The sequence below is a fragment of the Pseudophryne corroboree genome, chromosome 6, assembly GCF_028390025.1.
Source record: "Pseudophryne corroboree isolate aPseCor3 chromosome 6, aPseCor3.hap2, whole genome shotgun sequence".
Classification (NCBI taxonomy): Eukaryota; Metazoa; Chordata; class Amphibia; order Anura; family Myobatrachidae; genus Pseudophryne; species Pseudophryne corroboree.
Window position 1 is genome coordinate 736,046,852 of NC_086449.1, and position 1,153,433 is coordinate 737,200,284.

General features: G+C 46.2%; 2 protein-coding genes and 1 pseudogene across 6 annotated transcripts in view; 1 reads left to right on the forward strand and 2 right to left on the reverse strand.

Annotated features, from left to right (window-relative positions):
- Nucleotides 1-53,946: 53,946 nt before the first annotated feature.
- LOC134936868 (5S ribosomal RNA) lies at nucleotides 53,947-54,065 on the reverse strand (annotated as a pseudogene).
- Nucleotides 54,066-173,054: 118,989 nt separating this feature from the next.
- PRMT8 (protein arginine methyltransferase 8) lies at nucleotides 173,055-751,574 on the forward strand. Of its 5 annotated transcripts, none has more exons than XM_063930571.1 (11): nucleotides 181,334-181,420; nucleotides 209,382-209,432; nucleotides 396,029-396,214; nucleotides 498,093-498,248; nucleotides 531,903-531,966; nucleotides 603,765-603,907; nucleotides 606,420-606,507; nucleotides 625,284-625,399; nucleotides 628,517-628,667; nucleotides 720,967-721,088; nucleotides 750,939-751,574. In XM_063930571.1, the coding sequence occupies exons 2-11, from the start codon at nucleotides 209,409-209,411 to the stop codon at nucleotides 751,020-751,022; spliced, it is 1,134 nt and encodes a 377-aa protein (XP_063786641.1). In that variant the 5' UTR covers nucleotides 181,334-181,420; nucleotides 209,382-209,408; the 3' UTR covers nucleotides 751,023-751,574. The 5 variants fall into 5 exon arrangements, with proteins under 5 accessions (XP_063786638.1, XP_063786640.1, XP_063786641.1 ...); XM_063930569.1 differs by lacking the exon at nucleotides 181,334-181,420 and adding an exon at nucleotides 208,675-208,754; XM_063930568.1 differs by lacking the exons at nucleotides 181,334-181,420; nucleotides 209,382-209,432 and adding an exon at nucleotides 173,055-173,767.
- Nucleotides 751,575-756,021: 4,447 nt separating this feature from the next.
- The window catches only part of CRACR2A (calcium release activated channel regulator 2A), a 416,510-nt gene continuing 19,098 nt past the window's right edge, over nucleotides 756,022-1,153,433 (reverse strand). Inside the window, exons 2-18 of the mRNA XM_063928465.1 lie at nucleotides 1,041,141-1,041,371; nucleotides 1,026,175-1,026,286; nucleotides 1,019,982-1,020,174; nucleotides 999,641-999,787; nucleotides 958,320-958,410; nucleotides 950,905-951,000; nucleotides 946,673-946,860; nucleotides 932,650-932,721; nucleotides 929,627-929,672; nucleotides 919,407-919,498; nucleotides 903,955-904,282; nucleotides 890,926-891,058; nucleotides 864,029-864,110; nucleotides 859,239-859,353; nucleotides 839,858-839,959; nucleotides 797,594-797,670; nucleotides 756,022-757,962 (exon numbers count right to left, since the gene is read on the reverse strand). Of these exons, the coding sequence (XP_063784535.1) occupies nucleotides 757,872-757,962; nucleotides 797,594-797,670; nucleotides 839,858-839,959; nucleotides 859,239-859,353; nucleotides 864,029-864,110; nucleotides 890,926-891,058; nucleotides 903,955-904,282; nucleotides 919,407-919,498; nucleotides 929,627-929,672; nucleotides 932,650-932,721; nucleotides 946,673-946,860; nucleotides 950,905-951,000; nucleotides 958,320-958,410; nucleotides 999,641-999,787; nucleotides 1,019,982-1,020,174; nucleotides 1,026,175-1,026,286; nucleotides 1,041,141-1,041,326 (2,151 nt within the window). The 5' untranslated portion in view covers nucleotides 1,041,327-1,041,371 and the 3' untranslated portion in view covers nucleotides 756,022-757,871. The remainder of the gene's footprint in view (nucleotides 757,963-797,593; nucleotides 797,671-839,857; nucleotides 839,960-859,238; nucleotides 859,354-864,028; nucleotides 864,111-890,925; nucleotides 891,059-903,954; nucleotides 904,283-919,406; nucleotides 919,499-929,626; nucleotides 929,673-932,649; nucleotides 932,722-946,672; nucleotides 946,861-950,904; nucleotides 951,001-958,319; nucleotides 958,411-999,640; nucleotides 999,788-1,019,981; nucleotides 1,020,175-1,026,174; nucleotides 1,026,287-1,041,140; nucleotides 1,041,372-1,153,433) is intronic.

Genomic DNA, 1,153,433 nt, shown 5'->3' on the forward strand with positions numbered 1-1,153,433 from the left:
TGCGCATTTGTCTTAACTGTACCACGTATGTGTCCTGGATGTCTGGCAACAGCGGTCGCAGTGAGGACTTGTTCGGAAAGTGATTGACAGAGTCAGGAAGCATTTGTGGGCAGTAACGAAGGAGTGGCAACTCAAACGCAGGCGCGTCCGACCATTTCGGGGGCGTGTCACAGCTTGTGAGTGCGATCCTGTATGCAGTACACATGGCTCCGGAGTCTTACTGCCACCAGCCAGGCTGCACAACCCATGGGTTACTCGGAAGCCAAAGATTGTACAACGTGCGTCAGTTGGTTGCATCTATGTACATAAGCGGTGGGTCTGAGATACCTCCAGTGGGCACTTTAATGAAAATCCCGGCGGCTGTGATTTATGCATATATTTGCACAGCAAGGGGAGCCCACCGGGGGTTTACCCTGTGTCCCTGTGGGTCAGTCCTACCCTGACTGGCTTATGACTGCTGAATCCGAGTCTGTGTTTGTAATTAACTTTGCCATCTATTATGCAAGTACATGTTCCAGCACTGGCAGCCATTTACAGGACAGGTATACTGGTGCTTGTTGAACTACAATGACCAGCATGCAGCTTCAGCATAATGGACAGGGGTTTCTCAGACTTCTGGCGACTGGAAAAAAAAATGTGTTAAAAAAAGATAAACAACAACATAGACAAATAAATAAATAAAGTAAAACACTCACCGTCAACAGTGTCAGACTGGGGCACGAAGGGCCCATCGGTGGAATGCAGTGGTAGGGGCCCATGTTTAGAGGTGTAGCCAGTCTCCAAAGGGGGTGTCAGCTGCCACATTTGTTTGCCTATCCACAAGAGAGTGCATGGTCTGGCCCCTTGATAAATATGTATAGTGATGTGCACCGGACATTTTTCGGGTTTTGTGTTTTGGTTTTGGATTCGGTTCCGAGGCCGTGTTTTGGATTCGGACGCGTTTTGGCAAAACCTCCCTGAAAATTTTTTGTCGGATTTGGGTGGTTTTTTTTTACAAAAAACCCTCAAAAACAGCTTAAATCATAGAATTTGGGGGTCATTTTGATCCCATAGTATTATGAACCTCAATAACCATAATTTCCACTCATTTCCAGTCAATTCTGAACACCTCACACCTCACAATATTATTTTTAGTCCTAAAATTTGCACCGAGGTCGCTGGATGACTAAGCTAAGCGACCCAAATGGCCGACACAAACACCTGGCCCATCTAGGAGTGGCACTGCAGTGTCAGACCGGATGGCACTTTAAAAAAATAGTCCCCAAACAGCACATGATATAAAGAAAAAAAGAGGCGCAATGAGGTAGCTGTATGACTAAGCTAAGCGACCCAAGTGGCCGACACAAACACCTGGCCCATCTAGGAGTGGCACTGCAGTGTCAGACAGGATGGCACTTCAAAAAAATAGTCCCCAAACAGCACATGATACAAAGAAAAAAAGAGGCGCAATGAGGTAGCTGTGTGACTAAGCTAAGCGACCCAAGTGGCCGACACAAACACCTGGCCCATCTAGGAGTGGCACTGCAGTGTCAGACAGGATGGCACTTCAAAAAAAATAGTCCCCAAACAGCACATGATGCAAAGAAAAAAAGAGGCGCAATGAGGTAGCTGTGTGACTAAGCTAAGCGACCCAAGTGGCCGACACAAACACCTGGCCCATCTAAGAGTGGCACTGCAGTGTCAGACAGGATGACAGATTTAAAAAATAGTCCCCAAACAGCACATGATGCAAAGAAAAAATGAGGTGCACCAAGGTCGCTGGATGGCTAAGCTAAGCGACCCAAGTGGCCGACACAAACACCTGGCCCATCTAGGAGTGGCACTGCAGTGTCAGACAGGATGGCAGATTTAAAAAATAGTCCCCAAACAGCACATGATGCAAAGAAAAAAAGAGGTGCACCAAGGTCGCTGGATGGCTAAGCTAAGCGACCCAAGTGGCCAACACAAACACCTTGCCCATCTAGGAGTGGCACTGCAGTGTCAGACAGGATGGCACTTCAAAAAAATAGTCCCCAAACAGCACATGATACAAAGAAAAAAAGAGGCGCAATGAGGTAGCTGTGTGACTAAGCTAAGCGACCCAAGTGGCCGACACAAACACCTGGCCCATCTAGGAGTGGCACTGCAGTGTCAGACAGGATGGCACTTCAAAAAAATAGTCCCCAAACAGCACATGATACAAAGAAAAAAAGAGGCACAATGAGGTAGCTGTGTGACTAAGCTAAGCGACCCAAGTGGCCGACACAAACACCTGGCCCATCTAGGAGTGGTACTGCAGTGTCAGACAGGATGGCACTTCAATAAAAATTGTCCCCAAACAGCACATGATGCAAAGAAAAAAAGAGGCGCAATGAGGTAGCTGTGTGACTAAGCTAAGCGACCCAAGTGGCCGACACAAACACCTGGCCCATCTAAGAGTGGCACTGCAGTGTCAGACAGGATGGCAGATTTAAAAAATAGTCCCCAAACAGCACATGATGCAAAGAAAAAAAGAGGTGCACCAAGGTCGCTGGATGGCTAAGCTAAGCGACCCAAGTGGCCGACACAAACACCTGGCCCATCTAGGAGTGGCACTGCAGTGTCATACAGGATGGCAGATTTAAAAAAATAGTCCCCAAACAGCACATGATGCAAAGAAAAAAAGAGGTGCACCAAGGTCGCTGGATGGCTAAGCTAAGCGACCCAAGTGGCCAACACAAACACCTGGCCCATCTAGGAGTGGCACTGCAGTGTCTGACAGGATGGCAGATTTAAAAAATAGTCCCCAAACAGCACATGATGCAAAGAAAAAAAGAGGCACAATGAGGTAGCTGTGTGACTAAGCTAAGCGACCCAAGTGGCCGACACAAACACCTTTCCCATCTAGGAGTGGCACTGCAATGTCAGACAGGATGGCAGATTTAAAAAATAGTCCCCAAACAGCACATGATGCAAAGAAAAAAAGAGGTGCACCAAGGTCGCTGGATGGCTAAGCTAAGCGACCCAAGTGGCCAACACAAACACCTGGCCCATCTAGGAGTGGCACTGCAGTGTCTGACAGGATGGCAGATTTAAAAAATAGTCCCCAAACAGCACATGATGCAAAGAAAAAAAGAGGTGCACCAAGGTCGCTGGATGGCTAAGCTAAGCGACACAAGTGGGCGACACAAACACCTGGCCCATCTAGGAGTGGCACTGCAGTGTCAGGCAGGATGGCACTTCAAAAAAATAGTCCCCAAACAGCACATGATGCAATGAAAAATGAAAGAAGAAGGAGGTGCAAGTTGGAATTGTCCTTGGGCCCTCCCACCCACCCTTATGTTGTATAAACAGGACATGCACACTTTAACAAACCCATCATTTCAGCGACAGGGTCTGCCACACAACTGTGACTGAAATGACTGGTTGGTTTGGGCGGGGCCCCCACCAAAAAAGAAGCAATCAATCTCTCCTTGCACAAACTGGCTCTACAGAGGCAAGTGGTCCACCTCCTCCTCATCGTCCGATTCCTCACCCCTTTCACTGTGTACATCCCCCTCTTCACAGATTATTAATTCGTCCCCACTGGAATCCACCATCTCAGGTCCCTATGTACTTTCTGGAGGCAATTGCTGGTGAATGTCTCCACGGAGGAATTGATTATAATTCATTTTGATGAACATCATCTTCTCCACATTTTCTGGAAGTAACCTCGTACGCCGATTGCTGACAAGGTGAGCGGCTGCACTAAACACTCTTTCGGAGTACACACTGGAGGGGGGGCAAATTAGGTAAAATAAAGCCAGTTTGTGCAAGGGCCTCCAAATTGCCTCTTTTTCCTGCCAGTATACGTACGGACTGTCTGACGTGACTACTTGGATGCGGTCACTCATATAATCATCCACCATTCTTTCAATGGTGACAGAATCATATGCAGTGACAGTAGACGACATGTCAGTAATCGTTGGCAGGTCCTTCAGTCCGGGCCAGATGTCAGCACTCGCTCCAGACTGCCCTGCATCACCGCCAGCGGGTGGGCTCGGAATTCTTAGCCTTTTCCTCGCACCCACAGTTGCGGGAGAATGTGAAGGAGGAGCTGTTGACGGGTCACGTTCCGCTTGACTTGACAATTTTCTCACCAGCAGGTCTTTGAACCTCTGCAGACTTGTGTCTGCCGGAAATAGAGATACAACGTAGGTTTTAAGTTTAGGATCGAGCACGGTGGCCAAAATGTAGTGCTCTGATTTCAACAGATTGACCACCCGTGAATCCTGGTTAAGCGAATTAAGGGCTCCATCCACAAGTCCCACATGCCTAGCGGAATCGCTCTGTTTTAGAGCCTCCTTCAATGTCTCCAGCTTCTTCTGCAAAAGCCTGATGAGGGGAATGACCTGACTCAGGCTGACAGTGTCTGAACTGACTTCACGTGTGGCAAGTTCAAAGGGTTGCAGAACCTTGCACAACGTTGAAATCATTCTCCACTGCTCTTGAGTCAGGTGCATTCCCCCTCCTTTGCCTATATCGTAGGCAGATGTATAGGCTTGAATGGCCTTTTGCTGCTCCTCCATCCTCTGAAGCATATAGAGGGTTGAATTCCACCTCGTTACTACCTCTTGCTTCAGATGATGGCAGGGCAGGTTCAGGACTGTTTGCTGGTGCTCCAGTCTTCGGCACGCGGTGGCTGAATGCCGAAAGAGGCCCGCAATTCTTCGGGCCACCGACAGCATCTCTTGCACGCCCCTGTCGTTTTTTAATAATTCTGCACCACCAAATTCAATGTATGTGCAAAACATGGGACGTGCTGGAATTTGCCCAGATGTAATGCACGCACAATATTGGTGGTGTTGTCCGATGTCACAAATCCCCAGGAGAGTCCAATTGGGGTAAGCCATTCTGCGATGATGTTCCTCAGTTTCCGTAAGAGGTTGTCAGCTGTGTGCCTCTTATGGAAAGCGGTGATACAAAGCGTAGCCTGCCTAGGAACGAGTTGGCATTTGCGAGATGCTGCTACTGGTGCCGCCGCTGCTGTTCTTGCTGCGGGAGGCAATACATCTACCCAGTGGGCTGTCACAGTCATATAGTCCTGAGTCTGCCCTGCTCCACTTGTCCATATGTCCGTGGTTAAGTGGACATTGGGTACAACTGCATTTTTTAGGACACTGGTGACTCTTTTTCTGACGTCTGTGTACATTTTCGGTATCGCCTGCCTAGAGAAATGGAACCTAGATGGTATTTGGTACCGGGGACACAGTACCTCAATCAAGTCTCTAGTTCCCTGTGAATTAACGGTGGATACCGGAAACACGTTTCTCACCACCCAGGCTGCCAAGGCCTGAGTTATCCGCTTTGCAGCAGGATGACTGCTGTGATATTTCATCTTCCTCGCAAAGGACTGTTGGACAGTCAATTGCTTACTGGAAGTAGTACAAGTGGTCTTCCGACTTCCCCTCTGGGATGACAATCGACTCCCAGCAGCAACAACAGCAGCGCCAGCAGCAGTAGGCGTTACACTCAAGGATGCATCGGAGGAATCCCAGGCAGGAGAGAACTCGTCAGACTTGACAGTGACATGGCCTGCAGGACTATTGGCTTTCCTGTCTAAGGAGGAAACTGACACTGAGGGAGTTGGTGGTGTGGTTTGCAGGAGCTTGGTTACAAGAGGAAGGGATTTAGTGGTCAGTGGACTGCTTCCGCTGTCATCCAAAGTTTTTGAACTTGTCACTGACTTCTGATGAATGCGGTCCAGGTGATGTATAAGGGAGGATGTTCCTAGGTGGTTAACGTCCTTACCCCTACTTATTACAGCTTGACAAAGGCAACACACGGCTTGACACCTGTTGTCCGCATTTCTGTTGAAATAATTCCACACCGAAGAGGTGATTTTTTTTTTGTATTTTGACCAGGCATGTCAATGGCCATATTCGTCCCACGGACAACAGGTGTCTCCCCGGGTGCCTGACTTAAACAAACCACCTCACCATCAGAATCCTCCTTGTCAATTTCCTCCCCAGCGCCAGCAACACCCATATCCTCATCCTGGTGTACTTCAACAGTGACATCTTCAATTTGACTATCAGGAACTTGACTGCGGATGCTCCTTCCAGCACTTGCAGGGGGCGTGCAAATGGTGGAAGGCGCAACCTCTTCCCGTCCAGTGTTGGGAAGGTCAGGCATCGCAACCGACACAATTGGACTCTCCTTGGGGATTTGTGATTTAGAAGAACGCACAGTTCTTTGCTGTGCTTTTGACATCTTAACTCTTAAGTTTTCTAGCAGGAGGATGAGTGCTTCCATCCTCAGGTGAAGCTGAACCACTAGCCTTGAACATAGGCCAGGGCCTCAGCCGTTCCTTGCCACTCCGTGTCGTAAATGGCACATTGGCAAGTTTACGCTTCTCCTCAGACGATTTTGATTTAGATTTTTGGGTCATTTTACTGAGCTTTATTTTTTTGGATTTTACATGCTCTCTACTATGACATTGGGCATCGGCCTTGGCAGACGACGTTGATGGCATTTCATCGTCTCGGCCATGACTAGTGGCAGCAGCTTCAGCATGAGGTGGAAATGGATCTTGATCTTTCCCTATTTTACCCTCCACATTTTTGTTCTCCATTTTTTAATGTGTGGAAATATATGCCAGTAATATATCAATAGCAATGGCCTACTACTATATATACTGCGCACAACTGAAATGCACCACAGGTATGGATGGATAGTATACTTGACGACACAGAGGTACGTAGAGCAGTGGCCTACTGTACCGTACTGCTATATATTATATACTGGTGGACATCAAACTGTGCAAAACTGAAATGCACCACAGGTATGGATGGATAGTATACTTGACGACACAGAGGTAGGTAGAGCAGTGGCCTACTGTACCGTACTGCTATATAGTATATACTGGTGGTCAGCAAACTGTGCAAAACTGAAATGCACCACAGGTATGGATGGATAGTATACTTGACGACACAGAGGTAGGTAGAGCAGTGGCCTACTGTACCGTACTGCTATATATTATATACTGGTGGACAGCAAACTGTGCAAAACTGAAATGCACCACAGGTATGGATGGATAGTATACTTGACGACACAATGCGATCATCTCCAATGCACGAGTGAAAAATGGCGGCGACGTGCGGCTCCTTATATAGAATACGAATCTCGCGAGAATCCGACCGCGGGATGATGACATTCGGGCGCGCTCGGGTTAACCGAGCAAGGTGGGAGGATCCGAGTTGCTCGGACCCGTGAAAAAAAAGGTGAAGTTCGAGCGGGTTCGGATCCCGAGGATCCGAACCCGCTCATCACTAATACATACCTCCCAACTTTTGGCTGCCGTGCAGAGGGAGAGCTGCGCGCGTGCAGTGTGAGGCCGCCCGGAAAGGGGGTGTGGCCTATCGAAAAGGGGCGAGCCACGCCCCCATTTCCGTCAATGAGGGGGCATGCCCAGCGCTCCGTGAACTGCTGGCATGCCCCCTCTCCATGCACACAGCGTCTATTCACCGCTGCTCGAGGGTGGGACAGCGGGACAATCCCAAAATAACGGGACTGTCCCGCGAAAATCGGGACAGTTAAGAAGTATGTGTATATAGTAGATACTGCTAGTTCATGCATGATAATGTACCAGATTAATAACAGCAATGCACTGTAAAAAAAATACACCATAGTTCTGTTTTTTATAAGGTAACGTATAATGTATAATTAAAATCCACAGTCTGAAAGAGGAGGTGGGAAATAGGAACATGATAGTGATGTTATTATACACTCACTGGGCCTAAATGCAACTCAGCTACTGAAGTTGCTGTGCAGCATGCACAGAACACACCAAAACAGAGGTAAGTATGGGGGAACGGCGGTCGCAGTGAAGCTAGAGGAGCTTGCACCAGAGCTAAACGTGGGGGGAGGGGTTGGTACTGGGCTGCAACAGGGCAGTGGAGGGGGGGGGGGGGGCTGTGGTAACCTGCCATATATTTATATTTTCATTTTTTTGATAGATAGATAGATAGATAGATAGATAGATAGATAGATAGATAGATAGATAGATAGATAGATAGATAGGTAGATAGATAGATAGATAGATAGATAGATAGATAGATAGATAGATAGATAGATAGATAGATAGATAGATAGATAGATAGATAAAACATGCACACAGTTGATAAAAACAGTAATAAAAACATTGGATTATAAAAATCATTTACGTTGGCCATTGCTCATACATAACCAGGAGACAGAAGCTTTAAATTGAATCTACTGATGCTCCAGATGTCCTGCTTTGTATATTTTATTCCAGAGGTCTGTAGACATCACCAAGAGGAGCACTAAGCAGAACAGAAATCCTTTATGTGTGTGTCAAGTGATATTCTTAACTCTGCCATTAAAATAGATGGACTAAAAAACAGGTCTTTCTCTCTGCCTTCAGGCTCCGTCCTTTATAAAGGAGGAGGAAAAAATATTTTTGGACTACATTTCATTATCTCTGGAGCTGGATGCACAATTGTTTGAAAACAATTTATTTCTTCATTTATTTAAGATTTCTGTAATAAAAATATTACACACATTTTAGTAACTGGATGGAGAGTACAGATAATGAGTACCCAATTTAATTGGAGCATGAGAGATGCTAATTGAACAAAAATCAAATATATTTTTTTTTTATTGTTTTTTACAGCAAACCTAACATACTGTATGGACTGCTTCACCTTTCCATAAAAGAATACCAAACATACTTTATTTTTGTAAAACGAGTATTCACTATGGGCCTAATTCAGACCTGATATGTGCTGCTGACGGCTGTCTCAGCCCTGCGATCGCCTCTGCCTGATTGACAGGCAGAGGCGGTCGCTGGGCGGGCCGGCGGCATTTGGCCGCCATTTAGGGGGCGCGGCCGGGCAACGCAGGCGTGCCTGGACCATAGGGGGGTGGGCCGCAGTGGCTGCGTGACATCACACGCAGCCGCTGCATCCCTCACAGCGACGAGTAGCTCTTGCCAGCACGCAGAAGCTGCGCTGGCAGGAGCTACTCCTAAAGTACAAAAGCTGTGCGATGGTTTTGTACTTGTGCGGGGGGGGTTGGGCCTGACATGCGGGGCGGACTAGCATGACTGATCGTAGATGTGCTAAATTTAGCACATCTACAATCAGGTCTGAATTAGACCCTGAGTACAATGTAATCCTGATTTTAAACCATAGTTGCAGAACTTTAACGTAATTTGTATTAATGGGTGAGGTTTAGATGCATTTGAAGAATCAGACGTGACTCTCATCATCAGCAGCAGCAGCTCCCACATTAATGGATTGGAGTACCTGCAAGTCTTATCCCTCCAAACTGGCACATATGTGACTTTTCACTGGCTGCAATTCAAGTCAACATGCCCACAAAATGCACTTACAGTACTTTGGTCATATCTGCATACTCCCTCCGATTCCCATCCTAGCCTTCTTGTCATAGGGAGTGCAAATTGCCTAGGAAACAGACGAGCATGGTGTAAAGACACTAATTAAAAAAATACACAAATTGCATTTACGTCTAAAGGGCCCCATACACTACAACAATATTTCTGAACCTGAAGTCGGAGGCGATTTACCTTGAACTGCCCGGCAGCTTCCCGGGCAGCAGGATCACATACACTACATTGTATGCGGTCCTTTTGCATACGATGTATTGTATGCGATCCCAGCCATGCCTGTGGGATCCTACATATCACGAGTGCAGCACTAATGACCTAGGGGCTCCGATTCGATGCTCACGGGAACGCGCATCGGATCGGATCAGATGTAAAACACATCCGATTTGACACTTTTCATCCGATTTATCGACCCGAAAGGTTGAATTTGGATGAAATCAGGCATTATCGTTCTAGTGTATGGGGCCCTTTACTCATTATCCTTATATCTTTGCAGAAGACACTTCCACTTTTTGCCGGATAATTTGCAGCTGATTTTAGTAATTAAGAACTGTTGTGTAAACTCTGGGGGAGATGTATGAGGCAGTGAAAAGAGTGTAGAGTGAATCAGATTTGAAGTAACATTTACAAGTATATTTAAAAAAAATATGACATGTAGTAGCTGATTGGTTGCCATGGGCACACCTCTCCACTCTTTTCACTGCTTCAAACATCTCCCCATCTGTGTGTTACATGCAGTGGCGCCGAGTGGGGGGTGGGTGCAAATTTTCCAGGCCTGGGCTGCTGGAGAGGTCCGGGTCCGCCATCTTCCCAGTGATATCTTTGGGAAGATGACACCGTACATACAATGTGCCAGAGTCTTTGCTTTCTAGGGACCAGCGTCATCTTCCCAGATATCACTGGGAAGATGGTGCTGGCTCTGGTGGAGGGACCTGCTTCCTGTTCAAGTAAGGTAGGAAGCAGGTGCCCTTCCCTGCAACCAACCCCCTACCCCCACCAACCCCCATGTTGAAATTGCTCCCCCCTTTTGTAAGTCACACACAGCCCGTTACCGGGGCCCAGTGTGATTCTCTACTCCCCTGGTTAAATTACTTTTAATTTTGTTTTATACCAAGTGTCCAGGCTTTGTCAGGACTGTACTGGCTTTGAGATTCAGTCCTTTTGTTTGCAGTTATCACTAATACCCCTTCCACACAAGCCTATTTTCCCGGGATGATCCCGGCAGCAACCCGGGTGTAGCAATGGTGTGAAAGGGTCCCGGGATCTTCCCGGGACTCTGGCCAGTGTGAACGTTGCAGGGACATGTCCCGCATTCCCGGGTTGCCTCTGCTGATGCTGATTGGATATTCAGGGCACTTCCTGGTGTTGTGATTTTTCAGAGAAATGCAGAGGCATCACACAGCGTGGAGGCAGGTACTTTGCAGCTCTGTGGTACAACAGCCCCTCCGCAGCGCTTTTTAACCCCTGCAGCCCTGTCTTGGACAAATGAGGAGGTGAGGGAGCTTTTAAGCATTAGAGGGGAAGAGGAGATACTATATGCAGATGACCCTATCCACCCCAATCTGGACTCATCCGCCAACCCGATTGAAGACAGTTTACCCGGCAACAGTGCGGACGCTGTGACTGTCAAGGAAACAGATGTGGGCGCGGCACTCCAGGCAAATCCCCCTGTGATGCGCATTAATAGTAAGTATTTGTCCTTGCTTAGCATAATTTCTGTTCTAAACACCCGCATTCCAATAAACATGAATTCTGCACTATATGCCACCATAACTGCCCGCCATAACGTTTACTGTCGCAGAGTGTATCTAGTGCAGGTGGGAGGATGCCACAAACACGTACAATCACATCACTGCTTTTTCTTGTATGCCCTTTTTTCCTTCTTACTCCCCTTGCAGTATTTTCAGTTCCCAAGAGGAAATGCAAAGTCACCAAAGTGGGGCTTGCTGCACGGGCAATGACCAAGGTGCTGGTTGCAGAACTGCGCGACATGGACAAAAATATGCAGCAACAGGAGGATGCCCGCCAACTCCGTTTTATAGAGGCGGAAAGAGAGCTGCAGTATTTTTCATAACGCAGATAATGGGACACCAAGAACGCATCTTGTGCGACTACCAAGACCGCCAATTTCAGTTCCTGGAACGCATCTTGCCTTGCATTCAGGGTACCCATATGTACTCAGCTATCCAGGCCCCTCCTGTCCCTGAGCACAGTTATCCCCCATATTCTAGAGGTCCCTACTATGACCCCCCTAACACGAATCCATCTCCAGATTACACAGTATATAGGCAATTGCCATAGGCAGTCTTTGCCTTGGACTGTGTATGTAATAGTACCCCTGTGTGGGAGTGGAGTCGTACCTGCTTTCTCCAGACGACACTTGCGGCTTTCAGACTTTTCACGACTTCTTCCTCAGGAGCCTGTGGCAGAAGAATAGTCACCCCAAGGAGGACCCCACGGATAAAGGAAATGCAAATGGATGGTGACAAAAGGTTATTGCAGTATAGGTAGCCTACTGAGGCTGAGGACTGTCAAATGGGGTTATTAGGGCACGTACAAACACCACATTTATTATCAAGTGTCTGTGGATTAGAAGAGGGGATGTCTGTTCAGGGGACTATCTCTTCCACGGCCCCTAGGGAGGCCTATTAATTAATTGTAGGGGGGGCACCCTTCATTAAGGGACCTGGCTCTGGGCAATGTGTCTTTATATGTGTGACACTCTGGGAGCAGTGGACATGGAGTGTACCTGGCTCCTTAGTAGTGGTGCTGCTGCGGCTGCTGGGCCTCCCTTTAGCTCTGCTGTGGCTGGCGGCTTCTCTTCCTCCGCTCGGCGGCAGCGTGGCCTGACTGGCGATGCGCTGCTGCAGCGGGCGGCTCTGGTCGGTTCTGCTGTGGCTGCTCAGAGCTCTCTCCGTTGGAGTTGACAGGCGGGAGGGGGGGGGGGGGAATGATCAGCGGGTCCCAGCGGCTGGCTACACACCCTGCTGCGGCTCTCCTCCTCTGCAACGCATTCCCACACAGCCTGCCTCTCGGGTCCCAGGGTCACGGTTCTCTCTTGTACGGCTGCAGATCCCTTCAGCCCGCGCACACTGCTGTCTCCTCTGCCCGGCGCTGGTGACGGTCGCGTCTCTCCTGCAGGTGCAGCAGCGGTGAAAAAAGCTCCTCCGGTCCCGCTAGCCGCGCTCAGCTCCCCCGCAGCACGTCAGCCTCTTCTCCTCTTCACACGCGGGGCCAGCACACACTCTGCGGTGGTGATCAGCGATCCTCTTCCCGGCTGCGCGGCAACTCTCCCTCTTATAACGGGTCTTCCTTCTTCCCGCACCCCATGCAGCCAATCACACAGGATTCCAGGGCTTCCCGCTTTCTGGCATCCGGCGGGCGGTCCTGGATCCTAGTGCCCCAGCTGTTACAGGCACCAGGGAAGGGGTTTTAACCCTAACAGTGAATACCATTCAAAGGTCTCTCAGGCAGCACTGGCTGCCACTATGGCTGCGGCAATATGCAGCAAGTGTACCCAACGTGGGTATCACATGTATTTAACTTTGATAGTTGTGGCCAGTTATACGGTCACAAATTTCATGTTTGGAAGGGGGGGGGGGGCTTTTTTTGTGTTTTATATTAATATGTTTGCTATGTGTTCCCCACATGTTCTCATTTTATGCCAAGCTTTACTATATATATGCCTGTGCATTTAACAGATTGGTTTTGTGCAATTAAAACAAAGGATAAAACAGTGCGAACTTTTTGTTCATGTAAAATTGTAAACATTATTGATTATTTTAACATCTCGTTAAGGTTGGTACAAATGGTTTCCCTAATGAGTTCGGCACCAGAGGAATGTTGCCCAACAGACACCTCCGAATCTACACTAGAGGGTGTCACTTCAGGGTCCTTCACAGTCCACTCCTCTGGAAACTGTTCCTTCTGCAGCTCACATATGTTTGAAAGGACACTACATGGGGCATAAACTTGAGGTCAACATCATTCCTCTTCATGAGGCAGCGCCAACGTCCTTTCAGGCGGCCAAAGGCTTTCTCCACCGCCATCCGTGCCGAACTCAGAGTGTGGGTGTATGACACTTGGATGGGAGACAGCTGCAAATGCTGAGTGTACCCCTTCATTAGCCAGTGCCACAAAGGGTAGGCTGCATCCCCAATGATGTGGACTGGGATGTCCACCCCATCCACTGTCTTTGATTTCTGAAAAGAAATACAAGAGTATGAGTATCACTTGATTGCTGAAACAGGTATGGGGTGAAGCAGGTGACAGCAATCTACAGGGACTCCTATTTCAATAAACCTTTTAAAAAGAGGAGCAATACAGGCTACACATATTCCATCACAACTGACAACCAAAAGTGAAATCTGGCAAACCCTTTAAAGAAACATTGGAGGGGGTGGGGGTGGGGTGGGTTGAATAATATATATATATATATATATATATATATATATATAGGAAAGGCGGCACTCAGAGCGTTGCTTAGAAAGTAAAGTGCAGTGACTTTATTGTCAGTAAAGACATCAACGTTTCGGGGACGCAGCCCCGTCGTCAGGATAAGTGACAGTGAAGAATTACAGTGTATAAATACCTTACTCTGGAGAGACTCCTCCCGCCAGTTCATGCTACGCCGCCCGGATCCCGGCCGTGCCGCCTGGGCCTTCCGGAAGTGACACTATGCCGGTCCGACCAGTTGACGTAATGACGCTGTGGATGACATCACCATGGTTACTCATAAACAATAGTTGTGTACAATAAAGAGGAAGCTTTCCTTCCATTGATACATTGTTGTGCAAAACATATTCCTGTAGCTATCTGTAACTAAAGTGCATTGTGCATAAATACAAGCCAAAAAAAACACTGTGAGAAATATAAACAAAAAAAGTGTAAATTACATTGCTACATACCTGCTCAATATGAGCAAAAGCTAATAGTATACTACCTCCATTGAAAACCATCCGCTAGAGCATTAACAATTTATTAACTCTTATATCAATAATTGCCACCCTATATGATCCTCCTTGAGACAAATATAGACCTAGAACCAATGGCAAATATTAGGAGTACTAGAGTTGGATAATCCGTCTCAGCCTATAAAAAACATCTTAGATTTAAAGAATCATTCAATCCCTTGGGACCCTAGCCTCAATAGACGTTACTAGTCTCTATACTTGTATATCACACAAGGCAGGATTATCAGCAGTCAGACATCTGATTACCAACAATCCGCTATACAAGGGGCCAGAAATTGAGTTTTTCCTGCAAATGTTATATTTCACCTTGACTCATAATTACTTCCTATATGATAGAAGGTATTATATTCAATGCACTGGATGTGCGATGGGGTCCACTGTGGCCCCAGCCTTCGCGAACACATACATGTGGAAAATTGAAAAGGATTTGTTTTTGCAGGATCATCTCATTTGTTGTCACCTGAAACTTTACCTGAGGTATATAGATGATATACTGATATTCTGGACAGGGTCACAGTCTCAGCTAAGTGAGGTGATTGATTCACACAATCAGTCGTCTAGTCCGGTGAAATTTACTTCATCTATTGACACGAGCACCATTAACTTTCTAGATGTACAAATTTCTGTACATACAGGGGTAATTAACACGTCACTTTTTGTTAAGCCAACAGATAGAAACAATCTCCTCAAACACGATAGTTTCCATCCAAGATCCACTGTAAAAAGTCTCCCTTTTTCCCAGTTTCTCCGGGTATGCCGTATTAATAGTAACCCAGAGAATAGGGACCTGGAACTGGTTAAAATGCTAAAGAAATTTTCAGATCGAGGGTATCCGCTGAGGGACTTACAAAAAGCTAAAACTCAAGCCCTGAATTGTACATGGGATCAACTACTTAAACCTAAGGACAAAAAAATCAGTAGTAGGTAGATTCCCATGGGTCACACAGTACAATACCAATAGTTCACATCTTTCCAAACGAACTAAGCAATTATGGCCTATAGTAGCCACAGATAAAGATTTAGGAGAAGTATTTGAATCAAAACTATTTGTTAGCCATACTAGGAATAAGAGCTTCAGAGACTATGTGGTTAAGACTGACGTATCTGATTTTGACACACCTAAACCACATTTTTTGAGTAAAAAACTAGAGATGAGCGGGTTCGGTTTCTCTGAATCCGAACCCGCCCGAACTTCATGTTTTTTTTCACGGGTCCGAGCGACTCGGATCTTCCCGCCTTGCTCGGTTAACCCGAGCGCGCCCGAACGTCATCATGACGCTGTCGGATTCTCGCGAGGCTCGGATTCTATCGCGAGACTCGGATTCTATATAAGGAGCCGCGCGTCGCCGCCATTTTCACACGTGCATTGAGATTGATAGGGAGAGGACGTGGCTGGCGTCCTCTCCATTTAGATTATAAGAGAGAGAGATTTACTGGAGCTTAGGACTAGGAGGAGTACTGTAGAAGTGTAGAGAGTGCAGAGAGTTTACTAGTGAGTGACCACCAGACAGTGCAGTTTATTTAATATATCCGTTCTCTGCCTGAAAAAAGCGATACACACAGTGACTCAGTCACATACCATATCTGTGTGCACTGCTCAGGCTCAGCCCAGTGTGCTGCATCATCTATATATATTATATATCTGTCTGACTGCTCAGCTCACACAGCTTATAATTGTGGGGGAGACTGGGGAGCACTGCAGTGCCAGTTATAGGTTATAGCAGGAGCCAGGAGTACATAATATTATATAGTGAGTGACCACCAGACAGTGCAGTTTATTTAATATATCCGTTCTCTGCCTGAAAAAAGCGATACACACAGTGACTCAGTCACATACCATATCTGTGTGCACTGCTCAGGCTCAGCCCAGTGTGCTGCATCATCTATATATATTATATATCTGTCTGACTGCTCAGCTCACACAGCTTATAATTGTGGGGGAGACTGGGGAGCACTGCAGTGCCAGTTATAGGTTATAGCAGGAGCCAGGAGTACATAATATTATATTAAAATTAAACAGTGCACACTTTTGCTGCAGGAGTGCCACTGCCAGTGTGACTGACCAGTGACCTGACCACACTGACCACCAGTATAGTTAGTAGTATACTTATATTGTGATTGCCTGAAAAAGTTAAACACTCGTCGTGTGACTTCACTTGTGTGTTGTTGTTTTTTTTATTCTATAAAAATAAAACTCATTCTGCTGACAGACAGTGTCCAGCAGGTCCGTCATTATATAATATATAATATATACCTGTCCGGCTGCAGTAGTGATATATATATATTTTTTATATCATTTATCATCCAGTCGCAGCAGACACAGTACGGTAGTTCACGGCTGTGGCTACCTCTGTGTCTGCACTCGGCAGGCAGTCCGTCCATAATTGTATACCACCTAACCGTGGTTTTTTTTTCTTCTTTATACATACATACTACTACGACATCTCTTTATCAACCAGTCTATATTAGCAGCAGACACAGTACAGTACGGTAGTTCACGGCTGTGGCTACTCTGTGTCTGCACTCGGCAGGCAGTCCGTCCATAATTGTATACCACCTAACCGTGGTTTTTTTTTCTTTCTTCTTTATACATACATAGTTACATAGACATCTCTTTATCAACCAGTCTATATTAGCAGCAGACACAGTACAGTACGGTAGTTCACGGCTGTGGCTACCTCTGTGTCTGCACTCGGCAGGCAGTCCGTCCATAATTGTATACCACCTAACCGTAGTTTTTTTTTCTTTCTTCTTTATACATACATAGTTACATAGACATCTCTTTATCAACCAGTCTATATTAGCAGCAGACACAGTACAGTACGGTAGTTCACGGCTGTGGCTACCTCTGTGTCTGCACTCGGCAGGCAGTCCGTCCATAATTGTATACCACCTAACCGTGGTTTTTTTTTCTTTCTTCTTTATACATACATAGTTACATAGACATCTCTTTATCAACCAGTCTATATTAGCAGCAGACACAGTACAGTACGGTAGTTCACGGCTGTGGCTACCTCTGTGTCTGCACTCGGCAGGCAGTCCGTCCATAATTGTATACCACCTAACCGTGGTTTTTTTTTCTTTCTTCTTTATACATACATAGTTACATAGACATCTCTTTATCAACCAGTCTATATTAGCAGCAGACACAGTACAGTACGGTAGTTCACGGCTGTGGCTACCTCTGTGTCTGCACTCGGCAGGCAGTCCGTCCATAATTGTATACCACCTAACCGTGGTTTTTTTTTCTTTCTTCTTTATACATACATACTACTACGACATCTCTTTATCAACCAGTCTATATTATTAGCAGCAGACACAGTACAGTACGGTAGTTCACGGCTGTGGCTACCTCTGTGTCTGCACTCGGCAGGCAGTCCGTCCATAATTGTATACCACCTAACCGTGGTTTTTTTTTCTTTCTTCTTTATACATACATAGTTACATAGACATCTCTTTATCAACCAGTCTATATTAGCAGCAGACACAGTACAGTACGGTAGTTCACGGCTGTGGCTACCTCTGTGTCTGCACTCGGCAGGCAGTCCATAATTGTATACTAGTATCCATCTCCATTGTTTACCTGAGGTGCCTTTTAGTTGTGCCTATTAAAATATGGAGAACAAAAATGTTGAGGTTCCAAAATTAGGGAAAGATCAAGATCCACTTCCACCTCGTGCTGAACCTGCTGCCACTAGTCATGGCCGAGACGATGAAATGCCAGCAACGTCGTCTGCCAAGGCCGATGCCCAATGTCATAGTACAGAGCATGTCAAATCCAAAACACCAAATATCAGTAAAAAAAGGACTCCAAAACCTAAAATAAAATTGTCGGAGGAGAAGCGTAAACTTGCCAATATGCCATTTACCACACGGAGTGGCAAGGAACGGCTGAGGCCCTGGCCTATGTTCATGGCTAGTGGTTCAGCTTCACATGAGGATGGAAGCACTCAGCCTCTCGCTAGAAAAATGAAAAGACTCAAGCTGGCAAAAGCAGCACAGCAAAGAACTGTGCATTCTTCGAAATCCCAAATCCACAAGGAGAGTCCAATTGTGTCGGTTGCGATGCCTGACCTTCCCAACACTGGACGTGAAGAGCATGCGCCTTCCACCATTTGCACGCCCCCTGCAAGTGCTGGAAGGAGCACCCGCAGTCCAGTTCCTGATAGTCAGATTGAAGATGTCAGTGTTGAAGTACACCAGGATGAGGAGGATATGGGTGTTGCTGGCGCTGGGGAGGAAATTGACCAGGAGGATTCTGATGGTGAGGTGGTTTGTTTAAGTCAGGCACCCGGGGAGACACCTGTTGTCCGTGGGAGGAATATGACCGTTGACATGCCAGGTGAAAATACCAAAAAAATTAGCTCTTCGGTGTGGAGGTATTTCACCAGAAATGCGGACAACAGGTGTCAAGCCGTGTGTTCCCTTTGTCAAGCTGTAATAAGTAGGGGTAAGGACGTTAACCACCTCGGAACATCCTCCCTTATACGTCACCTGCAGCGCATTCATAATAAGTCAGTGACAAGTTCAAAAACTTTGGGTGACAGCGGAAGCAGTCCACTGACCAGTAAATCCCTTCCTCTTGTAACCAAGCTCACGCAAACCACCCCACCAACTCCCTCAGTGTCAATTTCCTCCTTCCCCTGGAATGCCAATAGTCCTGCAGGCCATGTCACTGGCAATTCTGACGATTCCTCTCCTGCCTGGGATTCCTCCGATGCATCCTTGCGTGTAACGCCTACTGCTGCTGGCGCTGCTGTTGTTGCTGCTGGGAGTCGATGGTCATCCCAGAGGGGAAGTCGTAAGACCACTTTTACTACTTCCACCAAGCAATTGACTGTCCAACAGTCCTTTGCGAGGAAGATGAAATATCACAGCAGTCATCCTACTGCAAAGCGGATAACTGAGGCCTTGGCATCCTGGGTGGTGAGAAACGTGGTTCCGGTATCCATCATTACTGCAGAGCCAACTAGAGACTTGTTGGAGGTACTGTGTCCCCGGTACCAAATACCATCTAGGTTCCATTTCTCTAGGCAGGCGATACCGAAAATGTACACAGACCTCAGAAAAAGAGTCACCAGTGTCCTAAAAAATGCAGCTGTACCCAATGTCCACTTAACCACGGACATGTGGACAAGTGGAGCAGGGCAGGGTCAGGACTATATGACTGTGACAGCCCACTGGGTAGATGTATTGACTCCCGCCGCAAGAACAGCAGCGGCGGCACCAGTAGCAGCATCTCGCAAACGCCAACTCTTTCCTAGGCAGGCTACGCTTTGTATCACCGGTTTCCAGAATACGCACACAGCTGAAAACCTCTTACGGCAACTGAGGAAGATCATCGCGGAATGGCTTACCCCAATTGGACTCTCCTGTGGATTTGTGGCATCGGACAACGCCAGCAATATTGTGTGTGCATTAAATATGGGCAAATTCCAGCACGTCCCATGTTTTGCACATACCTTGAATTTGGTGGTGCAGAATTTTTTAAAAAACGACAGGGGCGTGCAAGAGATGCTGTCGGTGGCCAGAAGAATTGCGGGACACTTTCGGCGTACAGGCACCACGTACAGAAGACTGGAGCACCACCAAAAACTACTGAACCTGCCCTGCCATCATCTGAAGCAAGAAGTGGTAACGAGGTGGAATTCAACCCTCTATATGCTTCAGAGGTTGGAGGAGCAGCAAAAGGCCATTCAAGCCTATACAATTGAGCACGATATAGTAGGTGGAATGCACCTGTCTCAAGCGCAGTGGAGAATGATTTCAACGTTGTGCAAGGTTCTGATGCCCTTTGAACTTGCCACACGTGAAGTCAGTTCAGACACTGCCAGCCTGAGTCAGGTCATTCCCCTCATCAGGCTTTTGCAGAAGAAGCTGGAGACATTGAAGGAGGAGCTAACACGGAGCGATTCCGCTAGGCATGTGGGACTTGTGGATGGAGCCCTTAATTCGCTTAACAAGGATTCACGGGTGGTCAATCTGTTGAAATCAGAGCACTACATTTTGGCCACCGTGCTCGATCCTAGATTTAAAGCCTACCTTGGATCTCTCTTTCCGGCCGACACAAGTCTGCTGGGGTTGAAAGACCTGCTGGTGACAAAATTGTCAAGTCAAGCGGAACGCGACCTGTCAACATCTCCTCCTTCACATTCTCCCGCAACTGGGGGTGCGAGGAAAAGGCTCAGAATTCCGAGCCCACCCGCTGGCGGTGATGCAGGGCAGTCTGGAGCGACTGCTGATGCTGACATCTGGTCCGGACTGAAGGACCTGACAACGATTACGGACATGTCGTCTACTGTCACTGCATATGATTCTCTCAACATTGATAGAATGGTGGAGGATTATATGAGTGACCGCATCCAAGTAGGCACGTCACACAGTCCGTACTTATACTGGCAGGAAAAAGAGGCAATTTGGAGGCCCTTGCACAAACTGGCTTTATTCTACCTAAGTTGCCCTCCCACAAGTGTGTACTCCGAAAGAGTGTTTAGTGCCGCCGCTCACCTTGTCAGCAATCGGCGTACGAGGTTACATCCAGAAAATGTGGAGAAGATGATGTTCATTAAAATGAATTATAATCAATTCCTCCGCGGAGACATTGACCAGCAGCAATTGCCTCCACAAAGTACACAGGGAGCTGAGATGGTGGATTCCAGTGGGGACGAATTGATAATCTGTGAGGAGGGGGATGTACACGGTGATATATCGGAGGGTGATGATGAGGTGGACATTTTGCCTCTGTAGAGCCAGTTTGTGCAAGGAGAGATTAATTGCTTCTTTTTTGGGGGGGGTCCAAACCAACCCGTCATATCAGTCACAGTCGTGTGGCAGACCCTGTCACTGAAATGATGGGTTGGTTAAAGTGTGCATGTCCTGTTTTGTTTATACAACATAAGGGTGGGTGGGAGGGCCCAAGGACAATTCCATCTTGCACCTCTTTTTTCTTTTCTTTTTCTTTGCATCATGTGCTGATTGGGGAGGGTTTTTTGGAAGGGACATCCTGCGTGACACTGCAGTGCCACTCCTAAATGGGCCCGGTGTTTGTGTCGGCCACTAGGGTCGCTAATCTTACTCACACAGTCAGCTACCTCATTGCGCCTCTTTTTTTCTTTGCGTCATGTGCTGTTTGGGGAGGGTTTTTTGGAAGGGACATCCTGCGTGACACTGCAGTGCCACTCCTAGATGGGCCCGGTGTTTGTGTCGGCCACTAGGGTCGCTAATCTTACTCACACAGCTACCTCATTGCGCCTCTTTTTTTCTTTGCGTCATGTGCTGTTTGGGGAGGGTTTTTCGGAAGGGACATCCTGCGTGACACTGCAGTGCCACTCCTAGATGGGCCCGGTGTTTGTGTTGGCCACTAGGGTCGCTAATCTTACTCACACAGCTACCTCATTGCGCCTCTTTTTTTCTTTGCGTCATGTGCTGTTTGGGGAGGGTTTTTTGGAAGGGACATCCTGCGTGACACTGCAGTGCCACTCCTAGATGGGCCCGGTGTTTGTGTCGGCCACTAGGGTCGCTTATCTTACTCACACAGCGACCTCGGTGCAAATTTTAGGACTAAAAATAATATTGTGAGGTGTGAGGTATTCAGAATAGACTGAAAATGAGTGTAAATTATGGTTTTTGAGGTTAATAATACTTTGGGATCAAAATGACCCCCAAATTCTATGATTTAAGCTGTTTTTTAGTGTTTTTTGAAAAAAACACCCGAATCCAAAACACACCCGAATCCGACAAAAAAAATTCGGTGAGGTTTTGCCAAAACGCGTTCGAACCCAAAACACGGCCGCGGAACCGAACCCAAAACCAAAACACAAAACCCGAAAAATTTCAGGCGCTCATCTCTATAAAAAACCTGGTTGCTTTCGGTGCAGTGGCTGCACGACATGCAGCTACCTTACCCCGGGAGACAAATTTAGACACCCACACACTGGTAAAATATTTACCTTTCAATATCCGTTGTCGTGTGAATCCAAATTTGTGGTATATCTTATCAGTTGTCCCTGTGAGATGACATATGTGGGCAAGACGGATTGTGCCTTCAAAACACGTATGGCACAACACAGATACGCTATTCGGGAAGCTATCAAATCAGGAGATAGTGAGCAGCCTGTAGCCAGACACTTTGCAGAAGCTAAGCACAGCATGGCCACACTGAGATATAAAATAATTGATCATGTCCCCAAATCTTTACGAGGGGGTGATCGATCAAAGAAACTGCTGCAGTTAGAATCCAGATGGATTCATAGACGAAATACCATTTACCCCAAGGGATTGAATGATTCTTTAAATCTAAGATGTTTTTTATAGGCTGCGAAGGATTATCCAACTCTAGTACTCCTAATATTTGCCATTGGTTCTAGGTCTATATTTGTCTCAAGGAGGATCATATAGGGTGGCAATTATTGATATAAGAGTTAATAAATTGTTAATGCTCTAGCGGATGGTTTTCAATGGAGGTAGTATACTATTAGCTTTTGCTCATATTGAGCAGGTATGTAGCAATGTAATTTACACTTTTTTTGTTTATATTTTTCACAGTGTTTTTTTGGCTTGTATTTATTAGTGATGAGCGGGTTCGGTTCCTCGGAATCCGAACCCGCCCGAACTTCACCTTTTTTTTACACGGGTCCGAGCGACTCGGATCCTCCCGCCTTGCTCGGTTAACCCGAGCGCGCCCGAACGTCATCATCCCGCTGTCGGATTCTCGCAAGACTCAGATTCTTTACAAGGAGCCGCGCGTCGCCGCCATTTTCACACGTACATTGAGATTGATAGGGAGAGGACGTGGCTGGCGTCCTCTCCGAGTCCGTTGTATTATATTAGAACTTAGTTAGTTATAATTGTGGGGAGGATTGGGGACGGGGAGCAGCTGTTAGGGAGTACAGTACAGTGCAGGGTTTTGAGTTTAATCCGTTGTTTCTCTGCCTGAAAAAAAACGCTCCACCATATCTGTGCTCACTCAGTGTGCTGCACTGCTGCATGATATATCTGTGCTGAGTGCACTGCTCACACTGCCTAATTGTGGGGACTGGGGAGCAGTTATAGCAGGAGTACAGTGCACAGTTTTGCTGACAGTGACCACCAGTCCAGTATACGTTTGTCTGCCTGAAAAACACTGTGGTGTTTTTTTTTTCTATCTTCATGCTAGTTTGTTTAGCAGTCTGCCGACACTGCAGTGTCCACCAGGTCCGTTATACAGTATATTATATATATAATTAAGCACTAAGCAGCAGTACGGTAGGCCACGGCTGTACCTACCTCTGTGTCGACTCGTCACTCGTCGTCCATAAGTATAAGTAATACTATCCATCCATCTACATTGTATACCTGTGGTGTTTTTTTTTTCTTTCTTCATACTAGTTTAGCAGTCTGCTGACACTGTCCACCAGGTCCGTTATACACACAGTATATTATATTTATATATAAGCACTAAGCAGCAGTACGGTAGGCCACGGCTGTACCTACCTCTGTGTCGTCAGTGCACTCGTCGTCCATAAGTATAAGTAATACTATACTATCCATCCATCTACATTGTATACCTGTGGTGGTTTTTTTTTCTTTCTTCATACTAGTTTAGCAGTCTGCTGACACTGTCCACCAGGTCCGTTATACAGTATATTATATTTATATATAAGCACTAAGCAGCAGTACGGTAGGCCACGCTTGTACCTACCTCTGTGTCGTCACTCGTCGTCCATAAGTATAAGTAATACTATACTATCCATCCATCTACATTGTATACCTGTGGTGGGTTTTTTTTTTTCTTTCTTCATACTAGTTTAGCAGTCTGCTGACACTGTCCACCAGGTCCGTTATACAGTATATTATATTTATATATAAGCACTAAGCAGCAGTACGGTAGGCCACGGCTGTACCTACCTCTGTGTCATCACTCGTCGTCCATAAGTATAAGTAATACTATACTATCCATCCATCTACATTGTATACCTGTGGTGGTTTTTTTTTCTTTCTTCATACTAGTTTAGCAGTCTGCTGACACTGTCCACCAGGTCCGTTATACAGTATATTATATTTATATATAAGCACTAAGCAGCAGTACGGTAGGCCACGGCTGTACCTACCTCTGTGTCGTCACTCGTCGTCCATAAGTATAAGTAATACTATACTATCCATCCATCTACATTGTATACCTATGGTGTTTTTTTTTTCTTTCTTCATACTAGTTTAGCAGTCTGCTGCTGACACTGTCCACCAGGTCCGTTATACAGTATATTATATATATAATTAAGCACTAAGCAGCAGTACGGTAGGCCACGGCTGTACCTACCTCTGTGTCGACTCGTCACTCGTCGTCCATAAGTATAAGTAATACTATCCATCCATCTACATTGTATACCTGTGGTGTTTTTTTTTCTTTCTTCATACTAGTTTAGCAGTCTGCTGCTGACACTGTCCACCAGGTACGTTATACAGTATATTATATATATAATTAAGCACTAAGCAGCAGTACGGTAGGCCACGGCTGTACCTACCTCTGTGTCGACTCGTCACTCGTCGTCCATAAGTATAAGTAATACTATCCATCCATCTACATTGTATACCTGTGGTGTTTTTTTTTTCTTTCTTCATACTAGTTTAGCAGTCTGCTGCTGACACTGTCCACCAGGTCCGTTATACAGTATATTATATTTATATATAAGCACTAAGCAGCAGTACGGTAGGCCACGGCTGTACCTACCTCTGTGTCGTCACTCGTCGTCCATAAGTATAAGTAATACTATACTATCCATCCATCTACATTGTATACCTGTGGTGTTTTTTCTTTCTTTCTTCATACTAGTTTAGCAGTCTGCTGACACTGTCCACCAGGTCCGTTATACACACAGTATATTATATTTATATATAAGCACTAAGCAGCAGTACGGTAGGCCACGGCTGTACCTACCTCTGTGTCGTCAGTGCACTCGTCGTCCATAAGTATAAGTAATACTATACTATCCATCCATCTACATTGTATACCTGTGGTGGTTTTTTTTTTCTTTCTTCATACTAGTTTAGCAGTCTGCTGACACTGTCCACCAGGTCCGTTATACAGTATATTATATTTATATATAAGCACTAAGCAGCAGTACGGTAGGCCACGGCTGTACCTACCTCTGTGTCGTCACTCGTCGTCCATAAGTATAAGTAATACTATACTATCCATCCATCTACATTGTATACCTGTGGTGGGTTTTTTTTTTCTTTCTTCATACTAGTTTAGCAGTCTGCTGACACTGTCCACCAGGTCCGTTATACAGTATATTATATTTATATATAAGCACTAAGCAGCAGTACGGTAGGCCACGGCTGTACCTACCTCTGTGTCGTCACTCGTCGACCATAAGTATAAGTAATACTATACTATCCATCCATCTACATTGTATACCTGTGGTGTTTTTTTTTTCTTTCTTCATACTAGTTTAGCAGTCTGCTGACACTGTCCACCAGGTCCGTTATACAGTATATTATATTTATATATAAGCACTAAGCAGCAGTACGGTAGGCCACGGCTGTACCTACCTCTGTGTCGTCACTCGTCGTCCATAAGTATAAGTAATACTATACTATCCATCCATCTACATTGTATACCTGTGGTGGCTTTTAGTTGTGCGCAAAATATGGAGAACAAAAATGTGGAGGTTAAAAAAATAGGGAAAGATCAAGATCCACTTCCACCTCGTGCTGAAGCTGCTGCCACTAGTCATGGCCGAGACGATGAAATGCCATCAACGTCGTCTGCCAAGGCCGATGCCCAATGTCATAGTACAGAGCATGTAAAATCCAAAACACAAAAGATCAGTAAAAAAATGACCCAAAAATCAAAATTAAAAGCGTCTGAGGAGAAGCGTAAACTTGCCAATATGCCATTTACGACACGGAGTGGCAAGGAACGGCTGAGGCCCTGGCCTATGTTCATGGCTAGTGGTTCAGCTTCACATGAGGATGGAAGCACTCATCCTCTCGCTAGAAAAAAGAAAAGACTTGCGGCAAAAGCACAGCAAAGAACTGTGCGTTCTTCGAAATCACAAATCCCAAAGGAGAGTCCAATTGTGTCGGTTGCGATGCCTGACCTTCCCAACACTGGACGGGAAGAGCTTGCGCCTTCCACCATTTGCACGCCCCCTGCAAGTGTTGAAAGGAGCACCCGCAGTCCAGTTCCTGATAGTGAAATTGAAGATGTCAGTGTTGAAGTACACCAGGATGAGGATATGGGTGTTGCTGGCGCTGGGGAGGAAATTAACAAGGAGGATTCTGATGGTGAGGTGGTTTGTTTAAGTCAGGCACCCGGGGAGACACCTGTTGTCCGTGGGAGGAATATGGCCATTGACATGCCTGGTGAAAATACCAAAAAAATCAGCTCTTCCGTGTGGAAGTATTTCAACAGAAATGCGGACAACAGGTGTCAAGCTGTGTGTTGCCTTTGTCAAGCTGTAATAAGTAGGGGTAAGGACGTTAACCACCTCGGAACATCCTCCCTTATACGTCACCTGCAGCGCATTCATAATAAGTCAGTGACAAGTTCAAAAACTTTGGGCGACAGCGGAAGCAGTCCACTGACCAGTAAATCCCTTCCTCTTGTAACCAAGCTCGCGCAAACCACACCACCAACTCCCTCAGTGTCAATTTCCTCCTTACCCAGGAAAGCCAATAGTCCTGCAGGGCATGTCACTGGCAAGTCTGACGAGTCCTCTCCTGCCTGGGATTCCTCCGATGCATCCTTGAGTGTAATGCCTACTGCTGCTGGCGCTGCTGTTGTTGCTGCTGGGAGTCGATCGTCATCCCAGAGGGGAAGTCGGAAGACCACTTGTACTACTTCCAGTAAGCAATTGACTGTCCAACAGTCCTTTGCGAGGAAGATGAAATATCACAGCAGTCATCCTGTTGCAAAGCGGATAACTGAGGCCTTGACAACTATGTTGGTGTTATACGTGCGTCCGGTATCCGCCGTTAGTTCACAGGGAACTAGACAATTTCTTGAGGTAGTGTGCCCCCGTTACCAAATACCATCTAGGTTCCACTTCTCTAGGCAGGCGATACCGAGAATGTACACGGACGTCAGAAAAAGACTCCACAGTGTCCTAAAAAATGCAGTTGTACCCAATGTCCACTTAACCACAGACATGTGGACAAGTGGAGCAGGGCAGACTCAGGACTACATGACTGTGACAGCCCACTGGGTAGATGTATTGCCTCCCGCTGCAAGAACAGCAGCGGCGGCACCAGTAGCAGCATCTCGCAAACGCCAACTCGTTCCTAGGCAGGCTACGCTTTGTATCACCGCTTTCCAGAATACGCACACAGCTGAAAACCTCTTACGGCAACTGAGGAAGATCATCGCAGAATGGCTTACCCCAATTGTACTCTCCTGGGGATTTGTGGCATCGGACAACGCCAGCAATATTGTGCGTGCATTACATCTGGGCAAATTCCAGCACGTCCCATGTTTTGCACATACCTTGAATTTGGTGGTGCAGAATTATTTAAAAAACGAAAGGGGCGTGCAAGAGATGCTGTCGGTGGCCAGAAGAATTGCGGGCCACTTTCGGCGTGCAGGCACCGCGTACAGAAGACTGGAGCACCACCAAAAAAACCTGAACCTGCCCTGCCATCATCTGAAGCAAGAGGTGGTAACGAGGTGGAATTCAACCCTGTATATGCTTCAGAGGATGGAGGAGCAGCAAAAGGCTATTCAAGCCTATACATCTGCCCTCGATATAGGCAAAGGAGGTGGAATGCACCTGTCTCAAGCGCAGTGGAGAATGATTTCAACGTTGTGCAAGGTTCTGCTGCCCTTTGAACTCGCCACACGTGAAGTCAGTTCAGACACTGCCAGCCTGAGTAAGGTCATTCCCCTCATCAGGCTTTTGCAGAAGAAGCTGGAGGCATTGAAGGAGGAGCTAAAACAGAGCGATTCCGCTAGGCATGTGGGACTTGTGGATGGAGCCCTTCATTCGCTTAACCAGGATTCACGTGTGGTCAATCTGTTGAAATCAGAGCACTACATTTTGGCCACCGTGCTCGATCCTAGATTTAAAACCTACGTTGGATCTTTCTTTCCGGCAGACACAAGTCTGCAGGGGTTCAAAGAACTGCTGGTGAGAAAATTGTCAAGTAAGCGGAATGCGACCTGTCAACATCTCCTCCTTCACATTCTCCCGCAACTGGGGATGCGAGGAAAAGGCTACAAATTCCGAGCCCACCCACTGGCGGTGATGCAGGGCAGTCTGGAGCGACTGCTGATGCTGACATCTGGTCCGGACTGAAGGACCTGCCAACGATTACTGACATGTCGTCTACTGTCACTGCATATGATTCTCTCACCATTGAAAGAATGGTGGAGGATTATATGAGTGACCGCATCCAAGTAGGCACGTCAGACAGTCCGTACGTATACTGGCAGTGAAAAGAGGCAATTTGGAGGCCCTTGCACAAACTGGCTTTATTCTACCTAAGTTGCCCTCCCTCCAGTGTGTACTCCGAAAGAGTGTTTAGTGCCGCCGCTCACCTTGTCAGCAATCGGCGTACGAGGTTACTTCCAGAAAATGTGGAGAAGATGATGTTCATTAAAATGAATTATAATCAATTACTCCATGGAGACATTCACCAGCAGCAATTGCCTCCAGAAAGTACACGGGGATCTGAGATGGTGGATTCCAGTGGGGACGAATTAATAATCTGTGAGGAGGGGGATGTACACAGTGAAAGGGGCGATGAATCGCACGATGATGATGAGGTGGACATCTTGCCTCTGTAGAGCCAGTTTGTGCAAGGAGAGATTGATTGCTTCTTTTTTGGTGGGGGCCCAAACCAACCAGTCATTTCAGTCACAGTCGTGTGGCAGACCCTGTCGCTGAAATGATGGGTTGGTTAAAGTGTGCATGTCCTGTTTATACAACATAAGGGTGGGTGGGAGGGCCCAAGGACAATTCCATCTTGCACCTCTTTTTTCTTTTTTTCTTCTTTGCGTCATGTGCTGTTTGGGGAGTATTTTTTGGAAGGGCCATCCTGCGTGACACTGCAGTGACACTCCTAGATGGGCCAGGTGTTTGTGTCGGCCACTAGGGTCGCTTAGCTTACTCACACAGCTACCTCATAGCGCCTCTTTTTTTTCTTCTTTGCGTCATGTGCTGTTTGGGGAGTATTTTTTGGAAGGGCCATCCTGCGTGACACTGCAGTGCCACTCCTAGATGGGCCAGGTGTTTGTGTCGGCCACTAGGGTCGCTTAGCTTACTCACACAGCTACCTCATTGCGCCTCTTTTTCTTCTTCTTTGCGTCATGTGCTGTTTGGGGAGTATTTTTTGGAAGGGCCATCCTGCGTGACACTGCAGTGCCACTCCTAGATGGGCCAGGTGTTTGTGTCGGCCACTAGGGTCGCTTAGCTTACTCACACAGCTACCTCATTGCGCCTCTTTTTTTTCTTCTTTGCGTCATGTGCTGTTTGGGGAGTATTTTTTGGAAGGGCCATCCTGCGTGACACTGCAGTGCCACTCCTAGATGGGCCAGGTGTTTGTGTCGGCCACTAGAGTTGCTTAGCTTACTCACACAGCTACCTCATTGCGCCTCTTTTTTTTCTCTTTGCGTCATGTGCTGTTTGGGGAGTATTTTTTGGAAGGGCCATCCTGCCTGACACTGCAGTGCCACTCCTAGATGGACCAGGTGTTTGTGTCGGCCACTTGGGTCGCTTAGCTTAGCCATCCAGCGACCTCGGTGCAAATTTTAGGACTAAAAATAATATTGTGAGGTGTGAGGTGTTCAGAATAGACTGAAAATGAGTGGAAATTATGGTTATTGAGGTGAATAATACTATGGGATCAAAATGACCCCCAAATTCTATGATTTAAGCTGTTTTTTAGGGTTTTTTGAAAAAAACACCCGAATCCAAAACACACCCGAATCCGACAAAAAAAATTCGGTGAGGTTTTGCCAAAACGCGTTCGAACCCAAAACACGGCCACGGAACCGAACCCAAAACCAAAACACAAAACCCGAAAAATTTCAGGTGCACATCCCTAGTATTTATGCACAATGCACTTTAGTTACAGATAGCTACAGGAATATGTTTTGCACAACAATGTATCAATGGAAGGAAAGCTTCCTCTTTATTGTACACAACTATTGTTTATGAGTAACCATGGTGATCTCATCCACAGCGTCATTACGTCAGCTGGTCGGACCGGCATAGTGTCACTTCCGGAAGGCCCAGGCGGCACGGCCGGGTTCCGGGCGGCGTAGCATGAACTGGTGGGAGGAGTCTCTCCAGAGTAAGGTATTTATACACTGTAATTCTTCACTGTCACTTATCCTGACGACGGGGCTGCGTCCCCGAAACGTTGATGTCTTTACTGACAATAAAGTCACTGCACTTTACTTTCTAAGCAACGCTCTGAGTGCCGCCTTTCTGTTTTCCTGTACTACTGGGCTGCAACCCTTTGGAAAGGCACCGTGAGCAAGATTCTCAGCATCAAGGGACTGCGAATGCCGGGTCATACTGCTTATATATATATATATATATATATACAGCATACAGACGTGGCACTCACTGTGAAATAAATGAAGTTTTACACCTCACACAAGATGTAACAGCATTTGCTAGAAAGACAGATTCTGACACAGTGTCTACAAGACAACATTACTATATCTGTGGATGGAAACTGATTATTCCCTAGTACTAGAAACGTCTGAGTGGAGATCAAGCCTACAGCGATTTCTGACTATGGAGTAATTCACCTATAATTTACGTTTAGAGATAAGACATCAAAACGGATCATAGAGTTTCCTATCAGAATCCACAACCATTATGAATGTCATTGTGTAGATCTACTCTCAAATACATCCTAACATTGCTATATACCCCTGAAGAAGTCCAACCTAAAGGACGAAACGTGTTGGGTGATTTAAATGACCTGAAAATATACAGTGGATCTTTTTTTGTGAGCACACTCCCGTAAGGGCAAAGTGCATGAACATCCAGCCTCTGTATTAATAGACAGGTCTTGTTGATATTATTCATTGTATTATGCTGTTTGGGTTTTATGTAAATGTTTTATATGTACATTTGAATTTTTTTTAAAAATATAAAATATATCGACATTTGTGTTGTAAGAAAAGGGACATTAGGTCCATAGAGGATAATTCTAAAATATATCCTGAGTATATTGGTGCACCTAAGGAATTTATTGTGATTGTTATTGCTTGATATCCACTAGCAGGTGATCTTTTAGGTTGCAGCCTTATTTATCCGAGCGCAACTAAATAGGGTATTTCTTTACCCTAAATGGATGTTCACCTTTAGCCTTCAGTGAGGGCTTATTGACTGATGTGTCCTTGAATGGATTACTTTTCTGGAATTATGTGTGAAGGCTTATATGCCGACTTGGTCGTCTGTCCTATTACAGTGTTATACTGTTGAGTTATTTCATCCTAGTTATGACTATTTGGCAATATGAAAATATGTAAGGCTTGTCTTGAAGCATGATCTCTTCATTAGGTCGTGCTTTGCGATTGGGTACTAAGTTATATCGACCCTTTATGCTCTAGACTTGCATAGCCACCTATTTACTCTATGACTTAATTCTCAATGCTGGATTTGAACAATTGCTCCCTTAAACCTGGCGATATTTCCGGACCGTTTCCTTGCCATCCTCTGTCTATAGAGGGCCATTATAGGAAGTTTATCAGCCCCAAGTTATCATTAAACCCGCCTGGTCTAAGTACCCAATCGCAAAGCACGACCTAATGAAGAGATCATGCTCAAAGCGATAGAATCCACAAAAAGCAATGAGTGAGCACTAAGTCAGATCATAGTTATTTAATCGTATGGAAGTGGCAGGACCAGATTTCATCAATGGGCCCCGGCATAACATGGTAGAGCACGGGGAGATCACTAGGTAGAAGCAACTAAGAGGTTATGGTCACAGAAATAATACTAATAACACACTTTGGAATTCTTGTATAGATTCCGATTTTATAGTAAAGGAGTAAGCAAATATTTCATGATTGTCCATTTTTATGCATAAGTTTTATATTTGATTGTCACATACTGAACACGTTGTAGGTTGTTCATTTGAAGTAAGTGTGTTAGAGATTGTATTTGCTATGCCGATTACACTGTTTGTTGTGCACATGACATTGGTTTTGTTTTAAGCTAATTCGCAGTCTGTTTGTTTACAGCGTCGTCATGACCACCCGCCTGGCAACCAAGACGGCAGTTCCGCGTCACAGGATGTGCGCTGGGACGCCAGACAGGAAGCCGGAGCAGCGTGGCCAGCGGCGTTTGCAGCGGGACAGCGCGAAGGGGGGTGAGTGTGATCTATTTAAACACTGTCACTTGTTATGTTTGGTTATCCTGATGAAGGGGACGGGGGTCCCCGAAACGTTGATGTACCACAATACACGTTTTTATATTTGAAAAGTCACTGAGTGCCGCCTCTCATTGAGCTATGTATATATATATATATATATATATATATATATATACACATTTATTTTTTTTACCTCTCTGCGAAAAAGCCATCCACCCTGATTGTCCTCCGCAATTTTGTACAAATCGGAGTTGGCAAGAACACGAGCGTCATGTGCTCGCCCAGGCCAGCCAATATATACATCAGTGAAGCTAGTATTTATGGTCAACCACAGCCTGTAAGACAATGGTAGTACCATCCCTTGTGGTTATAATAATCTGCCGGGTTGTCATGGGGGGCAAAGATGGGGATATGGGTCCCATCGATAGCACCGGCACACTGAGGGTACCCACGTTGCACAAAGCCTTGGATGGTGTCATCTAGGCGCTGCCCTTGTGGTAAGCAGATAAACCTTTTGTATAGTGTATCCAGTATAGCCTTCGTCACCTGGTGTATAACACTGCAGACAGTGGAGATCCCAACACCGAACAAACAGGAGATTGTGCTGTACTCTCTTGGTGTAGCATACCACCACAGCGCAAATACCTGTCTCCTCCTTGGCTGGATGGGTGCCCGGTAGTGGGTGGTCTGCATAGTAAGTGCAGGGGTGAGTAGGTCCAGCAGGTATTGGAAAGTTGGACGTGACATGCGAAAGTGGGTCATCCACTCTTCATCTTGATAAGCCTTCACAGTCTCCATGAAAACATCACCATGAGGGCGGTCTCTGGTCCATATTCTTCGCTCGGATGCAGTACTAATTCGCATAACAGAAGCCAGAGTCTGCAAAATCAGGGTTCTCCTCCTGAACAAATACTGGCTCTGAGTCCTGGCCCTCTCTGCCAAAAATAAAGCTCTCCTCCTCCAGGTATAACTCTGCACTATAGAGCACAGAGTCAGAAGCTGCATCAGACTCTCACTTGCTGGGTCAAACAGCCACAGCCTTAACTAGGTGTGGGTGGATGGTGCATTGCACACAGCGCATTTGCGCTGTGGGCGCACCATCAGCATACACCACCACTATAATACAGTATATCATAGCAGCATTGCGCCCAGCACCTTATTTGCTGGATGCACAGCTGCTGATTTACTGTAGGTTACAGGCGGCAGCAGCAGCAGCGCTCCCCGTTTCCCCCTCCTGCCTGGACTCCAGAAGCGCGCTGTACACATCGGGTTAGGAGGACTCGCCTCCGGCTCCTCCTGGCGGGGAGCTGTGCGGAGGATGCTAGGGCTTTAACTAGCGGGCCGCAGCAGCTCCATACCTTGTTAATTCCCCCTCCGCTGCCATGGCTGCCTGACATCCCAAGAATAGCAGCTCTGAGCCTCCGACACCGCCGATGGGTGAGTGCAGCTATGTGAATTCATTCCCTGCTAGCCCTGCACATTCACACTATGCAGCCATACACACTGACACTATGCAGCTATACACACTGACACTGCAGCCATACACACTGACACTATGCAGCCATGCACACTGACACTATGCAGCCATGCACACTCACACTATGCAGCCATGCATACTCACACTATGCAGCCATGCACACAATCTCACTAAAATGAAGAAATGGGTGAGTGCTTTGCAGCAAGTCCTGAGGGGAGGGGGGGTTCAGCGGTTGCTGGGTGGGTGCTGCCATAATTTGTAAAAAAGGGGGACTTTGACAGCCTAATGTGTAAAAAAGGGGGGACTTTGCCTGCCTAATGTGTAAAAAGGGGGACTCTGCTGCTGTAGTGTGTAAAAAAGGGGGACTCTGCCTGTCTAATGTGTAAAAATGGGGGACACTGGCTGCCGTTATGTGTAAAAATGGGGGACTGGCTGCCGTAATGTGTAAAAAGGGGGACGCTGTCTGCTGTACAGTGTAAAAAGGGGATGCTGTCTGCCGTAATGTGTAAAAAGGGGGACGCTGTCTGCCGTAATGTGTAAAAAGGGGGGCGCTGTCTGCCGTAATGTGTAAAAAGGGGACGCTGTCTGCCGTACAGTTTAAAATGGGGACCCTGTTTGCTGTACAGTGTAAAAAGGGGACGCTGTCTGCCATAATGTGTAAAAAGGGGGATGCTGTCTGCCGTGATGTGTAAAAAAGGGGACGCTGTCTGCCGTAATGTGTAAAAAGGGCACGCTATCTGCTGTAATGTGTAAAAGGGGGATGCTGTCTGCCGTAATGTGTAAAAAAGGGGACGCTGTCTGCTGTAATGTGTAAAAAGGGCACGCTGTCTGCTGTAATGTGTAAAAAGGAAGCCCTGTCTGCCGTAATGTGTAAAAAGGGGACGCTGTCTGCCGTAATGTGTAAAAAGGGGGATGCTGTCTGCCGTAATGTGTAAAAAAGGGGACGCTGTCTGCCGTAATGTGTAAAAAGGGCACGCTGTCTGCTGTAATGTGTAAAAAGGAGGCGCTGTCTGCCGTAATGTGTAAAAAGGGGACGCTGTCTGCCGTAATGTGTAAAAAGGGGACGCTGTCTGCCGTAATGTGTAAAAAGGGGGATTCTGTCTGCTGTAATGTGTAAAAGGGGGCTCTACCTGGTGTAGTGGCGCTACTGTGCGGCGTAATTTGAATAATGGAGACTACTGTGCACCGTAGTATGAATTGGTATTATTTTATGGCCACACCCCTTCCCCATGAAGTAACTCCCCTATATATTTTTTCTTGCATGGGGGGCGCCAATGCCATTTCTTGCACACAGCGCTAAAATGCCTAGTTACGGCACTGCAAACAGCAGTAAAGCCCAAACAATCAGGAACACAGGCATACACAGTGGTACTCCGTCGGCCATGATTGCTGCAATGAGGTCAGCAGGCCTGCCCTCCCTTTCTCTCTCCCTCCCTCTCTGTAATGACTTCATATTTGTGGGCCTTAAAAAAGGCCATTTCTAATAACATTCTCATAAAATGCAGGGCCATCCCGGGTTCAGTATGAAAGGTGCCGACCCGGGATGACCCGGCTCCAAATGCTGGTGTAAACGGGGCCTAACCCGGGAATGTCCCTGCATGATCCCGGGTCCGAATTCCCGGGTTAGTCCCTGCATTTTTGGTCTGAAATGGGTATAAGAAATTCTGGGTTATACTAATCTGTCTAATTTTTCAGGCATACTGTTAAAAGGGTTCATAGCAAATTGATCTGGGGTGTGGCTAGAGCTACAGTATCCAAGTGTTTGTCTGTGGCAGGACAAGTTAGGGATGGACATTGGAAACCCGACATTGATTATTGGCTGGGCTTCTATCTGAAAAATTTGATGCGATGGTGACTGACCATTGCATTAAAAGAGTTAGATAAAAAAAAAACATGGGTCGAGCACGCTCGAAAAAACTATGTTTCCATATGTGCAATAGTGATCCACACCTGTTCTCAACGTTAAACAGCTGAATTCCTTAGTATTTTAAGATTTGATGGCCTTCGCTTACACACTATTCAATGGCGGCTACCATCATAAAGCCACTATTAAATGGTGAAAACATTACCATCACAAAAAAAAAATTGATGGTGGTAAACCATTGAACATCGATGTCCATTCCTAGACCCAGGAGTGTTCCTCTATATGGTAAGGGATGTCCACAACCATATCCTGATAGCCTAAGTAGGGTTTAGTCTGCAGTCCAGGGGAGTATGTCCAAGGCTGACCTGCATCTGAGCAGGTTCGGGATGAAATACCGGTGGTCGGAATGCCAGCGGTCACATGACTAATAATACTGAAGATCCTGACATCGGAGGGGGTAAGTATTTTTATCCTCTCATGCCCTAACCCTCCGGCGATGGTGGCTATTGCTAACCATATGGGGGTGGTTGCTAGTGCTAACCCACTGGTGTGTCAGCTAGGGCTAACCACCCCCCCTAGTGCCTAACCCTCCCCACCGGACCCTAACTTTAACCTAAATTCTTACTTTCGGGATGTCGGCTGTCGGTGTTCCGGTGCCTGTATCCTGAGCACCTAGAAGACTATGCACAGTTACTGTAGATAGGAGTATCACCTCACACAATCAACTTGTTCAGTTCTCACCCTTAACAAATCCTTTTATAAATCTACTGTTACAATTTTCCTTGGTCAGTTTTAGTTATTGTCATTATGGGGGAGACATCAAACCCTCTACAGAAGATATGAAGAGACGTTGCCCACAGCAATGAGATCCTGTAAATTTATAGAATGTACTAGATAGCTAGAAGCTGATTGGGTTACTATGGCCAACTTCCTACTTGTCCTCTGTAGAAGGTTTGATACATCATCTTTATATCCTAAATATTATTTCAACAGATAATTAATAATAACAAAGAGGAGGGAATTGGTGATAGAATACCGTTTTGCAGCATTTGAAACTCTGACAAGTCATTGACTTTTATCTACCTAACAAACATGAGGTAACCTAGGTTTTCAGTTTTCAAAACATATATAAGGAGTGGTACAATTGTCATGTTCTTTTAGGTCTCCACTGCAAAGGGGTACTGGGCCAAGGAAGCTCATACTGTATGTCCATAGCCACATAGCAGCAGCCTAACTTCAGCATCAAGACGCGATCACTGGATTCCCATCAGCTGTCTTTGGAGGGTTCAGTGACAAGCCAGGAACTACAAGTTGCTTCCAGGCCTACACATATATATATATATAATATAGAATCAATGTAGACAGATGATGCTGCTCCGCACATACAGAACCAAAGCCTGTTAGGAAAAAGCGACGCTTCACATTATTTTATATCAGGGTGCTGTTGCACAGTTCAACATGTTGTTCTTCCATGGTTCTGAGAAAGATGTCGGTTGGACACCAGTCATGAAGTACTGTAGACAAAGAGAATATTGATTACAGCCTTCACCACCTACCATCCCTTTAGAATACATCCTCCCTCTTTCCTGTTTATTGAGATTGATTACAAACTGCTTTCTGGAAACCAGATATCTCATTTGTGGTACCTCAGTTGGTTGTCATTCATTCATTATCTGAAGTGCTTTCTCACAAGGATCCTGAAAAATATAAGTGACAAGCCGAATTTGAATATTTGTATTTCTCTAACGTCCTAAGTGGATGCTGGGACTCCGTAAGGACCATGGGGGATAGCGGCTCCGCAGGAGACTGGGCACAAAAGTAAAAGCTTGAACTAGCTGGTGTGCACTGGCTCCTCCCCCTATGCCTCAGTTAGATTTTTGTGCCCGAACGAGAAGGGTGCATGCTAGGTGGCTCTCCTGAGCTGCTTAGAGTAAAAGTTTATTTTAGGTTTTTTATTTTCAGTGAGTCCTGCTGGCAACAGGCTCACTGCATCGTGGGACTAAGGGGAGAAGAAACGAACTCACCTGCGTGCAGAGTGGATTGGGTTTCTTAGGGTACTGGACATTAGCTCCAGAGGGACGATCACAGGTTCAGCCTGGATGGGTCCCGGAGCCGCGCCGCCGGCCCCCTTACAGAGCCAGAAGAACGAAGAGGTCCGGTGAAATCGGCGGCAGAAGACGTTCCTGTCTTCAACTAAGGTAGCGCACAGCACTGCAGCTGTGCGCCATTGCTCTCAGCACACTTCACACTCCGGTCACTGAGGGTGCAGGGCGCTGGGGGGGAGCGCCCTGAGACGCAATAAAAACAGAAATACCTTAGGATGGCAAAAGAAATACATCACATATAGCTCCTGGGCTATATGGATGTATTTAACCCCTGCCAGTTTTCCAGAAAAAAGCGGGAGATAAGGCCGTCGTGAAGGGGCGGAGCCTATCTCCTCAGCACACAAGCGCCATTTTCCCTCACAGTTCCGCTGGAAGGACGGCTCCCTGACTCTCCCCTGCAGTCCCTACAGAATCAGGGTAAAAACGAGAGAGGGGGGGCACTATTGGCAGCTAAATTATAAACAGCAGCTATAAAAGGGAGTAACACTTATATAAGGTTATCCCTATATATATATATAGCGCTCTGGTGTGTGCTGGCAAACTCTCCCTCTGTCTCCCCAAAGGGCTAGTGGGGTCCTGTCCTCTATCAGAGCATTCCCTGTGTGTGTGCTGGGTGTCGGTACGATTGTGTCGACATGTATGAGGAGGAAAATGATGTGGAAGCAGAGCAATTGCCTGTATTAGTGATGTCACCCCCTAGGGAGTCGACACCTGACTGGATGGTTGTATTTAAAGAACTACGTGACAATGTCAGCACTTTACAAAAAACTGTTGACGACATGAGACAGCCGACAAATCAATTAGTGCCTGTCCAGGCGTCTCAGACACCGTCAGGGGCGATAAAACGCCCGTTACCTCAGTGGGTCGACACAGACCCAGACACGGGAGTCCAGTGTCGACGGTGAGGAGACAAACGTAATGTCCAGTAGGGCCACACGTTACATGATCACGGCAATGAAGGAGGCATTGAACATTTCTGACACTACAAGTACCACAAAGAAGGGTATTATGTGGGGAGTGAAAAAACTACCAGTAGCTTTTCCTGAGTCAGATGAATTAAATGAGGTGTGTGATAAAGCGTGGGTTTCCCCCGATAAAAAAGTGCCAATTTCTAATAAATTATTGGCACTATACCCTTTCCCGCCAGAGGTTAGGGCGCGTTGGGAAACACCCCCTAGAGTAGATAAAGCGCTCACACGTTTATCTAAACAAGTAGCGTTACCGTCTCCTGATACGGCCGCCCTCAAAGAACCAGCGGATAGAAGGCTGGAAAATATCCTGAAGGGTATATACACACATACTGGTGTTATACTGCGACCAGCAATCGCATCAGCCTGGATGTGCAGTGCTGGAGTGGCGTGGTCGGATTCCCTGACTGAAAATATTGATACCCTGGATAGGGACAGTATATTACTAACTATAGAGCATTTGAAGGATGCATTACTATATATGCGTGATGCACAGAGGGATATTTGCACCCTGGCATCAAGAGTGAGTGCTATGTCCATTTCTGCCAGAAGAGCGTTATGGACGCGACAGTGGTCAGGGGATGCGGATTCCAAACGACATATGGAAGTATTGCCATTTAAAGGGGAGGAGTTATTTGGGGCCGGTCTATCGGACCTGGTGGCCACGGCAACGGCCGGAAAGTCCACCTTTTTACCCCAGGTCACCTCTCAGCAGAAAAAGACACCGTCTTTTCAAACACAGTCCTTTTGTTCCCATAAGACCAGGCGGGCAAAAGGCCACTCATTTCTACCCCGGGGCAGAGGAAGAGGAAAAAGACTGCACCTGGCAGCCTCTTCCCAGGAGCAGAAGCCCTCCTCTGCTTCTGCCAAGTCTTCAGCATGACGCTGGGGCTTTACAAGCGGACTCGGACACGGTGGGGGCCCGTCTCAAAAATTTCAACGCGCAGTGGGCTCACTCGCAAGTGGACCCCTGGATTCTGCAGGTAGTATCACAGGGGTACAAACTGGAATTCGAGACGTCTCCCCCTCGCCGGTTCCTGAAGTCTGCTCTACCAAAGTCTCCCTCCGACAGGGAGGCAGTTTTGGAAGCCATTCACAAGCTGTATTCCCAGCAGGTGATAATCAAGGTACCTCTCCTACAACAGGGAAAGGGGTATTATTCCACGCTGTTTGTGGTACCGAAGCCGGACGGCTCGGTGAGACCAATTTTAAATCTAAAATCCTTGAACACTTACATAAAGAAGTTCAAATTCAAGATGGAGTCACTCAGAGCAGTGATAGCAAACCTGGAAGAAGGGGACTATATGGTGTCTCTGGACATCAAAGATGCTTATCTCCACGTCCCAATCTACCCTTCTCACCAAGGGTACCTCAGGTTTGTAGTACAAAACTGTCATTATCAGTTTCAGACGCTGCCGTTTGGATTGTCCACGGCACCTCGGGTCTTTACCAAGGTAATGGCCGAAATGATGATTCTTCTTCGAAGAAAAGGCGTTTTAATTATCCCTTACTTGGACGATCTCCTGATAAGGGCAAGGTCCAGGGAACAGTTAGAAGTCGGAGTAGCACTATCTCAGTTAGTGTTACGTCAGCACGGGTGGATTCTAAATATTCCAAAATCGCAGCTGATTCCAACGACACGTCTCCTGTTCCTAGGAATGATTCTGGACACAGTCCAGAAAAAGGTGTTTCTCCCAGAGGAGAAGGCCAGGGAGTTATCCGAGCTAGTCAGGAATCTCCTAAAACCAGGCCAGGTGTCAGTGCATCAGTGCACGAGGGTCCTGGGAAAAATGGTGGCTTCTTACGAAGCGATTCCATTCGGAAGATTCCATGCAAGAACGTTTCAGTGGGATCTTCTGGACAAATGGTCCGGATCGCATCTTCAGATGCATCAGGGGATAACCCTGTCGCCAAGGACAAGGGTGTCTCTTCTGTGGTGGCTGCAGAGTGCTCATCTACTAGAGGGCCGCAGATTCGGCATTCAGGATTGGATCCTGGTGACCACAGATGCCAGCCTGAGAGGCTGGGGAGCAGTCACACAGGGACAAAATTTCCAGGGCTTGTGGTCAAGCATGGAAACATCTCTTCATATAAACATTCTGGAACTAAGGGCCATTTACAATGCCCTAAGTCAAGCAAAACCCCTGCTTCAGGGTCAGGCGGTATTGATCCAATCGGACAACATCACGTCAGTCGCCCACGTAAACAGACAGGACGGCACGAGAAGCAGGAGGGCGATGGCAGAAGCTGCAAGGATTCTTCGCTGGGCGGAGAATCATGTGATAGCACTGTCAGCAGTGTTCATTCCGGGAGTGGACAACTGGGAAGCGGACTTCCTCAGCAGACACGACCTTCACCCGGGGGAGTGGGGACTTCATCCAGAAGTCTTCCAAGAGATGGTAAACCGTTGGGAAAAACCAAAGGTGGACATGATGGCGTCCCGTCTCAACAAAAAACTAGACAGATATTGCGCCAGGTCAAGGGACCCTCAGGCAATAGCGGTGGACGCTCTGGTAACACCATGGGTGTACCAGTCAGTGTATGTGTTCCCTCCTCTGCCTCTCATACCAAAAGTACTGAGAATCATAAAAAGGAGAGGAGTAAGAACTATACTCGTGGTTCCGGATTGGCCAAGAAGGACTTGGTACCCGGAACTTCAAGAGATGCTCACGGAGGACCCGTGGCCTCTACCTCTAAGAAAGGACCTGCTCCAGCAGGGACCTTGTCTGTTCCAAGACTTACCGCGGCTGCGTTTGACGGCATGGCGGTTGAACGCCGGATCCTGAAGGAAAAAGGCATTCCAGAAGAAGTCATCCCTACCCTGATAAAGGCCAGGAAGTATGTAACCGCGAAACATTATCACCGCATTTGGCGAAAATATGTTGCGTGGTGTGAGGCCAAAGAGGCCCCTACAGAGGAATTTCAACTGGGTCGCTTCCTACATTTCCTGCAAACAGGACTGTCTATGGGCCTAAAATTAGGGTCCATTAAGGTTCAAATTTCGGCCCTGTCGATTTTCTTCCAAAAAGAACTGGCTTCAGTGCCTGAAGTCCAGACGTTTGTCAAAGGGGTACTGCATATACAGCCTCCTTTTGTGCCCCCGGTGGCACCTTGGGATCTCAATGTGGTTTTGGGGTTCCTAAAATCACATTGGTTTGAACCACTCACCACTGTGGAATTAAAATATCTCACATGGAAGGTGGTAATGCTGTTAGCCCTGGCTTCAGCCAGGCGTGTCTCAGAATTGGCGGCTTTATCTTATAAAAGCCCTTACCTGATTTTTCACACGGATAGGGCAGAATTGAGGACTCGTCCTCAATTTCTCCCAAAGGTGGTTTCAGCGTTTCACGTGAACCAGCCTATTGTGGTGCCTGCGGCTACTAGGGACTGGGAGGACTCCAAGTTACTGGACGTAGTCAGGGCCCTGAAAATATATATTTCCGGGATGGCTGGAGTCAGGAAATCTGACTCGCTGTTTATCCTGTATGCACCCAACAAGCTGGGTGCTCCTGCTTCTAAGCAGACGATTGCTCGTTGGATTTGTAGTACAATTCAGCTTGCACATTCTGTGGCAGGCCTGCCACAGCCAAAATCTGTAAAAGCCCATTCCACAAGGAAGGTGGGCTCATCTTGGGCGGCTGCCCGAGGGGTCTCGGCTTTACAACTTTGCCGAGCAGCTACTTGGTCAGGGGCAAACACGTTTGCTAAATTCTACAAATTTGATACCCTGGCTGAGGAGGACCTGGAGTTCTCTCATTCGGTGCTGCAGAGTCATCCGCACTCTCCCGCCCGTTTGGGAGCTTTGGTATAATCCCCATGGTCCTTACGGAGTCCCAGCATCCACTTAGGAGGTTAGAGAAAATAAGAATTTACTTACCGATAATTCTATTTCTCATAGTCCGTAGTGGATGCTGGGCGCCCATCCCAAGTGCGGATTGTCTGCAATACTTGTATTTAGTTATTGTTACAAAATTCGGGTTATTATTGTTGTGAGCCATCTTTTCAGAGGCTCCTTCGTTTATCATACTGTTAACTGGGTTCAGATCACAGGTTGTACGGTGTGATTGGTGTGGCTGGTATGAGTCTTACCCTGGATTCAATATCCTTCCTTATTATGTACGCTCGTCCGGGCACAGTATCCTAACTGAGGCTTGGAGGAGGGTCATAGGGGGAGGAGCCAGTGCACACCAGCTAGTTCAAGCTTTTACTTTTGTGCCCAGTCTCCTGCGGAGCCGCTATCCCCCATGGTCCTTACGGAGTCCCAGCATCCACTACGGACTATGAGAAATAGAATTATCGGTAAGTAAATTCTTATTTTTTTCAAATAATTTTAGCATGTTAAAAATAAAATAATCAAGCAATGTCATAATTCACTTCAAGATTCAACATGAAATAATTAAAGGGTTCTTTATTCTGATTCTATATCCACTGACAGGCATTTCACTTAAAGTACATTGACCAAAATAACTATGTTGGTATAGTCTGTGAAAAAAAATTGCACCTGATATACAGTATGAAATTGCCAAAGGCTATATTCTAAAATTTAATTTAATTCTTGACAAAAAAGTGCAATTTCTTAAATCTCAAACGAACGGCTTTTAGTGAGTGTTTTAACCATGCAGTCCTCCATATCCCTTATATTAAAATTGCTTCTAAATGTAACACAATTATACAATTTATTTATTATAAGTCTTGCAGAAAATAATATGTCAGTGGTGCCACAAAACAGGAAAGTACAATAGTTTTGAGTTCAGTTTTTCGTGAGTACCTACACGTACATAGAGTGGGGTTCCTTTCATTTATACTTTAAAAAGTTCAATCTCTGTATATATATATATATATATATATATAGTGTATATATATATATATATATATATATATATATATATATATATATATAGGAATGGATGGCTCCTGAGGGAGCTGATGAATGTATGAAAATTAACCACCTAAATATCTTAACTATTACGTGTTAGACACAACCCTTTAAATAAAAGATTTATTCATATTACAAACAGTGTACAAGCATATAAAAATTAATAATAACTTGTATAATCACTAATGTACATTGAAATCACATACAATATTTGGCATTAATAAACCAATGTACTGACAATCACTACATTGGTTTTATTAATGCCAAATATTTTATGTGATTTCAATGTACAATATGGATTATACAAGTTATTATATATAATTTTATGCTTGTACACTGTTTGTAATATGAATAAATCTTTAATTTAACGGGTTGTGTCTAACTCATAATAGCTAAGATATCTAAGTGGTTCATTTTTATACATTCTTTGTCACTCTTTAGCTCGCTCAGGAACCATCCAATCCTGCATCTTTTACATTGCACCCCATCTAACAGGGAGTACCTCCTGAGGTCTGGCTCCATTCATTAGCGCATAGTAAGGTCTTAGAGTATATATATATATATATATATATATATATATACATATATATACAGTGTATATTATTGCATATTTGTTTTCATATATAATTACAAGGATTTAAGCTTCACACACTGTCAAAACAATTCTGTAGATATCTATATTTAATCTTCCTAAGAGCAAGCTCCGGAAATCGTGTGGACCAATGATCTCAGATCATTGTCTGTCATTAGGTCATGACCAGAACTCAATGCATTGCGAAAGGATCATCATAAATGCATAAAACTGACAAAACCAGTTTCTCAACTCGCAAAAAGATAATTACATAATAGGACAGACACAAAAACTATGTGAGAGCAATGCCAGAAGGAATATAAACACCTTTGTAGACACTAAATACAGTTATATGAAATTATTCTTTATACTTTCATCTCTAGAAATGGAAGATAAAACAAAATGGGTTAATGTTCTCTTAAAAGGATATTGTACGTGCCCTACACTGAACACAACAGTACTTGGTGCCAGAGCATTTGAGGAGCATGGTGTCATGATTCTGACTGTATTTCTCATATTCTGGGGCTTGCCTCAGCATATCCTGTAACTTGCATCTGATCAGCTCAGCAGGAAGACAGCAAATCTGTGTTTGCTTACCTTGCTTAGCCACCTGAGTAGGAATTACTCTAAGTAATCAGTAATCAGCTGTATGCAGCATTTTGATTCTTCACTGCATTCAGCAATCTGGAGTTTAGGCCTAAAGGTCAGCATCCTCTGTGTATTTTTAGAAGTTCAGGCTTCAGTATTTTTTTCGGACTGCTAGGCCTCACTCCACATCAGAGCCTAACCTGGAGTACTGACATGACAGTTTCTGATCACCTGACCTGGAGCTATCCCATACCTCCCAACATGACCCTTTCCAGGAGGGAGAGAATACTCTGCTCCTGGACTTTTCTTTTAATTTATGATTGCAGTCACCTGTGCTGAAACACCTTTCTTATACATTAACCTGTTCAACACAGGTGCCGGTAATCATACATTGAGAAAAAATCCAGAAGCAGAGCATTCTGTCCCTCCTGGAGAGGGTCATATTGGGAGGTATGCTATCCAATCCTGTGCCAGCCTGAGACTCTATGAATCACTTGACTCTGTTAACCAATCACCAAGGACCAGGAAGTATAAGTAAAGAGACTTGTGTTACATAAACTGCTAGTTCCTTGTGTCACACAGCTCAGTGTGAGCTTAGTAGCTGAGCTAAACAGATAAATATTGGTGCTGTTTTTTTCTTGCGTACAAATGGGCAGCTCTAATGAACTAGAAGATATGAGATCACACCCAAGATACCCAACAATGATCCACAAAAAAACAATTTATCTCTAGTTCATATGTACGCCCAAATAAAAAAATATTACAAATAATGAGAATAAGATGTACTCCCCTGGTTTAAACCATTTCTTTTCAAAATTTCATTTTTCTCCGAGAGCGACGTTTAAACATAAAAGGGAAGCAAAAGAAACACAAAGGTCCTTGTGTAGTACTGTTTAGGGATAATTGCACATTCAAAGATGGACAATATGTCACCACACCAATAGTGATATGACTATGTGTCAGGGTTTTAACCCCCCTAAATCCAACCACTCACAATAGTGTGGAAAGAGAAAGGCATAAAAAATCCTTCATTGGTAAAGGAACCGTCACCATAGATCTCAGGGGATACCCCCTTCAGTAGTGAACTCACAAAATAATAACTTGTGTGAGGCGTGTAAATCAATTCATTCTCATGACTCCATCACAAAGAAAAATAGAGGCAGGGAATGCCCCCTTCACCAGAACACTCCCAGACTAAACCTTGTATATAGTGCAGAACAGGTGGGTCTTTATTCTCTTTTGAAATTCACATTCAGCTTCTAGGATAAATCCTCAAGGTAAATTGAAATAATATACCGGTTTTGGACAGTATAAAAACACTTTTTATTTAAAAGAAATATTTAAAAACTCTAGAGAGCGTACCCGGATTGGAGAATTGTCCAGGAATATGATGTTACATGCATAGAAATGGGGCCCCGTCTAAGCAATCCCAGAGTCCTCTCCTCGCCAGGTAACGTCCCTTCTGTTGGCACAGGTACCCCCACCTACGCGTTTCAATCCTCTAGGGATCTTTGTCAATGTGTATGGGGTAACCTGTGTCATGTGCAATTTATACCCAGTGCAATAAGTAATGTGGTACAGATGTGCATAATTGGCAATCCGACCCTTCCCTCTGTATATCTATAATGAATTATACTTCCATTAGTTGTAATTCAATGAAGAATGCAAAGTCCCGGTCTCAAACCTATACATTTCCCATCCCAATATGGCCGTCGGGTCACTTCCGTCTTCTCCAATATGGCGCCCCCGCCCCACTTCCGCCGGCGGCATATCACACAGTCCCCTGCGTCTTTCTGTATGTTACTCCACAGTGTGTCTATGGATGACGTCAGTTCCGTTCCCACCGGAAGTGCGTCCCGCGATCTCTCACCCCTTCAGTCCGGATCTCTAGTTCCACGTGATGTACGTTTTCCGGAGTTCATATATTCTTGGGGGAACTTCCTGTTACACGTTGTCATAGTAACCTCTATGACCGGGATCGTTAAAGTGCCTTAAGTGCAGAGGAAAAGTGACATACATGTGATCTTTGCAAAACACTAAAGAATACATTTCAAAACACTATGCATATTCATAGACTTTCTGACCTAACTAGTTTTATAAAAATGGTCCTATTAAAATCCCCCTGAACCCGAAAAATAATGCAAAATGAAGAAAATGTCTTAACTTAATGAAACTGATATTTTGTAAAATTCATATTTCATAAAAACCACTGCAGCTCAAAATCGCTGTTCAGGCCCAAAGGTAACAAAGTTTTATACTTATAGATATAGGTCATCTCCATTTTAGCTAAAGTGCTCATGATATCTTTTGATCTTTCTATCGTTTTAACTAATTTCAAACCATAAAAAAATTTCACCTCATGTAAAGAACATTTATGTTTTTCTTTAAAATGATTCGACAAGGCATGAGTGTCAAGGCCTTTTTTAATGTTTCTGCAATGCTCAGCTTTTCGTACTTTTAATGGTCTTGTAGTACGACCAATATAAAATCTGTCACATGTGCATTCCATTGCATAAACCACATTTGCTGTATTGCATGTAATAAACTCTTCTATTCTATGTTCAAAACCATTTATGACAATTTTATCAATTTTGGAAGTGGTTGTTCCGTTGATATTTCTACAACCGATACAAGAACTACATCTATAAAAACCCTTTGACCTGTTGTAACTAAAACGTTCCTCTTTCTTCGGATATATACTTCTCACTAATTGGGTCTTAATATTTCTTGCTTTTCTATATATATGTACTGGTCTATCTGGAAGCAATTTTCCTATTACAGGATCCCTTTGTAAAATGCACCAATTTTTCCTAAAAACTCTCTCAATGTCCCCATGTTGCGAATTAAAATCAGTGATGAATGCCCATTGATATTTATCCTCCTTATTCATACTTCCTGTATTCTGTAAAAGGTCCCTCCTGTCTGTGTTCTGTGCTTTTATGATGCTATCTTCTATTTTTTCTTGATCATAACCACAGGCCAAAAAAGACTGTTTCATATTTTGTGCTTGATCTTTAAATATGATATCATTCGTGCAGTTCCATCGCAGGCGCTTAAATTACCCGCTAGGGATTGAGTCAAGCCAACTCTTGTGATGACAACTGTCCATATGAATATATGTAGCAGAGTCAGTGGGCTTGTGATATGTTTTTGGTTCCAATTTACCTTCTTTGATATAAATAGTAATGTCTAAGAAATTTAGACAAGAGTCACTAATGTCAAAAGTAAGTTTAATATTTTGAGTGTTAGTATTTAAATATGAACAGAAAGTCTCCAGACTTTCCCTAGTACCTCTCCAAATGAACAATATGTCATCTATGTACCGTGACCATGACACTAGGTTCGCCCCAGGCTCTCATTTTGCCAAACATATGTCTCTTCCCAGAGTTCCATAAATATGTTTGCATAACTGGGGGCGAACCTGGTGCCCATGGCCACACCTGTGCTCTGAATATAAAAATTTCCCTTAAAGAGAAAATAGTTATGATCCAAAATAAACATTATTCCTTCAATGAGGAATTCCTGCAAAGTTTGATCCATATTGGATCTAGACAAAAAAGTTTTTATTGCCTCAATCCCATGAGAATGTGAAATGATAGTATAAAGCGAGCTAACATCTGCGCTCACCAAAAAATAACCTTCTTCCCATGAGATAGAATTTAACAAGTTCAGAATGTCTCTCGTATCTTTCAAATGGGACCTATTGGTGAGTACCAAAGGCTGGAGGTGATAATCAATTAGTTGGGACAAATTTGCAGTTATAGAGTCCACTCCAGAGACTATCGGCCTCCCTGGTGGACACACAGGGTCCTTATGAACTTTAGGTAAGACATATATAACCGGTACCTGTGGTTTTTCAACAATAATGAATTTCGCCTCCTTCTCACTTATGGTCCCCTTTGAACGGTACATGTCTATAATAGTTCTAAGTTGTGTTTGAAAAGTATCTGTGGGGTCCTTCTTTAATTTTCTATAAACTGTCGTGTCGTTTAACTGTCTCATTACTTCCTGTTCATACTTCTCCACATACATAAGTACAACCCCTCCCCCCTTGTCTGTGGGTTTTATGATGATAGCATCATTCTTTTTTAACTCTTTCAAAGCTATTCTTTCCTTCGCTGTAAGGTTGAATTTAATCTTTTTCTTACTAATTTCCTTGATATCTTCTAGTATCTGAGCTGAAAAAGTTTCTAAGAAACTGCCTTTAACATGGGAGGGGGAAAAAAACTGACTTTGGTCTAAATGGGGTGGTGGACACCTCCTCCATTACAGCTGATTCTCCATTTTCCTCTTTATTCAAGAAGTATTTCTTAACGGTCAATTTCCTTATGTACTTCTGTACATCAATGTAAAAATCAAAATCATCTATTTTTACAGACGGTGCGTACTTTAAGCCCTTTTCTAGCACTGATCTCTCATGCTGGTTAAGTAAATGTGTGCTTAAATTGAAACATTTTGTCTTTGCATATTCTAATTTAGCGGTTCCTTTTTCAGTTTCCTTATTTGTAATTCCAATGATCTTATCTTTATGTTTCTTAATTTTTTTCTGATGTGTTTTAACTCCTCCTCTTTTTCCTCTTTTGGTTTTGTAATTTATCTGGGTGGCCAAACATTCCTGCCCCTTTCTAAAAAAGGCCGTTGAAGGGCTTCCCTTCTTAAGGGCCTAACCGGTGTTTGTGGATGTTCTCTTTCCCTTAAGATCTCATATCTGTTTTGAACAATGGTGGGATTGGGTTTGTCAAAACTCCTCTCCCCATAAAACCTATTGGAAGGATGTGTTCTCGAATTACGTGGTGAACAGGTTTGATGAGCCTGATGGTTTCTCTCTCTCCTATTTTCCCTTGTAAAATTCCTTCCTTTAGGTGTCTGGGAGTAACCGTTATTACTACCCTGTATGTCCTCATTATAATTCCCCCTTGTTTCTTTAGCTTTAATTCTACCATATATGTTTTTCCTTGGGGGTAAGCTATTCTTCTGTATACTAGTCTCATTAGGGTCCTCAGTATCAGTTTTTTGATCCCTCCAGAATTTTTTTAATTTCCTATCTTTTAGAATTTTTTCCGCTTTATTCAACCTTATTTCTATTTCTCTTCCATCTCCTTATACTCTGGTAATCATGAGAATGGAGTAATAAATTGCTTGTTCTTTTCTATTTGTTCCTCTAGTTCTTTCAGGTCTTTAGTTCTTTCTTTAACTATTAATTTCATAAGAGAAAAAGACCAGTTTTCAGTTATTTTCTTCCACTCTTTCTTAAATTCATCACTGGCTTCCGTGAACCAGGCCTTTTTATCTATTTTTAAACCTTTCGGTATAATATTCACACTAATATACTTTTCTAGAGTGGCCACTTCCCACCATAGACGACTCTCTTTTAAGAGGTCTTTCTCTATTCTTTTCATAATGCTACTTAATTCCTCATCTTCTATATTAGCTACTTCAGTGGGAGGACCAAATAAGGATTCTAATCTTTCCTTCCTCTTTTCCCTACAAACAAACATTATTGTAGCAAGATAACCAGTCCCTGGATGTCAACAATACTAAACAGATAAATATTGGTGCTGTTTTTTTCTTGCGCACAAATGGGCAGCTCTAATGAACTAGAAGATATGAGATCACACCCAAGATCCCCAACAATGATCCACAAAAAAACAATTTATCTCTAGTTCATATGTGCGCCCAAATAAAAAAATATGACAAATAATGAGAATAAGATGTACTCCCCTGGTTTAAACCATTTCTCTTCAAAATTTCATTTTTCTCCGAGAGCGACGTTTGAACATAAAAGGGAAGCAAAAGAAACACAAAGGTCCTTGTGTAGTACTGTTTAGGTATAATTGCACATTCAAAGATGGACAATATGTCACCACACCAATAGTGATATGACTATGTGTCGGGGTTTTAACCCCCCTAAATCCAACCACTCACAATAGTGTGGAAAGAGAAAGGCATAAAAATCCTTCATTGGTAAAGGAACTGTCACCATAGATCTCAGGGGATGCCCCCTTCAGCAGTGTACTCACAAAATAATAACTTGTGTGAGGCGTGTAAATCAATTCATTCTCATTACTCCATCACAAAAAAAAATAGAGGCAGGGAATGCCCCCTTCACCAGAACACTCACAGACTAAACCTTGTATATAATGCAGAACAGGTGGGTCTTTATTCTCTTTTGAAATTCACATTCAGCTTCCAGGATAAATCCTCAAGGTAAAGTGAAATAATATACCGGTTTTGGACAGTATAAAAACACTTTTTATTTAAAAGAAATATTTAAAAACTCTAGAGAGCGTACCCGAATTGGAGAATTGTCCAGGAATATGATGTTACATGCATAGAAACGGGGCCCCGTCTAAGCAATCCCAGAGTCCTCTCCTCACCAGGTAACGTCCCTTCCGTTGGCACAGGTACCCCCACCTACGCGTTTCAATCCTCTAGGGATCTTTGTCAAGGTGTATGGGGTAACCTGTGTCATGTCCAATTTATACCCAGTACAATAAGTAATGCGGTACAGGTGTGCATAATTGGCAATCCCACCCTTCCCTCTGTATATCTATAATGAATTATACTTCCATTAGCTGTAATTCTATGAAGAATGCATAGTCCCGGTCTCAAACCTATACATTTCCCATCCCAATATGGCCGTCGGGTCACTTCCGTCTTCTCCAACATGGCGCCCGCCCCACTTCCGCCGGCAGCATATCACACAGTCCCCTGGGTCTTTCTGTATGTTACTCCACAGTGTGTCTATGGATGACGTCAGTTCCATTCCCACCGGAAGTGCGTCCCGCGATCTCTCACACCTTCAGTCCGGACCTCTAGTTCCACGTGATGTACGTTTTCCGGAGTTCATATATTCTTGGGGGAACTTCTTGTTACACGTTGTCATAGTAACCTCTATGACCGGGATCGTTAAAGTACCTTAAGTGCAGAGAAAAAGTGACATACATGTGATCTTTGCAAAACGCTAAAGAATACATTCCAAAACACTATGCATATTCATAGACTTTCTGACCTAACTAGTTTTATGTTAAATGTTCTTTACATGAGGTGAAAATTTTTTATGGTTTGAAATTAGTTAAAACGACAGAAAGATCAAAAGATATCATGAGCACTTTAGCTAAAATGGAGATGACCTATATCTATAAGTATAAAATTTTGTTACCTTTGGGCCTGAACAGCGATTTTGAGCTGCAGTGGTTCTTATGAAATATGAATTTTACAAAATATCAGTTTCATTAAGTTAAGACATTTTCTTCATTTTGCATTCTTTTTCGGGTTCAGGGGGATTTTAATAGGGCCATTTTTATAAAACTAGTTAGGTCACTAGTTAGGGACGCACTTCCGGTGGGAACGGAACTGACGTCATCCATAGACACACTGTGGAGTAACGTACAGAAAGACGCAGGGGACTGTGTGAAATGCCGCCGGTGGAAGTGGGGCGGGCGCCATATTGGAGAAGACGGAAGTGACCCGACGGCCATATTGGGATGGGAAATGTATAGGTTTGAGACCGGGACTATGCATTCTTCATAGAATTACAACTAATGGAAGTATAATTCATTATAGATATACAGAGGGAAGGGTCGGATTGCCAATTATGCACACCTGTACCGCATTACTTATTGCACTGGGTATAAATTGCACATGACACAGGTTACCCCATACACATTGACAAAGATCCCTAGAGGATTGAAACGCGTAGGTGGGGGTACCTGTGCCAACGGAAGGGATGTTACCTGGCGAGGAGAGGACTCTGGGATTGCTTAGACGGGGCCCTGTTTCTATGAATGTAACATCATAATCCTGGACAATTCTCCAATCCGGGTACGCTCTCTAGAGTTTTTAAATATTTCTTTTAAATAAAAAGTGTTTTTATACTGTCCAAAACCGGAACATTATTTCACTTTACCTTGAGGATTTATCCTGGAAGCTGAATGTGAATTTCAAAAGAGAATAAAGACCCTCCTGTTCTGCACTATACTGTATACAAGGTTTAGTCTGTGAGTGTTCTAATGAAGGGGGCATTCCCTGCCTCTATTTTTCTTTGTGATGGAGTCATGAGAATGAATTGATTTACACGCCTCACACAAGTTATTATTTTGTGTGTTCACTGCTGAAGGGGGCATCCCCTGAGATCTATGGTGACGGTTCCTTTACCAATGAAGGATTTTTATGCCTTTCTCTTTCCACACTATTGTGAGTGGTTGAATTAGGGGGGTTAAAATCCCGACACATAGTCATATCACTATTGGTGTGGTGACATATTGTCCATCTTTGAATGTGCAATTATACCTAAACAGTACTACGTGGTAAAGGGTGGGGTTGAGGATGCCGCACAAGACTAAGTGAGATTGTATAGGTGTGTAATTAATGTGTGTTGCCAAGAAAACCGACGAACCAGAAAAGCTTCTGGAATTAATCACCATCTACCATTGAACAGAAAAAGGTTCTTGTTTAGGCAGAAAAAAAGGGTGATTGTCGATGGTGCTCCCATGGGTCTATTACATAGGTAATAAAGACAGGAGAGAAAGGAAAAAAGTGACCCTTGTTGGGAGCACTCCCTCTTGGAAACAACTGTGATTGGAATTATGTATAACGTATTTGTTATTTAAAACGTAACCTTTAATTCTTAATGAATAATATAGGAGTACACACAAAGTATGTTTAAAAATTGATTAAATAGTTTGAATCGTAAATTCGGGAATGCAACTGTGAACATAAGGATGAAAAAAACATAATATAAAAGGCAAACGTGCGGTACAAGTTACGGTAAAACCAGAAGATTTGCCCGCCAGGTGTTGATTAATACAATAGGTGCAATAGCCAAGGTATTGCCTTCAAACTTGACCTACAACACCTGGTATTCCTTAGTGGTCAGCCACCTAAGTACTGACCAGGCCCAACACCATATTGCTTCCAAGATCGGACGAGATTGGGCATGTACGGTGTGGTATGGTAGTAGATTAAAGTTGATGAAGCAAAGACCTATAATGGGTATGCAATTGTTAGATCCACCCAAGGCCTGGTAGAATGGGCAAAAAATCTCTTAAAGAAGAGACTGATGTTTAACCATCATTGCACCAAAGTGTATTCCAAATGTATAGGTATACATAGGTTTTAAATCATATGGTCAACCGGTTTTGCCAAAAATAGCCGCCAATATGTTGCTTATACTGTGCTATGCAACATTGATCCCAGAGGATTTTTTCCACATGTAGTAGGGCAATAATGAACCCTAGTTATTCTGATGACATGCCAGCAAAGTTTGAGAGATATCAAAACATAAATGTGTTGCAAGTATAGGTACTACTGAATATGCAAAAGATCCTGAGCAATACACCATACTCCCCCTCCCCCTTCACACAGTGTATAGGGCAGGGAATGGAAATGTGCCAGAAATCATGTATTCAGCTGAAACGACAGATTGGCAGGAGTGGATAGAAATTAGGGAATAGATCTCAAAAGACGTGATCTCCACTATCCACACTAAGGCTAACTAATTCATTAGAGCCTGAAATGTCAATTACTGTCTTAATTGCAATCTTTGATAAATAATTATACTTGCAGTAAGGAAGCACACAAATAGTATTGTATATGCTGTATGTCCACAGTGAGTCAAATAAGAGTTATGAAACAAAATGTGAAAAAAGACTCAATTGTCAATGCGAAAAGTAGATTGTTGCTGATTGTACGTAATTTCATCAGCAGCCAGAGAGTAACACTGAAAAAGTGTCAAAATTTGTTTCTGTATATCTGGCAACTAAAAGCAGCAAATTGCAATGAAAAGATTGAATATAGTTGATAGAAAAAAAGTGCCTTATTATAAAAACGGCATAGATTTGCCCGAATGAGACTGATGCACACAGTGTTTAATTACAATTGTGCGTGGCTGGAGAGCGGGAGACAAAGTGAAAATGCAGGATATATCTGAAGAAATACTTGCGAACGCCTGTGCGTGTGTCCTGCTAGTTTGATACCGCTGACAGCTCGGCGTGATGAGCTGTGTGTCTGAGCGGCTCCACTGGTCTCCTCTCCTGCCGCTGACAGCTCGGCGTGATGAGCTGTGTGTCTGAGCGGCTCCACTGGTCTCCTCTCCTGCCGGTCTCTTGGTCACGTGAGCGCACTCACCGTGACCCCGTTCACCTCCCAACGTACGTTTCACAGAAAGCTTGTTCACGGGTAGTGTGTCTATTGTATTAATCAACACCTGGCGGGCAAATCTTCTGGTTTTACCGTAACTTGTACCGCACGTTTGCCTTTTATATTATGTTTTTTTCATCCTTATGTTCACAGTTGCATTCCCGAATTTACGATTCAAACTATTTAATCAATTTTTAAACATACTTTGTGTGTACTCCTATATTATTCATTAAGAATTAAAGGTTACGTTTTAAATAACAAATACGTTATACATAATTCCAATCACAGTTGTTTCCAAGAGGGAGTGCTCCCAACAAGGGTCACTTTTTTCCTTTCTCTCCTGTCTTTATTACCTAAACAGTACTACACAAGGACCTTTGTGTTTCTTTTGCTTCCCTTTTATGTTCAAACGTCGCTCTCTGAGAAAAATGAAATTTTGAAGAGAAATGGTTTAAACCAGGGGAGTACATCTTATTCTCATTATTTGTCTTTTTTTTTATTTGGGCGCACATATGAACTAGAGATAAATTGTTTTTTTAGTTGCTGAGCTCCCTAGAGGTACACTATTTCCTTAGTTCCAGTAAAACTCTGCTCTTTTGCTACCCAGTCCTGATTACAGTTGTGTTACCAGTTATATCCAGTATTCTTCAGTCTCATCTTAAAGACACAGCCGCAGTATTCTTCAGTGCCATCTTAAAGACACAGCCGCAGTATTCTTCAGTCTCATCTTAAAGAGACAGCCGCAGTATTCTTCAACCTCGTCTTACAGTCACGGCTACAGTCTTCAGTTCTACTTAAGCCTTGTCTTAAAGTCACAGCAACAGTCATTGTTCTACATACACTGGCGTTTCCAGTTATATCCGGTACCAGCCCGGATTACAGTTGCATTCTAGTTATACCGGTACCCAGCCTGGTTCACAGTGCGGTTCTCAGTCTCACCGGTAACCAGCCCGGTTCTCAGTCTCACTGGTAACCAGTTCGGTTCAACGTCTTCAGCTCTCCTCCCAGTTCTGCGCAACTCCAGAGTACCTATTTCATAGTAACCTTGAGTACACACCTACTCCTGTGACAGTATATCTATTTCGTTCTCACCAATACATTCACCAACCTATCAACAGCAAGTCCCTGGTGATCCAGTGGTCAGGATACGGCTCCCTCTGTCGAGGCCCGGGTTCGATCCCCAGTCAGGGATTGCTCCTTACTACTTCATCTCACTGATTCCCACAGACCAGCCAAATATACACATAGTCTTCCAGTTATCCGCACGGACTTCACATACACGCCGGGTTCACAAAAACCACAGTCATGACACATGGTGATGTAGTGGTTACCATGATTGCCTCACAGAGTTAAAGTCATGAGTTCAATTCCCGACCAAGATCCTATATGTGTGGGGTCTGTATGTTTTCCCCATGTTGCATGGTTTTCCACATCTGATTCTTCCACTGCAAGTAACATCCATTAATTCAAATGAAGTTAAAGTGCTGCAACTTTGGTTTAAAAACAAGATAACATTGTACTGAATGATTGCTCGTTTTACAAAAATAAAGTTTGTTTGCCATTATTTTATGGAAGGTCAAAGCTGTCCCTATGTTACTGTTGTCTGTAAAAAAAAAAAAAAGAAAATAACATTTGCATTTTGTTTAATTAGTGTCTCTCATATTCCAATATAGGGGCAGATGTATTAAGTAGGGATGTGCGCCCCCCAAATCACAGGTTTTTGTTTTGGATCTGTGTCTCCTTCGTGGTTTGGATTTTTATTTGTTTTTGCCAAAACCGCCCTTTTGGGTTTTGGTTTTGGATCTGTTTTTTTTTTTAAATCATACAAACTGCTAAAATCACAAAATTTTGGCTGTTATTTGTTCCTACAGCAATATTAACCTCAATAACATTTATTTCCAGTTTCTCTCTATTCTGACCAGTTCACAGTTCACAATACTCATTTCATCCACTTTAAGCCAAAAGGTTGCACCAAGCTAGCTGGCTACGCTCCTTTGAGTGAAACTCGTTAGTGGACCTGTTGCTGCAATACCAGAATCAGAATCAGCTTTATTGGCCAGGTATACTTGCGTATAGTAGGAATTTGTCTTTGGTTTGCTATACAACAGCCAAGTAGGTAACAGATTAGCAGGTGGGGTGGAGGGGGTGGGGGTGGAAGGGGGGGGGGGGGGGGGCAAGTAAATTCATACAGATAGGTATATCGTAGGGACACAAGTGAGTTACATATACATCTAGTCAGTCAATGTTCAGGAGTTCAGCAGGTGGACCGCTTGGGGGAAAAAACGCCCTGTAACGCCTGCCTAAAGGAAGCAAGTTAAACAGGCTGTGGCCGGGGTGTAGCTGGTCCTTTACTATGTTCGTTGCCCGTTTTTTAGCTCTGGATAGGTACAGGTCCTGAACTGAGGGAAGGTTGGCCCCGATGATCTTCTCTGCGGTTTTGACCACCTTTTGGAGCTTGCATCTGCATACATTTTCGCTGTGGCTCTCCTCTGGGACACTGCTACACAAGGTGAAATACAGGTGCGGCTTCACATTCACAGCCATGGACAGACGTTTGATCCAGAAATTTGAGCTGCGTTGAGACTAAACAGCAAGCCCTGGAGCCCCTTTTGTGTCCACTATAGGAGAAAACGGAACCAATGGTAGCTGCGGGCAGCTCTTTCCCTTACTACACTTCATAGAGGAGAGGGGGAGTGCCGCTTGAAACAGCTCTTGGTAAGCTTATTGGTAGCTATCCACTTAATAATGATATTATATTTGTAACTGTGCCACATCGATTGCAAATTACATTTGACTCACCTCGTTCCCGGGAGTGGGGAGAAGAAAAAGTGCTTATATATTCATACTTTTTAAATACCGGTTAATCGGCGGATATTCGTCCCTTTGCGTAAGACTGACTTAGGTGTGCACCTATATAAGTTTTAAAAACATTTATTGTATGCAGAGGTGTCACTCACTTCTGTAACACCCGGTGCGGCAGGGAGAAAAGAGGGCGCGGGGCTTTATGGGAATGGGCGGGGCTTAAATAGAGGGACACAGCTTCGCGGGCGGCACCCGTTTTTAGCCCATTGAAGGCACAGAAAGGGGCGGGGCTTTGCGGGAGGGGGCTTTGCATCCTGACACTCATTTTTTTGTTACTGGGGTGTGTGGAAGGTTAAAGCTGACTCCCAGGGGTGCTGTCCCTGCAGTGCTGGCTCCTACACAGTGACAGGAGCCGAGTGCTGCACATAATATAACAGTGCAGCACTCGTCTCCTGTCACTGTGCAGGATCCGGCATTTTGGTGTCCCCCCTCGGCAGGTGACACCCGGGAGCGGGCCGCACTCCCCTTGTGACGCCACTGATTGTATGTATTAATAACAAATAAGAATTAAACCATTTTTAGTATATTTTTCACCCATAGTGGTACAACTTCTATTAGCACAGCTCTACCTTTTATTTTGACTAAGCAGTGGGCAGCAAACACGTGGCAGTTAACAATATATTTTTAAATTCTGTAATCATCTGTTAAAATTATTTTCAACTTTAATGTAGGATCAAGTTGTTCAGTTCCTGAAAGACATCTTTGACCTGGAGAAGGTTTGCTAATCATCTGTTAAAATTATTTTCAACTCAATGTAGGATCAAGTTGTTCAGTTCCTGAAAGATATCTTTGACCTGGAGAAGGTTTGCTAATCATCTGTTAAAATTATTTTCAACTCAATGTAGGATTAAGTTGTTCAGTTCCTGAAAGATATCTTTGACCTGGAGAAGGCTCGCTATTTGAGAGTGGAGAATTTGTCAGAAGATAACGGCCCTCATTCCGAGTTGATCGCTCGCTAGTAGTTTTTAGCAGCCGTGTAAACGCTATGCCGCTGCCCACTGGGAGTGTATTTTACCTTAACCGAAGTGCAAACGGTTGTATCGCAGAGCGCCTGCAAAAAAATTTTGTGTCGTTTCAGAGTAGCTCAAAACCTACTCAGAGCTTGCGATCACTTCAGACTATTCAGTTCCGGATTTGACGTCACTAACCCGCCCAGCATTCGCCCAGCCACGCCTTCATTTTCTCTGGCACGCCTGCGTTTTTCTGAACACTCCCTGAAAACTGTCAGTTGCCACCCAGAAACGCCTACTTCATGTCAATCACTCTGCGGCAACCAGTGCGACTGAAATGCATCGCTAGACCCTGTACAAAACTGCATTGTTCGTTGTGCCCGTACGTCCCGCGTGCGCATTGCGCCGCATACGCATGTGCAGAACTGCTGTTTTTTAGCCTGATCGCTGCGCTGCAAACAAATGCAGCTAGCGATCAACTCGGAATGACCACCATCATGCAGTTTTTAACTTTGTACCATTGCACAGAGATGTTTTGGGCATATATCAGAGCAGGCTCACTAAAGCCAATTTGTGTCCAATCCTATTTAAACCAAGATCAACCAACAATCTAAAATCTGATCATCTGAGTGACATCTACAGAGCACCTATCGCTAACACACAGTGGAGGTCATTCCAAGTTGATCGTATGTAGCAACTTTTTGCTGCCCGTACGATCAACTAGACGCCGCCTATGGGGAAGTGTATTTCTGCATAGCCCTGCTATGCAAAACAAGATTCCTGTAAAACAAGACCAGGGTAAGAGTTACTTACCCTGTGCGATCGATCCAGCAATGCAGGTCCCGGGATTGACGTCAGACATCCGTCCTCCAAACACCTGGACACGCCTGCATTGGACTCACCACTCCCTGAAAACGGTTAGTATCCGCCCTGGAATGCCTCCCCGCTGTCAATCTTCTTGTGATCGCGCTAGCAATCACTTTCTTCTTTCTTCTGGTCGTTGCCTGGCGACGGCTGTCACTGGACAATGATGCACATGCGCATTGCGGGCGACGCGCACCTGCAGTCCCGACCCGGTCACACCGCTACGATAACCAGCAGCGTGTGAACGGGTCGGAATGACCCCCCGTGTGTGCAGCCATTTTCTGCCACATCCTCATGAATATTGATAACCATAACAAGCAGACCATAAATGGCTGCTCCCAGTGTGAATGAGTGACAGCTATGATATATATTTTTTGTACGTTTTATAGAAAAGTGGTAGCCTTGTTTATGGAGGTGCTAATATTATACACTGCAAAAAATATATATTTTCGTGCTCAGGGTGGTTGTTGGGGATAATGGGACCAAGATTTGCAGCCTGTGGCTCTACAATTGAACTATTTGGGTGCATACTTTAGGATAACAGCGAGTGCAGGAATTGTGTGCAACAGCTACAGGCCTGCCTGACTTGTGTATCACGCGTCCGCAGCATTCCTGCCACAATGTTAGTCCAGTGGTGAGATTCAGTAGCGGCTCTTGCCATGGGCAAGCAGGCTTTTTGCTCGGGGCGCCGCTACCCTGAGGGTGCCGCTGTGGCAAGAGGCACTACTAATTATCCTTCCCCTGCTCCCCAGCTCCCAGGTGCAGCGAGCACCGTGTGCGCCCGCTGCAGCCGGCGTCGCTGACTCACGCTAGAGGTCAAAATTGACCCCTAGTGTCAGTGCGGCGCTGCTATGGGAGAGACGTGATGACATCTCTCCCATAGAGAGGAGCCGGCGCCCGGGGACAGCAGCAGCAGCGGCAGCAGCGGTCCGGAAGCAGGAGCGAGGCAGGTAAGTATTGTGATTTTTCTTTTAGGGTTTCAAAGCAGCGCTACAGGGGGCACATACTGGGGGCACAGCTACAAGGGGCACTACTACTGGGGGCACATACAGGGGGTACATCTACAGGGGGCACAACTACAGGGGGCACATACTGGGGCACTGCTACAGGGGGAACAGCTACTGGGGGCACAGCTACAGGGGTAACTACTACAGGGGACACTGCTTCAAGGGCACAGTTACGGGGGCACAACTACTAGGGGCACTGCTACAGGGGGCACTGCTACAAGGGGCAAATTAACTGGGGTCACAGCTGCTGGGGGCACAACTACTGGGGCACAACTACTGGGGGCAAATCTGCAGGGGGGCACAACTACAGGGGGCACATACTGAGGGCACTGCTACAGGGGGAACAGCTACAGGGGGCAAATCTACTGGGGGCAAATCAACTGGGGGGCACAACTACTGGGGGCATAATTGTGGCCACGACCCACCCCTATGAAGCCACGCCCCTGTTTTGCAGCGGGGGGCGCCAGTGGAAACTTTCGCACTTGGCGCCACAATGTGTAGAACCGGCCCTGGTGGGATTCAGCCGGTTCGCCCCGGTTCTTCAGAACCGATACCTAATGTTAGGTATGGTTCTGAGAACCGTTTGCTAATTCCAGGCCTGAGCATCCATGGACCGCGAGGAGCACCCACGGAACCAGCCGCTGCCGCAGTAGCGCTAGCCGCCGCTGCACCCGCAGTAGCTTGAGACACGCTGGGGCTGCAGAAGCGTTTCTGTACCATAGCAATGTAAAAAAACAACCAAAAATGGCCGCCGCCAAGGAGGAGACAGACGCTAGAGGTCACATTTGACCTCTAGCGCCTGTCTCCTCGGCGGCGGGCATTTTAAGAGAGTGGTTTTTTACACTGCTAGCGCGTCTCAATCTACTGCGGGGGCTAGCAGTAACCACTGATGCCAGCATAACCCCCTTCCCTATCTTTACTGGGGCAGCGGCCAGGAGATACCTGGCAACATGCAGGAAACCCCTGGCAATGCACAGGAGACCCCTAGCAACACGCATGAAACCCATGGCAATGCACAGGAGACCCCTAGCAACGCGCATGAAACCCCTGGCAATGCACAGGAGACCCCTAGCAACGCGCATGAAACCCCTGGCAATGCACAGAAGACCCCTAGCAACGCGCATGAAACCCCTGGCAACGCACAGGAGACCCCTAGCAAACGTGCATGAAACCCCTGGAAATGCACAGGAGACCCCTAGCAACGCGCATGAAACCCCTGGCAACGTACAGGAGACCCCAGACAATGTAAGTGGCATTATTGTGTTTGGGCATAAAATGGTGTCAGGGCAATAACTGTGTGTATCATAATATGTAATTGGCATTACAGTGTGTGGCATAACGCATAATGGGTGTTATTTGAGTATTAAATGTATGAATTATTTAACTACCTTTCAGTATACTGAAAAATGGTCATTAGGACATAGAACCTGTTGTTAATTTATTTGAATCCCAGCACTGTGTTAGTCCCATCACTGACTGACGCTATCACTGTCATACAATATATAACCTATGTTGTAGTAACATCCACTGCCAGAATTAAGGGGAATAGTGCTCCAAAAATAGATGCTTGATTTGTCTATAGAAGAACTGCTGAGAGACCATATTTCCAGTTTTCCCTTTAATCTATGAATGTGCGAATATTCCCCATTTTTCAGGTTAACTTTGGAGATCTTTGTTTTGCCGTTGAAAAATCTGAGCTCTCTGTAACACATACTAGAGATGAGAAATGAAGCCTCTATATTAAGCTGTATCATGTTATACTGCCAACCATATGTGCCAAGATTAAGTCAAACAAATCTGTCCATTAGCTAGAATCAGCCTGCACTGAAACCCTTCAGAAAGAATATCTCTATTTTATTTACCTCCCCAAGACGTGTTGTGACATTTCCAGGTTATGGTAATGCACCGCTGTAGCACTTCTCTGCTGTAGAAAGTAGCGCAGATGTGCGCCATTCTTTTCCAGCTTCTGAATTATCTCATGTAAAATAAAAAGTATGAGATAGCGTGATTTCGGAATGCTGAACACATTGTGGCATCACAGACTCCTGCTGTAGATCAGGCTTTTGGACAACATTTATGCTGGTTTTAGAACTAAACCCTCAGTTTTCTATATACTGTAACCATTTTTTTTTAATCTTTTTTGAGTATCAGTTTGGCATGAGGAGAATCTGCATATTTCTCAGTAAAAAGCACTGTGTGCTGCAGGCAATATGGCACATTTACTGTATAAAAATGTAAATATATACTGTAATGTACATTCAATTTTGTTCTATTACTATTCCTATTAATATTCTAGAGGACAGTATATATTAACGGACACAAAGGCCTGAATAAGGTGGCGAAAACAGAAAAATATAGCAAAAATGTCTCATCACTTTTGACCCCCTACAGGGTAGATTTACTAACGCTTGATGGTACAGCTGTTAGGCTTCTAGGTAGGAGTTACAGTTGTTTAACATTTATTTAAAAGTGTCTCAAATTGCCAAAAAAATAAAAAAGCGCATTTTTATGTACCCCATATTTATCCAGCGCATTTAACTTTCAGGAAAACACTATCATTTTTCAGTGTTAAATGTAAATATGAGCAATTTGACACCTTTATGAGGTCCAGGGGTGCATATAGGGCCTAATTCAGACCTGATCATAGCAGCAAATTTGTTAGCAGATGGGCAAAACCATGGCCCTCATTCCGCGTTGTTCGCTCGTTGCCGAGTTTCGCTATATTGCGATAAGTCGCTTACTGCGCATGCGCAAGGTTCGCAGAGCGCATGCGCTTAGTTATTTTACTCAAAAGTTAGGTATTTTACTCACGGCATAACGAGGATTTTTCATCGTTCTGGTGATCGGAGTGTGATTGACAGGAAGTGGGTGTTTCTGGGCGAAAACTGGCCGTTTTCTGGGCGTGTGCGAAAAAACGCTGGCGTTTCTGGGAAAAACGCGGGAGTGTCTGAATTAACGGGGGAGTGTCTGGGCGAACGCTGAGTGTGTTTGTGACATGAAACCAGGAACGAAACTGACAGAACTGATCGCAATGGCTGAGTAAGTCTGGAGCTACTCAGAAACTGCTAAGAAATTTCTATTCGCAATTCTGCTAATCTTCCTTTCGCAATTCTGCTAAGCTAAGATACACTCCCAGAGGGCGGCGGCTTAGCGTGTGCAATGCTGCTAAAAGCAGCTAACGAGCGAACAACTCGGAATGAGGGCCCATGTGCACTGCAGGGGGGGGGGGGGGGGGGGGGGCAGATGTAACATGTGCAGAGAGAGTTAGATTTGGGTGGGGCGTGTTTCAACTGAAATCTAAATTGCAGTTAAAAAAAAATAAAGCAGCCAGTATTTACCATGCACAGAAACAAAATAACCCACCCAAATCTAATTCTCTCTACACATGATATATCTGCCCCCCCCCCCCCTCCCTGCAGTGCACATGGTTTTGCCCATTTGCTAACAAATTTGCTGCTATGATCGGGTCTGAATTAGGTCCATAGAGATAAAGAGGTCGGTGTGCAGACTCCGTCTGGGCCCACTCCTCTCTTGCCGGCAGTGCTGTATACAGGGCTGCCATCAGAAATTGTGGGGCCCGGGACTGATATAATAGGCAGCTCCCCTCCCTAAAAAATTTTTACAAAATAAATAAAGAATAATATTAATGGCAATCCTGTGGCTTCTCACAAATCTCCTTTGTGCAGAACGTTTTGAAAGCAACCTTTAATAGGCAGCATCTGAGTAAGTTGTGTGTAGCTGGCTTGAACTCCCAAGTCCTAGATAATGAAACCGATAGTGTCCAATGGTACATCAAAACTCATGGATAGTGTTTTGTACCATTTTGTTATTGTATTAACTAGTCTTCTTCTTCTTCTTCTTCTTCTTCTTCTTCACTATACGATTTTTTGGGCCAGAAAATTGTGGGAATTATTTGCATTATTAATGGCAAAGCCGGATTACACAACAGAAACCCAATACTTAGCAATCAGCAGAATTAAGACTTTTCTTAAGACAATATTTTTTTATTTACCTAAAATAATGTCACATTCTATATCAGTGTTCAAATGCTTCTGCAAGATACTATACATAGAAGCACTTGGTTGTGATGTTCCTGCTCTTTGTAAAAGACCCTCAGTATGTATTTTTTATTTCTGTGGATACAGTAAAATGTTAACAGAAAATGGTTATTGTCAGTATTCCAAAATACGTGAGTGTGAAAATTATAATGAAGCATCGAAAGTCCCAAGTGTTGGCGCTCATCTCACTGAGTGTGAATTTCATGGAATAATCTATACATATTCTTGTTTTGATATGGTCAGTGATCCGAGTCCTGCCCTTTGTAACACATCAAAGGTGTGACATTGTCTATAGTCAGGTCCTCTAGGTTATAAAGCTTTTACATTGTCACCTGAGAGCTGAACTTGCACTTTCTGTAACCTCTTGATATAGAAAATCTGTCATGTTGGTGTATATTCACTGGTAACTGTTTATTTCTTTATTTTTTGTTTTTTATTCTAAAACACATAAGGAATAAATGACCTTTAGGTTATTTCAAATCAGATTTCATATAAAAGGCTATAGCTGTTTCTGATCCAGCTGTTGAGTAAGGACCTTCACATATTGGTTCACAGTTATTCTGTGAGGGTGGTGGTGTGGTGCCGTGCCTGCTGCCGTGCAGGTGAGTTTCGCTGCTTACCTCGCATCCCACCCTCTCACCTTCAGATTGCAGAAATCTCAACGGACCTGGAACCTTCACTTGTGCCCAGATGCAGTAATCCCTTCCAGGAGCAGACGACAGTCGAGCTAGTAAGGAAAGCAAACCAATTAAGAAGAATCAACTCTTCTTCCACCGGAAAAGAGGATATGTCAGGGGTGGCTGCAACCTTCACCGGTTGAGTGAAGGGTCATTACAGGCACAAAGCCTCAGCGAACCAATTTTCACCAAACAGTGCTCTCATGCTGAGGTGTACTCTGGACCTCGCATGGTCATGCAAGGTCCACCAAACCAGCACTCAAGGGACAGACGCACACAGAGACAAACAGACACAGATGATGCTCACCGGTGCCAATCTTGTACTCCGATCTTCTTATTCACTTACAGGTCCCTGTGAGGAGGCAAAAACAACCAACAGCCGTGCAGGGCCAAAACCTACCCTAGTGTACAACAGCTACACTAGCTTCAAATACAGAATCCTCACCTATCTTTGTGTGTGTAGTGTGGTAAAACCTCTGCCGCACAAACATATGAAACAAACTATGCCCTGCACGGTAACAGCATGTGCATTAACATAGTGCAAGACTTGGCAATGTCCGGTCTATTTATATCTCTGCCTTCAACTACCCCTACCTATCCAGAGCTAGCCGCCCCTTTCCTATTCTTGTGTGCCCTGACTACGTGTGTGGAGCGGGACCTCTCCTACACACCAGGGAAGACCACGGTAAATACTGATGAGTGGATCGCCGCAAAACCTGCCCTCCTCCTTTATCCTAGTGCCCAGGACGTATCGGGGGGGGGGGGGGGTCTCAGGCCATTGACGGTCTAAAGAAGGGGCAGTCTTGTGATTTGTGCCTATAGCACAGCTCACCTTATTTATTATGAGCTCAGGCCTTGGGCCTGCCTACTGTGACCAGAATGTAGTGGCCTGAGCCCAGTGCACAGCACAACCCTTATGTTGGGCTCAATTTAGCAGGGCCTAGTGTCCCCTAGCTGTACAGAGGCTTAGAGCCTGACTTGTACACATGGGCCTAGCGCTTGCCTATCAAAGGCAGTTAGGTTGACTTGGGCCTAATGCCCAGAATCACCTTCTACACCTAACAGGGCCAAACTAAAACTAGGGCCTAATGCCCTATAATGGGATACAGGCCTAATGCCTGAAGTTAGCCACAGGCCTAGTGCCTGCCTACTGCGCCATAGGCCTGTGGCCTAACAGTGCCCACGGGCCTAGCAACCAGCTGCCCCAGTGGTCTAGAGTGGCTAGAGGTATGTGCTGGTGGCCCAAGGCCGCCTGCCAGTACTGGGGGATGGGCTGTAGTGGGGATCTTCGTCAGCTCTTTTACTTCCCACACACTGCAGCTCCCTCTGGTCCTCAGCTTTGGTTTTTCTCTTCTCCGCTGTTGGCGGCCGGATCTTCTGCTGCTGCTGCTGCCAGTTCTCTTCTTCTGCCGCTGAGTCTTCTTTCTTCTCCAGGAACTCATCTCCGTTCTGTCCCCGGCGCCTAACTGAACTCTCCCGCTCCACAGTGTGCCCTCATTGGCCGCCTACCCTCAAGCACTGATTGGCTCACGCTTGGCGCGTCATTCAAAATGCTGCGGTCTCATTGGAGGAACTTGAATCCTGGCGGATGCAAGTCCCCCCATGCCGGAATCCCATTGCCACGCTGAGGCCTGCATCCGCTGCCAGATCAAAGCTTGTGAGGGGACGCCGCCCACCGGAAGGGGAACATAGGTAAGTATCCTCCATTCCCTCCCCAGCCAGGCACCCACTCATGTCCCCGCTCACAATTCCAGATTAGCAAATAGTTATAGAGACAAATTATGAGTATTTCTGTGGACATTGAGCACATTATCCCTCTTATTAACTCCAATAAAGAAAAATATTTCAGTATAAATCCTTTATCCCAGTGGTTAATCAGGGTGCTGTGATACCCTCAGATAAAGCAGGGCACATGCAGGGATGCTACGGGTTGAAAGACCAGTATCAAATCAAATTTTTATGGTCAATGTGAAACACAAAACCAGAGCTGGTGGCTGCCAATCATAAAATATGTGGACAAACAGAAGAGCGACCCTGTCCACTGTGATGCACTGGTAAGTACGGTTCACGGTATATGGGTTACTCATTGACCTTTCTTGATCTTCCCTGCACTTCTGCTGAGTCACCTGGAAGATGGCTCCTGCTTCAGGTTCACTAGATAATAACGAGGGTATTAAGACACGGACCAAAACTGTGCGATGACACTTCCGGCCTCACTGAAGCCAGTTTATTTGAATATGGAAGAGGGAAGTTAGGTGAGGGAACCACTCCCCGTATGGCGGGTTCACAACAATCAAATTTAACACGTTTATGCAGAAGATCTGAGTGCAGCAATAATCCTTCTTAACAATTCTGCCAAGACTGTCTGTAATTCTGTAATACTGATAATTACGGTACATGACCACTTTGAAATACTGGGGGTTAATAACACGTCACTCTGAAAACACCACACGCAATAGCATATATCATAATGCAAATATGGGTAGCTTCCCAACCTAATAGTACTTTAGCCATGCAGTTTATAGATGTCTTTTAGCATAACACTGAAGTAGTTCTCTGTGTCAATGTTCCTGGGGCAGAGTTCCAATATGCCTGAGCTCAGGGTAGAATAACAGTTTCCCAGTATATATGTCAACACGGCTGAAATAGGGATATATATGCATATATATAAAGCCCCAAAGTATAAAGTTAATTATGAGAATGAACACAGTGACAGGCGTCGTCCTGGGCGGTAATAATAATTAGAGATGAGCGGGTTCGGTTTATGAGAACTGAAACCTACAAGATTTCACTACCCGAGCCCGGCTTGAGTTTTCCCTCCTGACTCGGAAACCAGAACGTGGCAAAACGTCATCATCCCGCTGTCAGATTCTCGCAGGTTTTGGATTCCATAAAAGGAGCAGCGCATCGCCGCCATTTTCAATCCGGCATTGGAGAGTGTAGCGAGAGGACGTGTCTCCGTCCTCAGTGTCTGTTCGGGAGAGAAAGTGGGGTGGCAATTCCAGTGCTGTCTTGTGCTGCTCAGTCCAGTGTAGTATCTTATGCTGCATCAGTCCAGTCACAGTGGTGGTGTCCTATATTGCCATATGTCCAGTGTAGCTGTATAAATCCAGGGCAGTGGTGCTGTGTTGTCCTGCATCAGTACAGTGGCAGTGTCTTGTGCTGCATTAGTCCAGTCACAGTGGTGGTGTCCTCTACTGCCGTATAATTCGAGTGATACTGCCGTATATGTCCAGTGGTACTGCTATATAAATCCAGTGGTACTGGCGTATAAATCCAGTCCAGTGATACTGCTGTATAAATCCAGTGATACTGCCATATATGTACAGTGATACTGCCGTATATGTCCAGTGTTACTTCAATATTGTTCCAGTGATACTGCCGTATATGTCCAGTGGTACTGCCGTATAAATTCAGTGGTACTGGCGTTTAAATCCAGTCCAGTGATGCTATCATATATGTTTAGTGATACTGCCATATATGTCCAGTGGTACTGCCATATAATTTCAGTGATACTGCTGTATATGTCTAGTGGTACTGGCATATAAATCCAGTCCAGTGATACTGCCGTATAAGTCCAGTGATACTGCCGTATATGTCCAGTGGTACTGCCATATAGTTCCAGTGATACTGACGTAAATGTCCAGTGGTACTGGCGTATAAATCCAGTGATAATGCCGTATAATTCCAGTGATACAGCCGTATAATTCCAGTGGTACTGGCGTATAGGTCCAGTGGTACTGGCGTAAAAGACCAGTGATACTGCCATATATATTCAGTGGTAATGACATATAATTCCAGTGATACTGCCGTATATGTCCAGCGGTACTGTGTATAAATCCAGTGGTACTGGCATATAAATCCAGTCCAGTGATACTGTTGTATATGTCCAGTGGTACTGCCATATAATTCCAGTGATACTGCCATATAAGCCCAGTGGTACTGACATATAAATCCTGTGATACTGCCGTATAGTGTCCAGTGGTACTGCCGTTTAAATCCAGTCTAGTGGTACTGCCGTATAAGTCCAGTGATACTGCCATTTAAATCCAGTCCAGTGGTACTGCCGTATAAATCCAGTGATACTGCCATATAAATCCAGTCCAGTGATACTGCTGTATAAGTCCAGTGGTACTGCCGTATAATTCCAGTGATACAGCCTTATAATTCCAGTGGTACTGGCGTATAAGTCCAGTGGTACTGCCGTATAAGTCCAGTGATACTGCCGTATATATCCAGTGGTACTGACATATAATTCCAGTGATACTGCCGTATATATGTCCAGTAGTCCTGCCATATAATTCCAGTGATACTGCTGTATATGTCCAGTGGTACTGCAATATAAATCAAGTCCAGTTGTACTGCCTTATAAATCCAGTGATACTGCCGTATAAATCCAGTCCAATGGTACTGCCGTGTAAATCCAGTGATACTGCCATATAAATCCAGTCCAGTGATACTGCTGTATAAATCTAGTGGTACTGCCGTTTAATTCCAGTGATATTGCCGTATAATTCCAGTGATACAGCCGTATAATTCCAGTGATACTGCCATATAATTCGAGTGATACTGCCGTATATGTCCAGTGGTACTGCTGTATAAATCCAGTGGTACTGGCGTATAATTCTAGTCCAGTGATACTGCCGTATATGTCCAGTGATACTGCAATATATGTCCAGTGTTACTTCAATATAAAACCAGTGATACTGCTATATATGTCTAGTGGTACTGGCGTATAAATCCAGTCCAGTGATACTGCCGTATATGTCCAGTGGTACTGCCATGTAGTCCCAGTGATAATGTATATGTCCAGTGGTACTGCCATATAAATCCAGTGGTACTGGTGTATAAATCCAGTCCAGTGATAATGCCATATATGTTTAGTGATACTGCCATATATGTCCAGTGGTACTGCCATATAATTTCAGTGATACTCCTGTATATGTCTAGTGGTACTGGCGTATAAATCCAGTCCAGTGATACTGCCGTATATGTCCAGTGGTACTGCCAAGTAGTCCCAGTGATACCGTATATGTCCAGTGGTACTGCCGTATAAATCAAGTGATACTGCCGTATAATTCCAGTGATACTGCCGTATAAAACCAGTGGTACTGCCGTATAAGTCCAGTGGTACTGGCGTATAAATCCAGTGATACTGTCATATATATTCAGTGGTACTGACATATAATTCCAGTGATACTGCCGTATGTGTCCAGCGGTACTGTGTATACATCCAGTGGTACTGGCATATAAATCCAGTCCAGTGATACTATTGTATATGTCCAGTGGTACTGCCATATAATTCCAGTGATACTGCCGTATATGTCTTGTGGTACTGCCGTATAAGTCCAGTGATACTGCCGTATATGTCCAGTGGTACTGCTGTATAAATCCTGTCCAGTGGTACTGCCGTATAAATCCAGTGATACTGCCGTATAAATCCAGTACAATGGTACTGCTGTATAAGTCCAAAGGTACTGCCGTATAATTCCTGTGATACTGCCGTATAATTCCAGTGATACAGCCATATAATTCCAATGGTACTGGCGTATAAATCCAGTGGTATTGCCGTATAAGTCCAGTGGTACTGGCAAATAAGTCCAGTGATATTGCCGTATATATCCAGTGGTACTGACATAATTCCAGTGATACTTCTGTATATGTCCAGTGGTACTGCCGTATAATTCCAGTGATACTGCCGTATATGTCCAGTGGTACTGCAATATAAATCAAGTCCAGTTGTACTGCCTTATAAGTCCAGTGATACTGCCGTATAAATCTAGTCCAGTGGTACTGCCGTATAAATCCAGTGATACTGCCATATAAATCCAGTCCAGTGATACAGCCGTATAATTCCAGTGATACTGCCGTATAAGTGCAGTGGTACTGGCGTATAAGTCCAGTGATACTGCTGTATATATCCAGTGGTACTGACATATAAATCCAGCACAGCAGTGGTACTGACATATAAATCCAGTCCAGTGGTACTGCCGTATAAGTCCAGTGGTACTGCCGTATAAGTCCAGTGATACTGCCGTATAAATCCAGTCCAGTAGTACTTCCATATAAGTCCAGTGGTACTGCAGTATAATTCTAGTGATACTGCCATATAATTCCAGTGATACTGCTGTATAATTCCAGCGATACTGCTGTATTTGTCCAATGGTACTTCCGTATAAATCAAGTGGTAGTACCATATAAATCCAGTGGTACTGGCGTATAAGTCCAGTGGTACTGCCATATAAATCCAGTCCAGTTGTACTGCCGTATAAGTCCAGCGGTACTGCCATATAAGTCTAGTGATACTGCCGTATAAATTCAGTCCAGTGGTACTGCCGTATAAATCCAGTGGTACTGCTGTATAATTCCAGTAACACTGCCATATAATTCCAGTTGTACTGCAGTATAATTCCAGTGATATTGTCATATGTCCAGTGGTACTGCCGTATAAGACCAGTGGTACTGCCGTATAATTTCAGTGGTACTGGTGTATAAGTCCATTGATTCTGCCGTATAAGTCCAGTTTTACAGGGTTTGCCCTGTGTGGTGTAGGGATACGCTGTCCTGTTCCGCATATTTTGTTAAATAACTTCAGAAAAATAATGGAGAACAAAAATGTGGAGTTAAAAATAGTGAAAGATCAAGAACCACTTCCAACTACTGCTGAAGTTGCTGCCGCTAGTCATGACATAGACGATAAAATGCCATCAATGTCGTCTGCCAAGGCCGATGCCCAATGTGATAGAGGGCATGTAAAATCCAAAAAGCCAAAGTTCAGTAAAAAGACCCCAAAAAAGTAAATTTAAATGGTCTGAGGAGAAACATAAACTTGCCAATATGCCATTTACGACACGGAGTGACAAGGAACGGCTAAGGCCCTGGCCTATGTTCATGACTAGTGATTCAGCTTCACATGATGAAGCCCTCATCCTCCTACTAGAAAAATTCTAAGAGTTAAGCTGGCAAAAGCACAGCAAAGAACTGTGCATTCTAAGATGGTATCGCAAATCCCCAAGGAGAGTCCAAGTGTGTCGGTGGTTGCAATGCCTGACCTTCTCAACGCTGGATGGGAAGAGGTGGCTCTTTCCACCATTTGCATGCCCTCTGCAAGTGCTGGAAGTAGCACCCACAGTCCAGTTTCTGATATTCAAATTGAAGATGTCACTGTTGAAGTACACCTGGATGAGAATATGGTTGTTGCTGGTGCTGAGGAAGAAGTTGATGATGAGGATTCTGATGGTGATGTGGTTTGTTTAAATCAGGCACTGAGGGAGACAGTTGTTGTCCGTGGCATTGTGATGCCTGGGCAAAACATCAAAAAAGCCACCTCTTTGGTGTGGAATTATTTCTCCACAAATCCGGACAACAGGTGTCAAGCCGTGTGTTGCCTCTGTCAATCTGTAATAAGTACGGGTAAGGACGGTAACCACCTAGGAACATCCTCCCTTATACGTCACCTGCAGCGCATTCATCAGAAGTCAGTGTGAAGTTGTGAAACTTTGGGTAAGAGCGTAAGCAGTCCACTGACACCTAAATCCCTTCTTCTTCTTGCACCCAAGCTCCTGCAAGCCACACCACCAACTCCCTCAATGTCAACTTCCTCCTAAGCAAAGAACATCAGTAGTCCTGCAGGCTATGTCACTGGCAAGACTGAGGAGTCCTCTCCTAACCGGGATTCCTCCGGATGATCCTTAAGTGGTACGCCTACTGCTGCCGTTGCTGCTGCTGTTGTTGTTGCTGCTGGTAGTCGATCGTCATCCCAGAGGGGAAGTCGGAAGACCAGTTGTACCACTTCAACTAAGCAATTGACTGTCCAACAGTCCTTTGCGAGGAAGATGAAATATGACCGCAGTCATCCTGTTGCAAAGCGGATAACTGAGGCCTTGACAGCTATGTTGGTGTTAGACGTGCATCCAGTATCCACCATTAGTTCAGTGGAACTTAGAGAATTGATTGAGGTAATGTGTCCCTGGTACCAAATCCCATCTAGATTCCACTTCACTAGGCAAGTGATACCGATAATGTACAGAGACGTCAGAAAAAGTGTCCTTAGCATCCTACAAAATGCAGTTGTACCCACTGTGCACTTAACCACGGATATGTGGACAAGTGGAACAGGGCAGACTAAGGACTATATGACTGTGACAGCCCACTGAGTAGATGTATTGTCTGCTGCAGCAACAACAGCAGAGGCACCAGTAGCAGCATCTCACAAACACCAACTCATTCCTAGGCAGGCTACGCTATGTATCACCGCTTTCCGTAATAGGCACACCACTGACAACCTCTTACAGAAACTGTGGAACATCATCACACAATGGCTAACCCCACTTAGACTCTCCTGGGGATTTGTGATATCAGACAACGCCACCAATATTGTGCGTGCATTACATCTGGGCAAATTCCAGCACGTCCCATGTTTTGCACATACAATTAATTTGGTGGTGCAGAATTTTGTAAAAAATGATAGGGGCGTGCAGGAGGTGCAGTTGGTGGCCTGAAAAATTGTGGGCCACTTTCAACATTCAGCCACTGTGTGCCGAAGACTGGAGCGCCAGCAAACACTCCTGAACCTGCCCTGCCATCACCTGAAGCAAGAGGTGGTAACGAGGTGGAATTCAACACTCTATATGCTTCAGAGGATGGAGGAGCATCAAAAGGCCATTCAAGCCTACACATCCACCTACAATATAGGCAAAGAAGGGGGAATGCACCTGACTCAAGCGCAGTGGAGAATAATTTCCCTCTTGTGCAAGGTTTTCCAACCCTTCGAACTTGCCATACGTGTAGTCAGTTCAGACCCTGCCAGCTTACGTCAGGTCATTTCCCTCATTAGGCTTTTACAGAAGCAGCTGGAGAAATTGAAGGAGGAGCTAAGACGGAGTGATTCCGCTAAGTATGTGGGACTTGTGGATGGAGCCCTTCATTTGCTTTGCTAGGATTCAAGGGTTGTCAATCTGTTGAAATCAGAGCACTACATTTTGGCCACCATGCTCGATCCTAGGTTTAAAGTCTACGTTGTATCTCTCTTTCTGACAGACACAAGTCTGCAGAGGTTCAAAGACCTGCTGGTGAGAAAATTGTCAACTCAAGTGGAACGTGACCCATCAACAGCTCCTCTTTCATTTTCTCCTGCAACTGAGTCTTCGAGGAAAAGGATAAGATTTCCTAGCCCACCCGCTGGCGTTGATGCAGGGCAGTCAGGAGCGAGTGCTGACATCTGTTCCGGAATGAAGGACCTGCCAATGATTACTGGTATGTCTATTGTCACTGCATATGATTCTGTCACCACTGAAAAAAAATGGTGGAGGATTATATGAGTGACAGCATCCAAGTAGGCATGTCAGACAGTCCGTATGTATACTGGCAGGAAAAAGAGTCAATTTGGATGCCCTTGCACAAACTGGCTTTATTTTACCTAAGTTTCCCCCGCTCCAGTGTGTACTACGAAAGAGGGTTTAGTGCAGCCGGTAACCTTGTCAGCGATCGGAGTAGGAGGTTACTTCCCCAAAATGTGGAGAAGATGATGTTCATCAAAATGAATTATAAATTCCTCCGGGATGACCTTGACCAGCAATTGCCTCCAGAAAGTACACAGGGACCTGGGATGGTGGATTCCAGTGCGGACAAATTAATACTCTATGAGGAGGAGGATGTACACACTGAAAGGGGTGAGGAATCGGAGGATGAGGATGAGGTCAACATCTTGCCTCTGTAGAGCCAGTTTGTACAAAGAGAGATTGATTGCTTCTTTTTTGTTGGGGGCCCAAACAAACCACTCATTTCAGCCACAGTCGTGTGGGAGACCCTGTCGCTGAAATGATTAGTTTGTTAACGTGTGCATGTCCTGTTTATACTACATAAGGACAATTCCATCTTGCACCTCTATTTCTTCTTTGCATCATGTGCTATTTGGGGACTAGTTTTTTAAAGTGCCATCCTGTTTGACACTGCCGTACAAGTCCAGAGGTACTGCCGTATAAGTCCAGTCCAGTGGTGCTGTCTTGTGCTGCCTCAGTCCAGTGGTGGTGTCCTGTGCTGTATATTATTTACTCCAAATAAAAGGGTTATATACGTTACTTGTATTATCCAAATAATTTTTACAGGGTTTGCCCTGTGTGGTGAAGGGGTACGCTCGACTGTGCTGCATAATATTATAATAGCTCCAAATAAAAGGGTTATTACTATCCAAATTAATTTTACAGGCTTTGCCGTGTGTGTGTTGTCTAGGGGTACACTCTCCTGTGCCACCAATATTGTGTATGTATTACATCTGGGTAGATTCCAGCACGTCCCATGTTGTTTGTGCAGCACATTTGTGTTGCTTAGCTTAGTCATCCAGCTACCTCATTGCACCTCTTTTTCTTCTTTGCAAGATGTGCTGTTTGGGGCCTATTATTTTTAAGTTCCATCATGTGTGCCTTTGCAGTGCCACTCCTAGATGGGCCAGGTGTTTGTGCCGCACACTTGTGTCCCTTAGCTTAGCCATCCAGCTACCTTATTGCACCTCTTTTTCGTATTTGCATCATGCGCTGTTTGGGGCCTATTTTTTAAATCTGCCATCCAGTCTGACACTGCAGTGCCACTCCTAGATGGGCCAGGTGTCTTTGCCACACACTTGTGTCGCTTAGCTTAGTCATCCAGCCACCTCGGTTCAACCTTTTGGCCTAAAAACAATATTGTGAGGTGTTCAGAATAGATTGGAAATGTGTGGAAATGAAATTTATTGAGGTTAATAATACCGTAGGATCAAAATTATCCCCAAATTCTGTGATTTTAGCTGTTTTTATGATTTTTAAAAAAATCATCCAGATCCAAAACCAAAACACGAAAGGGTGGTTTTGGCAAAACCAATCCAGATCCAAAACACGAGCATGGAACCAAAACCAAAACACAAAACACGAAAAGTGCCCACGCACATCTCTAATAATAATAAATTTTTCCTCCCAAACTGGCAAGTGCTTCTCCATAAATTGGTGTAAGTCTCCTTTAATTTAATAACAGACTGATTGTCCCATAAATGTCCCATATACTCCCCGTGAAGGGTTTGACCAGGGCCCCAAGCTTATACTATATGGCGTAGGCAGGTACTCAGTCTCAATGTATGTACTGATTACTCTGGCCTCCCACACACTGCTGCATCTAGCTGCGGGATCTCTCTCCGTGTACAGGGCCTCCCACTCTGCACCAGCTGTTAATAACACACTGATACAGGGGTTTACCCTGTTTTCTGCTCCGTACCTCTGGGGCTGCTCTCCTCTGGTCGCGTTGACATTGCTGCTAATAAGGACCACGCGGCATGGATTCCTCTGGCTGCCATCACTCTTGACTGGCGCGCTGTCCCGTCTGTTCCACTACCGGTTACCGCAGACACTCCGCACTCTGTCACCTCTCTCTGGGTCATGCTACTGCACACTTGGGATGCGGGACCTTGCTCTGCGCTCCCACTCTGTCTGTGGCGCTGTAATGACACTCTGTCTGAGGCGCTGTAATCACAGCCTGTCTGAGGATGCCACCGTTCTGGCTCCACAGGCATCACCAGTACTGGCTGCTGTGATCCTTTAAGCATTCCACGTGGGTCCTCTCTGAGTCTGCAAGCATGAGCAGGGGCATATATCACCTCCCTCTGTCCGGGCCAACATTCCACATCCGGGGTTCTCGCTCTTGGAGGAGACAATTAGGTGCAAGCAAGGAGACCTGTGCATGTTCAGCAGTATAACACTCTCAGCTGCATTAACCCACACTGTCTCTGTAGTTTCTCCTAGGGAAAAAGGCTGTGCTGGATTATGTACAGCCCGCAACAGCAATTCTCCAGCATACATGCTGTGATTTGTAGTTCCACACATTCCGGGGTACTACACCACTACCACATAACTGAAGCTAAAGATGACAAGTTAGCACAATCAGTGGCGGGCTGGGCCGGGTGACATTTGCCCCCTGTGCCAGTACACTTGAAAGCATTAGAGGTTGTGCTTATTTGAATTAGTGATGAGCGGGTTCGGTTTCCGAGAAACCGAACCCACCCGAGCTTTACCTTTTTTACACGGGTCCGAGCAGACTCGGATCCTCCCGCCTTGCTCGGCTAACCCGAGCGCGCCCGAACGTCATCATCCCGCTGTCGGATTCTCGCGAGATTCGGATTCTATATAAGCAGCCGCGCGTCGCCGCCATTTTCCACACGTGCATTGAGATTGATAGGGAGAGGACATGGCTGGCGTCCTCTCCGTTTATATACTAGTTATATACTACACAGTTGATCTGATTGCTTAGCTTATTGTGGGGAGGATTGGGGAGCTGCTGTTAGGAGGAGTACAGTGCAGAGTTTTGCTAATAGTGACCACCAGTTTTTTATCCGTTCTCTGCCTGAAAAAAACGCTCCATACCATATCTGTGCTCAGTGTGCAGTGCTGCATGATATATCTGTGCTGAGTGCTCACACTGCTTAATTGTGGGGACTGGGGAGCAGCTATAGCAGGAGTACAGTGCACAGTTTTGCTGACAGTGACCACCAGTATACGTTTGTCTGCCTGAAAAACACTCCTGTGGTGTCTTTTTTTTTATACTATAAACGCAGTCTGCTGACAGTGTCCACCAGGTCCATTATACTGTATATAGCAGTACGGTAGGCCACTGCTGTACCTACCTCTGTGTCGTCACTCGTCGTCCATAAGTATACTAAGTATCCATCCATCTACATTGTATGTGCTCTTGGCTGCCCAGGACCTGGTGAAGGTACAGCTCTATAGGGGGAGCTTCACAAATACCCTTGTACGCTATTTACTGTGCCTTCCAGGAAGGTCATTTGTGGTACGCATTTTAAGTGTAAAAATATTGTTTTTGTAATAAATTTGTAGAAGTCTGCACTATGATTCCCCATTATTTGTTTTGCATGTACCTCAACTGAGGAGCTTGACAAAGAATCATATACGGTGGGGACGACTTACTACAAACATTAAGGAGGATACCAGATAAGAGACTTATTTCTTCCATTTATTTGGACTATTGGATTCTGATTGGACTTTATAAATTTTATTACAGTATCACGAGACTTTTTTTGCTTTATCTTTCTGCGATCAGTAAAACGGATGTTAAAATTTAAAAACCCTGAATAAGGTGGTTCATATATTCTCTCTAGAATATAGGAGAATATCTGTCTTTATACATATAAATTTGGAGAAAACTGTTTGATAGAAAAACATCTTGCATATAATCAGAAAGATTGGTTAATGTTTTAACCACACCAAACAAGGTGTGCTATATACCCTTTCTAGTGCGCAGGAACTTTTTTTTTCCCTTTTTTACATTGTATACCTGTGGTGTCTTTTTTTCTTTATACTAAGTATAAACGCAGTCTGCTGACAGCGTCCACCAGGTCCATTATACTGTATATAGCAGTACGGTAGGCCACTGCTGTACCTACCTCTGTGTCATCACTCGTCGTCCATAAGCATACTAAGTATCCATCCATCTACATTGTATACCTGTGGTGTCTTTTTTTCTTTATACTAAGTATAAACGCAGTCTGCTGACAGTGTCCACCAGGTCCATTATACTGTATATAGCAGTACGGTAGGCCACTGCTCTACCTACTTCTGTGTCGTCACTCGTCATCCATAAGTATACTAAGTATCCATCCATCTACATTGTATACCTGTGGTGTCTTTTTTTCTTTATACTATAAACGCAGTCTGCTGACAGTGTCCACCAGGTCCATTATACTGTATATAGCAGTACGGTAGGCCACTGCTGTACCTACCTCTGTGTCGTCACTCGTCGTCCATAAGTATACTAAGTATCCATCCATCTACATTGTATACCTGTGGTGTATTTTTTTCTTTATACTATAAACGCAGTCTGCTGACAGTGTCCACCAGGTCCATTATACTGTATATAGCAGTACGGTAGGCCACTGCTGTACCTACCTCTGTGTCATCACTCGTCGTCCATAAGTATACTAAGTATCCATCCATCTACATTGTATACCTGTGGTGTCTTTTTTTCTTTATACTATAAACGCAGTCTGCTGACAGTGTCCACCAGGTCCATTATACTGTATATAGCAGTACGGTAGGCCACTGCTGTACCTACCTCTGTGTCGTCACTCGTCGTCCATAAGTATTCTAAGTATCCATCCATCTACATTGTATACCTGTGGTGTCTTTTTTTCTTTATACTAAGTATAAACGCAGTCTGCTGACAGTGTCCACCAGGTCCATTATACTGTATATAGCAGTACGGTAGGCCACTGCTGTACCTACCTCTGTGTCGTCACTCGTCGTCCATAAGTATACTAAGTATCCATCCATCTACATTGTATACCTGTGGTGTCTTTATTTCTTTATACTAAGTATAAACGCAGTCTGCTGACAGTGTCCACCAGGTCCATTATACTGTATACAGCAGTACGGTAGGCCACTGCTGTACCTACCTCTGTGTCGTCACTCGTCGTCCATAAGTATACTAAGTATCCATCCATCTACATTGTATACCTGTGGTGCCTTTTAGTTGTGCGCATTAAAATATGGAGAACAAAAATGTGGAGGTTAAAAAAATAGGGAAAGATCAAGATCCACTTCCACCTCGTGCTGAAGCTGCTGCCACTAGTCATGGCCGAGACGATGAAATGCCATCAACGTCGTCTGCCAAGGCCGATGCCCAATGTCATAGTACAGAGCATGTAAAATCCAAAACACAAAAGATCAGTAAAATGACCCAAAAATCAAAATTAAAAGCGTCTGAGGAGAAGCGTAAACTTGCCAATATGCCATTTACGACACGGAGTGGCAAGGAACGGCTGAGGCCCTGGCCTATGTTCATGGCTAGTGGTTCAGCTTCACATGAGGATGGGAGCACTCATCCTCTCGCTAGAAAAAAGAAAAGACTTAAGCTGGCAAAAGCACAGCAAAGAACTGTGCGTTCTTCGAAATCACAAATCCCCAAGGAGAGTCCAATTGTGTCGGTTGCGATGCCTGACCTTCCCAACACTGGACGGGAAGAGCTTGCGCCTTCCACCATTTGCACGCCCCCTGCAAGTGCTGGAAGTAGCACCCGCAGTCCAGTTCCTGATAGTCAAATTGAAGATGTCAGTGTTGAAGTACACCAGGATGAGGATATGGGTGTTGCTGGCGCTGGGGAGGAAATTGACAAGGAGGATTCTGATGGTGAGGTGGTTTGTTTAAGTCAGGCACCCGGGGAGACGCCTGTTGTCCGTGGTAGGAATATGGCCATTGACATGCCTGGTCACAATACAAAAAAATCAGCTCTTCGGTGTGGAATTATTTCAACACAAATGCGGACAACAGGTGTCAAGCCGTGTGTTGCCTTTGTCAAGCTGTAATAAGTAGGGGTAAGGACGTTAACCACCTCGGAACATCCTCCCTTATACGTCACCTGCAGCGCATTCATCATAAGTCAGTGACAAGTTCAAAAACTTTGGGCGACAGCGGAAGCAGTCCACTGACCAGTAAATCCCTTCCTCTTGTAACCAAGCTCCTGCAAACCACACCACCAACTCCCTCAGTGTCAATTTCCTCCTTACCCAGGAAAGCCAATAGTCCTGCAGGCCATGTCACTGTCAAGTCTGACGAGTCCTCTCCTGCCTGGGATTCCTCCGATGCATCCTTGAGTGTAACGCCTACTGCTGCTGGCGCTGCTGTTGTTGCTGCTGGGAGTCGATCGTCATCCCAGAGGGGAAGTTGGAAGACCACTTGTACTACTTCCAGTAAGCAATTGACTGTCCAACAGTCATTTGCGAGGAAGATGAAATATCACAGCAGTCATCCTGCTGCAAAGCGGATAACTGAGGCCTTGGCAGCCTGGGCGGTGAGTAGGGAGGCCAATCCCGGGATCGGGATCGGCGGGATCCCGGGATTTGGGCCCAAAAATGCCGGGATTTGAATCCCGGGATTCGAGCATCCAATCCCGGGATTCACGGGATTACACTGCGCATGTGCGGGAGGGTGGGTGTGTAAGTATTACTACTTACAATTAGGCGGGCGGCAGCCATAGACAAACGCTGAACGCGGCGGCACTTCAAATGTGGCGCCGGCCGCCAGCCAATCAGAGCTGGCGCACCGGCAGCCAATCAGGGAAGCTGCTGCAGGAGCGGCAGCCAATCAGGAGCGACTGCTGCAGCCACTTCCCTGATTGGCTGCCTGTCCACCAGCTCTGATTGGCTGGCGGCCGGCAGCACTTCAAATGTGTTCAGCGTTTGTCTATGGCTGCCGCCCGCCTAATTGTAAGTAGTATTACTTACATCCACCCTCCCTCCGTGCAGTGCTAACAGTCTCCCTCCCGCACCACTACCAACCCTCCCCGCTACCTACATCCTCCCGCACTGCTAACTACACCCTCCCGCACCGTTACCTACACCCTCCAGCACCGTTACCTACACCCTCCCGCACCACTACCTACATCCTCCCGCACCGCTACCTACACCCTTCCGCACCGCTACCTACACCCTCCCGTACCGCTACCTACACCCTCCCGCCCAGCTACCTACACCCTCCTGCACCACTACCTACACCCTCCCTCCCTTCTGCACCGCTACCTACCCTCCAGCGCTGCTCCCTACACCCTTCTTCACTGATCCCTACTGCAATCCCGGGATCCTGGGAATCCCGGGATTGAGCGTTTTTCAATCCCGAATCCCGGGATTGAAAAAACGGCCCGGGATTGGCCTCCCTAGCGGTGAGAAACGTGGTTCCGGTATCCATCGTTAATTCAGAGCCAACTATAGACTTGATTGAGGTTCTGTGTCCCCGGTACCAAATACCATCTAGGTTCCATTTCTCTAGGCAGGCGATACCGAAAATGTACACAGACCTCAGAAAAAGACTCACCAGTGTCCTAAAAAATGCAGTTGTACCCAATGTCCACTTAACCACGGACATGTGGACAAGTGGAGCAGGGCAGACTCAGGACTATATGACTGTGACAGCCCACTGGGTAGATGTATTGCCTCCCGCTGCAAGAACAGCAGCGGCGGCACCAGTAGCAGCATCTCGCAAACGCCAAATCGTTCCTAGGCAGGCTACGCTTTGTATCACCGCTTTCCAGAATACGCACACAGCGGAAAACCTCTAACGGCAACTGAGGAAGATCATCGCAGAATGGCTTACCCCAATTGGACTCTCCTGGGGATTTGTGACATCGGACAACGCCAGCAATATTGTGCGTGCATTACATCTGGGCAAATTCCAGCACGTCCCATGTTTTGCACATACCTTAAATTTGGTGGTGCAGAATTATTTAAAAAACGACAGGGGCGTGCAAGAGATGCTGTCGGTGGCCCGAAGAATTGTACAGAAGACTGGAGCACCACCAAACACACCTGAACCTGCCCTGCCATCATCTGAAGCAGGAGGTGGTAACGAGGTGGAATTCAACCCTCTATATGCTTCAGAGGATGGAGGAGCAGCAAAAGGCCATTCAAGCCTATACATCTGGCCACGATATAGGCAAAGGAGGTGGAATGCACCTGTCTCAAGCGCAGTGGAGAATGATTTCAACGTTGTGCAAGGTTCTGCAACCCTTTGAACTTGCCACACGTGAAGTCAGTTCAGACACTGCCAGCCTGAGTCAGGTCATTCCCCTCATCAGGCTTTTGCAGAAGAAGCTGGAGACATTGAAGGAGGAGCTAAAACAGAGCGATTCCGCTAGGCATGTGGGACTTGTGGATGGAGCCCTTCATTCGCTTAACCAGGATTCACGAGTGGTCAATCTGTTGAAATCAGAGCACTACATTTTGGCCACCGTGCTCGATCCTAGATTTAAAACCTACGTTGTATCTCTCTTTCTGGCAGACACAAGTCTGCAGGGGTTCAAAGACCTGCTGGTGAGAAAATTGTCAAGTCAAGCGGAACGTGACCCATCAACAGCTCCTCCTTCACATTCTCCCGCAACTGGGGGTGCGAGGAAAAGGCTAAGAATTCCGAGCCCACCCGCTGGCGGTGATGCAGGGCAGTCTGGAGCGAGTGCTGACATCTGGTCCGGACTGAAGGACCTGCCAACGATTACTGACATGTCGTCTACTGTCACTGCATATGATTCTCTCACCATTGAAAGAATGGTGGAGGATAATATGAGTGACCGCATCCAAGTAGGCACGTCAGACAGTCCGTACGTATACTGGCAGGAAAAAGAGGCAATTTGGAGGCCCTTGCAGAAACTGGCTTTATTCTACCTAAGTTTCCCTCCCTCCAGTGTGTACTCCGAAAGAGTGTTTAGTGCAGCCGCTCACCTTGTCAGCAATCGGCGTATGAGGTTACTTCCAGAAAATGTGGAGAAGATGATGTTCATTAAAATGAATTATAATCAATTCCTCCGTGGAGACATTCACCAGCAGCAATTGCCTCCAGAAAGTACACGGGGACCTGTGATGGTGGATTCCAGTGGGGACGAATTAATAATCTGTGAGGAGGGGGATGTACACAGTGAAAGGGGTGATGAATCGGACGATGAGGAGGAGGTGGACATCTTGCCTCTGTAGAGCCAGTTTGTGCAAGGAGAGATTGATTGCTTCTTTTTTGGTGGGGGCCCAAACCAACCAGTCATTTCAGTCACAGTCGTGTGGCAGACCCTGTCACTGAAATGATGGGTTCGTTAAAGTGTGCATGTCCTGTTTATACAACATAAGGGTGGGTGGGAGGGCCCAAGGACAATTCCATCTTGCACCTCTTTTTTCTTTCATTTTTCTTTGCATCATGTGCTGTTTGGGGAGTATTTTTTTGAAGGGCCATCCTGCGTGACACTGCAGTGCCACTCCTAGATGGGCCAGGTGTTTGTGTCGGCCACTTGTGTCGCTTAGCTTAGTCACACAGCGACCTTGGTGTGCCTCTTTTTTTCTTTGCATAATGTGCTGTTTGGGGAGTATTTTTTTGAAGTGCCATCCTGTCTGACACTGCAGTGCCACTCCTAGATGGGACAGATGTTTGTGTCGGCCACTTGGGTCGCTTATCTTAGTCACACAGCTACCTCATTGCGCCTCTTTTTTTCTTTGCATCATGTGCTGTTTGGGGAGTATTATTTTGAAGGGCCATCCTGCGTGACACTGCAGTGCCACTCCTAGATGGGCCAGGTGTTTGTGTCGGCCACTTGGGTCGCTTAGCTTAGTCACACAGCTACCTCATTGCGCCTCTTTTTTTCTTTGCATCATGTGCTGTTTGGGGAGTATTTTTTTGAAGGGACATCCTGCGTGACACTGCAGTGCCACTCCTAGATGGGCCAGATGTTTGTGTCGGCCACTAGGGTCGCTTATCTTAGTCACACAGCTACCTCATTGCGCCTCTTTTTTTCTTTGCATCATGTGCTGTTTGGGAAGTATTTTTTTGAAGGGCCATCCTGCGTGACACTGCAGTGCCACTCCTAGATGGGCCAGGTGTTTGTGTCGGCCACTTGTGTCGCTTAGCTTAGTCACAGAGCGACCTTGGTGCGCCTCTTTTTTTCTTTGCATCATGTGCTGTTTGGGGAGTATTTTTTTGAAGTGCCATCCTGTCTGACACTGCAGTGCCACTCCTAGATGGGACAGATGTTTGTGTCGGCCACTTGGGTCGCTTATCTTAGTCACACAGCTACCTCATTGCGCCTCTTTTTTTCTTTGCATCATGTGCTGTTTGGGGAGTATTTTTTGAAGGGCCATCCTGCGTGACACTGCAGTGACACTCCTAGATGGGCCAGGTGTTTGTGTCGGCCACTTCTGTCGCTTAGCTTAGTCACACAGCGACCTTGGTGCACCTCTTTTTTTCTTTGCATCATGTGCTGTTTGGGGAGTATTTTTTTGAAGTGCCATCCTGTCTGACACTGCAGTGCCACTCCTAGATGGGCCAGATGTTTGTGTCGGCCACTTGGGTCGCTTATCTTAGTCACACAGCTACCTCATTGCGCCTCTTTTTTTCTTTGCATCATGTGCTGTTTGGGGAGTATTTTTTTGAAGGGCCATCCTGCGTGACACTGCAGTGCCACTCCTAGATGGGCCAGGTGTTTGTGTCGGCCACTTGGGTCGCTTAGCTTAGTCACACAGCTACCTCATTGCGCCTCTTTTTTTCTTTGCATCATGTGCTGTTTGGGGAGTATTTTTTTGAAGGGCCATCCTGCGTGACACTGCAGTGCCACTCCTAGATGGGCCAGATGTTTGTGTCGGCCACTAGGGTCGCTTAGCTTAGTCACACAGCTACCTCATTGCGCCTCTTTTTTTCTTTGCATCATGTGCTGTTTGGGGAGTATTTTTTTGAAGGGCCATCCTGCGTGACACTGCAGTGCCACTCCTAGATGGGCCAAATGTTTGTGTCGGCCACTTGGGTCGCTTATCTTAGTCACACAGCTACCTCATTGCGCCTCTTTTTTTCTTTGCATCATGTGCTGTTTGGGGAGTATTTTTTTGAAGGGCCATCCTGCGTGACACTGCAGTGCCACTCCTAGATGGGCCAAATGTTTGTGTCGGCCACTTGGGTCGCTTAGCTTAGTCACACAGCGACCTTGGTGCGCCTCTTTTTTTCTTTGCATCATGTGCTGTTTGGGGAGTATTTTTTTGAAGTGCCATCCTGTCTGACACTGCAGTGCCACTCCTAGATGGGCCAGGTGTTTGTGTCGGCCACTTGGGTCGCTTAGCTTAGTCACACAGCTACCTCATTGCGCCTCTTTTTTTCTTTGCATCATGTGCTGTTTGGGGACAATTTTTTTGAAGGGCCATTCTGTCTGACACTGCAGTGCCACTCCTAGATGGGCCAGGTGTTTGTGTTGGCCACTTGGGTCGCTTAGCTTAGTCACACAGCTACCTCATTGCGCCTCTTTTTTTCTTTGCATCATGTGCTGTTTGGGGACAATTTTTTTGAAGGGACATCCTGTCTGACACTGCAGTGCCACTCCTAGATGGGCCAGGTGTTTGTGTCGGCCACTTGGGTCGCTTAGCTTAGCTATCCAGCGACCTCGGTGCAAATTTTAGGACTAAAAATAATATTGTGCGATGTGAGGTGTTCAGAATAGACTGAAAATGAGTGGAAATTATGGTTATTGAGGTTAATAATACTATGGGATCAAAATGACCCCCAAATTCTATGATTTAAGCTGTTTTTTAGGGTTTTTTGAAAAAAACACCCGAATCCAAAACACACCCGAATCCGACAAAAAAAATTCGGTGAGGTTTTGCCAAAACGCGTCCGAACCCAAAACACGGCCGCGGAACCGAACCCAAAACCAAAACACAAAACCCGAAAAATTTCCGGTGCACATCACTAATTTGAATGTCAGCTTTCCGCGTGATGCTGCTTTGTCTTGAAGTCAGGCAGCCAGCAGGTGCAGCATAGTCCCGCTCCTTCCTTCCTGGGAAGCCAGGTTGCGCTCCTCCTCCTCCTCCCTTCACATTTTTGCAGTGGAGGTGTGGTTGCTGCCTTAGCCCATCATACTCAGGTGCTGCTGGCTGCCAAATGCCGAATTGCTGGAATATTAGAGGCGGGAAGTGCCCCGGATCCCTCTCTCCTGCCTGACCACTGCTGGCTCTGTCTCCTGCCCCTGCAAGAACAGAGCTCAGCATGCAGAGAAGAGCACCGCCACCCGCATTGAAGCCTCACGGCATACCTCCAAGCCATAGTAAACCCCAAAAATGTAAGTTAAAACAATGTATGGCATCACTATCTTAAACTATATAATAGGAGTGATAAACATAAAGTATATAAGGGGATGGGGGTTTATAGACACAACGCATATAATGGGTAGGAGTGCATAAAATATATAAGGAGTAGAGATGAGCGGGTCCGGTTCTCTGAGAACCGGACCCACCCGAACCTCACAATTCGGGTCGGGATCCAAGTCCGTCTCAGGTTTCCCACCTAACTCGAATCCCAAAGCATCATCCCGCTGTCAGATTCTCGCAGGGCTTTGGATTCTATTAAGGATGCGGTGATCGGTGCCATTTTCACTCAGGCTGTGGAGAGTGTACTGATTGGATGTATCCCGTCTCAGTGCAGGGTTGTGGGGCTAGTGGCTGCTGTGGGGCTGCTGTATCTGACAAGGGGTGCACTGTCCACCTAGGTGTGATCTGTCCGTAGATCCAGGGGCTCTGCCCCAGTGTTGATTACTGTGTACATCCAGGGGCTGGTGTGTGCTATCAGTATCAGTACAGGGGTGCAATGTCTGTTGTCTGCTGTATCTGACAAGGGGTTGGGGTAAGCTGGCTAGGGGTGATCTGTCCATAGTCATCCAGGGGCTCTACCCCGGTCTTAAAAAAAACACAAATATTTTATTTATTTAAAATATATATATATTTTTTTTGTGCTGTACCACAGTATACATCCAGGAGCCGCGGTGTCTGTATAGGGGTGCTCTGTCCATCCATCCAGGGGCTCTACCCTAGTGTAAAATTAAAATAATCAAAGCTAAAAAGCCTGAAATATAATTATAAAAAATATATCTTTTTTGTTTGTGCTGTACTATAGTGTACTATAGAATTTGTATTTTATTTTCATAAGTACTGTGACACTGCCGGTCAGACCACAGTATATTATTATTTCGTACTCATACACATATTGTGCGACACTGTGGGTGAAGGTGGTACCACAGTATTATATTTTCATACTCATACATGTATTGTGCAACACTGTGGGTGAAGGTGGTACCACCGTAATATATTTTATTTCGTACTCATATATGTATTGTATAACACTGTTGTTGAAATTAAACCGCAGTGTTTGATTACTATTTCTGACATACACATATTGGGCCTAATTCAGACCTTATCGCTAGGCTGCATTTTTGTACAGCCCGCGATCAGGTCTGAATTGCGCATGCATATGCACTGCAATGCGCAGGAGCGTCGGTCCGCAGTGATGGGGATCGTCAGGCAGCGACAGGATGTGTGAGAAAAGCGATCGTACGGGCGATCGCAAGGTGACTGACAGGAAGAGGCCATTTGTGGGTGGCTACTGACCGTTTTTAAGGAGTGTGCAGAGAAACGCAGTAGGGACCAGGCGTTTGAAGGGAGGGTTTCTGATGTCAGCTCCGGCCCTGATCATTACACTGGAAGAGTAAGTCCTCGGCTGTGCAGAGGCTGCACAAACTTCTGTTTGTGCAGCTCTCCTGCACATTCAATTGCACCCATGCACAGCGTTTTCCCTCTCTCCTGTAGGTGGCGACTACCTGATCGCAGGGATGCAAAAAACGCACCCTAGCGATCAGGTCTGAATTAGGCCTATTGTGTGACACTGTAGGTGAAAGCAAACCGTAGTGTTAGATTATCATCTTTGACTCATACATGTATTGCGACACTGTAGGTGGTACATATTTTGTACAAATTGTGGTGTGTGATTTACCCCACGTGGTTCATGTTTGTTGATAGATATGGAGGAGGAACAATTGAGAGGAGAGCAGGAAGCACATACTAGTGCTGCAGGTGCTGCAACCAGTCATGATGATACAAGTACGTCAACGTCATCTACTAAGGCCGATGCCCAAGGGCATAGACGGCTTAAGTCAGGGCATGTAAAATCAAAGAAAAAGTAAAAGTGGATTAGTAAAAGTCAGATTAGTGCAATATTAAAAATTGTTGTCTATGCAATAAGGATCTTCATCAATGCCCCCAATGATTCAATTAATTTTTTTAAATAAAATAAAAATTCAATGAAATTACTAATCAGTCCTTCCTTCCACTACATACATACTCTACCTCTCTTGGGCCCATGATCTAGTTATTGATAAAGATCTGTGTCAGAATATTTTTGCTGATTTTGGTTTCATTTTTTTTTTATTTACAAAAAAAAGCTAAAATCACATAATTTGGCCTTTTTTAGTTTCTAGAGTATTATTAGACCCAATAATATTGGGTCTAATAAACATTGAAAAATATATATTGTACAATATACAGTGGGGCAAAAAAGTATTTGGACAGCCACCGATTGTGCAAGTTGACCCACTTAAAAAGATGAGAGAGGTTTGTAATTTCCATCATAGGTACACTTCAACTGTGAAAGACAGAATCTGGAAAAAAACAAAAAACATGAAATCACATTGTATGATTTTTAAACAATTTATTTGTATATTATTGCGGAAAATAAATATTTGGACAATCAAAAAGTTTAACTCAATACTTTGTAATATAACCTCGGTTGGCAATTACAGAGGTCAAATGTTTCCTGTAGTTCTTGACCAGGTTTGCAAACACTGTAGCAGGTATTTTGGCCCACTCTTCCATGCAGATCTTCTCTAGATCTGTCATGTTTTGGAACTGTCGCCGGGCAACACGGACTTTCAACTTCCTCCACAGGTTTTCTATTGGGTTGAGGTCTGGAGACTGGCTAGGCCACTCCAGGACCTTGAAATGCTTCTTACGGAGACACTCCTTAGTTGCCCGGGTGGTGTGTTTGGGGTCATTGTCATGCTGGAAGACCCAGCCACGTTCCATCTTCAATGCTCTTACTGAGGGGGGGAGGTTTATGCACAAAATCTCACGATACATGGCCCCATTCATCCTCTCCTTAATACGGATCAGTCGCCCTGTCCCCTTTGCAGAAAAGCAGCCCCAAAGCATGATGTTTCCACCCCCATGCTTCACAGTGGGTATGGTGTTCTTGGAATGCCATTCATCATTCTTCTCTCACCAAACACGGCGAGTGGAGTTTATACCAAAAAGTTTGATTTTGCTTTCATCTGACCACATTACATTCTCCCAATCCTCCTCTGGATCATCCAGATGGTCACTGGCAAACTTTAGATGGGCCTGGACATGTGCTGGCTTAAGCAGGGGGACCTTTCGGGCGCAGCAGGATTTCAATCCATGACGACGTAGTGTGTTACTAATGGTAACCTTTGTGACTGTGGTCCCAGCTCTCTTGAGGTCATTGACCAGGTCCCCCCGTGTAGTTCTGGGCTGATTCCTCACCGTTCTCAAGTTCATTGATACCCCATGAGGTGAGATCTTGAATGGAGCCCCAGGTTGAGGGAGATTGTCAGTGATCTTGCATTTCTTCCATCTTTTAATAATTGCACCAACAGTTGATCTCTTCTCACCAAGCTGCTTGCCTAGTGTCGAGTAGCTCATCCCAGCCTTGTGCAGCTCTACAATTTTGTCCCTGGTGTCATTAGACAGCTCTCTGGTCTTGGCCATGGTGGAGCGGTAGCAGTCTGACTGTTTGAGGGTGTGGACAGGTGTCTTTTATACAGATAACCAGTTCAAACAGGTGCCATTAATACAGGTAATGAGTGGAGGTTAGAAGAGCTTCTTAAAGAAGAAGTAACAGGTCTGTGAGAGCCAGAAATCTTGCTGCTTGGTAGGTGTCCAAATATTTATTTTACACAAGAATATACAAGTAAATTGTTTAAAAATCATTTAATGTAATTTCCTGTTTTGTTTTTTTTTCAGATTCTGTCTCTCACAGTTGAAGTATACCTATAATGGAAATTACATACCTCTCTCATCTTTTTAAGTGGGTCAACATGCACAATCGGTGGCTGTCCTAAAAGTTATGTTTGACCTAAAGAAGGATCCCCCTATTGGAGTAGTTTGGCAACGACAGGTGGAGTGCATCAAGTTGCCTCAGCCAGCTTTACGCAAGGTATGTACCATGTAAACAAATATGTATGCTTTTGACCAATGTACAAAACTAATTTTTGTTATCAATTAAACATATTTCTACTTTATTGCAGACATCCTGGCAGAAAGGGAGAGAAATTGCACTGAGTCCCAAACGCGGCTCCATTATTTGGAATCCAAAACCTGCAAGATTCAACGCTGGCTATGAGGAGGTCAAAACTGAATGGAAATGAGTGGAAATTAATGTTATGGAGGTTAATAATACTGTAGGAACAAAAACAGGCCAAAATTCTGTGTTTTTAGCTGTTTTTATGATTTAAAACAAAAATACAGATCCAAAACCAAAATCAAGGGTGGTTTCGGCTAGAGATGTGCGGCGGGCACTTTTCGTGTTTTGGTTTTGGTTCTAAATCCCAGCTCGTGTTTTGGTTTTGGCTTGTTTTGCCAAAACCGCCCTTTCTTGTTTTGGTTTTGGATATGGATGATTTTTGAAAGAAAAACATAAAAACAGCTAAAATCACAGAATTTGGGGTAATTTTGATCCTACGGTATTATTAACCTCAATAACATTAATTTCCACTCATTTCCAGTCTATTCTGAACACCTCACACCTCACAATATTGTTTTTAGGCCAAAAAAGGAAAGCAGTGATACATTGCGTAGTCTGCCTAGGAACGAGTTGGCGTTTGCGAGATGTTGCTACTGGTGCCGCTGCTGTTGTTGTTGCCGGAGGCCATACATCTACCCAGTGGGCTATCACAGTCATATAGTCCTTAGTCTGCCCTGTTCCACTTGTCCACATGTCCATGGTTAAGTGGACAGTGGGTACAACTGCATTTTGTAGGACACTGAGGACACTTTTTCTGACGTCTCTGTACATTCTCGGTATCGCCTGCCTAGTGAAGTGGAACCTAGATGGAATTTTATATCGAGGACACAGTACCTCAAACAATTCTCCAAGTCCCACTGAACTAATAGCGGATACCGGACGCACGTCTAATACCAACATAGCTGTCAAGGCCTCAGTTATCCGCTTTGCAACAGGATGACTGCTGTCATATTTCATCTTCCTCACAAAGGACTGTTGGACAGTCAATTGCTTAGTTGAAGTAGTACAAGTGGTCTTCCGACTTCCCCTCTGGCATGACGATTGACTCCTAGCAGCAACAACAGCAGCGGCAGCGGCAGCAACAGCAGGCATACCACTCAAGGATCCTCCAGAGGAATTCCGGTTAGGAGAGGACTCCTCAGTCTTGCCAGTGACATGGCCTGCAGGACTGCTGATGTTCTTGACTCCGGAGGAAGTTGACGTTGAGGGAGTTGGTGGTGTGGCTTGCAGGAGCTTGGGTACAAGAGAAAGAAGGGATTTAGGTGTCTGTGGACTGCTTACGCTCTATCCCAAAGTTTCACAACTTCACACTGACTTCTGATTAATGCGTTGCAGGTGACGGGAGGATGTTCCTAGGTGGTTAATGTCCTTACCCCTACTTATTACAGATTAACAGAGGCAACACACGGCTTGACACCTGTTGTCCGGATTTGTGGAGAAATAATTCCACACCGAAGTGGTGGCTTTTTTTGGTATTTTGCCCAGGCATCAGCATGGTCTTCTTCATCCCACGGTCAACAGGTGTCTACCCCGGTGCCTGATTTAAACAAACCACATCACCATCAGAATCCTCATCGTTAACTTCCTCCTCAGCACCAGCAGCACCCATATCCTCATCCTGGTGTACTTCAACAGTGACATCTTCAATTTGAATATCAGAAACTGGACTGTGGGTGCTCCTTCCAGCACTTGCAGGGGGCGTGCAAATGGTGGAAGGAGCCACCTCTTCCCGTCCAGTGTTGGGAAGGTCAGGCATCGTAACCGCCGACACACTTGGGCTCTCCTTGGGGATTTGTGATACCATCTTAGAACGCACAGTTCTTTTCGGTGCTTTTTACAGCTTAACACTTATAATTTTTCTAGCGTGAGGATAAGGGCTTCCATCGTCATGTGAAGCTGAATCACTAATCATGAACATAGGCCAGGGCCCTAGGCGTTCCTTGCCACTCCATGTCGTAAATGGCATATTGGCAAGTTTACATTTCTCCTCGGACCATTTAAAAAAAATTTTTGGGGTCTTTTTACTGAACTTTGGCTTTTTGGATTTTACATGCCCTCTACTATCACATTGGGCATCAGCCTTGGCAGACGACGTTGATAGCATTTCATCGTCTATGTCATGACTAGTGGCAGCAGATTCAGCACTAGGATGAAGTGGTTCTTAATCTTTCCCTATTTTTTCCTCCAAATTTTTGTTCTCCATTATTTTTCTGGAGTTATATAACAATATGCGGTACAGGACAGCGTACTTCTACGCCACACAGGGCAAACCCTGTGAAAAATATTTGGATTAAATATTAATAACACCTTTATTTGGTGTAAATAATATACAGCACAGGACAGCACCACTGAACTTATATGGGAGCACCACTGGACTGGACTTATACAGAATTATATGGACTTATATGGAATTATTCGGCAGGATCACTGGAATTATACGGCAGTATCACTGGATTTATATGGCAGGATCGCTGGAATTATAGGGCAGGATCACTGGAATTATACGGCAGGATCACTGGACTTATACGGCAGTACCACTGGACTGTAGTTATACCCCAGTACCGCTGGAATTATACGGCAGGATCACTATACTTATACGGCAGGATCACTGGATTTATACGGCAGTACCGCTGGACATACACTGCATTATCAATGGACATATACGGCAGTATCACTGGACATATACGGCAGTATCACTGGACATATACGGCAGTATCACTGGACTGTACTTATATGCCAGTACCACTGTAATTATACAACAGGATCACTGGAATTATATGGCAGGATCACTGTATTTATATGGCAGGATCACTGGATTTATACAGCAGTACCGCTGGACAAATACGGCAGTATCAATGGACAAATACGGCAGTATCACTGGACATATATATGGCAGTATCACTGGACATATACGGCAGTATCACTGAACTGTACTTATACGCCAGTACCACTGTAATTATATCGCAGGATCACAGGAAATATACGGCAGGATCACTGGACTTATATGGCAGTAACGCTGGACATATACGGCAGTATCAATGGACATATACGGCAGTATCACTGGACTGGACTTATACGCTAGTACCACTGTAATTATATGGCAGGATCACTGGATTTATACTGCAGGATCACTGGAATTATACGGCAGGATCACTGGAAATATACGGCAGGATCACTGGAATTATACGGCAGGATCACTGGAATTATACGGCAGGATCACTGGACTTATACGGCAGGATCACTGGAATTATACGGCAGGATCACTGGATTTATACGGCAGTACCACTGGACATATAAGGCAGTACCGCCGGACATATACGGCAGTATCAATGGACATATTCTGCAATATCACTGGTCATATACGACAGTATCACTAAATATATACGGCAGTATCACTGGACTGGACTTATACGCCAGTACCACTGGAATTATACGGCAGGATCACTGGACTTATACGGCAGGATCACTGGATTTATACAGCAGTACTGCTGGACATATACGGCAGTATCAATGGACATATACGGCAGGATCACTGGACATATACGGCAGTACCACTGGACATATACGGCAGCACGGGGACACCACCACCGGACTGATGCAGGACAACACAGCACCACTGCAATGGACTGGACTTATACAGCAGCACTGGACACATGGCAGCAGAGGACACCACCTCTGTGACTGGACTGATGTAGCACAACACACCACCACTGGACTGATGCAGCACAACACAGCACCACTGGACAGCGCTGGACATATGGCAGCAGAGGACACAACCACTGTGACTGGACAGATGCAGCACAAGACACGGACACTGAGGAGGGAGACACGTCCTCTCACTACACTCTCCAATGCCGGAGCGTAAATAGCGGCGACACACGGCTCCTTATTTGGAATCCAAACCCCGCGAGAATCCGACAGCGGGATGATGACGTTTTGCCTCGTTCTGGTTTCCGAGTCAGGCGGGAAAACCCGAGCCTGACTCGGATTCTGGCTCGTGACGTGAAATCCGGTAGGGTTCGGTTCTCATCTCTAGTTTTGGCAAAACCTAAACAGATCGAAAACATGAAGGAGATACAGATCCAAAACATATATATATATATATATATATATATATATATATAGAAACAAGTCCATCGAAGTGGAGGTGCACTCTCGCAATGGTAGAATCGTACACAGTGATAAAATCAATCGTCACCGAAGCTTTATTCGTGTCAACGTTTCGGTCCGTAACCGGACCTTTCTCAAGACAGGTGACACATCAATTCAATTAAGTCATCATATGATACACGTACATCTGAATATATGTTATCTTCTTACAATGATGCAGCCACAGGTGTAGTGTACACCCGTATAGCAAAAGAGTCAGTCAGATGGAGGCTGTGCTTGTGACTGCATGAATATATATATATATATAAAATCACAAAAATTATCCTTATCTTGCGCCCAAAGGAAAAAGCAGCACCACAGGTGAGATCTCCGTTGCCAAATCTCAACTTTACATAAAACAGATAAAACAATTCCTGAGTGCGCTGTAATACTTGTATAGATTGAACGGAAGTCCTTCAAAGTGGATATATCTTATACTGTAGAAGACAAGGTTTTCTGGGTTCCTGCAGTGGATAACCCCTCACCCAAACAAATGGCCCAAGGCCAATTAGAATAAAATTATTTAATAACAGAATAGCAGCAACATATTCATAAAAAACCTTATACAAAAGGTCTCACAGAATATTGTACATAAAGATTTTTGATAATTCCATAAATATCCAGTAGGTGATACTGAAGTATAGACTCCCTCACCTTTGCAAGGTGTGATCTCGACACAAGGGAGCGTTTATCATCAACTGGAATACTGATTTATAGCTAATAAATCAGTTTTCCAGGTGACTTTTTGGTGAGGGGTTATCCACTGCAGGAATCCAGAAAACCTTGTCTTCTACAGCAGAGGTTCCCAAACTGTGTGCCGTGGCTCCCTGGGGTGCCTCGGGACACTTGCAGGGGTGCCCTGGGTTGGTGGTCCAGGACCAATTCTAATTATTCATGGTCAATATAATAGGCAAAACCAGTGCTAGTGGCTGCCAGTCATAAAATATGTGGGCAAACAGAAGCAAATCTTGTCCCTCACCACACAACTGACCCTAAGGATGACATATAAAAGCAATCTACTTAATGTAATATTTCTTTCTAAATTTCTCAATAAGAAATTTTTGGCCTAAGGGTGCCGTGAAAAAAATTCTGATATTCTAGGGCGCCAGGATTCAAAAAAGTTTGGAAACCACTGTTCTACAGTATAAGATATATCCACTTGGAAGGACTTCCGTTCAATCTATACAAGTATTACAGCGCACTCAGGAATTGTTTTATCTGTTTTATACATATATGGGTGACCTGTACCTACCTCATTCTAAGATAAGGAAAAATTCTATATTATTTTTTAAGTGCATATATTCATTTAAGTGCTTTTAGTTCAGTTGTGTGTATATATTGTTGTCCCCATTTTTTATGTGTTTCTTTTATGCTAATTTAATAAATACTTTTTAATATTTTAACTGGCAACCCACTTTATTGACACCTTGGTCGCTATTTATCCTCCCTCATCCCCTCCTTTTTCTTTTCATATATATATATATATATATATATATATATATATATATGTATTGGAAGTGATGGATAAGATCTGAGCGACCAATGGTGGCAGAAGAATAAAAAGGACTGCTAATATTAATTAAAAGAAGGGGGTTTATTTATGAACAGAAAGATGTTTTATATAAAAGAAGACTTATAAAAACGCATAACTGGCCAAAACGGGGTTACAACATCCAAGGTGCTAAATACTAGCACGATGGGACCCTAGGCACATAACAATGAAAAAGCATCAGAATTACACTGGCAAGAGAACAGTTTAAAATTTACATAGAGCACATAACATTTTTTGAAAGCAAATTAAAAGGCATGGGGTTACTAAAAAATAGTGATGTACACCTGAAATTTTTCGGGTTTTGTGTTTTGGTTTTGGGTTCGGTTCCGTGGCCGTGTTTTGGGTTCGAACGCGTTTTGGCAAAACCTCACCGAATTTTTTTTGTCGGATTCGGGTGTGTTTTGGATTCGGGTGTTTTTTTCAAAAAACCCTAAAAAACAGCTTAAATCATAGAATTTGGGGGTCATTTTGATCCCATAGTATTATTAACCTCAATAACCATAATTTCCACTCATTTTCAGTCTATTCTGAACACCTCACAATATTATTTTTAGTCCTAAAATTTGCACCGAGGTCGCTGGATGGCTAAGCTAAGCGACACAAGTGGCCGACACAAACACCTGGCCCATCTAGGAGTGGCACTGCAGTGTCACGCAGGATGGCCCTTCCAAAAAATACTCCCCAAACAGCACATGACGCAAAGAAAAAAAGAGGCGCAATGAAGTAGCTGTGTGACGACTAAGCTAAGCGACCCTAGTGGCCGACACAAACACCTGGCCCATCTAGGAGTGGCACTGCAGTGTCAGACAGGATGGCACTTAAAAAAATAGTCCCCAAACAGCACATGATGCAAAGAAAAAAAGAGCTGCACCAAAGTCGTTGTGTGACTAAGCTAAGCGACCCAAGTGGCCGACACAAACACCTGGCCCATCTAGGAGTGGCACTGCAGTGTCACGCAGGATGGCCCTTCCAAAAAATACTCCCCAAACAGCACATGACGCAAAGAAAAAAAGAGGCGCAATGAGGTAGCTGTGTGACGACTAAGCTAAGCGACCCAAGTGGCCGACACAAACACCTGGCCCATCTAGGAGTGGCACTGCAGTGTCACGCAGGATGGCCCTTCCAAAAAATACTCCCCAAACAGCACATGACGCAAAGAAAAAAAGAGGCGCAATGAGGTAGCTGTGTGACGACTAAACTAAGCGACCCTAGTGGCCGACACAAACACCTGGCCCATCTAGGAGTTGCACTGCAGTGTCACGCAGGATGGCCCTTCCAAAAAATACTCCCCAAACAGCACATGACGCAAAGAAAAAAAGAGGCGCAATGAGGTAGCTGTGTGACGACTAAGCTAAGCGACCCTAGTGGCCGACACAAACACCTGGCCCATCTAGGATTGGCACTGCAATGTCACGCAGGATGGCCCTTCCAAAAAATGCTCCCCAAACAGCACATGACGCAAAGAAAAAAAGAGCTGCACCAAAGTCGTTGTGTGACTAAGCTAAGCGACCCAAGTGGCCGACACAAACACCTGGCCCATCTAGGAGTTGCACTGCAGTGTCACGCAGGATGGCCCTTCCAAAAAATACTCCCCAAACAGCACATGACGCAAAGAAAAAAAGAGGCGCAATGAGGTAGCTGTGTGACGACTAAGCTAAGCGACCCTAGTGGCCGACACAAACACCTGGCCCATCTAGGAGTGGCACTGCAGTGTCACGCAGGATGGCCCTTCCAAAAAATACTCCCCAAACAGCACATGACGCAAAGAAAAAAAGAGGCGCAATGAGGTAGCTGTGTGACGACTAAGCTAAGCGACCCAAGTGGCCGACACAAACACCTGGCCCATCTAGGAGTGGCAGTGCAGTGTCACGCAGGATGGCCCTTCCAAAAAATACTCCCCAAACAGCACATGACGCAAAGAAAAAAAGAGGCGCAATGAGGTAGCTGTGTGACGACTAAGCTAAGCGACCCTAGTGGCCGACACAAACACCTGGCCCATCTAGGAGTTGCACTGCAGTGTCACGCAGGATGGCCCTTCCAAAAAATACTCCCCAAACAGCATATGACGCAAAGAAAAAAAGAGGCGCAATGAGGTAGCTGTGTGACGACTAAGCTAAGCGACCCTAGTGGCCGACACAAACACCTGGCCCATCTAGGATTGGCACTGCAGTGTCACGCAGGATGGCCCTTCCAAAAAATGCTCCCCAAACAGCACATGACGCAAAGAAAAAAAGAGCTGCACCAAAGTCGTTGTGTGACTAAGCTAAGCGACCCAAGTGGCCGACACAAACACCTGGCCCATCTAGGAGTGGCACTGCAGTGTCACGCAGGATGGCCCTTCCAAAAAATACTCCCCAAACAGCACATGATGCAAAGAAAAAAAGAGGCGCAATGAGGTAGCTGTGTGACGACTAAGCTAAGCGACCCAAGTGGCCGACACAAACACCTGGCCCATCTAGGAGTGGCACTGCAGTGTCACGCAGGATGGCCCTTCCAAAAAATACTCCCCAAACAGCACATGACGCAAAGAAAAAAAGAGGTGCAATGAGGTAGCTGTGTGACGACTAAGCTAAGCGACCCTAGTGGCCGACACAAACACCTGGCCCATCTAGGAGTTGCACTGCAGTGTCACGCAGGATGGCCCTTCCAAAAAATACTCCCCAAACAGCACATGACGCAAAGAAAAAAAGAGGCGCAATGAGGTAGCTGTGTGACGACTAAGCTAAGCGACCCTAGTGGCCGACACAAACACCTGGCCCATCTAGGAGTGGCACTGCAGTGTCAGACAGGATGGCACTTAAAAAAATAGTCCCCAAACAGCACATGATGCAAAGAAAAAAAAAGCTGCACCAAAGTCGTTGTGTGACTAAGCTAAGCGACCCAAGTGGCCGACACAAACACCTGGCCCATCTAGGAATGGCACTGCAGTGTCACGCAGGATGGCCCTTCCAAAAAATACTCCCCAAACAGCACATGGCGCAAAGAAAAAAAGAGGCGCAATGAGGTAGCTTTGTGACGACTAAGCTAAGCGACCCTAGTGGCCGACACAAACACCTGGCCCATCTAGGAGTGGCACTGCAGTGTCACGCAGGATGGCCCTTCCAAAAAATACTCCCCAAACAGCACATGACGCAAAGAAAAAAAGAGGCGCAATGAGGTAGCTGTGTGACGACTAAGCTAACCGACCCTAGTGGCCGACACAAACACCTGGCCCATCTAGGAGTAGCACTGCAGTGTCAGACAGGATGGCACTTAAAAAAATACTCCCCAAACAGCACATGACGCAAAGAAAAATGAAAGAAAAAAGAGGTGCAAGATGGAATTGTCCTTGGGCCCTCCCACCCACCCTTATGTTGTAAAAATAGGACATGCACACTTTAACGAACCCATCATTTCAGCGACAGGGTCTGCCACACGACTGTGACTGAAATGACTGGTTGGTTTGGGCCCCCACCAAAAAAGAAGCAATCAATCTCTCCTTGCACAAACTGGCTCTACAGAGGCAAGATGTCCACCTCATCATCATCGTCCGATTCATCACCCCTTTCACTGTGTACATCCCCCTCCTCACAGATTATTAATTCGTCCCCACTGGAATCCACCATCTTAGGTCCCCGTGTACTTTCTGGAGGCAATTGCTGCTGGTGAATGTCTCCATGGAGGAATTGATTATAATTCATTTTAATGAACATCATCTTCTCCACATTTTCTGGAAGTAACCTCGTACGCCGATTGCTGACAAGGTGAGTGGCGGCACTAAACACTCTTTCGGAGTACACACTGGAGGGAGGGCAACTTAGGTAGAATAAAGCCAGTTTGTGCAAGGGCCTCCAAATTGCCTCTTTTTCCTGCCAGTATACGTACGGACTGTCTGACGTGCCTACTTGGATGCGGTCACTCATATAATCCTCCACCATTCTTTCAATGGTGAGAGAATCATATGCAGTGACAGTAGACGACATGTCAGTAATCGTTGGCAGGTCCTTCAGTCCGGACCAGATGTCAGCATCAGCAGTCGCTCCAGACTGCCCTGCATCACCGCCAGCGGGTGGGCTCGGAATTCGTAGCCTTTTCCTCGCACCCCCAGTTGCGGGAGAATGTGAAGGAGGAGATGTTGACGGGTCGCGTTCCGCTTACTTGACAATTTTCTCACCAGCAGTTCTTTGAACTAGAGATGAGCGGGTTCGGTTTCTTTGAATCCGAACCCGCACGAACTTCACTTTTTTTTTCACGGGTCCGAGCGACTCGGATCTTCCCGCCTTGCTCGGTTAACCCGAGCGCGCCCGAACGTCATCATGACGCTGTCGGATTCTCGCGAGACTCGGATTCTATATAAGGAGCCGCGCGTCGCCGCCATTTTCACACGTGCATTGAGATTGATAGGGAGAGGACGTGGCTGGCGTCCTCTCCATTTAGATTAGATTTAGAAGAGAGAGAGAGATTGCTGTGATACTGTAGATTAGAAGAGAGTGCAGACAGAGTTTAGTGACTGACGACCACAGTGACCAGTGACCACCAGAGACAGTGCAGTTGTTTGTTTTATTTAATATATCCGTTCTCTGCCTGAAAAAAACGATACACAGTCACACAGTGACTCAGTCTGTGTGCACTGCTCAGCCCAGTGTGCTGCACATCAATGTATTGTATATAAAGCTTATAATTGTGGGGGAGACTGGGGAGCACTGCAGGTTGTTATAGCAGGAGCCAGGAGTACATGATAAATAATATTATATTAAAATTAAACAGTGCACACTTTTGCTGCAGGAGTGCCACTGCCAGTGTGACTAGTGGTGACCAGTGCCTGACCACCAGTATATTAGTAGTATTGTATACTATCTCTTTATCAACCAGTCTATATTAGCAGCAGACACAGTACAGTGCGGTAGTTCACGGCTGTGGCTACCTCTGTGTCGGCACTCGGCAGGCATTCCGTCCATCCATAATTGTATTATATACCACCTAACCGTGGTTTTTTTTTTCTTTCTTTATACCGTCGTCATAGTCATACTAGTTGTTACGAGTATACTACTATCTCTTTATCAACCAGTGTACAGTGCGGTAGTTCACGGCTGTGGCTACCTCTGTGTCGGCACTCGGCAGGCAGTCCGTCCAACCATAATTGTATTATATACCACCTAACCGTGGTTTTTTTTTCATTCTTTATACCGTCGTCATACTAGTTGTTACGAGTATACTACTATCTCTTTATCAACCAGTGTACAGTGCGGTAGTTCACGGCTGTGGCTACCTCTGTGTCGGCACTCGGCAGGCAGTCCGTCCATCCATAATTGTATTATAATATATACCACCTAACCGTGGTTTTTTTTTCATTCTTTATACCGTCGTCATACTAGTTGTTACGAGTATACTACTATCTCTTTATCAACCAGTGTACAGTGCGGTAGTTCACGGCTGTGGCTACCTCTGTGTCGGCACTCGGCAGGCAGTCCGTCCAACCATAATTGTATTATAATATATACCACCTAACCGTGGTTTTTTTTTCATTCTTTATACCGTCGTCATACTAGTTGTTACGAGTATACTACTATCTCTTTATCAACCAGTGTACAGTGCGGTAGTTCACGGCTGTGGCTACCTCTGTGTCGGCACTCGGCAGGCAGTCCGTCCAACCATAATTGTATTATATACCACCTAACCGTGGTTTTTTTTTCATTCTTTATACCGTCGTCATACTAGTTGTTACGAGTATACTACTATCTCTTTATCAACCAGTGTACAGTGCGGTAGTTCACGGCTGTGGCTACCTCTGTGTCGGCACTCGGCAGGCAGTCCGTCCAACCATAATTGTATTATATACCACCTAACCGTGGTTTTTTTTTCATTCTTTATACCGTCGTCATACTAGTTGTTACGAGTATACTACTATCTCTTTATCAACCAGTGTACAGTGCGGTAGTTCACGGCTGTGGCTACCTCTGTGTCGGCACTCGGCAGGCAGTCCGTCCATCCATAATTGTATTATAATATATACCACCTAACCGTGGTTTTTTTTTCATTCTTTATACCGTCGTCATACTAGTTGTTACGAGTATACTACTATCTCTTTATCAACCAGTGTACAGTGCGGTAGTTCACGGCTGTGGCTACCTCTGTGTCGGCACTCGGCAGGCAGTCCGTCCAACCATAATTGTATTATATACCACCTAACCGTGGTTTTTTTTTCATTCTTTATACCGTCGTCATACTAGTTGTTACGAGTATACTACTATCTCTTTATCAACCAGTGTACAGTGCGGTAGTTCACGGCTGTGGCTACCTCTGTGTCGGCACTCGGCAGGCAGTCCGTCCATCCATAATTGTATTATATACCACCTAACCGTGGTTTTTTTATACCACCTAACCGTGGCAGTCCGTCCATAATTGTATACTAGTATCCAATCCATCCATCTCCATTGTTTACCTGAGGTGCCTTTTAGTTCTGCCTATAAAATATGGAGAACAAAAAAGTTGAGGTTCCAAAATTAGGGAAAGATCAAGATCCACTTCCACCTCGTGCTGAAGCTGCTGCCACTAGTCATGGCCGAGACGATGAAATGCCAGCAACGTCGTCTGCCAAGGCCGATGCCCAATGTCATAGTACAGAGCATGTCAAATCCAAAACACCAAATATCAGAAAAAAAAGGACTCCAAAACCTAAAATAAAATTGTCGGAGGAGAAGCGTAAACTTGCCAATATGCCATTTACCACACGGAGTGGCAAGGAACGGCTGAGGCCCTGGCCTATGTTCATGGCTAGTGGTTCAGCTTCACATGAGGATGGAAGCACTCAGCCTCTCGCTAGAAAACTGAAAAGACTCAAGCTGGCAAAAGCACCGCAAAGAACTGTGCGTTCTTTGAAATCCCAAATCCACAAGGAGAGTCCAATTGTGTCGGTTGCGATGCCTGACCTTCCCAACACTGGACGTGAAGAGCATGCGCCTTCCACCATTTGCACGCCCCCTGCAAGTGCTGGAAGGAGCACCCGCAGTCCAGTTCCTGATAGTCAGATTGAAGATGTCAGTGTTGAAGTACACCAGGATGAGGAGGATATGGGTGTTGCTGGCGCTGGGGAGGAAATTGACCAGGAGGATTCTGATGGTGAGGTGGTTTGTTTAAGTCAGGCACCCGGGGAGACACCTGTTGTCCGTGGGAGGAATATGGCCGTTGACATGCCAGGTGAAAATACCAAAAAAATCAGCTCTTCGGTGTGGAGGTATTTCACCAGAAATGCGGACAACAGGTGTCAAGCCGTGTGTTCCCTTTGTCAAGCTGTAATAAGTAGGGGTAAGGACGTTAACCACCTCGGAACATCCTCCCTTATACGTCACCTGCAGCGCATTCATAATAAGTCAGTGACAAGTTCAAAAACTTTGGGTGACAGCGGAAGCAGTCCACTGACCAGTAAATCCCTTCCTCTTGTAACCAAGCTCACGCAAACCACCCCACCAACTCCCTCAGTGTCAATTTCCTCCTTCCCCAGGAATGCCAATAGTCCTGCAGGCCATGTCACTGGCAAGTCTGACGAGTCCTCTCCTGCCTGGGATTCCTCCGATGCATCCTTGCGTGTAACGCCTACTGCTGCTGGCGCTGCTGTTGTTGCCGCTGGGAGTCGATGGTCATCCCAGAGGGGAAGTCGTAAGCCCACTTGTACTACTTCCAGTAAGCAATTGACTGTTCAACAGTCCTTTGCGAGGAAGATGAAATATCACAGCAGTCATCCTACTGCAAAGCGGATAACTGAGGCCTTGGCATCCTGGGTGGTGAGAAACGTGGTTCCGGTATCCATCATTACTGCAGAGCCAACTAGAGACTTGTTGGAGGTACTGTGTCCCCGGTACCAAATACCATCTAGGTTCCATTTCTCTAGGCAGGCGATACCGAAAATGTACACAGACCTCAGAAAAAGAGTCACCAGTGTCCTAAAAAATGCAGCTGTACCCAATGTCCACTTAACCACGGACATGTGGACAAGTGGAGCAGGGCAGGGTCAGGACTATATGACTGTGACAGCCCACTGGGTAGATGTATGGACTCCCGCCGCAAGAACAGCAGCGGCGGCACCAGTAGCAGCATCTCGCAAACGCCAACTCTTTCCTAGGCAGGCTACGCTTTGTATCACCGCTTTCCAGAATACGCACACAGCTGAAAACCTCTTACGGCAACTGAGGAAGATCATCGCGGAATGGCTTACCCCAATTGGACTCTCCTGTGGATTTGTGGCATCGGACAACGCCAGCAATATTGTGTGTGCATTAAATCTGGGCCAATTCCAGCACGTCCCATGTTTTGCACATACCTTGAATTTGGTGGTGCAGAATTTTTTAAAAAACGACAGGGGCGTGCAAGAGATGCTGTCGGTGGCCAGAAGAATTGCGGGACACTTTCGGCGTACAGGCACCACGTACAGAAAACTGGAGCACCACCAAAAACTACTGAACCTGCCCTGCCATCATCTGAAGCAAGAAGTGGTAACGAGGTGGAATTCAACCCTCTATATGCTTCAGAGGTTGGAGGAGCAGCAAAAGGCCATTCAAGCCTATACAATTGAGCACGATATAGTAGGTGGAATGCACCTGTCTCAAGTGCAGTGGAGAATGATTTCAACGTTGTGCAAGGTTCTGATGCCCTTTGAACTTGCCACACGTGAAGTCAGTTCAGACACTGCCAGCCTGAGTCAGGTCATTCCCCTCATCAGGCTTTTGCAGAAGAAGCTGGAGGCATTGAAGGAGGAGCTAACACGGAGCGATTCCGCTAGGCATGTGGGACTTGTGGATGCAGCCCTTAATTCGCTTAACAAGGATTCACGGGTGGTCAATCTGTTGAAATCAGAGCACTACATTTTGGCCACCGTGCTCGATCCTAGATTTAAAGCCTACCTTGGATCTCTCTTTCCGGCAGACACAGGTCTGCTGGGGTTGAAAGACCTGCTGGTGACAAAATTGTCAAGTCAAGCGGAACGCGACCTGTCAACATCTCCTCCTTCACATTCTCCCGCAACTGGGGGTGCGAGGAAAAGGCTCAGAATTCCGAGCCCACCCGCTGGCGGTGATGCAGGGCAGTCTGGAGCGACTGCTGATGCTGACATCTGGTCCGGACTGAAGGACCTGACAACGATTACGGACATGTCGTCTACTGTCACTGCATATGATTCTCTCAACATTGATAGAATGGTGGAGGATTATATGAGTGACCGCATCCAAGTAGGCACGTCACACAGTCCGTACTTATACTGGCAGGAAAAAGAGGCAATTTGGAGGCCCTTGCACAAACTGGCTTTATTCTACCTAAGTTGCCCTTCTACAAGTGTGTACTCCGAAAGAGTGTTTAGTGCCGCCGCTCACCTTGTCAGCAATCGGCGTACGAGGTTACATCCAGAAAATGTGGAGAAGATGATGTTCATTAAAATGAATTATAATCAATTCCTCCGCGGAGACATTGACCAGCAGCAATTGCCTCCACAAAGTACACAGGGAGCTGAGATGGTGGATTCCAGTGGGGACGAATTGATAATCTGTGAGGAGGGGGATGTACACGGTGATATATCGGAGGGTGAAGATGAGGTGGACATCTTGCCTCTGTAGAGCCAGTTTGTGCAAGGAGAGATTAATTGCTTCTTTTTTGGGGGGGGTCCAAACCAACCCGTCATATCAGTCACAGTCGTGTGGCAGACCCTGTCACTGAAATGATGGGTTGGTTAAAGTGTGCATGTCCTGTTTTGTTTATACAACATAAGGGTGGGTGGGAGGGCCCAAGGATAATTCCATCTTGCACCTCTTTTTTCTTTTCTTTTTCTTTGCATCATGTGCTGATTGGGGAGGGTTTTTTTGGAAGGGACATCCTGCGTGACACTGCAGTGCCACTCCTAGATGGGCCCGGTGTTTGTGTCGGCCACTAGGGTCGCTTATCTTACTCACACAGCTACCTCATTGCGCCTCTTTTTTTCTTTGCGTCATGTGCTGTTTGGGGAGGGTTTTTTGGAAGGGACATCCTGCGTGACACTGCAGTGCCACTCCTAGATGGGCCCGGTGTTTGTGTCGGCCACTAGGGTCGCTAATCTTACTCACACAGTCAGCTACCTCATTGCGCCTCTTTTTTTCTTTGCGTCATGTGCTGTTTGGGGAGGGTTTTTTGGAAGGGCCATCCTGCGTGACACTGCAGTGCCACTCCTAGATGGGCCCGGTGTTTGTGTCGGCCACTAGGGTCGCTAATCTTACTCACACAGCTACCTCATTGCGCCTCTTTTTTTCTTTGCGTCATGTGCTGTTTGGGGAGGGTTTTTTGGAAGGGCCATCCTGCGTGACACTGCAGTGCCACTCCTAGATGGGCCCGGTGTTTGTGTCGGCCACTAGGGTCGCTAATCTTACTCACACAGCTACCTCATTGCGCCTCTTTTTTTCTTTGCGTCATGTGCTGTTTGGGGAGGGTTTTTTGGAAGGGACATCCTGCGTGACACTGCAGTGCCACTCCTAGATGGGCCCGGTGTTTGTGTCGGCCACTAGGGTCGCTTATCTTACTCACACAGCGACCTCGGTGCAAATTTTAGGACTAAAAATAATATTGTGAGGTGTGAGGTATTCAGAATAGACTGAAAATGAGTGTAAATTATGGTTTTTGAGGTTAATAATACTTTGGGATCAAAATGACCCCCAAATTCTATGATTTAAGCTGTTTTTTAGTGTTTTTGGAAAAAAACACCCGAATCCAAAACACACCCGAATCCGACAAAAATAATTCGGTGAGGTTTTGCCAAAACGCGTTCGAACCCAAAACACGGCCGCGGAACCGAACCCAAAACCAAAACACAAAACCCGAAAAATTTCAGGCGCTCATCTCTACTTTGAACCTCTGCAGACTTGTGTCTGCCGGAAAGAGAGATCCAACGTAGGTTTTAAATCTAGGATCGAGCACGGTGGCCAAAATGTAGTGCTCTGATTTCAACAGATTGACCACCCGTGAATCCTGGTTAAGCGAATGAAGGGCTCCATCCACAAGTCCCACATGCCTAGCGGAATCGCTCTGTTTTAGCTCCTCCTTCAATGCAGTGCCGTTTCTAGCGGCGGGCGAGCCGTGCAACCGCACGGGGCGCCCGCCGCGGCACTTTGTTACTCCTTCTTGCCTCTCCCGAGCGCTCCTGCTCGGGGGGCGGAGTTTCGCGGAATGACGCGTTGCGTCGTGACGTCACGACGCAAACGCGTCATTCCGCGAAACTCCGCCCCCCGAGTAGGAGCGCTCGGGAGAGGCGAGAAGGAGATAAGCATGAAGGAGGAGGCGGCCGGTGCGAGGGACGTGAGGCGGCGGGACCGAAGAGCGGGAAGACGTAAGTATTCTCTCTCCCCCCCCCTCTCCCCCTTCCTTCCCCTCAACTTGAAACCTGCCTGCCGCTGCCGCACTGTGTAAAATGGGGACACCTGCCTATGGGGATACCTGCCTGCCGCACTGTGTAAAATGGGGGCACCTGCCTGCGTACTGTGTAATATGGGGGCACCTGCCTGCGTACTGTGTAATATGGGGGCACCTGCCTGCGTACTGTGTAATATGGGGGCGTCTGCCTGCGTACTGTGTAATATGGGGGCATCTGCCTGCGTACTGTGTAATATGGGGGCATCTGCCGGCGTACTGTGTAATATGGGGGCATCTGCCTGCGTACTGTGTAATATGGGGGCATCTGCCTGCGTACTGTGTAATATGGGGGCATCTGCCTGCGTACTGTGTAATATGGGGGCACCTGCCTGCGTACTGTGTAATATGGGGGCACCTGCCTGCGTACTGTGTAATATGGGGGCATCTGCCTGCGTACTGTGTAATATGGGGGCACCTGCCTGCGTACTGTATAATATGGGGGCACCTGCCTGCGTACTGTGTAATATGGGGGCACCTGCCTGCGTACTGTGTAATATGGGGGCATCTGCCTGCGTACTGTGTAATATGGGGGCACCTGCCTGCGTACTGTGTAATATGGGGGCACCTGCCTGCGTACTGTGTAATATGGGGGCATCTGCCTGCGTACTGTGTAATATGGGGGCACCTGCCTGCGTACTGTGTAATATGGGGGCACCTGCCTGCGTACTGTGTAAATTGGGGATATCTGCCTGCCGTGCTGTGTAAAATGGGGATATCTGCCTGCCGTGCTGTGTAAAATGGGGATATCTGCCTGCCGTGCTGTGTAAAATGGGGATATCTGCCTGCCGTGCTGTGTAAAATGGGGATATCTGCCTGCCGTGCTGTGTAAAATGGGGATATCTGCCTGCCGTGCTGTGTAAAATGGGGATATCTGCCTGCTGTGCTGTGTAAAATGGGGATATCTACCTGCCGCGCTGTGTAAAATGGGGATACCTGCCTGCCGCACTGTGTAAAATGGGGATACCTGCCTGCTGCACTTTGTAAAATGGGGGCACCTGCCTGCGTACTGTGTAAAATGGGGATACCTGCCTTCCGTACTGTGTAAAATGGGGACACCTGCCTGCCGCGCTGTGTAAAATGGGGACTCCTGCCTGCCGCGCTGTGTAAAATGGGGACACCTGCCTGCCGCGCTGTGTAATATGGGGACACTTGCCTGCTGTAATGTGTAAAAAGGGGACTTTTTTATTTTTATTTTTTTCCCCCTGTGGTGGGTGTGATGATATCAGATGAGGCCATGCCCACTTTAAAGAGACCACGCCCATTTTAATCAGGCCACACACCCTTGTCGGGAGCGCGCGCGCCATAGGCGCGCGCATGCTTTTTCTTTTTATGGCTATATGGGGGGGGGGGGGGGGCACACATTTTTTTTTTTAGAGCAATGGGGGGGGGGGGGGGGGGCGCATTTTTAAATCTCACACTGGGAGCCAAATTGTCTAGAAACGGCCCTGCTTCAATGCCTCCAGCTTCTTCTGCAAAAGCCTGATGAGGGGAATGACCTGACTCAGGCTGGCAGTGTCTGAACTGACTTCACGTGTGGCAAGTTCAAAAGGTTGCAGAACCTTGCACAACGTTGAAATCATTCTCCACTGCGCTTGAGACAGGTGCATTCCACCTCCTTTGCCTATATCGTGGCCAGATGTATAGGCTTGAATGGCCTTTTGCTGCTCCTCCATCCTCTGAAGCATATAGAGGGTTGAATTCCACCTCGTTACCACCTCTTGCTTCAGATGATGGCAGGGCAGGTTCAGGTGTTTTTGGTGGTGCTCCAGTCTTCTGTACGCGGTGCCTGTACGCCGAAAGTGGCCCGCAATTCTTCTGGCCACCGACAGCATCTCTTGCACGCCCCTGTCGTTTTTTAAATAATTCTGCACCACCAAATTCAAGGTATGTGCAAAACATGGGACGTGCTGGAATTTGCCCAGATGTAATGCACGCACAATATTGCTGGCGTTGTCCAATGCCACAAATCCCCAGGAGAGTCCAATTGGGGTAAGCCATTCTGCGATGATCTTCCTCAGTTGCTGTAAGAGGTTTTCAGCTGTGTGCGTATTCTGGAAAGCGGTGATACAAAGCGTAGCCTGCCTAGGAACGAGTTGGCGTTTGCGAGATGCTGCTACTGGTGCCGCCGCTGCTGTTCTTGCAGCGGGAGGCAATACATCTACCCAGTGGGCTGTCACAGTCATGTAGTCCTGAGTCTGCCCTGCTCCACTTGTCCACATGTCCGTGGTTAAGTGGACATTGGGTACAACTGCATTTTTTAGGACACTGGTGAGTCTTTTTCTGACGTCCGTGTACATTCTCGGTATCGCCTGCCTAGAGAAGTGGAACCTAGATGGTATTTGGTAACGGGGGCACACTACCTCAAGCAATTGTCTAGTTCCCTGTGAACTAACGGCGGATACTGGACGCACGTCTAATACCAACATAGTTGTTAAGGCCTCAGTTATCCGCTTTGCAACAGGATGACTGCTGTGATATTTCATCTTCCTCGCAAAGGACTGTTGGACAGTCAATTGCTTACTGGAAGTAGTACAAGTGGTCTTCCGACTTCCCCTCTGGGATGACGATCGACTCCCAGCAGCAACAACAGCAGCGCTAGCAGCAGTAGGCGTTACACTCAAGGATGCATCGGAGGAATCCCAGGCAGGAGAGGACTCGTCTGATTGCCAGTGACATGGCCTGCAGGACTATTGGCTTTCCTGGGTAAGGAGGAAATTGACACTGAGGGAGTTGGTGGTGTGGTTTGCGCGAGCTTGGTTACAAGAGGAAGGGATTTACTGGTCAGTGGACTGCTTCCGCTGTCGCCCAAAGTTTTTGAACTTGTCACTGACTTATTATGAATGCGCTGCAGGTGACGTATAAGGGAGGATGTTCCGAGGTGGTTAACGTCCTTACCTCTACTTATTACAGCTTGACAAAGGCAACACACGGCTTGACACCTGTTGTCCGCATTTCTGTTGAAATAATTCCACACTGAAGAGCTGATTTTTTTTGTATTTTGACCAGGCATGTCAATGGCCATATTCCTCCCACGGACAACAGGTGTCTCCCCGGGTGCCTGACTTAAACAAACCACCTCACCATCAGAATCCTCCTTGTCAATTTCCTCCCCAGCGCCAGCAACACCCATATCCTCATCCTGGTGTACTTCAACAGTGACATCTTCAATTTGACTATCAGGAACTGGACTGCGGGTGCTCCTTCCAGCACTTGCAGTGGGCGTGCAAATGGTGGAAGGCGCAAGCTCTTCCCGTCTAGTGTTGGGAAGGTCAGGTATCGCAACCGACACAATTGGACTCTCCTTTGGGATTTGGGATTTCGAAGAACGCACAGTTCTTTGCTGTGCTTTTGCCGCAAGTCTCTTCTTTTTTCTAGCGAGAGGATGAGTGCTTCCATCCTCATGTGAAGCTGAACCACTAGCCATGAACATAGGCCAGGGCCTCAGCCGTTCCTTGCCACTCCGTGTCGTAAGTGGCATATTGGCAAGTTTACGCTTCTCCTCAGACGCTTTTAATTTTGATTTTTGGGTCATTTTTTTACTGATCTTTTGTGTTTTGGATTTTACATGCTCTGTACTATGACATTGGGCATCGGCCTTGGCAGACGACGTTGATGGCATATCATCGTCTCGGCCATGACTAGTGGCAGCAGCTTCAGCATGAGGTGGAAGTGGATCTTGATCTTTCCCTATTTTTTTAACCTCCACATTTTTGTTCTCCATATTTTAATGCGCACAACTAAAAGCCACCACAGGTATACAATGTAGATGGATGGATAGTATAGTATTATATTACTTATGGAGGACGAGTGCACTGACGACACAGAGGTAGGTACAGCCGTGGCCTACCGTACTGCTTATATATATAATATACTGTATATAACGGACCTGGTGGACACTGTCAGCAGACTGCTAAACTAGTATGAAGAAAAAAAAACCCACCACAGGTAGGTAGGTATACAATACAATGTAGATGGATGGATAGTAAGTATAGTATTATATTACTTATGGACGACGAGTGCACTGACGACACAGAGGTAGGTACAGCCGTGGCCTACCGTACTGCTTATATATATAATATACTGTATATAACGGACCTGGTGGACACTGTCAGCAGACTGCTAAACTAGTATGAAGAAAAAAAAAAACCACCACAGGTAGGTATACAATACAATGTAGATGGATGGATAGTAAGTATAGTATTATATTACTTATGGACGACGAGTTCACTGACGACACAGAGGTAGGTAAAGCCGTGGCCTACCGTACTGCTTATATATATAATATACTGTATATAACGGACCTGGTGGACACTGTCAGCAGACTGCTAAACTAGTATGAAGAAAAAAAAAAACCACCACAGGTAGGTATACAATACAATGTAGATGGATGGATAGTAAGTATAGTATTATATTACTTATGGACGACGAGTGCACTGACGACACAGAGGTAGGTACAGCCGTGGCCTACCGTACTGCTTATATATATATATAATATACTGTATATAACGGACCTGGTGGACACTGTCAGCAGACTGCTAAACTAGTATGAAGGAAAAAAAACCCACCACAGGTAGGTATACAATAATGTAGATGGATGGATAGTAAGTATAGTATTATATTACTTATGGACGACGAGTGCACTGACGACACAGAGGTAGGTACAGCCGTGGCCTACCGTACTGCTTATATATAATATACTGTATATAACGGACCTGGTGGACACTGTCAGCAGACTGCTAAACTAGTATGAAGAAGAAAAAAAACCACCACACGTAGGTAGGTATACAATACAATGTAGATGGATGGATAGTAAGTATAGTATTATATTACTTATGGACGACGAGTGCACTGACGACACAGAGGTAGGTACAGCCGTGGCCTACCGTACTGCTTATATATATAATATACTGTATATAACGGACCTGGTGGACACTGTCAGCAGACTGCTAAACTAGTATGAAGGAAAAAAAAACCACCACAGGTAGGTATACAATACAATGTAGATGGATGGATAGTAAGTATAGTATTATATTACTTATGGATGACAAGTGTACTGACGACACAGAGGTAGGTACAGTCGTGGCCTACCGTACTGCTTATATATATAATATACTGTATATAACGGACCTGGTGGACACTGTCAGCAGACTGCTAAACTAGTATGAAGAAAAAAAAAACACCACAGGTAGGTAGGTATACAATACAATGTAGATGGATGGATAGTAAGTATAGTATTATATTACTTATGGACGACGAGTGCACTGACGACACAGAGGTAGGTACAGCCATGGCCTACCGTACTGCTTATATATATAATATACTGTATATAACGGACCTGGTGGACACTGTCAGCAGACTGCTAAACTAGTATGAAGAAAAAAAAAACCACCACAGGTAGGTATACAATACAATGTAGATGGATGGATAGTAAGTATAGTATTATATTACTTATGGACGACGAGTGCACTGACGACACAGAGGTAGGTACAGCCGTGGCCTACCGTACTGCTTATATATATAATATACTGTATATAACGGACCTGGTGGACACTGTCAGCAGACTGCTAAACTAGTATGAAGAAAAAAAAAACCACCACAGGTAGGTATACAATACAATGTAGATGGATGGATAGTAAGTATAGTATTATATTACTTATGGACGACGAGTGCACTGACGACACAGAGGTAGGTACAGCCGTGGCCTACCGTACTGCTTATATATATAATATACTGTATATAACGGACCTGGTGGACACTGTCAGCAGACTGCTAAACTAGTATGAAGGGAAAAAAAACACCACAGGTAGGTAGGTATACAATACAATGTAGATGGATGGATAGTAAGTATAGTATTATATTACTTATGGACGATGAGTGCACTGACGACACAGAATTAGGTACAGCCGTGGCCTACCGTACTGCTTATATATATATATACTGTATATAACGGACCTGGTGGACACTGTCAGCAGACTGCTAAACTAGTATGAAGAAAAAAAAAACCACCACAGGTAGGTAGGTATACAATACAATGTAGATGGATGGATAGTAAGTATAGTATTATATTACTTATGGACGACGAATGCACTGACGACACAGAGGTAGGTACAGCCGTGGCCTACCGTACTGCTTATATATATAATATACTGTATATAACGGACCTGGTGGACACTGTCAGCAGACTGCTAAACTAGTATGAAGGAAAAAAAAACCACCACAGGTAGGTATTCAATACAATGTAGATGGATGGATAGTAAGTACAGTATTATATTACTTATGGACGACGAGTGCACTGACGACACAGAGGTAGGTACAGCCGTGGCCTACCGTACTGCTTATATATAATATACTGTATATAACGGACCTGGTGGACACTGTCAGCAGACTGCTAAACTAGTATGAAGAAGAAAAAAAACCACCACAGGTAGGTATACAATACAATGTAGATGGATGGATAGTAAGTATAGTATTATATTACTTATGGACGACGAGTGCACTGACGACACAGAGGTAGGTACAGCCGCGGCCTACCGTACTGCTTATATATATATAATATACTGTATATAACGGACCTGGTGGACACTGTCAGCAGACTGCTAAACTAGTATGAAGAAAAAAAAAAAAACACCACAGGTAGGTATACAATACAATGTAGATGGATGGATAGTAAGTATAGTATTATATTACTTATGGACGACGAGTGCACTGACGACACAGAGGTAGGTATAGCCGTGGCCTACCGTACTGCTTATATATATATAATATACTGTATATAACGGACCTGGTGGACACTGTCAGCAGACTGCTAAACTAGTATGAAGGGAAAAAAAACCACCACAGGTAGGTATACAATACAATGTAGATGGATGGATAGTAAGTATAGTATTATATTACTTATGGACGACGAGTGCACTGACGACACAGAGGTAGGTACAGCCGTGGCCTACCGTACTGCTTATATATATAATATACTGTATATAACGGACCTGGTGGACACTGTCAGCAGACTGCTAAACTAGTATGAAGAAAAAAAAACACCACAGGTAGGTATACAATAATGTAGATGGATGGAAAGTAAGCATAGTATTATATTACTTATGAACGACGAGTGCACTGACGACACAGAGGTAGGTACAGCCGTGGCCTACCGTACTGCTTATATATATAATATACTGTATATAACGGACCTGGTGGACACTGTCAGCAGACTGCTAAACTAGTATGAAGAAAAAAAAACCCACCACAGGTAGGTAGGTATACAATACAATGTAGATGTATGGATAGTAAGTATAGTGTTATATTACTTATGGACGACGAGTGCACTGACGCCACAGAGGTAGGTACAGCCGTGGCCTACCGTACTGCTTATATATATAATATACTGTATATAACGGACCTGGTGGACACTGTCAGCAGACTGCTAAACTAGTATGAAGAAAAAAAAAACCACCACAGGTAGGTAGGTATACAATACAATGTAGATGGATGGATAGTAAGTATAGTGTTATATTACTTATGGACGACGAGTGCACTGACGACACAGAGGTAGGTACAGCCGTGGCCTACCGTACTGCTTATATATATATATAATATACTGTATATAACGGACCTGGTGGACACTGTCAGCAGACTGCTAAACTAGTATGAAGAAAAAAAAAACCACCACAGGTAGGTATACAATACAATGTAGATGGATGGATAGTAAGTATAGTATTATATTACTTATGGACGACGAGTGCACTGACGACACAGAGGTAGGTACAGCCGTGGCCTACCGTACTGCTTATATATATATAATATACTGTATATAACGGACCTGGTGGACACTGTCAGCAGACTGCTAAACTAGTATGAAGAAAAAAAAAACCACCACAGGTAGGTATACAATACAATGTAGATGGATGGATAGTAAGTATAGTATTATATTACTTATGGACGACGAGTGCACTGACGACACAGAGGTAGGTACAGCCGTGGCCTACCGTACTGCTTATATATATAATATACTGTATATAACGGACCTGGTGGACACTGTCAGCAGACTGCTAAACTAGTATGAAGAAAAAAAAAACACCACAGGTAGGTAGGTATACAATACAATGTAGATGGATGGATAGTAAGTATAGTATTATATTACTTATGGACGATGAGTGCACTGACGACACAGAATTAGGTACAGCCGTGGCCTACCGTACTGCTTATATATATATATACTGTATATAACGGACCTGGTGGACACTGTCAGCAGACTGCTAAACTAGTATGAAGAAAAAAAAACCCACCACAGGTAGGTAGGTATACAATACAATGTAGATGGATGGATAGTAAGTATAGTATTATATTACTTATGGACGACGAATGCACTGACGACACAGAGGTAGGTACAGCCGTGGCCTACCGTACTGCTTATATATATAATATACTGTATATAACGGACCTGGTGGACACTGTCAGCAGACTGCTAAACTAGTATGAAGGAAAAAAAAACCACCACAGGTAGGTATTCAATACAATGTAGATGGATGGATAGTAAGTACAGTATTATATTACTTATGGACGACGAGTGCACTGACGACACAGAGGTAGGTACAGCCGTGGCCTACCGTACTGCTTATATATAATATACTGTATATAACGGACCTGGTGGACACTGTCAGCAGACTGCTAAACTAGTATGAAGAAGAAAAAAAACCACCACAGGTAGGTATACAATACAATGTAGATGGATGGATAGTAAGTATAGTATTATATTACTTATGGACGACGAGTGCACTGACGACACAGAGGTAGGTACAGCCGCGGCCTACCGTACTGCTTATATATATATAATATACTGTATATAACGGACCTGGTGGACACTGTCAGCAGACTGCTAAACTAGTATGAAGAAAAAAAAAAACCCACCACAGGTAGGTATACAATACAATGTAGATGGATGGATAGTAAGTATAGTATTATATTACTTATGGACGACGAGTGCACTGACGACACAGAGGTAGGTACAGCCGTGGCCTACCGTACTGCTTATATATATATAATATACTGTATATAACGGACCTGGTGGACACTGTCAGCAGACTGCTAAACTAGTATGAAGGGAAAAAAACCCACCACAGGTAGGTATACAATACAATGTAGATGGATGGATAGTAAGTATAGTATTATATTACTTATGGACGACGAGTGCACTGACGACACAGAGGTAGGTACAGCTGTGGCCTACCGTACTGCTTATATATATAATATACTGTATATAACGGACCTGGTGGACACTGTCAGCAGACTGCTAAACTAGTATGAAGAAAAAAAAACACCACAGGTAGGTAGGTATACAATAATGTAGATGGATGGATAGTAAGCATAGTATTATATTACTTATGAACGACGAGTGCACTGACGACACAGAGGTAGGTACAGCCGTGGCCTACCGTACTGCTTATATATATAATATACTGTATATAACGGACCTGGTGGACACTGTCAGCAGACTGCTAAACTAGTATGAAGGAAAAAAAAACACCACAGGTAGGTAGGTATACAATACAATGTAGATGGATGGATAGTAAGTATAGTATTATATTACTTATGGACGATGAGTGCACTGACGACACAGAATTAGGTACAGCCGTGGCCTACCGTACTGCTTATATATATATATACTGTATATAACGGACCTGGTGGACACTGTCAGCAGACTGCTAAACTAGTATGAAGAAAAAAAAACCCACCACAGGTAGGTAGGTATACAATACAATGTAGATGGATGGATAGTAAGTATAGTATTATATTACTTATGGACGACGAATGCACTGACGACACAGAGGTAGGTACAGCCGTGGCCTACCGTACTGCTTATATATATAATATACTGTATATAACGGACCTGGTGGACACTGTCAGCAGACTGCTAAACTAGTATGAAGGAAAAAAAAACCACCACAGGTAGGTATTCAATACAATGTAGATGGATGGATAGTAAGTACAGTATTATATTACTTATGGACGACGAGTGCACTGACGACACAGAGGTAGGTACAGCCGTGGCCTACCGTACTGCTTATATATAATATACTGTATATAACGGACCTGGTGGACACTGTCAGCAGACTGCTAAACTAGTATGAAGAAGAAAAAAAACCACCACAGGTAGGTATACAATACAATGTAGATGGATGGATAGTAAGTATAGTATTATATTACTTATGGACGACGAGTGCACTGACGACACAGAGGTAGGTACAGCCGCGGCCTACCGTACTGCTTATATATATATAATATACTGTATATAACGGACCTGGTGGACACTGTCAGCAGACTGCTAAACTAGTATGAAGAAAAAAAAAAAACCACCACAGGTAGGTATACAATACAATGTAGATGGATGGATAGTAAGTATAGTATTATATTACTTATGGACGACGAGTGCACTGACGACACAGAGGTAGGTACAGCCGTGGCCTACCGTACTGCTTATATATATATAATATACTGTATATAACGGACCTGGTGGACACTGTCAGCAGACTGCTAAACTAGTATGAAGGGAAAAAAACCCACCACAGGTAGGTATACAATACAATGTAGATGGATGGATAGTAAGTATAGTATTATATTACTTATGGACGACGAGTGCACTGACGACACAGAGGTAGGTACAGCCGTGGCCTACCGTACTGCTTATATATATAATATACTGTATATAACGGACCTGGTGGACACTGTCAGCAGACTGCTAAACTAGTATGAAGAAAAAAAAACACCACAGGTAGGTATACAATAATGTAGATGGATGGATAGTAAGCATAGTATTATATTACTTATGAACGACGAGTGCACTGACGACACAGAGGTAGGTACAGCCGTGGCCTACCGTACTGCTTATATATATAATATACTGTATATAACGGACCTGGTGGACACTGTCAGCAGACTGCTAAACTAGTATGAAGAAAAAAAAAACCACCACAGGTAGGTAGGTATACAATACAATGTAGATGTATGGATAGTAAGTATAGTGTTATATTACTTATGGACGACGAGTGCACTGACGCCACAGAGGTAGGTACAGCCGTGGCCTACCGTACTGCTTATATATATATAATATACTGTATATAACGGACCTGGTGGACACTGTCAGCAGACTGCTAAACTAGTATGAAGAAAAAAAAAACCACCACAGGTAGGTAGGTATACAATACAATGTAGATGGATGGATAGTAAGTATAGTGTTATATTACTTATGGACGACGAGTGCACTGACGACACAGAGGTAGGTACAGCCGTGGCCTACCGTACTGCTTATATATATATATAATATACTGTATATAACGGACCTGGTGGACACTGTCAGCAGACTGCTAAACTAGTATGAAGAAAAAAAAACCCACCACAGGTAGGTATACAATACAATGTAGATGGATGGATAGTAAGTATAGTATTATATTACTTATGGACGACGAGTGCACTGACGACACAGAGGTAGGTACAGCCGTGGCCTACCGTACTGCTTATATATATATAATATACTGTATATAACGGACCTGGTGGACACTGTCAGCAGACTGCTAAACTAGTATGAAGAAAAAAAAAACCACCACAGGTAGGTATACAATACAATGTAGATGGATGGATAGTAAGTATAGTATTATATTACTTATGGACGACGAGTGCACTGACGACACAGAGGTAGGTACAGCCGTGGCCTACCGTACTGCTTATATATATAATATACTGTATATAACGGACCTGGTGGACACTGTCAGCAGACTGCTAAACTAGTATGAAGAAAAAAAAAACACCACAGGTAGGTAGGTATACAATACAATGTAGATGGATGGATAGTAAGTATAGTATTATATTACTTATGGACGATGAGTGCACTGACGACACAGAATTAGGTACAGCCGTGGCCTACCGTACTGCTTATATATATATATACTGTATATAACGGACCTGGTGGACACTGTCAGCAGACTGCTAAACTAGTATGAAGAAAAAAAAACCCACCACAGGTAGGTAGGTATACAATACAATGTAGATGGATGGATAGTAAGTATAGTATTATATTACTTATGGACGACGAATGCACTGACGACACAGAGGTAGGTACAGCCGTGGCCTACCGTACTGCTTATATATATAATATACTGTATATAACGGACCTGGTGGACACTGTCAGCAGACTGCTAAACTAGTATGAAGGGAAAAAAAACCACCACAGGTAGGTATTCAATACAATGTAGATGGATGGATAGTAAGTACAGTATTATATTACTTATGGACGACGAGTGCACTGACGACACAGAGGTAGGTACAGCCGTGGCCTACCGTACTGCTTATATATAATATACTGTATATAACGGACCTGGTGGACACTGTCAGCAGACTGCTAAACTAGTATGAAGAAGAAAAAAAAACACCACAGGTAGGTATACAATACAATGTAGATGGATGGATAGTAAGTATAGTATTATATTACTTATGGACGACGAGTGCACTGACGACACAGAGGTAGGTACAGCCGCGGCCTACCGTACTGCTTATATATATATAATATACTGTATATAACGGACCTGGTGGACACTGTCAGCAGACTGCTAAACTAGTATGAAGAAAAAAAAAAACCCACCACAGGTAGGTATACAATACAATGTAGATGGATGGATAGTAAGTATAGTATTATATTACTTATGGACGACGAGTGCACTGACGACACAGAGGTAGGTACAGCCGTGGCCTACCGTACTGCTTATATATATATAATATACTGTATATAACGGACCTGGTGGACACTGTCAGCAGACTGCTAAACTAGTATGAAGGGAAAAAAACCCACCACAGGTAGGTATACAATACAATGTAGATGGATGGATAGTAAGTATAGTATTATATTACTTATGGACGACGAGTGCACTGACGACACAGAGGTAGGTACAGCTGTGGCCTACCGTACTGCTTATATATATAATATACTGTATATAACGGACCTGGTGGACACTGTCAGCAGACTGCTAAACTAGTATGAAGAAAAAAAAACACCACAGGTAGGTATACAATAATGTAGATGGATGGATAGTAAGCATAGTATTATATTACTTATGAACGACGAGTGCACTGACGACACAGAGGTAGGTACAGCCGTGGCCTACCGTACTGCTTATATATATAATATACTGTATATAACGGACCTGGTGGACACTGTCAGCAGACTGCTAAACTAGTATGAAGAAAAAAAAAACCACCACAGGTAGGTAGGTATACAATACAATGTAGATGTATGGATAGTAAGTATAGTGTTATATTACTTATGGACGACGAGTGCACTGACGCCACAGAGGTAGGTACAGCCGTGGCCTACCGTACTGCTTATATATATAATATACTGTATATAACGGACCTGGTGGACACTGTCAGCAGACTGCTAAACTAGTATGAAGAAAAAAAAAACCACCACAGGTAGGTAGGTATACAATACAATGTAGATGGATGGATAGTAAGTATAGTATTATATTACTTATGGACGACGAGTGCACTGACGACACAGAGGTAGGTACAGCCGTGGCCTACCGTACTGCTTATATATATAATATACTGTATATAACGGACCTGGTGGACACTGTCAGCAGACTGCTAAACTAGTATGAAGAAAAAAAAAACACCACAGGTAGGTATACAATACAATGTAGATGGATGGATAGTAAGTATAGTATTATATTACTTATGGACGACAAGTGCACTGACGACACAGAGGTAGGTACAGCCGTGGCCTACCGTACTGCTAATATATATAATATACTGTATATAACGGACCTGGTGGACACTGTCAGCAGACTGCTAAACTAGTATGAAGGAAAAAAAAAACACCACAGGTAGGTAAACAATACAATGTAGATGGATGGATAGTAAGTATAGTATTATATTACTTATGGATGACGAGTGCACTGACGACACAGAGGTAGGTACAGCCGTGGCCTACCGTACTGCTTATATATATAATATACTGTATATAACGGACCTGGTGGACACTGTCAGCAGACTGCTAAACTAGTATGAAGAAAAAAAAAACACCACAGGTAGGTAGGTATACAATATAATGTAGATGGATGGATAGTAAGTATAGTATTATATTACTTATGGACGATGAGTGCACTGACGACACAGAGGTAGGTACAGCCGTGGCCTACCGTACTGCTTATATATATAATATACTGTATATAACGGACCTGGTGGACACTGTCAGCAGACTGCTAAACTAGTATGAAGAAAAAAAAACCCACCACAGGTAGGTAGGTATACAATACAATGTAGATGGATGGATAGTAAGTATAGTATTATATTACTTATGGACGACGAGTGCACTGACGACACAGAGGTAGGTACAGCCGTGGCCTACCGTACTGCTTATATATATAATATACTGTATATAACGGACCTGGTGGACACTGTCAGCAGACTGCTAAACTAGTATGAAGGAAAAAAAAACCACCACAGGTAGGTATACAATACAATGTAGATGGATGGATAGTAAGTACAGTATTATATTACTTATGGACGACGAGTGCACTGACGACACAGAGGTAGGTACAGCCGTGGCCTACCGTACTGCTTATATATATAATATACTGTATATAACGGACCTGGTGGACACTGTCAGCAGACTGCTAAACTAGTATGAAGAAGAAAAAAAACCACCACAGGTAGGTATACAATACAATGTAGATGGATGGATAGTAAGTATAGTATTATATTACTTATGGACGACGAGTGCACTGACGACACAGAGGTAGGTACAGCCGCGGCCTACCGTACTGCTTATATATATATAATATACTGTATATAACGGACCTGGTGGACACTGTCAGCAGACTGCTAAACTAGTATGAAGAAAAAAAAAACCCACCACAGGTAGGTATACAATACAATGTAGATGGATGGATAGTAAGTATAGTATTATATTACTTATGGACGACGAGTGCACTGACGACACAGAGGTAGGTACAGCCGTGGCCTACCGTACTGCTTATATATATAATATACTGTATATAACGGACCTGGTGGACACTGTCAGCAGACTGCTAAACTAGTATGAAGGGGAAAAAACCCACCACAGGTAGGTATACAATACAATGTAGATGGATGGATAGTAAGTATAGTATTATATTACTTATGGACGACGAGTGCACTGACGACACAGAGGTAGGTACAGCCGTGGCCTACCGTACTGCTTATATATAATATACTGTATATAACGGACCTGGTGGACACTGTCAGCAGACTGCTAAACTAGTATGAAGAAAAAAAAAACACCACAGGTAGGTATACAATAATGTAGATGGATGGATAGTAAGCATAGTGTTATATTACTTATGAACGACGAGTGCACTGACGACACAGAGGTAGGTACAGCCGTGGCCTACCGTACTGCTTATATATATAATATACTGTATATAACGGACCTGGTGGACACTGTCAGCAGACTGCTAAACTAGTATGAAGAAAAAAAAAAACCACCACAGGTAGGTAGGTATACAATACAATGTAGATGTATGGATAGTAAGTATAGTGTTATATTACTTATGGACGACGAGTGCACTGACGCCACAGAGGTAGGTACAGCCGTGGCCTACCGTACTGCTTATATATATAATATACTGTATATAACGGACCTGGTGGACACTGTCAGCAGACTGCTAACCTAGTATGAAGGGGAAAAAAACCACCACAGGTAGGTATACAATACAATGTAGATGGATGGATAGTAAGTATAGTATTATATTACTTATGGACGACGAGTGCACTGACGACACAGAGGTAGGTACAGCCGTGGCCTACCGTACTGCTTATATATATAATATACTGTATATAACGGACCTGGTGGACACTGTCAGCAGACTGCTAAACTAGTATGAAGAGAAAAAAAAAACACCACAGGAGTGTTTTTCAGGCAGACAAACGTATACTGGACTGGTGGTCACTGTCAGCAAAACTGTGCACTGTACTCCTGCTATAACTGCTACCCAGTCCCCACAATTAGGCAGTGTGAGCAGTGCACTCAGCACAGATATATCATGCAGCAGTGCAGCACACTGAGCACAGATATGGTGGAGCATTTTTTTTAAGGCAGAGAAACAAAGGATTAAACTAACTTACTGGTGGTAAACCCTGCACTGTACTCCCTAACAGCTGCTCCCCGTCCCCAATCCTCCCCACATAACTAAGTCACTCAGTTTACTCTGTTCTTTTCTAATATAACGGAGAGGACGCCAGCCACGTCCTCTCCCTATCAATCTCAATGCACGTGTGAAAATGGCGGCGACGCGCGACTCCTTATATAGAATCCGAATCTCGCGAGAAGGCCTTTGAAACTCCGCATACAAGAACACGTCAGGAACATTAGAAACAAGGTTCAAACACACGCGGTCTCACGACATTTCCTGCAACACCATGATTCAAATCCAGAAGAACTTACATTCAAAGGGATTGAATTAGTTACACTCGGAGAAAGAGGGGGGGACCTCTCCAACCTCCTATCAAGGCGCGAAATGTATTGGATTTACGAAGTGAAATCACTACACCCTGATGGACTTAGTGAGAACTACGAGATTGCACCATTTTTGTGAACGTAAGCGCATTATTTCATTTGAAACCGCCGGCACTCTTTCTTCCTTCCTACTACGTCCATGAGCTTTGGGGCACCTAACAGTGTATTCCCAATCTCTGGACACTTCTTCCCGTGTAGCCCAGATCTTAATTACAGCCATACCACACTGGATATGCCCAAATACGCCCGATCTTGGAAGCCAAGCAGTGTTGGCCCGGTTAGTACAGGGCTAGGAGACTGCCCAGGAATACCGGGTGCTGTAAGAAACACAGGTCTGGCAGGGATTTACTCTAACTGCAATTCTGCGTACGACGGCGTCACTACTGTACAAAATATGAATCACTGGAATTATGTCACGTCAGTGACTCCTTTATAACACTTTTTAATCTTTCTAATATTGTTATTATTTACCAGCCTAATATCCATATGACACCGGTATGCATTTTAGAACCATTGTGCCTGAAGGCTATATCCATATAAAACTTCTGTATGTATATACTAGATTATTAATGTTTTTATATGTGCAGAATATTGCATAGTTTAGGTGCTTATGCATCCATATGAATGTGTTTAGATGCCATGTCCCTTAAGTAACATATATACATTTAGAGCAAATAGATCTGTGCTGCTAAAAAAGAAAACTTCTGAATCCGTTTTTCCTTCCCTTATATGACGATTCCATGTCTGTAGACAATTAATCCTGATGAATCAGCGCCTATGAATGGACTAAATCACCACTAAGATGGCCACCGGCACCTGCTTTCAGCGTACAAGACTGTCTCCAAAAACGGAATTCTTAAAGATGGCCGCCGCACCCTGTAATACACCTGCCCGGCGCATGCGCAGTAAAGGCTCCCGGACACAGGAAGTGGGGCGGAAATGACGTCAGAGACGTCCCGGACCGGAAGTCCGTATCCAGAGACTTCTTCTAAGTATTTTACCACTTTACAACACTAGTTTTGTAAAGCAAACATGGCGTTTTACATGTCCCAGTATACACCTATACAACTAGTACATTGAATATACATTATTAGATCCTGAACCCCTGGTAAGGTTAATTACAGGAAGTGAGGTAATTAATCACTTCCTGACCCATAATGGTATATATAGATGATCTGTCCCACATGCATGATACCCCTTGATGAAGTCAGACCAGACGAAACGCGTTGGGTGAATCCTGATACTACTGAATCCTCAGTTAAGCTACTTCTATCCATCTCCATTATTATAATTGCATTCCAAATCTCTTTTTATCCCTCATCAATTCCGTGTTTTTAATTTTTAATTTCTAACATTTGAATTGTATTTTTTAGTAACCCCATGCCTTTTAATTTGCTTTCAAAAAATTTTATGTGCTCTATGTAAATTTTAAACTGTTCTCTTGCCAGTGTAATTCTGATGCTTTTTCATTGTTATGTGCCTAGGGTCCCATCGTGCTAGTATTTAGCACCTTGGATGTTGTAACCCCGTTTTGGCCAGTTATGCGTTTTTATAAGTCTTTTTTTATATAAAACATCTTTCTGTTCATAAATAAACCCCCTTCTTTTAATTAATATTAGCAGTCCTTTTTATTCTTCTGCCACCATTGGTCGCTCAGATCTTATCCATCACTTCCAACTTTAATTTTTATCCTGCACTTGTACTAGTGCAGAACCCATTTAAGAGGTAGCAGACGCCTTTTATGTTTTTAGGGAGTGGCATATAGAGACTGTCTTTTTGGGGTATTTTTAAGCTGACATACTGTGAAAAACTTGTGTCCACTGCATATTTTTTTGGCGCTGTTTGTTCACCCTATACACATATATATATATATATATATATGTATATGATGTAGATAGAAGGGGGATGGGGATATGAGCGACCAATGGTGTTTACTAAAAGCTACTAAAAACAGATTAATTCCCAATGTATATGAAAAATATATACAATTTATTATAACAGGATAAGAGTATTTCAAAAAATTAATCACATCTGACATAAAATTTACAAAAAGCAGATGAGATAAAAAATGAGATAAAAAGCTGATCACGTTTAAATAAACAGTGTAAGAGAATAAAAAAGATATAATATCTTAACTCAATTAGAGGTCATCAAAGAGGGTTACCCAACGTGTTTCGTCTCTCAAACTTCATCAAGGGGTCCTATATATATATATATATATATATATATATTAGCTGTTCTACCAGTTCTTCGCATGGGAGTTTCTAATTTTCACGGTTGTAAATATAAATGGTAAATCTATAGAGATGTAAATTTGAGTCTTCTTAATGTAAGTAAATATTAATCCATGGTTTTGGGCGTTACCCGAGGAGCACCAGTAGCAGATACGGTGAAAAGTGACAGGACCATTATGTAGTTTATTAAATTCTACACACTGGAGGTGCAATCCAAATTTTGATGTGATTGTTCGCTTGGGCATTATCGTTCACGCAATGCAAGTCACACATCAGTAAAGACGTAATTATGTCAACCCCCTGTTTACCTCCTTAGGGGAGGTTTATGAAAATTCTAATTACATAGTTTTCCTATTTCCCACCTGAAGAATACTGATGTTACATTTCAGCTTCCTAACATATCGGGAAGTAAGAGAATTAGTTATGAGTCAGTCAGTCAGTCAGTCAATCAGTCAGTGAGGGCTTTCACATTTATATATATATACTGTAAATCAGTGTTAATGTTGTCGACAAAAATGTTGACTAAAACCCACTGACTAAATCTTAACTGAAACAAAGCAACAACAAAAAAGCGACTAAGGGGGTGTTTTTCAGTAAGGATCGCTAATGGGATACTTTCTGCATTTCTATGATGATGAGGCCATACGATAATGCAAACGCCTCTGCCTTATTGACAGGCAAAGGCATTCAAAGGGAGGTGCGGCCGGCATTCATGAAAATGGGAGCGTGTTGCCCCATTTTCCAGGAGTGGTGAGGCTAAGGACTGCATCACGAGATGCAGTTTCCTTGGCCTCGGAAGCTGCATTGCGATGGCAAGGCTGAGAAACCTTAACCTTACTCAGTCTGCCATCGCAGATGAGCATCTCGACCGATGGTCGCGATCTTCATCTCAGATGCGATTGCATCTCAAATTCAGGTAGGAGGTGGTATGCATGCACCTCCTCCTGCATTTGCATTGCTAAGGATATCAATTGCAAAGCTGCTGCAAACAGCTTTGCAATTGCAATACTTAGTGACTTAAGGATGGTACACACGGAGAGTTCCCTGCTTAAAATCTAAGCAATCTGACTAGATTGCTTAGAAGTTAAGGGGGGTACACATGGAGAGACGTTTACTTAATTTCTAAGCAATCTTACTAGATTGCTTAGAAATTAAGATCACATCGCTCCGTGTGTAGGGGTACAAAAATGAAAAAAGAGGTTTACCAGCGCTTGCTGTTAATGAAGTATATGAATATTAAATGGATATCTGAACGGTTTATAAAAGATACACATTTATTGCATAAACATATTTAAAAAAAAATCACAAACAATTATATAAAATTTTTATTAAAAAAGCCACATAACAACTTGTATAGGTAAGTAGTACTGCAATTCTGATATTCCTCAGATGCTGCCTAGGATTCACTCAAATGGGGTTACTGTCGTTGGCATATACCTCAATAATCGTTTGTTTTTGCATAGTTCCGATAGCTTTGCAGTCATGAAGTTAGTCCCAGTGATCAAAGTGTGCAGAGTGTCCACCTCATGAATAGTTCAAAGAATTTGTCCGGTTCAAATCAGGACCACATCAAGAGGATCGGGCACCGAGTGAAAAAGTTCCAGTATTGCAAAGGAGTCACCAATATTTGCCAGCATATCCAGTAGGTTCCAAATATCAGGTAGGTGTGGAGAAAGGCTCAACGTGTTTCGCTGGTGTCTCAAATCCAGCTTCCTCGGGAGCATGTAGGTGTACTTATAGCAGGAGTCGAGTGGATTTCCTCGATTTGACACTTGAAATAACCAATAATCAAATCACAACATCTAATTATGTAAAGCCTGTCAATACACATTCATATTTACACTACAAAAGTTCACATCACACATCTTGGAAAAACAATGTCCCCAAAGGACAACTTATGAGACTACGTAGAAATTGTATTAACATTGATACTTTTTCCACACAAGCAAAAGAATTATTAGAATCACTGAGAAATAGGGATTATCCAGATACACTACTGCAAGTTTATACCATGGACAGACAATTACTATTTCAGAAAAAACACAAATGAGAGGATAATGTCAATAGAGAGTTCTCATTTATATAACAAATATAACAAATGTGCAAAAGAAATCAAAACCATATTGAGACAAAATTATAGAATTCTAAAACAAGATAACATACTTGGAGTGCTGTTACCCACTAGACCCCAAGTGACATATAGAAAAAAATAGGATTTTGATAACATACCGGTAAATCCTTTTCTCCTAGTCCGTAGAGGATGCTGGGGACGACATCAAGACCATGGGGTATAGACGGGATCCACAGGAGACATGGGCACTCTAAAGACTTTTTATTGGGTGTGAGCTGGCTCCTCCCTCTAGGCCCCTCCTCCAGACCTCAGTTGTAGGAACTGTGCCAAGGGAGACTGACATTTCGAGGAAAGGAATGACTTAACTAGTGGTGAGATATCTACCAACTCACACCCTCAACCATGTTGCACATATGGCATTCAACATAACACACGCCAACAGGCATGAATCAATTGCAGCAACATGCTGAAACCAAGATAACACAACTTGTGTAACTGTAATAACTAAACTGCAGGTAAAGTACGCACTGGGACGGGCACCCAGCATCCTCTACGGACTAGGAGAAAAGGATTTACCGGTAGGTTATCAAAATCCTATTTTCTCATACGTCCTAAAGGATGCTGGGGATGACATCAAGACCATGGGGTCTATACCAAAGCTCCAGTACGGGCGGGAGAGTGCGGATGACCCTGCAGCACCGATTGACCAAACTTGAGGTCCTCATCGGCCAAGGTGTCAAACTTGTAGAACTTAGCAAACGTGTTTGACCCTGACCAAGTAGCTGCTCGGCAAAGTTGTAATGCCGAGACCCCCCGGGCAGCCGCCCAGGATGAGCCCTCCTTCCTAGCGGAGTGGGCCTTTACCGACGTCGGTAACAGCAATCCAGCCGTAGTATGAGCTTGCTGAATCGTATTGCTAATCCAGCGTGCAATAGTCTGCTTGGAAGCAGGACAGCCAATCTTGTTGTGATCATACAGGACAAATAGAGTCTCTGTTTTCCGTATACAAGCCGTTCTAGCAACATAGATCAGTGAATGTGTCAGTAATTACTGGCACAACAATAGGTTGGTTTATGTGGAAAGATTAAACCACCTTCGGAAGAAAATGTTGACGAGTCCTCAACTCTGCCCTATCTTCATGGAAGATCAGGTAAGGGCTCTTGTGAGACAAGGCCCCCAATTCAGACACCCGCCTTGCGGATGCCAAAGCCAAAAGCATCACCACTTTCCAAGTGAAAAATTTCAACTCCATCTTTTGTAGCGGCTCAAACCAATCCGATTGAAGGAACTGCAATACCACGTTAAGGTCCCATGGTGCCACTGGAGGCACGAATGGCGGCTGAATGTGCAGAACCCCTTTCACAAAGGTCTGAACCTCTGGAAGAGAGGCCAATTGTTTCTGGAAGAACACTGACAAGGCCGAAATCTGGACCTTGATTGATGCCAATCGGAGGCCCGCCTCCACACCATCCTGCAAAAAATTGAGAAAACGTCCTAAAGGAAACTCTTCCGTAGGAGCTTTCTTGGATTCACACCAAGATACATATTTTCTCCAAATACGGTGGTATTGTTTTGACGTTACTCCCTTTCTGGCCTGAATAAGGGTGGGAATGACCTCCTCGGGAATACCCTTCCTGGCTAGGATACGGCGCTCAACAGCCATGCCGTCAAACATAGCCGCGGTAAGTCTTGGTATACGCACGGCCCCTGCTGCAGCAGATCCTCTCGAGGAGGAAGAAGCCGAGGATCTCTTATGAGTAACTGCTGAAGATCTGGGTACCAAGCCCTCCTTGGCCAGTCTGGGGCAATAAAGATTGCTCAAACCCTCGTTTTTCTTATGATCCTGAGTACTTTTGGGATCAGCGGAAGTGGAGGGAAGATATACACTGACGGAAACACCCACTGGGTCACCAGTGCATCCACTGCTACTGCTTGAGGGTCTCTCGACCTGGAACAGTATCTCTGAAGCTTCTTGTTGAGACGAGACGCCATCATGTCTATTTGAGGAACTCCCCAAAGACTTGTCACCTCTGCGAAGACTTCTTGGTGGAGGCCCCACTCTCCTGGATGGAGATCGTGTCTGCTGAGGAAGTCTACTTCCCAGTTGTCTACTCCCGGAATGAATATTGCTGACAGAGCTTGTAGATGTTTTTCTGCCCAGCGGAGGATTTTTGTCGCCTCTGCCATTGCTGCTCTGCTTTTCGTTCCACCATGCCTGTTTATGTATGCGACTGCTGTTACATTGTCCGCCTGGATCTGCACAGGACGGTCTTGAAGAAGATGTGCCGCTTGTTGAAGGCCGTTGTAAATGTCTCTTAGCTACAGAACGTTTATGTGAAGGCAGGCTTCCTGTTGTGACCAACGTCCCTGGAAGTTTTCTCCCTGAGAGACTGCTCCCCAGCCTCGGAGACTTGCATCCGTGGTAACCAGGACCCAGTCCTGTATCTCGAACCTGCGTCCCTCTAGTAGGTGAGAACTGTATAACCACCACAGGAGCAAAATCCTGTTTTTTGACAACAGGATTATCTTTCTGTGCATGTGTAGGTGTGACCCCGACCACTTGTCCAACAGGTCCCACTGGAATACTCTGGCATGGAACCTGCCAAACTGTATGGCCTCGTAGGCCGCCACCATCTTCCCCAACAACCAAATGCACTGATGGATCGACACACTTGATAGTTTCAATATCTGTTTAACTATTTTCTGGATTTCCAGAGCCTTTTCCAGCGGAAGAAATACTCTCTGAACTTCTGTGTCCAGAATCATCCCGAGGAAAGACAACCTTGTCGTCGGTTCCAACTGTGACTTTGGGTAATTTATGATCCACCCGTGTTGTTGGAGTATTGACAGAGAGAGTGATATGTTTTGTAACAACTGCTCCCTGGATCTCGCCTTTATCAGGAGGTCGTCCAGATAAGGAATTATATTGACTCCTTTCTGACGAAGTAGAACCATCATCTCCGCCATCACCTTGGTGAATACCCTCGGCACCGTGGAGAGACCGAAAGGTAACGTCTGGAATTGGTAATGGCAATCCTGAACCGCGAATCTCAGATAAGCCTGGTGAGGAGGATAAATGGGAACATGCAGGTAAGCATCCTTTATGTCCACCGACACCAAGTAGTCCCCCTCCTCCAGACTGGCAATCACTGCCTGAAGTGATTCCATCTTGAACTTGAACCTTTTTAGGTAACGATTCAGATCCTTTAGATTTAGGATCAGTCTGACCGAGCCGTCCGGCTTCGGAACCACAAAGACGCTTGAATAAAAACCCCTCCCTTGTTGTGACAACGGTACCAGGACTATGACCTGGTCTTCACATAATTTTTGGATTGCCGCTGTTACTGCTTCTCTTTCTGACGGAGAAACTGGCAAGGTCGATTTGAAAAATCGGCAAGGGGGAATGTCTTGAAACTCCAGCTTGTACCCCATGGATACTATTTGCAACACCCAGGGATCCAGGCCAGACAGAATCCAATCCTGGCTGAAGAGTCTGAGATGTGTCCCCACCCGAGCGGCCTCCCGCAAGGGAGCTTCAGTGTCATGCTGGGGATTTGGCAGAATAGGGGTAGTCTTCTGCTCTTGGGAACATGGAACCGCTGTGGGCTTCTTTCCCATTCCCCTTCCCCTACCTGCAAAGAAGGGGCAACCTCTCGTCTTTTTGTATTTATTGGGCCGAAAGGACTGCATTTGCGGGTGATAGGTCTTTTTTGCCGGTGCAGGCGCAGAGGGCAAAAATGTCACCTTACCTGTGGTAGCCACCGAGACTAACGCATCCAGGCCATCGCCAAATAAGGCCTCACCTTTATATGGGAGAGCCTCCATGTTTCTTTTGGAATCTGCATCCGCGTTCCACTGGCAAATCCACAACGCCCGCCTAGCCGATACTGCCATGGTAGCGGCCTGTGAACTCAAGAGTCCAATATCCTTCATTGCTTCCAGCATGTAGGCAGCAGCGTCCTTGATATTCCCTAACTTAAGGAGTATCTCATCTTTATAAATCGTGTCAATTTCTGATGACACGCTTTCTGACCATTTTTCAATAGCGCTACTCACCCATGAGCAGGCAATAGTTGGCCTAATCGGTGTACCATTGGTAACATAAATGGATTTCAATGTCGTTTCCATTTTGCGGTCTGCCGGCTCTTTAAGAGAAGCCGTGCCAGGAGCAGGGAGAATTACCTTATTTGTCAACCTGGAAAGTGCACTATCTAACACAGGGGGTGACTCCCACTTTTTCCTGTCCTCAGCCGGAAAAGGGTAAGCTATGTGAATCCTTTTGGGAATACAAAATCTTTTATCAGGATTCACCCACATCCCTTCAAACAGAGCATTTAGTTCGTGTGAAGGAGGGAACGTGACTTTGGACTTCTTTTCCTTACATAAATACGCCTTCTCCTGAGGTACAGGAGTGGTTTCTGTAACCTCCAACACGTCCCTTATAGCCACAATCATATATTGTATATTTTTTTCCAATTTATGATCTATCTCTCTGGATTCACTATCGTCGACACAAGAGTCAGAATCCGTGTCGGTATCAGTGTTTACAACATATGCAAATGGTCTCTTATGTGACCCAGAGGGGCCGCCCACATAAGGAATAACAGCATCCTGAAAAATCACATCTTCCACAGATTTTCTCCAGCATGCAGCCTTAGATTCAGACTTATCTAATCTATGGTTAATCAGATGCATACTGTCACGTATCTCTTTCATCCATGCAGGCTCTTGGTGTGCCGGTAGCGCCACCACATTACAACTCTGTGTCCCTAAAATGGCTTCCTCCGGGGAGGAACTCCCTGCCTCAGACATGCCTCACACGTGTACAGCACACTAACAGACACACTGGGACTTATTTTGGGGACAGACCCATAGTAAAATCTCTCAGAGGGACACAGGATAGGAGCAGCCAGTTCACAATCCCAGCGCCAGTATTTCCTGTGAACACAGAATGCCCACAGCCAAATAGCGCTTTTAAAACAGTAGCGCTTTTAAACAGTAATTCACACTATTAAATGCACCACAATCGCTTTGTGCCCCCCCTTAATAGCACCCTGTACTTGTCAGAAGTGGAGGAGAGGACCAGCGTGTTCTCTGCAGCCTGAGGAGAGAGAGAAAATGGCGTTGAGCAGTGTGCCTGAAGAAGAAGCTCCGCCCCCGCAATGGCGCGTCCTTACACTCATAAAAATACTGTAATATTTATACTGGCGGGGGTAGGGCTGTGCCAGTGGCAACTTGTGCCCCCTTTTTGCCAGTTTGAGGTATTTTTCTTGCTGCCCAGGGCGCCCCCCGCGCCCTGCACCCTGCAGTGCCTGTGGGGTGGTCTTCAGTATGCCGGCTGTTGGGATCCCGGCGCACAGTATACCGGCGCCGGACTTTCGACAGCTGCCATACCGACACTTATTCTCCCTCGTGGGGGTCCACGACCCCCCTGGAGGGAGAATAAAAAAGTGTGGCGCGCTTAGCGCGCCACCGTGCCTGCAGTGTGGCGAGCGCAGTGAGCCCGCAAGGGGCTCATTTGCGGCCGCCACACTGTTGGTATGCCGGCGGTCGGGCTCCCGGCGCCAGTATGCTGGTCGCCGGGAGCTCGACCGCCGGCATGCCATACTACACCCGTGCCTGTGTGTGTGGGCAGCTGAGGCGTCGGAATGGGGGGGGTCAAGGGGGCTTCTCGCTCCCCCCAAAAATGGAGAGAGGCGCCGTCCACTCGGATTCACGATTGCCCTCCTGTGCCTGCTGCCGATGCTAGCGGCAGCACTACAATTCCGACCCTATACATACAGTACGCGGCCGGGTAAGGCGCCGCACATTGAGGGCGCTCCGGCCGCGTACCTCGATTCACTGACTTCACTGTCATTGACAGTGACAGTCAGTGCTTCCGCGGACAGGCATATACTCCCCCCACCTCTGCCGCATCGATTATGGATATCTATGTAATGAGCGGCAGAGAGTCATGACGTCACGGCGCTCATTACATATGCTCAAACTGTGCTGAGGCTGGACAATACAGGCTTGTTTGAAAGTGCGGGTGCCCGCCGCTCCTGCCCGTCTGCTCGCTCGCCTGCTCCTGCCCGCCCGCCATCCTGTGGGGTATGTGTTTTTGCACTGTGGGGGCATCTGTGTATCTGGCACTGTGGGGGCATATCTGGCACTGTGGGGGCATCTGCATATATGGCACTGTGGGGGCATCTGCGTATCTGGCTCTGTGCGGGCATATCTGGCACTGTGGGGGCATATCTGGCACTGTGGGGGCATCTGCGTATCTGGCTTTGTGCGGGCATATCTGGCACTGTGGCGCCATATCTGGCACTGTGGGGGCATCTGCATATCTGGCACTGTGGGGGCATCTGTGTATCTGGCACTGTGGGGGCATCTACGTATCTGGCACTGTGCGGGCATATCTAGCACTGTGGGGGCATATGCGTATCTGGCACTGTGTGGGCATATGCATATCTGGCAGTGGGAGCATATGCGTATCTAGCACTGTGGGAGCGTATGCGTATCTAGCACTGTGGGGGCGTTTGCGTATCTGGCACTGTGGGGGCATTTGCGTATCTGGCACTGTGGGGACGTATGCGTATCTGGCTCTGTGGGGGCATCTGCGTATCTGGCTCTGTGGGGGCATATCTGGCACTGTGGGGCATATCTGGCAATGTGGGGGCATCTGCGTATCTGGCTCTGTGGGGGCATATCCTGCACTGTGGGGGCATATCTGGCACTGTGGGGGCATCTGCGTATCTGGCTCTGTGGGAGAATCTGCGTATCTGGCTCTGTGGGGGCATATCTGGCACTGTGGGGGCATATCTGGCTCTGTGGGGGCATCTGCGTATCTGGCACTGTGGGGGCATATCTGGCACTGTCGGGGCATCTGCGTATCTGGCACCGTGGGGGTATCTGTGTATCTGGCACTGTGGGGGCATCTGCATATCTGGCTCTGTGTGGGCATATCTGGCACTGTGGGGGCATATCTGATACTGTGGGGGCATAATACGTATCTGGCACTGTGGGAGCATATGCGTATCTGGCAGTGGGAGCATATGCGTGTCTGGCAGTGGGAGCATATGCGTAATTGGCACTGTGGGGGAGTTTGCGTATCTGGCACTGTGGGGGAGTTTGCGTATCTGGCACTGTGGGGATGTATGCGTATCTGGACTGTGGGGACGTATGCGTATTTGGCACTGTGGGGACATATGCGTATCTGGCACTGTGGGGATGTATGCGTATCTGGACTGTGGGTACGTATGCGTATTTGGCACTGTGGGTACGTATGCGTATTTGGCACTGTGGGGACATATGCGTATCTGGCACTGTGGGGATGTATGCGTATCTGGCACTGTGGGGACGTATGCATATCTGGCAGTGGGATCATATGCATATCTGGCACTAATGCGTATTTGCAACTTGGGTCATATGCATATCTTCACTGATGGCATATGTGTATCTGGCACTGGGGGCATATATGAATCTGGCACTGGGGGCATATGTGAATCTGGCACAGAAGATTGGGGTAAAAGTATCTGGCAATGCCCTTTTCTTGTGAGACCACACCTCTTTTTATGGCACACACTCCATTTAAGAAGTTTATCCCATCAAAGGGCCCCAGAATTTTATTTTTCTTACTAAAAAAAATTGGCTCGGGCCGGCCCTGGCTACATGCTGTGTAAAGTAATAGCAGCGGTGCTGAACGCACCATTGCTAATACAGCGCGGGCAGGGCTGAAGCTGCCAGCCACATGTTCTCTACCTCTTAAGTTGTCTCCGCCAGTGTCTGAGCTCTGCGACGTGCTGCCAGTGAGGTGACAACGGAGGTAAGCAGCTGCACAGTTGCTTCCTTCTAATACCGCCTTCAGATCGCAAATGCCGGATCCCACCCGGGAAGAGAAACGTGTCCTTACCGGGTGGAATCCGGCATTTGCTCTGCTTTGCTGGCTTTCCGACCCGGCAATATACCAGGTCGGTTGCCATAGCAGCAGGGGAAGGGGGGAGGCAGCAGCAGCAGGGGCGGTGGTGGAGGCGGCGCTGGGAGATGAGCTCATCTCCTGCGCCGCCTCTCCCTATGCTGTGAATGGGAGCTGTGTCGCATCAACACGGCTCCAATTCACACTGCGCCTGACCCGGTATTCAACCCGGGAATAACCCTTCTTATATACCGGGTTGAATTACCGGGTCAGGCGACCCGCTAATTCGTGCAAAGTGCTTTCACATCGCACACTAACCCGTGTCGACATGGCAATATGCCGTGTCGATACCGGGTTATTTGTGCGATGTGAAAGGGGTATAAGATACACCCACAATATTGCATCAATAATACAGATCAATTGGGCAAACTTATTCAGGCATAAACAGACATAGGCCCTCATTCTGAGTAGAGATGAGCGGGTTCGGTTCCTCGGAATCCGAACCCGCCCGAACTTCAGGGTTTTTTACACGGGGCCGAGCAGGCTCGGATCCTCCCGCCTTGCTCGGTTATCCCGAGCGCGCCCGAACGTCATCATCACGCTGTCGGATTCTCGCGAGGCTCGGATTCTATATAAGGAGCCGCGCGTCGCCGCCATTTTTCACACGTGCATTGAGATTCATAGGGAGAGAACGTGGCTGGCGTCCTCTCCGTTTATAGAGATTCGAGAAGAGAGTGAGACAGTCTCACTAGAGAGAGACACAGTAGTAATTTTGGGGAGCATTAGGAGGAGTACTACTACTACTAGTACTTGCTGAAGTGAAGTGATAGATAGTGTGACTGTATTGTATTATCTGACTTGTGGGGGAGACACTGACAGTGGGGAGCAGTTAGAGTCTGAGAGCAGGACTCAGGACTCAGGAGTACATACTACATATAACGTACAGTGCACACTTTTGCTGCCAGAGTGCCACACCAGTATAATATATATTGTGATTGTATGCTTAGGAGTACTACTTGCAAGTTGCTGATAGTGTGACCAGTGACCTGACCACCAGTTTAATAATCACCACCAGTTTAATTAATATATATATATATATATATATATATATATAATTGTATATAATTAATATATATATAATATTATAATTGTATACCACCTACCCGTGTTTTTTTTTTTTTTTTTTCTTCTTTATACATACTACTATAGTAGCTTACTGTAGCAGTCTGCGGTGCTGCTGAGCTGACAGTGTCCAGCAGGTCCGTCATCAGTCATTACATAATAAATATATATACCTGTCCGGCTGCAGTACTAGTGATATTATATATACATATATATATTGATTTCATATCATTATCATCCAGTCTATATTAGCAGCAGACACAGTACGTTAGTCCACGGCTGTAGCTACCTCTGTGTCGGCACTCGGCAGTCCATCCATAATTGTATACCACCTACCCGTGGTTTTTTTTTTTCTTTCTTCTTGATACATACTACTATAGTAGCTTACTGTAGCAGTCTGCGGTGCTGCTGAGCTGACAGTGTCCAGCAGGTCCGTCATCAGTCATCATTACCTAATAAATATATATCTACCTGTCCGGCTGCAGTACTAGTGATATTATATATACATATATATATTGATTTCATATCATTATCATCCAGTCTATATTAGCAGCAGACACAGTACGGTAGTCAACGGCTGTAGCTACCTCTGTGTCGGCACTCGGCAGTCCATCCATAATTGTATACCACCTACCCGTGGTTTTTTTTTTCTTTCTTCTTGATACATACTACTATAGTAGCTTACTGTAGCAGTCTGCGGTGCTGCTGAGCTGACAGTGTCCAGCAGGTCCGTCATCAGTCATCATTACCTAATAAATATATATCTACCTGTCCAGCTGCAGTACTAGTGATATTATATATACATATATATATTGATTTCATATCATTATCATCCAGTCTATATTAGCAGCAGACACAGTACGGTAGTCCACGGCTGTAGCTACCTCTGTGTCGGCACTCGGCAGTCCATCCATAATTGTATACCACCTACCCGTGGTTTTTTTTTTCTTTCTTCTTGATACATACTACTATAGTAGCTTACTGTAGCAGTCTGCGGTGCTGCTGAGCTGACAGTGTCCAGCAGGTCCGTCATCAGTCATCATTACCTAATAAATATATATCTACCTGTCCGGCTGCAGTACTAGTGATATTATATATACATATATATATTGATTTCATATCATTATCATCCAGTCTATATTAGCAGCAGACACAGTACGGTAGTCCACGGCTGTAGCTACCTCTGTGTCGGCACTCGGCAGTCCATCCATAATTGTATACCACCTACCCGTGGTTTTTTTTTTTCCTTTCTTCTTGATACATACTACTATAGTAGCTTACTGTAGCAGTCTGCGGTGCTGCTGAGCTGACAGTGTCCAGCAGGTCCGTCGTCAGTCATCATTACCTAATAAATATATATACCTGTCCGGCTGCAGTACTAGTGATATTATATATACATATATATATTGATTTCATATCATTATCATCCAGTCTATATTAGCAGCAGACACAGTACGTTAGTCCACGGCTGTAGCTACCTCTGTGTCGGCACTCGGCAGTCCATCCATAATTGTATACCACCTACCCGTGTTTTTTTTTTTTCTTTCTTCTTGATACATACTACTATAGTAGCTTACTGTAGCAGTCTGCGGTGCTGCTGAGCTGACAGTGTCCAGCAGGTCCGTCATCAGTCATTACATAATAAATATATATACCTGTCCGGCTGCAGTACTAGTGATATTATATATACATATATATATTGATTTCATATCATTATCATCCAGTCTATATTAGCAGCAGACACAGTACGTTAGTCCACGGCTGTAGCTACCTCTGTGTCGGCACTCGGCAGTCCATCCATAATTGTATACCACCTACCCGTGTTTTTTTTTTTTTCTTTCTTCTTGATACATACTACTATAGTAGCTTACTGTAGCAGTCTGCGGTGCTGCTGAGCTGACAGTGTCCAGCAGGTCCGTCATCAGTCATCATTACCTAATAAATATATATCTACCTGTCCGGCTGCAGTACTAGTGATATTATATATACATATATATCTTGATTTCATATCATTATCATCCAGTCTATATTAGCAGCAGACACAGTACGGTAGTCCATGGCTGTAGCTACCTCTGTGTCGGCACTCGGCAGTCCATCCATAATTGTATACCACCTACCCGTGGTTTTTTTTTTTTCTTTCTTCTTGATACATACTACTATAGTAGCTTACTGTAGCAGTCTGCGGTGCTGCTGAGCTGACAGTGTCCAGCAGGTCCGTCATCAGTCATCATTACCTAATAAATATATATCTACCTGTCCGGCTGCAGTACTAGTGATATTATATATACATATATATATTGATTTCATATCATTATCATACAGTCTATATTAGCAGCAGACACAGTACGGTAGTCCATGGCTGTAGCTACCTCTGTGTCGGCACTCGGCAGTCCATCCATAATTGTATACCACCTACCCGTGGTTTTTTTTTTTCTTTCTTCTTGATACATACTACTGTAGTAGCTTACTGTAGTAGTCTGCGGTGCTGCTGAGCTGACAGTGTCCAGCAGGTCCGTCATCAGTCATCATTACCTAATAAATATATATCTACCTGTCCGGCTGCAGTACTAGTGATATTATATATACATATATATATTGATTTCATATCATTATCATCCAGTCTATATTAGCAGCAGACACAGTACGGTAGTCCACGGCTGTAGCTACCTCTGTGTCGGCACTCGGCAGTCCATCCATAAGTATACTAGTATCCATCCATCTCCATTGTTTACCTGAGGTGCCTTTTAGTTGTGCCTATTAAAATATGGAGAACAAAAATGTTGAGGTTCCAAAATTAGGGAAAGATCAAGATCCACTTCCACCTCGTGCTGAAGCTGCTGCCACTAGTCATGGCCGAGATGATGAAATGCCAGCAACGTCGTCTGCCAAGGCCGATGCCCAATGTCATAGTACAGAGCATGTCAAATCCAAAACACCAAATATCAGTAAAAAAAGGACTCCAAAACCTAAAATAAAATTGTCGGAGGAGAAGCGTAAACTTGCCAATATGCCATTTACCACACGGAGTGGCAAGGAACGGCTGAGGCCCTGGCCTATGTTCATGGCTAGTGGTTCAGCTTCACATGAGGATGGAAGCACTCAGCCTCTCGCTAGAAAAATGAAAAGACTCAAGCTGGCAAAAGCAGTAGCACCGCAAAGAACTGTGCGTTCTTCGAAATCCCAAATCCACAAGGAGAGTCCGACTCCAATTGTGTCGGTTGCGATGCCTGACCTTCCCAACACTGGACGTGAAGAGCATGCGCCTTCCACCATTTGCACGCCCCCTGCAAGTGCTGGAAGGAGCACCCGCAGTCCAGTTCCTGATAGTCAGATTGAAGATGTCAGTGTTGAAGTACACCAGGATGAGGAGGATATGGGTGTTGCTGGCGCTGGGGAGAAAATTGACCAGGAGGATTCTGATGGTGAGGTGGTTTGTTTAAGTCAGGCACCCGGGGAGACACCTGTTGTCCGTGGGAGGAATATGGCCACTGACATGCCTGGTGAAAATACCAAAAAAATCAGCTCTTCGGTGTGGAAGTATTTCAACAGAAATGCGGACAACAGGTGTCAAGCCGTGTGTTGCCTTTGTCAAGCTGTAATAAGTAGGGGTAAGGACGTTAACCACCTCGGAACATCCTCCCTTATACGTCACCTGCAGCGCATTCATAATAAGTCAGTGACAAGTTCAAAAACTTTGGGTGACAGCGGAAGCAGTCCACTGACCAGTAAATACCTTCCTCTTGTAACCAAGCTCACGCAAACCACCCCACCAACTCCCTCAGTGTCAATTTCCTCCTTCCCCAGGAATGCCAATGGTCCTGCAGGCCATGTCACTGGCAATTCTGACGATTCCTCTCCTGCCTGGGATTCCTCCGATGCATCCTTGCGTGTAACGCCTACTGCTGCTGGCGCTGCTGTTGTTGCTGCTGGGAGTCGATGGTCATCCCAGAGGGGAAGTCGTAAGACCACTTTTACTACTTCCACCAAGCAATTGACTGTCCAACAGTCCTTTGCGAGGAAGATGAAATATCACAGCAGTCATCCTACTGCAAAGCGGATAACTGAGGCCTTGGCATCCTGGGTGGTGAGAAATGTGGTTCCGGTATCCATCATTACTGCAGAGTCAACTAGAGACTTGTTGGAGGTACTGTGTCCCCGGTACCAAATACCATCTAGGTTCCATTTCTCTAGGCAGGCGATACCGAAAATGTACACAGACCTCAGAAAAAGAGTCACCAGTGTCCTAAAAAATGCAGCTGTACCCAATGTCCACTTAACCACGGACATGTGGACAAGTGGAGCAGGGCAGGGTCAGGACTATATGACTGTGACAGCCCACTGGGTAGATGTATGGACTCCCGCCGCAAGAACAGCAGCGGCGGCACCAGTAGCAGCATCTCGCAAACGCCAACTCTTTCCTAGGCAGGCTACGCTTTGTATCACCGGTTTCCAGAATACGCACACAGCTGAAAACCTCTTACGGCAACTGAGGAAGATCATCGCGGAATGGCTTACCCCAATTGGACTCTCCTGTGGATTTGTGGCATCGGACAACGCCAGCAATATTGTGTGTGCATTAAATATGGGCAAATTCCAGCACGTCCCATGTTTTGCACATACCTTGAATTTGGTGGTGCAGAATTTTTTAAAAAACGACAGGGGCGTGCAAGAGATGCTGTCGGTGGCCAGAAGAATTGCGGGACACTTTCGGCGTACAGGCACCACGTACAGAAGACTGGAGCACCACCAAAAAAAACTGAACCTGCCCTGCCATCATCTGAAGCAAGAAGTGGTAACGAGGTGGAATTCAACCCTCTATATGCTTCAGAGGTTGGAGGAGCAGCAAAAGGCCATTCAAGCCTATACAATTGAGCACGATATAGTAGGTGGAATGCACCTGTCTCAAGCGCAGTGGAGAATGATTTCAACGTTGTGCAAGGTTCTGCTGCCCTTCGAACTTGCCACACGTGAAGTCAGTTCAGACACTGCCAGCCTGAGTCAGGTCATTCCCCTCATCAGGCTTTTGCAGAAGAAGCTGGAGACATTGAAGGAGGAGCTAACACGGAGCGATTCCGCTAGGCATGTGGGACTTGTGGATGGAGCCCTTAATTCGCTTAACAAGGATTCACGGGTGGTCAATCTGTTGAAATCAGAGCACTACATTTTGGCCACCGTGCTCGATCCTAGATTTAAAGCCTACCTTGGATCTCTCTTTCCGGCAGACACAAGTCTGCTGGGGTTGAAAGACCTGCTGGTGAGAAAATTGTCAAGTCAAGCGGAACGCGACCTGTCAACATCTCCTCCTTCACATTCTCCCGCAACTGGGGGTGCGAGGAAAAGGCTCAGAATTCCGAGCCCACCCGCTGGCGGTGATGCAGGGCAGTCTGGAGCGACTGCTGATGCTGACATCTGGTCCGGACTGAAGGACCTGACAACGATTACGGACATGTCGTCTACTGTCACTGCATATGATTCTCTCACCATTGAAAGAATGGTGGAGGATTATATGAGTGACCGCATCCAAGTAGGCACGTCACACAGTCCGTACTTATACTGGCAGGAAAAAGAGGCAATTTGGAGGCCCTTGCACAAACTGGCTTTATTCTACCTAAGTTGCCCTCCCACAAGTGTGTACTCCGAAAGAGTGTTTAGTGCCGCCGCTCACCTTGTCAGCAATCGGCGTACGAGGTTACATCCAGAAAATGTGGAGAAGATGATGTTCATTAAAATGAATTATAATCAATTCCTCCGTGGAGACATTGACCAGCAGCAATTGCCTCCACAAAGTACACAGGGAGCTGAGATGGTGGATTCCAGTGGGGACGAATTGATAATCTGTGAGGAGGGGGATGTACACGGTGATATATCGGAGGATGATGATGAGGTGGACATCTTGCCTCTGTAGAGCCAGTTTGTGCAAGGAGAGATTAATTGCTTCTTTTTTGGTGGGGGTCCAAACCATCCCGTCATTTCAGTCACAGTCGTGTGGCAGACCCTGTCACTGAAATGATGGGTTGGTTAAAGTGTGCATGTCCTGTTTATACAACATAAGGGTGGGTGGGAGGGCCCAAGGACAATTCCATCTTGCACCTCTTTTTTCTTTAATTTTTCTTTGCATCATGTGCTGTTTGTGGAGTGTTTTTTGGAAGGGCCATCCTGCGTGACACTGCAGTGCCACTCCTAGATGGGCCCGGTGTTTGTGTCGGCCACTAGGGTCGCTTATCTTACTCACACAGCTACCTCATTGCGCCTCTTTTTTTCTTTGCGTCATGTGCTGTTTGGGGAGTGTTTTTTGGAAGGGCCATCCTGCGTGACACTGCAGTGCCACTCCTAGATGGGCCCGGTGTTTGTGTCGGCCACTAGGGTCGCTTATCTTACTCACACAGCTACCTCATTGCGCCTCTTTTTTTCTTTGCGTCATGTGCTGTTTGGGGAGTGTTTTTTGGAAGGGCCATCCTGCGTGACACTGCAGTGCCACTCCTAGATGGGCCCGGTGTTTGTGTCGGCCACTAGGGTCGCTTATCTTACTCACACAGCTACCTCATTGCGCCTCTTTTTTTCTTTGCGTCATGTGCTGTTTGTGGAGTGTTTTTTGGAAGGGCCATCCTGCGTGACACTGCAGTGCCACTCCTAGATGGGCCCGGTGTTTGTGTCGGCCACTAGGGTCGCTTATCTTACTCACACAGCTACCTCATTGCGCCTCTTTTTTTCTTTGCGTCATGTGCTGTTTTGGGAGTGTTTTTTGGAAGGGCCATCCTGCGTGACACTGCAGTGCCACTCCTAGATGGGCCCGGTGTTTGTGTCGGCCACTAGGGTCGCTTATCTTACTCACACAGCTACCTCATTGCGCCTCTTTTTTTCTTTGTGTCATGTGCTGTTTGGGGAGTGTTTTTTGGAAGGGCCATACTGCGTGACACTGCAGTGCCACTCCTAGATGGGCCAGGTGTTTGTGTCGGCCACTAGGGTCGCTTAGCTTAGTCATCCAGCGACCTCGGTGCAAATTTTAGGACTAAAAATAATATTGTGAGGTGTGAGGTATTCAGAAAAGACTAAAAATGAGTGGAAATTATGGTTTTTGAGGTTAATAATACTTTGGGATCAAAATGACCCCCAAATTCTATGATTTAAGCTGTTTTTTAGGTTTTTTGGAAAAAAACACCCGAATCCAAAACACACCCGAATCCGACAAAAAAAATTCGGTGAGGTTTTGCCAAAACGCGGTCGAACCCAAAACACGGCCGCGGAACCGAACCCAAAACACAAAACCCGAAAAATTTCCGGCGCTCATCTCTAATTCTGAGTTGATCGTACGCTGCCACTTTTTGCAGTCCATGCGATCAACTAGACGCCGCCTATGGGGGAGTGTATTTTTGCATAGCAAGGCTGCGATCGCTTGTGCAGCCCTGCTATGCAAAAAAAGTTGTGTAGACCAAGACCAGGGTAAGAGTTATTTACCCTGTGCGATCAATCCAGCGTTGCAGGTCCCGGAATTGACGTCAGACATCCGCCAATGCCTGCATCTCAACACCCAGAAAATGGTGAGTTGACGCCCGGTTCCGCCTTCCTCCTGTCAATCTTTTTGCGGTCGCAGCGGCGACCGCTTTCTTCGTTAGCAGGCCAATCTAGCACCGGCGATAGCGACGCACGGAGCTGCGCATCACTATCGCTGGGGGGCATACACACGAGAGATCCATGCTTAAAATCTAAGCAATCTAGACAGATTGCTTAGATTTTAAGAACGGATCTCTCCATGTATACCCCCCCTATGAGTGACATCGCAAGGGGAAAACGGATCTGCATGAGAAGCACCTAAAGTTGGAATTACATGCAAAGGAAAAAGCCTATGACAGGAACGTATATAATTACTGCATTATGGGCCTAATTCAGACCTGATCGCTCGCTAGGGTTTTTTTTGCACTGCTGCCGCCTATAGGGGAGTGTATTTTTGCTTTGCAAGTGTGTGATCGCTTGTGCAGCTGAGCGGTATAAAAAAGTTTGTGCAGTTTCTGAGTAGCTCAGAACTCACTCAGCCGCTGCGATCACTTCAGCCTGTCCGGGGCCGGAATTGACGTCAGACACCCTCCCTGCAAACACTTGGACACGCCTGCATTGTTCCAAACACTCCCAGAAAATGGTCAGTTGCCACCCACAAATGCCCTCTTCCTGTCAATCTCCTTGGGATCGGCTGTGCAAATGGATTCTTCGTAAAACCCATCGCACAGCAATGATCTTCTTTGTACCCGTGCATGCGCATTGCAGTGCATATGCATGCGCAGTTCTGACCTGATCGCAGCGAAAAACACTAGTGAGCAATCAGGTCTGAATGACCCCCTATATCTGTTTATGCCTTAATAAGTTTGCCCAATGAATCTGTATTATTGATGCAATATTGTGGGTGTATCTTAGAAGGGTGCGCCTGGAACAATTGATACACAATTCTTTTTGTTACTGCTCACTGGGGTGTGGGAAGCGCCCTACAAATGTACTAATTGTTAAGACTGACCCTATTTTGTGCACCAGAGAAAATAAAAAAATTTTCTCAGCTGCATTGTTACTGAACGTGGGGAAGGGGTAGGGAAGTGGAGCACAGGAATGAGAAGGAGAGGAGAGAGGAATTAGGTGAGGGGGCGCTCTACAATGTATATAATGGGCTCTGTCAGGCATAATGTGTGTAAGAGGCTCTACCAGACATTATGTATATAAGTGGTCACTCACTCCCAGCTGCTCCACAGAGTTCCGTACAGGTACAAGTAACCCGTCTAAGGTTTCCATAAACTAGGGTCGCCAAACTGAGATTTTATCTTGCCCCCCCCAACTGAAAAACGTTCTGACGCCCCTGGTGTGCAGCAATGGCGCGCTGCGCTCCCGCCAGCCGCGCCGCACCTCAGCTGTCACTTACTTGATAGAAGATCATTCTTCTTATACTCACCTGTCTTCTGACTTCTGGCTCTGTGAGGGGGGGGACGGCGCGCTTTGGGAGTGAGCATCTAGACACGGCTAGCGTTCAGTTCCCTTCAGGAGCCAATGGTGTCCTGACAGCCAGAAGCAGAGCCGTGAAACTCTGAGGAAGTTGGTTCTGCTTCTGCCCCCTCAGTCCCACGAAGCAGGGAGTCTGATGCCAGCAGATCTCCCTGAAAATAAAAAACCTAACATAAGTCTTTTCAGAGAAACTCAGTAGAGCTCCCCTGGAGTGCATCCAGTCAACCTGGGCACATTTCTAAAACTAAGGTTTGGAGGAGGGGCATAGAGGGAGGAGCCAGTTAACACCCAATGAAAAGTCTTTAGAGTGCGCATGTCTCCTGCGGATCCCGTCTATACCCCATGGTCTTGATGTTGTCCCCAGCATCCTCTAGGACGTATGAGAAATAAGTCTCTTAAAAACATTCTAGCTCCAAGCCATCTAAAGGTAATACAAGAAAAAACACCTCAGACAGGTTCAGATTGGCTTAGAACAAAAGTATTGGGTTTTCATAAATGTGGCAAAATGAGATGCACTGTGTCTACATATGCAACGAAAAATAACAACGATCACATTACCTTTCTCCGATGAGACTTATAAGTTAAAATAATTTATGAACTGTGATTCTACTTTTGGAATTTACCTACTAACATGTAGTTTCGGACTTAATTATGTGGGTCATACAAGGAGACAGCTACGAGTCCGCTTTATGGAACATCGTAGGAATATTATAAACAAATGTCATACACATAGTATATCAAGACATTATTCTCTTAAACATTCTTCTGATCCAACATGTCTTTCGGTTGTGTGTTTAGAACTAGGGAAGCCAATCCCAGGCCATTGAAAAATGTCCAAATCCCGGGATTCCCGGGATTGGCTTTTAGCTATGTGGCCGTCCCCTGCCCCACCCAGCCCCGCCCACCTCACACACATAACTCCCCATATACCGGGGGCCAGCGGGTGGGGAACAACCTCTGATCTCTCCTGGTGGCTCCCTGCAGCAGCTGATGGTGCAGCGTGACCTCTCACGCTGCGCTGGGGACCCGGAAGAAGGAAGCCGGGCAGCGTCTGAGCGTTCTGTGGACGCTCAATGCTGATCACTCAATCCCCGGGATTGGAGCTTCCAATCCCGAGATTGAATTCCGGCAATTTTTGGCCCTAAATCCCGGGATCCCGCCGATCCCGATCCCGGGATTGACCACCATATTTAGAACAGATTGCACCAACCCCAAGAGGGGGCGATAGGTTCAAAAAATTATGCAGCCGTGAGGTCTTCTGGATGCTGAAATTTAATTATTTGCATCTACAGGGCCTCAATGAGACCATCGAACCGAGTTCTGTTCTTTAGATTGAACAACATCTACTTTTCCCTCCCCTGGATACCTTCTCCTTTATTGATGTCGATATTATAATTTACTGCTTAGCTGTATAAATATAAATATTGAAAGTTGGGTGTACTAAACACCATCTCAACCTTTCTTCCATTTTCCATCTAGTATATTGAATATGTATGTAAGATATGGATCTCTTCTCTACTTGGTAATATAATTATGATTCTCTTGAGCATAATATCATCATCTGGGTTCTATATATACTCTCAGCATTTTCATATATTGATCACCTCTTCTAATTAATATAATATTGCTGTGTACATTTACATCTGCTTTTTTGATGTTATCAAATGTTTTTAAATTTTTTTAAATATAGTTAAACAAAACCATAGAATGGGAATGGTTTGCGGGTTGCTATGGTAACCAGAGCGCTATGTTACAGTACATCACGTTCCTCTGGGCTTATGAGACTTCCCGGATCGACGGCTGTGCGCCCGGTCACGTCATGTTTATCGCGTGACCGGATATATGGCCCTGCGCTTCCCGTCATGTGACATCTGGAGTCCGGTCACGTGATGCTTATCATGTGAATATCCCGGGCACAATGGAATTATATATCTTATTGTGATTGGGTGAATTCCGATCACGTGACCTTAATAGTCACGTGATCGGTGATACACAGCACAGTGAGTGTATTAAAATGTGGATAAACTTTGTTAATTACTGTATTTCTTTCTTTCTTTCTTTATATCTTTATGAATTTTTTTACTATTGGGACCAGTAAGGACTCTTTTAATTTTATTAATAGTGTAATATTCTGAACGGTTTATTCTTGAGGATATTTGTCAGGTGTAATGAGTTATGCCACTCAATAGAGTATAAAAAGGCCTCTATGATAGCCACCACTTACATGCTCCTGAGGAAGCTGGATTTGAGACACCAGCTAAACGCGTTGAGCCTTTCGCCACACTTACCTGATATTTGGAACCTACTGCAATTGCTGGCAAATATTGGTGACTCCTTCGCAATACTGGGACTTTTTCACTCTGTGCTTGATCCTCTTGATGTGGTCCTAATTTGAACTGGCCGAATTCTTTGAACTATTCATGAGGTGGACACTTTGATCACTTTGATCACTGCGACTAACTTCATGACTGCAAAGCTATCGGAACTGTGCAAAAACTGAGGTATATGCCAATGACAGTAACCCCATTTGAGTGAATCCTAGCCAGCACCTGAGGAATATCAGAATTACAGTACTACTTACCTATACAGGTTGTTATGTGGCTTTTTTTTATTAAAAAAAATATTTAATTTTATGTTATTTTTTTAATATGTTTATGCAATAAATGTGTATCTTTTTTATAAACCGTTCAGATATCCATTTAATATTCATATACTTCATTAACAGCAGGTGCTGGTAAACCTCTTTTCTCTAACGTCCTAAGTGGATGCTGGGGACTCCGTAAGGACCATGGGGGATAGCAGCTCCGCAGGAGACTGGGCACATCTAAAGAAAGCTTTAGGACTATCTGGTGTGCACTGGCTCCTCCCCCCATGACCCTCCTCCAAGCCTCAGTTAGATCTCTGTGCCCGAACGAGAAGGGTGCACACTAGGGGCTCTCCTGAGCTTCTTAGTGAAAGTTTTAGATTAGGTTTTTTATTTTCAGTGAGACCTGCTGGCAACAGGCTCACTGCATCGAGGGACTAAGGGGAGAAGAAGCGAACTCACCTGCGTGCAGAGTGGATTGGGCTTCTTAGGCTACTGGACATTAGCTCCAGAGGGACGATCACAGGCCCAGCTTGGATGGGTCCCAGAGCCGCGCTGCCGGCCCCCTTACAGAGCCAGAAGGCAGAAGAGGTCCGGAAAATCGGCGGCAGAAGACGTCCTGTCTTCAACAAGGTAGCGCACAGCACTGCAGCTGTGCGCCATTGCTCTCAGCACACTTCACACTTCGGTCACTGAGGGTGCAGGGCGCTGGGGGGGGGCGCCCTGAGACGCAATAAAAACACCTTGGATGGCAAAAAAAATGCATCACATATAGCTCCTGGGCTATATGGATGCATTTAACCCCTGCCAGAATCCATAAAAAAGCAGGAGAAAAGTCCGCGAAAAAGGGGCGGAGCCTATCTCCTCAGCACACTGGCGCCATTTTCCCTCACAGCTCCGTTGGAGGGAAGCTCCTTGTCTCTCCCCTGCAGTCACTACACTACAGAAAGGGTTAAAAAAAGAGAGGGGGGCACTAATTAGGCGCAGTATTAACTATACAGCAGCTATAAGGGGAAAAACACTTATATAAGGTTATCCCTGTATATATATAGCGCTCTGGTGTGTGCTGGCAAACTCTCCCTCTGTCTCCCCAAAGGGCTAGTGGGGTCCTGTCCTCTATCAGAGCATTCCCTGTGTGTGTGCTGTATGTCGGTACTTTTGTGTCGACATGTATGAGGAGAAAAATGATGTGGAGACGGAGCAGATTGCCTGTAATAGTGATGTCACCCCCTAGGGGGTCGACACCTGAGTGGATGAACTGTTGGAAGGAATTACGTGACAGTGTCAGCTCTGTATAAAAGACAGTGGTTGACATGAGACAGCCGGCTACTCAGCTTGTGCCTGTCCAGACGTCTCATAGGCCGTCAGGGGCTCTAAAGCGCCCGTTACCTCAGATGGCAGATATAGACGCCGACACAGATACTGACTCCAGTGTCGACGGTGAAGAGACGAATGTGACTTCCAGTAGGGCCACACGTTACATGATTGAGGCAATGAAAAATGTTTTACACATTTCTGATAATACGAGTACCACCAAAAAAGGGGTATTATGTTCGGTGAGGAAAAACTACCTGTAGTTTTCCTGAATCTGAGAAATTAAATGAGGTGTGTGATGATGCGTGGGTTTCCCCCGATAACAACGGATAATTTCTAAAATGTTATTGGCATTATATCCTTTCCCGCCAGAGGTTAGGGTGCGTTGGGAAACACCCCCTAGGGGGGATAAAGCGCTCACACGCTTGTAAGGGCTCTACCTTCGCCTGAGATGGCCGCCCTTAAGGATCCTGCTGATAGAAAGCAGGAGGGTATCCTAAAAGGTATTTACACACATACTGGTGTTATACTGCGACCAGCAATCGCCTCAGCCTGGATGTGCAGTGCTGGGTTGGCGTGGTCGGATTCCCTGACTGAAAATATTGATACCCTAGATAGGGACAGTATATTTTTGCCTATAGAGCATTTAAAAGATGCATTTTTATATATGCGTGATGCACAGCGGAATATTTGCCGACTGGCATCAAGTCTAAGCGCGTTGTCCATTTCTACCAGTAGAGGGTTATGGACACGTCAGTGGTCAGGTGATGCGTATTCCAAACGGCATTTGGAAGTATTGCTTTATTAAGGGAGGAGTTATTTGGGGTCGGTCTTTCAGACCTCGTGGCCACGGCAACAGCTGGGAATTCCACGTTTGTACCCCAGGTCGCCTCTCAACATGAGAAGACGCCGTATTATCAGGCGCAGTCTTTTCGTGGACAAGCGGGCAAAAGGTTCCTCATTTCTGCCCCGTGACAGAGGGAGAGGAAAAAGGCTGCAGAAATCAGCCAGTTCCCAGGAACAGAAACCCTCTCCCGCCTCTGCCAAGCCCTCAGTATACCCTGGGGCTTTACAAGCAGAATCAGGCACGGTGGGGGGCCCGTCTCAATGAATTTCAGTGCGCAGTGGGCTCACTCGCAAGTAGACCCCTGGATCCTTCAGGTGATATCTCAGGGGTACAAATTAGAATTCGAGACGTCTCCCCCTCGCCGTTTCCTAAAGTCGGCTTTACCGATGTCTCCTTCTGACAGGGAGACAGTTTTGGAAGCCATTCACAAGCTGTATTCCCAGCAGGTGATAATCAAGATACCCCTCCTGCAACAGGGAACGGGGTATTATTCCACACTGTTGTGGTACCGAAGCCGGACGGCTCGGTGAGACCGATTCTAAATCTAAAATCTTTGAACACTTACGTACAGAGGTTCAAATTCAAGATTGAGTCACTCAGAGCAGTGATTGCGAACCTGGAAGAAGGGGACTACATGATGTCTCGGGACATCAAGGATGCTTACCTTCATGTCAAAATTTACCCTTCTCACCAAGGGTACCTCAGGTTTATGGTACAGAACTGTCACTATCAGTTCAGACGCTGCCGTATGGATGGTACACGGCACCCCGGGTCTTTACCAAGGTAATGGCCGAAATGATGATATTCCTTCGAAGGAAGTGAATTTTAGTTATCCCTTCCTTGGACAATTCCCTGATAAGGGTAAGATCCAGGGAACAGTTGGAGGTCGGTGTAGCACTATCTCAGGTAGTGTTGCGGCAGCACGATTGGATTCTCAATATTCCAAAATCGCACCTGGTTCCGACGACGTGTCTTCTGTTCCTAGGGATGATCCTGGACACAGTCCAGAAAAAGGTGTTTCTCCCGGAGGAGAAAGCCAGGGAGTTATCCGAGCTAGTCAGGAACCTCCTAAAACCGAGCCAAGTCTCAGTGCATCAATGCACAAGGGTTCTGGGTAAAATGGTGGCTTCCTACGAAGCAATCCCATTCGGCAGATTCCACGCAAGAACTTTCCAGTGGGACCTGCTGGACAAATGGTCCGGATCGCATCTTCAGATGCATCAGCGGATAACCCTATCTCCAAGGACAAGGGTGTCTCTCCTGTGGTGGTTGCAGAGTGCTCATCTTCTAGAGGGCCGCAGATTAGGCATTCAGGACTGGGTCCTGGTGACCACTGATGCCAGCCTGCGAGGCTGGGGAGCAGTCACACAGGGAAGGAATATCCAGGGCTTATGGTCAAGCCTGGAGACATCACTTCACATAAATATCCTGAAGCTAAGGGACATTTACAATGCTCTAAGCTTAGCAAGACCTCTGCTTCAAGGTCAGCCGGTGTTGATCCAGTCGGACAACATCACGGCAGTCACCCACGTAAACAGACAGGGTGGCACAAGAAGCAGGAGGGCAATGGCAGAAGCTGCAAGGATTCTTCGCTGGGCGGAAAATCATGTGATAGCACTGTCAGCAGTATTCATTCCGGGAGTGGACAACTGGGAAGCAGACTTCCTCAGCACGACCTCCACCCGGGAGAGTGGGGACTTCACCCAGAAGTCTTCCACATGATTAAAAACTCGACAGGTATTGCGCCAGGTCCAGGGACCCTCAGGCAATAAGCTGTAGACGCTCTGGTAACACCGTGGGTGTACCAGTCAGGGTATGTGTTCCCTCCTCTGCCTCTCATACCCAAGGTACTGAGATTGATAAGATGGAGAGGAGTAAGCACTATATTCGTGGTTCCGGATTGGCCAAGAAGGACTTGGTAACCGGAACTTCAAGAGATGCTCACGGAGGATCCGTGGCCTCTACCTCTAAGAAGGGACCTGCTCCAGCAAGGACCCTGTCTGTTCCAAGACTTACCACGGCTGCGTTTGACGGCATGGCGGTTGAACGCCGGATCCTGAAGGAAAAAAGGCATTCCGGATGAAGTCATCCCTATCCTGATCAAAGCCAGGAAGGATGTAACCGCAAAAACATTATCACCGCAATTGGCGCAAATATGTTGCGTGGTGCGAGGCCAGTAAGGCCCGACGGAGGAAATTCAACTGGGTCGATTCCTACATTTCCTGCAAACAGGAGTGTCTATGGGCCTGAAATTGGGGTCCATTAAGGTTCAAATTTCGGCCCTGTCAATTTTCTTCCAAAAAGAACTAGCTTCAGTCCCTGAAGTTCAGACGTTTGTAAAAGGGGTACTGCATATACAGCCTCCTTTTGTGCCTCCAGTGGCACTTTGGGATCTCAATGTAGTTTTGGGTTCCAAAAGTCACATTGGTTTGAACCACTTAAATCTGTGGAGTTAAAATATCTCACATGGAAAGTGGTCATGCTGTTGGCCCTGGCCTGGGCCAGGCGCGTGTCAGAATTGGCGGCTTTATCCTGAAAAAGCCCTTATCTGATTTTCCATTCGGACAGGGCGGAATTGAGGACTCGTCCTCAGTTTCTCCCCAAGGTGGTTTCAGCGTCTCACCTGAACCAACCTATTGGTGGTGCCTGCGGCTACTAGGGACTTGGAGGCCTCCAAGTTGCTAGACGTTGTCAGTGCCCTGAAAATATATGTTTCCAGGACGGCTGGAGTCAGGAAATCTGACTCGCTGTTTATCCTGTGTGCACCCAACAAGCTGGGTGCTCCTGCTTCTAAGCAGACTATTGCTCGTTGGATTTGTAGTACAATTCAGCTTGCACATTCTGTGGCAGGCCTGCCACAGCCAAAAATCTGTAAATGCCCACTCCACAAGGAAGGTGGGCTCATCTTGGGCGGCTGCCCGAGGGGTCTCGGCTTTACAACTTTGCCGAGCAGCTACTTGGTCAGGAGCAAATACGTTTGTAAAATTCTACAAAATTGATATCCTGGCTGAGGAGGACCTGGAGTTCTCTCATTTGGTGCTGCAGAGTCATCCGCACTCTCCCGCCCGTTTGGGAGCTTTGGTATAATCCCCATGGTCCTTACGGAGTCCCCAGCATCCACTTAGGACGTTAGAGAAAATAAGAATTTACTTACCGATAATTCTATTTCTCATAGTCCGTAGTGGATGCTGGGCGCCCATCCCAAGTGCGGATTGTCTGCAATACTTGTACATAGTTATTGTTACAAAAATCGGGTTATTATTGTTGTGAGCCATCTTTCAGAGGCTCCTCTGTTATCATGCTGTTAACTGGGTTCAGATCACAGGTTATACGGTGTGATTGGTGTGGCTGGTATGAGTCTTACCCGGGATTCAAAATCCTTCCTTATTGTGTACGCTCGTCCGGGCACAGTATCCTAACTGAGGCTTGGAGGAGGGTCATGGGGGGAGGAGCCAGTGCACACCAGATAGTCCTAAAGCTTTCTTTAGATGTGCCCAGTCTCCTGCGGAGCCGCTATCCCCCATGGTCCTTACGGAGTCCCCAGCATCCACTACGGACTATGAGAAATAGAATTATCGGTAAGTAAATTCTTATTTTTTCCTTTTTATATCCATCATATAGGGGAATTTACCATCCCCTTACCAGCTGCTATTGATAGCGCACCCTAAATACTCCTTCTAACCGAGTGTAGGGGTGCCAGCATCAGGCACAATCTAGCAGGTTGCTCATTTCACCACTGGGTGAAACGAGCGCCCCCCCCCCCCCTTCCCCGCGCGCTGTGCTGAGCGGGAGGAGAGATGTGTGCTAGACCACCCTCCATATCTCCCGTCTGTATGGCCCTTTATGCATGGATCTCTCATGAGTTTGCCACCCAGCAATAGCAATGCATCCCCCGCCCCCCACCCCCCTCGCTCAACACACATGGTGCTGTGCTGAGCGGGGGGGAAAATGTGTGCTGAGCGGTCTGTGACAGATAGCTCAGCACACATCTCTCCTAGTGTGTACTGGACTATAGGCCCTAAGACTAATACTACATTTAACATCCTTGTCAAAATTAACACTGGAAGTAGGGTTTTACATTTTTAAATAAAAAACTATTATTTGTACAAAATAAATATGACCTGCTGTGAACGACATAGAATTGTGTATTGCACTTGTTTGTCAGCATACTGAGCCTAGATTAATAAACACATAGTTAAAGGTAGGCAAACTTCTCCAGGGAATTTTTGAAAATATTCTTGCAGCAAAATCAATTACAATATCAGTAAACTGTTTTCAAAAGTTATGACTAAAACACTGGCTAAAATTAGACTAAAATGAAGACTGAGATCCACCAACTAAATCTTGACTAAAACAAAAGCAAAACCAAAAGACTAAAATGTGACTATAATATAAGCACACCGCACAGAGCCGGATTAAGGGGGGAGCCAGGGGACACATTACCCTGGGCCCCCCAAATTTAAGGGCCCCCCGTGCCTGCCGTGAAGCACTGGCAGTTTTGCATGGGTTTTTTTTATGAAGTTCAGCAAACTGTTTCAGAGACGGAGACAGCCTTATCTCCGTCTCTGCACCCGGCGGGGCCACCCACAGGCACTAAAGAGCTGCCGAGAACTCTCCTCACAGAGAGCTCTGATCAGCAGAGCTCTCTGTACTGGACACATGACTCACAGTGGAAGGAGCTGCTGAGCATGTGCAGCAGCAGCAGCTCCTGTGCTTAACTAACTCTGTCAGAATCTCCTTCTCTTCTCTTAAATTGGTTAGTGGTGTGTGTGTGTGTGTGTGTGTGTGTGTGTGTGTGTGTGTGTGTGTGTGTGTGTGTGTGTGTGTGTGTGTACTGTATGTATGTATGTATGTATGCTATGTGTGTTTATGTAGGTATGGTGTGTGTGTGTGTGTGTGTGTGTGTGTGTGTGTGTGTGTGTGTTTGTAGGTGTGTATGCATGCTGATTGTGTGTGTGTGTGTGTGTGTGTGTGTGTACTGTATGTATGCTATGTGTTTTTATGTAGGTATGGAGTGTGTGTGTGTGTTTGTGTGTGTGTATGCATGCTGATTGTGTGTGTGTGTGTGTGTGTGTGTGTGTGTGTGTGTGTGTACTGTATGCATGCTATGTGTGTTTATGTAGGTATGGTGTGTGTGCGTGTGTGTGTGTGTGTGTGTGTGTGTGTGTGTGTGTGTGTGTGTGTGTGTGTGTGTACTGTATGTGTGTGGATGTTTTGTGTTGATGTATGCTGTGTGGATGTAGGTATACTGTGTGTGTATGTTAACAGTTTTCTTCTTGTAGTACTATAGGGTTTAGGATTAGTTGATATACTTCATTTTGTGACAGGCAGGTTATACAATCCTGTACTGTTGTAACCATCAGCTTGCCTATCCCTAGACGCAAGCAGATCATGCCCCCACATAATACTATCACCACCTACTGTGTGACAGGTTTGCGGTGACCCTGTGCCTCTCAGACTAGCCACAACGTCCAATCCTCTGAGTCTAGCTGAGCACTACAGTGTGATATCATATTGTTTTTCTACAGTGTATACATACGCTAATTTTCTGTTGAATAATATGTGCTATATGTTGTTACTGCCTCTAACAGCTGTCTGCTTATACTTTTATCTATCCTATATATATATATATATATATATATATGAAAATACAAATCAGCCGGCACTCAAGTCCAATGAGCAACGTGCCCCGGTGCCATGATCCAAACAGCAGCATACACGAGTCCAATGGCAGACAATAAGGCACTCCAGAGGCTTGATACAAAAAAACAGATTGTATTGACGAGAGTGACGTTTCGGGGCAGAGCCCCTTCCTCAAGGCATACCAATACATGTATATATATACGCGCTAACACATGTAAGGAATATCCCCTTCCTATATACACTATATTTAGTCCTCTGGGGCCCCCTTGAATAAAGTACCCCGGGCCCCCTGAAGCCTTAATCCGGCCCTGACACCGCATCTGCTGTGGAGCTATGATACATATAAGCACACATTATCTGCTGTAGCTATGATATAAGCACACCTTGCCTGCTGTGGAGCTGTGATAGAGATAAGCACGGGTCTACTATGTTATGCCGGCGTTTGGGATCCCGGCGCCCAGCATACCGGCGCCGGGATCCCGAACGCCGGCATGCAGGCAGCGGGGTGAGCGCAAGAGAGCCCCTTGTGGGCTCGCTGCACTCGCCATGCTGTGGGCACGGTGGCGTGCTATGCGTGCCACGCTATTTATTATCCCTCCAGGGGTGTCGTGGACACACAAAGAGGGGGAATAGTTGTCGGTATGCCTGCTGCCTGGATCCCGGCTCCGGTATGCTGAGCGCTGACATCCCGACAGCCGGCATATCAAATGCCTCCCATAAGCACGCCTCATCTGCTGTGGAGCTGTGATAAATATAAGCACACCTTATCTGCTGTGGAGCTCTGATACATATAAGCACACCTCGCCTGCTGTGGAGCTCTGATACATATAAGCACACCTAGCCTGCTGTGGAGCTTTGATACATATAAGCACACCTCATCAGCTGTGGAGCTATGATACATATAAGCACACCTTATCTGCTGTGGAGCTCTGATACATATAAGCACACCTCATCTGCTGTGGAGCTATTATACATATAAGCACACCTTATCTAGTGTGGAGTGATAAAGCCTACTGATTTACCCTATATTAAACACTATAAAAGGTTAAGAGACACAGTACGCAATTGGCCCACGAGGTACCGTAAGGGTACACCCTTAGCGTAGCGGACGCTGTATCGGGAGCGAGCCGCTCGAGCGACACAAACGCTCGCGAGAATACGCTGTTGGTATCAAGCACACCATAGGCTGCCGATTACCGTAATGATAGCGGATGCTCGAGACCACGAGGAGATCACAAGCGGCGCTGACGCTAACAGAATTAAACCTTAACAACTATACCTTAAAGAATGTACTTACACTGTAAACCTTTATGCAGTGATAATGTGTAGATGCAATGCAATGTACCCTTGTTAGTTTAAAAGCTGTATGAGCGACTGTGACGCTCAGAGAACCCTTAGAAATATAATAAACACTCAAATACCGGTCTAAGGTTCTAACACCTTTAAGAGAGAGAATGAACGTTCAATTGCAAAAGAATATACAGTACAGTTTATACACTACCAGGCTAACATAAATATCTAACAGAATTTACTACACGTTAAAATATGATAGTGGCACAATTACATTTAAAGGGGAAGGAGAGAGAGAATGGCTTACAACAAATTAGGAGGTAAAATGGTTGCAGAGAACTTACGCACAAGGGGAAACAATCGCACGCGCCTTCCTGGATATCCAGCTCCCGATTATCAGTGATGAGAACCGTTGAGAAGAGTAGAGAATAGAGCTGGCCCAGGTCGGCTTGTCTTTATATACACTTACACACAGTACAGTACAATGGTCCCTACATTCTTATTGTTCATTGGACACAGGAATCCGTCTCCGCATTATAACAAAAGGTCATAGGTTGGTTCATACAGGTGGGCTGTGACTATTTCAAACTGCTCAAGTGGGAGGGAAACTCAGGTTTCCCGCCGCATGGGTAATAAACTGCAAATATAGTAAATGTCCATAAACTTCTTATAGTCATAACTATACGCACGAGCGATTAATCCGTTTCTAACCAACACCGGAATGTTGCTAATTATATACCCTTCCGATGGATACTAAACACCACTGTGTAACCCCTGTCTGACCCTTCGTATCAAACAAAGAGGGATCTCTTTGTCTCTGAACATGCTACATTAACTAAACTTTCAGATTCTATCAACGGGACCATAATCTACAAAATACATTATATGACTAAAATATGTAACGATTGAGGCACCCGCTAGACGCACACAAACTCTACCGTAAATGCGCATACCGTGCGCCTGCGAGTGCACGCGACTGCGAGTATACGCACGCACGGGAGAGCTCATGCACGTGCAGCGGGCACACGCATGAGGTGCATATATGGCAATGTGCAGCGTGATATTTTTCTGACTTTGACAGTCCACCCTTTGGCAGTCACCAATAACTGCCACTTCCTAAAACAGTTCAAAAAGAGAAAAATATATGTCATGTATAAATACATTTCTATGATTGGGTAGGGGAGGAGAGAAGAAGGTGGGAAAAAGGTATGACCTAGTGAGATAGTAGAAGCATGTATGTATGAGTCCATGTTTGAGGGGTCATGTATCATCGTGCCGTACGTGTTTTAAATCAAGCTTCGAGGTATTGCGAAGTATACATTTGAATTCCTTCTTATCCCGTGGTACGGGTCTGTCGATGGGCTGTCAAACTTTACTGAGCTCTTTTCGGCTTTTGGTTGCAACAAAATGGGGGAGCACATTTTAGTTGATGATACATGAATGGGGGGAATATGTGAGTGCTGATATCTGTGCCTATATTCCCTATCGACTATGTGTGTCATTACCTGAAGGTTGTAGAGATGAAGATAAGGAGAAATTATGGTAAATGCAGTCATAAACTATGTGAGTTTAATATACATTTGTTGATTGAAGTCTTGTCTGTTGTCTTGTCTTGATGTACGTGTTGACTGTAGTCTCTTTGGGCTTTTGCCAAAATGCGAGCAAAAAGCTTTCTCAATGTCCATAGACTTACAAAAGTGTTGGGCTATCGTAAAATTTTAAAATCGCTAGGGATATTGGGGGTCTATGGCATTGTCCATCAATGGTCTGTGTAAAAGGTTGTCAAATTCTCCTTCCAAGCGGATGTCTTTGTACCTTGGAGGAAAACAAAGGAGAAACGGGTGAAAGAAACGGACCGTGGAATCACATTTTCATCACAACATTGTCTCAATGGTTGGGTCGTAAATCAAATCAGTCGTTGTTATTACAGTATCTTCACTTCTTAAACTCATCACTCGGGCGCTACGTTTACACTTTGTTAAAACCCGAACGCATCTAAATATCAGACCGACCAATATGATGACACCCAGAATACACAAAAGAAATTTACCTACATCCATTATAATACCTTGGGCCCATTCTCCTAAACCAGAGAACCAATTTCGTGGGTTCAACCATGACACCCAACTGGTCAGCTCATTACCCACAGCGGCAAGGGTGAGATTGTGTTTCCTTCGGAACTCCCATTTTAATTGCAAAATGTCATCCATCTTTTGGTCTATGACCTCGGCTGGGTCCTCAGTGCTGTTTGTAATATACGTGCAGCACTTTATTCCATACTGAGTCGCTAGGATAACACAATACCCGCCTGTCACAGCCGTGAGATAATTGAGAATCATCCTATGCTGAACCAGTTCTGTTTTGTAGGCTTGTAACTCTCTCCCAGTATACCTGAATGTGTCATCATACATTTCAGTGATATTGTCTAATAAATTTGCAAGCGCAGATATATATTTATAATTTATCACTCCTCTGGTGGTACGAGTGATATCTAACGCGATTAGGAATTGAATCCCAGTGGATTCATGAATCAGGTCAGAAGCCGGATGCTCTGTTCTTTCTATCAGGTGCCATTTAACGATGTGCTCGTAATGAGTGTGAGTATAAGGAGCTGGGGCACTGCGGTGAATATCTTTCATTTTGGTGTGGGATACAGTCATTACCTCAGGCAGTACTTTTCCAATATAACACAATCCCTCTGAGTTTGGGGCAAGCCACTTATACGCCTTTCTCCCGCATATGAAATATGCATCATCGGGGAGAACATATGGGACTGAATATGTTAGAACCATGTTACACATCTTCCATGTGAACCCTCCTAACCCTAATTCTCCCATCTGTCTAGTACACGTATCCGGTTGTATGATATGTGCACAGTATCCTGGTGATACTTCTCCAACTCTTATGGTCCTACTTCCTAGGGTATACCTATATCGGAAATATTTTCCACTATCGGCTATGTGGCGTATAAGTTCTGTATCTGTAGGCATTCTATCGGCTCTATATGAAAAGGTCATGGTTTTGTTATTCCATGACACTTCCCAATTTCCCGGCTTTCGGGGATTGGAAATGTTAAAACACACTAAGGACCTATCCACATGGTATTGGTGGAGCTTCAAACTAGGAGGACTAGAGATGTTAAACCTCTTGTCCACCTGCCTCCCACCACTTAACTCAAGTACCTCCCCTATCGTTAAAGGAAATGGTACTAGTCCTGACTTGCTGTGACCTTGCGGTACTTGAGAGCATACCCAGCAGTCTGTTTGGTTTAACACCTTACCCACTAATGAGTGATAGTCACCCAATGGATGCCGGTCCATGTTAATGTTAAAACTGGACTGACATTTCTTGATGCACCCATCCTCAACTAAGTTATCACAATGCCTACAGATGCAATTTTCTTCAGCTAACAATCCTTCACAGTTCCTTCTATGGTCAATGCTACCAGATCGTTTTCTGATACTCGCCTTTGCTTGGTGATTATGTTGTTCTTGGAAATCTACGCCTCCATCTCTGTCATCAGAACCTATTCCAGAACCTCTCTCGACCTCCATGGTACTCTCGCCGGAACAGACTGCTCTGGTCAACATCTTGGTCAACAGGAAAATCCGGATCACAGTCTCTTGGGGCAAGTCCATCTTATAGGAGGAAATTGAGAAAAATGAGAATGGGGAAAGAAATAATTGAGGGAGAAGGGATGGGAGGTGGAGAAAAACAATAAAAGAGAACAGGGGGTCGACAACTGCCTCCGATCTTATTATTCTCAATGCTCAGGTGCCGTCTCAATCTTCCTGAAACAGACACTCCAGTGATACAACTTCCTCTACCATCTGTTCTTTATCACGAGACCTCTCTGGATCAGCAACCTTCTTACAATGGGACGAATGAACCCAAGTCTCTCTCTCGGCAACCTTCAATGCTGTCGTGCTAATCAATAAGACTTGGTATGGTCCTTCCCATCTGTCAATAAGGCAACCTGAGCGTAGAAAATTCCGTATCATTACATAATCCCCAGGTTCAATGTCATGACAATTACTATCTGGCAGATCAGGAATCACCAACTTCAAATTATCATTCTGATTCCTTAGCTGTTTACTCATCTTAACCAAGTACTTTACAGTCACTTCATTGTTACACTTCAAATCATCCTGAGGGTTAATCATAACATGCGGTTGTCGACCAAACAGAATTTCAAAGGGGGACAGATTAAGAGGGGACCTGGGAGTGATTCTGATGCTGTATAGTACAATGGGTAAAGCTTCTGGCCATGTCAGTCCTGTTTCTGCCATAACTTTGCTCAATTTATTTTTAATAGTGCTGTTCACTCTTTTTACCTTCGCACTCGCCTGGGGGCGGTACGGAGTGTGCAGCTTACTATTAATTCCCATCAACTTACACATTCCTTGAAAGACATCACCTGTAAAATGGGTACCCCTATCACTTTCTATTATTCTAGGGATACCGTATCTACACACAAATTCCTGCACAATTTTCTTAGCAGTAAACATAGCGGTGTTTGTGGCCGCAGGAAATGCTTCGACCCAATTTGAAAACACATTTATACAAACTAGTACATACTTCAAATTTCGACAAGGGGGTAATTGTATGAAATCAATCTGTATTACTTGAAAAGGGCCGTCTGTTGGTGGGGTATGAGATGGTTCTGTTGGTATTGCTTTCCCGATATTCTTCCTCAAGCAGGTGAGGCATGTCATTGCTCTCTTACCCGCATGGGAGGAAAATCCTGGGGCGCACCAATAAGCTCTTACTAGCTTACACATCCCTTCTTTGCCCAGATGAGTCAGCCCGTGTGCTGCTTCCGCTAGACTTGGAAGGTATGCTCTTGGTGCCACTGGTTTACCATGTCCATCTGTCCAGAGTCCTGAGGACTCCTGGCCATATCCTTTTGATCTCCAAACTGCCTTTTCCTGAGGAGAACACAAATTTTGCATTTCACACAATTTCTGTGTGTTGACAGTATTAAATACCATCAGTTGAATTTTGTATTTGTCTTGTTTTACAATCACGTGCCATGTGTCCCTCTCTATGACAACCATAACATTTTATACCTCTTGACTTACCCACAGGGGTCACAGTTCTGGGCTGAGGTGGCCAGGTAGTAAGGGCCTGTATGCTTACAGCCATTAGCTTATCACTCTGTGACTCCCTGTGTCTGATGATATTCCGATCATGCCCAGCAGCAGCCTCTCCCAATGCATCCACCGACATACCTCTCCAATCAGGCCTAGTGGTTTGTATTCTATTCCTTAAAACCTCTTTTAACCCATCCATTAATACAGAGACAGCTACTTCCCTGTGGTGTACATTAGTTTTAATGTCATCTATACCAGTGTACCTAGCCATATCCTGCAGAGCCCGGTGAAAATACTCTGGTGTGGATTCACCTTCTTTTTGTTTTATTGTAAAGATTTTATTCCACTTTACTACTGCAGGAAAATATACTCCTAACTGTAAGTTGATTCTCTTTACATTATCCTGATTATACTCGTCTGTTAGTGGTACTTCCTCATCTAACTTGCAATCAGCGATAAACTTTAATGAATCAACATTGGGGGGTAAACATGCCCTCAAAACTGTCCCCCAATCTTTGTTATTTGGCTCTGCAGAATTTCCTAGCTCTCTAATATACTTTTGACATGCAACTAAATCTTTCCTAGGATCAGGGAATTCAGACATCATTGATCTTAATTCTGCTCGGGAAAAGGGACAGTGCATGGCGATGTTCCTGACAGGAGTTGCTCCTGAGGCTTCAGTTTTTCCATTTGGCACTGCTATTACCCTAACGGGATTAAGTCCAATAACATCATTCTGAGTAGATTCTACAACATGTGGTGAAATGGTTTCAGCATAGTGTATGGTGCCGTACTTACCAGTCGATACGACCTCACCTGTCCCTCCGCTAGGGGCCTTTGATACTAATCTTACGGGTTGGGTCATGCCCACTGCTGTTTCTGATATGGTGGCTGCTAGGGAGAGTGCTGATATTGTTGTGGGCTCATCCTCTTGGTCACAATCCTGGGGAAAGTTCAAAACAGGGTACAACTTGCACGGATTAGTGTTAGCATTAATTACTTTAGTTACATTATCTTTAACTTCTATACATTTATCATAACCTTGTGTGCCATTCTCTGCAACCAATTTCTCTCCAGGTATGTATGGTGGTGGGGGTGCAGTGGCTATCAGTTTCCTGATAGGGTTAGATCCAGTGGCTTGCGCCAACCCCCTTTGTATTTCACCTTCCTGTTGCCACAATGTTAAATAGTCATAATGTCTAATACGCCTTTTTGAAGATTTAATCAGGCAAACTCTTCTCCTTAAATTCTGTAATACTTCTGGGTTAAAACTACCTACCCGGGGAAACTTTTCCCTGTCATGCACAGTCATCCTTTCCCATTCATTGCACAACATCTCTGTGTGATGACCATATTTCTCACACATGATATACCTTGCCGACCCGATTGGTCGGTTTACCAAATCAACCTGAACCTCGGTTGATCGCCCCTTACCTGAACAACTGGCCCCCATCTTTGCAGGTGCTGCTTTCACTACCTCTGACTTCAAATCAGGGTCTTCGGCAACCCTTACAAAAACCAAGATGTCCGGGGTAAGGCTGCGGTGGGGGTTTTGCCTCGAGGTCCGCCCACTTAGCTCCCGCCCACGCTGGCCAATACGGCGACCAAAGTTCCCAGAGGTTCCGTACCCAACCTAGGGCACCTATGAACGTCTACTTGCTCGGGCGTGTGGAAGTATGCTATCCTCCCCAGCAAGTATCAGTCGTTGGAATGTCCCTGAGTGATCAGGCTACTTCCCTTAAAATAAAAAATGACACAAATCACGTTAACAATGTGCAAGTAGCATTCTTATGAATATTCAAGACACGCTAATGCACACAATCACATGCGGTACAATCGTATCTGCACACAGGCAACTAATCTTATGTGCGGAACGATCAGTGGAATCGAAAATTTCGGCTGCGAATTCCTTCAGCAATGAGCTTTATTGGCCTATATGGGTCTCGCACCAACCCTCTTCGGTTGTGCTCTCTACTTCTAGTCTGCTGTACCTGAACCTCCTGGTCCTTGACCTCCTGGTCTGTTATGTACAGCAGACTCTACTGCTCATTAATATGTTGAGACTAACAAGGGACGCCTCCCAAGCCACCCCACGCTATCACTCTCGCTGGTGTACCTCTTTCTACTGGCCTATGGTTCCCACGTTCGTAAAAAAAAGAGAAATCTTATATATACACACTCTTACATTCGAACACTCTTATTTCTGTACAGAATTCCTTCCATTCAGTAATAGTCTAACCCAGAAGAATTGCAACAGAGAAAGTTTTTTTTTTCTTTTAACTTTAACTTTTTTGATTTGAGATAGATTTGCGTTATTATCGCGTTGCTTCCTTATCGCCTACTAAAACAATACTATCGTGCGGTTTGTATTATGTGGGCGTATCCGTACGCTCCGTTGCGTAATATACGCTCCGTGCGTCGACCCTTGCATTGCGTACGCCCTGCCCTTGTAAGGACACGTGTACACAGACCAAGTACGTCCACAGTAACACACTACACGTTTATCAATGTAAATGATCTTTAAGTGTAATCATTTACTGGACACCACCCAAATCTCCCTTGTATTTCTAGGCGAGACTGTGTGCGTGCTTTTACAACTATTCCCTTAAATATTACTTTTTATCTTTTAACTATTAATAACAACAAATCTCTCAGCACGTTATCACTGGTATGTGGCAATCAGGAGAATGATATACGGACAAATACTACTAAACAGAAAATACAGGTGTGTGTGCTTATGCGTACGTACGCAAAACAGAAACTAAACAGTTTTAAAAGACAATAACGTACTGCTCTTACCTTCCGGTTCCGGATTCCCTCAGCACTCCTTACTAAGCGAAGCAGACGCTTATCTGGTCAGCACTGCGAGGGATACCACCTTCCCGCCCTTTGCTGACCGATAATGTCTGCTAAAGTTACCTAGTGCAGATATGTGAAGAGCGGAGGAGCCCCCAATTGATAAAGCCTACTGATTTACCCTATATTAAACACTATAAAAGGTTAAGAGACACAGTACGCAATTGGCGCACGAGGTACCGTAAGGGTACGCCCTTAGCGTAGCGGACGCTGTATCGGGAGCGAGCCGCTCGAGCGACACAAACGCTCGCGAGAATACGCTGTTGGTATCAAGCACACCATAGGCTGCCGATTACCGTAATGATACGCTACCAGCGTAGCGGACGCTCGAGACCACGAGGAGATCACAAGCGGCGCTGACGCTCACAGAATTAAACCTTAACAACTATACCTTAAAGAATGTACTTATACTGTAAACCTTTATGCAGTGATAATGTGTAGATGCAATGCAATGTACCCTTGTTAGTTTAAAAGCTGTATGAGCGACTGAGACGCTCAGAGAACCCTTAGAAATATAATAAACACTCAAATACCGGTCTAAGGTTCTAACACCTTTAAGAGAGAGAATGAACGTTCAATTGCAAAAGAATATACAGTACAGTTTATACACTACCAGGCTAACATAAATATCTAACAGAATTTACTACACGTTAAAATATGATAGTGGCACAATTACATTTAAAGGGGAAGGAGAGAGAGAATGGCTTACAACAAATTAGGAGGTAAAATGGTTGCAGAGAACTTACGCACAAGGGGAAACAATCGCACGCGCCTTCCTGGATATCCAGCTCCCGATTATCAGTGATGAGAACCGTTGAGAAGAGTAGAGAATAGAGCTGGCCCAGGTCGGCTTGTCTTTATATACACTTACACACAGTACAGTACAATGGTCCCTACATTCTTATTGTTCATTGGACACAGGAATCCGTCTCCGCATTATAACAAAAGGTCATAGGTAGGTTCATACAGGTGGGCTGTGACTATTTCAAACTGCTCAAGTGGGAGGGAAACTCAGGTTTCCCACCGCATGGGTAATAAACTGCAAATATAGTAAATGTCCATAAACTTCTTATAGTCATAACTATACGCACGAGCGATTAATCCGTTTCTAACCAACACCGGAATATTGCTAATTATATACCCTTCCGATGGATACTAAACACCACTGTGTAACCCCTGTCTGACCCTTCGTATCAAACAAAGAGGGATCTCTTTGTCTCTGAACATGCTACATTAACTAAACTTTCAGATTCTATCAACGGGACCATAATCTACAAAATACATTATATGACTAAAATATGTAACGATTGAGGCGCCCGCTAGACGCACACAAACTCTACCGTAAATGCGCATACCGTGCGCCTGCGAGTGCACGCGACTGCGAGTATACGCACGCACGGGAGAGCTCATGCACGTGCAGCGGGCACACGCATGAGGTGCATATATGGCAATGTGCAGCGTGATATTTTTCTGACTTTGACAGGAGCTCTGATACATATAAGCACACCTTGCCTGCTGTGGAGCTATAATACATATAAGCACACATTATCTGCTGTGGAGCTATGATATAAACACACATTGTCTGCTGTAGAGCTGTGATACATATAAGCACACCTTATCTGCCTCGGAGCTATGATATAAGCACACATTGCCTGCTGAGGAGGTGTGATACATATAAGCACACCTCATCTGCTGTGGAGCTCTGATACATATAAGCACACCTTGCCTGCTGTGGAGCTCTGATACATATAAGCACACCTTGCCTGCTGTGGAGCTGTGATACATATAAGCACACCTCATCTGCTGTGGAGCTTGGATACATATAAGCACACCTTGCCTGCTGTGGAGCTCTGATACATATAAGCACACCTTGTCTGCTGTGGAGCTGTGATACATATAAGCACACCTCATCTGCTGTGGAGCTATGATATAAGCACACATTGTCTGCTGTAGAACTGTGATACATATACACACCTTATCTGCTGTGGAGCTATGATATAAGCACACATTGCCTGCTGAGGAGGTGTGATACATATAAGCACACCTCATCTGCTGTGGAGATATGATACATATAAGCACACCTTATCTGCTGTGGAGCTATGATATAAACACACATTGTCTGCTGTAGAGCTGTGATACATATAAGCACACCTTATCTGCTGCGGAGCTATGATATAAGCACACCTTATCTGCTGTAGCTATGATATAAGCACACATTGCCTGCTGAGGAGGTGTGATACATATAAGCACACCTCATCTGCTGTGGAGCTCTGATACATATAAGCACACCTTGCCTGCTGTGGAGCTCTGATACATATAAGCACACCTTGCCTGCTGTGGAGCTGTGATACATATAAGCACACCTCATCTGCTGTGGAGCTCTGATACATATAAGCACACCTTGCCTGCTGTGGAGCTCTGATACATATAAGCACACCTTGTCTGCTGTGGAGCTGTGATACATATAAGCACACCTTGTCTGCTGTGGAGCTGTGATACATATAAGCACACCTCATCTGCTGTGGAGCTATGATATAAGCACACATTGTCTGCTGTAGAACTGTGATACATATACACAGCTTATCTGCTGTGGAGCTATGATATAAGCACACATTGCCTGCTGAGGAGGTGTGATACATATAAGCACACCTTATCTGCTGTGGAGATATGATACATATAAGCACACCTCATCTGAGTGGAGCTATGATATAAGCACTTCTTATCTGCTGTAGAGCTCTGATACATATAAGCACACCTTATCTGCTGTGGAGCTATGATATAAGCACACCTTATCTGCTGTGGAGCTGTGATACATATAAGCACACCTCATCTGCTGTGGAGCTATGATACAAATAAGCACACCTCATCTGCTGTGGAGCTATAAAACATATAAGCACAACTCATCTTATTGGAGCTATGATATAAGCACACCTGATCTGCTGTAGAGCTGTGATACATATAAGCACACCTCATCTGCTGTGGAGCTATGATACAAATAAGCACACCTCATCTGCTGTGGAGCTATAATACATATAAGCACAACTCATCTTATTGGAGCTATGATATAAGCACACCTGATTTGCTGTAGAGCTGTGATATATATAAGCACACCTTATCCGCTGTGGAGCTATGATATAAGCACACCTTATCTGCTGTAGCTATGATATAAGCACACATTGCCTGCTGAGGAGGTGTGATACATATAAGCACACCTCATCTGCTGTGGAGCTATGATACATATAAGCACACCTTGCCAGCTGTGGAGCTCTGATACATATAAGCACACCTTGCCTGCTGTGGAGCTGTGATACATATAAACACACCTTATCTGCTGTGGAGGTATGATACACATAAGCCCACCTTATCTGATGTGGAGCTCTGATACATATAAGCATACCTCATCTGCTGTGGAGCTATGATACATATAAGCACACCTTATCTGATGTGGAGCTCTGATACATATAAGCACCCCTTGCCTGCTGTGGAGCTATGATACATATAAGCACACCTCATCTGCTGTGGAGCTATGATATAAGCACACATTGTCTGCTGTAGAACTGTGATACATATGCACACCTTATCTGCTGTGGAGCTATGATATAAGCACACATTGCCTGCTGAGGAGGTGTGATACATATAAGCACACCTCATCTGATGTGGAGATATAATACATAAAAGCATACGTCATCTGCTGTGGAGCTATATATAATACATATAAGCACACCTCATCTTATTGGAGCTATGATATAAGCACACCTTATCTGCTTTGGAGCTATAATACATATAAGCACACCTCATCTGAGTGGAGCTATGATATAAGCACTCGTTATCTGCTGTACAGCTCTGACACATATAAGCACACCTTATCTGCTGTGGAGCTATGATATAAGCACACCTTATCTGCTGTGGAGATCTGATACATATAAGCACACCTCATCTGCTGTGGAGATCTGATACATATAAGCACACCTTATCTGCTGTGGAGATCTGATACATATAAGCACACCTCATCTGAGTGGAGCTATGATACAAATAAGCACACCTCATCTGCTGTGGAGCTATAATACATATAAGCACAACTCATCTTATTGGAGCTATGATATAAGCACACCTGATCTGCTGTAGAGCTGTGATACATATAAGCACAGCTTATCTGCTGTGGAGCTATGATATAAGCACACCTTATCTGCTGTAGCTATGATATAAGCACACATTGCATGCTGAGGAGGTGTGATACATATAAGCACACCCGGGGGCGGATCCAGTAGGAAATGAAAGGGAGGGCACCATGATAGGGGAAAGGTAATAGTTATATTTACATGCACCTAAGGCAGGTGTGCTCCCAGATAAAAGGAGTGGTATCACAGGGGGCGTGGCCTCACAGAATATGGCATCAGGTAATGATTGGCTGTAGGAGCGCATCCTGGTTTATTGCCAATGTTTCACCCTGATGAAAAGGCTGATTGGGCCTTGAAATGTTGGTCACCTGTTCCATTAGTTATGGGAGCCTGGAAGGCACCCCAGCACAGTATAATTATTACAGTTTTTAGTTGGTGGTGGCAGGTGCAGCATACCTTGTTTTGGGCACTGCAGTGAGACTCTTTGATTAGCAGAAGCAGCCAGCTGGATCTCCAACAAGCAGCATAAGTCATCTGCAGGACAGCCCTGTCACAATCACACGGGCCGCCTTCTCAAAGCTGAGCTGAGTTTGACTGCACCTAGCATGGTGGTAAAGGAAGTGGAGGAGGAAGTGCTGGGAAACTGTGCGGTGCAGTGAGGGCTAATAAAGCGTTCTGGACCGTCATGAGTAACAGTCTTACTCGATGCTGGCATTTGAACCCCGTGCCTGGGCTGGACTCTGGCTGGCAGTTGGGGGGGGGGGGGGGTAGGTTGCAATGTGAGCAAGGGGAGGCTGCTCCGACATCCCCATTGGTTACCACACAGACTTGCTGTTAGAGCAGCGGTGGGTCCTAGTGCCTGCCGGCTCTTTAATCAAATCTGACTGACGGAAATAGCAGTAGTGCAGCTGCTGTTCTCCTTTTGAAAAAAAAATGTCAGAAACGACATGGGGGCACGGGCCCGAGTGTTCCCCTCCCCCCCTGGATCCGCCTATGAGCACACCTCATCTGCTGTGGAGCTATGATACATATAAGCACACCTTATCTGCTGTGGAGCTATAATACATATAAGCACACCTCATCTGAGTGGAGCTATGATATAAGCACTCCTTATCTGCTGTAGAGCTCTGATACATATAAGCACACCTTATCTGCTGTGGAGCTGTGATACATATAAGCACACCTCATCTGCTGTGGAGCTATAATACATATAAGCACAACTCATCTTATTGGAGCTATGATATAAGCACACCTGATCTGCTGTAGAGCTGTGATACATATAAGCACATCTTATCAGCTGTGGAGCTATGATATAAGCACACCTTATCTGCTGTAGCTATGATATAAGCACACATTGCCTGCTGAGGAGGTGTGATACAAATAAGCAAACCTCATCTGCTGTGGAGCTATGATACATATAAGCACACCTTATCTGCTGTTCAGCTCTGATACATATAAGTACACCTCATCTGAGTGGAGCTATGATATTAGCACACCTTATCTGCTGTAGAGCTATGATATAAGCACACCATATCTGTTGTGGAGCTATGATACATATAAGCACACCTCATCTGCTGTGGAGCTATAATACATACAAGCACACCTCATCTGCTGTGGAGCTATAATACATATAAGCACACCTCATCTGCTGTGGAGCTATGATACATTCAAGCACACCTCATCTGCTGTGGAGCTATAATACATATAAGCACACCTCATCTTATTGGAGCTATGATATAAGCACACCTGATCTGCTGTAGAGCTGTGATACATATAAGCACATCTTATCAGCTGTGGAGCTATGATATAAGCACGCCTTATCTGCTGTAGAGCTGTGATACATATAAGCACACCTTATCTGCTTTGGAGCTATGAAATAAGCACACCTTACCAGCTGAGGAGCTGTAATAAATTATGAGCACACCTTGTCTGCTGTGCACATGAATCCCATACAGACAGAAAACATTAAGGGCTACAGGGAGCCATTCTCCAATCAGAAAGAGACAAAGTGAAAGAGTTAATGGGCTGACCAAAGGGGAAAAAAAATCTATCGGTAATCTGCACAGCTTCATCTAGCTCACAAAATGAAAGTGGAGATTATTAATAAAAGTTCAGAGGGAACCATCCTTCAGAGAAAATAGAAATAACCAGCAGCCCAGGAGAGTGAGAGGGAAGAGTATAAAAACCTTGCTGCAAGAGGATTTCATTTTCTTTTCCCTGCTCTGCTCACAGGACGGTGAAGGTAATATACAGCATGATACAATAAGCTGCATTTCTTTCATACCAAGTTTTCCCAGAAGAAATAACAAAAAAAGGAGTTGACTCTGTTGCAAGTCTTCATTGCTCACAGTTCTGCCTTTCCCAAGTCACATTCACAAGTGGGCAACTTGCATTGTGCCATCAGGTGCCAGGAGACCATACCAGGGTCTGGGGAGGCTCTGTAGGGATCCATGGAACTAAGGACATGAGATTTGGAATATTTGTTCTGCATTTTATTTCCCTCCTCTAAACAGTTAAAAAAAAGTCTAAATTGCGGACTATCATAACTTTCAAGTGCTGGAACTAGCCGTGGTCCTGAACAGAAGGGGACCAGACTTCGGAGAAGAGAAGAATATACATTGATTTGTTTTGTTTGTTTGTTTTGTTTTGTTTATTTTTTTGCCTGTTTCTCCTAAATTTGCAAACACAGTGATAGTAAAGAGGACAAATCTCACTGGCTCTTATGGGAATTAAGCACTCCTCCCGCTGCCTGCTCCTAAGGAGGAAGATGGCTGAGACTGAGACTGTAGAGGTAGTCGATTATTTTTTCTTTTTTTGGGGGGTGGGGGGAGGGTGATGGGTGAGACGCAGCAGAGGGGTTCCAGGAGAAGGGAACTTTGTGTGAGATCACAGCGTGTTGTGGAATGAAGGGCTGCAAACATGCATGAGCAGGAGAGACCGATCCGATGCTAATGGCTGAGTCACTGCAGCATGCTGACAGCACATCCCTGCTGAATATTGGGGTATTTACTACCCCTCTGACCCCCAGTGTGTGGTGTTAGCTGGCTGCAGGGACACATGAGACGGGGAATTGTACTGCAAAGGAATTGTCATGTTGCATGAACGTGATATCGCTGTGATGGTGGGTTCCTGGCTGCCTGACCTATATTTTATGTTCATAGGATTTTCTATAGAATAATCAGATGTATGGGTAATGTCAGAGACTGTATGAACTGACAGCAGAACAAAGCATGATACTGTATGTATAAATATAATTGCCTTTACATATGCACAGCGTGGTCCACATCAATGTCAGATCTGCACAGCATGGGGATGGATGTAAACTTGCCAATTCCATAGGCTGCTACAGTGACACAGGCACGTTGTGCCCTTGAAAGAGATGAGCATGCAGGACATTGTGAGAGAGATTGATGTGCTCAGAAAAGAGGGGATAAAAGCTGAAGTATAAGTGGAGGCTGCACATTGAAGTTTAATGTACTGAATACCAGGGCTGTTGTCTGAGATAGATGCATTGAGGTGTCATGCATTCAGTTACTGGGGCTGTACATTCAGGTGTCATGCAGTCAGTTACTGGTGCCGTACATTCAGGTGTTATGCAGTCAGTTACTGGGGCTGTACATTCAGGTGTCATGCATTCAGTTACTGGGGCTGTACATTCAGGTGTCATGCAGTCAGTTACTGGGGCTGTACATTCAGGTGTCATGCAGTCAGTTACTGGGGCTGTACATTCAGGTGTCATGCAGTCAGTTACTGGGGCTGTACATTCAGGTGTTATGCATTCAGTTACTGGGGCTGTACATTCAGGTGTTATGCATTCAGTTACTGGGGCTGTACATTCAGGTGTGATGCATTCAGTTACTGGGGCTGTACATTCAGGTGTCATGCAGTCAGTTACTAGGGCTGTACATTCAGGTGTCATGCAGTCAGTTACTGGGGCTGTACATTCAGGTGTCATGCATTCAGTTACTGGGGCTGTACATTCAGGTGTCAGGCGTTCAGTTACTGGGGCTGTACATTCAGGTGTCATGCAGTCAGTTACTGGTGCCGTACATTCAGGTGTTATGCATTCAGTTACTGGGGCTGTACATTCAGGTGTCATGCAGTCAGTTACTGGGGCTGTACATTCAGGTGTCATGCAGTCAGTTACTGGGGCTGTACATTCAGGTGTTATGCATTCAGTTACTGAGGCTTTACATTCAGGTGTCAGGCGTTCAGTTACTGGTGCCGTACATTCAGGTGTCATGCAGTCAGTTACTGGGGCTGTATGTTCAGGTGTCAGGCGTTCAGTTACTGGTGCCGTACATTCAGGTGTCATGCAGTCAGTAACTGGTGCCGTACATTCAGGTGTTATGCATTCAGTTACTGGGGCTGTACCTTCAGGTGTCATGCAGTCAGTTACTGGTGCCGTACATTCAGGTGTTATGCATTCAGTTACTGGGGCTGTACATTCAGGTGTTATGCATTCAGTTACTGGGGCTGTACATTCAGGTGTTATGCAGTCAGTTACTGGGGCTGTACATTCAGGTGTTATGCATTCAGTTACTGGGGCTGTACATTCAGGTGTTATGCAGTCAGTTACTGGGGCTGTACATTCAGGTGTTATGCATTCAGTTACTGGGGCTGTACATTCAGGTGTCATGCAGTCAGTTACTGGTGCCGTACATTCAGGTGTTATGCATTCAGTTACTGGGGCTGTACATTCACGTGTTATGCATTCAGTTACTGGGGCTGTACATTCAGGTGTCATATATTCAGTTACTGAGGCTGTACATTCAGGTGCCAGGCATTCAGTTACTGGGGCTTTCCATTCAGGTGTCATGCAGTCAGTTACTGGTGCCGTACATTCAGGTGTTATGCATTCAGTTACTGGGGCTGTACATTCACGTGTTATGCATTCAGTTACTGGGGCTGTACATTCAGGTGTCATATATTCAGTTACTGAGGCTGTACATTCAGGTGCCAGGCATTCAGTTACTGGGGCTTTACATTCAGGTGTCATGCAGTCAGTTACTGGTGCCGTACATTCAGGTGTTATGCATTCAGCAACTGGGGCTGTACATTCAGGTGTCATGCAGTCAGTTGCTGGTGCCGTACATTCAGGTGTCATATATTCAGTTACTGGGGCTGTACATTCAGGTGCCAGGCATTCAGTTACTGGGGCTTTACATTCAGGTGTCATGCAGTCAGTTACTGGTGCCGTACATTCAGGTGTTATGCATTCAGTTACTGGGGCTGTACATTCAGGTGTCATGCAGTCAGTTACTGGTGCCGTACATTCAGGTGTTATGCATTCAGTTACTGGGGCTGTACATTCAGGTGTTATGCAGTCAGTAACTGGGGCTTTACATTCAGGTGTCACGCGTTCAGTTATTGGAGCTGTACATTCAGGTGTTATGCATTCAGTTACTGAGGCTTTACATTCAGGTGTCATGCAGTCAGTTACTGGGGCTGTACATTCAGGTGTCATGCAGTCAGTTACTGGGGCTGTACATTCAGGTGTCATGCATTCAGTTACTGGGGCTGTACATTCAGGTGTCAGGCGTTCAGTTTCTGGGGCTGTACATGCAGGTGTCATGCAGTCAGCTACTGGGGCTGTACATTCAGGTGTCATGCAGTCAGTTACTGGGGCTGTACATTCAGGTGTTATGCATTCAGTTACTGAGGCTTTACATTCAGGTGTCAGGCATTCAGTTACTGGTGCCGTACATTCAGGTGTCATGCAGTCAGTTACTGGGGCTGTATGTTCAGGTGTCATGCAGTCAGTTACTGGTGCCGTACATTCAGGTGTTATGCATTCAGTTACTGGGGCTGTACCTTCAGGTGTCATGCAGTCAGTTACTGGTGCCGTACATTCAGGTGTTATGCATTCAGTTACTGGGGCTGTACATTCAGGTGTTATGCATTCAGTTACTGGGGCTGTACATTCAGGTGTTATGCATTCAGCAACTGGGGCTGTACATTCAGGTGTCATGCAGTCAGTTACTGGTGCCGTACATTCAGGTGTCATATATTCAGTTACTGGGGCTGTACATTCAGGTGCCAGGCATTCAGTTACTGGGGCTTTACATTCAGGTGTCATGCAGTCAGTTACTGGTGCCGTACAGTCAGGTGTTATGCAGTCAGTTACTGGGGCTGTACATTCAGGTGTCATGCAGTCAGTTACTGGTGCCGTACATTCAGGTGTTATGCATTCAGTTACTGGGGCTGTACATTCAGGTGTTATGCAGTCAGTAACTGGGGCTTTACATTCAGGTGTCACGCGTTCAGTTACTGGAGCTGTACATTCAGGTGTTATGCATTCAGTTACTGAGGCTTTACATTCAGGTGTCATGCAGTCAGTTACTGGGGCTGTACATTCAGGTGTCATGCAGTCAGTTACTGGGGCTGTACATTCAGGTGTCATGCATTCAGTTACTGGGGCTGTACATTCAGGTGTCAGGCGTTCAGTTACTGGGGCTGTACATGCAGGTGTCATGCAGTCAGTTACTGGGGCTGTACATTCAGGTGTCATGCAGTCAGTTACTGGGGCTGTACATTCAGGTGTTATGCATTCAGTTACTGAGGCTTTACATTCAGGTGTCAGGCATTCAGTTACTGGTGCCGTACATTCAGGTGTCATGCAGTCAGTTACTGGTGCCGTACATTCAGGTGTTATGCATTCAGTTACTGGGGCTGTACCTTCAGGTGTCATGCAGTCAGTTACTGGTGCCGTACATTCAGGTGTTATGCATTCAGTTACTGGGGCTGTACATTCAGGTGTTATGCATTCAGTTACTGGGGCTGTACATTCAGGTGTTATGCAGTCAGTTACTGGGGCTGTATGTTCAGGTGTCATATATTCAGTTACTGGGGCTGTACATTCAGGTGTCATATATTCAGTTACTGGGGCTGTACATTCAGGTGCCAGGCGTTCAGTTACTGGGGCTTTACATTCAGGTGTCATGCAGTCCGTTACTGGTGCCGTACATTCAGGTGTTATGCATTCAGCAACTGGGGCTGTACATTCAGGTGTCATGCAGTCAGTTACTGGTGCCGTACATTCAGGTGTCATATATTCAGCAACTCGGGCTGTACATTCAGGTGCCAGGCGTTCAGTTACTGGGGCTTTACATTCAGGTGTCATGCAGTCAGTTACTGGTGCCGTACATTCAGGTGTTATGCATTCAGTTACTGGGGCTGTACATTCAGGTGTTATGCATTCAGTTACTGGGGCTGTACATTCAGGTGTTATGCATTCAGTTACTGGGGCCGTACATTCAGGTGTTATGCATTCAGTTACTGGGGCCGTACATTCAGGTGTCATATATTCAGTTACTGGGGCTGTACATTCAGGTGGCAGGCATTCAGTTACTGGGGCTTTACATTCAGGTGTCATGCAGTCAGTTACTGGTGCCGTACATTCAGGTGTTATGCATTCAGTTACTGGTGCCATACATTCAGGTGTTATGCATTCAGTTACTGGGGCTGTACATTCAGGTGTTATGCATTCAGTTACTGGGCTGTACATTCAGGTGTTATGCAGTCAGTGACTGGGGCTTTACATTTAGGTGTCACGCGTTCAGTTACTGGACCTGTACATTCAGGTGTCATGCGTTCATGTGCTCATTGGGACCTTCAAAGCAGCAGATATTATTCTGTACCCTTCCCCAGATTTGTGCCTTGAGACAATTCGGTCTTGGAGGTCTACAGGCAATTCCTTTGACTTCATGCTTGGTTTGTGCTCAAACATGCACTGTCAAGTGTGGGACCTTATATAGACAGGTGTGTGCCTTTCCAAATCATGTCCAATCAACTGAATTTACCACAGGTGGACTCCAATTAAGCTGTAGGAACATCTCAAGGATGATCAGTGGGGAAACAGGATGCACCTGAGCTCAATTTTGAGCTTTGTGGCAAAGGCTGTGAATAATACTTATGGACATGTGATTTCTTAGTTTTTTATTTTTAATAAATTTGCAAGAATCACAAAAAAACTTTTTTCACTTTGACTTTGCATCACTTTGTCATTATGGGGTATTGTGTTACCATATCTCCCAACATGACCCTCTCCAGGAGGGACATAATGCTCTGCTCTTGGACTTCCCTCTTAATTTGTGATTGCCATCACCTGTGCTGAAACACCTTTCTTATCCATTAACCTGTTCAACACAGGTACCAGCAATCATAGAGAAAGGGAAAAGTCCAGAAGCAGAGCACTGTGTCCCTCTTGAAGAGGGTCATGTTGGGAGGTATGTGTTACATGCATTCAGTTACTGGGGCTTTACATTCAGGTGTTATGCATTCAGTTACTAGGGCTGTACATTCAGGTGTCATACATTCAGTTACTGGTGCTGTACATTCAGGTGTCATACATTCAGTTACTGGTGCTGTACATTCAATTATGATGCAGTCCGTTACTGGGGCTATACATTCAGGTGTCATGTGTTCAGCTGCTGGATCCTTACATTCAAGCGTCATGCGTTCAGTTACTGGGACTGTACATTCAGGGTACATTTAGGTGTCATGCGTTCCGTTACTGCGGCTGTATGTTTAGGTGTGATGCGTTCAGTTACGGAGCTGAACATTCAGATGTGATGCGGTCAGTTACTGGGGCTGTACACTCAGGTGTCATGCATTCAGTTACTGGGGCTGTACATTCAGGTGTCAGGCGTTCAGTTACTGGGGCTGTACATGCAGGTGTCATGCAGTCAGTTACTGGGGCTGTACATTCAGGTGTTATGCATTCAGTTACTGGGGCTGTACATTCAGGTGTCAGGCGTTCAGTTACTGGGGCTGTACATGCAGGTGTCATGCAGTCAGTTACTGGGGCTGTACATTCAGGTGTCATGCAGTCAGTTACTGGGGCTGTACATTCAGGTGTTATGCATTCAGTTACTGAGGCTTTACATTCAGGTGTCAGGCATTCAGTTACTGGTGCCGTACATTCAGGTGTCATGCAGTCAGTTACTGGTGCCGTACATTCAGGTGTTATGCATTCAGTTACTGGGGCTGTACATTCAGGTGTTATGCAGTCAGTTACTGGGGCTATATGTTCAGGTGTCATATATTCAGTTACTGGGGCTGTACATTCAGGTGTCATATATTCAGTTACTGGGGCTGTACATTCAGGTGCCAGGCGTTCAGTTACTGGGGCTTTACATTCAGGTGTCATGCAGTCCGTTACTGGTGCCGTACATTCAGGTGTTATGCATTCAGCAACTGGGGCTGTACATTCAGGTGTCATGCAGTCAGTTACTGGTGCCGTACATTCAGGTGTCATATATTCAGCTACTCGGGCTGTACATTCACTCATTCAGGTGCCAGGCGTTCAGTTACTGGGGCTTTACATTCAGGTGTCATGCAGTCAGTTACTGGTGCCGTACATTCAGGTGTTATGCATTCAGTTACTGGGGCTGTACATTCAGGTGTTATGCATTCAGTTACTGGGGCTGTACATTCAGGTGTTATGCATTCAGTTACTGGGGCCGTACATTCAGGTGTTATGCATTCAGTTACTGGGGCCGTACATTCAGGTGTCATATATTCAGTTACTGGGGCTGTACATTCAGGTGGCAGGCATTCAGTTACTGGGGCTTTACATTCAGGTGTCATGCAGTCAGTTACTGGTGCCGTACATTCAGGTGTTATGCATTCAGTTACTGGTGCCATACATTCAGGTGTTATGCATTCAGTTACTGGGGCTGTACATTCAGGTGTTATGCATTCAGTTACTGGGCTGTACATTCAGGTGTTATGCAGTCAGTGACTGGGGCTTTACATTTAGGTGTCACGCGTTCAGTTACTGGACCTGTACATTCAGGTGTCATGCGTTCATGTGCTCATTGGGACCTTCAAAGCAGCAGATATTATTCTGTACCCTTCCCCAGATTTGTGCCTTGAGACAATTCTGTCTTGGAGGTCTACAGGCAATTCCTTTGACTTCATGCTTGGTTTGTGCTCAAACATGCACTGTCAAGTGTGGGACCTTATATAGACAGGTGTGTGCCTTTCCAAATCATGTCCAATCAACTGAATTTACCACAGGTGGACTCCAATTAAGCTGTAGGAACATCTCAAGGATGATCAGTGGGGAAACAGGATGCACCTGAGCTCAATTTTGAGCTTTGTGGCAAAGGCTGTGAATAATACTTATGGACATGTGATTTCTTAGTTTTTTATTTTTAATAAATTTGCAAGAATCACAAAAAAACTTTTTTCACTTTGACTTTGCATCACTTTGTCATTATGGGGTATTGTGTTACCATATCTCCCAACATGACCCTCTCCAGGAGGGACATAATGCTCTGCTCTTGGACTTCCCTCTTAATTTGTGATTGCCATCACCTGTGCTGAAACACCTTTCTTATCCATTAACCTGTTCAACACAGGTACCAGCAATCATAAAGAAAGGGAAAAGTCCAGAAGCAGAGCACTGTGTCCCTCTTGAAGAGGGTCATGTTGGGAGGTATGTGTTACATGCATTCAGTTACTGGGGCTGTACATTCAGGTGTTATGCATTCAGTTACTAGGGCTGTACATTCAGGTGTCATACATTCAGTTACTGGTGCTGTACATTCAGGTGTCATACATTCAGTTACTGGTGCTGTACATTCAGGTGTCATACATTCAGTTACTGGTGCTGTACATTCAGGTGTCATACATTCAGTTATTGGGGCTGTACATTCAGGTGTCATACATTCAGTAACGGGCTGTACATTCAGGTGTCATGCAGTCAGTTACTGGGGCTGTACATTCAGGTGTCATACATTCAGTAACTGGGGCTGTACATTCAGGTGTCTTACATTCAGTAACTGAAGCTGTACATTCAGGTGTGATGCGTTCAGTTACTGGGGCTGTACATTCAGGTATCATACTTTCAGTAACTGGGGCTGTACATTCAGGTGTGATCAGTCGGTAACTGGGGCTGTACATTCAGGTGTGATGCAGTCAGTTTCTGGGGCTATGTGTTCAGGTGTAGGGCACTTAGTGAAGGGCAATACAATCAAAGCTTATATACTCGGCTAAAGGTACTGTACATTCAGGTTTAATGTATTCAGTTAGTCGGAGATATACAATAATGTGCCATGCATTTAGGAGGTTATTTAGTTGCTTCATGTGTTTCAAAGTACCGGTTGGGTTCCAAAGGGGTTCTGCAATGTAGGAAGCAGGATGGCAGCAAATTGTCAGTGTCAGTGATTGTCAGTGATTGCAACCAGTTACTGGTGGGGGTGCACGATCAGGTGTCATGCGTTCAGTTACTGGAGCTTTACATTCAGGTGTCATACATTCAGTTACTGGGTCTGTACATTCAGGTGTCATACATTCAGTTACTGGGGCTGTACATTCAGGTGTCATACATTCAGTTACTGGGGCTGTACATTCAGGTGTCATGCGTTCAGTTACTGGGCTGTTATTTCAAAGCTAATATATTTGGCTACAGGTACTGTACATTAAGGTCAGAGCTGGCCCTAATCAATATGACTCTGTACCCCTTTCCCATCAGTCATAGCAGTCCTCATTTTGGTGCGCCTACCCCCTATATTTTAAATAGGAGCACTGCTGAGATTCGGCGCGCAGACCTAAAAGGGGCGTGTTCTTTTGAGAAGGGGCATGGCCATACAATAGTACCCCCAATTCAAATGACGCCACACAGTAGTGCAACTTTATTCACGTTATATCATACAATCACCTTCATCACGTTACATCACACAGTAGTTCCACTTTAACTTATATACGTTACTCCTCACAGTAGTGCCCCTTATTCACATTACATCACACTGAATTGATCCTTATTTACATTACAGTCACCACACCATATAGCTCTTTATTCACATTAGATTACACAGAGGTGCCCTTTCTATATGTTACACCACACAGTAGAGCACCTTATACACATAATGCCACACATTAGTAATGCATTTATACACATAATACCACACAGTAATGCCCCTTACTGTGCCCTTTATATGACACACATTATTAATGCCCTTATAAACATAATGCACCTTACACATTGGGGGTCATTCTGACCCGATCACACGCTGCAGTTTATCGCAGCAGTGCAATCAGATCAGTACTGCGCGTGCGCCGCAGTGCACCGGCGCATGCCAGACGGCCGAAGGCCGTCGTTGCTTAGCGATCACCTCTGCCTGATTGAAAGGCAGAGGCGGTCTCTGGGTGGGAGGGGGCTGAACCGTTGCATTAAGCCGCTGTTTAGGGGGTGCGGTTTGGCCAACGCAGGTGTGGCCAGACCGTTGCGACCCGGGCAGCGAAGAGGTTCTCCCGGCCAGCCGCAGGAGCTGCGCTGGCCGGGAGTTACTCCTCAAATGCAAAAGCATTGCCGCTGTGCGATACTTTTGCATTTCTGTAGTGGAAGGGGGGGGCGGCACTGACATGCGGGGCGGACTAGCGCTGTGCTGGGCGTTCCCCCACATGTCTGAGTGCCTGATCGTAGCTGTGCTAAATTTAGCACAGCTACAATCAACTCAGAATGACCCCCATTATGCCTACCTTTATTAACACCCTTATACATATAATATCCCTTACACATATGCCGCACACTATTAATGCCCTTATACACATAATGACACACATAATGCCCCTTACACATATGCTGAACACTATTGCACAACTAACCTACCCACACACAGCACTCACTTGGCAGCTTACACTGTGACCTCTGCCTCTGCTTGGAAACAGATGTGTCCTCATACAACTTTCCTCAATATGCCATGCAGTTCCCGTCCAGCTCTGCTAATGCTGGGCGCCTATTTTTTTGCAGAAAATGTCTTATTTGCATTACTATGTGGCTAGGATGCACAAGCGGCTTCTGCTGATTAAAATGATATGCAACATGCCTATATTCTGCGTGCGACTGTGGCTGCATCTGCAAACAAAATGCTACGTTACAGTGATTTCCAGGCGCCAAACTGAGCAAAGCACAAGGGGTGGGGGTCCTTGTCAGGGACTGAACAGAGGCCGCTGTGTTCCTGCCTCCACCAAGGTACATGCCCCCTGTTCTCCACACCACACAGGACATTGTGCTTTTACCCCTGTCACCCACTGTCTCTCCCTCTCACCCTCTGCCTCCCCCTGCCTTACACTGTCACCCTCTGCATCTTCCTGTCACTAACTGCCATGTGAACTTGGTTCGGGACAGGGGCCCAAATTATATTTTTGCACTTGGGCCCAAAACTCACAAGCTCCACCACTGCATTCAGTTCTTAGAGAAGGTGAATGTTCAGGTGTAGCGAATTCAAATACTGAAGGGGGTGCACATTCAGGTGGAGTGCATTCTGTTACTGGGGGGTGTGCACGTTCAGGTAGAGTGCGTTCAGGTGGAGTGCATTCTGTTACTGGGGGGTGTGCACGTTCAGGTAGAGTGCGTTCAGGTGGAGTGCATTCAGTTACTCAGAGTCGGCCTTGGGCATAAGCAAACTAGGCAAATGCCAAGGGCAGGCATTCCCAACCACGGTCCTCAAGGCACACTAACAGTGCAGGTTTTAGTGATATCCAGGCTTCAGCACAGGTGACTTAATCAGTAGCTCAGTTATTTTGATTTAACCATCTGTGCTGTAGCCTGGATATCACTAAAACCTGCACTGTTGGTGTGCCTTGAGGACCATGGTTGAAAGTGCCTGGCCTAGGGGCACAAGCATCTTCTGCTGCTTAAAATGATATGCGGCATGCCTATATTCTGTATTTGACTGTACTGTATCTGCATACGAAATGTTACATTACAGTGTATTCCTGGAAATCACTGTAACGTAGAATTTTGTATGGAGATACAGCCACAGTTGCACAGAGTGTAGGCGCATCAAAATGAGGACTGCTATGGGTGAGGGCTGATGGTGCTGGGAAAGGGGTGCAAGGTCATAGGTGGAACTAGTGGCGGTGCTAGGGGTTAACAGCCAAACATTTGGCTAGGACATCATATTGGTTAGGGCCGACTCTGCAGTTACTGGATGGGAGACATGTTCAGGTGGAGTGCATTTAGTTACTGGATAGTGTGCATGTTCATATGGAGTGCATCCATTTACTTGAGTGGGTGAATGTTCAGGTGGAGCCCATCCAGTTACTGGAGGAATGCACGTTTAAGTGGATTGCATTCTGATACTAGAGGGGGTGCACATTCAGGTGGAGCGCATTCAGATACTGGAGGGGGGCACATTCAGGTGTAGCACATTCAGTTCTGGGAGGGTATGTACATTCATGTCCAATGCATTCCATTGCCAAGCAGTTGCGCTTTGTTTAGAGCAAACAATGGGCCTGGTTCAGAGGTGGATGCTATAGCACGCCACCTGCTGCGTCTTTGTTCTTAGCGGCTGTGCAAAAATATGTAAAAGCCACAGGAGTCTTCTTAAGTAAAAAGACACCCACTGCTGGCTTCTCTGATCCGCTGCTGCATCCGAAGACACAGCTATTGGATCAAAGCGTCATCATCAGGCATCTGAGTAACCCTCAGGTGACATCACGCTGGGAGAACCGGTAAAGCTGCTTCCAAAGATGCAGCCACTGGCTGTGGCATGGGGATGATGGGGCGACACTCCATGTCACCGCTTCCACATGTCAATCACTGAATGCGCAGTTCGGCTCATGCACAGATCTGCAAACATCAGAGGTGTACGTAAATATCACATTTATGTACAGTACATCTCACAGTTAGGCCCAATATATTCAGTTCAAAAGAGTTCTCCATGTAGTAGGAAGATCTATCTCTTGCTAATGGTGATCTCTGTATCTTGTTTGTACTGTGTCTATTTGTTCATCCCATTACTGGGAGGTGGATTGACCTGCATGGGTTTTGTAGGGTGAGATAAATGCATTTAGTTTCTGTGGAAGTTAATACTGTAAATCCCAACGCTTTTATGTGTAGATTATACAGTATGTGTGCAGAGAAATGCATGCACTGAGCGACAGTTCAGTGGGGTGGCTGCCAGGTACTGGAGCGAATCCATGCAATCAGCAAGCAGTGCACAACAGGTTAATAGTGTATTGTGTATTGGGAGGTGTGTTACCTTGTTGTGTGAATGGTATAGTGATGCAGTATAGATAACGTCTGCATTTAGCTTGTGAAGCCAGCATAGTGGTTCATCTGACTATATGCAGCATTGCTGTGGTGTGCTGGAGTACCACTGCAGTGTGATGAGAGCCTGGTTAATGTAATGACATGCTGCAACATAGTGCTGTATTTATAATAGATGAGAGGAGGGGAGCCTCTCGTGTTGCCAATGCAAGTCCGCATTGTGGAGCCATGAGCTCTCCGTGGTGCTGAAGAGCACAGCGCGGTAGGACACCTGTCATACTGTAGCTTCCCTTCTCTACAATGCGGGTTGTGTCACACTAAGTCATGGCTGCGCTATTGCCCACTCTGAGTGATTGCTCCACACTGATCCCACTCTCAAATAAACTTGTTTAGAATTTGCTATGTGGCTTAATGACTGCACAGGAACTTTCATTGAGTGCTCTTTTCCCTTTAAGTACAGGCAATAATAATTTGTGTGTGAAACTAATTGTGTAGTTTGCATGAGATAAACCATATACACTATAGATTAATGTTGTGACATAAATGATACTGCTGAAAGTATCTTATCAATTGCGACTCAAAGCAGGCAGATAAACTGTGACGTATGCACGCAATTTGCATATAACTTTTAGGTTGATTCTGCAAACACACATTTATTCATATTTTTTTATATGGCAAACACATATTACTCAGCGCTTTTGAGGACATGCAAACTCCACAAAGATCAGCCATGACCTGGATCTGAACTCACAACCTCTTTGCTGTGAGACAGTAATGCTAACCACTATGCCCACTGGGTTGCAGAGGGTTCTACTAAAATAGTTTTTTCTCTTACTTTAATGAAGGACTTGCATTTTACTTGGGCCAACTCCAAAGTTGTCTTATAGCGACCTAACATGCCTAAGGTTTATACGCAATTAAATGTCACAAACTAATTTATAAACATTTCGATCTAGAGCTAAATTGCATACTGTAAATCACTATTCTGTGCATAATTCCATGTCTAAAGGGAAAGAAGGGTGACAAAAGATTGAATTAATAACGCATGTGTGTTTTATTCCCACTGCATATTTGCTTCTGATATTTTAGCAGCAAGAAGCCTGGAAATAGCTAAAATATGATTGGTTGCTTTAGGACAGTGAATTTGTGCCACTTTTTATTTATTTGTTAATTTGCCAATATAGGGAGTCATTCCGAGTTGATTGCTAGCTAAAAAATTTTGCAGCACAGCGATCAGGCTAAAAATCGGCAGTTCTGCGCATGCGGCACAATGCGTATGCGGTGCAATGCGTATGCGGCGCAATGCGCATGCGCGACGTACAGGCACAACGAACGATGTCGTTTTTCACAGGGTCTAGCGATGCATTTCAGTCGCACTGCTTGCCGCAGAGTGATTGACATGAAGTGGGCCTTTCTGGGTGGCAACTGACCGTTTTCAGGGAGAGTGCGGAAAAACGCAGGCGTGCCAGGAAAAATGCAGGCGTGGCTGGGCGGGTTTGTGACGTCAAATCCGGAACTGAATAGTCTGAAGTGATCGCAAGCGCTGAGTAGGTTTTGAGCTATTCTGAAACTACACAAAAAAAAATTGTAGCCGCTCTGCGATACAACTGTTCGCACTTCTGCTAAGCTAAAATACACTCCCAGTGGGCGGCAGCATAGCGTTTGCACGGCTGCTAAAACTAGCTAGCGAGCGATCAACTTGGAATGACCCCCATAGTTATTAGCACTGTCCATAATGGATTTCATGGTTTGAGACACAATAACGGTTATTTTGTGATGCATAAACATTCAAAGATTTTTTTCCCCCCAATGTCCTTAGGAGGTTATTCAGAGATGGATGCAGATCTAGCTTCAGCAGCAAGATCTGCATCCATCTACTCACATGCCGGGGGCTGCCCAGCACAGGGCAAGGCTGTGTTGCGCCACACCGCAACGTATCGATTTAAGGTCAACCTATGTCTGCACAGTCTTGCTGTCCTGGTAGGCGGTCTGGCGCTAATTTTTTCCTCGTAGCGGCTACGTGTGATGTCACATAGCCGTCCCGAAAATGGTCAGGTCATGTCTGTCTTGTCCGGACCGCGCCCACAAATGCTGCATCGATGCTACCCCAACAGAAACCACTGTCATTCACCGTCCTTGCAGTTGCATCCTTCCATGATGGAGCCTCATGGTGAAGGGGTGTGCATGCGCAATGCGTCCGGTGCGCGTGTGCAGACTCTCTGGATGCAGCCGCTGCATACAGACGCATGGCTGCATCCGGGTCTGAATAAGGCCGTTAGTTTTCCACTACACCCATATGTTTTAGAAACTTCCAGTTCTAACTTTTAATGATCATCTGCACATAGACATTGCACAGAATTTGGGGGTTTATTTTAAAACCCAGTGCAACCGATCGTGTTTTTGCCCGAAATTTAAAAGGGCAATGCTTTTACTAGCCATGTTTCACTAGTAAAATCATTGCCCTTTTAAATCTTTTATTATTTTCTATGTTCATTTGCGGAGTTAGATTACATTTTTGCAGATGTTCCATATAAAATGCAGTACAGTATACCATCAGCTTTTCCCATTATAAGGGGAACAAGTGCTTAGTAAATAGTCAACACCACATTTCTATGCTTTAAAATAGGAGTAAGGCAGAAAATGGGGTGATTATGTCACAAAGCAATAAATCGGTAAAAAATGAAATTTGATGGATCACTTGAAGGATGAGACGCCAGGATAGAGTCAAACAGAGCATGTCAGTAAGTACCAGAGGTGAGATGAAGCTTGGGAACTCTTTCAAGCATGTATGGGAAGAGGTAATGAAAGACGAGGAGAGAATGGGAGGGGCGATAATGTACCATTAAAAAATAAACTTTTCATGTCTACTCACTCTTTAGAAGTGGTAAGTTGCAAATGATGGAGTAGCGTGTTTGGAGGATTTTTTTCTTTAAATCTGTGGCTTCTAATGACATACTGTAAGAGGAACATATAGGGCCTTATTATGGGAAACGTTTAATTTACCCGCTGTCAGGATCCCCGTGGTCAGGATACCGATGACGGAATCCCGGCAGCTGACAAAGCTGACAGCCGGAATCCCAGAGCAACATGGCTATTCCCACTTATGGGTGTCCATGACACCCATAGAGTGGGAATAGATCCTGTGGTGAGCGCAGCGAGCCACTGAGCCCGCAAGAGGACTCTTATCACTCGCCCCGCTGCCGGCATTCTTGCGGGTGGGATACCGCTGTTGGGATATTGACAGCCGGCATCCCGTCTGCCAGTCATCCATACCAAACCCCTTATTATGAGTCATATGCAGCGGTGGCCACTTATACATATGGCCGTGGTAGTGTGCCTACTAGTATAAAAAGAGTATGGAAAGTGACTCAGTACGGGGTCACAGTTCAGCTGGTGGGCTGCCAGCTACAATGGAATACTCTACATCAGTGGTTCTCAAACTTTTTTGAATCACGGCTCCCTAGAGTATCAGAATTATTTTCACGGCACCCCTAGGCCAAAAGTTTCCTATTGAGAAATTTAGAAATAAATATTAAATAAAGTAAATTGTGTTTATATGTCATCCTTATGTTCTGTTGTGTGGTGAGGGACAGGATTCGCTTCTGTTTATCCACATATTTTATGACTGGCAGCCACCAGCACTGGTTTTGCCTATTACATCGGCTGTAAACAATTTTAAATGGTCCTGTACCACCAATCCAAGGCACCCCTGCAAATCCCCCGAGGCTCCCAGGGTGCTACGGCACACAGTTTAAGAACCACTGCTCTACATTAAAAATACTGTATTTTAGGGGTAAAATAGTTAGATACATATCTTCTCTCTCCAGGTATTTACTGTAATGCTTACTGCCAGGGGCGTAACTAGACCTTTGTGGGCCCTATAGCAAAATTTTGAAAGAGCCCCCCCAACGCTTTGCCAGGGTGACAGGGGGTGAGGGGGACAGGGCAAAGTGGGTTTGTGGAGAGAATGGAGACAGACTTCCTGGTGAGGTCTGCAAATAAGAACGACTGCAAAGCCAAAGCCATGTCCCCAGTCATAGACTATTGATACTAGGTAACATCAGGTCACATCATGATGTCACAGTTGACCAAAAACTGTTTTGTTTTTTTAATATTAAGACTCAACCTGTATACATCATAACATAGAAACAAATGCATTAGCATCTAAGTGAACCATCACATCTCCACTATAATACCAGAAAAGGAGCATATTTACTACAAAGTGAGTTTTCAAAGTTGCTGATTCCTCAACTGCTGAATTTTAAATTTCAATAGTAACAACTGCTAATCAGACTGGTTTTGCATTTATTGGTATTGCCATTTGAAGCCGCCAATAATCGGTGGATTTGAAAAGTTGTTGTTTAGTAATTATACCCAAAGACCCCCACAGGCACTTACTACATCTAGAAATACAGATTCTGAGTAGTAACATCTCTCATTGGACCACAGCTGCAGATCATGATACATTCACATAACACACGTGCCGCAATCAGGGTGCCAAAAACCAAATAGTTTCTGGGATCCCTTTTGGCATCCACTAGCTACCATCCTACGTTATTAAGTGTTAGCACAGTTATGATTTTCTCCTTTGCATTTTAAAAAAAGACGTCAAGAGGTAAGCAGCTATACATAGATGACTGCAATAAACAATCAAATATGAGATCTCCACCTGGGCCAGTCACCAGTGAGATGAGGAAGTGAGCTGGAGTACAGACCCATCATCTGTGGGGTCAATGGGATGGACATGGTCCAGCACCACCCCTGATTTAAGAAGCAGCGACATCAGGAGAAAGCTGTGGCCTGTAGGAGAAAGCCTGGGACTTTTATATGTGAGAGAGGTTATAAGTGTGACTGACAATACATAGTAATAGTGCACAGGGGCTCACCCACAGAAATATCCTTCGCTCACTGACTCCATGCCTCACCCACAGAAATATCCTTCGCTCACTGACTCCATGCCTCACCCACAGAAATATCCCTCGCTCACTGACTCCATACCTCACCCACAGAAATATCCCTCGCTCACTGACTCCATACCTCACCCACAGAAATATCCCTCGCTCACTGACTCCATACCTCACCCACAGAAATATCCCTCGCCAGTGGCGTAAGTTTGTCACAGTTACCCGGAGGCAAGAAAAATATTGGTGCCCCTATATAATGTGTGTGTGTATATATATATATATATATATATATATAAATAAATATTTTATTTTTCGCTCCTGCATAGCAAGCCTGCTGATTCTAACTATATGAAGCTACTACAAAACCGTTGCAACTAGGCAGATCTATGTAGGCATCCAGCCACACACTACATAGATCTGCTCAGTCACTCACGATGCTGATCATTTCTCTGACAATTAATTTGCAAGTGTCATACCCAGGATTAGAACCCACAACCTTTTACACTGGAAGCATGCGCCTTACTGATGGAGATATCTGCTCTTGCATAGGAAGTATGAGAATTCTAACTATATGAAGTTACTTGTAATTGTCATAGAAATAACTGCACATAGTTAGAATTCTCATGTTTCCTTTATAGGAGCAAATAGCTTCATCAGTAAGGTGTCTGCTTCCAGTGTATCTACTGTATAATAAAGAGGGTGTGATTTGTAAGGTGTACTAGGGACTAGTGGGGAAGTCGGCTATGGAAGAGATAACGGCTGCTGTCAATTCACTTAATTGATTAATGTTACTGAACACACGGAACAGGAGGAGAGGTTCCCCCCCCCCCCTCCAAGCAGGAGCTCGGCGGCAGCTGACTCCGTTGCCTCCCAGAGTTCTGCCTCTGTCCCTCACTCACTGACTCCATGCCTCACCCACAGAAATATCCCTCGCTCACTGACTCTATACCTCCCCCACAGAAATATCCCTCGCTCACTGACTCCATACCTCACCCACAGAAATATCCCTTGCGGGGAACACTAGGTGGCCTGACTGAGAGGACGTGCCCCTGGAGAGCTCCTGCTAGTACAAGCTCCCATTCTACTTTAAAATTGCCCTCACACTGCCTACAGACCCTAAAACACTGTCCCACACTACTATCTACATTTAGGGACACGTTGGGAGAGAGCTGCGGAGCCGGAGCACAGGCCTGCCCTGTGCTTGCAGGTTGCGGCCCTCCCCACGAGGTGAAGCCGGGACCTCAATTTTCGTCCACCCCCGCCCGAGAGTGATCGACTTCCGGCCGCCTTAAGACACTGCACAAAACCTACCCCGACGTCCTGCTGGGTGCCCCTTACTTGGAGAGCCTTAGAGGTGGGGCTGAGGTGAGCCGGGGAGCCCCGGGAGCTGCAAGGCCGGAGACTAGCTGCGGAGGTCCGGTGGCGGCGGCCATCTTGGATGTGGCGTCTGCCGGAAAGCAGGCGCCGCACTGGCACAACGAAACGGCGGGCCGCGGCGGTGATAGGGGAGACCTAGCGGAGGGTGCGGCGGGTACCTGGAGGTCAGGAAGGGTCTGGCACCACGGAGATACGGCTGGAAAACTAAGTGTGTGAAAAACGCTGCACAGCAAGGACGTCGGCCATCTTGGAGGTGGCAGGATAGGCCTTCCCTGAATGGTGCTGCCCCCGCTGGAGCTAAGTGGTAACACGCTCCTAGTCCCAACAGAATTACTCCAAGTGATTTAACACCCCAGACCCTGCACCCTGCAGCTGCTGCTATACCATTCCATAACCCCAAAGAAAGAAGTGTGTTGCACCGGGACGCTCTCCTGGGGATTCCTCTCACTGATCTCACAGATTACTAGGACCTAGGTCCTGTAAACAATGTAGCACTACGGATGCCCGACTTCCTCCCTCACCCGGACCAATTGTTGAACACGTAACATCCGAGTAGACCTTTCTCGAAACCAACCCTTAAACGGACGTTTTTATCCTACCAGATATTATGAGCAGAGCGAACACCAGAGCAAAAAAAACGGGAGCTTCACAAGATATCTCGCAACATTTCTCACGCCGGGAAAAACTATCTGAAACCTCATCTCCACCCCCACCAATGCCTACCCCCATCATGGATCAGGCGGAAGCACCTTCAACCAAGGCGGACATTCAATCCCTTCAAAACATGATCTTAGACCTTAAGAACTCCTTCACGACAGCTCTTCAATCAGCGATCGGGGAATTAAAATCAGATATGGCGGCTCTAGACTCCCGCACAACCGCGCTGGAATCAAGGGAAGACCACTGTGACGACATGTGATGACACAGCTGGCGCGTCGTGTCGCTCAGTGGTAAAAGACACGTGGTTACTTTCCTAGCCCTGGTCCTACACATGAACTTCATCAATTGCCAATATGTTATTAGTTATATGTTAGGCAATATTGTATTATATTGTATGATGTTATTGTTACAAGGGTACAGTTATGTTTTCAATGTATATATATGAATGTAATGGTTATTGTGTTATAGTTTGTAAAATAATGTTTCCCCCCATATGACTGCGCAGATAACCTGTGTGTTTGCTGTTGTGTAGATACAGCCAGTCTCAGATGTCAGGCTATACACCCCCCTCATTCTTCCCCACACAATGGATTCCAGGCCACACAATCAGATTAAGTAAGGTTACTTTAGTTAACATCTATTGTGGCCTAGGGGACATGCCTGGGCATGTGAAACTGTTCTGTTCTGGGGGTGTCGCCTTATTGTAGAAAAGACAAAGGTTTGATAATAGCAAAGAGAGGAGGTGAGAGAGATCTGGGACAGGAGGGGAGAGGGTGGCAGGAGACTGGCTAAGAAGTAATGTTCTGTCAGGAGCTCCAGGAGGGAATTGTCGTGTAGAATTGGATCACAGAAGTGTGCTGAACTGTGTTATAACCTATTCTGTTAATAAACCACTGTTGGTTATTCATCTACCACCGTGACTGAGTGATTTGAACCCAATATCCTCACATTTGGCGGCAGCAGTGGGATCACTCAAGACACCAGCAGAAAGGTATAAACCACAGCAGGCAATGGATTCTGCCCCGCTATGCTACCGTTACAGCAAGAAGGATCAACTACAGGACCTCTGTCGAGCAAGACGGATTGAGTTTAATACAGTGGATACCAAGGAATCCCTAATTGGAAAACTGGCTCAATGGGACGTTGAGCACCCTTGTGATAAGGAGGAAGAGAAGGATATGGTCGCGGCCTCAGCGGAGGAGACCAGTAATGGAACCAGGGCAGTGGAGCTTGTGGTTGGAAGTTTGTCAGCATATCGGCAGGCGGAGAAGCCGGATCTTTTATCTATAGTTTCCAAAATGCAGTACATTTGGGAGTACTGGAATGAAGCTCAGTGGGAAATCAGCAGGTGGAGAGTATCCAGCATACAGGACAAGTTGTGTCATCTTGGGAATGCGTTCATGCACTGCAGAAGTGAAGCAGCCACATGGAATCTGCTGGAGGAGCCAGAGTTTGAGGAATTCAGGGAGGAAGTGATCGCCACAGTGGCCCAAATGACACAAAGTATACAATATACAGAGACGGAAGAGCAAGTGCAGAGTAAATTGCCTTCCCGGACAGAGCCAGAAGAAGTGGCATTGGATCGGGGGCCCCTGGATACCCCAGCATGGCGAGGCCAGTGTTACAGGGTGGATGTGGAAAGGCACCACCTGCAACAGCTTCTCCCATACCCAAGGGAAGAAGTTGCCCAGTGGTCTATACAGAAGGAAGCACACGAAGTGAAGACAGCAGTGAGCACAATCCAGGCACCCCAGGAGGAACTGCACTACAACTTCCCTTTTGCTGAGATGGAGGATGAGGACTTAGTGAGAGAGTGTCAAGAACTGTCTGCCCAGTATGTTACACTGGAAAAGGATGACCTTGACCAGGTGGATGCAAGGAAGCGCTGTCTGCAACCCGTTCTCTTCTCCCTGGGGGAATGTCACAGTGAAACACTCAGTGACCGGCCTGAGCTGTGTTACAACTGGCCATTTGCAGGCTTGGAGGATATAGAAACCATCCCAGAGTGCCAGCGAGACATTGAGGAAGAAGTTGCCACTATCACCCGACCACCACTTCAGCAACAGAGCCTCCAAGGGAATCCTTCAGGTGAGCACCAACCAGTCCTGGCTATTGAGCCATTTACAGTGTTGTGTTTGGGGGAGGCTACTGAAAATGAGAAGGAAGTGGGGTCTGTCATCCAAACACCCCAGGAGAAGATGCACTATGCCTTACTATTGGCAGAGGTGGAAGAGGAGATCTCTGCGAGGGCAGCAGTAGGTGGTAATGTCCCAACTATAAGCATGGCTAGTGCAGACAGTGTCTCACTTCAGGCTGATCAGCATATTCGGCTGAGGGAGGCCTATTGTGAAGCTATGTTCATGGCTGCCCCAGTTATTTTATCAGAAAAGGATGTTCAGGAAGGGCCCAGTGTATCTCCAGCAATTGTATCTCTCCCAGAAGATTCTGGAGGTCTGTTCTCATTCAGTGAACTTGATGGTAAGGAGCTGCAGTCTGAATGCCAGAATCTTCCCTGTGACTCAGAGAAAATCCAGGGATCAGACCTGGTGAAAATAGCATCAGCTCAGGAACTGGAAGGGAACATGTTGCTCTACTCTAGGGCACCTGAATGTGTTTTGGACTGGCATTGTGTGCAAGGTGAAATGACTGACTCTAACCAGGACAATGGTGGTCAGCCAGTACATGTAGCAGTGAATGGAGAAGGTAATGCCACTGTCCCGGTGAACCTACATCCATGTTCCAGTACAACGATGGTCGAGTTGGTGGATACACACAAGGAAGCTGAGCAGATTGTACTCCAGGCCAAAGCATACAAGACTCAGAGTAGGATCCCACAAGTTACCCAGCTAGCCAGGCTGGAGGAAGCATTTACCCAGGATAGCACAGAAGAAACTTCTGGCATGAAGGAATCCCCATTGTGCCCTGACAATTACCATACCCGTGGTTCATGTTTGGGGGAGGGAAGCCACTGTCCTGATGCACCAGAGGTGATGGAAGTGGGGTTCCCAGGGAATACATGGTTGGGGAGGGAGAGTGAGGGCCCCAGAGATCAGATTTTGTTTATGGAGGAAAATTGTGACTATCTGAAATGTGAGGTTACCCAGTTGGGTGTAGGGGAATTATTAGGTCCCCAGGTGCAGTTATTGGACTTATTGAATTACACTGTTGCACATGCTGTTACCCCAACCCGGCGGCTGTCTACAAAGGGGACTTTGATTAATGTATTTAGATGGGACACCGGGGGGAAATACAAGAACTATGGACTGCTGATCACGTTTCCACCGGACCCTGGTAAGACTGTATTGAGTTATGCACTGTGGGCCACACACCCACCACACCGGGGAAAGAAATTCCCACACAAGCCTCATGACAATTACCACAGACTTTGGACCTGGGACGCAGGTGGTCTCCGTACAAACTGTACAATGCTATTCACAAAAACCACCAGACCCACAAGAGAAACCTGCCAGTCATTATTATGACGGGGCACAGACTGTCTGATGTAGGAGAGCATCACTGCGCTCAGCAAGCTTCAGCTACTTAGGACACAGGGCGAGAAAGTAGGGGAAGGTAATGTGACGACATGTGATGACACAGCTGGCGCGTCGTGTCGCTCAGTGGTAAAAGACACGTGGTTACTTTCCTAGCCCTGGTCCTACACATGAACTTCATCAATTGCCAATATGTTATTAGTTATATGTTAGGCAATATTGTATTATATTGTATGATGTTATTGTTACAAGGGTACAGTTATGTTTTCATTGTATATATATGAATGTAATGGTTATTGTGTTATAGTTTGTAAAATAATGTTTCCCCCCATATGACTGCGCAGATAACCTGTGTGTTTGCTGTTGTGTAGATACAGCCAGTCTCAGATGTCAGGCTATACACCCCCCTCATTCTTCCCCACACAATGGATTCCAGGCCACACAATCAGATTAAGTAAGGTTACTTTAGTTAACATCTATTGTGGCCTAGGGGACATGCCTGGGCATGTGAAACTGTTCTGTTCTGGGGGTGTCGCCTTATTGTAGAAAAGACAAAGGTTTGATAATAGCAAAGAGAGGAGGTGAGAGAGATCTGGGACAGGAGGGGAGAGGGTGGCAGGAGACTGGCTAAGAAGTAATGTTCTGTCAGGAGCTCCAGGAGGGAATTGTCGTGTAGAATTGGATCACAGAAGTGTGCTGAACTGTGTTATAACCTATTCTGTTAATAAACCACTGTTGGTTTTTCATCTACCACCGTGACTGAGTGATTTGAACCCAATATCCTCACAACCACCATCAGAACTTCCGTAAACAAGTGGGCGAAGACATGAGCTACCTATCCAGCGAGCTGGAAATCCTCAAGGATAAGGTGGAGGATAGCGAAAATCGCGAAAGACGGAACAATTTACGCGTCCGCAATATTCCAGAATCTGTCTCAACTTCCGAACTGGAACCATACCTCCGTCGCTTGTTCCTTCACTTGGTCCCGTCATTTACGGATTCAACCATCTCGATAGAGAGAACGCACCGCGCCCTGAGACCTAAACCGAAGGATTCTGACCCTCCTCGCGACGTCATCCTCCGGTTTCTGTCCTTTAAGATCAAAAATAGTATCACACTGGCGTGCAGGAATTCAACTACAATTTTATTTGAAGACTCCCGGATTCAGATCTACCAAGACTTGTCACCGGTGACCATTGCCAAACGGCGTGATTTACGTGCTGTCACCTCTACACTGCGCGACAATGGATACAAATACCGCTGGGGTTTTCCATTTCGCCTCATTGTGGAGATTGATGGCAAAGTTCACACCATCCGCTCTCCTGATGAAGGGGACAAGCTTCTTCGAAAGCTGCAGTTGTCCCCGGTTGCTACTTCATAGTTCTGTCGCTCATTACGTTTATGTTTGAACTCTATGTTTTTATAACGTTTAGTATGATTGATTTTGTTCTCAACTTTGCTCAAATGCAATGTAATCCATGTTTTGGATAACTTATTAGTATACTAACGTCCCTCTTACTGTTATCACATAAAGCTTTTGCTGGTGGACTTTTATACTCCGCGTATTGCAGCGTTATTGTTTCGCCGGTCTGGCCGGCGGCTCGGAGACTTGGCCCGGTGGTTGGTGTCCTGGATTGACCCCATTTTTGACGCCATGGAGCCTGTCTCTGGGCACCGACCTGTTCGGCGACGTTACTGTATGCTCTAATGTTATTATGTTATTATCCTATTGATACTGGTTGTAACATGATCACTTTTTCGCTAGCGTTTGGTATCTAGGACTGATCCGCCCCGGAGCTAAGCTCTGGGTAGTTATAAGAAAGTCCATTATTATTATTATTTTTGGTGTATTTATGGTCTCGGGTGGGGGGTGTCGGGGCTCTGTCTTGACACATCCTCCCCCGACTCATAGGGATCACAGGTACATTCAAACATAGCGGGTTGATACCCTCTTTTGCTAAACTGCATTTATATCCCGCAAGTGAGCTCTCTTTTCTAGAGCTCAATCTTGGCAGTCGAGTATCCTGCCTCCTGGATACTACGCCTGCTTATTTCTTATCTGCTTCTCTTTCTTCTATTTTCTTCCTCTCTTAGACCCCCGTTACAAGACAGCAGCAAGTTGACATATCTGTGTTCACAGACAAGTAATCCTAGTTATTAAGTACTGTTCGTGTACAGTAACATACATTTGCATTCTTCTCTTTCTACCTTTCTCCTTTGTTCTTCTCGTCTATCCTAGCGGAGTCCGGGATCCTAGGAGTTACCAGCGTACTGCTCCCACTCTTGCTTTAATCATGCCGTTAACATGCCTGTCCATCAATGTTAAGGGACTGAATACTCCCCAGAAACGCTCTCATCTCCACAGATCTCTTAAAACATTAAAAGGTGACGTGGTTTTCTTACAGGAGACACATTTGAAAGCTGACTCCCACCCCTCCCTGACGTCTAAACAATTTCCCATGGCCTGGTACTCCAATCACGCAGCAAAAAGACATGGGGTGGCCATCTTGGTAAAAGGGTCAGTCCCTTTCCAATTTCTAGATTGTAAGCATGACAATGAGGGACGTTACATAATGGTACGAGGAAAAATTGGACACGAGGAGGTTACCTTGGCTAATCTATACGCTCCAAACACTGCCCAGTCTAAATTCTTCCGTAAGTTTTTTCGCGACCTTGACTCATATAGACGAGGCAAAACACTGGTCGGAGGTGATTTTAATATGGCTCTCACAAACATGGACCGATCCGGCCCTTTGCGCAGCGGTCAAACCCTAAACTCCTCAGTATTACGCAGGTGTATGGCCAAGGCTGGTTTGTTCGATGTATGGCGTTTTCTTAACCCGACCACCCGAGACTACACTTTTTATTCCAACCCACATGACGTATACTCTCGCATTGATATGTTTTTGAGTTGTGCACCCCTCTCCCGGACCGCTCACTCTTCCTCAATAACCCCGCTTACCTGGACTGACCACGCGGCTTTAGTTGCGGCATTTGACATTTTTGATATCCCCGACGGTAGACCGACATGGAGACTTAACGAGACGTTATTGAAGATTCCTAAATTCCAAGACTTAATTAAAACTGATCTTAGGGAATATTTTGCGGTCAATGTGGAAAGTGATTGCAGCATAGCCACTATATGGGAAGCCCATAAGGCGGTCATCAGGGGGTCTATTATACAATTTGCATCCCGCGTAAGAAAACGCGGGAAAACCAAATTGCTTTATTAACAAATAACATTGCAACATTGGATCAGGAACACAAACGTACACGCTCTAAAAAAAACTCTAGCCGAACTCTCTAAGGCACGCGATGGCCTACAATCACTTTTGGCGGAGAACGTCGAGCGCTCACTTCGATGGGCTAACCAAACGTTCTACGACAAAGGTAATAAAGCACACACCTTGTTGGCCAATCGCTTGCGCGCCAAAAAGGCTAACCAATGCATCCACTCAATAAGACAGCCCTCAGGTAATATTACTTACGACCCCAAAAAAATCAATAGTGTCTTTTTTGGTTATTATAAGACACTCTATAATCTTGATCCCCCGTCCGACCCTTTAGCACAAGCCGATCGGACACAACAATACCTAGACACATGCGCTCTCCCCCGGTTAGACGAGGAGACTAACACTGCTCTTAATGCCGACATCTCTGCTGAGGAAATTGAGGCTGCATTAAAAACCCAGAAACCCTCTAAAGCACCTGGCCCGGATGGATATCCGATGGTGTACTATAAAACCTTCGCCCCTCAACTTATACCTCATATGGTTTCTTTGTTTAATAAAATACTCCAGGGCACACCATTTCACACGGACTCAACGACATCCCGTATTATAGTAATCCCAAAACCCGGAAAGGATCCCTCGTATTGCTCAAACTACAGACCCATATCTTTGATAAACACCGATCTCAAACTTTTTGCCAAAATACTGGCATCACGCCTAAACGCTGTACTGCCGTCACTAATAGATCCTGATCAAGTAGGATTTGTTCCCGGCCGTCAGGCCTCGGACAACACCAGACGTATTGTTAACTTGATTCACCAAATAAACACGACAAAAACACCAGCGATTGCTCTGGCTCTAGATGCCGAAAAGGCATTTGATCGCATCTCTTGGCCCTTTTTGTTTTCTACCTTATCCGCATTTGGCTTTCATGGACACTTTATCACAGCAATAGCGGCTCTCTATTCTAACCCCTCATCAGCGGTCCTGACCAATGGCTTGAGCTCACATCGAATCAACCTGAAGAATGGTACTAGACAGGGATGCCCTCTCTCGCCCCTACTTTTTGCCCTATGCATTGAACCTCTTGCAGCCCGAATCAGACTTAATACGGATATTGGGGGCGTTACAGTGGGTCAGAATCCGTATAAAATATCTTTGTTTACAGACGACGTATTCTTGACTCTTACTAACCCTTTGATATCTCTCCCTAACTTACAGAGAGAACTACTTTTATATGGTTCCCTCTCTGGCTACAAAATAAATCATACCAAATCCGAGGCCCTCACATTTAATGTTCCACCCCATACCCATAGGATTCTAACGTCTTCTTTCCCTTTTCTTTGGAGACCCTCAGCTATTAAATACCTTGGCATATTTATTATTAAATCCTACACCAGCCTATTTCAGGCTAATTATGTTCCCATAATTAAAACTCTCACACAAGATCTAGATAAATGGGACCGTTTATTTATTTCATGGATCGGGCGGATCAATGCCCTAAAAATGAATCTCCTCCCCCGTATTTTTTACCTGTTTCAGACCATTCCAATAATGGTGCCCCGAGTGACTTTGGCGTCCTTGCAATCACAGTGCAACAAATTTGTCTGGGCTCATCGTAAATCTCGATTACGACGAGCTATTTTGACTAAGAGTGCCACCTCAGGGGGTTTGGGATACCCTGACCTTCAGGCTTATTTTAACGCATGTCACCTTAACCACATAGTGTCCTGGCACTCCCCCCAAGGGATCAGAAAATGGGTAGATATCGAGAACTCGCTATATCAGGGAGTCCCCCTCGACTCTCTTACCTGGCTCCCCAGGTCTTGCAGACCAGCCTCGGCCTACTCAGTCCCCACGATTAAATTCACACTCCGACTGTGGGATAAACTCCGCAGCACCCATAATCTATCTTCATACCCCTCACCCTTATCACCCATCTGGGGTCACCCCGCCTTTCCCTCAGGATGCGAGTGAAGAATGGCGGCCCCATGGCAATCCCAGGGTATCACGAGATTCCTCCATGTTAAAGGCCACTCAGCTCCGACCACTTTTGGAGACATTCAAGAGCGCTTTGGTATCCCATCCTCGTGTCAATACCATTATATCCAAATTCTCAGCTTCCTCAAATCACAGCTTAAAGCCACCCCTCTGAAAACACCCACCTCCTATGAGTATATGTGTTTACGTTCAATTGGCAAAAAGGGGAATATCTCAACAATATACAACTCCATCTTGGCACCAGACCCCCCAATCCGAGAACCCCACGAATTAGCCTGGGAATCAGATCTCTCCCAGCCGTTGGAAGACGATCAATGGGAGGAAATTAGAATGCGTATCGCTAAGGCTTCAATTAGTGTAGCACTTAAGGAAACATGTTATAAGGTCTACACCAGGTGGTATTTGGTCCCCTCCAGACTTCACGCCATTTTCCCCACAACCTCTAATCTGTGCTGGAGACAATGTGGAGAGGAGGGAACCTTTTTTCACATATGGTGGACTTGCCCCTCAATCCGCCCCCTCTGGAACACGGTCGGAGCACTTATTGCTCAAACCTGCGGACATTCCTTTGACCTCTCCCCCGACATTGCTTTGCTTCACGCCCCCATACAGTCAATGCCCAAAACCCAAGACAAGCTAATCATGCAACTTTGCATAGCGGCTAAAGCACTGATCGCTAACTGCTGGAAAGACCATAAGCCACCCTCCAAGGCTGTGCTGATGACTAAGATTAATCACATAGCCAATATGGAATACATTACAAGCCTAAGGAATAACACTGTGGCGCAGTTCCACAACACCTGGTCTCCTTGGTACCTCGCCCGCTCTCTACTGATGCCCGGACTCTGCTAGGACTGCTAATATCACTAATATAGCTAATACTGCTAATACCGCTAGCATTACTATTTCCTCTAGCTCACCAATTGTCCCTCCTTCTAGTACCAAAACAGAAGAATACCCCCAACCTCTTGCTTCCTTATAGGGAACCTTCTTAATCTTCCTCCTCTACCAACTCCCGTTTTCTCGCTTCTCCACTCCCTTCCCCCTCCTTCTCTTTCTTGCTTCTACCCTCCATAGATTTACACTCAGTTTGGATATAGAATCAATCCGATAAATAAAAAATAAATTGAGAATTGTTTAGGTTCACAGGTGGACTTTTATAAGACACATTTTGATGTTACCGGTTCACCTTCAGCTCCATAGAAATGTCTTTACTAAGATGGTATGATTATGTACACACCACGTATACCTGTTTATGCCCTCAACCTGTACAACCTACCTATTGTTATTGTTTTAGACACTGTTCATTCTCAATAAAAAATTCTAACTTTAAAAAAAAGAAATATCCCTTGCTCACTGACTCCATACCTCACCCACAGAAATATCCCTTGCTCACTGACTCATACCTCACCCACAGAAATATCCCTCGCTCACTGACTCCATACCTCACCCACAGAAATATCCCTCGCTCACTGACTCCATACCTCACCCACAGAAATATCCCTCGCTCACTGACTCCATGCCTCACCCACAGAAATATCCCTCGCTCACTGACTCCATGCCTCACCCACAGAAATATCCCTTGCTCACTGACTCATACCTCACCCACAGAAATATCCCTCGCTCACTGACTCCATACCTCATGACTCATACCTCACCCACAGAAATATCCCTCGCTCACTGACTCCATACCTCACCCACAGAAATATCCCTCGCTCACTGACTCGATGCCTCACCCACAGAAATATCCCTAGCTCACTGACTCCATACCGCACCCACAGAAATATCCCTCGCTCACTGACTCCATGCCTCACCCACAGAAATATCCCTCGCTCACTGACTCCATACCTCACCCACAGAAATATCCCTTGCTCACTGACTCATCCCTCACCCACAGAAATATCCCTCGCTCACTGACTCCATACCACACCCAAAGAAATATCCTAGCTCACTGACTCGATGCCTCACCCACAGAAATATCCCTTGCTCACTGACTCATACCTCACCCACAGAAATATCCCTCGCTCACTGACTCCATACCTCACCCACAGAAATATCCCTAGCTCACTGACTCCATACCTCACCCACAGAAATATCTCTCGCTCACTGACTCCGTACCTCACCCACAGAAATATATCTCGCTCACTGACTCCGTACCTCACCCACAGAAATATCTCTCGCTCACTGCCGTTTACTGACTCGATACCTCACCCACAGAAATATCCCTCGCTCACCACCACTCACACTCACTCCCCCCTCCCTGCGCTTTACCACACACAGACACTCACAGACACACACCCCTCCTGACCTGTACCACACTGACACTCACACTTTCCCCTGCACTTTACCACACACTCCATCTGCACTGTGCCACACACAGGCACTCACGCTCCCTCCTCCTGCCCTGTACCACACTGACACTCACACACTCCTTCCCCTGCACTGTACCACACACTGACACTCACACTCAGTGTGTCACCAGACCCGGTGACGCATCTGTCACCTATTTAGAGTTTTAGGATCCCTATAGAAACTGGTGCCTCGGTAGGTTCCTATATTTATCTGGTGGTAATAGGGGCACATCCAAGCAGACTGTGTGTCTGTGTGTGAGGCACATAACTCAGAGGCCGCAAATAGTTGAGTGCTGTGGATCAAAGCCTATTTTGTGTGTGTGTGTGTGTGTGTGTGTGTGTGTGTGTGTGTGTGTGTATACGCAATGGTAAAATTATAATATATGCGGACACATCTGTATGTCCGCGTTATCTGCAGAATAGTTACTTTACATAAATCGCATGATCGTCCTAATAATTTGTGTGTGTGTGTGTGTGTGTGTGTGTGTGTGAGCACATTTTCTCCTATGAAATAGCAGTTGTCAGGTCTCAAAAAAATCTATCTCATAGGAGAAAATGTGCTCACCTGGTTTAAAGCTCACCTGCCAAATTACTTCTGGCTTTCTAATACCCCTTTCACACCGCACAAATAACCCAGTTTCGACCCGGTATATTGCCAGGTCAACACGGGTCGCTGTGCGGTGTGAAAGGTTTCATGGATGAATTCCCGGGTTGCCTGACCCGGTAATTCAACCCGGGAATAAAGCAGTGTTATTCCCGAGTAAATACCAGGTCAGGTGCAGTGTGAACGGGTTACCCTATTGATGCGACCCGGTACCCATTCACTGCATAGGGAGAGGTGGCGCAGAGATGATGTCGTCTCGCAGCGCCGCTTCCGCACCCACCCCCGATTCCGGCTCCGTTCCCAACCCCAGGTGGCAACACGACCCGGCATATTGCCGGGTCGGGTTTGCGGTGTGTAGGGTCCAATGCCGGGTCCCACCTGAGAAGGACCCGTTTCCAATTCCCGGGTGGGAACCGGTATTGTGATCTGAAAGCGGTACAAGTGAGACAGTCACCAACACACCTAAGCAGCAGCTGACCCAAGTTTAAAGTAAATGAGCTTAGGGGTGCATGGGAGAGAGATATGATCACAAATGGACCAATTAAAAATTAACCCTATTATACACATACGGGAATCCACGGCACTCGCCATTCCCAGGAGATGGGTGCACTCACTTACTCCCCACCCCTAGGTTGGGGTGCAGTGGGCTGTGACCACCTGCTCAAATATACATATACAGAGAACCCTGCACTCTCCTTAGTCGTTTAATTCACCTTAATGCTTTAATATACAGCTGGATAAACAATGGGGTTTTAGTTCATGAATTGTACAATGCATTTAAGCTTGCAGCCCACTTCACGGGATCCCATTTCACTGCAAGTCCAACATTATCATAAACATTTTCATATAGATTTTTTGGAAACCTGGCAATGCTATTTCATAGGAGAAAATGTGCTTACCAGGTTTAAAGCTCACCTGCCACACTTATGGCTTTTAAAAGGTAAGACAGTCACCAACACAACTAAGATATACTGTATATAGTGTGTGTGTTTGTTGCTTTCTTTATATAAACATGTTCTAGTGATACAAATATGAGCACAATCCTCTGGAAGCCATTAGTGCTGCTGATGTTACTTAGTGAGTGATGATTCTGCTGTTTATGGGAAGTGCTGATATGTAAGTACATTACAGCACCCTATAGACGTTACATTTTACCTCCAGTGCCGCTTGGGTATTACGAATTGTAGGTAAAATTTCTAACTGTTTCTTAATATCCCAGTGGACAGGATAATATATGAGCTCAGTAACACTGGAAGAGAAGAGTCAGTGTTTCATGTACAGTATGTAGTATTAGTATCGGAGATTTTTTTTTTTTTTTTCAATCTTTGCTAAGGGTCCTTTAGTAATATGGTGACTCCGCTATAAATCTAATATTTAGATTGTGGTTATATGACATTTCATGGATCATTACAGTCTAGAATGCTTATTTCATAAAATGAAGCAGCCGTGATGCATCCTGTGCAAACATTCATTCAGTTGATTCATTATCTTACAGAATGATCATCTTGCTGTGTTTTCAGTTTTTTGGATCATTTAATTTTAGTGTGTAAATTAATTGCATAATTTATTGTGCATTTCTGTTTTGGAATTCTGATCCGTGGTCAAGCCAGAATGGCCAGAGACCTGTAGGTTTGATATGGTGATCATAGGAACAGGAATTCCTCTGCAAAATGCTTAATAATGATCTTTTTCACACAGTATTCCAGTTTAATCTAGTAGAAAAGGGGAATTGCTTGGCTTTGAGGGCGTGGTAAAGCAATAAGGGGTGTGGCTTGGATGGCTAGGAAGGATGCTTGCTGGGATTGTTGGTAGGCATGCATACACTATTCTTGCCCACTTTCTAAGTATGTCTGATAGTGGCCTGACTATTATGGAGTCACCCTCTGTCTCTGAACCCGACCACTCTCCCTGTAAAGTGGGTGGGATGGGGAAGTGATGATGCGATTCGCAGTGAAGTGTGTAACTAAGCCTCACCCCTACAGCATGATGTCACAGATTGCCATGGTGCACACTTTGGTGCCCTAGACCTCTCCTTCTAAGATTTCTTGGAAGAGAGACTCAAGAATCAGGTACAGTAAGTATGGCATACAAAATTCTACTGAAAAATAGACAGTTGCTTAAGGTATTCACGGGCAGATCTAGGGAGAGATGTGTGCTGATCTCTCCCCCCACTCAGCACAGCGCGATGTGTGCTGAGCGTGCGGGGTCCGCTCATTTCACCCAGCAGGTAAAGTGAGCGACCTGCTAGATTGGCCTGCATGCAGGCGAATCTAGCACCAGCGATAGCCCCGCGCTTCGCTATCGCCATGAGGGGTACACACGGAGTGATCGCTGCTTAAAATCTAATCCCCCTTAACTCTCTCGGCAAATGTTATGGCTGCTCCCCCCCCCTGCAGTGCACATGGTTTTGCCCAACTGTAACAAATTTGCTGCTGCGATCAATTCTGAATTACCCCAATAGTGAGAAGACGGCGGAGGAATCCACTTGAATCACTCTTTACATCCTTGGAACTCCTTCTCGTAGGAAGGAACAGGGCTCCGAGGACAAGCACATCTTAAGATGGCGTTTGTTCTTGCAGGTAAACTCCAAAATCATTTTTTGAAGTTTGTTGAATATCAGGCGTTCCTATGGGACACCCAATGATGAATGACCGGTTACATAAAATGTGCGGAAACTAGAGTTTCCGAATGTGTAATGGGCCATTTAGTGATGATGAATAGGCTCCTCATCAATAAATGTGATGGCCCTGTGTAAATTAACTAACAGCGCATTTTGCAACAAATGGGCCAAGTGGTTCTTCTTATCTGCCATCATATTCTATGTCAAATTCCATGTTAATGCATGTGAACTGCAAGGGTCGGAGATTGCGGAGGTGTCAGGAATCGACTCACCACTGTTATGTCGGTCCGCCGGAGCGGACTCCGTCTGGGGTCACTGCATGTTGCTGTCACCTGTCGCCCTGCTCATGGATGTCGCCGCGGGCCTGGAGGCGCCTCTGGAGTCAACGGGCGTGTGAGTGCGCCGCGTCCCTGCCGGGCCGCGGCATGGGCGCCGCCATGACAGTATTCCCCAGTGTAAGTGCGGCGGCCAATCCGGAGCTTGGCCGCACCCCCTTGTCTCACTCCAGCCAATGCCTGCCGGTCAGGGGGTATATCAGGAGCTGCTGGGTGAGTCAGAGGTTGTCCTGAACTTTGTGTCACTCCTGCGACTCGTGTGTTTGGACCTGTTATCCTGATCCTCCGTGTTCCTGGATATTCTCCTGTATCTGCTACTCCGTGGAACTACAAGCACCAGCACCACAGCAATACCTTTCTGGCTTCACACCTTCCACACCTGCAGTGTGCTCCAGCCATCAGCAGTAGAGACTCCCTATCCAGGTGCATTCTAACAACTCACCTGTGATTCAGCCTGCAAGCTGATTGTGCTTTCCACCAGCACAGTGGACATTAACACCACGTCTCCTGCATTGCTACCAGGTTTGCTACTACTATTCCTATCTCTGCTGGCTCCACGTTTTAACCATTCCGGTTTCATTTCCATGCTACAAACTCTGCCATAGACTTTCAGTTTCAAACCATACTATTCCATTGCCATTACCATTGCCGTTACCATTGTCATTTCCATTGCATTCGTTTGTTTACTTTCTGCTGCATTACTATCTGGACTTTTCTGTTATTAATAAATCTACATTGTGCACATGCGCAGAAACCCAGTACAGCCTCCTCACTTCATTCCACCTACCTCCACTGACCCACTAGCGCCCCCTCCGGGGACACAAACAAAACCGACTCTGACAGGAGGGATGTACATGCTATAATTATTGTATTTCCACTCCTTGCATTGCAGCATGGTTTGTGCAGTTACTTGCTTTTTTTGCTAAGGGGTATATTTACTAAAGTGCAGGTTTTTAAAAATGGAAATGTTGCCCATAGCAACCAGGCAGATTCTACTTATCGTTTATCTAGCACCTTCTAGAAGATAAGATAATAGCTAGAATCTGATTGGTTGCTTTGGGCAACATCTCCACTCCTAAATACACCCCCTAGAATCTGCCCCTTAATGATGGTGCTATCAAGGCAGTTGCTGGTGTCAAGTTGTTTTTTTTCTCTTTTAAATCAGTCACCTTTAACTGTTTACTCACAACCCAAAATGCAGGTATGTTGTGTGTACTGGGTACATTTTTTGTAGCAAAGTCTGATGAATGATTTTATTGTTGGAAATGTGTATATTCTGTAGATGGTGGTTTGGCAGAGATAGTATACACACCAGAGGAATGTGATTTGACCCAAGGACAAGTCTTATGTGGTTTAACCAGGCAGATTGGTTTATTGAAGAAATAGCAGTAGAGCCGTACTCACTGTTACTCTGGTAGAGAAGCATGTAGCGGAGCACGGTCCTGACGGATCACCAGCCCGTGACTTTCTCTAGGAAGTGGTAGCAGTGCAGGTGCTGGAACAGCTGTCAATACTGGTAATAGCGTTGCAGGTCTCAGGAGCTGAGGGGAAGACGTCCGTCTCTTGCTATGTCACCCATACATAGTAAAAAGATGGCGCCATGCATACACAGTAATAGTACTGGTGGCCATCTTGGAAATGGAATAAAGTATAAACCCCAGAGGAGCCATATTGGAGACTGCATAATAGTGCTCTCCACTTGTAACATTTTTTCCATTTGCCATACTAGATAAAGGCCAAATGTACCATAAATGTATTAATTTTGCTGCAATACACCTATTGTTACTGTAGTTGTTTGTTCAGTTTCATGATAACCTCTCATTTCCAGATTTCCTGTGGTAAAAACCAGACAGTTATGGAAACCCTGATTCATTTGCTAGTAAGTATAATAGCCCACACTAAGTTTACTGCATGCAAATAATATATTTTAGGTGATTTATCTTTCATTCGTATAATCTGTAGCCCATATTGGCATTTTTCCTAGTTGGCTTATTTTTTGTTGTCATTGTTTATGCAAAGTGATACAGAATATGAAGCGTGAAAGCAATTGCATTTGAGTTGAAAATTGGTTTTAATAATGACATTTTCTTTAGCTGTAACTAGCATCATACTGTAAAAGGCAATTACCGAACAGTCTGGGATGATTGGTTTTGAATTTTCTAATTTAATGATTTAAAACTGAGCATTCTGTTTGATGATTGATTATTAGTGTACTGCATATAGGATTTAATTAATAGCGTAAAGTGCATGTCATATCAATGAAACTTAACATCAGTCCAAGGTAATAGTAAGTAGTTTTTGATAAATACTTTACAATATATATATTATTATTTAGTCAAGCATTGAACTGGCTCCATATGGGGAGTCATCTTCATTCATCAAAAAGCTACAGTAACAAATTCTAATGTACTTATTATTTTATGAATAGTAGCCACGGGCGCTTTAAGAGAGGAGGAGGCCCGTGTGCTGCCTCCTCCGTTCGCGCCCCATCCTCTCTGCCGGGAGCGCTGTAGAGTCTGAGTACTAGAACGTTCACACTCTACTGCGCATGCACAGATCTCCGGGAAAATGGCGCAGCAGCCATTTTCCCAGTGATTTCTCTACTGCACTTGAGCAGAACTTAGTGAAAATGGCTACTGCGCCATTTTCACAGGGTTTAACATCACCAGTGACGTAGGCACGGGACTCCAGAGGGGTGAGTATTATAAAAATGGGTGCAGCATGTGCGATGTGGGCACCGCACACACTGCACCTATTATAGATAAGCCAGTGATAGTAGCTTTGTGACTTGTCTAAAGGCCCGTATTCACGGGCAGATCTTGGGAGAGATGTGTGCTGAGCGAACCGCTCAGCACACATCTCTCCCCCCGCTCAGCACAGCGCAATGTGTGCGGAGGGAGCGGGGGGTGCTCATTTCACCCAGCGGGTGAAGTGAGCGACCTGCTGGATTGGCCTGCGTGCAGGCCAATCTAGCACCAGCGATAGCGATGCGCGGGGCTGCGCATCGCTATCGCTGTGAGGGGTACACACGGAGTGATCATTGCTTAAAATCTAAGCAATCTGGTCAGATTGCTTAGATTTTAAGCAGCGATCGCTCCCTGAGTACCCCCCCTTAAGATTTGGTTTTCACTAATATGTTAGCCTAGATCAGTGGTTCCCAAACTTTATTGAAACAGAGTAAAAGCATTTTTATTACGGAACACCTAAATCAAAATTTTCTTATTAATAATAAAAATATAAATTGTATATGTATGTATGTATGTATATATATATATATATATATATATATATATATATATATATAATATATATATATATATATAAATAAATATAGATAGATATATATATTCAGATATAAATATCAATTTAAGTAAATTGAGCTTACCTGTCAAGTTCAGTTATGGTATGCTTCTAATTGTCCACATATTTAAAGATTATCAGCCACCAGGTCTGGTTTTGCCTACCCCCTTTACCATAAATTATTTGATTTGGTCCTGGACCATCAACCTGAGGCACACCTGCAAGTGCCTCAAAGCACCCCAGGGGACTTTGGCACCCTGTTTGGGAATTTCTGGTCTAGATGCCAGAATTATTGCCTCCCAGCACTGAGGTCATGGGTTCAATCCCCACCATGGCCCTAACTGTGTGGCGTTTATATATTCTTCCCGTGCTTATGGCTTCCCTATTTGAGTTATGGACTGTGCTGCAGCTCTAGATCTGGAGCCATCACTGCTTGGACCTTTGATACATGAAGACAAAATTATCCCTCCAGCAAGTCTCTAAGGGGGCAATTCAATTCTATGCAAAATATCTCCAGTACAGACACAATGGGGGGAAATCAATTGTTTGAAAAGTCGACTGGGTGTCTGTTTTTTCCTGTCTCTTAGATAGGAAAAAACAGAGACCCATCTGACTTTTCAAACAATTGAATACCCCCCAATGTCTCTCTGCCGTGATGTATCTTGGCTCATTTTTCAGTTGCTCTGACCTTCTGGGGTGAATTCAAATGTTTGAAAAGTCAGTTGGCTGTCTGGTTTTTTCCTAACTCAGAGACAGGAAAAAACACACCCATCCGACTTTTCAAACATTTGAATTCCCCCCTCTGTGTCAGAAAAGCAGAGTAGAGAGTGAAGGGCAGTGATAGAGAGACAATGAGGGAGGGAGAAACAGGTGGGGAAGAGAGAGAGAACAAAGGGGGGAAGAGAAGTGGGTAGTGTGAGAGAGAGAGAGAGAGAGAGAGAGAGAGAGAGATGGAGAGTAAGAGAGGGGAAATGGAGACAGAAAGAAATAAATAGGTAGGCAATGTAGAGCATTACAGATAACTTTATATAATTAATTTGTACAGGCTATGAGCCAGTTTATGGAGTTGTGTTTTATACCTCACTTGTTATCAGCCTATCAAAATGATGGAACACCATAACAGTAATGTCAGCGGCAAGGCTGGCAACAGAAATCTTGAGGCCCGGTACACTGATATCTCTGGGCAGTGTATATTTGTGTTGTTTTGAAGATCAAGATGCCTGACGTCAGCACCACACCAGGACCAGATCAAGTGACAGGGTAATGGGTGAGTGGAGGTTGGTGTGGCCGGCCTGTTAAACGGCTTTTTTTAATTAATTAGCGGACAGGCAGTGCGGATAGTTTAAAAAGCATTACCAGGCGATGTAACCTCTTTTTTTGTTTTTGTTTCTCTGATCCTAGGGGTCCCTTGGACCCTTTCCGGTATGGGTGTCTCCAGGGGTAAAAGTGAGGGGGAACGAGGTGGAACTGAGTTCCACCACCTCTAATGGTAGGAAGAACTAGTTCCACCACCTCCATCTCCCTACACAGTAATTCCAACAGAAAAATCTGCCCCATCATCTAAATCAATAGATGTTACTGATGAGCTGCAGCAACCTCCCCCTTCCTCAGGTCCTGGTGGTTCCTTGGTCCTCCTCCATCTACAGCCCACCTCTCCTGGTACTCACACACGCTGTGTCTGTTGGACAGCATTCATCCCCTCCTCAGGGCCCAGTAGCTTCCTTTTCCTTCACGGGGGTTTATTTACTAAGATTCATGTTCCTGTCGAATTGGTGGGAGTTTAAACTTGAATTTTATCGGCTGTCTGTTTCTGCAACTTTTTGACATTATTTTCGGTAATTTACTAAGCTTCCGAGTTTTAGTTTTTCGTATTTTCCAATGTTGATGTTATTCGTATTGTCGAGCAGTGTTTTATGGGACTGATTAGTAAAACACTGCCGGACATAACACAATGAAGCCCGGCCGAATCAGTGAGATCCGTGCAGGGCTTCATTGTGTACAGTATGAAAAGAGTTAATACAATTAAAAGTGTGAAAAAAAATGCGTGGGGTCCCCCCTCCTAAGCATAACCAGCCTCAGGCTTTTTGAGCCGGCCCTGGTTCTTTAAATACCGGGGGGAAATGACTGGGGTCCCACCGTATTTAGACAACCAGCACCGGGCTCTTGGGCTGGCCCTGGTTCCAAAAATACGGGGACAAAAGACATAGGGGTCCCCCTTATTTTTAAAACCAGAACCAGGCTCCACTAGCCTAGAAGATAATGCCACAGCCGGGGGACACTTTTATATAGGTCCCTGCGGCCGTGGCATTACCCCCCCAACTAGTCACCCCTGGCCAGGGTTCCCTGGAGGAGTGGGGACCCGTTAAATCAAGCCCTCTTCCTCCAGGCACCCAAGGACCAGGGGTGAAACCCGAGGCTCTCCCCCCATCCTGGGCAGTGGATGGGGGGCTGATAGCCTTTGTTTGTGTAAAAAAAGAATATTGTCTTTTGTTGTAGAAATACAAGTCCCAGCAAGCCTCCTCGCTTGCTGGTACTTGGAGAATCACAAGTACCAGCATGCGGGAAAATAACGGGCACGCTGGTACCTGTAGTTCTACAACAAAAGAAATACCCAAATAAAAACAATGCACACACACCGTGACAGTATAACTTTAATTAACATACATGCACACTTACATACTCACACATACTTACCTAGTGTCCCACGGAGCCCCTCGGTCCCCTTGTCAAGTAGAATCCAATTGGAAACCTGGAAAAAAAAATCCCAAAATACTCACCTATTTTCCAGTGATGATCGGTCCTCTTCATTCCATGTAGAATCCACAGGGTTAAAAAAAAAAAAAAAAAAAAAAAAACCCCGGTCCAACGTACTAAAGGGGTTCCATGTTATTTCCCCGCATGCTGGTACTTGTGGTTCTCCAAGTACCAGCAAGCGGGGGAGGCTTGCTGGAACTTGTAGTTCTACAACAAAAGACAATATTCTTTTTTTTACACAAACAAAGGCTATCAGCCCCCCATCCACCACCCAGGGATGGGGGGACAGCCTTGGGCTTCACCCCTGGTCCTTGGGTGCCTGGAGGGGGGGGGACCCCTTGATTTAAAGGGTCCCCACTCCTCCAGGGAATCCCGGCCAGGGGTGACTAGTTGGGGGGTAATGCCACGAGCGCAGGGACCTATATAAAAGTGTCCCCTGGCTGTGGCATTATCTTCTCGGATAGTGGAGCCTGGTGCTGGTTTTAAAAATACGGGGGACCCCTACGTCTTTTCTTCCCCATATTTTTGGAACCAGGACCAGCCCAAGAAATCGATGCTGGTTGTCTAAATACGGGGGGACCCCAGTCATTTTTTCCCCGGTATTTAAACAACCAGGACCGGTGCAAAGAGCCCGAGGCTGGTTATGCTTAGGAGGGGGGACCCCACGCAATTTTTTTTTTAACTCTTTCAGACCCCTTGCCACAGATGAGCATGCACGGATCTCACTGATCCGTGCATGACTACCTGAACACGCCACCAAAAAGCAGGTCTATTTTAAAACTGCTTCTTTTTTTTTTACGAATTCTATGCTTTCTAGGCAGTGTTTGGTTATTGTCGGCAGTGATTGTGAATACGAATTCTTAGTAAATTACCGAGTTGTATCAAATAACAGGCGTATTTGACCGATGGTGTATTCATTCGTATTTGTGAACTCAGCTGAGAAAAAAAATATGAATAGCCCCAACACTGCCGAGATATGTGTTTAGTAAATTCCCGAGATGACACTTAGGGGAAAAAAACAAACTCGGACAAAATTGGGACCTTAGTAAATATACTCCACGGTGTATGTGAGGTCATGATGTCACCGCTGCTGAAGTGAAGAGGAGCCATGAGGAGAAGCAGGCTCTGTGCATCTTGAAGACAAGATGAGAGGGGGCTGGAACAACAAATAGAAGTGGGGAAGCCACTGGAGGGATACAGGGCATGAAGCTGCTGGTGGGACACAGGCGGTGAGCTGCTGGAGTGAAAGAGGCAGAGATGTGTATAAGGGGCACTACTATTGTGGGCATTATGTGTAAGAGGCACTAATCCTGTGGGCATTCTGTATATAAGCGGCACTGCTACTGTGGGCATTATGTGTAAGGGGCACTACTACTGTGGGTATTCTGTATATAAGTGGCACTACTACTATGGGCATTATGTGTAAGGGGCACTACTACTGTGGGTATTCTGTATATAAGTGGCACTACTACTGTGGGCATTTTTAATATGCGCAGCACTTCTGTGGCCATTGTGTGTATAAGTGGCACTACTGTGGTCATTATGTGTAAGGGGCACTACTACTGTGGGAATTGTGTATAAGGGGCACTACTGTGGGTACTGTATGTAAGGGGCACTACTGTGTGGCATAACATGTATAGAGGGTACCACTGTGTTGTGCAATGTGCAGAAAGGGCACTACTGAGTGATGTAACCTGAATAAGGGGCATTACTATGCGGTGTAATGTGAATAAAATTGTTCTACTTTGTTGTGCAATTTGAATTGAAAGTACTATTATGTGACCATTTTGCTTCTTTGTGAGCTCAATGTCCCTTTATAAAGTATGGAAAGTAGGGCACTAATGTATAGTTTGCAGGGGGGTGCCGAAAACACTAGCACTGGCCCTGGCTCCGTTTAATGTGAGGAGGGGGGGTGGGGGACGCGGGTGGCTGGGTAAATGAGTTCCACCACCTCTCCAGGACTACTTTAAGACCTGGGTGTCCCCTTTGTCCCCCCCCCCCCTCTTTTTCTCTGGCAGCTGTGTGCACCAGAACGGAGCAACACTTGAATTGCTCCGCCAGGCGCCATCTAGTGGCCGCCAGTGCAAAACACTTGAATCCCCCCATAGAGTGAGGAGCAGTGTTAGCCTTTAATTATATAGGATCTGCCTATTTATGTATACATTTTTGCATATCTTCAACTAGTGTTTAGTAAGAAAAAAGATTCCTAATGGATTATCAATGGGAAAACAATACATTTTTGTATTTCATTTTATTTCATTTGAAAGTGTGCATGTATAGTATTTAATGACATTTTAGGGGGTATCAAAGCTTGGAGGGAGATAAAGTTGAGAAAGATAAAGTACCAACCTATTAGCTCCTGTCATTTTTCAAACACAGCCTGTAAGATGACAGTTAGGAGCTGATTGGTCTGTACTTGATCTCTCTCCATTTTATCTCTCTTGCTTTTTTTTCTGAAAGGGGAACGGAGCCCATGGACATTGGCACACAGACTCTTCCAGTCTTAAATGTCCATTCCTAGATATACAGTAGATACTTTCCAGACTTTGTTCAACATTTGGTTATTTGGTGTCAATAGAGCCATTCTGGATCATAGGCTAGCATGTCTAAGGATTTCTTGGAGTTGGAGAGCACTACTACACATGCTCTACTCACTTTCTTAGGTTCCTACAGGGAGGATTCAAATCCCTAACCAAAATGGCCACTGACCTTATTGTACATGCATGGGGCCATCTTGTCTGTGTAAAAGCACCAAATTGGGAGACACACAACTTTCAATTAGCTCCAGAAAACCCTGTGATTTTGGCATCCGTTAACAGCTACAGAGACACTCTTACCGCTATAGAGCCTAGTACTGCTTGCATCACTTGCTTCCTGCTGTGCTACCTAGATACGGGGGTCTATGTACTAAGCATTGGAGACATGGAGAGAAAGTCCCAGCCAATCAGCTCCTAACTACCATGTTACAGGCTGTGTTTGAAAAATGACAGTTAGTAGCTGGTTGGTACTTTATCTCTGTCCACTTTCTCTCTCTCCAAGTCTTAGAACACAGACAGTCATCGGCTGGTGACTTGTGTCCTCCAATCTGCTCCATGTAGCAAGTCGGTGTGTGCATGACTGTGAGAGTATGGCTGTACCTTCACATTGCTACTAAATAAACCACCTCACTGCTTAAGTCCTGAGCTTTTTGTTGACTCAGGGCATTCACTGGTGTGTACACTCACTCTGACATACCACCGCCAGCTGCACACACATATTCCAACAGGATTGTCATAATTTGGCTTGGGAAGAATCAGTTCTTAACAACCTGATCAGTAGGAGGCCATGGAATGAAATTCTGCTGGCAAGCAGTTTTTAGATCCCCCAAGTAATGTTGTTTTTGGAAAACTGTTATTGGGAAGACACCAGTGTACGAAAGACAAATATTCTGACATTGTAGTTGTGTTCATCTAAGAGGAGCTTTGCGGTCACCATTTTATAACTGTGTACAACCATTTTGATTAGGGTGATCCAGTACAGGAGCTGAGGGAACATTGTTGTCAGAGGGGCAAACGATTGTTGTATGTTAATTAAACAGTTCAGTTACATTTCTTTATGAGAGCGAGCAGTAATTGGGACAGTGAGCTTAGAAAAGTCATTAATAATTTGCTTATAGTTGTTAGCCAAACCCACAAAGTGGTGTTTGACATTTAAGTCAGTTAGGAAATGACCAATCTTTGATTGCAGTGGCTTTCCCTAGACTCATTTGTAGGCCCTCAGGAGAGATGATATGATAAAAGAATGGAATGGTGGTAACCTTGAAAGCACACTTCCCATTTTATTGTACAGATGATGATCCATGGGGGTGATTAAGTACCATCTGTATATGTTGACAATGTACTGATAAGCTCCGGGAGTAGATAAATACATTTTCTAGGTAAATAACAACACGCTGGTACAGAAGGTCAAGAAAAATGTATTTGAGAAAGTGCAGTAAAGTTGCTGGAGATTAATATAGATCAGGAACAATAGCAAAAATATCAGAAGGCTTGTCTGAAGTTTCAAGTCCCTCCTACAGCTATTATTCGATGACATTGTAAACCGTGTTGACAGTAGGAAAGACAGTTAGTAAAGACTGTTGTGCAATAACTGATTTTATGTTGAAAGATATAGACCAAAGAGATTGACAAGATATAGTACCACAGGTTGAGTCTCTGATATCTGAAATTCTTGGGAACAGAATCATTCTAGATATTAAATTTTGGAATACCTGGAAGGAGAGGGATCTGGGTCACTCCAGACGCCGAGACCAGCTTTAGAGGGAGTCAGCGGGTGCCACTGGGAAATCCGGTGGGCTGGATAAGATGAAGGCAGAGTATCCAGTGAAGGCTGCAAATCATAATGGCTGCCACACCCACAGTCATAGGCTATTGATACCAGATGACATCAGGATGTCAGATCACGTCATGACATCATGGCTGCCTGTAATATTCTGGGTTTTGGAGTTTTGCGTTTTTTAGAAAAACAGATAAGGGACACTCAACCTGTAGTAGGTGGTTTATGGTGTAACAGAATACTTAGTGGACTTCTAAGAGACCTGCTGGTTGGCAGCTATGATTTCACCCTTCTCACATCAAATGGATGACCTTTTTTTCAGAAGATCAGTATGGAGCATCTGACTCTGGATTTGCACCAATACACTGGTCAAGTGACCATGGATATATGGGTAGGCAATTGGGTATGTTGTACATTTTCTCTTGGATTACAGTGATTTAAGAGTAAATCTATTTTATCAATAGTAGCATTTTTTCTGTAGTTTTCTTTTGTGGTCATAAAATGGTAGCCATGACAATTTCTATTGTTCTATTGTTGAAACTAAGTATCATAATTATTACTATCCTCTATTCATATGGTGCCACATGGGTTACACAGCACGGTAAAAAGTACATAAACTGAAAAGTAAGAACAAAACAAGAAAAAAAAAACTGACTTACAGTATAGAACTTTGCAGGACATGATATTAAAACATTGCTGCATCAGCAGTCATATTACTCATATAAGCAGCAGGGTAGCAGAACCCAAGGGCTAAGTGGTGTTGCATGCAGTGGTGAGAAGATGAGGGTATAAGTGAAAGAAGGAGACGCGCATGAAGGGAGAGGGCCCTGCTCGTGAGAGCTTACAAACTAAAGGGGACGGGCAGACAGACAGAGGAAAGACCGTGAGCAAGGAGCATCGGGTAGTGGGTTAGGATGGGAGCTGCAGCTGCTAATAGAATGCTCCAATTTCTTATTTTGTTTTATTCATGACAAAATTGAGGGCTAAATGCGTCATCGCTTGGAGAGTGATAAAATGGAGAGAGAAAAAGTGCCAACCAATCAGCTCCTAACTGCCATGTCACAAACTCTGGGGCAGATGTATTAACCTGGAGAAGGCATAAGGAAGTGATAAACCAGTGATATGTGCAAGGTGATAAAGGCACCAGCCAATCAGATCCTAACTGTTAATTTACATATTGGAGCTGATTGGCTGGTGCCTTTATCACCTTGAACATATCACTGGTTTATCACTTCCTTATGCCTTCTTCAGGTTAATACATCTGCCCCTCTGTTTGAAAAATGACAGGAGCTGGTTGGCTGGTACTTTTTCTATATTTGTATTTTATGACTCTCCATGCGATGACGCATCTAGCCCTGAATACGTTTCCAATTTAATATGCTTCCAATTAGTCGTACAATGGAAAGTGTGATGTCTGTGTACGAATAGTATTAATTATTTATTTGAATATATTGTGCTACCTGGCAGTATTATTCCAGATATTCATCACTTCTCTTTTCTGGATGTTGGATCTAATCAAACTGTACTGGCTAAGCAGGGAGGATATTACATTCTGGTGTCCAATGAGGAGACTTACCTTGTGCATTTCAGCCTCCCTGTTTTTCAAGCATTTATATTAAGTTTTTCTAAATGATCAAATTTGACTTTTGTGATTTGAAGCAATGTTAACTAGTTTGTCTCCAATGCCACTCTAGCTATAATAAACATGTTTTTCCTTGTTGTTTATTAGGGGCCCATTTGTAAAATAATATTTGCGGTATGTCGGGGGTTAGACGCAAATATTAGGTATCCCTGGAATGTATAAAGGAGGGATCGCAGCAGGTACCGGCTGCGATCCCTCCTTTTCTGCCCATAGCCACATACCCCATAGGTTTCTTCGGTGGATGCGATGCTGCCCCAAGTATCAATATTGATTGCGGTAGCCCATTATAGCTCTTTTAGGATGCGGATGGCGGAAAGAGGTTCCGGCTGGAAAATGTCATCAGTGCATTGCAATCACATGTGACAGAGCATGTGCAGGACCCCCGTCAGCCCGCAGAGCACATCACAGGGATGGGCTCCTTTTAGAGCCCCGGTCCCTGTGGGTGCCGGTTAATACAATCACAAGATAGGATCGCATATTGCAAGGCGATCCTGGGCGGTAGGTTCCCGCCCATATCGCATTCAGTATCAAATCCATGATAAATGGGCCCCTTAGTGTTGTCTGAAACATTCAACAGCAAAGTAAGAATGTAGGGGGCCTGATGTAACCTCACCAGGGCCACCAAGAGAGGTGTGTGGGGCGTGGTAGTGTGTACTAATTACCCGGCCACTGTGTACTGGGCTGCATCTGGGCCAGAGAGCAGAACTGTGTGTGTATAGGGAAAGGGGTAGCACAATTACACTGACACTGGATTTGACCCTTGCTGAGGGGTCTCACAGCCCCCCTGTGCATCGCAGCACTATTTTGTTGTGCTAAAAATATAATTATTTTCTATTTTTCTCTAATGGAGCATGGACACGCCTCTCTCAGTTAGGCCATGCGAAATAAAGTACCGAGTTCTCTACAGCATTGATCCTCACCCAAGATAATGAATGTTACTTAAAGCATTTTAACCATGTTGGTCTAATTTAAATTACATTGGGGGCATGTATGTAATACCGGCAGTCGGGATCCCAGCTTTCAGGAGACCGACGCTGGGATCCCGACAGCCAGAATGTCAGCGGCAAGTGTGGTGAGTCCCCTCGCCACGCTTTGGGCCCCCATCCGAGTGGGAACTGGGGGCTTTGGTCGGGATTCCAACTGACAGCCGGTAAATTAATTGCATCATCTTAGAATGTGTTATTTACTGGCATTCTCCCTCTCCCTATCAGATTATCCAACTCTCTTCAAAACTTCAGATGGGTTCTCAAGACCCACATCTTCATCAAATCCAGCCATCTGGAGTTTTTTGGCAAGTCACATTAGCTCTATGTTCACAGATAAAAAACATTAAGCTGCAAAAGAAAAGAACATCATTCCTACTATGAAACATGTAGGAGGCTTGGGAGTGTATTTACTGAAGTACAGGTTTATAGAAGTGGTGATGTTGCCAATAGCAACCAATCAGATTCCAGCTATTATCTAGATAAATGATAACTAGAATTTGATTGGTTGCTATGGGCAACATACCCACTTCTATAAACCCACACATAAGTAAATATACTCTTCGGTTATGTTATGGGGCTGCTTTGCTGTGTCTGGCAATTAGGTTAATGGTACAGTACTATCACTTCTGTCTATGCCATTGTCATTTGTTTCATTATTTCAAATATTCTGTTGATTCAAAAATCAAATGCAAAGTCTGATACTATTAAACAATAGTAGATTCCAATTATTTCCTTTTGTCACTTTCAAGTTATTACAGAGAAAAATATGGGTTCTTCCTTTTTTCATGAAGGGTACCAACAAATTTGTCCATAACTATATATATATATATATATATATATATATATATATATATATATATATATACACACTGCACAAAGAAATAAAGGGAACACTTAAACAACACAATGTAACTCCAAGTCAATCACACTTCTGTGAAATCATACTGTCCACTTAGGAAGCAACACTGATTGACAACCAATTTCACATGCTGTTGTGCAAATGGAATAGACAACAGGTGGAAATTATAGGCAATTATCAAGACACCCCCAATAAAGGAGTTGTTCTGCAGGTGGTGACCACCGACCACTTCTTAGCTCCTATGCTTTCTGGCTGATGTTTTGGTCTCTTTTGAAAGCTGGCGGTGCTTTCACTCTAATGGTAGCATGAGACGGAGTCTACATCCCACACAAGTGGCTCAGGTAGTGCAGCTCATCCAGGATGGCACATCAATGCGAGCTGTGGCAAGAAGGTTTGCTGTGTCTGTCAGCGTAGTGTCCAGAGCATGGAGGCGCTACCAGGAGACAGGCCAGTACATCAGGAGATGTGGAGGAGGCCGTACGAGGGCAACAACCCAGCAGCAGGACCGATACCTCTGCCTTTGTGCAAGGAGGAACAGGAGGAGCACTGCCAGAGCCCTGCAAAATGACCTCCAGCAAGCCACAAATGTGCATGTGTCTACTCAAACGATCAGAAACAGACTCCATGAGGGTGGTATGAGGGCCCAACGTCCACAGGTGGTGGTTGTGCTTACAGCCCAACACCGTGCAGGACGTTTGGCATTTGCCAGAAAACACCAAGATTGGCAAATTCGCCACTGGCATCCTGTGCTCTTCACAGATGAAAGCAGGTTCTCACTGAGCACATGTGACAGACGTGACAGAGTCTGGAGACGCCAAGTAGAACGTTCTGCTGCCTGCAACATCCTCCAGCATGACTGGTTTGGCAGTGGGTCAGTAATGGTGTGGGGTGGCATTTCTTTGGGGGGCCGCACAGCCCTCCATGTGCTCGCCAGAGGTAGCCTGACTGCCATTAGGTACCGAGATGAGATCCTCAGACCCCTTGTGAGACCATATGCTGGTGCGGTTGGCCCTGGGTTCCTCCTTATGCAAGACAATGCTAGACCTCGTGGCTGGAGTGTGTCAGCAGTTCCTGCAAGACGAAGGCATTGATGCTATGGACTGGCCCGCTCATTCCCCAGACCTGAATCCAATTGAGCACATCTGGGACATCATGTCTCGCTCCATCCACCAACGCCACGTTGCACCACAGACTGTCCAGGAGTTGGCGGATGCTTTAGTCCAGGTCTGGGAGGAGATCCCTCAGGAGACCATCCGCCACCTCATCAGGAGCATGCCCAGTCATTGTAGGGAGGTCATACAGGCACGTGGAGGCCACACACACTACTGAGCCGCATTTTGACTTGTTTTAAGGACATTACATCAAAGTTGGATCAGCCTGTAGTGTGTTTTTCCACTTTAATGTTGAGTGTGACTCCAAATCCAGACCTCCATGTGTTAATAAATTTGATTTCCATTGATAATTTTTGTGTGATTTTGTTGTCGGCACATTCAACTATGTAAAGAACAAAGTATTTAATAAGAATATTTCATTCATTCAGATCTAGGATGTGTTATTGTAGTGTTCCCTTTATTTTTTTGAGCAGTGTATGTGTGTGTGTGTGTGTGTGTGTGTGTGTGTGTGTGTATATATATACTGTGTATATATATATATATATATATATATATATATATATATATATATATATATATATATTTATTTGAGATGAGCGGGTTCGGTTCGTCGAGATCCGCTCCCCCCCCCCGAACTTCACGTGGTTTACACGGGTCCGAGGCAGCCTCGGTTCTTCCCGCCTAATACGCAAAACACGAACGGGGGAAAACGTCATCATCCCGCTGTCGGATTCTCACGAGATTTGGATACCATATAAAGAGCCGCGCGTCGCTGCCATTTTCACTCGTGCATTGTCAATTGAGCGGAGAGGACGTGGCTACGTTCTCTGCCTGAAAAGCTCAATATCTGTGCTCAGTGTGCTGCATTGTGGTGACCACCAGTATATAGTAGTACAGTACAGTAGTCCATTGCTGTATCTTGCAGCTCCGTGTCAGACTCGGTTCTAGTATCCTGATCAGTGCTCAATATCTGTGCTGCATTGTGGTGACCAGTATATAGTAGTACAGTGCTGCATTGTGGTGACCACCAGTATATAGTAGTACAGTACAGTAGTCCATTGCTGTATCTTGCAGCTCCGGGTCAGACTCCGTTCTATTCTCCTGATCAGTGCTCAATATCTGTGTTGCATTGTGGTGACCAGTATATAGTATTACAGTGCTGCATTGTTGTGACCACCAGTATATAGTAGTGCAGTACAGTAGTCCATTGCTGTATCTTGCAGCTCCGTGTCAGACTCAGTTCTATTCTCCTGATCAGTGCTCAATATCTGTGCTGCATTGTGGTGACCAGTATATAGTAGTACAGTGCTGCATTGTGGTGACCACCAATATATAGTAGTACAGTACAGTACAATAGTCCACTGCTGTATCTTGCAGCTCTGTGTCACTTCTAGTATCCTGAACAGTGCTTACTATCTGTGCTCAGTGTCAGTGCTGCATTGTGGTGACTAAAAGTCCAGTGTCTTGTGCTGCATCTTGATGCTGTATGGTGCTGTGGTAGTGTCCTGTCACTGTGCATAGGTCATCATCATTCCAGTCACAGTGGTATCTGGTATCTATCTAGTAGTATCTAATTCCAGACATTACTGCCGTCTAATTCCAGATATATTACTGGCATATAATTCCACACATTAAAAAATGGAGAACAAAAATGTGGAGGGTAAAATAGGGAAAGATCAAGATCCACTTCCACCTAGTGCTGAAGCTGCTGCCACTAGTCATGGCAGAGACGATGAAATGCCATCAACGTCGTCTGCCAAGGCCGATGCCCAATGTCATAGTAGAGAGCATGTAAAATCCAAAAATAGGATTTTAATACCTACCGGTAAATCCTTTTCTCCTAGTGCGTAGAGGATGCTGGGGTCCACTTCAGTACCATGGGGTATAGACTGTTCCGCAGGAGCCATGGGCACTTTAAGACTTTTCAAGGGTGTGAACTGGCTCCTCCCTCTATGCTCCTCCTCCAGACCTTAGTTATAGGAAATGTGCCCAGGGAGAAGGACATTTCGAGGAAAGGATTTACTTTTATACTAATGGTGAGATTCATACCAACTCACACCTCAACCATGCCACACAACATGGCATTCAACATGACACACGCCAACAGTCATGAACCATTTACAGTAACATACTGAAAACAAATGAAACACAACTTGTGTAACTATAAAGAACAAACTGCAGGTAAAGTACGCACTGGGGGGTTTATTTACTAATATTCGTGTTTTGTCCGTTTTGAAGGGTGTTTGAACTCGAATGGTATCTGGTGCATTTTACTGCAACTTTTTGAATCCTGATACGGTCATTCACTAAGCTGCCGAGTTTTGCACAATCGTTTTTTCCGATGTCGATGTGATTCGTAATATCAGGCAGTGTTTTTTACGGGAGTGATGAGTAAAACACTGCCTGAAAAAACACAAGGAAACCCGTCCGGATCTGTGAGATCCGTGCAGGGCTTCATTGTGTACCTTAAAAAGTTCATTAAAGTCTTTAAAATCCTGGAAAAAATTGCGTGGGGTCCCCCCTCCTAATCATAACCAGCCTCGGGCTCTTTGAGCCGATCCTGGTTGAAAAAATATGGGGGGGGAAATGACAGGGGTTCCCCCATATTTAATCAACCAGCACCGGGCTCTGCGCCTGGTCCTGGTTCCAAAAATACGGGGGACAAAAAGCATAGGGGTCCCCCGTATTTCTGAAACCAGCACCGGGCTCCACTAGCTGGGGAGATAATGCCACAGCCGGTGGACACTTTGATATCGGTCCCTGCGGCCGTGCCATTAAAACCCCAACTAGTCACCCCTGGCCGGGGTACCCTGGAGGAGTGGGGACCCCTTCAATCAAGGGGTCCCCCCCTCCAGCCACCCAAGGGCCAGGGGTGAAGCCCGAGGCTGTCCCCCCCACATCCAAGGGCGGCGGATGGGGCGCTGATAGCCTTTTTGAAAAAATGTGAATATTGTTTTTAGTAGCAGTACTACAAGTCCCAGCAAGCTTTCCCCGCAAGCTGGTACTTGGAGAACCACAAGTACCAGCATGCGGTGGAAAACCGGGCCCGCTGGCACCTGAAGTACTACTACTAAAAAAATACCCCAATAAAAACAGGAGACACACACCTTGAAAGTATAAGTTTATTACATACATGCACACCTCCAAACATACATACTTACCTATGTTCACACGAGGGTCGGTCCTCTTCTCCATGTAGAATCCATGGGGTACCTGTGGAAAAAATTATACTCACATAATCCAGTGTAGATCGGTCCTCTTCTGTTCTTTGTATAATCCACGTACTTGTCAAAAGAATAAAACGCAAACCCGACCACGCACTGAAAGGGGCCCAATGTTTTCACATGGGACCCCTTTCCCCGACTGCCAGGACTACCCCCCTGACTCCTGTCTAAGAGGGTTCCTTCAGCCAATCAGGGAGCGCCACGTCGTGGCACCCTCCTGATTGGCTGTGTGCTCCTGTAGTGTCTGTCAGGCAGCACACGGCAGTGATACAATGTAGCGCCTATGCGCTCCATTGTAACCAATGGTGGGAACTTTGTGGTCAGCGGTTGACCGAAAGTAGCCTCACCGCTGACCACAAAGTTCCCACCATTGGTTACAATGGAGCGCATAGGCGCTACATTGTATCACTGCCGTGTGCTGCCTGACAGACACTACAGGAGCACACAGCCAATCAGGAGGGTGCCACGACGTGGCGCTCCCTGATTGGCTGAAGGAACCCTCTTAGACAGGAGTCAGGGGGGGTCCTGGCAGTCGGGGAAAGGGGTCCCATGTGAAAACATTGGGCCCCTTTCAGTGCGTGGTCGGGTTTGCGTTTTATTTTTTTGACAAGTATGTGGATTATACAGAGAACAGAAGAGGACCGATCTACACTGGATTATGGCCCTCATTCCGAGTTGTTCGCTCGGTATTTTTCATCGCATCGCAGTGAAAATCCGCTTAGTACGCATGCGCAATGTTCGCACTGCGACTGCGCCAAGTAACTTTACTATGATGAAAGTATTTTTACTCACGGCTTTTTCTTCGCTCCGGCGATCGTAATGTGATTGACAGGAAATGGGTGTTACTGGGCGGAAACACGGCGTTTCAGGGGCGTGTGGCTGAAAACGCTACCGTTTCCGGAAAAAACGCAGGAGTGGCCGGGGAAACGGTGGGAGTGCCTGGGCGAACGCTGGGTGTGTTTGTGACGTCAACCAGGAACGACAAGCACTGAACTGATCGCACAGGCAGAGTAAGTCTGGAGCTACTCTGAAACTGCTAAGTAGTTAGTAATCGCAATATTGCGAATACATCGGTCGCAATTTTAAGAAGCTAAGATTCACTCCCAGTAGGCGGCGGCTTAGCGTGTGTAACTCTGCTAAATTCGCCTTGCGACCGATCAACTCGGAATGAGGGCCTATGTGAGTATAATTTTTTCCACAGGTACCCCATGGATTCTACATGGAGAAGAGGACCGACCCTCGTGTGAACATAGGTAAGTATGTATGTTTGGAGGTGTGCATGTATGTAATAAACTTATACTTTCAAGGTGTGTGTCTCCTGTTTTTATTGGGGTATTTTTTTAGTAGTAGTACTACAGGTGCCAGCGGGCCCGGTTTTCCACCGCATGCTGGTACTTGTGGTTCTCCAAGTACCAGCTTGCGGGGGAGGCTTGCTGGGACTTGTAGTACTGCTACAAAAAACAATATTCACATTTTTTCAAAAAGGCTATCAGCCCCCCATCTGCCGCCATTGGATGGGGGGACAGCCTCGGGCTTCACCCCTGGCCCTTGGGTGGCTGGAGGGGGGGACCCCTTGATTGAAGGGGTCCCCACTCCTCCAGGGTACCCCGGCCAGGGGTGACTAGTTGGGGTTTTAATGGCACGGCCGCAGGGACCGATATCAAAGTGTCCCCCGGCTGTGGCATTATCTCCCCAGCTAGTGGAGCCCGGTGCTGGTTTCAGACATACGGGGGACCCCTACGCTTTTTGTCCCTCGTATTTTTGGAACCAGGACCAGGCGCAGAGCCCGGTGCTGGTTGATTAAATATGGGGGAACCCCTGTCATTTTTTTACCCCATATTTTTTCAACCAGGATCGGCTCAAAGAGCCCGAGGCTGGTTATGATTAGGAGGGGGGACCCCACGCAATTTTTTTTTCTGATTTTAAACTAAACAGACCCTTTCCCATAGATAACCATGCACAGATCTCACTGATCCGTTCATGGTTATCCAAACTCGACTGGAAAAAGCAGGTCTATTTTTTTGCTGCTTTTTTTAATGATTCGAAAAAAAACAGACCCGCACTTGAGCACTCAGAAACTAACACCCAAATACGAATGAATAGTGAATGGCTGTATTCTATGAAATAACAGCCGCGTTTGACCGATGGTCTATTCATTCGTATTTCGGGACGTTGTCATTCAAACCATTACGAATAGACCAGACACTGCCGAGATTGGTGCTTAGTAAATTCCTGGATTGGGACTTAGAAAAAAAAACACAAATCGACCAAACTCGGATTTTTAGTAAATACTGGCCTGGGTTGGGTGCCCAGCATCCACTACGGACTAGGAGAAAAGGATTTTCTGGTAGGTATTAAAATCCTATTTTCTCATACGTCCTAGAGGATGCTGGGGTCCACTTCAGTACCATGGGGTTATACCAGAGCTCCAGTACGGGCGGGAGAGTGCGGATGACCCTGCAGTACCGATTGACCGAACTTGAGGTCCTCATCGGCCAAGGTGTCAAACTTATAAAATTTAGCAAATGTGTTTAAACCTGACCAAGTAGTTGCTCGGCAAAGTTGTAAAGCCGAGACGCCCCGGGCAGCCGCCCAGGATGAGCCCACTTTCCTAGTAGAATGGGCCTTCACCGACTTCGGTACCGGCAAGCCTGCCGTAGAATGAGCGTGCTGAATTGTCCCTCTGATCCAGCGTGCAATAGTCTGCTTAGAAGCAGGACACCCAATCTTGTTGGGAGCATACAGGACAAACAGAGCCTGTTTTCCGTAATCGAGCTGTTCTTGCGACATAAATCTTCAAAGCTCTAACCACATCTAGAGACTGTGACTCAGTGAAAGTGTCAGTAGCTACTGGCACCACAATAGGTTGGTTTATGTGGAAGGATGAAACCACCATTGGAAGAAATTGTTGACGAGTTCTTAACTCTGCCCTAGCTTCATGGAAGATCAGGTAAGGGCTGTTGTGAGACAAGGCCACCAACTCAGACACCTGCCTTGCGGATGCCAAGGCCAAAAGCATCACCACTTTCCAAGTGAGAAACTTCAATTCTATCTTCTGCAGAGGTTCAAACCAATCTGATTGAAGGAACTGCAACACCACATTAAGGTCCCATGGTGCCACTGGTGGCACAAATGGAGGCTGGATGTGCAGAACACCTTTCACGAACGTCTGAACTTCTGGAAAGGAGGCCTATTGTTTTTTAATGAAAACTGATAAGGCTGAAATCTGGACCTTGATTGACCCCAATCTAGGGCCCGCATCCACACCAGCCTTCAGAAAATGGAGAAAATGTCCCAACTCAAACTCTACCGTAGGAGCCTTCTTGGATTCACACCAAGACACATATTTTCTCCAAATACGGTGGTAATATTTAGACGTTACTCCTTTCCTGGCCTGAATAAGAGTGGGGATGACTTCCTTGGGAATACCCTTTCGGGATAGGATCTGACGCTCAACAGCCATGCCATTAAGCGTAGCCGCGGTAAGTCTTGATACACACACGACCCCTGCTGTAGTAGGTCCTCTCGAGGAGGAAGAGGCAGAGGATCTTCTATGAGCAACTCCTGAAGATATGGATACCAAGCCCTCCTTGGCCAGTCTGGGGCAATGGAGATTGCTCAAACTCTTGTTCTTCTTATTATTTTGAGAACTATTGGAATCAGTGGAAGTGGAGGGAAAACATATACCGACCGAAACACCCACTGGGTCACCAGTGCATCCACTGCTATTGCTTGAGGGTCTCTCGACCTAGAACAATATCTCTGAAGCTTTATGTTTAGACGAGATGCCATCATGTCTACTTGAGGAACTCCCCAAAGACTTGTCACCTCTGCGAAGACTTCTTGGTGGAGGCCCCATTCTCCTGGATGGAGATCGTATCTGCTGAGGAAGTGTGCTTCCCAGTTGTCCACTCCCGGAATGAAAATTGCTGACAGAGCTCTAACATGTCTTTCTGCCTGGAGGAGAATCCTTGTCACTGCTGCCATTGCCGCTCTGCTTTTCATTCCGCCTTGCCTGTTTATGTACGCGACTGCTGTTACATTGTCCGTCTGGATCTGCACGGGATCTTGAAGAAGATGTACCGCTTGTAGAAGGCCATTGTAAATGGCTCTCAATTCCAGAACGTTTATGTGAAGGCAGGCTCCATTTTCCTTGGAAACTTTCCCCCTGTGTGACAGCTCCCCAGCCTCGGAGACTTGCATCCGTGGTTATTAGGACCCAGTCGTGAATCCCAAACCTGCGTCCCTCTAGTAGGTGAGAATTGTGTAGCCACCACAGGAGTGAAATCCTGGCTTTAGGGGACAGGATTATTTTCCGGTGCATGTGTAGGTGGGATCCGGACCACTTGTCCAACAGGTCCCATTGGAATACTCTGGCATGAAATTCGCCAAACTGTATGGCCTCCTAGGCCGCTACCATTTTCCCCAACAACCGAATGCATTGATGGATCGACACGCTTGTTGGTTTCAATATTTGTTTGACCATTTTCTGGATTTCCAGAGCCTTTTCCACTGGAAGAAATACTCTCCGTACTTCTGTGTCCAGAATCATCCCTAAAAAGGACAATCTTGTCATCGGTTCCAACTGCGACTTTGTAAAATTCATGATCCAACCGTGTTGTTGGAGTATTGACAGGGAGAGTGCGATGTTCTGCATCAACTGTTCCCTGGATCTCGCTTTTATCAGGAGATCATCCAGATAAGGAATTGACTCCTTTTTAACGAAGGAGGACCATCATCTCCGCCATCACCTTGGTGAATACCCTCGGTGCCGTGGAGAGTCCGAACGGCAGCATCTGAAACTGGTAATGGCAATCCTGTACTGCGAATCTCAGATAAGCTTGGTGAGGAGGATAAATGGGAACATGCAAGCAAGCATCTTTTAGCTCTACTGACACCATGAAGTCCCCCTCTTCCAGACTGGAAATCACTACCCTCGGGGATTCCATCTTGAACTTGTATGAGATTCAGTCCAACCTCTTACTGATAGGACTCACACTATCATGTAACCTTTCACCCAGTCAGGCTCTTGGTGTCATATTACACCTCTGTGTCTCTAACATGGCTCCCACACAGGAAGAGCTCCCTGCCACAGACATGTCACACATGTGCACAACCACACCACAGACACTCTGGGACTTATAGGGGACAGACCCACAGTAAAATCTGTCAGAGGGACACAGATAGGATTTGCCAGTTCACAACCCAGTGCCAGTAAGACAATGTCTGTGAACACAAAATGCCCACTGACATGCAGCGCTTTTATAATGCTAATCACACAATTATATAGCACCAAATTCACTGTGGCCCCCCCTGTTTTGCACCCTGATACTTGTTCAGTAGTGGAGGAGGACCAGCATTGTCTCTGCAGCCTGAGGAGAGAGAGAAAATGGCACTGAGCAGTGTGCTGGCTGACTGAGGAGGAAGCTCCACTCTTCAATGGTGTGTTTCTCCTCAGCTTTTATGAGGTAATTTTTTATACTGGCAGGGGTAGGACTGTGCCTCAGCAACTTATGCCCCTTATTTATGCCAGTTTTCATAGGTTTCATGCTGCCCAGGGCAAACCCCCTGCCCCCCCCCCCCCCCCGCACCCTGCAGTGCCTGTGTATGTGTGGGCAACATGGTGCGCTGTGCTCCAGCCAGCCGCGCGGTACCTTTAGCCGTCACTTTCTTGATTGAAGATCTGTCTTCTAACACTCACCTGTCTTCTGACTTCTGGCTCTGTGAGGGGGGTGACGGCGTGCTGTGGGAGTGAGCATCTAGGCACGGCTAGCGTTCAGTTCCCTTCAGGAGCTAATAGTGTCCTGTCAGCCAGAAGCAGAGCCATGGAACTCTTTAAGAAGTAGGTTCCTACTTCTGCCCCCTCAGTCCCATGAAGCAGGGAGACTGTTGCCAGCAGTTCTCCCTGAAAATAAAAGACCTAACATAAGTCTTTTCAGAGAAACTCAGTAGAGCTCCTCTGGAGTGAATCCAGTCTGCCTGGGCACATTTCTAAAACTGAGGTCTGGAGGAGGGGCATAGAGGGAGGAGCCAGTTCACACCCTTGAAAAGTCTTAAAGTGCCCATGGCTCCTGGGGAACTGTCTATACCTCATGGTACTGAAGTGGACCCCAGCATCCTCTATGAGAAAAACAAAAGTTCAGTAAAATGACCCAAAAATCTAAATTAAAGAGTCTGAGGAGAAGCGTAAACTTGCCAATATGCCATTTACGACACGGAGTGGAAAGGAACGGCTAAGGCCCTCTCCTATGTTCCTCATGACTAGTGGGTCAGCTTCACATGAGGATGGAAGCACTCATCCTTCTGCTAGAAAAATGAAAAGAGTTAAGCTGGCAAAAGCACAGCAAAGAACTGTGCATTCTTCTGAATCACAAATCCTCAAGGAGAGTCCAATTGTGTCGGTTACGATGCCTGACCTTCCCAACACTGGACGGGAAGAGGTGGCTCCTTCCACCATTTGCATGCCCCCTGCAAGTGCTGGAAGGAGCACCCACAGTACAGTTCGTGATATTCAAATTGAAGATGTCACTGTTGAAGTGCACCAGGATGAGGATATGGGTGTTGCTGGCGATGAGGGGGAAAATGACCAGGAGGATTCTGATGGAGAGGTGGTTTGTTTAAGTCAGGCACCCGGGGAGACACCTGTTGTCCGTGGGATGAATAAGACCATTGACATGCCTAGTCAAAATACCAAATAAAATCACCTCTTCGGTGTGGAATTATTTCAACACAAATGCGGACAACTGGTGTCAAGCCTTGTGTTACCTTTGTCAAGCTGTACTAAGTAGGGGTAAGGACGTTAACCACCTCGGAACATCCTCCCTTATACGTCACCTGGAGCGCATTCATCAGAAGTCATTGACAAGTTCAAAAACTTTGGGTGACAGCGGAAGCAGTCCACTGGCCACTAAATCCCTTCTTCCTCTTGTACCCAAGCTCCTGCAAACCACACCACTAACTCCCTCAGTGTCAATTTCCTCCTTAGACAGGAACGCCAATAGTCCTGCAGGCCAAGTCACTGGCAAGTCTGACGAGTCCTCTCCTGACTGAGATTCCTCCGATGGATCCTTGAGTGTAACGCCTACTGCTGCTGGTGCTGCTGTTGTTGCTGCTGGGAGTCGATCATCATCCCAGAGGGGAAGTCGGAAGACCACTTGTACTACTTCCAGTAAGCAATTGACTGTCCAACAGTCCTTTGCGAGGAAGATGAAATATCACAGCAGTCATCCTGTTGCAAAGCGGATAACTCAGGCCTTGACAGCTGTGTTGTTGTTAGACGTGCGTCCGGTATCCGCCGTTAGTTCACAGGGACTTAGAGAATTTCTTGAGGTAGTGTGTCCCCGGTACCAAATACCATCTAGATTCCACTTCTCTAGGCAGGCGATACCGAGAATGTACACAGACGTCAGAAAGAGTCACCAGTGTCCTAAAAAATGCAGTTGTACCCAATGTCCACTTAAACACGGACATGTGGACAAGTGGAGCAGGGCAGACTAAGGACTATATGACTGTGACAGCCCACTGGGTAGATGTATTGCCTTCCACAGCAACAACAGCAGCTGCGGCACCAGTAGCAGCATCTCGCAAATGCCAGCTCGTTCCTAGGCAGGCTACGCTTTGTATCACCGCTTTCCATAAGAGGCACACAGCTGACAACCTCTTACAGAAACTGAGGAACATCATCGCAGATTGGCTTACCCCAATTGGACTCTCCTGGGGATTTGTGACATCGCACAACGCCACCAATATTGTGCGTGCATTACATGTGGGCAAATTCCAGCACGTCCCATGTTTTGCACATACATTGAATTTGATGGTGCAGAATTTTTTTAAAAACGACAGGGGCGTGCAAGAGATGCTGTTGGTGGCCCGAAGAATTGCGGGCCACTTTCGGCATTCAGCCACCACGTGCTGAAGACTGGAGCACCAGCAAACACTCCTGAACATTCCCAGCCAGCAGCTGAAGCAAGAGGTGGTAACGAGGTGGAATTCAACCCTCTATATGCTTCAGAGGATGGAGGAGCAGCAAAAGGCCATTCAATCCTATACATCTGCCCACTATATAGGCAAAGGAGGGGGATGTACCTGACTCAAGCGCAGTGGAGAATGATTTCAACGTTGTGCAAGGTTCTGCAACCCTTTGAACTTGCCACACGTGAAGTCAGTTCAGACACTGCCAGCCTGAGTCAGGTCATTCCCCTCATCAGGCTTTTGCAGAAGCAGCTGGAGAGATTGAAGGAGGAGCTAAAATGGAGCGATTCCGCTAGGAATGTGTGACTTGTGGATGGAGCCCTTCATTCGCTTAACCAGGATTCACGGGTGGTCAATCTGTTGAAATCAGAGCACTACATTTTGGCCACCGTGCTCGATCCTAGGTTTAAAGCCTACGTTGTATCTCTCTTTCCGGCAAACACAAGTCTGCAGATGTTCAAAGACCTGCTGGTGAGACACTTGTCAAGTCAAGCGGAACGTGACCCACCAACAGCTCCTCCTTCATTTTCTACCGCAGCTGGAGCTGCCGGGAAAAGGATCAAATTTCCAAAACCACCCGCTGGCGGTGATGCAGGGCAGTCAGGAGCGAAAACTGACATCTGGTCCGGACTGAAGGACCTGCCTACGATTACTGACATGTCGTTTACTGTCACTGCATATGATTCTGTCACCATTGAAAGAATGGTGGAGGATTATATGAGTGACAGCATCACTGTAGGCATGTCAGACAGTCCGTACCTATACTGGCAGGAAAAAGAGGCAATTTGGAGGCCCTTGCACAAACTGGCTTTATTTTACCTAAGCTGCCCCTCTCCAGTGTGTACTCCGAAAGAGTGTTTAGTGCAGCCGGTCACCTTGTCAGCGATCGGCGTACGAGGTTACTTCCAGAAAATGTGGAGAAGATGATGTTCATCAAAATGAATTATAATCATTTCCTCCGTGGAGACATTTACCAGCAATTGCCTCCAGAAAGTACACAGGGACCTGTGATGGTGGATTCCAGTGGGGACAAATTAATACTCTGTGAGGAGGGGGATGTACACAGTGAAAGGGGTGAGGAATCGGAGGATGATGATGAGGTCGACATCTTGCCTCTGTAGAGCCAGTTTGTGCAAGGAGAGATTGATTGCTTCTTTTTTGGTGGGGGCCCAAACCAACCAGTCATTTCAGCCACAGTCGTGTGGTAGACCCTGTCGCTGAAATGATGGGTTTGTTAAAGTGTGCATGTCCTGTTTATAGAACATAAGGGTGGGTGGGAGGGCCCAAGGACAATTCCATCTTGCACCTCTTTTTTTATTTATCTTTTCATCATGTGATGTTTGGGGCCAATTTTTTTTAAGTGCCATCCTGCCTGACACTGCAGTGCCACTCCTAGATGGGCCAGGTGTTTGTGCCGTCCACTTGGGTCGCTTAGCTTTGTCATCCAGCGACCTCGGTGCAAATTTTAGGACTAAAAATAATATTGTGAGGTGTTCAGAATAGACTGGAAACGAGTGGTAATTATGGTTATTGAGGTTAATAATACTATGGGATCAAAATTACCCCCAAATTCTATGATTTAAGTTGTTTTTGAGGGGTTTATGAAAATAAACACCCAAATCCCGACAAACATTTTTAAGGGAGGTTTTGCCAAAACGCGTTCGAATCCAAAACACTCCCGCGAACTGAATCCAAAACCAAAACACAAGACCCGAAAAATGTCCTGTGCACATCACTAATATATATATATATATATATATATATATATATATATATATATATATATATATATATATATATATATAGAGGATGTGCAAGCGCCACAGATGTTGTAAATACACCCAACTAAAAAACACTCCCAAAGATTTTGGGCGTCTGCCGTCCCTTAAGTATGCAGTAGTGGTAACTTACTGTAGTAATGGTTTATAAGCAAATGGTATAAGGGTTCTGGCGACCACCGGTGTATTAAAAATATGTATCAGTCCATGTATATGATAAAATAAAATATACAAATTTATTTGGTACAGTTAAAATACAAATAGATCAAAAATGTGTAATGCTATACTAAATATATATCTTTACAAAAAATTTAAAAAAAATATATTAAAAAAAAAAAAATTTAAAGGGGAGGGATGGATTGTGTACTAAAAAACATATACAAGTTTCTAAGACCAAAATAGGTTTACAGCCATAAATATATATAAATATAGGGGTACCCCTTGAAGAAGTCATCAGGACGAAACGCATTGGGCTCTCCCTCTGTGACCCTCTACCTCAAAGTTAAGACTCTCTATAATTATTTTAGTTAGTGAACATTTTTACTTATATATTTATATATTTATATATATTTATGGCTGTAAACCTTTTTTGGTCTTAGAAACTTGTATATGTTTTTTAGTACACAATCCATCCCTCCCCTTTAAAACATTTTTTTTTTTTTAAATATATTTAAAAAAAAAATTTTTGTAAAGATATATATTTAGTATAGCATTACACATTTTTGATCTATTTGTATTTTAACTGTACCAAATAAATTTGTATATTTTATTTTATCATATACATGGACTGATACATATTTTTAATACACCGGTGGTCGCCAGAACCCTTATACCATTTGCTTATATATATATATATATATATATATATATATATATATATATATATATATATATATATATATATATATAGCATGTCTGGCACTCACGCTTAGTAGGGTATAAGAGTCCGGTGCACAACCTCTCTGTAGAGCATATGGGCAAACTGGTATGGGAGGCACTCAGGATGCAAAAAAAGAACGACACCACCACTGGTACAGTCGAAGTTTCGGGGACCTCTCCCCTTTATCAAGACACAACCAGTACAATAGCAGCCAATACATATAAATACAGAAACCAAACTCACCTAACACCAATCGTGGAGCCAGGCCCGCTCATTCCGGACGCCAGTCTGTGACGACACCCGCGCGATCCTGTGCGGGGAATCACAGGCAGCTGGGAAGGAGGCGCGGGTCGGCGACTGCACGTCGCGGTTGCCCAGCAACCACAAGATACAGGAAGAGCACAATAACATTTCATGAATGCACATAAAAAAGAAATACAAAAGATAAAAACAAACTAAAGAGACAGAGATACCATATAAATAGACCCGAGATCAAATCCTAAACTCTAACAAAAGTAAGGTCAAGTAATAGTGTATCAGCGTATATAGAATACGAGGCGCAAAAACAGAATCCTATACTGACCACCTAGAGTATATAGTTATAATTAACCCTAACAATACTATAAATATAGCAAACTTATAGCTAGATGTGAAATCTGTAACATGCTTCTACCTGAAACTTCTATATAGGATATCAGGTCATATAGATATGTATATGAAACCGAGAGAATAAATGCAAAACTAAAGATATAACGTCCATCTAGAAAAAATGTTGCAATCAAGATAAACATTATAGAAAACAGTTGAAGCTCAATGCTTCATTCAGTCCCTGTGGATGAACTGTTTGTAGCTTGTGAATCCACCATGTCTCCTTTTGTAGGAGGATCCTGCCCCTATCGCCTACTCTCCTATTTTGTGGGATATGGTCGATCATACGATAATGAATAGTTGCCAGGGTATGATTGTGATTCTTGAAATGTCTTGCCACTGGAAGATCACTTCCTTTATCCTCAAGGGCTGCACGGATGCTTGATCTATGAAGAGTGATTATCTCTTTAAATTGGTGTATACTTTTCCCAACGTATAATAGGCCGCATGGGCATTTGATATAATACACAATGAACTTACTGGTACATGTTAATGCATGCCTGACCTTTAACGTTTTGCTTGACCTTTGATGTTGAAATTCATTGCCTATTTCCATACAGCTACAAGTAGTGCAACCTGTACACCTGCAGTTACCGGGTTTGCGTGTCAGAAAGTGTATAGGTTTCTCAGGACCCAACTCTGAAATGTCATTATGGACCACAAAGTCTTTAATATTGCGGCCCCCTTTTGTAAGAGGCCATGAAGGAAGTGTCTTTAAGGACTCGTAAGTCTTTATCCCTAGTGACAACCGGCCAAATGCTTTTGGCCCTATTCAACAAGTGTTTACTAGCCATCATGTAATCCTATGTCCAGATCATCCGATCACATGTTTCTTTGGACCTCTTGTTTGTCAATGCAACATGCCTACGGGTGGCCAATGCTTTATCCATGGCCTTCTGAAGTGAATCTGCTGAATAGCCTCTAATCTTGAATTTTTCAGCCAAATTGAGGATCTGTTGCTTGGCATCTGCCTCATTATTGCAGATCCGGATAATTCTTAGGAATTGCAAATAAGGAAAACTCCACTTCATCAACTGTTTGCCCTCAGAACAGTATTTCTGTCTGTAGGTTTATAATACATACTGGTATTGATGCTGTAGTCTATCCCTAATGAGATAGCCACATCAAGATAATGAATCTGTTCAAAACTACAGTCAAACGTGAATTTAGTAGCCGGATCTTTCTGATTGACTTCATGTATCATTGTTTTGAATTCCTCCTCTGTACCAGCCCAAATGATGAGAATATAATCTATGTATCAACGGAATAACTTAATGTTATCCGAATGGGATTCATTTAAAAAAAATAGGCTTTTTTCTACTTCGCTCATAAAAACATTAGCGAAACTTGGTGCCACACATGATCCCATGGCGCACCCAGTTCACTGGCGAAAGATCTTGTTATCAAACAAGAAATCATTTATTTCAAGCGTGAGTCCCAACAACGTGAGGAACAATTTCACTTTTGTGTTACTAGTCAAGGCACCTGCAAGTGATTTTTTTGAATTTATCCTGACACATTGGTTTATAACAAAGGGGCATCCCATCAAAGAAATCAGAGATTTCAGAGGAAGCCGAAAAGGTTTGCACTTGAAACAGACCAATCAAGTACCGCACTGTCATCAAGCGATACACAATGTGCCTCCACGTCTGCTCCCAAAATCTAGCTATTGGAGTGAAGACTCGCTCAAAAAACGAGCATTCAAAAGAGCCCAAATCTGCCAGGGGGGCAGGGGCAAAACAGGAGAGAAGCCATCAAGGTCAGCGCTAAAAGAAACCATAGTTTTCAACCTGTCTTCTCGCATTCTTACTACAGATGAGATTCAAGTACTCAACAAAGGCCTGTTGTTTGTTCCCAACTGCACGCCGAATGTATTTACCAATAGATTGGATTTCTTCAAATTGAACCGCCGTATCAAGCTCAAAGAACACTTTGCGGACAGTACTAATACTATGGAACCAGTCCCAGTAAACAAGAAGTCTAACTTCATTCCACTTTCATACAATAAAAGCATAAAGACCTTTACCAATTGCATGGAATCATATATTAATGACAGTACCCCCTATCGATTTAAGGGTATACACAACCTCTCTAGCAAAGAGCATATGGCCTTGAAGAATCTAGGCAACTACAAGATATTACCATACGCCCAGCGGACAAGGGTGGGGGGATTGTGGTCCAGGATCTTACCATGTACAGAGCAGAAGCATATCGCCAATTGGAGAACCAGGATATCTATGAAAGACTTCACGATGATCCAACCACACAGTACAAACTAGAACTTGATGATATTCTTCAACAAGCTGTCTTGGACAATTACATTACGTCCTACACTAAGGAATCCTTTAGTGAAGAGTGGCCCATCATTCCGGTATTCTTTACCACTCCCAAGCTGCATAAAGATGCAGTTAACCTGCCAGGCCATCTGATCATAGCAGCAAGGGACTCGTTAAATTATAAACTCTCCAGATTTTTAGACTTTTATCTACAGCCTCTTATCCAAAAACTTCCACTATGCCTGAAAGACACTTTTTAGACATCAATTCAGATTCTGCAGTCTGTCACCTCTCCCAGCTTGGTACCTGCTATGCACAATTGACGTGGTCAACTTATACACGGGCATTCCCCCATGACAGGGGATTACAAGTTATGGAAGTATTCCTCAACAACCAATCTGAGTATACAGGCCCGGAGATTAAATTGTTCCTCACATTGTTGGGACTCACGCTTGAAATAAATTATTTCTTGTTTGATAAAAAAATCTTTCGCCAGCGAAATGGGTGCACCATGGGATCATGTATGGCACCAAGTTTTGCTAATGTTTTCATGAGTGAAGTAGAAAAAAGCCTATTTTTTGAAAATGAATCCCATTCGGATAACATTAAGTTATTCCGTCAATACATAGATGATATTCTTATATTTGGGCCTGTACAGAGGAGGAATTCAAAACAATGATGAATGAAGTCAATCAGAAAGATCCAGCTATTAAATTCACATTTGACTGCAGTTTTGAACAGATTCACTATCTTGATGTGGCTATCTCATTAGGGATAGACTACAGCATTAATACCAGTATGTATTATAAACCTACAGACAGAAATACTGTTCTGAGGGCAAACAGTCATCACCCTGAGTCGATGAAGTAGAGTCTTCCTTATTTGCAATTCCTAAGAATTATCTGGATCTGCAATAATGAGGCAGATGCCAAGCAACAGATCCTCAATTTGGCTGAAAAATTCAAGATTAGAGGCTAATCAGCAGATTCACTTCAGAAGGCCATGGATAAAGCATTGGCCACCCCTAGGCATGTTGCATTGACAAACAAGAGGTCCAAAGAAATGTGATCGGATGATCTGGACACAGGATTACACGTCGGCTAGTAAACACATGTTGAATAGGGCCAAAAGCATTTGTACCGGTTGTCACTAGGGATAAAGACTTACGAGTTCTTAAAGACGCTTCCCTCATGGCCTCTTACAAAAGGGGCCGCAATATTAAAGACATTGTGGTCCATAATGACATTTCAGAGTTTGGTCCCGAGAAACCTATACACTTTCTGACACGCAAACCCGGTAACTACAGGTGTACAGGATGTACTACCTGTAGCTGTTTGTAAATAGGCAATAAGTTTCAACATCCCAGGTCCAGCAAAACGTTTAAGATCAGGCATGCATTAACATGTACCAGTAAGTTCATTGTTTATTATATCAAATGCCCATGCGGCCTATTATATGTTGGAAAGAGTATACGCCAATTTAAAGAAGGAATCGCTCTTCATAGATCAAGCATCCGTGCAGCCCTTGAGGATAAAGGGAGTGATCTTTCAGTGGCAAGACATTTCAAGAATCACAATCATACATGGCAACTATTCGTTATCGTATGATCCACCATGTCCCACAAAATAGGAGAGTAGGCGATAGGAGCAGGATCAGAGCCGGCCTTAGCTATAGGCAGGTAGGCATTTGCCTAGGGCATCCAAGCATGTCTAGGGGCATCCAAGCCTGTCCCCGCAGTATCTCATGCTTGGAGGGACAGTCTGCAAACTAACTGTTACTTTCCAAATGTATTCAATCAGTACTTGTATACACTGCTGTTTACATTTGTCAAATAGAATGCACACTGTCACCTTAAAGTTATTAAACTCCCTCCGACTCCGACATGCTTGAATGCCTCTGACTTGTGAGACAGCAGAAGCCCAGTAACTGCAATTCCTGGACATGTGACATTTTCACTGACTACATAAGGTTATTACTGGATGGCTCCTTATGATACTACATGTGTATTTTTGAAGACTGCTTCACATAAATCTGACATCACCTATACTGCTTGTGCACATGGGGGAGGGGAACCCTGCCATCCTGTGTGTGTCCCTTATCCCTGTGCAAACCCCAGGTGTCTGCAGGGATGTAACATGGGCAGTGTTCTCCCCACACTTTATTTCCTAGTCATTCCATGCCATAAAATTCCCCTGCCATCCAGCACTGTAACGTGGTCAGTAAGTTGCGTTGCGCTATTTCTATATGAAACATCAGTGCAGCGTGACTTTAAAGAGCATATTGCTCCCGCAGTATAAAATAAAGGGCATGCAGTTGCCAGGAGTAACAGACACCAGCAAACACACTGAACAGTGAAGAAAATGGACAGTTGCTACATGTGTGATACTGGTCTTTTTGTATAACCAGCAAGTATGGCAGTATCTGGACATTGCTGCTATCTGTTTCCAACGAGCAAGCAAAAATAAAGGGTGAGGCTTGCAAAGGACTGCGTACCCTGTGAGGTCACATCCCTTGTACAGGTGCCCCTTTAACGGGTGTGAGCACAAGCACTCACCCATTCTGCCACCCCCATCTCACAAAACGCAGTCATAGGTTTTATTTAAAAAAAGCTACTAGCATTTCTAATGTGAGGCATATGTGTAAGGTGCATTACTGTGTGGAATTATGTGTATTATGGGAATTACTAATGTGGGGCATATGTGTAAGGTGCATTACTGCAGTGCCGGCCCTAACCAATATGATGCCCTAAGCAAGATTTCGGCTGGTGCCCCCTAGCACCGCCGCTAGTTCTGCAGGAGATGCCTGGCATGAGTCAGCTGGCAGCTCTGCTAACATCGGGCGCCTTTTGTTTATGAAAATGCATCTTATTTGCATTACTATGTGGCTAGGATGCACAAATAGCTTCTGCTGATTGAAATGATATGCAGCATGCCTATATTCTGTGTGCGACTGCGTCTGTATCTGCATACGAAATGCTACATTGCAGTGATTTCCTGGAATACACTGCAACATAGCATTTCGTATGCAGATACAGCCGCAGTCACACACAGAATATAGGCATGCCGCATATCATTTTAATCAGCAGAAGCTGCTGGTGCCCCTAAGCATACCAAATGCCCTAGGCATTTGCCTAATTTGCCTATACCTAAGGCCGGCTCTGCATTACTGTGTGGCATTATGTGTATTATGGGCATTACTAATGTGGGGCATATGTGTAATGTGCATTACTATGTGGAATTACGTGTATTATGGGCCTTACTGTGTGGCATTATGCAGGGTTGAACTGGCCCACAGGGTAACCCCCGGTGAGCCCCACTGCCTGAGTGTGGCCGGGTCAGATGCAGAACTAGCGACGGTGCTAGGGGGCACCAGACAAATTTTTGCCTAGGGCATCAAATTGTCTAGGGCCGGCTCTTGGCAGGATCCTCCTACAAAAGGAGACATGGTGGATTCACAAGCTACAAACAGTTCATCCGCAGGGACTAAATGAAGCATTGAGCTTCAACTGTTTTCTATAAGGAGAGCGAAATGACAGCATAGGAATGGAGAGAGTTAAACCTCCTGTGAGGGGTGGACCTAACTGTGATGAAAAGTACAGCCAATGTTAGAGAGGGGAGGGATCAGTAGATATAGGGATGTATAGCCTAGCTTGGTCTCTCTTGCTGCTGGTTTTCCTTCTGGTGAATGTGACTGATTTGCACTTGCACTAGTTTTGTTTAGCTAGCTGGTTGGAGATTCAATTTCCACTCCTACTGTTCGTAGTATTCACTGTTATAACAGTACTGAGCATTTCACCCTCCTCTCTCATCCTCACATAATAATTTTTTTTTGGGATTATGGCCGCCTCTCGCCCCCTTCGCTCTGCAGGGACCCCAGCGCGCTACCGCTCTGCTGGCCAGGATGCTGGGTCTACGGATGGGCCTGCGGACTCACCTGCCCGTTCCCCGTCCCCCATCGCCGGCGCGGGTGCCCGCGCAGCGGTGGCTGGGCGGACCCGGTCTTCCCTGCCCCTGGCTTCTGGTCCGGTGTTTACCTCCGGCCGCAGGCGGCAGGGGGGGCCGGCGACACGGGGGAGCTGTCCGGAGGTGGCCGGGCATCGGCCTTCACCTTCGATTCTCGAGGGTGAGGCGCCGTTGCCGGGAGCAGGCACCCGCGGGCGCGCCAGAGCGGGCGGCCTCTGGGTGCTCCCATTACATCTTCCCACCCGACCCCCTTGCCACGGCCGTGGAGTGATGCCGGGCGGGGGGGCCGGGGTGGACGGAGAGTGGCGGCGGGTCGCGGGGCCTCGTCCGGCGGTCCCTGTCGGTGGGCCAGGTACTGAGAGGACGGTGGAGGGTAGCGGCGGGACGCGCGCATGCCCTCGCGCTCAGCCAGTGGCGCCGTTCGCGCACATGTGCGCGCAGCGGCGGCGCCAGTATCAGCGTCTCCCCTGCTGCCTCCCTTACTGCCGGAGTCCGGCGGGGAACGGCGGCGGGGGGGGGCGACATAGGTTAGGGAGCACCAGCATGGAGCCCGCAGGGATGCCTTCCCGGCAGACGGGGGGAGCTCCGGCCTGCGGGAGGAGGGCGAGTGCGGGGGGGCAGGTGGCAGGCGCAGCAGCAGTAGGGAGGGCCGGCAGGTGCGGGTTAGGCAGGATGACTGGTGGGGGACCCCGCCAATGGTAATCAGGGGGGCCAGCGGCTCACCAGCGAGACGGGCGGGGCTTGAGTCGTCGGGCACCTTGTCAGCGACTGCCGGCCGGCGGGTCAGGAGAGGTTCGCCGGCTTCGGCGGGGGCTCCCGCTGGGGCCGGCAACGAATTTTGGGGAAGTCAGGCGGCTTCCAGTGAGCTGGCGTCGGCTCTGTTGACGGTGGCGGCGGCATTGGGCCCATTGGCCGCAGCAGCGTCCCCGGGGGCAGCAAGGCATTCCGGCGATGAAGCGGGGGCGTCCGGTACGCAGCACGGGTCAGCGGCTCAGCGGACAGCGCGCGCTTGCCGTGACCTGGGGGCGGCCGCGGCGCAGTTGGGACACCGTCCGGTACGGACGGAGAGCGGTCGTGAGGTGGGGACGTCTTTGCCCCGGAGTGCTAGGCGTGCCCCGGTAGTGGCTTCCGGGTCCCGTGCTTTGTTTTCTTTTTCAGGGGATCGCGGAGCTGGACGCGAGTGATGAGGAGGATTGCGAAGTTTCCACACCGGAAGACGCCCTGTCCGAGCAGTCGTCTGCGTCAGGTGAGGTTGACCAGCCGGCGTCGGGGTCCAGCACGCTCTCCAGTTCTCTCAGTTCCTCCTCTTCTTCATCCCTGTCGTCGCAAGCGTCCGACGTCAGTAGCACGACTAAGGCAAAAAAGCGTGCGACAAAGTACGCTAAGAGGGCGGCAGGGCAGCAGGAGAGGCGGAAGAGACGCAAGCGGCTTAGCGAGGATGCTCGCAGGGCCAAGAAGCGCCGCGATTTGCCTGGGGTAGTCCACTGTGATTATACGGCAGTTTTGAGGGGGTTGCGGGATAGCTGCCATAAGAAGATCTGCAGGGGCGACTATGTGGACATGTTCGTGCTGACTAAGGACGCGAAGAAGGAGTATAAGGCAGCGACGGCTAAGAAAGGCATCGGAGCTGAAGCTTTCCGATCTTTCGACAACTGGCTTGCTGGTTTTTGCTTCTTTGCGGCGTGTTATCTGGAAGATAGGCCTGACGAACATATGAACGTCATACGATACCTGCACTTGATATACGATATGCAGCGCACATCGGCAGGTCTCGAATGGCGGATGTATGATGAGAAGTTCCGAGAGAAGCAGGACTGCTTACAGATAATTGACTTCGGTTGCAAGGACGTGGAGGTCTGGCTCCAGGTCACCCAGGCTTCTCAAACCGCAAAGGAGCCTCGGAATACGGCGGCGGACGGGCTACGCGCGGGGTCGTCCGCTCAGGGGAGTAACACGGAAGGGGGACAGGGTAAGAAAGGTAGGTTGGCTGTCCGCGGAAGTGGGCAGGCCGCCGCGAAGGGGAAGTGCTTCGCGTTTAATAATGCGACCTGTTCCTTCGGCAAGCAGTGTCGTTTTCGACATTCGTGCTTGCAGTGTGGCGGTTTCCACCCGGCCTCCAACTGTTTTAAGGGAAACCGGCAAGGCGCGAGGGGAAAGCAAAGCTACGCAAGACCCGGCGCGAGCGGGATCGCTCCGCAGGGCCCCAACGCCAATTAATTTGGACGCCATGTCCAAATGGTTGGATTGGTATCCGAATAGTACGGACGCCCAGTTTTTGTTTCAAGATTTTAAGTTTGGCTTCCGCTTGCCTGTTGCGGGCGAAGTCTATGTTAAGGCTCTCCGGAATTTGCAGTCCGCTCGCGCCTTGCCGTCCATTTTGCACGAGAAAGTGGATAAAGAGGTGCGCATGGGTAGGATGGAGGGCCCGTTTAGCTCGCCCCCAGTGGATGACTTGGTCATTTCCCCAGTGGGGGTAGTCCCCAAGAAGACTCCAGGTGCCTTTCGGCTCATTCAGCATCTTTCTTACCCGTCAGGGTCGTCGGTCAACGATGCGATACCACCGGCTCACTGCTCGGTGGTGTACCAGTCGTTTGATGAGGCGCTGGAGTTGGTTCGTAGTTACGGCCCTGGTGCCCTGATGGCTAAGATCGATGTGGAATCCGCATTTTGGTTGCTCCTGTTGCATCCGGACTCATTCCGTTTTATGGGTTTTCTAATCGGAGCGGAGTATTTCATTAACAAATGTTTGCCGATGGGATGTTCCGTTTCCTGCTCGTTTTTTGAACGGTTTAGCACATTTTTACATTGGTGCGTGGAGTCTTCTTCAGGGGGTCATGGAGTTGCGCATTACCTCGATGATTTCCTGTGTGTGGGACCGGCGAATTTGCCGCGCTGCAGCGACTTGCTGTTCAGCATCCGAGCGCTGTTTTTTCACTTTGGCGTTCCTGTGGCCGAGGATAAAACGGAGGGGCCGGTTTCCTGTTTGTCGTTCTTGGGGATTGAAATTGACACGGTGGCGGGATCGTGTCGCCTTCCTCAGGCCAAGGTTGCGAAGCTCCGCGAGGTTATTTGCCAGTTCGTACGGTCGCGAAAAGTCACGCTGAGGCAGGCGCAGTCCTTGCTGGGCCTTTTGAACTTTGCTTGTCGGGTGATCCCGATGGGCAGGGTTTTCTGCCGAAAGCTGGAAAGGGCAACAGCGGGGTGTGCCAGGCCGCATCATTTCATCCGCTTGTCCTCCGAGATTAAGAGGGATTTGGCCGTATGGGCCTCGTTCCTGGAGGATTTCAACGGAGTGCGTATCTGGCTGGCCCCGACGGTCGACAGCGATTGGTTCCTCTGGGTTCGGTTGCTACCTAGAGGGGTCTTGGTGCGTGGCCTGAGGAATGGCAGCGCAATGGTTTCACTAAGGACCTTTTGCTGCTGGAGCTTTTCCCCATTATGGTGGCACTAGAGGTTTGGGGCGATCGTCTGGCTCATCGCAGCATTTTGTTTAGATGTAACAATCTGGGCGTGGTGCATGCGATCAATAACCAGAGGGCGAAGTCGCTGGTGGTTCTGAGGGTGCTTGGCCGATTGCTGCTGACATGCTTGCATAAGAATGTATGGTTCCGCGCGCAGCATGTGCCAGGACTTGAGAACGGAATTGCCGACGCATTGTCCCGCGGTCAGTGGGAGAGATTTCGTTTGTTGGCACCCGAGGCCGATGAGCGGGGGTTTCAATGTCCCGGTTATGTATGGCAGGTGATCGGACCGGACTGGAGGGTCGAGCGTTGCGGTCAGTTGCTCCGAACACGCTCAAGGCTTACGGTCAAGCTTGGAGCGAGTGGGAAGAGTTTGCCCGAGGACGTAGCCAAGAAGGTAAGAGCGGGCATCGGATGATGCTTTCTTTTATTTGGCAGCTTTTTGTCACGGGTAGGTCCAGAGCGGTGGTGTCCCGGTACTTGGCAGGGATTTTGTTTTTTAATAAAATCAAGGGTGTCCCTGACCTGACGAAGAGCGGGCTTCTGGTTAAGGCGATGAAAGGGTGGGCGCGCGTGGCGCCAACGCCGCCTGATAGGCGTCGGCCCATCGATGCGGCCTTGCTACCGGCTGTCATCGAGGCGGTTGGCGGGATCGCGTCGTCAATTTTTGAATCGCTTTTGTTCCGGTTGGCGTTCTCCATGGCTTACCACAGAGCCTTTCGGGTTTCGGAGCTGGTAGCGCCATCTAAGCGCGCAGACTCGCGCATGCTTCTGGTTGACGTGGTGGTGGGTGAGAGGTCCTTGCTGTGCGGACCAGGTAGGTAGAGGACGATGGGTCACCTTGGTTCCGTCGCTGGAGGAGAGCATTTGCCCGGTGAGGTTGGCATCGAATTATGCAGCGGTTCGGCCCGGTGGGCAGGGGTCGTGGTTGCTGCGTTATGACTGTTTACCTTTGACGAAATATCAGTTTCGTTGGATGCTGAGTCGCTGTCTGGCGAGCTTGGGCCTTTCACCCGCTGCTTTCGGTACGCATTCTTTCCGTATCGGGGCGGCAACGTCGGCTGCGTCGGCGGGGTTTTCCGTTGCGGAAATCCAGGCAGTGGGGCGATGGAAGTCGTCAAGTTACAGACGATATATTCACCCAGTTCCATGAGTTGTTTGTTTGACTAACAGTTCAGTTTTATTAGTCGTTGTATAAGCTCATGTTGTAAAGTTAAGTACGTCCTTGTGTAGTGTGTCTGTTTGTCTCCCCTGTTCATCCTACTCAGGGATTAGCTACTCGCCGCTGCTGGCAGCGGGGGTCTGGAGTTCTTTTGCGATTTTTTGCCTGACTTGACGGACTGAATTCTAATCTTCAATTCGGCTGATCAGTTCAAATCAAAGTCCCTCAGCAGGTTTTTACGCTTTCACCTCCAGCTGAGTTCTTACATGTTTTTCCCCATTTTATACCCCCCCCCCCCCCCCGTTTTATTTTCCTTATATTATTTAGATTTTTCCCGTTGTGTGTTTTATGTTGCTTCGATTGGCTGGAAGCTTGTTTAGATCGGCTAGGCCGTGACTTCTGCAAGACACGAAAACCCCTTTTTTTTTTTGGCAGATCCTTCAGGTTAATGTGTTTAATATTCTCCTGTTAGGATACTAGAAATTGGGCACTTTTGAAATTTTCATTTTTGACCAAAATCGACAGGTCCGGGGCTTATGGAATTCTCATATGCCACAAAACGGTTGAAGCTCCTGTTCAACAATGATGCTCCGAAATCAACTTCTGTCACCTTAGTGATACATTTTGGGATAGTACCTAAAGTTTAAAGCAGACATTGGGGCACTTTTGAAATTTTCATTTTTGACCAAAATCGACAGGTCCGCGGCTAGTTATTAACCGATTTTTACTCCTTTCCTTCTCTTCAGGTTGGGTAGAAGACGATTTGGCAATCTGGGTGGTTGGCCACTCTTATGTTTACTGGGCAGCCAGGTTTTTGGCCTCGGAGGGGGCACAGATGTTTCCTAGGGCTCATGGCGTTCGTTGGCTTGGTTGGTGGGGGATGATGTGGAAAGATATGAAGAGTAGCTTGGTCAGTCTGGTCAGCGAGCATGGAGTCCCTAGGGTACTGGTTGTCCATTTAGGTGGCAACGATCTGGGGAAGAGGACATCTTTGGAGCTGCGGTGGGCCATGATGGAGGATCTGGCCAGTGTGGCCGCAGCGTGGACAATTGTGTCTTGGTGTTCTCTATGATGGTGCCAAGGTTGCGTTGGCAAGGAGTGGCGGACGGTCGCCCGATTGATGAGGCCAGGCAAAAGGTGAATGCGGCGGCAGCGAAGTGGGTGTTGGCCCACGGAGGGAAAGTGGTTCACCACCCTAGGATTCGGTTTCGTGACAGTCACCTTTTTCGGCCTGATGGTGTGCATCTGTCCAAGGAGGGGATGCTGTTTTTCCTGGAGGATCTGTTCCTGGTGTTGCAGGAGTTAGGTTGAGGGTATGGTGGCGGTGCGAAGACTCTGGGGAAGAGTCTTTCGCTGTTGGCGGAAAAGAACGGCAGGTTGTAATTTGTTAGTTGCAGTTGTTTACAGTTTTGGTGTGGTTTAGGTGCACTCACCTCCATTGACTTTTAAGGCCGCTAGATCACCCATCAGGGGGCAGCGTCATCACCCATCCAGGTGGGCAGTCAGCGTGGAGGTCTGAGTTGGGCACCTATTACCTATGTATGGTTTGTGGTAAATTAGGATCGTTTGGGTATTAATGTTTTTTGAGGTTATCGTCAGTTGAATATAGCCGTTCTTTTTTCTGCCACCATATGCCGGCTGAATCGGCATGTTAACTTAAATTTTACTTTACAGGTTTTTCTAATGGTTAGGGTACAATAAATAGCTAACAATTTTCTGCCAAATTCAAGTCTCCGTGTCATTATTTCTTGGTATTAAAGGTATTGAATGCTTTACTTTTGAATAAGGGTCCACACACTATCATTAGGAGGTTTAGGAGAGCGAAATGACAGCATAGGAATGGAGAGAGTTAAACCTCCTGTGAGGGGTGGACCTAACTGTGATGAAAAGTACAGCCAATGTTAGAGAGGGGAGGGATCAGTATATATAGGGATGTATAGCCTAGCTTGGTCTCTCTTGCTGCTGGTTTTCCTTCCCGCCCTCCCACCCCATTTGGTAGAGGTTTTGGCACGGAGTGCCTTGGCTCTGAATTGTTAGCGTGTGTTATCGTTGGCTATTTGTCGGCGGAAAAGAACGGCAGGTTGTAATTTGACTTGTTAGTTGCAGTTGTTTACAGTTTTGGTGTGGTTTAGGTGCACTCACCTCCATTGACTTTTAAGGCCGCTAGATCACCCATCAGGGGGCAGCGTCATCACCCATCCGGGTGGGCAGTCAGCGTGGAGGTCTGAGTCGGGCACCTATTACCTATGTATGGTTTGTGGTAAATTAGGATCGTTTGGGTTTTAATGTTTTTTGAGGTTATCGTCAGTTGAATATAGCCGTTCTTTTTTCTGCCACCATATGCCGGCTGAATCGGCATGTTAACTTAAATTTTACTTTACAGGTTTTTCTAATGGTTAGGGTACAATAAATAGCTAACAATTTTCTGCCAAATTCAAGTCTCCGTGTCATTATTTCTTGGTATTAAAGGTATTGAATGCTTTACTTTTGAATAAGGGTCCACACACTATCATTAGGAGGTTTATGTTTATCTTGATCGCGACATTTTTTCTAGTTGGACGTTATATCTTTAGTTTGCATTTATTCTCTCGTTTTCATATACATATCTATATGACCTGATATCCTATATAGAAGTTTCAGGTAGAAGCATTTTACAGATTTCACATCTAGCTATAAGTTTTCTATACTGTATTTATAGTATTGTTAGGGTTAATTATAACTATATACTCTAGGTGGTCAGTATAGGATTCTGTTTTTGTGCCTCGTATTCTATATACGTTGATACACTATTACTCAACCTTACTTTTGTTGGAGTTAAGGATTAGATCTCGGGTCTATTTATATGGTATCTCTGTCTCTTTAGTTTGTTTTTATCTTTTGTATTTCTTTTTTATGTACATTCATGAAATGTTATTGTGCTCTTCCTTTATCTTGTGGTTGCTGGGCAACCACGACCCGTGATAAGTTCAGTAATACCTCCCGGCCTCCAGCCTTGGACGTCTGACGTAGAGACACATACATGACGCTGTATCTGGAGAACCGGGTGGAGCTATCCTGAATGCTCTCGCGCGGTGGTTGCTAGGCAACCGCGACGTGCAGTCGCTGAGCCGTGCCTCCTTCCCAGCTGCCTGTGATTCCCCGCACAGGATCGCGCAGGTGACGTCACAGACTGGCGTCCAGAATGAGCGGGCCGGGCTCCATGACTGGTGTTAGGTGTGTTTTTGGTTTTTGTATTTATATGTGTTGGCCGCTATAGCACTGGTTGTGTCTTGAGGGCCCACGAAACGTCGACTGTAACAGTGGTGATGTCGTCTTTTTTTGCATCCTGAGTGCCTCCCATACCAGTTTGCATATATATATATATATATATATATATATATATATATATATATATATATATATATATGTGCACTGCAGGTGGGGCAGAGATAAAATGTGCAGAGAGAGTTAGATTTGGGTGGGTTATTTAGTTTCTATGCAGGGTAAATACTGACTGCTTTATTTTTACACTGTAGTTTACATTTCAGCTTGAACACACCCCACCCGAATTTAACTCTCTCTGCACATGTTATATCTGCCCCACCTGCAGTGCACATGGTTTTGCCCATTAGCTAACAAATTTGCTGCTGTGATCAGATCTGAATTATACCCTATGTCCACACAAGTGGCTGTGATATATCCATCCAGGAGAGGTTGTGCTGTGACCATTAAGTGGCTGTCCAGTATCCATCCATTCCAGTGCTGCAGACGCACCTGTCCAGTGTCCATCCACTCCAATGCTGCTGATGCACCTGTCCAGCAACCATCTGCTCCAGTGCTGCTGACGCACCTGTCGAGTGTTACCTGCTCCAGTACTGCAAATGCACCTGTCAAGTGTCCATCCGCTCCAGTGCTGCCAACACATCTATCTATTGTACATCCGCACCAGTGCTGCCAACACATCTATCTATTGTACATCCGCACCAGTGCTGCCGAAGCACCTGTCCAGTGTCCATCTGCTCCAGTGTTAAAAAAAAGTTTCATTAAAGTTAAAAAAATATTTTGTAAAAGTCAATAAAAGTAATAAGTACTGTGATTTCACAAGCCGTACCCCACTGTGTATCCATAACAAACAAGTACCGTGACTTCACAAGCCGTACCCTACTGCGTTCACATTACCTGTGTACAAAAAAGGTAATAGGTTAAAAAAAATGAAAGAAACAATATTTTACAGTAGTAAAGAAAAAACACCTCTAATAAAGGGAAAGGTTAGTGCAGAAAAACATAAAATTGGCAGCATGCCATTCACCACACGCAGTGGCAAGGAAAGACTAAGGCCATGGCATTTATTTATTAGTGGTGGATCTGCAACTGTCAGTGAAGCATCTTCTGAGTCTCATGACGATGCAATAACTTTTCACTCAGAATCTAGAAGAGGTATAAAAAAAATGAAATCTACTAAAGCAGTAGAACAAACTGTGTGTTCAGAACCATCACACATCCCTGAAGAGAGTCTAGGGGTGTCCACATTAGCTATGTGTGAGTCTGACATTTTTCACTCTGTCCTCATAGAGAAGCCTCTTTCAGCTCCTGCTACCATTTATGCACCATCTGCACATGTGGAAAGCAGTACAAGTAAAGATGGTGATGAGGACATAATAGAAATTAAGGATGCTTCTGTGGAAGTGGAACAGGAGGAGGATGTGTGTACTACTTCTATTTGACACTGAAGAGGAGGTTGTTGATGATGTTGTTTGTGTAAGTCAGCCACCAGTGGCTGCAGTTCTTGCCTGTGGTAAAAAGAAAGCCATTGTGATACTTGGGCATAAGACCAAATCACATTTGTGTAGGCAACTGCTCCATTTGTGAGGCCAAAGTTAGTAGTGATAGGGATATTAGCCACCTAGGCACCTCCTGCATGTTTACGTCATTTGCGTAATTTATTTTACAAGATTATAATGTAATTAACACCCTTCATCATCATCTTATTAGTTATCGTTGGTAGTACTTACAAAAAACTGGTTTGTGGAGTCCAAACAAACCAAGCACTTCAGCCACAAAAGTGTCAGTCCCTGTTGCTGTAGTGCGTGGATTGTAAAACTGTGCACGTCCTTTTTAATATCAAACATAAAATTGGGTGGCAGGGCCCAGGGCCCAAGGCTAATACTAACTTGAAGGACAATTCCATCTTTCAACACTTTCTTTTCAAAATGGGCTGTAATTTTGAAGGGCATTAGTCTTTTTTTGAATAGATATTTTTATTGGGTATCGCTCTAGTTTCATTATGAGCTACATTTTTGGTGGTCATTCGTGACTGTCTTATTCTTTTATTGTCTTTTTGTCGCTGTGCTTCACCTCACAGAGAATATGAACCATACAGATGCCTACCACAATCAATCATTTTTTTAAAACTTCTTTTATTGTCTTTTTTGCCACTAGGCCTCACCTCATAGAGAAACAGGACCATACATTTTCCAGTGCCTGCCACAATCAAACAATCAATATTTTGTTTTTTCTGTTATTAGCTTTTTGCTGCTAGGCCTCGCCTCACATAGATTATAGTATTTATTTATTTATTCATTCAGTCATTCACATCCGTCTTTTCCTTAGTGGACCATACAGTTGTTAATACCTACCCCAATTAATTAATCAATCAATCAAATTTTTTTTTATTCTTATGTTACAGTACTGTCTTTTTGTTGCTAGGCCTCTCAGAGAAAAGTTCATTCACATACTGTAAATGTCTTCTCTAGTGGACCATACAGTTGCTGATGCATACCACAATCAATAAATCAAACAATAAATATTTTATTTTATTTTATTCTTAACAAAATAAATATACGTGGCGTGATTCACTGCTGTGAGTTGATTATATATCCCAAACTTTTAAGATTCTTTACCCATCTTAATTTAACAATTGTGATCTGCCTTACAGTGGACAAATTCATGTAAGTTACAGGTGCTTCAAAGATGTCTCCTGCAGTTTAAATATTTGTCATGCAATGTAGTTTGGGCAATTGGATTTAAAGAGAGATCTAATGATTTGTGTCAGCCAGTCCTCTAGAAGTGGCAAGTCTTCTAAGTATAGCAGACAAGGTATCAACTTGCTATTTTCTCCTCTGAAGGTTGTTTGATGAATTTCTATCTTGAGAGACAAAGTAAATTCCTTCAGATTGCAAGTGAGTTATAGCCTGGAACCTCTCACAGTACTGTTGCTGTAAAGAAAACAAATTATGGCCACTTCCATAAGTAACTATGTCTACATCAAAAACAAACAACACAAAATATATGCAATGTGCAAATGTAACTCGTATAATATAATATAATGGGTGCACGGTGTGTGGTGCACATGGGTCCAGGTGGGCCCACACACCCATATAATTATACTTATCCTTCCATTGGCCTGGTGCTGGCTGCAGATCTGCAGAAATCACCAGAAAAATGGCCACCATGGCCATTTTCCTGGTGATTCGCGCATATGCAGTAGAGATGTTCTCTGGAACAAGGAGTGGGCATCATGTTCCTGGACACCTGGGCATGCTCAGTAGACTCTGGCACAATGCCCACCCAGTGGGCTGTCACAGTCATGTAATCTTTAAACTGCTTGTCCACATATCTGTGGTTAAGTGGAAAAGGATTGCTTCACATTCAACTTTTCTTTGAACTACTAGTCTTCTTGGTCCCTTTCTGGGATGAAGATACACCCCCAGCAGCAGCAGCCCTAGCATGCAAGAATTCTTCTAGGGAATCCTGGATAAGGGATAGGGGATGAGTCAGTTAGCCTTTGCAAACTGGATGCTGAAGAACTACCTCCGATCATCAATGAGGAGATTGATGATGAAGGTGTTGGAGGTGGAGATTGCATGTGCCAGGATCTAGCTGAGTGCTCAGAGCTAGCTGATGCTAGACTGCTTGGTATTATTTACTGGAATTTTTAGATTCTCCCAAAAACTTTGCATTAACTTGCCCCAAATAACAGGAGGAGGTTCCCAGATGCATAGCCAGATTAAGGAGGGAGGGTGGGATACTGTGCCCTAGCCCCGCTTCTATCAGGGGGCTACCTGGCTGGAGCACACTGACATCACTAGCTCTTCCTCTTGTGCAACAGCAGAACCAGTCAGCCAGAATGTGAGCAGGAAAATATGTAGTGCAGGCAGAAACACAAGAGTATCATACCCCTTTCACATCTCCATTGCCGGATCCCACCCGGGAATTGGAAATGGGTCCTTACCAGGTGAGATCCGGCAATGGAAACTATCTGAGACTATTGAGTGGGCCACTCTGAAAAGTACAGTATATTTAGGGGGCTGAACATTTGAGTTTTAATAAACACAACAAATTTATATTACGTCACACAGTATGAGCCAAATTCACATTACGCCACACAGTATGAGCTGAAATTCACATTACACCACACGGTATGAGCTGAAATTTACATTATGCCCCGTGGTATGAGCGGAAATTCATATTACGCCACACGGTATGAGCTGAAATTCACATTACACTGCATGGTATGAGCTGAAATTCACATTACGCCACACAGTATGAGCCAGAATCACATTACGCCCCACGGTATGAGCTGAAATTCACATTATGCCCCGTGGTATGAGCTGAAATTCACATTACACCACACGGTATGAGCGGAAATTCACATTAGTCGTGTGGCAGTGCCAGATACCCTTAAATCACCACTCAGGTAACTACTTAGTGCTTGGCTCAGCTACAGAGTACACCCACAGATCTTAGTTTTTTCATTTTTGTATTATTATTGTTTTATTATTATTATTTTTGGGGGGGCAACTTTATGTACAGTATACAGACAGTCTGTATATTTCCCCTGGCTGGCCTCCTCTCTTTCCCCTGGAGCAGGCTCAGCTGCAGCACTACAGTTTACTTACCTAGTCACTGACTGAGCGGTGATGGTATGAGCGGTGACAGTCTGCTGAATTTGCCTTCTGAGAGGAACACTGCGTGGCACAAGGACAGAGAGAGAGCAAGGCGAGCACGAGCGCGCAGTGTGAATATCAGTCTGTCCTAACCGCGCGGCGGGTGCAGCTGGGGGAGGAGGAACATGTACAGTATGAGCAGCAGCCGATTATTGTGCTGCAGGCTTGGAGTGCGGGGTTGCCGGATATTAGGGGGTGCCTGTGCGCACCAGGCACCCCCCGTGCGCACACCTATGTCTGCGTCTACCTCTATTTTGAGGTTTGCGATAGCAATTGAATAGCGATCACATAGCTGGGCGGCCTTGACATATGCTGGGTGACCTCCAGTATGCAATTTTAATGGTAGCAGTTTTTGCTGTTTGATGCCCCTGTTCTTCTAGATCACAGCACTCCTAGTAATGGTTTCTAATGACGTAATTTTTTAACACAGTACCATAGGTTTGCGCACGGGGGGTGCCTGGTGCGCACAGGCACCCCCTAATATCCGGCAACCCCGCACTCCAAGCCTGCAGCACAATGATCGGCTGCTGCTCATACTGTACATGTTCCTCCTCCCCCAGCTGCACCCGCCGCGCGGTTAGGACAGACTGATATGACTGTCCGGTGGTCGCACTAGGTAAATCTCCCAGCTCCGCCCCGCGATGTGACATCATGTCACACTGCGCGCCCGTTCTCGCCTTGCTCTCTCTCTGTCCTTGTACCACGCATTTTCCTCTCAGAAGGCAAATTCAGCAGACTGTCACCGCTCATACCATCACCGCTCAGTCAGTGACTAGGTAAGTAAACTGTAGTGCTGCAGCTGAGCCTGCTCCAGGGGAAAGAGAGGAGGCCAGCCAGGGGAAATATACAGACTGTCTGTATACTGTACATAAAGTTGCCCCCCCCCAAAAAAAAATAATAATAAAACAATAATAATACAAAAATGAAAAAACTGAGATCTGTGGGTGTACTCTGTAGCTGAGCCAAGCACTAAGTAGTTACCTGAGTGGTGATTTAAGGGTATCTGGCACTGCTGGGGACATACCGTGTGGCCTAATGTGAATTTCAGCTCATACCATGGGGCGTAATGTGATTCTGGCTCATACTGTGTGGCGTAATGCGAATTTCAGCTCATACTGTGCGGTGTAATGTGAATTTCAGCTCATACCGTGTGGCGTAATGTGAATTTCCGCTCATACCGCGGGGGCATAATGTGAATTTCAGCTCATACCGTGTGGTGTAATGTGAATTTCAGCTCATACTGTGTGGCGTAATGTGAATTTGGCTCATACTGTGTGACGTAATATAAATTTGTTGTGTTTATTAAAACTCAAATGTTCAGCCCCCTAAATATACTGTACTTTTCAGAGTGGCCCACTCAAAATCAAGGTGTTGGTGCTGGGGAGTGCAAGGGGTGGGGAGTGGGGGTGATGGAGGGAATGCACATGCATCTAAGCCCACCACACCCTGGGTAAGGGATAGATTGGGGAAGTGTAAGCAGCAAAAGGGTGCAGTGGCAGCTAGGGCTCAGGGCTATGCCGTAGCGGACAGTCAGTACCGGCAGGTGGTCACACCATTATGTTTTATTTTATTTCTCTGGGGTGTATTATATTTACTCTATTAGGAACTAGAGATGAGCGGGTTCGGTTTCTCTGAATCCGAACCCGCCAGAACTTCATGTTTTTTTTCACGGGTCCGAGCGACTCGGATCTTCCCGCCTTGCTCGGTTAACCCGAGCGCGCCCGAACGTCATCATGACGCTGTCGGATTCTCGCGAGGCTCGGATTCTATCGCGAGACTCGGATTCTATATAAGGAGCCGCGCGTCGCCGCCATTTTCACACGTGCATTGAGATTGATAGGGAGAGGACGTGGCTGGCGTCCTCTCCGTTTAGAATAGATTAGAGAGACACTTGATTTACTAATTTTGGGGAGCATTAGGAGTACTCAGTAGTGTACAGTGCAGAGTTTTGCTGATAGTGACCAGTGACCACCAGTTTTATTTATAATCCGTTCTCTGCCTGAAAAAAGCGATACACAGCACACAGTGACTCAGTCACATACCATATCTGTGTGCACTGCTCAGGCTCAGGCCAGTGTGCTGCATCATCTATTATCTATATATAATATTATATATATCTGTCTGACTGCTCAGCTCACACAGCTTATAATTGTGGGGGAGACTGGGGAGCACTACTGCAGTGCCAGTAATAGGTTATAGCAGGAGCCAGGAGTACATAATATATTATATAGTGAGTGACCACCAGACACACAGTGCAGTTTATTTAATATATCCGTTCTCTGCCTGAAAAAAGCGATACACACAGTGACTCAGTCACAGTCAGTCACATACCATATCTGTGTGCACTGCTCAGGCTCAGGCCAGTGTGCTGCATCATCTATATATATTATATATCTGTCTGACTGCTCAGCTCACACAGCTTATAATTGTGGGGGAGACTGGGGAGCACTACTGCAGTGCCAGTTATAGGTTATAGCAGGAGCCAGGAGTACATAATATTATATTAAAATTAAACAGTGCACACTTTTGCTGCAGGAGTGCCACTGCCAGTGTGACTAGTGACCAGTGACCTGACCACCAGTATATATAATATTAGTAGTATACTATCTCTTTATCAACCAGTCTATATTAGCAGCAGACACAGTACAGTGCGGTAGTTCACGGCTGTGGCTACCTCTGTGTCGGCACTCGGCAGCCCGTCCATAATTGTATATACCACCTAACCGTGGTTTTTTTTTCTTTCTTTATACATACATACTAGTTACGAGTATACTATCTCTTTATCAACCAGTCTATATATTAGCAGCAGACACAGTACAGTGCGGTAGTTCACGGCTGTGGCTACCTCTGTGTCGGCACTCGGCAGCCCGTCCATAATTGTATATACCACCTAACCGTGGTTTTTTTTTCTTTCTTTATACATACATACTAGTTACGAGTATACTATCTCTTTATCAACCAGTCTATATATTAGCAGCAGACACAGTACAGTGCGGTAGTTCACGGCTGTGGCTACCTCTGTGTCGGCACTCGGCAGCCCGTCCATAATTGTATATACCACCTAACCGTGGTTTTTTTTTCTTTCTTTATACATACATACTAGTTACGAGTATACTATCTCTTTATCAACCAGTCTATATATTAGCAGCAGACACAGTACAGTGCGGTAGTTCACGGCTGTGGCTACCTCTGTGTCGGCACTCGGCAGCCCGTCCATAATTGTATACTAGTATCCAATCCATCCATCTCCATTGTTTACCTGAGGTGCCTTTTAGTTGTGCCTATTAAAATATGGAGAACAAAAATGTTGAGGTTCCAAAATTAGGGAAAGATCAAGATCCACTTCCACCTCGTGCTGAAGCTGCTGCCACTAGTCATGGCCGAGACGATGAAATGCCAGCAACGTCGTCTGCCAAGGCCGATGCCCAATGGCATAGTACAGAGCATGTCAAAACCAAAACACCAAATATCAGTAAAAAAAGGACTCCAAAACCTAAAATAAAATTGTCGGAGGAGAAGCGTAAACTTGCCAATATGCCATTTACCACACGGAGTGGCAAGGAACGGCTGAGGCCCTGGCCTATGTTCATGGCTAGTGGTTCAGCTTCACATGAGGATGGAAGCACTCAGCCTCTCGCTAGAAAACTGAAAAGACTCAAGCTGGCAAAAGCACCGCAAAGAACTGTGCGTTCTTTGAAATCCCAAATCCACAAGGAGAGTCCAATTGTGTCGGTTGCGATGCCTGACCTTCCCAACACTGGACGTGAAGAGCATGCGCCTTCCACCATTTGCACGCCCCCTGCAAGTGCTGGAAGGAGCACCCGCAGTCCAGTTCCTGATAGTCAGATTGAAGATGTCAGTGTTGAAGTACACCAGGATGAGGAGGATATGGGTGTTGCTGGCGCTGGGGAGGAAATTGACCAGGAGGATTCTGATGGTGAGGTGGTTTGTTTAAGTCAGGCACCCGGGGAGACACCTGTTGTCCGTGGGAGGAATATGGCCGTTGACATGCCAGGTGAAAATACCAAAAAAATCAGCTCTTCGGTGTGGAGGTATTTCACCAGAAATGCGGACAACAGGTGTCAAGCCGTGTGTTCCCTTTGTCAAGCTGTAATAAGTAGGGGTAAGGACGTTAACCACCTCGGAACATCCTCCCTTATACGTCACCTGCAGCGCATTCATAATAAGTCAGTGACAAGTTCAAAAACTTTGGGTGACAGCGGAAGCAGTCCACTGACCAGTAAATCCCTTCCTCTTGTAACCAAGCTCACGCAAACCACCCCACCAACTCCCTCAGTGTCAATTTCCTCCTTCCCCAGGAATGCCAATAGTCCTGCAGGCCATGTCACTGGCAATTCTGACGAGTCCTCTCCTGCCTGGGATTCCTCCGATGCATCCTTGCGTGTAACGCCTACTGCTGCTGGCGCTGCTGTTGTTGCCGCTGGGAGTCGATGGTCATCCCAGAGGGGAAGTCGTAAGCCCACTTGTACTACTTCCAGTAAGCAATTGACTGTTCAACAGTCCTTTGCGAGGAAGATGAAATATCACAGCAGTCATCCTACTGCAAAGCGGATAACTGAGTCCTTGACAACTATGTTGGTGTTAGACGTGCGTCCGGTATCCGCCGTTAGTTCACAGGGAACTAGACAATTTATTGAGGCAGTGTGCCCCCGTTACCAAATACCATCTAGGTTCCACTTCTCTAGGCAGGCGATACCGAGAATGTACAAGGACGTCAGAAAAAGACTCACCAGTGTCCTAAAAAATGCAGTTGTACCCAATGTCCACTTAACCACGGACATGTGGACAAGTGGAGCAGGGCAGGGTCAGGACTATATGACTGTGACAGCCCACTGGGTAGATGTATGGACTCCCGCCGCAAGAACAGCAGCGGCGGCACCAGTAGCAGCATCTCGCAAACGCCAACTCTTTCCTAGGCAGGCTACGCTTTGTATCACCGCTTTCCAGAATACGCACACAGCTGAAAACCTCTTACGGCAACTGAGGAAGATCATCGCGGAATGGCTTACCCCAATTGGACTCTCCTGTGGATTTGTGGCATCGGACAACGCCAGCAATATTGTGTGTGCATTAAATATGGGCAAATTCCAGCACGTCCCATGTTTTGCACATACCTTGAATTTGGTGGTGCAGAATTTTTTTAAAAACGACAGGGGCGTGCAAGAGATGCTGTCGGTGGCCAGAAAAATTGCGGGACACTTTCGGCGTACAGGCACCACGTACAGAAGACTGGAGCACCACCAAAAACTACTGAACCTGCCCTGCCATCATCTGAAGCAAGAAGTGGTAACGAGGTGGAATTCAACCCTCTATATGCTTCAGAGGTTGGAGGAGCAGCAAAAGGCCATTCAAGCCTATACAATTGAGCACGATATAGTAGGTGGAATGCACCTGTCTCAAGTGCAGTGGAGAATGATTTCAACGTTGTGCAAGGTTCTGATGCCCTTTGAACTTGCCACACGTGAAGTCAGTTCAGACACTGCCAGCCTGAGTCAGGTCATTCCCCTCATCAGGCTTTTGCAGAAGAAGCTGGAGGCATTGAAGAAGGAGCTAAAAGGGAGCGATTCCGCTAGGCATGTGGGACTTGTGGATGCAGCCCTTAATTCGCTTAACAAGGATTCACGGGTGGTCAATCTGTTGAAATCAGAGCACTACATTTTGGCCACCGTGCTCGATCCTAGATTTAAAGCCTACCTTGGATCTCTCTTTCCGGCAGACACAGGTCTGCTGGGGTTGAAAGACCTGCTGGTGACAAAATTGTCAAGTCAAGCGGAACGCGACCTGTCAACATCTCCTCCTTCACATTCTCCCGCAACTGGGGGTGCGAGGAAAAGGCTCAGAATTCCGAGCCCACCCGCTGGCGGTGATGCAGGGCAGTCTGGAGCGACTGCTGATGCTGACATCTGGTCCGGACTGAAGGACCTGACAACGATTACGGACATGTCGTCTACTGTCACTGCATATGATTCTCTCAACATTGATAGAATGGTGGAGGATTATATGAGTGACCGCATCCAAGTAGGCACGTCACACAGTCCGTACTTATACTGGCAGGAAAAAGAGGCAATTTGGAGGCCCTTGCACAAACTGGCTTTATTCTACCTAAGTTGCCCTCCCACAAGTGTGTACTCCGAAAGAGTGTTTAGTGCCGCCGCTCACCTTGTCAGCAATCGGCGTACGAGGTTACATCCAGAAAATGTGGAGAAGATGATGTTCATTAAAATGAATTATAATCAATTCCTCCGCGGAGACATTGACCAGCAGCAATTGCCTCCACAAAGTACACAGGGAGCTGAGATGGTGGATTCCAGTGGGGACGAATTGATAATCTGTGAGGAGGGGGATGTACACGGTGATATATCGGAGGGTGAAGATGAGGTGGACATCTTGCCTCTGTAGAGCCAGTTTGTGCAAGGAGAGATTAATTGCTTCTTTTTTGGGGGGGGTCCAAACCAACCCGTCATATCAGTCACAGTCGTGTGGCAGACCCTGTCACTGAAATGATGGGTTGGTTAAAGTGTGCATGTCCTGTTTTGTTTACACAACATAAGGGTGGGTGGGAGGGCCCAAGGACAATTCCATCTTGCACCTCTTTTTTCTTTTCTTTTTCTTTGCATCATGTGCTGATTGGGGAGGGTTTTTTGGAAGGGACATCCTGCGTGACACTGCAGTGCCACTCCTAGATGGGCCCGGTGTTTCTGTCGGCCACTAGGGTCGCTAATCTTACTCACACAGTCAGCTACCTCATTGCGCCTCTTTTTTTCTTTGCGTCATGTGCTGTTTGGGGAGGGTTTTTTGGAAGGGACATCCTGCGTGACACTGCAGTGCCACTCCTAGATGGGCCCGGTGTTTGTGTCGGCCACTAGGGTCGCTAATCTTACTCACACAGTCAGCTACCTCATTGCGCCTCTTTTTTTCTTTGCGTCATGTGCTGTTTGGGGAGGGTTTTTTGGAAGGGACATCCTGCGTGACACTGCAGTGCCACTCCTAGATGGGCCCGGTGTTTGTGTCGGCCACTAGGGTCGCTAATCTTACTCACACAGCTACCTCATTGCGCCTCTTTTTTTCTTTGCGTCATGTGCTGTTTGGGGAGGGTTTTTTGGAAGGGACATCCTGCGTGACACTGCAGTGCCACTCCTAGATGGGCCCGGTGTTTGTGTCGGCCACTAGGGTCGCTAATCTTACTCACACAGCTACCTCATTGCGCCTCTTTTTTTCTTTGCGTCATGTGCTGTTTGGGGAGGGTTTTTTGGAAGGGCCATCCTGCGTGACACTGCAGTGCCACTCCTAGATGGGCCCGGTGTTTGTGTCGGCCACTAGGGTCGCTAATCTTACTCACACAGCTACCTCATTGCGCCTCTTTTTTTCTTTGCGTCATGTGCTGTTTGGGGAGGGTTTTTTGGAAGGGCCATCCTGCGTGACACTGCAGTGCCACTCCTAGATGGGCCCGGTGTTTGTGTCGGCCACTAGGGTCGCTAATCTTACTCACACAGCTACCTCATTGCGCCTCTTTTTTTCTTTGCGTCATGTGCTGTTTGGGGAGGGTTTTTTGGAAGGGACATCCTGCGTGACACTGCAGTGCCACTCCTAGATGGGCCCGGTGTTTGTGTCGGCCACTAGGGTCGCTTATCTTACTCACACAGCGACCTCGGTGCAAATTTTAGGACTAAAAATAATATTGTGAGGTGTGAGGTATTCAGAATAGACTGAAAATGAGTGTAAATTATGGTTTTTGAGGTTAATAATACTTTGGGATCAAAATGACCCCCAAATTCTATGATTTAAGCTGTTTTTTAGTGTTTTTTGAAAAAAACACCCGAATCCAAAACACACCCGAATCCGACAAAAAAAATTCGGTGAGGTTTTGCCAAAACGCGGTCGAACCCAAAACACGGCCGCGGAACCGAACCCAAAACCAAAACACAAAACCCGAAAAATTTCAGGCGCTCATCTCTATTAGGAACTAGGGAGAAATTAGATTAAGCCATGTGATTTTACTGAGGGAATGTGAAATAATGCTAAACATGTCCCTGGGCGGTGCTGGACATTCCCAAAAGGCGGTGCTAGACACGCCCCTCTGGTGGTGCACCCCCTAATCAAATTAGCTGCGCAGGCCTATGCACAGTACCTGAACAACACACAACAGTTTTATTTTTATTTTTTTACATGGTGCTTGAACATACAACACACAACACAGTGCCTCACAGTGCTGAGGCCCACAGTTCCTCTATGTTTTGTTTATAATGGTACAGTGCCACTTTAAGTTAACGCAGTGCTATAATTGCCTTTTTTTATAATATAAATTATGGATGACACAGCGCCCCTTTTATTACTGGGGTGGCTTTAAGTTACACAGTGTTTCAGAGTCCAGTCCAGTGGTGTTTAGTACACCACAGAGCCCACAGTCCCATACCCAGTCCCTCTGGTCACTGGTGTCCTGTGCATTTTTTTAGTGCCTCACAGAGCCCACAGTCCCACACCTTCTCCCTCTGGTCATTGGTATGTGTTATGTGTATTTTGTAGTGCCTCAGAAGCCATAGAGCCCACAGTCCCACACAGAGCCCACAGTCCCACTCCATCATCCTCCGGCATCTTTTGTGAAATGGCGCCCGAATCACAAGGGAGGGACTTTATGCAATCCAAGACATGCAAGATCCAACACTGGTAAGATAAAATTTTGCCTCATTTTCGGATCCAAGTCTGGTGGAATGAACCAAGTCAGGACTCAGATCTACTTGTACTGCTCAAGTTCTGGTGGGTTCGGTTTCCTACAAAAACATCCCAATCATCTCTACTTCTAACATTGCTTAGAACATTATTTAGGCCAACTTACATGTTGTAACATACTCCAGATTTTAATATAGACGTTCAAATAGAATTTCATGCACCAGTGCAATAGATAAGTAATACCTGTAGGAAAATTCGGCTTATTTTGTGTAGCACTTAAATGCATTCTTATCTCTTCCTCTCCAGGTAACACAATTTACATTTTTATACAATGATCATATGTATGAAAAAGGTGCAGTAATCTAGTCTAAAGTAATAGTTCCTACAAAACTCGGGAAAATAGTTAATAAAAAAAATACTGCAGTTAGACTTTTATATTTTAGCCTTTCAATATCAAAGAGAAGTGGTGTTTTCTACATTGCTTCAGTGTCTTGGGGGTACAATAGTTGTCAGGAAGTGACAGTTTAGGTGAGATCTGAGCCTAAATTTAGCCAGACTTCAGCCAGTGATAAGGAATAGACTAAAGAGTTCCTCAGTGACATCGTTTCCTACTGACATGTAACCTGGGACTTTCAGTCAAATACTGCTGTCTGTTGTATTGATTTCTGGAATTATTCTGCACATAGTATTAAAAAAAGGAATACTAGTCTATTCAGCCAGAAAAATAAATATTTTTTTTGTTTCTAACTGCATATTGTATTTTATTTTTACAAGAAGTCCCCTTGTTTATGTAGTATTATAAGGTGAATATTAACTGGAATACCCTATGTATCCTACTATTTGAGGATTTATGCACCATATAAAACATTGCACTATTATTAGAAATTAGTTAGGCTGGGTACACACTTGACGATGCGCATAAGATGCAACATCGTCAAGTGTAACAATATCATACAAAAACACTGAACGATATCGTTACCGATATTGTCAGGTGCATGCAGTCTTGTCCAATATCTTTAGATTTCAAGGCTGGAACTAAAGATATTAGACTTCGTTAACGACCTGCGGGAGCGTGCATCATTAACGTTATAGTGTGTACACACTGGATGATATGAACGATATATTTAGTCCAACCCGTAGGCTCAGACGATATATATCGGGTGTATAGCGTTAAGTGTATACCCACCCTTAGATTATCCATTTCTCTTTTCGACCTGATGATTTGCTGTGGGAACTATACAGGGGTTTTAGAAACATGGTCATGGTAAGGCTCAGTGTAGTATCCTGTTTACTACATTATAACCAACTACTAACCAACTACTAACACTCCTGAGTTACTTGAATAACCGTTAAGTGACTTGGCTCTGACACCAATGCGTCATACTTGCCTACATTCCTAGAATGTTCAGGAGACCCCAACAGATTGGATAGATATTCCTGCCTCCCAAGAGGGTAGCTCTGCCACCTGGATTCACTAATTTCCCCTAGGAAGTGGGTGGTTCAGGGGCTTAATGATGTAATTTGCAGTGGTAGTACAGCCTTGTAGATTCCAGAAAAAGTGGCTCAGAAGGGATGAGTTTGGGACTTAAATTGCCTTATCTTGGCCCACAGACCTTCCAGAACTAAGAGAGGCTATGTCCACATGTAAGTAATCCAGATAGCAACAGTATAGAGTACTGTAGTATTATGTGGATCATAGGGTCGACAGTTACTAGGTGGACAGTCATTAGAAAGACCACTAGGTGTCGACAGTGACTAGGTTGACACCTGAAATAGGTCGGTATGGTCATTAGGTCGACTTGGACAAGGTCAACATGGAAAAGGGTCGACATGAGATTTTGTTTTTTGTGTTGTTTGTTTTTGGGGGGGTTTGTGTCGTTCACACGTAAAGTGATCGGGAACCCCAACTACTGCGCCGTATCCCCTCGCATGGCTCGCAAGGTACCTCACTCCGCTACCGCTGCCCTGGCACAGGTTACTATTCCCAATCGTAATTCACATGGATCGTAAAGTATGAAAAAGTAAAAAAAAATTAGAAAAAAAGTGAAAAACTCATGTCGACCTTTTCATGTGTCGACCTGTGACCAATAGTGGTCGACCTAATGAGTGTTGACCTAAATGCTGTCGACCTAAAGACTGGATACCTTATGACACTGCTGTTCAGCCGGTACAGGAAGGGGTGTGGTACAGTTCATTGTTCAAGTTGTTATATTCAGATTGTCACCAGTGACATGATTTTGAACATGCTGACATGTTGAATGTCAACTTGCTACATAGAATTTAACAGCAGATAAGAACCACTTGGCCTATCTAGTCTGCCCATGTACAAATGTGGACAACATATCAACATTCTGACAGTGCAGGGCCATCTTAATAGCAGTAGGGGTGGGGGGTGCTATCAGCGGTAGCTTTGATGTCCTGCGGGCGGTAGGGGGTGTTCTATCTTCCACTCAGCATGTAGGACCTGGAGCAGTAATTTCTGCTAATTACTCATTTACTGCACAGATGGGGCTAAAGTGTAGAAGGGGGCATTGGGCTGAATGAAGAAGCCCTGGTACATGACTTCCAGGGTGTGGGTTTAATACGCAGGGGAGGGGTGGATAGTGGAGTGGGCTTAATATTTATCATTTTCCGGTGGGAGGGCAGCTTGCTTGACTGCAGATATCTCAAGTTCCTGAAAATATATTTCTTAGCTTTGCATGGGATAAAAAAACTAGAGAGTCCCACCTTTCAGAAGGTTCTGGGGACTTGGGGGTCAGAGTTCTGGAGCCAGAACAATCCACCAATGAAAATCTAAAACTGCATACCAGGAGTGTGGAGCTGGAGCAGGGACCATCTGCTTGAAGGCTGATATCTCTGGTTCTGGTCATAGTAGTGACAAGCTGCCAGTGTCCACCAAAAGGGGAGAGTCGCAGCTTTTGGATTATACCCTCAGAAAAAACGCTAACTCAGACAGAACTCGAGATATCTGACTGGGAAGAGCAATTAACAGGCTTGTATGGGGACCACTGCTTTCAAGTCGGATATCTCCGGTACCCCAGGGCCGATTTTCAAAAATCTGGTACCCCTGGAAAGAGGGGACTCTTAGCTATCAGCCTAGGGCCCTTATACTCCTGGGGTCCTTGGGCAAGAGCCCTTTGAGCCCATACAAAAAGACAGCCTTGTGACAGTGGAGGGTGATAAACTACCAACCAAGCAACTCTTGTCATTTTTCAAACAGGGCCTGTGACATGGCAGTTTGGAGCTGATTGGATTGCACTTTATCACTCTCCACTTTATCACTTTGTAAGACTTAGTACATCTGGCCCGCCATTTGACATTCTGAAAGTGTGGATAATGTGACTGCCTACGGCAGGAAGACTGTGGTGGCAGTAATGGTGATTTATCTATAATGTGGGCACACATGTGAGTAAATCTAAACCTGTCACTCATATCAGTAATTGTTGTGACTTTATGCCAGGTCATTCTGACATCAGTGCAATCATGTCAGTATAAGCCATTTTCCAACTTTCCATTTTTAACATATGTTAAAAGGCAAATTGTGCACTTGTCAGTATAATGCTCTTGACATTTTCAGGATTTTACTCTATTTGCAATTGATAGGTAATCATTTCTCAGAGGATGTAGCAAGCATGTACTTTCATTTTCCAATAAAACATTTTTTAAAGGTTGCCTTAGAGCAGATTGGTCCAGGACATCAGTCTTTTCTTTTTCAGCTGCAATACATACTGAATGTCATTTACAATGTGTACTCTTTGCATCATCTGCAATGTAAAAGTATGAGTTTCTGCACAGAGAGGCAGACTCACATTATGTGGTGCATTATTCAGAAGTGAATATATCACATGAAAGTTTGATCTCTTACCTAGTGGCGGAACTACAATGGGTGTAAGGTGTACAGCATCTATGGGGTTTGTATAGAAGGGGTAGGGGTTTGAATAGTAGGGGCACCTAAGCCACACAGGGCTGGTGAAATGAACTGCAAGCCCAGGAGAGTAATCCTGTCCCATGACTAAAAAAAACAATGGAAAAGGGCTGCAGAGGGGGCCTGGTGAGCTGCGGAGGAGAAATGCCCCCCTATGCAGTGCATGCAACTATTTCTTGGTGTGCTCACCTAGAAGTGGGTAATTTATCCTCATCCACAGGTCACTGTCCACTGGACCACTCAAACAGTGTTGGACCCGGGTAATAAGTAACCACCTTCTCCTCTCAGCACCCCTGCAGCCTCCCTCTGAGATACATGCATCCCCTGTACATGATGCTAGTGAGGAGACTTGGGAGCTGGTCTGCCGTGTATGTAATGTGCATGAAAAACAAAGAGCTGCAGCAGCCTCGTCCAGAAACAGTACACCAGTTCTTGGCAGTTGGAGGGTCAGATCAACCCTGTGTGTGGGCCCCCCAGTCACACACATACACCTTGTTCCTGGTACCCGGGGCGATCTGCTCACCCCACATAGTATACCACTACCTTTACCTTTTCGCATCTGCTTTTTATTTATAGCCCCATGTTCTCTCTGTGATGTGTCACGTGAAAAATAGAAGCTAACTTAAATCTACAGGTTAAAGAAGAAAAAGGAATCCGCTTAATTATAGCAGCACGCATTCCCTTTCCACAACTTGTGGGAAGGGAATGAGTGTTGGTGTAATTAAGCTGATTCCTTTTTCTTCTTTTGGTTTTGCATGTACATTGAATCAGTTAGCAGCACCAGTTGCACATAACTATGTGGATCTATTTTCTAATAACAAGACAATATTAATGTAGCATATTCCCTTTGAATTACTAGCCTATCAGCATCTCTAGTGCAGGAGTCCTCCTGAATTTGAAATCTACAGCTACCATTTTGTGGGATGACCAATAGCACCGTCTTAACTAAAATGCACAGTCCCTGTTCATAACTATACCCCACAGATAGACAATAATTTCTTGTTTGTATTTTCAAACATACAATAAGATTGTGGGATTTTGGAAGGCAACAGGAATTTATTTTAGATTCAGTTAAATTCATATTAACATATAACATTTTCACCCTCCATTCACAAGACTGTTTGCAGGTTCAGGGAACAGCAATGGGCACTAGACTAATCTCAAGTTATGGAAACCTTTCTATGTGAAGATTAAAGAACCAGTGCATCTGGTCAGGTTTCTTTGCGGTGAATGTGGTGTTTTACAGCTACTGCATAAACTTGATATCTTTAATTGTATTTGTAAGGGAGATCTAGTATAGATTGGCCATTTTCACTTACATTGGGTTTTTTGTTTTATTTTATTTATACATATTTTTTATATATATATTTTCCATCCACTGAAAAGTTTTACTCTCAGTTTAAAAAAATTTCAGATAGTAACCTAGCTGCCAACATGAGCAAATATTTTTGTACTAAAACATATCAAGGGGGATATTCAATTGTTTGAAAAGTCAGATGGGTGTCTGTTTTTTGCTGTGTATGTATTAGGTAGAAAAAAATATAGACACCCAACTGACTTTTCAAACAATTGAATACCCCTCCAAGAGTCAGTAAAATGAAATTAGTTACATTATACCAGACCAAAATATACTATATGGTAAATACAAAAGAATAAATGGTAATTGTTTAGAGCATGTCAATATTAAAAAACAGGCTGAACCTACAACAGGCTTCCTCCCCATTCATAATCTGACACGGCATGCCAAGGTCCTATCCACCTCTTGCCCCCGAAGGCTACCCCTCCACCTCTTTGCCCTCTCTCTACTCCCCCCCCCCCCCCCCTCTTTTCTTCAACCGGAGGTGCCCAGCCTCCTATGCTTTTCTGTCCCCTTCTGATCGCTCTCCGAGCACTCTCTTTTTTTCATTTCCTTTGCTGACTCTCTTGACGGAAGGCCACTCCGTTGCCGAGAGTTTCCCACTTTTTATGCTCTAACTTGAATCTCTAAACACGGGAAAACACAAAAACAAAAAAAAAAGGATCCATGCTGTTGTAGCAACAATTTACTGTACCTACATTTGTATTTTAAGCACCCAAAATGTTCGGGTGCTCTGTTATGTTATCATTGTACCTATTTCATGATCCACTCAATAAAATGTGTTTAAAAAAAAAAAAAAAAAAACAGGCTGAAATTATGTACAGAACCTTCCAAGAAAGAGGTTATACCTTGAATCTATTGAGTAAGGTTTTTCTTAAATCCAAATTCCTCAATAGCGATAGAATGAAACCAATAGAAAATAGGTTCTTGTCATTTGTTTGGAAGTATAATAACAGTTTGGGTAAAATGAAAAACATTATCACATAGTATTATAGGATAGTTAAACAATGTCAGTAACTAATTAAAGGAAAAATAAATGTGGTTTTGTAAAAAGTAAGGAACATGTAATAATTTTTTCAACACCTTGGTTTTTTGGTAGGGAGAGGGGGGCTTATAAAAAGGTACAGTAATATAGATAGAGAATTCTTCATGTATTATTTGTACCTTTACCCAGAAAGACTACAAAATCTCAATATGTATAGTTTGGAGCAGAGAAGGGAAAGGGGGGACATGAAAGAAACTTTCAAATATATCAAGGGTTTTACCAAAGTCCAGGAGGGAAACAGTCTTCAAATGTAGCAAAGTATTAGAACTCGAGGACTTGCACTGAGACTGGAGGGAGATAGGTTCAGGAGAAAGTTTAGGAAAAATGACTTCACAGAAAGGGTAGTGGGCAAGTGGAATAGCCTCTCGTTAGAAGTGGTAGAGGCTAAGACAATAGAGCAATTTAAACATGCATGGGATAGACATAAGGATATCCTTACAAAGAAATTAGAATCAAATAAGGTTTGAGGTAAACATATCCTAAAAAAGAGGCAGACTAGATAGGGCAAGTGGTTCTTATCTGCTGCCATATTCTGTTTTTACTGTATGTTTCACATTCTATTGTAAACAAGCAATATGAATTTAAACTTTTACATTGGATAATAGCGTTCAAGTAAAGAATTTCTTTAACTGCTACAGTATACCAATTATGTAATCTAGTTGCTTGGTTATAGTCTACACTATGTAGGATATACCACAAGTCATTTCTGCTTATTTTTAAGTCCTTGAGGTACTGTAACGTCATAAATTGGAAGTTAAACTATAGTATTTTGAAACATTTTAGAAAACATGATATTTAAATGTTTGTGCATGAGAGAAGCTTATTCAATATTCAGTCTGTGAACTTAGTACTTCAACAAACCTATTGAGAGTATTGTTTAACTTTTAACCATCTTATATTAGTGGCTCCTAGCACTTGTCCTATTTCCATTAGAATATATCAGATTTCAGCGTGAGGGACTATGGGAAGTCCCATTGGTAGCGTGAGGGACGAAACGCGTTGAGAACTACATGATACTACCTCTCCACAGATGTAAATTCAGATAAGCTTGATTTCATCTTTTATATTGTACGAGTCCATTTTTTACCTTTTTTCTGTTTGTAAAGTCTATTAAACTCTGTTAAAAATTGTATTACACTATCAGAGTTTTTTTCTATGGGGCATATTTGGTCTTAAGGTACAGCGTATGGCTGTGGAAACTCCGGTGGACACCTGAACCTTTAACCCCCCTCCTTCCATATATAAGGAAGTCAAAAAAAGTGAGTTGTCTTATAAACCACTACCCTTTTCTTGCTAAACACTCACTATTTACTAATTTATTTATCGCTCAAGGCACGATTTGCTATAATATTTTTTAACAAAGTTGCACCTTGCACTTGGCACTTTTTTGTGATTGCACAAAGTCACTTTATTAATTCTGACAGTACATGATACTGACACATTCCTCCTCTCCCTGTGTATTTAAATACTGCATTTGACGAGCACATCTACACTGCTACAAGGGATAGAGGAAGAATACCCAAGAAAGACCTACTACAGGCAAATTTTTCTGGGATTTCTGGTACGCATATAAAAACTTCATTTAACTGTACAAAGCACTGAAGGCGCAAAAGTTTTACCACCTATGAACATATATATATATGAAGTCCAGGAAGGACGAAACGCGTTGGGTGTTATGATACACACCTTCTCAAAAGCTAAGAATCCTTATTTATACAGTTTTATGTTGATCTTATTTCCAATTTTTTATTGTTAGGAATTTTTTCTCCCTTGTCTTTTACTAATTTGTATTACTAATTTTATATTAACTTGGATTTTTATATGTATTTTTTATATGTATTTTTTGTAGTCCTAGTGATTTCTTATTAACATTTGGCTCCTTGTATAGGGCCATATTTTTATTCACTTTTGTATTGGTGCTAACTACATTTATTAAATTTTTATAATTTTTATTCGAGTCTCCTTTAAATCATAAGACACCACTGGTCGCTTAAAATCACCTTATTCTCCTTTTCTTTTACACTTTACATGAAGCACCTTACCAACGCTTCTCTCTTTAAGGTGGAGCTGACGCCCAAATATATGTAAAGGGAGTGTCTGAAATAAGGAGACCATTTTATTCACAATACCCTGGTCTGCACTCTAGTACAGTTTGGTATCGCGGTTAAGCGCCGACAAGCCTTCCCCCATCACATATATATATATATATATATATATATGGCGTGTAGGATCGGCACTCACCTCTCACAGGATACTTGCTCCGGTGCCCTCTGAAAATAATCAATATTCCAAATACATCGCACAAGCAGCGGCACTCAGAGGCTTTCACAGGTGAAAAAAATGTGAAGATTTAATCCATATTACAATATGTTCAGGCCAACGTTTCGGGGCACACACGCCCCTTTGTCAAGGTGACAAAGGGGCGTGTGTGCCCCGAAACGTTGGCCTGAACATATTGTAATATGGATTAAATCTTCACATTTTTTTCACCTGTGAAAGCCTCTGAGTGCCGCTGCTTGTGCGATGTATTTGGAATATATATATATATATATATATATATACACTGCTCAAAAAAATAAAGGGAACACTAAAATAACACATCCTAGATCTGAATGAATGAAATATTATTATTAAATACTTTGTTCTTTACATAGTTGATTGTGCTGACAACAAAATCACACAAAAATTATCAATGGAAATCAAATTTCTTAACCCATGTAGGTCTGGATTTGGAGTCACATTCAATATTAAAGTGGAAAAACACACTACAGGCTGATCCAACTTTGATGTAATGTCCTTAAAACAAGTCAAAATGAGGCTCAGTAGTGTGTGTGGCCTCCACGTGCCTGTATGACCTCCCTACAATGACTGGGCATGCTCCTGATGAGGTGGCGGATGGTCTCCTGAGGGATCTCCTCCCAGACCTGGACTAAAGCATCCGCCAACTCCTGGACAGTCTGTGGTGCAACGTGGCGTTGGTGGATGGAGCGAAACATGATGTCCCAGATGTGCTCAATTGGATTCAGGTCTGGGGAACGGGCGGGCCAGTCCATAGCATCAATGCCTTCGTCTTGCAGGAACTGCGGACACACTCCAGCCACATGAGGTCTAGCATTGTCTTGCATTTGGAGGAACCCAGGGCCAACCGCACCAGCATATGGTCTCACAAGGGGTCTGAGGATCTCATCTCAGTACCTAATGGCAGTCAGGCTACCTCTGGCGAGCACATGGAGGGCTGTGCGGCCCCCCAAAGAAATGCCACCCCACACCATTACTGACCCACTGCCAAACCGGTAGTGCTGGAGGATGTTGCAGGCAGCAGAACGTTCTACTTGGCGTCTCCAGACTCTGTCACGCCTGTCACATGTGCTCAGTGAGAACCTGCTTTCATCTGTGAAGAGCACAGGGCACCAGTGGCGAATTTGCCAATCTTGGTGTTCTCTGGCAAATGCCAAATGTCCTGCACGGTGTTGGGCTGTAAGCACAACCCCCACCTGTGGATGTCGGGCCCTCATACCACCCTCATGGAGTCTGTTTCTGATCGTTTGAGTAGACACATGCACATTTGTGGCTTGCTGGAGGTCATTTTGCAGGGCTCTGGCAGTGCTCCTCCTGTTCCTCCTTGCACAAAGGCAGAGGTAGTGGTCCTGCTGCTGGGTTGTTGCCCTCCTACAGCCTCCTCCACATCTCCTGATGTACTGGCCTGTCTCCTGGTAGCGCCTCCATGCTCTCGACACTACGCTGACAGACACAGCAAACCTTCTTCCAACAGCTCGCATTGATGTGCCATCCTGGATGAGCTGCACTACCTGTGCCACTTGTGTGGGTTGTAGGGAGGTCATACAGGCACATGGAGGCCACACATACTACTGAGCCTCATTTTGACTTGTTTTAAGGACATTACATCAAAGTTGGATCAGCCTATAGTGTGTTATTCCACTATAATTTTGAGTGTGACTCCAAATCCAGACCTCCATGGGTTAATAAATTTGATTTCCATTGATAATTTTTGTGTGATTTTGTTGTCAGCACATTCAACTATGTAAAGAACAAAGTATTTAATAAGAATATTTCATTCAGTCAGATCTGGGATGTGTTATTTTAGTGTTCCCTTTATTGTTTTGAGCAGTGTATATACGTTATTAATAATCACAGAACGTAAACCTTTATCCTGTGCTACAATTGAAGAGTTTCAATTTTATAAGTGCACTGGGAACCCTTTCAGGATGCGCATTTCCTCTAGAACTTTCACATTTCCTCTAGAACTTTCAGCTTGTGCGCTGGAATCAGTTAGCTGTATCGTCCAATGCATTCTGTCATGTCACCGACTTCCTCATTTTTACTCCTACTCTAATTGACACACAAATTATAGTAACTGGTGTCTGCGCTGAATCATTACACCGTAGCCAGAATATATTTCTCTGTTTGACATTTTTATACAAAGACAATCAGAAATAAAATCCTTAAACTAGTAAAGCAATGTTCCATATTATTAGTGATAAAGAGGGCACAAAGTCTTTGTTCTTGGAGTAAATTGTAAATCCTTATTCACACATCCTTACAGACATAACAGGAATTACATTACGTAGACAGAAGTGATTGGCCACTTCAACCCCCTTCCGCGCAAGCAAAATGGTGTGCTCCTGCAGCAGACTCTTGTTTGTGAAGGTATAAAATGGCTAGAGGGGCACTGATTACATTATTTGCTAATGATATGGCTTTCTGGAAGGAGCTAACCAAGTTTGTAAAGGTGACCATTGTAGGCTGTGTTTCCAGGGCAATGCTGGAATGGTATACGGAGAATTCGGTAATCCGGATGGACTGGCCAGTTTAGAGTCCAGATCTTATTTAATAACCCTATTTTGATAATAACCCTATTGAGAACCTCTGGGACTAATTTGAATGACCGGTGCATTCTAGACTGACTTGACCTTCTTTAGTGATGCAGTTGGTCACTGTACTTAAGGCAGGATGGCAAAATACAGTATATAGCCTGCTGTTGTCCAGGAACTTATGGACAGTTTGCCAACAAGGGTGTCTGCAGTAATCACTGCCATTGGTGGCCCTACAAAGTACTGGCATCAATAAAATCGTATTGATCTATTTACTGTGAGTGTCCAATTACTTTTGTCTACATAATGTGAAACTAAGCATATAAAGCATACACATTTATAGGTTTTTACATTGGGTTACACAGGGTGCATTAACATTTGAGCCTGCAGTGCATGGAGACGGGTGGTCTTCAGGCTCAGATAGTGTGGCGAGCATAGCGCTCCACCGTGCCCGCAGCATGGCGAGCGCAGCGAGCCCACAAGGGGCTCATTTGCGCTCGCCCAGCTGTCGGTATGCCGGCGGTCGGGATTCCGACAAACCATACTACACCCCATGGAGACACATCCATCCATACTTACAATAAAAGCAGTAATATCAGCACATTTCATCTTACTTTATTCAGTTTTAACTCCCGATAGATTGACATAACAAATTTACAATATCATTAACCAGTGTCGCCGTAAACCGTACCACTGTAATATAGCTATTACGTATTTAAATAAGATCTAATTATATACAGATGTGTCCAGGTTTATCTTGCTGGTATTCACTTGCTGTGTGCGTATGCATCACGGCAGCAAATACCCACACCCTGCCGTGACTAGTTGCAGCGTGCGTACACACCCTGCATTCCTATGGAAGCAGGTGTGTACACACGTGTCACAAATAGAATGTTGGATGAACGTGGACATAGCTGTAGTTTCTGAAACAAGAAATGGTAATATAGAAAAAAGTATAGTTTACGGTAAGTACCAGGGGCGGATCCAGAAGAAAATGATAGGGGGGGCACCATGAAAGGGGCAAGTACATTTGCGTGCGGCTTCGGTGCATGTGAGGTGGCGCTTCTTATACAATGCCCACAGTTGTAGCGCTCATTATGCAATGTCCACTGTAAATAAATATATATATACATATATATATTTATTTAATAACAGTTTATTATATAGCGCAGCAAATTCCGTAGCTCTGAGGGGGCACCAGAGATATCACTGTACCGGGCCCCAAGATGTCTGTTGCCGGCCCTGATACCACCCACAAATTGCCATATCTCCAGTACAAAACAGTTTTATAAGAAAATATGTGATTTACTGCTCTTCCTGCCTTGCCCAGTAGTAGAAATTGAGTTTTCATTAATCTGATTATTGTTCTTAAAATTCAGTCAGCTAGTTAACCGTCTTCACTACTTGAGTGGGGCCATTGCTGCTGGCTGTAGATTAGAGCATCATTAATACAACAGATTAGCGCTAAATTTGGATTAAAGCAATTTAATGATCAGGTCACAGCCAAAACAAATCCATAATAATTTAAGAAAACCGCATCTTCAGTTTAGTTGTTTCGTATAGTAAATAAAAAATGTGTTTTGCGCTCCTGTTCCACAATATAATCACCATAGTAATTAACCCCGATTATTATTGAAATAACAAAATGGCCCGACTATTATTAGAAAACATCTGTACAAAAAATCTTAGAATACTTATTAAGCAAATTACATTTGAAAAGAAAATTAATTTACTACTGGACTTCAATACATGGGAATATTTTTGTATTACTGATCTAAATGAATGACCTAATATAAAGAATTTGATCGGCGTATAATATTCCAATCCCTTTGCTAACCATTGCTGTTTACTTCTATATGATGCATTATGAGGTAGTGCTAAAACCTGAGACAGGGGATAGGCTTGTAGCTTCATAGGTAACTGCAATGTCCATTGAGCTTTATGCCTACAGTATATCAGCTGTCTTTTAATAACAGTAAAAAAGCAGTGATTAAATCATCAAAAAAGGGGGCGCATTTATTTTAATACTAAGTCAATTCTTAAAGTTATAACTATTTATTATCCATAAACCACCTATTGGGGTAAGGAACTCATAAAATATCAACAAAATACATACATACACAAAGTGATTTAGTAAAATACATATAGGACTCAATAGTTAGCGTCCCTCCTGGTCTTGAACCTTTTCAGTTTGCCTATGAGGCTAATAGATCCACCGATGCTGCTGCTTTGCTTTTATTGCACAGAGTGCTTGGCCACTTAGAATTAAAAAGTTCTTCTGCCTGAATTTTATATGTGGACTATAGCTCGGCATTTAATACAGTTGTACCATCTTCATTGGTGAGCAAATTGTTAAATTTGGGTCTGAGTAATTTTATTTGTCGGTGGATCTTGGATTTTCTGACAAATAGACCTAAGGTTGTCAGGTTACAAAATCAGATATCTAGTGAACTGGTGGTGAGTACGGGAGCGTCTCAGGGGTGCGTCTTGAGCCCACTGTTGTACTCTCTGTTTACCTCTGTTTCATCAAGTTCAGATTCAGTTCATATAATTAAGTTTGCTGACGACATTGCCATAACTGGTCTTATCAGCAATAATGATGAGTCAAAGTACAGATTTGAGGTACCTAAATTAGAGAACTGGAGTCTGAAAATAGTTTTAGCTTTAAATGTTAATAAGACCACAGAAATGGTTGTGGACTTTAGGAAACTACATAGTGAAGTATTTTGTCCCTTACGGTTCTATTTACTAAGATAAAGTCGCTGGAGATAAAGTACCAGCCAATCTGCTCCTAACTGCCATTTTTCAAACACAGCCTGTGGCATGGCAGTTAGGAGCCGATTGGCTGGTACTTTATCTCCAGCGACTTTATCTGCATCCAAGGCTTAGTAAATAGACCCCTTAGTTTTAAATGGTCAGGAGGTAGAGGTAATTGAGTCCGCATGAACTTTTCAAAGGATATGTCTTGGAATGTGCACACAAGCTGTTTTAAAAAAAGGCTCATCAATGTATGTTCTTCTTGAGAAAGCTGCGTATGTCTGGTATGTGCAAGGAGATATTGGTAAAATGTTACTCTTGTATTATTGAGTGTTCTCACTTTCGGCATTTTGGTTTGGTTTGGTACATGTTCTATTGCGGAGCTTAGATCTCTCCAAAGAGTTATATCAACTCTAAGTAAAATCATTGGTGTAAGCTTGCCTAGCATAAATGTTATGTACGAAAGAGGCTTTTTACTAAGGTAAAAAGTAGAGATGAGCGGGTTCGGTTCCTCGGAATCCGAACCCGCCCGAACTTCATGTTTTTTTACACGGGTCCGAGCGACTCGGATCTTCCCGCCTTGCTCGGTTAACCCGAGCGCGCCCGAACGTCATCATGACGCTGTCGGATTCTCGCGAGGCTCGGATTCTATCGCGAGACTCGGATTCTATATAAGGAGCCGCACGTCGCCGCCATTTTCACACGTGCATTGAGATTGATAGGGAGAGGACGTGGCTGGCGTCCTCTCCATTTAGATTAGAAGAGAGAGAGTGAGATTGAGACAGAGACACTTGATTTACTGGAGCTTAGGAGTACTAGAGAGTGCAGAGTTTACTAGTGACTGACCACTGACCAGTGACCACCAGTGCAGTTTTATTTAATATAATCCGTTCTCTGCCTGAAAAAAACGATACACAGTGACTCAGTCACATACCATATCTGTGCTCAGCCCAGTGTGCTGCATCATCTATGTATAATATCTGACTGTGCTCACACAGCTTAATTGTGGGGGAGACTGGGGAGCAGTTATAGGTTATAGCAGGAGCCAGGAGTACATACATATTATTAAAATTAAACAGTGCACACTTTTGCTGCAGGCAGGAGTGCCACTGCCAGTGTGACTGACCAGTGACCTGACCACACTGACCACCAGTATAGTATACTATATTGTGATTGCCTGAAAAAGTTAAACACTCGTCGTGTGACTTGTGTGGTGTTTTTTTTTTATTCTATAAAAAACTCATTCTGCTGACAGACAGTGTCCAGCAGGTCCGTCATTATATAATATATACCTGTCCGGCTGCAGTAGTGATATATATATATTTTTTATATCATTATTTATCATCCAGTCGCAGCAGACACAGTACGGTAGTTCACGGCTGTAGCTACCTCTGTGTCGGCACTCGGCAGTCCATCCATAATTGTATACCACCTACCCGTGGTTTTTTTTTTTCTTTCTTCTTTATACATACTACATCTCATTATCATCCAGTCTATATTAGCAGCAGACACAGTACAGTACGGTAGTCCACGGCTGTAGCTACCTCTGTGTCGGCACTCGGCAGTCCATCCATAATTGTATACCACCTACCCGTGGTTTTTTTTTTCTTTCTTCTTTATACATACTACATCTCATTATCATCCAGTCTATATTAGCAGCAGACACAGTACAGTACGGTAGTCCATGGCTGTAGCTACCTCTGTGTCGGCACTCGGCAGTCCATCCATAATTGTATACCACCTACCCGTGGTTTTTTTTTCTTTCTTTTTTATACATACTACATCTTATTATCATCCAGTCTATATTAGCAGCAGACACAGTACAGTACGGTAGTCCACGGCTGTAGCTACCTCTGTGTCAGCACTCGGCAGTCCGTCCATAATTGTATACCACCTACCCGTGGTTTTTTTTTCTTTCTTCTTTATACATACATACTACATCTCATTATCAACCAGTCTATATTAGCAGCAGACACAGTACAGTACGGTAGTCCACGGCTGTAGCTACCTCTGTGTCGGCACTCGGCAGTCCATCCATAATTGTATACCACCTACCCGTGGTTTTTTTTTCTTTCTTCTTTATACATACTACATCTCATTATCATCCAGTCTATATTAGCAGCAGACACGGTACAGTACGGTAGTCCACGGCTGTAGCTACCTCTGTGTCGGCACTTGGCAGTCCGTCCATAATTGTATACCACCTACCCGTGGTTTTTTTTTCTTTCTTCTTTATACATACATACATACTACATCTCATTATCATCCAGTCTATATTAGCAGCAGACACAGTACAGTACGGTAGTCCACGGCTGTAGCTACCTCTGTGTCGGCACTCGGCAGTCCATCCATAATTGTATACCACCTACCCGTGGTTTTTTTTTTCTTTCTTCTTTATACATACTACATCTCATTATCATCCAGTCTATATTAGCAGCAGACACAGTACAGTACGGTAGTCCACGGCTGTAGCTACCTCTGTGTCGGCACTCGGCAGTCCATCCATAATTGTATACCACCTACCCGTGGTTTTTTTTTTCTTTCTTCTTTATACATACTACATCTCATTATCATCCAGTCTATATTAGCAGCAGACACAGTACAGTACGGTAGTCCACGGCTGTAGCTACCTCTGTGTCGGCACTCGGCAGTCCATCCATAATTGTATACCACCTACCCGTGGTTTTTTTTTTCTTTCTTCTTTATACATACATACTACATCTCATTATCAACCAGTCTATATTAGCAGCAGACACAGTACAGTACGGTAGTCCACGGCTGTAGCTATCTCTGTGTCGGCACTCGGCAGTCCATCCATAATTGTATACCACCTACCCGTGGTTTTTTTTTCTTTCTTCTTTATACATACATACTACATCTCATTATCAACCAGTCTATATTAGCAGCAGACACAGTACAGTACGGTAGTCCACGGCTGTAGCTATCTCTGTGTCGGCACTCGGCAGTCCATCCATAATTGTATACCACCTACCCGTGGTTTTTTTTTCTTTCTTCTTTATACATACATACTACATCTCATTATCAACCAGTCTATATTAGCAGCAGACACAGTACAGTACGGTAGTCCACGGCTGTAGCTACCTCTGTGTCGGCACTCGGCAGTCCATCCATAATTGTATACCACCTACCCGTGGTTTTTTTTTCTTTCTTCTTTATACATACATACTACATCTCATTATCATCCAGTCTATATTAGCAGCAGACACAGTACAGTACGGTAGTCCACGGCTGTAGCTACCTCTGTGTCGGCACTCGGCAGTCCATCCATAATTGTATACCACCTACCCGTGGGTTTTTTTTTCTTTCTTCTTTATACATACTACATCTCATTATCATCCAGTCTATATTAGCAGCAGACACAGTACAGTACGGTAGTCCACGGCTGTAGCTACCTCTGTGTCGGCACTCGGCAGTCCATCCATAATTGTATACCACCTACCCGTGGTTTTTTTTCCTTCTTCTTTATACATACATACTACATCTCATCATCCAGTCTATATTAGCAGCAGACACAGTACAGTACGGTAGTCCACGGCTGTAGCTACCTCTGTGTCGGCACTCGGCAGTCCATCCATAATTGTATACCACCTACCCGTGGTTTTTTTTTCTTTCTTCTTTATACATACATACTACATCTCATTATCATCCAGTCTATATTAGCAGCAGACACAGTACAGTACGGTAGTCCACGGCTGTAGCTACCTCTGTGTCGGCACTCGGCAGTCCATTCATAATTGTATACTAGTATCCATCCATCTCCATTGTTTACCTGAGGTGCCTTTTAGTTGTGCCTATTAAAATATGGAGAACAAAAATGTTGAGGTTCCAAAATTAGGGAAAGATCAAGATCCACTTCCACCTCGTGCTGAAGCTGCTGCCACTAGTCATGGCCGAGACTATGAAATGCCAGCAACGTCGTCTGCCAAGGCCGATGCCCAATGTCATAGTACAGAGCATGTCAAATCCAAAACACCAAATATCAGTAAAAAAAGGACTCCAAAACCTAAAATAAAATTGTCGGAGGAGAAGCGTAAACTTGCCAATATGCCATTTACCACACGGAGTGGCAAGGAACGGCTGAGGCCCTGGCCTATGTTCATGGCTAGTGGTTCAGCTTCACATGAGGATGGAGGCACTCAGCCTCTCGCTAGAAAAATAAAAAGACTCAAGCTGGCAAAAGCAGTAGCACCGCAAAGAACTGTGCGTTCTTCGAAATCCCAAATCCACAAGGAGAGTCCAATTGTGTCGGTTGCGATGCCTGACCTTCCCAACACTGGACGTGAAGAGCATGCGCCTTCCACCATTTGCACGCCCCCTGCAAGTGCTGGAAGGAGCACCCGCAGTCCAGTTCCTGATAGTCAGATTGAAGATGTCAGTGTTGAAGTACACCAGGATGAGGAGGATATGGGTGTTGCTGGCGCTGGGGAGGAAATTGACCAGGAGGATTCTGATGGTGAGGTGGTTTGTTTAAGTCAGGCACCCGGGGAGACACCTGTTGTCCGTGGGAGGAATATGGCCGTTGACATGCCTGGTGAAAATACCAAAAAAATCAGCTCTTCGGTGTGGAACTATTTCAACAGAAATGCGGACAACAGGTGTCAAGCCGTGTGTTCCCTTTGTCAAGCTGTAATAAGTAGGGGTAAGGACGTTAACCACCTCGGAACATCCTCCCTTATACGTCACCTGCAGCGCATTCATAATAAGTCAGTGACAAGTTCAAAAACTTTGGGTGACAGCGGAAGCAGTCCACTGACCAGTAAATCCCTTCCTCTTGTAACCAAGCTCACGCAAACCACCCCACCAACTCCCTCAGTGTCAATTTCCTCCTTCCCCAGGAATGCCAATAGTCCTGCAGGCCATGTCACTGGCAATTCTGACGAGTCCTCTCCTGCCTGGGATTCCTCCGATGCATCCTTGCGTGTAACGCCTACTGCTGCTGGCGCTGCTGTTGTTGCTGCTGGGAGTCGATGGTCATCCCAGAGGGGAAGTCGTAAGCCCACTTGTACTACTTCCAGTAAGCAATTGACTGTTCAACAGTCCTTTGCGAGGAAGATGAAATATCACAGCAGTCATCCTGCTGCAAAGCGGATAACTGAGGCCTTGACAACTATGTTGGTGTTAGACGTGCGTCCGGTATCCGCCGTTAGTTCACAGGGAACTAGACAATTTATTGAGGCAGTGTGCTCCCGTTACCAAATACCATCTAGGTTCCACTTCTCTAGGCAGGCGATACCGAAAATGTACACGGACCTCAGAAAAAGACTCGCCAGTGTCCTAAAAAATGCAGCTGGACCCAATGTCCACTTAACCACGGACATGTGGACAAGTGGAGCAGGGCAGGGTCAGGACTATATGACTGTGACAGCCCACTGGGTAGATGTATGGACTCCCGCCGCAAGAACAGCAGCGGCGGCACCAGTAGCAGCATCTCGCAAACGCCAACTCTTTCCTAGGCAGGCTATGCTTTGTATCACCGCTTTCCAGAATACGCACACAGCTGAAAACCTCTTACGGCAACTGAGGAAGATCATCGCGGAATGGCTTACCCCAATTGGACTCTCCTGTGGATTTGTGGCATCGGACAACGCCAGCAATATTGTGTGTGCATTAAATATGGGCAAATTCCAGCACGTCCCATGTTTTGCACATACCTTGAATTTGGTGGCGCAGAATTTTTTAAAAAACGACAGGGGCGTGCAAGAGATGCTGTCGGTGGCCAGAAGAATTGCGGGACACTTTCGGCGTACAGGCACCACGTACAGAAGACTGGAGCACCACCAAAAACTACTGAACCTGCCCTGCCATCATCTGAAGCAAGAAGTGGTAACGAGGTGGAATTCAACCCTCTATATGCTTCAGAGGTTGGAGGAGCAGCAAAAGGCCATTCAAGCCTATACAATTGAGCACGATATAGGAGGTGGAATGCACCTGTCTCAAGCGCAGTGGAGAATGATTTCAACGTTGTGCAAGGTTCTGATGCCCTTTGAACTTGCCACACGTGAAGTCAGTTCAGACACTGCCAGCCTGAGTCAGGTCATTCCCCTCATCAGGCTTTTGCAGAAGAAGCTGGAGACATTGAAGGAGGAGCTAACACGGAGCGATTCCGCTAGGCATGTGGGACTTGTGGATGGAGCCCTTAATTCGCTTAACAAGGATTCACGGGTGGTCAATCTGTTGAAATCAGAGCACTACATTTTGGCCACCGTGCTCGATCCTAGATTTAAAGCCTACCTTGGATCTCTCTTTCCGGCAGACGCAAGTCTGCTGGGGCTGAAAGACCTGCTGGTGAGAAAATTGTCAAGTCAAGCTGAACGCGACCTGTCAACATCTCCTCCTTCACATTCTCCCGCAACTGGGGGTGCGAGGAAAAGGCTCAGAATTCCGAGCCCACCCGCTGGCGGTGATGCAGGGCAGTCTGGAGCGACTGCTGATGCTGACATCTGGTCCGGACTGAAGGACCTGACAACGATTACGGACATGTCGTCTACTGTCACTGCATATGATTCTCTCAACATTGAAAGAATGGTGGAGGATTATATGAGTGACCGCATCCAAGTAGGCACGTCACACAGTCCGTACTTATACTGGCAGGAAAAAGAGGCAATTTGGAGGCCCTTGCACAAACTGGCTTTATTCTACCTAAGTTGCCCTCCCACAAGTGTGTACTCCGAAAGAGTGTTTAGTGCCGCCGCTCACCTTGTCAGCAATCGGCGTACGAGGTTACATCCAGAAAATGTGGAGAAGATGATGTTCATTAAAATGAATTATAATCAATTCCTCCGCGGAGGCATTGACCAGCAGCAATTGCCTCCACAAAGTACACAGGGAGCTGAGATGGTGGATTCCAGTGGGGACGAATTGATAATCTGTGAGGAGGGGGATGTACACGGTGATATATCGGAGGATGATGATGAGGTGGACATCTTGCCTCTGTAGAGCCAGTTTGTGCAAGGAGAGATTAATTGCTTCTTTTTTGGGGGGGGTCCAAACCAACCCGTCATATCAGTCACAGTCGTGTGGCAGACCCTGTCACTGAAATGATGGGTTGGTTAAAGTGTGCATGTCCTGTTTATACAACATAAGGGTGGGTGGGAGGGCCCAAGGACAATTCCATCTTGCACCTCTTTTTTCTTTTCTTTTTCTTTGCGTCATGTGCTGTTTGGGGAGGGTTTTTTGGAAGGGCCATCCTGCGTGACACTGCAGTGCCACTCCTAGATGGGCCCGGTGTTTGTGTCGGCCACTAGGGTCGCTTATCTTACTCACACAGTCAGCTACCTCATTGCGCCTCTTTTTTTCTTTGCGTCATGTGCTGTTTGGGGAGGGTTTTTTGGAAGGGACATCCTGCGTGACACTGCAGTGCCACTCCTAGATGGGCCCGGTGTTTGTGTCGGCCACTAGGGTCGCTTATCTTACTCACACAGTCAGCTACCTCATTGCGCCTCTTTTTTTCTTTGCGTCATGTGCTGTTTGGGGAGGGTTTTTTGGAAGGGCCATCCTGCGTGACACTGCAGTGCCACTCCTAGATGGGCCCGGAGTTTGTGTCGGCCACTAGGGTCGCTTATCTTACTCACACAGTCAGCTACCTCATTGCGCCTCTTTTATTCTTTGCGTCATGTGCTGTTTGGGGAGGGTTTTTTGGAAGGGACATCCTGCGTGACACTGCAGTGCCACTCCTAGATGGGCCCGGTGTTTGTGTCGGCCACTAGGGTCGCTTATCTTACTCACACAGTCAGCTACCTCATTGCGCCTCTTTTTTTCTTTGCGTCATGTGCTGTTTGGGGAGGGTTTTTTGGAAGGGACATCCTGCGTGACACTGCAGTGCCACTCCTAGATGGGCCCGGTGTTTGTGTCGGCCACTAGGGTCGCTTATCTTACTCACACAGTCAGCTACCTCATTGCGCCTCTTTTTTTCTTTGCGTCATGTGCTGTTTGGGGAGGGTTTTTTGGAAGGGACATCCTGCGTGACACTGCAGTGCCACTCCTAGATGGGCCCGGTGTTTGTGTCGGCCACTAGGGTCGCTAATCTTACTGTCACAACTGAGGGCCTGAGCTGACGGGAGGCAGCCTCAGTTGTAGGGGCTGAGATGTACCGGAACCTGGGAGGTTGTATCAGACCCCTGGACATGTAAGTAACATGAATAATAACTGCCCGAAGGCGTGACCACGACAACTTGGATAAAAGTCAATGATGTTTATTATGACAACTCCGCAACACAGCAGCAGTAAAAGAAAACGTAAAAGTCAGCAAAGAATAAATACAGTTCCTGGGTACTACAGGATGGCAGGAGCCACAGGGCACTGGTAGTGTGAGATAGTTCTTATGATCTTCTAGATGGAAAGTCCTTACCAGGCCCGACTGTAGCAATGGAGATAACCCAGGATTGTGCCAGCTGGTGTTCCAGGAAAAGCTGGGTTGCTGAAGATAAAACAGCTGCTGTGGATACTGGCTGGAACCAGACTGTTGTTAGCACGGAGTGGATACTGGCTGGAACCAGTTAAATAATAAATGAACTTGGGAGCGATGAAATATGAACTGAAATGTAGAACTTGAGAGCGGAGAAATAATTATACCGGTGGAGAGTGGTAAAGTGTAGAAAGGACACCGGCCCTTTAAGGGAAGCTGTACTCTGCTGGAAGCTGAGCTGGAAGCAGGTAATGTTGTAGCTGGAAACAGATGAATCCACAATGGATTGGAGAGTCAGGCTACACCGCAGGTGGAATGCTGGTGCGGGTCTCTATGGTGGAAGTCTTGAGACAGGAGCTGGAACCTGGAAGACAATCACAGGAGAGAGACAAACAGGAACTAGGTTTGACAACCAAAGCACTGACGCCTTCCTTGCTCAGGCACAGTGTATTTATACCTGCAGCAAGGAAGGGATTGGCTAGGCAATTATGCAGATTATCAATACTGAGAACAGATTGGTGGAAATGATCAGCTGACAGAATCCAAGATGGCTGCGCCCATGCAGACACTTGGAGGGAAGTTTGGTTTGTAATCCATGTGGTAATGAAAACAGTAATGGCGGCGCCGGCCACCGGAGACAGGAGGCGCCAGGCTGACAGATGCACATCCAACCACGCGGACACAGCGGAGGCCGCGGCTGACGTAATCGCCACTCAGACACTCTGCATGCAGAAGTTCAGGGACGGCGGCGGAGGCCGCGGGAGACGCCATGCCAGGTGTAATATGGCGTTTACTGTGACAGCGTCCCAGAGTGACAGGAGAGGATACAGGAATGTACACATCAGGATAACAGATGGGATCCGGTCCTGGAGCGCTGGGCCAGCCTTAGGAGGCATCTGATGGGTAAGAAATGGCGTCCAGATACCCGGATCGTGACAGCACCCCCCCCCCTTTAGGAGTGGCCCCAGGACACTTCTTTGGCTTTTGAGGAAACTTGGAATGGAATCTCCGGACCAAGGCAGGAGCATGGACATCAGAAGCATTGGTCCATGAACGTTCCTCAGGACCATAACCCTTCCAGTCAATAAGATATTGTAGTTGACCGTAACGGTGACGTGAGTCCAGGATCTTGGCCACTTCATACTCAACGCCTCGTTGAGTTTGGACTTTCGGAGTTGGAGGAAGTGAGGAATGAAACCGATTCAAGATCAGCGGTTTCAACAGGGAAACATGGAATGTCCTGGGTATTTTTAAGAAGGGAGGCAACTGGAGTCTGTAAGCAACAGGATTGATGACTTGTTCAATCTTGAAAGGACCGATATAGCGAGGTGCAAACTTCATACTGGGAACTCTTAACCTCAAATTCTTCATGGATAACCATACCCGATCACCCACCTTGAGAGCAGGAACTGCTCGACGCTTCTTATCCGCAAACTTCTTGTACCTGAACGATGCCTTGAGCAGAGCTGATCGTACGCTCTTCCAGATATTGGCAAACTGATGCAAGGTGATATCCACTGCGGGAACAGAAGTTGCTGGAAGCGGTTGGAACTCAGGGACTTTAGGGTGGAATCCAAAGTTAGTGAAGAATGGTGTTGAAGCAGATGAAGAATGATACTGGTTGTTATGACAGAACTCGGCCCAGGGAAGTAATTGAACCCAGTCATCTTGAGAGGAGGACACATAGATGCGGAGGAAGGCCTCCAAGTCCTGATTCACCCTCTCGGTTTGACCATTGGTCTGAGGATGGTAAGCCGTGGAAAACTTTAGCTTGACTTGGAGGACTTGACATAAACTTCGCCAGAATTTGGCTGTGAATTGAACTCCTCGATCTGAGATAATTTCTTCAGGAAGACCGTGGAGTCGGAAGATCTCTTGTATGAATACTTGAGCCAACTTGGAAGCTGACGGAAGACCGGTGAGAGGAATGAAGTGTGCCATCTTGGTGAACCGGTCAACTACCACCCAGATGGTATTGAACTTGTTGCACATGGGTAAATCTGTAATAAAATCCATCGACAAATGGGTCCAAGGTCGACGGGGAACAGATAGTGGAACCAGTTGCCCCGCAGGCGACTGGCGGGATACCTTATGTTGAGCACACTTTGGGCAAGATGCAATAAACTCCAAGACTTCCTTTTTCAGAGTTGGCCACCAATAGGACCTAGAGATAAACTCCAGGGTTTTTTGGATACCTGTATGTCCGGCAAAACGGGAAGCATGGGCCCAATGCATGAGCTTCTTCCTTAGCATCGGTTTCACAAAACTTTTCCCTGATGGGGGCGTAGAGTCCATCCCTACCGTGGAGAATGCCAACGGATTTATAATAGGATGCTTGTCTGAAGACTCTGACTCATTTTCTTGCTCCCATGAGCGGGAAAGGGCATCGGCCTTGCGATTCTGAGAGCCCGGACAGAACTGGAGTTTAAAGTCGAACCTGGAAAAGAAAAGTGCCCATCTGGCCTGACGAGGGTTGAGACATTGTGCGCCTTTCAGATATAAAAGGTTCTTGTGGTCTGTAAGTATGGTGATTGAATGAGAAGCTCCCTCCAACAGATACCTCCACTCTTCTAGAGCGAGCTTGATGGCTAGCAACTCCTGGTCGCCAATGGCATAGTTGCGCTCAGCTGGGGAGAACTTCCGGGAGAAGAAACTGCAAGGGTGTAAATGGCCATCTTTAGCCCTCTGAGATAACACCGCTCCTACTCCAACGGAGGAGGCATCCACCTCTAAGATGAAAGGAGAGTCGATGTCAGGCTGTTTCAGAACAGGCGCAGAGATGAACCTTTGTTTTAAAAGATGAAATGCTTGCATGGCTTCTTCAGACCACTTGGACGGGTTAGCACCCTTCTTAGTGAAAGCAGTAATAGGCGCCACAATGGTGGAAAAGTCTCGTATAAACTTTCGGTAATAGTTGGCGAACCCTAAGAACCTCTGGACCCCTTTGAGGGTTAAGGGTACCGGCCAATTTTGGATTGCTTGTAGTTTCTCAGGATCCATCTCTAGTCCGGAACCGGACACAATGTACCCTAGAAACGGAATGGACTTGACTTCAAAGACGCATTTTTCTAATTTGCAATAGAGATGATTGACACGGAGACGGGACAGAACCTCTTTAACCCAAAAACGATGTTCCTCTAAATCGTTGGCAAAAATGAGGATATCGTCTAGATAGACCACGACATGACGGTATAGAATGTCTCTGAAGATCTCATTGACAAAATGCTGGAAGACAGCTGGAGCATTGCTCAATCCGAAGAGCATGACGAGGTACTCATAATGTCCGTCACGGGTGTTAAAGGCGGTCTTCCACTCGTCACCCTCACGGATCCGGATGAGATTGTATGCACCTCTCAAGTCCAGCTTTGTAAAGATGGTAGCTCCGCTAACTCTGTCAAAGAGCTCAGTAATCAGGGGTAAAGGATAACGGTTCTTGATGGTAATGTCGTTCAAACCTCTGTAGTCGATGCACGGCCGCAGACCACCATCTTTCTTTTTTACAAAAAAGAAGCCTGCGCCGGCTGGAGAAGAAGAAGGTCGAATGAACCCCTTTGCTAGGTTCTCTTTAATATATTCCTCCATAGAATGCGTCTCAGGCAGAGACAACGGATAAGTTCGGCCTCGAGGTGGAACCTTCCCTGGAACGAGATCAATCGGGCAGTCCCATTCTCTATGAGGAGGAAGGATATCAGCAGAAGCTTTACTGAACACATCCGTGAAATCTTGATATGGAGGAGGTGGAACATCAGACGACCTGGGGGAGGAAGAACAGACAGGCAATACTTTAAACAAACATGTCTCAGCACAGGAGGAACCCCATGCCAGGATTTGCGTAGTCGTCCAATCAATTGTAGGATTGTGAAGACGGAGCCATGGAAGGCCCAGGACCACAGGATGTGTGGCTCTTGGAATCACTAAAAAAGAAATAAGTTCGGAATGAAGAACTCCCACTCTCAGACAAACTGGTAGAGTCCTTAAAGAAATAACTGCATCAAAAATTTTGCTGCCATCCACGGCAGTTAAAGAAATGGACGAAGGAAGTCTCTCGGTGGGTAGGGACCACCGTTTAACATAGGCTTCGGTAATAAAGTTCCCAGCTGCTCCGGAATCAAGGAGGGCAATGACGTTCCGATAACGTTGAGCAACTTGAAGCGAGACTGGGAGATTACAATCTTGAGGAGATGGAGAGGAGATCATTACTCCTAGCCGGCCCTCTCCTTGGCGAGCTAGGATTTGGAGTTTCCCGGACGTTTGGGACAGGCATTAATGGTGTGAGACGGAGCTGCACAATAGAGACAGAGAGACTCGGAGAGACGTCTTCGGCGCTCAGCAGGAGTTAAACGGGAACGGCCAAGTTGCATGGGCTCATCTTTAGATGGTGACAGTTGACGAGGAGGAGGAGCAGAAGATTTTGGAGCAGATGATCTTCCACGCTCAGTTGCTCTCTCTCTGAAACGTAAATCAACTTTCGTGCAGAGTGAGATTAGCTCATCTAACTTAGAAGGTAAGTCTCTGGTAGCTAACTCATCTTTAATACGCTCAGATAAGCCATGCCAGAATGCAGCATACAGGGCCTCGTCGTTCCATGCCAGTTCGGATGCCAGGATCTGGAACTGTATCAGATATTGTCCTACAGTACGTGACCCCTGGCGTAAACGGAGAATCTCGGATGAAGCTGAGGTTACCCGGCCTGGCTCGTCGAAGATGCGCCTGAATGTTGACACGAAGGCAGTGTAGGAAGATAGCAGGGTGTCGGACCTCTCCCATAACGGTGATGCCCAATCAAGGGCTGAGCCACTGAGAAGAGAAATAATGTAGGCAATTTTTGTACGGTCACTGGGAAAATTGCCAGGTTGTAGCTCAAACTGAATCTCACACTGGTTGAGAAATCCCCTGCAGAATCTTGGAGATCCGTCAAATTTTGCTGGCGTTGGAAGATGAAGACGTGGAGCAGAAATGGGTAAGGTGGGTGGGGTTATAGCTGGAGTCACTGTGGTTGACGCACCAGACGCGCCTGATCCATGGAGAGTTGTCTGAATCCCATCCAGCCGAGTAGAGAGATCCTGGAGACAGCGGATGATGTGGCCCTGTGCAGCCTCCTGATGTTCTAGTCGGGCTGCCAGTTCTTGCATCGGCCTGGCCGCTTGATCCTGGTCTCCGGCTGGATTCATTAGGTCAGTGCTTACTGTCACAACTGAGGGCCTGAGCTGACGGGAGGCAGCCTCAGTTGTAGGGGCTGAGATGTACCGGAACCTGGGAGGTTGTATCAGACCCCTGGACATGTAAGTAACATGAATAATAACTGCCCGAAGGCGTGACCACGACAACTTGGATAAAAGTCAATGATGTTTATTATGACAACTCCGCAACACAGCAGCAGTAAAAGAAAACGTAAAAGTCAGCAAAGAATAAATACAGTTCCTGGGTACTACAGGATGGCAGGAGCCACAGGGCACTGGTAGTGTGAGATAGTTCTTATGATCTTCTAGATGGAAAGTCCTTACCAGGCCCGACTGTAGCAATGGAGATAACCCAGGATTGTGCCAGCTGGTGTTCCAGGAAAAGCTGGGTTGCTGAAGATAAAACAGCTGCTGTGGATACTGGCTGGAACCAGACTGTTGTTAGCACGGAGTGGATACTGGCTGGAACCAGTTAAATAATAAATGAACTTGGGAGCGATGAAATATGAACTGAAATGTAGAACTTGAGAGCGGAGAAATAATTATACCGGTGGAGAGTGGTAAAGTGTAGAAAGGACACCGGCCCTTTAAGGGAAGCTGTACTCTGCTGGAAGCTGAGCTGGAAGCAGGTAATGTTGTAGCTGGAAACAGATGAATCCACAATGGATTGGAGAGTCAGGCTACACCGCAGGTGGAATGCTGGTGCGGGTCTCTATGGTGGAAGTCTTGAGACAGGAGCTGGAACCTGGAAGACAATCACAGGAGAGAGACAAACAGGAACTAGGTTTGACAACCAAAGCACTGACGCCTTCCTTGCTCAGGCACAGTGTATTTATACCTGCAGCAAGGAAGGGATTGGCTAGGCAATTATGCAGATTATCAATACTGAGAACAGATTGGTGGAAATGATCAGCTGACAAAATCCAAGATGGCTGCGCCCATGCAGACACTTGGAGGGAAGTTTGGTTTGTAATCCATGTGGTAATGAAAACAGTAATGGCGGCGCCGGCCACCGGAGACAGGAGGCGCCAGGCTGACAGATGCACATCCAACCACGCGGACACAGCGGAGGCCGCGGCTGACGTAATCGCCACTCAGACACTCTGCATGCAGAAGTTCAGGGACGGCGGCGGAGGCCGCGGGAGACGCCATGCCACGTGTAATATGGCGTTTACTGTGACAGCGTCCCAGAGTGACAGGAGAGGATACAGGAATGTACACATCAGGATAACAGATGGGATCCGGTCCTGGAGCGCTGAGCCAGCCTTAGGAGGCATCTGATGGGTAAGAAATGGCGTCCAGATACCCGGATCGTGACACTTACTCACACAGCTACCTCATTGCGCCTCTTTTTTTCTTTGCGTCATGTGCTGTTTGGGGAGGGTTTTTTGGAAGGGACATCCTGCGTGACACTGCAGTGACACTCCTAGATGGGCCCGGTGTTTGTGTCGGCCACTAGGGTCACTTATCTTACTCACACAGCGACCTCGGTGCAAATTTTAGGACTAAAAATAATATTGTGAGGTGTGAGGTATTCAGAATAGACTGAAAATGAGTGGAAATTATGGTTTTTGAGGTTAATAATACTTTGGGATCAAAATGACCCCCAAATTCTATGATTTAAGCTGTTTTTTAGGGTTTTTTGAAAAAAACACCCGAATCCAAAACACACCCGAATCCGACAAAAAAAATTCGGTGAGGTTTTGCCAAAACGCGGTCGAACCCAAAACACGGCCGCGGAACCGAACCCAAAACCAAAACACAAAACCCGAAAAATTTCAGGCGCTCATCTCTAATATATATATACACACAGTATGTATTTATACAATCGGATTCCTCTCAGTATTAATGTGGAAAGAAGCCCGTAGGCTTCTATAAGGTAACACCAACAATAGCTGGTGTTACCCTCCGCATGAAGTCTGGGCTTAGAACATATGGAAATGCTGTAAAAACCAAGAAAACAGGGGTTTTACCACATTTTTCCATTAGTACATCCCACCCAGAGAGATAGACAGTTGGAAGAGGAGTGGGAAAAGAGAGAGACATGGAGGAGAAAAGATGTGTGAGGGAGAGTGAAAGATGTGGGGGAGAGGTTACATAGTTACATAGTTGGTGAGGTTGAAAAAAGACAAGATGTCCATTGAGTTCAACCTGTATTTTAAATTATAAAACATTTAGATGCTGTAGCCCTGGATATTTCTATCAGTTAGGAATTTATTTAATTAATTTTTGAACTTATTTAGTGAGTCGACCATTACTACCTCCTCTGGTAGGGAATTCCAGATCTTTATTGTTCTTACTGTGAAGAACCCTTCCCTCCGTTGTGTATGAAAAAAAAATTCTTCTAACCTCAGGGAGTGACCCCGTGTCCTGTGTAGCATTTTTTTTTTATAAACAGATTGTTTTGATAAGTCCTTGTATTGTCCCTTAATGTATTTATAAATGTTAATAATGTCCCCTCTCAGCCTCCTCATTTCCAGTGTAAACATATCTAACCTTGTTAGTCTTTCCTCATAATTCAGTGACTCTAACCCCTTAACCAGTTTGGTGGTTCGCCTCTGAACCCTTTCGAGTTCCAAGATATCTTTTTTATAGTGTGGTGCCCAGAACTGTACACAATATTCCAGGTGCGGGCGCACCAATGATTTATACAGTGGCAGGATTACACTCTCATCCCTTGTCTCCATTCCCCGCTTTATACATGCTAACACCTTATGTGATTTTGTTGCTGCATTTTGACACTGCATACTGCTATTATCTATTATCGATGAGCACACCCAAATCCTTTTTAACTACAGTTATCCCTATATTTTCCCCATTTAATTTATAGGCTGCCCAATTATTCTTAGTCCCAAAGTGCATAACTTTACATTTTTCTGTATTGATGCAGAAAAGGAAAAAAACTAAGCGCTTGGGTGAGAAGCACTGCACTTTGATTGTCAGCAGCCTCCTGATAAAGGGAATTGCCAGTCCCTTGAAACCAAAACCAACCAACAAATAACAAGTGGCGCTTGACAATCAGATGAAATTAAAAAACATTTATTTGTATACAATGTGTAAAAATTACAACAAACTCCCGGGAGAATAAAATAATAATATAAATTTCACAGCAATAAAAATGTGCACTATTTTATAGCTTCATTATCAATTACTCAGAAAACCATTAGTAATAGGTGAACTTATTTGCACATGCTTATTTGGTAACTGCGCCTGGGAAGTTTTCAGCTGTGTTAGGTTCACTAAGTACACACAAAATTTTAATGAAAAAATGTATGTGACTAATGAATATTAAATCTGAACATGAGTCACTCACGGCTTTATATGCCAGAAGAAATTGCGTGCATCACAGATCCATTGCAGTGGATAACTGGTTAAACAGTGAATGAAAGAGTTACCTCCGCTGGGCAGGAGCCTGTTCTATCCTAACTCCCTGGTGTCGTCTCACCGATCCATCAGGGACACACACCAGAGCCTCAGCGGGTATGATTGATGCTGCGCCGTGCAGGGAGCCCCAACAAGCCGTTCCAAGTGGTCCACGCTACCTCCGGTACCTCCGCACTTTGCAGACAAGAGGCTGTGTCCTTAAGGACACAGGCTTTCTCTTTGCAAGGATCCACATTGTAATCAGCTGCTGTTCAACTTTTAAACCGTGCATAGGAGCCCGTTTATTCATCATCACCATCGGGAGCACCTGCATGACAGCTCCAGTTCCCGTGGCCACAGCCGACTACGTAACCTGGGGAAGCGCAAGCAGCGGGTGCCGCTCCTTCTCAGCCCGGCGCAGACCGGTAAACTCCGGATCACCAGCTACACAGCCTCTTGTCTGCAAAGTGCGGAGGTACCGGAGGTAGCGTGGACCACTTGGAACGGCTTGTTGGGGCTCCCTGCACGGCGCAGCATCAATCATACCCGCTGAGGCTCTGGTGTGTGTCCCTGATGGATCGGTGAGACGACACCAGGGAGTTAGGATAGAACAGGCTCCTGCCCAGCGGAGGTAACTCTTTCATTCACTGTTTAACCAGTTATCCACTGCAATGGATCTGTGATGCACGCAATTTCTTCTGGCATATAAAGCCGTGAGTGACTCATGTTCAGATTTAATATTCATTAGTCACATACATTTTTTCATTAAAATTTTGTGTGTACTTAGTGAACCTAACACAGCTGAAAACTTCCCAGGCGCAGTTACCAAATAAGCATGTGCAAATAAGTTCACCTATTACTAATGGTTTTCTGAGTAATTGATAATGAAGCTATAAAATAGTGCACATTTTTATTGCTGTGAAATTTATATTATTATTTTATTCTCCCGGGAGTTTGTTGTAATTTTTACACATTGTATACAAATAAATGTTTTTTAATTTCATCTGATTGTCAAGCGCCACTTGTTTTTTGTTGGTTGATTTTTCTGTATTGAACCTCATTTCCCATTTGCTGCCCAGACCTCCAGTCTGGATAAATCATTCAGCAGAGACTCAACATCCTTGTCGGAATTAATTACTCAACACAGTTTAGTGTCGTCTGCGAAAATTGACACTGTGCTTTCTATGCCCACTCCCAAGTCATTAATGAATATGTTAAACAGCAATGGCCCTAGTACTGAACCCTGCGGTATTCCACTAAGCACTGAGGCCCATTCAGAAAACATCCCATTTATCACCACTTGCTGTTCCCTGTTGTACAGCCAATTACTTACCCAAGTACAAATAGTGTTACCCACCCCAAGCTCTCTCAATTTGAAAATTAGTCTCTTATGTGGCACTATGTCAAAGGCCTTAGCAAAGTCCAAAAAGACCACATCCACTGCTTTACCCTGATCAATATTGTCACTCACTTTCTCGTAAAAGCTTATTAAGTTTGTTTGGCATGACCTGTCCTTCATAAAACCATGTTGGTGCCTATTAATAACCTTGGAGGTGTCTTAGTACTCTAGTATACTATCCCTTAATATTCCTTCCAGTATTTTCCCCACTATTGATGTCAAACTTAGCGGTCTATAGTTGCCGGGATGAGTTTTAATTTCCTGTTTGAATATTGGGACTACCTCTGCTGTACGCCAGTCTTTTGGTATCATTCCTGATGTAATTGACTCACTGAAAATCAAATATAGGAGCCTCGATAGCTCTGAGTTAAGTTCCATAAGAACCCTGGGGTGTAATCCATCCGGCCCAGGAGATTTATTTATCTTAATTTTACTTAATCTCTCTCAGACAACTTTCTTGTTTAACCATGTACTTAGCAAAGGGTCGCTATTAACGCTCATGTTGTGCACTTCTCCCATCAACCGGTCCCCTCTCGTGAATACTGATGAAAATAATTTATTCAATAAATCTCCTTTTTCCCTATCATCATTAATCAAGATGTCTAGCTTGCCCTTTAGTGGTCCAATATTCTCCTTTTTTAGCCTTTTCCCATTTATATACTTAAAGAACTTTTTGGGGTTTGTTTTGCTCTACTTTGCTATTTGTTTTTTTGTTTTCTATTTTGGCTGCTCTGATTTCTTTTTTGAATTTTTTGTTACATTCCCTGTAGAACTGGAAAGATTCCAACTTACCGTCAGACTTAAATGCTTTGAAAGCTTCCTCTTTTTATCCATTTGTTCCTTGACCTTCTTATTAAGCCACATTGGCTTGAATTTATTACTCCTGTTTTTTGTTAACCTTGGGAATGAACAAATGAGTGTACTTATTGAGCTCCGCTGTAAAAACATCCCACATTTCAGCTGTATTCTTACCATAAAACACATTTTCCCAATTTATGTCCTTCATTGCTTGTTTCAGCAAGTCAAAATTAGCTTTTCTAAAGTTAAAAGGTTGTGAGAGGTGGTGGAGATTGAGCAAGACAAGTACAGAGATGTAGGGGGACAAAGAGAGTGTCTGAGGGGAGCAAAGAAAAAAAACCTGTAATAGCTAGTGACCCTTCAAATGATGGGTCCAACCAAAATACAGTGTGTGCTGGGAGCTGTGTTTTTCCTCCTCAATATTACCCTCTATTGTGGATAATAAAATAACCCCCATTTTAGTGCTTTTTGATGATTAAATTAACAGTGCCCCAGAGGGTCACAACACTTACAGTACCAGAATGATTTCTAATGCAGCAGTTGCTCAGGCTCCCACAGGTCCACAGCGTTGTCTTCAGAGGAGGAGAAGTGGCTCTGGTCCCGCAACGAGGAAGGTAGGGTCTGTACGGCTGTGGCCATACAGGCACAGCCCAATTAACAGATCTCCGGCCCTCGCCTCCACTGCCGCTCACATAAGCAGCTATACAGGCACAGCTCGACTTCTGAGAGCAGTGCCCTAAGTGCAGCCGTGACTGCTAATGAGTAGTGAGGTTGGGGGGGGGGGGGGGTCTAGTTAAGAGTGGGTGCAGGACGGCAGCGATCAGCACACGTGTCCGGGCTTAGCTGGCAGCACACAGGGCTCAGAGATGTGCGCCTTGAGATGTCAGCGGTGTGGTAAATATGTCCTCACCTCCAGTATGTGCGGCACAAACGCGGCAGAGACGGGCATAGCCAGGGCTGGTCCTGTGACTGTAGGAGACAGCAGGGGGACTGTCCGTGACAGCATTGTTATGGTGGTGGGGGGCGTGATCTAGTGTGACACTAGCCTCCACTGCCTCAGGCTGCCTCTCCATGTGCAGTGTGCACTGCAGGATGTCTGGCAACCTGACATCTCCCGCAGAAGCCCCGCACCCCGGGATCAAAGGACTCCGCACATGTGCAGTCCAAATTTTCAGAGGCACAGTCCAAAAACCGGGAGGACAGGCAGGGTTTGAGGAGCAGCGGGAGGCTCAATTGAAAACTGGGAGCCTCCCGCTAAATGAAGGAGGGTAGGCAAGCCTGGTTATATGCCTTATAGGGGTATGTATTATATTAATATGCTTTATTGAGCCTTTACACCAGACAACAGGGGGTATATTTACTAAAAGACGATTTTGGTCGATTTTTGGTCGGTTTGGGTCGATTTTTGATCGATTTTGTGTTTCAGGGTCTAAATCACTCATCTACATTGTTTAAAAAAAACTTTGTCGAAAATCACCTGTTATCTGTAAATGTGCAATTTAGACCATGAAATCCCAAATTAATAAAAAATCAACCAAACATCAACCAAAATTCATTCAAAATCAACCCAAATTGACTTGTAGTAAACATACCCCCAAGTCCACCGTATTGTTTTAATGCCAGTAAAGCCGTTTACTTTTACTTTTTTCCAACGCAAATTTAACATAAGTGTAGTATACATTACATAGTATTTATTTTTTTAGCACATTATAATTTTCTAATACAAGAGCACATTCCGAGCTACGTAAATAGTGCATTGTACCAGCTATTAGTTCCAGAAATTTCCGTGTCGCTTTTTATTTATTTTTTATCTGTCTCTAACATGCCGGTGGCATTTTATGCAAATGAAAGAGGAGACATATACAGCAGGCATTATGAAGGATCATTCTCACAAGTGTACTTGCATCATGGGGGGTAATTCCAAGTTGATCGCAGCAGGATTTTTGTTAGCAATTGTGCAAAACCATGTGCACTGCAGGGGAGGCAGATATAACATGTGCAGAGAGAGTTAGATTTGGGTGGGGTGTGTTCAATCTGCAATCTAATTTGCAGTGTAAAAATAAAGCAGCCAGTATTTACCCTGCACAGAAACAAAATAACCCACCCAAATCTATCTCTCTCTGCACATGTTATATCTGCCTCCCCTGCAGTGTACATGGGCCTTCATTCCGAGTCGTTCGCTCGGTATTTTTCATCGCATCGCAATGAAAATCCGCTTAGTACGCATGCGCAATATTCGCACTGCGACTGCGCCAAGTAATTTAACAATGAAGATAGTATTTTTACTCATGGCTTTTTCATCGCTCCGGCGATCGTAATGTGATTGACAGGAAATGGGTGTTACTGGGCGGAAACACGGCGTTTTATGGGCGTGTGGATGAAAACGCTACCGTTTCCGGAAAAAACGCAGGAGTGGCTGGAGAAACGGGGGAGTGTCTGAGCGAACGCTGGGTGTGTTTGTGACGTCAAACCAGGAACGACAAGCACTGAACTGATCGCACAGGCAGAGTAAGGTTGAAGTTACTCAGAAACTGCAAAGTAGTTTGTAATCGCAATATTGCGAATACATCGGTCGCAATTTTAAGAAGCTAAGATACACTCCCAGTAGGCGTAGGCTTAGCGTGTGTAACTCTGCTAAATTCGCCTTGCGACCGATCAACTCGGAATGAGGGCCCTGGTTTTGCCCAATTGCTAAAAAAAATCCTGCTGCGATCAACTTGGAATTACCCCCATGGTTCGGTTTGATTTGGAGAATATGCACGATGTGCCCTTCTAGACCACACCATACAGTATGTCTCTATACTATAGTCAATTCCAGTTAGCTCTTCACAGGGTATATTGGGGGTCATTGCGAGTTGATCGCTCGCTAGCAACTTTTTGCAGCGCTGTAATCAGGTTAAATCTCAGCAAAACTGGGCATGCGTATGCAGCGCAATGTGCAGGTGCGTCGTACAGGTACAAAGAGTATCGCTGCTGGCCGATGGATTTAACGAAGAATCCATTCGCACAGCCGATCACAAGGTGATTGACAGAAAGAGGGCGTTTGTGGGTGTCAACTGACCATTTTCTGGGAGTGTTTGGAAAAACGCAGGCGTGTCCAAGCATTTGGAGGGCGGGTGTCTGACGTCAATTCCTGGACCAAAAAGACTGAAGTGATCGCAGCAGCTGAGTAAGTCCAGAGCTACTCAGAAACTACAAAAAAAAATGTTGTGCCGTCAGCTGCAAATGCGTTCGCACACTTGCAAAGTGAAAATACACTCCCCCATAGGCGGTGACTATCTGATCGCAGCGCTGCAAAAAGTTGCTAGCAAGCGATCAACTCGGAATGACCCCCATACTCCATTATAGCCTTAGTATGCTTCACTATTCCCAATATATCGGGTGTAGTACGGGTGACCGGCGGTCTCCTGACCACCGGTCACCTTACCGACGCCGGGATCCCGGCAGCATACCGACGCCGGGATCCCGGCGGGGAGGGGCGAGTGCTGTGGGCTCGGTGGCGACCTGCGGTCGCCACGGGTTCTGTTCCCACTCTATGGGTGTCGTGGACACCCACGAGTGGAAATAGTCCCTGTTGGTCGGCATGCCGACCATCGGGATAGTGAGCCGTCGGGCTCACGGAGGAGGTCATGTGACTGTCGGTCAGCCGACCGGCGGTCACATGACTACCACCCCAATATATCTACAGCTCTGATCAGATGGTTTGCTGTTTGTACCAGTATTGGCTTAAGAAGATGTTTTTCTGTCAGTTTACTGTAAACAGTCTGTTTGTATCTCCTGTCCTAGCACTCAGTGCCCTCTTCCTGCAGATGACTGCAGCAGACACAATGGTAATAGTATATACAGAAATAGCATTTAGTATACTACTCCCAACGTACAGTATACTGCTGGAATATTAGCTATAATAATAATAAGGAAAAAACATAACAACTGTGTACACATTCGCAGCTTATTTGCAAACACGAGGAACATCAGGTCTTCGTGTTGACCTCTGACTATGCAGACCAGACAAGGCAGTAACGACGCAGGCGCCATGTTTTTTTACATACGAGCTGATGGCAGAAACATGCCCCGAAAAAACAGCAATGACACGCCTGTGTTTTTTGCAACCACTTCCTGTCAAGGGATCCGGTCTGAAGATCGACAGTATCTAGGTCGACAATGTTTAGGTCGACCACTATAGGTCGACAGTCACTAGGTCGACATGGATGGAAGGTCGACAGGGTTTCTAGGTCGACATGTGCTAGGTCGACAGGTCTAAAGGTCGACATGAGTTTTTCACATTTTTTTCTTTTTTTGAATTTTTTCATACTTAACGATCCACGTGGACTACGATTGGAACGGTAATCTGTGCTGAGCGAAGCGGTAGCGGAGCGAAGGCACCATGCCCGAAGCATGGCGAGTGAAGCGAGCCATGCGAGGGGACGCGGTGCACTAATTTGGGATCCCGGTCACTCTACGAAGAAAACGACACACAAAAAAAAAAAAAATCCTCATGTCGACATTTAGACCTGTCGACTTAGAAACACTGTCGACCTTCCATCCATGTCGACCTAGTGACTGTCGACCTATAGTGGTCGACCTAAACATTGTCGACCTAGATACTGTCGATTTGATGAACCACACCCCCTGTCAACACCTCCAGTCAATTCCTGTCAATTTCAATAACTTCATGAAATCTTCGTTGCGAGCTGGGTTGTAGCGGTACCATGATGCATGCACAGCACATGCGCGGGCTGACGATAATTGTTTACTTGCATCAACATCGGCGTACAAAAATAAATTAGGCCCTGTATCTTAAGGGACTTTCTGATTAACTGTGAAAAGGAGATGTTTCCAAATCTAGTATTCAGCATAAGAACTACAACAGCTTCAACTAGCTTTGTGCTACTATAATCAAAAATTAAATAACGTATAGCCCCAGCGCCAGGCACGCCTTCTGGGTCAGGCAGACACCCGGTAGGGGAGTGGGGGGGGGGGGTCTGCAAGGGCTGCAGTATGCACAGCAGAGTTTCTGGCTGCAAGGTGCCATTACAGGCTCTGCGCTCTGTGCAGCATCAAAGCATACCTCCCAACTGTCCCAATATTCGTGGGACAGTCCCATTTTTTGGGACTGTCCCGCTATCCCACCCGCGGGCCGCAGTGTCCTGCGGTGGGGGAAAGGGGCATTTGGGACTCTCTGTCACTCGCTGCCCTGCTTAGCAAAGCAGCTGTGAATAGACGCTGTGCGCATATTCACTAGAGATGGAGGGATAGGGGGAATGCCAGCAGCTCACAGAGGGCTGGGCATGACCCCTCAGTGACAAAAACCGCGGGCGTGGCTCGCCTGTGAAGCCATGCCCCCTTTCCCGATGCCATGCCCCTTTTCCTGTGTGGTGCGGCTACATCGCGCCGATGTCCCTCTTTCCACAGCCAAGAAGTTGGGAGGTATGTCAAAGCTTGTATTGAAATAGCTGCAGTATTGTAAAACACAAGATTTTATTCTGAATACAATTTCAGATAATCCCTACCTAATATCATTGGTGATAATTGTCCAATTGAGCTTTTCACACTTATTTTCAACTTCAATAAGTGTGAGTGCAGTGATCATTGTCTAGGTTAAAAAAATCAAAGTGGTAAAAAATGTGTCTGCTGCGCCCAACAGGGTGCATATGTCCAGGGGCGGATTTAGGGGTCAGGCCACCCCTAGGCACATTATTGAACGCCACCCCCACTGCCCCAAATTATGTAATTGCCCCTTTCATTTCGGGTGAAAGTCTGGATACCTTCAAGACCACCAAAGCAGCCCCAGCCTCACCCTACTACCAACTCCTGGATCACAATTTACTGCCCATTATCACACCCGCATTATTTGCCAAATAAAATATTTACAAAAATAAGTTGCAATGACGGAAAAAAAGAATCCCCTGGCCCTTATCAGCCTGGTGTGCCGCCCCCTAGGCACATGCCTCTCGTACCTAGTGGGAAATCCACTACTGCATAAGTCGCTGGTGCTTTGATGCATCTTTTTAATTTATATTACAGTATGCCCAATTTATGGCCAGTGTCAGACTGGAGCATAAAGGGCCCACCGGAGGTATGCAGTGGTAGGGGCCCATGATTAGAGGTGTGGCCAGCCTCCAAAGGGGGTGGGGCCAGCCACCACAGAGGTTTGGCTAACCATTATAGAGTACTTGGTGTCACGATCCGGGTATCTGGACGCCATTTCTTACCCATCAGATGCCTCCTAAGGCTGGCTCAGCGCTCCAGGACCGGATCCCATCTGTTATCCTGATGTGTACATTCCTGTATCCTCTCCTGTCACTCTGGGACGCTGTCACAGTAAACGCCATATTACACCTGGCATGGCGTCTCCCGCGGCCTCCGCCGCCGTCCCTGAACTTCTGCATGCAGAGTGTCTGAGTGGCGATTACGTCAGCCGCGGCCTCCGCTGTGTCCGCGTGGTTGGATGTGCATCTGTCAGCCTGGCGCCTCCTGTCTCCGGTGGCCGGCGCCGCCATTACTGTTTTCATTACCACATGGATTACAAACCAAACTTCCCTCCAAGTGTCTGCATGGGCGCAGCCATCTTGGATTCTGTCAGCTGATCATTTCCACCAATCTGTTCTCAGTATTGATAATTTGCATAATTGCCTAGCCAATGCCTTCCTTGCTGCAGGTATAAATACACTGTGCCTGAGCAAGGAAGGCGTCAGTGCTTTGGTTGTCAAACCTAGTCCCTGTTTGTCTCTCTCCTGTGATTGTCTTCCAGGTTCCAGCTCCTGTCTCAAGACTTCCACCATAGAGACCCGCACCAGCATTCCACCTGCGGTGTAGCCTGACTCTCCAATCCATTGTGGATTCATCTGTTTCCAGCTACAACATTACCTGCTTCCAGCTCAGCTTCCAGCAGAGTACAGCTTCCCTTAAAGGGCCGGTGTCCTTTCTACACTTTACCACTCTCCACCGGTATTATTATTTCTCCGCTCTCAAGTTCTACATTTCAGTTCATATTTCATCGCTCCCAAGTTCATTTATTATTTAACTGGTTCCAGCCAGTATCCACTCCGTGCTAACAACAGTCTGGTTCCAGCCAGTATCCACAGCAGCTGTTTTATCTTCAGCAACCCAGCTTTTCCTGGAACACCAGCTGGCACAATCCTGGGTTATCTCCATTGCTACAGTCGGGCCTGGTAAGGACTTTCCATCTAGAAGATCATAAGAACTATCTCACACTACCAGTGCCCTGTGGCTCCTGCCATCCTGTAGTACCCAGGAACTGTATTTATTCTTTGCTGACTTTTACGTTTTCTTTTACTGCTGCTGTGTTGCGGAGTTGTCATAATAAACATCATTGACTTTTATCCAAGTTGTCGTGGTCACGCCTTCGGGCAGTTATTATTCATGTTACTTACATGTCCAGGGGTCTGATACAACCTCCCAGGTTCCGGTACATCTCAGCCCCTACAACTGAGGCTGCCTCCCGTCAGCTCAGGCCCTCAGTTGTGACACTTGGTCTGGACTCCTTGATAATTTATATAGTAATTAATGCTAGTGCATGCATGATAATGTGCCAGATTAATGACAGCAATGTACTGTAGAGAATACATCATAATCCTGTGCAGTATAAGGTAACATATGTATAATATATAATTCAAGTGCACAGTCTAGAACCTGATCCCTAGAGGGGGAGGGCCCCCCAGGCAGTGGGGCCTACCGGTGGTTTCCCCTGTAGCCCTGTGGGCCAGTCCAAGCCTGTTTATGGCCAACACTGCAACAGGCCAAAATAACAAGCAACCCAATTAGACACATTAGTCTAAAGCTAATTGCTGAGTGGTTGTCATAAGTTACGATGCTGGGTGAGTTTGCACCTGTGTTATAACAAAATAAAGAAATAACACCCAGTTACATTGGCTAAAGGAAATTAGTGAATCGAATGACAATCTTATGCATATGACTTAATATTCAGCCTGGGTGTCCTACAGATTGCTTAACAGTGACAAAACTTCATATACTGTACACTTATTAGATCTAATATGAAAAGACATATTGTAGCTCAAATGCATATGGAAATTCTCATATATTAGGACAAAGGTTAATATTTGAATGTATTGATAAAAAAACCCATAAGATATTCTAAACCGTCTCAAATGTACACTTGGTGGCAGATTCAGTTAGCCATAGGACTTACCATGTGGCTGCAGCACTGCCCGGAGCTATGTAATTACTGACCGCTACCCCATGCGATAATCCCAGAGGGTGCACTTAATGTGGATTTTTCCTTGCAACCCGAGGAACTGCAAGGAAAAAAATCTGCATTAAGTGCCTCCTGGGGGGCTTACCACGTGGGGCAATTCCATAGCAGAGGCGTAGCTAGGGTTTTCGGAGCCCAGGGCAAGATGGAAAATGGCGCCACCCCAAAAAAAATCATCAACAAAACACCAAAAGAAGCATGTGCGTGCGCCGAAAAAATTAGTGTGGCCACGCACCAGAAGGGGTGGGCCACGCACCAGAAGGGGTGTGGCCACTGAAAATGGCCCACAGTGCCAGCTACATTGCCCCACAGTGCCAGATACAATGCCCCACAGTGCCGGATACAATGCCCCACAGTGCCGGATACATGCCCCACAGTGCCGGATACATGCCCCACAGTGCCAGATACATACCCCACAGTGCCAGATACATTGCCCCACAGTGCCAGTTACATTGCCCCACAGTGCCAGATACATTGCCCCACAGTGCCAGATACATTGCCCCACAGTGCCAGTTACATTGCCCCACAGTGCCAGATACATTGCCCCGCAGTGCTAGATACATTGCCCCACAGTGCCAGATACATGTCCCACTGTGCCAGTTACATTGCCCCACAGTGCCAGATACATTGCCCCACAGTGCCAGATACATTGCCCCACAGTGCCAGTTTCATTGCCCCACAGTGCCAGTTACATGCCCCACAGTGCCAGTTACATGCCCCACAGTGCCAGATACATGCCCCACTGTGCTCCCCCCCCCCCCCTGGTCACTCACCGCTTGTGTTGATATGTGAGGGGAGGAGAGCGCAGCGCAGTGCCTCTCCTTCCCCTCACCGCTCCAGGTCTCCGGCGGCTGTGTGGCGCCAGTTCGCTAGCCAATCAGAGCTCGCAGACCGGCAGCCAATCATGAGCCGGTCCGCAAGCTCTGATTGGCTAACGCCGCCAGAGACCGGACACACGCAGCTCTGCTAGTGCTGTCAGTGGCGGTGAGGGGAGGGAGAGACGCTGCGCTCTCCTCCCCTCACATTTTGGCGTGACGGGGGCGAGTGGGGCATGATGCCCTGGCCGCCGCCGGCGCCCTTCTCTCCTGGGCCTGCCAAGGCGCCCAGGGCACGTGCCCCACTCACCCTACCCTAGTTACGCCATAGCTCCGAGCACTTAGCTCTGGAGCTGTGAGTTAATGAGAATTAGCTCAGGACTTACCGTGCATAGAAATGGGCAAATAATTGAATAGCTCCAAGGCGATAAACCTGGGAGCTTCAGCCACGCGGTAAGTCCTCCTGATAATTGAACCTGACCCTTGAAAAAGATCTTTGAAAATGTTTCCAGATACCACTAATGTTATATTTTGGAATAACCAGTATTTTAAGATCTAGTTGTATCTTGGAATGATCTGCAAATTATTTAAATATATTGGCAGAACCTATGGATGTTGCTGTAGGTATCAGCAGTGTTGATGGAGGTCATCAGTCCACACGTCGAATAACTTAACTTGGGTGGTTGTTTATTAACCAGCAGGAACAGGTGCAGGATAACACAGGGCTAAATGCAGGTACTTAATAGGTAACACTTAGCACACACACTAGATAGGCAGAATTAGATGCAGTCAGGAATATGCTAGAGATGAGCGCCTGAAATTTTTCGGGTTTTGTGTTTTGGTTTTGGGTTCGGTTCCGCGGCCGTGTTTTGGGTTTGAACGCGTTTTGGCAAAACCTCACCGAATTTTTTTTGTCGGATTCGGGTGTGTTTTGGATTCGGGTGTTTTTTTCAAAAAACACTAAAAAACAGCTTAAATCATAGAATTTGGGGGTCATTTTGATCCCAAAGTATTATTAACCTCAAAAACCATAATTTACACTCATTTTCAGTCTATTCTGAATACCTCACACCTCACAATATTATTTTTAGTCCTAAAATTTGCACCGAGGTCGCTGTGTGAGTAAGATAAGCGACCCTAGTGGCCGACACAAACACCGGGCCCATCTAGGAGTGGCACTGCAGTGTCACGCAGGATGTCCCTTCCAAAAAACCCTCCCCAAACAGCACATGACGCAAAGAAAAAAAGAGGCGCAATGAGGTAGCTGTGTGAGTAAGATTAGCGACCCTAGTGGCCGACACAAACACCGGGCCCATCTAGGAGTGGCACTGCAGTGTCACGCAGGATGGCCCTTCCAAAAAACCCTCCCCAAACAGCACATGACGCAAAGAAAAAAAGAGGCGCAATGAGGTAGCTGTGTGAGTAAGATTAGCGACCCTAGTGGCCGACACAAACACCGGGCCCATCTAGGAGTGGCACTGCAGTGTCACGCAGGATGTCCCTTCCAAAAAACCCTCCCCAAACAGCACATGACGCAAAGAAAAAAAGAGGCGCAATGAGGTAGCTGTGTGAGTAAGATTAGCGACCCTAGTGGCCGACACAAACACCGGGCCCATCTAGGAGTGGCACTGCAGTGTCACGCAGGATGTCCCTTCCAAAAAACCCTCCCCAAACAGCACATGACGCAAAGAAAAAAGAGGCGCAATGAGGTAGCTGACTGTGTGAGTAAGATTAGCGACCCTAGTGGCCGACACAAACACCGGGCCCATCTAGGAGTGGCACTGCAGTGTCACGCAGGATGTCCCTTCCAAAAAACCCTCCCCAATCAGCACATGATGCAAAGAAAAAGAAAAGAAAAAAGAGGTGCAAGATGGAATTGTCCTTGGGCCCTCCCACCCACCCTTATGTTGTATAAACAAAACAGGACATGCACACTTTAACCAACCCATCATTTCAGTGACAGGGTCTGCCACACGACTGTGACTGATATGACGGGTTGGTTTGGACCCCCCCCAAAAAAGAAGCAATTAATCTCTCCTTGCACAAACTGGCTCTACAGAGGCAAGATGTCCACCTCATCTTCACCCTCCGATATATCACCGTGTACATCCCCCTCCTCACAGATTATCAATTCGTCCCCACTGGAATCCACCATCTCAGCTCCCTGTGTACTTTGTGGAGGCAATTGCTGCTGGTCAATGTCTCCGCGGAGGAATTGATTATAATTCATTTTAATGAACATCATCTTCTCCACATTTTCTGGATGTAACCTCGTACGCCGATTGCTGACAAGGTGAGCGGCGGCACTAAACACTCTTTCGGAGTACACACTTGTGGGAGGGCAACTTAGGTAGAATAAAGCCAGTTTGTGCAAGGGCCTCCAAATTGCCTCTTTTTCCTGCCAGTATAAGTACGGACTGTGTGACGTGCCTACTTGGATGCGGTCACTCATATAATCCTCCACCATTCTATCAATGTTGAGAGAATCATATGCAGTGACAGTAGACGACATGTCCGTAATCGTTGTCAGGTCCTTCAGTCCGGACCAGATGTCAGCATCAGCAGTCGCTCCAGACTGCCCTGCATCACCGCCAGCGGGTGGGCTCGGAATTCTGAGCCTTTTCCTCGCACCCCCAGTTGCGGGAGAATGTGAAGGAGGAGATGTTGACAGGTCGCGTTCCGCTTGACTTGACAATTTTGTCACCAGCAGGTCTTTCAACCCCAGCAGACCTGTGTCTGCCAGAAAGAGAGATCCAAGGTAGGCTTTAAATCTAGGATCGAGCACGGTGGCCAAAATGTAGTGCTCTGATTTCAACAGATTGACCACCCGTGAATCCTTGTTAAGCGAATTAAGGGCTGCATCCACAAGTCCCACATGCCTAGCGGAATCGCTCCCTTTTAGCTCCTTCTTCAATGCCTCCAGCTTCTTCTGCAAAAGCCTGATGAGGGGAATGACCTGACTCAGGCTGGCAGTGTCTGAACTGACTTCACGTGTGGCAAGTTCAAAGGGCATCAGAACCTTGCACAACGTTGAAATCATTCTCCACTGCACTTGAGACAGGTGCATTCCACCTACTATATCGTGCTCAATTGTATAGGCTTGAATGGCCTTTTGCTGCTCCTCCAACCTCTGAAGCATATAGAGGGTTGAATTCCACCTCGTTACCACTTCTTGCTTCAGATGATGGCAGGGCAGGTTCAGTAGTTTTTGGTGGTGCTCCAGTCTTCTGTACGTGGTGCCTGTACGCCGAAAGTGTCCCGCAATTTTTCTGGCCACCGACAGCATCTCTTGCACGCCCCTGTCGTTTTTTAAAAAATTCTGCACCACCAAATTCAAGGTATGTGCAAAACATGGGACGTGCTGGAATTTGCCCATATTTAATGCACACACAATATTGCTGGCGTTGTCCGATGCCACAAATCCACAGGAGAGTCCAATTGGGGTAAGCCATTCCGCGATGATCTTCCTCAGTTGCCGTAAGAGGTTTTCAGCTGTGTGCGTATTCTGGAAAGCGGTGATACAAAGCGTAGCCTGCCTAGGAAAGAGTTGGCGTTTGCGAGATGCTGCTACTGGTGCCGCCGCTGCTGTTCTTGCGGCGGGAGTCCATACATCTACCCAGTGGGCTGTCACAGTCATATAGTCCTGACCCTGCCCTGCTCCACTTGTCCACATGTCCGTGGTTAAGTGGACATTGGGTACAACTGCATTTTTTAGGACACTGGTGAGTCTTTTTCTGACGTCCGTGTACATTCTCGGTATCGCCTGCCTAGAGAAGTGGAACCTAGATGGTATTTGGTAACGGGGGCACACTGCCTCAATAAATTGTCTAGTTCCCTGTGAACTAACGGCGGATACCGGACGCACGTCTAACACCAACATAGTTGTCAAGGACTCAGTTATCCGCTTTGCAGTAGGATGACTGCTGTGATATTTCATCTTCCTCGCAAAGGACTGTTGAACAGTCAATTGCTTACTGGAAGTAGTACAAGTGGGCTTACGACTTCCCCTCTGGGATGACCATCGACTCCCAGCGGCAACAACAGCAGCGCCAGCAGCAGTAGGCGTTACACGCAAGGATGCATCGGAGGAATCCCAGGCAGGAGAGGACTCGTCAGAATTGCCAGTGACATGGCCTGCAGGACTATTGGCATTCCTGGGGAAGGAGGAAATTGACACTGAGGGAGTTGGTGGGGTGGTTTGCGTGAGCTTGGTTACAAGAGGAAGGGATTTACTGGTCAGTGGACTGCTTCCGCTGTCACCCAAAGTTTTTGAACTTGTCACTGACTTATTATGAATGCGCTGCAGGTGACGTATAAGGGAGGATGTTCCGAGGTGGTTAACGTCCTTACCCCTACTTATTACAGCTTGACAAAGGGAACACACGGCTTGACACCTGTTGTCCGCATTTCTGGTGAAATACCTCCACACCGAAGAGCTGATTTTTTTGGTATTTTCACCTGGCATGTCAACGGCCATATTCCTCCCACGGACAACAGGTGTCTCCCCGGGTGCCTGACTTAAACAAACCACCTCACCATCAGAATCCTCCTGGTCAATTTCCTCCCCAGCGCCAGCAACACCCATATCCTCCTCATCCTGGTGTACTTCAACACTGACATCTTCAATCTGACTATCAGGAACTGGACTGCGGGTGCTCCTTCCAGCACTTGCAGGGGGCGTGCAAATGGTGGAAGGCGCATGCTCTTCACGTCCAGTGTTGGGAAGGTCAGGCATCGCAACCGACACAATTGGACTCTCCTTGTGGATTTGGGATTTCGAAGAATGCACAGTTCTTTGCTGTGCTGCTTTTGCCAGCTTGAGTCTTTTCATTTTTCTAGCGAGAGGCTGAGTGCTTCCATCCTCATGTGAAGCTGAACCACTAGCCATGAACATAGGCCAGGGCCTCAGCCGTTCCTTGCCACTCCGTGTGGTAAATGGCATATTGGCAAGTTTACGCTTCTCCTCCGACAATTTTATTTTAGGTTTTGGAGTCCTTTTTTTACTGATATTTGGTGTTTTGGATTTGACATGCTCTGTACTATGACATTGGGCATCGGCCTTGGCAGACGACGTTGCTGGCATTTCATCGTCTCGGCCATGACTAGTGGCAGCAGCTTCAGCACGAGGTGGAAGTGGATCTTGATCTTTCCCTAATTTTGGAACCTCAACATTTTTGTTCTCCATATTTTAATAGGCACAACTAAAAGGCACCTCAGGTAAACAATGGAGATGGATGGATTGGATACTAGTATACAATTATGGACGGGCTGCCGAGTGCCGACACAGAGGTAGCCACAGCCGTGAACTACCGCACTGTACTGTGTCTGCTGCTAATATATAGACTGGTTGATAAAGAGATAGTATACTCGTAACTAGTATGTATGTATAAAGAAAGAAAAAAAAACCACGGTTAGGTGGTATATACAATTATGGACGGGCTGCCGAGTGCCGACACAGAGGTAGCCACAGCCGTGAACTACCGCACTGTACTGTGTCTGCTGCTAATATATAGACTGGTTGATAAAGAGATAGTATACTCGTAACTAGTATGTATGTATAAAGAAAGAAAAAAAAACCACGGTTAGGTGGTATATACAATTATGGACGGGCTGCCGAGTGCCGACACAGAGGTAGCCACAGCCGTGAACTACCGCACTGTACTGTGTCTGCTGCTAATATAGACTGGTTGATAAAGAGATAGTATACTCGTAACTAGTATGTATGTATAAAGAAAGAAAAAAAAACCACGGTTAGGTGGTATATACAATTATGGATGGGCTGCCGAGTGCCGACACAGAGGTAGCCACAGCCGTGAACTACCGCACTGTACTGTGTCTGCTGCTAATATATAGACTGGTTGATAAAGAGATAGTATACTCGTAACTAGTATGTATGTATAAAGAAAGAAAAAAAAACCACGGTTAGGTGGTATATACAATTATGGACGGGCTGCCGAGTGCCGACACAGAGGTAGCCACAGCCGTGAACTACCGCACTGTACTGTGTCTGCTGCTAATATATAGACTGGTTGATAAAGAGATAGTATACTCGTAACTAGTATGTATGTATAAAGAGAGAAAAAAAAACACGGTTAGGTGGTATATACAATTATGGACGGGCTGCCGAGTGCCGACACAGAGGTAGCCACAGCCGTGAACTACCGCACTGTACTGTGTCTGCTGCTAATATATAGACTGGTTGATAAAGAGATAGTATACTCGTAACTAGTATGTATGTATAAAGAAAGAAAAAAAAACCACGGTTAGGTGGTATATACAATTATGGACGGGCTGCCGAGTGCCGACACAGAGGTAGCCACAGCCGTGAACTACCGCACTGTACTGTGTCTGCTGCTAATATATAGACTGGTTGATAAAGAGATAGTATACTCGTAACTAGTATGTATGTATAAAGAAAGAAAAAAAAACCACGGTTAGGTGGTATATACAATTATGGACGGGCTGCCGAGTGCCGACACAGAGGTAGCCACAGCCGTGAACTACCGCACTGTACTGTGTCTGCTGCTAATATATAGACTGGTTGATAAAGAGATAGTATACTCGTAACTAGTATGTATGTATAAAGAAAGAAAAAAAAACCACGGTTAGGTGGTATATACAATTATGGACGGGCTGCCGAGTGCCGACACAGAGGTAGCCACAGCCGTGAACTACCGCACTGTACTGTGTCTGCTGCTAATATATAGACTGGTTGATAAAGAGATAGTATACTCGTAACTAGTATGTATGTATAAAGAAAGAAAAAAAAACCACGGTTAGGTGGTATATACAATTATGGACGGGCTGCCGAGTGCCGACACAGAGGTAGCCACAGCCGTGAACTACCGCACTGTACTGTGTCTGCTGCTAATATATAGACTGGTTGATAAAGAGATAGTATACTCGTAACTAGTATGTATGTATAAAGAAAGAAAAAAAAACCACGGTTAGGTGGTATATACAATTATGGACGGGCTGCCGAGTGCCGACACAGAGGTAGCCACAGCCGTGAACTACCGCACTGTACTGTGTCTGCTGCTAATATATAGACTGGTTGATAAAGAGATAGTATACTCGTAACTAGTATGTATGTATAAAGAAAGAAAAAAAAACCACGGTTAGGTGGTATATACAATTATGGACGGGCTGCCGAGTGCCGACACAGAGGTAGCCACAGCCGTGAACTACCGCACTGTACTGTGTCTGCTGCTAATATATAGACTGGTTGATAAAGAGATAGTATACTCGTAACTAGTATGTATGTATAAAGAAAGAAAAAAAAACCACGGTTAGGTGGTATATACAATTATGGACGGGCTGCCGAGTGCCGACACAGAGGTAGCCACAGCCGTGAACTACCGCACTGTACTGTGTCTGCTGCTAATATAGACTGGTTGATAAAGAGATAGTATACTACTAATATTATATATACTGGTGGTCAGGTCACTGGTCACTAGTCACACTGGCAGTGGCACTCCTGCAGCAAAAGTGTGCACTGTTTAATTTTAATATAATATTATGTACTCCTGGCTCCTGCTATAACCTATAACTGGCACTGCAGTAGTGCTCCCCAGTCTCCCCCACAATTATAAGCTGTGTGAGCTGAGCAGTCAGACAGATATATAATATATATAGATGATGCAGCACACTGGCCTGAGCCTGAGCAGTGCACACAGATATGGTATGTGACTGACTGAGTCACTGTGTGTATCGCTTTTTTCAGGCAGAGAACGGATATATTAAATAAACTGCACTGTGTGTCTGGTGGTCACTCACTATATAATATATTATGTACTCCTGGCTCCTGCTATAACCTATAACTGGCACTGCAGTAGTGCTCCCCAGTCTCCCCCACAATTATAAGCTGTGTGAGCTGAGCAGTCAGACAGATATATATAATATTATTTATATATAGATAATAGATGATGCAGCACACTGGCCTGAGCCTGAGCAGTGCACACAGATATGGTATGTGACTGAGTCACTGTGTGCTGTGTATCGCTTTTTTCAGGCAGAGAACGGATTATAAATAAAACTGGTGGTCACTGGTCACTATCAGCAAAACTCTGCACTGTACTGAGTACTCCTAATGCTCCCCAAAATTAGTAAATCAAGTGTCTCTCTAATCTATTCTAAACGGAGAGGACGCCAGCCACGTCCTCTCCCTATCAATCTCAATGCACGTGTGAAAATGGCGGCGACGCGCGGCTCCTTATATAGAATCCGAGTCTCGCGATAGAATCCGAGCCTCGCGAGAATCCGACAGCGTCATGATGACGTTCGGGCGCGCTCGGGTTAACCGAGCAAGGCGGGAAGATCCGAGTCGCTCGGACCCGTGAAAAAAAACATGAAGTTCTGGCGGGTTCGGATTCAGAGAAACCGAACCCGCTCATCTCTAGAATATGCAGGGTTAATTGCACAGTGTGCACAATAGCATTACACGCTCATATAGCCAGTAGTGACAGTGGCTTATATATACTGTAGTAGCATAGTCTACCATGCTGGTATAGGGGGTAATTCAGACCTGATCACTAGGATGTGTTTTTTGCATCCCTGCGATCAGGTAGTCGCCGCCTACAGGGGGAGGGTATTGTGTGTGCAGGTGTGCGATCGCTTGTGCTGGAGAGCTGCACAAACAGCAGTTTGTGCAGTCTCTGCGCAGCCCAGGACTTACTCACGCTGCGATGATTGGGGCCGGAGCTGACGTCAGAAATCCTCCCACAAAATGCTGGGTCCCTCCTGCGTTTTTCTGGACACTCCCTAGAAATGGTCAGTTGCCACCCACAAACGCCCTCTTCCTGTCAATCTCCTTGCGATCGCCGGTGCGTGCGGAATTTTCGTACCATCCTGTCGCTTACTTGAGATCCCCGTTGCTGAAGTTCGTTGCGCCTGCGCAATGCGGTACATACGCATGCGCAGCGCAGACCTGATCACAGCCTGTGAGAAATGCACAGCAACGACCAGGTCTGAATCGGTCTCATAGTCTCTACTATGGAGATGCTGATAGACACCGCCACACACTACGGAGGTTACTGTGAAAAGGACGTGCAGTGAAGCCACACATGTACAGTAATGCGTTCGGTCCGGGGTCGGAGGTCGCAATGGCATCAGCTGTCAGTACAAACAACATGGATGGGATATTCTCCCACAGGTGCTGTCAGAAAAGAGAATATGTCACATTACTTATCTCCTAAATCTCTGTTCAGGCCACAACCTTCTCTCATACTCAGGAACTTATTATGGTTTCACGCTCCACATAAATATAGACTCTTTCTCATGTAAGTCTGGATCTCCAACTCCTTCTAGGTGTGCATTATACTGTAAATCAGCTACTCAAAAAAACACCATGTGCATTAAACCCTTAAAAAGGAGAGGATATATTTCTCTAGCATCCTTAAGGGATATTGGGGACAGAATTAGTATGATGGGGTATAGATGGATCCAAAGGAGCCAGTACACTTTAAATTTCTTCAACTGGGTGTGCTGGCTCCTCCCCTCTATGCCCCTCCTACAGTCAGTTTAGAAAATAGTGCCCTCAGGAGAGGATGCACACTCTGCAGCTCCAGAGTTTCTTTCTTCAGTTTATTTTTCAGTATGCTGTGGGAGTCACCGGCCTCATGAGGTGCAGAGCCGCTTCTCCGCTGCAGGACCACTGTCCTGAGGGGCTGTTTGTTCAGCGGGGCACTGCGCCTTAGCTGTTGCAGCCGCAGCTTGCCGCACACTCCTAACAGAGCCTGAAAGTGATCGTCGTGGTGAGTACAAACCGGGATCCCTGCTAGGGGAGCCCCCCGGTTCATTGTGCGACAGACACGTGGCTGAGGTGTACGGATCCCTCCTGGCGGGGACCTGCGGGTGCACCTGCGTGAGACAGGCGGGAGGTATGTTGTACCAAGCATTTTTGTGAGGCTACACAGCCTGTGGAGACATTGCCAGTATAAAAATCTTATAGTAGCGCCGGCGTCATAAAGGGGGGCGGAGCTACATCAGAGCGGGCTCAGCGGCATTTTGGCGCCTTCCTCTGCATAAGCGAGCAGCAGCCTCATACAGCTTCTCAAAACGGTCACAGGAACGCTGGTACCGGATGTAGAGGGGGAGAGCCGCTATTTGTGCACAGTTTACAAATTGTCTGTACAGCAGTATCACTGTTTTATTGTACTACATAAAACGTTGACAGTCTCACTGTGGCTGTGCAGCATTAGGTGCGCTGGGGTCCTCTCTTCTGTGTCTCCTCTCACATATAATAGGGAAGGCTTGTATTGTATTCAGTCTGTGCTGTATGTGTATATTGTCTGTAGTTCATTATGGTGAAACAGAAGTTATGCAGTGTATGTAATGCCAGATTCTCCCCTATTTCACTGGCTCGATAGCATGTGAGCAGCGTAGTCAGCCATCACAAAATGCTGATAACATCATGGGGGAGAGTTCAGAGCCTTCCTGGCTGGGGGCTATAAAAACTATGATGTCGGATATGTCATCTCAGCTCACTGCCAATGCCAATTAAACACAAGAACTGCAACAAGCAGTGGCTAACCTAACTGCTAAGGCTGATGCTTCTCCTCCCCCGCTGTCTACAGGTGCACAAAAACATGCTTTACCTGCAATCCTATCAGATTCTGATAATGATGTACAGGTGGATGGGGATGATGGGGACCCCATTAGTGGGGATTCCACCCCTAGACAGGGTATAGAACCCCTCATATTGGCTATACAGGATGTGTTAAAGCATCCCCTGGAGGACGCTACTAATCAGCAGTCATTTTTCCTCCCACAAGACAAACTGACTGTCACCTTTCCTGATTCCAAAGTATTGGACGATTTATTTAAATTAGCCTGGAAAAATCCAGATAAAAAATATCAGGTGTCCAAAAGGTTTAAATACCTTACCATTTGCCCCTGAAGGCAGAAAATCCTGGGAAGAATCTCCAGCAGTAGACGTCTCTGTCTCTTGCTCTTTTATGGTAAAGGATCCAGGGGATAGGAAAATAGAGACCCAGCTAAAATCTATCTACACTGCTGCAGGTGTAGGTCAAAGGCCGGTCATTGCTGGTTGCTGGATGACACATGCCGTTCATACATGGGCTACTCAGATTCAGGAGGTTCTTTCGGGTAATATGACCTTGGTTACTATTGTAACCTTCCTGAAACACATTCAGGACATGGCAAGAGTCCTCTGTGACTCCCTTAAAGAGATTGGCAATATAAATGCTATAACCACTGCTATGGCTGTGTCTGCACGCAGAGCCATATGGTTGCGTCAATGGATTGCAGGCGCTGATTCCAAACTGTCAGGAATCTGCATTCTCCATTGCATCACTTCCAGTGAACAGGCGTCTCCTGGCTTCAGTCCTCTGTTTTCAGAGTATTCCCTGTGAATTGGACCTGTGGAACTACAGGTCCCAGCAGTTCCAGTCTTCAGTCTCCTGCAGCCCACAGCTCACTGTGCTCCACCTAACCAGTTCTATCTTTTGGTAACCACTGGTTTCAGCCAGCAGCCTGGAGTACACAGTGCTTCTAGTTAATCAGCATTAACTCCCGGTGCACTACTGATCCCAGCCAGCAACCAGTAGTGCATTGCATTAACTGTCTACAGAATTATTCTCCCGGTTAATCACCAGCTCCAGTAAACTCTCAGCTGATCCGGGCACCCAATCCTGGAGGGTGTTTTCTCACAGAGATTCATCCAATCATCACAGAGCAAGAGGTATAAACTACAGTTCCTGGCTCATTCTCATTGCCTTGGACAACGAGTCACATTTGGTGTGTCAAGTCTCCAGTGGTTCCCCGTGTTCCAGTCTCCAGTGGTTCCCCGTGTTCCAGTCTCCAGTGGTTCCCCATGTTCCTGTCTCCAGTGGTTCCTCTTGTCATTTCATTCCATTCATCATTCTGCATTTCTCCTGCTTGTTCCAGACTCCAGCCACAGCCTGCCACAGTTCATCAGCAGTAAGAGACTCTCCTCAGGTGTTATTCATTGCCTAACTTGTGCACCTTATTACCAGCATTCCATTCTGTGCATTGCGTCCAGCACTTAACAAGCATGCTGAGTTAGGACTGTCTCCTGCCTGGGCCTTGCTTGGCTAAAGAACTTTTATGTTACAGAGACTGTGTGCTTTGCAAGTATTACCGGAGTTCTGTTTTCCAAACCATTTGCATTTATCAAGTTATTCCACGTTACCGGAGTTTTGCTTTGTTTCAATTATTATTTACAAATCCGTTTACATCCAGCTACCAGGTTATTTCACATTTGTGTTACCAGTGACTTTATTTTGCTTAAAACCATTTGCATCAAGTTATCAAGTTATTTTCACGTTTTGTTGTCAGAGACATTATTTGCTTTAAACCTTCTGCATTCAGCCATCAACTTATCACCAAGATATATCTGTGTTGCCAAAGACTTTTTATCATTACCTTGGATTCAGTTACCTTTTATCATTTCATTTCTGCTACTACCAATGCTACGTACCATCTATTATTATATTATTGTTCTGTGACTTTTGGGTTTATTAAACATCAGCGCATATGCACAGGACTTTATTCAGTCTCCACGTTTCATACGTCATTCCAACACTGACCCACTAGTGCCCCCTCCGGGAACAGACTAATCAGAATCCTGACAGCCTGACACAAATGTAATGTGGAATCCCCACGTTTCTCCCTTCAGGGGCTCCGTCTGCTAGGCGTACATACCCGGGAGCGTCTACTCAGTCATTTCGGTCCTCCAGATTTCGATCTAGGGCCTGGGTTGCCTCCAATGCAGCTAGAGGCTCCAGAGGTAAGCCTAAGAAACCAGCTGTTGACGGCTCTCATGAACAGAGCACCAGTTCAACTTCCACAAAGACTTCGGCATGATGGTGCCCACCCACCCCGAGAGGATCTCGTGGTGGGAGCTCGGTTACATCACTACAGCCACATCTGGGATGGTTCCTGCCAAGATGCCTGTGTAAGGGACCTTATCTCGCAGGGTTACAAGCTGGAGTTCGACGGTGCTCCTCCCCAACGATTTTTCAAATCAAGCTTGCCAGTTTTGGGAAATATGCATGTTACGCTACTACTGGCCATCGACAAGTTGGTCCAGTCCCAGGTCATTGTTCCAGTACCCCTGCTTCAGCGAGGACAAGGTTACTACTCCAGTCTGTTTGTAGTGCCAAAACCAGACGGGCCTATGAGACCCATTTTGAATCTGAAGTCCTTGAATCCTTACCTGAAGGTTTTCAAATCCAAGATGGAATCTTTGAGAGCGGTGATCGCGGGCCTGGAACAACAAGAATTCCTGATGTCCCTGGATATCAAGGACGCCTACCTCCATATCCCGATTTGGCCTCCTCAATAGGCCTATCTACGATTTGCCCTGCTGAACGATCACTACCAGTTTCAGGTGTTGCCCTTCGTCCTATCTACAGCTCTGAGGGTGTTCACGAAGGTGATGGCGGAAATAATGTACCAGCTCAGAGTCCAGGGGGTCAACATTATCCCTTACCTGGATGATCTCCTGATAAAAGCAAGTTCCAGGGATCTTCTACTGCTCCATATAGATTGCATTATCCAACCTCTGTCTCACCACGGGTGGATCCTCAATCTACAGAAGTCTCAGCTGGGACCGTCTCAAAGGCTCCTGTTTCTGGGTATGATACTGGATACTGTAGCTCAGAGAGTGTTCCTCCCAGAGGACAATGTGTGAATACTTCAAGAGATGGTTCGCATGGTTCTCCGACCTGCTCGAGTTTCCATTCATCTTTGCATAACATTTTTTTGCAAAATGGTGGCCTCGCACGAGGCGATACAGTTCGGCAGGTTGCATGCCAGACCCTTCTAATTGGACGTCCTGAACAAGTGGTCCGGTTCACATCTTCAGATGCATCGAATGATTCAACTGTCACCCCAGGCCAGGATTTCACTCCTGTGGTGGTTACAGCCTTCCAACCTGCTGACAAGTACCTCACATAGAAGACAGTGAAGTTATTGGCCCTGGCTTCTCCTAGACGCGTCTCAAAATTGGGGGCCTTATTGTGTAAAAGTCCATACTTGGTCTTTTAGGAGGACAGAGCGGAGCTCTGGACTAGACAGCAGTTCGTGCCGAAGGTTGTCTCCGCGTTCCACCTGAAACAACCTACTGTGGTTCCGTTCTGTTCTGACGCTTCGACTCCTCCGGAGTCTTTGGATGTTGTGCGTGCCTATGTCAGGCGCACAGCCCAGGTCAGGAAGACGGATTCTTTATTCGTGCTTTATGATGCGCAGAAAAAGGGTTGTCCTGCTTCAAAGCAGACCATTGCTCGTTGGATTAGGCTTACTATCCAACAGGCCTATGTGTCGGCAGCCTTACCTGTTTCTCAGTCTCTGAAGGCCCACTCTACAATGTCAGTGGGCTCTTCCTGGGCAGCTGCCCGTGGAGTCTCGGTCTTGCAACTATGCCGTGCGGCTACCTGGTTTGGGAAGAACACTTTTATGAAATGCTACAAACGTGATACCCTGGCCAAAGAGGATACCCAGTTTGGGCATGCGGTGCTACAGCAGTCTCCGCACGTTCTGGAAGCTTGGATATCCCCATCATACTAATTATGTTCCCAATATCCCTTATGGATGCTAGAGAAAATAGGATTTTAAATATATATACCGGTAAATCTTTTTCTCGTAGTCCATAAGGGATATTGGGCGCCCGCCTCTGTGCAGTGACTTCTGCAGGTTATCTGTTCTGTGTTTCCTGTTCAGCTGTTGCTGTTTTTCTGTTGACAGCCGTTGCTGGCAAAGTTATGTTATGGTGTGCTGGTGTGAAAATCTCACCACACTTCTTCTTGTCGTGTTTCCTTCTCTCGGGCACTGTTTTACCTATAACTGCCTGTAGGAGTGGGCATAGCGGGGAGGAGCCAGCACACCCAGTTGAAGAAATTTAAAGTACACTGGCTCCTTTGGACCCGTCTATACCCCATCGTACTAATTCTGTCCCCAATATCCCTTATGGACTACGAGAAAAGGATTTACCGGTAGGTATTTAAAATCCTATTTTAATACTGTTTAATACAAAGACATTAAAACAAATTTCACATCACAGTGAAACATTAAAACATGAGGGGCTTTACTTGTGCCTTGAAAAAGACCTTATTCTGGGCTGAAACGTGTTAGCTGTGGGGGACCCAGACGAGGACTGAGGGACTTTGGGCCTAATTCAGACCTGATCGCAGCAGCAAAATTTTTCTCTAATGGGCAAAACCATGTGCACTGCAGGTGGGGCAGATGTAACAAGTGCAGAGAGAGTTAGATTTGGGTAGATTTGTGTGTTCAAACTGAAATCTAAATTGCAGTGTAAAAATAAAGCAGCCAGTATTTACTCTGCACATGTTATATCTGCCTGTCCCCTGCAGTGCACATGGTTTTGCCCATTAGAGAAAGATTTTGCTGCTGCGATCAGGTCTGAATTAGGCCCTTTGTGTAGCTGCGGCTTCTTGCTGATCCAGTGATGTTACCCCGGACTCTATTGGAGTTACACCGTATGCTTTTAGAGAACTGTCCACCGCCAGCTGATAATTGCTTCATTCCTGATATTTGTGGTCCCCCCTGTTATGAGCCACGGCTGTGGCTCATTCCTGTTTTGCATGTCAGTTAGGTATTTTATGTTATTCTTCTGTTCATGTTCCCCGTGGGTGTCATGGGGTGCTCGGAACTCACCCTTAAGGAGGGGATACTGTTATGAACCACAGGTAGTGGTTCATTCCTATTTTATGTTTATAAGTTGTTTCGCAGGCCAGGATTTCCCGTTGCTCTGTTTAAGAGTACTCTTGGTTGCTGCCGCTGGTGAGTCTGTGTAATTGCAGCTTGTTCCCATGTGTTCAGCCTCACCTGGCTGCTAATTGCATCTTGTCAGTTTGGAGTCATGCAACAGGGCAGCTGTATGAGATTATTAATTAGGCCTCTCTGTTATATGCTGGCTCAGTGCTATTCACAGACGCTGGTGATATTTCTGGGTTTTCAGTCTGCTTGAGTTCTGAGCTTGGTTCCTGCTAGTTCCTGAGCTTCCTGTGTCGATTCCTGTGTCGATTCCTGTGTCGATTCCTGTGTCAGTCCCTGTGTCGATTCCTATGTCTGATCCCGTGTCCTGCCGTGAGGCGTTCCTGTCCTGAGGTCCAGTGCCTTTGCCTATGTCTGGTCAAGTTTCTGGCTTCTTGGTGTCCACCGGTCTGTCGTTTGGGATTCTGCCTGTCCTCCAGTTCTGAGAGTCTGTGTCAGCAGCATTGGGAGTTCCTGTCCGTTTGCCAGTATTCGTACCGGTTCCGTGAGTAGCGGCACTGCCGCGTCCGTCGGCCTAGGCCGCTGTATTCCCTTATTATTTCTGTCACTGGTGTTTTGCAGAGGGTTCTGCTTATGCTGTCACCGCCGGTACACAAAAGTATTGTGTCGGCGTGTGGTCAGCATTTCCTTTGTTGTTCGTTTCCTTTGGCGGCAATCCGCACATACTTTGGTTTTAGGTTTGTTAGTAGCCCCTGGCCTTGTTGTTTAGTCAGAGGGCCCCTTGTTATCACCCTGTCTCGGTTCACTCTTTGTCTCTCATTAAGACCTGAGGGGGCATCGAAGTTGGGCAGACGTAATCCGCCCTTCAAACGCGGCTGCCATGGGCTCAAGCAACCATAGTCTCGCAAGAGTGTACTGACAGCACGGGCGAGACAACGGAGATAGGGCGCCAGGGGCTATTCCCTTTCCATTCCCCTTTCCCAGCATTACGTCCTGGTGCTCTGGACTCGCTTCATAACATCTCCCTTGTTCTGAGCACCAGGAACCTAACACCCCCTCATGTTTTAATGTGGGACACTAACCTGCTGGCTGCTGTCTTTCTGCGCACTGAGACTATCCACACCTGTATTGCTCCAGCAGTCAGTGCCCGGAACAACAAGCAGGGCACTTCCCTCTCATCACTTTAAAGCTCTACCACATAAACTTATAGCTAGTTAGAGTTCCTGAATTTAGTAGCATGTATATAAAGCACCAGGTATTTTCAGACTATTTTTTTTTTTTTTTTTTTAATGTTCATGGGTCACACATGATTGGATGTAGAAATTAATTTTGTTGATGACATCATAGCATATCATAGCATATCAAGCCTTTCTAAAGAGGGCAAGTGGAAGTAGCATCCAATCAGATACCATCTTTTGTTTAACTAGTACATTCCTTAAAATGTTAGCTAGCGCATTATTGGTTGCTATGGGCAACACCTACATTTGCTCTTTGTGGATGGCTTAATAAATCTCCCCCATGTTCTACATAAATTCTAGAATTATGTTAAAAGGCAGCTGCAGCATTAATACAAACGTTATATTGGAATTACAGTAGGTGCAGATTTAGAATACAGCTGAGGTGCTATTTATTGCTTGTACAGCATCACGTTCCAGCATATAGAGTCTCAAAGTAGCCGAGCATACACGGTAAAGCACACACTATTAAATACAGCTAATCCCTTGAGTTGCTGACTATAACATCCAGATGTATTTGAATTAATCCATAGCAATCACCAAGGGGCCATCATTAATCTCATTACTAACAAGTGAGACTTGTTATACTACAGACCATTAGTTTTGGTAAACATTTACTTGTGACAGATACAATATTATCTAGAGTTCCAAGAAACTGAGTTTGTTTACGATTTGGTCTTCGTGACCTATGTGAGACTGATTTTAACAGTAGCATGCTTCCATTAAAAAAATATAAGTAGTCATTGCTCAATCTACCCCATGGTGACAGGTGGAAGTGTAGGAGGAATTTTACAGGAGGGATTAAGCTCAGAAAAGTCAGAAATGTTTCCCCTTAACTTCAGCCAATCATCACAAGAGCAATTGACAGTAATTTTCCATAGAAAATAGTAAAATCCCTCTCCCAAACTATAAGTAGGTGACGCTATTGATGAATTGGTTGGAACTGGCATGGCTGAAAACTGTACGATCAGTATGTGTGCCAGTACAGAGCCACTGCCAGAACTAGACTCATACTTGCCTGCTCTCTCGGAACATCCGGGAGGCTCACGAAAATCAGGTGGCACTCCCGGATGCCCAGAAGAGTGGGCATGTCTCTTGGAGCCACCCACCTGCGCCGCAGCCGCCCATATCTTGAGTGAAATTAATAAGGTAAACAATGTTGAACTTTTGGGCCTTTTTTCCAACTTTTGAGCCTTTTTAACCACTTGGGGGCATATTTACCAATGTTGTGAATTTTGCCCCATTAAATATAATTAATTTTTTTCACCGCATATCTCAATAATAAAAAATGATAACTAATGTATATGAAATTTAACAAACATCTCTTGCCGGGACATGGTGTCCAATATGTGCCCACCCTGCGAGAAGTAAATGTTAGGGTCTCCTGCCCTGTGCTGCCACGTCGTCATGGCAACCGGGAGACAAGTGCTAGCGGAGTAACCTGAGCACAGCTGATACTCCGGTTCGGGTCTTTTGCTGTGCAGTGGTTACAGGCTCTGTGCACGGCAGGGGATCCGGTGCTGGTTTTTGTGCTCACAGTCTGTGAGGTCTGAGTGGGGCGTGGACAGCACCTGCTTTATAAGGCCTCTTCTCAGGTTAAGCAGATGCTGCTGAATCTTTGTTGGTTAGTCAGTTCCTGAAAGTTAGCCAGTACTGTGTAGCTTTGTATTTGTTGTTGCTTACTGCAATTAGGCCTTGGGATTTGGTACTACACTCTGCCAATCCAGTCCTAGCAGTAAGACTGGAGTCAGTCGTTTAGCTTGCTGGGGTTCTTTTACTACTCTGTGAACTTAGCAAGTTTGCGGCTGTATTCTAAGACTTGCCTGCCTAAATCCTGTCTCACTGTGCAAGTGTCAGTTTAGTGGCAGTAAGCTGAACCTGTGCACTGCAAGTGAGAATTAGGATTGTGGAGACTCTCCTTGTGTCTATCATTCCATCTCTGACCAAGGAGTTTACTGCCACACCCGTTGGTAACCCTTTAGGGTTTTGCTGTTGCCCTTAGCAACAGCATTTCGGGTTCTCTACGTATTAAAACACAACATCTTGCTTTTCCCATCTGAGCATTACTAATACTAGGGAGACACCCAGTTCCTTAGCCTCTGGGCTTCTCTGTTCACTTTGTGTGTATTTTGTTACCCTATCACCTTCTGTGTACGTAATGTCATATTCCCCAGTCTGTCTGTGAGTTCATTTGTTTTGCATACCTATCCGTTCAGACACCAGTACATTCCTGCAGGCACTGGTGTGCATAACAGTTCTGACACCAGTACATTCCTGCAGGCACTGGTGTGCATAACATATTCAGCAGCCGAATACTCCTGTTGAAATTTTGTGGGAATATGGAGCATACCCCTCAAAATAAGTTGCAACAGGTGGTCGATCAGGTGCAGGTCCTGACTCGACAATTTAATGATTTGTCCATTAAAATGCACACCTCCCAGGCCGCTGGCGGAGCTCCCGCAGCAGCAGCACCTTCAGGGGTTATGGAGCCGAAAGTAAATCTCCCGGATCGTTTTTCTGGAGATCGCTCGCAGTTCTTTTGTTTCAAGGAGAGCTGCAAGCTATACTTCCGGCTTAGGCCTCAGTCTTCTGGGTCGGAGATTCAGCGGGTGGGCATAGTGATTTCCTTGCTACAAGGAGACCCACAGGTCTGGGCATATGGGTTGCAGCCTGACTGTCCGTCGCTTAAAAGTGTTGATGCTTTTTTTACGGCACTGGGCATGTTGTATGATGACCCTGACAAGACGGTCTCAGCCGAGGCTCAGATTTCGATCCTTAAGCAAGGGCGGAGGCCAGTTGAGGTTTACTGTACGGAGTTTCGGAGGTTGGCCCATGATACCCAGTGGAATGACCCAGCCCTGAGACACCAGTACCGAAGAGGTCTTTCTAACCAGATAAAGGACCAACTGGTACAATATCCCTTGCCTGATAGCTTGGATCAGCTCATGCAGTTATCCATCCGGGTGGATAGACGGCTGAGAGAGCGTAGGCTTGAAAGGGAGACTGAGGTTTCCTTCTTTCCCAAGGGAACCTCAGACTCTGAGGAATTTTCCGAGGAGCCTATGCAGATTGGGGCTACCCGCCTCTCCTCGCGTGAGAAGACGCGGAGGAGACAGCAGGGGTTGTGTTTGTACTGTGGGAATAAAGGTCATGTGGTAGTATCATGCCCAGAAAAGCCGGAAAACTTCAGGGCCTGAGGGTGATGGGAAATATCCTGTCAGGCCAGAAGTCAGAATTTCCCAAGAAGACTTTTATCATTCCGGTGACCTTGAAGATCCTCGGTCAAACTGTCAAGACTGAGGCCTTTGTGGACAGTGGGGCCTACGGGGTTTTTATGGAACGCCAATTCACCCTGAAACACTCTGTTCCCTTAGTACCCTTGGCATCGGAAATTAAGATTTGTGGGTTAAACGGGGAACCATTATCCCAAGGTAAAATTACCTCTTGCACTAGCCAGATTTCTTTGTTTATTGGAGCCACACACTGTGAAAAATTGTCCTTTTATGTGACTGTCTGTACTTTTGCCCCATTGGTGTTGGGGTTACCCTGGTTAAGGGCCCACAATCCTCAATTTGACTGGGTCTCTGGGGAGATTCTTAGTTGGGGTACTGATTGTTTCAGGAGTTGCTTGAGCCTTCCAGTCAGGCTCTCGCAGCTAAGTTTGCCAGGATTGCCAGGGTGTTATGCAGATTTTGCGGACGTGTTCTCCAAAAAAGTTGCAGAGGTACTACCTCCCCATCGCCCCTATGACTGTGCCATTGATTTGTTGCCAAATGCTAAGCTTCCCAAGAGCAGGTTGTACTCCCTGTCACGTCCTGAGACTCAGGCTATGGCAGAGTACATTCAGGAGAACTTGGCTAAGGGATTTATCAGACCTTCACAGTCTCCAGTTGGGTCGGGGTTCTTCTTCGTGGGTAAAAAGGACGGTTCGTTGCGACCCTGCATCGACTTCAGGGAATTGAACCGTATCACGATTAAAAACTCATACCCACTGCCTCTCATTTCGGTCTTGTTTGACCAGCTTCGTACTGCCACCATTTTTTCTAAGATTGACCTACGCGGTGCGTACAATCTAATCCGAATAAGAGAGGGGGATGAATGGAAGACTGCCTTTAATACCCACTCAGGGCATTATGAATATTTGGTGATGCCTTTTGGGCTCTGTAATGCCCCGGCAGTCTTCCAGGATTTCATGAATGATGTGCTCAGGGAATATTTGGATAGATTCTTAGTGGTATACTTTAGATGACATCCTAATCTTCTCCCATTCCCTGGAGGAACATCGGAAGCATGTACGCTTAGTCCTCCAGAAACTCAGAGACCACCGGCTTGGGTCGAAGCTGGAGAAGTGCGAATTTGAAGTTCAGCAAATCGCATTTCTAGGATATATTATCTCCCCAGAAGGTTTCCAAATGGAGGGTTCCAAGGTACAGGCAGTCCTGGATTGGGTGCAGCCCACTAGTTTGAAGGCGCTTCAGCGTTTCCTGGGCTTTGCGAATTTTTATAGACGATTTATCGCTGGATTTTCATCTATAGTGGCGCCCTTGGTGGCACTCACTAAGAAAGGGGCGGATGTTGCTCACTGGTCTTGTGAGGCTAAAGCGGCATTTGCCCGTCTCAAAAGGGCATTTGTATCGGCCAAGGTGCTGCGACACCCAGATCCAGAGCGTCCTTTTGTGGTGGAGATGGATGCCTCTGAGATGGGTATTGGGGCAGTGCTTTCTCAGATGGGAGTGTCTGATAATCGCCTTCATCCCTGTGTTTACTTTTCCCGTAAATTTTCGCCTGCCGAGATGAATTATGACGTGGGTAACCGGGAATTGTTGGCTATTAAGGATGCACTCGAGGAGTGGAGACACTGGCTTGAGGGGGCTAAGTTTGTGGTCTCAATTCTCACCGACCATAAGAATCTGGCATATTTAGAGTCAGCGAAGCGTCTCAATGCCAGGCAGGCACGATGGGCTTTGTTTTTTGCTCGCTTTAATTTTTTGATAACATATCGCCCTGGGTCAAAAAACATCAAGGCTGATGCGCTCTCGCGGAGTTTTGCTCCAATCCAGGAGACCACAGAGGAGCCGTTGCCCATTGTGTCCCCATCATGTATTAAAGTGGGCATTACCCAGGACCTCTTATCATTAGTCCTTAGAGCACAGGAGCAGGCTCCTCCAGACCTTCCGGTAGGTCTTTTGTTTGTGCCTCCTAGGTTAAGACAGCGAGTGTTCCTGGAATTCCATGCCAAGAAGTCGGCAGGTCACCCGGGTATTGCCAGAACTCGGGAGTTGCTATCTAGGGCGGTGTGGTGGCCCTCGGTGGCTAAGGATGTGGATCAGTGGGTTCGGGCATGTGACATCTGTGCCCGAAATAAGACTCCTAGAGGGGTTCCTGTTGGCCCATTACATCCACTCTCTATCCCATCTAAGCCATGGACCCACATTTCAATGGATTTTGTGGTGGACTTGCCCAAATCCTCGGGGATGACAGCCATCTGGGTTGTCGTTGACAGGTTTTCGAAGATGGCGCACTTCGTTCCACTGGTTGGGCTGCCATCGGCAAGACGCCTGTCTGAATTATTTATGCTGCATGTTGTGCGTCTCCACGGGTTGCCACTTGATGTGGTCTCTGACCGCGGATCCCAGTTTGTGGCCAAATTCTGGAGGGCATTTTGTTCCGATCTCCAGATTTCTGTCTGCTTGTCATCAGGCTACCATCCGCAGTCTAATGGGCAGACTGAAAGGGTGAACCAGTCCTTGGAGCAGTTCCTCAGGTGTTATGTCTCCAAGTGTCAGACTGACTGGGTTGCTCATCTGTCCATGGCGGAGTTTGCCTATAACAACGCGGCTCACTCTGCTACAGGGATCTCTCCCTTCCTTTGTGTGTATGGGCATCATCCTAAGGCCAATTCTTTTGACCCCCTGGACTCCACGCCTGGTGGTTCCTCTGTGGTTTCGGTCCTTAGAGGTATTTGGCGGAAAGTGAAGAAAGCCCTTGTGTCTGTGTCATTAGTGACCAAAAGGGTTTTTGATAAGCGGAAAAGACCCTGCAGCTTCAAATTAGGAGACTTCGTCTGGTTGTCTATCAAGAATTTGAAGTTGAGACAGCCATCTCATAAGTTAGGCCCCCGGTTCATCGGCCCTTATAAGATCACCAGGGTTATCAATCCGGTGGCATTTCAGTTAGATCTGCCCCGTTCTTTGGGTATCAATAAAACATTTCATTGTTCCCTTTTAAAACGGGCGATTAGTAATCCTTCTTCCAGTGGAAGACCTTCCCCTCTTCTGATACGTGGCCAGAGGGAGTTTGTTGTTGAAAGGATTCTTGACTCCAAGATGGTTCGGGGTCGGCTGTCATTTTTGGTGCACTGGAAGGGGTATGGCCCGGAGGAGCGGTCGTGGGTGCGCAGTTGTGATCTTCATGCCCCCAGACTGATACGCTCTTTCTTCTCGCAGTTCCCCGATAAACCCGGTGGTAGGGGTTCTTTGACCCCTCGTCAGAGGGGGGGTACTGTTAGGGTCTCCTGCCCTGTGCTGCCACGTCGTCATGGCAACCGGGAGACAAGTGCTAGCGGAGTAACCTGAGCACAGCTGATACTCCGGTTCGGGTCTTTTGCTGTGCAGTGGTTACAGGCTCTGTGCACGGCAGGGGATCCGGTGCTGGTTTTTGTGCTCACAGTCTGTGAGGTCTGAGTGGGGCGTGGACAGCACCTGCTTTATAAGGCCTCTTCTCAGGTTAAGCAGATGCTGCTGAATCTTTGTTGGTTAGTCAGTTCCTGAAAGTTAGCCAGTACTGTGTAGCTTTGTATTTGTTGTTGCTTACTGCAATTAGGCCTTGGGATTTGGTACTACACTCTGCCAATCCAGACCTAGCAGTAAGACTGGAGTCAGTCGTTTAGCTTGCTGGGGTTCTTTTACTACTCTGTGAACTTAGCAAGTTTGCGGCTGTATTCTAAGACTTGCCTGCCTAAATCCTGTCTCACTGTGCAAGGTGTCAGGTGTCAGTTTAGTGGCAGTAAGCTGAACCTGTGCACTGCAAGTGAGAATTAGGATTGTGGAGACTCTCCTTGTGTCTATCATTCCATCTCTGACCAAGGAGTTTACTGCCACACCCGTTGGTAACCCTTTAGGGTTTTGCTGTTGCCCTTAGCAACAGCATTTCGGGTTCTCTACGTATTAAAACACAACATCTTGCTTTTCCCATCTGAGCATTACTAATACTAGGGAGACACCCAGTTCCTTAGCCTCTGGGCTTCTCTGTTCACTTTGTGTGTATTTTGTTACCCTATCACCTTCTGTGTACGTAATGTCATATTCCCCAGTCTGTCTGTGAGTTCATTTGTTTTGCATACCTATCCGTTCAGACACCAGTACATTCCTGCAGGCACTGGTGTGCATAACAGTTCAAACACCAGTACATTCCTGCAGGCACTGGAGTGCATAACAGTTCTGACACCAGTACATTCCTGCAGGCACTGGTGTGCATAACAGTAAAGTGATAGCTTAAGCTATGGCCCTGACAAACCTAAAGTGTATGCGATGCCATCTTACTAACACCATCTGAAAATGAGAGTCTAAAGGGCCCTACACATTGGCCGATCCACCGCCGAGCTGCCCGACGGCGGATACGGGCGACCCGACAGCGGGTGGGCATAGACAGGGGGAGTAAAGTTTCTTCACTCCCCCCTCCCGTCACCCGGCTCCGTAGCAGTGCAGGCAAATATGGACGAGATGATCCATTACAAAATAAAAAATAAAATAAATACAGATAGATCATAGCTCTGCAGACTCGGTCCTCATTAACCCACACAGTGCATGTTTTTGCAGTTAACCCAGCAGGTGCACAGGTGTGTTAATTACTCACAGATACATTTTAAAAGGTCCGCAGGTGGAGTTAATTATTTCACTTGTGATTCTGTGAGGAGACTTGCAAAACATGCACTGTGTGGGGTAATGAGGACCGAGTTTGCAGACCTATGAGATAGATAGATCACCCGAAAAGAGGGCATGGCCTCTGTAAAAGGGGGTGTGGCTTCACACAGCCACACCTGCCATTATCACAGTGGGGGCATGGCCAGCGCTCTGTGAGTTGCTGGCATACCCCCAGTCCCTCTTGTCTCCTGTAAGAGACGCTGTGTACATTCACCGCTGCTCTGCTAAGAGCAGAGTGACAGGAGACCTCCCGACTGCCCCACACCACCGCGGGAAACTGCGGCCTGCGGATGGAATAGTGGGAAAGTCCCCAAAAAACAGGACTGTCCCGCGAAAATCGGGACGGTTGGGAGGTATGGATTGATTTATATATACTGTGCCGGACTCACTATAGGTAGATGTTTCTCATATGCAAATTATAACACATGCATACCATACAATTACTGTGCTTTAAAAAGTCTCCTAGGTATAGTTAATCAAGTTCCAGTTAAAAGATCTCCACATACACTACCCACTAATCAATGAGAGCTCCCAGGCAGGCTAACCCATTTTCCAGTGATGGATTGCAACTGCTGGCTGCTCAAAATGGAGGGTAAATAAATAATAGGGGATCATTAATTAGAAAGAAGAAAGAAAAATAGTGTACATATAATTGCGCCCCCACCTGCCCCAATAGAAAAAAACTACAGAAGTCTCCGTTTAGCGGAACTGTATCTGTGATAAGTTATCCATGCTCCTGTCAATGACTTTGATTTGATTTTTTTTTTTAGATCCCCCATATACTCACCTGTCAGAAGTTAAACCACAGGGTTTAATTACTGATGAGACTCACAATTTCAGATAAACTGTTGTAGGTTATGCCATGGTCACTTCCAGAGTATTGCAGTGGGCACAATGCTTTCACACTACCACTGCCATTGCAAGTAAATTTCCACAGATGTGTTGAGGTCGTAGACGGAAACCTTCTGTCACACAACGGAGTCGTAACCTCACTTACCTGCCCAAATGGTGTCACCTCACAGCCTTGTATGCCCCTTCTTGCTGCGTACAGCACTCCTGAGTCTTGTGTCAATGGGGGTCATTCCGTGGTTTTTCGCTGTGGTGTGAATGGGTGCAGAATGCGCATGCGCGGCGGACGCTGTGTGCGTGCGTGACGTTGCCCGGAAACACAGGTCGTCGGTTTATGCCGCGGCTACCGACGGAAACGGTCGCAGAGGCTGTTATGATTCCTGTACTCCAGACCGGAGGAGATCTTATGGCAGGGATCTGAGTACAGGAAAATAAGCTGGTTGTGGGAGCTGGATAGCCTAGTAACCCCTGGCGCCCTAACTCCGTTGTCTCGCCCGTGTTATCAGAAATCCCCTGCGAGACTATGGTTGCTTGAGCCCATGGCAGCCGCGTTCGAAGGGCGGATTATGTCTGCCCAACCCCGATGCCCCCGCAGGTCTTAATGGGAGACAAGGGGAAGTCCGAGACAGGGTGATAACAAGGGGCCCTCTGACTAAGCAACCAGGCCAGGGGTTACAAGCTAACTAACTAAATCAAAAGGTATGTGCGGACTAGCCGCCAGGAAAAAGGACAACCAAGGATCCACTGATCCGACACTCCTATCCGGCACCGCCGGACACCAGAGTGGATCTGTGGAAGCGGAATCCTCCGCAAAGCTCCAGAACACAATTAAACAAAATAATAAACAGAAGCGGACAAGCCGCAACACACGGCTGCGCCGCGACTCACGAACACCACCAGATGTTAAAGGTGCTCGGTCAGACTCCAGGAACAGATGGTAACTTCCGAGTACAGGATCTCTGAGGACAGGAACAACCGAAAAGACCGGGACTGGGAACTCTCTGCTGCAGACACAGGCAAACAGGAAGCTATCACCGGCGTCTGTAAGAAGTCCTGAGGGTGCCTTTATTCAGGGACCCTCCAATCAGGATCCAGACAGGACAATCAAATAGAAATGCCGTGCAGCTTGCATGCTGCACGGCCAGCACATAATCAGGGTAATGAGAATAGACCCAGCAACGGGGAACGCGGCTGAACGTGGCGTCCCCGTTGCTAAGGTCAGAGCGGCTCCGTGCGCCCGGCGTCTTAGCGTTGCCAGTGAGCCGGCGGCTGAACGCGCACGGCGTCCCTGGTTGCTAGGCGCCGGGCCGCACGGCCTAGCGGACCCCGGCGCCTAACAGTACCCCCCCCCTTGAGGAGGGGTCAAGGAACCCCTAAAGCCAGGTTTCCGAGGAAATTCACGAAAAAATGCCCTTTTGAGCTTTGGGGCATGAAGGTCTTCATCCAGGACCCACGACCTTTCCTCTGGCCCATAACCTCTCCAATGCACCAAAAAATAAAGCCGACCCCGGGACAACTTGGAATCGAGAACCTTCTCAACCAAGAACTCTTGCTGACCCTGTACATTAACTGGTGATCTCCCCTGAGATTTTTTACGAGGAAATCTGCTGGACGAAACATATGGTTTAAGCAATGAGCAATGGAAGGTATTTCCGATCCGTAAAGTTTTTGGTAAACGTAACCGGAAAGCAACTGGATTGACTTTTTTGATAATGAGAAATGGTCCAATATATCTAGGACCCAATCTGGCTGAGGTTTGTCGAAGTTTGATGTTGCGAGTCGACAACCACACCCTGTCTCCTACTTTAAAAGTGCACGGCCGCCGGAGCCTGTCAGAAAATTTTTTTTCCCGGAAAGCTGCTTTTCTGAGAGCCAGGTGCACTTTTTTCCAAATAAGTTTAAGATGAGAGGTCAGGGCCAGAGAGGAGACAGAGGAATGTTGAAAAAATGAATTAGCTCTGGGGTGGAAACCAAAAACTGCAAAAAATGGAGACACATTGGTGGAGGAATGACAGGCATTATTATAAGCAAACTCCGCCAATGGAAGAAACTCAGACCAGTCATTTTGGAGTTTGGCCGAGTACAAACGCAAATATTGTTTTAGAGATTGGTTAACTCGCTCAGTCTGTCCATTGGATTGTGGATGATAGCCGGAGGTTAATGATAATTTCATCTTTAATGAAGCACAAAAAGACTTCCAAAATTGCGCAATGAATTGTGGACCCCTGTCAGAAACAATATCAGTGGGTAACCCATGGAGTCTGAAAACATGACGGAGGAACAAGACTGCCAATCCCTGGGCAGATGGCAATCGGGGAAGAGCAATAAAATGGGCCATCTTGCTAAAACGGTCCACTACCACCCATATGACTCGGCATCCGGCTGACAGAGGGAGATCCACCACAAAATCCATGGAGATATGCGACCATGGCCTAAGAGGAACTTTCAAGGGCATAAGTTGACCAATAGGCAAAGAACGGGGAACTTTATGCTGTGCACAGACCTGACACGAAAAAACAAACTCTTTAATGTCTTTGGAAAGACCAGGCCACCATACTGAGCGGGATACTAATTCCAAAGTCTTAGCGATTCCCGGATGCCCTGCAACTTTGCTATCATGAAATTCCGCCAAAACAGTTGCTCTCAAAAACTCAGGAACAAAAAGACGACTAGCAGGAGTATTTCCCGGAGCTTGATGTTGAAGCAGCTTTAATTGGGAAAATACATCCTGTGTGAGACCTGCCTGAATGACTGAAGGCGGAAGTATGGGAGTAACAGGACTGTTGTCTTGAACCGGAAGGAAACTGCGTGACAGGGCATCTGCCTTGGTATTCTTGGAACCTGGTCTGAAGGTGATAATGAATTTGAAACGAGTAAAAAATAAAGCCCAACGAGCCTGTCGGGCATTCAGTCGTTTAGCCGATTCAATGTATTGAAGATTTTTGTGATCAGTCAAAACTGAAATGGTGTGGGTAGCTCCTTCAAGCCAATGTCTCCACTCCTCGAAAGCCCATTTAATAGCCAGCAATTCCCGGTTACCAACATCGTAGTTGGATTCTGCAGATGAGAATTTCCTGGACATAAAGGCACAAGGATGTAACTCAAGGGAATCTGGATCCTTCTGAGAAAGGATAGCCCCTACTCCAACCTCCGAGGCATCCACCTCAATAATGAAAGGTAATTCTGGGTTGGGATGTCTAAGGACAGGGGCTGAGACAAAGGCTTGTTTTAAGGCCTGAAAAGATAACTCCGCTTCACATGACCAATTGGTAGGATCTGCTCCCTTCTTAGTAAGTGCCACAATGGGAGCAACTAGGTCAGAGAAAGAGTGAATAAATCTTCTATAGTAGTTTGCAAACCCTAAAAAGCGCTGAATTGCTTTTAAATTGGTGGGTTGCGCCCAACTAAGGATGGCTTGGAGCTTTTTTGGTTCCATTCGGAATCCCCGAGGGGAAATAATGTACCCTAAAAAGGATACTTCCGTGACATGAAATTCACACTTCTCCAGCTTGGCATATAAGTGATTTTCACGTAATCTCTTTAGCACCTGACGCACCTGGGTAACATGTTGTTCCACGGAGTCAGAATATATCAAAATATCGTCTAAATAGACCACGACGAATCTTCCCAGAAACTCACGGAGCACATCATTAATGAGATCCTGGAAAACTGCCGGAGCGTTAGATAGGCCGAATGGCATGACCAGATACTCATAGTGGCCCGACTGAGTACTAAATGCCGTTTTCCACTCATCCCCTGACCTGATTCTGATGAGGTTATATGCTCCTCTAAGATCAATCTTAGAAAAAATAACAGCCGAACGTAGCTGATCAAAGAGGACAGAGATCAGCGGCAGAGGGTAAGTATTCTTTACTGAGATTTTATTCAAAGCTCTAAAGTCAATGCAGGGTCTGAGTGAACCATCCTTCTTCTCTACGAAGAAGAAACCTGCACTTAAAGGGGATTTAGATGGCCTGATAAACCCTTTCCCAAGGCTTTCTTTCACATACTCATTCATGGCCACAGTTTCAGGACCAGACAATGCATATAACCTTCCTTTAGGCAACGTGGCACCAGGAATTAACTCAATGGCACAATCATAAGGCCTATGGGGAGGCAAAATATCCGCATTGCCCTTGGAAAACACATCAACAAAATCCTGGTATTCCCCAGGAATATGTGCGGAACTGGCGGCAGCTACTCGGATAGGAAGCGTAATACATTCTTTATCACAGATGGTACCCCATTGTAGGATCTCCCCAGACTGCCAATCAATGACGGGATTATGAAAGGCCAGCCAAGGATGACCCAGAACCACAGGAACTGCTGGACAATGGGTAAGGAAAAACTCAATTTTTTCAGAATGCAGAGCTCCCACCGAGAGCAAAACAGGAGGTGTACATAGAGAAATAACCCCATTGGATAAAGGACTCCCATCTAAACCATGCATGGTGATACACCTACCTAAGGTTAGCTGAGGAATACCTAAGGCCTTGGCCCATGTTAAATCCATAAAGTTTCCTGCAGCTCCACTGTCCACAAAAGCAGAGACCGAGGAACAGAGGCTGCCATAGGAAACTTTAGCAGGAACCAACAGTGAATTATTTGAGGAGATGAGCTGCAGACCAAAGTGAACCCCCTCACAATTCACTTGGTCAGGAAGTTTCCCAACTTGTTTGGACAACTACGGGCAAAATGTCCCTTACCTCCGCAGTATAAACACAGACCATAATTTTGCCTCCTGGTTCTTTCTTCCGGAGACAATTTGGAGAGACCAATCTGCATAGGCTCCTCTATGTCTACAGGAATGGAAGGAACCCAGGGAGAGGACCCGACAGATGCCCCTTTTTCAGCCCTCCGCTCTCTGAGCCGACGATCTATTTTAATAGATAGCTCCATGAGGTTATCGAGGGTCTCAGGAGCGGGATACTGGAGGAGACTGTCTTTTATAGATTCCGATAAGCCGAGGCGAAACTGACTGCGCAGGGCTGGGTCATTCCAGCCACAGTCGTTCGACCAACGGCGAAACTCCGTACAATAATTCTCTGCGGGATTCCTACCCTGTCTAAGAGCACGCAACTGACTTTCTGCGGACGCCTCTCTATCAGGGTCGTCATACAATAGCCCTAAAGATTTTAAAAAGGCGTCTACAGACGATAAGGCCGGATCGTCTGTCTTTAAACCAAAAGCCCAGGTCTGAGGATCCCCCTGAAGTAGAGAAATAATAATCCCAACCCGCTGAGCCTCTGTACCTGAGGTAACTGGTCTTAAACGAAAATACAGTTTGCAAGATTCTTTAAAATTAAAAAACTGTTTTCTATCCCCAGAAAAACGGTCAGGCAGATGCATTTTTGGTTCAGGGATGACCCTCGGGGAAGTCCGTAACAGATCTTCCTGTGACCTCACCCGGAGGGACAGATCCTGAACCATCTGAGTAAGTTCCTGAATCTGACTAACAAGAAGCTGGCCAGGGTTTGGCCCAACACCGGTGGGATTCATAAGGCCGACAAAAATCTCCCAACTAAAAAGTGAAAAAATTTACTGTAAGTTAAATCTTTTCTTTTGTAGGCCGGTGATAATGTTATGATTCCTGTACTCCAGACCGGAGGAGATCTTATGGCAGGGATCTGAGTACAGGAAAATAAGCTGGTTGTGGGAGCTGGATAGCCTAGTAACCCCTGGCGCCCTAACTCCGTTGTCTCGCCCGTGTTATCAGAAATCCCCTGCGAGACTATGGTTGCTTGAGCCCATGGCAGCCGCGTTCGAAGGGCGGATTATGTCTGCCCAACCCCGATGCCCCCGCAGGTCTTAATGGGAGACAAGGGGAAGTCCGAGACAGGGTGATAACAAGGGGCCCTCTGACTAAGCAACCAGGCCAGGGGTTACAAGCTAACTAACTAAATCAAAAGGTATGTGCGGACTAGCCGCCAGGAAAAAGGACAACCAAGGATCCACTGATCCGACACTCCTATCCGGCACCGCCGGACACCAGAGTGGATCTGTGGAAGCGGAATCCTCCGCAAAGCTCCAGAACACAATTAAACAAAATAATAAACAGAAGCGGACAAGCCGCAACACACGGCTGCGCCGCGACTCACGAACACCACCAGATGTTAAAGGTGCTCGGTCAGACTCCAGGAACAGATGGTAACTTCCGAGTACAGGATCTCTGAGGACAGGAACAACCGAAAAGACCGGGACTGGGAACTCTCTGCAGCAGACACAGGCAAACAGGAAGCTATCACCGGCGTCTGTAAGAAGTCCTGAGGGTGCCTTTATTCAGGCACCCTCCAATCAGGATCCAGACAGGACAATCAAATAGAAATGCCGTGCAGCTTGCATGCTGCACGGCCAGCACATAATCAGGGTAATGAGAATAGACCCAGCAACGGGGAACGCGGCTGAACGTGGCGTCCCCGTTGCTAAGGTCAGAGCGGCTCCGTGCGCCCGGCGTCTTAGCGTTGCCAGGGAGCCGGCGGCTGAACGCGCACGGCGTCCCTGGTTGCTAGGCGCCGGGCCGCACGGCCGAGCGGACCCCGGCGCCTAACAGAGGCGACCGCTAAGAAGATTGACAGGAAGGAAGTGTGGCAGGGCGGATCCGGGCCGTTGGAGACCGTTTTCGGGGAGTGGTGAGTAAAACGCAGGCGTGTCCAGGACAGCGGAGGTGTGACGTCAAAGCCGGGCCCATCATCGCTGGATCCATCGCACAGGGTAAGTATGTCCAGCCCTAGTCTATTTCTGCTTGAAACTTTTTTAGCTTAGCGGGGCTGCCCAAGCGATCGCAGTCCTGCTAAGCTAAAATACACTCCCCCATAAGCGTGGACTATTGATCGCAGCAGCAGCTAAAAGTTGCCGGCTGCGATCAACTCGGAATGACCACCCATATCTGTAAACACTCTCTGTTGTTCTACTTCATGTGTGCAGCTGTTTTGGATTTCATCACATGATCCATTCTGACAAACCAGTCTCCAGCAACTCCGGTCACATGATTCAGCCAGACTATTGGTGTACAGGGTGCCCTACTTAAACCAGGAACTGCAGGTTGTACGTTGTCAGAATAACTCTCATTCTTGGCTCTGATCCTGTTGTAGTATACTTAGGACCTCATTCAGAGATGGACTTGCTTCTCACAGCAAGATCTGCGTCCAACTCCTCACATCCTAGGGGCCGACCCAGCACAGGGCAAGGCCTCACGCAATTAAATTGTGGACGCATCGATTTAGGTTGACGTACAGTCCAGTGCCTTTTTTTCTTTTTTTTGGGAGCGGCTGTGTGTGACATCATCAGGGGTTAAAGTGAGCCGGAATGGGGCGGAACTGCGTTCCGTCCGTTCCCATTGGAGACGGAACGCCTTTCCGCCTCCTCCGGCTCACCTAACCCGATGGGTGCCTTGCGCCGAATGGATATGCCGGGCACCCGCTGAGATCGCCCGGCTCTCGCTCTCCACAGCAGAAGCCGGAGCTCACTACTGAGCTTCGGCTTCCGGCCCTGTCAGTGCGCGCTATGAGAGAGACGTCATGACGTCTCTCTCAAAGTGGCGAGGAGCGGAAGCCGGGAGGACTGCTGCGGTCGGACGTGGGAGCGAGGCTTGGTAAGTATGGTGTGTTTTTTTTTTTAAATATGATTCAGTGTAAGAGGCGCTGGTACTGGGAGCAAACTACAATGGGGCTAACTACTGGGGGCAAATTACTGGGGGCAAACTAGACAGGGGCTAACTGCAAAGGGGCAAGCTACTTGGGGCAAGCTACTGGGGGCAAACTATGAGGGGGCAAGTAACTGGGGTCAAACTAGGCAGGGGCAAGCAACAGGGGGGCATTACTACCAGGGGCATTACTACTGGGGGCAAACTACAAGGGGGATTAACTACAGGGGCTAAACTACTGGGGGCATTACTACAGGGGGGTATTACTACTGGGAGCATTACTACAAGGGGGCTCATCTGCTGGGTTTATAACTACAGGGGCATTACTACTGGGGGCTAAACTACTGGGGGCATAACTACAGGGGGGCTAAACTACTGGGGGCATTACTAACGGGGGCAAACTACATGGGGGCTTAACTACTGGGGCCATAACTGCAGGGGCTAAACTACAGGGGCAATTACCACTGGGGGCTAACCTACAGGGGGGGGGGATAAACTACATGGGGCAAACTAAATGAGGGCTAAACTACTGGGGGCATTACCACTTGGGGGGTAAACTACTGGGGTCATAACTGCAGGGGCATTACCACTGGGGGCTAAACTACTGGGGGCATAACTACAGGGGCTGAACTACAGGGGGCATTACTACAGGCGACATTACTACTGGGGGCAATACTACAGGCGACATTACTACTGGGGCAATACTACACAGGGGCATTACCATTAAGGGTATTAATAATGAGGGCGTTGTAAAGGGGGCACTTCATAAGGGGCATCATTCCTGGGGACATAAGGGGCACTACTACTGCGGGCATTGCATAAGGGGCACCACTACTATGAGCTATATATAAGGGGCACTACCACTGTGGGCACTACCAGTACAGTGGACATTGCATAAGGAGCACTACTACTGTGGGCATTGTATAAGGGGCTCTACTGTTGTGGGCATTATGTGTATTACGGGGTGCTACTACTGTGGGCATTATTACTATTGTGTGACCACGCCCCTTCCCTTTTTAGACCACGCCCCTTTTGGGGGGGTGCGCGCGCAATACCTTTATTACATGGGCGCTGGGGTGAGAGGGGTGAGTTTCACCACCTCTCTAGGACCACTTTAAGCACTGGACATCATGCAGCCTCCCCAAAAAAGCTTCCACCATGCTTCAATCTTGCCCACCACTCCCCCACAATGCCGAAATGCCTCCCCCCGAATGCCCGCCGCTGTCAATCACCTTGCAAGGTGTAAGGTGTAACATCTGAATGCAGTCGCTGCATAGTGACGCACAGCTGCATTCATCTCTGAATGGCCTCCTTAGTCATTGGTGTTTCTATAATGGGTGCAATGTGTGCGGTGCACACGTGCCCCTGGTTCAGGGGGGCCCATACCTTACACATTGCACCCATATTTTAATACTTACCTCTCCGGAGTTCAGCGTCGGGCACTGCAGCCACGGCGAAAATCGTAGCAAAAATTGCCACCGCACATGCACAGTAGTGATTTTGGTCTCCGGAACATGGTGGGCGCCATATTTCTGGAGACCTGCACATGTGCAGCAGACTACGGCATGATGCTGGAGACCACTGCGTAGTACAGAGGAGGGGGCCCACCCGAAGTCTTCACAGGGGCCCCCTCCTCTGTTGAAATGCCCCTTAGTGCTCTATTCCTCACTGCAGGATCTCCTACAAGACAGCAGTACCAAGTACCTCTGGTCCAGTCCACAACATCTTCCTGCATCCATCTCTCACACTCCACTGTGGGTTTAGTCTCCCACTGGTTGCTTGACCAGGTGCTAATTCTGAGTCTCCTGTGGTTTGTTCCAGCTCTGAGTTGCTTGTAGCGGATTCCAGGTTTGTGCACCTGTGTTCAGCTATCAGTCCTGACTGTCTCGCGGCCAGTTTCAGTTACAGTATGTATTTGCTACTGCAGATTCCAGTCCTGAATTCTCTGGTTCTATTCCAATTCTGAGTTTTCTGCAGCTGGTACTAATTCTGAGTCTACTGTGGTTCATTCCTGCTCTGTGTTCCCTGTAGCAGATTCCAGGTATGCGCACCTCTGTTCATGTCTCAGTCCTGAGAGTCCCGTGACCAGTTCCAGACCTAAGTTTGCTGCCACAGATTCCAGTCCTGAATTCTCTGGTTCAAATTACAGTTCTCAGTTTCATGTCTCAGGCCTACAGTACAAACAGAAGCATACCACTCTTTTGAGTAAGGCCAAGGACATAGCTACAATAGTCGCAGGTAGTGCTGCTGAGATGGGCCCACCTTCCCTGTCAATTACATGTGTTATATCCATTTTTCATCATTGGGTAATAAATTACATAGGGACCCTTACAAACTTTTGCCTTGAGACCTAAAGTATAGCTAGTTACACCCCTGGACCTGCTCATTGTAATATGGCATAAAATGAACTGAAGAGCATTATAATGTTATATAATATGAACTGAACTGGCGGCACTGTAATCTGGCACAATATGAAGTGGAGACACAGTGTGGCATAACGTGAAGTGGAGACATTGTATGTTATAATGTGAAGTGAGAATACTATGTTGCTTACTGTGTACTGGCAGCCATACAGTGTGACATAATATAAACTAAAGCACTACTATGGGGTATAACATTAACAACTGCTGCAGAGAGGTGTCTCTCTAGAAGCTTTTGGACAGGGCTCCTTCAAAATGTTGCTATGGAGCCCATAAAGTTCTATCTACGCCCCTGAGTAAGGCCCAGATGAGCAGAAGCCTCCTCAAGGCTCCCACCTTCGACTTCTCGCCTACTAAACCAGTAAAGACCAAGGGTCCCAATCCTGTTCTTCAAAACCCAGCATTTGTTACATGTTCAGGGTTTGCTAGGTGACGGTAGGTTTGGGGGAATGTGAGTGGGTTTGTAGATTTGTGGCAATAATTCTTCTGGTCTCATAAAACTAATGTGGAACTTTTTGGTCTGCATGCTAACACTTACAATGATTCCCACTGTAAAGTATGGCAATATTAGCATCAAATTATGAAGAAACAGTTATAGTACGCTATAGTAACTCACACGTTTGCCAAAATCTGAACATATACATAAATCTTGGGCATAAACATACTACCGTCTGCCAAAAAGGCCAAACTATTTCACATACTGTACATGTAAAGATGAGCAAGAACAAGGGGCAAAATCAAAGTACCCCTAGATGTAACAAGAAGAGACCTCAGCAGATATCTGCAATATCTGCCGCAATCTGCAATGTTTGCTTTGGGCCTCTGTCAAGTGTTTTTCTTTTTCTTTTTTGTATCATGGGGGTCATTCCGACCCGATCGCTCGCTGCAGTTTGTCGCAGCGCAGCGATCGGGTCGAAACTGCGCATGCACCGGCACCGCAGTGCGCCGGCGCATGGCAGCTTTCATTACCTAGCGATCGCCTCTGAGACAGAGGCAGTCGCTAGGCGGGAGGGGGCTGAACGGCCGCGTTGAGCCGCCGTTTAGGGGGAGCGGTTGGGGATGGGTGGGCCGCGACGGCTGCGTGACTTGTCACGCAGCCGCTGCGGCCAGCGGGAGTGACAAGCAACTCCCGGCCAGCCGCAGGAGCTGCGCTGGCCGGGAGTTACTCCTCAAATACAAAGGCGATGCTTTTGTATTTGTGCGGGGGGGGGGGGCCGGCACTGACATGCGGGGCGGACTAGCCCTGTGCTGGGCGTCCCCCCGCATGTCTGAGTTAATGATCGTAGCTGTGCTAAATTTAAACCCCACTTTGTTATACTATTTGCGACTATATCATTATTGTTATTCTACTGTGTTATGCTAGCTCTTGTTTTTGGTTGCCATGATGCTGCTCAGCTGCTGTATCACTTTTAGGGGTGTATTCATGAAGCAGTGAAGAGTGGAGAAAAGGACCAGTAGAGAATTTGCCCATGGCAACCAATCAGCTTTGAAGGAAGTCTTTATCAAGTACATTCTATAAAATGTAAGGCAGATGCTGTTTGGTTGTCATGGGCAACTTCTTCACTGGCCTGTTTCTCCACTGTTTTTCACTGCTTCATGCACAGACCCCTAAGTTTTCAGCTGGAACTTCATCTGGTTGCTATGGCCACATTATGGTCCAAATGTATTAAGTAGAGATGAGCGGGTTCGGTTTCTCTGAATCCGAACCCGCCAGAACTTCATGTTTTTTTTCACGGGTCCGAGCGACTCGGATCTTCCCGCCTTGCTCGGTTAACCCGAGCGCGCCCGAACGTCATCATGACGCTGTCGGATTCTCGCGAGGCTCGGATTCTATCGCGAGACTCGGATTCTATATAAGGAGCCGCGCGTCGCCGCCATTTTCACACGTGCATTGAGATTGATAGGGAGAGGACGTGGCTGGCGTCCTCTCCGTTTAGAATAGATTAGAGAGACACTTGATTTACTAATTTTGGGGAGCATTAGGAGTACTCAGTACAGTGCAGAGTTTTGCTGATAGTGACCAGTGACCACCAGTTTTATTTATAATCCGTTCTCTGCCTGAAAAAAGCGATACACAGCACACAGTGACTCAGTCACATACCATATCTGTGTGCACTGCTCAGGCTCAGGCCAGTGTGCTGCATCATCTATTATCTATATATAAATAATATTATATATATCTGTCTGACTGCTCAGCTCACACAGCTTATAATTGTGGGGGAGACTGGGGAGCACTACTGCAGTGCCAGTTATAGGTTATAGCAGGAGCCAGGAGTACATAATATATTATATAGTGAGTGACCACCAGACACACAGTGCAGTTTATTTAATATATCCGTTCTCTGCCTGAAAAAAGCGATACACACAGTGACTCAGTCAGTCACATACCATATCTGTGTGCACTGCTCAGGCTCAGGCCAGTGTGCTGCATCATCTATATATATTATATATCTGTCTGACTGCTCAGCTCACACAGCTTATAATTGTGGGGGAGACTGGGGAGCACTACTGCAGTGCCAGTTATAGGTTATAGCAGGAGCCAGGAGTACATAATATTATATTAAAATTAAACAGTGCACACTTTTGCTGCAGGAGTGCCACTGCCAGTGTGACTAGTGACCAGTGACCTGACCACCAGTATATATAATATTAGTAGTATACTATCTCTTTATCAACCAGTCTATATTAGCAGCAGACACAGTACAGTGCGGTAGTTCACGGCTGTGGCTACCTCTGTGTCGGCACTCGGCAGCCCGTCCATAATTGTATATACCACCTAACCGTGGTTTTTTTTTCTTTCTTTATACATACATACTAGTTACGAGTATACTATCTCTTTATCAACCAGTCTATATATTAGCAGCAGACACAGTACAGTGCGGTAGTTCACGGCTGTGGCTACCTCTGTGTCGGCACTCGGCAGCCCGTCCATAATTGTATATACCACCTAACCGTGGTTTTTTTTTCTTTCTTTATACATACATACTAGTTACGAGTATACTATCTCTTTATCAACCAGTCTATATATTAGCAGCAGACACAGTACAGTGCGGTAGTTCACGGCTGTGGCTACCTCTGTGTCGGCACTCGGCAGCCCGTCCATAATTGTATATACCACCTAACCGTGGTTTTTTTTTCTTTCTTTATACATACATACTAGTTACGAGTATACTATCTCTTTATCAACCAGTCTATATTAGCAGCAGACACAGTACAGTGCGGTAGTTCACGGCTGTGGCTACCTCTGTGTCGGCACTCGGCAGCCCGTCCATAATTGTATATACCACCTAACCGTGGTTTTTTTTTCTTTCTTTATACATACATACTAGTTACGAGTATACTATCTCTTTATCAACCAGTCTATATATTAGCAGCAGACACAGTACAGTGCGGTAGTTCACGGCTGTGGCTACCTCTGTGTCGGCACTCGGCAGCCCGTCCATAATTGTATATACCACCTAACCGTGGTTTTTTTTTCTTTCTTTATACATACATACTAGTTACGAGTATACTATCTCTTTATCAACCAGTCTATATATTAGCAGCAGACACAGTACAGTGCGGTAGTTCACGGCTGTGGCTACCTCTGTGTCGGCACTCGGCAGCCTGTCCATAATTGTATATACCACCTAACCGTGGTTTTTTTTTCTTTCTTTATACATACATACTAGTTACGAGCATACTATCTCTTTATCAACCAGTCTATATATTAGCAGCAGACACAGTACAGTGCGGTAGTTCACGGCTGTGGCTACCTCTGTGTCGGCACTCGGCAGCCCGTCCATGATTGTATATACCACCTAACCGTGGTTTTTTTTTCTTTCTTTATACATACATACTAGTTACGAGTATACTATCTCTTTATCAACCAGTCTATATTAGCAGCAGACACAGTACAGTGCGGTAGTTCACGGCTGTGGCTACCTCTGTGTCGGCACTCGGCAGCCCGTCCATAATTGTATATACCACCTAACCGTGGTTTTTTTTTCTTTCTTTATACATACATACTAGTTACGAGTATACTATCTCTTTATCAACCAGTCTATATATTAGCAGCAGACACAGTACAGTGCGGTAGTTCACGGCTGTGGCTACCTCTGTGTCGGCACTCGGCAGCCCGTCCATAATTGTATATACCACCTAACCGTGGTTTTTTTTTCTTTCTTTATACATACATACTAGTTACGAGTATACTATCTCTTTATCAACCAGTCTATATATTAGCAGCAGACACAGTACAGTGCGGTAGTTCACGGCTGTGGCTACCTCTGTGTCGGCACTCGGCAGCCCGTCCATAATTGTATACTAGTATCCAATCCATCCATCTCCATTGTTTACCTGAGGTGCCTTTTAGTTGTGCCTATTAAAATATGGAGAACAAAAATGTTGAGGTTCCAAAATTAGGGAAAGATCAAGATCCACTTCCACCTCGTGCTGAAGCTGCTGCCACTAGTCATGGCCGAGACGATGAAATGCCAGCAACGTCGTCTGCCAAGGCCGATGCCCAATGTCATAGTACAGAGCATGTCAAATCCAAAACACCAAATATCAGTAAAAAAAGGACTCCAAAACCTAAAATAAAATTGTCGGAGGAGAAGCGTAAACTTGCCAATATGCCATTTACCACACGGAGTGGCAAGGAACGGCTGAGGCCCTGGCCTATGTTCATGGCTAGTGGTTCAGCTTCACATGAGGATGGAAGCACTCAGCCTCTCGCTAGAAAAATGAAAAGACTCAAGCTGGCAAAAGCAGCACAGCAAAGAACTGTGCATTCTTCGAAATCCCAAATCCACAAGGAGAGTCCAATTGTGTCGGTTGCGATGCCTGACCTTCCCAACACTGGACGTGAAGAGCATGCGCCTTCCACCATTTGCACGCCCCCTGCAAGTGCTGGAAGGAGCACCCGCAGTCCAGTTCCTGATAGTCAGATTGAAGATGTCAGTGTTGAAGTACACCAGGATGAGGAGGATATGGGTGTTGCTGGCGCTGGGGAGGAAATTGACCAGGAGGATTCTGATGGTGAGGTGGTTTGTTTAAGTCAGGCACCCGGGGAGACACCTGTTGTCCGTGGGAGGAATATGGCCGTTGACATGCCAGGTGAAAATACCAAAAAAATCAGCTCTTCGGTGTGGAGGTATTTCACCAGAAATGCGGACAACAGGTGTCAAGCCGTGTGTTCCCTTTGTCAAGCTGTAATAAGTAGGGGTAAGGACGTTAACCACCTCGGAACATCCTCCCTTATACGTCACCTGCAGCGCATTCATAATAAGTCAGTGACAAGTTCAAAAACTTTGGGTGACAGCGGAAGCAGTCCACTGACCAGTAAATCCCTTCCTCTTGTAACCAAGCTCACGCAAACCACCCCACCAACTCCCTCAGTGTCAATTTCCTCCTTCCCCAGGAATGCCAATAGTCCTGCAGGCCATGTCACTGGCAATTCTGACGAGTCCTCTCCTGCCTGGGATTCCTCCGATGCATCCTTGCGTGTAACGCCTACTGCTGCTGGCGCTGCTGTTGTTGCCGCTGGGAGTCGATGGTCATCCCAGAGGGGAAGTCGTAAGCCCACTTGTACTACTTCCAGTAAGCAATTGACTGTTCAACAGTCCTTTGCGAGGAAGATGAAATATCACAGCAGTCATCCTACTGCAAAGCGGATAACTGAGTCCTTGACAACTATGTTGGTGTTAGACGTGCGTCCGGTATCCGCCGTTAGTTCACAGGGAACTAGACAATTTATTGAGGCAGTGTGCCCCCGTTACCAAATACCATCTAGGTTCCACTTCTCTAGGCAGGCGATACCGAGAATGTACACGGACGTCAGAAAAAGACTCACCAGTGTCCTAAAAAATGCAGTTGTACCCAATGTCCACTTAACCACGGACATGTGGACAAGTGGAGCAGGGCAGGGTCAGGACTATATGACTGTGACAGCCCACTGGGTAGATGTATGGACTCCCGCCGCAAGAACAGCAGCGGCGGCACCAGTAGCAGCATCTCGCAAACGCCAACTCTTTCCTAGGCAGGCTACGCTTTGTATCACCGCTTTCCAGAATACGCACACAGCTGAAAACCTCTTACGGCAACTGAGGAAGATCATCGCGGAATGGCTTACCCCAATTGGACTCTCCTGTGGATTTGTGGCATCGGACAACGCCAGCAATATTGTGTGTGCATTAAATATGGGCAAATTCCAGCACGTCCCATGTTTTGCACATACCTTGAATTTGGTGGTGCAGAATTTTTTAAAAAACGACAGGGGCGTGCAAGAGATGCTGTCGGTGGCCAGAAAAATTGCGGGACACTTTCGGCGTACAGGCACCACGTACAGAAGACTGGAGCACCACCAAAAACTACTGAACCTGCCCTGCCATCATCTGAAGCAAGAAGTGGTAACGAGGTGGAATTCAACCCTCTATATGCTTCAGAGGTTGGAGGAGCAGCAAAAGGCCATTCAAGCCTATACAATTGAGCACGATATAGTAGGTGGAATGCACCTGTCTCAAGTGCAGTGGAGAATGATTTCAACGTTGTGCAAGGTTCTGATGCCCTTTGAACTTGCCACACGTGAAGTCAGTTCAGACACTGCCAGCCTGAGTCAGGTCATTCCCCTCATCAGGCTTTTGCAGAAGAAGCTGGAGGCATTGAAGAAGGAGCTAAAAGGGAGCGATTCCGCTAGGAATGTGGGACTTGTGGATGCAGCCCTTAATTCGCTTAACAAGGATTCACGGGTGGTCAATCTGTTGAAATCAGAGCACTACATTTTGGCCACCGTGCTCGATCCTAGATTTAAAGCCTACCTTGGATCTCTCTTTCCGGCAGACACAGGTCTGCTGGGGTTGAAAGACCTGCTGGTGACAAAATTGTCAAGTCAAGCGGAACGCGACCTGTCAACATCTCCTCCTTCACATTCTCCCGCAACTGGGGGTGCGAGGAAAAGGCTCAGAATTCCGAGCCCACCCGCTGGCGGTGATGCAGGGCAGTCTGGAGCGACTGCTGATGCTGACATCTGGTCCGGACTGAAGGACCTGACAACGATTACGGACATGTCGTCTACTGTCACTGCATATGATTCTCTCAACATTGATAGAATGGTGGAGGATTATATGAGTGACCGCATCCAAGTAGGCACGTCACACAGTCCGTACTTATACTGGCAGGAAAAAGAGGCAATTTGGAGGCCCTTGCACAAACTGGCTTTATTCTACCTAAGTTGCCCTCCCACAAGTGTGTACTCCGAAAGAGTGTTTAGTGCCGCCGCTCACCTTGTCAGCAATCGGCGTACGAGGTTACATCCAGAAAATGTGGAGAAGATGATGTTCATTAAAATGAATTATAATCAATTCCTCCGCGGAGACATTGACCAGCAGCAATTGCCTCCACAAAGTACACAGGGAGCTGAGATGGTGGATTCCAGTGGGGACGAATTGATAATCTGTGAGGAGGGGGATGTACACGGTGATATATCGGAGGGTGAAGATGAGGTGGACATCTTGCCTCTGTAGAGCCAGTTTGTGCAAGGAGAGATTAATTGCTTCTTTTTTGGGGGGGGTCCAAACCAACCCGTCATATCAGTCACAGTCGTGTGGCAGACCCTGTCACTGAAATGATGGGTTGGTTAAAGTGTGCATGTCCTGTTTTGTTTATACAACATAAGGGTGGGTGGGAGGGCCCAAGGACAATTCCATCTTGCACCTCTTTTTTCTTTTCTTTTTCTTTGCATCATGTGCTGATTGGGGAGGGTTTTTTGGAAGGGACATCCTGCGTGACACTGCAGTGCCACTCCTAGATGGGCCCGGTGTTTGTGTCGGCCACTAGGGTCGCTAATCTTACTCACACAGTCAGCTACCTCATTGCGCCTCTTTTTTTCTTTGCGTCATGTGCTGTTTGGGGAGGGTTTTTTGGAAGGGACATCCTGCGTGACACTGCAGTGCCACTCCTAGATGGGCCCGGTGTTTGTGTCGGCCACTAGGGTCGCTAATCTTACTCACACAGCTACCTCATTGCGCCTCTTTTTTTCTTTGCGTCATGTGCTGTTTGGGGAGGGTTTTTTGGAAGGGACATCCTGCGTGACACTGCAGTGCCACTCCTAGATGGGCCCGGTGTTTGTGTCGGCCACTAGGGTCGCTAATCTTACTCACACAGCTACCTCATTGCGCCTCTTTTTTTCTTTGCGTCATGTGCTGTTTGGGGAGGGTTTTTTGGAAGGGCCATCCTGCGTGACACTGCAGTGCCACTCCTAGATGGGCCCGGTGTTTGTGTCGGCCACTAGGGTCGCTAATCTTACTCACACAGCTACCTCATTGCGCCTCTTTTTTTCTTTGCGTCATGTGCTGTTTGGGGAGGGTTTTTTGGAAGGGACATCCTGCGTGACACTGCAGTGCCACTCCTAGATGGGCCCGGTGTTTGTGTCGGCCACTAGGGTCGCTTATCTTACTCACACAGCGACCTCGGTGCAAATTTTAGGACTAAAAATAATATTGTGAGGTGTGAGGTATTCAGAATAGACTGAAAATGAGTGTAAATTATGGTTTTTGAGGTTAATAATACTTTGGGATCAAAATGACCCCCAAATTCTATGATTTAAGCTGTTTTTTAGTGTTTTTTGAAAAAAACACCCGAATCCAAAACACACCCGAATCCGACAAAAAAAATTCGGTGAGGTTTTGCCAAAACGCGTTCGAACCCAAAACACGGCCGCGGAACCAAACCCAAAACCAAAACACAAAACCCGAAAAATTTCAGGCGCTCATCTCTAGTATTAAGCCTTAAAAAGTGATAAAGTAGAGAAGGAAAAAGCGTGATAAATGACCAGCCAACCAGCTCCTGTCAGTTTTCAAACACAGCCTGTGACATGGCAGTTAGGAAGCTGATTGGCTGGTCATTTATCACTCTTTATCCGTCTCCACTTCATCACTTTTTAAGGCTTAATACATTTAGGCCTATGTCTCTTCATGTTTTGGAAGTGTAGATGTGGCTCCAGGCAGGTGTTTGTAATGGTTACAACTAGAGATGAGCGGGTTCGGTTCTCAGAGAACCGAACCCTACTGGACTTCACGTCACAAGTCCGGATCCGAGTCAGGCGGGAAAACCCGAGCCTGACTCGGATCCGGGCTCGTGACGTGAAGAAACCAGAACGAAGCAAAACGTCATCATCCTGCTGTCGGATACTCGCGGAGTTTGGATTCCATATAAACAGCCGCGCGTCGCCGCCATTTTCACTCCGGCATTGGAGAGTGTAGAGAGAGGACGTGTCTCCGTCCTCAGTGTCCTCAGTGGTAGTGTCTTGTACTGCATCTGTCCAGTCACAGTGGTTGTGTCCTCTGCTGCCATATGTCCAGTGCTACTGTATAGGTACAGTCCAGTGGTGCTGTGTTGTGCTGCATCAGTCCAGTGGTGGTGTCTTGTGCTGCATCAGTCCAGTCACAGTGGTGGTGTCCTCTGCTGCCATATGTCCAGTGCTGCTGTATAAGTCCAGTGATCCTGCCGTATAATTACAGTGATACTGGGGTATAAGTCCAGTCCAGTGATACTGCCGTATATGTCCAGTGATACTGCCGTATAATTACAATGATCCTGCCGTATAAGTCCAGTGATCCTGCCGTATAATTACAGTGATACTGGGGTATAAGTCCAGTCCAGTGATACTGCCGTATATGTCCAGTGATACTGCCGTATAATTACAATGATCCTGCCGTATAAGCCCAGTGATCCTGCCGTATAATTACAGTGGTACTCAGCTACTTTAAGGGAGAGCTGAGGATCGGGAGCCACCGAGCGCTGCGCCTCTTAGCATCAGCGCGCTGGCTCCTCCTGCTGTGTGACATGGTGCCAGTGGTGGTCTCTGTGCTCTGGTCGCGGTCCAGCTGATGCCACGTGGTTTCCGGCCGCGACACAGAGCCTGACTGGGGAGCCGTCTGCGCTGTGCAGTGTGTGCGGGACTCGGGAGTGCAGAGATGATGCGGCTGTCATTGTGCAGGTGAGCGGGAGAGCAGCAGGCGCAGCACAGCAGGGTGCATAGAAGCAGGGGCGGATTGGAAACAAAAAGCGGCCCTGGAAAAAATTTGTACTAGTGGCCCCACATGGGCAGCACCAGAGGTGTAAGGTCTAGCCATGGGCCATGGCAGCAGCACCCTCCCCCCAAGACTTTCCATATAGTGGGCATGTCCAGCATCAAGGGGGAAGTTAAAAAGAAAATTAAATATTATGAGCACATTATATGATACACCTTCAGAATTTAGGAAACTATATCATTCTTTAGAAAGATATTTTCTTGATTATTACACCAACCGTATCCCAATCACTATTCACTCAATCTTATATGTCAGCCAAGCAGGCAGACAGAGCATACACTAGATCAGTGGTGGCCAACGCGTGGCTCTTGAGCCACATGCGGCTCTTTCTTTATTCAAATGTGGCTCCCAACACTCAAAGTCACGTGACCACAAGAGATCTGTACACTGCTGCACTCCAGCCAGACATGCCGTAGCACTACGTAGACTGAGAACTGAGGGAGCCAAATACACACGGGGGAGCTGGCTGGGGTGACACTGGCGGGTGCTGGCTGGAGTGACACATGGGGGAGCTGGCTGGAGTGACACATGGGGGAGCTGGCTGGAGTGACACATGGGGGAGCTGGCTGGAGTGACACATGGGGGAGCTGGCTGGAGTGACACTGGCGGGTGCTGGCTGGAGTGACACAGGCGGGTGCTGGCTGGAGTGACACATGGGGAAACTAAAGTGTATTATGTGAATTTGGCTTTTCAATATATTTTATGCGGATCTGGCCTTTTCAATTATTTGATGTAGAAGTGGATTTTTCATTATATTTTATGTTGGATCTGTTTTTTTCGATGTATTTTATACCAGGGGCGTGGCCTAGCAGGCACAAGGTCACACCCCATTTTTGCAAGTGCGTCTTCGGTTGAAAGTCGGCTCTTTGATGTACCTAACAAGATATCTTGGCTCTTTGTCTCTGACTGGTAGGCCACCCCTGCACTAGATCATCTGCAATCACAGGCTAAGTGGCAAAGTAATTGTCATATATGCAAATTATTTTGCATCTTATTCATTATGTCTATAAAAAGGACCACATGTCCTCAAACAAAACAGGCCCCAAGGGTGCGTCGGCCCACCAGGATTCTTCCCTGTAAACCCTATGGCCAATCCGCCTCTGGGAGGAGTACAGTGCAGAGTTTTGCTGACCAGTGACCACAGTATTATACGTTGTCTGCCTGAAAAACGCTCCATATCTGTGCTCAGTGTGCTGCATATATCTGTGCTCACACTACTTTATTGTGGGGACTGGGGACCAGCAGTATTATATAGGAGGAGTACAGTGCAGAGTTTTGCTGACCAGTGACCACCAGTATTATACGTTGTCTGCCTGAAAAACGCTCCATATCTGTGCTCAGTGTGCTGCATATATCTGTTCTCACACTGCTTTATTGTGGGGACTGGGGACCAGCAGTATTATATAGGAGGAGTACAGTGCAGAGTTTTGCTGACCAGTGACCACCAGTAATATATGTTGTCTGCCTGAAAAATGCTCCATATCTGTGCTCAGTGTGCTGCATATATCTGTGCTCACACTGCTTTATTGTGGGGACTAGGGACCAGCAATATTATATAGGAGGAGTCAGGGGCGGATTGGGAACAATAAGCGGCCCTGGAAAAAAATTGTACTAGTGGCCCCATATGGGCAGCACCAGAGGTGTAAGGTCTAGCCATGGGCCATGGCAGCAGCACCCTCCCCCCAAGACTTTCCATATAGTGGGCATGTCCAGCATCAAGGGGGAAGTTAAAAAGAAAATTTAATATTATGAGCACATTATATGATACACCTTCAGAATTTAGGAAACTATATCATTCTTTAGAAAGATATTTTCTTGCTTATTACACCAACCGTATCCCAATCACTATTCACTCAATCTTATATGTCAGCCAAGCAGGCAGACAGAGCATACACTAGATCATCTGCAATCACAGGCTAAGTGGCAAAGTAATTGTCATATATGCAAATTATTTTGCATCTTATTCATTATGTCTATAAAAAGGACCACATGTCCTCAAACAAAACAGGCCCCAAGGGTGCGTCGGCCCACCGGGATTCTTCCCTGTAAACCCTATGGCCAATCCGCCTCTGCATAGAAGAGTGTGTAACTATGTGGCCCAAAATACAATGGGATGGGGGGATAGTGTATTAATGTTTTAACATTCTGTGGCTGTGTTTGTATATATGTGCTGTGTGTGTATATGTGGCTGGTTGTGCTTATGTGACTGTAGTATATACTGTATATGGCTGTCTGTATATGTGACTGTGTGTGTACTCCTGTACTGTATAATGCTGTCTGTGCACATGTGGCTGTCTGTGTATACTGTATCTGGCTGTCTGTATACAGTATGTGACTGTGTGTGCATATGCAGCTGTCTGTGTACACGTAAACTGTATGTGACTGTGTGTGTATACTGTATGTGGCTGTCTGTGTATAAGTGACTGTGCATATGTGGCTGTGTGTATATGCGACTATATGTGACAGTGTGTTTACTGTATCTGGTTGTCTGTGTATATGTGACTGTGTGTGTATACTGTATGTGACAGTACGTGCATATGTGACTGTGTATTGTATGTGTGTCTGTATCTGTGCATATGTGGCTGCGTATATGAGATTGCGTGTGCATATGTGACTGTGTACATGTGGCTATGTATGTGTGGCTATTTATGTGTGTGGCTGTGTATGTAATTGTGGCTATGTGTGTGTGGCTGGTCCCCTACCAGGCCTGTCCCCGCACACTCGCCCTGTCCCCTACCAGGCCTGTCCCCGCAAACTCGCCCTGTCCCCTACCAGGCCTGTCCCCGCACACTCGCCCTGTCCCCTACCAGACCTGTCCCTGTACACACATCCTGTCCCCTACCAGGCCTGTCCCCGCACACTCGCCCTGTCCCCTACCAGACCTGTCCCTGTACACACACCCTGTCCCCTACCAGGCCTGTCACTCACCGTCCCCGCACTCTCATCCTGTTACCCACTGTCCTTGTACTCCATACCCCCAGCGTGATGAAAACGAGGGCATGACTCATGGGTATGGCATTCTCTGTGAGGCCAAACCCCTTGTTACAAAACCACACCCCTTTCACAGGAGCACATGTGCCAAACCCCCCCTTCCTTCCCCTATTGTGGTGCCCCCCCTGTCATTTTGTTCTGGATCCGCCCCTGGTGGTACTGGGATATAAATCCAGTCCAGTGAAACTGCCGTATATGTCCAGTGATAATGCCGAATATGTCCATTGATACTGCCGTATATATGTCCAGCGGTACTGCCGTATAAGTCCAGCGGTAATGCCGTATAAATCCAGTGATCCTGCCGTATAATTCCAGTGATCCTGCCGTATAAGTCCTGTGATCCTGCCGTATAATTACAGTGATCCTGCGTATAACTCCAGTGATCCAACCGTATAATTACAGTGGTACTGGCGTATAAGTCCAGTCCAGTGATACTGCCGTATAAGTCCAGTGATACTGCCGTATATGTCCATTGATACTGCCGTATATGTCCAGCGGTACTGCCATATATGTCCAGCGGTACTGACGTATAAATCCAGTGATCCTGCCATATAAGTCCAGTGATCCTGCCATATAATTACAGTGGTACTGGCCTATAAGTCCAGTCCGGTGATACTGCCGTATATGTCCAATGATACTGCCGTATATGTCCAGCGGTACTGCCATATATGTCCAGCGGTACTGACGTATAAATCCAGTGATCCTGCCATATAATTACAGTGGTACTGGCCTATAAGTCCAGTCCGGTGATACTGCCGTATATGTCCAATGATACTGCCGTATATATGTCCAGTGATACTGCCGTATATGTCCAGTGATACTGCCGTATATGTCCAGTGATAATGCCATATATGTCCAGCGGTGCTGCTGTATATGCCGTATATGTCCAGTGATACTGCCGTATATGTCCATTGATACTGCTGTATATGTCCAGCGGTACTGCTGATAAATCCAGTGATCCTGCAGTATAAATCCAGCGATCCTGTCGTATAATTACAGTGGTATTGGCATATAAATCCAGTCCAGTGATACTGCCGTATATGTCCAGCGGTACTGCCGTATATGTCCAGCGGTACTGCCGTATATGTCAAGTGATACTGCCGTATATGTCAAGTGATACTGCCGTATATGTCCATTGATACTGCCGTATATGTCCAGCGGTACTGCTTTATGTCCAGCGGTATTGCCGTATAAATCCAGTGATCCTGCCGTATAATTCCAGTGGTACTGGCGTATAAGTACATTGATCCTACCGTATAATTACAGTGATCCTACCGTATAATTACAGTGATCCTACCGTATAATTCCAGTGATACTGGCGCATAAGTCCAGTCCAATGGTACTGCCGTATAAGTCCAGTGGTGCTGTCCTGTGCTGTATATTATTTACTCCAAATAAAGGTGTTATTAATATTTAATCCAAATCATTTTCACAGGGTTTGCCCTGTGTGGTGCAGAGGTTAGCTCTTGTTATATAACCCCAGAAAAATAATGGAGAACAATAATTTGGAGGATAAAGTAGGGAAAGATCAAGAACCACTTCCTCCTGAAGCTGCTGCCACTAGTCATGACATAGACGATCAAATCCCATCAACGTCGTCTGCCAAGGCCGATGCCCAATGTGATAGTAGAGGGTATGTAAAATCCAAAAAGCCAAAGTTCAGTAAAAAGAACCAAAAAAATAGGATTTTAATACCTACCGGTAAATCCTTTTCTCTTAGTCCGTAGAGGATGCTGGGGATGCTTCAAGAACCATGGGGTATAGACGGGATCCACAGGAGATATGGGCACTTTAAGACTTTAAATGGGTGTGAACTGGCTCCTCCCTCTATGCCTCTCCTCCAGACTCCAGTTATAGAAACTGTGCCCAGGGAGACGGACATTTTGAGGAAAAGGATTTATTGTTAAACTAAGGGTGAGATACATACCAGCTCATACCACAAACACTCCGTACAACATGGCATTAAACAGAATTCCAGTCAACGGCATGAACAAAATCAGCAACAGGCTGACCATAACTGAAACACAACCTTTGTGTAACACAAGCAATAACTATTAAACAAGTACTGCAGATAGTGTCCGCACAGGGACGGGAGCCCAGCATCCTCTACGGACTAAGAGAAAAGGATTTACCGGTAGGTATTAAAATCCTATTTTCTCATACGTCCTAGAGGATGCTGGGGATGCTTCAAGAACCATGGGGTTTATACCAAAGCTCTAGAACGGGCTGGAGAGTGCGGATGACTCTGCAGCACCGATTGACCAAACAAGAGGTCCTCCTCAGCCAGGGTATCAAACTTGTAAAACTTCGCAAAAGTGTTTGATCCTGACCAAGTAGCAGCTCGGCAAAGCTGTAATGCCGAGACCCCTCGGGCAGCCGCCCAGGATGAGCCCACCTTTCTGGTAGAATAGGCCTTCACCGATTTCGGTAACGGCAATCCTGCCATAGAATGAGCCTGCTGAATCGTATTACAGATCCAGCGTGCAATAGTCTGCTTGGAAGCAGGAGCCCCAATCTTGTTGGGAGTCCATAGGACAAACAGAGCCTCTGTTTTCCTAATTTGAGCCGTTCTGGCGACATAGATTTTCAAAGCTCTGACCACATCGAGAGACTTCGATTCCGCTAAGGCGTCAGTAGCCACTGGCACCACAATAGGCTGGTTTACGTGAAATGATGAAACCACTTTTGGCAGAAATTGCTGATGAGTTCTCAACTCCGCCCTATCAGCATGGAAGATTAAATAGGGGCTTTTGTGAGACAAAGCCGCCAACTCAGATACCCGCCTTGCGGATGCCAAGGCCAACAACATGACTACTTTCCAAGTAAGGAATTTTAACTCAACCTTACGCAAAGGTTCAAACCAATGAGATTGCAGGAACTGCAATACCACATTAAGATCCCACGGTGCCACAAGAGGCACAAATGGAGGTTGGATGTGTAGCACACCTTTTACGAAGGTCTGAACCACTGGAAGGGAGGCCAATTCTTTCTGAAAGAAGATCGATAAGGCCGAAATTTGTACTTTAAGAGAGCCTAACTTAAGGCCCGCATCCACACCTGCTTGCAAAAAATGGAGCAAACGCCCCAGCTGAAATTCTTCCGTAGGAGCCTTCTTGGATTCACACCAAGACACATATTTCCTCCAAATACGGTGGTATTGCTTTGCCGTTACTTATTTTCTAGCATGAAGAAGTGTGGGAATGACTTCACTGGGAATACCGTTTCGGGCTAGGATTTGGCGTTCAACCACCATGCCGTCAAACGCAGCCGCGGTAAGTCTTGATCAGAGGTTCTCAAACTCGGTCCTCGGGAGCCCACACAGTGCATGTTTTGCAGGTAACCCAGCAGGTGCACAGGTGTATTAATTACTCACTGACACATTTTAAAAGGTCCACAGGTGGAGCTAATTATTTCACTTGCGATTCTGTGAGGAGACCTGCAAAACATGCACTGTGTGGGCCCCTGAGTACCGAGTTTGAGAACCTCTGGTCTTGATACACGCACGGTCCTTGTTGTAACAGGTGCTCCCGTAGCGGAAGAGGCCAGGGATCTTCTATGAGCAACTCCTGAAGATCTGGATACCAGGCCCTCCTTGGCCAGTCTGGAACAATGAGTATCGCCTGAACCCTTGTTCTACTTATAATCTTTATCACCTATGGAATGAGTAGAAGTGGAGAGAACACATAGACCGATGGAAACACCCATGGTATCACTAGGGCGTCCACCGCTATTGCTTGAGGGTCCCTCGACCTGGAACAATATCTCTGAAGTTTCTTGTTGAGGCGGGACGCCATCATGTCTATTTGAGGAAGATCCCAACGACTTGTCACTTCTGCAAAGACCTCTTGATGAAGTCCCCACTCTCCTGGATGGAGATCGTGTCTGCTGAGGAAGTCTGCTTCCCAGTTGTCCACTCCTGGAATGAAGACTGCTGACAGAGCGCTTGCATGTCTCTCCGCCCAGCGAAGAACTTTTGTGGCCTCGGCCATCGCCACTCTGCTCCTTGTTCCGCCCTGGCGGTTTATGTACACCACTGCTGTTATGTTGTCTGACTGAATCAAGACGGGCAGACCGCGAAGAAGATGTTCCGCTTGCAGAATGCCGTTGTAAATGGCCCTTAATTCCAGAATGTTTATGTGCAGACAAGCTTCCTGGCTTGACCATTTTCCCTGAAAATTTCTCCCCTGTGTGACTGCTCCCCAGCCTCGGAGACTTGCATCTGTGGTCACCAGGATCCAATCCCGAACCTGCGTCCCTCCAGAAGGCGAGAACTGTGCAGCCACCACAGGAGGGAGATTCTGGTCCTGGAAGATAGGATTATTTTCCGGTGCATGTCCAGGTGAGACCCGGACCACTTGTCCAACAGGTCCCACTGAAACACCCTGGCATGGAACCTGCCATGAATTTTTTTAGAAAGAAATTGAGGGATTTTAGTTTCAGAATCGGTCTGACTGAGCCATCCGGCTTCGGGACCACGAACAGACTCGAATAAAAACCCTCCCTTCCTATGTTGTGACGGGGGTACCGTGACAATGACTTGATTTTGACACAGCTTTAGTATTGCAGCATATACTACCTCCCTTTCTGGAAGCGAAGCTGGCAAGGCCGATTTGAAAAATCGGTGAGGGGGCATGTCTTAACTCTAATTTGTACCCTTGGGTTACTATTTCTAATATCCAAGGATCCAGGTCCGAGTGAACCCAGACCTGACTGAAGCGCTAGAGATGCGCACCCACCGGTGCGGACTCCCACAGAGGAGCCCCAGCGTCATGCGGTGGATTTGGTAGAAGCCGGAGAGGACTTCTGCTCTTGGGAACTTGCCACAGCCTGTGACCTCTTTCCTCTTCCTCTCGCAGCAAGGAAGGAGGACCCTCGTCCTTTTTTGTATTTATTGGGCCAAAAGGACTGCATCTGATAGTGGGGCGTTTTCTTTTGTTGTGCAGGAACATAAGGTAAAAATGAAATGATGACGTACCCGCGGTAGCTGTAGATACCAGGTCAGTGAGGTCGTCACCAAACAAGACACTACCGTTAAACGGTAGAGACTCCATAGTCTTCTTAGAGTCAGCATCAGCATTCCATTGATGAATCCACAATGCACTCCTAGCCGAGACTGCCATGGCATTGGCCCTTGATCCCAAAAGGCCAATATCCCTTGCAGCTTCTTTTAAATATGCTGCAGCGTCTCTGATATGACCCAGAGTCAAAAGCACGTTATCCCTGTCCAGGGTATCTATCTCAGATGACAAGTTATCTGCCCACTTTTCAATAGCGCTACTCACCCATGCCGAAGCAACGGCAGGCCTGAGTAGCGAACCTGTAGTGACATAAATGGATTTTAGTGTTTTTTCCTGCTACAATCCGCAGGATCCTTTAGGGCTGCCGTGTCCGGAGACGGAAGCGCCACCTTTTTGGACAGACGCGATAGAGCTTTGTCCACCATGGGGGTTGACTCCCACTTTTCCCTGTCCCCAGAGGGGAACGGATATGCCACTGGAATTCTTTTGGGGACCTGCACCTTCTTGTCAGGATTTTCCCAAGCCTTTTCAAAGAGAGCGTTCAGTTCATGAGAGGGAGGAAACATTACCTCAGGTTTCTTTCCTTTAAACATACAGACCCTTGTATCAGGAACAGCAGGGTCCTCCATGATATGCAATACTTCTTTTATTGCCACAATCATGTACTGAATGCTCTTAGCCAGTTTAGGATTCAATCTGGCATCACTATAGTCGACACTGGAATCAGAGTCCGTGTCTGCTATCTGGGTAAATGCACATTTCTGTGACCCCGAAGGGGTCTGAGCTTGTGAAAATGCATCCTCCATGGATTTCCTCCATGTCTGGTTCCTAGACTCAGATTTATCTAATCACTTAGTCAACCGAGCCACATTTGCATTCAAAACACTCAACATGTTTACCCAATCAGCCGTCGGCGGTGCAGACACGTTCACTCCCACAGCCTTTTCTGTCCCCACTCCAGCCTCCTCCTGGGAAGAGCACTCAGCCTCAGACATGTCGACACACGCGTACCGACACCCACAACCACACTGCGGTTACAGGGGACAAACCCACAGCAAAGCCTGTTAGAGAAACACAGAGGGAGTTCTGCCAGCTAACAACCCAGCGCCTATCCCGGTTCTGAAGCGAGTAATATACTGCCCAGACCTGTTAGCGCCTTTATATTTAATAAAACAGCACCAAATCACTTGTGCCCCCCCCCCCATTTTGCACCCTGTTGCTTGCACAGTAGTGTGGGAGGCCAGGTTCAGCGTCTCTGCAGCTTCTGTGAAGAGAAAATGGCGCTGGTTAGAGCTGTGAGGGCTAAGCCACGCCCCCATAATGGTACGCTTCAGTCCCGCTTAATTTTATATATTTTTACTGGTGGGGGTCTGTATTTAGTGCTCAGGCACTGTATACACTTTATGCCAGTCGCTAGTGAGGATTTATGCTGCCCAGGGCGCCCGCCCTGCGCCCTGCACCCTGCAGTACCGTTTGTATGTGGGAGCATGGCGTGCAGCGCGCCCGCTGCGCGGTACCTCAAAAGCCGTCTTCTGCCGTCTCTGAAGTCTTCTGATCTTCTTCTACTCACCCGGCTTCTGACTTCTGGCTCTGCAAGGGGGTTGACGGCGCAGCTCCGGGAACGAGCATCTAGGCTTACCTAGCGATTAGACCCTCTGGAGCTAATGGTGTCCAGTAGCCTAAGAAGCAGAGCCCTGAAACTCACAGAAGTAGGTCTGCTTCTCTCCCCTCAGTCCCACGATGCAGGGAGCCTGTTGCCAGCAGGTCTCCCTGAAAATAATAAACCTAACAAAAGTATTTTTTCTGAGAAACTCTGGAGAGCTCCTCAGTGTGCATCCAGTCTCACTAGGCACAGAATCTAACTGGAGTCTGGAGGAGGGGCATAGAGGGAGGAGCCAGTTCACACCCATTTAAAGTCTTAAAATGCCCATGTCTCCTGTGGATCCCGTCTATACCCCATGGTTCTTGAAGCATCCCCAGCATCCTCTAGGACGTATGAGAAAATAAATTTAAGTGGTCTGAGGAGAAACGTAAACTTGCCAATATGCCATTTACGACATGGAGTGGCAAGGAACGGCTATGTTCATGACTAGTGGTTCAGCTTCATATGACGATGGAAGCCATCATCCTCCCGCTAGAAAAATGATGAGTTAAGCTGGAAAAAGCACAGAAAAGAACTGTGCGTTCTAAGATGGTATCACAAATCCCCAAGGAGAGTCCAAGTGTGTCGGCGATTGCGATGCCTTACCTTCCCAACACTGGACGGGAAGAGATGGCTCCTTCCACCATTTGCACGCCCCCTGCAAGTGCTGGAAGTAGCACCCACAGTCCAGTTTCTGATATTCAAATTGAAGATGTCACTGTTGAAGTACACCAGGATGAGGATATGGGTGTTGCTGGCGCTGTGGACAAAGTTGACGATGAGGATTCTGATGGTGATGTGGTTTGTTTAAATCAGGCACCGGGGGAGACACCTGTTGTCTGTGGGATGAAGAAGCCCATTGTGATGCCTCGGCAAAATACCAAAAAAAACCACCTCTTCGGTGTGGAATTATTTCTCCACAAATCCAAACAACAGGTGTCAAGCCGTGTGTTGCCTCTGTCAGTCTGTAATAAGTAGAGGTAAGGATGTTAACCACCTGGGAACATCCTTCCTTATACGTCACCTGCTGCGCATTCATCAGAAGTCATTGTCAAGTTGTGAAACTTTCTGTAAGAGCATAAGCAGTCCACTGACACCTAAATCCCTTCTTCCTCTTGTACCCAAGCTCCTGCAAGCCACACCACCAACTCCCTCAACATCAACTTCCTCCTCAGTCAGGAACGTCAGTAGTCCTGCAGGCCATGTCACTGGCAAGACTGAGGAGTCCTCTCCTAGCCGGGATTCCTACGCAGGATCCTTGAGTGGTACGCCTACTGTTGCTGCCGTTGCTGCTGGGAGTAGATCGTCATTCCAGAGAGGAAGTCGAAAGACCACTTGTACTTCTTCCAGTAAGCAATTGACTGTCCAACAGTCCTTTGTGAGGAAGATGAAATATGACAGCAGTCATCCTTCTGCAAAGCGTATAACTGAGGCCTTGACAGCTATGTTGTGCGTCCGATATCCGCCATTAGTTCAGTGGGACTTAGAGAATTGTTTGAGGTACTGTGTCTACGGTATCAAATCCCATCTAGGTTCCACTTCACTAGGCAGGCGATACCGAGAATGTAAAGAGACGTCAGAAAAAGTGTCCTCAGTGTCCTACAAAATGCAGTTGTACCCACTGTCCACTTAACTATGGACATGTGGACAAGTGGAACAGGGCAGACTTAGGACTAAATGACTGTGACAGCCCACTGGGTAGATGCATGGCCTCCCGCAGCAACAACAGCAGCTGCACCAGTAGCAGCATCTCGCAAACACCAACTCTTTCCTAGGCAGACTACGCTATGTATCACCGCTTTCCATAAGAGGCACACCGCTGACAACCTCTTACGGAAACTGAGGGACATCATCGCACAATGGCTTACCCCACTTAGACTCTCCTAGGGATTTGTGATATCGGACAACGCCACCAATATTGTGCGTGCATTACATCTTGGCAAATTCCAGCACATCCCATGTTTTGCACATACAATTAATTTGGTGGTGCAGAATTTTTTGACAAATAACAGAGGTGTGCAGGAGATGCTGTCAATGGCCTGAAAATTGTGGGCCACTTTCGGCATTCATCCACCGCGTGCCGAAGACTGAAGTGCCATCAAACACTCCTGAACCTGCCCTGCCATCACCTGAAGCAAGAGGTGGTAACGAGGTGGAATTCAACACTCTATATGCTTCAGAGGATGGAGGAGCAGCAAAAGGCCATTCAAGCATATACATCCACCTACGATATAGGCAAGGGAGGGGAAATGCACCTGACTCAAGTGCAGTGTAGAATGATTTCCGTCTTGTGCAAGGTTCTCCAACCCTTTGAACTTGCCACACGTGAAGTCGGTTCAGACGCTGCCAGCTTGAGTCAGGTCATTCCCCTCATCAGGCTTTTGCAGAAGCAGCTGGAGAAATTGAAGGAGAAACTAAGACGGAACGATTCCGCAAAGTATGTGGGACTTGTGGATGGAGCCCTTCATTCACTTTGCCAGGATTCAAGGGTTGTCAATCTGTTGAAATCATAGCACTACATTTTGGCCACTGTGCTCGATCCTAGGTTTAAAGCCTACGTTGTATCTCTCTTTCCGGCAGACACAAGTCTGCAGAGGTTCAAAGACCTGCTGGTAAGAAAATTGTCAACTGAAGTGGAACGTGACCCGTCAACAGCTCCTCCTTTATTTTCTCCCGCAACTGGGGCTGCGAGGAAAGGATAAGATTTCCTAGCCCACCCGCTGGCGGTGATGCAGGGCAGTCAGGAGTGAGCGCTGACATCTGGCCTGGACTGAAGGACCTGCCAACAATTACTGACATGTCTACTGTCACTGCATATGAATCTGTCACCATTGAAAGAATGGTGGGACGATTACATGAGAGACAGCATCCAAGTAGGCATGTCAGACAGTCCGTACGTATACTGGCAGGAAAAAGAGGCAATTTGGGTCCCCTTGCACAAACTAGCTTTATTTTACCTAAGTTGCCCCCCCCCCCCCCCAGTGTGTACAACAAAAGAGTTGTTGAATTCTCTTGGATTAACTAAATTAACCATCTTGTTGCTGTTTGGGTTGTTAGGTAAAATTAATGAATGGAAAATGGATTTATAAAAATCAATTATTATTTATTCAAAGGGCCACGCCCGTATACAGGGGAGAGGTAGCATTCTCTCGTCCTGTGTCAAATCATTTAACAACAACATACACGTAACAACAATGAGTTTTATATAATACACAGTTACGCCCTTTTCTTATATCCCTCCCATATGATTTCATACTTCTGGAATACAATGTTAGGCAATATTGGGACAATTGTCAAGAATACTAACAAGATACTCGTGAGCTTCAACTGTGTCCATATTAGGAATTACATCTGGTCTCTAAGCTTTTAGAAAGTGCGTAGTTGGAAACAATACTCAGCCAACAAAGTTGTTTTTCTCTCAGGGTGTGTATAAAGTTCAAGATGAATTTGCTATATCATCTAGCTAGAATCAAAATGGATTCTGTTATGCTTTCATATTATACTAGTGAATATGAGAACCCTTTGCTTATTGGATGTATACATAATATACGTACTATCCCGTAGTGCACACACATAAATGTTAGGCCATCAGCAGGTTGCCTCAGTCCCAGTATTCGACAGCTCCACCCTTTGATCAGGGACATTATCCATGTGCCCTGTCATCTCAGGAGAATTTCTGGGAACGTATAGTTAGCTAATAATCATTTCATGTAGTATTGCTATTCTGCGTTTGACAGTAGCCTTCTAAATACAACATAGGCCGCACCTGTATGCGGTGAACATCAAATGAATGTCTATAATCACATCGGGGTCGCCAAAGAATAAACCTCATCACAGAATACATCATCACATACAATCACATACAATATACTTAAAAAACATTTTCCTAATCCTGAAAATTGAATACTAGGATTTAAACATTTATCTTTTCCAGTCCATATCATAATGCCTTGGTTAAAGTTCTTCTTTTATATCATGGACCTCCTTTATATACTTGGCATTACACGTATCAGGATCCGTAATGTCTTTGGTCAAATAAGCACAGCAGTGAGCTCAAAGTGCTGTTTCCTGAAATCAACAACATCCTCCAATTTGTGGTATTAAAAAAATGTAGAACAATATGGTATCATAATAGTTCATGTCCAATGTCCTGGAATCATCATAAATGTCCACAGTTCTGGAATATCCTATCATAAAGTTCAATCATGTTATCAATAATTTAATTGAAATAAAACGTCAACTTCCAGTTGATTAATCATACGACTTCATTAGCCATAGGAGAACTTATTAGCCACCTTTACCACTTCGAGGTTTTATTGATACTCTGGTGGCAGGAACATGTTTCCTAATTACTGAGTCAATTACTCTTTTTAGGAATAGTTCATCCTGCAAGAAAACTTTTCTCAAGTTAATATATGTTTTTGTATAAAATTGCTAAATCAATCTTCTTAAATAACAAACATTTTTAGAATTAGTAGGTAATCAATTATATATCATATCCTAAGGACATGGTGACAACTACCATTCCCCGTTATGTATGATATCTTCTTTTAACCTTTGAATCTACTCCTGGTAAAATACATTTATTAAATCATAAACTTTAATGAACATCCTATGTAACCATTACTATTTATATACCTAACTCATTATATCTAGCACATCTAGAAACCTTAAGTTAGTATATTGTAACAATCCTTTCACATTCCCTTAAATCAACCTTTTCTATCTACATAAGATCTTTTTTTTTTCCTGTATTCTTGACCTATTTTATTTCCACTAACTGAAATACACCCGATATGTGTAGCTAATATTATCACCAGTGGTTCTTTCTTGAGATACTGTTGTATCTATACACATGTACCGTGTTTCACTATTATCACGAGTCACGACTCTATAAAGTTTTGGTAATCACATCAAATGTAAATTGCATAGAGAACTTTGGCCTGCTAGTGTCTATGTATACATATCTAACAATTATAATAGTCTTAAATAATGATTAGCAATACAATTTATATAGCTGCAGTACTTAAAATCTTTCCAACAATTAATGGTATTGCTGGACTGGATACTCCTCAGAATAATATCCTAAATTATTTAAATTATCCATGCATTAATTTATACATCTGTCTTCAAGTGGAGTATAATACTCACAACCACGTTTTTCAAAGTGTGTGTTCGTTACACCAGTCATAAATCCCTCTGGATTTCCTGCTTAGAAAAGAAAAGAGGAAGGAAGGGTCTTATTGAAATAATTCCCATCCACAATAATGGATGAGTACTCATACCTACACCACACGTTTGCTCGCTCTCTCTTCAAAGAAAAATAAATAAATTAAGTCCTAATGCTGTTATAAATAACGTCGCTCCCGTATACTTTCAGAAATGTTAAAAGTTCTGTAGGATATTAGCTTATAAACACATAGTCTATTATCAATGATCACAATCATCTCTATCTTGATTGAAGTGTTCATTCAAATACAACTCTGTGGTAGTAACAGTAGTAACAGTCTCTGTATTGTATCTCCATACAATTGTTTTTAGTGTTAGGTTCCTTTAAGCTCTGGTCTCTGACCTTTTCATTTTATTGCAAGCTCATGGATCTAGGTGTCCTTCTTCTGCAGCCTTTGCAACGGCTGTATCAGAGTCAGCGGTACTTGCCAAGGACCATCCTATGCGATCTGTAATGGAACCAAAACATAAGCAACTTCTCACCATAACACCGTCTTCACTCTCTTTAGTGATTGTCCTGTGCCAGACCGTGTGTTTTCGTGTTGGTTAAATATCTTTCCAAGGTTCTTGCAGCTTTTGATATTCTTATAACTGTTTAAATAATTTGTGTGACACATTTGAATCGTCAAATCATTTTGTAGTTTTGAATCAGTCTTTGGATAATATATCTTTGCTGGAAAACATATCTTTGCTGGATTCCAAAAAGAATAACAAAAAAATGATATAGAAGAGAGACAAAGCAGAGGCTTAGGTGTAATTCTACCACTATTGAACCAACGATTGGACCATGCCATGATTCAAATTCTGCCTTTCCTGTCTCTTTTGTAGATTAATAATGCTTAATTCTTTAAACTTTCCTTGTCACATTATGACTTTTTATTCTCAACATTACACATATTAAACACAAAATATTTTTCAAACTCCTATAAACTCTATCAGTAAAGAAACTTTACTGTCTTTTAAACAATAGCTCACACCTCAGGCCTTATTATTCATCTCTCAAAAAAACCCTTAACACCTGTTACACATACTATAGTTCCTTTTTGTTAGCATTAAACTATGTTGTATTAAAACAATGTTGTTTTTAATCAACCCAATCATCTGCAGTAAACATGCTATAGCTTTCTTTATCACCATCACGATCCCTCTTATTATCACATAAATTATTTTGGTCCCATGCCAAAACACAATGTACACTTCTCCATTAAACTTCATCCCACTATAGAAAGCTTGTGAATCTATTTCAACAACACTTTATTATTAATAATACTAATTCACTAATTCACCATCCCATTATCCCCTATGGATGCTCAAGAAATGATTCTCCTGTTAATCAGTTTGTTTTTTTTTTTTGTTTTTTTCAATTCCTTTAAATGCAATGTGAAATGCGATGTAATCATTATAATTGTCTTACTCATCCACATTATATTCCTTATACTCCCCACTTTTGGGGGTGAGGAAGACAAGTATGCAGCTGTATCTAAGTTGTGGTGTATCCTGTGAATCATCAGCAGGAAACACTCTGAGCTGGGCATCACTGTGCCACCAGAGGAAACCCTACCAGGATAGGTTCTTGGACAGGGGAATCGGGTGACGAGGGTCAGTGAAGCAAGTAATAGAGACTTATACGCTGAATAAACCATCTGCGGTGGTGCCTAGGCTATTTTCAGCCTTGGACCCATGTTGCTTCTTTAAGCTAGCCCACCGCAATCCCATTATATGGTGAGAGATTTACATCTATTGCACGGTCACTTTAACTGGTCCAGATTCCCCCATGCACTTTATGTATGTAGTATGTCAGTGAGTTTGTGTCCTAATAAACACATTTTTCATGGAACAAATCATTTGTTACAATTTCCCTGTTGGTTTATATATCCCCTATTGAATGAAGGGATATATCTTTAAATCTGAAATCCTTCTGTAAGCTACACTATTGCTATATTATATCTAAGTTGTATACTGTCAGAGGTAAAATGTACACATCATATAAAATCTACTGCTTAACCTCAGTATTAAACCTATATACTCAGTATTAAACATATATGTTCTTGCTTATGCATAAGTGGATGGTTTGGCTCTGACTGTGTATCCATAATGTTTTATTCATGATAAAGTGTAATATTGTATTACCTTCTATAATTTCTTTGGTTATGAACTTGAATGTATGCATATAGCATTTCTAAAAAAAAAATTACTGTATCTAGAGATTTATCATCTGGTCATACATATCTTTCTATCAATAGATGTATACCAAGGCTCCACCCTCTAAGGGTTTTAACTATCTTTGGCCTAGCGCCAAATAATGATCTAGGTAGTTAACTATGTCAGCACACCGTTGACTTTTGTCTTGCGGCACCTTGTGGTCTTTTCTGTAAGAAAACACAACTGTTTAGTATCTGACATCAATACTTCAAGTAATTTATAGCACAAAGGTATATCATCCACATACTGGTTACATTTCTTTACTTATTTCAACATATCATTCAGACTGGCCAGTCCACACAAACTGTACGTTTCTCATGCACACCAATTATGTGCTTCCAAGCAAACTTTTCTTGGACTGTGTCCATCCTATGGAATGTCTTGGCACATATACATATTCACTGAAAAATCACTCACAAACTTAACAACGCTCCTGCTCACATTTCTATCTGTATAACTATTCTATACAATCATATCCCCACACTTCCTGCTACGGAACCTGGTTCATCACTGCATATTGTGCAGTCCACTAAGAACTTTTGCACTGCATTATATCGATGCCTATACAATGAGATGGATTTTAGCAAGCATATTTTTTTACCTCACGAACCCAGGGTAAGTGATATATAAATATGCTATGCATCCAACTTAATCTGTTCCTACTTTATTCTTCCTGGAATCTTTAGAAATACCTCATCCGTGATGTAGTATATTTTACACTGTAACTTTTACATTAGGTTTCTTCCAAATAACTTTGAAGAATTGTCTAAAAGTATGTTAATACTGGAATCGTAGTGATTAATTGCTTGTTGCAATCTTTGATTTACAGCATTTTACTATACAGAATGCGTATTCCTTTATCTTTCCCTATGATTTTAGCTGCTGCTTCGAAAACTCTTTTTTTTTCCCGTCTAGCCCATCAGAGAGAGGGCGTTGTCTTCTTGACTGTCTGCCAGATGCAAATCTGTTAGCTTTAACGCTGTTAGCGCATCTCTAGCCCATATCTGTTGCTGGGATTTTTTTTTTTGATTTTTTTTTTCTGATTACAGTTATGCTGTAGAAAGAAATTGGCAGCATTTTCTACAGGTTATCTGGTAAAGATATTAATTTTTATATTAAAACGGGAGTAGATAGTTTGTATAACAAACATTTCTAGAGTATTGCTTATGCAGAGGTTCCCAAACTGTGTACCGTAGCTCCCTGGGGTGCCTAGGACACTTGCAGGGGTTTCCTGGGTTGGTGATACAGGACCAATTCAAATTATCCAGTGCTGGTGGCTGCCAGTCATAAAATATGTGGCCAAACAGAAGCAAATATTGTCCCTCATCACACAACTGACTCTAAGGATGACATATAAACGCCATCTACTTAATGTAATATCTATTTTTACATTTCTCAATAATACATTTTTTTTTTCTAGGGGTGCTGTGAAAAAAAATTCTGATATTCTAGGGCCACATGATTAAAAAAATTTGGAAACCACTGACTTATGCTTATTATGATCCATCTTGATGAAAAAAATCAAAGCTCACTGAACACTTTTTTTTTCTTTACTGCGTCATGGCTTACACTGCTGCTGGAAAGGAGGGGGCACGTTTCTGCGCTAGCCCCCTAGCTCTCTGTGCTTTTACACAGCATTGGAAACTGAAGGGGTTTTCTTTTCTTTTTTTTTTTCTTTTCTGCTGGCAGACCTTCTCACAATATATTGCATTAAAGAATATTTGCGTGTTAAACAATACCATATGGAAACTTCACTTCATAGTTAGATAGTAACATTAGATAAACACATATTTTTAACTACAGATCTGCCAAAAGCCATTTTGAACACGGACATCAACTTTTGTTTCCTCAGTTCACAAATAAATATATATATATATATATATATATATATAAACTTTATTTCAACACTTGTAACCATGCCAATCACAGACAGAAGGTTTCTATTAGACACAGATCTGAGAATATACTTAACTGAACATTATGTAACACACACAAAACCATAACACAAAAAATTTAAATACAGTTTGTAAACTTCAATTTCTTGCAGATTTCAACAGTTTTGCCGATTTCAAAATACGCTTAGTATTGGTTGATCAGGCCAATATTATACAGCATGATTGAAATGCAAAACATATACTGTACCCTTTGTCACAGTACTATACAAAATTTGTGCTTCTATGGAATATTTCTTCCATACATGATATGCACACTTAGAGTTAATCCTCCCTGCCCTTCCCATACGCTGGAAAAATTTGCAATCCCTGCAATTTTTTTCACACACGCGACACGTCTGTCAACTGGGAAGCTGCAGTAGATCCTCTTATCACAGACTACTATCACAAAGCAACATGCCATGTTATGGTTGCTTAAAACAACCAGCAGCTCTTAGCAGCTCAGTATTGCAATATATAGTTACACTCAAATACATATAATCCCTATAACCTCGGGTTGTTCACTCTATTTATTTAAAGTACCCTTCTTACACGTATAGCTGACTAACAAGGGGAGGTGATCTATGTGCTTTTTACTTTATTTGGCCCTTGGTCCAAAGCACTTATTCACGCAATCATTCATAGAGTGAAAAACACAGGTCACTGTTTCTTTGCTCAAATCTTTGAATTAATTTTGGTATTCTTATTTACATGCAACAGCATCTGTCAATCATCATTTCCGAGTTACTTGGTCCTTCAACCGATTTGGTCATAATTTTGGTATTAATTTTACAAACAAGCAACAACAAACAGGTCCCTGAGTTATTTTACTAGTTTTTTGTCAATCTCTCCACTAATTCTCATATTATAAAAAATACAGTCACACAGACAGCTGGCAGGTATAGAAACAGCATGTACTGGAATACAGCACATACCATGGTATTCTATACTTACCAGTGCTGTAATGATTTGGGATGTTCCTTCCATCATCAGCTGCTGGCTGGCTGGCACACCCCTTTGAGAATTTGATGAAGAGATCGAGATCTATAGTTCCAACGATTACGAGCCCCCATCTGTTGAATTCTCTTGGATTAACTAAATTAACCATCTTGTTGCTGTTTGGGTTGTTAGGTAAAATTAATGAATGGAAAATGGATTTATAAAAATCAATTATTATTTATTCAAAGGGCCACGCCCGTATACAGGGGAGAGGTAGCATTCTCTCGTCCTGTGTCAAATCATTTAACAACAACATACACGTAACAACAATGAGTTTTATATAATACACAGTTACGCCCTTTTCTTATATCCCTCCCATATGATTTCATACTTCTGGAATACAATGTTAGGCAATATTGGGACAATTGTCAAGAATACTAACAAGATACTCGTGAGCTTCAACTGTGTCCATATTAGGAATTACATCTGGTCTCTAAGCTTTTAGAAAGTGCGTAGTTGGAAACAATACTCAGCCAACAAAGTTGTTTTTCTCTCAGGGTGTGTATAAAGTTCAAGATGAATTTGCTATATCATCTAGCTAGAATCAAAATGGATTCTGTTATGCTTTCATATTATACTAGTGAATATGAGAACCCTTTGCTTATTGGATGTATACATAATATACGTACTATCCCGTAGTGCACACACATAAATGTTAGGCCATCAGCAGGTTGCCTCAGTCCCAGTATTCGACAGAGTGTTTAGTGCAGCTGGTAACCTTGTCAGCGATCGGCATAGGAGTTTACTTCCACAAAATGTGGAGAAGATGATGTTCATCAAAATGAATGATAAATTCCTCCGGGAAGACCTTGACCAGCAATTGCCTCCAGAAAGTACACAGGGACCTGTGGTGGTGGATTCCAGTGGGGACGAATTAATACTCTGTGAGGAGGAGGATGTACAAACTGAAAGGTGTGAGGAATCGGAGGATGAGGTCGACATCTTGCCTCTGTAGAGCCAGTTTGTGCAAGGAGAGATTGATTGCTTCTTTTTTGGTGGGGGCCCAAACCAACCAGTAATTTCAGCCACAGTCGTGTGGCAGACCCTGTCGCTGAAATGATGGGTTTGTTAAAGTGTGCATGTCCTGTTTTAACAACATAAGGGTGGGTGGGAGGGCCCAAGGACAATTCCATCTTGCACCTCTTTTTCTTCTTTGCATCGTGTGCTGTTTGGGGCCTAGTTTTTTTAAGTGCCATCCTGTCTGCCACTGCAGTGCCACTCCTAGATGGGCCAGATGTTTGTGCTGTACACTTGTGTCGCTTAGCTTAGTCATACAGCTACCTCATTGCACTTCCTTTTCTTCTTTGCATCATGTGCTGTTTGGGGCCTAGTTTTTTTTAAGTGCCATCCTGTCTGCCACTGCAGTGCCACTTCTAGATGGGCCAGGTGTTTGTGCCACACACTTGTGTCGCTTAGCTTAGTCATACAGGCACCTCGGTGCAACCTTTTGGCCTGAAAACAATATTGTGAGGTGTTCAGAATAGAATGAATGTTATTGAGGTTAATAATACCGTAGGATCAAAATTACCCCCAAATTCTGTGATTTTTAGCTGTTTTTATGTTTTTTTCAAAAATCATCCAGATCCAAAACCAAACAAAGCCAAAATATGAGCGGTGAATTAGAACCAAAACACAAAACACAAAACCAAAACACGAAAAGTGCCCGTCATACATCTCTAGTTACAACAGGCGAGCATGATGTTTCTTGATCAGTACGAATGGTGTGATGGTAAGCATTACTTCCTCACAGCACTGAGGTCATGGGTTCTATTCCCACCATGGCCCTAACTGTGTGGAGTTTGTATATTCTCCCCTTGCTTGTGTGGGTTTCCTCTGGGTACACCGGTTTCCTCCCACAATCCAAAAATATACTTTCCTCTCACAATCAAAAAATGTAGGTTAATTGGCTCCCAACTAAAAATTAACCCTAGTGTGTAAGTGTGTGCATGTTTATATGGTAGGAAAGATAGATTGTAAGCTCCAGTGGGGCAGGGATTGCTGTGAAAAGCCAAATATTCTCTTTAAAGCGCTGGACAATATGTGTGTGCTATATAAATGACTGGTAATAACTAAATAATGAAATAAATAAATAAATAAATAAATGTTTCACTCATTTTCACTATGTCACTAGCCCATGAGTGAAGCTGTCCAAACACCTTAAGATGTTCTGACCAACCAACCAACCAACCAACCAACCAACCAACCAACCAACCAACCAATTTGCTGGTTAGAACTAAAATTTGGTAATGTGTGGGAGCAAATGACAATCAACCATTTGCTCCCAAAAGCCAGAAAATGGACAAAAATGGTCTTCATTGAAATTGATTAACTCAAATGAATTTAACAGGTTTGTCTGAACGATCGTTTTTGGCCGTTTTCCGGCTTTTGGCAGCAAGTGGTCTATTGTGATTTGCTCCCATACATTACCAGATTTTAGTTCCAACAAGCAACTTGGTTGGTTGGACAGAAAATGGGTATAATGGCATCTTAAGGTACATTGTGAGCACAGAAATGGCCGTCGGGTCGTCTGTTGCATGAGGCTGTGTATTGCTCTTACACTTTACTACTGGATGTGCTACGTCTTACCCTGACAACACTTCAGCTGTGCAAAATTCTCCCCACTGTTCCACATAATCAAAATTTAACACTCCATACAGTTCAATTTGTGCATGCTCCTAAATAATACTGGGCATGCACAGTAAGCCAAAAGAGAATGACGAGTGTTAATTAAATGCAATATAAATATATATAGGGTGCAAGAAATTCAATATTTAATCAGAAAAGGATTAGATGTGGCTCATGCATTTATAACATAATGCAATTGCATTCACATATCTAAGATTATTACAGTAATTTATTTTTGAAGACGTGTTTGTGTCCGTCATGGAGGGGAGTAGGTAGGAGTAGCAGCAGCCAGAGCGAGGATGACTCCGACCAGATCCCTCTAGCCAATCGGGACTGAGAGTGCATGTTGCTAACACTGACAAGCTCTAAAAATATTAAAAGTCATCAGAGCTTTCCTGCAGTAATAAATTGCTCCGGTCATTCAAAATGTGTAAAACATGCAGAAGCTATTATTACTGCATATATAATGGGGACATGGTAAATAGTCCCCTCCTGCAGCATTACCATATTAGTTGTACGGTATTCCACGGCTTTCCTGTGGACAGGGTCGGACTGGCCCACAGGGGTACAGGGGAAACCACCTGTGGGCCCCACTGCCTGAGGGCCCACTCCTTCCTCTAGGGATCAGATAGGCTGGTCACCCCCCCAAGTATGGGCCCCTATCACTGCATTCCCCTGCTGGGCCCTTTATACCCCAGTCCGACATTGCCTGTGGAACACATTGGAACCATACCCATAATCCCATACTGTGCACTTTATGGTCACCTGTAGTGGTTCATTTTATAATGGGTCATTTTTATTCTTTTTCCATTTGACATTGCCAGACCGAAAGGTTATCAGTGAATGAAGCTGGAGAGGAGGGGAGTTCTCAGTGCTGCAAATTAGGGCTCTTTGGTGCTGATTCAGAGCTGGATGCTATAGCACAGCCACTGCGTCTTTGTATGTAGCGGCCATGCAAAATAATGTAAAAGCCGAAGGAGGCGCCTTAAGTAAAAAGACGCCCGCTGATGACTTCTGCGATCAACTGCTGCGTCCGAAGACTCAGCATCGGATTAACTCCACGACTATCTGACATATGAGTAATCCTCAGGTTACTCAGGATGTCTGGTGAAATCACGCTGCCGGCGTAAGTTGCATGTCGGCACTATTTTCTGGAATGTTGCCCGACGTCGCCCCCAAATGCCTTTTGGGGGCACTGCGAGCGACATTGCAGAAACAGATCTACACATGCTCAGTGCATCTTCTGCATATGCAAGAAGAGACATTTGCCAGTGTGTTATCTCTTTTTATAGCAGTTTCTGTAATACAATCCGCTATGTAACCTCTGCATGTGTTGTAAGATAAGTAAATGCAGACATAATATCCTGGAGTAACGGGGCCCATAAAGACAGCTTTTACTTGATGAACACTATATAACATACACCAAAAATAATATATATTTCATGATGCTGAACTTGCGTAAACACAACATTCCCCTTATTTGATTATTTCCTTTTGAGCCTGAATAGTTAATATCCCGAGAGGAAGGAATGTGCCATTAAATTAAAATTCCTCCTATCTATCCAATACATAGCGGTGGGTGTGAAAAATGAAATCATGTGCAAAACAAATGAGGGAAGCCATGTTTTTATGATGTTCACACTCTGAAAAGCAATAAAGAGAATATTTGAGGGAACCTGTTTATCAATGTTGATTATATTTTCTTTGATATCTGCTGAGACACTGAAATGTAAGAAATACTGAAAAATCTAATAAAGAGTTCTAGATGTATAACAGCCCCCAGCGTAACAAGAAGCAATAGACAACTGATGGTCACCCCTGCTTCTTAAAGGTTGGAGGGGGGGGGATGCTTCCATGGCCTTACATCTATAATAGGGCTTTATTTTTTCTGGCTTTGACCTATAAATTCAAAGATTGTGGTCTTTGTAAAAAAAAGCTTTCATTTATTTGATTATTTTTAATTAACCAGTGGAACAGGAAACTGGGAAGCTCAGTTTTTTAGAGATGTGCGGATCGTTTCTAAAGAAATACAAATCAACCAGAATGTTGTGGAACCAAACTGAACCACAACCCGGTCCAGATTTCCCAAGGAGAGTCCCGGTTTGGCTCTTCCCGGGGTTCGGAATTCGGAGTTTAAATCCGAAATTCGGGTTTTGGATTGCAAAAATTACATAATCTTAGCTTTTTTTCTCTCTTTTTTTTTTTTTTACAATTAATGATTATCTTTTTTTATCGATTTTTAAACAAACCAAAAACCGAATCTGAAACAAAACACTATAGGGTAGATTTGCCAAAACCAAAACATGGGGTCCGCACACATTTCTTATTTCTATACATGTTTTCAGGTCCAGTGTCGGACTGGGGCGTGAAGGGCCCACCGGGGGAAAGCAGCGGTAGGGGCCCATGTTTAGGGGTGTGGCAGGCTGCAAAGGGGGTGTGGCCAGCCACCACATTGGTTTACCTAACCATGAGGTTGCATGGTCTCCTTGATAAATATTTATATATAATAAATACTGCTAGTGCATGCATGATAATGTTCCAGATTAATAACAGCAAGGCACTGTAGAAAATACATAATAGTCCTGTGCCATATAAGGTAACATATATATAATGTATAATTCAAGTACACAGTCTGGAACCTGATCCCAAGAGGAGGAGGATTAACCGCTGCAGCAGCGGCTTTCTATATTACTGATACCATCGCCAGCTAGTGAGCGGCCGTGTACGGCGGCTTCACACACCACTAACCAGCCGCCGTAAGACTGCCACAGGCAGCGGCTGTTATAGACACTGCAACTATTGCCAGTGCCTATACCTAGAGGTCCAGTACATCGCTGTAAGCACCAGCTGAGAACTGACAGGTATATCCAGTAGCCTCTTGCATGACCAGCCGTTGTTCCTTTAATATGTAGCTGTAACCAACAACTGCCACTCAGGGGCGTAGGGAAGGCGGCTCCAGGCCCCGGAAACTTCAGAGGGCGCCGGGCAGCCACTAGCACATGCAGGGGGGTTTCTGAGTACCTAGAAATCCCCCCTGCTAACTCGATCTGCTACTGCAGCGCAGTGAGGAGCGGCTGGAGGAGGGATGAGTGCTTCGGGCCAGCGGAGTGCGGCACAGAGAAAGCGTTCCCCCCTTTCCCCCCCTCCCCCAACATGCAGCCCATCAACAGCAGCCGCCAAGCTCCCGGAGAAGAAGCAGGAGGTGCAAGTGAGGACAAGTCTCCCCTGCGGCAGTGTCTGGCTCTGCTGCAGCTACTGTCAGGAGATCGGGTGCAGGAGTGGTGCACAAGGCGGTGCATGGAAGGGGCGTCCAGGGCAGCAGGTGCAGTCCGAGTGGGTGTGTGAGGGGGGACTGTCAGTCTGTGTGCATGTTCTTGTGTGTGTCTGTAAGGGGGTGGGCAGCCTGTGTGTGTTTCATGTTGGCAATACACCTGTAAAAAGGCAGGCATGTGGGTGGTAATTTTATATATATATATATATATATATATATTGCATTATAGGCAGCACGTACACCAATATAGTTTACAGCCCTGGAGCCCTCTCTAGGTAACTCCATCCTGGGTCCAACAATGTGCAGAAAGTCCGGCGGCACTCAAGTACTCATAAAGCTCTGGTCATATTAACGTTTCACTAGTTTATTGTAACGTCAACACAGGGCATCGCGTTGATATGACCTGAGCTTTATGAGAATTGTTTATTACCTGAGTGCCGTCGGATTTTCTGTATGTGTGAGAGGTGCGACTGCGGTGCGTGTGGTGCCTGCTGCCGTGCAGGTGTAGCTTCGGTACTCACCAGGCGCCGCTCTCTCTCACCTTCAGGTACCGGAACCTTCAACGGACCTGGCAATCTTCAATCGGATCCGGACACGGCGATTCCCTCTCGGAGCTGACCGACGACCGAGCTGAGGAGAGAATAGTTTACCTTAAAGGGGGTATCGACCCTTCTTCCACTGGAACAGGGGATACCCCAGGGGTGACCGCGACCTACACCGGTTGGGTGAATGGTCATCACCGGCACAAAGCCTCAGCCACCCAGATTTCACACACTCGTGCTCTCGTACGTAGTGTGATGAAAAGGATTCTCACGTCCGTGAGCAATCCCGATTCCGGCGCTCGGGGACAGACTAGGGACAAACGCACACAGATGTTACTCACCGTCAGTTTCGCACTGCGAACGTCTTCTTCTCTTACAGGTCCCTGTAAGGAGGTAAACAAACAAGCAAACAGCCGTGCAGGGCCTAATTCTTACCTAGTGGCACACTCTATACTAACTACAACGGCAGAGCCCTCGAACTAGCTCTGTGGGTGTGGTGCAACAAACTAAACACACTTAACGAGCTCACACTTTGCCCCGCACGGTAACATACATCACGATACACAATGCAAGCGATGGTACGGTCCCTTTAGTTACCCGACTCAGAACACCCAGTAGTGGGGGCCGCACAGCTCACCCACCTACCGTACTCTCTTCTTAGGGGCTCAGGCTGAGCGGGCCTGCCTACCTAACACCTCATGGTGGCCTGGGCCTAGTGCCCAGTGCCACCTTTATTCACCTCGGGGGTCTTATTCACTGGGCCTAGCGCCCCCTAGCTGCACACAGGCCGGAGGCCTGACTTCACCCACGGGCCTAGCGCCCGCCTAACTTGTTGCCCGTTGGGTGACCTGGGCCTTGAGCCCAGGGTCACCTTAATATTCCCTAATTGGCCAAAATACACTAGGGCCTAACGCCCTCTAATGCCCCGCAGGCCTATTGCCTGATATGCCCCCGGGCCTAATGCCCGCCTAACTGTGCCGCTTTGTGGTGGCTTGGGCCTAATGCCCAAACCACCTACTCCAATGGTGACCCCCAAACTCCTATCTGCGCAACAGGCCTAGTGCCTGAGTTGTGCCCCGGGCCTAGTGCCCGTCCCTGGTGGTCGAGGGAGGAAAAGGGGAGGGGGTGAATGTTGCCTCACCGAGGCCTCACCTGCTCCAGGGAACTCCAGCGTCCTCTTCTGCCGCTGACCCGTCCTGGCCAGCGGCGTCTCCTCCGCTGCTCCGCGTCCAGCCGCCGCTGGACATCTTCCTTCAGGAGCCCGACCGCTTTCCTCTTCTTCGCGCTCTTCCGCGCGCGCGGTCTTCGGCTCCCGCCCGGCGTATCTTCTCTCCGCGTTCCTGCACGCCGTCCTCTCTTCAGGCTCCCGCCCGGCGCCTGACGTCAGACGCCAGGGGCGGGGCCTATGACGCGGCGAGCACCGATTGGCTCGCCGCGTCCCTCTCTGATTGGGACGCGGCGGAGGGCGCCAACATTTAAGCTACCCCGCAGCCTCCGGTCCGGTGCAGGGAAGAGGGTAATCCCTGCACCAGACACCCGCCGCTCCTGCCCACGGACAAACGCAGGGGACACAGATCCCCTGCGTGCTGCTGATGGGATGTGTCTCGGGGGACCGGACACATCTCCACATATGTACACACACATGTGCGCGCGGAAACCCCCCTCAGAAATCCTGCGTTTGCCCCTGGGCAGTGGCGGTGCTGCAGAGACCTTACCCACGCCGCACGTCCTTTGTAGCTAGCACCGGCTTTTCCCAGACGCGGCCCGGGATGGCAGCAGCAGGGAGCATGAGTATGGTAATGGGACAAGGGGCAGAGGATGGTGATGGGGCAGGCTGAGGATGATGATGGGAGCTGTGGCTGAGGAAGGTGATGTGGCTGAGAATGGTGATGGGGGCTGTGGGTGAGGGCGGTGTTGAGGGACTGAAGGCAGTGTTGAGGGACTGAGGGTGGTGTGGAGGCTATTGTGTTTTTTTCCCTGTTGGGGTCAATGCTTTTTTCCATGTCAGTAACTATGTGTTTGTGTGTATATGGGTGGGTGGGGGTTATTTTTTATTTTTTCTCTAACGTCCTAAGTGGATGCTGGGGACTCCGTAAGGACCATGGGGATTAGCGGCTCCGCAGGAGACTGGGCACAACTAAAGAAAGCTTTAGGACTACCTGGTGTGCACTGGCTCCTCCCACTAAGACCCTCCTCCAGACCTCAGTTAGATTCTTGTGCCCGGCTGAGCTGGATGCACACTAGGGGCTCTCCTGAGCTCCTAGAAAGAAAGTATATTTAGGTTTTTTATTTTACAGTGAGATCTGCTGGCAACAGACTCACTGCAGCGAGGGACTAAGGGGAGAAAAAGCGAACCTACCTAACAGGTGGTAGTTTGGGCTTCTTAGGCTACTGGACACCATTAGCTCCAGAGGGATCGACCGCAGGACCCGACCTTGGTGTTCGTTCCCGGAGCCGCGCCTCCGTCCCCCTTACAGAGCCAGAAGCATGAAGAGTCCGGAAAATCGGAGACTTCGGTCTTCACCAAGGTAGCGCACAGCACTGCAGCTGTGCGCCATTGCTCCTCATGTACACCTCACACTCCGGTCACTGATGGGTGCAGGGCGCTGGGGGGGCGCCCTGAGGGCAATATATGACACCTTGGCTGGCAAATCTACATCATATATAGTCCTAGAGGCTATATAGATGTAAAATTACCCCTGCCAGTATTCCAGAAAAAGCGGGAGAAAGTCCGCCGAAAAAAGGGCGGGGCTTCTCCCTCAGCACACTGGCGCCATTTTCTCTTCACAGTGCAGCTGGAAGACAGCTCCCCAGGCTCTCCCCTGTAGTTTTCAGGCTCAACGGGTTAAAAAGAGAGGGGGGGCACTAAATTTAGGCGCAATATATGTATACAAGCAGCTATTTGGGGAAAAATCACTCAGTTATAGTGTTAATCCCTGCATTATATAGCGCTCTGGTGTGTGCTGGCATACTCTCTCTCGGTCTCCCCAAAGGACTTTGTGGGGTCCTGTCCTCAGTCAGAGCATTCCCTGTGTGTGTGCGGTGTGTCGGTACGGCTGTGTCGACATGTTGGATGAGGAAGGCTACGTGGAGGCGGAGCAGAGGCCGATAAATGGGATGTCGCCCCCTGTGGGGCCGACACCAGAGTGGATGGATAGGTGGAAGGTATTAACCGACAGTGTCAACTCCTTACATAAAAGGCTGGATGACGTAACAGCTGTGGGACAGCCGGCTTCTCAGCCCGCGCCTGCCCAGGCGTCTCAAAGGCCATCAGGGGCTCAAAAAAGCGCCGTTACCTCAGATGGCAGACACAGATGTCGACACGGAGTCTGACTCCAGTGTCGACGAGGTTGAGACATATACACAATCCACTAGGAACATCCGTTACATGATCTCGGCAATGAAAAATGTGTTACGCATTTTCTGACATGAACCCAAGTACCACATAAAAGGGGTTTTATTTTTGGGGAGAAAAAGCAGCCAGTGTTTTGTTCCCCCCATCAGATGAATGAATGAAGTGTGTAAAGAATTTCCCCCGATAAGAAACTGGTAATTTCTAAAAAGTTACTGATGGCGTACCCTTTCCCGCCAGAGGATAGGTCACGTTGGGAGATATCCCTTAGGGTGGATAAGGCGCTCACACGTTTGTCAAAAGGTGGTACTGCCGTCTTAGGATACGGCCACCTTGAAGGACCCTGCTAATAAAAAGCAGGAGGCGATCCTGAAGTCTGTATTTACACACTCAGGTTATATACTGAAACCTGCAATTGCCTCAGCATAAATAGTGCTGCTGCAGCGTGGTCTGATACCCTGTCAGATAATATTAATACGCTAAGACAGGGATAATATTTTGCTAACATTGAGCATATTTAAGACGTTGTCTTATATATAAAGGATGCACAGAGGGATATTTGACGGCTGGCATCCAGAATTAATACAATGTCCATTCTGCCAGGAGGGTATTAGAAACCCGGCAGTGGACAGGTGATGCTGCCTTTAAAAGGCACATGGAGATTCTGCCTTATAAGGGTGAGGAATTGATTGGGGATGGTCTCTGGGACCTCGTATCCACAGCAACAGCTGGGAAGAGAAAAAAAAAATGAAAAAAAAGTTTTTACCTCAGGTTTCCTCACAAAAGCCTAAGAAAGCACCGTATTTTCAGGTACAGTCCTTTCGGCTTCAGAAAAGCAAGCGGGTCAAAGGCGCTTCCTTTCTGCACAGAGACGAGGGAAGAAGGAAAAAGCTGCACCAGTCAGCCAGTTCCCAGGATCAAATATCTTCACTCGCTTCCTCTGAGTCCACCGCATGACGCTGGGGCTCCACAGGTGGAGACAGGTGCGGTGGGGGCGCGTCTTGGGAACTGCAGGGACCAGTGGGCTTGCCCACAGGTGGATCCCTAGGTTCTGCAAGTAGTAGTTCGAGGCGACTCCCCCTCGCCGTTGCCTCACATCAGCCTTGCCTGCCTGCCCTCAGAGAAAGGTAGTACTGGCTGCAATTCACAAGCTGTACTTCCAGCAGGTGAAATCAAGGTACCCCTCCTTCAACAAGGCCGGGGTTTACTATTCCAAATTGTTGTGGTACCGAAACCAGACGGTTCGGTGAGACCCATTCTAAAATTGAAATCCTTGAACCTTTATATACGAAGGTTCAAGTTCAAAATGGAATCGCCCTGGGCGATTATTGCAAGCCTGGAAAATTTCAGGGTATCACTGGACATCAAGGATGCTTACCTGCATGTCCCTATTTACCCTCTTCACCAGGTGTACCTCAAAATTGTGGTACAGGATTGTCATTACCAATTCCAGACGTTGCCGTTGGTCTGTCCCCGGCATCGAGGGTATTTACCAAGGTAATGGCCGAAGTACTTATCCCGTACTTGGACGATCTCCTTATAAAGGCGAGGTCCAGGGAGCAGTTGTTCGTCGGAGTAGCACTATCTCGGGAAGTGCTACAACAGCACGGCTGGATTCTGAATATTCCAAAGTCGCAGCTGGTTCCTACGACGCGTCTACTGTTCCTGGGTATGGTTCTGGACACAGAACAGGATAAAAAGGGTTTCTCCCGGAGGAGAAGTCCAAGGAGTTGGCGTCTCTAGACGGAGACCTCCTAATACAAATACAGGTGTCGGTGCATCAATGCACGCGAGCCTTGGGAAAGATGGTAGCTTCTTACGAAGAATTTCCATTCGCCAGGTCCCATGCAAGGATCTTCCAGTGGGATCTGTTGGACAAGTGGTCCGGGTCGCATCCTCAGATGCATCGGCGGATAACCCTGTCTCCAAGGGCCAGGGTGTCGCTGTGGTGGTGACTGCAGAGTGCTCATCTTCTAGGGGGCCGCAGATTCGGCATACAGGACTGGGTCCTGGTGACCACGGATGCCAGCCTTCAAGGCTGGGGGGCAGTCACACAGGGAAGAAACTTTCAAGGCCTATGGAAAAGTCAGGAGACTTCCCTACACATAAATGTTCTGGAACTATGGGCCATTTACAATGCCCTAAGTCAGGCTAGATCCCTGCTTCAACACCGGCCGGTGCTGATCCAGTCAGACAACATCACGGCGGTCGCTCATGTAAACCGACAGGGCGGCACAAGAAGCAGAATGGCGATGGCAGAAGCCACAAGGATTCTCCGATGGGCGGAAAATCATGTGTTAGCACTGTCAGCAGTGTTCATTCCCGGAGTGGACAACTGAGAAGCAGACTTTCTCAGCAGACACGACCTCCACCCGGGAGAGTGGGGACTTCATCCAGAAGTCTTCCAAATGATTGTACACCGTTGGGAAAGGCCACGGGTGGACAGGATGGCGTCCCGCCTCAACAAAAAGCTACAAAGATATTGCGCCAGGTCAAGGGACCCTCAGGCGATAGCTGTGGACGCTCTGGTAACACCGTGGGTGTACCAGTCGGTGTATGTGTTCCCTTCTCTGCCTCTCATACCCAGGGTAATGAGAATAATAAGAAGGAGAGGAGTAAGAACTATACTCATTGTTCCGGGTGGCCAAGAAGAGCTTGGTACCCAGAACTCCAAGAAATGATCTCAGAGGACCTATGGCCTCTGCCGCTCAGATAGGACCTGCTGCAGCAGGCGGCCTGTCTGTTCCAAGACGTACCGCGGCTGCGTTTGACGGCATGGCGGTTGAACGCCGGATCCTGAAGGAAAAGGGCATTCCGGAGGAAGTTATCCCTACGCTATTTAAAGCTAGGAAAGAAGTGAACGCAAACCATTATCACCGCATATGGCGGAAATATGTTGCGTGCTGTGCGGCCAGTAAGGCTCCAAAGGAGGAATTTCAGCTAGGTCGATTTCTGCACTTCCTACAAGTCAGAGGTGACTATGGGCCTAAAATTGGGTTCCATTAAGGTCCAGATTTCGGCTCTATCGATTTTCTTCCAAAATAGAACTGGCTTCACTGCCTGAAGTTCAGACTTTTGTTAAGGGAGTGCTGCATAGTCAGCCCCCGTTTGTGCCTCCAGTGGCACAGTGGGATCTCAACGTAGTGTTGGATTTCCTGAAGTCGCATTGAGTTGAGCCACTTACATCCGTGGAGCTACAATACCTCACGTGGAAAGTGGTCATGCTGTGGGCCTTGGCGTCGGCCAGGCGTGTATCAGAATTGGCGGCTTTGTCATGCAAAAGCCCTTATCTGTATTTTATATGGATAAGGCGGAATTGAGGACTCGTTCCCAATTCCTTCCTAAGGTGGTAGCAATTTTTCATGTGAACCAACCTATTGTGGTGCCTGCGGCTACTTGGGACTTGGAGGATTCCAAGTTTCTGGACGTAGTCAGGGCCCTGAAAAGTATATGTTTCCAGGACGGCTGGAGTCAGGAAAACTGACTCGCTATTTATCCTGTATGCACCCAACAAGCTGGGTGCTCCTGCTTCTAAGCAGACTATTGCTCGCTGGATCTGTAGCACGATTCAACTTGCACATTCTGCGGCTGGACTGCCGCACCCTAAATCTGTGAAAGCCCATTCCACGAGGAAAGTGGGCTCTTCTTGGGCGGTTGCCCGAGGGGTCTCGGCTTTACAAATTTGCCGAGCTGTTACTTGGTCGGGTTCAAACACTCTTGCAAGAGTCTACAAGTTTGATACCCTGGCTGAGGAGGACCTAGAGTTTGCACATTCGGTGCTGCAGAGTCATCCGCACTCTCCCGCCCGTTTGGGAGCTTTGGTATAATCCCCATGGTCCTTACGGAGTCCCCAGCATCCACTTAGGACGTTAGAGAAAATAAGATTTTACTCACCGGTAAATCTATTTCTCGTAGTCCGTAGTGGATGCTGGGCGCCCATCCCAAGTGCGGATTGTCTGCAATACTTGTATATAGTTATTATCTAACTAAAGGGTTATTGTTGAGCCATCTGTTGAGAGGCTCAGTTGTTATCATACTGTTAACTGGGTATAGTATCACGAGTTATACGGTGTGATTGGTGTGGCTGGTATGAGTCTTACCCGGGATTCAAAATCCTTCCTTATTGTGTCAGCTCTTCCGGGCACAGTATCCTAACTGAGGTCTGGAGGAGGGTCTTAGTGGGAGGAGCCAGTGCACACCAGGTAGTCCTAAAGCTTTCTTTAGTTGTGCCCAGTCTCCTGTGGAGCCGCTAATCCCCATGGTCCTTACGGAGTCCCCAGCATCCACTACGGACTACGAGAAATCGATTTACCGGTGAGTAAAATCTTATTTTTTTTTGGGGGGGGCGCCATGATGTGAGCTTGCTCCGGGTGCCATTGCTCCACACTACGCCTCTGCTGCCACTATTGCATGAACTGCCTATCACTCATTAACATGTTTGGCAGCTTTCACTGGCACCATTACAGCTACTTTACAATCAATAAATACGGAACACAAAGCATACGGGTGCATCTTATAATTCTTGCCGCTCCCTTATACTGAGAGGAAAGTGACGGTGGATGTATCTATCTTTATAAATACATACATCTGATACTCCAGTAATCTATACACAACTGGCCAGCAGCACTGTACAAGCGTTAGAGACTGACTGAACTATAGTGAGAGTCTCCGCTTGCCTCACTCAACCGGTGGTAAATATATTTTGATTTTATATGTATACAGTACATCTGCAACCTCATGGACCCTATAAACACACACACTGATTGTGTGTGCGACTTTGCACTTGATTGTGTGAATCAGCTCATTACTTAAGAGTCATTTTTTTTTAGTGTGCATCTGTAATTTTATTGTGATATATGTATTAAAAATTGTCAATTTTATCAAGATCGCTTTTGTGGTTTTGAGCACCTACCTGTTACAATCTACAATTTTTAATGTTAGCGATACGGAAGAGGCTGGCTACCTCTTCACCAGGTAGCTGCTGTTCCACAGGGGCGAATCTACACTTGCCTACACAGCGCCAACAAACCTTCATTTTTGTCTTTGTGACGGGATGCGTTTAATTTGCCGGCTGTCGGGATCCTGGTGGTCAGGATACGGGCTAGTGAGACTGTGAGAGGGCCTGTATGTTAAAGCTAGACAGGCTAGTGAGAAGGCCTGTATATTAAAGACTCGACTAGAAAGCGGTCATGTGAATGCAGGGGGAATCTGAGTTGTGATGCTATCATGGAGTGGAAGTGTGGTATTTGCAAATATTGAAAAATAAAGATTTGTGAGGGATTGCGAATTTAGACTGAATCTCTGAAAGCGTAGGGAAAGATACGTTTTGCTTGATATAATTTAGCAACCTGATTCCGCTATTCTGCCAGTACGCTAAGGCAGTCGAAAAACAGTCCGTACGGAAGGCGGGATTATCGAACAGCAAAAACAGGGAGCTGGGATTTGGGGCGATATTAAATTGGCGGTTAGTCGTGTCCCAAACATTCAAAGTATGAGAAATAAATAATAGGATGGTGTAAAACAGCCCTAAGACATGTCCGTCAAGGGAGCCACAGTAGAGAAGATATATAGCCAGGGCTGTCTTAACAGCAGTGTGGGCCCCTGGGCACAACAATGCACTGGGGCCCTTACCTATCCTCCAGCTGTAGTGGTTGGGGGTGCTGTCAGCGGCAGCTTCGATGTCCCGTGGGCGGTAGGGGGTGTTCTATCTTCAGCTCAGCATGTAGGACCTGGAGCAGTAATTTCTGCTAATTAATCCTTTACTGCACAGATGCGGCGGAGGGACCACTAAACTGTAGAAGGGGCCATTGGGCTGAATGAAGGGGCCCTGGTACATGACTTCCAGGGTGGTAGGGGGTGTTTAATACGCAGGAAAGGGGTGGATAATGGAGTGGGCTTAATATTCACCATTTTCTAGTGAGAGGGCAACTTGCTTGACTGCAGATATCTCCAGTTCCTGGAAATAGATTTCTTAGCTTTGAATGGGATAAAAACACTAAAGAGTCTTACCTTTCAGGAGGTACTGGGGAAACCTTTCAGGAGGTACTGGGGACATGGGGATCAGAGTTCAGAAGCCAGAGCAATCCACCAACGAAAATATAAAATTGTATACCAGGCATGTGGAGCTGGAGCAAGGACCAGCTGCTGGAAGGCTGCTATCTCTGGTTCTGGGCATTGTAGAGACAAGCTGCCAGTGTTCACCAAAAGGGGAGAGTCACAGTTTTTGGATTATACCCTCAGAAAGAATATAAATCAAACAGAATCCGAGATATCTCCCTGGGAAGGGCAATTAACAGGCTTGGATGGGGACCACTGGTTTGAAGTCGGATATCTCTGGTTCCCCTTGCCCGATTTGCAAAAATCTGATACCTCTGGAAAGAGGGGACCCTCAGCTATCAGCCTAAGGGCCTTATACTCCTGGGGCCCTTGGGCAAGTGCCCACTGAGCCCATACGAAAAGACGGCCCTGTATATAGCACAATGTAAGAGCCTCCAATTCTATTGTAATCCATAACCTTTGAGACTTGGCCCATTCCATATTACATATTGTGCCAATCTAGCAGTAAAATAATAAGATTTAAAGTTTGGGACCGCTAGGCCACAATCTGAGGTATGTCTCTGTATCGCTGTGTGTCTCACTCTGGGACGGTTTTTAGACCAGAAAAATTGCACCATAATATATTGCAGAGTCTTAAAAACATAGGGGGGCACACAGATTGGCAGTGTCTGGAATAGATACAAAGTACAAATGCTTTTAATCACGAGTTGGTGTGGTGTAATGGAAACAGTGTGTTCTACAGTATTTCCAGATATATGGGGGTCATTCCGAGTTGTTCGCTCGCAAGCTGCTTTTAGCAGCTTTGCACACGCTAAGCCGCCGCCTACTGGGAGTGAATCTTAGCTTATCAAAATTGCGAACGAAAGATTAGCAGAATTGCGAATAGACACTTCTTAGCAGTTTCTGAGCAGCGCCAGACTTACTCGGCATCTGCGATCAGTTCAGTCAGTTTCGTTCCTGGTTTGACGGCACAAACACACCCAGCGATCGCCCAGACACTCATCCGTTTTTCCAGCCACTCCCGCGTTTTTCCCAGAAACGGTAGCATTTTTTCGCACACACCCATAAAACGGCCAGTCTCCGCCCAGAAACACCCACTTCCTGTCAATCACATTACGATCACCAGAACGAAGAAAAAACCTCGTAATGCCGTGAGTAAAATACCTAACTGCATAGCAAATTTACTTGGCGCAGTCGCACTGCGGACATTGCGCATGCGCATTAGCACCTAATCGCTCCGTTGCGAGAAAAAAAATAACGAGCGAACAACTCGGAATGACCCCCCTATGTGCATGAACTGTACTAGTATTAAAGATCCTTGTAATATACATAAAAGTAACTATAGTGGGTATGAGGGCTGAAGAAATTGTGTGTTGCTTTCTGCAATATGGGATTTTCAGAATGTTGTTTCCTAAAATGGGACAGATAACGTTGTTTTCATTAATGACTTTACCACTAAATTGCATTCCCTTGTGGATTTAAACATGTAGGCTGCAAATTGATTTATCGCTTCCTTTGCAATCTACAGGGAAAAGGAAAAGTATTGACCCTTCACCCCGGCAGTTGCTGATGTCTAATAATTTGACTCGGGGAAAGCTCATTTGTCTGCTATTTTTCATACTGTATATCAAATAAATCACCCTTATGCCCTCCAACGCAGTGGTTAAGACTCTCATTTCTGTGTGACATATCCCAGTATCTCTGAGTGAAGACTGCAAAAGTAATAAACATGTACCTTCAAAGCTAAAATTACTACGACTAACCAAACATAACTATCCATAGAGCAGTGGTTCTCAAACTGTGTACAGTGGCACCCAGGGGTGTCTCAGGACACTTGCAGGGGTGCCTTGGATTGGTGGTCCAGAACCAATTCAAATTATTTATGATCAATGTCATAGGCAAAACCAGTGCTGGTGGCCAATCATAAAACATGTGGACAAACAGAAGCATATCCTGTCCCTCACCATATAACTGAACCTAAGGATAACATATAAACACAATTTACTTAATTTAATTATTGTTTTATTATTTTATCAATAAACTTTTGGCCTAAGGGTGCTGCGAACAAACTCCTGATACTCTAGGGCGCCATGATTCAAAAATGTTTGGGAACCACTAACCACTGCTGTGGAGTATAGTGTGGGGAGCTCATGTATGCTGTGAAAATAGTTCACAAGTGAGCAGTGCTGGAAAATACTAGTCTAGATGTGAATAAGGGAGGAAATAACACGTATAACTTATCCCAGGGCCTTGTCATAGGGATGGACACAGACGGTCTTGACATTGATGGCGGTGGTCTGATGGCTCTCTGATGTAGATGGCAGAGATGCGCCAATGTTTTTTTCTCCAACTGACCCACAGCGCTTAGCCCTGTCCCCATAATGCAGTTTAGCTGCCGCCTTCCCATGACCAAGAGCAGGGATGCCCATTGATGGTTTCCTGTCATTGATGTAAAACACTGTTGGCACCATTGAGAGAAATCCTTACTGTGCAGAGTGAGTGTGAGTGGTGCAGCTGCCCTAGGCTCAAGGCTGAGGAATGGCACCAATCATTTATTTGCACTGCAGTGCATATGATATATATGCCTGATGTGGAGAGTGCCTGACAGGGCGCTGCAACACATAGTTTTGGCACTGACTCTCAATATATCCCTAAAGAATTCAGCTTACAGGTAGTCTAGCAGTTATGAAAAAATATATTTTCCAAGCTATAACAGATATGTATTTTGTAGCCTTGTTAAGCTAATTAGCTAAAGGATTACATTTTTGTATCCATTGTATTATGCTTTCCAAACATATTGCAGCGCCATATACTGTAGATAATAGTTAATGATAATAAAAATAATGATAGTAATAATAACCCTGAATCTGGACCTATCCGATCCAGTACAGGTCATTCCTTAAGCTGGGCATACACGTGCAGATAAATTGTCTGTCAGACCAACAGGCATTTTATCTGACAGCTTCAGGCCCTGCAGATATCGTGGGCATATACTGTGAGATCTCCCACAGGGTATTAGCCACAATAGCTGTGCTCCTACTATGGGGCAGAGACATTTCCCGTTCCTTCCCATGTGAAGAAACAGGGTAAATGTCCACCGGTCAGGTGTGGTAGTGCATACACTGCCCAATGCGGCCAACTTTCAATTAGAAAATATTGCATCAGACGGACATGCTGGACAATCCGGCATGCACAACTGATTGATATTTTCGGGTCCGTCGACAGCATACTTATCTGGGCGGTCCACCAATATTGGGCAGATCGGCCAGATAAATGTAGCATGTATACCCAGCAAGGGCGTAGCTACCATGGGGAGTGCAGCTGCTATGGGGCCCAGAGCTGAGAGGGGCCCACCTTCCCTGTGAAAGGTACATGTGTTATATACATTCTTCACCATTAGGTGGTACATAGGGGGCCTTACATACTTTTGCCTTGGGACTGCAATATATCTACTATAGTTACACCTCTGAACCTGCTCATTGTAATGTGGTGTAAATGACCCGGAGGGCATTATAAAGTTAAATAATATAAACTGGGAGCACTGTAATGTGGCACAATATAAAGTGTAGGCACTATAGTGTAGCATAATATGAACTGGGGGCACGGTAATGTGACATAATTGGAATTGGGGACACTGTATGTCATAATGTGAATTGGGGTGTGGCATAATGTGTACTGGTAGCATTACAATGTGACATAGCATGAACTAGGGCACTACTGTGGTTCATAAAATAAACTAGGGCAGTATTGTGGGTCATAAAATGAACAACTGCTTCAAAGAAGTATCTCTCTACAAACGTTAGGATAGAGGCCACTTCAAAATGTTGCTATGGGGCCCACAAAGTTCTTGCTACGCCCCTTATGCCCACCATAATCTTCCCACCTAATTTGTTCTTACAGTTAATTGGGCTTAATGAAATAATTGATGTTAAACGGAACAATCTTGCCACTAATGAATTCAGTATAGACAGTGGCAGTTGTCAATTCAGTGGGAAGTTTGCAAACAGAGCATTTTGTAGCAGAGTGCTGTCTTCAGAGCCGTAACTACGTGTGTGCCAAGGGGGCTTGGCACACAGCGCAGTTGCCCTGGGGGCGCACGGCCAGCGGCATGTAATGAGTCAAATTGACTCATTACATGCCGCCTCTAAGTCTCTGCGCCGTGCGCCGCGCTGTGAAGCTAGAAGACATCAGCGCCGGAGGCAGCGGAGAAGGAGGAGGGAGGGGGAGCAGGGAGCCGCAGCAGCGCTATGTTATTGGTAGTAAGCGCCGCTGCAGCATCCCCCTCTCCTTCAGTATTGGCTGCCCGGCAGCCAATACAGAAGGAGAGGGGGATGCTGCAGCGGCGCTTACTACCAATAACATAGCGCTGCTGCGGCTCCCTGCTCCCCCTCCCTCCTCCTCCTTCTCATCTCACTGCCTGCACCGAGGGAGCAGCACGAGGAGCCTGTCAGCGGGGAGAAGGTAAGTATATTCCCCCCCCTCTCTCTCTCTGACACCGCCTGCCGCAATGTGTAAAAAATGGGACTGGCTGCCGCAATGTGTAAAAAATGGGACTGGCTGCCGCAATGTGTAAAATGGGACTGGCTGCCGCAATGTGTAAAAAATGGGACTGGCTGCCGCAATGTGTAAAAAATGGGACTGGCTGCCGTAATGTGTAAAAAAGGGGGCTGGCTGCTGCAATGTGTAAAATGGGACTGGCTGCCGCAATGTGTAAAAAATGGGACTGGCTTCCGCAATGTGTAAAATGGGACTGGCTGCCGCAATGTGTAAAAAATGGGACTGGCTGCCGCAATGTGTAAAAAATGGGGACTGGCTGCCGCAATGTGTAAAATGGGGTCCTGGCTGCCGCAATGTGTAAAATGGGACTGGCTGCCGCAATGTGTAAAAAGGGTCTATCTGTCGCAATGTGTAAAAAGGGGGACTGGCTGCCGTAATGTGTAAAAAGGGGGACTGGCTGCCGCAATGTGTATAAAGGGGGACACCGTCTGCCGTAATGTGTAAAAACGGGGACGCTGTCTGCTGTAATTGTTAAAAAGGGACGCTGTCTGCCGCAATGTGTAAAAAGAAGGACCGGCTGCCGCAATGTGTTAAAAGGGAGACTGGCTGCTGTAATGTGTAAAAAGGGGGACTGGCTGCCGCAATGTGTAAAAAAAGGGTCTATCTGCCACAATGTGTAAAAAGGGGGCCTGGCTGCCGCAATGTGTAAGAAAGGGTCCTGGCTGCCGCAATGTGTAAAAAGGGAGACTGGCTGCCGCAATGTGTAAAAAGGGGGACACTGTCTGCTGTAATGTATAAAAGGGGCTCTACCTGGTGTAGTGGCGCTACTGTGCAGCGTAATTTGAATAATGTTGACTACTGTGCACCGTAGTATGAATTGCTATAATTTTGTTGCCACGCCCCTTCCCCGTGAAGCCACGCCCCTAGAAATTTTTTGCGCGCCTAGGGCGCTCATTGCCCCTATCTTGCATGGGGGGGGGGGAGGCGCCTCTGTCGTTTCATGCAAACAGCGCTAAAATGCCTAGTTACGGCACTGGCTGTCATGTTTGAGGAAATGACAGATCTTTAAGGGAGCTGTGAGTGTTTATGCCTTGAGCCATCAGCCGGCGGCGGCAACTGGTTATTTCAGCGTTGGACGGGTATTGCTTTTCTGCAAAACATTTAAAGCATCTGCGAAAAAGCATGGGGGATTGACACACAGGCTATTTTTAGACGGCTTAGAGTGTGACTCGCATTTATATGCACTGCAGAGCAAACACCTGCTATACTTTATAACACTTTCAGGAATTACCCTGTTTTTTTTCCCCCAATGCTGACATTTTTTTTTATAACGCAGCAGTTTTGGAAAAGACTTATTTATTTTTTGATTGGGTGTTGCTGGAAATGAAGGCAGGTTTTTTTTCATTTTCTTTAGGATTTATACCGTGCTATACTAAACTCTATTATACAATTCCCTTTGCAATATCTATTTTTAGCGCAAGCTTTTTGTCTTTCATCTTGTCTCTTTTCCATGTCAGCTTGTCATTGTAATTACTTTCCTGATGAATTAAGAAGTTCACTGAACATACTGGAAAATATCACTATTTAAAGGAAAAATGTAATTTTAAAAAAAAGCAACTGCAACAAAAAAGTTATTACCGTAATTAAGGTGATAAATATTGGGGGAGGGTAAATGTGATAGGATAACTATTCATTCTACCTCATTATTTTACCTCAGTGATGCACAATATTATATATTTAATTAGGGTGAACTACAGTACTCATTACTTCTACATGTAAATATATTTTATATGTACAGTATCTGTATACTATAGGTGCAAATTAGTTTTCAACGCCTGTCATTATATTAATAGTAACTAAATAAGTCATCCATGTTCTTTCACACTCCTCTGCAGCAGGCTGCAATTTTAGGGGAAAGGTGTTTCCCTAATGGAACAGAAAGAGAATTACTGACATCCAGACAGTCTTGCATTGCAAGAATTCACTTTGATTAATGTACAGTGGCAGGGCAAATTATGTCACACTGGCTCAAATGACTGGATGACCATATTAATGCCAGGATTAATCAAGCCTTGGAGAGTTATAAATTGTGCTAGCCAACCAGCTCCTAACTGCCATGTTACAGGCTGTGTGTTGAAAGATGACAGGAGCTGATTGGTTGGTACTTTATCTACGTACAATTTATCACTCTCAGTGGCAAACGCAGGATTTCTAGAGGGTGGTTTCCAAATGCAGTCCACAATTTCCCACTCTGTGGAACATTGGCGCATGTGCAGGAGTTTGGGGTAGTGGTTAAAGAGCCTAATAACGACCCTGGGCATTACTGTAAACATTGATCTTGTTATACACTGGATACTGTATATAGTATAGGCTGTATCAAACATTTAAATAATGTAAATAAGTGGAACTTTAAACACGTCACTATAAATAAATACACAAACATAATAGAATCAGTCCTACACTTTATAAGCACACATTCTTCCACCTCATGGAAAGTCTCTTCTACCTGGTAGCTACTCTATGGTCCGGAGCACTGATTGAGGGTTCAGAGCCACACACACTGCAAACTTGGTAGAAGAAGCTGCTAACACTGGGCATGTGCAGCAGCTCTGCTCTGTTCCTTAAACTGCATACAGTTCTATGATTAACTGTGATAGCAGTTGTAGTAATATCGTATTATATACCAATACTATTGTTGTCATAACTTGAGACACTTGCCAAAAGTAGGGGGGTTTCCAGGCAACCAAGCCCCCCCCCCCCCTTTGTTTGCCTATGACTCTCCAAAGCTTAATGAATCTGGGCCTAAATCCCTCTATGAAACGATCTTAAAAATGTGGAATGGCTTCAGCAGATTGTAATGGAGTCAGTAGGTAATACTTTACTCCAGACATTCACAAACTCCGCCATTACAGTCCAGGTTTTAATGTATGTGCTTGAGCACAGATAACTTAACAAGTACCTTTAATTTAAGAATTTGAACTGAAGCATGGATAGTCTTAAAATCTGGACTGCAATGACAGAGTTTAGGAAACTCTTCTTTACTCTTTTACAATCCTGCAGGGGACTCTCAGCTAAACACTGATATACAGTATGTATTGTACCGTCACATTTTTTCTTTTCCTTTATTTTGGTCTTTAACTGTAAAAAAAAGCTCCAAAGACTCCTTTTTATACATATATTCTTTTTCTTGTAGGTTTGCGGTGGTCCTTCTCAGCCTGTTCAGCCAGTGGTAATTCCCAAACCCATTCAACATGTCATACACACTCCTATTCAACCAAGTTGCCCAGGAAGGGGTAAAATAGCAAAACTGCTAAACCCAGAGGAGATGACCTCAAGAGACTATTATTTTGATTCCTATGCTCATTTTGGGATCCATGAGGTAAGAAGAATAATATGTTTACATTGACACAATGACACCTTCTAGCAATGGGTCAGTTGTGCGCTCAGATGGTCAAATGCAGTCTTCAATGTCTCTGTTTACCTGCTAGGCCTCTTGCTTTGGATCATTTTCATTATAGTAGCTGGGCCATGAGCATTTACTGTATGTATATTATCCCATATGCGAGAATGGGAAGTGGTGATCAGGGATGAGGAGAGGAGGCAGTCAGCAGAATGAAGCAGGTAGAAGTAGGTGCCAGGGGAAATGAGGCTGTGTTAAATCCTCCCAAGGGGCTAGTCGCAGGGTCCTAATCAAACTTTAGCTGTGAGCAGAACCACATGGTACGGCCAGCGGCTAATTGAATCTTTTCTAAGTGCTATAATTTAATACTGTAAGTGAAGTTTTTAGCTGGGAGATTCCTAAAATCTTTTTCCTCTTTCTAAGCCCACATAACTGTTGTAATTTAAGTGGGGAGTGTTTCTGGATAACGGGGAACTCTCACAAGTGAGCACATACCCTGATGGACAATAAAAGGGGAATTCAATTGTTTTATGAGGCATGCTAGTTAATGCTGGCCTGATGGAGCAATTCAATTGTTCTGGGTGGCCATTAATTATTTAGCTTGTTGTGCCCAAATAGACCATGTTTGCCGCATATATCAGCTGTCTAAAGTCCTGCTTAGGATCCCAAACTACCATTTGAGCGCCCTAACCACAGAGATTTCACACATTTCTGCTTGCAACTTCAGGAGGCTGCAAGCAAAAATGTGTCGTCTCTTGCGGCATATGCACCCGGAGCAACAACTGAATTGGTCTGTGTGGGCTGCCCATTAGTAACAGCCACCTGGAGAACAATTAAATCCCCCCCCTAAGAACTATAGCGGTTTATCGCTGCGGTGCGAACGGGTCCAGAATGCGCATGCGCGGCGGCCGCAATGCACATGCGTGACGTTGCCCGGCAACGGGGGTCGCCGGGTTACGCCGCGTCTAAGGAAGGAAGCGGTCACAGAGCCGACCACAAAGAAGATTGACAAGAAGAAGGCGTTCCTGGGCGGATCCGGACCGTTGGAGACCGTTTTCGGGGAGTGGTAAGGAAAACGCAGGCGTGTCCAGCAGAACGGAGGGCGGATGTCTGACGTCAAAGCCGACCCCAGCATCGCAGAGATCGTCACACAGGGTAAGTATGTCCAGGGCTAGTTTACTTCTGCTTGAAATTTTTTTAGCTTAGCAGGAATGCACAAGTGATCGCAGCCCTGCTAAGCTAAAATACACTCCCCCATAGGCGTGGACTAGTTGATCGCAGCAGCAGCAAAAAGTTGCTGGCTGTGATCAACTCGGATGACCACCATAGTGTGTAAGAACTGTAGCGTGTTGAGTTTGAGATTCTTTAAACATCCAGATACTGGATGCAGCTGAAAGCTAGTATATTACAGACTGAGAGCAATGCCATCTGTACGCAGCCTAAATGTACTCATTCAAATGACTGCAAATGGTTGATATCATGCTGTCTGTTGTGTCAATTTAATTTTCAGTATAACTCATGTGAAAGGAAATTTGCACCTAAAAGCTACGTGTCAAATTCAATATACTTTGAAATGTTTGTAGATGTTGCTATAGAGCAAAGCAGTGCAGTGGAGCCGGTTGTTTCCCTTTTGTGTCCTTCTGTGTTACTACAAATTGCTATGAATTTATTAGATGTCGCTTTACATTTATCTAATGAACATGTTCAGTGAAAGTAATATAATATTATAATAATACACCTGTTGAATATATTTATGCACTAGAGAACCATTGTTATTTTGTTGGGCTCATATCCTCTTACCCAAAAGGCCATAGGGGAATTCATATCCACTGGTGCACATGGTAAAGGCATGGCAACCACGTCTTCCAGGGGATCTATCTGGCTCTGGTACTAGGGGCATGACCAAGCTTGCAGGGTCTGTGGTCATGTCACATTGTGGATACCAGGGCACTATTTACAGCTTGCGCCACCGGTTGATGGGGTATGTGGTCACACCATCATGGGGTCATGGCTCTAACTTGTATTGAAGTTGCTCACTGGTTGCTATGGGTTACAATACCCTTTTACTGACCACCAACTTTATAAGTGCCCCTTTCCTACAAATCTTAAATGTGTGTCAATCCCTGTGTGTGTTAGGTTTTATTGTACTTCTAGTTCAGAACTATTCTTGTTTCCTTGTTGGTCCTCCAGATCTTCACACTGCTTGAACATCATGGGGCTGCCAATCAGATGTGGGTATATCTGAAAAAGATGGATTATTTGTGGCTCATCAAAGATACTGTAGGTGCAATCAGGGTTGGACTGGCCCACAGGGGCAACCACCAGTGGGCCCCACTGCCTGAGGACCCACATCCTTCTCTAGGGATCATGTTCCAGACTGTGCACCAGTTATACATTATACATATGTTATATTGTACTGCTCATGACTATGGTGTATTTTCTACAGTGCATTGCTGTTATTAATCTGGTACATTATCATGCATGTACTAGCAGTATTTACTGTATATATATTTATAAAGGGACCCAGCGCATGCACTCTCTAATCATGGTTAGGCAAGCCTCTTTGGTGACTGACACCGTACTTGCCTACACTCCCGGAATGGCCGGGAGGTTCCCGAAAATCTGGTGACGCTCCCGGCCCCCCAGAAAGATAGGCAAGTGTCCTGCATCCGCCGCCAGCTCCCGCAACCCCCCTTGGCCACTCACAACGGAGCACCAGTGGGCGGTCCGATGGGGACCCGATGACACGATTCGCGCTGAATCGCGTCATCATAGCTCCGCCCCTCACTCTCCAGCACCTGTTTCCTCGGCACTGGATAGCGGGGGGTGGAGCACAATGACGTGTTTAATGCCGTCACGCCACGGACATGCCCCCTCACTACCGGACACGCCCCCCTGTTCGCCAATCAGGCTGCCCCCGCCCGGAAGAGTGGGCAGCAATATCGGCAAGTATGCTGGCCACCCCCCTCTGAAAACTGTCCACATCCCCTCACATGGTCCTCTACAACTGCATTCCACCTTAATGCCCCATTTCGACACTGCGTGCAAATGCACTGATGATAACAATGATCACTAGCACATACCTGTATCCCCCCTAGCCCCCTGCTGATGGGGCAGCACAGTTTCTAAGGGAAAAATTAGCAATTTTGCAAAAAAATAAATATATTTATATTCATTGCATACTTATTGCTTTCATACTTAGGGGCACTTCAGGTGGGGCAGATGTAACATGTGCGGAGAGATTTAGATTTGGGTGGGCATGTGCAAACTGAAATCTAAATTGCAGTGTAACCAACATTTGTGGGCTACATGCAAAAGCAGGATTTCCCTGCACAGAAAATAGGATTTTAATTACCTACCGGTAAATCATTTTCTCGTAGTCCGTAGAGGATGCTGGGGTCCATATTAGTACCATGGGGGTATAGACGGATCCACCAGGGGCCATGGGCACTTTAAGACTTTAATAGTGTGGGCTGGCTCCTCCCTCTATGCCCCTCCTACCAGACCCAGTCTAGAAACTGTGCCCGAGGAGACGGACAACTTCAAGAGAAGGATTTTACACAGATAGTGGCGAGATTCACACCAGCTCACACATACAAGGCAAACAAAGCTAACCAGCTTGAAAACTCAGCAACGGCTGAACAAAATTACTTAACCAAGTAACAAACAGTACTTAACCAAGAACAAAGCAGTACTGAACCAAATGAACTGCATGAACACGAAGCGCTGTTCGGAATGCCCTTCCGAGCTAATATCTGGCGTTCAAACTCCATGCCGTCAAACGTAGCCGTGGTAAGTCTTGATAAGTGAACGGCCGCTGTTGCCGAAGGTCCTCCCGAAGAGGAAGAGGCCTTGGATCTTCCAGCAGTAGATCCAGAAGATCCGCGGACCAAGCCCTTCTTGGCCAGTCCGGAGCAATGACGATTGCCTGAACTCTTGTTCTCTTTATGAGTTTTATATTGAGATGAGCGGGTTCGGTTCTCCGAGATCCGAACCCCCCCGAAATTCACCTATTTTACACGGTTCCGAGGCAGCCTCGGATCTTCCCGCCTTGCTCGGTTAACCCGAACGCGCCCAAACGTCATCATCCCGCTGTCGAATTCTCGCGAGATTCGTATTCTATATAAAGAGCCGCGCATCGCCGCCATTTTCACTCATGCATTGGAGATTGAACGGAGAGGACATGGCTGCGTTCTCTCCCTGAAAAGCTCCGTAATCTGTGCTCAATGTGCTGCAAATATCTGTGCTCAGTGTGCTGCAAATATCTGTGCTCAGTGTGCTGAAAATATCTACGTTCTCTGCCTGAAAAGCTCCATATCTGTGCTCGGTGTGCTGCAAATATCTGTGCTCAGTGTGCTTCATTTTGGTGACCAACAGTATATAGTTGTACAGTACATGATTAGGCCATTGCTGTAGTATCTTGCAGCTCAGTGTCACTGCAAGTATCCATTCCATTTCGGTGCTGCATTTTTTTGAGCAGTACATATAGTATTACAGTGCAGCATTTTGGTGACCAACAGTATATAGTTGTACAGTACATTAGGCCATTGCTGTAGTATCTTGCAGCTCTGTGTCACTGCAAGTATCCATTCCATATCTGTGCTGCATTTTTGTGAGCAGTATATAGTGCAGCATTTTGGTGACCAACAGTGTATAGTTGTACAGTACATTAGGCCATTGCTGTAGTATCTTGCAGCTCTGTGTCACTGCAAGTATCCATTCCATATCTGTGCTGCATTTTTGTGAGCAGTATATATAGTATTACAGTGCAGCATTTTGGTGGCCAACAGTATATAGTTGTACAGTACATTAGGCCATTGCTGTAGTATCTTGCAGCTATGTGTCACTGCAAGTATCCATTCCATATCTGTGCTGCATTTTTGTGAGCAGTATATATAGTATTACAGTGCAGCATTTTGGTGACCAACAGTTTATAGTTGTACAGTACAGTAGGCCATTGCTGTAGTATCTTGCAGCTCTGTGTCACTGCAAGTATCCATTCCATATCTGTGCTGTATTTTTGTGAGCAGTATATAGTGCAGCATTTTGGTGACCAACAGTATATACTTGTACAGTACATTAGGCCATTGCTGTAGTATCTTGCAGCTCTGTGTCACTGCAAGTATCCATTCCATATCTGTGCTGCATTATTGTGAGCAGTATATAGTAGGATAGTGCAGCATTTTGGTGACCAGCAGTATACATATATAGTACAGTACAGTAGGCCATTGCTGTATCTTGCAGCTCTGTGTCACTTCTAGTATCCTGATCAGTGCTCAATATCTGCTGCATTGTTGTGACCAGTATGTATACTGTACTGTGCAACGTGTGTTATACACCTGGTGATTATACATCCTGTAATCTGTACTGAGCGATGTGTGAGATACACCTGGGGATTATACACCCTATATACTGTACTGTGTGATGTGTGAGATACACCTGGGGATTATACACCCTATATTATTATTATTATTATTATTATTATTATCCTTTATTTATATGGCGCCACAAAGGTTCTGCAGCGCCCAATTACAGAGTACATAAATAATCAAACAGGAAAACAGCAACTTACAGTTGATGACAGTATAGGACAAGTACACATAGTTACATCAGCAGATGACACTGGGATAAGTATCAGGTGGCAGAAGACTGCTGGATGTGGTACAGCTGAAGATTATTAAAGTAAGACAAAGGATAAGCACATGAGGGAAGAGGGCCCTGCTCGTTAGAGTTTACAATCTAAAGGGGAGGGGTAGACAGACATTGGTGACACAGATGGGGTACATAGAGAACGTGGAACAGAGGGTTAGGATGAGATTGGGCTGGGTTTGGTGAAGAAGTGGACCCCCAGAAGGCACAAGTCAATACTTAACATTGCAACATTTTACTGGGCTATGCAGGAGAAAATTAAAAATAGGAAAAAAAAAAAAAAAAAAGAATCGATAACTTCTACCGCTTTCAAAAAGGTCAATGGAAGCTGAAATAATGGACAACTACCTCAAGGAAGCCAGATACAGTATACCAAACAGTACTTAGCAGAGTTAGGAATGAGTGCTAATGAAATACAGTAACATTTTGTCATAATATTTCAGAAACTTCATGGCTGGTCTCTTGCACTCTTTTGCTCTAATACACCACCTGCTTTAGGATTTATATTCAAAAACATTATGTCTCCATAATCCCAAAAACGTCAGTCTTCTTGGAAAGTGGTTTGTTCCTTTGTAAGGGAAAGAGAACAAACGTTCTCAAACAACGGTTTCTCAATTTCTTTTTCCTCTAGGAAGGGATTGTGGATTCGCAGGAATATCTGAGCATTTCTGTAATCAGAAAGCAGCGACTTTCTACAAATGTTTACGAATAATTCCAGTGATTTTGTCATTTTCTTCCACTGATTTGGACCAATAATACCACTGATTAGAACAAATAATTCCAGTGATTTTGTCATTTTCTTCCAGTGATTTGGACCAATAATACCATTGATTAGAACAAATAATTCCAGTGATTTTGTCATTTTCTTCCAGTGATTTGGACCAATAATACCATTGATTAGAACAAATAATTCCAGTGATTTTGTCATTTTCTTCCAGTGCTTTGGACCAATAATACCATTGATTAGAACAAATAATTCCTGTGATATTGAGGTGTTTGTGTCGCTTAGCTTAGCCGTCCAGCGACCACAGTGCACCTCTTTTTCTCTTTTCTTTGCATCATGTGCTGTTTGGAGCCAATTTTTTAAAGTGCCATCCTGTCTGACACTGCAGTGCCACTCCTAGATGGGCCGGGTGTTTGTGCCGCCCTCTTGGGTCGCTTTGCTTAGTCATCCAGCGACCTCGGTGCAAATTTTAGGACTAAAAATAGTATTGTGAGGTGTGAGGTGTTTAGAATAGACTGGAAATGAGTGGAAATTATGGTTATTGAGGTTAATAATACTATAGGATCAAAATTACCCCCAAATTCTATGATTTAAGCTGTTTTTGAGGGGTTTTTGAAAAAAAAAACACCAGAATCCAAAACACACCCGAATCCAACAAAAAAATTTCAGGGAGGTTTTGCCAAAACGCGTCCGAATCCAAAACACGGCCGCGGAACCGAATCCAAAACCAAAACACAAAACCCGAAAAATTTCCGGTGCACATCTCTAGTTTTAGAATCCTTGGAAGGAGTGGAAGTGGAGGAAACACGTACACTAACTGGAACACCCACGGAGTTACCAGGGCATCCACGGCCACTGCCTGTGGGTCTCTCAACCTGGAACAGTACATCCGAAACTTCTTGTTGAGACGGGAGGCCATCATATCTATTTGAGGTACACCCCAAAGACTTGTCACCTCCGTGAACACCTCCGGATGGAGGCCCCACTCTCCTGGATGGAGATCATGTCTGCTGAGGAAGTCCGCTTCCCACTTGTCCACTCCTGGAATGAAGATTGCTGACAGCGCCAACATGTCCCTTTCTGCCCAGAGGAGGATTCTTGTCATCTCTGACATTGCAGCTCTGCTCTTCGTTCCGCCCTGTCGATTTATGTAGGCCACTGTCGTTACATTGTCCTACTGAACCTGAATGGCCCGATCTTGGAGAAGATGCGCCCCTTGTAGCAGACTGTTGTACACGGCCCTTAGTTCCAGAATGTTGATTGGAAGAATGGATTCCAGACTTGACCACCTTGCTTGGAAGGTTTCCCCTTGGGTGACTGCGCCCCAACCTCTGAGACCTGCATCCGTGATTAGAGGGATCCAGTTCTGAATCCCGAACCTGTGGCCCTCTAGAAGGTGAGGCAATTGTAGCCACCACAGGAGTGAAGTCCTGGCTTTCAGCGACAGACGTATCCTCTGGTGCATGTGCAGATGAGATCCCGACCACTTTTCCAGGAGATCCAGTTGGAAGGACCGAGCATGAAATCTTCCGTACTGAAGAGCCTCATAGGAGGCAACCATCTTCCCCAGAAGGCGAATGCACTGATGAACCGATACCCGGGTAGGCTTCAAGACATCCTGAACCATAGTTTGGATCACCAACGCTTCCTCCACCGGTTGAAATACCCTCTGCACTTCCGTGTTTTCAGGATCAGCCCCAGGAAAGACAATTTCCTTGTCGGCTCCAGATGTGACTTGGGTAGATTCATGATCCATCCATGATCCCTGAGCAGTCGACTGCAACAGCCTCTCCCTGGAAGATACCTTTATCAGCAGAACATCCAGATAAGGAATTACATTCACCCCCTGCCTGCGGAGGAGAATCATCATCTCTGTCATTACCTTGGTGAACACCCTCAGTGCCGTGGAGAGGCCGTACGGCAGTGCCTGGAACTGATAATGACAATCCAACAGCGCAAACCTGAGAAAAGCCTGGTGTGGCGGCCAAATTGGAATGTGGAGGTACGCATCCTTGATATCTAAGGACACCAGAAACTCCCCCTCCTCCAGATCGGAGATCACTGCTCTCAGAGACTCAATTTTGAACTTGAATTCCCTCAGATAAGGGTTCAGCGACCTCAGGTTCAAAATTGGTCTGACCGAACCATCCGGTTTTGGTACCACATATAGGTTTGAATAGTAACCCTGGTTTACCAGATTAGGTGGAACTGGAACAATTACCTCTGAATTTTCCAATTTTCAAATGGCTTCCTGAATGATAGCCCTTTCTGTCAGCAAAGCTGGCAAGCCTGATTTGAAGAACCTGTGGGGTGGGAGCTCTTGAAACTCCAGTCTGTACCCTGGCCCTCATTCCGAGTTGTTCGCTCGCAAGCTGCTTTTAGCAGCATTGCACACGCTAAGCCGCCGCCTACTGGGAGTGAATCTTAGCTTAGCAAAATTGCGAACGAAAGATTCTCAAAATTGCGAATAGAAATTTCTAAGCAGTTTCTGAGTAGCTCGACACTTACTCTGCCACTGCGATCAGTTCAGTCAGTTTCGTTCCTGGTTTGACGTCACAAACACACCCAGCGTTCGCCCAGACACTCCCTCGTTTCTCCTGCCACTCCCGCATTTTTCCCAGAAACGGCAGCGTTTTTTCACACACTCCCATAAAACGGCCAGTTTCCGCCCAGAAACACCCACTTCCTGTCAATCACACAACGATCACCAGAACGAAGAAAAAACCTTGTAATGCCGTGAGTAAAATACCAAACTTCTTAGCAAATTTACTTGGCGCATTTGCAGTGCGAACATTGCGCATGCGCAGTTTGCGGAAAATCGCTGCGATGTGATGAAAAAGAACGAGCGAACAACTCGGAATGAGGGCCCCTATCCAGTGCCCAGGTATCCAGACTGGATGACACCTAGACATGACTGAAACGTCTGAGCCTCGCTCCCACCTGCCCGTTCTCCAGGCAGGGAGGTCCACCGTCATGCTGAGGATTTTGAGGACACAAACGCAGGTTTCTGTTCTTGGGAACCTGCCGGTGACGTTTTTTTTTATATTGCTCGCCCACCTCTGAAGAAACTGGTAGGAGTTTTGGACTTTTTAGCTTTTGCAGGCCGAAAGGACTGCATAGAAGACGTAGAAAACAGTTTCCTCGTCGACTGAGAGGCTGAGGGAAGAAAGGTGGACTTACAAGCGTTTGCCGTGGAAATCCACGCATCCAAAGCTTCCCCAAATAGAGCCTGACCTGTGAAGGGTAGTTTCTCCACACTTCTCCTGGATTCCGCGTCTGCAGACCATTGGCATAGCCAGAGTCCCATGCGTACTGAGACAGCCATGAACGATGTCCTTGCAGTCAGATTACCCAGGTCCTTCATGGCCTCCACCATCAACCCCACAGAATTCTGTATCTTACGTAAAAACAATTCAATGTCACTTCTATCCATAGAATCTAAGTCCTCTAGTAACGTGCCTGACCACTTTACTATGGCTTTAGAAATCCATGCACAGGCAATAGTGGGCCTTAACGCCACTCCTGAAGCAATGTATATAGATTTTAGCGCAGTTTCGATCATGCGGTTTGCCGATTCTTTCAAAGCGGTAGACCCAGGGACAGGTAATACCACCTTTTTAGACAGTCTAGATACAGAAGCGTCTACTATAGGTGGGTTTTCCCACTTTTTCCTATCATCCTCAGGAAAAGGAAAAGCCACCAGAACACTCTTTGGAATCTGGAATTTTTTCCCAGGATTTTTCAAATATTGCGTTTTTAATTCCTTAGACGCAGGGTAGGTCAGGGAGGCTTTGTTATTGTCTGTAAAGTAAGTCTCCTCTACCTGTTCAGGTGGTTTGTCAGTAATGTGTAACACATCCCTAATAGCCTCAATCATGAGTTGCACCCCTCTTGCCAGGGAAGCCTCACCTCCCGCATATCTGCATCACCGTCTGCCGTGTCGAGTCTGTGTCCGTGTCAACTTGCATGTTCTGAGCAAGCGCACACTTCTTTGGGCATACACCAGGGGATTTTGAGGCAGTTGGGACAGAACCAGACAAAACCTCCACAGATTGTTTTAAAACCTGTGATTCAATCTCATAATGCGCAATTCTAGTAGAAATCTGGGATATCATTCCCTTAATAGAAGCCACCCACTGGGGCTCGGATTCAGAAGGCTGAGACAAAATATTACATTCCTGTGTACATGGAATGGATTCCTCTGGAGAAGATACATATTCTGCCGCACAAGACACAGAGTCCCAGGACATGGTTATGTGAGAAATTAGCATACACACACACACACACACACACACACACACAGGAAAATGTCAGACACAGTTTCCACCCAAGTACCTGCAGAGAAACACAGAGCTTGGAGCCAGCACACACCGCGCCCCAGTAGACAGTTTTAGAATAACTGCCTGGCGCTGACTATGTACCCTTAATAGAACTACACAGTTAATATACAGCCTCCCCCCCTTTCTACCACCCCCTGGTACCGCACAGGATATCTGGAGTCGTGGAGGGTCAGCGCTCCCTGTCAGCATCTCAGCGTGTTGATCTGCAGGGAGAAAATGGCGCCAGTGAGCTGCTGGGTCCACTCTGAGTAGAAGCTCCACCCCCTGAACATAGCGCGTCTTCCCGCACATTTAAAATATTTACACTGGCCGAAGGTAATAGCACTAGCAGTGTAACCGAAGCCCCTGATAGCCGGAGCGACCAGTTGAAAGGGTATCGCGCTGGCCCAGGGCACTCCTCACAGCGCTGCATCTGTACCGCTGAGCCTTCTGGAGCGCAGTGTCCTGTAGCCGCCATACACACCAGCTTCGTGCTTGTCGGATTGCCGGAGACACACTCACCACTGCGATCTTCTGGCTCTGTTAGGGGGTAGCGGCATGCTGCGGTAGTGAGTGGTCACCTCGGGGGCTAACGATCATCACCCTCAGGAGCTCAGTGTTCTGTCAGCGGAGATAGTGGCCATTAACCTCAGAGAGTTGGACACTACTCCCCCCCCCCCAAGTCCCACGAAGCAGGGAGGCTGTTGCCAGCAGCCTCCCTGTGCCTAAATTGTCTTAAAAAAATAATACAACCAAAGAAGCTCTAGGAGCTCCATTAGCTGTGACTGGTTCCTCCGGGCACATTTTCTAAACTGGGTCTGGTAGGAGGGGCATAGAGGGAGGAGCCAGCCCACACTATTAACATCTTAAAGTGCCCATGGCTCATGGTGGAGCCGTCTATACCCCCATGGTACTAGTATGGACCCCAGCAACCTCTAGGACGTAAGAGAATAAAATATTAATGTAGTTGCTCCACTTGTATTGCAACATGGTTTGCTCCAGATACAAAGTTACTTGCTTTTGCTTTATTTCCAAACCAGAATCAGCCCCCTTTTGCACAATATGTACCCCGTTACTTTCCACTGACAAAAACATCCTGGTATATTATGTGAATCTGTGATTTTTGTCAGTGGAAACAGCTCAGTGACACTGGAATCCAGTCCTGCTAGTAAGCAGGGTTTTTCCTTGGAAATACCCAGGTAAGGCTCAGTGACAGGTAAGCCAGGTCGATGTCACCAGTGAGGTCACTGCCTGGTGAGTCATAGGATGATTTTCACACACCCCTCCTTCCCCCTCCCCCCACATGGAGAATAAACAAAAAAACAATTGGGGTACCCCATACATAAACAAAACCAGCCAGGGGGTATAATGCCATAGCAGGGGAGACACTCAGTGTGGGGTCCCCTTGCCATCACATTAAACCCTCCCAAACCAGTCAGCCCAGGCCTGGAATTCCTCGGAAAGTCGGGACCCCAGAAAAAAAAAATGGTCTCCCCCCTCCCAAGCAACAACCAGCACTTGGCTGAAAGCCCAGTGCTATGCCCTGCGCACCTGGTGGCGGTGGGTGCGGGGTTCATGACATACTAATATTGTTCTTTACAGGTGGCCTACAGGTCCCAGCAAGCCTGCCCCAGCATGCCGGCACTTGGAGAACCACAAGTGCCTGCATGCCCGGACAATCAGGGTCCGCTGGCACCTGTAGTCCTCCTGTTAAGAAAATATTAAAATAAATACAAGACACAGGGTCTTCACCTGGGGGGCGGCGGCCTTTGGGCAGCTCTTTTCCATGGCTGCCGCCTCCCCAGTACTTCTGGAGTCTTCTGTCTTCACCTGGGAGGCTGCCGCCTCCCCAAGGCTTCCGTGTCTTCACCTGGGGGGGTGGCGGCCTTTGGACAGCTCTTTTCTATGGCCGCCGCCTCCCCTGGGCTTCCCGGCGTCTTCTGTCTTCGGGAGCTCTTGCACGCTCCCTCCCCGCCGGCGGACTGACAGCCGATGCCTCGCTCTGGCTTTTATAAGCCAGCCCCGAGGGGCAGAGCGATGATGCGGTGAGCTGTGATTGGCTCGTGGCGGCCATCTTAGATTAAAAAATTACGTTAACGGTGCCATTTTTGAAATTGGAACTGCTCCGCTTCGCTGCCGTACTCTGCAAAATGACAGGCCTGCCATCATGCCAACTATCCCGCCGGGTCCCGACGCCGCTAACGCCCACACTTCCGACGCACATCCCACTGCCCAACCACTGATGGCAGTGGATCCATCACTGGACAGCTGTATCCAGTGACAGATCCACTGTCCATTCACATCTGCTTGCTTGACAGGGACGTGCTTTCATGTGCAGTGAAAGCATGTCCTTGTCACCGAGGCACTTAAACCAGTGCCGCTTTGCATGTTATTTTCAATGGGCTTTTACAGCCCATGGCTTGGTCCTTCCCACACCCGCCCCCCACTCCCGCACCTTTCCTATGGTCAACGGGAGGCACCGCTATCGGTACCTCCCAAATCTAATTTTAAAGTAAAAATTAGTATAGTACAAAGCAGATACTTATGACACAGAGTATGTGTCATAATTATCTTCTGTGTATTATTTTAACCAATAATGACTGGGGAGACAACGCCTCCCCTGCCTCCCCTGACTGCATGTCCCTGGATGTGACCCATGACCCATTTACAGCATAGGAAGAGTCGGTGCTCTCATCATCTCCAAGCACCGAGGCTGCACCTGTTTGCAGTAACGTCGCTGACCCGGCAATGAACTAATAAGTTCCTGCCACCAGTCTGAAAGGGGTCTCATGCAGGTCGCATCTGGGTTGGCATTGTCCACAAATCCCGGGTGCGACTTGGCATTTCAATCTAAAAGCTGTATTTGTAAATCATGGCTACCTGATTCCTAGCATTAAGTTTAATAGGTACAGCCTGCTGGTGGAATTAATAATTTGAAGCAACATTTTAAGAAGGCAATAAGCAAATACTGCATAATACGAAAATAGCACATATACCAAAAGCTGCAATACCATATACCATTTTATTCTAAGACATCCAGTTAAATTCCAAGGACCATATTGATGTACAGTACTGTTTCAGAGGGTTCAGTATAGCATCCAAGCAGTTGGGATGTTAGTGGTCACATGACCATCAGTGGCATCCCGACATCGGAGGGGGTAAGTATTTTTACACTTCTCTATCCCCTACCCCAGGGGCAGCTTGGCCCTCCAGGACATCATGACAGATTCCGATGGGCCAGTCCCATATCCCCCTCAGCAGGGCCGGTTCGAATGCCCTCGGCGCCCCGGGCAGGGAATGGGGGCGTGGCTTACTACAGGGGGCGTGGTCAGTCACGCCCCCTGTACAGCAGAAGCGCCGCTTAAATGCTGAGCGGTGCGCGATGACGTCATCGCGCACCGCACAGCAAAAGGTCCTCTCCGCGAAGGGAAACTAGACGCGTAGTGTCTAGTTCCCTTCGCGGAGAGGACCTTTGCTGTGCGGTGCGTGATGACGTCATCGCGCACCGCTCAGTAATGGTCCTCTTTGCGAAGGGAAACTAGACGCTACGCGTCTAGTTCCCTTCACGGGACCAGAGCCGCAGGAGCCGGGGGGACACAGCGGGCAGCGGAGGGCACAGCAGTGGCGGATCTTGCCATGGTGCGGCGCCCTCCGGATGGCGCCAGCGCCCTCCGGAAGGCGGCGCCCCGGGCAAAAGTACTGCTTGCCCGTGGCAAGATCCGCTACTGCCCCTCAGCCAGGCTGATTCACACTCAGGCTGGGCTGGCTCCAGAGGCGGATTGGCCATAGGGTTTACAGGGAAGACGCACCCATGGGGCCTGTTTTGTTTGAGGACATGTGGTCCTTTTTATAGACATAATGAATAAGATGCAAAATAATTTGCATATATGAAAATTACTTTGCCACTTAGCCTGTGATTGCAGATAATCTACTGTATACTCTGTCTGCCTGCTTGGCTGACATATAAGATTGAGTGAATAGTGATTGGGATACGGTTGGTGTAATAAGCAAGAAAATATATCTTTCTAAAGAATGATATAGTTTCCTAAATTCTGATAGTGTATCATATAATGTGCTCATAATATTTAATTTTATTTCTTTTTAACTTCCCCTTTGATGCTGGACATGCCCACTATCTGGAAAGTCTTGGGGGGAAGGTGCTGCTGCTATGGCCCATGGCTAGACCTTACACCTCTGGTGCTGCCCATGTGGGGCCACTAGCACAAAATTTTCCAGGGCCGCTTTTTGTTCCCAATCCGCCCCTGACTGGCTCACTCTGCTTCCAGTACTTGCGGTTCATTGAAACACAATTCAGAACATTAGGCTAGCAGGCACTTCCAGGTGCCGCTAGCTGTGAGAAGTGGTGAAGCTTTTCTACCATAGGAGGGACCTGGAGAAAGTTAACCAGCCCAGCAGCATCCTCTCCCTGGCCCCGGCCAAAGGTCTTCTGAACAAGCCCGGCCCAGGAGCAGCAGCATAGCGATGGTCGAAGCTGTGGTTCACTACACCCACTGCCACCCTAGCTCCCGCACTCTCACTGAACTGGCGAGAGTGGCAACTGAGCACTGAAGGGGACCCGGCAGAGATGTTATTTTTAATTACATTTTCTCATACGTCCTAGAGGATGCTGGGGACTCCAACAGGACCATGGGGTATAGACGGATCCGCAGGAGCTTGGACACACTATAAAGACTTAAACTGGGTGTGAACTGGCTCCTCCCTCTATGCCCCTCCTCCAGACCTCAGTTAGACTTTGTGCCCAGGAGTGATGGGTCACACACTAGGGGAGCTCTACAGAGTTTCTCTGAAAGACTTTATGTTGGGTTTTTTATTTTCAGGCAGACCTCCTGGCTACAGGCTCCCTGCATCGTGGAACTGAGGGGAGAGAAGCAGGACCTACTTCTTCTTAGTTTAAGGGCTCTGCTTCTCGGCTACTGGACACCATTAGCTCCAGAGGGTTCAATCACTTGGTGCGCCTAGCTGCTTGTTCCCGGACCCTCGCCGTCAATCCTCTCACAAAAGCCGGAAGAAAGAAGCCGGGTGAGTATTGGAAGAAAAGAAGACTTCAGTGACGGCAGAAGACTTCAGTAACGGAGGTAACAGCAGCGGTAGTGCTGCGCTCCATGCTCCCACACACCAACGTCTCTGGCAGGGTGCAGGGCGCTGGGGGGAGCACCCTCTGGGGGCATGTTGCTGAGGGTCTACAAGGCTGGCGGGGGACATATGTCGGTGCCTGGGCACAGCGTATGTTCACCCCGCCAGGGTGCCGCAGAGGGGAGAGACAGCGGTAACGCTGCGCTCCCTGCTCCCACATGTACCATCCCCTGCAGGGTGCAGGGCGCTGGGGGGGGAGCGCCCTGGGCGACATATAGCATTTAATATGTAGTTCACTGGCGGGGGGACATGCTTCGGTGCCCGCCTCGCCAGTGCGCCGAGAACGGGAAGGAGCAGCAGCGGTAGCGCTGCGCTCCCTGCTCCCGCACTCCGCCGGCCTGCAGGGTGCGGGGCGCTGGAGGGGAGCGCCCTGGGCAGCATATAGCATAATTTCTATAGATCACTGGCGGGGGGACATGCTTCGGGGCCCGCCCCGCCAGTGCGCCGCGTATGGGAGGGAGCAGCAGCGGTAGCGCTGCACTCTGCTCCCGCTCTCCATCGGCCTGCAGGGTGCAGGGCGCTGGGGGGGAGCGCCCTGGGCGGCAATTTTGAAAGGATCCCAGGCGGGGGAACATACCCGGACACCGGGTGTCTTCGCCCCGCCGGGATACCGCAGCGTGCACGCTGCGGTCCATGGCTCCCACACACCAACGGCTTCCGTGGGTGCAGGGCGCGGGGGGGGGGACGCCCTGGGCTGCGTTGGGACATAAAGAGAGTTATACAGTGGGTTACCCCCTATATATAGGGTCCCCAGCTGGTTTTGGTTTTATATATTTATATAATTTGAGCAGGCTTAAGCGTGCCAGGAAGGGGCGGAGCTTAGCCCTCATGGGGAGATCAGCGCAATTTTCCTCAGATCCCCGCCAGGACTTGCTGGATAGTGAGTTGGAGGGGGGGCACTGTGTTTTAAAGCTATATAGGTGTCATATAGCCTTAGGGTTTATATTGGGCGCATAATTACATATATTCAGGGTTTCCCTGTTTGTTCCCACTATTGGTTAGTCGACATATGTCGGCAGGTGTGAGGGCTTTGTCACAGGCTGCTGTGGGCATAACTGTCGGCTTCGCCGCCGCATGGCAGTACTTGATTCGGGAAATTAAGTATTAGCACATTGGTGTTTGTGTGATTAAAATAGTAAACACGATAGGGGAGATACAGGTGTTTGGGGATGCCCTGTCGGCATCAACGGTATTTCCTGAAAAAAAAAAAAAAAGAGAGAGAGAGAGAGAGAAAAGAAAAGGAATTGTCAGGCTGTTATTGCCTTGTACCTATATATATTTTTATTGGTATAGGTGGGGGGAGTGTTATCAGATTTGTATTTGTATCCTTCCCTCGGACCCCTCGGGGTTCCGTGATTATTTTTTGCCCGCTTATTATTCCTTTTCTGTCGACATTTACTATGTTTCTGTCGACCTTAACGTTCCTGGTAGATCCACATCGGGGGCATGTCAGTACATGGTCTTACACATTCACAACACATTACCGTCACTAGAGACCTGACAGGTCTGGACAATCCACTTGCGTATAGGTTATATCTATATGTGTATATATGTAAATATAGGTTTATATATGCATGGTTAGGATTTATGTGTTTTATTGTGTATTACCTGATGTATATCCATGAATCCTGAAATAATATTCTTATCATGTAGTGATCGCTCTGTTGATTAAGCTCTAGATTGGCCGTGACGAGTTGGTTCGATCCTCTCAAGGTGTCCGAATATTCTTCTCTTCACATCGCGGAGAGAAAATTGTGACAGTCAACTCCCGACGCAGAGCCCGGTCGCAAAGGACCATACACCGGCAGCTAAGTGAAATTTTATTTCTATACTTTGTCCTTGCTGCGCTGTATGCACTTGAGGGAGTATTGTATTCGGGTAGGCATCCGATTGAATTACCCTACCCGGTGTGGGTAGGCTTGTCTATGTTTGTTCTACCTTATAACATTACAGCAGGCTGCCACGTGACAGAGGTGACCGGAAAAAATGCGGAGGATGTCTCCGGGAGATGATGGAGGAAGGTATACAGCTGTTTGGTGGCCTATGGTCAGTCAATCTCGGCGGATTCCTCTGGTAAGTCTAACTTTATGTGTTAGCCTCCTTCACAACGGTTGGTGACGCATTCTTTTGGGGGATGTGGTCGTTTTAACCGGTTCGATACAGTCCTTTTTTCTGTTCTGTGTAGTCAGGGGAAGGTGAAAAGGTAAGAGTTCTGCAGCCTTGTTAGGTTCGCAGAAGTGGATGTAGTTTCTGTTTCCTCCACATCCACCACTTGTCGCTGAGTCTGTTGGGCTGGTCCCCGCTCCGGTGGGCACTTGTCTACTATGCTTCGGTTGGTCCGGAAATAGACTGGGACCTGTGGGTTATTTATAGAATCCAAAGGGGAACATTTGGAGTTACGTTGTTTCCCTCTACTGTTTTTCTAATAGTTCTTGCCATTCCTTTCTGGAAGGGAAGAGGGTACACAATGCCGTACAGAGGTGCATCAGGATCAGAACATTGTCCGGTGGTCCCTGTATAAGGGTGCAAATCGTTGTTTCTCTCAGACTTTGCCTGGACACAGGGATCGGCTGTTGTTTTTCAAAGTTGATAATGACCGGTAAACGTTCGGGGTTTTTCCATGTGAAAAGAGATCTGCTGATCCAGGGTTGGATCGATTTTCTTGTGACACTTCATCAGGGTGTTCAGTTACGTAACCGTTTGGCTGCGGCCGGAGAGGCCTTTGTGGGTGAGAGGCTTTATTGCTGGAGTGGTTTTCAAGAGACCAGTTGAAAAGGTGGTCCGGCTCTCACCTGCGTACGCACATGAATATAAGCCTAACGGCCGGGACATCGCTCCTGTGGGGTCTGCTCGGTTCTCTCCTTCTAGAGGGATTAAGGTTCGGGTTCCAGGTGTAAGTCCTGGTGTCCGTGCATACAGATCTCCGAGATGGAGGAGCAGTACTTGCAAGGGACGTGTTTCCAGGGGATAGGATAGAGTTGGAAAACTTGTCTGATAGGGCGGAGCAAGGAGCAGAGCGGCAATGGAGTGGTTTTCAAGAGACCAGTTGAAAAGGTGGTCCGGCTCTCACCTGCGTACGCACATGAATATAAGCCTAACGGCCGGGACATCGCTCCTGTGGTGTCTGCTCGGTTCTCTCCATCTAGGGGGATGAAGGTTCGGGTTCCAGGTGTAAGTCCTGGTGTCCGTGCATACAGATCTCCGAGATGGAGGAGCAGTACTTGCAAGGGACGTGTTTCCAGGGGATAGGATAGAGTTGGAAAACTTGTCTGATAGGGCGGAGCAAGGAGCAGAGCGGCAATGGAGTGGTTTTCAAGAGACCAGTTGAAAAGGTGGTCCGGCTCTCACCTGCGTACGCACATGAATATAAGCTTAACGGTCGGGACATCGCTCCTGTCGTGTCTGCTCGGTTCTCTCCTTCTAGAGGGATGAAGGTTCGGGTTCCAGGTGTAAGTCCTGGTGTCCGTGCATACAGATCTCCGAGATGGAGGAGCAGTACTTGCAAGGGACGTGTTTCCAGGGGATAGGATAGAGTTGGAAAACTTGTCTGATATAAACTTGCTTGAATTAAGAGTTAGTTTCGACAAACGTATTCTTCGTGTTCTGCCCGTGTGAGGTCTGCTCGACGTCTTGTCAGCAGTGGCATAAGTGAACCGCTAGGGCGGAGCAAGGAGCAGAGCGGCAATGGAGGTAGATGCACAGTTTTTGCCGTTGGGTGAAGAGTCTGGTAACCGCTATATTATCAAGCTTCGTTCTGGAGGTGAACGACGGAGAAATAGATTTTCTCTGCTGCCGTGATCTCCATCCGGGGGAAAGATTCGATCGTCATCGAGGAGTTTTCACAGTCGTGACAAGTCTTTGAGGATTGTTGCAATTGGTTAGGTTGGTGTCTCGCCTCTAGGAGAGGCCCCCGGGTTATTGTTCCAGGTCAGGGGGATGCTTAAGCTATAGCAGTGGACAACCTTGTGACACCGTGGTCTTTAGTCGGTCTAGGTGGCCTCTCCGCTTTCATTTTGGTTTGAAGGTAATAAATGTGGGATGAATGAAGGTTCAGGCGATCCTCTTGGATCCGGTCTTGCCACGGAGGGGTTGCTATCCAGATGTTCATGCTTTACTCATGGAAGATTCCTGACCTTATTTCTTTACATGCGGATCTGTGACAACAAGATCAGGGCGTGTTTCAAGACTTACCGTGGCTGCGTCTGACGTTGTGGCGGTGGAATGCCATATCCTAATCCGAAAGGGTGTTCCCAGTGAAGTTCTTTCCTTAATTTGTTAAGCTAAGAAAGAAGTAACGGCTGAGTTTTACCACTGTAGTGGGCGTAACTATGTGTTTTGGGTGTATCCAGGAAGGCTCTAATGGAAGTCTTTCAGCTAGGTCGTTCTTATCCATGCTTTGCAAACCGGTGTGGAGGCAAGTTTAGAGTGGGAGTGTGGCCTAATAATTTCTTTACGAAAACTTCTTTCTTGGAAAGTGGTCATGCTCTTGGATTTAACATCCGTAAAGCGGGTGTCGGATGTAGTGGTTTTGCCTCACAGGAGCCTTGTTTGATCTTTCGTGTGGATAGAAAGGAATTGAGAACTTGTTTAGTAGTTATGCCGTGAGTGTTTTTGATGCCGGTGGTTACTTAGGCATTAGCTCTTTCAAATTCCCTCGATGTAGCCAGGGATTTGAATATTTAGGTCGCCATTTTGGTTACACGCTGGATCTGGATGCTATTTGCCATGTTCGTTCTACGGCTGGATTGCCGTCACCGAAGTCGGTGGAGGCCCATTATACTGGGTAGATGGGCTCTTCTTGGGCGGATGCCCGAGGAGTCTCGGCGGGTCAACTTTGCCGAGTGGATACTTGGTCGGGTTCACGCGCTTTTGCTATGCTCTGCCAGTTTGATACCCTGGTTGAGGGGGACCTTTTGTTTGCTCAATAGGTGCTGCAGAGTCGTTCGCACTCTCCCGCCCGTTCTGGAGCTTTGGTATTGACCCCATGGTCCTGTTGGAGTCCCCAGCATCCTCTAGGACGTATGAGAAAATAGGATTTTGGTACTTACCGGTAAATCCTTTTCTCTTAGTCCGTAGAGGATGCTGGGCGCCCATCCCAGTGCGTACTGTGTCTGCAGTTATTGTTTTTGGGTTATACTTTCGTGGTGTTTCTTCTCTGTCAGACTGTGCTGATGCTGTTCAGGCCATGGCATGAGGTGTTTCATTCTTGGTTGGGTTAGCACACAGGTTGTGTTACATATTTTTTCAGCATGTGGCTGTGTCTTTTTCATGTTGTAGGCTGGTTTTCTATTGAATGCCACGTTCTGCGGTATGGTCGTGGTGTGAGCTGGTATGACACTCACTGTGTTTAAAAATTCTTTCCTCGAAATGTCCATCTCTCCTGGGCACAGTTTCTAACTGAGGTCTGGAGGAGGGGCATAGAGGGAGGAGCCAGTTCACACCCAGTTTAAGTCTTTATAGTGTGCCCAAGCTCCTGCGGATCCGTCTATACCCCATGGTCCTGTTGGAGTCCCCAGCATCCTCTACGGACTAAGAGAAAAGGATTTACCGGTAAGTACCAAAATCCTATTATTTCCATTATCATGATGGTGTAAGGGTTAGGGCGTCCCCGGTCACAGTGTATGGTTTCGGGACTGGACAGGAGCAGAGTGTACCTTGTTCTCAGGATGCCAGATGATCAGGCTGCACTCACAGCCAGCCCTGGGACAATCTCTAATGCAAAGTCCTGTAGCCCTATAGCTGCCCAATGTCTGTCCATGATGATGGGCCTATGTATGTAATGCGGTGACTACGTATGTAATGTGGTGGCTACGTATGTAATGTGGTGCTATTTGTGTAATGAGGTGCTATACGAGTAATGTGGTGCTATATGAGTAGTGCGGTGCTATACCTGTAATGTGGTGCTATTCGTGTTATGTGGTGCTATTTGTGTAATGCGGTGCTATACGTGTAGTGCCGTGCTAAATGTTTAAGGCGGTGCTATACCTGTAATGTGGTGCTATTCGTGTTATGTGGTGCTATTTGTGTAATGCGGTGCTATATGTATAGTGCCGTGCTATATGTGTAAGGCGGTGCTATACCTGTAATGTGGTGCTATTCGTGTTATGTGGTGCTATACGTGTACTGCGGTCGGTGCTATACATGGAATGCGGTGCTATACATGTAATGTGGTGCTATACGTGTAATGTGGTACTACATGTAGGTAATCAGGGGTGTATTGGCCACTGGGACAGATTCCGCTACGCTGGTCCCCTGTGCCTAACACACCCGCCCGTTGCCTAACCCTAACCCCCCTAGTGCCTAACCCTAACCCCCCCCCCCTCACTCCCCCGGGCCCTAATCCTAACACAAACTTTGATAATTAGGATGTCGGCTGTCGGTGTTCTGGCGTATGTCTCCTGAGTGGTGGCGGAATTCCGGCGGCGGTCACATGACCCCCGGCTTGCTGAATGCATCCTGTTTCAGGTGACTTTTAAATGTCTTTGCCATAATTAAACATCATTTCTCTGACGTCCTAAGTGGATGCTGGGACTCCGTAAGGACCATAGGGAATAGCGGCTCCGCAGGAGACTGGGCACAACTATAAAGAAAACTTTAGGTCTAACTGGTGTGCACTGGCTCCTCCCACTATGACCCTCCTCCAGACTTCAGTTAGAATCTTGTGCCCGGCTGAGCTGGATGCACACTAGGGGCTCTCCTGAGCTCCTAGAAAGAAAGTATATGCAGCGAGGGACTAAGGGGAGAAGAAGCGAACCTACCTAACAGGTGGTAGTTTGGGCTTCTTAGGCTACTGGACACCATTAGCTCCAGAGGGATCGACCGCAGGACCCGACCTTGGTGTTCGTTCCCGGAGCCGCGCCGCCGTCCCCCTTACATAGCCAGAAGCATGAAGAGGTCCGGAAAATCGGCGGCAGAAGACTTCGGTCTTCACCAAGGTAGCACACAGCACTGCAGCTGTGCGCCATTGCTCCTCATGTACACCTCACACTCCGGTCACTGATGGGTGCAGGGCGCTGGGGGGGAGCGCCCTGAGGGCAATATATGACACCTTGGCTGGCAAATCTACATCATATATAGTCCTAGAGGCTATATAGATGTAAAAATACCCCTGCCAGTATTCCAGAAAAAGCGGGAGAAGTCCGCCGGAAAAGGGGCGGGGCCATCTCCCTCAGCACACTGGCGCCATTTTTTCCCTCACAGCTCCGCTGGAAGGAAGCTCCCTGGCTCTCCCCTGCAGTCTGAAACCTACAGAAGGATAAAAAAGAGAGGGGCGGCACTAAATTTAGGCGCAGGATAATATATATATAGATATATAAAAAGCAGCTATAAGGGAAAGCACTCATTTATAGTGGGATCCCTGTGTTATATAGCGCTCTGGTGTGTGCTGGCATACTCTCTCTCTGTCTCCCCAAAGAGCTTTGTGGGGTCCTGTCCTCTGTCAGAGCATTCCCTGTGTGTTTGCGGTGTGTCGGTACGGCTGTGTCGACATGTTTGATGAGGAGGCTTATGTGGAGGCGGAGCAGATGCCTGTAAATGTGATGTCACCCCCTGCGGGGTCGACACCTGAGTGGATGGTGCTGTGGAAGGAATTACGCGACAGTGTCGACTCCTTGCATAAAAGGTTTGACGACATACCTAATGTGGGACAGCCGGCTTCTCAGCCTGTGCCTGCCCAGGCGTCTCAAAAGCCATCAGGGGCTCTAAAACGCCCGCTACCTCAGATGGCAGACATAGATGTCGACACGGATACTGACTCCAGTGTCGACGACGATGAGACTAATGTAACTTCCAGTAGGGCCACACGTTACATGATTGAGGCAATGAAAAATGTGTTGCACGTTTCTGATGTTACCCCCGGTACCACAAAAAAGGGTATTATGTTTGGAGAGAAAAAACTACCAGTAGCTTTTCCTCCATCTGAGGAGTTAAATGAAGTGTGTGAAGAAGCGTGGGCTTCCCCTGATAAGAAGCTGGTAATTTCTAAGAGGTTAGTAATGGCGTACCCTTTCCCGCCAGAGGATAGGTCACGTTGGGAAACATCCCCTAGAGTGGATAAAGCGCTCACACGCTTGTCAAAGAAGGTGGCACTACCGTCTCCGGATACGGCCGCCCTGAAGGAATCTGCTGATAGAAAGCAGGAGGCTATCCTGAAATCTATATATACACACACAGGTGTTATACTGAGACCAGCTATTGCTTCAGCATGGATGTGCAGTGCTGCAGCTGCATGGTCAGATTCCCTGTCAGAAAATATAGATACCCTAGACAGGGACACTATATTGCTAACCGTAGAGCATATAAAAGACGCACTTTTATACATGAGGGATGCACAGAGGGATATTTGCCGGCTGGCATCCAAAATTTGTGCAATGTCCATTTCTGCCAGGAGAGGGTTATGGACTCGGCAGTGGACAGGAGATGCAGATTCCAAAAGACACATGGAAGTTCTGCCTTATAAGGGTGAGGAGTTGTTCGGGGATGGTCTCTCGGACCTCGTTTCCACAGCAACAGCTGGGAAGTCTACATTTTTACCCCATGTTCCCTCACAGCCAAAGAAAGCACCGTATTATCAGGTACAGTCCTTTCGGCCCAATAGGGGCAAGCGGGATAAAGGCGCGTCCTTTCTGCCCAGAGGCAGAGGTAGGGGAAAAAAGCTGCAGCATACAGCCAGTTCCCAGGAGCAAAAGTCCTCCCCCGCTTCCTCGAAGTCCACAGCATGACGCTGTGGCTCCACAGGCGGAGCCAGGTACGGTGTGGGCCCGTCTCAAATATTTCAGCAATCAGTGGGCTCGCTCACGGGTGGATCCCTGGATTTTTCAGATAGTATCTCAGGGGTACAAGCTGGAATTCGAGACGTCTCCCCCCCGCCGTTTCCTTAAATCTGCCTTGCCAACCACTCCCTCAGGCAGGGAGGCAGTGTTACAGGCAATTCACAAGCTGTATTCACAACAGGTGATAGTAAAGGTACCCCTACTTCAACAAGGACGGGGTTACTATTCCACAATGTTTGTGGTACCGAAACCGGACGGTTCGGTGAGACCCATTTTAAATTTGAAATCCTTGAACACATTTATAAAAAAATTCAAGTTCAAGATGGAATCGCTCAGGGCGGTTATTGCAAGGCTGGACGAGGGGGAAACCATTGGTATCACTGGACATCAAGGATGCTTACCTGCATGTCCCCATTTACCATCCTCACCAGGAGTACCTCAGATTTGTGGTACAGGATTGTCATTACCAATTCCAGACGTTGCCGTTCGGTCTATCCACGGCTCCGAGGGTCTTTACCAAGGTAATGGCCGAAATGATGATACTCCTTCGAAAGAAGGGAGTTTTAATTATCCCGTGCTTGGACGATCTCCTGATAAAGGCGAGGTCCAGAGAGCAGTTGTTGGTCGGGGTAGCACTATCTCGGGAGGTGCTACAACAGCACGGCTGGATTCTAAACATTCCAAAGTCAAAGCTGGTCCCTACGACACGTCTACTGTTCCTGGGGATGGTTCTGGACACAGAGCAGAAAAAAGTGTTTCTCCCGGAGGAGAAGGCCAAGGAGCTGTCATCTCTAGTCAGAGGCCTCCTAAAACCAAAACAGGTGTCGGTGCATCACTGCACGCGGATCCTGGGAAAGATGGTAGCTTCCTACGAAGCGATTCCATTCGGCAGGTTTCATGCAAGAACCTTTCAGTGGGACCTGTTGGACAAGTGGTCCGGATCGCATCTTCAGATGCATCGGCTGATAACCCTGTCTCCAAGGACAAGGGTGTCTCTGCTGTGGTGGCTGCAGAGTGCTCATCTACAAGAGGGCCACAGATTCGGCATACAGGACTGGGTCCTGGTGACCACGGATGCCAGCCTTCGAGGCTGGGGGGCAGTCACACAGGGAAGAAACTTCCAAGGACTATGGTCAAGTCAGGAGACTTCCCTGCACATGAATATTCTGGAACTAAGGGCCATTTACAATGCCCTAAGTCAGGCAAAACCCCTGCTTCAAAACCAGCCGGTACTGATCTAGTCAGACAACATCACGGCGGTCGCCCATGTAAACCGACAGGGCGGCACGAGAAGCAGGACGGCAATGGCAGAAGCCACAAGGATTCTCCGATGGGCGGAAAATCACGTGTTAGCACTGTCAGCAGTGTTCATTCCGGGAGTGGACAACTGGGAAGCAGACTTCCTCAGCAGGCACGACCTCCACCCGGGAGAGTGGGGACTTCATCCAGAAGTCTTTCAAATGATTGTAAATCGTTGGGAAAGGCCACAGGTGGACATGATGGCGTCCCGCCTAAACAAAAATCTAGAAAAGTATTGCGCCAGGTCAAGAGACCCGCAGGCGATAGCTGTGGACGCTCTAGTGACACCGTGTGTGTACCGGTCGGTTTATGTGTTCCCTCCTCTTCCTCACATACCAAAGGTACTGAGGATAATACGGAGAAGAGGAGTAAGAACTATACTCATTGTTCCGGATTGGCCAAGAAGAGCTTGGTACCCGGAACTTCAAGAAATGATCTCAGAGGACCCATGGCCTCTACCGCTCAGACAAGACCTGCTGCAGCAGGGGCCCTGTCTGTTCCAAGACTTACCGCGGCTGCGTTTGACGGCATGGCGGTTGAACACCGGATCCTGAAGCAAAAGGGCATTCCGGAGGAAGTCATTCCGGAGGAAGTCATTCCTATGCTGATTAAAGCTAGGAAAGAAGTAACCGCAAACCATTATCACCGCATATGGCGAAAATATGTTGCATGGTGTGAGGCCAGGAAGGCCCCAACGGAGGAATTTCAGCTGGGCCGTTTCCTGCACTTCCTACAGTCAGGGGTGACTATGGGCCTTAAATTGGTTTCCATTAAGGTCCAGATTTCGGCTCTATCGATTTTCTTCCAGAGAGAACTGGCTTCACTACCTGAAGTTCAGACTTTTGTTAAGGGAGTGCTGCATATTCAGCCCCCTTTTGTGCCTCCAGGGGCACCTTGGGATCTCAGCGTGGTGTTGGATTTCCTAAAGTCACATTGGTTTGAGCCACTGAAAACCGTGGATTTGAAATATTTCATGTGGAAAGTGGTCATGTTGTTGGCCTTGGCTTCGGCCAGGCGTGTATCAGAATTGGCGGCTTTGTCATGTAAAAGCCCTTATCTGATTTTCCATATGGATAGGGCAGAATTGAGGACTCGTCCCCAGTTTCTCCCTAAAGTGGTATCAGCTTTTCATCTGAACCAACCTCTCGTGGTGCCTGCGGCTACAAAAGACTTGGAGGCTTCCAAGTTGTTGTTGGACGTAGTCAGGGCCCTGAAAATATATGTTTCCAGGACAGCTGGAGTCAGAAAGACTGACTCGCTATTTATCCTGTATGCGCCCAACAAGTTGGGTGCACCTGCTTCAAAGCAGACTATTGCTCGCTGGATCTATAGTACGATTCGGGTGGTCTTCTGTTTGCCGGCGGTCGGGCTCCCGGCGCTCAGTATACCGGCGCCGGGAGCCCGACCGCCGGCTTACAGACACTTATTTTCCCTCGTGGGGGTCCACGACCCCCATAGAGGGAGAATAAAATAGTGTGGCGCGCGTAGCGCGCCACCGTGCCCGTAGCGTGGCGAGCGCAGCGAGCCCGCAAGGGGCTCATTTGCGCTCGCCAAGCTGTCGGTAAGCCGGCGGTCGGGCTCCCGGCGCCGGGATGCTGGTCGCCGGGAGCCCGACCGCCGGCCACCCGTAGTGAACCCGTACGATTCAGCTTGCACACTCTGCGGCTGGACTGCCGCATCCTAAATCAGTGAAAGCCCATTCCACGAGGAAGGTGGGCTCTTCTTGGGCGGCTGCCCGAGGGGTCTCGGCTCTTCAACTTTGCCGAGCAGCTACTTGGTCGGGGTCAAACACGTTTGCTAAATTCTACAAGTTTGACACCCTGGCTGAGGAGGACCTAGAGTTTGCCCATTCGGTGCTGCAGAGTTATCCGCACTCTCCCGCCCGTTTGGGAGCTTTGGTATAATCCCCATGGTCCTTACGGAGTCCCAGCATCCACTTAGGACGTCAGAGAAAATAAGAATTTACTCACCGGTAATTCTATTTCTCGTAGTCCGTAGTGGATGCTGGGCGCCCATCCCAAGTGCGGATTGTCTGCAATACTTGTATATAGTTATTGCTTAACTAAAGGGTTATTGTTGAGCCATCTGTTGAGAGGCTCAGTTGTTATCATACTGTTAACTGGGTATTGTATCACGAGTTATACGGTGTGATTGGTGTGGCTGGTATGAGTTTTACCCGGGATTCAAAATCCTTCCTTATTGTGTCAGCTCTTCCGGGCACAGTATCCTAACTGAAGTCTGGAGGAGGGTCATAGTGGGAGGAGCCAGTGCACACCAGTTAGACCTAAAGCTTTCTTTATAGTTGTGCCCAGTCTCCTGCGGAGCCGCTATTCCCCATGGTCCTTACGGAGTCCCAGCATCCACTACGGACTACGAGAAATAGAATTACCGGTGAGTAAATTCTTATTTTATTACCTATAAGGACATAGATCTGTTTTCTTCTAGCCAACAAATTCCTCATGCTATTATCTTTTGTAAAACATCTGTTCTAGTTAATAGGGAGCTCGTTACTGATATTAGGAGAGCATATTTGCTGTCATTACTGACCCTTTCCAATAGCACAGATAACATCTGTAGCTTATAATGGGTTTATAAAAGACAGTGCTTGTTCACAGAGGGTCATTTCTCCATTACAATTACTGAGCTGCAGAGGTTAATGTTTGAGTGTGTCTGATAGTGGAAAGCCATACACTGTAACATTTATATAAGTGCCTAATGAAACATTACAGTTATTGTTTTCTGCTGAGCATGATCTGTTACTCTCATAGAGAATGAAACCAGAAGCTGTGGCTACTGTAACTACAAGTGCTCATTAAGGGGGCCTATATTTATCAAATAATATTTAAGGGATATTCCCTGAAAACAGTTATTTTTGGGGGATACTCACAAATATTAAGCATCCCTTGAATGTACCATGGAGGGGCGCCCTCATCTCCAACAGCACCGCTGCCCCCATAAACTGTCAGATTTACCAAGCTCCAGGTGACTTTAACCTATATTATCTTCAAGCTCCCTATCTGCTGGCCCCGGTGAAGCATGTGCTAGCTGACTGCCGCACATGCGCTTGTTTCCCAGCAAGAGAACCTCAGTAACCTTTTACATCAAAAATATTTATCACATTCAAATTGAAAATGCAGATTGTGATATATATGCCCCTTATGCCGGACTATTAGGGTCAATTTTAGCATCTATCAAAAATGTGTAATGTATATCTTGTATATACAGTAGTTTTTCATAAATATAATTGGCTTGCAACTACCCAGGGGCACCGACAGCTGTACCGGGCCCGAGTCCAGGTAATTGGAGAGGGTGTGGCCAATGTAGGGTGTGTGCTCAGCCCGCCTCCTTTAGAAATATTGAAAAAAAATTGCATGGCCATGAAGCACCCAAACATGCTAGATGGAGAGCGCCAGCTGAGCAGCAGGCGCCAGCGGGGACAGATGCGGGAGGTGGGGGTGGCGGGTGTGATCGCTCACCCACTGCACGTCACACATGGAGAGGACACTGTTTCTGCAGCTGCCTCTCTCCCCCGCGCCGCCGGAATTCCGCCACCACTCAGGAGACATACGCCAGAACACCGACAGCCGACATCCTAATTATCAAAGTTTGTGTTAGGATTAGGGCCCGGGGGAGTGAGGGGGGGTTAGGGTTAGGCACTCCCCAGTGTATGTGCTGTGCTGGGGAGAGAGGTTACCGCAGCAGCATTGTCCTCTCTCTGCCGGCAATGACGCTGTCTACATCGGGTAAGAGCAGGGGTGGGCAACTGATTTCTATAGGGGGCCACATGAAAAATCTGAACTGTGTTGGAGGGCCAAACCAATGATAACTTGAACTTAATTATGCTCAATTTATAATAAAAGCACAAACCTACTTTTTAATGTAATTTTTTTTCTGCTATTGGCTTGTAATGTGCACTGTATGATGGGTTGCTGTCCCATTGCTGCAAGACTCACCCTGGATGCCGGTCTGACGGGATCTCTAAAGCACCCCGAAGTTTAAGCAGGAAGTGACAGGGCAAATCCGTCTCCCGCGGGATACACGTCATCAGGCGCTGGTTGCTAGGGACCCAGAGGGCAGGGACCGCCGACAGTGACTGCGGCTCTGTAGCTTGCGACTCGCGGGCAGTCACTGGGCCTCAATTGTTAAGCTACATCGCAGGGTCTTTGTGACCTAGCGATACAGCACAGTGTGTGGTGCAGGGAGCCTGTGGGCGGAGAGCCGCGGGTGCCGTGTGTGTGAGATTAAGGGCGGGGGGAACCGTGTGACTGGAATAAATACGCGCGCTGGGCAGGGATTGCCAAAGGGCCGTATGTGGCCCGTGGGCCGTACTTTGCCCAGGTCTGGGTAAGAGGGTAGCGGGACCTAGTTCTTCCCCAACAGGCCCGGGTACAGTGTACCCGCTCCCCCCCTTCCCCCTCAGTGGCACTACAACTACCTGTTCCTCGAGGGATAGGATGAGCACAATAAGGGCATGCTCTTGTAACTGCATCATCATTAGATGTGGATCTATCAACCAATGCGCATTTTAGGACGCGTTACTTCTGCAGGTACTGGAGGGCTGATACAATAAGCCGCTCATAACTTTATTGTGATTACCTAAACCTTGTATTTAAGCTAGCTTATCACTAAATAAAACCACACCACACACTGAAATAAAGACACGGACACAGTAGCTGGAGTTAAAGGTCAGACGATGTTTATTAATCGCTGACCAACTCTTTAAACTAATAATTGAGGCCGAATTAGAATTGAAATTGAATATATAATTAACTCTAGTTTGGAGGATGGCAAAAACAGAAAACCGCTGCCAAACCACCAGCACCCGTCACCTAGATGGAAACCACCAAACCAAGGAGGGGAGTACACATACCCCGCCTCCTTCCCGCATAACCCGCATTGTGCTGGCCTTACCCCTCTTTCTCTGGCAAACGTTCGGTTCCCGCAGGGGAACGTCTAAATGTCCAACCGCAAGAAAAGGACACACCTGCCGTCCATTTAAAGAGGGAGCCCCACAATGACCACTTATGCCTGTGTGACAGCTGGTTGGCAGCGATTTCCCGCCAATCTGGCTTTCAATAGCCCACAGCAAAACAAGACCTATCCGCATTCTGGGAGGGCGGGCGGGCAAAACTGAAGGCAAGAGGAAGTCTGGCAAAATGGCCACCCCTTATATACTAAACTGAGACCCTCCTCTCCATCTTGATGCACAACCCTCTAATCCAATAGGAAAAAACCCAACTGGGAAACTGATCTGCCTAGCAACTGCTTAGTCATTTAACAACCAATCACAAAAAGTTGATCGCTTATATTGCCTCAGGCTTATGCAGCCTTCAGCTTATCTTATGTGCAATGATTATAATGACAACCATCAGTACTATCTTGTTGCATCTGTTTGGCTACGTGTGTTCTAACCCCTCCCACTGGCTTGATCACAGCCAGGGCAGCCATCGGGGGAGGAGGGGGGGGGGACGGGACTGCAGAGACTGGAGTCCCGGGCTCTTTTAGATAGCGGGCCCACCCCTAGCTTCTGCCGCCAATACCTGGAGAGCTGCACAGACTGCACAACAACAACGGGCTGATGCGCATGGGGGACTTAAAAACGTGCCTTTCCTGGGGCAGAGCAGTGTGGCAGAATCTTTTTTTTTTTTTTTTTTTTTGAGTGGAGGGTCCCAGTCTATTTTGTCAGTCCCCAGCCCCCCAGTTTCTCTAACGTCCTAGTGGATGCTGGGAACTTCGTAAGGACCATGGGGAATAGCGGGCTCCGAAGGAGGCTGGGCACTCTAGAAAGATCTTAGACTACCTGGTGTGCACTGGCTCCTCCCACTATGACCCTCCTCCAAGCCTCAGTTAGATTTCGTGCCCGGCCGAGGTTGGATGCACACTAGGGGCTCTCCCGAGCTCTTAGAAAGTTAGATTTTTTTATTTTCAGTGAGACCTGCTGGCAACAGGCTCACTGCAGCGAGGGACTAAGGGGAGAAGAAGCGAACTCGCCTGCTTGCAGCCGGATTGGGCTTCTTAGGCTACTGGACACCATTAGCTCCAGAGGGATCGACCGCAGGCCCAGCCTTGATGTTCGGTCCCGGAGCCGCGCCGCCGTCCCCCTTACAGAGCCAGAAGCAAGAAGATGGTCCGGAAAATCGGCGGCATGAAGACTCTGTCTTCACCAAGGTAGCGCACAGCACTGCAGCTGTGCGCCATTGCTCCTCTCACACACTTCACACTTCGGTCACTGAGGGTGCAGGGCGCTGGGGGGGGCGCCCTGAGGCAGCAATAAAAACACCTTGGCTGGCTAAAATACCTCAATATATGGCCCCAGGGGCTATATATGAGGTAAATACCCCTGCCAGAATTCCATAAAAAACGGGAGAATAGGCTGCGAAAAAGGGGCGGAGCCTATCTCCTCAGCACACTGGCGCCATTTTCCCTCACAGCTCCGCTGGAAGGAAGCTCCCTAGCTCTCCCCTGCAGTCTACAAAGGGTTAATAAAGAGAGGGGGGGCACTAAATTTAGGCGCAGTATACATTATATATAAAAACAGCAGCTATAGGGGACATAACTCAGTTAGTCCCTGCATTATATAGCGCTCTGGTGTGTGCTGGCATACTCTCACTCTGTCCCCCCAAAGGGCTTTTGTGGGTCCTGTCCTCGTTTAGAGCATTCCCTGTGTGTCTGCGGTGTGTCGGTACGGCTGTGTCGACATGTTGAATGAGGAGGCTTATATGGTGACGGAACAGAGGCCGATATATGTGATGTCGCCCCCTGTGGGGCCGACACCAGAGTGGATAGATAGGTAAAAGGTATTAACCGACAGTGTCAACTCCTTACATAAAAGGGTGGATGACGTAACAGCTGTGGGACAGCCGGCTTCGCAGCCCGCGCCTGCCCAGGCGTCTCAAAGGCCATCAGGGGCTCAAAAACGCCCGCTCTCTCAGATGGCAGACACAGATGTCGACACGGAGTCTGACTCCAGTGTCGACAAGGTGGAGACATATACACAATCCACTAGGAACATCCGTGACTTGATCCCGGCAATAAAAAATGTGTTATACATTTCTGACTTTAACCCAAGCACCTCTATAAATGGGTTTTAGGTTTGGGGAGAAAAAACAGGCAGTGTTTTGTTCCCCCATCAGATGAATAAATGAAGTGTGTGAAAAGCGTGGGTTCCCCCGTTAAGAAACTGGTAATTTATAAAAAGTTACTGATGGCGTACCCTTTCCCGCCAGGAGGATAAGTTACGCTGGGAGATATCCCCTAGGGTGGATAAGGCGCTCACACGTTTGTCAAAAAAGGTGGCACTGCCGTCTTAGGATACGGCCACTTTAATAGGTACCTGTTGATAAAAAACAGGAGGCTATCCTGAAGTCTGTATTTACACACTCAGGTACTAGACTGAGACCTGCAGATAGTGCTGCTGCAGCGTGGTCGGTGACCCTGTCAAACAGGGATACTAGTTGGCAAACATAAAAACATATTAAAGACGTCGTCTTATATATGGGGGATGCACAGAGGGATATTTTGCCGGCTGGCATCCAAAATAAATGTAATGTCCATTCTGTCAGGAGGATATTAGAGACCTGTCACTGGACAGGTGATGCTGACTTAAAAAGCGCATAGAGAGCCTTATAAGGGTGAGGAATTATTTGGGGATGGTCTCTGGGACCTCGTACCCACAGCAACTGCTGGGAAGAAATAATTTTACCTCAGGTTTCCTCACAGACAAAGGTACAGTCCTTTCGGCTTCAGAAAAGCAAGCGGGTCAAATGGCGCTTCCTTTCTGTACAGAGACAAGGGTAGAGGGAAAAAGCTGCACCAGTCAGCCTGTTCCCAGAATCAAGATTCTTCCCCCGCCTCCTGTGAGTACACACCATGATGCGGGTGCTCCACAGGTGTAGCCAGGTACGGTGGGGGGCCGTCTCAAAAAATTTCAGCAATTAGTGGGCTCGCTCACAGGTGGATCCCTGTTTCTTTCAAGTAGTATTTCAGGGGTACAAGCTGGAATTCGAGATGTCTCCCCCCAGCCGTTTCCTAAAATATGCCTTGCTGACAACTCCCTCAGGCAGGGAGGCTGTGCTAGAGGCAATTAATAAGCGGTATTCCCAGCAGGTAATACTCAAGGTGCCCCTACTTCAACAAGGACGGGGTTACTATTCCACACGGGTTGGGGTACCGAAACCGCATGGTTCGGTGTGACCCATCTTATATTTAAAATCCTTGAACATAAAAAAATTCAAGTTCAAGATGGAATCGCTCAGGGCGGTTATTGCAAGCCTGGACGAGGGGGATTACATGGTATCCCGGGACATCAAGGATGCTTACCTGCATGTCCCCATTTACCATCCTCGCCAGGAGTACCTCAGATTTGTGGTACAGGATTACCATTACCAAGTCCAGACACTGCCGTTTGGACTGTACATGGCACCGAGGGTGTTTTATCAAGGTAATGGCCGAAATGATGATACTCCTTCGAAAAAAGGGAGTTTTAATTATCCCATACTTGGACAATCTCGTTATAAGGGCGAGGTCCAAGAAGCAGTTGGTAGTCGGGGTAGCACTATTTTAGAAAGTGCTACAACAGCATAGTTGGATTCTAAACAGTCCAAAGTCACAGCTGGTTCCTATGACACGTCTACTGTTCCTGGGGATGGTTCTGGACATAAACCAGAAATAGTGTTTCTCCCGGAGGAGAAAGCCAAGGAGTTGTCATCTCTAGTCAGAGACCTCCTGAAACCAAAATAGGTAGCGGTGCATCATTGCACGCGAGTCCTGGGAAAAATGGTAGCTTCCTACGAAGCAATCCCATTAGGCAGGTTCCATACAAGAACTTTTCAGAGGGACCTGTTGGACAAGTGGTCCGGATCGCATCTTCCGATGCATAGGCTGATAACCCTGTCTCCAAGGACCAGGGTATCTCTACTGTGGTGGCTGCAGAGTGCCCATCTTCAAGAGGGCCGCATGTTCGGCATACAGGACTAGGTCCTAGTGACCATGGATTCCAGCCTTTGAGGCTGGGGGGCAGTCACACAGGGAAGAAACTTCCAGGGACTTTGGTCAAGTCAGGTTATTTCCCTACACATAAATATTCTGGATCTGAGGGCCATTTACAATGCCCTGAGGCCAGCAAGGCCTCTGCTTCAAAACCAGCCGGTACTGATCCAATCAGACAACATCACGGCAGTCGCCCATGTAAACCAATAGGGCGGCACAAGAAGCAGGATGGCGATGGCAGAAGCCACAAGGATTCTCCGATAGGCGGAAAATCATGTGTTAGCACTGTCAGCAGTGTTCATTCCCGGAGTGGACAACTGGGAAGCAGATCTTCTCAACAGACACGACCTCCACCCGGGAGAATGGGGACTTCCTCCAGAAGTCTTCCAATAGGATTGTACACCATTGGGAAAGGCCACAGGTGGACATGATGGCGTCCCGCCTCAACAAAAAGCTATAAAAGATATTGCACCAGGTCAAGGGACCCTCAGGCGATAGCTATGGACGCTCTGGTAACACCGTGGGTGTACCAGTCGGTTTATGTGTTCTCCCCTCTGCCTCTCATACCAAAGGTACTGAGAATAATAAGAAGGCGAGGAGTAAGAACGATACTCGTGGATGGCCAAGAAGAGCTTGGTACCCAGAACTTCAAAAATTTATATCAGAGGACCCATGGCCTCTGCCACTCAGACAGGACCTGCGGCAGCAGGGGCCCTGTCTGTTCCAAGACTTACCGCGGCTGCGTTTGACGGCATGGCGGTTGAACGCCGGATCCTGAAGGAAAAGGGCATTCCGGAGGAAGTCATTCCTACGCTTACTAAAGCCAGGAAAGAGGTTACAGCAACTCATTATCACCGCATATGGCGAAAATATGTTGCATGGTGTGAGGCCGAAAGGGCCCCAACAGAGGAATTTCAACTAGGTCGATTTCTGCATTTCCTGCAAGCAGGAGTGACTATGGGCCTTAAATTGGGTTCCATTAAGGTACAGATCTCGGCTCTGTCGATTTTCTTTCAAAAAGAACTAGCTTCAGTACCTGAAGTTCAGACATTTATAAAAGGAGTGCTGCATAGTCAGCCCCCGTTTGTGCCTCCTGTGGCACCTTGGGATCTCAACGTGGTGTTGAGTTTCTTAAAATCACATTGGTTTGAACCACTAAAAACCGTGGATCTGAAATATCTCACGTGGAAGGTGGTTATGTTATTGGCCTTGGCTTCTGCCAGGCGAGTATCAGAATTGGAGGCTTTGTCTTGTAAAAGCCCTTATTTGATTTTCCATATGGATAGGGCAGAATTGAGGACTCGTCCCCAGTTTCTCCCAAAGGTGGTGTCAGCGTTTCACCTAAACCAGCCTATTGTGGTGCCTGCGGCTACTAGGGACTTGGAGGACTCCAAGTTGCTAGACTTTGTCAGGGCACTGAAAATATATGTTTCCAGAACGGCTAGAGTCAGAAAATCTGACTCGCTGTTTATCCTATATGCACCTAACAAGCTGGGTGCTCCTGCTTCTAAGCAGACTATTGCTCGTTGGATTTGTAGTACAATTCAGCTTGCACATACTGTGGCAGGCCTGCCACAGCCAAAATCTGTCAATGCCCATTCCACAAGGAAGGTGGGCTCATCTTGGGCGGCTGCCCGAGGGGTCTCGGCTTTACAACTTTGCCGAGCAGCTACTTGGTCAGGGGCAAACACGTTTGCAAAATTCTACAAATTTGATACCCTGGCTGAGGAGGACCTGGAGTTCTCTCATTCGGTGCTGCAGAGTCATCCGCACTCTCCCGCCCGTTTGGGAGCTTTGGTATAATCCCCATGGTCCTTACGGAGTTCCCAGCATCCACTAGGACGTTAGAGAAAATAAGAATTTACTCACCGGTAATTCTATTTCTCGTAGTCCGTAGTGGATGCTGGGCGCCCATCCCAAGTGCGGTTTGTCTGCATTACTTGTACATAGTTATTGTTAACTAAATCGGGTTATTGTTGAGCCATCTGTTGAGAGGCTCTATTGTTTCATACTGTTAACTGTGTTTCATATCACGAGTTGTACGGTGTGATTGGTGTGGCTGGTATGAGTCTTACCCGGGATTCAAAATCCTTCCTTATTGTGTACGCTCGTCCGGGCACAGTACCTAACTGAGGCTTGGAGGAGGGTCATAGTGGGAGGAGCCAGTGCACACCAGGTAGTCTAAGATCTTTCTAGAGTGCCCAGCCTCCTTCGGAGCCCGCTATTCCCCATGGTCCTTACGGAGTTCCCAGCATCCACTACGGACTACGAGAAATAGAATTACCGGTGAGTAAATTCTTATTTTCTGATGACAGTCCTGATCACAGCTATGATATATTAAGATCAATTTTGAGATTTAAAGTTACGTAATGATGACAGTGATACTAGCAGCACTATTTCATTGCTTCTGATTGGTGCTTGCATATTGACCACTCCAGCTGATAGTATTGTATGTCATTTATTATTATTGTGGCTGTACCATAAAGAGCCGCTGCGGTATACTGGGACTTCTTGTTTGTCATTTTCATTTAGACTGCGAGAGGAAAGAAAATTGAGAATGGATTTATAATGTGGTACCGTAGATGCGAGAAGTGACGATGTTTGTATTTCGTAAGGTTTTATAAGGGAAATGTGACTTTTGCATTCATTAATAACATTAAGATATAGGGGGTAATTCTGAGTTGATCGCAGCAGCAAGTTAGTTAGCAATTGGGCAAAACCATGTCCACTGCAGGGGAGGCAGATATAACATTTGCAGAGAGAGTTAGATTTGGGTGGGTTATTTTGTTTCTGTGCAGGGTAAATACTGGTTGCTTTATTTTTACACTGCAATTTAAATTTCAGTTTGAATACACCACACCCAAATCTGACTCTCTCTGCACATGTTATATCTGCCTCCCCTGCAGTGCACATGGTTTTGCCCAACTGCTAAAAAATTTCCAACTGCGATCAACTTGGAATTACCCCCATTGTTCTCTCTTATGCAATGATGTTTCATTACTTTATAATGTGCTACATTAAGAAAATGCACCTTTCACATTTAATACTAACACTATCAAACAGCATCTGTACGCAATCTAGCGGTGTAAGTATAGTACAGGTTGAGTATTCCATATCCAAATATTCCGAAATACGGAATATTCCGAAATACAGACTTTTTTGAGTGAGAGTGAGATAATGAAACCTTTGTTTTCTGATGGCTCAATGTACACAAACTTTGTTTAATACACAAAGTTATTAAAAATATTGGCTAAAATGACATTCAGGCTGTGTGTATAAGGTGTATATGAAACATAAATGAATTGTGTGAATGTACACACACTTTGTTTAATGCACAAAGTTATTAAAAATATTGGCTAAAATTACATTCAGGCTGTGCGTATAGGTGTATATGAAACATAAATGCATTCTGTGCTTAGACTTAGGTCCCATCGCCATCATATCTCGTTATGCTATGCAATTATTCCAAAATACGGAAAAAGCCGATATCCAAAATACTTCTGGTCCTAAGCATTTTGGATAAGGGATACTCAACCTGTTTATGCATGTGTATATTACTGAGCACTGGTGGTCATTCCGAGTTATTCGCTCGTTGCCGATTTTCTCTATATTGCAATTAGTCGCTTACTGCGCATGCGCAATGTTCGCAGAGCGCATGCGCTTAGTTATTTTACTCAAAAGTTAGGTATTTTACTCACGGCATTACGAGGTTTTTTTCTTCGTTCTGCTGATCGTAGTGTGATTGACAGGAAGTGGGTGTTTCTGGGCGGAAACTGGGCGTTTTATGGGAGTGTGTGAAAAAACGCTGCCGTTTCTGGGAAAAACGCTGGAGTGGCTGGAGAAACGGGGGAGTGCCTGGGCGAACGCTGGGTGTGTTTGTGACGTCAAACCAGGAACGAAACTGACTGAACTGATCGCAGTGGCAGAGTAAGTCTCGAGCTACTCAGAAACTGCTAAGAAATTTCTATTCCCAATTTTGCGAATCTTTCGTTCACAATTCTGCTAAGCTAAGATTCACTCCCAGAGGGCGGCGGCTTAGCGTGTGCACTGCTGCGAAAAGCGGCTAGCGAGCGAACAACTCGGAATGAAAGCCACTGTGTGCTTAGAAATAAATGCAGACCTCTGCCTGTATTCAGAGTTTGCCGCATATATGCAGTTGCACAGCCCCTATATATAATTGTGGCAAATAGCCTTTGCACCAACCCTTATCTGGGTGCAAGAGATCTGTCTGAAAGCAGATGCTCCACTGGGATCCTGGCGGTTGCAATACCAATGCTGAAATCCTGACACTACTTAGAATGCTGGCGCCAGCATCAAGACTCTGGACACAATCCCGGCACCAGAATCCCAACTGCCGGGATCCCGATCCACTGTTTGCCGGTCCGCCACTGAGGTAAGCCTTATGGGGGGGGTGGGGGGGGGGGAATAGTCTGCAGGAGGAGGGTTAAGCTGCAGGGAAGTGGGGTTAGGTAACAGTTGCAGGGGAGGGGTTAAGGTTAGCCACCCGGTGAGAGTTAGGGTCAGGTTGCGGGTAGGGGGGAGGGGTTAGGTTTATGCGCAGTCTATTGCTGATCGCCTGCTGCGCGAAAATGCACAGAAGCGATCAGGGACGCCATCAAGGGGGTGCCCTGTGTACAGTTGTCCCGGGCCCGGCCACTCTGACAGAGTGGAGGGCCTGGGCTGCACACACAGCCAGCCGTGGATATTCCTGGCGGCAGCCGCCGCCGGTGACACTGACCGCGGCTGGCCGGCTGCTAGTCAGTGGCGGATTTAAACGGGGGCGGAAAGGGCGATCGACCCCCGTACACCTGCCCAACACATTTGAGAATTAAAGCCACCGCCAGCGGCGCTGGGTCCACGCCTGTACTTCCGCTGGCCATGCTCTCCGAGCAGCAGCACTGACTGAGTGTGAGAGACCGCCCTCCACCGCTGCTGATGAGAGTCTCAGCAGTGGCGGTGGGCGGTCTCTCAACTCAAGAGGGGAGGAGGATGCAGTATGTTTGGACAGAGAGATGAGCCAGGCAGCAGAATTGAGGATAGAGGTATTTGTCAGGGAGGCCAGATAGGAGGAGATTACAGTAGTCTGATCTGGAGAAGACCAGTGAGTGGATGAGTGTCTTGGTAGCATCCTGGGTCAGAAAGGGTCTGATCCTGGAAATAATTTTGAGATGAAAATGGTGTGTGAGAGATGCTGAATGTGTGGTTTGAAGAAGAAGATGGAGTTAAGGATTACTCCAAGAGAGCGCACTTGGGGGCTAGAGGAGTCAGTAGTGCCAACAATAGATAAGGAGATTGTGGGAAGTGGGGTTGTGTGTGAGGGAAGATGATCAGCTCAGTCTTAGATACAAATGAGGAGAGCAGGGGAGGAAAATCTAGTTCTTTTTTTTTTAATAGCAAATTTTTTTTTTCTACTTAAGCCTTCAGATAAAAAGTAGTCCTGTTGTTTCCAGAGCTATCTATGCCATGATTAAGACCCCTGAGGACAGTGGCAGGGGGGATGTGTAATGTCCAGGTCGGGGTATGTGTGTGAGACAGGGTTGGACTGTCCCACAGGGGTACAGGGGAAGCCCTCGGTGGGCCCCACTGCCCCCCCCCCTCCTCCTCTAGGGATCAGGTTCCAGAATGTCTTCTTGAATTATACGTATGTTACCTAATACTGCACAGGACTATGGTTTAACAGGAGTTACTAAATATATTTACCAAAGGGCCCAGCCCATGCATTCGCTAATGCTTAGGAAAATCAATGTGGTGGCTGGCCACCCCCCCTCTGGAAACTGGCCACACCCCTAACCAAGGTCCCCTACCACTGTGTTCCCACCGTTGGGCCCTTCATTCCCCAGTCTGACACTGGTGTGGGGGATTGGAAGGACAGAGACTTCAAATGGAGCAGAAGGGTAAGAGTACTGTATGTCTGATATCAGTGACGATATCAACTGACTTGGTTTAAAATCTCTCCTACCTGCTCAGTAGCTCATAATTGCCGATACTGCTGCCCCCTTTTCCGGGAGGGGTCAGCCTGGTCGGCGAACAGGGGGGCGTGTCCAGTAGTGAGGGGGCGTGTCCGGGGCGTAACGGCATAAAACACATAGTTGTGCTCCACCCCCCGCTATCCAGTGCAGAAGAAACAGGCGCTGGAGAGCGGGGGGTGGAGCTATGATGACGCAGTTGTGCACTATTCGCGTCATTGTCGCGTCATCGGGTCCCCCTCGGACCGCCCACTGGTACTCCATTGTGGGCGGCCGGGGGGGGGGGTGTTTTTGGAGCTGGCGGTGGATGCGGGTCACTTGCCTACCATTCCGGGGGGGGGGGGGGGGGGGGGGCGGGAGCGCCACCCGATTTTCGGGAGCCTCCCGGTCATTCCAGGAGGGTACGCAAGTATGCAATATAAAGAGGGTTGGTAAGTACTTTGTGTTTGGAGGAGACAGCATAGCCAGGAAAATAATGTGAGGTTTTCATGGATTTCATAACTCATTGTGTTAGCAGGGGCTTCTACCAACATAGCAGCAGCTGCAACAGTTTCATCCAGAGGGACAATGCTGATACTAAAGGGCCATGCAGTGTTTGGTAAACTACTGTATATTGGGGGTCATTCCGAGTTGTTCGCTCGCTAGCTGCTTTTAGCAGCATTGCAAACGCTTGGCCGCCGCCCTCTGGGAGTGTATCTTAGCATAGCAGAATAGCGAACAAAAGATTAGCAGAATTGCTACTAAATATTTTCTTGCAGTTTGAGTAGCTCCAGACCTACTCCTAGATTGCAATCAGCTCAGTCCGTTTAGTTCCTGGTTTGACGTCACAAACACGCCCTGCGTTCGACTAGCCACTCCCCCGTTTCTCCAGACACTCCCGCGTTTTTCCCTGACACGCCTGCGTTTTTTAGCAAACCCCCGGAAAACGCTCAGTTACTACCCAGAAATGCCCCTTTCCTGTCAATCATTTACCGATCAGCAGTGCGACTGAAAAGCGCCGCACGAACAACAGCAAAACTGCTAAGTTTTTAGTTAAATAACTTAGCACATGCGCTCTGCGTACCACGCGCATGCACATTTAGCAACAAATCGCAGCATAGCGAAAATCGGCAACGAGCGAACAACTCGGAATGACCACCTTTGTGTTGTTATATCCATATTTCTGTGTCAATGCTCCTAATGCAGAATGATTCCTTTTGTTAGAGAACAATGCAGAAGGCTAAGAGTATTTTGGACAATCCAATAATGGGAGCATCCCTATTTAGGGGACTGAAATCTTTTCTTCAGTTTTCTCTGAGGAAAAATAAACAATGAAACTGGCTGCAAATTTCACAGTTAGTATTTCCCTTAGGGGGTATCCTATTAGCCACGATAACGCAGTTTTACGATAAATACAGGGCTTTTTTTTGCATTTGCGATAACTCTGTATCCAATTAGCTGCGGAAAGTTATCCGCAAAAAGTCTCCATAGGGTTTATCGCAAATTTCTCTTTACTATCTCTGAGCAGGTTATAAGTAGTGCAAAATCCCTATTTAAAATTAAAAATATGGGGATCTGGTTCAGAACTGCTTGGGTACCCTCTGATTAACTAATTACATAGTAACATAGTAAGATAGTGTCTGAGGTTGAAAAAAAGACAATTTGTCCATCGAGTTCAACCTATTTGTGGTCTCCTGTACTGTATTATTTTTTAGGATCAATTTTATCTGTTGTGAATTTCGGCCGTTGTGTTTATTCCTCTATTGTTAGCTATAGTGCGTGATCTACCCACCATTACCCTGTATATCCTTATCAATTAGGAATTTATCTAGCCCATTCTTAAAAGTATTGACTGAGTCTGCCATTACCACTCTCTCAGGCAGGGAATTCCAAACACGTATTGTCCGTACTGTGAAGAAACCTTCTCGCCTCTGTGTGTGAAATCTCCTCTCCTCTAACCTAAGCGTGTCCTCAGTGTCGATCTTAACAAAAACAGATCCTCAAGCAAGCTCTGTATATTGTCCCCTTATATATTTGTAAATGTTAATCATATCCCCTCTTAATCTCCTCTTTTCCAGTGTAAACATACCTAGCCTAGCAAGCCTTTCCTCGTATTCCAGCGTCTCCATACCTTTAATCAGTTTGGTCGCCCACATCTGAACCTTTTCTAGTTCCAGGAGATCCTTTTTGTGGTATGGTGCCCAAAATTGTGCACAGTATTCAAGATGTGGCCTCACTAGGGATTTATGTAATGGGAGTAAAACACTCTCATTCCTTGCATCAATTCCCCACTTTATGCATGCTAATACCTTGTTTGCCTTTTTTGATGTCTAATTTTACCCCATTTAGTATGTAGGTGGTATTTTTTTCCTTGCAACCAAAGTGCATTACCTTACACTTGTCTGTACTGAACCTCATTCTCCATTTTGCTGCCCATGCTTCCAGTTTAAATAAATCATCCTGAAGAGACTCAGCATCCCCCACCGAATTTATAATTTTACACAGTTTGGTATCATCTGCAAAAATTGACACCATGCTCTCTAAACCTACTGCTAGATCATTTATGAAAATGTTGAACAATAGTAGTCCAAGTACAGACTCTTGTGGCACACCACTTAGTACTTCAGTCCAATTTGAAAAAGTTTCATTTACCACAACTCACTGCTCCCTATTATCTAACCAATTTCTAACCCAAGTGCATATTGTGCTCCCTAGCCCCAGTTCTTGTAACTTATAGATAAGTCTCATGTGCGGTACGGTGTCGAAAGCTTTAGCAAAGTCTACAAAGATTACATCCACCTCCTTACCCTGGTCTAGGTTCGCGCTAACTGTTTCATAAAAGCCTAAGTTTGCTTGACATGATCTATCCTTCACAAATCCATGTTGGTTCCTATAAATAACTTTATTGGCTTCAAGAAACTTCTCTATACTATCCCTTAATATACTGTACCTTTCAGTACTTTCCGCACTATAGACGTAAGACTAACTGGTCTGTAGTTACCCGGTTCAGATTTACTTCCCTTTTTGAATATCGACACTACTTCCACTATATGCCAGTCTTTGAGAACCATGCCTGATATAAGTGAGTCATTGAAGATCAAAAATAGCGGTCTAGCTAGTTCGGAGTGAAGTTCCATGAGAACCCTAGGGTGAATTCCGTCGGGTCCAGGTGATTTATTAATCTTAATTTTTTTTTATTCGGTCACAGACTACTTACTCAATTAATTAAGCACTTAGTAGTGGGACAATATTGTTGCTGAGGTTTTGTGTTAATCTTACCATCTGGTCTTCTATTGTGAATACAGATGAGAAAAACTAATTTCATTTTTCCGCTATGTCATTGTCGTCTTTGATTAAGACACCCACCTTGTCCTTTAAAGGGCCTATACTCTCATTCTTTAATCTTTTGCTGTTGATGTATTTAAAAAACTTTTTGGGGTTTGATTTACTTTCCTTTTGCTACTAGCTTTTCAGTTTCTATTTTAACCGCTCTTATTTCTTTTTTGCATATTAGGTTACAATACTTATAGTACTGGAATGATTCAGCTTTCCCGTCTGATTTATATTTTTTGAATGTTCGCCTCTTTTTGCCCATTAGTTCCTTAATGTTTTTGTTAAGGCACGTTGGTTTGGAATTATTACTTCTTTGTTTGCTTCCCATGGGAATAAATTTATGAGTATAATTATCGAGCAGCATTTTTAATACCTCCCATTTCTCTGTAGTATTTTTTCCTTGAAACAAAATTTCCCATGCAATGTCCCTTAAAGCTTCCTTCATCATGTCAAAGTTGGCTTTGCTAAAGTTTAGAGTCCTAGTTGAGCCTATATAGAACTGCTTCTGAAAACTGATATTGAATGTTACCATATTGTGGTCGCTGTTTCCCATGGGCTCCCCTACTATAATATTTGAAATCAATTCCCCATTGTTTGTTAAAACCAGGTCTAGGATTGCATTGTACCTAGTTGGTTCCTTAATTACAAATATAGAAAAAATAAGGACCTGTGGCGCTACTTGATAATTGAGGAAAGCACTAATATAAAGAGTAATTTATAATATGTTTAATATGAAAAGGGTAATACAGACAAACTGTTTAAAACAAACAATGGATAGTGATAAAAAAAAGTGGGAGAGCAGCAAAATATCAGTACCAAGTTTGTGATTGGATAAATATCCCAACAGAGAAAATATCTGTGGTTCACTGATTACACACTATGTTATTCAGCACTTAAAGTTAAAAACTGAATCTAGGTGGTACTGTTGGAAAAAACAGAGGGGTGGTAATTTATATAATTGCTGTATCAGGTACATAAATGCATAGATAATTGTATAGAATAAAAGCAATACTATTTACTTAAACCGAATGAATAAATAAGTTGATACCGCATGTGTAATAGATATAAATACAAAAGGTAAAAAAATATGTATATAATAAATATAAATATAGATAAGGAACTTAGTGTGATGGATAAAACCTATTCTGATCCTAAGTGGTTTTATCAATGAAGAAAAAGTCCTATGTAGTGAATCCAGATGAGAGAACGCGCTCCCTCTCCTTTCTCCGGTAAAGAAAAAAGTGGGGGGAGGGGATGGTTCTCCCTCTGTGGGTCCTGGTTTCAGAGGTGAGAGAAAGTCCTTTTATGTCCAAACTCAAAGTTTCTCACTTACATATCTTCGTCCCGCTCGGGACTCCTGATGGTGCTGTCTTTAAGTGGTATGTCCGGTTCTCCCCGCGGTCGCGATGTTAGCTGCAGGCGCCTGCAGTGCTTCTTCTCCTGTCCTCCTCGTGCTTGCGGCCAGCGCTTGCCAGGGGATCGGGAACTCCGGGTTGATGGTTGATGTGATCAACCATCAACCCGGAGTTCCCGATCCCCTGGCAAGCGCTGGCCGCAAGCACGAGGAGGACAGGAGAAGAAGCACTGCAGGCGCCTGCAGCTAACATCGCGACCGCGGGGAGAACCGGACATACCACTTAAAGACAGCACCATCAGGAGTCCCGAGCGGGACGAAGATATGTAAGTGAGAAACTTTGAGTTTGGACATAAAAGGACTTTCTCTCACCTCTGAAACCAGGACCCACAGAGGGAGAACCATCCCCTCCCCCCACTTTTTTCTTTACCGGAGAAAGGAGAGGGAGCGCGCTCTCTCATCTGGATTCACTACATAGGACTTTTTCTTCATTGATAAAACCACTTAGGATCAGAATAGGTTTTATCCATCACACTAAGTTCCTTATCTATATTTATATTTATTATATACATATTTTTTTACCTTTTGTATTTATATCTATTACACATGCGGTATCAACTTGTTTATTCATTCGGTTTAAGTAAATAGTATTGCTTTTATTCTATACAATTATCTATGCATTTATGTACCTGATACAGCAATTATATAAATTACCACCCCTCTGTTTTTTCCAACAGTACCACCTAGATTCAGTTTTTAACTTTAAGTGCTGAATAACATAGTGTGTAATCAGTGAACCACAGATATTTTCTCTGTTGGGATATTTATCCAATCACAAACTTGGTACTGATATTTTGCTGCTCTCCCACTTTTTTTATCACTATCCATTGTTTGTTTTAAACAGTTTGTCTGTATTACCCTTTTCATATTAAACATATTATAAATTACTCTTTATATTAGTGCTTTCCTCAATTATCAAGTAGCGCCACAGGTCCTTATTTTTTCTATATTTGTGATTGTCATAACGAGGAAAACTTGAAAGGAATTCCTCTTAGGTACCTGGGCTGCACTGATACAATTCACCTTACACAGAAAAACCCAAATTAGAGGGAGCGCAGACCACACCACCCCCCTAAAAAACCTTGCTGGTTCCTTAATTAGTTGAAGTAATTAGTAATCATTTAGTGTGTTTAAAAACCTATTGCCGCTAGCAGTATCACATGAATCATTTGTCCAATTAATCTCCGGATAGTTAAAATCTCCCATCACTATTACGTCTCCGCTTATTCAATTTGCTTCAGTAACATTTCCTCATCAGACACATTAATACTAGGTGGCTTGTAGCATAGTCCTAATACTATCTTTTCTCATACGTCCTAGAGGATGCTGGGGTCACTTCAAGAACCATGGGGTATAGACGGGATCCGCAGGAGACATGGGCACTTTAAGACTTTCAAAGGGTGTGACCTGGCTCCTCCCTCTATGCCCCTCCTCCAGACTCCAGTTTAGAATCTGTGCCCAGTGAGACTGGATGCACTCTGAGTAGCTCTACTGAGTTTCTCTGAAAAAGACTTATGTTAGGTTTTTTATTTTCAGGGAGTACTGCTGGCAACAGTCTCCCTGCTTCGTGGGACTTAGGGGAGAGAAGTTAGACCACTTCTAGTGAGTTTAAAGGCTCTGCTTCTTGGCTACAGGACACAATTAGCTCCTGAGGGTCTGATCGCTAGGTACACCTAGATGCTCGTTCCCAGAGCCGGCTGTCACCCCCCCTTGCAGAGCCAGAAGTCAGAAGACAGGTGAGTAGAAGAAGCAAAGTAGACTTCAGTGACGGCTTCTGAGGTACCGCATGCTCCCACACACAGCGGCACTACAGGGTGCAGGGCACGCGGGGGGGGCGCCCTGGGCAGCATATAAATCCTCATTCTGACACTGGCATGAGGGGACATTTGTACCAAGCACTGTCCTAACCCCCGCCAGTATAAATATTTGTGGAAAATTGCGGGAAGGAAGCGCGCCATTACGGGGGCGTAGCTTCTTCCTCACAGCTCACACACACTGCTGACAACTGCAGGGTGCAGGGCGCAGGGGGGGCGCCCTGGGCATCATAAAACTTAGCTTATGGCAAAAGGCACACTGTCCTACTCCCGCTAGTATAATTAACTATTTATTAAAGAGTGAGTGAAGAGCGCCAGTATGGGGGCGGGGCTTCTTCCTCACTGAGCCAGCACACTAATCAGCGCCATTTTCTCCTCACAAGAGAAATGCTGGTCCTCCCTTCACTACTGACATGTATCAGGGTGCAAAAAACAGGGGGGGGGGGGGGAGGTATATGGTGCTTGTATTATAATAATAAAAGCGCTGCAGGTCTGTTTTTCATTGATATGTTTCACAGATTGTGTGTGCTTGGCGCTGGGGTGTGAGCTGGTTTTTCCTCTCTGTGTCCATCTGACAGAGGTCTGTTCCCTATAAGTCCCAGTGTGTCTGTGAGTGTGTGTGGTACACGTGTGTGAAATGTCTGAGGCAGGGAGTTTCTCCCTGGAGGAAGCCATTGTAGGGACACAGAATTGTAAGGTGGTGGCGACACCCAGAGCCTGCATGGGTGAAAGAAATACGTGGTAGTATGCATCATATCAATAGGAGATTAGATAAGGCTGTATCTAATACTGCATGCTGGATATGTGGAATTCTGTTCTTCCATCTGCAGGCGACCCTCCCTGGGTCACATAAAGTCCATTTACAAATGTTATGACTATTGATCCCGACATGGACTCTAAGTCCTGTGTCGACGATAGGGACTCCAGGGAAATAGATCTAATAAGAGTCCCTCCCACGAGCTTAATATATTCTTGCCCGGCAGTCACCCCCTGTGTTAGATTAGTGCACTGTCCAGGGTGACAAAGAAAGTAATCTCCCTGCACCGGGCACGGCGTTACTAAAAGAGCCGACAGACCGAAAAGTGAAAACTACATTAAAATCCATTTATGTTGCAAATGGTACGCTACTCAGACCCACTATTGTTTGCGCATGGGTGAGTCGCGCTATTGAAAAATGGTCAGAAAGCGTGTCATCAGAAAATGACACGATTGATTAAGATGAGATACTTCTTAAGTTAGGGAATATCAATGACGCTACCGCATACATGCTAGAGGCGATGAAAGATATTGGACTCTTGAGTTCACAAGCCGGTACCAGGGCAGTATTGGCTCGGCGGGCATTGTGGATTCTTCAGTGGAACGCGGATGCAGATTCCAAAAGAAATATGGAGTCTCTCCCATATAAAGGTGAGGCCTTATTTGTCGATGGACTGGATGCGTTAGTCTCGGCGGCTACTGCAGGTAAGTCAACATTTTTGCCCTCTGCTCCTGCACCGGCAAAAAAAAAAAAGACATATCACTCTCACATGCAGTCCTTTCGGCCAAATAAATACAAAAAAGCGAGAGGTTTCCCCTTCTTTTCAGGTAGGGAAAGGGGAAAGGGAAAGAAGTCCACAGTGGCTGCAGGTTCCCAGGAGCAGAAGTCTACCCCTACTTCTGCCAAATCTTCAGCATGACGCTGGGGCTCCCTTGCGGGAGGCCGCTCGGGTGGGGGCACGTCTCAAACTGTTCAGCCAAGGTTGGATTCTGTCTGGCCTGGATCCCTAGGTGTTGCAGATAGTGTCCCAGAGATACAAGCTGGAGTTTCAAGACGTTCCCTCCATGTCGATTTCTTCCAGAAAGAGAAGCAGTAACAGCGGCAATCCAAAAATTGTCAGGATCAGGTCATAGTCCTGGTACCTTTGTCTCAACAGGGGGAGGGGTTTTATTCAAGCCTTTTTGTAGTTCCGAAGCCGGACGGCTCGGTCAGACCGATCCTAAACCTAAAGAATCTGAATCTGAATCTCTACTTGAAACGATTCAAGTTCAAAATGGAATCGCTGAGGGCAGTGATTTCCAGTCTGGAGGAGGGGGCTACAGGGTGTCTGTACACGTAAAGGATGCTTACCTGCATGTTCCCATTTATCCTTCTCATCAGGCTTATCTGAGATTCGCGGTTCAGGACTGCCATTACCAATTCCAGATGTTACCTTTCGGTCTCTCCACGGCGCCGAGAGTTTTCACCAAGGCGATGGCACAGATGATGGTCCTCCTGCGTCAAGAAGGAGTCAATATAATTCCTTATCTGGACGATCTCCTGATAAAGGCGAGATCCGGGGAGCGGTTGGTACAAAACATTGCGCTTTCCCTGTCCATACTCCAACAACACGGTTGGATCATAAATTTTCAGGGAAAGATTATCTTTTTTTTCGGGATGATTCCGGACAGGGAAGTTCAGAGAGTTTTTCTTCTGGTGGGAAAGGCTCTGGCAATCCAGAAAATGGTAAAACTAGTTTTGAAACCATCAAGAGTGTCGATCCATCAGTGCAAATATGGTGGCGGCCTACGAGGCCGTACAGTTTGGCAGGTTCCATGCCAGGGTATTCCAGTGGGACCTGTTGGAAGAGTGGATCCCACCTGCACATGCACTGGAAGATAGTCCTGTCGTCGAAAGCCAGGATTTCACTCCTGCGGTGGCTCCACAGCTCGCACCTACTAGAGGGACGCAGGTTCGGGATTCAGGACTGGGTCCTGGTAACCACGGATGCAAGTCTCCGAGGCTGGGGAGCTGTCACTCAAAGGGAAAAGCTTCCAAGAAAAATGCTAAAGTCAGGAAGCCTGTCTTCACATGAACATGCTGGAATTGAGAGCCATTTACAACGGCCTTCAACATGCGGTACATCTTCTTCAAGATCACCCCGTGCAGATCCAGTTGGACAATGTAACAGCAAGGCGGAACGAAAAGCTGAGCGGAAATGGCAGAGGTGATAAAGATCCTCCTCTGGGCAGAAAAACATGTAAGGGCTCTGTCGGCAATTTTCATTCCGGGAGTGGACAACTGGGAAGCAGACTTCCTCAGCAGACACGATCTCCATCCGGGAGAGTGGGACCTCCACCAAGAAGTCTTCGCAGAGGTGACAAGTCTTTGGGGAGTTCCTCAAGTAGACATGATGACTTCTGGTCTCAACGAGAAGCTTCAGAAATATTGTTCCAGACCCTCAGGTGCCCAGATCTTCAGGAGTTGCTCATTAAAGGATCCTGGGCCTCTTCCTCTTCGCGAGGACCTACTACGGTAGGTGCCGTGCGTGTACCTAGACTTACCATGGCTACGTTTGACGGCATAACTGCTGAGCGCCGGATCCTAGCCTGAAAGGGTATTCCACACTCTTATTCAGGCCAGGAAAGGAGTAACGTCTAAACATTACCACCGTTTTGGAGAAAATATGTGTCTTGGTGTGAATCCAAGAAAGTTTAAACGGAAGAGTTCCAGTTAGGGCATTTTCTCCATTTCCTACAGGCTGGAGGGAATGCAGACTGAAGTTGGACTCCATTAAGGTCCAGATTTCAGCATTGGCAATTTTCTTTCTGAAACTATTAGCTTCCCTTCCAGAAGTTCAGTCTTGCGTCGAAGGCGTGTTGCACATCCAACCTTCATTTGTGCCTCCAGTGGTGTTGCAGTTCCTTCAATCACGTGGGTTTGAACCTTTAGGTAAAGTTGCTTTTTTCACTTGTAAAGTGGACATCCTGTTGGCCTTGACATCTGCAAGGTGGGTGTTTGAGTTAGCGGCCTCGTCTCACAAGAGCCCTTATTTGATCTTCCATGAAGATAGAACTAAATTGAGGACATGTCAGCGTTTTCTAACGAAGGTGGTTTCCTCTTTCTACAGGAACCAACCTATTGTGGCGCCTGTGGCTACTGACACCTTCGCTGAGTCAAAGTCTCTGGATGAGGTTGGAGCTTTGAAGATTTTGTCGCCTGAACGGCTCAGATTAGGAAAACAGTGGCTCTGTTTGTCCTGTATGCTCCCAACAAGGTTGGGCATCCTACTTCCAAGCAGACCATTGTGCGCTGGATCTGTGGTGAGATTCAGCATGCTCATTCCACGGCTGGATTGCCATTACCGAAATCGGTGAGGGCCTGTTCTACTAGAGAGGTGGGCTCATCCTGGGCGGCTGCCCGGGGGATCTCGGCATTACAACTTTGCCGAGCAGATGTTTGGTCGGGTTCAAACACCTTTGCGATGTTTTACAAGTTTGATACCCTGGCCGATGAGGACCTCATGTTGGTCAATCGGTGCTGCAGACTCATCCACACTCTCCCGCCCGTTCTAGAGCTTTGGTATAACCTCATGGTTCTTGAAGTGACCCCAGCATCCTCTAGGATGTATGAGAAAATAGGATTTTAATACCTACCGGTAAATCCTTTTCTCTTAGTCCATAGAGGATGCTGGGCGCCCGTCCCAGTGCGTACTGTATCTGCAGTTATTGGTTGTGGTTACACACAGGTTTTGTTACGGTTTTTGTCAGCATATTACTGAAAATTTCTTCATGCCGTTGGCTTGTGTTCTGTTGAATGCCACGTTCTGCGGCATGCTTGCGGTGTGAGCTGGTAAGATGCTCACCGTGGTTTAACAATAAATCCTTTCCTCTAAATGTCCGTCTCCCTGGGCACAGTTTCCTTAAACTGGATTCTGGAGGAGGGGCATAGAGGCAGGAGCCAGGTCACACCCTTTGAAAGTCTTAGTGCCCATGTCTCCTGCGGATCCCGTCTATACCCCATGGTTCTTGAAGTGACCCCAGCATCCTCTACGGACTAAGAGAAAAGGATTTACCGGTAGGTATTAAAATCCTATTTTTTGTTCCCTTTTCCCCGCATGCAATTTCTACCCATAACATCTCAACAGTATTTACAGTCCCCTCATGAATATCTTCCCGTATATCAGGTTTTAAAAACGGCTTTACGAAAAAACATACCCCTCCACCCCGTTTATTTAATCGGTCTCTCCTGAACAGCGTATAACCCTCCAGTTTGACTGTCCAATCATGAGATTCGTCCCACCAAGTTTCATTAATGCCTATAATATCATACTGTTTGCTCGCTGCAAAGACTTCTACTTCCCCCTTTTTTCCTGTAAGGCTTCTAGCGTTTACATACATACAATAAAGATAAGTATTCTCCCTTGTGCTATGGACATCTTTTTCTATATGCAGTATTGATGAGCCATAATCGTCGTTAGGTAGTGCTGTGGCAATACCCTTGGTAATACCCTTGTCGGCTGCTCTTCTCCTCCCCCCTTCTCCACCCCCATTTAGTTCACTACCTCCATCCTTACTGTTCTCACTGCATGACCCATAGTTTCTACCATCCCCCCAGGCACCTAGTTTAAAATCTCCTCCAACCTTCTAACCATCCTTCCCCCTTGCACTGCTACCCCCTCCTCATTCAGGTGCAATCCATTGAGACAAAAAGATGGCGCCTGACTGAGAAATATGCCCAATTTGGTGCTTAGTTGTTTTTATTTTTAATTGGCCAACATGACATGTCATTTTTGGGGATAAAAAAAAATGGGAGCAAAGTGATGGAAACTGGGGTACAAGGTATGGGACAGGAATCTTGGGGTGCTTTATTAGTGTGACAAGTGTTTTTAGATTTTCCGGTGGGAGTAATCGGTCCATTTTCACTTTTTTTTTAAAGTTCCCTAAAATGACCCAAATACTGTATATACTTATACTCATTTTTATGTACAGTACCACAAATTTAATGAGAGCACTTATTTTGCTGGGGGGGAAAAATAGCTTTCATTAATTTTTTCACATTTCATTTTTTTTTTTTTTAATATAACGGCCATTTGACCCAATTTAATTACACCAAACAGTTTTATTATGGCCAATTTCTATAATGTTTTCCTATATTAGTTTGGCTGTTTGGGGGGTACAGGCAGATTTCCCCATTTTCTCCTATACTTATCTCTGGTGTTGTTGGCTAGAATTATCGTGTGCTTCCTGTTTTCGCCATTTTGGAATAAGATAGGTGCAAAAAACAGGAGTGCGCAGTTTGCGATAAGCTAATTTTTCTGGAGATAGCTACTATAACTTTAGCAGCGATTGCGGATTGCATTATCGCGGCTAATTGGATACCTCATACAGTCTATTGGATGTTGTAGGATGAAGAAGTAATGTTTCTACTTTTGTAAACTGTTTGTGCCAATACTCACATATTTGCATGTTTGCTCTCGATATTTACAGTATACGGAGGCACAGTATACTGCTGCTGTACTAGATGGTACAGTAAGTCTTTTCTATTGCACTACCTGTAATCCTTGTTTCACTCCCGCAGACACACACTGCCAGAATTATTAAGGTACAAAGTAAAAGAAGGGTTTCCCCTCTAAAGGCATTTGATAAAAACTATTGATGTCTGCTACTGAGAAACATAAAATAAAGGAAAAATTGCCTATCGCAACCAGCTTCTATAATTTTTCAGAATGCACTTGAAAAATGGTACTTCTGAAGCTGATTGGTTGCTATGGGCAACTTCTCCACTGGTCCACTTCTCCACTCTTCACTGCTTGATCCATCAATCCCAAAGTTTTAAAAGGAAGATGAGACACTTTGAGGTCTATGTACTAAGCCTTGGAGAGAGATAACGTAGATAGGTGCTGGTTGACAAAAATGACAGGTTCTGGTTGGTTGGTACTTTGGGGGTCATTCCAAGTTGATCGCTCGCTGCCGATTTTCGCAGCGCACCGATCAGGTAAAAAAATGGCAAAACTGCGCATGCGTATGCACCGCGATGCACACACGCATTGTACGGGTACAAACAGCATCATTGCTGTGCAATGCTTCTAGCGACGATTCCATTCGCACAGCCGATCGCAAGGAGATTGACAGGAAGAGGGCGTTTATGGGTGTCAACTGACCGTTTTCTGGGAGTGGTAGGAAAAACGCAGGCGTGACCAGGTGTTTACAGGGTGGGTATCTGAAGTCAATTCCAGGACCTCCGTCGCTGGAATCATCGCACAGGATAAGTAGCTACAGGGCTGGTCTTGTTTTGCACAAAATGTTTTTGTACCACTCGCCTGCACATGCGATCGCATACTTGCAAAGCGAAAATACACTTCTCCGTGGGCGGCGACAATGCGTTTGCATGGCTGCAAAAAGTAGCTAGCGAGCGATCAACTCGGAATGAGGGCCTTTATCTCCGTCCACTTTATCTCTCTTAAGCTGCATACACACGGTGAGATATTGTCTATGCCCGATTTTGACTATGCAATTTCTCTTGAACACCCCCAGACCCCAAACTGTGTCCACATGGTGCTATTTGCTCTAACTTTCCTTACGATTTTGACTATATAGTCAAAATCGTAAGGTTACATTGCACAGCGTGTATGTACCTTTAGTACATATACCCCTAGGTCTCTTAATGTATGCTATTATTCCAGAACCTGACCAGATATCTCACACCTAGCAACAGATCTGATAAAACTTACTCAGGCACCTGAACTGTGGGCTGTGGCTGTTGTAAATGTGCAAATACAGTTACAAATCTGAACTGAGGTCCCAATCATGAGTCCTAAAAGATATTTTCCAAACAAAGATCACTTGTGATAGTGCTCTCAGTGCTTACGCGTTTCTTTGTACCATTCCTGCAGTTTCATCAGAGCAAAATGAAACACTTCACACATTCAGAAAATTGAATGATCAAAGATTATTTTATTGAAGTGAGAGCAAATGAAGTTGACATAGGTGGTCATTCCGAGTTGATCGCTAGCTGCATTCGTTCTCTCTGCAGCAATGAGGCAAAAAAACGGCAGTTCTGCGCATGTGTATGCGGCGCAATGCGCACGCGCGTCGTACTATTGCAACGAATTATGTAGTTTCACACAAGGTCTAGCTAAGCTTTTCAGTAGCACTGCTGGCCGCAGAGTGATTGACAGGAAGAGGGCATTTCTGGGTGTCAACTGACCGTTTTCAGGGAGTGTTCGGAAAAACGCAGGTGTGCCAGGAAAAACGCAGGCGTGGCTGGGCGAACACAGGGCGTGTTTGTGACGTCAAAACAGGAATTTAACAGTCTGAAGTGATCGCAAGCGCTGAGTAGGTATTGAGCTACTCTAAAACTGCACAAAAAAACTTTGCCACCGCTCTGCGATCCTTTCGTTCGCACTTCTGCTAAGCTAAAATACACCCCCAGTGGGAGGCGGCATTGCATTTGCACGGCTGCAAAAAACTGCTAACGAGCGAACAACTCGGAATGACCACCATAGAACACTATTACTCAGAGACCCAATTCCGTCCTAATATAGGGGGTCATTCCGAGTTGTTCGCTCGCAAGCTGCTTTTAGCAGCTTTGCACACGCTAAGCCGCCGCCTACTGGGAGTGAATCTTAGCTTATCAAAATTGCGAACGAAAGATTAGCAGAATTGCGAATAGACACTTCTTAGCAGTTTCTGAGTAGCTCCAGACTTACTCGGCATCTGCGATCAGTTCAGTCAGTTTCGTTCCAGGTTTGACGTCACAAACACACCCAGCGTTCGCCCAGACACTCCTCCGTTTCTCCAGCCACTCACGCGTTTTTCCCAGAAACTGTAGCGTTTTTTCGCACACACCCATAAAACGGACAGTTTCCGCCCAGAAACACCCACTTCCTGTCAATCACATTACGATCACCAGAACAAAGAAAAAACCTTGTAATGCCGTGAGTAAAATACCTAACTGCATAGCAAATTTACTTGGCGCAGTCGCACTGCGGACATTGCGCATGTGCATTAGCGACTAATCGCTCCGTTGCGAGAAAAAAATAACGAGCGAACAACTCGGAATGACCCCCATAGTTCTCCCCATAAGCCTGCAATACAAGCAAACCATTATAAAGAAATATATATTAGCAAGTGTAATACATTTTGAAAGTTTAGCCTACATTGTAGAAATAAGACATGTACAGTACATGATAAAGATAACTTGCACACCAAGCACAAAGAAACAATGTAAAAGTATTTGACAATAGTCAATTTCTTCTATATAAATGACACCTAGCAGCATATTTACTATAGGAAACAAAAATGTTTAGCAAAGTACAAATGTGTCCTCACACTTAGGGGTAAATTTGCTATGGTGGTAGGTTTTTTTTTAGAACTGGTGATGTTGCTCATAACAACCAATCAGTTTATACTTAACATTTATTTAGCTGCTTCTAGAAGATAATCGATAGAATCTAATTGGTTGCTATGGTTCTAAAAAACTCCCACCTTAGTAAATGTACCCCTTAGTGTTTGTGTGCAATATGGCACCAGCTACATGGAGCAACTTAGACACTTAGTCATGGGTAGAGTTTCCCATAATTTTATACGGTTTCCTGAATTTTGGGTTTTTTATGCATTGTTGCTGCATACATATTCGCTTATAGAGCCTGATTTAGATGTGGTTGGAGGAGATATCGCTGCTGCTTACATGGATGCCCCAGCGATATACTAATATCTTAATGCAGCAAAAGGCATCTGATAAAGTAGACGCCTCCTGCTTGTATTAGTGATCCCAGCCATCAGATCACCTTAAACATCATCAGCCGAACCTATGGGGTTTTGCAAGCCAGCCAACAGAGAGGCCATGAAATCTGTATCACTCCCCTAATGGTGGCGACATGCTTCCATTTTGGGAAATGCCGTCCAACGCCGCTACCTCCCCACATCCAAATGGTTGCAGACGTCAATCACTGAGCTGCGCCTAACGTCACAGACCCTTACTGCCCATGTGCAGTACGGGTCCGTCGTATGCACAAAGTACTGAACATTAGTACTTTGCGGCATGTGCAGCAGATCCAGTGTGACCTGTCTTTTGGCTTTTTCCCAGATTAGATTCACACCATGCATGAAATGCCATCAGTAGTATGCAGAGCCGGCTCTACCCGCTCAGCAAGGGTATGCAGTGCAGGGATGTGCCCAGCCAGCTGAAGAGTCACACTCCCTGCTCTGCTACCTTGCTGCTGCTAGCTGCCACTGCGCCTGTCAAACTGGATGACAGGTATCGGCACTGGCAGTATGTAGCGCAGCTCCACATGAAAGGTCCCTCCGGCTTCCTCCCCCCTCCTCCTCCCTATAGAGAGTGCGTGGCCACAGCGCCGCTGCCGCCGAATGCAGTGCTACCAGTGCCGAGAGTTCTGCCGGCCCAGGTAGAATTTGGGGGCGTGCCCACGCCCCCTTTTGGATAAATGAAACAAAGAAAAAACTTGCAGAGTCCAGCCTGGTAGGGGGGCCTTGAGCCCCCCAGCCAGGGGCAATTCGAGTTGGGAGCGTGATCAGTGTGATTACTCCCTACCTACCCGTACAGGAACAGACAGATGCTCCACAGCAGCATCCTCTCTGTCTGTGGCACTGCAGCACAGCACACTTTGCCAAGATGAGAGCTTATGCTGTTGCTGCTGCCCAGTAAGCAGGGAGGGGAGGAGTGCAGTAGATCAGGGCACCCGCCAGGCCCCTTCATCTCTCTCGCCGTCACTGCCGACATCCTCCAGAGCCGCCGCTGCTGGAGTAACGGAGCCTCCAAGAGGGAAGAGGAGGAGAAGGTAGAGGAGGAGCAGCGCCCGAGCGTGGAGTCCAAGGCAAAGCATCAATCAGAGTTATGCCTACAAAGTATTAAAGCAGAAGGTACTACATGTACAGTAGCGGGTGGGTGTGAAGTGGTAGGTATGAGGTGGTTGGGTTGTACCTGGCATAATGTGCATAATGGGTTCTATTTGGCATAGCATGTATAATGTGCTCTACCTGGCATAACGTAATTAATGGGCTGTACCTGGCATAACGTGTATAATGGGCTCTACTTGGCATAACGTGTATATTGGGTTCAACCTGGCATAACGTGTACAGTGCATCCGGAAAGTATTCACAGTGCTTCCCTTTTTTTCCACATTTTGTTGTTACAGCCTTATTCCAAAATGGAATAAATTAATTTTTTCCCTCAAAATTCTACACACTATACCCCATAATGACAACGTGAAAAAAGTTTTTTTGAGATTTTTGGAAATTACAGTATTAAAAATAAAAAACTTAGAAATCACATGTACATAAGTATTCACAGCCTTTGCTCAATACTTTGTTGATGCACCTTTGGCAGCAATTATAGCCTCAAGTCTTTTAAATATGATGCCACAAGCTTGGCACACCTACCTTTGGGCAGTTTCGCACATTCCTCTTTGCAGCACCTCTCAAACTCCATCAGGTCGGATGGGAAGCGTCGGTGCACAGCCATTTTCAGATCGCTCCAGAGATTTTCAATCGGATTCAAGTCTGGGCTCTGGCTGCATCACTCAAGGACATTCACAGAGTTTTCCTGAAGCCACTCCTTTGATACTTTCTAGATGCACTGTATAATGGGTTGTAACTAGCATAACATGTATAAGGTGCTCTACGGCGTAACGTGTATAAGCGGCTTTTACTACTGTGCAGTAGAATGTGAATAACGGATACTACTGTGCGGTATAATGTGAATAATGGACACTACTGTGCGATGTAATGTGACTAGTGGACACTACTGTGAGGTGTAACTATTCTGTGACAATGTACCTATATTTTGGTGCGTGGCTTCGGCGTGCACTGTCCCTGTTTTGAGCATGGCTAGCGCCAAAGGAAACTTTCGCCCTGTCACCGATTTTAAAATATATTTTTCTTTTCAAATGTAACATACTCCCAATTCAACACAGGAAAAGGGTGCTGAAACATACCCTTACTCCGGGCATCATTGCAACTAGCTATACCTCTCATAAGGGGCACTACTGTGGGCATTGTGTGTAAGGGGTAGTACTGTGTGGTGTAACGTGTATAAGGGGCACTACTGTGTGACGTAACGTGAATAAGGGGCACTACTATGTGTTGTAATATAAATCAGGGGCACTATGTTTGGGGTAATGTGAATTAGATTGTAATACTGTGTGGCGTAGTTTGAATTGTGCGCCACGCCCCTTCCTTGTGTGACCACACCACTTTTTGTGGTATGTGCTGTCCATTTTTTATGGATGGGAAGGCGCAAATTTATCATTTGCAGGGGGGGGGGGGGCGCCAAACACTCTAGCACCGGCCCTTGTAGTATGGGTACCTGTGCATTGTACTTTTGTGCATTGGTGATGCGAATAAGATGCATATTTTAGTCTCTGGCGGGATGCATGGTGAGACTAACTCACAAGGTTGGTGGCGCACCAATTGGGGTTATTAGCGCAATTTGAGGATAGGTGTATGTGGACACAACTGTAACATGGCCAAACCAGTGTGTAAATGTCTTACACCCAGACACACACTACTATTCTGCTTTTAAAATAAAAAGTATTTCTTCAATTTAACCATCATATAAGACATGTAGAAATTATAACTCGTTGAGTCCTGATTTTCACACCTCTTGAAATCTCATGCTAACCCCCAGCATGCTCTGCAAAATGCGTGCAGCTCCTCTAGCTCTCTTAGGTACATTACATTTCCCCACAGGAAGTCAGGAGGGAAATAACTGGTTCTAAACTTTGCTTCAGGTAAGGCGTATGGGAAAAGCTGCAGTTTCAAAGTAGGATCTCTGGCATAACCAATGATGAGGCTGAAACAAACTGTCAAGATCTCCAGAATATATGCCGCAGAATATATGAAAGGGTTAGATCTCATAGCGGTATTGATTTAGGAGGCAGCCACAGGATGATTTCTACATTAAGGGCCTCATACAGTGCTTGTGCAATTTCTATCCGTAATGGAGTTCTTTTCTGTAGCGTGCCATTGACTAGTGCGGGCCATACATCAGCGCTGCGATTCACCAAAGCCAAACTACTATCAATGATTGGTGATCCGTCGGAGAATCAGAGCGATTCAGTGTAATAAAAATGCCTGACTTGCTGATCTCAATAATGTTTTGTCTGGAATCGGCAAATCTGGTATTTCCAACATGTTGGATTTCCTGGATTCCCCGGTGCCGGTGTTCCGGAATGTATTAACGTAAGTCAAATGAATACACTAAAGTGAATGTTGAATGAAGTCTACAGCTCTTCATCTAATTATAAACAGTGGCGCTGAGAGGGGAGGTGGGGAATAATTGCCCAGACCTGATGCAGGGGCCTGTGGGGGCCTGGATCTGCCTCCACCCCCTCTCACCTGGCAGCAGCAGAGCTCTTCCCTTCAGTCTAGCACATGCCGGATCCCACCCGGGAAGGACCCGTTTCTAATTTTCGGGTGGGATCCAGCATTGGCGGTGTGAAAGGGGTATTACATATTGGAGCTGATTGGCTTGTGCGCTATCACCTTGCACTTATCACTGCTTTATCACTTCTTTATGCCTTCTCCAGGCTTCATACATCTGCCACAGTGTCTCTTAAAGTACTTTCTTTTCACACCTTCCACTGTTAGGCAACACCCACTGAAAAGTGTAGGGGCCCAGCCTGGCTCTAGACTGCCCTGCCTATAAAGGCTATCTGTGGTTGTAAATAGTCTAGAAAAACATAGATCATCATCTAGACACCTGTTGGGCATTGCATTGAAATCCTGCTCAACAACTGTAAAACTGAGTAGAACAGTCAGGTCATTTGGTGGAACAGTAAAAAAATAAAATTAAAAAAATACCTGAAGAAAAAAATTGTGAATGTGTTAAAAAAAAAATGCAAAAAATGTTAGCATGCTCTTACTATTGTCTTTTCAGATTTCATTTTAGAACCAAAAATTAGTGATGTGCACCGGACATTTTTCGGGTTTTGTGTTTTGATTTTGGATTCGGTTCCGCTGCCGTGTTTTGGATTCGGACGCGTTTTGGCAAAACCTCACCGAAATTTTTTTGTTGGATTCGGGTGTGTTTTGGATTCGGGTGTTTTTTTCAAAAAACCCTAAAAAACAGCTTAAATCATAGCATTTGGGGGTCATTTTGATCCCATAGTATTATTAACCTCAATAACCATAATTTCCACTCATTTCCAGTCTATTCTGAACACCTAACACCTCACAATATTATTTTTAGTCCTAAAATTTGCACCGAGGTTGCTGGATGGCTAAGCTAAGCGACACAAGTGGCCGACACAAACACCTGGCCCATCTAGGAGTGGCACTGCAGTGTCAGGCAGGATGGCACTTCAAAAAAATTGTCCCCAAACAGCACATGATGCAAAGAAAAAAAGAGGCGCAGCAAGGTCGCTGTGTGACTAAGCTAAGCGACACAAGTGGCCGACACAAACACCTGGCCCATCTAGGAGTGGCACTGCAGTGTCAGGCAGGATGGCACTTCAAAAAAATTGTCCCCAAACAGCACATGATGCAAGGTAAAAAAAAGAGGCGCACCAAGGTCGCTGTGTGACTAAGCTAAGCGACACAAGTGGCCGACACAAACACCTGGCCCATCTAGGAGTGGCACTGCAGTGTCAGGCAGGATGGCACTTCAAAAAAATTGTCCCCAAACAGCACATGATGCAAAGAAAAAAAGAGGCGCACCAAGGTCGCTGTGTGACTAAGCTAAGCGACACAAGTGGCCGACACAAACACCTGGCCCATCTAGGAGTGGCACTGCAGTGTCAGGCAGGATGGCACTTCAAAAAAATTGTCCCCAAACAGCACATGATGCAAAGAAAAATGAAAGAAAAAAGAGGTGCAAGATGGAATTGTCCTTGTACCCTCCCACCCACCCTTATGTTGTATAAACAGGACATGCACACTTTAACGAACCCATCATTTCAGCGACAGGGTCTGCCACACGACTGTGACTGAAATGACTGGTTGGTTTGGGCCCCCACCAAAAAAAGAAGCAATTAATCTCTCCTTGCACAAACTGGCTCTACAGAGGCAAGATGTCCACCTCATCATCATCCTCCGATTCCTCACCCCTTTCACTGTGTACATCCCCCTCCTCACAGATTATTAATTCGTCCCCACTGGAATCCACCATCTCAGGTCCCTGTGTACTTTGTGGAGGCAATTGCTGCTGGTGAATGTCTCCACGGAGGAATTGATTATAATTCATTTTGATGAACATCATCTTCTCCACATTTTCTGGAAGTAACCTCGTACGCCGATTGCTGACAAGGTGAGCGGCTGCACTAAACACTCTTTCGGAGTACACACTGGAGGGAGGGCAACTTAGGTAGAATAAAGCCAGTTTGTGCAAGGGCCTCCAAATTGCCTCTTTTTCCTGCCAGTATACGTCTGACGTGCCTACTTGGATGCGGTCACTCATATAATCCTCCACCATTCTTTCAATGGTGAGAGAATCATATAAAGTGACAGTAGACGACATGTCAGTAATCGTTGGCAGGTCCTTCAGTCCGGACCAGATGTCAGCACTCGCTCCAGACTGCCCTGCATCACCGCCAGCGGGTGGGCTCGGAATTCTTAGCCTTTTCCTCGCACCCCAAGTAGTGAGATTTTAAATCTAGGATCGAGCACGGTGGCCAAAATGTAGTGCTCTGATTTCAACAGATTGACCACCCGTGAATCCTGGTTAAGCGAATTAAGGGCTCCATCCACAAGTCCCACATGCCTAGCGGAATCGCTCTGTTTTAGCTCCTCCTTCAATGTCTCCAGCTTATTCTGCAAAAGCCTGATGAGGGGAATGACCTGATTCAGGCTGGCAGTGTCTGAACTGACTTCACGTGTGGCAAGTTCAAAGGGTTGCAGAACCTTGCACAACGTTGAAATCATTCTCCACTGCTCTTGAGTCAGGTGCATTCCCCCTCCTTTGCCTATATCGTGGGCAGATGTATAGGCTTGAATGGCCTTTTGCTGCTCCTCCATCCTCTGAAGCATATAGAGGGTTGAATTCCACCTCGTTACCACCTCTTGCTTCAGATGATGGCAGGGCAGGTTCAGGACTGTTTGGTGGTGCTCCAGTCTTCTGTACGCGGTGGCTGAATGCCGAAAGTGGCCCGCAATTCTTCGGGCCACCGACAGCATCTCTTGCACGCCCCTGTCGTTTTTTAAATAATTCTGCACCACCAAATTCAATGTACAGATGTGTCCACATACATCTTTGCTATATCCCGCCATGTATGGGACAGTTTTGCATGCTATAGTCTAAGAGATATAGCCATGCCTTGTGATTTTTCTTAATTTTCTTCTTTAATATGTTACTTTATACATATTCTATTATGGCAAACAATTTTTTTTAAATTCATCTACTCGCTACTCGTGATAAACAGCTTAGCCGTGTTTTGCATGTTGTGCCAAATTTGTAAAAAAGCAAAGATGTAAGTGGACACATCTGTATGTACAAAACATGGGACGTGCTGGAATTTGCCCAGATGTAATGCACGCACAATATTGCTGGCGTTGTCCGATGTCACAAATCCCCAGGAGAGTCCAATTGGGGTAAGCCATTCTGCGATGATCTTCCTCAGTTTCCGTAAGAGGTTGTCAGCTGTGTGCCTCTTCTGGAAAGCGGTGATACAAAGCGTAGCCTGCCTAGGAACGAGTTGGCGTTTTTGAGATGCTGCTACTGGTGCCGCCGCTGCTGTTCTTGCTGCGGGAGGCAATACATCTACCCAGTGGGCTGTCACAGTCATATAGTCCTGAGTCTGCCCTGCTCCACTTGTCCACATGTCCGTGGTTAAGTGAACATTGGGTACAACTGAATTTTTTAGGACACTGGTGAGTCTTTTTCTGAGGTCTGTGTACATTTTCGGTATCGCCTGCCTAGAGAAATGGAACCTAGATGGTATTTGGTACCGGGGACACAGTGCCTCAATCAAGTCTCTAGTTGCCTCTGAATTAACGGTGGATACCGGAACCACGTTTCTCACCGCCCAGGCTGCCAAGGCCTGAGTTATCTGCTTTGCAGCAGGATGACTGCTGTGATATTTCATCTTCCTCGCAAAGGACTGTTGGACAGTCAATTGCTTACTGGAAGTAGTACAAGTGGTCTTCCGACTTCCACTCTGGGATGACGATCGACTCCCAGCAGCTACAACAGCAGCGCCAGCAGCAGTAGGCGTTACACTCAAGGATGCATCGGAGGAATCCCAGGCAGGAGAGGACTCGTCAGACTTGCCAGTGACATGGCCTGCAGGACAATTGGCTTTCCTGGGTAAGGAGGAAATTGACACTGAGGGAGTTGGTGGTGTGGTTTGCAGGAGCTTGGTTACAAGAGGAAGGGATTTAGTGGTCGGTGGACTGCTTCCGCTGTCACCCAAAGTTTTTGAACTTGTCACTGACATGATGAATGCGCTGTAGGTGACGTATAAGGGAGGATGTTCCGAGGTGGTTAACGTCCTTACCCCTACTTATTACAGCTTGAAAAAGGCAACAAACGGCTTGACACCTGTTGTCCGCATTTGTGTTGAAATAATTCCACACCGCAGAGGTGATTTTTTTTTGTATTTTGACCAGGCATGTCAATGGACACGGACAACAGGTGTCTCCCTGGGTGCCTGACTTAAACAAACCACCTCACCATCAGAATCCTCCTTGTCAATTTCCTCCCCAGCGCCAGCAACACCCATATCCTCATCCTGGTGTACTTCAACAGTGACATCTTCAATTTGACTATCAGGAACTGGACTGCGGGTGCTCCTTCCAGCACTTGCAGGGGGCGTGCAAATGGTGGAAGGCGCCACCTCTCCCCGTCCAGTGTTGGGAAGGTCAGGCATCGCAACCGACACAATTGGACTCTCCTTGGGGATTTGTGATTTAGAAGAACGCACAGTTCTTTGCTGTGCTTTTGCCAGCTTAAGTCTTTTCATTTTTCTAGCGGGAGGATGAGTGCTTCCATCCTCATGTGAAGCTGAACCACTAGCCTTGAACATAGGCCAGGGCCTCAGCCGTTCCTTGCCACTCCGTGCCGTAAATGGCATATTGGCAAGTTTACGCTTCTCATCAGACGCTTTTAATTTTGATTTTTGGGTCATTTTACTGAACTTTTGTTTTTTGGATTTTACATGCTCTCTACTGTGACAATGGGCATCGGCCTTGGCAGACGACGTTGATGGCATTTCATCGTCTCGGCCATGACTAGTGGCAGCAGCTTCAGCACGAGGTGGAAGTGGATCTTGATCTTTCCCTATTTTAACCTCCACATTTTTGTTCTCCATTTTTTAATGTGTGGAATTATATGCCAGTATCAATAGCAATGGCCTACTACTATATATACTGCGCACAACTAAAATGCACCACAGGTATAGAGTGTAGATGGATAGTATACTTAATGACGACACAGAGGTAGGTACAGCAGTGGCCTTCCGTACCGTACTGCTATATATAGTATACTGGTGGTCACTGTGTCAGCAAACTGCAAAACTAAAATGCACCACAGGTATAGAATGTAGATGGATAGTATACTTAATGACGACACAGAGGTAGGTACAACAGTGGCCTTCCGTACCGTACTGCTATATATACTGGTGGTCACTGTGTCAGCAAACTGCAAAACTAAAATGCACCACAGGTATAGAATGTAGATGGATAGTATACTTAATGACGACACAGAGGTAGGTACAGCAGTGGCCTTCCGTACCGTACCGCTATATATACTGGTGGTCACTGTGTCAGCAAACTGCAAAACTAAAATGCACCACAGGTATAGAATGTAGATGGATAGTATACTTAATGACGACACAGAGGTAGGTACAGCAGTGGCCTTCCTTACCGTACTGCTATATATAGTATACTGGTGGTCACTGTGTCAGCAAACTGCAAAACTAAAATGCACCACAGGTATAGAATGTAGATGGATAGTATACTTAATGACGACACAGAGGTAGGTACAGCAGTGGCCTTCCGTACCGTACTGCTATATATAGTATACTGGTGGTCACTGTGTCAGCAAACTGCAAAACTAAAATGCACCACAGGTATAGAATGTAGATGGATAGTATACTTAATGACGACACAGAGGTAGGTACAGCAGTGCCCTTCCGTACCGTACTGCTATATATAGTATACTGGTGGTCACTGTGTCAGCAAACTGCAAAACTAAAATGCACCACAGGTATAGAATGTAGATGGATAGTATACTTAATGACGACACAGAGGTAGGCACAGCAGTGGCCTTCCGTACCGTACTGCTATATATAGTATACTGGTGGTCACTGTGTCAGCAAACTGCAAAACTAAAATGCACCACAGGTATAGAATGTAGATGGATAGTATACTTAATGACGACACAGAGGTAGGTACAGCAGTGGCCTTCCGTACCGTACTGCTATATATAGTATACTGGTGGTCACTGTGTCAGCAAACTGCAAAACTAAAATGCACCACAGGTATAGAATGTAGATGGATAGTATACTTAATGACGACACAGAGGTAGGTACAGCAGTGGCCTTCCGTACCGTACTGCTATATATAGTATACTTGTGGTCACTGGTCAGCAAAACTCTGCACTGTACTCCTCCTATATAATATTATACTGGTGGTCCCCACTCCCCACAATAAAGCAGCACACTGAGCACAGATATGGAGTGTTTTTCAGGCAGACAACGTATACTGGTGGTCACTGTCAGCAAAACTCTGCACTGTACTCCTGCTATATAATACAGCTGCTCCCCAGTCCCCACAATTAAGCAGTGTGAGCACAGATATATGCAGCACACTGAGCACAGATATGGAGTGTTTTTCAGGCAGACAACGTATTACTGGTGGTCACTGTCAGCAAAACTCTGCACTGTATTCCTCCTATATACAGCTGCTCCCCAGTCCCCACAATTAAGTAATAAGCACAAAATATTGCAATGCATCAACATAAACGGAGAGGACGCCAGCCACGTCCTCTCCCTAACATTTCCAATGCACGAGTGAAAATGGCGGCAACGCGCGGCTGCTTATATAGAATCCAAATCTCGCGAGAATCCGACAGCGGGATGATGACGTTCGGGCGCGCTCGGGTTACCCGAGCCATACGGGAGAATCCGAGTATGGCTCGGACCCGTGTAAAAAGGGTGAAGTTCGGGGGGGTTCGGTTTCCGAGAAACCGAACCCGCTCATCACTACCAAAAATAAATATATACAATGGTAGAACTATGGCCTATTTCAGTTTCTGCATACTGTATTGTGTATAAATCAGGGATTTGGCGAAAAAAGGTACTTTTGATAATATCTGTGAAATAAATAGCTTATTCTAAGCAGATGTCTGTTGTGCTACCAGATGAAGCTGTGAAAACAAAGATTACCCATGAAAGCAAAATAACTAAAAATAAACGTAAGTAGATAAGGAACGGTGACAAAAGATAAACTGCAGAGATGATTTTCAATAAAATAAATATTTTTGAATGTCAGTTGAGCAAATACTTGACAGCCACTTAATATACATTACATGCTCTTTCCATTCACCTAATGCATCTAGAAAGACAATAAACAATGGATTCACGTTTTTGATCATTGAAACTCTTAAACAGGTAAAATGTGTATATAAAAATAAGATTAAAATAAAATGGATTTATTCCATCTGCTTTGGGAAGTAGTCTGCCAATCTAAGTGCTGTCTATAGCGTGATATCGACATGATAATGCCGACACATTAAAGAATTGTAACGTAGTCTGCATTATAATTTTAAACATGATCATATAGCGTCATGTTTTATGATGCAGATACTGTTATAATGCTTTAATAACATTACAACAGTGTCGGCGCTGTCTCTTCAATATCATGTTGCTATATATTGGCTGCTGACAACATGAAGATCAACAAAACATACACAAACCCCTGCTTTATTTTTAAAACACGCATTACGAAACACAGACTCTAAATAGATAAAGGGAATGAAAACACTCCAAAGGGATTTCATGAAACTGGGTGCACAGCAAACAGGTGCTATAACCATAGCAACCTGCCACTTGCACTAGATATGTAGAGAAATTAGGTAATAATACGACTCAGGCGCTGAGACAGGGGCTGCTTTAATAATCAGCAGCCACCATAAAAGAGGGGTTTTCAGACTGGCAACAAAAAAACAGCAAAGAGGTAATTAGATGGTGGCGCTGTACAGGAACAATTGATAATATTTCAATCAAAATCTTGTACTACAGTAGATGACAGAACTAATTGACACATTCTGATCAATTGCTATGGGGGTTACTTAACAGATTTCCTGTGCATCAGAATCCATAAAAGTTTTTCCTATGACAATGCGTCCGAAACTTTCACTGAGGCAGGGGCAAATGCTGGAATTTCCTGGTGGGGGGGGGCTGGAGGGTTCCATGTACATGTATATGTGTATATATACAGTGGAGTAAAAACGTATTTTGGACAGCCACCGACTGTGCAAGTTGATCCACTGACCCACTTAAAAAGTTGAGAGAGGTCTGTAATATCCATCATAGGTACACTTCAACTGTGAGAGACAGAATCTGGGGGGGAAAAAACAAAAAATCACATTGTATGATTTTTAAACAATTTATTTGTGTATTCTTGTGGAAAATAAATATTTGGACAATCAAAAAGTTTAACTCAATACTTTGTAATATAACCCCGGTTGGCAATTACAGAGGTCAAACGTTTCCAGTAGTTCTTGACCAGGTTTGCACACACTGTAGCAGGTATTTTGGCCCTCTCTTCCATGCAGATCTTCTCTAGATCTGTCATTTTTTGGGGCTGTCGCCAGGCAACACGGACTTTCAACTCCCTCCACAGATTTTCTATTGGGTTGAGGTCTGGAGACTGGTTAGGCCACTCCAGGACCTTGAAATGCTTCTTATGGAGCCACTCCTTAGTTGCCCGGGCAGTGTGTTTGGGGTCATTGTCATGCTGAAAGACCCAGCCACGTTCCATCTTTAATGCTCTTACTGAGGGAAGGAGGTTTTTGCCCAAAGTCTCACGATACATGGCCCCATTCATCCTCTCCTTAATACGGATCAGTCATCCTGTCCCCTTTGCAGAAAAGCAGCCCCAAAGCATGATGTTTCTACCCCAATGCTTCACAGTGGGTATGGTGTTCTTGGGATGCCATTCATCATTCTTCTCACTCCAAATACGGAGAGTGGAGTTTATACCAAAAAGTTCAATAGCAGATGGCTTGCTAGCGGAGCTGCTGCTGCTGGGCATGCGCAGGAGCAGTTCCCTTCAGCCATCTGTATCCAGTCAGTGCTGCAGAGAGCCCTGCCGTTCAAAGCTCTTGGTATGCTCAGCAGCTAACCTCTGATCACAGCAGCTCCCTTCTGATCGTGGCCAGTGCAGAGACGGTGACAAGGCTATCTCCATCTCTGAAAAATACATGTGGTCTATCAGGAGGGATTCTGGGTACTCAGGCCCCCCCCTCCCCCCCCTCCGCGTGCGCCACTGGATGGAGACAAAATATTGGTGAAGATCAGATGAAATTAGTGATGTGCACTGGAAATTTTTCGGGTTTTGGTTTTGGATTCGGTTCCGAGGCCGTGTTTTGGATTCGGACGCGTTTTGGCAAAACCTCCCTGAAATTTTTTTGTCGGATTCGGGTGTGTTTTGGACTCGGGTGTTTTTTTACAAAAAACCCTCAAAAACAGCTTAAATCATAGAATTTGGGGGTCATTTTGATCCCATAGTATTATTAACCTCAATAACCATAATTTCCACTCGTTTTCAGTCTATTCCTCACACCTCACAATATTATTTTTAGTCCTAAACTTTGCACTGAGGTTGCTGGATGACTAAGCTAAGCGACCCAAGTGGCCGACACAAACACCTGGCCCATCTAGGAGTGGCACTGCAGTGTCAGACAGGATGGCACTTCAAAAAAATAGTCCCCAAACAGCACATGATGCAAACAAAAAAATAGGTGCAATGCGGTAGCTGTGTGACTAAGCTAAGCGACCCAAGTGGCCGACACAAACACCTGGCCCATCTAGGAGTGGCACTGCAGTGTCAGACAGGATGTCAGATTTAAAAAATAGTCCCCAAACAGCACATGATGCAAAGAAAAAAAGAGGTGCACCAAGGTCGCTGGATGGCTAAGCTAAGCGACACAAGTGGCCGACACAAACACCTGGCCCATCTAGGAGTGGCACTGCAGTGTCAGACAGGATGTCAGATTTAAAAAATAGTCCCCAAACAGCACATGATGCAAAGAAAAAAAGAGGTGCACCAAGGTTGCTGGATGGCTAAGCTAAGCGACACAAGTGGCCGACACTAACACCTGGCCCATCTAGGAGTGGCACTGCAGTGTCAGGCAGGATGGCACTTCAAAAAAATAGTCCCCAAACAGCACATGATGCAAAGAAAAATGAAAGAAAAAAGAGGTGCAAGATGGAATTGTCCTTGGGCCCTGCCACCCACCCTTATGTTGTATAAACAGGACATGCACACTTTAACGAACCCATCATTTCAGCGACAGGGTCTGCCACACTACTGTGACTGAAATGACTGGTTGGTTTGGGCCCCCACCAAAAAAGAAGCAATCAATCTCTCCTTGCACAAACTGGCTCTACAGAGGCAAGATGTCCACTTCCTCCTCATCGTCCGATTCCTCACCCCTTTCACTGTGTACATCCCCCTCCTCACAGATTATTAATTCGTCCCCACTGGAATCCACCATCTCAGGTCCCTGTGTACTTTCTGGAGGCAATTGCTGGTGAATGTCTCCACCGAGGAATTGATTATAATTCATTTTGATGAACATCATCTTCTCCACATTTTCTGGAGTAACCTCGTACGCCGATTGCTGACAAGGTGAGCGGCTGCACTAAACACTCTTTCGGAGTACACACTGGAGGGGGGGCAACTTAGGTAAAATAAAGCCAGTTTGTGCAAGGGCCTCCAAATTGCCTTTTTTTCCTGCCAGTTTACGTACGGACTGTCTGACGTGCCTACTTGGATGCGGTCACTCATATAATCCTCCACCATTCTTTCAACGGTGACAGAATCATATGCAGTGACAGTAGACGAAATGTCAGTAATCGTTGGCAGGTCCTTCAGTCCGGACCAGATGTCAGCACTCGCTCCAGACTGCCCTACATCACCGCCAGCGGGTGGGCTCGGAATTCTTTGCCTTTTCCTCGCAGCCCCAGTTGCGGGAGAATGTGAAGGAGGAGCTCTTGACGGGTCACGTTCCGCTTGACTTGACAATTTTCTCACCAGCAGGTCTTTGAACCTCTGCAGACTTGTGTCTGCCGGAAAGAGAGATACAACGTAGGTTTTAAATCTAGGATCGAGCACGGTGGCCAAAATGTAGTGCTCTGATTTCAACAGATTGATCACCCGTGAATCCTGGTTAAGCGAATTAAGGGCTCCATCCACAAGTCCCACATGCCTAGCGGAATCGCTCTGTTTTAGCTCCTCCTTCAATGTCTCCAGCTTCTTCTGCAAAAGCCTGATGAGGGGAATGACCTGACTCAGGCTGGCAGTGTCTGAACTGACTTCACGTGTGGCAAGTTCAAAGGGTTGCAGAACCTTGCACAACGTTGAAATCATTCTCCACTGCGCTTGAGTCAGGTGCATTCCCCCTCCTTTGCCTATATCGTGGGCAGATGTATAGGCTTGAATGGCCTTTTGCTGCTCCTCCATCCTCTGAAGCATATAGAGGGTTGAATTCCACCTCGTTACCACCTCTTGCTTCAGATGATGGCAGGGCAGGTTCAGGAGTGTTTGCTGGTGCTCCAGTCTTCGGCACGCAGTGGCTGAATGCCGAAAGTGGCCCGCAATTCTTCGGGCCACCGACAGCATCTCTTGCACGCCCCTGTCGTTTTTTCATTAATTCTGCACCACCAAATTCAATGTATGTGCAAAACATGGGACGTGCTGGAATTTGCCCAGATGTAATGCACGCACAATATTGGTGGCGTTGTCTGATGTCACAAATCCCCAGGAGAGTCCAATTGGGGTAAGCCATTCTGCGATGATGTTCCTCAGTTTCCGTAAGAGGTTGTCAGCTGTGTGCCTCTTATGGAAAGCGGTGATACAAAGCGTAGCCTGCCTAGGAACGAGTTGGCGTTTGCGAGATGCTGCTACTGGTGCCGTTGCTGCTGTTCTTGCTGCGGGAAGCAATACATCTACCCAGTGGGCTGTCACAGTCATATAGTCCTGAGTCTGCCCTGCTCCACTTGTCCACATGTCCGTGGTTAAGTGGACATTGGGTACAACTGCATTTTTTAGGACACTGGTGACTCTTTTTCTGACGTCTGTGTACATTTTCGGTATTGCCTGCCTAGAGAAATGGAACCTAGATGGTATTTGGTACCGGGGACACAGTACCACAATCAAGTCTCTAGTTCCCTGTGAATTAACGGTGGATACCGGAAACACGTTTCTCACCACCCAGGCTGCCAAGGCCTGAGTTATCCGCTTTGCAGCAGGATGACTGCTGTGATATTTCATCTTCCTCGCAAAGGACTGTTGGACAGTCAATTGCTTACTGGAAGTAGTACAAGTGGTCTTCCGACTTCCCCTCTGGGATGACGATCGACTCCCAGCAGCAACAACAGCAGCGCCAGCAGCAGTAGGCGTTACACTCAAGGATGCATCGGAGGAATCCCAGGCAGGAGAGGACTCGTCAGACTTGACAGTGACATGGCCTTGTTAGGATCTCCTGCTCTGTGCTGCCACGTCGCCATGGCAACCGGGAGGCAAGTGTTAGCGAAGTAACCTGAGCGCAGCTGATACTCCGGTCCGGTTTTTACTGTGTAGTGGTTACAGGCTCTGTGCACGGCAGGGAATCCGGCGCTGGTTTTGTGCTCACAGTCTGTGAGGTCTGAGTGGGGCGTGGACAGCACCTGCTATATAAACCATCCTCTCTGGCTAGGCAAATGCTGCTGAATCTTTGTTTGTTAGTCAGTTCCAGAGAGTTAGCTAGTACTGTGTGACTTTGTATTTACTTGTTGCTTACTGCGAATAGGCCTTGGGATTCGGTACTTCATTCTGCCAATCCGGACCTAGCAGTAAGACTGGAGTCAGTTGTTTGACCTGCTGGGGTTCTTTTGCTATTCTGTGAACCCAGCAGGTTTGCGGCTGTACTCTCAGACCTGCTTGCTTAATCCTCCCTCACTGTGCAGGGCGTCCAGGTGTCAGTTTAGTGGCAGTAAGCTGAACCTGTGCCCTGCAAGTGGGGGTTAGGATTGTGGATACTCTCCTTGTGTCTATATTTCTATCTCTGACCAAGGAGTTTATTCCCACACCCGTTGGTAACCCTTTGGGGTTTTTTCTGTTGCTCTTAGCAACATCATTTCAGGTGCTCCACATGTTAAATCACTACACATCGCTTCATTGTCCGCTCTATTCCATCTGAGCATTCCTGACACTAGGGAGACACCCAATTCCTGAGCCTTTGGGCTTCTCCGTTCACTTTGTGTTTATTAGTTATTCCATCACCTCCTGTGTATGTTATGTTATACTGTCTGTGAGTTCGTTTGCTTCGCTTCCCTCTCTGTTCATACACCGGTATACTCCTGTTAGCACTGGTGTGCGTAACATATTCAGCAGCCCTACTCCTGTTGAAATTTTGTGGGAATATGGAGCATACCCCTCAAAATACTTTGCAACAGGTGGTCGATCAGGTGCAGGTCCTGACTCGACAATTTAATGAGATGTCCATTAAAATGAACACCCCGCAGGCCGCTAGCGGAGCTCCCGCAGCAGCAGCGGCAAGTTCAGGGGTTAAGGAGCCGAAAGTAAATCTCCCGGATCGTTTTTCTGGAGATCGCTCGCAGTTCTTTTGTTTCAAGGAGAGCTGTAAGCTATATTTCAGGCTTAGGCCCCAGTCTTCTGGGTCGGAGATTCAGAGGGTGGGCATGGGGATTTCCTTGCTACAAGGAGACACACAGGTCTGGGCATATGGGTTACAGCCTGACTGTCCGTCGCTTCAAAGTGTTGATGCTTTTTTTACGGCACTGTGAATTTTGTATGATGACCCTGACAAGATGGCTTCAGCCGAGGCTCAGATTACGGTTCTTAAGCAAGGGCGACGGCCAGCTGAGGTTTATAGTACGGAGTTTCGGAGGTTGGCTCATGATACCCAGTGGAATGACCCAGCCCTGAGAAACCAGTACCGAAGGGGCCTTTCTGACCAGATAAAGGACAAACTGGTACAATATCCCTCGCCTGATAGCTTAGATCAGCTCATGCAGTTATCCATCCGGGTGGATAAACGGCTGAGAGAGCGTAGGCTTGAAAGGGAGACCGCAGTTTCCTTTTTTCCCAAGGGAACCTCAGACTCTGAGGAATATTCCGAGGAGCCTATGCAGATTGGGGCTACCCGCCTCTCCTCGCGTGAGAAGACGCGGAGGAGACAGCAGGGTTTGTGTTTGTACTGTGGGAATAAAGGTCATGTTGTAGTATCATGCCCAGAAAAACCGGAAAACTTCAGGGCCTGAGGGTGATGGGAAATATCCTGTCAGGCCAGAAGTCAGAATTTCCTAAAAAGACTTTTCTCATTCCGGTGACTTTGGAGATCCTCGGTCAAACTGTCAAGACTGAGGCCTTTGTTGACAGTGGGGCCGATGGGGTTTTCATGGACCGTCAATTCGCCCTGAAAACTCTGTTTCCTCAGTACCTTTGGCATCAGAGATTGAGATCTGTGGGTTAAACGGGGAACCATTGTCCCAGGGTAAAATTACCTTCTGCACCAGCCAAATTCCTTTGTTTATTGGAGCCACACACTCTGAAAAATTGTCTTTTTATGTGACTGTCTGTTCTTTTGCCCCATTGGTTTTGGGGTTACCCTGGTTAAGGGCCCATAACCCTCAATTTGACTGGGTCTCTGGGGAGATTCTTAGTTGGGGTAGTGATTGTTTTAGGAGTTGCTTGAGCCTTCCAGTCAGGCTCTCGCAGCTAAGTTTGCCAGGATTGCCAGGATGTTATGCAGATTTTGCGGATGTGTTCTCCAAAAAAGTTGCGGAGGTACTACCTCCCCATCGCCACTATGACTGTGCCATTGATTTGTTGCCAGATGCTAAGCTGCCCAAGAGCAGGTTGTACTCCCTGTCACGTCCTGAGACTCAGACTATGGCAGAGTACATTCAGGAGAACTTGGCTAAGGGATTTATCAGACCCTCACAGTCCCCAGTTGGGTCGGGGTTCTTTTTCGTGGGTAAAAAGGACGGTTCGTTGCGACCCTGCATCGACTTCAGGGAATTGAACCGTATCACGATTAAAAACTCGTACCCACTGCCTCTCATTTCGGTTTTGTTTGACCAGCTTCGTACTGCTACCATTTTTTCTAAGATTGACCTACGCGGTGCTTACAATCTAATCCGAATAAGAGAGGGGGATGAATGGAAGACTGCCTTTAATACCCACTCAGGGCATTATGAATATTTGGTGATGCCTTTTGGGCTCTCTAATGCCCCGGCAGTCTTCCAGGAATTCATAAACGATGTGCTCAGGGAATATTTGGATAGATTCTTAGTTGTTTATCTAGATGACATCCTAATCTTCTCTCATTCCCTGGAGGAACATCAGAAGCATGTACGCTTAGTCCTCCAGAAACTCAGAGACCACCAGCTTGGGGCGAAGCTGGAGAAGTGCGAGTTTGAAGCCCAGCAAATCGCATTTCTAGGGTATATTATCTCCTCAGAAGGTTTCCAAATGGAGGGTTCTAAGGTACAGGCAGTCCTGGATTGGGTGCAGCCCACTAGTTTGAAGGCGCTTCAGCGTTTTCTGGGCTTTGCGAATTTTTATAGACGGTTTATCGCTGGATTTTCGTCTATAGTGGCCCCCTTGGTGGCACTCACTAAGAAAGGGGCGGATGTTGCTCACTGGTCTTGTGAGGCCAAAGCGGCCTTTGCCCGTCTCAAAAGGGCATTTGTCTCGGCCAAGGTGCTGCGACACCCAGATCCAGAGCGTCCTTTTGTGGTAGAAGTGGATGCCTCTGAGATAGGTATTTGGGCAGTGCTCTCTCAGATGGGGGTGTCTGATAATCGCCTTCATCTCTGTGCTTACTTTTCCCGTAAATTTTCGTCTGCCGAGATGAATTATGATGTGGGTAACCGGGAATTGCTGGCTATAAAGGATGCACTCGGGGAGTGGAGACACTGGCTTGAGGGGGCTAAGTTTGTGGACTCAATTCTCACCGACCATAAGAATCTGGCATATTTAGAGTCAGCGAAGCGGCTCAATGCCAGGCAGGCACGATGGGCTTTGTTTTTTGCTCGCTTTAATTTTTTGATAACATATCGCCCTGGGTCAAAAAACATCAAGGCTGATGCGCTCTCGCGGAGTTTTGCTCCAGCTCAAGAGACCACCGAGGAGTCATTGCCCATTGTGTCCCCATCATGTATTAAAGTGGGCATTACCCAGGACCTCTTGTCATTAGTCCTTAGAGCACAGGAGCAGGCTCCTCCAGACCTTCCGGTAGGTCTCTTGTTTGTGCCTCCTAGGTTAAGACAGCGAGTGTTCCTGGAATTCCATGCCAAGAGGTCGGCAGGGCATCCGGGTATTGCCAGAACTCGGGAGTTGCTGTCTAGGGGGGTGTGGTGGCCCTCGGTGGCTAGGGATGTGGATCAGTGGGTTCGGGCATGTGACGTTTGTGCCCGAAATAAAACTCCTAGAGGGGTTCCTGTCGGCCCATTACATCCACTCTCTATTCCGTCTAAGCCATGGACCCACATTTCCATGGATTTTGTGGTGGACTTGCCCAAATCCTCGGGGATGACAGCCATTTGGGTTGTCGTTGACAGGTTTTCGAAGATGGCGCATTTCGTTCCACTGGTTGGGTTGCCATCGGCCAGACGCCTGTCTGAGTTATTTATGCAGCAAGTTGTGCGCCTCCACGGGTTGCCACTTGATGTGGTCTCTGACCGTGGATCCCAGTTTGTGGCCAAATTCTGGAGGGCATTTTGTTCTGATCTCCAGATTTCTGTGAGCTTGTCGTCAGGCTACCATCCACAGTCTAATGGGCAGACTGAGAGGGTGAACCAGTCCTTGGAGCAGTTCCTCAGGTGTTATGTCTCCAAGTGTCATACTGACTGGGTTGCTCATCTGTCCATGGCGGAGTTTGCCTATAACAACGCGGCTCACTCTGCTACAGGGATCTCTCCCTTCCTTTGTGTGTATTGGCATCATCCTAAGGCCAATTCTTTTGACCCCCTGGATTCCACGTCTGGTGGTTCCTCTGTTGTTTCGGTCCTTAGGGGTATTTGGAGGAAAGTGAAGAAAGCCCTTGTGTCTGTGTCATTAGTGACCAAAAGGGTTTTTGATAAGCGGAGAAGACCCTGCAGCTTCAAATTAGGAGACTTCGTCTGGTTGTCCACCAAGAATTTGAAGTTGAGACAGCCATCTCATAAGTTTGGCCCCCGGTTCATCGGCCCTTATAAGACCACCAGGGTTATCAATCCTGTAACATTTCAGTTAGATCTGCCCCGTTCATTGGGTATCAATAAAACATTTCATTGTTCCCTTTTAAAACTGGCGGTTAGTAATCCTTCTTCCAGTGGAAGACCTTCTCCTCTTCTGATACGGGGTCAGAGGGAGTTTGTGGTTGAAAGGGTTCTTGACTCCAAGATGGTTCGAGGTCGGCTGTCATTTTTGGTGCACTGGAAGGGGTATGGCCCGGAGGAGCGGTCGTGGGTGCGCAGTTGTGATCTTCATGCCCCCAGACTGATACGCTCTTTCTTCTCGCAGTTCCCCGATAAACCCGGTGGTAGGGGTTCTTTGACCCCTCGTCAGAGGGGGGGTACTGTTAGGATCTCCTGCTCTGTGCTGCCACGTCGCCATGGCAACCGGGAGGCAAGTGTTAGCGAAGTAACCTGAGCGCAGCTGATACTCCAGTCCGGGTTTTTAATGTGTAGTGGTTACAGGCTCTGTGCACGGCAGGGAATCCGGCACTGGTTTTGTGCTCACAGTCTGTGAGGTCTGAGTGGGGCGTGGACAGCACCTGCTATATAAACCATCCTCTCAGGCTAGGCAAATGCTGCTGAATCTTTGTTTGTTAGTCAGTTCCAGAGAGTTGGCTAGTACTGTGTGACTTTGTATTTACTTGTTGCTTACTGCGAATAGGCCTTGGGATTCGGTACTTCATTCTGCCAATCCGGACCTAGCAGTAAGACTGTAGTCAGTTGTTTGACCTGCTGGGGTTCTTTTGCTATTCTGTGAACCCAGCAGGTTTGCGGCTGTACTCTCAGACCTGCTTGCTTAATCCTCCCTCACTGTGCAGGGCGTCCAGGTGTCAGTTTAGTGGCAGTAAGCTGAACCTGTGCCCTGCAAGTGGGGGTTAGGATTGTGGATACTCTCCTTGTGTCTATATTTCTATCTCTGACCAAGGAGTTTATTCCCACACCCGTTGGTAACCCTTTGGGGTTTTTTCTGTTGCTCTTAGCAACATCATTTCAGGTGCTCCACATGTTAAATCACTACACATCGCTTCATTGTCCGCTCTATTCCATCTGAGCATTCCTGACACTGGGGAGACACCCAATTCCTGAGCCTTTGGGCTTCTCCGTTCACTTTGTATTTATTAGTTATTCCATCACCTCCTGTGTATGTTATGTTATACTGTCTGTGAGTTCGTTTGCTTCGCTTCCCTCTCTGTTCATACACCGGTATACTCCTGTTAGCACTGGTGTGCGTAACAGGCCTGCAGGACTATTGGCTTTCCTGTGTAAGGAGGAAATTGACACTGAGGGAGTTGGTGGTGTGGTTTGCAGGAGCTTGGTTACAAGAGGAAGGGATTTAGTTGTCAGTGGACTGCTTCCGCTGTCATCCAAAGTTTTTGAACTTGTCACTGACTTCTGATGAATGCGGTCCAGGTGACGTATAAGGGAGGATGTTCCTAGGTGGTTAACGTCCTTACCCCTACTTATTACAGCTTGACAAAGGCAACACACGGCTTGACACCAGTTATCCGCATTTCTGTTGAAATAATTCCACACCGAAGAGGTGATTTTTTTTGTATTTTGACCAGGCATGTCAATGGCCATATTCGTCCCACGGACAACAGGTGTCTCTCCGGGTGCCTGACTTAAACAAACCACCTCACCATCAGAATCCTCCTTGTCAATTTCCTCCCCAGCGCCAGCAACACCCATATCCTCATCCTGGTGTACTTCAACAGTGACATCTTCAATTTGACTATCAGGAACTGGACTGCGGGTGCTCCTTCCAGCACTTGCAGGGGGCGTGCAAATGGTGGAAGGCGCAACCTCTTCCCGTCCTGTGTTGGGAAGGTCAGGCATCGCAACCGACACAATTGGACTCTCCTTGGGGATTTGTGATTTAGAAGCACGCACAGTTCTTTGCTGTGCTTTTGCGATCTTAACTTTTTTAAGTTTTCTAGCAGGAGGATGAGTGCTTCCATCCTCAGGTGAAGCTGAACCACTAGCCTTGAACATAGGCCAGGGCCTCAGCCGTTCCTTGCCACTCCGTGTCGTAAATGGCACATTGGCAACTTTACGCTTCTCCTCAGACGCTTTTAATTTTGATTTTTGGGTCATTTTACTGAACTTTTGTTTTTTGGATTTTACATGCTCTCTACTATGACATTGTGCATCGGCCTTGGCAGACGACATTGATGGCATTTCATCGTCTCGGCCATGACTAGTGGCAGCAGCTTCAGCACGAGGTGGAAGTGGATCTTGATCTTTCCCTATTTTACCCTCCACATTTTTGTTCTCCATTTTTTAATGTGTGGAATTATATGCCAGTAATATATCAATAGTAATGGCCTACTACTATATATACTGCGCACAACTGAAATGCACCACAGGTATGGATGGATAGTATACTTGACGACACAGAGGTAGGTAGAGCAGTGGCCTACTGTACCGTACTGCTATATATTATTATATACTGGTGGACAGCAAACTGTGCAAAACTGAAATGCACCACAGGTATGGATGGATAGTATACTTGACGACACAGAGGTAGGTAGAGCAGTGGCCTACTGTACCATACTGCTATATATTATATACTGGTGGTCAGCAAACTGTGCAAAACTGAAATGCACCACAGGTATGGATGGATAGTATACTTGACGACACAGAGGTAGGTAGAGCAGTTGCCTTCTGTACCGTACTGCTATATAGTATATACTGGTGGTCAGCAAAATTCTGCACTGTCTTCCTACTATATACTACAATGAAGCACAGATATGGAGCGTTTTTCAGGCAGAGAACGTATAATACTGGTGGTCACTGGTCAGCAAAACTCTGCACTGTCCTCCAACTATATAATACTAGAGATGTGCACTTGAAATTTTTTGGGTTTTGTGTTTTGGTTTTGGGTTCGGTTCCGCGGCCGTGTTTTGGGTTCGACCGCGTTTTGGCAAAACCTCACCGAATTTTTTTTGTCGGATTCGGGTGTGTTTTGGATTCGGGTGTTTTTTTCAAAAAACCCTAAAAAACAGCTTAAATCATAGAATTTGGGGGTCATTTTGATCCCAAAGTATTATTAACCTCAAAAACCATAATTTCCACTCATTTTCAGTCTATTCTGAACACCTCACACCTCACAATATTATTTTTAGTCCTAAAATTTGCACCGAGGTCGCTGGATGACTAAGCTAAGCGACCCAAGTGGCCGACACAAACACCTGGCCCATCTAGGAGTGGCACTGCAGTGTCACGCAGGATGGCCCTTCCAAAAAACACTCCCCAAACAGCAGCACATGACGCAAAGAAAAAAAGAGGCGCAATGAGGTAGCTGTGTGAGTAAGCTAAGCGACCCTAGTGGCCGACACAAACACCTGGCCCATCTAGGAGTGGCACTGCAGTGTCACGCAGGATGGCCCTTCCAAAAAACACTCCCCAAACAGCACATGATGCAAAGAAAAAAAGAGGCGCAATAAGGTAGCTGTGTGAGTAAGCTATGCGACCCTAGTGGCCGACACAAACACCTGGCCCACCTAGGAGTGGCACTGCAGTGTCACGCAGGATGGCCCTTCCAAAAAACACCCCCCAAACAGCACATGACGCAAAGAAAAAAAGAGGCGCAATGAGGTAGCTGTGTGAGTAAGCTAAGCGACCCTAGTGGCCGACACAAACACCTGGCCCATCTAGGAGTGGCACTGCAGTGTCACGCAGGATGGCCCTTCCAAAAAACACTCCCCAAACAGCACATGATGCAAAGAAAAAAAGAGGCGCAATAAGGTAGCTGTGTGAGTAAGCTATGCGACCCTAGTGGCCGACACAAACACCTGGCCCACCTAGGAGTGGCACTGCAGTGTCACGCAGGATGGCCCTTCCAAAAAACACTCCCCAAACAGCACATGACGCAAAGAAAAAAAGAGGCGCAATGAGGTAGCTGTGTGAGTAAGATAAGCGACCCTAGTGGCCGACACAAACACCTGGCCCATCTAGGAGTGGCACTGCAGTGTCACGCAGGATGGCCCTTCCAAAAAACACTCCCCAAACAGCACATGACGCAAAGAAAAAAAGAGGCGCAATGAGGTAGCTGTGTGTGTAAGCTAAGCGACCCTAGTGGCCGACACAAACACCGGGCCCATCTAGGAGTGGCACTGAAGTGTCACGCAGGATGGCCCTTCAAAAAAATACTCCCCAAACAGCACATGACGCAAAGAAAAATTAAAGAAAAAAGAGGTGCAAGATGGAATTGTCCTTGGGCCCTCCCACCAACCCTTATGTTGTATAAACAGGACATGCACACTTTAACCAACCCATCATTTCAGTGACAGGGTCTGCCACACAACTGTGACTGAAATGACGGGTTGGTTTGGACCCCCACCAAAAAAGAAGCAATTAATCTCTCCTTGCACAAACTGGCTCTACAGAGGCAAGATGTCCACCTCATCATCATCCTCCGATATATCACCGTGTACATCCCCCTCCTCACAGATTATCAATTCGTCCCCACTGGAATCCACCATCTCAGCTCCCTGTGTACTTTGTGGAGGCAATTGCTGCTGGTCAATGTCTCCACGGAGGAATTGATTATAATTCATTTTAATGAACATCATCTTCTCCACATTTTCTGGAAGTAACCTCGTACGCCGATTGCTGACAAGGTGAGCGGCGGCACTAAACACTCTTTCGGAGTACACACTTGTGGGAGGGCAACTAAGGTAGAATAAAGCCAGTTTGTGCAAGGGCCTCCAAATTGCCTCTTTTTCCTGCCAGTATAAGTACGGACTGTCTGACGTGCCTACTTGGATGCGGTCACTCATATAATCCTCCACCATTCTTTCAATGGGGAGAGAATCATATGCAGTGCCAGTAGACGACATGTCCGTAATCGTTGGCAGGTCCTTCAGTCCGGACCAGATGTCAGCATCAGCAGTCGCTCCAGACTGCCCTGCATCACCGCCAGCGGGTGGGCTCGGAATTCTGAGCCTTTTCCTCGCACCCCCAGTTGTGGGAGAATGTGAAGGAGGAGATGTTGACAGGTCGCGTTCCGCTTGACTTGACAATTTTCTCACCAGCAGGTCTTTGAACCCTAGCAGACTTGTGTCTGCCGGAAAGAGAGATCCAAGGTAGGTTTTAAATCTAGGATCGAGCACGGTGGCCAAAATGTAGTGCTCTGATTTCAACAGATTGACCACCCGTGAATCCTGGTTAAGCGAATTAAGGGCTCCATCCACAAGTCCCACATGCCTAGCGGAATCGCTCTGTGTTAGCTCCTCCTTCAATGTCTCCAGCTTCTTCTGCAAAAGCCTGATGAGGGGAATGACCTGACTCAGGCTGGCAGTGTCTGAACTGACTTCACGTGTGGCAAGTTCAAAGGGCAGCAGAACCTTGCACAACGTTGAAATCATTCTCCACTGCGCTTGAGACAGGTGCATTCCACCTCCTATATCGTGCTCAATTGTATAGGCTTGAATGGCCTTTTGCTGCTCCTCCAACCTCTGAAGCATATATAGGGTTGAATTCCACCTCGTTACCACTTCTTTCTTCAGATGATGGCAGGGCAGGTTCAGGCGTTTTTGGTGGTGCTCCAGTCTTCTGTACGTGGTGCCTGTACGCCGAAAGTGTCCCGCAATTCTTCTGGCCACCGACAGCATCTCTTGCACGCCCCTCTCGTTTTTTAAATAATTCTGCACCACCAAATTCAAGGTATGTACAAAACATGGGACGTGCTGGAATTTGCCCATATTTAATGCACACACAATATTGCTGGCGTTGTCCGATGCCACAAATCCACAGGAGAGTCCAATTGGGGTAAGCCATTCCACGATGATCTTCCTCAGTTGCCGTAAGAGGTTTTCAGCTGTGTGCGTATTCTGGAAACCGGTGATACAAAGCATAGCCTGCATAGGAAAGAGTTGGCGTTTGCGAGATGCTGCTACTGGTGCCGCCGCTGCTGTTCTTGCGGCGGGAGTCCATACATCTACCCAGTGGGCTGTCACAGTCATATAGTCCTGACCCTGCCCTGCTCCACTTGTCCACATGTCCGTGGTTAAGTGGACATTGGGTACAGCTGCATTTTTTAGGACACTGGTGAGTCTTTTTCTGAGGTCTGTGTACATTTTCGGTATCGCCTGCCTAGAGAAATGGAACCTAGATGGTATTTGGTACCGGGGACACAGTACCTCCAACAAGTCTCTAGTTGGCTCTGCAGTAATGATGGATACCGGAACCACGTTTATCACCACCCAGGATGCCAAGGCCTCAGTTATCCGCTTTGCAGCAGGATGACTGCTGTGATATTTCATCTTCCTCGCAAAGGACTGTTGGACAGTCAATTGCTTGGTGGAAGTAGTAAAAGTGGTCTTACGACTTCCCCTCTGGAAAGACCATCGACTCCCAGCAGCAACAACAGCAGCGCCAGCAGCAGTAGGCGTTACACGCAAGGATGCATCGGAGGAATCCCAGGCAGGAGAGGACTCGTCATAATTGCCAGTGACATGGCCTGCAGGACTATTGGCATTCCTGGGGAAGGAGGAAATTGACACTGAGGGAGTTGGTGGGGTGGTTTGCGTGAGCTTGGTTACAAGAGGAAGGGATTTACTGGTCAGTGGACTGCTTCCGCTGTCGCCCAAAGTTTTTGAACTTGTCACTGACTTATTATGAATGCGCTGCAGGTGACGTATAAGGGAGGATGTTCCGAAGTGGTTAACGTCCTTACCCCTACTTATTACAGCTTGACAAAGGCAACACACGGCTTGACAAATGTTGTCCGCATTTCTGGTGAAATACTTCCACACCGAAGAGCTGATTTTTTTGGTATTTTCACCTGGCATGTCAATGGCCCTATTCCTCCCACGGACAACAGGTGTCTCCCCGGGTGCCTGACTTAAACAAACCACCTCACCATCAGAATCCTCCTTGTCAATTTCCTCCCCAGCGCCAGCAACACCCATATCCTCCTCATCCTGGTGTACTTCAACACTGACATCTTCAATCTGACTATCAGGAACTGGACTGCGGGTGCTCCTTCCAGCACTTGCAGGGGGCGTGCAAATGGTGGAAGGCGCATGCTCTTCACGTCCAGTGTTGGGAAGGTCAGGCATCGCAACCGACACAATTGGACTCTCCTTGTGGATTTGGGATTTCGAAGAACGCACAGTTCTTTGCTGTGCTTTTGCCAGCTTGAGTCTTTTATTTTTTCTAGCGAGAGGCTGAGTGCTTCCATCCTCATGTGAAGCTGAACCACTAGCCATGAACATAGGCCAGGGCCTCAGCCGTTCCTTGCCACTCCGTGTGGTAAATGGCATATTGGCAAGTTTACGCTTCTCCTCCGACAATTTTATTTTAGATTTTTGAGTCCTTTTTTTACTGATATTTGGTGTTTTGGATTTTACATGCTCTGTACTATGACATTGGGCATCGGCCTTGGCAGACGACGTTGCTGGCATTTCATCGTCTCGGCCATGACTAGTGGCAGCAGCTTCAGCACGAGGTGGAAGTCGATCTTGATCTTTCCCTATTTTTGGAACCTCAACATTTTTGTTCTCCATATTTTAATAGGCACAACTAAAAGGCACCTCAGGTAAACAATGGAGATGGATGGATACTAGTATACTTATGGATGGACGAGCGACTGCCGACACAGAGGTAGCTACAGCCGTGGACTACCGTACTGTGTCTGCTGCTAATATAAACTGGATGATAATGAGATAAAAATAAAATATATATATATATATCACACTAGTACTGCAGCCGGACAGGTATATATATATTATGTAATGACGGACCTGCTGGACACTGTCTGTCAGCACTGCAGACTCCTAAAGTAAGCTACTAGTATCAAGAAGATAGAAAAAAAAACCACGGGTAGGTGGTATACAATTATGGATGGACCAGCGACTGCCGACACAGAGGTAGCTACAGCCGTGGACTACCGTACTGTGGCTGCTGCTAATATAGACTGGATGATAATGAGATAAAAATAAAATATATATATATATCACACTAGTACTGCAGCCGGACAGGTATATATATATTATGTAATGACGGACCTGCTGGACACTGTCTGTCAGCACTGCAGACTCCTAAAGTAAGCTACTAGTATCAAGAAGATAGAAAAAAAAACCACGGGTAGGTGGTATACAATTATGGATGGACCAGCGACTGCCGACACAGAGGTAGCTACAGCCGTGGACTACCGTACTGTGTCTGCTGCTAATATAGACTGGATGATAATGAGATAAAAATAAAATATATATATATATATCAAACTAGTACTGCAGCCGGACAGGTATATATATATTATGTAATGACGGACCTGCTGGACACTGTCTGTCAGCACTGCAGACTCCTAAAGTAAGCTACTAGTATCAAGAAGATAGAAAAAAAAACCACGGGTAGGTGGTATACAATTATGGATGGACCAGCGACTGCCGACACAGAGGTAGCTACAGCCGTGGACTACCGTACTGTGTCTGCTGCTAATATAGACTGGATGATAATGAGATAAAATTAAAATATATATATATATCACACTAGTACTGCAGCCGGACAGGTATATATATATTATGTAATGACGGACCTGCTGGACACTGTCTGTCAGCACTGCAGACTCCTAAAGTAAGCTACTAGTATCAAGAAGATAGAAAAAAAAACCACGGGTAGGTGGTATACAATTATGGATGGACCAGCGACTGCCGACACAGAGGTAGCTACAGCCGTGGACTACCGTACTGTGTCTGCTGCTAATATAGACTGGATGATAATGAGATAAAATTAAAAAAAATATATATATATATATCACACTAGTACTGCAGCCGGACAGGTATATATATTATGTAATGACGGACCTGCTGGACACTGTCTGCAGAATGCGTTTATAAAAACACCACACGACGAGTGTTTAACTTTTTCAGGCAGACAATCACAATATACTGGTGGTCAGCAGACAATCACAATATACTGGTGGTCAGTGGTCAGTCACACTGGCAGTGGCACTCTGGCAGCAAAAGTGTGCACTGTACTTAAAATATGTACTCCTGCTATAACTGCTCCCCAGTCTCCCCCACAATTAAGCTGTGTGAGCAGTGAGCACTCAGCACAGTCAGATAATGATATACAGTATTACATATGATGCAGCACACTGGGCTGAGCACAGATATGGTATGTGACTGTGTCACACTGTGTATCGTTTTTTTTTCAGGCAGAGAACGGATTAATTAAACTGGTGGTGGTCACTGGTCACACTATCAGCAAGTAGTACTCCGTCCTAAGCAGACAATCACAATATACTGGTGGTCAGTGTGGTCACTGGTCAGTCACACTGGAAGTGTGGCACTCTGGCAGCAAAAGTGTGCACTGTACTTAAAATATATTATTTATTTATGTACTCCTGCTCTAACTGCTCCCCAGTCTCCCCCACAATTAAGCTGTGTGAGCAGTGAGCACTCAGCACAGTCAGATATACAGTACAGGGCCGTTTCTAGACAATTTGGCTCCCAGTGCGAGATTTCAAAATGCGCGCCCCCCCCCCCCCCCCCCCATTGCTCTAAAAAAAAAAAAAAAAGTGTGCCCCCCCCCCCCCCCCCCATATATATAGCCATAAAAAGAAAAAGCATGCGCTCCCGACAAGGGTGTGTGGCCTGATTAAAATGGGCGTGGTCTCATTAAAGTGGGCATGGCCTCATCTGATATCATCACACCCACCACAGTGGGGAAAAAATTAAAATAAAAAAGTCCCCTTTTTACACATTACAGCAGGCAAGTGTCCCCATATTACACAGCGCGGCAGGCAGGTGTCCCCATTTTACACAGCGCGGCAGGCAGGTGTCCCCATTTTACACAGCGCGGAAGGCTGGTATCCCCATTTTACACAGTACGCAGGCAGGTATCCCCACTTTACACAGTACGCAGGCAGGTGCCCCCATTTTACACAGTACGCAGGCAGGTATCCCCATTTTACAAAGTACAGCAGGCAGGTATCCCCATTTTACACAGCACGGCAGGCAGATATCCCCATTTTACACAGCACGGCAGGCAGATATCCCCATTTTACACAGTACGCAGGCAGGTGCCCCCATATTACACAGTACGCAGGCAGGTGCCCCCATATTACACAGTACGCAGGCAGGTGCCCCCATATTACACAGTGTGGCAGGCAGGTGCCCCCATATTACACAGTGTGGCAGGCAGGTGCCCCCATATTACACAGTACGCAGGCAGGTGCCCCCATATTACACAGTGTGGCAGGCAGGTGCCCCCATATTACACAGTACGCAGGCAGGTGCCCCCATATTACACAGTGTGGCAGGCAGGTGCCCCCATATTACACAGTGTGGCAGGCAGGTATCCCCATAGGCAGGTGCCCCCATATTACACAGTGTGGCAGGCAGGTATCCCCATAGGCAGGTGCCCCCATATTACACAGTGTGGCAGGCAGGTATCCCCATAGGCAGGTGCCCCCATATTACACAGTGTGGCAGCGGCAGGCAGGATTCAAGCTGAGGAGAAGGAAGGGGGAGAGGGGGGGGAGAGAGAGAGAATACTTACGTCTTCCCGCTCTTCGGTCCCGCCGCCTCACGTCCCTCGCGCCGGCCGCCTCCTCCTTCTTCTTGCTTCTCCTTCTCGCCTCTCCCGAGCGCTCCTGCTCGGGGGGCGGGGCTTTGCGGAATGACGCGTTTGCGTCGTGACGTCACGACGCAACGCGTCATTCCGCGAAACTCCGCCCCCCGAGCAGGAGTGCTCGGGAGAAGCGAGAAGGAGTAACATAGTGCCGCGGCGGGCGCCCCGTGCGGTTGCACGGCTCGCCCGCCCCTAGAAACGGCACTGATACAGTATTACATATGATGATGCAGCACACTGAGGCTGAGCACAGATATGGTATGTGACTGTGTCACACTGTGTATCGTTTTTTTTCAGGCAGAGAACGGATTAATTAAACTGGTGGTCAATGGTCACACTATCAGCAAGTAGTAGTACTCCAGTCCTAATATGCTCCCCAAAATTAGTAAATACCAAATAGTGTCTCTAACTCTCTACTCTCTTCTCTATAAACGGAGAGGACGCCAGCCACGTCCTCTCCCTATCAATCTCAATGCACGTGTGAAAATGGCGGCGACGCGCGGCTCCTTATATAGAATCCGAGTCTCGCGATAGAATCCGAGCCTCGCGAGAATCCGACAGCGGGATGATGACGTTCGGGCGCGCTCGGGTTAGCCGAGCAAGGCGGGAAGGTTCGAACCTGCCTCGGACCCGTGTAAAAAGGCTGAAGTTCGGGGGGGTTCGGTTTCCGAGAAACCGAACCCGCTCATCACTATATAATACTGCTGGTCCCCAGTCCCCACAATAAAGCAATTAGCACACTGAGCACAGATATTTGCAGCACACTGAGCACAGTCAGATATGGAGCATTTTTCAGGCAGAGAACGTAGATATTTGCACTTGCAGCACACTGAGCACAGATATTTGCAGCACACTGAGCACAGATATTTGCAGCACAATTTGCAGCCCACTGAACATAGAAACTGAGAGGACACCAGCCACGTCCTCTCACGATCATCTCCAATGCACGAGTAAAAAATGGCGGCGACGCATGGCTCCTTATATAGAATACGATTCTCGCGAGAATCCGAGCGAGGGATAATGACGTTCGGGCGCACTCGGGTTAACCGAGCAAGGCGGGAGGATCCGAGTTGCTCGGACCCGTGAAAAAAAAGGTGAAGTTCGGGCGGGTTTGGATCCCGAGGATCTGAACCCGCTCATCACTAGTTGAAATGGTGCGCATTAATACAATGCCGATTGCACCAGCAATGGCTGGAGGTAGACATAAGCAAGGCTTTCCTACTATAATAACCTGCTTTGTGTGTGCAGATGAAACCTTGTGCTTAATTGTATTTCTCTGCAAAAGTCTCCCATTGAATAGAGATGTGCAGAGCCTCCCCTGTCTAACTACCTGTCAAACTCCTGAGATTTTATGTAAAAATTATTAGAATAATACAAAGAAGATATTTATAACAAACATCTTTGTTTATTGTAATCCTTTTTAGTGTAGTTAACACTCACCAGCTTTGTGGAGAACCCAGGAGCTGCAGGAGACAAGAGATGAGGCAGCAACAGCTTTGCCTCGGTTCTACAGTCAGACACTGCTTTGCAGAGCTGGGAGCGGGGCCACACCACGGGCAATAACGCTGCACAGAACAGGAGCAAATAGAGGCATGCTCTGAGTGTGGGGGTGAGCCTTGTGCACTGGATGTCTCATGTGTCATGTGACCAGGAAGTGCACTGTAGTCAGAGCTCAGTCAGCAGCAGCAGCAGCAGCAGCAGCAAGAGAAGACACAAGGATGCAGGTAGGAGACACAATGAACAATGTAGCTTAGTGTAGTAAGGGGAGAGTTACAGTTAAAAGGGGGTGAGACAGGCTCACACAGCATTCAGACCCATCCCCATGTGTGCCACTCCAGTCATTCACCTCACCGCACGTCACTGCTCGTGAGATACTAAGGAAAAAAAGATTAAAATCCCCAGATAGTAATTACCTGCCATATTTAGGTCCTGTCATATCCCCATTCCATTTCTGTTTGTCCACACCGAGTCTGATCAGCAGCTGCCAGCACTGGTTTTCCCTTTAACATGGAACAGAAGTCGAGTAGAGAAAAGTGTGAAGAAGGGAAGATGCACAAGACATTGGGGTATGGGGAATAGATGGGATTGGGGGGACAATAGGAACCATACACACACAGGGTGGGACGGGGAGACAGGTACACATACATGTTTGAGACAAACGTCAGAGATATAACAAAAAATAGTGACAACCGCAGAGTGGGGAAGCAGAGACACGGGATGGGACAAACTTTGGGGAAGGGAGAAGTGGAGTTAGGGGTGGGCAAGTGGGGAGAAGGCACACAACTTATATAGATGTCTGCCGGGAGCCAGCACTCTGTGAAGAGGAGGCGTAGCAGATATTTGAGGAGGAGACGGGATCACTCAATATGGTCCGTATCCTGCGTAAATGCCATGTGGTTGGTTTAAACAAATTGTGTTTTAAATCTAATGACTATATCACCGGAGTTAGGCCGGCTCCTACAAATCAGGGGTTATTACATTTGGTCCATATTATTTTCCTCTTAAAAGCAAGAATAAATGGCCACATCTTTATATAATATAGCCGTCTAATCAGCTGGAGGGATCGCTTTGGAATCAGCTAATAGGAACTAGCTCTATAATGCTAATGATTGTCATTACAGATACACTTCCAAAGATGCATTTGTACAGCTGTGTCCATGTGAGATTGTGTGGCAGTTACTTGAAGTCACTCATACGGTCATACCTTCCAATTGTCCCACTTTTCTGGGACTGTCCACTCATGGGCGGCAGTGTTTCACAGGAAGGGTGAAGTTGGGAAAGCACTGTCACTGCTGATTTGCGGGGGGAACGCCTGGGGTAGCCCATAATCTCCAGGAGTGTTGGGCACGCCACTAGAGTTATAAATACAGGGGTGTGCCACGGGGTAATGCTCCCTTCTTGGCAAAACCATGCCTTTTTCTAGCGCAAATAAGTATATAGGTATGCATGCAGGAAGGTATATCTTATGCTAAAAATAAATAAATGTATATCTATAATCTAACTGAGCCATGTACTAAAGACCAGTTCTTTAGACCTGCAGGGAATCTGTGTCTAATAGACACAATATAAAAAATAAAATAAAATACATATATTTTAATTCATTTTAATTGCACATTCTTTTTACAATAATTTTCAGCAAAGTATATTAAATCACTTATGCCTGAAAGAAATTATTTAAGACCTTTGTTGAATTAAACTACACTTAAAATGATATCTAGAGTAGCATATTATATGCAAATAACTGCATTGTAGCCTATCAGAAGAACAATTTCCTATTCAATATTGCTGAAATTGTGTATGAACTATTAAAAGGAATACATTAGGAGATTGTGATAAAAGTGATTAAATTGGCTTTTACTCATTCAAAGTCACCGAGTGAATACTTTAAAGGGAATTATGAGAGATACTTACTCGGCCATAATGCTAGTAAATTGAATTTCAGACTCATCTCAGTTTTTAAAATCTTTATACAATTGTTTTGGTTGGAACATTGGAGAAAAGCATTTTCTTGACTGAATGGTTTTGCAAAAATCTTCTTTAAGGCCCATACACAAGGACATTAACTTTACACATGTGGGCCTCTTTTAGAGTTAGGAGTAATTCCCACCAGGGCTGTATTGGTGTGGTGCTTGTATGTTCTCCTCATATTTGTGTGGTCTTCCAGGTACTCTGGTTTCCTCTCGCAAACCAAAGACATACTGGTAGATAACTGAATTCAGGAAATAAAAAAATAAATAAAGAAATAACTCTAGTATGTATGTGCGGAATATAGATTGTAAGCTCCACTGGGGCAGGGTCTGATATAAATGGGCAAATATTCTCTGTAACGCACTGATGAATATGCGTGCACTAACATAAGTAACTGGTAATAAATAAACACAATATAGATCACAAAAAATTTGAGAGCAAAAGGGTTAATATTTTCTTAACCAGAACAACTCCACATTAATAGTGCCTAATAGAAGCAGCTCCCAGCTGACATAGCAAGTCACAGATAGTTTTAACAAGAGAATGAGTAATGCAAGTTTAGAGAGCGCTTATAAATGTATTAAAACTTAGTAGAATTTGTCCATTCAGGACACACAGTTAGGTAAAATGACTATAAAAGTAGCAATGATGTATCAAAATGTTAATACATGTGGCAAACTCTCCTCCTCACCAATACAGGTTGAGTCTCCCTTATCCAAAATGCTTGGGACCAGAGGTATTTTGGATATGGGATTTTTCCGTATTTCGGAATAATTGCATACCATAATGAGATATCATGGTGATGGGACCTAAATCTAAGCACAGAATGCATTTATGTTACATATACATCTTATACACACAGCCTGAATGTCATTTTAGCCAATATTTTTTATAACTTTGTGCATTAAACAAAGTGTGTGTACATTCACACAATTCATTTATGTTTCATATTCACCTTATACACACAGCCTGAAGGTCATTTAATACAATATTTTTAATAACTTTGTGTATTAAACAAAGTTTGTGTACATTGAGCCATCAAAAAACAAAGGTTTCACTATCTCACTCTCACTCAAAAAACTCCGTATTTCGGAATATTCCGTATTTCGGAATATTTGAATATGGGATACTCAACCTGTATTTGATTAATAAGCTCCAGTTCCATAGAATTTCACAGATAGCTTTAACTTTCACAGGCAATTAGAACGCAATGTTCAGTTCACAAATGGTCAGCCAGTGGTATGCTGCTACCAGCACAATATGGAGGGTCATTCAGAACCGGCCTCTAATGCAGCGCAGTTTAGCGATGGCAACAAATGGCACATTCCGCAGCGGCCACACACATCGCGGTCGCATCCCCGAAGGATACGTCCGCAACAGGATTGACAGAGATGGGCGGTGTGTGTGTGGGGGGGTGTTGTCGCAGTGTTTCCTGGGCATGATCCGGACAACGCAGGCATGTCCGGATCATGTTTGGTGTGGCTACGTGACGTCACCCGCGGCAGCTCCGATTAAAAGAATGTCATCATACACCTTGCCCTGTGCAGCCTCCAGCATGTGAGGAGATGGACGCAGATGTAAGATCTGTGGGAAGCAAGATCTGCGTCCATCTCTAAATAACCCCCTAAATTTTCAGAATCATGCCACCTCCCACAAACCGTGAGCTACTACCCTGAGGCCAATGCAGAGGTGAATGCAACTTGGATGTATTGGCTCCCAGTTTGGAAGTACATATTTATATTCATTCATATTTTAGTTTGTATGCAGTTCTGTGGTGCAAAGCCCACTCTCCATATGCTTAGCTCGATAGCAGGGTTGGACTGGCCCACAGGGATACAAGTGAATGATGGGAATCCCCCAGTGCACCCCACTGCCAGAGGGCCCATCTCCTCTAGGGATCAGGTTCCATACTGTGCAGCTGATACATATGTTACATTATACAGCACAGGACTATGGTGTATTTTCTACAGTGCATTGTTGGTATTAATCTGATACATTATCATGCATGCACTAGCAGTAGTTACAGTATATATCAATGAGACCAGGCCATGCACTAATGGTTACCCCTAAGCCATACCTCCCAACTGTCCCGATTTTCGCGGGACAGTCCCGTTTTTTGGGGACTGTCCCACCCGCGGGCCGCAGTGTCCCGCGGTGGGGGGGGGGGCAGTTGGAAGGCTCTGTCTGTCGCTGCCCTGCTTAGCAGAGCAGCGGTGAATAGACGTCTATTCACTGAAGTCAGAGGGAGAGGGGGCATGCCAGCGGCTCACAGAGCGCTGGGCATGCCCCCTCAGTGACGAAAACGGGGCGTGGCTCGCGATCGCCGGTCCTCACACAAAGCCACGCCCCCTTTTCTTAGGCCACTCCCCTTTTTCGGGAACGCGCGTGTGTCCCAATTTAGAAAGAAGAAATGTTGGGAGGTATGCCTAAGCATGGGCCTCTACTACTGCATTACCCCGGTGGGCCCTTTACAGCCCAGTCCAACATCAGGACAGATCACTACTAGCACTGCCCAGTTGCACTCATTCAGTCACCAGTGGAGATGTTTCTGAAGTACAAAACCATCGCCTGCACTTGCTTATGCTTGGTTCTGGAACACGCGCAGTGTGAAAACATGCAAGACATGCTCCACAAGCAGAAGTACGCTCCACTGTGCCATGACCTCTCCGTGTTTTTCTTACAAAAATGAAGAATATTTTACATTTTTCAGTTCAACAATTGCCAGTATAACCTAAATCTGGACTCACAAAGGGGTGACTGGGAACAGGAAACAGAGTCCGGCATGTCCTAAGGGTACCATAGGACACAATCTTGCCCTCAGGGCAGCAATAGTGATAACCCCTTGGCCTTGCACCATAAGGGCAACATCCCTCTTAAGCCTCTAGTTGCAGCCCTTTCTGAACTCTTTAAAACCCTTCAACCTCTCTAGCTCATATCATTCAGAAGTGCCATAGATTATCCACCTCCATTCAGCAAAGTGTTGTGTGTTTAAATTGAGACCCATCTGTATCACTCTGTGGCCCAGATTTATCAAGCCTTGAAAAGTGATAAATTGCACATTGATAAAGTACCAACCAATCAGCTCCCAACTGTCATTTTCAAACACAGTCTGTAACATGACAATTAGGAGCTGATTGGCTGGCACTTTATCACCGTGTAATTTATCACTCTCCAAGGCTTGATCAATTTGGGCCTATAGCTGGTACCGTTGCCTAGGCTGTACTGCAGGACACCACTACAGCAATCTGCTCTATCTGTACTAATAAACAAAAAGCAATTGTTGTTGAGTGATTAACTTGACCATGCCCTATTCTAATGTATCTCCTCAATTAAAGCGATAAAACTGCTAACTGCAAATGGGATTTACATGCCAATGTACAGAATGTTTCTGCAAGCCAGACTAATATAGATAACGTCCATCTAATTACTTATGTCAAAGGACCTATGCTGCTTATTCATTACCTACTACAGCAGTGTTTCCTTTATGATGCTTTTTAATCAGAAGAATTGCATTTCCCTGACTTGAATATATTTTCCAGATACTGCTTAAATAACCATTTGATTAAGTCTTTTATTTATATGGAAAAATCAATTTGCTTCAAAGGGCCGTTCTGTAAAGGCGTGTGCCCGGAAAGCCTCTGGAGTGGACCCACAATGCAGGCACAGCCTGACGCTGCACTTGGCAACTTGTCAGCTTGCAATCATTTTCAGTCTGACAGAACCGCAGATATACGGTATCACTTTACCTGATTACCTTCAGAATTTGTCATCTTTATAGTAGTTTATAAGGGGAGTATATTTTCCAGTGCAGCACTGAAGGCAATGAAAACTATTTAGAACTTTTCTGGCCATTAAAATGTTAAAGGCCACACATTATTAGAAACTTAAATCTTTTAAAGTGGCCATCCACTCAGGGCTTAGACAGACCTGTCTTGGGAGATCCATAGCAATATTTTCACCCCCACGCGCCATGCAGTTCTCAGTAGTAGGGGAAGCGCTCACCTCCTGAGCCTCCTTGGGGGGCTCTTCATTTCGTAGAAGGCACATCTACTGTCCTGGCCGGCTCTGTTTCTCCTCACTCGACTGACACTGGAAGGAGGCATGGCCATGTTCAGGGGATGTCCCAGCAGCCCCAGCACAACCACACTTCCTCCCAGCACCAGTGCGGAAAGACAGAGCTGGCCTGGACAGCAGATGTGTTGCCCCGCAGTAGCACACTGCTAAGAAATTAAAAGCCACCCACAGGGCTTATGGGACTGGGTGCAGGGGGAGGTCCAGGCCCAGGAGTCAGCCGGGTAACTGCAGCAGCTGCACCTACTATAGCTCCGCCCTTGGAGTCACCGCCCATGGAGTGACCTCACCAACTTGACTGGCATACTATGGCTGCAACCCTCTAATTTCCATCATACACTCACATTTACCCACAGCCACACCATGACTAAGGCACAAACTCACATGACAGACACTAGTGCACACACAGAATGACACTGAACAGATTGACCTTCCTTACCAATTGCTCTTACTTTTCTTTCTGCTTTTCATTGGGACTCTCTTGTTAGGTCCACAGCAATAACATACCCTCCAATTATACCTTTTTGGCAGGTACAGTACCTTTCTCTGACGTCCTAGTGGATGCTGGGAACTCCGTAAGGACCATGGGGAATAGACGGGCTCCGCAGGAGACTGGGCACTCTAAGAAAGAATTAGGACTACTGGTGTGCACTGGCTCCTCCCTCTATGCCCCTCCTCCAGACCTCAGTTAGAATCTGTGCCCGGCTCGAGCTGGTTGCACACTAGGGGCTCTCCTGAGCTTCTAGTAAAGAAAGTATTTATTAGGTTTTTTATTTTCAGTGAGATCTGCTGGCAACAGACTCACTGCTACGAGGGACTTAGGGGAGAGAAGCGAACCTACCTGCTTGCAGCTAGCTTGGGCTTCTAGGCTACTGGATACCATTAACTCCAGAGGGATCGAACACAGGGCCAGCCTCGGTCGTCCGGTCCCGAAGCCGCGCCGCCGTCCCCCTTGCAGAGCCAGAAGACGGAAGATTCCGAGGAGAAAATCGGCGGCTGAAGACTCCGGTCTTCATTAAGGTAGCGCACAGCACTGCAGCTGTGCGCCATTGCTTCCCATGCACACCACATACTCCGGTCACTGATGGGTGCAGGGCGCTGGGGGGGGGGGGGGGGGGGCGCCTGGGCTGCAATTAGATTACCTTAAAAATGGCAAAAAACACATAATATAGTCTAATAAACTATATATGTGTAAAAATCCCCTGCCATAATATTAATATAAAGAGCGGGAGAAGCCTGCCGAAAAAGGGGCGGGGCTATCTCCCTTAGCACACTGGCGCCATTTTCTCTTCACAGCTCCGCTGGAAGGACGCTCCCCAGGCTCTCCCCTGCAGTTTCCAGGCTCAATAGGGTAAAAAAGAGAGGGGGGGCACTAAATTTAGGCGCAATACTGTGTATTATAGCTGCTATAGGGAAAATCACTTTGTGTAGTGTAATATCCCTGTGTTATATAGCGCATACTCTCTCTCTGTCTCCCCAAAGGACTTTGTGGGGTCCTGTCCTCAGTCAGAGCATTCCCTGTGTGTGTGCGGTGTGTCGGTACGGCTGTGTCGACATGTTTGATGAGGAGGCTTATGTGGAGGCGGAGCAGGTGCCGATAAATGTGATGTCACCCATTGCGGGGTCGACACCAGAGTGGATGGATATGTGGAAGGTATTAACCGACAGTGTCAACTCCTTACATAAAAGGCTGGATGACGTAACAGCCGTGGGACAGCCAGCTTCTCAGCCAGTGCCTGCCCAGGCGTCTCAAAGGCCATCAGGGGGTCAAAAACGCCCACTACCTCAGATGGCAGACACAGATGTCGACACGGAGTCTGACTCCAGTGTCGACAAGGATGAGACATATACACAATCCACAAGGGGCATTCGTTGCATGATTACGGCAATAAAAAATGTGTTGCACATTTCTGACATTAACCCAGGTACCACTAAGAAGGGTATTATGTTTGGGGAGAAAAAGCAACCAGTGGTTTTTCCCCCATCAGATGAGTTGAATGAAGTGTGTGAAGAAGCGTGGGCTTTCCCCGATAAGAAACTAGTGATTTCTAAAAAGTTACTGATGGCATACCCTTTCCCGCCAGAGGACAGGTTACGCTGGGAGACATCCCCGAGGGTGGATAAAGCGCTCACACGCTTGTCAAAAAATGTGGCACTGCCGTCTCAGGATACGGCCGCCTTAAAGGAGCCTGCGGATAGAAAGCAGGAGGCTATCCTGAAGTCTGTATATACACACTCAGGTACTATACTGAGACCTGCTATTGCTTCAGCATGGATGTGCAGTGCTGCAGCAGCGTGGTCTGATTCCCTGTCTGATAACATTGATTCCCTTGACAGGGACACTATATTGCTAACCATAGAGCATATTAAAGACGTAGTCTTATCTATGAGAGATGCACAGAGGGATATTTGCCGGCTGGCATCTAGAATAAATGCAATGTCCATCTCTGCCAGGAGAGTATTATGGACTCGGCAGTGGACAGGTGATGCGGATTCTAAAAGGCACATGGAGGTTTTGCCTTACAAGGGTGAGGAATTGTTTGGGGATGGTCTCTCTGACCTCGTTTCCACAGCAACAGCTGGGAAGTCGACATTTTTACCTCAGGTTCCCTCACAGCCTAAGAAAGCACAGTATTATCAGGTACAGTCCTTTCGGCCCCAGAAAGGCAGGCGGGTTAAAGGCGCGTCCTCTCTGCCCAGAGGCAGGGGTAGAGGGAAAAAGCTGCACCATACAGCCAGTTCCCAAGAACAAAAATCCTCCCCTGCTTCCACTAAATCCTCCGCATGACGCTGGGGCTCCACTGGTGGAGCCAGGTGCGGTGGGGGCCCGTCTCCGGAACTTCAGCGACCGGTGGGTTCGCTCACAGGTGGATCCCTGGGTTCTACAAGTGGTATCTCAGGGATACAAGCTGGAATTCGAGACGTCTCCCCCTCGCCGTTACCTCAAATCGGCCTTGCCAGCCACTCCCCAGGACAGGGAGGTAGTACTGGCGGCAATTCACAAGCTGTACCTCCAGCAGGTGATAATAAAAGTTCCCCTCCTTCAACAGGGAAGGGGTTACTATTCCACAATGTTTGTGGTACCGAAACCAGACGGTTCGGTGAGACCCATTCTAAATTTGAAATCCTTGAACACTTATATAAGAAGGTTCAAGTTCAAAATGGAATCGCTCAGGGCGGTTATTGCAAGCCTGGAAGAAGGGGATTACATGGTATCACTGGACATCAAGGATGCTTACCTGCATGTCCCCATTTACCCACCTCACCAGGTGTACCTCCGTTTTGTGGTACAAGACTGCCATTACCAATTCCAGACGTTGCCGTTTGGTCTGTCCACGGCATCGAGGGTATTTACCAAAGTAATGGCCGAAATGATGATACTCCTTCGAAAGAAGGGAGTTATAAATATCCCATACTTGGACGATCTCCTTATAAAGGCGAGGTCCAGGGAGCAGTTGTTGGTCGGAGTAGCACTATCTCAGGAAGTGCTACAACAGCATGGCTGGATTCTGAATATTCCAAAGTCGCAGCTGGTTCCTACGACGCGTCTGCTGTTCCTGGGTATGATTCTGGACACAGAACAGAAAAAGGTGTTTCTCCCGGAGGAGAAGGCCAAGGAGTTGCCATCTCTAGTCAGAGACCTCCTAAAACCAAAACAGGTGTCAGTGCATCACTGCACGCGAGTCCTGGGAAAGATGGTTCGTTTTTTGCACTTCCTACAGTCAGGACTGACTATGGGCCTAAAATTGGGTTCCATTAAAGTCCAGATTTCGGCCCTGTCTATTTTCTTTCAAAAAGAACTGGCTTCACTGCCTGAAGTTCAGACATTTGTTACGGGAGTGCTGCACATTCAGCCCCCTTTTGTGCCCCCGGTGGCACCTTGGGATCTCAACGTTGTGTTGGATTTCCTAAAATCACATTGGTTTGAGCCACTTCAGACCGTGGAATTAAAATATCTCACGTGGAAAGTGGTCATGCTTTTGGCCTTGGCTTCGGCTAGGCGGGTGTCAGAATTGGCGGCTTTGTCCTGTAAAAGCCCCTATCTGATCTTCCATATGGACAGAGCAGAATTGAGGACGCGTCCCCAATTCCTCCCTAAGGTGGTATCAGCGTTTCATTTGAACCAACCTATTGTGGTGCCTGCGGCTACTGGGGACTTGGAGGCCTCCAAGTTGCTGGATGTAGTCCGGGCCCTGAAAATCTATGTTTTCAGGACGGCTAGAGTCAGAAAGACTGACTCGCTGTTTATCCTGCATGCACCCAACAAGCTGGGTGCTCCTGCTTCTAAGCAGACTATTGCTCGCTGGATCTGCTCCACGATTCAACTTGCACATTCTGCGGCTGGACTGCCGCATCCTAAATCTGTGAAGGCCCATTCCACGAGGAAGGTGGGCTCTTCTTGGGCGGCCGCCCGAGGGGTCTCGGCTTTACAACTTTGCCGAGCTGCTACCTGGTCGGGATCAAACACGTTTGCAAAATTCTACAAGTTTGATACCCTGGCTGAGGAGGACCTTGAGTTTGCTCATTCGGTGCTGCAGAGTCACCCGCACTCTCCCGCCCGTTTGGGAGCTTTGGTATAATCCCCATGGTCCTTACGGAGTTCCCAGCATCCACTAGGACGTCAGAGAAAATAAGAATTTACTCACCGGTAATTCTATTTCTCGTAGTCCGTAGTGGATGCTGGGCGCCCATCCCAAGTGCGGATTGTCTGCAATACTTATATATAGTTATTGCCTAACTAAAGGGTTATTGTTATGAGCCATCTGTTCAGTGAGGCTCAGTTGTTATTCATACTGTTAACTGGGTATAGTTATCACGAGTTGTACGGTGTGATTGGTGTGGCTGGTATGAGTCTTACCCGGGATTCCAAATCCTTTCCTTATTGTGTCAGCTCTTCCGGGCACAGTTTCCCTAACTGAGGTCTGGAGGAGGGGCATAGAGGGAGGAGCCAGTGCACACCAGTAGTCCTAATTCTTTCTTAGAGTGCCCAGTCTCCTGCGGAGCCCGTCTATTCCCCATGGTCCTTACGGAGTTCCCAGCATCCACAACGGACTACGAGAAATAGAATTACCGGTGAGTAAATTCTTATTTTTTTTATGGTCTGTACCGATTTTTGTCTCTCCAAACTTCTATTGAAAGTATAGGAAAAGGGGTGTGACCACGCCCCCTTTTTGGATTTGTACCGATTTTTATGTGTAAAATGTTGGAGAGTATGCAATCACTGGATGTAGCCTACAGGAAGCTGCAACTTTCTGTTTCTTACAATGCAGAATGCATCTTTGGACTCGGGAGCTGTGTGGACAGACTATAAGGGGAGGTTTCCAATTGATCCGTTGTAGTTCGCACACCAAAACATTGCAATTCGTTCTAATTCGATATATGATAATCTTGCAACTCCAATTACTGTTTACATAGTAATTCTGCCGAAATTTTAAAGATAAAGTATGTAGTTTTACTTGTAAAGTGGGATACTCCCCTCGTGGTGATCTTTTTGGGCGAAGCCATCTTTCAGACTCACAGAGACCATTACTGGTGCTCCCATCTGCCGAAAATGTTCACAGTATTTTCGCACATTTAAATGGACATTGGGATTTAAATGGCAACCATCATCACAATACAGTCTACAAAATAAATATTTTAATAATATCCATTTAAATGTACATGGGCTCATAAAGGGTTAAGGGGCATACCTCCCAACTGTCCAGATTTTTGCGGGACAGTTCCGTTTTTTTTAGGACTGTCCCGCCCCCGCTGGTCACAGTGTCCTGCGGTGGGGGGGGGGGGCAGTTGGGAGGCTCCTGCACTCGCTGCTCTGTCTACCAGAGCAGAGGTGAATAGACACTGTGTGCATGCGCACAGCGTCTATTCACTAGAGACGGAGGGAGAGGGGGAATGCCAGCAGCTCACAGAGCACTGGCCATGCCCCCATAGTGACTAAAAACGAGGGCATGGCTCGTGATCGCGGCACTCCTGTGAAGCCACGCCCCTTTCCTATAGGCCATGCCCCTTTTCAGGCAGGCGTGGCTGCGCCGTGCCAAAGCGTTCCTCCTTCTCTCCTCCCAATGTTGGGAGGTATGGTTAAGGGGCTATTTTTCTCCATTTCACATCATGTATGGATATTACTGTTATTAATGTGTCTCTTTCCACCATTGTAACCTCATTTTTCTTTTATCTCTGTGTGTAGGAGATGTTAAAAGATGAAGTTCGCACACTTACCTACAGAAACTCCATGTATCACAATAAACACGTTTTTAAGGACAAAGTAGTCTTGGATGTCGGCAGTGGTACCGGAATACTAGCCATGTTTGCAGCAAAGGCTGGTGCAAAAAAAGTATACGGGGTGAGTAATGGTATAATTTCTCATACAATGCACTATACAAGAGAACATAAAATGTAAGCACAGCTGTGCAATACAGTGCACAAAGTCACTGCAACACAGGGTTTCGGCAGGAAGTAACCAGAGACATGGGTCTATGTACTGTAGTAATTCAGGGAAATAACTATTCTCACAGCTGCCCATACGGTTCCACTCACAGTATACACAGTTTTGCCTATAAAAATGATACAAATAATACAAAGATGATATCTATAAGTTCTAAATATCATCTTTGTATGATTCTAATAATTTCTATAGTCAAAACTCTGGAGTGTACTGGAGTATGACAGGTGAGGCTCTGCCTCCCCTGCCTATCCTGACCGCATGTCACTGCTGACAGGGTTTGTACACACAGTAATTAACACTTCTCAGTTCATTAAGGGCGTAAGATGCAGTACAATACGTATAGCATTCTCAATTGTCTAGGGCCATCAAATGTTTGTCAGGGAAAATGAACATTTATTATGTAAATGAAAGTCCACGGAATGCTTGCTACACAGCAACCATCAGGAAAAGTGCAAATAAACAATTTACATATTGTAAATAGGAAGAATTATAACATAAAAAGTAGTGTGCATGAATAATAAATGTACCTGTTGTACAGTCAGCTTGTAGTGCAAGCCAGCATTCCAGAGAAATATCTTCAACTCACTAGAACGGATAGCATAACTGAGGCACGAGGCATTGGTTAAGTAATACTTTGCATTCTCTTGCATAACATTTGTTGTGTGTGGGTGAATGGGACACTTTAATGGGCTGTTGGTGTTCCATTCCATAGTAGATGTTATACACGCTATACAGGTAATGACATAGCAAACAAACTAAACAAGTTTTATTCAACGGTATTTACCAGGGAGGACCAAATGCTGGGTCTAACACAAAATCTCAACAAAGATAATGTCCCACTGCTAAATGCTTATTTATGTGAGGAGGTAGTCTGTGACCGATTAAAAAAGTTAAAGATTAATAAGTCACCTGGTCCCGATGGAATTCACCGGAGGGTTCTTATGGAGCTGCACGCTGAACTAGCAAGACCTCTATTTTTGATCTTCATGGATTCGGTTAAATCAGGTATGGTTCCCAAAGACTGGCGTATAGCGGAGGTAGTGCTGATATTCAAAAAGGGGAGCAAAGCTGAACCAGGTAATTACAGACCAGTTAGTCTTACATCTGTAGTGGGGAAAGTATTGGAAGGTATTCTAAGGGACAGTCTTCAAAAATTCCTTGAAGCAAATAAGGCCATTAAAAGGAACCGACATGGATTTGTGAAGGACAGATCATGTCAGACCAACTTACTTGGCTTTTATGAAACAGTAAGTGCGAACCTTGATCAGGGTAAAGAGGTGGATGTAATCTTTTTAGACTTTGCCAAAGCTTTCGACACTGTACCACACATGCGTCTTATCTATAAGCTACAAGAAATAGGGGTAGGGAGCACAATATGCACTTGGGTCAGTAATTGGTTAGATAATAGGGAGCAGTGCATTGTGGTCAATGGATCATTTTTAAATTGGACTAAAGTACTAAGTGGTGTGCCACAAGGGTCTGTACTCGGACCACTTTTGTTCAACATTTTCATCAACGACCTAACAGTAGGTCTAGAGAGCATGGTGTCAATTTTCGCAGACAATACCAAATTGTGTAAGGTTATAAATACGGAGGGGGAAGCTTAGCTTCTTCAGAACGACTTAACTAAACTGGAAGCATGGGCAGCCAAATGGAGAATGAGGTTCAACACAGACAAGTGTAAGGTAATGCACTGTGGGGGCAAGACCAAAAATAACACCTACATACTAAATGGGGTAATATTAGGAGATTCTGTACTGGAAAAAGACCTAGGAGTTCACATAGATAACAAATTAAGAAGCAGTACCATAAGTAGGTGTGCAGCAAAGAAGGCTAATAAGATATTAGCATGCATAAAACGGGGAATTGATGCAAGGGACGAGAGTATTATACTCCCATTATATAAATCACTAGTGAGGCCACATCTTGAATACTGTGTGCAATTTTGGTCACCATATTACAAAAAGGATATCCTGGAGCTAGAAAAGGTTCAGAGGCGGGCATCCAAACTAATCAAGAGCATGGAGACGCTGGAATACGAGGAAAGGCTTGCAAGGCTAGGCATGTTTACATTGGAAAAGAGGAGACTAAGAGGGGGCATGATCAACATCTACAAATATATAAGGGGTTAATACACAGATCTTGGGAGGGACCAGTTTTCTATAAAATCAGCAAAGAGGACGCGTGGTCACTCGCTTAGGTTAGAGGAGTTTCCGCACATTGAGGCGAAAAGGTTTTTTCACAGTAAGGACAATACGTGTTTCGAATTCCCTGCCTGAGAGAGTAGTAATGGCGGACTCAGTCAACACCTTTAAGAATGGGTTAGATACATTCCTATTGGATAAAAATATTCAGGGTTATGGTGCGTAGGCAAGCATTATAGTTAATATAACTAGTCCTAACATAAAAATAACTAGTCCTATAATAAGACTGCATAGGAGACCACAAATAGGCTGAACTCGATGGACAATTGTCTTTTTTCAACCTTAGTTACTATGTTACTATGTTACCATCATAAAGAGCAAAATAAATGCTGAACAGATTTTGGGCTGCCAATTTAATGCAAAAGGTTAAAATGGCAAAGCACAGCATGTCAGTTTAGCTCGCATTCTTAAAACGAGCCACAATATTCTGCACAGTGCTGAAAGCCCATCACATACACCAAAATGAGACACACTGTACAGTATACTATTTGCGTAAAATCTGCCTTTCTTTTTACTAATAAGCTCAGTACAGTAAATTACAGTCTTTAATATGTACAAATAGCAATTTTCAATCGTGTATTTACGTCTTTAAACATGAACCACCCCAGCCCTCAAAGGGTGAACAGGAGAAACAGAAGCTGCACTTACATTGTTGCAATTCATTTGCAAGTTACTATACCTGTGGGACTGGAAAATCCATTCCAGCATTGAATTGCTCCAGAATTCTCTCTGCAAGCTGTTTATTTACTTTCCTATTATGAGAAAGACGTTTCTGCCAATTTCATTGCTTGTTACACTTTAAGACGCACGCTGTTCCTTTTTGTACTGACAGGACAGGAATTAATAGTCTTATTACTAGAATAAAGTTGGTAATATTATTCTGAAAGGTTTGAGGATAATTATGCATTCTATTATATGTACCACGGCTCCTACACTCTAACATGTTCTTAACTCATTTGGATTATAAAAGCATTTAAGAAAAACAACTAATGTACTAGGCATTATGCAGAAGAAGCACTGTGAACCACTGAACCCCTGCCGTTACCTGTTTTCAGCAGCCACGTACGTGGACTGGTAATTCAACTCTTCCCTCACTAATTTTGCACCTGAAACTATACCTGCGACCGGCCGGTCAGGAGCTATATTAGTTACAGATCTTCCAACCATTGCGCAGAATGTTCTGGACGGGTGTGATATACAGCACTAGAAGCAAAACTGAACAGCTTATTTCATAACAAGGTGCAAAGACCCACAACGTGCTGCAAATCCCCACAAATTTGCTTTACTGCAACACGGGCAAAATCAGCCACTGGACTCTGTAGTACATGGGAACCTCCACACTCAGGGCCGGTTCTTGGGCGCTGGGCGCCCTGGGCGACAATAGGGGCGTGGCTACGTACAAGGGGCGTGGTCATTTACGCCCCCTGTACAGACTGAAATGATGTGCAGTGCGCGATGACGTCATCGCGCACCGCACAGTAAAGGACCTCTCCACGAAGGGAAACTAGACGCGTACGCGTCTAGTTTCTCTGCACAGCGGCAGCGGGGGGGCAACGGGCAGCGGGGGGCACAGCAGCAGCGGATCTTGCCCTGGTGCGGCGCCCTCCGGAAGACGGCGCCCCGGGCAAAAGTCCTGCTTGCCCGTGCCAAGATCCGCTACTGTCCACACTGTACCGGCAGATGGTGAACAATATGACCTGGGGAAGGCTGGCATGCACTCAGTGGTAACTGCAATGTTTCCTGACTACAGGCGCGATCAGGGAGGACAGAAACCTCCCGTGGAGCAGAAGGACACAAGCTAGCTCTTGATTTTCAGTATAAATACAGGGGCTAATTCAGACTGGATCGCTGCAGGGGCAGCGATCTCAGTCTGAATCCCGTTGTGGAGTGCGCCCGGGCTGCGATCGTAGTCGTGGGGTTGGAGGGAGCTTACCAATGGCGTTAGGATGCCTTTGGCAGGGCACGGTCCGGACAACATAGGCATGTCTGGCAGTGCCATAACTAGCCATTTTAGCGCTGTATGCAAGAATCGACAGTGGGGCCCCCCCCCCCCATGTAAGACAGGGGCAGTGCGCGCCGCAGGCGCGTGAAAAATTTATAGGGGCGTGGCTTCACGGGAAAGGGGCGTGGCCACAAAATAACAGCAATTCATACTACGGTGCACAGTAGTCTACATTATTCAAATTACGCTGCACAGTAGCGCCACTACACCAGGTAGAGCCCCTTTTATACATTACAGCAGACAGCGTCCCCCTTTTTACACATTGCGGCAGCCAGGCCCCCTCTTTACACATTGCGGCAGCCAGGCACCCTTTTTACACATTGCGGCAGCCAGACCCCTTTTTATACATTGTGGCAGCCAGTCCCCCTTTTTACACATTGCGGCAGCCAGGACCCCATTTTACACATTGCGGCAGCCAGGACCCCATTTTACACAGTGCGGCAGCCAGGACCCCCCCTTTTTACACATTACGGCAGCCAGTCCCCCTCTTTACACATTGCGGCAGCCAGGCCCCCTCTTTACACATTACGGCAGCCAGGCACCCTTTTTACACATTGCGGCAGCCAGTCCCCCTCTTTACACATTGCGGCAGCCAGTCCCCCTCTTTACACATTGCGGCAGCCAGGCCCCCTCTTTACACATTGCAGCAGCCAGGCACCCTTTTTACACATTGCGGCAGCCAGACCCCCTTTTTATACATTGTGGCAGCCAGGCCCCCTCTTTACACATTACGGCAGCCAGGCACCCTTTTTACACATTGCGGCAGCCAGTCCCCCTCTTTACACATTGCGGCAGCCAGTCCCCCTCTTTACACATTGCGGCAGCCAGGCCCCCTCTTTACACATTGCAGCAGCCAGGCACCCTTTTTACACATTGCGGCAGCCAGACCCCCTTTTTATACATTGTGGCAGCCAGTCCCCCTTTTTACACATTGCGGCAGCCAGACCCCCTTTTTATACATTGCGGCAGCCAGGACCCCTTTTTACACATTGCGGCAGACGGTGTCCCCCTGAGAGAGAGAGAGAGAGAGAGAGAAAGAGAGAGAGAAAGAGAAAGAGAGAGAGAGAGAGAGAGAGAGAGACATACTTACCTTCTCCCCGCTGACAGGCTCCTCATGCAGCTCCCTCTCGGTGCAGGCTGTGTGAGGTGAGAAGGAGGAGGAGGGAGGGGGAGCAGGGAGCCGCAGCAGTGCTATTTGATTGGTAGTAAGCGCCGCTGCAGCATCCCCCTCTCCTTCTGTATTGGTTGCCTGGCGCTGCTGTGGATGCTGGGATGAAGGAACCGCATCCCAGCATCGATAGCAGCGCCGGGCAGCCAATACAGAAGGAGAGGGGGATGCTGCAGCGGCGCTTACTACCAATCAAATAGCGCTGCTGCGGCTCACTGCTCCCCCTCCCTCCTCCTCCTTGAACCCGGCGCTGGTCTCTCTCCTCCAGCGCGGCGCACGGCGCACACAGAGGCGGCATGTAATGAGTCAATTTGACTCATTACATGCCGCTGGCCGTTGCGCCCCCAGGGCAACTGCGCTGTGTGCCAAGCCCCCTTGGCACACACGTAGTTACGGCCCTGATGTCTGGACCATTGCAGGAGTGGGCCGCGGCGCCTGATTGTGACCTCACGTGCAGCCGCTGCGACCCAGAATGCGGTGCTTAGCCCCCTGCCAGCGTGCAGGAGCCGCGCAGGCAGGGAGCTACTCGCTGGGTGCAAAATCATCGCCACTGTGCAAAGCTTTTGCACCCTTGCGGGGGGGGGGAGGCAGAGCCAGACATGCGGGGCGGAATAGCCCTGTGCTGGGCATCTCACCGCATGTCATGTGATCGTAGATGTGCCATCTTTAGGAGATCTACGATCAGATCTGAATTACCCCCACAGACCGTGAAAGCGGGGCCTCACGATCGTTCTGACTTTTTGAGTTTTAAGCGGGAGGTGTCAGAAAACAGGTAACCACATCAGAGGGGCAGCGGTAGCAGTGGAGTGGAGCCCCCGGCGTTTAGAGTGCATCTCTGCAAAGTTGTAGGTGCCAAATGCAGGAACCTTCTACGCACAGGACTGCAGAGAGATAGGTAAGGCCTCAGTACAGGAAGAGCCCTTTGAAAAAGCTGCACGTGGCTGAGTAGGCAAGCATGATCCCCCCAGAGATGACTGGAACCAGGGCACTTTATAACCGCCTCCCCTCTCTGCACCCCCTGAATGTACAGTCAGATGTCTCGTATTGACTCTTGAATCAATATGGGATCAGCATCTATACATTTAATACTGTTGCTCTTTTCCAGGATTGATACTATATAAATGCATGGCCAGTTGCAAACAGAAAAAAGGTTGCAAATGCGCAGTTGGGAAAAATAATGTAATGTATGCGCAGTAATAATGGAGACTCTGTTGAAGGAGATAAGAACATTACCTCTATCATCTTGACTTCTGGATTGACCCTACTGATACACCAGGGGCCGGATGTAATGAAGTCTGAGTTGTCCGGAGGTACAGGTTTTTTTTGAAAGCGGCAATCATGTACAAGGCAAAACCATGCCTGAGAAATACAGTCAGGTACTTATCCATCATGCAATACCATCAGGGAGGTGTCTGATTGGTTCCAAATTTATTCTGCAGCAGGACAACGACCCCAAACATACAGCCAATGTCATTAAGAACTATATTCAGCATAAAGAAGAACAAGGAGTCCTGGAAGTGATGATATGGCCCCACAGAGCACTAATCTCAATATCATCGAGTCTGTCTGTCATGAAGAGACAGAACGATTCAGCAAGCCTACATCCACAGAAGTCTGTGGTTAGTTCTCCAAGATGTTTGGGACAACTTCCCTGCCGAATTCCTTCAAAAACTGTCTGCAAGTGTACCTAGAAGAATCGATTCTGTTTTGAAGGCAAAAGGTGGTCACACTAAATATTGGTTTGATTTAGATTTTACCTTCTGTTCATTCACTTTGCATTTTGTTAATTGAAGCTGCACCGGGTGCCGGCTACTGACAGCGCCCAGTGCAGCGCTGCTCCTCCGGTCACATGGCCGCTCCCCCATCATGTGACCACTGCCGGGGGTGGAGGAGAGGGGGGATCTGGTCACGGCGCTGCCCCGGCTTCTTCACCGGGGGTCACCGCGCCGATGGCAGCTTCCGGATGCCTGCTGCAGCTGCTGCTGTAGCGGATATGGGACGCTGCAGGTTGTCCCGCTCATTGGGGATTTTGTTTCATCTACCTCAGGCAGGCGACACCAAATCCCCAGAAACAGTGCCGTTTCCATGCGATAATGTGGCTGTTTCACTGAACCTGTGTGTTTTCGGGAGAAAGGGTATTTTTTTTACAGGCGATCAATCTGGATATCCTATAAAAAAAAAAAAAAATTGGTGAAACATCGGAAAAAATCACGACAAAAGGACATTTTTCGCACCCGATGGGCCTAATAGGATATCCCCATAAAAGTTTTGCACAGTACTGTTTACTGTGTACCAAATTAATAACAGAAATTCACTGTATACACGGGATACGGTCATTAGGTTGACAGTCTATAGGTCGACCACTAATGGTCGACATGCATTAGGTCGACAGGGTCACTAGGTCTACATGATCATTAGGTCGACATGTACTAGGTCGACCGTTCAAAAGGTCGATATGAGTTTTTTTTTAAAAATTAAATTTTTTGACTTTTTCATACTTTACGATCCACGTGGACTACAATTGGGAATGGTAACCTGTGCCGAGCGCAGCGGTAGCAGAGCGAGGCACCTTGCCCGAAGCTGCGAGGGGACACGATTCACTAATTGTGGTTCCCCGTCACTTTATGAAGAAAACGACAACAAAAAAAGTTACAAAAACTCATGTCGACCTTTTGGCCTGTCGACCTAGTACATGTTGACGTAATGGCCCTGTCGACCTAGTAACCCCGTCGACCTAATTATATTTCGACCAATAGTGGTCGACCTAATGACTGTCGACCTAAGTGGCCGACCTAATGACCGTATCCCGTATACACCACAGTCCTCCTGTGCAGTATAAGGTAATATACAGTATGTACAGAGGTGGAACTAGCGCCAGTGCAGGCAGTGCCTTGCACTGGGGCCCGCCTCTGTCAAGGGGCCCAAAGCCAGAGCGGCATGTAATGAGTCAAACTGACTCATTACATGCCGCCTGGCTGCTGCTGTGCGCCGCCGCCGAGGAGAGAATGCGCACCGGCTACGGGGGGGGGGAGTAGGGAGCCGTAGCAGCGCTATGTCATTGATAGAAGCGCTGCTGCTGCTGGCCCTCTCCTTTACCATAGGCTGCCCTCCGCTGCTGTGAATGCTGGGATGCGCATCCCAGCATTCACAGCGGCGGAGGGCAGCCTATGGTAAAGGAGAGGGCCAGCAGCAGCAGCGCTTCTACCAATGACACACATAGCGCTGCTGCGGCTCCCTCCTCCACCCCCCTCCTCCTTCTTCTCCCCTGCCAGAAGCTGCAAGAGGAGCCTGAGCCAGCGGAAACGGTAAGTATACCTATTCTATCTATCTATCTATCTATCTATCTATCTATCTGTCTGTCTGTCTGTCTGTCTATCTGTCTATCTATCCTGTTTGCCATAATGTGTAAAAAATGGGACGCTGTCTGCCGTAATGTGTAATAAATGGGACACTGTCTGCCGTAATATGCAAAAAATGGGACGCTGTCTGCTGTAATATGCAAAAAATGGGACGCTGTCTGCCGTAATGTGCAAAAAATGGGACGCTGTCTGCCGTAATGTGTAATAAATGGGACGTTGTCTGCCGTAATGTGCAAAAAATGGTACGGTGTCTGCCGTAATGTGCAAAAAATGGTACGCTGTCTGCCGTAATGTGCAAAAAATGGTACCCTGTCTGCCGTAATGTGCAAAAAATGGTACGCTGTCTGCCGTAATGTGTAAAAATGGGACGCTGTCTGCTGTAATGTGTAAAAAAGGAACGCTGTCTGCCGTAATGTGTAAAAAGGGGACGCTGTCTGCCGTAATGTGTAAAAAATGGGACGCTGTCTGCCGTAATGTGCAAAAAATGGGACGCTGTCTGCCGTAATGTGCAAAAAATGGGACGCTGTCTGCCGTAATGTGTAATAAATGGGACGTTGTCTGCCGTAATGTGCAAAAAATGGGACGCTGTCTGCCGTAATGTGTAATAAATGGGACGCTGTCTGCCGTAATGTGTTAAAAGGGGACGCTGTCTGCCGTAATGTCTAAAAAGGGGGACGCTGTCTGCCGTAATGTGTAAAAAAGGGGAAGCTGTCTACCATAATGTGTAAAAGGGTCTCTACATGGTGTAGTGGTAGTACCGTGCGGCGTAATTTGAATAATGGAGACTACTGTGCACCGTTATGTGAATTGGTATTATTTTGTGGCCACAGCCCTTCCCCACGAAGCCACGCCCCTATTTTTTTGGCGCACCTGCGGCGGCACTGCCCCTGTTTAACATAGAGGAGCGGGGCTCCGATGCCGTTTCTTGCACACAGCACTAAAATGACTAATTACGGCACTGTTGCTAGGTATCCATTTCCATGGCCCTGAGCAGGTCCCCCTCACCAGATCCTCTCCAGGGGTGAGGCGGTGGACTTAGATGGGGGGGGGGGGGGGGGGCAAAGCATTTTGTCGCACATGGGCCCACCGCTTGCTAGTTCCGCCACTGAGTATGTATAATGTATAATTCAAGTAGACAGTCTGGGACCTGATACTTGGAAGAGGGATGGGGGGGGAACAGGCAGCTGGGCCAGTCAGCGGTTTCCCCTGTACCCCTATGGGCCAGTCCAACCCTGTCCATGTGTCCCAAAATAATGCAGAAATTTTATCTACCAGACAAAGTTGTTCGCTCGCTAGCTGCTTTTAGCAGCATTGCACACGCTAGGCCGCCGCCCTCTAGGAGTGTATTTTAGCTTAGCAGAATTGCGAACGAAAGATTAGCAGAACTGCTACTAAATATTTTCTTGCAGTTTCTGAGTAGCTCCAGACCTACTCCTAGATTGCGATCAGCTCGGTCCGTTTAGTTCCTGGTTTGACGTCAAAAACACGCCCTGCGTTCGGCCAGCCACTCCCCTGTTTCTCCAGACACTCCCGCGTTTTTCCCTGACACGCCTGCGCTTTTTAGCACACTCCCGGAAAACGCTCCGTTACCACCCAGAAACGCCCCTTTCCTGTCAATCATTCACCGATCAGCAGTGCGACTGAAAAGTGCCGCATGAACAACAGCAAAACTGCTAAGTTTTTAGTTAAATAATTAAGCGCATGCGCCCTGCGTACCATGCGCATGCGCATTTAGCAACAAATCGCAGCATAGCGAAAATCGGCAACGAGCGAACAACTCAGAATGACCACCAATATGTGACTTTTGTTCTGTACATGGTGTCCCAAAATCAACCTGGTTTTGCCTTGTAAAATTATTGCCGCTCTAAATATGCAGACTAAATCACTGTCTGTTGCAAAATATTTACTTATTCTTATTTACTATAAAGTTGCAAACAGTGGGTGGGATTTGATACTGCGACCTGGGCGCAAACTGCCGATGGAACAGTCGGTGAATGCAGTCTTATTTTCTCTTACGTCCTAGAGGATGCTGGGGACTCCGTAAGGACCATGGGGATTATACCAAAGCTCCAAAACGGGCGGGAGAGTGCGGATGACTCTGCAGCACCGATTGAGCAAACATGAGGTCCTCATCAGCCAGGGTATCAAACTTGTAGAACTTTGCAAAGGTGTTTGAACCCGACCAAGTCGCCGCTCGGCAAAGCTGTAATGCCGAGACACCTCGGGCAGCCGCCCAAGACGAGCCCACCTTCCTAGTGGAATGGGCCTTTACAGAATTTGGTAACGGCAATCCAGCCGTAGAATGAGCCTGCTGAATCGTGTTACAGATCCAGCGAGCAATAGTCTGCTTAGAAGCAGGAGCGCCAACCTTGTTGGCTGCATACAGGACAAACAGTGCCTCTGTTTTCCTAACCCGAGCCGTTCTGGCGACATAAATTTTCAATGCCCTGACCACATCAAGGGACTCGGAATCCTCCAAGTCCCGCGTAGCCACAGGCACCACAATAGGTTGGTTCATATGAAAAGATGAAACCACCTTGGGCAAAAATTGAGGACGATTCCGCAACTCCGCTCTATCCACATGGAAAATCAGATAGGGGCTTTTGTGAGATGAAGCCGCCAATTCCGACACTCGCCGATGCCAAGGCCATCAACATGACCACTTTCCAAGTGAGATACTTTAATTCCACCGTTTTAAGAGGCTCAAACCAGTGAGACTTAAGGAACCGCAACACCATGTTAAGGTCCCAGGGTGCCACTGGAGGTACAAAAGGAGGCTGGATATGCAGCACTCCCTTCACAAAAGTCTGTACTTCCGGAAGAGAAGCCAATTCCTTCTGAAAGAAAATGGATAGGGCCGAAATCTGAACCTTAATGGAGCCTACTTTTAGGCCCAAATTCACTCCAGTCTGTAGAAAGTGAAGGAAACGGCCCAGATGGAATTCTTCCGGAGGAGCATTCCTGGACTCACACCAAGATACATACTTCCGCCATATACGGTGATAATGTTTTGCTGTCACGTCCTTCCTAGCCTTTATCAGAGTATGAATTACCTCATCCGGAATGCCCTTCTCCGCTAGGATCCGGCGTTCAACCACCATGCCGTCAAACGCAGCCGCGGTAAGTCTTGGAACAGACAGGGTCCCTGTTGTAACAGGTCCTCTCTGAGAGGAAGAGGCCATGGATCTTCTGTGAGCATTTCCTGCAGATCCGGATACCAGGCCCTTCGAGGCCAATCTGGAACAATGAGAATTGTCTGTACTCCTCTTCGTCTTATGATTCTCAATATCTTGGAGATGAGAGGAAGAGGAGGAAACACATAGACCGACTGGAACACCCACGGTGTCACCATGGCGTCCACAGCTACCGCCTGAGGGTCCCTTGACCTGGCGCAATACCTCGGTAGTTTTTTGTTGAGGCGTGACGCCATCATGTCTATCTGAGGCAGTCCTCACTGACTTGCAATCTCTGCGAAGACTTCCTGATGAAGTCCCCACTCCCCTGGATGTAGATCGTGTCTGCTGAGGAAGTCTGCTTCCCAGTTGTCCACTCCCGGAATGAAGACTGCTGTCAGAGCGCTTACATGATTTTCCGCCCAGCGAAGAATCCTGGTGGCTTCTGCCATTGCCACTCTGCTATTTGTTCCGCCTTGTCGGTTTACATGAGCCACTGCGGTGATGTTGTCTGACTGAATCAGAACCGGTAGGTCACGAAGCAAAGTCTCCGCTTGACGAAGGCCGTTGTATATGGCCCTTAATTCCAGTACGTTGCTCCTGGCTTGACCAGATACCTTGGAAGTTTCTTCCCTGTGTGACTGCTCCCCAACCTCGGAGGCTTGCGTCCGTGGTTATCAGAACCCAGTCCTGAATGCCGAACCTGCGACCCTCTAGAAGGTGAGCACTTTGCAGCCACCACAGGAGAGATACCCTGGCGCTGGGGGACAGGCTGATCATCTGATGAATCTGTAGATGTGACCCGGACCACTTGTGCAGAAGGTCCCACTGAAAAGTCCTCGCATGGAACCTGCCGAATAGAATGGCCTCTTAGATGCCACCATCTTTCCCAGAACTCGAGTGCAGTGATGCACCGACACCCTTTTTGGCTTCAAGAGGTCCCTGACCAAATTCATGAGTTCTTGGGCTTTTTCCCTCGGGGATAAACCCTTTTCTGGTCTGTATCCAGAATCATGCCTAAGAAAGGCAAACGGGTCGTCGGAACCAACTGTGACTTCGGGATATTGAGAATCCAGCCGTGCTGCTGCAACACCCTCAGGGAAAGTGATACGCTGTTCAGCAACTGCTCTCTTGATCTCGCTTTTATTAGGAGATCGTCCAAGTACGGGATAATTGTGACACTCTGCTTGCGCCATCATTTCCGCCATTACCTTGGTGAAAATCCTCGGGGCCGTGGAAAGCCCAAACGGCAACGTCTGAAATTGGTAATGACAATCCTGTACAGCAAATCTCAGGAACGCCTGATGAGGCGGATATATGGGGACATGAAGGTATGCATCCTTTATGTCCAGTGACACCATATAATCCCCCCCTTCCAGGCTGGCTATGACCGCTCTGAGCGATTCCATCTTGAACTTGAACCTTTTTAAGTATAGGTTTAAGGATTTTAAATTTAAAATGGGTCTGACCGAACCGTCCGGTTTCAGGACCACAAACAGGGTTGAGTAATACCCCATCCCCTGCTGAAGCAGGGGAACCTTGACCACCACTTGTTGAAGACACAATTTTTGAATTGCATTTAAAACTATCTCCCTCTCTGGGGAAGAAGCCGGTAGGACCGATTTGAAAAACCGGCGAGGAGGCACCTCTTCGAATTCCAGCTTGTAACCCTGGGAAACAATTTCTATTGCCCAGGGATCTACCTGTGAGTGAACCCAGACGTGGCTGAAAAGTCGAAGACGTGCCCCCACTGGGGCGGACTCCCTCAGCGGAGCCCCAGCATCATGCGGTGGATTTTGTAGAGGCCGGGGAGTACTTCTGCTCCTGGGAACTAGCTGTAGTTGGCAGCTTTTTCCCTCTGCCCTTACCTCTGGCAAGAAAGGAAGATCCCCGTACTCTCTTGGGTTTATGCGATCGAAAGGACTGCATCTGATAATGTGGCGTTTTCTTAGGCTGTGAGGAAACATAAGGCAAAAAAGTTGATTTATCTGCAGTAGCTGTGGAAACCAGGTCTGTGAGACCTTCCCCAAACAATTCCTCACCCTTGTAAGGCAAAACCTCCATATGCCTCTTCGAGTCGGCAGCACCCGTCCATTGCCGGGTCCATAGGGCTCGTCTACCAGAAATCGCCATAGCGTTGGCTCTGGACCCCAGTAGGCCAACGTCTCTCTGAGCATCCCTCATATATAGGACCGCATCTTTAATTAGACCCAGGGTCAATAAAATGGTTTCCTTATCCAGCGTATCTATATCAGCAGATAAGGTATCTGTCCATGCTGCTACAGCGCTACAAACCCAAGCCGACGCTATCGCCGGTCTGAGTAATGTACCAGTATGTGTGTAAATTGACTTCAAAGTAGTCTCCTGCCTGCGATCAGCAGGATCCTTGAGGTTGCGGTATCTTGAGATGGCAGCGCTACCTTTTTGGATAAGCGTGTCAATGCTTTGTCCACCCTTGGAGAGGATTCCCACCGTATCCTGTCCTTAGCCGGGAAAGGATACGCCATAAGAATCCTTTTGGGAATCTGCAGTTTTTTGTCCGGAGATTCCCAAGCCTTTTCAATTAACTCATTTAGCTCATGAGATAGGGGAAAGGTTACCTCAGGTTTCTTTTCCTTATACATGCGCACCCTCGTGTCAGGGACAGAGGGGTCATCAGTGATATGCAACACCTCTTTTATTGCAATAATCATATAATGAATACTCTTAGCCAATTTTGGCTGCAACTTCGCATCATCATAGTCGACACTGGAGTCAGAATCCGTGTCGGTATCCGTGTCTACAACCTGGGATAGTGGGCGCTTTTGAGACCCAGAAGGCCCCTGCGACATAGTAAAAGGCAGGGCTAGACTCCCTGTACATTCCCTGGACTCTGCTTTGTCCAACATCTTGTGTAATAAATTCACATTTGCATGTAAAACATTCCACATATCCACCCAGTCAGGTGTCGGCGTTGCCGACGGAGACACTACACTCATTTGCTCCACCTCCTCCCTAGAAGAGCCTTCCACTTCAGACATGCCGACACACGCGTACCGACACCCCACACACACAGGGAATCTCTAATCTGGAGACAGTTCCCCCACAAGGCCCTCAGGAGAGACAGAGAGAGAGTATGCCAGCACACACCCAGCGCCAAATGACTTTGGAAAAAATTCCCAGAGAGCGCTTTTTATATATATATATATATTGATTGCGCCAAATTATGTGCCCCCCCCTCTTCTTTAAACCCCTCTGTCACCGTGTTCAGCAGGGGAGAGTCCGGGGAGCCAGCTTCTCAGCGTGTGCTGTGGAGAAAAATGGCGCTGGTGAGTGCTGAGGGATCAAGCTCCGCCCCCTCAGCGGCGGGCTTCGGTCCCGCTCGATCCGTTCAAAAACTGGCGGGGGATACTCATATACTGCCCACAGAGCCAATATATATCTTTTTACCAGTCCTAGAGGTGTAAACTGCTGCCCAGGGCGCCCCCCCCCCCTGCGCCCTGCACCCTCAGTGCCTGCCATGTGTGTGTTCTGTGTGGGATCAATGGCGCGCAGCGTTACCGCTGCGTGTTACCTCAGTGAAGATCTGTAAGTCTTCTGCCGCCTCTGAAGTCTTCTTATCTTCTCATACTCACCCGGCTTCTATCTTCCGGCTCTGTGAGGAGGACGGCGGCGCGGCTCCGGGATGAACAGCGAGGAGAGACCTGCGTTCCGACTCCCTCTGGAGCTAATGGTGTCCAGTAGCCTAAGAAGCAGAGCCTAGCATTTAAGTAGGTCTTCTTCTCTCTCCTCAGTCCCACGATGCAGGGAGCCTGTTGCCAGCAGGCTCCATGAAAATAAAAAACCTAACAAAATACTTTCTTTCAGGAAACTCAGGAGAGCTCCCTGTAGTGCACCCAGTCTCCTCTGGGCACAGTATCAAACTGAGGTCTGGAGGAGGGGCATAGAGGGAGGAGCCAGTGCACACCCATATCTAAAGTTCTTTTCAGTGCCCATGTCTCCTGCGGAGCCCATCTATTCCCCCCATGGTCCTTACGGAGTCCCCAGCATCCTCCAGGACGTAAGAGAAAAGCTAATATTTCCTCACACCCATAGATGGACTCAGGAACATTTGCTATGTTTGGCTGCAATATGGGGGGTCATTCCGAGTTGATCGCTCGCTAGCAGTTTTTAGCAGCCATGCAAATGCTATGCCGCCGCCCACTGGGAGTGTATTTTATCTTAGCAGAAGTGCGGTCGCTTGTATCACAGAGCGGCTACAAAGTTTTTTTGTGCAGTTTCAGAGTAGCTCAAACAGGTAGCAGTGCTAATAAAAATTAATTACATAGAAGGATTGAGTATCAATTAATAACATTTAATAAAACATAAAATTACTTTACGGACAAAACACACACATATAAATAAAATCAAATAGTGCTAAGAGGGTCATGTTAATCACTGCCTTTTCTGTGTGATCTGTTCCAGTTAAATATAGACCGGATAGCGGGTAGGTGGGAGAGTTGATACTAGACCGACAGCGCGGTCCTGAAATTGAAAGTTATTTACCACATTTAGCCGCTGGAGGTAAAATCCCTTTAGTTTGTCTCATGAGAAAGTTCGTAATTGCGGGATCCTCACTGCATCGCGGTGTCCTCTCTGAGTGAGAAGGAATCGTGGTAGTCCTATTGTCAGCAATCTCCACAACACTGCTGCTGAAAGCAAAGTCCAGTCTTGGTCCAGGCACACTTAGGCAGAAGTTTTTAAAAGGTTGATGACCCCAATAGCCTCCTCACTGACGCGTTTCGCTGCAGGTCCTGCAGCTTTATCAAAGGTGGTTTGCACAAGTGAAATGTCTGGGTATTTATACCCTTCATAATTGTCAGATAATTAGCAGCTGTTTACTCAATCCTTCTATTCACTTTAATTCTATGAAAAACACTTAAAATACGTTTAAGAAGTATACTCCTAGGACAGACTCATTTTATAAATACTGTTAATGTGTAAAATATCACTTTGGGGTTGATTCAATTCGGCAACAGTTGAATAGCGCCAGGAGTTTGCTCCCGGCGCTATTCAATACAGCGACGACTGACCCTCAATTGTCTGGAATTCTTCTCTCATCCCCGGGGGATGAGAGAAGAAACCCGACAAAAGTGCTGCCGCGCGGCCGGCGCAAGGCTGATTCTGTCGGGAATCAGCATCGTCGCGGGTAGTTAAGTCGGAGAATGCCCGTTCTCCCGACAAAACTACCTGTTAAGTCGGCGAGAACGGGCCGACTTAACTGGAGCTGAATTGAATACGTCGGGAGCAAACTTCCGGCACTATTCAACTGTTGCCGAATTGAATCGACCCCTTTGTCAAGTTTTAAATATATCTTAAATTCGGACACATTTCAACTACTTCCGGGTTATATAAGGAGCATATATCTCCATGGTAATTTCACTAGTCATTACAATAACGAAACATTTCATCTCCCCATTCGTTATATAATAACAGATAATCTTTATATTAATTCTGTCAATACTTAAAAACAGAAAGCATCAGCAATAACGGGCTCGTTTTTAACTTAAAATGCGGGCATCCCGGTAATCACTTCCGGGTCTTATTTCTATCATCATTTCCGCTCAGTGAGCCGCAAATCGCGGCTGCTGAGTGGGAGTGCGGGGTTTTTTCCTGTTAATTTTTATTAGCGCTGCTACCTGTTTTTTCATTGTTTTTTACTATTAATTGGGTGTGACTATCCCAATCATTTAGCAGCAGCTTTAGAGAAACAGCACATATAAGCGCCCAATCTTTTATCTTTTTTGATAAATACTTTCTCAGAGTAGCTCAAAACCTACTCAGCGCTTGCGATCACTTCAGACTGCTCAGTTCCTGTTTTGACGTCACAAACCCGCCCAGCGTTCGCCCAGCCACGCCTGCGTTTTTCCTGGCACGCCTGCGTTTTTCAAAACACTCCCTGAAAAAGGTCAGTTGACACCCAGAAATGCCCACTTCATGTCAATCACTCTGCAGCCACCAGTGCGACTGAAATGCTTCGCTAGACCCTGTGCAAAACTACATCAATCGTTGTGCCCGTACGACGCGCATGCATATTGTGCCGCATACGCATGCGCACAACTGCCATTTTTTAGCCTAATCGCTGCGCTGCGAACAAATGCAGCTAGCAATCAACTCGGAATGACCCCCATTAAGCGTTAGTGTGCACAGCAAAACATTGCAATGTCACAGTGCTCTGAATTTCATTTCCATCAGTCAGTTTTTATAGTACGCTTGTTCTTGTGAATCTTATGCCATAACAATGAATATACAGTAGTTGTTATCTCTTGATTAGTTTTTATAAATGTCAGCATTTCCTTACCTTGGGGAAATATCTGCCTGTGCTAATAAATACAAGTTCAGGTAATATACTAGAACATGGACAGAATAGATTTATGTACAGTAGAGTCGATGGTACACCAAGATGGGCTGGGGTGGTAACATGGGAAACTATATGGGGATATTATGGCAATGGGACAAGTAAGAGGTGCAGGGTGGATGATGGAGTAGGAAGGGAGGAGGAGGAAGTATAGAGAAGGAGGCAAAAAGGAGAGAAGCCAGGAGATGGCAGTGAGTGAAGTGGAGAAACAGACAGGTATATTTATTAATATTATTACTAAAATAATGGCATTGTATAATCAGTGCAGAGCACATTCAGCTGGAGTTACTATCAGTGAAATCCATGTGTCCCTAAAATATTTTCTGTCCATAAGTTTAGATTTTGTGCTTCTTCATCATCCTCTCCTTTAAAAGAAAATCTGAATCCAGAGATGTAGCCAGAACTTTGTGGGTCCCATAGCATTTGACGACAGTTTGCTGAATTACCTTATTCCAGTCATTACCACTGGCATGAACACGGTGATACATTCAGGGCCGGCCCGAGCTAAAAAAAATTCGGTAAGCGAATTAAAAATTTAGCGCCCCTTGATGGGATCAAATTTTAAAAGAGGTGTGGTCTTACAAGGAAGGGGCGTGGCTACACAATAGTACCCCCAGGGGTACAGGTAGATTGTCGATGACAGGGAGAAAGTGCGTGACTGGGTGGCAGAGGTGATGGAGATAGTGGGTGACTGAGGAGGCTGGGGTCACAGGGAGATAGTGGGTGACAGTGAAGGCTGGGGTGACAGGGAGCAGTGATCGCGCTGAGCCCAAAAAAAAGTGGGTCCCAGGGATCCCTCACTTTTAAAAATTGGAGTCCTACCTGTCCTTTTCTGGGTCCCATTCGGAATGAAGGTTCTTATTAATCTTATTAATGATTAAAATATAAAAATAGAAACTTGATTTGGACACTACAAAAGTGTTGCAAGGGGAGGAGGGGGGGTGACAATGCTGCTGGGCTGTGTAGCATGCAGGACACCCTGCACCAGAGCTGTAACTAGACATTTTAGTGACCTTTGGCAGAAAGTGAATTGGTGCTCCACCTCGCAGACTGCAAAGAATAGACAGTGCGCGCCGAAGGCGCGCTTTGAAAATTTGGGGCGTGGCTTCGTGGGAAAGGGGAGTGGCCACATAATAGTGCCAATTCACATTACACCACACAGTAGTGCCGCTTACACACACTGCGCCAGATAGAGCATGTTATACATATTGCGCCAGATATGGCACGTTATACACACTGCACCAGGTAGAGCACGTTATACACAATGCGCAAGGTAGAGCACGTTATACACAATGCGCCAGGTAGAGCACATTATACACAATGTGCCAGGTGCAGCACGTTATACACAATGCGCCAGGAAGAGCACGTTATACACACTGCACCAGGTAGAGCACGTTATACACATTACGCCAGGTAGAGCACGTTCTACACAATGCGCCAGGTAGAGCACGTTATACACAATGCGCCAGGTAGAGCACGTTATACACAATGCGCCAGGTAGAGCACGTTATACACAATGCGCCAAGTAGAGCACGTTATACACAATGGGCCAGGTAGAGCACGTTATACACATTGCGCCAGGAAGAGCACGTTCTACACAATGCGCCAGGTAGAGCATGTTATACACAATGCGCCAGGTAGAGCACGTTATACACAGTGCACCAGGTAGAGCACGTTATACACAATGCGCCAGGTAGAGCACGTTATACACAATGCACCAGGTAGAGCACGTTATACACATTGCGCCAGGTAGAGCACATTATACACAATGCGCCAGGTAGAGCACGTTATACACAATGTGCCAGGTAGAGCACGTTATACACAATGCGCCAGGTAGAGCACGTTATACACAATGCACCAGGTGCAGCACGTTATACACAATTCACCAGGTGCAGCACGTTATACACAATGTGCCAGGTGCAGCACGTTATTCACAATTCACCAGGTAGAGCACGTTATACACAATGCGCCAGGTAGAGCACGTTATACACAATGCACCAGGTAGAGCACGTTAAGCGCAATGTGCCAGGTAGAGCACGTTATACACAATGCACCAGGTGCAGCACGTTATACACAATGCACCAGGTGCAACACGTTATACACAATGTGCCAGGTGCAGCACGTTATTCACAATTCACCAGGTAGAGCACGTTATACACATTGCGCCAGGTAGAGCACGTTATACACAGTGTAGCCTCAGCCCCTCAGTCGACCACCGCAAACAGCAACGCTGGAACCCCCTACAGCACACCCATCCACCATCCCACACAGCCTGCTGCAGTGCGGGCACACATGCCGCTGGGGTCACAGGGCAGACGCACTCACCGTTGCGCAGGTCAGTCTCTTGGTGCTTGTGGCGGCGCCCAGGGTCAGCATGCAGGGAGGCTTTTCCTCAGGCTCTGGCTCAAGCCGCAGGCAGCCCACCCCATGCCCCGTAGGAAGACAGCTCAGGAGGGAGGGGGCACAGCGCTACAGCAGCAGCTTCTACGCAGGATCAGTCAGCGTCAGACAGACAGAGCCGCGTGTTTGGGCGGCCAGCTTAGTATGGCCGCAGTTACGGCCCGCAAGAGGGGAGAGCCACCGACAGCGCGGGCGGGAGCGCGAGCGGGCGGACGGGAGCGCGGGTGGGCGGACGGGGCAGGAGTCAGACAGTGGCTTGACGGAGCGGCCGTGGTGCATGCTGCCGGCGCCTTCCTCACTCTGGCGCCTTACTCGTACGCGTACCCCGCGTAACGGGCAGGCCGGCCCTGGATGCATTTCTTTTTGGATATACTATTTTCTTTTCTTGCTATATGAATAAATGAAGAGTTTGTGCAAGTATTGACTTTCTTTCAGGTGTGGTTACAAATGAGTCAATATTCACCTTGTAGCATGGATGCAGCAAGGTTACAATTAGACACACACACACATATACACATACAGTATATTTTCTTTTTTTATAGCAGATGGCATTTTGCAAACTCGTGGCTGTAATAAATAGTCAGTAAAACAATGTCTTCTATCTGTGTCACATCCTGATAAATGAACAGGTCTTGATACCAACATCATAAGAAAAATAAAGTAAACACATCACTTTGATAGCTCTTGTTCTTTGCTGAGTGCACATGAGGTAGACTGCTCTAGGATGTATCCTGCTGCACATTTTATATCCCATAGTGGTGACTGGTGGTGATCGTGACGTAACAATCTCAAGAGACCTGCACGTCATTTCACATAAAAGGTACTGGTGTCAAAGTCTTTTTTTACACCTAGGGACAGATTTAATATATGTTGCGTCAATTTTTCTAAGCTATCAATGATCGGCCACTTCGATCAATGCATTTGAAACAAGCCTGATCTTGCATTAATTACTCTCGCTGTTTGAAATTCATCGGTTAGAGCCGCCGATCATCGAGGCTTTGAAAATCAAGAGTTTAGTAAATTCACTCGCTACTATATGGTTCCCTTTCTGACAGTGACATTGTGCCCTGGACTGTTATGGTGTAATCATTTATACTTAGACTTTTATGTACCATGTTAGGTTTTATTATTGTACACTAAGGTTTTATGTGAGTGTATGTATACGGTGTGCTGAACAAATGTGCTTTCACTTTCTAATTTAAGCTGCTGTAGAACTAATATATCCAGCAAGAAGCTGTGTATGAACAATCTCTGGCATATCCACAATAGGTGCAGGGTGTGCGGAGCGCACTGGATCCTGGGTCAAGACCCGCACCAAACACCCTGCTCCCATTGCTATTCAGCAGAGGCCACAGCATGTTATCTGGCTTGGGTTGGGTATGCGTGACCGACGCCGGAATCCCGGCATTGAGATGGCCAGCGAGGGGAGGGGTGCAAGTGCAACAAGCCCCTTACGGGCTCGCTGCGCTGTGGGTTCGGTGGAGAGTATGAATAGTTCCTGCTAGTCCTTAAGGCAATACTAGCCAAAAGTAAGCCATCATAGGCCCTCATTCCGAGTTGTTCGCTCGCTAGCTGCTTTTAGCAGCAGTGCACACGCTAGGCCGCCGCCCTCTGGGAGTGTATCTTAGCTTAGCAGAAGTGCGAACGAAAGGTTAGCAGAACTGCGCGTAAAAATTTTCATGCAGTTTCTGAGCAGCTCGAAACCTACTCCTACCTTGCGATCACCTCAGTCAGTTTAACTCCTGCTTTGACGTCACAAACACGCCCTGCGTTCGGCCAGCCACTCCCCCATTTCCCCAGGCACGCCTGCGTTTTGACCTGGCACGCCTGCGTTTTTTAGCACACTCCCGGAAAACGGTCAGTTACCACCCAGAAACACCCACTTCCTGTCAATCACTCACCGATGAACACAGCGACAGAAAAGCGTCACTCGGCCTTGTGTAAAACTGCATAGTTTTGTGTTAAAATACTTCGCGCGTGCGTACTGCGGCCCGTACGCATGCGCAGAAATGCCGCTTTTTCACCTAATCGCCGTGCTGCGACCGAAAGCAGCTAGCGTTCAACTCGGAATGAGGGCCATAGTGCCCGGAGATGCCACCCTACCTGCCAGCCTACCCAGCCCTAATAGTCACAATCACAGAGAGTATCTACAGTAGTATTATTCCGGCAAAATAAAAGAAGAATGAGTATCTGATGGACTTTTATAAAGCCAGACAGGTAACACTTGGTGATACTTCCTGATTAGAGTCTTTGCATTGCAATGTGATCAGCGAGATTCTCCAGGCGGGTTCAGTTATTTGCTTAAGTTCGACATTGTCTGAATTATATTGCCCTATTTTAGCTGTTACTGGGAACCAGTTAAATTGCAGTAACATTTTTCACAAATCAAGATTTGTAGTACAAAACAGACAGTTTCACTGAGCTGAAAAGTTCTGGTGATGCAATCGTCAAGTTCTGCCTCTTAATTCCCTGCTAGCAGAATGCCAATCCATCGTATGGGGTAGATGTACTAAGCCTTAGAGGGTGATAAAGTGGAGAGAAATAAAGTACCAGTCAATCAGCTCCTAACTGTCATATTACACTGGCAAAATGTCACTGTGAAATGCGGAATGAGGCCATAGTTTGCAAAACGGTTTTGAATTTATCTCATGTTTAAATAAAAGCCATACAGCCACCCATACTGTATATCAGCTGTTATACAGCAAACAAAAGCTACTATGTGATTAGTTCTTATGGGTTATTTTTGTATATACTGTATGTTTTTCTTGTAGTCTTTCATTAAATAAGAATAAGCCGTATTCTGTCCATGAGAAATAAAATCTAATTTATATCTATCAATTTACATAGTTACATAGTGAGGTTGAAAAGAGGCAAAAAGCCCATCGGGTTCAACCTGTATTGTGTTAAGCTGCTCATATTATAATGCGCCTGCTGAAGTAATGGTTTGTACCAACTGACAACTATGATTCTTACCACTGCCAGATATTTAATGTCAGTATGTTAAATGCTATAGCCCTGGATACATTTTCCAGTTAGAAATTTGTCCAATCCATTTTTAAATGCATTTACAGAGTCTGCCATTATTACTTTCTCCAGCAGGGAGTTCCAAATCTTTATTGCCCTTACCATGAAGAACCCTTTCCTACATTGTGTACGGGATTTTCTCTCCTCTAGCTTCAGCGAGTGCCCACGCGTCCTATACAGAGTTCTTTTAATAAACAAATCCGCTGCTAACTCCTTGTAATGACCCTTTAGATATTTGAAGATATTAATAATGTCTCCTCTTGATTCTGAGAATTCGTTACTCACTATGTTGCAGTTAGTTAATCATTTTGGAACTTATTCTGGTTTACAGATAAATTGGAACAAGTCCAATATCTACCCCATATCTGGTGTTCTCCCTGATGTGACGGACTCCTCTTGCCCGCTGCAGTGGACCCTCCAGTTTAAATATTTGGGGATTTGGATCTCTCCTTGTCCGCAGGACTATGTTGCGTTAAATGTGGAGCCTGTGACACGTAATTTTAAAAAGAAGGCTCACCTGTGGAAGAAGCTTCCTCTCACTGTGATGGGCCGTATTAATTTATTTTTCTCTGACGTCCTAGTGGATGCTGGGTACTCCGTAAGGACCATGGGGAATAGACGGGCTCCGCAGGAGACTGGGCACTCTTTAAAGAAAGATTAGGTACTATATCTGGTGTGCACTGGCTCCTCCCTCTATGCCCCTCCTCCAGACCTCAGTTAGAATCTGTGCCCGGCCAGAGCTGGATGCACTTAGTGGGCTCTCCTGAGTTCACTGAAAAAGAAAGTATTTGTTAGGTTTTTTATTTTCAGTGAGATCTGCTGGCAACAGACTCACTGCTACGTGGGACTTAGGGGAGAGAAGCAAACCTACCTGCTTGCAGCTAGCTTGTGCTTCTAAGGCTACTGGACACCATTAGCTCCAGAGGGAATCGAACACAGGGCCCAACCTCGATCGTCCGTTCCCGGAGCCGCGCCGCCGTCCCCCTTGCAGAGCCAGAAGACGGAAGATTCCAGAGAAAATCGGCGGCTGAAGACTCCGGTCTTCAATAAGGTAGCGCACAGCACTGCAGCTGTGCGCCATTGCTCCCACAGCACACCACACGCTTCGGTCACTGGTGGGTGCAGGGCGCTGGGGGGGGGGGGGGGGCGCCCTGGGCTGCAATTAGTATACCTTACTTGGCAAAATGCACATAATACAGTTCTAAACTGTATATGTGCCTAATCCCCCGCCATAAATATTATTAAAAAAGCGGGAGAAGCCCGCCGCTGAAGGGGCGGGGCTATCTTCCTCAGCACAGCCAGCGCCATTTTCTCTTCACAGCTCCGCTGGAAGGACGCTCCCCAGGCTCTCCCCTGCAGTATACACTACGGAAAGGGTAAAAAAGAGAGGGGGGGCACATAAATTTAGGCGCAATTGTGATAATAAGCAGCTATTGGGGGAAAATTAACTTTGTATTAGTGTAAATCCCTCTGTTATATAGTGCTCTGGTGTGTGCTGGCATACTCTCTCTCTGTCTCCCCAAAGGACTTTGTGGGGTCCTGTCCTCAGTCAGAGCATTCCCTGTGTGTGTGTGTGTGGTGTGTCGGTACGGCTGTGTCGACATGTTTGATGAGGACGCTTACGTGGAGGCGGAGCAGGAGCCGATAAGTGTGCTGTCGCCCCCTGCGGGGCCGACACCAGAGTGGATGGATATGTGGAAGGTATTAACCGACAGTGTCAACTCCTTGCATAAAAGGTTCGATGACGTAACAGCTTTGGGACAGCCGGCATCTCAGCCCGCGCCTGCCCAAGCATCTCAGAGGCCATCAGGGGCTCAAAAACGCCCGCTACCTCAGATGGCAGACACAGATGTCGACATGGAGTCTGACTCCAGTATCGACGAGGATGAGACAAATGTACAATCCACAAGGGCCATCCGATGCATGATTACGGCAATGAAAAATGTGTTGCACATTTCTGACATTAACCCGGTTACCACAAAAAAGGGTATTATGTTGGGGAGAAAAAGCAACCAGTGACTTTTCCCCCATCTGATGAGTTAAATGAATTGTGTGAAGAAGCGTGGTGTTCCCCAGATAAGAAACTAGTGATTTCTAAGCGGTTACTAATGGCGTACCCTTTCCCGCCAACGGATAGGTTACGCTGGGAGACATCCCCTAGGGTGGACAAGGCGCTCACACGCTTATCAAAAAAGGTGGCACTGCCGTCTCAGGATACGGCCGCCTTAAAGGAGCCTGCAGATAGAAAGCAGGAGGCTATCCTGAAGTCTGTGTATACACACTCAGGTACTATACTGCGACCTGCTATTGCTTCAGCATGGATGTGTAGTGCTGCAGCAGCATGGTCTGATTCCCTGTCAGATAACATTGATTCCCTTGACAGGGATACTATTTTGCTAACCATAGAGCATATTAAAGACGTAGTCTTATATATGAGGGATGCACAGAGGGACATTTGCCGGCTGGCATCTAGAATTAATGCAATGTCCATTTCTGCCAGGAGAGTATTATGGACTCGGCAGTGGACAGGTGATTCTGATTCTAAAAGGCACATGGAAGTTCTGCCTTATAAGGGTGAGGAATTGTTTGGGGACGGTCTCTCGGACCTCGTGTCCACAGCAACAGCTGGGAAGTCGACCTTTTTACCTCAGGTTCCCTCACAGCCTAAGAAAGCACCGTATTATCAGGTACAGTCCTTTCGGCCCCAGAAAGGCAAGCGGGTCAGAGGCGCGTCCTTTCTGCCCCGAGGCAGGGGTAGAGGGAAAAAGCTGCACCAGACAGCCAGTTCCCAGGAACAAAAATCCTCCCCTGCTTCCACTAAGTCCACCGCATGACGCTGGGGCTCCACAGGTGGAGCCAGGTGCGGTGGGGGCCCGTCTCCGGAACTTCAGCGACCAGTGGGTTCGCTCACAGGTGGATCTCTGGGTTCTACAAGTGGTATCTCAGGGATACAAGCTGGAGTTCGAGACGTCTCCCCCTCGCCGTTACCTCAAATCAGCCTTGCCAGCTACTCCCAAGGAAAGGGAGGTAGTACTGGCGGCAATTCACAAGCTGTACCTCCAGCAGGTGATAATCAAAGTTCCCCTCCTTCAACAGGGACGGGGTTACTATTCCACAATGTTTGTGGTACCGAAACCAGACGGTTCGGTGAGACCCATTCTAAATTTTAAATCCTTGAACACTTATATAAGGAAGTTCAAGTTCAAAATGGAATCGCTCAGGGCGGTTATTGCAAGCCTGGAAGAGGGGGATTTTATGGTATCACTGGACATCAAGGATGCTTACCTACATGTCCCCATTTACCCACCTCACCAGGAGTACCTCCGATTTGTGGTACAGGACTGCCATTACCAATTCCAGACGTTGCCGTTTGGTCTGTCCACGGCACCGAGGGTATTTACCAAGGTAATGGCCGAAATGATGATACTCCTTCGAAAGAAGGGAGTTATAATTATCCCGTACTTGGACGATCTCCTTATAAAGGCGAGGTCCATGGAGCAGTTGTTGGTCGGAGTAGCACTATCTCAGGAAGTGCTACAACAGCACGGCTGGATTCTGAATATCCCAAAGTCGCAGCTGGTTCCTACGACGCGTCTGCTGTTCTTGGGTATGAAGAACAGAAGAAGGTGTTTCTCCCGGAGGAGAAGGCCAAGGAGTTGTTCTTGGGTACAGAACAGAAGAAGGTGTTTCTCCCGGAGGAGAAGGCCAAGGAGTTGTCATCTCTGGTCAGAGACCTCCTGAAACCAAAACAGGTGTCGGTGCATCACTGCACGCGAGTCCTGGGAAAGATGGTAGCTTCTTACGAAGCAATTCCCTTCGGCAGGTTCCATGCAAGGATCTTTCAGTGGGATCTGTTAGACAAGTGGTCCGGATCGCATCTTCAGATGCATCGGTTGATCACCCTGTCCCCGAGGGCCAGGGTGTCTCTGCTGTGGTGGCTGCAGAGTGCTCATCTTCTCGAGGGCCGCAGATTCGGCATTCAGGACTGGGTCCTGATGACCACGGATGCAAGCCTCCGAGGTTGGGGGGCAGTCACTCAGGGAAGAAACTTCCAAGGACAATGGTCGAGTCAGGAGACTTCCCTACACATAAATATTCTGGAACTAAGGGCCATTTACAATGCCCTAAGTCAAGCAAAACCCCTGCTTCAAAACCAGCCGGTGCTGATTCAGTCAGACAACATCACGGCGGTCGCCCATGTAAACCGACAGGGCGGCACAAGAAGCAGGATGGCAATGGCAGAAGCCACAAGGATTCTCCGATGGGCGGAGAATCACGTGATAGCACTGTCAGCAGTGTTCATTCCGGGAGTGGACAACTGGGAAGCAGACTTCATCAGCAGGCACGACCTCCACCCGGGAGAGTGGGGACTTCATCCAGAAGTCTTCCAGCTGATTGTAAATCGTTGGGAAAGGCCACAGGTGGACATGATGGCGTCCCGCCTCAACAAAAAGCTAAAAAAAATATTACGCCAGGTCAAGGGACCCTCAGGCGATAGCTGTGGACGCTCTAGTGACACCGTGGGTGTACCAGTCGGTTTATGTGTTCACTCCTCTTCCTCTCATACCAAAGGTACTGAGGATAATAAGAAAGAGAGGAGTAAGAACTATACTCATCGTTCCGGATTGGCCAAGAAGAACTTGGTACCCGGAACTACAAGAAATGATCTCAGAGGACCCTTGGCCTCTGCCACTCCGACAGGACCTGCTACAGCAGGGGCCCTGTCTGTTCCAAGACTTACCGCGGCTGCGTTTGACGGCATGGCGGTTGAACGCCGGATCCTGATGGAAAAGGGCATTCCGGTTGAAGTCATTCCTACACTGATAAAAGCTAGGAAGGATGTGACAGCAAAACATTATCACCGCATATGGCGAAAATATGTTGCTTGGTGTGAGGCCATGAAGGCCCCAACAGAGGAATTTCAGCTTGGTCGATTTCTGCACTTCCTACAGTCAGGAGTGACTATGGGCCTAAAATTGGGATCCATAAAAGTCCAGATTTCGGCCCTGTCTATTTTCTTTCAAAAAGAACTGGCTTCACTGCCTGAAGTTCAGACGTTTGTTAAGGGAGTGCTGCATATTCAGCCCCCTTTTGTGCCTCCAGTGGCACCTTGGGATCTCAACGTAGTGTTGGATTTCCTAAAATCACAGTGGTTTGAGCCACTTCAGACCGTGGAGTTGAAGTATCTCACGTGGAAAGTGGTCATGCTTTTGGCCTTGGCTTCGGCTAGGCATGTGTCAGAATTGGCGGCTTTGTCATGTAAAAGCCCTTATCTGATCTTCCATATGGACAGGGCAGAATTGAGGACTCGTCCCCAATTTCTCCCAAAGGTGGTATCAGCGTTTCATTTGAACCAACCTATTGTGGTGCCTGCGGCTACTCGGGACTTGGAGGATTCCAAGTTGCTGGACGTAGTCCGGGCCCTGAAAATCTATGTTTCCAGGACGGCTAGAGTCAGAAAAACTGACTCGCTGTTTATCCTGCATGCACCCAACAAGCTGGGTGCTCCTGCTTCTAAGCAGACTATTGCTCGCTGGATCTGTAGCACGATTCAACTTGCACATTCTGCGGCTGGACTGCCGCATCCTAAATCAGTAAAAGCCCATTCCACGAGGAAGGTGGGCTCTTCTTGGGCGGCTGCCCGAGGGGTCTCGGCTTTACAACTTTGCCGAGCTGCTACCTGGTCGGGATCAAACACGTTTGCAAAATTCTACAAGTTTGATACCCTGGCTGAGGAGGACCTTGAGTTTGCTCATTCGGTGCTGCAGAGTCATCCGCACTCTCCCGCCCATTTGGGAGCTTTGGTATAATCCCCATGGTCCTTACGGAGTACCCAGCACTAGGACGTCAGAGAAAATAAGAATTTACTCACCGGTAATTCTATTTCTCGTAGTCCGTAGTGGATGCTGGGAGCCCGTCCCAAGTGCGGACTTCTGCAATACTTGTATATAGTTATTGCTTAACTATAGGGTTATTGTTCTGAGCCATCTGTTGAATGAGGCTCAGCTGTTGTTCATACTGTTAACTGGGTATAGTTATCACAAGTTGTACGGTGTGATTGGTGTGGCTGGTATGAGTCTTACCCTGGATTCCAAATCCTTTCCTAGTAATGTCAGCTCTTCCGGGCACAGTTTCCCTAACTGAGGTCTGGAGGAGGGGCATAGAGGGAGGAGCCAGTGCACACCAGATATAGTACCTAATCTTTCTTTAAAGAGTGCCCAGTCTCCTGCGGAGCCCGTCTATTCCCCATGGTCCTTACGGAGTACCCAGCATCCACTACGGACTACGAGAAATAGAATTACCGGTGAGTAAATTCTTATTAAAATGTCTATCCAACCCAGGTATCTGTATGTTGCTGCAACATTCTCCTGTGTACATACCATAAAAAGTTTTTTCCTCTATTGACAGCGTATTGAACTCTTTTGTTTGGGGAGGCGGGGCGCCTAGGGTGGCTATGAAGGCCCTGGTTAAGTCCAAGTTAGATGGAGGTCTTGGCCTCTCTAATTTGAGACTATACTACTTGGCCTCTCAGCTGGTTTACCTTTCTTGTTGGCTCCTGGATGCAGGTGGGGACACATTGTTGGGGTTCTATGCCGAGTGGGTGGAGTCTCCTCTCTCTCTACTTCATTTTTTGCTATCTCTCTCTGGTCTTCCCTCTATTCTTAGACAGGCTCTTCTGGTCTGACGATTGGCGCACACCTTTTTTGAATGGCAAGACATTGATACTGATACACCCCTGTGGTTTAATGCATCTTATAGGGAGCTACTGCCCCTATCCTCGGATACTATATGGCGGCAGATGGGAGTTACAACATTTGCTCAGCTTTATGATAATGGTATTCTTAAATCATTTGAGCGGCTACGTGGCGACTATGCTGTTGCTAATACTGCTTTTTTTCACTACCTCCAGCTGCGTCATGCACTGCAGGCGCAGCTGGGTATGGCCCCCTTAACTATATCGGTGTCTCCAGTCAGGAAACTGCTCCTTTCGTTGGGGTCCAGGGGACACATATCTCTGATTTATTCAGCATTGAATGTGCATGTTAATTCTCATCTGTTTGACCCTTTGAGACTTAAATGGGAAGGTAATATTGGCGATCTCTCGAATGAACAATGGATACAGATTTTGGGATCCATTCGTTATACTACCCCGTGTGTTCGGTATCAGCAGGTATATTTTTATACCTTACATAGAACATATCGTACCCCAGTAATGTTGTATAGTGCACATCTTCGCTCTGATACCTGCTGTCCGAAGTGCAATGGGGAGGGTGCTGACTTTTGGCACCTATTATGGTCATGCCCAAGGTTGGCACCATTTTGGGCTGCAGTTTGGAATTATATTGTCCTTACAGAACCATCATTGCCAGTAATGAACTCTAGATTGTGTCTGTTCAGGTTAGAACTTGAAGAGACGCATTATCTGGTCATATATTGTTATGTACTATGCTTAACCACTCTGGCAAAAGTCTTAATAGCCAGAAAATGGTTCTCCCCTGAATTACCCAATATATCTCATTGGCGGGCTCTGGTCAACGAGGTTTCTGGCCATGAATGAGCAATGTTTAGATCTAGTGACATGCTGGTTAAATACTCTAATAAATGGGATAGATGGAATACGTCAGCCCTTGGAGTGGGTGGGACGTGATGGAAAGGGGAAGGTATCCTGTGTAATGTATATTGTAGCTAATACGGAATGTGATAGTATGCCTGTTTGCTCTGGGGCGGTGCGGGAAGCATGGAGGATTTAGAAATGACTCCTTATTGTTGTATTGACTATATATGTATGCGATATGTTGCCTGCTACATGTCATATCTTTTTTTTAACAGATATACTGTAAATCCAATGTCATTGATGTTTTTGATATACTATTTTTGTCCTTGACCTGTTTGTTGAGCTAGGTTTAGCTGCTGTATGTTTTTTTGTTTATATATGTAAAACACTATCAATAAAAAATTACTGAATTTAAAAAAAATAATGTCTCCTCTTAGAAGCCTCTTTTCTAGAGTATGCATATTTAACCTAGTAAGCGCTTCCTCGTACTCCAGTGTCTCTAACCCTTTAATCAATTTAGTACCTGTAGCTCGCCTTTGAACTCTTTCTAGTTCCCCGATATCTTTTTTTATAATATGGTGCCCAAAACTGAACACAATATTCCAGGTGCGGACGAACCAATGATTTGTACAGCGTCAGGATTACATCCTCGTCCCTTGTCTCAATGCCCCGTTTAATGCACGCAAGCACTTTACTTTCCTTCTTTGATGCATTTTGACATTGTGTACTGTTATTAAGCCTGTTATCTATGAGCACCCGCAAATCTTTTTCCACCACAGTTACCCCTATATTTTCCCCATTTAGAGTGTAGGATGCAAGTGTGTTTTTTGTCCCAAAATGCATAACTGTGCATTTCTCTATATTGAACCTCATTCTCCATTTAGACGCCTAGGTTCAAATTTAAATAAGTCATTCTGTAGAGACTCCACATCGCTTTCAATTACCTTACACAGTTTAGTATCATCTGCAAAGATTGACACTGTGCTTTGCAGGCCTATTCCTAGATCATTGATAAATATATTGAACAGTAGTGGGCCAAGTACAGACCCTTGCGATATTCTGCTGACTACTGGTGCCCAGCTGGAGAACATCCCATTGACCACTACTCGTTGTACTCTATTATCCAACCAATTACTTATTCATGTGCAAATAGTATATCCTAGGCCAGGTTCCCTTAATTTATTGATCAGCCTACTGTGAGGCACTGTATCGAAGGCTTTTGCAAAATCTAAATACACCACATCCACTGCTTTTACCTGGTCAAGATTCTCGCTCACTTCCTCGTAGAAGCTAATTAAGTTAGTTTGACATGATCTGTCCCTTTCAAATCCATGCTGACTTTTGCTAATAAGCCTGCAGATAATTGTCTATGCTATCCCTCAAAGTGCCTTCCAATATTTTACCCACTATAGAGGTTAAACCAACTGGTCTATAGTTACCTGGATTATTTTTAGTTCCTTTTTTAAATAAAGGCACTACCTCAGCTGTGCGCCAATCCTTTGGTGCCATGCATGATCTAATTGAACTATGGAAAATCAGGTATAGGGGTTTTGCTAGCTATGACCTAAGCTCTATAATAGCCCTCAGATGAAAACCAACTGGGCCTGGTGATTTATTAATCTTTATGCTGCTTAGTCTCTCCAGGACTACTTCTTCACTTAAACAAGCATCAAGCCAAGAGTCATTACCTTCACTATCATTATGCACTACTCTCACCGTCTGATCCTCCCTGGTGAATACTAAGGGAAAATAATCGTTCAGTTTTTCCGCTTTTATTTTGTCATAATTTATCAAAGCTCCCAATTCATCTTTTAAAGGGCCTACGTTCTCCTTCTTTAACCTTTTACTGTTTATGTATTTATAAAACTTTTTAGGATTGGTTTAACTCTCTATAGCAATTTGTTTTACGGTTACAATTTTAGCTGTTCTTATTACTTTTTTGTCTCTTTTATTGCATTCCTTATAATACTGGAATGACTCCTCCCCTCCATTAGATTTAAATGTTTTGAAAGCACGCCATTGCTTCTTTGACCTCCTTATTAAGCCACATTGGTTTTTGTTTAGTACTGCAGCGTTTACTGCTCATGGGAATTCATTTGTGAATATTGCTATCAAGCAACCCTTTTAAAGCATCCCACATTTCCATTGTGTTTTTACCATGAAACAAAATTTCCCAGTCAATGTCAGTTAAATGTTTTGGTTGATCCCTTATAGCTATGTTTCTTGAAAATTTGTTTTGATTTGTTTCAGCAAAAACCTATAACACTGCTTTTTTGTCTACTCTTGTACAGATTGAATGTTCCAGTGTTTCAGATTATTCTGAAAAAATTATCAAGGCCAATCATTTGGACAACGGTAAGTCATTTAGATAAGTATATGTTTGAGATTTAGGTTTTTGTTTTTTTTTTTACTGATTTTGCGACAGTTTAACCTTGAAAATTATTATTATTATATTTGATCTTACCTGCTGTACTGTTTTTTTTGCTGTTTGGAACACCCTGATAAATACATATATGCCCACAGTTCAGGCAGCTTTCCCCTAACTTCCAGGACAGACTCAGGAATTTGTCCCTGAAATTATTTTTCTATATACTAGCGAACTGGGAAATTCCTATTATTCCGTACGCATGATGCAGTTCTTGCTATCTGTTATAGTCTAAGATTTGTGACATAATGTGAAATGTGGTCATTTTATATGCAAAGATAAAGAATAGAACCATGTTCAATGTACATCATGGAAGTTGTATTGTGTTGTGGTCAGCCAAGACTCTTGATCCAGGGACATTTTAAGAGAGGACGAGGCCCATGTGTTGCCTTTTCAGTACAGGCCCCCTCTCCTCTGCAGGCAGCGCTTTAGAGTCTGAGCACTAGAGAGCTCAGACTCTAATGCGTATGCACAGATCTCTGAGAAAATGGCGCGGCAGACATTTTTCTAGCAATTTTTCTACTGTGCAAGTGCAAAATACCCTGGGAAAATGGCCACCGGACCATTTTCCTGGTGATTTCTGCAGTTTGAGACACCAGAGGGGTAAGTATTCAAGAAATGGGTGCAGACTGTGGGCCTCCTGGAGTTAAGGGCCCATGTGCATTGCACACACTGCACCCAATATGCCAGTGGCTTGTGCTAATAACATGCTTACATGCCGCAGTCTTACAGCACCGGCCCTCTTTCCAGGCTGGCACATATAGGCTACAGGGCCTGTGCTGCAAGACTGCTGCATGTAATCATGTTATGAGCACAAGCAGTAGAGTCTTGGCTGCCTGTGTCTAAATTGACCCATCAGGATGTTGTCAGGGATTGAGATAGTTGAGATGGTCATCGCCAGGATATCGGACCCAACCAGAACCATCTTGTAGAACCAAATTGAACACGATTTGGCTGTCTCTGCCCCTCGGCCAGATCATTGTCAGGATGAATGAGGTAGGCTTGTTTGCAGGCGCTGGCCAGCAGTTTATGGCTCGGGGTGAACATATCCAAGCAGTGGTGTCTCCAGAGGTGGGGATGCAGCGCAGTCCAAAATTCAAACTTGCATGTGCAAGTCACCAGCGAAATGGTGCAGTGATTTTTCTACTGTGCATGCATAAAATGCCGGGAAACGGTTACCCACGCCATTTTCCTGGTGATTTTTCCACAAGTCAACAAAAGGATACGTATAGAACTTAGAAATGGGTTCAGGGCATATGGCGAGGACACCACAAACCCTGCTCCCATTTATTTTTTGAACAATGGTTATATCAGAGGTGTTGCTGCTGTGGGACTACATAATATTTCCCTACTTTTGAAGTCTCCTCTCCAGGAGAAGCCCTACTTGCCAGTTCGGGGGGGTTGTCAGTCACTTGGACCTGCCCCCAAAATGCTGTGATTCGTGGGTTCACGGGGAGGGGGCAGGGCAAAATGACATGAATTTGGGTCATTAAGCTTGCATCAGTCGTATGGCGCAACAATTCAATGTATAATCTCATGGGCAGGTGGTTGATAGACAGTTACAAGGTCGTCAGTCTGTAGGTTGACACCATAGGGTCGACAGTCAAAAGGTCTACAGGGTCAAAAGGTCAACATGCATATGGCCGATACATGTTTTTTAGGGTTTTTTTCAAGTCTTTACAACTTTGCTGTATTTACCTTCCATGTCACAAGCTATTAGCTTTAGTAAGTGAGTGTTGACCTTTTGAGAGGGACCACCCAAAAAGTCATGTGTTTCCCGCAACTTGCGGGAGAGGAGTAAAGTATGAACTACACATTCCAGCATGCCCTGCTACTAGGTCAGGCTAAAACTGTGGCTGGGCAGAGCAGCTGGAGTGCAACACATTGCCTACCCTGGGTTAGATACTATGAGGAATGTGATATTTATCCCTGTGATTTGTGATTGTGTATTTGAATAAACTGATACATTTTCAGTATGATTTTCAGTATTTTATTCACGATTACCATTTGATAGAGTTACATAGATGTTTACCAATTAGTTAACATTCAACACTGCTTTTTGTATTCACAATTTATCACTTACTTTGGGACTGACTGATTGCGCGTAAGTTGATTTTTAATACATTTTCATGATCCATGAAAAAAAAATCTGAAAATTGCAGAGAAATAATGTTTTAATAGTTGTCAGTGACTGTAGGAGGAATTACAAAGCCCAGTATCCTGAGACTCCACTTTCATTATATTACGCTTTATATTATTACTACAAATTTTGAATTTAAAGTCTCTTGATAATCTACAGCATTGTAGTGCGAGTCATAATAATATACATTATAAACAAGTTATATGGATTGATATTAAAACAATAAGAATTGAAGGCTATGGTCATGAGATCATAAAGAAAATTAGATTTGAGGCAATATACCTGTTATAGCAATATTCTACTCCTTTATGACTGAACCTACATTAAATGAGGAGTGATAATGAGCAACAAACAAAGATAAGGCAAACCCAATATACTAAGGTAGAAGTCAGCTTGCACAGTGCTGTAACCCATAGGAACCAATCAGATACTTTCTTACATCTATTACAGTAGGCTGATCAGAGCTAATCCCTGATTTGTTACTGTGAGTTACTGCACTGCGCACATTTGCACTTACTCAGGTTCATTTATAAACCACCAAACATACAGTTAGAAAATACGGGTCATGCAGCGAGAATAGTAAAGATGGTGGTAGAGAGCTAAAGGCGGGTGGAGAAGGGGCGAGGGAAAGAGCAGCCGGCAAGGATATTAGCATGGGTTCTAAAAAGGGTATTAACAAATGTATTGCAAAAGCATTAACCAACAATATCTATGTGTCATCTTTACAGCATATAGAAAAAGATGTACGTAGCACAAGGGATAATACTTATGTCAGGGCGGAGAATTTAGGCCGAAACACTGGGATGATCAAAGAGACGAGTAAGGTGGGCAGTATAAAGTATGGTGGGAGTGGAAAGGGAGTGAGAAGGACAGTCAGTAAGAGTAACTCTAGGGAGGCTCTAGTAATCCATGATAGGATACCTTTAAAAAAAACAAGCGGATAAGGGAACCACTAAACTAAAATATATGCTTGCAAGAAGTCTAGCAGGTAAACATGGTGGGACGAATCTCACGATTTGGTTGCAAACTTGGAGGGGTATTCTCTTTTCAGGAGGAACAGGGTAAACAAAAGAGGAGGAGGTGTATGTCTTTATGTTAAACCGTCTCTGAAACCGTACTTAAAGGAGGTTATTTATGAGGGTACAGGTGATAACGTGGCGTCATTATGGGTTGAAATCTCAAGTGGGGGTATAGATGGAAAAAAATTGGTTATAGGCACGTGCTGCAAACAGCCAGATATTAGCATACATGAGGAAGAACAACTCTTGCAGCAAATTGAAAGGGCTGTGGGATTAGGGGACATCCTAGTGATTGGGGATTTTAACTATCCTGATATTAATTAGAGTAACGATTCATGTGTTAAAGCTAGGGGAAACAGGGTCTTAAATTTGTTAAAAGATCACTACTTGTCTCAATTAGTCGAGGACCCAACTAGGGGTACAACTATTCTAGATCTAGTAATTACTAATAATGTGGAGATCATATCGGATACTAAAGTTGGGGAGACCTTGGGTAACAGTGACCACTATATGATCACTTTCGATATCAGTTTCAGGAAACATTGCTGTAAGGGTTCAACAAAAACATTTAACTTTAGGAAGGCTAACTTCAGCAAGCTGAGATGTGCATTAAACGACATTGAGTGGGAAGTTTTGTTTCATGGTAAAAACACTTCGGAAATGTGGGATGCTTTAAAAGGGTTGCTGGATTGCAATATTCACAAATTTATCCCCATGGGCAGTAGGCGCAGGAGTACAAAACTCAAACCGATGTGGCTTAATAAGAAGGTCAAGGCCGAAATAGATAAAAAGAGGCGTGCTTTCAAGGCATTTAAATATAATGGAAAGGAGGATTCATTCCAGTACTACAAGGAATGCAATAAAAGATGCAAAAATGCAATAAAAGCAGCTAAAATTGATAACGAAAAGCTAATTGCTATAGAGAGTAAAACAAATCCTAATTTTATTTTAAATACATAAACAGTAAAAGGTTAAAAAAGGAGAACATAGGTCCATTAAAAGATGAATTTGGAGTATTGTTAAATGATGACGAATCAAAAGCAGAAATACTGAACACATTTTTTTCATCAGTGTTCACCAGAAAAGAACTGACGGTGGGAGTAGTGCATAGCGATAGTGACAGTAATGTTTCGTGGTTAGATACTTGTTTAAGTGAAGAAGTAGTTAGGGAGAGATTTTGCAAAATAAAGATTAATAAATCACCTGGCCCGGACGGACTTCATCCAAGGGTTCTTATGGAGCTTAGGTCACAACTAGCAAGACCCCTGTACTTGATTTTCAATAGTTCAATTAGATCTGGCATGGTACAGAAGGATTGGCGTTTAGCGAAGGTAGTGCCATTATTTAAAAACGGATCCAAAAATCATCCGGGTAACTACAGGCCGATTAGTTTGACGTCTATAGTGGGGAAAATATTGGAAGGAATTCTAAGGGATAGCATACAGGAGTATCTGCAGACCACTAAGATTATTAGCAAGAACCAGCACGGGTTTGTGAGGGACAGATCATGTCAAACTAACTTAGTTAACTTCTACGAGGAAGTGAGCGACAATCTTGACCAAGGAAAAGCAGTGGATGTGGTCTACTTATATTTTGCAAAAGCCTTCGATACAGTGCCTCACAGGAGATTAATCATCAAATTAAAAGAGCTTGGCCTAGGAAAAACTGTTTGTACATAGATAAGTAACTGGCTGGAAAACAGGGTACAGAGAGTAGTGGTCAACAGGAAGTCATCAAGCTGGACACCGGTTTTCTGCTGAATACCACAGGGGTCCGTACTTGGGCCACTACTATTCAACATATTTATCAATGACCTAGAAATAAGCCTGGAAAGCACAGTGTCAGTCTTTGCAGATGATGCTAAACTGTGTAGGGTAATTAATTCAGAAAAAGATGTGGAGTCTCTGCAGAATGACTTATATAAACTAGAAATCTGGGCGTCTAAATGGAGGATGAGGTTCATTATAGAAAAATGCAAGGTTACGCATTTTGGGACTAAAAACAAACTTGCATCCTACATATTAAACGGGGAAAGTCTAGGGGTAACAGCTTTGGAAAAGGATTTGGGGGTACTCATTGATAATAAACTTAATAACCATATAAAATGTCAAAGCACAGTAAAGAAGGCAGGTAAGGTGTTAGCGTGCATAAAACGGGGCATTGAGACAAGGGACGAGGATGTAATGCTGCCGCTGTACAAATCATTGTTACGTCCGCATCTGGAATATTGTGTTCAGTTTTGGGCACCACAGTATACAAAAGATATCGGTGAACTAGAGATGTTTCAAAGGCGAACTACTAAATTGATTAAAGGGCTAGAGGGACTGGATTACGAGGAAAGGCTTACTAGGTTGAATATGTATACACTGGAAAAGAGGCGTCTAAGAGGAGACATTATTAATGTCTTCAGATATGTAAAGGGGCACTACAAAGAGCTATCAGAGGAATTATTTATTAAAAGAACTCTGTTTAGGACACGCAGGCACTCGCTGAGGCTGGAGGAGAGAAAATTCTGCACGCAACAGAGGAAAGGGTTCTTCACTGCTAGGGCAATAAGGATTTGGAATGCCTTGCCAGGGAAGGTGGTAATGGTGGACTCTGTAAATGCATTTAAAAGGGGATTGGATGAATCTTTGATTGAAAAGGATATCCAAGGCTACAATACTTTGTTAATCCAGGTGTAACATGATTTATAGTCGTTAACTAGTCATAAAACATTCTTCAGCAGGTACATTAAAATCAACTCAACTTAATACAACAAACAGGTTGAACACGATGGGCATTTTGCCTCTTTTCAACCTCAAGTACTATGTTACTATGTTATGTTACTATGTTACAGTCACATTGCTTTTATTTTTACAGGTGTAGATCATAGGGCCGACAGTAACTAGGTCGACAGTCATTAGGTCGACCAGGTCGACACCTGAAATAGGTCGACACAGTCATTAGGTCAACATGGAATAGGTCGACATGAGTTTTTTGGGGGGGAGTTTGTGTCGTTTTCTTCGTAAAGTGACTGGGAACCCCAATTAGTGCACCGTATTCGATCGCCATGCTTTGGGCAAGGTGCCTCACGCTGCTACCGCTGTGCTCAACACAGGTTACTATTCCAAATCGTAGTCCACATGGATCGTAAAGTATGAAAAAAAATGATTATTTAAAAAAAAAACTCATGTCTACCTGCTCATGTGTCGACCTTTGCCATATCGACCTAGAGACCATGTCGACCAATAGTGGTCGACCTAATGAGTGTCGACATAAGTGCTGTCGACCTAAAGACTGGATCCCTAATTTTACACACTGTAAACCTATTTGTCCACGTAGGAGGTTATTCAGTACAAATTGCAGATTCTGCTAAATAGCAGAATCTGCAATTCTTTGTTTCGCATGCTGGGGGCCGCCCATTGCAGGGCAAGGCCGCTCAGCATGCAGAATGGCCTGCAACTGTGCACGCCCCCCCTGCAGCCGCAGCTAGGCTGCGTATGCAGGAAGTCCGTCGTCATTTCTCAGATCGGCGCAAGTGCATGTGAGGTCACGCAGCTGCCCTGAAAAGCCACCGACCTACCTCGTTTTTGCCCCCGCAACGGTCAGGTCTACCCTGCAGCTTCCGGTGACTCAAAATGATTCCCATACATCTTGCACTTAATTTGTGGGAACTGGGAACACAAAGAAGTCACAGAGGGCCAGGTCTGGACTGTACGACAGATGACTATGTTTCTTGATGCGTTCATGGGCCAGAAAATTCCAAACTTGTGGACAGGTGCATTGCTGCGATGGAGAAGGGCATGTTGAGCACAAATTCTTGGATGGTTCCTGGAATGGTTTCCAGCACTTGCAGCAGGGTTTGGTTGGTGTACCAGCCCCCAGTGATGCATGTGTTGAAAATACATACGGGTGAAAGGCTGACGGGATGCTAGCTATGACTATACCGACAGTGGCATCCCGTCAACCAGAATCTCCCCCGAGAATATAACCTTTGCCTCGCCACATGTTACATTCCCACTCAGGTGATGGCGTGGTCCCACTAACCCGAGTGTGAACACCAGGCTTTCAACGCCTGACGGAATTCCTGCTTCGGGGTCCTAAATGCTGGGATCCCGACAGGCGGTACATTAACTGTATCCCCACACTTTTGGTACGGTAGCTATATTACTTGGCCACAAAAAATAGTATTTTAATACCTACCGGTAAATCCTTTTCTCTTAGTCCGTAGAGGATGCTGGGGATGCCTCAAGAACCATGAGGTATAGACTGGATCCGCAGGAGACATGAGCACACTATAAGACTTTGAATGGGTGTGAACTGGCTCCTCCCTCTATGCCCCTCCTCCAGACTCCAGTTATAGGAACTGTGCCCAGGGAGACGGACATTTAGAGGAAAAGGATTTATTTAATTATTTTAAACTAAGGCGAGATACATACCAGCTCACACCACTAACACGCCGTACAACATGGCATTCAACAACAACAATGCAACGGCATGACCAACAACAGTCATAGATTGACTGAACTCAACGCAACATGAGCATAACTATAACCAAACTGCAGATACAGCCCGCACTGGGACGGGCGCCCAGCATTCTCTACGGACTAAGAGAAAAGGATTTACCGGTAGGTATTAAAATCCTATTTTCTCATACGTCCTAGAGGATGCTGGGGATGCTTCAAGAACCATGGGGTTTATACCAAAGCTCTAGAACGGGCGGAAGAGTGCGTATGACTCTGCAGCACCGATTGACCAAACAAGAGGTCCTCCTCAGCCAGGGTATCAAACTTGTAAAAGGTGTTTGATCCTGACCAAGTAGCAGCTCGGCAAAGTTGTAACGCCGAGACTCCCCGGGCAGCCGCCCAGGATGACCCCACCTTTCTGGTAGAATGGGCTTTCACCGATTTCGGTAACGGCAATCCTGCCGTAGAATGAGCCTGCTGAATCGAATTACAAATCCAGCGCGCAATAGTCTGCTGAGAAGCAGGAGCCCCAATCTTGTTGGGAGCCCACAGGACAAACAGGGCCTCTGTTTTCCTAATCTGCGCCGTTCTGGCGACATAGACCTTCAAAGCTCTGACCACATCGAGAGACTTTGACTCCGCTAAGGCGTCAGTAGCCACTGGCACCACAATTGGCAGGTTAACATGAAATGATGAAACCACTTTTGGCAGAAATTGTTGACGAGTTCTCAACTCCGCTCTATCAGCATGGAAAATCAAATAGGGGCTTTTGTGAGACAAAGCCGCCAACTCAGAAACTCGCCTTGCAGACGCCAAGGCCAACAACATGACCACTTTCCAAGTAAGGAATTTTAACTCAACCTTGCGCAAAGGTTCAAACCAATGTGATTGCAAGAATTGCAACACCACATTAAGATCCCATGGCGCCACTGGGGGCACAAAGGGAGGTTGGATGTGCAGCACACCTTTTACGAAGGTTTGAGCTTCCGGAAGGGAGGCCAATTCCTTCTGAAAAAAGATCGACAAGGCCGAAATCTGTACTTTAATAGAGCCTAATTTTAGGCCCGCATCCACACCTGCTTGGAGGAAATGGACCAAACGCCCCAGGTGAAATTCTTCCATAGGAGCCTTCTTGGACTCACACCAAGACACATATTTTCTCCAAATACGGTGGTAATGCTTTGCCGTTACTTATTTTCTAGCCTGAAGAAGTGTAGGAATGACTTCACTGGGAATACCCTTTCGGGCTAGGATTTGGCGCTCAACCGCCACACCGTCAAACGCAGCCGCGGTAAGTCCTGATACACGCACGGTCCCTGTTGTAACAGGTCCTCCCGAAGAGGAAGAGTCCAGGGATCTTCTATGAACAACTCCTGAAGATCTGGATACCAGGCCATTTTTGGCCAATCCGGAACAATGAGGATCACCTGAACCCTTGTTCTTCTTATAATTTTTATCACCTTTGGAATGAGTGGAAGTGGAGGGAACACATAGACCGACTGAAACACCCACAGTGTCACTAGGGCGTCCACCGCTATTGCTTGAGGGTCCCTCGACCTGGAACAATATCTCTGAAGTTTCTTGTTGAGGTGGGACGCCATCATGTCTACTTGAGGAACTCCCCAACGACTTGTCACTTCTGCAAAGACCTCTAGATGAAGACCCCACTCTCCTGGATGGAGATCGTGTCTGCTGAGGAAGTCTGCTTCCCAGTTGTCCACTTCTGGAATGAAGACCGCTGACAGAGCGCTGGCATGTCTTTCCGCCCAGCGAAGAATCTTCGTGGCCTCGGCCATCGCCGCTCTGCTCTTTGTTCCGCCTTGGCGGTTTATGTACGCCACTGCTGTCACGTTGTCTGACTGAATCAAGACCGGCAGACCTCGAAGAAGATGTTCTGCTTGCAGTATGCCATTGTAGATGGCTCTTAATTCCAAAATGTTTATGTGTAGACAAGCTTCCTGGCTCGACCACTTTCCCTAAAAGTTTCTTCCCTGTGTGACTGCTCCCCAGCCTCGGAGGCTTGCATCTGTGGTCACCAGGATCCCATCCTGAATCCCGAACCTGCGTCCCTCCAGAAGGTGAGAACTGTGCAGCCACAACAGAAGGGAAATTCTGGTCCTGGGAGATAGAATTATTTTCCGGTGCATGTCCAGGTGAGACCCGGACCACTGGTCCAGCAGGTTCCACTGAAACACCCTGGCATGGAACCTGCCATGCGGAATGACCTCGTAGGCCGCCACCATCTTCCCCAGCAACCGAGTGCAGTGAAGAACTGACACCTTTGCCGGTTTCAGGATCTGGTTTACCATGTTCTGTATCTCCAGAGCTTTTTCCACTGGAAGAAAAACTCTAAGCAACTGTGTATCCAGAATCATACCCAGGAACAACAGCTGTGTCGTCGGATCCAACTGTGATTTTGGCAAATTCAGGAGCCAACCATGTTGTTGCAGAATCGTCAGCGAAAGGGCAACATTCTTCGACAACTGCTCCTTGGTCCTTTCCTTTATGAGGAGATCGTCCAAGTACGGGATAATTGTGATTCCCTGCTTGCGCAGGAGAACCATCATTTCCGCCATTACTTTGGTGAAAATCCTCGGAGCCGTGGACAGACCAAACGGCAACGTCTGAAATTGGTAATGACAATCCTGCACAGCAAATCTCAGGTAAGCCTGATGTGGAGGATATATGGGGACATGTAAGTAGGCATTTTTTATGTCGAATGACACCATAAAATCCCCCTCCTCCAGACATGGGAATCACCGCTCGTAGAGACTCCATCTTGAACTTGAATCTTTTCAGAAAGAAATTGAGGGATTTTAGGTTTAGAATCGGTCTGACTGAGCCACCCGGCTTCGGGACCACGAACAGGCTCGAATAAAAACCTTCCCCCTGTTGAGATGGGGGTACCGTGACATTCACTTGATTTTGACACAACTTTAGTATCGCAGCGCTTACTATCTCCCTTTCTGGAAGAGAAGCTGGCAAGGCCGATTTGAAAAATCGGTGAGGGGGCACGTCTTGAAACTCTAACTTGTACCCCTGGGTTACTATGTCTACTATCCAAGGATCCAGGTCCGAGTGCACCCAGACCTGACTGAAGAGTTGGAGACGTGCCCCCACTGGTGCGGACTCCCGCAGAGGAGCCCCAGCATCATGCGGTGGATTTGGTAGAAGCCGGAGAGGACTTCTGCTCCTGGGAACTTGCCACAGCCCGTGACCTTTTTCCCCGTCCTCTCCCCCTCGCAGCAAGGAAGGAGGACCCACGTCCTTTTTTGAATTTATTGGGCCGAAAGGACTGCATATGATAGTGAAGCGATTTTTTCTGCTGTGCAGGGACATAAGGTAAAAATGAAGACATACCCGCGGTAGCCGTAGACACCAGGTCAGTGAGGCCGTCGCCAAACAAGACCTTACCATTAAACGGTAGAGACTCCATCGTCTTCTTAGAGTCAGCATCAGCATTCCATTAATGTATCCACAACGCTCTCCTTGCTGAGACACCATGGCATTGTCCCTTGACCCCAAAAGGCCAATATCCCTTACAGCTTCTTTTAAATATGCTGCAGCATCCCTGATGTGACCCAGAGTCAAAAGCACACTATCCCTGTCTAGGGTATCTACCTCAGATGACAAGTTATCTGCCCACCTTTCAATAGCGCTACTTACCCATCATAGGCGTGCGCAGGGGGGGTGCCTGGTGCGCACAGGCACCCCCTAATGTCTGTCACCCCCTGACACACACCGCTGCTGCTGCAGTATCGGCTATCGCCGAGTGTACTCATTTCTGTCCTCCCGCCCTTTGTGCCCACCACCCCCTCTGGTTGTCATTCATTTGTATGGGTGCAGCATCACTGACATAATCCTGCTCCCAGTTCCTCTAACCTGTGGGATGTGTCGTGATGATGTCATGCCGCGTGCATGCCCGCTCATGCTCCCACCCACGTTCTCTCTCTCCTCATCATGTGCCAACGCCACAGAATACAGCGTTCCTCTTGGAGGAGGACAATTTCAAATTCAGTATCAATATATATTTCGAGAGATTAGGATATAATCTATGGTAATAAAATATACAAATTTAACATATATTAAACAGATTTTATATATATCTTTGCATCAATTCTCTATATTATTTAGTTTGCATTGAGTGCCAATATGTGGTGGTAGACACACCTGATAGGTGGTGCTACACACGCCCATTAGGTGGTGTTAGACATGCCCAATAGGTGGTGCTAAACACGCCCTTCTAATCGTGCACCCCCTAATAAAATGTCCTGCGTACGCCTATGTCACCCATGCCGCAGCAACGGCAGGCCTGAGTAGCGATCCTGTAGTGACATAAATGGATTTTAATGTATTTTCCTGCTTACGATCTGCAGGATCCTTTAGGGCTGCCATGTCAGGGGACGGAAGCGCCACCTATTTGGATAGACGCGATAAAGCTTTGTCTACCGTGGGGATTGACTCCCACCTTTCCCTGTCCCCAGAGGGAGACAGATATGCCACAGGAAATCTTTTGGGAACATGTATCTTTTTATCAGGATTTTCCCAAGCCTTTTCAAAAAGTGCGTTCAGTTCATGAGAGGGAGGAAACATTACCTCAGGTTTCTTTCCTTTAAACATACAGACCCTAGTATCAGGAACAGCAGGGTCCTCAGAGATATATAATACTTCTTTTATCGCCACAATCATGTACTGAATACTCTTAGCCAGTTTTGGATGTAATCTGGCATCACTATAGTCGACACTGGAATCAGAGTCCGTGTCAGTATCTGTATCTGCTATCTGGGTAAATGCACGTTTCTGTGACCCCGAAGGGGTCTGGGCCTGTGACAAAGCATCTTCCATGTATTTCCTCCATGTCTGGTTCTTAGACTCAGATTTATCAAATCTCTTAGTCAACTTAGTCACATTTGCGTTTAAAACACTCAACATATTTACCCAATCATCCGTCGGCGGTGCCGACACGGTCACTCTCACATTATTTTCTGTCCCCACTCCAGCCTCCTCCTGGGAAGAGCATTCAGCCTCAGACATGTTGACACACGTACCGACACCCACAAACACACTGGGGCTATAGGAGACAGACCCACAATAAAGCCTGCCAGAGAGACACAGAGAGAGTTCAGCCAGCTCACACCCAGCGCCTATCCCGAGACATTGGAGGAGACGCTGTGGGCTTACGAGGAGACGCTGTGAGGCCCGGAGACACGTGAGACCCGGAACCGGAAGTGACGTGAGCCGGGCACTGGGGGGACGAGCATTACGCGCTCATGCAGGCCAGGAGAGCCGGAGGAGCACCAGAGCAAAGAGCCGATCGGCTCTCGCTCTGAACCCAGGGGCCAGGCGGAGCAGGCAGCAGGAGATTGTGCTACTGCCGCTGCTCCGTGTGTTGTGAGCCAGGACAAATAGGAGCAGGGGAGTGTGCTGCTCCGTGTGCGTGTGTGTGAGAGTGTGAGCGTGTGAGCCGAGTCTGACCAGTGAGTGAGCTGCTCCGGGGACTGTGTGAGTGTGTGTTCCGGGAACTGAGTGTGAGTGTGAGCTTGGGACGGAGTGTGAGTGTGAGCCGGGGACTGAGCAGAACAGGCTGCAGGTGAGGTTATGATTGTGTTACAGGTTAGAGTGCAACTACTGCAGTCCTATTTGCGTGTGAGGCTTGAAAGTGAATTAGGAAGACGGTCACAAAGTGGAAGAACTTCGCTGAAGGCGGGCCAGACGCGGGCCGGACACGCAATTATCACACCTCTTAAACACTAAATTTCTTTCTTCCTTTTTTTTTTTTAATTATTATTATTCTTTTGACTGTTTTCCATTGATACACTCATACGAACTAAGTTGTATTGTAGTACATAGTCGGTATTGTCTGTATTATATTGTATTGTTTTTTTATTGTATTGTATTGTTTTTTTAAAAGGTACAGGGAGTTAGTTTCTTTTTAGACATAATGGGGGGGAGTCTGTGATTGGGAATCTCACTCAGTGCATGTTGTGTATGATGTATGCGCAACTGGAGCAACCGGCCCAGTGCGAATACATCTGCGCGAGGTGTACACGAACGGTTGCCCTGGAAGCCCAGGTAACTGATCTAGAGCAAACCGTTACGAGACTGAGGAGTATTCACAATCTTGAACTGAGTTTAGATAGAACCGTGGAGGAGTTGCAGGGGGGCGAGGACAATCAGGTAGCAAGCTGGGTCACGGTTAGAAGGAAGAAGAAGAGGGGGAGGGGGAGACAGGACATCTCCGACCTGCCAAACCCAATAAATTCGCCCGACTGGACGAAGATTCTGGGGATTGCAGTGAGGAAATGACGGCACTGGAGGATACCGCTCCCTCTAGCAACCAGAGGAGCGGTCCCTCCAGGACAAAGGGAAAAAAAAGATAGTGAGGTACCTAGTCAGATTGTGGTGGTAGGGGATTCTATTATTAGGAGAACAGATAGGGCAATCTGCTACCGGGACCGTGATTGCCATACAGTCTGTTGTCTCCCGGGTGCTCGGGTACGGCACATTGCGGACCGGGTAGAAAGATTTTTGGGAGGGTCGGGAACAACCCGGCGGTCTTGGTGCACGTTGGCACCAACGACAAAGTTAGTGGAAGGTGGGATGTCCTTAAGAGAGATTATAGGGACCTAGGACAAAAATTAAAGGCAAGGACATCTAAGGTAATTTTCTCTTAAATATTACCTGTGCCACGCGCTAGTCCAGGAAGGCAGAGGGAGATCAGGGAGGTAAATGTGTGGCTTAGAGACTGGTGTAGGAAGGAGGGTTTTGTGTTCTTAGATCACTGGGCAGACTTCTCAGTCAGGCGCCATCTTTTTGGACGCAATGGATTGCACCTGAATGAGGAGGGGGCAGCAGTGCTGGGGGGAAGGATGGTTAGAAGGTTGGAGGAGATTTTAAACTAGGTGCCTGGGGGGAGGGATTAGAAAGAATTAGTGGGACTACTAGAGAGCAAAGAATAGTGGGATGTATAAAGTATAATGGGGGTGGAGAGGGTGGAAGGAGTGAAAGAGCCAGCAATGGTAATTTAAGGGATACCATGGTTCCTAAGGAAATGTCATGTACACCAGAACTTGCGGATCAAGGAATTAATAAACTTAAGTGTATGATTGCAAATGCAAGAAGCCTAACAAATAAAATGGGGGAATTAGAGGCAATAGCACATAATGACCATTATGACATAATAGGCATTACTGAGACATAATGGGACGATTCTCACGACTGGACGGCAAACATCGAGAGATACACTCTCTTCAGGTGAGATAGGATTAATAAAAAGGGAGGGGGTGTTTGTCTCTATGTTAAACCATTTTTAAAACCATATTTAAGGGAGGTCAGTTACGAGGGGACTGGAGATAATGTAGAGTCATTATGGGTTGAGATTTCGAGTGGGGGTAAAGATACAAAAAAACTTTTAATAGGGACATGCTATAAACCGCCAGATATTAGTGTGGCTGATGAATTACTACTCTTGCAGCAAATCGAAAAAGCAGCAAGTATGGGGGACGTCGTTATTGTTGGGGACTTCAATTACCCGGACATAAACTGTAACACCGAAACAGTAAATACATCTAGGGGTAACAGGTTCTTAAACATGCTAAAAGATCATTACTTGTCACAGGTAACTGAGGAGCCAACTAGGCAAGGGGCTATATTGGACCTAGTACTAACAAATAATGAGGAAATTATAACAAATACTTAAGTAGGGGAGACCCTAGGAAATAGCGATCACAATATGATCACATTCGATATCAGCTTTCAAAAACAGCAATATAAGGGTTTAACCAAGATTTTTAACTTTAGGAAAGCAAATTTCACATTGCTGAAGCAAGCAATGAAGGAGATTAATTAGGAAATTGTATTTCATGGTAAGAATACTGCTGAAATGTGGGACATTTTTACAACTGCGCTCAATAAGTACACTAATTTATTTATTCCCAAAGTCAACAAAAACAGAAGTAGGAAATCCAAACCAATGTGGCTTAATAAAAAGGTCAAGGAAAAAATTGATAAAAAGAAGCGAGCTTTCAAAGCATTTAAGTCTGCCAGAAAGGTGGAATCATTCCAGTTCTACAAGGAATGTAACAATAAATGCAAAAAGGCGATTAGAGCAGCTAAAATAGAAAACGAAAAATAAATTGCAAAGGAGAGTAAAACAAATCCGAAAAAGTTTTTTAAGTATATAAATGGTAAAAGGTTGAAAAGGGAGAATATTGGGCTCTTGAAGGGTAAGCGGGATGTCTTGATTGATGATGATAGGGAAAAAGCAGATTTATTTAATAAATTATTTTCATCAGTATTCACGAAAGAGGACAAGTTGACAAGAATAGAGCATAACATAAATAATAATAATGACCCTCTGCTTGGTAATTGCTTAAACGAGGGAGTAATCTGGGAGAGACTGAGTAAAATTAAGACAAATAAATCTCCTGGGCCAGATGGACTCCACCCCAGGGTTCTCATGGAACTCAACGTAGAGATAGCCAAACCTCTATATTTGATCTTCATCGAGTCAATTAGATCAGGAATGATACCAAAGGACTGGCGTATAGCAGAGGTAGTCCCAATATTTAAAAAGGGTATTAAAACGCTCCCCGGGAACTATAGACCGGTTAGCTTGACATCTATAGTGGGGAAAATACTAGAAGGTATATTAAGGGATAGCATTCTGGAGTACTTGGATACCTCCAAGGTTATTACTAGGAATCAACATGGATTTGTGAAGGACAAGTCATGTCAAACTAACTTAATAAGCTTCTACGAGAAAGTGAGCGATAGTATTGATAAGGGTCAAGCAGTGGATGTGATCTTTTTAGACTTCTTTAAGGCTTTTGACAAAGTTCCACACAGGAGACTAATCCTCAAACTAAGAAAGCTTGGGGTGGGAAATACTATCTGTACTTGGGAGAGTAACTGGCTGTTTAATAGGAAACAGCGAGTGGGGGTTAATGGGATGTACTCTGAATGGGCTTCAGTACTCAGTGGAATACTGCAGGGCTCAGTACTCGGGCCATTGCTGTTTAATATATTCATTAATGACCTAGGTGAGGGACTGGAAAGCACAGTGTCAGTTTTCGCAGATAACACTAAATTATGTAGAATAATTAATTCAGACAAGGATGTTGAGTCTCTACAGAATGACTTAACTAGACTGGAGGCCTGGGCAGACAAATGGGGAATGAGGTTCAATATAGACAAATGTAAAGTTATGCACCTTGGGACTAAGAACAATCAGGCAGCCTATAAATTAAATGGGGAAAATGTAGGGATAACGGTAGTTGAATAGGATCTGGGTGTGCTCATCGATAATAAACTTGGTAGCAGTTTGCAATGTCAAAATGCAGCAGCAAACGCTAATAAGGTGTTATCATGCATAAAACGGGGTATGGAGACAAGGGATGAGAGTGTAATCCTGCCACTGTATAAATCATTGGTGCGACCACACCTGGAATATTGTGTACAGTTTTGGGCACCATACTATAAAAAAGATATCTTGGAACTCGAAAGGGTTCAGAGGCGAGACACCAAACTGGTTAAGGGGTTAGAGGCATTGGACTATGAGGAAAGACTTAAAAGGCTTGATATGTTCACACTGGAAAAGAGGCGACTGAGAGGGGACATCATTAATATTTATAAATACATTAAGGGACAATACAAGGATCTATCAAACGATTTGTTTACCAAAAAAACACTACATAGGACACGCGGACACCCACTGAGTTTAGAGGAGAAAAAATTCCACACCCAACGGAGAAAAGGATTCTTCACAGTAAGAGCAGTAAGGATTTGGAATTCTCTTCCAGAGAAGGTAGTAATGGTGGACACAATAAATAAGTTTAAAAATGGATTGGATAAATTCCTAGCTGAAAAAAATATCCAGGGATACAGCATTTAATTAATATTTAAAGAAAAAAAAATTAATAAAATAATGTAATGTACAATAGGTTGAACTCGATGGACATTTGTCTTTTTTCAACCTCAACAACTATGTAAGTAACAAGACTGCCCAGACCTGCTAGCGCTTTATACATATATATTTTAGCACCAAATCACTTGTGCCCCCCCCCCCATTTTGCACCCTGTTACTTGTACAGCAATGCGAAGGTCAGGGCCAGCGTCTCTGCAGCTTCTGTGAAGAGAAAATGACGCTGGTCAGAGCTGTGTGGTCTAAGCCCCACCCACTACATGGCGCGCTTCAGTCCCGCTTAAAAAATCTTTATACTGGCGGGCGTCCCTTAACTAGTGCCTGGGCATTGTTATGTCTTATGCCAGTGCTGTTTGAGGTTCCCCATGCTGCCCAGGACGCCCCCCGTGCACCCTGCACCCTGCAGTGCCGTGTTATGTGTGGGAGCAAGGCGCACAGCGCGCCCGCTGCGTGGTACCTCAGACCGCCGTCTTCTGTCCTCACTGAAGTCTTCTGATCTTCTCATACTCACCCTGCTTCTGTTTTCTTGTTTTGTGAGGGCGGTGACCGCGCGGCTCCGGGAACAAGCAGCTAAGCGTACCAAGTAATCGAACCCTCTGGAGCTAATGGTGTCCAGTAGCCTAAGAAGCAGAGTCCTTGAACGCAGAAGAAGTAGGTCTGCTTCTCTCCCCTCACTCCCACGCTGCAGGGAGCCTGTAGCCAGCAGGTCTCCCTGAAAATAACAAACCTAATAAAAGTATTTTCTGAGAAACTCTGGAGAGCTCCTCAGTGTGCATCCAGTCTCACTGGGCACAGAATCTAACTGGAGTCTGGAGGAGGGGCATAGAGGGAGGAGCCAGTTCACACCCATTCAAAGTCTTATAGTGTGCACATGTCTCCTGCGGATCCCGTCTATACCCCATGGTTCTTGAAGAATCCCCAGCATCCTCTAGGACGTATGAGAAACAACCACCATCTGCTTCGCCACACTGTGCTCATGTCAGAATGTCTGTGGCAGCGCACCTCCAACTGAGATCCACAGCTGCCGACTGTTTTTGGTCTTGAGGTCAAAATTGTAGATCCAGGATTTATTGCCACTGATAGAGTTTAAACGACAGCCATCAAACCTGGCCAGCATGTTGCGGCACCAAGTCACCCGAACCACCCGCTGCTCTAGAGTCAACTGATTGAGCACCCAGTGTACAGAGACCTTGCTCAGGCCAAGTTTTTCATGGAGTACCAAGCAAATGGATCCTGATGAAGCCTATCTCCTTCTCTAACTGGGCCACTGTCACTCTGGCATCCACCTCAACTATGGCTCACACGGCAGCAGCGATGTCCTCAGTGATGGTGGACACAGGTCAGCCCCATCGCTCTTCTCCTATGCCACAATTCTGCAAACCACCCAAACGCAGTGGGTCTGGATGGTGCTTCATCCTCAAAAGTAGCTCGCAGTCAGTCAAAACTCCTGCTGTCCCAGACCACTCTTGTAGTCATAGAAGATCATGGCAATACAGTGGCCTCTGTTGAGTTCCATAACGAGTTTGTGAAGCAACTGAACATGCTGACTTCTTTGGTGTGCAGTGCTGCTTACATATGGTTCTGTGCCTTGACATTTCAATAAAACTTTAGTCAGATGTTACAGTTCACAACCAGTCAAATTGTGTCTACTCTAGCTATGTGCTGCACATCCAGACACATATTACACAGCCCTCATAGTTGCCATTACTGATATTTTTTACATTGCGCTCAAATTTGCAATTTCTGCAATACCTGTATTAACTAGGTCCTTGTCATCTTGGTTCTGCGCAAGCCATCAATTCCCAAAGGGATGCATCGCTTCTAAAGCTAGCATTTTTGGCAAGTGCATGTTTAGTGTGATTGCTCTAGAAAATGATCAGCTGTACGTTTGACACTCCAATTATTACAAACATTGGGGCAGATGTATTAACCTGGAGAAGGCAAAAGGAAGTGATAAACCAGTGATAAGTGCAAGCTGAAAAACGCACCAGCCAGTCAGATCCTAGCAGTCAATTTGCATATTGGAGCTGATTGGCTGGTGAGTTTATCACCTTGCACTTATTACTGGTTTATCACTTCCTTATGCTTTCTCCATGTTAATACATCTGCCCCAATAATTGATGATGACACAGAACTTACAGTTTACATTTTAAGATTCCCATCAACTGCAGTATTTGTCCCACAGCAATATATAAATACATTTCCAATACTTTAGCTAACGTATCAGATACGGTGGTAAACAACTGGTTCTAGATCAAGGGGAGTTAAGAACAAAAATTTTCTTTTGCGCCCCACCACTCCCCTTCCACACCAAAAATGAACATACCTCAGTTTAAGCATAACCATACAGGTGTCACTCCAGCTCCCCCGTGTATCACTACAGCTCTCCCCTGTGTCACTTTAGCAGCCCCCATATGTCACTCTAGCTCTCCCTTGTGCCACTCCAACCTCCCCTATGTCACTCCAGACCCCCCATTTGTCATTCCAGTCCTCCCTTGTGTCACTCCAACCTTGCCTTTATCACTCCTGCCACCTTCTCCCACGTGCCTCTCCAACCCCCAACTCAAGCTTACCTTCTTGGGGTTCTGCCTGTAGCTCTGCCCTTCTACCCTTTGCATTTCCACTCCTGCCCTCCAGCAGCGTGACATCACTCTTTCTGTGCCAATTGGGGGGGAGGGGAGGAGAGAAGGGGTGCGGGTGATATTTTACCACCGGGTGATGAATTTGGAGATAGAGCTCCTCCTCCTCCTTAGGACTGTTCCTTGCTGATTTCTGCAGTGGCACAAGCACTGAACAACCGCAGAACGATGCAGAGACTGAGAGTCCTGGTGACAACCCTGTTAGCCCGACCTTGAGCCACCCTATGGTGGTAAATATGTGGAGTATCTGGTAATTAATATTAATATCTTGGCACAAACCATATTCTAAGAAGCAAGATAAGGGCAGCACAGTTGGTGTTGTAAGAGGGTGGCGGTGCGGTGTAGTGCCTGCTGCCGTGCAGGTGTAGGTTCACCACTTACCAGGCGCCGCACTCTCTCACCTTCAGGTACCGGAACCTTCAACGGACCTGGAAATCTTCAGTCGGACCTGGACACAGCGATCCCCTCTCGGAGCTGACGGACGGACGAACGAACTGAGGAGAAAATAAACTAACTTAAGGGGGGTATCAACCCTTCTTCACCCGGAAAAGGGGATACCCCAGGGGGTAGCGGCAACCTCCACCGGTTGGGTGTAAGGTCATCACCGGCACAAAGCCTCAGCCACCCAAATTTCACACACTCGTACTCTCGCGCGTAGTGTGATGAAGGGGTTCTCACGTCCGTGAGCAAACCCCTATTCCGTCGCTCGGGGACAGACAAAGGGACAAACGTACACAAATGCTACTCACCTTCATCAGTCTTGCACTGCGATCTTCCTCTCCACTTACAGGTCCCTGTAAGGAGGCAAATAAACAACAGCCGTGCAGGGCCTAACCTTACCCTAGTGTATCACCCCTATACCAACTATAGCAACAGAGCCCTCAAACTAACTCTGTGAGTGTGGTGCAACAGAACTTGACACAAACTTAAACTCTTTGCCCTGCACGGTAACAACATACATCACAATACACGGTGCTAGTAACAACCACGGTGCTGTCCCTTTAATTACATGAATCAGAACACCAGGGAGTGGGTGCCGTACAGCTCACCCACCTCCCGTACACCTACTTTCCAGGGGCTCAGGCCGAGCGGGCCTGCCTACCTGTACACCTCAGGGTGGCCTAGGCCTAGTGCCCAGTGCCACCTTTATTCACCTTGGGGGGACACTTATTCACTGGCCTAGCGCCCCTAACTGCACACAGGCCGGAGGCCTGACATCACCCACGGGCCTAGCGCCCGCCTAACTTGTCGCCCGTTGGGTGACCTGGGCCCTGGGTAACTGAAACTCCTACCTGCGCCACAGGCCTAGTGCCTGAACTGTGCCCCCGGGCCTAATGCCCATCCCTGATGGTCTAGGGAGGAAAGGGGAGGGGGTGAGAGTAGCCTCACTGAGGCCTCACCTGCTCCGGGGGTCTCCGGCGCCCTCTTCTGCTGATGACCCATCCTGGCCAGCAGCGCCGCCTCCGCCGTCCTTCTGAGTCCAGCCGCCGCTGGACATCTTCTTTCAGGAGGCCGACGTCTTCCGGCCTCTTCAGTGGCCACCGGAGCTCTTCTCCCCACGGCTGCCATCTTCTTCTTCCAAGCCGCCTCTGCTCCCCGTCCGGCTCTTCGCCACTCTTCCACGCGGCCTCCTTCTTCGGCTACCACCCGGCGTCTTCAGCGCTCTTCCGCGCACTCCAGGTCTTCAGCTTCCGCCCGGCCTCTGACGTCAGATGCCGGGGGCGAGGCCTATGACGCGGCGAGCGCCGATTGGCTCGCCACACCTTCTCCAGATTGCCCGGCGCCCCGCGAGCCGTGATTGGCTCGCGGACGGCACCAGATTTGAAAGGCCGCGGGCGGCGCTTGTCATTGGCAAAAAATGGTGAGCTGCTCAATCAGATAGTGATGTCACTCAGGTGCTAAAAGGGAGGGGTAATTCTGTGTAGGAAAAAACAATGGTTCCCTAATGCACACCGAGTGAAAAATATTACTACATAGTAGTCAGATAATACAATACGGAGATCTTGGTTGCGTATATCTGCAGATATAGGGTTAAGCCCCCAGGCCGATCGACAAGGCTTCTCCGTCACTGGGGGTCCCTAGTGACGGAGATTGGCGCCAAGTTTAAAGCGCCACTGCTGCGGCGCTGCCCGTCTCTGTATCTTGACCGGCGCTGAGGACAGACACACCGCCCCAGCGCCGGCCACCTCCGCACCTTGCAGGGGACGCAGATCCCCTGCACTCCGCCGCTGCAACGATGTGCCCTGTGATACAGGGCACATCTCCACATTTCCCCCCCCCCTTTTTCCTTTGTAGTCCCTACAAAGGTCTCCTCGCCGTCCATCGTCCGCGGGTCAGGGAATTCCGAGGTCCCTCCGGCGAGGTTGTATTTGAGGGCCCAGCCCGGACAGACTGTGACCCCACATCCTTCCTCCACCGGTTCCGGATTCCTCCTCTTCGTTCCTCCTGACCTCCATCGGTGGATCCTCTGGGGGAGTGGCATCTCCTCACGGTCGCTCGACGTGGGCCACCAAGGGGAATCTTCCTCCACGGGGGCAACAGTCACCCACTCTTGGCCTCCCATATCGTCTGGGGCATCGTCCCTGTCTTCAGGGTCTGGTACCGACCACCACCCAACAGCGGAATCCTCCGGGGCATCCGTTTCCTCCCGGGCAACAACCACCATCTGTCGCATTTCCTCGTGGGGCATCTCCAAAGGTCCCATGTCTTCCTCTGGAACGGGTCCTCCCCCGGCATCACAATCGTCTCCCCGTACGTCCGTCCAACTCGGGACTTGCGGCAGGTATTCCTGCTCCAGGACTATCTCCTCCTCTTCACGGAGGGCAATCAACTGGGAGCACGACTCCAACCGATCCTGCCAGTCACACTCGTCGGCACTCCCGATGCCAGAGTCGTCCTCCATCTGTTCTTGGAGGGATTCGTCGGCGGACATCTCACCGTAATCTGAGTCCTCCTCCACGATACCTGGACTAGGGTCTATTTCCTTCCTCAGCGTACTTAGTCCCTTCCACTGGCATCTCTAATTCCTCAGCGTATTTCTCTTCCGCTGGCATCTCTAATTCCTCAGTGTACTTCTTCACTTCCGCTGGCATCTCTACTTCCTCAGCGTACTCCTTCGCTTCCGCTGGCATCTCTACTTCCTCAGTGTACTCCTTCGCTTCCGCTGGCATCTCTTGGTACCCAGGACACACCTGTTCCACACGTCCTGGTCGTGGACGGTTCCAACGCGAGGAGATTCAGGACATCCCCGTCACTGGGTCTTCACGCTTTACCTCGCAGCGTGGTCTCTTCACCTCCCAGTCGTCCATCTCCGCCTTATGCGGGAAAGGATTCTTCCTTACTGGGGTCGCTTTCTTGGGACAGAGCTGGGCACGACCATCCGCAATCATCCGGTCTTCATCCCATGGACAATCGGGAAGTTCATGTCCCCTAGCCTCGCAGAGTGCACACACGGGCTCTGCAGCCACCCGGTTCCGAAGTTGTTGACGAGACTCCATCAGCTGCTTCACCGTGGCCTTGTAGTCTGTCCTGTCTTCAGTCCATGGACACTCCGGGAGTCTATGTCGGGGATCTCCACAGCTTTCACACTGGAAATCAACCTCGTCTTGGCTCCACTCTTCATCCCAGGGACAACTGTTAAGCTCATGCCCGTAGTTTCCGCAGAGCAAACACCAGGACTCTTTCTTCGCTTGGCCCTTCTGAAGTCTTCAGTCCGCTTCCTGGACCACCTTCTTTGGGGATGTCTCTCGCCAAGTACATTCGTCGGCAAAGTGTCCCGTTTGCCGACATTTCTTGCAGGGCGTCACAGCGGCCTTCTTGTGCCCCTTCTCCCGGCGCTCTTCCTTTCCACGCTGGACCGACCGCTGCACCATCTTCAGGAGGTCTGCCCCAGACACCGTCACCCAGTCGCTCTGGTCCACACACATCGGGGGGTGGGTCTGTTCCGGAGCCGTCCGCAGGGAGGTCTTCTTGGGGACGTTCCACATCGTGTCCGTGATCCTGCCAACTATGCCAGAATGTAAGAGGGTGGCGGTGCGGTGTAGTGCCTGCTGCCGCGCAGGTGTAGGTTCACCACTTACCAGGCGCCGCACTCTCTCACCTTCAGGTACCGGAACCTTCAACGGACCTGGAAATCTTCAGTCGGACCTGGACACGGCGATCCCCTCTCGGAGCTGACGGACGGACGGACGAACGAACTGAGGAGAAAATAAACTAACTTAAGGGGGGGTATCAACTCTTCTTCACCCAGAAAAGGGGATACCGGCGACCTCCACCGATTGGGTGTAAGGTCATCACCGGCACAAAGCCTCAGCCACCCAAATTTCATACACTCGCACTCTCGCGCGTAGTGTGATGAAGGGGTTCTCACGTCCGTGAGCAAACCCCTATTCCGGCGCTCGGGGACAGACAAAGGGACAAACGTACACAAATGCTACTCACCTTCATCAGTCTTGCACTGCGATCTTCCTATCCACTTACAGGTCCCTGTAAGGAGGCAAACAAACAACAGCCGTGCAGGGCCTAACTCTACCCTAGTGTAACACCCCTATGCCAACTATAGCAACAGAGCCCTCAAACTAACTCTGTGAGTGTGGTGCAACAGAACTTGACACAAACTTAAACTCTTTGCCCTGCACGGTAACAACATACATCACAATACACGGTGCTAGTAACAACCACGGTGCTGTCCCTTTAATTACCTGAATCAGAACACCAGGGAGTGGGTGCCGTACAGCTCACCCACCTCCCGTACACCTACTTTCCAGGGGCTCAGGCCGAGCGGGCCTGCCTACCTGTACACCTCAGGGTGGCCTAGGCCTAGTGCCCAGTGCCACCTCTATTAGCCTTGGGGGGACACTTATTCACTGGCCTAGCGCCCCTAACTGCACACAGGTCGGAGGCCTGACATAACCCACGGGCCTAGCGCCCACCTAACTTGTCGCCCGTTGGGTGACCTGGGCCTAGTGCCCAGGGTCACCTTATGTCCCTAACAGCCGCCAATGAACTAGGGCCTAATGCCCTCTAATGCTCCCAAAGGCCTAACGCCTGGTATAGCCCCTCAAGCCTAATGCCCGCCTACTGTGCTAAAACCACCAAATCAAATGGTAACTGAAACTCCTACCTGCGCCACAGGCCTAGTGTCTGAACTGTGCCCCCGGGCCTAATGCCCATTCCTGATGGTCTAGGGAGGAAAGGGGAGGGGGTGAGAGTAGCCTCACTGAGGCCTCACCTGCTCCGGGGGTCTCCGGCGCCCTCTTCTGCTGCTGACCCGTCCTGGCCAGTAGCGATGCCTCCGCCGTCCTTCTGAGTCCAGCCGCCGCTGGACATCTTCTTTCTGGAGGCCGACGTCTTCCGGCCTCTTCAGCGGCCACCGGAGCTCTTCTTCCCACGGCCACCGTCTTCTTCTTCCAAGCCGCCTCTGCTCCCCGTCCGGCTCTTCACCGCTCTTCCACGCGGCCTCCTTCTTCGGGTCCCGCCCGGCGTCTTCAGCGCTCTTCCACGCGCTCCGGGTCTTCAGCTCCCGCCCGGTGTCTGACGTCAGATGCCAGGGGTGGGGCCTATGACGCGGCGAGTGCCGATTGGCTCGCCACACCTTCTCCTGATTGGCCGGCGCCCCGCGAGCCGCGATTGGCTCGCGGACGGCGCCGGATTTGAAAGGCCGCGGGCGGCGCTTTTCATTGGTGGCCAAATTGGCGCCAAGTTTAAAGCGCCGCTGCCGCGGCACTGCCCGTCTCCGTATCTTGACCTGCGCTGGGGACAGACACACCGCCCCAGCGCCGGCCACCGCTGCACCTTGCAGGGGACGCAGATCCTCTGCACTCCGCCGCTGCAACGATGTGCCCTGTGATACAGGGCACATCTCCACAGTGTAACAGCTAGCGTTACTGCCTCACAGCCCTGAGATATTGGGTTCAGTTCCCACCTTGGTATGTGGAGTGGGTATATAATTGTAAGCTCCACTGTGGCATAGATTGCAAACTCCACTAGAACAGGGACTGATGTGAATGTCCAAATACTGTATTCACTGTAAAATGCTGAATACGAGTACATATGTATGCGCTATATACTATAGTATACAGTATTATCTATTACGACGCTCTATTAAGCCAGGACAATACACCTACAGTATAAAGGGTCCTTTCCTAGGTGGAGGTTGTAACAGGCAAAACTCAAGTTTTGTGCCCATTATGTGACTGAAATTATATGACCTTCTTTTATACCATTTACAGCAGCTGTTTCTAATGAAGGAAGAAGTCTTCTCTAATTAATACTCCTATGTCACTCATTGTTTTTCTTGTATCATCATTCTACCCCATCACCAGGTACATGCCACAAACTAAACTGTCCCTCTAAATTCTATTGTTCTCATGGCCGGAGTCCTTTATACCTTATGTCAGATGCCCGTCCATTATCCGTCTGTGCCCTCTGTGACACCTTACCTAAAAGTGTTTCTGTGTTCCTCATGATTTGAGTTATTTGTAGAGCTGTACACTAATTTATATGGCTTGTCAGGCTCTATGGAATATGCGCAGCTACATAAAAATAATTATGATGATAATACATTTGAGGTTATACTGTATTATGAATGTCTGAAGTGAGGTAAAAATAGTTTTATTGAGAGGGGATAGCGCATGAGCTACAGTATTAATTCTTGTGCTTATGAACACTTACCAATTTAGTGTAGGTGCCTCAGTAGAAGAACACAGTCAAAATAAAGGATACTGTACCTCCAGGTCTTTATATTATTTGTAAGTATACATCATCATACTGTATTTGTATACAGTTTAATACATTTTATTACATATATTATCTCTTTTTTATTATTACAACCATTGACTACTGATTGTTTTTTGACAGCTTTATATGTATTATGCTTTGATATAAGTGCAGCATTAAGCTCCGTTTTCTTCCATTAGGTTCCTATACTAGAAAGTTAGCTTCTTTTGAAAATTTGCTATAGATAGATAGATAGATAGATAGATAGATACTGTAGATAGATATCCTAATGAAGAGTTAAACGTAGGCATGATTGCGGAGCATACCTTGGGCGGGATGTATTAACATACATCGCTGCCCCTCGCCACCTATCGCAGCGATGTTGATTGCATATGTACTAACATATGCGATCAACATCGCAATGCGGTGACGGAGACCCCCCCCGCACACCACCTCACAGGTATCGCAGGGGGCCTCCGTCAGTGTTCATAAGCACAAGAATTAATACTGTCACCTACCTGGGCTTTCCACCTGCTCACCTGCCGGGAAGTAGGTAGGAGGCTGTCCCCGGCCCCTCCTCCCTGCATCCGGAAGGACCTCCGTCTGTGTTACTAGGGGGAGGGGTTGTTTACCACTCGGGTCCAGGCTTCCTGGAGGAAGGTATGGTGGGGGAGGGGGGTCGGTGTCTGTGGCAGGGGGCGGCGGATTGCGGCAGCCGGTGCTAAGAAGCCCATAGGCTTCTATAGGGTATCGTCATCCAAAGATGGTGATACCATCTTTGGATGGTCGGGTGTTAGTACATACGAAAATGCGATAATACCCCCGAAAACGGGGGGTTTATCGCATTTTCCCTTTAGTACATCCCGCCCCTTGTGTGAATTTGCACTGCATACAGTATGTTCTGCAGATGAGCTTACAGCAGTACAGACAATGCAAAGTCGTATAGATTTCAATTATATTTCCATTTGCAATTGAAGAGGCAGAACCAAATAGTAATGGGAAGTTGTTACATAGGCAGAGTTCAGAGTGGGTGTATGCATGGAACTGCGTACTGTGCAAAGTTGAACATAAGACTAAACATCTATTACACTTATAAAGTCCTGAAAATCCTGATGGCACATGCATACCCCCAAGTGTACGCAGAAATGCACGGTTGTGTATGGATCACTGGCATTAGAGCTGGGGAGGCAACACCATGGGCATTCCTGGGCGGTACATGGGAGGTTATGGGAGTGTCACAGGCGTACAAGGGATAGTCGCAGCATTCTCAGATGCACAGCCGCAGCCATGTTCAGGGGAATTTCAGGCAACACTGCGTCTGCCAAAGGCTGGTGCTAGTGTCAGTGGTGTACACAGTGGTTCTCCAATGGTAGAGTGTCCAGAACCACCGACAGAGTTTCACCATCCATGGGTATTAAACGCTGGAGTCTCAGGGCTGGCACTGTCTGGCAATGCTAGTACACAAGAAGAAGGCTGAAAATAGCATTTGCATATTATTGCCACCACAGTACTGCAAACATACGCAACTGCACCCACCTCTCAATTGTTTTTTGCCTTGAGCCCTCCTACTACATGTAGTCCTCCATTCTGGAGGTCTTTCTAAGTTTAAAACTTTTTATCTCAAAGTAATGTGCACCAACAGCCTTTGGGCACTACCAGTGGCACTGAGGGAGGGAAAGAACTATTTACCAAGGCCTGATATAAGAGGCCTTAGGTCACAGCTTGCCCCGCCCCCTTCCCCTTACCTGTCAGCTGCTCCAACCTGCTGTCTCTCAAGCCAAGCACACAGCATATAGGTGCAGGGAGGCAGTTGCCACTCAGAATCATCAGCAGTCTCCTTTGGCTGTGCGGTGGGAGCTATCACTCTTTTTGCACATTCCAATTGATCTACTCCTGGCTGAGGGGCACAGTAGTGTCCCCCTGTTGAGATTCGCAATGCCACAAATTCTGTTTTTGCTGGGAGGGTTTAACAATATATGACCACGCCTCCTTACATAAGGCCACGCCCCCAAAATTTACATGGGTCCGGACAGGCTCTCTACGGCCCAGGGCACTACATATTATTTTTAAAGGTGAATATTTAAAGTTTAATATATTAGAAATAAAACACAATATTCTAGGATATGACTGAGGATATGAACGTAGACAGTGCAACACTACCACTATCTTTGTAGAATCTATGATTAGGAAGGTAATAGTCAGGGCTGTCTGGCTCCCAGTGTGAGCGTTAAAAAATATGCGCCTCCCCCCCCCCCCCACCCCCACACAGACATTCAAAATCCCCCCCCCCCCCCCATGAAGGGGCGTGGCCTTGCTTAAAAAAATGGGCATTGCCTCACTCAAATGGGCGTGGCCTCGCAGGAAGAGAAGACATTACACCCTAGTTTTTGACCCTTCAACAACAGCCCTCGCCCACCACTGGAAAAAAAAACATTCCACCATATTAAGCCCCACATAGTAATGCCCCTTGCACCATATTATGCCATACACCGCATTGCCCGTAATACATTATGCCTTACATTAAAGCTTCTTATTACTTTTAAATTACCTGCTTGTTGCCAGGGGTTTCATGCGCTGGGTGTCATGCTCGTTGCCAGGGTTTCATGCACTAGGTGTCATGCTTGTGCTAAGGGTTTTGCACGCTGGGTGTCACGCTCATTGCCTGGGGTTTCACAAGCTCTGTGTCATGCTCGTTTCCAGGGGTTTCATGTGCTGGGTGTCATGCTCGTTTCCAGGGGTTTCATGTGTTGGGTGTCATGCTCGTTTCCAGGGGTTTCATGTGCTGGGTGCCATGCTTGTTTCCAGGGGTTTCATGCTCTGGCATCCATCCTCGTTGCCAAGGGGAATGCTCGTTGCCTAGGGGATGTAAGTATACTGGCTAGCGGGCTCCAGTCCGCCAACATAGATTTCTCATACGTCCTAGAGGATGCTGGGGTCCACTTCATGACCATGGGGTATAGACGGGATCCGCAGGAGACATGGGCACTCTAAAGACTTTTCATTGGGTGTTAACTGGCTCCTCCCTCTATGCCCCTCCTCCAGACCTCAGTTGTAGAAATGTGCCCAGGTCGACTGGATGCACTCTGAGGAGCTCTACTGAGTTTCGATGAAAAGACTTATGTTAGGTTTTTTATTTTCAGGGAGATCTGCTGGCATCAGACCCCTGCTTCATGGGACTGAGTGGGCAGAAGTAGGAACCAACTTCCTAAAGAGTTTCATGGCTCTGCTTCTGGCTGACAGGACACCATTAGCTCCTGAAGGGAACTGAACGCTAGCCATGCCTAGATGTTCACTCCTACAGCACGCCGTCACCCCCCTCACAGAGCCAGAAGTCAGAAGACAGGTAAGTGTTAGAAGACAGATCTTCAATCAAGAAAGTGACAGCTAAAGGTACCATGCGGCTGGCGGGAGCGCAGCGCGCCATGTTGCCCACACATATACTGGCACTGCAGGGTGCAAGTCGCGGGGGGGGGGGGGGCGCCCTGGGCAGCATGAAACCTATGGAAACTGGCATAAATAAGGGGCATAAGTTGCTGAGGCACAGTCCTACCCCCGCCAGTATAAAAAATTACCTCATAAAAGCTGAGGAGAAACACACCATTGAAGAGTGGAGCTTCCTCCTCAGTCAGCCAGCACACTGCTCAGCGCCATTTTCTCTCTCTCCTCAGGCTACTGACAGGGGGGGCCACAGTGAATTTGGTGCTATATAATTGTGTGATTAACATTATAAAAGCACTGAATGTCAGTGGGCATTTTGTGTTCACAGACATTGTGTTACTGGCGCTGGGTTGTGAACTGGCAAATCCCATCTGTGTCCCTCTGACAGATTTTACTGTTGGTCTGTCCCCTATAAATACCGGAGTGTCTGTGGTGTGGTTCTGCACGTGTGTGACATGTCTGTGGCAGGGAACTCTGTGGAGACATGTTAGGGACACAGAGGTGTAATATGACACCAAGAGCCTGACTAGGTGAAAGGTTACATGATAGTGTGAATCATATCAGTAAGAGGTTGGACTGAATCTCATACAGAAAATTAAAATAATCTGTTGAAGATGTGATTTTTAATAGTTCTGCCTTTCATCCACAGGGACCTTTCTGAGTCACATACAAATTTGCACAAGTAGTACAAACTGATACCGACACGGACTCTGATTCCTGTGTCGACACTAGTGATTCCAGGGGAATAGGTCCTAAGTTAGCAAAAAAGCATTCAAAACATGTTTTAGCTATAAATGAGGTGTTAGAAGTTACGAAGCCCCCTCTTTTACCACAAGGAGAGGGTTTACTTTAGTAAAGAAGTAATGTAATTTCTCTGACGTCCTAGTGGATGCTGGGACTCCGTCAGGACCATGGGGATTAGCGGCTCCGCAGGAGACAGGGCACAAAAATAAAGCTTTAGGATCAGGTGGTGTGCACTGGCTCCTCCCCCTATGACCCTCCTCCAAGCCTCAGTTAGGTTTTTGTGCCCGTCCGAGCAGGGTGCAATCTAGGTGGCTCTCCTAAAGAGCTGCTTAGAAAAAGTTTTTAGGTTTTTTATTTTACAGTGAGTCCTGCTGGCAACAGGCTCACTGCAACGAGGGACTTAGGGGAGAAGAAGTGAACTCACCTGCGTGCAGGATGGATTGGCTTCTTAGGCTACTGGACACCATTAGCTCCAGAGGGATCGAACACAGGCCCAGCCATGGAGTCCGGTCCCGGAGCCGCGCCGCCGACCCCCTTGCAGATGCCGAAAAGTGAAGAGGTCCAGAAACCGGCGGCAGAAGACTTTTCAGTCTTCATGAGGTAGCGCACAGCACTGCAGCTGTGCGCCATTGTTGTCACACACTTCACACCAGCGGTCACGGAGGGTGCAGGGCGCTGCAGGGGGCGCCCTGGGCAGCAATGAGAATACCTTGTTCTGGCTAAAAAATACATCACATATAGCCCCTGGGGCTATATGGATGTATTTAACCCCTGCCAGGTCTCACAAACACCGGAGAAGAGCCCGCCGAAATAGGGGGCGGGGCCTATCTCCTCAGCACACAGCGCCATTTTCCTGCTCAGCTCCGCTGCGAGGAAGGCTCCCAGGACTCTCCCCTGCACTGCACTACAGAAACAGGGTAAAACAGAGAGGGGGGGGCACTTTTTTGGCGTTTTTTGATATATTAAGCTGCTATAAGGGAGACAACACTTCTATAGGGTTGTTCCTATATATTTATAGCGCTTGGGTGTGTGCTGGCAAACTCTCCCTCTGTCTCCCCAAAGGGCTAGTGGGGTCCTGTCTTCGATAAGAGCATTCCCTGTGTGTCTGCTGTGTGTCGGTACGTGTGTGTCGACATGTATGAGGACGATGTTGGTGTGGAGGCGGAGCAATTGCCGGTAATGGTGATGTCACCCCCTAGGGAGTCGACACCGGAATGGATGGCTTTGTTTATGGAATTACGTGATAATGTCAGCACATTACAAAAATCAGTTGACGACATGAGACGGCCGGCAAACCAGTTAGTACCTGTACAGGCGTCTCAGACACCGTCAGGGGCTGTAAAACGCCCTTTACCTCAGTCGGTCGACACAGACCCAGACACGGACACCGAATCTAGTGTCGACGGTGAAGAAACAAACGTATTTTCCAGTAGGGCCACACGTTATATGATCACGGCAATGAAGGAGGCTTTGCATATCTCTGATACTGCATGTACCACAAAAAGGGGTATTATGTGGGGTCTGAAAAAACTACCTGTAGTTTTTCCTGAATCAGACGTATTGAATGAAGTGTGTGATGAAGCATGGGTTAACCCCGATAGAAAAATGCTAATTTCAAAGAAGTTATTGGCATTATATCCTTTCCCGCCAGAGGTTAGGGCGCGCTGGGAAACACCCCCTAGGGTGGATAAGGCGCTCACACGCTTATCAAAACAAGTGGCGTTACCGTCTCCTGAAACGGCCGCCCTCAAGGATCCAGCGGATAGGAGGCTGGAAACTACCCTGAAAAGTATATACACTCATACTGGTGTTATACTGCGACCAGCCATCGTCTCTGCATGGCAGTGCTGGGGTGGTTTGGTCGGATTCCCTGACTGAAAATATTGATACCCTAGATAGGGACAGTATTTTATTGACTTTAGAGCAATTAAAGGATGCTTTTCTTTATATGCGAGATGCTCAGAGGGATATTTGCACTCTGGCATCGAGAGTAAGTGCGATGTCCATATCTGCCAGAAGAAGTTTATGGACGCGACAATGGTCAGGTGATGCGGATTCCAAACGGCATATGGAAGTATTGCCGTATAAGGGGGAGGAATTATTTGGGGTCGGTCTATCGGATTTGGTGGCCACGGCAACAGCCGGGAAATCCACCTTTTTACCTCAGGTCCCCTCCCAACAGAAAAAGACACCGTCTTTTCAGCCGCAGTCCTTTCGTTCCTATAGGAACAAGCGGGCGAAAGGACAGTCATATTTGCCCCGAGGCAAAGGAAAGGGTAAGAGAGTGCACCAAGCAGCTTCTTCCCAGGAGCAGAAGCCTTCCCCGGCTTCTGCAAAGCCCTCAGCATGACGTTGGGGCTTTACAAGCGGACTCAGGGGCGGTGGGGGGTCGACTCAAGAATTTCAGCGCACAGTGGGCTCACTCACAGGTGGACCCCTGGATCCTGCAGATAGTATCTCAGGGTTACAGGTTGGAATTCGAGAAGTCTCCCCCTCGCCGGTTCCTAAAGTCTGCTCTGCCAACGTCTCCCTCAGACAGGGCGACGGTATTGGAAGCCATTCACAAGCTGTATTCTCAGCAGGTGATAGTCAAGGTACCCCTCCTACAACAGGGAAAGGGGTATTATTCCACACTATTTGTGGTACCGAAGCCGGACGGCTCGGTAAGACCTATTCTAAATCTGAAATCTTTGAACCTGTACATACAAAAATTCAAGTTCAAGATGGAGTCACTCAGAGCAGTGATAGCGAATCTGGAAGAAGGGGACTTTATGGTGTCCCTGGACATCAAGGATGCTTACCTGCATGTCCCAATTTGCCCTTCACATCAAGGGTACCTCAGGTTCGTGGTGCAAAACTGTCATTATCAGTTTCAGACGCTGCCGTTTGGATTGTCCACGGCACCTCGGGTCTTTACCAAGGTAATGGCCGAAATGATGTTTCTTCTGCGAAGAAAAGGCGTATTAATTATCCCTTACTTGGACGATCTCCTGATAAGGGCAAGGTCCAGAGAACAGCTGGAGGACGTAGTAGCACTAACCCAAGTAGTGCTGCAACAACACGGGTGGATTCTGAATTTTCCAAAATCTCAATTGACCCCGACGACACGTCTGCTGTTCTTGGGAATGATTCTGGACAAGGGTTCAGAAAAAGGTGTTTCTTCCGGAGGAGAAAGCCAGGGAGTTATCCGAACTTGTCAGGAACCTCCTAAAACCAGGGAAAGTGTCTGTGCATCAATGCACAAGAGTCCTGGGAAAGATGGTGGCTTCTTACGAAGCGATTCCATTCGGCAGATTCCACGCACGAACTTTTCAGTGGGATCTGCTGGACAAATGGTCCGGATCGCATCTGCAGATGCATCAGCGGATAACCTTATCGCCACGGACAAGGGTGTCTCTTCTGTGGTGGTTGCAGAGTGCTCATCTGTTAGAGGGCCGCAGATTCGGCATACAGGACTGGGTCCTGGTGACCACGGATGCCAGTCTGAGAGGCTGGGGAGCGGTCACACAGGGAAGAAACTTCCAGGGAGTGTGGTCAAGCCTGGAGATGTCTCTTCACATAAATATACTGGAGCTAAGAGCGATTTACAATGCTCTAAGCCTGGCAAAACCCCTGCTTCAGGGTCAACCGGTGTTGATCCAGTCGGACAACATCACGGCAGTCGCCCACGTAAACAGACAGGGCGGCACAAGAAGCAGGAGAGCAATGGCAGAAGCTGCAAGGATTCTTCGCTGGGCGGAAGATCATGTGATAGCACTGTCAGCAGTGTTCATTCCGGGAGTGGACAACTGGGAAGCAGACTTCCTCAGCAGACACGATCTACACCCGGGAGAGTGGGGACTTCATCCAGAAGTCTTCCACATGATTGTGAACCGTTGGGAAAAACCAAAGGTGGATATGATGGCGTCTCGCCTCAACAAAAAACTGGACAGGTATTGCGCCAGGTCAAGAGACCCTCAGGCAATAGCTGTGGACGCTCTGGTAACACCGTGGGTGTTCCAGTCAGTGTATGTGTTTCCTCCTCTGCCTCTCATACCAAAAGTACTGAGAATTATACGGCAAAGGGGAGTAAGAACGATACTCGTGGCTCCGGATTGGCCAAGAAGAACTTGGTACCCGGAACTTCAGGAGATGCTCACGGAAGATCCGTGGCCTCTACCTCTAAGACGGGACCTGCTTCAGCAGGGACCGTGTCTATTCCAAGACTTACCGCGGCTGCGTTTGACGGCATGGCGGTTGAACGCCGAATTCTAAGGGAAAAAGGCATTCCGGAAGAGGTCATTCCTACACTGGTAAAAGCCAGGAAGGAGGTGACTGCTAGAGATGAGCGCCTGAAATTTTTCGGGTTTTGTGTTTTGGTTTTGGGTTCGGTTCCGCGGCCGTGTTTTGGGTTCGAACGCGTTTTGGCAAAACCTCACCGAATTATTTTTGTCGGATTCGGGTGTGTTTTGGATTCGGGTGTTTTTTTCAAAAAACCCTAAAAAACAGCTTAAATCATAGAATTTGGGGGTAATTTTGATCCCAAAGTATTATTAACCTCAAAAAACATAATTTACACTCATTTTCAGCCTATTCTGAACACATCACACCTCACAATATTATTTTTAGTCCTAAAATTTGCACCGAGGTCGCTGTGTGAGTAAGATAAGCGACCCTAGTGGCCGACACAAACACCGGGCCCATCTAGGAGTGGCACTGCAGTGTCACGCAGGATGTCCCTTCCAAAAAACCCTCCCCAAACAGCACATGACGCAAAGAAAAAAAGAGGCGCAATGAGGTAGCTGTGTGAGTAAGATTAGCGACCCTAGTGGCCGACACAAACACCGGGCCCATCTAGGAGTGGCACTGCAGTGTCACGCAGGATGGCCCTTCCAAAAAACCCTCCCCAAACAGCACATGACGCAAAGAAAAAAAGAGGCGCAATGAGGTAGCTGTGTGAGTAAGATTAGCGACCCTAGTGGCCGACACAAACACCGGGCCCATCTAGGAGTGGCACTGCAGTGTCACGCAGGATGGCCCTTCCAAAAAACCCTCCCCAAACAGCACATGACGCAAAGAAAAAAAGAGGCGCAATGAGGTAGCTGACTGTGTGAGTAAGATTAGCGACCCTAGTGGCCGACACAAACACCGGGCACATCTAGGAGTGGCACTGCAGTGTCACGCAGGATGTCCCTTCCAAAAAACCCTCCCCAAACAGCACATGACGCAAAGAAAAAAAGAGGCGCAATGAGGTAGCTGTGTGAGTAAGATTAGCGACCCTAGTGGCCGACACAAACACCGGGCCCATCTAGGAGTGGCACTGCAGTGTCACGCAGGATGTCCCTTCCAAAAAACCCTCCCCAATCAGCACATGATGCAAAGAAAAAGAAAAGAAAAAAGAGGTGCAAGATGGAATTATCCTTGGGCCCTCCCACCCACCCTTATGTTGTATAAACAAAACAGGACATGCACACTTTAACCAACCCATCATTTCAGTGACAGGGTCTGCCACACGACTGTGACTGATATGACGGGTTGGTTTGGACCCCCCCCAAAAAAGAAGCAATTAATCTCTCCTTGCACAAACTGGCTCTACAGAGGCAAGATGTCCACCTCATCTTCACCCTCCGATATATCACCGTGTACATCCCCCTCCTCACAGATTATCAATTCGTCCCCACTGGAATCCACCATCTCAGCTCCCTGTGTACTTTGTGGAGGCAATTGCTGCTGGTCAATGTCTCCGCGGAGGAATTGATTATAATTCATTTTAATGAACATCATCTTCTCCACATTTTCTGGATGTAACCTCGTACGCCGATTGCTGACAAGGTGAGCGGCGGCACTAAACACTCTTTCGGAGTACACACTTGTGGGAGGGCAACTTAGGTAGAATAAAGCCAGTTTGTGCAAGGGCCTCCAAATTGCCTCTTTTTCCTGCCAGTATAAGTACGGACTGTGTGACGTGCCTACTTGGATGCGGTCACTCATATAATCCTCCACCATTCTATCAATGTTGAGAGAATCATATGCAGTGACAGTAGACGACATGTCCGTAATCGTTGTCAGGTCCTTCAGTCCGGACCAGATGTCAGCATCAGCAGTCGCTCCAGACTGCCCTGCATCACCGCCAGCGGGTGGGCTCGGAATTCTGAGCCTTTTCCTCGCACCCCCAGTTGCGGGAGAATGTGAAGGAGGAGATGTTGACAGGTCGCGTTCCGCTTGACTTGACAATTTTGTCACCAGCAGGTCTTTCAACCCCAGCAGACCTGTGTCTGCCGGAAAGAGAGATCCAAGGTAGGCTTTAAATCTAGGATCGAGCACGGTGGCCAAAATGTAGTGCTCTGATTTCAACAGATTGACCACCCGTGAATCCTTGTTAAGCGAATTAAGGGCTGCATCCACAAGTCCCACATGCCTAGCGGAATCGCTCCGTGTTAGCTCCTTCTTCAATGCCTCCAGCTTCTTCTGCAAAAGCCTGATGAGGGGAATGACCTGACTCAGGCTGGCAGTGTCTGAACTGACTTCACGTGTGGCAAGTTCAAAGGGCATCAGAACCTTGCACAACGTTGAAATCATTCTCCACTGCACTTGAGACAGGTGCATTCCATCTCCTATATCGTGCTCAATTGTATAGGCTTGAATGGCCTTTTGCTGCTCCTCCAACCTCTGAAGCATATAGAGGGTTGAATTCCACCTCGTTACCACTTCTTGCTTCAGATGATGGCAGGGCAGGTTCAGTAGTTTTTGGTGGTGCTCCAGTCTTCTGTACGTGGTGCCTGTACGCCGAAAGTGTCCCGCAATTTTTCTGGCCACCGACAGCATCTCTTGCACGCCCCTGTCGTTTTTTAAAAAATTCTGCACCACCAAATTCAAGGTATGTGCAAAACATGGGACGTGCTGGAATTTGCCCATATTTAATGCACACACAATATTGCTGGCGTTGTCCGATGCCACAAATCCACAGGAGAGTCCAATTGGGGTAAGCCATTCCGCGATGATCTTCCTCAGTTGCCGTAAGAGGTTTTCAGCTGTGTGCGTATTCTGGAAAGCGGTGATACAAAGCGTAGCCTGCCTAGGAAAGAGTTGGCGTTTGCGAGATGCTGCTACTGGTGCCGCCGCTGCTGTTCTTGCGGCGGGAGTCCATACATCTACCCAGTGGGCTGTCACAGTCATATAGTCCTGACCCTGCCCTGCTCCACTTGTCCACATGTCCGTGGTTAAGTGGACATTGGGTACAACTGCATTTTTTAGGACACTGGTGAGTCTTTTTCTGACGTCCGTGTACATTCTCGGTATCGCCTGCCTAGAGAAGTGGAACCTAGATGGTATTTGGTAACGGGGGCACACTGCCTCAATAAATTGTCTAGTTCCCTGTGAACTAACGGCGGATACCGGACGCACGTCTAACACCAACATAGTTGTCAAGGACTCAGTTATCCGCTTTGCAGTAGGATGACTGCTGTGATATTTCATCTTCCTCGCAAAGGACTGTTGAACAGTCAATTGCTTACTGGAAGTAGTACAAGTGGGCTTACGACTTCCCCTCTGGGATGACCATCGACTCCCAGCGGCAACAACAGCAGCGCCAGCAGCAGTAGGCGTTACACGCAAGGATGCATCGGAGGAATCCCAGGCAGGAAAGGACTCGTCAGACTTGCCAGTGACATGGCCTGCAGGACTATTGGCATTCCTGGGGAAGGAGGAAATTGACACTGAGGGAGTTGGTGGGGTGGTTTGCGTGAGCTTGGTTACAAGAGGAAGGGATTTACTGGTCAGTGGACTGCTTCCGCTGTCACCCAAAGTTTTTGAACTTGTCACTGACTTATTATGAATGCGCTGCAGGTGACGTATAAGGGAGGATGTTCCGAGGTGGTTAACGTCCTTACCCCTACTTATTACAGCTTGACAAAGGGAACACACGGCTTGACACCTGTTGTCCGCATTTCTGGTGAAATACCTCCACACCGAAGAGCTGATTTTTTTGGTATTTTCACCTGGCATGTCAACGGCCATATTCCTCCCACGGACAACAGGTGTCTCCCCGGGTGCCTGACTTAAACAAACCACCTCACCATCAGAATCCTCCTGGTCAATTTCCTCCCCAGCGCCAGCAACACCCATATCCTCCTCATCCTGGTGTACTTCAACACTGACATCTTCAATCTGACTATCAGGAACTGGACTGCGGGTGCTCCTTCCAGCACTTGCAGGGGGCATGCAAATAGTGGAAGGCGCATGCTCTTCACGTCCAGTGTTGGGAAGGTCAGGCATCGCAAACGACACAATTGGACTCTCCTTGTGGATTTGGGATTTCAAAGAACGCACAGTTCTTTGCGGTGCTTTTGCCAGCTTGAGTCTTTTCAGTTTTCTAGCGAGAGGCTGAGTGCTTCCATCCTCATGTGAAGCTGAACCACTAGCCATGAACATAGGCCAGGGCCTCAGCCGTTCCTTGCCACTCCGTGTGGTAAATGGCATATTGGCAAGTTTACGCTTCTCCTCCGACAATTTTATTTTAGGTTTTGGAGTCCTTTTTTTTCTGATATTTGGTGTTTTGGATTTGACATGCTCTGTACTATGACATTGGGCATCGGCCTTGGCAGACGACGTTGCTGGCATTTCATCGTCTCGGCCATGACTAGTGGCAGCAGCTTCAGCACGAGGTGGAAGTGGATCTTGATCTTTCCCTAATTTTGGAACCTCAACTTTTTTGTTCTCCATATTTTATAGGCAGAACTAAAAGGCACCTCAGGTAAACAATGGAGATGGATGGATTGGATAGTTTACTAGTATACAATTATGGACGGACTGCCACGGTTAGGTGGTATAAAAAAACCACGGTTAGGTGGTATATATTATAATAATAATACAATTATGGATGGACGGACTGCCTGCCGACTGCCGACACAGAGGTAGCCACAGCCGTGAACTACCGCACTGTACACTGGTTGATAAAGAGATAGTAGTATACTCGTAACAACTAGTATGACACTATGACGACGGTATAAAGAATGGAAAAAAAACCACGGTTAGGTGGTATATATTATAATAATAATACAATTATGGATGGACGGACTGCCTGCCGACTGCCGACACAGAGGTAGCCACAGCCGTGAACTACCGCACTGTACACTGGTTGATAAAGAGATAGTAGTATACTCGTAACAACTAGTATGACACTATGACGACGGTATAAAGAATGGAAAAAAAACCACGGTTAGGTGGTATATATTATAATAATAATACAATTATGGATGGACGGACTGCCTGCCGACTGCCGACACAGAGGTAGCCACAGCCGTGAACTACCGCACTGTACACTGGTTGATAAAGAGATAGTAGTATACTCGTAACAACTAGTATGACACTATGACGACGGTATAAAGAATGGAAAAAAAACCACGGTTAGGTGGTATATATTATAATAATAATACAATTATGGATGGACGGACTGCCTGCCGACTGCCGACACAGAGGTAGCCACAGCCGTGAACTACCGCACTGTACACTGGTTGATAAAGAGATAGTAGTATACTCGTAACAACTAGTATGACACTATGACGACGGTATAAAGAATGGAAAAAAAACCACGGTTAGGTGGTATATATTATAATAATAATACAATTATGGATGGACGGACTGCCTGCCGACTGCCGACACAGAGGTAGCCACAGCCGTGAACTACCGCACTGTACACTGGTTGATAAAGAGATAGTAGTATACTCGTAACAACTAGTATGACACTATGACGGTATAAAGAAAGAAAAAAAAATACCACGGTTAGGTGGTATATATTGTAATACAATTATGGATGGACGGACTGCCTGCCGAGTTCCGACTGCCGACACAGAGGTAGCCACAGCCGTGAACTACCGCACTGTACTGTGTCTGCTGCTAATATAGACTGGTTGATAAAGAGATAGTATACAATACATACAACAATGAATATACTACTATACTGGTGGTCAGGCACTGGTCACCACTAGTCACACTGGCAGTGGCACTCCTGCAGCAAAAGTGTGCACTGTTTAATTTTAAATTAATATAATATTATGTACTCCTGGGGGCTCCTGCTATAACAACCTGCAGTGCTCCCCAGTCTCCCCCACAATTATTATAAGCTTTGCCTTTTATACATTGATGTGCAGCACACTGGGCTGAGCTGAGTGCACACAGACTGAGTCACACTGTGTGACTGGCTGCTGCTGTGTATCGTTTTTTTTCAGGCAGAGAACGGATATAGCAGAGAACGGATATATATTAAAATAAATAAAAGTTAACTAACAACAACTGCACTGGTCACTGTGGTAAACTCTGTCTGACTCTGCACAATCTCTCTCTCTCTTCTAATCTAATTTCTAATGGAGAGGACGCCAGCCACGTCCTCTCCCTATCAATCTCAATGCACGTGTGAAAATGGCGGCGACGCGCGGCTCCTTATATAGAATCCGAGTCTCGCGAGAATCCGACAGCGTCATGATGACGTTCGGGCGCGCTCGGGTTAACCGAGCAAGGCGGGAGGATCCGAGTCTGCTCGGACCCGTGAAAAAAACATGAAGTTCGTGCGGGTTCGGTTTCAGAGAAACCGAACCCGCTCATCTCTAGTGACTGCACAACATTATCACCGCATTTGGAGAAAATATGTTGCGTGGTGTGAGGCCAGGAAGGCCCCCACGGAGGAATTTCAATTGGGTCGATTCCTACATTTCCTGCAAACAGGATTGTCTATGGGCCTCAAAGTGGAGTCCATTAAGGTTCAAATTTCGGCCCTGTCAATTTTCTTCCAGAAAGAATTGGCTTCAGTTCCTGAAGTCCAGACTTTTGTAAAAGGAGTACTACATATACAGCCCCCGGTTGTGCCCCCAGTGGCTCCGTGGGACCTTAATGTAGTTTTGGATTTTCTCAAATCCCATTGGTTTGAGCCACTCAAATCGGTGGATTTGAAATATCTTACATGGAAAGTAACCATGCTACTGGCCCTGGCTTCAGCCAGGAGAGTGTCAGAATTGGCGGCTTTATCGTATAAAAGCCCATATCTGATTTTCCATTCGGACAGGGCAGAACTGCGGACGCGTCCTCACTTTCTGCCTAAGGTGGTGTCAGCGTTTCACCTGAACCAGCCTATTGTGGTGCCTGCGGCTACTAGCGATTTGGAGGATTCCAAGTTGCTGGACGTTGTCAGGGCATTGAAAATATATATTTCAAGGACGGCTGGAGTCAGAAAATCTGACTCGCTGTTTATACTGTATGCACCCAACAAGCTGGGTGCTCCTGCTTCTAAGCAGACGATTGCTCTTTGGATTTGTAGCACAATTCAACTTGCACATTCTGTGGCAGGCCTGCCACAGCCTAAATCTGTCAAGGCCCATTCCACAAGGAAGGTGGGCTCATCCTGGGCGGCTGCCCGAGGGGTCTCGGCATTACAACTCTGCCGAGCAGCTACGTGGTCGGGGGAGAACACGTTTGTAAAATTCTACAAATTTGATACCCTGGCTAAAGAGGACCTGGAGTTCTCTCATTCGGTGCTGCAGAGTCATCCGCACTCTCCCGCCCGTTTGGGAGCTTTGGTATAATCCCCATGGTCCTGACGGAGTCCCAGCATCCACTAGGACGTCAGAGAAAATAAGATTTTACTTACCGATAAATCTATTTCTCGTAGTCCGTAGTGGATGCTGGGCGCCCATCCCAAGTGCGGATTGTCTGCAATACTTGTACATAGTTATTGTTACAAAAAAATCGGGTTGTTATTGTTGTGAGCCGTCTGTTCAGAGGCTCCTACGTTTGTCATACTGTTAACTGGGTTCAGATCACAAGTTGTACGGTGTGATTGGTGTGGCTGGTATGAGTCTTACCCGGGATTCAAAATCCTTCCTTATTGTGTACGCTCGTCCGGGCACAGTATCCTAACTGAGGCTTGGAGGAGGGTCATAGGGGGAGGAGCCAGTGCACACCACCTGATCCTAAAGCTTTATTTTTGTGCCCTGTCTCCTGCGGAGCCGCTAATCCCCATGGTCCTGACGGAGTCCCAGCATCCACTACGGACTACGAGAAATAGATATATCGGTAAGTAAAATCTTATTTTTCCCTCCACCTCAGGTCTGATTTAACCTGAAAAGAAATTTCAGATTCCCAAAAGGAATTCAGGCAGCTTACCTTTTTCCAAAAAAGGTGGGAGTCACCCCGCATTTTAGACAGGGCTCTGTCATAAAAGAGAAAAGGTGTTTCTCCCTGCGCCTGGAATGGCTTCACTTAAGGAGCCGACAGACCGCAAGTGAGTGAGGTGATTTATTGATGTGGCCAGTGGGACACTACTCAGGCCTCCCATTGTCTGTGAGTGGGTGAGTAGTGCTATTGAAAAGTGGTCAGAAAACTTGTCATTAGACATTGACACAATAGATGGAGACGAGATACTCCTAACGTTAGGTCATATCAAAGACGCTGCTACGTACGTACTAGAGTAGAATCCATTAAATATATTGGTTTCTTCGGATCAAGAACCGCTACCATGGCAGTATCGGCTCGGAGGGCGTTGTGGATTCGCCAGTGGAATGCTAATGTAGATTCCAAAATAAAATATGGAGGCTCTCCCGTATAAAGGTGAGGCCTTGTTTGGTGATGTCCTGGATGCGTTAGTCTCGGCGGCTACCGCAGATAAGACGACATTCTTACCTTATGCTCCTACACCGGCGAAAAAGACACATCAGTCTCACATACAGTCCTTTCGGCCCAACAAATACAAAGGTCTCCCCTTTTTTTGCAGGTAGGGGAAGGAAAGAAATCCACAGCGTCTCCCGGATTGCAGGAGCAGAAGTCCACCCCTGCTTCTGCCAAATCTGCAGCATAATGCTGGGGCTCCCTTGCGGGAGTCCACTCGAGTGGGAGCACGTCTGAAACTTTTCAGCCAAATCTGGATTCAATCTGGCCTGGACCAATGGGTCTTACAAATAGTGTCCCATGGGTACAAACTAGAGTTTCAAGACGTCCTCCCATGCCGATTTTTCAAATCGACCTTGCCAGCTTCTCTTCCGGGAAGAGAGGCAGTAACAACGGCAATTCAAAAATTATGTCAGGATCAGGTCATTGTCCTGGTACCCTTGGCACAGTAAGGAGAAGGTTTTTTTATTCAAGCCTCTTGGTAGTTCCGAAGCCGGACGGCTCGGTCAGACCGATTTTAAACCTGAAAAATCTGAATCTCTACCTGAAAAGGTTCAAGGTCAAGATGGAATCCCTGAGGGTAGTGATATCCAGTCTGGAAGAGGGGGACTTCATGGTGTCAGTAGACATAAAAGATGCTTACTTGCATGTTCCCATTTATCCTCCTCACCAAGCTTATCTGAGATTCGCAGTACAGGATTGCCATTACCAGTTTCAGACGTTGCCGTTCGGACTCTCCACGGCACCGAGGGTATTCACCAAGGTGATGGCGGAGATGATGGTCCTCCTTCGTTAAAAAAGGAGTCAATATAATTCCTTATCTGGACGATCTCCTGATAAAAGCGAGATCCAGGCAACAGTTGGTGCAGAACATCGCACTCTCCCTGTCAATACTCCAACAACACGGTTGGATCATGAATTTTCCAAAGTCGCAGTTGGAACCGACGACAAGATTGTCCTTTTTAGGGATGATTCTGTACACAGAAGTACGGAGAGTATTCTTCCAGTGGAAAAGGCTCTGGAAATCCAGAATATGGTCAAACAAATATTCAAAAACCAACAAGCATGTCGATCCATCAATGCATTCGGTTGTTGGGGAAAATGGTAGCGGCCTACGAGGCCATACAGTTTGGCCGATTGCATGCCAGAGTATTCCAGTGGGACCTGTTGGACAAGTGGTCCGGATGCCACCAACACATACACCGGAAAATAATCCTGTCCCCCAAAGCCAGGATTTCGCTCCTGTGGTGGCTACACAGTTCTCACCTACTAGAGGGACGCAGGTTTAGGATTCACGACTGGGTCCTAATAACCACGGATGCAAGTCTCCGAGGCTGGAGAGCTGTCACATAGGGGGAAAGCTTCACAGGAAAATGGTCAAGTCAGGAAGCCTGCCTTCACATAAACGTTCTGGAATTGAGAGCCATTTACAACGGCCTTCTACAAGCGGTACATCTTCTTCAAGATCCCGTGCAGATCCAGTCGGACAATGTAACAGCAGTCGCGTACATAAACAAGCAAGGTGGAGTGATAAGCAGAGCGGCAATGGCAGAGGTGACAAGGATTCTCCTCTGGGCAGAAAGACATGTTTGAGCTCTGTCAGCAATTTTCATTCCGGGAGTGGACAACTGGGAAGAAGACTTTCTCAGCAGACACGATCTCCATCCAGGAGAGTGGGGCCTCCACCAAGAAGTCATCGCAGAGGTGACAAGTCTTTGGGGAATTCCTCAAGTAGACATGATGGCATCTCGTCTAAACAAGAAGCTTCAGAGATATTGTTCCAGGTCGAGAGACCCTCAAGCAATAGCAGTGGATACACTGGTGACCCAGTGGGTGTTTCGGTCGGTATATGTTTCCCTCCACTTCCACTGATTCCAAAATTTCCCAAAATAATAATGACAAGAGTTTGAGCAATCTTCATTGCCCCAGACTGGCCAAGGAGGGCTTGGTATCCAGATCTTCAGGAGTTGCTCATAGAAGATCCTCGGCCTCTTCCTTCTCGAGAGGACCTACTACAGCAGGGGCCGTGTGTGTATCAAGACTTACCGCGGCTACGTTTGACGGCATGGCTGTTGAGCGTCGGATCCTAGCCCGAAAGGGTATTCCCAAGGAAGTCATCCCCACTCTTGTTCAGGCCAGGAAAGGAGTAACGTCTAAACATTACCACCATATTTGGAGAAAATATGTGTCTTGGTGTGAATCCAAGAAGGCTCCTACGGAAGAGTTTGAGTTGGGACGTTTTCTCCATTTTCTGCAGGCTGGTGTGGATGCGGGCCTTAGATTGGGGTCAATCAAGGTCCAGATTTCGGCCTTATAAGTTTCTTTCAAAAACAATTGGCCTCCTTTCCAGAAGTTCAGACGTTCGTGAAAGGGGTTCTGCTCATCCAGCCTCCATTTGTGCCTCCAGTGGCACCATGGGACCTTAATGTGGTGTTGCAGTTCCTTCAATCGGGTTGGTTTGAGCCTCTACAAGAAATAGAGTTGAAGTTTCTCACTTGGAAAGTGGTGATGCTTTTGGCGTTGGCATCCGCAAGGCGGGTGTCTGAATTTGGGGCCTTGTCCCACAAGAGCCCTTACCTGATTTTCCATGAAGATAGGGCAGAGTTGAGAACTCGTCAACATTTTCTTCCAAAGGTGGTTTCCTCTTTCCACATAAACCAACCTATTGTTGCTACTGACACGTTCGCTGAGTCAAAGTCTCTAGATGTGGTTAGAGCTTTGAAGATTTATGTCGCTAGAACAGCTCGAATATGGAAAACAGAGGTTTCGTTTGTCCTGTATGCTCCCAACAAAATTGGGTGTCCTGCTTCCAAGCAGACTATTGCGCGCTGGATCAGAGGTACGATTCAGCATGCTCATTCTACGGCTGGATTGCCGTTACCGATGTCGGTGAAGGCCCATTCTACTAGGAAGGTGGGCTCCTCCTGGGCGGCTGCCTGTGGGTCTCGGCATTACAACTTTGCCGAGCAGCTACTTGGTCAGGGTCAAACACATTTGTAAAATTCTACAAGTTTGACACCTTGGCCGATGAGGACCTCAAGTTCGGTCAATCGGTGCTGCAGGGTCATCCGCACTCTCCCGCCCGTACTGGAGCTTTGGTCTAAACCCCATGGTCATGAAGTGGACCCCAGCATCCTCTAGGACGTATAAGAAAATAGGATTTTGATAACCTACCGGTAAATCCTTTTCTCCTAGTTCGTAGAGGATGCTGGGCGCCCGTCCCAGTGCGTACTTTACCTGCAGTTTAGTTATTACAGTTACACAAGTTGTGTTATCTTGGTTCAGCATGTTGCTGCAATTAGTTCATGCCTGTTGGCGTGTGTTATGTTGAATGCCATATGTGCGGCATGGTTGAGGGTGTGAGTTGGTAGATATCTCACCACTAGTTAAGTAATTCCTTTCCTTGAAATGTCAGTCTCCCTGGGCACAGTTCCTACAACTGAGGTCTGGAGGAGGGGCATAGAGGGAGGAGACAGTTCACACCCAATGAAAAGTCTTTAGAGTGCCCATGTCTCCTGCGGATCCCGTCTATACCCCATGGTCATGAAGTGGACCCCAGCATCCTCTACGGACTAGGAGAAAAGGATTTACCAGTAGGTTATCAAAATCCTATTTTCCCACTCCCCCTCCTCCCTCTTCCCTTATACTAACTGCTTGGGTGCGGAATTTAGTGGAATGACGCAGAAACGTGTCATCATAGCCACGCCCCCTGCAGTGTAATGCCGGTGATAGCGGCATTACAGAACGGGGGCGTGGCTTAAAGGAGCCGTCATCGTGACCCCACCCTTGCTCCGCCCCCACCCACCCTTGCTCTGCCCCCGTCCCGCCTCTGGCCCACCCCCTCCTCTTCGTCACAGCCTCCCCTGCCCGCCCTCTGAGCCGACCTGGCTGCTCTCTCCCACAGAGAGCAGCCAGAATGTCGGTAACTATGCATCTACCATGTCCCCAAAGCTGACATTTTTTTCTTAACATGCAGGGGGTCCTTTGAACATCCCAGAGAGGAAGCCCGCTGTATGTGATTCATACTGTAGCTTGTTTAGAAAATAGTCCAAAATCTTTTACCTTCCATAACTTTCCTTCAATTCCTCACAGAGACATGGCTCTGCATTCAATAACCAGTCACACCCTGACATATGGTATTTTTATGACATTATAAGCCCCATTTCAGATCATGTATCTTTAATGCATAGCAATTAATCGTGTAATTAGCATTTCAGTTTGTGAATATAAATTGGCATACGTGTTTTGCAAAACATGAATTATGAAGAAATGTGTGTAGCAGTTTTTATTTTTCTTGATAAGTTTCCTAGTTGTCGCTACCTCTAGGCAGTATATGAATATTACTGAGCTACACCTCCTTGTTAATTGGCAGAAATGACACCTCTTGATTTCCATTCTCTTGTCTGCAGAAGTATTCATTTATCTATTTATCCCAGTGATAAAATTGATATGAAATTAACAGATATGTTGGCTGTCAGGTCTTGACACAGATTTATTAAACTACTGTAATTTCCTGACTGATTGTCCCATTTGAATTGACTAATTTCCTCCACCCTGGGATTTTTTTGGTCTCATTCCAAAATCAACTGATCTGAGGAGTCTTTTGTAGACCGACCTATTTTATAATTAATTCTGTAATTGGGCCTTACTACGAGAGTGATAATGCTTCCTAAAAATGAATGGTAACTATACAGTATATACTCTTTGTTTACTTCTTAACATTTAAAATGTCCATGGTTAGACTATAAAGATGGTGCTTGGACTACTAAGTATTTATCTGGTTTGCAGTCAGTCCACCGCTTAGCAACCATTTACTGTATATACAATAGTTGTCAGCACTGCATACTGCCACACAGGGCCGGTGCTAGGGTGTCCGGCGCCCCCCTGCAAACTATAAATTTGCGCCCTCCCATACTTTACAAAGGGACAGCGCACACAATGCTTTTACACATAATTCTCCCTGTAGTAGTGACGCTTACACACATAACGCCCCCTGTGGTAGTTCCACTTATACACAACATCCACTGTAGTAGTGGCACTTACACACGTAACCCCCCCTACAGCAGTGACGCTTACACACGTAACACCCCCTGCAACAGTGACGCTTACATACGTAACGCCTACTGTACCAGTGACACACATGCAACGCCCCTTGAACCAGTGCCGCTTACACACATAACGCCCCCTGTACCAGTGCCACTTACACACGTAATGCCCCGTGTACCAGTGCCGCTTACACGCGTAACGCCCCCTGTACCAGTGCCGCTTACACACGTAACGCCCCCTGTACCAGTGCCGCTTACACGCGTAACGCCCCGTGTACCAGTGCCGCTTACACGCGTAACGCCCCCTGTACCAGTGCCGCTTACACACGTAACGCCCCCTGTACCAGTGACGCTTACACACGTAACGCTCCCTGTACCAGTGTCGCTTACACACGTAACGCCCCCTGTACCAGTGACGCTTAAACACGTAATGCTCCCTGTACCAGTGTCGCTTACACACGTAACGCCCCCTGCACCAGTGACGCTTACACACATAACGCACCCTGTAGCAGTGACGCTTACACATGCAACGCCCCTTGTACCAGTGACGCTTGCACATGTAACGCCCCCTGTAGCAGTGACGCTTATAGAAGATGCAACGCCCCCTGTACCAGTGACGCTTACACACATATACACAGTGCCCCCCACATTACACCCAGCACATGACATTACACCCAGCACATGACATTATACACAGCCCCCCCATATTGCACCCAGCACATGACATTATACACAGCCCCCCCATATTGCACCCAGCACATGACATTATACACAGCCCCCCATATTACACCCAGCACATGCCATTAGACACAGCCCCCCCCCCATATTACACCCTACACATGACACTATACACAGCACACATACCCCCCTCCCCTATATTACACTCTGTACCAGCTTACATATTCTTATACACAGCCCCCCCCCCCCTTCCATATTACACCCAGTGCCACAGTACATAGAGCTGACCTGAGGACAGTGTGGGAGGGAACACCCAGTGAGAGCCGAGGAGCTGCTGCTGCTGGGCTGATGATAGTTACACACTGCTGAGTGTGGTGGGAGGGGCCAGCCACAGGGAAGAAAAGCCCTGCTTCAGACGGCATCTCAGTGTGCACACAGGCTGCCTTGAAGTCTCCCGTGAAGGCCCCGCCCCCCGGCCTCTCCGGATGGGAAGCACAGCAGCCGGCAGCAGCAGTAGGGGCCCAGGCGCAGCAGCGGGGATGCAAAGCAGGTAGGCGCCTCTCCAACCCTGGCGCCTACCTGCTTTGCATCCCTTTGCTGAGCGGGTAGCGCCGGGCCTGCTGCCACACGTAATGTGGCTCAAGCGGGCCTGTAACACTAGTGGATCCACATTCAGAACAGTACAGTACATTTGCAGCCCAATTGCAGGAGTGACTGGTAGCCCATACTTTAAGTCTACATGGGTTATAATTAGGGGCGGATTGGGATGGAAAACCAGCCCTGGAAATTTATGGAAGCAGCCATATTGGGGGTGCGATCTGATGAGGGGGTGGGGTCTGTTGAGGGGGTGAAATTCCTCCTCATTGCGGCCTTCCTTGCGTCTTTTGCTACAGTTGTGTCTGAGACCAGGAGCAGATCGGGGACGTACTAAGCAGTGATAAAAGTGGAGAAGTGAGCCAATGGAGAAGTTGCATATGGCATACAATCAGCATATGGCAACCAATCAGCATTGACGTAACATTTACAATTTGCATACTATGAAAGTATACAGAGCAGCTGATTGGTTGCCATGGGCAGCTTCTCCACTGGCTCACTTCTCCACTTTTATCACTGCTTAGTACATGTGCCCCTAAAAGTGGCCTTGTGACATTTTGTAGAAGTGGCTCGACATAGGCAGCACAAGAGGTTTAACATACCATGTAACAATGGCAGCATTAAGTTGCAGGGTTATTCAGGAAAATGAAACAAGTACATTTACAGAGGAGAAGGTCCTAACAGAACTCTCAAAGCTGAAAGTGGACAAATCTATGGGGCCAGATGGGATACATCCAAGGATACTAAAAGAACTTAAAGAGGTGCTGGTAGCACCATTGACAGAATTATTCAACCAGTCATCAGCTACAGGAGTAATTCCAGGGGACTGGAAAAGAGCAAACGTAGTCCCACTGCACAAAAGTGGAAGCAAGGAAGAGGCAAACAACTACAGACCAGTGAGTCTTACATCAGTAGTAGGGAAATTGATAGAAACACTCTAAAAGAAAGAGTTGTAGATTATCTCAAATCCGGCAATTTACTGGATCCCAAACAGCATGGATTCACTGGGGGGAGATCATGTCAAACAAATCTTATTGACTTTTTTGATTGTGTGACTAAAGTGATGGATAAAGGTGGAGCCATGGATATAGCTTATCTAGACTTTAGTAAGGCTTTTGACACAGTTCCACATCGCAGACTGCTAAATAAACTTGAAAGTTTGGGATTGGATATTAGGATTATTGAATGGGTAAGATCTTGGTTGAAGGATAGAAAACAGAGAGTTGTGGTAAATGGAGTGCATTCACAGGAGGGAAATGTTACCAGTGGAGTACCCCAGGGATCTGTACTTGGACCAGTGCTTTTTAATATCTTTATTGGTGACATTGCAAATGGCATTAAAGGGAAAGTATGCCTTTTTGCAGATGACACAAAGGTATGCAACAGGGTAGACACACCAGGTGGGGTAAAACAAATGATTGAGGATCTAGGTAGACTAGAGGAATGGTCAAGAGTCTGGCAATTACAGTTTAATGCCAAAAAATGCAAAATCATGCACTTGGGTCTCAAAAATCCTAAAGCTAAATACAGTTTTAATGGCACTATACTGGAAACTACTGAGGAGGAAAGGGATCTAGGAGTCACTATTTCAGATGACTTAAAGGCAGGTAAGCAATGTAACAAGGCAATGAGGAAGGCTAGTCAGATGCTTGGCTGCATTGGGAGAGGAATCAGCAGCAGAAAGAAAGAAGTAATAATGCCACTGTATAGGTCATTGGTACGGCCTCATCTAGAATACTGTATTCAGTTCTGGAGGCCATATCTTCAAAAGGATATTAATACATTAGAAACTGTACAAAGGCGGGCAACTAAAATGGTGCATGGCCTACATCACAAAACATACCCAGAAAGACTAAGAAATCTCAATATGTATAGTTTGGAGCAGAGAAGGGAAAGGGGGGACATGATAGAAACTTTCAAATATATCAAGGGTTTTAACAAAGTCCAGGAGGGAAACATTCTCCAAATGAAGAGAAGCAATAGGACACAAGGACATGCACTGAGACTGGAGGGGGGGAGGTTCAGGGGAAATTTGCGGAAAAATTATTTCACAGAAAGGGTAGTGGACAAGTGGAATAGCCTCCCATCAGAGGTGGTAGAGGCTAAGACAGTAGAGCAATTTAAACATGCATGGGATAGTCATAAGGATATCCTTACAAAGAAATAAGGATCAAATAAGGTTAGAGATAAAAATAATATTAAAAAAAAAAAGGGGCAGACTAGATGGGCCAAGTGGTTCTTATCTGCCGACAAATTCTATGTTTCTATGTTTCTATGGATGGCAGAGGTGCTGTACTGCAGAGATGGAATAACAGAATAATCGTGGGGCAGATGTATTAACCTGACAAAGGCATAAGGAAGTGATAAACCAGTGATATGTGCAAGGTGATAAAGGCACCAGCCAGTCAGATCCTGTTAATTTACATATTGGAGCTGATTGGCTGGTGCCTTTATCACCTTGCACATATCACTGGTTTATCACTTCCTTATGCCTTCATCAGGTTAATACATCTGCCCCCAAGTGTACTGAGTGCGGTGGGCTGTCTGTCATGTGGGGGGGTGGGGTCACATGACAACACACAAAACAGGCCCCACACAAAAAACAGGCCCCACAGACACGTCGACCTACCAGGAATCTTCCTGGTGAGCCCTATGGCCAATCCGCCCCTGGTTATAAATCACCAGCTTTCTGTCTTAAAGCTTTCTAATGTCTGGACTCATGTAGACTGCACAAGTTAGATAACACACAGGGCCTAATTCAGAGGTGGGCAGAGATGCAGTAGCTACTGTACTGTGAATTTATGCTAATGCCACAACCGGTTTACTGTCATCTGAGACACCCAGGGGCTGTAGCTCCAATCCACTGCAGTGCACAAACAGTCGCACCATAGAGCGGGCATCGGCTGCACCATCAGCATCAGTGCACTCCAGAGCTGGATTAAGGGCCTCATGGGCCTGGGGCTGAAAATGTTCAAGGGCTTATTATGAACAGAGTGGGCGTGGCCAGTGCCATGTAGTGTCAGCCCCAATGTCTCCCTAAATATGTAAAAGTATAAATATTGCATCATTTTATGTGGAAAATAGAAATACAATTTAATACTTATGATTTATGGCCGACCGTGTGGCCAACTGGTGGGTGGTCATCATCATACTGTCATGGTGATGGGCCTATTTTCATGTGGAGGCCTAGAGCTGTAGCTCTATCTGCCCTATTGTTAATCTGGCCCTGCAATCCTTTGGTTGCTCAGCATGCCCAAATGTACATGACCACTGGTGCCAGTGGAACTGCGTTTTCTGTTGCAGGCCCTGACACCAACACGCCTGTCGATGAAAGCCACCTCCAAGTCACTGCCCAGGAACGCCTTTTAAAATTGCGTAGTTTCCGTGCAATTCCAATCTGCATTCCCCAGCGATAACCACCACGACCCATGCGCAGTGGGAAGGGGTGGGCATGCCTGGGCAGTAACTGGGAGGTGGCTAGAAATACACATGGTTATGCCATGGGAGTGTTAGTAAAAAAGGATGCATATATAGACACCCACATAGGAGGCCATACTCAAATGGAGAAACTGCCGTAGGGCTAATGCAAGTTTCAATGGTGGGACTGTTGTCAGCGTCTAAGGAAGCACCAATCGGCATTGCTGTGTGTCCGGACGCTGACAGTGGGCACCTCAGTCCTTGCACATTCTGCCGCACTGATGTACACAAGGGGAGGAGCTAGTATCGGCATTTGCATAAAGTCATAGACGGGCAAACGCTTATAGACGCTGTTGGATGTGCTTCTGGTCCACCTCTAAATCATTCCCTTAGTTGGGGGTAGCCATTTTGTGGGATGAACCATAATTAATGAGAATGCAGGTTACTTCATTAGGAACTAGCGGCTTCATTTTTGTTTCAACCCACAACATGGCTCCACTAACAATGTGGACTTTATGCAACGTGACTTATCCAGCCAATCAAAGTTTCTTCCTAATGAAACGTTTTGTCTTGAAATGACGACTTTTATTATACAAAGAGACTGATATGCCGGGATTAAACTGTTGATGTTTTATTTACAAAGCCTCAAACAAATTTCTGAAAATCCTCTTTGAATTGCTCATCCTGTCATCTTCCAGCAGCACATCATTGATGAATGTAACTGTCGGAGCGGGGAACATCCCGTGGAGGCTGGGAAACAATACGCCGTGCTGATAACTCCCACCAACATTACATTTGGGGAAATGAAACACACATTGTTTATTTTCAAAAAAGAATACATGTTGCTGTGAGAGATCTGGAACAGAATCATTACTCTCAGGTTATGCAGCTCGCAGTACATGTTCCCTTTTCATGCCTGCTGTTTATTTTATCTATTTTACACTTTTTTTCCGACATGACATATTTATTTTCTTCCTGACGTCTACTAAATATCCTCATTCTGCTCATTATCATCCCAGCAGTGTACTGTATGTAGCATCAGCACGAAAGCAGGATGTCACTAACTGCAGATCTGGCTACCAGCCTCACATGGACAAAATAATGACTTTGCTTCTCTTGGCTCTGGTATGTGGACCTTTATGGATGCAGGGGGAGTTGTATCATACCTTCTAAAGAGTGGAGAAGTTGCCCATAGCAACCAATCAGCTAGAACTTATTTATTTCTCCACTTGATGCATCGCCTCCAAACTCTTTATTTGGGCTATCTGTGGGGGAGATGTATCAAACCTTCCAGAGAGATCAAGTTAAGAAGTTGCTCATAGCAACCAGCTTCTGCCTATCATTTAACTAGCGCAGCCAATAAAATGTCAGAAGCTAATTGGTTACTAAGGTCTACTTCTCCACTTCATCTCTCTCTGTGTCTGTAAAAGATTGTCCAGATGGACTTTTTGTTTAGCATATCTGAAGCACTTTTCCCATCTCGCTTTTGTTCCCACCTCAGTATTTTGTGAGTTGCACACAATTCAAGATATGTGCAGACTTGACTCTTACATATAGGTGTTTCCGGAGCAATGATGCGACAATCATCATCACCTTTCATACTTGCATGTTTGTGCAGCCTTTACCTCCCATAACTAACGTGTTTAAAGATACACGCTGTTGGAATGTGTATGTACAGGTGGTGGAATGGCAGAGTGTATGTACACACCAGCAGATGCCTACAGACAATGGACAGCCCAGTATTTAACCAGTAGGGTGTTTTATTTGGTAGCATTGTAATGGTACAGCCGTACTCACTGTTATACACACTCAGACTGGTCATGGAGTGGAACTTCGGCAGAGTGGAGGCATATAGCTCAACAGCCAGTGACTGCATTCCAGTAGCGGTGCAAACGGATCCAGGCTTTCTGGCTGTGTGGAATCACAGTAATATCACAGGTCTCAGGGAGCTTAGTGGAATACGTCTGTCTCTCACTGTGGCTCTTTAACACAGTGATAAGATGGTGCTACGCATGTGCAGATCTACAGATGGCGGCCATCATGGTAAGGAATTGGAAGTTTCCCTCGTGGAACAACTATGGAGCATGGGTGGTCATTCCGAGTTCGCTCGGTAATTTTCTTCGCATCGCAGCGATTTTCCGCTATTTGCGCATGCGCAATGTTCGCACTGTGACTGCGCCAAGTAAATTTGCTATGAAGATTGGTATTTTACTCACGGCATTACGAGGTTTTTTCTTCGTTCTGGAGATCGGAGTGTGATTGACAGGAAGTGGGTGTTTCTGGGCGGAAACTGGCCGTTTTATGGGAGTGTTTGAAAAAACGCTACCGTTTCTGGGAAAAACGCGGGAGTGGCTGGAGAAACGGAGGAGTGTCTGGGCGAACGCTGGGTGTGTTTGTGACGTCAAACCAGGAATGACAAGCACTGAACTGATCGCACTGGAAAAGTAAGTCTCGAGCTACTCAGAAACTGCACAGAGAAGTCTTTTCGCAATATTGCGAATCTTTCGTTCGCAATTTTGATAAGCTAAGATTCACTCCCAGTAGGCGGCGGCTTAGCGTGTGCAAAGCTGCTAAAAGCAGCTTGCGAGCGAACAACTCGGAATGACCACCATGGTCTCTATCTTCTACACATGCAATAAAGTTCAGAAACTGTAATTGGCTTTGTACAAAGTTAGATTGTGTAAAGTTATAGTAAATGTGCCTGTTTCCAGGTGTATTGTTTGTACCTAGCATAAAGGCAGTGCAGGTGCGTCCAGATGAAGCTTAAGGATAGGGAGAGAGTGCCTGGAAAGCTGTTCAACTTTGATGATGAGCAAATATACACATTTAGTTCAGTGCACTCATGCAGATACAATTCCGTCGGACTTGTTTAACACTTTGCATTAGCCCCTACAGTATGTGTCACCTGACATATCAGTCTTCATTTTTGATATCCAATCACTTAGGTTTCTCCCTGTATTTCCCATATCTTCCCCTACTGTATATGTTATGTTTCAGTTCCTCATGCAGGGCCATCTTAACAGCAGTGTAGGCCCCTGGGCAAAGCAATGCACTGGGACCCCTACCCATCCTGCAGCAGTAGGAGTGGGGGATGATATCAGCGGCAGCTTTGATGTCCCACGGGCGGTAGGGGGGTGTTCTATCTTCCACTCAGCATGTAGGACCTGGAGCAGTAATTTCTGGTAATTACTCCTTTACTGCACAGATGGTGGGAGGGAGAACACTAAACTGTAGAAGGGGCATTGGGATGAATGAAGGGGTCCCCGGAACATGACTTACAGGGTGTTAGGGCAGAACCTGCAGCTTTCTCAGAGAGGTTCTGCAGCGAAACGCGTCAGTTGTTTAATCAGGATCACCCCCATCAATTGGAAGCTGCACTTGCTACGTCCGGACCTTTAGTGGACTTTCACAAGAATCTGCAGACAAACAGGCGAACACCTTGCCAACTGGTGACACCGGCCTGCCACTCAGCACTGAGGATTCCGCAATCTGGTGAGGACACAGGATCCCAACGACTTTACCCGTTTAAAGGGACGCTATCCAGGGGACCCCTTCCTCCAGCGGTAACCAATGTGGTAATATTGCTATCAGGACTGTGCTATCAGCCCAGATTTTACCTTATTCCATCATTCTTACTTACAGTCCACAAAAAATAAGGAACGGACATTATGATTGGGGCAGCTTCATGGTGATCCTGTTTGCTTTTTAATTCTAAATTTTCTCTCAATTGATACATTGTATGCATTTTTATTAAATAACTGTTCTTTTTCACCTTTAATCCATTCATCTCCACGTGTCTTAGTCCCTCATTCCGAGTTGTTCGCTCGCAAGCTGCTTTTAGCAGCATTGCACACGCTAAGCCGCCGCCCTCTGGGAGTGAATCTTAGCTTAGCTGAATTGCGAACGAAAGATTCTCAAAATTGCGAATAGAAATTTCTAAGCAATTTCTGAGTAGCTCGACACTTACTCTGCCACTGCGATCAGTTCAGTCAGTTTCGTTCCTGGTTTGACGTCACAAACACACCCAGCGTTCGCCCAGACACTCCTCCGTTTCTCCAGCCACTCCCGCGTTTTTCCCAGAAACGGTAGCGTTTTTTCACACACTCCCATAAAACGACAAGTTTCCGCCCAGAAACACCCACTTCCTGTCAATCACACTACGATCACCAGAACGAAGAAAAAACCTTGTAATGCCGTGAGTAAAATACCAAACTTCTTAGCAAATTTACTTGGCGCAGCCGCAGTGCGAACATTGCGCATGCGCAGTTAGCGGAAAATCGCACCGATGCGAAGGAAAAGAACGAGCGAACAACTCGGAATGAGGGCCCTAATCTCCACCACACTCAATGGATTTTATATGATGATTATTATACCATTAATTGTATAGCGCTGCTACTTTGTTTAAGGTTTGAATTGTGGCAGGAAAGCAGAGTACCCAAAGGAAAGCCACATAAGTATGGGGAGAATTTACAAACTCCAGACAGGGCCATGGTGGGAACTCACACCATCCATACTGCCCTCAAGCTTCAAGCTGTTAAAAGTAAATAAATGGTTCCAGCTTGTATACATTCAAGATATAGGGGAAGGGGGTTGCATATATATATATATATATATATATATATATACTGTATATATATATATATATATATATATATACATACATATACATACAAGGGGTGGTATGCAGTATGTTTCCGGATGTGCAGTGCATAGGTAGAGTAGACACAATATCTGACTGTCTTGTTGTGAACGGTCATATCTAACTACAGTTCTTGGGGAATGTCACAGCTCAGACCCGTATATAAGCAGCACTGCACACCGAAAAGGTCAGCATGTTCACTTCCTTCACAAACTCGTTACGGAGCTCAGCAGAGGCCACTGTAGAGTCATAATCTTCTATGATTACAAGAGTGGTCAGTGACAGCAGGAGAGTTTTGATCAACTGTGAGCTGCTTTTGGGGAGGAAGTACTGTCCCAAACCACTGTGTTATAGTGGTTTGCAGAATTTCTGCACGGGAGGTGGTGCCTGGAAGACAAGGAGTGCTGTGGCTGTGTCTGCCATCACCAAGGAAAACGTTGCTGCTGTGAGGGCCATAGTTGAGGTGGATGTCACGATGACTGTGGCCCCATAAGAGAAGGAGATAGACATCTCATCAGGATCCATCCGCATGATACTTCATGAAAAGCTTTGCCTGACCAAGGTTTCTGCACGCTGGGTGCTCCATCAGCTGACTTGAGAGCAGAAGGAGGTTTGGGTTATTATTTTGTGCCGCAACATGCTGGCCAGGTTTGATGGCTGTCACTCAAACTCTGCACGAGGGATTATCAGTGGTGATAAATCCTAGATCTTCAGTTTCGACCCCAAATTCAAACAACAGTCATCCCAATGGTTCCCTTCTCCATCACGACAATGTACCTGCCCACAAGTCCAGGAAAGTGGTGGATTTTCTGGCCCAGGAACGCATCCAGGATCTTGGTCATCTACCTACAGGCCCTCTGTGACTTCTACGTGTTCCCACAGATCAAGCACAAGATGAGTGGGATTTGTTCTGCGTCACCGGAAGCTCCAGTGGAGACCTTCATCTAGCATGTAGAAGACATACCTGTTCCGGACTGGTCCAGCTGCTTCACCAAGTGGTTTGGCCATATGCAACTTTGCATAGGCTCCTCTTGCGAAAAAATGTAATATTCACTTTGTAAAAAAAAAAAAAAATAGTGCTTGCAGTGCTGAATGTTGGATGTCAAATACATTTTCAATAAACAAAAATAAACAGTGGATAATTAGAAATTCTAAGAAATTAATTCAGAATTTGAACATTAGCTTGGAATGGACTTGGAATTGTACAGACAAGAGACAAAGAGGTAAACTCAGCGGAAGGTTTGGGTATCCAGTGGAGAACCTCAACTGTATTACAGTTTCAGATAACATCAAGATAAGTAGGCACTAGGCAGTTGTGCAGGAAGAGGTATTAGTAGCAGGGAGAGGGAAGTTATTATATTATTATTCTTTATATAGCACCAAAAAGGGTCCATAGCACAATAGAACACTTTTCTATAAAAAGTACATAATAGACGTATAAGGGGGCAGACTAGACAGTGTGAGTTAATACAACTATGTGGGTGACAATAAAACAGTCTCACTGAATGTCCAGTGCTCCGGCAGACAGAATGGAGGATTATAGGCATTGACCATGAGTGGGAGCTGTCAAAGTCGAAAAATATCCAGATGCATATGCCTTGTACTAACCCCTCATGCACATGCCCGCTGCACGTGCACACACTCTGCCGTGCGTGCACATATCCGCAATTTGCGTAAGATCGCTCCAGCGATCACGCGCGTTGTATGCGCATTTACGGTAGAGTTTCTAAGCGTCTAGCGTGCGACTCGATCGTAGCATATTTAACCCATATAGTGTGTTTTGTAGTAAATATTCCCCTAGACAATGTCAGCAAGTATGTTTAGTTTAAACTGTTCCTGGACAGAGAGATTCATTCCTCTTTACATGATAGGAAGGGTCAGACAAAGGTTGAAAGGTGGTGTCTAGTATCCAGCTGTAGGGTATTTTAAGGGCAACATTCCGATGCTAGTTAGGAAAGGATCGCTCGCTCCTGCGTATAGTTATGTACAAATGTAGTTTATAAACATTAACTGTATTTGCTGTAAATTACACATGCGGCGGGAATCCTGAGGATACCTCCCACCAGAGCAGTTGGAGAAAGACACAGCCCACCTGTTCAAATCCACCTATGACCTTTGCTATAATGTGGAGACACATTCCTGTGTCCAATGAACAATGAGATTATAGGGACCATTGTATTGTGAATGTATGTTGTGTATTTAAAGACCACCATTGCCTGGCCAGTCACTCACTCTCTCTGAAGGCTTTCTCTCTGAATGCTGAGGGCTGAGTCCAGGACGCACTTGCGAATCATCCCCACGTATGTATATTTCTCTGTAGCCATTTTGTTATCCATTTTGTTCGCCATTTGTTCTCATTGTGTTCTCATTCTGTTCGCTCTTGTTTGCGATTGTTCGCTATTGTATGTATTATTCTCTGTTATTCTGTTTAGATTTCCCTGTTAGTTTGTAGTGTATAACTTGTATTGTGTTTCCCTTTTTCTCTAAACCATCCACGGCGGTGTTAGAGCTGCTGTGGTTTTTAAATCCAAACCAGGTCTTGTGTTTTCACTGTTTACTGCAAAGGGCTTTTCTTAGCGTCTCAATTGCTCAAACAGCATACACTTTGTTAAGGTTTCTAATCGTTACATCATTACTGTACTTGGTTATTAAGGTTCAGAGTATAAGTATATTCTCACTGTGTTTTATTAGCAAGGTTTAAAGGTTATCCACTGTGTGTGCGCCCGCTGTGTGTAATCCGTACACTCAGCGCAGCGTGTGTACGCCAAGTGCGTACCACGTGCAGACTCTGTACGCAAATAGCGTACAAAGTGCGTAGCACGTGCACGTGGTCTAGCGGCCATAACGGCTCCACGGTATTAGTATATAGCTTCATGTTTAAAGGTAATATTTGACTTTATCAGAGCACACTGAAGATGTGGTTAGTGCAGGAAGAGAACATCAGGGTGCACAATAAAGAATACAAACTAAAGGCGAGTACACACTAGACGACAGGGAATAGCCAGCGATGGACAACTATATCATTGAACGATATAGCGTTCAACAATATATTGTGCGTACACACTGAATCTTTATCGTTCACCTATAACAATCAATGACATCACCGCTGGCATTCCCGAACATGCAGCTCAGCCCAGCATTCAATGGTTGTGCTGCCTGTCAGCTCAGTATTGGTGATCGCTGAATGGCGTGCGGGAGCGCGCATCAATCATCGGTCACTAATATTGCCCCTATACACATGGGACGATATAAGCCTAAAAATAAATGATAATGACATTTATGTCGTTATCGTTTATTTTTTTAGGCTAAAATCGCCTAGTGTGTACCCCCCTAAGGGGATATCCAATTAGAGTTGAAACAACATCATATGCAAAGCCCGTTTTTCGCACTTTTTTCTGATGTTTCACAGATAATTTTTTACGGACTATCCTATTAGATTACCTGTAAAAAATACATTATCTCCTGAAAACACACAGGTTCAGTGAAACCTGTGTGTTTTCGGTAGAAACAGCGAGGACGGGGCAGTTGTCGGGGATATGGTTTCAATCCAGATAATCGCAGCGGTAAATTAAATTAGATGTCCCCCTAAGGGAGTTGGTGTACAACTGGGAGGTGAACTGGGAAGAAAGAGATGGGAGGGCTGAGAGATGATCAAGGCTACAAGAGAGAGTGGATAGGCTTTAATGAACAGGTGCAATTTATGGGAGCATTTGAAGCAGTATAGGTTGGTACTTGGTAGACAGTCTGATAGGGCAGGAAAGTGAGTTCCAGTGGCGTAGAGCAGCTCAAGATAAATCTTAGAAGAGGTAAGTCTTGCACGGTCTGCTAGAAAACATGTAACGTAGCGTTTTTTATGCAGTTGCAGACGCACACAGAATATAAGCATGCTGCATATGATTTTAATCAGCAGAAACTGCTTGTGCGTATTATGCACTAATGGAGTTGCATGGACCTGTCAGCTCACTCACACCAGGCATCTCCCGCTACTTGGCGTATTGAGGCAAGGTGTATGAGGACACATCTGTATGATAAAATCTGTATGATATATAGATATTCAGCGCTGTACAAAAGTTTTAGGCAGGTGTGGAAAAGATACTACAAAGTAAGAATGTTTTCTGTTTTCATAAACAGAAGTGTTCATAGTTTATTATTATCAATTAACAAAATGCAAAATGTCTGAACAGAAGAGAAATCAAAATCAATATTTAGTGTGACCACCCTTTGTCTTCAAAACAGCATCAGTTCTTCTAGGTACACTTACACACAGTTTTTGAAGGATCTCGGCAAGGAGGTTATTCTAAACATCTTGGAAAACTAACCACATATCTTCTGTGGATGTAGGCTTGCTCAAGTCCTTCTGTCTCTTCATGTAATCCCAGACAGACTTGATGATGTTGAGATCAGGGCTCTGTGGGGGCCATATCATCACTCCCAGAACTCCTTGTTCTTCTTTACACTGAAGATAGTTCTTAATGACATTGGTTGTATGTCTGGGGTCATTGTCCTGCTTCAGAATAAATTTGGAGCAAATCAGACACCTCCCTGATGGTATTGCATGATGGATAAGTACCTGCCTGTATTTCTCAGCATTGAAGACACCTTTAATCCTGACAAAATCCCCAATTCCATTTGCTGAAATGCAGTCCCATACTTGCAAGGAACCTCCACCATGCTTCACTGTTGCCTGCAGATACTCATTATTGTACCACCTGCAGCGCCTCTCCCCGCAGCCAGCTCCCCCTGCCGGCCGTCGATCTCAGCTCCCCCAGCCGTCAGGAATTCCCGACTTGTCGGAAAAATCAGCCCCTATTGAATAGGTCGGAACCCCTTCCGGCCTATTTCTGTTGGAAGCTGCTGTCTTTCCGACAAGACGGCAGCTTCCGACAGTTATTGAATACACCCCCTATTGTTCATATCGTCCAGTGTGTATGGATGAACGATGAACTACAGTATGAGCCACCCGCGGGTCGTTTTCATTCATCCATGATCTAACGATCATACAGCTCAGTGTTAACTACATCTTTGAGCTGCATGCTCTGGGAGTGAGGGGGATGACGTCACTGAACGATATTGTACATCGATATCGTTCAGTTTGTATGTGCTGGTGATCTCCTTTAATTAGCAATCAGCGATATACAGTAGTACTGATTGCTAACTTGCTGAGGTCGCCCAGTGTGTATCCGGATTTACTTTGCAGCATTTTTCCCCCACCTGCCTAAAACTTTTGCACAGTACTACATATATATATATATATATTTCTGCCTGCAGCATAAATCACTACTTTATTAGTTCCCCACTTGTCATATAAGCTCATCCCTTGATCACGCGGTCTGCAGTTATCATGAAAGCTTCATCTGCTACAGGTTCACTTCTAATTCCGCCTTGTGTTTTGAATTGATCAACTATTATTATTAGAAGTAGCAAGGTGAGACTGAAGCTGGCAGACACCAGAGAAAATCTATGAGGAGCATAGAGATATTTCCACAGGCAAGGAACAGAAAGGGCTAAATTCAATCAGATGGGGGTTTTTTTATTCATACATTTTACACACATTCACACTTATGTGAGAGGGTGCGACTGCGGGGCGTGTGTTGCCTGCTGCCGTGCAGGTGTAGACTCTGTACTCACCAGGCGCCGCTCTCTCTCACCTTCAGGTACCGGAACCCTCAACGGACCTGGAAATCTTCACTCGGATCCGGACACGGCGATTCCCTCTCGGAGCTGACCGACGACCGAGCTGAGGAGAGAATGGTTTACATTAAAGGGGGTATCGACCCTTCTTCCACTGGAACAGGGGATACCCCAGGGGTGACCGCGACCTTCACCGGTTGGGTGAATGGTCATCACCGGCACAAAGCCTCAGCCACCCAGATTTCACACACTCGCGCTTTCGCACGTAGTGTGATGAAAAGGATTCTCACGTCCGTGAGCAATCCCGACTCCGGCGCTCGGGGACAGACAAGGGACAAACGTACACGGATGCTACTCACCGACACAAGATCTTCTCCACTTACAGGTCCCTGTAAGGAGGCAAAGAGAAACAGCCGTGCAGGGCCTAACTCTAACCTAGTGTGCGTCCGCTACACTAGCTACATAAACAGAGCCCTCAAACTAGCTCGTGTGAGTGGTGCGACACAACTATGCACAACTTAAACAACACATACACTTTGCCCTGCACGGTAACAACATACATCACACTATCGGAATACAAGATCAAACGGTGCTGTCCCTTTTTAATCCCTACCTGCCGCTGGAAGGGGGTGGGTGCCACACGGCCTGCCCACCTAAACACCTCCGGGTGGCCCGAGCCTAGTGCCCAGTGCCACCTTTATTCACCTTGGGGGGGGTACTTACTCGCTGGGCCTAGCGCCCCCTGACTGCGCTCAGGCCGGAGGCCTGACTTCGCCCACGGGCCTAGCGCCCGCCTAACTTGCTGCACGTTGGGTGACCTGGGCCTTGTGCCCAGGGTCACCTTGATACTCCCTAATTGGCCAAAATACACTAGGGCCTAATGCCCTCAGGCCTATTGCCTGATTTGCCCCTCGGGCCTAATGCCCGTCCCTGGTGGCGAGGGAGGAAGAGGGGAGTTACACTTCACTAATAATATTGTATTGAGAACATAGCTAATAATGTGCAGCTATCCATCCATTTGTAAAACTACAAGTCTCATGATGTTTACTTGCTGTATCTTTAGTGACAGATGTCAGCAAAATTTTGAGAGTGCAGCATACATATTATACCAGGTCCTTTTTTTCGTATGGGCTCAGTGGGCACTTGCCCAAGGGCCCCAGGAGTATAAAGGCACTAGACTGATAGCTGAGGGTCCCCTCTTTCCAGGGATACCAGATTTTTGAAAAGGAACCCCAATTAGTGCACCGTGTCCCCTCTCATGGCTCGCTTCGCTTGCCATACTTCGGGCAAAGTGCCTCGCTCCGCTACCGTTGCGCTCGGCACCGGTTACTGTTCCCAATTGTATTCCACATGGATTGTAAAGTATAAAAAAGTTTAAAAAATGGAAAAAAAAGTGAAAAACTCAAGTTGACCTTTTGTCATGACAACCTAGTACATTTCGACCTAGAGTCCCTGTCGACCTAGAAACCATGTCGACCTACTTACTGTCGACCTAGACAGTGTCGACCTAAGTATTGTCGACCTAGAGACCGGATCCCAGATAGAACACCCCCTACCGCCCGCGGGACTTCAAAGCTGCCACTGATAGCAGCCCCCCACCCCTACCGCTGGAGAATGGGTGAGGGCCCCAGTGCATTACTTTGCCCAGGGGCCTACACTGCTGTTAAGATGGCCCTGTCAAGGCCAGATCCAGACATACTAGCACCCTGAGTGAAAAAAATTTAAGCGCCCCCCTACCCCTCTAATGCGCGCGCCAGAGGTGTGCGCGCTCCTGGGAAAGTGGGCGTGGCTTCACAACTTTATAGTATCAAACTCTAAATATATATTTTCACACCCCCTCTACACACACAATTAGCAGCCTTACACATAATGCCCACAGTATAGTGTTAGATACACAAAACGTTCCAGTAGCGTACACATACGCCCCCAATAGTGCAGTGCCAGATGCACATATGGCCCCAGTAGTGCCAGATACACATACGCCCCCAGTAGTGCAGTGCCAGATGCACATATGCCCCCAGCAGTGCAATGCCAGATACAGTACATATTATATTCCCCCAGTAGTACCAGATACACATTATATGCCCCCAGCAGTGCCAGACCAGATACATATTATATGCCCCCAGCAGTGCTGCCAGATACACTAATGCCCCCAGCAGTGCAATGCCAGATACATATTATATTCCCCCAGTAGTGCCAGATACACATTATATGCCCCCAGCAGTGCCATACCAGATACATATTATATGCCCTTACAGTGCTGCCAGATACACTAATGCCCCCACAGTGCTGCCAGATACACATTATATGCCCCCACAGTGCTGCCAGATACACAAATGCCCCCACAGTACTGCCAGATACACAAATTCCCCCACAGGGCTGCTAGATACACATTATATGCCCTTACAGTGCTGCCAGATGCACAAATGCCCCCACAGTGCTGCCAGATACACATTAGATGCCCCCATAGTGCTGCCAGATACACATATGCCCCCACAGTGCTGCCAGATACACATTATATGTACCCACAGTGCTGCCAGATACACATTATATGCCCCCAGCAGTGCTGCCACATACACATTATATGCCCCCAGCAGTGCTGCCAGATACACATTATATGCCCCAACAGTGCTGCCAGATACACATTATATGCCTCCACAGTGCTGCCAGATACACATTATATGCCCCCACAGTGCTGCAAGATACACATTATATGCCTCCACAGTGCAACCAGATACACATTATATGCCCCCACAGTGCTGCCAGATACACATTATATGCCCCAAGCAGTGCTGCCAGATACACATTATATGCCCCCAACAGTGCTGCCAGATACACATTATATGCCCCCAGAAGTGCTGCCAGATACACATTATATGCCTCCACAGTGCTGCCAGATACACAAATGCCCCCAGTGCTGCCAGATACACTAATGCCACCTCAGTGCTGCCAGATACACTAATGCCCCCAGTGCTGCCAGATACACAAATGCTGCCAGATACACAAATGCCCCCACAGTGCTAAATGTCCCCACAGTACTGCCAGATACACAAATTCCCCCACAGTGCTGTGCTGCCAGATACGCAAATGCCCCCAAAGTGCTGCGCTGCCAGATACACAAATGCCCCCAGTGCTAGATAACCGGATCCCAGTGTGGCAGGGATGGGCGGTGCGCAGTGTGCTGAGGTCTGGGAGCTTTGCTCCTGGTACCTCAGCAACCTGCAGACAGGAAGCTACGGCAGCAGGACTAGCGTCCCGAGCTGCTGTACACCCATCCCGCCCTCAACCCCCCCAGCTCACTCACCGCGATGTCTGGTCTGCGGCACGGCTCACCCACCGTCCCCGGCCAGCAGTCATCTCAAATATGGCGCCAGTCCATGAGCCAATCAAAGCTTGCGGGCCGGCAGCCAATCAGGAGCCGCCGCTGCCGGGCCGCGAGCATATTAGAAATGGGCAGCTGCCCTTAAATAGCCAGCGCCCTGTGCTGCCGCTCCAGTCGAACGCATCTGGAGCCGACCCTGGGCTCTGTATTATACAAATATTAGTGCAACCTTTGGCGTATCTCACTCTTTGCTAGGTTCCTCTCTCTCCCCATGTATAATAGTCACCATTGGAAAACAATTTCTAATGACACGTTGGCCAGCTGCATCTATTGCGCTCTTGAAAAGTGGTAGATTTCACAGTAATAAAGTACCAGCCAATCAGCTCCTAACTGCCATGTTACAGGCTGTGTTTGAAAAATGACAGTTACATACCTCCCAACATCTATCCCAGTGAAAGAGAGACATTTATGTGCGGCTAAACCTGAAAAGTGGGCGTGGCCTCTGGAAAAGGAGGCATGGCTTTGCGGCAGTGCCGCGACTGCTTGCCACGCCTCCCTTTTTCGTCACCGAGGAGGCATGCCCAGCAGCTGCTGGCATGCCTTCTCTACCTCTATCTCCTGTGAATAGAGGCTGTGCACATGCGCACAGTGTCTATTCACCGCTGCTCTGCTAAACAGGGCAGCGAGTGACAGAGCCTCCCAACTGCCCCCCCCACACACACACACACACACACACACACACCCTTCACCGCGGGACACTGCGGCACGCGGGTTGGAAAATCTAAAAAAAAAACGGGACTGTCTCGCGAAAATCGGGACAGTTGGGAGGAATGCAGTTAAGAGCTGATTGGTTGGTACTTTATCACTGTGCAATTTATCACTTTTCATGGCTTGGCACATCTGGCCCTTAGAGGCTGATTCTTTGTCAGATGTTCACATAAAGTGCCCCATACAGTACATCAGACGACCATTTCCCTGATTCCCCAATCCAGCCGGAAATGCTGATAGGCAGCCATTGATGATCGACAGCCAGTGATGATCTGCGATCTATCAGGGAAGTGGGGAAATTCTGCATGGTAAAAATACCCAATATGCCAATCCTGACCATTTTCGGGTCCAAAGACCAATTGAACTTCACCGACTCTGAGAAGTGTTGGGCATTCCTGGCCGGTGACTGGGAGATGGCTATGCAGATGCACAAATATATTTTGCCTGATGGGTGTGTTATGGGAGTGCCCCGGGAGTGGTTTCTGACTCAGATGCATATATTGAAGACTATACACTGACTGAGATTCTGCACCTAGCATAGATTCAGGGGAAATTTGAGAAAAAATTACTTCACAGAAAAGTTAGCGGAATAGCCTCCCATTAAAGGTGGTAGAGGCTTAGACAGTAGAGCAATTTAAATATGATGGCGCCATCTTCCCGAAGACTGGGAAGATGGTGTTGGCTGTGGTAGGGGAACCCGCTTCCCAGATGAAGGGGGGACAGTAGACCCGGGCCCCCATCAGGCCCCTCCAGCATGTCCGGGTAATTAATACCCACCCACCTCCTCTCTATGCCAGTGCTCATCTCATACTTATAGATTCTACCAGGTAGGCGCTCAGAACCACAGAAACAATCCAATAAAATACACATTTTTATTACAAACAATTAAAAAACAATAAAAAACTAATTTCATATAGTAAGCTAATTATTGCACTTGCAAAAGTATACTTCTTATGTGGTACAATATTAGGATCCCTGGGATTATCAATTTATAAATATGCAAGATGCTCAAAGCATATATTTTCAGACACCCCTTATGTTGTATCAGGCAGAAACATTCAATGCAGTTCTGTTGGTATCAAAAGAGCTGTATGGTGCTACTGGCCAAGTGAGAACAGCTAGATTGAATGAAATAAGCTTGCATACTGTATATTGAGGCATTTGTCCATTCAGCAGTTCTTCCCACTTACTTCAAATCTACCAGTGGAATAGTATGTGCACAGGTCCACTGAGGGGATGCGGTCAAGATGCCGCCGGCCGGAATCCCGGCGGTCGAAATACCGACGCCGGAATCCCGACCGCCACAATCCCGACATATTCTCCCTCCGTGGGTGTCCACGACACCCATAGAGGGAGAATATAATAGTGTGGCGAGCGTAGCGAGGCACCGTGCCCGCAGCGTGGCGAGCGAAGCGAGCCCGCAAGGGGCTGCGTTCCGCTCGCCACCCCTGTCGGGATTGTGTGGTCGGGATTCCGGCGTCGGTATTTCGGCCGCCAGGATTCCGGCCGCCGGCATTTAGTACTGATCCCCCACTGAGTGCTCCATAATAGCTGGTTAGTGGGTATTATAATGTAGCCCAAAAAAGGATGTAACTGTTGGCTTTGCTGATGAGTAGTATGCAGTTGATATCAATTAGTATTGTTAATAAATGTCCGCAAAGTGTCAGTATATAGAAATGCAAGAATGCCGCTGAGTATACGGAGTATACTGTACCTGTCAAATTTTTCATAGCTTTCTCGGCAGTACATAAACCCTCTAAGCGTAGTTACTAGCCATGGGTGCAGCGTCCACAGAAACCGCTGCTTGTAGCATCCATACCCAGGCGGAGGTGTCAGCTGTATGTGGCCGTACACTGTCAGGCAGTGAATTCAGCGGCGCGGGTTGCCGTAGCTGTATTCAGGTCTCAAGCAGTGTCAGAAACCACCACTCGTGCCTGCTCATTGATGTGTAGTGATGTGATCAGCACAGCAGTAGTCACTGTAGCGGGGTGTGTTCCATCGTGGTGGGCATTCAATATCTATGAACCACGGTCCGATCCCAGAGAGCCTCTAGTCCTGTTTCCTCTACGCGTTTCTCCGCACACGGGCAGCTTTGTCAGGAGGCAGAATGTTATTGGATCGTTTCTGTGGTTCTGAGCGCCTACCTGGTAGAATCTATAGGTATCATTGTGCCTTATCACCAATGCAGGGAAATGGCACTGAGCCCATTTGAATGTATGTATCTCTGATTTCTGGTTTTCCTCAAGAATGTAACAGCTGCATAATGGGGAGAAGGTGAAATCAGGGAGATTGAGGGAGTTTTCAGGGAGTCAGGGAGACTGCTGCTATTTCAGGGAGTCTCCTGCAGAATGCAGGAGGGTAGGTAACTATGGCTTATCTTCAGCATCTTTAAACTATGAAACAGATACTAAGAACTGCATTCATGAATAAATTGAAAGTAATACTACAAACGATTTACAGATTCATGTACAAAAATTCCCTGGGAGTGAACATGTTTATATGCTGTATTAAAGGAAATCTACAGTTACAATAATACACAATTTACCCTTGGTCATCATTTGCATATGCTCTAGGGTAATAAACTCCCTGTCCCAGAATGACTTGCTCCAGTGCCTGGAGTTAGTCAGCTGAACAATAGATTTAGGGTGTTATTCAGAGTTGTTAGCAAACTAAAAAAGCACACTAAGGGGCAAAACTATATGCACTGCAGGTGGGTCAGATGTAACATGTGCAGAGTGATTAGAATTTGGTGGGTGAGTTCAAACTGAGATCTAAATTGCAGTTTAAAATGAAAGCAGCCAGTATTTACCCTGCACAGAAACAATATAACCCCCCAAATCTAACGGGCCTATTTATCACCATCGGCATCCAAGGATGCGGATGGCATGTGATAAAATCGCCCAAACTCGCACTGCGATAATTGATTACATTGCAGGGATGTATGAATTATCGCATGCAAGGACAGAGCTTACGAGCAATCATTTGGGTTATTTTTCGTAAAAATTACCCCAATGTCCTGCTGCGCAAGCACCGCCCCTGCCGACATCACCACTACCGCCACCACCCAGTCGACCCCCTCCCCCCCGCCGCAACTACCCCTGCGCGCCGCCAGGAACAGAGAAAGCTGGGCAAATGCCTGCCTATCGCAGTGCTGCCTTGTGATCTCGCCAGCCCGAGCTGGCGAAATTATCACAGGACACACTGCGGTATTTTTTCATAGGTTTTTTCTAGTAAATTTGGCCACATCACATTTCCCATTATAAGTATGGGGAATGCAATCTGGGTTACTAAAAAATAGTGAATTAAAGGGTTTGGAGCAGTTTTTCATGAAAACTGCTCCAAATGCCCTTTAATACATTGGAGTGATACTATAATAATGTGAAAAGGGTGTGATAACACCCCTTTTAACATTATTTTAGTCAAAATAATGTTAATAAAGGGGCCTCGAAATCTCCCTACATGTTACATCTGACCCACCTGCCGTGCAATATGGTTTTGTCCAGTTGCCTACTTTTTTGGTTTGCTAACAACTCTGAATAACCCCCTTAATGCAGTTACTATTCAATCTGAGGTGTGGACCCCAACAACTCCTATGTGAATGAAATACTGTATACACTTGTTTGCTCTCAAGTGCTAGGAACCATTAGCTGCCATATAAACATGAGAAGAATAAAAAAATGTGCAGCCAGCAAATATATTGGAGGCATCGCAAAAAGAAATGACATTTTATTGGAATGTTCCTTTATTGGGCCTAGCCTAAAGGATAGCTGGAACTACAGCGGCAGAACCAAAGTTCCAAATCAGAAAGCGATATACAGTATCTATATGTATTATTTCTATAGACACAAGGATATATACAGTATACTGTATATATTAGCGACTATACAGTATTTCATTATTGCCACAATATTTTTACTTTCTGTGCATTGTCCAGTAATTACAATATTAAGGGGTAAAGTGGAAGAAGTGGAGTTGCCAGTAGAAAAGGTGGATATAATCATCACTGAATGGATGGGATACTGTCTCTTCTATGAATCCATGCTCAACACCGTCATCTTTGCACGGGATAAATGGCTGGTAAGTACTGACTACAAACATAGAGGTGTCATTCTCCTTCATCACTTTTTTTACATTATCTATTTATATGTACAGATGGAGCCCTGCTCATCTATCCCTTTAATACAGGAGTGGGGAACCTCAGGCCCGCGCACTGGCCAGGCTAACCTAACCGTGGAGATGCCCGGCGCCCGTTGAGATTTTGTTACTAGCGGGCGCCTGGCTTCTTCCCCTCAGCAGAAGCCAGAGGCAGGAGCTCACTCCTGAGCTCCGGCTTCCGGTTCTGGCAGTGTGCATGTGCGGCTGTGCGGTGCTATGGGACAGATGTCATGATGCCTCTCCCATAGTTCTGAGGAGCGGACGGCCATGTGGAGGGCAACGGTCTGGGAGCGGGGCTGGGGAGTATTGTGGTTTTTTTTTTCTTTTAAGGTGTGTATGCAGCGCTACTAGAGGGCAGATCTAATGGGGCATATTTAATGGGGCATAACAACTGACTTTGGGCATATCTAATGGGGCATAACAAGTGACTGTGGGCATATGTACTGGGGGCATATCTACTGGGGCATAACAACTGACTGGGGGTATATCTACTGGGGCATAACTACTGATTGGGGGCATAACTACTGACTTGGGGCATATCTACTGGGGCATAACTACTGGGGGCAGGCTAATTTTTAAGTTGATAATTTTTGTATGGCCCCCAAAGGATTTTCTAAATATCCAAATGGCCCTTGGTAGAAAAAAGGTTCCCCATCCCTGCTTTAATAGGATTAATTGAGCCAGTGCTGTCGGACTTAATCCCCTGATGTATTGTTCTCACTGTATTGTATTGCAGCTGAGAACAATAGAATGAAAGGTTTATGCTAATAAGCCTTGGTGCACCATGATGAGCGAGGCTCCATCTGTATATATATAAAACCAAAAGACGGTGGCACTTTCTGTAAGAAAAAAGGGTCCAAAGGAACCTCAAGTAATCTTTCAACATTTCAGTTTATAAAAACTTTTCTCAGGAAAGTCACTGTCAGACAGGGGCGCATCGAGAGAAGAGGCCGTCCGTGTGCAGTCTTCATCCAGGCCCCATCCTCTCTAGCCGGCAGAGCAAAAGACTCTGGCACTAAAGTCGCTAGGAGACCCTAGTGCTGCTAACCCAGAGTCTAGTGCACATGCGCAGGTCTCCACGAAAATGTTGCGGCTACCATTTTCCCGGTGATTTTCCTACTGCGCATGCGCAAAACGTCAAGTGGTTTCTACACTGCTGCTGCTGCCGATGCGGGACTCTGGTGGGTAACTATTGAACAAATGGGTGCAGGGTGTGAGGTGTGGGCCCCACTGGACACACTGCACCCTTTATAGATATGCCAGTGCTGTCTGGGCACCAGGGACGTTGGTATTCGATTTGCAGAATCGAATACCAACGTTTTTTATCGGATTTGCATTCGATTCTGCTCTGGGCAGAAATCCAGTAGCGCTAGTGGCTGCAGGGTAGTGTTCCAGGCATCCTGCAAGCCACATGCAGGTGCCGCGGGGCAGCGACAGAGCATACCCCTAGTTACGGACCTGCCATTATGTTTCCTTCTTTCCCATAATCCCTTACTTCAGTAGATGATATTGAAATGAGACTATCTAATAATACAGCTGCTGAGGGGCGTGGCCTAATAATTAGTGAAATATGAAGTCTTGGGCATGGAGTGTTACATCAATAGGGGAGCCTGGCCTAGTTCACACAATATGATAGAGAGCAAACTAAGGTGTCAGACACAACCTCCCAAATTTACTGGTTCAGAAACAAATTGTTACAAGCTCATGGCCGCAACACTATTGTGCTTTGTTAATGCGTATTACTGCTCCTGTGTATGAACCCTGTGGTGTGTACTGTAAATACAGATCTGTGCAGTGTTTGTGTTCTGTCAGAGACTGTACAAGGCAGCAGGTTACCTGATGGGAAATTGGATCAGCACGCACAGACCTGCATATATGTACCGGGATAAACGGAGCGATGGCACATGTACTGTATTTATAATAGACTGTTTTGTTCAAAATTTCAACATTTTTTCTTTTTATTTTGGTAGGTGCAAAAAAATTCTATTCATAGATGCTAGAAGCTCGCCAAAAAAACATTTGTCCCACCTCTAAGGGTAGGCGGCTCGAAGGTGGAATATTCCCTGCAGAAGAAAGGCAGCTTTTAAGGATTGTTCAAAATCTAATTGAATAAACTTCAAGAATGCTATTCTTGTATTTCCAAAGATACCTTCTTTATATATGACCAAAGAGCATAGTCAGCAGGTAGACCATTCATTCCAATAGGCTTCCCCCTGCCTGACAGTCACTTTGATGTAAACAGACATTTTTATCTCTGTGTTTAGCTGCAGGCCCATCTATCCACTCAGATATTTAACAGTGTGTGACAGTGTGATGGAGTATAATACAGGCATGCAGGGGGTGCTTGTCTGGATTTTATATGTGCAGTTCAAACTGTGATGTCTTTGTCAGGTGAATAGATTACGAGACCCATTTCCCCACAATTCATCAACAGAAACCTGGAGGGCTGATGTTTCCTGACCGAGCGGCTTTGTACGTCGTTGCCATTGAAGACAGGCAATATAAGGACTTCAAGATTCACTGTGAGTATGTCATTCACGCAGCCTTAATCAAGCACTGCTGTTGACCCCATTAACAGTATATGATATATAATCCGTGCAGCAGCCCCCCGGACACAAACAAACATAATGAACAGATCGTAATGCAATTCTAGAGATACCACAAGACAGCAATTAAAGATATAAGTACTAAATCTATCTATTTATCTATCTATCTATCTATATGTATATATATATATATATACGTAGCAAGTTATTCCGAGTTGATCGCTAGCTGAATTTGTTCGCAGCGCAGCAATCAGGCTAAAAATCGTCAGTTCTGTGCATGCGGCGCAATGCGCAAGCGCGACGTCCGGCACAACGAACGATGCAGTTTTGCACAGGGTCTAGCGATGCTTTTCAGTCGCACTGCTTGCCGCAGAGTGATTGACATGAAGTGGGTGTTTCTGGGTGGCAACTGACCGTTTTCAGGGAGTGTGTGGAAAAACGCAGGCGTGCCAGGAAAAATGCAGGCGTGGCTGGGTGAACGCTGGGCGGGTTTGTGACGTCAAATCCGGAACTGAATAGTCTGAAGTGATCGCAAACGCTGAGTAGGTTTTGAGCTACTCTGAAACTACACAAAAAAATTTTTTTGCCGCTCTGCAGTACAACCGTTCGCACTTCTGCTAAGCTAAAATACACTCCCAGTGGGCGGCGGCATAGCGTTTGTACGGCTGCCAAAACTAGCTAGCGAGCGATCAACTCGGAATGACCCCCTATGTCCAAAACAAAGACACGGCACTACAGGACTTCTTTAAATCATCCAATATAATAAAAGAGTGTAATTTCACATGATATTACCCATTCCTGAGTCAGCACATGGTTATAGCATTCATGTCAACAAAAACACATGGCACACGCCGCTGGTCAATGCGGCATTTCGGGACCACAGTGGGACCCTTCCTCAGGACAAGCGGGTGCCAGCCTGAACAAACATAATACATATATATACATCCTTTAAAGAGCAATATTAGCCCATTAAGAAATATGACACTCCATTACAGTCTAGGGATAGCTTTGACCAATAGTTTTACAACGGCAATAGTAATAAAAGTAAACAGGGCTGGTTTGTCATTAATTTCTATTGCCATTTTAGAACCATCGGTCAAAGCCATGGGTGATTGGTAGCTATGATAAACATTGTCTCATCTCCTTTCACACCAAAATCCCAGGTTATTGAACACGGTTATTCACAGCTGCTCAGACCCCTTTCACACTGCACCTTGGAACTTGGTTATTCCCAAGTCGTCCGCGTTCACACTGCACCTGTGTCGCATCCATGTATGCCCTGCATTCCACTCCCTTGAGGTGGGCCTCAAGCTAAACAGCCAATCAGCAACTTTAACACGTAACCCAAGTCAAATAACCTGGGTAGCGCCATTCACACTGCCTTAAACAGGATCGCAACCAGGTCAAAGACCTGGGACACACAACCCCTGGGGACCCTTTCACACCAAGCCAGGACCTAGGTTGCCCCAGCAGTGTCATGAGTTAGAGTCTTGGAGCGGAATGTACCAACCTCTTGCGGTACATCCCGCCAACAGTAAGAGCTGCCCTTTGTGATGGCCACCGGTCCCTGTACTTCTGGGTTTATGACCCAGGAGTCTATCTGCGCATGCGCAGTGACGTGGTGGCCGCGGAGGGTGCTGGGAGGGATCCAATCAGATCCCTCTGACAGCGCTGATGCGGAAAGAAGCCCATAGCCTTCTATAGGGTAACGCTAGACTCCGTTTCAGAGCTCCACGGTGCGGGGCTTAGTGCATATAGAAAATTAGGTAAAACCCAGAAAACGGGGGTTTTACTGCATTTTCCCATTAGGACATCCCGCCCTCGCTGTGAAAGGATTATGGGTAAATCTAACCGCAGACCTTATAACACTGTGTGGAATCAATAAGACAAATTGTCTATGAACATCCTAATAAATCATCCACACATATTACTAGTGATTATGGTTAGTTAGTGAGCAGTAAAAGACAGGTAAAAGCCTTCTGATGCTGTGTTGGTTTTTAGAAGGCAAGCCAATGCCATAATAAATATATTGCAATCAGCAGCTGTATATGATATTTTCTTGAATTAGTAAAACCTTTGATATCTTTAATAAAATAATATTCCAATACTGCTTTGGGAATATTGTGGGTAATTCTGAGTTGATCGCAGCAGGAACTTTGTTAGCAGTTGGGCAAAACCATGTGCACTGCAGGGGGGGCAGATATAACATGTGCAGAGAGAGATAGATTTGGGTGTGGTGTGTTTAATCTGCAGTCTAAATTGCAGTGTAAAAATAAAGCAGCCAGTATTTACCCTGCACAGAAACAATATAACCCACCCAGATCTAACTCTCTCTGCAAATGTTATATCTGCCCCCCCCTGCAGTGCACATGGTTTTGCCCAACTGCTAAAAAATTTCCTGCTGCGATCAACTTGGAATTACCCCCATTGTCAGTGCGTCCCGGTCCTTCTATAGTTTGTTTACTATATAAATAAAAACAGTGGCCGCTAGTTAATTGTATTCTGTTGTATATAGAGCAGTGGCGCAAGTAGACATTTTTCCTTAGTGGCACTTATAGTAAAAATGGGCATGGCCACGTGCCATGAGGGGGGGTGATCACACGCAACTAGGGGAGTGGCTACATGACAATAGGGGCATGGCCACATTATGCCACACACCATAATGCCCCTTACACATTATGCCAAACACCGTAATGTCCATTATACATTATGCCACACACCATAATGTCCATTACACATTATGCCACACACCGTAATGTCCATTTCACAGTATGCCTCACACCATAATGCATATTACGCATTATGCCAAACACCGTAATGCCCATTACACATTATACCACACACCGTAATGCTTATTACACATTATGCCACATACCGCAATGCTTATTACACATTATGACACACACCGTAATGCCCATTACACATTATGCCAGAAACTGTAACACACATTACACATTATGCCACACACCATGATGCCCATTACACATTATGCCACACATCGTAATGCCTATAACATATTATACCACACATCGTAATGCCTTTTACATATTATGCCACACACAGTAATGCCACTGGCGCCATTTTACAAAAATGCCCCTAATAAATTATGCCTCAGTAGTGGGCTGGTGGTACTGCGTACCACCACCATATTTCTTAATGGCACTCCGTACCACCCTGTACCACCCTACTTTCAGCACTGATATAGCGTAAAATAGGCAGACATGTAGTGTGGCTGCCCCCACAGTTTGGAACTAGTTTTCCACTACACTATGGGGGTTATTCAGAGTTGGTAGCAGTTTTTGCTAAAATAGCAAAAAATGCTACCCATAAAATTGCATGATGTGGGTCGCTCAGCACAGGGCAAGGCCGCTCAGCATGTGTAGCGCTGCCCAGCTATGCAATCACAATTCAATTGCACCACAGAATCAGGAATTAGAGGTCGAGGCTAGTGGTCTATTCATGAAGCAGTGAAAAGAGGGGAGAAGTGAGCCTGTGGAGAAGTTGCCCATTGCAACCAATCAGCTGCTCCGTACAATTGTGTAGTATGCAATTTATAAATGTTACTTCGATGCTGATTGGTTGCCATGGACAACTTCTGCACTGGCTCACTTCTCCACACTTTTTACTGCTTCATGAATAAACTCCTTAGTGGTAGACCCCCTGCATACACAGCCAGGCTGTGTGTTCAGGCAGTCCGGCTCCATGTTTCCTATCACAGGAAACACAGGCGACATCATCCGGCCTACCCGAAAACGTCCATGACGCGCCTGCATTTCTTGCACCCCCTTCCACAGCGCCACATCTGAACGCCCGTCGCCTGTCAATCACAATGTGATCGCATCATGCCAGGATCACATTGTGATGTGATGTGCGCATGCACAGGTGGCCGAAAATAGGCCATTCGCGTTTTGCAAATCTGCAACCTGGTCTGAATAACCCCCCCACCCTAAACAATACAAAAAGAGAAATGGAAGAGCTTAAAACACGGCTGCTGGTGTGAAAGTATTAAGGGCCTCATACACTACAACAATATGTCTGAGGCTGTAGTCGGAGGCGATTTCCCTTAAGCTCTACCGGGAGCTTCCCGGGAGTGGTTCCATATGATTCCATACGATTTGGTACATTTTGCATGCAATATATCGTATGTGATTCCAGCCATGCCTGCAGGAACCGACATATCACGAGTGCAGCACTAACGATCTAGGGGAACCGATGCCCGAAATTGGATGAAAGCGGGCATTATCGTTCTAGTGTATGGGGCCCTTTAGTAAAAATATTTATTCAACAATAAGAACACATTAAAAAGACAATAAAAACCATGGTATGCAGATAGAAATAATTTCAGTCGCCTATGGCCATATAAATTATATATTACATGACACAGATCTGGTAAAAATAATGTCAGTCTGATTGCAGAGTGTAGATCGGCAGGTCATAAAATAATATACAGTATGATAGCAGTAAAATCAGCTAGTAGATATTGTATTTTGGTGAATGTTCATTCATAGCTAGAAATGGTATATATTTATACGGTATATGCTTGCTTGGGAACTGTTGGACTTATGTAGAAACTGCGTTCTAACAGTCCTTACCTCTACCTTATATAGTGGAGGATATCATGAGGTTCCTTCCAAAAGCTGTGTGGTCCTTATGCTGCACACTGGCATCAATTAATAATTACTGTATGCACCAAGTAGCTGATGGTGCTTGGACCAAAGGCAGAGAGGCCTCTGTTCCCAATTCACTAGCCGGTCACACTGCTGCAGCGAGCCGGTAGACGCTGCCAAACATGCAGCCCACGACTTCGGGTTTCGGAAGTTCCAGTTTGCATTCCACCTTCGTTCCATGGGTCACTGCGATTCTCCACCCAGTTGAATAGCGGTTTCATCAGAGACAGAAACATACAGATATTTACTGTAGTCCTATTGAAAGAAACTGAGTGGCCTTCTCAGAGGCACTTAAAGAAATGAGGGGGCCCATGTGCAGGATCCAATCGGGCACCTCCCTTCTGGCGGTGCATTAGGTTTTGGAATTGTGGCATTTGCAGGTCTCTGGGAACATGAGTGCATTCCCAGGGACATATCTATTATGCATCCATTTTCCCAATGATTTTAGCAGCCCTGCAGCCAGCGCTGGGCAGGCGAGTGGTAAGTATAATAGGTGTAGGATGTGCGGTGTGTGGACCCAGGTGCTAGTGTGCACCGCACACCTATTATAGATATGCCAGTGGCCCCTCTGTAGTCACTGCAAAGAAGGAAAAGAGTACTGGGAAGTCCAGCGCACTTCTGTTACATCACACATCATATTTGCAGGCCATTGGGCTGCCCACCCTGGGGCATAGTCTAGTAGGTGGTGTGGGAAGGCGTGATGCTAAGCTTACATCATTGTGGCCTCGCCCCTGCAATACAATGCCACATTGACGCAGGGGCAGAGCCAGGATGACATACCTCCCAACTGTCCCGATTTTCGCAGGACAGTCCCGTTTTTTTGGGACTGTCCTGCCCGCAGGCCAAAGTGTCCAGCAGGGAGGGGGGCAGTTGGGAGGCTCCTGTCACTGCTGCTCTGCTTAGCAGCACAGAATAGACGCTGTGCGCATATGCAGAGTGCTGGCCAAGACCCCTGACTGACAACAATGGGGGGCGTAGCTGTCAATCGTGGCATTGCCGTGTAGCTAGTGATGTGCACCGGAAATTTTTCGGGTTTTGGTTTTGGATTCGGTTCCGCGGCCGTGTTTTGGATTCGGACGCGTTTTGGCAAAACCTCCCTGAAAGTTTTTTGTCGGATTCGGGTGTGTTTTGGATTCGGGTGTTTTTTTACAAAAAACCCTCAAAAACAGCTTAAATCATAGAATGTGGGGGTAATTTTGATCCCATAGTATTATTAACCTCAATAACCATAATTTCCACTCATTTCCAGTCTATTCTGAACACCTCACACCTCACAATATTATTTTTAGTCCTAAAATTTGCACCGAGGTCGCTGGATGGCTAAGCTAAGCGACACAAGTGGCCGACACAAACACCTGGCCCATCTAGGAGTGGCACTGCAATGTCAGACAGGATGGCACTTCCAAAAAAATAGTCCCCAAACAGTGTCACAACTGAGGGCCTGAGCTGACGGGAGGCAGCCTCAGTTGTAGGGGCTGAGATGTACCGGAACCTGGGAGGTTGTATCAGACCCCTGGACATGTAAGTAACATGAATAATAACTGCCCGAAGGCGTGACCACGACAACTTGGATAAAAGTCAATGATGTTTATTATGACAACTCCGCAACACAGCAGCAGTAAAAGAAAACGTAAAAGTCAGCAAAGAATAAATACAGTTCCTGGGTACTACAGGATGGCAGGAGCCACAGGGCACTGGTAGTGTGAGATAGTTCTTATGATCTTCTAGATGGAAAGTCCTTACCAGGCCCGACTGTAGCAATGGAGATAACCCAGGATTGTGCCAGCTGGTGTTCCAGGAAAAGCTGGGTTGCTGAAGATAAAACAGCTGCTGTGGATACTGGCTGGAACCAGACTGTTGTTAGCACGGAGTGGATACTGGCTGGAACCAGTTAAATAATAAATGAACTTGGGAGCGATGAAATATGAACTGAAATGTAGAACTTGAGAGCGGAGAAATAATAATACCGGTGGAGAGTGGTAAAGTGTAGAAAGGACACCGGCCGCGGGAGACGCCATGCCAGGTGTAATATGGCGTTTACTGTGACAGCGTCCCAGAGTGACAGGAGAGGATACAGGAATGTACACATCAGGATAACAGATGGAATCCGGTCCTGGAGCGCTGAGCCAGCCTTAGGAGGCATCTGATGGGTAAGAAATGGCGTCCAGATACCCGGATCGTGACAGCACCCCCCCCCCTTTAGGAGTGGCCCCAGGACACTTCTTTGGCTTTTGAGGAAACTTGGAATGGAATCTCCGGACCAAGGCAGGAGCATGGACATCAGAAGCATTGGTCCATGAACGTTCCTCAGGACCATAACCTTTCCAGTCAATAAGATATTGTAGTTGACCGTAACGGTGACGTGAGTCCAGGATCTTGGCCACTTCATACTCAACGCCTCGTTGAGTTTGGACTTTCGGAGTTGGAGGAAGTGAGGAATGAAACCGATTCAAGATCAGCGGTTTCAACAGGGAAACATGGAATGTCCTGGGTATTTTTAAGAAGGGAGGCAACTGGAGTCTGTAAGCAACAGGATTGATGACTTGTTCAATCTTGAAAGGACCGATATAGCGAGGTGCAAACTTCATACTGGGAACTCTTAACCTCAAATTCTTCGTGGATAACCATACCCGATCACCCACCTTGAGAGCAGGAACTGCTCGACGCTTCTTATCCGCAAACTTCTTGTACCTGAACGATGCCTTGAGCAGAGCTGATCGTACGCTCTTCCAGATATTGGCAAACTGATGCAAGGTGATATCCACTGCGGGGACAGAAGTTGCTGGAAGCGGTTGGAACTCAGGGACTTTAGGGTGGAATCCAAAGTTAGTGAAGAATGGTGTTGAAGCAGATGAAGAATGATACTGGTTGTTATGACAGAACTCGGCCCAGGGAAGTAATTGAACCCAGTCATCTTGAGAGGAGGACACATAGATGCGGAGGAAGGCCTCCAAGTCCTGATTCACCCTCTCGGTTTGACCATTGGTCTGAGGATGGTAAGCCGTGGAAAACTTTAGCTTGACTTGGAGGACTTGACATAAACTTCGCCAGAATTTGGCTGTGAATTGAACTCCTCGATCTGAGATAATTTCTTCAGGAAGACCGTGGAGTCGGAAGATCTCTTGTATGAATACTTGAGCCAACTTGGAAGCTGACGGAAGACCGGTGAGAGGAATGAAGTGTGCCATCTTGGTGAACCGGTCAACTACCACCCAGATGGTATTGAACTTGTTGCACATGGGTAAGTCTGTAATGAAATCCATCGACAAGTGGGTCCATGGTCGACGGGGAACGGATAGTGGAACCAGTTGCCCCGCAGGCGACTGGCGGGATACTTTATGTTGGGCACACTTTGGGCAAGATGCAATAAACTCCAAGACGTCCTTTTTCAGAGTTGGCCACCAATAGGACCTAGAGATAAACTCCAGGGTTTTTTGGATACCTGTATGTCCGGCAAAACGGGAAGCATGGGCCCAATGCATGAGCTTCTTCCTTAGCATCGGCTTCACAAAACTTTTCCCTGATGGGGGCGTAGAGTCCATCCCTACCGTGGAGAATGCCAACGGATTTATAATAGGATGCTTGTCTGAAGACTCTGACTCATTTTCTTGCTCCCATGAGCGGGAAAGGGCATCGGCCTTGCGATTCTGAGAGCCCGGACAGAACTGGAGTTTAAAGTCGAACCTGGAAAAGAAAAGTGCCCATCTGGCCTGACGAGGGTTGAGACATTGTGCGCCCTTCAGGTATAAAAGGTTCTTGTGGTCTGTAAGTATGGTGATTGAATGAGAAGCTCCCTCCAACAGATACCTCCACTCTTCTAGAGCGAGCTTGATGGCTAGCAACTCCTGGTCGCCAATGGCATAGTTGCGCTCAGCTGGGGAGAACTTCCGGGAGAAGAAACTGCAAGGGTGTAAATGGCCATCTTTAGCCCTCTGAGATAACACCGCTCCTACTCCAACGGAGGAGGCATCCCATCTCTAAGATGAAAGGAGAGTCGATGTCAGGCTGTTTCAGAACAGGCGCAGAGATGAACCTTTGTTTTAAAAGATGAAATGCTTGCATGGCTTCTTCAGACCACTTGGACGGGTTAGCACCCTTCTTAGTGAAAGCAGTAATAGGCGCCACAATGGTGGAAAAGTCTCGTATAAACTTTCGGTAATAGTTGGCGAACCCTAAGAACCTCTGGACCCCTTTGAGGGTTAAGGGTACCGGACAATTTTGGATTGCTTGTAGTTTCTCAGGATCCATCTCTAGTCCGGAACCGGACACAATGTACCCTAGAAACGGAATGGACTTGACTTCAAAGACGCATTTTTCTAATTTGCAATAGAGATGATTGACACGGAGACGGGACAGAACCTCTTTAACCCAAAAACGATGTTCCTCTAAATCGTTGGCAAAAATGAGGATATCGTCTAGATAGACCACGACATGACGGTATAGAATGTCTCTGAAGATCTCATTGACAAAATGCTGGAAGACAGCTGGAGCATTGCTCAATCCGAAGGGCATGACGAGGTACTCATAATGTCCGTCACGGGTGTTAAAGGCGGTCTTCCACTCGTCACCCTCACGGATCCGGATGAGATTGTATGCACCTCGCAAGTCCAGCTTTGTAAAGATGGTAGCTCCGCTAACTCTGTCAAAGAGCTCAGTAATCAGGGGTAAAGGATAACGGTTCTTGATGGTAATGTCGTTCAAACCTCTGTAGTCGATGCACGGCCGCAGACCACCATCTTTCTTTTTTACAAAAAAGAAGCCTGCGCCGGCTGGAGAAGAAGAAGGTCGAATGAACCCCTTTGCTAGGTTCTCTTTAATATATTCCTCCATAGAATGCGTCTCAGGCAGAGACAACGGATAAGTTCGGCCTCGAGGTGGAACCTTCCCTGGAACGAGATCAATCGGACAGTCCCATTCTCTATGAGGAGGAAGGATATCAGCAGAAGCTTTACTGAACACATCCGTGAAATCTTGATATGGGGGAGGTGGAACATCAGACGACCTGGGGGAGGAAGAACAGACAGGCAATACTTTAAACAAACATGTCTCAGCACAGGAGGAACCCCATGCCAGGATTTGCGTAGTCGTCCAATCAATTGTAGGATTGTGAAGACGGAGCCATGGAAGGCCCAGGACCACAGGATGTGTGGCTCTTGGAATCACTAAAAAAGAAATAAGTTCGGAATGAAGAACTCCCACTCTCAGACGAACTGGTAGAGTCCTTAAAGAAATAACTGCATCAAAAATTTTGCTGCCATCCACGGCAGTTAAAGAAATGGACGAAGGAAGTATCTCGGTGGGTAGGGACCACCGTTTAACATAGGCTTCGGTAATAAAGTTCCCAGCTGCTCCGGAATCAAGGAGGGCAATGACGTTCCGATAACGTTGAGCAACTTGAAGCGAGACTGGGAGATTACAATCTTGAGGAGATGGAGAGGAGATCATTACTCCTAGCCGGCCCTCTCCTTGGCGAGCTAGGATTTGGAGTTTCCCGGACGTTTGGGACAGGCATTAATGGTGTGAGACGGAGCTGCACAATAGAGACAGAGAAACTCGGAGAGACGTCTTCGGCGCTCAGCAGGAGTTAAACGGGAACGGCCAAGTTGCATGGGCTCATCTTTAGATGGTGACAGTTGACGAGGAGGAGGAGCAGAAGATTTTGGAGCAGATGATCTTCCACGCTCAGTTGCTCTCTCTCTGAAACGTAAATCAACTTTCGTGCAGAGTGAGATTAGCTCATCTAACTTAGAAGGTAAGTCTCTGGTAGCTAACTCATCTTTAATACGCTCAGATAAGCCATGCCAGAATGCAGCATACAGGGCCTCGTCGTTCCATGCCAGTTCGGATGCCAGGATCTGGTACTGTATCAGATATTGTCCTACAGTACGTGACCCCTGGCGTAAACGGAGAATCTCGGATGAAGCTGAGGTTACCCGGCCTGGCTCGTCGAAGATGCGCCTGAATGTTGACACGAAGGCAGTGTAGGAAGATAGCAGGGTGTCGGACCTCTCCCATAACGGTGATGCCCAATCAAGGGCTGAGCCACTGAGAAGAGAAATAATGTAGGCAATTTTTGTACGGTCACTGGGAAAATTGCCAGGTTGTAGCTCAAACTGACTCTCACACTGGTTGAGAAATCCCCTGCAGAATCTTGGAGATCCGTCAAATTTTGCTGGTGTTGGAAGATGAAGACGTGGAGCAGAAATGGGTAAGGTGGGTGGGGTTATAGCTGGAGTCACTGTGGTTGACGCACCAGACGCGCCTGATCCACGGAGAGTTGTCTGAATCCCATCCAGCCGAGTAGAGAGATCCTGGAGACAGCGGATGATGTGGCCCTGTGCAGCCTCCTGATGTTCTAGTCGGGCTGCCAGTTCTTGCATCGGCCTGGCCGCTTGATCCTGGTCTCCGGCTGGATTCATTAGGTCAGTGCTTACTGTCACAACTGAGGGCCTGAGCTGACGGGAGGCAGCCTCAGTTGTAGGGGCTGAGATGTACCGGAACCTGGGAGGTTGTATCAGACCCCTGGACATGTAAGTAACATGAATAATAACTGCCCGAAGGCGTGACCACGACAACTTGGATAAAAGTCAATGATGTTTATTATGACAACTCCACAACACAGCAGCAGTAAAAGAAAACGTAAAAGTCAGCAAAGAATAAATACAGTTCCTGGGTACTACAGGATGGCAGGAGCCACAGGGCACTGGTAGTGTGAGATAGTTCTTATGATCTTCTAGATGGAAAGTCCTTACCAGGCCCGACTGTAGCAATGGAGATAACCCAGGATTGTGCCAGCTGGTGTTCCAGGAAAAGCTGGGTTGCTGAAGATAAAACAGCTGCTGTGGATACTGGCTGGAACCAGACTGTTGTTAGCACGGAGTGGATACTGGCTGGAACCAGTTAAATAATAAATGAACTTGGGAGCGATGAAATATGAACTGAAATGTAGAACTTGAGAGCGGAGAAATAATAATACCGGTGGAGAGTGGTAAAGTGTAGAAAGGACACCGGCCCTTTAAGGGAAGCTGTACTCTGCTGGAAGCTGAGCTGGAAGCAGGTAATGTTGTAGCTGGAAACAGATGAATCCACAATGGATTGGAGAGTCAGGCTACACCGCAGGTGGAATGCTGGTGCGGGTCTCTATGGTGGAAGTCTTGAGACAGGAGCTGGAACCTGGAAGACAATCACAGGAGAGAGACAAACAGGAACTAGGTTTGACAACCAAAGCACTGACGCCTTCCTTGCTCAGGCACAGTGTATTTATACCTGCAGCAAGGAAGGGATTGGCTAGGCAATTATGCAGATTATCAATACTGAGAACAGATTGGTGGAAATGATCAGCTGACAGAATCCAAGATGGCTGCGCCCATGCAGACACTTGGAGGGAAGTTTGGTTTGTAATCCATGTGGTAATGAAAACAGTAATGGCGGCGCCGGCCACCGGAGACAGGAGGCGCCAGGCTGACAGATGCACATCCAACCACGCGGACACAGCGGAGGCCGCGGCTGACGTAATCGCCACTCAGACACTCTGCATGCAGAAGTTCAGGGACGGCGGCGGAGGCCGCGGGAGACGCCATGCCAGGTGTAATATGGCGTTTACTGTGACAGCGTCCCAGAGTGACAGGAGAGGATACAGGAATGTACACATCAGGATAACAGATGGAATCCGGTCCTGGAGCGCTGAGCCAGCCTTAGGAGGCATCTGATGGGTAAGAAATGGTGTCCAGATACCCGGATCGTGACAAACAGCACATGATGCAAAGAAAAAAAGAGGCGCAGTGAGGTAGCTGTGTGACTAAGCTAAGCGACCCAAGTGGCCGACACAAACACCTAGCCCATCTAGGAGTGGCACTGCAGTTTCAGACAAGATGGCACTTCAAAAAAATAGTCCCCAAACAGCACATGATGCAAAGAAAAAAAGAGGCGCAATGAGGTACCTGTGTAACTAAGCTAAGCGACCCAAGTGGCCGACACAAACACCTGGCCCATCTAGGAGTGGCACTGCAGTGTCAGACAGGATGGCACTTCAAAAAAATAGTCCCCAAACAGCACATGATGCAAAGAAAAAAAGAGGCGCAATGAGGTAGCTGTGTGACTAAACTAAGTGGCCTTCTGTACCGTACTGCTATATATTATATACTGGTGGTTAGCAAACTGTGCAAAACTGAAATGCACCACAGGTATGGATGGATAGTATACTTGACGACACAGAGGTGGGTAGAGCAGTGGCCTACTGTACCGTACTGCTATATATTATATACTGGTGGTCAGCAAACTGTGCAAAACTGAAATGCACCACAGGTATGGATGGATAGTATACTTGACGACACAGAGGTAGGTAGAGCAGTGGCCTTCTGTACCGTACTGCTATATATTATATACTGGTGGTCAGCAAACTGTGCAAAACTGAAATGCACCACAGGTATGGATGGATAGTAAACTTGACGACACAGAGGTAGGTAGAGCAGTGGCCTTCTGTACCATACTGCTATATATTATATACTGGTGGTCAGCAAACTGTGCAAAACTGAAATGCACCACAGGTATGGATGGATAGTATACTTGACGACACAGAGGTAGGTAGAGCAGTGGCCTACTGTACCGTACTGCTATATATTATATACTGGTGGTCAGCAAACTGTGCAAAACTGAAATGCACCACAGGTATGGATGGATAGTATACTTGACGACACAGAGGTAGGTAGAGCAGTGGCCTTCTGTACCGTACTGCTATATATTATATACTGGTGGTTAGCAAACTGTGCAAAACTGAAATGCACCACAGGTATGGATGGATAGTATACTTGACGACACAGAGGTGGGTAGAGCAGTGGCCTACTGTACCGTACTGCTATATATTATATACTGGTGGTCAGCAAACTGTGCAAAACTGAAATGCACCACAGGTATGGATGGATAGTATACTTGACGACACAGAGGTAGGTAGAGCAGTGGCCTTCTGTACCGTACTGCTATATATTATATACTGGTGGTCAGCAAACTGTGCAAAACTGAAATGCACCACAGGTATGGATGGATAGTAAACTTGACGACACAGAGGTAGGTAGAGCAGTGGCCTTCTGTACCATACTGCTATATATTATATACTGGTGGTCAGCAAACTGTGCAAAACTGAAATGCACCACAGGTATGGATGGATAGTATACTTGACGACACAGAGGTAGGTAGAGCAGTGGCCTACTGTACCGTACTGCTATATATTATATACTGGTGGTCAGCAAACTGTGCAAAACTGAAATGCACCACAGGTATGGATGGATAGTATACTTGATGACACAGAGGTAGGTAGAGCAGTGGCCTACTGTACCGTACTGCTATATATTATATACTGGTGGTCAGCAAACTGTGCAAAACTGAAATGCACCACAGGTATGGATGGATAGTATACTTGACGACACAGAGGTAGGTAGAGCAGTAGCCTACTGTACCGTACTGCTATATATTATATACTGGTGGTCAGCAAACTGTGCAAAACTGAAATGCACCACAGGTATGGATGGATAGTAAACTTGATGACACAGAGGTAGGTAGAGCAGTGGCCTTCTGTACCATACTGCTATATATTATATACTGGTGGTCAGCAAACTGTGCAAAACTGAAATGCACCACAGGTATGGATGGATAGTATACTTGATGACACAGAGGTAGGTAGAGCAGTGGGCTACTGTACCGTACTGCTATATATTATATACTGGTGGTCAGCAAACTGTGCAAAACTGAAATGCACCACAGGTATGGATGGATAGTATACTTGATGACACAGAGGTAGGTAGAGCAGTGGCCTACTGTACCGTACTGCTATATATTATATACTGGTGGTCAGCAAACTGTGCAAAACTGAAATGCACCACAGGTATGGATGGATAGTATACTTGACGACACAGAGGTAGGTAGAGCAGTGGCCTACTGTACCGTACTGCTATATATTATATACTGGTGGTCAGCAAACTGTGCAAAACTGAAATGCACCACAGGTATGGATGGATAGTATACTTGACGACACAGAGGTAGGTAGAGCAGTGGCCTTCTGTACCGTACTGCTATATATTATATACTGGTGGTCAGCAAACTGTGCAAAACTGAAATGCACCACAGGTATGGATGGATAGTATACTTGACGACACAGAGGTAGGTAGAGCAGTGGCCTTCTGTACCATACTGCTATATATTATATACTGGTGGTCAGCAAACTGTGCTAAACTGAAATGCACCACAGGTATGTATGGGATAGTATACTTGACGACACAGAGGTAGAGCAGTGGACTATTGTACCGTACTGCTATATATATAGTTATACTGGTGGTCAGCAAAATTCTGCACTGTCCTCCTACTATATACTACAATGCAGCACAGATATGGAGCGTTTTTCAGGCAGAGAACGTATAATACTGGTGGTCACTGGTCAGCAAAACTCTGCACTGTCCTCCTACTATATAATACTGCTGGTCCCCAGTCCCCACAATAAAGCAATTAGCACACTGAGCACAGATATTTGCAGCACACTGAGCACCGATATGGAGCGTTTTTCAGGCAGAGAACGTAGATATTTGCACTTGCAGCACACTGAGCACAGATATTTGCAGCACACTGAGCACAGATATTTGCAGACCACTGGACATAGAAACTGAGAGGACGCCAGCCACGTCCTCTCACGATCATCTCCAATGCACGAGTGAAAAATGCCGGCGACGCGCGGCTCCTTATATAGAATACGAATCTTGCGAGAATCCGACCGCGGGATGATGACGTTCGGGCGCGCTCGGGTTAACCGAGCAAGGCGGGAGGATCCGAGTTGCTCGGACCCGTGCAAAAAAAGGTGAAGTTCGGGCGGGTTCGGATCCCGAGGATCCGAACCCGCTCATCACTACGTGTAGCCACGCCCATTTTCCATAGGCCATGCCCCCTTTTGGCCATGCGCAGGTGTCCCTCTTCATCGTGTTTAAATGTTGGGAGGTATGGGACGACACGATTCAGCACAAATCCCAGCATCAAGTCATCCGGACTGCCCACTTCACTTGGGAGACTCCGAGAGACATGCCCACTTTTTTGGGTGTCCGGAAGAGCCACCCCGTTGTTTTGGAGTCTCCTGGAGATTCCGGAAGAGTATGCAAGTATGTCACACGCAGAAGACTTAAGATTTGTTTATTCTATTGACCATTGTATATATCAGGAACAATATAATGTGAATACTTTACATTTAAAATCATTAGACTTAATTCAGAGATGTATGCTATTCGCTGATGTTCGCAGCTGAGCAATTATTCTGCACCTGTGCATGCACGCAGTCCTACCGCGCACTCACAAGGTGAAGCTTGAGATGACATTTGCAAAGTATTTGTAATCACAAAGTACTGAGAAGACCACTGCGATCCATATGTGTTCCTGGCTGGAGTCAGGGAGGTGGCTGAAAGTGAACGCAAAACAGGCCAGTTCATAGTACGGGAGTTTGAAGGGTGGGTCTGCAATCCCAATCACAGACCACATCTCAGAGGCCGTATTTAGAGAGAGAGAGAGATGTTCCAGAATCTGCACAGCCCGGTGCTTACTTGAGGAGTGTCCGATGTTGCATCGATGGTGATGTGTTCTCCACCCACAGCGGATCTGCACACAACACAGATAAGAAAAGTGGGAGTAGCAGCATTTGCTGAGTCCATTACATGCTAGGTTAGGTGGGTATTCTGTTGGCAGGCATTTGCATATTTTCGCACATAAGAACTCACAGTGCCGAACAGAGCCGTCCCTAACCAATATGATGCCCTAGGCAAGATTTTGGCTGATGCGCCCTAGCACTGCTGCTAGTTCCGCCTCTGACCCTTCACCCCTTTCCCAGTACCATCACCCCTTACCCATAGCAGTCCTCATTTTGGTGCTCCTACCCCCTATATTTTAAATAGGAACAGTGCGCACATTCAGCACACATCCCCGAAAAGGGGCATGTTCTTGCTGGGAAGGGGCATGGCCACACAATAGTACTCCCAATACAAATGACGCCACACAGTAGTGCACCTTTATTCACATTTTATCATGCGACAGTGTCCCTTATTCATGTTACATCACACAGTAGTAACACCCTTATATTTGTTACTCCTCACAGTAATGCCCCTTATTCACCTTACATCACACTGAATTACTCCTTATTCACATTACACCACACCATATAGCTCTTTATTCACATTAGACCACACAGTAGTGCCCTTTCTATACGTTACACCACACAGTAGAGCACCTTATACACATAATGCCACACATTAGTAATGCATTTAAACACATAATACCACACAGTAATGCCCCTTACACATATGACACACATTATTAATGTCCTTATAAACATAATGCACCTTACACATTATGCCAAAGCTTTATTAATGCCTTTATACACATAATGTCATTTACACATACAGTATGCCGCACATTATTAATGCCCTTATACACATAATGACACACATAGGGTAGAATTCAAATGTTTGAAAAGTCGGTTAGGTATCTGTTTTTTCCTGTCTATTAGATAGGAAAAAACAGACTCCCAACTGACTTTTCAAACATTTGAATCTCCCCCATAATGTCCCATACACATATGCCGCACATTATTAATGCCCTTATACACATAATGACACACATAATGTCCCTTACAAATATGCCCCACATTATTAATGCATTTATACACATGACAAACATAATGCCCCTTACACACATGCTAAACACTATTGCACAACCAACCCACCCGCACACAGCACTCACGTGGCCACTAACACCATGACCTCTGCCTCTGCTTGGATACAGATGTGTCCTCATACATCTTGCCTCAATACACCATGCAGGAGGAGATGCCTGGCATGAGTCAGCTGGCAGCTCTGTTCACGTTGGACGCCTTTTTTTTGCCAAAAATGCATCTTGTTTGTATTGCTATGTGACTAAGATACACAAGCAAGTTCTGCTGATTAAAGTGATAGCATTTCTATATTCTGCGGGTGACTGTGGCTGTATCTACATATGAAATTCTACGTTACAGTGATTTCCAGGAATACACTGTAAATTAGCATATCATATGCAAATACAGCCGCAGTCATACACAGAATATAGGCAGGCCGCATATCATTTTAATCAGCAGAAGCTGCTTGTGCCCCTAGGCAATCCAAACGCTCTAGGCATTTGCCTAGTCTGCATATTCCTACGGCCGGCTCTGGCTACGAACGTAATAACGTACAACCCTGAATCAGGCCTTTTGTCATATTGTATGCATGTATTGCACTTTGGTGAACGTTACGTTTAGGGTCTTTTCTTTCATTATGCTGGAGATGTATCAAACCTTCTAAAGAGGACAAGTAGAGGTGTTATCCATAGCAACATTATAGAATGTGCTAAATAATACCCTTTCACACCGCAAAAATAACCCGGTATCGACCCAGTATATTGCTGGGTTGACATGTGTCGCTGAGCGGTGTGCAAGGGGCCATGATGAATTCCCGGCTCGCCTGACCCGGTAATTCAACCCGGGAATAAAGCAGTGTTATTCCCAGTTTAAATACCGGGTCAGGTGCAGTGTGAACGGGTTGCCGGGTCGATGCGATCCAGGACCCGTTCACTGCATAGGAAGTGGCGACGTTGAGATGATGTCATCTCCCAGTGCTGCCTCACCACAGCCCCCGAAGCCGGCTCCGTCCCCGCTCGCGATGGCTATCTGATCCGGCATATTGCTGGGTCGGGAAACAATGTGATAGGGTCCAATGCCGAGTCCCACTCAGGAAGGACCCGTTTCCAATACCCGGATGGGACCCGGCATTGCATTGTGAAAGCGGTATTAATGATATCTGAAATCTGATTAACCAACTTCTCCACTTGTACTCAAAAGTTTGATATCTCTCGATATGTATTTTTGTTAACAGTGGAACCACCTTTGCTTTTATCAGCAGAGCCCTTGCTTCACACATACGATTTATCTTTGCATATTTATATAGTTATTTGTTGTTGTTTTTTTTAAATGCATGCAGTCACTGGTTACAGTTACGGTATGTATAAATGCTAACACCAATACTTTGTATTTATCTGTATTTTTGTTCACAGGGTGGGAGAATGTGTATGGATTTGACATGACGTGTATCAGGGATGTTGCCATAAGGGAACCGCTCGTGGACATAGTAGACCCAAAGCAAGTGGTGACCAATTCCTGTTTGATAAAGGTTCGGTAATTCCCAATGCAGAAAGTAATTACTTTGTTTAAAGTTATTTTTGGTGCAAATCACTTTTAAATTCAAATGATAAGATTGCTTTTGGGGTTACGGTTTATTTTATTGTCATATTGAATACATGGCAATTCATTTTGTGGGTTCAAGTGATATTCTTGAGAATACAGCCTGTTAACTAATAGAAACCAGTGACATCACTGAGACATTAATGTTGACAGCCAATTTGTGTCTTGAACCAATCATAATGTTTCTTGTTCCTAGTGATTTGATAGGATGCATTCTCATGAATTTAGGGTGGGGATAAAAAATAGCTGCCTCAGTTGAGTGTAGGTAAGTGAAGGGACGCCAAGAGCAACCGGAGGCCCAGTTAATGAGGCGGCATGACCAAATATGGGGTGGCGTGGCCATGCCCCCTCCGAAAAAATGTGAAAACCTTTTACTATGCTGCCGCACAGAGGACAGAGGTACATTTGTCTCCCTTAGAAGCTGACCCAGACTGGGCCCTCCAATAAACCCGAGCCTAGGTAATTAGTACTCCCCCCCCCCCCCCCCCCCATTCCCTCGGCTACACTGTGTGAGTGGAATTTATAATGCACTGAAGTGATTTATTATGGAGTTTTAAGGTTATTTTTTTGTTACACAAAGCAATTATAATGGACTAGTTCTTGTTCAGAATAGGCTCATCTTGCCCTTCAGAGAGCAGACTCTATATATGGGCCTTAGTGCAAGAGCAGGAGTCTTTATCAGAGTGACCTGGCAATGCTGGGCTCCTCTCCCCTCAGGTCCTGTACAGCAGTGGTCCATGGACTGTACATGCATGTGATTATGCAGCATTACCAGCAACCTCTCAGTGGTTGTTATTACACGTGCACACGTTCCACAGCCACGGTATGTGAGCATGGAATAGGATATACATATATCATGTGTGTGCACTGGGGCAAGATGTAGATGGATATGTGGTCATTTGGGCCCAATATGTGTCCATGTGTATATTCACTGGAGCAGGAGCTATGTGCACCAGGGTAGTACATGAAGACAGTATGCTGGTGGGAGGGGAGCAGGATGTGGCTGTATGTGGTGGAGGAGAGAATGTGTGCATTTGTGTATGTTACTACTGGCTTGAATGCCAAAACTGTCCTATAAAGTACACAAAACTACCAGCTACACAATGAACACCCACACTGTGCTCACACTCACCACTAATGCTATGCAATAAAGTATACAATCACCCCAAGCAATGCTGTCACAAACCCTGACCAACACAACTATTACCCCACACAATACTCCTACTGTATTGTCATGAGAAGGGAGGGAGCAAGAACAAATTAAGCAAGCCCTGGCCTCAGCAGAGAACCAGGAGTGCAGAGCGGGCATAGCCTCCCTCTCCAATGGCCATATCGATCCAGTACCTGGGCTCACCCATTAACTTGGCAGCCATGCCCACACACACAGTATACCGCCATCATAAGTAATAAAGGCCTGCACTCTAGTACCCCACCTGCAATATACCGTTCAAAAGAAAATGCTGAGATTGTCCACCTATTATGATGTGGATGCCTATAAACAAACTAAGGGCAGGATGCAGCAATGCTAAAAAAAAAGTGTCCAAACCTCTGAATATGCCAGTTTTGGCATATTTGGCCGCTCACCGCATATGCGCCAAGCTTTGGAATGTGACGCATTCCAGAGCTTGGAAACGGTAGGCAACACCATCTTCTTTCCATCTTTCCCCCTGAGAGGGATCCATTCAGATCCCTCCCAGGGGTATGGATCATTAGGTCGACCCCATATGGTCAACATGGAAAAGGTTGATATGGTCAATAGGTCGACATGTAATGGGTAGTCAATGGAAAAGGTTGATAGGTACAAAAGGTTGACACATTAAAAGGTTGACATAGAAAATGGTTGACACAAATGACGTCAACATAACTTTTGGGGGGTTTGTGTAGTTTTCGCTGTAAAAGCACAGGTAACTCCAATTAGTGTTTCACATTCCCTTGCATGGCTCGCTTCTCGAGCAGGCCATACCTATGCATATTATTGGCCGCCCTCTACCCCCCAATCACGTCATTGCCCCCTTCATTTCAGGTGCCAGTCCGGATGCCTTGAGACCACAAAAGCAGTCCCAGCCACACTCTACTACCAACTCCTGGACCGCAATTTGGTACCCATTGTCCCACGTGCCTAGTGGGAAATCTGCCACTGTACCTGTCAACCGTGCATGTCAACCATTAGTGGTCAACCTGTTGGCTGTCAACCTTTTTACTGTCAACCTATAGACCAGATACCTCTCCCAGTACCCCCAGCGTTATGCTTGTGATAACTGTCGTTATGCTTGTGATGACTGGTGGAATGCCCTTTAAGTGTGCACACCTTATACATGGGGAGACAGAAATGTCCAAGTGTAAAGATATCATGGAGTCCATCTCCTCTTAACAATGAAAAGTAAACGTCTAACAATGGGCCTGATTAAGAAATGGATGCATTAGCACAGCTGGAATATGCTACTGCTGCAGGAGGTGTCTTGTGTAAGTAGACGCCTCCTGCCAGTCTCTGTGATTGGCAGCTGCATCCAAAGATGCAGCATCAGATTACTCTATGTGACCATCGGCCGTCGGAGTAGTCTTTAGGTTGCTCAAGATGGCTGGTGTTTTCACGCAGCAGGGGCCTGTGAAGCTACGCACAGGGACGCAGCCACTGGCCTCAGGATACCCAGAAAATGGGACTCGCATACCCAGAAACGCTGGCTGTGCCAATCCCTTCCCTGCCCCCAAACAGACACAGCATGTCAGTAATGCGATCATCTATACGCGCAGATCTGATAACATTGGAGATGTACGTGAACCATCAGGTTTGCGTACATCTCTGAATCTAGACCAGTGTGCCCTGTACACTACATTACACCCTAAGCTGTACTGACACCCGCATTATGCTACAAATGACACTCATGACTACACATAAACTGGCTAGGTTGAGATATATACAGTATTTGACATTTATGTACTGTTTAGAAAGGGATTCTTAAAATGATTTCAGCAATTGTAGACGTCATATAAATCACTCCCAGTACACAGTATGCAACTGATTCATTCCCTCTTGTTTTTTATGCAGGAAATTGATCTATATACAGTGAAGATTGAGGAATTAGCATTTACATCCGCGTTCTGCCTACAGGTGCAGCGGAACGACTACATCCATGCGTTGGTCACCTATTTCAACATTGAGTTTACAAAATGCCATAAGAAAACAGGATTTTCTACAGGTACATGTACAAATGGATTTTTGTTAACCTAGTACTAAATAAGAGAGGAATTTACTGTGTACCAGGGTGCAGTACTCTCTAACAGCCTGTTGGTGGGGCTCTGAGTATTTTGCTATCTATGGATGGCGTATACGTCTGTCTTCAGTTCTCCACTATAATAGGGAGATGTCTGAAACCTTGGAGAGAGATAAAGTACCAACCAATCAACTTCTGTAACTTTAAAGGCTCTGTTTGAAAAATGACAGTTAGGAACTGATTGGCTGGTACTTTATCTCTCCCCTCCTTATCTCTCTCCAATCTTTGATACTGTACATCTTCCCCTTTAGAAGGTTTGATACAGTTACCCCTTAGAGTAGGAGTAACGCCATGCTCCTGCATGGTACACATCTAAGTCAACTTTATAAAGTTGTATTTCCAAGGTATACCTAGAGCAGTTACCCACCCTCGGTCCTCAAGGCACACTAATAATCCTTTCAGACTTAAACCCTGGCTTTAACCAGGCTCGGACCCGGGACACTGAGCAAAGGTTGAAGCTGGGGTTTTCTGTACTTACCCCCATTCTTACATGGGTGAAGATCCAGGTTATTCCCGGGTTGTCCACCTTCACACTTGTCATCTCCAAGCGCTACTGGGGTGTGTATCATTAGATAGACAGTGTCTAGGTCGACAATGTTTAGGTCGACAGTCACCAGGTCGACAGGGTTAGAAGGTCGACAGGGTCAAAAGGTCGACATGTTCTAGGTCGACAGGTCAAAAGGTCGACATGAGGTTTGTTTGTTTTTGTGTCATTTTCTTCGTAGAGTGACCGGGAACCCCAATTAGTGCACCGAGTACCCGGCACAGATTACCGTTCCAATCGTAGTCCACGTCGAAAAGTAAAAAAAAAGATATTTTTTTTTAAACTCATGTCGACCTTTTGACCTGTTGACCTAGAACATGTCGACCTTCTGACCCTGTCGACCTAGTGACTGTCGACCTATAGTGGTCGACCTAAACATCGTCGACCTAGACACTGTCGATCTTCAGACCTGATCCCGCGCTACTGTCCCCCACCAATTAATTTCTTTTAGGAAAGACCCAGGTCATACCTTCCACACACAAGCCGGGAGAATTGACTCAGGTTGCATGTCCTGGGAATAACCATGGTCGATTGAAGGGGCACGGACCCGGGACTGTCAGACCCTTTCAGATGTAAAAAAACACATGAATAAAAGCTGTCCCAGCAAATCCCTGTTTAATAAAATATATTGGTGCACTTACTGGTTTTTCACAATAAATTGAAAATAAATATTCACCAGAGATAATTCTAAAAAATGTATGCAACAAATTTGCCTAAAATGCAAGAAACGGTTCTGATGTAAACCTAATATCGCTACACAAACATTACTTCACAATACAACATAAAAAATTCACATCTGGCATACAGTAGGTGGAAATGTCCAAATGGCATAGGTGCCGATTTGTATTTTTGCTGGTGGGTGCTCGGTGGGAGGCGGCAGCAGGAATGAACGGGCGGCCGCGGCAGTGACTAATACCCATTACACATTATACAACACACCATAATGTCTATTACACAATATGCCACACACCGTAATGTCTATTACACAATATGCCACACACCGTAATGTCTTTCTCTAACGTCCTAGTGGATGCTGGGAACTCCGTAAGGACCATGGGGAATAGCGGGCTCCGAAGGAGGCTGGGCACTCTAGAAAGATTTAGGACTACCTGGTGTGCACTGGCTCCTCCCACTATGACCCTCCTCCAAGCCTTAGTTAGATTTCGTGCCTGGCCGAGGTTGGATGCACACTAGGGGCTCTCCTGAGCCCTTAGAAAGAAAGTATAGTTTTAGTTTTTTTATTTTCAGTGAGACCTGCTGGCAACAGGCTCACTGCAGCGAGGGACTAAGGGGAGAAGAAGCGAACTCGCCTGCTTGCAGCCGGATTGGGCTTCTTAGGCTACTGGACACCATTAGCTCCAGAGGGATCGACCGCAGGCCCAGTCCTTGGTGTTCGGTCCCGGAGCCGCGCCGCCGTCCCCCTTACAGAGCCAGAAGCAAGAAGAGGTCCGGAAAAACGGCGGCAGAAGACATCAGTCTTCACCAAGGTAGCGCACAGCACTGCAGCTGTGCGCCATTGCTCCTCATGCACACTTCACACTCCGGTCACTGAGGGTGCAGGGCGCTTGGGGGGGGCGCCCTGAGCTGCAATAAAAACACCTTGGCTGGCAAAAATACCACAATATATAGCCCTAGAGGCTATATATGTGGTAAATTCCCCTGCCAGAATCCAGAAAAAAGCGGGAGAATAGGCCGCGGAAAAGGGGCGGAGCTATCTCCCTCAGACACACTGGCGCCATTTCTCCTTCACAGATCCCTGGAAGGAAGCTCCCTGGCTCTCCCCTGCAGTCTACACTTCAGAACAGGGTAAAAACAGAGAGGGGGGGCACTAAATTTGGGCGCAATACATATATAATATAAAAAGCAGCTATAGGGGACATAACTCAGTTAGTCCCTGCATTATATAGCGCTCTGGTGTGTGCTGGCATACTCTCACTCTGTCCCCCCAAAGGGCTTTTGTGGGTCCTGTCCTCATTCGGAGCATTCCTTGTGTGTGTGCGGTGTGTCGGTACGGCTGTGTCGACATGTTTGATGAGGATAATGATGTGGAGGCGGAGCAGATGCCTTTAGAAGGGATGTCACCCCCTGCGGGGCAGACACCTGAGTGGATGGGCTTATGGAAAGTAATGAGTGCACGTATAGACTCCTTATATAAGAAAATCGACGACATGCCAAATGTGGGACAGCCGACTTCTCAGCTCGTGCCTGCCCAGGCGTCGCATGGGTCGTCAGGGGCTCTAAAACGCCCGCTACCTCAAGCAGACCCAGATGTCGACACTGATACTGACACCAGTGTCGACGACGATGAGTCAAACCTGATGCCCACTAAGGCCATTCACTGTATGATTGAGGCAATGAAAGAGGTGTTAAACATTTCTGATATAACTACTGGTACCACTAAAATGGGTATTATGTTTGGAGAGAAAAAACTACCCGTAGTTTTTCCCCCATCAGATTAATTAAATGAAGTGTGTGAAGAAGCGTGGGCTTTCCCTGATAAAAAATTGGTAATTCCTAAGAAGGTACTAATGGCGTTCCCTTTCCCGCCAGAGGATAGGTCACGTTGGGAAACACCCCCTAGAGTGGATAAAGCGCTCACACGTTTGTCAAAAAAGGTGGCACTACCGTCTCCGGATACGGCCGCCCTCAAGGAACCTGCTGATAGAAAGCAGGAGGCGATCCTGAAGTCTGTATATACACACACAGGCATTATACTTAGGCCAGCTATTGCGTCAGCTTGGATGTGCAGTGCTGCCGCTGCTTGGTCAGATAAACTGTCAGAAAATATTGACACATTAGACAGAGACACGATCCTGTTAACCATAGACCATATAAAAGACTCAGTCTTATATATGAGAGATGCACAGAGGGAAATCTGCCGACTGGCATCTAAAGTAAGTGCATTGTCCATTTCTGCTAGGAGAGGCTTATGGACTCGCCAGTGGACAGGAGATGCAGATTCTAAAAAGCACATGGAAGTGTTGCCATATAAGGGTGAGGAATTATTTGGGGATGGTCTCTCGGACCTAGTTTCCACAGCAACGTCTGGGAAGTCAGCATTTTTACCCCATGTCCCCTCACAGCCTAAGAAGGCGCCGTTTTATCAGGTTCAGTCCTTTCGGACCCAGAAAAACAGGTGTGGAAAAGGCGGGTCTTTTCTGTCCAGAGGCAGAGGTAGGGGAAAAAGGCTGCAACAAACAGCAGGTTCCCAGGAGCAAAAGTCCTCCCCCGCTTCTTCTTCCAAGTCCGCCGCATGACGGTGGGGCTCCACAGGCGGAGCCAGGTACGGTGGGGGGTCGCCTCAAAAATTTCAGCGATCAGTGGGTTCGCTCACAGGTGGATCCCTGGATCCTGCAAATAGTATCTCAGGGGTACAAGCTGGAATTCGAGGCGTCCCCACCCCACCGGTTCCTAAAATCTGCCTTGCCAATTGCTCCCTCAGACAGGGAGGCGGTGCTAACGGCAATTCACAAGCTGTATTCTCAGCAGGTGATAATCAAGGTACCCCTACTTCAACAAGGCCAGGGTTATTATTCCACACTATTTGTGGTACCGAAACCGGACGGTTCGGTGAGACCCATTCTAAATTTGAAATCCTTGAACACATACATAAAGAAATTCAAGTTCAAGATGGAATCGCTCAGGGCGGTTATTGCAAGCCTGGACGAGGGGGATTACATGGTATCCCTGGACATCAAGGATGCTTACTTGCATGTCCCCATTTACCATCCTCACCAGGAGTACCTCAGATTTGTGGTACAGGATTGCCATTACCAATTCCAGACGCTGCCGTTTGGACTGTCCACGGCACCGAGGGTATTTACCAAGGTTATGGCGGAAATGATGATACTCCTTCGAAGAAAGGGAGTTTTAATTATCCCGTACTTGGACGATCTCCTAATAAAAGCGAGGTCCAAGGAACAGTTGTTGGTGGGAGTAGCACTATCCCAGGATGTGCTGCACCAGCACGGCTGGATTCTGAATATCCCAAAGTCACAGCTGGTTCCGACAACACGGCTACTGTTCCTGGGTATGATTCTGGATACAGTCCAGAAAAAAGTGTTTCTCCCGGAGGAGAAAGCCAGGGAGTTGTCATCTCTAGTCAGAGACCTCCTGAAACCAAAACAGGTATCAGTGCATCGCTGCACGCGGGTCCTGGGAAAGATGGTTGCTTCTTACGAAGCAATTCCCTTCGGCAGGTTCCATGCCAGAATCTTTCAGTGGGACCTGTTGGACCAGTGGTCCGGATCGCATCTTCAGATGCATCGCTTGATAACCCTGTCTCCAAGAACCAGGGTGTCGCTACTGTGGTGGCTGCAGAGTGCCCATCTTCTAGAGGGCCGCAGGTTCGGCATACAGGACTGGGTCCTGGTGACCACGGATGCCAGCCTTCGAGGCTGGGGGGCAGTCACACAGGGAAGAAACTTCCAAGGACTATGGTCGAGTCAGGAGACTTCCCTTCACATAAATATTCTGGAACTAAGGGCCATCTACAATGCCCTAAGTCAAGCAAAATCCCTGCTCCTACACCAGCCGGTGCTGATCCAGTCAGACAACATCACGGCAGTCGCCCATGTAAATCGACAGGGCGGCACAAGAAGCAGGATGGCGATGGCGGAAGCCACAAGAATTCTCCGATGGGCGGAGAATCATGTACTAGCACTGTCAGCAGTGTTCATTCCGGGAGTGGACAACTGGGAAGCAGACTTCCTCAGCAGACACGACCTCCACCCGGGAGAGTGGGGACTTCATCCAGAAGTCTTCCAGATGCTGGTAAACCGTTGGGAAAAACCACAGGTGGACATGATGGCGTCCCGCCTCAACAAAAAGTTAAAAAGATATTGCGCCAGGTCAAGGGACCCTCAGGCGATAGCTGTGGACGCTCTAGTGACACCGTGGGTGTACCAGTCGGTTTATGTGTTCCCTCCTCTGCCTCTCATACCAAAGGTATTGCGAATAATAAGAAAGCGAGGAGTAAACACCATTCTCGTGGTTCCGGATTGGCCAAGACGAGCGTGGTACCCGGAACTTCAAGAGATGCACTCAGAGGACCCGTGGCCTCTACCGCTCAGACAGGACCTGCTACAACAGGGGCCCTGTCTGTTCCAAGACTTACCGCGGCTGCGTTTGACGGCATGGCGGTTGAACACCGGATCCTAAAGGAAAAGGGTATTCCGGAAGAAGTCATTCCTACGCTTATTAAGGCCAGGAAAGATGTTACGGCAAAGCATTATCACCGCATATGGCGGAAATATGTTGCATGGTGCGAGGCCAAAAAGGCCCCAACAGAGGAATTTCAACTAGGTCGATTTCTGCATTTCCTGCAAGCAGGAGTGAATATGGGTCTAAAACTAGGCTCCATTAAAGTACAGATCTCGGCTCTGTCGATTTTCTTTCAAAAAGAACTAGCTTCAGTACCTGAAGTTCAGACATTTGTGAAAGGAGTGCTGCATATTCAGCCCCCATTTGTGCCTCCTGTGGCACCTTGGGATCTCAACGTGATGTTGAGTTTCTTAAAATCACATTGGTTTGAGCCACTAAAAACCGTGGATCTGAAATATCTCACGTGGAAAGTGGTCATGTTATTGGCCCTGGCTTCAGCCAGGCGAGTGTCAGAATTGGCGGCTTTCTCATGTAAAAGCCCTTATCTGATTTTCCATATGGATAGGGCAGAATTGAGGACTCGTCCCCAGTTTCTCCCTAAGGTGGTGTCAGCGTTTCACCTGAACCAGCCTATTGTGGTGCCTGCGGCTACTAAGGATTTGGAGGACTCCAAGTTGCTAGACGTTGTCAGGGCCCTGAAAATATATGTTTCCAGGACGGCTGGAGTCAGAAAATCTGACTCGCTGTTTATCCTGTATGCACCCAACAAGCTGGGTGCTCCTGCTTCTAAGCAGTCTATTGCTCGCTGGATTTGTAGTACAATCCAGCTTGCACATTCTGTGGCAGGCATGCCACAGCCAAAATCTGTAAATGCCCATTCCACAAGGAAGGTGGGCTCATCTTGGGCGGCTGCCCGAGGGGTCTCGGCTTTACAACTTTGCCGAGCAGCTACTTGGTCAGGGGCAAACACATTTGCAAAATTCTACAAATTTGATACCCTGGCTGAGGAGGACCTGGAGTTCTCTCATTCGGTGCTACAGAGTCATCCGCACTCTCCCGCCCGTTTGGGAGCTTTGGTATAATCCCCATGGTCCTTACGGAGTTCCCAGCATCCACTAGGACGTTAGAGAAAATAAGAATTTACTCACCGGTAATTCTATTTCTCGTAGTCCGTAGTGGATGCTGGGCGCCCATCCCAAGTGCGGATTGTCTGCAATACTTGTAAATAGTTATTGTTAACTAAAGGGTTATTGTTGAGCCATCTGTTGAGAGGCTCAGTTGTTTTCATACTGTCAAACTGGATATAGTATCACGAGTTGTACGGTGTGATTGGTGTGGCTGGTAAGAGTCTTACCCGGGATTCTAAATCCTTCCTTATTATGTCTGCTCGTCCGGGCACGGTGTCCTAACTGAGGCTTGGAGGAGGGTCATAGTGGGAGGAGCCAGTGCACACCAGGTAGTCCTAAATCTTTCTAGAGTGCCCAGCCTCCTTCGGAGCCCGCTATTCCCCATGGTCCTTACGGAGTTCCCAGCATCCACTACGGACTACGAGAAATAGAATTACCGGTGAGTAAATTCTTATTATTACACATTATGCTACGCACCGTAATGCCCATTACGCAATATGCCACACACCGTAATGTCTATTACACATTATGCCACACACCGTAATGTCTATTACACGTTATACTACACACCGTAACACACCATTATGCATTATGCCACACACTGTAATGCCAATTACATATTATGATACACACAGTTATGGCCCTGACATCATTTTATTCCCACACACAATAATGCCACTTACATTGCTAGGGGTCTCCTGTGCATTGCCAGGGTTTTCATGTGCGTTGCTAGGGGTCTCCTGTGCGTTGCCAGGGGTTTCATGCATGTTGCTAGGGGTATCTTGTGCGTTGCCAGGGGTTTGATGCACGTTGCTAGGGGTCTCCTGTGCGTTGCCAGGTGTTTCCTGCACGTTGCTAGGGGTCTCCTGTGCGTTGCCAGGGGTTTCCTGCGTGTTGCCAGGTATCTCCTGGCCGTGCACCAGTAAAGTTAGGGAGGGTGGGTGCGGGCATCAGTGGTTACTGCTAGCCCCCGCAGTAGATTGAGATGTGCTGGGGGCTGCGGAAGCGCTTTTGTACCATAGCAGTGTAAAAAAACACCCTCTTAAAATGCCCACCGCCGAGGAGACAGGCGCTAGAGGTCAAATGTGGCCTCTAGCGTCCGTCTCCTCCTCGGCGGCCGCCATTTTTCGGTTGTTTTTTTACATTGCTATGGTACAGAAGCGCTTCCGCAGACCCCAGCTCGTCTCAGTCTACTGCGGGGGCGGCGGGGGCAGCGGTGGCTACCTCTACTGGGGCAGCGGCTGGTTCCGTGGGTGCTCCTCGCAGTCCGTGGGTGTTCAGGCCCGGGAGCATCCACGGAATCGGCGCCTTTAGTCACTAGAATCTCAGTCCAAGAGCTACCATTCCAAATACGAGTAAAAGTTCATGGGCGGAATGTACTAATGTACATCGCCGCCCATCGCCCCAATGCTGATCGCATATGTACTTACATATGCAATCAGCATTGTGGAGGACAGCTCTTCTGATAAGAGCTGTCCTGCGCGATGCGCAGCGGCGGCTTGACATCCGGGATTCTGCCCCGGGAGTCAGTCTGCGCTTGTGCAGGGGGAGGTGGCCGGCCGCGGGGCAAGCTGGGAGGGATTCGATCAGATCCCTCACACAGCACTGAGAACCCCTCTGCTGCACTGTCCTGCCTGCCGGGGGATAGTACATTAGGAAAATGTGGTAAACAGGTGGTTTACCGCATTTTCCGCTTAGTACATCCCGCCCCATATATCTTAAAATTAAACCACAGGTGATACGTTCTTACGTTTTACTCACTCAGTGTACCAAAATACCAACAACAGGGAAACTGAGGTAATTACAAGTGTGTTGGAAATAGCTTTTCCTCCCCACATATGCACTGGGTTGACACACTGGTTATACTGGTTGGGTACAGTTGACCGACGGTCGGGATCCCGGCGGTCAGCATACCGACGCTGGGACCACGGCGGCCAGAATGCCAACAGGGGTGCGAGCGCATTGAAGCCCCTCGCGGACTTGCTGCGCTCACCACGCTGCGGGCTCAGTGGCACGCTGCGCTCGCGACAGGTTCTATTCCCACTCTATGGGTGTCATGGAGACCAACGAGTGGGAATAGTCCTGGGCCCCCTGCCAGCATTCTGGCGTCGGTATGCTGACTGCCGGGATCATAACTACATCCCGGTTATACAGTTGATCAGTGTGTTAATCGTCAGCTCTGGATACATTTCTCCTGGATATGCAATGGCGGCACTGGCCAGATGCGCAGATATACTGTATCTGAAGATATATCAGTCATCATCCCTCGATATGTCTGTGAACTACATCGTTCACAGACATATCGTTTGTGTACACCAACCCACTAGTGATATATCAGCCATTTGCTTGAGCGGCCGATATATATTGTCTAGTGTGTATCCAGCTTTAGAGAGACTTTTGTAGTTTATTTGATGCCTAATAGCGATGGGAGCAAGTGGTACATAAGTGTCTGCGACGTGTTCCTGGCGTAAACCATACGCATATCCTATATTTTCGATCCGGAACGCATCTCGATCTCTGCACCGTTGTGTGCAACATTTTCTGTTGTAAACTTCCTGCATTTTGCTTCTTCGTTATCAGTTATTAGTAAGTTGATCAACACAACGTTCTTGTAACAGCATAATAAAATAAGGCTAATACAGTGCAAAATGTTTCATGTTTAGAAATAAAATACTGTCTGAAATACACATTGCTGTTTCCGTATCGCATACAGGCTTTGGCCAGGTATTTGTGTTTGTTTCTTTGGGAGCTGCATTCATAGTTTAAGTGTTCTTAATAATTTGTAATATATTTGGAATGTGCTGACAGTGCACAGAGTGACCACTGCAATGTGCAGATACAGCAGAGCTGGAGAAATAAGTACAATTCCACCAACACAAATAACAGTACCGCTCATGAAACCGATAGGAGAACTAAGAATTGCTCAAGATTCATTTTATTCATGACTCAGAATTCAATGGCTGCATTATTGCTTAGTGCACAGAAATCTATTAACCCGGGTGGTATTATGGATGTTTTCATTGTATTTATACAAATCTACCAGCAGATGAGGCTTTTTAAACATTTGTTACAGAAAGTTTTTACTGCAGTTTATCGGAATTGTTATATTATCTGTTCTGTATAGTAGCAGTTTTATTGTTTGCAATGTACAGTATGGGAGTCTTTATAATCTATTTCTAATTTGTATATACACATACAGCAGCACACTTCTTCATCTGCTGGCTATAAAGTAGCACAGGTTGTGGTTTATGTGTTTCATGCAATTTCTCAGTATTTGCTCGTGTGTGTATGCGTCAGTGGCGGATACAGGAAAAGGAGGTGAGGGCAGCCATTAGTTATAAGGTAAGCAGTTGGTGCTGCCTGTGGGGAGGAATAATGGTGGAGTTTGGTGATGGGGTGGTGAATATTGAGGGGGGTAGCAATGCGAGGTGTATATGGGGGGTTGTGTCTTGTGCTGAGCCAAGACGTACCTACACAGACTCTCTCACCCTGTCACCCACAAAATCTGCCCCACAGACACTCACCCTGTCACCTGCCAGACCTGTCCTCACACACTCACCCTGTCACCCACAACATCTGCCCCACAGACACTCATCCTGTCACCTACCAGACCTGTGCTCACGCACACTCCCTGTCATCCACAATATCTGCCACACAGACACTCACCCTGTCACCTGCCAGACCTGTCCTCACACACTCACCCTGTCATCCACAATATCTGCCACACACTCACCCTGTCACCCACCAGACCTGTCCTCGTGCACTCACCCTGTCACCCACAACATCTGCTCCACAGACACTCACCCTGTCACCCACAACTGCCCCACAGACACTCAACCTGTCACCTAACAGAAATGTCCCCGCATACTCACCCTGTCACCCACAACAACTGCCCCACAGACACTCACACTGTCACCTAACAGACCTATCCCCGCACACTCACCCTGTCACCCACAACATCTGCCCCACAGACACTCATCCTGTCACCCACAACATCTGCCCCACATACACTCACCCTGTCACCTACCGGACCTGTCCCCGCACACTCATCCTGTCACCTACCAGACCTGTCCTTGCACACTCACCCTGTCACCAAGAGGCGACACTTACTTGAAAAACACCCGGTGCGGACGTGAGCGAAATTAGGACGTGGCTTTGTGGCAGGGGAGGTGGTTTTGCTACAGGGGGCACATCGTGTGTCCAGGATGGCGGACTTCCCACAGAGACTGGTGCATCTGTAGTGCTGGCTTCTGCACTGTGACAGGAGCCGGGTTGTGTTACGTTATGATATAGTGCAGCATTAAAAAGTGATACAGTGTCCCACGCTTGCAGTAATTAAGCAGCTCAATAAATACAGTATTGTAGTTTAAAATAGTTGTGCAGAGGAAAAAAGAGGCGGCACTCGGAGGCTTGTGATTCAAAGAAACAGTATATTCAGTGCCGCCAACGTTTCTGGACCACCTCCCCATCTTCAGGACAAGTGAGCAGTGTAAAAACAAACATTTATACAAGTGAACTTACCCCCCCCTCCAGTTTCCCCGCCAGCGTCCGTTTAAAATAGGGTAAATGAGCGCTAATGTTTCGTTTTAGAACCAAGTAAGCTGAAAAAAAATAATTAGACATTTAAAACATATGTTTACACTCTTTCAGTGAAGAGTTAAAAGGGGGAATCTTTGGGGTCTTCAGAGCGGTGATGGTATAATGGTAATGAGGTACTGTCCCTATCTTACCCTCAACACTCGCGGTAACTCCGTTCTCCCTGGTAACAGCCCGCTGGTCTTTGCTTGTGCTGTCCGTGCACGGACCTCCTACAGCAATGTATAGTCTATATAAACAGTAACAATATCAATCTCAAATTCATAACTAATTACAGTACACAAATGGTGATTTTTCTGGACTTAGAAATCTTTGTTGACAACAATAACATACAAACAAGAACACATAGGAAGGAGGTTAATGGTAACAACTTTTTACCGACATGCAGTAACCACCACAGGCAGTGGGTAAAAAAAACATACCAAGAGGACAGTTTTGAAGGCTTAAAAGAAACTGTTCCGACAACCCAACATATAAACTCCAAAGCCTGGAAATGAAGAAACAATTCCAACAAAAAGGCTATAAGGAACATTTTCTTGGGGAGGAATTTAGGAAAGTGTCCACATTGGAAAGACAAGAACTCATCAAGTATAAACAAAAAGAAAATCAAGATTTCCCAAAAATATCGTTCATTACACAATACAGTAGTGACCATGAAGAAATAGAACGAATCCTCAAAAATAATTGGCGTATATTACTTTTGGATGAAACACTGAAGAAAGAGATAACATCGAAACCAAAAATAACATACAAAAGAGCGAAAAATTTACATCAAGAATTAACTAGAAGTTATCTGAAGGAAGAGACCGCTAAGAATAAAACTAAAGGCTTCCATTTCTGTCTGAATTGTATTGGATGCAAGAACCAAAAACCAAGCACCATACCAAACACCAAAATTCATTCCAATCAAACGAAGAAAGAACACTTGATAAAAACACATATAAGTTGCGAAACTGAGGGCGCAATATATTTGTTGGAATGTCCATGCGGCATACAATATGTAGGCCAAACAAAAAGGAAAATAAAAATTTGTATTGCGGAACATATCTACAATATAAAACGTGGCCTAGAAACACACAGTGTGTCCGCCCATTTTAATAAGTTCCACAAAAAAGATCCATCAGGATTAACATGTGTGGGTATACAAAGTATCTCACCTTTTTGGAGAAGAGGTAACATTGTAACAGCTTTAAAAAAAAAAAAAGACAGAATGGATTTACCTTTTAAAAACTCTGTAGCCCTATGGACTTTATATAGACATAGAATTATCAGTCTTTTTATAAACTAACCAATTGCACAAAAACTGATCTTTTTTAACTATGAACACTTAACTGTCATACAAAACTTTTTTCATTTTTTTGGACCAAGTAAACAGAATTTTAACCAAGCATGTGCTTCCCACCTTTTAGAAACATACAACTTCCGTTTTTATGATGACCACATCCTGTTTAATAAAGTATAAAAATAGTTGCATTAATAACATGCTTCATCCTTGACAAAGCATCCACAACAGGTGCGAAACATGTTGGTTTGAACGTGGAGACATTTGGCCAATGGAGCAGATTCCATCCGACACCTGTGGAAACTTCCCGCCCCGACACGGGCGGCCCGTGACGTTACCACCGAAGCGCCAGAGACGCGGCACGGACAGCACAAGCAAAGACCAGCGGGCTGTTACCAGGGAGAACGGAGTTACCGCGAGTGTTGAGGGTAAGAAAGGGACAGTACCTCATTACCATTATACCATCACCACTCTGGAGACCCCCATGGATTCCCCATTTTAACTCTTCACTGAAAGAGTGTAAACATATGTTTTAATTGTCTAATTATTTCTTTTTTTTTTTATTTTAATCGGTTCTAAAACGTAACATTAGCGCTCATTTACCCTATTTTGATATAGTGCAGCACCCGGCTCCTGCCACTGAGCAGGAGCCGGCACTTTGGTGTCACCCCTCGGTGGGTAACACCCAGGTGTGGGCCGCTCCCCCTGCACCCACCTTGTGACGCCACTGCTGTCACCTACAACATCTACCCCACAGACACTCACTTTTAAAAAAATGCAGCCTAAAAGCAGCAAATACCTAATTTGGGAAGCATTCGATATCCCAGCTGTTGGGATCCCGGCGCTCAGCATACCGGTGCCGGTCTCCCAACCGGCGAAAAACTGATAACTATTCAACCTCTTGGGGGTCCACGGCACCCCTGGAGGGAGAATAAATAGCGCATGGCGAGCCGACAAGGGGCTCTTTTGCACTCGCCCCACTGCCGGCATTCCGGCGGTCGGGTTCCCAGCGCCTGTATGCTGGGGGCCATGATCCTGACAGTTGGGATATCGCAGTGCAGCCACCTACTTTTGATAATTTGTACCTATACAAGCATGTTGAAGCATAGCTTTGTATATGAGAATGGTGATACACAGAATAAAAGTTGCTAAATCAATTTATTGGCCCAGTAAAGGTGCGTGTAGGTAGGGATTAAATATTTGTGTGGCATCAAAGTTTTATCATTCTGAGGAGTTTGTGAGATATGAATGTTCCTTACAGGAAGGTTCTCACTTATTTTCATAAGTAAAAACAAGATTATGCATCCTTGTAAGAGATATTTAAATGACCCACAAGATGTGAATATTGCACAGCTGATTGGTTGCCATGAGCAACCTCTCCACTGGCTCACTTCTCCACTTTTATCACTGCTTAGTACATCTCCCCCTTTGTTCTCAATCCTCTTTTTTCTTCACTGCACACCTTTCTCTGCTTAAGGGACACTTCTATGCTGATGACACCCAAATCTACATCTCCAACTTGACCACCATTTTTTTCTACTATATTTGTAACCAGTTAAAATTTCTTCCATCTCCTTATTAATGTCCCAATGTTACCTGAAAATCAGCATGACCAAAACAGAGCGCATCTTTGGTGGCAAAGGTCGCACACACCTCGTTATGGTCCAACCACAGTAAGCACCTTCTAATCAATCTCAATCATTGTTGACAGCACCACAATTTCCTCAGTCTCAAAAAGTCCAGTGATTAGTTTATTCCCTCTGTTTAATTCCTGACATATGTATTTCTCATCACTGTTGCTCACACATTCCAAAATATTGCTAGAATATGCCCTTTTCTTTCCCAATAAACTTTGACTCTTATCCATTCTCCTTTAGGGTATATTTACTAAAGTGCGTGTTTACAAAAGTGGAGAAGTTACTCTATTCCCACCTATACTACCCACCCTACCACACCCTCTCAACTGTTCCAAACTTACATTTTAAAAACACTTGCTCCTCTTTCCTTTTTACAACTCAGAGCCGGAACAGGGCTTTGCAGAGCCACACCCCCAACACATAACGTCATGCGGAGTCCTGAAGAACCAGTACTTAAGGCACTGATTGGAGCATCCTCCACATGTTCTGGAGCTGCTGGAAAAGCTAAAGTGTGCACGTCTGGAGTATTTAAAGGACAATCCAGCAGCACTGCAGTTGTGACTCTGGCTGTGGGGTGCCATTCGAGTCACTCTGCTAGCCAGATGCACGGGCTGTGGGTGATCGGCAGTGCCGTCCACAGTGCTCTGAGCTCTGTGTGGAGGCACCGCTTGCCCACTCCTAGTTATGGCATTGTTACCATTAGATTACAGGCTATTTCAATCAATAACCAGATAAGGGTCTTAACTAATGGCAGCTGCATGATATCTAAAACAGAAGGGGGTGCCGGAATATTAATATTTTAGGTTCATTTGGTCACAGCATGGTACTAAGTGGCTGTATGTTTCTCCTTGCCCAGGTCCTAACATTTCTAGCTATGGCTCTGATCCAGATCAAGAGCAAGGCATATACAGTGGGGCAAAAAAGTATTTGGACAGCCACCGATTGTGCAAGTTGACCCACTTAAAAAGATGAGAGAGGTCTGTAATTTCCATCATAGGTACACTTCAACTGTGAGAGACAGAATCTGAAAAAAAAAAAAAAAAGGAAATCACATTGTATGATTTTTAAACAATTTACTTGTATATTCTTGTGGAAAATAAATATTTGGACACCTACCAAGCAGCAAGATTTCTGGCTCTCACAGACCTGTTACTTCTTCTTTAAGAAGCTCTACTATCCTCCACTCGTTACCTGTATTAATGGCACCTGTTTGAACTGGTTATCTGTATAAAAAACACCTGTCCACACCCTCAAACAGTCAGACTGCTACCTATCCACCATGGCCAAGACCAGAGAGCTGTTTAAGGACACCAGGGACAAAATTGTAGAGCAGCACAAGGCTGGGATGAGCTACTCGACAATAGGCAAGCAGCTTGGTGAGAAGAGATCAACTGTTGGCGAAATTATAAAAAAATGGAAGAAATACAAGATCACTGACCTGGGGCTTCATGCAAGATCTCACCTCGTGGGGTATCAATGATCTTGAGAACGGTGAGGAATCAGCCCAGAACTACATTGGGGGACCTGGTCAATGACCTCAAGAGAGCTGGGACCACATTCACAAAGGTTACCATTAGTTACACACTACGTCATCATGGATTGAAATCCTGCAGCGCCCAAAAGGTCTCCCTGCTTAAGCCAGCACATGTCCAGGCCCGTCTAAAGTTTGCCAGTTACCATCTGGATGATCCAGAGGAGGATTGGGAGAATGTAATGTGGTCAGATGAGAACAAAATCAAACTTTTTGGTTTGGTTAAACTCCACTTGCTGCGTTTGTAGGGAGAAGAATGATGAATGGCATCCCAAGAACACCATACCCACTGTGAAGCATGGGGGTGGAAACATCATGCTTTGGTGCTGCTTTTCTGCAAAGGGTGCAGGACGACTGATCCGTATTAAGGAGAGGATGAATGGGGCCATGCAAGGGCGGATTGGGAACAAAAAGCGGCCCTGGAAAAATTTGTACTAGTGGCCCCACATGGGCAGCACCAGAGGTGTAAGGTCTAGCCATGGGCCATGGCAGCAGCACCCTCCCCCCAAGACTTTCCAGATAGTGGGCATGTCCAGCATCAAGGGGGAAGTTAAAAGGAAATTAAATTAAATATTATGAGCACATTATATGATACACCTTTAGAATTTAGGAAACTATATAATTCTTTAGAAAGATATATTTTCTTGCTTATTACACAAACCGCGTATCCCAATCACTATTCACTCAATCTTATATGTCAGCCAAGCAGGCAGACAGAGTATACACTAGATCATCTGCAATCACAGGCTTAAGTGGCAAAGAAATTTTCATATATGCAAATTATTTAGCATCTTATTCATTATGTCTATAAATAGGACCACATGTCCTCAAACAAAACAGGCCCTGCAGGTGCGTCGGCTCACCGTGAATCTTCCCTGTAAGCCCTATGGCCAATCCGCCTCTGGGGCCATGTATCATGAGATTTTGAGTAAAAACCTCCTTCCCTCAGTAAGAGCATTGAAGATGGAACGTGGCTGGGTCTTCCAGCATGACAATGACCCCAAACACACCACCTGGGCAACTAAAGAGTGGCTTCGTAAGAAGCATTTCAACGTCCTGGAGTGGCCTAGCCAGTCCCCAGACCTCAACCTAATAGAAAATCTGTGGAGGGAGTTGAAAGTCCGTGTTGCCCGGCGACAGCCGCAAAACATGACAGATCTAGAGAAGATCTGCATGGAAGAGAGGGCCAAAATACCTGCTACAGTGTGTGCAAACCTGGTCAAGAACTACAGGAAACATTTGACCTCTGTAATTGCCAACCGAGGTTATATTACAAAGTATTGAGTTAAACTTTTTGATTGTCCAAATATTTATTTTCCGCAAGAATATACAAATAAATTGTTTAAAAATCATACAATGTGATTTCCTGGTTATTTTTTTCAGATTCTGTCTCTCACAGTTGAAGTGTACCTATGATGGAAATTACAGACCTCTCTCATCTTTTTAAGTGGGTCAACTTGCACAATCGGTGGCTGTCCAAATACTTTTTTGCCCCACTGTATACTGTGTAGGTGGTCTTAGATAATGGCCACCTACAGAGCACTGCACAAATTTACTGTAACATGCTGTTGTTATGTAAATCAGATGTAGACAACCTGTGAATCTCAGGTGTGGAAAAACGACCAGGCTGACATGTCTAGTTTCTCAGGAGCTGGGGAGCCTGCTGCAGCAAGAAAGCTGTGGTTACTAAAGCTTCTCAGGAATCATGTAAACCCAAAGAGCAAGTACACTCTCACCTATCTCACCTACACTCTCACCTATCTCCTTATGTGATGTTTGCCCCATTATTCGTCCCACATTTACTGCTTCCTATTCCCCTTACATATGTATTATATGTCTTTTCTCACTTCCCTTGACTTTTAATGAGACCCAGGAATCAGATTTCTTTTATTCATCTCCATATCTCAGCTTGTGCCCTTAATTATCCAGCATCCCTGCTCGCCCCATGTTTCTTTGCCACTAATTGTCAAGTTTTCAGTACCAACAAAGTAGACACAGCTTGACACGGAAGGGGTCTGTGACATCAAAGCTCCACCCACAGCATTCTGTGCATCCAATCAGAGGCAGCCAGTTCTACAGCTGCCCAAATGTCCCAATCAATGCAACACTGGATACTTCCCAAAGTCTGTGTGGTCTTTTTAAAACAGTGTAGAGAAAAACATGTCTTCATTACTTGTGGCTTTAGAAATTACCCTCAATGGGGTAAATTTACTAAGGTGGGAGTTTTTTTAGAACTAGTGATGTTGCTCATAGCAACCAATCAGATTCTACTTAACATTTATCTAGCTGCTTCTAGAAGAGAATAGATATAATCTGATTGGTTGCTATGGGTAACATCACCAGTTCTAAGAAAACTTTCACATTGGTAAATTTACCCCAATGTGCTTCATTGGCTGCAATCTCAGTTTAACTCCATTTAAAGCAGTTTTGTTGTATCATTTTTTTAACCGTTAACTTCTCTCGTGCAATAAATCACTTCTGACAGATTTCATCCATTTTTTATCTTCTAGTTCAAGTGTTTTGTTTATGATATAATGCACTGCACCTGGCCATGTCATTTATACGTCGCCCACTCTCTTTTACATTTTAATCTTTAATGGCATGACTAATACTTTTAACAATGTATGAAAGCTTAATAACAAATAATTGCATTATTCAATGGATATCTGTCAAACTCCTGAAATGTATTTCTTTCTTTCTTTATTGTATTTCTTTTTTTTACGTAAGGGGCTTAATCTTTTAGCACTGTCAAAGTGCAAGCACATTGTCTCAAATTTTCAAAGAAAAAGGTGGTAATCAAATTGCCCCAATTTTATATTACAAAATATACAAAAGACCAATTTTTATTATTGCATTTGTGTAAAATTGTGTATTATTACTATTATGATCTTTAAAAGAAACCACTTATTTTGAGATTTGCTGCAAAATGTAATAGTCTCCGAGGTCCGGAGGTGCGGGAATTTTGTGTCTGCCGGGTTTTTTAAAGCAGCCGTCATTTACAAGGCAAAACCAACATGGTGACTTCTGGAAAAGAAAAATGAAAGCATAAAGTTTCTTTATGTTATTTAAAATATATCACCCTTCCCTCTGGAGCGCTGGCCGGCACTTACTCTCGCCACAAAATCTCAGCCTCTTTTTCCTCTTCTTACATTGCTGCCTACACTCACCGACTCAGACGCATCTGCGGTCACTTTACTTAATGCTAATGCATGTATGCACTTGTCTATACCGAATACCTCTCCGTCTTCATGTGGATGGTCGATTGGGAACGGTTTTCTGTCTGCAGCTAGCATCATTAGGATCAGGACTCACAGTACACCCACGCCATGATTTGTGCAATGCTCCATCTGATCTTCTCCCATCTCCGCCGCATGCACCATGTCTGCCTACATGCCCACAACCCTCCCATGGAACTCCAAAAAGATGGATCAGTCCTGTGCATTAGCACAGACTGGGTGACCCATTAATGGACAGTTCACTGCATCCATTCTTTCTATCTGTGTATATACACATGGTCCCTCATTCCGAGTTGTTCGCTCGTTCTTTTTCATCGCATCGCAGCGATTTTCCGCAAACTGCGCATGCGCAATGTTCGCACTGCGACTGCGCCAAGTAAATTTGCTAAGAAGTTTGGTATTTTACTCACGGCATTACGAGGTTTTTTCTTCGTTCTGGTGATCGTAGTGTGATTGACAGGAAGTGGGTGTTTCTGGGCGGAAACTGACCGTTTTATGGGAGTGTGTGAAAAAACGCTGCCGTTTCTGGGAAAAACGCGGGAGTGTCTGGAGAAACGGGGGAGTGTCTGGGCGAACGCTGGGTGTGTTTGTGACGTCAAACCAGGAACGAAACTGACTGAACTGATCGCAGTGGAAGAGTAAGTGTCGAGCTACTCAGAAACTGCTTAGAAATTTCTATTCGCAATTTTGAGAATCTTTCGTTCGCAATTTTGCTAAGCTAAGATTCACTCCCAGTAGGCTGCGGCTTAGCGTGTGCAATGCTGCTAAACGCAGCTTGCGAGCAAACAACTCGGAATGAGGGCCATGGTCTGGCGAATGCACAGTGTGAGATTGCTTTCTATGGCGCATGCACAAGTTTGCTGGTATTCGCGGGACCGGTCTGCCTTTGGATTGTGTCCGACTATGAATCAGCTCTTCCGTCTCACTGGTGCTGATTCCTCATCAACAGAATAATTGTAATCCTTATCTGGTCTTTCCTTCTTTTAAAGGATAAAGCCACAGAACTGGGTCCATATAGTATCACAGAATATTACTTACATGGGTTATTCCGTGACACCCTTTCCTTTATGCCAAGTTTGCCACTACAGAAACAAGGAGAGCGTCATTATAACATATACATATACATACTGTATCCTTCCAGGCCATTTAGGATTTCAACTGCCAGCAGATGCATTGAGGATCCTTAGCCAGCGGAGAGAGAGAGCCAGTAAGTAACAATCAATCTATCTATTTATCCAGGGCTGTAACTAGATGGCACACAGCGCATGTGTAAAAGGGGCTCTACCTGCCATAGTGTTTCAAATGGGGACTTTCCTTGCTATAATGTGTAAAAAAGGGGACTCTACCAGACATAATGTGTAAAAGGAGTTCTACCTGCCATAATGTGTAAAAGGGGCTCTACATGCTGTAGTGTGTAAAAAGGGGACTCTACCTGCCGGAATGTGTAAAAGGGGGACTCTTCCTGCTGTAATGTGTAAAAGGGGCTCTACCTACCGTTATGTGTAAAGAGGGAACATGTCAACCTAGAGTCCCTGTCAACCTAGAAACCATGTCGACCTACTTACTGTCAACTAATAGTGGTCAACCTAGACAATGTCAACCTACGTATTGTCGACCTAGAGACCGGATATCCTACCTGCCATAATGTGTAAAAGGAGGACTCTGCCTGCCGTAATGTGTAAAAGGGGCTCTACATGCTGTAATGTGTAAAAAGGGGACTCTACTTGCCGTAATGTGTAAAAGGGGAACTCTGCCTACTGTAATGCGTGAAAAGGGGACTCTACCTGCCATAATGTGTAAAAGGGGAACTCTGCCTGCTATAATGTGTAAAAGGGGCTCTACCTGCCATAATGATTAAAAAGGGGACTCTACCTCCCATAATGTGTTATAGGGGGACTCTGCCTGCCGTAATGTGTAAAAAGGGGACTCTACCTACTGTAATGTGCAAAAGGGGGACTCTGCCTGCCACAATGTGTGAAAGGGGGAACTCTGCCTGCAGAAATATGTAAAGAGGGGACTCTACAGGCCGTAATTTGTAAAAGGGGGACTCTGCCTGCTGTAATGTGTAAAAGGGGTACTCTGCCTGCCGTAATGTGTAAAAGGGCGGACACTGCTTGCCATAATGTGTAAAATGGGAACTCTGCCTGCTGTAATTTGTAAAAAGGGGACTCTGACGTAATTTGGGGCAGGATCAGGGGTGAGACTGAGGCAACCATTGGAACACCATCACATGATTACCATTCAATGGTGTCAAATATTGGTACGCCACCATCGAATGGTAAAAAAAAAATACCATTAAATCAAAAACATTGATGGTTTGGAACCACTGCATGCAGGGCTGCCATCAGAAATTATGGGGCCTGGGAATGGCAAAATAGGCAGCCCCCCACACACACACATACACACATACACAGAAAAATAATAATAATTAAATAAACAAAAGAATATATATATATATATATATATATTAGAGATGAGCGGGTTCGGTTCCTCGGGATCCGAACCCCCCCGAACTTCACCAATTTTACACGGTTCCGAGGCAGCCTCAGATCTTCCCGCCTTGCTCGGTTAACCAGAACGCGCCCGAACGTCATCATCCCGCTGTCGGATTCTCACGAGATTCGTATTCTATATAAGGAGCCGTGCGTCGCCGCCATTTTCACTCGTGCTTTGGAGATTGAACGGAGAGGACGTGGCTGCGTTCTCTCCCTGAAAAGCTCCGTAATCTGTGCTCAGTGTGCTGAAAATATCTCTGCTCAGTGTGCTGCAAATAATCTGTGCTCAGTGTGCTGAAAATATCTACGTTCTCTGCCTGAAAACGCTCCATATCTGTGCTCAGTGTGCTGCAAATATCTGATCAGTGTGCTGCATTGTGGGGACTGGGGACCACCAGTATATAATATATACTTTTCTATAGCTTCTATACTGCTTGTCAGGACACACATGGGTCACAGTTACACAGCTCTGTACTGATATACAATAATATATATACTTTTCTTATTTTCTATAGCTTCTATACTGCTTGTCAGGACACATGGGTCACAGTTACACCGCTCTGTCTGTACTGATATATACAATAATATATATATACTTTTCTTATTTTCTATAGCTTCTATACTGCTTGTCAGGACACATGGGTCACAGTTACACCGCTCTGTACTGATATATACAATAATATATATACTTTTCTATAGCTTCTATACTGCTTGTCAGGACACATGTGTCACAGTTACACTGCTCTGTACTGATATATACAATAATATGTATACTTTTCTATAGCTTCTAGTATTACAGTTGAAGCATTTTGGTGACTAACAGTATATAGTTGTACAGTAGGCCATTGCTGTATCTTGCAGCTCTGTGTCACTGCAAGTATCCATCCATTCCATTTTCTTCCAGTGATTTGGACCAATAATACAATTGATTAGAACCAATAATTCCACTGATTTTGTCATTTTCTTTCAGTGATTTGGACCAATAATACCATTGATTAGAATGAATAATTCCTGTGATATTGAGGTGTTTGTGTCGCTTAGCTTAGCCGTCCAGCGCCCACAGTGCACCTCTTTTTCTCTTTTCTTTGCACCATGTGCTGTTTGGGGCCAATTTTTTGAAGTGCCATCCTGTCTGACACTGCAGTGCCACTCCTAAATGGGCCAGGTGTTTGTGCCGCCCTCTTGGGTCGCTTTGCTTAGTCATCCAGCGACCTCGGTGCAAATTTTAGGACTAAAAATACTATTGTGAGGTGTGAGGTGTTCAGAATAGACTGGAAATGAGTGGAAATTGCTGTTATTGAGGTTATTAATACTATAGGATCAAAATTACCCCCAAATTCTATGATTTAAGCTGTTTTTGAGGGGTTTTTGAAAAAAAAACACCCAAATCCAAAACACACCCGAATCCGGCAAAAATTTTTCAGAGAGGTTTTGCCAAAACGCGTCCGAATCCAAAACAGGGCCGTGGAACCGAATCCAAAACCAAAACACAAAACCCGAAAAATTTCCGGTGCACATCTCTAAATTGTATATATATATATTATATAAAAGAAAATGTCTATGTCTCCACCCAAGTACCTGCACACTGGGGTTCTGCTTGTCCCCCAGCCCCCCTGCAGCCGATGGAGCCGCAGCAGACTGTTCAGCAGCCTGCTTCAAGTAAAACTATTGAAAATGTCCCTTCCAAAATGGCCGCCGCCTCGAAGGAGACAGTTTTTAAAGAGACTAGAGCCTCCTCTATTATCTTTAATAACTGTCTCCTCAGAGGCAGTGGCCATCTTGAGAGGGACATTTTCAATAAACTGCACTGGAGCCGGGCAAACAACGGGCGGCAGTGGCAGGAGCCGGAGAACGGACAACGGACAAAGCACGGATGGCGGCGGGCGTGCAGTGGCATGAGCGGCCCGGCCCTCCCCTCACTGATATAGTGGGAGTATTGCGGCCGGGCCCGCAGCACTCCTCACTGATAGAGCTGCGCCCGCAGCACCCCCCTGATGGCAGGACTGTCCCTATGTCCATCACTGTGTTACACAAGCCTGTGCTATATAACATAGGGCCTAATTCAGAGTTGATCGCAGCAGCATATTTGTTAGCAAAACCATGTACACTGCAGGGGGGGGGGCAGATATAACTTGCGCAGAGAGAGTTAAATTTGGGTGGGGTGTGTTCAAACTTAAATCTAAATTGCAGTGTAAAAATAATGCCAGTATTTACCCTGCACAGAAACAAAATAACCCACTCAAATCTAACTCTCTCTGCACGTTATATTGCCACACCTGCAGGGCACATGGGCCCTCATTACGAGTTGATCGCTCGCTAGCTGCTTTTCTCTGACGTCCTAGTGGATGCTGGGAACTCCGTAAGGACCATGGGGAATAGACAGGCTCCGCAGGAGACTGGGCACTCTATAAGAAAGATTTGGTACTATCTGGTGTGCACTGGCTCCTCCCTCTATGCCCCTCCTCCAGACCTCAGTTAGATTTCTGTGCCCGGCCCGAGCTGGTTGCACACTAGGAGCTCTCCTGAGCTTCTAGAAAGAAAGTTTAAATTAGGTTTTTTATTTTACAGTGAGACCTGCTGGCAACAGGCTCACTGCATCGAGGGACTAAGGGGAGAAGAAGCGAACCTACCTGCTTGCAGCTAGCTTGGGCTTCTTAGGCTACTGGACACCATTAGCTCCAGAGGGATCGACCGCAGGACCCGTCCTTGGTGTTCGTTCCCGGAGCCGCGCCGCCGTCCCCCTTACAGAGCCAAAAGCATGAAGATGGTCCGGAAAATCGGCGGCAGAAGACTTCAGTCTTCACCAAGGTAGCGCACAGCACTGCAGCTGTGCGCCATTGCTCCTCATACACACTTCACACTCCGGTCACTGAGGGTGCAGGGCGCTGGGGGGGGGGCGCCCTGAGCAGCAATAAAAACACCTTGGCTGGCAAAATAACCACAATATATAGCCCCAGAGGCTATATATGTGGTAATTACCCCTGCCAGAATACAGAAAAAAGCGGGAGAAAAGTCAGCCGAAAAAGGGGCGGAGCCATCTCTCTCAGCACACTGGCGCCATTTTTCCCTCACAGTTCCGCTGGAAGGAAGCTCCCTGACTCTCCCCTGCAGTCTACACTACAGAAAGGGTAAAAAAGAGAGGGGGGCACTAAATTTAGGCGCAGTTTAATACAATAAGCAGCTATAAAGGGTCATAATTCAGTTAGTCCCTGCATTATTATAGCGCTCTGGTGTGTGCTGGCATACTCTCTCTCTGTCTCCCCAAAGGGCTTTTGTGGGGTCCTGTCTCCTTTAAGAGCATTCCCTGTGTGTGTGCGGTGTGTCGGTACGGCTGTGTCGACATGTTTGATGAGGAGACTTATGTGGAGGCGGAGCAGATGCCTATAAATGTGTTGTCACCCCCTGCGGGGCAGACACCTGAGTGGATGGACTTATGGAAGGAATTACGTGCAAGTGTCGACTCCTTACATAAAAAATTTGACGACATGCCAAATGCGGGACAGCCGGCTTCTCAGCTCGTGCCTGCCCAGACGATTCAAAGGCCGTCAGGGGCCCTGAAACGACCACTACCTCAGATGGCAGACACAGATGTCGACACGGATACTGATGCAAGTGTCGACGACGATGAGTCAAATTTAATGTCCACTAGGGCCATTTGTGGCATGATTGAGGCAATGAAAGAGGTATTACACCTTTCTGATATAAACCCAGGTACCTCAAAAAAGGGTATTATGTTTGGGGAGAAAAAACTACCAATAGTTTTTCCCCCATCTGAGGAATTGAATGATGTGTGTGAAGAAGCGTGGGCTTTCCCCGATAAAAAATTGGTGATTTCAAAAAAATTACTAATGGCGTTCCCTTTCTCGCCAGAGGATAGGTCACGTTGGGAAACTCCCCCTAGGGTGGATAAAGCGCTCACACGTTTGTCTAAAAAGGTGGCACTACCGTCTCCGGATACGGCCGCCCTAAAGGAACCTGCTGATAGAAAGCAGGAGGCTATCCTAAAGTCTATATATACACACACTGGTGTTATACTGAGACCAGCTATTGCTTCAGCCTGGATGTGCAGTGCTGCTGCTGCTTGGTCAGATTCCCTGTCGGAAAATATTGACACCCTAGACAGGGACACTATATTGCTAACCATAGAGCATATAAAAGACTCAGTCTTATACATGAAAGATGCACAGAGGGAGATCTGCCGGCTGGCATCTAGAATAAGTGCATTGTCCATTTCTGCTAGGAGAGGCTTATGGACTCGGCAGTGGACAGGAGATGCAGATTCTAAAAGGCACATGGAAGTTTTGCCTTATAAGGGTGAGGAGTTATTCGGGGACGGTCTCTCAGACCTTGTTTCCACAGCAACAGCTGGGAAGTCTGCATTTTTGCCCCATGTCCCCTCACAGCCTAAGAAAGCACCGTATTACCAAGTACAGTCCTTTCGACCCCAGAAAAACAGGCGGGGAAAAGGCGGGTCCTTTCTGTCTAGAGGCAGAGGAAGGGGGAAAAAGCTGCAACACACAGCAGGTTCCCAGGACCAAAAGTCCTCCCCCGCTTCTTCCAAATCCGCCGCATGACGGTGGGGCTCCACAGGCGGAGCCAGGTACGGTGGGGGGCCGCCTCAAGAATTTCAGCGATAAATATTCTGGAACTGAGGGCCATTTACAATGCCCTAAGTCAGGCAAAACCCCTGCTTCAAAACCAGCCGGTACTGATCCAGTCAGACAACATCACGGCAGTCGCCCATGTGAACCGACAGGGCGGCACAAGAAGCAGGATGGCGATGGCAGAAGCCACAAGGATTCTCCGATGGGCGGAAAATCACGTCTTAGCACTGTCAGCAGTGTTCATTCCGGGAGTGGACAACTGGGAAGCAGACTTCCTCAGCAGACACGACCTACACCCGGGAGAGTGGGGACTTCATCCAGAAGTCTTCCTACTGTTGGTAAACCGTTGGGAAAGGCCACAGGTGGACATGATGGCGTCCCGCCTCAACAAAAAGCTAAAGAGATATTGCGCCAGGTCAAGGGACCCTCAGGCGATAGCTGTGGACGCTCTAGTGACACCGTGGGTGTACCAGTCGGTTTATGTGTTCCCTCCTCTGCCTCTCATACCAAAGGTACTGAGAATAATAAGAAGGCGAGGAGTAAGAACGATACTCGTGGTTCCGGATTGGCCAAGAAGGGCTTGGTACCCAGAACTTCAAGAAATGATATCAGAGGACCCATGGCCTCTACCGCTCAGACAGGATCTGCTACAGCAGGGGCCCTGTCTGTTCCAAGACTTACCGCGGCTGCGTTTGACGGCATGGCGGTTGAATTCCGGATCCTAAAGGAAAAGGGCATTCCGGAGGAAGTCATTCCTACGCTGATAAAAGCCAGGAAAGAAGTAACCGCAAGGCCCCAACAGAGGAATTTCAGCTGGGTCGGTTTCTGCACTTCCTACAGTCGGGGGTGACTATGGGCCTAAAATTGGGTTCCATTAAGGTCCAGATTTCGGCCCTGTCGATTTTCTTCCAGAAAGAACTGGCTTCACTGCCTGAAGTTCAGACTTTTGTAAAGGGAGTGCTTCATATTCAGCCCCCCTTTGTGCCTCCCGTGGCACCTTCGGATCTCAATGTGGTGTTGAGTTTCCTAAAATCACATTGGTTTGAACCACTTAAAACTGTGGATCTGAAATATCTCACGTGGAAAGTGGTCATGTTATTGGCCTTGGCTTCGGCCAGGCGTGTGTCAGAATTGGCGACTTTGTCTTGTAAAAGCCCTTATCTGATTTTCCATATGGATAGGGCAGAATTGAGGACTCGTCCCCAGTTTCTCCCTAAGGTGGTATCTGCTTTTCACTTGAACCAACCTATTGTGGTGCCTGCGGCTACTAGGGACTTGGAGGATTCCAAGTTACTGGATGTAGTCAGGGCCTTGAAACTTTATGTTTCCAGGACGGCTGGAGTCAGGAAGACTGACTTGCTTTTTGTCCTGTATGCACCCAACAAGATAGGTGCTCCTGCTTCTAAGCAGACTATTGCTCGCTGGATTTGTAGCACAATTCAGCTGGCGCATTCTGCGGCTGGATTGCCGCATCCTAAATCAGTGAAAGCCCATTCCACGAGGAAAGTGGGCTCATCTTGGGCGGCTGCCCGAGGGGTCTCGGCTTTAGAACTTTGCCGAGCTGCAACTTGGTCAGGGGCAAACACGTTTGCTAAATTCTACAAATTTGATACCCTGGCTGAGGAGGACCTTGAGTTCTCTCATTCGGTGCTGCAGAGTCATCCGCACTCTCCCGCCCGTTTGGGAGCTTTGGTATAATCCCCATGGTCCTTACGAAGTTCCCAGCATCCACTAGGACGTCAGAGAAAATAAGATTTTACTCACCGGTAAATCTATTTCTCGTAGTCCGTAGTGGATGCTGGGCGCCCATCCCAAGTGCGGATTGTCTGCAATACTTGTATATAGTTATTGCCTAACTAAAGGGTTATTGTTGAGCCATCTGTTGAGAGGCTCTGTTATATTTCATACTGTTAACTGGGTATTGTATCACGAGTTATACGGTGTGATTGGTGTGGCTGGTATGAGTCTTACCCTGGATTCAAAATCCTTCCTTATTGTGTCAGCTCTTCCGGGCACAGTATCCTAACTGAGGTCTGGAGGAGGGGCATAGAGGGAGGAGCCAGTGCACACCAGATAGTACCAAATCTTTCTTATAGAGTGCCCAGTCTCCTGCGGAGCCTGTCTATTCCCCATGGTCCTTACGGAGTTCCCAGCATCCACTACGGACTACGAGAAATAGATTTACCGGTGAGTAAAATCTTATTTTAGCAGCAGTGCACACGCTAGGCCGCCGCCCTCTGGGAGTGTATCTTAGCTTAGCAGAAGTGCGACCGAAAGGTTAGCAGAACTGCTCGTAAAAATTTTCATGCAGTTTCTGAGCAGCTCAAAACCTACTCCTACCTTGCGTTCACTTCACTCAGTTTAGTTCCTGCTTTGACGTCACAAACACGCCCTGCATTCGGCCAGCCACTCCCCCGTTTCCCCAGGCACGCCTGCGTTTTTTAGCATACTCCCTGAAAACAGCCAGTTAACATCCAGAAACACCAACTTCCTGTCAATTACTCACCGATCAACACAGCGACAGAAAAGCGTCGCTCGACCTTGTGTAAAACTGCATAGTTTTGTGTGAAAGTACTTCACGCGTGCGTACTGCGGCCCGTACGCATGCGCAGAAATGCCGCTTTTTCACCTAATTGCCGCGCTGCGACCGAAAGCAGCTAGCGATCAACTCGGAATGAGGTCCATGGTTTTGCCCAACTGCTAACAAATTTGCTGCTGCAATCAACTCTGAATTACCCCCATAGTTTGGCATCCTCCAGGCCAATTGTTGCCTGCACTGCCCTGATTAGAATTGTTTTACTTTTATCTGCACATTAGCAGTGGAAATGCATCTTTTAAGAGAATGCATAAGACAAATAGCATTTTAGATCCATGCCATTTAATTACTTCTGCTCAATAGCTTAATATCCACAACATTGTAAATTGATCTTTAAACATGAAATGACCAGTGTAGGGCTCTCAAATGTTGCACTTATTCTTGCTATTTAATTAATTGCAGATTGCTGATTAATTTGAAGCTCGTAGTACCTAATTACCATTGCTGCAATTAAATGCTACAATTCAGTCCAGCCAAGTGTGTGAATTCAGATAAGCAGTCATGTGGTGTAATTGTCGTAGCCTCTGCTCTAATTTTATTTAAACAATGAAGAAACAGTGTGGCTTGTATCTAATAAACTCTCCTCACCCCAACTACTGTAGCAAAACTGCAAGAGTCCCTAATTAGCCGTTTTACACAGAGATTCTGCAGGATTTAGCATCCAATCTCCAGGCTGTGAGCACTGGAGCATCAATGAACTGCATCCTGTAGGATATATAGGGGAATAATTAATAAGTTATATTCCTGTTTTCACTCATTAATAATCTTAAATGGTGCTCCAACCAATTAGCTCCTGCCATTTTTCAAGCACATGACAGGAGCTGATTGGCTGGAGCACCATTTAAGCTTTGTAACAAGTGATAACAAGAATATCACTTGTTATTAAGTATGCCCCATAGTCCCAGTGTTGGGTGCGGAGTATATAAAAATTTACAATATAGTATTTATATGCGCTATGTATTTACTGGAAAAGTTAAAGGAAGTCACGTTGTAATTATCCTGGCCCTATTGAAGGGCCAGGACTCAGTCAGATCTCTTGTCAAAGACACAAATGGCGAGTTTTTGCATACAGTGCATATGCAGAGGTGAATTTACGCCTTTTTGTGTTTGACTGTCCGGTCCTGAGTTACAACTTTAAAACCAAGGTTTTAACAGGAGGCGCTGTCCAGTCGTGATTAGATGAATAATATATGTTTAATTCACAAACAACACATATATGGCCATATTGTATACATAATATATGAAAAATTTAAAAAGTAATTACTATAAAATCAAATAGTCACCAATAAATATAAATCCGTTAATAATGGATCAGTTGAGATAGACAAAAGGCATGCAATCTTTCACACTGCTGTTACTAATCACTCGTCCGTGTTAATGTGTAATAGGCCCTACACACTGGCCGACAATCTACAAAGATATGAACGATCTTGTTCATTATTGAACGAGATACCGTTCATATCTTTGAGTGTGGAGGCTCCAGCGTGTGGAGTGTGGAGGCACCAGCGATGAACGATGCGCGGCCCCGCGCTCGTTCATCGCTGGTGCCCCGTCGGCTGGGCATGCAGGCCAATATGGACGATCTCGTCCATATTTGCCTGCACTTCAATGGAGCCGGGTGACGGGGGGAGTGAAGAAACTTCACTCCCCCCGTCACTGCCCGCCGGGTCGCCCGTCGGCCGTATCCACCGTCGGGCAGCTCGGTGGCGGATCTTTATATGTGTAGGGCCCATTAGTCCACTGACAATTAGATCCAGTATGATCAGCACATTCGCCTCAGAGACACTGGTGATTTTATCTCCTACCTCCCTTGTATAGCAGAACTGCGGGGGCTTTACAAATTGGAGTCCAGTGAGCCACTGAAGAATAGATGGGATCCAATAAGGACTTGTATACCGGGGAACGCTCCCTCGTACTTCTTGCTTAGAAGACTGTTTGTCCGTTAAAGCAGTGTCCACAGGCAAGTTTGCAAATACAAGTGTGTGTTATCCAGCAGCGATTGCACCCCGATCACCTCAGTCCTGAGTTAGATGTGTACTGGCCGTATCTGTTTTTCCATGAAATAGGGAATTTTGGGCAGCTTCCGTCTGTCCTTCGTGCCTCCCAGCATTCACAGCGGCAGCGACCAACCAACATGGAATGAGAGGAACAGCTGCAGTGGCATAGCCACCAATTACAGTGCGCAGGTACAGAGTCCCCCTCCCTCTTCCTTCTCCCCTGTCCCCGGAGCTGCATCTGTGCTCCTCTCCTCACACTGACCGCAGCATACAGTGCAGGCGGCTTGTAGTGAGTCAGTCTGAATCATTACAGTGCCGCAGAATTTGGGCCCCTTGATAGCGCCGGGCACCGGTGCAATGCACCAGAACAAGTTCAGCCACTGGCTCAGCAGCTGGTGGCTGTACAGTGGGGATGCGTGCAGTTGCACCCACAAGGTGACTGCGCTTTGTGCCAGTTACAGCCCTGCATCCTTTGATGGTGGGCTTCCAATGCCCATCCCTAGTGTAAGAGCGTACTGCAATTGATAAATGGGGGTGGTCAGCACGTAGAGAGCCTGGCTGGGCCCAGGTACTTTTCAGGGGGAGTGGCCTAATCACAGGAGGTGTAGCTATGCACTCTTAGAAAAAAATACAGATAAAATACAGGTTGAGTATCCCTTATCCAAAATGCTTGGGACCAGAAGTATTTTGGATATCGGATTTTTCCGTATTTTGGAATAATTGCATACCATAATGAGATATCATGGTGATGGGACCTAAATCTAAGCACAGAATGCATTTATGTTTCATATACACCTTATACACACAGCCTGAAGGTAATTTTAGCCAATATTTTTTATAACTTTGAGCATTAAACAAAGTGTGTCTACATTCACACAATTCATTTATGTTTCATATACACCTTATACACACAGCCTGAAGGTCATTTAATACAATATTTTTTAATAACTTTGTGTATTAAACAAAGTTTGTGTACATTGAGCCATCAAAAAACAAAGGTTTCACTATCTCAGTCTCACTCAAAAAAGTCTGTATTTCGGAATAATTGGATATGGGATACTCAACCTGTAGTACTTTAAGTGCCTCCCTGGCCACATTGCAGCCCAGCACACAGCAGCGTGTGCTGGGGCTGAGAAAAGCTGCAGCTGCTGCTGCCAGGAAAGGGGGGAATCTGGGGCCCCAATGGGCCCCTCCATCACACCTTGGCCCAGATTATTAGAACCCTCTCACCCCCCCCCCCCCCCCCCCCCTCTCTCGGCGCCAATCGGTGTGGTTTACACTGTGTTTTAGAGAGCTGGATATATTCAGCTGCATCAGGAAGCTGTCATATGTGGCCAGCACCAGATTTCTGGAAGCTGTGTAAAATCTGATAGATGGCTCCGTCAAACCATTTGCTAGGCCAGCTGTGGACATCTGACGCTCATGAGAGTAGAAGTGTACTTAGGCATGCCACATATGCGATTCGCAAGGAAGAGTGCATGGAGCTTACCTATAGGTGTTGTGATCAACATGGATCATGTGCCACACAAACCATTCTCTATTTCCTACAGGCCAATTGTCAGTGTAAATACTGGGTTATCAGAGGTGCTATCTTTAGGCAGGGAAACCTATGATACAGCACACCAATGCTAGCTTTTAAGTAGTTTTGTTCGACCACCCAGTGGGTTCTTTTGTTGACAGTCTCCAGGAGCCAGCTACCTATGATGCAGGCCATGTATGTGATCATCTTACACCACAGTCTACTCTATGGGGAGGGTTCAATTACGGGCAGGGATTCACCTGGTCGAATTAGCTCAACACCTACCGCACTTTACGGAACTGGGATCTCACGCTAAAGTGTTCGCTACTCCATAGGGTAGTGAGCAATTTTGAGTGAAAGGGGTGTTAATTGGGTCGGGTAAAGGGTGTGAATCGGGCTGCCATTGCTGGCATTTAAACGCCGCAGCGGCAATTCACTCCCTCCACCTACAATTGAATTCCCCCCTCAGTGTCTAATTCAGGGTCCCTGTTAAGTCCATGACAGAAATGGGAGTGCAAGTTTCACCTATGTCTTAGCAGACTTCTACCTCTCCCTATTAACAAAAAAGAGGTTTGATATTGCCCCTGTCTAGGTATAGCCGTTTTCCTATCATGTATATGAGGCCCTAACTACTGCTTGTGCAGACCTGTTCTTGAGAGATACAATTCTACTTATACATTAGTGAATCAGCATCAGGTGAAAGTCTAGCAAGGCAAGTCTTTCCCTCAAGCCTCATCAATGTCACCAATCTGCCATGCTGTCCTGCATACAGACTACGCACAGTTGCTCTCGCCTCACACAGTAAATTAGGTCTGTATTTTGTCTGTTGTCATTGTGCTTAATGCCAATTCTTGATGATGATTACAACCTTAATATAATACCAACATCAGAGATTGGAGTCCTCATGGTGATCAATTATTCAATCAATACACAATACTGTCCCTATAGAGCTGTTGTATTGACATCTCTTTTTCTGAATGGTTGAACCTAGCAGTATAGAGATGTGCGCTGGCTCCCATGCTTTGGTTTTGATTTTGGTTCTAATTTACAATCATGAGTTAGTTTTGGTTTTGCCAAAACCATCCTCACCTTATTTGGTTTTGATTTTCTTTTTATTATTACTAAAAACAGCTGAATCATGTAATTTGGGCATTTTTTGTTTCTACATTATTATGAACCTCAATAACATTAATTTCCATTCATTTCAATTTTAACCACCACACAGTTCACAATATTGTTCAACAATATTGTCCAAAGGCAGACCAGCTAAACTAAGCAACAGAGCAGTGACACAAACACTCGGCAGTTTAAAAGACTATGGCCCTTATTCCGAGTTGATCGCTCGCTAGCTGCTTTTAGCAGCATTGCACACGCTAGGCCGCCGCCCTCTGGGAGTGTATCTTAGCTTAGCAGAATTGCGAACGAAAGATTAGCAGTTCTGCTATTAAATATTTCCCTGCAGTTTCTGAGTAGCTCCAGACCTACTCCTAGATTGCGATCACCTCAGTCCGTTTAGTTCCTGGTTTGACGTCACAAACACGCCCTGCGTTCGGCCAGTCACTCCCCCGTTTCTCCAGCTACTCCTGCGTTTTAGCCTGACACGCCTGCGTTTTTTAGCACACTCCTGGAAAATGCTCAGTTTCCGGCCAGAAACACCCACTTCCTGTCAATCACTCACCGATCAGCAGAGCGACTGAAAAGCGTCGCTCGGACCTGTGTAAAATTGCATAGTTTTGTGTGAAAATACTTAGCGCGTGCGCCCTGCGGCCCATACTCATGCGCAGAATCGCCCAATTTTAGCCTGATCGCTATTCTGCTAAAAACGGCAGCGAGCGAACAACTCGGAATGACCACCTATAGCAGATCTGTGAAATAAGCCCACACAGCAGTGCTAGACAGGATGACAGTTTAATACATTATACGACCCCATAGAAACCAAGGATGTTTACATTTATCAAGAACTAGATAAGAGGCCCGAGGGCAGTACAGGGAAATTAAGGTGGAGTATGTACAGTCTGCAGTGGAACGCTGATAATGGATTGATTTTAATAATTGATTTAAATGATTAAGGAAATGTAAGGATTGATTGAAATTAATCAATCAATTACTTATTGATTCTGAAAATTTAAGATGGGCTGAATAGCTCTGCAACAACTATTTGTTTCCTTGGCTTCTCTTTCAACCCTTGTCTGTATAGAATCCATGGCTATTAATATTGTATTATTTTCTGGTTAAAAATGCAAAAAAGACCATTGCCAATGCCCCCCCATCCAAAATACTATTATGTAAAGAAAAGTAGTACAAGATGGAGTAGTGCTCTTATGTTGTACAGATGGAGCCGCGCTCCATCGCAAACTGCACTCCCGGCGGGACTAGGCGATCCGGCGCCTAGCCCAGCTACGGGAGTGCACAGAGACGCTACCATTGTAGTGAATGGGGCAGACCCGCCCAGGCACAGACGGAGCCACGATTTGCGTGGCTCTATCTGTATATTAAAAAGGACATGCACACTTTAAACCAATCACTTCAGCGACAGGGACTAATCGCATATGTACTAACATATATGATTAGTATCACAAAAAACTGTTCTCCCAATAAAAGCTGTCCTATGTAATGACGGGACTTCTGGGTTTCAGACCCGAGAGTCCCTCTGTTAAGATGGATGTGGTGTCCACAGGGGTGCTGGGAGGGAAATAGGCTTCTATAGGGTAACACCAGCAAAAGCTGACATTACACACAGCACCGAAGCCCTGTGATGTGGGGCTTAGTGCATATGGGAAATGTGGGCAAAGCTTTTGGGTTTTTGTCCCCTTTAGTACATCCTGCTTTGAGTCATGGTAGAGGTGTCAGTAATTCTGGGCAATTCTTTAGGCCTGACCAGATGTCATAATAATGTTTCACTGTGGTACGCTGAGTGGATTCATCCTCCTCACCAGTGGGTCTCTGGAAAAAGGTTTGTTTTTTCCTGGAAGCAGCCGCAGCACTAGTACTGGGTTGCTGCTCCTGCTCTTCTATTGACTGATCCATATCGACTCAAAGAGCTAATACTAAGTAACGTGGCACCTACAGAATGTTATTTTTTTTAACAGTGCCTGAACCTGTCCTGACCTGAACACACATTTTATTTTTATTTTTTCTAATGATGATTTGCCTAACACAAACACAGTCACTGTGCCACAACCCACAGCCCTTCACTGATGACACTGACACAGTAGCCCACAGCCCTTAATCTTCACTGATAGTCCCACTGCAGTCCACAGCCCTTCACTGATGATATTATATATAGACTGACACAGGGGTCTATTTACTAATCCTTGGATGGAGATAAAGTGGACAGAGATAAAGTACCAGCCAACCAGCTCCTGTTATTTTTTAAACACAGCCTGTGACATGGCAGTTATGAGCTGATTGTTTGGTACTTTATCTTTATCCACTTTGGGGTATATTCAATAATAGTCGGGTCCATTCCGACATGCAGCTGTTGGAATGGACCCGACAACCAGGGACATGCAGTCAGGGGAGGCAGGGGAGGCAGTGCCTCCCCTGTCATAATGATTAATATAATACAAAGATCCTACTTTGTATTATTGTAATCATTTTCAGAATGAAAATGCAGCCAAAGCTATGTGGGAGGCAGCGAGAGCGCTGCCTCCCACTGACAATAATAAAGACGCTGAAGTGGGGGGCGGAAGGGGGCGGGGCCAAACTGCGGGCTGGAAAAGCCCATTGAAAAACGAATGAAAAACGGCACTAGAACGTCCGCCTCATTGACAGGGGGCTGTGCCTTCAGCTCACATCAAGGCACACCCCTGTCAATCAGGCAGACGTGATTGGACAATGGCAGGGGTGGACTGAGCCGGGTGGGCAGAGTGTCAGATGCCATTCCCCCAGGGCGGCCACATTTTAAGTACCGACAGACAGCAGTCCCTTCAGGTGGGAGCGTGACAGTCACTCACCAGCCGCTCCTGCCTGTGGACACAGCTTAACCACGGAGCTTCTGCAGCTCCTCACCTCCTCCAGTTCAGCAGGGCTTGCAGCAGCTTGAGTGCCCTACCCCCTCTCCGGCCACTGACAGCTCCCTGCAGCTGCTGGTGTCCCTCTGCTTGTGGGCAGCAGAGTGATCGTGGTGCTGGGCGCTCAGTGGAGAGATGAAGGGAAGTGCAGATTGGTGAATCTCCTGGCTCTGGATGCAGACATACTGATGTGCACTGCTGCCAGGTGAGTGCAAGGCCTCATTTAATGTAGCATACTGTACCTCCCATTTCTTCAAGGGCCCGATTTTTAGGGGGTGTGGCCTATCGATGAGGGGTCATGGCCTCGCGGTAAGTGCCGTGCCTGCAAGCCACGCCTCCATTTTTGTGATTATGGGGGCATGAGCTGCTGGCCATGCCCCCTGTCCCTCTCTACGGGGGGAGGGGGGGCAGAGCCGTAACTAGGTGTGTGCCGATGATGCCTTGCCCACAGCGCAAATGCACTGAGGGCGCACCATCGGGCATCACACCTGCTAGCTCCAAGCCCAGACTGCTGAAGGCGGCGCCACCTGTGTTTCGCTGACGGCGGCGCCACCCGCCCGTGTCCCTCTGAAGCCACCGCACGCCCGCCTGGACACAACCGTGTCCCACTGAAGCTGCCACCACCCGCCCACCTGTGTTCCGCAACTTATTCTGAACTCGAAGCCACCGCCACCCGCCCGCCTGTGTCCAACTGAAGCCGCCGGCTTCAGCTGGACACAGGCTGGCGGGCGGCTTCAAGTTCAGAGGAAGTTTTCAAGCCGCTGCGGCATCTGTATGACAGGCAGGCTTCTCAATGGGCCAGCGGCAGCCCGGCCCCCCTCCCCTGCAATTCGGAAGCCGCTGCCGCCCACAAGACTCCTGCTGCTGAAGCCGCCACCCGCCCGCCCGTGTCCCGTGAAGCCGCCGCCGCCCGCCCGCAACAGCACGTGAGTGACTACACTATACTACACTAAACTATATTACACTACACTTCACTACAGTACACTACACCATAGTACACTACACTACACTACACTACACCCTAAGGGTAGGAGGGGGGTGTGTGTAAGGGGGAATCTGCCTGCCGTACTGTGTTAAAGAGGGACTCTGTGTGCTGTAATGTGTAAAAGGGGACGCTGTCTACCGTAACGTGTAACAGGTGGACGCTGTCTGCTGTAATGTGTAAAAGGGGGACGCTCTCTGCCGTAATGTATAAAAAAGGAGACGCTGTCTGCCGTAACGTGTAAAAAGGGGACGCTGTCTGCCGTAATGTGTAAAAAGGGGAAGCTGTCTGCCGTAATGTGTAAAAAGGGGACGCTGTCTGGCGTAATATGTAAAAAAGGGGACGCTGTCTGCCATAATGTGTAAAAAAGGGGACGCTGTCTGCCGTAATGTGTAAAAAAGGGGACGCTCTCTGCCGTAATGTGTAAAAAAGGAGACGCTGTCTGCCGTAATGTGTAAAAAAGGAGACGCTGTCTGCCGTAATGTGTAAAAAAGGAGACGCTGTCTGCCATAAGGTGTAAAAGGGTCTCTACCTGGTGTAGTGGCGCTACTGTGTGACGTAATTTGAATAATGGAGACTACTATGCACCATAGTATGAATTGGTATTATTTTGTGGTCACACCCCTTTCCCGTGAAGCCATGCCCCTATACCGCCGGTTTGCGTTAAGGGGGGGGGCGCCGATGCTGTTTCTTGCACACAGCACTAAAATGTCTAGTTACGGCACTGAGAGGGGGGTAGTTATGTGACCAGCGGTCAGGAGTCCGCCTTCCCTCTACATCTAGGGGGGACCTCCCCCTACATCCCGCCCCCTCACAATCCCGACGGTCGGCATGCCGAACAACAGGGACTATTTCCACTCGTGGGTGTCCACAAAATCCATAGAGTGGGAATAGAAACTGTGGCTACCGCAGGTCACCACCAAGCCCGCAGCATGTCGAGCGAGCCCACAAGGGGATTGTTGCTCTCGAACCCCACCCGCATGGCATTCCGCTGCCAGGATTCCAGTGTCGGTATGCTGACCAGCGGTCTCACATACCACACCCCTGCCAAGAATAGACACTATGCAGGGCCGGGTCTACACCTTGTGGCGCCCAGTGCGAAAGTTTCCACTGGTGCCCCCCCTCCCCGGCAAAACAGTTCACGAAAAATAGGGGCATGGCTTCATAGTAGGGAGGGTCGTGGCCACAGTTATGCCCCCAGTAGCTGTGCCCCCAGATTTGCCCCAAGTAGTTGTGCCCCCCAGTTGATTTGCCCCCTGTAGCTGTGCCCCCAGTAGTTGTGCCCCCCAGTTAATTTGCCCCCAGTAGCTGTTCCCCCTGTAGCTGTTCCCCCTGTAGCAGTGCCCCCAGTATGTGCCCCCTGTAGATCTGCCTCCAGTAGCTGTACCCCTTGTAGCTGTGCCCCCTGTATGTGCCCCCTGTAGTAGTGCCCCCAGTATGTGCCTCCTGTAGTAGCGCCGCTTTGAAACCCTAAAAAAAAAATACTTACGAGCCTCGCTCCTGCTTCCGGACCGCTGCTGCCGCTGTCTCCGGGCGTCGGCTCTTCCCTATGGGAGAGATGTCATGATGTCTCTCCCATAGCAGCGCCGCACTGACACTAGCGGTCAATTTTGACCTGTAGCGTCAGTGAGCGATGCGGCGCTCGCTGCAGCCGGGGACTGGGGAGGGAGGGTGGATCAGTAGCGGCTCTTGTCACAGCGGCGGCGCCCTCAGGGTAGCGGCGCCCCGGGCAAAAAGCCTTCTTGCCCGTGGCAAGAGCCGCTACTGACGCTGTGCACATGCGCACAGCATCTATTCACCACTGCTCTGCTCAGAGCAGCGGGTGACAGGGGGATCTCCCAACTGCCCCCCCCTCCCCACCACAGGACACTGCAACCCGCGGGTGGGACAGCGGGACAGACCGTGAAAAACGGGACTGTCCCGCCAAAATCGGGACAGTCCGTAGGTATGCTGTAGGACTAGCTGTGCTGGTATGGGGAGTGTGACTAGTAGCTGAGGAGTTCCCGCTGTGCAGTTAGCGAGTTTAGCCAGTGCCTCCCCAAGCATTTACCTCACCGCACGTCACTGCCGACAACCCCTATTCAAAGAGCGGCCAAATCCGACTGTCGGATTTGGCCGTTCCCTGTGTCCTGTCCTACCGCTGCTGGCGGGGGGAGCAGTGTGCGGGGGCCGGTGGGGGGTGTAGTGTGCGGTGGCCAGCAGGGGGGCGGTGTGCGGCGGCCGGCGGGGGGGCAGTGTGCGGCAGGGGGGGCAGTGTGCAGCGGCCGGCGGGGGGGCAGTGTGCAGCGGCCGGCGGGGGAACTTCCAGCGACGGACGGAGGTGGCAGCGGGAGTGATCTGTGCGGCGGCGGAGGAGGCACTGCAGGTACCATCATCCCCGTAGCCCGCCGCACCGCTCCCCGTCTCCTCACCTCAATCCGACTTGTTTTCAAGTCGGATTGAGTTTGTCGGAAAGGGGGCCAAAACCTGTAGGATTTGGCCCCGTTTCTGACAGCAGCAGGCGGATCGGCGGGTATTCCGCCAATCCACCTGCCTTCTGACAGTATTCCAACAAGTCAGGTTTCCCGACTTGTCGGAAAAAATGTGCCCCTATTGAATAGGTCGGAACCCCTTCCGACCTATTCCAGTCGGAAACTGCCGTCTTTCCGACAAGACAGCAGTTTCCGACTCTTATTGAATATAGCCCTTTATCTCTGTCCAAGCTAGTGCTGCAACCCACAGTCCTTCAATGATGACACTGACAGAGTAGCCCACAGCCCTTAATCTTTACTGATAGTCACACTGCAGCGCACAGTCCTTCAATGATGACATTGGCAGTCTGACACAGTCACAGACAGTGCTGCAGCCTACAGCCCTAGTTCACAGGTGATGATGACACTGGATCTGATACAGTAGCCCACAGCCGTTAATCACAGTCACTGCAGCACACACCCTAACCCTCTGGCATCCTGTGTGAAATGCCACATGGAACCATGAAGGAGGTTTTTTTATCGATTCCAAAACACACGAGATCCGATGCCAGGAAGATGACATTTTGCCTCATTTTCGGATCTGAGCCTGGAGGGAAAACCTGAACCGGGCTTCAGATTTACTCGGAGTCGGAAGTTCAGACGGGTTCGGTTTTATGAAAACCGAACCAGCACATCTCTAATTTTACAGTGTGTCGTGGACCCCTGCGTTCGCAGCCGCTGCGCCTTAAATAGCACTACACAGTGGATGCATTATTCTGCTCTTTCTGTTGCAGTATACACTGGCAATGCAAATGCTTCATTATGTTAAATTGATTTGGATTATGCTCTGGAAACTCCAGTTCATTAATGGGATAAGTTGCATTGAAAGCAACAGTTTCAAAATTCCAGGTGCTAATTGGGAAACATCTGTTATTTAAAAAACATATATTTAAATAAATAAATAAACATTAAAGAGTGTTTTCTCTAAATGAATTAGCAGTTCATTGCTCATCAGTTACTGCTGTGAAATGAATTAACATTTCAAATAATGTCACATGTTTCAGCCCAGATAAAAATAGTGCGGAAAATCTGCTGTAATCTAAATTTGTGATCCAAAGCTGTTGAAAACTGGTATGTGCCAAAATTGACTTAGTGTTAATATGATATACTATTAATAATTATTTTGTCCTTCATTACATGTGGCACATACAAGGCATACAGAATTTCAAGCTGTGCTGCCACCAGTGCTGGATTAAGGCTTTGCGGGGCCCAGGGCACTTAAGACCGGGGGGCCCCAAAGGCCAACATTTGGGACACGGTTATCAGGTCCTCGTTCACAAGCCTTCAAGCACGTACATGAAAAAGAGTAATAGTCACTCCCTACCTTTCCTGCAGCCACAGGAGAGACTACCTAAAAAACAGTCATGTCCTGCCAGAATAATGATGGTTTGGGGATATGCATACATGCATATACTGTACAGTACACATACATACAATGTACACATGCATACTGTCATATATATACATACATACATACATACATACATACATAGTCAAACACATATACTGTCAAAGTCAGAAAAATATCACGATGCACACTGCCATATTTGCACCTCATACATGTCCTCACTGCGCATGCGTACACTCTCCCGTGCGTGCGCATACTCGCAGTCGCGTGCACCCGCAGGCGCACGATATGCGCATTTACGGTAGAGTTTGTGTGCGTCTAGCGGGCGACTCGTTCATAACATATTTTAACTATATAATGTATTTTGTAGATTATGGTCCCTTTGATAGAATCTGAAAGTTTGGTTAATATAGCATGTTCATGGACAGAGAGATCCCTCATTGTTTGATACGAAGGGTCAGACAGGAGTAATACAGTGGTGTTTAGTATCCATCGGAAGAGTATTTAATTAGCAATATTCCGGTGTTGGTTTGAAGCAGATTAATCGCTCGTGCGAATAGTTATGGACATAAGAAGTTTATGTCCATTTACTATTATTTGCACTTACTTATCCATGCGGCGGGAAACCTAGTTTCCCACCCACCTGAGCAGTTGGAAGTAGACACAGCCCACCTGTATGAATCAACCTATGACCTTTTGTTATGATGCGAGGAGGAATTCCTGTGTCCAATGAACAATGAGATTGTAGGGACCATTGAATTGTATTGTGTGTGTGGCATAAATAGACAAGCCGATCACATCCAGCTCACTCTTCAACGGTTCTCATTGCTGATAATCGGGTGCTGGATGTCCAGAGGCGCATGCGATCGTTCCCTTTGTGCGTAAGTTTTCTCCGCAATCATATTGTCTTTCTTGTTATTATGGGCCATATCTCTCTCTCTCTCTCTTCTCCTTTTTCTTTCATTTTCCCTTAAAAACGTAATTGTATTGTATTGTATTTACTGTGTAGTTATCTGGTTAGTTAGTCTATGTTATATTGTAGTGTATGACTTGTAATTGTATTATTCTTTTTCAAGTATAACATTCATATTAGGCGTTAGACCCTAAGCACGGTATTTGTGTATTTCTTATAGTGTTAAGTATTCTCAGAGCGTCGGTGACGCTCGAACAGCTTTTAAGTTAATAAGGTTACACGGTGTTGCATCTACACTCAATCTCTGCACCAAGGTTTACTGCATAATACACTGTTTTATGGTATAGTTACAAAGGTTTAACATTGTGAGCGTCTGCGCCGCTGGTGATCTCCTCGTGGTCTCGAGCGTTCGCATCGCTATAGCAAATCATTACGTTAGTCGGCAGCCAATAGCGTGCCTGCCTGTGATCTCTTGGCCGTGAGCGAACGTAACGCTTGAGCATCTCGACTACGGCTAAGCGATTGTTACGCAACGTGCGTACCCTTGCGGTACTCCATACGTCAATAGCGTACAGTGTTCTTAGACCTCTTAAAGGGTTTTAAGTAAGATAAATAATTTAGCTTTATCAATTGGCGGCTCGTCCGTCCTTCACATATCTCTGCTAGGTAATTTCAGCAGACATTATCCAGCAGCAAAGGGCGGGAGGTCATATTCCTCGTAGTGCTATTTGGATAAGCGTCTGCTTCACTTAGTAAAGGGTGCTGAAGGAATCCGGAACCGGAGGTAAGAACAAAACGCTAGTGTCTTTTAAAACTGTTTATTTTCTGTCTTGCGTACGCACGCACATATCTGCAGTTCTTTTTTTCATTCGTGTATTTTCATATCACTCTCCTGTTTGCCATTTTATAATTGATAAAACGTGCTAAGAGAGATTTGTCGCTATTTCATAGTTAGTGTAAAAGTAATATATTAAGGGATAAAGTGTAAAGCCCACACGCAACTCTACCTAAGGTATAAGGAGAGATTGGTGTGGTGCGCGGTAGACAATCGAGGATCATCTACATTGATAAACGTGTTAGGTGTGTTGCGGTGGATATTTGCTTTACGTACACGTGTCTCTAACAGGGTGAGACTCGCGTACGCAACTCAAAGGCCGACGCACGCAGCGTATATTACGCAACGGAGCGTCCGGGTACGCCCACGTAACTCAAATCACACGCTAGTGTTAGTTTAACCGGCGAAAAGGTGGCAACGTGGTAAGTAGCGCAAGTCTATTTTAGTGTCCGAAATTTAGATTAACAGATCCTTCTCCAAATTCACAACACATCTGGTCTAAAGAAAATTTCTGCGCAGAAATAGAAATAGAAACAAAAGTGTACATGTGGTGAGTGAGTGCTTTGTATAAGTTTATACAATTTTCCAGGTTGAACCACAAGAAGTCGAGTTCTCGCAGAGGTACATGCATGTAAGTGTCGTACATGGTGGCGAGGGAGGCATCCCTTGTTAAATATAAAATTTGAGCAGTAGAGTATAGTAGACCAGGAGGTCATACTGAAGCACAGACCAGGAGGTCCAGGTACAGCAGACAAAGAAGTCTGCTATAAATAAGAGCAAAGGGCACAACCCAGGGGGTTGGTGTAAAACCCATATAGGCCAATAAAGCTCTGGCTGAAGGAATTCGCAGCCGAAATTTTCGATTCCACTGGTCGCTCAGTACATAAGATTAGTTGCTTATGTGCTAAACGATTGTACCGCACGTAATTGTGTGCATTAGTTAGTCTGACCAGTACCATTTGTGTACGAAACCGGTCATAAAACTATTTGTACATTCTGACGTGATTTGTGTAATTTTTTATTTTCTGAAGGGAAGTTCGCTGGTCACTCAGGAATTGTCCAACAACCAATAGTTACTGGAAAGAGTAAGTGTTCTGCGGATATCCCTCGTATGTTCCAGTAAATAGAGGTTCATAGGGGCCCTGGGTCGAGTACGCCAGCGCTAAGGCAGTGTGTAGGTCGTATTGGTCGGCGTGGGCGAGTGAGTGGGGTACTCGGTAAACCGCCACCGTCAGCCTATCGTGAACATTTTGGTTTTTGTAAGGGTTCGCTGAAGACCCTGATTGAAGGTCAGAGGTGGTGAAAGCAACGCCTGCAAGTTATGGGGGCTAATTGTTCAGGAAGGGGGCGATCAACCTCGGTTCGGGTTGATTCAGTGAACCGACCAGTCGGGTCGGCAAGGTATGTAATGTGTGAAAAATATGGTTTACATACAGAGGTTTTATGTGATGAATGGGAGAGAATGACAGTACATGACGGGGAGAAATTCCCAAGAGTAGGTAGCTTTAGCCCAGAAGTGTTGCAAAATTTAAGGAGGAGGATATGTCTCATTAAATCAACAAAGAGACGAATCCAACATTATGATTATTTGCAGTTATGGCAACAGGAGGGTGAAATACAGAGAGGATTGGCTCTGGCGGCGGGATCTAATCCTATCAAGAAATTGATAGCCACGGCCCCGCCGCCACCATACATATCAGGAGAGAAATTGGTTGCGGAGAATGACGCATTAGGGTGTAACAAACAAACACTTAGCAACTGTGTAAATGTTAATAAGTTAACTAATGCAAGTATTAACCCGTGCAAGTTGTACCCTGTTTTGAACTTTCCCCAGGAGTGTGATCAAGAGGACGAATCGGCAACAATATCAGCGCTCTCTCTAGCAGCCACCATAGCAGAGACAACAGTAGGCACGGCTCCACCCACGAGATTAGTAACAAAAGCCCCTAGCGGAGGGATAGGTGAGGTCGTATCAACGGGTAAGTACGGCACCATACACTATGCTGAAACCATTTCACCACAGGCTGTAGAATCTACACAGAATGATGTTAGTAGACTTAATCCTGTTAGGGTAATAGCAGTGCCAAATGGGAAAACTGACACCACAGGAATCACTCCTGTTAGGAACATTGCCATGTACAGCCCATTTTCCCGAATGGAATTAAGAACCATAGTGTCTGAATTCCCTGACCCTAGGAAAGACTTAGTTGCTAGCCAGAAATACATCAGAGACCTAGGGAACACTTTAGAGCCCAATAACAAAGACTGGCAGATATTGCTGAGGGCATGTTTACCCTCCAATGTCGACGCAGCTCAATTTTTAGCTGACTGTGGATTGGATCAGGATGTACCACTTACAGATGTGTACAACAAAGATAATGTAAAAAGAATAAGCTTACAGTTAAAGGAGTATTTCCCAGCGGTAGTTAAATGGAACAAGATATTCTCCATTAAATAAAAAGAGTCAGAAACTGCTGCAGAATATTTTCACAGGGCATTATTAGAAATGGCAAAATACACAGGTATAGAGGACATTAAAACAAACATAAACCATCGAGAAGTAGCAGTATCTGTACTAATGGATGGTTTAAAAGAGACATTAAAGACAAGGGTACAGACCACGCAACCATGTTGGCGAGGTCTGTCGGTGGCTACTTTGAGAGAGGCTGCTATTGATCATGACCGGAATATCACCAGACACAGGGAATCGCAAGGTGATAAATTAATGGCCGTAAGTATACAGGCCCTGACCACAAGGCAGCCTTTGTATAAATCACCAAACCCTGTGGTAAAGTCAAATGTGGTAACTTGTTTTTCTTGTCATAGACAGGGACACATGGCACGAGATTGTAGAGTGAAATATTCACAAAACTCATATCAACCCCTAGACAACGACACGACACACGACATTGGGAGCAGGGTCCGCAGAAACGGAGTTATGAGCCACATGCAGGGGAAACAAAAAGATACCCCCCGAACAGAGACTGGCAAGCCTCTGTTAGTTCCCATTTAACCCCTTCACAAGTAGTTGCTGCCAGCGGGATTCAGGGAGGTCACCATACCCAATAGGGGTGTGGCCATACCTGTAATCTGCAGCCAGTAAAATTGATTGCAAGTCTTGGGAGTGAACCTGAAATTGCAATTAATGTAGCTGGTAAATTATTAAACTTCCTTGTAGATACAGGGGCGGCCAAATCAGTGATAAATTCGACAGTGGGCATGAGAACCATTGGTAAGACAATTCCAGCCATGGGAGTAACGGGAGTAGTCCAGCATTACCCTGTTAGCAAACCAGCCGAGATTACAGTAGGGCCTTTACATACCAAGCATTCCTTTTTGCTGGCTGCATCGGCACCGACTAATCTCATGGGAAGAGACTTATTGTGTAAAATGGGGTGCGTCATTTATTGTACTCCTGAAGGTGTATTCTTGGACATACCTGAGAATCACGCTCAGGAAGTGCGAGACATGTTAGACTCCCCATCAAAATTAATGTCACATACCATTATGACAAATAGGACTCCATCCCAAGTAGAAGAAATGACATCCCAGATACCAGAGTCACTGTGGACTAAAGACGGACAAGACACTGGATTGATGGCAAACGTAGCTCCAGTAGTTGTGCAAGTAAAAGATGGTAGGATAGCTCCAAAAATCCCACAGTACCCTCTGAAGCCAGAGGTGGAGTTAGGAGTTTACCCAGTAATAGAGCGCTTGCTACAACAGGGCATTCTGGTAAGAACGTCCAGCACTGCCAACAGTCCCATCTTCCCTGTTAAAAAGAGTGGGGGGAGGGGTTACAGGCTAGTGCAGGATCTAAGGGGGATTAACAAAATAGTTGAGAGTCAGTTCCCCGTAGTGCCAAATCCAGCTGTCATCCTTATGCAAATCCCTCCCACTGCGAAATTTTTCACTGTTATTGACCTCTGCTCCGCTTTCTTTTCGGTACCTCTGCACCCTGACAGCCAATATTTGTTTGCATTTACATACAGAGGAGTCCAATACACATGGACTCGATTACCACAAGGTTTCATAGACAGTACAAGTATATTTTCCCAGGCTTTGCATGATTGTTTACAGTCTTTCCAACCAGAGAGTGGATCAGTATTAATACAGTACGTGGATGATCTACTACTGTGTTCTGATTCATTAGAAGCATCCCTGAAGGATACGAAACAGCTCCTGTTTCATCTTTCAGACACAGGACACAAGGTTTCCAAAGACAAGTTACAATTATGCCAAACTAAAGTAAAGTATTTGGGACACTGTCTAACACAAGGACTGAGACACCTGACCGCTGATAGAATTCAAGCAATTAGAGACATGACTCTGCCACAAACCCAGCAACAGATCAGAACGTTTTTAGGAATGTGTGGGTATTGCCGTAACTGGATCCCAGGGTTTTCCATTCTAGCATTACCTTTGCAGGAGATGGTCTCCTCAAACAAACCTGATCGGATTTCGCATACAGACGAGTCCGAGATGGCATTTGAGAGACTTAAACAGTGCCTAACGCAGGCACCAGCATTAGGTATGCCAGACTATGGGAAACCCTTTGAGCTGTACGGAACAGAAAGTGCTGGTTGCGCGGCAGGCGTCTTAACCCAAAAGCACGGTGATGCCAGCAGGCCAGTAGCATACTACAGCGCTCAGCTAGATACGGTAGCGCGATCCCTCCCCACATGCTTGCGAAGCGTTGCTGCGATAGCATTGCTAGTAACGAAAAGCGAAGACGTAGTGCTAGGTCACAACCTCACAATTCATACACCACATGCAGTGTCAGCCTTGCTAAATTCTGCCCAAACCAGGCACGTCTCATCAGCACGGTTTACAAGATGGGAATTGGCACTAATGGCCCCCGTAAACATCACCATAAGGAGATGCAGTGCATTAAATCCTGCAACATATCTCCCAGGTGTGCCTGGACAGGCACAAAGGGTGGAGGATGAGAGTGGTGGGGAAGGAGGATTTAATACAAAGGAGGACACACATGATTGTATGGAATATTTGACCCAAAATTTTACCGCAAGGCCTGACATCAGTGACAACCCACTGGAAGATGTAGATCTAACTTTCTACACGGACGGTAGTTGTCACAGACAGTCAGACTCGGGAGACTTGTGTACTGGATACGCAGTCGTAGATGACCAAGGCACCATAGAAGCAGAACCGCTAGGCCCACCTCACTCAGCCCAGGTTGCTGAACTGGTCGCCCTAACCAGAGCATGTGAATTGGCTAAGGGCAAATCAGCCAATATCTACACCGACTCTAGATATGCATTCGGGGTAGTCCATGATTTCGGAGCCCTATGGCGCCTCAGAAATTTCATGACGGCAGCTGGTACACCGGTAGCGCATGCAGCCCACATAAAAAGGCTTCTAACAGCGATACAGGAACCCGACAGAGTGGCTGTTATCAAGTGTAAAGCACACACCTATAGCCAGGACCCAGTATCACTTGGTAACAGCCGAGCAGACGAAGCAGCTAAGTTAGCAGCTGGTACCCCCAGACAGACAGACACCACACAACTGATGGTATTTAATACCATCAACACACAGAAGTTGTGTGAGATGCAAAATTTGTGTTCCACACAGGAAAAGGCAGTCTGGAAGGCAAAGGGATATGGCCAGGAGTCCTCAGGACTCTGGACGGATGGACAAGGTAAACCGGTGGCCCCCAGAGCATATCTCCCATGTTTAGCTGAGGCAGCTCACGGGCTGACTCACCTGGGCAAGGAGGGAATGTGCAAGTTGGTAAGAGCATATTGGTGCGCCCCAGGATTTTCATCTCATGCAGGTAAGAGAGCAATGTCATGCCTTACCTGTCTGAGAAAGAATATCGGAAAGGCAATACCAACAGAACCATCTCATATCCCACCTACAGGCGGCCCTTTTCAGGTAATACAGATTGACTTTATTCAATTACCCCCTTGTCGAAATTTGAAATATGTACTTGTTTGTATAGATGTATTCTCAAATTGGGTCGAAGCATTTCCTGCGGCCACAAACACCGCTATGTTTACTGCTAAGAAAATTGTGCAGGAATTTGTATGTAGATATGGTATCCCTAGAATTATCGAAAGTGATAGGGGTACCCATTTTACAGGTGATGTCTTTCAAGGAATGTGTAAGTTGATGGGAATTGATAGCAAGCTGCACACTCCATACCGTCCACAGGCGAGTGCGAAGGTGGAAAGAGTGAACAGCACTATTAAAAATAAATTGAGCAAAGTCATGACGGAAACAGGATTGACATGGCCAGAAGCTCTACCCATTGTACTGTACAGCATCAGAACCACTCCCAGGCCCCCTCTTAATCTGTCTCCCTTTGAAATCTTGTTTGGTCGACAACCGCATGTTATGATTAACCCTCAGGATGATTTGAAGTGTAACAATGAAGTGACTGTAAAGTACCTGGTTAATATGAGTAAACAGCTAAGGAATCAAAATGATAATTTGAAGTTAGTGATTCCTGATTTGCCAGATAGTAATTGTCATGACATTGAACCTGGGGATTATGTAATGATACGGAATTTTCTACGCTCAGGTTGCCTTATTGACAGATGGGAAGGACCATACCAAGTCTTATTGACTAGCACTACAGCATTGAAGGTTGCCGAGAGAGAGACTTGGGTTCATTCGTCCCATTGTAAGAAGGTTGCTGATCCAGAGAGGTCCCGTGATAAGGAACAGACGGTAGAGGAAGTTGTATCACTGGAGTGTCTGTTCCAGGAGGACTGAGGCGGCACCTGAGCATTGAAAATCACAAGATTAAAAGCAGTTGTCGATTCCCTGTTCCCTTTTATTGTTTTTCTCCACTTCCCATCCCCTCTCCCTCAAATTATTTCTCCCCCCTTCTCATTCTTCTTCGTTTCCTCCTATAAGATGGACTTGCCCCAAGAGACTGTGATCCGGATTTTCCTGTTGACCATGATGTTGACCAGAGAAGTCTGTTCCGGCGAGAGTACCATGGAGGTCGAGAAAGGTTCTGGAATGGGTTCTGATGACAAAGATGGAGGCGTAGTTTTCCAAGAACAACTTAACCAACAAGTAAAGGCGAGTATCAGAAAACGATCCGATAACATAGACCATAGAAGGAATTGTGAAGGATTGTTAGCTGAAGAAAACTGTATCTGTAGGCTCTGTGACAATGTAGTTGAGGATGGGTGCATTAAGAAATGCCAATCCAGTTTTAATATCCACATGGACCGGCATCCCTTGAGTGACTATCACTCCTTAGTGGGTAGTGTGTTAAATCAAACAGATTGTTGGGTATGCTCTCAAGTACCTCAAGGTCATAGCAAATCAGGACTAGTACCATTTCCTTTAACGATAGGGAAGGTACTTGAGCTAAAGGGTGGGAGACCGGTGGACAGGAGGTTTAATATCTCCAGTCCTCCTAGTTTGAAGCTCCACCAATATCATGTGGATAGATCCCTAATATGTTTTAACATTACCAATCCCCGAAAGCCGGGAAATTGGGAAGTGTCATGGAGTAACCAAACCATGACCTTTTCATATAGGGCAGATAGAATGCCTACAGATACAGAGCTTATACGCCACATAGCCAGTAGAGAAAAATCTTTCCGATATAGGTATACCCTAGGAAGTAGGATTACGAGAGTTGGAGAGGTATCACCAGGATACTGTGCACATATCGTACAAACTGATACGTGTACTAGACAGATGGGAGAATTAGGGTTAGGAGATTTCACATGGAAGATGTGTAATATGGTTATGTCCTACTCCGTCCCATATGTTCTCCCCGATGATGCATATTTCATATGCGGGAGGAAGGCGTATAAGTGGCTTGCCCCAAACTCTGAAGGATTGTGTTATATTGGAAAAGTACTGCCTGAAGTAATGACTGTATCACATGCCAAAATGAAAGATATTCACCGTGGTGCCCAAGCTCCTTATACTCACACCCATTACGAGCACATCGTTAAGCGGCACCTGATAGAAAGAACAGAGCATCCGGCCTCTGACCTCATCAGTGAATCCACCGGGATTCAATTCCTAATCGCGTTAGATATCACTCGCACCGCTAGAGGAGTGCTGAACTATAGATACATCTCTGCGCTTGCAAATTTGTTAGATAATATCACAGAAATGTATGATGACACGTTTAGGTATACTGGAAGAGAACTTCAAGCTTATAAAACAAAACTAGTTCAGCATAGAATGGTTCTCAATTATCTCACAGCAGTAACAGGTGGGTATTGTGTCACACTGGCAACACAATACGGCGTGAAATGTTGCACATATATTACGAATAGCACCGAGGACCCGGTCGAGGTCATAGACCAAAAGATGGACGATATTCTCCAATTGAAGTGGGAATTTCGCAGGAGACACAATCTCACTCTTGCTGCTGTGAGTAATGAGCTGACTAGTTGGGTGTCATGGTTGAACCCGCGAAATTGGTTCTCTGGTTTAGGAGAATGGGCTCAAGGAGTCATAATGGATGTAGGGAAGTTTCTCCTATGTATCTTAGGTGTTGTCATATCGATTGGCTTGATATTTAGATGCGGTCAGGCTTTAATGAAGTGCAAACGTAGTACCAGGGTGATGAGTTTAAGGAGTGAGGAAATTGTAATTCCAATGGATTTGATTTATGACCCAACTGTAGAAACAATGATGTGATGAAAATGCGATTTCTACGGTCCGTTTCTTTCACCTGTTTTTCCGGTTTCTCCAAGGTAATAAGACCTACGTTTGGCAAGGAATTTGATGTATACAGACAACGGATGGATTAAAGAAGAAGTTTTGACAACCTTACACACAGAGATTTGATGAACTATGCCATAGACCCCCAGTTTCCCTAGAAATTTTAAAATTACGCTAGCCCAACACTTTTGTAAGCCTATGGACATTGACAAAGCTTTTTGCCCACACGCCTTTTGGCAAAAGCACAAAGAAGACTGCATTCAACAGACACCGAACAAGACTTCAACCGACAAATGTTCATTAACCTGACATAGAATACCACTGCATTTACCGTAATTATGTCTTATCTTCATCTCTACAACCTTCAGGTAATTACACACATAGTCGATAGGGAATACAGGCACAGATATCAGCAATCACATATTACCCCATTCATGTATCATCAACTAAAATGTGCTCCCCCATTTTTTTGCAACCACAGCCGAAAAGAGCTCGGTAAAGTTTGACAGCCCATCCACAGACCCGTACCACGGGATAAGAAGGAAATCAAATGTATACTTCGCAATACCTCGAAGCTTGATTTAAAACACGTACGGCACGATGATACATGACCCCCAAACACGGATTCATACACACATGCTTCTGCTATCTCACTAGGTCATACCCTTTTCCTAACTTCTCCTCCCCTACCCAACCATAGAAATTTATTTACACTTGACATATATTTTTCTCTTTTTGAAATGTTTTAGGAAGTGGCAGTTATTGTTGACTGCCAAAGGGTGGACTGTCAAAGTCAGAAAAATATCACGATGCACACTGCCATATTTGCACCTCATATATGTCCTCACTGCGCATGCGTACACTCTCCCGTGCGTGCGCATACTCGCAGTCGCGTGCACCCGCAGGCGCACGATATGCGCATTTACGGTAGAGTTTGTGTGCGTCTAGCGGGCGACTCGTTCATAACATATTTTAACTATATAATGTATTTTGTAGATTATGGTCCCTTTGATAGAATCTGAAAGTTTGGTTAATATAGCATGTTCATGGACAGAGAGATCCCTCATTGTTTGATACGAAGGGTCAGACAGGAGTAATACAGTGGTGTTTAGTATCCATCGGAAGAGTATTTAATTAGCAATATTCCGGTGTTGGTTTGAAGCAGATTAATCGCTCGTGCGAATAGTTATGGACATAAGAAGTTTATGTCCATTTACTATTATTTGCACTTACTTATCCATGCGGCGGGAAACCTAGTTTCCCACCCACCTGAGCAGTTGGAAGTAGACACAGCCCACCTGTATGAATCAACCTATGACCTTTTGTTATGATGCGAGGAGGAATTCCTGTGTCCAATGAACAATGAGATTGTAGGGACCATTGAATTGTATTGTGTGTGTGGCATAAATAGACAAGCCGATCACATCCAGCTCACTCTTCAACGGTTCTCATTGCTGATAATCGGGAGCTGGATGTCCAGAGGCGCATGCGATCGTTCCCTTTGTGCGTAAGTTTTCTCCGCAATCATATTGTCTTTCTTGTTATTATGGGCCATATCTCTCTCTCTCTTCTCCTTTTTCTTTCATTTTCCCTTAAAAACGTAATTGTATTGTATTGTATTTACTGTGTAGTTATCTGGTTAGTTAGTCTATGTTATATTGTAGTGTATGACTTGTAATTGTATTATTCTTTTTCAAGTATAACATTCATATTAGGCGTTAGACCCTAAGCACGGTATTTGTGTATTTCTTATAGTGTTAAGTATTCTCAGAGCGTCGGTGACGCTCGAACAGCTTTTAAGTTAATAAGGTTACACGGTGTTGCATCTACACTCAATCTCTGCACCAAGGTTTACTGCATAATACACTGTTTTATGGTATAGTTACAAAGGTTTAACATTGTGAGCGTCTGCGCCGCTGGTGATCTCCTCGTGGTCTCGAGCGTTCGCATTGCTATAGCAAATCATTACGTTAGTCGGCAGCCAATAGCGTGCCTGCCTGTGATCTCTTGGCCGTGAGCGAACGTAACGCTTGAGCATCTCGACTACGGCTAAGCGATTGTTACGCAACGTGCGTACCCTTGCGGTACTCCATACGTCAATAGCGTACAGTGTTCTTAGACCTCTTAAAGGGTTTTAAGTAAGATAAATAATTTAGCTTTATCAATACAACATACAATATACATACATGCTGTCATATACATACATAGTCAAACGCATGTACACATACATTCATACTGCCATACTCACACATATACACGTACATATATACAGTCACACACATATATACAGCCACACACTTAAACACTAGAGATGAGCGGGTTCGGTTTCTCTGAATCCGAACCCGCACGAACTTCATGTTTTTTTCACGGGTCCGAGCAGACTCGGATCCTCCCGCCTTGCTCGGTTAACCCGAGCGCGCCCGAACGTCATCATGACGCTGTCGGATTCTCGCGAGACTCGGATTCTATATAAGGAGCCGCGCGTCGCCGCCATTTTCACACGTGCATTGAGATTGATAGGGAGAGGACGTGGCTGGCGTCCTCTCCATTTAGATTAGGGTTGAGAGAGAGAGAGAGAGAGAGATTGACCTGAGGCTGTGATACTGTAGAAGAGAGTGCAGAGTTTAGTGACTGACGACCACAGTGACCACCAGACAGTGCAGTTGTTTGTTTTATTTAATATATCCGTTCTCTGCCTGAAAAAAACGATACACACAGTGACTCAGTCACATACCATATCTGTGTGCACTGCTCAGCCCAGTGTGCTGCATCAATGTATATATATATCTGACTGTGCTCAGCTCACACAGCTTATAATTGTGGGGGAGACTGGGGAGCACTGCAGTGCCAGTTATAGGTTATAGCAGGAGCCAGGAGTACATAATATTATATTAAAATTAAACAGTGCACACTTTTGCTGCAGGAGTGCCACTGCCAGTGTGACTAGTGACCAGTGACCTGACCACCAGTATATATAATATTAGTAGTATACTATCTCTTTATCAACCAGTCTATATTAGCAGCAGACACAGTACAGTGTGGTAGTTCACGGCTGTGGCTACCTCTGTGTCGGCACTCGGCAGCCCGTCCATAATTGTATATACCACCTAACCGTGGTTTTTTTTTCTTTCTTTATAGTCATACTAGTTACGAGTATACTATCTCTTTATCAACCAGTCTATATTAGCAGCAGACACAGTACAGTGCGGTAGTTCACGGCTGTGGCTACCTCTGTGTCGGCACTCGGCAGCCCGTCCATAATTGTATATACCACCTAACCGTGGTTTTTTTTTCTTTCTTTATACATACATACTAGTTACGAGTATACTATCTCTTTATCAACCAGTCTATATTAGCAGCAGACACAGTACAGTGCGGTAGTTCACGGCTGTGGCTACCTCTGTGTCGGCACTCGGCAGCCCGTCCATAATTGTATATACCACCTAACCGTGGTTTTTTTTTCTTTCTTTATACATACATACTAGTTACGAGTATACTATCTCTTTATCAACCAGTCTATATATTAGCAGCAGACACAGTACAGTGCGGTAGTTCACGGCTGTGGCTACCTCTGTGTCGGCACTCGGCAGCCCGTCCATAATTGTATATACCACCTAACCGTGGTTTTTTTTTCTTTCTTTATACATACATACTAGTTACGAGTATACTATCTCTTTATCAACCAGTCTATATATTAGCAGCAGACACAGTACAGTGCGGTAGTTCACGGCTGTGGCTACCTCTGTGTCGGCACTCGGCAGCCCGTCCATAATTGTATATACCACCTAACCGTGGTTTTTTTTTTCTTTCTTTATACATACATACTAGTTACGAGTATACTATCTCTTTATCAACCAGTCTATATTAGCAGCAGACACAGTACAGTGCGGTAGTTCACGGCTGTGGCTACCTCTGTGTCGGCACTCGGCAGCCCGTCCATAATTGTATATACCACCTAACCGTGGTTTTTTTTTCTTTCTTTATACATACATACTAGTTACGAGTATACTATCTCTTTATCAACCAGTCTATATATTAGCAGCAGACACAGTACAGTGCGGTAGTTCACGGCTGTGGCTACCTCTGTGTCGGCACTCGGCAGCCCGTCCATAATTGTATATACCACCTAACCGTGGTTTTTTTTTCTTTCTTTATACATACATACTAGTTACGAGTATACTATCTCTTTATCAACCAGTCTATATATTAGCAGCAGACACAGTACAGTGCGGTAGTTCACGGCTGTGGCTACCTCTGTGTCGGCACTCGGCAGCCCGTCCATAATTGTATACTAGTATCCAATCCATCCATCTCCATTGTTTACCTGAGGTGCCTTTTAGTTGTGCCTATTAAAATATGGAGAACAAAAATGTTGAGGTTCCAAAATTAGGGAAAGATCAAGATCCACTTCCACCTCGTGCTGAAGCTGCTGCCACTAGTCATGGCCGAGACGATGAAATGCCAGCAACGTCGTCTGCCAAGGCCGATGCCCAATGTCATAGTACAGAGCATGTCAAATCCAAAACACCAAATATCAGTAAAAAAAGGACTCCAAAACCTAAAATAAAATTGTCGGAGGAGAAGCGTAAACTTGCCAATATGCCATTTACCACACGGAGTGGCAAGGAACGGCTGAGGCCCTGGCCTATGTTCATGGCTAGTGGTTCAGCTTCACATGAGGATGGAAGCACTCAGCCTCTCGCTAGAAAAATGAAAAGACTAAAGCTGGCAAAAGCAGTAGCACCGCAAAGAACTGTGCGTTCTTCGAAATCCCAAATCCACAAGGAGAGTCCGACTCCAATTGTGTCGGTTGCGATGCCTGACCTTCCCAACACTGGACGTGAAGAGCATGCGCCTTCCACCATTTGCACGCCCCCTGCAAGTGATGGAAGGAGCACCCGCAGTCCAGTTCCTGATAGTCAGATTGAAGATGTCAGTGTTGAAGTACACCAGGATGAGGAGGATATGGGTGTTGCTGGCGCTGGGGAGGAAATTGACCAGGAGGATTCTGATGGTGAGGTGGTTTGTTTAAGTCAGGCACCCGGGGAGACACCTGTTGTCCGTGGTAGGAATATGGCCGTTGACATGCCTGGTGAAAATACCAAAAAAATCAGCTCTTCGGTGTGGAAGTATTTCACCAGAAATGCGGACAACAGGTGTCAAGCCGTGTGTTCCCTTTGTCAAGCTGTAATAAGTAGGGGTAAGGACGTTAACCACCTCGGAACATCCTCCCTTATACGTCACCTGCAGCGCATTCATAATAAGTCAGTGACAAGTTCAAAAACTTTGGGTGACAGCGGAAGCAGTCCACTGACCAGTAAATCCCTTCCTCTTGTAACCAAGCTCACGCAAACCACCCCACCAACTCCCTCAGTGTCAATTTCCTCCTTCCCCAGGAATGCCAATAGTCCTGCAGGCAATGTCACTGGCAATTCTGACGAGTCCTCTCCTGCCTGGGATTCCTCCGATGCATCCTTGCGTGTAACGCCTACTGCTGCTGGCGCTGCTGTTGTTGCTGCTGGGAGTCGATGGTCATCCCAGAAGGGAAGTCGTAAGCACACTTTTACTACTTCCACCAAGCAAATGACTGTCCAACAGTCCTTTGCGAGGAAGATGAAATATCACAGCAGTCATCCTGTTGCAAAGCGGATAACTGAGGCCTTGACAACTATGTTGGTGTTAGACGTGCGTCCGGTATCCGCCGTTAGTTCACAGGGAACTAGACAATTTCTTGAGGTAGTGTGCCCCCGTTACCAAATACCATCTAGGTTCCACTTCTCTAGGCAGGCGATACCGAGAATGTACACGGACGTCAGAAAAAGACTCACCAGTGTCCTAAAAAATGCAGTTGTACCCAATGTCCACTTAACCACGGACATGTGGACAAGTGGAGCAGGGCAGGGTCAGGACTATATGACTGTGACAGCCCACTGGGTAGATGTATGGACTCCCGCCGCAAGAACAGCAGCGGCGGCACCAGTAGCAGCATCTCGCAAACGCCAACTCTTTCCTAGGCAGGCTACGCTTTGTATCACCGGTTTCCAGAATACGCACACAGCTGAAAACCTCTTACGGCAACTGAGGAAGATCATCGCGGAATGGCTTACCCCAATTGGACTCTCCTGTGGATTTGTGGCATCGGACAACGCCAGCAATATTGTGTGTGCATTAAATCTGGGCCAATTCCAGCACGTCCCATGTTTTGCACATACCTTGAATTTGGTGGTGCAGAATTTTTTAAAAAACGACAGGGGCGTGCAAGAGATGCTGTCGGTGGCCAGAAGAATTGCGGGACACTTTCGGCGTACAGGCACCACGTACAGAAAACTGGAGCACCACCAAAAACTACTGAACCTGCCCTGCCATCATCTGAAGCAAGAAGTGGTAACGAGGTGGAATTCAACCCTGTATATGCTTCAGAGGTTGGAGGAGCAGCAAAAGGCCATTCAAGCCTATACAATTGAGCACGATATAGGAGGTGGGATGCACCTGTCTCAAGCGCAGTGGAGAATGATTTCAACGTTGTGCAAGGTTCTGATGCCCTTTGAACTTGCCACACGTGAAGTCAGTTCAGACACTGCCAGCCTGAGTCAGGTCATTCCCCTCATCAGGCTTTTGCAGAAGAAGCTGGAGACATTGAAGGAGGAGCTAACACGGAGCGATTCCGCTAGGCATGTGGGACTTGTGGATGGAGCCCTTAATTCGCTTAGCAAGGATTCACGGGTGGTCAATCTGTTGAAATCAGAGCACTACATTTTGGCCACCGTGCTCGATCCTAGATTTAAAGCCTACCTTGGATCTCTCTTTCCGGCAGACACAAGTCTGCTGGGGTTCAAACACCTGCTGGTGAGTAAATTGTCAAGTCAAGCGGAACGCGACCTGTCAACAACATCTCCTCCTTCACATTCTCCCGCAACTGGGGGTGCGAGGAAAAGGCTCAGAATTCCGAGCCCACCCACTGGCGGTGATGCAGGGCAGTCTGGAGCGACTGCTGATGCTGACATCTGGTCCGGACTGAAGGACCTGACAACGATTACGGACATGTCGTCTACTGTCACTGCATATGATTCTCTCCCCATTGAAAGAATGGTGGAGGATTATATGAGTGACCGCATCCAAGTAGGCACGTCACACAGTCCGTACTTATACTGGCAGGAAAAAGAGGCAATTTGGAGGCCCTTGCACAAACTGGCTTTATTCTACCTAAGTTGCCCTCCCACAAGTGTGTACTCCGAAAGAGTGTTTAGTGCCGCCGCTCACCTTGTCAGCAATCGGCGTACGAGGTTACATCCAGAAAATGTGGAGAAGATGATGTTCATTAAAATGAATTATAATCAATTCCTCCGTGGAGACATTGACCAGCAGCAATTGCCTCCACAAAGTACACAGGGAGCTGAGATGGTGGATTCCAGTGGGGACGAATTGATAATCTGTGAGGAGGGGGATGTACACGGTGATATATCGGAGGATGATGATGAGGTGGACATCTTGCCTCTGTAGAGCCAGTTTGTGCAAGGAGAGATTAATTGCTTCTTTTTTGGTGGGGGTCCAAACCAACCCGTCATATCAGTCACAGTCGTGTGGCAGACCCTGTCACTGAAATGATGGGTTGGTTAAAGTGTGCATGTCCTGTTTATACAACATAAGGGTGGGTGGGAGGGCCCAAGGACAATTCCATCTTGCACCTCTTTTTTCTTTTCTTTTTCTTTGCGTCATGTGCTGTTTGGGGAGGGTTTTTTGGAAGGGACATCCTGCGTGACACTGCAGTGCCACTCCTAGATGGGCCCGGTGTTTGTGTCGGCCACTAGGGTCGCTTATCTTACTCACACAGCTACCTCATTGCGCCTCTTTTTTTCTTTGCGTCATGTGCTGTTTGGGGAGGGTTTTTTGGAAGGGACATCCTGCGTGACACTGCAGTGACACTCCTAGATGGGCCCGGTGTTTGTGTCGGCCACTAGGGTCGCTTATCTTACTCACACAGCTACCTCATTGCGCCTCTTTTTTTCTTTGCGTCATGTGCTGTTTGGGGAGGGTTTTTTGGAAGGGACATCCTGCGTGACACTGCAGTGCCACTCCTAGATGGGCCCGGTGTTTGTGTCGGCCACTAGGGTCGCTAATCTTACTCACACAGCTACCTCATTGCGCCTCTTTTTTTCTTTGCGTCATGTGCTGTTTGGGGAGGGTTTTTTGGAAGGGCCTTCCTGCGTGACACTGCAGTGCCACTCCTAGATGGGCCCGGTGTTTGTGTCGGCCACTAGGGTCGCTTATCTTACTCACACAGCGACCTCGGTGCAAATTTTAGGACTAAAAATAATATTGTGAGGTGTGAGGTATTCAGAATAGACTGAAAATGAGTGGAAATTATGGTTTTTGAGGTTAATAATACTTTGGGATCAAAATGACCGCCAAATTCTATGATTTAAGCTGTTTTTTAGGTTTTTTGGAAAAAAACACCCGAATCCAAAACACACCCGAATCCGACAAAAAAAATTCGGTGAGGTTTTGCCAAAACGCGGTCGAACCCAAAACACGGCCGCGGAACCGAACCCAAAACCAAAACACAAAACCCGAAAAATTTCCGGCGCTCATCTCTATTAAACACATATACATATAGTATAGACAGACGATATAGTGTGTCCCCTTACACTCTGATACATTATCTGCAGGTGCTCCTCCAATCCTCTCTCCACTTTTCCCCTGTGCCCCCCCCCCCCCCCCCCCCCCCTTAATCCGGCTCTGGCTTCCACTATACATACTATACATAAGGCTGGGGTAATGACCCCCCCAAACTGCACACACTGCACCCATGTTGTTTTAATATTTACCTTTCCGGAGTCCCACGATGGGCACTGCAGCCAAAATGGCACTCTCAAAATGGCCAGAGCCTACGGCGCCGTGGAGAGGATGGGGCCCACCCGAAGTCTACACACTCCCTCATCTCTTAAAACGGCCATGAGTTCTATGCTACGTTTCTGACAGATTTCAGATTAAAAGGCATTTATCTAGCTCGGATAGAACACTTCTGACTTGAAAAGTGGCCCTGATAAGTTTAATAAGAAATATAATTAAAAGGTCTATACCATGGTTCTCAACCTCAACCCTCAAGTATCCCTAACAGATCATGTTTTCAGGATGCTTGTCTGTAGAAGCAGGTGGGATAATTAGTGACCCAGCAAAATAAATTAACTCACCTGTGCATGATTAAAGAAATCCACAAAATATGACCTGTACAGTAGGTGTCATTTGTGGACTGGAGCTGAGAAACTGTGGTTTATACAAGAGTTTTTCAACCCTGTCCTCAGGACCCCAAACCATTCACATTTTCCAGACTACCTAGCAAGTGCACAGGTGTATGACCCACTGTCACACAGTGCCGGCAACAGGGGGCGTCAAAGGGGACACCTGTACCGGGCCTCAAGGATCAGAGGGACCCCATGTATACGCCGATCAGTGCCCGGCAGGGATGTGAACCGTCTTGTCCAAATAGGTGTGGCCGCAGCCTCAGAGTGACAAGAGCCTCTCACACACAGTGACTGTGCGGTGTGAGTGTGTGCTCGCTCTTCTGGGTCCAGCTCTGTTGCAGGCAGTTACAGGACATGGAAGCAGCTCTGCTGGATAGGATTCCTGTACCCTGCACAGGTTTGGATACTGGGAAGTGCAGCGCAGATTAGTTTCTCCTCGGGGTCAGAGTGCATTGGTAAGAGTATACAGGGGTTTGGGATGGGGTGGGGGAGCTGGCAATGCAGCATGGAGTCATTGGAGAGACACAGACTGTGGAGTATGTTGTCAGCCAGAAGCTAGTCTAATTAATTAAACTGCATCTGGGATCAGCCTTAAACCACTTCATCGATGATTTCCCCCCCCAAAAAAAAACACTCAGAAATTGTCGGGTATTATTTATGAGTGAATTAGGTGAACAACATGAATTTAACCCTATCCAAAATTATCTGAATTAACAAAAAGAAAAAGAAAAAAATTTTTTGTCGTTTTTCTTTTTTTAAAATAATTTTTCTCAAACATCGGAATATCGGTCAGGAAGATCAGTAACATTGGAACATCGCAATGTTACTTTTTAACACCCCAGACAGCTGCCAGGTACACGGGGGGTGCTGGGGATGGCTTGGGGGATTGGTTTACACTCTCCCAGCGACTATTGATCGGCAGCACGGCAAACACTGGGGGAGGGTGTAGGGAGGCAGAGTGACCTCCCGCTTCCTCTGAGAGCAGCAGCGGGGGAGGTTTCCTCTCTCTGCTGCTGCTAACACTCCCTATCTGACTGGTCACACTGTGCTACCAGGTCAGATAAAGTACTTGCTGTTATGGTCGCATCTGATGTGACCAGGGCTTAAAGTGGTCCTGGAGAGGTGGGGGAACTCACCTCCCCCACGACTGCCCCCGGTTAGCGCGCGCCCGCAGAAAGGGGTGTGGCCTCACAAGGAAGGGGCGTGGCCACACAAAATTTTATAACTGTGTAACGTGTTGGTCTCCAGCAGGGGCGTAAGTTACTACCAGACGCCCGGAGGCGAAAAAGTTTATATTGCCCCCCCTCGGCCCAGTCCAGGTATACACTCACAGCCACATATACACACATTCACATATATACAAAAACACTCCCAACCAGATATACACACAGCATATACACACACACACACACACACACACACACACACACACACACATACCACTTATACACACATAGCCACATACACATCTATACAAATACACACACGAATACACAGCCACATTAATACACACACTGTCCCCACCCTGACACTTTCCTCCATCAGTTACCTCTTCTCACCTGGCTCGGTGTCAGCATGCAGGAGCCTCGGTGTCTGCATGCAGGAGCTGGACAGCGGCGCTGTGGGGCAGGAGCCGAAGCCGGGCATCTGTGCTGTGGTGCGGGAGCCGGTGCCGGGCAGCTGCACTGTGAGGCGGGAGCCTGATGCCACTTCTCAGGGGACGGGAGCCGGGGTGTCATGCGGGAGATGAGAGCCACAGCTGGACAGCCGCAGTGTCGGAGGCAATGGAGAAGGTGCCCCCTTCATTGCTCTCCAGTGACAATCTGGCACCTATTGCGCGCCATTCACGGCTCCCGGACTGCCAGCTAATGGAAGCTGCCACTTGGCAAACTGAAGACCACCCGAACTTGCTGTCAATGAGATACTGTACAGAGCCTACCAATAGCTGATAAGAGTGGCAGAAGACAAGCTACCTATAGGAACAAGATACAGTCTATCATCTTTCCAATTTAATACGCAAGATGCAAGAGAAAGTAAATGTAAAAATATTAAAACAGTGTTAATGGGAAAAACGGCGACGATAACCTGGATTAGGAAACAGAATATGGAGACTTTTTTTTTTTAAACAACCTACAGAAGGTCCCTTCTGAAGTGTTAATGAGTGGAGTGTGTAATATAGTGAGTAGTCATATGTGAATATGAGAAAGACATGCCCAAGAAAGTCAATGTGGGTTATAAATAGTATGTATATTTAGATTAGTTCAAGAGATGATTTTATACGGTTATATATTCCATATAGTGGCAGCTGTGCACTCTCCCCATATACAGCTCATAATGAGCAATGTCAGCTCTTTTCCTATCTTTAACATTCCTCTTAAAGTGCAGGGTCAAATTCAGCTTAATAGCAATATTATCCCACTGTAGGCAACATAACTGTATGTCCCTGCTCCCCTCTAAATCTCATACACACAAAACTCGTCAGACTGACTCACAGTCAAGTTGTAGCTGGCTTCAGCATCCGCATGGGTCCTCCTCTCACAGTTCATCTTCTTGCGGCAGCGCTCAGTACCCAGGAGAGACAGGCGCGTGAACGTCACGGCGCTGTCTCATTCCCGCCACCGCCGCCATCGGAGGGGAACTGCCGGAGGCGGGACTTCCTAATCACTGTCACTTTGTAGCATTGGGGCAGCCAGAGGAGAGAAACCGGCGGCCGGACTCCTTCATAATCAGCCAGCGCAGCTGCCTGTACTTAAATGCAGTGGCCGGGGCAAAGTGGGCGGAGGCGGAACGCGTTCCGCCTGCAATTGCAACTGATGGAACGCAGTTCCGCCCTGTTCCGTCCCACTTTAACCCCTGGATGTGACCATGCCAGGTAAGTGGTTAAATATGTGTCCAGCGCACAGAGACTTTGCTTCTGAGGGTGATTAGCATCCAGAAGTGGGTGTAGGATTGTCAGGGTCACTGTTCCTGTGCTGCTATGCTGATTTGATCCTGTGCTACTATGAGCTGATATGAACCCCTACTGCTGTAACATACTGTATGCTGTTTGGAGAGCTGACTATTAACCTGAACTGCAAGCCTGGTGTATGAGGCTGTACCCTGTCTGTGCTGGTAATAAAGAGTGTTGGGCTTTTATCCTGTATATGTGATTTCTTGTCACAATATATATACAGTATGTATATATATATATATATATATATATATATATATATATATGGGTGGTCTTCAGTATGCCGGCGGTCGGGCTCCCGGCGACCAGCATACCGGTGCCGGGAGCCCGACAACCGACATACCGACACTTATTCTCCCTCGTGGGGGTCAACGACCTCCCTGGAGGGAGAATAAAATAGTGTAGCGCGCCACCGTGCCCGTAGCGTGGCGAGCGTAGCGAGCCCGCAAGGGGCTCATTTGCGCTCGCCACACTGTCGGTAAGCCGGCGGTCGGGCTCCCGGTGCCGGTATGCTGGTCGCCGGGAGCCCGACCGCCGGCAAATTGTAGTGAACCCATATATATATATATATATATATATATAGTTTCTTATATAGAGCAGCAAATTCCATTGCGCTTTAAAATATATATGTATATATGTATGTAATCTGGGGGGCCCCAGAGATGTCACTGTACGGGGTCCCAAGATTTCTGTTGCCGTCCCTGCTGTCACAGATCCACAGGTGCCCAGGAAAATGAGCTGAGGAGTGCGTTTGAGAATCACTGGTCTATACAGTGAGTCCAAAAAGTCCCTTCACAGTGAGTGAGATCTCTAGCTACAGATGTCCTCTAGAGCCGTGGGATGCCGACAGTTAGAATACTGACAGCGGCATCCTAATGCCCAGGATCCCGATACATATTTGGTGAGTAATCTACCCCTAGCCCTAACCCTCCTTTACTGCAACCTGACCCTAACCCAGCTCCCCATATGCCCCCACCCCCACCCCACCCCTCGCCTGCAATCTAATCCTCCCCGGCAGGGCTCAAAGCTGTCCTGGAGAGGTGGTGAAACTCATTTACCCCCCCTGTCACCTCCCTCACACACACACACACACACACACATTAAGCGGAGCCCGGAGCAGTGCTAGTCTTTTCTGCACCCCCCCTTCATCTTGTCTTCAAGATGCACAGGGCCCGCTCCACTTCATGGCTCCTCTTCACTTCAGCAGCGGTGACAACATGACATAACATACTTCGTGCTAGAAAAGGAAGCCACTTGGACCTGAGGAAGGGATGAATGCTGTCCAACAGACAAAGCATGTGAGTACCAGGAGGGGTGGGCTGTAGATGGAGGAGGACCATGGAGTCACCAGGACCTGAGGAAGGGGGAAGTGGCTGCAGCATATCAGTAACGCTAGCGCTGCCTGTATCATCTATTGATGTAGATGATGAGGCAGGTTTTTCTGTTGGAATTACTGTGCAGGAAAATGGAGGAGGTGGAACTAGTTCCCCTTACCATTACAGGTGGTGGAACTCAGTTCCACCTCGCCCCCCCCCCCCCCCCCCACTTTAACCCCTGCTCCCTGGTGTTGCCTAACCCTAATCCACCCTCCCAGCAGCCTAACCCGAGCCCTCCTTCAGCAGCCTAAACCTTACCCCCTTCCCCCCCTACCTCCCCTCGCGGCTTACCATTGTGGACTCTCGGAAGAGCTCGATTGGTAATCTGGCATCTGTATTTCTCTGACGTCCTAAGTGGATGCTGGGGACTCCGTCAGGACCATGGGGGATAGCGGCTCCGCAGGAGACAGGGCACAAAATTAAAAGTTTGACCACTAGGTGGTGTGCACTGGCTCCTCCCCCTATGACCCTCCTCCAAGCCTCAGTTAGGTTTTTGTGCCCGGCCGAGAAGGGTGCAATCTAGGTGGCTCTCCTAAAGAGCTGCTTAGAATAAAAGTTTGTTAGGTTTTTTATTTTCAGTGAGTCCTGCTGGCAACAGGCTCACTGCAACGCGGGACTAAGGGGAGAAGAAGCGAACTCACCTGCGTGCAGGATGGATTGGCTTCTTAGGCTACTGGACACTAGCTCCAGAGGGACGATCACAGGTACAGCCTGGATGGGTCACCGGAGCCGCGCCGCCGGCCCCCTTACAGATGCTGAAGAGAGAAGAGGTCCAGAAATCGGCGGCTGAAGACTTCCCAGTCTTCTTAAGGTAGCGCACAGCACTGCAGCTGTGCGCCATTGCTCTCAGCACACTTCACACCGCGATCACTGAGGGTGCAGGGCGCTGGGGGGGGGGCGCCCTGGGCAGCAATGTAATTACCTTTACTGGCTAAAAATACATCACATATAGCCCCTGGGCTATATGGATGTATTTAACCCCTGCCAGGATTACAGAAAAAACCGGGAGAAGAGCCCGCCGTGAAGGGGGCGGGGCCTATCTCCTCAGCACACAGCGCCATTTTTCCCACACAGATCCGCTGGTGGGAAGGCTCCCAGGCTCTCCCCTGCACTGCACTACAGAAACAGGGTTAAAACAGAGAGGGGGGGCATTTTTTGGCGATATTATTATATATTAAGCTGCTATAAGGGAAAACACTTACTATAAGGTGGTCCCTGTATAATTATAGCGCTTTGGTGTGTGCTGGCAAACTCTCCCTCTGTCTCCCCAAAGGGCTAGTGGGGTCCTGTCCTCTATCAGAGCATTCCCTGTGTGTGTGCTGTGTGTCGGTACGTGTGTGTCGACAGGTATGAGGACGATGTTGGTGTGGAGGCGGAGCAATTGCCTGTAATGGGATGTCACCCCCTAGGGAGTCGACACCGGAATGGATGGCTTTATTTATGGAATTACGTGATAGTGTCAACACGCTACAAGGTCGGTTGACGATATGAGACGGCCGGCAAACCAATTAGTACCTGTCCAGGCGTCTCAAACACAGTCAGGGGCTTTAAAACGCCCATTACCTCAGTCGGTCGACAGACACAGACACGGACACTGACTCCAGTGTCGACGGTGAAGAAACAAACGTATTTTCCAGTAGGGCCACACGTTACATAATCACGGCAATGAAGGAGGCGTTACATATTTCTGATACTACAAGTACCACAAAAATGGGTATTATGTGGGGTGTGAAAAAACTACCTGTAGTTTTTCCTGAAATCAGATGAATTGATTGAAGTGTGTGATGTAGCGTGGGTTACCCCCGATAGGAAGTTGCTAATTTCAGAGAAGTTATTGGCATTATACCCTTTCCCGCCAGAGGTTAGGGCGCGCTGGGAAACACCCTCTAGGGTAGATAAGGCGCTCACACGCTTATCAAAACAAGTGGCGTTACCGTCTCCTGATACGGCCGCCCTCAAAATCCAGCTGATAGGAGGCTGGAAAATACTCTAAAAAGTATTTACACACATACTGATGTTATACTGCGACCAGCAATCGCCCCAGCATGGATGTGCAGTGCTGGGGGGGTTTGGTCGGAATCTCTGACTGGAAATATTGATAGTTGATACCCTGAATAGCGACAATATTTTATTGACTATAGAGCATTTAAAGGATGCATTTTCTTTATATGCGAGATGCACAGAGGGATATTTGCACTCTGGCATCAAGGGTAAGTGCGCTGTCCATTTCTGCCAGAAGAAGTTTTATGGACGCGACAGTGGTCAGGTGATGCGGATTCCAAGCGGCATATGGAAGTTTGCCGTATAAAGGGGAGGAATTATTTGGGGTCGGTCTATCGGACTTGGTGGCCACGGCAACAGCCGGAAAATCCACCTTTTTTACCTCAGGTCACCTCCCAACAGAAAAAGACACCGTCTTTTCAGCCTCAGTCCTTTCGTTCTCATAAGAACAAGCGGGCAAAAGGCCATTCATATCTGCCCGAGGCAAAGGAAAGGGTAAGAGACTGCAGCAAGCAGCTCCTTCCCAGGAGCAGAAGCACTCCCCCGCTTCTGAAAAGTCCTCAGCATATCGCTGGGGTCTTACAAGCGGACTCAGGTCCGGTGGGGGGGTCGTCTCAAGAATTTCATCGCGCAGTGGGCTCACTCGCAAGTCGACCCCTGGATCCTGCAGGTAGTATCACAGGGGTACAGATTGGAATTCGAGACGTCTCTTCCTCGCAGATTCCTGAAGTCTGCTTTACCAACATCTCCCTCCGACAGGGAGACGGTGTTGGAAGCTATTCAGAAGCTGTATTCCCAGCAAGTAATAGTCAAGGTACCCCTAATACAACAAGGAAAGGGGTATTATTCCACGCTGTTTGTGGTACCGAAGCCGGACGGCTCGGTGAGACCTATTCTAAGTCTGAAATCTTTTGAACACTTACATACAAAGGTTCAAGTTCAAGATGAAATCACTCAGAGCAGTGATAGCGAATCTGGAAGAAGGGGACTTTATGGTGTCCTTGGACATCAAGGATGCTTACCTCCATGTCCCAATTTGCCCTTCAAACAAGGGTACCTCAGGTTCGTGGTACAAAACTGTTACTATCAGTTTCAGACGTTGCCGTTTGGATTGTCCACGGCACCCCGGGTCTTTACCAAGGTAATGGCCGAAATTATGATTCTTCTTCGAAGAAAAGGCGTATTAATTATCCCTTACTTGGACGATCTCCTGATAAGGGCAAGATCCAGAGAACAGTTAGAGGCCGGTGTAGCACTAACCCAAGTAGTGCTGCAACAGCACGGGTGGATTCTAAATTTTCCAAAATCCCAGCTGAGCCCGACGACACATCTGCTGTTCCTAGGGATGATTCTGGACACAGTTCAGAAAAAGGTTTTTCTCCCGGAGGAGAAAGCCAGGGAGTTATCAGAGCTAGTCAGGAACCTCCTAAAACCAGGAAAAGTGTCAGTGCATCAATGCACAAGAGTCCTGGGTAAATGATGGCTTCTTACGAAGCGATTCCATTCGGCAGATTCCACGCAAGAACCTTTCAGTGGAATCTGCTGGACGAATGGTCCGGATCGCATCTTCAGATGCATCAGCGGATAGCCCCGTCTCCAAGGACAAGGGGGTCTCTTCTGTGGTGGTTGCAGAGTGCTCACCTTTTTGGAGGGCCGCAGATTCGGCATTCAGGACTGGGTCCTGGTGACCACGAATGCCAGCCTGAGAGGCTGGGGAGCAGTCACACAGGGAAGAAATTTCCAGGGAGTGTGGTCAAGCCTGGAGACTTCACTTCACATAAATATACTGGAGCTAAGGGCAATTTACAATGCTCTAAGCCTGGCAAGACCTCTGCTTCAGGGTCAGCCGGTGTTGAACCAGTAGGGCAACACCACGGCAGTCGCCCACGTAAACAGACAGGGCGACACAAGAAGCAGGAGGGCAATGGCAGAAGCTGCAAGGATTTTTCACTGGGCAGAAAATCATGTGATAGCACTGTCAGCAGTGTTCATTCCGGGAGTGGACAACTGGGAAGCAGACTTCCTCAGCAGACACGATCACCACCCGGGAGAGTGGGGACTTCATCCAGAAGTCTTCCACATGATTGTGAACCGTTGGGAAACCAAAGGTGGACAGGATGGCGTCCCGCCTCAACAAAAAACTGGACAGGTATTGCGCCAGGTCAAGAGACCCTCAGGCAATAGCTGTGGACGCGTTGGTAACACCATGGGTGTACCAGTCAATGTATGTGTTCCCCCCTCTGCCTCTCATACCCAAGGTACTGAGAATTATAAGGCGAAGGGGAGTAAGAACGATACTCGTGGTTCCGGATTTGCCAAGAAAGACTTGGTACCCGGAACTTCAAGAGATGCGCACGGAGGATCCGTGCACTCTACCTCTAGACTTACCGCGGCTGCGTTTGACGGCATGGCAGTTGAACGCCGGATCCTGAAGGAGAGGGCTCCGACGGAGGAATTTCAACTGGGTCGATTCCTACATTTCCTGCAAACAGGATTGTCTATGGGCCTCAAATTGGGGTCCATTAAGGTTCAAATTTCGGCCCTGTCTATTTTCTTCCAGAAAGAATTGGCTTCAGTTCCTGAAGTCCAAGCTTTTGTCAAAGGAGTACTACATATACAGCCCCGGTTGTGCCTCCAGTGGCACCGTGGGATCTCAATGTAGTTTTGGGATTCCTCAAATCCCATTGGTTGAGCCACTCAAATCGGTGGATTTGAAATATCTTACATGGAAAGTGACCATGCTACTGGCCCTGGCTTCGGCCAGGAGAGTGTCAGAATTGGCGGCTTTTTCATACAAAAGCCATATCTGATTTTCCATTGGGACAGGGCAGAACTGCGGACGCGTCCTCAGTTTCTCCCTAAGGTGGTATCAGCGTTTCACCTGAACCAACCTATTGTAGTGCCTGCGGCTTCTTGCGACTTGGAGGACTCCAAGTTGTTCGACGTTGTCAGAGCCTTAAAAATATATATATATATTTCAAGGACGGCTGGAGTCAGAAAGTCTGACTCGCTGTTTATACTGTATGCACCCAACAAGCTGGGTGTTCCTGCGTCTAAGCAGACGATTGCTCGTTGGATTTGTAGCACAATTCAACTTGCGCATTCTGTGGCAGGGCCTGCCACAGCCAAAATCTGTAAATGCCCACTCCACAAGGAAGGTGGGCTCACCTTGGGCGGCTGCCCGAGGGGTCTCGGCATTACAACGCTGCCGAGCAGTTACGTGGTCAGGGGAGAACACGTTTGTAAAATTCTACAAATTTGATACCCTGGCTAAGGAGGACCTGGAGTTCTCTCATTCGGTGCTGCAGAGTCATCCGCACTCTCCCGCCCGTTTGGGAGCTTTGGTATAATCCCCATGGTCCTGACGGAGTCCCCAGCATCCACTTAGGACGTCAGAGAAAATAAGAATTTACTTACCGATAATTCTATTTCTCGTAGTCCGTAGTGGATGCTGGGCGCCCATCCCAAGTGCGGATTGTCTGCAATACTTGTACATAGTTATTGTTACAAAAATCGGGTTATTATTGTTGGAAGCCATCTTTTCAGAGGCTCCTCTGTTATCATGCTGTTAACTGGGTTCAGATCTCAAGTTGTACAGTGTGATTGGTGTGGCTGGTATGAGTCTTACCCGGGATTCAAAATCCTTCCTTATTGTGTACGCTCGTCCGGGCACAGTATCCTAACTGAGGCTTGGAGGAGGGTCATAGGGGGAGGAGCCAGTGCACACCACCTAGTGGTCAAACTTTTAATTTTGTGCCCTGTCTCCTGCGGAGCCGCTATCCCCCATGGTCCTGACGGAGTCCCCAGCATCCACTACGGACTACGAGAAATAGAATTATCGGTAAGTAAATTCTTATTTTCTATCCATGTCGAGATGCCAGCATCTGTATTCCGAGCGGTGTTGGGATTCCGGCATCTTTTGGCTTGAAAGCAGAATATACAGTATAAATGTATCAAAACACACAGAGCTCAGCTAACTACCTGCCAAGACCTGCTACCTGGCCATTGTATCGTATTGGGAAATGCACGCCATGTAAAATTCCAGACTAGTATTTTATCCGGCTCACTTGATGTTAGTCATCTGGATTTTCCAGCTGACAGGAAAAAGAAAGTACAAACAACATTAGAACATAAGCTTTCCTTCCAACAGAATGTAACAGATGAATAGCAGATCATCATATTATGAATTGAGGGCTGTGGATTAAAATAAAATAATTATGTTGGTGGAGTTCCCATTTAAAATGCAATCATAAGTAAAAGAAGGTAAAATGGAAAATAAATTGAAATAAATACTGCATGTAATATTTTTGGACTCGGATCTATCACCAAAGCAATTGGATGATTTAGTTGAAATACCAATGTTTGGATTTAGATCCAAGTCAAAATAAGGCCACAGATCAAAGCTAACAATCCCAGTGGAATACATTTGTATAGTACATTTAAATACTGCTATGGGATAATCAGCTATCTGAATTATTTAGCACGGTGCCTTTTCATGTTCAACGAGCAGGCAGTGAATATATTAAACGCAGATATGGCGGACACCCTTCTGAAGCTAAAGTAAACCGTAGTCTTTTACTAAAACTGCTTAAAATTAACTATATATTCAAAAGATTCAAAGCAGAGCTAGAAAAGCTATTCTACCAAGTTTTTGTAAGGGGCATGGCCAGGCCTCCCTAGAATTTAAATATGCCACCTTCTGTACCCGGGCGCGTGGTTGTTCTCAGCTGCACTGAATGCCATGACGAAATCTAACTGATGTTATGGAAAAAAGTTACAGCTGTAAGGTGTCCTCTTGCAGATTTTTATCTTTGTATTCAGCAAGAACAAGACTTGGGACCTATTTATCAAGCTTACTGGCCTCTTAGTCATGTAGAAATAGAAGTTACTGCATTATTTAGGTATTATTTATTTATTAACAGTTTCTTATATAGTGCAGCATATTCCGTTGCGCTTTACAATTAGAACAACAGTAATAGAACAATACTAGTTAAAAACAGACAGACATTGAGATAGGAAGGCCCTGCTTGCAACCTTACACTCTATAGGGAAATAGGCATTGATACACAAGGATAGATGCTATCTATTGCATAATGGTCCACCAGATTGCTAGGTTCTTAATGGGTTGTATGATATGATCACCCAGCAATGTTGGCCAAGGGTCAGGAGGGTGTGAGAGTCTAGAAAGACAGAATACTCTATGTGAGGTTATGTGTACTGTACAGAGAGGATGTGTTTAGATATGGAAGAATTGAAGGTATTTTGGGTGGGTCTGGAATTTGATGGGCTTGTCTGAAGAGGTGAGTTTTTAGGGAACGTTTAAAGGTTTGGAGACTAGAGGTGAGTCTTATTGTGCGTGGGAGGGCATTCCACAGAGTTGGTGAAATCTGGATAAAGTCCTGTAATATTGAGTGGGAACAAGTAATACCTGTGGATGAGAGACGTAGATCTTGTGCAGAGCGGAGAGGTAGGGTAGGGAGATAGTTTGAGATGAGTGAAAAGATGTATGTTGGTGCAGTTTGGTTAATAGCCTTGTATGTAAGTAAAAGTATTTTATATTTAATACGGTAGAATACAGATAACCAATGGAGGGACTGACAGAGCGGAACTGCAGATGATGAACGTCTAGCAAGGAAGATTAGCCTCGCAGCTGCATTCAAAATGGATTGTAGTGGTGAGAGCCTACTGTATGTTTGGGAAGACCAGTCAGGAGACTATCAGAATAATCAATGCAGGAGATAATGAGAGCATGGATTAGAGTTTTTGCTGTGTCTTGTGTAAGATATGGTAGTATCTTGGATATGTTTCTTAGATGTATGTAACATGATTTTCAGACAGATTGAATATGGGGAACAAAGGACAGTTCAGAGTCAAGAATGACACCTAGAGATGAATGTAGAAATTGGTGAGAGCTGTGGTTGCAGAGAGGCAGATAGTTGTTGAAAATTAATAGTGTTAATATTTCTGCAGGTTAGAGAAGGCTTGGTAGACTTTAGGGAGACGGAGTTTGAAGTAATGGAGGAGAGCATGCAGGTGATAAGGTTGTGATCTGAGAGGAAAAGGAGTGTTAGTGAGTTCAGAAACAGCATAGTCTGGTGAATGTGTATCTGGCACTTTGGGGGCATATCTAGCACTGTGGGGGCATGTGTATTTAGCAAAGTGGGAGCATATCTGGAGTGTTTGGCCATATCTGGCACTGTGGGGGCATATCTGGCACTGTGGGGACATGTCTGGCATATGTGTATCTGGCACTGTGGGGCATATGTGTAGCTAGCGCAGTGGGGGCATATCTGTCACTGTGGGGGCATATGTTCTGGCACTGTGGGGCAATGTGTATCTGGCACTCTGGGGCAATGTGTATCTGGCACTCTGGGGCAATGTGTATCTGACACTATGGGGCAATGTGTATCTGACTCTGGGGCAATGTGTATCTTGAACTCTGGGGCAATGTGTATCTGACACTCTCAGGAAATGTGTATCTTGCTCTCTGGGGCAATGTGTATCTGGCACTCTGAGGCAATGTGTATATGACACTCTGGGGCAATGTGTATATGACACTCTGGGGCAATGTGTATATGACACTCTGGGGCAATGTGTATCTGGCACTTTGGGTACATACTAAAACAGGAGAGGAGAAAGACTCTATGTTGGGGCACTCTTCATCAAATATTAGACATTTAAAACATAACTTTTAATAATTATATTAAAAATAAAGTGACACAATTTGTAAAGATTTGTTTACAAATGATGATGCATATAAATTATGCTTATCTTGACAATTTATTAAAATAAATGTAGTAATAATAAGCGCCTTGGTGAAAATTATTTGTAATTAATAAATAAATAAATTAGCTGGGAAAAGGTCTGTCTATAATATATGACAGGTTATTTTTTTTGATCCCAGAGAGAAAATACCTTGGTTTAGTTACCTCCGTGTTTATGAGTGCTTCCGATGAAAAGGAGGGTATATGTGATATAACAAATTTGAATGTTGCCTATGAGGGTTCTTATACACCTTCTGCTCTATGTTTAGGCAGCCGTGTACCCGGGAAGGCTTTTACTTGATAAATATTGTATCATTCGACTTTTTGCTACAGACAGAAGTCTGAAAGTGCGAATAAGTGCTGATTTGGTATGAAGATGTACTAACCTAACAATTTATATAATGAAGAAAATCGTTGATAAAGATAAAGAGAATATTTTGTATATAGCGTGTTTGATGGTAACTGCTAGAGTTTTAAGATACAGAAGAGACAAGGTAAAGAAAAGAATAATTGAAGGGGGTGTCTTACTTCTGCTGTTCAGCTGGGTTGTTTAATGCACCTGGTGTTCACTGCTGGTCCCCCACACAGTTACTGACCAGGCCTGCCACAGATTTGCTTCCAAGATCGAACGGGATCAGGCGTATCCTGTGGAGTATGGCCGTAATCTGCTGAATGAGAGAGTATGACTACCAAAGTGCTTCTGCTGTCCAGATTAGTGGATGAGAGAGCATGAAAATTGTAGGCTGTATATCAGAAAGAACATATGAAGATAATCTTTTGGCTGATATTGCTAATAAAGTTGTTACTAATTTAATAACAGATTAAATTGCAGTTTGTACAATAGAGAAAAACAAATATTCAGAACACACTAGTTTTCTATTTGTAAGGTAAAGACTGATGTAATACATAAATTGCTGCTTTAAAGATAAAGGCTAATGATGTGTTTAGATCACATAAATATGTACATGACAGTTTAATATCAACAAGCTGAGATTATTAGTGTTCAGAAAAAGACACCTTAAGCTTATTTGAGAGAAGAATGAAGATAACCTTCATCTACCTTGCAAAAAAGGATTTCTCTGACGTCCTAAGTGGATGCTGGGGACTCCGTCAGGACCATGGGGATTAGCGGCTCCGCAGGAGACAGGGCACAAAAGTAAAAGCTTTAGGATCAGGTGGTGTGCACTGGCTCCTCCCCCTATGACCCTCCTCCAAGCCTCAGTTAGGTTTTTGTGCCCGGCCGAGAAGGGTGCAATCTAGGTGGCTCTCCTAAAGAGCTGCTTAGAGTAAAAGTTTTTTAGGTTTTTTATTTTCAGTGAGTCCTGCTGGCAACAGGCTCACTGCTACGAGGGACTTAGGGGAGAGAAGTGAACTCACCTGCGTGCAGGATGGATTGGCTTCTTAGGCTACTGGACACCATTAGCTCCAGAGGGAGTCGGAACACAGGTCTCACCCTGGGGTTCGTCCTGGAGCAGCGCCGCCGACCCCCCTTGCAGATGCCGAAAAGTGAAGGTCCAGAAACGGCGGCAGAAGACTCTTCAGTCTTCATAAGGTAGGGCACAGCACTGCAGCTGTGCGCCATTGTTGTCAGCACACTTCATAGCAGCGGTCACTGAGGGTGCAGGGCGCTGGGGGGGGGCGCCCTGGGCAGCAATGATAGTACCTTATTCTGGCTAAAAATACATCACATATAGCCCCTGGGGGCTATATGGATGTATTTAACCCCTGCCAGGTCTCAGAAAAACGGGAGAAGAAGCCCGCCGAAAAGGGGGCGGGTCCTATTCTCCTCAGCACACAGCGCCATTTTCCCTCACAGAAATGCTGGTGGGAAGGCTCCCAGGCTCTCCCCTGCACTGCACTACAGAAACAGGGTTAAAACAGAGAGGGGGGGCACTTATTTGGCGATATGTATATATATATTAAAATGCTATAAGGGAAAAACACTTATATAAAGGTTGTCCCTGTATAATTATAGCGTTTTTGGTGTGTGCTGGCAAACTCTCCCTCTGTCTCCCCAAAGGGCTAGTGGGGTCCTGTCCTCTATCAGAGCATTCCCTGTGTGTGTGCTGTGTGTCGGTACGTGTGTGTCGACATGTATGAGGACGATGTTGGTGAGGAGGCGGAGCAATTGCCTGAAATGGTGATGTCACTCTCTAGGGAGTCGACACCGGAATGGATGGCTTATTTAAGGAATTACGTGATAATGTCAACACACTGCAAGGTCGGTTGACGACATGAGACGGCCGGCAAACAAATTAGTACCTGTCCAGGCGTCTCAAACACCGTCAGGGGCTGTAAAACGCTCATTTACCTCAGTCGGTCGACACAGACACGGACACTGACTCCAGTGTCGACGGTGTAGAAACAAACGTATTTTCCTTTAGGGCCACACGTTACATGTTAAGGGCAATGAAGGAGGTGTTACATATTTCTGATACTACAAGTACCACAAGAAGGGTATTATGTGGGGTGTGAAAAAACTACCTGTAGTTTTTCCTTAATCAGATAAATTAAATGAAGTGTGTGATGATGCGTGGGTTTCCCCCGATAGAAAATTATTGGCGGTATACCCTTTCCCGCCAGAAGTTAGGGCGCGTTGGGAAACACCCTTTAGGGTGGATAAGGCGCTCACACGCTTATCAAAACAAGTGGCGGTACCGTCTCCAGATAGGGCCGCCCTCAAGGAGCCAGCTGAGAGGCTGGAAAATTATCCTAAAAAGGTATATACACACATACTGGTGTTATACTGCGACCAGCGATCGCCTCAGCCTGGATGTGCAGCGCTGGGGTGGCTTGGTCGGATTCCCTGACTGAAAATATTGATACCCTTGACAGGGACAGTATTTTATTGACTATAGAGCATTTAAAGGATGCATTTCTATATATGCGAGATGCACAGAGGGATATTTGCACTCTGGCATCAAGAGTAAGTGCGATGTCCATATCTGCCAGAAGATGTTTATGGACACGACAGTGGTCAGGTGATGCAGATTCCAAACGGCACATGGAAGTATTGCCGTATAAAGGGGAGGAGTTATTTGGGGTCGGTCCATCGGACCTGGTGGCCTCGGCAACAGCTGGAAAATCCACTTTTTTTACCCCAAATCACATCTCAGCAGAAAAAGACACCGTCTTTTCAGCCTCAGTCCTTTCGTCCCCATAAGGGCAAGCGGGCAAAAGGCCAGTCATATCTGCCCAGGGATAGAGGAAAGGGAAGAAGACTGCAGCAGGCAGCCCATTCCCAGGAACAGAAGCCCTCCACAGCTTCTGCCAAGTCCTCAGCATGACGCTGGGGCCGTACAAGCGGACTCAAGTGCGGTGGGGGGTCGTCTCAAGAGTTTCAGCGTGTAGTGGGCTCACTCGCAAGTGGACCCCTGGATCCTACAAGTAGTATCCCAGGGGTACAGACTGGAGATTCGAGACGTCTCCCCCTCGCAGGCTCCTGATGTCTGCTTTACCAACGTCTTCCTCCGACAGGGAGGCAGTATTGGAAACAATTCACAAGCTGTATTCCCAGCAGGTGATAATCAAAGTACCCCTCCTACAACAAGGAAAGGGGTATTATTCCACACTATATTGTGGTACTGAAGCCAGACGGCTCGGTGAGACCTATTCTAAATGGGAAATCTTTGAACACTTACATACAAAGGTTCAAATCAAGATGGAGTCACTCAGAGCAGTGATAGCGAACCAGGAAGAAGGGGACTATATGGTGTCCCTGGACATCAAGGATGCTTACCTCCATGTCCCAAATTGCCCTTCTCACCAAGGGTACCTCAGGTTCGTGGTACGGAACTGTCACTATCAGTTTCAGACGCTGCCGTTTGGATTGTCCACGGCACCCCGGGTCTTTACCAAAGTAATGGCCGAAATGATGATTCTTCTTCAAAGAAAAGGCGTCTTAATTATCCCTTACTTGGACGATCTCCTGATAAGGGCAAGGTCCAGAGAACAGTTGGAAGTCGGAGTAGCACTATCTCAAGTAGTTCTACGACAGCACGGGTGGATTCTAAATATCCAAAATCGCAGTCGTTTCCGACGACACGTCTGCTGTTCCTAGGGATGGTTCTGGACACAGTCCAGAAAAAGGTGTTTCTCCCGGAGGAGAAAGCCAGGGAGTTATCCGAGCTAGTCAGGAACCTCCTAAAACCAGGAAAAGTGTCAGTGCATCATTGCACAAGAGTCCTGGGAAAAATGGTGGCTTATTACGAAGCGATTCCATTCGGCAGATTCCACGCAAGAACTTTTCAGTGGGATCTGCTGGACAAATGGTCTGGATCGCATTTTCAGATGCATCAGCGGATAACCCTATCTCCAAGGACAAGGGTGTCTCTCCTGTGGTGGTTACAGAGTGCTCATCTTCTAGAGGGCCGCAGATTCGGCATTCAGGATTGGATGCTGGTGACCACGGAGGCCAGCCTGAGAGGCTGGGGAGCAGTCACACGGGGAAAAAATTTCCAGGGAGTGTGATCAAGTCTGGAGATTTTTCTCCACATAAATATACTGGAGCTAAGGGCAATTTACAATGCTCTAAGCTTAGCAAGACCTCTGCTTCAAGGTCAGCCGGTATTGATCCAGTGGGACAACATCACGGCAGTCGCCCACGTAAACAGACAGGGCGGCACAAGAAGCAGGAGGGCAATGGCAGAAACTGCAAGGATTTTTCGCTGGGCGGAAAATCATGTGATAGCACTGTCAGCAGTGTTCATTCCGGGAGTGGACAACTGGGAAGCAGACTTCCTCAGCAGGCACAACCTCCACCCGGGAGAGTGGGGACTTCATCGGGAAGTCTTCCACATGATTGTGAACCGTTGGAAAAGACCAAAGGTGGACATGATGGCGTCCCGCCTGAACAAAAAACTGGACAAGTATCGCGCCAGGTCAAAAGACCCTCAGGCAATAGCTGTGGACGTTCTGGTAACACCGTGGGTGTACCAGTCGGTGTATGTCTTCCCTCCTCTGCTTCTCATACCCAAGGTATTGAGAATTATAAGACGTAGAGGAGTAAGAACTATACTCGTGGCTCCGGATTGGCCAAGAAGGACTTGGTACCCGGAACTTCAAGAGATGCTCACAGAGGACTCATGGCCTCTGCCGCTAAGAAGGGACTTGCTTCAGCAAGTACCATGTCTGTTCCAAGACTTACCGCGGCTGCGTTTGACGGCATGGCGGTTGAACGCCGGATCCTAAGGGAAAAAGGCATTCCGGAAGAGGTCATTCCTACCCTGGTCAAAGCCAGGAAGGAGGTGACCGCACAACATTATCACCACATGTGGCGAAAATATGTTGCGTGGTGTGAGGCCAGGAAGGCCCCATGAAGAAATTTCAACTCGGTCGTTTCCTGCATTTCCTGCAAACAGGAGTGTCTATGGGCCTCAAATTGGGGTCCATTAAGGTTCAAATTTCGGCCCTGTCGATTTTCTTCCAGAAAGAATTGGCTTCAGTTCCTGAAGTCCAGAAGTTTGTCAAGGGAGTACTGCATATACAACCCCCTTTTGTGCCTCCAGTGGCACTGTGGGATCTCAACGTAGTTCTGGGATTCCTAAAATCACATTGGTTTAAACCGCTCAAATCTGTGGATTTGAAATATCTCACAGGGAAAGTGACCATGCTGTTGGCCCTGGCCTCGGCCAGGCGAGTGTCAGAATTGGCGGCGTTTGTCTCAAAAAAGCCCATATCTGATTGTCCATTCGGACAGGGCAGAGCTGCGGACTCATCCCCAGTTTCTCCCTAAGGTGGTGTCAGTGTTTCACCCGAACCAGCTTATTGTGGTACCTGCGGCTACTAGGGACTTGGAGGACTCCAAGTTGCTAGATGTTGTCAGGGCCCTGAAAATATAGTTTCCAGGACGGCTGGAGTCAGGAAAACTGTTGTTGGCTGTTATTCTGTATGCACCCAACAAACTGGGTGCTCTTGCTTCTAAGCAGACGATTGCTAGTTGGATGTGTAGTACAATTCAGCTTGCACATTCTGTGGCAGGCCTGCCACAGCCAAAATATGTAAATGCCCATTCCACAAGGAAGGTGGGCTCATCTTGGGCGGCTGCCCGAGGGGTCTCGGCTTTACAACTTTGCCGAGCTGATACTTGGTCAGGGGCACACCCTGACTGAGGAGGACCTGGAGTTCTCTCATTCGGTGCTGCAGAGTCATCCGCACTCTCCCGCCCGTTTGGGAGCTTTGGTATAATCCCCATGGTCCTGACGGAGTCCCCAGCATCCACTTAGGACGTCAGAGAAAATAAGAATTTACTTACCGATAATTCTATTTCTCGTAGTCCGTAGTGGATGCTGGGCGCCCATCCCAAGTGCGGATTGTCTGCAATACTTGTACATAGTTATTGTTACAAAAATCGGGTTATTATTGTTGTGAGCCATCTTTTCAGATGCTCCGCTGTTATCATGCTGTTAACTGGGTTCAGATCACAGGTTGTACAGTGTGATTGGTGTGGCTGGTATGAGTCTTGCCCGGGATTCAAAATCCTTCCTTATTGTGTACGCTCGTCCGGGCACAGTATCCTAACTGAGGCTTGGAGGAGGGTCATAGGGGGAGGAGCCAGTGCACACCACCTGATCCTAAAGCTTTTACTTTTGTGCCCTGTCTCCTGCGGAGCCGCTAATCCCCATGGTCCTGACGGAGTCCCCAGCATCCACTACGGACTACGAGAAATAGAATTATCGGTAAGTAAATTCTTATTATTTCACTGAAAGTAGAGTTTTTCAACCCCTTGGTGCAGAACAAACATCAGTGCACTATTGTTGTTAGATTGCTACACTCCTATTACATATTAATGCACATAAACAGAATAAAGTGTAATGAAGGAGGTAGTTTGATGCATATAAAGCATTTTGAAGGAGGTCCCTAGATAAATAATAATAAAGAGAAATAATATAATAAATCTTGTTGCCCTGAATGGGCGCTTACTAAACCGTTGTATTCCTTGTCTGGGAGTGGGCTGCGCAGTCCCACTGGATCCCACTAAACCAAACGGACCGTTTCACCGTAATGTAGGCTTGCTCACTGGTGGTTAATGTGGCTCAGAATGAGGGTATATATGATATAGATTTAATTACCTGGGTGGCCGCCGGTGATTCAAATGAAAGCGCCGTGTGTAACTGGCGGTTCCGGAAATGACGTTGTGGCTAAGTCGGACGGTAGTCATGGGAACGCTTTGCGTTCCACAGCCATTACGTTCGGCTGTTTCCGGGAGAAGACTCCCAGTAGCGTCTGACGTGTGACGCATGTTGAGGGGCGGGATGACTAGATCTGGCGGTAGTCATGGAAACACAGATACTGCTGACGGCTACTTAGGTTAGGAGGCGGGATGACTCGTTCGGCCTGTAGTCATGGAGACGTGGACATCGTAATAGGCTGATGGAATTATATGGAGACGTTTACCGTTATAATTTATGCACGGCCTGGTGTTAATTAAAACACCATTGATCAAGAAGAAAAAAGGATTAAGAAGAATTATATATTGATTACCCATATTAAAAAATAAATAAAAATAAATATGAGAGTAATAATAATAATAATAATAATAATAATAATAATGAAAATAGAATAGGGTTAATAATATGAGGTCATATGGTGCTTATGAAATCCCAGTTTTGATGTATATCTATAATCTATACATGTGTATAGACATTCTAAGGAGATATTAATAGTGAGAAACAGAAAAATAATAATGATAAATGATAAATATATAAATATTAATTGTCAAAAATAAGGAGGATGTATAAAAACATTCACTCCTTAAAAAGTGAAAGATGTGCTATATATTGTAACAGAAACGATAATAATTTTTTATTTGGCTGCTGGTAATATGCCATGTGATTATCCTTAGATAAGAAAGGGATAATACATAAGAGAAAAACTTGAGGGGAAAATTTTTTTTTAGAATAGATATGGATAAAAATGCAGTATCTGTGTTTCCATGACTACCGCCAGATCTAGTCATCCCGCCCCTCAACATGCGTCACACGTCAGACGCTACTGGGAGTCTTCTCCCGGAAACAGCCGAACGTAATGGCTGTGGAACGCAAAGCGTTCCCATGACTACCGTCCGACTTAGCCACAACGTCATTTCCGGAACCGCCAGTTACACACGGCGCTTTCATTTGAATCACCGGCGGCCACCCAGGTAATTAAATCTATATCATATATACCCTCATTCTGAGCCACATTAACCACCAGTGAGCAAGCCTACATTACGGTGAAACGGTCCGTTTGGTTTAGTGGGATCCAGTGGGACTGCGCAGCCCACTCCCAGACAAGGAATACAACGGTTTAGTAAGCGCCCATTCAGGGCAACAAGATTTATTATATTATTTCTCTTTATTATTATTTATCTAGGGACCTCCTTCAAAATGCTTTATATGCATCAAACTACCTCCTTCATTACACTTTATTCTGTTTATGTGCATTAATATGTAATAGGAGTGTAGCAATCTAACAACAATAGTGCACTGATGTTTGTTCTGCACCAAGGGGTTGAAAAACTCTACTTTCAGTGAAATATCCTTTTTTGCAAGGTAGATGAAGGTTATCTTCATTCTTCTCTCAAATAAGCTTAAAGTGTCTTTTTCTGAACACTAATAATCTCAGCTTGTTGATATTAAACTGTCATGTACATATTTATGTGATCTAAACACATAATTAGCCTTTATCTTTAAAGCAGCAATTTATGTATTACATCAGTCTTTACCTTACAAATAGAAAACTAGTGTGTTCTGAATATTTGTTTTTCTCTATTGTACAAACTGCAATTTAATCTGTTATTAAATTAGTAACAACTTTATTAGCAATATCAGCCAAAAGATTATCTTCATATGTTCTTTCTGATATACAGCCTACAATTTTCATGCTCTCTCATCCACTAATCTGGACAGCAGAAGCACTTTGGTAGTCATACTCTCTCATTCAGCAGATTACGGCCATACTCCACAGGATACGCCTGATCCCGTTCGATCTTGGAAGCAAATCTGTGGCAGGCCTGGTCAGTAACTGTGTGGGGGACCAGCAGTGAACACCAGGTGCATTAAACAACCCAGCTGAACAGCAGAAGTAAGACACCCCCTTCAATTATTCTTTTCTTTACCTTGTCTCTTCTGTATCTTAAAACTCTAGCAGTTACCATCAAACACGCTATATACAAAATATTCTCTTTATCTTTATCAACGATTTTCTTCATTATATAAATTGTTAGGTTAGTACATCTTCATACCAAATCAGCACTTATTCGCACTTTCAGACTTCTGTCTGTAGCAAAAAGTCGAATGATACAATATTTATCAAGTAAAAGCCTTCCCGGGTACACGGCTGCCTAAACATAGAGCAGAAGGTGTATAAGAACCCTCATAGGCAACATTCAAATTTGTTATATCACATATACCCTCCTCTTCATCGGAAGCACTCATAAACACGGAGGTAACTAAACCAAGGTATTTTCTCTCTGGGATCAAAAAAAATAACCTGGCATATATTATAGACAGACCTTTTCCCAGCTAATTTATTTATTTATTAATTACAAATAATTTTCACCAAGGCGCTTATTATTACTACATTTATTTTAATAAATTGTCAAGATAAGCATAATTTATATGCATCATCATTTGTAAACAAATCTTTACAAATTGTGTCACTTTATTTTTAATATAATTATTAAAAGTTATGTTTTAAATGTCTAATATTTGATGAAGAGTGCCCCAACATAGAGTCTTTCTCCTCTTCTGTTTTAGTGCTGTAAACTTACTGACTCTGGGAGCACCACCGACGAGTAATTGGTACACTCAGTGTACATTATCAGTTTAAAGTCGGTCACAGACCAAGAACCTATATTGGTCAATGTCTGTATCAATAACCTGTTGCGGAACTATCCCTGTAAGATTTAACTTTGGGTACATATATGGCACTACTGAGGGCAGTTGTGTATCTGGCACCGTGGGGCATTTGTGCATCTGGCACTGTGGGGCATTTGTGTATCTGGAACTGTAAGAGCATATCTGGCACGGTGGGTGCATATGTGTATCTGGCACTATTGGGGTTATATGTGTATCTGCCCCTCCCCCCCATATGTGTATCACGCCCCCATTTCATGGACCACGCTCCATGTGGCATTTGGCCACACCCATTTTTGGCATGCGCAAGCCTTCAGTACGCGCACACAGTACCTATAAGACATTTTTTCTACTTGCACCACTGCACTCATCCCTCATGGTAATGTGCTGCTGTGCTGACTAGGCAGCGCCCTCTAGTAGCCGGCGCTCTGAGCAGCTGCCTAAAGCTGCCTAATGGTAGCGCAGGCCCTGGCCGTGGCTATGTGCGGCATCTGGAGGGGAAGGTTCCTGGGCAGTTTCGGCCATGACAGGAGATAGACATGGGATTGCAGCGCAACAGGCAGTGTACAGAGAGAGATGAGAGGGTAATGAAAGCACCATCTTGGGGCATACTTGCCTACCTGACCCTCTCCATGAGGGAGAAAATGCTCTGTTCCTGGACTTTCCTGGTAATGTATGATTGCCATCACCTGTGGTGAGCTAGTTAATTGATAAGAAAGGTGTTTCACCACAGGTGATGGCAATCATACATTACCAGGAAAGTCCAGGAACAGAGCATTTTCTCCCTCATGGAGAGGATCAGGTAGGCAAGTATGTCTTAGGGGGTAGGGACGGCTACTTTCTGTAAAGGGAATGGTTACACCTCTCCTTTATGTTTGGCCAGATCTGTGTGTCTATGACTGTGACTCCGCCCAGCGTTATACATACAGTCACTCTGGGCTAATATATAGGAGATTGTGCCATCAGAACTTTGCACCTCTTCTGTTTTGTCATAAAACTTTGTGGCAGATGTCTACATTGCAGTAATGTGATACAAAATGCTTTCCTAAAGATATTCTAATCATACAATGTTTTCCAGTGGTTCAGTTTGCCAACTGTCACAATGTTTAGTAAGTAGCAGACATGGATGCCTGGATGCTTGTGTGCTAGACTGCCGTCGTTATGTCTCCCAGGTGTTCCTGCAATTTACATGTTCACATAATTCTGTGACCACCTGCATATCCTCATTGCTGAAACAAGATTTTGTTATTCAACACATACAGAGGAAAGCTCCAACTTTTGTAATATTGCTAAAGCAACTTGTATTTATAAATAGCGAGAGCAATATACTTGAGCAAATGAAACGAGTCTTGAGTTAGGCATATCTGATGTCTTCTTCCTATTTAAACGCAAATGGGAATTTATTGCATTGAATGTATTTGTAAGCGCATGCCAAATGCAAACCATACTTGCCTACCTGACCCTCTCCATGAGGGAGAAAATGCTCTGTTCCTGGACTTTCCTGGTAATGTATGATTGCCATCACCTGTGATGAAACACCTTTCTTATCAATTAACTAGCTCACCACAAGTGATGGCAATCATACATTACCAGGAAAGTCCAGGAACAGAGCATTTTCTCCCTCATGGAGAGGGTCAGGTAGGCAAGTATGATGCAAACATAAAACATACCTTACATCAGGCATTCCCAACCACAGTCCTCAAGGCACACCAACAGTGCAGGTTTTAGTGATATCCAGGCTTCAGCACACATGGTTAAATCAAAATAACTGAGCTACTAATTAAGTCACCTGTGCTGAAGCCTGTATATCACTAAAACCTGCACTGTTGGTGTGCCTTGAGGACCGTGGATGGGAATGCCTGCCTTACATCCTTTGGACTTAAGGACCTTGGGCCTTATTCAGCTTCAGTTGCAAAATTGCAAATCGGTTGATTATCGGCAGATTGCGCAAGCGCTTTGAATGCATTGAATGCATTTAGTGAAATGCAATCGCAAGTTGATTGTGACCATTTGTGGGTGATATTATGATGATTGTGGGATGGGGTTGGAAAAACGCAGGCAGATCATGGCCGTTTTCGTTGCTTGTATCTGGCGTCAGTAGCAATGGATTGCGACTTAAAACATGGCTCCTGTCCGACTGCATTCTTATTATTCTGAGTAGCCCTGGGTCAGCCGCAATTGTCGATGGTACTCTGGGCGGCTCTTCACATGCAATTTTTAGCAGAAGCAGGATTGAGAAAATCACAATTTCTGTCTCAATAGCAATCCAAGCTGAACGAGGTCCATTATTGAGCTTCAGTTGCAGTTTTGCTATTTTTGCAAAACTGCAACTGCTTGCGATCACATGCGGGTGGCCGCCCAGCACAGGGCAAGGCCGCCCGGCATGCAAATGCCCAGCAGCAATGCAATCTCAATTTAATTGAGACCGCATCACTGAATTATGGATGCCTCCCTTCCTCCGCAGCCTGGCTGCTAAAGGCAGCCACAGAGTGGCCATTTTTCGGGGCACAGCGGTCACGTGTGAAGTCACTCGGCCGCTTCTTTGTGTAATAATTGTTATTTGCCTATAGTGCCTATTCCTGGGGCCAGCTCTGGGGAAGACCCTAGAGTGACTGGAGCCCTCCTGCGCGCCAGCAGTATGAGACCAGGTTACTCTATCTCGGTACATTGGCAAGTCAGGGAGTTTGGAGATCAGGCTGGGGAAGCCAGGTTGTGACATCATCAGAGAAAGATGCCAGATTTTATAGGGTTGCAACCATACCTTCCAACATGACCCTCACCAGGAGGGACAGAATGATCTGCTCCTGGACTTCCCTCTTAATTTATGATTGCCATCACCTGTGCTGAAACACCTTACTTGTCCATTAACCAGTTCAAAACAGGTGCCAGCAATCTTAAATTAAGAGAAAAGTCCAGAAGCAGAGCATTGTGTCCCTCCTGGAGAGGGTCATGTTGGGAGGTATGGTTGCAACTATCAGATTGTAGACATGTACACAGAAGGTAGTCCTTGCAGGTACCACACAGAGCTGAATTAACAACAGGGCAGCTAGGGCGGTCAACCTGCCCCCCCCCCCCCCCCCCTCCACACACATACAACATCACCAGCTTGGGGGGCAGTGTGACTTATGTGCACTGGGTTTTCTGTGTGGCATAATGTGAACTGCAGTGTGTTTAACATGTTTGTGATGCTGGGAATATTTACTCTTTACACACATTATACTTTTTAGTATATCATCTTGATCATTTTATTGGTAGTTAGTTAGTTGCCCTGGGGCCCCACAAGTTAGTTGCCATGGGGCCCCAACACAGACCTTAATCCAGCCCTGGTACCACATGCAATGTTTGCTTGAAATATAATTTAGGTGACTGTTTTGTAATCAATATTTAAAAACGAACAAGGACCAAATCATATTTCAATGTGATGACAATTCCTGTTAACAGTGTGTTCCTCAGTTGCACACATTGCAGATATCCATTTTTCTCATACGTCCTAGAGGATGCTGGGGATGACATCAAGACCATGGGGTATAGACGGGATCCGCAGGAGACATGGGCACTCTAAAGACTTTTCATTGGGTGTGAACTGGCTCCTCCCTCTATGCCCCTCCTCCAGACCTCAGTTTTAGAAATGTGCCCAGGTCGACTGGATGCACTCTGAGGAGCTCTACTGAGTTTCTTTGAAAAGACTTAGGTTTTTTATTTTCAGGGAGATCTGCTGGCATCAGACTCCCTGCTTCGTGGGACTGAGGGGGCAAAAGCAGAACCAACTTCCTCAGAGTTTCATGGCTCTGCTTCTGGCTGACAGGTCACCATTAGCTCCTGAAGGGAACTGAACGCTAGCCGTGTCTAGATGCTCACTCCCACAGCACGCCGTCACCCCCCTCACAGAGACAGAAGTCAGAAGACAGGTGAGTATGAGAAGATTGAACTTCAATCAAGTAAGTGACGGCTGAGGTACGACGCGGCTGACGGGAGTGCCTCGCACCATTGCTGCCCACACACACAGGCACTGCAGGGTGTGGGGGGGGGGGGGGCCTGGGCAGCAAAATACCTCTATAAACTGGCTAATAGGGGGCATAAGATGCCCAGGCACAGCCCTACCCCCGCCAGTATAAATATTACAAACAGTCTCTGAGGTAAAAAGGGTGGAGCTTCTTCCTCAGGCAGCCAGCACACTGCTCAGCACCATTTTCTCTCTCTCTACTCAGGCTGCAGAGGTATAGCTGGTCCTCCTCCACTTCTGACTACAAGTGTTCAGGGTGTAAATAAGGGGGGCACAAAGCGATTTGTGTGCTTTACAAATGTGTTTTACTGTGTAAAGAGCGCTGCATGTCAATGGGCATTCTGTGTTCACAGACATTAAATACAGGCGCTGGGGTTGTGAGCTGGCTGCTCCTATACTGTGTCCCTCTGACAGATTTTACTGTGGGTCTGTCCCCAAATAAGTCCCAGTGTGTCTGTGAGTGCTGTACAAGTGTGAGGCATGTCTGAGGCAGGGAGTTCCTCCCTGGAGGAAGCCATTTTAGGGACACAGAGTTGTAATGTGGTGGCGTTACCGGCACACCAAAAGCCTGCATGGGTGAAAGAGCTACGTGACAGTATGCATCTGATTAACCGTAGATTGATAAATCTGAATCTAAGGCTGCATGCTGGAGAAAATCTGTGGAAGATGTGTTTTTTCAGGATGCTGTTATTCCTTATGCAGGCGGCCCCTCTGGGTCACATAAGAGACCATTTGCAAATGTTGTAAACACTGATACCGACACGGATTCTGTTTCTTGTGTCGACGATAGTGAATCCAGAGAGATAGATCATAAATTGGCAAAAAGTATACAATATATGATTGTGGCTATAAGGGACGTGTTGGAGGTTACAGAAAGCACTCCTGTATCTCAGGAGAAAGCTTATTTATGTAAGGATGGGGGCACGTCTCAAACTCTTCAGCCAGGATTTGATTCTATCTGGCCTGGACCCCTGGGTGTTGCAAATAGTATCCCAGGGATACAAACTAGAGTTTCAAGACGTTCCCCCATGCCGATTTTTCAAATCGACCTCGCCAGCTTCTTTTCCAGAGAGAGAAGCAGTAACAGCGGCAATCCAAAAATTATGTCAAGACCAGGTCATAATCCTGGTACCGTTGTCACAACAAGGGCGGGGTTTTTATTCAAGCCTCTTTTTTGTTCCGAAGCCAGACGGCTTGGTCAGACCGATCTTAAATCTAAAAGATCTGAATTTCTTCCTGAAAAGGTTCAAGTTCAAGATGGTGATTGCCAGTCTGGAGGAGGGGGACTACTTGGTGTCGGTGGACATAAAGGATGCTTACCTGCATGTTCCCATTTATCCTCCTCACCAGGCTTATCTGAGATTCGCGATTCAGGATTGCCATTACCAATTCCAGACGTTACCTTTCGGTCTCTCCACGGCGCCGAGGGTATTCACCAAGGTGATGGCGGAGATGATGGTCTTCCTTCGTCAGAAAGGAGGCAATATAATCCCTTATCTGGACGACCTCCTGATAAAGGCGAGATCCAGGGAGCAGTTATTATAAAACATATCCCTCTCCCTGTCAATACTCCAACAACACATGTGGATCATAAATTACCCAAAGTCACAGTTGGAACCGACGACAAGGTTGTCTTTCCTCGGGATGATTCTGGACACAGAAGTTCAGAGAGTATTTCTTCCGCTGGAAAAGGCTCTGGAAATCCAGAAAATGGTAAAATAGATATTGAAACCATCAAGTCTGTCGATCCATCAGTGCATTCGGTTGTTGGGGAAGATGATGGCGGCCTACGAGGCCATACAGTTTGGCAGCTTCCATGCCAGAGTATTCCAGTGGGACCTGTTGGACAAATGGTCGGGGTCACACCTACACTTGCACAGAAAGATAATCCTGTCGTCAAAAAACAGGATTTCGCTCCTGTGGTGGTTGTACAGCTCTCACCTGCTAGAGGGACGCAGGTTCAGGATTCAGGACTGGATCTTAGTAACCACTGATGCAAGTCTCCGAGGCTGGGGAGCAGTCTCTCAGGGATAAAACTTCCAGGGACGTTGGTCACAACAGGAAGCCTGCCTTCACATAAACGTTCTGGAGCTAAGAGCCATTTACAACGGCCTTCAACAAGCGGTACATCTTCTTCAAGACCGTCCCGTGCAGATCCAGGCGGACAATGTAACAGCAGTTGCATACATAAACAGGCAGGGCGGAACGAAAAGCAGAGCGGCAATGGCAGAGGCGACAAAAATCCTCCGCTGGGCAGAAAAACATCTACAAGCTCTGTCGGCAATATTCATTTCGGGAGTAGACAACTGGGAAGCAGACTTCCTCAGCAGACACGATCTCCATCCAGGAGAGTGGGGCCTCCACCAAGAAGTCTTCGCAGAGGTGACAAGTCTTTGGGGATTTTCGTCAAATAGACATGATGGCGTCTCGTCTCAACAAGAAGCTTCAGAGATACTGTTCCAGGTCGAGAGACCCTCAAGCAGTAGCAGTGGATGCACTGGTGACCCAGTGGGTGTTTCCGTTAGTGTATGTTTTCCCTCCACTTCCGCTGATCCAAAAAAGTACTCAGGATCATAATAAAGACAAGGGTTCGAGCAATCTTCATTGCCCCAGACTGGCCAAGAAGGGCTTGGTACCCAGATCTTCAGCAGTTACTCATAGGAGATCCTTGGCCTCTTCCTCCTCGGGAGGACCTGCTGTAGCAGGGGCCGTGTGTGTACCAAGACTTACCGCGGCTACGTTTGACGGCATGGCTGTTGAGCGCCGTATCCTAGCCAGGAAGGGTATTCCTAAGGAGGTCATCCCCACCCTTATTCAGGCCAGAAAGGGAGTAACGTCAAAACATTACCACCGTATTTGGAAAAAATGTGTGTCTTGGTGTGAATCCAAGAAGGCTCCTTCGGAAGAGTTTCACTTAGGACGTTTTCTCCATTTTTTGCAGGATGGTGTGGAGGCGGGCCTACGATTGGGATCAATCAAGGTCCAGATTTCGGCCTTGTCACTGTTCTTCCAAAAACAATTGGCCTCTCTTCCAGAGGTTCAGACCTTCGTGAAAGGGGTTCTGCACATCCAGCCTCCATTCGTGCCTCCAGTGGCACCATGGGACCTTAACGTGGTATTGCAGTTCCTTCAATCGGATTGGTTGAGCCTCTACAAAAGATAAAGTTGAAGTTTCTCACTTGGAAAGTGGTGATGCTTTTGGCATTGGCATCCGCAAGGCGGGTGTCTGAATTGGGGGCCTTGTCTCACAAGAGCCCTTACCTGATCATCCATGAAGATAGGGCAGAGTTGCAAACTTGACAACATTTTCTTCCTAAGGTGGTTTCTGCTTTTCACATAAACCAACCTATTGTGGTGCCAGTAGTTATTGACACATTCACTGATTCAAAGTCTCTAGATGTGGTTAGAGCTTTGAAAATATATGTTGCTAGAACAGCTCGTATACGGAAAACAGAGGCTCTGATGGTCCTGTATGATCACAACAAGATTGGCTGTCCTGCTTCCAAGCAGACTATTGCACGTTGGATTAGAAATACGATTCAGCAAGCTCATACTACGGCTGGATTGCCGTTACCGACGTCGGTAAAGGCCCACTCCACTAGGAAGATGGGTGGCTGCCCAGGGAGTCTCGGCATTACAACTTTGCCGAGCAGCTACTTGGTCAGGGTCAAACACATTTGCTAAGTTCTACAAGTTTGACACCTTGGCCGATGAGGACCTAAAGTTTGGTCAATCGGGGCTGCAGGGACATCCGCACTCTCCCGCCCGTACTGGAGCTTTGGTATAGACCCCATGGTCTTGATGTCCCTCTAGGACGTATGAGAAAATAGGATTTTGATAACCTACCGGTAAATCCTTTTCTCCTAGTCCATAGAGGATGCTGGGCGCCCGTCCCAGTGCGTACTTTATCTGCAGTTTAGTTATTACAGTTACACAAGTTGTGTTATCTTGGTTTCAGCATGTTGCTGCAATTAGTTCATGCCTGTTGGCGTGTGTTATGTTGAATGCCATGTGTGCGGCATGGTTGAGGGTGTGAGTTGGTAGATATCTCACCACTAGTTAAGTAATTCCTTTCCTCGAAATGTCAGTCTCCCTTGTCACAGTTCCTACAACTGAGGTCTGGAGGAGGGGCATAGAGGGAGGAGCCAGTTCACACCCAATGAAAAGTCTTTAGAGTGCCCATGTCTCCTGTGGATCCCATCTATACCACATGGTCTCGATGTCGTCCCCAGCATCCTCTACGGACTAGGAGAAAAGGATTTACCGGTAGGTTATCAAAATCCTATTTTAACAGCGGCAACAGTCAATGACTAATACCATCACTAAGGTATGAGGCACAGAGTACCCCATGCCTCAGGGTGGAAACTGAATTGTTGTTAAGGAAATGTTAGACTGCATTGGTTGAGTTTATGAAAAATGCTGCAGGTGACAGCTACACTTTGAATGCTGAAACAAGTATATTTTTTATTTTTCTGTTGTGGTAATCTGATTGTGTTGTGTGCTCTATTTCACAGCCCCAGACGCTCCTTATACACATTGGAAGCAAACAGTCTTCTATCTTGAGGATTACCTAACAGTACGGAGAGGGGAAGAACTGTATGGAACTATATCTATGAAACCAAATGCTAACAACATTGTAAGCGATTTGACTGTTTTGTGATTATGCAGATGTGAGATAAGTTTTCTTTGTATTGGACAAGTAGCTGCCATTTTGTTCTCATCTGAAATAAATCATACTTTTTGGATGTTGGGAGATCCAGGAGGGTGACGTCAATGTGGGAGGTGCGGAAGGCAGGATGTACTGTAGCAAATCTTGTTGTTGCAGTCCCACCTCTGCTGTACAGTGATGCAGTTTGTGGCATTATGCAGCAGGGGACGGGACTGCAATAAAGTGATTCACTGGAAATTGTGTCATGAAGCCTCCGATCAGCCCAGATCAGTGAGAAAATGATTCAGGAGGCTGGTCCACTCTCTGATCTCTCCAAAATTCTCCCGGACCTTCTGGGACAGTAGGCAAGTGTATTATACAACCTTATTATATGAAACCTAACTCCAAACATTCTGTATTTTAAAATCGGGACATTTTAAACCACATTCACAATCTACACCGTGCCTACACTTAGATGTAAATGGTCACTTCTGATTAATAAACACGCCGCTAATGGAAATAGTACTCTGTCAAAATAGTAATGGTCCTCAAGTACCAAATACAAGATTTTGGTCAACAATAAATGGTAATTGCAGCTCTTTGTTACCTAGATATGAGGAAATGTCACAGAATTATACTCTGCTGGAAAGCTGTTACATAGAGATATGAGATTCCGTTGATTCAGTCTCAGAGTCCCACTTTTACTTTACCATTTAGCAGAATGATAATTTGCAGTAGTTTAGTAATAATACTGAGACAAGTAATTACAATTAATTAATTTAGCGTAAGATTAAATGTGTAATGAGACAAATATTTTGCGGAACACATTTATAGCCCCACCCTTGCAGTGTACTTAGGCCAGGGTTACCAACACTTTGACTCGAGTAAGTTATTATCACAACCATTTACAGTATGAAGTTAAATGGGCTGGCAAAGTCTTTCTTCATAGAGAGTTGTAACTGTGTGATGAGTTCAGAGCAGGGTTGTAACTAGTTGTAAACTACACCCAGTGCTGCCACTGCATAGCCAAGCGTCCTCGGGATGGCACAGCCGGCGTGCACTCTACTTGCCAGTGCCAACGACCAACCCCCTAGGTGTGATATCATGTTGTCACAGGCTTGGGGTGGCCGACATAACGTGACCCCCACTTCAGCCCTGGAAGGTTTACTTTAATATTATATGATATGTAAAAATAAAAATTTCCTTTTAAAAAGTACCTATCACATGTATGAGAAGAATGTATTCTATGGAGTCACAAGGAATCAGTGCCACGCAAATACTGGCTAGGTCTCATTACAAGCCTCAGTGGTGTCACTGGTTCCTGGTAATTTAATACAAAGTCCACAGAAAGTCTGCCTTCATTATGGATGGGTGACAGGAACTCTATATGGGAATACTGTATTTGTAACACCTCAAAGAACATTACTTACAGTAGGGTGTAGTATGTTATGCCGGTGGTCGGCATCCCGGTGCCCAGCATACTGTCGCCGGGATCCTGAACACCGGTATACCGGTAGGGTGGCGAGCGCAAAAGAGCCCCTTGCGGGCTCGCTGCGCTTGCCAAGCTATTTAGTCTCCCTTCAGGGGGGTCTTGGATCCCGCAAGAGGGAGAATAGTTGTCGGTATGCCGTGTGTCGGGATTCCGACGCCAGAAATACTGAGCGCCAGGATCCCAATAGCCGGGATATCAAATACCACCCCTTACAGTACTGTATGTTGACGACAATCTGTGGCCCCCTGGTGAGCTAAAAGTGGATGTACCGACACATTTATCATTCTGTTCACACTTAGTAACTTTCTCTTAATGGCTGGGAGAGTCTCATATTTTGGTCTGTTCTTCTCTATACTCCCAAGAGAGTGGGCCTGCCTGCCACATGCTTTCCACTTCCAGAGCGCAATGGGCTGTCCGGGGGTTAGGTGACGCATTTTGCATTCAATCATGTCATCACGACTCCATCCTGCTATACAATGCCATGGCTTTGAGTGGGGTCATGTCCCACCTAAAACACCCCCCTGCGTGGGCACCAGCCTTGTATTTGTTGCAAATGATTTGCCTGGAAACAGACATGTTTATGCTGACATCCAGGTCTGCATGTCCCACGGGTAAGTAAACGCCTCCTCACAGAACTTTGCCTATCTGAGATTGCGCCGTTGCGGCCCAGTTTTGCCTATTTAGTCACAAGTGTAGACGCGACTGAAATACATATGCCTGCACCACTCACACTTGGCACGGCTCTGGAGCATGTGCAGGTGCAAAAACACTCACGATATGCTCTGCAAACAGGTGTAAGTTCAACTAGCTTTAGCCCCACCGTTGCTTGAGTACTATATTTATCATATACAGTATACTGTATATGTTGCCCAGTGTATTTTACCTCAGATAAAGTATCTTACAATGTTACTGACTGGTGAATTAGTAGTTGTCTGGAATGCCCCTGGCAAAGCATAACTAGGCATGTGTGAGCTGTGCCATTGCTCTGGGGGTGGCATCTCTGCTGCCCCATAGCCATTGCTTCTGGCTAGCAGAGTTCCTGGAATGGCACCCGTCAGACACATCTCTACTGCAGTGTCGGCTGGAGTGTCCTTTGGATCTTACAGGCAGGAACCCTGCAGTCTGTGCAGCCACTCAGAGTGTCCTCCGGATGCCCCAGGAAGTGTTGAACTTCCCCTATGCGTGACATCAGGATGTTATGCGCTTAAGGGGCATGCCGGCACAGTGCACTCTGGAGCCTTATTACACCTCTGTGGCCAATGAGTACTGCCCAGATGATGCTGAAAAAGTATTAAGCGAAAAGTTTAAAAAAATTAGTTAATCAGATACTGTACACCACTTACATCCTTCAGAGTATATTGAGCCTTCATTCAATCTGTTTATTTTACAGTGTAGTTTGTAGACTGCATTGGTGCATGATTTATATATACTCAGGGGTGTATCTACCCATTGGCCAGGATGGAAAGTTACAGCCAAAATGGCAGGAAAGTATTCAATATATGATTATTGTAATAAAAAAATGTTTTGCATATCACTGATGACTCATCTGTCCCTGACACAAGGGTACACATGTTTAAGGGGAAGAAAGCTGAGGTAAATTTCCCTCCTCTCATGAAGAAAAAGAGTGGGAATCTCCAGACAAGAGACTGCAGTTTCCCACAAAGAATTCTCAGGGAGTATCCTTTCCCTATTAGGGCCAGGATACGATGGGAATCTTCCCCTAGGGTGTCACGTTTGCCCAAAAGGTAGCGCTGACTTAACAGCTATCCTCAGGGATCCTGCAGATAGCATGCAGTAAAAGTACTTTGAAGTCCATTTACACACTTTCTGGTACACTACTCAGACCGGCGATTGTGTCGGCATGGGTTTATAGCGCTGTAGCAGCGTGGACAGATACCTTATCAGCAGAGATTGAGACCCTAGTATCTCCTATATAATAGCCCAGATCTGTGATTCTGTGCCTGGCCGTAACGCTGGGCGGAGTCACAGAGCTGGGCGGAGTCAACTGCATCTGCTGCAGGGAGCTACCCCATACCCAGTGCCAGCAGCAGTCAGGTACAAGACCCTACCTTACAGTATAGGCCTAGGGAGGTGAGGATGGCCAACAGTAGCTGCCACTGACACCTGCAGGGAGGGGAATAGCGCTGATGTGGAGGGTACTTGCAGGCAGCGAGTCGCCGCCCGCAGCTCCTCTCCCGCCTACACACCATACCTGCCGCCTGACATCCACACCCCAGGGAGAGGGCGCTAGCTCAGGCACCGCTATATCAGCATCGGCAGCATACAGACAAGGACTGCCATGCTCAGCGGCAAGCGGTGCGGAGCATGTGCAGCAGAACAGTGCAAGGACGGGACCCGCACTGATTAACATTGCTGCTGGCCCGGAGCTCCCTCCGTCTGCAGCCTAAGGCCGCGCGCCGCACCTCTCCGGGGAAACACCATGCCTGCCCGCCCACAGGGCTCCGGACGCTTACCCATGCTCCGCGATCACAGCAGCTGACGCTGCCAGGCAGGATGGAAGAATGACGCCCGTCAGACGGGGCGGACAGTGTGCGGTGGAACGGTGCCAGGAAGGAATGCTGACCACGACCCATTGCTGCTGGGTCGGAGCTCCCTCCCTCTGCAGTCACCATCTCACAGCAGCAGCCAGGAGGTTAGTGGCCACCACGACCCGCACATCCTTATGTCACACATGAGAGCAAAGGTACACACACTGACATCACACCTGTACCCCACCCCTATATCTGCTAAGTACTCCCCATCACTATGCCCTGTCACCCTCATCCTGCTCTCTAACTGCCTGTCTGTGTACTGGCCCTCACCCCTCTTACACCATCAGCAACCCTCACTAACTACCACAGAGAATATGTGCACTTATATCTGCCGTAAAACCTACAGCGACACCCGCCCCTCCACCACCTGCAGCGCCCCTGTACCCATCCCCCGCAAACCCCCGCACCTGCCCCTCCACCACCCGTGGCACCCCCACCCACTGCGCCTTCGGACCCCTACCCCACCCGCAGTGCCTCCCAAACCCCTCCCCCATCTGCAGCAGCCCCTCCCCCATCCGCTGCACCCCCGGACCCATCCCCTGCACCCCCACCCCTCCAGCAACCGTAACACCTTCGGACCCACTACCCCACCCGCAGCACCCACCCCACCACCACCCACTCCACCTGCGGACCCCCTACACCACCTGCTCCTCCACCACCTACAGCCCCTCCCGATCCACCGCACCCTCGCCCCCCTCCCTCCCCCACCCGCACCGCCTCCAGGCCCCCTACCTCACCCGCAACACCCGCACCCTTCTCCACCAGCAGCGCCTCCGGAACCCCTCCCCCATCCGCAACAGCCCCTCTCCCGCTGCACCTCCACCCCTCCCGCATCCCCTGACCCCCTCCCTCATCCGCTGAAAACCCGCACCCACCCCTCCCCCATCCGCTGCACCCACGGACCCATCCCCTACAGCCCCACCCCTCTAGCAACCGCAACACCTTCGGACCCACTACCTCATCCTCAGCACCCACCCCTCCACCACCCACTGCACCTCCGGACCCCCTACACCACCCGCTCCTCCACCACCTGCAGCCCCTCCCCATCCACCGCACCCGCAGCGCCTCCAGGCCCCCTACCTCACCCGCAACACCTGCACCCTTCCCCACCTGCAGCGCCTCCAGGACCCCTCCCCCATCCGATACAGCCCCTCACCCGCCTCTCCCCCACCCACAGCACCTCACCTCTCCCACACTCCCGGACCACCTCCACCATCCGCTGCACCCCCGCACCCACCCCCTATCCCACCCGCGCACACACCCCTCCACCACCTCCAGACCCCATCCGCCGCAAATCCGCGCACCTGTCCCTCCACCACCCGTGGCACCCCCACCCACTGCACCTACGGACCCCACACCTCCACACACACGGACCCTCCCTCCTCCGGACCCCTAACCCCATTCACTGCACCCCCCCTCCCCCACCCGCAACGCCTCCACACCTCCTACCCACCCGCCACACCCTTCCCCACCCGCAGTACCTCTGGAACCCCTCCCCCATCCAGCCCAACATCTGCCCCTCCCCCACACACAACGCCCCCCGGCCCCCTCCCCCTGCACCCACCCCTCCCCCACCCGCGGCACCTCCAGACCCCCTACGCCACCCGCCCCTCCACCACCTGCAGCACCTCCGGCCCCCTCCCTCATCCGCCACACCCCACATCTGGCTCTCCCCCGCCCGCTGCACCTTTGGATCCCCTACCCCACCCACGCAGCAGGCCCTTCCCCATCCGCATCGCCTCCACCATTTGCAACAGCCCCGCACCCGCCACTCCCCCACCCACGGCACCCCCGCACCCACCCCTCCCCCACCCACCGCGCCCCCTGGACACCTCCCCCATCCACTGCACACCCGCACCCACCCCTTCCCCATCTGCAGCGCCTTCGGAACCCCTCCTCCATCCACAACAGCCCCGCACCTGCCTTCCCGCACCTGCGACACCCCCGCTCCTACCCCACCCACAGCGCCTTTATACCCCCTCCCCCATCCGCGGTCCCCACTCCCCAAACCCCTCCCCGTTGCAAGGGACTACGCCACCTTCACCATCGAACGCCCTTTCATTGTGCAATATTTAAACACTAACAAAACTAGGAATGCAGGTAATACTCCATATAATACATATATTGAACCCCAGAAAGGCGTGCAGGGGTTAAGGGGGCGTAGCCCCTTCCGACGGTGTGAAGAGCGCCCGTAGGGCGCGATGAAGCCCCTAGTGTATATATATATATATATATATATATATATAAAAGATGCTGTCTTAGATATATATAAAACATGCCCAAAGAGACATTAGTCTACTGGGTTCTAGAGTCAACGCTATGTCGATTTCTGCTTGACGTGTCCTGTGGAACATGCAATGGACAGGTGATGCCGACTTAAGAGGCATATGGAAGATTTACCTTACAAGGCTGAGGATTGTGTGGAGAAGGGATCTCGGACCTGGTCTCCACAGCTATAGCTGGTAATTCTGATATTTTGCCTTATATTCCAGCACAGCCTAGGAAAGCACGACATTATCAAATGCAGTCCTTTCGATCACAAAGAACCAAGAAAGTCCGAGGTGCGTCCTTTCTTGCCAGAGGCAGGGGCAGAGGAAAGAAGCTGCACAACACAGCTAGTTCCCAGGAACAGAAGTCCTCCCCGGCCTCTACAAAATCCATTGCATGTCGCTGGGGCTCCACAGGCGGAGCTAGGCCCGGTGGGGGCACGTCTTCGAAATTTCAGCCACAAGTGGGTTCACTCCCTGTTGGATCCCTGGGCAATAGATATTGTGTCTCAGGGATACAAGCTGGACTTCGAGGAGATGCCCCCTCACCGACGGCCCTGCCGGCTTCCCCCCACGAGAGGGAAATAGTGTTAACTGCAATTCACAAATTGTATCTTCCACAGGTGGTGGTCAAGATTCCCCTCCTTCAACAAGGAGGGGGTTATTATTCGACCATGTTGTAGTCCCGAAACCGGACGGTTCGGTCAGATCCATATTGAATTTAAAATCCCTGAACATATACTTGAAAAGGTTCAAGTTCAAGATGGAATCGCTGAGAGCGGTCGTCGCAAGCCTGGAAGGGGTGGATTTTATGGTGTCTCTGGACATAAAGGATGCATACCTTCATGTCCCCATTTATCCACCTCATCAGGCGTACCTCAGATTTGTGGTACAGGATTGTCATTACCAATTTCAGACGTTGCCGTTTGGTCTCTCCACGGCACCGAGAATATTTACCAAGGTAATGGCGGAAATGATGGTGCTCCTGCGGAAGCAAGGGGTCGCAAATATCCCAAAATTGGACGATCTCCTCATAAAAGCGGGATCAAGAGAGCAGTTGCTGATCAGCGTAGCACTTTCTCTGGAAGTGTAACGGCAACACGGCTGGATTCTAAATATTCCCAAAGTCGCAGTTGGTTCCTACGGCTCGTCTACCTTTCCTAGGCATGATTCTAGACACAGACCAGAAAAGGGTTTATCTCCCGATAGAGAGAGCTCAGGAGCTCATGACACTAGTCAGGAACCTATTAAAACCAAAACAGGTGTCAGTGCATCACTGCACTCGAGTCCTGGGAAGGATGGTGGCATCATACGAGGCCATTCCCTTCGGCAGGTTCCATGCGAGGACCTTTCAATGGGACATACTGGTCCGGATCACATCTTCAGATGCATCGGTTAATCACCCTATCCCCCAGGGCCAGGGTGTCTCTCCTGTGGTGGCTGCAGAATGCTCACCTTCTCGAGGGCCGCAGATTCGGCATTCAGGACTGGGTCCTGGTGACCACGGATGCAAGCCTCCGAGGGTGGGGAGCAGTCACACAGGGAAGAAATTTCCAAGGTCTGTGGTCAAGTCAGGAGACTTGCCTTCACATCAACATCCTGGAACTAAGGGCCGTATACAACGCCCTACGTCAAGCGGAGACCCTGCTTCGCGACCAACCGGTTCTGATTCAGTCAGACACCATCACCGCAGTGGCTCATGTAAACCGACAAGGCGGCACATGGAGCAGGGTAGTGATGGCTGAAGCCACCAGAATTCTTCGCTGGGCGGAAAATCACGTAAGCGCACAGCAGTGTTCATACCGGGAGTGGACAACTGGGAAGCAGACTTCCTCAGCAGACACGACCTCCATCCGGGAGAGTGGGGACTTCATCAGGAAGTCTTCGCACAGATGAGGGCATCACGCCTCAACAAAAAACTACAGAGGTATTGCGCCAGGTCAAGAGACCCTCAGGCGATAGCTGTAGACGCCCTGGTGACACCGTTGGTGTTCCAGTCGGTCTATGTATTTCCTCCTCTTCCTCTCATACCCAAGGTGCTGAGAATAATAAGAAAAAGAGGAGTGAGAACGATACTCATTCTTCCAGATTGGTCACGAAGGGCCGTGGCCTCTTCCTCTAAGACAGGACTTGTTGCAACAGGGGCCCTGTCTGTTCCAAGACTTACCGCGGCTGCGTTTGACGGCATGGCGGTTGAACGCCGGATCCTAGCAGAGAAAGGCATTCCGGATGAGGTCATTCCTACGCTGATAAAGGCTAGGAAGGACGTGACAGCTCAACATTATCACCGTATATGGCGAAAATATGTTGCTTGGTGTGAGGCCAGGAATGCCCCTACGGAGGAATTCCAGCTGGGCCGTTTCCTTCACTTCCTACGGTCAGGAGTGAATTTGGGCCTAAAATTGGGGTCCATTAAGGTCCAGATTTCGGCCCTATCCGTTTTCTTTCAAAAGGAGTTGACTTCTCTACCTGAAGTTCAGACGTTTGTAAAGGGAGTGCTGCATATTCAGCCCCCTTTTTGTGCCTCCAGTGGCACCTTGGGATCTTAACGTGGTGTTGAGTTTCCTGAAATCACACTGGTTTGAACCACTCAAAACGGTGGAGTTGAAATATCTCACGTGGAAGGTGGTCATGCTATTAGCCTTGGCTTCGACTAGGCGTGTGTCAGAGTTGGCGGCTTTGTCACATAAAAGCCCCTATCTGGTTTTCCATGCGGACAGAGCAGAATTGCGGACCCGTCCACAATTTCTGCCGAAAGTGGTTTCATCCTTTCATATAAATCAACCTATTGTGGTGCCTGTGGCTACTACGGACTTGGAGGATTCCGAGTTGCTTGATGTAGTCAGGGCTTTGAAGGTTTATGTAGCCAGAACGGCTAGGGTCAGGAAAACAGAGACTTTGTTTATCCTGTATGCTTCCAACAAGCTTGGTGCTCCTGCTTCAAAGCAGACTATTGCTCGCTGGATCTGTAACACGATTCAGCAGGCTCATTCGGCGGCTGGATTGCCGCTGCCAAGATCAGTTAAGGCCCATTCCACTAGGAAGGTGGGCTCTTCTTGGGTGGCTGCCCGAGGGGTCTCGGCAATACAACTTTGCCGAGCGGCTACTTGGTCAGGTTCAAACTGTTATGATTCCAGCACTCTGGTCTGGGGAGATCTTATAGCAAGGACCTGAGCACTGGAACGTAATGCTGGGAAAGGGAACGGGAATAGCCCCTGGCGCCCTAACTCCGTTGTCTCGCCCGTGCTGTCAGAAATCTCTTGCGAGACTATGGTTGCTTGAGCCCATGGCAGCCGCGTTTGAAGGGCGGATTACGTCTGCCCAACTCCGATGCCCCCTCAGGTCTTAATGGGAGACAAAGAGAAATCCGAGACAGGGTGATAACAAAGGGCCCTCTAACTAAACAACAAAGCCAGGGGCTACAGACTAACCTAAAACTAGAATATGTGCGGAAAACCACCAGGGAAAAGGACAACCAAAATACCCACTTGTCCACTCTCCTACCCGGCACCGCCGAGTTCCGGAGAGGACTTGTGGAAGCGGAAACCTCCGCAAATGCTCCGAAACAGAATACAAAATGAAGCGGGCTAGGCCGCAGCACGCGGCAGAGCCGCAACTCACGAAAACCACACGAGATCCTCTGGCGACTATTGCGGGCAATTGAGGACCAGAAGACTACTTGGGATGAGATGACAACTCCAAGATTCAGGAACTCTGAGGACAGGAATGACCAGACACAGCAGGACTGGAACAGACGTTCAGCAAACCTAAGCAGCATGCAGGAAGCTATTACCGGCGTCTGTGTGAAGCACTGAGAAGGTATTTAGCAGGGAGTCCTCCATTCAGATGTTCAGAGCCTGATTAGCATAAATGCTGTGCAGCTGCCTTGCTGCACGACCAGAAGACAAGTGTATGTGGTTAACTTGATTGACCCTGCAACGGGGAGCGCGGTCCGCCCGTGGCGTCCCCGTTGCTAGGGTCCAGGCGGCTCAGCGCGCCTGGCGACCCAGCGTTGCTAGGGAGCCGGCGGCTCAGCGCGCACGGCGTCCCAGCGTTGCTAGGGACTCGGCGGCTAGCACGCTCGGCGTCCCTAGTTGCTAGGCGCCGGGCCGCGAGGACATCGCGGACCACGGCGCCTAACACAAACACTTTTGCAAAGTTCTACAAGTTTGATACCCTGGCCGAGGAGGACCTTGTGTTTGCTCAATCGGTGCTGCAGAGTCATCCGCACTCTCCCGCCCGTTTGGGAGCTTTGGTATAATCCCCATGGTCCTTACGGAGTCCCCAGCATCCACTAGGACTTCTTCTGCAATGCTTGTATATAGTTATTGCTTAAATAAGGGTTATGTTATGGTTGCATCAGGGTTGTCCTGTTGCTCTGTTGTTGTTCATACTGTTGACTGGGTATGTTTATCTCAAGTTATACGGTGTGATTGGTGTGGCTGGTATGAATCTTGCCCTGGATTACCAAAATCCTTTCCTTGTACTGTCAGCTCTTCCGGGCACAGTTTCTCTAACTGAGGTCTGGAGGAGGGACATAGAGGGAGGAGCCAGAGCACACCAGAATCTAAATTCTTTCTTAAAGTGCCCATGTCTCCTGCGGAGCCTGTCTATTCCCATGGTCCTTACGGAGTCCCCAGCATCCACTACGGACTACGAGAAATAGATTTACCGGTAAGTAAAATCTTATTTTTTTTTATACGGTTTAGGTGGCTTCTAGTATATCTTTTATATTTGGAATCCACCTTCAGAAATCCTCTGTTAGCCTCTGTGTGCTACAGGTGGATTAACCTAATCAGAAAATGTGTCGCCATATCTGCTGTTTGCTCCTTCAATGCAAATGATGAAGCTTCACCTGTAAAAATCTGCATGATCTCAGTGTGTTGTCACTGATCAGTATGCAGGATACACAGAGAGAGCGGATCCTGGCTGCAGGCACCTCCACTCTCCTATTGCGCTTCCTCGCGCTTCCTCTTCACATGCTAATACACCTCATTTGTCATACTCATCTCTAACAAGAAGGGAAGATGTTATTCTTAAAACATCTGTTTCCTCACTCTCAGTCTAAAAACAAATTTCCTGAAGCCAGGATTAAGCCAGTGTAATAACAGAAATTTATATCATGTAAAATGAAGACATTGATAATTGAAGTACAGTTTACATTTTGATCTACATAAAGGCTTGAGAACAACCCTCTGTGATCTCTCTGCGATGTGACTTTCTCCCCCATTTCCCCTGACGGGTTGTAGTTATGTGACCGGCGGTCGTGGGAATAGAACTTGTGGCAAGCGCAGCTCACCACCGAGCCCGCAGCGTAGCGAGCGCAGCAAGCCCAAAGGGGGCTTTGTTGCACTCCCCCACGCCGGGCATCTAAAAGCTTGGGATCCCAGCGTCGGTGAGGTGACTGGCGGTCTCCCGACCCCCGGTCACATGAACCCAACCCCTCCTGACAACACTTGACATGCTGAGAGCTATGTGCACCAGTGCCTGTGTTTGGCAGTCATACTTGGTGACCCATTTATTAACGAGTGATAAAACTAATTGTGAATGATAAAACTTGTTGCGTATGATAATTGGTGCTCCAGCCAATCAGCTCCCAACTGTCATTTTTCAGACATGAAGGTGGATTCCAGTTAGGAGCTAAACACATGACAGGAGCTGATTGGCTGGAGCACCATTCACATCGATTTGTAGCAACCACAACGAGTTTTATCACTTGTTGATAAATGAGCCCCCTGGTTTCTCTCAAAGTGGAATAGAAAGAAAACCGCCTACATGGGATTGCTGCTTTAACATAGGTTTTTCTTTCTGATATTTGACTAACAGCATAAAAAATATTGATAATTTTCATTTGTGGTACAGTAGATGTACTTATTTTATATTAATGAAATATGGTGGAGGTTGGGGTGTTGCAGCTCTGTGGTGATGGGGGAAGGAGAAAAGGCAGGGGGAAAAGGTGATGGGTAAGGCAGAAAAAAAATTCTTAGCACTCTTTCAATAGGGGCCGCAACCAGAGATGCTGTATCTATAGACTGCACATGGTGTTATGGTTATTAATTAGCAGAATAATAACAATGATACATTGTCAGGTTAACCCACTGTTCATTGATACTTAGCTTCCTGGTGGTAATTGTCTAGATTAGAAAGATGGAGAGGTAATTCCTGTTGGCAGAGTGTTCTGGGATATCTGGTGCAGTGACTTAGTGACTTAAACAGTAATGCAGGTTTATTTAGTGAACACAGGTGACTCAGATGTAACACTGATAGAGGTAATCAGGTGCCCATATATCACACAAGGTAACAGCATTAGGTAGTGGTACTTATCAGGAGATGTCTGTGATGGTGAAGCATGGAGGACTGCACAGCCATGCAGTCTGACTCCCACTGTAGAGAAGATGATGCATGCACTGGAAACGCTGTGAGTCTCTGTAGCTGAGATCTGCTCCCAGTCTCAGCTCTGCACACTTGTACACCAGGACTCTGTCTCTCAGTCTCTCTGTGTGTCACTCTCCTCACACTCTCTCTGAGATGGAGGAACAGGAACTTACATCATATGACTCTGCCTCCGAGTGACTCCTGGCACTAGAGGTCTAACACTAGGGGATGCACCCATAGACTAATACACAGAAGGAGACCGGTACAGAGTGCACCATATCCCAACAATTCCCACTGTTGCCTAAGAGATAAAGGGGGAAGTTATCAAAACTTCTAACGAGAACAAGTGGATGTGTTGTCCATAAATTAGCAACCAAGCAGATTCTAGCTATCATTTTATAGAATGTTCTAGATAAATGATCTCTAGATTTGATTGGTTGCTATGAGCCACACCTCCACTTGTAATCTTTAGAAAGTTTGATAAATCTCTCCTACTGTCCAGCATATATAGGTTAACTGGTCTTTTTTTAGTACTGTCAGGGGCACCAAGAGGTGTGTGTGTGGGGGGGGGGGGGATACTAGTTACCCAGGCCCGGGCTCATTTGAGGGGCCCAACCCGGGTTGGTTGCTAAGGGAGACATCCACCTGTGCAGCCGCCAGGTGCCAAAAAGCTACTTCCTTGGGTTTGGCTATGTCCCCTCAGTACCCAGGCCTGTGGTCAATCTCGCTGACCCTGAGATTTTGCTCAACATTTGTGGTATATTTTGTTGACATGCTCTCAATGTCCACAGTGACCAGATTGACATCACGTTAATACTGATGTAATATTGACATGATTAGAATGTAAATAAAATGTCCCTGGTGGTCATTGGTGATTTACCTGGTACAGCAGTTCCGATGTCTCCAGTGATGTCTTCCAGGTCCGGCAGTCAGGTAATAATGATTTCAGGCAATTGGTATGCCTAAATCCTAACCCTTCCCCTACTGCTAACCTTAACCTCCCCCTTATCGAGCCTAACCCTCCCCTTACTGCATTCTAACCCCACCTTCTGTAGCCTAACCCTAACCCTTCCCCACTGCAGCCTAAACCTAACCACCCCTTCTGTATCCTAACACTAAACCTCCCCCTACTGCCTAACCCTAACCTCCCCTTCCTAAACTCTAACCCTTCCCATACTTCTAACCTTAACCTCCCCCTTATGCAGCCTAACCCCCCCCTTCTGCAGCCTAACCCTAACTCTCCCCCTTCTGCAGCCTAACCCTAACTCTTTCCTTACTGCACCCTAACCATAAGCCCCCCTTCTGCAGCCTAATCCTCCCCCTACTACCTAACCCTAACCCCCCCTTCTGCAGGTTAACCCTAACCCTCCCCCTACTGCAGCATAACCCTAACCTCCCCCTAACCTCCCCTTCTGCAGCCTAACTCTAACCCTTCTCCTACTGCTGCTTAACCTCCCCTTCTGCAGCCTAACCCTCCCCCTAATGCCTAACCCTAACCTCCCTTCCCGCAGCCTAACCCTAACCTCCAATTCTGCAACCTAACCATAACCTCCCCTTCTGCAGTTTAACCTTAACCTCCCCTTCTGCAGCCTAACCCTAACTGGGGGTAATTCAGATCTGATTGCTGCTGTGCATATTCGCACAGTGTGCGATCAGATCCGAACTGCACATGCGCCTGAGCCGCACTGCGCTGGCGCGATGAACGGCTGCTACGGAAATCAGCGCCCTGCGACGTGATGGTGCGAAGGATCCAGTCGCACCGGCGTTCGCAAGGAGATTGACAGGAAGAGACCGTTTGTGGGTGGCAACTGACCGTTTTCCGGGAGTGTCCGGAAAAACACAAGCAAGCTCAGGCATTTTGAGGGAAGGTGTCTAACGTCAGCTCCGGCCCCGATCAGGAGGATTCAATCGCAGCGGCTGAGTAAGTCCTGGGCTGCACAGAGACTGCACAAACTGATTTTTGTGCAGCTCTGCTAATGAAGCGATTTCCCCTCCCCTGTAGGTGGCGACTATCTGATCGCAGGGCAGCAAAAAACGCAGCCCAGTGATCAGATCTGAATTACCCCCCCTAACTGTCCGTCACTGGTCCATGCAGAATGTTGGCATTTCCTATGTCATATGAACAAGTCGACATTCTACACACACCAACATCTTTGTAGACAATTAACTACATCCCCTGCACAAGTCACTGTATAAATCTGGTGTTTGCATTCCTGACAACAGTCCAATTCGTGCAGTTAATCCTGAATACAGGCACTCGGAAGGGGTGTGGACTTAAAGGAGCGGGGTATGGGTCAATTGGAATGAAGCCAAATGTATCTGATTAATAAGTAAATAAATACGTTTCTCAGTGGGACAGATTTACCAAGCCTGGGAGAGTGTTAACATAGAGAGAGATAAACTATCAACCAATCAGCTCCTAACTGCCATTTCTCATACGTCCTAGAGGATGCTGGGGACGACATCAAGACCATGGGGTATAGACGGGATCCGCAGGAGACATGGGCACTCTAAAGACTTTTCATTAAGTGTGAACTGGCTCCTCCCTCTATGCCCCTCCTCCAGACCTCAGTTTTAGAAATGTGCCCAGGTCAACTGGATGCACTCTGAGGAGCTCTGCTGAGTTTCTTTGAAAAGACTTATGTTAGGTTTTTTATTTTCAGGGAGATCTGCTGGCATCAGACTCCCTGCTTCGTGGGACTGAGGGGGCAGAAGTAGGAACCAACTTCCTAAAGACTTTCATGGCTCTGCTTCTGGATGACAGGACACCATTAGCTCCTGAAGGGAACTGAACGCTAGCCGTGCCTAGATGCTCACTAACACAGCACGCCGTCACCCCCCTCACAGAGCCAGAAGTCAGAAGACAGGTGAGTGTTAGAAGACAGATCTTCAATCAAGAAAGTGATGGCTAAAGGTACAGCGTGGCTGGCGGGAGCGCAGCGCGCCATGTTGCCCACACATACACAGGCACTGCAGGGCGCGGGGGGGGGCACCCTGGGCAGCATGAAACCTATGGAAACTGGCATAAATAAGGGGCATAAGTTGCTGAGGCACAGTCCTACCCCCACCAGTATAAAAAATTACCTCATAAAAGCTGAGGAGAAACACATCATTGAAGAGTGGAGCTTCCTCCTCAGTCAGCCAGCACACTGCTCAGCGCCATTTTCTCTCTCTCTCTCCTCAGGCTGCAGAGACAAGGCTGGTCCTCCTCCACTACTGAACAAGTATCCGGGTGCAAAACAGGGGGGGCCACAGTGAACTTGGTGCTATATAATTGTGTGATTAACATTATAAAAGCGCTGAATGTCAGGGGGCATTTTGTGTTCACAGACATTGTGTTACTGGCGCTGGATTGTGAACTGGCAAATCCCATCTGTGTCCCCCTGACAGATTTTACTGTGGGTCTGTCCCCCTATAAGTCCCGAAGTGTCTGTGGTGTGGTTCTGCACGTGTGTGACATGTCTGTGGCAGGGAACTCTGTGGAGATATGTTAGGGACACAGAGGTGTAATATGACACCAAGAGCCTGACTGGGTGAAAGGTTACATGATGGTGTGAATCATATCAGTAAGAGGTTGGACTGAATCTCATACAGAAAATGAAAATAATCTGTTGAAGATGTGATTTTTAATAGTTCTGCCTTTCATCCACAGGGACCTTTCTGGGTCACATACAAATTTGCACAAGTAGTACAAACTGATACCGACACGGACTCTGATTCCTGTGTCGACACTAGTGATTCCTGGGGAATGGGTCCTAAGTTAGTAAAAAAGCATTCAAAACATGTTTTAGCTATAAAGGAGGTGTTAGAAGTTACGAAGCCCCCTCTTTTACCACAAGGAGAGGGTTTACGAGGGGGCTTCGTAACTTCTAACACCTCCTTTATAGCTAAAACATGTTTTTAGTAAAGAAGTAATGTAATTTTCCCTCCACCTCAGGTCTGATTTAACCTGAAAAGAAATTTCAGATTCCCAATAGGAATTCAAGCAGCTTACCTTTTTACAAAAAAGGTGGAAGTCACCGCGCATTTTAGACAGGGCCCTGTCATAAAAGAGTGGAATGCTGATGTAGAATCCAAAATAAAATATGGAGGCTCTCCCGTAAAAAGGTAGGCCTTGTTTGGTGATGGGCTGGATGCGTTAGTCTCGGCGGCTACTGCAGGTAAGTCGACATTCTTGCCTTATGCTCCTACACCAGCGAAAAAGACACATCACTCTCACATACAGTCCTTTCGGCCCAACAAATACAAAAAGGCCAAAGGTCTCCCCTTTTTTTGCAGGTAGGGGAAGGGGAAAAGGAAAGAAATCCGCAGCGTCTCCCGGATCGCAGGAGCAGGAGTCCACCCCTGCTTCTGCCAAATCTGCAGCATAACGCTGGGGCTCCCTTGCGGGAGTCCGCTCGGGTGGGAGCACGTCTGAAACTTTTCAGACAAATCTGGATTCAATCTGGCCTGGACCAATGGGTCTTACAAATAGTGTCCCATGGGTACAAACTAGAGTTTCAAGACGTCCCCCCATGCCGATTTTTCAAATCGACCTTGCCAGCTTCCCTTTCGGGAAGAGAGGCAGTGACAATGGCAATTCAAAAATTATGTCCGGATCAGGTCATTGTCCTGGTACCCTTGGCACAGTAAGGAGAAGGTTTTTTTTTTTTATTCAAGCCTCTTCGTAGTTCCGAAGCCGGACAGCTCGGTCAGACCGATTTTAAACCTGAAAATCTGAATCTCTACCTGAAAAGGTTCAAGTTCAAGATGGAATCACTGAGGGTAGTGATTTCCAGTCTGGAAGAGGGGGACTTCATGGTGTCAGTAGACATAAAAGATGCTTACTTGCATGTTCCCATTTATCCTCCTCACCAAGCTTATCTGAGATTCGCAGTACAGGATTGCCATTACCAGTGTCAGACGTTGCCATTCGGACTCTCCACGGCACCGAGGGTATTCACCAAGGTGATGGCGGAGATGATGGTCCTCCTTTGTTAAAAATGAGTCAATATAATTCCTTATCTGGACGATCTCCTGATAAAAGCGAGATCCAGGGAACATTTGTTGCAGAACATCGCACTCTCCCTGTCAATACTCCAACAACACAGTTGGATCATGAATTTTCCAAAGTCGCAGTTGGAACCGACGACAAGATTGTCCTTTTTAGGGATGATTCTGGACACAGAAGTACGGAGACTATTTCTTCCAGTGGAAAAGGCTCTGGAAATCCAGAAAATGGTCAAACAAATATTGAAACCAACAAGCGTGTTGATCCATCAATGCATTCCGTTGTTGGGGAAAATGGTAGCGGCCTACGAGGCCATACTGTTTGGCCTATTTCATACCAGAGTATTCCAGTGGGACCTGTAGGACAAGTGGTCCGGATACCACCTACACATACACCGGAAAATAATCCTTTCCCTCAAAGCCAGGATTTCGCTCCTGTGGTGGCTGCACGGTTCTCACCTACTAGAGGGACGCAGGTTTGGGATTCATGATTGGGTCCTAATAACCACGGATACAAGTCTCCGAGACTGGAGAGCTGTCACACAGGGGGAAAGCTTCCAAGGAAAATGGTCAAGTCAGGAAGCCTGCATTCACATAAACGTTCTGGAATTGAGAGCCATTTACAACGGCCTTCTACAAGCGGTATATCTTCTTCAAGATCCCGTGCAGATTCAGTCGGACAATGTAACAGCAGTGGCCAAGGAGGGTTTGGTATCCAGATCTTCAGGAGTTGCTCATAGAAGATCCTCGGTCTCTTCCTCCTCGAGAGGACCTACTACTGCAAGGGCCGTGTGTGTATCAAGACTTACCACGGCTACGTTTGACGGCATGGCTGTTGAGCGTCGGATCCTAGCCCGAAAGGGTATTCTCAAGGATGTCATCCCCACTCTTATTCAGGCCAGGAAAGGAGTAACGTCTAAACATTACCACCGTATTTGGAGAAAATATGTGTCTTGGTGAGAATCCAAGAAGGCTCCTACGGAAGAGTTTGAGTTGGGATGTTTTCTCCATTTTCCGCAGACTGGTGTGGATGCGGGCCTTAGATTGGGGTCAATCAAGGTCCAGATTTCGGCCTTATAAGTTTTCTTTCAAAACAATTGGCCTCCTTTCCAGAAGTTCAGGCGTTCGTGAAAGGGGTTCTGCACATCCAGCCTCCATTTGTGCCTCCAGTGGCACCATGGGACCTTAATGCGGTGTTGCAGTTCCTTCAATCGGGTTGGTTTGAGCCTCTACAAGAAATAGAGTTGAAGTTTCTCACTTGGAAAGTGGTGATGCTTTTGGCATTGGCATCCGCAAAGCGGGTGTCTGAATTGGGGCCCTTGTCCCACAAGAGCCCTTACCTGATCTTCCATGAAGATAGGGCAGAGTTGAGAACTCGTCAACATTTTCTTCCAAAGGTGGTTTCCTCTTTCCACATAAACCAACCTTTTGTGGTGCCAGTTGCTACTGACACGTTCGCTGAGTCAAAGTCTCTAGATGTGGTTAGAGCTTTGAAGAACAGAACAGCTCGTATACGGAAAACAGAGGTTTTGTTTGTCCTGTATGCTCCCAACAAGATTGGGTGTCCTGCTTCCAAGCAGACTAGTGCGCGCTGGATCAGAGGTACGATTCAGCAAGCTCATTCTACGGTTTGATTGCCGTTACCGATGTCGATGAGGGCCCATTCTACTAGGAAGGTGGGCTCCTCCTGGGCGGCTGCCCGGGGGGGCCTCGGCATTACAACTTTGCCGAGCAGCTACTTGGTCAGGGTCAAACACATTTGCAAAATTCTACAAGTTTGACACCTTGGCCGATGAGGACCTAAAGTTTGGTCAATCGGTGCTGCAGGGTCATCCGCACTCTCCCGCCCGTACTGGAGCTTTGATATAGACCCCATGGTCTTGATGTCCCTCTAGGACGTATGAGAAAATAAGATTTTGATAACCTACCGGTAAATCCTTTTCTCCTAGTCCATAGAGGATGCTGGGCGCCCGTCCCAGTGCGTACTTTACCTGCAGTTTAGTTATTACAGTTACACTAGTTGTGTTATATTGGTTTCAGCATGTTGCTGCAAGTAGTTCATGCCTGTTGACGTGTGTTATGTTGAATGCCATGTGTGCGGCATGGTTGAGGGTGTGAGTTGGTAGATATCTCACCACTAGTTAAGTAATTCCTTTCCTCGAAATGTCAGTCTCCCTGGGCACAGTTCCTACAACTGAGGTCTGGAGGAGGGGCATAGAGGGAGGAGCCAGTTCACACCCAATGAAAAGTCTTTAGAGTGCCCATGTCTCCTGCGGATCCCGTCTATATTCCATGGTCTTGATGTCGTCCCCAGCATCCTCTACGGACTAGGAGAAAAGGATTTACCGGTAGGTTATCAAAATCCTATTTTTTCAAACATAGGGCCTGATTCAGACCTGATCACTGCTGTGCGCTATCGCACAGCGGGTGATCAGGTCCTAACTGCGCATGCGTACCGCAAAGCGCACGCATGTTGGACAACAACGGGCGTCACCGGTCAGCGACAGGATTGTGCCAAAATTTGCACAGCCGTCCACAAGTTGATTGACAGGAAGAGGCCATTTGTGGGTAACAACTGACTGGGAGTGTCTGGAAAAACGCAGGCGTGCCCAAGCATTTTCATGGAGGGTGTCTGACGTCAGCTCCAGCCCTAATCAACCTGTTTTCATCGCACTGTAGGAGTAAGTCCTGGGCTGCACAGAGACTGCACACAGTGGATTTTTGCAGCTAGGTGTACACATGCAATTGCACACTTGCACAGCGAATTTACACTCCCCCTGGGGCGTTGACTATCTGAACGCAGGACAGCAAAGTTAGCAGCCCAGCTGTCAGGTCTGAATCACCCCCATAGCCTGTAACATGACGGGAGCTGATTAGCTGGTACTTTATCTCTCCTCACTTTATCACTCTGCAAGGCTTAGTACATCTCCCCCACTAACTGATAATATATCTATGAGATAATCACTGTAACAATACACAATTACAGTCAGTGGTGGGATTCAGCCGGTTCGCACCGGTTCCGCAGAACCGATACCTAATGTTATGATGTATGGTTCTGAGAACCGTTTGCTAATGAGCGCCGCCAGGGCTAGTGGCGGAGCCCTCTGTCATAGCCCGCACACTCGCCAGCATAGACCGGTGACTGCAACAGGGCCGAGCGTCTCTGTTTGTGTACCACTGCAGAGTTTCACTGCGCCCGGCTCTGGCCTGCTGACTCCTCCTCTCTGTAGTGTCCTGAGTCCTGACATGCGCAGTAAGCATGTCAAGACACTGAGAGAGGGTGGGCCGGGCGCGGAGGAACTCTGCAGTGCTACAGAGACGCTCGGCCCTGTTGCGGTCTGTGCAGGCGGGCGGGTGTGCGGGCGGCAGCTCAGGCTAAGCAGGGGTGATGGAGGGCTCCGCCACTGGTTCCGGAATGCCCGTTCCTATCAGGCACCATTTTTTCGGGAGCAGAGCGCAGCGGAGCGGTCACTCACCCACCACCAGCGTGCAGCTGCATCGAGGAGTCAAGTGCAGGCCCTGTCCTGGGGCAGAACGACTGGCTGGGGGTATGTATGTAGTCCCTCTTTTTCCCCTCTGGTAGTCCCACTTTCTCTGACGTCATAGTGGATGCTGGGGACTCCGTCAGGACCATGGGGAATAGCGGCTCCGCAGGAGACAGGGCACAAAATTTTAAAAGTTTGACCACTAGGTGGTGTGTACTGGCTCCTCCCCCTATGACCCTCCTCCAAGCCTCAGTTAGGTTTTTGTGCCCTTCCGAGCAGGGTGCAATCTAGGTGGCTCTCATAAAGAGCTGCTTAGAGTAAAAGTTTTGATAGTTTTATTATTTTCAGTGAGTCCTGCTGGCAACAGGCTCACTGCAACGAGGGACCTAGGGGAGAAGAAGTGAACTCACCTGCGTGCAGGATGGATTTGCTTCTTAGGCTACTGGACACTAGCTCCAGAGGGACGATCACAGGTACAGCCTGGATGGGTCACCGGAGCCGCGCCGCCGACCCCCTTGCAGATGCCGAAGTAAGAAGAGGTCCAGAAACCGGCGGCTGAAGGCTTTTCAGTCTTCATGAGGTAGCGCACAGCACTGCAGCTGTGCGCCATTGCGCTCAGGCACACTTCACACCGGCGGTCACTGAGGGTGCAGGGCGCTGGGGGGGGCGCCCTGGGCAGCAATGTTAATACCTTTCTGGCTAAAAAGAATACATCACATATAGTCCATGAGGCTATATGGATGTATTTCACCCCTGCCAGGTCTCAGAAAAACCGGGAGAAGAGCCCGCCGGAATAGGGGGCGGGGCCTATCTCCTCAGCACACAGCGCCATTTTCCTACACAGCTCCGCTGCTAGGAAGGCTCCCAGGCTTTCCCCTGCACTGCACTACAGAAACAGGGTAAAAAACAGAGAGGGGGGGGCATTTTTTGGCGATATTATATATATTTAAGCAGCTATAAGGAAACAACACTTATATAAGGTTGTTCCTATATAATTATAGCGCTTTGGTGTGTGCTGGCAAACTCTCCCTCTGTCTCCCCAAAGGGCTAGTGGGGTCCTGTCTTCTATCAGAGCATTCCCTGTGTGTCTGCTGTGTGTCGGTACGTGTGTGTCGACATGTATGAGGACGATGTTGGTGTGGAGGCGGAGCAATTGCCGGTAATGGTGATGTCACCCCCTAGGGAGTCGACACCGGAATGGATGGCTTTGTTTATGGAATTACGTGATAATGTCAGCACGCTGCAAAAGTCGGTTGACGACATGAGACGACCGGCAAACCAGTTAGTACCTGTACAGGCGTCTCAAACACCGTCAGGGGCTGTAAAACGCCCTTTGCCTCAGTCGGTCGACACAGACCCAGACACGGACACCGAATCTAGTGTCGACGGTGAAGAAACGAACGTATTTTCCAGTAGGGCCACATGTTATATGATCACGGCAATGAAGGAGGCTTTGCATATCTCTGATACTGCAAGTACCACAAAAAAGGGGTATTATGTGGGGTCTGAAAAAACTACCTGTAGTTTTTCCTGAATCAGAGGAATTGAATGACGTGTGTGATGAAGCGTGGGTTACCCCTGATAAAAAAAACTGCTAATTTCAAAGAAGTTATTGGCGTTATACCCTTTCCCGCCAGAGGTTAGGGCGCGCTGGGAAACACCCCCTAGGGTGGACAAGGCGCTCACACGTTTATCCAAACAAGTGGCGTTACCGTCTCCTGATACGGCCGCCCTCAAGGATCCAGCTGATAGGAGGCTGGAAAATACTCTAAAAAGTATATACACACATACTGGTGTTATACTGCGACCAGCAATCGCCTCAGCCTGGATGTGCAGTGCTGGGGTGGCTTGGTCGGATTCCCTGACTGAAAATATTGATACCCTGGATAGGGACAGTATTTTATTGACTATAGAGCAATTAAAGGATGCATTCCTTTATATGCGAGATGCACAGAGGGATATCTGCACTCTGGCATCAAGAGTAAGTGCGATGTCCATATCTGCCAGAAGAAGTCTATGGACACGACAGTGGTCAGGCGATGCGGATTCCAAACGGCATATGGAAGTATTGCCGTATAAAGGGGAGGAATTATTTGGGGTCGGTCTATCGGATTTGGTAGCCACGGCAACAGCCGGGAAGTCCACCTTTTTACCTCAAGTCCCCTCCCAGCAGAAAAAGACGCAGTCTTTTCAGCCGCAGTCCTTTCGTTCCTATAAGAACAAGCGAGCAAAAGGACATTCATATTTGCCCCGAGGCAAAGGAAAGGGTAAGAGACTGCAGCAAGCAGCCCCTTCCCAGGAGCAGAAGTCCTCCCCGGCTTCTGCAAAGGCCTCAGCATGACGATGGGACCTTACAAGCGGACTCAGGGGCGGTGGGGGGTCGCCTCAAGAATTTCAGCGCACAGTGGGCTCACTCGCAGGTGGACCCCTGGATCCTGCAGGTAGTATCTCAGGGTTACAGGTTGGAATTCGAGAAGTCTCCCCCTCGCCGGTTCCTAAAATCTGCTTTGCCAACGTCTCCCTCAGACAGGGCGACGGTATTGGAAGCCATTCACAAGCTGTATTCTCAGCAGGTGATAATCAAGGTACCCCTTCTACAACAGGGAAAGGGGTATTACTCCACGCTATTTGTGGTACCGAAGCCGGACGGCTCGGTAAGACCTATTCTAAATCTGAAATCTCTGAACCTGTACATACAAAAATTCAAGTTCAAGATGGAGTCACTCAGAGCAGTGATAGCGAATCTGGAAGAAGGGGATTTTATGGTGTCCTTGGACATCAAGGATGCTTACCTTCATGTCCCAATTTGCCCTTCACACCAATGGGTACCTCAGGTTCGTGGTACAAAACTGTCATTATCAGTTTCAGACGCTGCCGTTTGGATTGTCCACGGCACCCAGGGTTTTTACCAAGGTAATGGCCGAAATGATGATCCTTCTTCGAAGAGAAGGCGTATTAATTATCCCTTACTTGGACGATCTCCTGATAAGGGCAAGATCCAGAGAACAGCTGGAGGTCGGAGTAGCACTAACTCAAGTAGTGCTCCAACAGCACGGGTGGATTCTGAATTTTCCAAAATCCCAACTGATCCCGACGACACGTCTGCTGTTCCTAGGGATGATTCTGGACACTGTTCAGAAAAAGGTATTTCTTCCGGAGGAGAAAGCCAGGGAGTTATCCGAACTCGTCAGGAACCTCCTAAAACCAGGGACAGTGTCTGTGCATCAATGCACAAGAGTCCTGGGAAAAATGGTGGCTTCTTACGAAGCGATTCCATTCGGCAGATTCCATGCACGAATTTTTCAGTGGGATCTGCTAGACAAATGGTCCGGATCGCATCTGCAGATGCATCAGCGGATAAAATTGTCGACAAGGACAAGGGTCTCTCTGCTATGGTGGTTGCAGAGTGCTCATCTGTTAGAGGGCCGCAGATTCGGCATACAGAACTGGGTCCTAGTGACCACGGATGCCAGCCTGAGAGGCTGGGGAGCGGTCACACAAGGAAGAAATTTCCAGGGCGTGTGGTCAAGCCTGGAAACGTCTCTTCACATAAATATACTGGAACTAAGAGCAATCTACAATGCTCTAAGCCTGGCAAAACCTCTGCTTCAGGGTCAGCCGGTGTTGATCCAGTCGGACAACATCACGGCAGTCGCCCACGTAAACAGACAGGGCGGCACAAGAAGCAGGAGGGCAATGGCAGAAGCTGCAAGGATTCTTCGCTGGGCGGAAAATCATGTGATAGCACTGTCAGCAGTGTTCACCACATGATTGTAGTCCATTGGGAAAGACCAATGGTGGACATGATGGCGTCCCGCCTCAACAAAAAACTGGACAGGTATTGCGCCAGGTCAAGAGACCCTCAGGCAATAGCTGTGGACGCTCTGGTAACACCATGGGTGTACCAGTCAGTGTATGTGTTCCCTCCTCTGCCTCTCATACCCAAGGTACTGAGAATTATACGGCAAAGGGGAGTAAGAACGATACTAGTGGCTCCGGACTGGCCAAGAAGGACTTGGTACCCGGAACTTCAGGAGATGCTCACGGAAGATCCGTGGCCTCTACCTCTAAGAAGGGATCTGTTTCAGCAGAGACCGTGTCTATTCCAAGACTTACCGCGGCTGCGTTTGACGGCATGGCGGTTGAACGCCGGATCCTAAGGGAAAAAGGCATTCCGGAAGAGGTCATCCCTACCCTGGTCAAAGCCAGGAAGGAGGTGACTGCACAACATTATCACCGCATTTGGAGAAAATATGTTGCATGGTGTGAGGCCAGGAAGGCCCCGACAGAGGAATTTCAACTGGGTCGATTCCTACATTTCCTGCAAACAGGATTATCTATGGGCCTCAAATTAGGGTCCATTAAGGTTCAAATTTCGGCCCTGTCGATTTTCTTCCAGAAAGAATTGGCTTCAGTTCCTGAAGTCCAGACTTTTGTAAAAGGAGTACTACATATACAGCCCTCGGTTGTGCCCCCAGTGGCACCGTGGGATCTCAATGTAGTTTTGGATTTTCTCAAATCCCATTGGTTTGAGCCACTCAAATCGGTAGATTTGAAATATCTTACATGGAAAGTAACCATGCTACTGGCCCTGGCTTCAGCCAGGAGAGTGTCGGAATTGGCGGCTTTATCGTATAAAAGCCCATATCTGATTTTCCATTCGGACAGGGCAGAATTGAGGACGCGTCCTCATTTTCTGCCTAAGGTGGTTTCAGCGTTTCACCTGAACCAGCCTATTGTGGTGCCTGCGGCTACTAGCGATTTGGAGGATTCCAAGTTGCTGGACGTTGTCAGAGCATTGAAAATATATATTTCAAGGACGGCTGGAGTCAGAAAATCTGACTCGCTGTTTATACTGTATGCACCCAACAAGCTGGGTGCTCCTGCTTCTAAGCAGACGATTGCTCGTTGGATTTGTAGCACAATTCAACTGGCACATTCTGTGGCAGGCCTGCCACAGCCTAAATCTGTCAATGCCCACTCCACAAGGAAGGTGGGCTCATCTTGGGCGGCTGCCCGAGGGGTCTCGGCATTACAACTCTGCCGAGCAGCTACGTGGTCAGGGGAGAACACGTTTGTAAAATTCTACAAATTTGATACCCTGGCTAAGGAGGACCTGGAGTTCTCTCATTCGGTGCTGCAGAGTCATCCGCACTCTCCCGCCCGTTTGGGAGCTTTGGTATAATCCCCATGGTCCTGACGGAGTCCCCAGCATCCACTAGGACGTCAGAGAAAATAAGAATTTACTCACCGGTAATTCTATTTCTCGTAGTCCGTAGTGGATGCTGGGCGCCCATCCCAAGTGCGGATTGTCTGCAATACTTGTACATAGTTATTGTTACAAAAAAATCGGGTTGTTTATTGTTGTGAGCCATCTTTTCAGAGGCTCCTACGTTATCATACTGTTAACTGGGTTCAGATCACAAGTTGTACGGTGTGATTGGTGTGGCTGGTATGAGTCTTACCCGGGATTCAAAATCCTTCCTTATTGTGTACGCTCGTCCGGGCACAGTATCCTAACTGAGGCTTGGAGGAGGGTCATAGGGGGAGGAGCCAGTACACACCACCTAGTGGTCAAACTTTTAAAATTTTGTGCCCTGTCTCCTGCGGAGCCGCTATTCCCCATGGTCCTGACGGAGTCCCCAGCATCCACTACGGACTACGAGAAATAGAATTACCGGTGAGTAAATTCTTATTTTCTCCCCTCCACTTGTCTCACTTCTCCCACCCTCCTCCCTCTACTAGTCCCACTTTCTCCCCTTCTGATAGTCCCGCTCCCCCCCCCCCCCCCGATAGTCCCACTTTTACATTAATATTGTAAAACTGTTGCTTATAACATAATCTAGTTTTTTGTGTACCTCTTTTATTGTTTTTATTTGAGTATTAAATACATTAATTATTAATCTACCTTTCGGTATATCTTTTGATATACTTAAATTGGTTATTAGGACATAGAACCTGTTGCTAATTTATTTGAATCCCACCACTGATTACAGTATAAGCGGTCAGACCATTTGGAATGCGGTCAACTCATCAACCTAATCTGGTTTCACTTAAAAAAAAAAAGGGAAACATGGAAGGGGTGGGGTCAGCTGTGATCCTTATCACCCAATCACATTCTGTCTGCCATTTTTCTAATAACGTTTTGCACCAGTTCATTAAATAAGTTAAACTCTACAATTAATCATATTAACTTTTTTGTTTTGGTATAATAATCTCACTGGCCATCACAGTCGCAATACAAACTGTTTACTAATGTATTATGGGCCATATTCAGGTTTGTTAGCAAACCAAAAAAGCACACTAATAGGCAAAACCAAGTTGGGGCAGATGTAACATGTGCAGAGAGATTTAGATTTCGGTGGGGTGTGTTCCAACTGAGATCTAAACTGCAGTGTAAAAATTAAGCAGCCAGTATGTACCATGCACAGAAACAATATAACTCACCAGTGGCGGAACTGTGGGAGGCAATGGAGTCGGCTGCCGCCGGGCTCCTGACCTGCAGGGGGCACTTCTCCATTGCCTCCCACCCGGGAGCGGATTTACCGCTAGACAACCAAAGCAGCTGCCTAGGGCCCCACAGGTCCAAGGGGCCCAGCCAGTGCTTAATTGTCTAGGAGTAAATTCGCTAATGCTCCCCAGTGTAACGCCCGCTAGCAGTGTCAGCCAGCTCACCCTCCGCCCGCCTCCGCTGATGCTCATACATACCTTCTCCAGCTATGGACATTGTCACCTTTCCCACTTCCCCCTCCTGGACAAAAAAGCTGATCAGAGGCAGAAATGCCAGAGACAATGGGGTTCCTGCTGTGAAGGGGGTACGGGATGCATATCAGTGACCGGCATAGGACCGTAGATATCCCCTATCCTGAAAGGCCAGCCATTTTGGATGATCCTGTTCGATCCCAAAGACCCAGGTGTCCCTTTCTCAGCTTGTTGATAGACCCATGGGCCGCGGAGATATCTGCCTGCAAAACTATGGCCCTCATTCCGAGTTGTTCGCTCGTTGCCGAGTTTCGCTATATTGCGATTAGTCGCTTACTGCGCATGCACAAGGTTCGCAGAGCGCATGCGCTTAGTTATTTTACACAAAAGTTAGGTATTTTACTCACGGCATAACGAGGATTTTTCATCGTTCTGGTGATCGGAGTGTGATTGACAGGAAGTGGGTGTTTCTGGGCGGAAACTGGACGTTTTATGGGTGTGTGCGGAAAAACGCTGCCGTTTCTGGGGAAAACGCGGGAGTGGCTGGAGAAATGGGGGAGTGTCTGGGCGAACGCTGGGTGTGTTTGTGACGTCAAACCAGGAACGAAACTGACTGAACTGATCGCAGTGGCAGAGTAAGACCCTTGTGTCGGTCTCTTCCCATTCCGGTATTTCCAGTCCGATCCTGGCGACCCAGGTGTCCCCTGAAAGAGGAGAGTCCCTGCTTTTTGGAACCGTTATCTGATTTTTGATAGGACATGGGGTCGCGGAGATATCTAGCTGCAAAGTGGGCGGGATCATGCATTATCTATAGGGAAATTAAATGAGCTCTCTGTTTGTGGAACATTTATTACTCGTCTTGGCTGGAAATCTCCGGTTCTGTAAAACTTAGAATTTGCTTGAGACACTCGAAATTTAAAGGAGACTCTCAGCTTCCAGGTGACCCTGGATCCAAGTTTCTACCCCTAATAGAACCAGAAATATCCTGCTTCAAGCACCGGGTCCTAGTGCCAGCTCCACACTAGAGATAAGTCCGGTTTCCTTGGTCGCATTTTTGTTTGACCTTTGACCCCTGATATCTCTGGAAACACCGGCCAGATCTACTTGACCCAGGTACCATCTGATAGCTGAGTCTCTCTTATTCAAAAACCAGTGAAATCTAAATTTTAGACCCCCCAGGCTACGGAGCTATCCTCCACAGAAGTGACCAACCCCCTCCTGAAAATATGGATTATTAAGCCCACTCCCACTGGTCTCCACCATTGTGTGTTCAAGATCAACCTACCCCCACCTTCCATCCCTGACACCCTCTCGCTCTGCCATCTTTTATTCTCTCACTTTCCCTGATACCATCTTTCTTTCTCGCTCCTCTCTTGGTCTTTCTCTTCCTGACACCCCTCTTTCTCTATCCCTGATACTCTCTCGCTCAGACGGGGGGGGGGGGGGTCAGATAATGTGGGGGAAGAAGAGAGGGGGAGATAGCGAGACAGTGTCAGGGATAGAGATGGGGTGTCAGGAAGAGAGACAGAGAGAGACACGCAAGAGAGAGGGTGTCAGGGAAAGTGAGGGAATGTCTCTCTGACACCCTCTTTCCCTCTCTTGCTTCTCTCTTTACCTTGATACCTTATCTCTCTTTCATTCTTCCCTTTCTCCTCCTTTCTCTCCCTCAACCCCCTCCCCCCCCCCCCCCCCCCTCCACCAACACCTTTCTCTTTTTGTCTATTTAGCTATCTATAGGGGGGCACCAACAATTATCTTGCCTCTGGGCGCCTGGGACAAACTTACGCCACTGTAACTCACCCAAATCTAAATCTCTCTGCACATGCTGCATCTACCCCACCTGCAGTGCAACATGATTTTGTCCATTAGTGTGCATTTTTGGTTTGCTAACAAACCTGAATAATCCCCTATGAACAGTATGGTAGCAAAGGGTTAAATTATTGTCGCTATACTAATATGTTTGCTTTTCATTGCAGCGTGATCTGGATTTCACCGTAGAATTGGATTTCAAAGGCCAGCTGTGTGAAGCCTCAATATCTCATGATTACAAAATGCGCTAGGACTATAGCAAAAGCCAATCTCATTAACCCTCAACCTGCTATACTTGAAGCCACCAGTATTTATGGGGCTATAAATCAGTCACTGGAAAGCCAGTTCAGATTGATGATGAATTACTGCGCTGGTTACAGGAAGAGATGAGATGAATTTAACAAAACAAAAAAAACGAATACGATGAATTATTGATGTCTGTTGGATGTAACTAATAAATGAAATGAGCAAAATTTTGGTGTTCATTGGTTAATTGTTAGCCTAGATGAAAATGGTGTTAGCTGTAGGTTATTAAAGTCAGTGATCTGGTAAGGGAATGTTTGATATGAAAATTGATTCTAGCTATGGCAATAAAGTGGTATGTACTATAAAACCTCTGAGCTCTCTGTTAAAGATAAAATGAATGGATTTATCAGTGTACTGTACATTTCAGCTTGTCTTGTGGCAGCCATTTATCTTGTAGTTGCATGATTAGTGTGCAGAGAGCGCCCCCCAGCGCAGCTTGCAGAAATTGCTGACATTTTCATTAACCTAAGTATCATAACATAAAAAGATTGTACCAATAAAATGATTGAAAAAAAATACCCAAATCAAGTCTTCCATAATAATATTACATACAGTATGCTTTAAATATCATGACTTCCGGTCTTATGTTGGGTACGCACTGGTAGATATAGCTGCAGAACAGTGGATCTGCAGATATATCTATAGCCGGATCGGGCAGTGTGTTGTGCATACACACTGCCTGATCCGTCATGACTGACATCAGAAACTGGACGGGCATTTACATGCGCCCGCACAGTTCAGCCGTCAACCACCGCCGGCTGCTGCAACATGTGTACGGGTGGTCACTGGTCTGTAGATATATTGGTCATCGTGTGTGCTGGAGGGCCAACGCGATATGTCTGTGAACGACGGCGTTCGAAGACTTATCATTGGTACACACTGGCAGACGGGGCACCAATATATCGGTCGTTCAATAGAACGGCCGATATATCAGCCAGTGTGTACACAGCATAAGGGGGATTCAGATATGGATGCAGTTAGTACTGTAGAAAGATGCAGCAGCTATGCTAAAATATGGTAATGCTGCAGGTGTGTTCTGTGATCGGCTGCTGTGTCTGAAGATGCAGCATCAGGTTGCTCATCATGGGCGGTAAAATCACGCAGCCGGGGTCCGTGAGGCTGTGTCCAGGTATGCAACCACTGGCTTTGGCATGCTCATAAAATGTGGCAGACACTCCCCTCTTTTCTAGGACGCTTCCTGGTGACTTCCCCAAGCACCCACAGAATATCAATCATGCTTTAGTGTTTGGGGCACTGCAAGCAACATCACAAACCCCGCTCTGCGCATGCACAGATCTTAAAACATTGGGGTATATTTACTAAAATTCGTAATTTTCAGAATGAGGTTAAAGTTAAAACACGAATGACATCGAATGTGTGAAATTGCAACTTTTTGAATTTATTACGACTAATTTACTATGCTGTCGTATTCTGCATTTTCGTGTTTTCCGATGTCGATGTCATTCGTATTTTTTGGCAGTGTTTTACGGGAGTGAATAGTAAAACACTGCCGACATTAACACAATGAATCTCGGCCGGATCTGTGAGATCCGTGCTGGGCTTCATTGTGCACCTTTCGTTAAAAAAAATAAAGTGTTAAAAATAAAAAATAAAAATGTGTGGGGTCCCCCCTCCTAAGCAAAACCAGCCTCGGGCTCTTTGAGCCGGTCCTGGTTGTCAAAATATAGGGGAAAAATGACAGGGGTTCCCCCATATTTCATCAACTAGCACCGGGCTCTGCGCCTGGTCCTGGTGGCACTCTCCTGATTGGCTGTGCGCTCCTGTAGTGTGATTGAGGCTGCACACGGCAGTGATACAATGTTGCGCCTATGCGCTCCATTGTATCCAATGGTGGGAACTTTGCGGTCAGCGGTGAGGTTACTTTCGGTCAACCGCTGACCGCAAAGTTCCCACTATTGGATACAATGGAGCGCATAGGCGCAACATTGTATCTCTGCCGTGTGCAGCCTCAATCACACTACAGGAGCGCACAGCCAATCAGGAGAGTGCCACGACGTGGCGCTCCCTGATTGGCTGAAGGGACCCTCTTTGACAGGAGTCAGGGGGGGTCCTGGCAGTCGGGGAAAGGGGTCCCATGTGTAAACATGGGACCCCTTTCAGTGCGTGGTCGGGTTTCCGGATTGTTTTTTTGCCAAGTACGTGGATTATACAAAGAACAGAAGATACACTGGATTATGTGAGTATAATTTTTTCAACAGGTACCCCGAGGATTCTACATGGAGAAGAGGACCGAGCCTCGTGTGAACATAGGTAAGTATGTATGTATGTAGGTGTGCATGTATGTAATAAACTTTTACTGTCACGGTGTGTGTGTCCTGTTTTTTGTTGGGTATTTTTTTAGTAGTAGTACTACAGGTACCAGCGGGCCCGTTTTTCCACCGCATGCTGATACTTGTGGTTCTCCAAGTACCAGCTTGCGGGGGAGGCTTGCTGGGACTTGTAGTACTGCTACTAAAAACAATATTCTGATTTTTTTACACTTGGCTATCAGCCCCCCATCCGCCGCCCTTGGATGGGGGGGACAGCCTCGGGCTTCACCCCTGGCCCTTGGGTGGCTGGAGGGGGGGACCTCTTGATTTAAGGGGTTCCCACTCCTCTAGGGTACCCCGGCCAGGGGTGACTAGTTGGGTATGTAATGCCAGGGCCGCCAGGACCACAATAAAAGTGTCCCCCGGCTCTGGCATTATGTACCTGGCTAGTGGAGCCCGGTGCTGGTTCAAAAAATACGGGGGACCCCTACGCTTTTTGTCCCCCGTATTTTTTGCACCAGGACCAGGCGCAGAGCCCGGTGCTGGTTGATGAAATATGGGGGAACCCCTGTCATTTTTTTCCCATATTTTGACAACCAGGACCGGCTCAAAGAGCCAGAGGCTGGTTTTGCTTAGGAGGGGGGACCCCACGCATTTTTTTCCTTACATTTAACACTTTCCCACCCCTTCCCACTGATAAACATGCACGGATCTCACGGTTCCGTGCATGCCTATCAGAACACGGTAAAAAAAAAGCAGGTCTATTTGAAAACTGCTTTTTTTTTACGATTTGTATTTATTCACGGCAGTGTTTGACTATTGCCGGCAGTGTTTGTGAAATACAAATTTTAGTAAATTACCGAATTCTACCAAATAACAGGCGTATTTGACCATGGTGTATTCATTCGTAATTTTTTTCTTTGACTTCAACAAAAATACGAATGCCCTCATCACTGCCGTGATTTGAGTTTAGTAAATTCCCGAGATGACACTTTGAAGAAAAAACACCATCTCGGTCAAAATCGGTAGCTTAGTAAATATACCCCATTGTGTGCAAACATCAGGTCTATGTAAATCTCTGGATTAAGCCCTTCATTTCCTTCATTGACAGTTTAATTCAAACATACCTACAGTGATTGCTGCGACACCAAGGTGCAGTAAGGGCATGGGAGAGATAAGGGAAGATCAGACAGCTACTATATATATATATATATATATATACACACACATACATACTATATATCTATGATTATATATACAAACATACATACATATATATATATATATATTTAGATAAGATATAAGATATTTGTATATGTAAAATGTTTGTATGCATTGCAAAAGAATATCATTTATCACTCTTTGTTGGAGAAATGATAAATTATACTATAGACTGTACTATAACAATCATTGGGGCAGATGTATTAACCTGGAGAATGCAAGGAAGTGATAAACCAGTGACAAATGCAAGGTGATAATGCACCAGCCAATCAGCTCCAATATGTAAATTAACAGGAGCTGATTGGCTGGTGCGTTTATCACCTTGCACTTATCACTGGTTTATCACTTCTTTATGCCATCTCCAGGTTAATACCTCTGCCCCATTGGGCCTGATTCTGCTTTGGAAGTAAAGCAAAAAAAAAGTAAGTAACTGTGCACCTGGGCAAAACTATGTATTATAGCACTGCAGGTGGGGCAGATGTAACATGTGCAGAGAGATTTCGATTTGGGTGGGGTGTGTCCAATCTTTAATCTAAATTGCAATGTAAATATAAAGCTAACATGTGTTGGCTACATGCTAAAGCAGCCAGTATTTACCCTGCACAGAAAAAATATAAATGCATCGCAACATGGTTTGTTCCGGATACAAAATTACACACTTTTTTGCTTTACTTCCAAATCAGAATCAGCCCTCTTGTGAACACAGGCACATACTGAACATTATTATGAAAATCTCCTCCCTGTTCACCCTTACTGTAGAAATAACATTGGAAGGTCACTTGCAGTTGTTTTACAGATTTTAATAATTACAAACAAAATCACAATACCCACAAAATTAAAACTGACCATCATTTATTTAAACATTTAGCAGCAACTAATACAATATACTTAGAAACAAAATCCAATAATTAAATCTATAGTAGAACAATTGTGTTTTATAACAGGTTTATTTAATAATAATGCTCTCCTATTTTTTGCGATCTCTTAGTAATAAATTATTGTCTATCAAAAATATAGCACTTACAAAATTCTATTACATATCTTTTTTTTTTTTTTTTTAACAAGAGAAAAGTAATGTAACAGTGAATACTCCATTTCCCAGAGACATTTGCATTTGTGTTTCCACATACTGTACTATCTATATTTTTTAGTGCAACACCAGTGGATGTTCAAGAAAATTGTGTGGCTAATTTTAAACATTGCTCTATATCTGTAAAGGGGGTACACACGTAGAGATCCAAACTTAAATTCTAAGCTATCTGACTAGATTGCTTAGAAATTAATGCACGGATCTCTCCGTGTGTAGGGAGCGACGACAGCGATACGCGGTCCTGCGCGTCGCTATCGCCAGCTCTAGATTTGGCATACATGCTTATCTAGTGAGATCGCTCATTTCACCACTAGGTGAAATGAGTCCCCCCCCCCCCATCCTCGCTCAGCACACATCGTGCTGAGCGGGGGGAGAGATGTGTGCTGAGCGGTCTGTGATAGATCGCTCAGCACACATCTTCCCCGTGTGTATGGGGCATACTTTTTCTGTAATGTCTCCAGGAGATCTGGAGACAAAGCAGGATAAGGGGGGGGGCATACTAAAATAGTTGTCAATGAAAAGAGGATGGGACAACCACGTTGACCTGACCAACCATCCCCAGTACAGAGTGGTAGGGACATGTACAGGGGCAGATTTAGGGTTGAGGATACCCTTAGGTACAAGAGTAATGACTACTGGACTTGTGGATGCTTTCAGATTACAAATGGCTTTTTGCTGATTTTATTTACAAATTTCATTTACGTTTACATTTGCATTTAATTCGGTAGGAACTTCTCCCCACTAGACCACTTACCTGTATTTGAGGTGTAAGTAAACAAAGGAGATGTCCACTTTCAGATTGTTCCCTCTTTTAAGTTAATAAACTATTCTAGTACCTGCATAATAGAAATGGGGTGCTGTCACCTGAGTGTCCCCTCATTGGAACCCAGAGGGCCTCCATTATGCTCAAGTCCTGCTTGGAGTACAGAGTTCTTACAAAAAGCTGAAGGCTGCGAGCCTCTAATGCAGAGGATTTAAAACTTTTATGGTTTATAAGAACACCAACCATACAATTACTGTGGTTACTGGCTACCTTCTGGCAGTCAGGGCAGTAGAGAGCCCAGCTGCGCCCAGGTACTTTTCAGGGGGTGTAGCCTATTTACAGGTGGCGTGGCCATGCACCCAGAGAATTTTTTTAATTTTAACCGCCTTCTGTCCACACTGCACGCCAGCACACAGCAGTGTGTGCTGGGCTAAGGAGAAACGCAGCTGCTGCTGCCAGGTAACGGGGGACAGAGGGTCTGGGCCTCACTGGGCCCCTCAATCAAACCTGGGCCCGAGTAATTTGTACCCTCTGCCCCCCCCCCCCCCCTCCCCACCCTTCCCTGGGTGCCACTGCTGGCAGATCTAGAAATAGACATCTACTGTACTTTATATTTAATTCTTCTGCATTTCAGGAACGTAGCACCTGGGACACCAGTGACGTGTGGTGGGGTGAGGCAGGTAAGGCAGAGCCTCTCCTGACATACTAACATTTGTGCCAGAGTTTTGACTGTATAAAGTATATGAAAAATACAATATGTTTGAAATATCTTCTTTGCATTATTCTAATCATTTTTATAGCCAAAACTCTGGAGTAAAAAAAGTCTATGGCAGGTGAGGCAGTGCCCCCCTGTCTATCTTTTCCGCACATCTCTGATCAAAACTCACCAAATTTCCAGAAGTTTATGCTGCTGCACCTGTGTATAATGCCCAGATGTATATACTGCTGCACCTGTGTATAATGCCCGGATGTACCCTTTGGCTCAAATATTGTGTGTAAATCTGGCTCTGGTGCTAGCCAGTGCCTCCTTAGCCTTTTGGCTCACCGCACGACCCTGTGGGACACAGGTTTGACAACTTGCCTATGGGTCTCAGTAGAACCCTCTTTTACATTTTAGTAGGTCAACAGTCATTCTAAAGGAAAAAACTTCTGCTATCTCTACAGTGACACAAATTTATTTTACATCAAATTACCTTAATGAAACAGTTTTTCATATTAAAAAAACAATTACAATTTTCACCTAGTTAGAAAATAACTATGGTATAAATTCAGTAGTAATTCAAAGTACTTGAATTATCAGAATGCAAAAATGCACATTAATAAATCATCTACTGACTTAAATATGGAAATAACTTGAACCAATTTAGCAATTATCAGGTAGTATAAATGTTAAGATTTAGCAACTCATAACAGTAGTGTATAAAATACAAAATGAGAAACGTTTAATTGTCTACTTTCTGGTACAGCAATTTGTCTTTTTTGGTGAATCAAATAAATGGACAGTCTTCTCTTTAACTTTATCTTCCTGTTCTTTCAATATCCTAAAAAATGGATAAAATAAAATAGAAATAGAAATCAGGAGTATAAGAATTGTACCATACTTTAAAAATTATTAGTAGACTTTTATTAATTTACTCAACAAAATGTAATATGAAAAAGCCATGAATAAAAAGTAAGTACAGCCTTACTGCTTCCATATCAATGACGATGGTCAGTTGTGGAAAGTGCTATTTAATAAGGTATTTGATCATCAGGTAGTGATCCAACCTCTATATAAAAGCAGGATCATTGGCAGTGTGGTCTGGAACATTCAGGTCTCCAAAATTCAAAATCCCACATTTTTGGATCCCCTACTGAGATAATGACAAATATCTATATACAGTATATTATATGTCATTATCTCAGTAGGGGACCCAAAAATGTGGGATTTTGAATTTTGGTTAAGGGATACTCAACCTGTACTACTCCAAGGACAAAAGATATCTGCTATGACCTCAGCTGCCAATCTTACCAGGAGAGGGCATCCCAGCAACTTCACCCAAATATCAGACTGTATGATGCTGAGAAATCAAACAGAACACAAATGCTATAGATTTAAAAGTAAAAATATGTATGTATGTTTGTATGTATGTTTGTTCTTCATAGGCTCCTGAATCTAGACCAAACTTGTGTTACGTAAACTACTCAGTTATCTGGGTTACCAGGTGGTTCCAGGTGACTCTCACGTAATTACCCCTTGCCCAGCAATCTTTTAGCCTCCTGCAATGCTAAGCTTCACCTGTAGCAGCCACATTTCCAGGGTGAATTTAAGGACAAGGTGACTATTGGATGCTGGGCAAGAGTGCAGTACAGTGAGACGTCACTGGACCCAACCTAGATAACCCTGCCTAATACTCAGACAGAGATTATAAACAAAATGTACATAGGTGCAACAATGCACAGGGTGATATAATGATAACACTCAAAGAACATGAAATGCAACAATGCACAGGGTGGTATAATAATGAACGCTGATGATATGTAAATGCAACAATGCACAGGATGATATAAGCAACTTAACCAAATATAAATGCAACAATATCAAGGTGGTAACAATAATGGAATAAATGTAAGAGCAATGCAAGAGCCTGTGTGGAAGTACCACACAAAAACCTGAATTCAAAGCTAGCTGGATACAATCAGGAAAACGATCTCAAAAGGTTATCAGAATCTCAGGAGTTAACAGGGCTGACAGGTTCATACATGTAGCAGGAACTATCACCAGCGATTGGGAGTGAACTGGAGATGAATATAAATGAGCTTTAGCCAATCAGAAAAGTAATTAAATAATACAGTGCAGCTGAGCTGCTGCACGTAATCCTATGTCTTAAGCAACGGGGAAAGCCGTCTGTCTACGTCGTCCCCATTGCTAGGAGTCCCCGTTACTCTATTATACAGTTAGTTACATGGACTGTAATGGCTAGTTGGCCTCTACAGGGCTTTTTTGGGCTGGCCACACCCTTGTGGTAACTAGCCACATTCCTTAAGAAAGGGCCCTTATCACTACATTCCTAGTGTGTCTGTCATGAATGCAGAGTGTGCAGTACACACAGGTGCCTGGGTCTAGGGGGCTGGACCGCACACCCTGCACTCATTTCTTTAATACTTATCTCTACAAAGACCCATGTTGGCAGCAGCAGCACTGAACAAATGAACAAGAAAATGATCCTGCAGCCACGTTTCCTATGTTTTATACATGCACAGTGGAAAAATAGTAAGGAAAATGGCCACCAGGCCATTCTCTTTAGATATATGCATGCACAGTGCACAGCACTAGAGTTTACTAGTGTTAAGCATTGCCAGTTAGAGAAGATGGGGCCTGTGTGCAGTCTCTTTCCGGGCCCCCTGCTCTCTCTGTGCAGTACCCCAATATGCCCTTCATGCCCAAGTCAGACATGGAATGGGTACCCAAAAAAAACATGCACTGCAGCTCAGGTTTGCAAAGATGCATCTGATTAGCTAACATGTTTTCCATAACCCACAAGAGCTTTTTGCCAACGATCTACCAAGTTTGTAGAGGGGTGATCATTTGGAGCTATTCTGCAGATACAAGATCTGGATACCTTGGGATCTTTTGAAGGTTTTGGAATGGCAAAGTTAAAGCCAGACCCCCAAATCTGTATTGATGCTATGGAGGGCTCTTAAGCGAGCTATGCATAAAGAGTGCCCTCAAACATCAGCAAACCTATGTGCCAGTCCAAAATTCCTCAAAAGTGAGTGAAAACCCACACTGAAAATGTGACCTTATTGCTGCAACAGCTCCAAAATAATGTGGTGTATTTATGTTTTAACATATGGCTTCTTCATGTTGGCTGTTTGAATAAATCTGTTATGTGCTATTTATCACTTTAAATTAATAAAATGTAAGGACTTGGTGAGGACAAGATGATTGTTAAATATGTCTTCGTACATAAAAACATAAATTTGAAAGAGGCAGCCCATCTTAATTCCTTGCAATAAATGTCATTTTCCTCATTAATAATCAGTTAAATTATTATAATCAGTTAAAGTTATACATGCTGATATAGTAAACTAGCTAGTAGGTAAGCCCAGGTATCCTTCTAGCTTGTGGGTAAGCCCAGGTATCCTTCTAGCTAGTAGGTAAGCCCAGGTATCCTTCTAGCTAGTGGGTAAGGCCAGGTATACTTCTAGCTAGTGGGTAAGCCCAGGTATCTTTCTAGCTAGTGGGTAAGCCCAGGTATCCTTCTAGCTAGTGGGTAAGCCCAGGTATCCTTCTAGCTAGTGGGTAAGCCCAGGTAGCCTTCTAGCTAGTGGGTAAGCCCAGGTATCCTTCTAGCTAGTGGCTAAGCCCAGGTATCCTTCTAGCTAGTGGGTAAGCCCAGGTATCCTTCTAGCTAGTGGCTAAGCCCAGGTATCCTTCTAGCTTGTGGGTAAGCCAAGGTATCCTTCTAGCTAGTGGGATAGCCCAGGTATCCTTCTAGCTAGTGGCTAAGCCCAGGTATCCTTCTAGCTAGTGGCTAAGCCCAGGTATCCTACTAGCTAGTGGCTAAGCCCAGGTATCCTTATAGCTAGTGGGTAAGCCCAGGTATCCTTATAGCTAATGGGTATCCCAGGTATCCTTCTAGCTAGTGGCTAAGCCCAGGTATCCTTCTAGCTAGTGGGTAAGCCCAGGTATCCTTCTAGCTAGTGGGTAAGGCTAGGTATCCCTCTAGCTAGTGGGTAAGCCCAGGTATCCTTCTAGCTAGTAGGTAAGCCCAGGTATCCTTCTAGCTTGTGGGTAAGCCAAGGTATCCTTCTAGCTTGTGGGTAAGCCAAGGTATCCTTCTAGCTAGTGGGTAAGCCCAGGTATCCTTCTAGCTAGTGGGTAAGCCCAGGTATCCTTCTAGCTACTGGATAAGCCCAGGTATCCTTCTAGCTTGTGAGTAAGCCCAGGTATCCTTCTAGCTAATAGGTAAGCCCAGGTATCCTTCTAGCTAGTGGGTAAGCCCAGGTATCTCTAGCTAGTGACTAAGCCCAGATATCCTTCTAGCTAGTGGGTAAGCCCCGGTATCCCTCTAGCTAGTGACTAAGCCCAGGTATCCTTCTATCTAGTGACTAAGCCCAGGTATCCTTCTAGCTAGTGGATAAGCCCAGGTATCCTTCTAGCTAGTGGCTAAGCCCAGGTATCCTTCTAGCTAGTGGGTAAGCCCAGGTATCCTTCTAGCTAGTGGGTAAGCCCAGGTATCCTTCTAGCTAGTGGGTAAGCCCAGGTATCCTTCTAGCTAGTGGGTAAGCCCAGGTATCCTTCTAGCTAGCGACTAAGGCCAGGTATCCTTCTAGCTAGTGGGTAAGCCCAGGTATCCTTCTAGCTAGTGGATAAGCCCAGGTATCCTTCTAGCTAGTGGGTAAGCCCAGGTATCCTTCTAGCTAGTGGGTAAGCCCAGGTATCCTTCTAGCTAGTGGGTAAGCCCAGGTATCCTTCTAGCTAGTGGGTAAGCCCAGGTATCCTTCTAGCTAGTGGGTAAACCCAGGTATCCTTCTAGTTAGTGACTAAGGCCAGGTATCCTTCTAGCTAGTGGGTAAGCCCAGGTATCCTTCTAGCTAGTGGATAAGCCCAGGTATCCTTCTAGCTAGTGGATAAGCCCAGGTATCCTTCTAGCTAGTGGGTAAGCCCAGGTATCCTTCTAGCTAGTGGGTAAACCCAGGTATCCTTCTATCTAGTGACTAAGCCCAGGTATCCTTCTAGCTAGTGGGTAAGCCCAGTTATCCTTTTAGCTAGTGACTAAGCCCAGGTATTCTTCTAGCTAGTGGGTAAGCCCAGGTATCCTTCTAGCTAGTGGGTAAGCCCAGGTATCCTTCTAGCTAGTGGGTAAGCCCAGGTATCCTTCTAGCTAGTGGGTAAGCCCAGGTAGCCTTCTAGCTAGTGGCTAAGCCCAGGTAGCCTTCTAGCTAGTGGGTAAACCGTAAGTAAAATACAAGACAAAATAAATGCAGACATGGGCACAAAGTGAAAGTACTGTATGGAGGGACCTGCTCGTCATGTCGACAGTAAAATGCTACAGATCTGCCAATACAGCTGGAGCGTTCTTTCATGGTTTTCACACAGCCCAGTGATGACTGCAATGTCATTATGAGACACTCATCTAATTACTTGGCATAGAGACATTGAGTTGCTCTCAGAACCATCATTTTCATGGCTATCAGATAATGTGCATTAGCCGGCAGAAGTGCCAGAGTTGCTATTTATTGCATTACTTATTGTGGATTTACAAAGCAACATCTGTCAGACATCATGAGAGCCGCTTATGTTACGTGTCGGCCCCAAAATATATACACAGAAATCTGTATAAGAGACTATAGAAATAGGAGACTTGCAATGGACAATTCACAGTTTTGTATTCAAATCTATTTTGTTACATAATCACACTTAAAAAATAAATGTACACACGTTTTCTATATGGGAAATGTTGGGGTGAGAAGACATGTACCAGTTAGTAGTAATCATTGACGATGACGATGTAGTATAGCCTCACTCACTGCAGTGAGTACCGTATATACTCGAGTATAAGCCGAGTTTTTCAGCACATTTTTTGTGCTGAAAAAGCCTCCCCTCGGCTTATACTCGAGTGATGCTCCAGGACCACAATGAAAAGTACCTGCATGAGCAGTGTGAGATATCCCCGGGGTACGCTGCCCTGTCTGATTCCACTGCGCTGGTAAACCTGCTCTGCTCTGTCTGCTTCCGCGTGAGCTAGGTGAGCGCCAGAGCAGTTAGCGGCAAGGGGTGTTGATGAGAAGCCGAGATACCCACACTAGTTGCAATGCGCACATCCTGACAGTGGGGTCACTGTTATCCAGAGCAGCATAACTGTTGGGTGCCGCTGCTTCTAATGGATGTGCTCATAGGTGTGCGCAGGGGGGGTGCCTGGTGCGCACAGGCACCCCCTAATGTCCGGCACCCCGATCTCACATGCCTGATGCAGCGATCGTCGAGCAGGCTGATTACTGACTCCTCTGCGTTGCACCCTGTCAGGACTGCATTACTGACCGGACGCCTGGGTTAATCAAGGGTGCCACTGCCATCGGCTTTCAAACTCCCGGCTCCATCTCCATGTACAAAAACTGCGTGATGTGACGTGATGATGTCATGCTGCTCACACGCCCACCCGTCACACCCACCACACGCCCACCTCTCTCCTTCTATTCTATGCCAAAGCCAGCCACTGATGAGGAGCAGCATGCAGCCAGCATTCCACTTAGGAAGACAAATTCAATACTGGCAGGCGGTCGGCAGCAGCATTGACACGTCACTCGTTTTTCCAGCAGCAGCAGTACTAGTCTGCGACTGTCAGTGTCAGTGAGTGACTGACTTGTAAGTAAGCTGCTGCAGCTTGCAGGGGAAAGAGAGGGGAGCCAGACCAGGCTGAGGTGGAGCACTGTACGTGCAGTGAGTGCCATCAGGGGTGTTTGTTTGGTGCACACCACAACATCTGACAATGCATCTGCATTATTAGGATTGGTACAAGGGTGGATATTTTATATTGCATTGACCATCAATAGATGGTACTAGACACGCCCAAAAGGCGGTGCTATACACACCCCTCCAACGGTGCACCCCCCAATAAAATGGATGTGCTTCCACTGTAGTGGAAACCTGGGGTCTCAGCTGAATGTATAAAAAAAGTAAAGTAAAGAAAAAAAAGACGAACATAATAAAGTGCATAAAATACTAGATGTAAATAACCCTCAGCTGCATCAGCTCCATTACATACAGTGTTTGCAGAGTAAAGGTCCATACACACTGGGAAATTATGCCCAGCGTGTATGGACAGCATTTCCCACCCTAGGCTTATACTCGAGTCAATACGTTTTCCCAGGTTTTTGTGGTAAAATTAGGTGCCTCGGCTTATATTCGGGTCGACTTATACTCGAGTATATACAGTACTTATTATTACCCCTCTCATTCAGCATTAGCTCACACTGACAGCAGCGTAATGCAGTTAGGGGCAGTAGGGAGGGAGGGCTGGTACCATTTGGTTTATAGGGCAAAAATAGGTTATAGTATGGTCATTTTAACTCACATGAAGATCGTATTAGTGGACCCCTATCCTTTATGTAAAATAAATGTGTTTTGTTTTTTCAACATTTGACCCAAGAGATTAGATTACTTCTGTTTAACTCATTCATATCAGTCCATGCCCCGCTGGAGCTTACAGTCTAAAATTCCCTTATACAGATGGGTCCACGGTTATCTTGACTAGTTTTCTGCACCTAGGCACAACATGATATATTAGCATAAACCCTCTTGAAGGGCTAATGGTCCCAGTCCCCCCTGACAGGACACTGAGCTCCTGAGGGAACTCTTCGCAAGCCCCACCACGGCAAGCATACATTCCCGCAGCACACCGCCACCCCTAACAGAGCCAGAAGATTGAAGAGTGGTGAGTACTAAGCCGGCGTCCCGGTTAGCGGGTCCCCAGCCATTATGGCGGCATGAGGGTATGGAGACGCATGGCTTCTAACCGGGGCGGATTGCGTCTTCAGACCCAGTACACAACTGCGTCTCAGTACAATGTACACAGTACCCACACTGGCAAACAAAGCCTTAAAACGGCTCTCTTTTCATTTTGAGCACAAATTACCTCAGCAAGTATAAAAAAATCGGGAAGACCGCGCATCACTGAAGGGGCGGGGATTCACTATGAGCAGATCCAGCAGCTCACCAGTGCCATTTTCCCTCTGCAGTGGACACAGACGCTGACTGACAGGGACGCGCAGCTCCTCCGGTGTGACTCCAGATTACCTCAGCGGTACCAGGGGGTCATAGCAGGGGGGGGGGCGATTATTAGTGTACTAAGTCCCCAATCTGGGTACTTAGTCTGCGACCCGGCTAAACTCGGAATTAGCAATAAGGGCGCGGTGTGCTGGCCCCAAAATACCTCTGTGTCTCCCTGGAAGGGCTCTTTGTGGGTTAATTGTGCTTTTAACCTTTCCTGTGTGTGTGTGCTGTCACATTTACAATATGTAGGGTAAAGAGTGTTTCTCATGTATGGCAGAGTGTTCCTCTTCCCCAGGGAGCTCACTACTATGTACTCAGTGTAGTGTAACTTCCCAGGCTAGCGGAGCTGAACCAGCGTGGCTGGATTCTATCAAATTAATGATTTCCAATATCTCTAATAAACTGTCCCGCAATGAGAAAGAGACGCAATACTTAAGACAGTCTGTGGATGAGATTATGAACAGAGACTCAGTCCCCAAACAAGCGTCTCAGTCCCTTGCCATTTGTCCACAAAAACTAGCTCTGGTCCATATCCTGCAGTCTGACTCTGACACTGAGGGGTCAGATATGGAGGAGGGGGAGTGGATTCAGAAGGGGGGGGGGGGGGGACGCTGCTCTGTCACATGAAATAGAGGCTCTTATAGAAGCTATCAGAGATGTGCTACAAATCCCTCATATGGTGACAGAGGAGTGTGAGGAATCTTATTTTAATGTAAAAAAGAAGTCCTCAGTCACTTTTCCTGTGTCAAAGGAAATGAATACCCTGTTTGAAGAACCATGGGTTAATCCTGATAAGAAATTTAAAATCCCTAAAAGGTTACTCTCATCTTTTCCTTTTCCTCATGAGGATAGGAAAAAATGGGAAAGTCCACCGATAGTGGATGCATCTGTGTCCAGGTTGTCATGGAAGATTGTGTTACCCGTCCCTGGTGCAGCCTCCCTGAAAGACATGGCTGATCGTAATATTGAGACTACAATCAAATCCTTGTACATAGCTGCTGGGGTGGCTCAGAGACTCACTATAGCATGTGCCTGGATTACTAAAGCCATTGCTAAATGGTCGGGTAACCTTATTGAAGGGTTGGATTCCTAATCTAGGGAGGAGATTGTGTTACTCCTGCAACATATACAGGACTCTGCGAACTTTATGGTGGAAGCCATAAAAGAAGTAGGGTTGCTTAATGCACGCACCACTGCTATGGCAGTGTCAGCACACAGGGGCTTATGGTTATGACAGTGGACTGCGGACGCGGACTTCAGGAAAGGCGTGGAAGGTCTACCTTTCACAGGAGAGGCCTTATTTGGAGATGAACTAGACATATGGATCTCCAAAGCTACTGCGGGTAAGTACACATATCTTACTTCTGCAGCTCCCCCAACCATGAAGACCTACTCAGGACCTACTCTACAGTCCTTTTGGACTGGCAAGTTTAACGACAAAGTCAGAGGATCTTCTACAGCCAACAGAGGCGCTAGAGTTAAATCACGCAAACTAGCAACTGCCGGTTCTCAGCAACAGAGCTCCAGTTCTGCTTCCTCAAAGCCTTCTGCATGACGGTGGACCGCGAGGCCTGGAAGACTGGCAGGTGGAAGCCTGACTAAAAAATTTCAGTCATATCTGTACAACATCATGACAGGATCCCTGGGTCATAGATCTTATTTCCCAGGGCTACAGACTGGAGTTTCAGGAGCTCCCACCTAACAGATTCTTCAAATTGGGCTTACCAGTTTCGCAAGAGGCAAGTATAACCTTACAGGATGCCATTCAAAAACTGGTACAGACTCAGGTCATTGTTCCAGTCCCACCTCATCTCCTAAACAAGGGATATTATTCCAACTTTTCTCATATGTCCTAGAGGATGCTGGGGATGCTTCAGGAACCATGGGGTATAGACGGGATCCGAAGGAGACATGGGCACTTTAAGACTTTAAAAGGGGTGCGAACTGGCTCCTCCCTCTATGCCCCTCCTCCAGACTCCAGTTAGATTCTGTGCCCAGTGAGACTGGATGCACACTGAGGAGCTCTCCAGAGTTTCTCAGAAAAATACTTTTGTTACGTTTATTATTTTCAGGGACACCTGCTGGCAACAGGCTCCCTGCATCGTGGGACTGAGGGGAGAGAAGCAGACCTACTTCTGTGAGTTTCAAGGCTCTGCTTCTAAGGCTACTGGACACCATTAGCTCCAGAGGGTCAGATCGCTAGGTACGCCTAGATGCTCGTTCCCGAAGCCGCGCCGTCACCCCCCTTGCAGAGCCAGAAGTCAGAAGACGGGTGAGTAGAAGAAGATCAGAAGACTTCAGTGACGGCTTTGAGGTACCGCACAGCGGCAGCGCTGCGCGCCATGCTCCCACACACACAGCGGCACTACAGGGTGCAGGGCACAGGGGGGGGGTGCCCTGGGCAGAATTAAACCTCAATAAATTGTCAAAGTCGAAAAATATTGCAAAGCATACATCACGTACAAAATACACACACATGCCCACTGCGCGTGCACTTGTTCCGCCGTGCGTGCACATATCCGCAATTTGCGTATAGTCACTCCCGCGGCCCTGCGCGTGGTATGGGTATTTACGGCGGAGTTTGTGAACGCATGGAGAGCTATCAAAACATTACATATTTAATCCAAATAGTGCACATTGTACACATAGTCCCCCTGCACCACATCAGCAAGTATCAACAGTTTAAATGATTCCAGAACAAGGGGATTCACCTTTACAGGATAAGAGGGGACAGACTAAGGTTATAAGGTGGTGTTTGGTATCCAGCTGTAGGGTATTTTAAGGGTAACATTCCGGTGTTGGTTTGCGGAAAATCGCATGTTCCTGCGGATAGTTAGGTGCAGAAGCAGAATATAGATATAAACTGTATTTACTGTATATTATGTATGCGGCGGGAATCCAGAGGAGACCACCCACAAGAGCAGATGAGAAAGACATCGCCCACCTTTTCAAATCAACCTATGACCTCTCCTGTACTGTAAAGGTGCATTCCTGTGTCCAATGGACAAAGGGATTACAGTATCCATTGTATTGCTTTTGGAAGTATTGTATAAAAAGCCTGTTGCAGCCTGGCCGGGCACAAGACTCTCAACGTTATCAACCTGATAGCGGAGGACCGGACCGGGAGGCGCATGCGAATATTCTCACGTATGGACATTGACTGTAGCCATTTACTCTGTTGTATTGTAGTGCATAATTTGTATTGTTAACCCCATTTCAGAAATATTACTCTGTGGTGTCAGAACCCAGTGATTAACTACAAATCGGTGTTGTGTCTTCCTTTTCCTGCTAAGGTTTAAGAGTGTATTAGTAACGCATCGCATTGCTGTATAAAGATTAAAGTGAATCTCTGGGTGCGTGCGCGCTGTGTGTACTTTGTACCCCCAGCGCGGCGTTTGTACGCTAAGTCCGTACAGTGATACAGGACTCCGTACGCAAACAGTGTATAAAGTACAGAGCGTGTGTATTAAGTATAGCGGCCGCAGCGGCTAAAGGTTTAAAGTGTATTTAAGGTGTGTTTAAGGTATAGCTTTATGTTTTAAGATAAAATCGACATTATCAATTGGGGGCATCGTCCGGTTTTTCCACATACCCGCAGCCTAGCAGGTTAAAGCATACTTTATCTATCAGCAAAGGGCGGACAGGTATCCTACTTAAACCTTTTTCTGGCCGGTGGATACACTGGAAACCCTATTTTATTGCTGATTAGATGGCGTCTGCTCTGCATGGTTTGTAGGGATGCTGGTGGGACCTGTAAAGTAAATACGCAAAGCTATTTAAAAAGTCTGCAAATTTCTGTTTGGCGCCAAATGCGCACACAACACAAGCGTACACCTGTACTTTCTATACCCGCTCACATTGTTGCCATAAGTACTGATTACTAGATTCATTTAGACCTGTGCAAAAAGCCGGAGAAATTTGTTGCTATTTAGTTAAAATATAGAATAAATATTAAGGAAGTAAACGTAAAACACAAACAGAGTCTGGCCTAGTTAAAAAGGTTTATACAGAAAGAAACTGTGTTGTGTTAAGTAAGCGATTATAGGTAATATCGCTTACATTTATAGAAGCGTGGGATTTGTACTATTGCGGACGTACGGTTTTTGTACACGTGTCTCGGACAAAGTACGGGACTGCGTACGCAACGTAAAGACGTACGCACAGTCGCGTGTTTACGCAACGTGCGTAAGGGTACGACCGCTAAGTACAAATTACACAATAGTATCGTTTAGTTTAGGGGCGGGACAGTAGTCACGCTACATTAGCACAAATTGCTCGGTTTCCAAGATTTAGTTTAAATAAAACCTTTTTACTGTATTGCCTCTGGGAGTAAAGCTGTTTATCTGAATGAAAGATAATTTTCTGTACAGAAAAACCAAAGTGTATTTGAGTGAACGAACGTGAGTGAGAGAATGTAACAGAGAACGTAGTGGACCCCAGGAATTCGGGATCCCGTCGAGTGGTACATCAAGTGAGTGGAGACTTGGTGGCGTGAGGCAGCTGACTCATGTTAATATAGATTGAAGTACAAAGGAGCAAGGTAGCAGAGTACCGCGGCCCAGGAGGTCAGCGAGGTTTAGAATACCGCGGCCTAGGGGGTCAGCGAGGTTTACCCATATAGTTTTTTTTTATACGCTCCGGCTGAGGTTTCGCAGCCTGAAAATCGATTCCAGTGGTCGTACGGCGGATAAGTAACAAGTACCTATACGCTATGCGATTGGACCACGCGTTCGTGGGTGCAATATTTAGCGCAACGTGATACCCTTTTTACGAGCTTTGCGTAAAATCGCGGTATCGTTAGCGCTGTATATAGCATATGCAAGCGTGATTTGTGTATAATAAAGGTTTAGGGAGTTTTCGCTGGTCTCTCTCAGGAAATCTCCAACGGCTTATATTTACTGGAAAGGGTAAGTTATTCCCAGAAACTTCCAGTAAATAGAGGTTACATAGGGCCCTAAGTTGGGTACATTGCCTTCGCTATCGACAGTGTATGGTAGTACTGGCCAACATGGGCGGTGAGCGGGTGTAGAGCGCTCGGAGAACTTTCACCGTTGCCTTATATTGAGTATTTTGGTTTTTTTTTGTGGGATTAGCCGAAAGGGCAATACCTGCAAATTATGGGGGCCAGTTGCTCAAGTAAGGGAAGTTCAACCAGGGTTCAGGTTGACATACCGCGGCCCAGGGGGTCAGCGAGGTTCATTATGTGTGAGAAGTATGGTTCACACACAGAAGTTTTATACAATGAATGGGAACGTATGACTGCGGAAGATAGGGAACCATTCCCTAAGGTAGGCAGTTTTGAACCAGAGGTTAAGGATTAGGATATGTCTGATAAAATCCCGAAAACAAAGGGTCAGGCACACAGATTGTTTAAACTTATGGCAGCAAGAGGGTGATATGCAAAGAGAATTAGCTCACGCAGCAGGTTCCAAACCTAGCAGGAAAACGATGGCAACCGCACCACCACCACCGTATATTGTGGGGGAGAAAGTGGCTATAGACAATGGCATATTGGTATCCGATAAGAGTATAGATGATAAATGTACTAACGCTAACCCTTGCCAGTTGTATCCCATTTTAAATTTTCCTCAGGACTGCGAGCAAGAAGATGAGCCTAGCACGATATCGGCACTCTCTCTCTAGTAGCCACCATACAGAATACTCAGATGGGCACGGCCCAACCAGCAAGAGCAGTAGTAAGGCCCCCTAGCGGAGGGATAAGTGAGGTCGTGTCTACAGGTAAGTACGGCACTATACATAATGCAGAGACAATAGCACCTCACATTGTGGAGTCAACTCAGAATGACGTAGTTGAACTAAATCCTGTCAGGGTGATCACAGTCCCCAATGGAAAGACTGACGCTCAGGGAGTAACTCCCGTCAGGAACATTGCCATGCATTGTCCCTGGTCCCGGACAGAATTGAGGTCAATTATGTCAGAATTTCCTGATCCCAGAAAGGATCTAGTCGCATGCCAGAGGTTCATTAAAGAGTTAGGTAACGCCACCGAACCCACAAACAAAGATTGGCGAACAGTGCTACGAGTATGTTTACCTTTCAATATTGGCCCGCGAAATTCATTACTGATTGTAGATTAGACGTAGAAGTACCTCTCACTGATGAGTACACTCAGGAGAATGTACGACAAATCAATCTGCAATTAGGAGTATATTTCCCTACTGTTGTCAAATGGAATAAAACCTTTTCCATAAGACAAAAAGAAGGTGAAATGGCATCTGAATATTTCCATCGAGCACTGCAGGAAATGGGTAGATACACTGGGAACGAGGACATTAAGGAAAATGTACATCACAGGGAGGTAGCTGTGTCAGTATTAATGGACGGGTTAAAATAGACATTAAGAACAAGGGTACAAACCTCTCTACCTAACTGGAGAGGTATCTCGGTGGCTGCATTAAGAGAGTCCGCTATCGAACACGACCTGAATGTCATTAAGCACAGGAAGTCTCAGGGGGACAAGCTGATGACAGTAAGTATAAATGCTCTTACAACAAAACCGCATCAGCCAAAACCCCAGACCCCTGATGGTAAGTCACGTGTAGTAGTATACTATAACTGTCAGAAGGAAGGACATTTTGCACGGAATTGTAGGTATAAAAACACACATAAGGTATATCGACCCCCTAGACCAGGATATGAACCACACTATAATACACATAATTGGGATCAGGGACCGCATAGGAGAAGCTATGAGCCACATGCAGGGGAAACAAGGAGGTACCCACCTAGGAGGGACTGGCAGACCACCGAAAATTCTCAGTTACCCCCCTCACATATTGTAGCTGCCAGTGCGCTGCGGGAGGGTCACAATATACAATAGGGGTTGGGCCACACCTGTAGTCTGCAGCCAGTGAAGTTGATTGCTAGCCTTGGTAGTGAACCTGAGGTCACAGTTGATGTAGCTGGTAGATCATTACCTTTTCTTGTAGATACAGGGGCGGCCAGGTCAGTGTTAAATTCGACGGTAGGTATGAAAACCACGGGTAAAACAATTTCGGCAATGGGAGTAACAGGAACAGTGCAACTATACCCTTTGAGTAGACCAGCAGAAATTACTATAGGGCCCTTGCAGACCAAGCATTCCTTTTTGCTAGCTGCATCGGCTCCGACTAATCTACTCGGGAGAGATTTATTGTGTAAAATGAGGTGTGTCATATATTGTACTCCTGAGGGTGTCTTCTTGGATATACCCGAGAATCACGTTCAGGAAGTGCAGGATATGTTAGACACGCCACAAAGGCTAATGTCACACTCTGCTGTTATAGACAGGTGTCCATCAAAGGTAGAGGAAATGATCTCACGAATACCGGGTTCCCTGTGGACCAAAGATGGACAAGACACTGGATTGATGGCGAATGTAGCTCCAGTAGTAGTACAAATAAAAGATGGTAGGATAGCTCCAAAAATCCCTCAGTATCCTCTGAAGCCAGAGGTGGAATTAGGAGTGTACCCAGTCATAGAGCGCTTGCTACAACAGGGCATCCTAGTCAGGACGTCCAGCACTGCCAATAGTCCCATCTTCCCTGTGAAAAAGAGTGGGGGGAGGGGTTACAGGCTAGTGCAGGATCTAAGGGGGATAAACAAGATAGTTGAGAGCCAATTCCCCGTAGAGCCAAATCCAGCTGTCATCCTCATGCAAATTCCCCCTACTGCAACATTTTTCACTGTCATTGACCTCTGTTCTGCCTTCTTTTCTGTCCCTCTGCACCCTGACAGCCAATACCTGTTTGCATTCACATACAGGGGAGTACAGTACACCTGGAGTCGCCTACCCCAAGGTTTCATTGACAGCCCAAGTATTTTCTCCCAGGCTTTGCATGACTGTTTACAATCCTTTCAACTTGAGAGCGGATCAGTATTAATACAGTATGTAGATGACTTACTGCTGTGTTCTGATTCACTCGAATCGTCCTTGAAAGACACGAAACAGCTTCTGTTTCACCTTTCTAATACGGGACACAAGGTTTCAAAGGATAAGTTGCAGCTGTGCCAGACCAGGGTAAAATATTTGGGACATTGCTTGACGCAAGGACTTAGACACCTCACCGCTGATAGAATACAGGCGATTCGCGACATGACTCTGCCACAAACCCAGCAACAGATCCGCACCTTTCTTGGAATGTGTGGGTACTGCCGAAACTGGATCCCAGGGTTCTCCATACTGGCTTTACCTTTGCAAGAGATGGTCTCTTCGAACAAACCCGATCGGATCTCGCACACAGATGAGTCCGAACTGGCATTTGAGAGACTCAAATAGTGCCTATCACAGGCACCTGCATTAGGCATGCCAGATTATGGGAAACCCTTTGAATTGTACGGTACGGAAAGTGCTGGGTGTGCGGCAGGTGTCCTAACCCAAAGACATGGTGATGCCAGCAGGCCGGTAGCTTACTACAGTGCACAGTTGGACACCGTAGCACGGTCTCTCCCCACATGCTTGCGAAGTGTTGCAGCGATAGCTTTGCTAGTAAGTAAAAGCGAAGACATAGTGTTAGGACACAACCTGACAATTCATACACCTCATGCAGTATCAGCCTTACTGAACTCCGCCCAAACCAGACATGTCTCATCGGCACGGTTTACAAAGTGGGAATTAGCACTAATGGCACCTGTAAACATCACCATAAAGAGATGCAGCGCACTAAATCCTGCAACTTATCTGCCGGGTGTGCCTGGACAGGCACAAAGGGTGGAGGATGAGAATGATGGTGAAGGAGGATTTAGTGTAGACACTGATATGCATGATTGTATGGAATACCTGAACCAGACTTTCACTGCAAGACCTGACATTAGTGACAACCCACTGGAAGGCGTAGATTTTACTTTTTACACTGACGGTAGTTGCCACAGACAGACGGACTCGGGAGACTTGTGCACGGGGTACGCAGTTGTAGACGACAGAAGTATCATAGAAGCTGAGCCCCTGGGCCCACCGCACTCAGCACAAGTTGCTGAGCTGGTCACCCTAACCAGAGCGTGTGAATTGGCCAAGGGTAAGTCAGCCAATATATACACAGATTCTAGGTATGCCTTTGGAGTAGTGCATGATTTCGGGGCCCTATGGCGCCTCAGAAATTTCATGACGGCAGCTGGCACACCTGTAGCGCATGCATCCCACATAAAAAGGCTTCTAACAGCGATACAAGAACCAGACAGAGTGGCTGTTATCAAGTGCAAAGCACACACTTACAACCAAGACCCAATCTCACTTGGTAACAGCCGGGCAGACGAAGCTGCTAAATCAGCAGCCAGCACCCCCATACAAACGAACATCACATCACTGATGACATTCAACACAATCAACACACAAAAATTAATTGAAATGCAAAATTTGTGTTCTCCACAGGAAAAGGCGGTCTGGAGGTCAAAGGGGTATGGCCAGGAGTCCTCAGGACTCTGGACAGGTGGACAGGGTAAGCCAGTGGCCCCCAGAGCATATCTTCCAAGCTTAGCTGAGGCGGCACACGGTCTGACTCATCTGGGTAAAGAGGGTATGTGTAAGCTGGTGAGAGCCTACTGGTGTGCGCCAGGATTCTCTTCTCATGCGGGTAAGAGAGCAATGACATGTCTTACTTGCTTGAGGAAGAATATTGGAAAGTCAATACCAACAGAACCATCCCATATCCCTCCAACAGATGGCCCTTTTCAGGTAATACAAATTGATTTCATACAGTTACCACCCTGTAGGAATTTAAAATATGTGTTAATCTGTATTGATGTGTTTTCCAATTGGGTGGAAGCGTTCCCTGCTGCCACAAATACTGCTACGTTCACTGCAAAGAAAATTGTGCAGGAATTTGTGTGTAGATATGGTACCCCTAGAATAATTGAAAGCGATAGGGGTACCCATTTTACAGGTGAAGTCTTTCAGGTTATGTGCAAACTGATGGGAATTAATAGCAAGCTGCATACTCCGTACCGACCACAGGCAAGTGCGAAGGTGGAGAGAGTGAACAGCACTATTAAGAACAAGCTGAGCAAAGTGATGGCTGAGACTGGATTGTTGTGGCCAGAAGCTTTGCCACTAGTATTGTACAGCATCAGAACCACTCCCAGGTCCCCCCTTAACCTATCACCCTTTGAGATTCTTTTTGGCCGACAACCACATGTAATGATAGACCCAGGATGATTTGAAATGCAATAACGAAGTGACTGTAAAATATTTGGTTAAGATGAGCCAAGAGCTGAGGAATCAAAATAGAAATCTAAAGCTGGTGATTCCTGACCTACCGAACAGTAATTGTCATGACATTGAACCTGGGGATTATGTAATGATTCGAAATTTTCAACGCTCAGGTTGCCTCATTGACAGGTGGGAAGGACCGTACCAAGTCTTGCTAACCAGCACGACAGCATTAAAGGTTGCCAAAAAGAGAGACTTGGGTCCACTCGTCCCACTGTAAGAAGGTCGCTGACCCAGAGAGAACCCGTGCCAAAGAGCAGAGTGTAGAGAACATCGTATCACTGGAGTGTCTGTTCCGGGAAGGTTGAGTGGCAGGACTGTTGAGACAGCACCTGAGCGCGGAGAACAACAAGACCAGAGGCGGTTGTCGCACCAGGTTTTTTTTTTATTATTTTCTCCATCTCCCACTACCCTACCTCTCTCCTTCTCTTTCTCCCCCTTCTTGTTTCCCTTCTCTTCCCTTAACAAGATGGACTTACCCCAAGAGACTGCGTTCCGGGTTTTCCAGCTAATCCTGTTGTTGACCAGGACAGTCTGTTTCGGTGAGGGTCCCAGAGAGGTCGAGAAAGGAGAAAGGATCTGGAATGGGTTCTGATGGCGAGGATGGATTTGTAGAATCTCAAGAGCAACACATCACTCGAGCAAAGGCGAGTATCAGAAAGCGATCTGGTAGTCAGGGAGCTCGGAGGCACTGTGAAGGGTTATTGGCTGAGGAAAATTGCATTTGTAGGAATTGTGAGAACATAGTCGAGGATGGGTGCATCCAGAGATGTCAGTCCAGCCTTAATATCAACACAGACCGTCATCCATTGAGTGATTACCACTCACTAGTGGGTAAGGTCTTAAACCAGACAGAATGCTGGGGGTGCTCACAAGTACCTTAAGGTCAGAGCAAGTCAGGGTTAGTACCGTACCCTTTAGCAATAGATGAGGTACTCGAATTACGGGGTGGGAGACCGGTGGACAAGAAATTTAATATTTCTAGGCCCCCTAGCTTGAAGCTCCACCAGTATCATGTAGATAGATCCTTATTATGTTTCAATATTTCCAATTACCGAAAACCGGGAAATTGGGACGTGACATGGAATAACCAGACAATGGCCTTTTCGCACAGAGCTGATAGGATACCCATAGACTCTGAACTTGTACGCCAAATAGCCAACAGTGGAAGGTATTTTCGGTATAGGTACACTCGAGGAAGCAAGACCATGTGGGTTGGAGAAGTATCACCAGGGTACTGTGCTCAAATCATCCAGCCTGATACTTGTACTGAGCAGATGGGAGAACTAGGGATGGGGTTTTTCACTTGGAAAGTTTGTAATATGGTAATGTCATATTCTGTCCCCTATGTTCTCCCCGATGATGCCTATTTCATATGTGGCAGGAAGGCGTATAAGTGGCTTGCCCCGAACTCAGAGGGATTGTGTTATGTTGGAAGAGTGTTGCCAGAGGTCATGACCATAACCCATGAAAAGATGAAAGATGTTCACCGCAGTGCTCAGGCTCCTTATACTCATACTCACTATGAACACATCGTCAAGAGACACCTCATAGATAGGACAGAGCACGTAGCCTCTGATTTGATCCACGAATCCACCGGGATTCAGTTCCTCCTCGCATTAGACATCACCCGTACTGCCAGAGGAATTATAAATTATAGGTATATCCATGCGCTAGCGAACTTGATAGATAATATCACTGAGATGTATGATGACACTTTCAGGTATACGGGAAGGGAGTTACAAGCTTACAAGACAGAACTGATCCAGCACAGGATGGTCCCCAATTATATCACAGCCGTGACGGGTGGGTACTGTGTCACTTTGGCAACTCAATATGGTGTGAAGTGCTGCACGTATATTACAAACAGCTCTGACGACCCCACAGAGATTATCGATCAAAAGATGGATGATATATTGCAGTTGAAGTGGGAGTTCCGGAGGAGACACAACCTTACCCTGACCGCTGTGGGTAATGAGCTGACCGGCTGGGTCTCATGGTTAAACCCACGAAATTGGTTCTCAGGATTAGGAGAGTGGGCTCAAAATGTTATTATGAGTGTACGGAAGTTTCTCCTTTGTATCCTGGGAGTCGTCATAATTATTGGCTTGATATTTAGGTGTGTTCGAATTCTGACGCGGCGCAAGCACGGCACAAAATTGATGAGTCTAAGGAGCGGGGGCGCTGTTACAGTAGCAGATTTAATTTACGACCCATCCATAGAGACAGTGTTATGATAAGGATTGCAAATGAATTCCATGGCCCGTTTCTTTCACCCGTTTTTCCTTTGTCTCCCCCTCTGCCCAGATACACCCATCCGGAAAAGACATCGACCCTACCCAAGAATGATTATGAAAATGTTATGAGAATGTATTTTAGATATGTGTCTTATCTTCATCTCTACAACCTCCAGTTAGTGACACACATAGTCGACAGGTTATATCCACATATACTAGCACTCGCATATGTTCCCCCTCCATGTATCATCAACTAAATGTGCACCCCATTTGTTGGAACAAGAAGCCGAAAAGAGCTCGGTAGTGTTTGTTGGCCCACTTACAGACCCTTAATACGGGATAAGAAGGATTTAATGTACACTTCACAATACCTCGAAGCTTATCTAGAACATATATGGCACGATGATACATGCCCCTCAGACATGGATTCATACATACATGCTTTTTACTATCCCACTAGGTCATACATTTCCCGGCCTACAACTCTCCTCCTACCATCCAATCGTCTGTAGATATTGTATTGATATTTTTCTGTTTAGTGTTTAGATAGTGGCAGTTATTGTTGACTGCCAAAGGGTGGACTGTCAAAGTCGAAAAATATTGCAAAGCACACATCACGTACAAAATACACACACATGCCCACTGCGCGTGCACTTGTTCCGCCGTGCGTGCACATATCCGCAATTTGCGTATGGTCGCTCCCGCGGTCCTGCGCGTGGTATGGGTATTTACGGCGGAGTTTGTGAACGCATGGAGAGCTCTCAAAACATTACATATTTAATCCAAATAGTGCACATTGGCCCTCATTCCGAGTTGTTCGCTCGGTAAAAATCTTCGCATCGCAGCGATTTTCCGCTTAATGCACATGCGCAATGTCCGCACTGCGACTGCGCCAAGTAAATTTGCTATGCACTTAGGAATTTTACTCACGGCTTTTTCATCGTTCAGGCGATCGTAATGTGATTGACAGGAAATGGGTGTTACTGGGCGGAAACAGGCCGTTTTATGGGCGTGTGGGAAAAAACGCAGGAGTGGCCGGAGAAACGGAGGAGTGTCTGGGCGAACGCTGGGTGTGTTTGTGACGTCAAACCAGGAACGACAAACACTGAAATGATCGCAGATGCCGAGTAAGTCTGGAGCTACTCAGAAACTGCTACGAGGTGTGTAATCGCTATATTGCGAATACATCGTTCGCAATTTTAAGATGCTAAGATTCACTCCCAGTAGGCGGCGGCTTAGCATGAGCAAATCTGCTAAAATACGCTTGCGAGCGACCAACTCGGAATGAGGGCCATTGTACACATAGTTCCCCTGCACCACATCAGCAAGTATCAACAGTTTAAATGATTCCAGAACAAGGGGATTCACCTTTACAGGATAAGAGGGGACAGACTAAGGTTATAAGGTGGTGTTTGGTATCCAGCTGTAGGGTATTTTAAGGGTAACATTCCGGTGTTGGTTTGCGGAAAATCGCATGTTCCTGCGGATAGTTAGGTGCAGAAGCAGAATATAGATATAAACTGTATTTACTGTATATTATGTATGCGGCGGGAATCCAGAGGAGACCACCCACAAGAGCAGTTGAGAAAGACATCGCCCACCTTTTCAAATCAACCTATGACCTCTCCTGTACTGTAAAGGTGCATTCCTGTGTCCAATGGACAAAGGGATTACAGTATCCATTGTATTGCTTTTGGAAGTATTGTATAAAAAGCCTGTTGCAGCCTGGCCGGGCACAAGACTCTCAACGTTATCAACCTGATAGCGGAGGACCGGACCGGGAGGCGCATGCGAATATTCTCACGTATGTACATTGACTGTAGCCATTTACTCTGTTGTATTGTAGTGCATAATTTGTATTGTTAACCCCATTTCAGAAATATTACTCTGTGGTGTCGGAAGCCAGTGATTAACTACAAATCGGTGTTGTGTCTTCCTTTTCCTGCTAAGGTTTAAGAGTGTATTAGTAACGCATCGCATTGCTGTATAAGGTTTAAAATGAATCTCTGGGTGCGTGCGCGCTGTGTGTACTTTGTACCCCCAGCGCGGCGTTTGTACGCTAAGTCCGTACAGTGATACAGGACTCCGTACGCAAACAGTGTATAAAGTACAGAGCGTGTGTATTAAGTATAGCGGCCGCAGCGGCTAAAGGTTTAAAGTGTATTTAAGGTGTGTTTAAGGTATAGCTTTATGTTTTAAGATAAAATTGACATTATCAAAATAGACTGGCAAAAGAGACTTACAGTACCTGGGCACTAATACCAAACCCCCGCCAGTATAAAAATTTGAAATATAGCGGGGCTGAAGCGCGCCATTAAGGGGGCGTGGCTTAGCCCTCACAGCTCTAATCAGCGCCATTTTCTCTTCACAGAGCTGCAGTCCTGACCTCCTACACTGCTGTACAAGTAGCAAGGTGCAAAACGGGGTGGAGAGGCACAGTAATTTGGTGCTGTTTTATTAGTATAATAGCGCTAACAGGTCTGAGGCATTATTTTAATCGTTTTCAGTTCCGGAATAGGCGCTGGGTTGTGAGCTGGCAGAACTCCCTCTGTGTTTCTCTAACAGGCTTGTTTATAGGGGCTGTCCCCTATAGCCCCAGTGTGGTTGTGGGTGTCGGTACGCGTGTGTCGACATGTCTGAGGCTGAGTGCTCTTCCCAGGAGGAGGCTGGAGTGGGGACAGAAAAGACTGTGGGAGTGACCGTGTTGGCACCGCCGACGGCTGATTGGGTAAATGTTTTGAGTGTTTTGAATGCAAATGTGGCTCGATTGAATAAGAAATTAGATAAATCTGAGTCTCAGAACCAGACATGGAGAAAATCCATGGAGGATGCATTATCACAAGTTCAGACCCCCTCGGGGTCACAGAAGCGTTCATTTACCCAGATAGCGGATACAGATACCGACACGGACTCGGATTCCAGTGTCGACTATAGTGATGCCAGATTGAATCCTAAACTGGCTAAGAGCATTCAGTACATGATTGTGGCGATAAAAGACGTATTACATATTACGGAAGACCTTGCTGTTCCTGATACTAGGGTCTGTACGTTTAAGGGAAAGAAACCTGAGGTGACGTTTCCTCCCTCTCATGAACTGAACGCTCTTTTTGAAAAAGCTTGGGAAAATCCTGACAAATAGTTATACACTAAAATCCATTTTTGTCACTACAGGTACGCTGCTCAGGCCTGCCGTTGCATCGGCGTGGGCGAGCAGCGCTATTGAAAAGTGGGCAGATAACTTGTCATCTGATATAGATTCCCTGGACAGGGACAGCGTTCTTTTGACACTGGGTCATATCAGGGACGCTGCAGCCTATCTAAAGGAAGCTGCGAGGGATATTGGCCTTTTGGGATTAAGGGCCAATGCCATGGCAGTCTCGGCTAGGAGGGTATTGTGGATTCATCAATGGAATGCTGATGCTGACTCTAAGAAGGCTATGGAGTCTCTGCCGTTTAAAGGTGGTGTTTGGTGACAGCCTCGCTGACCTGGTATCTACGGCTACCGCCGGTAAGTCATCGTTTCTACCTTATGTCCCTGCACATCAAAAGAAAACACCCCACTATCAGATGCAGTCCTTTCGGCCCAATAAATTCAAAAAAGGACGAGGGTCTTCCTTCCTTCCTTCCTTCCTTCCTACAAGAGGAAGAGGAAGGGGAAAAAGGTCACAGGCTGTGGCAAGTTCCCAAGAGCAGAAGTCCTCCCCGGCTTCTACCAAATCCACCGCATGATGCTGGGGCTGCTCTGTGGGAGTCCGCACCGGTGGGGGCACGTCTCCAACTCTTCAGTCAGGTCTGGGTTCCCTCGGCCCTGGATACTTGGGTATTAGAAATAGTAGCCCAAGGGTACAAATTGGAGTTTCAAGACGTGCCCCCTCACCGATTTTTCAAATCGGCCTTGCCAGCTTCTCCTCCAGAAAGGGAGTTAGTATGCGCTGCAATACTGAAGCTGTGTCAAAATAAAGTCATTGTCACGGTACCCCCGTCACAACAGGGGGAAGGCATTTATTCGAGCCTGTTCGTGGTCCCGAAGCCGGATGGCTCAGTCAGACCGATTCTGAACTTAAATCCCTCAATTTCTATCTAAAAAAATTCAAATTCAAGATGGAATCTCTCCGAGCAGTGATCTCCAGTCTCGAGGAGGGGGATTTTATGGTGTCGGTCGACAGAAAGGATGCCTACTTACACGTCCCACTCCCCATATATCCTCCACATAAGGCTTTTCTGAGGTTTGCTGTTCAGGATTGTCATTACCAATTTCAGACGTTGCCATTTGGTCTGTCAACGGCTCCGAGGATTTTCACCAAGGTTATGGCGGAAATTATGGTTCTCCTGCGCAAGCAGGGAATAACAGTTATCCCATACTTGGACGATCTCCTGATAAAGGCGAGATCCAAGGAGCGATTACTGAAAAACGTTACGCTCTCCCTGACAATTCTGCGACAACATGGTTGGCTCCTAAACTTGTCAAAATCACAGTTGGTTCCGACAACACGGCTGTCATTCTTGGGTATGATTCTGGATACAGAATTACAGAGAGTTTTTCTTCCAGTGGAAAAGGCTCTGGAAATACAGAACATGGTAAAACAGATTCTGAAACCGGCAAGAGTGTCGATTCTTTAATGCACTCGGTTGCTGGGGAAGATGGTGGTGGCCTACGAGGCCATTCAGTTTGGCAGGTTCCATGCCAGAGTGTTTCAGTGGGACCTGTTGGACAAGTGGTCCGGGTCTCACCTGTACATGCACCGGAAAATAATCCTATCTTCCAGGACCAGAATCTCTCTCCTGTGGTGGCTGCACAGTTCTCACCTCCTAGAGGGACGCAGGTTCGGGATTCAGGATTGGATCCTGGTGACCACAGATGCAAGTCTCCGAGGCTGGGGAGCAGTCACACAGGGGAAACATTTTCAGGGAAAATGGTCAAGCCAGAAAGCTTGTCTACACATAAACATTCTGGAATTAAGGGCCATTTACAACGGCCTTCTGCAAGCGGAATATCTTCTTCACGGTCTGCCCTTGATTCAGTCAGACAACATAACAGCAGTGGCGTACATAAACCGCAAGGGCTGAACAAAGAGCAGAGCGGCGATGGTAGAGGCCACAAAAGTTCTTCGCTGGGCGGAGAAACATGCAAGCGCTCTGTCAGCAGTCTTCATTCCAGGAGTGGACAACTGGGAAGCAGACTTCCTCAGCAGACACGATCTCCATCCAGGAGAGTGGGGTCTTCATCAAGAGGTCTTTGCAGAAGTGACAAGTCGTTGGGGAATTCCTCAAATAGACATGATGGCGTCTCGCCTCAACAAGAAACTTCAGAAATATTGTTCCAAGTCGAGGGACCCTCAAGCAATAGCGGTGGACACCCTGGTGACACCGTGGGTGTTTCAGTCGGTCTATGTGTTCCCTCCACTTCCACTCATTCCAAAGGTGATAAAGATCATAAGAAGAACAAGGGTTCAGGCGATACTCATTGTTCCAGACTGGCCAAGGAGGGCCTGGTATCCGGATCTTCAAGAATTACTCATAGAAGATCCCTGGCCTCTTCCTCTACGAGAGGACCTGTTACAGCAAGGACCGTGCGTGTATCAAGACTTACCGTGGCTGCGTTTGACGGCATGGCGGTTGAACGCCAAATCCTAGCCCGAAAGGGTATTCCCGGTGAAGTCATTCCCACACTATTTCAGGCTAGAAAAGCAGTAACGGCGAAGCATTATCACTGTATTTGGAGAAAATATGTGTCTTGGTGTGAATCCAAGAAGGCTCCTTCGGAAGAATTTCAGCTGGGGCGTTTGCTCCATTTTTTGCAAGCAGGTGTGGATGCGGGCCTAAAGTTAGGCTTCATTAAAGTACAAATTTCGGCCTTATCAATTTTCTTTCAGAAAGAATTGGCCTCCCTTCCAGAAGTACAGACCTTCGTGAAAGTCGTGCTGCACATCCAACCTCCCTTTGTGCCCCCAGTGGCACCATGGGATCTGAATGTGGTGTTGCAGTTCCTGCAATCTCATTGGTTTGAACCTTTACGTAAGGTTGGGTTGAAATTCCTAACTTGGAAAGTAGTCATGCTGTTGGCCTTGGCACAACGCAAGGCGGGTATCTGAATTGGCGGCTTTGTCTCACAAAAGCCCCTATTTAATCCTCCATGCTGATAGAGCGGAGTTGAGAACTCGTCAGCAATTTCTGCCAAAAGTGGTTTCATCGTTTCACGTAAACTAGCCTATTGTGGTGCCAGTGACTACTGATGCCTTGGCGGAATCGAAGTCTCTCGAGGTGGTCAGAGCTTTGAAAATCTATGTCGCCAGAATGGCTCAGATTAGGAAAACAGAGGCTCTGTTTGTCCTGTGGGCTTCCAACAAGATTGGGTGTCCTGCTTCCAAACAGACTATTGCACACTGGATCTGTAATACGATTCAGCAGGCTCATTCTACGGCGGAATTGCCGTTACCGAAATCGGTGAAGGCCCATTCTACCAGAAAGGTGGGCTCATCCTGGGCGGCTGCCTGAGGGGTCTCGGCATTACAGCTTTGCCGAGCTGCTACTTGGTCGGGATCAAACACCTTTGCAAAGTTTTACAAGTTTGATACCCTGGCTGATGAGGACCTCTTGTTTGGTCAATCGGTGCTGCAGAGTCATCCACACTCTCCCACCCGTTCTAGAGCTTTGGTATAAACCCCATGGTTCTTGAAGCATCCCCAGCATCCTCTAGGACGTATGAGAAAATAGGATTTTAATACCTACCGGTAAATCCTTTTCTCTTAGTCCGTAGAGGATGCTGGGCGCCCGTCCCTGTGCGGGCTGTATCTGCAGTTATTGGTTATGGTTACACACATGTTGTGTTAAGTTCAGTCAGTCTGTGGCTGATGTTAGTCACGCCGTTGCATGCATTGTTGTTGAATGCCATGTTGTTTGAGGTGTGAGCTGGTATGTATCTCACCTTAGTTTAAAAATTAAATAAATCCTTTTCCTTGAAATGTCCGTCTCCCTGGGCACAGTTCCTATAACTGGAGTCTGGAGGAGGGGCATAGAGGGAGGAGCTAGTTCACACCCCAAGTGCCCATGTCTCCTGCGGATCCCATCTATACCCCATGGTTCTTGAAGCATCCCCAGCATCCTCTACGGACTAAGAGAAAAGGATTTACGGGTAGGTATTAAAATCCTATTTTTTGTAGTACCGAAACCGGACGGTTCGGTAAGGCCAATTTTGAATCTAAAATCATTTAACCCATACTGACGAGTGTTCAAATTCAAGATGGAGTCTCTGAGAGCGGTGATCTCAGGTCTGGAGGAGGGGGAATTCCTAGTGTCTCTGGATATCAAGGATGCGTACCTTCACATTCCGATCAGGCCGCCTCACCAGGCTTACCTACGCTTTGCACTACAGGACTGTCACTACCAGTTCCAGGTCCTGCCATTTTGTTTCTCCATGGCACCGAGGGTGTTCACCAAGGTGATGGCAGAGATGATGTTTCTCCTTCGAAAGCAGGGAGTGAATATAATTCCGTACCTGGACGATCTGTTGATAAAGGCACAATCCAGGGAAAGGTTGTTGGAAAGCATTGGTCTCACAACCAAACTACTCCTGGATCACGGGTGGATTCTAAATCTCCCGAAATCTCACTCAGAGCCAACTCGGAGGCTCCCATTTCTGAGAATGATACTGGACACAGAGCCGCAGAAAGTTTTCTTCCGTTGGAAAAGGCATTGGTAATCCAGTCGATGGTTCGTGATGTCCTGAAGCCAACCCGGATATCGGTGCATCTATGCATTCGCCTTCTGGGGAAAATGGTGGCCTCTTACGAGACGCTTCAGTACGGAAGTTTTCATGCGATGCCCTTCCAGCTGGATCTGTTGGACAAATGGTCCGGATCGCATCTTCACATGCACCAGAGGATCCGTCTGTCGCCAAAGGCCAGGATCTCCCTTCTGCGGTGGCTCCAGACTTCTCACCTAATTGAGGGCCGACAGTTTGGAATTTAGAATTGGATTCTGCTAACCACAGACGCAAGCCTCAGAGGTTGGGGAGCGGTCACCCAGGGGGTGCAGTTTCAAGGAAGATGGTCAAGTCAGGAAGTCATCCTTCCAATCAACATTCTGTAACTCAGGGCTGTACACAACTTCTGCAGGCCTCATATCTTCTTCAAGATCGGGCCATTCAGATTAAGTCGGACAATATGACGGTAGTAACGTACATAAATCGACAGGGTGGAACGAAAAGCAGAGCAGCAACGTCAGAGGTATCAAGAATTCTGCTCTGGGCATAAAAACACGCTATGGTGTTGTCGGCGGTCTTCATTCCGGGAGTAGACAACTGGGAAGCAGACTTCCTCAGCAGACACGACCTGCACCCGAGGGAGTGGGGCCTCACCCGGAGGTATTCAGATGCTTGACACTTCAATGGGGATGTCCACAAATCGACAGGATGGCCTCTCATCTCAACAAGAAGCTCAAGCGGTATTGTTCCAGGTCGAGAGACCCACAGGCAGTGGCAGTGGACGCTCTGACGACTCCATGGGTCTATCAGATGGTGTACGTGTTCCCTCCACTTCCGCTAATCCCAAGAATTCTGAAAAGAATAAAAGGGAAAAAGTTCAAGCAATTGTCATTGCTCCGGACTGGCCAAAAAGGGCCTGGTACGCGGAACTTCTGGAGATGCTCCTGGAAGATCCGTGGCCTCTACCTCTTCGCAAGGATCTTCTGCAACAGGGCCCATTCATCTATCAAGACAACATGGCTACGTTTGACGGCATGGAAGTTGAACGGCTGATTCTAGCCAGGAGAGGCATCCCTGACAAGGTAATTCCGACTATGATCCAAGCCAAGAAGGGGGTAACATCTAAACATTACCACCGTATTCGGAAGAAATACGTCTCTTGGTGTGAGAGCAGAAAATATTCTGCGATGGAATTTCATCTGTGACGTTTCCTGCTTTTTCTGCAGTCGGGTGTGGATGTGGGCCTACGTCTGGGCTCCATAAAAGTCCAGATTTCAGCCTTGTCCATTTTCTTTCAGAAACAATTGGCTTCTCTCCCTGAAGTCCAGACATTCTTGAAAGGGGTTCTGCACATCCAGCCTCCCTTTGTGCCTCCCACGCACCTTTGGATCTTAATTTGGAGCTGCAGTTCCTCCAATCAGACTGGTTTGAACCGTTACAGGAGGTAGACGTAAAATATCTTACGTGGAAGACCGCCACACTGTTGGCCTTGGCTTCAGCAGGACGTGTGTCAGAGCTGGGGGCGTTGTCTCACAAGAGCCCCTATTTAATTATCTATGAGGACAGAGCTGAACTCAGGACTCGTCAGCAATTTCTTCCTAAGGTGGTGTCTGCATTTCACATCAACCAACCCATTGTGGTTACGGTTGTTACCAACACGTCTGTTACTTCAAAGTCTTTGGATGTTGTGAGGGCTTTGAAGGTGTATGTGTAGAGAACAGCTCTTCACAGGAAATCTGACTTGGTGTGTGGCATAATGTGTCACAGGCATTACGGTGTGTGGCGTACTATATCACGGGCATTGTGGTATGTGGTATAATGTCTCAGGGGCATTGCAGTGTGTGGCATAATGTATAACAGGCACTGCAGTGTGTGGCACCGTATAACGGGCATTGCGGTATATGTCACAGACATTACGGTGTGTGGTATACTATATCACGGACATTGTGGTATGTGGTATAATGTCTCAGGGTCATTGCAGTGTGTGACATAATGTATCACGGACATTGCGGTGTGAGCCATAATGTGTCACAGGCATTGTATGTGCTATAATGTATCAGGGGCATTACAGTGTGTAGCATAATGTATAACGGCATTGCGGTGTGTGGCATGGGGTATAACAGGCATTGCGGTATGTGTCACAGGCATTACGGTGTGTGGTATACTATATCACGGACATTGTGGTATGTGGTATAATGTCTCAGGGTCATTGCAGTGTGTGACATAATGTATCACGGACATTGCGGTGTGTGTCATAATGTGTCACAGGCATTGTATGTGCTATAATGTATCAGGGGCATTACAGTGTGTAGCATAATGTATAACGGGCATTGCGATGCGTGGCATAATGTGTCACAGGCATTACGGTGTGGCATAATGTGTCGGGGGCATTAAGGTTAGAGATGAGCGCCTGAAATTTTTCGGGTTTTGTGTTTTGGTTTTGGGTTCGGTTCCGCGGCCGTGTTTTGGGTTCGACCGCGTTTTGGCAAAACCTCACCGAATTTTTTTTGTCGGATTCGGGTGTGTTTTGGATTCGGGTGTTTTTTTCAAAAAACCCTAAAAAACAGCTTAAATCATAGAATTTGGGGGTCATTTTGATCCCATATTATTATTAACCTCAAAAACCATAATTTCCACTCATTTTCAGTCTATTCTGAATACCTCACACCTCACAATATTATTTTTAGTCCTAAAATTTGCACCGAGGTCGCTGGATGACTAAGCTAAGCGACCCTAGTGGCCGACACAAACACCTGGCCCATCTAGGAGTGGCACTGCAGTGTCACGCAGGATGGCCCTTCCAAAAAACACTCCCCAAACAGCACATGACGCAAAGAAAAAAAGAGGTGCAATGAGGTAGCTGTGTGACTAAGCTCAGCGACCCAAGTGCCCGACACAAACACCTGGCCCATCTAGGAGTGGCACTGCAGTGTCACGCAGGATGTCCCTTCCAAAAAACCCTCCCCAAACAGCACATGACGCAAAGAAAAAAAGAGGCGCAATGAGGTAGCTGTGTGAGTAAGATTAGCGACCCTAGTGGCCGACACAAACACCGGGCCCATCTAGGAGTGGCACTGCAGTGTCACGCAGGATGTCCCTTCCAAAAAACCCTCCCCAAACAGCACATGACGCAAAGAAAAATAAAAGAAAAAAGAGGTGCAAGATGGAATTGTCCTTGGGCCTTCCCACCCACCCTTATGTTGTATAAACAGGACATGCACACTTTAACCAACCCATCATTTCAGTGACAGGGTCTGCCACACGACTGTGACTGATATGATGGGTTGGTTTGGACCCCCACCAAAAAAGAAGCAATTAATCTCTCCTTGCACAAACTGGCTCTACAGAGGCAAGATATCCACCTCATCATCATCCTCCGATATATCACCGTGTACATCCCCCTCCTCACAGATTATCAATTCGTCCCCACTGGAATCCACCATCTCAGCTCCCTGTGTACTTTGTGGAGGCAATTGCTGCTGGTCAATGTCTCCGCGGAGGAATTGATTATAATTCATTTTAATGAACATCATCTTCTCCACATTTTCTGGATGTAACCTCGTACGCCGATTGCTGACAAGGTGAGCGGCGGCACTAAACACTCTTTCGGAGTACACACTTGTGGGAGGGCAACTTAGGTAGAATAAAGCCAGTTTGTGCAAGGGCCTCCAAATTGCCTCTTTTTCCTGCCAGTATAAGTACGGACTGTCTGACGTGCCTACTTGGATGCGGTCACTCATATAATCCTCCACCATTCTTTCAATGTTGAGAGAATCATATGCAGTGACAGTAGACGACATGTCCGTAATCGTTGTCAGGTCCTTCAGTCCGGACCAGATGTCAGCATCAGCAGTCGCTCCAGACTGCCCTGCATCACCGCCAGCGGGTGGGCTCGGAATTCTGAGCCTTTTCCTCGCACCCCCAGTTGCGGGAGAATGTGAAGGAGGAGATGTTGACAGGTCGCGTTCCGCTTGACTTGACAATTTTGTCACCAGCAGGTCTTTGCACCCCAGCAGACTTGTGTCTGCCGGAAAGAGAGATCCAAGGTAGGTTTTAAATCTAGGATCGAGCACGGTGGCCAAAATGTAGTGCTCTGATTTCAACAGATTGACCACCCGTGAATCCTTGTTAAGCGAATTAAGGGCTGCATCCACAAGTCCCACATGCCTAGCGGAATCGCTCCCTTTTAGCTCCTTCTTCAATGCCTCCAGCTTCTTCTGCAAAAGCCTGATGAGGGGAATGACCTGACTCAGGCTGGCAGTGTCTGAACTGACTTCACGTGTGGCAAGTTCAAAGGGCATCAGAACCTTGCACAACGTTGAAATCATTCTCCACTGCACTTGAGACAGGTGCATTCCACCTCCTATATCGTGCTCAATTGTATAGGCTTGAATGGCCTTTTGCTGCTCCTCCAACCTCTGAAGCATATAGAGGGTTGAATTCCACCTCGTTACCACTTCTTGCTTCAGATGATGGCAGGGCAGGTTCAGTAGTTTTTGGTGGTGCTCCAGTCTTCTGTACGTGGTGCCTGTACGCCGAAAGTGTCCCGCAATTCTTCTGGCCACCGACAGCATCTCTTGCACGCCCCTGTCGTTTTTTAAAAAATTCTGCACCACCAAATTCAAGGTATGTGCAAAACATGGGACGTGCTGGAATTTGCCCATATTTAATGCACACACAATATTGCTGGTGTTGTCCGATGCCACAAATCCACAGGAGAGTCCAATTGGGGTAAGCCATTCTGCGATGATCTTCCTCAGTTGCCGTAAGAGGTTTTTAGCTGTGTGCGTATTCTGGAAAGCGGTGATACAAAGCGTAGCCTGCCTAGGAAAGAGTTGGCGTTTGCGAGATGCTGCTACTGGTGCCGCTGCTGCTGTTCTTGCGGCGGGAGTCCATACATCTACCCAGTGGGCTGTCACAGTCATATAGTCCTGACCCTGCCCTGCTCCACTTGTCCACATGTCCGTGGTTAAGTGGACATTGGGTACAACTGCATTTTTTAGGACACTGGTGAGTCTTTTTCTGACGTCCGTGTACATTCTCGGTATCGCCTGCCTACAGAAGTGGAACCTAGATGGTATTTGGTTACGGGGGCACACTGCCTCAATAAATTGTCTAGTTCCCTGTGAACTAACGGCGGATACCGGACGCACGTCTAACACCAACATAGTTGTCAAGGACTCAGTTATCCGCTTTGCAACAGGATGACTGCTGTGATATTTCATCTTCCTCGCAAAGGACTGTTGGACAGTCAATTGCTTACTGGAAGTAGTACAAGTGGGCTTACGACTTCCCCTCTGGGATGACCATCGACTCCCAGCAGCAACAACAGCAGCGCCAGCAGCAGTAGGCGTTACACGCAAGGATGCATCGGAGGAATCCCAGGCAGGAGAGGACTCGTCAGAATTGCCAGTGACATGGCCTGCAGGACTATTGGCATTCCTGGGGAAGGAGGAAATTGACACTGAGGGAGTTGGTGGGGTGGTTTGCGTGAGCTTGGTTACAAGAGGAAGGGATTTACTGGTCAGTGGACTGCTTCCGCTGTCGGCCCAAGTTTTTGAACTTGTCACTGACTTATTATGAATGCACTGCAGGTGACGTATAAGGGAGGATGTTCCGAGGTGGTTAACGTCCTTACCCCTACTTATTACAGCTTGACAAAGGGAACACACGGCTTGACACCTGTTGTCCGCATTTCTGGTGAAATACTTCCACACCGAAGAGCTGATTTTTTTGGTATTTTCACCAGGCATGTCAACGGCCCTATTCCTCCCACGGACAACAGGTGTCTCCCCGGGTGCCTGACTTAAACAAACCACCTCACCATCAGAATCCTCCTGGTCAATTTCCTCCCCAGCGCCAGCAACACCCATATCCTCCTCATCCTGGTGTACTTCAACACTGACATCTTCAATCTGACTATCAGGAACTGGACTGCGGGTGCTCCTTCCAGCACTTGCAGGGGGCGTGCAAATGGTGGAAGGCGCATGCTCTTCACGTCCAGTGTTGGGAAGGTCAGGCATCGCAACCGACACAATTGGACTCTCCTTGTGGATTTGGGATTTCGAAGAACGCACAGTTCTTTGCGGTGCTACTGCTTTTGCCAGCTTGAGTCTTTTCATTTTTCTAGCGAGAGGCTGAGTGCCTCCATCCTCATGTGAAGCTGAACCACTAGCCATGAACATAGGCCAGGGCCTCAGCCGTTCCTTGCCACTCCGTGTGGTAAATGGCATATTGGCAAGTTTACGCTTCTCCTCCGACAATTTTATTTTAGGTTTTGGAGTCCTTTTTTTACTGATATTTGGTGTTTTGGATTTGACATGCTCTGTACTATGACATTGGGCATCGGCCTTGGCAGACGACGTTGCTGGCATTTCATCGTCTCGGCCATGACTAGTGGCAGCAGCTTCAGCACGAGGTGGAAGTGGATCTTGATCTTTCCCTAATTTTGGAACCTCAACATTTTTGTTCTCCATATTTTAATAGGCACAACTAAAAGGCACCTCAGGTAAACAATGGAGATGGATGGATACTAGTATACAATTATGGATGGACTGCCGAGTGCCGACACAGAGGTAGCTACAGCCGTGGACTACCGTACTGTACTGTGTCTGCTGCTAATATAGACTGGTTGATAAAGAGATGTAGTAGTAGTATGTATGTATAAAGAAGAAAGAAAAAAAAACCACGGGTAGGTGGTATACAATTATGGACGGACTGCCGAGTGCCGACACAGAGGTAGCTACAGCCGTGGACTACCGTACTGTACTGTGTCTGCTGCTAATATAGACTGGTTGATAAAGAGATGTAGTAGTAGTATGTATGTATAAAGAAGAAAGAAAAAAAAACCACGGGTAGGTGGTATACAATTATGGACGGACTGCCCAGTGCCGACACAGAGGTAGCTACAGCCGTGGACTACCTTACTGTACTGTGTCTGCTGCTAATATAGACTGGTTGATAAAGAGATGTAGTAGTAGTATGTATGTATAAAGAAGAAAGAAAAAAAAACCACGGGTAGGTGGTATACAATTATGGACGGACTGCCGAGTGCCGACACAGAGGTAGCTACAGCCATGGACTACCGTACTGTACTGTGTCTGCTGCTAATATAGACTGGTTGATAAAGAGATGTAGTAGTAGTATGTATGTATAAAGAAGAAAGAAAAAAAAACCACGGGTAGGTGGTATACAATTATGGACGGACTGCCCAGTGCCGACACAGAGGTAGCTACAGCCGTGGACTACCGTACTGTACTGTGTCTGCTGCTAATATAGACTGGTTGATAAAGAGATGTAGTAGTAGTATGTATGTATAAAGAAGAAAGAAAAAAAAAACACGGGTAGGTGGTATACAATTATGGACGGACTGCCCAGTGCCGACACAGAGGTAGCTACAGCCGTGGACTACCGTACTGTACTGTGTCTGCTGCTAATATAGACTGGTTGATAAAGAGATGTAGTAGTAGTAGTATGTATGTATAAAGAAGAAAGAAAAAAAAACCACGGGTAGGTGGTATACAATTATGGACGGACTGCCCAGTGCCGACACAGAGGTAGCTACAGCCGTGGACTACCGTACTGTACTGTGTCTGCTGCTAATATAGACTGGTTGATAAAGAGATGTAGTAGTAGTATGTATGTATAAAGAAGAAAGAAAAAAAAAAACCACGGGTAGGTGGTATACAATTATGGACGGACTGCCCAGTGCCGACACAGAGGTAGCTACAGCCGTGGACTACCGTACTGTACTGTGTCTGCTGCTAATATAGACTGGTTGATAAAGAGATGTAGTAGTAGTAGTATGTATGTATAAAGAAGAAAGAAAAAAAAACCACGGGTAGGTGGTATACAATTATGGACGGACTGCCGAGTGCCGACACAGAGGTAGCTACAGCCGTGGACTACCGTACTGTACTGTGTCTGCTGCTAATATAGACTGGTTGATAAAGAGATGTAGTAGTAGTATGTATGTATAAAGAAGAAAGAAAAAAAAACCACGGGTAGGTGGTATACAATTATGGACGGACTGCCGAGTGCCGACACAGAGGTAGCTACAGCCGTGAACTACCGTACTGTGTCTGCTGCGACTGGATGATAAATAATGATATAAAAAATATATATATATCACTACTGCAGCCGGACAGGTATATATTATATAATGACGGACCTGCTGGACACTGTCTGTCAGCAGAATGAGTTTTTTATAGAATTTAAAAAAAAACACCACACAAGTGAAGTCACACGACGAGTGTTTAACTTTTTCAGGCAATCACAATATAGTATACTATACTACTAACTATACTGGTGGTCAGTGTGGTCAGGTCACTGGTCAGTCACACTGGCAGTGGCACTCCTGCAGCAAAAGTGTGCACTGTTTAATTTTAATAATAATATGTACTCCTGGCTCCTGCTATAACCTATAACTGGCACTGCAGTGCTCCCCAGTCTCCCCCACAATTATAAGATGTGTGAGCTGAGCACAGTCAGATACGAGTGTTTAACTTTTTCAGGCAATCACAATATAGTATACTATACTACTAACTATACTGGTGGTCAGTGTGGTCAGGTCACTGGTCAGTCACACTGGCAGTGGCACTCCTGCAGCAAAAGTGTGCACTGTTTAATTTTAATAATAATATGTACTCCTGGCTCCTGCTATAACCTATAACTGGCACTGCAGTGCTCCCCAGTCTCCCCCACAATTATAAGATGTGTGAGCTGAGCACAGTCAGATATATACATAGATGATGCAGCACACTGGGCTGAGCAGTGCACACAGATATGGTATGTGACTGAGTCACTGTGTATCGTTTTTTTCAGGCAGAGAACGGATATATTAAATAAAACTGCACTGTCTGGTGGTCACTGTGGTCAGTCACTAGTAAACTCTGCACTCTCTACAGTTCTACAGTACTCCTAAGCTCCAGTAAATCAGGTCAATCTCTCTCTCTCTCTCTTCTAATCTAAATGGAGAGGACGCCAGCCACGTCCTCTCCCTATCAATCTCAATGCACGTGTGAAAATGGCGGCGACGCGCGGCTCCTTATATAGAATCCGAGTCTCGCGAGAATCCGACAGCGTCATGATGACGTTCGGGCGCGCTCGGGTTAACCGAGCAAGGCGGGAAGATCCGAGTCGCTCGGACCCGTGAAAAAAAAACATGAAGTTCGTGCGGGTTCGGATTCAGAGAAACCGAACCCGCTCATCTCTAATTAAGGTGTGTGGCATATTGTGTCATGGGCATTACTGTGTGTGGCATAATGTCTAAGGGCCATTGCAGTATGTGGCACAATGTATACTGGGCATTACTATAAGGAGGAAAAATGACAAATAATGTAAGGGGCATGAATCAGGATTTTTTCCCCCCCTGTGCTGGCCAACGTCTGGGCGTGCAGGTTGCAAAACTGGGTTATAAGGTAGTCTTTTCCTGCAATGTCACGCCCCTTTATGCAAAGCCATGCCCATTTCAGCAAGACAATGCCCCTTTTTGCGGTGCGCGCCTTGGGCACGCACAGATTCATCACTTACTAGTGCCAATTATGGAAGGGGGGGGGGGGGGGCGCCAGAGAATGTTTTGGCTTGGGGGAGAAAAATTTCTAGTTACGCCACTGGCAGCCGCCCAGTGCTTCATTCGTCCTGCACTGTTACTTGGCTAAGTAATGTTGTTGGTTCAGCTGTTGCTGTTCCTGTTCCAGGTTTAGTCAGCATGGCTTTCCTCTTGTTTGTGTGTGCTGGTTCGGAATCTCACCACTATCCTTTTATATCCTTCTCTCAAAGTATGTCCGTCTCCTCGGGCACAGTTTCCTAGACTGAGTCTGGTAGGAGGGGTATAGAGGGAGGAGCCAGCGCACACTATCATATTCTTTAAGTGCCCAAGGCTCCTAGTGGACTCGTCTATACCCCATGGTACTAAATGGATACCCAGTATCCTCTACGGACTACGAGAAAAGGATTTACCCGTGGGTAATTAAAATCCTATTTTTCATTCTCCTCTTGTGCTCCGCAAATTTGCCTTCATTGGTCCTCATTACTAAACATGCCAGTTTCCTTGACTTCTGCTATCACGGCAAGCTGCCATATTTATGTGAAACCTTTTCCCATTGTCTCAAGTCACTGACTCATATCAATAAGGAAAAACTGTATGCTACAGCAGCTAATATTTTACATCATGTATCTATTTACTTACGTTTTTTTTTACCATAACATACACAATTCTACCAGAGGCGTCACTGCTGGGGGTGACACCCAAAGTGTGGGGAGGGAACAGGGGGGGACAGTACGCGCAGAAGAGTCGTGGTGGTAAAAAAAAGGCGGAGAGGCCTCGTGGGGGGAAAGGGGGCGGGGGTATGACTTCGCATCCCAAACCTCCGTTTCGGCAGGCTGCACTCGGGGACCAGCATGTGTGTGGTGCTGGCTCCTACACAGTGACAGGAGCTGGTTGGAGCATGTAATGTCACAGTGCAGCTCGCTGCTCCTGTCACTTAAGAGCAGAGGCGTACCTAGGGTTTTCGGAGCCCAGGGCAAGATGAACAGTGGCGCCCCTCCCCCCCCAAAAAAAAAAGACACCAAAAGAAGTATGCACAAAAAATGGGCGTGGCCACGCACCAGAAGGGGTGTGGTCACTGAAAATGTGGCGTGCCAACATGACTATCACTTACCCCTTGTGTCGTCTCTCAGCACACCTTCATTCAATTTTTGCACAGTACGCATGCAGAGTCCCCTTTTTACACAGTGCCAGATATACAATTGCCCCACAGTGCCAGATACACAGTGCCCCACAGTGCCAGATACACAGTGACAGATACAGCGCCCCACAGTGCCAGATACATATTGCCCCACAGCGCCAGATACAATGCCCCACAGCGCCAGATACAATGCCTCACAGTGTCAGATACACAGTGCCAGATACAGCACCCCAAGGTGCCAGATACAATGCCCCACAGTGCCAGTTACAATGCCCCACAGTGCCAGTTACAATGCCCCACAGTGCCATACATGCCCCACAGTGCCAGTTACATGCCCCACAGTGCCAGTTACATTGCCCCACAGTGCCAGTTACATGCCCCACAGTGCCAGATACATGCCCCACAGTGCCAGATACATGCCCCACAGTGCCAGTTACATGCCCCACAGTGCCAGATACATGCCTCACAGTGCCTGTTACATGCCCCACAGTGCCAGATACATGCCTCACAGTGCCTGTTACATGCCCCACACTGCCAGATACATGCCCCACAGTGCCAGTTACATGCCCCACATTGCCAGTTACATTGCCCCACAGTGCCCGATACATGCCCCACAGTGCCAGATACAAACCCCACAGTGCCAGTTTCATGCCCCACAGTGCCAGATACATACTCCACAGTGCCAGATATAAGACCCCGCAGCCCCCCCCCCCCCCCCCGGTCACTCACCACTTTCTTCCCTTTGTGCTATGTGAGGGGAGGAGAGTGCAGCGCCTCTCCTGCCCCTCAACGCTCCAGGTCTCCAGCGGCGGCTATGTGGCGCCGGTTCGTTAGCCAATCAGAGCTCGCGGACCGGCAGACAATCAGGAGCCGGTCCGCAAGCTCTGATTGGCTAACACCGCCGGAGACCGGACACACGCAGCACTGCGCGGCAGCAGCGGTGAGGACATTGAGGGGAGGGAGAGACGCTGTGCTCTCCTCCCCTCACATAGCGGCGTGACAGGGGCGAGTGGGCATGATGCCCTGGCCACCGGCGGAGCCCCCCTCTGCTGGGCCTGCCAAGGCGCCTAGGGCACGTGCCCCACTCGCCCTACCCCAGTTACACCTCTGCTTAAGAGGAGTTGTCAGTTTGGTGTCGCTCCTCATCGGGTGACGCACGGGTGTGGGTCGCACCCCGTTGTGACGCCTCTGAATTCTACCACTAGCACTGAATTGCCTTTGCTTTTAACAAGTACTGCATATCCACCTACACATGTAATTGAGGTTTTATGATATATATATATATATATATATATATTATAGTTTTACACTGTTTTGCAGATCGGCACAATAGACATAGGGGGAGACTTCAAAAGAGTGGAGAAGTTTGCATAGCAACCAATCATATTCTAGCTAGGATTTATCAAGTATATTATGAAAAATGATAGATAGAATCTGATTGGTTGCTCTGGGCAACTTCTCACTTGTCCAATCTTTAGAAGTCTTGATACATCTCCCCCATAGACACAAACAAGCTCTTGTTGTTGTTGTTGTTGTTGTGTTTGCATAGGAGAGACAGATTCAGTATAGGTACAGTAGCTCACCTCGCTAAATGCAGAACAGATTCTTTAACGTTGTGTCCACTTGAGGCGCTGCACTCATAGAAAATCAAGCTGCAATCCTGGAACATGAAAAAGACATTCAAAGTGTTTATAACAAACATTGGCGTTGGTGATGCAGCTGTATATTATACTTCCTAGTTACTGTATATACATTAGAGATGAGCGGGTTCGGTTTCTCTGAATCCGAACCCGCCCGAACTTCATGTTTTTTTACACGGGTCCGAGCGACTCGGATCTTCCCGCCTTGCTCGGTTAACCCGAGCGCGCCCGAACGTCATCATCACGCTGTCGGATTCTCGCGAGGCTCGGATTCTATCGCGAGACTCGGATTCTATATAAGGAGCCGCGCGTCGCGGCCATTTTCACACGTGCATTGAGATTGATAGGGAGAGGACGTGGCTGGCGTCCTCTCCGTTTAGAAATTAAAATAGATAGGAGAGTGAGAGTGAGACACTTCATTTACTTACTGGAGCTTAGGAGGAGTTATACTAGTGACTGATGACCAGTGACCTGACCACCAGTGCAGTTTTATAATTTATTATTATTTAATAATCCGTTCTGTTCTTGTTCTCTGCCTGAAAAAAACGATACACAGTGACTCAGTCACACTCACATACCATATCTGTGCTCAGCCCAGTGTGCTGCATCATCTATGTATAATATCTGACTGTGCTCACACAGCTTAATTGTGGGGGAGACTGGGGAGCAGTTATAGGTTATAGCAGGAGCCAGGAGTACATATTAAACAGTGCACACTTTTGCTGCCAGAGTGCCACTGCCAGTGTGACTGACCACTGACCACTGTGACCAGTGACCTGACCACACTGACCACCAGTATAGTATATTGTGATTGAATGTCTGCCTGAAAAAGTACACTCGTCGTGTGACTTGTGTGGTGTTTTTTTATTCTATAAAAATTAAAAAACTCATTCTGCTGACAGACAGTGTCCACTCCAGCAGGTCCGTCATTATATAATATATACCTGTCCGGCTGCAGTAGTGATATATATATATTTTTTATATCATTATTTATCATCCAGTCTACTAGCAGCAGACACAGTACGGTAGTTCACGGCTGTAGCTACCTCTGTGTCGGCACTCGGCAGTCCATCCATAATTGTATACCACCTACCCGTGTTTTTTTTTTCTTTCTTCTTTATACATACTACATCTCATTATCATCCAGTCTATATTAGCAGCAGACACAGTACAGTACGGTAGTCCACGGCTGTAGCTACCTCTGTGTCGGCACTCGGCAGTCCATCCATAATTGTATACCACCTACCCGTGTTTTTTTTTCTTTCTTCTTTATACATACTACATCTCATTATCAACCAGTCTATATTAGCAGCAGACACAGTACGGTAGTTCACGGCTGTAGCTACCTCTGTGTCGGCACTCGGCAGTCCATCCATAATTGTATACCACCTACCCGTGGTTTTTTTTTTCTTTCTTCTTTATACATACATACTACATCTCATTATCATCCAGTCTATATTAGCAGCAGACACAGTACAGTACGGTAGTCCACGGCTGTAGCTACCTCTGTGTCGGCACTCGGCAGTCCATCCATAATTGTATACCACCTACCCGTGGTTTTTTCTTTCTTTCTTCTTTATACATACTACATCTCATTATCATCCAGTCTATATTAGCAGCAGACACAGTACAGTACGGTAGTCCACGGCTGTAGCTACCTCTGTGTCGGCACTCGGCAGTCCATCCATAATTGTATACCACCTACCCGTGGTTTTTTTTTTCTTTCTTCTTTATACATACTACATCTCATTATCAACCAGTCTATATTAGCAGCAGACACAGTACAGTACGGTAGTCCACGGCTGTAGCTACCTCTGTGTTGGCACTCGGCAGTCCATCCATAATTGTATACCACCTACCCGTGGTTTTTTTTTTTTCTTCTTTATACATACTACATCTCATTATCATCCAGTCTATATTAGCAGTAGACACAGTACAGTACGGTAGTCCACGGCTGTAGCTACCTCTGTGTCGGCACTCGGCAGTCCATCCATAATTGTATACCACCTACCCGTGGTTTTTTTTTTCTTTCTTCTTTATACATACTACATCTCATTATCAACCAGTCTATATTAGCAGCAGACACAGTACAGTACGGTAGTCCACGGCTGTAGCTACCTCTGTGTCGGCACTCGGCAGTCCATCCATAATTGTATACCACCTACCCGTGGTTTTTTTTTCTTTCTTCTTTATACATACTACATCTCATTATCATCCAGGCTATATTAGCAGCAGACACAGTACAGTACGGTAGTCCACGGCTGTAGCTACCTCTGTGTCGGCACTCGGCAGTCCATCCATAATTGTATACCACCTACCCGTGGTTTTTTTTTTCTTTCTTCTTTATACATACTACATCTCATTATCATCCAGTCTATATTAGCAGCAGACACAGTACAGTACGGTAGTCCACGGCTGTAGCTACCTCTGTGTCGGCACTCGGCAGTCCATCCATAATTGTATACCACCTACCCGTGGTTTTTTTTCTCTTTCTTCTTTATACATACTACATCTCATTATCATCCAGTCTATATTAGCAGCAGACACAGTACAGTACGGTAGTCCACGGCTGTAGCTACCTCTGTGTCGGCACTCGGCAGTCCATCCATAATTGTATACCACCTACCCGTGGTTTTTTTTTCTTTCTTCTTTATACATACTACATCTCATTATCATCCAGTCTATATTAGCAGCAGACACAGTACAGTACGGTAGTCCACGGCTGTAGCTACCTCTGTGTCGGCACTCGGCAGTCCATCCATAATTGTATACCACCTACCCGTGGTTTTTTTTTTTCTTTCTTCTTTATACATACTACATCTCATTATCATCCAGTCTATATTAGCAGCAGACACAGTACAGTACGGTAGTCCACGGCTGTAGCTACCTCTGTGTCGGCACTCGGCAGTCCATCCATAATTGTATACCACCTACCCGTGGTTTTTTTTTTCTTTCTTCTTTATACATACTACATCTCATTATCAACCAGTCTATATTAGCAGCAGACACAGTACGGTAGTTCACGGCTGTAGCTACCTCTGTGTCGGCACTCGGCAGTCCATCCATAATTGTATACCACCTACCCGTGGTTTTTTTTTCTTTCTTCTTTATACATACATACTACATCTCATTATCATCCAGTCTATATTAGCAGCAGACACAGTACAGTACGGTAGTCCACGGCTGTAGCTACCTCTGTGTCGGCACTCGGCAGTCCATCCATAATTGTATACCACCTACCCGTGGTTTTTTTTTTTCTTTCTTCTTTATACATACTACATCTCATTATCATCCAGTCTATATTAGCAGCAGACACAGTACAGTACGGTAGTCCACGGCTGTAGCTACCTCTGTGTCGGCACTCGGCAGTCCATCCATAATTGTATACCACCTACCCGTGGTTTTTTTTTTCTTTCTTCTTTATACATACTACATCTCATTATCAACCAGTCTATATTAGCAGCAGACACAGTACGGTAGTTCACGGCTGTAGCTACCTCTGTGTCGGCACTCGGCAGTCCATCCATAATTGTATACCACCTACCCGTGGTTTTTTTTTCTTTCTTCTTTATACATACATACTACATCTCATTATCATCCAGTCTATATTAGCAGCAGACACAGTACAGTACGGTAGTCCACGGCTGTAGCTACCTCTGTGTCGGCACTCGGCAGTCCATCCATAATTGTATACCACCTACCCGTGTTTTTTTTTTATTTCTTCTTTATACATACTACATCTCATTATCATCCAGTCTATATTAGCAGCAGACACAGTACAGTACGGTAGTCCACGGCTGTAGCTACCTCTGTGTCGGCACTCGGCAGTCCATCCATAAGTATACTAGTATCCATCCATCTCCATTGTTTACCTGAGGTGCCTTTTAGTTGTGCCTATTAAAATATGGAGAACAAAAATGTTGAGGTTCCAAAATTAGGGAAAGATCAAGATCCACTTCCACCTCGTGCTGAAGCTGCTGCCACTAGTCATGGCCGAGACGATGAAATGCCAGCAACGTCGTCTGCCAAGGCCGATGCCCAATGTCATAGTACAGAGCATGTCAAATCCAAAACACCAAATATCAGTAAAAAAAGGACTCCAAAACCTAAAATAAAATTGTCGGAGGAGAAGCGTAAACTTGCCAATATGCCATTTACCACACGGAGTGGCAAGGAATGGCTGAGGCCCTGGCCTATGTTCATGGCTAGTGGTTCAGCTTCACATGAGGATGGAAGCACTCAGCCTCTCGCTAGAAAAATGAAAAGACTCAAGCTGGCAAAAGCAGCACAGCAAAGAACTGTGCATTCTTCGAAATCCCAAATCCACAAGGAGAGTCCAATTGTGTCGGTTGCGATGCCTGACCTTCCCAACACTGGACGTGAAGAGCATGCGCCTTCCACCATTTGCACGCCCCCTGCAAGTGCTGGAAGGAGCACCCGCAGTCCAGTTCCTGATAGTCAGATTGAAGATGTCAGTGTTGAAGTACACCAGGATGAGGAGGATATGGGTGTTGCTGGCGCTGGGGAGGAAATTGACCAGGAGGATTCTGATGGTGAGGTGGTTTGTTTAAGTCAGGCACCCGGGGAGACACCTGTTGTCCGTGGGAGGAATATGGCCGTTGACATGCCTGGTGAAAATACCAAAAAAATCAGCTCTTCAGTGTGGAGGTATTTCAACAGAAAAGCGGACAACAGGTGTCAAGCCGTGTGTTGCCTTTGTCAAGCTGTAATAAGTAGGGGTAAGGACGTTAACCACCTCGGAACATCCTCCCTTATACGTCACCTGCAGCGCATTCATAATAAGTCAGTGACAAGTTCAAAAACTTTGGGCGACAGCGGAAGCAGTCCACTGACCAGTAAATCCCTTCCTCTTGTAACCAAGCTCACGCAAACCACCCCACCAACTCCCTCAGTGTCAATTTCCTCCTTCCCCAGGAATGCCAATAGTCCTGCAGGCCATGTCACTGGCAATTCTGACGAGTCCTCTCCTGCCTGGGATTCCTCCGATGCATCCTTGCGTGTAACGCCTACTGCTGCTGGCGCTGCTGTTGTTGCTGCTGGGAGTCGATGGTCATCCCAGAGGGGAAGTCGTAAGCCCACTTGTACTACTTCCAGTAAGCAATTGACTGTCCAACAGTCCTTTGCGAGGAAGATGAAATATCACAGCAGTCATCCTGCTGCAAAGCGGATAACTGAGGCCTTGACAACTATGTTGGTGTTAGACGTGCGTCCGGTATCCGCCGTTAGTTCACAGGCAACTAGACAATTTATTGAGGCAGTGTGCCCCCGTTACCAAATACCATCTAGGTTCCACTTCTCTAGGCAGGCGATACCGAGAATGTACACGGACGTCAGAAAAAGACTCACCAGTGTCCTAAAAAATGCAGTTGTACCCAATGTCCACTTAACCACGGACATGTGGACAAGTGGAGCAGGGCAGGGTCAGGACTATATGACTGTGACAGCCCACTGGGTAGATGTATGGACTCCCACCGCAAGAACAGCAGCGGCGGCACCAGTAGCAGCATCTCGCAAACGCCAACTCTTTCCTAGGCAGGCTACGCTTTGTATCACCGCTTTCCAGAATACGCACACAGCTGAAAACCTCTTACGGCAACTGAGGAAGATCATCGCGGAATGGCTTACCCCAATTGGACTCTCCTGTGGATTTGTGGCATCGGACAACGCCAGCAATATTGTGTGTGCATTAAATATGGGCAAATTCCAGCACGTCCCATGTTTTGCACATACCTTGAATTTGGTGGTGCAGAATTTTTTAAAAAACGACAGGGGCGTGCAAGAGATGCTGTCGGTGGCCAGAAGAATTGCGGGACACTTTCGGCGTACAGGCACCACGTACAGAAGACTGGAGCACCACCAAAAACTACTGAACCTGCCCTGCCATCATCTGAAGCAAGAAGTGGTAATGAGGTGGAATTCAACCCTCTATATGCTTCAGAGGTTGGAGGAGCAGCAAAAGGCCATTCAAGCCTATACAATTGAGCACGATATAGGAGGTGGAATGCACCTGTCTCAAGTGCAGTGGAGAATGATTTCAACGTTGTGCAAGGTTCTGATGCCCTTTGAACTTGCCACACGTGAAGTCAGTTCAGACACTGCCAGCCTGAGTCAGGTCATTCCCCTCATCAGGCTTTTGCAGAAGAAGCTGGAGACATTGAAGGAGGAGCTAACACGGAGCGATTCCGCTAGGCATGTGGGACTTGTGGATGGAGCCCTTAATTCGCTTAACAAGGATTCACGGGTGGTCAATCTGTTGAAATCAGAGCACTACATTTTGGACACCGTGCTCGATCCTAGATTTAAAGCCTACCTTGGATCTCTCTTTCCGGCAGACACAAGTCTGCTGGGGTTGAAAGACCTGCTGGTGAGAAAATTGTCAAGTCAAGCGGAACGCAACCTGTCAACATCTCCTCCTTCACATTCTCCCGCAACTGGGGGTGCGAGGAAAAGGCTCAGAATTCCGAGCCCACCCGCTGGCGGTGATGCAGGGCAGTCTGGAGCGACTGCTGATGCTGACATCTGGTCCGGACTGAAGGACCTGACAACGATTACGGACATGTCGTCTACTGTCACTGCATATGATTCTCTCACCATTGAAAGAATGGTGGAGGATTATATGAGTGACCGCATCCAAGTAGGCACGTCACACAGTCCGTACTTATACTGGCAGGAAAAAGAGGCAATTTGGAGGCCCTTGCACAAACTGGCTTTATTCTACCTAAGTTGCCCTCCCACAAGTGTGTACTCCGAAAGAGTGTTTAGTGCCGCCGCTCACCTTGTCAGCAATCGGCGTACGAGGTTACATCCAGAAAATGTGGAGAAGATGATGTTCATTAAAATGAATTATAATCAATTCCTCCGTGGAGACATTGACCAGCAGCAATTGCCTCCACAAAGTACACAGGGAGCTGAGATGGTGGATTCCAGTGGGGACGAATTGATAATCTGTGAGGAGGGGGATGTACACGGTGATATATCGGAGGATGATGATGAGGTGGACATCTTGCCTCTGTAGAGCCAGTTTGTGCAAGGAGAGATTAATTGCTTCTTTTTTGGTGGGGGTCCAAACCAACCCGTCATTTCAGTCACAGTCGTGTGGCAGACCCTGTCACTGAAATGATGGGTTGGTTAAAGTGTGCATGTCCTGTTTATACAACATAAGGGTGGGTGGGAGGGCCCAAGGACAATTCCATCTTGCACCTCTTTTTTCTTTAATTTTTCTTTGCGTCATGTGCTGTTTAGGGAGGGTTTTTTGGAAGGGACATCCTGCGTGACACTGCAGTGCCACTCCTAGATGGGCCCGGTGTTTGTGTTGGCCACTAGGGTCGCTTATCTTACTCACACAGCTACCTCATTGCGCCTCTTTTTTTCTTTGCGTCATGTGCTGTTTGGGGAGGGTTTTTTGGAAGGGACATCCTGCGTGACACTGCAGTGCCACTCCTAGATGGGCCCGGTGTTTGTGTCGGCCACTAGGGTCGCTTATCTTACTCACACAGCTACCTCATTGCGCCTCTTTTTTTCTTTGCGTCATGTGCTGTTTGGGGAGGGTTTTTAGGAAGGGACATCCTGCGTGACACTGCAGTGCCACTCCTAAATGGGCCCGGTGTTTGTGTCGGCCACTAGGGTCGCTTATCTTACTCACACAGCTACCTCATTGCGCCTCTTTTTTTCTTTGCGTCATGTGCTGTTTGGGGAGGGTTTTTTGGAAGGGACATCCTGCGTGACACTGCAGTGACACTCCTAGATGGGCCCGGTGTTTGTGTCGGCCACTAGGGTCGCTTATCTTACTCACACAGCTACCTCATTGCGCCTCTTTTTTTCTTTGCGTCATGTGCTGTTTGGGGAGAGTTTTTTGGAAGGGACATCCTGCGTGACACTGCAGTGACACTCCTAGATGGGCCCGGTGTTTGTGTCGGCCACTAGGGTCGCTTATCTTACTCACACAGCTACCTCATTGCGCCTCTTTTTTTCTTTGCGTCATGTGCTGTTTGGGGAGGGTTTTTTGGAAGGGACATCCTGCGTGACACTGCAGTGACACTCCTAGATGGGCCCGGTGTTTGTGTCGGCCACTAGGGTCGCTTATCTTACTCACACAGCTACCTCATTGCGCCTCTTTTTTTCTTTGCGTCATGTGCTGTTTGGGGAGGGTTTTTTGGAAGGGACATCCTGCGTGACACTGCCGTGACACTCCTAGATGGGCCCGGTGTTTGTGTCGGCCACTAGGGTCGCTTATCTTACTCACACAGCTACCTCATTGCGCCTCTTTTTTTCTTTGCGTCATGTGCTGTTTGGGGAGGGTTTTTTGGAAGGGACATCCTGCGTGACACTGCAGTGCCACTCCTAGATGGGCCCGGTGTTTGTGTCGGCCACTAGGGTCGCTTAGCTTAGTCATCCAGCGACCTAGGTGCAAATTTTAGGACTAAAAATAATATTGTGAGGTGTGAGGTATTCAGAATAGACTGAAAATGAGTGTAAATTATGGTTTTTGAGGTTAATAATACTTTGGGATCAAAATGACCCCCAAATTCTATGATTTAAGCTGTTTTTTAGTGTTTTTTAAAAAAAACACCCGAATCCAAAACACACCCGAATCCGACAAAAAAAATTCGGTGAGGTTTTGCCAAAACGCGGTCGAACCCAAAACACGGCCGCGGAACCGAACCCAAAACCAAAACACAAAACCCGAAAAATTTCAGGCGCTCATCTCTAATATACATGTACTGTAGGTAATGCCAGCAGGTATGGAACCCTTTTGTGTATGACCTGTTTTCACTTAGTAGAAGTGTTTTTCCTGTTTGGTAAATAGTTTGAGTATGACCCCAGCCTAAGGAGGAGATGTACTAAGCCTTAGAGAGTAATAAAGTGGAGAGAGATAAAGGGCCAGCCAATCAGCTCCTAACTGCCAGGTTACAGGCATAGGCGTGCGCAGGACATTTTATTAGGGGGTGCACGATTAGAAGGGCGTGTTTAGCACCGCCTATTGGGCATGTCTAACACCACCTAATGGGCGTGTCTAGCACCACCTATCAGGCGTGCCTACCACCACATATTGGCACTCAATGCAAACTAAATAATATAGAGAATTGATGCACAGATAAATAGATAGATAGATAGATAGATAGATAGATAGATAGATAGATAGATAGATAGATAGACAGATAGATATAGAGAGAGAAAATCTGTTTAATATATGTTAAATTTGTATATTTTATTACCATAGATTATATCCTAATCTCTCGAAATATATATTGATATTGAATTTGAACTTGTCCTCCTCCAAGAGGAACGCTGTATTCTGTGGCGTTGGCACATGATGAGGAGAGAGAGAGCGTGGGTGGGAGCATGAGCGTGCATGCACACGGCATGACATCATCACGACACATGCCACAGGTTAGAGGAACTGGGAGTAGGATTACGTCAGTGATGCTACACCATAAAAATGAATGACAGCCAGACTGAGCAGAGGGGGTGGCGGGCGCAATGGGCGTGAGTACAGAATTGAGCACACTCGGCGATCGCCGATACTGCAGCAGCAGCAGCAGCAGGTGTGTGTGAGGGGGTAACAGACATTAGGTGGTGCCTGTGCGCACCAGGCACCCCCCCCTGCGCACGCCTATGGTTACAGGGTGTGTTTGAAAAATGACAGGAGCTGATTGGATGGTATCTCCGTCCACTTTATCACTCTCCAAAGCTTGGTACACCTGCCCCACTGAGTAGGGTGGTTATCCGCATGCGCAGCAAGCAAAAATAAGAATTTACTTACCGATAATTCTATTTCTCGTAGTCCGTAGTGGATGCTGGGGACTCCGTAAGGACCATGGGGAATAGCGGCTCCGCAGGAGACAGGGCACAAAAGTAAAAGCTTTAGGATCAGGTGGTGTGCACTGGCTCCTCCCCCTATGACCCTCCTCCAAGCCTCAGTTAGGATACTGTGCCCGGACGAGCGTACACAATAAGGAAGGATTTTGAATCCCGGGTAAGACTCATACCAGCCACACCAATCACACTGTACAACCTGTGATCTGAACCCAGTTAACAGCATGATAACAGCGGAGCCTCTGAAAAGATGGCTCACAACAATAATAACCCGATTTTTGTAACAATAACTATGTACAAGTATTGCAGACAATCCGCACTTGGGATGGGCGCCCAGCATCCACTACGGACTACGAGAAATAGAATTATCGGTAAGTAAATTCTTATTTTCTCTGACGTCCTAAGTGGATGCTGGGGACTCCGTAAGGACCATGGGGATTATACCAAAGCTCCCAAACGGGCGGGAGAGTGCAGATGACTCTGCAGCACCGAATGAGAGAACTCCAGGTCCTCCTCAGCCAGGGTATCAAATTTGTAGAATTTTTCAAACGTGTTTGCCCCTGACCAAGTAGCAGCTCGGCAAAGTTGTAAAGCCGAGACCCCTCGGGCAGCCGCCCAAGATGAGCCCACCTTCCTTGTGGAATGGGCATTTACATATTTTGGCTGTGGCAGGCCTGCCACAGAATGTGCAAGCTGAATTGTACTACACATCCAACTAGCAATCGTCTGCTTAGAAGCAAGAGCACCCAGTTTGTTGGGTGCATACAGGATAACAGCAAGTCAGTTTTCCTGACTCCAGCCGTCCAGGAAATCTATATTTTCAGGGCCCTGACAACATCTAGCAACTTGGAGTCCTCCAAGTCCCTAGTAGCCGCAGGTACCACAATAAGCTGGTTCAGGTGAAACGCTGACACCACCTTAGGGAGAAACTGGGGACGAGTCCGCAGCTCTGCCCTGTCCGAATGGACAATCAGATATGGGCTTTTGTGAGACAAAGCCGCCAATTCTGACACTCGCCTGGCCGAGGCCAGGGCCAACAGCATGGTCACTTTCCATGTGAGATATTTCAAATCCACAGATTTGAGCGGTTTAAACCAATGTGATTTGAGGAATCCCAGAACTACGTTGAGATCCCACAGTGCCACTGGAGGCACAAAAGGGGGTTGTATATGCAGTACTCCCTTGACAAACTTCTGGACTTCAGGAACTGAAGCCAATTCTTTCTGGAAGAAAATCGACAGGGCCGAAATTTGAACCTTAATGGACCCCAATTTGAGGCCCATAGACACTCCTGTTTGTAGGAAATGCAGGAATCGACCGAGTTGAAATTCCTCCGTGGGGGCCTTCCTGGCCTCACACCATGCAACATATTTTCGCCAAATGCGGTGATAATGTTGTGCGGTCACCTCCTTCCTGGCTCTGACCAGGGTAGGGATGACCTCTTCCGGAATGCCTTTTTCCCTTAGGATCCGGCGTTCAACCGCCATGCCGTCAAACGCAGCCGCGGTAAGTCTTGGAACAGACATGATCCTTGCTGAAGCAAGTCCCTTCTTAGTATCTCTTGAAGTTCCGGGTACCAAGTCCTTCTTGGCCAATCCGGAGCCACGAGTATAGTTCTTACTCCTCTCCGTCTTATAATTCTCAGTACCTTGGGTATGAGAGGCAGAGGAGGGAACACATACACCGACTGGTACACCCACGGTGTTACCAGAGCGTCCCAGCTATTGCCTGAGGGTCTCTTGACCTGGCGCAATACCTGTCCAGTTTTTTGTTCATACGGGACGCCATCATGTCCACCTTTGGTCTTTCCCAACGGTTCACAATCATGTGGAAGACTTCCAGATGAAGTCCCCACTCTCCCGGGTGGAGGTCGTTCCTGCTGAGGAAGTCTGCTTCCCAGTTGTCCACTCCCGGAATGAACACCGCTGACAGTGTTATCACATGATTTTTCGCCCAGCGAAGAATCCTTGCTGCCATTGCCCTCCTGCTTCTTGTGCCGCCCTGTCTGTTTACGTGGGCGACTGCCGTGATGTTGTCCGACTGGATCAGCACCGGTTGACTTTGAAGCAGAGGTCTTCCTAGGCTCAGAGCATTGTAAATTGCCCTTAGCTCCAGTATATTTATGTGGAGAGAAGTCTCCAGACTTGACCACACTCCTTGGAAATTTCTTCCCTGTGTGACTGCTCCCCAGCCTCTCAGGCTGGCATCCGTGGTCACCAGAACCCAGTCCTGAATGCCGAATGTGCTGCCCTCTAGTAGATGAGCACTCTGCAGCCACTACAGAAGAGACACCCTTGTCCTTGGAGACAGGATTATACGCTGATGCATCTGAAGATGCGATCCGGACCATTCGTCCAGCAGATCCCACTGAAAAATTCTTGCGTGAAATCTGCCGAATGGAATCGCTTCGTAAGAAGCCACCATTTTTCCCAGGACTCTTGTGCATTGATGCACTGACACTTGGCCTGGTTTTAGGAGGTTTCTGACTAGCTCGGATAACTCCCTGGCTTTCTCCTCCGGGAGAAACACCTTTTTCTGGACTGTGTCCAGAATCATCCCTAGGAACAGCAGACGTGTCGTCGGAATCAGCTGCGATTTTGGAATATTTAGAATCCACCCGTGCTGTCGTAGAACTACTTGAGATAGTGCTACTCCGACCTCCAACTGTTCTCTGGACCTTGCCCTTATCAGGAGATCGTCCAAGTAAGGGATAATTAAGACGCCTTTTCTTTGAAGAAGAATCATCATTTCGGCCATTACCTTGGTAAAGACCCGGGGTGCCCTGGACAATCCAAACGGCAGCGTCTGAAACTGATAGTGACAGTTCTGTACCACGAACCTGAGGTACCCTTGGTGAGAAGGGCAAATTGGGACATGGAGGTAAGCATCCTTGATGTCCAGGGACACCATATAGTCCCCTTCTTCCTGGTTCGCAATCACTGCTCTGAGTGACTCCATCTTGATTTGAACCTTTGTATGTAAGTGTTCAAAGATTTCAGATTTAGAATAGGTCTCACCGAGCCGTCTGGCTTCAGTACCACAAATAGTGTGGAATAATACCCCTTTCCTTGTTGTAGGAGGGGTACTTTGATTATCACCTGCTGGGAATACAGCTTGTGAATTGTTTCCAATACTGCCTCCCTGTCGGAGGGAGACGTTGGTAAAGCAGACTTCAGGAACCTGCGAGGGGGAGACGTCTCGAATTTCCAATCTGTACCCCTGGGATACTACTTGTAGGATCCAGGGGTCCACTTGCGAGTGAGCCCACTGCGCGCTGAAACTCTTGAGACGACCCCCCACCGCACCTGAGTCCGCTTGTACGGCCCCAGCGTCATGCTGAGGACTTGGCAGAAGCGGTGGAGGGCTTCTGTTCCTAGGAAGGGGCTGCCTGCTGCAGTCTTCTTCCCTTTCCTCTACCCCTGGGCAGATATGACTGGCCTTTTGCCCGCTTGCCCTTATGGGGACGAAAGGACTGAGGCTGAAAAGACGGTGTCTTTTTCTGCTGAGATGTGACTTGGGGTAAAAAAGGTGGATTTTCCAGCTGTTGCCGTGGCCACCAGGTCCGATGGACCGACCCCAAATAACTCCTCCCCTTTATACGGCAATACTTCCTTGTGCCGTTTGGAATCTGCATCACCTGACCACTGTCGTGTCCATAAACATCTTCTGGCAGATATGGACATCGCACTTACTCTTGATGCCAGAGTGCAAATATCCCTCTGTGCATCTCGCATATATAGAAATGCATCCTTTAAATGCTCTATAGTCAATAAAATACTGTCCCTGTCAAGGGTATCAATATTTTCAGTCAGGGAATCCGACCAAGCCACCCCAGCGCTGCACATCCAGGCTGAGGCGATCGCTGGTCGCAGTATAACACCAGTATGTGTGTATATACTTTTTAGGATATTTTCCAGCCTCCTATCAGCTGGCTCCTTGAGGGCGGCCGTATCTGGAGACGGTAACGCCACTTGTTTTGATAAGCGTGTGAGCGCCTTATCCACCCTAAGGGGTGTTTCCCAACGCGCCCTAACTTCTGGCGGGAAAGGGTATAACGCCAATAATTTTCTATCGGGGGAAACCCACGCATCATCACACACTTTATTTAATTTATCTGATTCAGGAAAAACTACAGGTAGTTTTTTCACACCCCACATAATACCCTTTTTTGTGGTACTTGTAGTATCAGACATATGTAACACCTCCTTCATTGCCCTTAACATGTAACGTGTGGCCCTAATGGAAAATACGTTTGTTTCTTCACCGTCGACACTGGAGTCAGTGTCCGTGTCTGTGTCTGTGTCGACCGACTGAGGTAAATGGGCGTTTTAAAGCCCCTGACGGTGTTTGAGACGCCTGGACAGGTACTAATTGGTTTGCCGGCCGTCTCATGTCGCCAACCGACCTTGCAGCGTGTTGACATTATCACGTAATTCCCTAAATAAGCCATCCATTCCGGTGTCGACTCCCTAGAGAGTGACATCACCATTACAGGCAATTGCTCCGCCTCCTCACCAACATCGTCCTCATACATGTCGACACACACGTACCGACACACAGCACACACACAGGGAATGCTCTGATAGAGGACAGGACCCCACTAGCCCTTTGGGGAGACAGAGGGAGAGTTTGCCAGCACACACCAAAACGCTATAATTATACAGGGACAACCTTATATAAGTGTTTTCCCTTATAGCATCTTAATATATAATAATATCGCCAAATAAGTGCCCCCCCTCTCTGTTTTAACCCTGTTTCTGTAGTGCAGTGCAGGGGAGAGCCTGGGAGCCTTCCTAGCAGCGGAGCTGTGTAGGAAAATGGCGCTGTGTGCTGAGGAGAATAGGCCCCGCCCCCTTTTCGGCGGGCTTCTTCTCCCGTTTTTCTGACAACCTGGCATGGGTTAAATACATCCATATAGCCCCAGAGGCTATATGTGATGTATTTTTAGCCAGCATAGGTACTTTCATTGCTGCCCAGGGCGCCCCCCCCAGCGCCCTGCACCCTCAGTGACCGTTGGTGTGAAGTGTGCTGAGAGCAATGGCGCACAGCTGCCGTGCTGTGCGCTACCTTAAGAAGACTGGGAAGTCTTCAGCCGCCGATTTCTGGACCTCTTCTCTCTTCAGCATCTGCAAGGGGGTCGGCGGCGCGGCTCCGGTGACCCATCCAGGCTGTACCTGTGATCGTCCCTCTGGAGCTAGTGTCCAGTAGCCTAAGAAGCCAATCCATCCTGCACGCAGGTGAGTTCACTCCTTCTCCCCTAAGTCCCTCGATGCAGTGAGCCTGTTGCCAGCAGGACTCACTGAAAATAAAAAAACCTAACAAAACTTTTACTCTAAGCAGCTCTTTAGGAGAGCCACCTAGATTGCACCCTTCTCGGCCGGGCACAAAAACCTAACTGAGGCTTGGAGGAGGGTCATAGGGGGAGGAGCCAGTGCACACCACCTGATCCTAAAGCTTTTACTTTTGTGCCCTGTCTCCTGCGGAGCCGCTATTCCCCATGGTCCTTACGGAGTCCCCAGCATCCACTTAGGACGTCAGAGAAAATGTATTAAGCTTTAGAGAGAAATAAAGTAACCTGTCACTTCTCCACTTTATCACTATCCAAGCCTTGATACATCTCCCCTGACTGTAAATATTGTCAGTTACCATATTATCTCAATTGCAAATAAAATATGGGCTTAATCCAAAACTAGATCTGTTGGACTTTTTGTTGTGAATCAGGTAAAGTTTAGGAATCAGAGTTCTTTTCTTATTTTGCCCAAGGCTTACAGTATAAGATATGCAGAAACAGCAGGAAATCATTAAAAGAAAGTAATAAGAGCATAGTCGCTGACTTTGGAGGACGACCCTCCGGGAGATCCTGGAGGGTGAGGTTCTGTGGGCAATTTCTGGAGATGTGGTGCTGTAATCGTGGCGGTGGCCCTGCTGCACAGTGGAGTAGCATTTTGCAGTGTTAGGCAGGTCCACAGAAACATGATTTACAATGAATCCTGTGTTTCGATGCAGAAGTGGATAGGATGCTTGGGGAGGGGGGGCTGCTTTTTCAAGATCCTGGGGAGGACAATAATATCACAAGAGAAAATTGTTCCTTGAAAGAGATCAGGGAACCAAGAAGTAACCTCTTTGTGGGGGCACTCTTAATCAACTATTTAATTTAAAACATAACTTTTATTTAGTCAAAAATTAAAAACTAGATATAATATTTGACCTTTTCCAAACATGATTTTTTTAAAATATATGTAGAATAATTAGGTTCAAGAACAAATTAAATATGCTCAAAATTGAGAGTTCTTGGTCCTTTCTAATCAGGCCACATAGTGTGGGTCGCCCATAGGTGAAAATATAATGTCTTATGAGAAAAAACAATCAAAGTATTAGGGCAATTTCTCTTAGTACAATTCGATATTAAGAAACAGTGGTCAGAGAGATAGTCATATTCTGACCTAACGGCACGTTAAAATTCATAGCGGGACATCCAGCCAGCAGCTTATAATTCTTTAAGGAAAAAATATATATCAGACGGTGTCTCGCACAGTCACATAGTAGTTATACATGTCACTCTTATTGTAGTAAGATTGCTACAAATATTATGGATAATTTTGTGACTGAAAATATATATTCTCAAGTACCTATAAGAGAATAATATCTTTTTTTATATAAATAAACCATGCATCCACTGGAGATATGATTAATTAATTGTTTTCACTAATGAGAAAAAGGAGAGAAACATATGGACAATTCTTACGGATCAACGTAACATATGATTATCTATGAAAGACCAATTAATTAGGAATATAAATTAATAATTTTACAGAAAACACAAAAAAGGTAATACCTGAACAATGATAATCTCCCTGTAAATAAGAACATGAAACATGGTCCTGCAATCAACGTAAGGAATCCAAGCACTCCATGAATTGTTACTGTTTGTTCTAAAATAGGAGATGTAACAATATTCTATTCCAAACAAAGGAGATAACAATGATTTGAGTCTATCTGTAACAAATTGCAAGATGCAGGTATAAACACACAAGAATATAATTCTAGCAAGATAAAGCTCCCAAGTGCATGATAGGGAGAGTAATAATCGGTCTCTTTAACATGATAAATTGTCTACGTAGTCTCCTGCTATAGATAGTAAAGGAGCCCGTACCATATGTCAGGCCAACCTCTGCTGCCTTCCCATGTGTATGCGGGCACACAGTAAATGAGAGGTGAGAGAGCCGGTCCGACGGTAACGGGCCGAAGAAAGAAAGAAGTGGTTCGTCTGTCACCTGCTGCGGCACCCTGCAACCCTGTTAACCGTAGTCAGCGCAGAGTTAACAGGAATCGCCCGGCAGGTGATGAGAGTGCACTGAAATACCTAATGGGGATAAGGTGTCCCCATATGCAGCTGCTGCGGCTGGCGTCTCCGTTCGTGCCGAAGTCCGGACCCAGTGACGTCTCTCGGGATTCCGGAAATAGCGTCATGTGACGCTCAAGAACAGAACGTACGTTTCACCCTGCGGCGGGCTTGATCACCATCTGCCTAAGTGGTAAACCCCTTCATGGGGATTTAAATGATCCTGACCCAATCATAGCTTTGCTGGGTTTGTGAGTGACAGTTAAGCCGTCCAATAGGGAAGTAATTAAATCATTAGTTTCCATATGGTCTGAAAATTTCACTGATTAAGCAGAGAAGTTTAAAAATGATTGATTCCTTTTGCCGGTTATAGACACATTATGGAATTGAAAGGATAGGGGAAATTTAGACAAATATGGGATACTTATATCTATAGTAAAAGATAAAGATAAGAGTGAAAATAATAATGATAATAAGAATTATATATATTAAATAATAAAAATTAATAAATAATAAATAATAATTAATAACAAATAATAATAATGAAAATAATAATAATGAAAATTATATATATATGGTAAATAATGAAAATTAAATAATGATAAATAAAATTATGGTGATTAAATAAAAATTAATATGTATCCTAGTAATGGTGATAAATACAAGGAAAATTGTATAATAATTAGGAATTAGATACGGATAAGGAAATAATATAAGAAAAAAATAATATAAAAAAATATAAATAAAATATATAAAAAAATAATAATAATAAATAAATTAGACGTTGAAAGACTGAGTATTAGAATTTATGGGTATTTTGAGGCACAGAAATTATATATATATGTATATAGTGAATGAATGGTATAAAAAATATGTATGTCTATAAACGTGTGTATAAATATACACTCCATCAATATATGTCTCCACTGAGTGTCCAAAATAGGTTGACATAATAAATCATATATTGTCATGTGCACGCATCCACAGGGTATCTATAACTGAATAAAAAAAGTGATGTGTTTATGATAGGGGAGGAGCTAAAAAGAGCAGTAAAATACTGTAGGTTAGATTAGGTTGTCAGGAAAGCACTGTAATTAATGTTTTCATTAAGGCCCATGGGAGATATCGAGCCCAGTTTGAAAATCCACTGACTCTCCCTTCTAAGGAGTTCCTTCTGAAGATCTCCTCCTCTTATACCCAAATTGATCTTTTCAAGTCCAAAGGCTTGCAGACATTCAGAGGACTTCCCATGAACATTGTAAAAATGTCTTGCCACAGTCGTTAATGGTTTAAATTTCTTGCTGTCATTTTCTGCATTTCTTATAGTCCCTATGTGCTCCAGGATGCGCTGTTTAAGCATCCTGGAGGTCATCCCAACATACCGGATGTTACATGAGCATGTGATACAGTATATCACATTTTTGGTCCTGCAGTTAAAGAAATCTGTAATAATGTGTTCCACACCATATTTGTCCTGTATGGTCGACTGTGAGTGAATGTATTTACAGGCTTTACAAGACCCACATGGGAAGCTCCCCCGTACTGATGACTGTCTGGGGGGTCTGTCCTCGAAGTGGCTCTTCACTAATCTATCTTTAAGATTTGGTGATCTCCTCCAACTCATGGAGACTTGTTCTTTTAGAACCCTGTCTAGATCATTATCCAAGCGTAATACAGGCCAATGTTTTTGAATAATCTGTTTGATTTCTCGCCACTCTGTACAGAAATTACCAACAAATCTAAGTTCTGTATCGCCACTCTGTTTGGTTTTATCTCGGAAAATTAGGGTTTCCCTGTCTGTGTGTTCCACTTCTCTTTTTGCTTGCTTTATCGATCTGTGACTGTACCCTCTATTCCTGAGTCTACTGGTTAACTCGACACACTGGTCCCGAAAGATACGTTGGTCCGAGCAGTTTCTTTTGAGCCTCAGAAACTCGCCCTTGGGGATATTTTTCACAGTCGGGGGGAAGTGGGAACTGGATTGATGGAGCAGCGAATTTGTGGCTGTTGGTTTACGGAAGAGTTCAGTGGCTATTTGGCCACCGTCTGTACGATATATGGACAAGTCCAGGAAGGAGACTCTATCTTTGTTGGTCACGTATGTGAATCTCAGATTCAGGTCATTTTTATGTAAATCTCCAACAAAATCTTCAAAAGATTTCTCGTCTCCATCCCAGATGACCAGGATGTCGTCTATATATCGTAACCACATCAAAATTCTTTGAGTGTGGTGATCATTGTGGTCAGAGAAAACTTGCTCACGTTCCCACCATCCGAGAAACAGATTTGCATACGTAGGGGCACACGCTGCCCCCATCGCTGTGCCCCTTGTTTGTATGTAAAATCTATTGTTGAATGTAAAATAGTTGTTATGTAGGACGAAATGTAAGAGGTCAAGGAGAAAGTGATGGAAATCATTAGTCCCTTCTGTATCCAGGAAGTGTTTGACTGCATTAATTCCTTTAATGTGGTCAATCGAGGTATAAAGTGATTCCACATCCATACTTATAAGGAGTTGAGTGTCTTCCAATCGTACGTCATGAATCTTTCTCAAAACATCCGTAGTGTCTTGAACATAAGAGGGTAAGGTAATCACATGATGTCTGAGATGGATATCAATAAATGTGCTAGCTTGTTCCAACAGGCCTCCAATCCCGGAGACAATCGGTCTGCCCGGGGGATGGGTGAGGCTCTTGTGCGTCTTAGGGAGAAGGTAGAAGGTAGGCACCTTTGGGTTTGTGACATTTAGGTACTCAAATTCAGTTTTGGTGATAGTGTTTTCCTTAAATGCCTTCTTAATCAATCTGATATATAGGGTTAGGAGATTCTCTGTGGGGTTAAAGATAGATCTCTTGTAGCAATCTGTGTTGCTCAGTTGTCTCATAGCCTCTCCAATATAGAGTTGCTTGTCCCAGATCACAACATTGCCACCCTTATCAGATGGTTTGACCACCACATCTTCCCACGACTCAATTTCAGAAATAGCTGTCCTTTCCCTATAGTTAAGGTTGTGTCGACCGGATCCTTTGCGTCTCTGATATAAACTATCAAGGTCTTGAGACACAAGGCGTGTGAAGACCTTAACCTCTGGACATATATTGTCCTGCGGAAAAAAGGTACTCCTTTTCTTGCATATAGGTCTACTAATAGATGTATCGTCATTAATTTCCAGATCATCCTGGAGTTCTTCCAGCATTGCTAGTGCCCTCCTATCATCCTCCGATGTTAGTTCAATATGTTCAGCATTATCAGATGTAGAGCTTGATGGTTTGCTCATAAATGCCTCCTGATGTGCATCCATCATTAGGGCATCTGATTGATTTTTATTTGCAAAAAACTTTTTTAAAAGTAGCTTTCTCCCGAAGAGGTTTAGGTCTTTTTCCCATTGGAAACGATCAAACTTCTTTGCTGGTGCAAATGTAAGGCCTTTAGATAAGACCTTTCTGTGGTCATCGGTAATGATGTGATCTGATAAATTAATAATTGTAAGAATCATTTCCTCTCCTAATACTTCCTTCGATTCCGTATTGGATAATGTGATGGAGGTGGAGGTTCCCATCTCCTTTCCCCTCTTCCTCTTCCTGCCGCCCCTCCTCGGCTTCCTTTTGGACGTCCTCTTCTGGGTCTCTGATTCTCCAAAAAAGAAGACGAAGCAGAGTGATGTTGTGCCTGATTGATGTTGGTTTCTTCTCTGTAATGGGAGTAAATTTCCCCTGAGTCCTCGTCGGTCCCTGATGAGTCGATCTCCGATGATGAATAATATCCTTGTTGATATTGTGGTCTTTCCCTCCTGGGTGGTCTATTCCACCTAAAGATTTTACCTGAGGAGAAGTCCTGTTTATCACGTTGGAATTTAGATTTCTTACGTGCTGTAATTACCTCCTCGTATTCTTGGAGAGCTTTTTTATCTAGTTCAAATCTAGTTTGAAAGGAGAGCTCTTTCTCAAATGCTTCCAATTTTTTACCGATATTATCGATTTCTTTTCCTACTTCTTCCAAAATTAGATTATTATGTTTAATTAGTATCAATATCAGGTCATTGGAGCATTTCAATAAACAGTTTTCCCAATCACGTTTCAAGTTTTCCGTAGCTAATGGATACGTCGGGAAAACCTTTGGACGCAAGCCTCGCGGGACTATCTTTTGTTTCAGATAATTTTCTAGGCTTATCAAGTCCCAGTTGACTCTTGTTTGTCTTTGTCTTAATAATTTCAGTTTGTGCATATCATCATTCCAGCCTACAGCGGAGGTGGCGGATACAGTGGAATCCGAAAAAATACCCCCAAGATCCTCAGTCCTTCGTTTGTTGATCAATTCATTCCTCAAACTAAAGTTTGACATCTTAATAAAAAAGCTTTGGGTCAAAAAAAATATATATATATATATATGTATTTAGGCAGCTTTATAAAGAAACAGGAAAAGGAAAATTTTTGTTAGAATAAGCCTAGTGTATCTATAAGGCAGGGATATGGTGTGCTCGGACGGAAGCTGAGATAGTCTCAGTATGCAATATGTAGGGAAGAGGGGAGGTGTCCTGCACAACCTATTAATAAAATGATGAAAAAATATATAACAAACCAGCAATATGGAGTAGTGTTTGGTCAAAGTATTCCAGAAGCAAATTATCCTGCTGGTGGTGCTCCCCAGGGTCAAAAAACAAACGAATCACAAGAGAAAATTGTTCCTTGAAAGAGATCAGGGAACCAAGAAGTAACCTCTTTGTGGGGGCACTCTTAATCAACTATTTAATTTAAAACATAACTTTTATTTAGTCAAAAATTAAAAACTAGATATAATATTTGACCTTTTCCAAACATGATTTTTTTTAAAATATATGTAGAATAATTAGGTTCAAGAACAAATTAAATATGCTCAAAATTGAGAGTTCTTGGTCCTTTCTAATCAGGCCACATAGTGTGGGTCGCCCATAGGTGAAAATATAATGTCTTATGAGAAAAAACAATCAAAGTATTAGGGCAATTTCTCTTAGTACAATTCGATATTAAGATACAGTGGTCAGAGAGATAGTCATATTCTGACCTAACGGCACGTTAAAAATTCATAGCGGGACATCCAGCCAGCAGCTTATAATTCTTTAAGGAAAAAATATATATCAGACGGTGTCTCGCACAGTCACATAGTAGTTATACATGTCACTCTTATTGTAGTAAGATTGCTACAAATATTATGGATAATTTTGTGACTGAAAATATATATTCTCAAGTACCTATAAGAGAATAATATCTTTTTTTATATAAATAAACCATGCATCCACTGGAGATATGATTAATTAATTGTTTTCACTAATGAGAAAAAGGAGAGAAACATATGGACAATTCTTACGGATCAACGTAACATATGATTATCTATGAAAGACCAATTAATTAGGAATATAAATTAATAATTTTACAGAAAACACAAAAAAGGTAATACCTGAACAATGATAATCTCCCTGTAAATAAGAACATGAAACATGGTCCTGCAATCAACGTAAGGAATCCAAGCACTCCATGAATTGCATCTTGCAATTTGTTACAGATAGACTCAAATCATTGTTATCTCCTTTGTTTGGAATAGAATATTGTTACATCTCCTATTTTAGAACAAACAGTAACAATTCATGGAGTGCTTGGATTCCTTACGTTGATTGCAGGACCATGTTTCATGTTCTTATTTACAGGGAGATTATCATTGTTCAGGTATTACCTTTTTTGTGTTTTCTGTAAAATTATTAATTTATATTCCTAATTAATTGGTCTTTCATAGATAATCATATGTTACGTTGATCCGTAAGAATTGTCCATATGTTTCTCTCCTTTTTCTCATTAGTGAAAACAATTAATTAATCATATCTCCAGTGGATGCATGGTTTATTTATATAAAAAAAGATATTATTCTCTTATAGGTACTTGAGAATATATATTTTCAGTCACAAAATTATCCATAATATTTGTAGCAATCTTACTACAATAAGAGTGACATATCTAAAATCAAAAGTTGAGTCAAAGGCTTCCTTTGGCGCATGGGAAAAATGAGGAAGTAATAGTACTTTCCTCAATTAAGTGGTGTAATGTTTTGTTAGGCGTACCCCCACTCACGCTGGAATAAAGTGGGTTAAACACATCAAGGTATCTTTTATCTTCTTATATCAAAATGATCCTGGATATCGTACCCCAACTCACACGAAAATGGGAATCTGGACTCCTATCAAGGTTTCTTTCAGGTGTCTTCTAACGATAATTCATACAGGTGTATCCTCCATATATGATAACATCATATGTGAAAAATGAAAAGAAAATATCCAATGTGTAGAATTTTCTTTACCATGCGTTACATATGAGATATATAATTTTAGATCAATATTTAATTGCACCTTCAATCATTAAACCATGTGGGCTGTTCTGAGGGTTTCGTATGTACCACCAATAAGTGAACCCTTCACCAGATTGTTAATAAGGTAAGCGTACCCCTCACTCACACAGAGATTAGATGTGTAACTCATATAATGGTATCTTTGTGTAGAAAAGGTATATAAATCTCGTGGGCGTACCCCAACTCACATAAGAAGAAGCAGATTGAATCCCATCAAGGTATCTTTATCTGGTCCTTATGCCACAATTTATACAAGAAGATCCTCTGTATCAATCTTTAGGAATGCTTAACTCCAAAGAATAAATCCCAAAAAGAGAGATTCACAGGAGTGGAATCTTCATATGACATACGGGTTCCAGAGACATCGGTAACAACAATGTTCCAAGGAATTTATTAAAAAACGTAATTATCTTATATACAAAAAAATTCATACATGTGATCTGTTCGATGTCAAGCGTTTACATCAAAAAACATGAATACATGGGTAAAACGAAAAATGGAATATATCCAAAAAGAGTGCAACAAAAAGTTCAATAAAAATGCAACGCTGAGTTCAATAAAAATTTTGGTTGAAAAAATGGCTACTCACACAGGGATCTGTCGACGCGTTTCGGTCTCCTGGACCTTTTTCAAGACATGACCTTCTGTGTGAGAAGCCAGCTATTTATGGTGCCTGTAGCCAATCATCTCCTAACCGGAAGTCCAACCCCCGGAAATGACCTCATCAATTGTAATTTACACTTTCATTAAAAATTACATTATTAATAAAAAGACAAAACAAATAAGGTCTACATTATTTCAAAAAGAATGTGCCATATTATTAAAACATATTGTGGTAGAAAAGGGGATCTGTCTTTCCTAATCTCTAACATAATGGCGCTAGGAATCATGGGTAACGTAGTTCCACACGGGTATCATTCCTCCTTCTCTAATGTGCAGTCTTTTACTTTTGCTTAGTAAAAGACTGCACATTAGAGAAGGAGGAATGATACCCGTGTGGAACTACGTTACCCATGATTCCTAGCGCCATTATGTTAGAGATTAGGAAAGACAGATCCCCTTTTCTACCACAATATGTTTTAATAATATGGCACATTCTTTTTGAAATAATGTAGACCTTATTTGTTTTGTCTTTTTATTAATAATGTAATTTTTAATGAAAGTGTAAATTACAATTGATGAGGTCATTTCCGGGGGTTGGACTTCCGGTTAGGAGATGATTGGCTACAGGCACCATAAATAGCTGGCTTCTCACACAGAAGGTCATGTCTTGAAAAAGGTCCAGGAGACCGAAACGCGTCGACAGATCCCTGTGTGAGTAGCCATTTTTTCAACCAAAATTTTTATTGAACTCAGCGTTGCATTTTTATTGAACTTTTCGTTGCACTCTTTTTGGATATATTCCATTTTTCGTTTTACCCATGTATTCATGTTTTTTGATGTAAACGCTTGACATCGAACAGATCACATGTATGAATTTTTTTGTATATAAGATAATTACGTTTTTTAATAAATTCCTTGGAACATTGTTGTTACCGATGTCTCTGGAACCCGTATGTCATATGAAGATTCCACTCCTGTGAATCTCTCTTTTTGGGATTTATTCTTTGGAGTTAAGCATTCCTAAAGATTGATACAGAGGATCTTCTTGTATAAATTGTGGCATAAGGACCAGATAAAGATACCTTGATGGGATTCAATCTGCTTCTTCTTATGTGAGTTGGGGTACGCCCACGAGATTTATATACCTTTTCTACACAAAGATACCATTATATGAGTTACACATCTAATCTCTGTGTGAGTGAGGGGTACGCTTACCTTATTAACAATCTGGTGAAGGGTTCACTTATTGGTGGTACATACGAAACCCTCAGAACAGCCCACATGGTTTAATGATTGAAGGTGCAATTAAATATTGATCTAAAATTATATATCTCATATGTAACGCATGGTAAAGAAAATTCTACACATTGGATATTTTCTTTTCATTTTTCACATATGATGTTATCATATATGGAGGATACACCTGTATGAATTATCGTTAGAAGACACCTGAAAGAAACCTTGATAGGAGTCCAGATTCCCATTTTCGTGTGAGTTGGGGTACGATATCCAGGATCATTTTGATATAAGAAGATAAAAGATACCTTGATGTGTTTAACCCACTTTATTCCAGCGTGAGTGGGGGTACGCCTAACAAAACATTACACCACTTAATTGAGGAAAGTACTATTACTTCCTCATTTTTCCCATGCGCCAAAGGAAGCCTTTGACTCAACTTTTGATTTTAGATATGTACATTTTGTTGGATTAAGGGGTGATATCCATTTCTGAGTCAAAGGTCCCCATCTGGCTGCATTTCCCTTGCGCCGAACCGTGGAAATTACAGAAATTCCTCTTTGTTAATAAGAGTGACATGTATAACTACTATGTGACTGTGCGAGACACCGTCTGATATATATTTTTTCCTTAAAGAATTATAAGCTGCTGGCTGGATGTCCCGCTATGAATTTTTAACGTGCCGTTAGGTCAGAATATGACTATCTCTCTGACCACTGTTTCTTAATATCGAATTGTACTAAGAGAAATTGCCCTAATACTTTGATTGTTTTTTCTCATAAGACATTATATTTTCACCTATGGGCGACCCACACTATGTGGCCTGATTAGAAAGGACCAAGAACTCTCAATTTTGAGCATATTTAATTTGTTCTTGAACCTAATTATTCTACATATATTTTAAAAAAATCATGTTTGGAAAAGGTCAAATATTATATCTAGTTTTTAATTTTTGACTAAATAAAAGTTATGTTTTAAATTAAATAGTTGATTAAGAGTGCCCCCACAAAGAGGTTACTTCTTGGTTCCCTGATCTCTTTCAAGGAACAATTTTCTCTTGTGATTCGTTTGTTTTTTGACCCTGGGGAGCACCACCAGCAGGATAATTTGCTTCTGGAATACTTTGACCAAACACTACTCCATATTGCTGGCTTGTTATATATTTTTTCATCATTTTATTAATAGGTTGTGCAGGACACCTCCCCTCTTCGAGGACAATAATATCCGGGCGTCCCCCGCACATTCCAAAAGAGAAGGAATGTACGGTTTACAGAGCTGGAAACCATTTTTAAAGAAAAAAGAAAAAATGAATGAATGCCTTGAAAGTTGATTAAGGACTTACAGATATAGAGGTCTATGGGGTGTGTTTACTTAGCCTTAGAGAGAGATAAAGTGGACGGAGATAAAGTACAAGCCGACCAGCTCCTGTCATTTTTCAAACACAGGGACAGATATACTGAAGGGGGGTACCTCCGGAGAGATCCGTGCTTAAATTCTAAACAATCTAACTAGACTGCTTAGAAATGAAGCACGGATCTCTCCGTGTGTATGCCAATAGCGATAGCAATGCGCGGCCCTGCGAGGCGCTATCGCTGACTCTAGATTTGCCAAATCTAGTAGATCGCTCACTTCACTGCTCTGAGTAGTGAGTGCCCCCCACTCCTGGCTCTGCAAACATCGCTGTGTGCTGAGCGGGGGGAGAGATGTGTGCTAAGCAGTCTGTGCTACTGTAGATCGCTCAGCACCAGCGCCGTAACTACGTGTGTGCCAGGTGTGCCTGGCACACAGCGCAGTCGCCCTGGGGGCGCAACGGCCAGCGGGTTGTAATGAGTCAAATTGACTCATTACAAGCCGCCTCTGCTGTGCTGGTTGCGCCGGGCTGGAGAAGCCGGAGGCAGGGGAGGAGAGCAGCAGCTGCCGGAGGCATTCATCCCAGCATTCACAGCGGTGTCAGCCAGCCAATGCGGAAGGAGAGGAAAAGCTGCAGCGGCGCCACTACCAATTACATAACGCTGCTGCGGCTCCAGTCCCCCTCCCTCCTCCTCCTTCACCCCTGCCCGGGATCTGCTGCATGAGGCCTGCACTGTGGAGATGGTAAGTATCTATCTAACTATCTAGCTATCTATCTATCTGTCTGTCTGTCTGTCTGTCTGTCTATTAGAGATGTGCACCGGAATTTTTTGGGGTTTTGGTTTTGGATTCGGTTCCACAGCCGTGTTTTGGATTCGGACGCGTTTTGGCAAAACCTCCCTGAAAAATTTTTTTGTCGGATTCGGGTGTGTTTTGGATTCGGGTGTTTTTTTTCAAAAAACCCTCAAACACAGCTTAAATCATAGAATGTGGGGGTAATTTTGATCCTATAGTATTATTAACCTCAATAACCACAATTTCCACTCATTTCCAGTCTATTCTGAACACCTCACACCTCACAATACTATTTTTAGTCCTAAAATTTGCACCGAGGTCGCTGGATGACTAAGCAAAGCGACCCAAGAGGGCGGCACAAACACCTGGCCCATCTAGGAGTGGCACTGCAGTGTCAGACATGATGGCACTTAAAAAAATTGGCCCCAAACAGCACATGATGCAAAGAAAAGAGAAAAATAGGTGCACTGTGGTCGCTGGATGGCTAAGCTAAGCGACACAAACACCTCAATATCACAGGAATTATTTGTTCTAATCAATGGTATTATTGGTCCAAATCACTGGAAGAAAATGACAAAATCAATGGAATTATTTGTTCTAATCAATGGTATTATTGGTCCAAATCACTGGAAGAAAATTACAAAATCACTAGAATTATTAGTTCTAATCAATGGTATTATTGGTCCAAATCACTGGAAGAAAATGACAAAATCACTGGAATTATTCATTCTAATCAATGGTATTGGCCCTCATTCCGAGTTGATCGGTCGCAAGGCGAATTTAGCAGAGTTACACACGCTAAGCCGCCGCCTACTGGGAGTGTATCTTAGCATCTTCAAATTGCGACCGATGTATTCGCAATATTGCGATCACAAACTACTTAGCAGTTTTAGAGTAGCTTCAGACTTACTCTGCCTGTGCGATCAGTTCAGTGCTTTTCGTTCCTGGTTTGACGTCACAAACACACCCAGCGTTCGCCCAACCACTCCCCCGTTTCTCCGGCCACTCCTGCGTTTTTTCCGGAAACGGTAGCGTTTTCAGCCACACGCCCATAAAACGCCGTGTTTCCGCCCAGTAACACCCATTTCCTGTCAATCACATTACGATCGCCGGAGCGATGAAAAAGCCGTGAGTAAAAATACTTTCTTCATAGCAAAGATACTTGGCGCAGTCGCAGTGCGAATATTGCGCATGCGCACTAAGCGGAATTTCACTGCGATGCGATGAAAAATACCGAGCGAACGACTCGGAATGAGGGCCTTTATTGGTCCAAATCACTGGAAGAAAATGGAATGGATGGATACTTGCAGTGACACAGAGCTGCAAGATAAAGCAATGGCCTACTGTACACAACTATATACTGTTGGGTCACCAAAATGCTGCACTGTAATACTATATACTGCTCACAAAAATGCAGCACAGATATGCAATGGATACTTGCAGTGACACAGAGCTGCAAGATACAGCAATGGCCTACTGTACTGTACTACTATAAGTATAATTAATTATATACTGGTGGTCCCCAGTCCCCACAATAAAGCACACTGAGCACAGACATTTGCAGCACACTAAGCACAGATATGGAGCATTTTCAGGTAGAGAACGTAGATATTTTAAGCGGTATCCAGACTCCAGGTCGACAGCACAAAGGTCGACACACCTTAGGTCGACGCCAATTGGTCGACACACCTTAGGTCGACATGGACAAAAGGTCGACATGGAAAAAGGTCGACATGGAAAAAGGTCGACATGAGTTTTTCACGATTTTTTTCTTTTTTTGAACCTTTTCATACTTAACGATCCACGTGGACTACGATTGGAACGGTAAAGTGTGCCGAGCGAAGCGGTAGCGGAGCGAAGGCACCATGCCCGAAGCATGGCGAGCCATGCGAGGGGACGCGGTGCACTAATTGGGGTTCCCGGTCACTCTACGAAGAAAACGACACCAAAAAAACATAAAAAACTCATGTCGACCTTTTTCCATGTCGACCTTGTTCCTGTCGACCTTTTGTCCATGTCGACCTTTTGTCCATGTCGACCTAAGGTGTGTCGACCTTTGTGCTGTCGACCCTCAGTCCCAGACCCATTTTAAGCACACTGAGCACAGATATTTGCAGCACACTGAGCACAGATATTTGCAGCACACTGAGCACAGATTACGGAGCTTTTCAGGGAGAGAATGCAGCCACGTCCTTTCCGTTCAATCTCCAATGCAATCCAATGATGACGTTCGGGCGCACTCGGGTTAACCGAGCAAGGCGGGAGGATCCGAGTCTGCCTCGGACCCGTGTAAAATGGGTGAAGTTCGGGGGGGTTCGGATTCCGAGGAACTGAACCCGCTCATCACTAGTTGGTACTTTATCACCGTGCTATTTATCACTCTCCAAGGCTTAATAAATCTGGGACTAAGTCTTGGAGAGAGAAAAAGTTCCAGCCAATCAGCTCCTGTTTTTTCAACCACAGCCTGTAACATGGCAGTTAGGAGCTGTTGTGTTGGTACTTTATCTCTGTCCACTTTATCTCTCTCCAAGGCTTAGTACATAGACCCCTTAAATGTACAAGTAGGGCTCCTTCCATCTAGTACTTCCCCAGCACACTCCTTATCACCACTGTTCTTCTCCCTTGTCACCTTCTCCCCTTCAGCGACTCTGTCTGCTCACCCATACCTTTGGTACAGGATGAGTGAGTAGTACTGAATGGATTCCCACCTGTGGCTCCTGCTAGCTTCGGTGAATTGCCCAACCGGGATCAGTACGTAATCCCGCTGGACGGGATCCCGGCGGTCGAAATACCGACGCCGGAATCCCGACCACACAATCCCGACAGGGGTGGCGAGCGGAACGCAGCCCCTTGCGGGCTCGCTTCACTCGCCACGCTCGGCACACTATTATATTCTCCCTCTATGGGTGTCGTGGACACCCACAGAGGGAGAATATGTCGGGATTGTGGCGGTCGGGATTGTGGCGGTCGGGATTCCGGCGTCGGGATTTCGACCGCCAGGATCCCGTCCAGCGGGATGTTGACCGCATCCCGCCCAACCCATGTCCCAGTTATCTGTCCTACGCAGTCTATGGTGTGATATTACTGTTTATCTAAGCTATGGCATTCCAACCTGTATTGTGTTTAAGATCTAATTCCCTGTTAATGTGAAATGTTTTTCATGATTACTCTGTACGGCGCTGGGCACGTTTTGTGGCACCTTATAAATAAAAGGAAAAATAACAGTAATGATTAAGGCCTTAAAAGTTGTTGTTTCCTATTGCACGACTGTGAGGTGTGTTCTAATCACTGAGCTGCCAGCTAGTCCATTCAGCATCGGCCAGTTCACTTTGTAGTCTGACTCTCAGGGGGCCATTCGGACCTGATCGCACGCTGCCGTTCATTGCAGCGCAGCAATCAGTTCAGAAGTGCGCATGCGCCGGTGCATGCCAGACAGCCGATGGATGTCATAGCCCAGCAATGGCCTCTGCCTGATCGACAGGCAGAGGCGGTCGCTGGGTGGGAGGGGGCTGCACGGTGGCGCTTGGACGCCGTTTTGTGGGCGCGGTCCGGCCAACGCCGGCGTGGCTGGTCCATGCGGGGGACGGGCCGCAGCAGCTGCATGACGTTACATGCAGCTGCTGCGACCATCACAATGACGAGTAACTCCTAGTTAGTAGTGTACGCAGGAGTTGCGCTGGCTGGGAGTTACTCTTCATGTACAAAAGCATTGCAGCTGTGCGATACTTTTGTACTTGTGCAGGGGTGGGGGGGGGCAGACAGACATGCGGGGCGGATTAGCCCTGTGCTGGGCATCCCCCTGCATGTCAGTGTGGCTGATCGTAGCTGTGCTAAATTTAGCACAGCTACAATCAGGTCTGAATCACCCCCATAGTTGGATCTATGATCATATGAGGTTTACACGCATTTGTTGTTAAATATAAGTGCTGATCATGGGGATATTTCCTATTATTAAAGTCACTTGGATCAGATGCTCGTTCATAGGTGGTCATTCCGAGTTGTTTGCTCGCAAGCTGCTTTTAGCAGCTTTGCACACGCTAAGCCGCCGCCTACTGGGAGTAAATCTTAGCTTTTCAAAATTGCGAACGAAAGATTAGCAAAATTGCGAAAAGACACTTCTTAGCAGTTTCTGAGTAGCTTCAAACTTACTCGGCAACTGCGATCAGTTCAGTGCTTGTCGTTCCTGGTTTGACGTCATAAACACACCCAGCGTTCGCCCAGACACTCCTCCGTTTCTCCAGCCACTCCCGCGTTTTTCCCAGAAACGGTAGCGTTTTTTCACACACTCCCATAAAACGGCCAGTTTCCGCCCAGAAACACCCACTTCCTGTCAATCACACTACGATCACCAGAACGAAGAAAAAACCTCGTAATGCCGTGAGTAAAATACCTAACTGCATAGCAAATTTACTTGGCGCAGTCGCAGTGCGAACATTGCGCATGCGCAGTTAGCGGAAAATCGCTGCGATGCGAAGAAAAATACAGAGCGAACAACTCAGAATGACCCCCATTGCTTGAGGCTACGATCACAAACTCCTTCCATGACAAAGAGGTTTTTTGAATCTGTGTTTGCTTAGTAAAATAAAATGCTTTATTTTACCATTATTGTCTGGAAAGGGCAATTGAGTATGCTCCTGTGTAACTGTAATTTAGCAACTGGTGGAACTGTTTGGAGCCACTCAGAAAATTGCTCAGGGATAAAACCATGCATAGATTACTGCATATATTCTGTCACAAGCCTGAAAACTACATTACTCTTCTTCAATTGTTTTTCAGTCTCATTTGATTTCAATTTTCATATATTTAAAATTTTGAGAATGACACGTATGGGAATGCAAGAATAACAAAAAGTATAATAACACTGTATCTGGTTATGAAGGAAATAAATACTAATATTAGCTTAGAACGAGCATACAGTACTTTGAGGTATTATTTTAATTTATGTGGCATAACATTCCAAAAATGATGAATGTAACCCATAGCCTACAATGGCACTAGCTGAAGATGGCATTAGCATCCATGGCATTAGCTGAAGATGGCATTAGCTGAAGATGGCATAGCTTCCAGGGTAAGCTCCAGAATGTAAAGCTTTGTAAATTTGGCATCCCCCATATAAATCTGCTTTTGCAATTGAAAATGTGAGATCACAGTGGAGCACTCCAATAGCCCCTGAAAATGAATGTATCCCACAAATACTGTTTGACAGATATGCCCAGTAATACTTTTCCAGACACTTGCTGTATAATACTTTCATTAGAAAAGTGATTAATCTTTCATGCTCCCAACATTTTCATTCTCTTCAAAACTATTGGTCACAGAAGCTGTAGGGGGTCATTCAGACCTGGATGCAGCCGTCGCATCCAGGGGTCTGCACACCGGCCGAAGTGCGTGTGCGCGACCCTACACATTCGAGGCCACAAGGTGATTGATAGCGGCGGCCATCATGGGGCAGTAACATGGCATTGTGGGGGCGTGGCAGGCCAAATGGGGGCATGGCAGCAGCATTTTCTGGGCAGCTGCGTGATGTCACAAGCAGCCGCTACAGAAAATAAAATGACGCTGGGCTGCCTGTCAGCGCAGCCAGGGGTCAAACAAAAATCAATGCATTCTCTATTAAATTGCTGACACATCGTGAGGCGGCGCCACATGCTGGACAGCCTTGCATGTGAGGAGATGGACGCACATATTGCTGCGAATGCAATGATCTGCGTCCATCTCTGAATGAGGTCCACAGTCTTTAATAATACAGGTTGAGTATCCCATATCCAAATATTCCGAGATACAGAATATTCCGAAATACGGAATTTTTTGAGAGTGATAGTGACACCTTTGTTTTCTGATGGCTCAATGTACACAAACTTTGTTTAATACACAAAGTTATTAAAAATATTGGCTAAAATGACCTTCAGGCTGTGTGTATAAGGTGTATATGAAACATAAATGCATTCTGTGCTTAGATTTAGGTCCCATCGCCATGATATCTCATTATGGTATGCAATTATTCCAAAATACGGAAAAATCTGATATCCAAAATACTTCTGGTCCCAAGCATTTTGGATAAGGGATACTCAACCTGTATTACCAAACTGAAGGGTTATACAGTATAGGCGTTTTCCTGAAAGGAAACACTTTTCTCAATTTTAAATAATGCCAACCAATTCTGTAGCAATTTATTTAAAGAGGGACAAAACAATATAAAAATACAGCACAAACTGTGTTGCTGGAGAAGCACTACAATTCCCAGCATGACTAAGAGTCAGAAACAGCTAGCAATTCTAAGCAACATCTGAACTCATTATGATGTAACTCAGGGGCGGCCAGACTTTTGGAGTTGGCGATCTACTTTGAAAGCTAAAAAGCTTCTGTGATCTACCTAGGAGGAACGGCGCGCGCAAAAAGGGGGCGTGATATAACAAAAGTGGGCGTGGTATAACAAAAAGTGGGCGTGGTATAACAAAAAAAGGGACGTAGCCTTGCTGCACAGAGTGTAATGACTGCCTCACACGAAATAACACATTGGACCCCACAGGTAAAAACCTCAAACATATATGCTCCCACAGTGCCAGATACACATGCCCCCACAGTGCCATGTGCCCACAGTGCCAGATATGCCCCCACAGTGCCAGATACAGATATGCCCCCACAGTGCCATGTGCCCACAGTGCCAGATATGCCCCCACAGTGCCAGATTACAGATATGCCCCCACAGTGCCAGATATGCCCCCACAGTGCCAGATATGCCCTCACAGTGCCATGTGCCCACAGTGCCAGATATGCCCCCACAGCGCCAGATTACAGATATGCCCCCACAGTGTCATGTGCCCACAGTGCCAGATATGCCCCCACAGTGCCAGATATGCCCCCACAGTGCCATGTGCCCACAGTGCCAGATATGCCCTCACAGTGCCATGTGCCCACAGTGCCAGATATGCCCCCACAGTGCCAGATACAGATATGCCCCCACAGTGCCATGTGCCCAAAGTGCCAGATATGCCCACACAACGCCAGATTACAGATATGCCCCACAGTGCCATGTACCCACAGTGCCAGATATGCCCCCACAGTGCCAGAAAAGCCCCCACAGTGCCATGTGCCCGCAGAGCCAGATATGCCCCCAGTGCCACATATGACCCCACAGTGCCAGATATGCCCCACATTGCCAGATATGCCCCCACTGAGCCATGTGCCCACAATGCCAGATATGCCCCCATAGTAGAGCTCACCGGAGTGGAGAGCGCAGCGCAGCGCGCGCTTCTCCTGTCTTCCGCCCTGCTTCTCAGTCTAATCTCCGGCAGTGACGGCAGCGTGTATAGCTCAAATCAGGCGCCGGTCCGCGAGCTCTCATTGGCTAACGAACCGGCACCTGATTGAGCTATACACTCTGCCGTCACTGAGGAGGCAGAGCGGCAGGCAGGAGAGGCGCGGCTTCGGGTGGCTGGGCGGCGGATCGCGATCGACTGGTCGCATGTCCGCGATCGACCAGTCGATCGCGATCGACCAGTCGATCGCGATCGACTGTTTGACCACCCCTGATGTAACTGACTAAAAATCAGCAGACCATATTCAGTGGGCCTGTGTGGGCAGGGTGCCACCTGACTGGTACTGTAGTTACCTGACAGATAACAATGGAATCGGAGGCAATGTTGTGAAAAAAGGAGATTTAATGTAAAGGTGGGTACACACTAGTAGATATATCTGCAGATCAATTGATCTGCAGATATATCTATGGACGGATCGGGCAGTGTGCTGTGCATACACACTGCCTGATCCGTCGGGGACTGACGTCATGAACTGGGTGGGCGTGTACACACGCCCACCCAGTTCAGCTGTCAATCACCGCCGGCCGCCGCAGCATGTGTACGGGCGGTCAGCCGACCGCCCCTTACACACACAGCGACGCGCCAATATATCGGTAGATATATTGGCCGTCGGCTGTGCTGCGCGGCCGGCGCGATACGTCTGTGAACGACGGAGTTCACAGACGTATCGGCTGTACACACTGGCCGACGGTCCCACGATATATCGGCCGTTCAAGAGAACGGCCGATATATCGACCAGTGTGTACGGGCCTTAAGACTTACCATGGTTAAATCTCTTTCTGCGAGGTACACTGGATTCCACAAGGAATAATATTGGGGTGTAGAGTTGGATCTTGATCCAAGGCACCAACAGGCTAAAGCGTTGACTGTTCCGAGGATGCACTGCACCGCCTCCTCTATATCCCCGCCCCCAGGCACTGGAGCTCAGTTTTGTTAACCAGTCCAATGCAGTAGCAGGTAAAAGAGATAATAGTAGTTAGCCACACAGAACCACATTCTCACGAAAGGAGAAGGTACCAGCGGCTAATGCCATACAAACTCAAAGAAGCTAAGTGCGTCAGGGTGGGCACCCTGTGGAATCCAGTGTACCTCGCAGAAAGAGATTTAACCATGGTAAGTCTTACCATAAATCTCCTTTTCTGCAACGGGGTACACTGGTATTCCACAGGGAATAACATCGGGGCTGTCCTAAAGCAGTTCCTCATGGGAGGGGACGCACTGTAGCGGGTACAAGAACCCGGCATCCAAAGGAAGCATCCTGGGAGGCGGAAGTATCAAAGGCATAGAACCTAATGAACGTGTTCACCGAGGACCACGTAACCGCCTTGCACAATTGTTCTAGGGACACGCCACGGCGGGCCGCCCAAGAAGGTCCAACAAACCGAGTAGAATGGGCCTTGATAGCAGCAGGAGCTGGAAGTCCAGCCTGAGCATAAGCTTGTGCAATCACCATTTGCATCCATCTGGCCAAAGTTTGCTTATTCGCAGGCCAGCCACGCTTGTGAAAACCAAAAAGTACAAAGAGAGAATCAGATCTCCTAAGAGAGGCGGTTCTCTTCACATAGATACGGAGAGCCCGTACCACATCCAAAGACAGCTCTTTGGAGGACAACCCAGGAGAGATAAAGGCCGGAACCACAATATCTTAATTAAGGAGGAAAGACGACACCACCTTAGGTAGATAACCAGGGCGAGTTCTAAGAACCGCACGGTCACGATGAAAAATCAGAAAGGATGACCGACAGGATAAGGCACCCAAGTCTAAAACACGTCTAGCAGAGGCAATAGCCAGCAAAAATAAGACCTTAAGCGTAAGCCATTTAAGGTCCACAGACTCAAGAGGTTCAAATGGAGACTCTTGTAGGGCATTCAGAACAACGGACAAATCCCAAGGAGCCACAGGGACATAGGGAGGCTGAATCCGTAAAACACCCTGAGTGAAAGTATGAACGTCAGGCAGAGACGCAATTTTTCTTTGAAACCACACCGGCTGAAATATGAACCTTGAGGGACGCCAGTTGAAGGCCCAAGTCCAGGCCTTGTTGTAGGAAGGCCAAAAATTTGGCCGTACTAAACTTGTAAACATCATGATTGTTGAATGCGTACCAAACAAAGTAAGAATTCCAGACCCTATGGTAAATCCGAGCAGAAGCTGGCTTACGATCCTTCAACATAGTTTGAATGACCGCCTCAGAAAATCCTTTGGCCCTCAGTACGGAAGCTTCAAGAGCCACGCCATCAAAGCCAGTTGGGCCAAATCCTGATAAACACAAGGGCCCTGAATGAGGAGGTCTGGTCATTGCGGAAGCAGAAGAAGACGCTCTAGCGAGAGACCCTGCAGGTCTGAGAACCAATGCCGTCTGGGCCACGCTGGAGCTATTAGAAGAAGGATTCCTCCTTCTTGCTTGAACTTCCTCACCACTCTGGGCAGGGGTGACACCGGAGGGAACACGTACGGCAGCTGAAAGTTCCATGGAATTGCCAGTGCGTCCACGAATGCTGCTTGAGGATCCCTTGTTCTTGCTCCGAAGGCCGGAACCTCTGAGAACCAATGCCGTCTGGGCCATGCTGAAGCTATTAGAAGAAGGATTCCTCCTTCTTGCTTGAACTTCCTCACCACTCTGGGCAGGGGTGACACCGGAGGGAAAACGTACGGCAGCCGAAACTTCCATGGAATTGCCAGTGCGTCCACAAACGCCGCTTGAGGATCCCTTGTTCTTGCTCCAAAGACCAGAACCTCTGTGAACCAGTGCTGTGTGGGCCACGCTGGAGCTATAAGAAGGATTCCTCCTTCTTGCTTGAACTTCCTCACCACCCTGATTGTGTCGAGACGCCATCAGGTCTACATCTGGTAGGCCCCACTTGTTCACTAGGAGTTTAAATACTTCTGGATGAAGGTTCCACTCTCCGGCGTGTACGTCCTGATGACTGAGGAAGCCCACTTCCCAGTTGAGGACCCCCGGAATGAACACTGCCGATATGGCTGGCAGATGGCGTTCCACCCATTGAAGAATCTTTGACACTTCCAACATTGCCATGCGGCTTCGAGTGCCGCCTTGATGATATATGTACGCCACCGTGGTGGCGTTGTCTGACTGTACTTGAACAGGCCTGTTCAATACCAGATGCCGGGCCAGTTTCAGAGCACTGAACACTGCCTGCAACTCCAGAATATTTATCGGGAGGAGAGATTCCTCCCTGGTCCACCGACCCTGAAGAGAGTGTTGCTCCAACCTCGCAGACTGGCATCCGTCATTAGGAGGACCCAGTTGGAGATCCAGAAGGGACGACCCCTGCTCAATTGTTGGTCCTGTAGCCATTAGCTCAGTGACAGACACACCTCCAGAGTCAAGGAGATCATGTGAGATCTGATACGGTTAGGCAGGCCGTCGCACTTGGAAAGGATTAACCTCTGCAGAGGGCAGTAATGAAATTGAGCGTACTCCACCATGTCGAAAGCCGACACCATGAGGCCTAGTACTTGCATCGCCGAGTATATCGACACTCTTGAGCGAGAGAGGAAGCATCTTATCCTGTCCTGGAGTTTCAGGACCTTCTCTGGAGACAAGCACAAACTTTGGTGGTGTGTGTCTAGGTATGCCCCCAGGTGCACCATGTTCTGAGCATAGACGAGCGAGGATTTCTTCCAATTGATGAGCCATCCGTGGGCTATTGGACCGTCAGTTCTAGATGACGGATGAGAACCTCTTGGGAGTTCGCCAGGATCAGCAAGTCGTCCAGATACGGCAGGATCCTGATGCCTTGACGACGGCCATGACCTTGGTGAAGATCCGAGGAGATGTGGTCAGTCCAAAAGGCAAGGCTTGGAATTGATAATGTAGGTTGCCAATAGCAAACCACAGATAGCGCTGATGCAACATGGCAATAGGTATGTGTAGGTAAACATCCTGTATGTCCAGAGATACAATATAGTCCCTGGGCTCCAAAGCCAGAACAATAGAGCGAAGAGTTTCCATACGGAATTTGGAAACCTTCACAAATTTGTTCAAAGACTTGAGGTTAAGAATGGGCCAGGAGGATCCATTTGGCTTCAGAACTATGAACAGTGTTGAATAGTACCCCCTGCCCCTCTGAGACAGAGCCACCGGCACTACCACTCCTGTGTCCAGGAGGATTGTACCACCAAATGTAAAGTTTTTGTTTTTAACGGATCCGAAGGGATAATTGTCGAGCAAAACTGGTGAGGGGGACGTGTCTAGAAAGAAATGGCGTGTCCATGAGTGACGACCTCCCTCACCCAGGCGTCGGAAGTGGTCTGTAACCATACCTGGGCGAACCGCAGAATTCGGCCTCCCACCCTGGAGTCTCCCATGGCGAGGCCTGCCCCATCATGCAGCAGGCTTGTCTGGTTTGGAAGCAGGTTGACGGGCAGCCCAAGAACGTTTAGGTTTGGGCTTAGAGGTTTTGGAAGTGCGAACCTGTTTCGGGTACGCCTGACCTTTTGCTTTACTTGGAGGTCAAAAGGAACGAAAAGAGGTACTTTTAGCCTTCGGAGCCAAAGGATTAGTACTTGGCAGACATACAGTCTTAGCAGACGCTAAGTGAGCAACAATCTTGTTCAAATCTTCCTCCAAGGTCTTTTTAGAGTCTAGATCCACCGACCAGGACCGCAACCACAGAATCCGGCGAGCCAGAATGGACGTAGTAGACGCTTTGGCCGCCAGAACACCGGCATCAGAGGCCGCCTCCTGAATGTAATGAGAGGCTGTGGTAACATATGAAATACACTGTCTGGCATTATCAGAAAAATTCAGTGGTAGCTCTGCCTCAATACCTTTTGCAGCCCAAGAAGCTGCTATAGTGGATCTATGTACGGCACCTGCAAGAGTGTAAATAGACTTCAAGCATCCCTCCACGCGCTTATCCGTCGGTTCCTTCAGAGAGGTGATGGTAGTGACAGGCAGAGTAGAAGACACCACAAGACGAGCTACACGTGAGTCCACCGGTGGTGGTGTTTCCCAATTCTTACTTAACTCTGCAGAGAGGGGATAACGAGTTACCATCTTTTTAGACAGGGAGAATTGTCTTTCCTGGAGACTCACAGGATTCCTGACGTATGTCAACTAAATGGTCAGAATGTGGCAAAACTAATTTAGTAACCTTCTGAGGTATGAACTTATCAGGTTTCTTAGACGTATCTGGAGGGTCAGTTTCATTATCAATCTGAAGAATCAGTTTGATAGCCTCCAATAGGTCAGGGACATCAACATGCATTGTAGATTCCTCATTAGAAGCATCTGCATTAGTGTCTGATGGATCAGTATATATACGCCATCTTCATCGAATGAAGTATTCGAAACATGAGTGGATTGTGAGGAAGAAATGGCCCGCTTAGATGACCCTTTGGTCTTAGGAGGGCGAGGGTTAGGCTTTTGGTTAACCAAAGACTGATTTAACTGCTGTAATTGAGTCGACAGAGCATCCGCCCATGGCGGATTTACGACAGGGACAATATGTGATTGTAATGGCACAGGAGGTCCCACAGGGGGCGTAAGTCTCGTTACTAGCGTAGTCAGTAAATTATAAAAAGCAGCCCAAGGTGGGTCTTGATGTGCCACCGATGCTGCAGACTGACTGAGGGGTACAGAACCCTCGGTACCTGGAACCTCACAGAAGATTTAAGTGGTATATGGGGACTGAAATACACAGAGAAAAATACAAAATAGTATATCCTGTGGAACACTATATATATAGGACCCTGATGCACTTAGCCTCCTTCAGGGTACAGAATATAGGGATAGCAATATGTGTGAGATACACGGAATAGGAACCACACAGCAGCTATAGGCACACACAGTCACATGTACAATGCAGAAATTATTACACACAACAATAAAACTGCACTGGACTAGTAATACTACATAAAACTATACAGATATAACAATGCACAGTAAACACTGAATGTATATCACAGAGTACTTGTACTTAATATTCCTGTAGTTATGCACTTGTTCTTAACTAACACTGTCTAAACGACATGTAGCATACGTAAGTGTCCTGTAAATGCAAAGCGCTGATGAGGCAGGCGGCTTTACAGAGGAGACAGTGCCCAGCAGTCCCAAAATCAGCGCAGCACTCTGTAATGGCGCCCAAACGCTGACAGGGAGTGAGGGAGAGAGAGAGATGCAGCTCCAGGGCGGGAACATCTGCTGTTGTTGATGGTGCCTGGGGCTGGGGGAGGGGCTACATGCCAGCGCCTTATCCCCTCTGCTGGACTTCACCACCAGGTACTATGGAGCCTGTAATAAACGGATGTTGGTAAATCCGACCTGTGCTCCTTGCCCTGGTGGAAATAGTGGGGTCCACTCCGTGCCTGGCCACAGTGTTCACGCCAGCGGCGCGGTCCATCTCCGGAGTCCGCGTCCCGGATCGCGATTTCAGCGAGTCCCACCTGGGGGACCCTCTTACCTCCTCCCTATCGTGCGGCCACGCGATCCCGGAGAGCAGCGGCGGTGTGTGTGCCTGAGAAGACCGGAGCGCCTTTGCTGTAAGTACCCAGCATCCAGGGCGCAGGAGTATACAGCGCCACTGGGGGAGGTGAGGGAGCCGCAGCACAATATGTCAGTATGACATACAGCATCAAGTGCTTATGCTGCGGCCCTTGAAGTCTTCTTTCTTCTCAGAAAAGCTCTTTTCAGGGCTGCCTAACGCAGCTCTCCCTGTTAGCTGCCTGCACTGCAGGCACCAACTTACAAACTGAGTTCCAGTGCCTGGAGGCGGGGATATAGAGGAGGCGGTGCAGTGCATCCTGGGAACAGTCAAAGCTTTAGCCTGTTGGTGCCTCGGATCAAGATCCAACTCTCTACACCCCAATGTTATTCGATGTGGAATACCAGTGTACCCCGCTGCAGAAAGATGGGATTTTTCCCCAAACCAGATGGACAAACCTAATATATATTCAAACTGGACACCGGTCTTTCAGTACGCAGGTCACGTGACCACACCTTCTTCTGTATGAGCAGTTTATTGTCAAAAATTCTAAATAAGAATTCTTTGAGAAACATGCTTAAAGGTTGGAGGCTACTAAGGGATATGCAGAATACGGCTAATAATAATCAAAGAAAAAGATGCATTTTTAAGGCAGCAATTGAAGGGTTTAAAAGCTGAGCGCCTGATCTGCTGCAGTAGTGTATGGTTACTTCCTAAAACTAATTCCTCAGCAATTTTATTGGTGATGTTACTGGTCCCTTTGTGGCTCAATTCAGAGTCGCAGAGAAAGGGAGGTGGGTACTAATTACCCAGGCTGGGGTTTGTTGGAAGGGCCCGGCGGGGTCCCAGGCCCGAGTCGACTGCTAAGTTGGACATTCAGGTTCATTCAGTTAAATGCTGTACCTTAGAAAGCTGCTCCCCCAGACCATAGGGCACCTCTCTTTCTTTGTCAATGTCTGTTTTGTTACCTAACAATAATATAGGTATCTTATCTCCAGCTCCTTCCTGTAAGAAAGAGAACACGAGTTTATTGTTATGTAATATACAGGTAATTCAACCATGGCGTTCTCCATTACGTTACATAAGCTGCCATGCATACAGTAGTATGACATAGAAACATAAACATTGTACAAATAAAAGTTTAACAGTGAAAATAAATGATCAAAAATATTTAGATACACGCATTTCATAGATGAGGAAATATAATATGAGCCAACAGTCACTGCACCCATTGAATATACAATATTTGTGTCCACGACCACTACTGAAGAAATCACTAGGAAGATGGCACTGACACCATTCTCGCAGAGACAGGTACATGCGCAATAGAAAAATCACAGAGAAAGTGTCGATGCGTCATTTTCCCAGAGACAGGCGCATGCTCTGTAGACCATAGCACAATGCCAGGGTCTTCTCTATGCATAGGCCAGCACGAGGGGGATGCTATGCTGTGATCGCACGTAGTCCACCCACTAATGGTCCTGGGGGAACTTCTGACACTTCTGGTGTCATATGTCATGGTGTCTATTAATATATATATATATATATATATATATTTATTATACACACACACACACACACACAGTATATATGTATATAGAAATCCCCATTTTTTACAATTTGTAAGGTAAGAAACAAGCTTTAAAATTCCCTCAGGTTTTTTATTACATTTTTGTAGGGTAACTATATTCTTTTTCCATTCATTAAATTAGCATATTTTTATTGATAGAAAATAAATAGGGGTACAGCTGAATCATTTTGGAGCATTATATAATATATTTTATATGCATATGTTGTATACACCGCCTTTCACATTGGATATATTTGTATTTGTAATATGTTGGAAAATGTGACACTAAAACTGTTTTGGGATTGGTTGGACCATGTGACACTAAAGCTGTTTTGGGATTGGTCCATCCTGTTTAGGAACTCATTACTTCCTGTTTGAAGAAAAATATAATTACCGAAACGCATCCAGGAATGGTGAGTTCGTCGCTACACAAAATCAGAGGGTCATTACAGGATCCACGGAAGACGGGAAGTGCAATCATAGCAAGAATTAAATAAAAACATCTGTTATAGACTCCAATCCAATTGCTTCTTTATTACAGGCCCCCTAAGGGTATTTTACATGTAGTAATATATGATGTGCTGTTTTATGTTAACTTCCATGTGAGTACAGTGAGTAGTTATATTAAATAATTTATTTTATTATTTAATGGTGGTGTTGCACTAGATTTGCATGTATTTATTTATTTGTATATCTGAGCATATCATCTGCTGAGAAGATTCAACTTATAAGATGGGGCATATATACTAAGCCTTGGAGATAAAGTGGAGAGATAAAGTACCAGCCAATTAGCTCCTAACTGCCATGTTACAGGCTGTGTTTGAAAAATCACAGTTAGGAGCTGATTGGTTGGTACTTTATCACAGTGCAATTTATCACTCTCCAAGGCTTAATAAATATGGGCCATAGTATGAGATATCAGTTTTGCGATTTTACATTTAAGGAAGCATGCTGCCAGCGCCGTAACTACCTATGTGCCAGGTGTGCCTGGCACACAGCGCAGTTACACTGAGGGCTGATAAAGCTAAATATTTATCGTATATAAAACACTTTAAGAGGTCTAAGAACACTGTACGCTATCTACGTAAGAAGTACTGTAAGGGTACGCAAGTTGCGTAACGATCGCTCAACCGTAGTCGAGACGCTCAAGCGTCACGTTCGCTTACGGCCCAGAGATCACAGGCAGGCACGCTATTGGCTGCCGACTAACGTAATGATTCGCTATAGCGTAGCGGACGCTCGGGACCACGAGGAGATCACCAGCGGTGCAGACGCTTATAACGTTAAACCTTTATATCTATACCTTTAACAACGAAATATACAGTAAACCTTAGTGTGGTGACAGAGTGTAAGTGCAACCTGGTGTAACCTGATTAACTACAAAGCTGCTTGAGCGTCACCGACGCTCAGGGAATACTTAACACTATAAGAAATACACAGATACCTGGGCTTAGGGTCCAAAACCTATTATATGTATTATGACTATTATACTTGCAAAAGAATCACAGTACAAAGCATACACTACAATATAACATAGACTAACTAACCAGATAACTACACAGGAAATACAATACAATACAATTAAGGGAAAAATACGGGAGAAATAGAAGAGAGAGAGAGAGAGAGAGAGAGAGAAATGGCTCACAATAACATCAAGACAATATGATTGCGGAGAAACACTTACGCACAAGGGGAAACGATCGCATGCGCCTCGATATCCAGCTCCCGATTATCAGCAATGAGAACCGTTGAAGAGAGAGTGAACTGGATACGGTCGGCCTGCCTATTTATGCCCCACACACAATGCAATTCAATGGTCCCTACAATCTCATTGTTCATTGGACACAGGAATTCCTCCTCGCATTATAACAAAAGGTCATAGGTTGATTCATACAGGTGGGCTGTGACTATTTCCAACAGCTCAGGTGGGAAGGAAACTGGGTTTCCCGCCGCATGGGTAATAAAGTGCAAATAAAGTAAATGTTCATAAACTTCTTATGTCCATAACTATTCGCACGAGCGATTGATCTGCTTCAAACCAACACCGGAATATTGCTAATTAAATATTCTTCCGATGGATACTAAACACCACTGTATTACTCCTGTCTGACCCTTCGTATCAAACAAAGAGGGATTTCCCTGTTCAGGAACATGCTATGTTAACTAAACTTTCAGTATCTATCAAAGTGACCATGATCTACAAAATACATTACTAGTGAAAATATGTAACGAATGAGTCGCACGCTACGATCGCATAAACTCTACTGTAAATACGCATACCATGCGCCTGCGGGTGCCCGCGACTGTGAGTATGCGCACGTACGGGAGAGCGTACGCACGCGCAGCACGGACCTGTGTGAGGTGCAAATATGGTAGTGTGCATAGAGATATTTTTCTGACTTTGACAGTCCACCCTTTGGCAGTCAACAATAACTGCCACTTCCTGAAAACATTTCAAAAGGAGAAAAATATATGTTAGGGGTTAATACATTTACATGGTTGGGTAAGGGAGGAGAGGAGATGGTAGGAAAAGGGTATGACCTAGTGAGATAGCAGAAGCATGTGTGTATGAATCCGTGCTTGGGGGTCATGTATCATCGTGCCGTACGTGTTTTAAATCAAGCTTCGAGGTATTGCGAAGTATACATGTGAATTCCTTCTTATCCCGTGGTACGGGTCTGTGGATGGGCTGTCAAACTTTACCGAGCTCTTTTTGGCTTTGGTTGTAACAAAATGGGGGAGCACATTTTAGTTGATGATACATGAATGGGGGAGATATGTGATTGCTGATATCTGTGCCTGTATTCCCTATCGACTATGTGTGTCATTACCTGAGGGTTGTAGAGATGAAGATAAAGAACACTTATGGAAAATGCAGTGGTATTCTATGTCAGGTTAATGTACATCTGTCGGTTGAAGTTTTGTTCGGTATCAGTTGAAAGTCGTCTTCTTTGCGCTGTTTTGCCCATTAGGTGCGAGCAGAAAGCTTTGTCAATGCCATTAGATTTACAAAAAAAATGTTGGGCTAGCGTAAGTTTAAGAATTCTAGGGAAACTGGGGATCCATGGCAAAGTTCATCAAATGTCCGTATCTACAGTGGTCAAAACTTCTTCTTTGGTCAATCCGTTGTCTGTATATCGGCTCATCAAATTCCTCGTCCAAGTGGGTCTTGTTACCTTGGAGAAAACGGAAAAACAGGTGAAAGAAACGGACCGTAGAAATCGCATTTTCATCACATCATTGTTTCTACATTTGGGTCATAAATCAAGTCCAGGTTAATTACAGTTTCCTCACTCTTTAAACTCATTACCCTAGTACGATGATTGCACTTCATTAAAGCCTGACCGCATCTAAATATCAATCCAATCGATATGACAACACCTAAGATACATAGGAGAAACTTCCCAACATCCATTATGACTCCTTGAGCCCAGTCTCCTAAACCGGAGAACCAATTTTGCGGGTTCAACCATGACACCCAACCAGTCAGCTCATTACCTACAGCAGCAAGAGTGAGATTGTGTTTTCGGCGAAATTCCCACTTCAATTGGAGAATATCGTCCATCTTTTGGTCTATGACCTCGACCGGATCCTCGGTGCTATTCGTGATATACGTGCAACACTTCACGCCATACTGTGTTGCCAATGTAACACAATATCCGCCTGTCACTGCTGTGAGGTAATTAAGAACCATTCTATGCTGCACCAGTTCTGTTTTATAAGCTTGAAGTTCCCTTCCAGTATATCTAAACACATCATACATTTCAGTGATATTATCTAACAAATTTGCGAGCGCCGATATGTATTTATAATTCAGCACTCCTCTAGCGGTGCGGGTGAAATCTAACGCGATTAAGAATTGAATCCCGGTGGATTCACTTATCAGATCAGAGGCCGGATGCTCTGTCTTCTCTATCAGGTGCCTTTTAACAACGTGCTCGTAATGGGTGTGAGTATAAGGAGCTTGGGCACCACGGTGTATGTCTTTCATTTTGTCATGTGATACAGTCATTACTTCAGGCAATACTTTTCCAATATAACACAATCCTTCAGAGTTTTGGGCAAGCCACTTGTACGCCTTCCTCCCGCATATGAAATATGCATCATCGGGGAGAACATATGGGACGGAGTAGGACATAACCATATTACACACCTTCCATGTGAAATCTCCTGACCCTAATTCTTCCATCTGCTTAGTACACGTATCAGGTTGTACGATATGTGCACAGTATCCTGGTGATACTTCTCCAACTCTCGTAATTCTATTTCCTAAGGTGTACCTATACCGGAAAGATTTTCCTCTACTGGCTATGTGGCGTACAAGCTCTGTATCTGTAGGCATTCTATCTGCTCTATGCGAAAAGGTCATGGTTTGGTTGCTCCATGACACTTCCCAATTTCCCGGTTTTCTGGGATTGGAGATGTTGAAACATAATAGGGACCTATCCACGTGGTATTGGTGGAGCTTCAAACTAGGAGGGCTGGAGATGTTAAACCTCCTGTCCACCGGTCTCCCACCACTTAACTCAAGTACCTCCCCTAATGTTAAAGGAAATGGTACTAGCCCTGATTTGCTATGACCCTGAGGTACTTGAGAGCATACCCAACAATCTGTTTTGTTTAACACACTACCCACTAAGGAGTGATAGTCACTCAATGGATGCCGGTCCATATGGATATTAAAACTGGATTGGCATTTCTTAATGCACCCATCCTCAATGACATTGTTACAGAGCCTACAGATACAGTTTTCTTCAGCTAACAATCCGTCGCAATTTCTTCTATGGTCAATGCTATCGGATCGTTTTCTGATACTCGCCTTTGCTTGTTGGTTAGGTTGATCTTGGAAAACTACGCCTCCATCTTTATCATCAGAACCCATTCCAGAACCTCTCTCGACCTCCATGGTACTCTCGCCGGAACAGACTGCTCTGGTCAACATCATGGTTAACAGGAAAATCCGGATCCCAGTCTCTTGGGGCAAGTCCATCTTATAGGAGGAAACGGAGAAGAATGAGAAGGGGGAAAAAGAAATTTTAGGGAGAGGGGATGGGAAGTGGAGAAAAACAATAAAAGGGAGTGGGGAGTCGACAACAGCTCTTGGTCTTGAGATTTTCACGGCTCAGGTGCCGCCTCAGTCCTCCTGGAACAGACACTCCAGTGATACAACCTCTACCGTCTGTTCCTTATCACGGGACTTCTCTGGATCAGCAACCTTCTTGCAGTGGGATGAATGAACCCAAGTCTCTCTCTCAGCAACCTTCAATGCTGTAGTGCTAGTCAATAAGACCTGGTATGGTCCTTCCCATCTGTCAATAAGGCAACCTGAGCGTAGAAAATTCCGTATCATCACATAATCCCCAGGTTCAATGTCATGACAATTACTATCTGGTAAATCAGGAATCACCAACTTCAGATTATCATTTTGATTCCTTAACTGTTTACTCATGTTAATCAAGTACTTTACAGTCACTTCATTGTTACATTTCAAATCATCCTGAGGGTTAATCATGACATGCGGTTGTCGACCAAACAAGATTTCAAAAGGGGACAGATTAAGAGGGGACCTGGGAGTGGTTCTGATACTGTACAATACAATGGGTAAAGCTTCTGGCCATGTCAATCCTGTCTCTGCCATCACTTTACTCAATTTATTTTTAATAGTGCTGTTCACTCTTTCGACCTTCGCACTCGCCTGTGGACGGTACGGAGTGTGCAGCTTGCTATCAATTCCCATCAACTTACACATTCCTTGAAAGACATCACCTGTAAAATGGGTACCCCTATCACTTTTGATTATTCTAGGGATACCATATCTACATACAAATTCCTGCACAATTTTCTTAGCAGTAAACATAGCGGTATTTGTAGCCGCAGGAAATGCTTCGACCCAATTTGAGAAAACATCTATACAGACAAGTACATATTTCAAATTCCGACAAGGGGGTAATTGTATAAAGTCAATTTGTATTACCTGGAAAGGGCCGCCGGCAGGTGGGATATGGGATGGTTCTGTAGGTATTGCCTTTCCAATATTCTTTCTCAAACAGGTAAGTAGATGAGTCAGCCCGTGAGCTGCTTCAGCCAGACATGGAAGATATGCTCTGGGGGCCACTGGTTTACCATGTCCATCCGTCCAGAGTCCTGAGGACTCCTGGCCATATCCCTTTGCCTTCCAGACTGCCTTTTCCTGTGTGGAACACAAATTCTGCATTTCACACAACTTTTGTGTGTTGATGGTATTAAATACCATCAGTTGTGTTGTGTCTGTCTGTCTGGGGGTAGCAGCTGCTAACTTAGCAGCTTCGTCTGCTCGGCTGTTACCAAGTGATACTGGGTCCTGGCTATATGTATGTGCTTTACATTTGATAACAGCCACTCTGTCGGGTTCCTGTATCGCTGTTAGAAGCCTTTTTATGTGAGCTGCATGCGCTACCGGTGTACCAGCTGCCGTCATGAAATTTCTGAGGCGCCATAGGGCTCCGAAATCATGAACTACCCCGAAGGCGTATCTAGAATCGGTGTAGATATTGGCTGACTTACCCTTAGCCAATTCACATGCTCTGGTTAGGGCGACCAGTTCAGCAACCTGGGCTGAGTGAGGTGGGCCTAGCGGTTCCGCTTCTATGGTGTCTTGGTAATCTACGACTGCGTATCCAGTACACAAGTCTCCCGAGTCTGACTGTCTATGACAACTACCGTCCGTGTAGAACGTGAGTTCTGCATCTTCCAGTGGGTTGTCACTGATGTCAGGCCTTGCGGTAAAATTTTGGGTCAAATATTCCATACAATCATGTGTATCTTCCTTTGTATTAAATCCTCCTTCCCCATCACTCTCACCTTCCACCCTTTGTGCCTGACCAGGCACACCTGGGAGATATGTTGCAGGATTTAATGCACTGCATCTCCTTATGGTGATGTTTACGGGGGCCATTAGGGCCAATTCCCATCTTGTAAACCTCGCTGATGATACGTGTCTGGTTTGGGCAGAATTCAATAAGGCTGACACTGCATGTGGCGTATGGATTGTGAGGTTGTGGCCTAGCACGACATCTTCGCTTTTTGTCACTAGCAATGCTATCGCAGCAACGCTTCGCAAGCATGTGGGGAGGGATCGCGCTACCGTGTCTAGCTGAGCGCTGTAGTATGCAACTGGCCTGCTGGCATCACCGTGCTTTTGGGTTAGTACGCCTGCCGCGCAACCAGCACTTTCTGTTCCGTATAGTTCAAAGGGTTTCCCATAGTCTGGCATACCTAGTGCTGGTGCCTGCGTTAGGCACTGTTTAAGTCTCTCAAATGCTGTTTCGGACTCGTCTGTATGCGAAATCCTATCAGGTTTGTTTGAGGAGACCATTTCCTGCAAAGGTAACGCTAAAATGGAAAACCCTGGGATCCAATTACGGCAATACCCACACATTCCTAAAAACGTTCTGATCTGTTGCTGGGTTTGTGGCAGAGTCATGTCTCTAATTGCTTGAATTCTATCAGCGGTCAGGTGTCTCAGTCCTTGTGTTAAACAGTGTCCCAAATATTTTACCTTAGTTTGGCATAATTGTAACTTGTCTTTGGAAACCTTGTGTCCTGTGTCTGAAAGATGAAACAGGAGCTGTTTCGTATCCTTCAGGGATGCCTCCAATGAATCAGAACACAGTAGTAGATCATCCACGTACTGTATTAATACTGATCCACTCACTGGTTGGAAAGACTGTAAACAATCATGCAAAGCCTGAGAAACTATACTTGGGCTATCTATGAAACCTTGGGGTAATCGAGTCCACGTGTATTGGACTCCTCTGTATGTGAATGCGAATAAATATTGGCTGTCAGGGTGCAGAGGTACCGAAAAGAAAGCGGAGCAGAGGTCAATGACAGTGAAAAATTTGGCAGTGGGAGGGATTTGCATTAGGATGACAGCTGGATTTGGCACTACGGGGAACTGACTCTCAACTATTTTGTTAATCCCCCTTAGATCCTGCACTAGTCTGTAACCCCTCCCCCCACTCTTTTTAACAGGGAAGATGGGACTATTGGCAGTGCTGGACGTTCTTACCAGAATGCCCTGTTGTAGCAAGCGCTCTATTACTGGATAAACTCCTAACTCCACCTCTGGCTTCAGAGGGTACTGTGGGATTTTTGGAGCTATCCTACCATCTTTTACTTGTACAACTACTGGAGCTACGTTTGCCATTAATCCAGTGTCCTGTCCGTCTTTTGTCCAAAGTGACTCTGGTATCTGAGATGTCATCTCTTCTACTTGGGATGGATTCCTATTTGTCATAATGGTATGCGACATTAATTTTGATGGGGAGTCTAACATGTCTCGCACTTCCTGAGCGTGATTCTCAGGTATGTCCAAGAATACACCTTCAGGAGTACAATAAATGACGCACCCCATTTTACACAGTAAGTCTCTTCCCAGGAGATTAGTTGGTGCCGATGCAGCCAGCAAAAAGGAATGCTTGGTATGCAAAGGCCCTATTGTAATCTCGGCTGGTTTGCTAACAGGGTAGTGCTGGACTACTCCTGTTACTCCCATGGCTGGAATTGTCCTACCAGTGGTTCTCATGCCCACTGTCGAATTTATCACTGACTTGGCCGCCCCTGTGTCTACAAGAAAGTTTAATGATTTACCAGCTACATTAATTGCAATTTCGGGTTCACTTCCAAGGCTTGCAATCAATTTTACTGGCTGCAGATTACAGGTATGGCCACACCCCTATTGGGTATGGTGACCTCCCTGAATCCCGCTGGCAGCAACTACTTGTGAGGGAGATAGCTGGGAACTACCAGAGGCATGCCAGTCTCTGTTCGGGGGATATCTTTTTGTTTCCCCTGTATGTGGCTCATAACTCCGTCTCTGTGGACCCTGATCCCAATGTCGTGTGTCGTGTCGTTGTCTAGGGGGTTGGTAAGACTTTTGTCGATTTCTTGATCTACAGTCTCGTGCAAAGTGTCCCTGTTTGTGACAAAAATAACATGTTACCACAGTTGACTTACCCACAGGGTTTGGTGATATTACCACAGGCTGCTTTGTGGTCAGGGCCTGTATACTTACTGACATTAACTTATCACCTTGTGACTCCCTGTGTCTGGTGATGTTCCGGTCGTGATCAATAGCAGCCTCTCTCAAAGTGGCCACTGACAGACCTCGCCAACATGGTTGCGTGGTCTGTACCCTTGCCTTTAATGCTTCCTTTAAACCATCCATTAGTACAGATACTGCTACTTCTTGATGGTTTGCATTAGTCTTAATGTCCTCTATACCAGTGTCCTTTCCCATTTCTAATAGTGCCCGGTGAAAATATTCTGCTGCCGTTTCTGACTCCTTTTGTTTAATGGAGAATATTTTGTTCCATTTAACAACGGCTGGGAAATACTCCTTTAACTGTAAATTTATCCTTTTTACGTTATCTTTGTTGTACACATCTGTAAGAGGTACATCCTGATCTAATCTACAGTCAACTAAGAATTGAGCTGTGTCGACATTGGAGGGTAAACAAGCTCTTAGCAATATCTGCCAATCTTTATTATTGGGCTCTAAAGTGTTTCCTAGGTCCCTGATGTATTTTTGGCTAGCAACTAAATCTTTTCTAGGGTCAGGGAATTCAGACACTATGGTCCTCAATTCCATTCGGGTAAACGGGCAATACATGGCAATGTTCCTAACGGGTGTGGCTCCTGACGTGTCTGTTTTCCCATTGGGAACTACTATTACCTTAACAGGATTTACTCTAACAACCTCATTCTGTGTAGATTCTACAGCCTGTGGTGAAATTGTTTCAGCATAATGTATGGTGCCGTACTTACCCATTGACACGACCTCACCTATCCCTCCGCTAGGGGCCTTTGTTACTAATCTCGGGGGTGGAGCAGTTCCTACTGTGGTTTCCGATATGGTGGCCGCTAGAGAGAGCGCTGAAATTGTTGCCGAATCGTCTTCTTGATCACACTCCTGAGGAAAGTTCAAAACAGGGTACAACTTGCACGGGTTAATACTTGCATGGGTTAATGGTTCAACATTATCTTTAACATTTACATGGTTACTAAGTGATTGTGTGTTACACCTTAGTGCGTCTTTCTCCGCAATCAACTTCTCTCCCGCTATATATGGTGGCGGTGGGGCCGTGGCTATCAGTTTCCTGACCGACCCAGATCCCGCCGCCTGAGCCAAACCTCTCTGTATCTCACCTTCCTGTTGCCACAACTGCAAATAATCATAATGCTTGATTCGTCTCTTTGCTGATTTTATGAGACATATCCTCCTCCTTAAATTTTGTAACACTTCTGGGCTGAAGCTACCTATTCTTGGGAATTTCTCCCCGTCATGTACCGTCATTCTCTCCCATTCATCACATAAAACCTCTGTGTGACTTCCATATTTCTCACACATTACGTATCTGGCCGATCCTACTGGTCGGTTTACAGAGTCAACCCGAACCGAGGTTGATCGCCCCCTTCCTGAACAACTGGCCCCCATAATCTGCAGGTGTTGCTTGCTCTACCTCTGATCTCTATATCAGGGTCTTCAGCGAACCCTTACAGAAAACCAAAATATTCACGATAGGCAGACGGTGAAGTTTACCGAGCACCCCACTCGCTCGCCCACGCCGACCAATGCGACCTGATCACACCGATATGGTGCTGGCGCACTCGACCCAGGGCACCTATTAACCTTTGTTTACTTGAAAAATGCGAGTGTGATCCGAAGAGCACTACCCTTTCCAGTAAAGGTGGGGTTGTCAGATAGTTCCTGAGTGACCAGCGAACTTCCCTTTTTGAAAAAATAAAAAATTACACAAATCACGTTAGAATGTACAAATAGCGTTTGTGACCCCTTTACTCTAATGGTACTAGGTCAGATTACTAACTACTGTACACAATTACGTGCGCTCCAATCGTTCAGCACACAAGCAACTAAGCTTATGTACGGAAAGACCAATGGAATCGAAAATTGCGGCTGCGAATTCCTTCAGCGAGAGCTTGTATGGCCTATATGGGTGTTGCACCAACCCTTTTCGGTGTTGTGCCTGTGGACTGTATAGCGGACTTCCTTGTTTGCTGTACCTGAACCTGCTGGTCTGTTATGACCTCCTGGTCTTGTTCTATACGACCTCCTGGTCTTATTTTATACGACCTCCTGGTCCGCTATACTCTAATGCTCAAATTGTATGTTTAACTAAGGATGCCTCCCTAGCCACCGTGCATGTCACTTACACGTATGTTCCTCACGAGTACTTGGTGATTTCTTTTGGTTCAACCTCCAAGTTATATAAACTTATGTAATACAAAAACACTCACTCATCACATGTACACTTTTGTTTCTATTTCTATTTCTGCGCAGAAATTTTTCTTTAGACCAGATGTGTTACCAATTAGGAGCAGGATCTGTTAATTTAAATTTCGGACACCCAAAAATAGACTTGCGTTATTTCTCGCCTCGCGTTATTTACCGCTTTGCGTTATTTATCGCTTTGCGTTATTTATCGCTTTGCGTTAAAAAATCAACTTATCGTGACTTGAGCTACGTGGGCGTAACCGGACGCTCCGTTGCGTAATATACGCTGCGTGCGTCGGCCTTTGGATTGCGTACGCAAGTCTTTGTTAGGGACACCGTAACACAATTTATACTTTTATCAATGTAGATGATCCTTGATCATCTACCACACACCACACTGACTTCGCCTTATCTCCCAGGCAAAACTGTGTGTTTGTCTATATTTTAACTTTATTACCTCTATTCTTAAATTATGAAATAACAGCAAATCTCTTTTAGCACTTTTATCAACTATAAAACTGGCAGACAGGAGAGTGATATACGAAAATACACAAATGAAAAAGGAATGCAGATATATATGTGTGCGTGTGTACGCAAGATAGAAAAATAAACAGTTTTAAAAGACACTAGCGTTTTGCTCTTACCTCCGGTTCCCGGATTCCTTCAGCACCCTTTACCTAAGCGAAGCAGACGCTTATCCCGTCAGCACTACGAGGGATACAACCTCCCGCCCTTTGCTGAGGGATAATGTCTGCTGATCTACCTAGTGCAGATATGTGAAGGACTGGACGAGCCTCCAATTGATAAAGCTAAATATTTATCGTATATAAAACACTTTAAGAGGTCTAAGAACACTGTACGCTATCTACGTAAGAAGTACTGTAAGGGTACGCAAGTTGCGTAACGATCGCTCAACCGTAGTCGAGACGCTCAAGCGTCACGTTCGCTTACGGCCCAGAGATCACAGGCAGGCACGCTATTGGCTGCCGACTAACATAATGATTCGCTATAGCGTAGCGGACGCTCGGGACCACGAGGAGATCACCAGCGGTGCAGACGCTTATAACGTTAAACCTTTATATCTATACCTTTAACAACGAAATATACAGTAAACCTTAGTGTGGTGACAGAGTGTAAGTGCAACCTGGTGTAACCTGATTAACTACAAAGCTGCTTGAGCGTCACCGACGCTCAGGGAATACTTAACACTATAAGAAATACACAGATACCTGGGCTTAGGGTCCAAAACCTATTATATGTATTATGACTATTATACTTGCAAAAGAATCACAGTACAAAGCATACACTACAATATAACATAGACTAACTAACCAGATAACTACACAGGAAATACAATACAATACAATTAAGGGAAAAATACGGGAGAAATAGAAGAGAGAGAGAGAGAGAGAGAGAAATGGCTCACAATAACATCAAGACAATATGATTGCGGAGAAACACTTACGCACAAGGGGAAACGATCGCATGCGCCTCGATATCCAGCTCCCGATTATCAGCAATGAGAACCGTTGAAGAGAGAGTGAACTGGATACGGTCGGCCTGCCTATTTATGCCCCACACACAATGCAATTCAATGGTCCCAATGTTCATTGGACACAGGAATTCCTCCTCGCATTATAACAAAAGGTCATAGGTTGATTCATACAGGTGGGCAGTGACTATTTCCAACAGCTCAGGTGGGAGGGAAACTGGGTTTCCCGCCGCATGGGTAATAAAGTGCAAATAAAGTAAATGTTCATAAACTTCTTATGTCCATAACTATTCGCACGAGCGATTGATCTGCTTCAAACCAACACCGGAATATTGCTAATTAAATATTCTTCCGATGGATACTAAACACCACTGTATTACTCCTGTCTGACCCTTCGTATCAAACAAAGAGGGATTTCCCTGTTCAGGAACATGCTATGTTAACTAAACTTTCAGTATCTATCAAAGGGACCATGATCTACAAAATACATTACTAGTGAAAATATGTAACGAATGAGTCGCACGCTACGATCGCATAAACTCTACCGTAAATACGCATACCATGCGCCTGCGGGTGCCCGCGACTGTGAGTATGCGCACGTACGGGAGAGCGTACGCACGCGCAGCACGGACCTGTGTGAGGTGCAAATATGGTAGTGTGCATAGAGATATTTTTCTGACTTTGACAGGGCGCACGGCCAGCGGCATGTAATGAGTCAAATTGACTCATTACATGTCGCCTCTGCTGGGTGCCGTGCGCCGTGCTGGAGGGAGAGCAGCGCCGGAGGCAGAGAAGGAGGAGGAGGGAGGGGGACTTGAGCCGCAGCAGCGCTATGTCATTGGTAGCGGCGCCGCTGCAGCACTCCCCTCTCCTTCTGTATTGGTTGCGCTGCTTTGAATGCTGGGATGTGGCTCCCTCATCCCAGCATTCTCAGCAGCGGCCAGCCAATACAGAAGAAGAGGGGAGTGCTGCAGCGGCGCCGCTACCAATGACATAGCGCTGCTGCTGCTGAAGTCCCCCTCCCTCCTCCTCCTTCTCCCCTGTGGCTGCCTGGGATCTCTGCCAGCACGAGGAGCCTAACTGCCAGCGGGAGAGATGGTAAGTATATCTCTCTCTCTCTTTCTGTCTCTCTCTCTTTCTGTCTCTCTCGTATCTGTCTGCCGCGATATGTAAAAAGCGGGACTGGCTGCTGTAATGTGTAAAAAGGGGGATGCTGTCTGCCATAATGTGTACAAAAAGGGGACGCTGTCTGCCGTAATGTGTAAAATGGGGGACGCTGTCTGCTGTAATGTGTAATAAGGGGGACACTGTCTGCCGTAATGTGTAAAAACTTAGGGGACGCTGTCTGCCGTAATGTGTAAAAAGGGGGACGCTGTCTGCCGTAATGTGTAAAAAGGGGGACGCTGTCTGCCGTAATGTGTAAAAAGGGGGACGCTGTCTGCCGTAATGTGTAAAAAAGGGGACGCTGTCTGCCGTAATGTGTAAAAAGGGGGACGCTGTCTGCCGTAATGTGTAAAAAGGGGGACGCTGTCTGCCGTAATGTGTAAAAAGGGGGGCGCTGTCTGCCGTAATGTGTAAAAAAGGGGACGCTGTCTGCCGTAATGTGTAAAAAGGGGGACGCTGTCTGCTGTAATGTGTAAAAAGGGGGACGCTGTCTGCCGTAATGTGTAAAAAGGGGGACGCTGTCTGCTGTAATGTGTAAAAAGGGGACGCTGTCTGCTGTAATGTGTAAAAAGGGGGACGCTGTCTGCTGTAATGTGTAAAAAGGGGGATGCTGTCTGCTGTAATGTGTAAAAAGGGGATGCTGTCTGCTGTAATGTGTAAAAAGGGGCACGCTGTCTGCCGTAATGTGTAAAAAGGGGGATGCTGTCTGCCGTAATGTGTAAAAAAGGGGACGCTGTCTGCCGTAATGTGTAAAAAGGCACGTCATCTGCCGTAATGTGTAAAAGGGGCTCTACCTGGTGTAGTGGCGCTACTGTGCAGCGTAATTTGAATAATGGAGACTACTATGCACCGTAGTATGAATTGGCATTATTTTGTGACCACGCCCCTTCCCCATGAAGCCACGCCCCTATATATTTTTCGCGCACTGCTCCTGTCTTGCGTAGGGGGGGGACGCCAATGCCGTTTCTTGCACACAGCGCTAAAATATCTAGTTACGGCACTGCATGCTGCTAATGATGCCCTCCCACAACCAAACTATCAACATTGGTGCCCACTGGTGTATCTATAAGGGGTGCAAAGTGTGCGGTGCACACTGGCCCCTGGGTCCAGGGGGGCACACACCGCATACTCTGCAACCATTTTCTTATACTCACCTCTCCCTCGGCCCAGCGCTAACAGCACGGCAGCAAAAATCACTCGTAAAATGTCCGCTGCAGCTATTTTCCACTGACTTGCCCGTGCGCAATAGAGCTGTCCCCAGGAACGCAGTGCGGGCACCATGTTCCCGTAAACCTGCGCATGCGCAGTAGACTCTGACACAATGCCAGAGTCTACTGCGCCACCAAAGAGGAGGTAGCCCAATCGGAGCCAGCACACAGACTCTCTCTTCTCTTAAAGCACCTCTGCTGGTGTCTATGGTTAAATTACTCTGATTCTTGCTCTTCAATGTCCATCTACAGTAAGATGCAGTTGACTGACTTGTATTGCTTTATGTGATTATCGCCCAGATTTATAAACATTTTTTTTACTAAAGTAATGTGAAAAAGGGTGTTTTTATACCCTTTTTGCATTATTTTAGTATCACCTGAATGTATTAAAGGGCTTCTCGAGCAGTTTTCTTGAAAAACTGCTCCAAACCCTTTAATTCACTTTTTTTTAGTAACCAGATCGCATTTCCCATACTTATAATGGGATATACGATCTGACCAAATTTACTAGGCAGAGAAAGCTGTGCAGAGAACCGGTAGTGTGATCACCTCTGAGCTGATTACAGTTTTAAAAAAAAGGGACCGGTGATCGGTGCGGGCTGCCGGTCATCGGGGTTCCTTGCTGCTTCTGTGACCTCCAATGCAGTAAAGTGAGGCTGCAAAGGGGCAGCTTACTTTACAGCAGCAGAAGTCACAGCAGCAGGGAACCCCTGTTGACAGGCAGCCCTCCAGAAGCATTGATCACCGATCCCTGGGTAGGTGAGTATCATCAGCGGTGGGGGAAGGGGTCGCAGGGTGGGGGGGATAGTCGCAAAGGGGGTTCAACCTGGTAATGGAGATGGCAGCAGTGGCACATGCGCAGCACATGCTCTGGGTATTTTTTACAAAAAAGTCCCCAATAAGGAGGGACAGAGCTTTCTCGTAAGCTCTGTTACTGCATGTGATATTTGCTACATCCATGCAACGTAATCAATTATCATAGGGCCTAATTCAGACCTGATCGTAGCCGTGCAAAACTTTGCGATCAGTTGCTCTCAGACATGCGGGGGGGGGGAATGCCCAGCACAGGGCTAGCCCGCCCCGGATGTCTGGCCCTACCCCCCCCCCAGCACAAGTACAACAGCATCACACAGCGATGATGCTTTTGTACTTGACGAGTAGCTCCCTACCTGTACGCTGGCAGGGAGCTGCTACCTGTCGCTGTCCGGGTCGCAGCGGCTGCGTGTGACGTCAGGCAGCTGCCGCGGCCCACCCCCTACACGGTCCGGGCACGCCTGCATCGCCTGGACTGCGCCCCAAAAACGTTTGGCCGCTGGCCTGCCCCCTCAGTCAGGCAGAGGCGGTCGCTGGGCTGAGATGGCCGTCGGCTGTCTGGCATGCGCCGGCGCACTGTAGTGCCAGCGCATGTGCAGTTCAGACCTGATCGGCTGCTGTACGAGAACGCACAGCAGCGATCAGGTCTGAATTAGGCCCATGGTACGGATTGGGTCGATTTTATCACATCCTCATCCTCAGATGCAGATGGTGACAAATCGGCTCTTATATAATCAGAGTCACATCCTTAATAATGGAGGGGAGGGGGGGGGGCACATTTTTGTGTTTGTGTCTCTGTTGTTCTGATAATCTGCATATTAAATGCACATACTGTACATAACAAAACCAAATTATAATACAAATAGCATATTGATTATGTGTAATAGAAAATTACATCTCAAGTAGCTTATATTAATATAATCTTAATGCTTATCTTGTTTTAATTGTGTCATTAAACTTCAATTTAATTTTTACTGTGTCCTAATTACAGCCTGCTATTATTAAGCCTTTAGCTGCCTGGGGTTTGTGTCAAAATATCGCCTTGGGAGGCTTCACCTTTTTGTTGTACTTTTTGCCAGGTGGCCGCTGCATCAGGAAAATCTTTATTGATTTTTTTTTTATGGCTTTTTGAGGAATTACAAGTGTTTTCACCCCGTAGTCCAGTAAGTACATGTTTTACCTAATTGGTATTGTTCAATGGAAAAATGAAAAAGAAAAAAATAATTCCAGTTTAAAAGGACATTACTGTACACTTGCGCCAAGGGTCTTTTTTGCTCGAATATACATCTAGTTGCACATAATGGGGATAATTCAGACCTGATCACTGCTGTGCGTTTTCGCACAGCAGCAATCAGATCTGAACTGCGTCGGCGCCGCACTGCGACGGCGCATGCCAGACAGCCGAGAGCTGTCTCAGCCCTGCGATTGCCTCTGCCTGCGGTTGCTGGGCGGGAGGGGGCGGGCTGACGGCATTTGGCCCCCATTGCAGGCGTGCCCGGACCATTGGGGGGACAGGCTGCGGCGGCTGTGTGATGTCATACGCAGCCGCTGTGACCCGAGCAACGACGAGTAGCTCCCAGCTAGCGCGCAGGAGCTGCGCTGGCAGGGAGCTACTCTTCCAGTACAAAAGCATCAACACTGTGCGATGCTTTTGGACTTGTGTGGGGGATGTCAGGCCTGACATGTGGGGCGGACTAGCCCGGTGCTGGGCGCCCCCCCGGCATGTCTGTGTGACTGATCGTAGATGTGCTAAATTTAGCACATCTACGATTAGGTCTGAATTAGGCCCTATAAACAGTCAGATGTGACTGCTATTGAGACTGCACTGATTTATATGAGACACTTGTATTTCTCTGTGTTAATGAGTTTGAATCTGTAAACCAAGCGCTACAATGCAGCAGACGCGGATTTTTTCAAGGCCAACCTCCGTTCTGCTTCATTTGGGACTTTGTACATATTGGACACTAATTTCTGTGTGGTAATATTTGCAGCCCCTCATCTCCTCATCTCTAGCACATATTTAGTGGTGTTTCACTGCGTCTGTGGTGCAAATATGATGCAGATAGAAAAAGTCACTGCGTTACACCAGGCATAGCACACAGCATGGTATATTGAGGCTAGGTGTACAGTATGAGGACTCATCTGTATATGACCAGTTGTCTGGCATGGTATGTATTAACATTCAATATCATGGACTTGTTTTAGACTTCTATCTGAAAGGCCGTGTTTCTACATCAAATTTTCTCCTTTTCAACATCAATTAGATTAATATTGCATGGATGAAATGTTAGGTTGTCAGGTAAGGATTTTTTAACCATGTATTCCTGTCAAGTGCTTCCTTAATTAATCTTTAGAATATAGGCTCTCACGAGCAGGGCCCTCTCCCATCATGTGCTTTGGCTTCCATTACTTATACTATCACCTACTCCATACTCCCTATAACGGCACCTATGGTTTCTGCCATCCTGCTGCGTACTTGAGTTCTGTAGCCGTGTTTATACTGTAAACCATGTACTTGCCCTGTATTTCCATGTAGTGTAAGTCAGTTTTTTTGTGTGCTCATTATGTACCTTGTTAGGCGCTGTGGAACTCTTGTGGCATCATATAAATAAAGGTTAGAAAGAAAGAAAGAAAGAAAGAAAGAAAGAAAGAAAGAAAGAAAGAAAGAAAGAAAGAAAGAAAGAAAGAAAGAAAGAAAAAGAAAGAAAGAAAGAAATATCATTATTCTCTAGCTACCCAGACTATGTGCCTACGTATCTTACCTCCACGCTGGTAAGCCATTGTCGCACTGCTGTAAACGTATCTTTGGAAGTGATCTCATACATCACGATGACACCATCAGCTTTTCTGAAAAATTGCTTGGTGATACTACGGTACCTATTACAACAAATATGAGATTCATATAAACATGCATTATTCACCACCGCACTCCATACAGCAGCTTAGCAAATGCTTTCAAAATTCAAATATAACTTTCTCTGTGATATCATGTGTTATATGCTTTAGAACATATCATTTCATAATTTTTTTTTAAATATGACTATTTAATCAGCATTTGAATGGCATTGCTTAATTTCTTTAACTATAGTGCTAATAGTAAGTGTCCTACTTTACTAGGGAATTGTCTATATTTCTACTAATAAATATATTTTTCAATGTCAACAAAATGGAATAAGAATCAATCAGCAGGCAGGCCTAGGCCAGGAATGAAACAATGTATAAGGCAACAGCACATGGGCTGAACACAGACTCTACAGCAGTCGGACGTAGCCGCATTTATGTCTACGACTTTTGTCAGTCCAATATCTGCGACTTTATGCAAATGTCATTACCAGTGACGTGCGGTGAGGTGAGGCAGAGCCTTTCCTGTCATACTAACATATACGCCAGAGTTTTGACTATATAAAGTATATGAAAAATACAAAGAATATATTAGAAATATCTCTTTGTATTATTCTAATCATTTTTATAGTCTCCGCACATCTCTGATCAACACTCACCAAATTTCCAGCAGTATATGCTGCTGCACCTGTGTATAATGCCCATATGAACCCTTAGGCTCATATATTGTGTGTAAATCTGGCTCTGGTACTAGCCAGTGCCTCCTCAACCTCACCTCACCACATGTCCCTGGCCACTACAACGTCCTTCCCCGGAGTACATCTGTGCATCTGAATGTGCAAGGACTGAGACCCCCACTGTCAGGATTCGTACATGCACCATCGAAATTTGCACCAGCCCTATGGGTGCAGATTTTCTTATCTGACCATGGCTTCCTATGTGAGCGATTAAGTACCTGTGTATGCGAACACTTCAGCGACACGACAGTCCCATAACACTTCTATAAGATAGACCATCTCCATGCATCTGAAGAGCTACCTCCTAGTCACGGCCCAGAAACACCCAAAACATTTTCAGTGTAATTCTACAGCTGCAACTCTGTACGAACACAATCGGGACTCACGTGTGGTGCAACTTCGATGAACATTAAAAAAAAAAGAAGCTAGTATTGGAATGGTCCAGGCCGGACTTGAACAAACAGTGGGTGATGCTCCAGATTCGTTGTATCCCAGTATATCTTGGAATAAAAGCATGGATGCCAACCCTTCTCTCTGTTGCCTACCCAACTGTAGACCCGATGCGGACTCTTTGGAAATCTTTAAAAAGGAGAAAAGGAGAACATGTGTTTCTTCGCTACTCTATCCTATGACCCCACTCTTCCACAATACTGATTTCCCCCCACCCCCAGGATGACTTCTTTCTCTTTTTATCATTGGCTATGGGCTGGGGCGGTATGCATTGACCAGTTGATGACTTCATCTGGTATGCTCTTCTTCAACCATATCTGAGAGACCCAGGATGTACTTGCCTCTGAGATATAGAGATACCTCCCCATTCAACATTTCCTACCAGCAGATCAATGTGTGAGGCTGCTCATAGACCCCTGACTTCTTTTGAATTATGATAATCCCAGACCCATCCTCAGCATTTCCTCTTCCCTGGCTATAACCTTCTCTTAGAGGATACTTTCTCTACATTGCCAAGCTTCATGACTAACTAGGAAAGGGATTAGGGCATCCAGCTAGGTCCTAAAGATTGGGACAAGATTTTTCAGAACACCATGTCATGCTCTGTTAGTTATTCGGTAGTGGAGACTCAGTTTAAGGTCCTTGCCAATGGTACAGATGCCCATCTGTGCTTGCTAGAATGTCCCCAGGGGTTCCTGCCCCAAGTTGGAGATGTGCCCTTAGCTGTTGGTTCCTCGTTTCATATCTGGTGGGAATGTACTGCGTTACACCCTTTTGGAACTTGTTAATTTATTTATCTAAAGAGATTATGTGACCTGTTTTCTTGCACATTAATACGATTGATTGTTCTGTATCATCCTACAAAAAGTCACTTTTGAAGCATCTTAATAGTGTGGCTAAAGCTGTAAATCCGGTCCTCCAGAGATCTCTGACTCCCCCAACCACATCGGAATGGTTCACCAGACTAGAGTTCTACATGGCGATTAATGATCTTACATTCACGGGGGGTGATTCAGATCTTATCGCTCGCTAGTAGTTTTTTGCAGCGCTGCGATCAGATAGTCGCCGCCTACAGGGGAGTGTATTTTAGCTGTGCAAGTGTGCGAACGCATGTGCAGCCGAGCGGTACAAAAAGATGTTTTGCAGTCTCTGAGTAGCCCAGGACTTACTCAGCCGCTGCGATCACTTCAGCCTGTCCGGGACCAGAATTGACGTCAGACACCCGCCCTGCAAACGCTTGGACACGCCTGCATTTTTCCAACCACTCCCTGAAAACGGTCAGTTGCCACCCACAAATGCCCTCTTCCTGTCAATCTCCTTGCGATCGGCTGTGCGAATGGATTCTTCGTAAAACCCATTGCACAGCAACGATCCGCTTTGTACCCGAGCGACACGCCTGCGCATTGTGGTGCATACGCATGCGCAGTTCTGACCTGATCGCAGAGCAGTGAAAAAAGCTAGCGTGCGATTAGGTCTGAATCACCCCCTAGGTATCTATCATATATAGAGAGTTCAGTGCTATCTGGGGACCGTGACTCCTATTTAAGGATTCTCTTTCCTATTCAGGCTACACTAACCAGATGTGTTAACTCGCTGCATAGTCGAATCAGTTCTTTTAAAATCTTTTCGAGTGGTTTCCCTTTCAATCTCTTCCCTTCTTGTGAGTTTATGTTTTGTCTTTCTTTTCTTTTGTATTTTCGATTCTGATCACTGGTTACTTTAACTTAGTGTTTATGATGTACAGTACTTATTTTGTTTCCCATTTCTGCTATGTCTCATATTCTGTTACTTTACTATTGTTTTAATGGAAAGCAGCTAGCTTCCCGACAAACGGGATCCTGGCCGTCGATAGACCGGTGCAGGGATCCCGAGGAAGGACACAATGCCGACGTCAATGTATCGACACCAAATGGGATGCCGGCATCAAAATACTTCCCGATTGCACTGACAGTGGAAAGCGCTGTCATCCTGCCGCGCGGGAGGGGGGGGAAGGCTTAGGTTTAAGCAGCAGAAGGAGGGTCAGGCTTAGTGTCCACGCTCAGGAACTTTAGGGGTAGGGACCAGGGAGGGAAGGTTAGGGTTGGGCATATAGAGGGGGAGGTTAGGGTTAGGCACCTAGCAGGGAGGGTTAGGTTTAGGCAGCGGGGAAGGGAAGGTTAGGCACCTAGCTGGGAAGGTTAGGCACCACCAGGGAGGGTTAGACACCCAGAAGGGAGGGTTAGTGTTAGGGTAGGAAAAAGATGAGGGTTAGGGGGCTAAATGTGGGGCTGTCAGGATTATGATGGACAGGATACCGATGTCTGTATACTGACAGCCGTCATCCCGTCCATCGGTTTATCATACTGAACCCATTTTAACTATATTGTTATTATTTATGTGGGTGTTTCACAGCCTTTGTCACTGACTTTGACTATAATTTCACACATGGGGTTGGGGGGTGTATCAAACCTTGGAGAGTGATAAAGTGGAGAGATATACAGTAACAACCAATCACCTTCTACCTGTCATTTTTCAAACACAGGAGCATATGTACTAAGCCTTGAATAGTGATAAAGTGAAGATAGATCTTTGGGGTCTATTTACTAAGCCTTGGTTGGCGATAAAGTAGATGGGGGGGGGGGGACCAGCCAATCAGCTCCTAACTGCCATTTTTAAACCAAACTTGTAACATGGCAGTTAGGAGCTGATTGTCTGGCACTTTATCTCTGTCCAAGGCTTAGTACACAGGTTCTCAAACTCGGTCCTCAGGACCCCACACAGTGCATGTTTTGCAGGTCTCCTCACAGAATCACAAGTGAAATAATTAGCTCCACCTGTGGACCTTTTAAAATGTGTCAGTGAGTAATTAATACACCTGTGCACTTGCTGGGTTATCTGCAAAACATGCACTGTGTGGGGTCCCGAGGACCGAGTTTGAGAACCACTGGCTTAGTAAATAGACCCCTTAAAGTGTATGGAGATAAAGTACCAACCAACCAGCTCCTAACTGCCATTTTTCAAACACAGCCTGTAACATGGCAGTTAAGAGTTGATTGGCTGGTACTTTTTTATCTTTCTCCAAGGCTTAGTAAATAGGCCCCTTTATCTTTCTCCACTTTATCTCTCTCCAAAGTTTGATACATTCCCTCTCCCACACCCACCCAGCAAGGTGTCAGCAAGGTCAATTTGCCCTTGTGGTAATAAAATAAACTTAAAAGGGCCAAATCAGTTTACTTTAGGCTTGATCAACTACGTTATATCTATTTCAGACCTTTAAATAAATACAGGAGAAACAATAATTTACTAATCATTATTAATTATTCTGTCATAGAGCCAGACAGAGCCTTATAATTAGATGTGAATAGGTTGGTACCTTACAGTAGCATTCTGCCCTCACTTCATTGGAGTAATGTTCCATTTGCATAACCACATCATAATAAACAATTTTCATAAGTGGAAATATTGGCCAGAATAACGAAGAGCTCAGCAATTAAGACAGATTCCCATTACACAAAGCAGCACTGCATTAATCTGTAATTAAGTACCTTTCTTGTCCAGCTGTGTCCCAGAGCTGCAACGCCACCTGGCAATTATCCACTGTCACCGTCTTTACACTGTAATCAATACCTGTGTGACCAGGGAGGAGACAGAAAGCAATGTATGATTTAACAAGCATAGTATAAGGTAAGGGCTATTTAAAAATAACGCTGAATGGTAAAACTCCATATATGAAGTTCCCTTATTGTCAAAGAGGTTTGAAGGAAGTTTCTTATTTTATTGTTTTAATTATTGTACAATTTGAAACTTGAATTCATATTATCAAACAAACCTCATAAGTATTGAACGTTACACTGTACAATTCAATGTACTTAATGATTGTCGGAGTTCAAAACTGTTGACTATTTATGTAGTGCTAATAACAGTAAGCACAGCAATATATAGACACGGGATGCGGTCAATTTACCTACAATCAAAATCCCAACGGTCAAAATTACGACATTTAAAATATCGACAAGATCAAAATACTGACATTTAAAATGTCGACAGGTCAAAAGGTCGACATGAGTTTTTCATGACTTTTTCATTGGAATCGACTTGTTCCTGCTTCACCATCCCAGTGGACCTGGAGGGGAATATAATAGTGCGCGAGGCGCCATGCACAAAGCTTGACGAGCGCAGCGAGCCATGCGAGAGGACGCGGTACACTTATACGGTGTCCATGTTGACAGACACACAAAAAACAATGAAAAACTTGTGTCGCCTTTTTGACATTTTAAAGGTCGGTATTTTGATCTTGTCGGTATTTTAAATGTCAATTGTTGTCGGTATTTTGAACGTCGGGATTTAGATTGTAGGTATTTCATACTAAACCCATAGACATATGTCTACTACAATCTAGTTCCACGTTATTCAAGTGGAAGCTTCAGGCAACTTCAGATTATCAGACATTTAATCAGTAATGTACATTTCCATTACCCTTAAATATGACTGCCGAACTGCTGCGCAGAACCGCTGTGTCTACGGCACAAACCTGATTCATCTTATCTGTTGTTTATCCAAAAGCAGCCAAGTAAATTAGATGTAACTTGAAAGATAAAGTTGCAGGAAGGTGGATTTATTATTTTTATATTTTATTGTGCACTGTATGTCTAGAGATATACAGATATATACTTATTCACCTTTCCTTTTTGCACCATATTGCGCCAGACACATGGTGGCACTAGGACCCTCTGCCACAAGTTGCATCGTAGCTGCGTCCAAAGTCATTTGTAGTGTCCTGGGCACTTATATAATCACTACTGGAAATACACTTATATAAAATGAAGTACAGGTTGAGTCTCCCATATCCCAAATTCCTGGGACCAGAAGTATTTTGGATATTTATCCGTATTTTTGATTATTTGCATACCATAATGAGATATCTTGGGGATGAGACCCAAATCTAAAACACATAATGCATTTATGTTGCATATACATACACCCTTAGACACATAGCCTAAAATTGGGTACATTCTTGCAGATGATCAGGGCGATTTTACCCTTGTCCCGAACTACACTAGCCGAAGTAATGAACGACGGAACAATCCCATGTTCTGCCCTTTATTACACTGCATGGCACAGCAAATTATATCTTCAGAGTGTCCTGCATGCACGACCAATGTGAAGATGTGACAAACGACTCATGGGAGTGTGCGACAGTGCGTACACACTGGATTATGTGAACAATTTGTTGTTTCGATTCATGAGAAATTGTGAGATCATTCATAATATCGTCTCGTGTGTACCCACCTTAAAAGTAATTTATACAATATTTTTAATAATTTAGTGCATTAAACAAAGTTTGTGTATACTGAAACATCAGAAATCAAAGTTTTCACTATTTCAGTCACGCTCAAAAAATTATGGATTTCAGATTCTAGAATATGGGAGACTAACGGAGATATTCAATTTGCCCCAAAGAGACATCAGGAGTAAAAAACCCCAATGTTTCTTCGGGTGCTGCGGTCGGGCTATTCGATTAGCTCGGCAGGTAAAACGTGCTTTTACACCCGTAAACACACAGGTTCAGTGAAACCTATGTGTTTTCGGGTGAAATAGCCCCGTTTTCGGATGAAAGTGGGGTTGTTGTCGGGGATTTTGCTTTGCCTGCCGGAGGCAGGTGAAACAAAATCCCTGATAAGCCGCGGCACGTGCCGGCTTATTGGGGCCAATTAGATAGCCCCCTATCCGGTGAGACTTATCACCCGACAGTGACAGGGCTAATTGAATATCCCGGTTAACCTGTATAGTGATATGGCAGAACAAATTCAAGACATGTCAAACCAAATTAGATATAGACAATATCTTGATATAAAAACATATACTTTTTTATTTGTAGTTACACAATGGATAAGCACATAGAAATGAATAGCAAGCAATTGTGAATATATCAACTGGTCTGATGTGCCAGCTCAGGATAGCATATACTGTATTTTGGATATCTCTCCTTAATATATAAAGAGTAAAAAAACTGCAATACAAGTGTAGAGCTGTGCCCTGTGTCCCAGGGCACATCAGAGGTACAGACCCTAGCTGTGGGCAGCGCTGGGGCAGCTTGTCTGTCCCCAGCGCCTGTCGGCGTACAGCAGCGGCGGGTGTCTGGTGCAGGGATCAGACGTTTCCCTGCACCAGATTGTCAACGGCGACGGGCAGCGGCGCGGCGGCGTATCAAACTTGGCGCCACTTGGGCCGCCAATGAGAAGCGCCGCCTGTGTCTTTTCAATCCCAGTGCCGTCCGCGAGCCAATCGCGGCTCGCGGGGCGCCGGCCAATCAGAGGAGGGCGCGGCGAGCCAATCGGCGCTCGCCGCGTCCTAGGCCCAGCCCCCGGCTTCTGACGTCAGACGCCGGGCAGGAGCCGAAGAGGAGAGGCGCGCGGAAGAGCGCAGAAGAGGACGCTGCCAGGAGAAGACGGGAGGCCGCGCCGAAGAGCGGTGAAGATCTCCGGTGGCCGCGGAAGAGGCCAGAAGACTCCAGGCTCCGGAAAGAAGATGTCCAGTGGCGGCTGGACGCGGAGAAGCGACGGCGGCGCCGCTGGCCAGGACACGCCGGCGGCCGAAGACTGATAAGGAGCGCCGGAGAGGCCACCAGGGGTGGAAAGGAAGAGAGCTGACGAAGCTGCCCCCTGGTGCCTCTCCCAGCGAGTCAGGTAGGCCCTTCTCAGGTGCCCCTGTACCCGCTCCTCCCTAGACCACCAGGTGTTCGGGCATTAGGCCCGTGGGCACAGTCAGGCCCTTCCGGCCTGTGGGCACATAGTCGGGCCCTCCCGGCCCGTGGGCACTATTGGTCAGGCCACCCCGGCCCGTGGGCACTATTGGTCGGGCCCTCCCGGCCCGTGGCCCTGTCAGCCGGGCACTAGGCCCGTAGCCACGGTAGTTAGCGCAGTAGGCGGGCATTAGGTCCGAGGGGCATACCAGGCATTAGGCCTGTGGGGCATTAGAGGGCATTAGGCCCTAGTTCATTTTGGCAAATTAGGTGTATATAAGGTGACCCTGGGCACGCACTAGGCCCAGGTCACCCGACGAGTGACAAGTTAGGGGGGCGCTAGGCTCGTGGGTAATGTCGGCCTCTGGCCTGTGCGCAAATAGGGGGCACTAGGCCCAGTCAATAAGAGGTTCCCCCGAAGGTGAATACAGGTGGCACTAGGCCTAGGCCACCCCAAGGAGTATAGGTAGGCAGGCTCGCTTGGCCTGAGCCCCACATAAGAGAGGGTATAGGAGGTGGGTAGGCTGTACGGCGTCCACCCCCCAGAGTGCAGGTAGGGATTCAAAGGAACAGCACCGTTTGATGTTGTACTCTGATGATGTTATGTGTGTTGTTTTAGAGTTTGTGCATAGTTTGTGTTGCACCACCCACACTTGAGCCAGTTTGAGGACTTTGTTTATGTAGCTAGTGTAGCGGATGCACACTAGGGTTGTTCTTGGCCCTGCACGGCTGTTTCTCTCTTTGCCTCCTTACAGGGACCTGTAAGTGGAGAAGATCGGAGTACAAGACGTAGGACGGTGAGTAACATCTGTCCGTGTGTTCCTTCTGTGTTTGTCCCTATCTGTCTCCCTTCCTTCAGGGCGAATGGTGAGCCTTGCACGCCGGTGCAAGGTTGAATTTCCACCTGGTGCGAGAGTGCCAATAGGTGAAATTCGGGCTCTGAGGCCGTGCGCCCAGGATGACCCTCACCTAGCCCGATAGCGCTATTTTCCTCGGTTCCGGAGGGCGTTTTCGGTCCACAGTCAGGAGGACGGCACTCAGCAATTTCCTTCCTCCTAGGTCATCGTGTCTGGGTCCAGTCTGAAGATTTCCAGGTCCGTTGAAGGTTCCGGTACCTGAAGGTGAGAGAGTGCGGCGCCTGGTGAGTAGCGAAACTACACCTGCACGGCAGCAGGCACTACACCGCACCGCCACCCTCTTACACAAGCATAAAAAATGGTTTGATGAACTAAAGGTGCCAGGACAGAATTTAAACCTACAGTATATTGTGCTCTTTTTGCAATCACACATATAGAACTGAAATGGCAAATGTGGTACTGATAAACTCATCATAGTAAATTAATGAATTACATATGACGAACTGAAAGTCTCAGTAACTGAACAATGGCCCTCATTCCGAGTTGTTCGCTCGGTATTTTTCATCGCATCGCAATGAAAATCCGCTTAGTACGCATGCGCAATGTTCGCACTGCGACTGCGCCAAGTAACTTTGCTATGTAGAAAGTAATTTTACTCACGGCTTTTTCATCGCTCCGGCGAACGTAATGTGATTGACAGGAAATGGGTGTTACTGGGCGGAAACACGGCGTTTCAGGGGCGTGTGGCTGAAAACGCTACCGTTTCCGGAAAAAACGCAGGAGTGGCCGGAGAAACGGTGGGAGTGCCTGGGCGAACGCTGGGTGTGTTTGTGACGTCAACCAGGAACGACAAGCACTGAACTGATCGCACAGGCAGAGTAAGTCTGGAGCTACTCTGAAACTGCTAAGTAGTTAGTAATCGCAATATTGCGAATACATCGGTCGCAATTTTAAGAAGCTAAGATTCACTCCCAGTAGGCGGCGGCTTAGCGTGTGTAACTCTGCTAAATTCGCCTTGCGACCGATCAACTCGGAATGAGGGCCAATGTTAATAGTGTTCACGGACCACTCAGTGTCGGACTGGGGCATATAGTTCCCACCGGGGGAATGCAGTGGTAGCGGCCCATGTTTAGGGGTGCGGCCAGTCTGTGGAGGGTGTGTGGCCTGCCACCTCACTGGTTTGACTAACCATTAGAGAGTGCAACGTCTGGGCCCCTTCATAAATATATACAGTAAATTCAGCTGCTGCATGCATGATATTGTACCAGATTAATAACAGATTAATAACAGCAATGCACTGTAGAAAATACACTATAATCCAGTATAAGGTAACATATGTATGATGTATAATTCAAGTGCACAGTCTGGAACCTGATCCTTAGAGCAGGAGGTGGGCCCCCAGGCAGTGGGGCCCACTGGTGGTTTCCCTTGTACCCCTGTAAGGCAGTCCAAGCCTGGGTCCACTTTACTAGTATAAGCCAGCAATATTCACTGGGGTTCTGTGGTGCATCCGTTAAGCTGTGGCTGCTGGGCAGGGTATGATGCGGCTGCTGTCCGCCTCCGTTCTCAGTGTTGTAAGTGACTGTATGAAGGTAAGTGCCAAGACAGGAAATCCTGATTTCAGAGTTACACAGAAGTAGCAGCTGCTGGAATCTTACTAAACAAGGCTGGAGACGGTGGCATCATTAGGGTGGTATGGGGGATCTAGGCCGCAGTCGGGTGTCACACTGTATGAAGGTAAGTGCCAAGACAGGAAATCCTGATTTCAGAGATACACAGAAGTAGCAGCTGCTGGAATCTTACTAAACAAGGCTGGAGACGGTGGCATCATTAGGGTGGTATGGGGGATTCAGGCCGCAGTCGGGTGTCACACTTCGAGGGGTGACACTAAAATTCCCGTTTCTCCTCAGTGATTTTGGAGTTGTGTGCTGCACTGTGACATTATCATGCAGCGCCTGGTTCCTGTCACTCAGGACAAATCGGCAGAGGCATCAACAGGTCTGCTGACACCGGGTACCCCCCCCCCCTTCCTCATGCAGTCACGCTCCCCCTTTAAGCTGTTCGCGCCTTTGGTGTCACCAACCCCAGTGATGCCACTGGCTGAAGAGCTCAACAAGGAAAGTCCCGTTTTGGCTGCAACTTAGGCATGGCAAAGACAATCCAAGAAGCGGGTCAGGCCCATAATGGTTGGGCCCAGGGTTGACAGATTTTAATGCCACCTATAGTGGGCAGGGTTTTCAGTCAATTTAATTTAAACTGACCAGATTGACAGATGAAATTACTTCACATGTGCCAAGTTTCAGACGTGGTCACTGAAGAATGAAAGTCAGCCAACATAAGATAATCCAAGAGCTGAGTCTTCCATAAATAGGAAAAAGCCCTATCTTCATCAAATAAAGCCAGAGGTAGGCCTAAAAGGGCTTTTATATGCAGGCAGGTTCATTAGCGCCTATGTGTACAGAGCTTCTTAAGATAGAACAGCTTTGCTATAGACAGAAATAGCTTTCGGGACAGAATGGTGGAGTCAAATCTGTTCATAGAAGTAATTTCTTATTAGCATTTCTTCAGAATAGCAGAAAGTCACTGAGATGTGGCAAGACAACAGGCTGAAGCTTCCCCTTTGACACACAGTATTTGGCAGGCATAATGCGGGGATATAAAGTTAATTTGTGATGGCGTTTTACTGCGGTAGGAGACTGAGCTATATGAATAAGATATGCACGGCTACACACTTTCTGGCAGCATAGCCTGTAATATCACGTATCATGGTCTGTGTTTACTGGATTGATAAAGCCTCAGGGAGTTATCCGACTTTACGTTTGAAGGTCCGCAGCAAGAACACCTAAATGGGTAATGCAGCATGAATGGGAAAGTGCTTAAGCGGTGATGTATGTTTCCTGGGAGAGTTACAAGAAATGTATAAGAGATTGGATTCATCTAGCTACAATCTCCAGATATCTATAAGGAAAGTTGCTGAAACAGGGTTGCGTTTGGTTTTTTTACATTTTTTATTTACTGACATCTGATCTCATTAATAGCAATGTGCTAAGTACATAAATATCTAATTAGTAATAATAAATTTGCTCTCTGTTTAGAAAAGATATAAAAGATGGCGTTTGCACATGCACAGTTATTGAAGTCAGTTCTGGGGAGAAATACCATGAAAATGAGTGCCTAGTTACTGCAAATGTCCAGCATAGCCCCCGTCATACCCAAAATACTGTATATTTTGCTCTATTGTTTATCATACAGAGCAAAGTAAAATAGGATTTTAATTACCTACCGTTAAATCCTTTTCTCGTAGTCCGTAGAGGATACTGGGGTCCACATTAGTACCATGGGTGTATAGACGGGTCCACAAGGAGCAATGGGCACTTTAAGAAATCAAAAGTGTGGGCTGGCTCCTCCCTCTGTGCCCCTCCTACCAGGCTCAGTCTAGAAACTGTGCCCGAGGAGACAGACATACTTTGAGAGAAGGATGTAACAGAACAGTGGTGAGATTGGAACCAGCACACACAAACAAGAGGAAAGCCAAGCTAACCAAACTTGAACAGGAACAGCAACGGCTGAACCAACAATAATACTTAACCAAGTAACAGTGCAGAAAAACGAAGCATCGTGCGGGCGCCCAGTATCCTCTACGGACTCCGAGAAAAGGATTTACCGGTAGGTAATTAAAATCCTATTTTCTCTTACATCCTAGAGGATACTGGGGTCCACATTAGTACCATGGGGATGTACAAAAGCTCCCAAACCGGGTGGGAGAGTGCTGAGGTTCCTGCGGAACGGATTGGCCAAACTGAACGTCCTCAGAGGCCAAAGTGTCAAACTTGTAGAACGTAGCAAACGTGTTCGAACCCGACCAAGTAGCTGCTCGGCAAAGCTGTAAAGCTGAGACACCCCGAGCAGCCGCCCAGGAAGAACCCACCGACCTAGTAGAGTGGGCCTATACTTTAGGAACCGGCAATCCTGCCGATAAATAAGCATGCTGGATAGTAAGCCTGATCCAGTGAGCAATAGACTGCTTTGAAGCAGGACACCCAATTTTCTTGGGATCATAGAGAACAAACAGCGAGTCAGATTTCCTGTGACGAGCTGTCCGCTTCACATAGATCTTCAAAGCCCTCAAAACGTCCAAAGACCTTGAGGTACCAGAGGTGTCCGTAAGCACCGTAACCACAATAAGTTGGTTGATATGAAACGCAGACACCACCTTAGGAAGAAATTGCTGACGAGTTCGGAGTTCAGCTCTATCTTCATGAAAAATCAAATAGGGGCTTTTGTGAGACAACACCCCCAGTCTCCGACACATGCCTTGCGGAAGCTAAGGCCAACAGTGTAACGGTCTTCCATGTAAGAAACTTTACGTCAAACTCCTGTAAAGGCTCAAACCATTCTGATTGTAGAAACTGCCGCGTTGAGATCCCAAGGTGCCGTGGGAGGCACAAAGGGCGGTTGGATATGCAGAACACCCTTCAAGGACGTCTGAACCTCAGGGAGGGAAGCCAATTGTTTCTGGAAGAAAATGGATAAGGCCGAAATCTGGACTTTTAAGGAGCCCAAACGTAGGCCCACATCCACACCTGACTGTAAAAAAAGGAGAAAACCTCCCAGTTGAAATTCCACTGTAGGAAATTTCCTGTTTTCACACCACAAGACATTTTTTTTTTCCAAATACGGTGGTATTGTTTAGACATTACCCCTTTCCAAGCTTGCATCAGGGTCGGAATAACCTTGTCCAGAATTCCCTTCCGGGCTAGGATTTGAAATTCAACCTCCATGCCATCAAACGTAGCCGCATTAAGTATGGATAGACGAATGGCCCCTGTTGTAGAAGATCCACTCGAAGAGGCAGAGGCCACGGGTCCTCTAGGAACTTCTCCAGTAGATCCGCGTACCAGGTTCTTCTTGGCCAGTCCAGAGCAATGAGAATTGCTTGAACCACTGCTTGTGGGTCCCTCGACCTGGAACAAGACCGCTTGAGCTTCTTGTTGAGACGAGAGGCTATCATGTTTATTTGTGGAATTCCCCACCGACATGTCAAGGACTTGAACACCTGCGGGTGGAGGCCCCACTCTCCTGGGTGGAGGTCGTGTCTGCTGAGGAAGTCTGCTTCCCAGTTGTCTACTCCCGGAATGAAGATTGCTGACAGTGCCACCGCGTGTCTTTCTGCCCAGAGGAGAATCGCTGTTACCTCTGACATTGCTGCTCTGCTCTTCGTTCCGCCCTGTCGGTTTATGTACGTTACTGACGTTACATTGTCCGACTGTCCTTGAATGGCGTGATCTTGAAGAAGATGTGATGCCTGTAGAAAGGGTGTTGTATATGGCCCTTAGCTCCAGAACGTTGATCGGAAAGATGATTTCCTGACTTGACCATTTTCTTTGGAACTGTTCTCCCCTGGGTAACTGCTTCCCAACCTCTGAGGCTTGCGTCTGTGGTTAGCAGAATCCAATTTTGAATCCCGAACTTTCGACTCTCGGTCAGCTGAGAAGTCTGAAGACACCACAGAAGAGAAATCCTGGCTTTTGGCGACAGACGTATCCTCTGGTGCATGTGAAGATGCGATCTGGACCATTTGTCCAACAGATCCAGCTGGAAGGGCCTTGCATGAAACCTTCTGTACTGCAGGGCCTCGTAAGAGGCTACCATCCTCCCCAGAAGGCGAATGCATAGATGCACTGATATCCGGGTTGGTTTTAGAACATCATGCACCATTGACTTGATTACCAATGCCTTTTCCAACGGAAAGAATACCTTCTGTTCCTCCGTATCCAGTATCAGCCCCAGGAGCGGAAGCCTCTGTGTCGGGTCTAGGTGAGATTTTGGCAGGTTCAGAATCCACCCGTGATCCTGGATAAGTCGCATTGAGAGGGCAATGTTGTCCAACAACCTCTCCCTGGATGGTGCTTTAATAGGCAGGATGTCCAGGTACGGTATTATGCTCACTCCTTGCTTGCGGAGGAGAAACATAATTTCTGCCATTACCTTGGTGAACACCCTCGGTGCCGTGCAGAGGCCAAATGGCAGGGCCTGGAACTGGTAGTGACAGTCCTGTAAAACAAACCTTAGACAAGCGTGATGAGGCGGCCAAATCGGGATATGAAGGTACGCATCCTTGATATCCAGAGACACTAGGAATTTCCCTTCTTCCAGACCTGAGATCACCGCTCTCAGAGACTCCATCTTGAATTTGAACATCCATAAGTACGGGTTCAGTGACTTGAGGTTTAAAATGGGTCCTACCGAACCGTCCGGTTTCGGTACCACAAACAGGTTTGAATAAGAACCTTTGTTTTGCAGTTAAAGAGGACTGGAACAATGACCTGAGGCTGTACCAGTCTTTGAATCGCTGCTCTGGGCGATAAGATCTTTGACCCAGGGATCCTGGCCCGATGTTGCCCATATGTGACTGAAATAACTTAGTTGGGCTCTCACCTGCCTGTCTTCCAGGCAGTGTGGTCCACCGTCATGCAGAAGACATTGAAGAAGCAGAACCGGAGGTCTGTTCCTGTGAACCTGCAGTTGCTGGTTTCCTGGGATTACCTCTATTGCCTTTAAAGGCCGTAGAACAGGGGTGGCCAACCCGCGGCTCTCGAGCCGCATGGGGCTCAGCCGGCTCCCGGCCACTGCTGCCCTGGCCCCCCCTTCCCCCTTGCTGCTGTCTGTGAGGGGAAGAGAGCGCAGCGTGCGCCACTCCTGCCCCTCACTCTCCAGCGGCGGTCCGTGAGCCAATCAGAGCTCGCAGACCGGCAGCTAAGGCTGCCGGATCGCAAGCTTTGATTGGCTCACGGACCGGCGCCTAACTGAAGAAAGACACCGCCGCCGGAGAGTGAGGGGCAGGAGACGCGCACGCTGCACTCTCCTCCCCTCACAGACAGCAGCAGTGCTGTGAGCAGCACGGGGGAAGGGGGGGGGGGTCATGTATATCTGGCACTGGGGGCATTGCTGGCACTGTGGGGACATGTATACCTGGCACTGGGGTCATAGCTGGCACTGGGGAGACATGTATATCAAGCACTGTGGGGACACTGGCATTGGGGGCATAGCTGGCACTGTGGGGACATATATATCTGGCACTAGGAGCATAGCTGGCAGTGTGGGGGCATATATATCTGGCACTGGGGGCATATCTGGCACTGTGGGGACACTTGCATTGGGGGCATAGCTGGCACTGTGGGGACATATATATCTGGCACTTTGGGGACATATATATCTGGCATTTGGGGGACATGTATATCTGGCACTGGGGGGCATATCTGGCACTGTGGGGACATATATATCTGGCACTGGGGGCATATCTGGTTTGGGGGCATAGCTGGCACTGGGGGGAAATGTATATCTGGCACTGGGGGGACATGTATATCTGGCACTGGGGGCAGAGCTGGCACTGTGTGGGGACATGTATACAGTATCTGGCACTCGGGGCATATCTGGCACTGTGGGGACACTGCATTGGGGGCATAGCTGGCACTTTCGGGACATATATATCTGGCACTAGGGGCATAGCTGGCACTGTGGGGACATATATATCTGGCACTAGGAGCATAGCTGGCACTGTGGGGGCATAGATATCTGGCACTGGGGGCATATCTGGCATGGGGGCATAGCTGGCACTGGGGCGAAATGTATATCTGGCACTGGGGGGACATGTATATCTGGCACTAGGGGCAGATCTGGCACTGTGTGGGGACATGTATATCTGGCACTGGGGGTATATCTGGCACTGTGGGGACACTGCATTGGGGGCATAGCTGGCACTTTGGGGACATATATATCTGGCACTAGGGGCATAGCTGGCACTGTGGGGACATATATATCTGGCACTGGGGGCATAGCTGGCACTGGGGGGAAATGTATATCTGGCACTGGAGGGACATGTATATCTGGCACTGGGGGTGGGGGGGTCATATGTATCTGGCACTGTGAGGCATATATGTATCTGGCACTGTGAGGCATATATGTATCTGGCACTGTGGGGACATATGTGTATGTGGCACTGTGGGGACATATGTGTATGTGGCACTGTGGGGACATATGTTTCTGGCAGTGTGGAGGCACCCATTTTTTGACATTTTTATATGTATGTGGCACTGTAATGGGGCATTATATGTATTTGCCACTGTACAACATGACTAAAAACAGAGTTATGACACAAGGTCATACTCCTACAAACGTCATAACGAAAGGTGTGCGCACAAAATGGGGTGTGGCTTTGTGAAAACTAGGCCACGCCCCCATTTTTGTGCGCGCATGATACTGACTCTTGCCCTTGACTACAGTTCTTTTCTGGCTCTTTGCCTCTGACTGGTTGGCCACCCCTGCCGTAGAAGAACCCTTGCTTTTGTTTTTAAACTTCGCTGTCCGGAAAGGACTGCAGAGTAGGAGTAGTGTAGAATTTTCTAGCCAGGGTAGCTGTGGAAGGAAGGTATGTAGACTTACCCGCCATAGTCTTGGATATCCACGTATCCAGTTCATCACCAAAAAGGGCTTCACCTGCGAAAAGGTAGACATTCCACACCTTTCCTGGAATCCACATCCGCAGTCCACTGGCATAGCCACAAGCCCCTGCGTGCTGTCACTACCATAGCAGTGGTGCGTGGATTGAGTAAATCAAATTCCTTTATGGCCTCCACCATAAAGCCAGCAGAATCCTGTGTATGCTGTAGGAGTAAATGATTTCCTCCCTGAATAAGGAATCTAACCCGTCAATTAGATTACCTGACCATTTTGCAATGGCCCGACAGATCCATGCACAAGCTATATTGTGTCTCTGGGCCACCCCTGCAGCTGTGTACAGGGATTTGAGAGAGGTCCCAATCTTGCGGTCAGCCGAGTCCTTTAAGGAGACTGCGCCTGGGACAGGTAAAATAATTTTACATGACAATCTAGATACAGATGCGTCTATGATCGGTGATAATCTCATTTCTTCTTATCCTCCTGAGGGAAAGGGAAGGAAATGAGCAACCTCTTATGGGTCTGAAAATCTTTCAGTGGATTTACCCAAATTACTTCAAACAGAGAACTTTTTACTCTTTTGATGCAGGGAAAACAGCTGAGCATTTCTTCCTTTCATTAAAATAAGATTCCTCCTTGTCTCTGATACCTTATCAGGAATCTGCAATATATCTCTAATAGTTTCTATCAGAGCTTGCACCCCCTGAGCCAGAGCTGCATCTCCCCCTCCGTATATCCACCTCACTGTCCCCTGCATCTGAGGCATTGTCATCAGTGTCAGCCTGCAAGATCTGGGCCAGTGTACACATTTGTAGCCAATGGTAGGGGTTTGAGGCGCTGGTGTGGGAGCTGAATCTCTATTCATCAGGTCATCCACAGACTTTCTTAAGTATTGTGTCTCATTATGGGATAATTTATTTGAATATTATGAATCATCCCCTTTATGGAATCCAACTTGCAGGGTCAGACCCACTAACCTGAGAATGTGTACTGAGTACAGTGTAATGATACCCCAGGGGAAGAGAAACACTCTATTGTGCATTTAGACAATGTAATGTGGAAGTTTACACACAGACACACAGGAAAATACATGTTAAGCACAATTAACCAACAGAGCCCTCTAGGGAGACACAGAGTTATGAGGAAACCAGCCACACAGCGCCCCATTACTTACTAATAATCTCAGCTGGGCGCAGACTAAGTACCCTTAATAGGGTATTATTACTTATAATACTGCTCTCCCCTTTGGTGGAGGAGCTGCGCTTCCCTGCAAGCATTTCCAGCATGAGCTGCAGAGACACAATGGTGCCGGTGAGCAGCTGAATCTCCTCATAGTGAAGCCCCGCCCCATGTAATGGCGCACGGCTTCCCGCTTTTTTTATACTGGCCCTGACATAAAAAATGTCTAACCATGTGAATAAACCCTTGTTAGAACTGTGTGGCCAGTGTGGGTATCATAGGTGGCTCAGCGTGCCCCTCACAGCAGGACCCGCCGCAGCGTGTGTCCTCCTGAGCCTACCTGGAGCGCAGCCTGCACTCAGAGCTGTGATCCTACCCTAGTGCCGCCATTCCCGCCGGCAACCCGCTAACCGGGATGCCAGCACCGTACTCACCACTCTTCTGTCTTCAGGCTCTGTTAGGGGGTGACGGTATGCTGCGGGAGTGTACGCTGCACCAAGGTGTGGCTTGCGAATGGCTCCCTCAGGATCTCAGTGTCCTGTCAGCTGAGAAACGGTACCATTATGAAAATAAAAGTAGAAAACTCTTCAGGAGCTCTCCAAAGCGTGACCGGCTCCTCCAGGCACATTTTCTAAACTGAGTCTGGTAGGGGGGGCATAGAGGGAGGAGCCAGACCACACTATTGGTTTCTTAAAGTGCCCATGGCTCCTAGTGGACCCATCTATTCCCCATGGTACTAATGTGGACCCCAGTTTCCTCTAGGACGTAAGAGAAAAGCCTTTACAGTAACCATGACCCATTGCTAACTATATAGTATTCACTATTTGCTCACATACAATATACCCCATTGCCTTGCCTGCCAAATAAAGCCCATTGACCACCATATGGGTTGCCCCTTTTCCATCCATTCAATGTACCCTGTTTGCATAGAGAATCTGTCTAGAATCCCTGACCTCCTACAGTTGTTCACCCAACTTCCCCTCCCACCTACATCCATTCTTCACGCATTTAAGGGTCGGATTGGGATGGAAAACCAACCCAGGAAATTTATGGAAGCAGCCCTAATGGGGGTGAGGTCTGATGAAGGGGAGGGGACTGTTGAGGGGGGCGGGATCCCTCCTCATAGGGCCTGACTGTACCCAATTGAGGCCTTCCTTGCGTCTTTTGCTGCAGTTGTTTCTGAGACCAGGGGAGGATTGAGAATTAAAATTGGCACTGTAAAATTTTGTAGAAGTTGTCCGACATGGCCAACACAAGAGGAATAACATACCATGTAGCCAGTAGTGGATCTTACTACGGGCTAGCAGGATTTTTGCCCGGGGCGCCGCCGCCGTCATGGCAAAATCCGCTACTGGTGCCGGTGCTGTGCGGTGCGCAGTGTCGGACTGGAGCATGAATGGCCCACCGGGGGTATGCAGTGGTAGGGGCCCATGATTAGAGGTGTGGCCAGCCTCCAAAGGGGGTGTGGCCAGCCACCACAGAGGTTTGGCTCACCATTATAGAGCACCTGGTCTGGACTCCTTGATAATTTATATAGTAATTAATGCTAGTGCATGGATGATAATGTGCCAGATTAATGTACTGTAGAGAATACATCATAATCCTGTGCAGTATAAGGTAACATGTATAATATATAATTCAAGTGTACAGTCTAGAACCTGATCCCTAGAGGAGGAGGGCCCCCCAGGTAGTGGGGCCTACCGGTGGTTTCCCCTGTACCCCTGTGGGCCAGTCCGAGCCTGGCGGTGCGTGATGAAGTCATAATTGACCTCTAGTGTCTATGCAATGCTATGGGAGAGACGTCATGATGTCCCTCCCATAGATTCGAGGAGCAGCGCCAGCTGCCGGAGACGGAGGGAAGCAGCGGTCGGGAAGCAGGAGCGGGGATTGTAAGTATTAATTAATTTTTATTTATTCTTTTATTTGTTTTGTAAGCGGTGCAACTAGGGGGCACAACTGTACAGGGGGCACAGTACTGGGGGCAATACTACTGGGGGCATAACTCTACAGGGGGCACAACTCTACAGGGGGCACAGTACTGGGGGCAATACTACTGGGGCCACAAGTCTACAGGGGGCACAACTCTACAGGGGGAACACTACTGGGGGCAATACTACGGGGGGCACAACTCTACAGGGGGCACAACGCTACAGGGGGGACAGTACTGGGGGCAATAATACTGTGGGCACAGCTACAGGGGGCACAACTACTGAGGGCACAGCTACAGGGGGCATTACTGACATGCCTCTTCTCCATGAAGCCACGCCCCTATTTTTCGCCCTGGGTACCACAAGGTCTAGATCCAGCCCTGCATGTAGCCATGAGAGCATCACTGGATAGCAGAGTTGCTGTACTGCAGAGATGGAATAACAGAATGAATGGGGACAATGCAGTGTACTGAGTGTGGTGGGCTGTCTGTCATGTGGGGGATGAGGCCACATGACAACACACAAAACAGGCCCGACAGACACGTCGGCCTACCAGAAATCTTCCTGGTGAGCCCTATGGCCAATCCACCCTTGTATGCAGCCCATTGATGGTGATGTACAATGCTGGTTCAAGTGACAACCAAGAATCTTTTTCCTATGAGAATCGACGACAAAAGCATGAGAACATGGGAAGGAAGAAGCTCTTCTCACTTCAGCAGCCGGTCCACTAAATCACCAAAATGGACTCTGGACAGCTCTACATTACTACTGAGACTCCAGACTTTAATCTTAAGGAGGGATTATCTGGGTTTTATTGGACATCTGAGACAAGCTATAGTAGATAATGGGTAACTGCTCCAACATGTTGGTGATGTCATGAACAGATAGCAAAAAATATGTTTTGTAGTGTGCCTTGATCGAAGAATAAAGGCTGATTTAGTATGGTTTGGCACAGCTGACTTGAGACCTAACAATCGCGTGGTGATGAAGAGTAGGTGCTAATTGATTGAAATCCATAACAATATTAATTTGCTCATGATAGTTAGGCAAGTTTTCAGGTAACTCACCTGCCTATTATTCAGGTAACTAGACTGCCTATTATCTTGGTACACCACCTGGGTGACAGACATTCTACTACTTCATTGACGAGCCCCACACAGCCTATAAGCCTCAGCCCTAACACAGCAATACAATACAAGCTACATTTGTGCATCACATCCAGCAGAGAATGCCCCAATCTTGCCCTCAACAGGAGCCAAATTTTGCAGGTCTGCAGATAAAATAACATATTGATGCCTCAATCCGTGATTACATGTTAAACGAGCACAACAGAAAAAAAATGGCTGAGGACATTACAGAATAGCTTTTACAGCCTGCAGTGTTCTAACTTTGTATATGACCCTTGCAGTAGCTCAGCAATGTCCTGTGACTTATAGTACTTCATTTAACAAACCTCTATCTGAGCATAAAATATCGGATAACAGAGAACGATAGCTTGCAAATAACAAGCACAACAGAAAAAAAAATGGCCCAGGACATTACAGAATAGCTTTTACAGCCTGCAGTGTTCTAACTTTGTATATGACCCTTGCTGTAGCTCAGCAATGTCCTGTGACTTATAGTACTTCATTTAAGAAACCGCTTTCTGAGAATAAAATATATCATAACAGAGAACAATAGCTTGCAAATAACAGAGAATGTCAAACAGGCTAACTCATGACTCGTGAAAAAAGAATAATAATAATAATAATAATAATAATACATTACATGTTATGCTTTACGTATTTTAAGGTAATTTTACATTAAATATAAATACATTGTTTAAAATTTTAGCAGTAACACATTTTTAATTTGGGGAAAAAGGTTAGAGAGAGTCTATGTTATTTGGAACTCTTGTAAAGTTAAATCTTCTAGGAACCTTTAATTAAAGTGATACATTTATAGTTGCTTATACTGTAGCAGACACCCTGTATGACATTAAACTGAAAATCTCTTGCAGAAACTGCTACACACATTTATATTCTGATGGTTTAGATAGTAGCGTGTCTCTCTGCAGGCGGCACAGCATTGTTTTCATAATACAACTGTGTGCAGTATATTGTCCACAGTGGGTGTCTTTTTATATCAGTTCATGGTGTGTTTTAATATAAATTATGCTGATATGATACAAAAAAAAGTGAAAGTTTCTGATAAATGGCAAGAAAAAGTCCTGATGTAGAGGACAAACGTGGGAATTAAAGGCTGCTAACTGCAAAGTTTCTGATGGCCCATTTGGGATTATTGTCACAAGTACAAGTTCTCTGGTTAGAGTTCTCTCCCAGATTTGCCATCATCACACAATAGAGTTCTGTAGTTACCTGTTGTACAGCATTGATAACCCAATATTTTTGTCCTCATAACTTTAAGGACATTTACTAACAAATACCATCTTTACAAGACAAATCAATTGTGTGATTTATATTAAACTCCATATCAGTTACAACTTTTTGCATAGACTCCCGTAACACTTACATAATACAAAAACATATATAATAAATAAAGACGCATGGTTACTGGAGTTGGCGTTTACAATATGGTCAAATTTATTTTGACAAATTAAATTATCACTCTATTCAAATGATTATGGTAAGTTTGGTGGTGAACAAAGAACAGATGACAAAAACAAGACAGCAATAACACTCATGCAACTCAAAGGTTGGTGTTCAACGCTCCATAAATCAATAACACACCAGAACGGGCTGTATTAGTTCCCAGCAGGGACAGTTGTTGGCCACTAACACTGCATGAGGAGAGCGCACCCACTAATAATAACTAATAACAGTTCGAACCTTGCATCTGTTCTACCTCCACCGACAACATCAACACATTAAACCTGAAAAAACAGTGGGGAGATTTCCAGTTGAAAGAGGAAGTGCTGCCAGTCAATGGGTTGGGATGCTGGCAGTCAGAATACTGACCAAGGCATCCAGATGGTCAGAATCCCAACAGGGGAAGATAAGTCTACTTACCTTACCCACTGCCCCGCTAAGCCTTCCTTCTAGCAAACTAAACCTAACCCTCCCACCCCTACAGCCTAACCCTCCCTGGTCGTACCTAAGTCTACCCCCCTCCCCTCCGCAGACTAACCCTACCCCTGCCCCTGCAGTCTAACCCTAACCCTCCCTAGGGTGCCTAAACCTAACCATAATACTCCCCCAGGGCCGGCTCTAGACCCTGTGGCGCCCAGGGCAAAAGTTTCCTTTGCCCGCCCCAACTGGCAAAACAGGGTTAGTGTGCACTGAAGGTGCAAGTAAAAAAAATAGGGGTGTGGCTTCATAGGGTAGGGCCGTGGCCCCTGTAGTTGTGCCCCAGTAGATGTGCCCCCTGTAGTTATTCCTCCTGTAGATGTGCCCCCTGTAGTTGTGCCCCCTGTAGATGTGCTCCCTGTAGTTTTTCCCCAGTAGTTGTGACCCTTGTAGTTATGCCCCCTATATATGTGCCCCCTGTAGATGTGCCGCCAGTAGAGATGCCCCTGTAGTTATGCCCCCTAATAGCGTCGCTTACAAAAAAATAAAAATACTCTCCAGCCCCACTCCTGCTTCCCGACCGCTGCTGCTCTGTCTCTGCCCGCCTGCTCCTCAGATCTATGGTAGAGACATCATGACATCTCTCCCATAGCGCCATACAGGCACTAAAGGTCAATTAAAACCTCTAGCGTCTGACAATGGCGCCGGCTGCAGCGGGCGCCCACAGCAGCCCACAGAGTTTAGGCTGCAGCGCACTGGGGGCGCCTATCCTCCTTGCCGTGCCTAGAGCCACTCCTGTATTCCCCCATAGCCTAACACACACACCCCCCCCCCTCCCCACACACACACGGCTTACCTCTCCAGCGGCTCAGCGGTTGAGATTCCGGCACCAGGCTGGTGACAATATTCGGGATGCCGGTGTCAACATTCCGAGTAGTGTTGGGATTCTGGCATCAGTATTCTAACTGCCCAAGCCTCCCCAGCCAATAGCTGCTAACAATAACTCTACAGACACACCTCTCAAATCTATCTGGTTATGGTCACAATAACAAATCTTAAGAGCTGCAATTAAAGCAGCAACAAGCAGTGTTAAAGGGGCCTTGCTCAAACCCACCTAGGGGTTTAATTATAGTCAGTCAGATAGCAGACAGGCTTGCGCTTTAGAAAAATCAAATTTGCCTACATGTCCATTGAGATGCTGGGCAAGGTATGAAAAGGAGAGGCGGGTATCAAACATAATGATATTAGCATTGTCATGAGGAGCACAACATCTGATGGTGCTAGTTTCATAACCATGAGCCCCTGCCCACTCAGGGCCTGATGAAGAGCTGTTTGCAAATTGGGCTGAGGAAATATGTACACAGAAAGAGCGTATTCATGCTCATATGCAGAGTTGAACATGAATGCAGGTTATCAACAATAGTATATGTGACTTGTTTGCTTCATCTAAAGTTCATATACACTTTATGCCAATCTTGCACCCAATACTGCAAAACATTTGTTTTATGTGCAAAAAATGCATTTGCTATTAGACAGCAACTAAACTTAAAAAACCTCACTAATGTAACTAATACCCCTTTCACACCGCAGCTATAACCCGGTAAATTGCCATTTTTTAAGCCTTCCAAAGCGGTTCTAGCTGCGGTGTGAAAGGGCCACATTGAATTTACTGGTTACAGAATACTGGTATTTTAAAACGGTTAAAAAGCAGGGTCCTACACAGTTCAGACCCGTTTCATTGTGCAATATGAAAAGCTCAGAAACGGTATTTCCAAACCACAGAAGGTGATAGGCTGTCTCCATGCGTGATGTCACCAGGTAGAAGCAGGAAATAAACTGGAGGAAACACATGAGAGTGAAGAAGCGTTTTATTATACAGAATACAGTTTAAAATGGCAAATTGGAGTGATGAGTAGGTTAGGGAGCTGCTTAGGAACAGAGGGGATGAAAAAATATGTAGACAAATCACTGGGAGTAATCTACAAAAACATGGTAAAGATGCTTGAAGCTGCTGGGTTCCATCGTACGACTAGTCAAATTATTAATAATTAATACTTATTAATAATGTGTGGGCCAGAAAAGTCCATTTAAAATGACAACCACTGTTTTCTATGGGAGAAACGGGTTCAGTGTGAAAGGTACCAAAACGGTAGTGAAACGGTAATATACCAGTTACAACATGCAATGTGAAGGGGGTTTAACTGCTCAGACCCGTTTTAAGAAACGTTTTAAAAGCAGGGTTTGCGATGTGAAAGCGGTATAAAACAACTCCCTGTATCGGTCACACACACAAAAACAAAGGTTTATTTAAACTTGCGCACAAAAGTACCAGTCAACATAAGTGCAGCATTCGCAAACAGACAATCAGAAGTTGGTCAATAGTGTTGGCTAATGTCATCATCATCCACTATTTCTGTCTGCCTTTAGCTACCACATATAACACGGCTGTCTGCAGGTGTGCTCCAGTTTGCAGGATTTATTTACAAAGCTAGCCTCCATTTCCTGATAGGGTGGAGGTCACATTTTAAAGCAACGCTCACAGTCCGTATAAAGCCCAGCATGCTTAATAATGACTGTGAGCGTGACTATAAGATTTCACCTTCCACCTGCCAGGAAGCAGCAAATTACAAAAGCCGCCTCTTTGTAAGTAAATCCTACACTTTTGCAATTGCCCAAAAACACATTTACTGTAGTTGGCCTATGTTGGAACTCCCACTCCTTCCACTGACCCTCCTCTCCATTCGAAAGCAGTAGTAAGTGCCAAGGGATTCAGTAGCATTTCCCGATAGTCGGGATCCTGGCGGTGGAAATATCACCATATATCGGGTTGGGTATATATATTCCCCCTCGGGTGGTGGCGGGATTTTGACTGCCACTATTTTCACTGCTGTCGGGATTCCAGCGTTGGTATTTCAACCGCCGGGATCCGGACTACCTGGAACTTAACATGCAAAAGCTTTCAATCTAAAGGTTTTCTCACACTGAAAAATGCCTTTACCATAATCTTTCATACAAGGGTTCAAGCGTGTGATGTATGACCTTTCATCAGCAACGTAAAGAAAATAAGATTTTACTTACCGATAAATCTATTTCTCGTAGTCCGTAGTGGATGCTGGGACTCCGTCAGGACCATGGGGATTAGCGGCTCCGCAGGAGACAGGGCACAAAATTTAAAAGTTTGACCACTAGGTGGTGTGTACTGGCTCCTCCCCCTATGACCCTCCTCCAAGCCTCAGTTAGGATACTGTGCCCGGACGAGCGTACACAATAAGGAAGGATTTTGAATCCCGGGTAAGACTCATACCAGCCACACCAATCACACCGTACAACTTGTGATCTGAACCCAGTTAACAGTATGACAAACGTAGGAGCCTCTGAACAGACGGCTCACAACAATAACAACCCGATTTTTTTGTAACAATAACTATGTACAAGTATTGCAGACAATCCGCACTTGGGATGGGCGCCCAGCATCCACTACGGACTACGAGAAATAGATTTATCGGTAAGTAAAATCTTATTTTCTCTGACGTCCTAGTGGATGCTGGGACTCCGTCAGGACCATGGGGATTATACCAAAGCTCCCAAACGGGCGGGAGAGTGCGGATGACTCTGCAGCACCGAATGAGAGAACTCCAGGTCCTCCTTAGCCAGGGTATCAAATTTGTAGAATTTTACAAACGTGTTCTCCCCTGACCACATAGCTGCTCGGCAGAGTTGTAATGCCGAGACCCCTCGGGCAGCCGCCCAAGATGAGCCCACCTTTCTTGTGGAATGGGCCTTGACAGATTTAGGCTGTGGCAGGCCTGCCACAGAATGTGCAAGTTGAATTGTGCTACAAATCCAACGAGCAATCGTCTGCTTAGAAGCAGGAACACCCAGCTTGTTGGGTGCATACAGTATAAACAGCGAGTCAGATTTTCTGACTCCAGCCGTCCTTGAAATATATATTTTCAATGCTCTGACAACGTCCAGCAACTTGGAATCCTCCAAATCGCTAGTAGCCGCAGGCACCACAATAGGCTGGTTCAGGTGAAACGCTGAAACCACCTTAGGCAGAAAGTGAGGACGCGTCCGCAGTTCTGCCCTGTCCGAATGGAAAATCAGATATGGGCTTTTATACGATAAAGCCGCCAATTCTGACACTCTCCTGGCTGAAGCCAGGGCCAGTAGCATGGTTACTTTCCATGTAAGATATATCCAAAACTACATTAAGATCCCACGGTGCCACTGGGGGCACAACCGGGGGCTGTATATGTAGTACTCCTTTTACAAAAGTCTGGACTTCAGGAACTGAAGCCAATTTTTTCTGGAAGAAAATCGACAGGGCCGAAATTTGAACCTTAATGGACCCTAATTTGAGGCCCATAGACAATCCTGTTTGCAGGAAATGTAGGAATCGACCCAGTTGAAATTCCTCCGTCGGGGCCTTCCTGGCCTCACACCACGCAACATATTTTCTCCAAATGCGGTGATAATGTTGTGCAGTCACCTCCTTCCTGGCTTTTACCAGGGTAGGGATGACCTCTTCCGGAATGCCTTTTTCCCTTAGGATTCGGCGTTCAACCGCCATGCCGTCAAACGCAGCCGCGATAAGTCTTGGAATAGACACGGTCCCTGCTGAAGCAGGTCCCGTCTTAGAGGTAGAGGCCACGGATCTTCCGTGAGCATCTCCTGAAGTTCCGGGTACCAAGTTCTTCTTGGCCAATCCGGAGCCACGAGTATCGTTCTTACTCCCCTTTGCCGTATAATTCTCAGTACTTTTGGTATGAGAGGCAGAGGAGGAAACACATACACTGACTGGTACACCCATGGTGTTACCAGAGCGTCTACAGCTATTGCCTGAGGGTCTCTTGACCTGGCGCAATACCTGTCCAGTTTTTTGTTGAGGCGGGACGCCATCATGTCCACCATTGGTCTTTCCCAATGGACCACAATCATGTGGAAGACTTCTGGATGAAGTCCCCACTCTCCCGGGTGCAGATCGTGTCTGCTGAGGAAGTCTGCTTCCCAGTTGTCCACTCCCGGGATGAACACAGCTGACAGTGCTAACATATGATTTTCTGCCCAGCGGAGAATCCTTGCAGCTTCTGCCATTGCCCTCCTGCTTCTTGTGCCGCCCTGTCTGTTTACGTGGGCGACTGCCGTGATGTTGTCCGACTGAATCAACACCGGCTGACCCTGAAGCAGAGGTTTTGCCAGGCTTAGAGCATTGTAGATTGCTCTTAGCTCCAGTATATTTATGTGAAGAGACGTCTCCAGGCTTGACCACACGCCCTGGAAGTTTCTTCCCTGTGTGACCGCTCCCCAGCCTCTCAGGCTGGCATCCGTGGTCACTAGGACCCAGTTCTGTATGCCGAATCTGCGGCCCTCTAACAGATGAGCACTCTGCAACCACCATAGCAGAGACACTCTTGTCCTTGTGGACAATTTTATCCGCTGATGCATCTGCAGATGCGATCCGGACCATTTGTGTGAAGGACAAACTGGAACATGAAGGTAAGCATCCTTGATGTCCAAGGACACCATAAAATCCCCTTCTTCCAGATTCGCTATCACTGCTCTGAGTGACTCCATCTTGAACTTGAATTTTTGTATGTACAGGTTCAGAGATTTTAGATTTAGAATCGGTCTTACCGAGCCGTCCGGCTTCGGTACCACAAATAGCGTGGAGTAATACCCCTGTCCCTGTTGTAGGAGGGGTACCTTGACTATCACCTGCTGAGAATACAGCTTGTGAATGGCCTCCAATACCGTCGCCCTGTCGGAGGGAGACGTTGGCAAAGCAGACTTTAGGAAACGGCGAGGAGGGGACTTCTCGAATTCCAACCTCTAACCCTGAGATACTACCAGCAGGATCCAGGGGTCCACCTGCGAGTGAGCCCACTGTGCGCTGAAATGTTTGAGGTGACCCCCCACCGCCCCTGAGTCTGCTTGTAAGGTCCCAGCGTCATGCTGACGCCTTTGTAGAAGCCGGGGAGGGCTTCTGCTCCTGGGAAGGAGCTGCTTGTTGCAGTCTCTTACCCTTTCCTTTGCCTCGGGGCAAATAGGAATGTCCTTTTGCTCGTTTGTTCTTATAGGAACGAAAGGACTGCGGCTGAAAAGCCTGCGGCTTTTTCTGCTGGGAGGTGACCTGGGGTAAAAAGGTGGATTTTCCGGCCGTTGCCGTGGCCACCAGATCCGATAGACCGACCCCAAATAATTCCTCCCCCTTATACGGCAATACTTCCATATGTCGTTTGGAGTCCGCATCACCTGACCACTGGCGCGTCCATAAACTTCTTCTGGCAGATATGGACATCGCACTTACTCTTGATGCCAGAGTGCAAATATCTCTCTGTGCATCTCGCATATAAAGAAATGCATCCTTTAACTGCTCTATAGTCAGTAAAATACTGTCCCTATCCAGGGTATCAATATTTTCAGACAGTGACTCCGACCAAGCCACGCCAGCACTGCACATCCAGGCTGAGGCGATTGCTGGTCTCAGTATAACACCCGTATGTGTGTATATACTTTTTAATGTATTCTCCAGCCTCCTATCAGCTGGATCCTTGAGGGCGGCCGTATCAGGAGACGGTAACGCCACTTGCTTTGATAAGCGTGTGAGCGCCTTATCCACCCTAGGAGGTGTTTCCCAGCGCGCCCTAACCTCTGGCGGGAAAGGGTATAATGCCAATAACTTCTTTGAAATTAGCAGTTTTCTATCTGGGGTAACCCACGCTTCATCACACACTTCATTCAGTTCCTCTGATTCAGGAAAAACTATCGGTAGTTTTTTCACACCCCACATAATACCCCTTTTTGTGGTACTTGCAGTATCAGAGATATGCAAAGCCTCCTTCATTGCCGTGATCATATAACGTGTGGCCCTACTGGAAAATACGTTTGTTTCTTCACCGTCGACACTGGATTCAGTGTCAGTGTCTGGGTCTGTGTCGACCGACTGAGGTAAAGGGCGTTTTACAGCCACTGACGGTGTCTGAGACGCCTGGACAGGTACTAACTGGTTTGCCGGCTGTCTCATGTCGTCAACCGACTTTTGTAGCGTGCTGACACTATCCCGTAATTCCATAAACAAAGCCATCCATTCTGGTGTCGACTCCCTAGGGGGTGACATCACCATTACAGGCAATTGCTCCTCCTCCACGCCAACATCGTCCTCATACATGTCGACACACACGTACCGACACACAGCAGACACACAGGGAATGCTCTGATAGAAGACAGGACCCCACTAGCCCTTTGGGGAGACAGAGGGAGAGTTTGCCAGCACACACCCAAGCGCTATAAATATATATAGGGACAACCTTAATAAGTGTGTTCCCTTTATAGCAGCTCAAATATTATAAATATCGCCAATAAGTGCCCCCCCTCTCTGTTTTTACCCTGTTTCTGTAGTGCAGTGCAGGGGAGAGTCCTGGGAGCCTTCCTCGCAGTGGAGCTGGGCAGGAAAATGGCGCTGTGTGCTGAGGAGAATAGGCCCCGCCCCCTTTTCGGCGGGCTTCTTCTCCCGGTTTTTTTGGAACCTGGCAGGGGTTAAATACATCCATATAGCCCCAGGGGCTATATGTGATATATTTTAGCCAGAATAGGTATATTACATTGCTGCCCAGGGCGCCCCCCCCAGCGCCCTGCACCCTCAGTGACCGCTGGTGTGAAGTGTGCGGAGAGCAATGGCGCACAGCTGCAGTGCTGTGCGCTACCTCATGAAGACTGAGACGTCTTCTGCCGCCGGTTTCTGGACCTCTTCTCTATTCGGCATCTGCAAGGGGGTCGGCGGCGCGGCTCCGGTGACCCATCCAGGCTGTACCTGTGATCGTCCCTCTGGAGCTAGTGTCCAGTAGCCTAAGAAGCAAATCCATCCTGCACGCAGGTGAGTTCACTTCTTCTCCCCTAAGTCCCTCGTTGCAGTGAGCCTGTTGCCAGCAGGACTCACTGAAAATAAAAAACCTAACAAACTTTTTCTAAGCAGCTCTTTAGGAGAGCCACCTAGATTGCACCCTGCTCGGACGGGCACAAAAACCTAACTGAGGCTTGGAGGAGGGTCATAGGGGGAGGAGCCAGTACACACCACCTAGTGGTCAAACTTTTAAATTTTGTGCCCTGTCTCCTGCGGAGCCGCTAATCCCCATGGTCCTGACGGAGTCCCAGCATCCACTAGGACGTCAGAGAAATGGAGTTTAAAGAAAATTTCACTCAACCATATCCGTTAATGGCTCAGAAATCACATTTGTACTGGACTAGACAGCTATAGATATTATAGACACCTACCCACTGTAGCTGATGATCCAGGGTAAAAACTGTCTTCGCAGAACCTTCTCAGGAATGATGTCTTTCCCACACTGGAATTGCCAACCATGACTATTTTAAATAATCGATCTGGTGGACAGTACACACGTTCTTCCTGTAAATAAATGAATTCAACATTAACCTGTATAAGTGGCTGAAGGGAATTATGTATTATACATATATATATATATAAACCGGGCTAGGGTTTTTCCAAGATGGAGACATACTTAGGAAAGTGGAACAATACAGGGGCTTTAAAAAATGGTGGCTCACAACGCAAATTGCATTTTATAAGTTCTGTTCCTGTTTTTATCTAAGCACCCAGTCAGTGGTCTCACAAGAGGGGATACGGCGGGTGCGGGCCACACCTGGGTGTCACCCAGGGTCCAGTGACAGGAGCCGGGTGCTGCAGTTTGACATTCTCTCATCCCTGGAGTGAAGCCATTGGATCCCCCAGCGAGACTACGCCTCCATTTCGGCATTTGGGGAAATCTAGAGTGCGCATTGGATGTCACCAGATCTGGTGACACCTCTGCTCCCAGTTATATGGGAATATGGATTAGTAGGTCAATGTGGGAGCATCTTTGGAAAGGTGAAAAGTGTGCATGTTCTGCAGTGCCGGATTACCAGTTACTGGCACAGTATTTATTTATTATTATTATATATTTATTATCAGTTTATATAGCACACATATTCAGCAGCACTTTACAGTGAATATTTGCCCATTCACATCAGTCCATGCCGCAGTGGAGCTTACAATCTATATTCCCTACCACATATGCGCGCGCGCGCACACACACACACACACACACACGCTATGGTTAATTTTTGTTGGGATCTAATAAACCTACCAGTATATTTTTGGATTGTGGGCGGAAACCGGAGGAAACCCACGCAAGTACGGGGAGAATGTACAAAATCCACCCAGGTAGAGCCATGGTGGGAATCAAACCCATGACCTCAGTTCTGTGAGGCGGTAATGCTGACCATTACACCATCTGTACTGCCCTGTGCCCTTTTAGGGGCCTTGCGCCTTTTAGGGGCCCAGCAACAATGGGTCAAAATAATATTGATTTGATCTTGAAAGAAAATTACAATCAAGCTTCTTAAATTGTTTCCAAAAAATAGAAAAAATGAATCAACTCAAAGAAACAAAAACTTTACATTAAATACTATATAGAGAAAATACTGTATTAATGTAATGTACCCATTAACAACTTGAAATACATAAACCATAGACCTCTATTTCATATTACAGTTTCCAGATCGCAGACTGTTGATTGTTAAAATTAAAAATGTATATGGAGATAATTTGCGAGGGGGGCCTGAGATTTCTACTGGCTAGGGGTGTCCACAGGGTTTGTTCTAATTGGAAGAGGTGGGTGAATTATTGCATTATCTCTTCTTGAATACAGACATGAGGGGTGATTCAGACCTGATCGCTGCTGTGCATTTTCGCACAGTGGGCGATCAGGTACTAACTGCGCATGCATATGCACAGCAATGCACGCGCGCGCGCGCATCGGTCAAGCGACAGGATGGTGCAAAAATTCAGATTCCACGGGTGTTTGCAAGGTGATTGACAGGAGGAAGCTGTTTGTGGGTGGTAGCTGACCGTTTATTGGGAGCATCCGGAAAGATGCAGCTTTTTCAGGGAGGGAGTCTAACGTCAGCTCTGGCCCCAATCAGCCTGTTCTCATCGCACTGTAGGAGTAAGTCCTGGGCTGCGCAAAGACTGTACAAAGTGGATTATAGCAGCTAGGTGTACACATAGGATCACACACTTGCACAGCAAATTTCAACTCTCTCTGGGGGTGGCGACTATCTGAACGCAGGACAGCAAAGTTAGCAGCCCAGCGATCAGGTCTGAATCACCCCCATGGTTCACTCATGAACCTCATTGTGGACAACATGCAAAAAGAAGAGCATGTTTTCAGGCTGAGTTATTTAAAGGGTAACTCTACTGATGAATGATGTTGCCTAATTACAATGATTACACGAGATCTCTAGAATAACTCCTGATAGTTGCAATCACTCCTGTCTGAAATCAGCTGTTGGAAATTCAGAAATAGTCTGTTGCTGCATTTGAAAAAGCTATACAATAAATAAGTAATCTTCCATAGCAACATGGTAACAAGCTATTAACAGGGGTGGTATTCAGTATGCCGACTGTCGGGACCCCGGCGCACAGTATACCGGCGCCGGAATCCCGACAGCCGGCATACCGACACTTTTTCTCCCTCCTGGGAATCCACGACCCCCCTGGAGGGAAAATAAAATAGAGTGGCACGTGTAGCACGCCACCGTGCCCGCAAGGGGCTCATTTGCGCTCGCCACACTGTCGGTATGCCGGCGGTCGGGCTCCCGGCGCCGGTATGCTGGTCGCCGGGAGCCCGGCCGCCGGCATACCATACTACACCCATTAACAGTACTGATTGCTACTATGTTTAAGCACTTTCTAAGGAAGATCAGTTATACGGTATGTGTCAAATGGCGGCAATAAAGTTTCTGAGATTTCAACAGACAATTTCAGAAGTAAATCCCATTTGTATATATTAGGTATAGTACCCAGTGTAATCATTTATCTTATGAAAATAATTTTTGGTTGGAGTTAACCTTTAGATGAGCTTCTTGGGATGGAAAGAGTGTACATATAAGGGATTCTTGAGTCAGCGGATGGCCACAGATCCCTCTTCCAACCATGAAATGACTTGATTTTTACACATTTTGGTGGTTTACTCGTTGACTTGAATTCTTTGCACCATGCACATGAAACTGTAGTGCCCAAAAAATGTTGCAAAGAGCATTTTTATGGCGGCATAAAATTGGATTGTCGGTACATAAGGCCCGCATTTCAGGTCCATAACTAACATCAAGTATAGGTACTGTATCCATGTAATATACACAATATGTTTTTGTTACTATGAGGAAAACACGGAAGAGGAATACAGGTTGAGTATCCCATATCCAAATATCCGAAATACGGAATATTCCGAAATACGGACTTTTTTGAGCGAGAGTGAGATAGTGAAACTTTTGTTTTTTGATGGCTCAATGTACACAAACTTTGTTTAATACACACAGTTATTAAAAATATTGTATTAAATGACCTTCAGACTGTGTATATGAAACATAAATGAATTGTGTGATTGTAGACACAATTTGTTTAATGCACAAAGTTATAAAAAATATTGGCTAAAATGACCTTCAGGCTTTGTGTATAAGGTGCATATGAAACATAAATGCATTCTGTGCTTAGATTTAGGTCCCATTGCCATGATATCTCATTGTGGTATGCAATTATTCCAAAATACGGAAAAATCCCATATCCAAAATACCTCTGGTCCCAAGCATTTTGGATAAGGGATACTCAACCTGTACTATAATTCAAGAAAAAGACATAACAATATGCAGTAGACTTTTATGGGGGGAAATTCTATACACCAAGAATTATTATTACATCAAAATATGAAACTAATATAAGAGATTCAATTAAGATTAAACTGCATTAGCTTTATGGGACTCTATTTTCTACTTCATTATTTTCATGATCTTGTACATTATAATGTTGAAACATTTCTGCAGCTTTGGCGCAATAAATTAACATGTGCTCCATATTGTTTGCAAAGTAAATAAAATACGTGATAATAAAAAATAACATATGTAAGGAAATATGAAAAAAGCAACATAATAATGGGATCATATTTTTCATATTTATTGGTATTGCCTTCTGCAACCGTTGGCATAAGCACCTCAAGACAACATTAAATACCATGAGAGGAGTGCGGTTCCGCTTATTTTCTCTGTTAGGAGGAAAATACATCACAGAAATTATCATATAGTTATGCAATGGAGTTGTGCCATTAACTTTTAACATCAGTGTGGTGGTGGTGGTGGTGGTGGTGGTGGTGGTGGTGGTGGTGGTGGTGGTGTTGGGGTGGTGGGAAAGGGGAGATTAGTAATAAGTCAGTTGAATAATCCAGGGAGTTTTCAGTAAGATCATGGCATGACTGAGTTCTGGAGTCGGAACTAATGACGCCCGAGAACGTTGGAGGTACAAGATGCCGGACGTTCTCAGATGTTTTATTTGAAAGGGCAATCACTTACAAGGCATGGTTTGAGAACGACCTGCATCTCACACCTCCAGTGATCTCGGGGGTCTTTACATCCGGCCCCTGGTACGACTTTGATTGTACAGGACAAGAAATTATTACTAACAAGCGCTAAAATTGCAGATGTTATCATTTACATTATTGTAATATCCAAATTTACATTTGAGTCCAGTTTGGCTTTGTCAGAATCTTTATATATAAAAGGCAAAAAAGGAGATTGACTCACTGATTGACTCATAACCAAATCTCTTAAACCACAAGTCCTACAATCTTGAAACTTGGCAGGTAGCTTCTCCTTAGGTTCCAGGTGCTTGCTAAGAACCAGGTTTACTAATGTCACTGTCCATCCACGGAAATCGCAAAAAATTGAGGTGTATATGTATGTATGTATGTATGTATGTGTATATGTATGTTCCAGCATAACTCCGGAATGCCTGCAGCAATTTACACCAATCTTGGTACACAATCTCCTCTTTTGCTATATATATATATATATATATATATATATATATATATATGTTCCAGCGTAACTCCGGAATGCCTGCAGCAATTTACACCAAACTTGGTACACCTATGCCTTACAATTGGGGAACAAACACTGTGGGGGTAACACACCCCTAGCACCCCTGGGGGGATAGCAGCACAGAGTGTATCTGGAGAAAGCATAACTCCGGAATGCCTGGACCAATTTACACCAAACTTGGTACACCTATGACTTACAATCTGGGAACAAACACTGTGGGGGTAAGCATCCTTAGGGGTGTGCCAGCTGAACAGACTATATCAGGACATGCATGATATGTCAGTGACGACAGGGCTGCATGTGACAGTGGCAGTGACATGATGTGAGGTGGGAAATGGAGGTAGTAGGAACCGACACACTGACAGTTATATAGTGGAAGTAGCAGGGTCCCCCAGCAGCACAGAGTATATAAGGAGATGCAATAATGTGCTGCGCTAAGAAACTGTAAATAAATCGATCATTTCACAGGGGCACTGACATGATGTGGTGAGTAGAATGGAGGCAGCAGGAAGCCACAGACTGAGAGTTGGATAATGGGAAGAGCAGGGTCCCTTAGGGGACCAAAAAGGGTTCCTGCAATACACAAAGTGGGTCAGGAACGCAAGATATGCCTATATACTAGGACTTCAACCAACGTAAATTAACGAACAACTATAATTCTAATTTACCATCCTCATCCCGTAGCAAAGCACGGGTGTCATGCCTTCAGCATTTGCTTTGTGTAGATCTGATTACTTTTACTACAGAAAGTTGTATTATTGCCCCATCTGGTGGTCAGTCCCATCAATTAATTTGACCCTCATAGCCTCTTGTAGCCAGTCTTGCAATGCATTCTGGGATGAAGAAGCTGGGATCAGCCTTTCTACTTCCCTCATGGTCCCAGACAGTCATGCTTTACATGGGTCCAACTCTCATATAGCATTCGATGGTGAGTTTGTATATTAAATGTCTCATCTCAACCTGTTTAGCCAGTGAGTAATGTTAGCTGCACTGTAGTTTATACTTGCACATGTAATCACATGTTTGCACAGCCCATGTTATATGTACTTGTGTATATCCATTTTGCTTTTCACATGCATATCATAATTGCATATTCTTGTTTCATTAACAGTTTTACCTCATTATCACATATCATCATATCGTATTGTACATCAAATCAACGCATCATATCTGTGATCCCTTTACTGAATAATAAAACACCGTTCTACAAACACCTCTTCTGAACAGATTATTGAAAAGTAAAGGTGGTTATACTGTAGGCTTCAAATTTGCCAGAAAGGGCTTAGTGAGAGGCTGAACAGTAAAACATCGAATGCTACAAGCAGATGGACTCTCTTACACTGACTCCGTCAGTAAATCATTGCCTGTCAGCAGTGGGGACATATACTGACTTACAGAGCCGTTACACTGCCAGCCACAGCTATCTGCATATGACAGCCACACAGTTTCTATACAGTCTACCAACTATGGCAGCTCAGCAATAGGAGTACCGCCATTTGACTACACAGAAACCTGTACAAGTCAGTGCAGCCACGCTTATAAGGCAACACAACAGTCTCTTCACAGTCAAGCAGCTTCATAACAGTTCAAAGATACTGACTCCTCAGAGATCTGCGACACAGTCTGAACAGTTACTTGCAGACAGCATTACAGCAGTCTCTACACAATCAAACATCTCTACCAGATCACCATGTCACAGAAAACGATATCCTCATACAAAACAAGGTCCCAAGTCTCTGGTTCCTCCAAATCCTTGTCTGTCAGTAATGCAGCCATCATGGCACGTGCAAAAGCGGAAGCCGCAAAAGTAAGGGCTAACTTTGCCGAGCAGGAGATGCAATTAAGAATCGAGAGCAAACGCTTAGAAGCAATCGGCGAGAAGCTCGCTGCAGAGAAGGAGGCAGCGGCTGCCATAGCTGAAGCAGAAATCTTGGAGACTGCAGAACTCCCTGATATAAGAAGAACCAATGTACTTGACACAGAGAATGGATCTCAGGATTCACTGCAACGCACATCAGAATACGTACGTCAAGTCTCAAAAAGGAGTAGCAACCCTCCATCTTTACAAGGTACGCATTCAGACTTCATGCAAACAAATCAAGTACACTCTACAGCGCCACCACCAGTGGACAACAGACCACACATTTGCAAGCAAGAGAATCCTAGACACTGTGAACCTATGAGGGACAACTCTTCCCCACCTCAGATGTCTGAATCTGCAAACTCCAAGAAAGACACAGCCTACTTCACACAGAAGCGGTGTGATACCAACCGTCGGGAACCAGACAACACTAACAGGTATGACTACACACCATATACCTACCGTGTTAATGTACCGACATCTCCAAGAGCCAATCAGGACACATTAGACTTTGCTAAATTTCTCACCCGCCGTGAATTAGTCACGATTAGTATTTCAAAGTTCAATGATCGCCCTGAGAACTTCAGAGCCTGGCAGTCCTCTTTTCAAAATGCTATCAGAGGAATAGACCTTTCACATAGTGAAGAGATAGACCTCTTAATTAAATGGCTTGGGAATGAATCTGCAGAACATGCTAGAAGGATAAGAGTGATTAACATTAACCACCCTGAGAATGGACTTAGGATGATCTGGGATAGACTTAATGAGTGCTATGGCTCACCAGAGATAATAGAGAGTGCTCTGTTCAAAAGAGTAGACGATTTCCCCAGGTTACCCAACAAAGGCTATCAGAGACTCAGAGAACTAAGTGACTTACTAAAAGAACTTCAAGTAGCTAAATGTGAGGGAGATTTACCAGGACTTGCCTTCCTTGACACAGCCAGGGGCGTTAACCCTATAGTGCAGAAACTACCGTATAATCTGCAGGAACAATGGATCAACCATGGCTCCAAATATAAGCGGCAGAACAAAGTGCAATTTCCACCATTCTCAGTTTTCGTGGACTTTGTACACCAGCAAGCTATGACCAGGAATGATCCTAGTTTTGCCTTTACCTTGACAAATACTGCACCTATGGTACCTAACCCCCACAAAACATCAGTTGCAGTTCACAAGACTAATGTGCATTATTCAGATTCTTTCCGCAGGTCTACCAGCTTTAATCGCCAAGAGACCACAGACAAAGATCCAGCCAAGCAATGTCCTCTGCATCACAAACCGCATCCTCTCCTGAAATGCAGAACCTTCAGAGAAAAGTCCCTGGAGAACCGCAAAGCCTTCTTAAAGGAGAATAGGATCTGCTACAAGTGCTGTTCCTCCACATCACACCTCGCCAAGGACTGCAAGGTTAGTGCTAACTGCACAGAATGCCACAGCACAGACCACAATACCGCTCTACACCCTGGTCCTCCCCCATGGGCTTTGCAACATAGTTATACCGATACAGAGCATGGCGGGGAGCACAGTGTAGAACAAAAAGACACTGTTGCAGTCACACCAGAAATAACTTCACAATGTACCGAAGTCTGCAAAGATGCCATTAGCGGTAGATCCTGCTCCAAAATATGTTTAGTCAAAGTTTACCCCAAAGGCCATCCAGACAAAGCCGTTAAACTTTATGCAATCCTAGATGACCAAAGTAACAGGTCTCTAGCCAGATCAATCTTCTTTGAGACCTTTAATGTTAAAGGACCCAGCACTCCTTACTCCTTAAGATCCTGCGCAGGGAGTTTTGAGACAACAGGAAGGAGAGCAACTGGCTATCAAATTGAGTCCTTGGATGGGAAGACATGTCTCTCTTTACCAACTATCACAGAGTGTGACGAGATTCCAGACAATAGGAGTGAGATTCCTACACCAGATGTAGCTAAACACCATACACATTTGAAACGCATAGCACATCTGATACCAGAACTGGATCCACATACCCAAATAAATCTACTCATTGGGAGGGATATCCTACAAGTCCACAAAGCCAGAAGTCAGATTAATGGTCCACATAACGCACCTTACGCTCAAAGACTGGATCTGGGATGGGTAATAATAGGAGAAGTATGTCTTGGAGATGTGCATAAACCAGATTCTGTCAACAGCATGCTTACCTGTACTTTAGAAAATGGACGCCCTTCTCTATTCCAGCCATGTCATAACCATTTCCTCATAAAGGAATTACCACACTGTACCTTCATAGACTCAACTAGTGACAACCATATCTGTGACAACTATCAAGATCATCTGGGACGCGCAGTCTTCCAGAGAACAAAGAAGGATGACCAGGTGGCAATGTCCATAGAGGACAAACTATTCTTGGAAATAATGGAGAAAGGACTAGTCAAGGATGATGCCAACAGCTGGGTTGCTCCTCTACCCTTTAGAACACCCAGACAAAGCCTTCCTAATGACAGAGAACAAGTACTCAAACGCTTCTCTTCACTTAAACACAACTTTCACAGGAAACCAGAGATGAAAGATCATTTCTTCTCCTTTATGGCTAAAATATTTGAGAATGGTCACGCCGAGATAGCTCCCATTCTTAAAGACACAGAAGAATGCTGGTACCTGCCAATGTTCGGAGTATATCACCCGAAGAAACCAGGTCCAGATAAGAGTGGTGTTCGATTCCAGTGCCCAGTTTGAAGGTGTTTCTTTAAATGACGTACTCCTGACAGGACCAGACCTTAACAACAAACTCCTAGGAGTACTCATCCGTTTCCGAAAAGACTCTATTGCCTTCACAGCTGACATTCAACAAATGTTTCATTGCTTTCTTGTGAGAGAAAAAGACAGGAATTTCCTAAGATTCTTCTGGTTCAGAGACAATGACCCCTCAAAAGACATCACGGAGTATCGCATGAAGGTACACATCTTTGGTAACAGCCCTTCACCTGCAGTTGCCATCTATGGACTCAGACGTTCAGCTCAAGAGGGTGAGCTAGAGTATGGTTCTGATGTTAGACAACTTGTAGATAAAGACTTCTACGTGGATGACTGCCTAAAATCTATGCCAACAGCCGAGACAGCAATCAGCCTCCTCAAAAGAGCTCAGGAAATGCTTGCTTGTTCAAACCTGAGGCTTCACAAAATAGCTTCCAACAGCAAAGTAGTGATGGAAGCCTTCCCTTCCCAAGATCATACCAGCGATTTAAGAGACTTGGATTTAGGAACCGATTCCCCACCAGCTCAACGTAGCCTTGGACTCTTGTGGGACTTAAAATCTGACACCTTTACCTTCCAAGTAAACAGCGAAGAAAGACCCTTCACTCGCAGAGGTGTTCTCTCTACTCTAAACAGCTTGTACGACCCCTTAGGATTTGCAGCTCCTGTCACTATCCAAGGTAAAGCTTTGCTCAGAGACCTAACCTGTGAGTCAATTGACTGGGATGCCCCACTGCCTCTCCAGAAAAGAAACTTGTGGCAAGAGTGGAAAGATTCTCTATCTACCTTAACCAACCTCCGCATTACACGTCCATATGCCCCCGTGCCTTCTACAGCAGTACAAAACCAGAGACTATGTGTATTCTCTGATGCCTCAACCCAAGCAATTGCTGCAGTTGCATATCTTAAGACCATGGACATCAAGGGACAATGTCATATTGGATTTGTCATGGGCAAAGCAAAGTTAGCTCCACGTCCAGAACACACAGTGCCCAGACTTGAACTTTGTGCTGCAGTACTAGCTGTAGAATTAGCTGAGCTCATTTCATCTGAGTTACCAATTGGACTCTCTGAAGCAGATTTCTACACAGACAGTAAGGTAGTATTAGGCTACATATGCAACGAGACCAGACGGTTCCATGTTTATGTCAGCAATCGTGTGCTAAGAATCAGAAGATCCACCAATCCAAAACAGTGGCACTATGTATCTACTGCTCACAATCCAGCAGATCACGCTACAAGAGCTGTCCCAGCCAGTATCCTCAAAGACACTACATGGCTCAGAGGACCTGAATTCCTGTACAAGGCAGATTCGAACAATCCTGAAAGTAGCATATTCAAGCTAGTAGACGCAGACTCAGATGTTGAAATTCGTCCACAAATAACTACAATCCATACCGTAACTTCAGATTGTCAACTTCAGCCTCACAGATTCCAAAGATTTTCAACTTGGAAATCACTTGTCAGAGCCATTACCTGCTTAACTCACATAGTCCATTCATTTAAACGCAACGCATCTGTAAGTGTGAATGGATGTAAAGGTTGGCACCACTGTCAAAATGTTTACGCACCAGAAGAAACACAACGATCCAAGAACCTTATCATCCGTGTTGTGCAGCACCAAATCTTTTCCGGAGAGATCGACTGCATTAACAGTGGAAATCCTATTCCCAAAGACAGCACCTTAAAAAAGCTAGACCCTTTTCTTGATGAAAATCATTTATTGAGAGTAGGAGGCCGTCTTCAAGAAGCAAACTTGGAGACAAATGAGAAAAATCCTTTAATCATTCCTGGGAGTCACCACATAGCTTCTTTAATTGTGCAACACTATCACAACGAAGTCAAACACCAAGGACGATTGTTTACCGAAGGAGCTCTACGATCAGCTGGGTTCTGGATTATTGGAGCGAAAAGGTGTGTAAGCAGCACAATCTTCAAATGCATCATTTGCCGTAGACTTCGTGGTACTTCCCAAACTCAGAAGATGGCTAATCTTCCAACAGACAGACTTAGTACAGACCCTCCTTTCTCCAATGTTGGTCTTGATGTATTTGGTCCATGGACTGTCATCACACGACATACTAGAGGTGCGAATGCGAACAGCAAGCGCTGGGCGGTTGTATTCACTTGTATGAGCATCAGAGCTGTTCACATCGAAGTTATAGAATCAATGGACACTTCAAGCTTCATCAATGCCTTTAGACGCTTCATTGCTATCCGTGGCCCAGTAAAACACATCCGGTCCGACAGAGGTACCAACTTCATTGGAGCAGCCAAAGAATTACAAATTAATTCGAACATTGACACTAAAAGCATAAAGAGATATCTCAGTGAGCAAGGTTGTACATGGACCTTCAACCCGCCTCATTCTTCTCATATGGGAGGTGCCTGGGAAAGGATGATCGGCATGATACGCAGAATCCTTGATTCCATATTCTTGCAAGTGGGAACTGCAAGACTTACTCACGAGAGTTTAACAACCTTCATGGCTGAAGTCTCAGCTATTGTCAACGGAAGACCATTGACTTCAGTGTCTAATGACCCAGAAGACCCACTTCTACTTACTCCGGCCACTCTTCTTACACAGAAGACCGGGATTACCTATGCTCCTCCTGGAGAATTCAATACCAAAGACCTGTTCAAATGTCAATGGAGACAAGTTCAAAGCCTTGCAAACACCTTTTGGGACAGATGGAAAAGACAATACCTTTCTACCCTGCAGTCAAGGAGCAAGTGGCAAGTTGCCAAACCCAACTTAAAACCAGGTGACATTGTGCTCGTCAGAGATTGCCAGTCACAACGCAACGAATGGCCTTTAAGTCTTGTCACCAAGACGTTCCCAAGCAAGGATGGGAAGGTTCGTAAGGTTGAGGTCAAGATCTGTAAGCGAGGAGAGACTAAGTTGTTCCTCAGACCAGTGACTGAACTATTCTTATTGTTATCTGTTTAGAGTTTAAAATATGGTACCAGTGATACCAGACGGGGAGTGTCATGCCTTCAGCATTTGCTTTGTGTAGATCTGATTACTTTTACTACAGAAAGTTGTATTATTGCCCCATCTGGTGGTCAGTCCCATCAATTAATTTGACCCTCATAGCCTCTTGTAGCCAGTCTTGCAATGCATTCTGGGATGAAGAAGCTGGGATCAGCCTTTCTACTTCCCTCATGGTCCCAGACAGTCATGCTTTACATGGGTCCAACTCTCATATAGCATTCGATGGTGAGTTTGTATATTAAATGTCTCATCTCAACCTGTTTAGCCAGTGAGTAATGTTAGCTGCACTGTAGTTTATACTTGCACATGTAATCACATGTTTGCACAGCCCATGTTATATGTACTTGTGTATATCCATTTTGCTTTTCACATGCATATCATAATTGCATATTCTTGTTTCATTAACAGTTTTACCTCATTATCACATATCATCATATCGTATTGTATATCAAATCAACGCATCATATCTGTGATCCCTTTACTGAATAATAAAACACCGTTCTACAAACACCTCTTCTGAACAGATTATTGAAAATTAAAGGTGGTTATACTGTAGGCTTCAAATTTGCCAGAAAGGGCTTAGTGAGAGGCTGAACAACGGGTATTCAGCTAATCTTTTTAGAAAGGCTTTCTTTGAATTGACAATATGTTCATGTCCAAAAATAATGATTCTACGCTCATTATTTCTCTGTGTCTCAAGTCAATGAACGTGATGATAAACTAAGAAACAACTTTGGCATTAGTGTATATATTCAAATATATTGCACAGAATATGTAAATCAAACATCCAACCATGTATTCTTACATTTGGCATGGTCTCCTTCCCAACGGGTTGTCCTCTTGGAGAGGTTGGCACTTCTTTGGTAGGAGTTTGTTCTTCTGTATGAGAGTTCTTGGCAGATACAGTGTCTTCTTTCTCATCTACCTCCTGCCAGTCATTTAGTGGTCTTTCCTGTTGGCTGTCTAAATATTGGGGCAAGTGATCTTCCTCGATGGATATTATTCTCTGTAATTGGTGTGCTTTACCCGACCTGCTTTCCATGACACTGTCGGGCTCTGTTATAGATGTGAAGACCCCATTTGACCCAACAGAATTTCGTTTAGGTGGAAAGTCTTCTTCTTCAGATGACTGACTGGAAGATGGATATAAGTACACATAGTCAGCTATCCCAGGGCAAGGATTAATATGAGGGCTGTTACTTTATAAGTTACATAAATAAAAAATAATGTGCTTATTACGCGCTTATAATGTACACAAACTTGGTTTCATGCACAAAATTATTAAAAATACTTATAGCTTATGTGTATAAGGTGTATATTAAACATAAATGCATTTCATGTTTAGACTTGTGTCCCATCCCCAAGATACTTCTGGTCCCAAGCATTTTGGATATTGGATAGTCAAAGTGTATTCATAGAATCAGAGGGAATATTTATCAAAGCTTGGCAAGAGATAAATCAGAGAGAGATTAAAGTACCAACCAATCAACTCAGAACCTTGATTTCACAGACTGTGTATGACAATCAGGAGCTGATTGGTTGGTACTTTATCTCATTCCAAGCTTTCATCATACCTCTCAACTTTAGACAGTTGGTAATGGGCATGGCCTCATGGGTAGGGGATGTGATCTTGTGGAAGTGGCGTGATTGCGGACCATGTCCCCATTTGCGCCGCTGTGGGGGAAATGCTGAGCGATCTGTGAGCTGCTGGCATGCCCCCTGTCCCTCTCTCCAGGTGAATAGATGCTGGGTGCATGCACACAGTGCCTATTCACCGCTGCTCTGTGGTGCGACCCGTGGGTGGGACATCAGAACAGTCCAAGAAAAACAGAACAAAATCAGGACAGTTTGGATGTATGCTTTGATGAATATCCCCCAGATTGATACTAAAATATGCCTGTCATAAGGAAACAACATTTTGTCAGCTCAATCAGTTGAATCGGAAGCCATTTTATTTAGAAAAGACCTGTAACATCACTGTGTACCTGAGGATGCTGCCATATTGTGAGGTGAACTAATATCCCTGAAAGACTAGAACTTTGAAACTAAGAAATCAATGACATAACCTCAGTGACCTGGTGAATAATAGTCCAGTCCAGAAAATGGCTACCTCTACAGTGAATAGGTAATAGCTGCACGACACGATCTGGACGTGTTCAGTCAGTAAAGAGTGAAAATAAATAATTTTTTGGGAATATTAGTTGCTTACAATTACTAAATTTTCACCACAACATGACAATATATACCATTTTCAGTGTTGCTTCACACACTCTTGCAAAATAAAATATGAAAAGTGCATTCTGGGAACAATGCATGCCATGTGACATCCACTAGCATAAAATCTATTTAAAGCTAGTCCTTTACCTGCTCCTGGGTGTATACGGTTTGAGGCCTTTGTTTTTCATTTTAGCCATAATTCATCAAATTAATTGTGACGAGAAATAATAACCAAGAACCTCTCACAGGAGGTACTTCCAATTAACGATTAATTATCTGATGTGAGAATGCGTTAAAAAAAATTAAACAGTCCACCCAGTACTTGAAAGTAATTTAGACTCCTGTAGAGCGCTCTAAAATTACATGTTCTTCTTACAGAAAAGAGGTTTTTATTAATTGCCTGGTTTACAAAGAGCATTATTGAACTACAATGGAACATGTGCACCATGGTTTATACAGCTAACATTGTAAATAATGTTACTCTTCAGATTTAACATAAATACACATTTCCAATAAATGCTTTGAAGTAGAGAGATGTTTAATGCGCACTTGGAGTAAAGGTCAGCACTAACCACGCATTACCATTAGCAGAGACTAAGCATGTGGACCTTTCAGAGCCCACACAGGGGATTGTTGCAACATACTTGAGACAGAAGAGAATATACTGTATCTGAGATAAATGGAAGTGCTCTCATGAATGACTCTACAGTAAGTGGAGGACGGACTGGGTTTGTGGAAGATAAAAGGGACAAGCAAATATTTGAAAGAGTAACTATCATAAGATTAAATTACATTTATTTTTTGAGAGATGCTTCTGACGTATATGTCTTGGCATGCAAGCAAAGCTGGAACAAACGTTAGACAGAAGAGGCAGTTATCTTAAACTTGATGGTGCACATGCATCATTGAATCAGCATGAAAACTGGATCTTCATTCTGATGGGTGTAATTGTAAAGGACAATCTTGGAGAGATGAATTTCCTGAGTTGTTGAATTGTTGAGTTTCCTGAGTTGTTGAATTCCCTGAGTTGTTGTTAGCTAGTTACATACATTTATTTATGTCTAGCATAGCTTAGAGGAAATCTAAATGGCTTGTCCTGGTGCTCACCTACTCAGAGAAGACTGCAAACTAGTGTATTTAGGTGTCTTCAAAAGTGGAAACATCTCAAGATTGCTGTTGAGCAAAACTGTAATATAACCACCACTTCCATTAAATTTTTTTTTTCTCTACAAATGCCACTTGGTTTATCCACCTTTGTAGTTGAAATGAATCAAGAGAGTGAAGGAACAAAGGGATTGTCAGCACTCTTGTGCTTGAAGTTTCTGATATCTTGCTCTGGAAATGCACAGACTTTGGTAGACATTGACTGTGATTTGGCAAACCAAGACGCACAGCAATGCTAACGTATCTCATGCTGTGCCTCAGCTACTTTATGTATAAGCTTAGCAGATGACCTCCAGAGAAGTATAAAATATATGTCCTGCAGCATTGCAATACAGTGACCAGGGACTGAAGTATTTGTGAATATGGGGATGACAGTAGCCATATATTGCTGTGAGGGGATCGCCATGGAAGAGGTAAAGGTCATGCTCTGTAGTCTTTAGCAATAGACAGCATGGCTCCTTACAGGGAGGGATGAAGTGCTGTATCCGGATGACCACCATTCTCCATTCTATTCCTGTCTCTGCTTCCTTTCCCTGCTTGCCGCATACCATAAAAACCATCAAATTGGGCTGGTGACAAGAACAGCAAAATGATAGCAGGCAAAGCCCCTAAGCAGCATAGTGTCTGTGTGCCGTGCATACTTGTCCACTATCCTCCTGTAGGCGCCACTACAAGTGTTAGTTAGGGGGAGTATTTGTACCCTCTGCTCCACTATGTCTACACCACTGAGGGATGCCCAGCTATGTGAATTCACCCACTATGCTGGCCCCCACTTTGTTCTTTTTTTACTTACAGTATTAACAGTGAATAACGTTTGGCCCAAGTGAGGCACAAAAGCAGAGAAGAGACCTAAGGAGGATACACATGGTGGAACCCAATCCCACTTCACATCCTGGTGCTTTCATGTTATGCCCCTGGCCAAGGCCATGTAATCATGTCATAATTATGTGTGGAGGTCCGGATGGTTGGACAAAGCTCAGAATGTGCGCAACTTTGTCTTGAGTGCTAAAAACACTTTGGGGAAAGTTACCTGTGAATAAAGCACGCACAAAATGAACGTATTTTCATCTATCTACCGACTTTCAGCTGTGATCAAGATACATTGCTTACCTGCCAATACGCAAACTTCAGTTTAGAGACGGGGGCAATCAGATACAAAGGGGCATATGCATCACGGTATCCGGTCTCTAGGTCGACCACAATTACTGTAGGTCGACAATGTCTAGGTCGACCACTATCGGTTGACAGTAACTAGGTCGACAGGGTCTCTAGGTTGACATGTTCTAGGTCGACAGGTCAAAAGGTCGGCATGGGTTTTTTTCACAATTTTTTACTTTTTTTTTACTTTTTCATACTTAACGATCCACGTGGACTATGATTGGAAATAGTAACCTGAAATGCGAGGGGACACGGTGCACTAATTGAGGTTCCCGGTCACTGTACGGAAAAAACAACACCATTTTTTTTTTTTAAACTCATGCCGACCTTTTGACCTGTCGACTTAGAACATTTTGACCTAGAAACCCTGTCAACCTAGAATCCCTGTCAACCTAGTTACTGTCAAGCAACAGTGGTCGACCTAGACACTGTCGACCTAAGTGTCGTCGACCCTCCATACCACCATGCATCATCAAGCTCTCTGTTAATTAGGTATCTGACTTGCCACAAGTTGCGATGGCAGATACGTAACTACTGGAGCAATTCAGCATTGCAACAGGGACAGCACAGCCTCTCTGGGGTAAATTTACTAAAGTTTCTAAAACAGAGACTTGGTGATGTTGCCCATAGCAACCAATCAGATGCTGTCTATCATTTTCTAAAAGGCAATGGAGAAATGATAGGCAGTATCTGATTGGTTGCTATAGGCAACATCACCAATTCTCTGTTTTAGAAGCTTTAGTAAATGTACCGCTTTGTCTCTTTGAGTTCCTGCAGCATCCAGTAACACAGCATCCAGAAGGAAGCCACCGATTAAGGTCATTACAAAGAAATATAACTCTCCACTATTATATTCACAAAGTGTTGTTCATAAAAGATTTTGGGGGAGATGTATCAAAGCTTGCAGTGGAGAGAGATAAAGTACCAACCAATCAGCTCCTAAATGTCATTTATTTCAAATACAGCCTGTAAAATGGCAGTTAGGAGCTGATTGATTGGTACTATGGGGTCTATTTACTAAGCCTTAGAGAGAGATAAAGTGGAAAGAGATAAATGATCAACCAACCAGCTTCTGTCGTTTTTCAAACACAACTTGTAATATGGCAGTTAGGAGCTGATTGGCTGGCACTATCTCCATCCACTTTATCTCTCTCCAAAGCTTAGTAAATAGACCCCAATCTCTCTCCACTTTCTCTCTCCAATGATTAATACATCTCCACCTTTGTTTCTAAAGTATTATGTACAGTCACACCCAGATCTATATTTTACATATCATCATTGAAAAATAATTATTTTACATGTCACACCGTCTGTGTAAATGTGAGATAAAATATTGGTAAGACATTAAGGGGTATATGCAATTGCGGTCGAATTCCCGAAATTGTCGAATTTCGGGTCATTTTCGACCAAAAAAAAAATTCGCCAATGCAATTCAGTGCTTTCCGACCAAAAAACGGACTTTCAAAATTCGACTTTTTGAAATTCGAATTTTTGCAAATTCGACTTTTCTGCAATGATATAAGTGCTGCAATTCGACCAAAGCATATTCAATTCAAGTTTGGAAATTCGACAGCAGTGCTTTTAGACAGCAAATTCGTCATTTTCAATCCGCCACACTTTGGAGGGTGAAAACAAATAAAAAAAATTTAAACATGGTTTTTTTTGTGTTTTTTTTTTTGGGAATAGCAGATCTATTTATATTAGAAGGGATTAGGTACTTTTTTTTTTTTTTTTGGAGGCACAAATATTATTTATAATTTTTTTAAAATATTTTTTTTTTTTCTTTATTGCTGGAACGGTAAAATCCGAAAAAAAAATGGCGTGGGGTCCCCCCTCCAAAGCATAACCAGCCTCGGGCTCTTCGAGCTGGTCCTGGTTCTAAAAATGCGGGGAAAAAATTGACAGGGGATCCCCCGTATTTTTAAAACCAGCACCGGGCTCTGCGCCTGGTGCTGGTGCCAAAAATACGGGGGACAAAAAGAGTAGGGGTCCCCCGTATTTTTAACACCAGCATCGGGCACCACTAGCTGGACAGATAATGCCACAGCCGGGGGTCACTTTTATGCCGTGCCCTGCGGCCGTGGCATTAAATATCCAACTAGTCACCCCTGGCCGGGGTACCCTGGGGGAGTGGGGACCCCTTCAATCAAGGGGTCCCCCCCCCCAGCCACCCAAGGGCCAGGGGTGAAGCCCGAGGCTGTCCCACCCCATCCAATGGGCTGCGGATGGGGGGGCTGATAGCCTTTTGTGATAATAAAAAGATATTGTTTTTTCCAGTAGTACTACAAGTCCCAGCAAGCCTCCCCCGCAAGCTGTTACTTGGAGAACCACAAGTACCAGCATGCGGGAGAAAAACGGGCCCGCTGGTACCTGTAGTACTACTGGGAAAAAAATACCCAAATAAAAACAGGACACACACACCGTGAAAGTAAAACTTTATTTCTTACGTCGACACACACATACTTACCTATGTTCACACGCCGACATCGGTCCTCTTCTCCATGTAGAATCCAGGGGTACCTGAAAAAAAAGACCAATATACTCACCTCAGCCATGGTCCAGAGATACATCCACGTACTTGTAGAAAACAACAAAACGCAAATACCCGACCAAACGGACTGAAAGGGGTCCCATGCTGACACATGGGACCCCTATCCCCGAATGCAGAGAGACCTGTCAGTGACAGCTGTCACAGAAAGGTCTCTATAGCCAATCAGGAAGCGCAACTTCGTTGCGCTCATCTGATTGGCTCTGCGCGTCTGAGCAGACAGCGCATCGCACAGCCCAGTCCATTATATTCTAGAGATGAGCGGGTTCGGTTTCTTTGAATCCGAACCCGCACGAACTTCACTTTTTTTTCCACGGGTCCGAGCGACTCGGATCTTCCCGCCTTGCTCGGTTAACCCGAGCGCGCCCGAACGTCATCATGACGCTGTCGGATTCTCGCGAGGCTCGGATTCTATCGCGAGACTCGGATTCTATATAAGGAGCCGCGCGTCGCCGCCATTTTCACTCGTGCATTGAGATTGATAGGGAGAGGACGTGTCTGGCGTCCTCTCCATTAGAATAGAGATAGATAGATTAGATAGAGAGAGATTGTGCAGAGTCGCAGACAGAGTTAGTTTACCACAGTCAGTGACCAGTGCAGTTGCTAGTTAACTTTTATTTAATATAATATATCCGTTCACTTCTCTCTGCTATATCCGTTCTCTGCCTGAAAAAAAAAAACGATACACAGCACAGTCAGTCACACAGTGTGACTCAGTCTGTGTGCACTCAGCTCAGCCCAGTGTGCTGCACAGTCATCAATGTATAAATTAAAAGCTTATAATTAATTGTGGGGGAGACTGGGGAGCACTGCAGGTTGTTAGCAGGAGCCAGGAGTACAATTATATTAATTAACAGTGCACACTTTTGCTGCAGGAGTGGTGACCAGTGCCTGACCACCAGTATAGTATTGTTGTATACTACTAATATCTCTTTAAATATCAACCAGTCTATATTAGCAGCAGACACAGTACAGTGCGGTAGTTCACGGCTGTGGCTACCTCTGTGTCGGCACACGGCAGGCAGTCCGTCCGACCAGAATTGTATTATTTATTATTATATACCTACCACCTAACCGTGGTTTTTTTTTCATTCTTTATACCGTCATAGTGTCATCCTAATTGTTACGAGTATACTACTATCTCTTTATCAACCAGTGTACAGTGCGGTAGTTCACGGCTGTGGCTACCTCTGTGTCGGCACACGGCAGGCAGTCCGTCCGACCAGAATTGTATTATTTATTATTATATACCTACCACCTAACCGTGGTTTTTTTTTCATTCTTTATACCGTCATAGTGTCATCCTAATTGTTACGAGTATACTACTATCTCTTTATCAACCAGTGTACAGTGCGGTAGTTCACGGCTGTGGCTACCTCTGTGTCGGCACACGGCAGGCAGTCCGTCCGACCAGAATTGTATTATTTATTATTATATACCTACCACCTAACCGTGGTTTTTTTTTCATTCTTTATACCGTCATAGTGTCATCCTAATTGTTACGAGTATACTACTATCTCTTTATCAACCAGTGTACAGTGCGGTAGTTCACGGCTGTGGCTACCTCTGTGTCGGCACACGGCAGGCAGTCCGTCCGACCAGAATTGTATTATTTATTATTATATACCTACCACCTAACCGTGGTTTTTTTTTCATTCTTTATACCGTCATAGTGTCATCCTAATTGTTACGAGTATACTACTATCTCTTTATCAACCAGTGTACAGTGCGGTAGTTCACGGCTGTGGCTACCTCTGTGTCGGCACACGGCAGGCAGTCCGTCCGACCAGAATTGTATTATTTATTATTATATACCTACCACCTAACCGTGGTTTTTTTTTCATTCTTTATACCGTCATAGTGTCATCCTAATTGTTACGAGTATACTACTATCTCTTTATCAACCAGTGTACAGTGCGGTAGTTCACGGCTGTGGCTACCTCTGTGTCGGCAGTCGGCAGGCAGTCCGTCCATCCATAATTGTATTATTATTATAATATATACCACCTAACCGTGGTTTTTTTTTCATTCTTTATACCGTCATAGTGTCATACTAGTTGTTACGAGTATACTACTATCTCTTTATCAACCAGTGTACAGTGCGGTAGTTCACGGCTGTGGCTACCTCTGTGTCGGCAGTCGGCAGGCAGTCCGTCCATCCATAATTGTATTATTATTATAATATATACCACCTAACTGTGGTTTTTTTTGCATTCTTTATACCGTCGTCATAGTGTCATACTAGTTGTTACGAGTATACTACTATCTCTTTATCAACCAGTGTACAGTGCGGTAGTTCACGGCTGTGGCTACCTCTGTGTCGGCAGTCGGCAGGCAGTCCGTCCATCCATAATTGTATTATTATTATAATATATACCACCTAACCGTGGTTTTTTTTTCATTCTTTATACCGTCGTCATAGTGTCATACTAGTTGTTACGAGTATACTACTATCTCTTTATCAACCAGTGTACAGTGCGGTAGTTCACGGCTGTGGCTACCTCTGTGTCGGCAGTCGGCAGGCAGTCCGTCCATCCATAATTGTATTATTATTATAATATATACCACCTAACCGTGGTTTTTTTTTCATTCTTTATACCGTCGTCATAGTGTCATACTAGTTGTTACGAGTATACTACTATCTCTTTATCAACCAGTGTACAGTGCGGTAGTTCACGGCTGTGGCTACCTCTGTGTCGGCAGTCGGCAGGCAGTCCGTCCATCCATAATTGTATTATTATTATAATATATACCACCTAACCGTGGTTTTTTTTTCATTCTTTATACCGTCGTCATAGTGTCATACTAGTTGTTACGAGTATACTACTATCTCTTTATCAACCAGTGTACAGTGCGGTAGTTCACGGCTGTGGCTACCTCTGTGTCGGCAGTCGGCAGGCAGTCCGTCCATCCATAATTGTATTATTATTATAATATATACCACCTAACTGTGGTTTTTTTTGCATTCTTTATACCGTCGTCATAGTGTCATACTAGTTGTTACGAGTATACTACTATCTCTTTATCAACCAGTGTACAGTGCGGTAGTTCACGGCTGTGGCTACCTCTGTGTCGGCAGTCGGCAGGCAGTCCGTCCATCCATAATTGTATTATTATTATAATATATACCACCTAACCGTGGTTTTTTTTTCATTCTTTATACCGTCGTCATAGTGTCATACTAGTTGTTACGAGTATACTACTATCTCTTTATCAACCAGTGTACAGTGCGGTAGTTCATGGCTGTGGCTACCTCTGTGTCGGCAGTCGGCAGGCAGTCCGTCCATCCATAATTGTATTATTATTATAATATATACCACCTAACCGTGGTTTTTTTTTCATTCTTTATACCGTCGTCATAGTGTCATACTAGTTGTTACGAGTATACTACTATCTCTTTATCAACCAGTGTACAGTGCGGTAGTTCACGGCTGTGGCTACCTCTGTGTCGGCAGTCGGCAGGCAGTCCGTCCATCCATAATTGTATTATTATTATAATATATACCACCTAACCGTGGTTTTTTTTTCATTCTTTATACCGTCGTCATAGTGTCATACTAGTTGTTACGAGTATACTACTATCTCTTTATCAACCAGTGTACAGTGCGGTAGTTCACGGCTGTGGCTACCTCTGTGTCGGCAGTCGGCAGGCAGTCCGTCCATCCATAATTGTATTATTATTATAATATATACCACCTAACCGTGGTTTTTTTTTCATTCTTTATACCGTCGTCATAGTGTCATACTAGTTGTTACGAGTATACTACTATCTCTTTATCAACCAGTGTACAGTGCGGTAGTTCACGGCTGTGGCTACCTCTGTGTCGGCAGTCGGCAGGCAGTCCGTCCATCCATAATTGTATTATTATTATAATATATACCACCTAACCGTGGTTTTTTTATACCACCTAACCGTGGCAGTCCGTCCATAATTGTATACTAGTATCCAATCCATCCATCTCCATTGTTTACCTGAGGTGCCTTTTAGTTCTGCCTATAAAATATGGAGAACAAAAAAGTTGAGGTTCCAAAATTAGGGAAAGATCAAGATCCACTTCCACCTCGTGCTGAAGCTGCTGCCACTAGTCATGGCCGAGACGATGAAATGCCAGCAACGTCGTCTGCCAAGGCCGATGCCCAATGTCATAGTACAGAGCATGTCAAATCCAAAACACCAAATATCAGAAAAAAAAGGACTCCAAAACCTAAAATAAAATTGTCGGAGGAGAAGCGTAAACTTGCCAATATGCCATTTACCACACGGAGTGGCAAGGAACGGCTGAGGCCCTGGCCTATGTTCATGGCTAGTGGTTCAGCTTCACATGAGGATGGAAGCACTCAGCCTCTCGCTAGAAAACTGAAAAGACTCAAGCTGGCAAAAGCACCGCAAAGAACTGTGCGTTCTTTGAAATCCCAAATCCACAAGGAGAGTCCAATTGTGTCGTTTGCGATGCCTGACCTTCCCAACACTGGACGTGAAGAGCATGCGCCTTCCACTATTTGCATGCCCCCTGCAAGTGCTGGAAGGAGCACCCGCAGTCCAGTTCCTGATAGTCAGATTGAAGATGTCAGTGTTGAAGTACACCAGGATGAGGAGGATATGGGTGTTGCTGGCGCTGGGGAGGAAATTGACCAGGAGGATTCTGATGGTGAGGTGGTTTGTTTAAGTTAGGCACCCGGGGAGACACCTGTTGTCCGTGGGAGGAATATGGCCGTTGACATGCCAGGTGAAAATACCAAAAAAATCAGCTCTTCGGTGTGGAGGTATTTCACCAGAAATGTGGACAACAGGTGTCAAGCCGTGTGTTCCCTTTGTCAAGCTGTAATAAGTAGGGGTAAGGACGTTAACCACCTCGGAACATCCTCCCTTATACGTCACCTGCAGCGCATTCATAATAAGTCAGTGACAAGTTCAAAAACTTTGGGTGACAGCGGAAGCAGTCCACTGACCAGTAAATCCCTTCCTCTTGTAACCAAGCTCACGCAAACCACCCCACCAACTCCCTCAGTGTCAATTTCCTCCTTCCCCAGGAATGCCAATAGTCCTGCAGGCCATGTCACTGGCAAGTCTGACGAGTCCTTTCCTGCCTGGGATTCCTCCGATGCATCCTTGCGTGTAACGCCTACTGCTGCTGGCGCTGCTGTTGTTGCCGCTGGGAGTCGATGGTCATCCCAGAGGGGAAGTCGTAAGCCCACTTGTACTACTTCCAGTAAGCAATTGACTGTTCAACAGTCCTTTGCGAGGAAGATGAAATATCACAGCAGTCATCCTACTGCAAAGCGGATAACTGAGTCCTTGACAACTATGTTGGTGTTAGACGTGCGTCCGGTATCCGCCGTTAGTTCACAGGGAACTAGACAATTTATTGAGGCAGTGTGCCCCCGTTACCAAATACCATCTAGGTTCCACTTCTCTAGGCAGGCGATACCGAGAATGTACACGGACGTCAGAAAAAGACTCACCAGTGTCCTAAAAAATGCAGTTGTACCCAATGTCCACTTAACCACGGACATGTGGACAAGTGGAGCAGGGCAGGGTCAGGACTATATGACTGTGACAGCCCACTGGGTAGATGTATGGACTCCCGCCGCAAGAACAGCAGCGGCGGCACCAGTAGCAGCATCTCGCAAACGCCAACTCTTTCCTAGGCAGGCTACGCTTTGTATCACCGCTTTCCAGAATACGCACACAGCTGAAAACCTCTTACGGCAACTGAGGAAGATCATCGCGGAATGGCTTACCCCAATTGGACTCTCCTGTGGATTTGTGGCATCGGACAACGCCAGCAATATTGTGTGTGCATTAAATATGGGCAAATTCCAGCACGTCCCATGTTTTGCACATACCTTGAATTTGGTGGTGCAGAATTTTTTAAAAAACGACAGGGGCGTGCAAGAGATGCTGTCGGTGGCCAGAAAAATTGCGGGACACTTTCGGCGTACAGGCACCACGTACAGAAGACTGGAGCACCACCAAAAACTACTGAACCTGCCCTGCCATCATCTGAAGCAAGAAGTGGTAACGAGGTGGAATTCAACCCTCTATATGCTTCAGAGGTTGGAGGAGCAGCAAAAGGCCATTCAAGCCTATACAATTGAGCACGATATAGGAGATGGAATGCACCTGTCTCAAGTGCAGTGGAGAATGATTTCAACGTTGTGCAAGGTTCTGATGCCCTTTGAACTTGCCACACGTGAAGTCAGTTCAGACACTGCCAGCCTGAGTCAGGTCATTCCCCTCATCAGGCTTTTGCAGAAGAAGCTGGAGGCATTGAAGAAGGAGCTAACACGGAGCGATTCCGCTAGGCATGTGGGACTTGTGGATGCAGCCCTTAATTCGCTTAACAAGGATTCACGGGTGGTCAATCTGTTGAAATCAGAGCACTACATTTTGGCCACCGTGCTCGATCCTAGATTTAAAGCCTACCTTGGATCTCTCTTTCCGGCAGACACAGGTCTGCTGGGGTTGAAAGACCTGCTGGTGACAAAATTGTCAAGTCAAGCGGAACGCGACCTGTCAACATCTCCTCCTTCACATTCTCCCGCAACTGGGGGTGCGAGGAAAAGGCTCAGAATTCCGAGCCCACCCGCTGGCGGTGATGCAGGGCAGTCTGGAGCGACTGCTGATGCTGACATCTGGTCCGGACTGAAGGACCTGACAACGATTACGGACATGTCGTCTACTGTCACTGCATATGATTCTCTCAACATTGATAGAATGGTGGAGGATTATATGAGTGACCGCATCCAAGTAGGCACGTCACACAGTCCGTACTTATACTGGCAGGAAAAAGAGGCAATTTGGAGGCCCTTGCACAAACTGGCTTTATTCTACCTAAGTTGCCCTCCCACAAGTGTGTACTCCGAAAGAGTGTTTAGTGCCGCCGCTCACCTTGTCAGCAATCGGCGTACGAGGTTACATCCAGAAAATGTGGAGAAGATGATGTTCATTAAAATGAATTATAATCAATTCCTCCGCGGAGACATTGACCAGCAGCAATTGCCTCCACAAAGTACACAGGGAGCTGAGATGGTGGATTCCAGTGGGGACGAATTGATAATCTGTGAGGAGGGGGATGTACACGGTGATATATCGGAGGGTGAAGATGAGGTGGACATCTTGCCTCTGTAGAGCCAGTTTGTGCAAGGAGAGATTAATTGCTTCTTTTTTGGGGGGGGTCCAAACCAACCCGTCATATCAGTCACAGTCGTGTGGCAGACCCTGTCACTGAAATGATGGGTTGGTTAAAGTGTGCATGTCCTGTTTTGTTTATACAACATAAGGGTGGGTGGGAGGGCCCAAGGATAATTCCATCTTGCACCTCTTTTTTCTTTTCTTTTTCTTTGCATCATGTGCTGATTGGGGAGGGTTTTTTGGAAGGGACATCCTGCGTGACACTGCAGTGCCACTCCTAGATGGGCCCGGTGTTTGTGTCGGCCACTAGGGTCGCTTATCTTACTCACACAGCGACCTCGGTGCAAATTTTAGGACTAAAAATAATATTGTGAGGTGTGATGTGTTCAGAATAGGCTGAAAATGAGTGTAAATTATGTTTTTTGAGGTTAATAATACTTTGGGATCAAAATTACCCCCAAATTCTATGATTTAAGCTGTTTTTTAGGGTTTTTTGAAAAAAACACCCGAATCCAAAACACACCCGAATCCGACAAAAATAATTCGGTGAGGTTTTGCCAAAACGCGTTCGAACCCAAAACACGGCCGCGGAACCGAACCCAAAACCAAAACACAAAACCCGAAAAATTTCAGGCGCTCATCTCTGGTGGGAACTTAGCGGCTAGCGGTGAGGTCACCCGCCGGTCAGCGGCTGACCGGCGGGTGACCCCACCGCTACCCGCAAAGTTCCCACCATTGAAAGTAATGGAGCGGCTTTGCGATGTGCTGTCACAGCTCAGACAGTGCACAGCCAATCAGGTGAGCGCCACGGAAGTAGCGCTTCCTGATTGGCTGAAGGGACTTCAGTGACAGGAGTCACGTGATGTCCCGGGATTCGGGAGAAAGGGGTCTGATGTGAAAGCATTGGACCCCTTTCAGTCCGGTATGGATCGGTGTTCGTTTTTTTTTTTTGCCAAGTACGTGGATTATCTCTGGACCTGGATGTACCTCTGGACGCTGGAAGGTGAGTATAATTTTTTCACAGGTACCTCGGATCGTCGGAGACCGTGGCAGTCGGCGTGTCAACATAGGTAAGTATGTGTGTGTCGGCGTATGAAATAAAGTTTTACTATCAAGGTGTCTGTGTCCTGTTTTTATTTGGGTATTTTTTTCCCAGTAGTACTACAGGTACCAGCGGGCCCGTTTTTCTCCCGCATGCTGGTACTTGTGGTTCTCCAAGTACCAGCTTGCGGGGGAGGCTTGCTGGGACTTGTAGTACTACTGGAAAAAACAATATCTTTTTATTATCACAAAAGGCTATCAGCCCCCCCATCCGCAGCCCATTGGATGGGGGGGGGACAGCCTCGGGCTTCACCCCTGGCCCTTGGGTGGCTGGGGGGGGGGACCCCTTGATTGTAGGGGTCCCCACTCCCCCAGGGTACCCCGGCCAGGGGTGACTAGTTGGATATTTAATGCCACGGCCGCAGGGCACGGCATAAAAGTGACCCCCGGCTGTGGCATTATCTGTCCAGCTAGTGGAGCCCGATGCTGCTGTTAAAAATACGGGGGACCCCTGCTCGTTTTGTCCCCCGTATTTTTGGCACCAGCACCAGGCGCAGAGCCCGGTGCTGGTTTTAAAAATACGGGGGATCCATGCCCAATTTTTCCCCTGCATTTTTAGAACCAGGACCAGCTCGAAGAGCCCGAGGCTGGTTATGCTTTGGAGGGGGGACCCCACGCCATTTTTTTTTCGGGTTTTTCCCGTTTTTTCCCGTTTTTTAAAATCGCGGCAAAATCCGCCAAATCGGCCGATTTTCGCCCGCGATTCTGGCGAATCCGTTTTTCATTGAATATGGTGAATTCCGGAAGCCACCTTCCGGAATTCACCTGGCGAATTTAGTCGAATTAAAAAACGGCGAAAAATTGCCGCGATTCGCCGTGAATTGCATATACCCCTAAGATTCTCTATAACTCTGCTACGTAGACAAAGGGGTTAACACATTCAGACCTGCTCATGGCATAGGAACCTTTTTAAGTAGTGAATATCTACACTTACCTTTTCACTGAAGGTATCCTTTCAAAATATGCTCCCATTATAGATCCTGATCTTTGATTCCGCATAGAGTTAGCTGGATTTACTTTAGCTTTCTAACAAAAATATACAAAGTTATATATATAAAATATAATTACATTTATGAGTGATGAGATAAGTACAAGTTATTAACTACTTTATGTGTGTAATTCATGAAGAATAGTAAACATATTCAATGTAGAGATGTGCGCCGGACACTTTTACGGGTTTTGTGTTTTGGTTTTGGATCTGGAACCCCGCTCGTGTTTTGGATCTGGATTGGTTTTGCCATAACCACCCTTTTCGGGTTTTGTTTTTGGATCTGGATTTTTAAAAAACAACAACATAAAAACAGATAAAATCACAGAATTTGGGGGTATTTTTGATCCTACGGTATTATTAACCTCAATATTATTCATTTCCACTCATTTCCAGTCTATTCTGAACACCTCACACCTCACAGTGGGCCTAATTCAGACCTGATCGCAGCAGCAAATTTATTCGCTAATGGGCAAAACCATAAAGCAGCCAGTATTTACTCTGCACAAAAACAAAATATCCCACCCAAATCTAACTCTCTCTGCACATGTTATATCTGCCACACCTACAGTGCAACATGGTTTTGCCCATTAGCTGACAAATTTGCTGCTGCAATCAGGTCTGAATCAGACCCAATATTGCTTTTAGGCCAAAAGGTTGCACCGAGGTCGCTGGATGACTAAGCTAATCGACACAAGTGGGCGGCACAAACCATCATTTAATATTCTGTGGAACTCTATTCAAACATAGTAGAAAAAGCTACCAACACTTGAGACAGTGATTGATTTACAGGCAATTACCGGATCAGTTACAGGTTGTGGAACCCTCTGGGGGTGTGTCAAGCACCAATATTAAGTTGACTTTTTAGATTAACCTTGTTTTTAATTCTGTCTAATATATGATGTGCATGTATTAAAGTATATACAATTTTATTAATTGCAATTGCGCTCTCATTTATTTCCAACTATTGGCACAAACACCTGGCCCATCTAGGAGTGGCACTGCAATGGCAGACAGGATGGCAGTTTTAAAAACTAGGCCCCAAAGAGCACATAATGCAAAGGAAAAAAGAGGTGCAAGATGAAATTGTCCTTTAGCCTTCCCACCCACCCATATGTTGTTTAAACAGGACATGCACAGTTTAATAAACCCATCATTTCAGTGACAGGTGGTCCCCCTGGAAAAAGCTCGCCAAGTTCTCAGAATCATAGCTAGCTACAAACATACCACCTCCATATTTGATGACTTTTCACATTATGAGAAGAGGCAAGAGGAAGAGGACAGTATCAAGAAGGTGATTAAAAATTAGAGAGGCACACGCAATCAGAAAACAACACACAGGCTTTCACCTCCACTCCTATATGGGCTCACTACGATATGCCGGCGGTCGGGCTCCCGGCGACCAGCATACCGTCGCCGGGAGCCCGACCGCCGGCTTACCGACAGTGTGGCGAGCGCAAATGATCCCCTTGCGGGCTCGATGCGCTCGCCACGCCACGGGCACGGTGGCGTGCTACACGCGCCACACTATTTTATTCTCCCTCCAGGGGGGTCGTGGACCCCCACGAGGGAGAATAAGTGTCGGTATGCCGGCTGTCGGGCTCCCGGCGCCGGTATGCTGGTCGCCGGGAACCCGACCGCCGGCATACTGAAGACCACCCTCCTATATTGGTGTGGAACAGAAAGGACTTCAACCAAGCAAAAATATAATTACCACATTACTGGACAAACTGAAAAACTAGGGGCCAAGAGCATCCGAATTTGTACCCCCTTCTCTATTTTCAGGGATTAAGATAATCTCGGATTTAATGCTGGGATGCAAATAAACTGGTGTATACCACAGGCAGATGACTTATTTTCATTTTTCACAGCTCCCAGTTACATGCATGTGAGCATACCTGTGTGTCTTGTTTATTTTATTTATATTTTATTTTTAAATAAAGCAGCCCATTAGATGTTTTAGCAGCCCCTCGTGAGCACCACAGCAGCCCCGGATCGGGCAAATTGAGTTCGGGTGGGTTCAGTACAGCACTAAGCAGGACTGTTCAGTGAATATTTTGTTATTCATCCCCTTCCCTAGTGGAGCTTACCACTCTAGTCGAGAGTAAGACTGTGGGAGGAAGCAATGCTAACCTCTGTGCCACCAGCATGCCTCAGCCTGTCAAGCCAGACATCTTCCTGGCTGTAAGCCACCATGAGACTCCATACTGGGCCCTTCAGTAACTGTTTGTGCCTCACAGGAGCTCCTGGCTCATCTAGTGCTGCAGTGCAATGGAAAGCTGATGCAATGCAAGATCACTGAAACTCTGTTCTTCTAACACCACAAGGTCTTGCGATAACCCTACGCAGCCCTTATATTGTACAATTATAAAGGAGAAAACATTTAAAAAATAAAAGACCCTATACAACAAATGGACATCTTGTAAATAATCCCAAAATGTGGAACATTAACAATAAATTAAAATTAAGGTTGACTAATTGGAGCCATTCATTTGAGTCCCTAACATGAAATAATTGAGAAGAACCTGTCAGTGATGCTGGGTACACAGTGCACACTAGAAGATATATCTACTAGAGATGAGCGGGTTCAGACAGGGCACCCCTGGAATTATATGGCAGATATATAGACATAGGTGTGTTTGCAAAATCTAGTTTTCTCCGGCAGTTGCCAGAGAAAATGAAGTAGGAGATGTTGCCATGTCACGTTCCGCTGGATTATGATTCTGTCTCTTCTGAGTCTGACTTTGGCCACAAATGTGGTCTCTCCCTACTTTATTGGAAAACACTTCGTCAAAATTGCAATTTCCATTTCCACCTTTGCGGCTATATGTTTTCATATTCTGCTCTAGGCTTTAATTTAAACGTAGGATCAAGTAAAGCAGCACCCCTGGAATTATACGGCAGCGCCTCTGGATTTATACAGCAGATAGGCAGCACTTCTGGACTTATACAGCAGATAGGCAACACCCCTGGCCTTATACAGCATAGGCAGCACCCCTGGAGAATTATACAGCACAGCAGACAAGCAACAGCACCCCTGGACTTAAACAGAAGTGGGGCAGCACCCCTGGACTGATAGGGTAGAGGGGCAGCACCCCATATAGGGCAGCACTCCTGGAATGATGTGGCAGACAAAGAAAAGACATGCAAGATGGAATTGTCCTTGGGCCCTCCCATCCACCCTTATGTTGTATAAGATAAGATAAAGATAAATACTTTATTTGTCATTGATCAAACAATAAAATATATTACAGAACAACAATATTTCATCCAGAGCAACCACATATGCATATCAGTCAGAACAGAATAGGTATTAGAACTCCCCAGTCAGGTTCACCCTCACTATAACTAAAGGAAAAAAACAGTTTCTGAACCGTGAGGGTCTGGATTGAATACAGCGGAAACGCCTTTTCGAAGGTAGTAGAGCAAACAGACTGTGGTATGGATGTTCACAATCATTTAAGATGCTATTTCCTTTCCTCATACTATACTTAATATATACCTCCTCTACTGTGGGCAATTCAGTGCCAATAATATTCCCTACTGTCCTAACCACTCGCTGCAACAGCTTATGATCCGCTGAGGTACAATTACCGTACCAAAGAGAAATGCAATAAGTTAAAATACTTTCAATTACACAACACTAAAAATTCAATAAATGTTTTTTAGACAGATTAGCTGCCTTTAATTTCCTCCGAAAATACACGCGCTGGTGCGCCTTTTTAACCATAAATAAAACATTAGAACTCCAGGTCAAATCATCAGTAATAATAGTGCCCAATAATTTAAAACATTTCACCCTTTCGACCTCCAGATTAGCAATAGATAATGGCAGCAGGTTAGGTCTATTTGTTTTTCTGAAATCAATAATGATTTCTTTGGTCTTTTTTTTATTTAGCAATAAGCTATTCACCTCTCCCCAACTGACCAACCTATCCACCTCCTCTCGATACATAGTCTCATCTGCCATCCGATATAGGGGTATATGCAATTGCGGTCGAATTCCCGAAAATTTTAAAAAACGGGACATTTTCGCCAAAAAACAAAAATCGACAATGCAATTCAGTACTTTTCGTAAAAAAAACGGACTTTCAAAATTCGACATTTGACAAATTCGACATTTCTGCAATGGTACAAATGCGGCATTTCGACAAAAGTATATTCAATTGAAGTTTGTAAATTCGACAACAGTGCTTTTAGACAGTAAATTCGTCATTTTCAATCCGCCTCACTTTGCTGGCGGAATCTAATAACAAATTTTAAAAACATGTTTTTTTTGTGTTTTTTTTATTGGTAATAGCATATCTATTTATATTAGAAGGGATTAGGTACTTGGTTTGTCTATTTAGGAGGCACAAGTATTTTTTATATATTTAAAAAAAAATATATATATTTTTTTTTTTTAATGGAATGGGTTAAAAATCAGAGAAAAAAATGCGTGGGGTCCCCCCTCCTAAGCATAACCAGCCTCGGGCTCTTTGAGCCGGTCCTGGTTGTAAAAATACGGGGGGGGGGGGGAATGACAGAGGATCCCCCGTATTTTTAGAACCAGCACCGGGCTCTGCGTCCGGTCCTGGTGCCAAAAATACGGGGGACAAAGAGCGTAGGGGTCCCCCGTATTTTTGGAACCAGCACCGGGCTCCACTAGCTGGGGAGATAATGCCACAGCCGGGGGACACTTTGATATCGGTCCCTGCGGCCGTGCCATTAAAACCCCAACTAGTCACCCCTGCCCGGGGTACCCTGGAGGAGTGGGGACCCCTTCAATCAAGGAGTCCCCCCCCTCCAGCCACCCAAGGGCCAGGGGTGAAGCCCGAGGCTGTCCCCCCCATCCATGGGCTGCGGATGGGAGGCTGATAGCCTTTTGTGAAATGAAAGAATATTGTTTTTTGCAGCAGAACTACAAGTCCCAGCAAGCCTCCCTCGCAAGCTGGTACTTGGAGAACCATAAGTACCAGCATGTGGGGGGGAAACGGGCCCGCTGGTACCTGTAGTTCTACTGCAAAAAAAATACCCAAATAAAAACAGGACACGCACACCTTGAAAGTACAACTTTATTACATACATGTCGACACACACACATACTTACCTATGTTGACACGACGTTCGGTCCACTTGTCCAAGTAGAATCCACGGGGTGTACCTGAAAATAAAATTATACTCACCTAAATCCAGTGTCCAGTGATATTTGTAATCCTCGTACTTGGCAAAATAAAAAAAAACGCATTTACCCGATCCACACGGACTGAAAGGGGTCCCATGTTTACACATGGGACCCCTTTCCCTGAATGCTGAGACCCCCTGTGACTCCTGTCACAGAAGGTCCCTTCAGGCAATCAGGTAGCGCCACGTCCTGGCACTCTCCTGATTCCCTATGCGCGTCTGAGCTGGCAGACAGCGCATCGCACAGCACCTCCATTAGTTTTAATGGTGGGAACTTTGTGGTCAGCGGTGGGGTTACCCGCGGTCAGCCGCTGACCGCGGGTGACCTCACCACTGACCGCAAAGTTCCCACCATTGAAGATAATGGAGGGGGCTGTGCGATGCGCGTCTGACAGCTCCGACGCGCATACAGCCAATCAGGAGAGTGCCACGACGTGGCGCTCCCTGATTGGCTGAAGGGACCTTCTGTGGCAGCAGTCACGGGGGGTCTCTGCATTCGGGAAAAGGGGTCCCATGTGTAAACATGGGACCCCTTTCAGTCCGTCTGGATCAGCTATGCGTTTTTTGTGTGTGCCAAGTACGAGGATTACAATAAAAGAACCGGACACTGGATCAGGTGAGTATATAATTTTATTTTCAGGTACCCCGGACGTCGACAGACGGAGACGTGGCCAGAGTCGGCGTGTCAACATAGGTAAGTATGTATGTGTCGGCATGTATGTAATAAAGTTTAATTTCAAGGTGTGTGTGTCCTGTTTTTATTTGGGTATTTTTTTGCAGAAGAACTACAGGTACCAGCGAGCCCGTTCCCCCCCCCCCCCCCCGCATGCTGGTACTTGTGGTTCTCCAAGTACCAGCTTGCGGGGGAGGCTTGCTGGGACTTGTAGTTCTTCTGCAAAAAAAAAATATTCTTTTATTTTTACACATGGCTATCAGCCCCCCATCCGCAGCCCTTCGATGGGGGGGACAGCCTCGGGCTTCACCCCTGGCCCTTGGGTTGCTGGGGGGGACCCCTTGATTGAAGGGGTCCCCACTCCTCCAGGGTACCCCGGCCAGGGGTGACTAGTTGGGTATTTAATGCCACGGCCGCAGGGAGCGGTATAAAAGTGTCCCCCGGCTGTGGCATTATCTGTCCAGCTAGTGGAGCCCGGTGCTGGTTCCAAAAATACGGGGGACCCCTACGCTTTTTGTTCCCCGTATTTTTTGCACCAGGACCAGGTGCAGAGCCCGGTGCTGGTTGTTAAAATACGGGGGATCCCCTGTCATTTTTTTCCCCGTATTTTGGCAACCAGGACCGGCTGAAAGAGCCCGAGACTGGTTATGCTTAGGAGGGGGGACCCCACGCAAATTTTTTTCGGGTTTTTTACCGTTTTTTTAACATTTTTAAAAATCGAATCAAAATCCGTCAATTCAGTCGTTTTTCGACAGCGGGACTGTCGAATCCGTTTTTTATTGAATATGTCAAATTCCGGCACCCACCTGCCAGAATTCGACGGTCGAATTGTGTCAAATTTAAAAACGGGCGAAAAAGTGCCGCAATTCGCCCGGAATTGCATAGACCCCTAAAGCTCCACAATTGTCGTATCATCTGCAAATTTTACAATTAGATTTGATGGAAATGTAGATGCACAATCATACGTAAAAAGTGAAAATAAAAAGGAACTCAAGACACATCCTTGTGGAGTACCAGTACTAATCTTAGTAATAGTTGATGTTAAATTGGCCAATCTCACTTGTTGTGGCTGAACCACCAGTCATGAACATAGGCCAAGGCCTTAGCCTTTCCTTGCCACTTCGTGTCGTGAATCGCATATTGGGGGTCATTCCGAGTTGTTCGCTCGCAAGCTGCTTTTAGCAGCTTTGCACACGCTAAGCCGCCGCCTACTGGGAGTGAATCTTAGCTTATCAAAATTGCGAACGAAAGATTAGCAAAATTGCGAATAGACACTTCTTAGCAGTTTCTGAGTAGCTCCACACTTACTCAGCATCTGCGATCAGTTCAGTGCTTGTCGTTCCTGGTTTGACGTCACAAACACACCCAGCGTTCGCCCAGACACTCCTCCGTTTCTCCAGCCACTCCCGCGTTTTTCCCAGAAACGGTAGCGTTTTTTCACACACACCCATAAAACGGCCTGTTTCCGCCCAGAAACACCCACTTCCTGTCAATCACATTACGATCACCGAGTTGTTCGCTCGTTATTTTTTTCTCGCAACGGAGCGATTAGTTGCTAATGCGCATGCGCAATGTCCGCAGTGCGACTGCGCCAAGTAAATTTGCTATGCAGTTAGGAATTTTACTCACGGCATTACGAGGTTTTTTCTTCATTCTGGTGATCGTAATGTGATTGACAGGAAGTGGGTGTTTCTGGGCGGAAACAGGCCGTTTTATGGGTGTGTGTGAAAAAACGCTACAGTTTCTGGGAAAATCGCGGGAGTGGCTGGAGAAACGGAGGAGTGTCTGGGCGAACGCTGGGTGTGTTTGTGACGTCAAACCAGGAACGACAAGCACTGAACTGATCGCACTGGCAGAGTAAGTCTCGAGCTACTCAGAAACTGCACAGAGAAGTCTTTTCGCAATATTGCGAATCTTTCGTTCGCAATTTTGATAAGCTAAGATTCACTCCCAGTAGGCGGCGGCTTAGCGTGTGCAAAGCTGCTAAAAGCAGCTTGCGAGCGAACAACTCGGAATGACCCCCTTTGTTAGCAGTTGGGCAAAACCATGGCCCTCATTCCGAGTCGTTCGCTCGGTATTTTTCATCGCATCGCAGTGAAATTCCGCTTAGTGCGCATGCGCAATATTCGCACTGCGACTGCGCCAAGTATCTTTGCTATGAAGAAAGTATTTTTACTCACGGCTTTTTCATCGCTCCGGCGATCGTAATGTGATTGACAGGAAATGGGTGTTACTGGGCGGAAACACAGCGTTTTATGGGCGTGTGGCTGAAAACGCTACCGTTTCCGGAAAAAACGCAGGAGTGGCCGGAGAAACGGGGGAGTGGTTGGGCGAACGCTGGGTGTGTTTGTGACGTCAAACCAGGAACGACAAGCACTGAACTGATCGCACAGGCAGAGTAAGTGTGGAGCTACTCTAAAACTGCTAAGTAGTTTGTGATCGCAATATTGCGAATACATCGGTCGCAATTTTAAGATGCTAAGATTCACTCCCAGTAGGCGGCGGCTTAGCGTGTGTAACTCTGCTAAATTCGCCTTGCGACCGATCAACTCGGAATGAGGGCCCATGTGCACTGCAGGGGGGGCAGATATAACATGTGCAGAGAGAGATAGATTTGGGTGTGGTGAGTTCAATCTGCAATCTAAATTGCAGTGTAAAAATAAAGCAGCCAGTATTTACCCTGCACAGAAACAAAATAACCCAACCAAAATCTAACTCTCTCTGCAAATGTTATATCTGCCCCCCCCTGCAGTGCACATGGTGTTGCCCAACTGCTAAAAAATTTCCTCCTGCGATCCCCATTGTCAATTTTGTTTCCCATCAGATTAAAAAAAAAAAATTGTCATTAATTTTCGCTTCTTGGATGTTGATTGCCTTTTAAACAAATGAGGTTCAAAATAGGATATAGGTGAAAATATCAAAGAAGTGTTCTGGATTCCTAAATCTTAATCTTGTCCAATCTCGGAAGCTAAGCAGGTGAGGCCCGGTCAGTACTTGGATGGGAGACCACCTGGACTAGGTGTTGTGGCAATTTTTTACTAGGAGACTAATACTCTACATCTATTGCTCCATAGTTCATCCTTGGACTTAATATTCAAAGCTTGATAAAAGTTTAAATAAAGATAATATCCCAACCATTCCGTGATCACCTGGATACCTCCTATTAAGATTTAGGAATCCAGAACACTTCTTCTTTGATATTTTCACCTATATCCTATCTTGAACCTCATTTGTTTAAAAGGAAATCAACATTTTTATAATCCATCATGTTGTTTATCATTGTGATCAATATTTTATGTATGAACTAAATAAATGTTAAGTTTTATATCAAGATTCATATTCAAAAATCAACAATTTTTCATTATTTAAGAAATGAGTGCTCCCAAAAAAGGTATTTTGTCTTTTTTCTCTTCCTCCCACATTGTAGTCTAATCTACAAAACTATTGGGAGCACCATCAATTAAGTACTGTTTCATATTTATAAAAAAATCAACAGTTATCAGATTGGTTTCTTGCATACTCATAGTCATATCATATAAATCTTAAGGCTAGTGCGGATCCACAATTTCTCTTGTAAACACCACAGTAACAGGACAGCACCCCAAACAGCACAGGACACCACAGTGACAGGACAGCACCCATAACAGCACACAGGACAGCACCCCTAAAGAGCACACACTGACCCCACTCGACGCCACCACCCACAGAGAGACAGAGGTCTGACTCCCTCACTCTCCAAGTCCGGAGTGAAAATGGCGGCGACGCGCGGCTCCTTATATGGAATCCAAAACCCGTGAGAATCCGACAGCGGGATGATGACATTTTGCCTCATTCTGGGATCCGAGTCTGCCGGGAAGTCCCGATCCGGACTTGGTTCCCAGCTCGGATCATGAAATTCAGGGAGTTCGGATCTCTGAGATCCGAACCCGCTCATCTCTAATACAATGTATCTTTTGCTAGTAAACATTTATTAAAATCGATGGATACAAGTGGGATACTGTTTTAATTACTTGTACATGGTATAGTTAATTTAAAACAAAAAGTGTTAAAATTGCAATTTTTAAGGATGACTATGTATATGGTCATGTACTCATTATACAGAACATCTATAAGGCCTATAGACTTCTAAGCACATTAAGGCTTAAGTGCAGCTCACATGTTGTAATCTATAGCAACCAATTATATATAAGCTATCAGCAGTCTGACTAAAATGATACAAGATCACAGCTGATTGGTTGCTATGGGTTACAGCTCATCAACAGTCTTTTCACCAAGGTATGACATAACCCTTCCTATACCTGAGCACTAGGAACCTCCGTTTATTCCGTACCTGTAAGCAGCTGTCACGCTCGTCTCGCAGATGCTTATTCATTTCCCTTTAAATAAAAAAAAAGAAATGCACAAATTACTGAAATGGCATACATTCATGTTATTCCGTATACTGTATAACTGTTCTTTTGGTATGTGTATTGGAAATGTGGATTACTGGACTAGTAAACTTAAAGGAGCAAGAACAACTTTTGATAATAAGACATTTATCAAGACCAAAAGACAAGTCGCAGGAGAATCCGTGGCAGTTACACCGCTAAACACTTCTATGGATGGTCCATATACAGTAGGTTCTCATTATCATTTCCTAATAGGAACACCTGGCCAGCTTATAATGTGTCACCAGATGCGCAGTAAGGGCAGAACAGCATGGACAGCTATTTTCCAATGATTATCAAGAACTTCACAGCAGTGCCGTAACTAGGTGTGGGCGGATGGTGCCTAGCACACAGCGCAGTTGCGCTGTGGGCGCACCATCCGCCCCCACACTGATTGGCCTCCACAGTCAGCTGCAGCTCTCCCCGCTGTAGTATTCGGTATATTAGCAGCGTTGCACCCGGCTCCTCCCCTGCCGGAGGCAGCGCTGCTAATATACATTACATGCACATCAGGCAGCGCTGCGTTGGACAGTCTGTCCGTAGTCTGTGTGCTCTGGGTGCTGGAAGTCTCTCTCGCTCCCCTGTATGCTCTGCTCCGCCCACCCACCCCCCTTCTCCTGCTCTCCCTGCAGTTCACAGTACACGACTTCCAGGTACTAGAGATGAGACGGCTGCTGCTCCATACATCAAGTGTAGTCTCTCCCTCTCCCTCCCCTCGTGCAGGAAGGCTGCTGCTCCATACATCAAGTGTAGTCTCTCCCTCTCCCTCCCCTCGTGCAGGAAGGCTGCTGCTCCATACATCAAGTGTAGTCTCTCTCCCTTTCCCTCCCCTCGTGCAGACTATAATGCAAGTGCTACATATATAGAAGGTACTGTATGTGCTTGTTAATACTTATTTTAGTCAAATAAATAAAATTAAGAATGACTTGCCTTGAGTTTGGAGTGTGCTGGACTGTCTCTCAGTAACCTTTTACCTAAATTACTGTACATCAGTGTAGATATTTAGTAAAAACAAAACTGCACATACATTAATCTAATATCCCCTACTGTCTGGTGTAATGTGACTGACTGGCACTACCATGCAGCGTAATGTGACTGACTGACACTACCGTGTGGCGTAATGTGACTGATTGACACTACTGTGTGGCGTAATGTGACTGACTGACACTACCGTGTGGCGTAAAGTGACTGACTGACACTACTGTGCGGCGTAATGTGACTGACACTACAATGCAGCGTAATGTGACTAACTGACACTACCGTGTGGCGTAATGTGACTGACTGACCGTGCGGCGTAATGTGACTGACTGACACTACCGTGTGGCGTAATGTGACTGACACTACCGTGCGGTGTAATGTGACTGACTGACACTACCGTGTGGCGTAATGTGACTGACTGACCGTGCGGCGTAATGTGACTGACTGACACTACTGTGCGGCGTAATGTGAATGACTGACCGTGCGGCGTAATCTGACTGACTGACACTACCGTGTGGTGTAATGTGACTGACTGACATGACCGTGCGGCATAATGTGACTGACTGACCGTGCGGCGTAATGCGACTGACTGACACTACCGTGCAACGTAATGTGACTGACTGGCACTACCATGCAGCGTAATGTGACTGACTGACACTACTGTGCGGCGTAATGTGACTGACTGACATGACCGTGCGGCGTAATGTGACTGACTGACACTACCGTGCGGCGTAATGTGACTGACTGACACTACCGTGCGACGTAATGTGACTGACTGGCACTACCATGCAGCGTAATGTGACTGACTGACCGTGCGGCGTAATGTGACTGACTGACACTACCGTGCGGCGTAATGTGACTGACTGACATGACCGTACGGCATAATGTGACTGACTGACACTACCATGCGGCGTAATGTGACTGACTGACACTACCGTGCGGCGTAATGTGACTGACTGACACTACCGTGCGATGTAATGTGACTGAGTGGCACTACCATGCAGCGTAATGTGACTGACTGACCGTGCGGCATAATGTGACTGACTGACACTACTGTGCGGCGTAATGTGACTGACTGACACGACTGTGCGGCGTAATGTGACTGAATGACCGTGCGGCGTAATGTGACTGACTGACACTACCGTGCGGCGTAATGTGACGGACTGACACTACCATGCGGCGTAATGTGACTGACTGACCGTGCGGCGTAATGTGGCTGAGCGACACTACCGTGTAGCGTAATGTGACTGACTGACACGACCGTGCGGCGTAATGTGACTGACTGACCGTGCGGCGTAATGTGAATGACTGACACTACCGTGCGGCGTAATGTGACTGACTGACACTACCGTGCGACGTAATGTGACTGACTGGCACTACCATGCAGCGTAATGTGACTGACTGACCGTGCAGCGTAATGTGACTGACTGACACTACCGTGCGACGTAATGTGACTGACTGGCACTACCGTGCAGCGTAATGTGACTGACTGACCGTGCGGCGTAACGTGACTAACTGACACTACCATGTGGTATAATGTAACGGCAGAGGGGACCAATTGTCTTTCTGTCAGATAGCACCTGTAACTAGTGGTGTATGATTGATGGGAGGGGGGGGGGGGGGGGGGGGGAGAGGTAGCATTCATTTCAAAACATGACGGGGAGGGGAGGGGGGGTGCCGATGCGGATTCTTGCACACAGCGCTAAAATGTCTAGTTACGGCACTGCTTCACAGCCTGTCTATCAAATGGCAGGAAAAGTGTGTTTCTGCTCTTTTAACAGACAATTTCAGGTAGACATTATTTCAAGTAAGAAGAGTTATTCCAGCATGTTGGAAAACCCAGCGTAATGATTTTAATTAAGCACCATCAGTTATGAATGGCATTATATTGTAATAGCATAAACCATAAACAGTTAATATTCCTATGAAATAATCAGGGCAAGCTTACCTTAGCAAGTCAAGCTGTTTTAGAAGTGCTGTTCTTTCCCGCTGTAAACTCTCTGTCACCCGATACACTTCCCTTTAAAACAACAAATGTGCAGTAAAATGATGATACTAATAATATCATAAGTTACAGTAGAACTATATGAAGTTTTACTAATCACAAATGTATTTTTGTCATGCACCAACGAAACACCAGGCCCCCTGATCAGTCAGAAATCCTCCTGGCCTACAAGGGGTGCTGCCTAGCATTCGATGTGCAGTCTGTTATAGCTTGTTATTGTCTTATATTAACCTTACCAAAAGAAGATACTAGTAATGACCCAGTGCGCTTATATATTCAAGCTGCCCGCACCCAGTGAATACGGTATCACCTTTCACCTCCAAACAATACTTTGCAAACAAAATCACTGTGTATTCAGGCACTATATATTTAATATCTCTCTCTTTGAATCAGCACATAGGTCCTCTATATGTACGGTGATAATAAATGCAGACAACTTGAGCAAATATAGGAGCGTATACTGCCGATCACGGTTCCCCCTTAGATGTGATTCTCAGATATAGGGGGTCATTCCGAGTTGATTGCTAGCTGTATTCGTTTCGCTGTGCAGCGATGAGGCAAACAAATGGCACTTCTACGCATGCGTATGCGGCGCAGTGCGCATGCGTGTTAAATCTGTTACTTATATTTCAATAAGAGTTTTTAAAGTAACCAGGGCACAGGGAGTGTTGCATGCTTCTTTACGGGAGAAGAACAGGAAACTAAAGAACACAGAAATAGATTCATACACCAACTAATCCAAATACAAAATAAGATCCGTTGTAACCTTCCACCAGAACACATATACAGCAATGGGAACTATGGGGGTCATTCCGAGTTGTTCGCTCGTTGCCGATTTTCGCTATACTGCGATTAGTCGCTTACTGCGCACGCGCAAGGTTCGCAGAGCGCATGCGCTTAGTTATTTTACACAAAAGTTAGGTATTTTACTTACGGCCTAACAAGGGCCCTCATTCCGAGTCGTTCGCTCTGTATTTTTCATCGCATCGCAATGAAAATCCGCTTAGTACGCATGCGCAATATTCGCACTGCGACTGCGCCAAGTAATTTAACAATGAAGATAGTATTTTTACTCACGGCTTTTTCATCGCTCCGGCGATCGTAATGTGATTGACAGGAAATGGGTGTTACTGGGCGGAAACACGGCGTTTTATGGGCGTGTGGCTGAAAACGCTACCGTTTCCGGAAAAAACGCAGGAGTGGCCGGAGAAACGGGGGAGTGGTTGGGCGAACGCTGGGTGTGTTTGTGACGTCAAACCAGGAACGACAAGCACTGAACTGATCGCACAGGCAGAGTAAGTGTGGAGCTACTCTAAAACTGCTAAGTAGTTTGTGATCGCAATATTGCGAATACATCGGTCGCAATTTTAAGATGCTAAGATACACTCCCAGTAGGCGGCGGCTTAGCGTGTGTAACTCTGCTAAATTCGCCTTGCGACCGATCAACTCGGAATGAGGGCCAAGGTTTTTTCATCGTTCTGGTGATCGTAGTGTGATTGACAGGAAGTGGGTGTTTCTGGGCGGAAACTGGCCGTTTTCTGGGAGTGTGCGAAAAAACGCTGGCGTTTCTGGGAAAAATGCGGGAGTGTCTGAAGAAACGGGGTAGTGTCTGGGCGAACGCTGGGTGTGTTTGTGACGTCAAACCAGGAACGAAACTGACTGAACTGATCGCAGTGTAGGAGTAAGTCTGGAGCTACTCAGAAACTGCTAAGAAATTTCTATTCGCAATTCTGCTAATCTTTTGTTCGCTATTCTGCTAAGCTAAGATACACTCCCAGAGGGCGGCGGCTTAGCGTGTACAATGCTGCTAAAAGCAGCTAGCGAGCGAACAACTCGGAATGAGGGCCCATATACACCACACTCCTCCCAACTTAGATAAATGCAGACATGAAAATATTAGCACTAAGCAATGTATACGTTACCCCAGAAGGCTACAAATCAAGCCTTTGAGGTGCCTTACGAACTCTGTCTGGATACCGATGTTTAACTCCCAGAGTGACTGGCTGCTCCACAGAAATCACACTAGAAGGTTCAGGATCAGTTGTTACTAAGGGAACCTCATGCTCAGGTGACTCCATAACAGGTTTGGGAACAGTCTCTGTATCTGACCCAGAGGGGTACATTTCCTCCACAGTGTCAGGAATAGTCTCTGTATCAGTTCCAGAGGAGTATACATAAACCCCCACATCACTGGCTTGACTATGTCCAGCTGTCGACGTACAGTCAGTTTGCCTCCCAGCCTCAATGATTTGATCAATGTGGCGACGCCACAATTCTCCTCCAACTTCAATCACGTACATCAGAGGGCCGGATTTGGAAGAAACTATTCCCGGTTGCCATTTGTCTCCTCTATAATCACGGACCAGAACCTCTTGGCCAATGTGGAAGAACCGAGTAGGTTTCTGATAAACTGATTGAAACTGTTTGTTATGTACCTACCGCCTTACATCTGGTTTTATCAAGTCCCGAGACCGGAAGTTCCGTTACATAAATAGCACCGCAGGAGGCTGACCGGTAGTGGAGTGCTCAGTCCTACGATATATAAACAAGAAGTTGTCAATCTTGTGTTGCAAAGGTAGATGTTCATGGTGCATGTACTTGATAGCTTTTTTGAATGTTTGGACAAATCTCTAAGCCAAACCGTTAGTGGCTGGATGGTGTGGAGCTGATGTAAAATATTTAACTCCATTGTCTTGCATGAACTTTTTGAATTCCATGGACACAAACTGTGGCCCATTGTCACTGCACACTTGCTCCGGTAGACCATTTCTAGCAAAGATGGTTCGCAGCACAGCAATTGTTTTCTCAGAAGTAGTGGATTTCATCTTTATTACCTCTGGCCATTTTGAATGAGCGTCCACTGCAATAAGAAACATACAATCCATGAATGGACCAGCAAATTCAATATGTACCCGCTGCCATGGAGATGAAGGCCATTCCCAGGGGTGTAATGGGGCTAAAGGTGGTGCATTTTGAACTCTTTGACATCCTTCACACCCTTTTGTCAAAGTTTCAATTTGACCATCGATTCCTGGCCACCATACATACCTTCTAGCAAGATTCTTCATTTTTACTGTGCCTAGGTGACCCTCATGCAAATTTTCCAAAACTCTGTTTCGCAGTTTAGGTGGTATTACCACTCAGGACCCACACAATAGAGTTCCTTAACAAACAGAAAGCTGATCTCTCCTGCCTGAAAACCCGTAATATTGAGCATCGCCATGTTTAGGCCAACCTTTGAGAATTAAGTCCATTACTTTTGATAGTACCGGGTCTTTCCTTGTTTCCCGATTGATCGTGGCATTGGTAATAGGTAGCTGTTCCATCAACATATTGTGATACACTTCCAGGGGGTCTCCATCACTGTCCTCCTCACTTGGGGCAAGGGAGAACGCGATAGACCATCAGCGTTGCCATGTAGTTTTGTTCCTATAAACTCAATGTCGTATGTATGAGCACCCAGGAATAATGACCAACGTTGAAGCCTAGCTGCAGTCATGGCTGGGACTCCCTTGTGGGGGTTAAAAATTGATACCAGTGGTTGATGATCCGTAATTAATGTAAACCTTTGCCCATACAAAAATTGATGACATTTCTTCACTCCCCATACTAAACTTAAGGCCTCTCGGTCAATTTGCGCACAATTCTTCTCTGCCACTGTCAAAGACCGTGAAGCAAACGCTATTGGCTTCTCGCTACCATCTCTCAGTTGATGTGATAACACTGCTCCAATGCCGTACGGTGACGCATCACACGCTAGCCTGATGGGTAGTTTCGGATCAAAATGAGTAAGGACTTTATCAGATGTAATCAATCTTTTTGTTTCTGAGAATGCTTTCTCACAGTCTTTTGTCCACTTCCATCGTGCATTTTTCTGTAGTAGGGCATTTAGCGGGTGTATTACCGTGGAGAGGTCTGGTAAGAACTTGTAATAATAATAATTAACTAGGCCCAGGTAAGATCACAGTTGTGACACAGACTGTGGCTGGGGTGCTTGTAGTACTGCCTCAATTTTATCATTTGATTTGTGCAGGCCTTCTCTATCAATCACATGTCCACAATATGAAATGCTTTCTTGGAAAAATGCACATTTATCTTTATTTACTCTGAGTCCATATTCCTGTAGTCGGGTTAATACTTTTTCCAAATTATTTAAATGGTCCACATCATCTTTGCCTGTTACAATTATATCATCCAGGTAACATTGCGTACCTGGTATTCCTTGTAGGACTTGATCCATTGCTCTCTGCCATAATGCTGGGGCAGAAGAAAGTCCAAACACAAGACGGTTATATTGTAATAAACCTTTGTGAGTATTGATGGTTAAATAATTCTTAGATGCCTCCTCAATTTCCATTTGCAGGTACGCTTGAGCTAGGTCAATTTTGGAGAAGCGGTCGCCCCCTGAGAGAGCTGCAAAGATGTCCTCTATTTTAGGCAAAGGATACTGCACAGTCCGTAGTACTGGATTTATTGTCATTTTGAAATCTCCTCAAATATGGATACTTCCTGTTTTGTTCATATGTTTGTAAATCCAGTCATCAGATCACAGAGACATGTGAGTTCACTGCTGTGCTGTTTATTCCATCACCAACTACAGGCACACTGCACACTGGACCACCCACTTTCCAGCATCCCCCTGGTCCTAGGGACCATCACTGAAGATTCAGGCTTACACATGTTAGTAAGGGAGTGTCTACAAATATTAAGCATTCTAATACACTAACATCACATCCTCTTTTCTTTAAAGATAAGCCCTGTATGCTTCAATGCAACAATTAACAACGTCATATTAATAAGAACATCATCTAACACGTTTCAATGAGTCTCTCAGGTCTGCGTATTTCCCTTTTGGGTCTTTCATACACAGTCTGTGTTTCATCGACCATGTTGGACCTTTCTAGAATCGTGGTTGGTTCACCATTATGAGGATCATCATACATGTCAGATGAAGGGTATTCTTCAGTCATGTTGTCTTCATTATGGTTAGGTTGAGATCTTAAATCCACCCGATTTCATCTTACTTCTGTTCCATGCTCTGTACGTATAGTATAAGATCTTGGTGCTACTTGTGCTTGCACAATACCTTTCTGCACCCAAATACCTTTCTCGTGATCTCTGAGATGGACTTGGTCACCCGAATTTTAGATCAGATAAGCGTTTTGTTCGTCTGTCATGGAACAGTTTCTGTTTCGCCTGTTGACGTTCCTTACTCAGTCTGACCAATGGTGAGTTATGTGTATTAAGCAGTTCATCATGTATCGGGAGATTTGCTCTAATCCTCCTTCCCATCAGCATTTGTGCAGGAGAAAGTCCATTCTGTAAAGGTGTACTGCGGTAGATTAAAAGACTTTTGTAGAAATCTTCTTTACCTTCTTGAGCTTTTTTCATGAGAATCTTTACAGTTTTTACTGAACTTTCCACCAACCCATTTGAGCGTGGATAGTGGGGACTTGACGTAGTATGAACAAATTCCCACTCATCAGCAAATTGTCTAAATTCAGCACTGGAAAACTGAGGACCATTGTCAGTGAACACTTCCATAGGAACACCATGCCTTGCAAAGATTGACTTCATGCAATTGATTACGGCTTTACTAGTAGTTGTATGTAGTGTCTTCACCTCAGGGTAGTTAGAGTAATAATCAGTCACAACAATGTACGTTTTCCCATTACAATCAAACAAATCTGCGCCAACTTTCTGGTACGGTCTCTCTGGCACTGCGTGAGGACTCAGTGGCTCGACCAGTTGTTTCGGTCTATACGTAAGACATAATTCACATGTAGCTGTAGTCTGTGCTATGTCTTGGTTCATTCTTGGCCAATACATAACTTCACGCGCTCTCCGCTTACATTTTTCTTCTCCTAAGTGGCCTTCATGTATCTTGCACAGCATAGTTTTTCTTAGTCGTGCAGGTATGACAAACCTATTGCCTTTGTAAATAATACCATCGACAACTGTAAGGTCACTGCGGTACATCCAATAATCATGAATAGACAGCAAGCACGCATGTTTTTCTGCTGGCCAACCTTTCAGAATGATATCTTTCAACACTTTCATTGTGTCATCTGTCTCAGTTTCTTTCCTAATCTGTTCTTGTCTTGCAAGAGACACTGGTAGAGAAGCTACGATCAAATTAACATAGGCTTCTATCTCTTCATCCATCAGACTTTTGGAACCTTCACTTTTGTCCACAGCATGAGAAAGTGTATCAGCAATGTACATGTATTTGCCGGGACAGTACAGCAAGTGTACATCATATTTCTGTAGTCTGATAAGCATTCGTTGAATTCTCATGGGACAGTCATGTAATGATTTAGTCATGATAGCTACCAATGGCTTGTGGTCAGTTTCCACTGTAAATGTTTGACCATACACAAACTGATGAAATCGCTCACATGCATATGTGATCGCTAGAAGTTCTTTTTCTATCTGAGCATACCTTGTTTCAGCACTTGTCAGTGCTCTTGATGCATAGATTACTGGTTGCCATGTATCCTCATGTTCTTGTAACAGCACTGATCCTAGGCCAAATTGCGAAGCATCTGCTGAAATTCTTATTCTTTTCGCAGGATCAAAGAATTTTAGCACTGGTTGCTCTGTAATGATCTGTTTCAAGTTTTGCCAACTTTCTTCTTGTTCATGTGGCCACATCCACTCGTTATCTTTGTCCAACAGCCATCTAAGAGAGGCTGTTCGTTCAGAGAGTTGAGAAATAAACTTTCCTAAGTAAATAATCATTCCTAGGAATCTTCTGACGTCGTCTTTGTTGTTAGGACGTTCCATGTTCACTATGGCTGATATTTTCCTTGGGTCTGGTTTTACACCTTGATCCGAGACCACGTCGCCCATAAAGGTAAGTATATTCACGCCAAATTCACATTTGTCCTTGTTTAGCTTTAGATTCACTTTCTTGACAAGTTCCATTACTTGTCTCAATCTAGAATCATGTTCTTCCTTTGTAGATCCCCAGACAATAATGTCATCCATCATTGTTTCAACACCTGGAATATGTTCAAAAATCATGTGTATCTTTTTGTGATATACTTCTGGAGCAGACAATATTCCATATGGTAGTCGAAGAAATCTGTATCGACCTTCTGGTGTATTAAATGTACAAAGCTTTGAGCTGGCCTCATCTAGCTTCATTTGCCAGAATCCTGAAGATGCATCCAATTTACTGAACCATTTTGCTCCCGCAAATTGCAACATGATTTCATCTCTGGTTGGTAGTTTGAAATGTTCTCGTTTAATAGCTTTGTTTAAATCTCTGGGGTCTAGACATATTCTGAATTGTCCATTTTTCTTTTCAACAATTACTAAGGAGCTTACCCATTCAGTAGGCTCATCAACTTTCTGTATCACACCCAAGGCTTCTATGCGATTTAACTCTTGTTTCAGTTTTTCTCTCAGCGCAAACGGCACTTTTCTACAGGGGTGTATCACTGAAGAAACTTGCGTGTCTATATTATTTAATGCTCTCCAGGCAAACAACCTAGACCTTCAAACAAGTCTCTGTATTCTGTAAACATCGATTTGCAGTCATCTTCAACTTGTGATGTCACCATAAAAACTTTCTTTAGCAAGCTTAGTTTCTCACAGGAACTTAATCCTAGAATCGGTTGCACATTTTTATCCACAATCAGTAGAGATGTTTCAAACTGTTGTCCCTTATATTTCAGTGTCACTAAGCATGTACCTTTCACAGGAATTTCCTCCCCAGTGTACCCTGTAACTTTCACTTTGGCTGGATGAATTTTAGGTTTTACTCTAAAAGTCTTATAGTCTTGAAACAATATTAAATTCACCTGCGCGCCAGTATCAAGCTTAAAGGGAATGACAATCTCGTTCACAGTTAAAGGGACAATCCATTCTTTCTTATCTGCACTGCAAAGTTCAATGCAATCCACAAAGAATTCCTGTTTGTTTAACAGCATGCACATTGGTTGTTTCACTTTTAATTTTACAGCATTTGGCAAAGTGATTAAGTCTACCACATTTCATGCGGGTTTTACCATAAGCCGGGCACATTTTAGGATTGTGAGCATTTCCACATCTACTACACATTTCCTTATTAGACTGTTGCTTAGACTGCTTCATTCTTGAGAATGGAGGTTTGCTTAGCTCTGTGTTCTGCACTACATGGACAGCAGCATCAACTTCCTTGTGTAACTTTTTGGCTTGAAATCTAGTTATTTCTGCAGATTTACACATAGTCACTGCCTTGTCTAGTGTTAGGTCTTGCTCTCACAGCAGTCTCTCTCTGAGTCCATTATCAGGTATTCCACAGACAATACGATCTCTAATCAGTGAATCCTTTAAATCACCAAGCTCACAGGTTTTACTGAGTGATTACAGCTCTGTAACATACTGATCAAATCCATCTACAGACTTCTGATCACATGTGAAAAACTTATATCTTTCATATGTCACATTTTTCCTTGGCACAAAGTAATCTTCAAACTTTTGCATTATAGAAGATAGCACCATATTCTGCCCCTCAGCAAACTGAAAACTATTATAAATGTCCAGCACATCCTCTCCTATCACATGGAGGAAAATGGATGCCTTCGTTTTGTCAGCCTCTGTATCAGCTCCACATGCAGCAAGATATATATTAAACCTTTGCTTAAATCTTTTCCAGTTTTCAGACAAGTTACCAGACATCAGCATGCCGGTTGGAGGAGCTAGTTTATGCATGGTTACTCACTGTTTGAAGAGAGGAGCACACAGCAGGTTTTGCAGACACTGAGTATCACAGCCTTACAGGCTGCTGCAGGATTCTGTCACACTCTGAGAGCACTAGCAGTCCAAGTTAAACTTCTTCTGACACCATGGTTTGTTCATATGTTTGTAAATCCAGTCATCAGGACACAGAGACATGTGAGTTCACTGCTGTGCTGTTTATTCCATCACCAACTACAGGCACACTGCATACTGGACCACCCACTTCCCAGCATCCCCCTGGTCTTAGGGACCATCACTGAAGATTCAGGCTTACACATGTTAGTAAGGGAGTGTCTACAAATATTAAGGATTCTAATACACTAACATCACACTTCCCATTTTGTCTTTCTTTACTATCGGAACTATGGGCGTAGCCCATTCACTCCATTCCACTGGGGAGAGTATACCAGAGTCTTCCAGTTTCCGTAGTTCCTCCTCAACCGCTGGTCGGATGGCATAAGGTACTGTGCGAGCTTTACAAAACTTTGGAACGGCATGTGGATCCAACTCTATACTGGCCTTAATGTCCTTTAACGTGCCTATCCCTGGTTGGAAAATGGGTTGTGCGGCAGCTAACAATTTAGAAAGTTCCTTAATAGCTGTTGGATACATCAGATGCAGTAGATTGTAGCCTGTGAATGGAATGCCAGTCAAGTTGGATTTTCCTTATCAATTCGCGGCCCAATAATGCTGGTCCACCATGTGGAAGTATGTACAAATACAGCTGCCTTTGTATTTCACATAAACTTTTATTTTTCCCAATGGGGATACCAGTTCACCCGTATATGTGCGGAGTGTTACTGATGTTTTCTTTAAAGGAATAGCAGCAAACAGACGTTTGTAATCACTTGCATTTAGCACTGATAGAGCAGAGCCTGTGTCTAATTCCATTTTTAAGTCAATACCTGCTACTTCCAAAGTGACCCAAATCACTTGACGCTCTTGCCGCCATAGAGTGCATCTCTAGGCTGCATAACCCTTTTTCTGTACCAGTACTATCAGTAGAGTCTGATTCATTGCTGGCTACTTTATGCACCTGGGATGTTGTATGTTTTCTCCCGGGGACTTTGGATACTTGCGAGCGGTTTGGTGTTTTCCCCGACTGGCACACCCTTTCAATATGGCCTCTTTTCTTACATTTTCTACACACTTTGTCTTTAAACCAGCACTGACTGGTATCATGTGAGGACTTTCCACAGCAAACACAGGACTGTTTCTGATACCAATAAACTGGATTGGGAGTACATTCTGGTGCCTTTTGCTGCAATTCTGATGCATCCCTGGTTGCGGTCTCCAGTGAAATAGCTATGGCCAGTGCTCGCTCTAAGGTCAGGTGAGGCTCAGCCAGCAATTTCTTTTGTGTACTTGCACTTTTCATCCCACAAACTAAATGGTCTCTTAGAGCATGTGATAACCCTGCTACAAATGCACAGTGTTCAGATAACCTCCTCAGTTCTGCAATGTATTTAGAAATACTTTCACTTTCACATTGATTCCTTCTGTGAAACCTGAATCTTTCAGCAATCACTAATGGTTTAGGGTTTAAGTGCTTTTGTAAAATGTCCACAATGTCAGTAAAGGACTTGTTGGTTGGCTTCTCAGGTGCTATTAAACTCCTCAGCAGACTGTATGTTTGGGCACCCATTACACTGAGTAATACTGGAACCTTCCTGTCTCCTTCCACTGCGTTAACAACACAATACAACTCCACTCTCTCAATATATGTAGCCCAGTCCTCTATATTACCATCAAATGCAGCTATTGTGCCAATATATCCTGACATCTTTTCTTTATACTTAGTCCTCCCTTCCTTAGAAAATGAAGATATAACTCACGTGCTCCTTTTATTCAAGTTACATACCTCCCAACTGTCCCGATTTTCGCGGGACAGTCCCGTTTTTTGGGGACTGTCCCGCTGTCCCACCCGCGGGCCGCAGTGTCCTGCGGTGGGGGGGGCAGTTGGGAGTCTCTGTCACCCGCTGCCCTGCTTAGCAGAGCAGCGGTGAATAGACGCTGTGCGCATGCGCACAGCGTCTATTCAGTGCAGACAGAGGGAGAGGAGGCATGCCAACGGCTCACAGAGCGCTGGGCATGCCCCCTCAGTGACGAAAACGGGGGAGTGACTCGCGATCGCGGGTTCTCCTGCGAAACCACGCCCCCTTTCGTAGGCCACGCCCCCTTTTCGGGAGCGCGCGCGGCTTCGCCGCGCGGGTGTCCCGCTTCCCCGAAGAAGAAAGTTGGGAGGTATGAAGTTAGGTGCTGCTGGCAGTCTGAATGAGTTGTTCCTGTTTGCACCCCACAATTGTGGTGTCAGCCCACTGGTGCTCCACTGATACCTGGAGCCATGCTGAAGAACAGTTTAATCCTCGTTGCCAGTGTTAAATCTGTTACTTATATTTCAATAAGAGTTTTTAATGTAACCAGGACACAGGGAGTGTTGCATGCTTCTTTACTGGAGAAGAACAGGAAACTAAAGAACACAGAAATAGATTCATACACCAACTAATACAAATACAAAATAAGATCCGTTGTAACCTTCCACCAGAACACATATACAGCAATGGGAACTATATACTTTTTGGTTCCCTGTGCCAGAGAGAGAATTGCCCCCCACCCCCCCATTTTTCCAATAGGGACATAAGGTGCATGCCTTGTGGGGAAGGGGCATGACAAGATTGATCCCAGTGAAAGCTGATGCTACGATGCCCGTTCCCACATTATATTACACATATATATTTAGACTACAGCAAGATCATGGATTTAGACACAACTCCTCTCTATATCACATTCATGCATTCTACTCATTGATCTACTTGATCCTGCATACAAACTATGAACACTATATGAAGCTGCTGGTACTTTTTAAAAAAAAAATAATCAGCATTGCATTTGAGCAGATCTATGAAGTGTGCAGCCACACATCCAATCCCCTGCAGCCACATACTACATAGATCTGCTCAGCTGCAATGCTGATCATTTTTTCACAAAGTACAAGGTAAGCGTCAAATAGTTAAAATTCTCTAGCTTAGAATTCTCTAGCTTTCTATGCAAGGGCAGATATTGTAGCTCAATGAATAGTTTGTCTGACGGCAATGCCACAGGCAATGGGTTTGAGTCCCAGGTATGTCAGCATCTTGAAATGTAATAAAGGACAGTGTGATCGAATGACAAAGAAATCTCAAGTTCAGGTCATGAATGTTGTATAGGTATTAGTGACAGAAAGGGTCAGGGTAGGAGAGAGCGGCGGTCAGGAGATGCTGGGTTTCAAACAGGGGGGAAGCTGCAAGTGAAAGTAATCAAAACAGATAATTGACAAGTGCCACCAACAGCGCCCCCTACTGTGCAGCGCTATGTGCGATGCCCCCTCCGCACACACCTAGTTACGGCCCTGACAACGGCCAATGTAGTTTCACACAGGGTCTAGCGAAGCTTTTCAGTCGCAATGCTGACCGCAGAGTGATTGACATGAAGTGGGCATTTCTGGGTGTCAACTGACCGTTTTCAGGGAGTGATCGTAAAAACGCAGGCATGCCAGGAAAATCGCAGGCGTGGCTGGGCGAACGCAGGGCGTGTTTGTGACGTCAAAACAGGAACTGAATAGTCTGAAGTGTTCGCAAGCGCTGAGTAGGTTTTGAGCTACTCAGAAACTGCACAAAAAAACTTTGTAGCCGCTCTGCGATTCTTTCGTTTGCACTTCTGCTAAGCTAAAATACACTCCCAGTGGGCGGCGGCATAGCATTTGCACGGCTGCTAAAAACTGCTAGCGAGCGAACAACTCGGAATGACCCCCATAGTTCAGATGGAACATGCAAGGAAAGAGACACTCCAATAGTGTAATACTGGATAAACACAATAAATCACCTCACATTTTGAAGTCATGAACTCTTACCAGAAGACTTGGTCGAAAAAAATTGTAGACAACTAAACAGTGACAGGAGCAGACAATGCCAGTCACGTTATCCATTCACACTTTAACGTTCATTATGATCCGATAAGACATGCAGAATTTTTTTTTTTTACCAATAGTGTAATACAGAATTTAATAAACTAAAAACAATTATAAAATATTTGAACGGTGGGTATAAAATGGACTCTCGCCAAAGCTTTAGGTCTACATGCAAGCAGACAAAAAAGCATGTGTACAATCTCACAGGCATCCCCGGGTAGAATAATATACCTTGAAAAGAAACCTCTTAGGTTTCGAAACACTTTGGTGAGGAGAGCATGGGGGCCATCTGGACTCTTTCTTTGGTACTTACCATCTACCCGGGGACGCCTGTTGTCTACAATTTTTTTCTTCTGGTAAGAGTTCATGACTTCAAAATTTGAGGTGATTTATTGTGTAAATCCAGTATTACACTATTGGAGTGTCCCTTTCCTTGCATGTTCCATGTGAACTATATCTGAGGATCATATCTAAGGGGGAACCGTGTTCAGCAGTGTCCGCTGCTGATATATGCTCAAGTTGTCTGCATTTATTACCACCATACATAGAGGACCTATGCGCTGATTCCAAGAGAGAGATATTAAATATATAGCGCTTGAATACACAGTGATTTTGTTTTCAAAGACTTATATTAACTTGCCTAACGACAGTCAGGTGTCTGTTTCTTTGATTAAATGTATTATGTCTACTTCCAGTTGAAATTAAGGGGTCAATACAATTATCTGTGAAGTGTGTGAGTTGCCTTTGCAGCAGTGTATAAATGCCAGCAACAGCACTCAAATTTGCACCCCCTCTTCTAGTGCCAACTCCCGTATTTTTTCTCACAGCTGCAATCCGCAAGTTGGCAGTACTGTAAGTTCTGCATACCATCACACTTACTCGCACCTGTGAAGACATCGCAGATATTTAGAGTATTGTGTGGCCCTTGTAAAGTTTTGTGACCCCTGAGGTGTATTAGGTGGTCCGTCACTATCCATCAATATATTAATGGCACAATCCAGTGTCTCCGAGAAGAGAGAAGATGCACTGGATGGACCTAACCATCTCCATTTCATTGTATGACAATGATAATATGGCACTTGTACAGGTGGGCAGCAGAATTAAGGCCTTGTGTTTGGTGCTCAGGTGCTGTAGATATTAGCTCTACTTGGTGTGCATTAAATAAAAACCAAACCTTGTTTCTAGACATAAACAACATATGTGCCAGGGAAACATCAGCCCAGTGCAGCCCCTTTGTTAATAAAGCCACTGATAATCATTTTCTGCAATAATTACTGTAAATAATCTATGTACATTTCTCTCTCCTCGTGCAGCTGCGATGCCTCTTCTTGTAGGATCTTCAATTGCCTCTGAGCCGTAATTAACTCTTGTGAGGTTCTTTCAAGATCTCGCCTCATCTCTTTGTTTGTTAGCTTCAGCTTCTCGTTCTCAGCCTTGGTTTCATACTTGTCATGATTGAGTTCCGTGCACTGATTCTCCAACTGTGACACATTCAGAAGTACCAATGAATAAGACAGAAACAAAAATGTCACAATAACATCCAATATTCACAATTTTAATATTAACAAAAATATATTCTGGAAATGGGCCCATATCATTCTTAGGGGGAGATTTATCAAAGCTTGGAGAGAGATAAAGCACTAACCAATCAGCTTCTCACTGTAATTTTAAAGGTGGTGTTTAAATATGACAAATATGAGCTGATTGGTTGGAATGTTATCTCTCTCCACATTATCTCTCTCCTACTTTTGATAAATGGGCCCCTTAGGACCTAAGGGAAGCTGGCATGAGAGCATTTTTGTTCCTGTCTTTCTCCTTCATTCAATACCAGAGACATTAAGGCTTATTTACAAAAAGGCACAAATACAAACCTATGGTATATAATGATTCCTTATCTGTGGAACTCAGTGGAGGAACTTGTGAGTGGTGGGCCCAGGTGCAACCGTCTCCATTCCAAGCCAAGCTAACAATATGCCACTCGGCAGTGGGTAACAGGTAAAGGGTGGCAGCATAAGGCAGGGGGAGGCAAAGGGTGACAATGGAAGTCAGAGAGTGACAGCGGGATGTAGGGGGTGACAGGGGGAGAAAGTGGGAGACAAGGAAAAACAGTAAGTGGCAGTGAGTGACAGCGAGAGACAGTGGGTGACAGGGAGAGACAGTGGGCGACAGGGAGAGACAGTGGGCGACAGGGGTACAAGCACAATGTCCTGCACGGTGTGGAGAATCAGAAATAATGTATAGCTGTCTGCTAATTAGAGGCACTATGCGGCTCGATCATCAGCCCTAACACGTGGCAGGACTACTCTCTCAGTCCGGCACACACAAGGTCAGCCCTGCCTCCCTATGGTAAGGGGCAGGTCCCTCACGCATGGAGGCCCACGCTACTCTCTGCACTGGGCGATTCTTCCATTCATTGCTCAAAATAGTCTGTGGGGGGCCAAGAGGATAACTCATTGCTGGTCTGGGCAGCAGTGGGCTCCTTAGTCCTCAGGAGTCCTGGTGCAGTGCACCTGCTGCATCAATGGTAGTTCCGCCTCTGGTGCAACTGCAGTTATTTGTCCTCAGAGCACATTTCACAGAGCACGCCTACATACCAGTGCTTGGAAAAACCAGTATTGGTTGTGGATGCACCAGAAAAAGTGCTAAGTGAAAAGAATTAAACTTTTTACCTGCTAACACTTTAGGAACACCCTTTCCTTTTTTTATTTATTTATACATTTTTGTTTTTCTCCTAAAGTACTTGTTGATTTAGCCTAATTTTTGTCAGGATTTAATTTTTTGCGTGTCACTTTTCTTGAATGTTTTTATGACATTGTTCAAATTGCTCCTAGAAATACACTTTGCTAAATTAAAGTACAAACTGTGCCCCACTATAACGAATAGTATGAAGCCCAATTTATGCCATTCATAGGTGGTTAAACAGCAAGTTATTTGCAGTGGATGGAAAGCTGTCAGCCCTTGGCATACTTGCTTAGTTTTTCTACTTCATTTCTGGGAAATATAGAGGCATGGTAGGAAAATAGATGGGTAGTGATAGATGACGCATTTTGCCATCAAGCAGGCAGGATAATGACATCATTATGCTACTATCACCATGGTAAGACACAGAGTGGCAGGGGTGTTATGACACACTGTCTCGTTATCATGCCCCTGCCCCCTGTTGCTTACTGAGGTGTCTAGCACTGGATGATATGATTTCCCTACCAACCCTAATGGCAGAAATGCGATCTCCAGGAGAATTGCTGATTTTTTGGAAGACTACAGTATATGGTCTTTCTCTGTCGGTATTTTGTCCTTGTCGGTATTTTAAATGTCGGTATTTTGACCATGTCGGGATTTTGACCGTGCTGGGATTTTGACCGTCGGTCAATTGCTGTTGGTATTTTGACCATCGGGATTTTGATTGTTGGTAAATTGACTGCTTCCAGTTCCCGTGTACAACACAATATTGTTTGCTCTATAAAAAGCAAAGCATATATGAATCCGCGTCCATGTCTCCTTAAGTAGCAATTACATAATTACGCCCTTACAGTATTCAGTCCATAGTCGCTTGCCAACCCCTTCTCCCCGTTTCCCTATTTTGACTCTCCAGTCATAAGGATAGATAAGTGTAAGATGTGAATAAGCTAAATATGAACATTGGCATACATATTTATGGTATGCTTGCGCATTATGGAAATGTGCAACATAAGCTTCTATGTGCCGGGAGCTGGTACATTGACAAGAAAGGACATAGAAATTCTGCTCTCTATTTTCCTCCAAAATCAAGATTTCACTGGGAACTGCGTTATCTAGTCCCCAGACTTATCAATTCTAGAGGTAAGTGGGCAGATCGTGGAGACTGGGAAAGGAAAGTTCCCCAAAATGTGGGCATATAATCAGTCCAGTATTAAGCACTCGGGGGCCCAGGACACCAAAGACAGGGGGGCCCTCCTGCCAGCAACCACCCCCATGGCTGCACCCACTGCTCAGTCACCACCCCACCCCCCCACCCCCCCACCCCCTTCCTCCACCCCAACAAGGCCGACCACTGGCAACAGGAGCCATCTGCAGTGGCGAGAGAAGACTCCAGGCTGCTGGGGAGGATGAGGAGTGCAGTGTGTCCCATACCGGTGGCTACTTCCCACTTCGTCTAAAGCAGCACGGGGACTGTACTAGGCAATCTCCAGCCTCCGCTGCTGCCAGGAGAACTGCTGCTGGTGGCAGAGGCTGGAGAGTGGAGACAGAAGCACCAGAGCGGTGCAGAGCAGCTCTGTCCAGGGAGGCCCCTTAAAACAGGGGGCCCAGGAGTATTGACCCCCTGGGCCCTCCCCTTAATCCTACTCTGCGCATAATGGACATTTGGGGAAAGAGGAACCGTACCCATAAAAATGTAAGCAAAAATCACTGACGCTGATAAACATGACATCTCAGCAGAAAAGAAAAGCAGGAGACTTATCATATAACAAACAACTGGGAAACCAACAACAGCTGACAAACAGTGGAATAATACCAAAAAGCAAACAAAAATGATTGCATTATATATTGCTAATACTTTACTTCAAGTCGTGAGGATCGTTTCTGTAGGGATTATGTAACTGGCCTAAATTGGTGTTACCGAGTTGTTAGGGGATTTTTTTTTCTTTTTAGACTTGAAAGGCCCATTCATTTGAGCTAAATGCCCTTCTTAAAAAGTGCTAACTGAAAAGAGGAGAACAGTGAGATTTACATAAACACGAAAACAAAACAAAAAGACCCGGAGATACTCATTATGTTTCTCATTAAATTCTCTGCTACATCAAAGAGAATTTATTTCAAGAATACTCAATGCCTCCGAAATTTCACAGACACATTATAACATAACAAATTAAAGTGGTACTACATATTAAAGCATAGTTGCCGACTTTCCAGGAGGGGGCAGATCAGTCGGCACCGCGCGAGTGTGGGGGGGCAGTGTGGGGGAGTGGCTTATCATAAGGGCCGGTGCAGGTTGTGATTTGGTAAAAGAGGGTTGCGTGGGGGCCGTGGCTGTATGATCACATCGTGACCATACACCTCATTATGCAATGGTGAGATTACCAGCATTGCACAATGGGGGCATGGCTACAATGATGCGATTCAGCGCAAATTGCGTCACTGCTTGCCAGGTAATCTTACTTCAACTGGGACCAGCAGACTTGCCCTCTCTTCCGGTGAGCCGGGAGCACCGCCCAATTTTCAGGAGCCTCCCAGCCAATTCCGGGAGTGTAGGCAAGTATATATTAAAGTATAGCCTTTAATTAACCACAGTGCATGCAAGATTCATGAGAATCCAGCCTATCAATTCAGTGGGAAGAAGAGACTGAGGCATGAGGCATTAGTGACATCTCTGCAACATGAGGCACTAATGCTGTCAATGAGAATCTGAGACACTAGTGACATGCGTGATACATGAGGCACAATGTGAGTTGATAGGATGAATATTAACTAACTTATGGCTCAACAAGGTATACTTTGAATGCATGACATTAAAATGATTTGGGATGATGATAAATAGCTATACATACCCTTTTCTGCTTCTGTGCCAGATGTTTAAGCTCCTGCTCCTTGTTCATTAATTTTTCCTCCAGCTGATGGCTGCGTGTCTGATATCTCTCAGTGTCCTAGGCATGATATAAAAGAGAATTAGAAAGAATATGTTTTGTGCATATTTGCTATACTAAAACATCACTAAAATGACACTTTACAAACTTAAAATACACGTGTGGGATATTTTTAGAGTCTTGGGAGGTAATTTAGCAGGTATCCGGTCTTTAGGTCGACAGTCATTAGGTCGACCACTATTGATCGACATGGTCAGTAGGTTGACATGGCAAAAGTCAACACATGAAAAGGTCAACGTGAGTTTTTCACAATTGTTTCTTTTTTTTTTTACTTTTTCATACTTTACGATCTACGTGGACTACGATTGGGAATAGTAAACTGCCAGAAGCATGGCGGATGAAGCAAGCCATGAGAGGGGACATGGTGTACTAATTGGGGTTCCCAGTCACTTTACGAAGAAAGCGACACCCCAAAAAAAAATCTCATGTTGACCTTTTCCCATGTCGACCCAATAACCGTGGCGACCTATTTCAGGCGTCAACCTAGTCGCTGTCGACCAATAGTGGTCGGCCTAACGACTGTCAACCTAGTTACCATCGACCCTATAATCCACACCCAATTTATCAAATCTTAGACAGAGATAAAGTGGAGAGAGATTTAGGGGGGAGACTTTAAAGCTCAAAGATAAAGTGGAGAGAGATGCTATTGATGTATCAAGTAGAAATGATCGGTTCAGATCACATGTTTTGGATAGCCAATAAGATAAATCCAAATTTGCGCTAGCTTGGCGAAAACAACCGAGTAAATCCAGTGGATCAGTGGAGATTATGTCCATTTTATTTTATAAAATTATAGGTAGATGCGGATTGGTTAATAAATATGGGCAACTTTTATAATCTTTTCACTGCTCAACCTGTTATTTTTCAAACACAGCCTATAAAATGATAGTAACAGTAGAAGCCGATTGGTCTCTCTCACTTTCTTTCTCTCTTCAAGAGTTTAATCCCCCCCTTGGTATCCAGAAACTTATGAAAACCAGGAATAAAATAAAGTCATTGGTGTTAATTGATTATGGGGCTTATTCCCCAAACAAATCATGCATAAATGTTAGTTTCTGCATTATTTAAGTATCCCTGCTAATACTAAAGCTGAAAGCGGGAGAAATCAGCGCTATCTCTTGCATTCCACTAATTAACACAGAATACTGAAGGCAGGGACGGATTGGGATGGAAAACCTGCCTAGGAAATTTATGGAAGCAGCCTTAATGGGGGTGCGGTCTGATGAGGGGGGCATGATCTCTCCAGGTAGGGCCTGATTGTACGCAATTGCGGCCTTCCTTGCGTCTTTTGCTGCAGTTGTGTCTGCTGCAGAACCCATTTTTATCAATGGGGAGTGGTACAGCAGTCTTACCCCAATTTCATGAACCATGTCAGGAATGGAGGAGCTGCATCGGAAAGTGAAGGTGGCTGATTGAGAGGTAAGCATAAATAGACAAATTGGGTGAGGTTTGTGCATATATGAGTGGGGCTTACTTTGTCCAAATTTTATCTGGATGAATTTTGGTTGGTAAATTATAAAGAAAGTAAAGGCCCCCATCCACTAGTGCGATATGACCAATTTTCATCCGATTCCGAGCTTTCTGTTTGATGAATCAGATGAAAAGTGTCACATCACATGTCATTTTCCTCCGACTCTGATCCGAGGTGCGTTCCCATTCTCCTCGGATTGGAGTCGCAGATCAGCATGGCTGCCATGAATAGTTCAAGTTCAGTTTTATTGTCATCAGCCAAAACAAATTGACAGACGAAATTACAGTAGTACATAGCACCAAGAAGGCGACACAGTTGAAGCATATAAAACATAAGAATAGTACAATCATACATGTAGCATCCGTACTGCAAATGGGATGAAACTAATCCTGAACCGACTGGTCCGTGTTAACAAAGCACGAAACCTCTTTCGGGACGGGAGTTCAACAAAGTATTCACCAAAGGGATGCTCACTTTCTGATAAAATATTCCTTGCTTTACTTAAAACCCATACAATTCATCAAAGATAGGCAGCGGCATGCCAATGATTTTGCTAGCAGATTTCCTCATTCTCTCTAATGCACACCGATCTTTTAAAGTACAGCCACCATACCATGGCCCTCATTCCGAGTTGATGGTAGCTGTGCTAAATTTAGCACAGCTACGATCGTGAACTCAGACATGCGGGGGGGGGGGGGCGCCCAGCACAGGGCTAGTCCGGGGCATGTCAGTGCCGCTCCCCCGCACAAATACAAAAGCATCGCACAGAGGCGATGCCTTTGTATTTGAGGAGTAACTCCCGGCCAGCGCAGCTCCTGTGGCTGGCCTGGAGTTACTCGTCGCTCCCGCTGGCCGCAGCAGCTGTGTGACACATCACGCAGCCGCCGCGGCCCGCCCCCCGAACGGTCCGGCCACACCTGCGTTGGCCGGACCGCTCCCCCTAAACGGCGGCTGAACGCCGCCGTTCAGCCCCCTCCCGCCCAGCGACCGCCTCTGTCTCAGAGGCGATCGCTAGGCAACGATGACTGCCATGCGCAGTTCTGACCCGATCGCTGTGAAGAAGTGCAGTGTGCGATCGGGTAGGAATGACCCCCCATGTCACAATACCGATATTTATCGCAACCGGAGGAGAAGGTGCACATCGGAATGCATTTGTACACAATCGGATGCAATTGATCAGATGTAAAAAAAAAACACTCAGTTGCAAATCGTAATCGCAGGACTCCTGGGAAGCTGTCATACATACATAGTAACATAGTATCTGAGGTTGAAAAAAGACAATTGTCCATCGAGTTCAACCTATTTGTGGTCTCCTATGCATGATGATTTGACTAAACTTTCTGACTGATGCTGCTGTCAGCCGTTGCATTTTATCCCTATTTATAGTAACTATAATGCATGACTATGCACCATACCCCTGGATATCCTTATCCATTAGGAATTTATCTAACCCATTCTTAAAGGTGTTGACAGATTCCGCCATTACAACTCCCTCAGGCAGGGAATTCCAAACACGTATTGTCCTTACCGTGAAAAAGCCTTTACGCCGTATTGTGCGGAATCTCCTCTCCTCTAACCTGAGCGAGTGTCCACGAGTCCTCTGTGTTGATCTAACCAAAAACAGGTCCCGCGCAAGCTCTGTGTATTGTCCCCTTATATATTTGTAGATGTTGATCATATCCCCTCTTAGTCTCCGCTTTTCCAATGTAAACATGCCTAGTCTTTCGGGAAGGTTGGGGGTAAATCGGATCCGACTTTCAGTTCAGATATGTCACTCTAGTGGATGGGGGCCTTTAGCAGAATATATTTACAGATGACTACAAAAATGATAATATAATTCTAATTTCTGATAACACATTGGGACAGAAACATATTTACATATGGAGGCTAATACATTGTTGTTTATAGAGCACTAATAGCACAGGTTCAGACAAGTTATACTATAAAGACAATTGTTTTTGCAATACAGTGACATTTATATTTTGCCTCAAGGTTTCTGTAGATATGAAAATCATTACAAGTGCAATTCTCTATCTGATGACTAAATCTGAAATGCATTATAGATTTTTCTTCCATTGTTCATCCACTGCTAACATCAAAACCCTTTAAGACAGCAAAAAAGAAATCATTACCGTTAGCAAATAGCAACGCTTATTATAAGATTCTCCATAGAGCCATTGTTCTTTCTACTAAGTATATTTTTCTGCAAAGACTCAATTACGTTGTATTTCCTGTATAGCACAAAGCTCCTAGTGTTCCATTAAACCACACGTCTGTGCAGTTGCATTACAGTAATTTTGTTTGTAGGATAAAGAATTATTTCTAATGAAAATAATATTCACAGTTCTTATGTTTAATACTAATGCTAACAGGAAATAAAGAGGTACCGTACATGTCTGTTACACAGGCATGTCTACAGGGAGCCAGAATGTGGTTTTCTAAAAGCACAATAACTGCAAGTGTGTTTCTTCATTCACTGTACTTCAGGGATGGGATCCTACTGGAGCCTCTGATGTCTATGTACTGAGCCTTGCAGAGGGATAAAGTGTACCGAGATAAAGTACCAGCTAATCAGCTCCTAACTATCATGTTACAAGTTGGGTTTAAAAATGACAGGAGCTAACTGGCTAGTAAATTACGTCTCTTCGCTTTATTTCTCTCCAAGGCTTAATACATACACCCCTTTGTGACCCTTTGTGAAAGGGGCGCTTTGATAGAGGAGAGGGCCCATGCGTAGGTTCCATGCAGGGTCTCTCCTCTCCTGCAGTGCAGGACATGCTGACATTGTGCCAGAGTCTACAGCGTATGTTCAGGTCTTTGGGAACATGGTACCCACATACGCAAACCACCAGGAAAATGGCTGCTGCACCATTTTCCCTGTGATTTCTGCCAACACGGGACTCTGGAGACAGTGGAGAGGGAAATATAAATAAATATGTCTGCAATGCGTACACTGTGGGCCCCCTTGGACCAAGGGGCCCGTGTGCACCGCACACCCTGCACCCATTATAGATACGCCATTGCCATGTCTATACATTCCGGTGAGACTTTATTTCTTATTGCTGTGACTAGTGGTAGTCAGAAATTATAATTGTCAGGACCAAGTCCCAATAATTCATATATGTGCCGAATGTGTGGAAATTATTTCTTATTGACAGTACATGCCATGTATCATTCTCCGCTGCAAATGATGAGAAGATTGTCACCGTTCATCTCTCAATGTCCTACCTTATCGAAGCGTTCTACTTTAAAAGGTTCGCTGATCAAAGGGCAGGTGCCGCACAATAATCACTCGCATTTTTACAATTAACGCACACACTGATATATCATTGAGAATATTTAGAATATTAATACTATAGCATACAGATGTGTCCTCAGACATCTTTGGCTATGTGCGTATGCATTTCAGGCTGCTTCTGTACTTCCAACACAGCGTATCATAGCAGGTGTTTGTGTACTCAATATAAGGAGAAGCACTGTGCGTCCACAGGCAGCGGGAGTTAGTTAGAATGAGTAGCGGGGTGCTATGCTCCCGGCCTCCCGCTACCCGCTCACAGTAGTGTGTTTTGTCTGTGGTATTTGCTAGAGAGTGCATAAGCACTCTCTCGCTGATATTAGCAAAACAATACAGTGGCAGAGGTACGCTGTGCCGTGACGCAACGCCACAGAGCCTCTTTTGGCAAGGATGTGTGAGGACACATATGTATATTAAATGCTATCCCTTCCTGGCTATGGGGTATATTAAATAAGAGTCGGATCGATTCCGACATACATTTGTCGGAATGGATCCGACAAGCCCTATTCAATGGGGTGGCCAAATCCGACTGTTGGATTTGGCTGCTCCCTCCCGTCTGTGCTGCTGCTGTCAGCAGCTTCCCATGTGTGCGATCACAGGGAGCCAGATGGAGACAACCACACAGTCGCATTAAGTACCGGCCGGAGAGCGCTGCCGGGAGAGAGGTGCCTGACTGGGGGGACGTTAGAGAGGAGCCGTGTCTTCCAGCGTCCACGGCTCCAGCTGCCCTCGCCGGTAAGCACTCTCTCTCCCTTCCTCGCCCCGCTCCCCCGTCTCCTCACCTCAATCCGACTTTTTCAAAAGTTGGATTGAGGTTGTCAGAAACGGGGCTAAATCCTGTCGGATTTGGCCTTGTTTACGACAAAAGCACGTGGATCCGCGGTTATTCCGCCGATCCACGTGTTTTCCGACAAGTCGGGAATTCCTAAATCTGTCATAAGCTGCCATCTTTCCGACACATTGAATATACCCCTATGTCGTTAAGCCTACACTAAGAATAATAAGAAGAAGAAGAAGAAGAAGAAGAATATGGTTTCCCCATAAAAAGATGGCGATGCCAATCGCCATATGGTTTCCCCATAAAAAGATGGCGATGCCAATTTAGAGTTGAACAGAAATTAGCTATAATTGCTCAGACATGGCATACAGGGAACTAAACAAGTTTATTAATTTGATGCCGTCATCTTCATCAGTGTGCCCATGCACCAGCTCTATACTACTGTATTTGCAAAAGACAACCGCACAACTCTGCCAGTAGTGCAGTCGGTTACTCCTGCGCCCCCCCCCCCCCCCCCCCCATTCCTCTCCGCAAACTGACTTGCATTCAACTCTGCATAAGCCCCAGTGAGTGTTAAGGGGCATACACACGGAGTGGTTTTTGCTTCATTTCTAAGCAATTTGACTAGATTGCTTAGAAAAGAAGCATAAATCGCTCCGTGTGTATGCCCCATAGCGATAGAGATACGCGGACCCGCACATCGCTATCGCTGTTTCTAGATTGGCCTGCATGCAAGCGGGGGGAGAGATGTGTGATGGGTGGTCTGTGATAGGTCGCTCAGCACACATCTCTACGTGTGTATCCCCCTTTACCACCAACAATCTTTTTGGATGAATTGGCTAAATCTAATGATAGGCCTTATTGCCGGAGATAACGCTGGTTTTATTGCCAGCGACAGAGCTTATTGCCCTTTTAGTCCTGAGATGTCTAAGGTAACAGACACAGGAACAAATGACTTCTCACTGAGGGGGAGATGTATCAAGAATTCTAAAAAGTGTACAAAAGGACCAGTAGAGAAGCTTCCCATTTTAACCAATAACATACCTCCCAACTGTCCCGATTTTCGCGGGACAGTCCCGTGGTGGTGGTGGTGGTGGTGGGGGAGGGGGGGGGACGACAGTTGGGGGGCTCCTGCACTCGCTGCAGAGCAGGGTGAATAGACGCTGTGCGCATGCACATACAGTGTCTATTCACGGAGACAGAGGCACTGGGGGCATGCCAGCAGCTCACTGAGCGCTGGCCATGCCTCCATAGTTATGAGAACGGGGGCCATGGCTCACGATCGCGGCATTGCCACGAGGCCATGCCCGCTTTATGTGAAGCCACGTCTATTTTATGTAGCCACACCCCTTTTCGGCGGCGGGCGCAGCTCCACCGCGCATGAGGTCCCTCTTACTAATCCTTGAAAGTTGGGAGGTATGCAATAAGCTGCTACCTATCAGTCTATAGAATATACTTGAAGCAGAGCTTCCCAAACTCCTCCATTATAGCTCAGGTTTTAAGGATATCCATGCTTAACTCCAGATGATTAAATCAAATTGACTGAGGTACAAATTAAGCTACATGTGCTCAAGCATGGATATCTTTAAAACCTGGACTGTAATGGCGGAGTTTGGGAAGCTCTGACCTGATGAATGCTACCTCACAGATGATTGGTTGCTATGGAAACCTTTCCACTTGTCCGCTCTTTAGAATACTTGAGACATCTCCGGCACACTGAGCAATCCGTGAACATGCTCACTAGGAGCCCTGCCTTCTGCGGAACACGAACCTACTTGCAAGACAAACTGTTCTTTTTCTGTCTTTATCTGCTGCTCCATCTCTTCGTACAAGTTTTCTATTTCAGTGTCATAGGTGGCGATTTTCCTGGGCAGACAGAAATGAAGGCAGACTTATTTATTCCGAGACAAACTAAACATAGAATTATAACAGTACATATAATCAAACACACACTGAAAGGAAACAAGTAAAGGGGATGATAAAGGCTTGTCTTGTGCAGTATCCGCATAGTTAAGGACATTCTACAGGCATCTTATGTGCACAAAGAATAAAGAGAGTGGATAACTGACCCGCAGGTTTATTTTAATGCTTTGCCCATGGCCAAAATCCATTCCTTTACCACATGTGCGTATTTTGTATATGGATCAAACATTGCATAAGACCGTTCATTATAAATACTTGTCAACAGAAAAGTTTGCTGTAACATAATTGTTTCAGTGGAGAACACTACACTACAGAAGTCATGACAATCCAGGTTGGGTCGTGTTCAGCATCCCGGCGGTCAGGATACAGGCGGTAATGTGATCGACGCCGGAATCCCGACACCACTCAGGAGTCCAGGGCCAGATCACTGACAGCTGACGCCCTGAAGGTATTGGGGTTAGTAGGGCCTGGGAAGGGTTGGGGTTAGTCACTAGGAGGGTGGTTAGCCATAGTCGCCACCCCCCAATGGTTAGCCATAGCTGCCACTCCCGGAGGGTTAGCCATACCAACCAAGGGTTAGGGTAGGGGACAGGGCTGTCCGCTGTTGGTCTGTTCAGTGTCGGGATGCCGCTGCCAGTCATGTGACTGCTGGTATCCCGACCGTCGGTATTTCATGTGTATTCCTCCAGGTCACGTACTTGACTGTTAAGTCAGGTAAGCAATGTAACAAAGCAATGAGGAAGGCTAGTCAGATGCTTGGCTGCATAGGAAGAGGAATCAGCAGCAGAAAGAAAATAAGATTTTAAACCTACCGGTAAATCTTTTTCTCCTAGTCCGTAGAGGATGCGGGGGACTCCGTAAGGACCATGGGGTATAGACGGGCTCCGCAGGAGACATGGGCACTACAAAGAACTTTAGAATGGGTGTGCACTGGCTCCTCCCTCTATGCTCCTCCTCCAGACCTCATTTAGAGAAACTGTGCCCAGAGGAGACGGACAGTACGAGGAAAGGATTTTGTTAATCCAAGGGCAATATTCATACCAGCCCACACCATCCACACCGTATAACCTGGAATATACGAACCAATCAACAGTATGAAACAAACAGCATCAGTCAAAGACCGATCAAAACTGTAACATAACCCTTATGCAAGCAATAACTATATACAAGTCTTGCAGAATGTTGTCCGCACTGGGATGGGCGCCCAGCATCCTCTACGGACTAGGAGAAAAAGATTTACCGGTAGGTTTCAAATCATATTTTCTCTTACGTCCTAGAGGATGCTGGGGACTCCCTAAGGACCATGGGGATTATACCAAAGCTCCAAAACGGGCGGGAGAGTGCGGATGACTCTGCAGCACCGATAGAGCAAACATGAGGTCCTCATCAGCCAGGGTATCAAACTTGTAGAATTTTGCAAAGATGTTTGAACCCGACCAAGTCGCCGCTCGGCAAAGCTGTAATGCCGAGACGCCTCGGACAGCCTCCCAAGAAGAGCCCACCTTCCTAGTGGAATGGGCCTTTACCGAATTTGGTAACGGCAATCTAGCCGTAGAATGAGCCTGCTGAATCGTGTTACAGATCCAGCGAGCAATAGTCTGCTTAGAAGCAGGAGCGCCAACCTTGTTGGCTGCATACAGGACAAAGAGTGCCTCTGTTTTCCTAACCCGAGCCGTTCTGGCTACATAAAGTTTCAATGCCCTGACCACATCAAGGGACTCGGAATCCTCCAAGTCCCGCGTAGTCACAGGCACCCCAATAGGTTGGTTCATATGAAAAGCGGAAACCACCTTAGGCAAAAATTGAGGACGAGTCCGCAACTCAGCTCTATCCACATGGAAAATCAGATAGGGGCTTTTGTGAGACAAAGCCGCCAACTCAGACACTCGCCTTGCCGATGCCAAGGCCAACAACATGACCACCTTCCAAGTGAGATACTTTAATTCCATGGATTGAAGAGGCTCAAACCAGGGAGACTTAAGGAATTGTAACACCACGTTAAGGTCCCATGGTGCCACTGGAGGCACAAAAGGAGGCTGGATATGAAGCACTCCCTTCACAAAAGTCTGGACTTCTGGGAGAGAAGCCAATTCCTTCTGAAAGAAAATGGATACGGATGAAATCTGAACCTTAATGGAGCCTAATTTTAGGCCCATATTCACTCCAGTCTGTAGGAAGTGGAGAAAACGGCCCAGATGGAAATCTTCCGGAGGAGCATTCTTGGTTTCACACCAAGAGACATACTTCCTCCAGATACGGTGATAATGTTTCGCTGTCACCTCCTTCCTAGCCTTTATCAGAGTAGGGATGACCTCGTCCGGAATGCCATTCCCAGCTAGGATCTGGTGTTCAACCGCCATACCGTCAAACGCAGCCGCGGTAAGTCTTGGAACAGACAGGGCCCCTGTTGTAACAGGTCCTCTCTGAGGGGAAGAGGCCACGGATCTTCTGTGAGCATTTCCTGCAGATCCGGATACCAGGCCCTTCGAGGCCATTCTGGAACAATGAGAATTGTCTGTACTCCTTGTCGTCTTATGATTCTCAATATTTTTGAGATGAGAGGAAGAGGAGGGAACACACAGACCGACTGAAACACCCACGGTGTCACCAGGGCGTCCACTGCTACTGCCTGAGGGTCCCTTGACCTGGCACAATACCTCGGAAGCTTCTTGTTGAGGCGGGACGCCATCATGTCTATTTGAGGAAGTCCCCACTGACTTGCAATCTCTGTAAAGACTTCTTGATGAAGCCCCCACTCCCCTGGATGGAGATTGTGTCTGCTGAGGAAGTCTGCTTCCCAGTTGTCCACTCCCGGAATGAAGACTGCTGTCAAAGCGCTTACATGATTTTCCGCCCAGCGAAGAATCCTGGTGGCTTCCGCCATCGCCACTCTGCTTCTTGTTCCGCCTTGGCGGTTTACATGAGCCACGGCTGTGACGTTGTCTGACTGAATCAGAACAGGCAGGCCGCGAAGAAGAGTCTCCGCCCGACGTAGGCCGTTGTAGATGGCCCTCAATTCCAGTACGTTTATGTGTAGACAAGCCTCCTGGCTTGACCACAGTCCCTGGAAGTTTCTTCCCTGTGTGACTGCTCTCCATCCTCGGAGGCTCGCGTCCGTGGTCACCAGAACCCAGTCTTGAATGCCGAACCTGCGACCCTCTAGAAGGTGAGCACTCTGCAGCCACCACAAGAGAGATACCCTGGTCCTGGAGGACAGGCTGATCTTCTGAATATGTAGATGGGACACGAACCACTTGTCAAGAAGGTCCCACTGAAAAGTCCTTGCATGGAACCTGCCGAAGGGAATGGCCTCGTAAGACGCCACCATTTTTCCCAGAACTCGAGTGCATTGATGGACCGACACCCTTTTCGGCTTTAACATGTCCCTGACCAAGTTCTGGAGTTCCTGGGCTTTTCCATCGGGAGAAAAACCCTTTTTTGTTCCGTGTCCAGAATCATGCCTAAGAAAGTCAATCGGGTCGTTGGAACCAACTGTGACTTTGGCCGATTGAGAACCCAGCCGTGCTGCTGCAACACCCTCAGGGAGAGTGACACGCTTTTCAGCAACTGTTCTCTCGATCTCGCTTTTATCAGGAGATCGTCCAAGTACGGGATAATTGTGACTCCCTGCTTGTGCAGGAGCACCATCATTTCCGCAATTACCTTGGTGAAAATCCTCGGGGCCGTGGAAAGCCCAAACGGCAACATCTGAAATTGGTAATGACAATCCTGTACAGCAAATCTCAGGAACGCCTGATGAGGTGGATATATGGGGACATGAAGGTATGCATCCTTTATGTCCAGTGACACCATAAAATCCCACCCCTCCAGGCTGGCGATGACCGCTCTGAGAGATTCCATCTTGAATTTGAACCTCTTCAAGTATAGGTTTAGGGATTTTAAATTCAGAATGGGTCAGACCGAACCGTCCGGTTTCGGGACCACAAACAGGGTTGAGTAGTACCCCGTCCCCTGTTGAAGCAGGGGAACTTTGACCACCACTTGTTGAAGACACAGTTTTTGAATTGCATCTAAAACTACCTCCCTTTCTGGGGAAGAAGCTGGTAGGGCCGATTTGAAAAACCGGTGAGGAGGCACATCTTCGAATTCCAGCTTGTAACCCTGGGATACAATTTCTATTGCCCAGGGATCCACCTGTGATTGAACCCAGACGTGGCTGAAAAGTCAAAGACGTGCCCCCACTGGGGCGGACTCCCTCAGCGGAGCCCCAGCGTCATGCGGTGGATTTAGTAGTAGCCGGGGAGGACTTCTGCTCCTGGGAACTAGCCGTAGCTGGCAGTTTTTTCCCTCTACCCTTACCTCTGGCGAGAAAGGAAGATCGCCGTACTCTTTTGGACTTATGTGACCGAAAGGACTGCATCTGATAATGTGGCGTTTTCTTTGGCTTTGAGGAAACATAAGGTAAAAAAAGTAGATTTACCTGCAGTAGCTGTGGAAACCAGGTCTGTGAGACCTTCCCCAAATAAGTCCTCACCCTTGTAAGGCAAAACCTCCATATGCCTCTTTGAGTCGGCATCACCCGTCCATTGGCGGGTCCACAAGGCTTGCCTAGCAGAAATCGCCATGGCGTTGGCTCTTGAACCCAGTAGGCCAACGTCTCTCTGAGCATCTCTCATATATAGGACAGCGTCTTTAATATGACACAAGGTTAATAAAATGGTATCCTTATCCAGGGTATCAATTTCAGCAGACAAGGTATCTGTCCAGGCTGCTACAGTGCTACAAACCCAAGCCGACGCTATCGCCGGTCTGAGCAAGGTACCAGTATGTGTATAAATCGACTTCAAGGTAGTCTCCTGCCTGCGATCAGCAGGATCCTTGAGGGCTGTGGTATCTTGAGACGGCAGCGCCACCTTTTTGGATAAGCACGTTAACGCCTTGTCCACCCTGGGTGAGGATTCCCACCGTATCTTGTCCTTAGCCGGGAAAGGATACGCCATAAGAATCCTCTTGGGAATCTGCAGTTTCTTGTCTGGAGTTTCCCAAGCCCTTTCAAACAACTCATTTAGCTCATGAGAAGGGGGGAAAGTAACCTCAGGTTTCTTTTCTTTAAACATGTGGACCCTCGTGTCAGGAACAGAGGGGTCATCTGTGATATGCAACACATCTTTTATTGCAATAATCATATAATGAATACTTTTTGCTAACTTTGGCTGCAACCTCGCATCATCGTAGTCAACACTGGAGTCAGAATCCGTGTCGGTATCAGTGTCTGCTACTTGGGATAGTGTGCGCTTCTGAGACCCAGAAGGGCCCTGTGACATAGTGAAAGGCAGTGACGTGCGGTGAGGTCACCGGTTGGGGAGGCACTGGCAGCTAAGAAGCCCACCCCCCCACCCCCACCTGAAAAAAAAAAAAAAAGTGTGGTCCCCCAACACACCAGTAAAACCAGCACTAGGCAGAACCAGCTAGGGGGAGTAATGCCATAGCAGGGGAGACACTCAGTGTGGGGTCCCCCTGCCATTACATTAATCTGCCCCCCAGCCAGTCAGCCCAGGGTTGGAATTACTCGGAAAGTGGGAACCCCAAAAAATAAAAATGGGGTCCCCCCTCCCGAGCAGTAACCAGCACTGGGCTGATAGCCCAGTGCTATGCCCCGCACCCCTGGTGGCGGTGGGTGCGGGGTTCATTGTGTGTTAATATTGTTCTTTACAGGTGGCCTACAGGTCCCAGCAAGCCTGCCCCAGCATGCTGGCACTTGGAGAACCACAAGTGCCAGCATGCCCGGACACAAAGGGCCTGCTGGCACCTGTAGTCCACCTGCAAAGAATAGTAATATTGTTCTTTACAGGTAGCCTACAGGTCCCAGCAAGCCTGCCCCAGCATGCTGGCACTTGGAGAACCACAAGTGCCAGCATGCCCGGACATAAAGTGCCCGCTGGCACCTGTAGTCCACCTGTAAAGAAAATATTAAAATAAAAACACCACACTATCTTGAAAATAAACTTTATTAAACTGGGTCTTCACCTGGGGGCGGCGGCCTTTAAGCTCTTTTGCGTGGCCGCCGCCTTCCCGGGGCTTCCGGCGTCTTCACCTGGTGGGCGGCGGCTGCTAAGCTCTTTTGCATAGCCGCCGCCCAGCCAGGACTTCCGGTGTCTTCATTCTTCAGGAGCTCTTCACTGCTCCTCCTCCGCCGTCGGACTGACTCTCCTCCGCCTCGCGCTGACTTATATAAGTCAGCCGGCGGGGGCGGGGCGATGACGCGGCGAGCCGTGATTGGCTCGCGGCGGCCATCTTGAATTTCAAAAATGACGCTGAGGCGCCATTTTTTAAACTGGAACCGCTCCGCTGCCAAACTCTGCAGAATAAAGGTAATTTCCGCCGCCGCAACCCGCACCGCCGCCGCCCGCTCCACCGCCGCATCCCGCCGCCCGCACCATCGCCGCATCCAGCCGCCCGCACCTCCTCCCCCGTGTCGCCCACACAGTGATTGACAGCGGATCCAGGGACGGATCCGCTGGCCAATCACTGTGGCCTCACTGACAGGGACGTGCTTTCATAGGTTGAAAGCACGTCCCTGTATGAAAGCGGCACCACTAATAGTGCCGCTTTCCCATATATTTTCAATGGGCTTTTACAGCCCAAGGCTAGTCCCCGCCCGTGCCCGCCCCCCGCTCCCCATACTTTCCGCAGTGACAATGGGAGGCACCACGATCGGTGCCTCCCAAATACATAGAGAGGGGAGAAATGTAAAGAATAATATAAAGAAGATACATATGACACAGAATATGTGTCATATGCATCTTCTTAGTATTATCTTAATCATTATGACAGGGGAGGCACTGCCTCCCCTGACTGCACGTCCCTGGTGAAAGGCAAGGATTGACTCCCTGCATTTTCCCTGGACTCCGCTTTGTCCAACCTCTTATGTAATAAATTCACATTTGCATTTAAAACATTCCACATACCCAACCAATCAGGTGTCGGCGTTGCCGACGGAGACACCACACTCATTTGCTCCACCTCCTCCCTAGAAGAGCCTTCCGCTTCAGAAATGCCGACACACACGTACCGACACCCCCACACACTCAGGGAAATATGTAATCTGGAGACAGTTCCCCAAAAAGGCCCTTTGGAGAGACAGAGAGAGAGTATGCCAGCATACACCCAGCGCCAACTGACCCTGGAAAAACAATTCCCAGATACACAGCGCTTTTTATATATATATTCAATATACACTCACTGCGCCAAATATATGTGCCCCCCCCCCCCCTCTTTTTAAGCCCTCTGTCACCGTGTTCAGCAGGGGAGAGTCCGGGGAGCCAGCTTCTCAGCAGCGTGCTGTGGAGAAAATGGCGCTGGTTAGTGCTGTGGAATCAAGCTCCGCCCCCTCAGCGGCGGGCTTCGGTCCCGCTCAAAAATATAATAGTGGCGGGGGTTCGTATATCTAATGCCTCTGCAGTATATATACTTCATATTGCCAGCCAAGAGGTTTTATTGCTGCCCAGGGCGCCCCCCCTGCGCCCTGCACCCATCCGTGCCTGTAGTGTGTGTATGTGTGTGTGGGAGCAATGGCGTGCAGCGTTACCGCTGCGCATTACCTCAGTGAAGATCAGAAGTCTTCTGCCGCCTTTGAAGTCTTCTTTCTTCTTATACTCACCCGGCTTCTATCTTCCGGCTCTGCAAGGAGGGTGGCGGCGCGGCTCTGGGACGAACGGCTAGGGTGAGACCTGCGTTCCGATCCCTCTGGAGCTAATGGTGTCTAGTAGCCTAAAAAGCAGAGCCTATCACTTAAGTAGGTCTGCTTCTCTCTCCTCAGTCCCATGACGCAGGGAGCCTGTTGCCAGCAGGGCTCCCTGAAAATAAAAAACCTAACAAAATTCTTTTTTCAGAGAAACTCAAGAGAGCTCCCCTGTAATGCACCCAGTCTCCTCTGGGCACAGGATCTAACTGAGGTCTGGAGGAGGGGCATAGAGGGAGGAGCCAGTGCACACCCATTCTAAAGTTCTTTGTAGTGCCCATGTCTCCTGCGGAGCCCGTCTATACCCCATGGTCCTTACGGAGTCCCCAGCATCCTCTAGGACGTAAGAGAAAATAGGATTTTGGTACCTACCGGTAAATCCTTTTCTCGTAGTCCATAGAGGATGCTGGGGTCCACATTAGTACCATGGGGTACAGACGGGTCCACCAGGAGCCATTGGCACTTTAAGAGTTTGAGAGTGTGGGCTGGCTCCTCCCTCTATTCCCCTCCTACCAGACTCAGTCTAGAAACTGTGCCTGAGTAGACGGACATCTTCGAGAGAAGGATTTAACACAAATAGTGGCAAGATTCATACCAGCTCACACAAACAAGGCACATCAAGTCAACTAGCTTGAACTAATAAGCAAACGGCTGAAACATTACTTACCCAGTAACTATGCAGTACGCAACTAAACAAAGTGGTACTGAACCAAATAACATATGCAGGAAATCAAAGCGCTGGGCGGGCGCCCAGCATCCTCTACGGACTACGAGAAAAGGATTTACCGGTAGGTACCAAAATCCTATTTTCTCTAACATCCTAGAGGATGCTGGGGTCCACATTAGTACCATGGGGATGTACCAAAGCTCCCAGAACGGGAGGGAGAGCGCGGAGGCTCCTGCAGAACTGACTGACCGAACTTCAGATCATCAGAGGCCAAAGAATCGAACTTGTAGAACCTTGCAAACGTTTTCGAACCACACCAAGTTGCCGCTCGGCAAAGCTGTGTTGTCGAGACACCCCGGGCAGCCACCCAGGAAGACCCCACCTTACACATAGAGTGGGCCTTAACAGATTTTGGACACGGCAGTCCTGCCATAGAATAAGCGTGCTGGATAGTGAACCTAATCCGGCGAGAAATAGTCTGCTTAGAAGCAGGACACCCAATTTTCTTGGGATCATATAGGACAAACAGAGAGTCCGACTTTCTGTGACGAGAAGTTCTCTTCACATAAATCTTCAGAGCCCTAACGACATCCAAGGACTTTTAAGTAATTGAGGAGTCAGTAGCCACTGGCACCACAATAGGTTGGTTGATATGAAATGCCGACACAACCTTCGGAAGAAACTGCTGGCGTGTCTGAAGCTCAGCTCTATCTTCGTGGAAGATCAAGTAAGGGCTTTAACAGGATAAAGCCACCAGCTCGGACACCCGCCCAGCAGAAGCCAAGGCCAACAAAGTGACTGCCTTCATTGTGAGAAATTTGACCTCCACCTCCTGTAGAGGCTCAAACCAATTCGACTGGAGGAACTGCAACACCAAGTTAAGGTCCCAGGGCACCGTAGGCGGTACAAAGGGAGGTCGGATATGCAGAACACCCTTCAAAAAGGTCTGAACCTCAGGGAGGGCAGCCAATTGTTTCTGAAAGAAAATGGATAGGGCTGAAATCTGGACCTTCACAGATCCCAAACTCAACCCCATATCCACTCCAGATTGCAGGAAGATGAGAAAGCATCCCAGTTGAAACTCCACTGCAGGAAACTTCTTGGACTCACACCAAGAGACATATTTCTTCCAAATTCGATGGTAATGTTTAGACCTTCTAAGCAAGAATCAGGCGCTCAACTTCCATGCCATCAAACGTAGCTGCGGTAAGTCTTGATAGGCGAATGGCCCCTGCTGCAGCAGGTCCTCCCAAAGAGGAAGAGGCCTCGGCTCTTCTTGCAGTATATCCAGAAGTTCCGCAAACCAAGCCCGTCTTGGCCAGTCTGGGGCAATGATGATCGCTTGAACCCTTGTTCTCCTTATGAGCTTTAGGATTCTTGGGATGAGTGGGAGTGGTGGAAACACGTACACTGTCGAAGTCAAAAATATTACATAGAAAGAACATACATACTCCACACACATATAAGTCGCTATGCTTGCAAATATGCGCAGCGAGCACAGCAATATATGGTAACACACGCATTTACACGGACATGCCACAGAGATGGATTCGACACTTATTTCATACAGCACATAATTATAATAATATCAAGCGCCAGACATCATAATGATTTAAAATTATATAATGAAGTAATGTCATGTATGTGTATTATTGGAATGAAGCAAGATATACCTGTCGTATTTGGTATTAAAGCAAGCAGATTAATGGGAAGATTCATTTGATACTTGTTATTAAGTTGTAGGACATTGCAACAAATAGTTATGATTAAATGTATGAAAGCTAAAGTCACTTTTATTAGAACAATAGACATTCCAAACAGGTGGTGGACAGGAAACTCAGGCCAGCCCCTTTTGATGTCTTCAAGGCTGAACCTGTTTAGCATACGAACAGACCAGTGACTTATCATGAATGAGAAAGTTCCCTCCCTTAGAATAGATGTGTGCAATCCCCCAAGGAGGGACGAATTTATATGAGAAAGATATGGTAATTGTATCGCTGGCCTGTAACTGTATGTATTAACTGCTTACTGTATAAATTGTAATCATGTAACTATATGTATACTGTACATTGTGATATATTGAATACATATCCTTTTAATAACAAATATATACATCAATGAGCTTTGGAACTCAGATAATGTGTGGGTGTATTGTTTTCTCTTATGGGATGCAGTGTTTTGCGATGTATAGCGCTCATTCATGGCAAATGGTAATAAGATGCGCAGGCGTCTACAATATATATTAGAGTGGGCATTTTAAATATTTGTTAGAAAGCAATTTGGTATTCACAGATGGGGGCTCGTCCGGGATATCACGGTCTTAATGATGCACTGTACATTACAAACGCGACGCTGTGGTCGATCAGTTTGTGGTGGACGCATCGTGACGCTGAGAAAATCATATCCGTGTGTTCTGTTGTGTTATCAGTAAGCCGATGATATGGAAATTCAAGGGACAATGTGTTTCTCATAATATTTAAAATGCTAAAATGTATTTTTATTGTTGCAAAACAAAGTTCAAATAAGTCATATTGTGTTTGATTCAGATTGGATTGTTTATCTGTTAAGTAGATTTAAAAGTACATTTAAAAGTTGCTGTATAGCCTTGATATAGTTTTTTTTTTTTTTTTTAACTCAGGCCTAAAATAACTTCTGGTGCTTGTATAATTTGTGATTTCTTTGTGACAAAGGAAGCCGCATGGTCTGTCCTCCATTTTGGACTAAACACATGGCCTGTCCACCATCTTGTGTAAACCTCATGGATGTGGAAGGGGGAGGAGCAGTGGCCATTTTAGGAAGGTCACTTTCTAAATAGCTGATTTTCAGTCTGCTCAGAACAATCAGTTTCCTTTGTCACATCAAGCACCATTTATGAGTTACCAATGAATTTATTTAACCCATGCCATAGTCAATTACAAATAGTTTCAATTGGGCCTAGTCAGAGAGAAATGGTGAGATAAATGCTTGGCTTGGTGTAAGAAATTGCACACAGAAAAAAAAGAAAAATACTTTTTTTTTTCTTCTTCTTTCCCAGGATTTAGTTAACTCTCTGTTTGCTATAAGATAGGCATTGAAATGTTAATTAACTGGTTCAACCACTAGTACAGGCAGGCAAAACATCTTTGATATGCAAATTAGAAGCACCGAATGGGTGAATGAGTCTCATAGGAGGCCAATAAATAAATATATATATATATATATATATAAATAATATTATTGCAATTATGTGTATATTTATATCAGTGTATGATCTGCAAGATAGCTATCCAATCTGAATCATATCATTTAAATTATAGATTATTGCAGTCATTATAGATATGTGTGAAATCAGATACATTTGTTGCTATATAGGTAAATTTGAAATAACAGTATTTAAGGAAGTAAGTGTAAAGACATAAACACAGTTCTGGCCTGGTTGTTAAGGTTTATACAGAAAAAAAACTGGGTGTTGTGTTAAGTGAGCGATTATAGTTAGTATTGCTCACATTTATAGAGTTGTGTGATTTGTTTTATTGCGTACGCACATTGGTCACGTGGTACAGACCGTGAGGACAGCATACAAAAACGTGCACGTGGCGCAAGGCCACACACGTGGCATAGGGGTACGCACGGTTGCGTAATTACGCAAGCTTGCGTAGGGTTGTGTGCGCATAATAAAACCACAGGATATTTGTTCAATTAAGGTGGGATAGTAGACATTTAATACAATAGCAAGTTCAAGTTCATTGTCATCAGCCAAAGCAAGTTGACAGACGAAATTACATTGTACAGAGCATCAAGTAGTAGCAGGCGACAACATAAAACAAACATAAAAATAAATCATTCATTTAACATACGTACAGCAGATGGGATGAAACTAACCCTAAACTGGTTGGTACGAGTTAACAAAGTACGAAACCTCTTTCGCGATGGAAGTTTATAAAAAAGCAAACTAAAAGGGTGCGCGCTATCTAGTAAAATGCACCTGGCTTTGCTTAAAACCCTACACCTATACAAATCATCAAAGCTAGGCAATGGCATACCAATGATTTTACTTGCCGTTCTCCTTATCCTTTCTAATGCCCATCGATCTTTTAAAGTGCAGCCTCCATACCATGCCACAATCCCATAACTAAGAATGCTCTCTATCGAGCACTTGTAAAAATTTAACATGGTCTGAGCGCCAACACCTGCAGCCCTTAAACGCCGCAGGAAGAAAAGTCGTTGTTGAGCCTTTTTTCCTATCAGTAACAGGTGCTCAGACCAAGTCAAACGTGACGAAATTTGAATGCCCAAAAACCGGAATGAAGTAACCATTTCCACGTCCTGATCACCAACAACCACTGGTGACTTCAGCGGCTGCCTTCTCCTAAAATCAATAATCAGTTCTTTAGTCTTCCCACTATTTAAAAATAAATGATTTTCATTACTCCAATCGACTAGCTTCGCAACTTCCGTCCTATACGCCAGCTCATCATCGCCACTAATTAACCCAACTACGGCAATATCATCCGCAAATTTGATCAGTTTGACTGATGCATCCGCTGATACACAGTCATGAGTGAACAGTGAATATAAAAAAGGACTGAGAACACAACCCTGGGGTACGCCTGTATTAATTTGTGCTTCTCCAGACCTAATACTACCCATTTTGACTACTTGAGGGCGATTTGTCAAAAATGCTAAACTCCAATTACAAGTAAAACAATCGAGGCCTAGTGCAGATAATTTATTTATCAAGGACACTGGAATCACTGTATTAAAAGCTGAACTAAAATCAACAAATAAAATCCTAACGTAAACATTACTCTCTTCCAAGTGAGACAAAGTAAAGTGCAACACTGAAATAATCGCATTACTAGCACATAACTATCCGATTTCAAAAGCAGGTTACTCTAAATATAGTTTAAAAACTGTATTGCCTCTGGGGGTAAAGCTGCCGACCAGAACGAGTGAAAAATTTTCTGTACAGAAAAACAAAGCATATTTGAATGAGTGAAAGCAGGAGTGAGTGAGTTGAACCCCGTGGAATTCGGGATCCCGTCGTTTGGTACACCAAGTAAGTGGAGGCTTGGCGGCATGAGGCGGCTGACTCACGTTAGTATAGATTGAAATACGCAAATCGTGAGGAGATTTGCAATGGAGCGTAATAGGGAATTGTGCATTGTGTAGTATTGAAGTAAAAAGGTTTTTTGTTAAGCTTCGGCTGAGGGTCGCAGTTTGTACATCGACTCGTGGTCGTACGGTAGATAGTTAACAAGTACCTATACGTCGTGCGATTGGACCGTGCGTTTGTGGGTGCGATATACAGCGCAATTTGATACTTTCTTTTTACGAGCTTTTGTGTAAAAAAGCGGTATCATTAGCGCTGTGTAGAGCATACGCAAGCGTGATTTGTGTATAAAAAGTCCATAGGGAGTTTTTGCTGGTCTCTCTCAGGAAAATCTCCAGCGGTGGATATTTGCTGGAAAAGGTAAGTCACTCTTAACACTTCCAGTAAATATAAACCAATTAGGTCGAGCTCACTGGGTACGCGGTGGTCACTATTGGAGTGAGTCGTGGTACTCGGCGGAGAAGGAGTGGGTGAAAGCGATCTAAGAACTTTCACCGTCTATTTGTGTAGTGAAATTGGGGATTGCGTAAAAGGTAAAAGTCTGCGATGGGATCCAATTGCACAAGCGGTGGACGTATGGTAGCCAGGGTTCAGGCAGAAGAGTTGGGACCGAGAAGGTCAGAATTGCGGCCGAGTGGGTCAGCAAGGTTTATTATGTGTGGAAAATATGGTCCACACACTGAAGACTTTTTGTCTGAATGGGTACGTATGACTGACAAAGATAGGGTACCATTCCCTAGGGTGGGCAGCTTTGAGCCAGAGGTACTGCAGAATGTAGGTATTAAAATATGTCTGATTAAAATTAGAGATGAGCGGGTTCGGTTTCTCTGAATCCGAACCCGCCAGAACTTCATGGTTTTTTTCACGGGTCCGAGCAGACTCGGATCTTCCCGCCTTGCTCGGTTAACCCGAGCGCGCCCGAACGTCATCATGACGCTGTCGGATTCTCGCGAGGCTCGGATTCTATCGCGAGACTCGGATTCTATATAAGGAGCCGCGCGTCGCCGCCATTTTCACACGTGCATTGAGATTGATAGGGAGAGGACGTGGCTGGCGTCCTCTCCATTTAGATTATAAGAGACTGAGAGAGATTTACTGGAGCTGACTAGGAGGAGTACTGTTACTGTAGAAGTGTAGAGACTGAGTGGAGAGAGTTTACTAGTGAGGACAGTGCAGTTTACTTTATAATCCGTTCTCTGCCTGAAAAAAGCGATACACAGCACACAGTGACTCAGTCACATACCATATCTGTGTGCACTGCTCAGGCTCAGGCCAGTGTGCTGCATCATCTATTATCTATATATAATATTATATATATCTGTCTGACTGCTCAGCTCACACAGCTTATAATTGTGGGGGAGACTGGGGAGCACTACTGCAGTGCCAGTTATAGGTTATAGCAGGAGCCAGGAGTACATAATATATTATATAGTGAGTGACCACCAGACACACAGTGCAGTTTATTTAATATATCCGTTCTCTGCCTGAAAAAAGCGATACACACAGTGACTCAGTCAGTCACATACCATATCTGTGTGCACTGCTCAGGCTCAGGCCAGTGTGCTGCATCATCTATTATCTATATATAATATTATATATATCTGTCTGACTGCTCAGCTCACACAGCTTATAATTGTGGGGGAGACTGGGGAGCACTACTGCAGTGCCAGTTATAGGTTATAGCAGGAGCCAGGAGTACATAATATATTATATAGTGAGTGACCACCAGACACACAGTGCAGTTTATTTAATATATCCGTTCTCTGCCTGAAAAAAGCGATACACACAGTGACTCAGTCAGTCACATACCATATCTGTGTGCACTGCTCAGGCTCAGGCCAGTGTGCTGCATCATCTATTATCTATATATAATATTATATATATCTGTCTGACTGCTCAGCTCACACAGCTTATAATTGTGGGGGAGACTGGGGAGCACTACTGCAGTGCCAGTTATAGGTTATAGCAGGAGCCAGGAGTACATAATATATTATATAGTGAGTGACCACCAGACACACAGTGCAGTTTATTTAATATATCCGTTCTCTGCCTGAAAAAAGCGATACACACAGTGACTCAGTCAGTCACATACCATATCTGTGTGCACTGCTCAGGCTCAGGCCAGTGTGCTGCATCATCTATATATATTATATATCTGTCTGACTGCTCAGCTCACACAGCTTATAATTGTGGGGGAGACTGGGGAGCACTACTGCAGTGCCAGTTATAGGTTATAGCAGGAGCCAGGAGTACATATTATATTAAAATTAAACAGTGCACACTTTTGCTGCAGGAGTGCCACTGCCAGTGTGACTGACCAGTGACCTGACCACACTGACCACCAGTATAGTTAGTAGTATACTTATATTGTGATTGCCTGAAAAAGTTAAACACTCGTCATGTGACTTCACTTGTGTGTTTTTTTTTTTTTTATTCTATAAAAATAAAACTCATTCTGCTGACAGACAGTGTCCAGCAGGTCCGTCATTATATAATATATAATATATACCTGTCCGGCTGCAGTAGTGATATATATATATTTTTTATATCATTTATCATCCAGTCGCAGCAGACACAGTACGGTAGTTCACGGCTGTGGCTACCTCTGTGTCTCTGCACTCGGCAGGCAGTCCGTCCATAATTGTAATACCACCTAACCGTGGATTTTTTTCATTCTTCTTTATACATACATAGTTACATAGACATCTTCTCTTTATCAACCAGTCTATATTAGCTGCAGACACAGTACAGTACGGTAGTTCACGGCTGTGGCTACCTCTGTGTCTGCACTCGGCAGGCAGTCCGTCCATAATTGTATACCACCTAACCGTGGTTTTTTTTCATTCTTCTTTATACATACATAGTTACATAGACATCTTCTCTTTATCAACCAGTCTATATTAGCTGCAGACACAGTACAGTACGGTAGTTCACGGCTGTGGCTACCTCTGTGTCTGCACTCGGCAGGCAGTCCGTCCATAATTGTATACCACCTAACCGTGGATTTTTTTCAGTCTTCTTTATACATACATAGTTACATAGACATCTTCTCTTTATCAACCAGTCTATATTAGCTGCAGACACAGTACAGTACGGTAGTTCACGGCTGTGGCTACCTCTGTGTCTGCAGTCGGCAGGCAGTCCATAATTGTATACTAGTATCCATCTCCATTGTTTACCTGAGGTGCCTTTTAGTTGTGCCTATTAAAATATGGAGAACAAAAATGTTGAGGTTCCAAAATTAGGGAAAGATCAAGATCCACTTCCACCTCGTGCTGAAGCTGCTGCCACTAGTCATGGCCGAGACGATGAAATGCCAGCAACGTCGTCTGCCAAGGCCGATGCCCAATGTCATAGTACAGAGCATGTCAAATCCAAAACACCAAATATCAGAAAAAAAAGGACTCCAAAACCTAAAATAAAATTGTCGGAGGAGAAGCGTAAACTTGCCAATATGCCATTTACCACACGGAGTGGCAAGGAACGGCTGAGGCCCTGGCCTATGTTCATGGCTAGTGGTTCAGCTTCACATGAGGATGGAAGCACTCAGCCTCTCGCTAGAAAAATGAAAAGACTCAAGCTGGCAAAAGCAGCACAGCAAAGAACTGTGCATTCTTCGAAATCCCAAATCCACAAGGAGAGTCCAATTGTGTCGGTTGCGATGCCTGACCTTCCCAACACTGGACGTGAAGAGCATGCGCCTTCCACCATTTGCACGCCCCCTGCAAGTGCTGGAAGGAGCACCCGCAGTCCAGTTCCTGATAGTCAGATTGAAGATGTCAGTGTTGAAGTACACCAGGATGAGGAGGATATGGGTGTTGCTGGCGCTGGGGAGGAAATTGACCAGGAGGATTCTGATGGTGAGGTGGTTTGTTTAAGTCAGGCACCCGGGGAGACACCTGTTGTCCGTGGGAGGAATATGGCCGTTGACATGCCAGGTGAAAATACCAAAAAAATCAGCTCTTCGGTGTGGAGGTATTTCACCAGAAATGCGGACAACAGGTGTCAAGCCGTGTGTTCCCTTTGTCAAGCTGTAATAAGTAGGGGTAAGGACGTTAACCACCTCGGAACATCCTCCCTTATACGTCACCTGCAGCGCATTCATAATAAGTCAGTGACAAGTTCAAAAACTTTGGGTGACAGCGGAAGCAGTCCACTGACCAGTAAATCCCTTCCTCTTGTAACCAAGCTCACGCAAACCACCCCACCAACTCCCTCAGTGTCAATTTCCTCCTTCCCCAGGAATGCCAATAGTCCTGCAGGCCATGTCACTGGCAATTCTGACGAGTCCTCTCCTGCCTGGGATTCCTCCGATGCATCCTTGCGTGTAACGCCTACTGCTGCTGGCGCTGCTGTTGTTGCCACTGGGAGTCGATGGTCATCCCAGAGGGGAAGTCGTAAGCCCACTTGTACTACTTCCAGTAAGCAATTGACTGTTCAACAGTCCTTTGCGAGGAAGATGAAATATCACAGCAGTCATCCTACTGCAAAGCGGATAACTGAGGCCTTGACAACTATGTTGGTGTTAGACGTGCGTCCGGTATCCGCCGTTAGTTCACAGGGAACTAGACAATTTATTGAGGCAGTGTGCCCCCGTTACCAAATACCATCTAGGTTCCACTTCTCTAGGCAGGCGATACCGAGAATGTACACGGACGTCAGAAAAAGACTCACCAGTGTCCTAAAAAATGCAGTTGTACCCAATGTCCACTTAACCACGGACATGTGGACAAGTGGAGCAGGGCAGGGTCAGGACTATATGACTGTGACAGCCCACTGGGTAGATGTATGGACTCCCGCCGCAAGAACAGCAGCGGCGGCACCAGTAGCAGCATCTCGCAAACGCCAACTCTTTCCTAGGCAGGCTACGCTTTGTATCACCGCTTTCCAGAATACGCACACAGCTGAAAACCTCTTACGGCAACTGAGGAAGATCATCGCGGAATGGCTTACCCCAATTGGACTCTCCTGTGGATTTGTGGCATCGGACAACGCCAGCAATATTGTGTGTGCATTAAATATGGGCAAATTCCAGCACGTCCCATGTTTTGCACATACCTTGAATTTGGTGGTGCAGAATTTTTTTAAAAACGACAGGGGCGTGCAAGAGATGCTGTCGGTGGCCAGAAGAATTGCGGGACACTTTCGGCGTACAGGCACCACGTACAGAAGACTGGAGCACCACCAAAAACTACTGAACCTGCCCTGCCATCATCTGAAGCAAGAAGTGGTAACGAGGTGGAATTCAACCCTCTATATGCTTCAGAGGTTGGAGGAGCAGCAAAAGGCCATTCAAGCCTATACAATTGAGCACGATATAGTAGGTGGAATGCACCTGTCTCAAGCGCAGTGGAGAATGATTTCAACGTTGTGCAAGGTTCTGATGCCCTTTGAACTTGCCACACGTGAAGTCAGTTCAGACACTGCCAGCCTGAGTCAGGTCATTCCCCTCATCAGGCTTTTGCAGAAGAAGCTGGAGACATTGAAGGAGGAGCTAACACGGAGCGATTCCGCTAGGCATGTGGGACTTGTGGATGGAGCCCTTAATTCGCTTAACAAGGATTCACGGGTGGTCAATCTGTTGAAATCAGAGCACTACATTTTGGCCACCGTGCTCGATCCTAGATTTAAAGCCTACCTTGGATCTCTCTTTCCGGCAGACACAAGTCTGCTGGGGTTGAAAGACCTGCTGGTGACAAAATTGTCAAGTCAAGCGGAACGCGACCTGTCAACATCTCCTCCTTCACATTCTCCCGCAACTGGGGGTGCGAGGAAAAGGCTCAGAATTCCGAGCCCACCCGCTGGCGGTGATGCAGGGCAGTCTGGAGCGACTGCTGATGCTGACATCTGGTCCGGACTGAAGGACCTGACAACGATTACGGACATGTCGTCTACTGTCACTGCATATGATTCTCTCAACATTGATAGAATGGTGGAGGATTATATGAGTGACCGCATCCAAGTAGGCACGTCACACAGTCCGTACTTATACTGGCAGGAAAAAGAGGCAATTTGGAGGCCCTTGCACAAACTGGCTTTATTCTACCTAAGTTGCCCTCCCACAAGTGTGTACTCCGAAAGAGTGTTTAGTGCCGCCGCTCACCTTGTCAGCAATCGGCGTACGAGGTTACATCCAGAAAATGTGGAGAAGATGATGTTCATTAAAATGAATTATAATCAATTCCTCCGCGGAGACATTGACCAGCAGCAATTGCCTCCACAAAGTACACAGGGAGCTGAGATGGTGGATTCCAGTGGGGACGAATTGATAATCTGTGAGGAGGGGGATGTACACGGTGATATATCGGAGGGTGAAGATGAGGTGGACATCTTGCCTCTGTAGAGCCAGTTTGTGCAAGGAGAGATTAATTGCTTCTTTTTTGGGGGGGGTCCAAACCAACCCGTCATATCAGTCACAGTCGTGTGGCAGACCCTGTCACTGAAATGATGGGTTGGTTAAAGTGTGCATGTCCTGTTTTGTTTATACAACATAAGGGTGGGTGGGAGGGCCCAAGGACAATTCCATCTTGCACCTCTTTTTTCTTTTCTTTTTCTTTGCATCATGTGCTGATTGGGGAGGGTTTTTTGGAAGGGACATCCTGCGTGACACTGCAGTGCCACTCCTAGATGGGCCCGGTGTTTGTGTCGGCCACTAGGGTCGCTAATCTTACTCACACAGTCAGCTACCTCATTGCGCCTCTTTTTTTCTTTGCGTCATGTGCTGTTTGGGGAGGGTTTTTTGGAAGGGACATCCTGCGTGACACTGCAGTGCCACTCCTAGATGGGCCCGGTGTTTGTGTCGGCCACTAGGGTCGCTAATCTTACTCACACAGCTACCTCATTGCGCCTCTTTTTTTCTTTGCGTCATGTGCTGTTTGGGGAGGGTTTTTTGGAAGGGACATCCTGCGTGACACTGCAGTGCCACTCCTAGATGGGCCCGGTGTTTGTGTCGGCCACTAGGGTCGCTAATCTTACTCACACAGCTACCTCATTGCGCCTCTTTTTTTCTTTGCGTCATGTGCTGTTTGGGGAGGGTTTTTTGGAAGGGCCATCCTGCGTGACACTGCAGTGCCACTCCTAGATGGGCCCGGTGTTTGTGTCGGCCACTAGGGTCGCTAATCTTACTCACACAGCTACCTCATTGCGCCTCTTTTTTTCTTTGCGTCATGTGCTGTTTGGGGAGGGTTTTTTGGAAGGGACATCCTGCGTGACACTGCAGTGCCACTCCTAGATGGGTCCGGTGTTTGTGTCGGCCACTAGGGTCGCTTATCTTACTCACACAGCGACCTCGGTGCAAATTTTAGGACTAAAAATAATATTGTGAGGTGTGAGGTATTCAGAATAGACTGAAAATGAGTGTAAATTATGGTTTTTGAGGTTAATACTACTTTGGGATCAAAATGACCCCCAAATTCTATGATTTAAGCTGTTTTTTAGTGTTTTTTGAAAAAAACACCCGAATCCAAAACACACCCGAATCCGACAAAAAAAATTCGGTGAGGTTTTGCCAAAACGCGTTCGAACCCAAAACACGGCCGCGGAACCGAACCCAAAACCAAAACACAAAACCCGAAAAATTTCAGGCGCTCATCTCTAATTAAAATCCAGAAAACAAAGGGTCAGACATACAAATTGTTTAAACCTGTGGCAGCAAGAGGGGTTGGTGAGTTTGATCCTAAGGTATTGCAGGTGGTATGTCTAACCAAAGTCATATAAGACAAGAATGGAAATATAAGAACTGTTTGAACTTGTAGCAACAATAAACAAGTAGGAAGAAAAAAGAGAATGCAAGTTCACCGCCATATGTAGATGTGGAAGTAGTGAAATATGAAAAATATGACTGTAACCTATATATGTACTAATGAATGTAGAAGTTTTATTTAGGAGGAGAAGGTGACCTGATTGTTTTCAGCCATTTCTCATGCACTCAGAGGAGTATCGAACTGGTAAAAGGAGAGCAGTAGCCTGTGGGGGAAGTGGCTGAGACCAGTGGAACTGGTAAGTATGGTATCATTTGTGTACATATATAGTAAAGCCAAAAAAATAAATAAAACAAAAATCAAGAAAGTAACGTCAGAAATGGAGAAAAACCTGTCCGCACATTAGTATTTGCCAGTAGGAAAGCGGACAGAGACAAGGTAACCCCTGGGTATTTCTTTCAGTTACCATATAAGAAGTATTCATTCCTAGTAATGCCCCTAGTCAAGATGAGCTCGGAAATGTTTGTTGGACCATGTACAGACCCTTAATACGGGATGAGAAGGATTGAATTAATACTTCGCATGACCTAGAAGCTTGTTAAACTTTTTTTTTTTTTGTTTCTTTTGCAGTAATAGAAAACTCTCTGTCTGGATAAGATCACTGGTAAACACTAATTCGGCAAATGGGAGGTAGCTGTCTCTGTGCTAATGGACGGCCTCAATAAGGCATTGAGGGTCAGGGTGCAGACTTCTTTGCAAAATTGGAAAGGGGTCTCAGTAGCTAATCTTAAAGAGTGTGCTATTGAACATCACAAGAATAGTGCTAGGCGCATAGAACAACAGGTGGAGAGGATGAGGATGGTAAGTATACAGGCACATACAGTAAACACCCATCAGTCCAAACCCCAGATCCCTAATGGTCAATAATATGTTACACTTGTAGGGAGGAAGGGCATTTTGCCAGAGATTGTAGGAGTAGTAGGACACATAGTCAATATAGACCCCCTAGACAGAAAACACAAGCCACATTATTAAACACATAGACGGGACCAAGGGACATATAGTAAGGAATCATAAGCCATATAGAAAACACAGATTCGGCTAATGGGAAGAACAAAATAAATGCAACATTACCCTTTGACAAAACTTGCTGGGGTTAAGATGGGGCCTCTAAACTTTTGCTTCTTTTTCCTAGCAGAAATGGCCCCTGATTAACTTAACAGGAATTTTGTTAGATATGGTATACATATAGCGTGCTCCCGCCCAGGAAGTACAAAGTATGTTGGATACCCACGAAGACTAATGTTACATATCACTGTTCTAGATGCATGTCCATCACAGGTAGAGGAAATTATCTCACAGATACCGGGTTCCCTATGAATTTAGGATGGACAGGACACTGGATTGATGGCTGGGATAGTCCCAATAGCGATACGACAAACACAGAATTTTTTTAAGGGGAGTAGACCAAGTAGAGAACCACTTCCCCGTAGTGCACAATCCAGTTGTCAAATTTTTATAAAATCTTCTCCACCTCTACAAACTCCCCTGTCACCAACCTCTATTCTGCTTCTCTACAGTTTCCTCTTCATCTTTTGCGTTCACACAGGGTGGTACAATACATGGACCCGATTACAGTTCAAACACTATATGCCTAATTCGTCCTTCAGAGTTCTGCCCAAACCCAGTATATCCCAACAGCATGATAACACCAGTATTACTGCAGTGTGCCTTGTCATGCACAAAGGGTGGAGGAAGGATGAGAATACTGGTGAAGGGAAATTTTGTATAGACACTGATATGCCTGTTGGTGAATGGCAAACCTGACATTTTCTTTTTCATTTTCTTCTTCTTTTTCTCCTCTAGAGATGTTTCTTTTTCTTTTTTTTCTTTTTTTTTGAGTTATGCTCATGGTACTCTACACTGCAAACACACAATGACTTCGTACAGTTAACACCCTTTAGGAATTATTGTTATGTATTGGTGTGCACTGATGTTTTCTCAAACTGGGTAGAAGCATTTCCTGCCACCACGGATGCTGCTATGTTTACCGCAAAGAAAAATTGCGCAGAAATTTGTGTGTAGATAATGGTACTCCTAGAAGTAGGAGCAAAGCTTGAAATTGTACTATTGTGATCATAGATACTGCCACTAGTATTATGTAGCATCGGAACCACTCCCAGATCTTCACTTAACGAATCACCCTCTTCGAAATTTGTTTTTGTTTTGGTATTTGTGTCTTTTTTGTTGTTTTCGGAAGACAACCTCATGTCATGATTGATGCCCACAATGATCAGAAATACATCACTGATACACTTTATCGAGATGAGCCAGCATTTGAGAACTTGACAAAAGAACTTGAAACTGTTGATTGCTGGTATGCCAAATACTAACTGTCTTGATTGTGAACCAAGAGACTGTGTGATTGTTCTTACGCTCAGGTTGCCTAATAGGCAGGTGGAAAGGACCCTACCAAGTTTTGTTGACAGCACTATCCCAGTGAAAGTAGCCGAGAGAGAGACTTGGGTCCACGATTCCCATTGCAGGAAAGTCGGTAGTCTGGAAGGAACTCGTAAATGGAGTGAGATCGCAAAAGTATCACCAGAGACTCTGTTCCGTGAAGACTGAGAGGCGGCACTGTTGAACACTACCTGAGCGTACTAAAGGATTGCAGAAAGACCAGTCATTGTAATTGATTTGTTATGAACAAGAGTTGTTTTGTTCTATTTCTCTTTTCCCTCTTACCCGCTGACAAACATTTTTTTTCAGGACATTCTATTTTTGCGAGGTTTTTTTATGAGGAGTCGAGTGTGGGACTGGAAATGGTTCTGGAGGAAGGAGTGATTTCCTTATAGGATCCCAGGATTAGCCGATCAGTTTGTTAAAGTCAGAGAAAAGTCAAAGGTCTAGTAGTTATGGAGTTCGGAGGTAATCAGGAACAACCAGACAGTGGCTATTCACACATTGCAGATAAAGAGCTCATTAATATATGTGGAAGAAAGGTTTATGAGCGGCTCTCCCCGAACTCCGAAGGTTTATGTTATTTAGGAAGGACACTACTTATAACCCTTGTCCAATTATTAAACAGACCTAGCATACGTTCCAGAAATGGAAACAATGTTCAGAAAAGGATAGGAATATGTAGATCATGAAAATTTTATGTCACTTTCACGATTTGTTTGTGTCTTCATCTACCCAGCAGAACCTCAATCGAATCCAAACATCAGTGTACAAAGACGTAGGTACATGTATGTGTGAAATGTTCGTCGCAAATCAGACATTATAGGCCAAAGCACTGTCCCAGCATACTCTATAGGTTGAATGTTGTCCCACACCCAACCAGTGGTCCCGTGACCGCCGAGTGCATATAGAGGATGTCTCGTCCTCCTCCCTGTCTTCCCCAAATATAGTCAAGTGTCTGATTTGCGAAATGAATACATACTTGTGTCTAGGTCACCGATTATTGTCTGAAATATATTTTTTTATGTTAATAATTGATGGCAGTTATTGTTTACTGCCAAAGGGTGGACTGTCGAAGTAAAAAATATTACATAGAAAGAACATACAGACTCCACACATATAAGTCGCTATGCTTGCAAATACGCGCAGCGAGCACAGCAATATTTGGTAACACACGCATTTACACGGACATGCCACAGAGATGGATTCGACACTTATTTCATACAGCACATAATTATAATAATATCAAGCGCCAGACATCATAATGATTTAAAATTATATAATGAAGTAATGTCATGTATGTGTATTATTGGAACGAAGCAAGATAGACCTGTCGTATTTGGTATTAAAGCAAGCAGATTAATGTGTAGATTCATTTGATACTTGTTATTAAGTTGTAGGACATTGCAACAAATAGTTATGATTAAATGTATGAAAGCTAAAGTCACTTTTATTAGAACAATAGACATTCCAAACAGGTGGTGGACAGGAAAATCAGGCCAGCCCCTTTTGATGTCTTCAAGGCTGAACCTGTTTAGCATACGAACAGACCAGTGACTCATCATGAAAGAGAAAGTTCCCTCCCTTAGAATAGATGTGTGCAATCCCCCAAACTAGATAACACATTGCTGATCAGACACACACAGGAGTTGCTGTCCCAGACGATGGTGGAGATGCTGTCTGCACAGTTCCTGTATTTATTTACAGAGAGAGAAAGAGTGATATGGAGGGACGAATTTATATGAGAAAGATATGGTAATTGTATCGCTGGCCTGTAACTGTATGTATTAACTGCTTACTGTATAAATTGTAATCATGTAACTATATGTATACTGTACATTGTGATATATTGAATACATATCCTTTTAATAACAAATATATACATCAATGAGCTTTGGAACTCAGATAATGTGTGGGTGTATTGTTTTCTCTTATGGGATGCAGTGTTTTGTGATGTATAGCGCACATTCATGGCAAATGGTAATAAGATGTGCAGGCGTCTACAATATATATTAGAGCGGGCATTTTAAATATTTGTTAGAAAGCAATTTGGTATTCACAACACTGACTGGAACACCCACGGAGACACCAGGGCGTCCACCGCCACTGCCTGAGGGTCCCTCGACCTGGAACAATAACGCCGAAGCTTCTTGTTGAGATGAGAGGCCATCATGTCTATTTGGGGTAGACCCCAAAGATCTGTCACTTCCTTGAACACCTCCGGATGGAGGCCCCACTCTCCCGGATGGAGAACGTGTCTGCTGAGGAAGTCTGCTTCCCAGTTGTCTACTCCCAGAATGAAGATGGCTGACAGCGCCAAGACGTGCTTTTCCGTCCAGAGGAGTATTCTTGTGACCTCTGACATCGCCGCTCTGCTCTTCATTCCGCCCTGTCGGTTTATGTAAGCCACTGTTGTTACGTTGTCCGACTGTACTTGAATGGTCCTGTTTCTTAGAAGAGGGGCCGCCTGAGGAAGACCGTTGTAGACGGCTCTTAGTTCCAGAATGTTGATGGGCAGGCCAGCTTCCAGGCTCGACCATCTTCCTTGGAAGGTCACCGCTTGAGTGACTGTTCCCCAGCCTCGGAGGCTCGAATCCGTCATTAGCAGGACCCAGTCCTGAATTACGAACCTGAGGCCCTCGAGGAGGTGAGGCAATTGGAGCCACCAGAGGAGTTAGATCCTTGCCCTTGGCGACAGACGAATTCTCTGATGCATGTGGAGGTGAGACCCCGACCAATTGTCCAGGAGGTCCAGTTGGAAGGTCCGAGCATGAAACCTCCCGTACTGGAGAGCCTCGTAGGAGGCCACCATCTTTCCCAATAGGCGAATGCATTGATGAACCGACATCCGGGGTGGCTTCAAGACATCCCGGACCATGGATTGGATCACCAACGCCTTGTCCCGCGGAAGGAACACCCGCTGTACTTCCGTATCCAGGATCATTTCCAGAAACGACAATCTCTGGGTCGGTTCCAAATGTGACTTTGGAAAATTCAGAATACACCTGTGACTCTGAAGCAGCCGTGTTGTGAGAACAATGGATTGCAGCAACCGTTCCCTGGACGATGCCTTTATCAGGAGATCGTCTAGATAAGGAATGATGTTCACACCCTGTTTGCGGAGTAGCATCATCATCTCTGCCATCACCTTGGTAAACACCCTCGGTGCAGTGGAGAGGCTGAACGGCAGAGCCTGGAACTGAAAATGACAGTCCAGCAACGCGAATAGGAGATAAGCCTGATGCGGTAGCCAGATCGGAATGTGAAGGTATGCATCCTTGATATCCAGGGATACCAGGAATTCCCCCTCTTCCAGACCTGATATCACCGCCATGAGAGACTCCATCTTGAACTTGAACTCCCTTAGAAAGGGGTTCAACGATTTTAGGTTCAGGATGGGCCTGACCTAACCATCCGATTTCGGTACAACGAAAAGGTTCGAATAGTAACCCTTTGTCAGCATGTGCGGTGGAACTGGCACAATGACTTGTGCCTCTACCAGCCTTTGAAGTTTGAACTAGAGATGTGCACTTGGAATTTTTTCGGGTTTTGTGTTTTGGTTTTGGGTTCGGTTCCGCGGCCGTGTTTTGGGTTCGACCGCGTTTTGGCAAAACCTCACCGAATTTTTTTTGTCGGATTCGGGTGTGTTTTGGATTCGGGTGTTTTTTTCAAAAAACACTAAAAAACAGCTTAAATCATAGAATTTGGGGGTCATTTTGATCCCAAAGTATTATTAACCTCAAAAACCATAATTTCCACTCATTTTCAGTCTATTCTGAATACCTTACACCTCACAATATTATTTTTAGTCCTAAAATTTGCACCGAGGTCGCTGGATGACTAAGCTAAGTGACCCTAGTGGCCGACACAAACACAGGGCCCATCTAGGAGTGGCACTGCAGTGTCACGCAGGATGGCCCTTCCAAAAAACACTCCCCAAACAGCACATGACGCAAAGAAAAAAAGAGGCGCAATGAGCTAGCTGTGTGAGTAAGATAAGCGACCCTAGTGGCCGACACAAACACCGGGCCCATCTAGGAGTGGCACTGCAGTGTCACGCAGGATGGCCCTTCCAAAAAACACTCCCCAAACAGCACATGACGCAAAGAAAAAAAGAGGCGCAATGAGGTAGCTGTGTGAGTAAGCTAAGCGACCCTAGTGGCCGACACAAACACCTGGCCCATCTAGGAGTGGCACTGCAGTGTCACGCAGGATGGCCCTTCCAAAAAACACTCCCCAAACAGCACATGACGCAAAGAAAAAAAGAGGCGCAATGAGGTAGCTGTGTGAGTAAGATAAGCGACCCAAGTGGCCAACACAAACACCTGGCCCATCTAGGAGTGGCACTGCAGTGTCACGCAGGATGGCCCTTCCAAAAAACACTCCCCAAACAGCACATGACGCAAAGAAAAATTAAAGAAAAAAGAGGTGCAAGATGGAATTGTCCTTGGGCCCTCCCACCCACCCTTATGTTGTATAAACAGGACATGCACACTTTAACCAACCCATCATTTCAGTGACAGGGTCTGCCACACGACTGTGACTGAAATGACGGGTTGGTTTGGACCCCCACCAAAAAAGAAGCAATTAATCTCTCCTTGCACAAACTGGCTCTACAGAGGCAAGATGTCCACCTCATCATCATCCTCCGATATATCACCGTGTACATCCCCCTCCTCACAGATTATCAATTCGTCCCCACTGGAATCCACCATCTCAGCTCCCTGTGTACTTTGTGGAGGCAATTGCTGCTGGTCAATGTCTCCACGGAGGAATTGATTATAATTCATTTTAATGAACATCATCTTCTCCACATTTTCTGGAAGTAACCTCGTACGCCGATTGCTGACAAGGTGAGCGGCGGCACTAAACACTCTTTCAGAGTACACACTTGTGGGAGGGCAACTTAGGTAGAATAAAGCCAGTTTGTGCAAGGGCCTCCAAATTGCCTCTTTTTCCTGCCAGTATAAGTACGGACTGTGTGACGTGCCTACTTGGATGCGGTCACTCATATAATCCTCCACCATTCTTTCAATGGGGAGAGAATCATATGCAGTGACAGTAGACGACATGTCCGTAATCGTTGACAGGTCCTTCAGTCCGGACCAGATGTCAGCATCAGCAGTCGCTCCAGACTGCCCTGCATCACCGCCAGCGGGTGGGCTCGGAATTCTGAGCCTTTTCCTCGCACCCCCAGTTGCGGGAGAATGTGAAGGAGGAGATGTTGACAGGTCGCGTTCCGCTTGACTTGACAATTTTCTCACCAGCAGGTCTTTGAACCCCAGCAGACTTGTGTCTGCCGGAAAGAGAGATCCAAGGTAGGTTTTAAATCTAGGATCGAGCACGGTGGCCAAAATGTAGTGCTCTGATTTCAACAGATTGACCACCCGTGAATCCTTGTTAAGCGAATTAAGGGCTCCATCCACAAGTCCCACATGCCTAGCGGAATCGCTCCGTGTTAGCTCCTCCTTCAATGTCTCCAGCTTCTTCTGCAAAAGCCTGATGAGGGGAATGACCTGACTCAGGCTGGCAGTGTCTGAACTGACTTCACGTGTGGCAAGTTCAAAGGGCAGCAGAACCTTGCACAACGTTGAAATCATTCTCCACTGCGCTTGAGACAGGTGCATTCCACCTCCTATATCGTGCTGAATTGTATAGGCTTGAATGGCCTTTTGCTGCTCCTCCAACCTTAGAAGCATATATAGGGTTGAATTCCACCTCGTTACTACTTCTTGCTTCAGATGATGGCAGGGCAGGTTCAGGCGTTTTTGGTGTTGCTCCAGTCTTCTGTACGTGGTGCCTGTACGCCGAAAGTGTCCCGCAATTCTTCTGGCCACCGACAGCATCTCTTGCACGCCCCTGTCGTTTTTTTAAAAATTCTGCACCACCAAATTCAAGGTATGTGCAAAACATGGGACGTGCTGGAATTTGCCCAGATTTAATGCACACACAATATTGCTGGCGTTGTCCGATGCCACAAATCCACAGGAGAGTCCAATTGGGGTAAGCCATTCCGCGATGATCTTCCTCAGTTGCCGTAAGAGGTTTTCAGCTGTGTGCGTATTCTGGAAACCGGTGATACAAAGCGTAGCCTGCCTAGGAAAGAGTTGGCGTTTGCGAGATGCTGCTACTGGTGCCGCCGCTGCTGTTCTTGCGGCGGGAGTCCATACATCTACCCAGTGGGCTGTCACAGTCATATAGTCCTGACCCTGCCCTGCTCCACTTGTCCACATGTCCGTGGTTAAGTGGACATTGGGTACAGCTGCATTTTTTAGGACACTGGTGACTCTTTTTCTGAGGTCTGTGTACATTTTCGGTATCGCCTGCCTAGAGAAATGGAACCTAGATGGTATTTGGTACCGGGGACACAGTACCTCCAACAAGTCTCTAGTTGGCTCTGCAGTAATGATGGATACCGGAACCACGTTTCTCACCACCCAGGATGCCAAGGCCTCAGTTATCCGCTTTGCAGCAGGATGACTGCTGTGATATTTCATCTTCCTCGCAAAGGACTGTTGGACAGTCAATTGCTTGGTGGAAGTAGTAAAAGTGGTCTTACGATTTCCCCTCTGGGATGACCATCGACTCCCAGCAGCAACAACAGCAGCGCCAGCAGCAGTAGGCGTTACACGCAAGGATGCATCGGAGGAATCCCAGGCAGGAGAGGAATCGTCAGAATTGCCAGTGACATGGCCTGCAGGACTATTGGCATTCCTGGGGAAGGAGGAAATTGACACTGAGGGAGTTGGTGGGGTGGTTTGCGTGAGCTTGGTTACAAGAGGAAGGGATTTACTGGTCAGTGGACTGCTTCCGCTGTCGCCCAAAGTTTTTGAACTTGTTACTGACTTATTATGAATGCGCTGCAGGTGACGTATAAGGGAGGATGTTCCGAGGTGGTTAACGTCCTTACCCCTACTTATTACAGCTTGACAAAGGCAACACACGGCTTGACAAATGTTGTCCGCATTTCTGTTGAAATACTTCCACACCGAAGAGCTGATTTTTTTGGTATTTTCACCAGGCATGTCAACGGCCATATTCCTCCCACGGACAACAGGTGTCTCCCCGGGTGCCTGACTTAAACAAACCACCTCACCATCAGAATCCTCCTTGTCAATTTCCTCCCCAGCGCCAGCAACACCCATATCCTCCTCATCCTGGTGTACTTCAACACTGACATCTTCAATCTGACTATCAGGAACTGGACTGCGGGTGCTCCTTCCAGCACTTGCAGGGGGCGTGCAAATGGTGGAAGGCGCATGCTCTTCACGTCCAGTGTTGGGAAGGTCAGGCATCGCAACCGACACAATTGGACTCTCCTTGTGGATTTGGGATTTCGAAGAACGCACAGTTCTTTGCGGTGCTTTTGCCAGCTTGAGTCTTTTCATTTTTCTAGCGAGAGGCTGAGTGCTTCCATCCTCATGTGAAGCTGAACCACTAGCCATGAACATAGGCCAGGGCCTCAGCCGTTCCTTGCCACTCCGTGTGGCAAATGGCATATTGGCAAGTTTACGCTTCTCCTCCGACAATTTTATTTTAGATTTTGGAGTCCTTTTTTTACTGATATTTGGTGTTTTGGATTTTACATGCTCTGTACTATGACATTGGGCATTGGCCTTGGCAGACGACGTTGCTGGCATTTCATCGTCTCGGCCATGACTAGTGGCAGCAGCTTCAGCACGAGGTGGAAGTGGATCTTGATCTTTCCCTAATTTTGGAACCTCAACATTTTTGTTCTCCATATTTTAATAGGCACAACTAAAAGGCACCTCAGGCAAACAATGGAGATGGATGGATACTAGTATACTTATGGATGGACGAGCGACTGCCGACACAGAGGTAGCTACAGCCGTGGACTACCGTACTGTGTCTGCTGCTAATATAGACTGGATGATAATGAGATGAAATCAATATATATATATATATAATATCACACTAGTACTGCAGCCGGACAGGTAGATATATTTATTATGTAATGACTGATGACGGACCTGCTGGACACTGTCAGCTCAGCAGCACCGCAGACTGCTACAGTAAGCTACTATAGTAGTATGTATAAAGAAGAAAGAAAAAAAAAAACACGGGTAGGTGGTATACAATTATGGATGGACGAGCGACTGCCGACACAGAGGTAGCTACAGCCGTGGACTACCGTACTGTGTCTGCTGCTAATATAGACTGGATGATAATGAGATGAAATCAATATATATATATATAATATCACACTAGTACTGCAGCCGGACAGGTAGATATATTTATTATGTAATGACTGATGACGGACCTGCTGGACACTGTCAGCTCAGCAGCACCGCAGACTGCTACAGTAAGCTACTATAGTAGTATGTATAAAGAAGAAAGAAAAAAAAAACACGGGTAGGTGGTATACAATTATGGATGGACGAGCGACTGCCGACACAGAGGTAGCTACAGCCGTGGACTACCGTACTGTGTCTGCTGCTAATTAGAGATGAGCGCCTGAAATTTTTCGGGTTTTGTGTTTTGGTTTTGGGTTCGGTTCCGCGGCCGTGTTTTGGGTTCGAACGCGTTTTGGCAAAACCTCACCGAATTTTTTTTGTCGGATTCGGGTGTGTTTTGGATTCGGGTGTTTTTTTCAAAAAACACTAAAAAACAGCTTAAATCATAGAATTTGGGGGTCATTTTGATCCCAAAGTATTATTAACCTCAAAAACCATAATTTACACTCATTTTCAGTCTATTCTGAATACCTCACACCTCACAATATTATTTTTAGTCCTAAAATTTGCACCGAGGTCGCTGTGTGAGTAAGATAAGCGACCCTAGTGGCCGACACAAACACCGGGCCCATCTAGGAGTGGCACTGCAGTGTCACGCAGGATGTCCCTTCCAAAAAACCCTCCCCAAACAGCACATGACGCAAAGAAAAAAAGAGGCGCAATGAGGTAGCTGTGTGAGTAAGATTAGCGACCCTAGTGGCCGACACAAACACCGGGCCCATCTAGGAGTGGCACTGCAGTGTCACGCAGGATGTCCCTTCCAAAAAACCCTCCCCAAACAGCACATGACGCAAAGAAAAAAAGAGGCGCAATGAGGTAGCTGTGTGAGTAAGATAAGCGACCCTAGTGGCCGACACAAACACCGGGCCCATCTAGGAGTGGCACTGCAGTGTCACGCAGGATGTCCCTTCCAAAAAACCCTCCCCAAACAGCCGTGAACTACCGCACTGTACTGTGTCTGCTGCTAATATATAGACTGGTTGATAAAGAGATAGTATACTCGTAACTAGTATGTATGTATAAAGAAAGAAAAAAAAACCACGGTTAGGTGGTATATACAATTATGGACGGGCTGCCGAGTGCCGACACAGAGGTAGCCACAGCCGTGAACTACCGCACTGTACTGTGTCTGCTGCTAATATAGACTGGTTGATAAAGAGATAGTATACTCGTAACTAGTATGACTATAAAGAAAGAATAAAAAACCACGGTTAGGTGGTATATACAATTATGGACGGGCTGCCGAGTGCCGACACAGAGGTAGCCACAGCCGTGAACTACCGCACTGTACTGTGTCTGCTGCTAATATATAGACTGGTTGATAAAGAGATAGTATACTCGTAACTAGTATGTATGTATAAAGAAAGAAAAAAAAACCACGGTTAGGTGGTATATACAATTATGGACGGGCTGCCGAGTGCCGACACAGAGGTAGCCATAGCCGTGAACTACCGCACTGTACTGTGTCTGCTGCTAATATAGACTGGTTGATAAAGAGATAGTATACTCGTAACTAGTATGTATGTATAAAGAAAGAAAAAAAAACCACGGTTAGGTGGTATATACAATTATGGACGGGCTGCCGAGTGCCAACACAGAGGTAGCCACAGCCGTGAACTACCGCACTGTACTGTGTCTGCTGCTAATATATAGACTGGTTGATAAAGAGATAGTATACTCGTAACTAGTATGTATGTATAAAGAAAGAAAAAAAAACCACGGTTAGGTGGTATATACAATTATGGACGGGCTGCCGAGTGCCGACACAGAGGTAGCCACAGCCGTGAACTACCGCACTGTACTGTGTCTGCTGCTAATATATAGACTGGTTGATAAAGAGATAGTATACTCGTAACTAGTATGTATGTATAAAGAAAGAAAAAAAAACCACGGTTAGGTGGTATATACAATTATGGACGGGCTGCCGAGTGCCGACACAGAGGTAGCCACAGCCGTGAACTACCGCACTGTACTGTGTCTGCTGCTAATATATAGACTGGTTGATAAAGAGATAGTATACTCGTAACTAGTATGTATGTATAAAGAAAGAAAAAAAAACCACGGTTAGGTGGTATATACAATTATGGACGGGCTGCCGAGTGCCGACACAGAGGTAGCCACAGCCGTGAACTACCGCACTGTACTGTGTCTGCTGCTAATATAGACTGGTTGATAAAGAGATAGTATACTCGTAACTAGTATGTATGTATAAAGAAAGAAAAAAAAACCACGGTTAGGTGGTATATACAATTATGGACGGGCTGCCGAGTGCCGACACAGAGGTAGCCACAGCCGTGAACTACCGCACTGTACTGTGTCTGCTGCTAATATATAGACTGGTTGATAAAGAGATAGTATACTCGTAACTAGTATGTATGTATAAAGAAAGAAAAAAAAACCACGGTTAGGTGGTATATACAATTATGGACGGGCTGCCGAGTGCCGACACAGAGGTAGCCACAGCCGTGAACTACCGCACTGTACTGTGTCTGCTGCTAATATATAGACTGGTTGATAAAGAGATAGTATACTCGTAACTAGTATGTATGTATAAAGAAAGAAAAAAAAACCACGGTTAGGTGGTATATACAATTATGGACGGGCTGCCGAGTGCCGACACAGAGGTAGCCACAGCCGTGAACTACCGCACTGTACTGTGTCTGCTGCTAATATATAGACTGGTTGATAAAGAGATAGTATACTCGTAACTAGTATGTATGTATAAAGAAAGAAAAAAAAACCACGGTTAGGTGGTATATACAATTATGGACGGGCTGCCGAGTGCCGACACAGAGGTAGCCACAGCCGTGAACTACCGCACTGTACTGTGTCTGCTGCTAATATATAGACTGGTTGATAAAGAGATAGTATACTCGTAACTAGTATGTATGTATAAAGAAAGAAAAAAAAACCACGGTTAGGTGGTATATACAATTATGGACGGGCTGCCGAGTGCCGACACAGAGGTAGCCACAGCCGTGAACTACCGCACTGTACTGTGTCTGCTGCTAATATAGACTGGTTGATAAAGAGATAGTATACTACTAATATTATATATACTGGTGGTCAGGTCACTGGTCACTAGTCACACTGGCAGTGGCACTCCTGCAGCAAAAGTGTGCACTGTTTAATTTTAATATAATATTATGTACTCCTGGCTCCTGCTATAACCTATAACTGGCACTGCAGTAGTGCTCCCCAGTCTCCCCCACAATTATAAGCTGTGTGAGCTGAGCAGTCAGACAGATATATAATATATATAGATGATGCAGCACACTGGCCTGAGCCTGAGCAGTGCACACAGATATGGTATGTGACTGACTGAGTCACTGTGTGTATCGCTTTTTTCAGGCAGAGAACGGATATATTAAATAAACTGCACTGTGTGTCTGGTGGTCACTCACTATATAATATATTATGTACTCCTGGCTCCTGCTATAACCTATAACTGGCACTGCAGTAGTGCTCCCCAGTCTCCCCCACAATTATAAGCTGTGTGAGCTGAGCAGTCAGACAGATATATATAATATTATATATAGATAATAGATGATGCAGCACACTGGCCTGAGCCTGAGCAGTGCACACAGATATGGTATGTGACTGAGTCACTGTGTGCTGTGTATCGCTTTTTTCAGGCAGAGAACGGATTATAAATAAAACTGGTGGTCACTGGTCACTATCAGCAAAACTCTGCACTGTACTGAGTACTCCTAATGCTCCCCAAAATTAGTAAATCAAGTGTCTCTCTAATCTATTCTAAACGGAGAGGACGCCAGCCACGTCCTCTCCCTATCAATCTCAATGCACGTGTGAAAATGGCGGCGACGCGCGGCTCCTTATATAGAATCCGAGTCTCGCGATAGAATCCGAGCCTCGCGAGAATCCGACAGCGTCATGATGACGTTCGGGCGCGCTCGGGTTAACCGAGCAAGGCGGGAAGATCCGAGTCGCTCGGACCCGTGAAAAAAAACATGAAGTTCTGGCGGGTTCGGATTCAGAGAAACCGAACCCGCTCATCTCTACTGCTAATATAGACTGGATGATAATGAGATGAAATCAATATATATATATATATATAATATCACTAGTACAGCAGCCGGACAGGTATATATATTTATTATGTAATGACTGATGACGGACCTGCTGGACACTGTCAGCTCAGCAGCACCGCAGACTGCTACAGTAAGCTACTATAGTAGTATGTATAAAGAAGAAGAAAGAAAAAAAAAAACGGGTAGGTGGTATACAATATTATATATATATATTATATACAATTATATATATATATATATATATATATTAAACTGGTGGTGATTATTAAACTGGTGGTCAGGTCACTGGTCACACTATCAGCAACTTGCAAGTAGTACTCCTAAGCAGACAATCACAATATATATTATACTGGTGGTCAGTGTGGTCACAATGGCAGTGTGGCACTCTGGCAGCAAAAGTGTGCACTGTACGTTATATGTACTCCTGAGTCCTGCTCTCAGACTCTAACTGCTCCCCACTGTCAGTGTCTCCCCCACAAGTCAGATATACATTATACAGTCACACTATCTATCTATCTATCACTTCAGCAAGTAGTAGTACTCCTCCTAATGCTCCCCAAAATTACTACTGTGTCTCTCTCTACTCTAGTCTCACTCTCTTCTCTATAAACGGAGAGGACGCCAGCCACGTCCTCTCCCTATGAATCTCAATGCACGTGTGAAAATGGCGGCGACGCGCGGCTCCTTATATAGAATCCGAGTCTCGCGATAGAATCCGAGCCTCGCGAGAATCCGACAGCGGGATGATGACGTTCGGGCGCGCTCGGGTTAACCGAGCAAGGCGGGAAGATCCGAGTCGCTCGGCCCCGTGTAAAAAAAAATGACGTTCGGGCGGGTTCGGATTCCGAGGAACCGAACCCGCTCATCTCTAGTTTGAACAGCCTTTTGTAGCACTGTGCTGTCCTCCAACAGAGTTGAAAAAACGATGAGGAGGGAGACTTTGAAATTTCAGCCTGTATCCCTGAGAGACAATAGCCACCATCCAGGGATACAGGCCGGAGGAGACCCAGACATGACTGAATTGTCCGAGTCTCGCTCCCACGGGCCCCACCACTGGGCCGTCCCGTCCACTGTCATGAGGAGGACTTAGGGGTACCTGAAGCAGGCTTTTATTCTTGGGAACCCGCAGCGGCAGGTTTCTCGGATTTAACCTTACCACCCCTGAAGAAGGTACCGGATGATTTGGCCTTTCTGGACTTGTTGGGCCGAAAGGACTGCTGCGAAGCTGAGGAGAAGGACCTCTTTGGAGCAGGAGCTGCTGAGGGAAGATACGGAGACTTACCCGCTGTAGCGGTAGATGTCCACGCGTCCAGGGCTTCCCCAAAGAGAGCTTGACCTGTATAGGGCAGCGACTCCACACATTTTCTGGATTCCGCGTCAGTCGACCACTGGCGGAGCCACAGTCCCCGACGAGCTGAAATAGGCATGGAAGAAATTCCCACAGCTATGGAACCCAGGTCTTTCATAGATTCTACCATGAAACCTGCAGAACCATGAATGTTGCGTAAATACAATGCAATGTCATCCCTATCCATCGTATCCAAATCCTCCATCGACCACTTCACTGACACTGATTTCAGAGTATTATCAATTTTTCTATCCGCCGGCTCCTTTAAGGCGGTAGATCCTGGTACCGGTAAAACCACCTATTTTGAGAGTCTAGATACAGAAGCGTCAACAATCGGCTGGTTTTCCCACTTTTTCCTATCCTCCTCAGGGAAAGGAAACGCTACCAGAAACCTCTTAGGGATCTGAAACTTCTTTTCAGGATTCACCCAGGTCTTTTCAAATATAGCATTCAGCTCTTTTGACGCAGGGAAGGTTAGCGAGGCTTTCTTGTTTTCAGTGAAGAAAACCTGCTCAGGTGTGGTATCGTTAACATTTAACACATCCCTAATAGCCTCTATCAACAATTGTACCCCCCTTGCAAGAGATGCGGACCCCCGCAACACATCCCGTCACCATCTGTAGTGTCAGAATCGGTATCCGTGTCATCTTGTGTTACCTATAACAAGTGCACGTTTATGGGGATATATAGCGGGGTGACCTGAGGTACCTGTCAAGGGCCACACAGCCATAGAGGACTGTAAGACCTGGGTTGCCGACTCATTACTGGTAACCCTGTCAGAAATCTGAGAAATCCAAGTCCTGATACAGGAAAACCACTCTGGTTCCCTTGCTGGAATCTGTGCTAAACCATGGAATGGGATCATCCTGTGAGGATAAATCCTCAGCAGAGCCGGCCTTAGGCATAGGCAAACTAGGCAATTGCCTAGGGCATCTGGTATGCCTAGGGGCACAAGCAGCTTCTGCTGATTAAAATGATATGCGGCATGCCTATATTCTGTGTGCAGCATTTCGTATGCAGATACAGCCACAGTCACACACAATATATAGGCATGCTGCATATCATTTTAATCAGCAGAAGCTTCTTGTGCATCCTAGCCACATAGCAATGCAAATAAGATGCATTTTCCTAAAAAATAGGCACCCAACGTTAGCAGAGCTGCCAGTTGACTCACGCCAGGAACTATATGTGTCATTATTTGTATAAGGGCATTAATAATGTGTAACATATGTGTAAGGGGCACTATGTGTGTCATTATGTGTATAAGGGCATTAACAATGTGCGGCATATGTGTAAGGGAAATTATGTGTATAAGGACATTAATAAGGGTTGGCACAATGTGTAAGGGGCACTATGTTTATAAGGACATTATTAATGTGTGTCATATGTGTAAGGGGCATTACTGTGTGGTATTATGTGTATAAATGCATTACCAATGTGTGGCATTATGTGTATAAGGTGCTCTACTGTGTGGCGTAACATATAGAAAGGGCACTACTGTGTGGTCTAATGTGAATAAAGAGCAATATGGTGTGGTGTAATGTGAATAAAGAGCAATATGGTGTGGTGTAATGTGAATAAGGAGCAATATGGTGTGGTGAAATGAGAATAAAGAGCAATATGGTGTGATGTAATGTGAATAAGGAGCAATTCAGTATGATGTTATGTGAATGAGGGGCACTACTGTGAGAAGTAACGTATATAAGGTAAATTGGTACTACTGTGTGATGTAATGTGAATAAGGGACACTATCGTATGATAAATTGTGAATAAAGTTGCACTACTGTGAGGCATAAATTTGAATTGGGGGTACTATTGTGTAGCCATGCCCCTTGCCAGCAAAAACACATACCTTTTTGGGCTGTGCTGCCGAATGTGCACATTGTTCTTATTTAAATTACATGGGGTAGGAAAATAAAAAAAAGGACTGCTATCGGGGGAGGGGGGGGTGATGGTGCTGGGAAAGGGGTGCAGGGTCAGAGGCGGAACTAGCGGCGGTGCTAGGGGGCACCAGCCAAAATCTTGCCTAGGGCATCATATTGGTTAGGACCGGCTCTGATCCTCAGCAGCATATGACCCTGTATTCCTGGACATTGCTGCTAATGACCACCAAACACACCACACGCACACAGGATGGGGTAAGACGGAGTTTCCCTCCCCAAGAATGGCAAGAGAGAGACAGAGATTGGAGCCAACCCACACCAGCACCCAAAGCAAGGAGAAAAACCCATTTACAGCTCTGACTTGTGTACCTTAATAGGACACACAGTCAAGTACTCAGCCTCCCCCCCTTCTACAACCCCCTGGTACCATTACAGTAACTGGAGCTGCTGTGGAGGGATCAGGATCTTCCTTCTGCTGGGCAGCATGCAGGAAAATGGCGCTGGAACGCTGCAGGTCCACTCTGAGAAGCTCCGCCCCCTTCCCGGTGCTGTCTTCCCGCTCATCTGAGTTCAAATATGGTCTGAAGAGTTGTGCTGGCTGGGATCCCTGGGGCCTGACAGGCTTGCTGAACAAGTGTGAGGGGTAAGCGCTGGCCCAGGGCTCCCCTCACAGCGCCGCACAGTGTGCCGCTGGTACCATCCGGGAGTGCGGTTAATACCGCGCTCCCACCCCTGTTGCCGCCATCTTCACACTGGCCCCCCAGCTTGTTAGGGGGGTAGGTGACTAACTCACCACTGCTTCAGCTCTGTAAGGGGTCGGTGGCATGCTGCTGGGGTGAGCGGTTCCCCTGTGGCGGAGACCGATCAGCCCCTCTGGAGCTCAGTATCCAGTCAGCGGAGTCAGTGGCTCAGACCCCGCAGGGCAGACACTGCTCCCCCCCTTAGTCCCACGCTGCAGGGAGGATGTTGCCAGCAGCCTCCCTGTAAAATAAAAAAAACTCTAAACTAAACTTTTCCAGGAAAGCTCAGGAGAACTCCCCTAGCTGTGACCGGCTCCTCCGGGCACAATTTCTAAACTGAGTCTGGTAGGAGGGGCATAGAGGGAGGAGCCAGCCCACACTCTTAAACTCTTAAACTCTTAAAGTGCCAATGGCTCCTGGTGGACCCGTCTATACCCCATGGTACTAATGTGGACTGCAGCATCCTCTAGGACGTTAGAGAAAGAAGTAATAATGCCACTGTGTAGGTCATTGGTGCGGCCTCATCTAGAATACTGTGTCCAGTTCTGGAGGCCATATCTTCAAAAGGATATTAATACATTAGATACTGTACAAAGAAGTGCACCTAAAATGGTGCATGGGCTACACCATAAAACATACCCAGAAAGACTAAGAAATCTCAATACAGTATGTATAGTTTGGAGCAGAGAAGGGAAAGGGGGGACATGATAGAAACTTACATATACAGTATCAAGGGTTTTACCAAAGTCCAGGAGGGAAACATTCTTCAAATGAAGAGAAGCAATAGGACACGAGGACATTCACTGAGACTGGAGGGGGGGAGGTTCAGGGGAAATTTGAGGAAAAATGACTTCACAGAAAGGGTAGTGGACAAGTGGAATAGCCTGCCATCAGAGGCGGTAGAGGAAGACTGTAGAGCAATTTAAAGTAAACATGCATGGGATAGACATAAGGATATCCTTACAAAGAAATAAAGATCAGATAAAGTTTGATGTAAAAATATGGTACAAAAAAGGGGCAGACTAGATGGGCCAAATGGTTCTTATCTGCCGTCACATTCTATGTTTCTATGTTAAAATTCTAAAAAGTTGATTCCACTTTTTAAACGTTTGTATATAAAACCTGTATTAGACATTAGATGTGCGTAATAAACAGATAGATAGATAGATAGATAGATAGATAGATAGATAGATAGATAGATAGATAGATAGATAGATAGATAAGCTTCTTTTTATTATTAAGATAACATTAAATAAATAATATGTTTTACTGACTTCTTGAGGGCACATTCCATTTCATTCTTCTCCTCATTTGCTTCTTGAAGCTGTGAGAAGACTCTGCTAAGAAATTCTTCAAAGCTTGGCAGCAGATGAGGCTCGTCCCTCCGTATCTCCATCCACAAACGCTTGATGTTATTCTCTCTGAAAGAGAGGACAAGGACATCATATATTCATATGTTGCCAAAAACTAGAAGTCATGACAGTATTATAACTTGTAGTCTACTTTTGATAGACTTTGTTTGACCTCAGTTTATAGAAGACAGGAATAGAACAATTAGTATCTCAATAATAAAAGCCGTTTGAATGGTCGACCATGTTAAGGTTGACAGTCATTAGGTCTACCACTGTTGGTCGACATTGACATGGTCGACGATAAAAATGGTTGACACGAGGCAGGTCGATGAAGAGGTCGATATGGCTTTTTTTTTATATAAATTATTAACTTTTTCATATTTTATCATCCACATGGACTACGATTGGGAATGGTAACCTGTGCTGAGCACAGCGGTAGCGGAGCGAGGCACCTTGCCCGCAGCTTGGCGAGCAAATGCAAGGGGACGCGGTACACTAATTGGGGTTCCTGGTCATGTTACGAAAAAAATTACACCAAACAACAGTTAAAAAATCCATGTCGACCTTTTGATGTGTCGACCTGTCCCTTGTTGACCATTTTCATTGTCGATTATTAGCCCATGTCGACCAATAGTGGTCAACCTAATGAATGTCGACCTTAACATGGTTGACCATTCATACCTGAACCCATGTGACAGGAGCAGTGGCATGATGGTAGATGCTAGAATCAAGTGGGCTAAGGGACCTTTTCCGTAAGGGGGAGGAGTTACGATGCAAGGGGGAGGAGCTAGGCCAGCGGGATAGTTCCTCTACTATCCACGCCACCAACTATTACCTTTAGTAATTAGGTGGTGAGCGAAGCGGAGCGGAGCGAGCCACCGTGCCCAAAGCGTGGCGAGCGAAGCGAGCCCGCGAGGGTACTTTTCGGGTACCCTGTTCGCCCGTAGCTCCTCCCCCTGGTGACGTAGCTCCTCTCCTCAATACGTCACAAGGTCCCTTCAGCCCCTCCGATATAGAACCAACCAGCACATGATGTGAGAAGAATGGAGGCAGAGGGAAGCCACAGACTGAGAGTTATATAATGGAAGGAGGGAGGTCAGATAGCAGCAGGAGATGAGTGATGTGTCAGTGAGGACAGGGCTACATGTGACAGGGGCAGTGACATGATGTGAGGAGGGGAATGAAGGCATCAGGAAGCAACTGACTGAGGGGGGGATTTAATCAGCCGTGGTAAATATATTGATCCCCAAGGGCAGTGATTTTCAACCTTTTTTTACGCGCGGGACACCAAACAATATTTTATAATTGCCAAGGCACACCATCAGTTCTCCACAGAAAAAAAAAAAAAAAAAAACACACACACATTGGCCCTCACAGTAAAAAAACAATCACATTGCTCCCCACATAAATCATGTTGCTCCTTACATAAATCCTATTGCTCCCCACATAAATCAATCCCATTGCTCCCCACATAAATCCTATTGTTCCCCACAGTTGAAAAATAACAAATATTAGCCCCTTCCTGTCAGCTTTCCTCCCCCCTGTCCATCAGTGGTGGGGGTTCATAGTGGAGTGCTGCGAATACTGAGCAGCAGGCGGTCGTGCAGGTGTGGATGTGGGTGGGCAAGGAAAGCTGTGTATGGAGGCAGGATCTGGAAGATGTGTATGCAGGTGGGTGGGCTGGCTGGGTGGCGAGACGCGGCGGCCGTGACCCATGATATCACACTGCCGCGTCATCAAGGCACAGGTCACAGCCGGAGCATGAATGATCCTCTAAGAAGAGCCCAGGCCAACAGTTCACTCTGAAGGTGCAGGAAGCTGCACTGGCTCCGCGGCACACCTTGCAACTGGTCGCGGCACACTAGTGTGCCACTGCACACTGGTTGAAAAAGCCTGCCCTAGGGGCTATCAAATTAGCCAAGAAAGCTGGCACTGATCAGGGAGTTTTTTTCGGGACCCGCTGAGGTCCCAAAAAAAATCCAAGATAAATGCCCTGTTTTCGAGAACTTATCCCGGATCCTATGTGTTTTTGCCCAAAAGAGGGGCATTTTTCAGCCAAAAAAAGGGGCTGCGAGTGACTCAAAAAAATCGCACAAAATCGCAATAAATGTCAGTTTTTTCCTTCTGAAAAATTATCTGGGCTGATTGAATTCCCCTTGAGAGTCATATAATGGAAGGCGCAAGTTCAACCAGCAAAACAGAGTATATCAGGAGATGAATGATGTGTTAGTGAGGGCAGGGCTGCATGGTACAGAGACAGTTACATGATGTAAGGAGGGGAATGGAGGCAACAGTATGCCACAGACTGAAAGTTATATACTGTAAGGAGCAGGGTCCCCAAACAGCACAGGGTATAACAGGAGATACATGATGAGATAGTGAGGCATAAGTGCTACATGTGACAGTGACAGTAGCATGATGTGAGGAGGGGATTGGCAAACGGAGGCAGCAAGAAGCCAAAAACTGAGAGTTATGCCCCCCAATTCCCCGTGCTACATTACAGAGAGCATCCTAGCAGGGCCGTAGCTAGGTGTGTGCAAGTGGTGCAATCACACAGAGTGCAGGGCCCTGATGGCGGCACTATTGCTGCCCCACAGCCCTTGCTTCTGGATAGCAGGGTACTGGCAAGAGAACCCATCAGCCATTATCGGTGCTGCAGTGCCTTCCAGACAGAGTGTCCTCTGAATGTCGCCTGGATGCTCCAAGTATGAACCCTGCGGTTACGCACCCACCTTAAGATAATACAGTAGCTTCTTTCTTACTTATATGTTCTTCTTTCTATTTTTTTTCCATCTTCTTTTTTCTCTGTTCTTCTACTTCATCTTTCTGTGCCATGCAGCTCCACGCACTGGCTCCTCATCACTGATGGTGATGATGTTCATTCAATGCACTGCAGCATTGCAGCAGCCGAGCCCAAGGGTTGGAGTCGGGCAGACAGGTCTCTGTATTATTTAGTCTGCAGGGCAGCTAGGGTCATTCCGCGTGTCCTGGCCAGCAGGGACGTGTGGTAAGGTAATAGCTCAGGAGGCGCTGGTTAGTACCAGAGCCAGATTTACCATCAAAATATGATAAAAATGTTCATGTGGGCATTATACACATGTGCAGCAGTATATACATCTGGCCATTACACACAGGTGCAGCAGTATATACACCTGGGCAATGCATTATACACAGGTGTAGCAGTATATACATCTGACCATTACACACAGGTGCAGCAGTATATACACCTGGGCAATGCATTATACACAGGTGTAGCAGTATGTACATCTGACCATTACACACAGGTGCAGCAGTATATACACCTGGGCAATGCATTATACACAGGTGTAGCAGTATATACATCTGGGCATTACACACAGGTGCAGCAGTATATACACCTGGGCAATGCATTATACACAGGTGTAGCAGTATATACATCTGACCATTACACACAGGTGCAGCAGTATATACACCTGGGCAATGCATTATACACAGGTGTAGCAGTATATACATCTGGCCATTACACACAGGTGCAGCAGTATATACACCTGGGCAATGCATTATACACAGGTGTAGCAGTATATACATCTGGGCATTACACACAGGTGCAGCAGTATATACACCTGGGCAATGCATTATACACAGGTGTAGCAGTATATATATCTGACCATTACACACAGGTGCAGCAGTATATACACCTGGGCAATGCATTATACACAGGTGTAGCAGTATATACATCTGGGCATTACACACAGGTGCAGCAGTATATACACCTGGGCAATGCATTATACACAGGTGTAGCAGTATATACATCTGACCATTACACACAGGTGCAGCAGTATATACACCTGGGCAATGCATTATACACAGGTGTAGCAGTATATACATCTGGCCATTACACACAGGTGCAGCAGTATATACACCTGGGCAATGCATTATACACAGGTGTAGCAGTATATACATCTGGCCATTACACACAGGTGCAGCAGTATATACACCTGGGCAATGCATTATACACAGGTGTAGCAGTATATACATCTGGCCATTACACACAGGTGCAGCAGTATATACACCTGGGCAATGCATTATACACAGGTGTAGCAGTATATACATCTGGGCATTACACACAGGTGCAGCAGTATAAACTCCTGGAAATTCGGTGAGTGTTGATAAGAGAGCTGTAGAAAAGATAGACAGGAGGGCACTGCCTCACCTGCCATAGACTTTTTATTCCAGAGTTGTATTATTAGAATAATACAAAGATATTTCTAATATATTCTTTGTATTTTGCATATACTTTATATAGTCAAAACTCTGGCATATACTGTACATTAGTATGACAGGAAAGGCTCTGCCTCACCTCACTGCAGTTCACTGCAGACCAGTGCAGAGTGGTACTCACTGTGCCACCCCCAGGGAGCTGCATGCCGTGCTGCCAGCAGTAGTGCCCGGTGTGCAGCACAAGGATCACTGAGCTTACTGACCCCGCTGAGCATGTACGGCTCATCTTCTTCCATTTTACATGTTTCTGTCACCACATCACTCACTTACTGAAGAGCCTGTATTGCAGACCAAGGAGTCTGGCAGGCAGTCTATTCACTGGGTGGCTGGGTGGGAGTGGGGATCGCCCGGCTTCAACATAAACCGGGACATTTCTGCATCCTGAGCACAGGTGTCCTGGACTCCCGGATGAGAACCCAAAAAGCAGTATGATCCTGGGAAATCCAGGACGTATAGAATCCCTAGGTACACACCTAAACGACGGTGCGACCCAGCGACACATTGATTCGATAAAGATATATTGCATCGACCATTCACACTACAGTTCTGCTGTATGACAACGTGATACATCATTACATGCATAATTTAATAACACAGCATTGCCTGCTGCATCGTCTCATCTGATGTGCAGTCCATCGCAGACAGAGGCGTAACTAGGGTTTTTGGAGAGCAGGACAAGATCAAAAACGGCCCCCCTCCCCCCAAAAAAGCCCCCAAAAACCTACAAAAGGAAAGTATGTGCACACGTCACCTGCGCGCACTGAAAAAAATGGCCATGGCCAGTGCCACACACCAGGAGGGGGGCGTGGACACTGAAAATGGGATGTGCCAACATGACACGCCAGCTGTTCAGCTCATACTGGGAACATTTTTTTCAATTCCACATGCACCTTACCATCATCATCTCCTGCACAAATAGGTTTCACTGTGTATAAAGATGTAAGGGTGTGTATGTATAGATGTAGGTGCAGTAGTTGAAGTGGAATTTTTGAAGGGGGGTATGAAAAAGTGAAGGTGCAATTATGCACGCCCGCTCCGGAAAAGGGGGCATGGCCACTCAAAAGGGGGCGTGTCCTTCCGAGTAGTAGGACCCCTTATACTATATCTAGTACTGGTGCCCCTTTCACATTATAGTACACGGTATGAGCCGAAATTCACATTATAGCACACGGTATGAGCAGAAATTCACATTATACCACACGGTATGAGCCAAAATTCACATTATAGCACACAGTATGAGCCGAAATTCACATTATAGCACACGGTATGAGCCGAAGTTCACATTATAGCACACGGTATGAGCCAAAGTTCACATTATAGCACACGGTATAAGACGAAATTCACATTATAGAGTGAGAGGATCCTACCCCCTTAATTAACAAGGCCTGTGCGGTACTGTGGTGAGGGGAGCCTACCCCCTTAATTGACAAATTGCAGAGTTTAGCAGCGGTAGGGTTGCAGCGATTTCTCACCCCAAGCTAGGGCGCTTCTGCCACCTCTGACACTCCACGTCTTCTGCGCCACCCGGGATGCAGAGCACCGCACCGGGGATGCACCCTTTTCAGTGTGGTCTGCTGCGCTCCGAAGGGGGATCTTCTCTCCTGCTGCAGGATTCCGATCTGCGCCGTCCTCCCCGCTGTTCCGCGCCATCTTCTTTAAGCCAGCCGGGGTCTTCTGCGGGTCCTTGCTCCGGTAAGCGGGTGTAATCCACGATGCCGGTGCTCCCGTCGCTGGTCAGTCTCTTCCCTTGCTGCAGGGTCCCGGTCCGCTGAAGGTTGGATGTCCTTTCCCGGTCCTGCGGCTGGCTGGACTCCTCTTATGCGGCATCTTCTCCACTCCGTTGACGGGCGCAGGCATGGGCAGCTCCTCCCTGGCGTTGGTCCTCTCCTGGTCCTGCTGCTTGCTCCCTCGCATCTCTTCAGCTGGTGCGCAGGTCTCCGTTCCTCCTCCGGTCTTTGGTGTGACCCAGCACTGTTTTCCCGCAGCGAAGTCCACTCCCGGGGTGCACGGCCAACTCCTTCTTCCAGGGCGAGTCCTCCAGGGCCTCCGGCCTCCTTCCTATGTGCTGCTGCTTTCTGCCAATTAAAAAATATATATATATTTCTGGGTCTGTGGAGAAGTGCCGCTAGTTCGACCTATATATATATATATATATATATATATATATATATATATATATAGTCCCTCTATTGCTGAATTAGCAAATGGCACGTCACTCCAGGTTACTGAAAAAAGGATTTTAATAGTCCATGACAAATTACATGGTCAAGCAATAGTTAAATGTGCAGCATGGCAAATTCTCAACGGCTCGTTTCAAGACCTAGTCTTGTCTACAGGATTTATTGCCGCTGCTAGTGTGCTACATGGCTGAAAAAAGCATAAAGTGCTTTCTGCAGCACTTTATGCTTTTTTCAGCCATGTAGCACACTAGCAGCGGCAATAAATCCTGAAGACGAGACTAGGTCTTGAAACGAGCCGAGCGGTTGAGAATTTGCCATGCTGCACGTTTAACTATTGCTTGACCATGTAATTTGTCATGGACTATTAAAATCCTTTTTTCAGTAACCTGGAGTGACGTGCCATTTGCTAATTCAGCAATAGAGGGACTATTCAAACATAGCACGGGCACCCAGGCCACTGTGTTGTTTTTTTCCCCCCATATCAGGAGTGCCGGATGATTTAAAGATACATATATATATATATATATATATATACATAAAACACACACATAGCCATCCATAGAACCCATACGCTTACTTATACACACACATGGAACACATGCATGGAACACATACACACACACAGGAAATACAGAATTATACACAAACACACTGAACACATACACACATAAATATACATACAGATAGAAAATATACACACATGTAGAAGACATACAAACAAACATTATGTACACAAGCACACACTTACACTGTCAGTTTCACCACCACTGTGTCCTCCTCCAGCGATCCTAGGGGCTCCAGTCCTGAACAGCAGCAGTGCAGGGCAGGCGGGAAGGAAGGGAAGGAGGGCGGGCGGGTGCGCGGTGTGATGTGTTGATGTCACACCGCAAAGAAATTACGGCGGGTGGGCTGGGCTGTGCGGCCAGCCACCCACAACGGACTCTGACTAGCGGCGGTGCAGTGGGAGGGGGTGACCCGGGCAGTGATGCAGGACTCCGGAGGCGATCCAATCATCGCTATCAGTGTGCTGCTGTAGTAGGGGTTTTACCGTATTTTCCCGTTAGTACATCCCGCCCACAGTGTGTACCAGCTTTACAGGCAATGTAAGTATGCATTTGTTTTCTAAAACAAAAATCTGTTGAAAAATTAAAGGAGATAGAAAATAATATATAATTTAAAGCCCGTAATTTCTTACTTCCTCAGATGCTGCTCAATCTATTCTCAAAAGCACCATCTCCTACTGTTCACATTATTCTACACCTCATAGGGGCTACAGAACAGGACAGTAACACAGGTAAAATTACTTTTACTTAGAACAAAACATTTCCTGAACCCTGTTCTCTGCTTTTTCTACAAAGACCCCTTTGTGCACCGCTTCTGAAGACAACTACTGTACTGTAAATATTCTTTTCAATTAAAAAAAAAAGAAAAAAAAAGTCTGTTTAATTTAGCGTTTTCCTTTGTATCATTAGACTTTGCATAATTACTGAAGTACCCAAATTATCCAGAATTATAATATACATAAAAGTGTTAATAGTTTCATATTTAATTACAATCAGGCTGGAGGGTATAACCATTATCCACTGTTTAATTATATCAGGCTTAAAAATACATTTCCACAGTAGATGACAGTCTGTTGAATTTAGCTATGGTAATCATAATTTGTCTGACACTTAATATTTTTTATTATAATGAAAAAAACATGTGTCTTATATTAAGTTAGTGCTATTGTGCAACTGGTGTTTCAAACGAAGAGCAAATGTGATATGATTGATACTTATTAGGTGTGTCCTTAAATGGGTTCCCCATTTAGATCTATCCCCCTACAGTAACTATTGCGCTTCTTATAACAACGCCAGGAAGTACTAGAATTCAAACCACTGGTACACCTACAGGTGGGTACTACTGTAGCATTTTTGGGGAGCGGATTTTGATGGCTCATTAGAATATCCCACTAGGGTCCCCAGAAGCTGACATGCTCTGCACTGTATGGAGCTCACCGATCATGGCAACAGACAACACAAGAGTACAGTGAAGTCCCAAATCATAGAGGGGAAAAACACACACCTACCAGATACAGTAAGTAGAGTCAAATCAGATTTCTGACCATATATTGGACCACAGAGATCAGGTGCCCTTGTCATTAGACAGACATGGCTCCATTACAATGAGTTGTGACTAGAAACACAGCTGTCAAATGACAAGTTGCATAAAATACCCCCAATCCTTGGTATGGATTGCCAACAATGTTTCCCAGGCTGACAGAACCAATATAACGCTTTAGTCAGGGCCGAAACTAGGATTTTTGGCACCCGGGGCAAGGCGGTAATTTGGCACCCACCATGCACATACACACTTTGGAACCGTGTCAAAAACACAGTTAGCAAAGTGACAACCAGCACCGTCAGGGTGCATCCAGCACACATTCCCAAGGAAAATGGATCAGAACACAAGTAAACTAACATGCACCTCAGATACAGCATTGTGGGGGTCTCTGACCGGCCAAATACTGTAGGACTATAAAGCCCAGCATGCCAGTCAGGACCTAGGACCAAGTAAAGAGGAGGAGTACCAACTTTCTGGGGAGGGGGGATACACAATATGGGTTAGCCTGGCTGCAGAGAGGAGTCCCTAGGACTGGCTGGTGTTATATACCTGATATAAGCCATGCAGTCCATGTATCACACACATGGGGGGGTGTCACATGACTCCAACCGGCCAACTGCTGTAGGACTACAAAGCCCTGCATGCTAGGACCTTTGGGAGGCAGCAGCTGTCCGGGCGTATAGAAACCTCACCTCAGTGCCCAGACTAATTATCGTCTGCTGTTGCTTCTTCTCACCCTTTCCTCCTGTGGTGGAGCTGCTGTGGAAGGGAGATGCTGCGGAACAGAGCCGGGAACAGACATAGTTTACACAGGCACAGGAGTGTGTGAGCGGCCATAGACCAGCGCTCGGGGAATGAAAGAGGGCAGCTGGAGGGTCCATGGTCACCGCCCATGCCCCATTCATTAGTGTTCTAGATGCCGGGGCGGGGGGAGTTTCCCAGGAGTCCACATTGGTGGTGCCTGGGAGCGGGTACCTGCAGCGAGGGTTCTTGGACCTACCAGAAGGGCTGAGAGGACGGAGGGGAGGCAGAGTACCCATCTCTGCACTCTCTCAGATTCTGCACCCGGGGCACATGCCCCCTTAGCCCCCCTTACTAGTTGTGGCCATGCTTTAGTGGTCCACCACGGGGCTACAAACGAGTAGAAGTTCTGGTCAGAAGACAACACCTTTAACATGCTCAGAAATGTTCTATACTCACTGCAGCATCTCTCTCTGTAAAGTTGATAGGAACCCACCTATATTTCTCTGTTGTTTTATATTATTATTCCCCATATAACCGCTGACTTATTCTTTTGTTTGTTCTACATCCATTTTTCTGCATCGTTTTCCCCTGAGCATATAAAGAGTGGCTCAGTGATCGAGAGCACTGACACACTGAGATACCCGCTGGAAGCCTCCAGTTCATATTCAGGTATCCTTCTGCTGTGTTCTGTCAACAAAAATGTCAGCATCTTCTCTATTGAAAGCATAGGCGTGCGCAGCACATTTTATAAGGGGGTGCACAACTGGAGTGGCGTGCCTTGCACTGCCTACCGGGCATGCCTAGCACCATATATTAGCAGTTAGAGAGAAAAAGGGAGAAAAAGAGAGAGGCGAGACAGAGGGTTAAGAGAGAGGGCCAGGGTAGAGAGAGAGGGGGTACAGGTGGCACTGTGTAGCTCGTTCTGTCCCCGTACCCGCTAGTACAAGCATCACTGTGTGTGTGTCCCTTCAGTACAAGAGGCACTGGGTACCTGAGGCAGTGGCGGGTCCCCTTTCAGCACAGGCAGCAGCGGTTCCCCTCTTCTGGTTTCTGTTGGATTGTGACGTCGGGCAACAGCATCAGAGAGAAGAAAAGGTGAGAGGAGGGACTGGATCGCCTCCTCCCGCTAGTACTGTGCTGACAGTGCTGCTGTATGCCCCTTCAATGCACCACACTGCCGCAGGCCCCTGCTTAAAAATATAGATATAAAAAAAGTGGCCCAAACCACATGGGGTGGGAAAGGGCAAGTCTGCCTCCTCCTCCCCCTTCCTGGATTATACAGTGCATCCAGTCACCACACTGCCTCCACACACACACACACACACACACACATTATACACACATACATACAGTGGTCGAAGTGGAAATTTTGAAGTGTGGGTATGGAAAAGTGAAGGTGGAAATTCTCCAGAAAAGGAGGTTTGCCCTTCAGTGTAGTTTACCACCCCATATAACCCTTATACACATTATGCATCACAATAGTAGGACCCCTTATATTATCTAATACTGTTGCCCCTTTCACATGATAGCACACGGTATGAGCCGAAATTCACATTAAATAAGCTGAAGGCTGCATAAGCCCGAGGCAATATAAGAGCTCAACTTTTTGTGATTGGTTGCTTAATGACTAAGCAGTTGCTAGGCAGATCAGTTTTTTCCTGTGGTTTTCCCTATTGAATTAGAAGGTTGTCCATCAAGCTTAATAGGTTGGTCTTAGGATAGTATATAGGGGAGAGCATTTGCCTCAGACTTCCTCTTGCCATTCATTGTATGGCCCAGGAAGGATAAGTATATCAATACTTGTATTGTTTTGCTATTGATTATTGCTTTGTTTCCTTATATACCCCTTTTCCCCCTTCTTGTGGTCATTTATTGTGCTCTGTGGTTTGCTATTATAGATTCTGCAGTTTCCCCCCCCCTCCTGTCATGCCGCGTCCACGACGTTCTGCCCCCCCCCTCCCCCCGCTCCCGCTCCCCTAGAACTGGGCCCCGGAGGCTGCCTACGACGGCGGCGGACATGCGGCGGGGTCGGGCCGCGACGGCCCACTACCCTGCCAGCCGGAGGCAGGCGGCCAGCGGCCGCTCTGCACATGGCGCCGGGCCGCGGTCGCCGGCGTCCCCGGCAACCCAGGCTCCAACGGCGGCTCCCTCACCCGGCGCGCTGATCAGCGCCAGGTCTCCCCCGCCTTCCCCGCAAGCGGCTCCCAGCGGCGGCTCGGGCGCCCACGTGGTGTCGGGCGGCCGCGGCGGGGCTGCGAGCGGTGAGGGGGGGGCCAATGCGCAAGTGGGGGCTATGAGTCTGGGGCAGCAGGGTGAGGTGCCCGCTGTCCCCAGAACGGTTCGTGACATACACACACCCCTCCCTGGGATGGGGCCTATGGCACCCAGATACAGAATTGGGGATGGAGGGCTGGCGGCCCCTGGTGTTGCCGGGGCGCGTGGCTGTGACTGCCGCAGCGCCCGCCCCTACTGCGGTTACATGGCAGGTGTTCCCGGATGGGAATCCCGCATCGGGGCCTTTTGGCTGGGCCCCTGGTCGCCAGTCGCGCGACCACCCGTGTCGGCATCCCCGTACGTCGGGCTGCAGGCCCCCGCCCGTCCTGCTGGGGGCATTGCAGTTAGTGGCGACACAGTCGTCTGTCGCAGCGTCTTACCATTTACCCGGCCCTGCTCATTCGTTCGAAGCTCAGCAAGGCTTCGCTGGGGGCCAGTTCTTCCCCGGGGGCTTTCCGTGGCCTCTTGCGCCGGCGTTCCCTGCAGCTGCCAGTGCGCCCTCCATGGGCCTAACGGTGGCGTCCGGTCCACAATTTTCCCCGTACGTAGCCGGCTCGGGCGCCGGCGTACAGACCACATGGTCGGTAGGCGGCCCCCGGGTTTCGGTGCCCCTCCCTGCCTTTGCGGGCTCGCATCTCGTCCCGTCCCTGGCCGGAGCAAATCCGTGGGCGCATATTTTGCCGCCACCCCCAGCACCCCCACGTTTTCCCCAGGTTTCGTCCGGACTTTCGGGGGAGAGCGGTTATACGCCGCATACGTCATGGCGGCCTTCTTACTCCATGGGGGTTGCTACGGGGGTCGGGACTGCTTTCCCCCACTCCGTTGCGTACCCCTCGGTTGGGGGTCCTCCCCTGCAGCTTCCCGCCGGCCCTCCACCGCGGAGCGGCTGGGCTGGGCCTCCTCCCCCGCATGTTCACCCCATTGCTACTGATGCGCTGGTTTCCCCCGCGCTTGTTGTCCCCTCTGTTTCTCCCTCACAGGTACTGGCTGGCTCCGGGGCTGCGTCTCGTAGGGGGCGAAGGTCGCCGGCGGCCGCGACATCGACGGGGGAGGTTCAGCCACCAACAGAGTCGGGTGCAACGGACGACGCTGTTCCGGGTCCTTCTAACACCGGTGAGCAAGCCCTTCCTTTACACAGTTCAACCAGTAATTCATCATCTTCTAGCAGTGTTTCGTCAGGTTCTCCGCGGCGCCCGCGTAAATTAGCTAGACTTATCGCGCGGCGCATGGCGAAGGAAGCGCAGAAAGTGGCAACGCCAGCGGCGGTGGTTCCGCTTGACCCCCCCCGTTATACGGAGATGGTGCATTGCGCCAACACGGCAGTTACGCGGGGGATACGTAAGCGAATGCGAGAGAAAATCCGGAAGGGGAAGTACGTGGACATCTTCACCCTTACGGATGACATGCGACAGGGTTTGGACGCAGCCAAGAAACCGGGCGGCATTGGGGAAAATGCGTTCCGCAATTTTCACCAGTGGTTGCGAGGGTTTTTGGTTTTTACCGCTTGCTACACGGAATCGCGACCCGCGGAGTATTCCAACTTAGTTAAGTATTTGTTTTTAGTCTATGACATGTACTTAAAATCCAAGGGTTCCGCTTGGCGGGATTACGATGAGAAGTTCCGTCGCAATCAGGATGGCAACCCCACCCTGCCCGCGGGTTTTAAGGATGTCGAGGTGTGGTTGGAGGTCACGCAACAGGTTAAGCCCACCCCGGACGTCACGGTCAAGAAGCCCGGGGCGGCCGGGGCTTCGGGTTCCCGCTTGATAGGGAAAGGGAAGTGTTTTGCCTACAACGAGGGCAAATGTGCCAAGGGGGCGAATTGTCGTTTTCGCCACTCGTGTAAGTTGTGCGGGGCCAGTCACCCGGCCAAGGATTGCACCTCGGCGGCGAGCGGTAAGCCCTCCGCTCCTGCCGAGGCCGGTGGAGTTGGCAAGTAAGGCCTTCTCTCTGATTCGAGTTCCTGAGTTGCGGCGCTTGCTGAGCTTATACCCCGACAGGTCGGCAGCGTCATTCCTTTTGGAGGGTTTTCGGCACGGTTTTCGTCTGCCCATTTCGGATTCGGTGCGCGTAGTGGCGCGCCAGAATTTGAGATCGGCTCGGGAGTTCCCGCAGGAGGTCCGGCGGAAGGTGGACGGGGAGATCGGGCTGGGACGCATGTCGGGTCCCTACGCCGTTCCCCCGCTGCCCTCCTTGTGCATTTCCTCAGTGGGGGTGGTGCCCAAGAAGGCCACGGGCAAGTTCCGCCTGATACAGCACTTGTCGCACCCTCCGGGTTTTTCGGTTAACGACGCTATTCCGCAGGCAGAATGCAGGGTGCGTTATCAGTCTTTTGAAGACGCTCTGCGCTTGGTGCGAGATTGTGGGCCGGGGGGCCTGTTGGCAAAATTGGACGTGGAGTCGGCCTTCCGTCTACTTCCACTGCACCCGGATTCCCTGCAGTTTCTGGGTTTCAAGCTAGGGGGCGAGTTTTACGTGGATCGGTGTCTCCCCATGGGTTGTTCGGTCTCCTGCGCCTACTTTGAGAGTTTTAGCACATTTTTGCACTGGTGTGTCCAGTCCGCCTCCGGCCAACGCGGGGTGGCTCACTACCTGGACGACTTTCTCTTTGTGGGTCCCGGGGGCAGTTCAATCTGTAGGGATATTCTGTCGGTGGCTAGATCATTGTTCGACAGTTTAGGGGTGCCTGTCGCGCAGGATAAGTGTGAGGGCCCTTGCACTTGCCTTAGCTATCTAGGTATTGAAATAGACACAGTGGGGGTTGCTGTCGCCTACCCGAGGATAAAGTGCGTAAACTTTTGGGTTTAATTACTGACTGTTTAGGCAAACGCAGGGTTCGGCTGAAGCAGGTGCAGTCTCTGCTGGGTTCTTTCAACTTTGCGTGCCGGATTATCCCCATGGGTAGGATTTTCTGTCGCAAACTTGAACGGGCCACGGCGGGGACGGTCCGGCAGCACCACACCGTGTACCTTTCCCGCGAGATCAGGGATGATTTGCGGATTTGGGTATCTTTCCTGGTGTCCTTCAACAGGGAGGTTTTGTGGCCTGCGCCTTGTTGTTCCAGCAAGCAGCTACAATTGTTCACGGATGCCTCGGGCAGTCAAGGTTTTGGGGCGTTTTTTGCTGGGGCATGGTGCGCTGCTGCTTGGCCGGCCTCTTGGGTAACGCGGGGGTTTACCAAGAACCTCCTGTTGCTGGAATTGTTCCCGATCATAGTGGCTCTTGAATTATGGGCCTGCCAGTTCGCGAATAGGGACATCTCGTTTCGTTGCGACAACTTGGGGGTGGTACATGCGATTAATAATCAGCGTTCCTCATCTCCGCAGGCTCTGAGGCTGCTACGGCATCTAGTTTTAGTTTGCTTGCGGCGCAATATTAATTTCAGGGCCCGTCACGTTCCCGAAATCGACAACGGAATTGCAGATGCATTGTCTCGGTTCCAATTTGACAAATTCCGGGCGTTGGTTCCGGGAGCGGCGGCAGAAGGTTTACAGTGCCCGCCTTCTGTCTGGCAGATTGTCGAATCGGGTTAGCTGCGCTAGCCAGGTGTGCTCTGGCTCCCTCCACTCTCAGAGCGTATGATGCAGCCTGGCGTGATTGGTCAGTCTTTCAGCGTAGGTACAGGGTAGCAGGTGAGTCCTCGGCTGACGCCCTGATGACCTTTGTTTGGGAACATTACCAAAACGGTAGGTCAAAAGCGGCCATGGCGTCTGCCCTTGCGGGCATTTCTTTTCACTCGCGGCTCCACGGGATGACGGACCCCACGGGGTCTTTTGTCCTTTCCAGAGCGCTGAAGGGTTGGGCTAGGTTGCGTCCGGCGCCCGCGGACTCCCGTAGACCCGTGACGTTGCAGCTGCTAACAGAGTTACTGCGTGTGTTGCCTCAAATTGCGACCTCGGAATTTGAGGTGGCGTTGTTTAGTTGCGCGTATGCCCTGGTCTTTTTTGGGGCTTTCCGAGTGAGCGAGTTGGTGGCATGCAGCAAAGCGTCTCGGGAGTCGGGTCTGCTTTACGAAAATGTGCGCTTGCAGGATGGCCTGTTGCTCTGTAGGATTGTGCGGTCCAAGACAGATCAAACAGGTCGGGGTCGCTGGGTGTCCTTGGAGGCACAGGAGGAAACCGGGGTTTGCCCTCTGCGGTTGACGCAGGAGTATATGCGGTTGAGGCCTCCGGGGGGGCGACCAGTTGCTGGTACACGCGCAGGTTGACCCGCTGACAAAGTTTCAATTTGCTGCTGTGTTTAAAAAATGTTTGGCGGCATTGGGCTTGCAGGGGGCGGACTTCGGTACCCATTCCTTTCGGATTGGGGCGGCTACCCAAGCAGCGGTTGCGGGTTCATCCCCTGCGGCTATTCGGGAGCTGGGCCGTTGGAAGTCTGCCTCCTATAGGTCTTATGTCCGTTTGGATAAGTTGTAGGTGCGCCTGTTGCGCTAACCCAAAAACGTGTTTACTCGTCGGTTTTTGAACGCTTACCGTTCAGGAATCGAGGGTGTGAAGTGAATTTTTAAAATTTTTCCTCCGAGGGGGCCTAATATCAATTGGCTGTTCTATCAAGGTCCACGGGAGGTTTTTTGATTTTTCTCCTTCACTTGGGTTTTTTGTTACGTTATGCATTCTGTATGTATTGTGTTCACAATTCTGATGTTAGGATATTTTCTTTTTCAGCTATCATCAATTTTGGGGAGCATGTATGGCTGGTTGGCCATTCCTATATTTTTTGGGCGGCAAGGCATCCCGGGGCAATTATGGCAGCGGATGTTTTTGGGTCTAGGGAATTTCGATGGTTAGGTGTCCGAGGTATGTTGTGGGGTGACTTGTTGCGGCTCCTTTTTTCCCGTGAGCGCCGCTGGGGTCGCCCTAGTTGTATTGTCCTTCATTTAGGTGGTAATGATCTAGGTCGAGTTAAGGGCATAGATTTGGTTTTGTTCGTTAAGGCGGATTTGGTGGCGATTCGTTGTCACTGGCCAGGAGTGTGCATTGTTTGGTCGGAGATAGTGCCGCGTTTTCATTGGCGCGGTGCGGTGCGTTTCTCGGCGCTGGAGAAGGCCCGCAAGAAGGTGAATTCGGCAGTGTCTCTCTTTGTCAGGGCCATAGGTGGAGTAGCTGTCAGGCATCCTTTACTTGTGCTGCGTAATAGGCAGTTTTACAAGGAGGATGGGGTTCATCTTTCTCCGGAAGGAGTGCAGATTTTCCTGGAGGATATTTTTGGTCCTTTTCGGTAGGGCTATTTAGTTTGTTCTAGTTGGTTTTTTGGTTGCTGGTTGCGGATGGCGGTGGCGGTTTGTAAACCTTTGTGGCGGGAAGTCGCTACCAACCAGCTGTCACACAGGCATAAGTGGTCATTGTGGGGCTCCCTCATTAGAAGGACGGCAGGTGTGTCCTTCTCTTGCGGTTGGACATTTAGACGTTCCCCTGCGGGAACCGAACGTTTGCCAGAGAAAAGAGGGGTGAGGCCAGCACAATGCGGTTTATGCAGGAAGGAGGCGGGGTCTGAGTACTCCCCTCCTTGGTTTGGTGGTTTTTCATCTAGGTGACTGGTGCTGGTGTCGGGTAGCGACTTTCTGTTTGCCATCCTCCAAGCTAAATTGAAATCTTAATCTAAATTAATTCTAATTCGATCACAATTATAGTTTAAAGAGTTGGTCAGCGATCAATAAACATCGTCTGACCTTTAACTCCAGCTACCGTGTCCGTGTCTTTATTTCAGTGTGTTGTGTCGTGTTAATTTTAGTGATAAGCTAGCTTAAGAAAAGGTTTATGTAATCACAATAAAGTTATGGGCGCCTTAAATAAGCTGAAGGCTGCATAAGCCTGAGGCAATATAAGAGCTCAACTTTTTGTGATTGGTTGTTTAATGACTAAGCAGTTGCTAGGCAGATCAGTTTTTTCCTGTGGTTTTCCCTATTGGATTAGAAGGTTGTCCATCAAGCTTAATAGGTTGGTCTTAGGATAGTATATAGGGGAGAGCATTTGCCTCAGACTTCCTCTTGCCATTCATTGTATGCCCACCCGCCCTCCCGGATTGCGTCAATTTTTGTTTCCTTCAGTTGGCTATTGAAAGCCAGATTGGCGGGAAGTTGCTACCAACCAGCTGTCACACAGGCATAAGTGGTCATTGTGGGGCTCCCTCTTTCGAAGGACGGCAGGTGTGTCCTTCTCTTGCGGTTGGACATTTAGACGTTCCCCTGCGGGAACCGAACGTTTACCAGAGAAAAGAGGGGTGAGGCCAGCACAATGCGGTTTATGCAGGAAGGAGGCGGGGTCTGAGTACTCCCCTCCTTGGTTTGGTGGTTTTTCATCTAGGTGACTGGTGCTGGTGTCGGGTAGCGACTTTCTGTTTGCCATCCTCCAAGCTAAATTGAAATCTTAATCTAAATTAATTCTAATTCGATCACAATTATAGTTTAAAGAGTTGGTCAGCGATCAATAAACATCGTCTGACCTTTAACTCCAGCTACCGTGTCCGTGTCTTTATTTCAGTGTGTTGTGTCGTGTTAATTTTAGTGATAAGCTAGCTTAAGAAAAGGTTTATGTAATCACAATAAAGTTATGGGCGCCTTATAAGTTATGGGCCCCTTTCACATGATAGCACACGGTATGAGCCGAAATTCACATTATAGCACACGGTATGAGACGAAATTCACATTATACCACACGATATGAATAGAAATTCACATTATACCACACAGTATGAGACGAAATTCACATTATAGCACAGGGTATGACCCAAAATTCACATTATACCACACGGTATGACTAGAAATTCACATTATACCACACAGTATGAGCCGAAATATACAATTATACCACACGGTATGAATAGAAATTCACATTATACCACATAGTATGAGATGAAATTCACATTATAGCACACGGTATGAATAGAAATTCACATTATACCACACAGTATGAGCCGAAATTCACATTATACCACACGGTATGAGCCGAAATTCACATTATACCACACGGTATGAATAGAAATTCACATTATACCACACAGTATGAGCCGAAATTCACATTATAGCACACGGTATGAGCCGAAATTCACATTATACCACACAGTATGAATTAAAATTCACATTGTAGCACACGGTATGAGCAGAAAATCACATTATACCACACGGTATGAGCCGAAATTCACATTATGCCACACGTAATGAGACAAAATTCAGGGAGAGTGACAGCATGGACATAGTGACAGGGAGAGGGACAGAGGGAGAGTGACAGAGGGAGAGGGACAGGGAGAGGGACAGGAAGAGGGACAGGGGCATCAAGAGCATACAGTAGGGACTAGGGAGAGAAAAAGGCAGCAGGGTAAAATTACCTATTGAGCTGCGGCGGAGACTGTGGTGCGGTGTATGAGGAGGCCGCGCGCCCGCTCCTGATTGGCTGCCGGTTTGAGAGAGCTCTGTAACCAGCGGATGCGGCGGCGGGGATCTTCAGTCAGTACTCGAAGTGCTGTTATTCCATACCGGTGTATACCGGCCCTCTATATATAGACAAGAAGAATGATCCGCAACTCCAGCAGGCCCTCGGCTGCACTGATCCTTGCTCACAGTGCCCTCCTCAGAGGCAGATAGCCCCCAATACAGACATCGAAGGGAGGTGGCACTCAGAGACTTTCAACGTGATAAACAAATGTGATTTTAATACATTAAAAATGTATTAAATGTATTAAAAATTTGTTTATACAGAATTTTATCCCCCCACAGACTCTCACCCAGACTGGAGAGAGACTGAGCATGGGCGGGACTCAGAGTCGGGAGAACAGCACAGGGCGGCCAGGGAGGAAGGGCACGCGGTGTTACGTCGGCACGTCACATTGCGAGGCAGTCACTCGGATCATGACGGCGGGTGGCCGGGCTGTTCAGCCAGCCACCCACAACAACTCTGTGAGTGACTATGAGGCTGCTGCTGACCGGCGGCTGTGCAGCAGGAGGGGATGTAACCGTCGGGCAGCAATGCACAGCAGGTGATCCGATCGTTGGTTTCTGTGTGCTGCTGTAGTAGCACTGCTACAACAGCAGCACACAGACCGCGATGATCGGATCGCAGGCATGATGTGCGGGGGTTGCCGGACATTAGGGGGTACCTGTGCGCACCAGGCACCCCACCGTGTGCACACCTATGATTGAAAGGATTATTTTTTATTTCTTTTGATTATTCTCTTTTTCCCTGGGAGAGAGGTTTGGTGACAGTTTGCTAAATGACATTATTACTTTCATAACCACTGGCAGCAGGTTGTTGTGAGCACACAGATACATTATCTCTGACACATTTCCGTGTCTTGCTGTATGGAGGAGTTATGGGTGTGTGTATATTGTTCCGGGCCATGTGCAATGACTGACTGACTGCCTCTCATATGTGGCAACAATCTGTCCATCTTACAGTTCAATTAGAACGTTGGAGTTCTCTGAAAGGATTATCATCTGCCTGTACTGTAGGTCAATGGCAGCTCCCAAGTCCTTTCAACCATGGGTCCAAGCTGACCTATGTCCGCAGACAACCATGATTTCTAGCAGAGAAGATGTTGGGATCTCTAGATGACAGTGGAGTTAGGTAGAGATATGATACGTTCTAGCAAACATTACTGACCTCCACCGTTAAGTACATTTAAGGATTTTAGGATTTAGTTATTGTTCTTATGGTACTGTACAAATAAGTGGGTAGTAAATACCATAGCGATCATTATGTACTTACTCCTCTGAGACCCTGTTTGCCCCTAAGCTGTCAATCAGGTTGTAGAATTGGGTGTTGTCGTCCTCTTCTTGGACTGCCCGGGTACTTTCTTCCCATTTGTTCTGATACGTGTTTTCAAACTCTAGCTGCTCAGCCAGCTCTCCGCCGTCAGGGGTGTCATGTGTCGGGATCTCTTCTCTATGCAGAAACTGACCTAAGTGTTTCAGAAGGTAGACTTCTATTAGGAATATCCTCAGTGCAAGACCATTGAACATGATTAAAGTGAACGTGTCCAGCTGTGTGACATAACTGTCATTAACTGCACAGCTTGGGTAACTTCAATGTAAAGTTATACCCCTTACACATCGACCCTCTGACCCGGGATATTGCCAAGTCAACACTCATCCTGGTTTGGTGTGAAAAGACACTACCAGGGCCACAGGAATTCGACCCGTGTCATGACCAATGTCGAACCCGGACTGACCCATGAGTCTACAGTGTTAAAGCGAGAGCCAGGTTATCTGACCTGGGTCCGACTAAAAGTAGCAGTGAGCCGGATCACCGGCGCCTTTAGATGATGTCATCTCCAAACGTCAGCAAAGGGACGATAACTCAGGACAAGCCTGCAGTGTGAACACTGTCTGAAGCAGCTGTGTCATGGCTTGAAACTGTGTTCACTAATACCCCTTTGCCACTAGCTTTTTAAAACACGGGTAAATGCGCGGGGGCGCACATTTACCCATGTTTTTCCCTAGTGGAAAAGGGTCCCCCGGCAAATTCCCGGATCAAGTGATCCGGGAATCCTACCCAGGTAGCTAGCTGGGTTGAACACGTGTTCAACCCGGCTAGCTGTCTAGCGTGAACGGGAGCCGTGTCGAGGCGACACGGCTCCCGTTCACTGTGTATGGGAGGATTACGCTGGGAGGTCATGTGATCTCCCAGCGCCACCCCTGCTGCATCACTAGCCGCGTCACCAACCCGGCAATTGCCAGGTGAGCGCTGTCTGTAGGGGCTGTAGCACGGGTCGCAGCCGTGTCAGGTGACACGGCTGCGACCCGTGCTACTGTAGTGGAAAAAGGGTATAACCCAGGTTGGACCCGGGTGTTTAGTGTGAAAGGGGTATGTTTAACACATAACTTCTTTAAGCTATAAAACTGTCACCCATTGATGTTTGCAAAGTATTTCCTGCTAAAGTGACTTAGGGGGTCTATGTATAGTAGATAAAGTACCAGCTAACCAGCTCCTAACTGTCTGCTTTCAAACACAGCCTGTAACATGGTAGTTAGGACCGGATTGGCTGGTACTTTATCTTCGTCCACTTTATCTCTCTCCAAGGCTTTTATGCCTTGGAGAGAGATAAAGTGGACGAAGATAAAGTACCAGCCAATCAGCTCCTAACTACCATGTTACAGGCTGTGTTTGAAAGCAGACAGTTAGGAGCTGGTTAGCTGGTACTTTATTACCGTCCACTTTATCTCTCTCCAAGGCTTAGTACATTTGGCTGTAGGCTAAAGATGCTTTAATACTTATCTAACGCAATGCTTCAGAATCAATGTCCAAAAAGTAGGCAGGCGTCCTATTATGTTATGATACATACTTAGCTTCTCAGGAGCACAGGGAACTCAAGTTCCACCCAGTGGCAAATATCTATGGGTTTAGTATGAAATACAAAATCCCGATGGTCAAAATCCTGACCACAATTGACCGACGGTTAAAATCCTGACAAGGTCAAAATACCAATATTTAAAATGTTAACAGGTCAAAAAGTCGACACAAGTTTTTTATTTTATTTTGGTGTGTATGTCGACATAGGTCGAAATGGACACTGTATAAGCGTACTGCGTGCGATCGCCATGCTTCAGGCACGGTACCTCACTGCGCTTGGCACACTATTATATTCCCCCTCCAGGTCCACTGGGATGGTAAAGTATAAACAATTCGGTTTTTCATGAAAAACTCATGTCTACTTTTTTGACCTGTCGACATTTTAAATATCGGTATTTTGACCGTCTGTCAATGGTTGTCGGTATTTTAACTGGCGGGTTTTTGATTGTAGGTAAATTGACCGCATCCCATATCTATAATGGGTGAAGTGCACGAGGGCCCTTGAGTCAAGGGGGCCCACGCCACACACCCTACACCCATGGAACACACTTACCTTGTGGCCACTGCAGAATAAAACATTCAGACATATGCTCCTCTGTAGCAGACTGTGCCAGGGTCTCACTGTGCATGTGCCAGCACAAGGGGGTCCTGCATAGAGATTGCATATGGGCCCCTCCCCTGGTAAGATCTATGTGTGCATATAAGTTACTGTCATTTTTTGGGATATTTTTGACCAGCCCCAGCAAGATTGTTGGCCAATCAGTCAATCTCAGAGTGAGTCTTATCTGGAGTGGTTGCCAGAGACCTGGAAACATCTGTACACTGAGCATTTGTCATTAACCCAACCTACCTGGACATGAACCCTGAATATTTTGTCACTGGCCCATTGCTTGTCTAAGATTCAATTATTCTTTGAACTACAGCTTGCAGTGAATTATAATTACTTATTGCGCTTCACGTGTTCCTAACCAGTGACCATTCAGAGGAAGCACTCAGCTATTTAAACTCAGAAACTCAGGGGGTCATTCCGACCTGATCGCACGCTGCCGTTTTTCGCAGCACAGCAATCAAGTCAGTAGTGCGCATGCGTATGCACCGCAATGCGCAGGCGCATCGTACGGGTACAAAGCGGATCGTTGCTGGACGATGGATTTAAAGAATCCATTCGCACAGCCGATCGCAAGGAGATTGACAGGAAGAGGGCGTTTGTGGGTGTCAACTGTCCATTTTCTGGGAGTGGTTGGAAAAATGCAGACGTGTCCAAGCGTTTGCAGGACGGGTGTCTGACGTCAATTCCGGGACTGGACAGGCTGAAGTGATCGCAAGGGCTGAGTAAGTTCTGAGCTACTCAGAAATTGCACAAACTATATTTGTACTGCTTGGCTGCACATGCGATCGCACACTTGCACAGCAAATATACACTCCCCAGTGGTTGGCGACTATGCGTTTGCCAGCTGCAAAAAGTAGCTAGCGAGCGATCAACTCGGAAGGACCCCCTCAGTACCATTAGTTTTCCCTTGCCCAAGTATTGTGGTTTGAACCTGTGATCTCATCTACGTCTACTGCTGTTTCCTATATACCAACCCGGATTTTAATTGGCTATGTCAGATTAATTGTCCGCCTTGTATAACTGCACTATATCTGACCTGTTACTGATTCCTTCCACTCGCAACTGGATTCTTTCTCCGATATCAGATCCCTTATGTCTATGCTTATCATAACATCCCTTAAAATCAGGATGCTCATGGATTACACAGGTTCTATGGCTATGCATAGAAATGCAGGCATGAAGTCAGCCAGCCGCAGAACCTGTGTAATTCATTAGTGTCCTGGTTTAAAGGGGTAGTATGGTAAGCCCAGGGTCGGACTGGCCCACGGGGCTACCAGGGAAACCACCGGAGGGCCCAATCCTTCCTCTAAGGATCAGGTTCCAGACTGTGCACTTGTATTATACATGGTAGATATGTTGCATTACACTGCACTAAACTATTGTGTATTTCAAGCCTCTGTGGAGGCTGGCCACACCCCCTTTGAAGGCTGGCCACATCCCTAAGCATGGGCCCCTATAACTGCATTCCCCCGGTGGGCCCTTCATGCCCCAGTCCGACACTGGGTAAGCCTACATATGGCCCCATACTGTATCTGAGTGGCTCAAACCAAAGGAAATGTGTCCCAAGGATATAGGACCCGATTCAGTAAGGATTGCAAATTCTGCTAAGTAGCAGAATTTACAATCCTTTTGATCGCATGCTGGGGGCTGTCCATCGCAGGGCAAGGCCGTCCAGCATGCTATCAGCTGCTTTCCCCTGAGACCACACTGAAATTGCGGTCGCACCACAATTTCAGCGTAATCGCTAAAAATAGAGTAGCCTCCTGCTGGTGCAGCCTATCTGCGACCGCAGGAGGGTCACCGCCACTTTTGTGATCGCATTGGCTGCGTGTGATGTCACGCAGCCACCCAGATCACGCCCCCTTCATGCCCATTGTTTGACTGCTGCCGCCCCCGTTTTTAAGCCACGCCCCTGCAATGCTCCGTTTCCTCCTAGGATAAGCAATAAGCAAGCCCAGGACTTGCTTATCTAGTGCGATAGAATCCTGATGATCGGGGACGGAGCTGACGTCAGACACCCTTGAGCCTGCCTGCGTCTGCGCTTGAGCCCAACTGCGTTTTTCCGGACACTCCCAGAAAACGGTCAGTTGCCACCCACAAACGGCCTCTTCCTGTCAATCTCCTTGCGATCGCCCCCGTGGGAATGGATCATTCGCACCATCCCGTCGCTGAGCGTTGAAGCCATCCGACGCACCGGCGCATGTGCAGTTCGGATCTTATCGCCCAGCGATCTGATCTGAATGACCCCCAAAGGCAGGTGACTGGATTAAAAGAAGCAAAACTTTAAACATGCTCAAGTTGAGATCTCATGTCAGACACTGCGGATTCCTAATTCTCCTAGCAGCTTTATCGTTCCACCCTAGCTATATAAACTCATATTTTACATAAGTATAGCACAAATATTACATGCACAAGAGTATGGTATGTAGGAATCCTGCAATAACAGTTTATATAAAGCACTGTATAATAAACACACAGTTCTTAAAACTTTATTAGCATTTTTGTACAGTAGTTCTTGGCATGAGCTGTTTCTAACTTTCTGTAAGTCTTGTCATACCAAACACTAACAGTATATTGGTAGAAACTGGGCCGAGCATATTATCCTGACAGTCTGAACCTCTACAGGGGGATCGATCCATGGCCATGGGTGTAGCGAGGGTGGCTCCAGTGGAGCGCGAGCTCCGGGTGATGGAAAACCTAAACTGCGCGCCGCCTGAACACCCCCCTCCCTCTGCACGCTATACCATGGGCCGCTGTACAGAAGCAGAGAGGTGTACACTGACTCAGACTCAGAGACAAGGTAGGGTACAGGTCAGGCCAGAGGCTAAAGCAGGAGACACTGACAGCCGGCACATGCCAGAGCTCTGCCGCCCTCTTTATATGTCTCACTGTCTGCTTGTAGCTGTGCAGCAGGGTTACTTCTGTCCTGCTACACCACTCTATGCCCCGGCTGCTGCAGCACCTCTTTTTGCCTCGGCTGCTGCAGCACCTCTTTCTCCCTTGGCTGCTGTAGCACCCCTCTCTTAATTGATGCTACAGCGCCTCTCTCTGACCCAGCTGCTGCTGCTTGAGAACCTCTCTCTGCATTAGAAGCTGCAGAGTAGCATATAAAAGTGTCTCTACTGTGGTGTAATGTGTATAAACGGCTCTACTGTGGTGTAATGTGTATAAACGGCTCTACTGTGGTGTAATGTGTATAAATGGTTCTACTGTGGTATAACGTGTAGAAACGGTTCTACTGTGGTGTAACGTGCATAAGCGGCTCTAATGTGGTGTAACGTGTATACGCTGCTCTACTGTGGTGTAATGTGTATAAGTGGTTCTACTGTGCTGCGTAAAGTGTATAAGGGGTAATTCTGTGTGGTATAATGTGCATTGGTACTATTCTGTGGCCACGCCCCATCTCCATGAAGCCACGCCCCTATATTTTGCCTATTTTAAACATGGGGGCGCCCAAAGGAAACTTTCGCCCTCAGCTTCGATAGGTCTAGAACAGGCCCTGTCACCAATTTAGGATTTTAAAATATTTTTCTTTTCAAATGTAACATACCCCCAATTCAGTACAGGGGAGGGGGGCGCCGAAACATACCCTTGCTCCAGGCACCATGGCACCTAGCTACACCTCTGTCCATGGCAGACATGTAATGTCATGTCATGTTATGTATACTATGCATATCACTTCAAATGCTGGTTAAGTTTCATTCTCTAAATATTGTTTTTCTTTCATTCCCAGATCTGCTGTAAAGGTGCGTACACACTAGGCACTATTGCTTACGATCCGACCAGAACGATATTGTCTAGTGTGTACAGACAATATATCGCACAATGCACACTCCCGTGGGTCAGCTGCGATGACGCCCGTCGGACCTGCATGCAGGTAATATTGCAGACTAGGGCCAAGCTGTTGCATGCAGCATGGCCGCCCCCATTGCTCCTGACATCGGCAAATGTACATAGCGTAATACCACAACAAATGTAAAATAAAAACAGAGAACTTACTAAATCCCGTAGTAAATTCTTCCAAGGTCAGAGAACCATTGCCATCAGAATCCAGAGTATCAAATACCTTCTCCAGTTCCTCAAAGCTGAGTGGGAGCTCACCATGAAGTCTCTAATAAAATATATATAAATGTGTTTTCTTAATACAGTGATTTCTAATTACCTAATGAGCTTCACTGGTTACTAATCAGCAGCCGGGCAGAGAAAACACCCAGCTAGTAAAACTCGGGTGTGGTTCATTAGGTCGACATGAGTTAGGTCGACATACCTGTACATTGGGTCGACCAAGTTTGGTCGACATGATCACTAGGTCGACAAGTGCTAGGTTGACCTGGAAAAAGGTAGACATGAGTTTTTTTACTTTTTTTGGTGTCGTTTTCTTCAGAAAGTGACGGGGAACCCCAACTAGTGCACCGTAACCCCTCGCATGCTTCGGGCAAGGTGCCTCGCTCCGCTACTACTGCACCCGGCACAGGTTACCGTTCCCAATTGTAGTCCAGTGGATCGTTAATTATGAAAAAGGTTAAAAAAAAAATTGTGTAAAAATCATGTCAGCCTTTTTCCATGTCGACCTAGTACATGTCGACCTAATGCATGTTGACCAAACGTGGTTTACCCAATGTATGTCGACCTAATGACCGCCATCCGTAAAACTCAGCCTGCAGCCGAATGTCATTATTATGCGCTAAAAGAAAAGTGTTAAATAAATCTATGGTACAGCTCGTTATATAAAAATGATTAAGACATTTATTAAAAAACAGATTGGTATATTCAAAAAATAAATCAGTTTAAAAAAACATGAAGACATAATATATATAAGATTCTAAAATGAAAGTATTCAAAGCAATGTACGTATTCTTACAAAATGATCAACTCTGGTTCTCACCCCTTTATGGTATATTACACATTCTTTTAGGAGGCTGACACCCTCCATTTACAGCAGCTGGGGGATTTGGCAGTGCCAGTGTGGATCACCTTTCTTGTATATAGGGGGTAATTCCAAGTTGATCGCAGCAGGAATTTTTTTAGCAGTTGGTCAAAACCATGTGCACTGCAGGGGAGGCTGATATAACATTTGCAGAGAGAGTTAGATTTGGGTGGGTTATTTTGTTTCTGTGTAGGGTAATTACTGGCTGCTTTATTTTTACACTGCAATTTAGATTGCAGATTGAACACACCACACCCAAATCTATCTCTCTCTGCACATGTTATATATGCCTCCCCTGCAGTGCACATGGTTTTGCCCAACTGCTAACAAAATTCCTGCTGCGATCATCTTGGAATTACCCCCATAATGTCATATGCAGCCCTCAGTGGTGCTGATTCTGAGTTGGGAGTAAAGCAAAACACTAACGTAACTCTGCACCTTGGTAAGACCATTCTGCACTGGGCAGATGTAACATGTGCAGAAAGAGTTAGATCTGAGAGGGTGCAGTGATGGCTCCAGAGGTGGGGCTTATTGAGGCTAATAGGATAAACCCCGGTGGGACAATTACCCGCAGTCAATGACTGCAGGTAATTGGATTCCCCCTATTTGTGCTATATGGTAGCTATATTAATGTCTGCCACTTTATAAGCAACACCTATCATTAAAGTTAACGTCCCTGGTTTTCTCCTAATATACACACCACTTTGACCCCATGTATAGCTATAACTCGCCATGCAAGTTAAGGGACAGAAAGACCACTGTTCTAGAGTGAAAATGGTTCTGTGCTCTCCCGCAAACCAACAAGCACTCCTAAAATCCCCTCTGACACTTTACGTGCTGAAAATAGTAGAGATGAGCGGGTTCGGTTCCTCGGAATCCGAACCCGCCCAAACGTCAGGTTTTTTTACACGGGTCCGAGCGACTCGGATCTTCCCGCCTTGCTCGGTTAACCCGAGCGCGCCCGAACGTCACCATCCCACTGTCGGATTCTCGCGAGGCCCGGATTCTATCGCGAGACTCGGATTCTATATAAGGAGCCGCGCGTCGCCGCCATTTTCACACGTGCATTGAGATTGATAGGGAGAGGACGTGGCTGGCGTCCTCTCCGTTTATAGAGAAGAGAGTGAGACTAGAGTAGAGAGAGACACAGTATTTACTTTAGTAATTTTGGGGAGCATTAGGAGGAGTACTACTACTTGCTGAAGTGATAGTGTGACTGTATATCTGACTTGTGGGGGAGACAGTGGGGAGCAGTTAGAGTCTGAGAGCAGGAGTACATATTTTAACGTACAGTGCACACTTTTGCTGCCAGAGTGCCACACTGCCATTGTGACCACACTGACCACCAGTATATATTGTGATTGTCTGCTTAGGAGTACTACTTGCAAGTTGCTGATAGTGTGACCAGTGACCTGACCACCAGTTTAATTAATCACCACCAGTTTAATATATATATATATATATAATTGTATATAATATATATATAATTGTATACCACCTACCCGTGTTTTTTTTCTTTTCTTTCTTCTTGATACATACTACTATAGTAGCTTACTGTAGCAGTCTGCGGTGCTGCTGAGCTGACAGTGTCAAGCAGGTCCGTCATCAGTCATTACATAATAAATATATATACCTGTCCGGCTGCAGTACTAGTGATATTATATATATATATATATTAATTTCATCTCATTATCATCCAGTCTATATAGCAGCAGACACAGTACGGTAGTCCACGGCTGTAGCTACCTCTGTGTCGGCAGTCGCTGGTCCATCCATAATTGTATACCACCTACCCGTGGTTTTTTTTTTCTTTCTTCTTGATACATACTACTATAGTAGCTTACTGTAGCAGTCTGCGGTGCTGCTGAGCTGACAGTGTCCAGCAGGTCCGTCATCAGTCATTACATAATAAATATATATACCTGTCCGGCTGCAGTACTAGTGATATTATATATATATATATATATATATATATATATATATTAATTTCATCTCATTATCATCCAGTCGATATTAGCAGCAGACACAGTACGGTAGTCCACGGCTGTAGCTACCTCTGCGTCGGCAGTCGCTGGTCCATCCATAATTGTATACCACCTACCCGTGGTTTTTTTTTTTTCTTTCTTCTTGATACATACTACTATAGTAGCTTACTGTAGCAGTCTGCGGTGCTGCTGAGCTGACAGTGTCCAGCAGGTCCGTCATCAGTCATTACATAATAAATATATATACCTGTCCGGCTGCAGTACTAGTGATATTATATATATATATATATATATATTAATTTCATCTCATTATCATCCAGTCTATATTAGCAGCAGACACAGTACGGTAGTCCACGGCTGTAGCTACCTCTGTGTCGGCAGTCGCTGGTCCATCCATAATTGTATACCACCTACCCGTGGTTTTTTTTTTCTTTCTTCTTGATACATACTACTATAGTAGCTTACTGTAGCAGTCTGCGGTGCTGCTGAGCTGACAGTGTCCAGCAGGTCCGTCATCAGTCATTACATAATAAATATATATACCTGTCCGGCTGCAGTACTAGTGATATTATATATATATATATATATATATATATTAATTTCATCTCATTATCATCCAGTCTATATTAGCAGCAGACACAGTACGGTAGTCCACGACTGTAGCTACCTCTGTGTCGGCAGTCGCTGGTCCATCCATAATTGTATACCACCTACCCGTGGTTTTTTTTTTTCTTTCTTCTTGATACATACTACTATAGTAGCTTACTGTAGCAGTCTGCGGTGCTGCTGAGCTGACAGTGTCCAGCAGGTCCGTCATCAGTCATTACATAATAAATATATATACCTGTCCGGCTGCAGTACTAGTGATATTATATATATATATATATATATATATATATTAATTTCATCTCATTATCATCCAGTCTATATTAGCAGCAGACACAGTACGGTAGTCCACGGCTGTAGCTACCTCTGTGTCGGCAGTCGCTGGTCCATCCATAAATGTATACCACCTACCCGTGTTTTTTTTTTTCTTTCTTCTTGATACATACTACTATAGTAGCTTACTGTAGCAGTCTGCGGTGCTGCTGAGCTGACAGTGTCCAGCAGGTCCATCATCAGTCATTACATAATAAATATATATACCTGTCCGGCTGCAGTACTAGTGATATTATATATATATATATATATATATATATTAATTTCATCTCATTATCATCCAGCCTATATTAGCAGCAGACACAGTACGGTAGTCCACGGCTGTAGCTACCTCTGTGTCGGCAGTCGCTGGTCCATCCATAATTGTATACCACCTACCCGTGGTTTTTTTCTTTTCTTTCTTCTTGATACATACTACTATAGTAGCTTACTGTAGCAGTCTGCGGTGCTGCTGAGCTGACAGTGTCCAGCAGGTCCGTCATCAGTCATTACATAATAAATATATATACCTGTCCGGCTGCAGTACTAGTGATATTATATATATATATGTATATATTAATTTCATCTCATTATCATCCAGTCTATATTAGCAGCAGACACAGTACGGTAGTCCACGGCTGTAGCTACCTCTGTGTCGGCAGTCGCTGGTCCATCCATAATTGTATACCACCTACCCGTGTTTTTTTTTTTTCTTTCTTCTTGATACATACTACTATAGTAGCTTACTGTAGCAGTCTGCGGTGCTGCTGAGCTGACAGTGTCCAGCAGGTCCATCATCAGTCATTACATAATAAATATATATACCTGTCCGGCTGCAGTACTAGTGATATATATATATATATATATATATATATATTATATATATATATATATTAATTTCATCTCATTATCATCCAGTCTATATTAGCAGCAGACACAGTACGGTAGTCCACGGCTGTAGCTACCTCTGTGTCGGCAGTCGCTGGTCCATCCATAATTGTATACCACCTACCCGTGTTTTTTTTTTTCTTTCTTCTTGATACATACTACTATAGTAGCTTACTGTAGCAGTCTGCGGTGCTGCTGAGCTGACAGTGTCCAGCAGGTCCATCATCAGTCATTACATAATAAATATATATACCTGTCCGGCTGCAGTACTAGTGATATTATATATATATATATATATATTAATTTCATCTCATTATCATCCAGTCTATATTAGCAGCAGACACAGTACGGTAGTCAGTCCACGGCTGTAGCTACCTCTGTGTCGGCAGTCGCTGGTCCATCCATAATTGTATACCACCTACCCGTGGTTTTTTTTTTTTCTTTCTTCTTGATACATACTACTATAGTAGCTTACTGTAGCAGTCTGCGGTGCTGCTGAGCTGACAGTGTCCAGCAGGTCCGTCATCAGTCATTACATAATAAATATATATACCTGGCCGGCTGCAGTACTAGTGATATTATATATATATATATATATATTAATTTCATCTCATTATCATCCAGTCTATATTAGCAGCAGACACAGTACGGTAGTCCACGGCTGTAGCTACCTCTGTGTCGGCAGTCGCTGGTCCATCCATAATTGCATACCACCTACCCGTGTTTTTTTTTTTCTTTCTTCTTGATACATACTACTATAGTAGCTTACTGTAGCAGTCTGCGGTGCTGCTGAGCTGACAGTGTCCAGCAGGTCCGTCATCAGTCATTACATAATAAATATATATACCTGTCCGGCTGCAGTACTAGTGTGATATATATATATATATATATATATATATATATAATTTCATCTCATTATCATCCAGTCTATATTAGCAGCAGACACAGTACGGTAGTCCACGGCTGTAGCTACCTCTGTGTCGGCAGTCGCTGGTCCATCCATAAGTATACTAGTATCCATCCATCTCCATTGTTTACCTGAGGTGCCTTTTAGTTGTGCCTATTAAAATATGGAGAACAAAAATGTTGAGGTTCCAAAATTAGGGAAAGATCAAGATCCACTTCCACCTCGTGCTGAAGCTGCTGCCACTAGTCATGGCCGAGACGATGAAATGCCAGCAACGTCGTCTGCCAAGGCCGATGCCCAATGTCATAGTACAGAGCATGTAAAATCCAAAACACCAAATATAAGTAAAAAAAGGACTCCAAAATCTAAAATAAAATTGTCGGAGGAGAAGCGTAAACTTGCCAATATGCCATATTTACCACACGGAGTGGCAAGGAACGGCTGAGGCCCTGGCCTATGTTCATGGCTAGTGGTTCAGCTTCACATGAGGATGGAAGCACTCAGCCTCTCGCTAGAAAAATGAAAAGACTCAAGCTGGCAAAAGCACCGCAAAGAACTGTGCGTTCTTCGAAATCCCAAATCCACAAGGAGAGTCCAATTGTGTCGGTTGCGATGCCTGACCTTCCCAACACTGGACGTGAAGAGCATGCGCCTTCCACCATTTGCACGCCCCCTGCAAGTGCTGGAAGGAGCACCCGCAGTCCAGTTCCTGATAGTCAGATTGAAGATGTCAGTGTTGAAGTACACCAGGATGAGGAGGATATGGGTGTTGCTGGCGCTGGGGAGGAAATTGACAAGGAGGATTCTGATGGTGAGGTGGTTTGTTTAAGTCAGGCACCCGGGGAGACACCTGTTGTCCGTGGGAGGAATAGGGCCGTTGACATGCCTGGTGAAAATACCAAAAAAATCAGCTCTTCGGTGTGGAAGTATTTCACCAGAAATGCGGACAACATTTGTCAAGCCGTGTGTTGCCTTTGTCAAGCTGTAATAAGTAGGGGTAAGGACGTTAACCACCTCGGAACATCCTCCCTTATACGTCACCTGCAGCGCATTCATAATAAGTCAGTGACAAGTTCAAAAACTTTGGGCGACAGCGGAAGCAGTCCACTGACCAGTAAATCCCTTCCTCTTGTAACCAAGCTCACGCAAACCACCCCACCAACTCCCTCAGTGTCAATTTCCTCCTTCCCCAGGAATGCCAATAGTCCTGCAGGCCATGTCACTGGCAATTCTGACGAGTCCTCTCCTGCCTGGGATTCCTCCGATGCATCCTTGCGTGTAACGCCTACTGCTGCTGGCGCTGCTGTTGTTGCTGCTGGGAGTCGATGGTCATCCCAGAGGGGAAGTCGTAAGCCCACTTTTACTACTTCCACCAAGCAATTGACTGTCCAACAGTCCTTTGCGAGGAAGATGAAATATCACAGCAGTCATCCTGTTGCAAAGCGGATAACTGAGGCCTTGACAACTATGTTGGTGTTAGACGTGCGTCCGGTATAGTTCACAGGGAACTAGACAATTTCTTGAGGTAGTGTGCCCCCGTTACCAAATACCATCTAGGTTCCACTTCTCTAGGCAGGCGATACCGAGAATGTACACGGACGTCAGAAAAAGACTCACCAGTGTCCTAAAAAATGCAGTTGTACCCAATATCCACTTAACCACGGACATGTGGACAAGTGGAGCAGGGCAGGGTCAGGACTATATGACTGTGACAGCCCACTGGGTAGATGTATGGACTCCCGCCGCAAGAACAGCAGCGGCGGCACCAGTAGCAGCATCTCGCAAACGCCAACTCTTTCCTAGGCAGGCTACGCTTTGTATCACCGGTTTCCAGAATACGCACACAGCTGAAAACCTCTTACGGCAACTGAAGAAGATCATCGCGGAATGGCTTACCCCAATTGGACTCTCCTGTGGATTTGTGGCATCGGACAACGCCAGCAATATTGTGTGTGCATTAAATATGGGCAAATTCCAGCACGTCCCATGTTTTGCACATACCTTGAATTTGGTGGTGCAGAATTTTTTAAAAAACGACAGGGGCGTGCAAGAGATGCTGTCGGTGGCCAGAAGAATTGCGGGACACTTTCGGCGTACAGGCACCACGTACAGAAGACTGGAGCACCACCAAAAACGCCTGAACCTGCCCTGCCATCATCTGAAGCAAGAAGTGGTAACGAGGTGGAATTCAACCCTATATATGCTTCAGAGGTTGGAGGAGCAGCAAAAGGCCATTCAAGCCTATACAATTGAGCACGATATAGGAGGTGGAATGTACCTGTCTCAAGCGCAGTGGAGAATGATTTCAACGTTGTGCAAGGTTCTGCAACCTTTTGAACTTGCCACACGTGAAGTCAGTTCAGACACTGCCAGCCTGAGTCAGGTCATTCCCCTCATCAGGCTTTTGCAGAAGAAGCTGGAGGCATTGAAGGAGGAGCTAAAAGGGAGCGATTCCGCTAGGCATGTGGGACTTGTGGATGGAGCCCTTAATTCGCTTAACAAGGATTCACGGGTGGTCAATCTGTTGAAATCAGAGCACTACATTTTGGCCACCGTGCTCGATCCTAGATTTAAAACCTACCTTGGATCTCTCTTTCCGGCAGACACAAGTCTGCTGGGGTTGAAAGACCTGCTGGTGACAAAATTGTCAAGTCAAGCGGAACGCGACCTGTCAACATCTCCTCCTTCACATTCTCCCGCAACTGGGGGTGCGAGGAAAAGGCTCAGAATTCCGAGCCCACCCGCTGGCGGTGATGCAGGGCAGTCTGGAGTGACTGCTGATGCTGACATCTGGTCCGGACTGAAGGACCTGACAACGATTACGGACATGTCGTCTACTGTCACTGCATATGATTCTCTCCCCATTGAAAGAATGGTGGAGGATTATATGAGTCACCGCATCCAAGTAGGCACGTCAGACAGTCCGTACTTATACTGGCAGGAAAAAGAGGCAATTTGGAGGCCCTTGCACAAACTGGCTTTATTCTACCTAAGTTGCCCTCCCACAAGTGTGTACTCCGAAAGAGTGTTTAGTGCCGCCGCTCACCTTATCAGCAATCGGCGTACGAGGTTACTTCCAGAAAATGTGGAGAAGATGATGTTCATTAAAATGAATTATAATCAATTCCTCCGTGGAGACACTGACCAGCAGCAATTGCCTCCACAAAGTACACAGGGAGCTGAGATGGTGGATTCCAGTGGGGACGAATTGATAATCTGTGAGGAGCGGGATGTACACGGTGATATATCGGAGGATGATGATGAGGTGGACATCTTGCCTCTGCAGAGCCAGTTTGTGCAAGGAGAGATTAATTGCTTCTTTTTCGGTGGGGGTCCAAACCAACCCGTCATTTCAGTCACAGTCGTGTGGCAGACCCTGTCACTGAAATGATGGGTTGGTTAAAGTGTGCATGTCCTGTTTATACAACATAAGGGTGGGTGGGAGGGCCCAAGGACAATTCCATCTTGCACCTCTTTTTTCTTTCATTTTTATTTGCGTCATGTGCTGTTTGGGGAGTGTTTTTTGGAAGGGCCATCCTGCGTGACACTGCAGTGCCACTCCTAGATGGGCCAGGTGTTTGTGTCGGCCACTAGGGTCGCTTAGCTTACTCACACAGCTACCTCATTGCGCCTCTTTTCTTCTTCTTTGCGTCATGTGCTGTTTGGGGAGTGTTTTTTGGAAGGGCCATCCTGCGTGACACTGCAGTGCCACTCCTAGATGGGCCAGGTGTTTGTGTCGGCCACTAGGGTCGCTTATCTTACTCACACAGCTACCTCATTGCGCCTCTTTTTTTCTTTGCGTCATGTGCTGTTTGGGGAGTGTTTTTTGGAAGGGCCATCCTGCGTGACACTGCAGTGCCACTCCTAGATGGGCCAGGTGTTTGTGTCGGCCACTAGGGTCGCTTATCTTACTCACACAGCTACCTCATTGCGCCTCTTTTTTTCTTTGCGTCATGTGCTGTTTGGGGAGTGTTTTTTGGAAGGGCCATCCTGCGTGACACTGCAGTGCCACTCCTAGATGGGCCAGGTGTTTGTGTCGGCCACTAGGGTCGCTTAGCTTAGTCATCCAGCGACCTCGGTGCAAATTTTAGGACTAAAAATAATATTGTGAGGTGTGAGGTATTCAGAATAGACTGAAAATGAGTGGAAATTATGGTTTTTGAGGTTAATAATACTTTGGGATCAAAATGACCCCCAAATTCTATGATTTAAGCTGTTTTTTAGTGTTTTTTGAAAAAAACACCCGAATCCAAAACACACCCGAATCCGACAAAAAAAATTCGGTGAGGTTTTGCCAAAACGCGGTCGAACCCAAAACACGGCCGCGGAACCGAACCCAAAACCAAAACACAAAACCCGAAAAATTTCAAGTGCACATCTCTAGAAAATAGTCTTACTCTGCAAAATAAAGTCTAACTTTGCACTGCCCCACAAAACTAGAAGCACCCAATTGAGTGAAATCACTGGGGGAGAGGTGCAGACTGACCCTGCTCTCTGATGTTTGACACTCCAATATCCCAAATGCCAAATACAAGAAATCTTCTAAGAAACACCTAAATATTAATAATACTGCAAAGCACCGATCCAAGTGCACAGAACCTCCAAACAGCGTGATACATAGAGGTTGCTGAGTTCTACTTAATCCAAGAGGTTGAGTCTACTACCCTGCAGAGGGAAAGCCGAGATTTATAGAGATATAATGGAAGACAGTAATTAGGTCAACCGCTATTGGTCGACATGCAGTAGGTCGACATGGTCACAAGGTTGACGTGGTTAATAGGTCGACATGTACTAGGTCGACATGGAAAAATGTTGACATGAGTTTTTTTACTGTTTCTGGTGTCGTTTTATTTGTAAAGTGACCGGGAACCCCAATTAGAGCACCGTGTCCCGTCGCATGGCTCGCTTCGCTCGCCATGCTTCGGGCAAGGTTACCGCTCCCAATCGTAGTCCATGTGGATCGTAAAGTATGGAAAAGTTAAAAAAAATTAAGAAAAAAAATGTGAAAAACTCATGTCAACCTTTTTCCAGTGCATGTCGACCTATTGACCACGTCGATCTAGTTACCATGTCGACCTAATGCATGTTGACCAGTAGTGGTCAACCTAATGACTGTCGACCTAAGTGCTATCAACCTAATGACCATATCCCATGGAAGAGTTGGCTAAAGTGCACTAAGGACTGATATATAAGTATTACTCTTTACTCCCCTTTAATAAATTTGCTAGATTATTCTATTTATCAAGGCCGTCACGGTAAGTCATTTTACTTTAATTTTACAGTAGCGGAACTTGTAAGTGGTGGGCCCAGGTGCAAAAATGTTATTTGGGCCCCCCTCCTTCATCCCAACCCAAGTTCACAGCATGCCACACGGCAGTGTGTGATAGGGAAAGGCAGAGGGTGACAGTGTAAGGCAGGGAAAGGCAAAGGTTGACATAGAGAGGCAGAGGGAGACAACAGAAAGCAAGGGGAAGCTGGGGATAACAGCAGATGATAGGGGACGGCAGAGGGTGAAAGGGAAAGGCAGTGAGTGACATGGGGAGGCAGTTGGTGACAGGGGTCATGCACAATGTTCTGTACGGTGCGGAGAACAGGGGGAATGTACCTTGGTGTGACCAGGAACACATAGGCATCTGCTCTGTCTGTGACAGGGGCCCCCACCCCTTGTGTTTTCCACAGTTTGGAATTCAGTTAGGAAGGGGATAACCCATTGCTAGTCTGGGCAGCAATGGGCCCCAAAGTCCTAAGGGGCCCCTGGTGCATTGCACCTGCGGCACCAATGGTAATTTCGCCCCTGGGCCTTGTCTCTCTGTTACATCCTGAGAAGGACAGGTGGTGTGTTGTCAGAGAGAGAAAGAGAAGATCCACGGAAGCTCCCATCTCGTGTGTTAGGTACCATCTAGACCAGAGGTGGGCAATAAGCAGCCCTCCAGCTGCTATAGAACTACACAGACCAGCATGCTCTGCCACAGTTTTGCTATTTGGCCATGCTAAAATGGTTGCAGGGCATGCTGGGATGTGTAGTTAAACAACAGCAGGAGGGCAGGTGGTACCACACTTTGTTGCTGGGGAGGGTTTTCTCTCCACAATATTACTACCAATCTGGGCTTGCCTTTCCCTCCCTCCTGCGTTTTCCCCTTTTATTCCCTCTTTGTGAACTTCAACACTCATGCAAAGGAATATATAGAATCTTTTTTTTAAATTAGGTGCACCCATGCATCTGCAAAGTATTTAGCAAAGCGCATCTTATCCTCACCCTAGTCCTCCAATCAGCCAGTGCAGATTTCTTCTCCACCGCAAAAACGCTTCCATCTTGATCTGCAACCAGTTGCACTATGGCAGAACGCTAGATGCACTTCTGCAAATATATACCATTAGAGCAGTGGTTCTCAAACTCGGTCCTAAGGACCCCATACAGTGCATGTTTTGCAGGTAACCCAGCGGGTGCACAGGTTTATTAATTACTCACTGACACATTTTAAAAGGTCCACAGGTGGAGCTAATCATGTCACTTGCGATTCTGTGAGGAGACCTGCAAAACATGCACTGTGTGTGGGGTCCTGAGGACCAAGTTTGAGAACCTGTGTATTAGAGGATTTAGCAATGTGTGTTGGATATTTTGTGGTTCATATGAGAAACATTTCCCAACACTTAAAAGTATACTTTTGAAACTTGTCTCAGGATCGTACTAGAAGATCCATGTTTCATCACTGGTAATAACTGTATCTAAAAAATGTGAATCCACTTTAATTTGTTCCAAAATGTCTGTACAAATTCCCTTTTGATTTTCCTTCTGCTCACCAGTGAGGAGCCTTGGAACCATCTAAGCCAAACTTTTGTCATGTTAAGATGCAATACTTGCATAACAGTTTCTTTGTTGATGTTTACCATTTCTGCTATCATTCGGATGCTGAGTCGACGGTCAATTCAAACAATTTTCTCAATTATGTCCACATTTTCATTTGTTTTTAATGTCTAAGGCCTTCTAGGACGTTCATCATCTTTGACATCCTCACGACCATTGCTAAATCTTTAGTGCCACTCAGACACATGTGCACGGGACATACAATCTGCCCTGTAAGCTAGCGTTAGCATACGGAAAGATTGGATGGGCATTTTGTTCAATTCAACTAATAATTTTACGTTATCACGTTGCTCTACTTTTGAACTAAGCATTTTTAAGATGCACAGGAAAAACAGAACTTCTTTGAATGCTGTGTGACTACAAACTATCTGTGCGAGAGGGTAGAAATTTTCCAAAACCATTTTGGGATAGTCTGAGGTCAGTGTTTTGCTGTAAATTCAGTGGTAATTCTGATATACTATCATGGCTTCACTTCCTTGTGTGCTTTTAGTGGAATACGGCAGATAGGGAGATTGCCCTACAAAGTATTACATTTCCAAATAATAATTATTTTGGAGTTATATAATTGTATTACATTTTACCAATAGAGTAACTGGCAGCCATCATTAAATTCGGAAGGAAGGCAGATTGATGTAAACACACTGAGCCACAATTTGCCATGCTATTATTAGCAGCTGTCTACAAGTTGGTAGCTGCATAGCGGATGTGAACAAGGAGGTTGGTCCACACGTTGACTCCAAACCATAGAGTGTTTTATTGAAGATAAGAGGTGATGCAGGTGATGTAACATTAACAGCAATATTACAAGGTATTAATCTCTACAGGGCTAAGTACTGTACAGCCATACAGCACTGCAAAACTACAATAACTACAGTGACAGATTTGGGCATATGCAGACACTTAAAAAGAGCCAAGTAAACAACATGCACCTGCAGTCTAATCAGCATGACCTCGAATTCTGGTGACTCAGACATGTGATTTTAATGTGGCTAATCAGTCACGCACAATAACATAGACATGTGATGTTATTGTGGTTGATAAGAGACAGCTTGTAGCGTTCAAACAGTTAACTACAAAAACTATATGCTAGCCAGAAGCAGTCGTCCATCAAGAGCTGAGAAGCCAATGGTCTCCTCGTAATTATATTTATCAATATGCAATTTAAAGTGATAGTTCACTTCAAGCTAGTATTATTTTCTCCAGGGGTTAAAATATATATTTTTAAGAACAGCACATGACATTCTGCTATAGACATACATAGAATTGTCCCATAGTTTCATGTGATGCAGTTATATTATTTGCAAATTTCACAGATGACCCCATTTACAAAAATATTTTCAAATGTTGCAATGTTTTGCTTAAATATACACATTTATATGCAAGAACACATGTATATCTAAGATAATATTATTATTATTATTATTATTATTATTATTATTATTATTATTATTTATTACCAGTCATTTATATAGTGCACACATATCCTGCAGCAGTTTATGGAGGATATTTGCCCATTCACATCACTTCCTGCACCAGTGGAGCTAACAATTGATGTTCCCTACAACACGTACACCCACACATACACACTAGTGTTAATTTTCTTGGGAACCAATTAACCTACCAGTATAGTTTTGAATGTTATATTTGTACAGTCCCTAAAAGTTAGAAGGATCCAAGTTGATGTTTATTATATCAATGTACAGCAACAGGTAAGTGCAGGTGATTACAGGTGTCCAAAATTCCAAGCTTACTGTTCATTATATGGAGAAAAGCGATTTCACTGCTATTACCAGCTTTGCAGAATTGCGCAAACTGACTACTCTTGACTGATGCAGTGCAGTTTGATTAGTAAAGCAAGGCAAACATATAATAATATTTGTTGTAGTATATGAGTATGGTCATCTTCACTTTATCTTGTACATTAAAATACATTATAAAGTATTTAAACATGTAAAAAGTAGGATATTAATGGTTGGTTGATTTTGATATTAGCATGTACAAATGACCACGGGCAACAAATGAATTTTGCCCGCCCAAAGTATTGCCAATTTTTCCTTACACAATGGAGTCTATTCTGACTTTTACCCCAAAACAGTGCTTCTGTTTATTTGGGTTTGACATTTTTTTTATTTTATTTTTTAATCCTCATGTAATACATACACAGTATGTAACACTAGAGTAGAGGACAAAGGACACCAACTAAAATTGGAGGGTGAAAAATATATACATTACTATGTAAACCTCCCAGCATATGTGAAGGGGACTAATAATAGTAGCACAAACACTCTAAAAGAAAAAATAAAGAAAAACAACAGAAAAACAACGCACACAAGGAAAAAATATATAGATAGAACTTTGTCTATATATTTGCTACCTAAAAATGTTTATATAAAGATAAAACAAAACTTTTGGAAACTCATTTCCAATATGATTAATAATTACTCATTCACTAAACAGTCTAATTGCTGATCTTACCTGCAGATCACAACGCGCAATGAAGCCTCTGTCCTCAGTATCACAAATCCGGAAAAACTCATGTGCCTTCCCCAGCATTGTCTGCTGCCCGGGGTCATGTCCCTGTGTCCGATCATCTTTTGGTGACTCGGCTCCAGTTCGCTTGTGCCTGGCATGATTCGGTGTAGAATGTTGAAGAGTGGCCATTGTACCTGGCACAACTAGTGCAAGCCGCTAACTCTGATCCAGAACCTAGATGTTAAAGGTAGAAAAAAAAAATGGAAAGTGCATTAGAGTCTTGCAGTGATGCTTCTGATCATCTCTTAGCAACCGTCTCTTTAATTAGCTATGAAAGCCAGTGGAAAAAAAGGAAAAAGGGCTTTTTGAAAATCCCTGCCTTGTTCTGTTCCTTTAATATAGTGGACTAGAACACACAGGAAACAAAGGCGGTAAGGTACGAGAAAAGGAAATAATTATTTCCCTCTAGAACATAAGAAAACAGGCTATACAGCACTATTTCTTAATAGTACTGCTCTTGTAATTGTTTACAACATAATAATAATAATAATAATAATAATAATAATAACGCTCTTTCTCCAATAGGACTCAAGGTGTTTATACGGCACTACATTCATCATCATAGCATATTTATTATTTAACTTGCCATATTCCTCCATTGTCAGGCCAAATGTAATGACGCCCAAGTTATGCGGCCGTACGGGATGCCGGCCGAACTCAGACTTTTTTTAAAAGGGCAATCACTTACAAGGCATGGTTTGCCTTGTAAGTGATTACCCCTTTAAAAATATATCCGAGTTTGGCCACCATCCCGCATGGTCGCCGAACTCGGATGTCATTACATCTGGCCCAAAATCTCTGATATCTGCACACGGCCAGCTCATGTGCAAGCCGCAGGGGCACGGAGAGGGATTTTTCGGATCCCTCTCCAGTTGCTTGTTATGAAAATAAGCTTCTATAGGCAATTTAATTTATAGATGGCATTGCTTATTGGGCTCAAGCTCCAGAAAGGTACACTTGCTTGAGCTTGATGCATAGACAACTACTGGTCTTCCCCTTAACCACTTGTCCCTTCAATGCTTCTGCCAGGTTGAGCTCCCCTACAAGCCACTCTTCTTCCTCACTCGATCAATCCCTCCACTGGCTCCATATCCACTTCAGGATTCAATTTAAACCCCTCACCTACCATAGTTCTTACTCTCTCCTTTCCTGCCTACATTTTCAAACTCATCTCCACACTTCTGCCCTCCTTGGTCAGCTGAGGTTCACCACCCCACGGATTATCTCTCACTCCCGCCTCCAAGACTTCTCCTGCGCTGCCCATGTCTCCACTCCAGTATCCAAACCTTCAAACTCTTCCTATAACCTTGTTTATTTACTCAAGCCAATTAGGCCATCATGTAATTCCAACCCAACTAGTGCAAAGTAAAGTAACAGTCACAAAGATTATGCTGCACCAGTGTTGTATAAGATACTTCAGTTAATGCACATTACTCTGCTGAGCAGTCACAGGTGCTAACCATTGTAAGACATTCATAGTGTAGTCTGCACAGAGACTTTCTGTGAGATGTAAAAAAAAGGTTGAAATGCAGTAAATCCTCTGAAAACGGCTATTTTCACAGGATTACTGCATAGTTTATGGATTTCTATAAGTATGACTTTGGTCACATGGCACAACAGTGCCCATGGATTTCAAGGGTGCTGAGATATGGCAGTTTATTTTTTATGTTTTTATTGATTTTTTTTTCTTCTTAATTTGGAGGTGGTGAAGTTGGGCCCCTGGGACACAGTTCTGACTATATGATGTGTTATCTAGGTCACTCTGGGGCCATGTCTTGTGCAGTAGTCACTAGACAGATCTCTGTATTGCGCAGAGTCACTAGAAAGCACTCTCTCTTGTACAGGGGTCACTAGATGTCTCTCTGTATTGTGCAGAGTCACTAGACAACGCTCTCTCTTGTACAGGGGTCACTAGATGTCTTTCTATGTTATGCAGAGTCACTAGAAAGCACTCTCTATTGTACAGGGGTCACTAGATGTCTCTCTGTGTTGTGCAGGGGACATTAGAAAGCTCTCTGTGTTGTGCAGGTGTCACTAGGTGACTCTGTATTGTATGACAGTTGAATATTTATCACATTATATATCATTACTGTGATACTTGTGAGTATTTTTGCAATTGGCCAATTCTATCAGGGACTATGTCCGGTTTCACAGTGCTGTGCCATTGCCAGCAACTAACGGGAAGAGGTTGAAGTGTGATTTATCACTGACTACAGTGAAAGCCATGCCACCTACATGATAGCTACACCCACATTGGCAGACCAGTGGTACATACATTGCCTGCTCACTGCCAATTTGACTCGCCTTAATGCCAATTTGGTCATCCCTACAACATAAGGCAACATTCAGAATATTTTCCAGAGATAATTTATGTTGGTGCCTGATAATGATAATAACTTGAGCAGAGTTTTCCCACCATTTAGCTGTACTATATGCCTTTGTGTAGAGTTATAGGCTGCCATGTCCCAGTTGAACAATATCTGACTACAGGGTCTATGTACTTAGCCTTGGAGAGAGATAAAGTGGACTGAGATAAAATATAAGCAAATTAGCTCCTAATTGCCACGCTGGTTGGTTAGTACTTTATCTCTGTCCACTTTATCTGTCTCCAAGGCTTAGTACATAGGGTATAGGATCCCGGCGGTTACAATGAGAGTGGTCAGAAGACCGTCAGTGGATGCCAATGGTCGGATCCCAACACCCAGTAGGTAAGCATACTAATCATCTCCTCCTGCTTCCCTAACCTTCAGTGGCAGTTTTTGGAGTGAGCTAGCAGGGCGGCCACATGGGTGCAGCCGTGTCACCCTGGCAGAGCCATCTGATTTGTGTGCACCCCAACCCCCGCTGCCCGTACCATGCTGGCTGCATGCCAGGGGCTCTACCTGGCGCAATGTGTATAAGGTGCTCTACCTGTGCAATGTGTATAAGGGGCTCTACCTGGTGAAATGTGTATAAGGGGCTTTACCTGGCACAATGTGTATAAGGGGCTCTATCTGGTGCAATGTTTATAAGGGGCTCTACCTGCAACAATTTGTATAAGGGGCTCTACCTGGTGTAATGTGTATAAGAGTCTCTACCTGGTGAAACGTGTTTAAGGGGCTCTATCTGGTGCAACATGTGTAAGGAGCTCTACCTGGCATAATGTGTATAAGGGGCACTGCTCTACTGTGGCGTAATGTGTGTAAGGGGCTCTACCTGGCGTAATGTGTATAAGGGGCACTGCTCTACTGTGGCGTAATGCGTGTAAGGGGCTCTACCTGGCGTAATGTGTATAAGGGGCTATGATCTACTGTGGCATAATGCATGTAAGGGGCTCTAACATGGCATAATGTGTATAAGGAGTACTACTGTGTGGTGTAATGTGACTGACGGGACACTACTGTGTGGTGTAATGTGAACTGGTACTACTCTGTGGCCATGCCCCTTCCCCATGAAGCCACGCCCCTATATTTTTGCCACGCGGTGGTTCCTGCAGCCTTTTAAATTTACCAGCTAAATTGCCGAAATCAAACCAGTTCCTGCAACTCACAGGATAATACATATGGGCCTATATCTTATCTTCCTACTAATTGCTTGGCAGAGAGCAATTCATTACACAGATCTTAGCATTTACACTGAAAGCCTTATTGTGCTTTAACTTTTTCTACTTTTACCCTCAACAATGTTATAAAAAAAGTGCAATGAAAACTTGTTCTGCAAGAAAACTGATCTGACGCCAAAAGGGAAGTGATTAAAACTGTGTATAATGTTTTATTAATGATCAAACATAACTTTAAAATGGATGAATGAACACTTTCTGCTAGACACAATTTGTGGCCATTTCCTATATATCGGCATTCTCCTTTTTCATCCTGGCAGTTTCTCCCTAATCATAAAACATTACTCAGAAAACAAACCATCTGGAGCATGTAGCGCTGTATTTATTGAGGCTGGAAAGGGAAGCATTTATTTCACCATTGTCATCAACATTTCTGTTGCCTTTTTGTTTAAAAATAAGTAATTAAAGTTGTTTGTGACCCAGCCCCACTTGAGCTGCCACCGTTATTATTATCATTTCATTTATAAAGCGCTGACATAGTACACAGTCCTGTACACTGAGGGGTATACTTGCCTACTGTCCCGGAATGGCCGGGAGGCTCCCGAAAATCGTGTGGCGCTCCCGGCCCCCTGAAAGAGTGGGCAAGTCTCCTGGCTGAGCATCCACCACCCACAACCTCCCCCCCCCTCCCCCCACATCACCTACCAAACACCCGGCGGCTCAGTTCAAAGCGGGCGGTCTGGGGGTCAGTCAGATGACGTGATTCGCGTCATCCCGGCCCTGCCCCCTACCTTGCAATATCAATATTATCAGCATTGCTAGACAGGGAGCAAGGCCATGATGAAGTGATCATGCGGCCACGCCCCCAACCCCGCCCCTAAACATCATCCTCCATCATCGCCACGCCCCTGCTGCGCCGACCTGGCTGCCAGATTGTCGGTAAGTATGCTGAGGGGATCAGGAAGTGACACAAATTCTATACAATGACATGGATCAGTAGACAAATGAGCTTACAATCTAAGAGGTTTGGATCACTTTGGAACTTTGATAGTAATATCAGTGACACCACTAGGGAGATGCAAGGGTGTTACCCTCTGAAGGGTGACATCAAAATGCTGACTCCTCAGTGACAGGAGCTGGGTGCCCCAGAGTGATGAAAAGTCATGCCCCCTTCCTGTAAGACCACGCCACTTTTTTGGGCGCGCGCGGGGGGGGGGTGTCTATCCGGCACACTGGGTGTCACTTACCTCAGTGATGCCCCTGATAATATGACCTTTCTGATCCCCCTCCTATTCACTACGGGAGAAACTGGCAGGTGGACTCTGATCCTCCTGTTAAGGTCAAGTTAATTTGCTTTAGGATAAGCAGTGTTGTTTCTTAATGTCAGAAAGTTTCTTTGTGACATAACAAATAGACTGTGGGAGGGGATTATCAAAGATTGTGTTTACCATCTATGTTGACGTATCCTTGAACGTGACATAGCTAAAACAGTATCCACGTCACACCCTCTTCATCCCCATCCCCTACACCAGTGGTTCCCAAACTCAGTCTTCCAGAAGTGCTAATAATTCACGTTTTCTAGGTCACCTGGCACTTGCACTGTGGAGCACCAACTGTTACATACTAAGGGGAACATTTACTAAGCAGTGATAAGAGCGGAGAAGTGAGCCAATGGAGAAATTTCCCCATCAACCAATCAGCAGCTCTGTTTCATATTATAGATGTTACTTCAGTGCTGATTGGTTGCCATGGGCAACTTCTCCACTGGCTTACTTCTCCGCTCTTATCACTGCTTAGTAAATGTACCCCTAAAAGTCCACAGGTGATCTGGAAAACATGAGCTGTTAATGATACTTGAGGAACGAAGTTGGGCCCTTAAAAGTTCTTAGACATTCTTCTCCTCCCTAAAGTGGATCAAGCCCTGGAAAGAGATAAAGTGTAAAGATGTAACGTACAACCAATCAGCTTTAACTAAAAAATTATAGTTAGAAGCGTCTTGGTTGGTACTATACCTCTCTTTATTTAATCTCTCTCCATGGCTTGATACATCTCCCCCTGTATCTCATGAAATGCCCTCAAGTGCCCAACCAGATTTGCCTGCAACCTCCCTCTTTACATATGCCATTAAGACTAATCTCTTCACAAAAGCCTCTGTTTTCGCACAGCGGGCGTTCAGATCCGTACTGCGCATGTGAATGCACTGCACTGCACCGGCGTGTCGTGCGGTTGCAATGGACAACGGCGCCCTGCGACATGATTGTGCGAAGGATCCATTCGCACGGGCGTTCATAAGGAGATTGATAGGAAGATGGCGTTTGTGGGTGGCAACTGACCGTTTTCAGGGAATGTCCGGAAAAACGCAGGCGGGCTCAAGCGTTTAAGGGAGGGTATCTGACGTCAGCTCTGGCCCCGATCATCAGGATTCTATCGCACAGGAAGAGTAAGTCCTGGGCTGCACAGAGACTGCACAAAATCAGTTTGTACAGCTCTGCTACACATGCGATCGCACACTTGCGCTGCGCAAATACACTCCCCCTGTATGCAGCGACTATCTGATCGCAGGACTGCAAAAATCACTGCCCAGCGATCAGGTCTAAATGACCCCCTTTTCCCTTCCTCTGACCTTAGAACTTCTGCTTTCCCTAGCTCTACCCCCATCTCCCTCTCTGTGTCTTCCCATCCCCTAGAATGTAAGCTCTTGTGATCAAGGTTCTCTCCCATTTATATTCTCTACAAAATTATAATATGAGAACTGTAAACATGCACTTACTGTATGAATATTTATTAACATTATTTTTACTCAATTATCGCATTGCGAGTTTGGCTGATATTATCACCTCTCATCCGCATCATCAGATACGGATGGTGATAAATCAGCCCCTTAGTGTTTACTGTACATCCAGACTTGTATTTACTCCTCTCCAGGAGAAGCCCAGAGAGGAGGTGCACTCTACCAGTCACAGGGTATTCAGGGCACTCTGTGTAATTAAATGCCTCCCCCCATCCCCACATGTCCTCAATACCTGGCATTACTCTCCCCATCCTGCCCATTTCACTAGGAAATGACGGGATGTGGGAGGGCCACCCACTTGTCTCCCAGAAGATGTTCTCGGGAGAGTAGGTAAGCATGATCTGTAACCATGTAAATTGTTGTGCTTTTCCCTTATGTACTGTAAGGTGCTACATAACCCTTGTGGTGCCGTATTAATAAAGATAAAAGAATAATGAAAATGAAAAGAACCTGATGTAGAAACATACATTTAAAAGAAAATTGTTGAAATAATGATATTAGTTTGTACTTTCTATATCTTGCATTAACACTTTTCTCCATACACAGATCTATGTCAATAGCTCTTGACACACAAAATGTCAACCTGCATAATCCTCGATGTTACACAATATAATATTCTATGAAACAAATTTAAAATCTGATTCATTCACCAGTTCTAAAAAACTTCCACCTTAGTAAAGGTACCCTAGAATGTAAATGTGTAACTCCTGTTTAAGAGATGAGACGTCTGGGCAGGGCTGTAAGTACGTGTGTGACAGTGGTGGCTGGCACACATCACATGCCCCCTGTGGGCGCAACTGCCCACATCCATGATGTTCAGTCACCACCAGTTCTACCTGGTGTAATGTGTGTAAGTGGCGCTACTGTGCGGCATAATTTGAATAATGAAGATTACTGTGCAGCGTATGTTCCTTCCCCATTAAGCCACGCCCCTATATTTTTGTCTCGCGCCTACGGCTTGCACTGGCCCTATTTGAAATAAGGAGGGGCGCCGATGCAGTTTCTTGCAAACCGCTAAAATGTCTAGTTACAGCTAGTGATGAGCGGGTTCGGTTCGTCGGGATCCGAACCCCCCCGAACTTCACCCTTTTTACACGGGTCCGAGGCAAACTCGGATCCTCCCACCTTGCTCGGTTAACCCGAGCGCGCCCGAACGTCATCATCCCGCGGTCGGATTCTCACGAGATTCGTATTCTATATAAGGAGCCACGCGTCGCCGCCATTTTTCACTCGTGCATTGGAGATGATCGTGAGAGGACGTGGCTGGCGTTCTCTCAGTTTCTATGTTCAGTGGGCTGCAAATATCTGTGCTCAGTGTGCTGCAAATATCTGTGCTGCAAGTGCAAATATCTACGTTCTCTGCCTGAAAAACGCTCCATATCTGACTGTGCTCAGTGTGCTGCAAATATCTGTGCTCAGTGTGCGAATTGCTTTATTGTGGGGACTGGGGACCAGCAGTATTATATAGTAGGAGGACAGTGCAGAGTTTTGCTGACCAGTGACCAGTGACCACCAGTATTATACGTTCTCTGCCTGAAAAATGCTCCATATCTGTGCTGCATTGTAGTATATAGTAGGAGGACAGTGCAGAAATTTGCTAACCACCAGTATAACTATATATATAGCAGTACGGTACAGTAGTCCACTGCTCTACCTACCTCTGTGTCGTCAAGTATACTATCCATCCATACCTGTGGTGCATTTCAGTTTTGCACAGTTTGCTGACCACCAGTATATACTATATAGCAGTACGGTACAGAAGGCCACTGCTCTACCTACCTCTGTGTCGTCAAGTATACTATCCATCCATACCTGTGGTGCATTTCAGTTTTGCACAGTTTGCTGACCACCAGTATATACTATATAGCAGTATGGTACAGAAGGCCACTGCTCTACCTACCTCTGTGTCGTCAAGTATACTATCCATACCTGTGGTGCATTTCAGTTTTGCACAGTTTGCTGTCCACCAGTATATAATATATAGCAGTACGGTACAGTAGGCCACTGCTCTACCTACCTCTGTGTCGTCAAGTATACTATCCATCCATACCTGTGGTGCATGTCAGTTTTGCACAGTTTGCTGTCCACCAGTATATAATATATAGCAGTACGGTACAGTAGGCCACTGCTCTACCTACCTCTGTGTCGTCAAGTTTACTATCCATCCATACCTGTGGTGCATTTCAGTTTTGCACAGTTTGCTGTCCACCAGTATATACTATATAGCAGTACGGTACAGTAGGCCACTGATCTACCTACCTCTGTGTCGTCAAGTATACTATCCATCCATACCTGTGGTGCATTTCAGTTTTGTACAGTTTGCTGTCCACCAGTATATAATATATAGCAGTAAGGTACAGTAGGCCACTGCTCTACCTACCTCTGTGTCGTCAAGTATAAGAATCCATCCATACATGTGGTGCATTTCAGTTTTGCACAGTTTGCTGACCACCAGTATATACTATATAGCAGTACGGTACAGTAGGCCACTGCTCTACCTACCTCTGTGTCGTCAAGTATACTATCCATCCATACCTGTGGTGCATTTCAGTTTTGCACAGTTTGCTGACCACCAGTATATACTATATAGCAGTACGGTACAGTAGGCCACTGCTCTACCTACCTCTGTGTCGTCAAGTATACTATCCATCCATACCTGTGGTGCATTTCAGTTTTGTACAGTTTGCTGTCCACCAGTATATAATATATAGCAGTACGGTACAGTAGGCCACTGCTCTACCTACCTCTGTGTCGTCAAGTATACAATCCATCCATACCTGTGGTGCATTTCAGTTTTGCACAGTTTGCTGACCACCAGTATATACTATATAGCAGTACGGTACAGTAGGCCACTGCTCTACCTACCTCTGTGTCATCAAGTATACTATCCATCCATACCTGTGGTGCATTTCAGTTTTGCACAGTTTGCTGTCCACCAGTATAAACTATATAGCAGTACGGTACAGTAGGCCACTGCTCTACCTGCCTCTGTGTCGTCAAGTATACTATCCATCCATACCTGTGGTGCATTTCAGTTTTGCACAGTTTGCTGTCCACCAGTATATAATATATAGCAGTACGGTACAGTAGGCCACTGCTCTACCTACCTCTGTGTCATCAAGTATACTATCCATCCATACCTGTGGTGCATTTCAGTTTTGCACAGTTTGCTGACCACAAGTATATACTATATAGCAGTACGGTACAGTAGGCCACTGCTCTACCTACCTCTGTGTCGTCAAGTATACTATCCATCCATACCTGTGGTGCATTTCAGTTTTGCACAGTTTGCTGACCACCAGTATATACTATATAGCAGTATGGTACAGTAGGCCACTGCTCTACCTACCTCTGTGTCGTCAAGTATACTATCCATCCATACCTGTGGTGCATTTCAGTTTTGCACAGTTTGCTGTCCACCAGTATATAATATATAGCAGTACGGTACAGTAGGCCACTGCTCTACCTACCTCTGTGTCGTCAAGTACACTATCCATCCATACCTGTGGTGCATTTCAGTTTTGCACAGTTTGCTGACCACCAGTATATACTATATAGCAGTACGGTACAGTAGGCCACTGCTCTACCTACCTCTGTGTCGTCAAGTATACTATCCATCCATACCTGTGGTGCATTTCAGTTTTGCACAGTTTGTTGTCCACCAGTATATAATATATAGCAGTACGGTACAGTAGGCCACTGCTCTACCTACCTCTGTGTCGTCAAGTATACTATCCATCCATACATGTGGTGCATTTCAGTTTTGCACAGTTTGCTGACCACCAGTATATACTATATAGCAGTACGGTACAGTAGGCCACTGCTCTACCTACCTCTGTGTCGTCAAGTATACTATCCATCCATACCTGTGGTGCATTTCAGTTTTGTACAGTTTGCTGTCCACCAGTATATACTATATAGCAGTACGGTACAGTAGGCCACTGCTCTACCTACCTCTGTGACGTCAAGTATACTATCCATCCATACCTGTGGTGCATTTCAGTTTTGCACAGTTTGCTGACCACCAGTATATAATATATAGCAGTACGGTACAGTAGGCCACTGCTCTACCTACCTCTGTGTCGTCAAGTATACTATCCATCCATACCTGTGGTGCATTTCAGTTGTGCGCAGTATATATAGTAGTAGGCCATTGCTATTGATATATTACTGGCATATAATTCCACACATTAAAAAATGGAGAACAAAAATGTGGAGGGTAAAATAGGGAAAGATCAAGATCTACTTCCACCTCGTGCTGAAGCTGCTGCCACTAGTTATGGCTGAGACGATGAAATGCCATCAACGTCGTCTGCCAAGGCCAATGCCCAATGTCATAGTAGAGAGCATGTAAAATCCCAAAAAATAAAGCTCAGTAAAATGACCCAAAAATCTAAATCAAAATCGTCTGAGGAGAAGCGTAAACTTGCCAATGTGCCATTTACGACACGGAGTGGCAAGGAACGGCTGAGGCCCTGGCCTATGTTCAAGGCTAGTGGTTCAGCTTCACCTGAGGATGGAAGCACTCATCCTCCTGCTAGAAAACTTAAAAGAGTTAAGATGGCAATAGCACAGCAAAGAACTGTGTGTTCTTCTAAATCACAAATCCCCAAGGAGAGTCCAATTGTGTCAGTTGCGATGCCTGACCTTCCCAACACTGGACGGGAAGAGGTTGCGCCTTACACCATTTGCACGCCCCCTGCAAGTGCTAGAAGTAGCACCCGCAGTCCAGTTCCTGATAGTCAAATTGAAGATGTCACTGTTGAAGTACACCAGGAGGAGGATATGGGTGTTGCTGGCGCTGGGGAGGAAATTGACAAGGAGGATTCTGATGGTGAGGTGGTTTGTTTAAGTCAGGCACCCGGGGAGACACCTGTTGTCCGTGGGACGAATATGGCCATTGACATGCCTGGTCAAAATACAAAAAAATCACCTCTTCGGTGTGGAATTATATCAACAGGAATGCAGACAACTGGTGTCAAGCCGTGTGTTGCCTTTGTCAAGCTGTAATAAGTAGGGGTAAGGACGTTAACCACCTAGGAACATCCTCCCTTATACGTCACCTGGACCGCATTCATCAGAAGTCATTGACAAGTTCAAAAACTTTGGATGACAGCTGAAGCAGTCCACTGACCACTAAATCCCTTCCTCTTGTAACCAAGCTCCTGCAAACCACACCACCAACTCCCTCAGTGTCAATTTCCTCCTTACACAGGAAAGCCAATAGTCCTGCAGGCCATGTCACTGTCAAGTCTGACGAGTCCTCTCCTGCCTGGGATTCCTCCGATGCATCCTTGAGTGTAACGCCTACTGCTGCTGGCGCTGCTGTTGTTGCTGCTGGGAGTCGATCGTCATCCCAGAGGGGAAGTCGGAAGACCACTTGTACTACTTCCAGTAAGCAATTGACTGTCCAACAGTCCTTTGCGAGGAAGATGAAATATCACAGCAGTCATCCTGCTGCAAAGCGGATAACTCAGGCCTTGGCAGCCTGGATGGTGAGAAACGTGTTTCCGGTATCCACCGTTAATTCACAGGGAACTAGAGACTTGATTGAGGTACTGTGTCCCCCTACCAAATACCATCTAGGTTCCATTTCTCTAGGCAGGCGATACTGAAAATGTACACAGACGTCAGAAAAAGAGTCACCAGTGTCCTAAAAAATGCAGTTGTACCCAATGTCCACTTAACCACGGACATGTGGACAAGTGGAGCAGGGCAGACTCAGGACTATATGACTGTGACAGCCCACTGGGTAGATGTATTGCCTCCCGCAGCAAGAACAGCAGCGGCGGCACCAGTAGCAGCATCTCGCAAACGCCAACTCGTTCCTAGGCAGGCTACGCTTTGTATCACCGCTTTCCAGAAGAGGCATACACCGGACAACCTCTTACGGAAACTGAGGAACATCATCGCAGAATGGCTTACCCCAATTGGACTCTCCTGGGGATTTGTGACATCGGACAACGCCACCAATATTGTGCGTGCATTACATCTGGGCAAATTCCAGCACGTCCCATGTTTTGCACATACATTGAATTTGGTGGTGCAGAATTATGTAAAAAACGACAGGGGCGTGCAAGAGATGCTGTCGGTGGCCCGAAGAATTGCGGGCCACTTTCGGCATTCAGCTACCGCGTGCCGAAGACTGGAGCACCAGCAAACACTCCTGAACCTGCCCTGCCATCATCTGAAGCAAGAGGTGGTAACGAGGTGGAAATCAACCCTCTATATGCTTCAGAGGATGGAGGAGCAGCAAAAGGCCATTCAAGCCTATACATCTGCCTACGATATAGGCAAAGGAGGGGGAATGCACCTGAATCAAGCGCAGTGGAGAATGATTTCAACGTTGTGCAAGGTTCTGCAACCCTTTGAACTTGCCACACGTGAAGTCAGTTCAGACACTGGCAGCCTGAGTCAGGTCATTCCCCTCATCAGGCTTTTGCAGAAGAAGCTGGAGACATTGAAGGAGGAGCTAAAACAGAGCGATTCCGCTAGGCATGTGGGACTTGTGGATGGAGCCCTTAATTCGCTTAACCAGGATTCACGGGTGGTCAATCTGTTGAAATCAGAGCACTACATTTTGGCCACCGTGCTCGATCCTAGATTTAAAACCTATGTTGTATCTCTCTTTCCGGCAGACACAAGTCTGCAGAGGTTCAAAGACCTGCTGGTGAGAAAATTGTCAAGTCAAGCGTAACGTGACCCGTCAACAGCTCCTCCTTCACATTCTTCCGCAACTGGGGGTGTGAGGAAAAGGCTAAGAATTCCGAGCCCACCCGCTGGCGGTGATGCAGGGCAGTCTGGAGCGAGTGCTGACATCTGGTCCGGACTGAAGGACCTGCCAACGATCACTGACATGTCGTCTGCTGTCACTGCATATGATTCTGTCACCATTGAAAGAACGGTGGAGGATTATATGAGTGACCGCATCCAAGTAGGCACGTCAGACAGTCCGTACGTATACTGGCAGGAAAAAGAGGCAATTTGGAGGCCCTTGCACAAACTGGCTTTATTTTACCTAAGTTGCCCCCCCTCCAGTGTGTACTCCGAAAGAGTGTTTAGTGCAGCCGCTCACCTTGTCAGCAATTGGCGTACGAGGTTACTTCCAGAAAATGTGGAGAAGATGATGTTCATCAAAATGAATTATAATCAATTCCTCCGTGGAGACATTCACCAGCAATTGCCTCCAGAAAGTACACAGGGACCTGAGATGGTGGATTCCAGTGGGGACGAATTAATAATCTGTGAGGAGGGGGATGTACACAGTGAAAGGGGTGAGGAATCGGACGATGAGGAGGAGGTGGACATCTTGCCTCTGTAGAGCCAGTTTGTGCAAGGAGAGATTGATTGCTTCTTTTTTGGTGGGGGCCCAAACCAACCAGTCATTTCAGTCACAGTCGTGTGGCATACCCTGTCGCTGAAATGATGGGTTTGTTAAAGTGTGCATGTCCTGTTTATACAACATAAGGGTGGGTGGGAGGGCCCAAGGACAATTCCATCTTGCACCTCTTTTTTCTTTCATTTTTCTTTGCATCATGTGCTGTTTGGAGACTATTTTTTTAAGTGCCATCCTGCCTGACACTGCAATGCCACTCCTAGATGGGCCAGGTGTTTGTGTCGGCCACTTGGGTCGCTTAGCTTAGTCACACAGCTACCTCATTGCGCCTCTTTTTTTCTTTGCATCATGTGCTGTTTGGGGACTATTTTTTTGAAGTGCCATCCTGTCTGACACTGCAGTGCCACTCCTAGATGGGCCAGGTGTTTGTGTCGGCCACTTGGGTCGCTTAGCTTAGCCATCCAGCGACCTTGGTGCACCTCTTTTTTTCTTTGCATCATGTGCTGTTTGGTGACTATTTTTTAAATCTGCCATCCTGTCTGACACGGCAGTGCCACTCCTAGATGGGCCAGGTGTTTGTGTCGGCCTCTTCGGACACTTAGCTTAGTCACACAGCTACCTCATTGCGCCTCTTTTTTTCTTTGCATCATGTGCTGTTTGGGGACTATTTTTTTGAAATGCCATCCTGTCTGACACTGCAGTGCCACTCCTAGATGGGCCAGGTGTTTGTGTCGGCCACTTGGGTCGCTTAGCTTAGTCATCCAACCACCTCGGTGCAAATTTTAGGACTAAAAATAATATTGTGAGGTGTGAGGTGTTCAGAATAGACTGAAAATGAGTGGAAATTATGGTTATTGAGGTTAATAATACTATGGGATCAAAATGACCCCCAAATTCTATGATTTAAGCTGTTTTTGAGGTTTTTTTGTAAAAAAACACCCGAATCCGACTAAAAATTTTCAGGGAGGTTTTGCCAAAACGCGTCCGAATCCAAAACACGGCCTCGGAACCGAATCCAAAACCAAAACACAGAACCCAAAAAATTTCCGGTGCACATCACTAGTTACAGCACTGCTTCTTGAAAATACTTTAAAAACCTCTCACCACTTTATTGTTTGTCTAGCTGAATACCCGTGCTTCGCTACGGAATTTCAAGTATTTCCATGCGTATAACTTTAATTTTGAAGGACTTCCTGGTAAAGTAATTAGACTTACAACAGGACATGCTCCGCCCACCGCTGCCAATCTTTGTCAGGCCGCACCTCCAGGTGGGCCTTTTCCGGTTTGATGCTGTGAAAAAGCTGGCGCTGAGGAGAATAATCTGCCTCTTTCTCTGCCTTGTCCCGCCTCTGTCTCACATCCCATGCTGATGGGGGCTGAACTTGGACTTAAACGGCATCGGGAGTGTCACTATTTCTCCATGACACCAAAAAGTATGGATTTTTACATGTCACCCCTTCCCACCCCCATCTCTAGGGGTGCTAGGGGTGTCTTACCCCCACAGTATTTTTTCCAGATTGTAAGTCATACTGTATGTGTACCAAGTTTGGTGTAAATTGCTCCAGGCATTCCCGAGTTATGCTGGAACATACATACACGCATACATCCATTTTTAAATATATATAGATTAGCATAGGCATTATAGTAGAGATGCGCTCCGGACACTTTTTGTGTTTTGGTTTTGGATCTCCGTTCGTGTTTTGGATCTGGATTTTTTTTTTTTTTTAGCTAAAATCACAGAATTTGTTTTTTGTTTAGTTTTTTTTATCCTACAGTATTATTAACCTCAATAACATTAATTTCAAGTCTATTCTGAACACCTCACAATATTGTTTTTAGGCCAAAATGTTGCACCAAGGTCGTTGGATGACTAAGCTAAGCGACACGAGTGGGCGGCACAAACACCTGGCCCATCTAGGAGTGGCACTGCAGTGGCAGACAGGGTGGCAGTTTTAAAAACTAGGCCCCAAAAAGCACATAATGCAACAACAAAAAAAAGAGGTGCAAGATGGAATTGTCCTTGGGATCTCTCACCCACCCTTACGTTGTTTAAACAGGACATGCACAGTTTAATAAACCCATCATTTCAGTAAAGGTGGTCTCCCTGGAAATAGCTTGCCAAGTTCTCGGAATCATAGCTAGCTACAAACATACCACCACCATATTTGATGACTTTTCACATTATGAGAAGAGGCAAGAGGAAGAGGACAGTGTCAAGAAGGTGATTAAAAATTAGAGAGGCACACGCAATCAGGAACAACACACAGGCTATCACCTCCACTCCTATATTGGTGTGGAACAGAAAGGACTTCAACCAAGCAAATATATAATTACCACATTACTGGACAAACTGAAAAACTAGGGGCCAAAGCCTCCGAATTTGTACCCCCTTCCCCATTTTCAGGGATTACGATAATCTCGGATTTTATGCTGGAATGCAAATAAACCGGTGTATACTACAGGATCAAGATGGGATATTTTCCCCTCCACGGAGTCTGGAGACTTATTTTGTGAAAATCTCGTGGGTTTCTTTTTTTCTATTTTTTTATTGCATTTTTATTTACATATTTTGTGGCAGACATTTTATTTTCATTTTTCACAGCTCCCAGTTACACGCATGTAAGCATACCTTTGTGTCCCAGTTACACGCATGTGAGCATACCTGTGCATCTTATTTATTTTATTTATATTTTATTTTTAAATAAAGCAGCTCTTTAGATGTTTTAGCACCCACAGCAGCCCCAGATCGGGCAAGTTGAGTTTGGGCGGGTTCGGTACAGTACTAAGCAGGACTGTGCAGTGAATTTTTCATTATTGAGCCCCTGCCCTAGTGGAGCTTACCACTCTAGTTCAAACTCATTTCATATTACAAGTAAGACTGTGGGAGGAAGCAATGCTAACCTCTGTGCCAACAGCGTGCCTCAGCCTGGCAAGCCAGACATCTTCCTGGCTGTAAGCCGCCATGAGACTCCATACTAGGCCCTTATTGGCCCTTATTTACTGTTTGTGCCTCACAGGAGCTCCTGACCCATCTAGTGCTGCAGTGCAATGGAAAGCGAATGCAATGCAAGATCACTGAAACTCTGTTCATCTAACACCGCAAGGTCTTGCGATAACCCTACGCAGCCCTTATATTGTACAATTATTAGGAGAAAATATTTACAAAATAAAGGAAAAGAACCCTGTACAACAAATGCGCATCTTGTAAATAATCCCAAAATGTGGAACATTAATAATAATAAAAAACAAAAATTAAGGTTGACTAATTGGAGCCATTAATTTGAGTCCCTAACATGAAATAATTGAAAAGAACCACTCTCTAATGCTGGGTATACAGTGCACACTAGAAGATATAGCTACTAGAGATGAGCGGGTTCAGACAGGTCACCCCTGGAATTATACAGTAGCGCCTCTGGACTTATACAGCAGATAGGCAACACCCCTGGAGAATTACACAGCACAGCAGACAGGCATCAGCACCACTGGACTTAAATGGCATTGGGGCACCCCTGGACTGATAGGGCAAAGGGGCAGCACCCCTGTAATGATGTGGCAGACAAAGAAAAGACATGTAAGATGGAATTGTCCTTGAGCCCTCCCATCCACCCTTATGTTGTAAAAACAGGACATGCACACTTTAACAAACCAATCATTTCAGCATCAAGGTCTGCCACACGACTGTGGCTGAAATGAGTGGTTTGTTTGGGCCCCCACCAAAAAAGAAGCAATTAATCTCTCCTAGCACAAACTGGCTCTGCAGATGCAAGATGTCATCCTCATCCTCCAATTCCTCACCCCCTTCAGTGTTTACATCTTCATCCTCACAGAGAAATTACACCGAAGAGGTGGATTTTTTGGTATTTTGCTCAGGCATGACAATGGACTTTTTCATCCCATGGCCAACAACTGTCTCCACTGGTGCCTTAGTCAAACCAAACCACATCACCATCATGAGAATCCTCATTGTCAACTTCCTCCTCAGCGCCAGTTACACCAATATCCTCCTCATCCTGGTGTACTTCTACAGTGACATCCTTAATCTCAATATCAGCAACTGGACTGGCGGTGCTCCTCCCAGCACTTACAGGGGGCGTGCAAATGGTGGTAGGAGCCTCCTCTTCCCATACAGTCTTGGGAAGGCTAGGCTTAACCATCACAACTGCGGACTCACTTGGACTCTCCTTGGGGATTTGTGATATCTCTGAATGCACAGTTGTTGTTTCCTGTACTTTAACAAGCTTTATTTCTTTTATTTATTTTTTTGAGAGGGAGGAGAGCTTTCATCTTTATGAGAAGCTGAACCACCAGTCATGAACATAAACCAAGGCCTTAGCCTCTCCTTGCCACTTCGTGTCGTGAATGGCATATTGCCAATTTTACGTTTCTTATTAGATCATTTATTTTATTTTATTTTTTTGGTTATAAATTTTTGCTTCTTGGATTTTACATTCCTTCTATGATGTTGCGCATCGACCTTAGCAGACGACGTTGATGGAATTGCATAATCAATGTCATGACTGGTGGCAGCAGCAGCTTCAGCACTAGTATTAGGAACTGTAAGTGGTTTCTGATCTTTTACTATTTTTTCCTACAAATTTTTGTTCTCCATTTCACAGGACAGCACTCCTTTATTTTAAAGCACACAGAACAGTGCCCGTTTATTTTTACAGCACCTTTGTATTTTTACAGCATACAGGACAGGGCCAGTGTACCTTTATTTTTACAGCACCCCTGTATTTCTACAGCATACAGGACAGAGCCAGTGTATCTTTATTTACACAATACCCCTGTATTTTTTACAGCATACAGGACAGATCCAACACCCCTGTATTTTAACAACACCCCTGTAATTTTACAGCATACAAGACAGGGCCAGCGTACCTTTATTTATACAACACCCCTGTATTTTTTACAGCATACAGGACAGGACAGCACCCCTGTATTTTCACAGCACCCCTGTAATTTTACAGCATACAAGACAGGGCCAGCGTACCTTTATTTACACCACACCCCTGTATTTTTACAGCATACAGGACAGGGCCAGCACCCTTTTATTTTCACAGCACCCTGTAATTTTACAGCATACAAGACAGGGCCAGTGTACCTTTATTTATACAACACCCTTGTATTTTTACAGCATGCAGGACAAGGCCAGCACCCCTATATTTTCACAGCACCCCTGTAATTTTGCAGCATACAAGACAGGGCCAGTGTACCTTTATTTATACAACACCCATGTATTTTTACAGCATGCAGGACAGGGTCAGCACCCCTGCAATTTTACTACATACAAGACAGGGCCAGTGTACCTTTATTTATACAACATCCTGTATTGTTACAGCATACAGGACATGGCCAGCACCCCTGTATTTTAACAACACCCCTGTAATTTTACAGCATACAAGACAGGGCCAGCGTACCTTTATTTATACAACATCCCTGTATTTTTACAGCATACAGGAGAGGGCCAGCACCCCTGCATTTTCACAGCACCCCTGTCATTTTACAGCATACAAGACAGGGCCAGTGCACCTTTATTAATACAACACCCCTGTATTTTTACAGCATACAGGACAGGGCCAGCACCCCTGTATTTTCACAGCACCCCTGTAATTTTACAGCATACAAGACATGGCCAGTGTACCTTTATTTATACAACACCCCTGTATTTTTACAGCATACAGGACAGGGCCAGCACCCCTGTATTTTCACAGCACCCCTTTAATTTTGCAGCATACAAGACAGGGCCAGTGTACCTTTATTTAAACAACACCCCTGTAATTTTTACAGCATGCAGGACAGGGCCAGCACCCCTGTATTTTCACAGCACACCTGTAATTTTACAGCATACAAGACAGGGCCAGTGTACCTTTATTTATACAACACCCCTGTATTTTAACAACATACAGGACAGGGCCAGCACCCTTGTATTTTAACAACACCCAGGGCCGGTGCAAGGTTTCTTGGCACCCTAGGCAAAATTTCTGCCTACTGCCCCCCAAAACCATCAATTACTCACTTTCCCAGTCACTAAAGTGAAAGTACATAGGTGGCGTCTATGTTTCCCAGCCGTCTGACTGCATTGAGTATAAGGATGTATCTCTCAAAGACATCCTTAATTATTTGATGGGTACACCTAGTGGCACACCCTTCCCAGATCCTGGCACCCTACCCAGCTGTCTATCTCTTTCTATTTCATTCATCTCTCATACATACATACATACATACATACATACATACATACATACATACACTGCCTCTCTCATATACAGTATACATTCATACTCTGTCTCCCTCATTCCTTCACATCTCTCTACTTTTTCTCTGTCATTGTCATTCTTGCTCTCTTTTACACATATACTATCTCCCTTTATTTCTGCCACACACATCTCTCTTTCATTCTGTCTCTCATACATACATACATACATACATACATTCTATATGTGTGTGTATGTATATATATATATATATATATATACACACACACACACACACACACACACACACACACATATCCATACATACACTGTCACTCACATACATGCAAACATACATACATACATACATTTACTGACTCTCATACATACATACATACATACATACACTGCCTCTCTCATATTTACATACATACACTGCCTCTCTCATACATACATACATACATACATACATACATACATAGCCTCTCTCATACATACATCCATACACTGCCTCCATGCATGCATACATACACACATCCATCCATCCATACACTGCCTCTCTCATACATACACACATCCATCCATCCATCCATACACTGCCTCTCTCATACATACATACATACATACATACATACATACATACATACATAGCCTCTCTCATACATACATACATACATACATACATACATAGCCTCTCTCAAACATACATACATACATAGCCTCTCTCATACATACATCCATACACTGCCTCCATGCATACACACATATATCCATCCATACACTGCCTCTCTCATACATACATACATACATACATACATAGCCTCTCTCATACATACATACATACATACATACATATCCTCTCTCAAACATACAGCCATACACTGCCTCCATGCATACACATATATCCATCCATACACTGCCTCTCTCATACATACATACATACATACATACATACACACATAGCCTCTCATACATACATACATACATACATGCATGCATACATAGCCTCTCTCAAACATACATCCATACACTGCCTCCATGCTGTCAAAGTCAAAAATATTACATAGAGAGAACATACAAACTACACACATTTAAGTCGCTATACTTGCAAATATGCGCAGCGAGCACAGCAATATATGGTAACACACGCATTTGCTCAGACATGGCACGGAGATGGATTCGGCGCTTGTTTCATACAGTACATGGTTATGATAATGTCGGGCACCAGACATCATGGAGATTTAGAATTGGCTGACGAATTGATGTCATGAATGTGTATTATTTGAACAGAACCAGATGCGCCCGTCATGTTTGGTATTGAAGCAAGCAGATTGATGTGTGGGTTAGTTTGAGGATTGTTGTGAAGTTGTGGGACATTGCAGCGGATAGATATGATTATATGTATAAAAGCTAAGATCATTTTGTTAGAACAATGAATGATCAAGCCAACCCTTTACTAAGATTTCAGGGCTGAACCTGATTAGCATATACAAAGCAAAAGAGACCCCTCCCCCAGGAACTAGGAAAACAGGCATGGCTAGAAAAGAAGTCAGTTTCAGTTTGCTTGGGGCCTCTGAGGACAGATATACTGTAGCTACTCACACAGCTACCTGGCACCCAGCAGCATGGCGGCTACATCCCCAGGACTGACCTCCAAACTAAAGGCTAAGTATTGAATTCACATGGCTAGATAAGGAAATATAGACAGATTGCTTTAAGGTCAATGGTGCTGGTTTAAATAGGATATTGTAACTTGTTTGTGTGATAGATCTGGGAATATTTGCTGGTAGCAATGGCAGGCTGATATGTGTGGTTACATTGTGATCTGGTCTTGTGATGAATATGCTCTGGTTATTGAGATACTGAAGTTGTATGGAATGTGAAATTGAATAAGATGGTTCTAGGAAGTTGGATTGTAATTGTGAAAGGTGATTTAGATGGTTTGGAATTGTAAAATCAGAACATATGCATTGTTTTGAGGCTTGGACATTTTGGAATAAAATGGAGTCTTGTGTCTTCTGCTATGTGATTGTGGTGTAGCAGAGAGTGCCATGTGTTTGGACCTGCAAATCTAAAATGGCTGCTGCTGGGTATTTTCCCCTCCCCCTTTCAACCATGTGGTGCAGTCTTTGGAATCATGGGAGTTTTCCCAAAATGGAGTCTAGCTTCTGTCCCATGCGGTATTGTAGGGTTGTGTATATAGGGACAGCCAGTATGGGTAAGGTCAAGTATTTTCTCCACAAAGATTCTCAGCATTGACTAACTGCGCAGCGATTGTCTCTCACATGTGTAGTTTTATCCGCAATCATATTGATCTTACTGTTATTGTGAGCCATTTCTCTCTCTCTCTCTCTCTCTCTTTTCTCCTCTTTCTCTCTTATTTTCCCTTAAAACGTAATTGTATTGTATTGTATTTCCCGTGTAGTTATCTGGTTAGTTAGTCTATGTTATATTGTAGTGTATGACTTGTATTGTATTAATTCTTTTGCAAGTATAACATTCATAATATATATATATAAGGCGTTGGACCCTAAGCACGGTATCTGTGTATTTCTTATAGTGTTAAGTATTCTCAGAGCGTCGGTGACGCTCGAACAGCTTTTAAGTTAATAAGGTTATACTGTGCTGCATTTACACTCTATCACTACACTAAGGTCTTACTGCATAATACACTGTTTATGGTTTAGATATAAAGGTTTAACATTGTGAGCGTCAGCGCCGCTGGTGATCTCCTCGTGGTCCCGAGCGTCCGCTACGCTATAGCGAATCATTACGTCAGTCGGCAGCCAATAGCGTGCCTGCCTGTGATCTCTTGGCCGTGAGCGAACGTGACGCTTGAGCGTCTCGACTACGGCTAAGCGATTGTTACGCAACATGCGTACCCTTACGGTACTCCATACGTAAATAGCGTACAGTGTTCTTAGACCTCATAAAGGGTATTATATAAGATAAATATTTAGCTTTATCAATTGGCTGCTCGTCCAGTCCTTCACATATCTCTGCTAGATAATTTCAGCAGACATTATCCATCAGCAAAGGGCGGGAGATCATATTCTTCACAGTGCTGACGGGATAAGCGTCTGCTTCGCTTAGTAAAGGGTGCTGAAGGAATCCGGGAACCGGAGGTAAGAACAACACACTAGTGTCTTTTAAAACTGTTTATTTCTGTTTTGTATACACACGCATATATCTGCATTCCTTTTTCGTGTATATTCATATCACTCTCCTGTTTGCCATTGTATAATTGATAAACGTGCTAAGAGAGATTTGTCGCTATTTAAATAGTTAAAGTGTAAAAGTTATACACTAAGGGGTAATTTGTAAAATACACACACAGCTTTACCTGAGATACAAGAAAGACCTGTGTGGGGCTTGGTAGATGATTACAGTTAAAAGAATCATCTACATTAATAAACGTGCTAATTGTATTTTGTGGCCAGCGTACACGTGTCTCTAACAAAAGGCTGAGACTCGCGAACACAACCCAAAGGCCGACGCACGCAGTGTATATTACGCAAACGGAGCGTCTGGGTACGCCCACCGAAACTCAAATCGCACAATAGCATTGTTTTAGTGGGGGCGGTATAGCATAGCCACGTGATAATAGCACAAATTGATTTCAGTTTTTCCAAAACTTAGTTTAAATACCTTACTTTACTGTAATGTCTCTGGGGACAGCTATCAGACTACGGGAAATGATTTTTCTGATCAGAAAACTATAAGAATGATAGTGGGTTGAAAACGGTATGAGTGTATTGAATCCCGCTTTGTGAACTGAGTGATCTGGGTGATCTTTGGTGGAACGTGATGAGCACGGTCTGAGTGAAAACGTGCAACAGAGTGTGATAAAGTTTTCGTTGTATTACGCTCTGGCTGTTTTGGAGCACAGTAGGGAGACTCCAATGATCCTACCATTTATGGGCAACAAGTGTTTATAAGTGGTACGATTGGACCGCACGGTTGTAGGTGTGACCAATAACGCAACGTGATACGAGGTAAATTGCCCTCATACGTGTTGTGGGAAGCACATGCAAGCGTGATTTGTGTAAAGAAAAAGGAAGGGAATTTTCACTGGTCACAGGAAAATCTCTAGAGATAGGGCCTGCAACGGTTACACGTGTCTGCTAGAAGGCGGACCGGAGATACCCGGAGCAGAAGAAGCTGGTGGAAGAGCTTGGAAAACTCCCACCGTAGACTGTGTTTGGTGCATTTTAGGAAGTTTTTCTGTGTAAGGTCCACAATGGAAGCCAAGTGCACAACACAGGGACGTTCAGCAGTCAGGGTTCAGACTGCAGAGGCTTGCAGACCCCGAGGGTCTGCTCGGTTAGTAATGTGGAGGAGGTATGGTCCCCACACTGAGACCTTTTGTGATGAATGGACACGAATGACTGCGGGGGATAAGGCACCATTTCCCGGGATAGGTAGTTTTGACTTAGAGGTATTGCATAATTTAAGGCAAAGGATCTGTCTCATAAAATCCTGGAAACAACGAGTTAAACATGATGATTGTTTGCAGATATGGCTACAGGAAAGTGACATGCAAAGAAATGTAACTTACATACCTAACTTTCATCTTGAGAGGAGAGACATGGCAATGGAGAGGATTATGGTTGCGGAGAAAGGCACAATGGGGTGCGATAAAAGTGCACTTAGTAACTATATTAAGAATGAATGTAACAAACGTAATAAGGTTTATAAAAATGAAAGTGTTAAATGGACAACTATTAACCCATGCAAGTCGCACCCCTTGTTAAACTTTCCTCAGGAACACCAACAAGAAAGTGAGCCCAGCACAATGTCGGAGCCTTTTCCAGCAGCCATCACACAAGACATCCAGGTGGACGCGACCAAATCGGTAAAGACTGTAATCAAACCCCCTAACGGAGGGTCAGGTGAGGTCGTGTCCACAGGTACGTATGGTATTATACATCACGCACAAACAAATGTACCTCATATCGTGGAATCAATTCAGAATGACGTTACTGGACTTAATCCTGTCAGGGTAATTGCAGTACCAAATGGGAAAACTGACTCTTCAGGAGTCACTCCTGTCAGGAACATCGCCATGTACTGCCCCTTTTCCCGAACAGAATTAAGAACAATTCTGTCTGAATTTCCTGATCCCAGGAAAGACTTAGTTGCTTGTCAAAAATACATTAGAGTGCTAGGAAACACTGCAGAGCCAAATAACAAAGATTGGAGGACAGTTTTGAGGGCATGTTTACCCCCCCGATGTTGATTCATTGAAATTTATCGCTGATTGTAAGCTAGATGAGGAAGTACCACTAACAGACAAGTATAACCAAGATAATGTAAAAAGAATCAATCTACAGTTGAAAGAATATTTTCCTGCAGTAGTAAAGTGGAATAAAATCTTTATAATAAAACAAAAAGAAGGTGAATCCGCATCAGAGTATTTTCACCGGGCTCTGCAGGATATGGCTAGGTACACTGGTATAGATGACATTGAAACTAACGTACACCACAGAGAGGTAGCTGTGTCTGTATTAATGGACAGCTTAAAAGACACACTAAAAATTAGGGTACAAACCTCTATACCTCATTGGAGAGGTATCTCGGTGGCTGCATTAAGAGAGTCCGCTATCGAGCATGACCAAAATATCCAAAGAACCAGGGAAGCACAGGGAGAGCGGTTGATGGTACTGAGCATCCAAGCACTAGAGGAGGCATCAAGTCGACCGGAACCCCAGGCCCCTAGCACATGGAGAAAGCCAAGGATTTGTTATCATTGTAGAAGAGAAGGGCATTATGCCAGCAACTGTAATAACCCACATAAAGTCAGACCCCCTAGACCAAGAAATGAGCAAAATTATAACACACACAATTATAATCAGGGATCTTTTAGGAAGAATTTTGGGCCACACCCATGATATGTAGTCAGGAAAGGTGATCATTAGGACTGATGGTAAGCCTGAGGTAACGGTTAATAAATTGGGAGGTCATTCACTGAAGACACAGGAATGACAAGGTGAAACGTTGTAAATGTATTTGTGAAAAATGTTTTTTTTTTTCTCTCTCTCCCCATCTCTGACGATTATTGATAGGACTCAAACATTGCATATCTACTTGGTCTTTGCAGAAGTCTACCAAACCCCAGCATGACCTATCCGCATCAATGTATTCTGGCCAGATACAGAGGGTGGAGTATGGAGGTGCTGGTGGGAGGGACTGCGCAAGGAAACCATTGGACATGTAGATAATATGACAGCCTGATGATCTGACAATGTTTTAAAATGTTTGAAAAATGTTTTTTTTCCCTGTTGTTGTTCTCTGTTGATTTATGTGATATATACATATATGAATTGTTCTCTCTCTCTTTTGTTTTTTTTTGTTTTCTCTCTTCTTTCTCATGTTTTCATGTTTTAAAGATGGTATGTCACACATCAGTTAGACAAATGGTAATGCAAGATTTTTGCTCCTTACAGAGAGATCGCTGGTTTGGAAGGAATATTGCATCACCGGAATGTTCGGTTGGAAGACTGAGAGACAGCACCTTTGAGATGACGACAGAACAGGAAGAACGACAAAGACTAGAGAACTTAATTATCGTAACAAGTTTCTCTCCCCCTCAAACTGGTTTTCCTGTACCCCCATTACAAATTTCTCCTTTTCTCCTCCTGTAAGATGGACTCGCCTCAAGAGACTGTGATCCGTGTTTTCATGTTGACCCTGATGTTGACCAGAGCAGTCTGTTTCGGTGAGAGTACCAGTGAGGTCGAGAAAGGATCCAGAATGGGTTTCTGATGACTGAGACGGAGGTGTAAATTTCCAATAGCAACACAAGCACCGAACAAAGGCGAGTACCGGAAACAATCTAACAGCCATGTTATTTGTAAACATTTTTTTTTTGGATTGTTAGCTGAAGAAAACTGTATCTGTAGGCTCTGTGACAACGTAGTTGAGGATGGGTGCATTAAGAAATGCCAATCCAGTTTTAATATCCACATGGACCGGCATCCATTGAGTGACTATCACTCCTTAGTGGGTAAAGTGTTAAATCAAACAGATTGTTGGGTATGCTCTCAAGTACCTCAAGGTCATAGCAAATCAGGACTAGTACCATTTCCTTTAACGGTAGGGGAGGTACTTGAGCTAAAGGGTGGGAGACCGGTGGACAGGAGGTTTAATATCTCCAGTCCTCCTAGTTTGAAGCTCCACCAATATCATGTGGATAGATCCCTAATATGTTTTAACATTACCAATCCCCGAAAGCCGGGAAGTTGGGAAGTGTCATGGAGCAACCAAACCATGACCTTTTCATATAGAGCAGATAGAATGCCTACAGATACAGAACTTATACGCCACATAGCCAGTAGAGAAAAATCTTTCCGATATAGGTATACCCTAGGAAGTAGGATTACGAGAGTTGGAGAGGTATCACCAGGATACTGCGCACATATCGTACAAACTGATACGTGTACTAAACAAATGGGAGAATTAGGGGTAGGAGATTTCACATGGAGGATGTGTAATATGGTTATGTCTTACTCCGTCCCATATGTTCTCCCCGATGATGCATATTTCATATGCGGGAGGAAGGCGTATAAGTGGCTTGCCCCAAACTCTGAAGGATTGTGTTATATTGAAAAAGTACTGCCTGAAGTAATGACTGTATCACATGACAAAATGAAAGACATACACCGTGGTGCCCAAGCTCCTTATACTCACACCCATTACGAGCACGTAGTTAAAAGGCAACTGACAGAAAGGACAGAGCATCCGGCCTCTGATCTGATCCATGAATCCACCGGGATTCAGGTTCTACGTGCGCTAGATTTCATCCGCACCGCTCGAGGAGTGATGAACTATAGATACATCTCTGCGCTTGCAAATTTGTTAGATAATATCACTGAAATGTATGATGACACGTTTAGGTATACTGGAAGAGAACTTCAAGCTTATAAAACAGAACTGGTACAGCATAGAATGGTTCTTAATTACCTCACAGTAGTGACAGGCGGATATTGTGTCACACTGGCAACACAGTACGGCGTGAAATGTTGCACATATATTACAAATAGCACCGAGGACCCGGTCGAGGTCATAGACCAAAAGATGGACGATATTCTCCAACTGAAGTGGGAATTTCGCAGGAGACACAATCTCACTCTTGCTGCTGTAGGTAATGAGCTGACTGGTTGGGTGTCATGGTTGAACCCGCGAAATTGGTTCTCTGGTTTAGGAGAATGGGCTCAAGGAGTCATAATCGATGTTGGGAAGTTTCTCCTATGTATCTTAGGTGTTATCATAACGATTGGCTTGATATTTAGATGCGGTCAGGCTTTAACGAAGTGTAAACGAAGTACCAGGGTGATGAGTTTAAGGAGTGAGGAAATTGTAATTCCAATGGATTTGATTTATGACCCAAATGTAGAAACAATGATGTGATGAAAATGCGATTTCTACGGTCCGTTTCTTTCACCTGTTTTTCCGTTTTCTCCAAGGTAAAAAGACCCACTTGGACGAGGAATTTGATGATCCTGTATACAGACAACTGATGGATTAAAGAAGAAGTTTTGACAACCTTATACACAGATTTTTGATGAACAATGCCATAGACCCCCAGTTTTCCTAAAAATTTTAAAATTACGCTAGCCCAACACTTTTGTAAGCCTATGGACATTGACAAAGCTTTTGCTCGCACCTTATGGGCAAAAGCACAAAGAAGACTGCAACCAACAGACACCGAACAAGACTTCAACCGACAAATGTACATTAACCTGACATAGAATACCACTGCATTTACCATAAGTGTTCTTTATCTTCATTTCTACGACCCTCAGGTAATGACACACATAGTCGATAGGGAATACAGGCACAGATATCAGCAATCACATACCTCCCCCATTCATGTATCATCAACTAAAATGTGCTCCCCCATTTTGTTGCAACCAAAATCCGAAAAGAGCTTGGTAAAGTTTGACAGCCCATCCACAGACCCGTACCGCGGGATAAGAAGGAATTCAAATGTATACTTCGCAATACCTCGAAGCTTGATTTAAAACACGTACGGCACGATGATACATGACCCCCCAAACATGGATTCATACACACATGCTTCTGCTATCTCACTAGGTCATACCTTTTTCCCACCTTCTTCTCTCCTCCCTTACCCAATCATAGAAATGTATTTACATATGACATATATTTTTCTCTTTTTGAAATGTTTTAGGAAGTGGCAGTTATTGGTGACTGCCAAAGGGTGGACTGTCAAAGTCAAAAATATTACATAGAGAGAACATACAAACTACACACATTTAAGTCGCTATACTTGCAAATATGCGCAGCGAGCACAGCAATATATGGTAACACACGCATTTGCTCAGACATGGCACGGAGATGGATTCGGCGCTTGTTTCATACAGTACATGGTTATGATAATGTCGGGCACCAGACATCATGGAGATTTAGAATTGGCTGACGAATTGATGTCATGAATGTGTATTATTTGAACAGAACCAGATGCGCCCGTCATGTTTGGTATTGAAGCAAGCAGATTGATGTGTGGGTTAGTTTGAGGATTGTTGTGAAGTTGTGTGACATTGCAGCGGATAGATATGATTATATGTATAAAAGCTAAGATCATTTTGTTAGAACAATGAATGATCAAGCCAACCCTTTACTAAGATTTCAGGGCTGAACCTGATTAGCATATACAAAGCAAAAGAGACCCCTCCCCCAGGAACTAGGAAAACAGGCATGGCTAGAAAAGAAGTCAGTTTCAGTTTGCTTGGGGCCTCTGAGGACAGATATACTGTAGCTACTCACACAGCTACCTGGCACCCAGCAGCATGGCGGCTACATCCCCAGGACTGACCTCCAAACTAAAGGCTAAGTATTGAATTCACATGGCTAGATAAGGAAATATAGACAGATTGCTTTAAGGTCAATGGTGCTGGTTTAAATAGGATATTGTAACTTGTTTGTGTGATAGATCTGGGAATATGTGCTGGTAGCAATGGCAGGCTGATATGTGTGGTTACATTGTGATCTGGTCTTGTGATGAATATGCTCTGGTTATTGAGATACTGAAGTTGTATGGAATGTGAAATTGAATAAGATGGTTCTAGGAAGTTGGATTGTAATTGTGAAAGGTGATTTAGATGGTTTGGAATTGTAAAATCAGAACATATGCATTGTTTTGAGGCTTGGACATTTTGGAATAAAATGGAGTCTTGTGTCTTCTGCTATGTGATTGTGGTGTAGCAGAGAGTGCCATGTGTTTGGACCTGCAAATCTAAAATGGCTGCTGCCGGGTATTTTCCCCTCCCCCTTTCAACCATGTGGTGCAGTCTTTGGAATCATGGGAGTTTTCCCAAAATGGAGTCTAGCTTCTGTCCCATGCGGTATTGTAAGGTTGTGTATATAGGGACAGCCAGTATGGGTAAGGTCAAGTATTTTCTCCACAAAGATTCTCAGCATTGACTAACTGCGCAGCGATTGTCTCTCACATGTGTAGTTTTATCCGCAATCATATTGATCTTACTGTTAATTGTGAGCCATTTCTCTCTCTCTCTCTCTTTTCTCCTCTTTCTCTCTTATTTTCCCTTAAAACGTAATTGTATTGTATTGTATTTCCCGTGTAGTTATCTGGTTAGTTAGTCTATGTTATATTGTAGTGTATGACTTGTATTGTATTAATTCTTTTGCAAGTATAACATTCATAATATATATATATATATAAGGCGTTGGACCCTAAGCACGGTATCTGTGTATTTCTTATAGTGTTAAGTATTCTCAGAGCGTCGGTGACGCTCGAACAGCTTTTAAGTTAATAAGGTTATACTGTGCTGCATTTACACTCTATCACTACACTAAGGTCTTACTGCATAATACACTGTTTATGGTTTAGATATAAAGGTTTAACATTGTGAGTGTCAGCGCCGCTGGTGATCTCCTCGTGGTCCCGAGCGTCCGCTACGCTATAGCGAATCATTACGTTAGTCGGCAGCCAATAGCGTGCCTGCCTGTGATCTCTTGGCCGTGAGCGAACGTGACGCTTGAGCGTCTCGACTACGGCTAAGCGATTGTTACGCAACATGCGTACCCTTACGGTACTCCATACGTAAATAGCGTACAGTGTTCTTAGACCTCATAAAGGGTATTATATAAGATAAATATTTAGCTTTATCAATGCATACACACATATATACATCCATACATTTTCTCATACATACATACATACATACATACATACATACACTGCCTCTCTCATACATACATACATACATACATACATAGCCTCTCTCATACATACATACATACATACACTGCCTCTCTCATACATACATACATACATACATAGCCTCTCTCATACATACATACATACATACACTGCCTCCATGCATACATACACACATCCATACATCCATACACTACCTTTCTCATACATACATACATACATACATACATACATACCCTCTCTCAAACATACATCCATACACTGCCTTCATGCAAACACACATATATCCATCCATACACTGCCTCTCTCATACATACATACATACATACATACATGCATACATAGCCTCTCTCATACATACATACATACATACATACATACATACATACATACATACATAGCCTCTCTCAAACATACATCCATACACTGGCTCTATACATACACACATATATACATCCATACACTGGCTCTATACATACACATATATACATCCATACACTGCCTCCGTACGTACACACATATATACATCCATATACTGCCTCTATACATACACACATATATACATCCATATACTGCCTCTATACATACATACACACATATATACATCCATACACTGCCTCTATACATACATCAATATATACACACTGTCTCCATATATACACACATATACATCCATACACTGCCTCCATACATACACATATATATACATCCATACACTACCTCTGTACATACACACATTTATACATCCATACACTACCTCCATACATACACACATATATACATCCATACACTACCTCCATACATACACACATATATACATCCATACACTATGTCCGTACATACACACATATATACATCCATACACTACCTCCATACATACACACAGGGCCGGTTCTAAGACTTGTGGCGCCCCGGGCAAAATATGGGGGCGTGGCTTCAATTGGGGGCGTGGTCACGACGCTGCAAGAAAATAAATAAATAAATAAAAAGAATACTTACCATCCCCGTTCCTGATCCAGACCCCCTCCGCCGGCGGCACCACTCTTCTCCCCTCTCTCTTCTCTTCGATCTATGGGAGAGACGTTATTACGTCTCTCCCATAGAACAGCATAGACACTAGAGGTCAATTATGACCCCTAGTGTCTGTGCCACTATGCTGTGCGGTGCGCGATGATGTCATCGCGCATCGCACAGCAAAGGTCCTCTACACGAAGGGAAACTAGACCGTAGCGTCTAGTTTCCCTTCATGGAGAGGACCTTTGCTGTGCGGTGCGCGATGACGTCATCGCGCACCGCACAACTAAGGTCCTCTCAATGAAGGGAAACTAGACGCTACGCGTCTGGTTCCCTTCAAAGCGGGGGGGCACAGCAGGGCACTGCGGGGGGCACAGTGGCGGATCTTGCCTTGGTGCGGCGCCCTCCGGATGGCGCCGGCGCCCTCCGGAAGGCGGCGCCCCGGGCAAAAGTACCGCTTGCCCGTGGCAAGAACCGCCACTGCGTACACACACACACACATATACATCCATACACTACGTCCGTAGATACACACATAAATACATCCATACACTACCTCCATACATACACACACACACATATATATCCATACACTACGTCCGTACATACACACATATATACATCCATACACTACCTCCGTACGTACGTACATCCATACACTACCTCCGTACATAACACACATATATACATCCATATACTGTCTCTATACATACACACATACACATACATCCATACACTACCTCCGTACATAACACACATACATACATACATACATCCATATACTGTCTCTATGCATACACACATATATACATACTATCTCCATACATACACACATATATACATCCATGCTGAACATACATCCATATATACATACTGTCTCCATACATACACACATAAATCCAATCCCCCTCCTCCCCCAGCCAGTGCACACTCCCCCCAGGTTGTGACTTTAGGCAGCCACTAGTCCGGGTTGGTTATGGTTAGGATCAATCAAGTTGGGTTCCCCACCATAACACAGGGGCGGCATCTTACCGCTGGCCAGGATGCTGTGTAGGGTTACTGCTCCCTGCTGCTGCCACCCTCTTCTGGCTCATGGTGCCGCCTGGGCTAGCGCTGCTGCTGGCGGGGAGTCACTGCTCCCGTTGCTGCCGCCGCCGCCTCCATAGTGCGCTGCACCTGCTGATGGGCGGGCCGCGGGAGACTGCTGCTAACGAGGGGCGGGCAGCTGCTGCATAAATGCTGTCACTTGTCCTCAATTCCCTCCTCCGGAACCCACAGATCTATATGAAATAAAAACGATGCTGTGGGTTGCGGGAGAAAGTGGCGCCGCTCATCCCTCATTTTATAGGTGTGCTGCTAAGTACCGTCCTCCAGCGGCTGGCGCTCTAGGCAGCTGCCTTAAGCTAGAAAGATTAAGAGTGTTTAACCACTCTAACTCCTGGCGCAAATAAAAATTGAATTTAAGATGGCTATACAACAGCTGCAAGCACTGGGGGACTGCTAATTCCCTCAACCAACTAGAAAATATATACACACAAAAGTGCTGCGCTTGATGTATGCTTGATAACAATTAATAAAAAGAAAAAAATATTTTTTATATATATAGGTGTCTGCTTAAATCAAATTAAAACACATATGGAACTTGCTGGTAAATTATAAACAAATTTAATTACACATACAATAATAAACAAAAAACCATTTAAAAGAAGCTCAAGCACACTGGAAGACGTTTCTAAAATGTCACTTAGTTGAAGTGATTCGTAACAATGTATCTGCAATGCTGCCACATAGACCTTAATTGTGGTCTCTTAGTATCAATGAACTGAATTGCAACAGTTAAAGCCTGCACGAGAAAAACTTTAACTCCTGTCCTCAGTGCTACTGGCGTCCCAGTGCAGAGGAAATGATACTGATCATATTTACCCGACCTGCGGGGAGATTCAGGAGAAAACGGAGTACCTTCCAAGCGTCCGCCGCCGGCACTATCGCGGTGCAGATGCTTCTGTCCTGGCGGGCGGATACGGACGCTGCTCTGGAGTGCTGACCTGGTGTTCCGGTAATTCCAAGCGTCCGCCGCCGGCACTAGTGTGGTGCAGATGGTTCTGTCCTGGCGGGCGGGTTAGGACGCTGCAGTGGAAGACTCCTGAATCTCCCCGCAGGTCGGGTAAATATGATCAGTATCATTTCCTCTGCACTGGGACGCCAGTAGCACTGAGGACAGGAGTTAAAGTTTTTCTCGTGCAGGCTTTAACTGTTGCAATTCAGTTCATTGATACTAAGAGACCACAATTAAGGTCTATGTGGCAGCATTGCAGATACATTGTTACGAATCACTTCAACTAAGTGACATTTTAGAAACGTCTTCCAGTGTGCTTGAGCTTCTTTTAAATGGTTTTTTGTTTATTATTGTATGTGTAATTAAATTTGTTTATAATTTACCAGCAAGTTCCATATGTGTTTTAATTTGATTTAAGCAGACACCTATATATATAAAAAATATTTTTTTCTTTTTATTAATTGTTATCAAGCATACATCAAGCGCAGCACTTTTGTGTGTATATAGCTGCCTTAAGCTGCCTAATGGTAGCGCCGGCCCTGACAACACCCCTATAATTTTACATCATACAAGACAGGGCCAGCATACAGTACCTTTATTTTTACAACAGCCCTGTATTTTTTACAGCATACAGCACAGTGACAGGACAGCAAGACCCATGTACAGTACCCCTAACAGTACCGGACACCACAGGACAGCACCCCTAACAGCACACAGAACAGCACCCCTAAAGAGCACACACTGACTTCACACGACGCCACCACCCACAGAGAGACAGAGGTCTGTCTCCCTCACTCTCCAAGTCCGGAGTGAAAATGGCGGCGACGTGCAGCTTTTTATATGGAATCCAAAACCCGCGAGAATCTAACAGAGAGGTGATGACATTTTGCCTTGTTCTGGCATCCGACTCTGGTGGGAAGTCCTGCGCCAAACTTGGTTCGGATCGTGATGTTCAGGAAGGGGGGGTTCAGATCTCTGAGATCTGAACCCAATCATCTCTACATTATAGTACCATATTTTATTATTGAAGAAGAAAATTATAATATATATATATATACACACGGAGTCTGCACACAGGTCCCCTCCTCTCTAGAGATGCCCCTGCTTCTACCAATATGAGGACTCTAATAGGGGGCTACTAATCATGGCATGTGACCTTGTAGCCACTCACCCATCTTATCCTCTAACACGTCATACACCTGGATCACTTGTTCTGGGGTACCCCTGAAGGTGAGTATCTCCCAATGCTGTACTCTGAATACTGCCATGGTCTCCCACTCTAGCGTCCCTATATTTATGTGCCCTCCTCTGCTGGAAGCACTTCCCCTCTCGTCCTTAGCAAAGGTCTCTAATAAGTTGGAGGGAATCTATATTATCCTTGCTTTGCAGGTCTGGGGGCTTTGGGATATGGCAATCCCTAGATTTGTGGTAAGGCCACAAAGGGGGAGAAAAAGCTTGTGGCGCCAGTATTTCAGCAGCGGCATTTCACCGCCTATCTGAAATCCAGCGTCTGCATTGTTACCACCTGGATCCCGACAGGCGGTCTTGTGATTGCCTTTCCTAGTCTCCAAGTCTGAGTCAGTGTGCGCCCCCTCTGCTTCTTCTCCTAATGTTTTGTGGCTGCAAGTACAGTGACCATGGGAAGGGGGAGGGGTGGGGTGGCAGTGCGCCCTGTAACTGCTTTGATGCCTGGAGCTCGCGCCCCACTGGAGCCACCCTCGCTACACCCCTGACCAATGTGCATGGAGGAACTTTTCCACTACTAAAGAACCTTTACCCGGTGACAACCTTTGGAGCCCTGCAGGCTGTGTATCCAGAACACACCCTGCTTTATACCACCTGCGGCTCCACACTTCATTGCCGGGTACGATTAACTTTTCAGCCTATATGACTGTTTAATACATGACTCTGAGTGGCTAATTACTACGAATCTAGGGATTGCCATACCCCCAGAGTCGGCGCAAGCCACTCAGCAAAGGGATGCAGTGCAGGGAGGCGCCAGGAATGGAGAGGTGCTCTCCCTGCGCTGCATCCCTGTACTGAGCTGATGTCCTCCTGCTGCTGCTGCTGCCGGCTGTTGCTGCGCCTGTCACACTCTATGACAAACAGCGGCTCCGGCAGCATGAAGCCTCCTCTGCCCTCCCCTGTGTCAGTGCAGTGTGCTGACCTAAAAAGGGGTGGAGCTACGCAGAATTGGGGGCGGAGTTACACGGGACCAGGCTGAACAGGAGGATGATCTGCTTCAGCTCCGGCCTGCCAGACTTCCTTAGGTAAGAGGATGGAAAGAGAGTGAGTGAGTATGTGTGTATGTGTAATATATGTGTGATTGTGTATGTGTGTAATGCAGGGGTGGGGAACCTCCGGCCTGCGGGCCATATAAGGCCCGCAAAGCCGTTTGCTCCGGCCCACCCGCTTCTGTCAGTGAGACACGCCGCCGCTCAGTCCGGCGGCAGCGTGTCTCAGCTGTCAGGACAGGGAGGAGAGCGCGGCTATGTGGGTGGCGGCGGCGGCGTGTAGGAATTCAAACCAGCCGCCGATTCGTGAGCCAATCAGAGCTCGCGGACCGTCAGCCAATCAGGAGCCGCGGCTGCCAGTCCGCGAGCTCTGATTGGCTCTCGGACTGGCGGCTGGTTTGAAGTCCTACACGCCGCCGCCCGACATAGCCGCGCTCCTCCCTGTTTACCCCAAAGCATATATTTATTGTTTACATTTATTTCATTGGATTAAGTCTGTGTTTATTTATTTTTTAACCGGACTATAGTATTCATTCTTATCTTGAGTATATTATTTGTTATTTGCATACTATCCATTGTCTATTGTATTTTTATATCTAATTTTTTTTTCATCATCCATACCTATCTGTTATTGCATGAATCTAGAGCGCCCAGGAGTCTGACACCTAACATTTTCATAGATTCAAATAATCAGGAACCACTGGGAGATCCTAAGTGTGTCAGAACCCAGGCACCCCTAGAAGGTACCACAAAAAATCCTCTGCGCATAACCTGTAAATGCGCCCACTCCTTAAACAACAATATTAAACGGTGTAATCAATCAGTTTTTTACCACCATCAACCATAGTAAAGTTCATAAGTCTCTGTAAGTAGATTTATATGATGTTAGTCTTGGGAAATTCTTCCTCCTTTGGTATGATTATTCACGTGGCGTTTTCCTCAGAGTATATGTATCGAGAAACAAAAGAAAATATATATAGTGTAATATTGTATAGTCTTTCTCGGGGGTAAGGGATCTCTATGGATGGTGTAAATGCCAATGAAGGAATGTCGTACCGTACTCACAATAAAGTGAAGCAGGTTCCTCCCATAAATGTTTCTTTTTACTTTCCTCTCTGGGGTAAATTTACTAAGGTGGGAGATTTTTTAGAACTGGTGATGTTGCCCATAGCAACCAATCAGATTATATCTATTATCTGCTAGAAGCAGCTAGATAAATGGTAAGTAGAATCTGATTGGTTGCCATGGGCAACATCACCAGTTCTAAAAATCTCCCACCTTAGTAAATTTACCCCTCTGTGACCACTTTCTCAATGGGGCGACCTTCTATAGGATCACCACGTGATATATAATTCAAACGGATGGGCGTACCGAACTTACAGCTACAACAGTTAAGATCTGCACGTAAAGGTATCTTTATGGTCACTGTATTTCTCCCCTAGAAGGTAGCGCCCTTGACCCCCTACTACCAATTTTGCTTACCTTGATAGACAAGCAGTATAATGCTCACGTTGTGCATTTGTTAGTCTTTATAAAATACTCTTTTGTAACTCTCACATGCATGAGCAATAATAAAATAAGTGTTTTCATGGTTTAATGTTTAATTACACTTCAGGACTCTGCCATGAAAAATATTGTTAAATATTTAGTCACACATAATCGTTGGTTCTTCATTTTCCTTAAGTCTCATTATAGTTCTATTTCTGTGACTGTGAAAGAGACACAGTATAAGGGGATTAATTCAGACCTGATCACAGCAGTAAATTTGTTAGCTAATGGGCAAAAGAGTCGGCCCTAGCCAATCTCATGCCATAGGAAAGATTTTGGCTGGTGCCCCCTAGCACCGTCACTAGTTCTGCATCTGACCTAGCAACACTCAGGCAGTGAGTGGAGGGGGGGGGGGGGGGGATGTGCCCCTATGGGCCAGTTTAACCCTGCACAATGCCCCACAGTAATGCCCATAATACACAAAATACCACACAGTAATGCACCTTATAAATATGCCCCACATTAGTAATGCCCATAATACACATAATTCACACAGCAATTCACCTTGCACATATGCCCTGATGGTGTAGGAGCTTCCGCAGTATAGCAAATATATTGATTCACGCTTTTTTGCATTGATTAAGATATTTACTGTTAATCACAAAATGTGTACGTGTATCCTTAAAAATATTGGACAGATATATTCAGACTATATACCTCGAATATCTTGTTCTAAAGCATGACGTGTTCAAGGACAAGGCAACGCCAGATGTATCCAAGGCTAATTGGATAGAATGTTTTGAGTTTATGTCCAAAAGACTGATAATCATGAAGCAATAAACTATATTCAAGAATGTTCTAATTGTTAATTATAATCTTGTATGACAATTGATGTATTACAGTTTTTGAGACATACATGGTGTATTCTGATTGGCTAAATGTATTGGCAAACATGAATCCTTTGTCCTCCAGCTATAAAATAAACCTTATATGGCCCCTAAGCCAGGTCAACTATGGACTGCTTAGGTTACACATGATCCTGTGTCACCTTTTCATTCACTGATCTCCAACCGGTTGCAAAAGAAACAGAATTCTGACTGATGACTGCAGAGAGTTTATAGACCAGACCTGAATAGGTTAACATACCCTAACATTTGGGAGCATCGTCCGGAGATATTCCAGCATCTCCTCCACTGGCAATAAATCCTCTGATCTTTCAGGAACCGCTGATAAAAAAAAACGGTAAGTGAGATTTAATGTGTAGATTTCTACCTGCTCATTTGAATCAGCGTTTCTTGAATGAATCTGCGGAAGTCCAGTCGGGAAGGTCAGAGAATATCTTAAAGAGCCCAGTGTCAGTCAGAATAAATTTTTTAAGGTACCATACATTTATGTTATATTGTTGAATTGTGGGTAAATATCTTTAGCTAATTTGTCACAAGTGTACAGGGGGAATTAATCAAATATCCAGAAAAATTTTACATTTTTAAAAGGTGGCGTATGGCCAAGGTGTATTCTAATGCTGATAAACAGTTTGAATTGATAAATAACCAAAGAGGTGTATGCAAATCTTGTACCTATGTTGTTGTGTTAAGAAAATACAAAGGGTCCGTAGCACCGAGATTGGTGGCAATTACAAGCACTGAAGTCTCATTTGGTTATGTGGAAAATGATGATGAATTTTATTGTAAAATAGGTTGTCATTTAAAAAAAAGGGAATTGTTGGAACATTACATTAAGAATGATTGATCTAACATCATAACCTATTGGCCTAGGAACCACATAATCCCAGGTCTAAGACCCATTTGCCCGTGCAGCCTCAAACAGCTGCCGTGCACACAGATAACAGATATAGCATTTACTGTCATCCTTGTTTTTGTATCCTTGCACTGTTGTATGTACTCTGCCAAAATGCTTTTGAAAAGATGGGGGGGAGTCGGGTTGTCTGCTGAATAATGAAACCAGTGTCAGTAACTAGATTCTCCTGCACACATTGTACTGTATATATTGTATGTCCCTATGCAAGACAGTTAAGGGGTAGGATTGGGTCAGTAATAAAGAACAGCTACTGTCTGAAAGAGACACAAGGTGAACGTATTACAAGAATAGTGGGGAGTTTATCAAGAAAACAAGGAACAACAGTGGTACTGGTACAAGCAGGAGTCTATATAGGAGGGGGATAGACCCTTGGAGTGACTTAACAATAATATTAGGGATGCATCTCAGTGATCCAGAAGAAATAATCTATTATGCAAGTCTCACTTGGGGAGCAGTACAAACAGATTTTCCACCAACACAGGGAGGAAGGGACAACACTACAACCCCAGTCATTTGTCCACAGACGGATTTAAGGAGTTTTTTAGGTACAAGGATAGAAGAGATTCTTCAGAGTCAGCGTCTCACAAGGAGATTTTAATTCCCTCATAAGGGGTTACTAAAATACCACATCAGAATGGGTTCAAACCCGTGGATATTGTTAGTAACAGGGAGGGGAGGAAAGCTCTAAAAGGAGATTTTAAGTCCCTCATAAGGAGTTACTAAAATACCACATCAGGATGGGTTCAAACCCGTGGATATTGTTAGTAACAGGGAGGGGAGGAAAGCTCTAAAAGGAGATTTTAAGTCCCTCATAAGGGGTTACTAAAATACCACATCAGGAGGGGTTCCGCGCACGTTCACCCAGGCATGGGAGCGCGGTTGTAAAGATGTCAGGGCCCGACAAACCCGTGGATATTGTTAGTAACAGGGAGGGGAAGAAAGCTCTGAAAGGAATAAGAAAAATTGACAAAACAGCAGGTTCTCCGTCAGAAGGGACACTAGAGCTAGAGAAATGAAAAAAAAATTGCCTCCTGTAACAAGAGTTGGATTATTAAGCATAATAGTAGAGATCAAGCATCCATCTGGATCACTGTAGCAAAAGAATTAGGAGCAGAGAATAGAAGAAGAGATGAGGAAAATGATTTCCCCATTGTACCAGAGTACCCAATAGCACCACAACCAGCGTTAAACTCACTGCCTGTAATTTCAGCAACAGCACCTGCACACTATACCCCACCCCTATACTCAGACATGCATGCACACCAAGGTACCCATAGTATGAACAGAATGAAATCATCTGCAAGCTCACTAACAGTAAAATTGAAAAAAAAGATGAGCCAGGAAAAGAGTGACGAATAATCAGCCCTATCTTGAAAGGATCTGTGGTTGAAAATCCGAATGATTTACCTGAGCTATGTGTACAGAATGTGCCCCAGTGTCCTGGTACTTTATCACAAGAAACCCCAACAAGACCAACCAAAGAAACTAGCCACCTAAGGCTTCCCTCATGTTTAAACGAGTGGTGGACACCTGGAATCAAGCTATGAGTCCAGTAAACAATTGTCCACAATCAGGAACTATAGGCGAAAGGGTGCAAATCAGGTGAAGAGGAGAAGCAAGGGGTCAAGACACAGCCTCTACAGCTTTTCATGCCCAGGTGCATAATGTACAGAATAAACTGACATATTTTCCAGAAAGATTGTGTCCGGTATGTCAGTTTTGCGTTCCAGAAGGATATGAACATTGCCCAAATTGTGGAAACTGGATTTCACCCCATGAACCACCATGCCAAGATATCTATGCGACTAGAAATACTGAAAGACGGTCATCATTGCCTGTTTCTCTGTATCCAGCACAAGTACAGAGAATACGCAACCCAGATAATGCAGCCAGGACGAACGAACCATACATCGTACAGAGCCAACACCACAAACCATGGTATGGCAATGGCCTCGCAAATATAGTTGCAGAGTCCCCAGATCCTAGAAAAAAAACCAACAGCATTTTATGCCTATATGGAAAGAATTCAAACCATATGGACACCGGCATGGGTCGACTACCACCAGTTGTGTGAGGCTATACTAGGACCAGCAACTGCCCAAACAGTAAGCACCATGTTAAAAGCAGATGCAGTAGATGATTGCCCAGCCATAACGGACGTTCCAACAGAGGAAAATAGAACAACGTTTGAAAGTGGAAAGATGTACATGACAAGACTTAAGAGATGGTGTCATGCACAGACACTCAGGGCACCAGCAGCCCCAGACTTGAAACAGGAGAAGACTGAGTCCATCAGAACTTACTATGATAAAGTCACTATACGACACACAAGATGATAGAATATGAAGGTGTGCAACTCCTGTGTCGGCAACAGTGTACTCAGTCACCACTGGCAGTTCGATAAAAGTGACTTTACCCACAGGAGACCCAAGGGTTTCAAGAGCTGTTTTTATGCACAACCAGATTCCTCTACGTTTACTTACAGATCAAGCCATTGCAACGACTGGATTGGGAGGTTAAGCCCTACCCCTGCAAGAAAGCAAAGATGTAACCTGAAATACAAGCTGCTATACAAGACTATCTCTCACAGGAAAAGTAAGACAAAGAGGAACAACAACTCCCAGCATAAACATCATTATGTTAAACACCAGCCTGGGTGGACTTGGACTAAGAAGATGACATGCCAGCAGCAGTGAGAAAGAATATGCAAGTAAAGAAAGGACAAAGTATGAAGAATAATGAATGAATCATAAAGAGAGGTGATTGGAAAAAGAAAAGTTGAGAAACAATATGAAGGCCGCATGAAAGTTTGGAGACTAAAGGAAGTCTGCTTTAAGAAGGACAAAGAAAGACATCTGACAAGTGGTCAGTACTACATGGCAAGATTACAGAGATAATGCCATGATTTAAAGCAACAGAAGCTCCGGGGTTTAAAGCAAATAATAAGGAACAAGACAGAAAAAGTTCCAGAAGACAAATAAATGATGCTTCTTCTGCCAATATGAAGTACAAGCTTCTTCAGGTACTCCCCATTGAACATAATGTCTCCAGAGGAAACAGCAGAAGGTATGATTACAGTCACCTTGCCCACTGGAGAAATACGTTTGTGCCTAATGAATACTGGAGCCAGCACACGCAGAAGACAGCAGAGGGAGATACCACAAGAACTGATGATATCAGAAATTCTTAAAAGGACAGGAGATGAAAGAAATACAGTCACCAATACCAGCCCAGTTCTTGACCTCGGAGTACATGTCCAGTGACTTTGCTGAAGCACAATGTACTAAAGCTTATCCAAGGAGAATACAGTACACACCAGCAGAAGTTTAACTTTCCAGCAACTTATCAAAGGAAAGAACAAAAAGCCATTTAGAAGCAAGTTAAAACAGAAGTTCAGTATTGGCTCATTCCCGCAGTACCAGTTGTAGAAGAAAGGAAGCAATACTACTGGACCAGGATAGCCATGTGGAGGGGCTATATCACCAAGTGATTTATCCACAAAACACACAGCTAAATACAGGATGTGAATGAACTGCTGATTGCCACCACCACCACTAAAAGAAGTACCAAGAAGGGGCAGTGTCCTTAGTGAAGTTTCTGGAAGACCAAGACTGCAGAAGGAGAAATTGCAACTAGTCAAGCAAGAGGTAATCTTCCTAGGACACCCAAGGTACCCGACATCTAACAAAAGTGAGAAGGAAAAGATTCATACTGAAAGCTAAGATGCCAACTAGTGTCAAGCAAGTCAGATGATCATTCCTGGGCCTAGTAGGACACTACAGAACACGGATACCTCTAGCACCAGTCTACATGCAAGCATTGTATGACAACACTGAAAGGGAGGAGGGTCCGCATCCTACATACAGCAACAGATGAATTAAGCTATTGAACAATTGGAAACAGCAGTTGCCTCATCTCAAGCCCTAGAACTACCTGACTATTAAAGAAGGAGGCCATACATAGAAGTCCTTATGCAAAATCATGGACTGAGGTGAAGACCAGTGGCCTACAACTCAAGCAAGCTTGACAGCGGTAATCAAAGAGCACCTACCGGCATCAGAGCAGTGATAGCAGCAACAGTCCTAGAAGAGTATAAGAGCACAGACACAGTGATGAATCAGAAGTCCTAGAAGAGGACAAGAGCACAGGCATAGTGCTGAATCATCATCCAGGGTCCACAGGCAGGTACAGAGAAGCTTCAACAAGCAAGAACCAAACACCTGTCAGTGGCAAGGCTGACCATGTATGAAGTAGCACTGCCAAAGTGCGACAAGTAACCATCAGAAGATGTATTACCCTCAACGCAGCAACCCTTTTCCAACATTAATCAATAAAGGTGTTGAATCTCAAGATTCAAAAGGAGGGAAAAACAGATTATCTACTGATGAATGGGAAAGCCAGAAGTTTCTAACATTCACTCACGAAGGTAAACAATATTGTTGGACACGATTACCCCAAGGGGGAGCAACCAGTCCATCAGATTTCTCAGAGGCAATGGCATTAATCCTGCAGAAATGGAGACCGCACTTTACAGACAACCAGTTAGTTCAATATGTCGATGATCTGCTTATTGCTGCACAGACAGAAGAGAAGTGCAAAAAGGAAACAGCATCACTACTCATCTTTTTGGCAGAAGAAGATTGCAGAGTGTCAAAAGCCAAACTACAGCTAGTACAGAAAAGAGTTATCTTTTTAGGACACTGCATATCCCAAGGAACAAGGCATCTTACTGATGAAAGAACAAAAGCAATAACTCAAGCAAAAACCCCAAGAACATTAAAGGAAATCAGAGCTTTTCTGGGCCTTATTGGTTATTGCAGAGAATGGATACCCTCAGCTTCATTACTGATGCAACATCTATATGAATTAACAAAAAAGGAGGCGTCAGCAGAAAACAGGGACACCATTGAAGAAGCAGTAAGAAAACTAAAGCAAGCCATAATAACAGCCCCAGCATTGGGATTGCCTGATTACAAAAAGCCTTTTAACCTATTCTTCCATGAAAACAGAGGGCATTCTTTAGGGGTGCTCACCCAGAAATACGGACCAAAACAAAGGCCAGTGGCATACTATTCAGCCCAGCTGGATCCGATTATCAGAGGAGCACCATCCTGTGTCCGAGCAGTGGCAGCAGCAGCAATACTGAAGGAAAAGGTGACAGACATCATTGTGCTTGATCATCCACTGTGTATACAAGTACCGCACGCTGTAACAGAAATACTAAGTCAAGAAAAAAGCAAGCATCTTTCTGCAGCCAGACTTGCCAAATATGAAGTAGCACTATTAAGCGCCTCCCATGTCACCATCACAAGATGCACTGTACTAAACCCAGCTACACTCCTTCCCATCAACGATTAAAAAGAGGGGAGGAGAGGGGAAAATGGTAATGATGGTAATTCGTCAGATGAGGAGGAAAATGCTGCTACAGACGCAGAAAATACAACACAAACATTTCCACATGATTGCCTATCCCTCATGGAATTAGAGACTTTACCTCTTCCTAATGTCCAAGATGCACCACTGGACAATCCAGACATGAACCTGTTCGTCGATGGATCAAGATATTATGATAATGGATCCCCAAGGACAGGATATGCAGTAACAACTGAAACTGAAGTCATAGACTCTGGACCATTGCTACCAAGAATGACAGCACAAGAAGCAGAACTCATAGCAATGACCAGAGCCTGCATACATGCTGAAAACATGACAGCTAATATCTAGTCCCAGGATTACGCTGTTATTTGGAAAAGTAGGGACTTCAAAGGTGCAAACGGAAAACCTATTAAACATGCCAGTTTGATTATGGAACTACCTAAAAGGATTGGCATAATCAAGGTACAAGCATATACTAAGAGCCAAACCATGGAAGCTAAAGGAAATGCATTTGCAGATGCAGAAGCCAAGAGAATTGCCTTACAATCAAAAGAACTTGAGCAAGTCTTAGTAGCTCAAGATGTGAAGCAAATGCCCAGTGAAGAGGAGTTGATCAAAATTCAACAACAAACATCACAAGTAGAAAAGGAGAAATGGAGACGATTGGGGGCAGAAGAAGATGAACATGGACTTTGGAAGTCAAGAGAATTAAAGTACTGTCTACCAGCAGCTCTATTTCCACCTATGTTACAAGTAGCTCATGGACAAGTACATCATTCAAAGGAAGCCATGGTGAATAGAGTACAAGAGCATTGGATAGCTCCAGGCTTCAATAAAGCTGCAACACACTTTGTAGCAGGATGCTGGATCTGTGGAATCAGCAATCCAGGACAAAGAACCAAGACACCTCGAGGAACTATACCCAAAGCCTCTTACCCATTTCAAAGACTACAACTCAACTATATACAGTTGCCACGAAGCGGTCCATATGAATATGTACTAGTAACAACGGACATGTTTAGTCACTGGGCCGAAGCCTGGCCAGTAAGCAAAGCCACAGCAAAAACCACTGCAAAGAAACTGATAGCAGAAGTAGTATGTAGATTTGGGATACCTGAGGTTATAGAATCAGATAGAGGTACACATTTCACAGGAGAAGTCATGCAGCATATAATGAAAGATTTGGGGGTACAGCAGGCCTTACACGTGCCTTACCGCCCCCAGGCGAGTGGGAGGGGGGACATCTGAACTTTGACCTTAAGCTAAAACTGTCACAAACTGAGGGCTGGTGCTGACCAGGGGGAAGCCTCAGTTGTAGGGGCTGAGGTATATGTGTACCTGGGAGGCAGTACAGGGTTCTTAGACATGCAGGGAACCTTTAGAACAAATGCCCGAAGGCGTGACCAAGACAACGAAGGAAAGTTCAAAGGTTTATTAAACACAGTTCAGAGGAATACGGATGACTTGGTACAGGTAACAGGAATCACAGTTCAGAGAAATACTTGGGATCGATGGCGGAGCACCGATGGAGACTTGGGATCGATGGCGGAGCACCGATGGAGACTTGGGATCGATGGCGGAGCACCGATGGAGACTTGGGATCGATGGCGGAGCACCGATGGAGACTTGGGATCGATGGCGGAGCACTGATGGAGACTTGGATGGATGGCGGAGCACCGATGGAGACTTGGATCGATGGCGGAGCACCGATGGAGACTTGGGATCGATGGCGGAGCACCGATGGAGACTTTGGATCGATGGCGGAGCACCGATGGAGACTTGGGATCGATGGCGGAACACCGATGTGACTGGGGATCGATGGTGGAACACCGATGGTGACTGGGGATCGATGGCGGAACACCGATGGTGTCTGGGGATCGATGGCGGAGCACTGATGGAGACTTGGATCGATGGCGGAGCACCGATGGAGACTTGGGATCGATGGCGGAGCACCGATGGAGACTTGGGATCGATGGCGGAGCACCGATGGAGACTTGGGATCGATGGCGGAGCACCGAAGGAGACTCGGGATCGATGGCGGAACACCGATGGTTACTGGCAGGGCAGAGCACCGCTGGAAGCTAGAAGCTGGAAGCCGGTCTCAGGTAACTGCCAGTCACAGGTAGCAATGTAGACACTGCAGAGTCAGGCTGTACTGCAGAGAAAGTCCATGGAAGAACTGCACACTGGAATCACTGTAGACAATTGAAGCACTGACCATCTTTTCAGCCCAGGAACAAGATATTTATACCAGCTGGGAAACAGGGATTGGCTGGCTGATTAAGCAGAGTCTAGAGTGCAGCTGCTGGGTAATCAGGCTGAGAGCAGAGTGCAGCTGATAGGCTGAAAGGTATCACGTGATTAGGAAAACATGGCTGCGCCCATGTTAGCTTTTGGAGGGAAAGATTGTTTGTAACTTGCATGTGAAACTTAACCCTGATGCTGCCAGAATCACAGTAAGGAGATAGAGACAGAGATGCAGCGTGCTGCACACAGACAGTGCAGATGGAATCCAGGCTTGGAACACTGGGACAGTCTCAGGAGGCAATTGGAAGGTAAATACTGATAAGGAATTACCTGGATCGTGACAGCACCCCCTCCTTTAGGAGTGGCCCCAGGACACTTCTTATAAATTCTTTACCTGAACAAATGGAAGAATCTAGATTGAATCCTGATGAATTTGAACTGGCTGGAACCAGAGGAGACTGTACTGGACCTATGGACGAGACCAGATTGAGTCCAGACAAACTTGAACCGGCTGAGACCGGCGGAGACTTTGGGCCGACGGATAGGACAGGATTGAGTTTGGAGACCGTTGAATCAGCTGGAACTGAAAGAGTCAGAATCCGGTTAGAACCGGAATGAGTGGTATCTGAGTGTTCAGTTAGACCATCCTGGACCTGGTCCATGCTGGATGCCAACAGGGTGGTGCTCTCTGAAGACGGCAAACAGGAGTTCATAACTGCATCTGTAGCACAAAAATTTCCATCTGGGAACTTGGCTCTGGATACTTCCCTTGGGGCTGAAACTTTGGTGACCCCTCCTGGGGTTGACGAATCAGACACCTCTCTCAGGGTTGTTTTCTCCAGCACCCCTCCAGGGGCTGACAGATCAGAAACTCCTTTTTGAGAAGACTCATATGCCCCTACTAGAGCTTGAACATTGGATACCCCTCCTGGAGTTGCAGAAACAGATGCCCCTTCTTGGGCTGTAGACACAGACGCCCCTTCTTGGGCTTTAGACACAGACGCCCCTTCTTGGGCTGTAGACACAGACGCCCCTTCTTGGGCTGTAGACACAGACGCCCTTCCTTGGGCTGAGGAAAGTTCGGACACTAGGATCTGGTACTGTACCAGATATTTACCGACTGTTCGTGTCCCCTGACGTAGCCTGAGGATATCAGAGGAGGCAGAGGTCACACGACCTGGTTCGTCAAAGATGCACCTGAAGGTTGCCACGAAATCTGCGTATGAAGAGAGCAGGGCATCAGACTTCTCCCATAGAGGTGATACCCAATCGAGGGCGGAGCCACTGAGGAGGTAGCTGATGTAAGCAACCTTGGTGCGGTCAGTTGGGAAACTGCCAGGTTGTAACTTGAAATATATCTCACACTGCTTTAGGAAACCCCGACAGGCTTTTGGGGAACCATCAAACTTGGCAGGTGTCGGTAAATGGAGACAAGGAGCAGAAACAGGAGTGGTGGGTGGGGATACCACCAAAGGTACTGCAGTCGGCACACTGGACGCCCCTGAACCACGGAGGGTTACTTGTATTCCATCCAGCCGAGAGGAGAGGTCCTGGAGACAGCGGATCACATGGCCCTGTGCAGTCTCCTGACGTTCAAGGCAGGCTGCAAGTTCTTGCATCGGCCTGGTCGCTTGGACCTGGTCTCCGGCCGGATCCATGGGGTCAGTGCTTACTGTCACAAACTGAGGGCTGGTGCTGACCAGGGGGAAGCCTCAGTTGTAGGGGCTGAGGTATATGTGTACCTGGGAGGCAGTACAGGGTTCTTAGACATGCAGGGAACCTTTAGAACAAATGCCCGAAGGCGTGACCAAGACAACGAAGGAAAGTTCAAAGGTTTATTAAACACAGTTCAGAGGAATACGGATGACTTGGTACAGGTAACAGGAATCACAGTTCAGAGAAATACTTGGGATCGATGGCGGAGCACCGATGGAGACTTGGGATCGATGGCGGAGCACCGATGGAGACTTGGGATCGATGGCGGAGCACCGATGGAGACTTGGGATCGATGGCGGAGCACTGATGGAGACTTGGATGGATGGCGGAGCACCGATGGAGACTTGGATCGATGGCGGAGCACCGATGGAGACTTGGGATCGATGTCGGAGCACCGATGGAGACTTGGGATCGATGGCGGAGCACCGATGGAGACTTGGGATCGATGGCGGAACACCAATGTGACTGGGGATCGATGGTGGAACACCGATGGTGACTGGGGATCGATGGCGGAACACCGATGGTGTCTGGGGATCGATGGCGGAGCACTGATGGAGACTTGGATCGATGGCGGAGCACCGATGGAGACTTGGGATCGATGGCGGAGCACCGATGGAGACTTGGGATCGATGGCGGAGCACCGATGGAGACTTGGGATCGATGGCGGAGCACCGATGGAGACTTGGGATCGATGGCGGAGCACCGATGGAGACTTGGGATCGATGGCGGAACACCGATGGTTACTGGCAGGGCAGAGCACCGCTGGAAGCTAGAAGCTGGAAGCCGGTCTCAGGTAACTGCCAGTCACAGGTAGCAATGTAGACACTGCAGAGTCAGGCTGTACTGCAGAGAAAGTCCATGGAAGAACTGCACACTGGAATCACTGTAGACAATTGAAGCACTGACCATCTTTTCAGCCCAGGAACAAGATATTTATACCAGCTGGGAAACAGGGATTGGCTGGCTGATTAAGCAGAGTCTAGAGTGCAGCTGCTGGGTAATCAGGCTGAGAGCAGAGTGCAGCTGATAGGCTGAAAGGTATCACGTGATTAGGAAAACATGGCTGCGCCCATGTTAGCTTTTGGAGGGAAAGATTGTTTGTAACTTGCATGTGAAACTTAACCCTGATGCTGCCAGAATCACAGTAAGGAGATAGAGACAGAGATGCAGCGTGCTGCACACAGACAGTGCAGATGGAATCCAGGCTTGGAACACTGGGACAGTCTCAGGAGGCAATTGGAAGGTAAATACTGATAAGGAATTACCTGGATCGTGACAAAAACTACAGAAAATGATGACAGAAACCAAAAGAACTTGGCCAGAATGCCTACCTATAGTCTTGTTTAATATTAGGACCACACCCATGAGACCTAGTAAACTGACTCCATATGAAATATTGTTTGGGTCAGCTCTAAGAACAGGTTGTTATTATCCACAACAATTACAACATAATCATGGTGATTTAACAGGTTATGTACAGGAGGTCTGTAAAACATTGACTAACCTCCATTGCCGAGTGTTTTCTTCCATTCCAGACCCAGAAGGATCAGCTACGCATAAGCTAAATCCAGGAGATTGGGTCTATTTAAAGAGACATGCGAGAAAGACCTTTGAACCAAGATATGATGGTCCATATCAAGTGCTGCTAACCATGTCTACCTTAAATTAAGGTGAAAGGTCGTGATACCTGATTACATGCATCCCACTCGAAGAAGTTGACAGTGACTCTCCAGCCAGAAGAATGAAGTTGCTTATCCTTTGGTTGTTGTTAGGGGTAATCCCCAAGGTTTGGACTATAAGTCCAGGGGACTGGTTTACTGAAAGGGAATAGTTCAGGTCTAGTGTAGGTAGAATAGGGAGAAAAAGTGGAATCAAAAAGAGGGGAAATGATGGTGTAGGAGCTTCCGCAGTATAGCAAATATATTGATTCACGCTTTTTTGCATTGATTAAGATATTTACTGTTAATCACAAAATGTGTACGTGTATCCTTAAAAATATTGGACAGATATATTCAGACTATATACCTCGAATATCTTGTTCTAAAGCATGACGTGTTCAAGGACAAGGCAACGCCAGATGTATCTAAGGCTAATTGGATAGAATGTTTTGAGTTTATGTCCAAAAGACTGATAATCATGAAGCAATAAACTATATTCAAGAATGTTCTAATTGTTAATTATAATCTTATTTTATTTATTTATTAACAGTTTCTTATATAGCGCAGCATATTCCGTTGCGCTTTACAATTAGAACAACAGTAATAGAACAAAACTGGGTAAAAACAGACAGACATAGAGGTAGGAAGGCCCTGCTCGCAAGCTTACAATCTATAGGATAATCTTGTATGACAATTGATGTATTACAGTTTTTGAGACATACATGGTGTATTCTGATTGGCTAAATGTATTGGCAAACATGAATCCTTTGTCCTCCAGCTATAAAATAAACCATATATGGCCCCTAAGCCAGGTCAACTATGGACTGCTTAGGTTACACATGATCCTGTCACCTTTTCATTCACTGATCTCCAACCGGTTGCAAAAGAAACAGAATTCTGACTGATGACTGCAGAGAGTTTATAGACCAGACCTGAATAGGTTAACATACCCTAACAGCCCCACATTTAGTAATGCCCATAATACACATAATTCCACACAGCAATTCACCTTGCACATATGCCCCACATTAGTAATGCCCATAATACACATAATTCCACACAGCAATTCACCTTGCACATATGCCCCACATTAGTAATGCCCATAATACACATAATTCCACACAGCAATTCACCTTGCACATATGCCCCACATTAGTAATGCCCATAATACACATAATTCCACACAGCAATTCACCTTACACATATGCTCACGTTCTGCATTTGTAAGTCTTTATAAAATACTCTTTTGTAACTCTCACATGCATGAGCAATAATAAAATAAGTGTTTTCATGGTTTAATGTTTAATTACACTTCAGGACTCTGCCATGAAAAATATTGTTAAATATTTAGTCACACGTAATCGTTGGTTCTTCATTTTCCTTAAGTCTCATTATAGTTCTATTTCTGTGACTGTGAAAGAGACACAGTATAAGGGGATTAATTCAGACCTGATCACAGCAGTAAATTTGTTAGCTAATGGGCAAAAGAGTCGGCCTTAGCCAATCTGATGCCATAGGAAAGATTTTGGCTGGTGCCCCCTAGCACCGTCACTAGTTCTGCATCTGACCTAGCAACACTCAGGCAGTGAGTGGAGGGGGGGGGGGATGTGCCCCTATGGGCCAGTTTAACCCTGCACAATGCCCCACAGTAATGCCCATAATACACAAAATACCACACAGTAATGCACCTTATAAATATGCCCCACATTAGTAATGCCCATAATACACATAATTCACACAGCAATTCACCTTGCACATATGCCCCACATTTAGTAATGCCCATAATACACAGAATTCCACACAGCAATTCACCTTGCACATATGCCCCACATTAGTAATGCCCATAATACACATAATTCCACACAGCAATTCACCTTGCACATATGCCCCACATTAGTAATGCCCATAATACACATAATTCTACACAGCAATTCACCTTGCACATATGCCCCACATTAGTAATGCCCATAATACACATAATTCCACACAGCAATTCACCTTACACATATGCCTCACATTAGTAATGCTAGTAATTTTTTTTACTTAGAAAACTTACTGTTGCTTGCTGGTGTGCTTGCAGTCAGTGTGCGCGCCCATGCAGCTCCCTAGATCCGTGACTGCGTTTTGTGAGATGGGCGTGGCAGGATGGGTGAGTGCTTGTGCTCACACCCGTTAAAGGGGAACCTGTACAAGAGGTGTGACCTCACAGGGTATGCCGTCCTTTGCAAGCCTCATCCTTTATTTTCGCTTGCTGGTTGGACACAGATAGCAGCAAAGTCCAGATACTGCCATACTTGCTGGTTATACAAACAGACCAATAACAAACATGTAGCAATTGTCCATTCACTTCACTATTCAGTGTGTTTGCTGGTGTCTGTTACTCCCAGCAACTGCATGCCCTTTATTTTATACTGCGGGAGCAATATGCTCTGCTCTCCAGTCTGCCGCATCTGAAAGTTACGCTGCACTGACGTTTCATATAGAAATAGCGCAACGCAACTTACTGACCACGTTACAGTGCTGGATGGCAGGGGAATTTTATGGCATGGACTGACTGAGAAATAAAGTGTGGGGAGAACACTGCCCATGTTATATCCCTGCAGACACCTGGGGTTTGCACAGGGATAAGGGACACACACAGGATGGCAGGGTTCCCCTCCCCCATGTGCACAAGCAGTATAGGTGATGTCAGGTTTATGTGGAGCAGTGTTCGACAATACACATGTGGTATCATAAGGAGCCATCCAGTAATAACCTTATATAGTCAGTGAAAATGTCACAGGTCCAGGAATTGCAGTTACTGGGCTTCTGCTGTCTAAGGTCGGGAGGCGGTCATTAGGCCGACAAGCATTAGGATGACATACATTGGGTTGGCCACTGAAGGTCGACATGCATTGAGTCGACATGGTCACTAAGCCGACATGGTCATAAGGTCGACATGTACTAGGTCGACATTCAAAAAGGTCAACATGAGTTTTTCACAATTTTTTTCTTTTCTTCATTTTTTCACCTTTTTCATACTTAACGATCCACGTGGACTATAATTGGGAACGGTAACCTGTGCCGAGCACAGCGGTAGCAGAGCGAGGCACCTTGCCCGAAGCATGGCGAGCGAAGCGAGCCATTTGAGGGGACACCAAAAACAGTCAAAAAGCTCATGTCGACCTTTTTCCATGTTGACCTTGTACATGTCGACCTAATGACCATGTTGACCTAATGCATGTTGACCTTCAGTGGTCGACCCAATGTATGTCGACCTAATGCAGGTCGAACTAATGAACCACACACCTAAGGTCTCACAAGTCAGGGGCATTCAAGCATGTCGGAGGGAGTTCAAGGGACAATGTACATTCTATTTGACAAATGTGAACAGCAGTGTAAACAAGTACTGATTGAATACATTTAGAAAGTAACATTTAGAAAGTAACAGATAGATTGCAGACATGCTTGGATGCCCTAGGCAAATGCCTAGCCTGCCTATAGCTAAGGCAGCTCTGGCACTGCAGGTGGGGCAGATGTAACATGTGCAGAGAGCGTTAGATTTGGGAGGGTTATTTTGTTTCTGTGCAGGGTAAATACTGGCTGCTTTATTTTTACACTGAAAATTAGATTTAATTTTGAACACACCCCACCCAAATCTAACTCTCTCTGCACATGTTATATCTGCCCCACCTGCAGTGCACATGGTTTTGCCCATTAGCTAACAAATTTGCTGCTCAGGTCAGATCTGAAATAGGCCCTTGTGGTCTTAAAGCACTGGTACAAACACCCTCCCTGCTCCATTCCATGCTCCTGTCCATCTCTATCACATGTTGGAGATGCTCTAATGCCGCAGATACTTTACTCTATATCTGGTGGGACTGTTTCCATCTATCAACCTTTTGGACAGTCATCACTATTTCTCAGCAAATTTAAAGTATAACAGCACCCACAGACAGGGTCGGACTGACCCACATTGGCAACCCCCGGTGGGCCCCACTGCCTGAGGGCTCACCTCTTCCTCTAGGGATCAGGTTCCAGACTGTGCATTAGAATTATACATTATACACTTCTGATGCTCTTCGATTCCCCCCTCCTCCCTCCTCCCGAGTCATTCTGCGAAACTCCGCTCCCCGAGCTGGGTACTCAGGAGGAGGGGGAGCCAAGCTACAGTAAGGGCCGGTGCGGCGCAGACGAGGGAGAGGCGGCCAAAGAGCGGGAAGAACCGCTTCAAAAGTAAGTCTCTCTCTTTCTCTCTCTCTCCCGCATAACCCCCCCCCCCCCCCCCGACACTTGCCAGAATGTGTAAAATGGGGACTCTTGCCTGGCATCATGTGTAAAATGGGGACTCTTGCATGCCATCATGTGTAAAATGGGGGCTCTTGCCTGCCTTCATGTGTAAAATGGGGACACTTGCCTGCTGTATTGTGTAAAATGGGGACACTTGCCTGCCGTATTGTGTAAAATGGGGATACTTGCCTGCTGTAATGTGTTAAATGGGGACTCTTGCCTGCCGTATTGTATAAAATGGGGACTCATGCCTGCTGTATTGTGTAAAATGGGGACACTTGCCTGCCGTATTGTGTCAAAATAAGATTTTAAACCTACCGGTAAATCTTTTTCTCCTAGTCCGTAGAAGATGCTGGGGACTCCGTAAGGACCATGGGGATAGACGGGCTCCGCAGGAGACATGGGCACTTTAAGAAAGAACTTTAGGTATGGGTGTGCACTGGCTACTCCCTCTATGCCCCTCCTCCAGACCTCAGTTAGAGAAACTGTGCCCAGAGGAGACGGACAGTACGAGGAAAGGATTTTTGATAATCCAAGGGCAAGATTCATACCAGCCCACACCATTCACACCATATAACTTGTGATATACTAACCAGTTAACAGTATGAAAACAACATAGCATCAGTCCGAGACCGATGAAACTATAACATAACCCTTTAGTAAGCAAAACTATATACAAGTCTTGCAGAAGTAGTTCGCACTTGGGACGGGCGCCCAGCATCCTCTACGGACTACGAGAAAAAGATTTACCGGTAGGTTTAAAATCTTATTTTCTCTTACGTCCTAGAGGATGCTGGGGACTCTGTAAGGATCATGGGGATTATACCAAAGCTCCCAAACGGGCGGGAGAGTGCGGATGACTCTGCAGCACCGATTGAGCAAACATGAGGTCCTCCTCAGCCAGGGTATCAAACTTATAGAATTTTGCAAAGGTGTTTGAACCCGACCAAGTAGCAGCTCGGCACAGCTGTAGTGCCGAGACCCCTCGGGCAGCCGCCCAAGAAGAGCCCACCTTCCTTGTGGAATGGGCCTTGACCGAATTTGGTAACGGCAATCCAGCCGTAGAATGAGCCTGCTGAATCGTGTTACAGATCCAGCGAGCAATAGTCTGCTTTAAAGCAGGAGCGCCAACCTTGTTGGCTGCATACAGGACAAACAGTGCTTCTGTTTTTCTGACTCTAGCCGTTCTGGCCACGTAAATTTTCAAAGCCCTGACCACATCAAGGGACTCGGAATCCTCCAAGTCTCGTGTAGCCACAGGCACCACAATAGGTTGGTTCATATGAAAAGATGACACCACCTTAGGCAAAAATTGAGGACGGGTCCGCAATTCCGCTCTATCCATATGGAAAACCAGATAGGGGCTTTTTATGAGACAAAGCCGCCAATTCCGAGACTCGCCTAGCCGAAGCCAAGACTAACAACATGACCACCTTCCAAGTGAGATATTTTAACTCCACCGTTTTAAGTGGTTCAAACCAGTGCGACTTAAGGAAACTCAACACCACATTAAGGTCCCAAGGCACCACCGGAGGTACTAAAGGAGGCTGAATATGCAGCACTCCCTTCACCAAAGTCTGTACTTCTGGGAGAGAAGCTAATTCCTTCTGAAAGAAAATGGATAAGGCCGAAATCTGAACCTTAATGGAGCCTAATTTTAGGCCCAAATTCACTTCAGTTTGTAGGAAGTGAAGGAAACGGCCCAGATGGAATTCTTCCGTAGGAGCATTCCTGGCCTCACACCAAGAAACATACTTTCGCCATATACGGTGATAATGTTTAGCTGTCACGTCCTTCCTAGCCTTTATCAGAGTAGGAATGACCTCATCCGGAATGCCCTTTTCCGCTAGGGTCCGGCGTTCAACCACCATGCCGTCAAACGCAGCCGCGGTAAGTCTTGGAACAGACAGGGCCCCTGTTGCAACAGGTCCTGCCTTAGAGGAAGAGGCCATGGCTCTTCTGTGAGCATCTCCTGCAGATCCGGATACCAGGCCCTTCGCGGCATATCTGGAACAATGAGAATTGTCTGTACTCCTCTTTTTCTTATTATTCTCAACACCTTTGGGATAAGAGGAAGAGGAGGAAACACATAAACCAACTGGAACACCCACGGTGTCACTAGGGCGTCCACAGCTACCGCCTGCGGGTCTCTTGACCTGGCGCAATACCTCTGTAGCTTTTTGTTGAGGCGGGACGCCATCATGTCTATCTGGGGCAGTCCCCACTGACTTGCCATCTGTGCGAATACTTCCTGATGAAGTCCCCACTCTCCTGGATGCAGGTCGTGCCTGCTGAGGAAGTCTGCTTCCCAGTTGTCCACTCCCGGAATGAACACTGCTGACAGTGCGCTTACATGATTTTCTGCCCAGCGAAGAATCCTGGTGGCTTCCGCCATTGCCACTCTGCTCCTTGTGCTGCCTTGGCGGTTTACATGAGCCACTGCGGTGATGTTGTCTGACTGAATCAGAACTGGTAGGTCGCGAAGTAAGGTCTCCGCTTGACGAAGGGCGTTGTATATGGCCCTCAGCTCCAGGACGTTGATGTGAAGACAAGTCTCTTGACTTGTCCAAAGTCCTTGGAAGTTTCTTCCCTGTGTGACTGCTCCACAACCTCAGAGGCTCGCGTCCGTGGTCACCAGAACCCAGTCCTGAATGCCGAACCTGCGGCCCTCTAGAAGGTGTGCACTCTGTAGCCACCACAGGAGAGATACCCTGGCCCTGGGGGACAGGGCGATCAACTGATGAATCTGTAGATGTGACCCGGACCACTTGTCCAGTAGGTCCCATTGGAAGGTCCTCGCATGGAACCTGCCCGAAGGGAATGGCCTCGTACGATGCCACCATTTTTCCCAGGACTCGAGTGCAGTGATGCACTGACACCTGTTTTGGCTTCAATAGGTTCCTGACCAGGGTCATGAGTTCCTGAGCCTTTTCTATCAGAAGATAAACCCTTTTCTGGTCCGTATCCAGAATCATGCCCAAGAAGGTCAGACGAGTCGTAGGAACCAACTGCGACTTCGAGATATTGAGAATCCAGCCGTGTTGCTGTAACACTTTCAGTGAAAGTGACACACTGCTCAGCAACTGCTCTCTTGATCTCGCTTTTATGAGGCGATCGTCCAAGTACGGGATAATTGTGACACCCTGCTTGCGCAGGAGCACATCATTTCCGCCATTACCTTGGTGAAAATCCTCGGGGCCGTGGAAAGCCCAAACGGCAACGTTTGAAATTGGTAATAACAATCCTGTACCGCAAATCTCAGGTACGCCTGATGAGGTGGATATATGGGAACATGTAGGTATGCATCCTTTATGTCCAGGGATACCATAAAATCCCCCCCTTCCAGGCTGGCGATGACCGCTCTGAGCGATTCCATTTTGAACTTGAACCTTTTCAAGTATAGGTTCAGGGATTTGAAATTTAAAATGGGTCTGACCGAACCGTCCGGTTTCGGGACTACAAACAGGGTTGAGTAATATCCCCTCCCTTGTTGAAGTAGGGGAACCTTGACCACCACCTGTTGAAGATACAATTTGTGAATTGCATTTAACACTAACTCCCTTTCTGGGGGGAAAGCCGGCAGGGCCGATTTGAAAAACCGGCAAGGAGGCACCTCGTCGAATTCCAGCTTGTAACCCTGAGAAACAATTTCTCTTGCCCAGGGATCCACCTGTGAGTGAACCCAGATGTGGCTGAAAAGTCGAAGACGTGCCCCCACTGGGGCGGACTCCCTTAGCGGAGCCCCAACGTCATGCGGTGGATTTTTTAGAAGCCGGGGAGGACTTCTGTTCCTGGGAACTAGCTGTGTTGTGCAGCTTTTTCCCTATGCCCTTACCTCTGGCAAGAAAGGACCTCGAACTTTCTTGTTTCTCTGTGACCGAAAGGACTGCATTTGATAATGTGGCGCTTTCTTAGGCTGTGAGGGAATATAAGGCAAAAAATTGGATTTACCAGCTGTAGCTGTGGAGACCAGGTCCGAGAGACCTTCTCCAAACAATTCCTCACCCTTGTAAAGTAAAACCTCCATATGCCTTTTTGAGTCGGCATCACCTGTCCATTGCCGGGTCCATAGGACTCGTCTAGCAGAAATCGACATAGCGTTGACTCTAGAACCCAGTAAACCAATGTCTCTTTGAGCATCTCTCATATATAAGACAGCATCTTTTATATGTCCTAGGGTCAATAAGATGGTATCCTTATCCAGGGTCTCAATCTCCGCTGATAAGGTATCTGTCCACGCTGCTACAGCGCTACAAACCCAAGCCGACGCAATAGCCGGTCTGAGTAAAGTACCAGAATGTGTGTAAATGGACTTCAAAATAACCTCCTGCTTGCGATCAGCAGGATCCCTTAGGGTAGCCGTATCTTGGGATGGCAGCGCTACCTTTTTGGATAGGCGTGTCAACGCTTTGTCCACCCTAGGGGAGGATTCCCACCGTATCCTGTCCTTTGCAGGGAAAGGATACGCCATAAGAATCCTTTTGCGAATCTGCAGTTTTTTTGTCTGGAGATTCCCACGCTTTTTCACACAACTCGTTCAGCTCCTGAGAAGGGGGAAAGGTTACCTCAGGTTTCTTTCCCTTATACATGTGTACCCTCGTGTCAGGGACAGGGGGTTCCTCTGTGATATGCAAAACATCTTTTATTGCAATAATCACATATCGAATACATTTAGCCAATTTTGGCTGTAACTTTGCATCATCGTAGGCGACACTGGAGTTAGAATCCGTGTCGGTATCAGTGTCTACTATTTGGGATAGTGGGCGCTTTTGAGACCCCGAAGGTCCCTGCGACACAGGGACAGACATGGGTTGACTCCCTGTCTGTTCCCTAGCCTCAGCTTTGTCTAACCTTTTGTGCAATAAATTCACATTAGCACTTAAAACATTCCACATATCCATCCAGTCAGGTGTCGGCATTGCCGACGGAGACACCACATTCATTTGCTCCACCTCCTCCCTAGGAGAGCCTTCTACCTCAGACATGTCGACACATGCGTACCGACACACCACACACACAGGGAATCCTTATCTGAAGACAGTTCCCCCACAAGGCCCTTTGGAGAGACAGAGAGAGAGTATGCCAGCACACACCCAGCGCCAATGACCCAGGAAAAAACACACAATATGTTTACCCAGATAGCGCTGTAATCTGTATATTGCGCCAATTATGTGCCCCCCCCCCCCTTCTTTAAAACCCTCTTTCACCGTGGATAAGCAGGAGAGAGTCCGGGGAGCTTCCTCTCAGCGCTGTGCTGTTGAGAAAATGGCGCTGGTGAGTGCTGAGGAAGAAGCCCCGCCCCCTCGGCGGCGGGCTTCTGTCCTGCTCAAATATCTAAAAACCTGGCTGGGGCTCTTTATATATACAGTGCCCAGCTGTATATATATATATATATACACATTTGCCAGAAAAAGAGGTTTTATTGCTGCCCAGGGCGCCCCCCCTGCGCCCTGCACCCTTACAGTGACTGCCGTTTGTGTGTGCTGTGTGGGAGCAATGGCGCACAGCTTTACTGCTGTGCGTTACCTCAGTGAAGATCTGAAGTCTTCTGCCGCCTCTGAAATCTTCTTTCTTCTCATACTCACCCGGCTTCTATCTTCCGGCTCTGCGAGGAGGACGGCGGCGCGGCTCTGGGACGGACGACGAGGGTGAGACCTACGTACCGATCCCTCTGGAGCTAATGGTGTTCAGTAGCCTAAGAAACAGAGCCTAACATTAAAGCAGGTCTGTTTCTCTCCCCTCAGTCCCTCGATGCAGGGAGTCTGTTGCCAGCAGGCTCCCTGAAAATAAAAAAACCTAACAAATATACTTTCTTTCAGGAAACTCAGGAGAGCTCCCTGTAATGCACCCAGTCTCCTCTGGGCACAGTTTCTCTAACTGAGGTCTGGAGGAGGGGCATAGAGGGAGGAGCCAGTGCACACCCATACCTAAAGTTCTTTCTTAAAGTGCCCATGTCTCCTGCGGAGCCCGTCTATCCCCATGGTCCTTACGGAGTCCCCAGCATCCTCTAGGACGTAAGAGAAATGGGGATAGTTGCCTGCCATTATGTGTAAAATGGTGACTCTTGCCTGCCGTATTGTGTAAAATGGGGACACTTGCCTGCCGTAATGTGTAAAATGGGGACTCTTGCCTGCCGTAATGTGTAAAATGGGGACTCTTGCCTGCCGTAATGTGTAAAATGGGGACACTTGCCTGCCGTAATGTGTAAAATGGGGACTCTTGCGTGCCGTATTGTGGAAAATGTGGACACTTGCCTGCCGTATTGTGGAAAATGGGGACACTTGCCTGCCGTATTGTGGAAAATGGGGACACTTGCCTGCCGTAATGTGTAAAATGGGGACTCTTGCCTGCCGTAATGTTTAAAATGGGGATTTAATGTATCAAGGGCATTGCGGTGTATGGAATATACACTGCTGAAAAAAATAAAGGGAACACTTAAACAACACAATGTAACTCTAAGTCAATCACACTTCTGTGAAATCAAACTGTCCACTTAGGAAGCAACACTGATTGACAATCAATTTCACATGCTGTTGTGCAAACGGAATAGACAACAGGTGGAAATTATAGGCAATTAGCAAAACACCCCCAATAAAGGAGTTGTTCTGCAGGTGGTGATCACAGACCACTTCTCAGCTCCTATGCTTTCTGGCTGATGTTTTGGTCACTTTTGAAAGCTGGCGGTGCTTTCACTCTAGTGGTAGCATGAGATGGAGTCTACAACCCACACAAGTGGCTCAGGTAGTGCAGCTCATCCAGGATGGCACATCAATGCGAGCTGTGGCAAGAAGGTTTGCTGTGTCTGTCAGCGTAGTGTCCACAGCATGGAGGCGCTACCAGGAGACAGGCCAGTACATCAGGAGACGTGGAGGAGGCCGTAGGAGGGCAACAACCCAGCAGCAGGACCGCTACCTCCGCCTTTGTGCAAGGAGGAACAGGAGGAGCACTGCCAGAGCCCTGCAAAACGACCTCCAGCAAGCCACAAATGTGCATGTGCTACTCAAACAATCAGAAACAGATTCCATGAGGGTGGTATGAGGGCCCGACGTCCACAGGTGGGGGTTGTGCTTACAGCCCAACACCGTGCAGGACGTTTGGCATTTGCCAGAGAACACCAAGATTGGCAAATTCACCACTGGCGCCCTGTGCTCTTCACAGATGAAAGCAGGTTCTCACTGAGCACATGTGACAGACGTGACAGAGTCTGGAGACGCCAAGGAGAACGTTCTGGTGCCTGCAACATCCTCCAGCATGACCGGTTTGGCAGTGGGTCAGTAATGGTGTGGGGTGGCATTTCTTTGGGGGCCAAGGAATTGGAAAGTGATAGGCGCAAAACACATATAAATGAGTCCTTACACCTGATATAGATGAATGTAAGAAGTCCCCTTGTAATCCCTTTAAAGAGTGTTTGTAGATGTCCTCTGTAACGTCCTCCAAAGTGTAGTCTCTTATCTCAAGACAAAAAGCAAATCATAGGGCAGACCAATTTGGAAAAGACGGGACAACAAATTTATTTCACAGAACACTCACAGTAGGTAAAAGAATACAAGGCATATAACCACAAGCAAAGGTGGGTATCAAAGGTGCTGACAGCTGGAAAACGAATAAATGATGAAGGACCACAGTGTCCGAAACGCGTCAAGCTAGTGGTACTAGGTGTGGAGAAGTGGAGCTGTCTTCCTTGGATGACCTTTTTTCCTTCCGATACGCTGTAGAAGTCCGGACTCTCCAGTGTCCCTTCTTGGGAGGGTAATTCGTTTTCCAGCTGTCAGCACCTTTGATACCCACCTTTGCTTGTGGTTATTAGTGATGAGCACCGGAAATTTTTCGGGTTTTGTGTTTTGGTTTTGGGTTCGGTTCCGCGGCCGTGTTTTGGGTTCGAACGCGTTTTGGCAAAACCTCACCGATTTTTTTTTGTCGGATTCGGGTGTGTTTTGGATTCGGGTGTTTTTTTCAAAAAACCCTAAAAAACAGCTTAAATCATAGAATTTGGGGGTCATTTTGATCCCAAAGTATTATTAACCTCAATAACCATAATTTCCACTCATTTTCAGTCTATTCTGAACACCTCACACCTCACAATATTATTTTTAGTCCTAAAATTTGCACCGAGGTCGCTGGATGACTAAGCTCAGCGACCCAAGTGGCCGACACAAACACCTGGCCCATCTAGGAGTGGCAATGCAGTGTCACGCAGGATGGCCCTTCAAAAAACTACTCCCCAAACAGCACATGACGCAAAGAAGAAAAAAAAGAGGCGCAATGAGGTAGCTGTGTGACTAAGATAAGCGACCCTAGTGGCCGACACAAACACCTGGCCCATCTAGGAGTGGCACTGCAGTGTCACGCAGGATGGCCCTTCCAAAAAACACCCCCCAAACAGCACATGACGCAAAGAAAAAAAGAGGCGCAATGAGGTAGCTGTGTGACTAAGATAAGCGATCCAAGTGGCCGACACAAACACCTGGCCCATCTAGGAGTGGCACTGCAGTGTCACGCAGGATGGCCCTTCCAAAAAACACCCCCCAAACAGCACATGACGCAAAGAAAAAAAGAGGCGCAATGAGGTAGCTGTGTGAGTAAGCTAAGCGACCCTAGTGGCCGACACAAACACCTGGCCCATCTAGGAGTGGCACTGCAGTGTCACGCAGGATGGCCCTTCCAAAAACTACTCCCCAAACAGCACATGACGCAAAGAAAAATGAAAGAAAAAAGAGGTGCAAGATGGAATTGTCCTTGGGCCCTCCCACCCACCCTTATGTTGTATAAACAGGACATGCACACTTTAACCAACCCATCATTTCAGTGACAGGGTCTGCCACACGACTGTGACTGAAATGACGGGTTGGTTTGGACCCCCACCAAAAAAGAAGCAATTAATCTCTCCTTGCACAAACTGGCTCTACAGAGGCAAGATGTCCACCTCATCATCATCCTCCGATATATCACTGTGTACACCCCCCTCCTCACAGATTATCAATTCGTCCCCACTGGAATCCACCATCTCAGCTCCCTGTGTACTTTGTGGAGGCAATTGCTGCTGGTCAATGTCTCCACGGAGGAATTGATTATAATTAATTTTAATGAACATCATCTTCTCCACATTTTCTGGATTTAACCTCGTACGCCGATTGCTGACAAGGTGAGCGGCGGCACTAAACACTCTTTCGGAGTACACACTTGTGGGAGGGCAACTTAGGTAGAATAAAGCCAGTTTGTGCAAGGGCCTCCAGTGACAGTAGACGACATGTCCGTAATCGTTGTCAGGTCCTTCAGTCCGGACCAGATGTCAGCATCAGCAGTCGCTCCAGACTGCCCTGCATCACCGCCAGCGGGTGGGCTCGGAATTCTGAGCCTTTTCCTCGCACCCCCAGTTGCGGGAGAATGTGAAGGAGGAGATGTTGACAGGTCGCGTTCCACTTGACAATTTTGTCACCAGCAGTTCTTTGAACCCCAGCAGACTTGTGTCTGCCGGAAAGAGAGATCCAAGGTAGGTTTTAAATCTAGGATCGAGCACGGTGGCCAAAATGTAGTGCTCTGATTTCAACAGATTGACCACCCGTGAATCCTTGTTAAGCGAATTAAGGGCTCCATCCACAAGTCCCACATGCCTAGCGGAATCGCTCTGTGTTAGCTCCTCCTTCAATGTCTCCAGCTTCTTCTGCAAAAGCCTGATGAGGGGAATGACCTGACTCAGGCTGGCAGTGTCTGAACTGACTTCACGTGTGGCAAGTTCAAAAGGTTGCAGAACCTTGCACAACGTTGAAATCATTCTCCACTGCGCTTGAGACAGGTGCATTCCACCTCCTATATCGTGCTCAGTTGTATAGGCTTGAATGGCCTTTTGCTGCTCCTCCAACCTCTGAAGCATATAGAGGGTTGAATTCCACCTCGTTACCACTTCTTGCTTCAGATGATGGCAGGGCAGGTTCAGGCGTTTTTGGTGGTGCTCCAGTCTTCTGTGCGTGGTGCCTGTACGCCGAAAGTGTCCCGCAATTCTTCTGGCCACCGAGAGCATCTCTTGCACGCCCCTCTCGTTTTTTAAATAATTCTGCACCACCAAATTCAAGGTATGTGCAAAACATGGGACGTGCTGGAATTTGCCCAGATTTAATGCACACACAATATTGCTGGCGTTGTCCGATGCCACAAATCCACAGGAGAGTCTAATTGGGGTAAGCCATTCTGCGATGATCTTCCTCAGTTGCCGTAAGAGGTTTTTAGCTGTGTGCGTATTCTGGAAAGCGGTGATACAAAGCGTAGCCTGCCTAGGAAAGAGTTGGCGTTTGCGAGATGCTGCTACTGGTGCCGCCGCTGCTGTTCTTGCGGCGGGAGTCCATACATCTACCCAGTGGGCTGTCACAGTCATATAGTCCTGAGCCTGCCCTGCTCCACTTGTCCACATGTCCGTGGTTAAGTGGACATTGGGTACAACTGCATTTTTTAGGACACTGGTGAGTCTTTTTCTGAGGTCTGTGTACATTTTCGGTATCGCCTGCCTAGAGAAATGGAACCTAGATGGTATTTGGTACCGGGGACACAGTACCTCCAACAAGTCTCTAGTTGGCTCTGCAGTAATGATGGATACCGGAACCACGTTTCTCACCGCCCAGGATGCCAAGGCCTCAGTTATCCGCTTTGCAGCAGGATGACTGCTGTGATATTTCATCTTCCTCGCAAAGGACTGTTGGACAGTCAATTGCTTGGTGGAAGTAGTAAAAGTGGTCTTACGAGTACGACTTCCCCTCTGGGATGACCATCGACTCCCAGCAGCAACAACAGCAGCGCCAGCAGCAGTAGGCGTTACACGCAAGGATGCATCGGAGGAATCCCAGGCAGGAGAGGACTCGTCAGAATTGCCAGTGACATGGCCTGCAGGACTATTGGCATTCCTGGGGAAGGAGGAAATTGACACTGAGGGAGTTGGTGGGGTGGTTTGCGTGAGCTTGGTTACAAGAGGAAGGGATTTACTGGTCAGTGGACTGCTTCCGCTGTCGCCCAAAGTTTTTGAACTTGTCACTGACTTATTATGAATGCGCTGCAGGTGACGTATAAGGGAGGATGTTCCGAGGTGGTTAACGTCCTTACCCCTACTTATTACAGCTTGACAAAGGCAACACACGGCTTGACAAATGTTGTCTGCATTTCTGTTTAAATACTTCCACACCGAAGAGCTGATTTTTTTGGTATTTTCACCAGGCATGTCAATGGCCCTATTCCTCCCATGGACAACAGGTGTCTCCCCGGGTGCCTGACTTAAACAAACCACCTCACCATCAGAATCCTCCTGGTCAATTTCCTCCCCAGCGCCAGCAACACCCATATCCTCCTCATCCTGGTGTACTTCAACACTGACATCTTAAATCTGACTATCAGGAACTGGACTGCGGGTGCTCCTTCCAGCACTTGCAGGGGGCGTGCAAATGGTGGAAGGCGCATGCTCTTCACGTCCAGTGTTGGGAAGGTCAGGCATCGCAAACGACACAATTGGACTCTCCTTGTGGATTTGTGATTTCGAAGAACGCACAGTTCTTTGCTGTGCTTTTGCCAGCTTGAGTCTTTTCATTTTTCTAGCGAGAGGCTGAGTGCTTCCATCCTCATGTGAAGCTGAACCACTAGCCATGAACATAGGCCAGGTCCTCAGCCGTTCCTTGCCACTCCGTGTGGTAAATGGCATATTGGCAAGTTTACGCTTCTCCTCTGACAATTTTATTTTAGATTTTTGAGTCCTTTTTTTACTGATATTTGGTGTTTTGGATTTTACATGCTCTGTACTATGACATTGGGCATCGGCCTTGGCAGACGACGTTGCTGGCATTTCATCGTCTCGGCCACGACTAGTGGCAGCAGCTTCAGCACGAGGTGGAAGTCGATCTTGATCTTTCCCTATTTTTGGAACCTCAACATTTTTGTTCTCCATATTTTAATAGGCACAACTAAAAGGCACCTCAGGTAAACAATGGAGATGGATGGATACTAGTATACTTATGGATGGACGAGCGACTGCCGACACAGAGGTAGCTACAGCCGTGGACTACCGTACTGCGTCTGCTGCTAATATAGACTGGATGATAATGATATAAAAAAAATATATATATATATATCACTACTGCAGCCGGACAGGTATATATTATATAATCACGGACCTGCTGGACACTGTCAGCTCAGCACTGCAGACTCCTAAAGTAAGCTACTAGTATCAAGAAGATAGAAAAAAAAAAAAACACCACGGGTAGGTGGTATACAATTATGGATGGACGAGCGACTGCCGACACAGAGGTAGCTACAGCCGTGGACTACCGTATTGCGTCTGCTGCTAATATAGACTGGATGATAATGAGATATAAAATATATATATATCACTACTGCAGCCGGACAGGTATATATTATATAATGACGGACCTGCTGGACACTGTCAGCTCAGCACTGCAGACTCCTAAAGTAAGCTACTAGTAGTATCAAGAAGATAGAAAAAAAAAAAACACCACAGGTAGGTGGTATACAATTATGGATGGACGAGCGACTGCCGACACAGAGGTAGCTACAGCCGTGGACTACCGTACTGCGTCTGCTGCTAATATAGACTGGATGATAATGATATAAAAAATATATATATATCACTACTGCAGCCGGACAGGTATATATTATATAATGACGGACCTGCTGGACACTGTCAGCTCAGCACTGCAGACTCCTAAAGTAAGCTACTAGTATCAAGAAGATAGAAAAAAAAAAAACACCACGGGTAGGTGGTATACAATTATGGATGGACGAGCGACTGCCGACACAGAGGTAGCTACAGCCGTGGACTACCGTACTGCGTCTGCTGCTAATATAGACTGGATGATGAGATATAAAATATATATATATCACTACTGCAGCCGGACAGGTATATATTATATAATGACGGACCTGCTGGACACTGTCAGCTCAGCACTGCAGACTCCTAAAGTAAGCTACTAGTATCAAGAAGATAGAAAAAGAAAAAAACACCACGGGTAGGTGGTATACAATTATGGATGGATGAGCGACTGCCGACACAGAGGTAGCTACAGCCGTGGACTACCGTACTGCGTCTGCTGCTAATATAGACTGGATGATAATGATATAAAAAATATATATATATCACTACTGCAGCCGGACAGGTATATATTATATAATGACGGACCTGCTGGACACTGTCAGCTCAGCACTGCAGACTCCTAAAGTAAGCTACTAGTATCAAGAAGATAGAAAGAAAAAAAAAACACCACGGGTAGGTGGTATACAATTATGGATGGACGAGCGACTGCCGACACAGAGGTAGCTACAGCCGTGGACTACCGTACTGCGTCTGCTGCAGTGCTAATATAGACTGGATGGTAATGATATAAAAAATATATATATATCACTACTGCAGCCGGACAGGTATATATTATATAATGACGGACCTGCTGGACACTGTCAGCAGAATGCGTTTATAGAATAAAAACACCACACGACGAGTGTTTAACTTTTTCAGGCAGACAATCACAATATACTGGTGGTCAGTGGTCACTGGTCAGTCACACTGGCAGTGGCACTCTGGCAGCAAAAGTGTGCACTGTTAAAATATGTACTCCTGCTATAACTGCTCCCCAGTCTCCCCCACAATTAAGCTGTGTGAGCAGTGAGCACTCAGCACAGTCAGATATACAGTATTACATAGATGATGCAGCACACTGAGGCTAAGCACAGATATGGTATGTGACTGTGTCACACTGTGTATCGTTTTTTTTCAGGCAGAGAACGGATTAATTAAACTGGTGGTCACTGGTCACACTATCAGCAAGTAGTACTCCTAATATGCTCCCCAAAATTAGTAAATCAAGTGTCTCTACTACTCTCTAGTCTACTCTAAACGGAGAGGACGCCAGCCACGTCCTCTCCCTATCAATCTCAATGCACGTGTGAAAATGGCGGCGACGCGCGGCTCCTTATATAGAATCCGAGTCTCGCGATAGAATCCGAGCCTCGCGAGAATCCGACAGCGGGATGATGACGTTCGGGCACGCTCGGGTTAACTGAGCAAGGCGGGAAGATCCGAGTCTGCCTCGGACCCGTGTAAAAAGCGTGAAGTTCGGGGGGGTTCGGTTTCCGAGAAACCGAACCCGCTCATCACTAGTGGTTATATGCCTTGTATTCTTTTACCTACTGTGAGTGTTCTGTGAAATAAATTTGTTGTCCCGTCTTTTCCAAATTGGTCTGCCCTATGATTTGCTTTTTGTCTTGAGATAAGAGACTACACTTTGGAGGACGTTACAGAGGACATCTACAAACACTCTTTAAAGGGATTACAAGGGGACTTCTTACATTCATCTATATCAGATGTAAGGACTCATTTATATGTGTTTTGCGCCTATCACTTTCCAATTCCTTGTGCACCAATCATTTGTGGAATTTTTGTGAAAGGTTCCAGTGTTAGTGATTGGCTGCACACACATTATTGGCAGCGCATGGTGTTTAATTTGTTTTTTATTTCGATTTCTTTGGGGGCCGCACAGCCCTCAATGTGCTCGCCAGAGGTAGCCTGACTGCCATTAGGTACCGAGATGAGATCCTCAGACCCCTTGTGAGACCATATGCTGGTGCGGTTGGCCCTGGGTTCCTCCTAATGCAAGACAATGCTAGACCTCATGTGGCTGGAGTGTGTCAGCAGTTCCTGCAAGACGAAGGCATTGATGCTATGGACCGGCCCGCCCGTTCCCCAGACCTGAATCCAATTGAGCACATCTGGGACATCATGTCTCGCTCCATCCACCAACGCCACGTTGCACCACAGACTGTCCAGGAGTTGGCGGATGCTTTAGTCCAGGTCTGGGAGGAGATCCCTCAGGAGACCATCCGCCACCTCATCGGGAGCATGCCTAGGCATTGTAGGGAGGTCATACAGGAACGTGGAGGCACACACACTACTGAGACTCATTTTGACTTGTTTTAAGGACATTACATCAAAGTTGGATCAGCCTGTAGTGTGTTTTTCCACTTTAATTTTGAGTGTGACTCCAAATCCAGACCTCCATGGGTTAATAAATTTGATTTCCATTGATAATTTTTGTGTGATTTTGTTGTCAGCACATTCAACTATGTAAAGAACAAAGTATTTAATAAGAATATTTCATTCATTCAGATCTAGGATGTGTTATTTTAGTGTTCCCTTTATTTTTCTGAGCAGTGTATATATTTTTTTTTTTTTTCCTGTGGTCGCCGTGATCTGTCGGTGCAAGGTCAAAAACTTGGGTGTAAGGTAGTCTTTTCAGATGAGGTCACGCCCATTTTAATGAAACCATGCCCATTTTATCGAGGCCACGCCACCTTTGCCGGGAGCGCACGTGCCTTCGGCGCGTGCATACCTTTTACTTTTTATATCTGGAGGGGCGCATTTTTTTGTTATGTCAATGGGGGGAGGTGCATTTTTTAATCTCACACTGGGAGCCAAATTGGCTAGAAACAGCCCTGCGTATTTTCTACAGTGCATTGCTGTTATTAATCGGGCACATTACTATGCATGCACTATCAGTATACTATATATCAGAGGTTCTCAAACTCGGTCCTCGGGGGCCCACACAGTGCATGTTTTGCAGGTCTCCTCACAGAATCGCAAGTTAAATAATTAGCTCCACCTGTGGACCTTTTAAAATGTGTCAGTGAGTAATTAATACACCTGTGCACCTGCTGGGTTACCTGCAAAACATGCACTGTGTGGGCTCCCGAGGACCGAGTTTGAGAACCTCTCCTATATATGTTTATCAAGCGGCCCTGACCATGCACTCTCTAATGGTTAGCCAAGCCTCTGCGGTGACTTGAGACACACCCCTCTGGAGACTTGCCACACCCCTAAGCATGGGCCCCTACTACTGCATTTCCCCAGTAGGCCCTTTATGCCCCCGTCCAACACTGCCCACAGACCCAGCCTTTTCATTGCTTTGTTACTCCCCCCGATACCAGTGGCCAGACCCCAAAAAATCACCTTTGCAATGCTGCATGTTCGGTAATTCATTTACTTTGGAACTCCCCCTACTTTTGAGAAAATCGCACATGCTTTAGCACATGAATTAGGTCCTATATGCTTATTGATTTTTCAATAAAAACAGAATAAGAACTATATATATATTGGTTCATTATTATAAAATCTATGGGCCTGATTGTAAATAAAGCAAAAAGGCAAGCAACGGGGCAAAACTATGTTGAACTGCAATTGGGGCAACTGCTACGTGCAGAGAGATTTAAATTTGGAGAGGTGTGTTCATCTTTTTGCAGTATAAAAATAAAGCTAACATTTGTGGACTGCATGCAAAAGCAGCCAGTCTTTACCCTGCACAGAAACAATATAAATGTATTTGCTCCCCTTGCATAGCAACATGGTTTGTTCCAGACAAAAAGTTACTTGCTTGTTTTGCTTTACTTACAAACATGAATCAGGCCCTATCTTGTTTAAAGTTGCAATATATTTTGCAACCACTAGATGGCATGTTAAAGTAAAGATTACCTTAGAGCAGAGGTTCCCAAACTGTGTGCCGTGGCTCCCTGGGGTGCCTCGGGACACTTGCAGTGGTGCCCTGGGTTGGTGGTCCAGGACCAATTCAAATTATTCATGGTCAATATAATAGGCAAAACCAGTGCTGGTGGCTGCCAGTCATAAAATATGTGGCCAAACAGAAGCAAATCTTGTCCCTCACCACACAACTGACCCTAACGCTGACATATAAACGCGATCTACTTAATGTAATATTTATTTCTAAATTTCTCAATAAGTCTGTGTCCCATGGGAGTATCTGTGTCATATACGCTTGTACCTCTCTAGTTACCCTACTTTCTATGCTGTAGGTGCTTGTGGTAACTGTTTATTGCTTTTGTGCTGTGTTAATCATCATGAATGGCATATACTGTACTACTCTACTCCAAGGCAGATCGAGGCATTGCAGGCCTGATCATGACAGCAGAATAGGACTGTCCTGCTGAAATCAGGGCGGTTAGGTAGTATGCAGATATCAATCACTTTCCATGAGAGAGAAGACCTCTTTGTGATGTTATAGGTGGCTGGTTGCCAGCAGACAGTTACTGAAGTCATGTTATGGGCTAAATCAATAGTCAGAGAACACTTTGCCGCAATTCAGTAGAACCCTTATGATGTTTCTAGTGAGTTCTTTGACACTATTGAATTGATAAGCAACTTTCTCTAACGTCCTAAGTGGATGCTGGGGACTCCGTAAGGACCATGGGGAATAGCGGCTCCGCAGGAGTCTGGGCACAAAAGTAAAGCTTTAGAACTACCTGGTGTGCACTGGCTCCTCCCCCTATGACCCTCCTCCAAGCCTCAGTTAGATTTTTGTGCCCGAACGAGAAGGGTGCACACTAGGTGGCTCTCCTGAGCTGCTTAGTGAAAAGTTTAGTTTTAGGTTTTTTATTTTCAGTGAGACCTGCTGGCAACAGGCTCACTGCATCGAGGGACTAAGGGGAGAAGAAGCGAACTCACCTGCGTGCAGAGTGGATTGGGCTTCTTAGGCTACTGGACATTAGCTCCAGAGGGACGATCACAGGCCCAGCCATGGATGGGTCCCAGAGCCGCGCCGCCGGCCCCCTTACAGAGCCAGAAGACAGAAGAGGGGCGGAAAATCGGCGGCAGAAGACGTCCTGTCTTCAACAAGGTAGCGCACAGCACTGCAGCTGTGCGCCATTGCTCTCAGCACACTTCACACTCCGGTCACTGAGGGTGCAGGGCGCTGGGGGGGGGCGCCCTGAGACGCAATAAAAACACCTTGGATGGCAAAAAAAATGCATCACATATAGCTCCTGGGCTATATGGATGCATTTAACCCCTGCCAGAATACATAGAAAAACGGGAGATAAGGCCGCCGATAAGGGGGCGGAGCCTATCTCCTCAGCACACTGGCGCCATTTTCCCTCATAGCTCCGTTGGAGGGAAGCTCCCTGGCTCTCCCCTGCAGTCACTACACTACAGAAAGGGTTAAAAAAAGAGAGGGGGGGGCACTAATTACGCGCAGTATTAAAGATACAGCAGCTATAAGGGGAAAAACACTTATATAAGGTTATCCCTGTATATATATAGCGCTCTGGTGTGTGCTGGCAAACTCTCCCTCTGTCTCCCCAAAGGGCTAGTGGGGTCCTGTCCTCTATCAGAGCATTCCCTGTGTGTGTGCTGTATGTCGGTACGTTTGTGTCGACATGTATGAGGAGAAAAATGATGTGGAGACGGAGCAGATTGCCTGTAATAGTGATGTCACCCCCTAGGGGGTCGACACCTGAGTGGATGAACTGTTGGAAGGAATTACGTGACAGTGTCAGCTCTGTATAAAAGACAGTGGTTGACATGAGACAGCCGGCTATTCAGCTTGTGCCTGTCCAGACGTCTCATAGGCCGTCAGGGGCTCTAAAGCGCCCGTTACCTCAGATGGCAGATATATACGCCGACACGGATACTGACTCCAGTGTCGACGGTGAAGAGACAAATGTGACTTCCAGTAGGGCCACACGTTACATGATTGAGGCAATGAAAAATGTTTTACACATTTCTGATAATACGAGTACCACCAAAAAGGGGTATTATGTTCGGTGAGGAAAAACTACCTGTAGTTTTTCTGAATCTGAGAAATTAAATGAGGTGTGTGATGATGCGTGGGTTTCCCCCGATAACAACTGATAAAAATGTTATTGGCATTATATCCTTTCCCGCCAGAGGTTAGGGTGCGTTGGGAAACACCCCCTAGGGTGGATAAAGCGCTCACACGCTTGTAAGGGCTCTACCCTCTCCTGAGATGGCCGCCCTTAAGGATCCTGCTGATAGAAAGCAGGAGGGTATCCGAAAATTTATTTACACACATACTGGTGTTATACTGCGACCAGCAATCGCCTCAGCCTGGATGTGCAGTGCTGGGTTGGCGTGGTCGGATTCCCTGACTAAAATATTGATACCCTAGATAGGGACAGTATATTTTTGCCTATAGAGCATTTAAAAGATGCATTTCTATATATGCGTGATGCACAGCGGAATATTTGCCGACTGGCATCAAGTCTAAGTGCGTTGTCCATTTCTACCAGTAGAGGGTTATGGACACGACAGTGGTCAGGTGATGCGGATTCCAAACGGCATTTGGAAGTATTGCCTTATTAAGGAAGGAGTTATTTGGGGTTGGTCTTTCAGACCTGGTGGCCACGGCAACAGCTGGGAAATCCACGTTTGTACCCCAGGTCGCCTCTCAACATGAGAAGACGCCGTATTATCAGGCGCAGTCTTTTCGTGGACAAGCGGGCAAAAGGTTCCTCATTTCTGCCCCGTGACAGAGGGAGAGGAAAAAGGCTGCAGAAATCAGCCAGTTCCCAGGAACAGAAACCCTCTCCCGCCTCTGCCAAGCCCTCAGTATGACGCTGGGGCTTTACAAGCAGAATCAGGCACGGTGGGGGGCCCGTCTCAATGAATTTCAGCGCGCAGTGGGCTCACTCGCAAGTAGACCCCTGGATCCTTCAGGTGATATCTCAGGGGTACAAATTGGAATTCGAGACGTCTCCCCCTCGCCGTTTCCTAAAGTCGGCTTTACCGATGTCTCCTTCTGACAGGGAGACAGTTTTGGAAGCCATTCACAAGCTGTATTCCCAGCAGGTGATAATCAAGGTACCCCTCCTGCAACAGGGAACGGGGTATTATTCCACACCGTTGTGGTACCGAAGCCGGACGGCTCGGTGAGACCGATTCTAAATCTAAAATCTTTGAACACTTACATACAGAGGTTCAAATTCAAGATTGAGTCACTCAGAGCAGTGATTGCGAACCTGGAAGAAGGGGACTACATGATGTCTCGGGACATCAAGGATGCTTACCTTCATGTCCAAATTTACCCTTCTCACCAAGGGTACCTCAGGTTTATGGTACAGAACTGTCACTATCAGTTCAGACGCTGCCGTATGGATGGTCCACGGCACCCCGGGTCTTTACCAAGGTAATGGCCGAAATGATGATATTCCTTCGAAGGAAGGGAATTTTAGTTATCCCTTACTTGGACGATTCCCTGATAAGGGTAAGATCCAGGGAACAGTTGGAGGTCGGTGTAGCACTATCTCAGGTACTGTTGCGGCAGCACGATTGGATTCTCAATATTCCAAAATCGCAGCTGGTTCCGACGACTCGTCTTCTGTTCCTAGGGATGATCCTGGACACAGTCCAGAAAAAGGTGTTTCTCCCGGAGGAGAAAGCCAGGGAGTTATCCGAGCTAGTCAGGAACCTCCTAAAACCGAGCCAAGTCTCAGTGCATCAATGCACAAGGGTTCTGGGTAAAATGGTGGCTTCCTACGAAGCAATCCCATTCGGCAGATTCCACGCAAGAACTTTCCAGTGGGACCTGTTGGACAAATGGTCCGGGTCGCATCTTCAGATGCATCAGCGGATAACCCTGTCACCAAGGACAAGGGTGTCCCTCCTGTGGTGGTTGCAGAGTGCTCATCTTCTAGAGGGCCGCAGATTCGGCATTCAGGACTGGGTCCTGGTGACCACGGATGCCAGCCTGCGAGGCTGGGGAGCAGTCACACAGGGAAGGAATTTCCAGGGCTTATGGTCAAGCCTGGAGACATCACTTCACATAAATATCCTGAAGCTAAGGGCCATTTACAATGCTCTAAGCTTAGCAAGACCTCTGCTTCAAGGTCAGCCGGTGTTGATCCAGTCGGACAACATCACGGCAGTCACCCACGTAAACAGACAGGGTGGCACAAGAAGCAGGAGGGCAATGGCAGAAGCTGCAAGGATTCTTCGCTGGGCGGAAAATCATGTGATAGCACTGTCAGCAATTCCGGGAGTGGACAACTGGGAAGCAGACTTCCTCAGCAGACACGACCTCCACCCGGGAGAGTGGGGACTTCACCCAGAAGTCTTCCACATGATTATAAACCGTTGGGAAAAACTCGACAGGTATTGCGCCAGGTCAAGGGAACCTCAGGCAATAGCTGTAGACGCTCTGGTAACACCGTGGGTGTACCAGTCAGTGTATGTGTTCCCTCATCTGCCTCTCATACCCAAGGTACTGAGATTGATAAGATGGAGAGGAGTAAGCACTATATTCGTGGCTCCGGATTGGCCAAGAAGGACTTGGTAACCGGAACTTCAAGAGATGCTCACGGAGGATCCGTGGCCTCTACCTCTAAGAAGGGACCTGCTCCAGCAAGGACCCTGTCTGTTCCAAGACTTACCGCGGCTGCGTTTGACGGCATGGCGGTTGAACGCCGGATCCTGAAGGAAAAAAGGCATTCCGGATGAAGTCATCCCTATCCTGATCAAAGCCTGGAAGGATGTAACCGCAAAACATTATCACCGCATTTGGCGAAAATATGTTGCGTGGTGCGAGGCCAGTAAGGCCCGACGGAGGAAATTCAACTGGGTCGATTCCTACATTTCCTGCAAACAGGAGTGTCTATGGGCCTGAAATTGGGGTCCATTAAGGTTCAAATTTCGGCCCTGTCAATTTTCTTCCAAAAAGAACTAGCTTCAGTCCCTGAAGTTCAGACGTTTGTAAAAGGGGTACTGCATATACAGCCTCCTTTTGTGCCTCCAGTGGCACCTTGGGATTTCAATGTAGTTTTTGGGTTCCAAAAGTCACATTGGTTTGAACCACTTAAATCTGTGGAGTTAAAATATCTCACATGGAAAGTGGTCATACTGTTGGCCCTGGCCTGGGCCAGGCGCGTATCAGAATTGGCGGCTTTATCCTGTAAAAGCCCTTATCTGATTTTCCATTCGGACAGGGCGGAATTGAGGACTCGTCCTCAGTTTCTCCCTAAGGTGGTTTCAGCGTTTCACCTGAACCAACCTATTGTGGTGCCTGCGGCTACTAGGGACTTGGAAGACTCCAAGTTGCTAGACGTTGTCAGGGCCCTGAAAATATATGTTTCCAGGACGGCTGGAGTCAGAAAATCTGACTCGCTGTTTATCCTGTATGCACCCAACAAGCTGGGTGCTCCTGCTTCTAAGCAGACTATTGCTCGTTGGATTTGGAGTACAATTCAGCTTGCACATTCTGTGGCAGGCCTGCCACAGCCAAAAATCTGTAAATGCCCACTCCACAAGGAAGATGGGCTCATCTTGGGCGGCTGCCCGAGGGGTCTCGGCTTTACAACTTTGCCGAGCAGCTACTTGGTCAGGAGCAAATACGTTTGTAAAATTCTACAAAATTGATACCCTGGCTGAGGAGGACCTGGAGTTCTCTCATTTGGTGCTGTAGAGTCATCCGCACTCTCCCGCCCGTTTGGGAGCTTTGGTATAATCCCCATGGTCCTTACGGAGTCCCCAGCATCCACTTAGGACGTTAGAGAAAATAAGAATTTACTTACCGATAATTCTATTTCTCGTAGTCCGTAGTGGATGCTGGGCGCCCATCCCAAGTGCGGATTGTCTGCAATACTGGTACATAGTTATTGTTACCAAAAAATCGGGTTATTGCTGTAGTGAGCCATCTTTTCTAGAGGCTCCTCTGTTATCATGCTGTTAACTGGGTTTAGATCACGAGTTATACGGTGTGATTGGTGTGGCTGGTATGAGTCTTACCCGGGATTCATAAATCCTTCCTTATTGTGTACGCTCGTCCGGGCACAGTATCCTAACTGAGGCTTGGAGGAGGGTCATAGGGGGAGGAGCCAGTGCACACCAGGTAGTTCTAAAGCTTTACTTTTGTGCCCAGACTCCTGCGGAGCCGCTATTCCCCATGGTCCTTACGGAGTCCCCAGCATCCACTACGGACTACGAGAAATAGAATTATCGGTAAGTAAATTCTTATTTTCTCAAGGAAATTGATTCAGCCCACAAAATGGCAGCCCCGTTGCAGCCAGCGTTTTAAAATGATTGTGCTCATTTCACTCCCCCCGCCCGTATGATTGAAGAATTTCATGTACAGACATGGATCGTGGTAGCGTCAGCAAAATGTAGTTGGAGTTCAAGCACCCACTTATGTTTAGATGACGGAAACTCTTTAGTAATATAGAGGTTATCTTGAAGATGGTTTTAGAAAATAGTTTGATGTGCATCGCTTACGGCCGTACCTTAGCGATGCTATTGGGGTCAGTGTGCACCAAGCGCAGATAATGCTGTCAGATGCTAGGGTTAGAAGTTTATCCATTTTCTGGAATTATGTGGCAACTGGAAGTACTTATTCTGATATCTCTCCGCTCAGAGTAGATATCTGCCAAGAAAATATTTTCTACCTCATCATTTCTGCAGCATTGCCATTCTACCATAAATATAGATACAAATAGAAAACCTGGCGCTACATAGGATGACAGGGAGATTGATGAGAGAGCTTATATTAAACAAAATGTTGACAAATGGAAAACTTTACAGAATAAAGATGAGGTTTAGGTTTAACATAACTTAACAAGATATATTGTATTCCATGGATAGCCTGAAGGTAAAACTATTTGTCTAAAATTAAATGAAAAATATGTAAGTGTATATAAGTGATGTCGTCACATCAAGTTTTTCTAAAATTGAAGGTGAATTCATTGACACTGAGCTCTGGAAACCCCTTTCACTTAGACCTATCCATCACTGTAGCTGAGAGTGGAGTTTCCTCCCCACCCACCAGGAGACAGAGCTGGTGGGAGTCTGTTTAGTCCTCTTCAATGAGAAGAAGACTGGTCCCATTCAGCCTGCAACTGTCACTGCTGCAGGCAATGTGGTGGATTGCAATTGTTACAAGGGAGATCATCTAAAATAGGGACTGATTGTTTTTTACATATATATATATATATATATATATATATACTGGCAGTCACATGACAGACCCGACATCCCGACTTTTAGAATGCCGACAGGGGACAGGGTAATTAATTTACTCCTTCCCTGCCCCCTACCCTAACCCGCCTGGGGTGGCGGCTAAGGCAAAGATAGTGAAGGTGACTGCTAAGGCTAAGTCACGGGGTGGCAACTAAGGCTAAGACTCGGGCAGTGGTTGCTCCGACTAACCCCCCTGTAGTGCCTAACCCTGTCCTCGATCCCAGGACCTAACCCTAACCCTCACCCCAATACTTACCTTCTGGCTGCCGCTGGATGGTGTTCCGGAACCGGGATTCTGTGTGAAGCCCAAACGCAACAGGGTTTGCTAAACTGTCATTTTAGACACGTCTAGTAGCACCCAAGTTAATTTTGATGGTGAGCTGCTCCACTGTAGCATGTCGGTCGGCCCTCAACCACCTTTGTAGCTGACGTTCACCGCTCAGATCAATGGTACGTGGTGCTCCGCAGTTTCCACATTGGTTATTCGCAACGGTGCCATTTTCCTGTTACGATACACTTTCACCACAGCAGCAGGCGAGCAGTCCACAAACTGCCCTGTTTAAGAAATACTGCCATCCTTGGCCCGAAAGCCGTTAATCATCCCTTTTTGCAACTTGGATAAATCACCCCTTTTACCCACGACATCAAAGAGTGATATGTGTGCAGATGGCATATCGCACACCTTATATACCCACCAAGCCAGCGCATGACACGTGACGTACTTCATGGGCTACGTGCTGCCAACGTCAAATGTAGTCGGTGGTCAAAATAATGAGACTTGACCATGTGCGTATATATATATATATATATATACACACACACAGGTTGAGTATCCCTTATCCAAAATTCAGAATCCCACAATTTTGGGTCCCCTACTGAGATAATGACATATATACATATATATGATGTGTCAGTATCTCCTCAGTAGGGGAGCAAAAAATGTATGATTTTGAATTTTGGATAAGGGATACTGTATGTATATATATATATACAGTTACAGATAGTGGAGCACCATCTGCAGCAGAGTAAAAAGATGATTCAATATTAATGCAAAAATATATTGCGCTTCGCGTTAGTAGTATCCTGTTCGGGATTTACCACCGTAGCATATGGCGACCGTAGCACTCCGTGGGAAGCATTCCATCAACTTTATGGGATTATTTTTTTTATTGTTTGTTTTCTTTCAGAATTTCAAAAGAATGCTGTTGGTTTCTACAATTTAAAAATAGTAGTAAATGTAATGCGGCCATACATCTGTGCTGCTGCAATTCCCCGTTCTGACGATCTGATCCACTGGTGGACATCAATATTGGACGTTCCTTAAGAGAATCCAGGAGGAATGTGTAAAAAAGTCAGCGACTAGCCAATTCCGAACATTTTAGGGTCAGAATAGCGGACTGGAGATTGTCTAACATGTTGGATTTCTCTGATCCCCCAGTATTGGCAGAACAGGGAATTGCCCCAATACAGGATAGATGTATGGGCTCCTTTATTCTTTATTCTTCAGACTTCAGTCGTACTTTACTCATACAGTATTAGAAAAACAAGCAGCAGTAGTGTTGCTTAGCAACCAAGAGAGTATGTAATAAACACTTCTCAGACATTCGGTCCAGCACAATACTTAACATGTAAAAGGTTTTTTAGCTTATTAACATTAGCTACTGTATGGCATTTTTGCATTACATATTGCTTTCCTTACTACTGTATTCAGGTGCATTTCTCCCCAGGTTCAAATACAAATCAGCAACATGTGAAAAGAAGAAAATATATGCTTCCATGAACTTAAAATCTCCCCTAACTGTGGGGGACATGTACTAAGCAGTGATAAAAGTGGAGAAGTGAGACAGTGGAGAAGTTGCCCATGGCAACCAATCAGCAGTGACGTAACATTTACAATTTGCTTACTATAAAAGTTTACAGCGTAGCTGATTGGTTGCCATGTGCAGCTTCTCCACTGGCTCACTTCTCCACTTTTATCACTGCTTAGTACATGTCCCCCTTTTACAAAAGTGGAAGACTTGGATGGAGATAAACTACCGACCAACCAGCTCCTAACTGCCATTTTTCAAACCCAGCCTCTGACATGACAGTTAGGAGCTGATTGGCTGGTACTTTAGCTCCATCTACTTTATCTCCAACTAAAGCTTAGTAAATAGACCCACCATTCATTTTTTTATGCAATAAATAAATAATAAAAGGAGAAAAAATTAGTTTCATTTTTATTTTTGTAATCCCTCATAGACCTTGGTCAATTATTATTATTGTTTTAAACATTGTATAGGCTTGGGGTACTTTTTTGTGTGAGTGTGCATTACAATTTGAATTAGTGTAATCCTGGTCCCACACGTTGCTATATCATGTTGTTAGATGAGATGTTAGAATACATCATGCAGCTACACGATTACATGGACAGGCAATTTCTGCTCACGCGTGGCTAAATTAGACAGTGCAGTTGCTAGCTTTACTGTAGGTGGTCCGGAGTGGATTAAAGGAGATGGTACTTGCCGATTATCGCAGAATGCCTGTGACTATTCATGAAAAGTGAATGATCTCCATGTGAGCATCTGCCAATCCCTCTAACGCCAGACCAAACAGAGAAGCTGCAGCAGGACAGCCAGGATGAGAGCCAGGATGATGATTCAGCTTCAGTTATCATACTCTTCACACTGAGACAATATGACACGTTTCATGGGATCAGTTCCCAACCATGCCCACACTTCACACAGAGCTACCCAGCAAATCTCCTGGAGTATAGAGTGGAAAGGCTTCTCCCGGAACAGCCAGGAGGCTCCTGAAAATCAGGTGGCACTCCTGGCCACCTGAAAAGAAGGTAAGTCTCCTGGAGCTGGCCAGGCATGGCTTATGTTAAGACGCCTATCTGTTCTTGCTGGCAGCTGCTCCCTGGTCCAAACACAGTAGGAGACTTGGTAGAAGAAGCTGCTAATCCCGGGAATGTGCAGTTGAACCATGCAAGCTTACCCTGTTGGTCAGGTATGTTTCTGGCAAAAGCTTTCCCTTTGCAAGTGGAAGTCAGGCTTCCAGTGCACTGCACTTGGATGAAAAGGCAAGGGCAGGTTTTGCAGAAGTAAAGGGAGCCAGGATTGGCTAGCGCAGTGGTTCCCAAACTGTGTGCCTAGGCACCCTGGGGTGCCGCAAGGCTCTGGCAGGAGTGCCTCAGGTTAGTGGTCCAGGACCAAATCAAATTATATAGGGTCAAAGGCAAATCCAGTACTAGTGGCTGCCAATCTTAACACACGTGGACAATCAGAAGCACAACTGTACACATCACATAACTGACCCTACGGATGAGAGGTAGGCACAATTTACTTAATTGAACATTTATCAAGAATTTTTTTTTAGCCTACAGGTGCCGTTAAAAAAATGCTGATACTCTAGGGCGCCGTGATTCGAGAAAGTTTGGGAACCACTGGGCTAGCGCAATGGTCCTCCCACCGCTAGTAACCAGTATCACCAAGGATCTGACTGTCACTTAGTTGCCCTGTTGATTTATTAGAAAATCTCTTGATAAAGGTTCTTTATAGCCCTTCTCTGTAAATAACTCATCTTGAAACAAAAAGTATTCACATGTATGTAGATTAATTTTTTTGGTGTTTTTTTTTTTACTGCAAACATTATACTGGAGAAGCAGAGAATGAACAGTCCTCAGGGATTATGGGTAGAGCATGTAAATAACTTCTAATATGCCCATAAAACAGCTATGCAAATGAGAAGGCAACAAATAGAGCCACACATGTCTAATCATAAATCCAATGCGCAGATACTTGTTTTATTATGTCCTTTTTCATCTTAAAAGCCATACTGTCATAGCCAGATTAAGGGTGGGGCGCAGGGCATACTGTACCCCGGGCCCTCCTTTGACATTAATAGTTTTCCCTTTTATGCAGCAGCAGAACCAGGCAGCCAGAATGCAAGTAGCACAGTATGCAAAGACACAGAAGTATCAAGTTTCATGAGCTACCGACGGAGCTTTCCGACCAGAGGAGAGAGAGGAGGATGGAGAGAGCTGTAAGTGACACGGGGATCCTAGCTTCTCCTTCTCCCCAACTGGCTGTCTGGTTCCTGTGTAACCTGTTATTTAATGAGGGTCTAGGGAGAGACACACACACACACACACACACACACAGTCCTCCTGAGTCCTGTCCCAGTGTGTAAGTAGTACAGAGGCTTCTGCTATTCTTGCATGTGACAACATAAATGATAGATTTTATTTTTTCTATGTGTGTTTCAAATTGGCTTAAGTTGTCTTTGTTCTACTACAAGTACATTTTAAAAAATAATTGTCTTTGGGGGCGTGGCCTGGAGGCTGACCAGGGTGGCTGCACATACAGGGAGCTCTCTATCCCCTGTGGAAAATATCCCCTTGTTTTCCTCCCCTCACCCCCTGATTGCACCACCATACCTTCCACTGCACCACTAAGACCCCCTCACATTGGTGGACCCGTGCTGCGGAGTCGGGAAGCCGGTATACTGGCTTCTGCGGACTGCGGCCTGTCCACCCACCTGAAGCCGGGGCCTCGAGTTCAGTCCGGCGCCACTCGTCGCGGGGGCCGTCCGCCTCTGGGGAACCCGAAGTGCCCGCTCAAGACTCCCAGCTCGAATCTGTGCAGCCGAACCCCCCTTACCTGACATCTGGGATCGGCGGTGCTGCAAGAGGGAGAAGAACCCGACTGGTCGCGGCTGCGAGAGGCCCGGAATCCCCACGGCGGCGGCCATCTTGCATCTCGGGACCCGGACGGGAGGACGGAGGACGTGCGGCCCGGGGATCCCCCCGGCGAAGTGGTAAGCCACTTCCCCTGCTCTTGCCTCCCTGCGGTGCTCCCTCCTTCTGGGCCCCAGCGCACACCACCTGCGGACGGCCGCCGTCGGCGGCCCTGACACGCTGGAGGGGCTGGACGCAACTCCATCCCCCCCCCTCCTGTGACCTCAATCTGGGACTGACTCTGTCCCCCTCCTGGGCCTGAGGGAACCTGCTCCACTTCCATTGCCTGGAGATCTTCCTATACTGCCTCTCGGGGAGTGCCGGCCCGGATCCCCCCCAGCTTCCGGCTCCCTGCAGCCTACTCCAGCGGCGGCCATTTTGTGGGTCTCCGGGACTGCAGTTCCCCTCTGCCTCCAACCACCTAAATCCCGCTGGGGCCTACACTGGAGCTCACCCGAGGGCCGTTTCCATACCGGTCCACGGTCCTCTCCCCCCGCCGGGACCCAGCCGCGGGACTACCTCGGTCACTGGCTGGTCCATGCCCGGGACCCGCCCCCGTGGTCCCCGAGCGGTGGAGATCGTCTCCGGGGCCCCCCCTCCTGCGGCTTCGGATTATCAGCCTCCAGTCCGGGGCTGGGTGCCCTCCCTCTGCTCTCTTGAGCCTCCCTGGGCAGGCTCCATCTGCCGGGCTCGGCTGATGTCCACACCATGATGCCTCCCTAAACCCCCTGATTCACCTTCCCTGGCCCTGAGCCTCACTGCAGGAGCGCCGCCTCCATTTCCCACCCTGCTCTCCACCCACCCCCCCTGTGCTCCCAAGATGACCAGGGGTAACAAAAAATCCCAGGGGTCCGACCTCACGCCATTTCTAACCAAAAAAAGCACTCCAGCCACGAACAGGCCTGACAATCCCGGCCCATCCCAAGGTCCCTCCGAATCGGAGACCGAAGATGACGATCTCACCCCCCTTACCCGCAAAGACTTCCTCTCCCTCCTTAAGGAGATGCGGGACATCAAGTCCTCAGTCCAGGCTCTACACTCCTTGAAATCCGATATAGCCGATATCGGCTCCAGAACCGACCAACTTGAAAGGAGAGTGGAGGAAGTGGTAACATTCCAGCAAGTAGCAGAGACCGATCTTCATCAACTCTGTCAGGATGTTGCCCACCTCCGGGAGGAGAACGAGGACCAAGACAATAGAGCAAGGAGAAATAATATGAGGATCCGGGGCATTCCAGAGGAGGTCGAGGCGACTCATCTTGAGCTTTACCTCAAACGTCTCTTCCCACACCTGTCGCCTGACACCCCTGAGGAGCATCTCCTACTGGACCGAGCCCATCGGGCCTTACGGCCTCGCTCCCAGGACTCCTCCCAGCCCAGAGATGTCATCCTCCGAATGCACTACTTTACAGCGAAGGAGGCCGTCATGAGGGAGGCCCGACGACTGGGCTCTGTGACTTTCCAAAATACCCCGCTCCAAATTTTTCAGGATTTATCCCCCCTAACCTTAGCTAAACGCAGGGACTTTAAACCCATCACCTCCCTGCTCTCCCGTCACAACGTGAAGTACCGTTGGGGTTTCCCTTTCCGGATCCTAGTGTGGCACCAAGGGAAGCTCCTCACAGCCAGAGACCAACCTGAGGCCCAAACGCTCCTCTCCAGACTGGGCATCTCCGCTCCTGACCAAGATGTCCATTCTCCACGCCTCCCACCACGGACACAGCGGGTCTCACTTCAATCTCCTCGCTCCGAGTGGTTCACGGTGCCATCCTCTGCGGCCTCCCAGGCTCCACCTCCAGTTCCCTGAGAACTTTTACCTCTCTGCGCTACCACTCCCCACATTGAATTGGGGCGATCACTCCTGGTCGTATCCCCCCATCAGAGGCGCTACTTTACTTTAGGTTCCCCGTAACCTTGCCTCTTGATCCCTTAGTTCCCTCACAAATGTTTTGTTGTTATCCCTTGTTGAATTGTTACAATGTTTAAAAGCTTAAATGCCTAACTGCCTACAAACTCGAAGCTCTCCCTTCTGATATGTTTCCATGCTGACACTTGATTTACTCTCTTCCACCCCCCCCCCTTCCTATTCCTCGCCCTTTGGGGCTGGCGCTCCGGCTGTCTTCTCCTCCTGTCTTCTCTCCAGCTCTCTCCCTCAGGTACCCCCAGGGGAGGCTTGCCTCCTGTCCTTTCCCGAGCGGCTCGTGATCCGCGATCTGGACCCCATGCTGCACCCCCACAGGGCCCCAGGCCCTACTGCTGACCTAGGTGCTCCCCCGACACCTAGTATTCCTTCCCCTTGTCAGCTCTACCGGTCCTGGCCTCCTCCGCCAGATGACCACCCACCCTCCCACCCCCTCCGGTCTTCTTTCCCTCCCCCCCTCCTCTGACCACACTCTCTCTCACATTATATACCTCCGATCTGTCTCCCCCTCCCCCCTCTCCACCTTTAACCACCTCCGCCCTTTCAAATCCGCCGACCTCACTGTTGCCTGCCCATGGGTCTCCGGGTACTCTCTCATAATGTGAAGGGCCTGAATAGCCCTCAAAAGAGGGGTAAGCTCTTTGCTTCCCTTAAACACCATGGAGGCGATCTGATCTTCCTACAGGAAACTCACTTCGTACACGACTCTCACCCTACCCTCCAATGTAAACCATTCCCTGTCTCCTTTCACGCCTGCGATCACTTGGCCAAAAAACGTGGAGTAGCGATTTTAATGGCCCGCCACCTCTCTTTTGAACTCCTAGACTCTCATACTGACAAAGACGGCCGGTTGCTTGTCCTGGTGGGGAAACGTAATAATAATCTATGCACCCTGGTTAACGTTTACGCCCCTAACCAGCGACAAGAATGGTTCTTTACAAGGCTAGATAATCTCCTCACCCGAGTCCACCAGGGCGACCTTATACTTGCAGGCGACTTCAACTCCGTCCTCAACCCACAGCTAGACCGCTCTTCCTCTTCCCTTACTCCTTCCCCATCGGACTCCCTCCGCTCTAGATCCCTCCTCCGACTTATGCGCTCTCAACTCCTCTACGACTCATGGAGGATAAAAGATCCCTCTGCCCGCGATTATACCTTCTACTCTGCCCCTCATAATTCCTACTCCCGCATTGATATGGTCCTGCTCAGTCATGATCTTGCTCTGAATCTCCGCGATGCCCATATTCACCCATTAGTATGGTCCGACCACGCTCCCATCTCCTGCGACTTGGCAGGTTTGGTTTCCCGTCCTCGCCCTATGACATGGCGCCTCAACGACTCCCTCCTACACAACCCTGAGATTAGGTCCCATCTTCATGACAAAATCTCTGATTATTTCACCTTAAATGACTCCCCCGATATCTCCAGATATGGCTGGCGCATAAGGCTGTTCTTCGTGGACACCTCATCAGCCTAGCCTCAAAAGCCAAAAAGCAATCCCTTTCCCAATACAACAGGCTCTCCATTAAACTCCACGCACTTGAGACCCAACACAAGGCGTCCTCCGACCCAACGGTCTTGTCCGAACTTCGCACCATTAAGGCGGAACTTGATCTCCTCCTTACTACACGAGTGGCCAAGCGTCTTAAGTGGCTTCGCCAGTCCTTTTATGAGAAGGGTGACAAGGCGGACAAGATCCTGGCGGCTCGACTCCGCTCCACGAGAGCCAAAACCAACATTGTCACTATCAGAAACTCTCTCAATCAACTTGTCCAGGATCCCATCGCCATTAGAGCCGCTTTCCAATCTTACTACACCGATCTATACAACCTCCCGCCCCCTCCACCGGGCTCCTCCCCCCGACCTCGATCCGACCTTATCTCCCACTTTCTCTCTGCTTCTAATCTACCCAGACTACCCCAGGACGCCTTGGACCTTCTTAACGGAGAGATTACGGTGGATGAAATCACCCAGACTATACTCATGCAAAAAATCGGCAAATCCCCGGGTCCGGACGGGTTCACGGCTCTCTATTACAAAAAATTATCTGCCCTTCTCTCCCCCCACCTACACTCTCTGTTCAATAGGATTGTCCAAGGCGACCCTTTTCCCCCTGAGATGCTAGAGGCTAGAATTGTGGTGATCCCCAAAGAAGGCAAAGATCCCCTTAACTGCGCTAGCTATCGCCCCATATCTCTCCTGAACTTAGACCTGAAAATCTTTGCTAAAATTCTGGCCAATCGTCTTAACCCATACCTCCCTTCCCTTGTTCACTACGACCAAGTAGGGTTTATCCCGGGCCGCCAGGCAAGAGACAACACCAGACGAGCTATTGACCTTATACATATCTCGAATTCCAGGGGATCCCCTACTATCATGCTCTCCTTAGATGCCGAAAAAGCATTTGACCGGATCTCCTGGGAATTCCTGAAACCCGCCTTGGAGGCTTATGGCCTGTCCGGGGGCTTCCTCACTAGCATCCTAGCATTATACTCCACCCCCTCTGCCACCGTCCTTATCAATGGTACCCCATCCGCCCCACTTAGTATTTCCAATGGCACACGTCAGGGCTGCCCCCTCTCCCCCTTAATATTTGCCCTCATCATAGAACCCCTTGCCTCTCAAATTAGAACACATCCGGATATACACGAAATACAGGTAGGCCCCACAGATCCCAAAATTTCCCTCTTCGCAGACGACATCCTACTCTCCCTGACCCAGCCCCTTATTTCACTCCCAAACTTATTCTCAGTTCTACAAGCCTATAGCCTTATTTCAGGCTATAAGATCAACTACTCCAAATCTGAGGCCATGATGCTACATATCCCCCAACATGAGGCTGACTCCCTTCGCGACAACTTTAAATTTAAATGGCAGCCCACGAAGATTAAATACTTAGGGATCTACCTAACCCCGCGCTATGACTCCCTGTTCCGGGAAAACTTCCCGCCCCTCCTCACCAACACACTAGCCGACCTGACCTCTTGGAACAGTCTCTTCATCTCGTGGCTGGGCAGGATCATAGCAGTTAAAATGACCATAATCCCCAAATGGCTCTACCTTTTCCAGACTCTTCCTGTAGCAGTCCCGGCCTCCTTTCTCCGCAATATCCAACGAGCCCTTATACGCTTTATTTGGAACCACAGGCCTCCCCGCATTGCTGCCAACACTCTGAAAAGATCAACCTCCACGGGAGGCAGAGGCCTTCCCGACGTCAAGTTATACTACCTCGCCTCCCACTTATCCCACATTGTCACTTCATACGCTCCTCCAGGGTCGATATCCTGGTTGGACATCGAGGCAGCCTTCATTGGCATCCCAGACCTGACCCCCTTATGGGGACTCTCCTCCACCTCTCGACCCCCAACCTCTAAACTTCTTCCCACTATCAAATTCAACCTCAAAACCTGGGACACCCTCTCTCTGAAGTGGGGTCTCACTACTACACCCTCACCCTTGACCCCCATCTGGCAGAATCCCATGTTTCCCTCCGGACTCTCAATTACGAGATCCCGGACGTGGATAACACTGGGCCTTAAATTCCCAATCGACTTTGCCGATCGGGGCCAATGGCTGTCCCTGCCTGACCTCCAGCAGAAAATCCCCTCACAACCACTCAATCCCTTCCAATTCCTACAAATACGCCACTTTCTAACCTCCCTCCCCCCCACCGCCTTACTTCGTGCCCTTACTCCCTTTGAATCCCTATGTGTCAACTCCCACTCCTCCAAAAGCATAATCTCCCAACTTTACTCTCTCCTACTGGAATCCTCCCTGCCTTTATCCCGGCCCCATGAACTCGCATGGGAACGGGACCTCGGGCCTCCACCCGAAACTGAAGACTGGGAGGACATGAGACTAGGGATTGCTAAATGCTCTATTGCCACCGCCTTTAAGGAAACGGCCTACAAAGTTTATTACCGCTGGTACTACACCCCCGACCATCTTAACAAATTTTTCCCGTCCGCCTCTCCGGCCTGCTGGAGGAACTGTGGAGCTAGAGGTACTATGCTCCACATATGGTGGACTTGCCCGGTTATCATGTCCTTCTGGGATTTGGTCCACTCGCTCCTCAACTCACTTCTAGAATCTCCTATGCCGAAAGATCCTTGGATCTCCTTACTGTGTTACCCCCCCCCCACACACACTTCTCAATAAATTCTCCCAAAAGCTGACCTCACACATTCTAGCGGCAGCGAAATCACTGATCGCCCTCAACTGGAAGAGCCCCTCACCACCTTCCCTACTATCCCTTAAAGCTAAAATCTGGCACATCGCCTCCATGGAAAAGATCACCTATTACCTCCACGACCGGGGCCACGTCTTCGAGCAAGTCTGGGCCCCCTGGCTCGCCGCTGAACGTGGCTAGCCGTTCCCCTCCATCTGCCCCCGCTCCTCCCGCAGACCCATGGGCACCCACCACCTTCTGTCTCCGACATTCCTCTTTAACCCCACTCCTATCTTTCTCAATTAACTCTTCTTCCTATTACCCTCTCTCTCTTCGTCTCTTTCCTGTCTCCCCTCTATTATGATCTCGTTGTTCTCGAGATATATATTATGTATGAACATAAATGTGGTTCTTCCCCCCCCTCTTCCTCCCCTCCCCCCCCCCCCCCCACTGATCCCCATGTTTGAACTCGACTGTTTTCCCACACCGATTAACCCTGTTATGTATCTGAAAATTGCGGTCTATCTTGGACGCTGGCTATGTTGGCCGCCTGTCCCATGTATTTCTAGAATGCCTTCTCAATGTACCTGACCACGTATAAATAAAGAATTAAAAAAAAAAAAAAATAATTGTCTTTCAATTAGGTGGCACTATAAATAGTACCCAGGCTTTATTAAACTATTAGTTTAAATCTAATACAGGTTGAGTATCCCTTATCCAAAATGCTTGGGACCAGAGGTATTTTTGTTATCGGATTTTTCCGTATTTTGGAATAAATGCATACCATAATGAGATATCATGGTGTTGGGACCTAAATCTAAGCACAGAATGCATTTATGTTACATATACACCTTGTACACACAGCCTGAAGGTAGTTTTAGCCAATATTTTTAATAACTTTGTGCATTAAACAAAGTGTGTGTACATTCACACAATTCATTTATGTCACATATACACCTTATACACACAGCCTGAAGGTCATTTAATACAATATTTTTAATAACTTTGTGTATCAAACAAAGTTTGTGTACAGTGAGCCATCAAAACACAAAGGTTTCACTATCCCACTCTTACTCAAAAAAGTCTGTATTTCGGAATATTCCGTATTTCTGAATATTTAAGTATATGGGATACTCAACCTGTATACACCATTGGTTTAAATTTAATATACACAATTCAGACATCCCAACATGACCCCTTCCTGGAGGGAGAAAATGTTGTCTATCTGGACTTTCCTCTTAAGTTATGATTGCAATCACCTGTGTGAAACACCTTTCTTATAAATTAATATATGACACCAATCTAATATTAAGTGGGAAGACCAGGTAGAGATCATTTTGTCCCTCCCGGAATGGATCATGTTGGGAGGTATGCACAATCTAATATCCACCAGCACTGGCTTTACCTATTACATTGACCATAAATAACTGGAATTGGTCCTGGACCACCAATTCATCCCTGCAAGTGCCCCGAGGCACCCAAGGGTGCCTAGGCACACAGTTTGAGAACCATTAAGCTAGAGCAATTCTGATCACACTGAAAGGATTGGATGAGATGTTTCCGGGACTGAGGGAAAATCCTGTAGCCCCCCTTCCCCGCAGGGCCATCTTAATGTATGGGCTCACTGGGCATCTGCCCAGAGGCTCACGATTCTAGTGGCCTTTGAGCAGGGGCGGGCTGGTGTATCTGGATCTTCTTGGAAGGCAGGTAGAGAATGCTCTACACACAATCAGTGAGGACAGGCAGCATTCTCTACCTCCCTCCCAGCCTGCAGCCAGATAGTGAATGGCTGTCAGCATGCTGATTGGTGGATTGCTGGAGCTATCCACTAATCAGAGTGCTGACAGCCATTCACTGTATGGAAGCAAGTGGAAAGATGGTGCAGGGCCACAGAAATTGATACATAGCTGTATACCACCAACAAATTTAATACAGACGACCATTGACGGCACACATAACCAAGGAGTTTTTTTCCATTGTGGGACATGTGTAGGATGCACAGTAACTAACGTAAAGAGTACTGCACCCACGCGCAGCATAAAATCCGTGAGTAATACATACGAGTTTAAAATCAAGGATAGGTTAACATGTCACAGTAAGGGCATTATATACATCCTTCTGTGCCCATGTGTTAAACACTATGTAGGAAGAACAATAAGACCATTGAAAGTTAGAATTGGTGAACATGTACGCAACATCAGGAAAGGCACAGAAGAGCATCCGCTATCCCTACACTTCAAAGAATTCCATAACTCGAACCCTGCATTACTTAAATTTACTGGATTGAAAGAGGTTAAAAGGAACTGGAGAGGAGGTGATTTCATCCATAGAATAAACAAGGAAGAACTGTGCATGATTATTAGTTTAGGGACACTGGCTCCCAAAGGACTCAATATTGAAAATGAAATCAGGTCTGTTATCTGTAAATAAAACCATTTTTTCCATCTAAAATCAGTTATATTCACCCTAAATAGTAGGTGAAAATTCATGTTTCTTTCACCAGTCTAACTCATGTAATACCCCATACTTAGTATTCTGCCAGACACTATGAAGGGATAAAGAGGTGGAGCCATAAACTACGTGTTTTGTTCATATGTTTGTAAATCCAGTCATCAGGACACAGAGACATGTGAGTTCACTGCTGTGTTGTTTATTCCATCACCAACTCCAGACGCACTGCACTCTGGACCACCCACTTCCCAGCATCCCCCTGGTCCTAGGGACCATCAGTGAAGATTAAGGCTTACACAGATTAGTAAGGGAATGTCTACAAATATTAAGCATTCTAATACACTAACATCACATCCTCTTTTCTTTAAAGATAAGCCCTATACGCTTCAATGCAACAATTAACAACGTCATATTAAGAACATCATCTAACACGTTTCAATGAGTCTCTCAGGTCTGCGTATTTCCCTTTTGGGTCTTTCACACACAGTCTGTGTTTCATCGACCATGTTGGACCTTTCTAGAATCGTGGTTGGTTCACCATTATCAGGATCATAATACATGTCAGATGAAGGGTATTCTTCAGTCATGTTGTCTTCATTATGGTTAGATTGAGATCTTAAATCCACCCGATTTCTTCTTACTTCCGTTCCATGCTCTGTACGTATAGTATAAGATCTTGGTGCTACTTGTGCTTGCACAATACCTTTCTGCGACCAAATACCTTTCTCGTGATCTCTGAGACGGACTTGGTCACCTGATTTTAGATCAGATAAGCATCTTGTTCGCCTGTCATGGAACAGTTTCTGTTTCGCCTGTTGACGTTCCTTACTCAGTCTGACCAACGCTGAGTTATGTGTATTAAGCAGTTCATCATGTATCGGGAGATTTGCTCTAATCCTCCTTCCCATCAGCATTTGTGCAGGAGAAAGTCCATTCTGTAAAGGTGTACTGCGGTAGATTAAAAGACTTTTGTAGAAATCTTCTTTACCTTCTTGAGCTTTTTTCATGAGACTCTTTACAGTTTTTACTGAACTTTCCACCAACCCATTTGAGCGTGGATAGTGGGGACTTGCCGTAGTATGGACAAATTCCCACTCATCAGCAAATTGTCTAAATTCAGCACTGGAAAACTGAGGACCATTGTCAGTGAACACTTCCATATGAACACCATGCCTTGCAAAGATTGACTTCATGCAATTGATTACGGCTTTACTAGTAGTTGTATGTAGTGTCTTCACCTCAGGGTAGTTAGAGTAATAATCAGTCACGACGATGTACGTTTTCCCATTGCAATCAAACAAATCTGCGCCAACTTTCTGGTACGGTCTCTCTGGCACTGCGTGAGGACTCAGTGGCTTGACTTGTTGTTTCGGTCTATACGTAAGACATAATTCACATGTAGCTGTAGTCTGTGCTATGTCTTGGTTCATTCTTCGCCAATACATAACTTCACGTGCTCTCCGCTTACATTTTTCTTCTCCTAAGTGGCCTTCATGTATCTTGCACAGCATAGTTTTTCTTAGTCGTGCAGGTATGACAAACCTATTGCCTTTGTAAATAATACCATCGACAACTGTAAGGTCACTGCGGTACATCCAATAATCATGGATAGACAGCGGGCACGCATGTTTTTCTGCTGGCCAACCTTTCAGAAGGATATCTTTCAACACTTTCATTGTGTCATCTGTCTCAGTTTCTTTCCTAATCTGTTCTTGTCTTGCAAGAGACACTGGTAGAGAAGCTACGATCAAATTAACATAGGCTTCTATCTCTTCATCCATCAGACTTTTGGAACCTTCACTTTTGTCCACAGCACGAGAAAGTGTATCAGCAATGTACATGTATTTGCCGGGACAGTACAGCAAGTGTACATCATATTTCTGTAGTCTGATAAGCATTCGTTGAATTCTCATGGGACAGTCATGTAATGATTTAGTCATGATAGCTACCAATGGCTTGTGGTCAGTTTCCACTGCAAATGTTTGACCATACACAAACTGATGAAATCGCTCACATGCATATGTGATCGCTAGAAGTTCTTTTTCTATCTGAGCATACCTTGTTTCAGCACTTGTCAGTGCTCTTGATGCATAGATTACTGGTTGCCATGTATCCTCATGTTCTTGTAACAGCACTGAGCCTAGGCCAAATTGCGAATCATCTGCTGAAATTCTTATTCTTTTCGCAGGATCAAAGAATTTTAACAGTGGTTGCTCTGTAATGATCTTTTTCAAGTTTTGCCAACTTTCTTCTTGTTCATGTGACCACATCCACTCGTTATCTTTGTCCAACAACCATCTAAGAGAGGCTGTTCGTTCAGAGAGTTTTGAAATAAACTTTCCTAAGTAAGTAATCATTCCTAGGAATCTTCTGACGTCGTCTTTGTTGTTAGGGCGTTCCATGTTCACTATGGCTGATATTTTCCTTGGGTCTGGTTTTACACCTTGATCCGAGACCACGTCGCCCATAAAGGTAAGTGTATTCACGCCAAATTCACATTTGTCCTTGTTTAGCTTTAGATTCACTTTCTTGACAAGTTTCAATACTTGTCTCAATCTAGAATCATGTTCTTCCTTTGTAGATCCCCAGACAATAATGTCATCCATCATTGTTTCAACACCTGGAATATGTTCAAATATCATGTGTATCTTTTTGTGATATACTTCTGGAGCAGACAATATTCCATATGGTAGTCGAAGAAATCTGTATCGATCTTCTGGTGTATTAAATGTACAAAGCTTTGAGCTGGCCTCATCTAGCTTCATTTGCCAGAATCCTGAAGATGCGTCCAATTTACTGAACCATTTTGCTCCCGCAAATTGTGACATGATTTCATCTCTGGTTGGTAGTTTGAAATGTACTCGTTTAATAGCTTTGTTTAAATCTCTGGGGTCTAGACATATTCTGAGTTGTCCATTTTTCTTTTCAACAATTACTAAGGAGCTTACCCATTCAGTAGGCTCATCAACTTTCTGTATCACACCCAAGGCTTCCATGTGATTTAACTCTTGTTTCAGTTTTTCTCTCAGCGCAAACAGCATTTTTCTACAGGGGTGTATCACTGAAGAAACTTGCGTGTCTATATTTATTTTATGCTCTCCAGGCAAACAACCTAGACCTTCAAACAAGTCTCTGTATTCTGTAAACATCGATTTGCAGTCATCTTCTACTTGCGATGTCACCATAAAAACTTTCTTTAGCAAGCTTAGTTTCTCACAGGAACTTAATCCTAGAATCGGTTGCACATTTTTATCCACAATCAGTTATGATGTTTTAAACTGTTGTCCCTTATATTTCAGTGTCACTAAGCATGTACCTTTCACTGGAATTTCCTTCCCAGTGTACCCTGTAACTTTCACTTTGGCTGGAGGAATTTTAGGTTATACTCTAAAAGTCTTATAGTCTTGAAACAATATTAAATTCACCTGCGCGCCAGTATCAAGCTTAAAGGGAATGACAATCTTGTTCACAGTTAAAGGGACAATCCATTCTTTCTTATCTGCACTGCAAAGTTCAATGCAATCCACAAAGAATTCCTCTGTTTGTTTAACAGCATGCACTGTGGTTATTTCCCTTTTCATTTTACAGCATTTGGCAAAGTGATTAAGTCTACCACATTTCATGCAGGTTTTACCATAAGCAGGGCACATTTTAGGATTGTGAGCATTTCCACATCTACTACACATTTCCTTATTAGACTGTGGCTTAGACTGCTTCATTCTTGAGAATGGAGGTTTGCTTGGCTCTGTTTTCTGCACTACATGGACAGCAGCATCAACTTCCTTGTGTAACGTTTTGGCTTGAAATCTAGTTATTTCTGCAGATCTGCACATAGTCACTGCCTTTTCTAGTGTTAGGTCTTGCTCTCTCAGCAATCTCTCTCTGAGTCCATTATCAGGTATTCCACTGACAATACGATCTCTAATCAGTGAATCCTTTAAATCACCAAACTCACAGGTTTTACTGAGTGATTGCAGCTCTGTAACATACTGATCAAATCCATCTGCAGACTTCTGATCACATATGAAAAACTTATATCTTTCATATGTCACATTTTTCCTTGGCACAAAGTAATCTTCAAACTTTTGCATTATAGAAGATAGCACCATATTCTGCCCCTCAGCAAACTGAAAACTATTATAAATGTCCAGCACATCCTCTCCTATCACATGGAGGAAAATGGATGCCTTCGTTTTGTCAGCCTCTGTATCAGCTCCACATGCAGCAAGATATATATTAAACCTTTGCTTAAATCTTTTCCAGTTTTCAGACAAGTTACCAGACATCAGCATGCCGGTTGGAGGAGCCAGTTTATCCATGGTTACTCACTGTTTGAATAGAGGAGCACACGGCAGGCTTTGCAGACACTATCACAGCCTTACAGACTGCTGCAGGATTCTTTCACACTCTGAGAGCACTAGCAGTCCAAGTTAAACTTCTTCTGACACCATGTTTTGTTCATATGTTTGTAAATCCAGTCATCAGGACACAGAGACACGTGAGTTCACTGCTGTGCTGTTTATTACATCACCAACTCCAGACACACTGCACTCTGGAGCACCCACTTCCCAGCATCCCCTTGGTCCTAGGGACCATCACTGAAGATTCAGGCTTACACAGATTAGTAAGGGAGTGTCTACAAATATTAAGCATTCTAATACACTAACATCACACTACATACACCCTTTAATTTATCCCTTTTGAATACAGGACATATCTGATAGTACTAGTTCTCACTGCCATTCTGACACTATGATTTAAGCCAGTCTTTTTCACATTAAAGCATATCTTGAGGGTATAGGACCATCCACCTATCAAACTCCTTATTAAGCCTGATTGACAAGCCGGAAGCCAATCGGAAGCCTGACCTTATGACCAATGGAAAATGGTCCCGCCCTGTCAAAACACTTAAAATCCCACAATCCAGATATCCCATTGACTCCCAGAGGAAGATCACAACAGGTCGAAACGTGTTGGAGCTATACACTGAACTGAATTGGACTCAGGACGGACGCCTATTGCAAAGAGGAACAGCACGGCACATCTCTTCTACATTAGCCCGGTCACGTGACCCGGAATCCCGGAAGCAACCGGTTGCCAAGCGACGGGAGGAGAAAGAAGCCTGGGACAGTACGCGGTGGACGGCAGAGGGGAAAGGAGAAGGCAAGCCTCTGTAGGAGGTTGAGAGGCGCGGCCAGTTGCTCTGAGAGCTCCGTCCACGGGCATCTCACCCCCAAGACAGGCGTGCACCATAAGCTGGAAGCCCCACAGAGTGTATCCGAACCAGACACACTGCTCGCGGCGGGAGGTGGAACGGAGCGCGCAAGTCCGGAGAACTTAATTTCCATTTCTGACCGAAGCCTGCACTGCTTCTGCCCACTGTTAATCATTGAACAAACCCTTTGGGAAAGACAAACTATGCAGCACAGACCAGTGGGATCATCACTTTTTCTTTTTTCTTATTATTAGTGCACAAACTGTTTGGTAAACTTAAAGCAAGATCCTTACATCTGCTAAATAGTGAATTCAGGCCAAGGCACCCAGTGGCTGCATGAACCTACTGACATTTGTCTTGAAAGAGATACCCTTTCAGTGGACTTAGCATTTCAATAAAAACGTTATAATGTTTATTTTGCTTAATCATTTAGCACACACAGTTCTGATTACCAGTGTATGTTTTCCACCTCATAGCATAATCTCCTAACTTAACACCCATACAACCAACATAAGGGGCTGAGCGCTGTTCACTGTGCATTTATCCACATTTGTGCATTTAAAATTTAACAAAAAGCTTCCATTGGAAAAATGGTCTCGATGTCACTGGCAGGGGTGGGGGAGGACTGGCATAGAGCAGCTTCGTAGAGGACTTCTGATGAAGCTAGGTGACCGTGCCTAGGGAAACGCGTTAAGTGTTATAAGCTGCCACCACATCGCTCTATTTGAATGAGGATCCAGAAGTGGACTTTTGACCTTTATTCCTTGCCATTGGAATATTCCTTGTGGGACTGCACCATCTTACAGCATTGATTAGAAGGACCAAGTCACTGCACAAACATCACAGCTTGCTTGCTGATACCATATAATCACTTGGAGGTTCCATCACCACGGGTAACACCAGCTGTATTTAAACAAGATTCCCAAGGGAACTTTACTTCTTTTAGTCCGGGATCCCATGTGGACATTATCTAGCAGCTACATCATAATTCCACTTCTCAGTATTTATATATGCCAAATTTGCATGTTCTTTTAGTAATAAGTATATGTGGTACATTTGTTTTTTACTAAATAAATTTATGTATTTTGAACTATCCATCCACCTTTATCATTGGAGAAACACTAATTAGCACCAGTTTTCTTCTTCTTTTTTTATAGAGCAGCTTTGCCCAGGCTTGTTTTGGGGACTTGGGTAATGGACATGCCTACCAGGGAGGCACAGCATGGCCCCAAGATGGAGTTGTGCTACAATAAAGAGGACCCAACATGATTGGCCATGCTCCCTAAGTAGGAGGGCCCAAAACCTCACATGACAGCATCAGGCAGGTGTAAAAACCTCTGCAGCCAACAATGAACCAGGAAACCCTGGCAAAATGTCTAATACCTAGAGCTCTTAGAAATATCCCATCAAAAAACAAGAGCTCTTGCTCTGAGATGTGGACAGGGGCATCAAGTGTGTAGGACAGGGGGAGGGGCCGGGCAGAAAAAACTGGGACCCAGGTCTGCCAAAGAGGTGGTCATGCACACAACATGAATAGTGCTCACAATTCACCACACACATTGGCTCGCCATGCCCCCACATGGCATAGCAAAGCCCCCTTTGAACCAGTGCCAGAAATATCTCATGGCAACCCATGGCATGTGGGTGCAGAGTAAGAAACTCTCTGGCAATTAGCACAAATCAGCTAGGAATCCTGAATAATTTCAGATCCTCTTATATGTAAGGTAGTTTAAAACTTTTGTGCAAATGTAATAAGGCTTAGATTGTGATAAAGTGGAGTGAGAGATAAAGTACTAACCAATCAGCTCCTGTTATTTTTCAAACACAGCCTATAACATGGCAGTTAGGAGCTGGTTGGTTGGTATTTTATCTCTCTCCACTTTAACACTCTCCAATGCTTTAGTACATCTCCCCCTTTGACAGACAGTTGCCACCATTTGCACAGAACTAGGGGCCTAATTCAGAGTTGATCGCAGCAGCAAATTTGTTAGCAATTGGGCAAAACCATGGGGGTAATTCCAAGTTGATTGCAGCACGAATTTTGTTAGTAGTTGGGCAAAACCATGTGCATTGCAGGGGGGACAGATATAACATTTGCAGAGAGAGTTAGATTTGGGTGTGGTGTGTTCAATCTGCAATCTAATTTGCAGTGTAAAAATAAAGCAGCCAGTATCTACCCTGCACAGGAACAAAATAACCCACCCATATCTAACTCTCTGTACATGTTATACAGTATCTGCCACACCTGCAGTGCACATGGGGGGTCATTGTGACCTGATCGGTCGCTGCAGTGGTTCGCAGCGCAGAGATCAGGTCAGAACTGCGCATGCACCGGTGCCATAGTGTGCCAGCGCATGGCTGACAGCCAACGGCTGTCGTTGCCTAGTGATCGCCTCTGCCTGATTTACAGGCAGAGGCAGTCGCTGGGCGGGAGGGGGCGGCATGACGGCGTTTGGCCGCCATTTTGTGGGTGCGATCCAGCCAAGGCAGGCGTGGCCGGGCGTGCTGCAGCGGCTGCGTGACATCACATGCAGCCGCTGCGACCCGGGCAGCGACGAGTAGCTCCCGGCCAGCACGCAAAAGCTGCCCTGGCCGGGAGCTACTCCTGAAGTACAAAAGCATCGCCGCTGTGCGATGCTTTTGTACATCAGCGACGGGGCAGGGACTGACATGCGGGGCGGGCTAGCCCTGTGCTGGGCGTCCCCCTGCATGTCTGTGTTCCTAATCGTAGCTCGATCAAGTCGTAATCACCCCCATGGTTTTGCCAAACTGCTAACAAATTTGCTGCTGCGATTAACTCTGAATTACCCCCAATATGCGATATGTTGCTGCAATAGAACATTCTTGTCCTTTCACAAATGGACCTTATTGATCTTTCTGATTTTTACTATTCAAGTATGTATTCAGCTAAACACTGTATACAATGAATGTACAGGCAGGCAGCCAATGTGCCGTATGGTGAGAGAATTTGTCAATTTCAAAGTATGGAAACAAATATAAACCACTTTAAGGGCTTAAAGGGTGACAACACTTCACCACATGGGAACTTCAGATAAATGTGTGCAAATTACATTTACTAAACATCCTGAATTTTTCCCTATAATCAAACATTTGGCTAAGACATTATACAAAACAATTACAAATATTCCATCCACTATCATTGATTCTTACAGAGAATCTCTTTTTAGGCCTTGCAGACTCATCTTTTGTTTGCGGCAGAGATCAGTCAGTGGTTGACACGTCTTCTTTGTGTAACCACACTTTTTGCATGCAATGCATCCGACCACTCATCGCAGGCATAGTGGCATTTACTTGAGCTGTAACCTTGAAAAAATTGCAAAGGACAGCTCTCCCGGGAGTCCTTCTGCGCATGCGTAGAAAGGCGCATGTGCTGCAGGGGTTATTGGGAGGGATCCATTGGATCCATCTTAGTGCAAAATGCAAAGAGAATCCCATGGGCTTCTATTAGGCAATGCCCTGTACAGAACGCGTTGTCTACCGGGTCCGAGCTCCTGAATGCATTCCGGAGCATGGTGAATATGAGGATGCTGCCAAGCCTCTGAAACCGGCTTTGTCAGAGGTCTGACTGCATTTTTGTCTTTTATGCATTCAGGATTCAGCCCTTTATATGTTTTGATATTACATTTGTCCATGACAGAAATTACATTGTACTTTTAATGTCACTTACAATGACTGTTATTTGAACCTAAAGAGATATCTCACATTATTGAATTAATCCTTTGTTAATGGTTCTAAGGTGTTACCCAATTGTGCAGCAGCTGTGATAATTACTTTGACCTCTCCCAATCTACACATTAGCTCACCCTATATGGGTGAGTAAGAGTAAGTCTAATCACAGTATAGTGTTATAGACACGATTCATTTAACATAAACTATCTGTACATCTCCCTCTTCCAGTGCCGGAGAATCCTTATTTTTATATCTATCTACCATTAAGGGTCTGGGGAACCCTGTTTTCTTGTTATGTTGCAGTTATAGGGTAACCTTTGGTGCTGCCCATACCTACAGTATTTATATTAGCTAGTCCCTATGCAGGAGGCATCTACGCAAGAGAAAACAAAAGGGTTTTTCCCACGCACTCTAAGGGCTATTAGTAACATGACCTGTACACTATATGATAATAGAAAATGTACAGATCTTGGTTACATATATTTTGCAAAAAAATATGATAAGCCTCCAGGCCACTTCAAGGCGTCTCAATTGCTGGAGGTCCCTAATACTAAGTATAAGTCCAGGGTGTGGCCCCCACAAAGCTGACTGCCGCAGCACCTTGAGGAATGTTACCAGTTTGATTAGAGCAGTTTGCCATTATATATTGCAGGAGGCATCTACTATAAGATTCCACAGCTAGAATGTTATCTAGAGTAACTCTACTATTACAATGGTTAAATCCGCACCTCCCCGGGCTGTGCAGGGAGTAAATGGCAGTGAATGGTTTACATTGGAATTATCTTTTTGTGAGGTGGCAGCTTGTGACAAGTGATCCCACATCTTCTGCTATAACTCTCCCAGCAGTCTTGCATTTTTCAGTCTTGTCAGCCTCGAGGGTACTGTACGAACAAGACTGTCAAGATTTTCCTTGTCACTCGCAGTGTTGTTTAAAACAGTTCTGAATACCAGGGAAATGATCTACGAAGTGTAAGCTGTGTTTGAATAAAGGTATCAAAAGGACCTTTCTCATAGTTTGAATACAATGCAAACCATGTAACAGATAGCTGCCTGCAAGCTGTATTCTGCGGGGATATTACACATGGATTTGTGAGTGGAAACAGAGTACTGAGGGTGACATGAATGGTTGTCATCCGGCACCTTTGTTCACACACACACACACACACACACACACACACACACGGCGATTGTTCACATCCAGATATAGAAGCTCCTAATCTACACAAGCCAGGTACTTAAATACAACTTATCCATAGTATGAACAAATAGAGTTGAGCGTACGCAATATGCACACGTAACTTAAAAACAAGATCACAGTGTTGAATGCTCACAAGAAAATAAATGTTCCACTAGTTCAATATATCCTTAAAAATGACACAATTTATAAAAAATCAAAGATACGCTCATCAAACAATACTGCACTATGGCACACTATGAGTGCCTCATGTCTCCCCAGCTGTCTCTTAACTGAGTGTTATTGTGAATAACTCATCAGCCACAATAACATCACATGTCTGAGTCACCAGACTTAAGGGTCAGGCTGATAATACTGCAGGTGCATGTTGTTTACTTTGCTCTTTAAAAGGGTCACTATGTTATTGGAGCATCATAATGGTGTACTGCTGTACAGTACTTCACGTGTTTCCTGTTGGGATGTGTTTAGCATCCCAACTGTCAGGATGTGGGCGGTCATGTGACCGACGCCAGAATCCCGACACCACTCAGGACACCAGCGCTGGATTAATGACACCCGACATCCCGAAGGTGAGTATTGGGGTATGGATTAGGGCCCTGGGGGAGGGTTAGGCACTAGGAGGGCTAAGGTTAGGCACTAGGGGGTTAGCCCAAGCCAACATCCCCTAAAGGTTAGCCCTAGCCGCCTCCCCCCCTTCCCCCAGGGTTAGGGTAGGGGACAGGGGGGTAGAAATACTTTCCCCATCCGATGTAGGGATTTTCAATGTCGGGATGCCGTGGTCGATCATGTGATCACTGGTATCCCGACCGCCAGGATACAGTATGTATTAATTTCCTGTTATATTCAATAAAACCTACTCTGGTTTGGAGTTAATGTGTGGACTAACCTTCTGGCTCACATTCACTACGCACCTACCAACTTGTAGGCATCTGCCAATAGGCTCTTCCTCTTTTCCACCAGTCTCTCCATGTTCTTCCCCTTTTCTCCCATTACTTTATGCGGACAGCTCCGCACACAGTGTTGGGAGCTAATGCCCCTCCTGCGCAGCAGGGCTTCAGTATGTGGTCAGTTCCAGACCTTCTTCCTCTGGTCGCATGGCTGTGGGCTGCATCAATGTACAGGGGAGCTGTCTGTGCAGCTTCCTGCTGGCAAAGGAGTATGTTGATTTGTGGGTGTCATTTTGCAGGGTCTCCTGCTTGCAGGAGGTGCCAATTAGCAGGACCTCCGGCACGGAAGTGTGTGTAGGAGGTGTAAATTTTCACGACCTCCAGCTTGCCGGAAGTGTCGATTTGCAGGACCTCCTGTGAGGTGGTGGTCAGGATCAGACCATTCTACAGGGGTCAGGCTCCAGTCCGTGCACCTGTTAGTCTATATGAGCTAGACCATGGACTGGTGACTGGCCACAACCACTAAGCATGGGTGCTTACTATTGCATTCCCCTGGTGGCTCTTTTGTATCCCAGCCCAGTGGTGGTGGTTCATCAGATGCCCATGCAGGCGAAGGGGAAATGCTTGAAGTGCTGATTCACAGAACCTAGGGCATGGGGAGTGTGCAGGAGGCGCCAATTTACAGTAACTACAGTATGGCAGGATGGGTAAAGGAGTAGGTGGTTAGTTGGGGTAGAGGAGAGTATGGTAGCTAGGCAGTCAATGAGAACTGTGACAAGAGGAATGGGCCTCCCTCTAACAGTATCAATTTTTTTAAATAAAACAAATAACTTTAAAAGTATATTTTGCATGCCATTCCCTGGGAATATGTCCTTTGGGTACTGACCTAGAACATTTTGTGAATCTATAATCATTATGTACAAAGAACTATTTTGTTAGGAGAATAATCTAAATGAGGCAGGTTCTAGTTAGAGAAAATCTATCATCTATGAAGCTTCAGTTATAAGCAGTAAACACATTAAATATTGTCTATCTGGGCTTTCTCTGCCATTTAGCAGCAGTAAATTGGACCTGAAACCCTGCTTTTTTTTATTAAATAGCATAGCAAAATGCCAGGAAAAAGGTTTTCACGATTCCAGAGCCAGCGCAGGTATTTTTCTTAATGACACGGCCTGAGAAGTAAAAGCTGCCACTATACAAACAAGTAAATGAATTACGGTCAATATTGACCTAAGTTCTCCCTTTCATATATATAACTGGAAAGTAAATATCATTCCACCCATTTTTATATCACATCTTATTTCATAAATGCAAAAGCATAGACACAATAGCATATATACATGGAGCTCACAGTACTTTTTATATTAACCCTTAATGACTTGTGGTACTTTATAGGTATTTGATATCTTAGTGACCAGAACAAAATTCACAAGTTGGCTATAGGTTGTATAAATGGAGAACTTTTTCATTCTACAGTATAAGTACATTGTATACTAGTAATATGGGCTCTTCATATGCTGAGTCACCCATCATCATGCCAAGTCACCCCAGCCCTGCCCCACAGGGTTGTCTCCTGATCTGTGCTATCTCCTTTGAGCCAGTGAGAGCCATTGGAGGGGAGAGGCACTCCCACTGCGCATGCGGATCTCAGGACATGATTTGGTTGGTTCATTATTATAGAGCTGATTTTTTACATAATGAACGTTTTATCGAATATTAGAATAATTGCTATCATTCTACAATAAAAGGGGTCAGGGAAAATCAAGAATATCACGAAATAAGGAAAGTGTGAAGGGAGGAAGAGACAATGGGCAGGATGTACTAAAGGGATCCAATCACAACTCGGATGTCCCGATATCGCAAAGGACAGTTCTTATCGGAGAGCTGACCTTTGTGTTACTAATCGCATATGTATGCACATATGCAATTAGTATAGATGCAGTAAGTGGTGGGATGTCCCGGAACGCGGAAGTACATCCTGCCCCAATGAGGAGACCAGCCAGCACAAGTGAGGTCACTTGGTGATCAAGATGTATTGATACATATAAAGTTTAAATAGCACCAGAAAGGGAGGTGTTCTATCAGAAATACCAGGGGTTCCCAGGAAGTATTTTTATTGCAAGTCAGTAATTAATTGTCTGCAGACTTCTATTTAAAAAACAAAAACAAAAAGTGTTGCTTGCATAAGCATTCACGCAGGGGCGTTTTAAGAGAGGAGGGGGCCCGTGTGCAGACTCCGGAAGGGCCCCCTCCTCTCCATGGCACCGTAGGCATGCACAGGACTCCGGAAACATGGCGCACACCATGGTCCAAAGACAAATTTTGTACTGCGCATGCGCTGCGTCCATTTGTGACGTGATATTTGCCGCAGCTCCTGTGGCTGCAGCGCCCATTACGGGACTCCAGAAAGTTAAGTATTACAACAACATGGGTGCAGTGTGGGCCCCCAGAACCCAATTATTCTGAATACCTCACACCTCACAATATTATTTTTAGTCCTAAAATTTGCACCGAGGTCGCTGTGTGAGTAAGATAAGCGACCCTAGTGGCCGACACAAACACCGGGCCCATCTAGGAGTGGCACTGCAGTGTCACGCAGGATGTCCCTTCCAAAAAACCCTCCCCAAACAGCACATGACGCAAAGAAAAAAAGAGGCGCAATGAGGTAGCTGTGTGAGTAAGATTAGCGACCCTAGTGGCCGACACAAACACCGGGCCCATCTAGGAGTGGCACTGCAGTGTCACGCAGGATGGCCCTTCCAAAAAACCCTCCCCAAACAGCACATGACGCAAAGAAAAAAAGAGGCGCAATGAGGTAGCTGACTGTGTGAGTAAGATTAGCGACCCTAGTGGCCGACACAAACACCGGGCCCATCTAGGAGTGGCACTGCAGTGTCACGCAGGATGGCCCTTCCAAAAAACCCTCCCCAAACAGCACATGACGCAAAGAAAAAAAGAGGCGCAATGAGGTAGCTGACTGTGTGAGTAAGATTAGCGACCCTAGTGGCCGACACAAACACCGGGCCCATCTAGGAGTGGCACTGCAGTGTCACGCAGGATGTCCCTTCCAAAAAACCCTCCCCAAACAGCACATGACGCAAAGAAAAAAAGAGGCGCAATGAGGTAGCTGTGTGAGTAAGATTAGCGACCCTAGTGGCCGACACAAACACCGGGCACATCTAGGAGTGGCACTGCAGTGTCACGCAGGATGTCCCTTCCAAAAAAACCTCCCCAAACAGCACATGACGCAAAGAAAAAAAGAGGCGCAATGAGGTAGCTGTGTGAGTAAGATTAGCGACCCTAGTGGCCGACACAAACACCGGGCCCATCTAGGAGTGGCACTGCAGTGTCACGCAGGATGTCCCTTCCAAAAAACCCTCCCCAATCAGCACATGATGCAAAGAAAAAGAAAAGAAAAAAGAGGTGCAAGATGGAATTATCCTTGGGCCCTCCCACCCACCCTTATGTTGTATAAACAAAACAGGACATGCACACTTTAACCAACCCATCATTTCAGTGACAGGGTCTGCCACACGACTGTGACTGATATGACGGGTTGGTTTGGACCCCCCCCAAAAAAGAAGCAATTAATCTCTCCTTGCACAAACTGGCTCTACAGAGGCAAGATGTCCACCTCATCTTCACCCTCCGATATATCACCGTGTACATCCCCCTCCTCACAGATTATCAATTCGTCCCCACTGGAATCCACCATCTCAGCTCCCTGTGTACTTTGTGGAGGCAATTGCTGCTGGTCAATGTCTCCGCGGAGGAATTGATTATAATTCATTTTAATGAACATCATCTTCTCCACATTTTCTGGATGTAACCTCGTACGCCGATTGCTGACAAGGTGAGCGGCGGCACTAAACACTCTTTCGGAGTACACACTTGTGGGAGGGCAACTTAGGTAGAATAAAGCCAGTTTGTGCAAGGGCCTCCAAATTGCCTCTTTTTCCTGCCAGTATAAGTACGGACTGTGTGACGTGCCTACTTGGATGCGGTCACTCATATAATCCTCCACCATTCTATCAATGTTGAGAGAATCATATGCAGTGACAGTAGACGACATGTCCGTAATCGTTGTCAGGTCCTTCAGTCCGGACCAGATGTCAGCATCAGCAGTCGCTCCAGACTGCCCTGCATCACCGCCAGCGGGTGGGCTCGGAATTCTGAGCCTTTTCCTCGCACCCCCAGTTGCGGGAGAATGTGAAGGAGGAGATGTTGACAGGTCGCGTTCCGCTTGACTTGACAATTTTGTCACCAGCAGGTCTTTCAACCCCAGCAGACCTGTGTCTGCCGGAAAGAGAGATCCAAGGTAGGCTTTAAATCTAGGATCGAGCACGGTGGCCAAAATGTAGTGCTCTGATTTCAACAGATTGACCACCCGTGAATCCTTGTTAAGCGAATTAAGAGCTGCATCCACAAGTCCCACATGCCTAGCGGAATCGCTCCCTTTTAGCTCCTTCTTCAATGCCTCCAGCTTCTTCTGCAAAAGCCTGATGAGGGGAATGACCTGACTCAGGCTGGCAGTGTCTGAACTGACTTCACGTGTGGCAAGTTCAAAGGGCATCAGAACCTTGCACAACGTTGAAATCATTCTCCACTGCACTTGAGACAGGTGCATTCCATCTCCTATATCGTGCTCAATTGTATAGGCTTGAATGGCCTTTTGCTGCTCCTCCAACCTCTGAAGCATATAGAGGGTTGAATTCCACCTCGTTACCACTTCTTGCTTCAGATGATGGCAGGGCAGGTTCAGTAGTTTTTGGTGGTGCTCCAGTCTTCTGTACGTGGTGCCTGTACGCCGAAAGTGTCCCGCAATTTTTCTGGCCACCGACAGCATCTCTTGCACGCCCCTGTCGTTTTTAAAAAAATTCTGCACCACCAAATTCAAGGTATGTGCAAAACATGGGACGTGCTGGAATTTGCCCATATTTAATGCACACACAATATTGCTGGCGTTGTCCGATGCCACAAATCCACAGGAGAGTCCAATTGGGGTAAGCCATTCCGCGATGATCTTCCTCAGTTGCCGTAAGAGGTTTTCAGCTGTGTGCGTATTCTGGAAAGCGGTGATACAAAGCGTAGCCTGCCTAGGAAAGAGTTGGCGTTTGCGAGATGCTGCTACTGGTGCCGCCGCTGCTGTTCTTGCGGCGGGAGTCCATACATCTACCCAGTGGGCTGTCACAGTCATATAGTCCTGACCCTGCCCTGCTCCACTTGTCCACATGTCCGTGGTTAAGTGGACATTGGGTACAACTGCATTTTTTAGGAGACTGGTGAGTCTTTTTCTGACGTCCGTGTACATTCTCGGTATCGCCTGCCTAGAGAAGTGGAACCTAGATGGTATTTGGTAACGGGGGCACACTGCCTCAATAAATTGTCTAGTTCCCTGTGAACTAACGGCGGATACCGGACGCACGTCTAACACCAACATAGTTGTCAAGGACTCAGTTATCCGCTTTGCAGTAGGATGACTGCTGTGATATTTCATCTTCCTCGCAAAGGACTGTTGAACAGTCAATTGCTTACTGGAAGTAGTACAAGTGGGCTTACGACTTCCCCTCTGGGATGACCATCGACTCCCAGCGGCAACAACAGCAGCGCCAGCAGCAGTAGGCGTTACACGCAAGGATGCATCGGAGGAATCCCAGGCAGGAGAGGACTCGTCAGACTTGCCAGTGACATGGCCTGCAGGACTATTGGCATTCCTGGGGAAGGAGGAAATTGACACTGAGGGAGTTGGTGGGGTGGTTTGCGTGAGCTTGGTTACAAGAGGAAGGGATTTACTGGTCAGTGGACTGCTTCCGCTGTCACCCAAAGTTTTTGAACTTGTCACTGACTTATTATGAATGCGCTGCAGGTGACGTATAAGGGAGGATGTTCCGAGGTGGTTAACGTCCTTACCCCTACTTATTACAGCTTGACAAAGGGAACACACGGCTTGACACCTGTTGTCCGCATTTCTGGTGAAATACCTCCACACCGAAGAGCTGATTTTTTTGGTATTTTCACCTGGCATGTCAACGGCCATATTCCTCCCACGGACAACAGGTGTCTCCCCGGGTGCCTGACTTAAACAAACCACCTCACCATCAGAATCCTCCTGGTCAATTTCCTCCCCAGCGCCAGCAACACCCATATCCTCCTCATCCTGGTGTACTTCAACACTGACATCTTCAATCTGACTATCAGGAACTGGACTGCGGGTGCTCCTTCCAGCACTTGCAGGGGGCGTGCAAATGGTGGAAGGCGCATGCTCTTCACGTCCAGTGTTGGGAAGGTCAGGCATCGCAACCGACACAATTGGACTCTCCTTGTGGATTTGGGATTTCAAAGAACGCACAGTTCTTTGCGGTGCTTTTGCCAGCTTGAGTCTTTTCAGTTTTCTAGCGAGAGGCTGAGTGCTTCCATCCTCATGTGAAGCTGAACCACTAGCCATGAACATAGGCCAGGGCCTCAGCCGTTCCTTGCCACTCCGTGTGGTAAATGGCATATTGGCAAGTTTACGCTTCTCCTCCGACAATTTTATTTTAGGTTTTGGAGTCCTTTTTTTACTGATATTTGGTGTTTTGGTTTTGACATGCTCTGTACTATGCCATTGGGCATCGGCCTTGGCAGACGACGTTGCTGGCATTTCATCGTCTCGGCCATGACTAGTGGCAGCAGCTTCAGCACGAGGTGGAAGTGGATCTTGATCTTTCCCTAATTTTGGAACCTCAACATTTTTGTTCTCCATATTTTAATAGGCACAACTAAAAGGCACCTCAGGTAAACAATGGAGATGGATGGATTGGATACTAGTATACAATTATGGACGGGCTGCCGAGTGCCGACACAGAGGTAGCCACAGCCGTGAACTACCGCACTGTACTGTGTCTGCTGCTAATATATAGACTGGTTGATAAAGAGATAGTATACTCGTAACTAGTATGTATGTATAAAGAAAGAAAAAAAAAACCACGGTTAGGTGGTATATACAATTATGGACGGGCTGCCGAGTGCCGACACAGAGGTAGCCACAGCCGTGAACTACCGCACTGTACTGTGTCTGCTGCTAATATATAGACTGGTTGATAAAGAGATAGTATACTCGTAACTAGTATGTATGTATAAAGAAAGAAAAAAAAACCACGGTTAGGTCACTGGTATATACAATTATGGACGGGCTGCCGAGTGCCGACACAGAGGTAGCCACAGCCGTGAACTACCGCACTGTACTGTGTCTGCTGCTAATATATAGACTGGTTGATAAAGAGATAGTATACTCGTAACTAGTATGTATGTATAAAGAAAGAAAAAAAAACCACGGTTAGGTGGTATAAACAATTATGGACGGGCTGCCGAGTGCCGACACAGAGGTAGCCACAGCCGTGAACTACCGCACTGTACTGTGTCTGCTGCTAATATATAGACTGGTTGATAAAGAGATAGTATACTCGTAACTAGTATGTATGTATAAAGAAAGAAAAAAAAACCACGGTTAGGTCACTGGTATATACAATTATGGACGGGCTGCCGAGTGCCGACACAGAGGTAGCCACAGCCGTGAACTACCGCACTGTACTGTGTCTGCTGCTAATATATAGACTGGTTGATAAAGAGATAGTATACTCGTAACTAGTATGTATGTATAAAGAAAGAAAAAAAAACCACGGTTAGGTCACTGGTATATACAATTATGGACGGGCTGCCGAGTGCCGACACAGAGGTAGCCACAGCCGTGAACTACCGCACTGTACTGTGTCTGCTGCTAATATATAGACTGGTTGATAAAGAGATAGTATACTCGTAACTAGTATGTATGTATAAAGAAAGAAAAAAAAACCACGGTTAGGTCACTGGTATATACAATTATGGACGGGCTGCCGAGTGCCGACACAGAGGTAGCCACAGCCGTGAACTACCGCACTGTACTGTGTCTGCTGCTAATATATAGACTGGTTGATAAAGAGATAGTATACTCGTAACTAGTATGTATGTATAAAGAAAGAAAAAAAAACCACGGTTAGGTCACTGGTATATACAATTATGGACGGGCTGCCGAGTGCCGACACAGAGGTAGCCACAGCCGTGAACTACCGCACTGTACTGTGTCTGCTGCTAATATATAGACTGGTTGATAAAGAGATAGTATACTCGTAACTAGTATGTATGTATAAAGAAAGAAAAAAAAACCACGGTTAGGTCACTGGTATATACAATTATGGACGGGCTGCGGAGTGCCGACACAGAGGTAGCCACAGCCGTGAACTACCGCACTGTACTGTGTCTGCTGCTAATATATAGACTGGTTGATAAAGAGATAGTATACTCGTAACTAGTATGTATGTATAAAGAAAGAAAAAAAAACCACGGTTAGGTGGTATATACAATTATGGACGGGCTGCCGAGTGCCGACACAGAGGTAGCCACAGCCGTGAACTACCGCACTGTACTGTGTCTGCTGCTAATATATAGACTGGTTGATAAAGAGATAGTATACTCGTAACTAGTATGTATGTATAAAGAAAGAAAAAAAAACCACGGTTAGGTCACTGGTATATACAATTATGGACGGGCTGCCGAGTGCCGACACAGAGGTAGCCACAGCCGTGAACTACCGCACTGTACTGTGTCTGCTGCTAATATATAGACTGGTTGATAAAGAGATAGTATACTCGTAACTAGTATGTATGTATAAAGAAAGAAAAAAAAACCACGGTTAGGTCACTGGTATATACAATTATGGACGGGCTGCCGAGTGCCGACACAGAGGTAGCCACAGCCGTGAACTACCGCACTGTACTGTGTCTGCTGCTAATATAGACTGGTTGATAAAGAGATAGTATACTACTAATATTATATATACTGGTGGTCAGGTCACTGGTCACTAGTCACACTGGCAGTGGCACTCCTGCAGCAAAAGTGTGCACTGTTTAATTTTAATATAATATTATGTACTCCTGGCTCCTGCTATAACCTATAACTGGCACTGCAGTAGTGCTCCCCAGTCTCCCCCACAATTATAAGCTGTGTGAGCTGAGCAGTCAGACAGATATATAATATATATAGATGATGCAGCACACTGGCCTGAGCCTGAGCAGTGCACACAGATATGGTATGTATGTGACTGAGTCACTGTGTGCTGTGTATCGCTTTTTTCAGGCAGAGAACGGATTATAAATAAAAGTGGTGGTCACTGGTCACTATCAGCAAAACTCTGCACTGTACACTACTGAGTACTCCTAATGCTCCCCAAAATTAGTAAATCA

Excerpts from the sequence above, each read along its gene's own strand:
- PRMT8 (XM_063930568.1), top strand. The coding sequence starts at position 173,699 with ATGGGAATTAAGCACTCCTCCCGCTGCCTGCTCCTAAGGAGGAAGATG. Across the intron at positions 531,967-603,764 it reads GGCCAATCATTTGGACAACG|TAATTACAATATTAAGGGGT; the intron begins GTAAGTCATTTA and ends TGCATTGTCCAG. Across the intron at positions 628,668-720,966 it reads GAAAACAGGATTTTCTACAG|CCCCAGACGCTCCTTATACA; the intron begins GTACATGTACAA and ends TCTATTTCACAG.